This window comes from Macaca mulatta, chromosome 13 (genome assembly GCF_049350105.2).
Source record: "Macaca mulatta isolate MMU2019108-1 chromosome 13, T2T-MMU8v2.0, whole genome shotgun sequence".
NCBI lineage: Eukaryota > Metazoa > Chordata > Mammalia > Primates > Cercopithecidae > Macaca > Macaca mulatta.
In genome coordinates this window covers 79,747,424-80,848,010 of record NC_133418.1, presented here as the reverse complement: position 1 = coordinate 80,848,010, position 1,100,587 = coordinate 79,747,424, and the positions used below count along the sequence as shown (strand labels likewise).

Below are 1,100,587 nucleotides of genomic sequence, written 5' to 3'. Positions count from 1 at the left end.
AAGGCAGATATTAGTCAAATAATTACCCTAAATGAATTTTACATAGATAGAGGTTTTGAAGGAAAGGCATGTTTCCATTAGAGTATGCCTCACCTAGGGAGTCAGAAAGGCTTCTTAGGAAAGGGATCTTTAGGATGAGGTCTGAAGGATGAAGAGTTGTTAATGCATGCAAGGTGTATGCACACATGTGTATGTGTTTGTGTGTGTGTATATAAGAGAGAAAGTGTAGTTTGCTTGTCTTTTAGTTAATACTTCCCAGGCTCTTCTCAGATTTCTTTAGACATACTCCAGAAGCAGGCTCCCTCAGCTTCTTCTGAACTATAAAATGGATTCAGATGTTGTTTAGAAACCAGAGATCCCTGTCCTAGTGAATGAAATAGCCCCTGAAAAGAATCTTACTATGAAGAACAGCTTAGAAACTAGACTTTGCAAAAATACTTAAATGCTTGGTTTTCTTATGTGTAAAACTGTTGATATTTACACCTTCCTTCCAGGATTTTTTGGGAACGTCAGATAAAATAAATGAGATATTTACCTTACCAGACACATTGGAAGCTCTAAAAAATAAAGTAGCTATTTTTGTTGTTTTGTTGTTGCTCCTTTTCATATTCAAGTCTAACCTGATAAATTTGGGTTCTTCTCCAGTTTCTCCTTAGGGACTGATTTTCATGAAATAGTAATTAGTCCTACTGCATCACCGCATGTGATGCCCTTGGATATTTACTAATCTATTTTCTTCTATTTTATTTGTTTGTTTGTTTGTTTGTTTTTTGGGTTTTTTTGAGAGAGAGTTTCGCTCTTGTTGCCCAGGCTGGAGTGCAATGGTGCAATCTCGGCTCACTGCAACCTCCACACAAATGTGATTCTCCTGCCTCAGCCTCCCAAGTAGTTGGGATTACAGGCACCCACCACCATGCCTGGCTAATTTTGTATTTTTAATAGAGATGGGATTTCACCATCTTGTCCATGTCAGTCTCGAACTCCTGACTTCAGGTCATCCACCTGTCTTGGCCTCCCAAAGTGCTGGAATTATAGGCATGAGCCACTGATGCCTGGTCTACTTTATTTTTTGAATGTTGATTTATCTTAATTTAAGCCAGCTATTAGAAGACATTTTTTGAGACACTTGAAATTTGATTATGGATTGTATATTGTACAATACTAAGAATTATTGCTAATTTTCTTTTCTTTCTTTCTTTTTTTTTTTTAGACAGAGTCTCACTCTGTCACCCAGGCTGGAGTGTCGTGTCGTGGTACAATCTCAGCTAACTGCAACCTCTGCCTCCTGAGTTCAAGCAGCAATTCTCCTGCCTCAGCCTCCTGAGTAGCTGGGATTACAGGCGTGCGCCACCTTGCCCAGCTAATTTTTGTATTTTTAGTAGAGACAATGTTTCACCGTGTTGGTCAGGCTGGTCTCAAACTCCTGACCTTGTGATCGGCCTGCCTTGGCCTCCCAAAGTGCTGGGATTACAGGCGTGAGCCACCACACCCAGCCTATTCTATTTTGTGTGTGTTTAAATATGTTCACGAAGAAAAATAATTTAAATGCTGGTTATATTTTGATTTCACTTCTCACTAATACAGCATGACTTGGAGTTTGAAAAACATCGCATTCAAATAGCCAATACAAATGCAAAGTAGACAAAAGCACCAGCTAAACAAATGTACCAGACTGTACCCTGAGAACTGGAGACCTGTTCATGGGAACATGATTAATTGACTTCTCCAACAAATAGTAGCTCAAACATCAAAACTTGCAGTTGTTGCTAAACCATTTTACATAAAATATTAAATCTCCAAGGTTGTAGCTCTTACAATCTAAGAAAAAGATTTGCATTTAAGACCAAAGTTTAAAAAGAAAGAAACATTTAACTTTGAAATTCTGAGCCCAAAGTATAGTACTCAGCACCCTAAATCGGAAGCTTACAAGGCAGGTGGCATTACCCTTGTTTCTCTTAGATCAATTTCTTTCTTGCCTCCTAATAATTTTTTATGACTCACAAAGAATCAGAAAATAAAACTGATTCTTCATAACTGTTTGTCAGCCTTTTTGGAATCTATTCCGACTTTGACACAAGTACATTCAGAATAGTGTGAGCAAAGAACCAAGCGATTGCCTTAAGTTTAAAAGCCTGTTTTGCTCAAAAGACTTAACGTATTTTAAGCAGCAGATTTAATGTTTAGCTGTGATTATGTTTTCTCTTAAGGCAACTTGTCTGATGAATCGAGGGCTTCTCCCATCTGTGACTACATTTTTCATATCCAAATGTATTCATGTATGTAATTCCCAATTATTCAAAAATTATCCTGCTCAGACCTTTGCACACAGCTTCAAGATTCTCACTACAAGTGGAGGTCCAATTTGCCATTGTTACACCCCTCAGCAACACTTCTGTCAAACAGTGATTCTTTCAGAAGCTTACAAACCAGCAAGACAGATGCAGGGTCATTTACTGTAAGAAAGTAACTAACGCTGGCAACAAGGAGTTGTTGCTGATATTTTCCCAGTGTTACCATGTGTGAAGGCTGAAAAGTTTATGTGTTTCCCACAGGGCAGATAGTGTCTGGATAAATCAATATAGAATAGTACTCAAACATAATTGGCATTTCAATGTACTATACAACTGAGTCCCTTTAAGACATAAAATGGATATAATTCTTACATTACTGAAAATAAACTTTAGGACATGTTTGTTGAACAATCATTGTTAATACCTAAAATGTAACATGGATCTCTTAAATTTCCTCGTCAATGGATGGTTTCTGTATGTCTTGTTTTGTTTTTAAGGAACTAGAAAATGTATTTAATTTTCTTTGAGCGGTGAATAAGGTGGAATTTCTGTTTTAGCTTGTGTCTCTCTGAGGTCTGAAAAATGATTTACACTGAACACTTTTATGCAACTTGCCTTCCGATCATTTCAGTTTAATTGGGAGAGGGAGGACTAATAGAGTTTACTTGGGCTAGTACATTATGGATTTTCCGGCTGGGTGCAGTGACTCATGACTGTAATCCCAGCACTTTGGGAGGCCAAGGCAGGCGGATCACCTGAGGACAGAAGTTCAAGACCAGCCTGGCCAACGTGGCGAAATCCCCTCTCTACTAAAAATACAAAAATTAGCCGGGCTTGGTGGTGGGCACCTGTAGTCCCAGCTACTTGGGAGGCTGAGGCACGAGAATTACTTGAACCTGGGAGGCAGAGCTTGCAGTGAGCCAAGATCAAGATCATGCCATTGCACTCCAGCCTGGGCAACAAGAGCAAAACTCTGTCTCCAAAAAAAAAAAAAAGAAGTATGGATTTTCCATTTCATTAAGTTGCAAGACACTGATGTGGCTCTTGTTCTTGGCTTCCCATCTTGCTTTTCTTTCTCTTTCTAATAGATCCTACCTCTGAGCCCAGAGATGGACACATGACCAGGCCTGACTAGTATATCACCCTGGTCACAGTGATGGTTCTGTAACAATCCTAGAGATAAGACCCAATCTACCCCGAATGACGTTTTTCCCTTGAACTAAAGGAGCTAGTAGGGAGCGTGTTTTGGTTTTTTAGGTCATGGAGCTTGAAGGAAGTGAAGACCTGCCTGCAGACAGCCTCTTCGCCATGTGAAGACAGCCCATTTTCTGTTTTTTGTTTTGTTTTTTTTGAGACAGGGTCTCACTGTGTTGCCCAGGCTGAGCGCAGTGGCACCATCATGGCTCACCGCAGCCTCAACCTCCTGGGTTCAAGTGATCCTCCTACCTCAGCCACCAAAGTAATTTTTTTTTTTTTTTTTTTTTTTAGATGGAGTTTCACTCTTGTCGCCCAGGCTGGAGTGCAATGGTGCGATCTCGGCTCATTGCAACCTCTGCCTCAGCCTCCGGAGTAGCTGGAATTACAGGCATGCAACACCATGCTTGGCTAATATTTGTATTTTTAGTAGAGATGGGGTTTCACCATGTTGGCCAGGCTGGTCTCAAACTCCTGACCTCAGGTGATCCACCCACCTTGGCCTCCCAAAGTGCAGGGATTACGGGCATGAGCCACTGCACCCGGCCTATTTTTTTTTTTTTTTGAGACGGAGTCTTGCTCTGTCACCCAGGCTGGAGTGCAGTGGCCGGATCTCAGCTCACTGCAAGCTCCGCCTCCCGGGTTTACGCCATTCTCCTGCCTCAGCCTCCCGAGTAGCTGGGACTACAGGCGCCCGCCACCGCGCCCGGCTAGTTTTTTGTATTTTTAGTAGAGACGGGGTTTCACCGTGTTAGCCAGGATGGTCTCGATCTCCTGACCTCGTGATCCGCCCGCCTTGGCCTCCCAAAGTGCTGGGATTACAGGCTTGAGCCACAGCGCCCGGCCACACCCGGCCTATTTTTTATATTTTTTTGTAGAAACGGAGTCTTGCCACGCTGCCCAGGCTGGTCTTGAACTCCTGGGATCAAGTGATATGCCCATGTTGGCTTCCCAAAGTGCTGGGATTACAGGTGTGAGCCTTCACACCCAGCCAAGAACCCATTTTCAATGGAAGATAAAAAAGTCAACATACAGAAGGATACAGATAAGAGAGGGAGAGAAAAAAAGAGAGAACATTCTGATGACCTACTTTGTTCCCCTAGATATAGCAGGACCTGAATTCCATTCTTGGATTCCCCAGTAAAATGAGTTAATAATTTTCTGTTAATTCATTCACCTAACTTGAGTAGGCTTTCTGCTATTTGCACCTGAAAGAGCCCTGACTAATTAAAAATTGGTAGGAAGAAATAGAGTGGTACAATGTGCTTACTAACGCTAGAGTTTCAGGAAATTTTTTAGAGAAAAATATCAGGATAGTAGTGTGTGTTTGTTTGTTTGTTTGTTTGTTTTTGGCCTTCATTAGCATTCTGGAGGATGGGAACAAACTTCACTCCACGCTAAATCAGGAGAATGGCAACAGCTTTGTTGAGCAGTCCTCTCTCCAGTTGCCTCAATCTCAGACCACTGACAGATAAGCTAGGCCTTGGAGAATTACCAAGGCTGAATTCTGTGCTTGAGCTTGCATTTAGTGTGAACAAAGTCAAGGAAGTGGGCATCACAAGAGGAGATTACTGGGTTCCAAGAGGGGTCGGAAAAACAGGGGGAAGCCTTAAAATTCAGGTTGCTCCCAAACCCTCATTTTCTGTACCCATTACCTGATAAAAGCAACAATTTCTCCATTCGTAAAGCATCATCCTCTAAGGTTCATCTCTGAATCAAGTGACGGGTCCATTATTATATTACCAGTTTATAGTTTGGGTTCACAGGGAAACAGAGTCTAAGACTCAAATTTGGGCCCAGGAGGTCTATTGGAGAGTGCTGTAGGGAATCATATTTGAGGGATGAGGGAAACCAGATTGGGCAGAGAGAGAGATCAAATTACGATGCAGTTGCAACTGAGGCCTCCCTCAGATCCTACAGAGAACTTTGGATCTCAGAAGACCCTTCAAAGTTATTCTGCCTTCAGCCGAGGCCGGCAGATTACTTGAGGCAGATCACAGGAGTTCGAGACCAGCCTGGCCAACATGGTGAGACCCCTTGTCTACTAAAAATACAAAAATTAGCCAGGTGTGGTGATACATGCTTGTAATTCCAGCCACTTGGGAGGCTGAAGTGAGAGGATTACTTGAACCCGGGAGGCGGAGGTTGCAGTTGGGCCGAGATTACGACGCTGAACACTGGCCTGGGCAATGAAGCAAGACTCTATCTCAGAAAATAAATAAATAAATAAATAAATAAATAATGTCTCAATTACATTCTACACTACACACTACCACTGTCTCCCCAGATATAATTAGTTGCTCTAGAGGCCTTAGTTTCTTCAACTTCCACAGATCCCGTAACATATATAACATATATATGATATGAACTCCCCAGGTGATTCTGTTGCCCACTGAATTACAAATTGATTGAGCATATTATGCAAATTAACTCATGAGAGTTTTATAACCCGAATTCTATTACCAACCACTTTTTACACATGAGGAAACTGAAGTACAGAAAGGATAGGTTGCTCAAGATCACACAGCTTAAGTGGCTGAGCCAGGTTTGAAACCTCGGCAGGCTGGTTCCAAAGCCAATGGGTTTAATCGCTACCAAGTACCGTTTGGAAATAATGGCCTTAATGCAAAGGCACAGCACTAATGGTGACAACTGCAGGTAGGCCAGTAGAAGACACATTTGGGTTCATTTGGGGTCGTTCGTGTAATATTTTATTAGTCCCCCTTTTATTCAGTTAGTCCCGCCTTCTCAACTATATCAGAGCTTCCTGAGAACACAGGTCCAGTTTTACTTCTCCCCTTGCTTATAACACCCCATGCAGTACACTGTTAGGTGTTGGCCAGATTTGGAAGTGCTCAATTGGCTTCAGAAATCTGTAAGTTGGCCGGGCGCGGTGGCTCACGCCTGTAATCCCAGCACTTTGGGAGGCCGAGGCGGGCGGATCACGAGGTCAGGAGATCGAGACCATCCTGGCTAACACGGTGAAACCCCGTCTCTACTAAAAATGCAAAAAAAATTAGCCGGGCGAGGCGGCGGGCGCCTGTAGTCCCAGCTACTCGGGAGGCTGAGGCAGGAGAATGGCGTGAACCCGGGAGGCGGAGCTTGCAGTGAGCCGAGATGGCACCATTGCACTCCAGCCTGGGCGACTAAGCGAGACTCTGTCTCAAAAAAAAAAAAAAAAAAAAAAAAGAAATCTGTAAGTTGACTGGGCGTGGTGGCTCACACCTGTAATCCCAACACTTTGGGAGGCCAAGGCAGGTGGATCACCTGAGGTCATGACCTCAGGTGGAGGGAGTTTGAGACCAGCCTGACCAACATGGAGAAACCCCGTCTCCACTAAAAATACAAAATCAGCCAGGCATGGTGGTGGTCGCCTGTAATCCCAGCTACTTGGGAGGCTGAGGCAGGAGAATAGTTTGAACCCAGGAGGTAGAGGTTGTGGTGAGCTGAGATAGCGCCATTGCACTCCAGCCTGGGCAATAAGAGCAAAACTCTGTCTCAAAAAAAAAAAAAAAAAAAAAAAAAAGAAAAGAAAAGAAAAAAAAAGGAAAGAAAGAAATCTGTAAATTTTAGATTCATTGGGGCCTAAAATAATGAGATTTATATTACATGTGATCAGTTCCTACCTTTTTGCAATTTTAGATGTTTAGCTAGATACTTTCTTCCTTTAGTCACATCAGATATCCTTTTGTTGATGTGCATTAACCAAAATTCACATTAATTTTACCAATCAAATTGGTGCAAGAACGTTCCCTTCCTGCAGCTGAAAGCAGTTCTTGAAAGATTTTTCTTTTGAGAAAGCTTCCAACAAGCTCTTTGCTCTTTGACTTTTGTTTGCTTCCTAGAAATGCACATGCTGGGACAAAATTACTTTATCCAAATGCCAGTGATTGAAAAGACATTCTAATTATCTGTTGATGGTAAGTCGTAAAAGTTGTTTGGAAACCCATTTGTTGAGCTTGTGAATGTTCAGAGAAAAGAATGTTCTACCTAGTACCTCTAAAATAAGTCTGGTATTTGTAACTGCTGTAGGCTTGATTGCATTGAATTATAAATTGAATCATTTCTAACTTCACCTCTGGGAGGTTTCCAGTGATTGTTTTATTCAGCTTTACCGACTATGCTGCCCATCACAACTCTGGCAATGATTCCCCTAGCAGTACGAAGGGGCTGCCCAGCCCTGCTGCAGAAATTCATGACAGCTGCATTTGCCCGCAGAATTTGGAAGGATCTAAGGTCTTTGGAGACTCGGAATGTGTTTTTTCCTTGTCTTAACTGGCAGTGTGAGCCTCTGGCATTTCAAAGTGCAAGTCATTAGTATCCACCAGGGTGATGTTAATCTGTCTGTGTTTCAGTCTCAGGACATTTTCCAGTTGCTTCTGCCACAACAATCTCTGCCATCTCAGTGCTTTTGATGCCCCTTGTGAATTCTGGAAGTTCCGCAGCGCTGGCAGAACTTCACAAAAACTAGTTACTGACCGATATTTCTCTTCCATCTTTCAAAGTCATCCTTAAAGAAGCCTTGATGCTTACTTAAAAGGTGGGGCTTTTGTTGGACATTTAAAAATATGAGCTGAGAGAAACCTGTTGTTGTTTTCAGACAGTCTCATTCTGTCACCCAGGCTAGAGTGATGTGATCTTGGCTCACTGCAACCTCTGCCTCCCGGGTTCAAGTGATTCTCATGCCTCAGCCTCCCAAGTAGCTGGGATTACAGGTACGCACCACCACACCTGCCTAATTTTTGTATTCTTATTAATAGTAGAGATAGTTTCACCATGTTGGCCAGGCTGGTCTCGAGCTCCTTATCTCAAGTTAGCTGCCCACCTCGGCCTCCCAAAATGCTGGGATTACAGGCATAAGCCACAGCGCCTAGCCTGTTGTTGTTTTTAAATTCTCAGGGGAAAGGAGACTTTTTTGTTTTGTATTTAGGGCTTGAGTCATGTAGTCTGGGGAAGTTAAGCTGATGTTGATCACATTCAGGAAAAATATAATACTAGAGGAGAAATATGTGGGATTGCCAGAAGTCAAACAAAAACAAGGTGCTTGAATAGTTGGAAGGGACTCAGGAAAGCCAGAGGGTCCAGGTGACACTGAAAATGGGTGTGAGGGGCAGGAATTGCCAGGACATCCTTTCTTCCTCCATCTTCCTGGCACGACTGAGCTAAACCTCCTGCTGTCTGAGCTGTGGTTTGGTGGGGGACCGAAAGCGGAGAGAGTGCTCTTCTCCTGTCAGATCTTTCCAGACTCCCCAGTGTGTTAATATGACATGAAGCCAAACCAAGCCGAAGAGCTAGCTGGCAATTGTGAAGAGCCTTGGCCTTTTATTTAATCATCAGAAAAACCAAGGCTTGTAAGTGCTGGTAAAGTGCCAGATTAATTATTCAGAAATGAGTGCCTGAGATTGGACCAAGTATTGTCTCATTAGCATGCAGTGTCCATGCTGGAGTCTGGTTAGAAAAGCCACAGAGACTATAGGAGGGGTCGATGGGAAGGGAACCAGAAGAAAAATAAAACTTTCTCTTTATTGTACTGTGAAATCTCACACTATTAGAATAGTCCCCTGCCCCCAAATATAGGGTACTCTCCAGTAATATGCCTTGGCCCAGACCCTGTTCTGGAAGATGCAAGACAATTATCCTACCAGCCCCTTGCATCTGTGCCCATAAACTTGGCCTTCTTTCCTCTTATAATGCATTGTGTTTAAGGCCAGAGCCCCTCTCATTTACATTCAGATCTCACCTCCTCCTCTTGCCTACTGAAGGACATACTTTGCTTCTGAAATTCTCTTTCTCCTGCACAATTCATTCCTCCTCTTTGTTAAATGATCTCCATCAGCATGCATTCTCATTTTCTATCTTTAAAAAACCTCTTTAGCTAGGTGCAGTTGCACACCTGTAGTCCTAACTACTCAGGAGACAGGTCAAGGCAGAAGGATCACTTGAGCCCATGAGTTCAAGGTTATAGTGTGCTATGGTCACACACCACACTTTAGCCTGGACAACTCAGCAAGATCCCACCCCTAAAAAAAATAAAATTTTAAAACTCTTTAGACTCTACTTCTTCCTCTAGAAACTCTCTTTTTCCCTCTTTACAATGAAAGTTCTGAAAAGAGTTTTCTATACTGGTTTATCCTCTGCTTCCACTCAGTCTTTTTTTAGGGGGTGGGTGGTGGGAGACAGAGTCCCTCTGTGTCGCCCAGGCTGGAGTGCAATGGCACGATCTCAGCTCACTGCAACCTCTGCCTCCTGGGTTCAAGCGATTCTCCTGCCTCAGCCTCCCGAGTAGCTGGGATTACAGGCACCTGCCATCATGCCTGGCTAATTTTTTGTATTTAGTGGAGACAGGGTTTCACCATGTTGGCCAGGCTGGTCTCAAACTCCTGACCTCAAGTGATCCACCCGCCTTGGCCTCCCAAAGTGTTGGGATTACAGGCGTGAGCCACTGCACCCGGCCACATACATGGCTCTTTCCTTCTCCCACTTGCCCCAAGCAAAAACCTAAAAATCATCTCTTTCTTCCCTCTCTCACACCCAGTGCATCCTATTCTTCAGTCTGTCAACTCTACCATAAAGACACCATTCCATTCCAAAACACTTCTCACCATCTGATCATCATCTCCCACCACTGTCAGCTCTTACCTGGACTCCTGGAATAGCCCCTAACTGCTCACCTACAGTCCGTTTTCCATATGGCAACCAAAGTCTTGTGTTTTGTTTATTTTGAGATGGAGTTTTGCTCTTGTTGCCCAGGCTAGAGTGCAATGGCATCATCTTGGCTCACTGCAACCTTGTCCTCCCGGATTCAAGCAATTCTCCTGCCTCAGCCTCCAGAGTAGCTGGGATTACAGGGACTCGCCACCATGCACAGCTAATTTTTTTTGTATTTTTAGTAGAGATGGAGTTTAACCATATTGGCCAGGCTGGTCTCAAACTCCTGATCTCAGGTGATCCACTCCCCTCGGCCTCCCAAAGTGCTGGGATTACAGGAATGAGCCACTGTTCCTGGCCCAAAGTAATATTTTAATTACATAAATTTAATTATTTTACTCCTCTGGTCAAAACTCTTTATGGCTTTTCCATCACACTTGGAACAAAAAGTCCTCACCTAGGTTGCATGAGATGCCACGTGATGTGCTTCCTGTTCATTTCTCCATTCTCATCAACTTGCTAGCTGTTGCCACTTCTTCTTACTCACTGTAGCCTTCCTGTGGTGTCTCCAACACTTAAAGTTTGTCTATCAGATGACATAGTATCAGTTTTCATTTATAATAACAGCATACTATTTGTTGAGCTTCAACTACATGCAAGCCACTATAGTAGGCATTTTACATACATAATTTTTAATCCTAACCATGAGTTTTCAGTGTAGACATTACTATCTCCTCTTTGCAAATGAGGAAACTGAGGCTCAGAGAAGTTAGGTAATTTGTCCAAAGTAGCAGAGCTAGACAGACAGTGGTAGAGCTGGAATTCACATCTATGTGTTTGTGATTTTATTTTATTTTATTTTATTGAGACAGGGTCTCAATCTGTCACCCAGGCTGGAGTGCAATGGCATGATCTCAGCTCACTGCAACCTCTGCCTCTTAGGCTTAAGTGATCCTCCCACCTCAGCCTCCCTAGTAGCTGGGACTACATGCATGCACCACTGTACGCAGCTAATTTTTCAGTCTTTTTTTGTAGAGACGGGAATCTCGCCGTGTTGCTCAGCCTGGTTTTGAACTCCTGGACTCAAGCAATCCACCCACCTCAGCCTCCCAAAGTGCTGGAATTGCAGGCATGAGCCACTGCGCCCAGGCTTGTGTTTACGATTTTAAAGTCTAAACTCTTTCCATTGCATTATACTACCCGTTCGTGACCAGGATACTGACTTAATCCTCTCAGGAAAATTTCACTTTTTTCTTTCAGGATTGGGGGCTGGGCTTATGTCCTGGTGCTCACCATAAAGCTGACCTACAAGCTCTTGAAAGAGGTTGCTGAGGTAATTGATCCTGTTTGTAAACTCCTTGGATCCCCAGGAGAGAATGTGGAGGGAAGTACAGCATCTTCCCACCTGAGTGATGGGGCCTGCAGGACTTGGGAAAACAAGCTCCTGGGGAACAGCTGCATTGAAGGCTCTCTTTTGTCTCTAAATGCTAATAGTTCTGGATTCAAAATCTTTTTTCTTTTTGACTGGACCCAGATATAATAAAACAAAAACCTTACAGCATATAATTTGGCATTTTACTGGTATGGTAGGCTCATAAAAATTTTGTTCTCCCTGACAAGGCTCAGCTAATTCTATCAAAATAAATCTCTGAAGGAAAAAAGCTTTCTTTTAAAGTCAATGAGAAGCTTTTTAAAGAACAAAAATAACACTTAAAAAACTGATATTCTATGTATCTTCTTTTTCTTCTCTTTTTCAGAAGAAATTCTGCCCTTTTTGATAATAGAAAATAAAAAATGTCCGGGAGAAAAATGTCAAAATTTGGCATGCTATGAAGAGTGGAAATTTCTTCCAACATTACATTTTGAATTTTAAAGCATTTTGAGCACAGATTATGTAGGGGTCAGGTTTCCACAACCACATGTATCTTTTGTCAGTGACCATGCCCATGAATGGCCTCACAGTATTTTTCACTCACCAGATCTTGACTAAGAACAAAATCATTATGAGAGCCAAGTATTTCAGCATCTTCTCCAACTGGTCTATCTTATGTTTGCTCTCTCAGGCTTCATGGACACTTCTCTGTCCTAAATGTGTTTGATCAGAGATGTTTTTCCTACAGGTGAATCGCACAGCAAAGTTGAGCAGACAAGCTGAATTTTGTATTTCAGTAAAGCCACATTGACTGTGTATGTGTTCAACATTGTGCTAGGTGGTATAGAGGCTACAATGCAGAAGAGGAAGATAGCAAAAACACATTTATTAAGAGTCTGTTGTGTGCTAAATAATTATATATATATATATAATTTCATAACATATTGGGCAAACATTATTCTTCATGGTTACAGAAGAAAGGAAGCTGTGACAAATTAACTCACTCAAAGGTAAGCTAGAGTAAGGGGAAATGGAGGAGCTAGGACTGAAATCTAGAATAGCCTGATACAAAAACACCCCACGCTTTCCATTATACTACATTAGTACAAAATTTAAGTTGAGATTCCCTTCCAAATGTGCTATAGTCCAATAAAATTTTGCCAAATGTGCCAAATGCCATTGATAAAGTCTGAAGAAAATTGGAAAAGAGGAAGACACAACATGTCTGGATTTCCAAGGAAGGTTTCATGGAGGAGGCAGGGTAGGGGCTGGGCCTCAAAATCTGGCAGGGCTTGTATGAAGAGGGAGGAAAGTCATAGAAGGGGAGGGGAATTACAGGCTGGGAATCAGAAGGAGCCAAGAAGTAGAGGGGAATTACAGTGGCATGGGAAGAGTGAAGAGGTCATTGCTGTCACTGCTGCTGAGGGTGTGTGCTGAAAGCAGTTGCAGATAAGGTTATGCAGATATTAGGATCAGATTGCAGAGCACTTTCAAAGCCAGGCAGTTTTAAGTAGGGATATGGTGGAAGGTAGTGCAATCAACTGAATGACTGTGTAACTTGCCAATTCGTATGTTGAAATTTAATTCCCAATGTGATAGTACTTAGAGGTGGGGCCTTTGTGAGGTGACTAGGTCATGAGGGTGGAGCCCAAAAGAATGAGATCTATACTCTTTTTTTTTTTTTTTTTTTTTTTGAGATGGAGTCTCGCTCTGTCGCCCAGGCTGGAGTACAGTGGCCGGATCTCGGCTCACTGCAAGTTCCGCCTCCTGGGTTTACGCCATTCTCCTGCCTCAGCCTCCTGAGTAGCTGGGACTACAGGTGGCCACCACCTCACCTGGCTAGTTTTTTTGTATTTTTTTAGTAGAGATGGGGTTTCACCTTGTTAGCCAGGATGGTCTCGATCTCCTGACCTCGTGATCCGCCCGTCTCGGCCTCCCAAAGTGCTGGGATTACAGGCTTGAGCCACTGCGCCCGGCCGAGATCTATACTCTTATGAGAAGAGGCCAGAGGGCTGGGCGTGGTGGTTTAATGACTGTAATCCCCGCACTTTGGAAGGCTGAGGCAGGCGGATCACCTGAGTTCAGAAGTTCAAGACAAGCCTGGTCAACATGGCGAGACCTCATCCCTACTAAAAATACAAAAAATTAGCCAGGTGTTGTGGCATGTGCCTATTTTCCCAGCTACTCCAGAGGCTGAGGTGGGAGGATCTCTTGAGCCCAGGAGGCAGAGGTTGCAGTGAGCTGAGATCATGCCACTGCACTCCAGTCTGGATGACAGGGGAGCTCTATCAAAAAAAAAAAAAAAGAGAGAGAGAGAGAGAGAGAGTCCAGAGAGCTAGCTTGCCCCTCTCCACCATGTGAGGGTATTGTGGGAAGTTGGCAGTACACAACCCAGAAGAAGATCCTCACCAGAAGCCAACCATGCTGTCAACCTTACCTTAGAACTGTGAAAAATACATTCATGTTGTTTATAAGCTACCCAGTCTATAGTACTTTGCTATAGCTTCCCAAACTGGCTAGGGTGTATAGAACATATGCCTTTCAGAGGGGAAAGTTTTATAATTAACTGGACATGATAGAATTCTCAGTGTATGTGAATCTTTTACATACATTAGAATACATATATCATAATTTTGTTTTGTTCTGCAATATAGTAAAGTTATTTTTCAGATAGAATATAAAATATACACAACTATGACCATTTTTACATAAGTGCTCAACAGAACCTTCAACCCATTATCACCAGGGTCCCAGAGTTAAGAGAAACAACTGTGTCTACTTAGCTGCTGGTGATGTGTCAGCACCTTGGACAGCGATGCAGCAGCGATAAGCTGCATCTGCAGGCAGAGGAATTTAGACTTCTGTAAGGTAGTAGGTCTTTCACATAAAAGCAGTGGAATGGAATCTTTCAGTGAATTTCAAAGACTAATCTTTTTCCCAGGCTTCCCTTTCTTTGGATTCCCACCAAGGAAAGGAGAACTCCACGTGTGCTGACTGAGGATTTGGTGTACAGATGCATACATGTGAACATGCTAGTGTGTGTACACGTGCAACTTAAAGCTTTCAGCAAATTGAAACAAATTCATTTTGCAAAGACTAAGGACCCTGGAGGAAGGAAATAGATTTTAAATTGGCACTTTTGCCCCCCCCCAAACACAGCCTTCCCTGAATACCAATGCATGGAAACAAATTGGCCGTGATGTTGAGCATCCTGAGATCAGACAATTCTCCCTGGTTTGAGGCCCCCAGCTTGCCTTTAGCTGAGGCCCAAGATGGAAAAGGACAAAAACAAAACAAAACAAAACTGCAGAGGTTAGGTGGCCTATTTTTTGTTTGTTTGTTTGTTTTTTTAGACATGGAGTCTCACTTTGTCACCCAGGCTAGAGTGCAGTGATGAAATCTTGGTTCACTACAACCTTCGCCCCCTGGGTTCAAATGTTTCTCCTGCCTCAGCCTCCTGAGTAGCTGGGATTACAGGCGCCCCCCACCACGCCTGAATAATTTTCGTATTTTTAGTAGAGATGGAGTTTCACCATATTGGCCAGGCTGGTCTCGAACTCCTGACCTTGTGATCCACCCGCCTTGACCTCCCAAAGTATTGGGATTACAGGCATGAGCCACCAGGCCCAACCTTTTTTCTTTTTTGTTTTGGTTTCTTAAGTCTCATTTGTAAACTTCTCGACCAGGCCTAGCTTGAGGTTGAGCCTAAAGAACATCTCAGGGCTGGAGCTGGAGTAGAATAGTATTCTTCCTTGAATTGTGTAAAATAAAAGGATTTGAGGCCAGGTGCAGTGGCTCACTCCTGTAATTCCAGCGCTTTAGCAGGCTGAGGCAGGCAGATTACTTGAGCTCAGGAGGTCGAGACCAGCCTGGGCAACATGACAAAACCCTGTCTCTACAAAAAATACAAAAATTAGATGAACATGTTGGTGCACGCCTGTAGACCCAGCTAGTTGAGGGGCTGAGGCGGGAGGATAGCCTGAGCCCAGGAGGTGGAAGTTGCAGTGAGCCAAGATTGTGCCACTGCACTATAGCCTGGGTGACAAAGTGAGATCCTATATCAGAAAAAAATAAAAATGATTTGAAAGAGGAGTGTAAAGTGATTTACAAGCTACAAAAAGGCATCTGCAGCACATCTCCTTAAAACTTAGGGCAGGGTGGACAATTCTGTCACTGAGGGCATTACCAGTTCTGCTGTTGTTGAAGATATTAACACAACTATGATAGGACCACTTTCTGATAATAAACCCTCAGTGGATAATGCAGTCTTACTGTTTTAAGTCTTTAGCATGGCATTCACGGGCTATTGTTCCAGTCTTTGTCTCCGGGCTAGCCTCATACCCATCAGAAGGTTCTACTACTTTCCGCTAGAGCTTTGCCCCAATCAGACCTTATGGGCCTCCACGCCATAGTTCTTTCTTTTTTCTCTTTTTCTTTCTTTCTTTCTTTTTATTTATTTTTATTTTTTTATTTTTTTAGATAGAGTTTTGCTCTTGTTGCCCAGGCTGGAGTGCAATGGTGAGATCTTGGCTCACTGCAACCTGCATCTCTTGGGTTCAAGCAATTCTCCTGCCTTAGCTTCTTGAGTATCTGGGATTACAGGTGCCCACCACCTTGCCCAACTAATTTTTTGTGTTTTTAGTAGAGATGGGGGTTTCACCATGTTGGCCAGGCTGGTCTTGAACTCCTGACCTCAGGTGATCCACCCACCTCAGCCTCCCAAAGTGCTGGGATTACAGGCATGAACCACCTTGCCTGGCCATAGTTCTTTCTCTTTGGCCCCTTTGACTGGCATGGTCTAAATACACCACACCTTTGTCTCTTCATAAGGGTTTTACTCATCTTTTAAGCCTTTTGTTTTCATATACTTTTACTAATCCTTCCACTAGATCAGGAGTTTTAAGGCACCAGTAATACATAGCTTTGCATATTGGTACTTTGTGCATTTGAGTTACACTAGCACTAGATTGTTAACTCTTCAAGAGCAGTAATTGTGAGTTATGTTGTATGTCTGTTGGGAAAGTTCTGTGTATCAAGCTCCATGTTCATACCAGTTGTCCAGTTAGACCTTCAACATAGACTGTGAAAGCTGAGAACTTCTTAGAAGTGAAGGAAAAAGACAGGACCTGAGTGGATTGCCACCAGTCACCCCCGTCTTTCCGCCTCTCTTGAATTCCTTTGTAGCAAAAAGAATGCAGCGTTGGCTTCCTCATTTAATCATTACTGTGGTTTTTGAGGCTCTTAAAATTAACTTTACCCTAATGCTTTTCTAAAATGCCACTTGACAACAGTGTACAGGTATTTTACATAACTACTGTATACTGGAGGTATCTTCAATAGAATGTAGTGATCAAAATCCAGATCATAATTATATCCCGTCAGTGTTTCCATTCTAAGCTCCTCTCCGGAAGGGTTTGTTACTCATTTTTAAATTTGTATCAGGCTCTAGCCTGACATGCAAGTTCTCAGTTCTGCTATAATGTAGGAATCCTTTTCTGCCTCAAAATGTATATTTTAATCACTACTGCAATTCCACATGGAATGCTGTGTTTTTTTGCCAGGGAAGCCAACCCAATCACCCACACCTTCTGGGGGCAACTTTGGTGGTCAAGGCTGTGGGACTGCTCAGGATCCCCTGTGAGGCATCCTGTGGGTTGGATGTCATCCTTGAACCCAAGTGACCCAAGGCCTCTCAGCAACGTGAGCCACATGTGTTTCTCACCCTGAGTCCTCATGGGTTTGTTTTTTGTTTTGTTTTGTTTTTGTTCATTTTTGGGTTTGTTTTGTATTCTTTTTCAAAACAGGGTCTCACTCTGTCACCCAGGCCAGAGTGCAGTGGAACTATCACAGCTCATTGCAGCCTTGACCTCCTGGACTCAAGCCTCCTCCCACCTCAGCCTCTTGAGTGTCTGGGACTACAGGCGCACACCACCATGCCTGGTTAATTTTTTAATTTTTTTTTTTTTGTAGAGATGGGGGTCTCACAATGTTATCCGGGCTGGTCTCAAACTCCTGGGCTTAAGCAATCCTACCACCTCAGTCTCTCAAGTAGCTGGAACTACAGGTGCATGCCACTATGCTTGGCTAGTTTTTTCTTTTTCTGTTGTTTTTTTTTTTTTTGTAGACACAGGGGTCTCACTATGTTGCCCAGGCTGATCTCGAACTCCTGGGCCCAAGCAATCCTCCCACCTCGGCCTTCCAAAGTGCCAGGATTACAGGTGTAAGCCACCACGCCCAGCTGAATTCGCATGTTAAAGTGCTAAAGACAAGAGACCGCCAGACATTTCCTGGACAGGAGGCCTGAGCTCTTCTCTTTTGATACCCGCTGACCTGGGTTAGCAGTGGACCCTCAGGAAAACTGGATGCTCTCTGATCCTTACTCCAGGAGTCAGTCTTTTCTTTCCTCTAGGCTTTTTTTTCGATGGTGGGGGGCCTTTGAAGACCGAAGTTTATTATCCCTTCACTCCTCCTAATTCTGAGAACTTTGTCCCCAGCAGGGTCAGGGAGTAAGGAGGGAAGTGCTTGCTCCTCATAGGCCTAGTTTAGGGTCAAGGACATTTCCTGTACCTCATCTTCTCTTTTTCCCCAATCCCTATTCCCTTCTGGTATTCAATTTGTTTTTAGGTATCTCTAGGGGATTTTCACCTTCTTTATCTTTACGTTGACTTTCCTGGGATACCTCTGTGGTATCAGAGGGTAGAGAGAGGCAGGGATTGAAAGAATAGATGGGCCAGTTGCGGTGGCTCGGACCTGTAATCCCAGCACTGTGGGAGGTTGCGGCAACAGATTGCTTGAGCTCAGCAGCTCAAGGCCAGCCTGGGCAACATGGCGAAACCTTTTCTCTACAAAAAATACAAAAATTAGTCAGGGGTGGTGGCACGCACCTGTAGACTCAGCTACTAGGGAGGCTGAGGTGGAAGGATTGCTTGAGCCGAGGAGGTGGAGGCTGCAGTGAGCCATGAGCACCTCTCAGCACTACAGCCTGGGTGACAGAAGAAAAAAGGAAAGAAAGAAGAAAGAAAGGAAGGAAGAAAGGAAGAAAGGAAGGAAGAAAGAAAGAAACAAAGAAAGAAAGAAAGAAAAAGGAAGAGAAGGGAAGGGAAGGGAAGGAAGGAAGGAAGGAAAGAAGGAAGGAAGGAAGGAAAGAGAGAGAGATAAAGAAAGAAAAATAAAGAAGGAAAGAAAGAAAAGAAAGAAAGAGAAAGAGAGAGAGAGAGAAAGAAACAAAGAAAGAGGAAGGAAGGAAGGAAAAGATAAAGAGAGAAAGAGAGAAAGACGAAGGAAGAAAGGAAGGAAGGAAAGGGAAAGAATAGAGGGAAGGTAACATTGGCTCTATTGGCAGGGCGTGTTGGCTCCTGTCTGTAATCCCAGCACTTTGGAAGGCCGAGGCAGGCAGATCACTTGAGGTCAAGAGTTTAAGATCGGGTTGGCCAACATGGTGAAACCCCGTCTCTACTAAAAATACACAAACTAGCTGGGTGTGGTGGCAGGTGCCTGTAATCCCAACTACCCAGGAGGCTGAGGCAGGAAAATCGCTTGAATCGGGAGGCAGTGGCTGCAGTGAACTGAGATTGTACCACTATACTCCAGCCTGGGTGACAGAGGAAAACTCTGTCTCAAAAAAAAAAAAAAAAAAAAAGTTGGCTCTATTGATTCTTACAACACAAGCCTGCTGTGGGAATTTCTATATTTAGAGGCTTCTTGCTTTGGGAATTTTATTCAAAGACTAACTGTATAGCTAAGGCCAATTACTTACTTGCTTTGTTTCCTCAGATGTCATGGGAGGGGATTCATTATTCGGTGCACTCAACAAACATTTATTGAGTAAGCAAGATACAGACCCTTTCTTTATGCTGCTCACAAGCTAGCCATGGTAATAAACAATTGAACAAACATTGACAATACGAAAAAGGAAGGATAGGCCCAAAGGGAAATGTAACAGGGGCTCTGACTAGAAAAGGTTTAAAGGTGTTTTCCCAGAAGAAATATCATTTTAGCTAAGGCCTGAGGATGAGTGGAGATTACTTGGCAAGAAATGGGGGGAAAAAATTGAGGCTGAGGTCCTGAGGCTGAGAAAGTCTGTTCTGTGGGGTGTACTTAGTGAGTTGGGTATTCAGAGCAGTTTCTTTTTTAAATGCCCCCTTCTCTATTCAACAAAATTATTTGGCAACAATCATAAGATAAAAGAAAGAAAATAATGGCTAGAAAATATGAAAATAGTGAAAAATTTCTTTTATATAATATCATATATATATAATGATGCCTGTAAATTTTATTTATTTATTTATTTATAGAGACAGGGTTTTTTCTTTTGTTTTTTGTTTTTTGTTTTTTTTTTTTTGAGACGGAGTCTCACTCTGTCGCCCAGGCTGGAGTGCAGTGGCCGGATCTCAGCTCACTGCAAGCTTCGCCTCCCGGGTTCACGCCATTCTCCTGCCTCAGCCTCCCGAGTAGCTGGGACTACAGGCGTCCGCCACATCGCCCGGCTAGTTTTTTATATTTTTTAGTAGAGACGGGGTTTCACCATGTTAGCCAGGATGGTCTCGATCTCCTGACCTCGTGATCCGCCCGTCTCGGCCTCCCAAAGTGCTGGGATTACAGGCTTGAGCCACCGCGCCCGGCCGAGACAGGGTTTTGCCATGTTGCCCAGGCTGGTCTCAAACTCCTGGACTCAAGCGATCCACCTGCTTTGGCCTCCCAAAGTGCTGGTATTATAAGCGTGAGCCACCGCACCTGGCCTGTAAAATTTAAATAAATAAAATAAAATAGATACTATGACACAAAAAGGAAAAGAGTAATAAAACGATGTTTAAAATTTGTAATATATTTTTTGAAGGGGAAAAACTTGTACCTACATATCATTCTGTAGCTGAATAATAATATTATAATTTCTGTTTTTGAGATTTAACTTCTGCAGATTTATCAATAACTGTATCAAAACTGGTTTTATTTGCATATTCCCATCCAACAATCAGTATAGCTAGATTTTTCAACCCATCTTCCCTCATAGTTGATCAAAGAACGTTTTTATTGATTTTAATTTTGAAAAGTTTCTTTCGCATGAAGCAACAAAAATGCAAATAGGGTAGAGATTCATTAAAATTCCACTTCATGCCGGGTGCCGTGGCTCACGCCTGTAATCCCAGCACTTTGGGAGGCCGAGGCGGGCGGATCACGAGGTCAGGAGATCGAGATCACAGTGAAACCCCGTCTCTACTAAAAATACAAAAAATTAGCCGGGTGCGGTGGTGGGCGCCTGTAGTCCCAGCTACTCGGGAGGCTGAGCCAGGAGAATGGCGTGAACCCGGGAGGTGGAGCTTGCAGTGAGCCGAGATCACGCCACTGCACTCCAGCCTGGGCGACAGAACTAGACTCCATCTCAAAAAATAATAATAATAATAAAATAAAATAAAATAAAATTCCACTTCATGATAAATTCCACAAGGTGCAATACTTTTCATGTCTTTTCCCCTCTGACTCTAGACACTTCTGAACATTTCCATTTGGAGCTTTTGTGTTCAAAATTGTGTTTCTTAGACTTGACAATCACTGTGCTGTTATTGTTATTTCAAGTCTACTGGCAAGAGAGGTTGGTACTTCGTACATGTGGACAATTTCTCCTTCCACTAGAATATGTAGTAAGATACATATTTCCAGAAATATGTAGTATGCCAGGAGCTGAAGACTTGAGAGCAAGAATGATTCCAAATGGTTATAAACTTACTCTTGAGACAAATACATATAGCTGAGCTCATATACATGTGACTTGACTGTGTACTTGAGTGTTCCAAAGTACCTTTTTTGTTTTTTTGGTTTTTGTTTTGTTTTGTTTTGTTTTGTTTTGATAAGGACTCTCGCTCTGTCACCCAGGCTGGAGTGCAGTGGCCCGATCTCGGCTCACTGCAAGCTCTGCCTCCCAGGTTCACGCCATTCTCTTGCCTCAGCCTCCTGAGTAGCTGGGACTACAGGCACGTGCCACCACGCCAGGCTAATTTTTTTGTATTTTTAGTAGAGACGGGGTTTCACAGTGTTAGCCAGGATGGTCTCGATCTCCTGACCTCGTGATCCTCCCGCCTCGGCCTCCCAAAGTGCTGGGATTACAGGCATGAGACACCGTGCCCCGCCTCCAAAGTATCTTTTACAAAGACTGCAATGATTATTAAGAGGTAAGTAATAAAATTGGGCTAATTTGAAAGTTTTGTATATATATAAAATATATATATATATAATTAAAATTAACAGTAATTGCAGCAATTGCTTAGTACTTAAGGCTTATAAAAGATCTGTTGTTTGTGTTTTATCAATTCCCTTCAGCCAAAAATGACAAAAGACACAAATTAGCTGGGCATGATGGTGCGCGCCTAAAGTTCCAGCTACGTGAGAGGCTGAGACTACAGGCACGCATCATCAGCTAATCTGTAATTGAACAAGTTGGGTTTATTATTTGTTGCATAGAGGGAGGACACATACCATGAGGACCCATGAGATGTCTCAGAAATAGGATATTAGAAAAAACCTATTTGGTTTGGATCTGGACTTCGGTTGGGTAATTTGCAGGAGGGTCTAAGGAAGCAGGGGTTTACTCTGGATTGGGTGCCATTAGAAAGTGGATGCAATTCTATGATTTGACATTTTAATAAGTCTTATAGTGGGAGAGACTAGAGACCAAAGCTGTAATTGATAAAGAAGCTGAAGAGTGGGATATATGGTGCTCTGTGTGGCACAGTGACGATGTCTGAAGTGGATGTTCTGTGAAACAGTGCATCCCATTTCTGCCCTCACCCAGGCAGACTGCTCTCACCATTCCACTCTTGGTTCACCACTGCTGGTCTGTTTGAAAAATGGATTAAGAAAATGTGGCACATATACACCATGGAATTCTATGCAGCCACAAAAAAGGATGAGTTCATGTCCTTTGTAGGGACATGGATGCAGCTGGAAACCATCATTCTCAGCAAACTATCGCAAGAACAGAAAACCAAACACCACATGTTCTCACTCATAGGTGGGAATTGAACAATGAGAACACTTGGACACAGGAAGGGGAACATCACACATCGGGGCCTGTTGTGGGGTGGGGGGAGGGGGGAGGGATAGCATTAGGAGATATACCTAATGTAAATGAAGAGTTAATGGGTGCAGCACACCAACATGGCACACGTATACATATGTAACAAACCTGCACGTTGTGCACATGTACCCTAGAACTCAAAGTATAATAAAAAATAAAAAAAATTTTAAAAAAAGAAAAATGAATAGTTTCTTTTGTCCGATCAAGAGGTCAAAGAGATGGGGAAGTAGATGACAGAAATTGGTCATGAAGGGCCTAGTCTGTCAAATTAAGTCAATTAAACTACATCTAAAAATAATATGGAACCATCAGAAGGTTTGTGAAGATTATTAGATTAATATTTTAGAAAAATCCCTCTCTAAGGAAAATGGACTGGGGAGGAGGTTAAGACTAGAGGAATCTTTTCTGCAATAATCCAGGCAGCCAGGTGTGGTGGCTCATGCCTGTAATCCCAGCACTTTGGGAGGCTGAGGTGGGCAGATCACCTGAGGTCAGGAGTTCGAGACCAGCCTGGCCAACATGGTGAAACCCCGTCTCTACTAAAAATACAAAAAAATGAGGTGGGCATCGTGGCACCTGTAATCCCCGCTACTCGGGAGGCTGAGACAGGAGAATTGCTTAAACACGGGAGATGGAGGTTACAGTGAGCCAAGATCACGCCACTGCACTCCAGCCTGGGCGACAGAGCGAGACTTCATCTCAAATCATCATCATCATCATCATCATCATCATCATCATCATCATCCAGGCAAGAGATAATGATGAGTTGAACTAAGATGCTGCAGAAATGAGGACAGATTTGAGAGCTGGATGACGGGTAGAATGAAAAAGCCTTAGTGGCTGGCAGTATATAGATTCGGGGGACCCAAGGATGACTCCAACCTGAGCAACAGGTGATTGGTGAGTCTGTTTTCCAAGCCCTGGAACACTGAAAGAAGACACGGTTTGGGCTGAGGTGGGAGAAATGATGAGTTCAATCTTGGACATAAGTTTAAAGTTCCCATGAAGCGTTTAAGTAGAAGTAGGCAGTGGGTAACAGAGCCAGGATATCAGAAGCCATTTCCCAACTGGAGAAACATTAATTAATATGACAACTATTTTTTTTTTGCATTTACTATACTATATACCACCCACAGTCTTGATAATGACACAGCAGTAAACAAAACAAAATTCCTATCTTTATTGACAAATAAGCAAATAGGATGTCAGATGGTGATGGAAAAAGAAAGCAGAGAGAAGGGATAGGGAGAATTAGTAGGATATAGGTCTGAGATATAAGTTTAGAATTAGTTCAAGAATTAGTGAGAAATACAAATTCCGATGACCCTCAAGAAATGTCAGGATCCAGTCTCCAGTGGCATGGTCCTTTCTATTTTGATCCATAACCGGGTCCACTCCGGTGTTTGCCAAACTTCCCAGATCATAAGAATCACCCAGGAGGCAGAGGTTGCAGTGAGCCGAGATTGCCTCACTGTACTCCAGCCTGGGCAACAGAGCAAGACTCTGTCTCAAAAAACAAACAAACAACAATAACAAAAAAACCTAAAGTGGCTTGGAAATTGCCACATAGTGATTGGGAAGATCCCAGGAAATATTAATTTTTAGGAATATGACATATTCTCTTCGTTTCTTTGTCACAACCCCAAGTAATTTGGCAAAAAATTCTTCCTCCAGGCTAGATCCTATGGTTTGCAAGAGATCATATGCTAACTGCCCTCACAGAACTTACAGTGTAGTTGGGAGAAATGACTTCTGCACATGAAACCAAGAGCAGAGCCTAGATTTAAAATGAAAGTAATCACACTTGGACATTGCTGAGTTGTCTCAGTTCCCAGGGGGATTACAATGAAGTGCACCTGCTCCAGAACTAAATGTATAGGACTGAATCGATGAGACCAGCCATCTAGAGACAGACCTTTTAGTCTGAAGAGGGGTGGCCAAACACCCTCAGATACCCTCAGCCTGAAACAGAATCTGCAGAAAAACATTGGGATAGACAGAGCCAATCAAAAAACAACAACAAAAAAGAAAAGCAGTGATTCTCCTGGAATCTGGAAAATGGGATGAGGAGAATGGAGGATATAAAAGATAAATAAATTCTTACCAAGTGCCTACCAAAAGGCCAGGTTTGGGACTACTAGGCAACTGATGTCTGAACCCACGACAAACTGGTGAGGCTGATTGTGCCTTTCTGCTTTACAGATGATGAAGCCACCACAGAAAAATTAAGTAGCTAACCTAAAATAAAGAACTTGCTTAAAGTCTATTTGACTTCAAATGCCAAGGACAAGTAGGTAAGACTAACTCAAAAACAAATTTTTAAAGCTATAAGTCTTTTGTCTGTGATAGTTTCTCTCTTTCTCTCCTCCCACCCTCAGACTCTTTTACATATTTTTATTTATTTATTTTTTTGAGATGGAGTCTCACTCTTTCGCCCAGGCTGGAGTGCAGTGGCGATCTCAGCTCACTGCAACTTCTGCCGCCCGGGTTCAAGCAATTCTCCTGCCTCAGGCTCCCAAGTAACTGGGATTACAGGCGCCCACCACCATGCCCAGCTAATTTTTGTATTTTTAGTAGAGACGGGGCTTCACCGTGTTAGCCAGGATGGTCTCCATCTCCTGACCTTGTGCTCTGCCTGCCTCGGCCTCCCAAAGTGCTAGGATTACAGGTATGAGCCACTGCACCTGGCATATTTATTTTATTTTATTTCATTTGAGATGGAGTATTGCTCTGTCACCCAGGCTGGAGTGCATTGGCGTGTTCTTGGTTGACTGCAACCTCCACCTCCCAGCTTCAAAGGATTCTCATGCCCCAGACTCCTGAGTAGTTGGGACTACAGGCATACACCACCACGCCTGGCTAATTTTTGTATTTTTAGTAGAGATGGGGTTTCATCATGTTGGCCAGACTGGTCTCAAACTCCTGACCTCAAGCGATCAGCCTGCCTTGGCCACCCAAAGTGTTGGGATTATAGGCGTGAGTCACTGTGCCCAGTCTCTTTTAAATATTCTTGATAATCTTATGGCATCTGTTGACAGGCATGCACTTGCTGTGGGAGCAATTCGGAGCTAGGACATGCAGCAGACAGGTTTTCCGCCATCTGAGTTGACAGCCTGGTGGACCCACTTTTCCCATTTGTTTCTGTGGGACCAGTAGCCGTCAGAGACCTCCACCTCAAAAGCGTGACTTCTCATAGGATGAGGCTGCCAGGAGTCAGATTTTGAGATGAAGTTTCACAGTGAGTTGATTGATTAAGGAGTGCTCTCATGATCAGTATTTACAGAAAGAAGGAGAATAAACTGGGATTGGGTAGAAGTCGTCGAGTTGTAATGCCATCCCAACAAAGGCCTCAGTTGATGTCATGGGGAGCTCTTTAAACACTAGGATGACCTTTCAGAGTTGTCCCAGCTTGGGCTGATCTTAATACCCCACACTGATAAAAAAAAAAAAAATCCTGGCAGGAAGTGTGACCTTAGGAGAGGCAATTTTGTTCACTCAAGCACAATCTTCCTAGGGGACTAACAGCTGAGGGCCAAGTTCCAGTAGCACTCCCAGTGGTTGGGGGAAAAAGACCTTAATTCCTGGAGGGGAATCTGGACCATGCATTACAGCATTCACTACAACTTGCAAAAATTGTAGAGGATCGGCCAGAGTTAAGACTTTAGCCCAAATGACTGTTGCCCCTTTCCATCCATTTCCCATCATTTATCAGTTCATATTTGCCCATCTCATTTTATTTCAGAATCAAAGCTGATTTTCATTCCTATGCTAAGAGGAGAGGTGTTGTCCAGAAGAATAAACCATCTCACTGAAGAGAAGGGTAAAAATAAGCGGAAACTATACAAGACTGACCTCATTGTTACGGTTGATTGGTTTACAGTGGCAAGACATCAGAACCACATGATGGGTCCACTTAATGGCTGGGTTATTGAGAATGGCTGGTAAGCGGGTGCCACATTAGTTCTGGGTCAGATTGAAAGGTCATGTCTAGTTCCTTTTCCAGCCACTGTACGACTCTTTTCAAAATATTGAGAAATCATTGGGGGGAAAAGCAGAGAACACACCCTCACACCGTGACCATTCTCCCAGCTGATTGTCAGGGTCCCACTTTTCTAACGACAGGGTCTCCAGTGTAAGCCCAGAGATGAGAGAGAGGAAGAAAATATCTTTTTACAATGATGGTAATAATTCCCCATCTCTGCTCACCCTGGAGGCTTATTTTGAAAATCACAGTGATTTAACTTGTTAGCAGTTTAATTCACTTTTAAAAGATTAACCAGACTAATTATTCATCAGATTTCACCATCTTTGTCAGCCTCAATAAGGATCTTTTGTTACAATGATTAATGTGTTTTAATTGTATCTTCTCTCAGAGCAATAATTCGATCGCACAGTATTTGCCGAATCTATGGAAATCTTGGAAATGCTTTGACAGCTGAGCTATTCTTGGGAAATGAAAGTAAAGGAATATATGTAACTAACAAAAAGTGTTTTATAGCATATCATTAATATAGATTTTCTTCCTCTCTGACAGAGACCTTGCTCTACCAGCTTCAGTCCCTGAAGCTGCCTGCTGTTCCGTCAATTTGCTATTCAGGGACATCAGGAGGTATAGATCAATTAATACAGGTGACTAAACTGTCTCCAGTTGGTGTCTTCAAATATATGCTAGTCATAGTAATACTCAGAGCAAATATATCTAGGTCACAGGGAAAGTCAATCAACTAGCCAGTGTCCATAAATAATCATCCAACTAAGAGACTGGATCCTGTGTTGACCATTTTATTTTCTACCTAATGCTTCATTCTCATTCATTTAACTGGTGGCTACTGCCCAAGTTAAGGGTTTTTAGGACAGCAAAAAGGTTGGAGAACCTGATAGAGAGATGAATTATATGTGGCCAATACTAATTTCAAACTTAAAATGTGTTTTAATATTACTATAATTTTTATTTTTTATTTTTTATTTTTTATTTATTTTTATTTTTTTATTTTTTTTTTTTTTTTTTGAGACGGAGTCTTGCTCTGTCGCCCAGGCTGGAGTGCAGTGGCCGGATCTCAGCTCACTGCAAGCTCCGCCTCCCGGGTTTACGCCATTCTCCTGCCTCAGCCTCCGGAGTAGCTGGGACTACAGGCGCCCGCCACCTCGCCCGGCTGGTTTTTTGTATTTTTAGTAGAGACGGGGTTTCACGGTGTTAGCCAGGATGGTCTCGATCTCCTGACCTCGTGATCCGCCCGTCTCGGCCTCCCAAAGTGCTGGGATTACAGGCTTGAGCCACCGCGCCCGGCCTATTTTTTATTTTTATTGAGATGGAGTCTCCCTCTGTCACCCAGGCTGGAGTGCAGAGGCCCGATCTCAGCTCACTGTAAACTCCACCTCCCAGGTTCACGCCATTCTCCTGCCTCAGCCTCCCGGGTAGCTGGGACTACAGGCGCCCGCCACAACGCCCAGCTAATTTTTTTTTTTTTTTTGAGGCGGAGTCTCGCTCTGTCGCCCAGGCTGGAGTGCAGTGGCCGGATCTCAGCTCACTGCAAGCTCTGCCTCCCGGGTTCCCGCCATTCTCCTGCCTCAGCCTCCCGCGTAGCTGGGACTACAGGCGCCACCACCACGCCCGGCTAATTTTTTTTTGTATTTTTAGTAGAGACGGGGTTTCACTGTGTTAGCCAGGATGGTCTCGATCTCCTGATCTCGTGATCCGCCCGTCTCGGCCTCCCAAAGTGCTGGGATTACAGGCTTGAGCCACCGCGCCCGGCCCCCGGCTAATTTTTTGTATTATTAGTAGAGATGGGGTTTCACCGTGTTAGCCAGGATGGTCTCGATCTCCTGACCTCATGATCCACCCGCCTCGGCCTCCCAAAGTGCTGGGATTACAGGAGTGAGCCACCGTGTCCGGCCAATATTATTATTTTTTAAAGCACAGTGGTTCTAAGAGGCTTGGAATCAGATCTGAATTTTATTCTCATCACTACCACTTATTAATTATGAGAGCTTGCTGGAAATTAGCAGGACCTATCCTTCCTGAGCCTTGGTTTCCTTATCTCTAAAATAGGTATAATAATGCCCACCTCATAGTGAGAATTAAAATGAGGTGTTACATGTAAGACCTAGTATACTTCCTAGACTACAGTAAGCATTCAATAAATTGTTTTTGAAAAAGTGATAGGCCTTCATAGTGCAAGACAATCTTATGTACATGAGCATTTCAGATAACAGTTACCCTGAGACCAGTAGGAAAGGTGTGCTGTTATTGTTTTTGTTTGTTGTTTTCAGGAAAACTGGGCACAAAGAGATGTGGTAATCTTTGTAAATTGGTCATGTATGTTCATCAATAAATTACCTGATCAAGCACAAAGCATGCTCTACAACCCACAGATGCTGACTTCCGTTCTCGCTTTTTCAGCTGCAACCTTGGAGGCGCACCAAGGGCTCTGAATGAGCAGAGTGGTTGAGAACAGAAGTAATTCATTATTCGTTGACAGACTTTAGCCCTGCTGTTGTGATTACATGAGTCTAGTAATGATCGACAAAATCAGGCATAACGTCACTTAACTCATATGGCAAGCCAACGAGGTAAGTATCACTCTTCCCCAAATCCTTTGACAGCTGAGGATTCCGAGGCTTAGAGATATTTAGTAACGTGCTTTGACAGATTCAAACCCAGATCTGTCTGACTCCAGGGTCTGTTTTAACCATACACTATTTTGCCTCCTGCCAGTCCCACTTAACAAAATGCAGTTTTAAACAGGGTCTAACTGAGACCTATAAGGTCTATAGAGTAACCAATGACCATTTTTTCAATTATTGTGCTAGTGTTTCAAATACTATGACTCAAAATTTTCTTTTCTTTTCTTTTCTTTTTTTTTTGGAAACAGAGTCTTGCTCTGTTGCCTAGCCTGAAGTGTAGTGGCACAACCACAACTTGCTGTAGCCTCATTCTCCCAGGCTCAAAAGATCCCCCCACCCCAGTCTCCCAAGTAGCTGGGATTACAGGCGTGCACCACCATGCCTGGCTAATTTTCAAATTTTTTGTAAAGATGAGGTCTCCCTGTGTTGCCCAGGCTGGTCTTGAACCCCTGAACTCAAGCAATCCTCCTGCCTCGGCCTCCCAAAGTACTGGGATTACAGGCGTGAGCCACCACACCCAGCCTAACATTTTCTTTAATTTCAGGGCCGTAGGTTGGGAAACCCATTGTTCCCTCACTTGGGCATCAGCACTGTCTGTGAAAAAGGATTACATGGTCAAACATCAGAAGGTCAATTCTTCCTTAGATATTTGTAATACACATTTGCATAGTAAAGGCTCTGAGAAATACTGTGATTAAAACAAATTGTGTCGGCTGGGTGCGGTGGCTCACGCCTGTAATCCCAGCACTTCGGAAGGCCGAGGCGGGTGGGTCACAAGGTAAAGAGATCGAGACCATCCTGGCCGACATGGTGAAACTCTGTCTCTACTAAAACACAAAAGTTAGCCAGACATGGTGGCGGGCGCCTGTAGTCCCAGCTGCTTGGGAGGCTGAGGCAGGAGAATCGCTTGAACCTGGGAGGCGGAAGTTGCGGTAAGCCAAGATCGTGCCACTGCACTCCAGCCTGGCAACAGAGCGAGACTCCGTCTCAAAAAAAAAAAAAAAAAGGTGTTAAACCTGATTCCTCAACTTATTTGACCACAAAACCCTTATTTTTAGTTATAATAATTAAGAACTTATGGGAACTCATTAGATTCATTTAAATAAAAATCATGGCGAAATTTATTTAGCACTAAGTATACCCCAGACTGCTCTCAGAACTTCATACGTATTAACTCATGTTATAATACTCTTAATGAGGCAGGTATTTTAAAAATAATCTCATGAGGTAGGTATTTTTATTAAGCAGCCTTCCCAAGATCACCAACTAGTAAGTGGCAGAGCCAGGACCTGAACCGAGGTTGCCTCTCTCTAAAGCCTATGCTTCCTCAGCTTCCATGGAAGAGCTGAGAAATAGTCAGTTATACGCAAAGGTATGCTGTGTTTTTTCCTACTTTAAATCTGGGATAAATACGCTACACCAAATTACCATCTGATCACATGGACCCAACTAAAGGTGAAAAAAACCAGGCAAGACCACTTCTCTGAATCGGATACTCAAAACCATCCAATTTGTCCGTTTGATCTTAATAACGACATTCTCCCCCTATAGTGTTGTGTAATTCTTAAATACTTTCCATTTGTTCCACCTATAGATGTCTGCTTATATTTTTGTAGATGTATTTTGAAGCAGAGGTAACACCCTCTTATCACCGTATCTTTTCCTGGGTAATAATCACTTCACTTTTCCTCCAGGCCAAATGGACCAAGATCAGACAGATAAAAATTCTTAGTTAGAAACAATCAGGCGATCACCCATCAGAATTAGGAAAGATATAATTTTCTACAGGAAGGCAAAAGGCACTAGAATCGTCCTTTCTTTTCTCTTCACTCCTTTTCCTTTTCTTCCTTTTCTTTTACTTTATCAGTTTCAGGTGGAATAATACCGTGAGGGATGACAGAGTTTGGGACTCACTCATTTAACAGAAGGTACCCCAGCCTAGAAGGAGGACCAGGAGGAAAGACAGAGCTCCAAAAGGGACAGAACACCCCAAGAAAGCTTTCAAGTACTATTGTTGCCTTTTTCTTTGGATCCTTTCTCCCCATAGAGTGGCTTTTTTTTTTAAGTGTACTTTTCCAAGTTGTTACATTAACAAATTTGCACTGGTTTCTTTATCCTTGTCATCTAAAAGACCACCTTGTCGGCGGACGGTGAACTTTTTCTTCATGCCAGGCCTGCTGTACTGTCTAATGTCACAAGTGTCTGCTCACATTAGCTCCTGGAGACTGGAGAATATTCCATATGGGGCCTTTCCAGCAAGTTGATTTGACAGAATGAGTCCCCGTGCTAGCTCATGGCACTTATCAGTTAGTCAGCCTTCCGCAGGGACGGGAATTTAGAGTGCACCATATTCCGTTTCCAAATCAACTGCTGTCCCCTCAGGAAGCTGGGTGTTGCATTATTAAAAGAGATGCCTTCAACCGCAGGACCATACTTAAACATTCATCCACATTAAAAAAAAAAAAAAAAAAAAAGTGGAGAGTTGGGGAGAGACAACACAACAATTCCCCAAACGCTTCGCCGTGTTAACTCTTTCCCTCCAGGGTTATGCCTCCCTCAATGAACAGTCCTGGAACTTTTACTAGTGAGCATGAACATTTGTAATATTGTGAATGTTACCTTTATTCAGAAGGAGTGCTTTTGCATTACTTTGGATGGCTACGAAACATTCCCCGAAATTCTGAGATCTTGGAGGTGAGGTCCCCATCATCTTTGACTTCTCCTTTTTGCTGAGCTCCTGTTGCAAAGTTAAATACAAAAATGCAGCTGCAAGAAACAGCAGTGACTTTGATTTACTTGTTACCTACTTCTCCTGGTTCAGATAAAATGAGGGAATTAGTTCTTCATTGAAAATCAACAGATCTAAAACTCAAACTTTAATAATTAAAACTTCAGATCTTTCTAATATTTAAAAACTAAAATATGTGCCCATTTGACCTTTATCTTTCCAAACGAGAAATTGATGAGATTGCTGGAGAAAAAGAGAGATCCTTTTTAAAGCTGTATGTTGATATAAATATGAAAATGGATTAAACTCTGCTTCCAATTTCCAAACATGTGTACTTCAATGAATATTAAATGGCAGGCCCCTATCACCATCATGACTTATTTACTCACTGGAGTTTTTATCAAAAAGGGACCGGAGTTGCCTGTGGAGCGTGAAAGTCTCCTGTAATTGAGTTTAGAGTGGTAAATCCACTAAACAGGCCATGGCCCCAGAGACACCCCCGAAACCCACCTGTCAGCTGGTGTTAGATCACAGCTCAAACAAGGCATGGCTGCCTGCTCCTGCTAAATACTGCTGTGGCCCAAAACAAAAAAAAGAGACGTCATTCCCCAGGGGATGAAGGAGGGCTGGGGGCAAGCCATGGGGGTTGGGAGGGCAGGCGAAAAACTCTCATCTAACAGCTGCCCAATGTCAGCTGGAATCATGATCTGAAACTCAGCTTGGGAGGGGGACAGGCTAGGGCCTCGTTTGGTGAGGTGTCATTTCTTTATTTCAACATCCGTTATGTGGGGGCGTAATGGAGTGGACAAGAAGCTTTTTTTTTTTAAAAAATCATGATTGAGCCACAGAAATCAAAGCCCAGAATTTCAATGGGGATAAAGATAGAGCAGGCTTAAGACTCGCGCAGAAAGGTTCACATCGGGAAAGGTAGAGAAGCCCCGAATGAAGACATGCTGGGTCAGCAATGTTCAGCTCAAGAGTATGAACATTTTAAGCTAAAGAACCATCATTCGCCCAATAAACATTTATTAATTGTTTACTAGTGCAGATTACTGTATCAGTTGCTGAGTGTATCAAGATAAATAAGACATAGTCCTTGCCCTGAAAGAACTTAAAATGTAGTTGGGGAAAACATACAGGTTAGTCAGCTGAACAATAAAGCGTCAACGACTGTGGGAACAAAACTATGTGCTCAGGTTGGTAAGTTAGGAAGGCTTCTTGGAGGAGATGGCATCTTTTATTTTATTTTATTTTATTTTATTTTTTAAGATGGAGTCTCACTCTGTCTCCCAGGCTAGAGTATAATGGCACAATCTTGGCTCACTGCAACCTCCGCCTCCTGGGTTCAGGCGATTCTCCTGCCTTAGCCTCCTGCGTAGCTGAGATTACAGACCCATACCACCATGCCCAGCTAATTTTCGTATTTTTAGTAGAGATGTGGTTTCACCATGTAGGCCAGGCTGGTCTCGAACTCCTGACCTCAAGTGATCCACCCCCTTAGCCTCCCAAAGTGCTGGGATTACAGGCATGAGCCACCACACCTGGCTGAGGAGGTGACATCTAAGCTGGGTTTTTCAGAATGAATGGGATTTTGCCAAGCAAAGGAGAAGGGTAGGGTGGCTGTGGGGATGGCGACAGGAATGAGAAGCCCTTACTGTATAGAAAAGACATAATACGAAAAGGGATAGAAGCCAGGTATGATAGCTCACAGCTGTAATCCCAGCTACTCAGGAGGCTGAGGCAGGAGGATCATTTGAGCCCAGGAGTTCAAGACCAATCTAGGGAACACAGTGAGACCTTGTTTCTAAAAATAAATAAAATAAAATAAAATAAAATAAAATAAAATAAAAAGGATGGAGTATGGTGCCCTTACAGGACTCTCAGAGGCTTGACATGGCAGGGGCATAGGCGATGGGTATGCAATACAGCCTCAGGGAGATGGGGCTAGAATGGGAGACAGAGAGATGTCAAATGATCAAAGGCTTTAGCAACCTGGCTAATACATTTGAGGTTTATTCTGAAAGCCACACGGAGCACTGGAAGAAGGTAAAGCAGAGGAGTGACGTGATCAGATTTGCCTGTTAGGAAGGCCCATTTACCTGCTTTGTGAAGCGTGCTGTTAAAGAGGCAAGGCTGGAAACAGGAAGGCCAGGCAGGAGGCAACTCCAGGAATCTGAGAGAGAGGATGATGGCCAGAAGCAGTGATGGAGGGGAGGGGACAAATTGAGAAATATTACAGAAAAGAGTCAGTAGAACTTGGAAGGCAATTGAAAAGGGGAAAAAAAGGAGGAATCCAGATGGCTCCAAGGTCCCTGGCTTGCCTTAGGATTGCTAGATTTAGCACATGAAAGTATATGCAATATTCGGGACATAACGATACTAAGACATTATTCCTTGTTTATCTGAAATTCAAATTTAACTAGGAATCCTTTATTTACTCTGGCAACCCTACTTTGGTGACTGGTAAATGGTGGGTCATTTGTCAAACTGGGGATGGCAAGAGGCAGAGTTGTGGGAGAGGGGGCCGAGAAGATCATTTTACTTTTATTTATATTGAGTTTGTGGTATCTGAGGGATCTAGTAGACATCCCATTATCCCTCAATACCTTCCTGCCCTTTTTCTATAATGATGGTTTTAACTGCACATGGCCACTCAGCTAAAGACTACTTCCCAGCCTCCCTTACAGAAAGTGTGGCAGTGTGACCAATCTCTGGCCAATGGGATGCAAGAAAAAGCAATGTATGCTTTGCCCTTAGAAGAATTAGGCACAAGCTCCTTTGACCTTTTTCTCCTTTCCACTGGTTGAAAGACAAATCAGAACTAATGCAGCCACCTTGGGCCTAGGGATGAGAAGCACACGTTGAGGATAGCAGTGTCATCTAACTTGCCCTGGGCCACCTACCTCTGAATTTTAGAAATAAACTTAGCCTGTACCCTAACTACAATAAAACATCCGAGAAGAAATGTCCAGTAGGCAGTTGGATATACCAGTCTGCAGCTTAGGAGAAGGCATGAGCTAGAGACAAGGAATTGGGAGTGATTTAGTACGTAGGCACTGAGTGAGGCTTTAGTTTCGATGGGCACTCCTAGGAGGAATGTGTGGTGTGAGATGAATGAAGGACAAGAAAGCCAAATACTATCATCTTTTTTTTTTCTTTTGATTTTTTTTTTTTTTTTTGAGATAACCTTAAACTTTATCCTCAAGTAAATACAGATGTTCCAGGAATACTAGAATGATTTTTGAGAGTTTTGTTTTCATTTCTAAAGCCCTTTCCTCTATATAGCCATGCATTAATATTCAGTGCTACTGAATTCATTTGTTTGTTTGCTTGTTTTTGAGACAGTCTCCCTCTGTCACCCAGGCTGGAGTGCAGTGGTGCGATATATATATATACACTTGAGACTAGTCACCTGCCTTTAGATGGTTATAAGCCACAGGGGAAACTCTTTGAGTTCCCACCAAAAACCATTTGGCGTAGAACGACTTTCAGCTGTTTCTAAAAATAAACTCCACCCTGAAATCAGGGTGGTTTGCTCTCACCTCACGATGGTGGGGAGGAGGTGGGCAGCAGTTAAATATGTTGTAGGCTGAGCGTGGCCAACACGACCGTGCAAGGAAAGCTCCTTTGTCCCTGCGTGGCCCAGGCTGGGACGCTAGATGGCAGGCTCACCTTCTAGATGGAAGCTTCTGGCTCCTTCTAGAGGGAAGCAGCCAGCCCTGGCAGCCCTGCGTCTGCTGGCAGTAGCCACACACTCCTGAGAAGTTCCCAGGGGCCTCCAGTGGGCTCCCCAGGGAGGGTGTGACCGGTTCTCAGTAGGAGGCCCCAGAGGTGTCTGATGTGAGAACGGGGAACACCTGCCTGTCTCCTGCAGCTGCGGTGGGATCAGGGTCAGGGCCCACTTGATCCCAAACCTCATGGCTTGTGTCTATGGTGACTCCACTGGGCTGCCAGCCACACCCTCCTCCCACCTGCCTGTCCCCGTATGGGGCTGAGAAATGTCTCCAGCTTTCTTGGGCTGGCCCAAAGTTCAAGGTCTTTCAGGATGTCCGAAACTTGAGGTTACGCTTTATGCAGCCTGTTATCAAATAGATGGTCCAGCGGGTTGTGGTGGCTCATGCCTGTAATTCCAGCACTTTGGGAGGCCAAGGCGGGCAGATCACCTGAAGTCAGGAGTTCTAGACCAGCCTGGCCAACATGGTGAAACACTGTCTCTAGTAAAAATACAAAAAATATATATATATAGCAGGGTGTGGTGGTGTACACCTGTAGTCCCAGCTACTCAGGAGGCTGAGGCAGGAGAATCACTTGAACCTGGGAGGCAGAGGTTGCAGTGAGCTGAGATCATGCCACTGCACTCCAGCCTGGGGAACAGAGTGAGACTCTTTAAAAAAAAAAAAAAAAAAAAAAAAAAATAGAAGGTCCTACTCTGGGTGTGGGCATTGCTGAGTGCCAGGAAAGAAATATGCAAGCCTGGGCTGACCACTGGGCTTGGGGTCTGTGGTTTCATTAACGTTCAAGCCTCAGAGCATTCTTCACCCTTCTTATTTTGGCTGCCCCTGCCTACCTTCCTCCCACCCTACCCAGGGTTTACCAGTAAGTACAAGTTCTCTTAAAGGGCAAGAACCTTCAAGGACTTGCTTCTGGATTCCTGTGCCTGCCGCATGGTGAGGCTCAATGAATGTCTGCTAAATGAATGATTGATTGAATAAATTAATGTGGGATCCAGAAATCATCTGGCTTAGCCTCCTAATTTTAGAAAGGGTACCAACTGAATGGAAATGTATTGTGTTTTCTAGGATGCCTGCTTTCATCTTTACCCTCCTTCCCCTCTCCCAGTTGAGATTCCACTCCCAGGATCTCCATTTGGGAGTGCCTGAACCTTTCTTACATGTAGCTGAAATCCCACACACTGCAATTTGAGATGGATCTTTTTGGCTCTGACTTCAGTGTAAGTCAATGATGGAATCAGGGAATAATATTGTTATGAGCTGAACTGTGTCCCCTACAAATTTTTTACTGGGAAATTTGAGGTACTCCCAGTATCTCAGAATGTGATTGTATTTGGAGACAGGGCCTTTAGTTAAGTAAGGCCATTAGAATGTGTCCTAATCCAGTCTGACTGATGTCCTTATAAGAGGAAATTGGGACACTAAAAGATACCACAGAATCACACACACAGAGGAAAGACCAAGTGAGGACACAGCAATCGGGTCGGCACTTGCAAGCCATGAGTGGAGGTCTCGGAAGAAACCAAACCTACTGACACCTCAACGTTGGACTTCCAGCCTCCAGAACTGTGAACAAATAAGTATCTGTTGCTTAAGCACTCCCCTCCCCAAAGACTGTGGTGTGTTGTTAGGGCAGTCCTAGCAAACTAATACAAATATGACATGCTACATGATTATACATGATACCTGATTATAATAGAAGGATACATGATTATAATATAATAAAAATGCTATGATACAGAATACTTTGCCCTTTCGTCAGCATGTCCAGCATCTATAGAGCTATTTTCCAGCTGATGTGATGGTGACTGAGATTTCCACCCCCACCTCTGGCTCCTGGCTCTTGCCAGACAGGCAGAGAGGAGGGAGAAAGACATCTTAAGAAAGGAGAGATGTTCACAGCTTTAGTCGGCGTGGGCTGACTGCCTGACTAGGTTGTTTTTTTTTTTTTTAGAAAACCAGGCTCAAATGTGATGAAGAATAGGTTGGTATGGCTCCCAGGAGAGGGGGTTACCAAGTAGGACAAAAGTCAAGCTCCCCAAAGAGGTCAGCACAGCCTCAGTGGCCCAAAGGTTGACACATCAAGATAAATTAGGTTAGTCAGAGAGAGAAAGGAGCAAAAGAGGCTGCTTGTTGGAGATTAAACTAGAGAAGATTGTGTAAAGGCTACACAACCTGGGGACTGAGGGGACGGGATGAAAGAGGGAGGGCACAGGGTTGGCTGAGGAAGTGACAAAGAGAAGCTGAAACTTTGAAGCAAAATCAGCCCAGTGAACACAGAGCGCCTTGGGGTCAGAGATGAGCCAGGGGAAAGCTGTGAACAACAAGGCAATGTCTTTCTCCTACCTGGGTCACATTTAAGTGGTAGGATTTGGTCTTTTGAGAACTGACTAAAAGTAATTGACTCTCTTTAAGGTGGAAATTTTTTTTTTTTTTTCCAGACAGGGTCTTGCTTTGTTGCCCAGGTTGGAGTGTAATGGCGCAATCTCAGCTCACTGCAACCTCTGCCTCCCAGGTTCAAGTGATTCTCCTGCCTCAGCCTCCCTAGTATCTGGGATTACAGGTGCCCGCTACCACGCCCAGCTAATTTTTGTATTTTTAAATTTTTTTTGGTAGAGACAGAGTTTCACCATGTTGCTCAGGCTGGTCTTTAACTCCTGACCTCAGTTGATCTACCCAGCTCGGCCTCCCAAAGTGCTGGGATTACAGGCGTGAGCCACCGTACCTGGCCTAAGGTGGAAATTCTGGAGCACACTGAGAGGGAAGGGGGAGGATGGATGGAGAAAGCTAAAACTGAGACTCTGCTCTCCTGGACATGTAGCCACAAAGACATTTCTGGGGCACAGTCAGACCCTCCCTTTCCCTATGCTTCCAGAGAACATCTCTCTCCTCCCGTAAATGTCATAGTAAGATATCATGGGGAAAAAGAGAGAACTTCCCCAACACGAGCACATGTAGAGGTGAGACCATCATCCACAGACTGTCCCCCACCTGGCACAGACCTGCAAGAAGGAAATCAGGGACAGGGGATACAATTTAGATGTCCCCTTTGTCCATCCTCTCTCCTCTGTCCCCAATTTCCAACATAGCCTGGCTCAGATGAGGAAACAAAGAATGGACCTTGGCTCTGCCTCTCAGTGCCCTTGGTCTCTTGCTCCTGGATTTAGAGAAGTGACGACACTCCCACGCCCCATGCCCTTTCCCTCCTTCTCACCATATTACTCACTCAGGGTAAGGGATGAAGGAAAACCTGGTCTTGCAGCTCCAACCATGTGTGCATGGGTAGCAGAGTTGGGAGGTTCCACTTTAGTTTTAGTAACACTTGGGTCCCTAAGGAAAAAGAACAAATCACGAAAGGCTTAGAGATCATCAAAATAACACCCACATTTTCTTGATAAAGTTGTCCATTTTCACGCTGCTGATAAAGACATACCCAACAGTGGGTAATTTAAAGAGAAAAAGATGTTTACTGGACTCACAGTTCCATGTGGCTGGGAGGCCTCACAATCACGGTGGAAGATGAAAGGCACATCTTACATGGTGGCAGACAAGAGAGAATGAGAGCCAAGCAAAAGGGGAAAATTCCTTATAAAATCATCTGATCTTGTGAGACTTATTTATTACCATGAGCACAGTATGGGGGAAACTGGCCCCATGATTCAATTATCTCCCACTGTGTCCCTCCCACAAGGTGTGGGAATTATGGGAGCTACAATTCAAGATGAGACTTGAGTGGGGACATAGCCAAACCATATCAGTTGTTGAGACCCACAATGGGGAAAGGACCTACCGAAGGTCACACAGGACCGATCATATTGTCCAATAGGTTTTCCTGAATATGTCAAATAAATGTAGGTCATTTAAAAACATGTCTGATAGAGGTCAGGCACTGTGGCTCACACTTGTAATCCCAGCACTTTGGGAGGCCAAAGTGGGAGGATCACTTGAGCCTAGGAGTTTGAGACCAGCCTGGCAACATGGCAAAACCTCATCTCTAAAAAAACAAAAAAAAAATACAAAAAATTAGCCAGGTGTGGTGGTGATTGCCTGTAGTTCCAGCAACTTGGAAGGCTGAGGTGGGAGAATCAACTGAGCCAGAGAGGGCAAGGCTGCAGTGAGCCATGATCGTGCCACTGCACTCCAGCCTGGGCGACAGAGTGAGAGCCTGTCTCAAAACAAACAACAATGACGACAAAAACCCAACACCATGTCCCATAGAGTAAAAGCTTAAATCCAGTCTATTTTCAAAAGGCCAGTCCTTGAAGCACATTATAATCCCCATAACTACTTTATGCCAACTAAAATTGTAACATGCCCATGAAAATAGATGGAATCTGCTCCCATGTAACTGCATCTGGGTGAATGTTCTCTTCTGGGCCTTGGGTTTTATAAGGGATATCAATGTGGGAGATGAGGGATGGGCTGACTATGGTGGTGAGGAGTTCAGAAACTAGGTCATACGAGAACACAGAGGAGAAACTAGGGAAATCCAGCCTGTAGAAGAAAATACGAAGAGAACCATGACAATGAGCTGTAGCAGGTGAAGGCTGAATGTAGGAGAGCCATGGCAAAACTAGAAGTCAGATTTGGATCAAGAGTAAAGAACTTTCCAGGTTAGAGTGAGATAGAATGGGATTTTCTTTCTTCCTCATTCCTCTCTGGAAAGGAAAGAGTCTTTGGTAAGATGTAACTGATATTCACAAGAGAAAGGCTGTGACTTTGTAGATGATTCCCTCTGAGGGACACAGAGGCACCTCAGAGACCTCAAGGAACTGCGGTCTTTCCATGGTGGAGCCAGCATTGTGTGCAGAGGGCAGAGAAGGAGATGGCAGAGGAGAAGAGGAGTGGAGAAAGAGGCGCTCCAGAATGTGTGAGTGCTGTGGTACTGCTGAAGCAGTGGGAGCTGGTGGTGCAGTTCAGCCTTAGCTGGAGGTGTGCAGTATGTGAGTGCTCTGAGTACAATGACGTTCCAGTGATCTCTGTTCAGGGACATGGGAGCCATTTTGCTGGGCACATAGATCTCAAGGTTGGATTGTGGTTTCCTTTGTGCATCACGGTTGCAAATGCAGCAGTCAATATCACCCACAGAATATTTTTGAATGGGTTGATGGGGGTTGCACATTGAGTGCCCTCAGCCCTTTTCAGTAGAGTAGAGTGGAGAGGGACTCAGTGGCAGTAAAGGCAAGGCCACCGTTGGGGAAAAAACACCAAGTATTTGCACTGTCATTTTATGTACGCTCTCTTTTGCCTTGAAGCCTGGCTGCAGCATATAGTTGTGTAGGTTGTGCACTGCATCACTCCAGGAGGCATTATTTACAACCTGTGCAACTCTAACTGGCAGGGACTATGCAAAAGTCAAGAGCCAGTCCCAAATTGCCATTCAAAAAGACACATTGCCTTGAGGGGGACAATTAACCTTTTCACAGACATTGGGATGACATTAACAAGATTCCACCCACACCTCTGATGAAAGAGGAGTAGCCCTTCCAGTTATTTTCCCACTGGAGACAACCTTCAGGAAAATCACAATGTCAGTTGTTCTCAAGTTCTAATTATTTTATTTTATTTTTTATTTTTTGAGATGGAGCCTCACTCTGTCGCCCAGGCTGGAGTGCAGTAGCACAATCTCAGCTTACCTCTGCCTCCCAGGCTTAAGCAATTCTCATGCTTCAGCCTCCTGAGTAGCTGAGACTACAGGCATGCACCACCACGCCTGGCTAATTTTTGTATTTTTAGTAGAGACACGGTTTCGCCACGCTGGCCAAGCTGGTCTTGAACTCCTGACCTCAAGTGGTCCACTCTCCTCAGCCTCCCAAAGTGTTGGGATTACAGGCGTGAGCCACCGCCCCCGGCCTCAAGTTCTAACTCTTGATATTTTTATTTCATTTTTTATTTTCAACACTCAGAAGCGACTTAACCAGTATGATATGCAGATGGAAAATGTTGCAGATTCGGATCCCAAAGTATAAGTTATAGGCCTAATTTTAGCCTAATGTGATTTGAAATGGGAAACCATAGTTGCAAATAACCCTTAATGTGATTAAACCCCAATGGGGGTTGGAAATGACAGAGACATGACAGATCCCTCACAATAGCTCACCCCACACAATAGGCTAATGAAATTATGTGCCCGACACACAGTGTATTTTCTGAAAACTGAAAATGCATCTCTGCAGTTCATATGCTGGGTATTTTTTTTCCTATGGAGAACATTAGATGTCTAAAAATTACTTGTTATATCTTTTTAACTTGCTAGGAAGAACTGATTTGCCAGTTCTGTTTGCTAGAGAATATAGTTCTCCTGAAAAAACGTCTCCCTTCCTTCACAGGTTAATAAGAGAAATCTGGAAGGAAGAATGATAAATTGGCCAGGATGTTGGGGAAGGAGAAAGTTCAATGTGGACAAAGCCACAAGACTGGGATTAAAAGAAGGCATAAGCTGGCCTGGTTTTCAGAGAAACTAGGGGTGGAGATTCCTTCAACCACTGAAAGCTCAAGAGTAGACTTAATTTTGGTACAACCCTGACATATTGTGAACAAATGTGTTTTGAAGACAGTTTTTATACCCCATTTTTAAAAAATCCTTTTTTAATCCTACTACTTTATCTCATTGATCTGTTTCTCCGTATTGCAAAGTTTCTCAAAAGTTCACTATTCCTACTGAAACTACTTCAATGCAAGCTTTTGCCTCTACAAGTTCACAAAAACCATGCTGCCTAAGGTCACCAATGGTCACCATGTAATGGAATGTGATAGTTCTTAGTCCCTCTCTTCCTTTTCCCATCTTTTTTTTTTTTTTTTTTGAGGAGTCTCACTCTGTCGCCCAGGCTGGAGTGCAGTGGTACCATCTCGGCTCACTATAACCTCCGCCTCCCGGGTTCAAGTGATTCTCCTGCCTCAGCCTTCTGTGTAGCTGGGATTATAGGCGTGCGCCATCACACCCAGCTAATTTTTGTATTTTTAGTAGAGATGTGGTTTCATCCTGTTGGCCAGGCCTGCCTCAGCCTCCTAAAGTGCTCAGAGACCAGCACAGTGCCTAGTGGGGTGGACATCTGATCTTCATGTTGGGAAATGCCTAGCAAGATAGATTTGGGTCAGATGGTGGAGGCCCTTGAATGACCGTCTCAGGAGTCTGGCCTTGATCCTGCATTTTCCAGTAGGCTTGAGCTTAAGGGGAGTGGGAGCAACTATGAAATTCACTTAGCATAGTTATCTCAGCTGCCTGCCAAATAGTCTATTTAGTCCAATTCACAGGCAGAGCTTTGTTGACCGTTGAGAAGTCACTTGCTCCGTGTGAATCCAATCACCACGGCAGGCACACCTCAAAGAGGGAACACACAGCCGCCTCTGAAAAGCCTGCCCCATACTCTGGCAACTCAATTCATGAATATGCTTTTCCAATGTCTGACGCTGCTGCTTAGCAAAGATATTATGGGACAAATCCTTGATTTGACCTTTTGTATCTCTATCCATCCCACTGTGCTAAAAGCAATTATGTGCATCTTGTGTGTGGCTGTTGGAATGGGGAGTCACTTAGCGACGGGTCCTTTTCACACTCCAACTGTCCTCTCGCTCATTCCTTTCCCTCTCTCAAGCTGGCCCGCACAGCAGGCCTCCTCGGCTGCTTGGCAGAGTCTAAAATGGCATCAGAGGGAGGCGAGCAGGGATGTAAACAGGTGGAAACAGTTCCTGTCATGGTGATTAGCATTCTTCTTGGCCAGGCACAGCTATGGATGAAAGAATGGGGCCACAAGGGGGACAGGGAGGAGAAAGCTGGCTGGGGAGTGGGAGACAGAGGAGGGATGAACTCTTTGTCAAAGGCACAGGCAACTTCCTGCAAAAACTTCCTAGGAAACAAAGCAATCCCAGTGTCAGGGTGTGTAGCAGTGGTCTCTGCTGGGGACAGATCACTTGTCACTGTCTTCTTTGCCTGCACTAAGTAGACTTATGTATGCTTATGTCTGTGTGATTAAATACAAGGATTGATGTCTGTGTATGTTAGAATGTACAGGTATGTCTGTGCATATCTTATGTTAATAACAATGTTTGAATGTCTGTATACTGCCTGTGTGTTATATATTTATATACTGTGTCTATATACTTACATGCATATGATGCCTATGTCTATATACTTATATGTATGGGTGCCTCAGAGAGCTCCTGTTGGTGTGTGTCTACATATGTGTTGGGGTGTGTATATGGAGCATGCACGCATGACTGTGCACATGTCATTTCCAGATGTGTGAATTCCTTTGTGTATGCGTGTGCATGGGTGTGCATGCTGGAATGAAGTACGAGAAAAGGTCTGAGTGGGAAAGCTCCCCTATCCTCTTGCTGGAGCGGTTCAGCATGACTACAGAGGCCACTCCAATCCTGTCCAGAGAGAGGAGCCCTGATCCTGCTAAACAGGCTGAGGGTCTGGTTCTTCAGGAACTGCTCTACTTTACTCAGTTCCCCACTTCCCTCAAATCCAGGTCTAAATGTAGTGGGAAGATCCCAAAGCTAAGGAAGATATCCAGCAAGACAACAGAGGGAAAGAGTTAAAATGTTGGAGGCAAGACTCTGGAGGAATTGGGAGATCAAGGATTTTTTCTGAGCTTTTGAATATAAATAATTTACTATGGGAAAGTGAGCTGGACTCTTGGGCAAGGGGTAAATGCAGGCAATGAAATAATAGTGAGTAAAGTGATCTGCTCTCAACCGAGGCTCACTCCTGATTGAGTTGAGACTTGGCTGCAGAAGGAGAGTAAATGAAACCGGTGCTTGGTGGGGAGTTATCTGAGCTGACCTAGACCATCGCTGCTGTTTGAAAGAGCTGAGGACACAGCAGTTGGTCCCAGGTAAAGTCACCTGATGGAGTCACCATTGACTCTGGAAACTAGGGCGGAAAGGAGAAAATTAGCAATGTCTACACTCAGAACTATTCCTTGTTACCCAAAAAACTTCCTTGGCCAAGAACTCTGGGAGGCTGAAGCGGGTAGATAACTTGAGCCTAGGAGTTCAAGACCAGCATGGGCAACATGACAAAACTCCATCTCTATAAAAATACAAAAATTAGCCGGGCATAGTGGTGCATGCCTGTGGACCCAGTTATTGGGGAGGCTGAGTGGGAGGATGAATTGAGCCCATAAGGTCAAGGCTGCAGTGAGCTGTGATCACATCACTGCACTCCAGCCTGACAGAGCAAGCCCTTGTCTCAAAACAAAAACAAAAACAACAAAAAACCTCCGAAGCACAGCAGATTTTACTGCAATTGGCAGCTTTCTACCACTCCAACTTCCAGCCACATGTGACCTGGCATGATCTTACCACCTATTACAGATCACCTTTGGGCTGCTCAGGTTATTCTCAAGGTAAGAAGGAGGTGATGAGTCTCCAGGGTCAGGCCATTCACTTTCAAAATCATCCTAGAGGCTCATTCAGACAGGCCTTTTATGATCACTCATTGATTGCCCATTGTATACACATTAAGAATGTAGATAAAAAATAAAAATTATCCATGAGTGCCTGCAGTCCCAGCACTCTGGGAAGCTTAGGCGGGCGAATCCCATGAGGTTAAGAGTTCAAGACTAGCCTGGCCAACATGGTTAAACTCCGTCTCTACCAAAAGTACAAAAATTAGCTGGGCATGGTGGCAGGTGCCTGTAATCCCAGCTACTCGGAAGGCTGAGGTGGAGGTTGCAATGAGCTGGGCTCACACCACTGCACTCTGCCTGGGCAACAGAGCAAGACTCTGTCTCAAAAAAAAAAAAAATTATCCATGAGGATACAACCTGGAAATAACCAACATTTAACATTCTGACAGATAGTTTCCCAGGCTTTTTCCCACCTTTCTTTGTTTTCTGTGTATATAGCTATTCACATGTATATATACATCTATAAGCTATAACTTATTTTCTTCACTTATTAATATGTCAAATATCTTTTCATGTCAGTACAAATATACATTATATTTAATTTATTTTATTTTATTATTTTAAGACAGGGTCTCACTCTGTTGCTGAACCTGGAGTGCAGTGGCCCAAACACGGCTCGCTGAAGCCTTGACTTCCAAGGCTCAAGTGATGCTGCCAGCTCAGCCTCCTGAGTAGCTTGAGCTACAGGCATGCACCACCATGCCCAGTTATTTTTTTAATTTTTAGTTTTTGTAGAAACAGGCTGATCCTGAACTCCTGGGCCCAAGTGATCTTCCTACCTTGGCCTCTCAAAGTGCTGGGATTACAGGGGTGAACCATACACTGTCAGTTTATTTTGTTTGTTTGTTTGTTTGTTTATTTATTTATTTATTTATTTTTGAGATGGAGTCTCCTTCTGTTGCCCAGCCTAGAGTGCAGTGGTGCAATCTTGGCTCACTGCAACCTCCACCTTCCGGCTTCAAATGATTCTCCTGCCTCGGCCTCCCAAGTAGCTGGGATTTTAGGTGCCTGCCACCACGCTCTGCTAATTTTTGTATTTTTAGTAGAGATGGGGTTTCACTACATTGCCCAGGCTGGTCTGAAACTTCTGACCTCAAGTGATCCACCTGCCTTAGCCTCCCAAAGCACTGGGATTACAGGTGTGAGCCATTGTGCCCAGCCTTATATACTGTCATTTTAAATGGCTGCTAAATGTCTCATTGCATGGGCACATTATAATTTATTTAACAGATCTTCATTTGTTAGATATTTACGGTTTTTTCTTTTTATTTGTCTGGATTTTTAAATTTGTGAATCATGATAATGAATAATTAAAAAAGAATAGTTCTTTTATAGTCCCCTAGGTGATACTGGTGGCAAAGGTGACATTAGAAGCAGAATGTTTGGGGTTTTATCACCCTCTCCTCACCTTGAGAATAATCTAAGGAGGTCTGAAGGTGACCTGGGATGATGATAAGATCATGCAGCTCCCATACTACTAGCTTGAAGCTGCAGTTGCAGGAAGCCGCCAGCCGCCATGCAATCTGCAGTGTTTGGAGGGTTTCAGAGTGATGGATCTTATCTGATTGCAGGCACTGCTACCTTTCTCTAGGAAGCAGCCTTCTTGCTCTGGTGCCAGACACAATGGCAGCATCATTGAGAACCCTATGGAAAACAACCACTCTCTGCCTTCAGCCCTTGCAGACAGCAGAGAAGGCCAGGGCACAGAGCAGAGACTTCAGCAGACTTGCTCAATCTCAGCGAAGTTTCATATAGAGGGTGTTTTTCCTGTTCTGAATCAGTCTGGTTGCTATTTCTACCTGGATCTCCTGAAATTTCTTTTGCCTGCTTTGGCCTTCAAGTATTTTCTGGACAGAAGGAGGAAGCAGAGATTAAGAGATACCACAGCTCTCACTCTTCCAGACCCAGGCAAATGCCTCATGTCTCCATAAATCCTCCCAAGCAGGGGGCAGGACTTCTCCATCTCGGCTCCCACATCACAGCCTGTACTGCTCTTATCACAGGACTGTCTGCACCTGAGGCTGAGAGCCTCTCAAGGCCAGGGACTAGATTCTACTTACCTCCTTGCACACAACACCTGGCCTAGTTTCATACACATGGCACAATGCTTAACAAGTGCTGAGAGCAGATCACTCATGCACCAGGCATAGTGTGCAGTAAGTGGTGCCAAGAAGTACAAAGACAAATCAAGACCCAGCAGTGTGTGGTCCAGCTCAGGAGTTCAGACATCTCCACTGTAAATGCACATGGCACCACATGGCAGTGTTGAGGCTCAACAAATGGATGGCTGAGACAAGCAGGGCTTTGGGTGCTGTCTTCCAGAAAGTTTCCTGGAGGAGACAAGACTTGAGGAGGTGTATTAGTCCGTTCTCATGCTGCTATGAAGAAATACCCAAGATTGGGTAATTTATAGAGGAAAGAAGTTTAATTGACTCACAGTTCTGCATGGCTGGCCTCAAGAAACTTACAATCATGGTGGAAGGCACCTCTTCACAGGGCTGCAGGAGAGAGAATAAGTGCAAGTAGGGGAAATGCCAGATGCTTATAAAACCATCAGATCTCATGAGAACTCATTCACTATCACAAGAACAGCATGGGAGTAACCACCCCCATGATTCAATTACTTCCCACTGGGTCCCTCCCATGACACACGGGGATTATGGGAACTACAATTCAAGGTGAGATTTGAGTGGGGACACAGCCAAACCATATCATTCTGCCCCTGGCCCCTCCAAAATCTCCTGTCATCATATTTCAAAACACAATCATGCCTTCCCAACAGTCCCACAGAGTCTTAACTCCTTCTAGGCAGGGCACAGTGGCTCACACCTGTAATCCCAGAACTTTGGGAGGCTGAGGTGGGCAGATCACCTGAGGTCAGGAGTTTGAGACCAGCCTGACCAACATGGTGAAACCCCATCTCTACTAAAAATACAAAAATTATACAGGTATGGTGGCAGGTGCCTGAAATCTCAGCTACTTGGGAGGCTGAGGCAGGGGAATTGCTTGAACCTGGGAGGTGGAGGTTGCAGTGAGCTGAAATTGCACCACTGCACTCCAGCCTGGGTGACAGAGTGAGACTGTCTCAAAAAAAAAAAAAAAAAAAAAAAAAAGTCTTAGTTCATTCCAGCATCAACCCAAAAGTCCAAGTCCAAAGTCTCATCTGAGACAAGGCAAGTCCCTTCTGCCTATGAGCCTGTAAAATCAAAAGCAAATTAGTTACTTCCTGGATACAATGGGGGTACAGGCATTGGATAAATGCACCCAATCCAAATGGGAGAAATTGGCCAAAACAAAGGGGATACTGGCCCCATGCAAGTCCGAAATCCAATAGGGCAGGCATTAAACCTTAAAGTTGCAAAATAATCTCCTTTGACTCCATGTCTTACATCCAGGCCATGCTGATGCAGGAGGTGGGCTCCCATGGCCTTGGGCAGTTCCACCCCTGTGGCTTTGCAGTGTACATCCCCCCTCCTGGCTACTTTCACAGGCTGGTGTTGAGTGTCTGTGACTTTTCCAGGTGCGTGGTGCAAGCTGTTGGTAGAGCTAACATTCTGGGGTCTGGAGGATGGTGGTCCTTTTCTCACAGCTCCACTAGGCAGTGCCCCAGTGGGGACTTTGTGTGGGGGCTCCAACTCTACATTTCCCTTCCTCACTGCCCTAGCAGAGGTTCTCCATGAGGGCTCTGCCCCTGCAGCAAACTTCTGCCTGGACATCCAGGCATTTTCATACATCCTCTGAAATCTAGGCGAAGGTTCCCAAACCTCAATTCTTGACTTCTGTGCACCAACAGCCTCGACACCACATGGAAGTGGCCAAGGCTTGAGGCTTCCACTCTGAAGCCATGGCCTGAGCTGTACCTTGGCCCCTTTTAGCTACAGCTGGAGTGGCTGAGATGCAGGGCATCAAGTCCCTAGGCTAACACACAGCAGGGGGTCCCTGGGCCTGGCCTAAGAAACCATTTTTTTCCTCCTAGGTCTCTGGGCCTGTGATGGGAGAGGCTGCTGTGAAGGTCTCTAGCAGGCTCTGGAGACATTTTCTCCATTGTCTTGGTGATTAACATTTGGCACCTTGTTACTTATGCAAATTTCTGCAGCTGGCTTGAATTTCTCCCCAGAAAATGGGGTTTTTGTTTCTATTGTATTGGCAGCCTGCAAATTTTCCAAACTTTTTCGCTTTGCCTCCTCTTGAGTACTTTGCCGCTTAGGAATTTCTTCCACCAGATACCCTAAATCATCTCTCTCAAGTTCAAAGTTCCACAGATCTCTAAGGCTGAGGCAAAATTCCACCAGTCTCATTGCATAGCAAAAGTTACCTTTACTCCAGTTCCAGTTCCCAAAAAGTTTCTCATCTCCATCTGAGACTACCTCAGCTTGGACTTCATCATCCTTATCACTATCAGCATTTTGGTCAAAGCCATTCATCAGGTCTTTAGGAAGTTCCAAACTTTCCTACATCTTCCTGTCTTCTGAGCCCTCCAAGTCTCTAAGAGTAAAAGGAGTAGAGAAAGGGGAGGTGACACCAAGGTATATTGACCTGCAGGTGATAAGAAGTCAATATTGATTTCTAGTGGAAAGTTTTACTGTGAATCAAAATCCAAAGTAGAAAAGAGTTGTTTGATGTTTTCTATCACAATGCAGCTCACTGACAGGTAGGCTTGGCTATAATTTCACTTTGCCTCCTGGGGCAAAGCTTATAACAAGCACATTTGAAAGCAGAAACATGTTCTTTTCTCTAGGTGGGTTCTTCTTCTTCTTCTTTGTCCTCTTCTTCCTCTTCTTCCTCTTCCTCTTCTTCCTCTCCTTCTCCTTCTTCTCCTCCTTCTCCTTCTCCTTCTCTTCTCCTTCTCCTTCTCCTCCTCCTCCCTCCCCCATCCCCCTCCCTCTCTCCCTCCCCCTCCCCCTTCCTCCTCCTCCTCCTCCTCCTCCTCCTCCTCCTCCTCCTCCTCCTCCTCCTCCTCCTCCTCCTCCTCCTCCTCCTCCTTCTTCTTCTTCTTCTTCTTCTTCTTCTTCTTCTTCACTTAAAAGTAAACTTTAATGTCAAAAATGCAAACTTGGGGAGGACAGAAAGATCACACACAGAGCTGCCACTTCACACTTGGAGGGTTGCACAGCAGCTGGGCAGAGGCGCTCCTCACTTCCTAGACAGGGTGGCCGTTGGGCAGACGCGCTCCTCACTTCCCAGAGGGTGGGTGGGGCGGCCGGGCGAGGCACTCCTCACTTCCCAGACGGTGCGGGGGCCAGGTAGAGGCGCTCCTCACCTCAGAAATAAGCCTTAGAACCAGTCTTTCTCTGTTCTTTCCCCCAACCTCCCTGTCACTCCGGTCCTCTTTCCCGAAGAAGCACTAGAAGGGTTGGACCCTCTCTGGAATTCGCTTATCTGACTTCTAAGAAAGCTTAAATGCAATTGTCTTTTTTTTTTTTTGAGACGTAGTCTTGCTCTGTCTCCCAGGCTGGAGTGCAGTGGCACCATCTCGGCTCACTGCAAGCTCCACCTCCCAGGTTCACGCCATTCTCCTGCCTCAGCCTCCCGAGTAGCTGGGACTACAGGCGCCCGCCACCACGCCCGGCTAATTTTTTTTGTATTTTTTAGTAAAGACTGGGTTTCACTGTGTTAGCCAGGATGGTCTGGATCTCCTGACCTCGTGATCTACCTGCCTCGGCCTCCGAAAGTGCTGGGATTACAGGCGTGAGCCACCGCGCCCCGCCTGCAATTGTCTTAAGACTCCCTCCCTAGCCAGCTCATCAACTAACTAGGAATGGTCAACCATGAGTGAAGAGACTCAAGTCATCACCATGCCAAGGCTGAGTTTTCCTCTTCTTCTGAGGGTAGCTCCAAGAGATTACCGGGGGCGGGGGCCTTTAGTTGTATAAGACAACCTTTGTTCCTGTGGAGCAACCTCTGTTCCTTACCTTTCTGTACTGGTGGCCTCCCAACGCCATTCGTTCTGGCTAATGGTTTACTACCCCTTCAAAGAATTGTCTACAATTCCCATCTCCCCCCTCCCTTATGAAAAAAGGGGAGCTTCTGAACCGCACTGTTTTTTGAGTGATCATTCTGTAATTTCCTCCCATTCATGTTAATGTTTTTATGCCTTTTCTGCAATGAATCTGCCTTTAGTCAGTTGGTTTTCAGTGAATTTTCAAACACTTCCCTGAGGGAGACATGAGGGCTTTAGGTGGCAACCTAGGGAGGTTACAGGGAGCTGTTCTTGGCAACTATAACTGTAAGGGAGTAAGGACTAAGCAGAGAGAGAAACTGAGCTCTGGCACTGTTAATAAAGGCCTCCATTGATCCCGTGGGGAGTTCTGAAGCTGGGATAGTCTTTTAGAACTGTTCTAAAATGGCCAGGTGCGGCAGCTCATGCCTGTAATCCCAGCACTTTGAAAAGCCAAGGTGGGTGGATCGCTTGAGGTCAAGAGTTCAAGACCAGCCCTAACCAACAGGGCAAAACCCCATTTCCACTAAAAAATACAAAAAATTAGCCCAGCATGGTGACATGTGCCTGTAATCCCAGCTACTTGGGAGGCTGAGGCAGGAGAATCGTTTGAACCCAGGAGGCAGAGGTTGCAGTGAAACAAGATTGCAGCACTGTACTCCAGCCTGGATGACAGAGTGAAACTCCATTTCTAATTAATTAATTAATTAATTAATTAATAGTTCCGAATTGAGGCAAGGGAGCTGAATCCTTGTATCCCTATCTGACCACTCATTCGATGCATTCCCCATCCCCTGCCCAGGAGGGGTATACCTAAGAAAGAACTCAGCTGTACGCCGTCTGCACCCAACATTCCTGGCAGATCTAGGTGGTGCGCTGCAGTCTCTTCTATGAGAGTCATCATGGAGAGAGAGGTACAGAGTCACCTGTAGAGGAGTCCAAGCTGGTGACTGGTTGGGAGTTGCAGCCTGACTTCAGAAGATCTGCAGAACCAGCATGGGCAGAGGTGGAGCCAAATCACTATGGAGGAGGGGGCAGCGCTCCGGGGGTAATAGGGCTGTCCATTTCCCAAGCGAAGGGAACACACTGTGCTTCATGCCACCCATGATGCCTCAGCAGCAGAGGCAGAGAACCAAAGACAATGCCCAGAGATAAGTAGGAGAAGGGGAGAAGGCAGCTCAGCTGGAGGGCACATGTGCAGCAGCAGCCCCGCCCACAAGGCCATGAGGCTCTGTAGGGCCTTACTGTTCCCAGCTACTATCTCGGGAGGGAGGAAGGGAAGCCTTCTCTAGAGAGATTTTAGGGGGTGATTGGAAGACTGAGCAATTTACATTTGAAAGACTGTAATTTCTCAGCAAAAACTGAGTTAACAACTCTCAATCTCGCCATTTTTTTAAAGCTAGATGCAATGGAATTAGCTTATTTATTTATTTATTTTTGGAGATGGAGTCTCACTCTATCAGCAAGGCTGGAGTGCAGTGGTGCGATCTCAGCTCAGTGCAACCTCCACCTCCCGGGTTCAAGTGATTCTTCTGCCTCAGCCTCCCAAGTAGCTGGGATTACAGGTGTGTGCCACCACACCTGGCTGATTTTTGTATTTTTAGTAGAGATGGGGTTCACCGTGTTGGCCAGACTGGTCTTGAACTCCTGACCTCAGGTGATCCTCAGCCTCCCAAAGTCCTGGGATTACAGGTGTGAGCCACCGCATTCGGCCAGAATTAGCCTCAACTGGGAAGTTTAAGTCATCATCTCACCCTAACCATTAGAGAAATGGGGGGTCTTTTTGAGTTTTCGCTCTTGTTGCCCAGGTTGGAGTATGATGGTGCGATCTTGGTTCAACGCAACCTCTGCCCCCTGGGTTCAAGCGATTCTCCTGCCTCAGCCTCCTGAGTAGATCAGATTACAGGCATGCACCACCATGCCCAGCTAATTTTTTTGTATTTTTAGTAGAGACGGGGTTTCTCCATGTTGGTCAGGCTGGTCTCAAACTCCTGACCTCAAGTGATCTGCCCAGCTTGGCCTCCTAAAGTGCTGGGATTACAGGCGTGAGCCACTGCACCTGGCCTGAGGAATGGAGTCTTGAGAGAAAGATAAAGTAACTTACAAAGAATAAAGAAGCAGGCCTGGTGCAGTGTCCCCCACCTGTAATCCCAGCATTTTGGGAGACTGAGCTGGGAGCATCCCTTGAAGCCAGGAGTTTCAGACTAGCCTAGGCAATGCAGAGAGACTTTGTTTCTAAAAGAAACTAAAGAATTAGCCAGATGTGGTGGTGTGTGCCTGTAATCCCAGCTACTAGGGAGGCTGAGGGGAGAGGATTCCTTGAGCTCAGGAGTTCAAGGCTGCAGTGAGCTATGGTTGTACCACTGCACTCCAGCCTGGGCAACAGAGCAAGACCCTGTTTAAAAAAAAAGAAAAACAGGCCAGGCACAGTGGCTCATGCCTGTAATCCCAGCGCTTTGGGAGGCGAAGGCAGGTGGATCATGAGGTCAGGAGATTGAGACCACAGTGAAACCCCGTCTCTACTAAAAAAAAATACAAAAAATTAGCTGGGTGTGGTGGCGAGCGCCTGTAGTCCCAGCTGCTTAGGAGGCTGAGGCAGGAGAATGGCGTGAACCTGGAGGTGGAGCTTGCAGTGAGCCAAGATCGCACCACTGCACTCCAGCCTGGGCAACAGCAAGACTCCGTTTCTATTAAAAAAAAAAAAAAGGTGAAGAAGCTAATTTTTACCCCCAGTTGAATTCTAATATGTAAATTTCATCCCTCCCAGTTCCCACTTTCCCTCAAGCCTTATCCTAAACAATTACTTCCAAAGTTATCTTTAGGAAACACAGGTTTGATCATGATGCTTCCCTGTTTAAACCATTGATGGCACTCCAATTGCATGTAGAAAACTACACTTGATTTTAGCCAAAAGGCTGAGTAGCAAATTGCCTATAGAATAAAGTTTAAACTGCTAAGCATACCCTGTCTCTTCCCACCTACCATTTCCAGAGATATCAGCCCTTTGGATCTGCTGTTCAGTTGGTCTGGAATGCCTTTCTCCCCCTTCTCCTGCTTCAAGACCCAGCACAGTTTGTTTGTTTTGGGGGACATTTGTTTATTTGTTTGTTTTCTGAGACAAGGTCTGGCTCTGTTGCCCAGGTTGGAGTACAGTGGTGCTATCACAGCTCACTACAGCCTTGATCTCCCAGGCTCAGTTGATCCTCTCACCTCAGTCTCCCGAGTAGCTGGGACTACAGGTGTGTGCCACCATGCTGGACTAATCTTTATATTTTTTGTAGAGATGGGGTTTCACCATGTTGCCCAGGCTGGTCTCAAACTCCTGGGCTCAAACTATCTGCTCACCTCAGCTTCCCAAAGTGCTGGGATTATAGGCATGAGCCACGGTGCCCAGACGGTTTTTTTGGAGACAAAGTCTTTCTCCGTCACCCAGGCCGAATCATAGCTCACTGCACCCTCGAACTCCTGGGTTTGAGTGATCCTTCCTCCTCAGCATCCTAAATAGCTAAGACTACAGGCATGCGCCACCACGCCTGGCTAACTTTTCTTTTTTCTTCTCTTTTTTTTTTTTGAGACAAGGTCTAACTCTGTTGCTCAGGCTGGAGTGTAGTGGCATGATCTCAGCTCACTGCAACCTCTGTCTCCCGGGTTCAAGAAATTCTCCTGCATCAGCCTCCCAAGTATCTGAGATTACAGGTATGTGCCACCACACCTGGCTAATTTTTTTATTTTTAGTAGAGGCAGGGTTTTGCCATGTTGGCCAGGCTGGTCTTAAACTCCTGACCTCAGGTGATCCGCCCACCTTGGCCTCCCAAAGTGCTGGGATTACAGGCGTGATCTACCGTGCCTGGCCTTGGCTAATTTTTCTTTAAATTTTTTGTAGAGATGAAGTGTTGCTATGTTGCCCAGGTTGGTCTCAAACTCCTGGACTCAAGCAACTCTCCAGCGTTGGCCTCCCAAAACACTAGGATTACAGGCATCCTACGCCAACCACACCTGGCCCTAGCACGGTTTTGTTTTTTTTTTTTTTTACCTCCCTCTTTTTTTTTATTTCCCTAAACTGCCTATAGGATTCACTGCTCCCTCTACCATGATTCTATACTACTTTGTAAAGATCTGTTACAAATCCTAACACACTAAGATCATTTGCTGTGAAGATGCCTACATCTGTACTTACCCTTAGATTATGAATCCTACCCATCCTTCAAATCCTCAAATCCTCACCTTCTTTTTCTAGTTTTGTTGTCTCCTGAATGACTCTGCTGTTCTTCTCATGTTCCTTGTCCTTACCTTGGCAAACTTAGGCAGGGGAGCAACAGAGTCACTGTAACTGCTATGGGATAAGAGAGTTAATTCCATAGAGTAAAGAATTCGAATTTCCAAAAGAGCTGGGGAAGTGAAGATCCAGAAGAGGAAGTTAGAGAATCAGAGAAAGAGTCACCCACCTGTCCATCCAAAGAGCCAACTATATCTAGTCACCGAGGTAGAGGCATCCATTGGAAGCTGTTGCCTCTAGGTAGCTACCCTCTTTGTCAATTCACAACCAAGAATTTGGTGTTGGGGAGGGGCCACTGTTGGTCATTGGGGCCAGGCTGATCACAGAGAGAGGGAGAGTGAGAACAAGCTGGAAACTGCTGGGTACCTTGTGTCTGTTGGTCATCTCATCTTACCATCAAATGACTCTCAGAGAAATGACTACTCTTCCAAATCTCATGCAAGTTATTTCGCCCAACTTTAACCCAGAACCATACAGAGAAGGAGACCCTGGGAACACCAGTTTAACCAAGTTGACACAGCACAAACCACCACGATACTGCATTATAGCCATCATTTACTTCCGTCTGTCTGCCGCTCAACAAACCTGAGAACTCCCCAGTGTGAGAAAGAATTCACTTACTTTTTTTTTTTTTTGAGACTGAATCTTGCTGTATTGCCCAGGCTGGAGTACAGTAGCACAGTCTCGGCTCACTGCAACCTCTACCTCCCGGGTTCAAGTGATTCTTGTGCCTTGGCCTCCTGAGTAGCTGGGATTACAGGAGCGCTCCACCATGCCTGGCTAATTTTTGTATTTTTTTGTAGAGACGGGGTTTCACCATGTTGGCCAGGCTGGTCTCGAACTCCTGACCTCAGGTGATCCGCCTGCCTTGGCCTCCCAAAGTTTGGGGATTACAGGCATGAGCCACCACACCCAGCCTGTCTTCCTTTTTTAAAAACTTTTTTTTTGGTGTAGTCAAAACCTAGGACATTATCGGCATCGTTGTAGACTAGATATCAATGGCTATTTTTGGAATTAAATTCAAAATGAAATGCACTGAATTGAATAGGCAGCGACTGAGTCTTATCCTTGTGTCTACAGCTTGGAGTACAGTACCTGAGGGCTCAAGCTTCTCAATGGCAAGTGTCAAGTGGATATTTGTTAACACATGGAATTGCCCAGAGAGGTTGTTTCTGAAGGAAGATGGAATACACTTTAAGTGGAGATGTATCTGAGGACAAGTTCCAGCTGTTTCTATTGTTCATTGTTTGATTTTTTGATACTAACCAGTTCTATTAAAAGAAAACATAGGGGATATGCTTCAGAACATAGACTTTTTTCATTCAAGATTAACAGAAGACATGGGCAGAGGGGTATGTGTGTGGGGGTGGAGGAATTGTGCCCTTTTCCATGGAAATGAGAGAATGTGGAGAATGGTGCCTTGTGCAGAACAGAGTTCAGGGAAGAGAGAGGTAATGGAAACACCTGGTGACGTCAAACCTTCATCTCAAGATTTTCTTATTGTCTAAGCTCATGTTTAACTTCCTTTTGGTAATTTGCCTGGGAATCTGCCTCCACGGCAGTAGTTTGTCCACTTAAGTATATCTATATAAAATCAGCAGTGCCTTGTTGTTCTAACAATCTGTTTTACTCTGCCAAATGAAAAGCCAGATTTTCACAGATTCCTTCTTGTTGGGAGGATGTGTGCTGCTGTCTATCTGTAGAGATGGAGAACTGTGATTGGTGTTTTTTGTCTGTTTGTTTGTTTGTTTGTCCCTACAGTTAAATCATGCTCCTGGCTTAGGAAGGGCAGGAAGCCACAGCGTCTTGCAGCTGCTCCTAAAGACTTCTTGTCAGGGTGTGGTGGCTTACACCTATAATCCCAGCACTTTGGGAGGCAGAGGCAGGCAAAGGCTTGAGCCCAGGAGTTCGAGAACAGCCTGGGCAACATAGTGAGACCCCCATCTCTATTAACAATAATAATAATAGGCCAGGCGCGGTGGCTCACGCCTGTAATCCCAGCACTTTGGGAGGCTGAGGCGGGCAGATCACAAGGTCAGGAGTTTGAGACCATCCTGCCTAACACGGTGAAACCCTGTCTCTACTAAAAATACAAAAAAATTAGCAGGGCATGGTGGTGGGCGCCTGTAGTCCCAGCTACTTAGGAGGCTGAGGCAGGAAAATGGCGTGAACCCGGGAGGCAGAGCTTACAGTGAGCCAAGATCGCACCACTGCACTCCAGCCTGGGCAATACAGTGAGATTCCATCTCAAAACAAATGAACAACAAAAAATAAAACAGTAATAATAATAAACCAAAAAATTTCTCATTCTGGGTCTACCCTATACTTCCCCTGACCTGCTGTGGAGCTTTCTTCATCTAGGGAAGCAAGATGTCAAAGGCAGAGGAGAGGTCGACTCTTCCTGAAATCAGACTTTGTCCTCATACAGCAACTCTCGCCAGGCCTAGAAGAGAAAAACCTCTCAAATTTTATCTGCAAAAAAGGGAGAGAAAGAGTAAGAGAAAGTTTACTCACACTGGAAAAATGCATGGTTAGCAATGACCAACAAAAGCTCTTCCTGGATTAGGAGTGCAGACCTAGATACTTTGGCCTGACCATTGATTGAAATCTCTTTAGTCTGATCTCTTAGTATACACACACACACACACACACACACACACACACTCTCATACTAGATACATAAGAGTATATTGGCCAGTTGCAGTGGCTCATGCCTATAATTCCAGCACTTTGGCTGAGGCGGGTGGATCACCTGAGGTCAGAAGTTCAAGACCAGCCTAGCCAACGTGGCAAAACGCTGTCTCTACTAAAAACACAAAACTTAACTGGTCAAATAATAACAGGCATTGGTGAGGAAGTGAAAATATTGAAACCTTCATATACTGCTGATAGAAATAAATGGTGCCATCACTTTGGAAAACAGTCTAACAGCTCATCAAAAATTTAAACATAGAATTTGCATTTGGTCCGGCAATTCTACTCCTAGTTATATACCCAAGAGCAATGAAAACAGGGCCGGGTGTGGTAACTCACACCTGTAATCCCAGCACTTTGGGAGGCTGAGGCAGGTGGATCACTTGAGGCCAGGTGTTTGAGACCAGACTGACCAACATGGCAAAAACCTGTCTCTACTAAAAATACAAAACTTAGCCTGGCATGGTGGCGCATGCCTATAGTTCCAGTTACTCAGGAGGCTGAGGCAGGAGAATCACTTGAACCTGGGAGGCGAAGGTTTCACTGAGCCGAGATCGCACCACTGCATTCCAATCTGGGTGACAGAGTGAGACTTTGTCTCAAAAAAAGAGAGTATGTTGCCCGTGTTATAAGAACCAGCTGTACTACTTAAAATAGGCTTCAATTTGCATTTCCTGATGATTAGTAATAGTGAGCATTTTTTCATATGTTTGTTGCCCATTTACATGTTTTTTAAGAAATGTCCATTTCAGTTTCTTTGCCTATTTTTAAATCAGATTATTTGGGGTTTTTTTACTGTTGAGTTGTTTGAGTTCTTTGTGTATTCTAGATACTAGCCACTTGTCAGATGAATCATTTTGCCCTACTCTACAGGTTGTCTCTGTACTTTGTTGATTGCTTCCTTTACTATGCAGAAGCTTTGCCATTTAATATAGTCCCATTTGGCTGCTTTTGTTTTTGTTGCTTGTGCTTTTGAAGTCTTAGCTCAAAGCTTTGCCTAGACCAATCTCCTGAAGCGTATCCCCTATGTTTTCTTCTAATAGAATGGCTATTACCAAACAAACAGCAACAAATACTGGCAAGGATATGGAGAAAAGGGAACTCTTATATACTCTTGGTGGGAATGTAAATTAGTACATCCATATGGAAAAGAATATGGTGGTTTCTTAAAAATAAAAAAACAGCGACTAAAAATAGAGCTACCATATGATCCGTCAATCCTACTACTGGGTATTTATACAAAGGAAAGAAAACCAGTATATCAAAGGGATACCTGAAACCTCATGTTTATTGCAGAACATTCACAATAGCTATGATAGGTTGGGACAGTGGCTTATGCCTGTAATCCCAACACTTTGGGAGGCCAAAGTGGGTGGCTCACTTGAGGTCAGCCTGGTCAACATGGTAAAACCCTGTCTCTGCTAAAAATACAAAAATTAGCCTGGTGTGGTAGTGCATGCCTATAATCCCAGCTACTGGGAAGGCTGAGGTACGAGAACTGGAACCTGGGAGGTGAGGTTGCAGTGAGCCGAGATCACGCCATTGTACTCCAGCCTGGAGTCAGACTCAAAAAAAAAAAAAAAAAACTCACAATAGCTATGATATGCAATCAAATGACCATCAACAGATGAACGGATAAAGAAAATGTGGTATATATACACAGTGGAATACTATTCAGCCTTAAAAAAAGAATGAAATCCTGGCATTCACAGCAACATGGATGAGCCTGGGGGACATTATGTTAAATGAAACAAGGCAGACACAGAAAGATGAATACTGCATGTTCCCACTCACATGTGGAAGCTAAAAAAACTTTTTTGAGTTCATGAAAGTAGAGAGGAGATTGTGGTATTAGAAGTTAGGAAGGGTAGAGAGAAAGGAAGGATGCAGAGAGGTTGGTTAAAAGATACAAAATTACAGCTAGTTAGGAGGAATGAGTTCTAGCATTCTTCAGCACTGTAGAGTGAATATAATTTATTGTGTATCTTCAAAAAGCTAGAAGAGAGGATTCTGAATGTTCACAACACAAAAGATGATAAATATTTGAGATGATGGGCATGCCAATTACCCTGATTTGATCATTATACATTGTATACATGTATCAAAATATCACTCTGTATCCCACTAATATATACAATTATTGCATGCCAACTAAAAATAAAGGGAGCGGGGAAGAGCTTTCATTTATAAGGCACTTTTTGCAAACATCATCTTGCTTCATCCTCACATGAGATAACCGAGGGTCAGAAAATAGCTTGTCCAATGTCACACAGATGTCAAGTGCTAGAGTCTTTTTACTCCAAAACCCATGCTATTTCAGCACCTCAAAGGTGCCTCACATACACACAGGGAGCCAAAGCCACGGGAAGGTTTGTAAGAGGAAAAAAATATTAAAATTATATTTACATGGTTGGGCGCAGTGGCTCACGCCTGTAATCCCAGCACTTTAAGAGACGGAGGCAGGTAGATCACCTGAGGTCAGGAGTCTGAGACCAGCCTGGCCAACATGGCAGAACCTCATCTCTACTAAAAATACAAAAATTAGCTGGGCATGGTGGTGTGTGCCTGTAATCCCAGCTACTCGGGAGTCTGAGGTAGGAGAATCACTTGAACCTGGGAGACAGAGTTTTCAGTGAGCCGAGATCACACTGCTGCACTCCAGCCTGGGCAACAGAGCAAGACCCCATCTCAAAACAACAAAAACAAAAACAAACAAGCAAAAAACTATATTTATAGCTGGGCATGATGATTCTGTGGGGCCTGAGACAGGACCATTTGAGCTCAGAAGTTTGAGGCTGTAGTGCCCTATGATTGTGCCTATGAATAGCCACTACGCTCTAGTCTGGGCAACACAGCAAGACCCCAACTCTAAAGAAGTTTTTTTTAAACTTAAAAAACAATATGCTAGGCCAGGTGTAGTGGCTCATGTCTGTAATCCCAATACTGGGAGGCCAAGGCGGGTGGACCACCTGAGGTCAGAGTTTGAGACCAGCCTGGTCTACATGGTGAAACCCCATCTCTACTAAAAATACAAAAAGCCAGATGTGGTGGCACATGCCTGTAATTCTAGCTACACTGGAGGCTGAGGCAGGAGAATCGCTTGAACTTGGGAGGCAGAAGTTGTAATGAGCCTAGATTTCGCCACTGCACTCCAGCCTTTGCAACAGGTTGAGACTCTATCTCAAAACGCACGCGCGCACACACACACACACACCCCTACTCACACAAAACTATATTTATAGCTGGCCATGATGATTATGTGGGGCCTGAGAAAACAAAAAACCCACTATGCTAATAGTGTGACCTTCATCTGTATGAAAACATATTTATGTGTGTACATGCACAGAAAACAGGAGGGCACAATACATTGAAATAAATGGGTATATTGGTGACTTTTGTTCTCTTTGACTCTCAGTATAACCTAGAGCAGCAATGTCCAATGGAGCTGTCTGCCATGATGGAAATCTCTGTGTTGTCCAATATGACTAGCCACTAGTGACATGGGTTTACTGGGCCCTTGATGATGTGCTATATCTGTGAAGTACACACTGGGTTTTTAAGACTTGGTCTGAAAAGCAAAATGTGAAATATCTAATTAGGTTTTTTTTTTTTTTTTTTTTGAGACGGAGTCTCACTCTGTCGCCCAGGCTGGAGTGCAGTGGCCAGATCTCAGCTCACTGCAAGCTCCGCCTCCCGGGTTCATGCCATTCTCCAGCCTCAGCCTCCCGAGTAGCTGGGACTACAGGCGCCCGCCACCTCGCCCGGCTAGTTTTTTGTATTTTTTAGTAGAGACGGGGTTTCACCAGGTTAGCCAGGATGGTCTCGATTTCCTGACCTCATGATCTGCCCGTCTCGGCCTCCCAAAGTGCTGGGATTACAGGCTTGAGCCACCGCGCCCGGCCTAGTTATTTTTTATATTGGTTAAATGTTGAAATAATAGTATTTTGGATGCATTGGGCTAAATGAACCAGCATCAAAATTAATCCTATTTATTTCTTTTTCCGCTTTTAATGTGGCTATTAGAAAATTTTACATTAGGGCCGGGTGTGGTGGCTCACGCCTGTAATGCCAGCACTTAAGGAGGCCAAGGCGGGCAGATTATGAGGTCAGGAGATTGAGACCATCCTGGCGAACAGGGTGAAACCCCATCTCTACTGAAAATACAAAAAATTAGCCGGGCGTGGTGGCGGGTGCCTGTAGTCCCAGCTACTCGGGAGGCTGAGGCAGGAAAATGGCGTCAACCCGGGAGGCGGAGCTTGCAGTGAGCCAAGACTGCGCCACTGCACTCCAGCCTGGCAGACAGACTCCGTCTCAAAAAAAAAAAAAAAAGAAAAGAAAAATTTAAAATTATATATGTGGCATACACAGTATATTTCTATTGAACAGCACTGGTCTAGAGAGTTGTTTTTTGTTTTGTTTTGTTTTGTTTGAGACAAGGTCTCACTTTGTCGCCCAGACTAGAGAGCAATGGCACGATCTCAGCTCACCCCAACCTCCGCCTCCCAGGTTCAAGCAATTCTGCCTCAGCCTCCTGAGTAGCTGGGATTACAGGCGCATGCCACCATGCCCGGCTAACTTTTGTATTTTTAGTAGAGATAGGGTTTCGCCCTGTTGGCCAGGCAGGTCTTGAACTCCTGACCTCAAATGATCCACCCGCCTCCGCCTTCCAAAGCACTGGGATTACAGGCATGAGCCACTGCGCCGGGCCTAGAGTGCTTTTTGTTGTTTTTTCTTTTAGTCAACTGATCATATCTCGTTGTCTAGAGTTTAAGTGCATGAAATTTGAAATCAGACAAACTGGAGTTTAATTCCCAGTCTTCACTTTTCTAACTAGGTGACCTTGAGCTGGTTACTTAATCCGCAACCCTTGTTTTTTTTTTTTTTAGTTGTCAAACAGGGGTAATGACTGAATCTAACTCAGATAGTTCTGTGAGGATTAAATGAGTCGCTCATGTAAAGGCCCTACTACAGGGAATAGCTGCCATATGTTAACTGTTCGATAAAAATTAATAGTTATTCTGGTTTCTGAATTTTCTATAGGGAATATGAATTTTTTATGTAATAAAGAGTAAAAAGAAAATCGAAACAATTAAATTTAATATTAAAGCATTTATTTTAAACCACAATCAGAAGATAAATATGTTGTTCTAAAGCTGTGTAATAATGTTTGCTTTGTCATGTATTGGGGGGGGTGTGTGTGTGTGTGTACAACCCTTGGACGGGAGTGGAGTTGGGGACCGTGACAAGTGACCGTTTATTAGGTAATCCCATTCTTCCCTCTGACCCTGGCCCTCTCTATTCCATCAAGGGGAGGGGGTAATTGCATCATGGCTCTCCCTGGCACTCACAACACACCATGTGTTCGCCTATATTTAGCCAACATGAAGTCACTGAAACTCTATGCCCACTGGAGGCAATTTGTGCTTTGTTGTTTGTGGCTCACATGGCTTCTGTCCTGACTGGTCTGCATAGTTTATGTCCTTAGATGAATTTAAAGGACTGAAAACCTTTTGTTGGTGGAAAAACTGTGTTTGGGGAGTAGAAACTGAAATACCAAATCAATGAGATCCTTGAAAGGGCCCCTGAGATGAATACCTGATGTTTCTTGCAAGCCAGGGAGACCTCAATTATCCTCTCCTTTGACAGAATGAGAAGGACCAGGGTGAGCAGGCTGGGGAGGGAGGAATTGTCTGTATTCCACTCAAATGGTAAAAGCAGCAGGTCCATTCAGTGGCTTCCCATAACAGTGCCAACTCTACTCTCCTTCCAGCAATTAGAAATGACACACGGAGGCCAGGCACAGTGGCTCATGCCTGTAATCCCAGCCCTTTGGGAGGCTGAGGCAGGTGGATCACTTGAGGCCAGGAGTTTGAGACCAGCTTGGCCAACCTGGCGAAACCCTGTCTCTACTAAAGCACAAAAACTAGCTGGGTGTGGTGGCGCATGCCTGTAATTCCAGCTACTCAGGAGGCTGAGGCACGAGAATCACTTGAACCTGGAAGGCAGAGGCTGCAGTGAGCTACAATTGCACCACTGCACTCCAGCCTGGGTGACAGAGCGAGACCCTGTTTCAGAGAGAAAAAAAGGGCTGGACGCAGTGGCTCATGCCTATAATCCTAGCACTTTGGGAGGTCGAGACAGGTGGATCACTTGACGTCAGAAGTTTGAGACCAGCCTGGCCAATAGGATGAAACCTTCTCTCTACTAAAAATATAAAAATTAGTTGGGCATAATGGTGCACACCTGTAATCCCAGCTACTCAGGAGGCTAAGGCAGGAGAATTGCTTGAATTGCTTGAAACTGCGAGGTGGAGGTTGCAGTCTGGGCAACAGATTAAGACTCCGTCTAAAAAAAAAAGAAAAGAAGCCGGGCGCGGTGGCTCAAGCCTGTAATCCCAGCACTTTGGGAGGCCGAGGCGGGCGGATCACGAGGTCAGGAGATCGAGACCATCCTGGCTAACACGGTGAAACCCCGTCTCTACTAAAAATACAAAAAACTAGCCGGGTGCGGTGGTGCGGTGGTGGGCGCCTGTAGTCCCAGCTACTCGGGAGGCTGAGGCAGGAGAATGGCGTAAACCCGGGAGGCGGAGCTTGCAGTGAGCTGAGGTCCGGCCACTGCACTCCAGCCTGGGTGACAGAGCAAGACTCTGTCTCAAAAAAAAAAAAAAAAAGAAAAGAAAAGAAAAGAAATGACACACAGAATGCAGACACATAGCAGCTCAACAAGGCTAATGTTACAAGAGGACAAGAGATGGAGGGGCTGCCCATAAGGTGTGGTTTCAGAGTTTCAACCTGTTGGCTGTTACTTGAATTTTACTCTCAGTGTCTCCTTCCTCTAGCTTGAGGCTCTGAACTTGTGTGTGTGTGTGTGTGTGTGTGTGTGTGTGTGTGTAGGCAGGTAGACATTGGAAACCTCAGCTTAGTATCTCAATTCTCAATTTTTTTGTCTCTCACTTTGGATGAAAATTGTAGAAGAGACTTACTCCTATCAGAGAATACAGTTTTGTTTAACAAACAAAATAGCTCCAAGGGAGTGGGCAAAGAAATAAGGCAAACACTATTATATATATTTTTGAGACAGGGTCTCGCTCTGTCATGCAGGCTGGAGTGCAGTGGTTCCATCATAGCTCACTGCAGCCTCGACCTCCTGGGCTCAGGCAATCCTACCGCCTCAGCCTCCCAAAGTGTTGAGACTGCAGATGTGAGCCAGTGTGCCCAGCCAATAAGTTTTAAATAGTCATTTAGTCATTCATTCAACAAATATTTATTGAGTACTCAGTGTTAATAATACTAGTTACATTTCACTTGTGTCATTGCTTTGTCTGTTTTTATTAATCACAATTCTATTTATTTATATATTTTTATTGCAAATTAACAATTTATAATTGTATATCTCTATGGGGTTCAAAGTGATATTATGATTTATGAATACAATGTGGAATATGTAAACCAAGCTAATTACCATATCCATCACCTCAAATATTTATCATTTTTTATAGTTAGAACCTTTGAAATGTACTGTCTTAATTTTGAATTAATTATACTCTGTATAGTTTTACTAAAAAACATGTTTCCAGTCTCATTCTTCCTCACTTCCACTATAGATTTGGTAAGCTTATTAAAAATGTATTTTTGGGTAACATTAAAAAGAAAACAAAAACAACCATATAAGCTCAACTCACTCACAAGGCAATTTGAAGAAGGCCCCGGCTTTAATGCTGTATCATTATATCCCTATAGGCTGTAACGAAGAGGTTACGGACAATTACCAGCACACCTGTTTTCTCTTACAAAGGAAACAAACAAATAAGAGTCAGGTGAATTCATTTCAGGAGAAACAGTGAGTTAACTCAGATTTATTAAAAAGTACATTATTTCAAACTTCAGCACTTTATTATTAGTAACAAGTTAATTTCCACATACTTCACACTCTAATGAGAATGGCTGTGCTGGACAGCAACCAGTCATCAACACCTCAGTGTGAATGAGGATCTGAAAGTAGATTGTAACAGGTGGAGTGAGGCACAGAAAACAGTGGGTCCTTGGAGTAAGGAGTGGGCAACCTGGGGACAAAATGTCTCTACCTTCCTAATTTTGCACAGGGACCTTGTCTCAGGAGTAACTTCCCTATGTCCTCGTCCTACTGGCCTCAAAATCACAGAAACTGAGTTCTTTAAAATTGTGGTTTATATTTTCCTGCCACTAATTGCTATGATTATCACTACTAATTACTGTGATAGAAAAGGAAAGTCTGCTTTTTCTGAAGCTTTTATACATTGACAGTCATTATAGTCCCCACTTATGGTAAATTTTTGAATGCTTAAAATGGTTATAGTGGGGCTGGCGGTAAATACTGTTACTATGTTTTTAAGATATAAATACATAAAAACAATAATTCCATTAGTACAACAGTTTAAAATGTGCCACAGTATAATTGTCAATAGCTTTTACTGCTATAACTGCCTAACAGGGTACTTTTTCAAGAATGTTTTGTAAAGATGATGTATTTCAAATCTGTGTAAAAAAACCAGATTATTCATTAAATGGGGTACCCATCTGAAAAAGAAAATGAAGGTGAATCTCTATCTTGATCCTCATAAAATACATTTCAAACAATATATGATTTAAAAATAAAATAATGAATTCTAGAAGGTAAACTGAGTACATATTTTTATAGTTTTAGAGTAAGGACGTTCTTTTAAGCCAAAATCCTCAAGGAAGACTGTCAATTGGGGCTTTTCTTTCTTTAAGTGGAAATGTCTTCACAACAAAATACGTAAACAAGGTTGCATCAATGCTGGAGAAAATATTGCAATATTTGTGACAGAGGGATATGATACAATATACATAAAATATTTACGTATGATGACCACAATAACTTTTACATATAAGAACAAACAATCCTGGCTGGGCGCAGTGGCACACGCCTGTAATCCCAGCACTTTGGGAGGCCGAGGTGGGCAGATCACTTGAGGTCAGGAGTTCAAGACCAGCCTGGTCAACATAGTGAAACCCTGTCTGTACCAAAAATACAAAAAATTAGCCAGATGCAGGGCCGGGCGTGGTGGCTCACGCCTGTAATCCCAGCACTTTGAGAAGCCAATGCGGGTGCATCACAAGGTCAGGAGATCAAGACCATTCTGGCTAACACAGTGAAACCCCGTCTCTACTAAAAATACAAAAAATCAGCCGAGTATGGTGGCGGGCGCCTGTAGTCCCAGCTACTCGGGAAGCTGAGGCAGGAGAATGGCATGAACCTGGGAGGCGGAGCTTGCAGTGAGCAGAGATGGTGCCACTGTAGCCTGGGTGACAGAGTGAGACTCTGTCTCAAAAAAAAAAAAAAAAAAAAATTAGCCAGATATGGTGGCAGGTGCCTGTAGTCCCAGCTACTCGGGAGACTGAGGCAAGAGAATTGCTTGAACCTGGGAGATGGAGATAGCAGTAGGCCAAGATCCAGCCACTGCACCCCAGCCCAGGCGATAGAGCAAGACTTCGTCTCAAAAAATTAAAATAAAGAACAAACAATGCTAAAAATAGGTGGGGACAGGTGTAAAAAGAAAAAAAAAATCCTAAAAATAAATGGGCAAGGGGCTTGAATAAGGAGTTTGCGGAAGTACAATGGGCCACAAACTATTCAGCACAGTAAGATGTGAGAGCCAGAAACACTTGTGATGAGCAGCCTAACCCACTGCTTTACCCAGGAGGAAACTGAGGCTCAGAGATGTTTGGTGATGTGCCTCATGTCACCTCACCAGTTGGTGCAGAACTAATTCAACTTCACATTGAAACAGTCTACAGGATCTTTACACATCAAATGTGAGGAAAAGCAGATCTAGTTGCAACCCCCACATTCAGACTTCCCTGTGTCGCCCTTGGAAAGCATCAGGGACAACACCAGGAAAGAAAATGGAGATTCCCAAGGCCCTGTTTGCACTCTTGGTTGCAGAACACGTGAGATGTGAGCTCATTTGGCCTGGGCCGTTGGTGTAGCAGCTTCAGAGGCTGGGATGTGGGACGCTGAGTTAAAAAGACATTCCAGGTCAGCCACCATTTGTTTGAATAACAGCCTCTAGCCCAGCTCTGCTAAAGGTCACTACCTGCAGGGCAAGGCTTTGCTGACAATGAATGCAAAGACCTGGTTGGGAGTCCAGGGTTGAACACTGATACAATCTGAATGGAAGTCAAGAGGAAGGCAAAGAAAGCAAAGGATGTGTCATCCTAGTGGCTGTCACTATCACCCACGTCAGGGGTTCCCCAAGTCTGACCTGCACACAACTGAGGGCATGGGAAATAATTATTTTAGGTAGCACCCAGATACTTTTTTTAATGGCCTTGTATTTACTTCAATGTGTATGAAACCATAACTGGAACATCAAAATCATTATTTCATATATATGGGTTTTTGTGTTTTGTTTTCTTCCTTCCTGCCTGCCTTCCTTCCTTCCTTTCTCTCTTTCTTTTTTTTTTTTTTTTTTTTTTTTTTTTTAATAGAGGATGAGCCTGCAGTAAGTATTTAGGTTAAAAAGTGACTTTATTTAGGCTAGGCATGGTGGCTCGCACCTCTAATCCCAGCACTTTGGGAGACTGAGGTGGGCAGATCACTTGAGGTCAGGAGCTCAAGACCAGCCTAGCCAACATCATGAAACCCTGTCTCTACTAAAAATACAAAAATTAGCCAGGTGTGGTGGCACATACCTGTAATCCCAGCTGCTCTAGATGCTGAGGCAGGAGAATCACTTGAACCTGGGAGGCGGAGGTTGCAGTGAGCCGAGATCGCGCCACTGCACTCCAGCCTGGGTGACAAATAGAGACTTTGTCGCCAAAAAAAAAAAAAAAAGTGACTTCATTTAAAGAACAATACCAGGCCAGGCAAGGTGGCTCATGCCTGTAACCTCAGCACCTTGGGAGGCCAAAGCAGGAGGATCATTTAAGCCCAGGAGTTTGAGACCAGCTTGGGCAACATAGGGAGACCCCAGCTCTACAAAATAAAAAAAAAAAAAAGTGAGCTGGGTGTGGTGCCATGCACCTCTAGTCCCAACTACTCTGCAGGCTGAGGTGGGAGGATCATTTGAGCCCAGGCTGTAGTGAGTTCAGATCATATCACTGCACTCCAGCCTGGGCAACAGTGCAAGACCCTACCTCAAACAAACAAACGACAAAATAAAGGACAATACTAAGTAATTAATGGTGCAGGTGTTATTTGAATATGGCCACAATTGTGAATGAGGTATGCAAATGACTGAAGTTTGGGAAACACCGATATAGTCCATTTTGTGTAATTTCTCTTTTTTTTTTACCAGCCCTGGAAAGAAATACAGTTTTGTTGTTGTCGTGGGTTTTTTTTTGTTTTGTTTTATTTTTTTGAGACAGAGTCTCACTCTGTGGCCCAGGCTGGAGTGCAGTGGTGCGATCTCAGCTCACAGCAACCTCTGCCTCCTGGATTCAAGTGATTCTTCTGCCTCAGCCTCCCGAGTAGCTGGGACTACAGGCACACACCACCACGCCCAGCTAATTTTTGTATTTTTATTAGAGACAGGGTTTCACCATATTGGTCAGGCTGGTGTAGAATTCCTGACCTCGTGATCTGCCTGCCTTGGTGTCCCAAAGTGTTGGGATTACAGGCGTGAGCCATTGCACCTGGCCAAGAAATACATTTTATAATGCCTGCCAACCCATACGTACATACATGTATGCAGGGGTAACAAAGCTTTTGTGAAACAACATTATTCCTATTTGTGTGATGCACCCTGGACCCTAGATGCGTTTGACTTTCTCTTTCCCTTTCTTTCCCCTTCTCCTCACATTTAATTGTTTCTAAGTCCTTTCTGTCAGTTCTGCCGCTGCTGTTTTTTTTTTTTTTCCCTGAAAAAGAGACTCTGTCGCCCAGGCTGCAGTGCAGTGGCGCGATCTCAGCTCACTGCAACCTCTGCCTCCAGGGTTCAAGAGATTCTCCTGCCTCAACCTCCCAAGTAGCTGGGATTACAGGCACACGCCACCCCGCTTGGCTTTTTTTCTTTTCAGAGACAGATTCTCATTCTGTCGTCCAGGCTGAAATGCAGTGGCGCAATTATGGCTCACTACAGCCTCGACCTCCTGTGCTCAAGCACCTCTGCCTCCTAAAGCACTTAAAATTACAGGCATATGCCACTATGCCCAAGCCAGCTCTCCTTCTAAAAGGTCTTTATTCACTCTCTTTCTCATCTCCAGTGCTTCAGTGCTGGTCTATGCCCCATCACCTTTCACCTGGACTATATCCTAACTCATCCTGTCACTTCCAATCCAATTTTTCCCCTTCAATAAACCCTCCACACTATTGCCAAAAAGGTCTTTCAAAAACTGTGATTTGGTGGGCATGGTGGCTCACCCCTGTAATCCGAGCACTTTGGGAGGCCGAGGCAGGCAGATGGCTTGAACCCAAGAGTTCAAGACCAGCCTAGGCAACATGGTGAAACCCCATCTCTACAAAAAATAAAAACATTAGCCGGGCATGGTGGCACATATTTGTAATCCCAGCTACCCGGGAGGCTGAGGTGGGAGGATCGCTTGAGCCCAGGAGTATGAGGCTACTGAGATCATGCCACTGCACTACAGCCTGGGCAACAGAGCGAGACCCTGTCTCAATAACAAAAACACAAACTCTGATTTGATCCTGTCATGCCCCAAGGCACAGGACAAAGTCCACGCTACTTGGTAAGACTTTAAAGGAATTTGGTTGTTGGTGCCTGCTGACCTTCCCAGACTCAAATGCTGGCACATCAGGACTAGAAACCTTTCCAGATTCTTGAATCTAGTGCTTTTCTCAACACGTCATACTGCCTCCTCAAAGACGCTCTCCCTGTTCTCATTCCACATATGATACCTGCAGAGGTGACTCCTGCCTCTCTGGCACAGGGCATTTTGAGTAAACCCCGTTCTGAAATAAACAGAATGTCACAAAGTAGGTTGGACATGGAGGGTATTATGTCTTTGAACACATAATATAATCAGTGGAGGCCACAGAATGAACTAGTGATCAAAGTGAATCAAAAGGAAATTAAAAGTGGACTGGGCGCGGTGGCTCACGTCTGTAATCCCAGCACTTTGGGAGGCTGAGGCGGGTGGATCACCTGAGGTCAGAAGTTTGAGACCAGCCTGGACAACATGGTGAAACCCCGTCTCTACTAAAAATACAAAAACTAGCCAGGTGTGGTGGCGGGCGCCTGTAATCCCAGCTACTCGGGAGGCTAAGGCAGGAGAATCGCTGGAACCTAGGAGGTAGAGGTTGCAGTGAGCCGAGATCCTGCCACGGACACTCCAGCCTGGGTGACAGAGCCAGAGTCCATCTCAAAAAGAAAAGAAAAAAAAAAAAAGGAAATTAGAAGAGTTTATTAGGCAACACTGCACTCACGCTGGAGCCAGCCAATACTGCACAATGATCCGTGCCAGCCCCACTGTGCAATTCTCCCACAAGAAGCCAATGTCTCCAGGGAGGAGACAATGACCCACCGCTTAAATTTCAGTCTGGATTAGTTCACAACTGAGCTGTCACTTCCAGCAGTCTTCTCTGGGGTTTGATGTGCCCCCTTGCCAAGGACAGCAATGTGAGTCCTGAGATTTTTGGCCCACTGCTGTCCCAGAGGCCTTGGGCATTTCTGGTACAAAGGGTAAGAGTGTCAGAAACCTGTGAGATTGAAAGACCTTCAACTGCTTTTATTAAATGTTTGCTTATTCATTTATCTAAATATTTATCCAGCATATACTACATGCCAGGAACTAGACCACATGTGAAGAGATAATGGTGAGCAAGACAGGTGGGGTCTGGCTTTCGTACTCTTGATGCTTCTAGTTAGCTTAGGGTTTAAACAAGTGATTGTCATAAATCATGATTCCAGCTTTGATAAGGGACCTGTAGGATGGTATGGAAACACAGTGCAAGAACAGCCAAAGCCAGGGGGCTGAGTCAGTAACACTGAGGCCAGGAATTTGAGACTGCAATGTGCTGTGATCACCCATATGAATAGCCACTACACTTTAACCTGGGCACCACAGAGAGACTCTTTAAAAAAAAGTTAGGGATGGGTGCGGTGGCTCACTCTTGTAATTCTAGCATTTTGGGAGGCCGAGACAGGCAGAACGCTTGAGGTCAGGAGTTCGAGACCAGCCTGGCCAACATACAGGCTGGTCTCTACTAAAAATACATGTGCCTGTAATCCCAGCTACTTGGGAGGCTGAGGCAGGAGAATCACTTCAACCAAGGAGGCAGAGATTGCAGTGAGCCAAGATCGCACCACTGCACTCCAGCCTGGGCGACAGAGCTATACTCTGTCTCAAAAGTGGAAAAAGAAGTAGGAAAAAATATAACAAAAGAATAGTTAACCCAGTGTGGAAGGAGTAAGAGGTGGCTTCCAGGAAGAAATGATTCTTAACCTGAGACCTGAAGGATGGTGTGTAGGAACTCATCAGAAAAGGATAGCGGCAGCTATCGTAGCACCAGTAGAGGTGCTAGCATGTGCAATGTGCAGAAATTGGCCGCCAGAGAAACAATTTCAGACTGCATATCTGATGATATCAACCTACAACCTCATAGTGCACACTTTTTGCTGCCTCTCCAAAAGACCATTTCCCTCTCCCTCCCTCCTTGCTAGCAGAAACCTCCTTCCATAAAACAGGCTCCCTTGTTCCTCCAACTAGGCCTTAGGCACATAACCTAATTTCGGCCAGTGAGGCTGACATAAACTCTTTGCTTGGCCAAACTCTAGTCAGGCTTCTGAACTTTCTCCTAGGCCTATCTGTGTACTTCCTTGTAAAATCCAGTTTTAGCAAAAACCCCGCTAAGCCAATTTGGCAAGAATATCCCCCTCTCGATGTCTGATACACCTTTAATATCTGACTGAGTTCCTCATTCTCCATCATCTTCCAGATGATAATTGATAACCGTCGGCTGCCTTCAACAAGAATCCTGTCAGGTCAGTTTAGTCAGAATTTCCCTTAACCCACCTGGATGCCTTTCTCCCTCCGTCCTTCCCTCCCTCCCTCCCTTCCTTCCTCTCTCTTTTCTTTTTCTTTTCTTTTCTTTCTTTCTTTCTTTTCTTTCTTTCTTTCTTTCTTTCTTTCTTTCTTTCTTTCTTTCTTTCTTTCTTTCTTTCCTTCTTTCTTTCTTTCTTTCTCTTTCTTTCTTTCGTCTTTCTTTCTTTCCCTTTCTTTTCTTTGCTTCTTTCTTTCTTTTCTTTCTTTCCTTCTTTCTCTCTCTCTTTTCTCTTCCTTCCTTCCTTCCTCCCTTCCTCCCTTCCTCCCTTTCTTCCTTCCTTCCTTGCCTTCCTTTCCTTTTTCAGGGTCTCACTGTTGCCCAGGCAGGAGTGCAGTGATGTGATCGTAGTTTACTGTAACCTTGAACTTCTCGGCTCAAGCGATCATCTCACCTCAGCCTCCTGAGCAGCTGGGGCTACAGGAATGCACCACCATACCCAGCTACTTTTTTTAGTTTATGTATAGATGAAGTCTTGCTACCTTGCCCAGGCCAGTCTTGAACTCCTGGCCTCAAGCCTCCCATCTCAGGCTCTCAAAGTGCTGGGATTACAGGTAATAGCTGTGCCCAACTTATGTTTTCTCTTAGTAATTTTCCATCCTCTGCACCCGCACTACGACCCCACTTGCTGTTGCTGTCAGAGTTGAGCTCAATCTCACTTGCACTGGAAAATCCCATTTCAGTAGTCCCTACACGTATGGCAATGGTCCTGAGTAAAGTCTTCCTTACTGTGCTTTAACAAGTATCATTAAATAATTTTTTTCATTAACAGGGCCTGAGGGCAAGCCTGTTTGGGGATTTCTGGGACAGGCTTTCCTCCTTTGTAAAAAGTTGCAAGGGAAAAAAATTTAACTTTCTTTGGCTAGATGGAGTCATGTCTATTTGTGATACCGGGACTGAAGCAGTTACTTTGTGGCCATAAGGTAACAAACCTACGCACAAGTCCAACAGGCTAAGGATAGTGAAGATAAAAGGATCCTTCATTACAATATTGACCACCCCAAACTACTCTGGAAGCACTTGTCTTTTGTTTTTTGTTATATGAGATAATAAATATCCTTATGTTTAAGTCACTTCTAGTTGGGTCTTCTGTTATATGTAGCTAAAAAACCTTCTCACCAATACAGTCCTTAAATAGTTGGCTGGGCGCAGTAGCTCACGCCTGTAATCTCAGCACTTTAGGAGGCCGAGGCGGGTGGATCACCTGAGGTCAGGAGTTCAAGACCAGGCTGGCCAATATAGTGAAACCCCATCTCTACTAAAAACACAAAAATTAGGCCAGGCGTGGTGGCTCACGCCTGCCATCCCAGCACTTTGGGAGGCCGAGGTGGGCAGATCACTTGAGGTCGAGAGTTTGAGACCAGCCTGGCCAAGATGACAAACCCCCGTCTCTACCAAAAATACAAAAATTAGCCGGGCATGCTGGCGGACGCTTGTAATCCCCGATACTCCGGAGGCTGAGGCAGGAGAATCACTTGAACCCCAGTGACAGAGGTTGCAGTGAGCAGAGATCCTGCCACTGCACTCCAGCCTGGGCAACAGAGTGAAACTGCCTCAAAAAAAAAAAAAAAGAGTGTGTATTTATTTATTTTAGTAGACACGGGGTCTCAATACGTGGCCCAGGCTAGTCTTGAACTCCTGGGCTCAAGCAATCCTCCCACCTTTGGCTGCCCAAGCCCATTATTTTTAGAATGAAGAAGGAATTCTCCTGTGACTCACAAGGCCCTACTTGACCCCTGGGAAGTGTGCTCTTCCGCTTTCCCCGCGCTCCAGCACCACTCGCCTTCTTTCACCGCCCTCTCCCCTGCAAGAAGAAGGCTTTCATACCTGCCGCTCTCTCTGCCAGGAGAACCCTTCCTCTTCCATTCTTCTACCTGGTTCTCAGCACTTTGAGGTGGTTTGTAACGCAGCAAAAAGGATCCAAAAGTAAAGTGAGTTTGTGTTTGTTTTCATCCAGTTAAAAACCAACTCATTTTCCTTTTGTGGATCATCTGCAGGGGAAAAGCAATAATGCGCAGTTGACCTTCCCCGACCCCGGGCCCAGCGCATTTCTGGGGCATCTCCCAGCATGCTGCTTGTGTCCTGCAGAAAGCTCCGCAGCCGCCTCCTCGCATTAGCCTGACGGGAAAGTAAATTAGGGCCATTCCACCCCTGCACTCCCTCCTCCGCCCCAGTCCCAGCGAAGCCCGAAGCAAAACCCCAAATCCGGTAGCCCTCTGCGATTAGCCTAGCTATTCCACTGCTTCTCCCTCCAGGACTGGAAATCTGGGAACTGCTTTCATTAAGGGTGCCCAGCCTTGGGAATTGTGTACCCACTCACTTTTAGCCAGAAGTTTTTCTGGCGAGAGTTCACGGTGTCTGACTCCCTTTATAAAAAAGAATGCTCCCAGGATTCAGAAGCCAGCCGGGACAGCGCAGTAACGCCCAATGGCCCAGATTACTTAGCCCTCATTTTCCTCTAGCTGAGATCACCGAGGAGCTTCTTGCCCCTCAGTGGGTTTCCTCCCTTCTCCGCGCCTTCCCAGCGCCCACCAGTTCCCCTCCGCCCCCGATTTCCTTCCAGCGGTCCCAGGTCCGCTTTCCTGGGCCCGGAGCCGCCGCGCCATTGAGGACACTCTCCTCGAGGTGGCAGTAGAGAGCCGTTCCCGGCCCAGTCCGCTGACGTCACCTTGTTTACCCGGCTCCGGGTCATTTTTAGATCTAAGATCACAGGATGTTAATGAGGCCAATGATTTCCCATTCGTTTTGGCAAAAGGTCTTCCTAGTGGGCGTTCAGACAAGTATGATGTCCTTCTTGATACATTTTGCTGCGGGGAGTATTTATTTGCAAACACTTGCAGTTTCATCTTTAGGAGATGAGAGTGCTTCCAGTGGCTCCATGCTTTTTAGCGTCACTTGAGTTTTGGAGCCTGAATGAGGGTGGCATTAGCTGGGGAGAGAAGGAAGGGTAGATATTACAATGGTATTTGGGGAGGCATCCTTAGAGCCAGCAGAGAGCCTCCAGAGGGAATCTGCCTTTTTACTTCCCCTTCCACTTATAAAGTAACCACTGTAGTCAGCAGGAAAGCCTTTGGACTTTGGAACTTGGAGGGAAAATGAAAGCAGCTGATTTGGCCTAATTGTGTCCTGATTCATGGTGGGAAGACACCTTGTAGTTTAGGGGCTAGGAGGCCCCTGCTTTGGATGCTCTTACCCAGGAATTAGATCTGAATGCCTCAGAGCCATAAATCACACGTTTCGCACGCTGGAACTTTTCATCCCAACAGCAGCAAGCACACACTATTTCTTACGGGTCACTCCCAGCTACCCAACTGCGGATGAGGAAAGGTGAGGCACCCAGCGGCTAAATGGCCGAGCTCAGTCTCTCATTTCCAGGCCCTGCCTAGTTTTAGCAAAACTAAAAACGTCAAAAGCACCGGGACGCCTGCTCTTCCAACGCCAGTTTTGGTGGGTGGGGAATGGAAGGAGCTGGGAGTTTGTCTCTGACTGTTCCAGAGGCAAAATAAGCAAATACAAGCAAAAAGGATCAGCTATGAGATCCTTTACAAGAGAGTAGAAACATCTTATGCTAAGGAGAAGAAAGAGAAAAGCTATAATGTTAAAAACAAATGAGCCTTAAAAGTTTTTAAAGTGCCTGCTCCTTCCTCTCTACCTCCCATCCCCCATCCCATCTTTTTTTTTTTTTTTTTTTTTTTTTTTGAGATTTTTGAGATGGAGTCTAGCTCTGTCGCCCAGGCTGGAGTGCCGTGGCGTGATCTGGGCTCACTGCAAGCTCCGCCTCCCGGGTTCACGCCATTCTCCCGCCTCAGCCTCCCAAGTAGCTGGGACTACAGGTGCCCGCCATCATGCCCGGCTAATTTTTTGTATTTTTTAGTAGAGACGGGGTTTCACCGTATTAGCCAAGATGCCATCCCACCTTTTTACGTGCTGCTGCAGCTGCCATGTGAAAACCAACTCCCAGAGAGGGCAAAAGTGCCCTTCCTAGTTTGCAGTCCGCTGGAGTGATCAGGCGAGGCTGAAGAGATAGATGGTTTTCATGCAGGCAAGAAGAGAAGGAAAATTCGATTCAGTTCAATTCAACAACCATTTCTGGAGCTCCTATTCTGTGTCAACTACTCACACAGGCAATATAGCTTATGAAAACATGGAAAGATACCATTCCTGCCACTGTGGAACTTTGAGTCTTGATGAGTGTATAAGCATGGGGAACTTTTCGTTCCCTTGGTAAAGCACAGGATGAAAGAAAGATGGAGAGAGACATTACATTGCAATAGAAAGGGAGAATGCCAAGTGAATGGCTTCGAAAAGCATTTCTCCACTCTGCTGTGGCATCTGCTTAAAAGTAGTGTTGAGGACAGAACCTGGAAACAGTGGGAGAGCTGCTTGGCAGAGAACAGGAGTTTGACATTACAGGAACTCGGACCTTTAAGGAGGGCTGAGAGAGGCTGAAAAAGAAGAGAGGAAGCCACTTGCTCGGAGATCAAACTGGACATTGAAGGGCAGGGATTTTGGCAAAAGTCAAGAAGCATCACAGAACCATGCAAGAAAAGTACAGGGGTGTGGAGCATCCCCTATAGCTGTCCCAGGCGTACGTTCAGGAAAAGCATTTAGACCCAGCCGGAGTTTCTTGCATCTGGGAATAGGAAGAAATATGTGACTAGGAAGAAGTAAGTGCCTCCAGGTCCGCTCGTCACCAATAATATCATCTTTTCAAAGGCCTTTTGTCGAGAACCTGGTGATAATTCAGGTCCATCCTAACCACAGGGAACAGCAAACAGGGAGAAAGCAGACAATAAAAGTTTTTATTTTTCATGGTTATATGAAATTTTGAAAATATTTCTAAAGCTCTTAAATTGTTAAATATAAAACAAATACAGACAACAGCATAAAACAAATATACAGCTTCCAAATGCATAAAGCAAATACTCTAGTAACCTTGTCACCACCCATGAAAAGAGATAGGACCATGTCAACCACCCCAGCAAGAACTTTGTAAACCACCGTAACTGCTGTAGGCTCCAAGACTGGGCGGATTACTTCCAGGATGTTACGAAGCCTCCAAGGAAGGAAAGGGCCTTTCAACCATCAATCAAGCAACATGATCAAGTGCATAAAATAGTGTCATATACGAAGTGTAGGACCCTATCCCGACACATTTACCTGAGAGAGGTGAGGAAGGAAGAGGATGAAAGAAGACAGGAAGGAAAGGAAGGAGAGAAGGAAGATGAGAAAGGATTCAGTATTCATCGAGTGCCTACTATATGCTAACTGCTTCACCTATGTTATCTCTCTTTTAATTTTTAAGTTTTAATTTTTTTTTTTTTTTTTTGAGACAGAGTCTTGCTCTGTATTTCAGGCTGGAGTGCAATGGCATGGTCTTGGCTCACTGCAACCTCCACCTTCTGGGTTCAAGTGATTCTCCTGCCTCTGCCTCCCCAGTAGCTGGGATTACAGGAGTCTGCCAGCACAGCCGGCTAATTTTTGTATTCTGGGTAGAGACGGGGTGTCACCGTGTTGGCCAAGTTGGTCTCGAACCCCTGACCTCTGGTGATCTACCTGCTTCAGCTTCCCAAAGTGCTGGGATTACAGGCATGAACCACTGCACTCGGCCTCTATGTTATCTCTAAATGAGATAAACGAAACATTAATCCTCACTACAGTCCTGAGGTTGGTGTTATTAGGCCCACTTTACAGATGAGGACACTGATGCACAGAGAGGTTAAGTAACTTGTCCAGAGTCACATGGCAAGAACGGGTCAGAGTCACTCCAGAGCTCCAGTCTTCCTCCCCACTCTAAATAGTGTTATGTATTAGCACTATTAGTGTTAGTTACATTAGTTAGTGTTAGTTAGGTTAGTATGCTGGATACTTCGGTTTGCCTTTCTAAATCCACTCTTGATTCTTTTCCGCTCTGCCCTATGCCACTCACTGTATCAAGGGGCTTAGTTACTCTTTGGCTTCTAGTTGGGTTTAGCCAGTGGGTATCCTAGGCAGGAGATCAGAGGGAGGAAAAGGTGTGGGAGCTCTGGAGGATCACCTCTGGGCTGGCTGCATCCTTTGATGCATCGTCACAGCTCTTGCCAGGTGCCCCTAAACATGCAGGGCGTACTCTACAGGTTCTGGTGACTGCACCACCCTTGACCCCTTGAGGCCTGGGGTGGCCAAGAAGCTGTTACTTATTGCACTACCCCTGTGGTTTCCCTACATCCTGCCCGCACCTTTGTAAATAGCCCCTTTATTCAACTCTCCTCAAATTACCCAATTTGAGTGTGCCATCTGTTTCCTGCCCAGGTCTGGCCTGATATAAATAGAAAGTCAGTAAAGCAGCAGCCCAGAGGCCTCCCCGCTAAGTGGGCAGCATTCCTCCTGGGTACAGGACCAGTCACAGGTGAGTCAAGACACCCTCTCAAGTGAAGGCTTCAGGATGTGCTCTGTCTCTCTATTTCTCTCTCTCTCTCTCTCTCTGTGTGTGTGTGTGTGTGTGTGTGTGTGTGTGTATGTGTGTGTGTGTGAACACATCTTCTTTGGCTTCCATGTAGGCCTAGATATCCTCCCACTGTTCCAGGTTTCTCAATGTTATGCCAAGGAGCTCTTGGGGTGTCTGTTGTGCAGAGATTCATTCATTGATCAGGTCTTCACAGTGTTTCAGGAAACGTGAAGAAACTTCCATCTTTGGGTGACCATTAGATGCATGAGACTGATAAGAATTGGAGAAGGAAGAGGTGGTAAGCCCAGGATAAACACTGGAGATGGTGCCGGAATGGTCTCTAATCTGTCTCAACCAGCAGCTCTGGGAGTTTATGGCAGTTGTCTCTGGGTTTTTATGGTCAACTGCCATGGTTGTTTTACAAGAGAAGAAAATGGAAGCTGGAGGGTATGGGATTTATTCATTTCCTTAGTCAAGGCCAACAAGGAGAGGCAGTGCTTGCTAGAGGCAGTGCTTGCTAGAAGCAGTGCTTGCTAGGAACTGAAGAAACCCCTGCACTTTCCTACCCGTGTCCTGCAGGGTCTCCAGAAAATAATAACATTCAGTCTATACCACCTTCCAAGTTTTTATGAGAATCAGTCCTGTCTTGAGCAAGCCAGGATTAGAATAGGACCAGAGCTCAGTCCCAAAAGCTTAGTACCACCATTCTCTGTCTTTACTGGGCAGCACGTCTGTGTGTTTTGGGGGAAAGTATCTGGGGAGATGATGGGGAAGGGAGAAGCAAACACAGGAAACAGCTCTTTTCCAGCTTGTCTGCAGAGACTGTATTATGAATATGAGGGACAGGATTTCCCTCAGTGAGAAATGCTTGAGAGAAGCCAGTGTCGGAGTTTAGCCTTTACCAATTCCAAATGCCATGGCAGGGTTTGCAGGACCAATCCAGAGCCCCCGTATCAAAACGTCCAAGGGTGTTTCCTATTCCTCCTTCTTGCTTAGAAGCAGCATCCAGGACCTCTGATAATGGCTGCTTTGGATGAGGACAATGGCTTCATTACCCATCCAGGCAGTTTCAGGAGATGGGATTTCTCCTTTTTGCTCCTTCTATGCCATACCATCAAACCAACTAGTCTTTTTTTTTTTTTTTTTTTTTTTTGAGATGGAGTCTCACTCTGTCGCCCAGGCTGGAGTGATCTCGGCTCACTGCAACCTCTGCCTCCTGAGTTCACGCCATTCTCCTGCCTCAGCCTTCCGAGTAGCTGGGACTACAGGCACACGCCACCATGCCCGGCTAATTTTTTTTATTTTTAGTAGAGACGGGGTTTCACCATGTTAGCCAGGATGCTCTCGATCTCCTGACCTTGTGGTACGCCCACCTTGGCCTCCCAAAGTGCTGGGATTACAGGCATAAGCCGCCATGCCCGGCTCCAACTAGTCTTCCTCAGTATGCTTGTCCTCATTTCTTCCATTGTGTGGAAGCTAAGAATAGGCAGAATGTAGAGAAAAACATGGAGGCAGACTAGATCTGGGTTTGAATCTGTGTTGCAGTACATAATAGCTGGGTAACATATAAATTTGCCTATGCTTTTTTTTTTTTTTTTTTTGAGACGGAGTCTCACTCTGTCACCCAAGCTGGAGTGCAGTGGCCGGATCTCAGCTCACTGCAAGCTCCACCTCCCGGGTTCACGCCATTCTCCTGCCTCAGCCTCCCGAGTAGCTGGGACTACAGGCGTCCACCACCTCGCCCGGCTAGTTTTTTGTATTTTTTTAGTAGAGACGGGGTTTCACCATGTTAGCCAGGATGGTCTCGATCTCCTGACCTTGTGATCCGCCTGTCTCGGCCTCCCAAAGTGCTGGGATTACAGGCTTGAGCCACCGCGCCCGGCTGCCTATGCTTTTAGAGTCTCAGTTTCCTCATCTGTAAATAGCAAATAATAAAAATCACCTCAGGGAGTTATTGTGAGGATTAAAGTCAATGTTTATATGGTCCTGGTGCATGATTGGTGCTCAGTAAACAGTATCTGTTACAATAAGGTTCCCACTAAGCTGGCCTTTCACCTAAATCCCTCCTATACAAAAAGATCTGGTTAACTAATTTTGTCAATTAGGATGCTTTCAGCTATAAGAAACAAAAAATCCAACTGAGAATAGCTTAACAATAAGGAACACAGTATTTATTTAGTAAGAAATCCAGAGGTAGCTTCAGCGTTGGCTGATCCATAGCTTAACAATATCATGGATCCCACATGTTCTTTTGTCTCTCTGCTCTACATCCTCAACATGTCTACATTGTCCCCAGGTAGTCTTCTTGTGGTTTCAAGATAATGGGCACAGTTCTAGGAGTCACATGGAAACACACACTGAAAAGCAGAAGACGGCTGTCTCCCTTTCTTTCTTTCTTTTCCTTCCTTCCTTCCTTCCTTCCTTCCTTCCTTCCTTCCTTCCTTCCTTCCTTCCTTCCTTCCTTCTTTCCTTCTTTCTTTTTTGACAGAATTTTGCTCTTGTTGCCCAGGCTAGAGTGCAATGGTGTGATCTCAGCTCACTGAAACCTTCAACCTTCAACCTCCTTGGTTCAAGTAATTCTCCTGCCTCAGCCTCCTGAGTAGCTGGGATTACAGGCTTGCACCACCACACTCGGCTAATTTTGTCTTTTTTTTTTTTTTTTTTTTCTGAGACGGAGTCTCGCTCTGTTGCCCAGGCTGGACTGCAGTGGCTGGATCTCAGCTCACTGCAAGCTCCACCTCCCAGGTGTACGCCATTCTCCTGCCTCAGCCTCCTGAGTAGCTGGGACTACAGGCGCCCGCCACCTTGCCCGGCTAGTTTTTTGTATTTTTTAGTAGAGACGGGGTTTCACTGTGTTAGCTAGGATGGTCTCAATCTGCTGACCTTGTGAACTGCCCGTCTCAGCCTCCCAAAGTGCTAGGATTACAGGCTTGAGCCACCGCGCCCGGCCTAATTTTGTAATTTTAGTAGAGACAGGGTTTCTCCATGTTGGTCGGGCTGGTCTCGAACTCCTGACCTCAGGTGATCCACCCACCTCAGCCTCCCAAAGTGCCGGGATTATAGGCATGAGCCACAGCACCACTGCAACCCGCCCAGGGCTGTCTCTTTCTATGTCTACCTTTTTAAGCAAGGAAATCCTTCTGGGAATCTCCCCAGCAAACTTTCCATCTTCTCTCATTAGCCAGAATTACCTCATTTAGTTATGTTTGATAAAGAAGAATATGATTACTGCAATTGATTGTTTCTATCAGGTTTTATTGCTGAAACAGGGAGCATGATTATTAGATACAAAATGCTAGGGTTTGAGTGTGTCCTCCAGAATTCAAGTGCTGGAAATTTGGTCCGTGATGGGGAAGTGTTGGAATGTGGGGCCTTAAGAGATGATTAGGTTGTAAAGAGGGATTAATGCCATTCTCACAGGACTGAGTTAATTCTTGAAGGAGCGAGTGAGTTCTGATTATCACAGGACTGGGTTTGTTACTATGAAAGTGTGTTGTTATAAAGTGAGGCTGCCCCTTGTATGTTGCCAATTTCTTCTGTGCCCACTTCTGCTGCTTCTCTGTCATGTTATGATGCAGCACAAGGCCCTTACCAGAAACTGATCACACGTGGTCACCCTGTCTTGGACTTTCCAGCCTCCAGAAACATGAGCCAAAGCACACCTCTTTATTTATAAATTATACAGTCTGTGGTATTCCACTATAGCAACAGAAAATGGACTAAGACATCATTTAACCAATGATCTGCTCCATCATTTGTCTACAACATCACCACTCCCAAATTTATTGAGCACCTATTATGTTCTCAGGCTTTGGAGGTACAGATATAATAGTTTAATGTCAACCACTGCAAATTTAGAATCTAAATACTGGATTTTGACTCACAGAGAGGAGGCTCCCAGAAATTTCCTATGAAGCAAGGAGCTAAAGGGCAAGGCTGAGGTGCCTGGGCCAAGTTCATAAGTATTTATGGCCAGGCAGCTGCAGTTTTGGAAGCATGGCTTGCTAAGGAGGTGAGGAGCTCCCAGTGTTTCAAGCTGGCACTCAGCTCCCAGTTATGATTCCAGAATTATTAGCTTTGATTCTGTGAGAAAGGAACACATCAAAGCCAGAATCCTATGAATTAAAACGTTGACTAATAGAGCTAATTATAGTTCAGTCATCTGAATTTTCACACAATGAGCTGAGTTCTCATGAAAGCCTTCTCTTGGGCAGGAGGCTTTGATGATGAAGTAGCTATTTATGTCCCAGACCTAGTCCTCCTCACTCTGGCCAGGGGATCTTCACTGAAGTGTCTTTGGTCAACTCAATCCCTTTATGAGTTCGGCCCTAGGGTTTCTTTTCTTTTTTTGGGGGGGGGGGCACAGTGTCACTCTGTCACCCAGGCTGGAGTGCAGTGGCCGGATCTCAGCTCACTGCAAGTTCCGCCTCCCAGGTTCATACCATTCTCCTGCCTCCGCCTCCTGAGTAGCTGGGACTACAGGCGTCCGCCACCACGCCCAGCTAGTTTTTTGTATTTTTTTAGTAGAGACAGGGTTTTACCGTGTTAGCCAGGATGGTCTTGATCTCCTGACCTCGTGATCTGCCCGTCTTGGCCTCCCAAAGTGCTGGGATTACAGGCTTGAGCCACCGCACCCAGCCTAGGGTTTCTTAAAAGCTAAAGCAAGCACAGTTGAGGTGGAGTTTACGAAGATGTTGGGACCAAGACTCCCCTCCCTGGAGAAACATCCAACCAGCATGTCAGGATGTCATGATAGGATTCTTTGCATTTTCAATTTTATTCCAGATTTTAAAATACTTAGGTAATTTACATTGCCTAATTGTACTTTAGGGAGAACCTTCTCACTTAACATGTCTCAGTTATCAGATGCAGAGTGGTATAATAAATTTTAATCATTGTTTAGATGTTCTTTGCTGCAGAGTTAATAATATAGACTAAGCCTAAATCTTTGATGAACTAGAATAGGAGAATTCCAGATATAAGGTAGCTCTTCCAAGAGAGAATTCACTAATTTTAAGCATCAGTTGGGTCTAGAAAAAATGATGTGTTAAGGAGTGGTTCTCAACTGGGGAAAATTTTTGTACCCCTCCTCCGTTTACCCCTTGTCAGGGACATTTGTCAATGTCTGAAGACAGTTTGGGTTGTCACAACTGGGAAGGTGGGGGAATACTATTGGCATCTAAAGGACAGGGATGGTGCTAAACATCCCCCCAGTGCATAGTTTAGGCCTTCACAATAAAGAACTGTCTGACCCAAAATGTTGATAGTGCCAAGGTTGAAAAACCCTGTGTTACAGGGTGAGAGTTTTCTACTCAGCTTTAGTCATACATTAAGGTGACAGCATCTTTGCTTAAATGGTGTTACATGCCACCAACAGATATATTTGGGTAGACTTCTTTACATTTAGCATTTCTAAAAGAGAGCTAAGAATAAAGAAGTGGGTTGAATACATGACTATCACAGTCTTGAGTCTTATGGGAGATGATTAATTCTTCCTACTCAATATGCTTGCTCTTCAGGTAGCCTGTACTCGATGAATGACAATGATGTCTGTTTATGGATGCACAGGCCCACTGATTAGGCATTCTTCCTGTCTGGACAATTTTAAAAGTAGATATAGAGAACATGATCCACCCAGTATATTTCTGTCCCCAAAATACCTCTTTATTAAGGAAGTTTTTATTAATCTCTATTATAAATATAATATATAAGCAACAAGAAGGTTTAAAATCACACAAGGCCTAGGTACAAATAAATACCCTTGCAATTAAACTCAGCTGTAATCAAACTGTGCCTACATCAACCAAGAGATTTTTAGACCTTAAAATTTCTATTCCTATATTCCTATATTATCCATTGTATTTAGAACTTGAAGTTATTTTGCTTTTCTACACATTCTTAACTGTAAAGACTATCTGTTTTACTTAAAAATTGTTTTAATAAATACGTAAATTTAATTTTAAAAGTTCAATAGTATTAAAAGACTAGTGAAATTCAGCTGTTTCCTTTTTTATTATTTCTCCCTCTCCCCAGTCTTGTTTCTTCAGGCATTTACACATTGCCATATGTTAAATAATATGCATGTACTATTCTCTTTTGATTAGATAATTTACATGTATGGTTTTCCTATTATGGTAAATGAGAATTTAGCACTCTTTTCAGCCATCTCTTCTGTTTTCTCTCCCTAATTCTCCCTACATAATTATATTATAATTTTTGGTTAATTCACTGTGTGTTTACATTATCATACACACGTAAAAAAAGTGGAGCATTGCAGTGTATTATGATTAAATTTCTTTGTTGCATTTTGTTTTTCCTGAAGTTAATAATTGCCTTGTGTTTTCATTGGTGACTACTTTAAATTCTTCCTTTGCAGTCACTTTGATCAAAAGTATTGTACTGGTGGGTGCAGTGACTCATGCCTGTAATCCCAGCACTTTGGGAGGCTGAGGCAGGAGGATCACTTAAGGTCAGGAGTTCAAGACCAGCCTGGGCAACATAGGGAGACCCTGTCTCTTCAAATAATTTTAAAAATTAGCTGGACATAGTAGCACATTCCTGTGGTTCCAGGTACTTAGGAGGCTGAGTAAGGAGGATTGTCTCAGCCTGGGAGGTTGAGGCTGCAGTGAGCTGCGATCTTGCCATTGCACTGTAGCCTGGGTGACAGAGTAAAATGTGGTCTCAAAAAAAAAAAAAAAAAAAAAAATTGTACTTGTCACCTAATTTCTCTTTACCTAGCTGACATTTAGCTAACATTTTAAGGTTTTGGCCCCTGAATGTCATCTCCCTCATGAATCACTAAAAATAGACTAACCTAGAGGCACAGCGCATTTGCCATATTAGCTTTATTTTCCTGAAATGGGTCATTCTTCAATCAGAGGTTTTCATTGCCATTTAAAAACCTACCTCTGCCAGGCATGGTGGCTCATGCCTATAATCCCTGCACTTTGGGAGGCTGAGGCAGATGGATTGCTTGAGGCCAGGAGTTGGAGACCAACCTGGGCAACATGGCAAAACCCCATCTCTACAAAAAATACAAAAATTAGCCAGGTGTGGTGGTGCATGCCTGTAGTCCCAGCTACTCAGGAGGCTGAGATGGGAGGATCACTTGAGTCCAGGAAGTTGAGGCTGTGGTGAGCCATGACTGAGACACTGCATTCCAGCGTGGATGACAACAGGAGACCCTGTCTCGAAAAAAAAAAAAAAAAATAGCATTAAAGAAGTAGCAACCCTCTTCTGGCTTCTGTTTTCATTGAGAATGGTCTATCACATCCTCAGGATTTATTGCCCTATTCCTATAGTCTGCTCTATTATGATCTATGCTGTTGCCAATATCTGAACCCCAAGCTGGTATTCCTGGCCCCAAGTGTGAGAGGATCTGTCACAGAAGATGAGAACTCCAATACTGGGGAGATGGAACCTCACTAAAAATAGGCATGGTTCAATTCATCCGGAGAAAAGGCCTCATTCAGCAGAATATCTCCATCAGAGGAGCTCCTCTCCTGAAGTATGCTGGCCTCTCATGGTACGGATGGCAGCTTCCTGACTTAGCTGATTTAGCTCTGATCTGCCCACTCTTGGAGAATGCCTGATCATGGCAGCTTCCTGGTGATAACTGGCCTTAGTCTGCCAAGTCTGTGTCTATTCCTGTACCCGTTCTTTTGGAATTTCTTCCCATCCAAAATCAAGTAGTTGAGGGAGGAAGTCAACCAGTCTACCTTATAAAATTTTATAGCATCCAGGTCTTCCCCCAAACTCAGTCACCCTTGCTTCTAACAGAACAACAGGCTCATACACACTCTGACGCTCAGTAACACTATCTTTTCCTCAGCGACGACCCTGGCTTTCTACTTCTGTGTCTCTGCTCACTTCTCAACACAGAACAAAGGGATTTTTGTGGGGGCAGATACACCCCACATTCCTAGTTTACAGAATTTATTTTTGGCCAGAGCTGCATTTAGAAATATATGAGCAACTCTACTAGTAATAAGGAGAGGAAGAAGAGAAGGCGTATGTGTGGATTTATCTTCCTAAGGCTGTGTGGCTCAGGTTAATATTTAAAACGGTCTCGCGTTCTCTGAGCACACACTGACTGTCTGATGGGGGAGGTGATGAGGAGAGGGACAGGTGGCCTGGGGAAAGCTGACCTAGGATTAAAAATTAATTGCGCTTTATTTTCAAATTAGATCATTGTAGGCAGATGGCTATGAATTTTAATGTGATTTCATGTTTAACTTTTTTTTGAGGAGATTTAAACTCTATTATTCACTAGCTAGGCAATTTATGAACTCACATTTCAGCTTTAATTCTACCTCATCACAAGCAGAATTATAGGGCTGGAAAAACTCCACCAATCATCCTCTGTTTGAAAGAACCACACCCAAAGCCAACCAAGGCAACAGGGATCCCTAACACATCTTCTAAGCCTTCTAATTTAAGGTATTCCACAGCCAGTCTCCCTTAGGAGCAAATTCTGGTGTTCTACTTTTCCATTCTGTCAGCCTCTGCTATGTTCCTTCTTCCCCTGCTCCAAGCAGCTGGGTAGACAGAGAAGGCTTCCACCCACCCCAAGGCTTCATCAGTTTCAGCCTCAGCCTTAACATCTGCATGGGGCCTGCCATCCTGTTCTGTGGGCTGTGAAGTCAGGCATGCTGAATCAGGCCACAACTCTGCGACAAACGGGAATGAGAGTAAACAGGGAGAATCCTGCCCACTTAGGGTATAGGACTTGGGCTGGAAGGAACGAACCCAATCCCACAGACTGGCCTCCAATAGAACTTGGTGTATTCAAGATGTGGTACCCAAAGGGCAAAGAAAGCTTGGACAAACAGTGATATTAGAGGGTCCTGTTTGGATGGTGGTGTATAGCAGGGAGAGATTCCAGGCAGCCGCAATAAGGCAGGAATTAGATGCAGCAGAGTTGTGGTTGTGGAAGAGCTGAACACTCGTGGAGTATACCGGCAAGTGGATGAGGGCACAGAGAGAAATATGTTTTTTGTTTTTAGTTTTTGAGACAGAGTCTCGTTCTGTTGCCCAGGCTAGAGTGCAGTAGTGCGATCTAGGCTCACTGCAACCTCTGCCTCCCAGGTTCAAGCTATTCTCCTGCCTCAACCTCCCGAGTAGCTGGGATTACAGGCGCTGGTCACCACACCCACCTAATTTTTGTATTTTTAGTAGAGACGGGGTTTCACCATGTTCACCAGGTGGCTCTCGAACTCCTGACTTCAAGTGATCCGCCTGCCTTGGCCTCCCAAAGTGCTAGGATTACAGGTGTGAGCCACCACACCTGGCTGAAATATGTTTTCTTTAAGGAAAAGAAACTGGCAAGAACAAGGCAGGGTATCAGGGCCCTGAATAAGTAAGCAGGGGATCAAAATAGCCTGCAAGCTCTGGAGGGAAAGTGGGGCCCCTTGGGGCAGTCATTACAGATGCAGTGCTCCTCATCCTGCCTACTCTGCCTGAGTGCCTCACTACATCATTGAAGTCGCTGACCTCCAGGATAACTGCCTTTTTTACATCTCCAGTCTAGGCCTCTTCCTGGACTTCAGACCTTCATATCTAGCTGCTCACTGGGCCTTTCACTTACATGTCCAAAGAAACTCACTCGTTTTTTTCCAACCTGCTCCTCTTCCTATACTCCTATTTTTTTTTTTTTGAGACGGAGTCTTTGCTCTGTCACCCAGGCTGGAGTGCAGTGGTGCGATCTCGGCTCACTGCAAGCTCCGCCTCCTGGGTTCACGCCATTCTCCTGCCTCAGCCTCCAGAGTAGCTGGGACTACAGGTGCCCGCTACCACGCCCGGCTAATTTTTTGTATTTTTTAGTAGAGACGGGGTTTCACCGTGTTAGCCAGGATGGTCTCGATCTCCTGACCTTGTGATCCGCCCGTCTCGGCCTCCCAAAGTGCTGGGATTACAGGCATGAGCCACCGCGCCCGGCCCTCTTCCTATACCCTTTATCTTCTTTTTTTTTTTTTTTTGAGATGGAGTTTCGCTCTGTCACCCAAGCTGGAGTGCAGTCCCACGATCTTGGCTCACTGAAACCTCTGCCTCCCAGGTTCAAGCAATTCTCCTGCCTCAGCCTCCTGAGTAGCTGGGATTACTGGCGTGCACCACCATGCCCGGCTAATTTTGTATTTTTAGTAGAGACGGGGTTTCACTATGTTGGTCAGGTTGGTCTCAAACTCCTGACCTCAGATGATCTGCCTGCCTCAGCCTCACAAAGTGCTGGGATTACAGGCGTGAGCCACCATGCCCGTCTGCTCTTAAGAGAAGGAGTCATTCTTGTCTCTTCCTTCTTCTCACCCACTATATTTAGTCTTTGGTTAATTTCAGTTGCATTGGCCTCCTAAATTGCTCCTACTTCCCTTGCCTCTCTCCTATTTCAGTACTAATGTCTTCATTCCAGTCACCATTACCTCTCACTAGAATTTGCACTACAACCTCTTAACTGTTCTCCCTGCCTCTAGTGGTGCATGCCCTTTGCCAGTCCTTCCTCCTTAATACAATTCCAATTTGATGTCTCTTTTGCTGAAACTCCTTTACTGTTACCCATTGTCCCCAGGATAAAGTGCAAAACATATTAATTAATTAATTATTAATTAATTAAATTTTTATTTATTAATAAATTAAATATTAAAGTGCAAAACATAGCATGACTTAAATGCTCACGACCTGTCCTTCTTGCCTGTCTATCTTCACCTCTTGTCCCTTCCTACACCCTCCACGTCATTGTCCAGCCATGTCATTGTCTAGTAGGTCCCTAAAGAGCCTTGAAGGCTCCACAGCTGTGCACCTGGGGTTCTCATTGTCTTCATCTGGGCAACTTTTACTCATCTTGCGGGATTCCATGCAAAGGATTATCTTCCCTAGGAACGCTTCTCTGGATAGAGCACCTCCTGTGTGCTCCCATACCTGCTCAGTCTCCCTCTGACCTCATGCCTGTGTCTATCTCCCTGACTAGACTGGGAACACTTTGAGGTAGAAACCAGGTTTTTTTTTTTTTTTTTTTTTTTTTAGTTGAGGAGCAGTTCTGCAATGGGGAGACGATGGCCTTTGGAATCAACCAGATCTGTGTTTGAAAACCAAATGTAGGTTAACACCCCCTGGGCATGAGTGTCATCTCAGGATCTCTGTCTCATTAACTGTGAAATAATAACACTTCCTCCTAAGCAGTTGTGAGGATTAAATGTGGTAATAACACAAAGCACTTGGCATTGAGCCTGACACATCATAGATGCTCAATATTGTTGGATGAAAAAGTGCAGGAGGAGAAGCTCCAAATAGGCTTATGGGCTTGTGGTCAGTCATGAGAGAGGCTTATGTGGGTCACCATGGCCTTGGCCAGCAAGGCGGAGAGACAGCAGAACTGGGTGGAGTTGAGGTCAGAGCCTTTGTCTAGGGAGGAAATGCTAACTGAGCAGGAGCCAGGCAGCAACCAAGACTGATGAAGAACAAGACAGGGAAGATAGAAAGTGAACGCAGGAGGCCTCAGTGAGATTGCGTGGCAGCATCTGACTGAGCCCTTACTGAAGTTTCATGGCCCAGCTCATAGGGGCAGACTTGCCAAGTGTCTTAAGCCAGCATTGGGTATTAGGAAGCACATTCTCATCCTCAGTCTTGAAGCTTTGGCAAACACCCTTGCCTGATCCCCATCTCCAGAGGTTTGGTTTCATGTGCTCTGAGGTAGGCCCAGGATTGGGCATTTTTACAAGCTCTTCAGAGAACTCAGGTGCTTTGAAGGCTAAGAATCATCACTCTAGAGGGAAGGCAGCCTTGTACAGATTGGGGAAGGAAGCACCACATCTGAAAGGCTATGTGGTCACTGGGTCTGCCCCTGGGCCTCTAGGCTGTTTTCACTGATGATAACTGAGAGGATCGAGGGTGGAAGGTGGCTGCTACTCGCTTACCTGCCCTGGTGAGGACTAGCTTAGCTAGATCAAGTGTAAGGGAGCAGAGGAAGACAGGGAAGAAACAACGAGGCTGGGATGAATGCACATTCTTTCTGATCTCAGAATCCCAGCCTGCCTTCGCAGCCCCTCCCCAGAGGAGACCAGTCGCTCTTTGGGAGGTAGGAAGTCTTTGGGAGGTGATGGGGGTGGAGAAACACCTTCTCTTTCTTCGTACTTATTCCAGTGGTAGAGGGGGCGGCTAACAGGGAGCTGCTTTTACTTCTCCTGGGGAATAGCTCAGAGATAGCAGTTTAGAACTCCAGGCCATTCTAAGAATTTAAAGAATTTTTTTAAGATAAGAAATGAATCCCCAGCCAGATGCAGTGGACTTTTAGTTTGAAGAGGTCATAAAACAGAATGAGAACAAAGTTTCATTAGAAAATTAGAATCAACTGACATTTATTTGAGAAATGCCTACTTCTCTGCTCTGTGGGTTTCTACAATCTGTATATCTGTTCTTTTCAAAACTAATCCAGAAGATACATATATTATAGTTCACAAGGAACAGACCCACTAAGAAGTGGCATCACACAGTAAAGCTGTCCTTTATTCAACCACCTTGGTTCTCACTAGACCCTGCAAATGTTTGATCATGCAAACACGATCAAACAGCATTGATCATGGGTCTATGCAATTCCAGCAGTCTCTTTCTCAATCCCAGCCTAGGAAAGATGAAAAGGATGGCCACGAATCCGTAAGAAGTACAAGTGGGCCGGGCGCAGTGGCTCATGCCTATAAGTCCAGCACTCTGGGAGGCTGAGGCAGGTGGATCACAAGGTCAGGAGTTCAAGAACAGCCTGACCAAGAGAGTGAAGCCCCATCTCTACTAAAAATACAAAAATTAGCCAGGCGTGGTGGTGGGCGCCTGTAATCCCAGCTACTTGGGGGGCTGAGACAGAGAATTGCTTGAACCCGGGAGGCGGAAGTTGCAGTGAGCCGAGATCACGCCACTGCACTCCAGCCTGGGCTACAGACTGAGACTCCGTCTCAAAAATAAATAAATAAATAAGAAGTACAAGTGGGCTGGACATGGTGGCTCACGCCTGCAATCTTAGCAGTTTGGAAGGCCAAGGCAGGAGGATCACCTGAGCCCAGGAGTTCAAGACCAGCCTGGGCAACATAGCAAGACCCCATCTTTACAAAATTTTTTTAGAAATTAGATGTGATGGCACACACATGTGGTCCCAGCTCCTTGGGAGGCTGAGGTGTGCGGATTGCTTGGGCCTGAGGGGTCGAGGCTGCAACTGTGCCACTGCACTCTGCCTGGGCAACAGAGTGAGATGTGTATCAAAGAAAAAAAAAAAGAAGAAGTACAAGTGGCATCCCCTCCCATCAGCTGTCAGTGGAGAGGCAAAGCCCTGAGCAGGAGAGCACATGAAATAAAAAGTAACACAAGGTGTGAGGTCTACTTGTTTCTAACTTCTATGTGTGTTTCCATCTCCCCAGCCCCCTACCCTCAATACCCCTCACCAATGTACACCTATATAAACACCCGTTCCTCTACCACCTTACACTAAAAACTCTTCTATACAAGAACTATAGGTTTGTGTTAACAAAGCATTCCACCTCTATGCCAAAAACAAACAAACAAACAAAAAAAACCTTAGAAATTTTGTCATGTGGTTCATAATCTTCCTGGAACTTACCTAATTGTAAAAAGACCCGAAAGTGAAAGGACTTCTGTTCCCTGTGGGCAGAGAAGTGACGTAGACTATTTTATAGTTCAATCATCTCTTCCTTTCTGGAAATTAACAGCTCGAGTCTCTATTGATTTAACATGCTGTCCCTGTGATACAGTGGGGGGTTCACACAAGTAATGAGGACAGGCCGTTCTGTGATTATTGAACCTTTCTCGTTCTTTGTTTTGTAATTTTCTCTACATGATAACAACTCCAATACATGGAATAATCTACTAAAGGGAACGAGACCAACATCTGCGTGTCCTCTCGTACTTTAAAGATATAGATTGAAACATACTGTAGAAATAAGAAGGTTTCAGTCTGTGTCATTGCACTGTGCTTCTGAACCACAGATATTCTCATGAAAGAGCAGGTTCTGCAATACATTAGGACAATAAGCAAGTGCCTGGGCAGGAAATAGAGGGAGAAATGAATATATTCCTTGATTTTCTTTCCTGGGTCTCTGACTCTTTGTTTCAGAAGTACTCCGGGGCTGTGTTTGCTGGGGATGATATCAACTTGCTGTGGGTAGAAATTATGACGGTGGCCTAAATTAGGCACCATGACTTCAGTGTTGGGATAAAGAGGAGGAGGGAGGAGAGGAGGCCGGAGCTGCTGTTTAAAGTACAGTAAATGGAGTAACGGTCAGGATCGATCAGTTACTTTGTACCAAATTGAATCTTCAGGGATGATTCTTCCCTTTGTTTTGAGGAAGGAAGAAGCAAAGTCCTTTAGTCCTCATGATTTTAAGGACAAGGAAAAGTCTTCCAAATTGTGAGAGGGGAGAAAATTAAAAGAGAAGCCTCATTACCCTGACCACTTAGCAAATGTTCGATGAGCATCTTCTATGGGCAGAAGCCTAAGCCAGCAGTGCAGGAGAAGCCCTGTCTCTGCTGTGGAATGGGGAATCATGTGGATGGAGGGGTCACCATGACGTCCTGGCTTGTACCATGTTTGGAGAGTGTTTCAGTCTCACACACTATTACAAGTCAGTAAAATTGATCTCCGCAATCCTCCTCCCCATGCCTATCTCGTCTGGGGTCATCCCTGTGTGGTATTCAGGTTTTGCCCCATTGCCTCCCAACCTGGACTCTCCCCTTTCATTGTCCCGTCCCTGAGTGCCCCATCGTTCTTTCTCTCACTTAAACTCTGAATGGGACGGTGGAAAGAACATCGGTCTGCCCTCACTGGCTAAACTTTGATAAGTCATTTCATTTCTTTGAGACTCAATATTTCCTGTAAAGAACAATAGCAACACTTGTATTGTGAGGATTACATGAAATAATGATTGTGAAATTCATTATAGCTAACATTTTTTTCACTTTTTTAACAACAGGCCTGGCACAGTGGCTCACACCTGTAATCCCAGCGCTTTGAGAGGCTGAGGCAGGTGGATCACTTGAGGTCAGGAGTTTGAGACCAGCCTGGTCAACATGGTGAAACCCGGTCTCTACTAAAAATACAAAAATTAGCCGGGCATGGTGGTATGAACCTGTGGTCCCAGCTACTTAGGAGGCTGAGGCAGGAGAATCGTTTGAACCCGGGAGGCAGAGGCTGCAGTGAACCAGACACCACTGCACTCCAGCCTGGGTGACAGAGTAAGACTCTGTCTCAAAAAAAAAAAAAAAATATATATATATATATATATATGTATATATATATATAGAGAGAGAGAGAGAGCGCGTGAGAGAGAGACTCACCATATTGGCCAGGCTGGTCTCCAACTCCTGAGCTCAAGTGATCCTCCCACCTTGGCCTCCCAAAGTGCTGGGATTACAGGCATGAACCACACTGCACCAGGCCATGACAGTTAATCTTTACGGAAAATGTGGCACATGTAGACATCATGCTGAATGCTCTATGTACATTATCCCATGTCATCCTCCCAACAGTCAGTAATGCAGGCATTCTCTTCCACATTTACAGTGAGGAAACTGAGGCTGAGACTCAGTAACTTTCTCGAGTCACACAGTCAGTCTGTGGAAGTGTCAGGATTGAATCAGTTTATGTCTTACTCCAAAGTCCATGCTAGTAACCACAATACCACACTGCCTCTGTAAATGACCCTGTAAAATGGTATGTCAACAGAAGATAATTTTACTAGAATCACAGCTAACACTAGTACCATTCCTTATTAGACAAATTTGAATGTACCAAAGATCACATCATTTACAGATTTTTTTAAATGCAGGGCAATTAATTTACATACAACCACAGGCTTTTATGGGTGAAAGGGACCTCTGAGATGATCTAGGCTTGTGGTTTTGAAATTCTGCTTCTCAGAGGCCCCACATCAAGCTCTTCTTTGATCTGTTTTAGAATGCAGTGTTATTTGTAAGCAGCATTTTGTCTGAAGAATGGTTCTATAGCTTATTCTTTTCTAATTCACACTATTGTTGTACAGTGGCCTTTTTTGTGGCATTTTACTGAAACCTTTAAAGAGAAAAAGAGGCTCAAGGTTTCCTGACTTCTGATCCAGGAGTCTCTCCATTACTCAGCCCTATCTGTTGACACACTGTGCCCAGTGCAGTAAAGGGTTGAGAATATTAAAAATTAACAATCAAGAGGGACTTTTGGAAAGAAATCTCTCTCTCTCTCTTTTTTTTTTTCTTTTTGAGACAGAGTTTCACTCTTGCCCAGGCTAGAGTGCAATGGCGTGATCTCAGCTCACCGCAACCTCCGCCTCCTGGGTCCTGGTTCAAGCAGTTCTCCTGCCTCAACCTCCTGAGTAGCTGGGATTACAGGCATGCGCCACCATGCCCAGTTAATCTTTGTATTTTTAGTAGAGACAGGGTTTCACCATGTTGGCCAGGCTGGTCTCGAACTCCTGACCTCGTGATCCGCTGGCCTTGGCCTCCCAAAGTGCTGGGATTACAGGTGTGAGCCACCGCGCCCAGCCCAGAAAGAAATATCTTTTTTTTTTTTTGGAGACGGAGTCTCGCTCTGTCGCCCAGAGGCTGGAGTGCAGTGGCCGGATCTCAGCTCACTGCAAGCTCCACCTCCCAGGTTTACACCATTCTCCTGCCTCAATCTCCCGAGTAGCTGGGACTACAGGTGCCCGCCACCTCGCCCGGCTAGTTTTTTGTATTTTTTAGTAGAGACAGGGTTTCACCGTGTTAGCCAGGATGGTCTCGATCTCCTGACCTCGTGATCTGCCCGTCTTGGCCTCCCAAAGTGCTGGGATTACAGGCTTGAGCCACTGCGCCCGGCCAAAAATATCTTAAGAGAGCAAATAGGTCTGGCTGATCTAAGTAAAGGCAGTGTAAGTCTCAACCGCAAGAAAATGAGGCATGCTAACGGGAATAAGAAAAAACGATTTTGAGGACGCTTGGAAATGATGGCAGCAATGACTATTATGGAAGTTGTGTCCCATGAGAATAAACAGAAAAATACCATTTAGTTACAGGAAAAGGTCCAGGTCCAGACCCCAATAGAGGGTCCTTGGATCTTGCGCAAGAAAGAATTCAGGGCGAGTCCACAAAGTGAAAGCACGTGTATTAAGAAAGTAGAGGAATAAAAGAATGGCTACTCCACAGGCAGAGCAGCCCTGAGGGCTGCTGGTTGCCCATTTTTATGGTTATTTCTTGATTATATGCTAAACAAGGGGTGGATTATGTATGCCTCCCCTTTTCAGACCTTACAGGGTAACTTCCTGATGTTGCCATGGCATTTGTAAACTGTAATGGCACTGGTAGGAGTGTTGCAGTGAAGACGACCAGAGGTCACTCTGTGGCCGTCTTGGTTTTGGTGGGCTTTACTTTAGCCAGTTTCTTTACTGTAACCTGTTTTATCAGCAAGGTCTTTTTTTTTTTTTTTTTTTTTTTTTTTTTGAGACAGAGTCTCACTCTTGTTGCCCAGGCTGGAGTGCAATGGCGCGATCTCGGCTCACTACAACCTCCGCCTCCCAGATTCAAGCCATTCTCCTGCCTCAGCCTCCCGAGTAAGTGGGATTACAGGCGCAGGCCACCACAACTTGCTAACTTTTTGTATTTTTAGTAGAGACGGGATTTCATCATGTTGGTCAGGCTGGTCTTGAACTCCTGGCCTTAGGTGATCCACCCACCCAGGCCTCCCAAAGTGCTGAGATTACAGGAGTGAGCCACCGCGCCCAGCCTATCAGCAAGGTCTTTATGACCTGTATCTTGCGCTGACTTCATATCTCATCCTGTGACTTAGAATGCCTTAACCATCTGGGATTGCAGCCAGTAGGTCTCAGCCTCATTTTACTCAGCCCCTAGTCAAGATGCAGTTGCTCTGGTTCAAACACCTCTGACAATTTCATGAGGCCCTTATGTTCATCCATTCATTCCACCACCATTTATAAACCGTCTGCTGTATGCCAGGCACTGTGGTAGGCAGAAAGACCACAAGGTGAATAAAACAGTGTCCTTGGCTGGGCGCGGTGGCTCACACTTGTAATCCCAGCACTTCGGGAGGCTGAGGTGGGCGGATCACCTGAAGTCAGGAGTTTGAGACCAGCCTGGCCAACATGGTGAAACCTTATCTCTATTAAAAATACCAAAAATTAGCGGGGCATAGTGGCGGGCACCTGTAATCCCAGCTACTCAGGAGGCTGAGACAGGAGAATCACTTGAATCCAGGAGGCAGAGGTTGCAGTGAGCCAAGGTTGAGCCATTGCACTCTATTGCCTGGGCAACAAGAGTGAAACTCCATCTCAAACAAACAAACAAAAAACAAAACACTGTCCCTGAGCTCACAAATGGGTGTGGGGTTGGCCATGAGGCTGCGGGGTTGTGCAGTAAAACCAATGATAGAGATCTACTAAGAATCTTAGAGGTACTTAGAGAAGGAACATCTCATCCAGCCATTGGTGGGGAGAAGGTGGTGGTCAGGAAACGCTTCCTGGAGGACAGAACACCTGAGAGAATTCAAAAGGAGAGGAGATGCACGTGGGTGAGTAACCTTGTTTTGGCCTTAGGTAGAACAGAATTTAGTTTCTTTCTGCTTTCTCTGATGAGGCAGAGATGGGCAAGATAGCAAGACGCTTGACTACAAGTCACAAACTGATAAACCCAAACCACATTGTCTTAGGGTGATTGCTCACTAGAATTTCTGCTTTCGGCCAGGCACAGTGGCTCATGCCTGTAATCCCAGCACTTTGGGAGGCCGAGACAGGCGGATCACGAGGTCAGGAGATCAAGATAATCCTGGCCAACATGGTGAAACCCCGTCTCTACTAAAAATACAAAAAAAATTAGCAGGGCGTAGTGGCGGGCGCCTGTAGTCCCAGCTACTCGGGAGGCTGAGGCAGGAGAATGGCGTGAACCCTGGAGGCGGAGCTTGCAGTGAGCCGAGATGGTGCCACTGCACTCCAGCCCGGGCGACTGAGCGAGACTCTGTCTAAAAAAAAAAAAAAGAATTTCTGCTTTCAATTACTAGAAATAGTTTCTTCTAATTATTTTTTCTCACAGAGATGAAAACAGCTATTCCTCAGAGTCAGAGCTGGGGGTTATCTTCCTCGGTGATCAATTAGATCTTAGCCCCTTTGGATGGCTTCTAAATAAGTGTATGCTGTGGTAGCTACACCGCATATCTATGGGATGCTTGCAAGAATACAAAAATGAACTTTACTGGTTATGAGAGACTACATTGCTGAAGCTAACGGACTCTAAAGTGCAATGGTTCAAACCCAGTAGAAGTTTATCACACATAAAGCAGGGTGAATATTCCAAGTCAGCAGCAACGGTTGTCCACATGGAAAATCATGACTGCAAGCTCCTCCATCTGAGATTCAGCTTTCCTAAGGTCTTGAAATTTCTTTGGTCCAGTTAAAGGAAGTGGGGTGGGGAAGGAAGGTGTGGACACTTTCCTAAAGGGCTACGCTAGGGACTGGTGCACCGTATTTCCCCTTGTATTTTATTGGCAAAAATTAATCACATGGCCACAGATGGCTGCAAGGACTGCTGGGAAAGTTAGTTCCAGGTTGGGCAACTGCTTCCAGTCATAACTCTATTGCCATGGACGAGGAAGATCTTGGTGAGCAGCTGTGGTCTTCCTCACAAAAACTGAGAGAAAGAAAATGGATAAAATGAATAGACACAGAAAATCTAAGTTAAGTCACCAATTAAAATGCCTCTCCGCTCCAGAATATTTTATTATTATTTGCTTGGTAATATCAATACCTGACCAGAAATACCCTTCTTAAAAGCTTCAGATAGAAGCCCATCCATAAATGAGCAACAACCAGGTGATTATATATTGTTCGATAGTTAAAACCCTGGTTCATTTTATTTAATTCGAGAATCTGATAGTAAGATAGGGTTCACAGCAGGAAGTCATGGGAAGCTGTCAGATTTTTCTAATTAGAGCAATTTAAAAACATAAACAAATATTTTTCAATGCCTTTTCTACACTAAATATTTTGGGGTAATAGTTTTAAAAAACACTGACATAAATATATATATTTATATACATACCCACACAATTAAGACTGAAATACAAGTGGCATAACTCAGTGATATTACTGATTGACAAAGGGGTTGTTCAGAAACAAATGTAGGTCAGAAGGCATGGTGAAAGGAAGATTTGTGCAAAGCCTTGAGCTATGCGTAAAATGTTGATAGGTATAATGGATGGTGATATAGATTGGATGTTTGTCCCCTTCAAATCTCATGTTGAGATGTGATCCCCAATATTGGAGGTGGGGCCTGGTGAGAGGTGATTGGATCACAGGGGCAGCTCCCTCATGAATGGTTTAGCACCATCCCCTTGGTGATAAGTGAGCTCTTACTCTGAGTTAACGAGATACCTCGTTGTTTAAAAAGTGTGTGGCACCACCCCCCTCAACTCTCTGTTGTTACCACTCTCACCATGTGAGACGTCACTTCCCCCCTTCACCTTCCACCATGATCAGAATCTTCCTGAGATCCTCACCAGAAACCAAGCAGATGTTGGTGCCATGCTTATACAGCCTGCAGAATTGTCAGCCAATTAAACCTCTTTTCTTTATTAATTATCCAGTCTCAGTATTCCTTTATGGTAACACAAGAATGGCCTAACAGGGGGATGAAGTCTTTACATATATCAAAGTTTCAGAAGCAAATGAGAACAAAGCATACGCAGGGCAGAGGGGACATCATCATCATGAATGCGGAAATTGGTAACAGTGACTCATTATGATGGAGATTTTCCATGAATGAGATGAGGGTGGGAGAACAGAGTTAACTTTCTATTTTCTAGGTGAAGATGAGGCAAAAAGTAGTATGTGTAGCTTAAAAACAGAATGATGACATTCCGTTACTGTCTTCATTGAAACATTTTGAAACATCAATTTAAATATGTTATATTTAATCATTTATTGAAAATGTTTGCTGGGCATGGTGGCTCATGCCTGTTATCCCAGCACTTTGGGAGGCCAAGGTGGCCAGATTACTTGAAGTCAGGCATTCGAGACCAGCCTGGCCACATGGTGTAATCGCGTCTCTACTAAAATAACAAAAACTAGCTAGGCAGGGTGACACGTGCCTTTAGTCCCAGCTACGCGGGAGGCTGAGGCAGGAGAATAGCTTGAACTCGGGAGGCGGAGGTTGCATGAGCTGAGATTGTACCACTGCACTCCAGCCTGGGCAACAGAGTGAGACTCCATCTCAAAAAAGAAAAAAAAAAAAAGAAAAGAAAAAGAAGAAAAAAAAGATTTTACTTAAAAAAGTTTCTTTAGCCTGCGGTAGATTTCAGGTTTGAAGCACCTGAAACAACTTTCAGATGAAACATAAAATTCTGGCTGGGCACGGTGGCTCACGCCTGTAATCCCAGCATTTTGGGAGGCCGAGGAGGGCGGCTCATGAGGCCAGGAGTTCAAGACCAGCCTGACCAACATGATGAAACCCTGTCTCTACTAAAAATACAAAAATCAGTCAGGTGTGGAGGTGCGTGCCTATAATCCCAGCTACTTGGGAGATTGGGGCAGGAGAATTGCTTGAACCTGGGATGTGGAGGTTGCAGTGAACGACGATTGCACCACTGCAGTCCAGCAGTCCAGCCTGGGCGACAGAGGGAGACTCCATCTCAAAAAAAAAAAAAAAAAAAAAGAAGATTCCATTTAGTATAACTGTGACTGATGTGATGTACTTAGTAAAAGGCCAATAAATAATTGTTATTTAATTGATAAACATTGACAAGCACCTTAAGATAGATTCATAGAATCTATGTAGTAGGCAGAATTTTAAAGGTAGCCACTAAGATTCCTATGCCCTGCCTCTTCAACCAAGCACAAATCTAGGCAATGCTATGAAGCAATTTTGCAGGTAAAATTACAGTCCCAAGTTAGCTGACTTTAAGATATGGAGGCAGGGAGTTATCTCTGGCTGAGAGCAAAAGATGATGTCAGAGAGATCGACAAGGCATGAGAAGAACTTATTGGACTATCCCTGACTTTGAAGATAGAGCAGACCACATGAAAAAGAATGTGGATGGCCTTTAGAAGCAGCAAGTGGCCTCTGAGTGACAGCCACCAAGGAAACAAGACCTCAGTTGCAAGGAACTAGATGCTACCAACAACCTGAATGGAGTTGGAAGATTCTTTCTGAAAGCTTTCACATAAGAGCGCAGTCTGGCCAACACTTTGATTTCAGCCTTGTGAGACTCTGAGCAGAGAGCCCAGCTGAGCCCCTCCAGACTTCTGACCCACAGAACTATGAGCTAATAAATAAATGTTGCTTTGAGCAGCTAAGCATGTGGCAATTTGTTACATAGCAATAGAAAACTAATACACACAGATATCTGAATGAGATTCAAGCAGATGGCCGGATGTGGTGGCTCACACCTATAATCTCAGCACTTTGGAAGTTCAAGGCAGGGGCATCACTTGATTGAGGCCAGGAGTTCGAGACCAGCCTGGCCAACATGGTGAAACCCTGTCTCTACTAAAAATACAAAAATTAGCCAGGCGTGGTGATGGGCGCTTGTAATCCCAGCTACTGGGGAGCCTGAGGAAAGAAAATCACTTGAACCCAAGAGGCAGAGGCTACAGTGAGCTGAGATTGTGCCATTGCACTCCAGCCTGGGCGACAGAGAGAGACTCTTGTCTCAAAAAACAAACAACAACAACAAAAAACAAATTTAAGCAGAGTGTGGTGGCTCACGCCTGTTATCCCAGCACTTTGGGAAGCTGAGGTGGGCTGATCACTTGAGACCAGCATGGGCAACATGGTGAAACTCCATTCTCTACAAAAAATACAAAAATTAACCAGGCCTGGTGGCACATGCCTGTAATCTCAGCTGCTCAGGAGGCTGAGGTGAGAGAATCGCTTGAGTCTGGGAGGTGAAGGTTACAGTGAGCCAAGATCACGCCACTGCACTCCAGCCTGGGTGACAGAGCCAGACCCTGTTAAAAAAAAAAAAAAATATATATATATATATATATATATGTGTGTGTGTGTGTGTGTGTGTGTGTGTATGTGTGTGTATATATATATGTGCAGAGATTGTACAGTTCAAGACCCAGTTTTAATCTTCCGTGAAATCCTTCCTGATCACCCCAGAGCGATCCATTTCTCCCCTCCACTTTTATAGGACTTAGCTTTTTATCATTCTGGAATCAGATATCACATATTACCTGGTACTTTGTGTACCTAACTTGTTTTATCCCCCCAGACGATGAGCTCCTTGATGGCGAGAATCAAGTCTTTGCAATTTGTGCTTCTAAGAGTTTAAGATTATAGGAGGAGGTGGTATGCAAGCCAGATTTTCAAGAATTTTCTGTCAAAGAACACAAATGAAATGTTCTTGAGGATGAGCAAATGGCTATTGATTTCTCTCAATAAATAAGAACCTGAGACAATATTCAGTTGTTAAGATAAATGTTAAAGATCTGTGAGTGCTAGCCTGACCAGGGTGCTATTGCTACATAATGGGCAAACCAGAATGACTGGTTTGACTCATAAAGATATAATTGAGACCCTCTTCCAGTTATGAGTCTGTTTTATTCTTAGTGCCAGTTATTACTCCATAACCATGGTTTCACCCTGTTCCTGTTTGCTGCTGAAGCTGTGATCATGGCAGGGTGTTAAAGCCTGGCTTACAAATTCCAATGTTTTTTTCTTAGGTAATCACCTGAAAACAGTCCTACCAGCCTCTAGATGCAATATCATTTATTTCCAAGAAGCTCCTTAATTCACATCTATTTAATGCACATCTATTATAAGTGGATTTCATCCATGTACTTTTTATGCATGAGCCACTAATGCAAATAATTTTAATTTTTTTTAGTGTCCTCATGTTATAAACTGGTAGAGTGATTCTGTAAAGGACTGGCAATGCGGCCAGGCGCCGTGGGTCACGCCTGTAATCCCAGCACTCTGGGAGGCCGAGGCGGGTGATCACGAGGTCAGGAGATGGAGACCATCCTGGCTAACACAGTGAAACCCCTTCTCTAATAAAAAATACAAAAAATTAGCCTGGCATAGTGGCGGGCGCCTGTAGTCCCAGCTACTCGGGAGGCTGAGGCAGGAGAATGGCGTGAACTCGGGAGGCGGAGCTTGCAATGAGCCGAGATCGTGCCACTGCACTCCAGCCTGGGCGACAGAGCAAGACTCCATCTCAGGAAAAAAAAAAAAAAAAAGGATTGGCAATGCACTCACATAGTTCTGCAAGGAGTGTGAGGGCCTGCTTGGAACAGATAATTCATTTCTTCTTCCTTCCCCCATGGGTAGCAAAGGAAGAATTAGCCCTTTTGAGGCACCCTGCAGTGATAAAGGGAGTGAAGGAGTGATCAGATAATCCCTGAAACAGATTTTGCTTGGAACCAGTGGGGGTGTGTGTGTGTGCTTTTTGTCTTTTTTTTTTGGAGACAGGGTCTCACTCTGTCACCCAGGCTGGAGTGCAGTGGTGCAATCTCAGCTCACTGCAACCTCCAGCTCCTGGGTTCAAGTGATTCTCCTGCCTCAGCTTCCCAAGTAGCTGGAATTACAGGTGTGTGCCACCACACCCAGCTAATGTTTGTATTTTTAGTAGAGATGGGATTTCGCCATGTTGGCCAGGCTGGTCTAGAACTCCTGACCTCAGGTGATCTGCCTGCCTCAGCCTCCCAAAGTGCTGGGATTACAGGTGTGAGCCACTGCACCTGGCCAAGGACCAGTGTTTAACCTGAGGTTAGAATGCCTGGCCAGGCGCGGTGGCTCATGCTTGTAATCCTAGCACTGTGGGAGGCCCAGGCGGGCAGATCACCTGAGGCAGGAGTTCGAGACCAGCCTGGCTAACATAGTGAAACCCCATCTCTACTAATATACAAAAATTAGCTGGGAATGGTAGCGTGTGCCTGTAATCGCAGCTACCCGGGAGGCTGAGGCAAGAGAATCACTGGAACCCGGGAGGTGGAGGCTGCAGTGAGCCGAGACCGTGCCACTGCACTCCAGCTGGAGTGAGACTCCATCTCAAAAAAAAAAAAAAAAAAAAAAGCCTGATTTTAGGAAACTGTCATGGCATTCAATGGTGACTGGACCTGGTAAGTTTAGGAACAAAATCAAATGTGGTTTTCTTTTTCTTTTTTCGGTTAAAAAAAGATTTTAAAATTTGCCAGCAATATTTTTGCTGGATCCTCAGCCTCAAGTGTTCTACTTTTAGACTAATCTATTCACCCCTTTTCCTATTTTGTAGTAATTCAGAAAGTATCTTAAAGCCCTACTCAGTCCCTTCCACCACTGTCATATTCAAGTACGTATTGAACAAATCCAGGATATTCTACCTCCAAAATATCTTTCTTTCTTTTTTATTTTTATCTTATTATTATTATTATTATTTTTTTTTTTTTTGAGACGGAGTCTTGCTCTGTCACCCAGGCTGGAGCGCAGTGGCCAGATCTCAGCTCACTGCAAGCTCCGCCTCCCGGGTTTACGCCATTCTCCCGCCTCAGCCTCCCGAGTAGCTGGGACTACAGACGTCCGCCACCTCGCCCGGCTAGTTTTTTGTATTTTTTAGTAGAGATGGGGTTTCACCGTGTTAGCCAGGATGGTCTCGATCTCCTGACCTCGTGATCCACCCGTCTCGGCCTCCCAAAGTGCTGGGATTACAGGCTTAAGCCACCGCGCCCGGCCTTTTATTATTATTTTTTTGAGATGGAGTTTCACTCTTGTTGCCCAGGCTGGAGTGCGATGGCACAATCTTGGCTCACCACAGCCTCCATCTCCACCTCCCGTGTTTAAGCGATTCTCCTGCCTCTACCTCCCGAGTAGCTGGGATTACAGGCACACACCACCACACCCAGCTAATTTTGTATTTTTAGTAGGTACAGGGTTTCTCCATGTTAGTCAGGCTGGTCTCGAACTCCCCACCTTAGGTGGTCCACCCGCCTTGGCCTCCCGTGTTGGGATTACAGGTGTAAGCCACCGCACCCAGCCTCTCAAAATATCTTTCAAAATCATTCTCATGTCTCCATCTTCATCCCTCTCCCTTAGTTAAGGTCTCCTGTCTCCTGGCCTTTCTTCCCTGCAAACTTGAGCTGAAATGATTTTTCTAAAACATCAACCTAGTCATGCCTCTCACTGTTTTGCTTAAAATCCTCCATATCATTTCCATCAGGGTATACTTTAAACTCATAAGCTAGACAGACCATGTCTTTGCCTGCTTCGCCAGCCTTATCTCCTGTATTCTCCCACTTCTTTTGCTTCAGTATTTCTCAAAATATAGCTTTGGCCATCCCCAAAAGAATGGCCACTTATTAAAATTACAGCGGTGGCTCATGCCTGTACTCCCAGCACTTTGGGAGGCCGAGGCCAGTGGATCTCTTGAGCTCAGGAGTTCAAGACCAACCTGAGCAACATAATGAGACCTCACCTCTACAAAAAAATTAAAAAATTAGTCAGGTGGGTGGCATGCACCTGTGGTCTAGCTACTCAGGAGGCTGAGGCAGAAGATCATTTAAGCCCAGCAGGTCAAGACTGGAGTGAGCCATGATTGCACCATCACACTCCAGCCTGGGTGACAGAGGAAGGCCCTGTCTCCAAAAACATTAAGTAGCCAGGAGCGGTGGCTCATGCCTGTAATCCCAGCACTTTGGGAGGCCGAGGCAGGCGGATCACGCAGTCAGGAGATTGAGACCATCCTCACTAACACTGTGAAACCCCGTCTCTACTAATAAATGCAAAAAAAGAAAATTAGCCAGGCGTAGTGGCGGGCACCTGTAGTCCCAGCTACTCGGGAGGCTGAGTCAGGAAAATGGTGTGAACCCGGCCGGCAGAGCTGGCAGTGAGCTGAGATCGCACCACTGCACTCCAGCCTGGGCAACAGAACGAGAGTCTGTCTCAAAAAAAAAAGAGAGAGAAAAAAAAAAACGAAAACGTTAAGTAAATACATAAAATTACAGATCACTGGGCCCTGTCTGAGGCCTGTAGAATCTGAAACCATGAAAGTAGGATCCAGAAATCTTTCTGGTTAACAAGCATCACCTCTGAATTGATTCTTAGCAACATGAAAACAGAATAGCTGATAGAAGCTGCTTCTTCAGTGCCTCACATTCTGTCTTCCTCTTGCCTTTGATGGGACTGAAAATATGCTTCCTCAAAATATGGCACCTTGTCATTTAACCAAACAGCAGAAGCAGGCCATAGAAACTAGAAAGAATTCCCTCTGCCCCTTCTTGCCTGATGTGGGCCATAAAACCCAGCTGACCTTCCCTGAAAATAGGTCATAAAACCTCATTCCAGATATTCTGTAGATAGGCCCATCCCTATACCCGGAAGAGAAGACTAACCTTACTCTGGAAGACACACAGAGATGCCAAGAAGACTCTGAGCAAACAGGCCTTGCTTACCTCCCCACAGTGCATTGCCATTGGCTCATACCTTCTGTCCTCTGATCATATTTCTGCACCACTGTCCATAAAAATACAATTTTTCCTGTTTCTTTGGGTCTTCATTTCTGAAGGCTTCTGTGTCACATAAATTTATATTAAATAAATGTGTATGTTTTTCTCTTGTTAATCTGTCTTGTTATAGGGGCCTCAGCCATGAATTTTGTGATGGGTGAGGAAAAGCTATCACTGGTCTCCAATACCTTTCTTTGCCTGGCTGACTTTGGACTGTGATTCTAGAATAGTCTAAATCCTCCCTAAGAGTCACCTCGGGAGGCCAGGCACGATGGCTCATGCCTGTAATCCCAGCACTTTGGGAGGCCGAGGCAGGCGGATCACCCAAGGTCGGGATTTCGAGACCAGCCTGACCAACGTGGAGAAACCCCATCTCTACCAAAAATACGAAAAATTAGCTGGATGTGAAGGCGCATGCCTGTAATCCCAGCTACTCAGGAGGCTGAGGCAGGATAATCGCTTGAACTCGGGAGGTAGAGGTTGTGGTGAGCCGAGATCGTGCCATTACATTCCAGCCTGGGCAACAAGAGTGTAACTCCGTCTCAAAAAAAAAAACAAAGAAACAAAACAAAAAGAGTCACCTCGGGAAGCCTTCCCTGACTCTGCTAGGCTGTCTAAGGAACTAGCTTCTGTATTACACTTATCACAGAGTATTGCTATTTGTTTTTGTTGGTGATAATTCTTTTACCACCAGATGAGATGCTTATAAGTGGGGACTGTTTCTTTCATCTCTGTCCAGAGTTCTGCGGATGTTGTGGTTCCTAGTAAGTATTTGTAAATGTGTGAATGAATAAATAAATATACAATTTTCAGATCTTAGTATCTTCAGTATCTTCACATACTTTGATACAAGAGGAAAAAAATTAAGAGTTTCTTTTTTTTTTTTTTTTTTTTTTTTTTGTTGAGACGGAGTCTCGCTCTGTCGCCCGGGCTGGAGTGCAGTGGCCGGATCTCAGCTCACTGCCAGCTCCGCCTCCCGGGTTTACGCCATTCTCCTGCCTCAGCCTCCCATGTAGCTGGGACTACAGGCGCCCGCCACCTCGCCCGGCTAATTTTTTGTATTTTTAGTAGAGACGGGGTTTCACCGTGTTAGCCAGGATGGTCTCGATCTCCTGACCTCGTGATCCGCCCGTCTCGGCCTCCCAAAGTGCTAGGATTACAGGCTTGAGCCACCGCGCCCGGCCAAGAGTTTCTTAAACTTAGGGAATTTTGCTTTTTTCTAGTACACAATCATTGATTGTAACTCATAGCATCAATAATTCCAATAGTGATCACTGGTAGATTATACTTTTGTAGATAAAAATACCTGTTTCTCTGAATTTTTCATTTTTTCCTGGGATGCCCTGAGCTCTGATGTACTGTGCTATAGGAAAGACAGATGGATCTGGGAGTTAGACAGTCCTGGATTTCAGTCTCAGCTCTGCCAAGCACTAGCTGTGTGACTTTTAGCAAGTTAAATTTCTCTGAGTCTGTTTCCTCATTATGTGAGTCAGAGAAGCCTTTCTACACATGCACAGAAGGAATGATAATATGCAGTCATAGAGGGAAAATAGTATGGAACAAAATGCAGTGTGTGAGACAATAGCAGGTAGTGAAAAAAAAATCATTCTCTTTTCTTTACAGTAAAAAAGGAACTTAAATTGTTACTGTTGTTTGTTAAGTGTTTTGTTAGATATTGGAGATGGAAGAGTAATGGGAAAAAATAGAGAGATTATATACTTTCTAATTCAAGAGATAGTATTTTGAAAGAGCTTATAAGGTATTGAGCATTATAAACAAATTAATAAACCAATTTTATTAATTTTTATACCCAAAAAAGTCTCAGCTACAAGGAGACTGGCAGTTGTCCTCTAGAATCCTTTCTCTCCTTCTTCTACAGTGGTGGAATCCCTAACTTTATTTCATTTTATTTATTTAATTTTTTTTTGAGACGGAGTCTCGCTCTGTCGCCCAGGCTGGAGTGCAGTGGCCGGATCTCGGCTCACTGCAAGCTCCGCCTCCCGGGTTTACGCCATTCTCCTGCCTCAGCCTCCCGAGTAGCTGGGACTACAGGCGCCTGCCACCTCGCCCAGCTAATTTTTTGTATTTTTAGTAGAGACGGGGTTTCACCGTGGTCTTGGTCTCCTGACCTTGTGATCCGCCCGCCTCGGCCTCCCAAAGTGCTGGGATTACAGGCGTGAGCCACCGCGCCTGGCATGGAATCCCTAACTTTAAGCCAAGTACATGGCCACCTGGAATAAAAAGGTTACAGTTACATGTGACTATATGTCTTACTTTTGGCTAAAGCAGTATGAATATAATGTAAGGAAATTCCAGGAAGCATCCTTAGAGAGCAGAATGCTGTTCTTCCATTTTCTTATTTATTTATTTATTTATTTATTTATTTAAGACTGAGTCTCACTCTGTCACCCAGGCTGGAGTGCAGTGGCTCAATCTCAGCTCACTGCAAACTCTGCCTCCTGGTTCAAGCGATTCTCATGCCTCAGCCTCCTGAGTAGCTGGGATTACAGGCACACGCCACCATGTCCAACTCATTTTTGTATTTTTAGTAGACACAGGGTTTCACCATATTGTCCAGGCTTGTCACGAACTTCTGACCTCAAGTGAGCCGCCTGCCTCAGCCTCCCAAAGTGCTGGGATTACAGGTGTGAGCCACCTCTCCCGGCCCCATTTTCTTCTTTTTGTTGATAGATGATGGACTGGATAATTGGAGTAAGAAAAGTCATTGGGGCCGTAATGTAGAAGCTATGTGTTGAGGATTGAGAAGCAGCAAAACTCAAGGAGCTTGGTTCCTGATGGTCTCATGACACCATCATATGAGACATATATTGCCTATTTTTATTTGAGAGACAAATAAACCACTGTTTGGGGGCTTTCCATCACTCATAGCTGAAGTTAATCCTAATACAAACTAACAGGTATTTACAAAACTTCAAGCTGCCTTTCCAGTCTGGTCTCAAACTCCTGGCCTCAAGCAGTCCTCCCACCTTGGCCTCCCAGAGCATTGAGATTACAGGCATGAGCCACTGTGCCTGGCCCCTTTTTTTTAGTTTTTAATGCAGAAAAGCTTATGTCATAATGATGAGTTAAAACAATGCAGGAGACAACATTGTGTGTGCAAAAATACATAGAAGACATATAGGAAGGAAATATACCAAAGTATTAATTTGTTGGCTTAAGATAATAGAAAAATGGGTAGTTTTTTTTTCCAGTTTCATATTTCTCTATTCCCCCCAGTTTTTAATTAAAAATTATATTTTCCATTTTTTTAGTGGATATACATTTCAGCAGTCATTGTACACATCTCAGTGCTTTTGTTATCTTGTAGTTCTAAAAACTTGACGTCATTTCCTATATCTGGAGTTGATCACAGCAAAGTGGTTGAGAGCATGACTCTTGAGTCAGCCAGTCTTGGGTTCAGTATTGCATTCTCGCTGTTTGACCTCTGGCAAGTTACTTATCTGGGTTGGGCGGTGGCTCATGCTTGTAATCTCAGCACTTTGGGAGGCTGAAGCGGGTGGATTGCTTGAGGCCAGGAGTTCGATACTAGCCTGGCCGAATGGTGAAACCTCATCTCTACTAAAAATACAAAAGTAAGTCAGGTGTGATGGCGGGCACCTGTAATACTAGCTACTCAAGAGGCTTAGGCAGGAGAATTGCTTGAACCTGGGAAGCAGAGGTTGCATTGAGTTGAGATTGCACAACTGCACTTCAGCCTGGGCAACAGAGTGAGACTCTGTCTCCAAAAAAAAAAAAAAAAAAAAGAACTCAGACAAGTTACTTTTCTGGACCCCAGTTTCTTTAATCTGTAAACTAGGCATGATAATTTTACCTATTTCATAAGATTATGGCCTGAATTAAATAAGGTAATGGGTATAAAAACTGCTCAGCACCATGTGCATAGTAAGCAGTCAATACATCCTGCATAATATAGTTGTTATATCTATTTCTATGTGTCAGTAGAGTCTACTTACTGGCATTTTCACCAGCCACATAAAGTCAGTATTTTATAGCTTGCTTAGCTGTGTCCTTACTACTAGAAATGGATGTTGTTTTCAATTTTTCATTAGTAGATGAAATAGACTTGAATTATTCAAGAGAAGAAGCTTTTCCTAGCCAGAGAGTTATGGGTGAAAGCTAAGGTGACTATCTATGATCTGCTAATAAGAAAACTGCAGCATTTAAAATCAGGACTGTTTCAGAAATCCTGGAACATTATTACTAATAACAATTTAGCAAGTGGTTAAAAAACAAATGGCATGGTGTTCCAATAAATATGTATTAATTTGTTTTACATAAAAAATTGTTTCAGTGAGAGCAAAAAAAGCCTTATTTTCAGAGAAGATAATAGGCTAAAGAAGGGTGTGTGCGTGTGTGTGTGTATGTATGTGTGCGTGTGTGTGTGTGTGTGTGTAGTGGGAGAGGTGGGGTGATTATTGAGGAAGGATCTTGAAGGGTAGTCTGAAGAGTTTGAATTAGATACAAAAAGAGTTCTGAGCCAAGTATGGTGGCTCACGCCTATAATCCCAGGATTTTACGGGGTCAGGTCAGGAAGACTGCTTAAGGCTTGGAGTTTGAGACCAGCCTGGGCAATATAATGAGAGAGTCTCTAACAGCAATAACAACAGAAGTGTTCTGAAATAAATATGAATTCAACTAGTAAGTTTTTCAGTTTTTTCTAATGTTCCCCCTCAGGGTGGTCAAGGGTTTATTTATTTTTATTAGAAATTATATTGTAACAGAAGTATAAAGTAATACATGCTCAATTATAAAAGAAAAATCATAAAAGAAACATCAGGAGGGTTAAAAGTAAAACAAGGAAAGAAATCAGCATGTATTCTTTTGAAACAATAAAAATAATTCCCATTCATTTTAAATTAAATATTAATAAAGTCTTGCTTTCCATAAAGGGATAAATAGATCTGTTACTATTTTTATTAAGAGACAATCTGGATGATTGGAGAACTATACTTATTTAACCAGATCCTAAGATAAACTAGTAGTTGTTCACCCAGTATTTCATGTTTCCCAATACTTCCCAGCCTCCTTATCAGTTTAGGTCCATGTCACTAGTCCTTCCCGGTAGACTGTGAGCAGAAGTGATTATGTTTGGGCCACTACACTTAAGCCTGGGCAACACAGCAAGACACCATGTCTTTAAAAAAAAGATATACAAGACTTTTATTCACTATGAATACTTTATCATATATATAATGAATTTCCTCCATTTTATAGAGTACAGAGAAAATTTATTGAGAACTTAATTCAGTGCCAAGCCTGTTAAAAATATACCATTCTAATATAGTACATTAAACTCTAAGTGAATTATATGTATTAACATTAACTCATTATAGCCTTAAAATAACCCTACAAAGTGGATGCTATTATTATCCGTTTTACAGATGAGGACAGTAGGCACAGATGGGTTAAAGACTTGCCCAAGAGTACACAGATGGTGAATGGTGAAGCCAGAATTTGAACCTAGGCAGTCTTTCTGGAGCTGCATGTACATACAGCCTTTGCTAATTCCAAGCAACAACGTTTTGAATCTATGAATTTTCTGGTTAGATTTTGTGATTTGCTTTTTTTCCCCTATGTCTTGCATGCAGTGCTTAAGTCACGTTTCCTCTTTGATGCCTTTGAAAAGTGACTCTTTGGTTTGGAAACCAGTTAAAATTCTTGCCCTAAGAAATGATATATTTCAAAACATGAGTAAACATAGTATGAGCTGAGGATCAGTGCTTTAATTGCAACCAATTCAATTCAGCAAAGTATTTGTTGAGTAACTACTATGTGCCAAGCTCTGTATTGTGTACTGCGGGTACGATAGAGATGCTATCCTTGCCTCATAGGACCAAACCACCATTACTGAGGGGTTTATGGTATTTTCCTCAGGTGTGTTAGTGAGGAAAAAAAAAAAATCAGGACCACGATGTTTTCTATCTATACTAAGCTACTAAGGAGGAACTTAGAAATTAAAACTGAGAATTTAACAATGTTTATTTACTCATTTAAAATACTAATAAATCAGCCAGGTGCGGTGGCTCACACCTGTAATCCCAGTGCTTTGGGAGGCCGAGGAGGGTGGATCACCTGAGGTCAGGAGTTTGAGACCAGCCTGGCCAACATGGTGAAACCCTGTCTCCACTAAAAATACAAAAATTATCTGGGCGTGGTTGTGCATGCCTCTCATCCTGGCTACTTGGGAGACTGAGACAGGAGAATCACTTGAACTCAGGAGGCAGAGGTTGCAGTCAGCCGAGATCATGCCACTGCACTACAGCCTAAATGACAAAATGAGACTCCATCTCAAAAAAAAAAATCAACTTACCTATTATGCTTTGAATAAGTATTTCACCACTGCATGATTGTATAATATCACACATTGTTCACTCAGAAAATATTGGTTTATTGAGTTATACAGATCTTCCCAATGTTGACACATCTCACTATACAAAACCCAGAAAAAATCATATTCATTAATATCACCACCAATCTCATTGGAAAGGTCTTTAAATACTGTGAAGCTGTCAAGTTCACAGTAGCAAACACAAGTTTTCTAAAATTCAGATTTTTTACTTGAAAGCTCCAATTCCATCACTGGTAAATTTGGAAATACTGTCAATTGTTTTCCTTGAAGTGACAGGCCCACTTTGTTCATTTTTGAAAAATATCTGCCAAATACCCAAGCATGAATAACTGTAATTTGTCCATCCGTCATGGTTTTAAATCAAAATGGTGTTCCATTAAAAAACAGTTAGTTCACCTTGCGCCTCTAACCACAGGTGCTTTTCCTCAAGATATGTCCCTAGTTCAGTATGCAGCATGAGGGCTTGATGTGTGCTTCCCATTTTGTCACCCAACACATTAAAAAGACATGTATTTTAGGACCAAGGTTTAATAAAATCGAGAATTTTACTGCTTCCCCAAGTACTTTTTTTTTTTTTTTAGAGACGGAGCCTCGGTCTGTTACCTAGGCTGGAGTACAGTGGTGAGATCTCAGCTCACTGCAACCTCCGCCTCCCAGGTTGAAGTCATTCTCCTGCTTCAGCCTCCTGAGTAGCTGGGATTACAGGCGCCCACCACTATGCACGGCTAATTTTTGTAATTTTAGTAGAGACGGGATTTCACCGTGTTGGCCAGGCTCGTCTCAAACTCCTGACCTCAGGTGATCCACCCGCCTCGGCCTCCCAAAGTGCTGGGGTTACTGGCATGAGCCATAGTGCTCAGCCCCCCAAGTACATTCTTAAGTAAAATTTGTATTTTAAATTTAATTAATTGTATTTATTTGCTACTAGTGCTTGGCAATAAACAATGTAATGACTGTTATTACAGTTTGGGACAACTGCCTTCACTGGTGCTAAGGCACCAGCAGTTTTACCCACCATTGGTTTGGTACCATCAATGTTAATATCAACACAATGAAAAAGGCAAATAATGTTTTAGTATAAAGAATAGTTTTGACTTCATGGATTTCCTGAATGTGTTTTGGTGGCCTCGAGGGGGATGCATACCATATTTTTAGAACTATCATGCTAGAAAATAATTGTATTTCCTCACAAAGACTTTAATATCTGAAATAGAACACTGGGGTAGGTCACTGTTCATTATACATGCCCTTTTAATAGGATAAACACCATAAAATCACAGACATAAGAAAACAAAAGGATTTAGTACTCATTTAGCTTTTCTAGTGGATGTGCTTAGAAAGCAAACTGAGATTCAAAAGTTTAGAGACTTTAGGCTGGGCACGGTGTCTCATACCTGTCATCCCAGCACTTTGGGAGACTGAAGCAGGTGGATCAACTGAGGTCAGGAGTTCTAGACCAGCCTGGCCAACATGGCAAAACCATGTCTCTACTAAAAATACAAAAAGTAGTTGGGTGTGGTGGCGGTGCCTATAATCCCAGCTACCTGGAAGTCTGAGGCAGATTGTAAAAGTTTAGAGAGTTTAAATTTAGATTAGTTAATTCTTTTTGTTTTTAAGCATTAGAAGATCTATTATTGAAATGGTTTTCTCTCTCTTGTTACTTGTTCTCTAAAAAATAATTATATTAATGAGAAAGGATCTGAATGGACATTTCTCCAAAGAAGATATATGAATGGTCAATAAACATATGAAAAGATGCTCAACATCACTAATCATGAGGGAAGTACAAATCAAAACCACAATAAGATACCACTTCCTACCCACTACAATGGCTAGAAATTATAAAGTCAGATAACAATAAGTATTGGTGAGGATGTGGTGAAATTATAATCCTCATACACTGAATACGTAATAGTCTAGCTACTTTGGAAAGCAATTTGGCAGTTCCGTAAACATTAAACATAGAGTTACTGGCTGGTTGCAGTGGCTCACATCTGTAATCCCAGCATTTTGGGAGGCTGAGGTGGGAGGATTACTTGAGACCAAGAGTTTGAGACCAGCCAATATGGTGAAACCCCATCTCTACTAAAAATACAAAAATTAGCCAGACGTGGTGGCACATGCTTGTAATCCCAGCTACTCAGGAGGCTGAGGCAGGAGAATCACTTGAACCTGAGGCAGAGGTTGCAGTGAGCCAAGTTGTGCCACTGCACTCCAGCCTGGGCAACAGACCAAGACTCCATCTCAAAAATAAAATAAAATAAAAATAGAGTTACCATATGATCCAGCAATTCCATACCCAGGTACATACCCAAAAGAAAGGAAAACGTATGTCCACATAAAAACCTGTATACAAATGTTTATGGTAGCATTATTCATAATAACAAAAATGTGAAAATAACCAAAATGTTCATCAACAGACAAATGAATGAACAAAATTTGGTATATCCATTCAATGAACTATTATTTAGCCACAAAAAGGAATGAAGTACTAATATATGCTACAACATGGATGAAACTTGAAAACATTACCCTGCCTGAAAGAAGCTGGTCATAGACCACATACTAATATGGTTCGACTCATATAAAAGCCCAAAATAGGGAAATCGGTAGGGACAGAAAGTAGATTAGTGATTACTTCTGAGTAGGGTGGCATGGGGCATGCGGGAGAATGTGTTAGCTAAAGGGATATGTGGTTTCTTCTTGAGGTGATTGAAATGTTCTAAACGATCTAAAAGACGGTTGTACACATCAAAAAAAAACCATTGCATTGTATACTTTAAATGGGTTAATTGTACAGAATGTGACTCATATCTCAATAAAGCTGTTAAAACTAATGACAGTATAGAAAAAATTAGCGATAAATTTTTTTTTAGAGAAACTTTTTTTTTTTTTTTTTGAGACGGAATCTCGCTCTGTTGCCAGGCTGGAGTGCAGTGGCGCTATCTGGGCTCACTGCAACCTCTGCCTCCCAGGTTCAAGCAATTCTCCTGCCTCAGCCTCCCAAATAGCTGGGACTACATGTGCATACCACCACGCCCAGCTAATTGTTGTATTTTTAGTAGAGATGGGGTTTCACCATGTTGGCCAGGCTGGTCTCAAACTCCTGACCTCATGATCTACCCGCCTCGGCCTCCCAAAGTGCTGGGATTACAGGCGTGAGCCACCGCGCCTGGCGAGAAATCGTTTTATAGATGGGAAGATTGATCCCCAGAGAGATGAGGGGACTGACCCAAAGTCACAAAAACCTGGGAAAAGAACCCAACTTTATTATTTTTTTTGAGACGTAGTCTTGCTCTTTCGCCCAAGCTGGAGTGCAGTGGGGCAATCTTGGCTCACTGCAACCACACCTCCTGGGTTAAAGTGATTCTCCTGACTTAGCCTGCTGAGTAGCTGGGACTACAGGCGTGTGTCACCATGTCCAGCTAATTTTTGTAGTTTTGGTAGAGACAAGGTTTTGCCATGTTGGCCAGGCTGGTCTTAAACTCCTGACCTCAGGTGACCCACCCACGTTGGCCTCCCAAAGTGCTGGGATTACAGGCGTGAGTCACTGTGTTCAGCCAAGAACGCAGGTTTCTAATTCCTGTAGTCGAGTACATTTCCTCCCCCAGAATGGTAATACAATGCCCTTTCACTCCTACGGTGAAAATGACAATGATCTTACCAAATGCATTCAAACTGGAGTCAGCCTAAGAGGTGAAAAGAAAGTATCTATAAGTACTCTATCTACAATTCTGCTCTGAACAATGTCACTCTTTGTGGAAAGACATAGGAAACTGCAGAAAAGCTGAGCAGAATAAGAGAGGGGGAAATGAATGTCACCTTCTCACTTTCAACACTCAACCACTTATGGGTGGTCTTATAAATGTTGTCACACCAGTGGCATAGGCTTTTCTCAAATCATTTTAAAATAGCCGTCCATAAAAATAGTAGACAAAATACAGCACAAATATTTTGGTACATCCACTGGGCTAGTAAGTATCAGACCCACTCATGTTCAAAAATATGAAGGACAGCAATAGTGCTTTTCTCACAAATGCTTGGGTTGCAATGCTAATCGGAACCATGGTAATACCTCTGATGTATCATACTTTGAGTTTCAACTTACTTTTACACAATCACATCTGACGCTCAAAACAGCCTTGTGAAATCAATAGGGCAGGTATTATTAGCCCCATTTTGCAGATAGGAAACTATTTTTAGGAAAGTAGGACAAGGTTTATTACCATCCTCATTTTATGAATGAGGAGACTTATTTTACATGAGCAACGTGCTTTAAATAGGAACAGGAGAGAGCTTAAACCTGTAGCTGGTACTTGAAAGTTGGGGAACTATTTAAAACTGGAGACTAAGAAAACAGTGTATGCAGCTGGGATACTCATGAAAATGACAGGTTTATTGCTGCTTTTTATTTATTACATTCCATAAACTGCTTTTAGGCAGATCAGAACCTGCACTTCCAAGCCCTGGTATGATAGAGAATGATTGACAGGGCTCTGCCTTGCATAACTTCAGGGGACAGCATTCAGATGAGGTAATGCTATCCCCGTAGCATTTGTTTCTCAAGTGGAGCCTTGACCCTACATCAGAGATGCTATATAGATATCTCAGACATGAATCAGGAAAATCTCAAGACCCATCACAAATTGCTCCTCCTCTGTGAAATTTCCGATAACTTTTCCTGTCCTAACAGAGTCCATCGTATGCATCATATATTTTGGTATTCAAGTATATTCCATTTTAACTAAAATTTATCTTTTGTATTATTCCTCAACGTTTCATCTTTATTTGACTTGTAGTACAAGTTTTATCTTCTTCAAAGATTCTAACTCTGAGGGCAAAAACCATGCTATTTTCCATTTCTTTATGCTTCAAACTTTCTTCTGCCTAACGATAAGCACATTAGTTAGTAATTCAGTTGAACTCATCAATTTGCCTTCAACAATTTAGTCATTTGATACTAAAAATAATGTAAAAGAATATAAGTAAATCTAGAACTATATCAATTATTCCATCAATAATATTTGCCTTTGAATTTACTAATTTATTTATACTTCATGTGTATAGCTTTCTGGTGTTTAGATTACTGCCTTAAATCTTTGTGCCCTTATTGGTGAACCATATGGACAAGCAAATTTGAATTCTATTTACTAATGCTATTAAGTTTCAAGAGCCAGCTGCTGGTAGAACAATTACCCAGTCATTCAAAGATGTATCTGGATTGCATTTTCTAAGTAAGGAGGTGTACATAGCTTATAATTCCACATAGCTTATCTAAAAGCCATGACTTTAAGGAAAAGTCTAAATTAATTTAAAACAAATAATTCTTTCTAAAAAGTGTATCAGCAGCTGGGTGCTCTGAGCCACCATGCCTGTAATCCCAGCACTTTGGGAGGCCAAGGCAGGTGGATCATCTGAGGTCAGGAGTTCGAGACAAGCCGGACCAACATGGTAAAACCCTGTCTTTATTAAACAACAAAATTAGCCGGGCGGGGTGGTGGGCACCTGTTGTCCCAGCTACTCCTCAGGAGGCTGAGACAGGAGAAGTGCTTGAACCTGGGAACCGGAGACTCCGTCTCAAAAATAACAGCAGCTGGGCTCAATGGCTCAAGCCTGTAATCCAGGTATTTTGGGAGGCCATGGCAGGCAGTTAGCTTGAGTCCAGAGTTCAAGACCAACCTGGGCAACATAGTGAAGATCTGTCTACAAAAATTAGCCTGGTGCCATGGCATATGACTGTAGTCCCAGCTACTCAGGAGGCTGAAGTGTGAGGATTGCTTGAGTCGAAGAGGTCAAGGCTGCATTGAGCCGTGATCATGCCACTGCACTCCAGCCTGGGTGATAGAGTGAGACCTCGTCTAAAAAAAACAGAGAGGCCAGGAGCGATGGCTCACGCCTGTAATCCCAGCACTTTGGGAGGCTGAGGTGGGCAGATCACTTGAGATCAGGAGTTCAAGACCAGCCTGGTCAAGATGGCGAAACCCTGTCTCTACTAAAAATACAAAAAAATATTAGCTGGGCATGGTGGCGGGCACCTGTAATCCCAGCTACTTGGGAGGCTGAGGCAGAGAATTGCTTGAACCCGGGGGGTGGAGGTTGCAGTGAGCCAAGATCGTGCCACCCCTCTCCAGCTTGGGCGACAGAGCAAGACTCCGTTTCAAAAAAAAAAAAAAAAAGCCGGGCGCGGTGGCTCACGCCTGTAATCCCAGCACTTTGGGAGGCCGAGGCGGGCGGATCACAAGGTCAGGAGATCAAGACCACGGTGAAACCCCGTCTCTACTAAAAATACAAAAAATTAGCCGGGCGCGGTTGTGGGCGCCTGTAGTCCCAGCTACTCGGGAGGCTGAGGCAGGAGAATGGCGTGAACCCGGGAGGCGGAGCTTGCAGTGAGCCGAGATCGCTCCACTGCACTCCAGCCTGGGCGACAGAGCGAGACTCCGTCTCAAAAAAAAAAAAACAAAAAACAAAAAACAAAAAACAAATAGAAAAACAAAACAAAAAATGTATCAGTGAGAGATTGACTTCAGCTGCATCTATTATAAATTTGACGGGCCGGGTGCGGTGGCTAATGCCTGTAATCCCAGCACTTTGGGAGGCCGAGGAGGGTGGATCACCTGAGGTTGGGAGTTCGAGACAAGTCTGACCAACATGGAGAAACCCTGACTTTACTAAAAATACAAAATTGGCCGGGCGTGGTGGCACATGCCTATAATCCCAGCTACTCGGGAGGCTGAGGCAGGAGAATCACTTGAACCTGGAGGCGGAGGTTGCAGTGAGCCGAGATTATGCCATTGCACTCCAGCCTGGGCAACAAGAGTGAAACTCCGTCTCAAATAAATAAATAAATAAATAAATAAATAAATAAATTTGATGACACTGGTAATCCTAACCAAATAAGGTTTTAGTGTTTTCAAATAACAAGATGTCTAGAGGCAGACAGGGTAGCCAGCTTTAGGAAATAGAAAGCAGTGAACCCAGTTAAATTTGAATTTCAGGTAAACAACAAATAATTTTTTAGTATAAGTGTGTTGCACATACAAGTTTAACTGGGCAACATGCATTTTATCTGGCAATCCTGGAAGCAGGCATGGCTGGTGCAGCTGTTCAAGGATGTCTGCAGACTTTTTTCATTCTATCCTACTGTCCTTTCTTTGTGATTTTACCCTCATTGTTGCAAGATGGATGCTCTACCTTCACATATCAAATTCGTGTTTTAGGTGGGATGAATGGCAAAAGAAAAATGGGAAGGACAATAGAAGTAAGCCAGGTTTTCTGATCCCAGAAAATAATAGATTCTCTGGAACTCTCTTTGAATCAGGAAAATGTAGCTTCTCTGAAACTCCATGCAATAGACATCAACTTACATTTTATCTGCTGGAACTGGGTTGCATGGCCACTGCCAGCTGCAAAGGTTACCAGGGAGGTAAATATTTTTAACTGGGTACTCTGCCAATCTGAACAAGTTGAGTTTCCATTAGGAAGGAGGAAGAGAAGAGTAGATGGGGGTAGGCAACTTCCAATATCTACAATGAAAGATGAATGTCATTTTCAATGTCCAGTTTCTAATGTTGTATTCTAATATTTTATATTTTATATACACATATATGCATTGTGAATTTTGGAAGATGAAAGACACCCCAAAGGTGGAATTTCCCATTGTTAGACTTAACTACCTTAGGACCCTCTAACTTTCTGAGAAATTATTGCCCACAGTTTTAAGGATAGTCTTGACTCTAGAAAATTTGTGGGAGGTCTGGGCATGGTGGCTCATGCCTATAATCCCAGCACTTTGGGAGGCCGAGGCAGGTGGATCACCTGAGGTCAGGAGTTTGAGACAAGCATGGCCATCTCTACTAAAAATACAAAAATTATCCTGGCGTGGTGGCACGCCTGTAATCTCAGCTACTTGGGAGGCTGAGGCAGGAAAATTGCTTGAACCCAGGAGGCAGAGGTTGCAGTGAGCTGAGATCGCGCCACTGAACTCCAGCCTGGGCAAAAGAGTGGAACTCCATCTCAAAAAAAAAAAAAAAAAAAAAAAGAAAGAAAGAAAGAAAAGAAAAAGAAAAAGAGAAAAAGAAAGAAAGAAAGAAAATTAGTGGGAAAAAGATCTTGCTGGTAGGCATGACCCGAAAGTGGAAATGGTCTCCAGAACCATACTTCAAAGGCTGTTGCTAGGAAGATGTGTCTGTTGCCTGGAAGACATATAATAACTATGTTACTTTGCTGAAGTCTTTAAAGGAAATTCATCTAAAAAATATCAATTAGTGATTCCAAGTCAAAAATTCTTAGACTTGATAAACTGAAGTCCTCTTATCCTGCACAATTTTACAATGAGACTTTGTCCCTGATCTAAAAGTATCATGTGTATGATTTTCTTATCAAGAGACAATTAACTAACACCAGACATCAGCACCTCTCTCAACCTCTTTAAACAATTAGCATCAAATTATTTCTTTTCTTGTGGAAATTAAAAAGGAAATCACTAACAAATGCTACCCAATTACCAATTACAAGATTTTGTTTTTCCTATTTGATAGTGGGCTTACAAATACTGGTGGGTTTTTTGTTTTTTGTTTTTTCCTGGTTATACCATCAGGAGTTTGACAATTTTGATGGAACATTTTCCATAACAACAAAAGTATTTGTTCACCTAATTTGACACTATCAAAAGCAGTGTCATGTGATGATCTTAGTTTTGTTTTTTTTTGTTTTTGTTTTTGTTTTTTTTTTTGAGATGGAGTCTTGCTCTGTCGCCCAGGCTGGAATGCAGTGGCCAGATCTCAGCTCACTGCAAGCTCCGCCTCCCGGGTTCAGGCCATTCTCCTGCCTCAGCCTCCCGAGTAGCTGGGACTACAGGCGCCCGCCACCGCGCCCGGCTAATTTTTTTGTATTTTTTAGTAGAGACGGGGTTTCACCTTGTTAGCCAGGATGGTCTCGATCTCCTGACCTCGTGATCCACCCATCTCGGCCTCTCAAAGTGCTGGGATTACAGGCTTGAGCCACCGCGCCCGGCAGTTTTGTTTTTCTGTACAGATAGAGAACTATATGTAAAACAAGCATATAATTTGTGCCACGAGCAATACATTACCATTATTATTACTATGTAAATAAATTCTCAAAGAAAAATAGAAAGTTCTTTTTACTAAGCGTTTGTCCATTTTGTTTTGTTTTTACAACCTGGCTGCCTGTCTGCCTTTATTAAGGTAATACCTATCCAATATCTAGTTAAAATAAAAGATTTATGTCTAACTGAATAAGCAGCATAATTATTTTGTCAGAGAGTCATGAAAGTGAACATCTTCTAAATTTTTTGGAATGGTATAGTTTTTACAAGATATCATTCAGATAAGGTCAGACCAAATAGAAGTTTTGCTCATTGGATTAAAAATAGATCAGCTCAGTGACTCAGCATGTAGCTTATTGCAGTTGCCTACTGAGAACATCCTAATTTTTCCTTGTACTACATTACAGTGGAGTACTCATGTGGCTTTATGGGGATTAGCTTATTTAGCTATTAGAAATAAGATCACAGTATATCTAGGACATTTTGTGAGACACAACGTCACTGAGTATTACGGGTCAAATTCTGGTTAAGTGTACGTAAGGGTATATTCAACCTATCTACTTAAATTCCTTTTACTAAGAGTGTTATGGGTAGCATTTTGGTTAAGTATAAGGAAACACATAGTCAAAATAATAATTTAAGCTTCTTTTAATAAATTTACAGTAACATTATGGCTAAATTAAAAGTATAAGTTGGAATCAGGTTACAGAGAGAACTTGACTGTGCTCTGATTTCTAGAGCAATGCTTGCTTTATTATTTCATGAAACTTCCTACCTGATTCTACTGCTGTGTGGGAAACTTTGGTAGGGAAAGGGGGCTTTCATATCTCTCTCTTTTTTTTAAATACCAACAAAGGGAATCAGAATATGCCACCTCAATATGCCACTTTGGCGTAAGGACTACTTGAGTTCAACACAATTGAGACACAGCAGAAACAGGAGAAGCTCTTTGCCCTTCCCCCATCTGCCTAAAAGCAGGGCATTAAATTTTCATTTGTAAAAGTGTCCCACTCTCCCATATAAGGGAGAGGAGAATGACTCCAGAGACAACTCTTATCACCAGGGACAACTTGAATCTGCATAACAAACCTTACTGAACAACCCTTATCTACCACACATTTCCTAGTCACCTTCCCACAGTTTACCTCTCTATAACCCAAATGTCCTTTTTCTTCATCTAGTCACTTGTCCACAATTTATTGCCCTTTGTTAAAATGGTATATAAGCCCCCAGGTCTAATCACCTGTGTGGGTTTTCACTTCTTTGCTGTGAATCCCCTTGCACATAAAATAAAATTTGCAGGCCTTTTCTACTGTTGATCTGCTTTTGTCAGTTTAATTTGCATATTCCAAGTAAGGAACCGAAGAGTTCAGAGGAAAATTTTTTTCTACTTCTCTATCCACACTCAGGCAGTGACCAGGAAAAGTTATCTCTAGTCCCAATCAGATAGTCTTATGCACAAATGGAGTTCTCCTAAAAGGAGACAAGAGGAATAGAAGACCCATCGTCCCTCCAAAATATATCCCTCCAAATTATTAACTATCAATAGGGAAACATTGGGCCAAGCATGGTGGCTCATGCCTGTAATTCCAGCACTTCAGGAAGCCAAGGCAAGAGGATTGCTTGAAGCCAGGAGTTCGAGACCAGCATTCACTTAAAAATCACCTTTGGACCAGGTGCTGTGGCTCACACCTGTAATCCCAGCACTTTGGGAGGCTGAGGCAGGAGGATCACTTGAGGTCAGGAGTTCAAGATCAGCCTGGCCAACATGATGAAACCCTGTCTCTACTAAAAATACAAAAATTAGGCAGGCATGGTGGCATGCGCCTGTAATCCCAACTACTTGAGAGACTGAGGCAGGAGAATCACTTGAACCGAGGAGGCAGAGCTTCCAGTGAGCCAAGATTGTGCCCTTACACTACAGCCTGGGCAACAGAGCAAGACTCCATCTCAAAAAAAAAAAAATCACCTTTGTACAGCCATCCTTTGTCAGATGCTGAAGATAAAAAAGTGATGCTTCCTTTAGCTCCTGATTTATCAGATCCCTGAGTAAATAGGCAGGTAAGTTGTGATGTTAGGGAAAAAAAAAAAGTATGAAGATGAGAAGTAGGAGAATGCAGGTCTTGCATAGTCCTACAATGGAGCATCGTCTTGAGTCAGCCAGGATAGCAGGCCTAGGAGGAGCAGTCTGAGGGCTCTAGAGGCTTTGAAGGGAGGGATAAAATCAACACGGGGTTCTGAGAGGGGCAGAAAATCAGCTTCATTCTCACAAAAATTTGGCCTTGAGCTAACTTTGGAAACATCATCTGGTTTAGTCCATCCTCTCTTAGGTTGGGCCTTCAACAAAACAGAGGTAACTGAAACCTATCGTTGGCAGGCAGTCTATATTCCTTTAGTACGGCTGTTTTTCCTCCAGAATTGAATTTACTGTAATTTCCTCCCACTCCCTGTCACAGGGAGACCTTTCTTCTCTGCTAATATTATTAATTGACAGCAAGAAGTTATGGAAGACTTAATTGATAAGGACTTAAAGTGAGTTCCCTGCTAGTAATATTTGCATTTTAACTCTTAAGATTGTTCAAAGGAGACCCCTAAAACTGCAATCTAAAATCAGACTCTAAGGTTAACTTATAGGGTTATTCTTACTCACTATCTCAAGTCTCTGTCCTAGGTCTTAGCCCCCTAAAGTTTCATTGAAAAATGAAAAAAAAAAAAAAGAAAAAGAACAGACATTGTTAAGTAGGTAATTAGGCAGACAGGAGTAGGGCAGTAGAGAGCCTCCCAGACCCCCTACCCAGGAATGTCAGGTGACCATCAGGTGATGGTCAGGTGGTTGTTAAGCTGTCTCTCTGAAATAATAATTGGTTGCAGCCAGTCCCAGGGAAAGGCAGTCTCCCAATAGATAGAAAATACCTGAAACTGGTGATCAGCAACTCCCCGATAAGATCTCAGGAGCTGGGCAAGTGGGCTCAAGCATGCGCACTGAGGCAAAATGGTGGAGTTTAACTACTATGTGACATTCCTCCAGGAACACTTGCCTGCTAAGGGAAAGATGCTTCAAATGAGCATGCACGCAATTTCAGTAAACACACTGCACGTGCAGACAACCCACCCCAAGGGAAGAATAAGGGGAAAAGAGATGTAAGACCTCGGAAGCATATTGATGTATAAAACCCAAGTCACAGAGGTCAAAAAGCAGCCAGGTGTGGTGGTTCATGCCTGTAATTCCAGCACTTTGGGAGGCCAAGGCAAGTGGATCACTTGAGGTCAGGAGTTCGAGACCAGCCTGGCCAACATGGTGAAACCCCATCTCTACTAAAAATACAAAAATTAACTACATGTGGTAGCAGTCACCTGTAATCCCAGCTGCTAGGGAAGCCAAAGCAGGGGAATCGCTTGAACCCAGGAGGCAGAGGTTACAGTGAGCCGAGATGGTACCACTGCAGTCCAGCCTGGGCAACAGAGCAAGACTCCATCTCAAAAAAAAAAAAAAATCAAATAGCTCAGCTGAATCTCTCAAGTCACCTGCTTGGCCCTCTTCCAAGTGTACTTAACTCCTTTTGTTCCTGCTCTAAAACTTTTTAATAAACTTTCACTCCTGCTCTAAAACTTGCCTCAGTCTCTCACTTTGCCTTATGCCCTTCAGACGAATTATTTTTTCTGAGGAGGCAAGAACTGAGGTTGCTGCAGACCTATATGGATTTGCCACTGCCAACAACATGAGACAGATTGATTAACAGGAGAAAAAGCACACAAATTTATTTAACATGTATATACGTGGGAGCCTTCCCAGTGAAGACCCAACCCCCTAGTGAGGTACAGAAGCTCATATACCATCTTCGAGTTATAGAAAGAATATGGACTCAGAGTGTGGCCAAAAACAGATTTTAGTGGCAAGATAGGTAATGGGAAGGTGAAAGGAAAAGGCTTGACTAGTAAAGTTGGTCTCGCTATAAAGATGAAGCCTCCTAGGTAGCAGCCCTTAAAGAGAATAGATGGTAAATCTTTTTTTTTTTTTCAGATTTTGAAAGGTGTCAGATTCTCAGTTAATCTCTCCTAGATCTGGGAAAGGCCTAGAAAGGAGGGCCTGGATGCAATAATGGAGATTCTCTAGAGATGCACATTTTCCCAGTGAAAAATAGTTTCCGAGGGCCACCTTAGTTGGATGACTTGGCAGCAGGCGTTTCAAAATATATTTGGGGGTAAAATATTTTTATTTCCTTCAGCCTCCTAATTTTACTTCTTGCATTGTATATCAGTTAGTTTTGTAAATGACTGAAAACAAAAAACAAAAAACAGGACTCTGCTCTGTCACCCAGGCTGGAGTGCAGTGGTATGATTGTACCTCACTGCAACCTCGAACTCCTGAACCCAAATGATCCTCCTGTCTCAGCCTCACAAGTACAGGCAAGCACCACCACGTTTGGCTAATTTTTTTGTTTTTATTGTTTGTAGAGGTGGTATCTCCCTATGTTCCAGGCTAGTCTTGAACTTCTGGCCTCAAGCAATCCTCGTGCCTCAGCCTCCCAAAGTGCTGGGATTACAGGTGTGAGCCATAGAAATAGAAATAATTTTCTTTCTACCTTTCATAATTATTAACAGGGAGTCCCTGTAACAAAAGACAGACTAACAAGAGAAAATCAAACAGAAGTTTATTAACATGCATGTCTCATGGACACATGGTGGGAGCAGGGGGCAGAATGTGGCACAAAACCCCGAGAAATTAATACATCTTCAGCGTGAATCTCAAAGAAAGTTTAAGCTTCAGGCTTAAATATCGTCTTTTTCTGAAACCAAGAAAGAAGGGAAAAATGAGATGGCCGGGGAAAAGCACCTTAAATAAAGGTAGTACTTATTATGCAGATTTAAATCCATGCCTTCTCCATTGTTCAAGAGCCTCTTATGATTTAGTCATCCTTTTCTTCCTGGTGCAGAGAAGGAGACAGTCTTACAAATGGAGATTTCCTTTACAGCTGTAAATTTCTCTTACAAAAAGATAACTTTTCAGAGGTACTCCTATGTCTACAGTTTCTCAAAATAATCAGTATGCTAAAGAGACATATTTTGGGGTGGCATATTCTGGTCTTCTACGTTTGTTAGACTGTTGTGTCCTGAGCCCCATGAGCTGAGTGTAAAAAAATAGTTGAGTAGGTAATTTTCTAAACTTTATTTAAAGGTTTATCTATCTAACTTGCCTGGGAACTACTATTAAGGTAAACTTAAATATATTCTCTGCTCACAAATTTTTTGGGACAGAATTGCTCATAACCTCCAAAAGGGCAGACTCATGTGTTATCTTTGGACCCCAGACCCTTTCTCTTGCCTGACTCGTTTGGTTGTCAATGGATTGAACTCCAACAACTTCACATTTTGTTCCTAAGTTCTTGGAGCTGAAAGCTGTAATCTTTTCATAAGATTTTCTAAGTCCTTCTTCTTGGCAAAGGAATTACAAGTTTATATAAATAGAGTTTATATCAGTCCAAGAAAATGACTTGCAAAAATTTACAAAGCAACATAAAATTAGACATAAATAAATACAGGGGGAAAAATAGCATATGAAGTAAGTCTGAGAATATTGACTGATCTTTAATGCTAGATGAAGTGTGAGAGCAAATACGAAATTTCCTTCAGTAGAAAAATAAGGGAAGAGTATTTTCTCTTACTTCTTCCTTTTCTTTTGGAGTTTATTTATCTGTCCTTGTCAAAAGTATGTAAATTATTTTAATGGCTAAATAAGCCACTGGCCAGTCTCACAACTCAGGAATGTTTCCTCAAGGACTTGGAGTCATCGCTTTGAAATGTTATCATTTAAGAAGATAACTCTCCACCTGATGCCACCCCCATCTTTCAGTTTTGTAGGAAATGATGGACCTGCCTACATTGTCACCTGATTCCAAATTGCAAAACCTATCTAACATTTTGCATGGTTTGGGCTGTGGTTCGAATGTTTCCTCCAAAACTCATGTTGAAATTTAATTGCCATTGTGACAGTATTAGGAGGAGAGACCTTTAAGAGGTGGTTGGATCATGTGGGCTCTGCCTTCATTAATTGATTGATGCCATTATTGCAGGAGTGTGTTCCTAATGAAAGGATAAAGTTTGGCTCCCATTCCCTCTCTGTCTCTCCTCCTTGCTTGCCCTTCTACCTTCCCTGGTGAGATAATGCAGCACAAAGGCCCTTGCCAGATCCCAGTACCATGTTCTTGGACTTTCTGGCCTCCAGAATTGTGAGAAAGAAATGTCTTTGCTTTCCAATTATCCAGTCTCTGGTATTCTGTTACTGTAGCAGAGAACAGACTAAGACAGTTTGCATCCACTTAGCTACAGAAAGAGTCAAATTCCTTTCTAACTTTGCAAACCCTTTAGCAGGTTTCCTGTATTGTGCATCACATTCTGGTTTAATGCTTATTCAATAACAAAATCATTTTCTTTCTCTCTCTTTTTTTTTTTTGAGATGGAGTCTTGCTCAGTCTCCCAGACTGCAGTGCAGTGGCGTGATCTCAGCTCACTGCAAGCTCCACCTCCCAGGTTCATGCCTTCTCCTGCCTCAGCCTCCTGAGTAGCTGGGACTACTACGCCTGGCTTATTTTTTGTATTTTTAGTAGAGATGGCGTTTCACCGTGTGAGCCAGGATGGTCTCGATCTCCTGACCTCATGATCCGCCCGCCTCAGCCTCCCAAAGTGCTGGGATTACAGGCGTGAGCCACTGCGCCTGGCCTTCATTTTCTTTCTCTTCTCCCTTTATGGAGAGGTTTTCTGGATTGGGAGATTTTGTTTTTAATTGTATTTCTCTCCACACAGGATGAGCTGAGTTTTTCTGGCAGCTGTGATATTGATGCCAGGTAGTTTCAATCATGACATTAATCCTCTCTGTTTTCTCTAAGTAATAGAGAATCAGTGCAGCATGGGTGGTCAAGAGTATGGACTCTGGAATTAAAACCTTTGCCTTCAAATTCTGGCTGTGATTCACCAACAATGTAACTGTGTACCAATCAATTAGATGTTACACTGAACTGTCCCTAGTCTAAATTTTCTCATCAACTCTTCTTAGCCGTAGTTTTCTCATCTCTAAAATGTTGAATTATGAATAGTGCTCACTCTATAGGGTGGTTGTAAAAGTTGGGTGAAACAGCGTATGCTTGATGCAGTGCCTGGCATACAGTAAGCACTCAAAACCATGTTAGCTGTTGTTTAAATTCTGACAAGGGAATTCATATTAATTATTGCAGTATAACTTGATGATTCTCAAAATGACATTTTTTATTCTTAAGAAAGTGTTTGAAATTCATTTTATTATTTTTTAATTTTAATTTTTAACACTGAGCACTAGTGTTAGAAAAAGGAGTAATTGTTTCATCTGAGTAACAAATCTCTCACAGAGATCTAATTAAAAATAGAAACAAGTTTTTATAGTTTTTCCCCTTTTGTACTTTATTCTTAAAACAGGTCTTTTTTTAACGCCAGGTTCTAGAGGTAACTATTAACAGTTTGATGTGCATCCTTCTAAACATGTAAGTCCAGTTCCCCACCCCACCTGGATCATACTACACATAGCAATTTGCTTTAAAGACCTAGCAATAGATCATTGATGTATTTCCATGTGAGATGATATTGTGACTGTAATAGGTTCATTGCCCAATGCGTGGCAAGTCAATACACTGAGACACCAGGTTCCTCATAGGGCCACCAAACAAGGAGACAGGAGGAAACCTCAAATCCATTTCCCCAAGGAGTTTGGAGCTAGGGATCTTAAGGGTTTTGAAATGGGCCAAACTGTGGACATCATTGATTGGTTGAAGAATGCAGGGTAAAGTCATGGCACAGGGAAAAGAAGAAACTGTAGTCTCATGCTGATTTAGTTTCTTTATGGGGGTCTTCAAACTGGTTGACATCAGCTGTTCCACTGGAATTCAGAATCTGGAACACATTCTAAATAGTTGTTTTTGGTTTTTTTTTCCTTCTTTCTTTCTCTCTCTCTCTTTTTTTTTTTTTTTTTTTTTTTTTTGAGTCTCTGTCTCTTAGGCTGCAGTGCAGTGGTGCAATCTCAGCTCACTGCAATCTCTGTCTTACAGGTTCAAGTGATTCTCATGCCTCAGCCTCCTGAGTAGATGGGACTACAGGCATATGCCACCACGCCTGGCAACTTTGTGTATTTTTAGTAGAGATGGGGTTTTGCCATGTTGTCCAGGCTGCTCTTGAACTCCTGGCCTCAAGTGATCCACCCGCCGTGGCCTCCCAAAGTGCTGGGATTATAGGCATGAGCCACTATACCCAACTCTAAGCAGTTTTCAAACAAAAGCCTTATGATTCCAACATCAGACATCTTATCTATAGGAGCAATGGGGATCCAAATCATCAGTATCTAGTGCTACATGACTTTTACAAAGAAGTGGGCCAACTTGCAGCCTCATTAATGCTTAATTATAACTATATTTCTGTCCAGAATCCTTGTTAACCCTGTGAGGACAGCTTCAATATAGATAAATTTCATTCTTTATGGCTATATGGTATCCAATAAGACAAATGTACTTTGCTTTATTTAACCATTCAGTATTAACAGATATTAAGGTTATTTCCAATCTTTAGCTATTTTAAACCATGCTACTGTATGTCCTTGGAGGAGCATTTCCTTATTTTAGTTTCCAAGGCCGAGCATTTGAAACCATCTGTCAACTTTACACACCCACAAATTGTGTTTGAACAGAGTGGTTTCCCTTATTGCCATTGCTCAATCTTATTTATTTTCATTGTTGCCAATTGGAAAAACCAATAGTATCTCCTAATTTTTTAAATTTTTATTTCTTTGATTATTCATGATTTAGAATTTTTTGTATTGTTTGGGTTTCTTAATGATTTGTAGGTTTTTTTGTTTGTTTGTTTTTGAGACAGAGTCTCATTCTGTCACCCAGGCTGGAGTGCAGCGTCTCTACCTCGGCTCACTGCAACCTCCACCTCCTGGGTTCAAGCAATTCTCCTGCCTCAGCCTCCTGAGTAGCTGGGATTACAGGTGCCCGCCACCAGACCTGGTCTTGAACTCCTGACCTCAGGTAATCCACCCGCCTTGGTCTCCCAAAGTGCTGGGACTGCAGGTGTGAGCCACCGCGCCTGGCCTGTAGGATTCTTTATATAGAACATCATTCATGTGTTATCTGCCCTTTAGCTCTGTTTCTGGAACTGTTACTCCCCCGACTTTGGATCTGTGCTCACTATAACTTTGCAACCTACTTCTGGTCTTCGCTTTTCCTTGCACTCAACTCAGGTTTCCCAACTCTCCCCTCTTGGACCTATTTGGGGCACTCTTTGTGAATTCTCACTCTTGATCTTACCCTTGTAGTTTTCTCACTGAGAACTGTGAAGAAGAGGGAAAGAGTGGGATTATAGAAGGAAGAGATGAAAGTACCAGGAAGGTGGTGAAGGTAGAGATTTGTAATATCTATACCATTGCTCATGTGACTTCCTTTTTTAATGTGCTTCAAAGATGGCACTTTGTTGTGGTGTCCTCACATGGCAGAAGAGATGAACACTGTGCCCTCGCATGATGGAATGGGCAAGAAAACTTTCTCGAGTCTCTTTTTATAAGGGCACTAAATCTAATTTATCAGGGGAAACCCTCATGACTTAATCACTCCCCAAAAGCCCCGTATCTTATTACTATCACATCGGGTATTAAGTTCCAACATATGAATATTGAGGGGACACCAACATTTAGACCATAGCAGACTCCTTCCTGGAGGCACAGCCTAGAATCTGCATACAATCCCTTCCAGTATTTTTGCAAGCACTTCATTCCCTAGATTATGTTCCATTTCATGTATTACCATTTACTAGTAACGTCACCTCAATTATCTGCAAAGTAAGTCCTGATTAATTCATCCCAATTAATTCATAGAACATAGTAAGAATTTTGGATTTCATTTAGTCAAAGGATGGAAGCTTCTCTGAGGAAGCGATGCTTGAGCTGATTTTTAAAAGATACATACATGTTAATTAGTAAAATGAAAGGGGAAGAATATTCCTGGCAGAGGACTTAGTGTATGCAAAGATGCTGTTGTTTAGGAGGGAGCTTGGAGAGAGAAAAAATGGCTATAAGAAGCCTATGCAGCTGGAGCCTAGAGAACGAAAGGGAGGGAGGCACAAAATGAGGATGGACAATAGGAAGAATGGGAAAGTAATAAGGGAGGAGGTAATAATTTGATCAGATTTGCATTTCGAAAATATTACTCTAGCTTTGGTGGAAAAGGAGATTGGATAGAGTCCAGAGATGGTGAAGATATATCAGTGTGTTGGAGTCTCCCAAAAGATACATGAGAAGATTTTGGATTAGCGGTTCGCTAGCAGGTGATGAAAGAACTGGATGGTTGAGGGATTTTGATGAGACTTGGTGATGAGGCCAGGCGCGTTGGCTCACATCTGCACTCCCAGCACTTTGGGAGGCTGAGGCGGGTGGATCACCTGAGGTCAGGAGTTCAAGACCAGCCTGGGCAATGTGGTAAAACCCCCTCTCTACTAAAAATACAAAAATTAGCTGGGCATGGTGGTGCATGCCTGTAATCCCAGCTACTCAGGAGGCTGAGGCAGAAGAATCGCTTGAGCCCGGGAGGCAGAGGTTGCAGTGAGCCAAGATTTTGCCACTGCACTCCAGCCTGGGTGACAAAATGAGACTCCATCTCAAAAAAAAAAAAAAAAGACTTGGTGATGGACTGGAGATGGGAGTGAGGAAGAAGCAAGTGTTCAGGATAACTCCTCAGTGTCTAGTTTGCCAGTTGTATGGAGAGCAGTGACTTTCACTGAGACAAAAAATCCCTGGAGAGCACAGGGTTGCTTAGAAAGGAATTTTGGGCTTAAGTAACTCATAATTACAGGGGGTAATTTTTGATTTACCTCAGGAATAACTGGCTCCAAGGGCTCGAAAAATTACAGTAGAATATACTATATCTGTCTATCCCTAGGACAGGCTCTCTCTCCATGTGACAGGGACTATTGCCACCAAATGTCCAAGACATGTTCTCTCTCGCTCTTTTTTTTTTTTTTTCTGTAGAGTTGAGGTCTCACCGTGGTGCCCGGGCTGATCTTGAACTCCTGACCTCAAGTGATCCTTCTGCCATGGCCTCCTAAAGTATTGGGATTACAAGTGTGAGCCACTGCACCCAACTAAGACATGTTCTAACAGCTTGGTAACCCTAGTGCACAGCAGAAAAGTTCAAGGTTTGCATTGTGATTGGCCTGGCTTGGGTCACATTCCCACCCCTGAACCAATCACTGTAGCCAGAGAAAGATGGTGTCCTTGACTGATCAGGCCTGGATTATGTGTTCAGCCCTTTAATGGTGGGAAGAGGGAGTTTGGGAAGGTCAGTCCTAGATGAATCTTATGGAAAGTATTTTCCAAAATAGAAAAGTAGATGGGGATGCTAGACAGGCCATAACAACTGGTGGCAAGACCACAGTTAATCTTCTACCACTCGGTGTTAAGCTCCTTGAAGGCAGGAGCTGTATCTCACTTAATAGCTTCAATGCCCAACATAGTACCTAATACTTAATAAGTGTTCAATAAATATTTGCCAAATGAATAAATAAGGAATAAATAAATATCATAGGCAATGTTTCAGAGGTCACAAAGCTGGAACAAGGAATGTAGAGAGTAGCAGTGGGAAATATGACTGAGGTATAGGTTAAGGCCATATAGTAGAAAGGCATAAAAGGAATTTGTGGATTACTATGTAGACGGGAGAGAACCACTAAAGGGAAATAATAGGATCAGAACTAAACATTAAGAAGACTAAACCAGTAGAAGGGTCTGGAATGAATTGGTGGTGGGACCCCAACAAATAGGAAGATCTTTCTAATAGAAGGCTATGGCAATTATTTGGTTAGAGCAGTAGCTGTCAACTGGGGATGAAGATTTTTTTCCTCAGGGGACATTTGGCAAGGTCTGGGGATATATTTGATTTTCACAAGTGAGGGGGGTGCAATTATCAGTGGGTAGAGGTCAAAGATGTTGTTAAACATCCTACAATGCGTGGAACAGCTTGTCACAATAAAGAATGATCTTGTCCAAAGTGTCTGTTGCACCCTACTTGGGAAAACCCTGGGTTAGAGGTAATTAGAGTAGATAACAGGAAGTGAAAGAAAGGAGCAAACCTGCATGGCACCATGGAAGTAGAACACACAGGATTTTGAATATATATAGGGCAGAGGAGAAGGCAAGATTAAAAAAAAAATTCCAAGGGTTAGAGCTGATAACTGAGAAGATGATGGTGTCAGGAACAGAAACAGAGAAATCAGAAGGGGAATCAAATCTTAAGGCGGGGCCAGGTGTGGTGACTCATGCCTGTAATCCCAGAACATTGAGAGGCCAAGGCAGGCAGATCACTTGAGGTCAGGGGTTTGAGACCAGCCTGGCCAACGTGGCAAAACCATATCTCTACTAAAAATACAAAAATTATCTGGGCGTGGTGGCGTGTGCCCATCTCCCAGCTGCTCGGAAGGCGGAGGTTGCAGCGAGCTGAGATGGTGCCACTGCACTCCACCCTGGGTGACAAGGCGAGAGTCCATCTAAAAAAATTTTTAAAAATAAAAAAATAAAATCTTATGGGAGGATGACGAATTTGATTTGAGTTTAAGATGGCAACTGGATACCCTAGCGCAGATACAGAGGCAGTTGAAAATGTACTTGCGAAGCGTAGCTAGAGCTTAATACCAGAGATACAGATTTTAGGAGACACTGGCATTGAGTTATTGGACAAGGAAGGGGGAGCATATAGGAGGCTGAGAAAGAGCAAAGAGAAGAAGAGGTCTGAGAACAGACTTGTGAAACGCTGGGGGAGAAATGCAAAGATCTGTCAGTCAGTGTAAGGCAGTGACTTTTATAAAATCATATTGCTTTTCAGAATAATTCTTCGCTTCAGTGATTAATTTTTCCGCACAAATTTTTCATACTAATTAGACTACCTGGAAGTGAGTCTTTCCTAACTGTTCCTAAACTCTTGTTAAATCCATATCAAAGAGCCTCTTGTTCTCTTGTTTTTAAATCATGGTTTTATTCAATCCTCAAATCCTCTTATAAATCTCAAACATATTTTTAAGCTTGGTTCAATGGAGCAGTGTTTTTAAAGCATTCTTTTCGTTTTATTCTGTGACTATCTTTAGTATTTAAGAATTGTTTCAAAATTATTTTTAAGGTCGACCCTCTGCAAAATTGGGAAGTGGGTTATTTGATTTCAGAGCATAACAAGCCGGAGGCTTTTTTCCTGTCCATAAAGGATGGGAGGGTGAGCATGAGAGTTTCTATCTCAGCTCTGCCGCCTGTAAGCTATGTGACATTTGGTAGTTTTCAGTCTCTCTCTCTGTTTTTAAAAGCTTTTGATTGAATAATACCACACCTACAAAAAAAAATCACAAACTTTGTAAGAGAATGACATAAACATTTAATGTGGTAGTTTCCCATCACTGTGTAATTTATTGCTTGTATCTTCAGTGTAAATTCCAATGCACAATTCAGAAGCATGACAGATTTTAACAAATTTTCCAAAGTGTTTTTTGTTTTGTTTTCTCTTTTCTTTTTTTAGGTCACCCAGGCTGGAGTGCAGTGGTACAATCATAGCTCACTGTAACCATGAACTTCTGGCCTCAAGGGACCCTCCTGCCTCAGCCTACCTAGTAGCTGGGACTCCAGGTGTGCACCACCACACCCAGATAGCTTTATTTTTTCACTTTTGTGGAGACGAGATCTTGCTACATTGCTCAGACTTGTCTCAAACTCTTGAACTCCTGGTCTCAAGTGATCCTCCCACCTCGGCATCCCAAAGTGCTGGGATTACAGGTATAAGCCACTGCACCTGGCCTTACAAATTTTTTATTTTGAAAAATGCCAAATCTATAAAAAGTTGAAAACAATAGTACAATGAGTACTGATATACCATTCACCTAGACTCACCTATCATTAACTTTTATAGCATTTACTTATCTATCTGCCTCTATACATATTTTTTTTGTTAAATCCCTTGAAAGTAAGTTAAAGATAAAGACATCATGAAACTTTTACCCCTAAGCACCAAGTATATACCTCCTAAGAATGAGAACATTTTACTATATAACCACAATATTATTATCTCACACAAAAAATTGCACATTGATAAAGTAGTATTATCTAATACATATTCAAAAATGTTAAATTGTTCCCAGATACCATTTATTTACTTATTTATTTATTTATTTATTTATTTATTTATATTTTTTGAGACAGAATCTCACTCTGTTGCCCAGGCTGGAGTGCAGTGGTGTGATCTTTGCTCACTGCAACCTCAGCCTCCTAGGTTCAAATGATTCTCCTGCCTCAGCCTCCCGAGTAGCTGGGATTACAGGTGCGTGCCACCAGGTCAGGCTAAATTTTGTATTTTTAGTAGAGATGGGGTTTCACTATATTGACCAGGCTGGTCTTGAACTCCTGACCTCAAGTGATCTGCCCACCTTGGCCTCCCAAAGTGCTAGGATTGTAGGCACCAGCCACTGTGCCTTTTAAGACAGTTTTTCCCCAAACTAGGATTTAATCAAGGTTTCTGTTTTTCTAGTCTCTCTTAATTTAGAAAAGTCCTCTCTCTTTTTTTGTTTTTGTTTTTCATTGCATTAATATTTTGGAAGATTACAAACAAATTGTCTTGTAGAATGTCCCACAATCTGGATGTGCCCAGTTGTTTCCCTCTGATTCATTTCAAGTTAAACACTTTCACAAATATACTACACAGGTATTGTGGTGTCCATCCATTGCGTCACGTCAGGAGAAACATAATATTAGTTTGTCTCATTATTAAGTGATATTAAGTTTGACCACTTAGTTAATGTAGGGTCTACCAGTTCCTTCCTTTGTAAAAGTAGCTTTTCCCCTTTTTAGTTAATAAGTAACCTATGGGTTTGTCAATTATAACTCAATAAAGAGGGGGTAAAGGGAGGAAGTAATCCATGAGATTTTTTTTTTTTTTTTTTTTTTTTGAGACAGGTTCTCACTCTGTCACCCAGGCTGGAGTGGAGTGGTGCGATCTCGGGTCACTGCAACCTCCACCTCCTAGGCTCAAGCAATCCTCCCACCTCAGCTTTCTGAGTAGTTGGTACCACAGGCACACACCACCATGCTTGGCTAATTTTTTGTATTTTTGGTAGAGACAGGGTTTCACCACGTTGCCCAGGCTGGTCTCAAACCCCTGAGTTCAAGTGATCCATCCACCTTGGCTTCCCAAAGTGTTGGGATTACAGGCATGAACCATCATGCCTGGCCTTGAGATCATACTTTAGGATGGCATAAGTAGTCTATGTGGCAGGCTTGTAATTCTCATGCAGCCTAGCTTTCCGTAGTTCTTGCCAGTTTATTGAATATGGTTCACTAGCATTCTCTTAGGTACAAAATCTACCCTATATTCTTCCACTAATTTAGTTGTTTTGCTTGAGTTAGCCAGAATTTTCCACCAAGTATCCTGAGCACTACAATGTGAGAAAGCATTCCTACCTCACTGCTTTAGGGAAACCTAGGGTAAAGGGCAACATTATCTTCAGAGTTTCTGGGGTCAAAATACTGCTTTTAGACTGTAACTGCGATTAACTGCATAAAGGCCCATCCCATCTACATGGGACTGCTACATTTATTCTGGAGAGAGAGAGATATATATATAATTATTTTCTTTAACATTTTTTATCAGTATGGCTACCTGGTGGGCACTGGCCAGGTTTGCTTAGCTCTGTCCCTCCTTGGCCTCCTAGTTAAATAATTACAAAAGCGGTCGGGTGCGGTGTCTCACGCCTGTAATTCCAGCACTTCGGGAGGCCGAGGCAGGTGGATCACCTGAGGTCAGGAGTTCAAGACCAGCCTAACCAACATGGAGAAACCTTGTCTCTACTGAAAATACAAAATTAGCCAGGGGTGGTGGTGCATGCCTGTAATCCCAGCTACTAGGGAGGCTGAGGCAAGAGAATCACTTGAACCCAGGAGGCGGAGGTTACAGTGAGCAGAGATCATGCCATTGCACTCCAGCCTGGGCAACAAGAGCAAAACTGGGCCTCAAAAAATAAATAAATAAGTAAACAAATTACAAATGCCCACAGACTGGTCATTGCTACCTAGATGCAATGAGACTAGGCTACACATTTATGATGCTTAGTCATTACCATCATCCTGTGGACAGTACAGCAAGAGGGAACTAGTGACTGCATAAAACATATCCAAAACCTAATTGCTGGACCCAGGTGACTTGGCTTGCTTTTATTGAGGCAAGTTTTACAGCCACGTTAGGTAATTTTGCTAGAATTTCAGGGTGACCTTGTGCTATGGTATAAATGTAAGTGTCACCCCAAATTCATATGTTGGAATTTAATCACCAATGTGATAATATTACAAGGTGAAGCTTTTAGGAGAAGGTGATGAGGTAATGAGGGCTCCATCCTCGTGAATGGGAACGTGTCTCTCCCTTACATCATGTGAAGACACAGCAAGAAGGCACCATCTTTTTTTTTTTTTTTTTTTTTGAGATGGAGTCTCCGTCTGTCACCCAGGCTGGAGTGCGGTGGCGTGTGGTGCAATCTCGGCTCACTATAACCTCTGCCTCCCGGGTTCAAGTGATTCTCTTGCCTCAACCTCCTGAGTAGCTGGGATTACAAGCATATGCCACAATGGCCAGCTAATTTTTGTACTTTTAGTAGAGACAGGGTTTCTGCCATGTTGGCCAGGCTGGTCTTGACCTCCTGACCTTGAGTGATCCACCTGCCTTGGCTTCCCAAGGTGCTGGAATTACAGATGTGAGCCACTGCACCCCGCCATGAAGGCACCAACTTTGAAGCAGAGAGCAGCCCGTATTAGACACCAAATTTGCTGGCACCTTGATCTTGGACTTCCCAGCCTCTAGAACTGTGAGCAATACATTTCTGTTTATAAACTACCCAGTCTAAGGTATTTTGTTATAGCAGCAGAAATGGACTAAGACACTTGAGTGTGTTTGTTAATGTAATAGCTATGGTAGGCCAGACATAGTGGCTCATTCTTGTAATCTCAGCACTTTGAGAGACCAAGGGAGGAGGATTGCTTGAGCCCAGGAGTTCAATTCCAGCCTGGGCAACATAGCAAGACCCTGTCTCTACAAAAATAAAAATAAATCGCCACTTGGAGTTATCTGCAGTGCTGTAAGGGACTGCAGATGCCAGAGAAGTTGCAGTCACCCAACATCCCCAGGCAGATGTTTTTTGCTGTCTTTGACTTCTTTGGCCTCACTGCTGCAAACTTTCGCTTGTATTGAACATATTTATTGAATATATGTTGAGGAGCGCTACAACCTTTTACTTGAATATATGTTGATGAATGCTACATTTCATTGTGGCCTCAACTCACTCCTCTGCAAGATAACTTCAATAATTTAGAAGCATTATCACCACTTTTGTAATGTTTCTTTAGAAATGTTAAAGGCATCTATAGGTAGTCACTGAATTGTGAAGAGTACGAGATCAAATTTTAGAAGAAGCTGAGCTCAGCATGTGTCATTACGAAAGTAATCCTATTCGTCATCATATATATATACATTTTTTCGAGACAGAGTTTTGCTTTTGTTGCCCAGGATGGAGTGCAATGGTGCGGTCTCGGCTAACTGCAACCTCCTCCTCCCGGGTTCAGGTGATTCTCCTGCCTCAGCCTCCCAAGTAACTGGGATTACAGGCACCGGCCACCATGCCCAGCTAATTTTTGTATTTTTGGTAGAGATGGGTTTCACTGTGTTGGCCAGGCTGGTCGCCAACTCCTTACTTCAGGTGATTCACCCACCTTGGCCTCCCAAAGTGTTAGGATTACAGTTGTGAGCCACCGGGCCCAGCCTCATCATCACATTTTAAAGACCCTGTCCATGTGAAAACTAAGCCATTATACCCAGTTACTCCAAGATAACAAAAGTCGTTGGGTGTCTTTCAAACATGAAGGGGTCTACTTCAGATTTCCAGAAGTATGTGTGCCCAGTAGAAAAGTGACACAGGTTTGGTGAGTAGTCAAAGGCTGTAAAAGGTTTGATAAATCCCCACTTGGGGTTTTTCCTGGAACAAATGAACAAAAAGCAGTATTTAAATATTTTAAAGGTCTTCCTGACTGCTGTGTTACAAGGAAACCTACTGAGGCCTAAATTACAGTGAAAACAGGAATCCTAAGAGGTAAAGTGAGGACCAAAGATGGCTTAGTCCTAAGGTTTCTGAAGAACTCTGGAGACCTTGAGCTTCTACTCTGACGGCTGCACAGAGTTCGGGGGACAGAAGATAATACCTAGGGCCTACCCAAGTAGAGAGTCTACTACAGGATCCCCATAAAGCTGAGACCTCCCTGCTCCAAATCCCAGAGAGAAATAGACTTATCACTTAGAAGTGAACAGCAGGCTGGGTGCAGTGGCTCATGCCTGTAATCGCAGCACTTTGGGAGGCTGAGGTGGGTGGATCACCTGAGGCCAGGAGTTAGAGACCAGCCTGACCAATATGGTGAAACGCTGTCTCTAATAAAATACAAAAGTTAGCCAGGCATGGTGGTGGGTGCATGTCATCTTAGCTACTCAGGAGGTTGAGGCAGGAGAATCGCTTGAACCCAGGAGGCAGAGGTTGCAGTGAACTGAGATCGTGCCATTGTACTCCAGTCTGGGCAACAAGAGCAAAACTCCATCTCAAAAAAAAAAAAAGTGAACAGCAAACAATCTTGCCTATCTTGAACTTGACTCTGGGTAAGGAGAACAAGATAGAAAAATTCCCCCCTGGGCATTTGCTGCCACGGACTGGCCTCTAAGTGGATTTTTAGTACAATGGCATGCTCCCTGTGAGGTTTGAAAACCTAAAATGATCATTTGTATGGTTTGGCTCTGTGTCCCTACCTAAATCTCATCTCAAATTATAATATCTATGTGTCAGGGGAGGGAGCTGGTGGGAGGTAATCGGATCATGGTGGCAGATTTCCCCCATGCTGTTCTTATGATAGTAAGTTCTCATGAGATCTGATGGTTTAAAAGTGTGGCACTCCCCACCCCTGCCCCCACCACCTCCTGCCACCATGTAAGATGTGCCTTGCTTCCCCTCCTGCCATGATTGTAAGTTTCTTGAGGCGTCCCCAGCCATGTGGAACTAAGAGTCAACTAAACCTCTTTATAAATTACACAGTCTCAGGTCTGCCATATTCTCAGGTCTGAGACTGGGTAATTTATAAAGAAAAGAGGTTTAATTGACTCACAGTCGTATAGCAATGTGAAAACAGACTAATAGAGTCATATAACTTGAAGTGGTCCCAGGCTGGGTAGTTCCTTCAGTCAATAGGCAAGAGGATTGCAATTTCAACCTGGACCTCAAAGAAATCCTGCCAACAAAATGCTAAGGCAGGCCAGGTGCGGTGGCTCATGCCTGTGATCCCAACACTTTGGGACGCCAAGGTGGGCAGATCACGAGGTCAGGAGATCGAGACCATCCTGGCTAATACGGTGAAACCCCATCTCTAATAAAAATATTTTAAAAATTAGCCGGGCATGGTGGTGGGTGCCTGTATTCCCAGCTACTCGGGAGGCCGAGGCAGGAGAATGGCATGAGCTCGGGAGGTGGAGCTTGCAGTGAGCCGAGATTGCGACACTGCACTCCAGCCTGGGCGACAGATGAGACTCCATCTCAAAGGAAAAAAAAAAAAAAAATCCTAAGGCCAGTGATTCAGCTCACAGTGAAAGATCTAATGACATAAGGAAATAAGGCACTCAATGCAAGAAATAGCCAAAACTAAACAGCAAAATTGGCTGGGCTAGGTGGCCCATGCCTGTAATCCCAGCACTTTGGGAGTCCAAGACGGGTGGATCGCCTGCGGTCTGGGGTTTGAGACCAGCCTGGCCAACATGGTGAAACCCCATCTCTACTAAAAGTACAAAAATTAGCCGGGCATAGTGGCGGGTACCTGTAACCCCAGCTACTTGGGAGGCTGAGGCAGGAGAATCTCTTGAATCTGCGGGGCGGAGATTGCAGTGAGCCGAGATCACACCATTGCACTCCATCCTGGGCAACAAGAGCGAAACTCCATCTCAAAACAACAACAACAACAACAACAACAAAAACCACAACTAAAAACAAAAAAAACTAAACACAAAATCAAATCTGCAAAGACTACAGATATTACAATTGTCAGATCCAACATCAAATTATTGTTTTATATATTTAAAGAAATAAAAGGGTGGTTTCAAAATATGAGCAAGGAAAAAAGACTATAAAAATAGTTAAGCCAATATGATAAAGAGCCAAAGAGAATTTCTAGAGATGAAAATTTTAATCATTGAAATTAAAAACTCAATAGATGGATTAAGCTTCAGAATAGAAACAGCTGAGAAGAGAATTTGTAGAAGAGTCCAGTCCAGGCTTATAATCACAAAACTCCAGTTTTGTAGAGGGCAGTTTCAAGATTCCAAATGTGTTCAAAGCTAAATCTTTTCTGCTTCTCCAGCTCAGGGCTCCCTCAAACATCAGAGCCAGAGGTAGGGGAGGCAGCCTTGTCAGCCACTCCTCTCTTCCCATACCGCCTTCTGAACTTGCTAACTGCTGTTTCTGACCTCTTCACCCTGTACCAGTGGGGAAAGAGGATTAGGGGAAAAGGCAAACAGTCTTCTATACCTGGTACAGTGTCCTCCAGCATCAGTGGCCTCTGGGAATGGAGAATGCCCAAAGCTGACTGTCTCTCCCAGGTCACCCCTCTCTCTCCACCTACCCTGACTGCAGTTCCCTGATGCAGACAACACTTCTCTGGCTGTCAGCTTTTGATGACTTCCTCAATTTGGGCTTCTGGTGGTTCCTTCACTCCTTGAGGAGCGAGGAGGCAAGATTCCTCTTCAGATCATCCCAGGTACAATGGTTTGAATGTCCCTTCCAACATTCATGTTGAAATTTAATTGCCATTAATCCAGATTAGGTCATGGACTAATGCCATTATCACAGGAGTGGATTAGTTATTATAGGCGTGCAGTCTCCCTTTTCTCTCTGTCTCTTGCACTCTCTTGCTCTTCCACCTTCTGACAAGGGATAATGCAGCAAGAAGGCCTTGACCAGATGCAGCCCCTCAGTCTTGGACTTCCCAGCCTCTAGAACCATGAGTCAAATAAATCTCTTTTCCTGATACATTACCCAATCTGTGGTATTCTGTTATAGCTGTGGAAAACAGATTACAAAAATTGGTACCAAGAAGTGGAGCTGTTGCTATAACAAATACTTGAAAATTTGAAAGTGTCTTTGGAACTGGGTGATGGATAGAGGTTTGAAAAATTTGGAGGAACAGGCTAGAAAAAGTCTGGATTGCTGTGAATGGAGCATAATGGGAGATTCTGATGAGGACTCAGGAGAAGAGCTGTAGGGAAACATCTTAGAGATTAATCGATGGCTGTGATCAGAACGTTGGTAGAAACATGAATGTTAAAGGCCATTTTGATGAGGTCTCAGATGGAAATGGGGAAGAAGGTGATGGAAACTGAAGTAAAGGCCATGCTTGTTATGCAGTTGCAAAAATTGGGCAAAATTATGTCCATGTGCTAGAACTTTATGGAATGCAGATCTTAAGAGCAATGAACTAGGATATCTGGCAGGAAAAAATATCTGAACAGCAAAGCATCTGGGCTGCTATGTGTCTACTTTTAGTCACATATAGTGAGATGCAAGAGGAAAGACATGAACTTAAATTTATAATTTTTTGTTTTTGTAGATGGAGTCTCTGTCACCCAGGCTGGAGTGCAGCGGCACAATCTCAGCTCACTGCAACCTCTGCCTCCCAGGTTCAAGTGATTCTCCTGCCTCAGCCTCCCAAGCAGCTGGGATTACAGGCACATGCCACCACATCCAGCTAAATTTTGTAGTTTTAGTAGAGATGGGGTTTCGCCATGTTGGCCAGGCTGGTCTCAAACTCCTGACCTCAAGTGATCCGTTCGCCTCAGCCTCCCAAATTGCTGGGATTACGGGTGTGAGCCACCGTGCCCAGTCAGGAATTTATAATTAAAAGTGAAGCAGAATAGAAAAATTTGGAAGACTTGCAGGCTGGTCATGTAGAGAGTGAAAAGGCATTTTTTTGGGAGAGCAAACAAATGCTGTGGCCAGGCAACCGTTTTCTAAAGAGCCTACAGTAGATAGAAGGGAGCCAGGTGCTAGTTATCAAACCAATGGGAAAAATACCCTGAAGGCATCTCAGAGAGCTACAAGGCTGCCCCTTATATCACAGGCCTAGAGCTGTAGGAGGTTTCAGGGGATAGGCCTGGGACACCTCCCACAAGCTCCTTCCCAGGGCTGCCACAGGTCTCTGATCCCAATAGCCTTTCTCAGCTGCCCCAGCTATGGCTCAAGTGGGCTCAGGTGTGGCTCCACCCACTGCTTCAGAGTCTATAACTGGTAAGCCTTGACACCATCCACATGCTGCTAATTCAACAGATGCACAGAATACAAGAGTTATAAGGGCATAACTTCCTCCACCTAGATTCCAAAGGATGTCATGGACAGTCTGTAGGTCCAGGCAGGGACTTGTCATGGGGCTGAGCCACTGCAGAGTCCCCACTAGGGTAATGCCTAGTGAAGCTATGGGAGCAGGACCACCACTGAGGCCCCAGAACTGTAGAGCTACAAATGTACAATGCCAGGCTGAGAGAGTCATGAGCACAAGACTTCAACCTGTGAGACCTGCTGAGTGGACTGAGCCCACAAAAGCCACAGGGGTGGGGCTGCCTGAGGTCTTCGGGGCCAACCCACACATCAGTGTGTCCAGAATGTGGGACATGGAGTCAAAGGAAATTATTCTTTAAGACTTAATGTTGTTTTATTCTGTTGGGTTTTGGACTTGCTTAAGATCAGTTAACCCTCCTTTTTTGTCTATTTCTTCTTTCTGGAATGGGAATGTATATTTTATGCGTGTCGCACCATTGTATTTTGGAAAAAGATAATGTTGTGATTTCCCAGGCTCACAGCTGGAGGGAATTTGCCTCAGAATGGATTGTGCCTTGAGTCTCATTTATATCTAATTTATTTCATTTTATTTATTTATTTATTGAGACAGGGTTTCACTTCTGTCACCCAGGCTGGAGTGCAATGACATGATCTCAGCTCACTGCAACCTCCACCTCCCGTGCTCAAGCAATTGTCCTGCCTCAGCTCCTGCATAGCTGGGACTACAGGCGCATGCCACCACACCCAGCTAATTTTTGTATTTTTTGTAGAGACAGAGTTTCACCATGTTGCCCAGGTTGGTCTCGCGCTCCTGAGCTCAAGTAATGCACTTGCCTCATCCTCCCAAAATGCTGTGATTACAGGTGTAAGCCACCACACCTGGCTTTCATTCATATCTAATTTAGATGAGACTCTATACTTTGGAATTTTGAGTTGATGCTGAAATTACTTAAGACTTTTGGGACTTTGGTGATAGAATGAAAGTGTTTTGTATATGAGAACGACACGAAGTTTGAGGGGCCAGGGGGAGTGCTATGGTTTAAATGTCTCCTCCAAAACTCATGTTGAAACATTTTTTTCCAATTACCCAGTTTCAGGTACTCATGTTGAAATTTAATTGCCAGTGTAACAGTGTTGAAAGGTGGGAACTTCAACAGGCGTTAGTCCTTATGAGTTGATTAATGAAGATCATAAGAGTGGGTCTGTTATCACAGGAGTTTGACTCCCTTTCTCTGTCTCGCGAACTCTCTTACCCTTTCACCTTCTGCCAGGGGATAAAACGGCAAGACCCTCCCCAGATGTGGCCTCTCCACCTCGGACTTCCCAGCCTCCAGAACCGTGAGCCAAATAAATATTTTTTCTTTATAAATCACTCAATGTGGTATTCTATTGTAGCAATAGACAACAAACTGAGGTTGGGTGTGGTGGCTCACACCTGTAATCCCAGCACTTTGGGAGGCCGAGGCAGGTGAATCATTTGAGATAAGTAGTTTGAGACCAGCCTGGCCAACATGGTGAAACCCTATCTTTACTAAAAATACAAAAATTAGCCAGGCATGGTGGCACATGCCTGTAATCCCAGCTACTCCGGAGACTGAGACAGGAGAATTGCTTAATCTGGGAGGTGGAGGTTGCAGTGAGCAGAGCTTGGACCACTGCACTCCAGCCTGGGTGACAGAGTGAGACTGTCTCAAAAACAACAACAAAAAACAGAGACATCCAGCACTTTTTGTGAATTCCACTTTGTTCCCTGGGAATATTTTCCTTTACCCTCTGTAAATGAAAGTCCACCAGCCTGGCCGACATGGTGAAACACCGTCTCTACTAAAAATACAAAAATTAGTTGGGTGTGGTAGCTGGTGCCTGTAGTCTCCATTACTCAGGAAGCTAAGGCGGAAGAATCGCTTCAACCCTGGAGGCAGAGGTTGCAGTGAGCTGAGATCACACCACTGCACTCCAGGCTGGGTAACAGCGAGACTCTGTCTCAGAAAAGAAAGTCCAGTTTACACCCAATGTGACCTTGCAAACAGGTGAACCTTTGGCAAGGATCAGACCCAAGTCTTTCTTCCTAAAACTCCATGGGACAAATGCTGGGAGGTCTCCTTGAGGCACCTTTCCTTTGGCTTGAGGTGAGGAGAGGAGGCACCTTTCTCCCTGACCACATGTGAAAGTCAGGGGAGGAGAAAGCACTTTCTGAGACGGCGTCTGGCTCTGTGGCCCGGGCTGGAGTGCAGTGGCCGGATCTCAGCTCACTGCAAGCTCCACCTCCCGGGTTTACGCCTCAGCCTCCCGAGTAGCTGGGACTACAGGCGCCCGCCACGTCGCCCGGCTAGTTTTTTTGTATTTTTTTTAGTAGAGACGGGGTTTCAACGTGTTAGCCAGGATGGTCTCGATCTCCTGACCTCGTGATCCGCTCATCTCGGCCTCCCAAAGTGCTGGGATTACAGGCTTGAGCCACCGCGCCCGGCCGAGAAAGCACTTTCTAAAGAAATCCTCACTCTTGCTCTTTCTACCTCAACCTCATACTTTCAAGGTCAATGATGGGTTCATGAAAGCCATAAATGTGTTTATGATCTTAACAGGTCCAGAGTGACTGTGGGAGTACTAGTCCCCAATGGATTGGTCTCAGCTTTTGAGGCCTGACTAAAACAGAGAGAGAAATGCCATTTGAGCATATGGTTCCATTGGATTTTATCCCAAATAATCAAAATCATTATGTTTTTAAAAGAAGTAGAAAAATGCAAATAAGATGTTTCCATTTCTTTGAAGTCAAAAATTCAAAGCTAAAAATGCAAACCACAGAGGAGGAGAAGATATTTACAATGCATATTACAAAGAGCTTATGTTCAGAATACATAAAGAATTCCTACAAACCAATAGAAAAATGGGCAAAATCTTGAACAGGTTCTTCACAAAAGAGAATAGTCAAATGACCAATGAACATAAAAATGTGCTCAAACTCATGAGAAATCAGGGAAAAGCAAACTTAAATTATATTGAGATATACCATTATGCACTCATTAGGATGGCTAAAGTTAAAAGCAGAAAACACCAAGTGTTGATGAGAATATGGAGCAGCTGAAATTTTTCTATATCAGTGGAGTGGAAGTATAAATTCATCCAACCACATTGGAAAACTGTCAGGAGTAGCTATTAAGTCTGAACTTTTGACTTAGCAATTTCATTCCTAGGTATTTACTTAATAGGGCATATATGTGGTGTACTAAAAGACATATTCATGAATGATCATAGCAGTATCATTCATTATAGCCCCAAACTGGAAACAGTCCAAGTATTTATAGATGGATGGAATAGAAATTAATGTACTGTTACCCACTTAAATGCAAGCAAATCTCACATGAATAAAAGAAGTTGAACACAAAGTATCCATAATGCATTATTCCATTTTTAAATATATTTATTTTTTATCTTTTTAATGAATGTTTCATAAATGTGCATGTCATCCTTGCACAGGGACCATGCTACTCTTCTCTGTATGCATGATTCCGTTTATATAAAGTTTGTAAACAGGCAAATCTATGGTATTAAAAATCAAGAAGGTGATTTCCTTTGGGGAAGAAGGAGAGAATAGTTATTGGGAGGGGGCAGAAGGGGAGTTCTGGGGTGCCGGTCATGTCCAATTTCATGCCTTGTTAGTGGTTACATGGTATATACACTTTGTGATAATTCATTGAGCTTTATACACTTATGATTTGTGCACTTTTTGGTATCCATTTTATACTTCAATAGAAAAAAACAGTTTTTAAAGGGAAAACAAAAACCAGAACCACTGCTATAAGAAGACAAAGATGAAATATGAGTACAGAAACAACACTGGTTTTGATTCTGTGTTGTATCCTTGCTAGATTAATGACATTAAACTTGATCAGTGTCACTGATCACTTGATCATAGTTGACGTCGCTGAGCCTCAGTTTTCTTCACTTATGAAATAGGAATGATATCACAATACTTTGTTAGAGGACTATTGTGAAGGTCAAATGAGAGAATGTGTACAAATGCGCTTTGAAAACTAAAATATTTGTTTATGAGTAGGCATGCCAAAAAAAACCTATAACAAACATCACATATGATAATACATACATTAAATGACAAAAAATTCAAGGCCATTTTTCCTTCACAATTTGTTCTCTCAAGAAATCATCTATCCCAAGCACAGTCTTTTTTTTTTTTTTTTTGAGACAGAATCTCTCTGTGTCACCTAGGCTGGAGTGCAGTGGCACTATCACGGCTTACTGCAACTTCCACCTCCTGAGCTTAAGTGATCCTCCCACCTCAGCCTTCCGAGTAGCTGGGACTGTAAGTGTGCACCACCATATCTGACTAATTTTTTATTTTTTTAGAGATAGGGTCTCCCAATCTTGCCTAGGCTGGTCTCGAACTTCTGGGCTCAAGCTATCCTGTCGCATTGGCTTTCCAAAGGGCCGGGATTACAGGCACGAGCCACCACACTCAGCCCTCACAGCTGCATTTTTAAAAAGAAAAGAACTAATCTAACACCCATCTAAGAATCAGGTAACAAAGGCCTCTCATACTATTTAATCCTCATGAGTCACCAACGGATGTACTGTATAGCCATGCAGATACGTGAGTCTACAGATAAATTTAGAAGCTTTTCATGGCCGTGAAATAGTGGCATTGCGATACAACTGACTTGTCTCAATGGACAAGTGCAGGAAGCCTTTTTCTTACTTTTAATCTGGATGTTTCAGTTACAACTATTTTGGTTGCAAATAACGGAAACCAACTCAAGCTAATTTAAGCAAAAAAGAATATGGAGATGTCTCACAAAACTCAAGGGTGTAAAGTAGTTGAGCTTCTGGAATCAGAAACTCTCAGCCTTGAAGAATCCAGGCAGAGCTGGCTCCTTTCTCTCAGCCCTGCTCCTTTAAGTCTCTGCTTTATTCTTCTCTCATAACTAACTGGCTCTCTCTCCTTCCCTGGGCACAGAATGGGGAAAGGTGGCCTGAAAGCTCTCTGAGTTGACAGCATTTCCTCTCAAAAGACCAGCTTAGCCTGATGGACATTTTCTTGGTCTCAAATCAAATTTCTCAGGAGAAAAAAAAAACCAGTTTGGCCTGACTTAGGAAGAGTGACCACTGTGGTCTGGTCAAATGACCAGACCTACAGTGTCATTTAGTACCAATGTGTCTGTTGCAGACCCATCCCACTGGGCAGTGGGTACAATTCTCAGAGGAAGCGGGTTATGATCTGGAAATATACCCACAAAAGTTTTTTCTCCAGATTTTAACTGTAGTAGTTGCATCGATCAAGTTGCCTGCCTTCTGTGTCTTTTCTGTACTTTGAGGGTTGTTTCCACAACTCTTAAAGCCTATCAGATGGCATAGGCCTTGCTATCCAGGTGACAGCTGATTGGGCCAGGGATTAATATGTAACCCATTATAGGCCAATTATATTTTGTCTGCCAGAAATTTGGAAATGGGATGTGAAGGCTGAGTCAGTTACCCATGGGTCTTGGGTATGGTAGAAAGTGGATGCTGGAGTAGCCATGCTGATACACATACAGAGGAGAGAAACCAGCCTCCATCTATGCGTGAGGCAGAAGCAGCTGGACAGAGAAATGGAGAGAAGAGAGACTATGTCAGCTTTTAGAAAAAGAGACTGGTTTCTGACCTCCCAGTTCCCAGCTGCAGAGCCATGCAGTCTTAATCACTAACCTGTAGTTGGGTTCTATGAAATCCTCCTGTCTGCTTATTATAGATGCCTATATAGCTAAACCAACTTAAGTAGATTTACGCTCACTGTAACCAGAGGATCTGAATGAATTTGAAAACATCAATGCCTAGTGAGAGTCCTTTCTTTATTTTTTAGATGGAGTCTCGCTCTATCACCCGGGCTGGTGTACAGTGATGCTATCTCGGCTCACTGCAACCTCCACCTCTCTGGTTCAAGCAATTCCTCTGCCTCAGCCTCTGGAGTAGCTGGGATTACAGGTGCATGCCACCATGTTCGGCTAATTTTTTTGTATTTTTAGCAGAGACGGGGGTTCACCATGTTGGCCAGACAGGTCTTGAACTCCTGACCTCAGGCAATCCACCTGCCTTCGCCTCCCAAAGTGCTGGGATTACAGGCATGAGCCACCGTGCCCAGCCTAGTGAGAGTCCTTTCTACCCCACACAGAAATGAAGTCATTTGCTTTGAGCTCTAGCCATAGTTGTACAAAAGCAATTGCTCTTTCTGGATTTTCCTATAAATAATCAAAAGATATGAATGGGTACCTACCATGTTTAGCATAAAAAGCCATAGCCGAAATATGATACATGGTCCTAGCCTCTGAGACTACAGTCTAGTTGAGAAGAGACTACGTAACATACCTAATACAATTAGAGACTAGCACAAAACAGTATATAATTGGCCGGGTGCGGTGGCTCAAGCCTGTAATCCCAGCACTTTGGGAGGCCGAGACGGGCGGATCACAAGGTCAGGAGATCGAGACCATCCTGGCTAACACGGCGAAACCCCGTCTCTACTAAAAACACAAAAAATTAGCCGGGTGAGGTGGCGGCGCCTGTGGTCCCAGCTACTCGGGAGGCTGAGGCAGGAGAATGGAGTGAACCCGGGAGGTGGAGCTTGCAGCGAGCTGAGATCTGGCCACTGCACTCCAGCCTGGGCGACAGAGCAAGACTCTGTCTCAAAAAAAAAAAAAAAAAAAAAAAAAACAGTATATAATTAAGTATAAAATTGCACAGCATAAAAACATTACTACTGTAGCTCAGGAAATAGAGAGGAGATCCTGTAATCTGTTGTGATCAGCAAAGATGATAGAGGAGGGAGAGAGGGGACTATAGTGAGCAAACCAGCAGGATTGAAGAAGGTGGTTCAGGTTGTTAATTGGTAGAAAATGTGCTTTAAAATATTTCTCTTATGTCTGATTACTAGCTTCCAGTTGGTGTTGAGTTCTGTTGAAGTGCTGGGAAATTATGGGACACATTGCTTTAATTGAAGTTGTTCTTCTCTATAATCTTATAGCATTTTCTATCCAATATACTTTCACTCACTTCTGCTTGATATACAGAGATTAGGTTTCCTGGGGCCATTCAGCTATTTGTCCCCATTGAGAAAGTATTTTGCAATAAACATTAGCAATCATGTCTAATACCTTATGTTGGTTATTCTATATTGTCCTGAATGATGGTGATTAATAGCAAACAAACCATAATACAGTTGCCCAAATATGAACAAACGTGCATATTCATGTAGTAACTGAAATTCACAAAAGTGCTTAACTTTATAATATAATCACCCCACAGTAAGTAAATAAAAGTAACACTGCAAAGTTATTGTAAAAAAAAAAAATTGTTTCAGTGGTTGTGTATAATTTTCTTTTTTTTTTTTTTCTGAGATGGAGTCTCGCTCTGTCGCCCAGGCTGGAATGCAGTGGCCAGATCTCAGCTCACTGCAAGCTCTGTCTCCCGGGTTTACGCCATTCTCCTGCCTCAGCCTCCCGAGTAGCCGGGACTACAGGCGCCTGCCACCTCGCCCGGCAATTTTTTTTTTTTTTTGTATTTTTTAGTAGAGACGGGGTTTCACCGTGTTAGCCAGGATGGTCTCGATCTCCTGACCTCGTGATCTGCCCGTCTCGGCCTCCCAAAGTGCTGGGATTACAGGCTTGAGCCACCACGCCCGGCCTTGTATATAATCTTCTAAAGCACACAAAGAAATATGACCAGGAGAAAGTAACAAAAATATACATATTCTTTTATGACTTATGAAATTATTATAATTATAGAATTGACCTATACAATTATGAACAATGACCTTTATTTGGTCATTTGCTATAAATTGTATGAATTTGGTATTGACAAAATCACCAAAATAGTTGTCCTTTGTGGGTAGAGACAACTATGATAGAGTTTGAAAATTATACTCAGTTTATTGGGTTTTTTGTTTGTTTGTTTTTTGAGACAGACTCTTGTTCTGTTGCCCAGGCTGGAGTGTAGTGGGGCGATATCGGCTCACTGCAACCTCCGCCTCCCAGGTTCAAGTGATTCTCATGCCTTGGCCTCATGAGTAGCTGGGATTACAGGTGCGCACCACCATGCCCAGCTACTTTTTTGTAGTTTTAGTGGAGATGGGGTTTTGCCACGTTGGCCAGACTGGTTTCAAACCCCTGACCTGAGGTGATCCTCCTGCCTTGGCCTCCCTAAGTGCTGGGATTATAGACATGAGCCACCATGCCTGGCCAGAATTTTTTTTTTTTTTTTGAATCAGGATTACGCTTTGTGATTTAGACTAGAGTGCAGTGGTGCAATCATAGCTCACTGTAACCAGACTCAAGCAATCCTGCTGCCTTAGTCTCCAGAGTGGCTGTGACCACAGGTGCACATCATCATAGTTGACTAATTTTTAAATATTTTGTAGAGACTGGGTCTTGTTATGTGTGGCCCAGGCTGCTGGTCTCGAACTCCTGGCCTCAAATGATCCCCCATCCTTGGCCTCCCAAAGGACTAGGATTACAGGCATGAGCCACTATGCCCAGCCTGAAAAGAATTATTCTTTTTCTTTTTTTTTTTTGAGATGGAGTTTCACTCTTGTCGCCCAGGCTGGGGTGCAATGGCACAATCTCAGCTCACTGCAACCTCAACCTCCCAGGTTCAAGCGATTCTCCTGCTTCAGCCTCCCCAGTAGCGGGGATTACAGGTGCCTGCTACCATCCCTGGCTAAGTTTTGTATTTTTTAGTAAAGATGGGGTTTCACCATGTTGGCCGGGCTGGTCTTGAACTCCTGACCTCAGGTGATCCACCCACCTTGGACTCCCAAAGTGCTGGGATTATAGGCGTGAGTCACTGCACCTGGCCAACAAGTATTCTTTTAATCTTTTTTTTTTTTTTTTTTTTTTTTTTGAGACGGAGTCTTGCTCTGTCACCCAGGCTGGAGTGCGGTGGCGCAATCTCCACTCACTGCAAGCTCCACCTCCCGGGTTCACGCCATTCTCCTGCCTCAGCCTCCTGTGTGGCTGGGACTACAGGCGCCCGCCACCGCGCCCGGCTAATTTTTGTATTTTTAGTAGAGACGGGGTTTCACCGTGTTAGTCAGGATGGTCTCGATCTCCTGACCTCGTGATCCGCCCGTCTCAGCCTCCCAAAGTGCTGGGATCACAGGCATGAGCCACCGCGCCCGGCCTATTCTTTTAATCTTTAATGTCTTATTTTATCTTTCCACTTCAAAGATAATGAGGGCTATTTCAGGGCATAAGGCGGACAAATTTTTTTTTTTTTTTTTTTTTTTTTGGACACAGAGTCTCACTCTCGCCAGGCTGGAGTGCAGTGGTATGATCTCAGCTCACTGCAACCTCCGCCTCCCGGATTCAAGTGATTCTCCTGCCTCAGCCTCCTGAGTAGCTGGGACTACAGGCATTTGCCACCACGCCCAGCTAATTTTTGTATTTTTAGTAAGGATGGGGTTTCAGCATGTTGGCCAGGATGGTCTTGATCTCTTGACCTCATGATCTGCCCACCTTGGCCTCCCAAAATGCTGGGATTACAGGCGTGAGCCACCGCACCCAGCCTAGCTGGACTTTTTGGTTTTGCCACTAACAGTAATTGTGTTAGTGGAGAGAATGAAAAAGTTGGAAGGAAACATTGACAAAACTGGCTAGATATGGGGAATTATATAGGAGACTGAATGGGGAAACTGTTATGTCTTGACAGAGGTAATAAACTCGAGTGAGCTTTGGGAAGAAAAAATTTGGTTTGGGGTATATCAATCAGGATGCTTTCGGTTGAAAGTAACAGAAAATTCAACCAAAAACACCAGGCAAGTGGCTCACACCTGTAATCCCAGCACTTTGGGAGGCTGAGGTAGGCTGATCACTTGAGGTCAGGAGTTCAAGACCAGCCTGGCCAACATGGTGAAACTCATCTCTACTGATAATACAAAAATTAGCTAGGCATGGTCCCAGCTACTTGGGAGGCTGAGGCAGGAGAATTGCTTGAACCCAGGAGGCGGAGGTTGCAGTGATTGGAGATCGTGCTACTGCACTCCAGCCTGGGCAACACAGGGAGACCCTGTTTCAAAAAAAAAAAAAAAAAAGAAAAGAAAAGAAAATTCAACCAAAAGAGGCACATGTAATAAAGAAAATTATCACACTTAATGAGAAATTCAAGAGTAGAGTGGTTCCAAGGTTGTTTAATCCAATAGCTTGACAATATCATCAATGGTTAAGGTCCTTTCTACATTTTCATTCTTTCATGCATAGTGACTTGCTCTTTGTCCTCTAGTTTGGTCCCTTCATGGTCACAAGATGACTGTCATAGCTCCAGGTATCACATCCTTACAAAATAATAATAATATAACTAAAATTTGCATAGTACTTTTGATAAGCAAAAGACTGCTCTAAGTACTTTATATATATTAATTATTTTGGTCCTTATAGCAACCCTATGAGTTGGTTCTATTATCCCATTTTACAGATGAGGAAACTGAGGTACAAGGATATTAAATAATTTGCCCGGAGTCACTAGGTAGTGAGTGGCTTAACTGAGATACACTGCAGGAATCTGGGTCCAAGAAAGGAAGAGTGGGTATCTTTTCTCATAGTCCTCATTCTTATGAGGACTATGAGGAACTATTCAGGATCCTCCACTTCCAGCATATTTCCTATCAAGTGTCATTAGCCTGACTTGTCTCACTTGCACATTCCTAAACCAATCATCCAAAAGGGGGAATGATATTATCATAGATAGCTTAAACAGATTAAGATTAATCTCTGGGGCTGGGGAGAAACTCAGTCTCCCCCAAAGCATACCTCAGTTAAGTGAGGCTCTATAGCAGAATATAAGATCGAGTTGGGAGGCTGCCAGGAAGGCAACCAACAGGAGAGAAATGCCATGGGATGTTGAAATGGACAAATCCAGTAGGTAGCTGAGGACACATCAAGAGGATGGAGCTGGTGCTCCACATTTGGGGCTCAGATGCATTGAGGCAGTAGTTGAAGTCATGAGAATGGGACAAATTTCCAAGGAAGATGATATCAAAATCAGCAGGCTAAAAACTGAACCTTAAAAACATTGGTGGGAGGGATGGTTGAAGCAATAAAACAAAATGTTCATAATTGTTTAAGCTATGTGATCAGTACACAGGGCATATTATATAACACTACTGTCTCTAGTTTTGTGTGTGTCTGAAATTTGGAATAAAACGGTTTGAAAAAAACAAATTCAATCCCAGAGACTTTGCAAACTCTCTCTCAATATGAAGGAGCCCCCTGTCCTTGGTTCCTAACCTCCCAGTAGACTTGTAATTTAACCCTTGTATAAGGTTTGTATCTACCCCCATATTTTGGGAGAAGTTCTGGTCCCAGGCAGGGGAAGATAAGAAGCCCTAGTGTGCCCTCTTACTGGCTCATTTTCTAGCCGTTTTTACTGCTGGTTGGTTCTGGTAACTCAGCTGGGAGTCTCTTGCATCCTCTCCTGTAACCATCTCTAACTGGCCTCAGAGCCTGAACTTTTCTTTTTTTTTTTTTTTTTTTTTTTTTTTTTTTTTTTTTTTGAGACGGAGTCTCGCTCTGTCACCCAGACTGGAGTGCAGTGGCGCGATCTCGGCTCACTGCAAGCTCCGCCTCCCGGGTTCACGCCATTCTCCTGCCTCAGCCTCCGGAGTAGCTGGGACTACAGGCGCCTGCCACCACGCCCGGCTAATTTCTTTTTGTATTTTTAGTAGAGACGGGGTTTCACCGTGTTAGCCAGGATGGTCTCGATCTCCTGACCTCGTGATCCGCCCGCCTCGGCCTCCCAAAGTGCTGGGATTACAGGCTTGAGCCACCGCGCCCGGCCTAGAGCCTGAACTTTTCAACCCTGATCTCCAATCTTCCTGTGCCCAGGTCCTGATAAGATACCCGCCTCCAGACCAGTTATAATTGCGAGGATCTCTGTTTACTTGCCAGAATTAGGCCTCTATGTAAAGGACATTAAATATGGGCCTTAATACTAAACCTTTTTTATTTTTGTTTTTTTATTTTTTTTTGAGACGGAGTCTTGCTCTATCACCAAGGCTGGAGCACAGTGGTGTGATCTCGGCTCACTGCAACCTCCACCTCCTAGGTTCAAGTGATTCTCCTGCTTCAGCCTCCTGAATAGCTGGGATTATAGGCACCTGCCACCACACCCAGCTAATTTTTTGTATTTTTAGTAGAGATGGGGTTTCACTATGTTGGCCAGGCTGGTCTCAAACTCCTGACCTCAGGTGATCCACCCACCTTGGCCTCCCAAAGTGCTGGCCCAATAAGAAACCTTTTAAACTAATTGCACTGAAGTCTTGCATGACTCTTTCACCAAGAATTTTCCATTTGCAGGTTTCCTACAACTATATCCCTGCATGCTTGTTGAGTAATTGATTTGTGATTTTACTCCTATGTTCATCTCCTTGATGTCTGCTCCAGTCTGAATCTGCTGAGATTCTTAAGATCAGCACTGGAGCCCAGTTTCACTAGCAGGAGAAAAAGAGCTTTCAGACAAGTAAACAGGAAGAATTGCTGCAGATGTGGAAGGAACATAAGGGAAAAGTAGCGCAATGTTGCCTTTAGGTTTTTGAAGCGTGAGCAAACCACCATATTGCATGAGCAAATGGCAATGCTATGATAAAGCAAAAGATGAAGAGTTGGCAGAAAAGTATAGTTTATTGTTAAAAGAAAATAAAACATAACAAAGTGAATGAATAATGTAAATGAATTTGGGCATAAATGCTAAACTGCTTACACAAATGGCTGTTATTAGAGTTTTCCACAGCCAAGCATATTTAAACATTTAGTAGTGTTGCAGCATTTATAGTTGGGCTCCATGTGAATAGTTTTCCTGATACCACCCACTGTGTTATAATCATAATCTCAATCATCTCATGTGTATGACACTCACTTTAAAACACAAAGGAGGCTGGGCACGGTGGCTCAAGCCTGTAATCCCAGCACTTTGGGAGGCCGAGACGGGCGGATCACGAGGTCAGGAGATCGAGACCATCCTGGCTAACACGGTGAAACCCCGTCTTTACTAAAAAATATGAGAAACTAGCTGGGCAAGGTGGCGGGCGCCTGCAGTCCCAGCTACTCGGGAGGCTGAGGCAGGAGAATGGCGTAAACCCGGGAGGCGGAGCTTGCAGTGAGCCGAGATCGCGCCACTGTACTCCAGCCTGGACGACAGAGCGGGACTCCGTCTCAAAAAAACAAAAAACAAAAAACACAAAGGAGGCTCTGGTTCTGAGGAAGCCAGTTTTGGCCTCCTAGTCTGTGTGGATTGCATGTAAGATGGTGATAGCTTGATCAACTTCCTCTCTAAGGAGGAAGTAGGGTTGGAGGACAGGCTCAGGCTTGAGGTCCTAGCACTGAGAAAAGGAAAAATGTCCAGCAAACTACTTGAGATCCTCCAAATGCAATTCAAGAAATACTTATCAAGCATCTATTGTGTATGATTTACAACAAAAGAAACGATGCCCTTGCTGAATTGGAGGTTATGGTCCACAGCAGGGGTACTACCTCCTCCATGCCTTTTTTTAAGCAAAGGGTCCCTTTGGTGAATCCTGTAGATTTCTTCTCAGAATAACATTTAAAAACACATAAAGCTCATTAAGATTACAAAGGAAAACCAATTATAATTAAAGACAGTTATCAAACTATTAAGTACATTTGTGATATGCTTTTTTTTTTTTGAGATGGAGTCTCACTCTGTCACCCAGGCTGGAGTGCAATGGCATGGTCTCGGCTCACTGCAACCTCCGCCTCCCAGGTTTAGGTGATTCTCCTGCCTCAGCCTCCTGAGCAGCTGGGACTAGAGGCACGTGCCACCACACCTGGCTAATTTTTGTATTTTTAGTAGAGATGGGGTTTTACTATGTTGGCCAGGCTGTCTCAAACTCCTGACCTCATGATATACCCACCTCAGCCTCCCAAAGTACTGGGATTACAGGTGTGAGCCACCATGCCCAGCCTATGCTTCTTTATTAATGCATGAAATAACAAGATCTAGTGATAAGTATAATAATTATAATAATTTCAAAAGAGTGGTGAGTGTAAATGACATCAAGAGAGACTGTGATGCTTGGTAAAGACTGGGAATCTCTGCCCTAAGCAACTTGTGACCTCGCAGTTCCCTAATTTTTTGGCCTCCCTTGCAGCTAAAGGTGATCATGTGATTTCCTCACCCAACTTTTTCTACATTACATTTAATATTGTTTTTATTTAAAGCTATATATTGGGGAGAGATTAGCATTAATAAGAGATTCTAAAGCTCTTCATGTGGCTCCGGAGAAAGATGTTATGATTCCCATTTTGCAGAACAAACCAAGGCTCAGAGAGCTTCATTACTAGCTCAAGTCACACAGCTAGTTAGTAGCAGAGCACATTATGATGGTACTCAGGGTTTATGACACATTATGTTTATGATGGTAAACACCAGTTTTCTTTTTTTTTTGAGACGAAGTCCTGCTCTGTCACCCAGGCTGGAGTGCAGTGGCGCCATCTCAGCTCACTGCAAGCTCCACCTCCTGGGTTCACGCCATTCTCCTGCCTCAGCCTCCCGAGTAGCTGGGACCACAGGACTCCCACCACCGCACCCTGCTAATTTTTTGTATTTTTAGTAGAGACGGAGTTTCACCGTGTTAGCCAGGATGGTCTCGATGTCTTGACCTCGTGATCCACCCGCCTCGGCCTCTCAAAGTGCTGGGATTACAGGCGTGAGCCACGGCGCCCGGCCAACACCAGTTTTCAAAGTTGTAAATCTTGTTGGGTTTTCTTTAATGGTTTGGTGTTTTTTTGTTTGTTTGTTTGTTTGTTTGTTTGTTTGTTTTGAGACGGAGTCTCGCTCTGCCGCCCAGGCTGGAGTGCAGTGGCCAGATCTCGGCTCACTGCAAGCTCTGCCTCCCGGGTTCATGCCATTCTCCTGCCTCAGCCTCCTGAGTAGCTGGGACTACAGGCGCCCGCCACCTCGCCCAGCTAGTTTTTTGTATTTTTTAGTAGAGACGGGGTTTCACCGTGTCAGCCAGGATGGTCTCTATCTCCTGACCTCGTGATCCGCCCTTCTCGGCCTCCCAAAGTGCTGGGATTACAGGCTTGAGCCACCGCGCCTGGCCTGGTTTGGTGTTTTAAGCAAATAAAGCATACAACAAAGTTAACTTTCGTATCTGTTTTGGGGTGTCTCCATACTTTTTTTTTTTTTTTTATCTTAGTGATTGAAAGTGTGAATGATACGGAATTATCAGCCCACCTAAATGGCTGAGCTTTGTATTTGTTTTTGGGTCAACCAAGGGAAAGTGAGAAGGAAGTCAAGCAAGCCAAGAAACTGTTCTCATGCCTTTCTGTGGTTGCTTGTATTCACAGGACAAGGGTCCCTAAGTGTCTTCACTTTTTTATCCTTAGCATGGTTCCCATTTTAGAAGCTGAGGTCTCAGACTCCCTTCTGCTTGCATAAGGGGTGTCAGGCAATGAAGTGTGATTTAAGAAAAATTTTTTTTTTTTTTTTTTTTGAGACGGAGTCTCGCTCTGTCGCCCAGGCTGGAATGCAGTGGCCAGATCTCAGCTCACTGCAAGCTCCGCCTCCCGGGTTCCCGCCATTCTCCTGCCTCAGCCTCCCGAGCAGCTGGGACCACAGGCGCCACCACCTCGCCCGGCTAATTTTTTGTGTTTTTAGTAGAGACGGGGTTTCGCCGTGTTAGCCAGGATGGTCTCGATCTCCTGACCTCGTGATCCGCCCTTCTCGGCCTCCCAAAGTGCTGGGATTACAGGCTTCAGCCACCGCATCCAGCCGGAGAAAAAATTTTTTATAAGTCACTTCAGTAATACTTCCTGCTGACTGTATAATCTCACGCTGATAATAAAGGGGACAGTGGAAAAGTGAGACATATATATGTTCTCCCAACATGCAAAAGTGAGGAAATGAATTTACTTTACATCTGCCTCCATTATCCTGTGCCAGAGGGTCTCAAACACTGATTCACATAAAAATCATCTGCAGGCTGGGCGCGGTGGCTCACGCCTGTAATCCCAGCACTTTGAAAGGCTGAGGCGGGCGGATCACTTGAAGTCAGGAGTTCGTGACCAGCCTGGCCAACATGGTGAAACCCTGTCTCTACTAAAAATACAAAAATTAGCCAGGCGTGGTGGTTGGCGCCTGTAATCCCATCTACTCGGGAGGCTGAGGCAGGAGAATCGCTTGAAACTGGAAGGCGGAGGTTGCAGTGAACCGAGATTGCACCACTGCACTCCACCCTGGACATCAGAGTGAGACTCTGTCTCAAAAAAAAAAAAAAAAAAAAAAAAAAAAAAAAAATCATCTAGGGAGCTATTTTAAAATTCACCTTTCTGACCCTTGTCCCCAGAGTCTCTGATTTGTAGGCATGAGTGGACCTGGGAATCTCCATCCCAGAATCCCAGATGATTTGTAGGTTCAGTATCATTTGCGTCCAATTGATTTTATAGTAAAAGAAGGGTTGTTGATCTCGTCCGTTAGATATAGGATGCGCAGGGATAGGAGAGCAATTAAGACTAAAATGATCGCGAGCAAGACCAGTTCAAATGGTTTCTATTTCTTGAGCGTCTGTAATACTGGTGTTGGTTAGTTTTGTTGTGAGGGTTGAGGATAGGACATATAAGACTAGAAAGCTGATTAGGGATACAATTATAAAAGTGTGATCATGAAAAGCGATTAATTCCTCTATAATAGGGGATGTGGCATCTTGTAGACCTAGTTGAACTGGGTGAGCCATATAAGATATATAGGGTTTAACCTATGACTTAGCTTTGACAAAGCTATGAAATAATTTTTCTAATATCTCATTGAAAAAGTTATACAGGTTATAGCGTTGGCTTGAAACCAGTTTTAGGAGGTTCGATTCCTTCCTTTTTCGTCTAGTTTAATATAGGTTGGTTCTTCAAATGTGTGGTAGGGCAGAGGGCAACCATGCAGTCACTCCAGGTTAGTAGAAGGCTGCTCAATTAATAAGACTTTACATTTTGAGGCAAAGGCTTCTCAGGTTATATAGATTTTAATATTACCACTACTAGGGAGATGAAGGAGCCTATAGATGATAGAAGATTTCATGTAGTATAGGCATCAGGATAATCAGAATAGCGTCGGGGTATTCTGGATAGGCCAAGAAAGTGTTGTGGGAAGAAAGTTAAATTTACACCTACAAATATAATGGCAAAGTGAGCTTTGGTCTAGAGTATAGCCTGAAAATAAGGGGAATCAATGAATAAAACCCCCCATGATGGTGAATACAGCTCCTATTGACAGGACATAGTGAAAGTGGGCTACAACATAGTATGTGTCGTGTAGTATGTGTCACTATGCTGTAAGAAACACCAACTTGATGAGTAGGTTTTAAAAACCTGACTTGCAGAGGCAGAGCCGCCGCCCTGCCGCGACTTTCAGACTCCGACCATGGCCTAGCGCCGGTGGCAGTGGACGAGCGGCTGCTCCTGGAGGCCGGCGATGCGGGCCTGGTTCCTTGAGCCTTGCAGGGCCTCCGGGGCCGCGAGCCGGCTCACAGGCGGTAGGAATTTGTTTTGTCTCAGATACCCTATTTCAGTCTTGTGAGGCATTTAACATCTGCCTGTCCAAATGTATATAGTATATCACGGTGTTATGACACAACCCTGGACAGTAAAACACACAGTAGTGAGAAATATACAGATCACCGATCCTTTCAAACTCGGTTGGAGAGACTTGAAAGGTCTGTATGAGGACATTAGAAAGGAACTGCTCATATCAACAACAGAACTTAAGGAAATGTCGAGTACTACTCTGATGGAAAAGGAAAAGCCTTTAGACCAGTTATTGGGGTGCTAATAGCCCGAGCATGTAATATTCATCATAACAACTCCCGATCCGATGTCGTTTTCACAAGCAGATTGCTGAGAAGTTTCTAGGCGGCGTCTCTTAAAAAGCATTGCTTTCTGTTAATTTGACCTGTGCAAGCCAGCCAGCGGGCCATAGCCTTAATTGCAGAAATGATCCACACTGCTTCACGATGACGTTATTGACGATGCATGTTCTCGAAGAGGAAAACACAGTTAATAAGATCTGGGGTGAAAAGAAGATACTTTTTTTGGTTTTTTAAAATCTTTCTTACCGAATTACAAGCTTTTTGGAACGCGTTTGCTTTTCAGATTTGTCTCATTAAAAAGTAAAATGTGCTTGCTCAAAAAAACAAAACAAAACAAAAAAACCCGAATTGCAATTAAGTCTTTGTTTCTGCCGTCCTTACGACGACCTGGACAATTGTCCTATTACTAAATTTGCCCTTTTCCGTAAAACATTGACAGCCCCTAACCTGAATAGCACTCTGTTGGGTCTAAGCTTAAGTTGTCTGCCCAAACCAATTTACACCGAAGTAGGAATTAGGTTTAAGTTCTCTTTTAGGACATTCAGATTATATATCCTAAGGTATTACAATACCTCTATTACACTTCTGTTTCTCGTTTGGAGAATTAACGTGGCAGCATCGTCTAATTTGATACCTGGAGGAGTCATGTCCACTTTCCCCATTGGCCTGTCAAACCCGTATCATTCATTCTTGACTCATCCTGTGACTTTGTGAAGCCTTTCTTGGTAAACCTATCCACAAGGAAGACCCTTTATGTCATCACCAGCCCTTGTGCATGTTTTCAATTATAGTACCTATCATCTTGTACTGTGATTGCCTAATTTATTTTTGCATCTCCAGCTCTACATACAGTACCTGGCAAACAGCAGGTGCTCAATAACTGCGAAATGAACGAGTCCATGTGAAGAGACTAGGCCGGGAGTTTTAAAAACCAATGTTGACTGTGAAACAAAATACGGAAATGTCAAGGGCTAGTGTAAAAATAATCTCTAATAGCACAATCCTCCTAAAGGGAACACCTGTCCCACTTTCTCACGTTGCTTTCCAGGCTCTTCCGACACCCCAATTTCCCGCCCACTCTTCTCCCTCCGGGGGACAGGTCAGGCAGGTATCCCAGCTCGGCGGCTCTGATAGGTCGGCGATGATTTCATTGTTAGGGAACATCCGGGCCTTTCCCCTCCCCGCAATACCTCCCCAGAGCCCGGCCTTCCCAGTTTCCCACTCCCGCGTGCGCCCCACCCGCGGCTGAAGCAAAACAACTGCCTGTCCCCTGCCCACTTCTTGTCCTCGTCTGAGCCATCCCTTCCCGTCTACGCCGAAGAGAGGCGTTTATTTCCTCCAATAGGGGCCTAGGAGGACTTTCTTAGCCAATCAGTAGCCAAGCCCTTGCAATTCCGGGTGGGACCAGGCGTCCACACCTATAGCTGGACTGCTCGTTGGTCCCTTATGGCGCTTGATTTACGCAAGGCTTAGAGGTCAAATACAAGGGGGCACGGTCCTCACAGAACGGAAAGGATCCGTACAGACTCTCTGGGTTTGACCGTTTTCTAAGACGAACCAATCGCTTTTCAGATACCTCCCCGCCTTTTCCGGGTTCATTTGAAAAAAAGCCGGTGTGACGGACTTGGAAATTGGCTCAGTGACTGACCCGCAAAGAAAGCCAGTGACTGGGGGTTCGGACCACGATTTGGACCAATAAGAGAAGGCAATCGCTGGGGCCGGGGCTTTGCTAGGAGGAGCGCAGGTGGGCGTTATTTGATTGACGGCGGGCTCTACTTATGGCTGGTATCGGGGGCTGGTCCCTGACGTTTGGGAGGTAGGACCTAGCGGAGGCGGGGCCGAATAAAGTAAATGGTAATAAAGGGTTGGGTCTCACTTAGTGGGCGGTGTTTGATGGACAGCTGACCTTGCCAATTGAAAGTAGCCACTGATGTCCAATGGGAAATTAGAAACTCAGAGGCGGGGCCGGGTGGGCGGGGTAAACTAAGTACGGAGGTGTCGAGGGAGCAGCACTGGGAGGGGGAGCGGTAATTGACAAGACTCCCAGCAAACCAGAGGCCGCGACAGGGCGCGCGGCATCCCAGTGGGTGGGAGCTGGAGGCGGGGCTCCCTGAGGGGCGGGGAAGGACTAGGGTGCGGGGAGGGGGTTGCAGAAGGAGCCGAGCGGCTTCTGCTCAATGGCGGAAAAGCCGCCAGTGCTCTGACTGCCTCGTTCCCCTAGCAGTTGCGGGGGAGTTTCCTGCCGGCGCGGCTGGAGTCTCTGATTCTCAGGGTTAGGTGGTTGGAAGATGCTCCAGAGAGACGAGGCTGCGGCGGAGGAGGTGGCGGCGGCCGAGTCGGCAACGGCGCTGGGGTGGAGAGAAGGCAGCAGCGGCGGCGGCGGCGGCGTGAGGGGCCGGGCGGTGTAAACAGCCCCGGAGGCGGCGGAGGCGGTCGGTGGTCGAGACCCCGAGGGGGAAGCGGCGGCTGAGTCAGGGTCGCGCCTCCGTTGGAAACTTGGGTTGAGTACCGCGGCGGGCGCGAGCGAGGCGCCCTAGACATCTTCTCCCTCCCTTGCCTCAGGTAAGGCCGCCCGGCGCCCCGCCGGAGGGGAAGCGGCTGACTGGCCGGGCCGCCGAGGCCCCGAGCCCTGGGCAGGTTTTCCCGGTGCCGCCGAGCCGCGGCCGGGGCCTCTGTCCTTCCGAATCCTCGCTGCTTTCCCCGCGGAGCCTAGGCGGGGGCACGCCGTGCCTGGCTCTCGGGTAGGCCCCTTCCCCGGCCGCCGCCTCCGCTCAGCTGAGGACTGGGAGAGGCGCGGGGAGAGAATGGGAGTTTGCTCGAACGCCTGGACGCCAACTGATTGCCTCTTCCCTCCGCTTCAGTCTTCAAGCATCTCTTTCACACGAAAGCGCTGGGGCTACCCCAAGCCTTGGCTCTTCCTGGTGCATGCCCTCTTTGAAAACACTATCTTTTCCCTTTCATTTCCTCATCAGCTTCTGCCCTACTCTGCGCTCCACTTCACTTCCTTGTTAAATCGTCTTTCTCTGCTGTCTGTGCGTTCTACCCTCGCCTTCCCTCCTTAGTGGCTTTAAATTGTGTTTCTCTTCTCATCGTACCCCCGGCATCTCTTGTCTGCCTTCCCTAGCACCATCCTTTTCAGATGTCATTACTAACAGCGAAGTTATTAATTGAAACTGCCACTTATTTTCAGTACCCCAAATCTACCGGAGCCCCATTAAGAGTATAGACTGACAAGCCATAGATCAGTTTTTTTATAGTTTAAGCCTAACAGCCTTAAAAAAAATTGTATTATTAAACGTAAAGTGTGAAAATAACACCTAAAATGATTTTTTAAATGAAGGACTCAGTGAGTGTTGGAAATAGTTATTTCTTCATTTTTTAAAAATTGCATGACCTCTCATGTCAAATTTAGCAGATCTAGGACGTTTGCCCATCTTATCTGGCAAAAAAAGTGCTTCCTAGGCATTTGATAGCAGCCCAAATTCATCAATATTCAATTTCTTCTAAAAACTTCTTTTAAAAAGAGACATTAATAACTAGGAAGCTGTTTTGATAAAATCACAAAGAGCTTTTAAAATAGGCTCCACATGTTTAATGTATCAAAATAAAGTTGGCAGGCATGTTGTAAAAGGATTATTTAGGAATTTGAGTAGTCTTAGTGTTATGTAGCTATTTTAGGAAAAACATTCTTTTTCTGTTAACAAACGTTTACAACGACGGTGATGTGAGAATTACTGAGGCTTATTGTGGGATTAACACAGGAACTGTCTTTATTTGAGCTACTGCATGGATGAAGAAGTGGTAAATTGTTCAGGGTAGACAGTGTAAGTCACAGTATGTTCTAGGAGATGGAGAAACATGCTATGGACACTGAATGTTAATAGATGTTATTTCATTTACTTTCTCTGTTGTGCAATAGCAAAGTTCCTATTGTTGGCCTACTTTTAAATAGAGCATTTCTAAGTAAATAGTGAGACAAGTTATTCTAATTATTATGATAGTCTTTTCCAAGTGAACAGGACTTTTAAAAATATAGCTGAAGTAATGGTAATTTTTTAAGGAAATGTTTTTGTAGGTCTGCCAAATGGACAGTGTGTTGTTCTAATCGAAATTTTAAAATTAAGTATTTAGAACAGAATATTTTAGTCAACAGATTTTCTTTCAGGGATAATCTTTATTTTGTGCTGCTTCTCTCAATGCCTTCTTTGTCTTTTTTTTTTTTTTTTTTCTTAATGGTTGTTGTGTTTTCGCCTCTTCATTTGTTTTTGCTCTCATAAAGTCTTATAACAGTTTCTGCAGTGGTTCTTTTTGTTGCTGTGTATTAGTACGCAGTAGTAGTTTTATTTGAGCTTTCATGCTTTAAGATTTCATACTTTAAGATATCCTCTGGATTTGTTGAAATGATTATTCTCTTTGATGTGACCAGCAGAGCTTTCAACACTGTTTTCTTACACTGGGTGTCTGATTTCTGTGAAGACTCTAGGAATAGGTGAAAGGCCTTTCAGTTTAGTCATGTCAGTAAATACTGTTTTATGTTAGTAATTCACCTAATTACTAAATTCCTTAAGATTACATCATCTGAAGGAATGGTGTAGTGTCCAAGTAACTGTGCTTCTAAGAACAGCTGATTCACAGGTTGACAAGGTCAGAAAAAGTGGCTCTTGTTGAAAGTTATCTTTGCTATAACTAACATTTTTTTATGGAATCTTTTGAATTAAAATACGATGCTGATTATGTCTTGGCAGTCTTGGAATAGTAGAATTGGCCACAGTATCACTTAGTGATTGTGGTGATTTATTAAAAAGAGGCTATATAGGCCAGGTGCGGTGGCTCACGCCTGTAATCCCAGCACTTTGGGAGGCTGAGGCGGGTGGATCACTTGAGGTCTGGAGTTCGTGACCAGCCTGGCCAACATGGTAAAACCCCATCTCTACTGAAAATACAAAACTTAGCCGGGTGTAGTGGCGCATGCTTGTAATCCTATCTACTCAGGAGGCTGAGGCAGGAGAATCACTTGAACTCATGAGGTGGAGGTTGCAGTGAGCCGAGATCGTGCCACTGCAGTCTAGCCTGGGTGACAGAGTAAGACTGTCTCAAAAAAAAAAAGAAAAAAAGGCTATGTTTCATGAATATTTTTGTGTGTAACTATTTTAAAGTATTTTGTGACATTACTTAGCATAGAAAGTAGTTAAGTAGTATAATTCTAACTCTCACTTTTAAAAAATGCAGCATGTAGTATTTTCTGTGAAATATGCCTTTCACAATTCACTGATTTTAATAAAAATTAGTCAGCAAACAAATAACCAATGGCATCAGAATAACAAAAGTTTTTTAATCCAAAATTATAATAGCAAAATTTATTCAAGTAATAGCATAAAATGTGAAATCATGATTAATGGTAAGATAATTTTTGGGAGTATGATATTCCTGGATTTTCAGTTATTCTTCACATTGTACCTGATTCTTTTTGTTTTTCCCCTACTGAACTAATTTCAGAATTGGAATGAAATGGAATACTGCTATTTATATGAGCAGCTTTGAAGTTTTATTGTAAAATGTATCTTATATATTATATTAGGAGAATTGATGGTTAACAGTACTGACATTTCACTATCCTATACTTAAACATTGATGGTAAAATAGTTTTGGGAAATATTTAATTTTTGTAGTTTGTTTTGGCTGTCATAAAATTTGCAGAATGACAACTTTTTAGCTTCTAGTGGCTGATCTAACAAGAACAGGTGAAGAAAAAGATACGTGAGCTTCATAATCTGTATTTTTTCTTTGTTTTTGTTGGTGATGCTTACTTACATCAAAACATTGAGTTAAAAAATGGGCTTTCATCTTCTGGACTAATTTAAGTATGCTATTATCTTTGATTAGCCATTTTAGAATCTTTGCAAGTAAAATGTTTCTAGGCCAGGCACAGTGGCTCACTCCTCTCCCAACGTTTTGGGAGGCTGAGGCAGATGGATTGTTTGAGATCAGCCTGGGCGACATAGCAAGACCCTGTCTCTACAAAAAATAAAGTTAGCTGGGCGTGGTGGTGTGCACCTGTAGTTAGCTACTTGGGAGGCTGAGGTGGGAGGATCACTTGAGCCAGGGAGGTCAAAGCTGCAGCGAGCTGTGATTGCACCAGTTTACTCTAGCCTGGGTGACAGAGTAAGACCATGCCTCTATTTTTTAAAAAATTCTGATGTGATTTAATCTCTTTGTGTCCATTTGATTTAAGATGATTGACACTTTGGAACATTTCCATCTATATTCCTTTTCTTAAAGACTACGTAGAAGACTAACAAGTGTGGCCAGGTGCGGTGACTCACGCCCGTAATCCCAGTACTTTGGGAGGCCAAGGCGGGCAGATCTCTTGAGACTAGCCTGGCCTGACCAACATGGTAAAACCCAGTCCCTACTACAAATACAGAAATTAGCCAGATGTACTGGCTGGCCAAAAAAGACTGTTAGACCAGATAGTTGAATGAGCGTTATGATGAAAAAGAACCCTTTACTAAATTATTAATGATGTTATGAAATTTTCCAAAAGCGTAATCTATATAGTGTACTTATTTTTCAGAGTATTTAAAGATTTTGAGAGTTAGTTTTTAGTAGCATATAACATCCTAGGAAACATAAATACTGTACGATAACTTACATACTTTTTTTCTTTTCTGTTTTCTTTTTTCATTTCTTTTTTGCCTCTCAAGATCTCACACTTTGTAGTTTTCATTCAAATTACAGGGTGCTTTATTTCTCCCCTTCAGGCTAACTTTAATAACAACCATAAACACTTTACTGAATTATGGTAAATCATGACACAAAAGAGTGCTTAAGTATATTTTTTCTTTTTGTTTTACTATAACTAACTTGTGATCACATCTACAATATCTTGTTATTGCTTGGCATAACATACACCTTTTTAAATAATACTCTTCATGGCCGGGCACAGTGGCTCATCCCTGTAATCCCAGTACTTTGGGAGCCCGAGGTTGGTGAATCACTTGAGGTCAGGAGTTCGAGACTAGCCTGGCCAACATGGTGAAACTGTGTCTCTACCAAAAAATAGAAAAATTAGCTGGGTGTGGTGGCACATGTCTGTAGTCCCAGCTACCCCGGAGGCTGTGGTGGAGAATTGCTTGTACCCAAGAGGTGGAGGTTGTAGTAAGCCAAGATCATGCCACTGCACTCCAGCCTGGGCGACAGAGTGAGACCCTGTCTCAAAACAAAAATAATAATAATACTCTTTGTAATAACTTGTTTAACCACAAGAACCTTGTAGCTTAATCAATTGTAGTATTTTAATTTGTTAGTTCATATATTATACCTTTGACGTGGTTTATAACATTTAAAACATATTTTACTAATTTAAAACTTTTGATTTATCACATAGTTTAATATTAAGTTGCTAAATGTAAAATGGATTCAAAGTTTTCTCTTGGAGAATGTTGAAGTATCATAAAGATTGTATTTTTTAGCTTTAAATTGATTCATTTCTTGAAAATTAAAAATCTTGAAGTTTAGAAACATAACACTTCTTGGAAAATTGTTTTACATCCTTGTGAACAAAAGAAGATCCAGTTAAATCCGATCTCAGAGGAGACAGACAAAAACTTTGGAAGCCATCTATTGACTATTAAGGAACTTGTCTTTCTCTTAGAGATGGTACCAATTACTGGTAGTGATACAGGGAGGATAAGGCCTGTCTCTAGGATTGCTGCGATTATTGTCTACGTAGCATGTCCTTCACTTCAGAATCTCTTGTGAATGAAAAGTACATTTGTGTGCTAGAAATAGGAAAAAACCTTGTCTTTTATAGAAAACTTTTAAAATGCGATTATGTTATCAGGTAGATTCAAACGTATAATACACAAGAAAATAAAACAAATGAGTAAGTGTTGTTTGCCTGAGAGGAAGCGGATTTGATAAAGAATATGTAATTTGTAAGAGTTTGAAGGCTTGCGAAGCGCTTTTAAGCTTGAGAGTAATGTCACTGATTCTTAAATCTAATTACATTTTATTTTCTTGATGTATAGGTATTAAGAGCACTCCTCGCATTGAAAAGGGATAGTTAATAGATGCTCTTATGAGTAGTAGAATCTAGGAGTGTCAGTATGGGTGTTTAACCTATTTGGGCAGTGTTTTTCTTTTCCCTTGTTCTGACTAAAGCATTTATCTCTGAGATGGGGAAATGGCATTATCTGTTGAAGACAGGTGGCCCTTCTTAGTCCCTTAAAAAGAGGACATGGCTGGGTGCAGTGGCTCACGCCTGTAATCATAGCACTTTGGGAGGTCGAGGCGGGCGGATTGCCTGAGCTCAGGAGTTCAAGACCAGCCTGGGCAACACGGTGAAACCCCATGTCTACTAAAATACAAAAAACTTAGCCGATGTGACGGCATGTGCACGTAATCCCAGCTACTCAGGAGGCTGAGACAGGAGAATCACTTGAACCAAGGAGGTGGAGGTTGCAGTGAGCCGAAATCACACCACTGCATTCCAACCTGGGCCACAGAGTGAGACTCTGTCTCAAGAAAAAACAAGAAAGAGCAGGGGGGACATAATTAATTCAAAGCACTACAAATGTTAGACTATATAGGAGATTTCATTTAGGTTTGGGAGTCTTTCTGCTTTTATTTACTCGGAGCTACCAACCCACTGAGAAGTAAAGAATTCAGAATAGTCTAATAGTATTTAGTCTGTAGCCCTCCAGCCAATTCTTATGTTCACTGAGTGCCTTCTGCGTGCAAAGGGACCATTTCATGCTAGTATCTGAACAAAACAGACAAAAATCCCAAATCCTTGTCCTTGACGATCTTGCATTCTGTTAACCAACAACTCCCAGTTTACATTACAGCTGAACTCCTTATGTGGTTGGCTTAAAAACTTGAGTGGAGAATTTGGGGTGTGTGTGTTTTCTACACTAAACTTAAAAGCTGTGATTACAGCTTTACTATTTTTAACAAAAGGAAAGGAAGAGGTTTTCTGTAATTGGATAAAAACTAGACTGAAAAGAGGAAAGGGGAAATAGTGTTGTACCTTAGAGAAAGACATTGGTTTAAGATTAAAAGATGACCCAAAGAGAGAAAAAGAGATCCCTGCATTAGACAGACGTGAGGGAAATCTGGGGGCTTCAGGTGTTTCCATTTACTGTACAACCTTGGATAGATGAGTTCCTGGAAAGGAGGATGGGAGTAAAGGTGGAACAATAGGAGGAGGGTGAACAGGATTTTTTAAGTCTGATTTAAATAATTAGGATGTACCTATAAAATGTATGTTGTCATTTGTGTTTAAAAAACTTTCTGTTCTTATGTGAGTATAACTGAAGGATTAGTGACTGACCAATAGGGCCTGGTAATATTGTCACTGATTTTAATGGATACTTTTGTGCTCTTAGCAAACATGGCTAATGGAGCCAATTTGTTTCTTGGTTTATTGTGCTCAACTTGGTCTGTATATTTATCACTGCTTCTTCTTCCGTAGCTTTGTTGTATTACTTAACGTTGTGCTTTTGCTTTTTCTGCATATGAGATTGTCGCGTTGCACTTAGATGCGTGAATCAGGTGCTTAATTTTTGCTTTCTGTTCTTTCTATTGCTTTCCTTTTGAATCAGTTTGGTAAAGAGGCCTCGAGTTTATACAAACATTGCAAACTTAAGCATAAAAGATCTTTCATCTTTTTGTTCTTATTTTAATGCTTGGTGGTCTTCTGCTTTCATTTATGAGTCAGTTTCATTTGATCTTCATTGCTAAAGTGAATCAAAATTGATTTTTTTAATTTTAAAGCAAATCAACTTGCATTTATGTCAGTGCCTCAATATAAAAATGAATGTTCTATTTATGACTTGAGTTTCCTCATTTATTATGCCCAAATACGCCTTCAGATTACTAGTGTATTTGTGTGTGTGCATGTATGTGTATTTTTATTATGTATTTATTTATTTTTTGAGACGAGGTATTGCTCTGTTGCCCAGGCTGGAGTGCAGTGGTGCAATCTCGGCTCACTGCAGCCTCCACCTCCCGGTTCAAGCGATTCTCCTGCCCCAGACTCCCAAGTAGCTGGGGTTACAGGCCTGTGGCACCATGCCCAGCTAATTTTGTATTTTTCGTAGAGACAGGGTTTCACCATGTTGGCCAAGCTGGTCTTGAACTCCTGACCTCAGGTAATCTGCCCACCTCAATCTTCCAAAGTGCTGGGATTATAGGCATGAGCCACTGTCCCCAGCCTAGTTTCTTTTTTAATGTATTTTTGTAACTCTGTTACTTTATCAAAATGCTGATGTGCAAGAGAACTTGAATTTTTAGAATATATTAAATTTAATACTATAATTCAGAACAGATTCATTAAGTTGTTCAACATTTGGCCATCTATCTTAGATTTAAAAATAACCAAAAACAACCTTACTTGAATTTTAAAAAATTATCTCTTATAACTGGTTTTGTTTATATAATCTAACATTTTATTAAATCTTTGGTGGTTGCTGGTCCTAAACTTAAGGAAATTGAGTTTATTTCTATTCAGCTGTTCTGGAGTATTTTGAATTGCAATGTGAAAGTGAAATAACTTTTTTTTTTTTGAGACAGAGTTTTGCTCTTGTTGCCCAGGCTGGAGTGCAATGGCACAATCTTGGTGCACCACAATCTCTGCTTCCTGGGTTCAAGCAATTCTCTTACCTCAGCCTCCCGAGTAGCTGGGACTATAGGCATGTGCCACCATGCCTGGCTAATGTTTTATATTTTTAGTAGAGACAGGGTTTCTCCATATTGATCAGGCTGGTCTCGAACTCCCGACTTTAGGTGATCCGCTCGCCTCAGCCTCCCAAAGTGTCAGAATTACAGGCGTGAGCCACTGCGCCCGGCAGTGAAATAACTTTTAGCTTAATATGTAATATATGTAGTCGTTTTCAGTTATGCCCCTCCCACCCTCCTTTTTAATAAACTCTAACTCTAGTTAGTAAGGGCATGTTTGGAAAGATGAGTGATGATGTTGACTTGCCTTATTATTCTTACTCTACATCTTGAATCTTCTTCCCAGTGATTATATTTAAGTTTAGGTTACTTACTCTTCAGTTTGCTTTTGCTTTGAGTTACTTTTTCTGCCTATGTCTTTGCTTACTTGATTTTTAAGTACAGGGTGGCCACCAAGTTTGTATACACAGGTGGCTATACAGTAATTGTATATTGATGTTGTGTTACAGAATATGAAAATAATATCTATGGCCGGGGCAGTGGCTCACCCCTGTAATCCCAGCACTTTGAGAGGCCGAGGCAGGCAGATCATGAAGTCAGGAGTTCGAGACCATCCTGGCCAACATGGTGAAACCCCGTCTCTACTAAAAATACAAAAATTAGCTGGGCATGGTGGTTTGCGCCTGTAGTCCCAGCTACTCGGGAGGCGGAGGCAGGAGAATTGTTTGAACCCAGGAGGCAGAGGTTGCAGTGAGCCAAGATTGCACCACTGCACTCCAGCCTGGCAACAGAGCAAGACTCCGTCGCAAAAAAATCTGTGTTTTCAGACCTTATGACCACCCTACAGAGGGCAGTTCATGTAGCTGGGTCTTTTTGTCTTTGTTCAGGTTTATATTGCCAAATTATGGAGTCAAGTATAAGGCATATTTGAATATAAAGGAGTAGTGATAATTATAGAGAACGTCTGGAATCACATTGAACCTATGTTTTTAAGAGGATTGAAAACAATCTCAAGGTAAAAATAAGTTTGATATTTAGTTGCTTGTCAGATACTTTGGCTAAAGAAAGTTTGGGAGATGCTAGACAGCAGTAGTTTCAGTTGTGTATTTGAAAGATGGACGGCTAGAGAGGCTGTCCATATGGTAATGATAATGGTATTATTGTTTCTCAAATGTGGATAAGGTATCTTCTCAACAGATTTAGAGAAATATTTCTGAATTGTTGCTACTGTGTGCTTGCAGGTAATGCTGTAGGATGCTTAGCACTGTTTATAAGTGTATAAAGTGTAAGAAGCCTTTATACTTAGTGTGGGTTATATTTCTGGAAAAAGGAGGATAGTGGTTGGGAACATTGACTCCAACGTCATATTCTTGGATTTGAATCCCTGCTCCACCACGGGTAGGTTACTTAATGTTTCTAAACTTCAGTTTTCTCATTTCTAAACTGAGAGTGTTCGTAAGATTGTTGGGTTGGGATAATCTATGTAAAGCTTTTAGCATAGAGACTGGCACATTATAACGGGTAACCTTTATTGAATGCTTTCGATTGCTATTACTACTATTAATACTACTACTATTATACTGCTAAATGATATATGGTAAGTTGAAAGAGTACTGAAACTTGGAAACAGAAGACCCTGTTTGTGGTTCCTACTCAAGCTTTTAATGGTTCTGTGGCATGTGTACTTATTCTTTCTAGGATTTAGTAGCCTTAACCTTCAATCTTAACATTTTTATCAGGGTTAAGGGAGAGGCCTGGACCATGTGATATCTTGAGGTTCTTTTGACTCTCAAATCAAGAGTCCTGTTCTGAGATTCTCATTTTCTACCAGAGCATGAACCACGTAAGGGCAATAACTGTGTTAGTTTTGTATGCTGATCTATCCGTGTATCTATATTGTGTTCTACAAATTTTAGCTGAATAAATGAGTAAATAAGCTAAACAGCATCTTCTAGGGAGAGGAAAGGAGTAGTGCAGAGGTCCCCAACCTTTTTGGTACCAGGGACCGGTTTCATGGAAGACAATTTTTTCCACAGATGATGTGAGGGTTTCAGGATGATTCAAGCACGTTACATTTGTTGTGCACTTTATTTCTATTATTATTACAATGTAATATATAATGAAATAATTACACAGTTTTTCATAATGTGGAATCACTGGGAGCCCTGACCTTGTTTTCCAGCGACTCGATGGTCCTATCTGAGGGTAATAGGAGAAAATTACTGATCATCAGGCATTAGATTCTTATAAGGAGCGCACAACCTAGACCCCTTGCGTGCACAGTTCACAGTAGGGTTTGCACTCCTGTAAGAATCTAATGCTGCCACTGATGTGACAGGAGGTGGAGCTCAGGCAATAATGCCAGCCATGGAGAGCAGCAGTAGCTTCACTTGCTTGCCTACTGCTCACCTCCTGCTGTGCAGCCCTGTTCCTGACAGTTCATGGAGGGTACTGGTCTATGGCCTGGGGGTTGGGGATTCCTGGATTCGTGGGTAGGGAGAGGGAAAAGGATGGTTGTTGAATGTATGAACAGGCGGATGTTGTAGTGAGCCGAGATCGTGCTACTGCATTCCAGCCTGGGCAACAGAGTGACGACACACTGTCTCAAAATAAAATAAATAAATAAATAAACACAAATTTCCTTCTATTCATTTTTGTTTAATAAATATTGTCTATAGGCATTAGTCGCTTTGGAGAACAATGATAATTCAAAGTATCTTGTGATTTTTGCCTTGTCCTCACTTTTAGAAATCACATGCTTAAAAGGAAAAACATCAGGGTCATGAACTTTTGGAGAATTTATTTTGGGTAGATTTTGATATTTAACCTTGAGGACTCTGGGGGAAACTTAGGACCACTTTAATATTTGGGGGGAGAGTAACAAATTTAATAAATTATAAATCATTTCATACTGGATTTTTTGCTTTTTAATATGAAAAATTTTAATGCTGCAAAACATGATAGTAGTACCCTGAGTGTCTATATACCAATCACCTAAATTCAACAGTATTTCGTATTTTTGCCTGTCTTAGTTCAGGCTGCTGTAAAAGAATACCATAGACTGGGTAGCCTATAAAAAACACAAATGTATTTCTTACAGTTCTGAAAGCTGGCAAGTTCTAAAATGAAGGTGCTGGCAGATCTGGTGTTTGATGAGGGCTGTCTTTCTGGTCTGCACATTTCCATTTTGTGTGCTTACATGGTAGGCAGAGCTAGAGAGCTCTTTGGAGTCCTTTTTATAAGGGCACTAATAGTATTCATGAAGGCTCCAACCTGATGACCCAATTACCTTCCAAAGGACCCACTTCATATCACATTGGGGGTTAGGATTTTAACATATAAATTGTGGGGGAGGGGTGGACGCAGATTCAATCCATAACATTGCCATACGAGCCATTTAGAAATTACAGAGATGTCATGTCACTTTACTCCTAAATACGTAAGTATGAATCTCCAAAAAATGATTTTCCTCTATACCTGCAAAATTATCTTACCTGACAAAATTAATTCCCCAATTCATCTGATCCACAATCCATATTCAGACTTCCCCAATTGGGTTAAAAAAAAAGTCTTATGTAGCTTTGCCCCCACAAACCAAGGTCTTTGAAGATTGTACATTATATCATGTTTGTTATTGAGCCTCTGTTCTCTTATAAATTTAAACACTCAAATGATTTTCTCTTTTTGAGGGCACCAGTTGTCTTGTAAAATGTCCTATATTCAGAATTCATCTGATTATTTCTTTGAGATTTTGTTTAAAACTTATTCTGTGTCTTCTTAAACTATTAAGTTAGATCTAATGACTGTTAAGTTTAGGTTAACCATTTTGGCCAGGATAGGTTATAGGTGATGCTGCTTTATGTTATATTGCATCAGAAGCACAAACTGCCTGACTTTTTTGTTTGGTTTTTTTGTTTGTTTGTTTTTGAGACGGAGTCTCATTCTGTCGCCCAGGCTGGAGTGCAGTGGCGCAATCTCGGCTCACGGCAGCCTCTGCCGCCCATGTTCAATCTATTGTCCTGCCTCAGCCTTGCGAGTAACTGGGATTACAGGCACCAACCACCACACTTGGATAATTTTTGTAGTTTTTTAGTAGAGATGGGGTTTCACCATCTTGGCCAGGCTGGTCTTCAACTCCTGACTTCGTGATTCATGCGCCTTGGCCTACCAAAGTGTTGGGATTATAGGCATGAGCCACCATGCCTGACCAATGCCTGAATTTAACAGTAGTAGTGGTGCTAAGTTTGATCACTGGGTTAAGGGTGGTGGTAAGTGCTAGATGTCTTTGTGGAGAAGGAACATTTTCTCTTTTGTAATTATCAGATGATCGTGGCATATACCATTACTATGCAAATCCATTTCCCTTTCAGACTTTCACTTAATAGACTTACTGATACCCTTTTTAAAGGTGGATCTAGACAGGTGTCATCAAACTGTAACCTCTCAGCCCAATTTGGCCTGCTGCTTCTTTTTGTAAAGTTTTATTGGAAGATAGCCATGTTCATTTGTCTATGGCAGCTTTCCCATTACTAAAGCAGAGTTGAGTACTTGAGAGAGAAACCATATGGCCTTGCAAACCCAAAAATATTTACCCTTTTGACCTTAAAAGAGAAAGTTTGTTGACTCATGATCTAGGATGTATGTTTTGTTCCCTTTTTCTCATTGTAGTGGTATACAATTGGTATTTATATATTTGGTGTTTATATTTTTGGTGTTTGCTACATCTCCTGTACTCTGATGTTATTCAAGGGATAACTGCTTTTATCATGGTTAAAATTGTGCAGTTACTGTTTCATTATGTCCCCCAAACCATAAAGTATACCCAGTTAGTGCTACACATGGTATGTAAAATCTTCTGTTAAAAGTTTGGAAATATTTCAGACATAGAGTTAAAAATATTGAACAATGAAGTACCCACCACCCAGCTTAGTTTAGGTAGTTGAAGCTCTTCTGTAATCTTCCTGAATTCCATCTTCTTTCTCTGCCACTATCCTAAATTTCATGCCTGCCTCATAGATACGATCTTCATACATGTATCTGTTTCTTTTTTTTTTTTTTTTTTTGAGATGGAGTTCCTGTTGTTGCCCAGGCTGGAGTACAGTGGCATGATCTCAGCTCACTGTAACCTCCGCCTTCAGGTTTTAAGCAATTCTCCTGCCTCAGCCTCTTGAGTGGCTGAGATTACAGGCACATGGCACCACGCCCAGCTAATTGTTGTATTTTAGTAGAGACGGGGTTTCACCGTGTTGGCCAGGCCGGTCTCAAACTCCTGACCTCATGATCCGCCCGCCTTGGCCTCCCAAAGTGCTGGGATTACAGGTGTGAGCCACCGTGCCTGGCCTACATGTGTCTATTTCTAAATAGCATATAGTACTGTTTTAAGAGGCTTATGTACATGATCATATACAAAATTTTTTGGTTTTTTTTTACAATTTGTTCTTGTCACTTAATATTTTTGCAGTTCTTTTTTTGTTCTAGTCCCTTTTTTCCATAGTATTGCATATATATTGCATAGTATTCCATTGTATGATTAGAACAGTTCTTTTTTTTTATTTTTAATAAGACAAGGTCTGGCTCTATTGCTCAGGTTAGAGTGCAGTGGCTCAATCTTGGCTCACTGCAGCCTTGACCTCCCAGGCTCAAATGATCCTCCCACCTCAGGCTCCCAAATACCTGGAACTACAGGTATACACCACCACATCTGGCTAATTTTTGTGTTTTTTTTGTAGAGATGAGGTTTCACCATGTTGCCCAGGGTGGCTTCTAATTCCTGAGCTCAAGTGATCCACCTCCTTTGTCCTCCTAAAGCATTATGATTACAGGTGTGAGCCACCACATGCAGCTAGAACACATTTTGTCTAGTCTTTTTGGAAGGACATTTGGATTATTTTTGTAATTTTAATCAATGGTCTAAAACTATTTACATGCCATATATACATGCGAGAATTTCTCTAGGGAGTAAAATTGCTAAACTGTAGGCCATCCTTATAGCCCTAACTAGATATTTCCAAAATTCTCTCCAATGTTGCTATACCAATTTATACTCCTGCCAGTGGTGTCTATATATATATAGACATATATATATATATATAGACATATATATATATATATATATATTTTTTTTTTTTTTTGGAGACAGAGTTTTGCTCTTGTCACCCAGGCTGGAGTGCAATGGCGCAATCTTGGCTCATTGCAACCTCTACTTCCTGGATTCAAGCTATACTCCTGTCTCAGCCTCCTGAAGTAGCTGGGATTACAGGCACCTGCTGCCACGCCCAAATAATTTTTTTGTATTTTTAGTAGAGATGGGGTTTCACCATATTGGCCAAGGTGGACTTGAACTCCTGACCTCAGTTGATCCTCCCACCGTGGCCTCCCAAAGTGCTGGGATTACAGGTGTGAGTCACTGCGCCTGGCCTGTTTTTTTTGGTTTTCATTTTTTTGGTTTTTTTTTTTTTTTTTTTTGAGTCTTGCTGTGTCACCCAGGCTGGAGTGCAGTGGCATGATTTCGGCTCACTGCAACCTCCACCTCCCAAGTTCAAGCGATTCTCCTGCCTCAGCCTCGCCTCAGCCTCCTAAGTAGCTGGGATTACAGGCGTGCACCACCACACCTGGCTAAGTTTTGTATTTTTAGTATAGATGGGGTTTCACTATGTTGGTCAGGCTGGTCTTGAACTCCTGACCTCATGAACCGCCCACCTTGGCTTCTCAAAGTGTTGGGATTACAGGCATGAGCCACCGTGCCCAGCCAAAAGTTTCTGTTGTTTTAATTCAGTGCTGTCCTATATAAATATAATGTAATTTAAATTTTTCTAGTATACATTGTAAAAAAGAAACAGGCGAAGTTAATTTTAGTAATGTATTTTATTTAATCCAGTAGTTCCAAAATGATTCAATTTGTAAACAGTGAAGTTAATTAGCTATTTTGAATTCTTTTAATAAATATTAAATGATGTGATTTGGCTGTGTCTACACCCAAGTCTCATCTTGAATTCCCAGGTGTTGTGAGAGGGACCCCGTGGGAGGTAATTGAATCATGGGGACAAGTCTTTCCTGTGCTGTTCTCATGATAATAAGTCTCATGAGATCTGATGGTTTTATAATGGGGAGCTTCCCTACACAAGTGCTCTCTCTTTGCCTGCTGCTATCTATGTAAGATGTGACCTGCTCCTCCTTGCCTTCAGCAGTGATCCTGAGGCCCCCCTGGCCATGTGGAACTGAAAGTCCATTAAACCTCTCTTTCTTTTGTAAATTGCCCAGTCTTGGGTATGTCTTTATCAGCAGTGTGAAAACTACTAATACATTAAATATTTAAAATCCATTGTGTATTTTACACTTACAGCAAATCTCTGTTTGCATTAGCCTCATTTAAAATTCTTACTAGCCCTGAGTGGTTAGTGGCTACTATACCAAACAGCAAAGCTCTGTATTCTTGTCTGCATTTGGTATTGAGAGTCTCTCTCTCTCTTTTTTTAATCTAAGGAGAGAGAAATGGTGTTTTATTTTGACTTTAATTTCGCATCTTCTTGTTAGTTTTCCTGATGACAAAGTAAAATCTTACAGGCATAAATATGGAATTACTTTGCCATTAGAATGCAGGTGTTTATTTTATTAATTGTGTTTAAGAGTTTTTAGATATTAGATATTAGATTTAGATGTTAGATAATGTGTCTATAAAATGATGGTGCTAATTAAAAACTAACCTGGCCGGGCGTGGTGGCTTATGCCTGTAATCCCAGCACTTTGGGAGGCTGAGGTGGGTGGATCACCTGAGGTCAGAAGTTCAAGACCAACCTGGTCAACATGGTGAAACCCCCGTCTCTACTAAATGTACAAAAATTAGCCAGGTGTGGTGGCGGGAGCCTGTAATCCCAACTACTCAGGAGGCTGAGGCAGGATAATTGCTTGAACCTGGGAGGCAGAGGTTGCAGTGAGCTGAGATCGCACCATTGCACCCCAGCCTGGGCAACAAGAGCAAAACTTCGTCCCCATCCCTGCCACCAAAAAAAAAGACTTTAAGCCGGGCGCGGTGGCTCACGCCTGTAATCCCAGCACTTTGGGAGGCCGAGGCGGGCGGATCACAAGGTCAGGAGATCGAGACCACGGTGAAACCCCGTCTCTACTAAAAATACAAAAAATTAGCCGGGCGCGGTTGTGGGCGCCTGTAGTCCCAGCTACTCGGGAGGCTGAGGCAGGAGAATGGCGTGAACCCGGGAGGCGGAGCTTGCAGTGAGCCAAGATCGCGCCACTGCACTCCAGCCTGGGCGACAGAGCGAGACTCTGTCTCAAAAAAAAAAAAAAAAAAAAAAAGACTTTAACTTCAAGTCAACTCTAAAATATTACCCAAAATGTGTATTTGGATTGACATGAATGCTTGGAAGGATGGTACTTGAATGGTAACAATAGGGGTAGGGACAGGGCAATTGCGTAATACTTAAGGCAAACAATCCTTTGTATATATTTCTTTTCCTTCGTATATTTCTCACTCTGTTTTGCTTAATCTTCATCTTTCTTTCCTCAGCCCTACATTTGAAGACCTTTAGGAAGAGTTGGCTGAATAGATTGATCTAGAGCCAAAGATGTTCTCAAAAAGGGCTACAGGGCTAGACTGACTTTGGGAGTTGGGGATACTCTATGCCCATCATCAGGAAACACACCAAGTAATATAAATTCATTAGTGTGTCCTTTGTCCATAGTAAGTTGGTGTAATTGGCTAAGTGCTTTAAATGAATCAGCAAAAGTAAAATTGCTGGAAATCAAGGACTGCTTGTACTTAATAAATGTTATAGTGGATAATAGAGGTTAATCAGCATTCCAGTAGATTTTTAGGTTTCTGCCAATTTAATATTTCTGGGAATGTTGAAATAGCTGACTAGGACATTCTTTCTTGAAGAAGGATCTTTTTAAATTACTCTTTTTTTTTTTTTTTTTTTTTTTGAGATTGTGTCTCACTCTGTTGCCCAGGCTAGAGTACCAGGGCTGTGATCATATCTCACTGCAGCCTCAAACTTCTGGGCTCAAGCTATCCTTCTGCCTCAGCTTCCTGAGGAGCTAGGACTACAGGCATGGGGCACCATGCCTGGCTAAGAAGTGTTTTTTAAGTTAACACATATTTTATTTAGTACCTACTAGATGCCAAGGTCACAAATTAGGGTAGGAAAGGAGCTAAGAAGGGCAAAAATGTTAAAAGGAATCCAAATGATTTTATAGGATTGGTGAGATGGTGGTAGGAAGAGTTGGGATGACATGAAGGAGAAGGAAGTGTTGTGTTTTGTTTTGTTCTGGAGACAGGGACTTGCTCTTTTCCCAGGCTGGAGTGCAAATCACAGCTCACTGCAGCCTCGATCTCCCAGGCTTAAGCAGTTGTCCCACCCCAGCCTCCCAAGCAGCCAGGACCACAGGTGTGTGCCACCATACCTGGCTAATTTTTAAATTGTTTGTATAGACAGAGTCTCACTATGTTACCCAAGCTGGTTGGCCTCCGACTCCTGTGCTTAAGCGATCTTTCCATTTTGGCCTCCAAAAGTGCTGGGATTACAGCCATGAGCCACCATACCCATGATAGGAAATATTATTTCATAGGCACCTTGAAGGATTTGGCTAGCTAAATAAAATGAAGTAGGAAAAACTGACTGTGAGGTGGGAGTGACCATGATGAAGTTGGGCTGTGTAGAGCCTAGGCATGACAGATTAGAGAAGGTTCTTGATAAGGGTGTAAAAAGCCACTACGTCTTTTAGGGACATTTAAGGTGTGTTTTAGGGAAAAACATGATAATCTGTAGGTGGATTAGAGGAAAATGAGATTGAAGTCAGGGAAATCCACTAGGAATAAGTTAGATAATCAACGCATTATGTGATGATGCTGAAACTTAGGGTGATAGGATAAGAGAGACACTGAAAAACAAGATTGATGGAACATAGTGATTTAGTGGTGGTTGAATATATATCAAAAGATTTATGGCTTCTGTCCTGGATTAATACTAGAGGAATGCTCTTACCAATACAAATAGGTAGGTAGGCATATGAAGGTGGCTTGGGTGCACAGTTGAAGTTTTTGATTATGTTGTATTTGAAGAGAGAGGTAGCACAGCTAAGCTTTATGTTTAAAATCTAGACTAAAATTCATCTGAGAAGTCGGTGTATACATAGCCTAAGCCATGAGATTGCATCAGAGGGCAGATACTGTGTTTTGGGTTGAAGGTTAAATATTATTTTGGGACCCCACTTCCCTCTTTCAGAGGCTACAGAAAAAAGAATAAAGGCAAGTGATTTGAGAGTGTTTTGAAAGTCAACCCAAGTGTTAAGAGTTTCCAGAATGGAGGAGTTACCAATAGTTTGAAGTGCCACAAAGTACCTTATTTTGAGAAGCCTCTTCTTTTTTTTTTTTTTTTTGAGACAGAGTCTCACTCTGTCACCCAGGCTGGAGTGCTGTGGCCGGATCTCAGCTCACTGCAAGCTCCGCCTCCCGGGTTTACGCCATTCTCCTGCCTCAGCCTCCCGAGTAGCTGGGACTACAGGCGCCCGCCACCTCGCCCGGCTAATTTTTTGTATTTTTTAGTAGAGACGGGGTTTCACCGTGTTAGCCAGGATGGTCTCGATCTCCTGACCTCGTGATCCGCCCGTCTCGGCCTCCCAAAGTGCTGGGATTACAGGCTTGAGCCACCGCGCCCGGCCCGAGAAGCCTCTTCTTAGGACTGATAGTTGGCTAATTCTACCACACAGGACATCAGTGTTCGAGCTGTTTTGTCAGGAATATTGGTGTTTTGGGTACTGAAATGGCTGTATATCGTGAGAAACATTCTCTATGCATGATACTCCATACATACGGGAAATGCTAGTAGTTTCTTTTTTTTTTTTTAATTTTTATTTATGTTTTTTTTTTGAGACAGAGTTTCGCTCTTGTAGCCCAGGCTGGAGTACAATGGCATGATCTTGGCTCATCGCCACCTCCGCCTCCCGTGTTCAAGTGATTCTCCTGCCTCAGCCTCCTGAGTAGCTGGGATTACAGGCATGCACCACCACGCCTGGCTTTTTTATATTTTTAGTAGAGATGGGGTTTCTACATGTTGGTCAGGCTGGTCTCAAACTCCCCACCTTAGGTGATCCACCTGCCTTGGCCTCCCAGAGTGCTGGGATTACAGGAGTGAGCCACCGCGCCCGGCCGATACTAGTAATTTGTTATAATTACTTTGTTCTTGATTACTTGATATTTAAGTTTTCTAATTGTGATTTGCTTTTCTTGTTTTACTTTTCTCTTTAGTTTGTTTTGAAATATTAGGTTACAGATTTCCTCTCTTTAATAGGCACTTTTTTCCTAGTGTGCTTTCTTTGACTCTAGGGACTTTAGTTTTCATATTCTTTTTTTTTTTTCTTTCTTATAATTACTTTGTATAGAATTGGACTGTGATATTTTCCTGAACTTTTAGGAAGGTAGGGGGTGTGTGGAATTTTTAGATTTTCTTCTTAGCAGTTTTTCTTTAGTGTAGAGCTTTGTCTAACAAGGGAGCGTTTATTTCAGAGTTTGTAGGCTCTAGATTGCTCCAGCACTATCAGATCTTATTGTATATTGGTCCCTTTGCATGACCTCAGCAGTTGGGTCTTGCAGAATTCCTTTTCAGTTTTAGCTGTTACTAGATTGTCCTGTCACACTTTTCAGTGAGTAGCTATTTGTGATGTTGGAGTTTCTCTCATCTCAGGATCTTCAGAAGCCTGTTTTCCTCTTGCTTCCTTTTGCACAAATGCTAATACCACTTGGGTCTTACAACAATTTGTAGCTTATGGGGAGATAATACCTTTGTTGTTGGATTGCCTTGTCTGTGTGAGGACATTAAAAACTTCTGCTGCTACCACCACTGCCATCTTAGACTGTCCATGTGCATGTTCTTAACTACCGTGTTGTATTACTTGCCAGGTGATATTCGATGAAATCAGGCCATTTAGATGAGGAATATACACATTTTGCCTTGAATATTCTTCCCATGTGATTTTGGAAGCAAATATCTGGATAGAGTAGGATAAGTAAGATGGAATAATAGGTATTTAATCGGTGGGAGAGTCGGTCTCCAGAATCAAGTACAGCTGGATACTGGGATAAGGTTTACATAAGTTGTTGAGTAGGCCTGAATGACCTAAAACCAGAGGAATCCAAAAGGCCTGCTGCCTCATCACCACCCAGTAAAGCCCAAAGCTTCAGCTTCTTTATTACTTAAGTATATTGTATATTGAAGGACATACCAGTGAGCCCCAGGAGGAAGGGAGAGAATTAGCCAGAGAGCTTTTTGACCCAATTGTGAGCCTGAAGATGAGATTTGGCTTTGGAATTGGACTGCATGGGTTAGTATCTTAGTTTTACCACTTGATAGTTGTGTGTCTTTGGCAAGTTCTTAACCTCATTGTATGTTTCCTCATTTGTAATGTAGTGATTATAATAGTACTTTCCTCATAGGATTATTGTGAGGATTAAATGAGTTCATGCCTGTAAATACATTGAAACAATTCCTAGCACATAGAAAATGTCTGCTGCTCTAATAGGTATCCAGCGGTTGTTCTTTTTAATAGGACATTGACTGAATAGCAGCATTTGACACAGTTGATCACTTCCTCTTCTGTAAGGGCATATTTGTCGTCAGGGGTACCACACTGTTGGTTTTCCTCCCACAACTCTGGTTACTGATTCTCAGTAACTTTTACTGCATTTTTTTTCATCTCTTGACCTTTAAATGTTGGAGTGCTCAAGAACTTAGTTCTTTAGTGTCTTCTCTTTTTAAATTATATTTACTCTGTTCTCAAGGGGTTTAAGTGGAGACTTAATTACCATATAAATGCCCCCAAATTTATGTCTTCATTCTTGATCCCACTCCTGAACATCTATTTCTAGATCCACCTGCCTGCAGTATCTCCACTGGACATGTAATAGGCATCTCTAACTGAACATGTTCAAAACTGACTACTTGATAGATTATGCCTGCCTTCTTCATTCTTGAACCCACTCCTGAATGCTTTATTTCTAGATCCACCTGCCTGCAGTATCTCCACTGGACATGTAATAGGCATCTCTAACTGAACATGTTCAAAACTGACTACTTGATAGATCATGCCTCCCTTCTTCTCCCCTAAGTTGCTATTGGCACAGACTAAATCAGGGATTCTTAAGCTGGAGCCCACAGACTCACATAGAGATCTATCAATAAAATTCAGGAGGATCATTTTTTGTTTTTTTTTTTTTTTTGAGACGGAGTCTAGCTCTGTTGCCCAGGCTGGAGTGCAGTGGCCGGATCTCAGCTCACTGCAAGCCCCGCCTCCCGGGTTCACACCATTCTCCTGCCTCAGCCTCCCGAGTAGCTGGGAGTACAGGCGCCCACCACCTCGCCCGGCTAATTTTTTTTGTATTTTAGTAGAGACGGGGTTTCACCGTGTTAGCCAGGATGGTCTCGATCTCCTGAACTCGTGATCCGCCCGTCTCGGCCTCCCAAAGTGCTGGGATTACAGGCTTGAGCCACCGCGCCCGGCCAGGATCATGTTTTTATTTTCACTAATCTCTAATTGAAATTTAACGTTTTCTTCAATTATCAATGTAGTATAGCAATACTTTTTTTACATGTCTTCTTTAGAAGTCAGATGTTTCTATATCATATTATAGTTGTTGCAAGTATCTTAAAATATTACTAAACTCACCACTACTTCAGAATTATGACATTTATTAGACCTGCCACTAGATATTATTATTGTGTTAGTGAAGAAGACATGTATTACTACGTCAGATTTTAAAAAATATTTTGATAACGACTTTAATATTATTGGGTTTTATAGTAATCCTAATTATTGTATGCATTGTATGCTTACCTGGCTTCTAACCTGTTGTATTAGTTTTGCCTGTTTTTACATTTCATTTAAATGGAATCATACATTGTATACTCTTTGATTTCTAGTTTCTTTCAACATTGTTAATGAGATTCATCTAAGTTCCTGCTTATAGTTGTGTCTTGTAGAATTTGAAAAAGCATGACAAGCGATGCTAAATTAATTCTTCTTGTATGATAGATATCTTGCCCTATGTTGAGAACTGCTACTTTAAAGTTGATTAAGTGGTAATTTTCTGTTTTTGATATAGCCTGAATATATACTTTTCATAGGTCTGCATGTAGTTTGGTTTTTAGAGCACACTGTACATATTCAGTGTGATAGATTTTTTTCTCAGATTAAATTTGTGACTAAAGCAAAATACCACTGTCAACAAAGCTATTTCCATTTTATGAACTATATTTTTCTTATTGAAAGGCTTGGAGAGGGATAAATTATATTGTTGTCCTGAGTTTGAAATTTCTAGCTGAGCTTTTGATTTAGGACAAGAAAATCTAAATTATTCTTGTATCTGGGGTCTCTCAATTATAATTTCAGAGAATCTGATTTGCTGAATAAATTTGTTTTCATAATCTTGCTCTAATGTAGAGCTGTAGTTTCCAGCTTTTGGAGAATTATTAGACTAGCCTATTTTTATCAGTAACATTTCCTTGCCATTGGACCTGGGTGTGGTCAATGCCAATGTTATTCAGCAATTTTAATGAAAACTGTAAAATATCTCTTAAACAATTATTCAAGCCCTTTTGAATATCAGTTATATTTTGAAAATTCTAAGCGAATGTCACTGATAGTACAGTTCATCAGAATTGATTTGGAAGAGGAGAGGACTTAAATAATTTAATTCTGAAAATACTAAGAATTGGAAGAAAGGATGCAAGCTACATGTTCTGTTTCTGTGAGTTTACTGATGGGGTGTAGTTGTTTTTCTTTCGCTTCTCATTCAAGCAGTGTTTAGTATTTGATGCAGGTGTTTGTGAATGAGTATGTTCTGTAAGGTCCTGGAATGTTGTTAGTAGTATGTGACTTTTCAAACATCTCTTTGAACATAAGCTGATTGTTAGATTTTATTACTACTATCATTTATGTTAGCAATGTTTTATAATAATGAAAGCCATTAATCTACACATTGTCTAGGAACAGGCTGGAAGTGAAGAGTACTTGGCTATATCATAGAAATATTTCTTGGTAACCCTTTGGAATATATGTGGCATCAGTTAAATTTTGAAGATAGAAGCATATTAAGTATTTCATGTGTACAAGCTTTTTTTCTTTTGAAACAGTCTCACTCTGTCATCCAGGCTGGAATGCAGTCATATCATCTTGGCTTACTGCAGCCTCCACCTCCTGGGCTCGAGCAATCCTCCCACCTCAGCCTCCCAGGTAGCTGGGGCTACAGGCACACACCACCATGCCCGGTTAATTTTTGAATTTTTTAAAATAGAGACAGGGTCTCACTATGTTGCCCAGGCTGGTCTCGAACTCCTGGACTCAGGCAATTCACCCGCCTCAGCCTCTCAAAGTGCTGGGATTACAGGCGTGAGCCATTGCGCCTGGCCTGATTTTTAACTAAAAGGTTTATACAACTATTAATGATTTTGCATTTAGACATTATCATTTGATTTTCTGCTATGGAATGTCAAAGAAATTTTCTGTGGTCTAGTTTTGTTGATGAGAAGTCTCGTGCTATTTGGATTCTTCTTTTAGTGTAGATGACTTTCTAACTACTTTTACCCCCAAAAGCTTAAATAAAATGTAATTGTAGTACAAAAAGCACATAAAATAACATTACCATCTTAACCGTTTTTAAGTGTACAGTTCCTATCAGGCCATGGTTGCTGCAAAAAAGAAAAATAAGCATACAGTTCAGTAGTATTAAGTATATTCACATTATTATGCAACAGATATCCAGAACTTTTTCATCTTGCAAAACTGAAACTCTATTCCCATTAAACAACAGCTTCCCGTTTCCCCTTCTACCCCCAGTCCGTGGTAACTATCACTCTACTTTCTGTTTCTGTGCATTTGACTGTTTTAGATACCCTATATAAGTGGAATCATGTAGTATTTGTCTTTTTGTGACTGACCTGTTGTCCATGTTGTAGCATGTGACAGGATTTCCTTCACTTTTTTTTAAGGCTGAATAATAATTCATTCTATGTATATACTACATTTTGTTTATCCATTCATTTGTCATGGAACATTTGGGTTGCTTCTACCTCTTGGCTATTATGCATAATATGGGTACTATGATCATGAATGTACAAATAGAAATGCCTCTTTGAGATCCCACTCAATATTTTTGGATACATACACAGAAGTGGCTTGCTGGATCATATGGTTGTTTTATTTATAATTTTTTGAAGAAGCGCCATACTGCTTCCAAAAGCTTTTAAGTTTTTTTTAATTCTTGGCCATCTGAAAGTCCATAATGATCTGTCTAAACATGGGATCTCTCCCCTGCTCTGCCTCTCCGCCAAGCAGTAGGCTTTGAGTCTGAGTATTTGTATCGTCCCTCAGCTCTGAAAAATTATTTTTGTTTTATTGTTTCTTTGATAATTTCGTTTCTTCTCTATTTCTGGAATATTTGTTTGGTCCAGCATTGCATTTCCTGGATTGAACCTCTGTGATGTTCACCTTTAAATTTTTTTTTTTTTTTGAAATGGAGTCTCGCTCTGTCACCCAGGCTGGAATGCAGTGGCGCACTCACTGCAAGTTCTGCCTCCCAGGTTCACGCCATCCTCCTGCCTCAGCCTCCCTAGTGGCTGGGACTACAGGCGTGTGCCACCACACCTGGCTAATTTTTTGTATTTTTAGTAGAGACAGGGTTTCACCGTGTTAGCCAGGATGGTCTCGATCTCCTGACCTCATGATCCACCTGCCTGGGCCTCCCAAAGTGCTAGGATTACAGGCGTGAGCCGCCACGCCCGGCCTTTACCTTTAAATTTTTAAATTTGATATACAGTCCAGGAGATTGCTTTGGCTTACTTTAACTTCCAAAAACCATCAAGAATTTTTGGGTTTTGTTTGTTTTTAAGAAGGGGGATGGATTGAGGCAGTCATGTTTAAATCTGAAAGGCTGTTTTTTTGTACTATGTTCCATTTGTTAACATCCTGTTATTCTATGGAAGCAAGATGAACTATCTTTTTCAATGAGGATTCTGATTTCTGATTTAAAAGAAAAAATCTTTTATTTTTTAAGTAGTTTTTTCCTTCTCTTCTCCCACTGTTTATCATGCCTTTAGTGCTGCTCCTTTCCTTTCCTTTCCTTCCCCTTCCCCTTCCCCTTCCCCTTCCCCTTCCCCTTCCCCTTCCCCTTCCCTTTCCCCTTCCCCTTCCCCTTCCCCCTCCCCTCCCCTCCCCAGGGTCTTGCTTTGTTGCTCAGGCTGGAGTGCAACAGTACGATCATGTTTCACTGCAGCCTCAACCTCCCAGGCTCAAGCAGTCCACCCATCTCAGCCTCCTGAATTGGCTGGGATCACAGGCACGTGCCAACATGACTGGTTAATTTTTTGATTTGTCCTAGAGACGGGACCTTGCTATGTTCCCTAGGCTGGTCTTCAACTCCTGGCCTGAAGCGATCCTCCTGCCTCAGCCTTCCAAAGTGCTAGGATTACAGGCATGAGCCACTATGCCCAGTTTGCCTGCCTGCCTGCCTGCCTGCCTTCCTTCCTCCCTCCCTCTCTCCCTCCCTCCCTCCCTCCTGCGTCCCTCCTGCGTCCCTCCTTCCCCCCCCCCCCTCCTTCCCCCCTCCCCCCTCCCTCCCCCTCCCTCCCCCTCCCCCTTTCTTTCTTCACATGCCTCATTATCCTTAGCTGTTTATACTTATTCTTAAATATGAATAGAGAATTCATGTTAAGTTTCTTGAGAAAAGACAGAACACTTCTGCTTTTTGTCTGTTTGAGGGGAGACTGGGGTTGATGGTTCTCTATAACTTAGTTTCACCCTCATTCTTACTTGCAGGCATGATCCTATTTTCCTACATCTGTGAACGTACTATGTCTGAGTTCTCAACCTGTCTAGGATTCCCTCTGCAGTTCTAACTTGCTAAGCTGCTGGTCCTTCCATTCTTTTTTATGTTTATTTATTTATTTATTTTCGAGAGTCTTTGTTACCAGGCCGGAGCGCAATGGCGCAATCTTGGCTCACTGGAACCTCCGTCTGCCAGGTTCAAGCAATTATCCTGCCTCAGCCTCTCAAATAGCTGGCATTACAAGGTGCCTGCCACCACGCCTGGCTAATTTTTTGTATTTTTAGTAGAGATGGAGTTTCGCTATGTCGGCCAGGCTGGTCTTGAACTCCTGACCTCAGTTTATCCACCCGCCTCGGCCTCCCAAAGTGCTGGGATTACAGGCGTGAGCCACCGTACCCTGCCCATTGTTTTTTTATTAATCACTGCTTCTATCTGCTTTATCGTTTCCAAAGGCTTTTGATACCTCTACCAATTGATGGCATACCTCTTGCCCCCATTTCCTGCTCTTAATCTTTCATTGCTTCATGTTTTACACCTTTTTAAAAATTTTTTCTTTGCTAACATTTTGATGGTGTATTGGGAGGGATTAGAGATAAATGACTTTGTTCCACCTGTCTTGAACTGGAAACCCTTTTATCATATGGATTATAGTGTATGAATGTGAATATTTTCATTACAAAAATATTTCACAAAAGATTAGGCTACCATTGGGCATTTGTGTATAGATTATTGTTTGATACGAGTAGAGAAATTTAAGTGTATATATATATATTTTTTTGGAGACCATCTTGCTCTGTTGCCTGGGCTGGAGTGCAGTGGCCCAATCTCAGCTCACTGCAACCTCTGCCCCCAGGTTCAGGCGATTCGCCTGCCTCAGCCTCTTGAGTAGCTGGGACTATAGGTGCCCGCTACCACATCCAGCTAATTTTTTTGTGTATTTTTAGTGGAGATGGAGTTTTACCATGTTGGCCAGGCTGGTCTTGAACTCCTGACATCAGATGATCTGCTCGTCTCAGCCTTCCAAAGTGTTGGGATTACAGGTGTGAGCCACTGTGCCTGGCCAAGTATATTTGATTTTGTGAAAATATTGAAACTTTCATGTCTTTTTTTCCTATATCACTTTTTGAAGCTTTTCACCCTTTTGCTTGTTCTCACTTTTTAAGGCATTTTTTTTCCATTTCTTTTGAAAGTAATTTTAAAGAACTCTCAAAAAATTTAGTAGGCAGATACATTTAAATGAGTTGATCTTTTATTTGTAAGTGTTAGACCAGGCGTCTGTTAAAGCAGAAGTGACATTTATTTTGGCTAAACAGTTTCTGTTCTACATATGTGTTTACATAGCATTTTCACACTCCATAAATTGAACAGAGCAAGTACCCATATTTTTGTTGACTAAGTTTTACTGTAATATTTGTCAAGGAAATGGGCATTTAACGACCATTTAATAATAAAAGAAATTGTATACAATTATTGTATTGAAATAAGATTTTACTGAGACATGAACTGTTATATCAGTGTTGCAGCTTATTTGAATAGTCTTGCAGCATGAACATTTTTGATTCTTAACATAAGGATCCATGTTCTCATCACTAAGATTTAACAGACATTAACATTTTGCTGTTTGCTTCAAATTGATCTCATAGAGAAATGTTAACCAACTTTAAATATTACCACTTCACTATTTCCCTAGAAGTAAGTACTGTCAAGTTGGTCTCAAGAGTTTTAGTGTTTGTACTACTCAAGCATGTTTTTAAATACTTTTGCCACATATTCATGTATGTGAACTAATCTATTGCTTTGTAAATTTTATAATTTTGCATAATGACATCACGCTGTATGTATCATTTTCCAGCTACTTTTGTTTTGATTTACTCATGGGGATACAAGTTAATGTAATCCATACTTTTAAATTCTGTGGAGAATTACATTGTGTCAGCATCATTGTATGCTTCTGCTTGTATATATGTGAAAATTTCCCTAGGTGGATACTCTATAACCAACAATTCTCCAGGAAATTATATGCATTTTTATTCTACCAAATACCACTCTGGAGATTTCTCATGCTGTTCTGGTTCCTAATTCTTTATGTTTGACTTATTTTTTCCCCTTTGTTCCCTCTGAGAAATTTTAGGTTTTATCTTTATCACCAGTGTTTTGAAATTTCAGTTGCTTTTTGTGTCTTTGTGTGTGTATGAGGTTGATTCCACTTTGAATCTTGACACTTAGGGTGTTTAGTTCTCTTTCCTTTTCTTGTTCTTTCTGTAATAGCTATTAGTTTCAGGACTGATCCTGCAGCTTTCTTAGTTTTATTCTTTACGAGTTTGAGTCCATTTGGTTTTTGTGAGGGGGAAGGGTCTGGGGGATTTTACTTTGGATTTTTTTTTTTTTTTTTTCAGTTTGATTTTCTGACCTTTTATTGAAAATTTTGTCATTTTAATTTTAATTTAATTTAATTTAATTTTGTTTTGTTTTGTTTTGTTTTGTTTTATTGAGATGGAGTCTTGCTCTGTCGCCCAGGCTGGGGTGCAATGACATGATCTCGGTTCACTGCAACCTCCATCTCCCAGGTTCAAGCGATTCTCCTGCCTCAGCCTCCCGATAGCTGGGATTACAGCCCACAACCATGCCTGGCTAATTTTTGTGTTTTTAGTAGAGATGGGGTTTCTCCATGTTGGCCAGGCTGGTCTCAAACTCCTGACCTCAGGCGATCTGCCTGCCTGGGCCTCCCAAAATACTGGGATTACAGGCGTGAGTCACCGTGCCTGGCCTGTCATTTTTATTTTTAAAATGTTTTATTTAACTTGACATTATAATCTTACATATTTATTAGGTACAGAATGATGTTATAACATATGTATGCAGTGTAAAATGATTAAGTCAAGCTAATGAACATACCTGTCACCTTAAATAATTATTATTTATTCCACCTGTCTAACCACAACTTTTTATCCTTTGACCAATATCTCCTCATTTTGCACCACCCTCCCAGCCTCTGGTAACTACCATTCTACTCTCTGCTTCTGTGAGTTTGATTGTTTTAGATGTCACATGCAAGTAAGAATATACAATATTTGTCTTTCTATTCCTGGCTTATTTTACTTAGCATAATATCCTCCAGGTTCATCCATGTTGTTGTAAATGACAGAATTTCCTTCTTTTTTAAGACTGAACAGTATTCCATTGTGTATATATACACCACATTTTCTTTATCCATTCATTCATTGATGGACACTTAGGTTGATTGCGTAACTTGGTTTTGGTAAATAATGCCACAGTGAACACGGGAGTGCAGATACTTCTTCCACATACTGAATTCAGTACCTTAGGGTTACCCAGAAGTGGGATTGCTGGATCATACGGTAATTCTGGTTTTAGTTTTTTGAGGAATAGATAGTTGTCCAGAATGACTGTAATAATTTACATGCCCACCATCACTGTACAAGGGTTCTCTTTTCTCCACATCCTTACCAATACCTGTTATCTTTATCTTCCTAATAGCTATTCTGACAGGTGTGAGATGATATGTCATTGTGCCTTTAATTTGCGTTTCCCTGATGATTAGTGAGGTTGAGCATTTTTTCACATGTCTATTGGCCATTTGTATGCCATTTTAATTTTAAAAAGCACTTTTCTTTCCTCTGAATTTTTTTATTTTGAATTTTTTTCTTTTTAGAGACATGTTCTCACTCTGTCATGCAGGCTGAAGTACAGTGGTCCATCACTACAGTCTTCAACTCCTCCTGGGCTAAAGCAATCTTCCCGCCTCAGCTTCCCTAGTAGCTAGGACTACATGTGCTTGCTACTGAACCCAGTTAATTAAATTTTTTTTTTTTTTTTTTGAGAGACGGAGTCTTGCTCTGTTGCACGGGCTGGAGTGCAGTGACATGATCTCATCTCACTGCAGTTTCTGCCTCTCAGGTTCACGTGATCCTCCTGCCTCAGCCCCCCAGTAGCTGGGATTACAGGCATGTGCCACCATGCCTGGCTAATTTTTGTATTTTTAGTAGAGATGGGGTTTTACTGTGTTGGCCAGGTTGGTCTCGAACTCCTGACCTCAGGTGATCCACCCGCCTCGGCCTCCCAAAGTGCTGGGATTACAGGTTTGAGCCACTGTGCCTGGGCTAAAAAATTTTTTTTTACAGAGACAGAGTCTCACTTTGTTGCCCAGGGTGGTCTTGAGCTACTGGCCTCAAGCAATCCTCCTACCTTGAACTCCCAAAGCGCTCGGGTTGCAGGCATGAACCACTGCATCACCCAGCCTGGTTGGTTTGTTCATTTGTTTGTTTTTAGTATCTTTTTGGTTCGTGAATACAATACTCTCTTATTTCTCTTGAGGATTTTTTTCCCCTAGTCCCTGCATGATTTTTTCGTTCGGGTTCCTTTTTCTTTGTTTGATTTATTTTGCTTTTCATGTTGTATGTTTCCTTTCAGTATCTGGTAATCTTTGCATAGCTCTTCATATTTAAGTGTAGCCCTGACAGCCTTGACAGGGATGTCATTTGATAGGCCTCACTGTAGGATGATTGTGGAGACTAAGCATTTTATGGAGTATTCCTGTGTGTAAGTAATGTGTGGGTGCTTTCTCTGGGACTATTGAATTTCCTCAGAGAGCAATAGAGCTGTTGCCTGCTTGTGATTTCTTTGATTTCTGGGAGTTGGTAAAGAAGGCTGAGCATATCAGCACTCATTATGCAAATTTATAGTTTAAATCACTGGTTTTCTATAAGGCTTCTTACTCTGGCCCTCAGCTAAATCTGCTGTCTCTAAACCCAGAGTCTCTATAGTTCATCCTTTGCAAGATAAACTTCCAGGGCCGGGCGCGGTGGCTCAAGCCTGTAATCCCAGCACTTTGGGAGGCCGAGACGGGCGGATCACGAGGTCAGGAGATCGAGACCATCCTGGCTAACACGGTGAAACCCCGTCTCTACTAAAATACAAAAAAAATTAGCCGGGCGAGGTGGCGGGCGCCTGTACTCCCAGCTACTCGGGAGGCTGAGGCAGGAGAATGGCGTGAACCCGGGAGGCGGGGCTTGCAGTGAGCTGAGATCCGGCCATTGCACTCCAGCCTGGGCAACAGAGCTAGACTCCGTCTCAAAAAAAACAAACAAACAAACAAACAAAAAGATAAACCTCCAGTCTTTTGCTTTTTTTTTTTGGAGACAGGGTTTTACTCTGTCACCCAGGCTGGAGTGCAGTGGCATAGTCACTGCAATCTTCACCTCTCGGGTTCAAGTGATGTTCCTGCCTCAGCCTCCTGAGTAGCTGGGATGACAGGCGCCTGCCACCACACCTGGGGTAATTTTTGTATTTTTAGTAGAGACAGGGTTTCACCATGTTGGCCAGGCTGATCTCGAACTTCTGGCCTCAGGTGATATGCCTGCCTCGGCCTCCCAAAGTGCTGGGATTACAGACGTGAGCCACCCCACCTGGCCTTTCTTATTTTTTTTCAAGAGACAGGGTGTCACTTTGTCACTCAGGCTAAAGTACAGTGGAATGGTCATAGTTCACTACAGCCTCAATCTCTTGAGCTCAAGTGATCCTCCTGCCTCAGCCTCCCAAGTAGCTGATGCTGCAGGCGTACACCACCATGCTAGGCTAATTTTTTCCCCAATTTTTTTGGTAGAGATAGGGTCTTGCTATGTTGTCCAGGTGGTCTCAAACTCCTGGCCTCCAGCGATTCTCCCACTTAGGCATCCCAAAGTGCTTGGATTCCAGGCATGAGCCACCATGCCCAGCCCAGACGTGTATTAAAACTGCCAAACAGGCCGGGTGTGGTGACTCACACCTGTAATTCCAGCACTTTTGAGGTTGAAGGATTGCTGGAAGCCAGGAGTTCAAGGCTGCAGTGAGCTATGATTGTACCACTGCACTCCAACCTGGGTGACAGAGCAAGATCCTATCTCTAAAAATAAAAAATACATGTCTGCAAGTTATTTAGTAATCTTCTCCTTTGAGAGATGGGGTCTACGTTCCTTTATCTTCAATCTGAACAGAACTTAGTGACTTGATTGTAACCAGTAATGCAGCAGAAGTGACTTCTGATGGTGGGACAGAAAATGCCATGTAGCTCTGCCTGGGAAACCAGGTGACATGTAAGAAGCCTGACAGTGTTGAGATCCTCAAACTGGAGAGGCCACATACAGATAATCCTTGGGACAGTCTCAGCTAAATTCCTAGCCAGCATCCCTCATCAACTGCCAATCATGTTAAGTGAGCTTTCAGGTGACCTTCTCCCCAGCCAATATTTGTATGCAATAATATGAGAAAACCGAAGTGAGAACTACCCACTTGAGCCCTTACAATTAGTGAGCCAATATTGATACATCGTTAACTAAAGCTCATCATTTATTTGCATTTTCTTAGTTTTTACCTAATATCCTTTTTCTATCCAAGATCCCATTAATGTACCACGTTACGTTTAGTCATCATGTCTCCTTAGGCTCCTGTTGACTGTGGCAGTTTCTCAGGCTTTCGTTGTTTTTTGTCACCTTGACAATTTTGAGGAGTACTGGTCAGATATTTTGTAGGATAGCCTTCTATTGGAGTTTCTCTAATGCTTTTCTTATGATTTGACTGGGGTTATTATGGATTTTGTTTTGGAGGAAGACCACTGAGGTAAAGTGCCTTTCTCATTAGGTTATACCAAGAATATGAACCGTTGATGTCAAGTTTGATTACCTGGCTGAGGTAGTGTTTGTCAGGTTTCTCCACTGTAGAGTTATTCTCTCCCTCGTTTTTATTTTGTACTTTTTGAAAAGAAGGTAACTGTCCAGTCTACGCTTAGGGGGTGGGAAGTTGTGCTTGACCTCTTTGAAGGTGGAAGATCTACATAAATTATTTGGCATTCTTCTGCATTAAAGATTTATCTGGTATCCCCATTCATTTACATATTCAATCCTTTATTTTTATCAGCAAAGACTCATGAATATTTGTAGTATGGGTTATAATCCAGTATTACGTTATTTTGTTGTTCAGATTATTTATCCATTAAAAAAGAAAACGATCTGTCATAGACCAAGAGTGATTATAACATCTCAGAAATAGAATCACTGGATCAGAGTTTCCAATTATTATATAATCTTGGTATTTTTAGGATACATTTCTAAGCCACCTAGCATGATTGGCAAAATCACAGGTGGAGAGATTTTCCATAGCCAGCCTACCTTGCTTCATCCAGCACTGTACGTGGAATGACTTAACTGAAGCTTACCTTTTAGTTTTCATTTTTTAAATAAACTTTTAATGTTGAAATAATTTCAGATTTACAGAAAAGTTTGCAAAGGTAGTACAGAGACTTCCCCATCTACTCCCCACCCAGTTTCTACGTTAACTTTTTTTCTGAGACAGGGTCTTGCTCTGTCACCTGTCATAGCACTGGAGTGCAGTGGTGTAATCAGGGCTCACTGCAGCCTCAACCTCCCAGGCTCAGGAGTTCTCCCATCCCAGCCTCCTGGGCCACCATGTCTGGCTAAGTTTTTAATTTTTTGTAGAAATGGGGTCTTATTATGTTGCTCAGGCTGATCTCGAACTCCTGGGCCCAAGTCATCCTCCTACCTTGGCCTCCCAAAGTGTTGAGATTACAGGTATGAGCTACCACACCTGGCCACTAATGTTAACTTTTTACATTTACTGTAGTGCATTTATCAAAAATAAAAAGACTTAACATTACTATTCTGTTAACTAAACTCTAGTCTTTGGATTTCACCAGTTTTTCTAGTAATTCTGTTTATCTATGTCAATATCCAATCAGGGATACGACACTGCGTTGCCTTTTGAGCCCCTGAACATTTATATAACTATTATTTATTTTTTAAAAGGAAGAAAAAAGCTTGTAATACATTAGCCACTGAAGCCCAGAGTTTGAGAATGCAAGGTCTAGGCTAGTCTTAATAGGTTCGATTTCTGATTTGCCACTTAGTTGTGTTGTCTGGATACCCTAGGTATCCCAGTTTTCTCGATGGTAAAATGAGAATATAAATAGTTCTAACCTTACCAGGTTGTTTTTAGAATTAAATGATACAGTGCAGTGTATATCAGTATCTTAGTGTAGTGCCTGACATATAGAACTCATTAAAAAATGAGGCATTGTTATTGCTATTTATGTTACTTTTCTAGTCAAAAGAGCAACATACTAACCTTCAGAAACCTTTGGGAAAAATTTTATCCATGAGCCTGAAGCATCCCTAACACCACCTCATTTTCTTTGATAGGAAGCAGATGGGAATGACAGATTGTGCTGTTCTTAAGCAAGGCTTGCCAATGTCCATGTACCCCCTCTAAAAAAGTGTGCCAACTGCAGTAAGGAGGAGAATTTTGAAATATTTGGTTGTCTTTTTTTGAAGTTTTATCATTTCTTGTTTGTTTGTTTTTGAGATGGAGTCTCGCTCTGTTGCCCAGGCTGGACTGCAATGGCATGATCCTGGCTCACCACAACCTCTACCTCCCAGGTTCAAGCAATTCTCCTGTCTCAGCCTCCCGAGTAGCTGGGATCACAGGCACCCACCACCATGCCTGGCCAATTTTTTTATTTTTAGTAGGGACGGGGTTTCACCATATTGACCAGGCTGGCCTTAAACTCCTTGCCTCAAGTAATCCGCCCGCCTCAGCCTCCCAAAGTGCTGGGATTACAGGTGTGAGCCACCACGCCCAGCCTAAAGATTTTTTTTTTTTTTGAGACGGAGTCTTGCTCTGTCTCCCAGGCTGGAGTGCAGTGGCCGGATCTCAGCTCATTGCAAGCTCCGCCTCCCGGGTCCACGCCATTCTCCTGCCTCAGCCTCCTGAGTAGCTGGGACTACAGGCACCCGCCACCTCACCCGGCTAGTTTTTTTTGTATTTTTTAGTAGAGACGGGGTTTCACCGTGTTAGCCAGGATGGTCTCGATCTCCTGACCTCATGATCCACCCGTCTCGGCCTCCCAAAGTGCTGGGATTACAGGCTTGAGCCACCGCGCCCGGCCAAGTCTCCCTGAGAATTGTTTGCTTTTTTGATATTTGTTTTTCTAAAGAGTAGAATTTAAATAAGTTAATGTTTGTGAAGCATTTAAGACAGAGCCTACCACAGAACAAGCACTACAGAAGTATTTGCTTATTCTTTAGTCCCTCAAATAAGATAAAAGCGTAACATAATGTGCCTCTGGTGCAAAAATGAAATAATAAGAGGTACGAGGGCCATTAACTCTCTCAGATTACTTCCCTGGTTGTCTCCGCAGGGGCTTGGTTTCGGACCAGACCTCTCTGCAGTCTGCCCCATCATGCTCTTAAGACTGTTGAAGATTCTTACTTTTGGTCATACGGCTGGTAAAAGTGCAGGTAGTGTCAGCATTTGTAATTACTGGGGAATAAAGGGAGTTTGAATTAGTTTAAGCAGTTTTTTCACTATGTATTTTGCAGTTTAAAATTTCTTTACAATCACAAGTATTCCATATATGGCTACTAGGAAGAAATGGTCCTGGCCAGGCGTGGTGGCTCACACCTGTAATCCCAGCACTTTGGGAGGCCAAGGTGGGCAGATCACAAGGTCAGGAGATCGAGACCAGTCTGGCCAACATAGTGAAACCCCGTCTCTACTAAAAATACAAAAAATTAGCCGGGTGTGGTGGCAAGTTCCTGTAATCCCAGCTACTGAGGAGGCTGAGGCAGGAGAATGAATGACATCAACCCGGGAGGTGAAGGTTACAGTGAGCGGAGATTGTGCCACTGCACTCCAGCGTGGGTGACAGAGCGAGACTCCATAAAAAAAATTGTTATGGAAAATGTCAGACATACATAAAGGTGGAAATAATATATACTGAACCTCTGTGTACCTATCAATCAACTTTAACAATTATTGACACAGAGCAAATTAAAGATAATATTACTGAGTGTGTAAACTTCCATAACATCCTCAGTCTCACAGCAACCATTTTGGTTTTTGTATATTTTCTGTGTGCAGATTTTATATTTTAAAATAAGAGTACAAATATTTTTGTTTTTCTTTGTATTATTAATAACTGCTTTGTGTTACCAAATACAACGTATTTTTTGTAAGTAGTATTAACGATAATCCATCATTTTAGTGGGGGATTGAAATTTCTATTTTGTACTCCTTATCCATCCTCTCTTTGTTCATTTGTTCTTTTTTTCAGCTCTGTTCTAACTTTAGCTTGTAAAGGGCACTGTTGCTTTTATGATGCAGTAGATACCAAGGTGATGCATCTTGGTTTCCATGTATTTATAAACAATAGATATGCTTTGATATAGAGGTATCATGGGTTTTGCTTTTTTTTTTTTTTTTTTTTTTTTGAGACAGGGTCTTGCTCTGTGGTCCAGGCTGTGTGCAGTGGTGCAATCACGGCTCACTGCAGCCTTGATCTCCTGGGCCCAAGAGTTCCTCCCACCTCAGCCTCCCAAACAGCTGGGACTACAGGCCCAAGCCACCATACCTAGCTAAAATTAAATTTTTTTTTTGTAGAGACAGAGTCTTCCTACGTTGCCCAGGTGGGTCTTGAATACCTGGATTCAAGTGGTCCTCACACTTCAGCCTCCCAAAATGCTGGGATTACAGGCATGAGCCACCACATCTGGCCATTTTTTTTTTTTTTTTAATCCTTCGTGAGGTCAGGTGGAGAATCAGCATGTAAGTTTTAAGATGTTGAGTGATTGAAGGACAACTATACTCCAGTTTTGGGCTTGATTATACCCCTTCTTTCAGTATCCCTAATAAATAATCTTCTTAAAACACGTCTTTAACGTTAACTAGATAACTCATTTTTAATGTAGCATATTTTATGCCTTTTGCTTAATGTAGCAAATATGCCTTTTATCCATTGTTCTAGATCTGCCTTCTGGAACAAATGAATAAGTCATTTTCTTCTTTTAGAAGAATTCAGCGTTCACTATCAGCCCTGTTAGGACTTAATACCACCTCTATTCTAAGCAGTCCCAGCGTCTTCAAACCTTATTTATAGAATGTGTTTTTTGAACTTGATGCTCTTCTCATTGTTCTGCTTTAGGATATATTTTAGTTTTGTCAATGTCAGTTAAAATGTGATTCTCAGAACTGAATATGGTGCTTTATATGTTTGGCAGTTCAGGGAGCTTATATTAATTTAGACTGAAGTGTTTATATTTTCCAGCTTTAATGAGCTTGAGTTGGTAACCTTGGTTTACTCATCTTCTAGTGGGCCTCTGCAATGTGAGTGGTAGTGAATGTGTATTTTTTTATAGTAAAATGGATATTTCATTTGATGCTCATTTGTTCATTTATTTGTTTATTCCACAAATATTTATGGAGTGCCTACTAAGTGCCATGGTAATTTTGTTAATATGATAATGAACAAGACAGATGCCCTTCTTCTTCTCATAGAGCCTACATTCTGATCAGGGTATAAAAGCAAAGAATTTGATGAAAAACAATTTCAGCAAGTTATGAGCAAAATAAAAACAGGAAAATGAGATGTGATGGTGTTGGGAGAATAGTCTGGAAGGTTTCTCTGAGTTGACATTGGGGCTGAGATCTAAATGTCAGGAAGGAGCTAGCCATGCAGCTCTGGAGGTGGAGGGATGAGAGTGATTCTAGGAAGAATAGAGCAAATCCAAGGGTCTAGATATGGGAAACAAGTTCGGTGTATTGGGGGAATAGAAGGGCCACTGTGGCTAGAGAACAGTAAATGGTAACTGAAGAGTTACAGGAAGTAAGGTTGAAGAACTAAGCAGGGGTCAGATCATAGAGAGATAGATGTACTAAGTTTGAATTTTCTTCTAAATTCATTGGGATGTCTGGAGACATGATTCCATTATGCTTAAGAAAGGTAACTCTAGAGAATGAATAGAGAGGCTAAAGTTAAAGAGGTTATTGTAGTAGATCATAACAACTTTGACTGAAATGGTGCAGCTACTGATTGAGAGATGTGGACCAATTAGGGCTATATTTGGAGGTAAAATTGACAGAATTTGCTAATGAAATACATAGTGTATGTAAAAGAGAGCAGAATCAAAGCTCTTACCTATAAATACATATATATTTGTTCAAGTGAAGAAACAGAGATTTGTCTCAACTCTGGAGGAAAAAGGCTGGCATACTTTTAATATTTACCCTTGTGTGTGTTGGTGGTGGTTAAGTGCATCACCTCCGGAGCCAGACAGCCTGCGTTAGAACAGCTCTGCTACCTACTCAGACAAGTTGCTTAGCCTTTCTGTGACTCAGTGCCTTCATCTATAACATGAGGACAGTAATAAACCTTTGAATATTGTTGCAAATGAATTGATACACATGAAGTTAATGTAGGTTCCAGTGCCTGGTTACAGTAAAGAGACTGTAAATGTTAGCTTTTATTGTTTCTGGAGTTTTGGCAAGGGTAATCTTGAGTCTACATGTTACCCATAAGGAAACTTTGTTTTGTGTTTTCCTGTAACTGTATGTTGCTACATAAGAATCTCCAATAACACATTTGTATCAAGGCTCTTTGAAGTATGCTCATACTGCAGTGTCTTAGATTGAAGAAATGTCTTCAATTATTAGACATGTTGGATTTTTTGCTATTATACTTCAAACTGTAGCATTTATATTGTTGTCTAGGGAAGTGTCATTAATCCTATTTCTATAAAGTTATAAAATTTATCACAAGAAATTTGTTCACTTCATCTCTTACAGAATTGCAATTCAGTTAGGAAGAATTTGATGCTTTAGCAGCATTAAATATTTAGTCTTGTTCTACATTTTTTCCAGAAAGGAACTTTTCCCTCAGTGACTGTGATAATATACATCTCTTTTATATGCTTTATTAAAGTTTGATGCTGACTTAACAGAGGCCATTGCATCCCAGTTCTTATTCTGCCTTGAGTGTAGAATTCATGTGTTTTATTTATTATGTTTTTAAGTAGAGTTCACCGATGAATTTACTTCAAGGAAATGATATTCATTTTTAAAAACAGGATGTATATGCTCAGTCTTAATGGCTCATTCACTGTTCCAGTGTGAGTGATCGTTTCTTTGATTTGTTTGCAGAAAAAAAAAAATGGGGCATTGATATATTGATATATGATTTTGATATAATTCTTTAGATTTTTATAGATTGTAGCTTCTGATTGCTAAAAAAAGATTCACTGAAGCAATTTTCCTAGTTGAAATAATATTCACTAAATGATCTTACATTCACAGTTTAAAATGGAAAGGTACAAAATTGTATATAATGGAAGGGTATCTCTTTCACTCCTGTCTCTTATAGCCTTCTTTTCTTCAAAATTTCTAGTTGTGGATTAATTCCAGAGAAGGAATACAAATATGTACACAAATATAAATAAACAAGTGTGTGTGGGTGTATATATATATATTCTACAAATTGTAGCATATGATGTTTTATGGTAAATAGGTATCATAACATCCTATTAAACAGTTCCCAAGTGAGTAATACAAATATTGTTTGATATGTTTACTTTTGCTAACAGCACTGCAGTGAATAGTTAGTTTGTACAGACAGGAGTAAACCTGTGGGCACATTTTTAGAATTTTGTTAAGTGATATGTGCAAATGTAATTTTGATAGATTTTTATTAAATTAATTTAGCTGTCCACTGAGATTCTGCCAGTCTGTTGTTATCTATCAGCAATGTTAGTATGTTTCTATATAACATCACCAGGAGAATGATTACCAAGCCTTTGATCTTTGTCAGTCTGATACATGAAAAGTGATATTTTGGTATAGTCTTAATTGTCATTTCTCTTATTAATGTAAGGTTGGGCATAATTTAAGATGCATTTGTGAGGGTTTTTTTTTTTTTTTTTTTGGTTCATTTTTGTGTCATGTTTGCTGTTTGCTTATTTATAGGACTGTTTTGTTTATTTTTATTGATAAATGTTAGATGTGTATATTTTCAGGGGACATGTGATAATTGCATACATTAATATAACCAAATTGGAGTTACTGGGATATTGTTTTACTTTATGCTTTTTAAAAATTTAGTTTTTTTTTTTTTTTAAACTAAAATATACATTTTCATAATTTAACTAAATGATTCTACAAGATTTGGTGGTTTCTGCACTCTTCTTCTTGGAGAACTTTCTTCTGAAACAACCATTTTGAACTTTTTTTTTTTTTTTTGTTATGGAGTCTCACTCTTGCCCAAGTTGGAGTTCAGTGGTGTGACCTTGGCTCACTTCAAGCTCCGCCTCCCAGGTTCATGCCATTCTGGCGCCTCAGCCTCCCGAGTAGCTGGGACTACAGTTGCCTGTCACCACTCCCGGCTAATTTTGTTTTTGTATTTTTAGTAGAGACGGGTTTTCACCGTGTTATCCAGGATGGTCTCAATCTCCTGACCTCATGATCTGCCTGCCTCGGCCTCCCAAAGTGCTGGGATTACAGGCGTGAGCCACCGCGCCCGGCCTATTTTGAACCCTTAACATCTGATTCTTTTGGAATTTATCTTCGTATCTCTAAATAATGTGCTTCTGGTACTGCTTTTTGATTTTTCAATTCTGGGAATTATCTGTTGATCTCCCATTTTGGAAGGTGAGAAGGGTGAGAAGTAGGTTCTTTCACTTACCCCCATTACACGTACACACGACAACCCCCACCAACACATTCTCTCTCTTAATCTTTACACTCAAGATTACTTACTAAGCAAGTAATTGTTTTAAAGAAAGTAGTATAGTAGAGGGCATTTGTGAAATAAATGTTTGGAAATGATTTAATGATTTCATGATTTTTCTTGGTGGAAAAAAGATAATCTTTATTACACTGTCAAATTTGCATTATATTGTCTGGGAACACTCATACGTTTGCACCAAGGTTGTTCAAAAGAGCATTGTACATTAAAGAAAAAATGAGAAATATCTTGAATGTTAATTGATAGTAGAATGGATGATACGCACGTACAAGGGAATACAGTGAATGAGCTACAACTCTGCATCAATGTAGATGAATCTCAGAAATACAATGTTGCCCAGGAAAAATAAATATTAACATAATAGTACATACTGCACTTTGTATTATTGAAAAGTGCCAAATCTATAAAACAGAACAACCACACATTAATATAGTTAAACTACAAGGGATACTAATTACAAAATTCAGGATTGTGATCACCTTGGGACAGAGAGGGGTATGATTGGAGAGAGAGGCTAAGTAGTAGGCTTTATAATGTTCTAGTTCTTAAACAGTGTGGTTGGATGCATGTTTGTTTTATTACTCCTTAACTATATAAACACATTAAACTCTTACATGTGTGATAGTTTATAATATTTAAAAAATAAAATCATTATGGGACAACCCCAGATTTAAAATGAGATCAATGTGGAACTTTAAAAAAAAAATTACCAATTTGCAAAATAATGGAATTAGTGATTCAGCCAGAAGGTGTGCTGGTGACATATGCTTAGTCAATTAGGTGCCCGTTCCCAGCACTTCCCAGGACTCTGCGTCTTGAGCAAGTGACTTTCAGAGAGAAAACCAAATGTAGGAGTCTTTACAAAGATGAGCAGTAGGTAAGCAAAGCCATTGTTGGTGTAACCTTCATTCGGTTTTGCAGCCTAGCCTCAGGGGCTCTTTTGTTTCCTGATGGTTTTCCAGTTGGCCTTCCAGGCTCCCTCCCATTCTTAGAGACCCTAATAGCTTTCTATTGAAGACCCCACCTTCCTTATCTCCTTTATTTTATTTAAAAAAAATTTTTAAAAGTTCTAGGGTACATGTACAGAATGTGCAGTTTTGTTACATAGGTATACACATGCCATGGTGGTTTGCTGCACCCATCAACCCGTCACCTACATTAGGTATTTCTCCTAATGCTATCCCTCCCCAGATGAAAAACAAATTTGGAAATTGAAATTTCTAAACTTTTAAAAAAACTTCTGAATGAAGAGTTCTTGTGGATTTTGAACCTGCTTGTTAAAGTGTAAAAGAGCAGTACCTTAATTGCAGAAGCATCAGGAAAGATGAAAACTGCAACAAAACTTTTTTCCATAATTGATAGATGGGATTGAAAAGTGATTTAAGGCGGGGCACAATGGCTCACGCCTGTAATCCCAGCACTTTGGGAGGCTGAGGCAGGCAGATCACTGGGGGTCAGGGGTTTGAGACCAGCCTGGGCAACATGGTGAAACCCCTTCTCTATTAAAAAATACAAAAATGAATTTGGCCAGGCGCGGTGGCTCACGCCTGTAATCCCGGCACTGAGGCAGGTGGATCACAAGGTCAGGAGTTTGAGACCAGCCTGGCAAATATGGTGAAACCCCATCTCTACTGAAAATACAAAAATCAGCTGGGCGTGGCAGCGGATGCCTGTAGTCCCAGCTACTTGGGAGGCTGAGGCAGGAGAATCACTGGAACCCGGGAAGTGGAGGTCGCAGGGAGCCAAGATCTCACCACTGCACTCCAGCCTGGGTGATAGAGCGAGATTCCATCTCAAAAAAAAAAAAAAAAAAAAAAAAGAGCTGGGTTTGGTGGCATGTGCCTGTAGATCTGTAGATCTCAAAAAAAAAAAAAAAAAAAAAAAGCCGGGTATGGTGGCATTTGCCTGTAGTCCCAGCCACTTGGGTGGCTGAAGCAGGAGAATCGCTTGTGAACCTGAGAGGCAGAGGTTGCAGTGAGATGACATCACTCGACAGAGCGAGACTCCACCCCCACCAAGAAAAAAAGAAAGAAAAGTGACTTAATAAATACAGCCAACAATTCTGTTTCATTTTCATTTAAGTATCTTTTAAAGTTGTCTTTTCAGATGAAATAGCCTATACAAGCAAGCATATAAAAATGTACTTAGATCTAGGCTTTAAAATCTTTGTATCACAGAGAATTAAACCAGCACGTTCAAAAGTAATCAAGCATATTCTGTTACATTGCTCTCAGTACAAAATGCGACATTCTGCTGATAGAATGAAAAATAATTTTTACATGATTTTAATCTTATCCTTTCAGGACTCCTTTTCAATAAATACATTTGTAATTTATTAATACAGTATTATATATAACCCAGGAAAATTATAAAACTGATATATAACTTATAAATATTTACATATATACATTGAGTGGTTCATCAGATTTTTTAAAATGGGGATATGTAATTTTATTTTAAAGTTCAGTAATGATCATACCTGGAAAAAATCTCACAAAGATACCTAGACCTGGATGGAGGTAAATTGATGTAGACCAGTGTCTCTCAAAACCTTAAATCACCAGCATGCTTTTTTGATGATTCCATCTAAGATCTATTGAAAATAATCCTTAGGTGTGGGAATAGGGCTATGGAGTCTGCATTTTGAGCAGCCATAAGAGCAAACATTTTATGGTGTTTATTGTGTTTTAAGTGCTGTTTTAAGCACTTTACATTGACTCATTCTTCACAGCATCCCTATGAGGTATAGGTACAGGTGACTAAGAAATTTGCCCAAGGTCACCTAGTTAGAGTGTAGGGTCAGCATTGTATGTAGAAAACATACCAGATAATTTTTTTGCATACTTTTGGGAACCATTAGTCTAAGTCATTTGAAATTGAGAAAGCTTTATTCAATAAAATAGTAAAGTTGGGTAAGTGGGGAGAGGGTGATGCATAGTAGTACTTTCCAGTTCTGAAGATTTTAAGTCTTTGTCAGTCAACACTGGGTAGCTACTTCATGGATTATAAGTTCAGCAATGTGAAGTCATTTTTTAGCACCATGTTAAAGGTATGTTTTTAACAGAATCCAAGTAATGATATGGTTTTCAGTTTTGTAGATACATAGTAAAAGTGGTAAAACCAAATGTGTGTAGAATGGAGATTTTTATGTTTTAATTGAATTTTGAGGTTGTCTTCAGGTTCACTGGGAGGAGAAATCTTGATTTCAATACTTGCTTTTGAACGTCTTCTAAAATATATTAGCATATCTTTTTACCTTGATTTATTGAACAAGATGACTCACTGTTTTGAATATTCTCATTGTCCAGTGTTCTATAAACTTACATGTTGAACCCTGGACTCACCTTGTAAATTAAATCAGAAGAAAATTATTAACAAAGTTTTATTTCTTGTTTTTCCTTTCTCCTAGAACAGCGGTCTCAACGTGGCTGCACATACAAGTCACCAGAGAGGCTTTTAAAAGATGATACCTGTGTCCCGTCCCTAGGGTTTCTGATTTAATTAGTCTGATTATTCTTATGTGCTAGGGCTGAGAAACCACTGTTCTGTAGGATGTAGGGGAGGAAATTTGTTGGGCTTTTGCTGTTGTTCCTGTAAATTAGAATAATACTAAAAAAAATCGAGATAGGAGTTACTAGACTATAGAGGGAATATTGTAGATACACTTTCTGTCAAATTTAAACATTTAACACCTGCATTTTTTTTCCAGATTTATTGCTAAACATGGGTGCATTTTTGGATAAACCCAAAACTGAAAAACATAATGCTCATGGTGCTGGGAATGGTTTACGTTATGGCCTGAGCAGCATGCAAGGATGGAGAGTGGAAATGGAAGATGCACACACAGCTGTTGTAGGTATTCCTCACGGCTTGGAAGACTGGTCATTTTTTGCAGTTTATGATGGTCATGCTGGATCCCGAGTGGCAAATTACTGCTCAACACATTTATTAGAACACATCACTACTAACGAAGACTTTAGGGCAGCTGGAAAATCAGGATCTGCTCTTGAGCTTTCAGTGGAAAATGTTAAGAATGGTATCAGAACTGGATTTTTGAAAATTGATGAATACATGCGTAACTTTTCAGACCTCAGAAATGGGATGGACAGGAGTGGTTCAACTGCAGTGGGAGTTATGATTTCACCTAAGCATATCTACTTTATCAACTGTGGTGATTCACGTGCTGTTCTGTATAGGAATGGACAAGTCTGCTTTTCTACCCAGGATCACAAACCTTGCAATCCAAGGGAAAAGGAGCGAATCCAAAATGCAGGAGGCAGCGTGATGATACAGCGTGTTAATGGTTCATTAGCAGTGTCTCGTGCTCTGGGGGACTATGATTACAAGTGTGTTGATGGCAAGGGCCCGACAGAACAACTTGTTTCTCCAGAGCCTGAGGTTTATGAAATTTTAAGAGCAGAAGAGGATGAATTTATCATCTTGGCTTGTGATGGGATCTGGGATGTTATGAGTAATGAGGAACTCTGTGAATTTGTTAAATCTAGGCTTGAGGTATCTGATGACCTGGAAAATGTGTGCAATTGGGTAGTGGACACTTGTTTACATAAGGTATGTAAATTTTTTTGTCATTAAAATAACATGTTAATTTTGAAAAGGTACAGTGGGTAAAGTTAAGCAAACTTAAAATTTTAAAACTTAATATTTTCATAGAAGCTGTATGTTTTGAAATACTGTCTTTACCAGAAGTGAAACCATTGTTTTCTTTGCCATCTCTGTCTGTCCCAACCTTCTAATTTGAAAATTAAGCTTCATAAATTTGAGGCATTTGTTGTCATTTAAGTACTTTATGGCTTGTTGCTGTAGCAGAAGCATTTACACAGAATTGTGACTGTTTCTTGACATTGGCAGTAACCATCTTACGCCTGATTATGAAGCAGCTTGATAAAATATGTATATAGTAGAATTCTGTACTAGATATTACTAAAAGATCAAGAGCCATGTAAAATATTGGCAGATGTACTAGATGCCTAGCCTATATAAAATTTAGTTCTGAGTCTTCTAGCGGTGAAGACAAAAACTGAAATTAAAATATGGGTTGTATATTTCTCATTGTCTTCTAAAAGCAGCTCTTACCTGGCAGTACAATCTAAAAAGGATTTACATGTGGCTCTCTAAGTAATACATGACTTGATGGATACTATCTTTTGTAGAAGACAAAATTCTTTTCATATAGATGTTTGTATTATTTCTGATTAAAAACCAAAGGCTCATATAAAATGTAATCTTGTGAAAAATTCCTGTGGAACACTGAAGTTTATTTAGATTTGTAATTTTCTGTGAATCATTTGCTTGATACAGTAATAGAAAAAAAGTCCAGAGTAATAGATAATTGGCAGTCCTTTGAATGTCTTTAAAATACTCAGTTGTTTCAAGTGGGTTTTTGACAGCATCTATATATAATTCAATTAAAATTTGAGTTATCTGGCCAGAGTGTCTGGAGTAAGTATTCTCTAACAAAAGATATCAAGATAAAACTGACCTTTAGTTATATGAAATAAATAAAGGATTTGACTTATTTATTCTGTCTAGATTAGAACCATTCTATCTCCCTACTCCAAAATTTACTGTGGAAGGTAAGGGCATAACCAGACAGTTTTTCAGAAAGGATCTCTGGGTCTCTGGAAATGCCCAGATTTTGGTTAAATACCGATTTATTTTTAATAGAATGGAAAGAGACAGTTTCAAAAACAAAAAATTTAAAAGCTGTTCTTGTCAGTGGACAGCCTTTTTCTGAAAGAATTTTAATGATGGTACCTCTAGCTCCTCTGATTTTTATTTTTAACACACTGTATCTTTTTACTTCTGGATGAGTTAAGTAAAGAAGTATCGATGGTTGTTGGTGATCAAATAGTAAGTGGGTCTAAAATTAATATATTTGTCTTTGAAATCTAAATGAAGCGATTCTGACCTGTAGATTTTTGAGACAAGCATAGGCGTATGTTTGTTGCCTAACTGATGAAAACAGCGTTTTCCCCAATTATATATATATATCAAGTCTATACTTATTATTGGGAAAAAAATCCAGATGATACAAAAAATATAAACAAACACTCAAAATTTTGCCATTCACCTAAGTCAGCTACTTTGATTGCTGCGGTGTATATCTTTCCAGTCTTTTCTGCCTGCCTGTGAGTGTGTGTATTTTTATAAAACCGAGGTGATTATACTTGTTATTCTACAGCCTGCCTTTTCCAACAATATATTGTAGAGAGATCTCCATGCCTATAAGTATTGATCTGTATAATTTTTCTTGACTGCATAGTATTTTATTGAAAGAATGTGGTTGTGAGGGAATAGCCAAAAAATCTATTAGGTCTGTAATTTGGACTAAGGAAAGAAGTTTGTATTAGTAGATTAACTCTTATCCGTTGAAAGGATGCTAGTTTTTGAGAATTTTGACTCAACCCTTTTGAATGAGGTTTAAATATTTCTGGTGGTATATCTTCACTTGATAGCTTTTATCAATTTAGAGTGATTAAATGGTCATGTTGATGATGTTAAAAGATTCTAGATGGCATCCTAGAATCTCAGAAATGAGGAATGATAATAACAGACAAGAGGTTGGGGCCCATGATTCATTCAGTGTTAATGGAAGCTGACCATCATAGTTCCTTCTAATGGAGCTGCATTCAAATTGAAATCAGTTTGGAGGTTTGAGTTGAAACAAAACAGACTTAAAATTATTTTTGAACTATTGAAAGTTACTTATGACAACCTTCATTTCTGTTTAACTTCATAATTTTGTCTTTCCATTTATTTGTATTGTAAAAGCAAGGGTTAGCAATAAGATCAAATATAATTACTTTGAATTTATTCAGAAAAATTGTAAGTTAAAAATTCATGGAAAGCACTTAGCGATTGCTCAGTAGTTACCTGCTTTAAGAGGAGCGGAAACATTAATAAGTAGATGTTTCCCTGATAAGAGATTTAAATGAAGTCTTAGTTCTTTCAAACATTTCCATCACTTGTCATACCTTCATAATTTATAAGTACTTTCATCTTAACTCATTAAATCGTGGGAGGTTATCATAATCATAATCATGATAGTATTAGTAAATTGTTGCTTTCTGTAAGCCAAACGCTGTTCTAAATATTTTACACATTTTAACTCATGTAATTTTCACAACCATATGAGGTAGTCAGGATCGTGAGGTCAGGAGATAGAGGCCATCCTGGTTAACACGGTGAAACCCTGTCTCTACTAAAAAATAGAAAAAATTGTCCGGGGCCGGGCGCGGTGGCTCAAGCCTGTAATCCCAGCACTTTGGGAGGCCGAGACGGGCGGATCACGAGGTCAGATGATCGAGACCATCCTGGCTAACACGGTGAAACCCCGTCTCTACTAAAAAATACAAAAAAACTAGCCGGGCGAGGTGGCGGGCGCCTGTAGTCCCAGCTACTCGGGAGGCTGAGGCAGGAGAATGGCGTAAACCCAGGACGCGGAGCTTGCAGTGAGCTGAGATTGCGCCACTGCACTCCAGCCTGGGTGACAGAGCGAGACTCCGGCTCAAAAAAAAAAAAAAAACAAAACATTTTTCAGGGTTGCCAATTAATATTAAGCTGTAAGTGTTGGCTTGGTGAGGTATTATCCTATTTAAATTAGGTATTTAACTCGAGGGGAGAATGGTAGCTAAGAAAGCAGCCTTCATTTTATTTCCAATGCTGGCATTTATGGTGTTTACTGCCAACTAACTTCGAGTTATATAGAATATGTAACTGCTACTTGCATAGCTTTTCATAACTTGTAAATTATATGTACTTATTAATCCTCATAGTAACTTTCTGAGGTGAACAAAATAAAAGTTTTTATTTTTCAATTTGCAAGTAAGGAAATGGAGGTTGTTTGATATTAAAAGATATCCATAAGTCATATACTTGATGAGTATTGAGGCTGAGACTAGTTTTCTGACTCAAGTTCAGTATTTTTGTTAGCAATATTTCCCAGAAGGGTCTGACAAAGAAGTGTGTGTGTGTGTGTGTGTGTATGTGTGTGTGTATGTGTGTGTGTGTATGTGTATGTCTGTGTGTGTGTGTCTGTCTCGGTTTTCATAGTCTGAAAAATTTTTCCCCAAGGGAAACATTGAGACTAAATATTTTTTTTGTAACAAATACAAAGATGTTTGAAGTAAAGTGATTCCCCTTGATGTTTCTGCTTTCCAGTCTCATCCCCCTTAGGGAACCACTGCTTATGGTTTGCTGTGTATCTTTCCAAATAGTTCTCTGTGATTATTGATAGAAATGTATAAACATAAAATAGGATTTTCTTTTTTTCTATTTTACTGAAAAAAATCATGCTATGCTTGTTACTTTGTCATCTGCTTTGTTTTTCTTAAATCATAGAAGTCAGTATTCTTTTAAATTGTTCTTTTAAAATATTATTTGATTTTCCAAAATTTCATTTATATACTATCTACCAGAAGCCTATTTATTTTAAAACATGAGATAATACCTCATAGTTGGATAAAATTGAGGGAATTATTATTTTCCAAAGGCAATATCATTCTGTAATAATTTATATAACAGAAAATGTAATCCCCTCAGTAATGGTTTAGTTCTAAACTCAGGAGAATTGCTTGAACTGAGATCATGCCATTGCACTCCAGCCTGGGCGACAGAGTGAGACTCTGTCTCAAAAAACAAAAACAAACAAAAAACTATATCAGATTATTTTCTGTTTAAGTTTAGGTGCCCTTATTTATGGCAGGGGCACTGACTTCTTTGATCTAGTACTGTAATTATTGAGCGTGTTAACCGCTGTGCTGTTGTAAAAAGTAAAAAGAACATGTAATGAAATAATCAATTTTTATATGCAGAGCTAATTTCTTTAGTTATCCAAACTGGATTTAGAAAAAAAAAAAACCATGTTTTATTTATGGACTTAGTGAAAACTTTATACTGGTTATACAAGGATGATTTGTCTCTAAAAAACAGAGTGGCACAAAGGAAAGGACCTTTTCTGTTGCTGTATAACAGCTACTGAAACATATTCATACTTGGTGTTTAGGGGAAAGCCATCTTTACCATAGAAATAGAAGTAAGCCAGGCAAGGTGGCTAAGAAGCAACATCATTGAAATCACACATGCCTGAGGTGTAAATACAAATTATTTCCCTTAAATATCTTTGGAGAGCCATAAACTTATTGGAACTCTCTTTTTTTTTTTTTTTTTTGAGACGGAGTCTCACGCTGTTGCCCAGGCTGGAGTGCAGTGGCGCGATCTCGGCTCACTGCAAGCTCCGCCTCCCGGGTTCACGCCATTCTCCTGCCTCAGCCTCCCGAGTAGCTGGGACTACAGGCGCCCACAACCGCGCCCGGCTAATTTTTTGTATTTTTAGTAGAGACGGGGTTTCACCGTGGTCTCGATCTCCTGACCTTGTGATCCGCCCGCCTCGGCCTCCCAAAGTGCTGGGATTACAGGCGTGAGCCACCGCGCCCGGCGGAACTCTCTTTCAATTAATTTTCCAGAAGTATCTGTATTTTATAACTTACAAAAATCTAATGGAAATTAGATAAGGAAATGTTCAAGAATGCTCACGTTGTTGTTACCAAAACTAAAAAGGGTTAAAGAAATTAGATTTCTAAAAGTGCAAGGCATTAATTCTGTTTATTCATAAAATTGCTTTATAAAATGTAATTATGCTTGATTCTTTTTTGTTGTTGTTTTGTTTTAGAAATGGGTGTCTCACTATGTTGCCCGGGCTAGTCTCAAACTCCTGGCTTCAAATGATCCTCCTGCCTCTGCCTCCCAAACTGCTGGGATTACAGGCAGCCACCATGTCCAGCTGTTTGATTCTTGAATATCCATGGTGTACTTTAAAATGATTTTTAATTAAAAATTTTTGCTTGACCTGCCCTTATGACATTTATACAAGTATATTCATATAACCAAATACATACAGTATTTCTAATATAAAAGTTTTGGTGGATTTCATTAAGGAATGAGATTAATTTGGCCAATTTGGAAATTCTTGGTTTTCCAGATAACCGGTACTCTAATGAAATATACTCTTGTTGGTTCCTTCTTCCAAAGCACAACAATCTGTGGCAAGTTAATTTATTTTGAAGTCTTCTGAAGACCCAACCTTCACTGCCTTCAGACTCTACTCCCATTGAATTAGGAGGTGAAGGCAGAAGTTATTCAAGGCCACCTGTCTTTTGGGCTGTGTCATGTAGGTTCTGAAAGGCACAAGTCTGAACCAAGCCATGCCTGCCTAGATTCTGACCATAGTAACTGAAAAGACTAGAATGGGTGTGGTCTTGGTTTCTTTCACTTGAGGTGGCAAATTTGGCAAACTCCACTGTCAGACAAAATAGCCTACCACCTCCATTGACTTAGTTTTTTAGAGTGAACAGAAAAAGTTTTTTAAAAAAAATGCATTGTTCTAAGAAGAGTTTCATCTGTTCCTGCTCTTAGAAACTCAGTTAAAGTAATATACCTTTAGAAAAAGTAATGAGAAGATAGTTTTAATTTATTGCACACAATCTCATGGTACTAGAGTAGTATGTGCTTGCTTTCTTTTTTTTATTTTTTGAGACAGAGTCTTGCTCTGTTGCCCAGGCTAAAGTGTAGTGGTGTCATCACGGCTCACTGCAGTCTCCACCTCCCAGGCTTAAGTGATCCTTCCACCTCAGCCTCCTGAGTAGCTGGGACCTGGGACTACAGGTGTGCGCCACCAAGCTCAATTTTTGTATTTTCTGTAGAGATAAGGTTTTGCCATTATGCCCAGGCTAGTCTGGAACTCTTGGGTTCAAATGGTCTGCTCCCCGAGGCCTCCCAAAGTGCTGAGATTACAGCCATGAGCCACAGTGCCTGGTTTTTTGCTTTTTGCTTTTTTTTTTTTTTTTTTTTGAGACGGAGACTCACTCTGTCCCCCAGGCTGGAGTACAGGGGCACAATCTCAGCTCATTGCAACCTCCACCTCCCAGGTTCAAGTGATTCTCCTGCCTCAGCCTCCTGAATAGCTGGGATTACAGGCGTGTGCCACCACGCCTGGATAATTTTTGTATTTTTAGTAGAGACAGGGTTTCACCATGTTAATCAGGCTGGTCTTGAATCCCTGACCTTGTGATCCACCCGCCTCAGCCTCCCAAATTGCTGGGATTACAGACGTGAGCCACCCCGCCCGGCCTGTGCTTCCTTTTTAACGCAGGTAATTTGTGAGGGTGTGGTTAAAAGGGAGAAATAAAATATGTCCTTAAATTAGCTATTTTAGCCACTTTGTAAAGACTCTGAAACTATTTGCGACTATACAACAATCTGATGTCTTTTCTTTAAAAGTTATTATATGACTACAGTTGGATCTCAGTTGTCCAGTTATAGTCCACTGTTGCTGTGCCCTTTGAATTGTTTCTTGTATTAATAGTTGTGGGGCTGGGCGTGGTGACTCACGCCTATGAATCCCAGCACTTTGGGAGGCTGAGGTGGGTGGATCACCTGAGGTCAGAAGTTCAAGACCAGCCTGGTCAACATGGTGAAACCCCATCTCTACTAAATATAAAAAAATTAGCCGGACATGGTGGTGGTTGCCTGTAATCCCAGCTACTCAGGAGGCTGAGGCAGGAGAATCGCTTGAACCCGGGAGGCAGAGGTTGCAGTGAGCCAAGATCGTGCCATTGGGCTCCAGCCTGGGCAACAAGAGTGAAATTTTGTCTCAAAAAATAATAATAATTGTTCAGTTTAGCATTTTGGGTATTCCACTGGATAACAAGTTTCAGCTATGTTAAATTCACAGAGTCGTAGCATTGCTCTGATGCAGTTTAAAAGCTAAGCTGGAAAACATTTGCATATGTGTTTGGGAGGATCCATTGTGGACTTAAGCCAGTTTGGGAATAGACAGTTTTGAGTGGGAAATAGTTTAGAAGATTTAATTTGTATTGAAGATATCTTCATTTCTCAGACTGGAATGGTGATGGGAAGAATAGTTCACCAGAATTAAAAATACAAAAATACTTACAGATCTACCCATATATAGACACCTTGTTTCTTCAAGTTGTGTTTTCAGTAGTTCATTGGAATAAAAATGTGTTGAACATAAACGTTCTGGATGATTAAATAAACTATAATTGCTTAAAGTATTTTGAAGTAAATGATAGTTGATAGACTGTAGAAATACAATTTTTTTCTTTTTTTTTCTTTAATATACAGGGAAGTCGAGATAACATGAGTATTGTACTAGTTTGCTTTTCAAATGCTCCCAAGGTCTCAGATGAAGCGGTGAAAAAAGATTCAGAGTTGGATAAGCACTTGGAATCACGGGTTGAAGGTAAGACAGATGCTTTTTAAAAATACAGACAGGCCAGGCATGGTAGCTCATGCCTGTAATCCTAGCACTTTTGTCACCTGGGTAACACAGCAAGACTCTATCTCAAGAAAAAAAAAAAAAATTAGAGAGGGAAAGTATTATTTTTGTTTATCAAATGATTATTTTAAAATTTCCTGGCCAGGCGCGGTGGCTCACACCTGTAATCCCAGCACTTTGGGAGGCTGAGGGCTGAGGCGGGCAGATCACGAGGTTAGATCGACACCATCCTGGCTAACATGGTGAAACCCTGTCTCTACTAAAATACAAAAAATTAGCCGGAAATGGTGGCACGCACCTGTAGTCCCAGCTACTCAGGAGGCTCAGGCAGGAGAATTGCTTGAATCTGGGAGGTGGAGGTTGCAGTGAGCTGAGATCATACCACTGCACTCCAGCCTGGGCGACAGAGCGAGACTCCGTCTCCCCCCACAAAAAAATTACATAGGACAAAGAAGTATTTCAAAGCAAGTCCTTGAAAAAACACATCTGTCTAAAATTTACTATCTTGGACCAATGTGTGGAGATTTATTGACAGGGAGAAGACAAATATGTCTGTTTCACCACCAAAGAGAAACATAATTTGAAGGTAGTTGGTTAGAGCTTGCTGGTTTTTTTTTTTTTTTTCCTTCTTTCTCTGCATACATTTCTACTAGTAAGTGGAGAATCCACTGAAATTTCCCTTAACAATATCATGAAAACCAAGTACTCTAATTCCACTAATACTAATTCTCCCTTCCTGGTTTAATTATCATTGGAATTCATTACGGTATCCTTTCCCTTTTATTGATAGAGTTAAGATTAGTGGTTCAAAAGATTATTTTACATATTTTTTTAAACTTCATTTGGCAATAATTTTTTTATTTTTTTGAGACAGGGTCTTGCTCTTTTTGTTGCTTAAGGCTGGAGTACAGTGGCGTGATCTCGGCTCACTGCAGCCTCAACTCCCTGGGCTCAAGTGATCCTCTCACCTCAGCCTCTCCCAAGTAGCTGGAACTACAGGCATGTGCCACCACAGCTGGCTAGTTTTCTTTATTTTTTGTAGAGATGAGGCTCACTGTGTTTCCCAGGGTGGTCTCAAATTCCTGGACTCAAGCGATCCTCCCACATCGGCCTACCAAACTGCTGGGATTACAGGCGTGGGAGCCACCACACCCAGCCTAATAATTTTAAACATACAGAAAAGTTGCAAAAGTATTACAGGAGCTCCCATGTACATGTAGTATTCTTTACCTAGATTCCTCATTTGTTTATGTAATACCACGTTTGGCGCATCTCTATATATACTTTCTGTAACATTCTCATTTTCTCTCTCCCTCCTTCCTTCCCTCTCCCCCTCTCTCTCCTCTTACTCCCCTGCCCCCGCCATGTTACTACCTTTTTCCTGAGCCAAATCAATTGAAAGTTGCAAATGTGATATATCAGTACTCCTTAATAAAACGAAGATTACATAACACTACATAACTGTAGTACATCCATAAAAATTAGGAAATTGGCCCGGCACGGTGGCTCACACCTGTAATCCCAGCACTTTGGGAGGCCAAGGTGGGCGGATCAGGAGGTCAGGAGTTCGAGACCAGGCTGGCCAACATGGTGAAATCCCATCTGTACTAAAAATACAAAAATTAATCAGGCCTAGTAACGGGTGCCTGTAATCCCAGCTGCTCGGGAGGCTGAGGTGGGAGAACTGCCTGAACCTGGAAAGCGGAGGTTGCAGTGAGCTGAGATCATGCCACTGCACTCTAACCTGGATGACAGAGCGAGACTCTGTCTTGGGAGGGGAAAAATTAAGGAATTAATGTTGATACAATATTAATATGTAATCCACAGATCTCATTTAAATTTCCCTGATTATCCCAGTAATGTCATATGTAGGTCCAGGTGCAGTCTAGAGCATGTGTGTTGCATTTAGCTATCATGCCTCTTTAGTCTCTCTCTCAATGGAAAAAGTTCTGTAGTCTTTTTTTTATTTCTATGGACCTTTACATTTTTTAAGATGACAGGTTTGTGGAATGTGCAGCTTGGGTTGGCTGATGTTTCCTCTTGATAAGATTTAGGTTATACATTGGCAGGAATACCGTGGAAGTGATTGTAGATTGTTCTCAGTGCATCACAATCAGGGAGGCATGTGATGTTGATTTATAATGTTAACATCTTTTGTGACTTTCTTGGGTTGTTGTGTTTCAGGTTACTTAATTAATAATTATGTTATACCTAATAAGTATTTAATAAATATGTTATATTTACTCATAAGTATTCTATGGGGATATACTTTTGAGATTGAGATTGTTAATAACCTATTCTCATTAAGATTTCAGCAGATAGTTTTAGCATCCATTTGTGATTTTTGCCTGAAGAATGATAGCCAACTGGTGATTTTCTGATTTAGTCATTCTTTTTTTTTTTTTTGAGATGGAGTTTCGCTGTTGTTGCCCAGGCTGTGGAGTGCAATGGCGTGATCTCAGCTCACCGCAACCTCCGCCTCCCAGGTTCAAGTGACTCTCCTGCCTCACCCTCCTGAGTAGCTGGGATTACAGGCACGTGCCACGATGCCCGGCCAGTTTTGTATTTTTAATAGAGATGGGATTTCTCCATGCTGGTCAGGCTGATCTCAAACTTCCGACCTCAGGTGATCCGCCCAGGTGATCCGCCCACCTTGGCCTCCGAAAGTGCTGGCATTACAGGCATGAACCACCGTGCCTGGCTCAGTCATTCTTTTTATATGTGTTAGCATTTTACTGCAAGGAAAAATTTTCTTTTCTACCTGTTTATTTATATGAGCACAGACTCACAAATTCCTGTTCTATTCATTGTATTATAAACTGTTTCAGCCAATGAGAGCCTCTTAAAACTTGTTGCAGCATCTTTTTGTCCTGCCCGCAACTGTACAGTATTACAGGGTTTATTGTAGTTTTCTCCCTTTTCATATTTATAACTCTCTTCTATCACGGCTAACCTTCATGCGTATGCCTTCCTCACTCCACATTGCCCATCCCTGTAGCCATCCTAAAGCTATGCTTACTGTGGTTAGCCATGAATATCCCATTCTGGACCAATTTGTGGCCACTATTTCCCCCTCCACTCCCTGAAAGATTTGTTTTGCTTAACTAAGCAAATCTAATGGTGTTGGACAAAATTATTCAGGAACGAGAGAAGGGAGAAGCTAGTCTGTTTATCTTTAATGTAATTGCTGGTATGTTTGAGTTTAAATCTGCTGTCTTTCTTGTTTCATCTATTTTTTTTTTTTTAATCCTCCATTCTTGCCTTCTTTTAGATGTATTCCAGTTCATCCTAGGATTTGCTTATTAGTTACACATTCTTTAAAAAATTCCATTTAGTAGGCTGGGCACGGTGGTTCACGCCTGTAATCCCAGCACTTTGGGAGGCCAAGGAGGGCAGATCACGAGGTCAGGAGATCGAGACCGTCCTGGCTAACACGGTGAAACCCCGTCTCTACTAAAAATACAAAAAGAAATTAGCCGGGTGTGGTGGCGGGTGCCTGTAGTCCCAGCTACTTGGGAGGCTGAGGCAGGAGAATGGCATGAACCTGGGAGGTGGGGCTTGCAGTGAGCCGATATCGTGCCACTGCACACTCCAGGCTGGGCGACAGAGCAAGACTCTGTCTGAAAAAAAAAAAAAAAAAAAAATTCCATTTAGTTAAAAAAAAAATTTAGTGGTTACCCTGATAAATTGAGAATGTATTTTTCAGTCTTAAGGCCCTTTTCTTTTTTACTTTCAACCCTGAGAAGCTAAGTATCATAATCTTAATATAACCTTTTGATTTTATATATGCTGTTTTTAAGATATGAAATTACTTTTTATAAAGTTAGATTGTCAGTCTTTTTTCTTTTCTTTGCGGGAGAACTTTGATATCATACCAAGCTCTTCCACTCAAGGTTATGTAGTTACCTGTATTTTCTCCTAACACTTTTATGTTTTGATTTTTTTTTTTCTTTTTGGGGAGAAAATACATTTGAGTGATATAACTTACGATGATGGTGTAATGGGCTTGTTGAATTTGGCCTGTTGTGAGTCATTTTGTATATAATAGGCCACAGTAATTGGTGAGAGTTTTGAACTGTGAAGATCTGTGATTTCTAATATATAATTACAATTAAAAGTATAAAACCAAGGAGAGTCTTTTGCAAATTTGGAGAATGGGGATTTAGCTTTTCTGTCTCTACAACTATCTAGCTATGCACCCTAAACAATGTGCTTAAAGTTTTTTGTGGGCCTACAATTTCCTCAGCCCTAAATGAATCTTGTTTTTAGGTCTCAGTGCTTTTGAGTCTCAGTGAGTCCTGCTTTGAGGGTGATGGAAACGTGAGAAACATGTAAGAACACATTGAAGATTATGTCAGATACGGTCATATTCCTATTGATAATATTATTAAGAGGAGCTATTTTTATAGGAGTTAATGTTTAATGATAAATTGTAGTACATTGGGGTTGTAGATTGCTGACTATAGTTTATCAGAAGATGGGAGGAATTCTCTTAGTTTCCTTCTTCCTCATTCATAAAGAAACCAGGTAGTTTTTATTTTAGGAAGAACTCTCAAGTTTGGTCAGCTGCCTGTTATGTGATCTTATCCAACTTGCTTAACCCCTCAAGGCTCCAGTTCGTTATTGGAAACTAAAGATAAAAACACCAACCATAGAGGGTTCTTTTTGTTTTTTTGTTTTTTTTTTTTTGATACATAGTCTCGCTGTGTCCCCCAGGCTGGAATGCAGTGGTGCGATCTCGGCTCACTGTAAGCTTCACCTCCCGAGTTCACACCATTCTCCTGCCTCAGCCTCCTAAGTAGCTGGGACTACAGGTGCCCGCCACCACACCCGGCTAATTTCTTTTTGTATTTTTAGTAGAGACAGGGTTTCACCGTGTTAGCCAGGATGGTCTCGATTTCCTGACCTTGTGATCCACCCACCTTGGTCACCCAAAGTGCTGGGATTACAGGCTTGAGCCACCACACCTGGCCCCATAGAGTTTTTTTTTTTTTTTAATAGATTGTTGCAGAAAAAGCTTATTGATGACAATTGTTAAAGATGGTAAGGCAGATATTTTTTTCAGGGGGGCCATGGCAGTAGATATAGGGACCACTATGATAGAATCTTGCAGTGACAGAAAGCAATTAAACTCAACTTGGGGTTCCATAAAGATAAGTGGAATTTATAACAAAGGAGCTGAGTGCTGGAAGGGAGTGTCAGTGGGTGAAAAATTATTACTAAGAGAAAGCATCAACATAAGGAAGGGGTTTCTGGCTAAACTGACTTGATAGGATGGCAGGCCAGGCTGAAATATCCAGAGTGGTCATATACCAAGTATGTGGGGGTTTTCAGTAAACTGACTGAGCAGGATTCTCAGTCAGCCTGGTTTCTACAAGCACAGAGAGGGAGCCCAAAGGTCTCTTAGTCAGAAAGAACTCAAGAGTCTTGCTGAAGGTTTGGTCCAAGGAAAGAGTTTTTGTCAAAATAAATGAGAATTTTGTTTATTAAGCACCTATTATGGTGCCTAGCATGTAAGTCCTCAGCAAACTGTAACTTGTATGAACTCTTAGCTTCTGTAATAGCCACATTTTAATTTCTTAAAGGTGTGGTCAATTCAGTTTAACATGAGTTAATAATATTAATTTTCTTTTGCATAGTTTGTAACTTTCCAAAGTATATATTATATAGGAGAGATAACAAATATGTTATATGATCTCTAGGGCCTGTAGCAAATAGTTATTATTAATCAGGAAACAAAATTGTTAGCTCGGCAGCCACTACAAATTAAGTTGGTACTTAAAATGTAACTTCACAGTAGCTACACCTATAATCCTTGGGATGCCGAGACAGAAGGATTGCTTGAGACTAGGAGTTCAAGACCAGCCTGGTCATCATAGACCTACAAAAAAGTTTTAAAAAATAGCTGGGCATGTTGGTGCACGCCTGTAGTTCCAGCTGCTGGAAGACTGAAACAGGAGGATCGCTTGAGTTCTAGGAGTTTGGTGTTACAGTGAGCTGTGATGGCACCACTGCACTCCAGCCTGGGCCACAGAGGAAGAACATGTCTTAAAAAAAAAAAAAAGTAACTTTTTATTTATAAAGCAGTGTTCTTCAGGAGGATTGTGTTTCTTCTGGGGTTTTAAATCATGTAATATGACTTTAAATTTTGTGGTAACTTGGTAAATCTGTGTATATGCTTTTAGTGATGACTGGTCAGGTAGGAAAGGAATAATACTAAAATAAACAGGAAATAGTTCACCTAAATTGATGAATTGTATATTTAATGATTGCTTTCTACATATAGATTTACTCAGTGTTTATTGAACACGTGTCACTGAGAATATAGCAGAAAAAGAAATCTCATGGAATTTGTATTCTAGTAAAAACCTATTTTTTTAATAGAGAAATAGAGTAAGCAGAAAGCAGCAAGGAATATTGGTTAGGAATGTCTCTGTGAGGAAGGACATTTGAGCAGAGACCTGCATGGAGAGAGAATATCTGAGGGAAGAACATTCCAGGAAATGAGAACAGCAAAGACTAGGAGGGAATGTTCTTAGTGAGTGTAGCTGGGTTAGAATGAGCCAGTAGAAAACTAGAGGAAGATTAAGAGGTTTGTAGGAGGCATATCATGTAGGGTTCTGTAGACCAAAGTGAGGACTTTGGACTTTATTTGACTTGTGGTGGGAATTCATTGGAAGATTTTGAGTACAAGAGTGATTTGTTCTTTTTTTCCAAATGATCTCTCTTAGTTGCTGTATGGAGAAGAGATTGTATAAAGGGGAAAAGAGAAGGCAAAATACCAATTAGAAATTAAGCGTTAATACATGGTAGTGGTAAATTGGACTAGAGTAGAGGAGTGTGAAAATGCCTGGAGACAGTTTTGGTGTCATAGCTGAGGGGGTGCCACTGGCATCTAGTGAATGGCCAGGGATGCTGCTTGATACTCCACAGCGCACAGGACAGCCTCCACAACAAAAAAATTGTCTGGTGTAAAATGTCAGTGCTGTTGATGTTGAGAAGCCTTATACTATAAGACACAGACTTAAGGTAGAAAACTTAGACCTGCCTGTAATCCTAGCTACTCGGTAGGAAATGTTAAAGTCAATGTAAGGGTCTTGTGAGTCATGGTAAAACAGTTTGGATTTTGTATCTCAAGGGCTGCTGAAGACACTGCCTTTTTTTGTTTTAAAAGTAAGGCCTGGGCTGGGTGCGGTGGCTCACGCCTGTAATCCCAGCACTTTGGGAGGCCGAGGCGGGCGGATCACTTGAGGTTGGGAGTTCGAGACCAGCCTTACCAACGTGGAGAAACCCTGTCTCTACTAAAAATACAAAATTAGCCAGGCGTGGTGGCACATGGCCTGTAATCCCAGCTACTTGGGAGACTGAGGCAGGAGAATCGCTTGAACCCAGGAGGCAGAGGTTGCGGTGAGCCAAGATCGCACCATTGCACTCCAACCTGGGCAACAAGAGTGAAAGTCTGTCTCAAAAAAAAAAAATGCTGTAGAATGTAACTATTTCAGGTAAGTAACAACCTGTAAAAATTATTTTTAATTTCTCCCCTTTTTCTTACAATTCTTATCCAGCTAAACTTTTGTTATCCTTTAGTAATGGCATTCATAACTTTTATATTATTTTTAATATTAGATCAGAAGTATTTTTCCGTATAGCTGTTTCTGTATTCATCGAGACACCTATTACGTAATTTTTAGTGATTATAGACCATTTCACTCAATGGCTACACCAAAGTTTTTTTTAACTGTCCTCTTGTTGCTGAACATTTAGTTTGTTCCAGTTTTTGCTTTTATGAATAATGCTGGAATGAACATATATGTGCAAATAACTGTGTTTTCCTTTTTTTCCCTGCATGACAATGTTTCAGTCAATAAGTAGCTTCTTGTATTACTTTTAAAAAATTTTTTGTGTGCTAATGATAATTTTTTTTAATATATTTTAAAATAGGTACTACCAAATAGTATTCTTGTTTCACTTCTTGGTGAGTACTGGCTTATCACATTAATTTAGGAACTTTTTTTAAAAACCTACAGAGATTATGGAGAAGTCTGGCGAGGAAGGAATGCCTGATCTTGCCCATGTCATGCGCATCTTGTCTGCAGAAAATATCCCAAATTTGCCTCCTGGGGGAGGTCTTGCTGGCAAGTAAGTAGAACAAAAAGAGCTAATTTTGAGTTCGTTTATAATTAGTAATTAAATAATTTGGGGTAAGGAAACTTAAATCAGAAGTACATCAATTATCTAGAGGTGAAATGGGTTAGTGTTTCTTATGCTAGAGAAGAACTCTTAAAACTTCATCCAAAAACGATTTTTTAAAAAATCTATCATACTCTGAGTATGAAGGTCCTTCTTTCCTTGCTAATGAGTACAAATGGATTGTGCAAAATCAGATTCTGAGAGTAAAGTGTAGAAAGTATGTTCTTGACAAGTATAGAGTGTAGCAGTTACTTTTTTAGTGTAGTCAGGATGAAATATTGAGATATTCACAAGCTTAAAATTCTATGTAATCTAATAAAACTAAAGCATGATTTTTTTTTAGGCGCAATGTAATTGAAGCTGTTTATAGTAGACTGAATCCACATAGAGAAAGTGATGGGGTAAGTTTTATTTTATTTCATAAGCATTTGAAGTAATTTCATAATATAAATACTAAATATGAGTACATTTACATTAATGAAGTCTATAATAAATTATAGTCTGTAGTAAATTACTACTGCTTTTCATTTTAAGGTGTCAGTTAAAGTTTAAGAAAATGTATTGAAGGTAGAGATAAAATTTTGTTTTGTGGATAGCTTTGTTGTCACTTTCTGGGCATCAAATGACCTTTTTTATTTGCGCTGTCTTTATTCTCTATATGTCTGCTTTTCCTTCTTCTCCTTTAAACCTTAATTTTGAGGCAAGAATGCTCTTTTAAATATCTCAATTTCTCCTCCAGCAGGCTGCTGCCATCACCAGAAGTTAGCGATAGTGAGTGAGTTATTATTTTATGACCAGACCTTTCAGTACCCCTGTATACCCACTTGGAATACCCGAGGATAGTTTTTTTCTAATATTATTGTTGTGTTATGGGTATATGAGCGTTGAGCTGAGATAACCGTTTCTGTTGTGCCTTGCTGTACTTCATCAGAGCAAGACTCTATGCCCTTACCTTTTATTTTGCTTTCCTTCAAAATGTCAGCGAGCTGCCAGCTGCTGCTCTATGTTGTTTTATTTTGTTTTAGTACTATTACCATGAGACAGAAGTCTCTTTTTTTTTTTTTTTTTTAATCCAAGTGAGTTCAAATAAGTATTTTTCTCTTGGGTTTTCAAGTTTTTATGTCTAAAAATAAATTACTTAATTTTTAATATATGTGCTTCAAAGCTTTAAGGGAGCCAAACTTAGAAACGAAACTGATTGGGAGCAAGAGCCCCCCTCCAGTCTCCAGCTCCTCTTGGCAGATTGAGAGAGACAGTATCCATTGGCTAGAAATCATATATCATCTCAGTTGTATTATTTGCTAGGATTCATTATTTCATAGCAATATAATATAGTTTCTTTTCCTTAACAGTAAAAGTATCCTGGCAAAAAGGAAAATTTAACAATTAATATAATTTTAGGGAGTCATATAAAAGTGATGCTATATATTGCTAATTATAATTTATATCTTGGTCTAGTGCAGTAATTCTGAGTTTTTTTTTGTGGCAGGTACCTCAAAGTATTAAGAATTGTACCCAAGGCCGGGCATGGTGGCTCACGCCTGTAATCCCAGCACTTTGGGAGGCCGAGGCGGGCGGATCACCTGAGGTCAGGAGTTTGAGATCAGCCTGACCAACATGGAGAAACCCCGTCTCTACTGAACATACAAAATTAGCCGGGCATGGTGGCGCATGCCTGTAATCCCAGCTACTTGGGAGTCTGAGGCGGGAGAATTGCTTGAACCCGGGAGGCGGAGGTTGTGGTGAGCTGCGATCATTCCATTGCACTCCAGCCTGGGCAACAAGAGCAAAACTCCGTCTCAAAGAAAAAAAAAAAAAAAGAATTGACCCAAAGCTGTGAAAATTAATTTAAAAATACAAATATTTTATGTGATCCATCAGAGAACCCTCAAAGAAATGAGTGTAGGATGTTGACATGACTAAAAGGATGGTGGTAATTTGGAAGGTTGAGAGAAGAGAATCTTTCCTTTTCAGCTACATTATAGATTCTACAGGGCATCTACTACCTTGATTAGAGGAAATAAGCCCTCAGAAGACAGTTATTGATTCATTATTAGCCGTAGAAGTACTCCCATTTCCTCAGATGTTTCAAAGTACAACCCTCGTGTGTAATCTTAAAAAACATATATATATACCTTGCTGGATTTTGGGGTCCCTCAAGAAAATAGTCTGTTTTTACTCCAAACAAGGTTTTCTGTTTAACATATACCAAGGGTAACCTAAATTTTTTAAAAAGAAAAAATGATTACACATAGTAGCTACATAAACAGGGAGTAAATAGGCAACGGAACTATGAAACTAGGAGGAAATGCTCAATATATAAACCTTACCTTAAATAGATTGTTATTTGGCTATAGAAATGGGATATATGTACTTAATTACCTTCATACATAAATGTTCTGTTAATATCAGCAGATCAAATACTGACAGTGTGTCATATAGTGGATTCACAGAGGGAGAAGACTAGAAAACATAAGACATGACCCCACTTGTGTGCTCAGTGCAGCTTACACTGTAGTTATAAACACACCTTAAATGATCAAAATATTTCACATAGCTTAGTAACAAATAAATGACAAAATCCAGAATGTGACCATTGCCATGTGAATTGGACAGTGATTGCTGTGAAAGTTCAGCTAAGTAGGGGGAAAGTCAGCTTAGAGAAAAGATAGGATTTGAAGAATGATTTGAATGGTAGAAATGACATGAGGATGATGATCTTTCAAGTGGACTGGAGAGGCATGGACAAAGTATAAGCTGTCTTCAAAACAAAGGACATCTTTTTTGGCTAAAGCAGAGAACTGCTGTGGTGAAAAATAAGAATTTAGGTTGCAGAGGTATTTGCTAAGAGACCAGCCTTTTGAACATCATTTTAGGGTAATGAACCACCTTATGTTTGGAGCATAAGAATGATAGACTCAAGAAAAATCTGTGGTATTTTAATCTGTTAGAAACATTCACCGTATTAAAGAGATGCAGGCAGTCAGGTAGTTGTGAAATAATTACAGAGACCAAATGGTAACTGTAAACTTATTATCATTACATAGATATATGGATTAAAGGAACTTCCCTTGTTTACTATGAAAACTGACTTTGCAGCCTAGAATTCTAAATGGGGAAATATATGCCTTTCACAATAATCACTAACTTAGAAAAATGTTGAACTATAATTGCAAGTAGCAGAAATGTGCTGAAAAATACCGCAGAAGGAGAAGGAATGAAGAAAATACAGACATGTGATTACATTCTCAGCTCTTAACTTGACCCACTGTAGCAAAAAGCTAGCCACAGAGGTGCTCCATAAATGCTTCTTAGCAGTGTGGATGATGTCGCCAGGAGCTGGATATTAACTTGCGGGGTCAGAAAGATGAAAGTATGGTAGAATTACAGAAGAGGAGAAAGTTGGAAGGTATTATAAAAATTAAGTGTTTTTTAAATAACAAAAATTATTTTTGTTTAGATATTTAAACAAAGAATTCTAGCCAGAGTTAAATCGGAGGGTTTTTTTAGGCTCCTGAAATGTCTGCTTTATATCGGAGAGAATTGTTCTGTTGTAAATGATTATAAGTAGTACCACTAGAAATAGGGATTCATTCATTTTTCTTATAATTAAGACAAATCTTTTAAATAAATATTTTTCAGAAAGCAAAGTCAGAAATTAAGTAATTTTAATATACATTCAGAAAGGTTACTATTTAGGGGAAACTTCTTGTTTACTAAATTTGTTTTTTAGTCTGTGTTCCATACTAAACTAACTTTTAAGAATGTGTTCCATCTTCTTACCGCAAGCAATATTGTGGTATTTTCCCAACTTTTAAAATGCAAATTTGTAACAAAGAGTCTAGCAGGGATTCTTAGTCTAGGGATGCACGAATCCCCAGAAATCTTTTGGAAAATCTCCAGCAAAAGCAAAACTACATTTTGTTGCAAGTTGTGTTTATATTAGACAGGGCTCTGGGGTCACACTCCTTCCCTTTTTCTAAAATGCTAGTTTGTGTTTTATAACTAGAATATAAATTTTGTGAGATCTGGGACTTTATCTGATTCATTTATGTCTGTAGTCCAAGCGCTTACAACAATCCTGGCATACTGTGAAAGCTCAGTAAATATTTTTTGAATAGGAAATATTTGTATTTATTCATTTCTAGTAATTTGCTTAAGGCTGTCCTTAAGTCATATATTTAAAAATTAATTTGAGGTTACTAATTGGTATGAAAGTCTGTATTTATAGCGTTTTATATTTTCATGCAAAACGTTCTTCCCTTGAAAAAGACTCATAATGCTTTTGAATTAGTATGCCACTGATCAAGTAGTTGCATAAGTTGGTAATTTTCCAAGGGTAAAGTTGCACAGGGGGGTGACCTGTATTTACCCAGCTCCTACTTGTGCCAAGCCCCTTATTTATACACACACAGAGTCATAGGTAATCGTCTCAGTACCTTTCTTTTACAGATGAGACTTACAGAGATGAGGTAGCTTGCACAGGTCACAAAGCTAAATAAATCATGCAGCCAGAATTTGAATTAGGCTGACTCCAAAACCTGTTCTCTTTACATTATTCCATGTGGCCTTTTTAAGGTAGTTAGAGATTATGTATGTCTGTACCCCACCTTTGTCTACCATCCAGGAAAAATCATTTCCCATTCTTTCGTAAATATGTTTAATAGTCTTAAGATACTCTGTTTTATTGATTGAGACAGGATCTCGTTCTTTGTCCCAAGCTGGAGTGCTATGGCACCATCATGGCTCACTGCAGCCTCAACCTCCCAGGCTCAAGCGATCCTCCCAGCTCAGCCTCCAGAGTAGCTGGGATTACAGGCACACAGCACCACACTTGGCTAATTTTTTGTATTTTTTATAGGGACAGGGTCTCGCTTCATTGCCAGGGCTAGTCTTGAACTCCTGAGCTCAAGTTACCTTCCTACCTCAGCCTCCCAAAGTTCTGGGATTACAGACATGAGCCACTGCACCCAACCACAAGATAATCTGTTTTTAATGGTAAATATTTTATAAAGTTGTTGAAGCAGTCAAGCCCAATTCCTTGTCAGTTATTTTTCATTTAAATACACATATTTATCTTAATCCAAAAATGGTTTAAGGCATTTTGATCTTAGAGAAGGGGAGAAAAAAACAGGACAGATTAGTCTCTTTTTGAGCCCAAAAGAATCTCTGTATTGTTTTTACTTTATTAAATTTTGCATGCATTTTTCTGTTTTACTTCAAACAGATAAATGCAATACCCATAACTGCTTTTAGATTTTTATATCACAGTTTTTAGAACTATGTGAATATTAGTTTTTTCATGTTTACTTTTTATTCACTTGTCAAAGCATTGCCATAGAGAAGACCTATACTGTTTGAAAATGCACTAACATTAGTCACTATGTTTTTAGGGTATGATTGATATAACACTTAGCTGTGTGGTCTTGACCGACACTGTCTAAAATTATTCATTAAATTTGACATGATTCTTCAAGTAACATCTAATTTATTAGAATCTTCATTCATTATCAATTGTATCACATTTTGTCATATTCGAGAATTTTTAGTTTTAAAATTTTTTTGTCTGACAAGCAGCGCATAGGACTCCACAAGAAATATTTTTACTAGTGTTTACTTTTTCTCTACTGTTATAAGTAGTCATTTTAAGAATTTTGGTTATGGGCCAGGTGCAGTGGCTCACGCCTATAATCCCAACACTTTGGGAGGCCGAGGCGGGCAGATCACGAGGTCAGGAGATCGAGACCATCCTGGCTAACACGGTGAAACCCTGCCTCTACTAAAAATACAAAAAATTAGCCAGGTGTGGTGGCGGGCACCTGTAGTCCCAGCTACTCGGGAGGCTGAGGCAGGAGAATGGCGTGAACCCAGGAGGCGGAGCTTGCAGTGAGCCAAAATCACGCCACTGCACTCCAGGCTGGGTGACAGGGCGAGACTCCGTATCAAAAAAAAGAATTTTAGTTATGAGAGCTGTGTTTCAAGAGATAAATAATTGCTGCAAATAAATATTAGCTGGTTAAACTTTATTTTTTTAAATGTGCTTAGATTACCTTCCTTCCCCCTCTTATTACTACACTCTGCTTGATTTATCTAATTTCTGTGTCTTATTTGGTGTGAGTTAGTATTTTCATTATGAGAGATTTGATTTTTAAGCTGTGTTAGTCTAGCTGATAGTAAAACCTTAAAACCTAGGGTGGATGGGAGATGTCCTAAATTCTCATTTCAGTAATTGCCTTCAATTTACTTTACAGAATAATTGTAAACATCCCATCTGATATGATAGTTTAATCAATATAACTAGAGTTCTATGATATTATTAGTTTTACTATATTAAGGAAATATAAAGTTCAATATGAAATAACCTGTGGTGTTCTATAATTCACCAATATTTCTTTAGTAAGAGTCTTACCTATATGAGGTACTTCATATGCAAAAAATGTTACTCGCCATAGTGTATTCAACAGAGCATAAAGCTAGACATTGATCTTAATTATACCTGTGCACAAATCAGAGCTCTGCCACTTACTAAGATTGTCACTCTGACAAATAACTTAAATCTCTCTGAGCCTTAGTTTCCTCACTTATAAAAATAACTGGAGTTCTTACTTTGTAGGGTACCTGTGAGGATTCAGTAAGATTATGTATGTAAAGTTCTTAGCACAAATATTATTTTTCCTTCCCTAGATGATAGGAGGACATAGAATGGAATATGAAATTGTCTTTACTCTCAAAGAGTTTGCAGTCTAAGTGGAGAGTCTTGTGAACCGTTGCAAGGTAGAGTTAATAGCTATAATAGATGTGTAAAAATAGGTGTGCTATATCAATTGTATGAGTTCAGATAGAGAAAGTACAGGAACCTAGATAATAGGTTTCTCTTCTAATATTAATGAAAGCCCATGAGAGAGTTATGTAACAGTGTTTGGAAAAATCAAATGTAATGGCTGGGGAAGAGATTTCAGTCCTCTATTGTCTATCCAGAGTGATGAGAAAGTGCAATTTGCCATAAGATAAAATGACTTTTAAGTGTGGTCATTAGCTAAAGTTCTTCTCAATTTAGTGATTCTGTAATGTCAGCATTGCAAATCCATCTCTACTTGATTTATTGGTTTGGTTTTCTTTTGCTTTTAATTTTTTTATTTTTCATTTTTTGAGACCAAGTCTCACCCTGTCACCTAGGCTGAAGTACAGCTCTTAGCTAATTTTTGTATTTTTAGTTGAGACGGGTTTCACCATGTTGATCAGGCTAGTCTCGAACTCCTGAACTAAAGTGATCCACCTGCCTCGGCCTCCAAAAGTACTGGGATTACAGGTATGAGGCACCATGCCTGGCCATGGTTTAGTTTTAGTATGCCTTTTTTTTTTTGAGTTGGAGTCTCACTCTGTCACCCAGGCTGGAGTGCAGTGGCACAATCTCAGCTCACTGCAAGCTACGTACCTCCTGGGTTCACGCCGTTCTCCTGCCTCAGCCTCCCAAGTAGCTGGGACGACAGGGGCCTGCCACCATGTCCGGCTAATTTTTTGATTTTTAGTAGAAACAGGGTTTCACCGTGTTTAACAAGGATGGTCTCGATCTCCTGACCTCGTGGTCTGCCCGCCTCGGCCTCCCAAAATGCTGGGATTACAGACCTCAGGTCAGCCACCGTGCCTGACCTAGTATGTCTTTTAAAAAGCAACTTCCCTTCCCAAACTATCACTGCTATGGCAATTCACAGAAATACAGGTGATTAATAATGAAAGTGTCAGTTGGAAAGTGAGAGGTACTTTATATGTTGAACTTGCCAAAACTGACCCAAATACGACAAATAGAACAACCTTTCATCCAACCTTATTAATAAGTCCACCTCCAAATAGAGTTACGCCATTTAGTCTACATCAGTGATTTTCAACCCTGGCTGTATATCCAAATTGCCTGTCAGGCTTTAAAAGAACAACCCAAATCCACTGAATCTGTGTATTTTGAAATAGAACTTTGACGTGTATGCAATTTTAAAAGCTCCACAGGTAATTCCAATGTGGAACAAGGGTTGATAATCACTTCTATGTGTAAGTCTTTGAAGCAGATTTTGTTTTAATGTCCTGTAATGTTTTAAAAATAAAATGGTAGGTTTTTATCCTTTGTTTTTTTCTTTTTTTTTTTTTTTTTTTTGGTTTGGGGGTTTTCTGGGGGAGAGGGTTGTAGGCCCTGCATTAAAAAGTCTTTGTGATATACCATAAAGTAGAACATTTCCTCTTAAAGACTGACAGGTTTATCATTATACTTATCACATTGTTCCATCTCAACGCTTCCTGAATAGATTGAAATGGGAAACTTTGTATTTATTTATTTATTAATGAATGAATGAATGAATGACAGAGTCTTCCTCCATTGCCCAGGCTGGAGTGTAGAGGCATGAACATGGCTCACTGTAATCTCAACCTCCTGGGCTCAAGTGATCCTCCCACCTTAGCTTCCCAAGTAGCTGGGACCAGAGGTGTGTGTTGCCACACCTAATTTTTAAAATTTTTGTTTTGTAGAGACGGGGTCTCCCTATGTTGCCCAGGCTAATCTCAAACTCCTGGGCTCAAGTGATCCTTTCACCTTGGCCTCCCAAAGTGCTGGGATTACAGGCATGAGCCACCAGCCCTGGCTGAGAAACTTTATTTAGGGAAACATGTTTTAAGTCCACATAATAAATTTTGCAAATTAAAAGACAGCTAATATGCTTGTTGTGCAAAATTGGAAAATTCAAAGAAAATAAAGTATCTGAACTCCCTGCCCATTATCATTGTATTGCTGTATTTCCTTTCTTTTCAGGTATTTTTACATATGCTAACATGAACAGATACACAGACGTATATGTACCCAAAAAACATGGGCGATACACAGTATCATCTCTTTTTTTTTTGGGAGATGCCTAGACTGGAGTGCAGTGGGTGTGATCTTGGCTCACCGCAACTTCCTCCACCTCCCGAGTTCAAGCGATTCTCCTGCCTCACCCTCCCGAGTGGCTGAGATTATGGGTGCACACACCATGCCTAGCTAATTTTTGTATTTTTAGTAGAGATGGGGTTTCACCATGTTAGCGAGGCTGGTCTCAAACTCCTGACCTCAGGTGATCCACCCACCTCGGCCTCCCAAAGTGCTGTGATTACAGGCATGAGCTACCGTGCCCGGCCCAGTATCATCTCATTTTTTGCCATGAGGACACTTCCCCGCCCCGTTCCCCCCTCCCCACCCCGCCACATGTCTGAGGCAAGAAAACAAGCACTTTGTTGTTGTTGTTGTTGTTGTTGTTGAGATAGTCTCATTCTGTCGCCCAGGCTGGAGTGCAGTGGTGTGATCTTGGCTCACTGCAACCTCCGCCCTCCGAATTCAAGCGATTCTCCTACCTCAGCCTCCCGAGTAGCTGGTATTACAGGAACCTGCCACCGCGTGCTGCTAATTTTTTGTATTTTTAGTAGAGGCAGGGTTTCACTATCTTGGCCAGGCTGGTCTTGAACTCCTGACGTCATGATCCACCCACCTCAGCCTAACAAGCACTCATTTGTTTTTTTGTTCTTTTTTAAGAGGGTCTCACTCTGTCATCCAGACTGGAGTTCAGTGGCATGATCATGGGTCACTGAAGCTTCAACCTCCTCGACTTAGCTCAACCTATCACCTCAGTTCCCAGAGTAGCTGGGACTATGGGCGTGCTCCTTTTAAACATTTTTTGTAGAGATAGGGTCTCACTGTGTTGCCCAGGCTGGCCTAGAACTCCTGACCTCAAGCAATCCTCCTACCCCTGTCTCCCAAAGTGGTGAAATTGCGGACATGAGTCACTGCTCCTGGCCAATGGGGACAACTTTTTAAAAAATAACATTCATCTGCTCTCATTTTTCTAATAAAACATTGCCATTTATTATGTGGCTTTATTAGTGTTATCTTTGTTCTAAAAGTGTAGTATAGTGTCTCTAAAGAAGGTTAAGAGTTTGTGTCAGATCAACTGCATCAATAACCTATTTTGTATTTTATTTTAAGATGAAAACTTCCAAATGTATTAAAAAAGGGGATATGATATGTTGGAACAGCTGTACATTGTCTATCTAGATTCAACAACTTAACATTTTGCCATAGTTGCTTTGTTTTTCTTTCTGTATCTATTGTTTTTTTTCTTTTTTTGACTGAACCCTTTGAGAGCAAATTGCAGACATCATATTTTACCTGTAAACATTTAAGCATGCAGCTCTTAAGAATGAAGACATGTTTCAACCAGGCGCAGTAGCTCACACCTGTAATCCCACTACTTTGGGAGGCCAAGGCAGGCGAATCACCTGAGGTCGGGAGTTCAAGACCAGCCTGACCAATATGGAGAAACCCCATCTCTACTAAAAATACAAAATTAGCTGGGCGTGGTGGCACCTGCTTGTAATCCCAGCTACTCGGGAGGCTGAGGCAGGAGAATCACTTAAATCTGCAAGGTGGAGGTTGCGGTGAGCCAAGATCACGCCATTGCCCTCCAGCCTGGGCAACAAGAGTGAAACTCCATCTCACAAAAAAAGAATGAAGACTTTTTTCTATATAACCATAATACCATTATTATACCTAAGAAAATTAATTTTTTAAAAATTTATTTGTAATTTTTGTGGGTACATTGTAGGTGTATAAAATAATAAATTTTATAATATCGAATATCAAGTTTAAATTTCCCTAGTTGTCCCCAGAATGACTATTGTAATTGTTATTTTGAATCCCAGTCTAATCAAGTTTATCAGTCAAGCACATTAAACAAGTCTTTAATCATCAAGCCCCTCAGCTGTTTTTTTCCCCTTGACACTGACTTTGAAGAGCCTGAGCCAGTTTTTTATAGTACATTCTGCATTCTGAATTCATATGATTGTTTTCTCATGTTGTGCTATAACTTGATCCTCTATTCACTTTTTCCCTGTAAACTGGGAATTAGCATTATTAGATTCATTCTAAACATTTTTTGGCACGAATACAGGACATGACTGTATAATGCATCATATCAAGAGGCACATAATGTAAGGGTATCTTGATTTTAGTCTGTCAGCTTAACTGTGATCAGCTTGGATGATTAGAGCTTGTTCTGTACAGTATTAAAGTAATTACTATTGTAGAAACCTGTAGATTTTCCAACATTTACTAAAATATGAAAGGATTGAGTAGTTTATTATTCATACTTAAAATACTTAATTTATTTTTATCTAGAGATGTTTTTATCAAAATAAGGGCAAAAAGTAAATACAATTTTTATCCGTGAAAACTCTAAAGTCTTTCAAAGATCTGTTTAAATCTATATAGTTTTATGTTTTGTATTTCCTACTTATCATTTAGCAGAAATGATGAAGAAATTGTTCTGATGGCTTGCTTTTCTGTCCTTTTCCTACTGCTTTAAACATTAATTTTCTTTTGTACTAAATCGTATAGCCAATTATTGTTTTTTTTTTTAAGGAAGTCAGTTTTAGGAAATGCTTGTGTTGCTGTTGAATTATAAAAGCTGAGTAAATTTCAGATTAAATTTTAAATGACTGTGAAATAAGACATAAACTAGTTAATGGTAATTTGCTTAAAATGACTTGAGATATTATAATTGGAAGTTTTTATTGATACAGGTAAGAATCGATATTTAATAAAATGTTCTCATGCTTAGACTATATTACTTTTCAGTAGAGAAATTAGTATTTTGCTGTAATGTGTTATGAAATACATGTGATATCCTAGTTTGTCTACTGACACTGGGGTCTTGAATCTTAAAAAAAGGCCTCCGAGGAAGCAGAGGAAAGTGGATCACAGGGAAAATTGGTGGAAGCTCTCAGGCAAATGAGAATTAATCATAGGGGAAACTACCGACAACTTCTGGAGGAGATGCTGACTAGTTACAGGCTAGCTAAAGTAGAGGGAGAAGAAAGCCCTGCTGAACCAGCTGCCACAGCTACTTCTTCGAACAGTGATGCTGGAAACCCAGTGACAATGCAGGAAAGCCATACTGAATCAGAAAGTGGTCTTGCTGAATTAGACAGCTCTAATGAAGATGCAGGGACAAAGATGAGTGGTGAAAAAATATGACTTTTCTTTTTGGTAATATTTTTGTGATCTTTGATGGTTTTTAACTTAGGAAGTGTAATGTATGCATTTATATAACCGTTTTGTTATTTGAATCTTGGAAAACTAGTTTTATTATATTCAGATAGCCTTGTTTTTTAAAAAGGCCTTTGCATACACCTTTATGAGATAGTGTAAAATTGACTATTTATATTAATGAAATTATATGTCATTTCACATTGTATGCCAGAAATTAGGATACCAATTATGAATTACAGTCAGTAGTTAATACTAGATAGGATTAGAAATTTTGATTAGAGAGATTACACTATATTATGGAAAAACTTGTTAATGTAGAATTATACTGCTTCATATTATTTTACCTATTAGTACACTCATAGTTAGCTTTGTAATAAATTTATGTTTTCTTTAATAATTTTAGTTCTTCAAAGAATGGCTGATGCTGGCCTGTAATTTTTCTTTCAAGGATAATAATTTGTGTGTTGTTTGATTTGTTTATATTTTACATCTCTGTAGTTTTATTTTTAGAAGTTGTGAGATACTGGATGTGTGGCTATTTTTCCTTTCTCTGTATTCTTTATGAAACATAACTTTTGAAAAACCTATGTATTATTCATACAGCTTTGGTTTGTATATTCTGTATAGCCTAACTACACACATCAAAATGTATGTCAACCAAGTGTTTAGAATGAAATTATAAGTGTTTAAGTCCAAATAAAGCATGTGATGTGGAATAATCTATGCATGTTGTACTTATTTTTGAATTAATTTTTTAAAAACAACCAAGTTTGGTATATTGGAAGAATACCCATTAGAAATTCATTTGTATTTATATAACATTTAGAACACTTTTGGCTTACCTTTTTTCATTAATAAAAAGGAAAGAAGTTTAATGTTAAAATATATGTGTTACATACTTAAATCTATTCTTTTTCTTATCCATCTTTTGTGGTACAAAATATTAATCTTTGGAGATTATGGGCACACATAGACATGTGAGAAAATTGCCACAGTGAGCATTTTAAAGATTGCAGAATTGTCCATTTTGTTACAAATTTTTATTAGTTATTAATAAATGGAATAATTATGGGCTGTTTTTAAAATAGTGGCAGGTGAGAGTTTTTGTTTAAAGGGATTTTTAAATTATAGATTATTCACATGGGGGAAATATTTTAAAAAATTTTTTATGACTGTAGAACATTAACTTTTCTTCTTTACGTTTATATTTATATCATGTGTCTGAAGTTGCTTTAAGTTACCATAAATTGAAACTTTGGAATCTTTGGATGTTATAGCTGATGTTTTGATGTATTTTTCCAATGCCAGAATATTCTTAAGTGCTTTGAGAAAGGAAGGCATTTGATGGAGAGGGGAGGAAAATAACCCAACCCAGTTATCTATCTATATTAGATACACGTGTACACACACAATATACAATACACAACATCTCTCTGTAAAAGTACCCTTTTCAGACAAAGAAAGGAAGGTAACTTGTTCATCAATTTTGTTTTCTTTTGAAATTCAATCCAGTCTGGAAGTGGTATAGGTAAATAATAATATTCTTCCTTTTCTCTTCCTGTAGGGTGCTGGAGATCTAGAAGACCCATGGTAGCCTTAAAAACCTTCTAAAATGCTTTTGATTCTGAAAATTGGGGGAAAAAACTTTTAATCACAATTTTCTTCAATACAAGGGGAAAATATTCTTGTGGATTCCCAACGTTTTGTGATATGAGCAGAAAATCATTAGCATTTCCCATCATTTGTTCATATTTGTGTTTTCTGACAGTTGCCACTTGTAGCATTGCCTGTACTACAGTATTTTTTGCCAACCTCAGGCATACTCATTACATCTGTATTGAACTTTTGGCCCTAGAAACCAGTGGAGTTATTTCACCACAAATCAACAATGTGCCTGAGGTGCATGGGAAATATAGTTAGCTATACTCTGAAAATACATTATGTTTTTTTCTTTAAACAAAACACACAACATGTAAGCATGTAAGAGTAAAGAATTGTATGATATGTTCCTTTTTTCAGTTCACCAAGTTGGAAGCCTTTTGCAGCTCTGTGGCTTGGAATTTCATTTGAGCAATTTCTATAGGATATGTATTTATTATTGATTGTTATTTAATTTTTTTCCAATCTTACCTGTATTACCAAACTGGGTTCTCCAATAATGTCCAAATTGTAATGTTGCCTTGCTTCAAGATAAAGTGTATTTGGGAATAATATTATAAACCCTTACAAATTTTATGCATGTATCTACTGCATCCTTCAACTCTCCCTAGAAAATCTTTTGAAACCAAATGGATTAATTTATGGCTATTTATAATTTGCTTTGACATTTCACTGTTGGAAATTTTTTAAAGATGAGATTTGTCTTTATAATGTAAATTGTGATTTTTGTTTTACATGTGGGTTTCTATAGTTTTAATTTTTTCAGCTTTTAAGATACGAGTTTTGTGTAATTTGGTATTTTTAATCATTTATGTTATTTTAAAAGCTCAGAATATCACATTGAAATTACTATAAATACATTTAAAATTATCTATTTTAGATCTAAGGAAATATTACAGAGATATTTTCATGGGTTCAGTAACCTTTCATTTTATAACATTGGGCACGGTACAGAGTGGCTGTCACATAAGGTACTTGAAGATTTATTAGTTTAATTCTATTTTTACAGTAACCTTGAATTCTTCTGAGTTTTGCATGTATTAAATTCAATTAATGCTGAATATGAAGAGTAAAGTATTTATCTGAAAGAAGTTACTGGGTTAGGAGAAGTAATGAATGTATCCATTTGTACATGGTTTACATGTTGTGGATGCTTTGTAAACATTTTCCTATATGTTTAAATTGTGTTTCAGCAGGATGTAATTGCCCTTGTGTATAGTTAAAATGAGTCATCATCTGGTCCTGTGTGAAATGGAATTCATGGTATTTTCTGTAACATTTTCCTGAAGCTGTTTCTGGAGAGCCACACGTTTAAATACAGACAGCTTTCCTGATCATTTGATTTATTGTGCACCTGATTTTTGGTTTAAAAGGAATTATTGCCACAATATATTTTATTTATTCTTTAGATTTTAGCCTTGTAAGTTAAAGTGCTTTACATGATGATGTGAAAAGCTGTTTGTCCCTTTACTGGGTTTGGGGGGTTGTTAAAAGATAGGGAATGAAGAATGCAAAATGGTTTATTGTTCAAACTGTCCACTCTGATCCAACCCTGTACTGATAGTACTTTCCAGTATGATATTGTGATGTTTCATACAATGCAGTGAACATAACCAACTTGTTACCTAAATAAAGAATTGATAAAAACAGTGTGACATATTACTATTTGGTATGATTCAGTTTTTAATGTTATTTTAAACTTCTTATGTGGTTGGCATACTTGTGAAAATTTAATTCCAAATAGGAATTATCCAAACTCTACAGGACAATATTAACCCCTTCTCTACTCCAGAAATATTTATACTCCTTTTTGAAATACTTGCCTTTGGCCGGGTGCGTTGGCTCTCGCCTGTAATCGTAGCACTTTGGGAGGCCAAGGCGGGTGGATCACAAGGTCAAGAGATCGAGACCGTCCTGGCCAACATGGTGAAACCCCATGTCCACTAAAAATACAAAAATTAGCTGGGCGTGGTGGTGTGTGCCTGTAATCCCAGCTACTCGGGAGGCTGAGGCGGGAGAATTGCTTGAACCCAGGAGGCAGAGGTTGCAGTGAGCCACGATCGCGCCACTGCACTCCAGCCTGGGGACAGGGCGAGACTCCGTCTCAAAAAAAAAAAAAAAAAAACAAACCTTTTTCATTGGGGGTTACTGGTGCTTGAAATAGAAATAATGTATGAGTTAGTAAAAGAAAAACCGATGTTCAGTGTTTACTCATCTGAATTTCCTAGCCTGGGTATTCTCAAGTATTTTGGTCTCAGGACCCATTTATACTCTTACAAATTGTATATTCCAATGAACTTTTGCTTTTGTGGGTACTATTGATATTTACTATATTAGAAATTAAAACTGAGAAATTATACACACTGTTTTAATTTGTTAAATAAAATGATTACATGTTAACATAAACTATTTTATGAAAAATAATTGTCTTATAAGTTAAGATACAAAAATGCAGTGTAAAAAGAAGGACCAGTTTTCATTTTTGTGAGCCTTTAATATTGGGCTGAATTCTTGTTTGTGCTTCTGCGTTCAGTCTGCTACAGTGTGGTGCGGCCCGATGGTTGAAGTATATGAAGAAACCTGGCCTCACACAGATAGGTAGTTGGAAAACAGGAGTATTTTAGTAACTTCAGATAATTGTAGATATCAAAACTTGACAACCGATAGTTTCTTGAAGGTTGGTTGCAATGTGAAATCGGAAAGTTTATTAGAGGACTTTTCTTAGTTTGTTATGTTAAAATCCACTGGGTCTGTCTTGCATTTTTAATGGACCTTCTGGCTATGCATGATTTTGTCACATCATGAATTGGTCATTTGGAAAATACTGGTTCACTGAATTATGCAGTTCTTCTAAATACGAATCCATTATTCTGCAGTGATTAAAGTTTTTTGTTAAGGGTGGGCATGGTGGCTCATGTCTGTAATCCCAGCAGTTTGGGAGGCTGAGGCAGGCAGATACCTGAGCTCAGGAGTTTGAGACCAGCCTGACCAACATGGAGAAACCCTGTCTCTACTAAAAATACAAAATGAGCCAGGCGTGGTGGTGCATGCCTATAATCCCAGCTACTCGGGAGGCTGAGGCAGAAGAATTGCTTGAACCCAGGTGACAGAGGTTGCAGTGAGATGAGATCGTGCCATTGCACTCCAGCCTGGGCAACAAGAGCGAAACTCCGTCTCAGAAAAGAAAAGACCACTTAGCTGAATGTTGTGGTAGCTTGTGCCTGTAATCCCAGAGGCTAAAGCAGGAGGAATGCTTGAGGCCAGGAGTTTAAGACTCACCTGGGCAATACAGCAAGACCTGGTTTCTACACACACACAAATTTTAAGTACTCTAGCATGGTGTCACATGCCTATAGTCCCAGCTACTTGGGAAACTGAGGCAGGAGGATTGCTTGAATTCAGGAGTTCAAGGCTGCAGTGAGCTGTGATCCAGCCACTGCACAGCAGCCTGGGCAACAGCAAGACTCCATCTCGAATTTTAAATATATGTCCCTTTTATATTGAAAAAATTATCTTAAATTTTAAAATAACATTGTGAAGGAATAAACAATCTAAGCAACAAATGCTTCCAAGCTGCTTCACCGTTAGTTTATTAACCTGAATAGAATTTACCACCAAGAGTCATATTTCTTAATGCTAAAGTAGAAATCCATTGGGAGTTGCATTGTCACTGAAAAAAATTATAATGAAGGCCAGGCGCAGTGGCTCACACCTGTAATCCCAGCACTTTGGCAGGCCAAGGCGGGCAGATCACTTGAGGTCAACGGTTCAAAATCAGCCTGGCTAAAATGGTGAAACCTGTCTCTACTTAAAAAAAAAAAAAAAATACAAAAAGTAGCTTGGTGTGGTGCTGCGTACCTGTAGTCCCAGCTAGTCGGGAGCTGGAGGCAGGAGAATCGCTTGAACCTGGGAAGTGGAGGTTGCAGTGAGCCAAGATCGTGCCACTGCACTCCAGCCTGGGCGACAGAGGGAGAACCCGTCTCAAAAAAAGTTATAATGAACTGGTCTCCCTATATGAAAATAATGGCACTGCCTTGCCAGTTGTCATTCTTTCTATCTAGGCTTTAAAATGGTTTTTAATAACAGGAGAAATAGTGTTAGTTGGGGAAAAAAATGTTTCTGTAATCATATTAGCCTTACATTTGAGTCAGGAATTACAGCCTCATTAGTTTACTTTTCAAACTGCCTGATATATTTTCCGAAACCTTGGAAAATGCACAAACCAGAGCAATATATGGTGCCCGAGTCTTTATCCAACTTCAATACTTGAAATTAACCTGAACATGTCCATCAAATATCTTTTGCTGGCCAAATATTATTCTTCCTTGTCTTGAATTTAAGGTTATATTTTTTAAATGACATCTCACACTGACATTTCCTCTTCCAAATTGTCTTCATTTGTGTTTTGAAGTTCATCTGGTATAAGTATTAAGGGAAAACGTGGTAAGATTTCTTGTGGAACACGTTTTGAGAAGCTAAACAGTATTTAGTGAAAAATAGCAAATTGTGATGTTTTTCACATATTAGAAAATTCCTAGTTGTGCAAAAAATCCATTGTATATGTAAAATAGTCAAATGCTGACATAATTGTTAAGATGAATTCAAGGGATGATTTAATTTCAAAGCAATTCTGAAGTTACTTTTTAAATTCTGTATTAGAAAATGCACTTAAATGAAGTTACTTGCTTTTAGTTCATAATGGGCATTATAACAATTTGCACTCTTGTTTTTATGCTAAATTGCTTTTAAGTTTTTTTCTATTCAACTTTGGGAGTTATTTTGTGAACCCTAAAGAAAATGCTAAACAAGTGTTTGTGTTTGCCCATTGTTTTGATGATTTGTGTATGTTACATTATGGTCTAGAAGTAATAAATGTAGCTACTAATAGAGAATACATTGCTTTTCAGGCAGCATCACCGCCATTTCTCACTTCCTGCTGGCTTTTCTGGCTGTGGTATTTTCTCCCCCTTATTTTCTGTTTCCGTTTTATTTTGCCTGCAAACACCTCTAACTAGCATACTGTTTTGTGCTCAGATATAACTGGTAGATATGCTCTTCTAATTCGGAGGTGAGGGGCACTTAGTGTTAGGAAGTTAGTATTTCTGTTATAAGTATCCACAACTCCAGTGGGACACGAAAGAGCCAGACCTTTTATGTAAGGGTAGAATGAAAGATTGGACTTTACTTCTTTTTCTTAATTAATAAGCCTAGTCTATAATATTGGCAACAGTGTGTTTTTAATGAATAAATCTGTACAACAAATGTATTCTTTCCATGTAACATTCACCTATCATGAAAACAGTTTTGCATTTGAGATGAAGAGGACCAGTACCACCCAGGAGTTATTCTAATAGTGGGTCTGATACCTTCTTTCCCTCTCCTGAGTCGTTTACACTTACTTTTTTGGGCAGTGATTATGAAGAGGTGGTTTTGCTTCATTCCTAAGTCTTGAAGTTATGAAATGCAATTTATTATTTATTATTTGAGATGGAGTTTCACGTTTGTTGCCCAGGCTGGAGTGCAATGGCAAGATCTCGGCTCACTGCAACCTCCACCTCCTGGGTTCAAGCAATTCTTCTGCCTCAGCCTCATGAGTAGTTGGGATTACAGGTGTCTGCCACCATGCCCAGCTAATTTTTTTGTATTTTTAGTAGAGATGGGATTTCACCCTGTTGGCCAGCCTGGTCTCGAACTCCTGACCTCAGGTGATCTGCCCGCCTTGGCCTCCCAAAGTGCTGGGATTACAGGCGTGAGCCACCGCGCCCAGCCCGAAATGCAATTTATCTTAACAAAATTCCACAGTAACATGATATAGAGCACCATGGGGTTTATTTTCATGAGATTTTGCCTATGAATAATCATAATAAATCGATACAGTATAAAGCTTATTTAAAATATTTAATATTTGCTATTAAAATTGTACTTAAGGCTGCTTATAATTGATATGGCACTTTGGTTCTACTGAAGTATACTCTTTTTTTTTTTTTTTTTTTTTTTTTTTTGAGACGGAGTCTGGCTCTGTCGCCCAGGCTGGAGTGCAGTGGCCGGATCTCAGCTCACTGCAAGCTCCACCTCCCGGGTTCACGCCATTCTCCTACCTCAGCCTCCCGAGTAGCTGGGACCATGGGCGCCCGCCACCTCGCCCAGCTACTTTTTCTGTATTTTTTAGTAGAGACGGGGTTTCACCGTGTTAGCTAGGATGGTCTAGATCTCCTGACCTCGTGATCTGCCCGTCTTGGCCTCCCAAAGTGCTGGGATTACAGGCTTGAGCCACCGCGCCCGGCTGAAGTATACTCTTGAAAGTTTCTGGGTTCAGGCCGGGCGCGGTGGCTCAAGCCTGTAATCCCAGCACTTTGGGAGGCCGAGACGGGCGGATCACGAGGTCAGGAGATCGAGACCATCCTGGCTAACATGGTGAAACCCCGTCTCTACTAAAAATACAAAAAACTAGCCGGGCGAGGTGGCGGGTATCCGTAGTCCCAGCTACTCGGAGGCTGAGGCAGGAGAATGGTGTGAACCCGGGAGGCGGAGCTTGCAGTGAGCCGAGATCACGCCACTGCACTCCAGCCTGGGCGACAGAGCGAGACTCCGTCTCAAAAAAAAAAAAAAAGAAAGAAAGAAAGTTACTGGGTTCTGCCGGGCACAGTGCCTCACGCCTTTAATCCCAGCACTTTGGGAGGCCGAGGCGGGTGGATGACCTGAGGTCAGGAGTTAGAGACCGGCCTGGCCAACCTGGTGAAACTCCGTCTCTACTAAAATTAGAAAAATTAGCTGAGGGTGGTGGCGGGTGCCTGTAGGCCCAGCTACTCAGGAGGCTGAGACAGGAAAATCACTCCAGCCTGGCGACAGAGCTAGACTCCGTCTCAAAAAAAAAAAAAAAAAAAAAATTTAGGGGGAGCTTGAACTATACATAAACATTCTTAAGAGTTCTAGTTTACTTCTGACTAAGTAATTTTAAAATGTGAAGTCTTCATGAAAGTTCTGTAGGCTCCTAAAGATCCTATACTCCAGGAGTTAATTAAATCCAATAACTTTAAAACATATTTTAAATGGTTGTAATAATATATTTTACATGTATGATCAGAAACCTTAATGTAAACTGAAATTATGTCACTAAAATTCCTAACTGAAAAAAGGAGGGGAGAGGAGGAAGAGGGAGAGAAGGAGAGAGAAAGGAGGAAAACCAACAGAAAATTTGGGTGGCGTGCACCTGTAGTCCTAGCTATTTGGATGCTGAAGCAGGAGGATCCCTTAAGCCCAGGAGTTCAAGTCTGCAGTGAGCTACAAATGCGCCACTGCATGCCAGCCTGGGTAACAGAATGAGACCCTGTCTCTAATGCAAAAAAAAAAAAAAAAAAAAATTCCAGTTGGATAAGTATGAAATAGTATTATATAATTTGCATTTCTGATTACATGTGAGAAGAACATCTTTTCTATATATATTGGCCATTTGAGTTTCCTCTTTTCTGAATTGAATGTTCACACCTTTTGTCCATTTTTCCATTGGGCTTGTCTTTTTCTAATTTATTTGTCTGTTTCTATATAGTCTAGATACTAATCCTTTGTTATGTGAGCTGCAAAACCTCTCAGACTGTTTTGTTTGTTTTTCTTTGTTTATGCAGTCTTGCTATTTGTCTTTTTTTTTTTTTTTTTTTTTTTTTGCTGTGTGTTTTTCTTGTTTAGGAAATCATCCTCATCCCAAGTTCATATAGTCTCTAATTTTTTAAATTTATACATTTTCATTTTCATGTCACATGGATAATGTAACAAGGCTGACGGGAGGCACATCTCACACATAAGTGTGAAAACCCAATCATCATGCTTGTGAGCTACAGAAGGATCTGTAATGTTACCTTCCAGCCATTTTAGAAATCTTCTACCTCCCAAGCACATATGCTTGGTTAAGTTTTTAATCATTCTTGAATTTCTTGTTACATAGTGTATGAACTAAGGAATCTTTTTTTTCCCATCCAGCTAACTAATTGTGCCAACACCATGCCACCCCTGTCAAATTCCCATTCCCCAAATATGTGTGGTCCATTTGTAGTTTCTTCTGCTCTATTGTTTTTTTGTCTAACCCTGTGGAAATATCACATCATTTTGATTACTATAGCCTCATAAGTGCTAACATCTGGCAGGTATACATTGTCTTCACTATATTTAAATTTAGTTCCTTTTATTTTTTATTTTCAAGACAAGTTCTCTGTTGCCCAGGCTGGAGTGCAGTGGCATCATAGCACACTGCAGCATCGAACTCCTGTCCTCAAGCAATCCTCCTGCCTTGGCCTCCCAAAGTACTGGGGGCACAGACATGAGCCACCGCAGCTGGCCTAAATCTAGTTCCTTCTAATAAAATACAACTAATAATCCACATACTAATATTAAGAGCTTGCATCCATTTGGGGATGTAATATTGAAAATTGTTCACCCTACCTATAATCATTTTGTGTGTTTCTGTTGTACATTTACATTTTTAATTGTACTATGGGACCACGTTGCTCACTCATTTTAATCTATCACTCCCTTTCCTCCCCCTATAAAACAGGGTTAGTAACTACCATGCCAAGCCATGTGGGAGCCTAAGGCAAATGGAAAACTCTGTAGTGATTCTTTTTTTCAGAAGAGCGTAGATTGTCTTATTTAAAAATTTTATATTATGTTCATCATTTTGCATTAGTTTTGATTTTTTTAATGTTGCATTAAAATATCTAAAATTTTAAAAAGTAAAATATTTATCTCGATTACTTGCCATTCCTTAAATTTTGTCCCCAAAGCAAGTGCTTCACCCTAGTCCCAGATGATATGTGAATTCCCGGGCCTTTGAAAAGACCATTTTCCTGATTTAAGGCAGATGTTACCAAGAAGGAATAACTCCTTAGCCTACTAGTACCCTTTAGCATGAAACAGCGTTTTCAGGGGTGGCTCAGTAAAATGGAGGGAGCGCTAAGATAAGAGAGTCCCAAGCTCCAGCAGCAGCCAGTTGCTGTTGGCTTCCTTAGGCAGTGTGCTGTCTTTTAATACTTTGAAAACATGACGCTGAGAGAAACAAAGCAAGTTATAAGGGGATGTCTTGTAAGTAAATTTGTCTCCAAAATTAATTCCAAAACACACTTCATATTTTAATGTCTTTAAAATTGGGAAGCATCTTTATTTTTTATTTTTCATTTATTTATTTATTTTGAGAGGGAGTTTCACTCTTGTCACCCAGGCTGCAGTGCAATGGCGCGATCTCGGCTCACTGCAACCTCCGCCTCTCAGGTTCAAGCGATTCTCCTGCCTCAGCCTCCCAAGTAGCTGGGATTACAGGAATGCGTCAGCACGCCCGGCTGATTTTGTATTTTCAGTAGAGACGGGGTTTCTCCATGTTGGCCAGGCTGGTCTCCAACTCCCGACCTCAGGTGATCTGCCCGCCTAGGCCTCCCAAAGTGCTGGGATTACAGGTGTGAGCCACCGTGCCCGGCCAGGAAGCGTCTTAAATCAATGGCATCTTAACAATTGTCATTGACTAAGGCAGCCATCATGACATAGTTGCAGCAGCTTGGTCTATCTCAATTCACAATTGGGTTTTGTACTGTGTCGGGAATACATGTATTATATTTAAGTGCTGTTTAAAATGTCCTCAAGGTCAGGCGTGGTGGCTCACACTTGTAATCCCAGCACTATGGGAGGGTAACGTGGACAGATCACTTGAGGTCAAGAGTTCAAGACCAGCCTGGCCAGCATGGCGAAACCCCGTCTCTACTAAAAATACAAAAATTAGCGGGGCGTGGTGGTGTGCACCTGTAATCCCGGCTACCTGGGAGGCTGAGGCAGGAGAATCGCTTGAATCCAGGAGGCAGAGGTTTCAGTGAGCTGAGATCACGCCACTGCACTCCAGCTTGGGTGACAGAGCAAGACCCTGTCTCAAAATGTCTTCAAATGATTATATTATGATTTGGTATGTAACACAGAAATAACAGCATATGTGAGATTAAAAAAAGATCTATCCTAAAACCCTGTTATAAGTATGAGAAAATAATCTTAAATGTTAACCAAACATTATTTCATAGTTTAATTGGCAGCATTTTTTCTTAACATATAAAAGAATGGGGCCAGGCGCGGTGGCTCGCGCCTGTGGTCCCAGCACTTTGGGAGGCCGAGACGGGAGGATCATGAGGTCAAGAGATCGAGACCATCCTGGCTAACACGGGGAAACCCCGTCTCTACTAAAAATACAAAAACCTAGCCGGGTGAGGTGGCGAGCGCCTGTAGTCCCAGCTACTCGGGAGGCTGAGGCTGGAGAATGGCGTAAACCCGGGAGGCGGAGCTTGCAGTGAGCCGAGATCTGGCCACTGCACTCCAGCCTGGGCGACAGAGTGAGACTACGCCTCAAAAAAAAAAAAAAAAAAAAAAAGGTACATAAAATAATGGAATCTTAGAGTTTATGAAATATGATAGGTACAATTTATGGATATGTAATATGTACATATAAAAGACACATGAAAATAATACACATTAACTTCAGAACAGTGATTACTTTTTTAAAGGCATTGGGAAAAGTGAGGTTTTTATTTTCTCCTTAAAAAAGGTAAAGATGTCAAAATGTTAAATCTGGGCAATAGGTAAAATTGTATTATTTTCTCTAATTTTCTGTATGTTTGAATTTTTCATAAAATCTTGAGTTAAATAAAATACAAAAACAAAATTCAGTGTCCTGAATTGCCTTTCAAGAAGAGGGTACATACACATTTACAATCTTAATAGTATACAAGAGTACCCATGTTTTTCACTTTCTCACCAATGTTGCACATTGCCAAGCTGCTGGGTAAAATATTGTAACCTACATTTTCTTGATTTAATCCCCACTTACTTGATTACTAGTGAGTGAAAATGTTTTTCTCATATTTGGTTATTCTTTTATGATAAGCCTGTTCACACATGTTAATTGGCAGCATTTTTTCTTAACCTATGAAAGATACTCTGTTTACACATTTTTAATTTTTCTTAATTTGTGAGAGCTCTTTATATATGTAGGATTTTAACCATTATTCTGTTACATATGTCATGAATTATTTTCCCGAGTTCACCATTTGCCTTTCAATACTGTAATATTGTTTATGGTTTGTTGTTGTTGTTTTTAAAGAAAGATATTCACAGATTGGACTAAGAGCAAAGGACATCTAGCCATACTGAAATCACCTAATTTTTGAAAAAGCCACAATCTCAACCTCATAGGGTTTCCCCCCTCAAAAAAATCACGTCATGCAACTTCTGAGATTTTTCTTACACAATAACTTTTTGTTTTGATGCCAGCTTTTCCTACAAGCAGAATAAGGACTTTCTACTCTCTCTGATTGATGCGGCGCTAGAGAGGGTTAAGATGCTCAGGGCTGAAGAGTCTAAGAGAGCTCTTCTTGGTCAAAAATATTCCCTTTTACCCTTCATATGCCTTTTTAAATCAAATAGGGTTTATTTTATTTTACATTAAAAGAATTGAAAATTTACGTACAGTAAACTACAAAGACCTTTTGTGTTAAATTTGATATGTTTCAAGAAGTGTCATACTTTTACATTCAGAATTTTCAGAATTTTATTTAACAGTGTCATCAACCTTCAGTTGCATACAAAGACAATTTTTTATATCCTAAGTAAATATTTACATATATTTTCTTTTAAGACATTGGCGTTTTGAATATTTGTACTTTAATACAACTGGAACTTGTTTCTGAGGTAAAAATCTAATATAACATTTTCCTATAGATTTTTCCATTATCCCCTTATACCAGCTATTACATAAGCCAATCTTTTCTCATTATTTGAAGTTGTCCTTTATTATATATTCATGTATATGCTTGTATTTTTATAAGCATTCTATTTTATCGTTTTGTGTTGTGTGTCAGTACAATGTCATCTCAATTATCATAGTTTTATTTTACATTTTTTATTATCTGATAGGGAAAATGCCCCTTATTATTCTACTTTTACAAAAATTGAATGTGTTTATTCTTCCAGATGATTTTTTTTCAATAATTTGGCCAAGATTTCCCTGCCAAATAAAAATCTCATTAATGTGTTGATTGAATTGTTATATGTGTAGATTAATGTAGGGGTCATTGGTATCTTTAGCCAAGGTGAGTTCCACCAGGAAGATGCTACATCTTTCTATTTATACAAGTGTTTTTAATGTCCCCAGTACAGTTTTGTAGTTTTCTCCGTATGGTCTACACCTTTCTTAAATTAATTCCTTGTTATTTTATATTTCTCATTGCTGTGATGAATGAACGCCCCTCCCCAGTATATTTTAAATGTATACCTTCTTAGACAACTAGTTTTATTTACTTACCACCCCCAATCATGCAAGAAAAAAAAAATTATTTCAATTTCTATCATTTCCACCAGATGGCAGTCTTGGGCACATCCATTTGTAAACCTGCTGAGAGCTCTGGTGACAAGAAAGGCAGTGGCTGGCAGACCTTCCAAGCACCCAGAAGCACACGGACAAAAAGGTTGCTTTGTAAACCCGAACGAAAAATAAACCCAGCATTATATAATTATAGCATTTGTACTGTTGTTAACCTTTAATCTTATAACCCATTAGTGGAGACAGAGAAGAACTGTCACTGTGCCCTTCAAAATCATATTTTTTCCTGTCCATGTGATAAACACCTGTGGCTTCTTGGCAGCACTTTTGGTTTGATTCCAGGGACTCTTATGGTTAAAGGCAGGCTTTAATCTGGCATTGTTTTCCTTCTCCTAAAAGCATCATTTAAATCAGAGGTTACTGGATTTCTAAATGGTTAAGACCATCTTCCGACTGGTTTTTACCATTCCCAGATCTCTTCCAAAAGGAGGTGGTGTGCATAGTTAATATGAAACGAACTGGCTTGTTCTACGTGAATACAAATCTGAATAGCTCTTCTATATTAGACCTTTTTTTTGGCTTTAGTGACTTCTAATGTCTATATTTAGAAATGTATAGCGAATTGAGATATATATGTGTGTGTGTGTGTGTGTGTATAGCTATGTGTATATATATACACATATACATACTATTTATTTTGGGGGCTTTTGGCTTTTTTAGGGTGGGACACATGAATCTGGCAGTTGAGACAGAATGTTTCCTATAGCGGTGTAATAGTGTACAATACTAAACTAATGAAATGTCTTTCACCATCAACAATTTACGTATCCATGCTGATTGTTTTAACACTAGAAAAAATATGCCAAAATAAACTACATTTTCTAATCTGCTTTCACACCAAAAAAACAACACACACACAGCTGCTTGCCCATTTGAGAACAGCCAATAAAGCAAACTCTTTGAATGATTTGTGGTTTTGTGTCCCCAAAAGTTTTAACATAGTAGTTCTGAAGATTTATCGTGTGTGTGTGTTTCAAAGATAGAGTAATAAATTTTATAGCTGGGCAGATCTTTAACGATATAGTTATGAAATCTCAAAGTTGAGAAAACGCTGAATGCCAGATGATCTTTCAGCAGCCTCTGGTCTGAGTGTCAGGAATGAGTTCATTTCCATCTTTGATCAGCTCTGCTTGTCCTATTGCATCTCTGCTTCTTCTACTCAGTTGTCTTATTAGCCCTTGGGGCTATGAAAATAAATATTTAAAAGCTCCTGGAACCCACAAAAAACACTGAGCCTTGAGAGAGACGTAGCTGATCTGAGTCACATATGGTAACAACTTTTTATTTCCCTGATTATTCTTCCTGTTCTGTACAATGACTAGAGAGAATAAAACTACATCAGGTACAAAAACCACCTGCCTTCTTAATTAATGACCTTTGTTATAGATTAACTTCTCCTTTGTTGTCCTGCTTCTCTTAGACCAGATGACAGAAAACCCAGATGACAGAAACACCCTCTGTAAAAGGTGTTCAGTGTACCTTTCCCAAGAGAAACACTGCCTGTAACCAAATTGCTGTAACTATGTGCCAACCTTGTAAGAAAAATGTTGCAATCCTGCCAAAAACTCCTGTCTCTGCCTACGTAAATGGAACCTTCAGCACGCTGACTCCATTCCTTTGGAGCTGGTGCTCCTGGGTGGGCTGTCCTCAAACTCTGCGCTTGAATAATCTCTGTTTAAATTAGATTCTGACCTTTTTGATGATTTTCAGTTGATAGGGCCAAAATTTAACCACAGCTATTAGGATGACTCCCAGCATATTCTTTTTTCTGTCTCCCATTATTTCATTGATTACCATTATATATCCTAACTCCAACTGTCTTCACCATCCAGGACCCTTTTCTCCCAATGTGCTCTCATTTTCTTGATCATTCTTAAAGTATGCAACCCAGAACTGAGCATTTATGTGTAGCAGAACTGTCTCATCCTTTATTCTCATTAATACTTTTCTGTTCTTCTATTTAACACCCAAATATTGAACTAGATTTTCTGGCAACAGTAACTGCATGTTACTGTTTGAGTCCTTCAAGCTTATTTTTACTGCCTGTAAGCAATCTTTTTCCATTCCATACTTGTGTGGTTGGTGTTTTGGTTAACCTATTTTGCAGGACGTTTATTTCTTCCTATTAAGTTTTCTTGGGTAAAATTCATTAACCTTTTGAGTTGGTTGTGGATTTATCTAAGATATCTAAATATCTAAGATATTTAGCTATCTTCTTTCCAGTTACTCAAAAATTTCATACGTAAACCTCCCATACTGAATGAAACAGGTCCAAGTACTCAGGCCCTGTGGGAGGCCTCAGAAACTTCTCTTCAGCAGGATGCAAGTTGACCAATCTTTTACTCAATACCCATTAGGTAAGAATTTCAGCAATGTGCTGATCAACTTATCTGCTCATATTTCTCCAGTGTATCTACAAGGATATAATAGGATTTTACATTCTTCACAGAAGTCACTTGCATATAACCCAACTTATGTGGAGGTTTCACTTTGACCTATTCCTCTAGGTCCTTGCAAATTTCTGGTGTTGGTTTCTGCTTGTGGTATTGCTTGCATTATTTATGCATTTTAAAAACTCTGAGTTTGTTATAATTCTTTCTGTGTAACGGCTGATTTCTTGGTTTTGTTTTTATTGTTGTTTTATTATTTTTAGGTGCCTCTGCCTTTTTATTCTGTATGTTATACTTCAATTAAAATATTTTTTAAAATATCCCCGATGCATTAAAAAAAATCAACACTACAAGTTGCTCTGCAACCTGAAGGCCAACTGTAGCAGTGTAGGTTGATCAAGGTAGAACAGTGCCTCACCCACAGACACCATTCATATCACAGACATGTGGACTTAGATGCAACCACTCTCCAGCAAGTAGCAGGAAAATGTTCTAATTCTAATAAAACTAGTACAGTTATATTGCAACAAATACCTGACAGGTGGAAGTAACGTGACTTGCAAAAAAAAGTGCTTTTTTTGGAAGTGGTTTTTCCAATTTACCAAAGACGCCACATGGGCCAGCAGCAGCCCTGGAGCCTTGAATTCCTCTGGGAGAGGAGACGAGGTAGCTCTGCACCCTACATTCTCTCCTACCTGATATATATCCTCTTTCTTTAATTAAAAAAAAAAAAAATAGCAAAAGCCGACACCATAGGACTGTGGCACAGGAATTAAGCAGCATCTGAGAAATCTTAAAGGACCAGCTTTAGTTTCCTAGGCTAGAGTTCAGCCTTTTTGGAAGGGCCTGTGACACACTCAGTATGTCCTTCTACCTCTTATTCTCTTGACTTCCTCAGTCACCAGGGATGAGAAAATAGCAAATGAGAAATAGTGGAAAGGAAAGGAATGCCCCAGATGTAAATAACATTGTAAATTTCTGCAGATATACATATTAGGTATAATGTGTATATAGATAGTGTATATTTTTGTGCACATTTCTGTATATATGCTATACTTCAATAAAATTTTATTTTAAAGAACCTTGGATAATGCAATACACCTTCATATATATTTATTTATATGAGGTTTCTGTTAGTGGAAAACATGGAAACAGTTGGATAGATGTGGATATGCTTTGGAGAATATAAAATATAGATTACATGTATGAAAAAGTCACTTTCAGGGAAGGAGGGTACACCTTCCAAGAGACAGGCAACAGTTTAGTCAGGGTAAGCTAAACTGCTATAACGGAACCAAATCTGTAATGTTCAAACATAATAGAAGTTTATTTCTTGTTCATCTCTAGACCAGGCTAGGTGTTCCAGGTCAGAGGCTTCGTCTCTCCTGTGTGGTGACTCAGGTTTGAGGCATTTTGCATCTGGTGGCTACCTATCACCCAGGGCCTTATTGTTATGTATATCCCACCAGCACAAGGGGAAAGAGAGTAAGGGAAGGGGACCCCAGCTTCTTCAAAGCCTCAACCTGAAGGTGGTGCACTTTATTTGTATTCACACTTCATTGATGAGAACATGGCCACACTTAGCTGTAGGTGCAAGGTGTGGGGCTGAGAAACTGTATCCCTGGTAGGTAGCTGCATCACAGCCATTCTTCAGAGCAGGTAAACAGGGTCCATCACTTCAGAGAGATGCGGCATACATATTAAGGCACTGTGAACAGAGAAAACAAATGATTCAAACACAAGCTTCAAAAATGAGATACCTCCACACGCCCACCAGAATTACTAAGATTAAAAAGACTGATGATACCATATGTTGGCAAAGGTGTGTAACAACCAGACCTGTTGGCATTATTGGTGGAAGCATAATGACATAATCATGTTGGGAAAAGTTCTGAGGTTTCTTTCTTTTTTTTTTTTTTTTAAATTATACTTTAAGTTCTAGGGTACATGTGCACAACGTGCAGGTTTGTTACATAGGTATACATGATGTACCATGTTGGTTTGCTGCACCCATCAACTCATTATTTACATTAGGTATTTCTCCCAATGCTATGCCTCCCCCTTCCCCCTACCCCCCAACATGCCCCAGTGTGTGATGTTCCCCGCCCTGTGTCCATGTGTTCTCGTTGTTCAACTCCCACCTGTGAGTGAGAACATCCGGTGTTTGGCTTTCTGTCCTTGTGGTAGTTTGCTTAGAATGATGGTTTTCAGCTTCATCCATGTCCCTTCAAAGGACATGAACTCATCCTTTTTTATGGCTGCATAGTATTCCATGGTGTATATGTGCCACATTTTCTTCATCCAGTCTTTCATTGATAGACATTTGGGCAGGTTCCAAGTCTTTGCTATTGTGAATAGTGCCACAATAAACATACACGTGCATGTGTCTTTATAGCAGCATGATTTACAATCCTTTGGTTATATACCTAGTAATAGGATTGCTGGGTCAAATGGTATTTCTTATAAAACAAAACATACACCTGCAATTGTCCCATCATTTTCATGCCTGGATATTTACCTAAGAGAAATAAAAACATATGTCCTGCCTAGTGCAGTAGCTCACACCTGTAACCCCAGCATTTTGGAAGGCCAAGGCAGGCAGATCACTTGAACCCAGGAATTTGAGACCAACCTGGGCAACATGACAAAACCCCATCTCCACTAAAAATACAAAAAATGAGCCAAGCGTGGTGACACATGCCTGTGGTCCCAGAGACTCTGAGGTGGGAGGATCACCTGAGCCCAGGAGGTCGAAGCTGCAGTGAGCCATGATTACTGCTTTCCAGCCTGGGCAACAGAGTGTGACCCTGTCTCAACAAAGTAAATAGGCCAGGCACGGTGGCTCACGGCTGTAATGCCAGCACTTTGGGAGGCCAAGGTGGTGGATCACCTGAGGTTAGGAGTTCGAGACCAGCCTGGCCAACATGGCAAAACCAACCCCATCTCTACTGAAAATAAAAAAAATTAGCCAGGTGTGGTGTTGGGCACCTGTAATCCCAGCTACGTGGGAGGCTGAGGCAGAAGAATCGCTTGAATCCAGCAGACGGAGGTTGTAGTGAGCCGAGATCACGCCATTGAACTCCAGCCTGGGTAACAGAGCGAGACTCTTGTCTCAAAAAAAAAAAGGAAAGAAATCAACATATGTCCACAAAAAGACTTGTACAGGAATGTTCTGAGCAGCCCTATTCCTAACAGTGTCAAAAGGAGGACAGCCCAGCTATCCATCAGTAGGAGAATAGATCACTGCAGTATAATCACAAAATGGAATGCTACTCAACAATAGAAAGAAAAGAACTATCACTCTATGCAGCGGCATGGATGAATCCCATAACATTAAGCTGAATAAAAGGAGCTTTACACAAAGAGTATACAGCATATGACTATGACTACATGACTTTCTAGAAGAGACAGAACTATGACGAAAAAGAATCAGCATGGTGGCTGTCTCAGTTGGGCAGGGGAGCTGGAGGTTGACTGGGAAGGGGCATGAGGGAATTTTCTGGGATGACTGGAATGTTCTGTATGGTGATAAGAGGCTTGGGCTATACACATAGATGCATTTGTCAAAATGTAGCACATGTTCACTTAAGATGTATTCATTTCATTGTATATAAATTTTATCTCAAAGGATAAAATTTATAAATGAATTTTAATCATATGCTTGTTGAAGTATTTAGGGGGAATGCACTATTACTGAAATTTATCTTGAAATGCATAAAGAAATAAGAGGGCTGGGTGGATAGAGGGATGCATAGATGGATAGGTCTGTGATAAAACGTTATGAGACATCCAGACTGCTCAAAATGGAGAAATAGGAACTGGATTGAGTCTTTCACATTATGCAAATAATGTGAAGGCAGGCAAAGGCCGGGTGCAGTGGCTCACGCCTGTAATCCCAGCACTTTGGGAGGCCGAGGCAGGCAGATCACGAGGTCAGGAGGTGGAGACCATCCTGACTAACATGGTGAAACCCATCTCTACTAAAAAAATACAAAAAAATTAGCCAGGCGTGGTGGGGGCGCCTGTAGTCCCAGTTACTTGGGAGGCTGAGGCAGGAGAATGGTGTGAACCCGGGAGGCAGAGGTTGCAGTGAGCTGAGATCACACCACTGTACTCCAGCCTGGGTGACAGAGCGAGACTCCATCTCAAAAAAAAAAAAAAAAGAAAAAAGAAAAAGAAAACCAGGCAAAATACGTGAAACAAAGGCTTATAGACACTGGGCTATAGGCAATATGAAAATGAGATTGCTGATAGAAGGTTAAAAAATGAAGTGTGCCCTTTGGTTTCACCAGCTTCCTGTCTAGAAGCAGTTTCCAGGCCATAGCACAGAGTATGTGAACCCAGACAGAACTGGGTAGTCTTACTGAGTTAGCAAAGGGAAATCTGAGTTTAGAGAGCCCACAGTGCTATATTTCAGCCAGAGAGCAGTGAGCTGCATGGAGAGAAAGGACCCTAGAAACCTGCAGAGGTTTCCTTCAAGTTTTTACTTTTTGTTTTGAGATGGAGTTTTGTTTTTGTCACCCAGGTTCCAGTGCAATGGCACAGTCTCAGCTCACTGCAACCTCTGCCTCTCAGGTTCAAACAATTCTCCTGCCTCAGCCTCCTGAGTAGCTGGGATTACAGCTACCATGCCTGGCTAATTTTTTGTATTTGGGTTTCACCATGTTGGCCAGGCTGGTCTCAAACTCCTGAGCTCAAGCAATTCTTCTGCCTTGGCCTCCCAAAGTGCTGGGATTATAGGCATGAGCCACCATGCCCAGCCTCCTTAAAGTGTGGCTGAGTACTGAGATCCTATACGAGTGAGAGAAAACCCCACCCAAGATCTGAAACAACTACAGGCAGACCTTGTTTCAAACTTCACTTTACTGCACTCCACAGACCCTGCATCAAGCAAGTCTTATGAATGAGCAAAGAAAGTGGTTTCTTGAGATGGAATCTACTCCTGGTGAAGATGCTGTGAACACTGTTGAAATGACAGCAAAGGATTTAGAATATTCCATAAACTTAGTTGATAAAGCAGTGGCAGGGTTTGAGAGGACCCATTTCAATTTTGAACATTTTACTTTGGGTAAAATGCTGAGAGGTGACAACATGCTAGCAGCCCTCGCTCTCGGCACGGCCTTGGCTTTGGCGTCCACTCTGGCGGCACCTGAGGGGCCCTTCAGCCCACCATGGCACTGTGGGAGCCCCTCTCTGGGCTGGCCTAGGCCAGAGTCAGCTCCCTCTGCTTGCAGGGAGGTGTGGAGGGAGAGGCACAGCAGGAACTGGGGCTGCAGGTGGCTCTCGCAGGCCAGCTGGAGTTCCAGGTGGGCGTGGGCTCGGCAGGCCCCACACTCAGAGCGGTTGGCTGGCACCGTGGGCCCCGGGCAGTGAGGGGCTTAGAAACCAGGCCAGCAGCTGTGGAGGGTGTGCTGGGTCCCCCAGCAGTGCCGGCCCGCCAGCTCCGCACTGGAATTCTTGCTGGGCCTCAGCTGCCTCCCCGTAGGGCAGGACTTAGGATCTGCAGCCCGCCATGTCTGAGTCCCCCCTCCGCAGTGGGCTCCCACGTGGCCCCCCGTTTTCTGGCGCTCGGTCTCATGGACTGCCCAAGGGCTGAGGAGTGCAGGTGCTCCTTGGAACTGGTGGGCAGCTCCGCCTGCAGCCCCGCCTGCAGCCCAAGTGCGGGATCCACTAAGTGAAGCCAGCTGGGCTCCTGAGTCTAGTGGGAACTTGGAGAATCTTTATGTCTGGCTAAGGGATCGTGAACGCACCAGTCAGCACTCTGTGTGTAGCTCAGGGTTTGTAAATACACCAATCAGTACTCTGTGTCTAGCTCAAGGTTTATAAATACACCAACCAGTACTCTGTATCTAGCTAACCTAGTGGGGACTTGGATAACTTTTCTAACACTCTGTGTCTAGCTCAGGGATTGTAAACGCACCAATCAGCACTGTGTCTAGCTCAGGGTTTGTAAATACACCAATCAGTACTCTGTGTCTAGCTCAAGGTTTGTAAATACACCAATCAGTACTCTGTACCTAGCTAACCTAGTGGGGACTTGGAGAACTTTTCTGTCTAGCACTCTGTGTCTAGCTAAAGAATTGTAAATGCACGAATCAGCACTCTGTCAAAATGGACCAATCAACTCTCTGTAAAATGGACCAATTAGCTCTCTGTAAAATAGACCAATCAGCTCTCTGTAAAATGGACCAATCAGCAGGATGTGGGTAGGGTCAGATGAGGGAATAAAAGCAGGCTGCTCCTGCCAAAAGCAAGGGGCTGTGGTTCAGTTCCACCAGTGGAAGCTTTATTCTTTTGCTCTTTGCAATAAATCTTGCTGCTGCACACTCTTTGAGTCCAGTGCTGCGTTTGTGAGCTGTAATACTCACCGTGAAGGTCTGCAGCTTCATTCCTGAAGCCAGCGAGACCACGAACCCACCAGAAAGAAGAAACTCTGAACACGTCCAAACATCAGAAGGAACAAATTCCAGACACACCATCTTTAAGAACCATAGCACTCGCCGTGAGGGTCCACAGCTTCATTCTTGAAGTCAGTGAGACCAAGAACCTACCACTCCCAGACACACTACCAAACAGCATTGAATGCTACAGAGAACTCTTTCATGAAAGGAAGAGTCCAATGATATAGCAAACCTCATTGTTGTCTTAGTTTAAGAGGTTGCCACAGCCACCCTAACCTTCAGCAACTCCCACCCTGATCACCCAGCAGCTGTCAACATCAAGGCAAGACCCTCCACCAGCAAAAAGCTTAGGATTCACTGAGGGCTGAGATGATTATTAAAATATTTTAGCAAAAAGCATTTTTAAATAAGATGTACTTTTTTAGACATAATGCTATTGCACACATAATAGACTACAGCATAGTGCAAACATAACTTTTATATGCACTGGGAAACCAAAATGTTTGTGTGGCTCCCTTTATTGTGATACTCACTTTCTTGTGATGGTCTGGAACTGAACCCACATCTCCAAAGTGTGTCTGTATTTGAAAGGAGTAGGCAGAACAATGAATAAAGTATACACAGGTCTAGGAGGAGTTTGTGTTCTCATAAATCAGAGTGAAACAACTTCATAAGACAAGCGGCGTCGAGAAGAATCCTTAGAAGAGCGTGGACTTACTAATGGGATGAAGTTAGCCCTAGACTAAGTGTATCTCTGGATTCATCCTAACAATTCCTTTTTTTTTCTTTCTTTCTTTTTTTTTTTTTTTTTTTTTTAGACTGAGTCTTGCTCTGTCACTCAGGCTGGAGTGCAGTGGTGTGATCTCGGCTCATTGCAACCTCCACCTCCTGAGTTCAAGTGATTCTCCTGTCTCAGCCTCCCAAGTAGCTGGAATTACAGGCATGTACCACCACACCCCATTAATTTTTGTATTTTTAGTAGAGACAGGGTTTCACCATGTTGGCCAGGCTGGTCTCGAACTCCTGACCTCAGGTGATCTGCCTGCCTCGGCCTCCCAAAGTGCTAGGATTACAGGCATGAGCCATCACGCCCGGCAGACCCATCCTAGCAATTCTTAAAATCAAGTCTCAAAAAGTTCAAACCACTGTGAACCAGAACCAAATCTAACACTATTTAAAGGAATACAACAAAACCCAGTAACTACCAATGTAAAAGTCTCCATTTCTGGCATCCAATAAAAAACAACCAGGCATGCAGAGAAGCAGAAAAAATATGACCTATAAGCAAGAGATAAGCTAGCCAACAGAGACTGAGCAATGGCAAAGATGATGGAAGTATCAACAGTTAAGTTAACACGGCTACTATTAAATATGGTCCTTTTGTTCAAGAAGACAGAGGAAAATATAGGCATGATGAGGAGAGTTGCAGAAAAATTTTTTAAATACAGCATTAGAAATTGTAAAGAAAAATATAATATCTGAAATAAAAATCTATTGGAATGAATTAACATTAGATTAGATACTGCAGAACAAAAGATTGGTGAGCTTGAAGAAATAGCAGTAATTATCCAAAATGAAGCACAGAGAAAAATGATAGGAAAAACAAAACATTAGCAACCAGTGAGAAGAAAACATTAGCAACCAGTGAGAAAATATCAAGTGGTTTAACGTATATGCAGCTGAAGCATCAGAAGAAAGGATGGTGAAAAAATAAGGCCTAAAATTTTGTCAAAGCTGAGAACTATAAACCCTCAGATACGAGAAGTCCAAAGAACCATAGCTGGATAAATAGGAAGAAAACAACACCACATCACATCATAATCAAATTGCTAAAAACCAGTGATAAAGAAAGTCCCGTAAAAGACAGTGAAAGACATTATGTATAGAGAACAAAGGAAAGCATGACAGTATATTTCTCACTGGAAGCTTTGCAAACCTGAAGACACTGAAGAGACGTCTTTAAAGCCCTGAATAATCTGCCAGCATAGAATTCTTTACCCACCAAAAATAACTTTCCAATGTTATTTGGACAAAGATTCTTTCAGCTAAACAAAAGCTTAGAAAATTCAAAAACTTTATAATTTTTCTCATTTTTTATTATTTAAAAGAAAATTCTTTGTTCAAACAAAAATAATATAGGTTGTATAGCATATTTATAAGTAAAATGTATGACAAAAGATAGGAAAGAGGAAATGGAGGTATGAGATTCTTACACAATACATGAAGCTGTATAATATTATTTAAAGGTGGAATGTGATAAGACAAAAGTGTATACTGTAAAATTCAGAGCAACTGATTAAAAAATAAAGAGGTATGGCTATATGGCATTTAATGAAGATAAAATTAAATCATACAAATCAATTCAAAAGAAAGCAGAAAAAGGAAAAAATAAAGAGCAGGTACAACAAATGAAAAACAAATAGATTCATAGTGGGCATAAACCCAACCATATCTATGATTAAACCCAACCATACCCATGATTAGACCAAATGTAAATGGTCTAAACACTTCTGTAAAAGGCAGAGATTATCACCTGATGCAGTGGCATATCCTGCGGTCCCAGCTACTCAGAGGCTGAGATGGGAGGATTGCTTGAGGCTGGCAGTTCAAGGCTACAGTGTGCTATGATTGTGCCAGTGAATAACCACTGCATTCCAGCCTGGCTGACATAGCAAGACCCAATCTCTTTAAAAAAAAAAAAAAGGGGGGGGGGCAGAGGTTATCCAGTTAGATAATATAATCATTTATGGAAAGTTCAACTATATGTTACCTACAAGAAAACTTCTTTAAAAATAAAGACACAGATAAAGTAAAAGGATAGGAGAAAATGTACCATAAAAAGTACTAATCAAAGGAAAGCTAGAGAAGACCAAAATTGAAGGACTCATGCTTACTAATTTCAAAAACTTACAAAGCTAACAGTAATCAAAACAATGTGATACTGATATAAAAATAGGCATATAGGCTGGGCGTGGTGGCTCATGCCTGTAATCCCAGCACTTTGGGAGGCCAAGGTGGGTGGATCACGAGGTCAGGAGTTCGAGACCAGACTGGCCAACATGGTGAAACCCTGTTTCTACTAAAAATACGAAAATTAGCTGGGCTTGGTGGTGTGTGCCTGTAGTCCCAGGTACTTGGGAGACCGAGGCAGAAGAATCACTTGAACCCAGGAGGCAGAGGTTTCAGTGAGCTGAGATCATGCCATTGCACTCAAGCCTGGGAGACAAAGGAAGACTCCGTCTGAAAAAAAAAAAAAAAACCATATAGATTAATGGAATAGAATTGAGAGTCCATAAATAAACCCATACATCTATGGTCAATTGATTTTCACCCAGGGCGAAAGGGCCATCCAATGGGGAAACAATACTCTGTTCAATAAATGGTGCTGGGACAACTGGATATACACATGCAGAAGAATGAAATTGGATTCCTGTTCACATCATATACAAAAATTAACTCAAAATGGATCAACTTAAATATGAGAGCTAAAACCATAAAATTCTTACAAAAAAAACATAGGGGCAAATCTTTATGATCAAGAATTTGGCAGTGAAAGACAGGACATCAAAACACATGAAACTAAAGAAATATAGATCAATTGAGCTTCATCAAAATTAAATACTTTAGTGCAACAAAGGACACCATGAAGAAAGTGAAAGAATCTACGTAATGAGAGAAAATATTTGCAAATCATATATCTGATAAGGGTATAATATCAGAATATATAATTAATGCTTACAACTCAACAAAAAGACAAAACAGCACCATTCAAAAATGGGCAAAACCCAGTTAAAAGTTTGAATAGACATCTCTCCAAAGAAGATAGTAAATGGCCAACATGCACATATAGGGATGCCCAACATCATTAGTCATTAGGACAATGCAAATCAAAACCACACTGAGATATCACTTCAAACCTACAAGAAAGGCTATAATTGAAGTGGGGAAAGTGTTGGAGGATGTCTTAGTCCATTTGTGTTGCTTTACAGGAATACTTGAGGCTGGGTAATTTATAAAGAAAAGATGCTTATTTATCTCATGTTTCTGCAGGCTGTACAAGCAGCACAGTGCCAGTATCTGCTTCTGGTGAGGGCTTCAGACTGCTTCTGCTCATGGTGGAAGGTAAAGCTGAGCTGACGTGTGAAGAGATCACATGGAAGCAAGAGAGGGGGGAAATGCCTAGTTTGTTTGTTTTTGTGTTTGAGACAAAGGACAAGGTCTTGCTCTGTCATGCAGGCTGGAGTGCAGTGGCATGATCACAGCTCACTGCAGCCTTGACCTCCTGGGCTCAAGTGATCCTCCTGCCTGAGCCTCCTAAGTATCTAGGACCACAGCTGCACACCACTATGCCCAACTAAGTAAAAAACAATTTTTTTTTTTTTAGAGATGGGGTCTCCCTATGTTGCTCAGGCTAGTCTGGGAATGAAATTTCAACATGAAGCTTGAGGGGACTAACATCCAAACCGCAGCAGGAGAATGTGGAAAAATTGGAACCCTTGCACATTGCTGATAGGGATGGAAAATTGTGCAGCCACAGCAGAAAACAATGTGGCGGTTCTCAATAAGTTAATCATAGAATTACCATATGGCCCAGCAGTTGCAGTCCTGCACGCTTACCCAAAATTGTAGAAAACATTTTGGCTATTCGCAATAACCAAAAAGTGGAAATAATACAAATTTTCATTTACTGATGAAGGGGTAAACAAAATGCAGCATATATATATATACACACACACACACACACACACACATATACACACACACACACACACACAATGGAATATTATTCATACATAAAAAGGAATAAAGTACCAATATGTGCTACAACATGGATAAACCTTGAAAACGTTATAAGTGAAATGAGTCAGACACAAAAGGCAGAATTCTGTATGATTCCATTTTTATGCAGTGTCCAGAAAAGGCAAATCCATAAAGATAGAACGTGAATTAGTGCTTGCCAGGGGAAAGGAGAGTGGGGAAGGGGAGTGCCTGCTAAAAGGGTAGGGGGTTTCTTTTTGGTGTTATGAAGAGATTCTGGAACTAGATAGTGGTGGCAGGTACACAACATTGTTAAAGTACTAAATGTTACTAATGGTAAATATTACATATATCACAAGAAAAAATAAAGCTAGGTAGCTATATTAATATCAGATGAAGTAGATATTAGGACAATGACTGATACCAGGGAGAAAGAGAGACATATCATAATGATAAAAGGCTCAATTAATTGGCTGGGCACAGTGGCTAACACCTGTAACCCCAGCACTTTAGGAGGCTGAGGCAGGCGGTTCACCTAAGGTCAGGAGTTCAAGACCAGCCTGGCCAACATGGTGAAACACCATCTCTACTAAAAATACAAAAAGTTAGCCGGGCATGGTGGTACACACCTGTAGTCCCAGCTACTCAGGAGGCTGAGGCAGGAGAATCACTTGAACCTGGGAGGCAGAGGCTGCCGTGAGCCAAGATTGCACTACTGCACTCCAGCCTGGGCGATAGAGTGAGACTCCATCTCAAAAAAAAAAAGCCTCAATTAATCAAAAGGATTATAAATATAAACATGTATGTATCTAATAGTTTCAAAATACACAAGGCAAAAGCTGATAGAACTAAGAAGAGAACTGGACAAATTCACATTTATAATTGGAGGTCTCAACACTTCTCTCTCAATAATTGATAGAACAAGTGGACAAAAAATGGATAAGGATATAGAAGACTTGGCCAGACACGGTGGCTCACGCCTGTAATACCAGCACTTTGGGAGGCCAAGGCAGGTGGATCATGAGGTCAGGAGTTCAAGACCAGCCTGGCTAACATGGTGAATCCCCGTCTCTACTAAAAATACAGAAATTAGCCGGGAGTGGTTGTGGGCCTGTAATCCCAGCTACTCGGGAGGCTGAGGCAGGAGAATTGCTTGAACCCAGGAGGCAGAGGTTGCAGTGAGCCGAGATCGCACACTGCACTCCAGCCTGGGTGACAGAGAGACCCCATCTCAAAACAAAACAAAACAACACCCATGAAATATTAAAGAAAAATTTAACAAAATATGTGCAAGACCTGAACCTGGGAAACTACAAGTCATTTTGAGAGAAATTAAAGAAGACCTAGATAAATGAAGAGAGATAGCATGTTCTTGGATGTAAGATTAATATTGTTAAGATGTCAATTATCTACAAATTGATTTATAGATAAAATAAAATTCTTGAGAGAGTCTCACTCTGTCACCCAGGCTGGAGTGCAATGGCATGACCTCAGCTCACTGCAACTTCTGCCTCCTGGGTTCAAGCAATTCTCCTGCCTCAGTCTCCCAAGTAGCTGGGGTTACAGGCACCTGCCACCACCCCCGGCTAATTTTGTGTTTTTAAGTAGAGACAGGGTTTCGCCATGATTGCCAGGCTGGTCTCAAACTCTTGGCCTCAAGTGATCTGCCCGCCTTGGCCTCCCAAAGTGCTGGGATTACATGAGCCACCACGCCTGGCCAATTTATAGATTAAATAAAATCTAATGAAAATTCTAGTAGCCATTTTTTTGGGGTAGAGTTTGACAAGCTGATTGTAAAATTTATTTTAAATCTTAACTAATGCAAGTGACCTTGAGTAGCCAAAACAACTTCAATAAAGGGATTAAATTGCTGGATTCATATTACTGGATTACAAGAATTCCTATAAAGTTGTGGCAATTAAGATAATGTGGCTTTGGTGTCAGGATCTATATATCCAGGGAACACAATAGAGAATTTTGAAATAGACCTGTACATATACGGTCACTTGAGTTTTAACAAAAATGACATGGGAATTCGATAGCAGAAAGGAAAGTTCTTTATTTTTTAATTTTTGAGACAGAGTCTTGCTCTATTGCCCAGGCTGGAGTGCAATGATGCGATCTTGGCTCACTGCAGGCTGGACCTCTGGAGTTCAAGCCATCTTCCCACTTCAGTCTCCCAGGTAGCTGGGACTACAGGCATGCACCACCACAGTGGCTAACTTTTGTATTTTTTTGTAGAGATGCATTTTCCCTATGTTGCCCAGGCTGTTCTCAAACGCCTGGGCTCAAGTGATCTGCCCACCTCGGCCTCCCGGAGTGCTGGGATTTCAGGTGTGAGCTACCACGCCCAGCTGAAAAGTCTTTTTAACAAATGGTTTTGGAACAAATGCATAGCCATATGCAACTACAACAGTAACAGCAAAATCAACCTTGACCTTCTTATCTCATGCCACACAAGAATTAACTAGCAATTAATCACAGACTTAATGATAAGAGCTAAAACTAAAATTTCTAGATGATAACAGCAGAGAAAATCTTTGTGACCTTGAGTTAGACAACACTCAGATAAGATACAGAAAACATAAGAATAAGTACCATAAAAGAAATTACTGGTGAATTTGATTTAATAAAAATTAGAAACTTCTACTCTTCAAGAGAAATTGTCGAGAAAATTAAAAGGCAAGCCTTAGGCAACACATATCTAATAAAGGACTCATACTTAGAATAAACAACTTTTACAACTCAGTAACAAAAAGCAGAAATAGATAAAAAATACTGCAAAATTGAATGGGCATTTCACTAAGGAAGATATACAAATGGCAAATAAATGCTAATGTTCAAAGTTATTGGTCTTTAAGGAAGCACAAATTATAATTTTGCTCACTGGAATGCCTAAAGTTACAAAAACTGGCATTGCCTATTGTCAGCAAGAACGTGGAGCAAATGGAGCTTTCACGCATTGTTCGTGGGAAGGTAAAAAAGTCCAACCATTTTAGGAAAGAGTAAGGAGGTTTCTTGTGAAGTTAAACATTATACTATATACTGGCCTTATGACCCAGTAATTCTATTCCTCAGCATTTACCCAAAAGAAATAAAAACATAGAGAGGCACAGTGGCTCATGCCTGCGATCCCAGCACTTTGGGAGACCGAGGCGGGCAGATCATTTGAGGTCATGAGTTCGAGTCCAGCCTGGCCAACATGGTGAAACCCTGTCTCTACTAAAATTACAAAAATTAGGCAGGTGTGGTGGTGGGCACCTGTAATCCCAGCTACTTGGGAGGCTGAGGCAGAAGAATGGCTTGAACCCAGGAGGCGGAGGTTGTGGTGAGCCGAGATTGTGCCACTGCACTCCAGCCTGGGTGACAGAGTGAGAGACTCTGTCTCAAAAAATGACTCATGCCTGTAATTCCAGCACTTTGAGAGGCTAAGGAGGGCAGATCACAAGGTCAGGAGTTCAAGACGAGCCTGACCAACATGGTTGAAACCTGGTCTCTACTAAAAATACAAAAAATTAGCTGAGTGTGGTGGTGCACACCTGTAATCCCAGCTACTCGGGAGGCTGAGGCAGGAGAATCGCCTGAACCTGGTAGGCAGAGGTTGCAGTGAGCCAAGATCACATCATTGTACTCCATCCTGGGCAACAGAGCAAGACTCCATCTCAAAAATAAATAAATAAATAAAAACAAATAAATAATAAAACATATGTCCATACAAAAACCCATCTGTACATAAATGTTCACGAGACCTATTATTCATAATAGTCCAAAATTAGAAACACACCAAAAATCCATCAACAGGTGAATGAATAAACCACATCTATAACAAGGAATGCTATTTAGCAACAAAATGGAATCAATAACTACAATAATTAATTCAACAACATGGGTGAATGTCAAAAGCATCATACTAAATGAAAGACGATAAAAAAAGACTACATACTATTTGAATCCAATGATCTGAAATTCTAGAAGAGGCAAAATTAGAGTGACAGAAAGCAGGTCAATTGTTGACAGGGGCTGGATTTAGGGGAAGGACATGAGGAATCTTTGGTTGGGGGTGATGGCACCATTTTATATCATGATTGTGGTGTGGTTACATTTATCAAAACTCATCAAATTATATGCCAAAAAATGGTGAGTATGCATTGTATGCCTCATTATCGAAGAAGAGGAAGAGGAGGAGGAAGATGTTAAGGTAGATGTTGGATTTATTGGTATTTATTGTAAAATTCAAATCTGCTTTATATTTGGTAATTTTTATTTCAAAATACGCCAAAGCAGTCAGGATGGCCGAGCTGTCTAAGGCGCTGCATTTAGGTCGCAGTCTCCCCTGAAGTTATGGGTTCAAGTCTCACTTCTGACAAAGCTGAATTTCCTGCTGGGTGGGGTGGCTCACGCCTGTAATTCTAGCACTTTGGGAGGCCACAGTGGGCAGATCATTTGAGGTCAGGAGTTGGAGACCAGCCTGACCAACATGGAGAAACCCTGTATCTACTTAAAATAATACAAAAATTAGCTAGGCATAGTGGTGGGTGCCTAGAGTCCCAGCTACTTGGGAGGCTGAGGCAGGAGAATGGCTTGAACCTGGGAGGCAGAGGTTGCAATGAGCCGAGATTGTGCCACTGAACTGCAGCCTGGGCAACAGAGCGAGACTCCACCTCAAAAACAAAACAAAACAAAACGAAAGCCAAATAATATGAACTTGAGATGAAACCCACAAGAGAAGAATACTCCAAATTTTATGCCCTGAGTTACTTTTCACATGAGCACCTCTAAGTGACCTCCTTAGGGTAAGTAGCACAAGAGAATTATTATTAATCTATGTATTTACTTAGTACTTATATACATATGTGTGTGTGTGTGTATATGAATGTAAATATTATCTGACTTCATCATTTAATGATTTTCCTGAACAACTGCTGGGGTGATGGTGGTAATGGAGTAAGGAGGAAAGCTAGTATAAAATACTTTGCCAAGTAATCCATTTATATAGGTTGAATTATGTCATATGAAATTGATCAAGCCTGATTTTATTTTGTTTTATTTTATTTTATTTTATTTTATTATGTTATTTTTTGAGACAGAGTCTCGCTCTGTCACCCAGGCTGGAGTGCAGTGGCACAATCTTGGCTCACTGCAACCTCCACCTCCCAGGTTCAAGCAATTCTCCTGCCTCAGCCATCCGAGTAGCTGGGACTCCAGGCATCTGCCACCATGCCCGGCTAATTTTTTTGTATTTTTAGTAGACATGGGGTTTCACCATGTTGGTCAGGCTGGTCTCCAACTCCTGACCTTAAATAGTCAGCCACCTCGGCCTCCCAAAGTGCTGAGATTACAGGCATGAGCCACTGCGCCCGGTCAGCTTCTTTATTTTATAATCCTATCTAATACCCTCACCCAACAATCGGGAAGACCTATTAATAGAATCTTACTTTGGAATGTTGTAAAAGTTACTAAAGCTTTATTGAAATCCGACTATAGAAGATGCTTGTTCTTTTTCTTTTTGTTTTTTGTTTTTTTGCTTCTCAAGATCACAGTTTTGTAACCTTTTAGAACAGTCTCTTTTGCATGGCATTCTCACTAATGCAACTGATGTGGTTCGGCTGTGTTCCCACCAAATCTTGAATTGTATCTCCCAGAAATCCCAGGTGTTGTGGGAGGGACCCAGGGGGAGGTAATTGAATCATGGGGGCCGGTCTTTCCCATGCTATTCTCGTGATAGTGAATAAGCCTCAGGAGAACTGATGGGTTTATCAGGGATTTCTGCTTTTGCTTCTTGCTCATTTTTCTCTTGCTGCCACCATGGAAGAAGTGCTTTTCGCCTCCTGCCATGATTCTGAGGCCTCCTCAGCCATGTGGAACTGTAAGTCCAATTAAACCTCTTTTTCTTCCCGGTCTTGGATATGTCTTTATCAGCAGCATGAAAACAGAATAATACAGTAAATGTTGCCAAAGCCATGCACACTTTCATTTGCTACTTACAAGGTGTAGAGTGCCTCCATTTTAATTTCGACTTCTATTTTAATGCCACTTCAAGCTTTAGGAAAGCAGGCTTCTACCTTTTAAGCAAAGATGATTACCTTTCTGGTAAAAAGGGATGCTATAGGCTTAGGATGGCATCCTTTAAGGCTCTGAAAATAGTAACATTGTTAGTAATGATCCTGTAATGTATATGGTTATTGTTCTTTATTCTATGGATCAGAGTCAACAAACTTTGTAAAGGGCCAGAGAGTGAATATTTTAGACTTTGAAAGCCATGTGGTCTCTGTCTCTCAACTCTGCTGTTATGACAAGTAGCCATAGACAACACATCAACAAATTAAAGTGCTTGTGTTCCAATAAAACTTTATATGCAAAAACAGGCTTGGAGCTGGATTTGACAGTTGCTGACGTTTGTTGACCCCAGCTGTAGATTGTAAACATCACTGAAAACAAATGTGCAACTTGTTATGATAGACTGTTTATACAATGAAATAACATAGGGTGCTTTTATGAAGAGAACCAATACTGAATAGTGGAATATCCATCAGGAAGTCCCCATATCCGAAAATTAGGGTCTGCATCTTCTGGGACTCTGCATGATTAACTGGCATGCAAAAATCTCTGATTTATAGAAAATATAAATTTATCTAATATAGTTTAGAAATGTTTCACAGATTAACCACTTTGGTTGCTAATTGAAGTATACTTTAGCTACAAATGTAAAATTCAGAGTAGGTTTTACTTTTACTTTGTCTTTCTAAAAGATTATACTTTTTTATATTTAGCAAGTAATATAAGGTGACAATTATTCTTGTTAAAACATTCCAACAAATCAGATTGACTCCTATTGAAGATTTAGCTCTGCAATTTTTTATTCTTGGCTGTAAGGAGTAGATAAGGACACAGATACCATCTATGACTAGAATTTATGCAATTTGCCGTGTTCCCTTGTACTAAGATCATTTCCCTTGACTTAAAGCAGAATTATTAAGAACTTCTGAACAATCATGATTTGAGCAAAGGCACTATTATTAAATTGAACTTGGGGCCGGGCGCAGTGGCTTATGCCTGTAATCCCAGTATTTTGGGTGGCTGAGGCAGGCGGATAACAAGGTTAGGAGATCGAGACCATCCTGGCTAACATGGTGAAACCCCCTCTCTACTAAAAATACAAAAAAAATTAGCCGGGCATGGTGGCATGCACCTGTAGTCACAGCTACTCAGGAGGCGGAGGCAGGAGAATCATTTGAACCCAGAAGACGGAGGTTGCAGTGAGCAAGATCATGCCACTGCACTTCAACCTAGGAGACAGAGCGAGACTCCATCTCAAAAAAAGAAAATAATAATAATAATAATAAATAAAAACAATTAGCTGGGCATGGTAGTGTGCTCCTGTAATCCCAGCTATTTGGGAGGTTGAGGCAGGAGAATCACTTGAACCCAGGAGGCAGAGGTTGCAGTGAGCTGAGATTGTGCCACTGCACTCCAGCCTGGGCGATAAAACGAGACTCCATCTCAAAAAATAAAATAAAATAAATAGAATTTAGAAGAACTAAGAGTCTTTGTCCTCACAGTCATATCAGTTATATTAAACAAATATATTTTAAAGGATGGAAAGAAGGAAAGAGAAACAAAAAAGATATTATGGTGAATATATAATGTTTTGTTGTTCTAGTCTCCTCTTACTCAGTGTTTACTATCGAGTAAAACTAGTATTTATTTCTTATTTAGTGAGAGAATTTTTTTTTTTTTTTTTTTTTTTTTTTTTTTTTGAGATGGAGTCTTGCTCTGTCACCCAGGCTGGAGTGCAGTGGCCAGATCTCAGCTCACTGCAAGCTCCTCCTCTCGGGTTCACACCATTCTCCTGCCTCAGCCTCCCGAGTAGCTGGGACTACAGGCACCCGCCACTTCGCCCGGCTAGTTTTTTGTATTTTTTAGTAGAGACGGGGTTTCACCGTATTAGCCAGGATGGTCTCGATCTCCTGACCTCATGATCCGCCCGTCTCGGCCTCCCAAAGTGCTGGGATTACAGGCTTGAGCCACCGCGCCCGGCCTAGTGAGAGAATTTTCTAGCTGCTTTTTGGGATAAGTGAGGATAGAAAAATTACTTCCACTAGGTGCTCACACCTGTAATCCCAACCCTTTGGAAGCCCAAGGCGTGAGGATCTCTTGAGCCCAAGAGTTCAAGACTGGCCAAGGCAATATAGGGAGACCCGTCTCTACAAAATCAACCAACCAACAAACAACAACAACAAAAAACCAAAAACAATTAGTCAAGCATGGTGGAGTACCCTGGTTGGACGATCACGTGAGTCTAGGAGGCAGAGGTTGCAGTGAGCCAAGATTGCACCACTGCACTCCAGCCTGGGCGACAGAGCAAGACCCTGTTAAAAAAAGAAAGGAAAAGAGAGAAGGAAAGGAAAGGTAACAGGAAAGGAAAGGAGGAAAGGGAAAGGAAAAGGGAAAGGGAAATTACTTCCAAGGAGATCATTCTTATCTTGTAAAGAACAATTTGAGATGTTCCCTTTAGTTCTGTAAATGTAGTGAGTAGACCCCATTGTCCTGAGATATAGACCTTAATACTAACTGTAATTTTATTATCATACTTATTTTAACAATGACAACTTTTATCCATGATATAGGCCTTGCTATGCAACGCTCTTTGCTGGTGAGGGAGCTGACCAATTTTTACAAGAGGAGCCCGTTACCACTGGGAGGTAGTTTTATGTGGTATTTTATTTAATCTTCATAACAACCTTATAAAATAAGTGTAACAGGCCAGACGTGGTGGCTAATGCCTGTAATCCCAGCGCTTTGGGAGACCAAGGCAGGTGAATCACCTGAGGTCAGGAGTTTGAGACCAGCCTGGCCAACATGGTGAAACCCCATCTCTACTAAAAATACAAAACTAAGCCAGGCGTGGTGGCGTGCACCTGTAATCCCAGCTACTTGGGAGGCTGTGGTAGGAGAATCACTTGAACCCAGGAGGCAGAGGTTGCAGTGAGCTGAGACCAGGCCATTGCACTCCATCCTGGGCAACAAGAGCAAAAATCCATCTCAAAAAATAAAAATAAATAAAAATAAAGTAAGTAACAGATGAAAAAAAATAAAGAGACCGAGTAACTTATCTAAGACTACAAAGCTCGGAAGTTGCTGATCTGAGATTCATACCCATGTCAATCTGGCTCAAAACCTGTACTTTCCTATTTCAACATGCTGAGTGAAGATGAATTATCATGAAATTATAACTCCATCAGCGAGAGCACAGGGAGCACTAGGCTATGCCCTGAAAGCATGAGACTCCGAGCAGGTCATGGAATCTTTCTGGTCCCACTTTTTCTTACCTGTCAATAGGATGGCTCTGATAATTAATGGTTCCCCAAAACCAGAACTTGGGTCAAAGTTTGCACATGTCCATCATACAATTAGAAAAGTAAGGCCTGCCATGTGTGGTGACTCACGCCTGAAATCCCAGCACTCTGGGAGGTGGGTGGATTCCTTGACCTCTGGAGTTCAAGACCAGCCTGGCCAACATGGCGAAATCCCATCTCTACAAAAATACAAAAATTAGCCAGGCATGGTGGTGTGCTCCTGTAGTCCCAGCTACTGGGGAGACTAATGGGTTGAGTCCAGGAGGTAGAGGTTGCAGTGAGCCAAGATTGAGCCACTCCCAGCCTGGGAGACAGAGCCAGAGTCTTTCTTAAAAAAAAGAAAAAAAGAAAATGTAGATTTTCCATAAAGCTACCATTTATTCTACTTAAAAGAGCTATCCTTTGATGTAAGATTATATTTTTTTCTGCATGTTTTATAATGTCCTTCACAAAATAAGATACTGGGAGGAGATGAGATATTATTTTTATTTTATTTTATTGTTATTGTTATTGTTTTTTTGAGACAGAGTCTCGCTCTGTCACCCAGGCTGCCTATTAGCTTACAGTGTTCCAAATACAAAATTTCATTTTCACATGTCTTCTAAGCCAGGCCTAGAATTCTCTTCTATATAAATTCCTAGATTCCTATATAAGAGAATGGGGAAAAAGTCCAAATTTAGCAAGTTCAAAAGCAGTCTGAGAATGGAAAAAAAGACTCCTCAAATATTGGCACAAACTTACCTTCTGTGTTGCAGCTGTACTCTTTCTCAGACCCTGTGCGCCAACATTTCTCACCCTTATTTATTTATTATTATTATTTTAGAGATGGAGTCTTGCTTTTGTCACCCAGGCTGGAGTGCATTGGCACGATGTCGGCTCACTGCACCTCTGCTTCCCGGGTTCAAGTGATTCTCATGCCTCAGCCTCCCAAGTAGCTGGGACTACAGGCGTGTGCCACCACGTCCAGGTAATTTTTGTATTTTTAGTACAGATGGTGTTTCACCATGTTGGCCAGGCTGGTCTCGAACTCCTGACCTTGTGATCCTCCCGCCTTGGTCTCCCAAAGTGCTGGGATTACAGATATGAGCCACCATGCCCAGCCTTTTTTTTTTTTTTTTTGAGACGGACTCTCGCTCTGTTGCCCAGGCTGGAGTGCAGTGGCATGATCTCAGCTCACTGCAACCTCCACCTCCCAGGTTCAAGCGATTCTCTTGCCTCAGTCTCCCAAGTAGCTGCAAGTAGCTGAGATTATAGATGTACGCTACCACACCTGGCTAATTTTTTTTTTGAGATAGAGTTTCACTCTTGTCACCCAGGCTGGAGTGCAGTGGAGCAATCTCGGCTCACTGCAACCTCTGCCTCCCGGGCTTAAGTGATTCTCCTGCCTCAGCCTCCCAAGTGTCTGGGACAACAAGCGCCTGCTACCATGCCTGACTAGTTTTTGTATGTTTAGTAGAAATGGGGTTTCACCATGTTGACCAGGCTGGTCTTGAACTCCTGACCTCAGGTGATCTGCCCGCCTTGGCCTCCCAAAGTGCTGGGATTACAAGCGTGAGCCACTGCGCCCAGCTAATTTGTGTGTGTGTGTGTGTGTGTGTGTGTGTGTGTGTGTGTGTATTTAAATTATTATTATTATTATTATTTTTGAGACAGAGTTTCGCTCTTGTTGCCCAGGATGGAGAGTGCAATGGCACGATCTCAACTCACCGCGACCTCTGCCTCCTAGGTTCAAGCGATTCTCCTGCCTCAGCCTCCCAAGTAGCTTGGATTACAGGCATGTGCCACCATGCCCAGCTAATTTTATATTTTTAGTAGAGATGGAGTTTCTCCATGTTGGTCAGACTGGTCTTGAACTCCCGACCTCAAGTGATCTGCCTGCCTTGGCCTCCCAAATTGCTGGGAGGTGTGAGCCACCACGCCTGGCCAATTTTTGTATTTTTTAATAGAGACAGGGTTTCACCATGTTGGCTAGGCTGATCTCAAACTCCTGACCTCAACTGATCCACCCGCCTCAGGCTCCCAAAGTGCTGGGATTACAGGTGTGAGCCATCACACCCAGCCAGATTATTTGTAAATATCTTTATTGAGCAAAATAAGATGTAGGCACCCTACTTTGGCTTCTAAAATATTGTTGGACTTTTTTGGGAATTTTCCTTGCCTATGAAATCCCAAAATTTGGGAACCATTGTTCTAATTGAATGCACAAACTGGCTGGGCGTGGTGGCTCACGCCTGTAATCCCAGCACTTTGGGAGGCTGAGGCGGGTGGCTCACCTGAGATCAGGAGTTCGAGACCAGCCTGACCAACATGGTGAAATCCCGTCTCTACTAAAAAATACAAACATTAGCCGGGCATGGTGGTGGGCACCTGTAATCCCAACTACTCGGGAGGCTGAGGCAGGAGAATCGCTTGAACCCGGGAGGCATGGGTTGCAGTGAGCTAAGATCATGCCGTTGCATTCCAGTGAGACTCTGTCTCAAAAAAAAGAAAAAAAAAAAAAAAAAGAACACACAAACTAGCAGGTTGACTATTGATAAAGCCACAGATTTTTTTTGTAATTAATTTTTTTTTGTTGCTGTTTGAAGAATGCTGTTGTATAAATAAACCCTGGTATAGAGAGACAGTTATAACCTCAGAAGAGCAAAGACTCGGAGTATTATTCCATCACACAAAAGGTCCTTTAAATCAAACGTGGATTTGAGTGAATTGTGTGGAATTTTACTTGTTAATACAGTAACAAGTAAAACATTTAAAATGTGTGGAATTTTACTTGTGAATACAGATTTACAGCTTCCCTAGAAAAATTAGATCTGGCCATCTTGAGCCCACATGTTGCTGGAGCACAGTGGCTGTGGCCCTGTGGGCATGGCATGAGCCTCTAGTTTGCCATCATCCCCACCATTTTCTACTGCATCTCACCCTGCCTGCTTCATTCATGTGAGTGTGCCATCCCAATCCTGCAGGTTTTTATGTTTGCAACCTCATGCAAGTGCAGTCTAGGGACCACAGCACGGATGTCACCTGGGAGGTGGTCAGAAATGCAGAATCCCAGGCTCCACCCAAAATCTACTGAATCAAAACCTGTGTTTTAACAAAATCTCCAGGAAAATCATATGCACATTACAGTTTGAGAAGTCCTTTGAGAAGAACCTGGAACCTCAAGATCCTTTCCTCAACCAGATTCTGTGACCATGGGCAAAGCTCTGAACTATTCACTGTGGCAACAGGTACAACTCACAGTGCCTAGGGTGGGAAGACAGAACAAAATCATATATTAAAATAGCTACTGCTGGGCGCAGTGGCTCACACCTGTAATCCCAGCACTTAGGGAGGCCGAGGCGGGCAGATCATGAGATCAGGAGTTCAAGACCAGCCTGGCCAATATGGTGAAACCCCATCTCTACTGAAAATACAAAAATTAGCTGAGCATGGTGGCTGGCGCCTTTAGTTGCAGCTACTCAGGAGGCTGAGGCAGAAGAATCGCTTGAACCCGGGAGGCGGAGGTTGCAGTGAGCCAAGATTGTGCCACTGCACTCCAGCCTGGGTGACAAAATGAGACTCCGTCTCAAAAAAACAAACAAACAAACAAAAAACAGTTACCATGCCAGTCGCAGTGGCTTACGCCTGTAATCCCAGCACTTTGGGAGGCCTAGGCAGGCAGATCACCTGAGGTCAGGAGTTTGACACCAGCCTAGGCAATATGGTGAAACCCCGTCTCTACTAAAAGTACAAAAAAATTAACTGGGCGTGGTGGTGTGCGCCTGTAGTCCCAGCTACTCAGAGGCCGAGGCAGGAGAATTGCTTGAACCCGGAGGCGGAGGTTGCAGTGAACCGAGATCATGCCACTGCTCTCCAGCCTGGGTGACAGAGTGAGACCCTGTCTCAAAAAAGAAAGAAAGAAAGAAAAAAGCTACTATTATAAGAATGATTGTACAAATATATGACTCAGACTGGGCTGGATCAGTGTCTGCTGGACTGATGTTGGTGGTAGGGGGATGGAGGCTGGAGCTGGGCCTCAAATACAGGAGGGAGAAAATGTCCAGAATGAGGTGCTCACGTTCTGTAGTGAGGGACCCCTCGGCAGCACTGACCGGCTGGAGCACAGAGCCTGATTTGGAAATACTAAGAAAGCAATAAGATTGGAAATATATTTTGAGCATAAACTGTAGCTTAGACTTCTAAGCTAAGATATTGGCATTTGTTCTCTTTATAATGAGAAGCCATTGATAGCTTTAGAAGTATGAAATGAGTGTTTTGAGGTTAATAGTCTGACAGATTGTGTAGGGTCAGTGGGTTTTATTTTAAAGACACACACTCAGAATGGTTTTACACACAAGCCTAGATGTGGGTAAAGCAAATTCCTAAAGGTATGACACATTTTGTGTCTTCCCAACCTGTATTGGCATGCGTTTCTCTGATATGTGAACTCAGAGTCCCTGACCCAGCACCCATAGCCATGCTGAATCTTTCCTGGCCTTTTGTCAGGCCTTGCCATGAGAGTGACCATTAAAGGTCAGAGAGTCATACGGCCTCTCCCAGGGATACCGGACTGGCCTGGGAATTGAGGAATTCACTCCGCATCCAAGAACCACATTTCCCCAGCTGTAAGATGGCAGAGAATAATGTTTGTGTCCCGATGAAGTTCTAACACACAGTGTTCTCAGATGACTGGCAGCATTTTGAAAGTAACATGTGACTGTGTAATTTATGCTCTTTGAATTTGCAGTGAGACTATTCGTGGCAGTACAATGTCTATCCATGCTCCTAATTAGAAGTTTTCCAGAACAGCTCATGTGTCTGAATTAGAAATATTTGTCACAGGGCATTAAATGTGGCATTTAGCTGTTGGGTGATTTTTTCAATAGAACTTTGTTAAAGACCAGATATAATGTGTCATTGTTTCTTTTGTGATTCTGGATTCTTTTTGAGAACTAAATGTTTAAGCAGTAAAGAGCTGAGACACCCTATGGGTAAGATCCTTTATAAACCAGCCCATTACACCGTGAATTCACTTACATTGTTGGCCAATGACGTCATGTAAGGATCAGATTATGCTTTTCTGTTTGGGTGTGTTTTGTGTTGATTTGTCAAGCCTGGAGGGTTGGCCACCAGGAAGAAGTTGAAATGGCCACTGAAATCCCCTAGCTGTGATTGTCACAAACTTGGGTCTGAGATACACAGAAACACTTGCTTGTCATCAGGCTGAAGCTTTCAGCTCAGGCTGTACCAGTGCCTCTTGGAAATATAAATGAAAGCATTTTTACAACTCAGCAACAAAATATCCAATAGCCTGATAAAAAGATGGGCAAAGGACTCGAACAGACATTTCTCCAAAGATGATATCCAAATAGCCAATGAGGACACATGAAAAGATGCTCAACATCACCAGTTTCATTAGAGAAATGCAAGTCAAAACCACACTGAGCCATCACCTCACACTCATTGGGATGGCTACTATCAAAATACAAAACAAAACAAAACAAAACAGAAAATAACAAGTGTTGATGAGGATGTTGCAAAGTTGAAGCCCCCATGCACTGTTAGTGGGATTGTAAAATGGGGTAACTGCTATAGAAAACAGTACGAACAGTCCTCAAAAAATTAAAAATAGAACTACCATATGGCACAGCAATCTCACTTTTGAATATATATCCAAAAGAATTGAAAGCAGGGTCTCAAAGAAATATTTGCACACTCATGTTCATAGCAGTGTTATTCACAATTGCCAAAAGATGGAAGCAAACCAAGTGTTTGACTGATGAATGGATAAACAAAATGTAGTATATACATACAATGGAATATTATCCAGCCTTGAAAAGGAAAGGCCAGACACAGTGGCTCATGCCTGTGATCCTAGCACTTTGGGAGGCCAAGGCAGGAGGATTGCCTGAGGCCAGGAGTTTGAGACCAGCCTGGGCAATATAGTGAGACCCCTATCTCTACCAAAAATAAAAATTAGCTGGATGTGGTGGTGCATGCCTGTAGTCCCAGCTACTTAGGAGGCTGAGGCAGGAGGATCGCTTGAGCCCAGGAGTTCAAAGCTACAGTGAGCTATGATTGTGCCACTGCCCTCCAGCCTGGGCAACAGAGCAAGATCTTGTTTATTAAAAAAAATAAAAAGGAAAGAAATCCTGTCACATGCTACATATATGAACCTTGAAGACATTGTGCTAAGTGAAATAAGCCAATCACAAAAAGACAAATGCTATAGGATTGCACTTATATATCTACAATGGTCAATTCATAGAAACAAAGTAGAATGTTGGTTACCCTGGGCTGAGGGGAGGCAAGGGGGCCTTGTTTAAAGGATATATACAGTTTCAGATTGCAAGATGAAAAAGTTCTGGAGATTGGTTTCACAGCAATGTGAATATACTTAACACTCTGAACTGTATACTTAAAAATGATTAAGATGATAAATTTTATGTGTTTCTACTACAATAAAAAATACACAACAGATAATTGCATGAATAGCCCAATTTGTAGCCTCCTGTATCTATGCCCTTTGCCTTGTAACTTCTTTTTTTTTTTTTTTTTTTTTTTTTTTTTTTTTTGAGATGGAGTCTCGCTCTGTCGCCCAGGCTGGAGTGCAGTGGCCGGATCTCAGCTCACTGCAAGCTCCGCCTCCGGGGTTCGCGCCATTCTCCTGCCTCAGCCTCCCGAGTAGCTGGGACTACAGGCGCCCGCCACTGTGCCCAGCTAGTTTTTTGTGTTTTTTAGTAGAGATGGGGTTTCACCGTGTTAGCCAGGATGGTCTCGATCTCCTGACCTCGTGATCCGCCCGTCTCGGCCTCCCAAAGTGCTGGGATTACAGGCTTGAGCCACCGCGCCCGGCCGCCTTGTAACTTCTTAGTCCCTTCACACACTGTCTCTGGGCTTGGCACATAAAGTACAGTCAAAAACAAGCTATGTAAGTTCTGAGGCTAGGTCACAAAAAGGATATCGTTTCTGCCTTGCCTGCTGTCTCAACTGGGACACTTAACATTTGGTACCAAGCCAGCATGCTATGAAGACGCCCACAGTAGCCAACATGGAGACTACATTGAAGCAATACAGGTATTGAGAACAGAGACGCCCCCAGCCCCACTCCCCACCCAGCTGGCTGCCAGCATCAGGTCCACCAAGGAAGACATATGGATGGCAAATAAGCACATGAAAAGATGCTCAACACCATTAGTCTTTAGAGAAGTACAAATTAAAACCATAATGAGACATCACTACCTACCTACTAGAATCACTGAAATTAAACAGACAACAGACCATGTGCTGGCCAGAATGTGGAAGAATTCACACTCTCATAGGCCAATGAAGGCGACACAAAATGATACTGTCACCGGTAGAGGGTCATGGCTGCAAATTGTCCAGATTCTTGGCGTTTTGAACAAAGAATTGGACAAAACGCCCAGCAAAGAAAGAATGAAGCAACAAAAGAACGAAAGCAGCTGTCTCGCCTTTCGGCTCGGAGGAGGCCAAGATGTAACTTTCTTCGTCGTCCCGAATCCGGGTTCATCCGACACCAGCCGACTCCACCATGCCGCCGAAGTTCGACCCCAACGAGATCAAAGTCGTGTACCGGAGGTGAAGTCGGTGCCACTTCTGCCCTGGCCCCCAAGATCGGCCCCCTGGGTCTGTCTCCAAAAAAAGTTGGTGATGACATTGCCAAGGCAACAGGTGACAAAGGGCCTGAGGATTACAGTGAAACTCACCATTCAGGACAGACAGGCCCAGATTGAGGTGATACCTTCTGCCTCTGCCCTGATCATCAAAGCCCTCAAGGAACCACCAAGAGACAGAAAGAAACAGAAAAACATTAAACACAGTGGGAATATCACTTTTGATGAGATCGTCAACATTGCTTGTCAGATGCGGCACCAATCCTTAGCCAGAGAACTCTCTGGAACCATTAAAGAGATCCTGGGGCCTGCCCACTCTGTGGGTTGTAATGTTGATGGCGCCACCCTCATGACATCATAGATGACATCAACAGTGGTGCTGTGGAATGCCCAGCCAGTTAAGCACAAAGGAAAATATTTCAATAAAGGATCATTTGATAACTGGTGTAAAAAAAAAAAAAAAAAACGAAATCAGGGATTTATTGAAAACGAAAGTACACTCCACAGCGTGGGAGCAAGCCGAGCAGCGGCTCAAGGGCCCCGATACAGAATCTTCTCCGGTCCGAATACCCTCTAGAAGTTTCCCATTGGCCACTTCATGCTCACCTCAGGTAAATGAAGTGGTAGCCCACAATCAGTCTGTTAGGTTGCAGAAAGCAGCCAACCAGAGGATGACGTGGTTACAAAAGTTACACTCCTGTGCAAACATATGATTGGTTGCAGAAAGCAACCAATCAGAGGCTAGGGTGAAGTTACAAAGTTACACTTCTATGCAAACGAAGACTCGGCCCACAATCAGTCTGATTGGTTGTGGACAGCAACCATTCAGAGGCTGGAGTGAAGTTACAAAGTTGCAAAGGAAGACTTCACCCACAATCAGTCTGATTGGTTGCTGACAGTCAATTTCCCATGCCTGGCAGAAAAGGTGGGGGATTTGTAAAGGGAGTAGCCTCTGGTTTTTGTGATTTAGGCATGGAAAATTAGGGTTTTCCTTTCAGTTTAGTTCTAGGAACGCTGAGTGAAACAGCCTTACGTTCCCTGCCTTCAAACCCTATTCTCCTGCCTCAATACAACTACTTACCAAAACAGTTTGGCAGTTTCTTAAAAATTAACTATACACTTACCATATTATCCAGCTATTTCACTGCTAGTTGGTTCCTAAGAGAAAAGGAAGCTATATTCTTAGAAAGAGTTCTACGTGATTGCTTGTAGCAGTTTTATTTATAATAGCCAAAAACAAACGAAAAAAATCTCACATGCCCACTTATAAAGTATGGTGTATATTCTTTTTTTGTTTTGAGCCTCACTCACTCTGTCACCTAGGCTGGAGTGCAGTAGGGTGATCACAGCTCACTGCAGTCTTGACCTCCTGGGCTCAAGCAATCCTGCCTTAGCCTCCTGAGTAGCTGGGATTACAGGCACAACCCTCCCCGCCCAGCTAATTTTGTATTTTTAAGTAGAGACGGGGTTTCTTCATGTTGGTCAGGCTTGTCCCCAACTCCTGACCTCAGGTGATCTACCCGCCTTGGCCTCCTAAAGTGCTGGGATTACTAGGCCTGAGCCACCGTGCCTGGCCAGGAGCAGATGTTTAATAGCAAAAGAAGGAGAAAGAGAAAGGAAAATAGCTCTCTCTTTAGTGAGAAAGAAGGGACTTCCAAGAGGAAAAGGTCAGCTGGTGGTGGACACGCCAGATTTGATAGTCCAGCTTGAGGAGGCCATGTCAGATTTAGGTAGGGCTCACAGGTTTTTTGGGTCAGGTGTGACATTTACATAGCACACATGGAAGGCTGGCAGCCCCACCCTAATCCTATTATGCAAATGAACTCTCCCCTCCGCTGAGGCCATCTTGTCTGCTCCTTACTGTACACGTGGCTGGCAGAGAAGGGGAGATGGAGCCGCCATTTTGAACATGTCTAGGCCCAGGTAGTTCTTTCCTGTGGCATCCACCTGTGCAAGCTCCCAGTTTGCTTGTCTATGTCTGCAGCTTGACTTTACTGGCTGCTCTTTGTTAGAAAATGATTTGGTGCCAGGCGCGGTGACCCACGCCTATAATCCCAGCACTTTGGGAGGCCGAGGCGGGTTGATCACCTGCGGTCAGGAGTTCCAGAGCAGTCTGGCCAACTTAGTGAAACCTGTCTCTACTAAAAATACAAAAAATTAGCTAGGCATGTTGGCGGGCACCTGTAATTCCAGCTACACAGCAGGCTGAGGCAGGAGAATTGGTTGAACCTGGGAGGCAGAGGTTGCGGGTGAGCTGAGATCAGGCCATTGCACTCCAGCCTGGGCAATAAGAGTGAAACTCCTTCTCAAAAAATAAAAAATATTCAGTGGGCATAATTAAAAATAATGAGAGGTATCACTGAGTGCATTCAATGAGCCAAGTATTGGGATTTACTCATTTTGAAATATAATTTGTCCAAGATTAAGTAGCTCCTTCCTCTGTACCTCTATACTGTATAGTGCTTCTAAGCCACTCCGCAAAAGAAACACTAAGATTAGGGCCCCAGATAACTATCATCATTTAAAAGAAAAAAAATCTCATTATCAGATCAGATGATTCATAGAGCTGTATGTGCTCCCGATGAGAGGGACATCTTAAATCATTACATTCAGTTTTGTTGTTGTTGAGACAGAATCTTGCTCTGTCACCCAGGCTGGAGTACGGTGGCGTGATCTCAGATCACTGCAACCTCTGCCTCCTGTACTCAAGTGATCCTCCTACATCAGCCTGCCTCCTGAGTAACTGGGACTACATGGGTGCACCACCATGCTCAGCTAATTTTAAATGTTTTTCTTTTTTTGGGGGGAGAGATGAGGTCTTACTATATTGTCCAGGCTGGTCTCCAACTCCTGGGCTCAAGCTATCTTCCCACTTCCTCTATTTAACCACGTATAAGAAAAATAATTTCCCCCCAAAGTCATTTTTCTTATGCCTGGCTAAATAGAGAAAGCTTTAAGCTTTAAAAAAAAGTTGTGGTAAAACATATATAACATTTCAGTGGCATTAAGTACATTTATACTGTTATGCAACCATCACCACCATCCATCTCCAGAATACTTTTCATCATCCCAAACTGAAATTCTCTGCTCAATGAACAGTAACTCCCCATTATCCCCTTCCTCCAACCTCCAGTAACCCCCTTTCTATTTTCTGTTGCTATGAATCCGACTACTCTAGATACCTCATCTAGGTGAAATCATGCTTGTTCTTTTGTGTCTGGCTTATTTCACTTAGCATAATGTCCTCAAAGTTCATCCATGTTGCAGCATGTGTCAGAATTTCAGTCCTTTATTTATTTATTGGAGACAGAGTCTCACTCCCATCACCCAAGCTGGAGTGCAGTGGTGCTATCTCAGCTCATTGCAACCTCTGCCTCTTGGATTCAAGTGATTCTCCTGCCTCAGCCTCCCAAGTAGCTGGGATTACAGCAAGTGCCGCCATGCCCAGCCTTTTTTTTTTTGAGACCGAGTTTCACTCTTGTTGCCCAGGCTGGAGTGCAATGGCATGATCTCCACTCACCGCAACCTCCACCTCCCGGGTTCAAGCAATTCTCCTGCCTCAGCCTCCCAAGTAGCTGGGATTACAGGCATGCGCCACCATGCCCGGCTGTTTTGTACCTTTAGTAGAGCCGGGGTTTGGCCATGTTGGCCAGGCTAGTCTCCAACTCCTGCCCTCGGGTGATCTGCCCACCTCAGCCTCCCAAAGTGCTGGGATTACAGGCGTGAACCACCACGCCCGTCCCGAGATTTTTTTTTTTTTAAACCTTTGTACTTTTTACCCTTTCTTCCTTGGCTGGACTTTGTCCAGCCAGGTTTATTTATAAACCACACAAAGTTCATTAACAAGACCAAGCATTCAGCAAGCCACTCTTCTACCTCCCTTACTGGAGTAAGGCACTCTGAAGGCATAAGTCAGTGAGACATGGCTGAAGATAAAAGCAAGAGAGACTCCATCGGGATGAATATGAAGGGATGCCAGACAAACAACGGGTTTGTCCATAATGAAGACATTCTGGAGCAGACCCCGGATACAGGTAGCTCAGCAGACAACCTGCAGCACAGCACCACAAGCATCCTTGGCTCCCAGGAGCCGGACTTCAAGGGCGTCCAGCCCTATGCGGGGATGCCCAAGGAGGTTCTTTTCCAGTTCTCTGGCCAGGCCCGCTACCGCATACCCCGGGAGATCCTCTTCTGGCTCGCCGTGGCTTCTGTCCTGGTGCTCATCGCGGCCACCGTAGCCATCATTGTCCTCTCTCCAAAGTGCCTAGACTGGTGGCAGGAGGGCCCCATGTACCAGATCTACCCGAGGTCTTTCAAGGACAGTAACAAGGATGGGAACGGAGATCTGAAAGGTACATGCCCAGAGATTGTTCAGGGTGGGTGCCAGGAAAGATGGGTTTATGGTTCTTTCGTTCCTCGGAACCAAATTATGCCTGGGTTGTTCAGTAAGCACATTCCATTATGAATGGTCATGCCAAGTTGCTCCTTGTTTATGATATTCTTAGAAAATCACTCAGCAGAAGCCAGCAGTTCTTTTACTAGCTGAAAGGCTATTTGCTGAAGGCCTTTGAGCCAAATGAGTTGTTTAATTTATTGCCCACTAAGTACATATAGTTGTTCAGTCATCAATTCTAACTTCTTACATAGAGCAGCCTTCCTTCTAAAATCTATGTCCTGTTTCTGGGAACTTTATAGTTGAATATGTCAGGGTGGCAGTTGGGAATTGCTTTCCCAGTATACGATGTGGCTAGTTTGGCTGTGTGGCTGGGAGTTTATTAGTGAATAGAGCATAAATAATATTTTTTTAAAAAATCAAGTTATATCTGTAAAAAGTACAGGCTGAGTCTTAAAGTTTAAATTCTAAAAAAGGGAAGGAAAGGAGAAAAGGTGTAGCAGTATGCATTCGTCATTACTTGAATTAAAGATTGTTTAAAACCATGTCCATATTAGTATGAAACTGAAGTAAAGAATTAACCAGGGGTAGTGGTACATGACTGTAGTTGCAGCTACTTGGCAGGCTGAGGTGGGAGGATTGCTTGAGTCTAGGACCTTTCAGCCAGCCAGCTTAGGCAACATAGGAAGACCCTATCTCCAAAAAAAAAAAAAAAAAAAAAGTGAAAAATTATTTTTTAAAAAAGCTAAGTTAATAATTTCTTGGGGGGGGGGTTATATATAAAACATCCTTACATTACATTGCTCAAACCAGAACATACCTAAGGGTAAAATTATGCCAGATGGCAGGCATACACTGGGAACTTCTGAGCAAATTGGTTAGTATGGTCACTCTAGTTCAAGGCAACAATACGAAACAAATTAGGAAACTAACAAACTAATGTTTTACAATGATAATTGGTTTGAAGAAAACAAAACAGGATGATATGAATGGGGAAAGTAGAAATGGGCTTAATGTATCTTTAAAATGTTACAAATGAACTCTTGAAACCTGCAACTTTCCTTAATCACTAGTAGAAGGATTTTCTTTTTCACACTGGTCTCATTCTCTCTCTCTCTCTCTCTCGCGCTCTCTCTCTCTCTCTCTCTCTCTCTCTCTCTCTCTCTCTCTTTGAGACAGAGTTTCACTCTTGTTGTCCAGGCTGGAGTGCAATAGCATGATCTCAGCTCACTGCAACCTCCGTCTCCTGGGTTTAAGCAATACTCCTGGCTCAGCCTCCTGAGTAGCTGGGATTACAGGCATGCGCCACCATGCCTGGCTAATTTTGTATTTTTAATAGAGACGAGGGTTCTCCGTGTTGGTCAGGCTGGTCTCGAACTCCTGACCTCAGGTGATTTGCCTGCCTCAGCCTCCCAAAGTTCTGGAATTACAGACGTGAGTCACCGCATCCGGCTGTATCATTCTCTTTTAAAAAATTGTCCTGCATTGTCACTCATTGAAGAAGAGTGTATCCATCCTTCACGGTGCAGCTCAAACCCATTGCCTTCATTACTCTTTCTTTAGCCTCCCTAATCAGACCATGGGCTCCCCACCCCAGACTCTTTGGCTTTGGATGTGTTTCTAGCATCCTTTAATCCTGCCTTGAGTGACTCCCTTTCCCCGACACATGACCTATTACCTACTGCCTTTTGCACACAGCAAAAGCAATGTTCTGACTGAATAGACCTAAAGCCCTAAATCCAGAGATACACTTACCACTTCCTGGCCCTGCCTTCCTAATAATCTCCTTCTAGATAGGTCCAACATTCCTATAAACACGGTGGTTTCCTTTTTTTTTTTTTTTTTTTTTTGAGACGGAGTCTGGCTCTGTCGCCCAGGCTGGAGTGCAGTGGCCGGATCTCAGCTCACTGCAAGCTCCGCCTCCCGGGTTTTTCACGCCATTCTCCTGCCTCAGCCTCCCGAGTAGCTGGGACTACAGGCGCCCGCCATGTCACCCGGCTAGTTTTTTGTATTTTTTTTAGTAGAGACGGGGTTTCAACGTGTTAGCCAGGATGGTCTCGATCTCCTGACCTCGTGATCCGCCCATCTCGGCCTCCCAAAGTGCTGGGATTACAGGCTTGAGCCACCGCGCCCGGCCAACACGGTGGTTTCTAATCAGCTCTGACGTTTGCCATTTCCAATACCTGTTCTTGGAGAAATGTTTTACTTCCTGCAATCCATAGGCATTTGTCTTTGAGGTTGAGAGGATTTCGTTGTTGTTATGATGAAGATCCCATTCCAGTTTTGAGTCTGGTTTTACTGATTGCCCTCTCTCCCCCTAAAATGTGGGGTGGGATCCCTTGTTTACTTTCTCTCTCTAGCCACTTTGTTTTCATCCTCATGTTCCTTTGTGCCTCATCATAAGATACATTGTGTTGCTGTGCTGGCTTAGATCAAAACTCTTTTGTTGCCTGTTGAGTCCCAGCTACTCGGGAGACTGAGGCAGGAGAATGGCATGAACCCGGGAGGCAGAGGTTGCAGTGAGCAGAGATTGCACCATTGCACTCCAGCCTGAGCGACAGAGCGAGACTCCGTTTCAAAAAAAAAAAGCAGCCTGTTACAGGGGAAGAGCCCAGATCCTAGGTGTGGAATGACTGTGCTTTGGAATTAGTGACCTTCAGCCTGCTGTGTGGCCTTTGACAGTTTGATTCTAGGAAGCCACATCAGGATTATACAGAAAGTTACTGGAGATTGAATACTAGACTCAAGTTGCTGAATATGCATTTAGGACTCTGAACTAGAAGGAGAAAACACATTATCTGCTCGTTATCCTACGAAGTTCCAAATACAAAGTTTCATTTCCACATGTCTTCTCAGCTAAGCCTAAAATTCTCTTCTGTATAAATTCCTGGCTTCCTATATAAGTGAATAAGGGAAACAGGCCAAATGTGGCAAGTTCAAAGGCAGTCTGAGAGTGGAAACAAAGACTCCTCAAATACTGGCACAGACTTACCTTCCGTGTTGTGGTTACACTCCTCCTCAGACCCCGGGCGCTGACAACATTTATCACCTTTTAAAATTAATTGATGTATTTACTTATTTATTTATATTTATTATTATTATTATTATTTGAGATGGAGTCCCACTCTGTCACCCAGGCTGGAGTGCAGTGGCATAATCTCACCTCACCGCAACCTCTGCCTCCCACGTTCAAGCAATTCTCCTGTCTCAGCCTCCCAGGTAGCTAGGATTACAGGCATGCACCACCGTCCCCAGCTAATTTTTGTATTTTTTAGTTGGGATAGGGTTTCACCATGTTGGTCAGGCTGGTCTTGAACTCTTGACCTCAAGTGATCCACCTGTCTCAGCCTCCCTAAGTGTTGGAATTACAGGTATGAGCCACTGTGTCCAGCCTTCTCACCCTTTTTTAGACATGCCCTGTCTATGCTTGCTCCCTCCTTTCCTTTGCTGTGCCTGGAAGCCCTTCACTCTGATCCCTCTTGCCCGCACCATCCTGGGCCTTGTCTGTCCTTACCCTCAGGGGTCATCAGCTTCCTCTGCCCCTGGGGGCCAGGGGCTAATGCCCTGATGCCCTTAAAGCACTTTCTGCAGCACTTCCTTAGCTCTTCTCCAGTCTTGTCGTCATGCCACCCCTGCCTGCAGACGCTTCCGAGACCAACACCACCCAAAAGAAACACAATGGGAGTCACATAAGAAATTGTAAATTCTGTAGTAGCCACATTAAAAAAAGGAAAAAAGAAGCAGGTGAAATTGATTTTAATATGTTCTGTTTAATCCAATGTATCATTTCAACACATAATCAGTATAAAAATATATACATATTATTATTATTTTTTTTTATTTGAAGACAGGGTTTTATCATGTTACCCAGACTGGTCTCGAATACCTGAGCTCAAGCAATCTGCCCACCATGGCCTCCCAAAGTGCTGGGATTACAGGCATGCGCCACCATGCCCGGCCCAGTATAAAAATATTAATGAGATTTTTACATTCTTTCTTTTTGTACAGGGTCTTCAAAATCCAATACATGTTGTTCCCTTACAGCACAGCTCAATTCCAACCAGCCACGCTGCCCGTGCTCAGTAGCCACATGTGGCACCTGGCTGTTAGAACAGTGCAGTGTAGACCACGTGACCGATGGGGCCATGTGTTACTCTGCTCTGTTCCTTGACACTTAGCTCAGGAGCTGGCATAGATTAGCTGCTCAAAAACTATGTGTAGAATGAATGAACAATACCATAGTCTTGGTTTTAAATATAAAAAAATGAGTAAGTCACAGATTTTTGTTAATGCTATGTTAAATATCATCGATTACTGCTAGGTAACTAATTTGATTTTTTCTTTTCTTTTCTTTTTTTCTTTTTTTTGAGAAAGGGTCTTGCTCTGTCGCCCAGGCTGGAGTGCAGCGACACGATCTTGGGTCCTTGTAGCCTCCACCTCCCGGGTTCAAGTGATCCTCCTGCCTCAGCCTCCCAGGTAGCTGGGATCACAGGCATGTGCCACCACGCCCAGCTAATTTTTGTATTTTTAGTAGAGACAGGGTTTTGCCATGTTGGCCAGGCTAGTCTTGAACTCCTGACCTTAGATATCCTCCCTCCTTGGCCTCCCAAAGTGCTGGGATTACAGGTATGAACCACGACACCCGGCCTAATTTGATGTTGTTGTTTTTTTATAGAGCTAGATCTTCCTATTTGAATTATACTCAAATTCAACAAAATTCTATGTATTTTTGCCTTCATGTAAATATTTCCATCTTAGGCATATTTGTTATATTTTTTGTCCTTTAACTAAAACAAAGTAGGATTTGTTCATGACTTTGACTTTTTTCTTCAGGTATTCAAGATAAACTGGACTACATCACAGCTTTAAATGTAAAAACTGTTTGGATTACTTCATTTTATAAGTCGTCCCTTAAAGATTTCAGATATGGTGTTGAAGACTTCCGGCAAGTCGATTCCATTTTTGGAACGATGGAAGATTTTGAGAATCTGGTTGCAGCCATACATGATAAAGGTAAGTTGAATGGAAAGTGGGCAGCATGGGGGTGAGGGTTGAGAGAAGCACTTTTTCAAATGTTTACTTAAAGCATTTCTTCCCTTTAACTGTCGTGTACTATTTCTTTCCCTCCCTCCCTCCCTCCCCTTCCTTTCTTCCTTCCTTCCTTCCCTCCCTCCCTCCCTCCCTCCCTCCCTCCCTCCCTCCTTCCTTCCTTCCTTCCTTCTCTTTCTCTTTCTTCCTTCCCTTCCCTTTCCTTTTTTCCTTTCTCCTTTCCCTTTCCTTTTTCCTTCCCTATCTCCTTTCTGCCCCCCCCCCTTTCCCTTCTTTTTTTTTTTTTTTTTTCCAGACAGGGTCTTGCTCTGTCTGCCAGGCTGGAGTGCAGTGGCGTAATCATGGCTCACTTCAGCCTCCACCTCCTGGGCTCAAGCAGTCCTCCCACCTTAGCCTCCCAATGTATTAGGGTTACAGGCGTGAGCCACTGCTGTGCCTGGCCTGTCATATGTTATTCTAATACAACTTTTCCTAGCATTTGAAATTTTTTTTACTCATTAGGTTTAAAATTAATCATCGATTTCATACCAAACCACACCAGTGATAAACATACTTGGTTTCAATTGAGTCGGACACGGACAGGAAAATATACTGATTATTATATCTGGCATGACTGTACCCATGAAAATGGCACAACTGTTCCACCCAACAACTGGGTAAGTATCAACCTGTCTGATTTACAAAGCGGTAAAAGGCAGATATGCAGTGATTGAACTGGTTTAGTAAAACCCTTTTGAGGAAAAAATTAATGAATATAGTTTATGGGAAGGGGGAAGTTTCTGAAAGAAATAGACGTAAGGCTTCCAGTTATTATTTACCCAGACCTCCAATTATTATTTAGGTTTCTGATTTCATCATAGAGGTGATGTGTTCTAGCAAATTCAAACCTATATTCTCTCCTTCCACTCTTGCTTCACTTCCTACCTGATCCAACTTGGATTCCATGTCCCATTAGTTTGATAACCATGTTTCTACTATCCATACCCCTTTGCTTATTTATTTATTTTTTCTTGAGATGGAGTTTTGCTCTTGTCCCCCAGGCTGGAGTGCAATGGCACGATCTCGGCTCACTGCAACCTCTGCCTCCTGGGTTTAAGCAATTCTCCTGCCTCAGCCTCACCAGTAGCTATGATTACAGGTGCATGTCACCATACTCGGCTAATTTTTGTATTTTTAGTAGAGGTGGGGTTTCACCATGTTGGCCAGTCTGGTCTTGAACTCCTGACCTTAGGTGATCCGCCCACCTCAGCCTCCCAAAGTGCTGGGATTACAGGTGTGAGCCACTGCACCCCGCCTCCTTTGCCTTTCTGACTTTTTGTCTCCTCTGACAAAACCCTAGCCATGAATGAACCCAATTATCTACTTTCTTTTTGCCTAAATCCTGGTAGTTGAGTCTCTGGAGATATCACACCTTCATTGTCCCCACCTGAACTGAGCCATCCAATCTTCTTGGGAATTTTGCTAATTCCAACTGATCAACTTTCCTTCCCTCCGTCTTTTCAAACATCGTATCTGCCTCTGCCCCGATCACTCTCAGCAGCAAACTCGACTTCACAGAGAAAACAGAGGCCATCAAGCCTGCCTGCCCCATTCCCAACCTCTTCCTACTCACTCCTTTTACAACAGAGGCCACATCCCTCCTTTCTGGGGTGACCAGATTTAGCAAATAAAAATTCAGAATGCCCAGTTAAATCTGAATTTTGGATAAGCAGTGCATAAATAGGTTTTTAGTGTGGACCATACCTTCTTTTTTATTTTTGTTTTTCAGAGACAGGGTCTTGCTCTGTCTCCCAGGCTGGAGTGCAGTGGCTTGATCATGGCTCACTGCAGTCTTTGCCTCCTGGGCTCAAGCAATCCTCCCAGCTCTGCCTCCCAAGTAGCTGGGACCACAGGTGTGTGCCACCATGCCCAGCTAGTATTTTATTTTTTTGTAAAGAGAGGGCTTCACTATGTTGTCCAGGCTGGTCTTGAACTCTTGGGCTCAAGTGATCCTCCTGCTTCGGTCTCTCAAACGGCCGGGATTACAGGTGTAAGCCACTGTGCCTGGCCGCATGAGTCATGCTTATACTCAACAATATGTGTTGTTGATCTGAATTCAGATGTGGGCATCCTGCACTTCATCTGGCAGCTCTGCTTCTGTCCCAGGCCAGAGCTTCCCCTTGCTCGGGTTTGTGTTCTCTCCTGCCTTTATTCTGGATCATCCCTTCCTCCTTCAGTCCTCCTTCTCTCTTCTGGACCTTCTCTATAAATATTTAAACGTCAACTTTTAGGTGACCCAAGGACACTCAGAATTGACACATTTCCAGGCCGACTTTGTGATGTGTGATCTTCTCCCTACCTTTCGTCTCCAGGTTCAGTGAATGGTACCACCATGCAGCCTGAGGAACAGGCTGTCAGCAAGCCCTGGCAGTTTCACCTCTTTAATCTTTTCCTCCAGTTCACTGACTTGTTGAAATTGCAATGACATTAGCAAACATTTACAAAATACTAACTCTGTTCCAGGCTCTGTGCTAAGTGTTTTATATTCATTAACTTAGTTAATCCACTCTATAATCCTATGAGTCAGGTGTAATTCCTGTTTTGCAGATAGGCAGACTGAGGTTATTCAGCTAATAAATGACAGGGCTAACGATGGGATCTAGTCATTCCAGCTCCACAGTCTGCTTTTAAAAATTGCTGCTATGCTCAAACCATATCACTTCTTGCTTATAGAATGGTCACAGCTGCCTTTTTTGTATCTAGTTTTTCCATTGCTTTGTTAGTTGTTCACTATAGTCAGGGTTGCATTTTCTAATGTAATAGTTAATATGTTCAAAAATACGTATATGTATATGATGGATAAAAACCTTGTAGTATAAAGACTTCGACTCTAAAAAAATTATTTTTTAGTTTCTTCTATTTTGAACTTTATGAAAAGTATCACGCTAGGTATAGTCTTCTGTAACTAACTTTTTCACAATTTATTCATGTAGCTTCAGGTAGCTCATATATTTTCATTGTTGTATATTTCACTGTATGAACAATCCATAGTTTACTTACCCACTCTTCAGTTGATGGGAAGTTGGGCTACTTCCAGTTTTGTTTTGGTTATTTTTTAATGAACGATGTTACTATGAACACTCCCATTAATCTATCTTGGGGTACATGTGCAAGGTCTTCTTTTTTCTTTTTTTGAGATGGAGTCTTGCTCTGTCACCCAGGCTGGAGTGCAGTGGCGTGATCTTGGCTCACTGCAACCTCTGCCTCCCCAGTTCAAGTGATTCTCCTGCCTCAGCCTCCCAAGTATCTGGGACTACAGGCATCCATCACCACGCCCGCCTAATTTTTGTATCTTTAGTAGAGATAGGGTTTCGCCATATTGTCCAGGCAGGTCTTGAACTCCTGACCTTGTGATCTGCCCACCTCGGCCTCCCAAAGTGCTAGGATTACAGGCGTGAGCCACCGCGCCCAACCAAAGGCTTCTTTAAGGTAAATAACTAGGAGTAAAATTGCTGTGCAGGATGTTGCATGCTCAGCTCTGCAGGATAGTGTCAAATTAATTATCAAAATGGTTGTACCAATTTATATCCCCCACAGAAGTATTAAAAAAATACATGTTCTCATTAATTCCTGGTATTGCCCAACTTTGTAATATTTATTTAAAAATTATTATTATCATTATTTTGTGTCAGGGTCTCACTCTGTTGCCCAGGCTGGAGCGTAGTGGCTCAATCATAGCTTACGGCAGCCTCGAGCTCCCGGGCTCAAGCATTCCTCACTGCCTCAGCCTCCTTAGTAGCTGGACCACAGGCACGCACCATCATGCCTGGCTGAGTTTTTTAATTTTTTTTGTAAATATGGGGTCTCACTATGTTGCCCAAGCTGGTCTTGAACTTCTGGCCTCAAGCAGTCCTCCCGCTTCAGCCTCTCAAAATGCTGTGATTACTGGCATGAGCTACCATGCCCAGCCCCGACTTAAAACAATATGGCATTGAGATCTTAATTTTATATTTATTTAATTACTAATGATGTGTCTAATTCTTAATACAGTAATTATCTAATTCCTAATGATGTTGAACATCTTTTCCTACATTTATTCACTTGAGTGTCTATTTCTGCGAAGCACCTGTTTATGGTTTTTTTCCCCTACTTTCTTTTGGATTATTTATCCCTTTGAAATTGCTTTCTTCAGTTCTTTTTGTATTCTGGATACTGATCTTTTATTGATCATGTACACTAAAAATCTCCTGCCCTGGTTGTGTCCAGGCGGGCTGTGTGTTGAACTGGAAGGGGCGCATGTCCTTGAAAGGCAGCAGCTGCTACTCAGCATCTGCCTCTTGTTGCCATGGACATGTGGACCCAGCATAACTACGTCTTCCAACTCAAAAAGATTTATGTGAAACCTCTCAGTTTTTAAATGTTTTCCAGATGTTCTCTTTAACATGAAATGGACAAAAGGCCTAGGACAGAGCCCCATGAAGCTCTCACATTCAGGGGCCCACCGCGTTGACTTAAGGAGTGGTCAGAGATGTGGGAGGGCAGCTGGGAGAGTCACGCCTTGGGGCCATACATGTGAGCATTTCCAGACAGAGGAGACCAGTGACAGAGTCAACTATTGCTGAGTACCAACACTTGAAGTTGCTTTTTATTCTTGGAGACTGGTAGAGATTTTAAGTGAAGGATTCTAATACTTTTCTGGGGATACAATTTAAATATTCAGTCTATCTGGACTCAAGCTCCAAGATGAGCAGAATGTGTCTTTCTTCCAAATTGACTACCATTTTGCTTCTCTTCACAAACAAGAGTTCAGACCCTGTACAGAAGATTCAAGAAAATACATTATTAATGTCTGTTCCTTAAGTTGACCTTGTCTTGGATTTGAGAGCGCTGGTTTGCTGTTGCAGTTGTTACAAACAGCCTCTACTATAAAAATACATTGCAACTCTGTTTGTTCGGCATTAGGCCAACGGGGTGGGGAGTATTTGGAGGGGTTACTTTAACCTGCTGCTGTGCATAGAGGAAAACTCTCAGGATTTACATACTCTGCCTGCAAAGGATTAGGGAGGACAGTGATCTTTATTTGCTGGCAATACCATTATGTGTAACTGATGTGCTGTTTTCTTTGTTTGCCAGTTAAGTGTATATGGAAACTCCAGTTGGCACTTTGATGAAGTGCGAAACCAGTGTTATTTTCACCAGTTTATGAAAGAGCAACCTGATTTAAATTTCCGCAATCCTGATGTTCAAGAAGAAATAAAAGTGAGTATAGATACCCACACAGACTTCTCCATTAATGGAAGTTTAGGTAGTTATTAAAACACTTTATATTGCACAGTAATTGTGTAGGCAAATCAAGCCTTTAGTTATTTGAAATACTCTATAGTTATTTGAAACACTTTATATTCCACAATAATTGTGTAGGCAAAAATCAAGCCTTAATTAAATCCAGGATTCAGCTGTCTGGTGCAAATGTAGACTCTCAGACGTGTTTGTGGCTCCTTCCTTCATCTAACCCAGAGTACCCTAAATGGAAGGAGTCAGAAACACCTGCCACCCGAGCTCCAAGTTGCCCCGCCACCTGTGACAGTAAGCTGTGCGGTGTCTGTGACAGTGAGCTGTGCAGTGCCTGTGACAGTGAGCTGGTGCAGGGAGGTGGGTCATTTGGGGTCTGGCTCCTGCATCTGCAATGGGCCTCTTGATGAGTTATTTGACTTTCATGTCTTAGCTGTCTCATCTATGAAACACAGTTGGTGGCAGTATTTGTTTCATAGGGCTGTTTGGAAGAATAGATGGGATAACCCATGCACAACACTTCTGTACTCATTCAGTAAATATTAACATATTGCCTTCTCCATGCCAGGCCCTGTCCTAAGCACTAGGAATGCAGCAGTGAATAAAAGAAGCCTTACCCTCAAGGAGTCTCCAATGTACTGAGGGGAAAGCAGGCAATTAGCCACTAATATATATATATTTGTAAATGTCAGGTGGTGGTGAATGCCGAGGGGAAGGGGCATCGGAGTGCCAGGTAAAAGTGGCTCTTCTGTATAAGGTGTGTAGGAGACGCCTTCTTATGATGAGATGCTGTTTAGACAAAAACCTGAAGTGGGAAGGGAACCATGAGACTATCTGGGGGAAGAGAATTTCAGGCAGAAAGAAGCAATGCAAAGGTCCCGAGGTGAGAGTGTAGTTCGTGTGTTTCAGGGATGGCATGGAAACCAGAGTGTAGGGTTGCCAAATTTAGCAAATAAAAATACAGGATATCCAGTTAAATTTTAAATGAATGATGCAACATTTGAGACATACTGCTACCAAAAAATTATTCATTGATTACCTGAAATTGAAATGTAATTGAGTGTCTTGTATTTTATCTGGCAACCCTACCAGTATCCTGGAGTGAAATGGGTTAGGGCGCTGAAGTAAGCAGTGGGGGCTGATCAGTTCTCACAATACAATTCACAAAACGTAACAGCTATGTCCTTCTTCTTGTTCTTGCTGCTCCTATGGCTACAGTGGCCAGAAACTTAGGTGAGTAGGGGAGTCCTCTGAGCCAAGTAGGCGGGGAGGAGACCTGAACAGAACAGGGAGCAGTGGGTGCCTTTCCACAGCTCGCCACATCAGCCAGACAGAGTGGATGTAAGCTGTCATGTTGGAGTCACTAGGGGCACCTAGAACCCTTGGTTTAGTTTAGTTTTATTTTGAAATAACAGTTTAATTGAGATATAATTCACATACCATAACATTCACCCCTTTTGAGTGTGTAATTTAGTGGTTTTAGTATATTCACAGAGTTGTGCAACCATCACTACCAATTTCATCACCTTTTTTTTTTTTTTTTTTTTTTTTTTTGAGACAGTCTCACTCTGTCACCCAGGCTGGAGTATAGTGGCACAATCTTGGCTCACTGCAACTTGTGCCTCCTCGGTTCAAGCGATTCTCCTGCCTCAGCCTCCCGAGTAGCTGGGACTACAGGCATGTACCACCATGACCAGCTAATTTTTGTATTTTTGTAGAGACAGGGTTTTGCCATGTTGGCCAGGCTGGTCTCAAACTCCTGGCCTCAGATGATCCACCCGTCTCTGCTTCCCAAAGTGCTGGGATTACAGGTATGAGCCACTGTGCCCGGCCTAATTTCAGAACACTATTATCTTCTCAAAAAGAAACGCCATATCCATCAGCAGTCACTCCTTATGGCCTCCTCCCTTTCTTCCCCCACCCCCTGGAAACCACAAATCTACTTTCTATCTTTTTACCCACCTAAGCCTCAGTTAGATAGGTTTTGCCTATTCTGGACACTTTATACAACGGAATCATGCTGTATCTGTGCATCCCTGGTAGGTATCTATATCTATGTTTATTTGAGAAACTGCCAAGTTGTTTTTCAAAGCAGCTGCACCATTTTACATTTCCACTAACCACGCGTACAGGCTCTAATTTCTCCACATTCTCACCAACACTTGTGACTGCATGTGTTTTTTATTACAGTCACCCTGGTGGGTATGAAGCGGCATCTCACTGGTTGTATTTGCCAAATGCCTAAAGACGTTGATCATCTTTTCATGTGCTTGTTGTTCATTTGTATATCTGCATTGTAGTAATGTCTATTCAAATCCTTTGCCCATTATTATTTTATTTTATTTTAGATAGAGTTTCGCTCTGTCACCCAGGCTGCAGTGCAATGGTGCAGTCTTGGCTCACTGCAACCCTAGTCTCCCAGGCTCAAGTGATTCTTGCACCTCAGCTTCCTGAGTACCTGGGACTATAGGCACGTGCCACCACGCCCAGTTAATTTTTGTATTTTTTGTAGAGATGGAGTTTCTCTATGTTGGCCAGGCTGGTCTCGAACTCCCGGTATGGAGCAATCCTCCCTCCTTGACCTCCCACAGTGCTGGGATTACAGGTGTGAGCCACCGCACCTGGCCCTTTGCCCATTGTTAAATAGGGTTGTCTTTTTATTATTGGGTTGTAAAAGTTCTTTACATATTCCTTTTTTTTTTTTTTTTTTTTGAGACAGGGTCTCACTCTGTTACCCAGGCTGGAGTGCAGTGGTGTGATCTCGGCTCACTGCAACCTCCACCTCCTGGGTTCAAGCAACTTTCTTGCCTCAGCCACCCAAGTAGCTGAGATTACAGGTGCATATCACCATACCTGGTTAATTTTTGTATTTTTAGTAGAGACGGGGTTTCACCGTGTTGGCCAGGCTGGTCTTGAACTTGTGGTCTCAAGCAGTCCTCCTGCCTCAGCTTCCCAAAGTGCTGGGATTATAGGCATGAGCCACTGCACTTGGCCTCTTTATGTATTCTTGATACATGATTTACAAATAATTTTTCCCATTCTGTTGGTTGTCTTTTTACTTTCTTGATGGTGCTTTTTGAAGCACAAGAGTTTTTAATTTTGATGATGTCCTATTTATTTATTTGTTTTTTGAGACAGAGTTATGCTCTTGTTACCCAGGCTGGAGTGCAGTGGTGCAATCTCGGCTCTCTGCAACCTCTGCCTCCTGGGTTAAAGCGATTCTCCTGCTTCAGCCTCCTGAGTAGCTGGCATTATAGGCATGTGCCAACACGCCCAGCTAATTTTTTGTGTTTTTAGTAGAGACAGGGGTTTTATCATGTTGACCTCAGGTGATCTACCCGCCTTGGCCTCCCAAAGTGCAGGGATGACAGGCATAAGCCACCACGCCTGGCAATTTATTTATTTTTTTCTTTTGTTGCTTGTGCCTTTAGTGTCGTATCTAATAACCGTTGCTTAATCCAAGATCATGCAGATTTACTCCTATGTTTTCTTCTCAGTTTCGTAGCTTTAGCTCTTACATTTTAGGTTGTCTGTGATCCATTTTTAAATTAATTTTTATGTAGGGTGTGAAGGTAAGGAGTCCAACTTCTTCTTTTTTTTTTTTTTTTTGCATGTGGCTATTCAGTTATTCCAGCAATATATGTTTAAAAATACTATTCTTTCCCTACTGAATTGTCTGGCAACTTTTGTTGAAAATAAATTGACCATAAATGCATGAGTTTATTTCTGGACTCTCAATTCTGTTCCATTCATCTATCTGTCTGTCCTTATGTCAGTACCACACACTGTCTGAATTACTAGCGCTTTGTACTAAGTTTTGAAATCTCGAAGTGTGAGTCCTACAACTTTGTTCTTTTTCCATATTGTTTGACTATTCCAAGTCCTTTGGATTTCCATACGAATTTTTGAGTCAGCTTGACAATTTTTGCAAATAAGGCTGCTGGGGTTTTGATAGGGATCGCATTGAATATAGCCATCTTATATTAAGCCTTCCAATCCATGAACGTGAGATGTCTTTCCATTTATTTACATGTTCTTTTATTTCTTTCAACAATGTTTTGTAGTTCTCAGAGTACATGTCTTGTACTTCTTTTGTTAAATGTATTCCTACAGACTACTTAGTTTTAAGCCTTTTTTTTTTTTAAACTATATATGTTTGGTGATTCCAGAATTTGTATGAATTGTTTTGGAATCTGTTCCAGAAGTAAGCACCATGAGTGAGGGCACCTTGTCTCCATGGGGTTGTGGGGTGTAAACATGGTCAGCAGACTAACTAGGGGTTAGTTTTAAACTTCTCTTGTAGCCTGTGGATTCTCCTCTTCTTCATCACCCAAACTCCTTTGCATACCCCCCACGCCTCACGCTCTCCCCACACATTCTATGTGCTAAGTGCTGTACCTGGATAGATTAATGCTCAGAATAAGCCTAATTTACGAGGTTTTGTGATCATTTTACAGAGGAGAAAATTGAGGCTTAGATAGGTAAAGTCACCATCCTTGGGAGTCATGGTGCAGGATTGAAATCCAGACACTGGGACTTGAGTTCATGCTCTTAACCACAATCCTACACCTGCTTTGTATGTGTAGGCAATGTATGTGTTTCCTTCTGCATGCTTCGCTTTTTCTGCACAGTTTTTTCAAGGAGGTTTTCAGTTATAAATTGATAAATGTGAGTGTAAACCAGCTGTTTTACAGTTGGTTTATCAGGCAGTGGATTTTTCCAGTCTCCTTGTGGCAACACTGATGAATTGTCTGGGGATGTTTAGACAAGTGTGATAAATTCTGCCAAAATGTGCCAGCCAATACATTAATTATTTTTTTGACTAACCCAGCTGTGCTCTTCCAGATACCCAAGACTTGGAGTGTGTGGATAGGATCCTTATTTACTGGTCCTCTGGCTGAAATCCCTCATGTGATGAATCATTACTGCCTCCGGTTGAGAGATTAGACTTTATTTGCAAGACTGGTTTAGAAGATTTACTGTTAGAAGTAAATAAGAAATGCTGAGAAACTGAGAGGAAAGCCTCTTTGCTCCCGGAAAGGGACCTTTGGCATGAAGGAGACTTCTGTCACCCTCCTCCCCACCTTACCCCCAGCAGCGCTTGTTTCTGCAGTAGAGTTAAGCAGGTTAATAATTTGCAGCTTAGAGGGTTTGTGTGGAGGAGGCATTTGGAATGACTTGCCTGCATACCAACTTGTACTCCTGGAGCCTGAGCCCACTTCCTCCCCGCTGCTATCAGATTTTGCTTTATCTGCACAGTGGGAGGCTGGCATGCGGGGAAATTACAGCGGAGAGCACCCTCTGCTCTCCGTGTCTTTCTCCTCCCCTTTGCACTGGCCATCAGGGGACTTGGCTCTGCTCTGAACCTCTTAGGGCTTGAGTGCTTTACCTGAAGAAGCCAGAAAACCTTCTCTGAGGTATCAGGGCTGTATATTTGTATGCTATTTTATACTTTTCCAATCACTTTGGTTTTTACTGGTCCTCAACATTTCTTATTTGACAAATGAGGAAACTGAGGCACAGAGAGGTGAAGTAACCCAGCAGGTTAGCAGCATGGCAAGGAAGAGACTCCAGATGGTCTGGCCTCATGTCTGGAGTGATCCTAGACCTGCCATATGGGAATGCTGAGCCCCACGGTAGGGACTGCTAGGGAGACCCAGCTGAAGAAGGAACCCAGAGCATAGGTGTAGGCTCTGTTCTTTCCCTACTAAGCATGATACTGCTGGAGGCAGCAGCTCAATTCAAAACACAATTCACTCACTACCTGCTTGATTATCTAGCTCTATGCTTGATAATAATACTTGTGCCATTTATTGCACCTCCTCTATGCCAGGCACATTATTATAATAATTCACTCATTTAACAATAGGTATTGTGTGTCTTGACCACGTGCTAAGGGTGTAGGGGCTGGTAAGATAGATACCTTTTGTGGCCATCCTGGGGCTTATATTCTGGACTGGGAGGTGGACAATTAAACAGGCAATTACAATAAAATGTGCCAAGCGGTCATGACAGTAGGAGGTAGGCATACACAGGGCAAGCGTCTGACCTGGACACATTTTGCAGAGAAGGTGAAATACCTGAGGAACAGGCATGAGCCAAATGAAGAGGCATGGGTGGGAGTGTTTCTAGCAGAGGAAAGCATGGATTATGACACATTAGAGGTGCTGGGAGTTGTCCAATATCACTGGGATGTGATATATAGAGCAGGGAGTGACCCGATGAGACTAGAGAGGTCACCAGGGTCCAGGTCAGGAGCACCACTGAATGCCCTGGTAAGGATATGGGTTTAAAAGGTCTTAGGTATGGGCATGTTTTTGTTGTTGTTGTTTTTTCATTTTGAGAAATCAGTCTGGTTTTGGAGAAGGGGTTTGAGTAGGGCAGGTTTTGAGGCTTTGGGGCCAGGGAGGAGGATGGTGCAGTAATCGGGAAAGAAACTCTGGTGGCTTTAGGCCAGTGATGGAGGCATAGAGGTCCTGAGAAATCATCAGGACTCTGAGAGGAGTCCCGTGTGAACCCCAGGTTTCAGATTTGAATATGGGGTGGGTGACAGGACCATTTTCTGGGACAAGAGACACAGGAAGAGAGAGGGAAGTATCTTCGGTATGGAGAGTTGGAGCTGCCTGTGAGACATCCAAGTGTTCAGTGGACGGTGAGATATAAGGACACTGGGCTGGGCACGGTGGCTCACACCTGCAATCCCAGCACTTTGGGAGGCTGAGGTGGGTGGATCACGTGGTCAGGAGTTCAAGACCAACCTGGGCAACATGGTGAAAACCCATCTCTACTAAAAATACAAAAATTAGTCGGGCATGGTGGTGGGCTCCTGTAATCCCAGCTACTCGGGAGGCTGAGGCAGGAGAATCGCTTGAACCCATGAGGCAGAGGTTGCAGTGAGCCAAGATCATGCCACTGCACTCCAGCCTGGGCGACAGAGCAAGACACTGTCTTGGGGGAAAAAAAAAAGATATGAGGACACGGAGCTCAGGGAAAAGTCTGGTCTAGAGGTAAAACTTTGGGACTTGTTAACATGGCTGATGTCTACAGAGCTCAGGCAGGTGTTTGGTGAGAGAAGTAGGCTGGGTAAGGTGAGCAAGAGGGTCAGCTGCAACTTAGCTGGAGCAAATTGCTCACGTGCGAATGAGGGCCAGGTGTTGGTAGAGCTTCCCATTAAAAGAAAAAACAAAGGAAGCCAGCCTAGCAAATAAGTCAGAGTGCCCTACAGTTGCAATTCTGCTGCCACCACTTACCAACCATGACCTTGTCAAAGGCACATCATCTTCCTGAGCCACAGTTTCCTCACTGGTAAAGGGGGACAATAATGGTATGTACCTAATGGGGTTACGTGAAGATTAAATGGTTTAACCTTTGTAAAGCACTTAGGATGCTGTGTTTTTTACTGTATACAGTACTTGTTAGTCAGTAAATTGATAAGTAAATAAATACTATTGTGAAGTGAAATGTCCAGAGGGTGTAAGATCGAGCCCCAAGGAGCACTGACATCAAAGAACGGCAGAAGAGACAGAGAAGGGAGGCAAACCAGGGTGTCACAGAGCTAAGGTATCTGAGTGTTTCTACAAGACGAGATTGGTCAACAGTGTCAAATGATGCAGAGAGACTGGGTAACATAAAGACTGAAAGGGGTCCGGGCATGGTGGCTCATGCCTGTAATCTCAGCACTTTGGGAGGCCGAGGTGGGTGGATTACTTGAGGTCAGGAGTTCGAGACGAGCCTGGGCAAGATGGTGAAACTCCATCTCTACTAAAAATATAAAAATTAGCCAGATGTAGTGACAGGCACCTGTAATCCCAGCTACTCAGGAGGCGGAGGCAGGAGAATTGCTTGAACCCGGGAGGCAAAGGTTGCCGAGCTGAGATCACACCACTGTACTCCAGCCTGGGTGACAGTGAGACTCCATCTCAAAAAAAAAAAAGAAGACTGAAAAGTCAATTGACTCTGGCAGCAATACCTTATTTACTCCATACAGAAACCCTCCATACTGTGTTATTGATGGAGACACTGAGCCTTAGCCGGTCTTGCAGATGCCCTGTGTCATGCAGCTGGACAGCAATAGAGCTGGGTTGTACCCAGAGGGTCAGATTCTGAAGTCCTTGATCTTTCCTCTACTTCCTGCTTCTGGAGGAGTTAGCAAAGAATTTTTCCAAGGTTTCTGAACATGAGTAGGGTCAGTTTTCTTTCTCTTGTCTCTAAGTAGAGGAATAGTTTCCCCTGTACTCTGAAATACCCTTTCTCATTCCTTCTTGAGATGGACAACCTGGGATTGATGACATTTTCAAGAGGTTGTCTTCTGTTTGTTTTTGTTTTGTTTTGTTTTGTTTTGTTTTTAAGTAGAGACAGGGTCTCACTTCGTTGCCCAGGCTGGTCTTGAACTCTTGAGCTCAAGTGATGCTCCCACCTCGGTCTCTGAAAGTGCTAGGATTACAGGCATGAGCCACCATGCCTGGCCAAAGAGGATGTCTTCTCTATCGTCACATGTAAGAGTAGACAGGGCTTTTCCCAAACATGGCTTTTAAGGTAAACGGGCCCCCAAATGTCAGCCATCTGAAAAGGAAAGGCTTGGCTTGAGGTTCGGTGCATTTGGATATGTTAACTTGCTTCCTTAATGTTGACTTGCTTTCTTTTCACTCAGAGCAGTGAGTTATTTAAAGAGAAGAGTTAAAAGGTTCCCAGCGGAAAAATCAGGAGTGTGTGATGTCATGGGAGTCAGACAGGAGTCAAGGACGTAGTGTACAGTCCAGTTCCCAGAGTCCACGGCACCTATGTGGGTCACTAGACCTAGCCGACGCAGGCTCTGTGCCCATTTTTGCATCTGGAACCCTGGGAAGACCTTCACTGGAGTAAAGAGGGTTAACAATTAAAATCTGAAGCTCTCTTTTCTCTCCTGGTTGAGAGAATAAATAACATGAAGCAAATATTTTTCAAGAGCAAATTTTGGATTATCTTGGTGATAATCTGAATTATCAGCATTTAAAATGACTTTCAGAAAATGTCCATCAAGCTTTTACTGTTTTGTCTCATTAAACAATGATAATATTTTCGATTATGCCAGGACCATAAACCATCTGTGGGGTACAAGTTTCTCATGTTTAATGTCGGGTCAATATTTCACAGTGCTGAGATCTGGACTCTGTAAAGAAAAGGACTGGCTTTATTTTAGGAAATCAGTGCCCAAAACTTGATGTTTACACAGAATGGTGCTTCATGTTTTCCCACATTTTTGTCAGAGGCTGCTTGGATGCCTTCAGTTATTCGTGCTCTGCCCCAACCAATGTTCACACTTTTAAAGAACAGCACCACCTGGGGGTGGACCCGGGTTGCGTGGGGTCTGAAGCTCATAGTAATTTAGGGCCTTTTAAAATAGAGCACAAAATTAAGTACAGAAAAGTTGGCATTTATTTAGAATGAGCAAAGAAGGGGAGTTAGATGGGTGAAAGTGAGAGGTCTTGAAGCTTAAGTTTGGTTAGCTTCATAATAAGGTCACTCCTGAAGCCACTGAAAACCTGTTCTAGAAATGAGGTGCCTTGCTTTGCCCCAAGACTTCTCTAGCCCATTCTCTGATGAATGGCTGCCACTTCCTGCTTGCCAGTTGCAAACCCTCCTCAGGGCGAATTGCTGTTTTACCCTCTTGTATTACCATGTTTCTCTTCTTTATCTCAGCTGTGATTTAAATATTTTTGTGTTGCTATTTGTCTAGCTGGAGATTCTAAAATAATCCCGGGAGACCTAGGGCTGTGTCTGTTGTATTTTGCTTGTGGTTGTAGTTCCAGGGCTTGCCTAAGTGCCTGGTATATAGTAGGAGCTCAAATATTTACTGAATGGATGAATTTGGTAAAAGAGAAAGGCACTACTAAGAACAAATTTGTTTTTTATGCCCCAGAGAAAAATTCCACTGGGTAGAGATTACTGGAGGTTATTTGGGTCACCTGTGCCCATGATAAGAGTTATTCGCCCCAGAACCTGCTCTTAGGTATAAAAAATTGATTCGAGCTTCACTGTTCAAAATCTCAGCTTAAAGTGAATTGACGTGAGCAGTATTAACCCTTGCATTTAGCTGTTGAGACCCTTGACTTGAAACCTCCATATTCACATGCAGATAGAAGAAACGCTTCAAGTCAAAACAAGTTGATATGGTTTGGCTGTGTTCTCACCCGAGTCTCATCTTGAATTGGAATTCTTATAATCCCCAGGTGTCATGGGAGGGAGCAGGTGGAGATAATTGAATCATGGGTGTGGTTTCCTCCGTCCTGTTCTCGTGATAGTGAGTTCTGATGGTTTTATAAATGGGAGTTCTCCTGCACAAACTCTCCTGCCTGCTGTCATGTAAGATGTGACTTTGCTCCTCATTCGCCTTCTGCCATCATTGTGAGGCCTCCCCAGCCCTGTGAAACTGTGAGTCAATTAAACAGCTTTACTTCACAAATTACCCAGTCTTAGGTATGTCTCTATTAGCAGCATGAGAACAAACTCTAATACACGAGTGAACTGTAGGATAGTTGTCATTTGGGATCTGTGGCTCTGTTCCCCTCCACAGGTGAAAATTGGTTGTTTAACTCTAGTACTTTACTGATGGTTCTGCTCTAAAACGATATATACATTCCTGTGAAACCTTCCATACAACAAGAGATGAGCCAAGAGAAAAGTAGGGAGAGCCACTGTTCCTTTGCAGAGCTTGTGAGCAGGTGCTAGAGCAGGCCTCGCTGGGAGGGGCTGGCTGGGGGGTTGAGGCGAGTAGCTGAGGCTCAGGCCCTCTGCTTTTCAAGGTCACCTGGTCTTCCCACCTGTCCCAGTACAGGCCAGGCCAGCCTCTGCCTCCATGCTTGGCTCATGTTGTCCCATTCCCACCCTCCGTTGAAATCCTACCAGGTCATCTAGGTCAAGTTCAAGCTCTAGCTCTTCCTTCTCCTGTGGTGCCCACCCACATTATTTTGAAATGTCTTGAAGCTCTTGCAGCCCTGTAGGCAGAGGTATCTACGCTCATGAGGACCTGCATTATTAGGTGACCATCCCTTGTCCCACATGTCCCCAACTATTCTGTAGACCTGAAGCCAGGGAACTTGCTGTACTTCTGTAATGTTTGGTTATTCAGGCTCAATACGTCATTCTTTCATGCTACAATTGGTTCACTAAGTACCAGGTGCTGTGTCAGAGGCCTACAGATGTGTACCACCACGCCCAGCTAATTTTTCATTTTTTGTAGAGACAGGGTTTTGTCATGTTGCCCGGCTGGTCTAGAACTCCTGGGCTCAAGCGATCCTCCCACCTCAGCCTCCTAAATTGCTGAGATTACAGGTGTGAGCCATCACACCTGGCTAGAAAAATCTTTTCAAGGTTCGTCCATGTTGTAGCATGTGTCAGCACATCGTTCCTTTCCAAGGCCAAATATTCATCATATGGACAGACCATTGGGGTGGCTTCCACTTTCTGGCTATGATGAATAATGCTGCTATGAATATTTGTGAACAAGTTTTTGCGTGGACATAAATTTTCATTTCTCTTGGGTATATACCTATGCGTGAAATTGCTGGTTCTTATGGTAACTTGATGTTTAACCTTTTGGGGAAATGTCATACTATACAGTTGATTCTTCACACATCAGATCTTTAAAAAATGTAAGTCAGCCCACAGCCTTTTCTGCTTAAAAATCCCTCCAGAGGTTTCCTATCACTCTCACACAAATCCCAGATCTTTCCTGTTAGCTACAAAGCTGAGCATGATGAGCTAGTTCTCTTTACCTCCTTCTATTCACTTACGCTCCTCTGGCCACACTGTCCACCCCCTACCTCCGCCACTGCCCTTTTTTTTTTTTTTTTGAAACAGGATCTCCTTCTGCCACCCAGGCTGGAGTGCAGTGGCATGATCTCGGCTCACTGCAACCTCCGACTTTCAGGTTCAAGCCATTCTCATGTTCAGCCTCCCAAGTAGCTGGGACTACAGGTGCATGCCTCCATGCCAGACTCATTTTTGTGTTTTTAGTAGAGACGGGGTTTTACCATGTTGGCCAGGCTGGTCTCAAACTCCTGGCCTCAAGTGATCCACTCACCTCAGCCTCCCAAAGTGCTGGGATCATAGGCGTGAGCCACCGCACCCGACCTAACCACTTATTTGCACCAGTCTTCATCTCTCTAATCTTTGGCTTCAGCATTAAAAATGCCTGGGAACCAGGCAGGCCACGGTGATGTGCTCAGGAGCAGGTGAGGCATGGGAGAGGCTGAGCAGGCAATGACTACCTTCTCTCTAGCAAGGTGTGTTGGGAGAGTAGGGCAGGAGAGGAGAGAGAGCCAGGGGCATTCATACAATAATTGGATTTCCAGCACACACCTTAGGAAGAAATTCTGTCACCAAAGAATAAAATGCAATGTATGAGAACCTGGATTTTCAGGTTTAACTATTTTTGCTTGGGATCAATTTTCTGTGAAATTAAAGCCAGTGGAATAATGTACGTTTCATCTTTTTTAAGAAGGAATTTTGCCCTTGTTGTTCAGGCTGGAGTGCAATGGCCCGATCTCGGCTCACCACAACTTCTGCCTCCCGGGTTCAAGCGATTCCCCTGCCTCAGCCTCCCGAGTAGCTGGGATTATGGGCATCCGCCACCACGCCTGGCTAATTTTTGTATTTTTAGTAGATATGGGGTTTCATCATGTTGGCCAGCCTGGTCTCGAACTCCTGACCTCAGGTGATCCGCCTGCCTCAGCCTCCCAGAGCGCTGGTATTACAGGTGTGAGCCACCGCACCTGGCCTATTTCATCTTTTATTATCTGAGTGTCTTCGAGACAACACTTGTATCTGAGTTTTACCACAGGATCATCACTATTCTTAGTTATTTACTCGGTTGATGGTTGATTCTGTTTTGTGTTCCTTCCATATTACTCTTAGCAGGAGATCCTTTAATACCTAAGGACTTCACCTCTCATTCGCCTTCCTAGTAAGGAGTGAAATATTTAACTATTGAACAATGTGTTATTTTCTTTTAAGTTTGCAGTGACACTTAAGGAGTTGGGCATGAGGGAGATAAGAAACTTTCCCAGTTTATCCTGAGTCCTATCTTTTATTATGGTTTCATTCTTTCATTTCTAGTGGATTCTCTAAGCTTTGGAAACATCCTCATAACATCCATTACAAACGTAACTAATTGTAATTCTGAATTCAAATATGAAGGAGATGTGGGAGTCACTAAATGCAGTTACTTGAGAGTACATTATAGTAAGGCAGTTATGCTAAATACATAAAAAATAGGCTATGTGAATACGTGAATACTGTGCTTGTTCTATATGTAGATATCTATTTTATGATGCCAAGTCATTAACAGTCAAAACTTTTATGAAACATTGTGATAATAAAGTGTAGTTAATGTAACCAAGCATTTTGCTTCTTCATCTTTAGGAAATTTTACGGTTCTGGCTCACAAAGGGTGTTGATGGTTTTAGCTTTGATGCTGTTAAATTTCTCCTAGAAGCAAAGCATCTGAGAGATGAGATCCAAGTAAATAAGACCCAAATCCCGGTAAAGTTTTATTTTAAACGTTTTTCTTTTGCCTTTTCTGAAAATGTCATCATGAGTGTTTTCTTTCTCAGCCTGAGATACCAATTACAAAGATGAGTTTTGTCCTGTGTCTAGCAAGCACCTCGGTTCATTTCTTTAGGAAATGCGCAAGAGTTTCAAATGCATATGCACGAGGTGTTTTTTTTCCACTGGTTCCCTCCAGAGCGAGGGATCCCTTGGCGTCCTTCAGTGACAAGGGTTCTGAAGACATGGACAGTGTGGCCTCTACCAAGGGCCACAAAATAGAGGACATTTACTCCTGCAATTTTGTCATCTGACATAAGTTCAAGTGAGGAGGCCTTGGCTTGTATGAGATGTTATCTTTTGTTTTGATTCTAGGAGATTATTGTCATCCTAGAAAGACATAAAAATGAGACATTGACTTAGAAATCCTACAAAGATATAGAAATCAGGAAAAGTTTACTGAAACCCTGAGAAAAGTATAACAGTAAGGAGAAAGGATAGTGGTGGCAAAGAAACAAATTTAAGTGCATGATGTTAATATTTTTGTGAGCAGATAAAGTATAATAATGAGCTCTATAACCACTAAGATCATTTTCTTTGTCTTTAAAAGTGTCTGAAACATTTTGACAATTACATGTTGAGGAGGACTTTGTAATCAATGTTTTGCTTGGTAAAATTTATTTGCTAAAATGGGTGACAGTTTACTAGAGAAATATTGCTTAGTAGATTTATAAAGTTAACAACTTGAGCATCAAATGAAGTATTCTTCTCCATCCACAAAACCATGTTTGAATGTGTGTCTCGCTTGGCTTGAGCCCTTTGAAGAGGTTGTCTACATTCACATAGAGCCAGCTGTGGGCATGCGATGTATGAAATGATAACCATGTTGTCCTGGTTTTCAAAGGACACGGTCACACAATACTCGGAGCTGTACCATGACTTCACCACCACGCAGGTGGGAATGCATGACATCGTCCGCAGCTTCCGGCAGACCATGGACCAATACAGCACGGAGCCCGGCAGATACAGGTGACCACGGCACATGCTCTCATTCTTCCCAGGCTTAGTGTGTGATCTGCAGTGTATCCCTCACAACCAAGTGTATTTGGAGGTTCAAGTAATAATGTAACAAGCCTGCATAATTATAATTGATTACAGTTTGGTTATACCAGGGCCTGCCATATTCCTTTCCTGTTTGCTTACTTTGCTGACTTTCAGTTTCCTCTTTTGTAAAATGATGCAGATCGATCACACTACTACTTCACGGGAGTTTTGTGAAAATTAGGTTAATTAAAAAGAGATTATATTAGCTAAATGTTAACTATGAACCATTGTTTTTTTCTTTTTTAAAAACCAGCTCCAGGCTGGGCACAGTGGCTCATGCCTGTAAACCCAGCACTGTGGGAGGCCAAGGCAGGCGGATCATGAGGTCAGGAGTTCGAGACCATCCTGGCCAACGTGGTGAAACCCTGTCTCTACTAAAAATACAAAAATTAGCTGGGCCTGGTGGTGGGCACCTATAATACCAGCTACTTGGGAGGCTGAGGCAGGAAAATCACTTGAACCCGGGAGGCAGAGGTTGCAGTGAGTCAAGATTGTGCCACTGCACTCCAGCCTGGGCAAGAGAGCGAGACTCCATCTCAAAAAAATAAAAATAAAAAAAAAAAGAACCAAAAAAACAGAACCAGCTCCAGCTGGGTGCAGTGGCTTATGCCTGTAATCCCAGCACTGTGGGAGGTCGAGGCTGGTGGATCACCTGACGGTGTTTGAGACCAGCCAGGGCAACATGGCGAAAACCCTCCTCTACTAAAACTACAGTAATTAGCCAGCCATGGTGGCGCATGCCTGTAATCCCAGCTACTCGGGAGGCTGAGGCAGGAGAATTGCTTGAACCCGGGAGGTGGAGGTTGCGGTGAGTGGAGATCATGCCATTGTACTCCAGCCTGGGCAACAGAGCAAGACTCCATCTCAAGAAAAAAAAATAAAATACCAGCTCCTTCTCTGTAGTATTATTTTTATCATTGTTATTGGATATGTAGTTTCCTTGCACAGTATGAATCCATATGTTTCAGCTAAAGTACCAGGACCACAGCTTTGGAATCAGGTAGGCCTGAAGGAGTCCTGCTCTGTAGCTGTGTGATCTAGGGCCAGTTAATTAACATAAGTCTCAGTTTTCTCATCAATAAAAAAGTGATAGCAGTAACCTCTATAAGGCTGTTGTGAGATTAAATTAGATAATGTATATAAAGTACTTAAAGTAGTGCCTGGATCATAATAAATACTCAATAAAATTACCCATCATTAAGTTTATATAGATCACCCAACAGAATCAATAGGAATTAAATTAAATTCATCTCCTTAAAGTAGGTACTCCGATTACTGTCTCCATTTTATAGATAAGGAAACTGAGGCTCTGAGCATGCAGGTAATGTCCACAGGTAGGAGTGGCAACTATGGGATTTGAACTGAAGCAGTTGGGCTCCAGAGACCATGTACTTATCCATAAATATGCTGCCTCACATAGCTAAAGCCAGCATTTCAGGTGAATGGGTCTTCACCAAACAGCGTTTTGCTTTCAGCAATTGAGAGTGCACACCAATAATAAGGAAAGACTTTATAGGGACTCAAATACAAGGGGAAGTTCTTTTGGAGAAAATACCTCACCTTATTTGCAGACATAAACTTCAGATTCTAAATGGAGTGATGAGAATTGCTAAAGAAAGTCTTCATGGATGTCAATGAGTTTTAGTGTCAGGATGTTACTGATTTTTGATTCTAGGAGATTATTTCTCCTAGGATTTTCTAGGTTTAGAAAGAAAAGAACAGACTGGGCATGGTGGCTCATGCCTGTAATCCCAACACTTTGGGAGGCCGAGGCAGGTGGATCACTTGAGGTCAGGAGTTTGAGACAAGCCTGGCCAACATGGTGAAAGCCCGTGTCTATTAAAAACACAAAAAAATTAGCTGGGCTTGGTGGCGGGCGCCTGTAATCCCAGCTATTCGGGAGGCTGAGGCAGGAGAATCGCTGGAACCCAGGGGGTGGTGGAGGTTGCCGTGAGTCGAGATCACGGCATTGCACTCCAGTCTGGGCAATGAGAGCGAAACTCTGTCTCAAAAAACCAATATAGACTGAGATCCAAATTTTTTTTTTCTTTCTTTTTTTTTTTTTTTTTAAAGACGGAGTCTCACTCTGTTGCCCAGGCTGGAGTGTGGTGGCACGACCTGGCAGTCAAATGTGTTTCATTTTTTGGGGGGGGGGGGGATTTTTCTGCCTTGCATTTTTTATTAAAGTTCTAGGATACATGTGCACAACGTGCAGGTTTGTTACAGAGGTATACATGTGCCATGTTGGTTTCCTGCATCCATCAACTTGTCATTTACATTAGGTATTTCTCCTAATGCTATCCTTCCCTTAGCACCCCCACCCACTGACAGGCCTCGGTGTGTGATATTCCCCGCCCTGTGTCCATGTGTTCTCGTTATTCAACTCCCACCTATGAGTGAGAACATGCAGCATTTTATTTTCTGTCCTTGTGATAGTTTGCTCAGAATGATGGTTTCCAGCTTCATCCATGTCCCTGCAAAGGACATGAACTTATCCTTTTTTATGGCTGCATAGTATTCCATGGTGTATATGTGCCACATTTTCTTAATCCAGTCTAATATTTGGTGACAGCTTGATTATGCTTTCTAGAAGGTGCTAGTCCTATATGGTTAATGGTGTGCATTCAGCCCCTACATCTTGTACATGCAAGATAAGCAGCTGTGGAGTGCCTTCCCAGTCTTCTGACAGGCCCTGATGACACCGAACCTTGTCAACTCTTACAGGTTCATGGGGACTGAAGCCTATGCAGAAACTATTGACAGAACCGTGATGTACTATGGATTGCCATTTATCCAAGAAGCTGACTTTCCCTTCAATAATTACCTCACCATGCTAGACACTGTTTCTGGGAACAGTGTGTATGAGGTTATCACATCCTGGATGGAAAACATGCCAGAAGGAAAATGGCCTAATTGGATGGTAAGTCCTCATGCCAGCACAGTACATAATGTGCTGCTGTTGCCTTTGCTGTCTAGTTACCTCTAAAATACAATGGACCTTTGTCTCTAAGTGACCATCACCTCTGTCTTATTTCATGATTGTTCAGTGGCCAGGCCTGTCCCAGCCTCTGCCAGGTTCTTTTTGTTAAGGGAGAGACACTGCCCACTGAATGGAATGGATATTGAAGGAGTGCTTGTCTATGCTCAGAACACTGCTAGGCTTTTTGGGGCTGGATATCAAAAAATAATTTCTCTCCACATATCCCAGAGTTTATGATGTCAATGGGAAGAAAGAGGATTTCAGGTGTGGAAAGAGGTACAGTGCAATTCAGGGCAACATAAAACTGACAAAACACCCATTTGTGGGGTAGAATGCACTGCAAAAAGCATTTAAATTACAGAGATTCTCAGAGAAAGAATTTCTCCCCCTTCCGCATTAGACTCTTCAGAACAATTTTTGTTTTTTTTTTTTTTTTGAGACAGGGTCTCACTCTGCACCCAGGCTGGAGTGCAATGGTGCAATCATGGCTCACTGCAGCCTCAACCTCTGAGGCTAAAGCAGTCCTCCCACTTCACCCTCCTGAGTAGCTGGGACTACAGGCACATGCCACCATGCCTGGCTAATTATTTTTGTTTTTGTATTTTTAGTAGAGGTGGGGTTTTACCATGTTGGCCAGGCTCGTCTTAAACTCCTGACCTCAGGTGATCTGCCCACCTTGGTCTCCCAAAGTGCTGGGAATATAGGCATGAGCCACCATGCCCGGCACTAACATTTTTCAAGACTGGCAATATATTACTTCAGTAAAGAACAAAAGATACAGTGATACATACCTGGGGTAACAAACCAGTATTGTCACTTCCACACCTGTCCGGGTTGCTTTTCCTGATCTGATCTTTCTGTCTTTGGGTTTGAGTTAGAGATCAACATTAGGCCCCTCTGTAAGATGTTTGTAGCATTACAGATGTAAGCCCTGCTGCTTCAAAGTCCCACGGTAACAGTGGTTGAAACAAAATGGAAGTTTCTTTCTCTCATATAAAAGACAACCCTCTTTCTTTCTTTCTTTTTTTTTTTTTTTTTTTTTTGAGACGGAGTCTCCCTCTGTTGCCCAGGTTGGAGTGCAGTGGCGGGATCTTGACTCACTGCAAGCTCCGCCTCCCAGGTTCAAGCAATTTTCCTGCCTCAGCCTCCTGAGTAGCTGGGATTACAGGTGCACACTACCATGCACAGCTAATTTTTTTATTTTTAGTAGAGACGGTTTCACCATGTTGCTCAGGCTGGTCTTGAACTCCTGACCTCGTGATCCACCCATCTCAGCCTCCCAAAGTGCTGGGATTACAGGCATGAGCCACCACTCCTCGCCCTTCCTTTCTTTAATATATTATAAATGTAAATTCTAAAACACCTTTTTAGTCTCGATAATCTTCCATCTCTCTGTATCTCTACCACCTTAGGCTGTTTCTGTGGTCTCATCCTTTAGGTCTCAGGTAAGTGTCAACACAGGAAGCCTTCTGGAGCCCCCAAATGAGGTGTCAGGTCTACCTACTGTATACTGTAGCACCCCTTCATTCCCTTTCCTTAAAGTCCACACACTTCCATGATGTCTGCTTTCCCCACTAGACTGTGCACTGGTTAAGGGCAGAGGCAGGTTCCCAGCATCCTAATACGGTGCCCACCTCACACTGAGGTGCTCAGGCTCAGGGTTTGTTTGTTGCTGGTGTTGTTATTCTTATGCAGTTCAGCAATTTACCAAAGGTGTGCCTTCTCTCATATACACAGAGAGTTGCTCTCGTATAGCGAGTTGCCTTACACTAGTCAATATCTTCTGTGGTACCCCCACAAAACTTGTAGGTTTGATCTGAGCCCTGAAAAGTGGTATGATTTTGATACTTTATGCACAGATCCTGCCAGCTATCTTACACAGCCTGATGAAAACCTGAAAGGATAAAGGAGAAAATGCAGCCTAGCCAGAAAAACACTGGCAGAATCTGTGAACCATGATTAAGCTTATTTCAATCTTTTCTGATGCTTTAATTGGCAGGAATGTGTGTTTCCATTGCCAGAGCCTTTCTCTGTCCGGTGAGGGGAAAGAGGCTCACATTTAGCCATGGTAAAAGCTTTAAATTTAAGTATTAAAACTATACTACAATTTTAAAATAACAACTTTGTTGAGATACAATTCACATACCATAAAAATTACCATTTTTTTTTTCGAGATGGAGTTTTGCTCTTGTTACCCAGGCTGGAGTGCAGTGGTGCGATCCCGGCTCACTGCAACCTCTGCCTCCTGGATTCAAGTAATTCTCCTGCCTCAGCCTCCAGAGTAGCCGGGGTTACAGGTGCATGCCACCACGCCCAGCTATTTTTTTGTATTTTTAGTAGAGACACAGGGTTTCATCATGTTGACCAGGCTGGTCTCGAACTCCTGACCTCAGATGATCCACCCATCTCGGCCTCCCAAAGTGCTGGGATTACAGGTGTGAGCTACCGAGCCCAGCCAAAATGTACCGTTTTTAAAGTATATAATTAAGTGGATTTTTGGTATATTCACAGAATTATGCAACTATCACCAACATCTCATTCCAGAGCATTTTCATCACCCCCAAAAGAAACCACATATCCCATTAGTAATCACTCCGCATGGCCCCTCCCTCTCTGTCCTCAGTCTCTGGCAACCACTCACCTACCTTCTGTGTCTATGGATTTGCCTACTCAGGGCATTTCATGTAAATGAAGTTATACAATATGGGCCTTTTGTGTCTAGCTTCTTTAACTTAACGTGGTGTTTTCAAGGCTTATCCATGTTGCAGTACGTATCAGTACATCGTTCCTTTTTATGGCTGAATAATAACTTCCATAAAGCACATTTTGTTTATCCATTCATGAATTGACATACATTTGTTTTCACTTTTGGACTCTTATGAATAGTGATGCTATGGACATTTGTGTACAAGTTTTTATAAAAGCATGTTTTCAGTTCTCTCTGGTATATATCCGGGAGTGGAACTGCTCCACTGGGCATATGGTAAGTCTACATTTAACTATTTGAGGAACTGCCAAACTGTTTTCCAAAGTAGCTACACAATTTTACATTCCCACCAGCAATGTTGTGAAGGTTCCGATTTTTCTACATCTCATCAAGCCTTGTGATGATGGCCTTCCTGCTGAGTGTCAAGTTGTTATCTCATTGTAATTTTTTTTTTTGCATTTCTTTGATGGCTAATTTTGAGGGTATTTTCATGTGCTTGTTGGACATTTGTATGTCCTATTTGGAGAAATGTCTATCCAAATTATTTGCCTATAATTACATTTGGTTGTCTTTTTACTGTTTAGTTGTAAGAATTCCTGATATATACTGGATAGGTGATTTGCAAGTATTTTCTCCCATTCTGTGGGCTTTCATGTCACTTTCTTGATAGCGTCCCTCAAAAAGCATAAAAGTTTTTAATTTTTATGAAGTCCAATTGTTTTGTTGTTGTTACTCATACTTTTAGTGTTATATTAGAAACCATTGCCTGGTCCATCTATCCCAGCACCACATGCTAAAAAGGCTATTCTTTCCTTCATTGGATTATCATGGAATCTTTGCTGAAAACTCAACTGATTGTAGGCTGGGCATGGTGGCTCACACCTGAAATCCCAGCACTTTGGGAGGCTGACGTGGGAGTTGAGCCCAGGAGTTCAAGGTTGCAGTGAGCCATGATCATCACACTACTGAACTCCAACCTGGGTGACAGTGAGAACCCATCTCTAAATATAAAACAAGGCCGCGCGCGGTGGCTCATGCCTGTAATCCCAGCATTTTGGGAGGCTGAGGCGGGTGGATCACGAGGTCAGGAGATCGAGACCATCTTGGCTAACACAGTGAAATCCTGTCTCTACTAAAAATATAAAAAATTAGCCGGGCGCGGTGGCGGGCGCCTGTAGTTGCAGCTACTGAGGCTGAGGCAGGAGAATGGCGTGAACCCGGGAGGCGGAGCTTGCAGTGAGCCGAGATGGCGCCACTGCACTCCAGCCTGGGTGGCAGAGCGACACTCAGTCTCAAAAAAAAAAAAAAAATATATATATATATATACACACACACACACACACACACATATATAAAACAAAACAAAAAAACAAAATCAGTTGATTAGATTTCCAGACCTCAGTTCTGCTCATCTATATGTCTGTTTCTGTGCCTGAACACCCTGAGTTGATTGGTGTAGCTTAGTAAGTTTTAACATAGACAAGTATGGGTCCTCCAACTTTGTTATTTTTCAAGATTGTTTTAGCTGTTCTGGGTACCTTATATTTCCATGTAAATTTTAGGATTTCCATATAAATTTTAGAATAGCCAACTGGGATTTAAAAAGCCAACTGGGATTTTGATAGGGATTGCATTGAATCTGTTTATCATTTTTGGCAGTCATGCCATCTTAACAATATTAAGTCTTCTAATCCATCAACACAGATGTATCTTATTTAGGTCTTTCGATGATGTTTTGTATTTTTCATTGTATAAGTCTTACACCTTTTGTTCAATTTATTCGTAAGTATTTTGTTCTTTTGATATTATTGTAAACTGAATTGTTTTCTTAATTTCATTTTTGGATTCTTCATTATTAGTGTATAGAAATACAATAGATTTGTGTATATTGATCTTGTATCCTACAACATTGCTGAACTTGTTTTTCATTTCTAATAGTTTATTGTGAATTCCTGAGGAATTATTATTTTTTTGAGGCAGTCTTGCTCTGTCGCCCAGGCTGGAGTGCAGTGGCATGATCTTGGCTCACTGCAAGCTCCGCCTCCCGGGTTCACGCCATTCTCCTGTCTCAGCCTCCTGAGTAGCTGGGACTACAGGTACCCGCAACCACGCCCCGCTAACTTTTTATATTTTTAGTAGAGACGGGGTTTCATCGTGTTAGCCAGGATGGTCTCAGTCTCCTGACCTCATGATCCACCCACCTCGGCCTCCCAAAGTGCTGGGATTACAGGTGTGAGCCACTGTGCCCGGCCTCCTGAGGAATTTGTTGTTTTAAAATTATGGCAAAATATGCATAAAACATAATTTTAAACATTCAAAAGTGTGTAATTCAATGCATTAAATACATTCAAAATGTTGTACAACCATCACCATCCCAAACAGAAAATCTGTACCCACTAAACATTAATTCCTCACTCCCACCACTAACCCGATATCCTCCATTCTATTTTCAGCCTCTATAAATTTGCTTATTCTAGGTACCTCATATAAGTGGAATCATAACAATATTTGTCCTTTTGTGTCTGCCTCATTTCACTTAGCTTAATGTTTCCAAGTTCCCTTCATACACACAATAGCATGTATCACATCTTACTCCTTATGACTGAATAACATTCCATGGTACCTATGTAACACATGTTTTCTATTCATCTGTTGGTGACATTTGTGGTTTTGCCTTCTTTTGGCTACTAGAATAATGTTACAAACCAATGGTGTACAAGTATCTGTTTAAGCCCCAGATTTCAATTCTTTTGGATCTATACCATGGAGTGGAATTGCTGCATCACATAATACTTCTTTCTTGTTTTTGTTTTGTTTTTTGAGATAGAGTCTCACTATCACCCAGGTTGGAGTGCAGTGGTATGATCTTGGCTCACTGCAAACTCCACCTCTGGGTTCAAGTAATTCTTATGTCTCAGCCTCCTCTGTAGCTCAGATTACAGGCGTGTGCCACCATGACTGGCTAATTTTTTTATTTTTAGTAGAAATGGGGTTTTGACATGTTGGCCAGGCTGGTCTGGAACTCCTGGCCTCAAGTGATTTGCTGCCTTGGCCTCCCAAAGTGCTGGGATTACAGGCATAAGCCACCGTACCCAGCCTTTTTTTTGGAGACAGGGTCTCACTTTGTCACCCAGGCTGGAATACAATGGTGTGAACATGGCTCACGGCAGCCTTGACTTCCTGGGCTCAAGCAATCCTCCTGCCTCAGCTCCCACCAAGTAGCTGGGACTATAGGTGCATGCCACCATCTCTGGCTAATTTTTGTATTTTTTGTGGAGATGGGGTTTTGCCATGTTGTCCAGGCTGGTCTTGAACTCCTGAGCTCAAGTGATCCTCCCGCCTTGGCCTCTCAAAGTGTTAGGATTGCAGATGTGAACCACTGTGCCCAGCCTTGGATCATATAATAATTCTCTGATTTTGAGGAACTACCAAACTTTTCCATAGTGACTTCTCCATTTTACATTCCCATCAGCAATGCATGAAGGTTCCAATTTCTTTTCATCCTCCCTGACACTTTTCTGTCTTGTTTTTAGAAATTATGCTCATCATAGTACATATGAAGTGGTATCTCATTTTCTCATTACTGAATAACAGTTTTGCTGGATATAGAAATCTTGGTTTACATTTCTTTCTTTCATCAGTTCGAATATATCATCCCATTGCCCTCTGGCCTCTATGGTTTCTGTTAAGTCAGTTGCTAATCTTATTGAGATTCCTTAAATGTGATGTACCAATTTTCTTTGCTCCTTTAAAGATTGTGTCTTTCAACGGTTTGACTGATAGTGTCTAAGTGTGGGTTTTTAAAAATTTTGTCCTACTTGGAGTTCACTGAGGTTCTTAGATACACAATTTTTTAAAAAATCAAATTTGGGAAGTTGTTGGCTTTTTTTTCAAATATTGTTTCTGACCATTTCTCTCCCTTCTCTCCTTTTGAGACTCCCACTTTGCATATATTGGTATGCATGATAGTATCCCACAGGTTTCTGAGAGTCTGCTCTTTTTTCTGAGATAGGGTTTTGCTCTGTTGCCCAGGCTGGAGTGCAGTGGTGTAAACATGGCTCACTGCAACCCTGACGTCCTGTACTCAAACAATTTTCCCATCTCAGCTTCTTGAGTAGCTGAGACTACAGGTGCATGTCACCATGCCTGGCTAAATTTTTAATTTTTTGTAGACATGGAGTCTCACCATGTTGCCCAGGCTGGTCTAGAACTCCTGGGCTCAAGCAATCCTCCTGCCTTGGCATCCCAAAGCACTGGGATTACAGGTGGCAGCCACAGTACCTGGCCTCATTCTTCTCTATTTTTTCTTTCTGGTTCTCAGGCCAGATACTCTCAATTGACCTGTCTTCAAGTTTTCTGATTCCTTTGCTAGTTCAAATTGTCAAGTCCCTCTAGTAAATATCTCACTTTAGCTATTGTACTTAACTCTAAAATTTTAATTTTTTCATAATTTCTCTTTATCTATTTGATAACTGTTCATATACTTTAAATTCTTTAGACACAGCTCTTTTCTTTGAATATCAAAATATTAGCTGGTTTAAAGTCTTTGTCTAGTAAGTCCAATGTTTGGTCTTCCTAAGCAACATTTGCTATTGACTGCCCCCACCATTATATGAGCCATATTTTCCTGTTTTCTTTCCCTGTTTTGTATATTTGTTGTTGTTGTTAAAAACTGGACATTTTAAGTAGTATGACAATTCTGGAAATCACATTCTTCCTTTCCCAGTGTTTGTTGTGCTCTATGTCCAGAAGGCTTGAGAAATCAAAGGGTTTCTTATCAGAAGATCTCATGATAGAGAAAAGAATAAAAAGATGGAGGCAAAAATTGACCTAATTTTCTGGCCATAAATATAAAAAAATACTTCACAATGGTCTATAAAAACATAATTATAAAGATCATTTTCATACATCCTAGGAAGTTAAAAAAAAAAAAAAGCAACCTCCTATTTCTTGAATTGTAGCAATTAAGTCTTATCCTAAGACTCAAGTTCAAATGCTAGTTCTGTCTCATACTACTACTTGAATAAATGATGCAATTTCTCAGAGCTTGTTTCCTCATTTGTAAAATGGAGATAGTACTTGCACTGTTGTGTGAAGGAGGGAAATACAGGTGTGAAAGTACTTTTTAAAAAGTAAAGTGCCATGCTCAGCCTATGCACGTGAGGGTTTGAGTTGTGGGTTATGGAGAGTTGTCAGGTGATTTAAATAAATTCTTATTTAAACAAACTCTTATTTAAATAAGGGCTAGAACATTTAACATGGAAACATATTTACAAATAGAAAACACTTTATAACATTTCATCTTGGACTATGTAAATTCTTTCCAAAAGTTGATTTACTTTAAAAATTTTGTCTGAATAGTTCATAAGTCAAAACAATTTTTTAAAAGAGGACACATCAGAAGTCTCTCATGCCTGTCCTTTCACCTTGTTCCATTGTCTTGCTCTCTGCAACAGTTTTGTTTCCTTTCCTGTCAATATTCTCTTATCCAGATATGAGAAAATATGACTATGTATGTACCCTCTGAGTTTTATTTGCAATATCATTGTAAATTCTTACCACTCTTTTCTTGCTCATCAGTGGCCAAGATAATAAATTGGTCAGTTACACAGCAAATAGCAGGCCTAGGACTCAAGTTCAGGCTTGCTAGTAACAAGGTACCATATCTACTTTGTTCTGCTACCTGGTGAACTTTCTGTGAAATAGGGTAAATCTTTCAGAAAACTGTGTTATAGAGCTGTGTTCTTAAAAATATCTGCCTTTCAGATTGGTGGACCAGACAGTTCCCGGCTGACTTCTCGTTTGGGGAATGAGTATGTCAACGTGATGAACATGCTTCTTTTCACACTGCCTGGAACTCCTATAACTTACTATGGAGAAGAAATTGGAATGGGAAATATTGTAGCCATAAATCTCAATGAAAGCTATGATACTGTAAGTTGAATACAACTTGACTATTCATCACAGCTATAAAACCAAGTATTCATTTTTTATTTTTTGCCAAATCAGAGAACTTACTATCTCTCTATTCCATTGTTGAAAATCATGGTTACTTTGCTTTTCTTTCTTACTGTTAGTAGGAATTCTCAGCTTTCTTGGTGGTTTGAGAGCTTATTTTAAAAATGCTTTTGGAGCCACACAACTAAATTTCTTGGGTAGGGCATTTTAAAGATGTTTTCTACCTGACAGGCACATTAAAATTAATTAATTAATTAATTAATTAATTTGCCGGGAATACTGTGTTGAGAGGCACACTAAAATTGGAGAACCAGTGGTTTAGTTTAGAATATTATTCATTTCCCTCTACTTGAAATGTGGAGTTAGGAACACTTATTTCTTTAGTTCTCATTTGTCCTGTTTGGTCTTGGGTGACCATAGCACAAAGACCCTTTCTTTTCTGTTATCATGTGCAGCACACAGCCTCAAAGTCAAGCATTTTTTATTTTGTAGCTATAGATTTCAGAATTGTGTTGCTGTGTAGATGACTGTCTTGCAACTTTAATTTGCCTGGTTAGCCTTCAATTGTATGAGATCCAATTTCCCTAATATTTGATTAAGGTGAAGCTTTTTTTTTCTATTAGTTCCTACATTTGTGTGTGTGCACTCATGAGCAGTAACCAGGCTGAATAAATGAGCAGAATAGAATTCACACTCACTTGTACATGGCAGTGTTCTTAAATTCACCATCACTGTACCACAGAAGTCATGTATATTGGTAATAGCACACTTTGAAATCCTATATTACTGATTTTTAGGAAAAAGCAGCAAAGATTTCAAGCATGTATTAAAGTTCAATTTGTATTGTCTATTCAAACTCAAAATGTTAAATTAGTATTGTCTATTCAAACTCAAAATGTTATTAGGTACTTTCCAGTTAAAAGTGTGAAACTGGTTTATGTACCTATTGTTAAGGCCTTTTCATCACAAATGCTAATGAGTACAGACACTAGCTAAGAACTATAGGGAATTAAATAATTATGAAGTAAATCAGGACCAAAGTACATTTCTTTTAATAACCAAACCACTGTTTTCCCTTTCTGGTCTTTTGATATAGAATACCCTCCGCTCAAAGTCACCAATGCAGTGGGACAACAGTTCAAATGCTGGTTTTTCTGAAGCTAGTTACACCTGGTTACCCACCAATTCAGATTACCACACTGTGAATGTTGATGTAAGTATGAGTGAAAATTTTATGTTGATTTTAGAAACAAGAAGTGGGTTTCTACTGAAAGTACACACTCACCCTGAATGTGTCTAAACCTTCACAGATACTCTTTACATCAATCAAAGACTTCCCTTGTAGTTTTCAATTTGTAAGGAGTTTGTAAATCATGCCTTTGTGAAAATACAAACTGGTAGAAATCTACCAAGTGAAGTGAAGTATCATACAGAATATACAAGTCTTCATTAGAATGACCTTTACTAAGGCCTTTGAGCTATGAAGGAAATTTTATAGAAGTTTTTTAGTTAGCCCAGCTACCCTTCCTCTTCTCTTCCCCTCAAAAGGTGGTGAGAGAGGCGTGTGGGTGGATAGGCAGCCACACAGGCAGGAAGGAGATCATCAACCCAGAGCAAGGCTCAAATCCACACTACTGTTCTGAAGAAACAGAAGCCATACATGATCCTTGAAGTGGTTGCTCTGGCATACTAATACCACTTTGGCTTTTGCCCTTTTTTCTGTTCCCACAATGATCAAGCACTAATATCATTCAGTAGCCAAAACTTCACTGGAAAACAAACTAAATCAATTTAGGGGAAATGAAATTATAGATGCCACATGGAGATGCTTAAGAAATGCTAAGAAATGCATAGCACAACCCCCACCCCCCTGCTGCACGCACACACACACACACACCATGCCCCATCCCAGTCTACTGAGTAATCTGAGGAAACTCCCCAGGATATTCAGATATAGAAAGCCACACAAACCCTCCTGCTCCCACAGCTCCCTGCTACAAACACCACTGAGAATTCCTGGACAGTATAAGCTTTGTTTTATATAGCTGTAGGTCTTGAAGACACAAAAAATATATTTAACATTTGTGTTTTGGGTTGAATGCCTCTTGATTTTCATTATGTCTAAAATATTCCCATAGCCAATCTGAATACAGTATGTAGGAAATCCTACATATAAAAATCCATACCAGCAAAGTTGGAGAAAATGTAAATTAAAACTGAAATTTTTTCTTTTTATTTCTTTGAGATGGAGTTTCACTCTTGTTGCCCAGGCTAGAGTGCAATGGCGTGGTCTTGGCTCACTGCAACCTCCACCTCCTGGGTTCAAGTGATTCTCCGACCTTGGCCTCCCAAGTAGCTGGGATTACAGGCGTCCACCACCATGTATGGCTAATTTTTGTATTTTTAGTAGAGACAGTGTTTCACCATGTTGGGCAGGCTGGTTTCAAACTCCTGACCTCAGGTGATCCACCTACCTCGGCCTCCCAAAGTGTTGGGATTACAGGCATGAGCCACCGCGCCCAGCCAACAATGGCACTTTTTTCTATCAGATTAACAAAGTCTTTAAAAATGATCATGAGTGATGAGAGATACTAAGTCATAAATCCCAGACAATGCCATTTTAATAAAAATACATCCAAATGACCCTGGAAAGGAACAGAAAATTTACGTAATTTCTAAAATACATAAAATAAAATTAGGGCTGGGCACCATGGCTGACACCTGTAATCCCAGCATTTTGGGAGGCCAAGGCCAGAGGAATGCCTGAGCACAGGAGTTTGAGACCAGCTTAGGCAATATAGTCAGACCTTGTTTCTACCTTCCCCCACCCCTGCCAAAAAAAAAAAAAAAAGGGGAAATTAGCTGGGCCTGGTGACATGTGCCTGTCATCCCAGATAGGAGGCTGAGCCCAAGAGGTCAAGGTTGCGGTGAGCTGTGATTACCCCACTGTACTCCAGCCTGGGTGACAGAGTAAGACTGTCTCAAAACAAAACAAAAAAAGAATAGAAGGGGGAGTCTAAAACACACAGGAGAAAAACAGTTCTAATGGAGAGCACTGTAGGAATATCCTGAACTCCTGCAATTGGCCGTGGCATAATTTCCCTAAGGAAAAAAAAATCCCGAACTGTTTGGTGATCACATGCATGGGAGAATGAGTAGAACAAAGCCTGAAACTTCTACAAGTGCATCAAGAAAGAAAAGAAGGAAAATAAGACCTAACTCTAGCGCTGTCCCCTGGCGAGAATTCACTGTGGAATGCTCTCAGAAAGGAGAGCTTTTACTACTCAGCTCAGAGTCAGAGGCCAGGAGAAAAAAGGTGGGAATCTAGCAAGCTTATCACCTTCAAGTAGGAAAAGAACCCAATGTCCCAAAGACAAGTCAGACCCACATCCAATTTGGCTTCTCATTATGAGAGGCAGGAAACCAAAGACAGGCAAACAAGGAAAGTCAAAACACAAAAGCAAACAGATCAAGAATCACACAGTATCTGAGAAAAACCAAGACCATGAAAGGGAGACACCATTCCTGACAGAACACTGTAGAAAGCAGAGAAAATATCGCAAACATAAGACTTAAATATAAGTATAAATACCCCCAGTAGATTGTTATTTAATGGAGCTCCTTGACATTCTTTAAAGAAGTGATTCGGTATCTCAGAAGTGTAGAAGACTGTCAATGAAATTAAAAAGAACATAAGGGCTAATTAGTGTACTGAAAAATTGATCCAGAGGCTTGTCCAGAATGTACTGAAAAAGGCAAAGAAATAAGAGCATAAGAAAAAACTGGGATACATGGAAGATAGATACAGAATTCCAACATGCAGCAACAATTGCACAGGAGAACAGACTGGAGGAAACGTACAAAGAAATAAAACACATAACCCAGAGATAAAGGAAGACTTTATCTTTCACAACAGCTAGGATAGAGAAAACTCCAAAACTACTCAGAAAGAAACCAAACATGAAACTAGATTGCCTGAGAAAAGGGTTGAGAATTGGACTAGCATCAGACTTCTCAATTGGATACTACAGCACATTAGAACTCTATCTTCAAAGTTGTAATGGAAACTGAATTCTAAACCTAGATACTCGATATCCATTCAAACTAGCATGTAAGAGAGCAAAACAGAGATTGAAAAGCAAGGACCCATATTTTACCATGCATGGCCACTTTCTGAAAGAACAGTCAAGGGACTATCCAACAAAACATAACAAATCCAAAACAGAGATACAATGTATTAAAGGAAAAGGAAATAATATAACTTGATTTAAATAATTTTTGATACATAATATAAAACAAGGTATTCTGGAACAAAAATCTTAGTGATCTGATTCTATATGGGAAATATTAGCAGGGAGGGTGTATGGGTGGGAGAAGGCACACAGGAGCAAGCAAGTAAGACAGCAGTGTTTGCTTTGCACAGGCAAAAGTAACTAGATTTGAGCTGTTCAGAAGCCATTAACCACTGTGACTATTACATTAAATAAAATTAAACATTTAGTTCCTGCTGAGTATAGTGGCTCACACCTATAATCCCAGCACTTTGGGAGGCCAAGGTGGGAGGATCACTTGATCCTAGGAGTTTGAGACCAGCCTGGGCAACATAGTAAGAACCCATCTCTTAAAAAAAAAATTACCTGGGCATCATGACACACACCTGTAGTCCCAACTACTCAGGAGGCTGAGGTGGGAGGATCACTTGAGGCCAGGATGTTGAGGCTGCAGTGAGCCATGATCATGCCACTGCACTCCAGCCTGGGCAACAGAGGGAGATTTTGTAAAAAAAAAAAAAAAAAAAAAAAAAAAATTCCGTTCCATGTCATACTAACACTTCAAGTGCTCAGTAGCTGCCATAGCTACTGATATAGAACATTTCCAGCCTTACAGAAAGTTCTATTGGCCAGCATTGTTCTAGATGTTGAGAAAAATTATTTTAAAGTGGTCATAATTTTAATGGTAAAATTAGGACATAAAAATAATTTTCGAAGAATTATTTTCAAGGAACACTACACATAAAATATAAAAATTTTCAAATTTTCAAAACACTAGAAGAAAATTATAGTCAATCCAGTAAAAAGCTTAATAGAAAAAAACCCAAACAATATAAATACAAATAAAATAGGGCTTCAGAATTATGTCTAATTATACAATAATTACAAATATGAATGGGTTAAATTAGCCTATTAAAAGATAAAACCACTCAGACACAAGAGACACTGCTAACACAAAACACAAAGAATTGAAATGAAGATATAGCAAGCAAATAGAAAGCTTGCAACCCAGCTAGTTATGAACACAAAAAATGGTTATCTTTTGACCTAATAATTCCATTCCTACATATTTGTATTTAGAAATATGTGAACATGTGCACAATAAATATTCAAAGGATCTCAACTATAACACTTTTTTTTTGAGACAGAGTCTTGCTCTGTCACCCATGCTTGAATGCAGTGGCGTGATCTTGGCTCACTGCAGCCTCCACCTCCCAGGTTCAAGCGATTCTCCTGCCGCAGCCTCCCGAGTAGCTGGGATTACAGGTGTACATCATTATGCCTAGCTAATTTTTGTATTTTTTAGTAGAGATGGTGTTTCACCATGTTGGCCAGGCTGGTCTTGAACTCCTGACCTCAGGTGATCTGCCTGCCTTGGCCTCCCAAAGCGCTAGGATTATGGCCTGAGCTACCTCACCCAGCCTGCAACACTTGTTTTGAATAGAAGACGTGAGAAATGATTTAAATATTTTATCAACAGAAAACCAGTTCCATCAACTATGGGCCCAGTATGCAGCTTTTAAAAATGAGAGCTGTATATACATTGATATGAGACCATTTCTAACATGTATTCAATAAAGTATAGAATGGCAACATGTCACCAATTGTGTAAAGAAAAATATGTAAACATTTGCATAGACACAATGTATCATTTCATATGATACATAAAAACAAAAGAACATATAGTGCCTGTCTCCAAGGGGAACTGTGAAGCTATGGAAAGGTGTTGAAGAAAACCTTTTTATACTATGTATTCTTCTTGTAATTGAATAAAAAATAAAATTACAAAAGTCAGGCTTGGAAATATTTAATAGCAGACAAAATATAGTTCAATATGAAAAGCATTATATGAGACAAAGGCAATTTTCAAAAATTGATAAAACATTCCACTAAAAATCATGAGTACGCATCTAACAGCTTCAAAATATAGAAAATACTCAAATGCAAAATAGACAAATCCACAATTACAGAAAAAGACTTCAACATACTTCTAGAAAGTAGTAACTCAAGTAGACAACAATAGCTAACACTTACTGGGCACTTCTTATGTGAGTGGCACTGAAACATGTGCTTTCATGCATTACCTAAGGCTAGAGAAAATGTTAACTTTGACAAGTCATATACATGTATCATAAATATCTTTGTACCTGACAAACAGAACAAACATTTTTCTTCAAACACCCATTATTAGATAATTATTTAAAGACCACATATTGGGAACCCACCCCTAAAGAACAATAACAACCACAATAACAACTACCACCCCAGTAAACATGGTGGCAAGAATACAATTAAATGAACATTATCACTGATTTGGCAACAGCTCTTATGAAGAATAATTTGGCATTGTGTATCAAGTGCCCGTACTCTTTGACAAACTGTCTTTCTGATAATCTATCTTAAATAATACAAAAATGGGGGTAGGGGAATAAAAATAGAAAATATTAGAAACACAAATGTCAAATTGAAAGGGTGTGGTTAAGTATGGTACAACCATTCAATAGAATATTGTCATTTGTCAATGTTTATGGAGGCTATATTATGTAGGCAATAAAATAAATGCATGAAATGTTAGAAGTACATCATCAAATTAGGTATGTTTTATATAGCTGTAAAATAAACCCAAATCATCTTTAATGAACACATACTATTATGGTAAAAAAAAAAAATCTACAATTTCTAACTTTCACCTAAGGCAGCTTTTTATTTTGCATCCTTTTTTCAACTTTCTCTTCTATTAGCTGTGCAAGAAATACATGCCTGCTAAAGTTACGTGATCTTCGCACAACAGCAATCTATACATTATTCTACAAAGGGGAACAAACCCCAATTCCTCAGAAGTCCACTGTTGCTTTCCTTCTGGCCATCTGGCAGTTACAATGCAGCACAGAGTGACTTTACACAAGTTAAATATTCATCATCTTAGACATGGACATTTGTTTTGGGATTCCTAAAGTGGAGTCAAATTTGGTCTCTACAGAAACTCTACAATGTAGCAGAGCACTGTGTGTACTTATTGACTCCCAGACAAGCCGAAACTCTGAATTTGTCATTTCTATTAGTTTTTATATAAATTGTTCTTACCTACTTATTGATGCTTACAATTTGGCAATTATAAGGGGCAAAATTGAAGCAAGTGTTTTGGGTAAATAACTCCTTAAAATATATTAAAAATGCTTACAAACAATTCTTAGAATCAAACACTTATGTAAATACTTTTTTTAAAAAATAGGTCCAAAAGACTCAGTCCAGATCGGCTTTGAAGTTATATCAAGACTTAAGTCTACTTCATGCCAATGAGCTACTCCTCAACAGGGGCTGGTTTTGCCATTTGAGAAATGACAGCCACTATGTTGTGTACACAAGAGAGCTGGATGGCATAGATAGAATCTTTATCGTGGTTCTGAATTTTGGAGAATCAACACTGTTAAATCTACAGAATATGATTTCAGGCCTTCCCGCTACAGTGAGAATAAGGTTAAGTACCAATTCTGCCAACAAAGGCAGTGAAGTTGATACAAGTGGTATTTTTCTGGACAAGGGAGAGGGACTCATCCTTGAACACAACACAAAGAATCTCCTTCATCGCCAAACAGCTTTCAGAGACAGATGCTTTGTTTCCAATCGAGCATGCTATTCCAGTGTATTGAACATACTGTATACCTCGTGTTAGGCACCTTTATGAAGAGATGAAGACACTGGCGTTTCTTTGGGATTGTAAGCATTTGTAATAGCTTCATGTACAGCATGCTGCTTGGTGAACAATCATTCTTTGATATTTCTGTAGCTTGAACGTAACTGCTTTAAGAAAGGTTCTCAAATGTTTTGAAAAAAAAGTTTAAAAGTAAATTATCGCTTATAGGAGCTTATAACTTTATTGAGAAAGCATCAATCAGGGATGACCAGAACACATTAGGACCCCAGATTATTCAAAAACTTTAACGAATTTTAAGCGGAAGAATTTTATCTTTTCCCTTAAAATGCAATCATAGAAATTAGAGGATGACTCACTGCCACAGTGTCTAAAAGCATTTGCTAGCAAAGAGGCAGGACACTGATGTGTAAACTGCTCAACTGTTCTGACTGGAAGGGAGGCCTAGAGTTCTGCTATCACCAATCCTTCCCTTCCCTCTACTCCACGTCCTTCTAAGGAGGAGCATGATTTAAAAACTACTTTCCTAGGTTAATGGGCATGTGCATCAGTGGAGAGAACAGTGTAAGCAAGTAAGATGTAGACTAAGCAAAATTTAGATGGAGAAGCACATTTTAAAAAATTAATAACTTAAAAATCTCAAGTTATTAATTTTTTTTTTTTTTGCTACCTCCAAGACTATGAAATACTTCAATATCCAATTCCCAGTTGAATGTAGTGTTTCAGAATTTCAGGTATTTCTTAAGATCCTCGAAAACACTGGTGCTGTCAAGTCCAAGTTCCTCATACAGGAATTTAATTTGGGCTGTAATCTAAAAGAAACACATTAAAAAAAATAAAATAGAAGGCCTTTGTAGTAAAATGCCACTGTTTAAGCTTCTCTTTATCCATCTTTACCTAACCCCGAAGTCAGCAATTTATGGCAAGAATACTTTCATTTGGGGCAGAGGCAGAAGGCATCCAACAATTAAGATTATTTTCTTTAACAGAGCTCACTTATCAAGTACAGGAAAGAGACATTTCTCTTGAATGACATTGATTGACACAGTGTCCCTCCCTCCCCTCCTGGGTCTCACCCAGAGATAGGACATTTGTGAAGTAGCTTTGTCATAAACCCTGCTGCAACCACTGAAAACTTGAAAACAACATATATCTAGTTCAGGAATCTGTCCACTAAGAGGGCCTTGATAACATACCTTTTTGTGAGAATCCTCAATTACATGATTGCCTCCAGGCTGAATATCTAGAATAATATTAGGGGCCTGATAGCCTGAAAGAGTTAACATGTAGAACAATTAGAAGACTGTACAGGATCTTCTTTGGGATCTTAGACTGAGACCCATTTCTCCCCATTTCTTTGAGTACTCAGTTCAAATAATAGTAAAGGAATAAAAAGCAAAAACCATCATCATCAACAAAAAGATGGGAGGGGACAAGCAGCAGAAGACAAACTTCTGACACAGGGAAAGCAGGAAGAGGCCATATGGAACAGACTATATGGTGCCACATGGAGAAGGTTGAAACCCAGGAGATCAACCCGCCCTGTGGAATCTGAGAGTCTTATGCCCTGAAAACACCAACTACAGCAATGGATGGGAGGGACAAATGGAGATGAATACAGGGAGACTGACTTGGCATGTAGTTTCAAGGCAAAAAAGAGAGAGTCTTATCTCATAAAGCTGAAACAGCTATCTAGAGGAAATTCAAGCAGCTAAACAGTTCGGGCACTGATGGCCCAAAACAAAAATCTCAGAATCTGTCTTTTAGAGATTCCCAAGAATAATGGCTCAATAAATATTGTAAAATAAATTAATAATTGTATGGCAGTACATCTCCAAGTTATATTTGATTCTTAAATTTCCTTTTTTGTGTCCTGCCTATTTTAATACTGTCCTTTGAAAAAGAGGGGAGGCAGTGTACGTATAGTTATGTAGTTACATACACTTTAAGCTGGGAGTCAACACAGGAAAATAATTGTTTGCCCTAAATCCTGGGCAGATGATTTGGCTGCAGCCTGAATTATATTCCTCTGAGCCAGTGTGCTGTGGGTAGTAGTCTGACCATGATCCCTGCTTCTAGGGGGTCTCCTACCTTCACCTGTGTCCTTAGCATGCTCCGAGATGGCTTCCTTGAGTTTCTCAGTATAGCTTACAATTCCTTTCAGAGGTACACGTTCATCGTTTTCATATGCCGTTATGTGAACTGAAGGATAATGCTGAAAGAAAATACACGCACAGAGTTTACATTATTTCTTATGGTCCCTTTCCACTATAGAGACCATGAAAAATAATTAACTCCAATTTTTCCCTCTAAGTGCTCTATGCTTTTTCTCACTTGCTATCTTGAGAGCGCCTCAGTATTACAGTAGTAGACTACTTGTTATCTGGAATAGCCTTTTCTTGACTAAAGGACCTTAGCTAATTTAGTAACTAAGGCATGATGATAAGTCTATTCCCCTGAGGTATTAAACATGGAGCATGAGCAGAGATGGTGCTGAAGATATCTGGGCATCAAAAGTAGAAACATCTCTAAAGCTCCTACTATTTTTGCTTCAGCTGGGATGTTATTTTTTTATTATCTTCTATGTAAATTCAGGATAGTCTAACACAATTGTCTTTCACTACCTGAGGTTTAATATTTTGATAGGGACAGTAACGTTTTATGTAGTTCTTGTGTTTTTCATCAGATGAAGGATTCCCCCATTCTTCTAATTCTTCTAATGTCAGAGGAAGTGTAGTGTCCATCATGGTGTTGAGAACATCCAAGAAAGGTGCCTAAAAAAAAGGCAAAGAAACTTACACTTCAAGTAAGAGGTTGGTAAGTGAGTTTCAGAAAAACATATTTTATGAATATACACACTGATATGAGAGAAAATAAGAAGCCATGTAGATTCCCAGGAGCTAGAATACTCAGTCCTTAACCAGGGCCTGTAATTTATAACCTACTTTTAAAGTCTTCAGACTCCTTAAATGATACTTATATAACAAGAAATGGTTTATCTTCTAATGTCACAATATTTATTTTTAGCTTAGTACCTTTTATTCACTTATATAAAAGCAATACATGCTACTGTCTCATACCAATTAGGATGGTTAGTCATTAAAAAAAAAAGTACTGGCAATAATGGTGAGAAACCTGATACACTGGTGGTTGGAAAGTAAAATGGGGCAGCTGCTACGGAAAACAGTATGGTGGTTCATCAAAAAGTTAAGCTTAAGATTACATGATCCAGCAATTCCACTCCTGGCATAGAATCCCCAAAACGGAAAGCAGGGTCTTGAAGAGATCTCTATACCTATGTTCACAGCAGCATATTCACAACAGCCAAAAGGTGGAGGCAACTCAAGTGTCCATTAACCGAAGAATGAATAAGCAAAATGTGGTATACACACACAATATTACATGGAATATTATTCAGCCTTAAAAAGGAATAAAATTCTGATACATGCTACAATATGGATGAACCTCAAGGATATAATCTAAGTGAAATAAACCAGTCACAAAAAGGTATATTTTGTATGATTCCACCTATGTGAGGTGTTGAGTAGTCAAATTCACAGAGACAAGAGGTTGTGGGAAGAAGCAAATGGAGAGCTGTTTAATCGGTACGGTGTTTCAGTTTTGTAAGATGAAAAACGAGTTCTGGAGATTGATTGCATAAGCATATGAATGCACTTACCACTACTGAACTATTCACTTAAAAATGGTCGAGATGGTAAATTTTATGTTATTTTACCATAATTAAAAACTTTTAAATGAAAAAAAACACACAACAAGGAATAAAGTCTTTTTCACCAGTTGGACATTTTATATTAAAAGTAAAAAACGCTAAGTAAAAAACTCTGGAAAATATCCAGGTGAAAGAAAAGCAACCCATTGGCTTATAATTAGTGTTACAACATTTAATAAAACGAAGGCTGGGTCGCACATGGTGGCTCATGCCTGTAATCCCAGCACGTTGGGAGGCTGAGATGAGCAAATCACTTGAGCCCAGGAGTTTGAAACTAGCCTGGCAACATGGTAAAACCCCATCTCTACAACAACAAACCACAAAAATTAGCAGGGCATGGTGGTACCTGCCTGTAGTCCCAGACACTCAGGAGGCTGAGGTGGGAGGATGTGTGAGCTGTGTGAGCTGTGTTCATGCGCCACTGCATTCCAGCCTGGGTGAAAGAGTAAAACTCTGCCTCAAAAAAAAAAAAAAAACCCACAAAAACAACAAAAATGAAGGCTTTATTTTTCACTTAGCTTTGTTTTCTTCTGTTAACATGCTTTTAGCTTTCCCTCGCATTAACATTAACCAAGTATAGTGAGTCATCTGTAATTCTTTTTGGCTGCCTACCACCTGAATTTTGCATTTGAAAAACCTCCGACCTTGTCAGCTACAGCCTACCTCTCACTGTAGAGATATTAAGTGCTAGACATTCTCTTTCCCATTTTTCCCTGCAGCTTGGGAGTAGCTGTGTGACCCATGTGTGACTCTGGTTGGGTCTACCAACCAGACACATGTGCTCTACACTCTGCATGGGAAGTCAGTGATTCAAAGAAGCAGTGATCACAGATAATTTATTCTGGCAAAAGTGCCACAGCTATATCCAGCTCTAGAAGTTGCACTGGTAGTGTGAGGTGATTTGTGCTTGGCAGAGGTGGCAGTGATAGTTTCATTGGGCCAATTCTATGCCTCTGGCTGTGTAGCCTCTAATACTGGTCTGAACATACCTACATTTCCCTAATGCCCTTTAATCCCTTTTCTGCTTAAAGTAGTCAGGGTTGATTTTTGGTGCTTATAATTAAGAATTTTGACTTATACATGTATAAAAGGTTGTCTCCTATTCTTTACTATAATAAGCAACCTAGGATAAATATCCTTCTCATTATTTCCCTTTAAATTTCTAAAAGTCAAAAGCTAGTTGCTTAAACTATAAATAATTCTGTCATTATTATATTTGTGCACAGGTTTTTTTCTCCACATTTTTCTGTTTTTAAAAAATAGACTTACAGATGACTACTACTATTTAACACTTATTTACAAGCCCACAGTATAAACTCCCCAAACTCAAAATAAAAAATCTTGAAAATAATTTACTCTCTCCCATCTCAGTAACGGGAGTATCTAACCAGGAAGTAGGAGATATTTTTCAGAGCATCTAACCAGGAAGTAGGAGAATGATAGCAGTGAAACCAACTGTTCTAATGTTACTTCATAATTTTTGACACTGGGAAAAGATAATCATTTTCAGAACAGGGTAAGATATTTCAATTAAAATACAGAAAAACTATGCCCAAACGACCATTAAGAATGGACTATCTAAAAATAAAGAGCCTATAAATCTAGGACTGAAATGTTGATAGACAGTAGCCTGTCAAGGTGACCAGGAGCCAAAGGACTCAGTGCCTTCCAGAGTCACAGCATGCTCTGCCTGGCTTTCTCAACTGGGACTCATATGCTTCAGTGCTTTTTCACCAATTCTAAAGGTGCTTACAAATACAAATGAGCAATGGAAATAGTCATTAATTATCTTTCAGTGGAAATCCTTAAAAATAATAAAGAACACTGTCAGAGAAGAATAAGGGTTAATAGTTGGATTAAAGTAACTTCAGAAGTTCTCCTCAAGCTATAATTCTGAGTTTAAAACTTAAAAGCTTTATTATACTCCTATGCTATGGTAAAACTGTAACAGAAATGTTTTTCTTTCCTTTTTTTGACACAGAGTCTTATTCTGTTGCCCAGGCTTGAGTACAGTGGTTCACTGCAGCCTCAGCCTCTCAAGCCATCCTCTTACCTCAGCCTCCTAAGTAGCCTCCCACATACTACACGTATGCGCCGCCACCAAGCCTGGGTAGTGGTGTTTTTTTTTTTTTTTTAAATTTATTTTATTTCTTGCAGAGACAGGGTCTCACCATGTTGCCTAGGCTGGTCTTGAACTCCTGGAAAGCAATCTGCCTACCTCAGCTTCCCAAAGTGCTGGAATTACAGGCATGAACCACTGCGCCAGGACAAAAATTTTTTTCTTAGAGTAGCCTATGGCTTCACACCTCCCCCATTCCATAAACAGTAGAGACAGAGCGTACTCACCTCCAAAGTCACTGCTCTCAGCAGCTCTGGATTACAATTACACAATGCTCCCGCAAGCACCCCTCCAGCACTGAAAGCAGTCAGGGTTGTTAGACTTGGCTGAGAAAAGCCTTGGCCATGAAGCGTCTTAATGCAAGCCTCTAAGTCAGCAAGGCCATTGAGTTTTTTAGTTAGGCGGCCATCAGCGTGCCACTGGAGGCCTAACTCACCACCACCCCTGAAATTGAAGGGCAAAAAAGTTTTAGAGGAAAAAAAACGTTAATGATGTAGGCTGGGGTCAGTAAAGTATACCCGGAGGCCTGTTTTTGTGTGGCCCTGGAGCTAAGACTGGTTTTTGCTTTTTAAAGGTTGGGTGAAAACAAGGAATGTGCAACAGAAACTGTATGTGGCCTACAATGCCTAAAATGTGACTATGTAGCTCTTTAGAGAAAAAGGTTTGCCAACTCCTGATATGGGCAATCCAGAATTGATTCAACAAATAGGTTTTGAGTGCCTGCCCGTTTATTAGGGATTAAGTACAGACCATAAAAGTAGAAACAAACGAAAATCCCCTACCCTGGAGAAGATAGTAATTTTGTGGGGTAAGAAAACAATGACTTCCCCAGCAATGTGGTCACTGCTGTAACACAAATGTATTTAAGGTATTATAGGAGCAGAGGAAAGAATATCCATCTACCAGGTGAGGGGTACATATACGAGTCAGGAACACAAATGCTTTTATGGAGATGATACCTAAACTGAGTTGTGAAGGAAAAATTTGAGTTTCCAGAGGGCAAAGAAAAGGCATTAAGACACAGATACGACACAGCGTGTGTAAGGGCAAGGAGGTGACAGAGCATGTCATTTAAAAGACATGACTTCGGGGGCCGGGCACAGTGCCTCATGCCTGTAATCCCAGCACATTGCGAGGCTGAGGTGGGCAGATCACTTGAGGTCAGGAGTTTGAGACCAGACCGACCAACATGGTGAAACCCCCGTCTCTCCTAAAAATACAAAAAATTAGCTGGGTGTGATGGTGTGTGCCTATAATCCCAACTACGCGAGGCTGAGGCAGGAGAATTACTTGAACCTGGGAGGCAGAGGTTGCAGTGAGCGGAGATCGTGCCACTGCACTCCAGCTTGGGAGACAGAGTGAGACTCCGTCTCAAAAAAAAAAAAAAAAAAAAGACAAAATAAATAAAATGAAAGGACATGACTTTGGAAGGCCAAGGTGGGCGGACTGCCTGAGCTCAGGAGTTCGAGACCAGCCTGGGCAACATGGTAAAACCCTGTCTCTACTAAAATACAAAAAAATGAGGCTGGTGCGGTGGCTCATGACTGTAATCCCAGTACTTTGGGAGGCTGAGGCGGGTGGATCACTTGAGGTCAGGAGTTCGGGACCAGTCTGGTCAACATGGTGAAACCCTGTCTCTACTAAAAATACAAAAATTAGTTGGGAGTTGTGGCAGGCACCTGTAATCCCAGCTACTCGGGAGGCTGAGGCAGGAGAATCACTTGAACGCTGGAGGCAGAGGTTGCAGTGAGCCAAGATCACGCCACTGCACTCCATCCTGGGCGACAGAGAGAGACTCCATCTCAAAAAAAAAAAAAAAAAAAAAAAGTCAGACGGTGTGGTGGTGTGTGCCTGTAGTTCCAGCTACTCAGGAGCCTGAGGCATGAGAATCGCTTGAACGGGAGGCAGAGGTTGCAGTGAGCTGAGATTGTGCCACTGCACTCCATCCTAGGTGACAAAACAAAACTCTGTCTCAAAAAACAAAAGGATATGATGATAAATGCCAGTACAGAGATCAGTCAGACCATTAGGAGTATTATACTGGGGAATCTGGACTTTGTTCTAGAAATGGGGAGGTGGAGAATTTTAAGCAGAAATACAAAATAATATTTGTGTCTTGAAAACAGCTGAAATAAAATGGAAGTTAAATGGAAAACAGTTCAGATTTAGAGGCTACTTAAACCTAAATTCAGGAGAACTGAATGGAAATAATAATGTTACTAAGTAAGTATAGAGTCTGGTACATCTATGCAAAAATCCTAACAACCTATCCTTTTGCTTTTTGGATCAACTAATCTGTTACAGAATCAAGTTTTACCAGCACTGGTTTAGGAATACACAAATTGAGTAATAAAAATGAAAATATTAAATAAGCTTTTGTTCCCTGATACATTGCTATTCTTGACATCTGTCAAAATGGTCTAGCACTTACATGCCAGGTAAAATATACTGACTCACCGAACATGGCAGTATGCTAATATCCATCCATCATCCACCAGGACCCGCCTCTCAGGCCTGAAATTCATTTTCAAATCCATTCCATAAGCTCCATATACATGTATCAAGAGAGGTTTCTTCTGCAAGTCCTCAGAGTCAGTTTTGTGGAAAACAGTCATTGGCACTAATTTTCCATCCTAGAAATGAAGAAGTACTATGTATGTAAAGAAGAGTCTTTTATAATAACATTTTATCTCAATTTAAAATTCACTGAGGTGCAGTGTCCCCACTTATGTGCTACCTATTGATATTGAGCACAAATTTGTTTAAGAAAAAGAATGATGGTCTCTAAAAATACACCATGGCTTTTGGTTTCAGCTACCTTGCTGTCCTATAGTATTAACCAGAAAAAAGCAGCAAGATTGGCCTGAAAACATTTTATTAAATGCAGCTTTTCATGACAATAACGTAATTTTAAAGAGTTCTTCACCACCCACTATAACTCTAATTTTAAGTTTTCAGATGAAACCAAAATACTTACTAAGGTTAGAATTCCTAGTATAGCATTTTTCCTATGCCTAGAGCTAGATACTGACATTTCTCACTTTTGAGTATCTGACTTTAGTCAGCATATTTGTAGATACTCAATTTTTTATCCTCTGTAGTCAGAATTCTCAACCATTAAGACTTGAAATCTTACTGACGTTACTGATAACTACCACAATCCTCTTCAAAGGCCCATTTAACTTTATTTAAAAAAAAATTAGGCCAGGCGTGGTGGCTCACGCCTGTAAATCCCAGCACTTTGGGAGGCCGAGGCGGGCAGATCACTAGGTCAGGAGATCGAGACCATCCTGGCAAACATTGTGAAACCCCGTCTCTACGAAAAATACAAAAAAATTAACTGGGTGTGGTGGTGGGAGCCTGTAGTCCCAGCTACTCGGGAGGCTGAGGCAGGAGAATGGCATGAACCAAGGGGGGCGGAGCTTGCAGTGAGCAGACATCATGCCACTGCACTCCAGCCTGGGCGACAAAGCAAGACTCTGTCTTAAAAAAATAAATAAATAAAATAAAAATAAAAATAAAATAAATAAAAAAAATTTAAAGTGCTTTTAAAATTTTTAGGTAAAATTCTTTGTAGGGTTAAAGTAAGTTAAATTATTTGTGGAGGTACTAAGTTACTTGTAGGCTATGTAAGCATCCTCCAATTAGCTCAAACTCATCAATTCCAGTTGATTGAAACTAGGCAGTCTCTGAACAGACAAAAGATCTACCTTCCACAGAAAAAAGATAAATTGGTTTTCACTCTGCTTAAACTAATGAAATAGCACTAGTTTACATAAAGAAAATAAATAATATAACCAAGCCACTCTCTGTATTTTCATTCTCATTTTGAAAACTTCACTTTGGGGCAATAACTGGAGACATCAAAATATTATCAAATAAGGAGGAAATCCTCCTCTCATTCTTCTTTAAAATACCCACGTTGTTATGACATTGTTAACTGTCACTTTTAGTAAGATTCACTTTTATAAAACTTGATGTAGATTAATTTCTATAAAACAATATGGGTCTTTTTGCCCCTCACCTCTTTCCCAACTTCAATTATACAATCAGAAAAACTTGCTTGTTGAAAACTTTTGAAAGGAAGAGGTAAAAGAGTAGCTAGTCCTGTGATGGGCTGGATCTGGGTTTGCCAGCAGTACTAAAATGCCTGTGGAAAGGTACAGCAGCTTCCATTCAGCAGCTGCTTCTCTTCTCCCCTCTTGGCTCTCCAAGAACATGGCGCTTAACTGTTCTTTCCATTTCGGGTCCAACAGTTACAACATTTTGATAGACTAGTATAATTCCATGTTTGTAAAACCAAACAAAACCTTATGTAAAAGATAATACACTAAGTGGCTAACAATGATTATTTCTTTTTTTTTTTTTTTTTTTGAGACAGAGTCTCGCTCTGTCACCCAGAGCTGAAGTGCCGTGGCGCGATCTCGGCTCACTGCAAGCTCCGCCTCCCAGGTTCACGCCATTCTCCTGCCTCAGCCTCCCAAGTAGCTGGGACTATAGGCGCCCGCCACCACCCGGTTAATTTTTTGTATTTTTAGTAGAGACGGGGTTTCACCGTGTTAGCCAGGATGGTCTTGATCTACCGACCTCGTGATCCACCCGCCTCAGTCTCCCAAAGTGCTGGGATTACAGGCGTGAGCCACTGCGCCCAGCCATAATGATTATTTCTAAGAGGTGCAGCAAGCAAATGGTACTGAGAAGCAGTCATTTAAGATTTATTTGTTCTGTATTTTTGCATCTGTTTCAACAAGCATGTATTGCTTTTGTAATATAAAAATATTAATATTTAAAGATTTTCAGAGAAAAACAAATGAATTAAAGAAAAAAATTCCTAAGAATAAAAGGCTTGTGTTGTAATTCATTGTGTCAGCACACGTGAAATTATCTGATATATGATATGCTAAAGTCTGATGACTCCTTAAATTCAAGGCTATAGTTTATATATTAATTTGTTCCCTACTTGCACAAATTTGTAAATTCTATATATTGAGTATACCTGGAATATGGATATTTGTTATTTCCTTTTCTATGTCTCTTCTCTCTCTACTCCTCACCCTGCCAATCTTCCCTCTTTTACTTGATTTTGACCATAATGGCCTCCTTTATATTTGATGTTTTCTGAGACAGGATCTTACTCTGTCACTTAGGCTGGAATGCAATGGCGTAATCACAGCTCACTGCAGCCTCAACCTCCTGGGCTCAAGCAATCCTCCCACATCAGCTTCCCAAGAAGCAGGGACTACAAGCATATGCCACCATGCCTGGCTAATATTTTTGGTTTTTGTAGAGATGTCTCACTATATTGCCCAGGTTGGTCTCTAACTTCTGGGCTCAAGTGATCCTCCCAGCTTGGCTCCCCAAAGTGTGGGGATTACAAGTTTGAGCCACTGTGCCTAGCCCTACACTTCTTTTTTTGTTTTGAGATGGAGTCTCGCTCTGTTGCCCAGGCTGGAGTGCCAGTGGCAAGGTCTTGACTCACTGCAACCTTCGCCTCCTGGGTTCAATGGATTCTCCTGCCTCAGCCTCCTGAGTAGCTGAGATTACAGGCACCTGCCACCACGCCCAGCTAATTTTTTGTATTTTTAGTAGAGATGGGGTTTCACTATGTTGGCCAGGCTGGTCTTGATCTCCTGACCTTGTGATCCACCTCCCAAAAGCATTGGGATTACAGGCATGAGCCACTGCACCTGGCCAGTCCTACACTTCTTGAATTTTATAATTTCTCCCCAAATTCAGGGCTTCTGTACAAAATGGAATCCCCTGTCTCCTTTCTAGTTTACTCTTAACCATCCTAGTGGTCTTACCTGAGACATAACTTCCTTGGAGAAAACTTCCCTGATCTCTCTAGACTAGGTAAAATCCCTTTGCTCTATGCTCCCACTGTACTCAGTATGTCTTCCTTTGCAGCAGTCAGTACGTTATTAATGACTTTTTAAACATGTCATCTTTCCTGCTAGATGTAAGCTCCATGAGGGCAGGGACTGTATCAGTCTAGTTTACTCTAGCCACCTTCACAATTTTTACCATAACTACATACCAACTCTGACTATTAATTTTTTCTTAAAATCAACTTTAAAAAATCAGACATAAACAATATGTAAAATAAAAAGCTTGACATGCTATAAATTTTCTAATCCATGTTAAAACAAACATGAGTATTAATGTTAAAAAAAAATTCACATACCCCTAAAGTCATTTGGGTATTAACTATGGTCTAAGAAATCTACGTTAGGAAACCGTGCTAATGTAACTCCAACAATTGCATAGCATCTGGCAAACAGTATGCTTTCGGTAAATGGGAGCTGAAAGTGAAGATTACAAGACCTACCTTGCTTTTGGCTTCTAGGCGTAAAACACGACTAGTCTTTGTGATTGGGTCTTCATGCCCAGTTTCCTCAAACAGTTTGCCTTCTGCAAACTTGTACGTGTAATATTTTGGGGGACGTATTGGAGAGCAGAGTTGAAAGGGGCAGTTCTTGGGGTCAGAATTTGTATCCATTATGAATCCACAGGCCCAAGGAGGGAGCTAAAGAAATAAAACAGCTATTTTTATTCTTTATTTAGGCCACCAAGTATCATTAATTAAATTTCTAAGTCTTCTCCAAACAAGATGATGTGGATATGTAGTTTACTTTTTGTTACCACATGATGCCTCATTCAAGGATTACTTTATCACAACAAAGTATATTTCAAATAAAAAACAAAACTGTACATTAATGACCAATAAAATAAGACAAACTGTAGGAAAATGATTTATCATGATTCTAGCTTTACATGAAATTGGCTTTAACATAAAAGTTTATTTTGGGGTATAAGCTTGGATAATAAAAGAGTAAAATGGAAGAATAAGAGCAAATCAAATAGTAATTCCAGAACCTACCGACACTGCCAAGATCTCCATTCTCAAAGAACGTGAAATCCCTCACATGAGTGTGTTTTTCATAATTTACCCACCAGTTCTTACCCTGCTGCCTGGATAGCCACAGTGATGACAGTTATTATTTCAGGGCTATAAACGGGCTCAGCAGCATTAAGGCATTTGCAATTTGTTTCTAACTTTTAGCTCCTAGGCTAACCATTGTGCAGAACAAAACCTTTTCTGGCACATCCACTCTGAGAGACTCACAGCTATTATACTCAAAGTTCTTAACTTTAAGAAAAAAGGAAAGGAATCAAAATTTATTCTCTTAGAGCAGCAGGGTCCAGCTTCAAGCCTTCCACTAACATCCCTCTTACACCTTTTAAAGAACTCTGGTAAGCAGGTTGACAGAGTGTTAGAAATGGTACCGAGAGGCAGAATATTAAAAGAAAATTGCCTTTCTTTCCCTGAGTAATTGTAGAAAGAGCAAATTCCTTAGAAAATCAGAGGCACAGAAACATCACTGGTGGGCACTATTGAAAAAGGGCAGCCGGGGATTTGTGCATAAAGAGGATACCATTCCACCTGCAGCAACTGCAGCCAGAGTTTACGTTCTCTAAGCAAATTTCTTCTTCTTAATAGAAAAAAAAAATCTATTTTCATGAAACACATTAGTTGCAATCTCTAAAAGTTCCTAATGTATGCTTCTCACATTGAGGGTTGTTTTAAAGGATAACTTTTAAAGGCTTTAAAGGATAAATTTAAGCCATAACTGGAGAGTAAAATGTAAACAAAAATTGAGAAATCTGGTAGCAGTTATAAGCAAGCAAACTGAGACTTGAGAGGGAAAAAAAGGAAGCACTGCTACAAACCTCATAACCAGGCCTCAGAGTGAGGGTACAAGGTTCCTTAGCCCATGGAAGCTCAAGTTTTTCTGCCCTTTGGTGAGACTTCAGGATAGTCTCTATGTGACCCATGTAGTAAGCTGTCTTAGCTTTAAACCAAGTGGTTCCAGTAAACCAAAAAGTATTTTTGGTGTTTCTCTAAAACTAATGGGACCAACGTTAATGTTTTAATCATAATAAAAACTGTTTCATGGCTATGGACTTTTAAAAGTTCATCCAGCTAATGCAGATATAAGTATTAACTAACTCAAGGATATCTTAAGTTAGTTTCCTATTGAGATAAGCCTGCAGTGTATCTGTGTATATTAGTGGACAGCACCAGAGAGTATGTAGGCCAGGAGAAAGGGAGACATTCCTTAGATACCTGACAGAAACAGGTTCAGTTTTAGCATTCTAACAGCAAACTATAGTTATTTCATCAAAAGAATGATTAAGACATACATGCCAAAAGAAAAGTGGCCTGAGTATGCAGATACCTCCTCTAAATAAAACTGATGTTAGCATACAGCAAAAAACGTCCCAACTGGCCTCAATTAAATATCATAACTTCTTTTTGTGACCAAAAAAAAAAAAAATACTTCCAGAAAATACTGATGGCATGATGACCAAGGATAGGAGGCGAGTACGTGAAGGGTTTTACATTTCTATTGCTAAGACAGAATTTATTTATTTATTTAGAGATGGAGTCTTGCTCTTGCACCCAGGCTGGAATGCAGTGGCGTGATCTCGGCTCACTGCAGCCTCCACTTTCCGGGTTCAAGCAACTCTCCTGCCTCAGCCTCCAGAATAGCTGGGACTATAGGCGCCTGCCACCATGCCTGGCTAGTTTTTGTATTTTTAGTATTTTTTGTATTTTATATTTTTTGTATTTTTAGTAGAGATAAGGTTTTGCCATGTTGGCCAGGGTAGTCCTGAACTCCTGACCTCAGGTGATCCGCCTGCCTTGGTCTCCCGAAGTGCTGGGATTATAGGCTGAGATTGAATTTAAAAAGATCTTTTAGTCAAGTGCCCACTAGGCAGAGATATTACATATAGAAATATTTTATAATGCACTCACACTTTGGTTAAATATTTTGTCTTTTGTGTATGGCACTATCTGTGGATATTAATTAATATTATCCAGGTTCATAAAAACGGTCTGATCTATAAAATTTTCTTTATTATATACCAGGTACTAACCAGAAAGATCAAGTAATATTTAATTCCACTTGATGATGACTAGAACATTATACAAGTCATAATAGGTACTATCATTTGGGAAGGGTCAGAAAATGAAGAGATAGAAGATACAGAATAAATTAAAGGTATAATGTTTGTTCTAATGGAATTTAAAACCATGGAAACTGGTGCATATCTTTAAAATAAGAATACAAAAAATATAAAAGGTCATTATTTACTTAGAAGTCAAATCATATAGCAGAGTAAACTCCACATGACATTTCTAACTTTCCTGACATAGAATTTTGTTGTAACAAGTGCATTGCTAGAAATTATATATCCTCTCCCATTCCTATTCATACAGATTGAAATAAGAATACATGCTCCACCAGTTTCCCAACTGAAAATGTCTAAATTTAGCACCAGTTAACATGTAAATGGTTAGCCATAGGCAGAAGATGGAAAACTGGATCCCTTCCTTACATCATATATAAAAATCAACTCAAGATGAATTGAAGACTTAAATGTAAAACCTAAGACTATAAAAACCCTTGAAGAAAACCTAGGAAATATAATTCTAGACAAGGGCTAAGATTTTTATGACAAAGATGCCGAAGCAATTGCAACAAAACCAAAAATTGGCAAATGGAAACTAAAGAGCTCCTGTACAGCAAAATAAACTATCAACAGAGTAAATAGACAACCTACAGAATGGGAGGAAATATTCACAAATTATGCATCTGACAAAGGTCTAGTATCCAGAATTTATAAGGAACTTAAATTAACAAGCAAAACAGACAAAAACAGAAAAAAAACCCACCACCATAAAAAAGTGGGCAAAGGACATGAACAGACATTTTTAAAAGAAGACATACATGCAGCCAACAAGCATACGAAAACAATATGCTCAACATCACTAATCATTAGAGGAATGCAAATCAAAACCACAATGAGATACCATCTCACATCAGTTAGCATGACTGTAGTTACAAAGTTAAAATATAACAGATGCTGGTGAGGCTGTAGAAAAAAGGGAAAGCTTATACACTGCTAGTGGAAATGTAAGTTCAGCCACTGTGGAAAGCAGTTTGGGAATTTCTCAAAGAATGTAAAACAGAACTATGATTTGACTCAGCAGTCCCATTATTGGGTATATAACCAAAGGAATACAAATCGCTCTACCATAAAGACACATGCACACATTATGTTCATCACAATAGCAAAGACATGGAATCAACCTAAATGTCCATCAGTGATAGACTGCATACAGAAAATGTGGTACAGATACACCACAGAATACTACGCAGCCGTAAAAAAGAAAGAGATAATGTTCTTTGCAGCAACATGGATGAAGCTGGAGGCCATTATCCTAAGCAAGCCAACAGAGGAACAGAAAATCAAACACCACATGTTCTCACTTAAAAGTGGGAGCGAAACATTTGAGTCCATATAGACACAAAGAAGAGAGTAACAGACACTGGGGCCTACGTGAGGGTTAAAGGAGGGTGAGGACTGAAAAACTACCTATTGTGTACTATGCTTATTACCTGAGTGACAAAATAATAGGTATATTAAACCCCTGTGACACACAATTTATCTATTAAACCAACCTGCACATGTACCCCTGAAAGTAAAATAAAAGTTAAAATAAAGAAATACTATCTAAAATAATAATATTAAAATTTTAAAAATTAGCAAGTGAAAAGAAATACTTTGCACGCCAGCAGATGAAGACAATAAGGAAATACCTCAAGTCAATAACCATTTTGGTTTTAGGATACTTACATAGTGTCCTAAGAGACTGGACATTACATTTGATCTTCTGATTTTAGGGAGTAGTTGGAGAATTTCAGTTGTTTCAGGTCCTTGTTATATCTTATTTATACCAATAAAACAATCTCAAAACTAGCTTCCTGTCGCTTACTTCTTTTTGGTTTAGTGTATCCTAATATGGCTGTCACTCCTCAAACCATTCCCTTGCTCAAAAACTTCAAATGTTACCTTTCATAATTTGTTAATAAATTCCTCAAATTGACACTCACAAAAAGTCAAATCATGGCTTCATCCCCCAGAAATGTATAGCGCTTTAATAAAACAGAACAATTAACAGTTCCCCGAACATTTTCTGAATGTCAGAGCATAGCGCTTCATTTGATGGCTTTCTCATCTTGGAATACCATCCCCTCTCTACCTGTCAAAATCCTATCTCTCCTCTTTGGTTTATTTCACATTCAACCAACTTTACCAAAAGCTTGCCTGGGCCTTCTTTCTCTAGTTTGAGCCCCACAGCACATTTTATGTTTTTGATATTACTTATTTAAATCCATGATATACTTGACCTTTGTGTACTAGTCTAATCTTATTAACTATATCCTCCTTAAGGCTAGGATATTCTACTTTAACAGCTTTCGACTCTATAATGCCCGATACAGTATTGTGCACATAAAAGTTCAATAAAAAGCCACTGAATTGATTGAAATTGCATTTTGACAGGAGTTTTAACAATACTGGAGTTAGGGACATATAAGTGGTCTATGCTGTTTGCTCATCAACTGGCTCAATAACTCTTTTCATATCAAACAAAATGGAAGCCATCCTCTTCCCTTCAGTGCCTACTACCTTAACTCACATGTTAATGCTGCTTTAAAACTAGGCAATAAGGTTGTCATTCACCAATTTTAGGAAGTTCACTTGTGAAGGCAGGTTATCTTTCCTGGTAGCCACAAGCAGTATCAACTAGTCAGCTTGCCAAGCAGTCTTGCCACTATTACCCTTCTGTGCTGCTGTAGCGATCACTGCTACTCCTACATTGAAAGAAACCAAAGTTTGCTTGCTGCATTCCCCGTGGATAAGAAAACTGGCAGAGAGAAGATGATGCAGACACAAGCATGTAGTGGCTAAAAACACAGTGGGTACCACTACTGTCCCTCTGGGGATGTGGGACGGGGGAGCAGCAGTCAGTGTTTAGGCACTAGTTACCAAGTTTGGCCTGAGTTATTGCTATACCTAAAGTTGCAGAGATATATGAAGTATAGAGAAATACAGAAAGAGAAATATTAGCACTTAACTCTACTTCTGAAGTCCATGCCATAAGACACAGTTTTAAGTAAAACTGCATAAAAAGCAAGATCCTCTAAGTAATTCTAAGATAACCCTCCTAAACCCAACAGTGAGTTTGCTAAATTCCATTTAAATTAAATTCCTTTTAAGAAAAAGAACACTGCTGCCACTATTCAAAATGTGATGTTCTGTTAAACTAAACTGCATATATATTTTGATTAATAGTATTAACTTCTGAAAATTAAACATACCTTTAGAGACCGAACTGAATCATCAGCCAGACCAATCACATTAACATAAAGAAGATTGCTGTGCTTCAGAAATAGAACACAGTGATCCTTAAACATGTCCAAGTCTATCACTTTTGTATTTCTCTTCATTGTAAAAAATAAATCCCAATTCATAATTGCAGGGGTATCAGCTGCTGTTCTCATTAGCTACATGGAACAAAGTTAGAAGACATACAGGTAAGAAAACATGAAGGCTACAGCATTCCAGAGATGAAATCACTGAGAACTAGACCGTACTAGTCCTCACTATTTTATGAAGAGCTGAAGGAACTAACTCTACATCAGGGATAAAATGTGACCATAACCATATGAATGAGTCCTGACTAGCCTGCTGGGTGGCGAGACAGTATGACCCAGTGCTTAGCCAACCACTGGACATTTGAGTGAGGGCATTGACAGCTAGCTGATTGACTACAGATACATCAGTGAGCTTAGCTGATACCAGCAGAAGAACTGCCTAGCTGAGATCAATCCAAATTGCCAACTCATAAAATCACGAGTTTATAAGTTTGCTCTTTTAAGCTACTAAGTTTTATTTTGATAACATAAACTCAGGACAGAATATGTTTTATTTACTAACTTTTTAGGCACAATGAAAATATGTAGAAGCATTAGCTCAAGGGAAAAGAAATGGGATTGGTTATACATAGGAAAGTGGCATCAATTTATAAAACAATGAGCTCTGGGAGCAAGAAATGTTGTTGATCAAAGTGTGATACTTCTTAACAGCCCAAATGGGAACAAGGAGCATCTAGGATTACCTTAAATTCTGTAGGCTCTCCAACATTAGTGAGAATGTATAATTCATCATCTCTGTGTTCAACATAGTAAAGGACCCCATGTATTCGCTTCTGAATAAGCACTGGTGGGTCCCAAGGGCTCAGGCCATCTATCAACCACACTTCAGAAGTAGTCTTGTTCATAATATTTATGGTGAGGAAACGACTATCTTTTGTAAGATAAAGGAAAACAAAGTAGCTAGAGAGAGAGAGAGAGAGAGAGAGAGAAACATGAGATCACAGTTTATTTCAGATGCATGCTACCTTGTTAAGGACAGTATCTCAGAGGTGGTCGGTATACATGTTGATTTACAATGCAGATAGGAAATAAAAATAATTCCTTAGTGAATATCACTTGTAACTTTAACAGTTAGCTATTATTTTTCTCATTTTCTCCTAAAGGGCATTCAAAATCATTTACTTCTAACATTTTATCATGAATGTTTTTCAAAAATACAGAAAAGTTGAAAAAACCATCTCAATTCCATCATTGCTAACACTTTGCTATATTTTATCACATATCTATGCATCTATTAATCCATCTTTATTTGGATGCATTTCAAGGTAAACTACAGACGTCATATCTCAATCACAGGAGTAGATAATACAGCTTTTTGCTGAGAAGAGGAGATAAAATTTCTATAGGAGACACAAATAGGGAATAAAAGAGACACGGAGTTATTTTTATTTTCTTCTTTCTCTGTATGCATCTTGGATGGTTTTTTTTCCTTTCTCCCAGTTTTCACGACAAAATAGAATAGGAAGAAAACCCCTCACAATCTTACTAATGTAACACATTTAAAACATTAACATAGCTATTTTACTTTTTATATTTTTCCTTCTAAGGTATATTTATATTTCATGCATGTCTTTAAATAGATGTAATTATAATATAGATACAATTTTTGATTCTGTATTTCTTATTTCATATATCAATTTTCTCCCTACATGAGTTGAAAGTCTTTGTGATTATTATTTTTAATGGCTACCTAATATTATAACAGGTTTAATGGCTACCTAATATATGTGATAATTCTTAAAAATTTAGATTTTAATGTTTCATTATAATAAACAATACAACAAGGAACATATTCATGAAGATATTTTCCCCTTCCATGATCTTCACAATTATTTTCCCAGGACAAATTTTTAGAAATGGAAATACTAATTTAATAATTAAGTGTATTTTTATGACTTGATGAATATAATCAAATAATATCCTAGAAGCACTATACTAACGTACTGGGTGGCTTTAAATGTTATATTTATAGTTTTCCTTATTATAAAAGTAATTTATACTGAAACTACTGAAAAATAGAAAGAATCCCAGTGTCCCCAAATAACAGCTGCTTATAGTTTGGTAAAATTTCTTCTGTATTGGATCACATTACCATGTTTATTTGTCAGTCGTATGTCTTTTGTGAAATGTCTGTATCTATTTTAAACTTGGAATGTAGCTTAAATTATTAATATGTAAATAGTTCTTTATAAATTAAGAATATTGGCTGGGTGCAGTGGCTCACACCTGTAATCCCAGCACTTTGGGAGGCCAAAGCAGGCAGATCACCTGAGATCAGGAGTTCAAGACCACTCTGGCCAACATGGTGAAACCCCCATCTCCACAAAAAATACAAAAGTTAGCCAGGTATGGTGGCAGGTGCCTGTAATCCCAGCTACCTGGTAGGCTGAGGCAGGAGAATCGCTTGAACCTGGGAGGCAGAGGTTGCAGTGAGCTGAGATCGCAACACTGCACTCCAGTCTGGGCAACAGAACGAGACTCCATTTCAAAAAAAAAAAAAAAAAAAAAAAATTAAGAATATAAACTTGTCTTTTTGTTGAAAACACTTTCCTCCATTTTGTTATCTAGATTTTAACTATTTACAATAGTTTTTGTAGTTTTTGACTGGAGTTTAATATTTTAGGTAATCGAGACTGCTACTACCCTTTGTAATTTCTTATATTGATTTTATGTTTCAAAAATATTCCAACCAAGGTGAGTAAAAAGCTTATATTTTCATCTAATTTAAAAAATTATTTTTCTCAATGGATTCTTTAAATCCCTTAGGAATGTATGCTGACATATGCAATGATGAAAATTATTTTTTTCCAAATAGTATTTCCCATTGCATTATAAAATAACACCCATTCGTTTTTCATTAGTTTGTGATGCCTTTTATCCTATAAAATTTCATATATACTAAGATCTGTTTTAGAGTTATTTATTCTAGGCTCTATTATTTGTCTATCAATTTTTATTATTTTTACTGTTATTGCTTTATATGCTTTAATATGTAATTGTAGGGCAAGCCCCCTACCCTACTTTGCTCTTTATTTTCAACACTTTCTTTGCTGGTTTTATATATTTTTGTTTATATATATTTGATCACTATGTGATCAAATAGTCGGTAGATATGTGGTTACAGGAAGTGAGAACACAAGTGGCTCTAGGGTAAAATGTGTCTAAAAGAATATAAGAAATGTAAAGAACTAGATGTTAATCTTTTTTCCAATTATTTCTATTGATACTTATTTTTAAATTTAAAATGCATTTTCTCTATGATTATAAAAATAATAATGCTTATTACAAAAAGGAAAGTAGAAAAAAAAAACCATTGTTAGTGCTTTGGGTATATTTCCTTTCAATCTTCTAAAAAATGCATCTTTTTTCCTTGATATCCAATTGAAACCATAACATACATTCAATTTTTTCACCTAGCACAATAATACATTTTTGAATTTTAATTTATAATTTAGTAACAACACATACTTTAAATTCTTCTATATATTACTAAGAATTTAATGGTTAAAAGGTACTCAACAATCATCAGGAACAAGGGTAAAGTTTTAGTTTGAAAGAGAGATGCCTATCTAAGTATACCATTTATTTAAGCAATAGACACTGACTAAATAGCACTATACAAACCTGGCACCCTTATCAATTAACATGCTTATCAATTAACATGCAAAGGTGAAATAGACTCAGTCTGTTCACAATCTAGCAGTTCTAGGTCGTCATGAATTTACATGAATGAACTATGTTGTAATTCACAAAATCAATTTCAGTTTTTAATAAAATGGTGGTGACATATTTGTATTTACTCTGATTTTGAATATTACCAGACTCCAATTTTGAATACAAACAACTAATAAAAGAATGATCGTTTTAGCCTTATTATTCCTGGTTCCAACCAAAATAAACATTTTAAGTCAACCAAGGTCAGTACTTTAAATAACTGGAGAAATGTTCTGGAGAAAAAGATTTAATTATATTACTTTAGTACCTTGGGTCTTTTTCTGTGTAAAAACGTTCATTACGTTTGTTATCACCAAAAGTGGCTCGATATACGTCATGACAGCGAAGGTTCCTCTGGAAGGTGTAGAATAAAACATCTTCATCTTCCTCATCCTTTACCCATTCTGAAAGAAAATAATGAGAGAATTATACATAATCACCTGCATACCATTTAAAAAAAAAAAGGCACAGCACATTCTAATTCTGAATGCCAATGAGAACATGTACAAGTTTATCCCTGGAAATCTAAATATTTGACAGTATCTAATCTGTGCTGTATATAAGCCAGAGAGCTTTCCTGAGAATAAACCACTACTACACCATTCCAAGGTTTCAAGTAGTTATCAGTCTCAGGGTACTCAAGTTTCTAAATAAGAGCTAAATGCTCAATATTTAGCAAATACATTGATAAAGTCACATTTGCTTTTAGGAGGTGAATTCCCTTTCAATCTACAACTTGAAACTGTAAGTCTGAAGAAATACTGCATCTTTCTCTCATGTGTAAACCACCTTCTCTGTCTGCTTTCAAGCCACAGGATATCTCCAACTACCAAACACAATTTTACGCTGATTCTTGATCCCACCAGAAGCTGTCAACAGAAGTTTGCACACAATTACATCATGACTGCCACCTGGCTGACAGTGATTGTAAATCATTGTATAATATGCACCGTGATTTCACAAGTTAAAATGTACACAATATATGTCTTAGAATTCAATAGTTAGGGTATAATTTCAATTCACTGCAATAAAATTTAAACAATGGAGAAAATGATGGCAGAATATGAAAAGAGAGGACAAAATGTAACATATGTACCACTCGATGCTAAATTTAAAGTTAGTTTTATTACTAAAAATGTCACAGCTTCCATTGATAAATAGGTTAGTTTAACACATACCAAGTTCTTTGGGCAGTGACTTTGGGCAATTTGCTGTTAACAGTTCTATAAAATAACATGAAATTGAAAAAATATATTCAAGCTTAAAGTTGAATAAAATATTAAGATGCGACTTACGTGTAAAAATTTATTCTAGATAATAATTTGGCAAAGAATTACTGATAAATCAAAATGCATTGTATGACATGGACTCTAATTATAACTCTTTCAAAAACACGAGTATTTCAAAATTACCCATCTAGATATATAGTTAAATAAGGCAAGGTTTCCTGAATAAGAGGTACATAGGAAGATGTATAGTGCACAGGGATATGTGGATCAGGCATTCACCTTCTCCCTCACTCACATGGGCCAAAAAAAATGTTTCAAGTGTTACTGTCGCCTTTCAACAGAGAACTATTTGGTTGGTGGCTTACCAAAACTGGACACATTTGGGAAAGAAGCTTCCATTACAGGCTGATCGCTGAGCTTTATAATTACACAGGTAGATGCTTCAGAATCCTCAGTTCTTATCTTGGCAGCCACATATTTTTCATCTGGAGCAACTCTGATACAATCAATGAAGGGCTGGTCTAACTTAAGTTCCTCCAAATTGAATAAAACTTCATAATTATCATTGTCTGCTGCATAAAGAAAAATATGAAAGTGATACTTTCACAGGATGTACTTTAAAAAATTAAAACTGTATTTTAATGTTTTAAATTAGAATTCCCATTCTGTAAGAGGTCATATCCTAGCTTCTTTCAACAATGGCAGCTTAACTTGCACATAAACTGACAATAAGTTATTTAATATTACCTTATGCTATTCAATATTATTCCGTGCATCAACCTATGAGACATTATTTGATATTGTTATAGTCTAGTTTAGTATTTACAGACCATACAGAATCTAGAAAGTAAGTGAATATAAATGACAATCAATAATATATGTCAAGTGCCTAGCATAGTACCTAAGACACAGCAGATGCTCAAAAAATGCTAGATGTCGTCTCCATTCTCCCTGCCAAAGCTTCTGAGTCTGTATCTTACACAAACCCAGAGATTAAAAACTAGTCATTTAAATAAATTCAGAAATAATCTTTAAAAAAATCTTTTCTCTATCTTTGAGAAACTAATAAATTTCCTATAAAAATATGAAATCTGAAAATTAGAGCATGTAAAAAGAAAAATTGTGGTGTACCTTCTTCATCTTTGGAACGAACCAAGCAACAACCTTCTTGGTAATAAACAAAACCACCATGTTTAACCTGATGATAAAAGAAACACGCAATTTACTTAAAAACAATTTAATTAACCTTTTCATGGTCTGACTATTCAAGATGAAGATGAAATGAGGCCTCTTACAAAAACAGACCTGTTGAAGTATGTGAATAAATACATATGAAATATAAAAGTGACCATTTTTACAATACAGTTGATAAGATATGGTTTTCATATGTTCATGACCACTAGCGGGGTTTTTAATAGATAAACAAGAGGCAATAAAGAAAAGGTATAACAAAATCTATTAGTTCTCACAATTGTACAAACCACTTCTGCTATATTTTAGAAACATCTGATACCTGTACAGTGGGGGTCAATTAACAGAAATCAAGTGGCATCTTTAAGATAATCCAAAATGATGCAGATGAGGAAACTGTGGCTCAGACTAGCCTGAAAACCCAGTCAATAACTTTCTGAGACTCTTTCCTTTAAAATATGCTGTCACCAACAACTATACACAGTCTTGATTTAATACAAACTATTTCATCTGCTGTAGGGTGACAAATACAATTTGAAATTGAGAGAATGAATATTACCAAAATTTAAAGAGTATTCTTGTCTAATGCCTACATATTAAATGTAATTGATTGGTTGATATGATTTCAGTGGCTTACAACACATTTATTATCTGTTAGCGGCATAATTTGAACCTGGAGTTCCTTATTCTTAACCTACTATTTCTATTCTATTATGTATGTGATTTTCACCTATTGTGGTTCTATTTTCCAATCGTATTGAAAATTCAATTCATTTCTTTCTTTCTTTTTTTATTTTTTTTGAGACAGAGTCTTGCTCTGTCACCCAGGCTGGAGTGCAGTGGTGCAATCTCAGCTCACTGCAACCTCCGCATCCTGAGTTCAAGCGATTCTCTTGCCTCAGCCTCCCGAGTGACTAGGACTACAGGCACCCGCCACCATGCCCAGCTAAGTTTTGTATTTTTAGTAGAGATGGGGTTTCACCATGTTGGCTAAGCTAGTCTTGAACTCCTGACCTCAGGTGATCTGCCCACCTTGACCTCCCGAAGTGCTGGGATTACAGGTGTAAGCCACTGCGCGCCGGCCCTCAATTCATTTTTATTGAATATTTATGATTGTGATAACCATAAAATGGTTAAACAGATACTTGGCTTTCATGGTATTATACTACTTAAAGTGAATTCCTTTTATTAAAAAATTTAGACAAAACAATCAAGTAATTTTCAAATAATAACAAAGTATGAACTAGTTTCATTTGAACTTCTCCTTAGAATCATTAAAAAATTCTTAAATCAGGGCTGGGCATGGCAGCTCACACCTATAATCTCAGCACTTTGGGAGGCCGAGGTGGGAGGATTCCTTGAGCCTAGGAGTTCAAGATCAGCTTGGGCAACGTAGTGAGACCCTGTCTCTTAATTTTTTTTTTTTTTTCAATCAGAACTGTTTGCAAAAACCAGAATTCATATATTACAGTTGAAAATTCATCTTAGTTTCGATCATTACATTTATTGAAAGATGTAAAGGATCACATTGTGTGATCACAATCTGTGAAGTCTTTGCTTTTTAAGTTTTTCAGCACATTTTAAAGGCCAAAAGTAGTATAATCTTGATGTAGATTATGTCTCTAAACCAAAAGGTATCTCATTTGCATCTATTGGTAATATAAAAAAATTTTTTTAAAGACATGAGATATCTTACTTCCACATTGATGATTTCATATTCTTCTTGTGGCTGTGTTTCTAATTTTGTTCTCACTTTTTCAAATGCATCCATGTTTTCTGGAAGGGGTTTTTCGTTTTCTTGTTTAACAGGCTGAAGATCCTGGAAAAAGTTTTGTTATGATCAAAATATTTCAAACTAGGGGAAAAAAACTTTTGCTTTTTAAAGATAAGGTCTATGGTATAGACCTAATATTGTACAAAAAATAAATAAGATTAAATAGTATGCATTTCACAGATTTTAAATGTTCTTTCCTAGGCTCATCAATAAAAAGATCTCTTTTTCATTAAAAAAAGTAAACAAAGGAAATAAGATAGACATTTGATGGTTATACAATTATTTTAGATGAGTAAGTCTTTAAGCAGCAGGAATACTAAGAAGCTCAGAAAAATGTTCAGAAATACTATGGGGAAAATTTATACACAATTAAGGAGAAAAAATTCCATGAACTTTTACATATTTAATAGGAAAGTCAGGTAGATAACAAAATATTTGGAGTTTTATAAGTACTGAAGTACCTCCTAAAGGAAGGGAAATATCAAAGAAGTGGAAGACATTATCATTACTAGTAAATGTTCACTATTATTTTATTCACAGCCAGAGTGGTAAGAAATAGTTTCCTACTTCATTAACTATAATTTTTTACTTTTTAAATTTTTAAAATTTAAATGGGTCTGAGAACCAAGGGATATAATTTTCTTTTCTTGTGGGAATAACTAACCCCCAAAACAGAACTGTTTATCAAATCAAAAAGTGAACTGGCGAGGCGCAGTGGCTCACGCCTGTAACCCCAGCACTTTGGGAGGCCAAGGAGAATGGATCACTTGAGCCCAGGAATTCAAGACCAGCCTGGGCAACATGGTGAGACCCCATCTCTATAAAAAATACAAAAAAATTTAGCCAGGTGTGATGGCACATGCCTGTAGTCCCAGCTACTTCGGAAGCTGAGGTGGGAGGGATCACCTGAGCCCGGGAGGTCGAGGCTGCAGTGAGGCGTGATCATGCCATTGCACTCCAGCATGCAGAGTGAGACCCTGTCTCAAAAAAAAAAAAAAAAAAAAAAAAAAAAAAAAAAAAAGAGGAATTAATGCCTAATGAAACAGAGCTCCTTTTACAGTTTCTTTAAGGAAAAATAGTATGTTCACTTTATGAAAGGAAGAACCAGGAAAAATAATACAAAATTAATGAACATGAGTGGAGATATAGATGAAAGCTAAACAAGCATTCACTGTGTCTTATCAAGAGTGACTAATAAGCTAAGAGCTTTATTTGAGTTCTGGTAAGCAAATAAATATCATATAAATCATTACAACTTGGATAAAGCAAAACTTCAGTTTTCAAATTTAAAAACTGTTCAATAATTCAACACTCCAATGATTTGCCTTGTTTATGCAAAAGAATTCTGGCCAAGATTTTTTACTTCAGCTTTCTGCCAAAGATGACAATTGTACAGTGATTTGTACAGAGTGGGGACTTAAGTCTTTGGTAAAGACCTCCAACAGCTGGAAAGTATTTATTGCATAAATATGTCCAAGATACTTTACCAAAATTGTAGAGAATGTAAGCTATAAATATAGTTTATATTACAAAGAGTGTACAATCTAAAATTAAACACAAGAATATAACAGAGAAATCACCAAAATAAATTAAATGGAAAATAATCATTTTCACAAAGGTTTTCCTTTTAGATTTTTTTGGGATACATTATTATTTGAATTAGATTAAAATTAGCAATAATGGTTGTTATGATAGTCTCAATCATTTAGCCTCTACTTACAATCATATAATATTCTGATTTTTTTTAAAGAGACACGGTCTCACTATGTTGCCCAGGCTGGACTCAAACTCCCGGGCTCAAGCAATCTTCCTGCCTCAGCCTCCCAAGTAGATGGGACTATAGGTGTGTGCCACCTCATTCCATACAGTTAATTTTTTTGAGTAATTATTCAAAGATTAAATATTGGAAGCTTATATTTTTATTTTTCATTCATTTTTTAAAGCATTTCTACAAAATCTAGTTGATCTTTAAAGTGGTGAGACATGATATCTATATCAATAATCCCCTCATATCACCATCATAAGTCAGAAGATGACTAGAAATCTATCCTGAAACTGTAAAATAGCAATAGGAGCTGCCTTTGCATTTCTAGATTCGGCATTGTCTGTTCTGTAATCTCCATTAAAACTTTTGAAGTAGAGTCAGGATTATCTCTTTACTACCCTGTAGCTTTTAGCACATTCTAGGTCATGGAGCTGGGTTCTGTCACTTTTAAATACTCATTCTTACTGACAGCCAGAGCCAACACAGAGCCAAAAGCAACAGAGCGGGCTCCAAAACCCATCTTCTTAACTTTACATTCCTGATTAACATTTTTTCTGTCCTAAATCCAAATAAACTGAGCTTATCTGAACCAAAATAACTCTGAAAGCAATAGGATTTTTGACTGCCTTAATGAAATTCAAGCAGAACTCAACAGCTCTCTAAGTAACTCTTCCAAAGGAATTACTTCCATGGAAACTGATATTTTATATAATATTCATTAAGTACTCCAAGTTACTTTTGGTTTTTGTTCTGTCCCAAGGACACCTGCTAAGTGTTTTAAGCTTTCATTTCAATTTCAGCTAGCAATATCATTAGGGTACACAGCTAAAGCCATCCATTTTAGCCAGGTATCTTAATACTTTAAGCAGTCCAGTTGTTTCAAAGGCATGTACTACCCCCCAATGGAGCTGAGGTAAGGATGGCTTTACCTTCAGATTTTAAGAAGGTTACTGGTACACTATCACTCCATTACTGGTTAAAAGAAGCACTCCTTCCCACTTCCCAAGTGGCCCACTACTAAATCATTTTAACAATGAAAGCTGTTATAAAATAGGAGAATGTTATGTGTTAACTTTATCTTGGCAAAGATGCTGAACTCTAAAGACAGAAAAATGGTGAAGTAGAAAGACAATGGACAGCCCTTCAGTAAAGACTAATTAGCCATTAGTAATATGGCTAATTCTAAGGCTAGGGCAGGGAGAAAATACATGGTAGGTTTGGGAAATCTTATGCCAGAAAATAAGGAGTGCTCAAAGTTTAATGGAGACATGTCAAAAGAATACAAGTGTCAACTGAAGGAGTTTCTATTGGCCACATTTTGGACAATTTGAGCATCAAAAATAATAAATAATAAACAAATAATACATTGAAAAAACAGAAATCCACAGCAATTGAAAAACAGAATGCAATATGAAGCATTTCAATTTAGGAAAACAGAAAAAGAGTAAATCTTAAGGAAGTAGAAGAAAGGAAAGAAAAATAATTTTTGAAATTAAATTGATAACAAAGATAATCAAATTAAAAGTTGGTTCTTTTAGAAACCTATTAAAAACAATGCAAAACTGATAGTCACTAACTCTTAAAGAAATTAAATGGTAATTAAGTGTCCCCTTCTTGAAAGAGACACCAAGCGCAGATGCAGAAAGGTAGCTTTCTTGGATCTTCAAGAAACAGCTAATCTTTTCATATGTCAACTATTTAAGAAAATAGTAAGAGAAGTAAAACTACTCATTTTATTACGCTAATATAACCCTGACATCAAAATTAGACAATGATGATATGAGACAATTAAAAAATCAATCTTATTCTAAAATAAAATGTGATAAAATCAATTAATTTTAAAAAGCACAAAATAAAAACAGTAATAGTAATACTTATTAAACTTTATGTGACCAAGAAGGATTTTTTTCCTAAGAATGAAAGGATGGTCCAACATCAGAAAAAAATCTATCAATGTAATCTAACACAAATAAAGGAGATAAATCTTAGAGCCATTTTCAATAAATGCAGGGAAAAAATAAAAAATAATCACCATGCTTTAAAAAAATGATAAAACCTTAAATTAGGAATTGAGAGGAACTTCCCTGACTTAATAGTTTCTGTCAGTTATCTTACACAGAAATATACTAAATCTGTAATCAAAATGCCTGAAATCAATTCCTATTAGCATACATGGTATTTAGCAACCATGAAACAGCAACGAGATTTCCAAAATTTTAATTATATTCATGTAAAATAACTAATTGTATTTGCTGTTAACTCACTTTGTTTTTTAAAAGCAACTGTTAAATGAAGGAAACTTGTTCCTTTCATCTTCTGCCTCCAATTCTTCTCCTCACCCCCTTCTCTAGAGCCCAGACTTTTGCCCTTCTTATGCCACTGACTGCTCCTGTCAAGGTCACTGAATGGCCACCACATTGCAAAGTGCAAAAGTTAATTTTCAGTATTCATATTACTTGACCTATTAGCATCATGATACAATTGATCACTTCCTCCTCTTAAAAACACTTTTCTTTACTTGGCTTCCAGGACACCTCATTCTCCTTGTTTTCCTCTTATTTCACTAGCCCTTCCTTCTCGGTATCTTTAGCTGGTTCCTTCCCAACTCCCTGGCTTTTTTTTTTTTTTTTTTGAGACAGGAGTTTTGCTCTTATTGCCCAGGCTGGAGTGCAATGGCGCAATTTCAGTTCACTGCAACCTCCGCCTCCCGGGTTCAAGCGATTCTCCTGCCTCAGCCTCCCGAGTAGCTGGGATTACAGGCACTTGCCACCATGCCGGCTAATTTTTTTTTTTGGTATTTTTAGTAGAGTTGGGGTTTCACCATGTTGGCCAGGCTGGTTTCAAACTCCTGACCTCAGGTGATCCACCTGCCTCGGCCTCCCGAAGTGCTGGGATTACAGGTGTGAGCCACCGGGCCTGGCATCTCCCTGGCTTTTTAACACTGGCAGGGCTCAGTTCCTGCACTAAGTGCTTCTCTTCTTTGCAGTCTGCACTAATTCCCTTGGTGATCTCATCCAGTCATGACCTTAAATACTATTTATATCCTGAGGACTCTCAAATTTACAGCTGTAGCCTGAACAACCCTGAACAAGTTGAACTTGTATATCCAACTGACTATCCAACATTTCTACTCAGATGTCTGATATGCCAAAAAATGTCCAAATCTGAACTTTAAATCTCCCCATATATCCCTTGCCCTATTAAAAAACAAACAAACAAACAACAACAACAAAAACCCTGTTCTCCAGGCAATCTTTCCAATTTACATAAACGACAAATCTGTCCTCCCAGTTACTCAGGCTTAAAAGCATTAGAGTTGGCTTTGTCTTTTTCTCTTGCCACAAACAAGTGGTCTGCTAAACCCTGTCAATTCTACTTTCAACATATATCTAGAATCTGACCACTTCTCACACTTGGACTGGACTACTCGGCTAGTACCGTCATCATTTCTCCCTTGGATTACTGCAAAAGCCCAAAGTTTTCTCTGCTTCTGCACTTGCCTCCCAGTCTATTTTCAACAAAGGTGCTTATGTGAGCCTAAAGTCAGATTACGTTACTCCACTCAAAACCCTCCAATGGTTTCCCATCTTGCTCAAGAGGAAAAGCAAAAATTCTTACAATGGTCTACAAAGTCCTAAAGAATCTTGTCCCATTACATTGCTGATCTAATCTACTACTACACGCCAAGCCCACTTATTCCAGTTAATCCATACTTGATGTTTCTTGAACATATCAAGCTTGCTCCCATATCAGTTTCTTAGAACTTAGGCCCTATGCCCAAATACCTCCTTAAAGCTATTGCTCAAAAGTCATCTTCTAAGTTAGCCCTTTCCTAACCATTTTACTAAAGTAACACCCCTCCCTATCCCCACACTGCCTATTCATATCTTCTCTTTTTTTTTCTTCTTCTTCACCATACCTATCACTTCTGACATATTTTGTATTTCATTCATGTAATACTTTTTATTTTTTTGAGAGATGAGGTCTCGCTGTGTCACCTCAGTTGGAGTGTTGTGATCTGGGCTCATTGCAACCTCTGCCTCCTGGGCTCAAGCAATCGATCCTTGACCTCAGCCTCTCAAGTAGCTGGCTAGGACTACAGGTGCTACCATGCCCAGCTAATTTTTGCATTTTTTGTAAAGACAGGGTTTTGCCATGTTGCCCAGGCTGTTCTTGAACTCCTGAGCTCAAGCAATGAGCCCACCTCAGCCTCCCAAAGTGTATTACAGGTATGACCCATTGTACCTAACCTTGTTCATTTAATTCTTTACTCTTTCTCTCTTCCTTTCTCAAGTAGAACGGTAAGCTTCACGAAAGCAGGGATTTTTGTTTATTTTGTTCAGTGTTATATCTCCAATGCCTAGAATGGTGCATAGTAGGTGTTCAACAAATATTTGCTGAGTTGAATAAAATTCAGACAGCACAAAACATAAAATGAAAAAAACAAAAGACATCATAAAGTGAAAAGAAATATTAATAGGACAAACATGGAGAAGATATCTACAGCACATGTGAAAGACAAAGGACATGTAACGAAATCTTATGAATCAGTAAGAAAAAGATAAACAATTAAAAGAAGGTCAAAAGGGGTGCGGTTCGAAGATGGCTGAATAGGAACAGCTCCAGGCTACAGCTCCCAGAGTGTCGATAGAAGATGGGTGATTTCTGCATTTTCAAGTGAGGTACTGGGATCATCTCACTGGGGCGTGTCAGACAGTGGGTGCAGGACAGTGGGTGCAGCCCACCGAGTGAGAGCCAAAGCAGGACGAGGCATCACCTCACCCGGGCCAAGGGAAACCATGACACACAGCACCTGGAAAATTGGGTCACTCCCACCCTAATATTGCGCTTTTCCAAGGGTCTCAGCAAACGGCACACCAGGAGATTATTTCTCGTGCCTGGCTTGGAGGGTCCCATGCCCACGGGGGCCTCCCCCATTGCTAGCACAGCAGTCTGAGATCTAACAGCAAGGCGGCAGTGAGGCTGCGGGAGGGGCGCCCGCCATTGCTGAGGCTTGAGTAGATAAACAAAGTGGCCCGGAACCTCGAACCGGGTGGAGCCCACCGCAGCTCAAGGAGGCCTGCCTGCCTCTGTAGACTCCAGCTCTGGGGACAGAGCAGAGTCAAACAAAAGGCAGCAGAAACCTCTGCAGATTTAAATGTCCCTGTCTGACAGCTTTGAAGAGAGCATTGGTTCTCCCAGCATGGAGTTTGAGATTAAGAACAGACAGACTGCCTCCTCAATGGGGTCCCTGACCCCTGAGTAGCCTAAGTGGGAGGCACCCCCCAGTAGGGGCAGACTGACACCTCACACGGCCGGGTTCCCCTCTGAGACGAAGCTTCCAGAGGAGGGATCAGGCAGCAAAAATTGCTGTTCATCAATATTCACTCTTCTGCAGTCTCTGCTGCTGATACCCAGGCAAACAGGGTCTGGAGTGGACCTCCAGCAAACTTCAACAGACCTGCAGCTGAGGGTCCTGACTGTTGGAAAGTAAAACTAACAAACAGAAAGGACATCCACACCAAAACCCCATCTGTACGTCACCATCATCAAAGCCCAAAGGTAGATAAAACCACAAAGATGGGGAAAAAACAGCAGAAAAGCTGAAAATTCTAAAAATCAGAGTGCCTCTCCCCCTCCAAAGGAATGTAGATCCTCGCCAGCAATGGAACAAAGCTGGACAGAGAATGACTTTAATGAGTTGAGAGAAGAAGGCTTCAGACGATCAAACTTCTCCGAGCTAAAGAAGGAAGTTCGAACCCATCGCAAAGAAGCTAAAAACCTTCAAAAAAGATTAGATGAATGGCTAATTAGAATAACCAATGTAGAGAAGTCCTTAAATGACCTGATAGAGCTGAAAACCATGGCACAAGAACTACGTGACAAATGCACAAGCTTCAGTAACCAATTCAATCAACTGAAAGAAAGGGTATCAGTGATTGAAGATCAAATGAATGAAATGAAGCGAGAAGAGAAGAGTAAAAAGAAATGAATAAAGCCTCTAAGAAATATGGGACTATGTGAAAAGACCAAATCTACGTCTGATTGGTTTACCTGAAAGTGACAGGGAGAATGGAACCAAGTTGGAAAACACTCTGTAGGATATTATCCAGGAGAACTTCCCTAACCTAGCAAGGCAGGCCACTGAACATTCAAATTCAGGAAATACAGAGAACATCACAAAGATATTCCTCAAGAAGAGCAACTCCAAGACACATAATTGTCAGATACACCAAAGTTGAAATCAAGGAAAATATGTAAGGGCAGCCAGAGAGAAAGGTCAGGTTACCCACAAAGGGAAGCCCATCAGACTAACAGCGGATCTCTCGGCAGAAACTCTACAAGCCAGAAGAGAGTGCGGGCCAATATTCAACATTCTTAAAGAAAATAATTTTCTTTTTTTTTTTTTGAGACAGAGTCTCGCTCTATTGCCCAGGCTGGAGTGCAGTGGCGCAATCTCGGTTCACTGCAAGCTCCGCCTTCCGGGTTCATGCCATTCTTCTGCCTCAGCCTCCCGAGTAGCTGAGACTACAGGCACCCGCCACCACGCCTGGCTAATTTTTTGTATTTTTAATAGAGACGGGGTTTCACCGTGCATGCCAGGATGGTCTCGATCTCCTGACCTCGTGATCCACCCGCCTCGGCCTCCCAAAGTGCTGGGATTACAGGCGTGAGCCACCGCACCCGGCAAAGAAAAGAATTTTCAACCCAGAATTTCATATCCAGCCAAACTAAGTTTCATAAGTGAAGGAGAAATAAAATCCTTTACAAACAAGCAAATGCTGAGATTTTGTCACCACCAGGCCTGCCTTACAAGAGATCCTGAAGGAAGCACTAAACATGGGAAGGAACAACCGGTACCAGCCACTGCAAAAACATGCCAAAATGCAAAGACCATTGATGCTAGGAAGAAACTGCATCAACTAACGAGCAAAATAACCAGCTAACATCATAATGACAGGATCAAATTTACACATAACAATATTAACCTTAAATGTAAATGGGCCAAATGCTCCAATTAAAAGACACAAACTGGCAAACTGGATAAAGAGTCAAGACCCATCAGTTTGCTGTATTCAGGAGACCCATCTCACATGCAGAGACACACATAGGCTCAAAATAAAGGGATGGAGGAAGATCTACCAAGCAAATGGAAAACAAAAAAGGCAGGGGTTGCAATCCTAGTCTCTGATAAAACAGACTTTAAACCAACAAAGATCAAAAGAGACAAAGAAGGCCATTACATAATGGTAAAGGGATCAATTCAACAAGAAGAGCTAACTATTCTAAATATATATGCACCCAATACAGGAGCACCCAGATTCATAAAGCAAGTCCTTAGAGACTTACAAAGAGACTTAGACTCTCACACAATAATAATGGGAGACTTTAACACCCCACTCTTAACATTAGACAGATCAACGAGACAGAAAGTTAACAAGGATATTCAGGAATTGAACTCAGCTCTGCACCAAGTGGACCTAACAGACATCTACAGAACTCTCCACCCCAAATCAACAGAATATACATTTTTCTCAGCACCACATTGCACTTATTCCAAAATTGACCACATAGTTGGAAGTAAAGCACTCCTCAGCAAAGGTAAAAGAACAGAAATTATAACAAACTGTCTCTCAAAGTGCAATCAAACTAGAACTCAGGATTAAGAGAAACTCACTCAAAACCGCTCAACTACATGGAAACTGAACAACCTACTCCTAAATGACTACTGGGTATATAACGAAATGAAGGCAGAAATAAATATGTTCTTTGAAACCAATGAGAACAAAGATACAACATACCAGAATCTCTGGGACACATTTAAAGCAGTGTGTAGAGGGAAATTTATAGCACTAAATGTCCACAAGAGAAAGCAGGAAAGATCTAAAATTGACACCCTAATATCACAATTAAAAGAACTTGAGAAGCAAGAGCAAACACATTTAAAAGCCAGCAGAAGGCAAGAAATAACTAACATCAGAGCAGAACTGAAGTCAGAGACACAAAAAAAAACCCTTCAAAAAAATGAATGAATCCAGGAGCTGGTTTTTTGAAAAGATCAACAAAATTGATAGACCGCTAGCAAAACTAATAAAGAAGAAAAGAGAGAAGAATCAAATAGACGCAATACAAAATGATAAAGGGGATATCACCACCGACCCCACAGAAATACAAACTACCATCAGAGAATACTATAAACACCTCTATGCAAATAAACTAGAAAACCTAGAAGAAATGGATCAATTCCTGGACACATACACCCTCCCAAGACTAAACCACGAAGAAGTTGAATCCCTGAATAGACCAATAACAGGCTCTGAAATTGAGGCAATAATTAATAGCCTACCAACCAAAAAAAGTCCAGGACCAGATGGATTCACAGTCAAATTCTACCAGAGGTACAAAGAGGAGCTGGTACCATTCCTTCTGAAACTATTTCAATCAATAGAAAAAGAGGGAATCCTCCCTAACTCATTTTATGAGGCCAACATAATCCTGATACCAAAGCCTGGCAGAGACACAACAAAAAAAGAGAATTTTAGACCAATATCCCTGATGAACATCGATGCAAAAATCCTCAATAAAATACTGGCAAACCGAATCCAGCAGCACATCAAAAAGCTTATCCACCATGATCAAGTGGGCTTTATCCACGAGATGCAAGACTAGTTCAACATACGCAAATCGATAAACGTAATCCAGCGTATAAACAGAACCAAAGACAAAAACCACGTGATTATCTCAATAGACGCAGAAAAGGCCTTTGACAAAATTCAACAGCCCTTCATGTTAAAAACTCTCAATAAATTCGGTATTGATAGAACGTATCTCAAAATACTAAGAGCTACTTATGACAAACCCACAGCCAATATCATACTGAAAGGGCAAAAACTGGAAGCATTCCGTCTGAAAACTGGCACAAGACAGGGATGCCCTTTCTCACCACTCCTATTCAACATAGTGTTGGAAGTTCTGGCCAGGGCAATCAGGCAGGAGAAAGAAATAAAGGATCTTCAATTAGGAAAAGAGGAAGTCAAATTGTCCCTGTTTGCAGATGACATGATTGTATATTTAGAAAACTCCATCGTCTCAGCCCAAAATCTCCTTAAGCTGATAAGCAACTTCAGCAAAGTCTCAGGATACAAAATCAGTGTGCAAAAATCACAAGCATTCTTATACACCAATAACAGAGAGCCAAATCATGAGTGAACTCCCATTCACAATTACTTCAAATAGAATAAAATACCTAGGAATCCAACTTACAAGGGATGTGAAGGACCTCTTCAAGGAGAACTACAAACCACTGCTCAGTGAAATAAAAGAGGACACAAACAAACGGAAGAACATTCCATGCTCATGGATAAGAAGAATTCATATACTGAAAATGGCCATACTGCCCAAGGTAATTTATAGAATCAATGCCATCCCCATTAAGCTACCAACGACTTTCTTCACAGAATTGGAAAAAACTACTTTGAAGTTCATATCGAACCGAAAAAGAGCCCGCATTGCCAAGACAATCCTAAGCCAAAAGAACAAAGCTGGATGCATCACACCACCTGACTTCAAACTATACTATAAGGCTACAGTAACCAAAACAGCATGGTACCGGTACCAAAACAGAGATATATACCAATGGAACAGAGCCCTCAGAAATAATACCACACATCTACAACCTTCTGATCTTTGACAAACCTGACAAAAACAAGAAATGGGGAAAGGATTCCCTATTTAATAAATGGTGCTGGGAAAACTGGCTAGCCATAATGTAGAAAGCTGAAACTGGATCTCTTCCTTACACCTTATACAAAAATTAATTCAAGATGGATTAGAGATTTAAATGTTAGACCTAAAACTATAAAAACCCTAGAAGAAAACCTAGGTAATACCATTCAGGACATAGGCATGGGCAAGGACTTCATGTCTAAAACACCAAAAGCAATGGCAACAAAAGCCAAAATTGACAAATGGGATCTAATTAAACTAAAGAGCTTCTGCACAGCAAAAGAAACTACCATCAGAGTGAACAGGCAACCTACAGAATGGGAGAAAATTTTTGCAATCTACTCATCTGACAAAGGGCTAATATCCAGAACCTCCAAATAACTCAAATTTACAAGAAAAAACCAGCCCCATCAAAAAGTGGGCAAATGATATGAATAGACACTTCTCAAAAGAAGACATTTATGCAGCCAACAGACACATGAAAAAATGCTCATCATCACTGGCCATCAGAGAAATGCAAATCAAAACCATAATGAGATACCATCTCACACCAATTAGAATTGCGATCATTAAAAATCAGGAAACAACAGGTGCTGGTGAGGATGTGGAGAAAGAGGAACACTTTTACACTGTTGGTGAGACTATAAACTAGTTCAACCATTGTGGAAGACAGTGTGGCGATTCCTCAAGGATCTAGAACTAGAAATACCATTTGACCTAGCCATCCCATTACTCGGTATATACCCAAAGGATTATAAATCATGCTGCTATAAAGACACATGCACACATATGTTTACTGCAGCACTATTCACAATAGCAAAGACTTGGAACCAACCCAAATGTCCATCAATGACAGAGTGGATTAACATGGCACATATACACCATAGAATACTACACAGCCATAAAAAAGGATGAGTTCATGACCTTTGTAGGGACACGGATGCAGTTGGAAACCATCATTCTCAGCAAACTATCACAAGAACAGAAAACTAAACACCACATGTTCTCACTCATAGGTGGGAAATGAACAATGAGAACACTTGGACACAGGAAGGGGAACATCACACACCGGGGCCTGTTGTGGGATGGGGGGACGGGGGAGGGATAGCATTAGGAGATATATCTAATGTAAATGACGAGTTAATGGGTGCAGCACACCAACATGGCACATGTACACATATGTAACAAACCTGCACGTTGTGCACATGTACCCTAGAACTTAAAGTATAATAAAAAAAAAATGATCAAAAGAAAAGAATAGGCATTCAAGAAGAAAACCCAACAGGATCAATAAACATAAGAAAAGATGCTCACTGGCCAAGAGTGGCAGCTCACGCCTGTAATCCCAGTACTTATGGAAGCTGAGGCAGGAGGACTGCTTGAGCCCAGGAGCTTGAGACCAACCCGGGCAACACAGCAAGACTCTGTCTCTATTTAAACAAAAAAAAAAGTTTTGGATTTTAGAGCATTTCGGATTTTGGATTAGGAATGCTCTACTTGTACTACAAGATATTAAAAAAGAAAGGTACTGTGAATTAGGCTACCTTACATCTACTTCTGACTCTACTAGTTTTCTTACTTAACTTTAGACTCTGTGGCTTTAGTTTCTTCATTTGTTTAGAAAGAATTCACATACTTCCTGATTTTAAAACTTATTATAGGCTGGGCGCAGGGGCTCATGCCTATAATCCCAGCACTTTGGCAGGCCAAGTCGGGCAGATTACCCTGAGGTCAGGAGTTTGAGACCAGCCTGGTCAACATGGTGAAACCCCGTGTCTACTAAAAATAGAAAAAATTAGCTGGGCATGGTGGTAGGCAGCTGTAATCCCAACTACTCAGGGGACCTTGGCAGGAGAATTGCTTGAATCTGGGAGGCAGAGGTTGCAGTGACCTGAGAAGGTACTACTGCACTCCAACCTGGGCAACAGAGCGAGACTCTGTCTCAAAAATAAATAAATAAATAAATCAACTTATTACAAAGCTATAGTAATTAAATGTGTAATACTGGCCTAAGGACAGACATATAGAAAAATGAGATAAAAGTTAGAGTCCAGAAATAAACCATCGAATTTATGGTCAGTTGATTTTCAGAAAGGATACCAAGACAATTCAATGGAAAAAGAACAGTCTTTTCAACAAATGTTGTTCAGACAATGGATATCCACAAGCAAAATAATAAAGTTGTACCCCAATCCGTTACACTGTAAACAAAATGAACTCATAATGGGTCATAGGGCTGGGCATGGTGGCTCACGCATGTCATCCCAGCACTCTGGGAGGCTGAGGCAGGAGGATTACCTGAGCCTAGGAGTTTGAGACCAGCCCACAAAACAAAGTGAGACCCTGTCTCCACCAAAAAATAAAAATAAAAATAAATAAAAAAATTAGCTGGGCATGGTTGTGGTCTCAGTTGCTTGGGAGCTAAGGCAGTAAGAGAGCATGAGCCCAGGAGGTTGAGGCTGCAGTGAGTCATGTTTGTGCCTCTGCACTCCAGCCTGAGCAACAGAGTGAGGCCCTGCCTTTAAAAAAAAAAAAAAAAAAAAAAAAAAGTATCAAAGGCCTAAAGAAAGAGCTCAGATGGGATGATTTCTGGGATATGTTTTCTAGCAATAAAATTTATGGTTATATGAAAAAAAATTCATTAACTATTAATTCATTCTATAAACACTTATTGCTTATCTACGATGTGGCAGTCATTATGTTATGTGCTGGCAAGATGTGTATTATAAAATTCTTGTCTTTAAGGACCTCCCAAAATAATGGGGAGACAGAAAAAGTTTAAAATGATGTAGTAATAGCAGAGAGGTAAATATAGTGATATGACTCCTATGGCTTCAACTTCTATCCATATGTAACAACTCTCCCCAAATTCCAGACTCAAATATCCAACTGCTACTAAAATCTCCACTTTACTAGTGAGTTACATTTATCCTTTCTACTTCTTCATCTTTTTTTTTTTTTTTTTGAGATGGAGTCTCGCTCCCACTGCACCAGGCTGGAGTGCAGCGGCACCATCTTGGATCACTGCAATCTCCACCTCCCGGGTTCAAGTGATTCTCCTTCCTCAGCCTCCCGAGTAGCTGGGATTACAGGTGTGTGCCACCAGGCCTGGCTAAATTTTTTTGTATTTTCAGTAGCCATGGGGTTCCGCCATGTTGGTCAGGCTGGTCTTGAACTCCTGACCTCAGGTGATCTACCCGCCTCAGCCTCCCAAAGTGCTAGGATTATAGGCGTGAGACACCACGCCTGGCCTTCTTCATCCTTAAGATCTGAGTATCAGTAAGGTTACATACATGACTGTGAAATAAGTCCATCTGAAACATAAAGATAAACCAGATGTGTTTTAGAATTTTGAGATTTTTGGAATGTTAACTGGGTACCTTATCTCAGTTTACAGGGGAACAACACTCTGTAATCAAATGCAGTAACATTTTAGAGCTAAACATCTACTGATTGGGATAAATAAAGATCATAATAGCTTTGTGTCAGTTTAGGTCAGGTTTTGCCCATTCTCAATATTCTCCAATCAGTTAAAAAAAATCGTTTGTTTTCTAAGAGGCTTTTGGATTTTAGAATCCAAAGAGATGAGGAATTATCACTCAAGTTCTTCTAGTCTTCCATTAAGATGCCTCAAATAAAATGTAATCAGGGCCAGGTGCGGTGGCTCACGCCTGTAATCCCAGCACTTCGAGAGCCGAGGTAGGTGCATCACTTGAGGCTGGGGTTCCAGACCAGCCTAGCCAACATGGCAAAACCCTATCTCTACTAAAAATATAAAAAAATTAGCTGTGTGTGGTGGCACATGCCTATAATCCCAGCTGCTCAGGAGGCTAAGGCACAAGAATCACTTGAGCCTGGGAGGTTGCAGTGAGCTGAGGCTGTGCCAGTGCACTACAGACTGGGTGACAGAGTGAGACACTGTCTCCAAAAAAAAAAAAAAAAAAGCAATCACCCTGTAAAGACTCTCATCTTCACTCATCTGAGTTTCCGACAAGGCTTCCTACTTCCAATTTATTCTCTATTCTGTCAGAGTGATTCTTCTAAAATGCAAATCTGATTGTCCCGACATTTTTCAATAACATACTATTGTTTAAAAGGATCCAGCTCAAACTTTGTGCAAGATATACAAAACTACCTATACATGATCCCGCCTGGTTTGCCTCTTTTGGCTCATCTTCGACCATTTTGTTTTGTTTGTTTTCTTGAGACAGAGTCTCACTCTGTCGCCCAGGCTGGAGTGCAGTGGTGCGATCTTGGCTCACTGCAATCACTGCCTCCTGGGTTCAAGTGATTCTCCTTCCTCAGCCTCTCCTGCCTCAGCCTCCTGTGTAGCTGGAGTTATAGGTGCACACCACCAAGCCTGGCTAATTTTTGTATTTTTAGAAGATACAAGATCTGAATATCAGTAAGGTTACATACATGACTGTGAAATAAGTCCATGGTTTCACTAAGATGGTTTCACCGTGTTGGCCAAGCTGGTCCGGAATTCCTGACCTCAAATGATCCACCTGCCTCGGCCTCCCAAAGTGCTGGGATTACAGGTATGAGCCACCGTGCCTGGCCATCTTTGACCATTTTGGCTCTTCTAATTGTAGTGATGTCCTCCTCAATTCTGAGCTTTTCCACATGCTGCTCCCTCTGCCTAATTCCTTCTCTTACTTTAGATCTTGATTAAATGTTACCTCCTAAGAAGGGCAATTCTGACCATAGTAACCAAAGTAACTTCTCAGCAGGTAACATTTAATCAAGACCTAAAATAGGAGAAGGAACTAATCAAGTAGTGGTGAATAGGATTAAGGAATAGTACACAAAGGCCCTAAGATAGATGGGAAAGAGTCATGTTCTTCAATCTGGGAGATGACCATTGAGGCCTACCCAAAGTAAATGGGGGCAATTTGGCATGAAATGAGAGAGGGGTGAGATTGTACATGGCCTTAGGAGACATGATTAGGAGACTGGATTTTAAGTTTCTGTAATAAAAGTTTCCGTAATAAGTTTTGGAAAGTTTTAATTTGGGAAGTGACATGATTTAATTTATATTTTAAGATCATTTTTCTGATGATATGGAAAATGGGTTGGAAAGGAACAAGAGGGAAAGCCAAGAGCCTGGTTAGGAGTCTTTACCAGTGGTCCAAGTAAAAGATAGCTAGAGTGATGATGGTAGAGATGGAGAAATATGGACAGGTTCAATATATATTTTGGTTAATATATGTTTCTGAAAATATGTTAAACATGATGACATGATGGTATACATAATTTGGGGTGTATAAACATTAGGTTATAACTAGACCATCAAATTAGTGATTTACTGATTATGAATTGTTTGGATGAGACAAACTGATTAAAGCAGTAGACTTGGTGGTATGGAGACATGGCAAAGATCACAAAGCTAGTTAGGGATACACTGTTAATGGACATGATGGCAGGACAGCAGTGTTCTAGCTTGAACAAATGAGTAAATAGCAATGAAATAAAGAAGAGCTGAATCGGGGCTGGAGAAGTAAAGTTCAATTGTAGATAGTTTGTTTGAGAAGTCAGTGAAACGTCCACCTGGAGATTGTTAGGTAAGCAGCAAAATACTGTGTAGCTCAGAGGGGATTCTGGGATGATGACAGTGGCTGCTATGTCCCTTCAATCCACGGCTATGGATAAGATTATTTAGGAAGAAATTGAAGAGAGAAAAAGGACCAGGACCAAGTGCTGAGAAACCTCCAAATTTAGAGGTCAAATGGAGGAAAAGTTTGAAAAGCAGACTGAGGAGAATAAGCTTCTAAGGTAAGAGAAAAGTCAGATAAAGGTGGAGTCATAAAGCCCAAGGAGAAGAGTCTTCCAAGGAGGAAATGGTCAAATATGTCCAACTGGCTGAGAGAGCTTATTCAAGAGGATGAAAGAAAAACAACCACTGGGTTAAAATATGTAACACCTTGGGGTGACACTGACAAAAGTTTTAAGGAAGGAGTGGAAGCCAGACCCAAGCAGGTTAAAGAATAAATGGAATGTGAAGAAGTAACTAATAATGAAGTTGTACCTGTAAGGTAGTCCCACTCTGAATTATTATGAATTATGAAATGAATTATTATGAATTATTATGAAAAATTAATGAGACTACCATTTATTTTTCTTTCTGGCATTCCTGAGTTTTCTTTTAAAATTTTTCTTTCCTCCTTCTTTCCTGACAATGTTTTGAACTTACTAGTTATAACCAGTGGTTCTTACAAGTCACAGATCATAGTGAAGAAGCCAGCTGTCAACCAATCTATTTAAGAGCTTTTCAACCTGAGGAAACTGATTTAAGAAAAAAACAAGATACCCTGTATATATATGTGTGTATATATATATGTGTGTGTGTATATATATGTGTGTGTATATATATGTATGTATGTATATGAGACTATTGCAGAAGCTGCTAATCTCTATTATAGAAATAGGCAAATGACATGTTTGACCAAAGGATTTAGTCTTCTGTCTTAATTATTCAATTTCTTTTTTGTATCTTGTTCAAATTATCACTATTAAAGATTTTGGGAATTATTTTCGTAGGCAGAGCAGAGCAGGATGATGTGGAAGATAAAGAAATGTGATATCTGGATGGATGCTAGTCTTTGAATATCACTAGCTGGCTTGTAAGTATAATGGAGTAAGTTCATCTTGCCATCTGGCTAATGTAAAATGGAAAGCTGAGGTACTTGCCAATAAGAACTGTAGAACTGAATGAATTCAATAAGGTTTAGATCAGCAACACTTGATCATCAAACATTTCCAGTTTCTAAATACAGGTCCACTGTCAGTCAAGCTGTGAGTTCCAGAATTACTAACTTCAAAAAAACAGATCTGGGGCCGGGCATGGTGGCTCATGCCTGTAATCCCAGCATTTTGGGAGGCCAAGGTGGGTGGATCACCTGAAGTCAGAAGTTCGAGACCAGCCTGACCAACATGGTGAAACCCCATCTCTACTAAAAAATACAAAAAAAAAATTAGCCGGGCATGGTGGTGGACGCCTGTAATCCCAGCTACTTGGAAGCTGAGGCAGGAGAATTGCCTGAATCCAGGAGGCGGAGGTTGCAGTGAGCCGAGATCACGCCATTGCACTCCAGCCTGGGCGACAAAACAAGACTCCGTCTCAAACAAACAAAAAACAGATCTGTAGGCCTCAACCATAGAGATTTTCATTATGCAGATGTGAGGTGAGATCCAGGAATCCGCATTTCTAAAAAAGCTCCCCAGGATTTCTGATATACAGTTAGACTGCAGCAGTTGATACTGAAGAGTCCCCAAACTTATAGGCAATAATTTGTTGCTACGGTAAGAAGACAGAGGTATAGAATCATGAAATTTTAGCACCTGGAAGACTTTCCAGAGAATGACAAGTTGAAACTTGCTTTTTTTTTTTTTTTTTTGAGACAGGGTATCCCTGTGTCACCCAGGCTAAAATGCAGTGGCACAATCTTACTGTGCCTCAACCTCACTGCAGACTCAACCTCCAAGGCTCAATCAACCCTCCCACCTCAGCCTTCCAAGTAGCTGGGATTACAGGCGTGAGCCACCATGCCCAGCTAATTTTTAGTCTTTTTGGTAGAGATGGGGTTTTGCCATGTTGCCAAGGCTGGTCTCAAATTCCTGAGCTCGGACAATCTGCTCACCTTGGCCTCCCAGTGTTCTGGTATTACTGGTGTGAGCCACTATGCCTGATCAGAACTCCCTATTTTTTTCAGTCAGGAAGATTAAGAGTCCTGATTAGTTCACAGTCACACCAATCATGGCTAGATCTTTTGCCTTCTAGCATTCCCATTACACATGCTACTTTCTGTTCCTTAACTTATATTAGGTAATAGCTCTTTAAACAGATATATTTTAATTTACATAAAAGCATTAACTACTTTTTCTACTTTATTGCACCCTATAAAAGCGGATAGAGTTGGAACTCAGTGAATGCTTGCTGAAAGAAGGAAATGTGCATTCTTGTCTACAGGTGTTTTCACAGCTGCAGGGACATTTATAAAGCTTCCCCAGGTCTCAGTCATCAAAAAAGATGAAGACCATGGCTTTTATATTACATCATTTCTCATAGAGGGAATGGTTGATACATGACATGCGAAAGCAGGATCACTGTCTCAGGTAAAGGAACTACTAAAAGAACTATGAATACTTGGAGTCACTGAGTCAGGTTAAAGTTTCCAGGTAGTGGGAATCTATAAAAGAGAACTGAAAAGTTGCTTCAGGGACAAATGGAGGGAAAAAATAGTCAACCTTCCATTTACAACGTGAGCTAACATCACAGCTGTTACTCTGATGGTAATTCCTGCCTACTATTTATACACTGAGTTAAGACAAAGTACAACATGACAAAATGTTCTAAACACAATGCAAAATAAAGTTCAATAGGTGAAATTAAAAATTTTCTTTCTAAAGTAGGAAAGATGTACAAAAACCACAAAAATGAAATAAAAAGAAGATATAAAGAATTTCTAAATGAGTAATTAAGTGCTAAACTAAGGCAAGACACTATGAAAAGGAAAAGAATTTCAAAGACTAAAACATAAAGGGTAAAAGTCTAGGAAGACTAGAGGGCTAACATATAAAAAGTTAAAAGCAAAAGAGACACACACACAACACCTAAATAGGTATCAGCTAAGATAAGTGCAAAAATTGAACAAAAACTAGAAAAACTGAGTAAAATTAGATTAAAAAGTTTCTAAAATGAGAAGAATCTGCCCAAGTGTCCATCAATAGAAGAATGGATAAACAAAATGTGGTTTATACATACAAAGGAATATTATTCAACTATAAAAAGAAATGAAGTTATGATACATGCATACAACACAGATGAACTTTGAAAGCATTATGCTAAGCCACTGAATTGCATACTTTAAAATGGATCAAGTGGAAAAATTTTGTTATACATATATTTTATCCAAAGAAAGGAGGAAGTCAAAACAGACTAAAAGAAGAATCAGTATGCGACAAAACCAGAAATTAAAATAAAAAAATAAAAAATATATTAAAATCATAAATATGTGAAATTATTGCAAGAACACCACCCCCAAATATCATTAAGGAACCTAAGGAACACAAGAAGTAAAAGGTAGGAGAGGGAAGTCAAAGCAGCAGCAGCACAATTAGATAATTTAATCTCAAGTAAGTAGGATGACCATATAATTTACCATCCAAACCAGGACATATTTGAGAGGAAAGGGGACACTATTAATAATTACACAGGGACAACAGGTGTAGGCTGGAGCTGTCCCAGGCATAAGTGGATACGTGGTCACTCTCTATATAAGGGCAGTCGGGTCCTCAAGGTTGAGTTCACGCCCACAGCTTGGGGTCTGGCAGAAGTACAACACTCCGACAGTGTCTTCCTGAAGGACTCAAGTGGTCAAAAACGCAAGACTGGTTTTCATTTTTTTACAGAGAAATAAAACACAATTCATGGCCTTTACTGAAGTGTACTGATTCGTGATTCATAAAACAATGGGCATATCATGAGATTTTATTAAGAGCTATAATGTAGTGTTCTTGAAATTTTAGAAGGCTGAATTATACTTTGAAATGCACTGGCAGGCATACTAAGGAAGTCCTAAGGTGAATCATTTTATATAAACCTACATTTTTATATATTACATTAGAGCCCTACAAATATATGTATACACTCTTCTTTTTTTTTTTTTTTTTTTGAGACAGAGTCTCCCTGTCACCCAGGCTGGACTGCTGTGGTGTGATCTCAGCTCACCGCAACCACTGCCTCCCTGGTTCAAGAGATTCTCCTGCCTCAGCCTCCCAACTAGCTGGGATTACAGGTGGGTGCCATGACGCCCGATTAATTTTTGTATTTTTAGTAGAGACAGGGTTTTACTATTTGGCCAGGTTGGCCTCGAACTCCTGACCTCAGGTGATCTGCCTGCCTTGATGGATATACTCGTTTATACTTACATTTGACTAGAGACAACTGAGACTTGAAAATTTGAAAAATCAAGTTAGAATTACTGAGAAAATTAGTAGCTCTGATGTTCTACCCATTCTTTATTTTTAAACTAAAATTAATCTTAATGACCTACAAATAGGTTAACTTAAACAGTCCATACCTTACATGAGAAGCTCCGACTTGGGATGTTTCTTGCTAACTCTGATATCTTGGGTTTATTCTGAAGACACTTGGTTAGGTGATATTTTTTCAATTTTATTCTATTGTAATAATGATCAGCGAAGTTATAGTGATTCAAATGCTGTTTCTGCATGCATTTTCCAAGGTGAGGAATACTATACTTCAAAGCTTGGAGAAATAATTTGGTCTTCTGCTGCATGATACCAAAGTCCCTGGTTTATGCTCCTTTTGGGGCTGCCAGCACACGAATGACTTTATAGGTATGATTACAGAGTAGTGGGTTCTCAGAGTATCTAAGATCAGCAGTTCTCATTGCTCCTTTTCAGGGCCATGCCCCGCTTAGGTTATGAGTAACTTCAGACAGCTGATAACTTAGGCTAACTAAATCTAAAAACGTGTGTAAGTTAAAGTTTCATTCAAATCATACTTCTTGGCAGATGTGACTTAAATGTCTCATTTGTAAAATTAATCCTATCAGGCTCAAACTATGCAGCACTGATTCTGGCACACATAGGGGCAAACTAAAACAAAAAACAAAACAAGAAACAAAATAAAAATTTGCAAATAAGTACACAGACTTAATGGGATATCTCAGGAACTCAGGGCTGTAAAAGGTAAAAAGCCTTTGGTCTTACATAATTATGAACATATCTTTGGTATGTATGTGGAAGATAAACTGGAAAAGCCTAATTATTTAATAAAGGTGGGGGAGGGAAGATTAATTATTGTTGAGTGTTAACTAAGTGCCAGGTGCTTTTATCTTGTGTAATTTAAATTTTATATGGACTTGATAAATTAGATACTACAATGCACATTTTACAAGTTGCCAAACTGTGGCTGTGGGAGGTTCTAAGCAACTGTTCCAGGTCACTTGGACAGTAAGCTATATAGCAAAAATTCCAATTTGTTTTGGTTCCAAAAATTGGAAAACTCAACTATGGATTTTAACGTTAAAAAGGTATTTAGTGCTTTAATTAAAAACAACAAAAAAACCCTGCAAGATGCACGAATAAAATGTGAGGCCATCTCTGGTTTGTCAGGAGGTAGCTTTTATTAACCTTGAGAGCTAATAAGTAGTTAAGAGTCAGAGAGACCTGGGTTGAGGTCTTAGCTCCAACACTTAACTGTGTCTCTGGGCCTCAGTTTCCTTATCTGCAAAAATGAAATGACACCATTTACCTTCTAGGGTGGTTGTTGTAAAAACAAAATGAGGCAGTTTAATGTTAAGACCATACAGTGCCTGGCACGTAGTGACCACTCAATAAATGGCAGTTGCTGTGATTTACGTCAGGAATAATCTAGGTCTATTGCACACAGCTGAACGTCATTATGGACGTCTTCCACAAAATAGCCCCTGGTATCAAAGGTAGAAGGCTGCGTCAAATTTACCATAGATCAGATGCGCTACGACGCCCCCGCCCCCTTTAATCCCTTTCCATGTCGCAGCAAAATAATGGGTGATTGGGGGTAGAGAAGCAACACTAGTTTACTAGCCGACATTAGTAAAAAAAAAAAAAAAAAAAAAAAAGGGGGAAAAAAGACCCGAATAACAAGGGCCTGCAAAGGTCCTACATCACCACGTCCCCACAGCCTTTATCCATCCTTCATCCTCAAGGAGAAGACAGTATGCAAGGCTAGGATGGGGGTGGGGTAGATAAACGGGTGTTCTCGGGAGAACCTATTCGTTTTCCCCATGCAACTCTCCACCCCAGGGATGAGGCGATCTGAATGCAACAGGGAGAGGGACCAGGTGACACGCACGCAGTGCTGGGCCATGAGTCAAAAAGCGAGGACCTGGGGACTGAGGGGTGGGTGGCTGGGTGTGGGGAGGAAGGGGAGAAGGGAAGAGACCAGTACACTCCCCATACATACGCAAATTGAGAGAATCAGTCCGGCTCTGGACACAAACCAGTGAAGGCAGGCCGGAGAACCTGAAGCTCTCAGAGAGGAGCAGATGTCACCGCAGGCACGTCCAGCCGAAGTCTGCGTTCCGCAGCCCACAGAACGACAACCTACCCAGAGCCGCCTAGAGCTGGTTTGCAGCACGCCGAGCTACGTAACCTCAGTCTACCACGAGCAACAGGCAGATTTCGCCATCTTTGTTGTGGTCAAGGATTCTTCTGGCGTTCCTGGGTTCTTTAGTCTCAAAATATATAAGACTCTTTGTTCTTTGCTAGTCGTCTGAGCTCGAGATGAAGCAGAGAAGACTAAGACAATGAGGAACAGCGTTCCAGTAGCCCTGCCACATTTCTCTAACCCTCTGGTCCGCCCTCACTCAAGATGGCTACCAGCAAAATGGTGCAATGACGTGACAGCGCGGCCCTGGTTGCCAAGGAGATGCGAGTACCGGAAATGCGGAATTCGGGGAGGGCGCGCATGCCTGGGTCGTTGCGGTGGGGGGGGGGGCGGGGGGCGGGCGTCACAGGTCCTGACGGGGAAGAAGTTAGCAGGTCCTGGCAGGGGACGAGCTGCGGTGGCGGCACCTCCGGGTATGGAAGGCTCCAGTGAGATGGAGTCGCGGGTCGCGGACGCTGGGGCCGGTGAGACTGCGAGAGCAGCGGGCGGCCGTCCGGCAGTTGGCTGCACCACTCGGGGGCCCGTAGTCTCGGCGCCCCTGGGAGCCGCCCGGTGGAAGCTCCTGCGGCAGGTAGGGGAGAACCTGCTCGCCTCACCTTTGCCTCTGGTCACTCCCCTCTCACGTACCGGGGGAGCGACCGTTCGCAGCTCTTTCCTCTTGGCAGTTCTGGGAGTCCCTTCTCAGTTTGCCGGGAGCCACCTGCGAAGCTCCCCCTCGCTTCACCTAAGTGTCCCATCCAAGAGGAGGAATAGGTGGGGTTGGATGAGGAGGAAGACAGCCAAGGCTGAGCTCCTGGGAAACTCAGATCGAAGTAGAGGAACCCCTTCTGTACATTTTTGTGCGTCTGGGGGACTTTTCCCCTTCTCGCCAGTCTCCGGTGCGCCCGCCGCTCCCCACTGCTCTTTTCCTGCTTCTGTTTTGCCTCCTTCCCCAGGTTTCTTCTAGCTTAACTCCCAGGCTGGTTCTAGTTACTGATGTTCTTCTGCACCCTCTGGCCCCGTCTTTTGCCCAGCGTGGTTGACTGTGCCGGGACTGAGACGCGGCACGCGTTCCCTTGGCATCTTCCGTACAGCGGAGCGTGCAAGGAGTAGGAAGAGCTGACCTCCTCTCCCACCGAGGTCTCAAAGTTCAATGATTATCTTGTAGTTTGAAGTGATCAGCGAGATTCTCCGTGTCCAAAGTGGTTTAGTCAAAATGTGTTCGTTTGTTGAATGATGGTATCTTCTGGTACTTCAAAGTTTCTGCTGTTACTTAGAACTTCTCTCGTGCAAGCTTGACGGAAGTTCTGATTTATGATCACTCACATTCTTCGCTCACTTCTTGAAGTTAATTTAAGTCTGGTTATTGTTTTTACATACCAGTGTTATGCCTCTGCCTGAAGTTTTCTGCCTAAAGCTTTACTCAGGAGGACATTTTTCCATTTCTGACAGTTGTGTTTGGAAGGGTTTCCCAGCTATTGCCACTTTACTTGAGATTGTGCTTTTAGTATTTTGAGGGTCACTTTGTTTGCAGTTGCCTTGAGTCACCTTTTCATACAGTGGTCTTTTAGCGCTTTTGGAGTTATGAGTTAAGTAGATCATCAGAGTTAATTAAAATTTATTTGCTGATGCATTGACAGTCTTTCCAGACCAGTAATGATCTGGTTTTGCTATTGTTACAAATGGTATTACAGGATAAGAAAATGCATGTCCTCACAGATCATCATAGGAAGTACCTATAATAAAGTAAACATCTGATTTTTTTTTTTTGTTTTTAATAGTGACCACTGAAATGAGATCTTGGACTCAACCCTCCTCCTCGCACCCCGCCCCCCTGCTTTTTTTTTTGAGATGGAGTTTCGCTCTTGTTGCACAGACTGGAGTGCAATGGCTGCCATCTCGGCTCACTGCAACCTCCGCCTCCCGGGTTCAAATGATTCTCCTTCTTCAGTCTCCCTAGCAGCTGGGATTACAGGCATGCACCACCACACCTGGCTTTTTTTTTTTTTTTTTTTTTAAAGTAGAGACGGGGTTTCTCCATGTTGGTCAGGCTGGTCTCGAACTCCCGACCTTAGGTGATCCACCCACCTCGGCTTCCCAAAGTGCTGGGATTATAGGCGTGAGCCACAGTGCCCGGCCCCCTCCCGTTTTTTTTGTTTTGTTTTGTTTTGTTTTGATACAGAGTCTTACTATGTCATCCAGGCGGGAGTGCAGTGGTGCAATGTTGACTCACTGCAGCCTCTGCCTCCCTGGTTCAAGCAATTCTCCCTTACTCAGCCTCCCGAGTAACTGGGATTACAGGCGCTCACCATCACACCCGGCTAATTTTTGTATTTTTAGTAGAGACGGAGTTTCGCCATTTTGGCCAGGCTGGTCTCGAACTCTTGACTTCAGGTGATTCACCTGCCTTGCCTCCCAAAGTGCTGGGATTACAGGCCTGAGCCACTGTGCCTGCCGCGCCCACCACCCCCCGACTTCTTTTTTTTTTTTTTTTGAGACGGAGTCTTGCTCTGTTGCCCAGGCTGGAGTGCAGTGGCTGGATCTCAGCTCAGCCATTCTCCTGCCTCAGCCTCCCGAGTAGCTGGGACTACAGGCGCCCACCACCTCGCCCGGCTAGTTTTTTGTATTTTTTTAGTAGAAACCGGGTTTCACCGTGTTAGCCAGGATGGTCTCGATCTCCTGACCTCGTGATCCGCCCCTCTCAGCCTCCCAAAGTGCTGGGATTACAGGCTTGAGCCACCGCGCCCGGCCTTTTTTTTTTTTTTTTTTTTTTTTTAAATAAATGAGCTAGGGTCTTACTTGTTGCCCAGGCAGGTAACTCCTGGGCTCAAGCAATCCTCCCACCTCATCTTCCTGAGTAGTTGGGATTACAGGGGTATGCCATGATGCCTGGCTTTCAGTGATTCTTAGTGTAGTAAAAGCTACAGCATTTACGTTCATTATAAATTGCGGTCTAAATGAGAACAGTGACAAGTTTCAGCTGTGGCTGTTACATGACCTCCCCACACGTTCTGACATTGAAACTTTTGGTATACATCTGCCTGCTTGGAGTCTTTTTATCTTCTCTACTTGGTGAATGATTGTTCATTCTTCACACTTCCATTTCAAACTACTCTTCTGTGAAGCCACCCCTAATGCCTCTGGGCTAAGTTAAACCCTCAGCCCACTCTACTAGTGAGCCCCTTATATTATTTTATGATCATGTGATCAGGGTCTCTCTTTATTACTAGAACGGGCATTCTCCCTGGGAAAAGGTGATGTTTTATTAGTTTATATCCTTTGCATCTAGCATAGGACCTGGTTAATTGGTTTTTAGTAGATGTTGTTAAGTGTCTGTGGAAAGCCTGAGAGTAAGGTCAGTCTTTAAATGGCGCATAGCACCTAGTCCTTAGTGTATTTTATCAGTAAGTTATTGCTCAGTAAGAACCACAACATCACAGTGGCATACAGCAGTTAATATTTGTTTTGTTGGTGCATGTGGGGACCACCTGGGAGCTGACTGACATAGGCTGTAGTCACCTGGGTATCTCTATGATGCACATGTGGTCCATATGTCTCTAATCTTTGGACTAGTGGGCTAAAGTCCTCATGGTGATAGCAGAGGTATAAGAGCAAGCCCAACCACAGAAACACATTTTAAACCCCTGCTCACATCATGTGTTTACTTCCTATTGGCCAAAGTCAAGGGGCAGGGAAATACAACTCCTTCCTTGGAGGTGACAAAGAGGAAGTGAATCTTTTTCTATTATAATTTAATCGATCACATATATTAAACATTTACAAGCTCTTAGTAAATGTATTTCAAATGAATGAACCATTCCTATCTTATATGCATCTAGTACTGGAAAACTATAAGGGATCTAAGCAGTGCTAGAGATATATGACTCCTTTTCTCTCTCGTGGGACATCTGCAGAACATCTGCTCTGTCTGCTTGTTTTTTCCTTTACAATTCTGTCTTTCCATTACCCTATAGAGCTCCAGTGCTGTCTCATGGCCTTTTACTTTATGTTAACTGTTCAGTATTTTCTGTGTTTTGTAATTAACAAAACACAGGTTTTGAGAGAAAACCTGGTTGACCTAGTGCATCATTTGGTTCCAGGTTACCTGATAAATTGCCAAAATTTGAGTCAAGCGAGTACTTAAATTAGATGAGGTCTGGAAGTTTATTAATCAATATCAGTAGAGGTTATGGATGTTGTTCTATTTTCCTCTTTGTTGAGTCTCATTACATGTTGACAAAGATGGCCACTGGCAACTCCAGACTTTCATATCCATCCAGCTAGTAATCCAGAAGAAATAACTCTTTTCCCCAACATCCAAATCATTTCCTCCAAAGGACTCTGATAGGCCAAGGTTGGACCAATTGCTATGTCCAGAATGGGGCACTTTGGCTAACCTGGGTCATCAACCCACCCTGTGGCAGGTAAGGTGTAACAACCTCACTAGAATTACATAGAGTGAGGGAGGGGCAGTTCCTAAAAGGAGGTGACGTAGGGCAGATGGAAGAGTAGCAATGACTGTTACACGTGTATTTACAAACCACCTACCGAATGAAAAATCTTGCCTAGAGGTGTGACTACCTGGCTGAAGAATCTGATTATGGAATATTTCACAGTACAATTTATATCAAAGCAGGATGCTTTTACCTGGATTGGCTAATTGAAAAAGTTGGTTAAGAGGTGAATTGTAATAACAATACATATTCCAAGTGAAGTTATTTTCTGAGTGTCAAATCTTTCTAGATATTTATAATTCTTCAAATGTTTGTAGTTGGCTTCCAATACCTAAATTGATAGTAAACTTTTAAGCAACTTACCTTTATCTTTCTAAAACATTCAACTTGGCTTTTAGGGTAGCGACAACTCCCTTTTAGCTCTATGTTATTAGTTTTGTAATATTTAATTAATGACAAGTTAAATATTTAATTGATGACAAATTTAATTTATTTAATGACAAGTTAAATATTTCATTGATGACAAATTTAATTTGTTATTTTGAAGAACAAGTAGAATAAAAAGGTTTGTGAAGAAGCACAGTTAACTTGGCAAGCATACAACTTGACACTGGCATCAGATGCATCTAAATCTTGATCCAGTCCTAGGTCTACCACTTGCTGTGCGCTCTTCACTGATCTGTATCAAGTATTTAGATTGTTATGGAATGTATTTTTGTTTCACCTTTATTCTTGACTTTGTTTTATATCCTTACTTTTGCTTTCTTTTTTTCTTTCTCACCCAGTTTTCACAAATGGTATCTTGTACTGTTCATCTTTTTAAGCCATCTTAAATCCTTTTGGTAATAGGTGTGATGTAAGTCTTCTGTAAGTTGTCGGAATTTGGACAACTTTTTACTTTTCTAACCTCAGTTTTCTCTACACTTAATGGGAGCAATAACATACTTTGGAGGGTTGTTTTGAGTATTTGACATAATATTTGTAAAATGCTTAGCTTGGAATCTGCCACGTCATAGACTCACCATAAATAGTAGCTATTATTATTATTATTATTATTTGAGACAGAGTCTCACTCCATCACCCAGGCTGAAGTGCAGTGGTGTGATCCTAGCTCACTGCAACTTCCATGTCCTGGGTTCAAACGATTCTTGTGCCTTAGTCTTCCGAGTAGCTGGGACTACAGGTGCACACCACCACGCCTGGCTAATTTTTGTATTTCTTTTTTAGCAGGGATGGGGTTTTGCCATGTTGCCCAGGCTGGTCTCGAACTCCTGAGCTTAAGCATTCTGCCCACCTCAGCCTCCCAAAGTGCTGGGATTACAGGTGTGACCACCATGCCTGGCCTGTTGCTGTGTCTTAAAAATGGGAAACAATATAGCTTCTGCATATAAAGGATAAGGTTTTCTGGTTTTTACTTGCATCCCTGAGCATAGATTCATATATAAATATAGGGATTCAGAGTTCTGTTTACTGTTCTCCTAACTGTAGGGTAACTGGAATTGGCCATTTTTGTTGGGGGGATCCCAAATGTCAGTATCTACAGGTCTTTTTTTCTTGTTCCAGTATCCCAGAAAGGAAACCAGGTTAAGCATCCGTAATCCAAAAATTCAAGATCTTAAATGCTCCAATATCTGAAACTTTTTGAGAGCCGACATGTTGTCACGAATGGAAAATTCCATGCTTGACCTCATGTGACGAGTTGCAATTAAAATACAATCAAAACTTTGTTTTGTGCATAAAATTATTTTAAAAATTATATAAAATTGCCTTCAGGCCATGTGTATAAGGTATATATGAAAAATAAATGAATTTCATGTTTAGACTTGGGTCCCATCCCAAGCCTTCTCTTTATGTTTTGCAAATATTCCCAAATCCAAACAAATCCAATATCTGAACAAATTCAAAATCCAAAACACTTCTGGTTCCATTTTGAATAAGGTGTACTCATTCTATATTGCAATCTCTCTGGCAGATATGACTCGCTGCCTATTATCTAGAAGCTAAGCGAAGGAAAAGGATATTGATCAGAATGAAGAGCCTGTTATACTACTTTAAGCTGTACTTGATGTTTAAGATCAGAACTGTCACTCATCTTCTCTAGAAATGTACCTATCAAAGTTCCATTGTGGGGAAGTGTAGTTGCCTGGTGTTGATGATGTAATCAGGGCATCTAGCTACTCTTCTAAAAGTTTTTCAACCAGTACTTTTGTGTTTAGCCTTACTCCTCTATCCCACTGCTACATCTGGTCTTCATAAGTGTTTCCGTATAGTTATGATCAGTTTAGTTAGTTCTGAAGTAAACAAACATTTCAGGTTAATAAATGGGTCTTCGACTTCCATTGTGTTCAGTTTCATACGTTGTTTACCTAATGGGTTTAGGGACCTTAGGACTTGATGCCTTTTTTTTTTTTCTTCTGATACTTAATCTTTTGACATGAACTTACTTGGCATAGCATTGATATTTGACTAAATGGCTTATTGACTTACTTAGGAGAATGAGAAAATGCCTTGACTAATTCCTTCACCCCAGATAATTTCATTTGAATATTATTTAATTATATAACATGGGTATTTGAAGGAGGTCTTCTAAAAGTGGTAGATGATAAGGTTATAATCTACCTTAAGGTTAACTTGATGGGAGATTTGAGTATCCTCTCAGTTCATAAAACTACAAATATTATTGATGGCCTTAAAATAACTGTATCTTCTTTTTAAAGAAACATCAAAAGTAATTTGACTTGATCTCCTATTGTAATTACTTTTACCTAACATGGATTATATAAATGTCTTATTTGTTCTAAATATGTTGCCTGTTACTTTCATTGAATATTAGCTTGTTGTCATATTGTGGATCATATAGATCATGCAGATCATACTAAACTATGAAAGCCCCTTCCAGTATTATACATGTGGTAACTTAAATTATTTTTTACATTAGTGGTTTATGGTGCCATTACCTTGACATCAAAGTACCTTGGTGCCTTTACCTTGACATCAGAGTAATTTAGACTATAAAAAGGTATTTACTGTTTGGAGTTTAATTGGGCAAGATTGAAGACAATTTATAATATCTACATTTTATATTTTTAAAAATTTAATACTTTGTTTTTTCCTAAGAGTAAACTCTGTTGAGTAGTTTGTTTTTCTTCCTGTTGCCCATAGTTGACAGACAATAATAAGACCCTATATTATTATTATTATTTTTAAACAGAATCTTGCTCTGTTGCCCAGGCTGGAGTACAGTAGTGCAATCTGGCTCAAACAATTCTCATGCCTCCTGTGCCTTCTGCCTCCCAGGCTCAAGCAATTCTCGTGCCTCAGCCTCCCAAGAACCTGGGATTACAGGTGCATGCCGTGCACTGCCTAATTCTTGCATTTTTAATAGAGATGGGGTTTCACCATGTTGGCCAGGCTGGTATTGAGCTCCTGGCCTCCAGCGATCTACCCACCTTTGCCTCTGAAAGTGCTGGGATTACAAGCATGAGCCACCATGCCTGGCTAGGACCCTGCGTTTGATTAAGGCTTTTAAACAATTAAAAATAAATAAAACCTTCAAAGAGAGGCTACCTTTTCTGATCCTCCATTTAAAAAACTAACCTTCTGGCCGGGCGTGGTGGCTCAAGCCTGTAGTCCCAGCACTTTGGGAGGCCGAGACGGGCGGATCACGAGGTCAGGAGATCGAGACCATCCTGGCTAACATGGTGAAACCCTGTCTCTACTAAAAATATAAAAAACTAACTGGGCGAGGTGGCGGGTGCCTGTAGTCCCAGCTACTCGGGAGGCTGAGGCACGAGAATGGCATGAACCCGGGAGGCGGAGCTTGCAGTGAGCTGAGATCCAGCCACTGCACTCCAGCCTGGGCAATAGAGTGAGACTCCGTCTCAAAGGAAAAAAAAAAACAAAACTAACCTTCTAAAACTTCTACATTGTATATAAAATTTAAACATATTTTTCTTATGAGATATATTCATACTGATATATTTTCTCAATTGTTTTGATCTCAGTTTGCCCTTCTACACATAAGAATTATGCATTGTTGGAATAAAGGTTCCTTTTTAGAAAATACAAACCACTCTAGCTACTTTAAGCAGAAGGGGGTTTAGCATAGTGAATTAAGTGCTTACAAAATCATTGGAGAAACAGTCTAAGAATGAATCCCAGAACAGCCGAGTCCCAGCACAGTATAAAGCTGAAATTGGCCAACCGAGAGAAATACTGCCTCTACCACAATGAAGAACCTGAAGCTGTCTTCAGGATTACATCACTTTAGCTGTGATCTTTGATGAACAGGAAGCTGCTGTGCCATGACTATAGATTCTAGAAGCATACCTTGCTTCTAGATCTGTACCAGGAGAGGTGATGCCACTTGTGCTTCCTCTCACTCTCCATTAAATTAGAGTCAACACTGGGACCTCTGTTAAAGCTGCTTCAGAAAAACCAAGTATCTTTACAACTATTCTAACCAGCACAAGTTGGTGAATTATAGTTAACACCATCTTTCCTCCTTTCAAATCTCATGTTAGTGCATCTGAATAGTTAAACCAAAATCACACCTGAAACTCTGGCTGCTAAGGATTCCGGGAAATACAGTTTCTAACTTTCCAGCTCTATAAAATAGAAAGGTGTCTTGGAAGCTGGAATGGATAGGTGATGCCAGTTTATCATATTCTGTACAAGCAAAGGTATTAAGAGTATAGGGTCTGTAGTCAGGCAGCTTGTATTTTAACTTTAGGTTTGCCCCTTGTGAACTCTCCGATGTTGGGCAAATTACGTAACTGCCCTGTGTTCTAGTTTTTTCTCTCACGTAATGGATATCTATCCCATAGTGATGTTTGAGTATTTAATGAAGAATGTGGTAAGACTTGCATTAATTCTTACTCAGACATTTCATATAATTTTCTTGTGAGCAATCTGGGCCTGGATTATTCTTTGTGGTAAGTTTTATATGTATGAATTCAGTTTTTGAAATAGTTTAAACTATTGGGATTTTCCATTTCTTCTTGTGTCAGTTTTATTAGTTGTGTTTTTCTAGAAATTTGTCCATTTCATCTAAATTTTCAAAGTTAGTTTTCATAAATATCCCTTCATTATTGTTTTTTAATGTCTACAGGATTTATATTATAGTAATCTCCCTATATCACATTGATACTTCTTCCTTTTTTTCTTATTAGTCTTATTAAGGATTTATCAATTTTATCAATCTTTTCAAAGAAACAACCTTTGGTGTTATTGATTCTCTCTCCTATGTTTGTTTTCTATTTCATTAACGTGTACTCTTTCAGGGATCTAATTTGCTTATTTTTCAAATTTTTGCAATGAATGCTTATTAACTTTTGACCTTTCCATATTTTTTTCTATAAGCCTGGATTTAGCTGCATGTTATATGTTTTGAAATGTATTTCTATTATTCAATTCAAAATTACTTTATAATTTTCTTTGTTTTTTTTCAGAGATAGAGCCTCACTCTGTCACCCAGTTTGGAGTGCAATGGCTTGATCATTGCTCACTGCAGCTTCAGACTCCTAAGCTCAAGCAATCCTCTTGCGTCAGCCTCCTGAGTAGTTAGGACTACAGGCACGCACCACCACATCCTGCATAATTATTTTTATTTTTAAATTTTTTTGAGACAGAGTCTCGCTGTTGTCACCCAGGCTGGAGTGCAATGGCGCAATCTTGGCTTACTGCAACCTCCGCCTCCTGGGTTCAAGCGATTCTCCTGCCTCAGCCTCCCTGTTAGCTGGGATTACAGGCCCGCGCCACCACGCCTGGCTAATTTTTGTATTTTTAGTAAGGTTAAGGTTTCACCATGTTGGCCAGGCTGGTCTCAAACTTCTGACCTCTGGTGATCTACCCACCTCGGCCTCCCCAAAGTGCTGAGATTACAGGCATGAGCCACTGTGCCCAGCCTATTTTTATTTTTTGTAGATATGGGGTGTTGTCATGTTGCTCAGGCTGGTCTGGAACTCCTGGCCTCAAGCAGTCCTCCTGCCTCAGTCTTCCAAAGTGTTGGGATTACAGGCATGAGCCACTGCACCTGGCCTATAATTTTTATTGTGTGTTATTTTTCTGGTTCATAGGTTATTTATAAGTACATTGCCTAGTTTCCAAATATATTTGGCTTTTTAAATATCTTTTTATTTATTTTTGTTTGCTTATGAGTCAGAAGTTATTTTATATCTAAGATTTTTCTATCATGGGAAATGTCAAACATGTATAAAACTAGAGAGAAGAATATAATAATCATTCAGGTACTGATAAGCTTCAGCAATTTTAACTCATGAACAACGGTGTTTAATCTCACTTCTCCCATTGCCCCCCACACCATTATTTTGAAGCAAATCTCACATGTCATTTTTTTCTTCAGATGTTTCATTATGAACTTATAAAAATGACATTAAAAAATCACAATACCACATCAACCCAAAATAATTAATTGATGTCATGAAAGATCTGATCAGTTTTCAAATTTTTCTCATTTTGTCATAATTTTTCTTTATAATTTGATTATTTTAGAATAGGATCCAAATAAAATCCAAACGTTATTATTGGGTTATATCTCCCACACTTTAAAATCTGTCTTTCAGCAACACCAGCAAAATTATTCATTATGCTAAAACATACATACCTTGCATACTCAATATATCTCCCCATTCCTAGGTAAGTTTTGAAATTCAATTTTTCTCTCCTAGCTCCATAGGCTATTAAAGATGCAACTAATCTTCTCGATTCTTTCTTTTGGAATTGACAAATATCCCCAGGAGAAAAGTGGTTGCAAAAGTCAGAGTAACCTTTGTAGGTTTTCTCCTTTTAAAGATATCAGACTGCGGGCGAGGTGCTGTGGCTCACACCTGTAATCCCAGCACTTTGAGAGGCCAGGGTTGGAGATCACTTGAGCCCAGGAGTTTGAATTCAGCCTGGGTAATATAGGGAGACCCCACCTCTACAAAAAATTTAAAAAATTAGCCAGTCGTGGTGGTGCATACTTGTAGTTCCAGCTGCTAGGGAGCCTGAGGTAGGAGGATCGCCTGAACCTAGCTGGGTGACAGGCTGGGTGACAGTGAGGCTGGGTGACAAAGTAGGATCCTGTCTCAAAAAAAAAAAATATATATATATATATATATATCAGATTTGTAAATCTTCACTATCTTTGCTCTGTGATGTCTTCAAGTAATGTTTTAAAATATTTTGTTCATCTTTTATAGTTATCTTCAGTAGGAGATATATGTGAATTATCTAATCTGTCATTATTGGAAAGTCCCCTTACCACTTAAATTTTGAACATTTTGAACACTTAACTACTATGTGTTTATATAACATGACTGCAATATTTGGTTTTATTTCAAAGGTTCTGAAGCAAAAACACCTGGATGATTGCCTGCGACATGTATCTGTAAGAAGATTTGAATCATTTAATCTGTTTTCAGTAACAGAAGTCAAAGAAAGGGAAACTGAAAAGGAGGTTGGTGCATGGGTCCAATATACAAGCATCTTCTGTCCTGAATACAGTATCTCCATAAGGTAACCATTATTCTAGTTAAGATTTGTAAAAACTAGATTTTTCTTGGATGAGAAAAACAATCTAATAAGAATCTCATTATTTATTCTATTGAGTTTACAGACAATCTTTATCAGAACTTAGGTTTTACAACTTGTTTTAGGAAATCCTACTGTTTTAACTGGGTCTTGCTGTATTGTCAGACTAAAGAAAAAAATCCTCACGAATATAGTGTCATTTGAAGATAAGGTGGTTGCAAATCAAAGGGTTCATTTAAACATTCTGTCATAGCATATGTTTATGACAAAAAGCCGTGTTTGTTTTGAGGCAAAGAAGGCTGAAAGTGAAAACAGAATTTTTCCAAACTACCCTTCAAGTAGTAATCTGAAAAATCAAGCTTTGGTATTTTTTCCATTTATTTATTTTTATTACTTTCAGAATAGAATCAATCTTAAGACTAAAGGAGAAAATTCAAGTGAAAACACTGATATTGTAAGAAGCATATGGACTGTTCTGACTTTAAAAATCATTAGAAAAGAGACAAGAGAGTTGCAGACTGCAGTAACGAGATACCATTTTACTGAATTAATTTTGTCTCACAGTTATATTCTAGCATGTTGCAATATTACTGTAGGTGTTTGATTTTATAAAATCTGCCTTTTCTGACAGGATTTCACATTTTGAAAGGGAGGGAGGAGCACATTTACAGTAACTGTAAGAAGAGCAAAAAACATTTTAAGTGGAAATGTGACTGAATAAGGTTTAGGTGAGGCTAGGAATAATTTTAAGAAAAAATTTTCACAAAGGATGTCTATTTATAGTATATGTTTCTCGAGCTATTTTAGTTTAGAATATCTAAGTTTTAAAAGATATAATAGCTAAAAATTTTGGATTTGGATAAAAATTGACTAGGATGGGCAGGAAAGAACAATTAGAATATGGTTTTATAATATTATTTTACTGAAAATGCCGAGTGGGTACAGTAGCTCATGCCTGTAATCCCGGCACTTTAGGAGGCCAAGGCGGGTGGATCACTTGACCCTAGGAGTTCAAGACCAGCCTGGGCAACATGGCAAAACCCCACCTTTACAAAAAAATACAAAAATTAAATACAAATAATACAAATAATAAAAAATACAAAAATATAAAAAAAAAAAAATTGGTAGCCTGTAGTCCCAGCTACTCAGGAGGCTGAGGCAGGAGAACGGTGTGAACCTGGGAGGCAGAGCTTGCAGTGAGCCGAGATCGTGCCACTGCACTCCAGCCTGGGTGACAGAGAAAGACTCCATCTCAAAAAAAAAAAAAAAAAAGCAAAGCAGTTGGGGCATCCTAATTAGAATCTTATAATGAATGTACAGGTATACCCAAAAATCTGTAAGTTTGTATCTTTTATTTGGCATTTTCTTTACTTTTATTTGATTTCTTTCTTTTTTTTTTTTTTTTTTGAGGCAGAGTGTTCCTGTGTCACCCAGGCTGGAGTACAATGGCACAATCACAGCTCACAGCAGCCTCAACCTCCTGGGCTCAATCAATCTTCCCACCTCAGCCTCCGGAGTAGCTGGGATTACAGGCGTGTGCCACCACACCTGGCCAATTTTTTTGTATTTTTAGTAGAGATAAGGTTTTACCATCTTGGCCAGGCTGGTTTTGAACTCCTGAAATCAAGTGATCCACCTGCCTTGACTTCCCAAAGTGCTGGAATTACAAGTGTGAGCCACCATGCCCAGCCTACTCCAGGTTCTACTAAGGGGCTAAGCATTAGAGATGTCGGGCTGGGCACAGTGGCTCATGCCTGTAGTTTCAGCACTTTTGGGAGGCTGAGAAGGGTAGATCACTTGAGCCTAGGAGTTCAAGACCAGCCTGGCCAACCTGCTGAAACCCTGTCTCTACTAAAAATACAAAAAAAAATTAGCTAGGCATGGTTGTTCATTATAATCCCAGTTACTCGGTGGCTAACACATGAGAATTGCTTGAACCTGGGAGTGGAGGTTGCAGTCAGATGAGATTGTGCCACTGAACTCCAGCCTGGGTGACAGAGTGAGACTGTCTCAAAACAAACAAACAAACAAACAAACAAGACACTGGGGATGTTACCGTAATTGTAAACCCCATTTTCACTTTCTCAGTTCTTACCGCCTGAGATCACCTGCCGCAGCTTAACAGAGAGAACACACACAGGGTGATCAGTACTTGTTATCAATACTTATTAGTTTTGTCTATCTTAAACTATTGCTACCCACTAATTTGTCTCCTTAAAGTTTTATTAGAGTTGAAATGAATACCCCCAAGAGGGTTAATACCTAGGTATTTGTGAATTCAAAATACCTACTTGTATCTTGTTTATATAAGCAGTGGCCTTAATAAAAACTTTGACCATTATTTTCTGTCAGCCTTATATAATGATACTTAAAATGAAGGAATAATTTTCCCTTAGTGACTTTTCATCTGAAGCTAAGGTTTGAACAATGTAAAAGTTAGGTTACAAAATTCCCAAGGTTTGTTGTCGTCTTTGTCTACCTGTGGATGGTCCACTCTTTGTTTCAAATTAAATGTTGAGAGTTTTAAAATGAAAATCCATGGTATGACTCCTGGATTTTGTTTATTGACAAAATATTCTTGCCTTTCTGGTTCTTTCTTTCTTTCTCTTTTTTGGGATGGTCTCACTGTATTGCCCAGGCTGGTGTGCAGTGGCATGATCATAGCTCACTGAACTCTTGACCTCCCAGGCTCAAGCAATCCTCCTGCCTTAGTCTCCCAAGTAGCTAGGACTACAGTTACATGCCACCATGCCCAGCTAAGTTTTGTATATTTTGTAGAGATGGAGTTTTGCTGTGTTGCCCAGGCTGGTCTCAAACTGCTGGGGTCAAGGGATCTGCCTGCCCTGACCTCCCAAAGTGGTGGGATTACAGGCATGAGCCACTATGCCTGGCATTTGGTACTTTATTTCTTAGAACTTTGTAGAAGAGGCTCTTGTTATTAGATGGATGCAAGTTTATAAACGAAGAGATACCAGGAAATGTTTATACTAAAATTCTTTAATTAAAATTTTCTTTTCCCTGTCTCATAAACTGTAATCTATTGTATAAAGCTTGCTGTGTAGACACAAATTGTTCCTATCTCCCGTATTCCAACTTAATTTCAGCACAGCAGGAGTTTGCATATTCTGGAAGCTTTAAATTACTTCCATTATATATGGAACCATATAAGTGCCTGACTTATTCATTTATAAGTGTATGCATGTCTTAGGTATAGAAAAAGCTGAGAGGCCTGAACTGTCCTCCTTTGTTTGAATAAGACTGCTGTTGCTATGGTAATTGCTGAATTAGAAGGCTAGAACTCTTGACTTTTGGCTTGTCCTGGGAACTTAGAATGGGCAAAAAGTCAAGAATGACTTTGTCTTTGACTGTGTTGCATCTTTCTATTATAACAAATGCACTACACCGAGATCATACCTTCCATTTCTAGGGAAAGAAAAAGACCAAACCCTCACCTCATTATTTTAGTTATGTAGCTTGTGAATGTTCAGTAAATAAAAACTAGTGATTAGATGGTTTGCTTATGAATTAGATGTATGACATATTATTTTTGTATGTGTGGTATAACCTAGGTGCCTATATAGAGCTTGGCAAGGCTGGCATCTGAGACAAATATGAATACTGCATCTATATTTAAAAGCATAGTTTTAATGTTAGTAGAGATATTAACAACAGAGCTGAGCATTAGTAATAAAACAGCGTTTTTTAGGACCTGTAAAATATGATCCATACTTTTCAGAAAACTGTGAATTCCACTGTGTCACATTTTTATGGATCTTAAATCATAGATATGGGCTACTATAACTTAGTTTTCTAATTTGTTTTAAATCTCATCACAATTTTTTTACGTAGTGTGCTTACATATAAATATACTGTTTCAGTACATTGAAATGTTCCCTTAAACATTTTCCAAATTCCAATATAGTACATGTAGAAACCATCTACTAATTTCCTACAACTCATAGATATAAGACTGGAAAACATCTCTTTAGCTATTTATTTTTAAAATTTTTATTTTTTAACCACTTATTTTTGAAAGAACTCCAAAGCATCTAGAATTAAGTTTATTTGTTTGTTTGTTTGTTTATTTTGAGACAGAGTCTCACTCTGTCACCAGGCTGGAGTGCAGTGGCATGATCTTGGCTCACTGCAACCTCCGCCTCCCAGCTTCAAGTGATTTTCTTGCCTCAGCCTCCTGAGTAGCTGGGACTACAGGTGCATGCCACCATGCCCAGCTAATTTTTGTATTTTTAGTAGAGACGGGGTTTCACCATATTGGCCAGGATGATCTCAATCTCTTGACCTTGTGATCCACCTGCCTCGGCCTCCCAAAGTGCTGGGATTACAGGCGTAAGCCGCTGTACCCAGCCTAGAATTAAGTTTTTCAAACCTTCTGAAAACCTCTCCTCTTTGTTCTTCTGCAGCCTTTTAGGACGCATTCTACTCTCTGGCTTCCTTTGTATTTTTGGATCAATTTTCTTTTACTCACAATACAATTTACATAACAAAATTTACTATTTTCATCATTTTAAAGTATGAAATTCAGTGGCTTTGAGTATATTTACAATGTTGTACGGCCTTCATCACTATTCCAGAACTTTTTCATTACCCTGAAAAGAAACCCCATATACATTGGCTATAACTCCTCATTCTCCTCCTTCCCCTAGTCCCTGGCAACAGTAATTGACTTTCTGACTCTATGTATCATCTGTTCTGGACACTCTACGTAAATGGAATCCTACAATATGTGGCCCTTTATGTCTGTCTGCTTTCACTGAGCATAATATTTTTAAATTTAAGATTCAGCCATATTATACCACATATCAGTGCCTCATTCCTTTTTTATGGCTAATATCCCACTGTATGGCTAATGTATTTTGTTTATTTTTTCATCAGTTGATGAACATTTGGATTGTTTCTACTTTTTGGCTATTATGAGTAATAACACTATGAATATGCATGTACAAGTTTTTGTGTGAACATATGCTTTTAATTCTCTTGGGTATGTACCTAGGAGTGGAATTGCTGGGTCATATGGTAACTCTATGTTTAACTTTTTGAGGAATAGCCAACTATTTTTCATAGCGCTGTACGATTTTATATTCTAGGAATGTATGAGTGTTTTAGTTTCTCCCTATGCTTATCAGTGAAGCACTTGTTAATTTTTCTTCTCTTTTAAAAAAATTATAACCCTCCTAGTGGATATGAAGTGATATCTCTCTGTGGTTTTGATATGCATTTCTCTATTGTCTAATGATGTTGAACATCTTTTCATGTGCTCATTGGCCATTTGTATTTTTTTTTTTTTTTGAGAAATGCCTATTCAAGTTCTTTGCTTTTTTTTTTTCCTTTTTAATTTTTAATTTTCTTTCCAATGGGACTTTTGCACTCCTGTCTTTATCTGTTTTTAGTTGAGCTGTCTCTTTTTATTGTCCGAGTTATTTTTATATATTCTGGATATTAGACCCTATCATACATGTGATATTTGCAAATGTTTTCTCCTAGCCTGTGCATTTTCTTTTCACTTTCTTGATATGTAGTATCTTTTGATGCACAAAATTTTAAATTTTGATGAAGTCTAACATATCTATTTTTTCATTTGTTACCTATAATTTTAATGTCATATTTAGCCATGGCTTGCTTTTAACCTCTAGTTTCACCCTCTTGACACATTTAGGCTTCAGACTTTTCCTCTAGCAGCTTTTCTTTTTCCCTCTTCAAATAATTATCTGCCCCAGTGACTTGTTCCTCAGTCCTTACTCAGCAGGCCATTTTTAGGAAGAAACTCAAAGTTCCTCAATTCTAGGATAGCTTTAAGTGCTTGTGAAAAAAATTGTTAGGCCCTGGGGAGAAGAATCTGGCCATTGGTAATGGTTTGGGATAAAGCTTTGAAGTTTAGGACAAAGATAGAGTGAACTTTTTATACTCTGAATATGTTGGCAAAAAATTGTCATTGTTACATAACATTAATTACAAGTATAATGCTAAGACTGAAGTTTTTAAGGATTTAAGTTTGAGAAGTTTCTTTCGTCATAGGCATTACTATGGAACCACAGAGATCAGACAGGACCTAGGTAAATAGCTGAAGAACTAAGACTAGACAAGAGCTTATAGAGTTGATGCTTGAATAAAATAGATGGCTCAGTGAAAAAGAACAGTCCTTAAGTTTGGAACAAATGAAAGGGAACTTGAAGTAACCAAACTGAATCTTTGTCATACTACATTGATAGCAGTTTTCATATAAGGAGAACTAACTTCTTATAGTTTTGAAAATAGTGATTATTAACATTATTCTTTCATAAGATGCCATCTTCTAGGGTTTTTAAACCCTGATAATTTCATGGATAATTGATTTTATTTTTATAAGTATCTTAGAGGTATAGGATGAGGTTTACTGTTTCTCCACTGCCTACCCCCTTAAAAAGGTCATAGGGTAAACTTTCTGTTTCTTTGCTTTGAGAAATAATGCTTTTGGCCGGGAGCAGTGGCTCACACCTGTAATCCCAGCACTTTGGGAGGCTGAGGCGGGTGGATCACGAGGTCAGGAGTTTGAGACTAGCCTGGCCAACATAGTGAAATCCCGTCTCTACTAAAAATACAAAAATTAGCCAGGTGTGGTGGCAGACACCTATAATCCTAGCTACTTGGGAGGCTGAGGCAGGAGAATCACTTGAACCGGGGAGGCAGAGGTTGCAGTGAACTAAGATCGCGCCATTGCACTCCACCCCAGGCAACAGTGCGAGACTCCGTCTCAAAAAAGAAATAATGCTTTCAAGAATGGCAAGTTTTGCTTCAGTGATAAGTCTGGAAATCAAATTTTTTATTATGAATAGTGTTTTTAACTTTTAAAACATGTACTTCTATTATCTCAGTTTGTTTTTTAGAAATATAAAAAAATTTACCATTATTACAAAATGTTATTTATACTTGTTGCAGATTTAATTACAAATATTTATTTCATCCTGATATTTGAGAGAGAGAGAGAGAAAGAGAGATGCAAGAGGAAGAGAATATTCTTATTAAAATTAGGCCATAAACAATTCGCCTTTTAGCAATTTATCTTAAGTAAACAATCAGAAATAGATTTGATGTTTTCCACAAGAATGTTCACTGTAGCAATGTGCACAATAGCACAAAATTGGGCACAATCTTAAAATCTAACATAAAGTTCTGGTTCAATAAATTATGGTGCAGACATCCATTGAACTTGGAGCCATTAAAATCATGTTATGGGATATTACTTAACGATGTGGGAAACTGTTTATAATACGTAACATAATAAAACTGTTTATAATTGGTGAATAACAAATTGCAAAACAATATGGACGAGTGCTTTCAGTTCTTTAATAAAAGGAATATGTGAACATAGAATAAGATTTGAAGGCTGCGTACCAAAATTCTAATGTTATCTCTCCATGTTAGGATTATGAGCAGTTTTTTTCTTGAAGGAACCACATACTGCTTTTGTATTAAAACTTTTTTTTTATTTCTATACTGTATTGTTGATAATTTTAATAGTTTCATCTTACTTTTTTTTTTTTTTTGAGATAGAATTTCTCACTTGTCACCCAGGCTGGAGTACAATGGCACCATCTTGGCTCATAGCAACCTCTGCCTCCCAGGTCCAAGCGATTCTCCTGCCTCAGCCCCCTGAATAGCTGGGATTACAGGTGCCTGCCACTACAACTGGCTAATTTTTGTATTTTTAGTAGAGATGGAGTTTCACCATGTTGGCCAGGCTGGTCTCGAACTCCTGACGTTAGGTGATTCTACCCGCCTCGACCTCCTAAAGTGCTGGGATTATAGACGTGAGTCATCTTGCATTTTGGAGGTTAAATATTTTGCTCCTTTTCATCTTATCTCAGTATTTACTGTAGTTTTCCATATTAGTGTAAATAACCTCATCTATATGTAGAATCTTATAGGCCCAGAGAAGACAAAGAATTATTAAGTTATTATGATTGTTTTATTTGTGATTGGTGACCTTGTTTTTTTAGATTACAATACTTTGGGGCCTAGTGCTTATTTGGTCAGTCAGATTGCAAATAACTTTTTTCATCTCATTTAATCACCCTGTCAAAGAACTGGGCCTCTATGGCAGAAATAAAGAAAAGCTCTATTTTTATGGAAAGGGTAATACAATATACACATATTCTCTTACTATGTTTTAGTTTGTTGGGCTGCCAAAACAAAACACCACATACTAGGGGGCTTAAACAACAGAAATTTAGTTTCTTGCAGCTTTGGGAGCTAGAAGTCTGAGATCAAGGTGTTGGCAGGTTTGGTTTCTTCTGAGGCCTCTTCCCTTGGCTTGCAGATGGCCGCCCTCACACTGCCTTTTCAGAGGCCATTCCTCTGTGCGTGCATGACCCTGTTGTCTCTCTCTGTCCTACCTCCTCTTTTTTTTCAGTTGATAATTTATTTTGTTTTATTTTATTTTTACTTTTTGAGACAGAATCTCCCTCTGTTGCCCAGGCTGGAGTGCAGTGGTGCGATCTCGGCTCACTCGATCCTTTACCTCCCAGGTTTAAGCAATTCTCCTGCCTCAGCCTTCTGAGAGGCTGGGACTACAGGCGCACGCCACCACACCCAGCTAATTTTTGTATTTTTATTAGAGATGGGGTTTCACCATATTGGCCAAGCTGGTTTCAAACTCCTGACTTCGTGATCCGCCTGCCTCGGCCTCCCAAAGTGCTGGGATTACAGGCATGCGCCACCACACCTGACCCCTTTTAAAAATTTTTAATTTTAATTTTAATTTTTTTCCATAAATTATTGGGATACAGGTGGTATTTGGTTACATGAATAAGTTCTTTTGTGGTGTTTTGTGAGATTTTGGTTCACCCATCAGCCGAGCAGTATACGGTGTACCATATTTGTTTATCCCTCGCCCCCCTCCCACTCTTCCCTGCAAGTCCCCAAAGTCCATTGTATCATTCTTATGCCTCTGCATCCTCATAGCTTAGTTCCCATATACCAGTGAGAATATATGATGTTTGGTTTTCCATTCCTGAGTTACTTCATTTAGAATAATAGTCTCCAATCCCATCCAGGTCACTGCAAATGCTCCTAATTCATTCCTCTTTATAGTATTCCATTGTATATGTATATACCGCAGTTTCTTTATCCACTCGTTGATTGATGGACATTTGGGATGGTTCCATGATTTTGCAATTGTGAATTGTGCTGCTATAAACATGCAAGTGTCTTTTTCGAATAATGACTTATTTTCCTCTGGGTAGATACCCAGTAGTGGGATTGCTGGATCAAATGGTAGTTCTACTTTTACTTCTTTAAGGAATCTCCACACTGTTTCCATAGTGGTTGTACCAGTTTACATTCCCACCAGCAATGTAGAGGTGTTCCCTGATCACAGCATCCACGCCAGTATCTATTGTTTTTTGACTTTTTGATTATGGCCATTCTTGCAGGAGTAAGGTGGTATCGCATTGTGCTTTTGATTTGCTTTTCCCTGATCACTAGTGATGTTGAGCATTTTTTCATATATTTGTTGGCCATTTGTCTATCTTCTTTTGAGAATTGTCTATTCATGTCCTTAGTCCACTTTTTGATGGGATTGTTTGTTTTTTTCTTACTGATTTGTTTGAGTTTGTTGTAGATTCTGAATATTGGGCTTTTGTCAGATGTTTAGATTGTGAAGATTTTCTTCCACTCTCTGGGTTGTCTGTTTACTCTGCTGACTGTTGCTTTTGCTGTGCAAAAGCTCCTTAGTTTAATTAGGTCTCAGCTCTTTGTCTTTGTTTTATTTGTTTGTTTTGTTTTGGTTTGGTTTTTGCAGTTGCTTTTGGGTTCTTGGTCGTGAAATCCTTGCCTAAGACAATATCTGGAAGGGTTTTTCCAATGTTATCTTCTAGAATTTTTATAGTTTCAGGTCTTAGATTTAAGTCCTCAATCCATCCTAAGTTGATTTTGTATAAGGTGAGATGAGGATCCAGTTTCATTCTCTGCATATGGCTAGCCAATTATCCCAGCACCATTTGTTGAAAATGGTGTCCTTTCCCCTACTTTATGTTTTGTTTACTTTGTCAAAGATCAATTGACTGCAAGTGTTTGGATTTATTTCTGGGTTCTCTATTCTGTTCCAGTGGTCTATGTGCTTATTTTTATACCAGTACCACACAGTTTTAGTGACTATGGCTTTATAGTATAGTTTGAAATCAGGTAGTGTGATGCCTCCAGATTTGTTCTTTTTGCTTAGTCTTGCTTTGGCTCTGCAGGCTCTTTTTTGGTTCCATATAAATTTTAGAATTGTTTTTTCTAATTCTGTGAAGAATGATGGTGGTATTTTGATGGGGATTGAATTGAATTTGTAGATTGCTTTTGGCAGTATGGTCATTTTCACCATATTGATTCTACCCATCCATGAACATGGGTTGTGTTTCCAATTTTTTGTGTCATCTGTGATTTCTTTCAGCTGTGTTTTGTAGTTTTCCTCATAGGGATCTTTTGACTCCTTGGTTAGGTATATTCCTAAGTATTTTATTTTTATTTTTTTGCAGCTATTGTAAAAAGGGTTGAGTTCTTTATTTGATTCTCCACTTGGTCGCTGTTGGTGTATAGAAGAACTACTGATTTGTGTACGTTAATCTTGTATTTGGAAACTTTGCTGAATTCTTGTATCAGTTCTAGGAGCTTACTGGAGGAGTCTTTAGGGTTTTCAAGGTAAATGATCATATCATCAGCAAACAGTGACAATTTGACTTCCTCTTTACTGATTTGGATGCCCTTTATTTCTTTCTCTTTGATCACTCTGGCTAGGACTTATGTTGAAGAGGAGTGGTAAAAGTGGGCATCCTTATCTTGTTCCTGTTCTCAGAGGGACTGCTTTCAGTTTTTCCCCATTCAGTATTATGTTGGCTGTGGGTTTGTCATAGATGGCTTTTATTACATTAAGGAATGTCCCTTGTATGCCAATTTTGCTGAGAGTTTTAATCATAAAGGGATGCTGGATTTTGTCGAATGCTTTTTCTGCATCTATTGAGATGATCATGTGATTTTTGTTTTTAATTCTGTCTATGTGGTATATCACATTTATTGACTTACATATGTTAAGGCATCCCTGCATTCCTGGTGTGAAACTCACTTGATCATGGTGGATTATCTTTTTGATATGTTATTGGATTCGGTTAACTGGTATTTTGTTAAGGATTTTAACATCTGTGTTCATCAAGGATATCAGTCTGTAGTTTTCTTTTTTGGTTATGTCTGTCCCTGGTTTTGGTATTAGAGTGATGCTGTCTTCATAGAATGAATTAGGGAGGGTTTCTTCTTTCTTTATCTTGTGGAATCGTGTCAAAAGGATTGGTACCAATTCTTCTTTGAATGTCTGGTAGAATTCTGCTGTGAATGCATCTGGTCCTGGACTTTTTTTTTATTGGTAATTTAAAAATTACCATTTCAATCTCGCTGCTTGTTATTGGTCTGTTCAGGGTATCTAATTCTCATGCTTTACTGACTGGGCTAGCTGGGTGCCTCAGGGTATCTAATTTTTCCTGATTTAAGCTAGGAGAGTTATATTTTTCTAGGAATTTATCAGTCTCTTCTAGGTTTTCTACTTTGTGTGCATAAATGTAGTAGCCTTGAATAATCTTTTCTATTTCAGTGGTGTCAGTTGCAATGTCTCCTGTTTCCTAGTGAGGTTATTTGGATTTTCTTTCTTTTTTTCTTGGTTAATCTGGCTAATGGTCTATCAATTTTACTTATCTTTTCAAAGAACCAGCTTTTTGTTTCATTTGTCTTTTGTATTTTGTAGTTGTTGTTTCAATTTCATTTAGTTCTGCTCTGATCTTGGTTATTTTCTTTCTTCTGCTGTGTTTGGGTTTGGTTTATTCTTGTTTCTCTAGTTCCTTGAGGTGTGACCTTAGAATGTCAGTTTGTGCTCTTTCAGTCTTTTTGATGTAGGCGTTTAGGGCTATGAACTTTCCTCTTAGCATCACCTTTGCTGTATCCCAGAGATTTTGATAGGTTGTGTCATTATTGTTATTCAGTTTGAATAATTTAATTTTTGTCTTGATTTCATTTTTGACCCAGTGCTCATTTAGGAGCAGGTTATTTAATTTTCATCTATTTGCATGGTTTTGAAGGTCTCTTTTGGAGTTGATTTCCAGTTTTATTCCACTGTAGTCTGAGAGAGAGTTTGATATAATTCCAGTTTTCTTAAATGTATTGAGGCTCGTTTTATGGCCTATCGTATGGTCTGTCTTGGAGAAAGTTCCATGTGCTGTTGCATAAAATGTTTATTCTGCCAGTTGTTGCACGAAATGTTCTGTATATATCTGTTAAGTCCATTTGTTCCAAGGTATAGTTTAAATCTATTGTTTCTTTGTTGACTTTCTGTCTTGATGACCTGTCTAGTGCTATCACTGGAGTATTGAAGTCCCCTACTATTATTGTGTTGCTGTCTATCTCATTTCTTTGGCATTAGTAATTGTTTTTTAAATTTGTGAGCTCCAGTGTTAGGTATATATATGTTTAGGATTGTGATATTTTCCTGTTGGACAAGGCCTTTTACCATTATATAATATCCTTCTTTGTCTCTTTTAGCTGCTGTTGCTTTAAGGTTTATTTTGTCTGATGTAAGAATAGCTACCCCTGCTAGTTTTTGGTATCCATTTGCATGAAATGCCTTTTTCCACCCCTTTAAGTTAAGTATGAGTCCTTATGTGTTAGATGAGTCTCCTGAAGGCAGCAGATAGTTCGTTGGTGAGTTCTTATCTATTTTGTGGTTCTGCGTCTTTTAAGTGGAGCATTTAGGCCGTTTACATTCATTGTTAGTAGTGAAATGTGAGGTACCCTTGCATTCATTGTACTGGTCGTTGACTGAGTACTTTGGTTTCTTTTGTTTTTGCTTTTTCACTTGTATTTTTGTTTTATAGGTCCTATGTGATTTATGCTTTAAAGAGGTTCTACTTTGATGTGTTTCCAGGATTTGTTTCAAGATTTAGAGCTCTTTTTAGCAGTTCTTGTGGTGGTGGGTTGGTAATGGCAAATTCTCTCAATATTTGTTTGTCTAAAAAAGGCTGCAATTTCCTTCATATATGATACCTACATATATGATGCCTAGTTTCACTGGATACAAAATTCTTGGCTGGTAATTGTTTTGTTTGAGGAGGCTGAAGATAGGGCCCCAGTCCCTTCCGCATTGTAGGGTTTCTGCTGATAAATCTGCTGTTGATCTGATAGGATTTTCTTTATAGGTTACCTGGTGCTTTTGTCTCAGAGCTCTTAAGATTCTTTCCTCCATCTTAACTTTGGATAATCTGATGGCAATGTGCCTAGGTGATGATCCTTTTGTGATGAATTTCCCAGAGCTTGAGCTTCTTGTAGTTGAATGTCTAGGTCTCTAGCAAGACTGGGGAAATTTTCCTTGATTATTCCCCCAAATATGTTTTCCAAGCTTCTTCCTCAGGAACACCAATTATTCTTCAGTTTGGTCGTTTAACATAATCCTAGACTTCTTGAAGGCTTTGTTCATATTTTCTTATTCTTTTTCTGTTTGTCTGTGTTGGATTGGGTTAATTCTGAGATCTTGTTTTTGAGCTCGGAATTTCTTTCTTCTACTTATTCAATTCTATTGCTGAGACTTTCCAGAGCATTTCACATTTCTAAAAGTGTGTCTGAGGTTTCCTGATGTTTTGACTGTTTTTTCTTTATGCTATCTATTTCCTTGAATATTTCTCCCTTCACTTCTTATATTTTTCTTTTGGATTTGCTTGCATTGGGCTTTGCCTTTCTCTGGTGCCTTCCTGATTAGTTTAATAACTAACTTCCTGAATTCTTTTTCAGGTAAATCAGGGATTTCTTCTTGGTCTGGATCCATTGCTGGTGAACTAGTGTGATTTTTTGGGGGTATTAATGAGCCTTGTTTAGTCACATTAACGGGATTGTTTTTCTGGTTCCTTCTCATTTGGGTAGGCTCCGTCAGAGGGAAGGTCTAGGGCTGAAGGCTGTTGTTCAGATTCTTTTGTCCCACTGGGTGTTCCCTTGATGTAGTACTCTTCTCCCCTTTTTCCTCTGGATGTGGCTTCCTTCCTATGAGCAGAACTGCTGTGATTGTTGTCTCTCCTGGGTTCAAGCTACCCAGTGAGTCTACCTGGCCCTGGGCTGGTACTGGGGGTTGTCTGCACAGAGTCTTGTGATGTGAACTGTCTATGGGTCTCTTAGCTGTGAATACCAGCACCTGTTCTGGTGGAGGTGGTGGGGCAGGGGAGTACAATGGAGTCTGTGAAGGTTCTTAGCTTTGGTGGTTAATGCTCTATTTTTGTGCCGGGTGGCCTCCTGCTGGGAGGTGGCGCTTTCCAGAGAACATCAACTGTAGTAGTATGGAGAGGAACTGGCGGTGGGTGGGGCCCTAGACCTCCCAAGAAGGCCCTTTGCCTTCAGCTATCAGGGTAGGTAGGGAAGGACCATCAGGTAGGGGCAGGGCTAGGCATGTGTGAGCTCAGACACTCCTTGGTTGGGTCTTGCTGTAGCTGCTGCTGTGGGGGATGGGGGTGAAATTCCCAATACCCCCTCTTCTTATAAAGAAACCAGTCACATTGCTTTAGGGCCCACCCTAATGACCCTATTTTAACTAAATTACCTTTAAAAGTCCTATCTCTAAATATAGTCACCTTTTGAGGTACCAGGGTTAGGGCTTCAGCATAAGAATTTGGGGGAAGTAGGAGGCACACTTCAGTCCATAATTCTATATATCATTTATGACAAATTGTAAATGACAAAGTGAATGTTGAAGTAAATGTTTATGAATTATCAATGGTTATTACAAACTTTTATAACATTCTAAAGAACTCCAGCTGGGAGAGAATGTAGAGGATTGTAGATAGATTAGCACTAATTTGTTTTTTCCCTGAGAAACTCAGACTCTATGACCTATTGCACAATTGAGTCTATTTGTATATAACAAAGAGTATTTTTTATAGGTATTAATCAAATATCAATGTCAAGTCAAATATTTAAGAGTTAAGTGAAGAGGGATTAGAATTAAAGGTGTTAGAATTCAGATTAGTGGGCAAAAGATACAAAAACTTTGCTCACTGACATTCATAACTGCCTGTAGATGGAACAGCAGACCTGAAGATTGGCTAGTTCTTTGTGACTGAAGTTCTGAATTTTTTGTGCTGTTATAGAGTAAATTTATGTATTGTTGAGTGTGGTTCTGGAAGGTGATGATTTTTCAACTTGAAGATTCTCTATACTGTGTGGGTTTTTTGGCTTTAAAAAGGTTAAGAACTTCCCTTTATATAATGAAAACACAACAAGTAAATATTATTTGTTAGTACTTTAAGATGTAGATTTATCATTTAAAAAGTCTTTATGTTAAATATTCTGAGGACCATACTGTTTTTCTTTTCTTTTTTTTTTTTTTTTTGAGACGGAGTCTCGCTTTGTCGCCCAGGCTAGAGTGCAGTGGCCGGATCTCAGCTCACTGCAAGCTCCGCCTCCCGGGTTTACGCCATTCTCCTGCCTCAGCCTCCCGAGTAGCTGGGACTACAGGCGCCCACCACCTCGCCCGGCTAGTTTTTTGTATTTTTAGTAGAGACGGGGTTTCACCATATTAGCCAGGATGGTCTCGATCTCCTGACCTCGTGATCCGCCCGTCTCGGCCTCCCAAAGTGCTGGGATTACAGGCTTGAGCCACCGCGCCCAGCCTGTTTTTCTTTTCCTTCTCCCTCTAGTGGGCAGAAAATATTCTTAAAATATAGCATGGAATAATTTATTGCTATTGGATGTATCATAATATACAGTCTCAGTCTCAGCTTTTTTGAAAACTAAAAATGTTAACTTTTCAGAATCATTAAAGCAAACGCTTTACTTCTTTCTAGGCGTAATAGTGGATCCTTGAATGTTGAAGATGTCCTTACCAGCTTTGACAATACAGGAAATGTTTGTAAGTTACACATTCACTCTATATAAATATATTTAGTGTTTTACAAAGTGAATTTATAGTTGATGTTTTCTTCTCACTAATATTTTTTATGCTCACTAAATGTATGCATATATATAAAATAGAAAGTTTTACTGTCTTCAGCTGAAAAATATGTCTTTTATAAGGTACACCGACAAAATGGGATACTGCAGTTTTTACACTTTGCAGGTGTGTGTGTGTGTGTGTGAGAGAGAGAGAGAGAGAGAGAGAGAATGTAGGTCAGAAAGGACACTGGACACTGAAGTACTGTCCCTTTTATTTTTGTTTACATTTTGACCTCAGTGAATTCAATAGTGGGGCTGTTTCTTCTTTCTTTGCTTTGTTTTGGGTGCTTTCTTTGCCATTTCTTGCTTGTTTACTTTCACTGTAGAATAAACCCAGAACATATTTTTCTTGATGCTACTATACATTAATACCAGAGTGCTTTTGTTTGACGCAGTATTACAATATTATAGAATATATTGCCTTTTCATCCAAGCTTCTGATTAAGTGGTGATAGATTTGTCCACTGAGAAAATCACTTAAATATTTCTTATAATTCTTGTAATTAATTTCATGTGATGAAAGAAATCAGCCAAGAATACCTTTATGTCACTGAGTTAAACAGAATACCATCGTAAGAGCTATGGACTTTTTATGTTTTTTGTATAGGACATTTCTCTTAAGATAGTGAATTGTCAATGAAATATGACCATTTTAAATGTGAAAATAGTACTTATACTCTTTCTCTCAAAGAAAATTTCGGAAAAGTTAACTACTGTCTGATTTTAGGTAGTGTCTTTGGCTTAACAATGCAGCTTTATCAAATGAATAGATTTGTGTAGAATTATGTTCAGTAATACTCAAAAGTACTTTTGTTCTTATGTCCACATTATGATAAGCTTTTGATTTTATAGAAAAATGCTTGTGATTCACTAAGGAATCTATAAATGTCCTTAAATTATCCTAAATACCTAAAATAATATAGGTTTCTTTTTCATGGATAGTGACAGATGTGCCTTTTTAAAAATTTTCTTTCTTTTTTTAATTTTCCAAACACCAACTTGAACCAGAATGCTTTTTAGTTTCTCCATGTTGGCATTTAGTGAATTCTTTCCCACTTAGGCATATCTCATATTTTTATTAGGTCTAAGCAAGGACTGGGCAAAGCATATCAATGATGGTTGAGGATACATACTCTTTTAGTTCTGGGGTAATGTTAAATATCATTAAGTTAGCCTTACACATATGTAATTTCAGAAATGATTCTAGAATGTTAAATGTGGAATTTCTGATTCAGTAATGTAAAAGTCAAGTATTGTTCCCAGTTGACTCAGTATGAAATAGGGCCCCTAGCTGGCAGCATTATGTAAAATAAAAATTTCCTAAAGGCATCGATTATTATTTTAGGCATGAATAACTGTCTTATCCTTCTTTAACATTTTTTCCTGTCAACTTGTTCCATACCCCGTGTTGTTGTTGCATGAACAAACGGAAAGGTTGCATATTAAGGGTGTTTTTTTTATTGTTGTCTGTTGTTTGGTAGAAAGATTTAAGACTTTGGAATGATACCCACCTGCATTTGACTTTTGGCTCTGAAATTCATCTTAAGCAATTTGTGTCATCTCTATGAACCTCAACTGTTTTCATCTTTTAGGACTGGCTATATTATAAAGAAAGTACATAACATACCGCATGGCTCAGAGTTGATATTCAATAAATGGAAGCTATTAATTATTAGTGGCGATGAGTACCTATATAACCTCTTTTGTTTTTTTTCTAATAAAGAAGATAATATTATTAGGGTTATTCTGTTTTATACTATTTTAATTGAACTAACAAGGCAGAAAAATTAGATAAAATTAGCAAAATAGCTGTTTATTAAAATGCCTCATTATAAATATTGTCTTAAAAACCTGAATATATTGTTAAGTGATAGAAGTGGTGACAAAAATAAGACCTATTAAAATATGTTGGTTTGTGTACTTTTTATGTTTACTCTTTTTATTTTAATGGAAAAATCTATGTTTCATTTAATGATAAATTGGTAAAGTCCTGTTCCAATAAAGTAAATATTGATTATGACTTTTATATAATCTTGGACGTAAAGTAACCATGGACTGAAAAAGTAATTTTTCACTTCATGCCTCAAAAATTTGATTTTCTTATGCCAGTAGTGATATTGGGTTTGTGACTAGAAAACCCAGCAGAGGGCGCCACAATCATAATTCTTTGTCATAGCCCAATATAATTAGGATAAATATCTCAAATAATAACCCTAAGCTTTTACCATGTCGACATATGAAGATGTGTCTAAATATTTCTATTTGATTTATTTCTAATCTAATCTATTCAGTAATTCAAAAATACAAAAAAATAGATTTTTCCTGGCTGATTTTTTAGTTTAATTTTTTAAAATAACAGTTTAATTTTTCTACTTCTAGCTTTAAATAAAGAAGTACTTTTGATAGAGAGCTAAAGTTCCATACAAGAGTATCAGTTTGGAAATCACCACCATGGTAGTACATTAAAGGACAATTAGAATGAGGAAAAAAGTTTCTAATAGATGAGAGAACTAATAGATGGAATTATCTATTTATTTTAGGAATTTGTTTCTAGGTTAATAATGCTTCCTAGTAATAGAAAAAACAGCTTAATTAAAACATTTTCTAGTCACAAAAACCTGATATGTGTAGATAAAGTAAAAACGGTATGGTCATGGTTTAGTAGAACCATTAATTTCAATTTTAAATTCATTTTGAAAATCAGGGAATGGTTGTATTCATTGTAAATTTTCAAAGATGAAAATATCAGTCTTACCTTCTGAATTGGTTTATGCTCTAAGTGAAAAGACATGGAAAAATCTCTTTAATTTTGGAAAATAAATGAAACCTCTAGATAGCTTATTTCCTATTAGAAAAGATAATTTTTTTGTACTTACTTTTTTTGTTTAGAAGTTTTGTGATTGTAAATGTATGAATTGCAAAGTGTTTTATATTTTTGAGGTAACTTTTCGTTGCCTGAATTTCCTTGAATGTTGTGGGAAGAAATTAAGAGGAATCTCGTACAGAATGAATCACTTCTGCGTATTGATTTATTGCTGTGTGATATACGACCCCAACCTTCTTTTTATGTATTTATATTTACTATGGTGGAAAACAAACCATTTTGAAAGTGCTTACCTTTAACTAGGAATAGGTATGTGTATTTCATTCTTTGGTTTCTACTACTTGAGAACCTACTTTCTTTTGAGATATCAAAACTTCTTGGTCAGGAGGTTGTATCTACTATTGATTCATTGTGCCTGGAAAGACATGCTGGCAGGCTACCTAGGGAAAAGTATAAGATGACATCTTTCACCTCAGATGAGATACTGGCTGCTTCTGTGTTTCCTTTGATATGTTGCTCGGATACCTTGGATAACAAGGGAGTGCTCTATAAGCATTGTAGCAAATTTCTTGCTTCTGCTTTTTCTGTGGGCACAGGCTCCTTTCTAGCTAGTCCTCTGACCTCTGGTCAAAGAAGCTGCACCATGCTGTCTCTTCCAAAATCATTTTCCTTTTCTCCAAAGTCATTTCTTTCCACTACTGAAAGGAATTTTTACAAATGTAATTCTCCACAGTGCTTACTTGATCCAAATTTGGATATCATAGTATCTAATATAACTATTTGTTGTTTATAACATCTCATCTTATGCTTGGGTCTGTAATAGATTCATTTGAACATTTTTAGCACATCCTTCGTTTAGTAGTATGAACAGAAGTGTTAGTACTTCATATAATTTATTATAAACTATGTACAATATAATATATATAATCCTGTAAAGGATAGGAGGTCAGTAGTTACATCATTTCAATAATTATCATTGTGAAACAGGATTCCTGGCAAATGTTGCAGCTTAAGTCTGGGGGATGTATTTGTAAAATTTCTCCACTATTCTTTGAAAACAATTTTTTTTCCTGGTTGAGCTCCATGGCAGGACCCTGTGGTAGTTGGTGTCGCTTTATCTCCTGGAGGAATTTGTAGACCCTCTGCCATATATTACTCTACATGTGACAATGATGATTTTTTTTTTCCCCAGTGAATTCTAAGACTGACCGGATTTTTTTTTTTTTTTTTTTTTAAATGGAATTTCACTCTTGTCCCCCAGGCTGGAGTGCAATGGTGCATTCGCGGCTTACTGCAACCTCTGCCTCCTAGGTTCAAGTGATTCTCCTGCCTCAGCCTCCCAAGTAGCGGGGATTACAGGCGCCTGCCACCATGTCCAGCTAATTTTTGTATTTTTCGTAGAGACGGAGTTTCACCATGTTGGCCAGGCTGGCCTCCAACTCCTGACCTCAGGTGATTTACCCACCACAGCCTCCCAAACTGCTGGGATTACAGGCATGAGCCACTGTGCCTGGCCTGACCAGGATTTTTAATGCACACAGCTATAGACTTTGCTTCCTAGTCGTCTGATAGCAGGATCTGTTTGTCTGTTTGTGATGTATCTAAAACTGATCTCTTTTGGGGTAGTATCAATTATTTTTGAAAGAGAGACTCATTAAAATAAAAGCCAGGTGTGGTGGTATGTTCGGGTAGTCCCAGCTACTCAGAAGGCTAAGGCTGGATGATTGCTTGAGCCCAAGAATTTGAGGCAAGCCTGGGCAATATAGCAAGACTTTTTCTGTAAAAAAAGAAAATCAAATATTTATCTTTCTGGTTTTTCTAGAGGAAAAAAAATTATATGTTTTCACTTTTTACTTGTATTTAGGAAGCCAAAGGTAATAGTTTATTTGGAAATATGGTCTAAATTTTTAGTTTTTCTGTTTCATTGTTGTTACATTATAAAGTTAGGGTTTGGAATGTTGGTGAAATTATCAAAGCTTCAAGAGTGTCAGCTTGGATTTTCGAATGTTATTCTTATTCAAATAAAGATGTCTATATATGTAGTGCATATGTATGTATATATGTATAAGTAGATATATAATGCATATATGTAGTATATGTGTACACATATGCATTATATATCTACATATACATATATGCATTGTATATCTATATTTATATACAGATATATACATGTACACAGTAAAGTAGTTTGATTAAAAAATGAAAAAGTTGGGTTTTTATGGGTCATTGCTCTGTTTTTAATTTAGAGTGGTTATGGAAGGTACATGGGGTATAAAGTTCAGGTTTTAGCTCTGCTGGTTATTAGCTATGTAATTGTAGACAAGTCTTTGTACAAATCTTAACCCCTTATGTAAAATTGAATAGGAAACAATAACTACTTTATAGTGAGGTGAACATAATATTAGATAATGTGAAAGTACAAAGTAAACTGTAAATAACATTTGTATTTTTTATGGTTAGTAATAATATCATCTGTCTCATTCTTGAGTTTCAGTACCTTTGTTATCGGAAAATAATACAAGATAGAAGATGTTTTTGATGTGTGCCATTCTGCTTTAATATCGTACATTATTTTGTTATGTGAAAACAGTGTAAAGCTACATAATTAAAATAGCGTGGCATTATTGCAGAAATACACATATAAATCAATGTTTTAGAATAAAGGGTTCACAAAGACCTAAATATATGTGACTTAACGTATGATGAAAATACAATTTCAGTAAGAGAGGAAAGGATGGATTCTTCAATAAATAGTATTGGGACCATTGCCTAGGAATTTAGGAAACTAATAAAGCTGACTCCCTCCTATATACTATATGCCAAAATAAATTTAATATGGGTTAAGTATTTAATTAAAAGTCATAACACTCTTAGATATTTCAGATGAATAATTTTAATATATTGAAATCAAGAAGGTCCTTCTAGGTGTGAGTTAAACACCATGAATGTAAAGATTAATAGATTGACTAAATTAAGATTTAAAGCCCATTTATTCAAAAAGCAACATCAAAAAAGTTGAAATACAAATTACACACTGGCAATTATTATTTATGACATATATTCACATGAAGATGTATTTTCTTTATTTTGTAAAGAGCTCTCACAAATCCATAACAAAAAGACAATCTGAAAACCTGTAAGATAGAGAAAAACATCGCCAAAAAATTAAGAAGAGGTATTTCACAAAAGAAATAGCAATGTTCTATAAGTACATCAAGTGGTTTTTTACTAGGAATTGAGGGAGTGAATTTTAAAAGTGAGATAATTTTTGCTTATCAGGTTGGCGAAGATGAAAGAAGTTAAGCAGTAACCAGTACATTGTAGGGAACTGGGTATTCTCATACACTATTGGTGGGGAGGAGGTAAAAATAATTCTGCTTTTCCAGAGCCAGTCTGATTGTATCTTTCATAATTTTAAATATCCATATCTTTCAACGAATAATTCCCCTTCTAAAAAAAGAAAAAAAAAATGAAACCAGGAGGGGCGCAGTGGCTCACACCTGTAACCCCAGAACTTTGGGAAGCCAAGGTGGGTGGATCACTTGAGGCCAGGAGTTCGAGACCAGCCTGGCCAACATAGTGAAACCCCGTCTCTACGAAAAATGCAAAAATTAGCCAGGCTTTGTACTCAGTTTGGAAGTTAAAGAGTAGTTTTTCAAATGAAAATAGCATTATTTTTTTCCAGTTATAAAAGGAATACACGCCAATCCCTCCTAGGTTCAAGTGATTCTCTCTGCCTCAGCCTTCCCAGTAGCTGGGATTACAGGCACCTGCCACCACGCCCGGCTAATTTTTGTAATTTTTAGTAGAGACAGGGTTTTGCCATGGTTTTTTGTTTGTTTGTTTTTTGACACATTGTCTCGCCGTGTTGCCCAGGCTGGAGTGCAGTGGCATGATCTCAGCTCACTGCAACCTCTGCCTCCCGGGTTCAAGCAATTGCCTCCCAGGTTCAAGCAATTCCCCTGCCTCAGCCTCCTGAGTAGCTGGAATTGCAAATTACAATGTGTCAAAAAACAAACAAACAAAAAACCATAGCGAAACCCCATCTCTACTAAAAATTACAAAAATTAGCCGGCCGTGGTGGCAGGTGCCTGTAATCCCAGCTACTGGGAAGGCTGAGGCAGAGAGAATCGCTTGAACCTGGGAGGGATTGGCGTATATTCCTTTTATAACTGGAAAAAAATAATGCTATTTTCATTTGAAAAACTACTCTTTAATTTCCAAACTGAGTATTTTTTTTTTTTTGACTGAAAGCTATGATAAAATCTCAAATTGCTTAGGACAGCATTGTGAAAAAAAGGAGCAATTCATTTTACCAGTGAAAAAGTATACAATATTGACTGGGCACAGTGGCTTACGCCTGCAATCCCAGCACTTTGGGAGGCCAAGGTGGGCGGATCACAAGGTCAGGAGATCGAGACCATCCTGGCCGACATGGGGAAACCCCATTCCTACTAAAAATAACAAAAATTAGCTGGGCGTGGTGGCATGTGCCTGTAGTCCCAGCTACTTGGGTGGCTGAGGCAGGAGAATCGCTTGAACCCAGGAGGCGGAGGTTGCAGTGAGCCGAGATTGTGCCACTGCCCTTCAGCCTGGGTGACAGAGCGAGACTCCATCTCAAAAATAAAGAGACAAAGTATACAATATTTTGTTTTAAATAATGCTTCTCTTGAAGGAGCTCACAGCATGTTAGATGTTAATGTTATTAGTCGCCCATTACACGTATGAGATAATCAGGGATCAAATCATTTTAGCCCTTTTTTAGGTTGGGAAAGTACAAAGAGGTTAAAGTCAGTCAGTGGCAGAATATTGAGCTTTGGGCCTAGAACATTTAAAAGTTGTGTTAGAAAATAAATACATAAGGTCATTCAATGCATTATGTGGTTAGAATGCATGGGTAATGGTCAGCAGCCCTGGGATCATAGTGGACCTGAAAGCCAGTGGAGCGCGGATATTATGCAGCACAGCACTGGATTCTTAGTCCCTCTTTAGCATCGTAATGTACATGTAGTCTTTGATTCTTAGTCTGTGTTAGAATTTCTGGAGGTTGGCTTTGGTTGCTAGATGGTAGTTTCCCTAGCCATGTGTCTCCAACTTCTTAGTTCCACACTTGTCAGGACAGTTTTTTCTTTTGGCTCAAAATTGGGTAAGCGTGCCCCTAATTCGTAAACAGAGCCCTACACATTTGTTATCAATTATCAGAGAAGGAACAAGAAGTCTTTTTAATGTATTTTAAAAATTTCTATTTGAAATCAGAAACCGCAGAATTGGAATGGTTCTTTGACAATAGAACTTGTTGCTATCGTGGGAACTGACTGAAATAAACCCTATAATCCTTTGTAGATTCATATGCCTTAATCAGTGCAATAAAATAGAGAGGTAGTCCATGTCTTTGTCATAAACCTGCTAGTTTCTCCCTCCTTGAAATATCTAAAGGGATGTTCCTAATATAGGTACTTCCAAGTTTTAGCACAAAATATGCCAACAAAGTCTTTTTATTTTTCCCCTAAGCAAAAATACTGAGTAGTTTTCCTTTGTCTGTCTTTTAAATAGCTACCATTACTTTTGCATCCTTTGCAGTATTTGTCAGGAACTTTGTAAGTACTGTCCCGTTTAATAATCTTAATGACTTTCCAAGGGGTGAGGAAACTGATATCCAGAACAAGGTAATTTGCTTAAAGATTTAGTAGGTGGTGGCACAGGAATTTAACTATTCTACTTTATTTCTTAAAGGCTACATTTCTCCAAAATGGAGAGAAATGAAATTTAAAAGTTTGTGATGGGAATTGAAACTGAAAGTGGTAACTTGAAGGGCCAGAAAATAACTTTGGCAAATGGAATTCCGTGCAGCAGATTGTGTCTCAGAGGAGACTGATTAAAGGTCAAGGAAAAATGGGCTCTCCAGGGTTTCTGCAAGGTAGTTGACAATCTAATGGAGTAGGGATTTGGGGAGAAAGAATGCGTTTTCTTTTAATAGTCTTAAACCAAATGCGGGCTTTGTTTTACTTCAGTTTCTTTCTTTTTTTCTTTTCTTTTTTTTTTTTTTTTGAGAAGTGCTGATTTTTGTAACGGTAATACAATAATAATAACAAGTGATGTTTTAACATAGCCCCTTCTCTAAGGTATGTCTCAAACTTACGGCTGTGTATTTTAAAAGTGCTTACATATACGTAAATCACACAAAGAGCTCAACTAAAAGGATATTCTTGATTTTAACCAAGTTGTTTGGATTGTGGATAGTCTTTCCACGGAGAATTGTTATATTTGGACATTTATATGAACTGCGTATATTGCACTACTTTTGTCAATGCTTGATAAGAACAAAATATTTGATGATTGAATGAATTTAGTGTTTGTGTGTATATACTCCATGTTAAAAACATATTCTCTTCTCTGAACTTTTACTCTCCACTCAGCCCTGAGTCTGAATATTTTCATTATATTCTGGGAGGTGGGAACAGTTTGCAGGAAGGAATAAGGAGAACTTTCCAATCATTCTGTGTGTATGAGATTGAAAAGGTGCATGTTTTATGTAATTATAGATATGCCACATGCTCACAAAATGCTTGTCCTAGTATGCTGGATCAGGTGTAGTCTTTGCTGTGAATGGTAAATTCATAGTTTGTCTTTTTTTTTTTTTTTTTGAGACGGAGTCTCGCTCTGTCGCCCAGGCTGGAGTGCAGTGGCCGGATCTCAGCTCACTGCAAGCTCCGCCTCCCGGGTTTACGCCATTCTCCTGCCTCAGCCTCCCGAGTAGCTGGGACTACAGGCGCCCGCCACCTCGCCCGGCTAGTTTTTTGTATTTTTTAGTAGAGACGGGGTTTCACCGTGTTAGCCAGGATGGTCTCGATCTCCTGACCTCGTGATCCACCTGTCTCGGCCTCCCAAAGTGCTGGGATTACAGGCTTGAGCCACCGCGCCCGGCCCATAGTTTGTCTTAAGCCTTTGTCCTTCCAGGGTGTTGAAGATCAGACTTCTGTATCACTTAATTTCTGATTGACTTTCTACAAAAAAGTATTGTTTTTAATTGTGTGATAGTCAAACACAGACAAATGATATTTTGGTTAATCCTGGACTTTGTTTTTATTTTAATATTTGGCGACTTAATCAGAATTTACTGGGGATTGACTGGACTGCCATTAGATACAAGTAAGAAATGATATGTGTGGGATGAAAACCACAAGTTCTTCTCTGCTTGTGCCTATCCTCTGAATTTCTTTAACAGAGAAATTAGTATAACAAGAAATTTGTTGGGGGAGGGGGCATTGATTCTTATTGCCCTCTTTGATCTTTCTTTTATTTCCCACAGATTTGTTACCATTTCCTTTTTCCCTCTCTCATCTACTGCCATCTCACATTGCTGCTGGTTCTACTCCTCTTAAATACAAAATAATCAAGAAAAAAAAATACTAAGAAAACAATTCTAACTCTTGTATCCATCATAAGAAAATTCTTGTCATCCATTTTATCCCCTTCTGATTTTGTCATGATAGAACTGAGGAAGAAGTCTGTCAAGGTAGGATTTTTCTTGCAGGAGGTGAGCCTGGGGTAGGCAAACTGGAGGAAGAAGAGACAGAAACAGACCAAGTTCTTTTAGTTAGGGTGACTATACAGCCTTGTTTGCCTGGCATGGTCGCAGTTGTTCTTATCATAATTATTAACAATGCCTACTTTCACTACCAAAAGTGCTCTGATTTGGATGATAAATTATATGTGTATGTTTAGAAGACAAGGAAAGAGAAAGATTCGAAGCTTAATTATTTATATTCATTTATACCTCTTTATCCCAGCATAGTACCTTTCACAAAGCCTGACCCGAGTGGTATTCAGTAAGTATGCATTGATTCATTTGAATCCCAAGTCATACCCAAACAAATCTGTTCATTCTACACAAGTGTATTTATATTTGATATGTTAATATATTCTTTATAATGGAGAGGTAAATCTAAGTTTCAATTTTAGAGGACATATAAGACAAGCCCTATAAACTAATAGAAACTGAGTTTAGAACACATACATATTTTATTTAGGTAATACAATAATTTTTAAAAATCAGAACCAGGATTTAAAAATCAGAAATATTCACATAAAAACGTTGATTTTTCAGTTTCTTTTAGAGAAAAAAAAAATGATCTAGTGGCCTGAGTCTAAGCTTTCATGGTAATCATTATCTGGAATGAGCAGCGTCTTTATTTTGCCTTGGCACTCACCACTCTACCCAAGGACATTCAAATTTGCAACTCCTGATGCATATTGTATATTTGAAAACATTTAAGATGTTAAACTTTGTATATTTAGTTATCTACTTAAGATGAGCCAGTTCTCATTAGTCATTTTGTTTATCAAAGCTATTTAAATGAAATACTTAAAAATTTTTTTGGTGATAAACCTTTTTTTAAAATTCAACAGGTTAATCATTAATCTTTGGTAAATTTTTTTTTCCCATACTATCCTTGAATGGCAACAGCTGTTAACAAATATTTATATTATTTTATTTAATCAAAAATAAGCTAACACTATTTTAAATATTTTTCAACAGCCAGTACCTTCAAGAAAGCGTATTTTTGAAACATACTCATTTGAGTTAAAATTGTGAAATGCATTTAAAAATTGAAATTGAAAGTAGAGCTACTGGAGAAGTTTTAAATATTTGTGAGTATATGTGTGTATGTGCATGTACACTTATATGTGTGTATATATATGTATGTATATAAAATACATCGTTAACTTGATCTTCATTTGGTTCTTGTTTATTTATAGATTGGAACAGAAAGAGCAATCTCAACAAGTGTTTATTAAGTTCCTATTATGTGCTGTCCTGCATTTTCAATTCCCAAATGATTTATCAACTTTGAAGTACAAAGGAATAAAACATTCTTTCAACACATGTTGAAGCAACTACTGCATGTTAAATTTGGATAAATATCTCAGTATCTGATGCATCCAGGTACTTGGATGATTTCTGTGAACTATATCTGAAGTCTCACCAGCAAACATGTTTTAAAAATAATGCAAAGACTGGGCGCAGTGGCTCACGCCTGTAATCTCAGCACTTTGGGAGGCCTAAGTGGGTGGATCACCTGAGGTCAGGAGTTCAAGACCAGCCTGGCCAACATGGTGAAACTCCATCTCTACTAAAAATATAAAAATTAGCCAGGCATGGTGGCGGGTGCCTGTAGTCTCAGCTACTTGAGAGGCTGAGGCAGGAGAATCTCTTGAACCCAGGAGCCGGAGGTTGCAGTGAGCTAAGATTGCACTGTACTCTAGACTGGATGACAAAGAGAGACTCCGTCTAAAAAAAAAAAAAAAAAAAAAAAAAATTTCAAATAGCTACATTGCTTCACCAATGAATAATTTACCCTGCTGACAATTTTTAGAATTTTGGCAAAAAAATGGCTTGACTAACTACATTAAATGTGAATGTAATGGCATGAACATATTGTCTCAGGACATGATTTTATTTGTACATTTTCAAGGTTGAATATGTTTTCAGTTAAAATTATATGTAGATCAACTTCTTGTTCTTGGAGTCTTTTCTGAAGCCTTCTGACCTCTTCCAGTTTGGCCTCTACACCTGCAGCAAACATCTTGACATCTTCCTTCACTATCATCTTGAGTATTCATTTCATTGCTTTTGTTTTGTATCTTGTTCTAAATTCCATGGCTTCCTTTTTGTTTACTCTGTTGTTTTGGAGGATTATAAACTCCAATAGCTTCCTGAGAAAGTAAGGGGAAGTAATTTTTTGAGAACTTGTGTTACTTTGGTTGTATATAAAATGATAGAATTTAAAACAATTTCCCCTTCAAAGTTTTACAGTAATGTGTCGTAGCTTCTAGTGTTGCATTTGAGTAATCCAATGCTATTCTAACTTATCTTTTTTATGAAACTTGTTAATTCCCTTTGATTGAATCTTCTGTTATTCCCATTATTCCAATATTTTATGATAAAGTATCTTTGTGTGGCTCTATTTTCAAACATTGTGTTGGACATTTCTTGGGCACTTTCAATTTAGAAAGTCATATTTTTCAGTCTGGAAAATTTTTTTGAATTATTCTTTTAATGACTTTCTTCCCTCTGTTTTCTCTGTTTCAGTAACTTCTATTTTGGAATGTTGTACATCCTGGACAGTTCTCTAATTATCTTTTCATCTTTTGCATTTTTTTTTTTTTTACTTTTTCTTTACTGTCTTTTAACCTTTCTGTTGAGTTTTTTTATTTCTATTTTTATGCTTTTTAATGTCCAAAAGTTCTTTTTCTCCTTTCTTAGATTTTCCCCCCATAGCATTCTTTTCACATTTCTTAATTGCCTTTCTTGCATTTTTTGAAGATATTACTGAAAGTTTTTTTTTTTTCCCTGTCTTTATAGTCTTTGTTTCCTTTAAATCGCTTTGTCTGTTTCTTTTCTTTGGTCTCTGTTACAGTAGAGGCTTTCATTACATTTCTGGTGATCCTTAAGAGTTGTGTACTATAAAACTGGCTGGAAGGGACACTGATATTACAGTTTCCTCTGTGGGATGATCGATTAGGTTGTTTCTTGGGGAACCCTGGATGTCCATATGGTGTTTCCCTTGAGCTGGCCAGTTTATCAGAGAAAACACTTTTGAGCTTGCTGCTTTGGGAAGTATGTATACCTTAGCAGCTAGCATTTTGGAAGATGGATAGGAAGAAGAGTCTGCAGTTACTCAACCCCCCAATCAGTTACTCAACCCCCAATTAAAAAGTATTTTACCTTCCCTACCACCAACCTCCTTGAGCTGCACAAATGCCCTCCAGTCTGGAGAGACTAGACCCGAAGACATCTGACAGGATGGAGCAGGGATGGTTGCACATATCTTTGGAATAAGAGATGAGATTTCAAGATCTAATTGTTTTGTAAGTAGATTTTCAACGAGTTCTTCTGTGTTTAGTCCATCCTTATCCCTACTCATAGACCTGTAACTCCGGTTGCTTCTTAGCTTCTCACGACTGCTGATTTAAGATTCAGCTTTTTGTGCCTTTATGAACCTTCATTTTGTTTTTAAACGTACTTACTTTTATTTTAGGTGGGGTATCAGGAAGAGGGGGAAGCTGATATGTAGATTCACTCTAACATCTTTAGTTACCATCTTTAACGCATATACACGTATGTGCACTCATGTACATTAATTTCACATAAATGCTATAACCACTTAAAAATAAGGTAATAAAATTTTTAATACTTCATTTAATTAGACTACATATGGTTCTTGTCAAATCTACACTAGAACAGCATTTCCAGTTTACATGTATTCAGATAAATCACCAAGGCTTTGCATAAATGTTAGAAATTCTTTCTTCCCTCATTTCTGAATTCTTCAGCCTTCAAGATTCAACTCAAATGTCACCTATAAAGCTTTTCCTGACTCTCCTAAGCTACAGTTCATCGGTCCTTTCTATGTTTACCTGTAGACTTTTTAATTTAATATACCATTAAAACATATCACATTGTGTTATAACTATGTCTAAATCACTTACTAGACTGTAAGCTTCCAGAAGGCAGGAGTGATGTTTTGTTTTTACAGTGCCTGGCATATAATGAATACTCAATATATGCTTTGTGGATTAGTGAACTTATTATTTAAAAAAGGAAACCACACTTTAAGTAAATAAGTTAGGATATGATTATTTTAGAAAATATTCACCGTACAAAATAATTTACAATGCATTTAAAATTTCATTACATGTCTTTTCCCCCCTCCAAGAACATGCTCACATTAGTGTCACTTTTGCATGTATGTGTACATATGTATGCATTTTGCATTGTTCTTCTTTAGTAGGGATGTTACTCATCTTTTAAAAGACATAAATGTTATTTTTAAAATGTTACGTATTGGCGATATTTTCCCAGCCAGATATCTTTTGCTAGGAGAGCACTAAGTTGCCATTCATCTAGTCTTTTGATCAGTGCAATATATTTTAAGCAACTAGTTCAAAAATACATTCAAATAGCATGCCCTATTCCTCATGAATTGCTATTTCTTTGCTTAAATTTCCCACTCAGACCACCAGCAATCCCTTAAGTACTTTTCCTACCAGCTAATGCTAGCTTTTAAAAATCTACTTAATGTTTCTCTTTTCTTTCTCTTTGTTGCCTCTGTCACTTAATATACCTGTGTGCCTGCCTGATATTGTTCCTTCTCAAGGTCTTTTTATGCTTTTAGGATGATCTTTCCTAGTTTCTTTTTCTACTGTCTTAGATGCTTTGATTCTGCTGTTTCTCCATTGCAAAGAGCTTAGTGGGAGCAGAAAGTGAATATTAAGAGTGTCTTTTTAAAAAAAAAAAGTTATGTATAATATTAAAGAGAATATAAATGCTGGTGGTTACTATATAACGAGTGCTTCAAAAAGGATTTTGATAAACTTTTAGAGTCTTTCATGGAGATAGAAATACTAAAACGTGTCGTGTTTAAATTTCTTAGACAAGGGGAAAAGGGAGCATTGAAATTTGGCAATTGTAAAAAATGAATGATAGATAAATGGGAGCTAATTAGTTTCTATTCTCTGTGTTTTTGTGCATATTAAAATCTATCTAAATACAAGGTTTAAAAGAGGTTAAGTATCATTTTTCATTTCTTTTGACCCAATAATCCCACTTTTAGGTATCAGTCCTCTAGCTCGTAAAGACATATGAGCAAGGATGTTAAATATAGCACTATTTGGATTGGAAAGGAAAATAACTTGGGAACAGTCTGACAGCTATACTTCCATTACTAATGGAATTGTTGGAAAAATTATGGTGTGTCCATACAATGGATTATTATATAGCAATCAAAAAGAATGGATTGAGTTATATGCTGTATTCTGGAGGGATGTCCAAGATGTATTTTTAGGTGTTGAGTAATGCATAAAATGTAATTTCATTTTAATAAAAAGAAACTCAATGAATGTGCAAAAAGCTGTGAAGACATATATACCAATTTATCAAAGTTAGTTATTTTAGGAAATTGGAACTTGAAGGAATGGGGTAGAAGAAAAATTAACTTTATCTCTATTAATCTTTGTACTTAATTTGTTTCAAGTATGTGTTACTTTTGGGGAAAATGTAATGAAGATTTAAAAAAAATGTAAAAATAGAATATTTAGAAAATGAATGTCAACTCATCCAAGATAATAATAACTCATTTTTAAAGCTGTAAAGAGACACAGAAAGTGATGTGCATAAGAAACCAAATGATGAATTAGATCATAATTTGCCTTTGGAAAGAAGGAATTGATAGCTCATGCCTATGAAATATATATTGAACTCTGATTCTGTTCCCAAACTTCTAACAGAAATTGCTGGGTAATAATTAGAAAGAAGACTTTGGCTTTTTATATATTAATTCAGTATTGTCCTAAAATTTTTGCCTAAACTTTAAGCCTTTTTTGTTGTGGTAACTGAACCAATCAATTTCATAGTTAAAGATGCCCCATTTTCAACAGACCATATTTAACTTGGAACCAGGGGCATCTAGTTATATCAGTTAGTGTTCTTTGGTTGTGAGCAACAGAAACTGAGTCTGGCCAACTTAGACAAAAAGAAATGTATTGGAAAGATACTACACAGGTAATAGAATTCATGTTTCACCTGACAGTTGGGCATTTCATTTTGTGTTTTAGTATGCCTCTAATTATATTCTCTGCTTTCAATTAGAGCTTTGCTCCAAATGTTCCTAACCAAGTGTCTTTGTCATTTTGCCTTAAGTCTGTTTTTTAAAAACAATTACCATTTTTTAAAAGGGAAATTTATGTAACAGCTATTGTTTAAATTGTGCCCTAGTAAATGATGAGTTTAGAGTTATAATAAGTTTGATTTATTATAAGAGATATTCCTATTCAGATACTTACAGATAGTTTCAACCTACATATTTTATTTTAGAATTGTCACCTTTGAGTTTCTCTTTAATACCACCCCAGTGTCTTTGTGTGTGTGTGTTTAGCACATTTGTTTTGTTTATCTTTTTTGTTGTTGTTGTTTTAATGGTGAGTTTTCTGGGGAGATTAATTGTAAAATGTTTATTAACATTGAATTATTATTATTTTTGAGACAAGGTCTCACTCTGTTGCCCAGGCTGGAATGCAGTGGCACCATCATGGCCTACTGCATCTGCAACTTCCTGGATCCCTCAGCCTCCCAAGTAGCTGGGACTATGGAAGCGCACTACCACACCCAGCTTGTTTTTTGTATTTTTTTGTAGAAACGAAGTTTTTCCATGTTGCCCAGCCAGGCTGGTCTAGAACTCCTGGGCTCAAGCAATCTGCCCACCACACCACATCTTCCCAAAGTGCTGGGATTATAGGCGTGAGCCACTGTGCCCAGCCAAATTATTTTTTTATACCTATGCTATTCCTTATAATTTCTGTCTACTTAACTGGAACAGTCTCTTGTGCTTTTTAATTGGATTCCAGACATTGTATATAAAAGGACAGCAGGGACTAAGGTAATAAGAGTCATGCCCAAAAGTGGGCATGCCTCTTCTGTTAGGTCATTAGTGTAGGATATTAAGTCAATTTAGTCAGTAGTGAAACTGAGTTTGGTTTTGTTGTTGCTGTAGTTATCTTCAGTTGTTCTGGTGGGCTATCATTACCTTGTGCTTAGTTTAGAGCCTGGAGTCTTAGAGAGTTTTTCTCAATAATTTTGCTCCCTTCACAGCTTTCAGTAGGCTTGGCACTGCATATGACAGCTCTCTGTGCTCCTGAGCCTCTCTAGAAGTAGACTGTTAAGTTGGTTCAAGGCTTGTAGTAGGGCCTCGAGGGCTCATTCTTGGCCACACCCTGTGCACCTGAGTCTCAAGGGTTAGACTTTTTCAATGTTCGTGCTTCTTCCCAGATGGTAATACACTTTTGCTTTGTATTAGTGCAGGATCATTGGCATGAGTAGGTTTTCTCCCCTTTTACAGCAGCAGGTGTCTTTTGCCTAGTGTCAGGGCAGGGTAAGGATGAGGTGGAGATTGCCTTGGCCAAGTTTACCTTATGAACCTCTGCAGTAAAATGGAAATGATACTACTATCAGGTGTAGCAGTGAAACATGTAGTGTACTTTATTTGGTACTATACAGATGTTTGTTAATTAGGTAATACTTAATGCAGAAGGGATAGATTGAGCCATGGCTAAAAGGATTAGGACTTAGATGGACAGACTGAAGACATTAGGGCATGTTGGGTAGATTAAGATAAAACAATGATAGGCAGCTGCAATTTGATGTGAAAGTATTTTTTCTTAAATCAGTTGTTCTATACCTCAAAATGTCATTCATTCATTCAGTTAGTCAGTCATTGTCTCTTGCTCTGCTTTACTAGAAGTTGGGACTTCAGAAGCATATGGCTCAACTGTAACAGCAAGTTGTACTAATAGGTTTCCCAGTATGCTGGGAATGATCAGGGAAATTTAATGGAGGCCTGGTTGTTGGTTTGGAGGCAGAGGATGACAGTAGAACATGTCTTTTTTTTTTTTTTTTTTTTGAGATGGAGTCTCACTCTGTCCCCAGGCTGAAGTGCAGTGGCATGATCTCGGTTCACTGCAACCTCCACCTCCCAGATTCAAGCGATTCTCCTGCCTCCGCCTCCCAAGTAGCTGGGACTACAGGTGCATACCACCACACCCAGCTAATTTGTGTATTTTTAATAAAGATGGGATTTCACTGTGTTGGTCAGGATGGTCTTGATCTACTAAACTTGTGATCCACCCACCTCGGCCTCCCAAAGTTCTGGGATTACAGGCGTGAACCCCCGCGCCTGGCCATTTTAAGTAAAAATAATGACAATGATAGTAAAATGATAATAGTAGCTCTAGTTTGTAGAAAGTTTTCTTGTTTTTTATTGTGTGTTTGTTTTTTTCTAGGTATTGACCTCTTTTATTAAAGGCCTGCAATACATAAATTATTATTTCCTATTTATTTCTTTACTTCCACAGATGAAGAAACTGTATCTCAGAAGGGTTAAGTGAGTTGCTCAAAGCCACTCAGCTAGTTTAAATTAGAGCATGACTTTGACCAAGGTTAGTCTAACTTCAAAGTCTGAACTCATTTTGTTTTATTACTCTGCCTCCCAAGACTCAGAGATCTCGTAAGGAAAGCTAGTATTCAGAAACATCCAATCAAAAAGCTCCTGTATTAAATTTAATTAATTAATTAATTTTTTTTGAGACAGGGTCTCGCTCTGTCACCCAGGTCAGAGTATAGTGGCATGATCATGGCTCACTACAGCCTCAACTTTCTGGGCTCAAGCAATTCTCCCACCTCAGCCTTCTGAGTAGTTGGGACTATAGGTGCACACCACCACACCTGTCTAATACTTGCATTCTTTATAGAGACAGGGTTTTGCCACATTGCCCAGGCTGGTCTTGAATTCCTGAGCTCAAGCGATTTGCCTGCCTTGGCCTCCCGAAGTATCAGGATTACAGGCATGAGCCACCACACCCAGCCTGCTTCTGTATTTTTTTAGTTGTTATTTCAGCCAAGATATATATATCTCTCTATATATATTTTGCTACATAAAGACAACTAGCCAAAATTCAACGAAGTATCTAGTCAGTCCTTTATTATGAATCCAGCATTCTTGCAGATAGGTATTGTCTTAATAGTTAGTTGACATTTAGACTCCTAGAGACAATCATGACTGACGGGTAATATCTACCATGACATTTGTTATGTTCTTCAGGCTCAGAAACATTTATACTTTCATATCATGTGGGGTTATGTTATTTACAAATTAGATATTGACTGGTTTTTCATTTCCTCTTGAAATTTCACATGAATCTTGGTTTGATTCTAAAAGTAGATGTTATTGTGTTATCTCAAATAAGTAAATTTGGAATTCTGTCAAGTTTTTATATACTTTTTAGGCCCCAAAGCATATCTTAAAGCCATTTTATAGTAAGGCTAGCAACTATTATAGTGGCACATTTGGATGGCTAAATATTAAAAAAAAATAGAAGACTTGTCATTGTTGTAAAAATGTGAGATCATACATTATGTCTTAATATGGTAATAGAAAACACTTTATCTTTAATTGTGGAATACTCTGTAATTTATAGAGATTTTAATAAAATAATTCATATGGAAAGTCACTGTTTTTTTTAATTGTTGTCAAAATGCAAAGAAGCAATCTGATGGAGATGTATGTAGGGACTGGGTCATTTGTTCATTCAGTAATTCAGTTAACCAATATTTACCATGCTAGACAATCTGTTAGGTCCTGGGGCATAAAGAGAAATATTGTCTGGTCCTTGTTCTCAAATGGTTTAGAGTTTAATGAAATAGATGAATAATTTGATGAATTTGATATGTTTTAATAAACGTAAGAAATAACTGCTGTGGAAGTATAGAGAAGAGCTGAGAGCTGTGTATAGTTTTTAGTACGTTTTCTTTATGTAGCATGGTTTTTGTATTTCTGTACAAAAGTCTGAAACTGGTAGGGAGTATTTTTCAGCAGTTTCTTACCATGTACTACCAAAGAAGCAGAATGTAAGAAACAAGTAATCCAGTAGTAATATGTGTATCCTTACAAACTTAAGTAATTAGCTGAGCATAAACCATAAATGGAAATGTCATCAGTTCAGTAGATTAGTAAATACGAGTCAGGTATCAGTATATTTTACAAGACTCTTTTTGTGATTTATCAGCATACTTTCATGCCAATGTAAAATGTGTAAGATCTTAAAATTGAGAGCTACAATCAACCCTGAAATTCCAAGTCTATTCAAAGCCCAGTGTAGACTCTGATGACTGTCATTTCACCTAAAGGGAACATACTCTAATTAATTCAAAGCAATGTGTCAGTTGCCTGTTCTTTAATATGCTAAAAGACAGGTATAGTAATTTGGAGAAATAACTTCATTAACAAGTGAAGGATTGCTGAGGCAAAGAGTAATTGTCTGATACTAATGGGATAGCAATATACCGAGAGATTAAAGAGTTTTAAGAGATTAAAAACAAACAAATTATGTTTAAGGATTGGTGAATTTTAGCTCCCCACCCCCGCTCTGAAAATGAAGCAATTACTGTTTAAAATGAAATATATCATTATGTATGAAATTAATTTTTAAAAGTAATTGATAGTTCTAAAGTAATAAATAGCTTTTGGTTAAGATGTTCCTATTGGGGTTATATACCTTAGTAAAGGAAATGTAATCTTTTGAATACCCATCTTGAGTGTTAACAGAAATGGCCTAGTCACTGTCATACCCATTGGTTCCTACTTGTAGAATTTCTAAAAGTTGAAAATTGGATTTAGTTTTTTAAAATACTTCCCTTGTTTGAGCAAATATAATTTGCTGTCTTCGTAGACAAAACCTTGTACATTATACTGCTGGGCATCCAGATTTGTTTGGGTAGGTATTTCTGTGAGTAATATTCTGGCTAGCTGAGCATTCATTCGTTTACTCATTACATATTTGAGTAACTACTGTGTGGCAAGTACTAGGCTAAGCACTGGGGATACAAAGGTAAAAAAAAAAGACATGGTCTTATAGAAGAGTCACATTTGGTTTATAAAGTTTCTGAACTTTGGACTCCAAGGAAATGTATAATTTATACTCAATTGCATGTATTAGAAAATTTGACCTTGGTCGTATGATATCTCTAGATTTTAGCTCCCTCATTTATGAAGTGAATGCATTTGGATTAGGTAATCTACAGATTCTCAAAGAGATTTTAATAGTCTGTCAGTGCCTCATGATTCTGAATAAGGGTTAAAATTTAAAAAAAAATCCTGAGTACCAGACTTTTTTTCATATTTTATTCATTAGCATATTGAATATGCAAATACATATTGCCTTGGACAATGTAACATTATTGCCTTTCTCTTATATATTGTATCCTTTCCCCAAGTTTTGTCTCAAGTAGTTTTGTAAAATTCCATTCATCAAACTATTTTTTAAATGGTTTCCACCAGTTGCCTTAGTTTTTTTAAAATCATCATTCAAGGTAGTCTTTTTAATTTTTTTTTTAAATGGTCATCCTAGGTGCTTCAATTTCAGCTGAATCTTTAACCTCTCTTTCGTTGTTGATTCATTGCCCAAAGTATCATTAACATCATCAAGAAACTTTGGCTTTGGATACGTAGCCAATTAAGACTTAACATGACCATTGTTTTCAATTTTTTTTTTTTTTTAAAGACAGTATAGATTTGCACTGAATCCTCCATAATTCTTCTGCCAGGACTCTTCAAGGATAAAGACATTATCAGAGAAAACACAGCATATAAAAGTAACCACAAGGAGATGGAACTGCTTGTCATGAGCGTTATGTTTCAGTGGATTGACTCCAATAGCTGGTGATAACCCACAAACAGTCTGTCCATTTGTTCTGTACATCCCCTGCAATGCCCGCTCTACTCCTGTACATACAATGGGGCTTCAAATATGTGTTAAATGAACGAGCAAATAACCAAAATAATGGCTAGCATATCTTTGACACAAATGGTTTTTGGGCCATTATAATGTTTATTTAAATTTTTTTTGTTTGTTTTTTGTTTTGAGTCTGGCTCTGTCGCCTAGACTGAAGTACAATGGCACCATCAGGCTCACTGCAAGCTCTGCCTCCCAGGTTCAAGCAATTCTCCTGCCTCGGCATCCCAAGTGGCTGGGATTACAGGTGCCTGCCACCACGCCCAGCTAATTTTTTGTATTTTTAGTAGAGACGGGGTTTTACCATATTGGCCAGGCTGGTCTTGAATTCCTGACCTCAGGTGATCCACCCATCTCGACCTCCCAAAGTGCTGGGATTACAGGCGTGAGCCACTGCACCTGGCCAGGTGAATCTTTTGAATCAATACATTGCATTGAATTACTTACAAGCCTTCTAAAACTATTTTGACACTGAATAAGTAAATAAGCACTAACTTGAGCAATAGGAAGCATCCACAAAATATCCTAAACATTCAATTTGGAATGTAGTTTAAAAAGAAATTAAAGAGGCCGGGCGCGGTGACTCAGGCCTGTAAGCCCAGCACTTTGCGAGGCTGAGGTGGGCAGATTACCTGAGGTCAGGAGTTTGAGACCAGCCAGATCAACAAGGTGAAACCCCGTCTCTACTAAAAATACAAAAATTATCCAGGCATGGTGGCATGTGCCTGTAATTCCAGCTACTAGGGAGGCTGAGGCAGGAGAATGGCTTAAACCCAGGAAGCAGAGGTTGCAGGGAGCCGAGATTGTGCCACCACACTCCAGCCTGGGCAACAGAGCGAGAGTCCATCTCAAAATAAAATAAAATAAAATAAAATAAATAAACTAATGGTGTTATCCATTCTGTACAGTTCTCTGGAGGCTGATTACAAGTGCTGAATGGCACTATAGTCTCTGTTGTTTTTCACTTGAGTGATCCTGTACATTAAAGTCATAGCGTACACTGTTTCTCTGCTTGCTTTCTCCTCATCTCAAAATGTAAGGTCAAATGAAAGAGGTAGGTAGATATTTAGAGAAGAGCATTTTGATCTAAATATAACCATCATGTAGTATTAGTAAAGAAATTAAGAGGCTGTGCGTGGTGGCTCATGTCTGTAATCCCAGCACTTTGGGAGGCCAAAGTGGGTGGATCATGAGGTCAGGAGTTCAAGACCAGCCTGAACAACGTAGTGAAACCCTGTCTCTACTGAAAATACAAAAATTAGCTGGGCAGGGTGGCATGTGCCTATAATCCCAGCTTCTTGGGAGGCTGAGGCAGGAGAATCGTTTGAACTTGGGAGGTAGAGGTTGCAGTGAGCCGAGATGGTGCCACTGCACTTCAGCCTGGGTGACAGAGTGAGACTCCATCTCAATAATAATAATAATAATAATAATAATAATAATAAATTAAGAAATGGATCCATGGGAAATATATACATTTGTTGAATTGAAAATTATAGCACTTGGCTCGTATCTACTGTGTTGTTCACTTAAAAAGCAGACAAAATGAAGATGATGCTTAAAATGAGTTATAGTTAGAAATCTGGAACTACCATAGTGTTCCAGAAGACTTGATTTCATATTTGGTCATGAGTTACACAATTAATAAATTTTAGACCTCATTAAATATATTTTCATGCCTGATTTATCCTTGATTGAGAACTAAATACAGGATTCACAGTAATATTTTAGCTTTCTAGACAAGATATTTAATAGCCGGGCTCAGGATGGCATTGTATTGGTATGCCAGTTGGTAGGCCTTTTGATTATATGTTGGCAGGATAACTTGAATGATACCCTCTCCCAAACCTGACCCACATCCTCATATCTCTGGCAACTCTATTTTAGAGTAGTTAGCCAGAGGTGACTGCTTGTAGGGGAATATAATGGCTATTTTCTGGTTGTTCCAAAGGAAAGAAAATATTATCTCCATGTATTATTTATTGCTATATAGCACATTGCCCCAAATTTAGCAGCTTAAAACAAATATTTATTATCTAACGAAGTTCCTGAAGATCAGGAATTTGGGTATGAATGATTCCTATGGTTCTGGCCCAGGATATCTTATCAGGTTGCAGTTAAGCTGTCAGCTGAGGTTGCAGTTATCTCAGTGCTTGACTGGGACTGGAAAATCTTTCCAGGGTCACTCACATTGTTGTTGGCAGGCCTCAGTTTCTTGCTAACTGTTGGTTAGATGCTTCAGTTTTTCACCCTGTGGGCCTTCCATGAGGTTTGCAATTTGGCAGCTTCCACTAGAGTGCAAGATCAGAGAGACAGAGAGTGGACACCCAAGATGAGAGTCATAGTCTTTTATAACCTAATTTCAGCAGTGACATACCATCACTGCAGCCATGTGGTGATCATACAGACCAACCCTAATCCCCTGAGAGAGGGGACTACACGGTGTGGAAATATGAAGATGCAAAGATCATTGAGGACCATCTTGGAGGCTGGCCACCAAACTCCTCGTGATGGATATCATCATTGGTGGTTCTCTAGCTGGCTGTCTGTAAGTCTCCAAAGCCACACTTGCACTGTCTAGCATTTAGATTATTACAGCTAGAGGAGCTAAGTTTGAATTTAAAAAAAATTAGCCAGGCATGGTGGCTCATGCCTGTAATCCCAACACTCTGGGAGGCCGAGGTGGGCGGATCATGAGGGCAAGAGATCGAGACCATCCTGGGCAACATGGTAAAACCCCGTCTCTACTAAAAATACAAAAATTATCTGGGCGTGGTGGCGCGCCTGTAGTCCTAGCTACTCGGGAGGCTGAGGCAGGAGAATCACTTGAACCCAGGAGGCGGAGGTTACAGTGAGCCAAGATGGTACCACTGCACTCCAGCCTAGTGACAGAGTGAGACTCTGTTTCAACAAAAAAAATCCTGGGTATTATTCTTATTAGATAGGTGTCAGATTATCAGATCACTTGGTGTTAGGCCTGGTACAACTGAGTTGCTAAAATATTTCATCAAGTAGGTAGGAGATATTTAGGAAGAGTACTTAAAGAAAATGACTTGTTTTTAAATTTTCCTTCTTTATAGGCCTCAAGTTTAATTCACTACAGAGGATAATTTTGTTTGCTTTGCAAGACAGCCAGACTAGAGGTTAAATGTTTTTTTTGACAGTTTGTGGTTACAAATCAGTCTTGCCGGTCCTATGTTAATTAGTTATTTCCACTGTCTCCAGACTCTGGTGATAGTGATACAAATTAAGATAATCACAAGAATAAATTAGTGGCAATAATTTCTTTGAGTCTTTTTCTTGGCCTTTAAGTCGGTCACTTTGCATTACTTGTATACATTTCTGATGTAAACAGAGAGAGCAAATTGTGTGTGTGTATATGCACATGAGTGAAATCTATAATGAAATCACAGTTTAGAGAAGGAATTATACGTTTAAAGTCTTCAATTTTATGAAAACAATGATTCTACATTTCTTCAAGTGGCTGCCATAGAATGGAAATTGAAATCCCTGGGTGGGAAGTGTGCTAGAAATCATAGTATTCCTTTTCAAAGTATTTTGCATCCCCTTATACATATATTCAGTACTTCATTTCTAACCCCTACACACTAAATCATGCTGTGATTCATAATACTCTGTTATGTTTTAAATTCAAATATTGTTTTTAAAGGGAAATTGCTACTAATGTTGGCTAAGCTCTACATAATAGTTTTGTAAATGGTTGTAGGTTTGATTCTTCTCATGTCAATCTAAATGTGAACTAATATTATTCAAAATCCTTTTAAGATACTGAATAATTGTTTCAGTTAACTAAATGCTTCATCAAGTAATATCAATTTATGAAGTATAGTTGAGTTTAGGGCATTTATTTAAAGAAAAAAATAATAGGTACATGTCTACATAACAATGTTAATGGATATCTTTTGAGTGCTCATGTGTTTGAAGAAAGAGGCATTTTAATATCTTAACAGAACAAGTAAAGTATAGATCATTGAAAAAATTTAAAAGTAATGTATGATTTAGTGTACTCTTTAATTTGTTAAAATATCAGCTTTATTGAGATATAATTTACAGAAATAAAATGCACCAATTCTGATGTACATTTTGATGAGTTTTGAAAGTTTTATACACTCATGTAACCTATGGAACATTTCTGTCACCCCAGATGTTTTCTTCTGTTTTTTTCCAGTCAATTACTACTTCTCGGGTAACCACTGATCTACTCTCTGTCACTTCGATTAGATTAGACTCTTAGTGTTTCATATAAATGCATTCTTATATGTTCTCTTTTTTTTTTTCCCTAACATGTTTCACTAGCATAATTTTTTTTTCTTTTTTGAGATGGAGTGTTGCTCTGTCGCCCAGGCTGGAGTGCAATGGTGTGATCTTGGCTCACTGCAACCTCTGCCTCCTGGGTTCAGGTGATGCTCCCTGCGTCAGCCTCCGAAGCAGCTGGGATTACAGGTGCCCACCACCACACCCAGGTGATTTTTGTATTTTTAGTAGGGACGGGGTTTCGCTAAGTTGGCCAGGCTGGTCTCGAACTCCTAACCTCAGGTGATCCACCTACCTTGGCCTCCCAAAGTGTTGGGATTACAGGCATGAGCCACCGTGCCTGGCTGGCATGATGTTTTTGAGATTCATCCATGTTGTGGTGTGTATCTGTTGTTCTTTTCTTTATTCTTTTCACTTTTTTCAGAGACAGGGTCTCCCTCTGTTGCCCAGGCTGGAGTGTAGTGGCCTGATCGTGGCTCACTGAGACCTCAAAATCCTGGACTCAAGTGGTCCTCCTACCTTAGCCGCCTGGGTTGCTGGGATTACAGACATGTATCACCATGCCTAGCTTTGTTTTCTTTTTATTCCTGAGTAGTATTGCATTGTATAAATATGCTCACACTTTGGGAGGCTGAGGCGCGCGGATCACGAGGTCAGGAGTTCAAGACCAGCCTGACCAACATGGCAAAACCCCGTCACTACTAAAAATACAAAATAAATTAGCTGGGCTTGGTGGTGCACACCTGTAATCCCAGTTACTCAGGAGGCTGAGGCAGGAGAATTGCTTGAACCTGGGAGGCAGAGGTTGCAGTGAGCTGAGATCGTGCCATTGCACTCCAGCCTGGGTGAAAGAGGAAGACTTCATCTCAAAAAATAAAAACTAAAAATAAAAAATAAATATGCCCACAATTCATTTATGCGTTCATCTATTGATGGACATTTGGGTTGTTTCCGGTTTTTGGCTGTTTTGCATAAAACTTCTGTGAACATTCATATACAAGTTTTTGTGTGTGTATAGACATGTGTTTTTCTTTCTCTTGGGTAAATACCTAGGAGTAGAATTGCTAGATTGTATAAGTGTACATTTAACTTTGTAAGATATTACCAAACTGTTTTCCCAAGTGGTTGTACTATTTTACATTACTACTAATAATGTATGAGAGTTCCAGTTGCTTCACATTTTTGCTAATGCTTGGTACTGTCAATTATCTTTAACCATTCTGCTAGGTGTGTAGTATATCTCATTGTGGTTCTATGCATATTCCTGATGACGATGACGTTGAACATCTTTACATGTGCTTATTTACCATTCATATATCTTCATCTGTGAAGTGTATGTCAAATGTTTTGCACATTTTAAAATTCGGATTGTCTTCTTAATAATGAGTTGTAGGTCGGGCATGGTGGCTCATGCCTGTAATCCCAGCACTTTGGGAGGCCCAGGTGGTAGATAACCTGAGGTCAGGAATTCGAGACCAGCCTGACCAACATGGTGAAACCTTGTCTCTATTAAAAGTACAAAAAGTAGTTGGGCGTGGTGGCATGTGCCTATAATCCCAAATACTCTGGAGACTGAGGCAGGAGAATCGATTGAACCTGGGAGGCAGAAGTTGCAGTGAGCCGAGATCGTGCCATTGCACTCTAGCCTGGGTGATAACAGCGGAACTCTGTCTCAAAAAAAAAAAAAAAAATTGTAAGAGCTCATTATATACTCTGAATACAAGTCCTTTGTCAGGCATGTAGTAAGAGTATTTCCTCCTTTGTGTATCCTGTCTAAAAAAATATGAATTTTTTTTTATGTGTTCTTCTGGAAGTTTTATAGTTCTTGCTTTTACATTTTTAGTCTGTGGTCCATTTTGAGTTAATGTATACATATAGCATGAGGTAGAAATTTGGGTTCTTTTGTTGTTGTTTTTCGCATGGGTATTTGCTTGTTTTGGTACCATTGATTGAAAACACTGTCATTTCTCCATTAACTTACTGTTGCATCCTTTTTGAAAATCATTTACCCAAATATGTATCGTTCTTTTCTAGAGTCTGAACTCTGTTTCATTGATCCATCTTTTATGCCAACAGCATTACATCGTCATGATTATTACAGCTTCATAGTGAGTCTGGAAATGGGATAATGTAAGTCCTCTGAATTAGTTTTTGTTTTTTCAAAGTTGTTTTGGCCATTCTAGGTTCTTGCATTTCCATACAAATTTTAGGCTAAACTTGTCAATGTCTACTAAGAAGTCTACTACAATTTTGATTGGATAGCACTAAATTTGTGGATGAATTTGGGGATAATTGACCTTTTAACAATATTTGGTCATCCAATCTATATACGTGATATGGTTCTCTCTTTATGTAGGTATTCCTTAATTTCTCTTAGTAAAGTTTTGTATTTTTCATTTTATAGGTCTTGTATATATTTTGTTAAATTTATTCCTAAATATTGCATTTTAAAAATAATATTTTAAATAATCTTTTAAACATTTTAATTTGCTGATTTCTGTTGCTAGAAATCAGTTATCAAAACAAGGAAATATATTTCAAGCTAAATTATTAGAAAAAGCCCTCTTGATTTAAAGTATGTGCTATTTATGAGATCTGAAGAAGCAGGGAAACTTAAACTACTTTTCCAGATTCTGTTGCAGCTAAGCTAAATATGAATTAGGTTGTACCACTTAGATGCACTTAGATGAGATTTGAAATGTCTTGGCCAGCTCTTTCTGCTGGAAAGCACAGTGGTGGACATGTTGAATGTTTCTACAAAAGCATTCCAGTGTTTGGTCATTAGTTTCATGGGTGAAAGTGGAAGGCAGCTTCCTGATCCCTAAATCTCAGGTATGTATTCTTGAACTCAGCAGTTCTAGTGGTGGCCTCCTATTCCCCCATCTGGAAGAGGAAAGAAGGGAGCAGTGAGCCAAAGGATGTTTGCAGCTTCTAGAAGCTTGTAATGGCAAGGAAATAGATTCTCCTCTAGGCCTCCAGAACAGATAGCAGTTTGCATACATCTTGATTTTAACTCACTGTTGTTGTTAAGAGACAGTTTCGCTCTGTCACCCAGCCTGGAGTGCAGTGGTGCAGTCATCACTGTAACCCTAAACTTCTGGACTCAAGTAATCTTTCTGCCTCAGCCTCCCAAGTAGCTAGGACCCAGGCGCATGCTGAAAACGTTATTTTTCCAAGAGGCAGAGGCTTAGGTAGGAGGATCGCTTGAGCCCAAGAATTCAAAGCTGTTGTACACTGTGATCACACCTGTGAATAGCCACTGCACTCTAGCCTGGGTAATATGATGAGACCTCACCTCTTTAAAAAAATTTTTTTTTCTTCTACGGTTTGTAATATCTTTTTTAAAGTGCAAAGAGTCATCTCACAGTCATTAGACACAATAGATGATGTAATGCCATCGTTTCCTTTTTTCGTATTTAGAGCTTTTTGCCATCTGAAAAATACTCATACAAGATCCCAATTCGCCCAAGTTTAGGTGAATACTCAGGAGAGGAAATTACACAATTATTTTAGATAATTATATGTAAAGATTTATTAATTGTATAAATGTAATGTGAGTTTAATAACAGGATATAGCTTAAATCTCTGGCTTCTATCTGAAAAATTTCTAAGGATCACATCCAGGCATATGAAATAAAAAGATGACATGTTAATCTGTGTATAATTTGTATATTTCTGTATAATTATATGGTCAAGTCTCAGACTGTTTTCTAGTTTATATTTACTGTTGCTTTCATATTGTTTTTATCTTTCTTTAATCTTAGAATCCAACCAATACTTTTCCCTACATTGCTAGAGAGGGAATATATATGTAGAGATAAATAATAAAGTTGACTCTTGAATAATACAGGGGTTAGGAGTGCTGACTCCTCCCTAATCAAAAATTTGCATATAACTTTTGACTATTAGTAAACCTACGGTTGACTTTTATTGATGAAAATCCATGTATATGTGGACCTGTGCAGTTCAAACATGTGTTGTTCAAGAGTCAACTGTATATATCTATTTTTTTCTCTTCCTTCTGTGAAAACTGCCCAGGAGTCAACTGTGTATAAAACCTGGGAGCAGTGAGGCACCTCCCAGATAATATCTGCATTGTTACTAAACCCTAGAAGATAGTGTGGCTAATTTGGAGCTAAAATAATTTAATTATATTTTTAAAAATATTAGTTGATAGGGTTGTACCCAGGCCTGTCATTCAAGATAGAGTATCATTTATTTCATAGCCTATATTCCACTAGTAGAAGCTTACTTTTTTTTTTCCCTTGGGTAATTTTTTTTAATTGTCTAAGGGATTAACTATTACCTCATTATCTTCGTTAATCACTTCCAGAGCTTTTTGCTATTGTTCATCACAGTAGTCAAGAGGATCACAAAGGAAGTGCTAAATCTTTATTTACAAAGAAAATTGATTCTCAGCTTTGCTTATATCTGCTATATATTTCCTCTGAATATTTGTTAGGGTAGCAATGGTTAAAATTAAATATTTATTGAGAAGTGACTTTTAATGTTGTGGGAAAAGATTTTATGTCAGAAAAATATTGAATCTCAAAACCATAGAAAATAGAAAAAAAATCATTATGAGACTTGACTAATGTCTCCTCAGCATGGTTTACAATATTCTCCTATTCATTTACTTTCTTTGTGAGCAGTGTTCTTGAAAGTTTTGAAGAAAGACTTTTGTCTTTTGTTAAATACTTTGGAATTTTTTTGGCAATATGAAGAAATCTTATTTACATGCTTGATAAGAACATCCATGGACTTCTCTTTTAAAGATAAAAAACTTCAATATGAAAATTGAAGTTACAAACTAAAGATCCTCTCTCAGCTAAGAATTCCTTTTTAGAAATGTATAAATACAATTATCCTTTAATAAACATATCTTCAAATTTTCTCAGTAATGTGTCACTGAAACACATTAAAAGATGACATTGCTGCTCACAATAACAGTACAAAATGAAGAAAATAATTGAAACATAGATCAAGGATGTTAAAGATGGGTGAAAAAATTATCTTGCTTTTTATAACTAAAGTTTGTTTAATATTCATAACAGGCTTATAGACTTCTTAATTGTTCCAGGTAAAATACCTAATTTTCTTTGTTTTGAAAGCATTCTCTTTTTCTTACTAGATCAAAAACAGAGAAAACTTAAGAGTACACGAATCAATTATGGTTTTTAGAACAACAATGGATAAGAATGTTTTAAAGATTTAGGAGTCTTTTAATCTCTCTGACTTTTCATCATTTCCATTCTGTGTCGAGTTTTTGGTTGCAAAGTAATAGAAACTGATGTTGAATAACTTGAGTAGAAATAAATTCACTGGATATCAAGCAATTCTCAGAGTCTATGGTGAAGGCTGGAAAATGGGGCTTGGGAAATAAAGAGGAACCAAGGCAGGCTAGGCCCAGGAACCTCTACACAGATCAAACTGCATGATATAGTTTGGATATATGTCCCTGTCAAATTGCACATTGAAATGTAATCCCCAGTGTTGGAGGTGGGACCTGGTGGGAGGTGTTTGGGCCATGGAGGTGGATTCCTCATGGCTTGGTGCCATCCTTGTGATAGTGAGTACTTGCAGAATCTGGTTGTTTAAAAGTGTGTAGTACCTCCCTTGCACTCTCTCATGAGTAAAAGCTCCCTGAGGCCTTACCAGAAGCTGAGCAGATGCTGGTGCCATACTTATACAGCCTGTAGAACTGTGAGCCAATTAAACCTCTTTTCTTGATAAATTACCCAGTCTCAGATATTTATAGCAATGCAAGAATGGACTAGCACATTAATGTTGACTAACTTTTGTAGAAATAAATTTACTGGATATTGGGCAATTCTCAGAACCTGGGGAAGGCTAGAAAATGGGGCTTGGGAAATAAAGAGGGAGACCCAGCCAGGAACCTCTACATGGATCAACCTGCAGGATCAGTCTTGCAGGGATGCTCCTCTCAGACACACATCAGTGCTATCACTACTGGATTCTTAATGCTACTTCTGCTGTTGCTGCTGCAAATAGTTTATCACCTGCATCTGTATTTTGCCTTACTCCCTCAAGATTCAAAGTCCAGAATTGGACTATCCATATATATTGGTCATTAGTTGGAGCATAAATTTCTTTTTTTTTTTTTTTTTTTATTTCAAACATCTCAGCAACCAGATGGAGTATAAATTTTATCTTGTAGGTGAGTGTTTTACTCTCACAAAGTTTTGTCTCCCAGTTGACATTCTAATGGAGTTTCCAGTTCAGCTTCTCTAAGAGGTGAGCTGCTTTTTGATGAAGAGATACATAGAACTAGTGAATTCCCTGGGTTATCAGCCCATGGCTTTATTTTTATCACTGTAAAGTGAGCTCCTTGTTCAGAATCAATGTGGTATGGTTTACCAAATGTCCATTACACCTTTAGTCTCAGCTTTTCTTTCCTTCTCATCTTCACTCTATATCTTCCACCTGCAGCAGTAATAAAAGTATCACAAACAATTATATTTTGGAATTCCTCAAGAGGAATAATATTTATTCTACTGATCATCCTGGTTTCAATGGAATTATCCTAGGAGTGAACAGTAATCATATGCACAGATTCAGACCTCAGGACTCTATTTTATTTTATTTTATTTATTTATTTTGAGACAGAGTCTCCCTCTGTCACCCAGGCTGGAGTGCAATGGCGCAATCTCGGCTTGCTGCACCCTCTACCTCCTGGGTTCAAGTGATTCTCCTGCCGCAGCCTCCTGAGTAGCTGGGATTAGAGGCATGCACCACCACTCCTGGCTAATTTTTGTATTTTTAGTAGAGATGGGGTTTTACCATGTTGGCCACACTGGTCTCGAACTCCTGACCTCAAGTGATCCACCCGCCTGCCTTGGCCTCCCAAAATGCTGGGATTATAGGCATGAGCCACCGCGCTGGACCAAGACCTTTAACTCAAATAGCACTTCAAGCATCAGTTCCCTGTCTCCTTCCTTTCTGTTTTCCTGTGCTGCAGAGATGCCATCTTATTAATAATTCTATGAGCTTAGTTATCACAATGAATTCTAATTTTGTTTTGTATGTCATCTTCCCCATGGACTATGAACTGCTGGAGAGCAGGAAGTTTTAATTTGTCTTGGTGTTTTCTGCACTTAACACTACAGTTGGGACACAGTAATGGCTCAGTTTTTAAAAACAAAGTAACATGTACATACGGTTAAAATAAAATATATTGAAGCTTTATAATGAAAATCAACAGTCTCCTTTTCTAACCTGTCCTGCTTCTTAGAGGCCAACATTTTTAATTTCTCTAAGTAGTCTTCTAGCAGTTATTTCCATATTTCTTTAAAAATATTTTTTATCATGGTATTTCTTGATTCATCAATTTTAGAAAATTTATTGACCACCTGCCAACATTCCTGAGATATGTACGTATGTATGTGTGTATATATAGCTGTTTTTGTTTTTATGAATAATTAGCATGTATATTATTTTAGCTATGCAAATTACATTCATTACAGAGCCAAGTAGTGTTTTGTAATTATATTTTCTGTCTTATACAGCTTTCTTTTCTCATCCTCTTACACTATTTGCTATTATATTTCCCTTCTTGTACCACTTCTATACCTTATATATTATCTAACGTTTCTGTACCATATGTATTTCTTAATTTTTTTCAAGCCCTCCTGTAGCAGGACCAGTCACAGACAAAACCTCCTGGATACTGGTTTTAGGAAGGAATGGGCTTTAATCAGCTGGGAGCATAGGTAGACTCGTGTCTCAAGGTCCAAGCTCCCGGAAGTAAAGATTCCTGTCCCTTTTATGGGCTTACAACTCTAAGGGGTCCACGTGGAAGGGTCGTGATACATTGTGCAAGTGGGGGCTACATGATTGAGGGCTACATGCATCAGTGATGGGGGCTAGCAGAACAGTACAGAAGATTTCACAATGCTTCCTCATACAATGTCTGGAATCTATAGATAACACAAGCGGTTAGGTCAGGAGTTGATCTTTAACTGCCAGGCCTGGTTTTTGGCACCAAGCTGTTTGGCTATTGATCTCATTTCTGCTTCTTATTAACTTTTTGCTTCCGTTCTGAAACAGGAGACAATGGGAGAAGTGGTCTCCTTCCTTACTCCAGCACTATAGTTTTTTAACGAAATTTAAAAAAAATTTTCCTCCTGTTCTACCCTGGACTAAGTTTTTTCTTTAAGGCCACACCATGGTTAGTAACTAGGACTTCCTTTTATTTTTCTGTGCTGAATCTCATAGTTTTCTTCTTGTGGTCTGTGTCTTTCTCCTTGTACTCCCTTGTTTTATGGAAAAACATCCTCAAGTAACTCCTTAAGAAAGAAAGAAAAATTTTCTGAAATCCCTGTTTATCTGAAGAAGTATTCAACCTTCATACTTTATTTGATTGGGTATAAATTAGTTAGAAACTAATTGCCGTTTAGAACTTGAAGGCATTATATATTCGCTCTAGCACTCAATATGGCTAATGAAAAGTCTGTTGTTTGTTTTATAGAAAATTTTTAGGATTTCTTTTTGTTCATGGTCTTCTGAAATTTCTCAGTGAAATACTTAGGTATGTATTTTCTGTTGTTAATTCTACTGGGTATGGTTGAGTGCTTTTAATCTGAAGAGCCATATCCTTCACTCTGAGAAATTCTGTGTATTACTCCCTTGGGCATTTTCTCATTTTCATTTTTCTCTGTTCTCTCTTTTGGAACTACTATTAATCAATATTGCAAGTCCTAGGTTGATCCTTTGTTTCTTATTTTTCTCTCTGCCTTCTGTGTGAATGCTGTAAAAATAAAAATAAAAATAAAGTTAAAACAGTATTAAAGAGTGTACAGTGAAAAGTTTTCATGTTTCCCCAATGTCATGTAGCCTAGTTTCCTGAGGTAACCCTATACCGTTTTCTTTATTTTTTTTTTTAAGTCTTCCTAGAGGTAGTCTATACATATTGTGGCAGAGGTTGTATGCCAAAATACTAATAGGGATACAAAATAGTCCCTCTGTTTTTGGCCCTGATCTTACTCCTCTTCCCTTACTTCTGATACATCCATGCCTAGAAACTCTCTAGGATTCTTAGGATACATTGTCTTCCTTCTTCATTTTTGGGCTCTTTCACCTTGCTTCCCTGTTTCACTCTTCCATCTGCTTTCCATCTTCCATAGTATGGCAGTCTTTTGCACTATCACATAAACTCCCTGTTTTTCTTTGGTGTGTTGATTTGTACCTTTTAACTCCTCTACTATCACTTTAGTGGAACCTCTAGAGGGAGAGGAGATCGGATATAAATGTGTGCTTTCAGTGTTCCAGTTTCTGCTCTTCACTGCTGCTGCACTTTATGTGCGAACTTTGTAGCTTGTTTGAGTAACAATCCCATCAAAAAGTGGGCTAAGGACATGAATAGACAATTCTCAAAAGAAGATATACAAATGGCCAACAAACATGAAAAAATGCTCAGTATCACTAAGGATTAGGGAAATGCAAATCGAAACCACATGGCGGTACTGCATTGTGATATCACCTTACTCCTCCAACAATGGCCGTAATAAAAAAAAAAAAAAGATGTTGGCGTGGTTGCAGTAAAGAGGCAACACTTCTACACAGCTGGTAGGAATGTAAACTAGTACAAACACTATGGAAACAGTGTGGAGATTCCTTAAGGAACTAAAAGTAGAACTACCATTTGATCCAGCAATCTACTGGGTATCTACCCAGAGGAAAAGAAGTCATTATACGAAAAAGATACTGGCACACACATGTTTATAGCAGCACAATTCACAATTGCAAAAATGTGGAACCAATCCAAATGCCCAACAATCAATAAGTGGGTAAAAAAAACTATGATACATATATATATACACACACACATATATACACATGTATGTATGTATACATATATGTGTGTGTATATATATACATGATCTAGAACATTAAACAAGAATGCACCCCTTTTGATAAATAGTAAGATTTCATATCCTCCTGTAATATTCATAATTAGAACACATTCAATATTGTGACTCAAAGTTAAAGAATAAAATGTTGCATATTTTCAAATTGCATGGGCTCCTTTAGAGATTCTGAATCAGAATAATAAAATAATTAAAAATAAACATAAAGAATAATGAAAAGATAAAGCTATCTAACAATAGTTAATGGTCAGGTTTTTAAATGAATAAAACATTATCGTATCATTATCTTACCAAAAGACAACAATACTTCAAATCTACTTATGAAGACATTAATGATATGACTATGTAGTGTCTACTAACCATTATTATAGCAACCATTTTGGTGGAGATTTACTACATTGTTAGAAGAATATCATGATTAAAAGAAGAGAAATAGCAATTGCAAGTTATCCTAGATGTATAAAGACAAGGTCATTATAGACTGATAGTTAACAGAGCAATAAAAAAATGACATTTGACATGAACTGTTTTGATTACAGAAAAGGCTATGACTCATTTTTACATTCATATATTTATAAGAAAATTCCAGGTTTATAAGATTAATCCTTCAATTATTTTTTTCTTTTTTGTAACATACAATGAGTAATTGATGTTACATTTTTCAAAGGGCAAAAGAATTGTTAAATCAAAAACTGTATGTATAACATGGAGACTATTTCAGGGAGACCAGTGTATTATCTTTCTGGTTCTATATAGGATTGTATCTTTTTTTTTTTTTTTCTGAGACGGAGTTTCACTCTTGTTGCCCAGGCTGGAGTGCAATAGCATGATCTTGGCTCACTGCAACCTCCACCTCCCGGGTTTAAGTCATTCTCCTGCCTCAGCCTCCCAAGTAGCTGAGATTATATGCATGCGCCACCATGCCTGGTTAATTTTTGTATTTTTAGTAGAGAGGTGATTTCACCACGTTGGTCAGGCTGGTCTCGAACTCCTGACCTCAGGTGATCCACCTGCCTCAGCCTTCCAAAGTGCTGGGATTACAGGCGTGAGTCACTGTGCCCAGCCAGGATTGTATCTTTTAAGCCGAAAACTTAATAGCTTTGTTCATGACTTTAAAAAAATACCATGAGAATCACTTTACCAAGTAATTTACTTTATACAAATAATTGGAAATTATGCTATCACTAAAACATAGTTTAAATATTTTTTAAAATAACAGTGTTGTTATAAAATAGAATTGGAAAAGGCAGGTAAATCAACAAAATTGGTAATGGCAAAAGTTTCGGGCATTCCGTCTAAGAACTGGAGCAAGACAAGGATGCCCATTCTTACCACTCCTATTCAATATAGTACTGGAAGTCCTCGCCAGAGCAATCAGGCAAGAGAAAGAAATAAAAGGCATGTAGATGGGAAAAAATGAAGTTAAATTCTCTGTCTCCACTGACCATGTGATATTGTACCTAGAAAACCCTGAAGTTTCTGCTCAAAGACTCCTAGACCTGATAAATGACTTCAGTAAGATCTCAGGATACAAAAGCAATGTACAAAAATCTGTAGCATTTCTATGCACCAATAACATTCAACCTGAGAACTAAATCAAGAATGCAGTCCCATTTACAATACACACACCTAGGAATACTTCTAACCAAGGAGGTGAAAGAGCTCTATAAGGAGAACTTAAAACAATGCTGAAAGAAATCATAGATGACACAAACAAATGGAAGAAGATTCCATGCTCATGTACTGGAAGAATCAATATCATTAAAATGCCCATACTGCCCAAAGCAATTTACAGATTCAATGCATATTTCTATGAAATTACCAATGTCATTTTTCACAGTATTAGAAAAACGATTCTAAAATTCATATGGAACCAAAGATGAGCCCAAGTAGCCAAAGCAAGCCTAAGCAAAAAGAACAAAACCAGACGCATCACATTACACAATTTTAATCTAAACTACAGGGCTACAGTAACCAAAACACCATGGAACCGGTACAAAAATAGACACGTAGACCAATGGAACAGGATAGAGAATCTTGAAATAAAGCCACATACCTACAACCAACTGGTCTTCCACAATGTCAACAATGGGGGAAGGGTACCCTATTCAATAAATGGTGCTGGGAAAACTGGTTAACCATATGCAGAAGAATGAAATGACATCTACCTCTGACCATATACAAAACTAACTTAAGATGGATTAAAGATTTAAATGTAAGATCTTGAACTATAAAAATTCTAGTAGAAAACCTAGGAAATACTCTTCTGGACATTGGCCTAGGCAAATAATTTATGACTAAGTCCTCAAACACAAATGCAACAAAAAAATTGACAGTTGGCTCCTAATTAGACAAAAGAACTTCTGCACAGCAGAAGAAACTATCAACAGAGTAACAGACAACATACAGAATGGGAGAAAATATTTGAAAGCTACACATTTGACAAAAGACTAGTATCCAGAATCTATAAGGAATTTAAACAAATCAGCAAGAAAAAAAAATGCCATTAAAAGGTGAGCAAAGGACATGAACAGATACTTCTCAAAAGAAGACATCCAAGTGGCCAAACATGAAGAAATTCTCAACTTTGTGAATCTAGAGGGATGCACATCAAAAACACAATGAGATACCAAACCTTAGCACCCTACAATATACTCATGTCACAAACCAGCACAAGTATCCTCTGAATCATAAAATATGTATATGTATTTTTTTGTTAGGCTTCAAATGTAAATTAACATGGAGTCCAAGAGGCCAAAAAACAGCTGCTACAAAATATACTAGATTTGTATTATAATGAATTTGTGGCCCAAAGCAGACCATATATTTTCCTGCCTGGTAAAAATGTGATAGTGAGATGGGAGAGTTCCTTTGACCCCCTCATGGGACTTGCGACAGGGGTGGCTCATTTGCTAGGCTGCCTTACCCAAATCCCTTGTGGGAAAGGGAGCGCATAGGTGGGGGGGTGCAGTCTCTGAGGTGAATGCCTTTGGGCACTGGCAGGAACAAACCTCGTACTGGCCTGCAGCAGCCTCTAGGGGTTGCCCACAACCTCTGGAGCCCCCAAGGGTGTGTGTTACAAACAATGCTCTTTTAGCATTTGCCGTCTGCAGTTGGCTAAGCATTAACCAGCTCAGTGGAGGGTCAGGGTGACAACTTTTTGCACCCTGCCCTCTTGGTACCCAGTTTCTTGTCTGGTGTCCAGGAAGAATCAGATCACACAAACTTGAAGGATAGTGAATGCGGAGATTTCATTGAGTGGTGGAAGTGGCTCTTAGCAGGATGGAGAGCTGGAAATGGGATGGAGTGCGAAGATAATTTTTCCCTAGAGTTCGGTTGTTCCCAGCCCAACTTCTCTCTGACCAGTCTCTGATGTTCAGCTGCCTCTTCTCTTCTCGACGTTCAGACACGTCTTGTCTTCTTTCTTTCTTTGTTGTGCTGCTCTGCTCCTCTGCCAGTGGAGGTTGTGGTTTTTATGGTCACATGATAGGAAGTGTGGGGGGCGGCAAAAAGGCAACACTCGGGTGGGAAAGCAGAGATGTGAAGTTCTCATTTAGGGCCGAGGGTCCAGGCTTGAGGGACCCCACCCTTTTCTACTCAGTATTTCCCTGCCTCCTGTCCATATCAATAGGGTTTATAGATGTTGGCAGTTCTTTTAGTTAACATAGTCCAAGGTTTTTCTTGAATTTTTGTATGTTTGTATATATGTATATTTTATATGTATGTATGTATGTATATATGTCTTCAATTTTCTCAGGCTTCATAACCATAATAACTCAAATTCCACTGGCTACAACTCCAAATGTAAGTTTATGATGACTCCATGAATTTGTAAAACTGTTACAGACTTTCAAGGATCTCAAAGCACAGGCAGCAGGCATTTGTTTCTAGGCAATGTGCTCTGCCTGTTGGAGTAACACATTTGAACAGAGCAAGAAGTTATTTTGCCTTTTCCTGCCATTTCTCCATCCATATGGGGGCTTTAAGAGTGCTTCGAATCTAAGAAATATATTTGAAATATAGGTTGTAATCATCTTTGTTCCAGTCATGTTGAACTTAAAGCTTATGTCAAAGAGCCCAACACTTCTTACAAGACTGCTTGAGCCCCACCAGTGAAACAGGTTCTTATCTGACCAGCCTAGACATACCAGGATCTCACTTAGACTCAAACTGACATCTCAACCCTACAAGCTATGAAGCTGACTTTGAAGCAATGTGGAATGTGTTTGCTTTGGTGACTCAGGAGGTTTTATATATATGTGTGTGTGTGTGTGTGTATATATATGTATGTATGGATATATATGTATATATGTGTGTATATATGTATGTATGTATACATATGTGTGTATATATAAAAAACCTCCTGAGTCATATATACATATACATATATATGTCTTATGGATGGAGAATTATACTGTTAATTCAAACTAATATTTCTAGATAATACATATTGTCATGCGCGTCTGTGTGAAGAGACCACCAAACAGGCTTTGTGTGAGCAATAAAGCTTTTTAATCACCTGGGTGCAGGCGGGCTGAGTTCCAAAAGAGATGAGGATGGGGCCGTTTTATAGGATTTGGGTAGGTAAAGGAAAATTACAGTCAAAGGAGTTTGTTCTCTGGCGGGCAGGAGTGGGGGTCGCAAGGTGCTCAGTGGGGAGCTTTTTGAGCCTGGATGAGCCAGGAAAAGGACTTTCACAAGGTAATGTCATCGCTTAAGGCAAGGACCGGCCATTTTCACTTCTTTTGTGGTGGAATGTCATCAGTTAAGGTGGGGCAGGGCATTTTCACTTCTTTTGTGATTCTTCAGTTACTTCAGGCCATCTGGGCTTTTACGTGCAAGTCACAGGGGATGCGATGGCTTGGCTTGGGCTCAGAGGCCTGACACATATTACATTCCTACTACTGTTTCCGTTCAATTTGAAATAGCCCTAGCTGGACCTGTATCTCTTTGCTTCTTTCCTGATCTCTGTGTTATCATACTTACTTCATTTTCATTTACCATAATGGAGCTACTAATGACTCTTTCAAGGTTTTTGTTGTTGTTTGAGAGTGTTACTTTAATGGGACCAAAAGAAGAACATATAAGACAAAAGAATAAAACCTATCAGAGTTAGGTGCTAATTTACCCACGATTATGTAGGGTTCATTATATGATCTTGTTAAATAGCTTGTGATAGTGATTATATATATGTGTGTATATATATGTATTAAGACAAAAATCTCTAAATAGTAAAAATAATTAGTCATCAAGGACTCTTTATAGAGAAGCTCTCTATAAAGATGAGAGAATTTTTGGGGGGAATTATGGCTTCTTGATATTTTCAATGGGCTTTCAGCTATGAATGTTTGAGATTCTTTCGCGTGGTGCTGGATTAAGTCAAAGTATTCTATCTAAAACAGTGGTACTCTTGGTGGAAGCTAAGGAATAACCTGCCTTGTAGTCTCTGATGTTACCAAAGAATCTGCTCAAACATATGATCTCCATCAAATGTAAAGTTAGGGCCTGGAATCACACCTTTCATTTTCTTTTTGTCTCCTTTAACAGCCCTGAAGAGTTTTCACCAAATTGCAAACTGAGTCAGGTAATAATGTTTGTTTCTGAGCTTTCAGAGGAAGCTGTTTATTTTAGTAGGCAATTTTCATGTGTGATGAAGTGAAATGTTGAGAAGGCAGCCTCTCATCAGTGGACAAACAATGCCTAAGAATTTAGCTAATGGCCCCCCTTCAGTGCAGAGAATAGATGGCAACAATTGTACTTGCATACTAGACCCAGAGCTACTTGTTTGGCTGCTAGGTGTTAATGCAAATTTGTTCTTCAGCTCATTCAACCCTGGGGCTCCCATCCTTTGATTTAATTAAATGTAATTGGTTACATTGCTCCTCCCAGGCCCCTGAGGTGTTTTTGTTTATTGCTTACTCTTTGCAATAAAGCTTCAATTCATGGCATAAAATGCTGGATAAATAAGAGTCTTTTTTTCCTGTGTTGGATTTGCTGGGAGATTATTTCCTTCAAATACTTTGGCTTTGCTGTTAAAAGTAAATGACCAGTGAAATAAACTCATTGGGTGGCAAACGTAGCATATCCAGAAGCAAGGAATTAAGTAAGGTAAATTACTTGAGATTAGGAAAAGATATGAAGTTGTAATGTTAAATTAGTAAAGATTTGCAAAAGTACTATAAGAGCTATCAACACTGTAAACAAAGCTTTAATAAGTGAAATTATCATTTTTGTAGCACATTGTTAAAGTTACTTTAAAATTTCAGTTATGAAATACTCGTATTTTGTAATCATACATAATTTTCTTACAAATATGCAGGTGGCATTGGTTCAGGATAAAAGTGAGAATAATATTTATTTAAAATAAGTCAGCACAATTAACCCATTATTTTTAATGAGAGTTTTTTTTCCCTCTGCATTAAGTATATATATATTTTCTACCTGAAGATATTATAAATAACATTTTTTGGTAAACCGATACTTTTTTTCCCTTTCAAGTTTTCATCTTAATTTGAGAAGTGGGATAAATTATCTTCATATTAACTTCTGAGGAACAACTCAGAAACTTAGGAAAATTAAGAAAATATTATTAGCACTTCCCAATTCAATTTTAAGTACCAAATTGTATAAATGACTTTTTCCCTTTTTGTTGCTGTCAGTGGGATAAAATGGCCTCCAGAAACTGCCATTTATTATAGTGTTGCCTGGTTAGTTCCTTTATTGCTTTCTTCTTTCCCTGGTCTTTATTTTTCCCTTTTTTACTGTAGAGGTAACATCAGTGACATTTTCATTAGTGCAATAGACTTTCTAAATCTTGCTGTGTCACAGGCCTAACTCATATCTCTTCTGATGGAAAAAATGAAAAATTCATGATAAGAACCTAGGTATTCTCAGTGCAATATAAAGCTTCAGTTTCCTACAATAGGATTGTTTTGCAGACATTTTTTTTTCTAGGCTCCTCCCACATTCTATTGTTGAGGTACTGGGCTTTTAGGCCTACCATCTTGTGCTATCTGGTTAGGCCTTTCTTCTGGTGGATGCACCTGATGAAAACCAAGTGGTAATAGACAACTAGAAAACACTCCCGTTGGGAAATGGGGAACTAGTCTAAGATGTTAGCTCTAGTCTAAGATGTTAGCTCAATGGTAAGTGTTCAGAGAAGAAATCAAGTACCAAATTTACATTCTGGAAATGAGCTGTTAAAAAGGCTGTGCTTCACTTTCAGAGCAAGCTTTGTTTAGCCCCTACCAGCTCAGGTATAGGCAGAAAACCCAACTGTGGTCCTGGGTCCAAAAATCTTGGATGGAAATTACAGGCTTTCTTGACAGCAAGACCAGGATGATTTAACTTCTTGGCTGGTTTAGTCACAGCTTAAAATAACTCTTGCCCCACATACAGAGAAATAAGAACGTTTAAAATATTATAATGTCGTGGTTACTGAGGGTTTCTTTTGTAAATGGATGTAATGTCATAGACGCAAGAGAGAGAAATGTTCCAGTGGTCTTTTAGATACAACCAGATACTCTTGTACTTGAGTAATTTTCCTCCCTGCACACGGGTAATAATAAGCCCATTGCCCATCCCCTGACTGTGACTCGCCTGAATCCACAGCTTTGATTGGAAACTCTCAACCCCTGACCAGCCTTGGAGCACTGATTACGAAGGCACCCCACACACTTCCTTCATAAACATTTGGCAGATCAGGAAGTGCTGAAAAGCAATGCCCCTGGGTCTCAGAAGAGAATACTGGTGGGAGAAGAAATAGAACATTTTCCCTCTTGCAGCTGTCAAAGAGTGATTATGTCAAATGGGTTTTCAAGGAGCCACGAAGTAATTACAGGGTAACTTCTTGACATTATTTTCCAATGTTTGACTCAGCAGATGATGATTAATTGATGCGTATTATTTTATGGCTCTCTGAAACTTTGTTTGATACTTCAGATAGAGGCAGGGCTAAGTCTTCACTTAAGCTAACATAACAAAGTTGCCTTAAATTTTAACATGTTAACTCTTTCTTTGTAATAGATGATTTCCTAAACTAACTGGTCTTCTGGTTGCTAATAGAGACTATGTTTGAGCTAACTTTTCATGTAAATTTTAAAAAAGTCATGTGCTTTCCAAGTAGTGTTTCATTCTTTTACTAAGATGTTATTGTTAATTTTCTGTGGCTATTGTGAAAATTAAATGAGTTAAATAATGAAAAGAGCTTACTAGTTGGCACATGGTAAATGCTCAGTAAATATCAGCTATATTAAAACATGACATAGTAATCATTAAGCTCAGAAAGATATTTTTTGTATTCTATCTCAAATGTGGTCCTTTTGGCAGAGAGGAATTTGAACACCCAGCTCATTTTCTTATGTAGTTATGTTACATTAGTGCTGGTCTATCTATTGATTTATATCTTTTTACAAATTTTAGTTCAAGTTAAAATAGTTGGGAGTAATTAAATACAGTTGGGGACTTGAAATACATATGTATATATCCTTTTCCAGGGTATATTTTATATATGAATGTCTATTATTTGATTCCAAGCAAGTAATTGATTCAGGTAAGCCAAGATCTGGACATTCATGACTGATGCAATAGAAATGAAGAAAGATTAATCAATATAGTAAGTAATACATATCATGAAACTTTTACTGAGTTTGTAAGCTTTAAGAGTATTTTTTTTCAAATCCAAGTTGTCAATGATATGTTTCGTGATCTTAGGGTTTTCATAAGTTTGTATACGAAAAGATGTTTTGTAGCCAGAATGTTTCTCGTAAGAAAAATGGAAGTGTCTGACATTATGGGAATTTGTAACACTTTGTGCTTAGCCTAAATTAAAAAACAGTCTTAAGTTTTATTTTTGCTTTGTTTCATGCAAAGTAAGTTGTATATGCTGACCCTAAACTGTTCATTAAAAAATAATTATACTGAGCATGATAATGTCATATGAATGACTTGGTATAGCATGAACCACTAATATTTGATTAACTTTTGAAAACATGCTTACATATAGCTTATGCAAGTAAGTGCTTTTGAGTAGAATTTTTTTAAAATTCAGGTATCAATATTTTATTCAAAAGTATTATTTTTCCTAAATTTAAGAGAAATCTTTTAGAATCAAAGATCTTGCTATAGTGGGATCCCACCATGCCCTTTTACATACCAAATGCATTCATCTGTCTGGTGGTGTGTCTGTGTGCCGTGGTTTGTAAATAAATGTGTGTTTTGTAAACAAATGGAGTAGGTGAGCTGTTTGTAAGCTGTGCTGCTTCTGCCTGCCAACTAGATATATTATCAACATTCCAGGTACAAAAGATGTTTAACCAGTTCAACTAAATAGTCCTCCTTTGTCTCCACACGTGTTTCACAAAGAAAAGATGCTGCTGCTCTCATGGTAACAGAAGGATGGTAGTCTAGGGTTTGCAGTGCCATCTTCATTATGTGTATGCTGAATGAAAAGAAACCAAGTATTCAACTGTGGGCTGCTGTATGGTTGTGAGGGTTTTTTTTTTTTTCTTTTCTGGTGTTGGTTGAGGTTTCCATTGATATAATATTTTAAACTTTCAAAAAACCATCTGTTTATCGGAAGCACAGGGAGTACATCCGTCTGTTGACTTTAGTAAATGTATTGCAAATAGCAGATGGCTTAGCATTAGGTTTGCTCTTCTGTAGGAATTTGTTGCTTCTAAAAGTAACAACTTCATCTTTCAATATTAACTCATTTAGGACATTTGGACTGAGGTTTGATTTCATTCTAAAATAAAGCTTTCATTGGCAGTCTGACCTAAGCTCTCCATTTATACCCTAATTCTAATATTGTCCTATTGTATGGTAATTATCTGCTTACTTGCCAATGTCCTTAGCAAACAAGGTAGTGACTTCATCTTATTCATTATTGCCTCCCCAAGATCAATTAACACAAGTATGTTGAATGAATGAAGTAGTTGTGTGTGTGTGTGTGTGTGTGCGCGCGAAAATCCAGAAGAAACATCCAGAGATGCTGTAAATTCCTCTGATTTAAGGATTGGTGAAATTCAGCTGTTTTGTGAAAGCTCTCCTCCCATTTTTAAATAAAGGTTGCTAATAGGTTTCCAACAAAAAAGGTCAGAAACCTAGACTGCTAATTTACTGTTTATGTTTGCATATATTAAACTAGGACCCTAAATGAAAATATCAGAGTAGCATGTTAATCACAATTTGAGGTCAAGTCAATTAGAAAACATTATAAGTAAGTTTGCTGTTATTTCCAACTTCATATAATGGCATCATTGTCTCTGGGGCACGTATGTTTTCAAATATGAGCATCGTTAGGTTCTTTTGAACAACTGTGTACCATCTAATGAATTTACATACATAAATACCACTAATTAACATTCGGTTATTATTTTGCATTTCACTGCTATTTACTAACAGATTTCAAGACAATAGACAATTTTGTAACCTCGATTTTATAAAAACCACTAGTATTTTTGGTCCCTAGCAACCATTTAGTATGTAAATTAGGTATTCTCAGGCTTAATGTACTTCATTTTTATAAAACAAATACATCATTAATCTGATTAAGTTCTTGGGTGGGAGTGCTGTCCTCAGATCATTGTGGATCATTTATTGTTGGGCATGCATCCAAAAAAAAATTTCAAGCATGGCACTTACAGTCTAGATTTAGGAGAATTGTTGAAACCCCCTAAATGACATTTTCCAGAAGAATAGAAAGGCACTGCTTACTTACAATTGCCAGCATTACCTAAAACTTAATGTTCTTATCCTTAATTACAACTCAGTTTGATGATGATTCAGTGCCTGAAATTATGCCATGTTTTGCTTTGATGTTATAAAATGTATAATGAAATAAAGGTGATCCGAGTGAATCAAAAATAGATTCTGGCTTTCCAGTAGTGACTTAATCACTATGTTTCTGAATTCACAACTTGCTTGACTGTCATGGCTATTATTTGGTATGTCTTTAGCTTTTAGTCAAATTTACTACTTAAGAAGTGAGAATGTTTAATTTTAAGGTTAAGGAAAGTTCATGATGTTTTCATTCACATAGCAGAAGGACCTTTTAAAGAAAACTGAAAATTATTTGAATTCTGCCTTTTTAGTTCATAGTTTACAAAGTTGTATATCTTCCTTTTGGAGGTAGTCTTTGTCTAATGGAGCACAACATAATAATGGTTTTCATTTACTGAATGTCTCCCATAGTACCTCATTCTTTTGCCTAGAAATCCTGTGAAATTGGTTATGTTTATACCCATTTTGCAAATGATTAAACAAAGGCTCTGTGAGGTTAAGTAGATACCCAGGGGCATTACAGATAGCTTGTGCTTAATCTAGGAATCAAACTCAATTCTTTTTTTTTTTTTTTTTTTTTGAGACAGTCTCCCTCTGTCACCCAGGCTGGAGTGCAGTGGTGCGATCTCAGCTCATTGCAACCTCCACCTTCCGGGTTCAAGCGATTCTCGTGCCTCAGCCTCCTGAGTAGTTGGGACTACAGATGTGTGCCAACATGCCCGGCTAATTTTTTTTTATTTTTAGTAGAGGCAGGGTTTCACCATGTTGGCCAGGCTGGTCTCGAACTCCTGACCTCAAATGATCTGCCGGCCTCAGCCTCCCAAAGTGGTGGGATTATAGGCGTGAGCCCCTGCTCTGGCCAAACTCAATTCTTACTCCAGAGCCTCTGCCTCCTCAGATAGGGCAGATAAAGAAAGGGGACACCAATTTCCAAGGTGTGCTAGGCTGGGATCATTTCAGACAGGGATTCGGAAACTTTTTCTGTAAATAGTAAATATTTTAGGTTTCAAGGGCCACACGGGGTCTTTGTCAAATATTCTTATTTTTAATTTTTTTTTTTTACAAACTTTAAAACCACTCTTAACTCCAGAGCCATACAAAAACATTCTGAGGGCCAGATTTGACCAAAAGTCCTTAGTTCACCAACCTCAGATTCAGGACAGTGTCAGTAAGCCCTATAGCTATCTATTCTCTCAGGACTATGTGATTATAGTCAATAATAAAATAATTTATATCCATAATAGTGACTTTTAAACACTAAGAAAATGAATAAATTATGGTTCTCTATGCCCTATTTAAGAAGGCTTTCAAGTATTACATCTTAGATTTTCATCAAAAAAATAAAAATAAGGTTTTAGTGTTTATAATGATATTTTAGGTACCTGAAAGATCCAACTTTTTGAAACACTTCATTTCATAACAGATAAAATGAAAGGTATTATTACAAGTGGATTTTGACAGTTACAGAATTTATAACATACCATTTTAGTTTCATACCTGAGTGTTTCTCTAATTTTATTTTTAAAAATCTTACCTCCTTGATATTTGAGTGCTTACTATTTTGTCCACAGATTTTTGATATTGCAGACTGTTGGTTCCTTCCCCCAACCCCAACAGTATACATTTTATTGAAGAATACAAAGGAATAGCTGAGAAAATGGTTCTTTATCCTTCTTAAGAAAAAGTATTTTATAACAATAGGTATCAGTTATCTGAGATTTTTGCTGATAGATTAGTGTTTATATACATATGAATGTTTCTTTTTCCAACTCCTTAATTCATTAACAATGTATTTTTGACAGGCTAAAGTGAATCAGACTTCTGCTTCAATCCCTTTGCTTAAAGAGGCCCCAAGCAGGGTTTCTGGCAGATAGTTGTTCTGTTGGGGAATAGGGGATGGCAAGGGACACGGGGCCGTCAAACCAGTAGTTGAAAATGTTTTTTATTTAATTCCTTTATGTCCATGTTTTTCTAGTTTCTTTGTTTTTCTTCAAGCCATTAATAGTGTTCTTTTGAAAAAGTTAGTATTGGCTGATCACGGTAGCTTACGTCTGTAATCCCAGCACTTTGGGAGGCCGAGGCGGGTGGATTATTTGTGCCCAGGAGTTTGAGTCCAGCCTGGGCAACATGGTGAAATCCCCGTCTCTACAAAAATTACAAAAATTACTTGGGTGTGGTGGTGCATACTTGTAGACCCAGCTACTCGGGAGGTTGAGGTGGGAGGATTGCTTGAGCCCAGGAGTTTGAAGCTTCAGTGAGCTATGATTGAGCCACTGTACTCTGGCTCAGGCAACAGAGCAAGACCCTGCTACCAAAAAAAAAAAGTATGATCAAACAGGATTCAGATTCAGAGAACTACTACCTTCTCTGAGTCTTCTTTTCCATGTTAGCTCCTCCAGAGATCCACCAAGTAATGTGTGTTTTTTTTTTCCTGCCACCTCTATTGGTTTTTTAATAAAGTAAAAAATATAGACAGCTTCTTGTTGAATTGTTCTAAGCTCTTTACATGTATTAATTTACATTAGCTTGGCAGGAACTCTTTGAGGAAGGTACTTATAGCCCCATGAGGAAACTAAGGCACCAAGAGGTTAAGTAATTTCTTAACTAGATCAAGGTCACTGAACTAGTAAAATGGGGAACTGGGATTTGAACTCAGGCAGGCCGGCTCCAGTGTTCATGCTCTTAACCATTCCTCTAAACTCTCTCTCCAATATAACAGTAGACTTGCATCTTCCTACTATTAAATTCAATATCAGTGAATTCGTTTCAGTAAAACAACATTATTTATTACATTACATTGATGACTTCAGTTTGAATTTAACTGGTTTTGAAATTTCGTTTGTGTTCAGTTTGTGAATTTGTTTTGGTTTCATGGTTTATATAAAAGCTATAAATTTGAGCAAGTTTTACTTGTGTTTGTACATAATAATTATAATTACAAAAATAATAAGAGTTAATAGAGTAGTCCTCAACAATTATAAATTCATTTACATAATATTACTTAAGTTTAGGAAACACTAGTCTGTGACATAAAGTTAGACTCTTAATACAGTACAGCGTTCCTTAAAGATATGCTCCCTGCCTGTCTTCAGTTTGATTTCTCACCATTTCCACCTTTATACTTCTTGACACTGAACTACTCAGGTGTGCTTTTATTTGTTTGTTTTTTGTTTTTGTTTTGAGACAGAGTCTCACTCTGTCGCACAGGCAGGAGTGCAGTGGCATGATCAAGGCTCACTGCAGCGTTTGCCTCCCAGGTTCAAGTGATTCTCCTGCCTTAGCCTGTGAAATACCAGGTGTGCTTTTTTGTTTGATTGTTTCAACTCACCCTTGCATAGGACTGTCTCCTTTTATCTGCCCCTCCTTCTGGGAAAATGGACACGGCATCCCCTTAACCTCTTGCCTGAGCTTGGTTGGTGCCCTTTTTTGGTAACCACATAGTGTCCTGTGCACCCTTCTCTCATTTTACTCAATACATTGTTTTGTAATTGTTGTACCAGTTTTCATTAAACTGATGACTTGAGCAAAGGGACAGGTACAGAAGAAACAGCTATAGTGAAAAGTAACCATACTTTCCTGTCCAGTTGGTTTCGTTTTCTTGAAGCCACCATCTTTTTTTTCTCACTGTCTTTTAGAACCCAAATTGAAACCACCATCACTTGTTATTAAAACATTAAGAACTCTCATTGGGACACAGTTTATTATACTACATTCTTTTTTGTATGCCTAGATCCTTCTCTTACCACCCCAGTGACTATCCTACAATTAATCCTCTCTCTCTCTCCTACATCCTTAATTCCTCCTTCTCTGTAGAGTCATTTCCATCAGCAAACAAACATGTAGTACTTCCCTTCTTAAAAATAATTCTCTCTTGATCCCATTTCCAATCTAGTTGTTGTTCCACTTCCCTACCAGCCACCTCCTCTTTTGCTTCCTTTTTATAGAAAAACTTTTTGGTAGAGTTGGTTTTGTTGCGTCCCCTCACATTCTTTCTGCTGATGCTAGATTCAAGAAATGCCAATATGCTGGGATGACTTACATCCATCTGAAAACTTTTCCAGGGCTTGTGAGTGCTATAAGTCAGGAAATGTCAGGAGCCAACAACAGAGTTACTGAATGAAACCCCTGAAGATAAACATTTTCTACTTGGAGACAAAGGTCTCATTGGCAGGCTCAAGCCCCTCATCTTTTCTGACAGTGCCTCCATCTCATGGGATATGGCTTCTTATGGCGCAGGTCAGAATGAGAAAGGAGAGTGCTTAGAGGTAAAGAGTATTGAATTGGAAAGGGTTTTGTTTGTTGTTGTTGTTTGTTTTTACTTATACAGGTCTTATAAAAATGTACTCATTTGAGCTGGACTTGGGATGCTGCATCCTCTAGTCTCAAGATTCTAGTGCAGCCCGTGATTTCCTTGAGTTTCCTGAGGTTCTGAAAGCCAACTTGGGCTCTTTATGTAACCTTGGGACCTCAGGGAAATCACACAAAGAGTGGGTCTTGATAGCAGTAATAGAAAATACAGTCTTATTTTATTTTTTGAATGAAGAACCCAACATTCAGGTTGTCCCCAGGGCACCATGCTAGTAAATACTAGTAAATGTCAATGCTGGCATTTGAAAACCAGATCCTACCTCATAGCATGTGCTCTTCCCACACTTCTACCTATAAAAGATACAGAAACACTTGAAGTCTTAAGCTGCACTATCCAATATGGTAGCCACTAACTCTGTGGCTTTTTAAATTCTAAATTTAATGAATTATGATAAAATTTAATTTAAATAAATCAAAATTTCAGCTCCCCATTTCACATTTCAATGCACATTTCAAGGGCTCAGTAGCCACATATGGCTACTATATTGGACAGGAATGATATAGAGTATTTCTATCAGAAAAATGTATTAAGACAGTGCTACTTCCCTTCTAAGACATTCATTTTCCACAGAAGTATCACATACTCTTAGAATTCTGTGCTATCGGTATTGATTGTAATTATAGAACCTTTTATCCCTTTTTAAAAAATTATCCATTTTGAATATCTTGGCATTATTTTTCACAGAATCCCTCTTTTACTTGGTGTAGTCAGAATTCTCCATCTTCTTAGCTTACATTTTCTCTTTTCTTAAAATGGCCTGTTTTGAATTAGCCTTGCCACCCCTACTAATTTGAATTCCACATCATGAAATGAAAGTTCATACTTTGTGCTTACCTGGCCAGCACCTGAGGGAATTCACCTGTTAGATCATATTCTTCCCCTTAATATATTCCTTTGGTTCCTCTTCCTTAACATTTTTTCCCCCTAACTTATTTGGTGTCTGTTAAATATCAGAACACTTTTCCTGTGACTCAATATATGTTTATATGCAAGTCTTTTTTTCAGTTTGAGGTGTCTGGATACTTGAAGTTCTTGCCTTTTCATTTGACTTGCTGGAAAATAGTTATTCTTTCCCTGCATCATGAGTTTTCAGGATTAGAAGGTTTTTTGACCTTTAAATTATGACTAATAATTTGCCTAAATCAGTATTGCTGGGTGATAACATCTAGGATAATAAGTGAGTTACAGGTTCACAGTGATGACTCGGAATTAATCCGTAGCCTGTGTCATCAAGCTTGCAAATAGAGGAGTCTTTAGAACTAGGACTCTATCTGCTTTCTCTCATGGCACACGGCATAGTACCAAGCATTTCATCTTGTGCACTCAATAGATGTAGATGATTAACTGTATAAAAAGGCTGCACTATCTTAGGGTAGGGTTAACTATCTCTTGATACTTCTTTTTTTTTTTAACCCAACACAGAGTGAATAATATAGTGCCTTTGAATATCTTTCAGATTAGTTCATTGATATGTATAGATATAATTTCAAATTTAGAAAGTGCTTAGTCTTCTGCCATATCACTCTGTAGGTATGTATTCTCCTTATATAACTAGTTGTACTGTGGAAGGTGATTTGGAGCCTTACAGCTTTAAATCGTTCTTGCCTTTTTTATGTTTATTCTATAAGGAACCACAGTTTTCTGTGCATTTTGACATGGTAACTTTTATACTTGAAATAATATAATGGCAAGGAAAATACCCTCTTTTATCTAGACTTCTAAGGTTTAAGCTATGTTTTTTGTTTTTTCATTTTCTTTCGGCACCTGCAGTATGCAGCTATATACAAGGCTGATGGAGAGCAAAATAGGCTGCCCTGTAACACTTTAAAGAAAAGATATTGGCCGGGCGCGGAGGCTCACGCCTGTAATCCCAGCACTTTGGGAGGCTGAGGCGGGCGATCACAAGGTCAGGCGATCGTGACCACGGTGAAACCCCGTCTCTACTAAAAATACAAAAAAATTAGCCGGGCGTGGTGGCGGGGGCGCCTGTAGTCCCAGCTACTCAGGAGGCTGAGGCAGGAGAATGGCGTGAACCCGGGAGGCGGAGCTTGCAGTGAGCCGAGATCGCGCCACTGCACTCCAGCCTGGGGGACAGAGCGAGACTACGTCTCAAAAAAAAAAAAAAAAAAAAAAAGAAAAGAAAAGAAAAGATATTGGGTTGGTCTTCAAATTGGCCCTTGAGAAGCAGATAGCTCCCTTGCTGCTAAACAGATGTGCTGGTAGCAGCTTGGGAATAAAGAGCATCAGCAGAGTCTGACCCAAATACTCATCTTTACCCGAGCAAGACTCCAGTCTGAGAGAAGAAGAACTGCTTAGATAAGGTGAATGAAAGAGACGTATGTATGACTCAGTTCTTTCATTTGCCTTGCAAACACATCAGTGGCTCTAGTGGAGCATAGGTCAGAAGCCCAAGAGCATTGGTTATCATTTCTTATGGAGTTGTGTGTGTGTGTATACACACACACACACACACACACACACACACACACACACACACACATGAAGCAAAACTATATACATAAAAATGATATCTCTCTCTCTATACATACATATACATATACATATTTTACGTCTGCTCATTTTGCTTTGTTAGTCTAATGCCAAGTTTTCTTTGAGTATGGCACCCTTGTAGTCCTTCACAGAACAGACTTGAAACCTGTGATTTCTAGGCACTAAACATCATCTCTTGCTACTAAGCCATATTATATCCCTTACATTCTCAGGTCAAACCTTTTGATAACTCCTTGCATTTCCATATAATGTTACCTCTGCCTTCAAGGTCTCCTCTTAATTCTCTCACAGACTTCTACTAATGTTTCTAAATACAATTGAAATGCTACCTTCTTGTTAAAGCATTTCCAAATTCCTTCAGGCCAGTGGTTCTATCCCTTGTGCTCCCAAAGTACTTAGTTTGTCCTGCTGTTACAGCACTAGGCACCTGCTGTAATTGTCACTTTATTTTTCTGTCATCCCTCTCTCTGATGAGCTGCTGGAGCAGGGATTGTTTTCATATCCTTAACATCTAGCACAGACCTAGACTTTGTAATAGGTGCTCAATAAATGAGTGACTGCAAGAATAAATGAATGAATAAAATATACCACCTCATGTTTGAAACGTGCTTGAATTCTTCCAACCAGCCTTTTCTTTTGTGCTGCTTTTCTTTATCTTCTTCCTTCCTGCACGTTCTTCTGTCGTACCTGGTAGATTTTAGAGCTTAGGAAATACGTGTTTGAAGATTTAAAATATAGTTCTTTGAACTCCTTAGAGGAAAAGTCTATGAATAAATAATTAGACTCATTTCAAATCAAAATCTAAAGTGTGAAAAAATGTTCGTATCATTTGGTGCTTTATTCACTTGTATGGTAATCTAATGGCATATCCATTGTTAACACTGAACTATACTGAAATATTTTACTCTCGGGGCTTTTCATCTGACAAAGGAGGCTTTTTGAAAATGAAAAAGCACAGTTCCTGTCCCTGGTATGCTACAGGGAAATTTATTAGTTTTGTAGTGCATGGGTTAATATTACCATGTTTTTTTATATTGAATATTACTTGAAAAAAATTACTATTAATATCACTGCAGCATATATATATATATAAGTCCTGTCATCTTTGGGGTATGTAAATCAGGAATGTTGCTGAAGAACTACTTAGCATTTTCTTGGGGGTGAAGTGCTTAGTTTTGGAATTTAATTGTAGGTTTTACATTTAAGCTGTTCAGTATTACTCTTCTAAAGGTTCTATAAATTTCTTGCTTTGTAGTTTAACAGGTTTAGTCACCACAGTTGAAAGGCATCATCCTCATAATGAAGCCAGAGAAGAATAAAGGTTGATCATGCAGGGCTGGCTGGCTGTGACATTGAACAATAGAGCTTGACTTCTTCATGTCTGTTAAATTAGACTATGGGGTGTGCTTATCTTGCTGCAATGATACTGAATTGTAACAAGAAAATGTTATGTTGTGCAGCTCTGCGAAGGGGGTGCATCTGTTCTCACCTCACACGTATGGCAAAAGCTTTAAAACACTACTGAAGCTGCCTAGTGGGCTTAAAGTCTAATGGCACAGAATTGGGCATAATAATGAAACAAAAATAAAGAAAAAGTGCAAAGGCCTTTAAAGGTCTTGTAAAATTTTATTTATAGCGGTCTTTTAAGGGTCTAAGGCAGATCACAAGAAGGGTGTGCTGGAAAAATTCCATCTTGAAGAGGTCTTTGAGGGAGATAAGTGTTACGGCCTGAAGGAAAAGTAAGAGGATGTGTTGCATAGGTGAGTGATTTATTCTAAACTTTTCTACACTTGTACTTGATACATACAACTCAATTATTTAAATATTGATAAAATACCTACTATGTTCCCAGCACCATGTTGGATACCATAGGAGATTTTGAAAGAGCATTAAATTTAGTTTTGCCTTGAGGAATTTAGTATTTTTTGAGGAGACAGAAGTGAAATCCATGAAATAATTTCTTAGAATTGTTGGATATGTGAATGACAGTATTATAAGCTGTCAAGATCATGTAAAATTTTGATTCTGTTATTATATGTATCATTCCCAGATGTGTCACATGAGCTTTTGATAGGCATACCTTTTATGTTTTTAAGTCTCTAATAAAAATGTTGAAAAGTCAAGGCCATGGTTAGGTTAGGGGCAAGAAAGAGCCTTCTGACACTTCCCATACTTGTTCTTCACACATGCTTTTTGTCTACTTTGGAACCTGCGTTATTTTCTAAATGTGTATAAGCCATAAATTAGTAATCTGTTACAAAATTTTATTGTGGATGTTAAGCTACTGTTCAGGTTATACACACACACATACATGTGGATTAATATTCTAGTTCTTTCAGAGCAATTATCCTGCAAATCCTGCCAGGTGATGGGAATAAATAGGGTGCCCATCACCTAGAGATTTCCTTTTTGAGAAAGTAGGAGCATGGGAGCTAACCAACGCCAAGCACCATGTACCAAAATCTTAGCAAGCATAACTATAGCTACCAGTTATCTGGGCATGTCACAAGACATCCAAGGAGGACTCAATTCCACAGCTTCACCTTAGCATTCGGCTTATGATAAGGAGTCCATGCAACCCTCCAAGACACATTTTTGCCCCAAATTCAATTCCAAGCTTCGGGCCAAAGCCCTAGGAAAGAAAACTGAATCTAAGGGATCCAGAGCAGATGGTGATGGAGGTTCAAAGGCACAGTGCAGGTGAGCATGGCTAGTTTCTGCCGATTAAGCCAAGCCTCCCATTTCATAGCTATAGGTCAAGCTAATATCCATGGCATAGATGAGGTCTCGGGAACTCCAAGGCTACTGACAGTAGCAGGGATAGAGACATAGGTGAGAGCAGATAACTCCTATTCTGTAGGCCCTCCCTGCTTCATGGGTACAAACTGCTTTGTCACCCATGAGTGGCACCTGTTGTGGTTTCCAGCACTCGGGGATGCAAGGATGTAAGAGGGAAAAAGGACTCACTTCCTTCTCTCCCTCACATACCCCGGGTCTTTGCTAGGAAGAAAAGGGAACCAGGGATGCCTGCTCCCCTTTTTCTAGATGAGTAGCCATTCATCTTCAGTTTTCACCCCTTTCGAATGCATCCTGAACCCCTGGGACTCCCGTGAAAAATGCCCTCTTTTTTCTTTTCTCCTCCTTGGTTCTCTCTCCACAGAGAGGTAATTGTGTCTTCGTACTATGGGACATTCCCCTAAGATGCACCCTCCAAAGTAGGAAGAGTTAATTTCCCAAACCTTAAACTGGTTGGCTTAGGATTGGGCTCAGGGGAAGTCCAACATGTTGGCAAAAGAGTAGTTTTTTAACCATTTGGGCTTTTGGTCTTCTTCTCCCCATGCAAACTGGTAAAAGGCCTCAGGATTTTTGAGCTGTTCTCAGCCCCCTCCTCTTGTTTAGTTTTAAATACATGTTTTCTAATAACCCAGTTTGTCTCTTTTCACCTTCAGACCATCAAACTCCAAATGGTCTTGCCCCCGAAGTCTTGAAGTCTGGGACAATGACCCCTTCTGTCAGGAGCGCTTAGATAGGCCTCCGACTGCCGTTTTCCCCAAAACAAGACCCTCTGTCAGCAGGAAGCAGTTAAGCTCTGTCTTCATCCTTATCTTTGTCCTTATTCTAATGTCAGTTAGATGTACTTTAGAGGGGGGAATGTGACAACCAAGTATAAAGGGGTCCCTGGAGAACCTCTGGGACTACAGGTGTGTGCCACCATGCCTGGCTAATTTTTTGTATTTTTAGTAGAGACAGAGTTTTGCCATGTTGGCCAGGCTGGTTTCAAATTCTTGACCTCAGGTGATCCGCCCACCTTGGCCTCCCAAAGTGCTGGGATTACAGGTGTGAGCCACCGTACCTGGCACCTGGCAACAGATATTTATTGAATGCCAGTTATGTGTCAGGTTCAGTTGTATTGATGATTCACTCTCAGAGCCTCCCAGAGTTGGTCTTTCCGCTATACACACACACACACACACACACACACACACACACACACACACACATTTTCTTTTTTTAAAACAGAGTCTCGCTCTGTCACCCAGGCTGGAGCGTAGTGGTGCAGTCCTGGCCCACTGCAGCCTCCGCCTCCTGGGTTCAAGCAATTCTCATGCCTCATGCACCCAAGTAGCTGGTATTACAGGCACATGCCACCATGCCCAGCTAATTTTTGTATTTTTAGTAGAGACAGGGTTTTGCCATGTTGGCCAGGCTGGTCTTGAACTCCTGGCCTCAAGTGATCCACCTGCCTCTGCCTCCCAAAGTGCTGGGATTATAGGCATGAGCCACCGTGCCCAGCCTCTTCCCTTATACTCTCATTCACTTCAACAATGTAATTTCCAACCCAGAGGCCTCCATCTCGGTCTTCCACCACTCTGTATACCTTGTTGTGCTGCCACAGGGTTTGTGGTGTCAAAGCAGGCATCTCAGTCCAGCATTGAGTCCTTTTATCATCATAGTCTTTCTATCTAAAGTTTATCTTCTGTCATTCCTCATTATACCCATAAGATCTGGCCATACCTGTGTCATTACCTTTTTTGTTGTTATACATACACATAGTATGATTTACATCTGGGCTTTTCCTTATTCCTTTTCCACATTAGCATTTATGAAGGCAGTCTATACTTGGTTACCCAGGTATTCTTTATTTAATGTAACCCATATTCCTGACAAGCTTATGTACACAAAATTTTGGTACATTGGACCATTTAAGACAAGAGTAAATAATCAATTTTAATTTATCTTTGTTTAAAGTTGGAGTTTTATTTAGTGGAGATATGATGTATCTATATATTGCTTTGTTAATGTTCAGATAAGGAAACTGAGATTCCTAGTGGTTAAGAGATTGGCACAGGACATTTGGCCAGTAAATAGAGAGAGGAGGATTAAAACTCACATTTTATAACTCATTGTCGAGTATGCTTTTCACTAAAGTAGTTGATTCCTTTTATTCTCCTCGTTTTATGTAATTCTTTTAAATATCCCTAAAGGTAAAAGCTGTATTTTGTATCACACCCCTTCTCCAAATATTTATAACATTAGTGCATATGGTAGTTTTGGATAAACAGATTTAATTGCCATGTAGATGTATGTGAATATATCAGTCATAGTGGGATAGGTTATGTTGCAATAATAAACAGCCCATCCCCCCCAACCTCAGTGGCTTACAACACTAACATTTCTTTCATGTTGCATGTTTATCTTGGGTTTATTGTGGCTATGTTTCATGTTGTCTGCAAGCGGCAACCTGGGATCAATAAGCAACTTCTTGAACACTTGTAGTGGATAGAAAAATGGCACGATAACCCATGTACTAATTCTGAAACAATAATGTTTTCACATCTTATTGGCCAGAACAATTTACATGGCGAAGCCTGTTGTCAGTAGAGCATAAAAGTATAATCCTTCTGTAGGTAGGGGTAGCAAATATTTTTGAAAAATAATACTCCCCCCAAGAAATCTGTGATCTTAGATACAGAGTGTTGAGCAACTTGTATTTTCCAGTTTATGGCACAGTATCATCATTGGTCCCTGTCTGGCCACTTCATTTTTTAATTCATTTGTCTATTTGTTTTAATGTGTTCTTATAAAATGCATTCTATTGTTTGGGATATGTATTTTAATTTTAAATTTATAAGTGGTATTATGCTAGAGATTGTATTCTGTTTCTTGATTTTTTTTCACTTAACATTTATTACAAGATTTATTCACGTTGCTGCATATTCATCCAGTTTGTTGCATCTGGTGAATATAGTTGTCTCTTGGTACATGTGGGGAACTAACCGGTTCTATACCAAAATCCACACACAGTTACGTCTGAAAGTTGACCCTGCAGAAACTGCCTATATGAAAAACACCCCACCACCCACTGTTCCTTATGCACGGGTTTGCATCTGGGGAATATTGTATTTTCCATCTGCCTTTAGTTGAAAAAAATCCACACATAAGTGTATCTGCACAGTTCAAACCTGTGTTGTTCAAGAGTCAGTTGTCTATAGTATTGCATGATAAATATCCACTACACTTTACCTGTCCACTTTCCTAGAGGGTGTTCAATTCTGTGCTACAATAAATGGTGCTGTGCGAGAATTTCTTTGGGCTGTACACCTAGGTATAAGATTGCTGAGTCATGGGACATACATATATTTAACTATTTAAGTATTGCTTTCTTAATATTTTTACTAAGTCTTCAGAGCTTTTAAGCCTTATTATTAGAGTTTAGTAATTATGTATTCTATCTTGTAAGTTAACCTTACTAATTCCGTAAATAAAGTCTACCCAACTAAGAATATACATGTAACTAATATGACATCTAATTCACCTCTATAAACAGATTTTTCACTAATGATTATGTATATGCATAAGTTATCAACTGTTATTCTGACGCATTATTTTGTATTGCTATAAATCAGTGAATGGATAAGCAAAATGTTGTATATTTATTCAATGGAATATTTTTCAGCAATAAAAATGAATGAATTAATGATACAACTTGGATGAACCTCAAAAACATTGTGCTAAGTGTAAGCATCCAGTCACAAAAGACTATTTTAAGATACCGTTTATATGAACTGTCTAGAACAGGCAAATCTGTAGAGACGGTAGATTAGTAGTTGCCTCGTGCAGGAAACTAGGGAGTATGGACGGAATGGGGTTTCTTTTTGGGGTGATGAAAATGTTGAAAAATTGATTGCGGCGATGTTTGCACACCTGTGTAAATACACAAAAAACTATTGAGTTGTACCCTTTAACTGGGTGAACTTTATGGCATGTGTGAACTTTATGGCATGTGAATTATGTCTTAATAAACTTGTTAAAAACAAAACAAAACTTCAATCAGATCATTTTCCAAGAAGCAGGTTAGAAATGAGTTAAATGTTGACCCCTTCATGTAGGGGGAACATTTTCTCCCCTTGTGAGAACCTGAAGGGGAAAGATTGGGGCAGTTTTATTCCCAAACTCTATTCTCAAGTTATTTGAAAATAAACCCATACATGTTATTTCAACTAACCATCTCTGTGCTGATTTACCCTCAGCCCTGATAATTTGTTTAATTGTTTAGTTATCGTCAGGATGTTTTTACTTGTTTAACCCACCACCAATTTTCTTCCCAGTTATCCAATTTCTGCTGTCCTTTTGGTTTTTATATCTCAGTAGTTTGTATCTCAATAAATCTTGGTGATCTCTTTTTTCTCATTTCTAGATCAACCTTTTATCATGTCATATCATATTATCTTAAAATTATTTTTCAAATGTGCTTCTTTTTACTCATTAGATTTTACACTGCCCAAAAGGAGAAAATAATTTCTTTCTTCAGTGTTTTAGAAACAATAGCATTGGCAGATGTATGGTAATTAATACTTGCTTAAAAACAGCAAGGAAATTTCTTCTTTCAACACTATTAAGGATCTGACATGAAATAACACTTTCATGAGTAAAAGAGATTCTGATATTTTATGTTCCTTAGTAAATCTTTGGAGGGGATTAGTACTAGAAATTTTTCTGCTGTGGAGGACTGGTAAATTCAGTTCTACTTTTTACATTGTTTTACATATGTCCTTTCATGATTTCTATAACATTTATGTTTATCAAATAAGTTAAACTATAGTAGTTTTTAAGTTAAGTAGCAAAATCCATGATAACCCAGGATGCTCAAGTGACTTGAATGCTTCAGCCTGAGATGGGTCAGCTTTAGGGGTGAAGTTGTGAAGAGAAAGCCATCACACACACTTCATCAACACTGTGGAATGAGGGACCAATGCTTTTACTGAGCAGTGGATTTCCAGTGAGCATATAAACTAATTGGTGGGTGAACATGCCCCAGGAGCAATGATTTTAAGGTCATAGCAGGCTCAGTGAATAATGCTGACTTACACTGCATCTCACTGATAGCTGATCTTACCAATGAGCAGTTTAGAGGCATTCAAGCCTGAGCTCTCTTCCATGTGCCTTGAATGGCATGTCAGTGGTCACTGTTTTTGACATCCTTTATGTTTGTCCAGTCAGCTCTAAATCTTTAAGTTCAGCTTCAGAGTACTCAGGAAAGAAAAGAGAGAAGCAATTATTTTCAGTCATTGAGTTTTGAAGATCTTAGCGTTAATTATGCCAAACATTGTTGGCTCATCAACAAATACAAACCTTAAAAGGGGTTATGAAGCATTCTAAACTTGCTTAAACATAGTTTATGGTGATTAAGAGAATCTTGTTGACACTAATATATTTTTAGGTACATTTTCACCCATATATTTTCATATATAGTTTCAAAACCAAATATTCAAATTAAAGCTAATTTCGATTTTGGTTAATCAATTTTGAAAAGCTTATTCACTTTTAATTAGCATATTCTTTCGTATTTGAAAAAAGAGGAATAAAAAGTGCAATTCACTACTTCTGTGTGGAGTCCAGAGTAATTTTGGGTGTGAAAAATATTTCAATAAAACAAAAATCACAATGTCATAGCTCTAGTAATGCTTTTAAAAAATTGATTTAATAGTGGGCTTTGAGATTTGGAGATATTCTCCCACTTAAATCTTTAATTTATCAAAGATTATTTGAGCATTAAAAATGTGCTTTGCCTATTGTTTTCCAACTCTCTGTGCTCTCTGACTTGTTGAAGTTTTGCAGGAAGTACCCAATCAAAGGATTTGAGGAAGCAGTACTGAACATTCTTTGGAAGTGTTCATCTGAGAAAATGAAAGTTAGAGGCTAAACTGGTATTCTTGTTTGCAACTCAAATTTTAAATCTAATTTCCCATGTAAATAAAATGAGTGAAAAGCACAAAGGATGTAAACTTCCTAAATCTGCCAGAATCTTGTGTGTTAATTAAAAAATAATTTTACTGTAGCAAAAGAAACACATTTAGTTCCTAAGGAAAATACCATGGGTGGTATTCTTTTGTTGTAGTAGAGGTTTGAAGTAGAATAGTTGTTTCTCATAATGTACATGTATTACAGTAGACACGATGTTGAATTTGAATAGTTTTCATTTCTGATACATTAATGATTAGAAAAATCATTGCCCTAATCCTTTTTTTGTAATTCAAAAACAAACTGAAAAGGTTTTTGTTTTTTGGAGGACCTGTTCTTTCCAAGAGGCTGGTGTGTTTCTACCTTTACTGTCCTAACCTTGCCTTTCAAATTAAGATATAGTAGTTAGAATCTACTGTAGAATTAATTTAGATTCAGTTGTCTCTATTAACAGAAAGTGATAAAGTTTTAAAAAATGCAGATGATCATTTATGAGAATCTGGCTGTAATCAAAAGCAGTAACTACTATCTTTATAAGTTCTTTATTCAGTAAAGTATTATCCTCTTTTTGCTATTCTTTGTTTCATTTATTCTTGTGAAATATATTTACCTTTTTATCAAAACTTTCTATTTTACATGGATAGATATGTGATAAAAGAAGCATGGTAAAATGTTAAGGATAGAATCTAGGTGGTAGGTATATGGGTCTTGTAAAATTTGCTTCTCTCACATTTGCTGTGTGTTTGAAATTTTCATAATGAAATTTTAGAGAAAAAAAGCTTTCTATTTTGATTGTAATAGCCCATAGCCAAAAACCTTATTCCATTTTTGAAAAAAAAAAAAACTAGATATTTTAATTTTCTTTTACTTATCTAACAATGAAAATACCATATAACATATATTGATAATATCACACATTTAGTGAGTTAGAAAATACAAAACTGGTTTTTAATTGTTAAATATGTATACTATATACCATTCATATTTTAGCTGGTGGTTTACAAAGCTAACTTAGGCATTATTTAAACTGAATTAGGGTAATTACATCAAAAGTAGATTCTTAGCCAGAATAATTTTCCGTTTTGTTAAAGGAGCCACGATGAAATGAAGTGTTTGGAGAGTTTTAGGAATAAAATGCGGGTGTGTATTCTTTAACATAGAATGAATATGCTTTCCAGTGGACTTTGGAATGGGAAAAGTATCAATAAATAATGCCTATTAAGCTTCTAACCAGGCATAGTACCTATTATCTCATACTTGAGAGAGAATTTTTTCCTTAAATAAAAACAACCATTGCATTTTGGGGGTGCTTTTCTTATTGTTTTCATTCAACTGCTTGCCACATGTGTGCCTGATATATTGTTGAATCATAGAAATAATGTTTAAATATATGTGGGCTCTCCACCCACCCACCTCCTTTTTTAAAAAATAGATATTAAACACACAAAATATTACTATTGTTTCTTCCCTGAAATCTTTCATGGCAGCCTTGGCTTACAGAGTTTAATTTTGTTGAAATAGGAGTTTATAAGTCATTTTATCTTTGATATTCCAAAGTTAGAAACCTAGAGATAATTTTTAAGTAAAATTTATCTTTAACCTTTGTATTATAATCTCTTTTTACATGACTCTGCAAGTAGCCTCTCTTTATTAATGAAAGACTAGTGGAAAAAATTTTACAAATCATTAACCTAGTTCTTGCATTCATTAGATATATTTACAAGTCATCTGTAATCAGTTTAGTTACCATCCCTTTGATATCCTGCAGCCATTATTGGATGCCTTTGGGGTTATGATATCATGCTGGGGAAGAATGGTTCAGCTGCAGGTTTTATGTGTCTCTTTATCGTTGTTCACAGTATCCCATGCTAAATCATATGATGAATTATTATACATTAGCTAGTTTAAAAGATGTCTAACTGATTTACTATGCTAAAATATCAAAGACTATATGCTGCAGGAATGATGCTTCCAGTTAACAACTTATCATGTATTCATGGAGACAACAATGCTTGCTCACATATTGGCACTATTGTCTAATTTGGTGTGCCTTGTGTTGTAATTCAATCATCTAGTATTAAAAGTAGATGTGGCTATAGGGAGCAAAACCACATACAAATCCATAAACATACATATGTGCATGTTTACTTATACTCACATATATGTTCAATAAGTTTTTTGTTTTACCTGCTATTAATGTTTGTACTAGTGAGTCATAAATGGAAAATATCTATTAGCTCTAAGGTAAAATAAAATAGGTTTTGATTTAGTTCAAGTGAACCATCTCATTTAAAATTAGCCCAGGGGTCTTGTAAAGAATGCAAGTAATCTAAACATAATAATGCACATTGCCCAATTGCTTCTGTGTATGATACAGGTTCAGTGCTGTAGTGCTTTGACAGCCCATTACTGAATGTAATGAACAGCTATTTTTAAACAGAAGAAATTCAAGTTGACAGCTTGGCAATGAAATTCAGCTAGTGGGATAATTTTTGTCATCTTTAGTATAGAGAATGGATTCAGTTTGGTTTAAGCAAATTTGTATCATGTAGTTTATAGGGCAAACATTTTTATTAAAAGATAATTTTATTGTCCATTTTGCAGAGAGGGGCAGATGTTACTGTTAAGAGTATGTAATCAGCTTTTAATGAATATTTTAATGAATTACTGAAACATCATTTCTAGAACCTAGGTTTAAAATGAAATTTCTCATTTTTCTTTCCTGCCATGGGTGAAATAGTCTAATAAAACGACTATAAGATTAACTCTAAGAGGTGTTTTTCAATGCTACTTTTTAGTCTTTCAGAGTTTAAAAGAAGTAGCTTTTAAGAAATAAGATAGTCTTTGGAAATGGATATAAAGCTTGAGGCAGTGTTGTCTTAATGGAAGTAAGAATTAGACAAAATAACATTGAGGGAGGGAAGGAAAATGTCTGCCTGACTATATTTTAGAGAAATTCTTTTACTAGGAATAAGGAGATGGTAACATCTGATTTTGACAACTCTGAAATAAGTTGAAGAAGCTTCGTCTGCAATTCTTAAATAAAACATATATTTTTAACTCATACTATAAAAAATAATAGGGTAAGTCAGAGTGAGTTATTTCATTCTTTTCTGTTTACAGCAGAAATTGTTTGAGAATTCTAATTGCTATTTTTTCTAAGTTGAGCTAATTGCCAGGGCTTTTAAAATAGAGACTTCAGGTTCAACATTGTGCATTGTGTTAAATGTGGCTTGAAAAATACGTTACTCAATGAAATCTGGGTGAACAAAGTAAGTAAACTGAGTACCGAATATCCAATAATGTTTCTGACCCTACCAGTAAAATGAACTAAATATATAGCGGTGGTGAAAATTTTAAAATTATCAGAAATCCCCTTCCAAATGCATTGCCAGAAAGCTTTGTTCATGGGTCTTCATTACCCCTTCATGCTTCCAGGGCACCTCCTCTGGGTTCCAGGCACTGGGAACTTAAGAGTTAGCTTTGCTTAGTAACTATGCCTTAAAGTAGGATAATAAAACAAATCATCTTTAATAGCCAATAGATTTTTTCCATTTCTGATCTGTTTCTCTATTTTACTTATCTCTTGGAAGGCATAATGGCCCAAACCTAATATAGCAATTAATCTGTGTAGAAGTCAAGCATTTTTGGAGAGGCTTTCATGTTAGGTCACTATTGTACTCTTTAGAATTGTGTTGTATTAGTGAATCAAAAGAATTTCTTGGCATGAAAGAATTGGTACACCTCTATAAACATTTTATTTAAACTTAGAGAGGATATTATTTATCTAACAGAATCCAGCTTATTTCTAGCAACAGTGCCATCAGTTTGTAGCCTGGTCTTTGAACTCTTGATTTTGTTGTGAAGTGACCCTCTTGAAATCTTAATTTACCCATGGATAGAGGACGTTGTATGAGGCAGAAGGGCATCATCACATTAGCTCTGCTTCTCTATGGCATCATGAGATGCTAGGATAAGTCCTTGAAAGGTATTTTAACTTTCTTGATCTCAGAATAGCTTGAGAAGAAATTCATGGTACCCACATACTGGGTTAACAAAATAATTAGTTGCATTTGGTTATTTGTGAGGAGGAAACTGTGAAAAGTGAAAGTAGAACTGGGGATTTCAGAACCAAGCCTAAAGATAGATTTTTTTTAGAAGGAGGCTTATTTCTGAAGATGGGCAAGATGAAAGAATTCACCAGCAATTCCAGTGGATGCTTTCTGTTTTATGTGACTTCATTTTCCTTTCTGCTTGTACTTTGAACTTTGAGGTCTGAGCAGTGCAGGAAGAAGAGAAGAAATTGCGTTGCCATGATACACTGTAAGGGCTTCAGGAAAATGTGATATGGCAGTGGTTTGAAAGATATTGAGAATGTTTCCAACCCAATTGTCATTCATTGCAGCTGCAAAAATTTAATGGGATATGGTCTAATGAAGCATACCCATTGAAAAGTTCTCAAACTAGTGTCTTGAGAGTCAAAATTGTTTGCTGGTTAAGACACAGTCTGTCTGGAGCTTGACTGCCTGGACTTAAGCCCTATCACTAGCTGTATAACTTTGACCAAGTTATTTAACCACTTTGTGCCATCGTTTCTTTATTTGTAACAAAAATCAACTCCCAGGGTTAGTATAAGTATCATATGGGTTAAACATTTAAAATTCTTCAAAAGCTATTTTTTAATGCAAAAAGTTTAATTTGTGTAATCTATTGTTGTGTCAGAATTCATTGTAATTGGAATGCTGTGTGTCAAAGACCTTGGTCCTTAATTGAAGGTTAAAGTTATCGGGAATCCTAACTTTGAAAAAGGAAAGTCTAACTGAGAATTCAGTTCCATTTGGTTAATATTTATCAATCATAAATATTAAGTAGCATGGGATGGGATTTATAATATATTGAAATCATAGCTTCTACCCTACTAGTAAACTCTTTGAGGATAGGGAACATGCTATATGCTACCAGTCTTGTAACCTAAATGGTGTCTTGTGTTATTCAAATATTTGTTCAGTAAAAGTCAGGTCAACATAAATCCAAATATATTGCTAGTACATATTAGATACTTAATATGTAACTTAAGTGAAAGGATTTATTTATGTGTGTGTGAATATGAAAATAAGTGTTTATTATTTTCACTAGATGAAGGACTTAAATTAGAACAAAAGAGTTATAGGTTATAAATAGAAGTAGTCTGACTATAGGGTTGGTAAACATCCTAGTTCTTTCCTAAGAGAAATAACAGAATCTATATATTGTAAAGAATAGGTTACAGGTGACATTTGACTGTCTTTATTTGTTGTAGAACAATATTTAGGTCTTTTAGCCCTCTTACCCTCTCATTCTCAGAATTATTATATAAATATGTACATTCTTGTGAAAGAAGGAACAAAAAGACCTTGGAATGAAAAGCTTTAACTACAGCCAAGTTTACCTTTTCTATACATGTCATCCTTTCTCTTTTAGGGGAAACAACCGGGGGAAAATGAAGATATCACCATCAGTAACTTTCCCTTTTTTGTTTAAATGGTAAATATGCCTGAGGAGATGGGACTTATAAGAAAAGATATTTTGGCCAAGGCAGCCTACCTCTCCTTGTCTTCATGATGTTGATTACAATCATAGCAGAAATCCTCATGCTAAATGTTTTTCTTTTTCTTCTTTTCTGGGAGATCATTAATCAGCTATCCTATTTTCCTATTTTATGATTTCTCCTTCTCCAGCCCAGTTATGTTTTCTACAAAGCTAGTGTCTGGGATACTAACTCTTTTCTTTTTGTTTGTTTGTTTTTTTTTTTTGAGACAAAGTCTCCCTCTGTGGCCCAGGCTGTAGTGCAGTAGCGCGATCTCCGCTCCCTGCAAGCTCCGCCTCCCGGGTTCACGCCTTTCTGCTGCCTCAGCCTTCCAAGTAGCTGGGACTATAGGCGCCCGCCACCACGCCCAGCTAATTTTTTTGTATTTTTAGTAGAGACGGGGTTTCACCATGTTAGCCCGATGGTCTCGATCTCCTGACCTTGTGATCCGCCCGCCTCGGCCTCCCAAAGTGCTGGGATTACAGGCGTGAGCCACCACGCCCGGCCTGGGATACTAACTCTTAACTCATTCAAGCAAGCTTCTCTGCTATATCATTACAATAAATTCTATTTAAAATACTTAGTGAAGTACAGTATTCATAAGCCAGTTATTGCTTTAAGTGTAGCTGCAGTGACACTAGTTAGCATTCATCTTAAAGATAGTTGAGGGAGGGGGGAGGGGGGAGGGGGGAGGGATTGCATTAGGAGTTATACCTGATGTAAATGATGAGTTGATGGGTGCAGCACACCAACAAGGCACAAGTATACATATGTAACAAACCTGCACGTTATGCACATGTACCCTACAACTTAAAGTATAATAATAATAAATAAATTTTAAAAAAAGATAGTTGAATATGATTTATTTATATTTGTATGTCAGTATATGTATTTTGAATACGTAGTATGCTCATATGATTCAAAGTTCAAAATGGCCTCAAGAGTATAAACTGTGAAAAGTCTTCTTCCCATCTCTGTCCTTCATCAACCCAATTTCCCTCTCTGGAAGTAACCGCAATGACTAATTTCTTTTGTATTCTTCTAGAGTTGTTTTCTGCATACAAATAAAAACATGTATGGTTGCATATATTTCTGTATACTTAAAAAATGGAGATGACTTTTTTTTTTTTGGTTAACATCACTTTCTGGAAGGCAAAAGATCATAAATTCCTTCTGAGAGCACCAACTTGCCAACTTGTCTTAAGTCATATTTCTTTCTTTTTCTTTTCTTTTCTTTCCTTTTTCTTTTTTTGAGACAGAATCTTGCTCTGTCACCCAGGCTGGAGTGCAGTGGCATGATCTCGGCTCGCTGCAATCTCCACCTCCCAGATTCAAGCAATTCTCCTGCCTCAGCCTCCTGAGTAGCTGGGACTACAGGCACATGCCACCATGCCTGGCTAATTTTTGTATTTTTAGTAGAGATGGGGTTTCACCATGTTGGCCAGGCTGGTCTCGAACTCCTGCCCTCAAATGATTCGCCCGCCTTGGCCTCCCAACAGTGCCAGGATTACAGGCATTAGCCACCTCACCCGGCCCTTAAGTCATATTTCTTAAAATTGCCTAGTGTATAAGAGTCTTTGAAACTAGAAATAAGTAAGAAGAGAAAGCAAAGATGGATTAGAAACCCTCAATATTTGTTTTCTTCTTTTGGAAATTCTCAACAGAAATTCCAGATGTTACAAAGTTGAATTAGCTAGTTCCTCTGTGGCTGCTGATGGATAAGCCATTCCCCTGCGAATGAATAGTGAACCCTCAGATTCTCTTGGAAGCATGGAACAGCCTGCACATTAGTGTAAAGGGCATCCCCCATTTTGGAGTCAGATTAATCTGGGTTTGGAGACACAGATCTAGCATGAGGACTTTGCAGCTTTGTGACTTTTTTTTTTGAGCCAGAGTCTCGCTCTGTCGCTCGGGCTTGAGTGCAGTGGCGCAATCTCAGCTCACTGCAACCTCCCCCTCCCCGGTTCAAGCCATCTTCCCACCTCAGCCTCCCATGTAGCTGGAATTACAGGCATGTGCCATCATGCCTGGCTAATTTTTGTATTTTTGGTAGAGACAGGTTTTCACCATGTTGGCTAAGCTTGTCTTGAACTCCTGACCTCAAGTGATCCGCCCGCCTCGGCCTCCCAAAGTGCTGGGATTACAAGCGTGAGCCACTGCACCCTGCCAGCTTTGTGACTTTTAGCAAATGTCTGAGTCACCTCATGAGACTCTGTAAATAGAGAATAATCAAACCAAACCTGTGGTATATTTCAGACGGTTAAATGAGATCATGTAAGTGAATATTATCTGAAACAAAGTAGGTGCTCGATAAATGTCAGCTTCTTTATTCGCCATTCTGCCAGTACCTTCAAGATGAAAAGGTCTACTTTCAGAGGTTTGTGTTGTTCAGTCTTACTGTGCTTCTCAGAATTGAAAACAGCATTTAGAAAGACGTTTTTATATAATCATTCATCTTGTAAGGATGCAAGTGTCAGAATCTATTTTTAATCTAAAAACCAGCTTTTCTGTAGCGTTTTAACAGTTTACAAATGTTAACTTTCCATTCTCTCTCTAGGGAGATGAGAGAAATCGATGAAAGTTGATTGCAGATGAATACTTCTATAGCAATACTTGATAGATTAAATTATTTAACAGAGGGCCGGGCGCGGTGGCTCAAGCCTGTAATCCCAGCACTTTGGGAGGCCGAGACGGGCGGATCACGAGGTCAGGAGATCGAGACCATCCTGGCTAACCCCGTGAAACCCCGTCTCTACTAAAAAATACAAAAAACTAGCCGGGCGAGGTGGCGGACGCCTGCAGTCCCAGCTACTCGGGAGGCTGAGGCAGGAGAATGGCGTAAACCCGGGAGGCGGAGCTTGCAGTGAGCTGAGATCCGGCCACTGCACTCCAGCCTGGGCGACAGAGCGAGACTCTGTCTCAAAAAAAAAAAAAAAAAAAAAAAAAAAAAAAAAAATTATTTAACGAAGTGTTTATTTTTCTTCTTCCTCTTCTTCTAGTTGCAGTAATACGAGGTTTCTAAAGGCCGTACATAACTATGTACATAGAGAGGAAAACTACTTGGGATAGAAAGACTCTCAGATTGGGTTTTAACTTTTTAAGTATAAAAATAAGACAAGTAGGCAAAAATATCACATTCTGAAGTTTTAAGTGACAGATAAACAAATTGAAAATGCACCACCAACTTTCTGAGTTTCAGGTACACTAACTTATTGTGGGATCTGGGCCAGCTGCTATATCTCTGTAGACATTTCTAAGTGGGTAAAAAAAAAAAAAAAAAAAAAAAAAAGATTTAGGAATAGTACCCTTTTCAGATTCTCTCAGAATTATAGTGTAAGCACTATGTAAATTCATAGAAAATAGTTTTGAAGACCAGCTTTAGAATTTCAATAGTTATTGTATATTCAAAACAGCTACACAAGCACTTTATTTTCATTTTAAAGATTTACAATTAAAGTGATTTTGTGTATACCTCAAATGCCTGATTATATACAAACCCATTACAGGGTTTATACACACATTAAATCCCTTCTTACTATGGGGTTTTGTGCACATTAAATGCCTGGTTGTTATAGATTGTTGTTTTTCTTCTTACCATTAAATGTAACATTTCCCTAGGTGATGAAATGTATTATTATTTGGAACATTTATTTTAGTGTGTGTTCTGTATTTTAAAAGAGAAAGGTATTTAAGCAGCAAAGATGTAACTGTTATGAAATTTATTTTTATAAATAGCTTTCAGCAGAAATCAGAACAGTGCTTTAAAATTACAGTTAAAAAATCATTTAATCATCACACTCCTTGATGGCTAATAGAGTAGTAAGTGACTCCCTCATATCCCCCGCAATAGGCTATTCTTGATATACTCACTAAGTGGTCCTAAGAGTACTAGTATATTTTATGTCAGCAAGCCTTGATAGCAAAGTGCCAAAAGTTCAGGGGGCATTTGTCTCCTTTCTCACAAATTCATTTAAGTCTTGCTGGAGCTTTAACTGGGGCAGACAACCATACAAATGACTTGTGATAAAATGAAAATAATGGACTGAGCTGGGTACTGGGGATGGTGGTTATGCTGAGCACACATCAGTAAGCTTTGAGTGTGATTCTATGCTAATGCAAGCCTGATAGATCAGCTTTCTCTTTTAGCCTGGAGGACCATTAAGCTCTGGAAGCTGAGTCAAACTGATAGAGTTGGCAAATATAGTCCATCAGTTAGCAGCAATAGTTAACTGACTGTGATTCCTAATATGCGAAACTAACATTGTTTAAAAACCCTCCATGATCAGGACATAGATCAGAAAGGAGATAATAGATTCTGCTTTAATTTGCATAATCAAAGCTTCTCATTTTCCCACCTATAGTTAACATAAGAGGGAAAAAAAAGCCATAGCTACTTTCATTTTGTTGTTAGTCTTGAATCATAGCAACTAATTTTCATAAAAATGTAAATAATTTGTTTCAAAATAAAAGAGTATAATTGAAAGATTCTCTATGTTATTTCTTTGGAATTAAACTGTAGGCACAGTTACACGGGTTGGGTAATAAGTGTCTTGGGGATATGAAATGTAACAAAGTTTCAAAAAATTGTGTGTCTTTTTAGTGATCTGATTATTTTCATATATAATTTATAAAGTTCTATGCTTTTAATTGAGGATATTGGCTTTGCAAACTTATCAAAAACATTTAGTTCAAATTTGTTGAATTCATATTTTTGTGTTGTGAGGACTTTCTGTTCATTTAAAAACATTTCTTGAGCACCCATTTATTTCAGGCACTGCGTTGGACACTGGTGATGTGGTTGTCCTCTTGGAGCTTAGTTTTTTTTTTCTTAACAGGGGAGGTAATAAACAAGTAAACAAAGACATAATACAGTTTTAGTGAGTGAGTGATTCTTTTTTTTGTTTTTGAGACAGAGTCTTGCTCTGTCACCCAGGCTGGAGTGTACAGTGGCATGATCTTGGCTTACGGCAACCTCCACTTCTCGGGTTCATGTGGTTCTTCTGCCTCAGCCTCCCGAGTAGCTGAGATTACAGGCACGTACCACCACACCTGGCTAATTTTTGTATTTTTGGTAAAAATGGTGTTTTGCCATGTTGGCCAGGCTAGTCTCGAACTTCTGGCCTCGAGTGATCCACCTGCCTCAGCCTCCCAAAGTACTGCGATTACAGGCATGAGCCACCATGCCTGCCCTGAGTGATAGATTGTTAAGTAGAGCCTTCTCCATCTGAGAGATTCTACTCTGACCATGTTTTTGCCAAATAGACTGAAACATTAAATATGCTGTTTTCAATCACAGGTTTCCAGATGGTCTCAAAAATTTCTAAATGTAAAGAAAATAATAAATAAATTTGTGTTGAAGAAAAATTAAGGGCTTTTGTGTATACCTCGTTGTAATCCAGACCGACATCTCTGTGAAAAACCTAACAAAAGTCTATATGCATGGATTTCTGAGTGTTTAATATGTGCTGGCTCTCTTCTAAGCAGTTTACTCATTAAATATCTCATTAAAAAAACCTCTACAGGAGGTACTATTATTCCCAGATGAGGAAATCGAGACAACAAATGTTAAATAACTTGCTCAAAGCTATATAGCTAGTAAGTGGGTGAGGTGGGATTAAAACCTAGGCAGTTTGGCTCCAGAGTAAGTGTTCTTAATTGCTGTTACTCTGTGGCAACCTGAAGAAATTTGTTTAGCTGAAAATGTATTGCTACTTTAGAATGCAAGGTTTGAGAGGACAAGGAATGCATCTGTCTTGTTCACCTCTAACTCTGCACTTAGCACTGAATCTGAGCTATAGAAGGTGGCCAATAAATATTTGTTGAATAAGTGAGTGTGAATGACTACTATTATATGTTTAAATTGAAAGTAATATTTCATATGAATTCTTTTAAAAATTTATTTTGCTACATGTTTTGCTGGTGCCCTAAATTAGTGTACGCCTTATGTGTATAATACAGCACCAGTTAGCATGATAATGTGATCAATTCCTATGGATGGGGTAAGGGTAGGGCCAGAATTCCTTGACCTACCTCAGTTCCATAGCCTATCTACCCTAGGTATATGGGATTTCTTGGTGGATCACATCAGATTGAGCTCATATTGTGTTCTTGTATAATACCTGCTACCCTTGGTTCACAGAATGTTTCGTGTGATATCAAGTAGCAAATGCTTACATATTTCTACTTCCAATTATGTTTCCTTTCTCCTTGTATCTTTGGAGAAGACAATAACATTATTCTGTATCAAACTGATATTAAATGATTGAATGAATGGGGGTTTCTCCTGTACATGGGTTGTTTTTAGAATATAAAAATGAAAAATAATTTTTCTAAATGTAGTACACAGGAAATCTCATGTAGAAAATTCAAATAATAAAGCAAATGATAATAAAGTAAAAAATCATATTCTCATTACTCAAAATAATTTATGTTATCACTTAAAGGTATTAATTCTCAGTTAACATTTTGGTAATCATCCTTTCAGATAACTCTATACATAGAGACTTACACAAGATTTTAAATAAATGAGTTTATAATACGTATATAATTGGATAACCTGCATTTTTTTCACTCAACAATGAAACTTGGAAAAATTTTTTTCATGTCAATGAACATTATTATAGTTTTTAACGACCTACTCTGTGGTTTGGATTTATGATTATTTAATTGGCCTTATAATAATAAATCTAAATTCCTTTTTTGCTTTTATTTTTGAAGTCCCAAACAAAACTGTAGTGACTACATATTCATATATCTATATGAATTGTTGCTGGGTCAAATGTTATATTTTGTGGGTCATGTATAATCTGACAGTTTAAAATTATACAAAAATGTGCTGAAGTTCTTGCGTTAGTTGCTTAGGGAGTATCTGTGTGCAAGAGGAACATTATATGAATGAATAGAAATATAACTTAGGTCTCAGCTATTTAGAAAAAAATGCTTCTTAAGTCTCTTAATGTAAAGATTTCTTCTTTATCTCCTTTTGTTTTTTCTCCTTGCATTTTGTTAAAGAAACTATTTGTTCTGTAGATTTTCCTGTAGAGTCTGAGTTTTGCTGATTGCGTCCCATATTGTCATTTAACATGAACTGCTATCTTCTGTATTTCCTATACATTGATAGTTAAATCTAGAGGCTTGAGACAATTCAAGTTTGATTTTATTTACTTATTTATTCAAAGCTACTTCATAGGGAGAGTTTTTCTTCTCTGCCAGAAGGCCACAGTATCAGTCTTATTGTAATATTGTAGTATTTACAGGCATTCTTGATCAATGCCATCGATACCTACGTTAATGTCTTTGCAGTCTTTTAAGTTGTTCCAGTTTGGATTTGCATAACATACCACTTCAAAACTTAATGACTTACAGTAATGTCAGCAAGAATAGGAAACCCTAGACCTTGTTTTCCCACAAAGACACTGACTTACAACAATATATGACGCAAAAACGTTTAGGATAACTACAGGCGCCAGTTGTGTATTCACAGCACCCTAGGCAGGATCAACGCCATGAATAGTTTTATTGAAAGAGATAAGAAAAGTGGTTTCATTTTAATGATGTCAGCCCCTCTCTTAAGCCAGCGTAGCTCATAATAGGGAGGAAAAGCCCAACTCAAGGCTTCTGCCTTGAGAGGAAATAGAAAAGTGAAATGTACATGCAATACACTAGCTTTTTAGGGGGTGAAAAAGTAAGGGTTTGGGTGGGAGTTGGGCTCCCCAGAATGTTGATTTCAGTCTTGCCTGACTCAGAGTGCTAGCTGAACCAGCATACCTTGGATACCTGGGGTCTGCAGAGAACAAAAGAGAGCTTGGTAGCTTGTTGCAGCACCAATAACTCTGTAAGTACCACAGACAGGCACAAGACGGAGGAAGAAATTATAAACTGAAAAAGAAACTGACAAACTTCTCTAATTGGGAATTTACATGCAGAGGACGAGAGAAGACACATACCCATAAAAGGATTGAGAGGCTGTCAGATTCTCTGGCTATGCTGTTTGGTGAAGGTCTTCACCTTTACAAAGACAGTATGTAAAGATTGGGAGAGGTGGCTGTTTTTCAAATTCAAAAATCATGACAAAAAATAACAAGGCACACAAAGAAACAGGGAAATCAGTCAAAGAAACAAAATAAATCTCCATTAACTGACTCCAAAGAAATAGAGATCTATTAGTTACCTGAAAAAGAATTTATAATAATCTTAAAAAAGCTCAATGTGTTACAAGAGAATATAGATAGACAGCTAAATGAAATCAGGTAAAGCATGAACAGAATGAGGATATGAACAAAGATATGCAAACTATAAAAAAGGACAAAATAGAAATTCTGGAACTGAAGAAAACAACTGATTAGGAAAGTTCACTGTAGAAGACCAGCAAGAGCCTTGATCAAACAGAGGAAAGAATCAGCTAACTCAAAGACAAGTCATTTGAAATTATCGAGTCAGAGTAACAACAACAACACAAGAATGAAGAAAAGTAAAGAAAGCCTAAGGGACTTATGGTATACCATCTGGCTGACCGTTATGTACATTATGGGAGTTCTAGAAGGAGAAGAGAGAATAGGACAGAGAGCTTATTTGAAGAAATAATGGTCAAAAACTTCCAAAATCTGAGGAAGAAAATGGACATTCAAACAAAAAGCTCAACAGACTGTAGATATGATGAATCAGAAGAGGTCCACACTGAGACACATTATGAACTGTTGAATGTCAAAGACAGAAGCTTCAAAGCAGCAAGAGAAAAGCAACTTGACACATACAAGGGAGCTCCCATAAGTTATCAGTGGATTTCTATCAGAAATGTAACAGGTCAGAAAGAGTTGGAAGATATACTAAAAGTGCTGAAAGAAGAAAAACTGCCAATAATAATATATCTGGCAAAATTATCATTTAAAGATGAAGGAGAAATAAAGACCTTCTTGGATAAACAAAAGGTGAGGGAATTCATCATTTATCACCACTAGACCTTCCTTACAAGAAGCGCTAAAAGGAATCCTTCAAGTTGAAACAAAAGGATGCTAGACAGCAACACAAAAACATACGAAAATATAAAGCTTTCTAGTGAAGGAAAATATATAGATAAATACAGAATCCTATAATCTGTTGTGGAGTGTGTAAATCACTTAATTCCAAAGTGATTCCAATTTAAAATTGGATATTTATCTTTTAAATTGGATTATCTTTTAAATTCCAATTTAAAAGATAAAAGCACAGAAAATAGCTAACTATAAAACTATGTTAATGAATATAAAATATGTAAAAATATGTAATTTGTGACACTGGTAACATAGAAGGAAGAGATGTAAAGGAATGAAATATTTATATGTGATTTAAGTTACCAGTTTAAAAGAGATCATTATAACTATGTTTTATGTAATCCTCATAGTAACTACAAAGAAAATACCTAAAGAAGATGCACAAAAGAAAATAAGAACAGAATAAAAGCATGTCACTAAAAAAAAATCAATGAAACAGGCTGGGCACGGTAGATCATGCCTGTAATCCCAGCACTTTGGGAGGCCAAGGCAGGTGGATCACTTGAGGTTGGGAGTTCTAGACCAGCCTGACCAATATGGTGAAACCCTATCTCTACTAAAAATACAAAAATTAGCTGGGTGCTGGCACATGCCTGTAATCCCAGCACTCTGGGAGGCCAAGGCAGGTGGATCACGAGGTCAGGAGATCGAGACCATCCTGGCTAACACGGTGAAACCCCGTCTCTACTAAAAATACAAAAAATTAGCAGAACGCGGTGGCAGGAGTCGTGTAGTCCCAGCTCCTCGGGAGGTTGAGGCAGGAGAATGGCGTGAACCCAGGAGGCAGAGCTTGCAGTGAGCCGAGATCGCGCCACTGCACTTCAGCCTGGGTGACAGAGCAAGACTCCATCTTAAAAAAAAAAAAAAAATGAATGCTATTTATAAGGCACTCACTGTAGATATGAAGACTTAGATAGGCTGAAAGTGAAAGGATGGAAAAAGATACTCCATGCAAATAGCAGCCAAAGAAAAAGCAGGTTAGCCCTACTTAGACAAAATAAACTTTAAGTCAAAAACTGTCACAAGAGACAAAGAAGGACATTATATAATGATAAAAGGGTCAGTTCTTCAGAAAGTCAAAACAAGTATAAATATATATGTATCTAACAGCAGAGCACCCAAATATATGAAGCAACCACTAACAGAATTGAAGGAATAAATAGTAACACAATAGCAGTAGGATATTTAAATATTTCACTTTTCATAAGGGATAGATCAACTAGACGAAAGATCAGAAGGAAACGGAGGACTTCAATAACATTATAGTTCAGTTGGACCTAACAGATATACAGAACACTCCACCCAACAACAGCATAACACACATTTTTCCCAAGCACACATAGAACATTTTCCAGTGTAAGTCACGTTAGGCCATCAAAAGCGGTCTTAACAAATTTAAGAAGATTGAAATCACTTTATGTATTTTTTCTGACCACACTAAAATGAAACTAGAAATCAACATCAAAAGGGAAACTGGAAAATTCATAAATATGTGGTGATTAATCAACACACTCTTGAACAACCACTGTGAAAAAAAAAATCACCAGAGAAATTAGAAAACACCTGAAGACAAATGAAAACTAAAACACAACATATTAAGACTTATGGAATGCAGCAAAAGCAGTACTAAGAGGAAAGTTGATAGTGGTAGACGCATTAAAAGAGAAGAAAGCTCTCAGATTAACAAAATAACTTTATACTCAAGGAACTAGAAAAAGAACAAACTAATTCCGAAGCTAGTAGAAGGAAGGATATAATAAAGATTTGAACAGAAATAAGTAAAAAGAGAATAAAAAATGATTTAAAAAAATCAACAAAACTAAGATGGCTTTTAGAAAATATCAACAAAATTGACTAGCCATTAGCTAGACTTAAAAAAATAAAATAAAGATAAGACTCCAATAACAAAAATCAGAAACGAAAGAGCAGACAAAACAACTGATGCCACAGAACTAAAAAGGACTGCAAGAGACTACTATGAACAATTACACAGCAACACATTTGATAACCTAGAAATGGACAAATTTCTAGAAACATATAACCTACCAAGACTGAATCACTAAGAAATAAAAATAGGCCAGTCACAGTGGCTCACACCTGTAATCCCAGCACCTTGGGAGGCCAATAGAGGAGGATTGCTTGAGTCCAGGAGTTTGAGATCAGCCTGGGAAACATAGTGAGACCCTGTCTTTACAAAAAATTAAAGCAAAATTAGCCAGGCATGGTGGCATATACCTATAGTCTCAGCTACTCAGGAGGCTGAGGTGGGAGGATTGCTTGAGCCTGGGAGGTCAAGGCTGCAGCAGTGAGCTGTGATCATAACACTGCAGTCAGCCTGGGCAACAGAGCAAGACCCTGTCTCCAAAACCAAAAACAAACAGATGGCTCATACCTGTAATCCCAGCACTTTGGGAGGCCAAGGCAGGCAGACCACCTGAGATCAGGAGTTTGAGACCAGCCTGGCCAACATGGTGAAACCCCATCTCTACTAAAAATACAAAAATTAGCCAGGCGTGGTGGTGGGTGCCTGTAATCCCAGCTACTAGGGAGGGTGAGACAGGAGAATCCCTTGAACATGGGAGCCAGAGGTTGTAGTGAGCTGTGATTACACCCCTGCACTCCAGCCTGGGTGACAAGAGCAAAACTCTCTCTCCACAAAAAAAAAGAAAAAAAAAGAAAAAAAAAAAAGCCAAATCAACAAACAAAAACTCACCACCAACAACAAAATATACTACAAAGTGATAGTCACCAAAACAATATGGTACTGGCATGAAAACAAACATGTAGACCAATAGAATACAGAGCCTAGAAATACGTTTGTGTATCTATAGCCAACTGATTTTTGACAAAGGTATTATAAAAATATGTTGAGGGGAAGGACAGTCTCTTTAATAAATAGTGGTGGGAAAACTGGATATCTATATGCAGAAGAATGAAACTAGACTCCTAGTTCTCACCATGCACAAAGATCATCTCAAGATGGATTAAGAACTCATAAGACCCGAAACCATGGTACTACCAGAAGAAAGCATGGGAGAAATGCTTCAGGGCATTGGTCTGGGCAAAGATTTTATGGCTAAGACCTCAAAAACATAGGCAACAAAAGCAAAAATAGACAAATAGTATTATATAAAACTAAAAAGCTTTTGCACAACAGAATAAACAATCAACAGAGTGAAAAAACAATCTGAAGAATGGGAGAAAATATTTGCAAACTATCCAACAAGAGTTTAATATCCAGAATATACAAGGAACTCAACAATTCAACAGCAAAAAAGCAAATAATCTAACTTAAAAATGAGGCTGTAATCTGAATAGATACTTTTCAACAGAAGTCATAGTAAAGTCCAACAAGTATATGAAACAATGTTCCACATCACTGGTCATTGGGGAAGTACAAATCAAAACCACAATGATATATCATCTCTTACCCGAGGTACAATGGCTGTCAACAAAAAGACAAAAAATAACAAATGCTGGTGAGGATACAGAGAAGGGGGAGCTCATACACTGCTGGTGGGAATGTAAATTAAGCCGGCCATTATGGAAAACAGTATGGGGGGAGCTCATACACTGCTGGTGGGAATGTAAATTAATACGGCCATTATGGAAAACAGTATGGAGGTTCCTCACAAAACTAAAAATGGACCTATCATATGATTCACCAGTATCACTACTGGGTATATATCCAAAGTAATTGAAATCAATATGTTGAAGAGCTGTCTGCACTCCCATGTTTATTGCAGCTCTGTTCATAATAGCCAAGATGGAATCAATCTGTGTTCATCCAGAGATGGATAGATAAAGAAAATATGAGACCAGGTGTGGTGGCTTATGCCTGTAATCGCAGCACTTTGGGAGGCTGAGGAGAGAGGATTGTTTGAACCTAGGAGTTTGAGACCAACCTGAGCAACAAAGCAAGACCCAGTCTCTACAAAAATTACAAAAATTATTTGGGTATGGTAGTGCATGCCTATAATCCTAGGTACTCAGGAGTCTGAGGTGGGAGAATTGCTTGAGCTGGGAGATCGAGGCTGCAGTGAGCCACGATTGCTTCATCGCACTACAGCCTGGATGGCAGAGTGAGACCCTGTCTCAAAACAAACAAAAAACAAAACAAAACAAAACAAAACAACAACAACAAAAAAGGAAAATAAAGAAAATGTATGCTCTCATGTGTGGAAGCTAAAAATGTTGATCTCAGGGAGGAAGGGAATAGGAGACTAGGAATAGTAGGGTGAAGGAAGGTATTGGGAGAGGTTGTTTAATGTATACAATATTAAAGCTAGATGAAAGGAATCAGTTCTAGTGTTCTTTAGCACTGTAGAGTGACTATTGTTAACAAAGAAATGATATATGTTTGAGGTAATAGATTATGCTAATTGCCCTGATTTGATCATTACACATTGTACACATATATCAAAATATCATGCTGTACCCATAAACGTGTACAATTACTATGTGTCAGTTAAATATAATAATAATTTTTTAAAAATTAGCTTATTTTTTCATTGAGTGTCTTAATCTATTTGGCTGTTGAATCTTATTAAACCTGATTTTTTTTGTTATAAATAATTTGGTCATGTTGTCTGAATATCCAAAGACTGTGTGTTTGGTGTGTGCCCTTTCAATGTGTAGCTTTAAGTATATTTCTTCGTTTATAAATTTCAGAAACATTTTCTTGGATAATAGTTCCACATTTGTTTTAATCCATTACTTTTCTTTTTACGTCCCTCCTATATGTGTGTTAAATCTTCTTTGTGTTTCTATATATGTTACTTTATCTCATGTTTATAATTGCTTTCTTAATTTCTTTTCTTTCCAAGTTTTTTATTGTGTTAAAATGCACCTATCACAAAATTTACCATCTTAACCATTTTTAGTATTTAGTGGTATTAAATACATACAAAATGTTGTACACCTCTCATCACCATGCATCTGTCTCCTCTCTTTTTCAGTTTTTATTTTATCTTTGATTGTCTCCTTTTCATTTTCTATTACTTTTAAGGTATTATCAGTTACATTTGTTTGCTCTCATGTTCCTTCTGGTTTTGTTTTCATTTTTGAAAAAAAAAGTCTTTCATTTCTAATTTTTTTTTGCATTTTATCACCTTATTTCTGAGTTTTCTAATTCTGATTTGTGTATTTAAATATCTTGTATTGCTTTCTTAATTTCTTCTAGCTTGTTTGTACATAAGAAGTTAGGTTTTCTATATAGATATTTTCTGTATCTGTCCATAGATATTATTTTTATTTTTATCCTTTTTTTTTCTCTCTAATAGGAACTTTCCATGAGATTCAACTGTAATATTTCCTGCGGCTCATTTTAATGTAAAAGTAGTTATTCTAAATATTTAGGTAGGAGGGTTGCGTCAATATAGCTTTTGTAACTTTCGAGTTCTAAAATTCTCAATTCTGTTTTTAAAAATACGGCCTCATACTTTGTGAAGTTTCCTGGGTTTTCTCCTCTCCCATTTTTACCTGGGTCGTTTCTTTTCTTTAACTCTATTGCCCCATCTTGCCCAATTTGCTTTCCACTACCAGCCACTTGTCCTTTGTGAGGGCAGCTTCAGACCCTTTATACTCTCACCTGTGAGTTGGAATGGGCAGTGTGTCTCTCATTTTCAGTTGCTGTTCTCAAATTGACCCTCCATGCTTCTCAAGGAATACCTTGGAAGGACTTTGCAATTTGGAGGTGTCAGTGGCTTCTTCCCACCTGTTTGTATTTTGTCATTCATGGAGATACCTTGTTATAGCTTTGTTGTAGATTATCAAGGGGGTTTTGGTTTTTCAACTAAAAAAGCATGTTTACTGTCTTTATTTAAGAAACTGATTATTGAATTTTGCTATACATTAATAAAATGATGTCCAGACAAAGTCATTGCTAAAATATATATATGCATGTCTGCTTTTTCCTTCTCCAACAACCTTGGGTATTAGCTCTCTTTTGAAATTGTCAGTTGGCAAAAAGTAATACCTTATTGAGTTCTTATTTACATTTATTGATTACTTATGAGATTAACCACTTTTCATGTATTTGTGGTACACTTGCATTTTTTGCTATTATAAATTAATTGTTCTTTTGTCAGTTTATCTGCTATGTTTATCTTTTTCTTTTTGGATTTTGAGAGCTCTTTGAATATTAGGAATATTAATCTTTTGTTTTTCATATATTGTTAATGTTTCTTCTCTCTCTTTTTTTTTTTTTTTTTTTTTGAGACAGAGTTTCGCTCTTTCACCCAGGCTGGCGTGCAATGGCACAATCTTGGCTGCAACCTCCGCCTTCTGATTTCAAGCGATTCTCCTGGGTCAGCCTCCCGAGTAGCTGGGATTACAGGCGCCCGCCATCACACCTAACTAAGTTTTGTATTTTTAGTAGAGACGGGGTTTCACCATGTTGGCCAGGCTGGTCTCGAACTCCTGACCTCAAGTGGTCTGCCTGCCTTGACCTCCCAAAGTGCTGGGATTACAGGTGTGAGCCACCGTGCCCAGCTCTAATGTTTCTTCTCTAGCTGTTTGCTTTTGGTACTTTAAAAACTTGTTTTATAAAATTTTATGTAATGGTCAGGCACAGTGGATCACTTGAGCCTAGGAGTTTGAGACCAGCCAAGGCAACATAACAAAACCCCATCTCTAAAAAAAAATACAAAATTCAGCTGGTGGTGGCAGTGGGTGCCTGTGGTCCCAGTTACTAGGGAGGTTGAGGTAGGTGGATCGCTTGAGTCAAGGAGGTGGAGGCTGCAGAGAGCCGTGATTGTGCCAATGCACTCTAGCCTAAGCAACAGAGCAAGACCCTATCTCAGAAAACAACAAACTAACAAAAGAAAGAACATGACTTTGAAGTCAAGTAGTTAGATGTATAGCTGAAGCATTTACTAGCTGTGTGAGTTGAGTCAAATCACTCTTCTCTGATTCTTGATGTAAAGTACAGAGTATCACTCTGTCGCCCAGACAGTCTGCAGCCTCCACATCCTAATTCAAGTAATTCTTGTGCCTCAGCCTCTATGTAGCTGAGATTACAGATGTGTACCACTACGCCTGGGTAATTTTTGTATTTTTAGTAGAAATGGGGTTTCTCCATGTTGGCCAGGCTGGTCTCGAACTACTGACCTCAAGTGATTCGCCTGCCTGGGGCTCCCAAAGTGCTGGGATTACAGGCATGAGCCACCATGCCTGGCCTAAAGTACTATTTCAAATAGTACTTTAAGGGGTTGGTATAAATATTTTCAAAAGAATTATTTATGATTCTTCCTAAAAGAAATAAATGGGCAATTCTTTTTTTTTTTTTTTTGAGATGGAGTCTCGCTCTGTTGCCCAGGCTGGAGTGCCGTGGCACAATCTTGGCTCACTGCAAGCTCCGCCTCCTGGGTTCACACCATTCTCCTGCCTCAGCCCCCCGAGTAGCTGGGGACTACAGGTGCCCACCACCACACCTGGCTAATTTATTTTTGTATTTTTAGTAGAGACGGGGTTTCATTGTGTTAGCCAGGATATTAAATGGACTTTTTTTTTTTTTTTTTTAAATCAGGGCATGAAATTTACTTTGAAAGTTTATTTGAATGATTATTTTTTATTGTGAAGAATAAATGAGATAATGTATATAAAGTACATACCATAGTAGTCACCTAATAAATGGTAGCTATTACTACTGTTGCCGTGAGGCTCAATCTAATAACTTGTCTAAGGTTTGAACTTTTGCATCAGTCCCCAAAATCCTGTTTGTACTAAAATATACTATCTAAAAATACTCATAATACAAATATTCCATATATCCTTTCATTTTTAACAAATATTTATGGATGATGCAATGTAAGCAAGAACCTGAGGATACAAAAAAGTAAGACTTGGTTCCTGTCACCTAGGAGCCCACAGTTGGTAGAGAGGACAGGCAGATATAGGAAAGAAGAAATTGCTTTTCCTAAATTATGCATCGAGAAAATAGCATTCTGGAGTGTGGTTTTGAACAGAATTCTATTCTGCAGATAGCAACACATAAGTTACATGTTGATGAGATTAAATGTCCAAATCAAGTAATGAAATATATTTATTTAGATACATTTCATGTCTTCTTATATAACTATCAAGTTGCATTTTTTTTCTAGCTGCATTTAAATCTATGTGCATTTCCTTTCTACTTCTCCTGAGATTGATATGCAGCCAGCCCATTTCAGTTACCAGCATGAGGAATAAACCAGGAGAGAGGAAAGATAGTGAAGCAGCTGTCTTCCATTACAACATGTCTAAATGGATAGTTCTACCATGATGTTTCTTTCAATTCCTTCTGGGTTTGGGTGAGAGGGGTGGAAGGAATGTTTCCATTGGTGAAATGGTAGCTGAACTGCCAAATGCTATGACCTGCTATCAACACTACTAAAAAGAAAACCAGAGACATGGATTACTGTTGGCCAAAATATGTTTTTCTGTGGGCATTTTCTTTGTGTTTCATTTTATGAAAAATGATAGGTATCACATTAAAAAATCAAGTAGTTTATAATAATTGGAACCTCATTAGTAGAGTTTACATTTTATGTACCAAAATGTTAACAATCTATGTTTTAAAAATTAAACCTCGAACCACTAACAAATTAGAGCTAAAGAAATGAACCCATTATTGGAGAAGGATCATTGTGATAGATTGAGTACCGGAATTTTTTTAAAAAACAGTGCTATGTTTAGTACATTTTAGAAATAATTCCATAAAATGGTATATGTTTTATAAGCATGAATTTAGAGATAAATTATCTTGGGAAGGTGTAAGTTAACAAACACAAATTCTGTTTAATATGTAATTACCCACTCTGGACAATGAACCCTTTCCATCCATGACTTTACTCTATGTGGAATTTTTTAGTAGATACCTGAAGTTACAAAATAGAAAAACAATCCTCTCTCCTTGGGGAATTTACAGTTTAATGTGGAATAAGTAAACTTCACATTTAATGTAGATTAAGTATGGTAGAAACCCAATTGACAAAAGTTAAAACAGTTTATGCAGCGAGAATTCAACTACCTAGAGACTTGTGGACTTTCTAGAATCATTGTCTTCTGTGCCTGATCTTTGGTTATTACTGGGATACCTGTCATTTATCTCTACCCTTCTTTTACAAACCTTTCAATCAGCAAACTGGGACCAGTTGTTCTATTTAGAGATTACCCATGAGGCACCATCCAAATTGAATACTACTAAGCAGTAATTACATTATTTATAGCAGAGATTATTTGGCTATTTGCAGCACAAGGCAAAGAAGAAGGAACATAATCTCCATTCACATATACCTGTGTGTATATACATGATATATGTGCATCATAATAAACATCACAGTTCTTTTTTGGAATTGTGAAATATCCTCCGAACTTAATAGAAATTTAGTAAGCATTGGGCCGGGCATGGTGGCTCACACCTGTAATCCCAGCACTTCCTGGGAGGCTGAGGCATGCGGATCACTTGAGGTCAGGAGTTCATGACTAGCCTGGCAAACATGGTGAAACCCCAGCTCTACTAAAAATACAAAAAATTAGCTGGGCGTGGTGGCAGGTGTCTATAATCCCAGCTACTCGGGAGGCTGAGGCAGGAGAATTGTTTGAACCCAGGAAGTGGAGGTTGCAGTGAGCCGAGATCGCGCCATTGCGCCCTAGCCTGGGTGACAGAGCGAGACTCCGTCTCAAAAAAAAAAAAAAAAAAAATGTAGTAAGTATTGAGAGGTAAGTAGTGAGAGAGAGAGAGAGAGAGAAATAAAGAGGGAGAGCGAAATGCTGGAGTAACTTTTTTCGAAGGAAATATAACGAAGTCAACATGAAAATCATTCTGTTACTATTTAATTCCTGTATGTCTATCAACCCAACTAGACCTATAATCTCTAAGGCAGTGACTGCTTCCTTTCAGACTCAAATTCAGCAAACAACTGTGTTAAATGTTATTCCTGACCTTCCTCACTATGCCAGACCAAATGCTTCTCTCTGTACTCTTGCGTGATATCTCTATTAATTGCACTAACAACACTGTAAATACATTGAAACCCTGTATATTGAAATTCTCTATTTCTGTTTTTCTCTCTACTCTGCTAAAATTTAAGCTCCTCAAATGAATAACTTTTTTTTATCCAGTGCCTGGCATATAGAACTGAGTAATATTTATGACATTCGGTGTGAAAGACTGTCCGGGCACAGGAATGATAAGACCTGAGACATAGTGATAGATGAAACTCGAGAATGTATTATTATTTGAACAAACTTGATTCTAATATTTACGAAAATGATATAGTTGAAAAGTGTCAAAATATAATCTTTCTATAGCATGTGACTTAGTTTAATATCCATGTTCTATTATTTCTTCGGTATCCTCTTGAGTATTTAATAAATTTTATTAATATCTGATTTAAATTTTAAAGTAGATAAATTAGGCTTTAATAAAAACAAATGGAAACTTTTAGTAAGTGGTTGGACTTGTTCTGAGTAAAGGAATATAGAATGGACCTTATTTGAAAAGTTGAAGTTTTTAAATAGTAAGAATATAGGTAGAAATTTTTTTTGAGATGAGTCTTGCTCTGTCACCCAGGTTGGAGTGCAGTGGTGTGATCTTGGCTCACTGCAACCTCCGCCTCCTGGGTCCAAGTGATTCTCCTGCCTCAGCCTCCCAAGTAGCTAGGATTACAGGTGCATGCTACCACACCCAGCTAATTTTTGTATTTTTAGTAGAGATGGGGTTTCACCATGTTGGCCAGGATGGTCTTTATCTCTTGACCTTGTGATCCGCTCGTCTTGGCTCCCAAAGTGCTGGGATTCCAGGCATGAGGCACTGTGCCCGGCCTATAGTTAGAAATTTTTGAAAGGAGTAATTGGTGTGGCCAAAGTAGAGCTAGCAACATGGTGTATATTACAAGGATGGCCTTCAAAAGGCAGAGGACTGCTGGATACCTCACTATTTTAAAGATAAATTTTATTTAAAAAAGAAATCTTATGCATGATCTCATTTCAGTTTTGATTTACTAGAAGCATATGATGGACTTACGAACAGGACCCTTCAAATCAAAATGCATTGTTTAGGAATATTCTGAAGGGGAAAGCCTGTGACTGCCTTCTCTGAGAACCATCTTCTGCTCACCTACTTATGTCCCTTAAAATTGAAGCTTTAGGATATCCTTTGAAACCTTTTTGTTTCTTATAATATAATGTATAGTACCATAAATACCATTGCATTTGATTTTTGTGTGAAGCAACAGTAAATCACTATTAAAAAGGAAAGAATGAGGTTATCTTGCTGACAATTTAAAGAAAAGACTTCTTCATAATATATTTACGACATCTAAAATGCCTTTTGTCCTCAGGGTAGCACTGTAGTTCTTTGGTGCTTGAGTTGATACTGCAATTTAATACTGTACCTACAAAGAAAATTACAGTTTTTAAGCTGTTTATTCCAAGTGCTTTCAAAATGAAGACACTACTAAAGTGGTGAAAGCATGTAGTTGGAAAAAAAAGTAGGAGATTATTAATGTCTTAAAGGTAAAGAATATTGCAAATTCAAAAGATCTCACTCATTATCAATATGGGGTCCTTCTACAGTTTTGCATATTACAACATATTCTTAAAATGGGATACATAGTGATTTTGTAGCATCAACTATTTAAATTTTCTAACTCCTGAGTCCTTTTCTTGCTGTGAAATGTGTTCATTTTATTGTGTGATATTAACATATATCAAGAATATAAGTGAAATATTAAAGCTTGTCACATTCAGGGTTTTAGGGTTCTTAAAAATGTATAAAGGTTTTTTTACGACTGGGCGCGGTGGCCCATGCCTGTAATCCCAGCACTTTGGGAGGCCGAGGCGGGCGGATCACAATGTCAGGAGATCAAGACCATCCTGGCTAACACGGTGAAACCCCGTCTCTACTGAAGATACAAAAACTAAGCCGGGTGTGGTGGCGGGCGCCTGTAGTCCCAGCTACTCGGGAGGCTGAGTTAGGAGAATGACTTGAACCCGGGAGGCGGAGCTTGCAGTGAGCCGAGATCGCGCCACTGCACCCCAGCCTGGGCGACAGGACCAGACTCCATCTCAAAAAAAAAAAAAAAAAAAAAACCAGCTTTATATATTTGTAAGATTTTGAGTTACCTAATTTTATAAACTAAATTATTTTGTGAAAAAAATCCTTAGAGTCGTACGTTCCATGTAGCAGTTGCTCAATATTTTTTTCTGGAATTGAATTAAATTATATCTACAGTTGCTTTAACAGAAAGAGCACTTAATTTGTAATCCACAGACCTGGTGGTCTTAGGCAAGTCACATAATTTCCCTCTCTTTCTATTTCCTCATCTGTAAAATGGGGATAGTAACTCAAAGAACTGGTCTAAGGATCAATGCTTTTGAATAAAAAGCACCTAGTACATGACACATGGTGGGTGCTATATCCCAGCTATTATTATTATTATCCAAATGGCTTATTACTAAAGTAATGAAGGAAAGCTTTTATACAGTTATATCAAAGGTAGTTCTGGGTTATAAACTCAGAGACATCATTACTATGAGGATATAGAGAATTTAGGAAAATTTTAAAAATTATTTAAACAAAATTTGAAAAACACTGTAGGACTGTATTACCACATAGAATTATATCTGCCTACCTATGTATTTAATCACTATCTTTTAGAAAACACACAATAAAAGTTCAATTTGCTATAGTTCATTATTGAGGTAATAGGAGCTTGGAGATTTGATCTAATAAAATGCTCTTGATAGTAAAGCAAACCCATGATGTTATCAGAACTTTTGGAGAAGCCCAGGATTGGGGTGTGCACATGTACCCACCCTGAGAACCAGTGGAACTATATAAGTCTGGTGTAATGTTTTCAGTACAATGATATTTATATACAACTATGTATCAAATACATTTGCTAAGCCCTATTATAAATTAAAACTATTTTAAAACCATATTTCCTGACCCTGGTTTGGAAATTGATAAAACAGTTTAAAGCTGAAAAACATAAACTATAATGATTCAATAAACAATTTAAAAATAAGTTGTATAGGTAGCTGGAAAAGATTATAAATCTCAAAAGTATAGATTTAAGATAAAGCCCAGTTATCTAGAATTGTAAGGTTATAGTACATTTTTGATTGAGCACATTTAGCTTTTTCTGTTCCTCCACTTTGCCTAGCTGCCATTTCTTAACTATGAAAGAAATTGAAAAGTCCATCAGAGTTTTTGTTCGCAGCAAAGAATAGTCATTTGAAGAAAATAGTGCCAGGCCAGACATGTAAAGATATATAAAGAAAAAAAGGAAGGTGATAGGCCTAAATTCCAGACTATTAGCATATTCACAATGGTACAGGTATAGGCTAAGCCTGGTCACAGGTGAAAGGCAGTAGGGTGAGAACTCATGGAATTAACAAAGCTCCTTCACACAAAGGGACGGATGGTACTTCCTCCATGTACATTCCCTTCTAAGATTTCAGTGACAAACAGCCTATGTAAGGCTGCAGTGACAATTTATTTCAGTGGCCCTAAAAATACCTATATGTACCTAGATTTAATGTGTAAAATTAAAAGCAATGTATATTAAATATTTCCTAGGAACCTGTGATTTTGTGACCAAATGTCTGAATATACTTAAAAACAAATCCTAATTTTTTCTAAAGAAACATGATAAATATCTGGATAGCTGGCTACATTTTGAAATATTCACCCAATATTTCTGGAATAGTCAACATTTCAATAATAATTTTATTTGCTTTTTCATGGCTTTGAATTTGGTATTATTTTGTTTCTTTGTTTTGTCCTAAGTTTATATATTTTTTTTCTTGCCACCATTTGCTGTGATTACAGATAGAGGTTTAGAGTTTAGCCTTTGCAATATCATCAGTTGATGGCATGTCTATGGCAGTATAGTGGATAATATTTTTTATTTTCATATATGAGGGCTACTTGACTCTGAGTGATTTTCTGTTACAAGATTTTCTTTGGTTTATAGGCCTGCTTTACCTTGGCTTCTGAATATGCTGAAATCCTTTACTTCTGCCCTTGGTTATAACATAACCTTTTATTTGTTAACATTTTAAATGCTTTCAAATCTTTAACAATAATAAAGGCATTAGTTATTTTAATTAATTTGTATAGATGGATTAAAACCAAAGGGAAGCTGTCATTTTCTGGTTACAATAAAAAGATATAAAAGTTAATTGCTTTTCTTTTCTAAGAAAATTATGCTAACATCTTTGGTACATACTGCTATTCTTAAAGGTTTGAGTTTACTAATCCTCAACAGTAAATCTTTAAAAATGTATAACCTTGCTTAATATTAATTCCTAAGAATGCCACAAGAAACTAGCATCTTTATAGTTACTTTATATTGCAGAGTGAAATAAATTCTAGAAAGATGGGACTAATTATGGTAACTGACATTCTATACTCAATAAAAACTTTCCTTAATTTCACCCCTATGCAGGGAGTCTCAGCAGAATACCTCGCTTTTGTGTCTTGGTTGGTATGGCATAGCACTAAGTGACATTAGATTAGCAACTGGGGAACGACTTTGTGAAACTGTGTTTATGGAAGTGAATTTTCAGAGTTCAAGGTTGTGGGGCTTTTTTTCCTATGTCAAATCACCTAGCAACTTTAGATTCAGGCAGAAGTTGGAGTTTATTTTACAAAACATGAAAAAGCTTTTAAACCAACATCTTTGAGGTAAATCTGTAGCAAAAGTGAGGCCACCTGCTGTTAAGAAAAGTGCCTACACATTCAGCACATTTCTGTCTCCAATAGAGGGTACTGCTGAGTAAAACACTGCCATTATTGTTCAGATCCTATAGGTGGCAGCAGTTCCTGCAGTTTCAGAGCATAACAATGGCTCGATTTGTGGGTCTAAGAATAAAGCTGTCATGAACTCATGGGATCTTTATACTGTAAGGGCTCTTCTTTGAAATGTGATACATGAGAAAATTACCATTAATTTTTAGTTTCCCTTTTAAGATTTAAGTAGCTTATCTTTCTTTTAAGTTCCATTGTGTATTTGAAATTGTGTCCCCAAACAAGTATTGACAGCCATAATTTTATGGTGTTAAATTATGAAGTATAAATTTTTAGGTAATCTCAGAGAAAGATATGATGTAAACTTTTTTTTCTTTTCCTCCCCCACCCCAGCCTTCCACCCCAATTACAAGAATAACCCATTGTTAATTTTGACTGCTGCTGCAATCTTGAGAAGGAAATCCTAGTTGCTATACAAGCATAATTTTCTTTATATTCAGGAGCTGAGTGGTTAATGGTTTTAACATTGCCATTCAACTTCTAGGAGGCTTTGAACCAAATTGTAGCACCTATCAAAGACAGGTTTTGTAACTCTCTTTAAGAAAAAAGAGATTTGAATCATACTGTAGTTTCTGTCAGGCGACACAGAACTGAGGATGTAAGTACTGTACTCTTAGAGCAACTCACTTTTTGCCTCTGACAAGCAGCAGAGTCGCCGTTACTTCAGTTGGTCACTTGCACACACACACACACACACACACACACACCCTCCGCCCATCCAGAATAAACTCCATATTAGGTATAACAATTGTAATTCATTCAGTTTTAATGGTCAAATGATCATTAAAAAATTTTTCCCTGCTAATTATTGTGTTTAATTCAGAGAGTTGCAAAATGCTAAATAAAACTAGTTTTTTGGTTCAAGTCAAAATAGAGTTAAGCCTACCTCTAGGAATGTTTATTCAGAAATTCAGCAACCCTTGTCTTACTGCTCAAATTAATTATCCAGAGACTTTATTATGATCGTTTCCTCAAATTATTATGAAAATCTGAGAACACTATCTTTGTTTTAAATTCAAGAAAGACTAGATTCTCTTTATCATTTAAGATAACAAAGTAACAAACTAATGGCAATGTATGAGTATCTTAGCATATTTTGAAGGGAATAGGTTAAACTATTATTCTTTTGGAGCTGATCTCTTTGTATCCATTAGGTACATTTGTAAATTCTATTGAACCATATTTTTGGAACTAATCTAAAGCTATGAAATGAATACATTATTTCAAATTAAAACATACATATTTATATGTATTATACATGTCATACATAGAGATGCATATATATATTTATTGAAGATAAAGGAAATGTAGGTTTTAGGGTTGCAGAACATTTGGATCATGTAAGTAGGAGATACATGCCTATACCTTCTATCATCCATATATGTGTGTGTGTATGTATATATGAATACATTTATTCAATTGTGTGTTCAGAATGATGTTTTTCATAAAGAATTATTAGTGTCACATATAATTCCATTTCCCATTTGGTGGATATGAAAAGGAAACAGAATTATATAAGCAAAAAAGTTTGCTAGGAGCCTTACATGCTCTTAGTAATTATTTTGTGCATTGTCTGCTACCGAACAAATTATTTGTTTTTAAAGGAACTACTAGGAACAAAATACAAATCAAGTTATTTTTGAATACTTCTAATATTATATGTTTATATAAAATCTATTTTTGATGGCATAATGACAGTTTAATTATGTGCAATTTTTTTGTCCTTGCTATTGTTTTTAGCATATTTATAATAGCTAGCTGAATAGGAAAAAATCATCACTTAAGGCAAGGCTCTTCAGGTCATCTGTGAACATTGTGTCTGTCCTTTCTTTAAAAATATTTTGAACACCAAGATATTATAAAATAAATTCCATTTTTATATTTGCAATTCTCTTTCAGAACCTTATGTTAAAATTAATTTCAGTTTATATTTTCTTATGTAAATTATGAACATGTAAGGATGATCACCGCTCTAATTTGTAAATTTTTACAAAGTATTTTAGTAAAATGATATATGTCCTTCAGTGAATTCATATTGCTATTTAACAACATATTCCCTAATGATAAAGTTGATATTTATGTTTTTTTTTTTTTTTTGAGACGGAGTCTTGCTCTGTCGCCCAGGCTGGAGTGCAGTGGCCGGATCTCAGCTGAATGCAAGCTCCGCCTCCCGGGTTCACGCCATTCTTCTGCCCCAGCCTCCCAAGTAGCTGGGACTACAGGGGCCCGCCACCTCGCCCATCTAGTTTTTTGTATTTTTTAGTAGAGACAGGGTTTCACCGTGTTAGCCAGGATGGTCTCGATCTCCTGATCTCGTGATCCACCTGTCTCGGCCTCCCAAAGTGCTGGGATTACAGGCTTGAGCCACCGCGCCAGGCCTGATATTTATGTTTTGTAAGTAAAATCATTTCGATGAATGACAAAGCTTTTGATGAATCAGGTACTATCAAAGTTTGGAATTTTCAGAAATTCAGTGTATGTAGGTTTAAAAAATAAACTAAAACTTATTTTAGGTATCATACATATGGGGAAAAAATGAGATATATAGTTAAGTTTGAACAACAGCTTAGACTCATTTAAACGCGGATTTTCGAAATTTCAATTCCTTAAAATTAAAAATTCTGTTGATCTATTTAAAACTGAGTATGCATTTAACTTTCCCATATTTAACAATAGTAAATTTTAATATTAGTAAAATATTACCTAAAAGATGTTCACAGAAACTGTTGACATGTTTGAAAGGATAGGATATGATTAACTCATGCATTTTGAGGGGAATTTTAGGGCTTAGAGAGTTACGTAATAGACTGATAGGGAAAGACTTTCAGGAGAGGGAGCACAGTGACTGATATGCCTGAATTTGAGAAAGCAGCAGATACAATAAATGCCTGATTCTATGTAATGAGTAGTAAATGGAATTTCTCACTAATTGAATTTTTCTGTTTAACTTAGTGTCCATATGTACGTATTGTACATATGACTAGTTTTGTAAGCATTAGAATATAATAAACTTAATTTTAAACATACACCCAAAACAATTACTTCCAAAAATTCTTCAGGAGGTCTGTTGGAATCTTTAGTTTGAATGATTATCATTGTGAGCATCTATTGCTATTTTAGAGTCTTGCGTATGAGGAAAAATAATTTGATAATGATTGGGCTTTCTGATTACTTGGGTACTAGATAAATAAGAGTTTGTTAACACTAATTCTGTACATTTAGGTAAATAGATTTACTTATAAACATTTAATAAAATATTATTATTAAACATAGTTCTATTTTGAGTAATAAAATGCTGGGACCATAAGCACCTTTTTCTCTGAGTGGCCTTCTACAGATTTCTGGGCCCTAGAAATGGCCTTATCATTCACCCTAAGAGGCCCTTTTTTTCACAGGCCTGAAACTCTGTAGAATCCATGTTGGATATTATTAATGAATATGCTTCTTTTTGTAGAGGGGAGAATGATGATTGAAAAGGTAAATTAGTATCATAAACACTCCAGAAATTTCAGCATATGGGAGAAATTATTCTATCACTTCATGGAATCCATTGTCTTCGTGTGCATCTAGTTTCATGACCTGCAAGAGGGGACTTCTGAGCCATGGGCATGTACAATCAGGTTCTGCTTAAAGCCAACATTTCTTATAAAGACACCATCTGTATTATAAATAATTATGATGCCAATGCTGTAGCTTTGAGTGCTCTCAAATTGAATCAACAAGTACACATAGCATGCATGTTGTGGGCAAGACATGTGCTTTGCACGATATAAAAATACAGTAAAGGCTCCTACAACTGACGTTTTCCCATTCAGGCCTGACTATTCAACCCTATCTACTCTCTTACCTAAATAGATATGTCACTCTCTGTCCATGTGGGGAGAATAAAGCTGAATGTGAAATTTAGCTTCCTTAACATTTAAAGTCAACTTCTCATTTAACTCATTTTTTTTCTTCCATGCTTTCAGAAAAACAATGATGAGATCAAAATTAGTTACTCATTAGTTACCACAATTATTAAACTTTACTATTTTTGAGGTATAGGGATCCAACAGTACCTGTTCTGAAGTTCATTTTAGTCTAATGGACTTTATTAGCCTTAAAGATGTCATCTAGTTAATGCAATATATTATACATAGGCAGTGTAATTGCTCTCCTCTGTTTAGAGAGTGTATATGAGTAGTCATAAATTCTTGATGGCATAACCCAAACTGGTATCCTAAATCCTTGACTTCTAATTTTAGACCATTGTACTTCTAAAGTTTGCTTGTAATTTGAGTATTAAGAATTTAGAGGACAAGAACGTACAAAGGCCATCATATAGCTCAAAGTCGAAGGGAAAATAATGCTGTTTCTGTTCTCAATATAAAAAAAATAATTATATGAGAAATTATTCATTCTGAAAACTGATCTTCAGGTAAAACTGGGCATAATTAAAAAAGGAGTAACCCCTAAAGACCTTTTGCGTTGTAAAATTCTAGCAATGTTGTGATTCCCGTTGATTTTAAAAAGTGATATGAATGGAACTTCTGAATATCCCCTGAGATTTTAGAAGTATATGATACTGGCAATTATCACAAAAATATATTTCTAGAGAAGTCTGAATAATTGACTCTTTAAAAATTATGTTTTCTTGCAAAATCTCTAAGGAACTGAAGAAGTTTCTTAGAATCACAGGCATGCTCTTAAAGCATTACCATGAGCCTTTACTCTGAACTACCTCATATTGGTACCTCATACCTTCTTTGCAGAAATGAATGCCTAAGTCCTAATGGGGAGAAACATACTCCAAAATGATCTGAAGCCATTGGCAGGGAGACAGAAGAGATACTATTAGCAGAGCAGAAACACAAATAGATGGATAGAGCCAATGGGTTTTGTTTTTTTAATTGTAGAAACTGACCAATGATTTTAATATTTATATGAAAATGTAAAGAACCAATAATAATCAAAATCATCTAGAAGAAAAGGAAGAAAGTTGGAAGATTTACACTATCAGATATCAAGGCTTATTATAAAGCTACAATATTAAGATAGCATGGTATTGGTGTAAGGATTGATGAAAGTCAAATAAAATGATATGGAGTCCAAAAATATACCCACATATATGTGGAAACTTGATTTTATAACATAGGTAGCACTGCAAAAACAATGAAGATAGATGGTATTTTTAATAAAATATTCTGATCCAACTGGATAACTTCATGGAAAAAAATCGTGGTCCTCTACCTCATACCATTTACAAATATCAATTTCAGATTTCTATTTAGACTATAAATCTAAATATAGAAGGTAAAGCGGTAAAGTGCATAAGTATATCTTCCTTATCCTGAGTTAGGTGAGGATATCTTAAATAGGACAAAAAATAACTGTATAGAAAAGATTGATAAATTGGTCCATGTTATAATTAGGAATTTCTATTACTGAAGGATACTATTTGAAAGTAGAAATGTAAGTTACAGAGTAGGAGGAGGTATTTGCAATGCATATAACTAAGGACTTATTTTCAGAATATATAACAAATTCTTACAAATCAACAACAACAAAAAAGGACCTAATTTCACAAATGTGAAAAACATGAACAGGCACTTCCCAAAGAGTATATCCAAATGGCCGATAAACAGAAAAAGACACTAAACCGAAATAGTCACCAGGTAAATACAAATTGAAACCAAAATAAGATACCAACATATTTCCAACAGAATGGTGAAAACTAAGACTGACAAAACCAAGTATTGATAATATCGTTGAGCAATTGAAACTCATATACACTACTATTGGAAAAACCATTTTGGAAAACTGCTTGACAGTACATCTTAAAGCTGAAAGTATATGCGTCCTGTTTCCTGGCAATTTCATTCTCAGGTATAGTAGACCCTACAGAAATGTGTGCACCAAAAGACACATGCAAGAATGTTCATAGTATTTTTCATAATAGCTAAACATTGGACATAACTCAAATGGCCATCAACATTAGAAAAGACAAATAAATTGTGGTTTATACATATAATGGAATATTTTAAAAGCAAAGAAAATGAATCAACTATTTCCACACACAATATCCGGTACAAATCCCACAAACATAATGTTGAGCAAAAGATGACAGACTCAAAATAATACATATAGTCATGCATCACTTAACAATGGCAATACGTTCTGAGAAATGTGTCCTTAGGCAATTTTGTTGTGTGAACATCATAGAGTGTACTTACTCAAACCTAGATGGTATAGCCTGCTGCACACGTAGGCTATGTGGTATAGCCTACCACTCTGAGGCTACAAACCTGTTCAGGGTGTTACTGTACTGGATACTGTGGGCAACTTTAACACAATGGTAAGTATTTACGTATCTAAACATAGGAAGGGTACAATAAAAAACTGATAATCTGAAGGGACCACCATATATGTGATCCTTCACTTACCAAAACATCCTTATGCAGCAGATGACTATACTATATGATTCCATTTGTATAAAGTCGAAACGATGGCAAAACCAATCTGTGGTGTTAGAAATGCTTACCTCTGGGGAAGAGAGAAAGGGAAAAAGGGAAGCTTCAGGAGTGCTAGTAATATTCCATTTCTTAAACTGGGTGATGACTATGTGGGTGTGTTCACTGTTGTCATTTTTAGTTTTTGAGATGGAGTCTCACTCTGTCGCCCAGGCTTGAGTGCAGTGGTGCAGTCTTGGCTCACTGCAACCTCTATCCCCTGGGTTCCAGCAATTCTTATGCCTCAGCCTCCTGAGTAGCTGGGATTACATACCCGCACCACCACGCCTGGCTAATTTTTGTATTTTTTTAGTAGAGATGGAGTTTCACCATGTTGGCCAGACTGGTCTTGAACTCCTGGCCTCAAGTGATCCGCCCACCATGGCCTCCCAAAGTGCTGGGATTACAGGTGTGAGCCACCATGTCTGGCCTGGGTGTGTTCACTTTGTGATCATTCTTTCAGCCATGATCTTATTTTTTCACTTTTCTGTATGTACGTTGTACTTCGGTAAACAAGTTTAATAAAAAAGAGAGGTAACAGAAGCTGTGTTTTGCTGGTTGTTTGTTTGTTTTTTAGTCTTTCCAATACAGAGCTGAGGAAAAGCAGCCTGGAATGTGGATAAGGAGCTCTGGAAGCTTTTTCTGATTTGAAAGAGGTGGTTCACAGATGAGAAAAATATTTTTAACTTAGCCACAAACTCATAGTGTGTACTGATGTTGGTCATAGAATGCCTCGATGTTGCAAGGTTCTTTGGACTGTGGTTCCTTACCTACATAGGATAGTGTTTATGAACCTGAATATTGTTAAAGGAACTTGAGTCAGAGAGCTGAAAGCCATTGAACGATATGTTGCTCAGCACAGATACCACTTCTTACAGAAGGCCTTCCCAGGCCCATCAGTTTGGGCCAAGTGCTTTCCTCCTATGTTCCCACAAATCCTTGGTGTAACTCCCAAGAAACTGTAAGCTTCCTGAGTGAAGTTGTCTGTCCTGAGAGACATTGTCTGTATTGTTTATAATTTAGATCCCAGTGCCTAACATTGTGCCCAGTACTGAATAAAATTAGTGCATGAATGAATGTTTGTAAGTCAGTTGTTCATAACATGGAATGTGCTTAATATGTGTTTAACTATTTTATAGATAGATTCGATCATTTTGGAACATGTAATTCTTATCAGCATTGAATAGTAGGATGAGGAATTTGGGACCCTTTTGTAGGCACTAGCCTTTTGTTATTGTAGTTAAATTTTACAATAAACTAAAACTTGAAGACAAGTTGTCAAAATAATAAAGAAAAAGTTTACGATAAAATAGAAACTTACAAAGGCCTGGTATTCCCGATTTTAGAACAAACTACTTTTTTCAGAGTAACAGTGTGCTCATCTTGAATTACTTTATAAAACTGTAAAATCAGCTTTTTTTCCTGATAAGATAGTGCTTAGTGATATTTTGAAGTTGCTCTTAAACCATCTACAGCTTAAAAAGAACTTTCTAGCAAAGTCATTATAGGTAATGATTTCTCAAGTGTTTTGTTTGAGTTTTTCGTATTTATTATATAAAGTTGAAATATGTACTATCATGATAATTATAATCAAATAGAGAAGTCAGACTTGAATTTTGTATTTCTACCACTAATATGCTTTCCCGTCCAATTAACAGGTTTTTTAAAAATAAAGTTTTGACACTGGATTCATAAGGACAGATGTCTGTATCATACTACAAATATAAACTGTTTAATTTAGTGACAATGCCTAAGCCAGGCAACTGGAGTGAAGACAAATGAAATTCTTCCTTTTGTACTGGTCATTGTGTGAAGGCAACCATAGACACAACCTGTGTCCTGGGACGGGATATGTGAAATGGATGCACATCCTCAAATGTTACCATTTTGTGCATTCAAATGGATAGTCAGAAGACCCATAAGTTCCCTAATTTAGAAATTCCCACAGTTCTCAATAAAGTGACTTTCCACTAGTTTGAGTTGTCACCTTTTCCAAAGGCTTTGACACCACATCTTCCTCAATGAAGTAATTCTGCTTCAAGGAGGTAGATTTTCATATTCATGGCCTACAGGCCAGATTGCAAAAATGCTCTTTAGTATTTTCTTTATGTCATAGCACACTTGGCTTTGGGGTAGTTTCTGCCTCATTTTCATACTAGCTTTGTAAAGATTTCTGTAGTATGTAAGATAACTCTAAAATTGAGGCTTATGTAATTAAATGAGACATATTTTAGACTTATGGAAGAATGGCATGAAGTATGTGTCTCATACCAATATCAATGGCATTAAGTCTCCATATGTATCAGCTGTCTATCTTTAGGGATATGAAATGTGTAAGTTTGCCAGTATATAATTCAGTAATATTTGAGTGTGTTGGCCGGGTGCGGTGGCTCACGCCTGTAATCCCAGCCCTTTGGGAGGCCAATGTGGGTGGATCACCTGAGGTCAGGAGTTCGAGACCAGCCTGAACAACATGGTGAAACCCCATCTCTACTAAAAATACAAAAAAAATTAGTTGAATGTGGTGGCGCCTATAATCCCAGCTACTTGGGAGGCTGAGGCAGGAGAATCGCTTGAACCCAGGAGGCGGAGGTTGCAGTGAGCTGAGATTGCGCCATTGCACTCCAGCCTGAGTAACAAGAGGGAAACTCTGTCTTAAAAAAATTTGAGTATGTTATTAATAACTTATTTCTATACAGAAATGAGCCAAGCATGGTGGTGTGCACCTGTGATCGCAGCTACACAGGAGGCTGAGGTGGGAGGATCACTTGAGCCCAGGAAGTGAAGGTTGCAGTGAGCCAAGATTGTGCCACTGCACTCCAGCCTGGGTGACAAGTGAGATCCTCTCAAACCAAAAAAACACCCACCCCAAAAAACCGAAACTTATTTGTAAAGTGATGTTCAGTTGCATTGTTACAAAATATGAACTCATAATTTTTTTAAGCACAAGGATACTTATTAAATATTAGAAAAGCCTTAGGGTGTGTGTGTGTGTGTGTGTGTGTGTGTGTGTGTGTGTTTATGAAATGGAGTCCCTTTCCGTTGCCCCGACTGGAGTACACTGGCACAGTCATAGCTCACTGCAGCCTTGTCCCCCCTCCTGAGGAGCTGGGACTGCAGGTATGTACCACCATGTCCTACTAAATTTTAAACATTGTTTTAGAAATGGAGTCTAGCTGTGTTGTCCAGGCTGGTTTCAAACTTCTGGCCTCAAGCAATCCTCCTCCTGCCTCAGCCTTCCAAAGTTCTGGGATTACAGGCATGAGCCACCAACCCTGGACTTTTAATTTTTGGCATTTTTTATTCTTCCTCTAGTCTAATGGTTTTCATATTTATTTGTCCGTGGAATACTTTTTTTTTTTTGAGACAGAGTCTTGCTCGGTCACACGGGCTGGAGTGCAATGGCGCGATCTCGGCTCATTGCAATCTCTGCCTCCCAGGTTCAAGCGATTCTCCGGCCTCAGCCTCTCGAGTATTTGGGATTACAGGCACTTGCCACCATGCCCAGCTAATTTTTGTATTTTTAGTAAAGACGGGGTTTCGCCATGTTTGTCAGGCTGGTCTCGAACTCCTGAACTCAGATGATCCACCTGCCTTGGCCTCCCAAAGTGCTGGGATTACATGTGTGAGCCACCACGCCTGGCCAGAATACTTTTTATATTCTGATGTCATGGAAGAACTCCAAAATGAAGTAATGAGGTATAATAGGATATTGCAATACTTGGATTACAATTGACAGAAAAATAAAGCCTTGTAAACTAATTGCTGTGAGAAGTAGCAGTTGTGATTCTTATGCTTTGAAAACTTTAACAGAATGGAAAAAATAATGGTAACATATTAGAAACATTGGATTATTGTAAAAAGAACAAGAAAAACCTAATTTAAAATGAAATTAAAATAACTTTCAATGAGAGCAGTGTTTTTATGTTTTATCCATATGCATTTAATATAAGGAGAACTACTTATTGAGTTCCATGTTCACTATTTGGGTGAAGGGTTCACTTGAAGCCCAAACCTCAGTATTATGCAATATACCCATGTAAAAAACCTGCACATATACTTCCTGAATCTAATATATATATTAGATTCACATACACACACACACACACACACACACACACACACACACACACACAAATGGGCAATGTTTCACTGTTGGATCTGCATACCAGATGCAACATCCAGTTATAGTATTATATATATTTTTAATGCAGACAAATGCAAAAATCCTTTTCCATACAGATATGTTAGAAATGTGTATAGACTTTTACAGTAGTTAGGTACTCTTGAATCAGACCATTCCAAAGTGTTTAATTATTTAATTTTCAGTAGCTCATTTGTCATTTTTCTTTTTCTTCTCTTTTCTTTCTTTCTTTTTTTTTTTTTAGATGGAGTTTCGCTCTTGTTGCCCAGACTGGAGTGCAATGGCGCGATCTTGGCTCACCGCAACCTCCACCTCCTGGGTTCAAGTGATTCTCCTGCCTAAGCCTCCTGAGTAGCTGGGATTACAGGCATGCGCCACCACTCTCAGCTAATTTTGTATTTTTAGTAGAGACGGGGTTTCCTCATGTTGGTCAGGCTGGTCTTGAACTCCCGACCTCAGGTGATCCGCCTGCCTCGGCCTTCCAAGGTGCTGGGGTTACAAGCGTGAGCCACCGCACCCAGCCTTATCATTTTTCTAGAAACTAAAATCTCCACATATTTGTCTTCATTTTGAAGTATTCTGGATTTCAAGTACGTGAATATTATAACTTATGTTCTGAGAGCAGTATTATACTAGATGAACAGTATTATTTCTCTCCATTCCAGCCTAAATAATTCAATAAGATCTAAATTCAGCTTTACTATTTTCTTTATAAAAGGCTTAAAATTTAACAAACAGGAGGAGAAAAAGGAAGAGAAGAAAACAGGGATGAAGCCATTTAGGAATGATAAACAAATGCGGCCAGGTGAGGTGGCTTTCACCTGTAATTACAACACTTTGGGATTCCGAGGTGGGTGGATCAGTTGAACTCAAGAATTTGAGACCAGCTTAGGCAAAATGGCGAAACCTTGTCTCTACAAAAAATACAAAAAATATTAGCTGAGCCTGGTGACATGCCTGTAGTCTTAGCTACTTGGGAGGTGGAGGTGGGAGGATGGCTTGAGCCCAGGAGGATGGCTTGAGCCAGGAGGTTGCAGTTAGCCGAGATCATGCCACTCCACTGCAGCCTGAGCACTAGAGCCAGACCTTGTCTGAAAAAAAAAAAAAAAAGTAAATGCAGAGTATTCCAGAGATTGTGACAAACTCTTAGCCATTTCTATGTTTTTGAGATTTCCAGCAAAGTTGTGCCAATGGAGGGGATAGAAGAGGTGGTCCATTCTAGGGCAATGAAGTGAGTTAGATAATTTTTTTCAAAAAGTAATAAAATTGAAAGTTGTTCTGCTTTTAATTATCACCATGTGCCTAAAAGTTTTTTTAAATGCCAGTGGTAAAATACCTCTCCCTATTCCTATTCATGTAGACCACTCCTACCATGCCCTGCTTTTGGTACACCATTGGCTTCCAGGATGTTTAAAAAATGAAGAAAATGCCAAAAACAGGGTTAAAAAATTTTTGGAATATTTTAAATGTTTTAATTTAATAAAGTAACTCTTTGTACAAAAGCAATTTAATTGAGCTATTCATAGGATAATTATATAATATAGAAATATTAACTTACACTGTACTATGATGAATGCCTGACTTTCAGCCCTGTCAGGGTATCTCTTGTGACTATATATCTGACCTTTTTTTGATTTTCTTTATGGCTGTGGGGCCAGACCATACACTTTTCTTGTTGCTGTTCTTTTACCTATTGCACCCCCTTAACCAGAATAGGCCCTTTTTAATTGGTAACTAATTGCCTTAAAGGTATGTTAAGAATATAGCATTCTTTGAAGCTATCAACAAATTTATAAGAAAAGTTTGTAGAGCATGAAATTCAGGAAATGTTTTCTTTCTTTCTTTTTTAATCAATTAAGTAATTAGATTTAGTTCTACTAATATTACTGATTTACCTTAAATCCAGATTCCAGCTGATAAACTTTTTGAAATGTGATGCACTGGTTAGGAATTTGAGAACTACAGATGTGAGACTCATCTAGATCTTAGTTATGATTTTATTGTTCACTTCATTTGAAGGACAGAGAAAAAAAGGCAGGGGTTAAACATAAATCTCAGAGACTATATGAGGATTAATGAAATTATGTCCCTTATAAAACATTTGAGTTATTTTTTAGTAGAATGCCAGCATGTGAGAATAAAGGAGGATATTCACCAGTATCTTCTCACATTTAAAATGTTACCAGAAGCAGATCATATTTGAAAATGAAATTTAGTCTATGGTTAATAGTTTATTTCCTCTTAAAATTGTTATCAACTTCCATAAATGTAAATTATATAGTTTTATTTTCATATTTTTTGATGGTCAATACTTGTTTCCGACATGGACAATATTAAGCTGTAAAGTTTCTGAGGTACTCCAGGTTTCTCACATATTCTTATTTCCAGGTAAGAATAAAAAATGTAAAAAACATTTTAAAAGTTAAAAAAGTCATATTGGAAGTAAGCAGTGTAGGTAAGGTGATTTGCATCTGAGAGTGCGTTTGCCCAACTGAACTAATAGGGCAAAAACACTATTGTGTTGACATCTTTGACAAATCTTTCTTGCACCCAGTGTCACTGATGATATTGGTTTGTGGGTTGGGCCTTCTTCACTGCTTGGTTTATCTTCGGTGTCAATCAGTGATGATGATACAATCCATGACAAAGTATTTTTTGTTGAATACTTATCGTCACTCAAAATGGGATACAGTTCTTTCTAAAGATAAAGGCTTTCTCCTAAGGCATTTGTTCCTACTTTAAGAATTTATTGTAGCAGAATATGCTTCTTGGATTTTAAGTTATCCAAAAAGATAAGTTATCTGATCTTTTGGGGACATATTGTATCTTATTTTATTTTATTTTTTTCTTTTTGAGACAGAGTCTCACCCTGTCGCCCAGGCTGGAGTACAATGGCACGATCTTAGCTCACTACAACCTCTGCCTTCTGGGTTCAAGCGATTCTCCTGCCTCAGCCTTCTGAGTAGCTGGGATTACAGGCACGCACCACCACGCCTAGCTAATTTTTGTAATTTTTTTTTAGTAGAGACAAGGTTTCACCATGCTGGCCAGGCTGGTCTCGAACTCCTGACCTCGTGATCCACCCACCTCAGCCTTCCAAAGTGCTAGGATTACAGGCATGAGCCACTGGACCCGGCCTTAATATTTTGCTCTATTAAACACTGGTCAACAGGAAAAAACATGAATTTGCTTTGAATCCTAAATAAGTTATGACTTTAGAACTAAAGTCACCTGTGCCGGGTACCTGAGGCCTCAGAAACAGATATCTGCCTGTATACTGTATATCTGAAAACAAAGTAGCAAAACTTTTTGTTTTTAAGTTTTAGTTCTGGACTTCTACTCTTTCAGCCCATTAGAAATCATTCTGTCTCTCTCTGTCTCTCAAGTCTAAACAACCCCAGAGGATGTACTGTTCTTTTTATTTGCTTTATGAAGTGCTAATCAAACTATTGATGGTTTAAAAATTATTTGATAATAATGATTTTGCTTTTTGTTTTTATTCTTCTTCATGAGATGTTTTTTTCCTGGGGCAAGTTGATGAAGACGTTTTTGGCCACCTAATTTTTGCCTGTTACCATTGACTTTTCCTTTTTGAAGTGTGACTAAGCTTTGAGAGCTCCTTCTTTGGTAATTCATAGAAGAAAAAGCCTTGGAAAAAATATTTGTACTTGATTTTAAGGGGTAACAAAATTTCTTTGTTGTTTGTTTTTTGGAATTGTGTTAAAGAAAATTATGAAATTGTAATGACTAAGTGCATATTTTTGAAGGGTTTTACTTTGTTTATTTCCTTCATCAAAAAAATAAGCAAACCAGTAACTGTTAACCCTAATTTATTTTTACTCTTCAAGTGACATTACTTTTAACTGGCTACATTTGGATAATAAAAGCCATGGATTTTAAACCACTTAGTAATTTGGTTTCATTTTTAACACAAATAACACCTTTTCATCCATTTTATATAAACTTCAAACAACATATGTTTTAACTTACTGCCAAATAAGAAGAAATGTGTTACATTAAAGTGCATGTTGTTTGCCTGCGCATTTGGAAATACCATTCATTTTATAGCAATTTTGAGTTATTTTTCTGTCACTTTGTATTCCTATTCAAAGAGACATACAGAAACCCTCACTCAAAACAACTCCCTTAGGGTTTACTCTTGGATGTCAGTAGACATGAACGGGAGGTACCGCATACAACAAGCTTAGGTCATGGAAATGTCAACTCTTGGTGACTTGCATTTATTATTATCCTTTGAATTGTGTCCTCTTGAAATTTTGTGAGTGGTATTTTAATGTATTTCTTTTATGTTTTAGGTGGGCAAAAGAGAAAGACCACCTCACTTTTTTTCCCCCTCTTCCCTCTGTTTATGTACAAAAATGAGATACTCTCATTCTCTAGAATTTGATCCAAATTTTAAAACTGTTGCTAAGGGATAATGGTCATACAGAATGTGAAATGTTAATAACATAAAAAACTAAGACCTAAAAATGGAAACATTTTCAGTGCTAAGATGCAATTCAAAGTGTTGGATTGTTTTTAAATTAATGAGGAAGTATTTTTTAAAGCCCTTTTTTTTTTTTTTTTTTTGAGACGGAGTCTCGCTCTGCCGCCCAGGCTGGAGTGCAGTGGCCGGATCTCAGCTCACTGCAAGCTCCGCCTCCTGGGTTTACGCCAGTCTCCTGCCTCAGCCTCCCGAGTAGCTGGGACTACAGGCGCCTGCCACCTCGCCCGGCTAGTTTTTTGTATTTTTTAGTAGAGACGGGGTTTCACCGTGTTAGCCAGGATGGTCTCGATCTCCTGACCTCGTGATCCGCCCGTCTCGGCCTCCCAAAGTGCTGGGATTACAGGCTTGAGCCACCGCGCCCGGCCTAAAGCCCTTTTTCTTTAGGATCTTAAATTTTACCAAGAGAATGTGGGTTCTTTTAAAGAACACAGGTTAGAGTTAGTTAAAACCTACCAATTAGCATAGGAAAGAGAGACTTTATTATGACAGGTAAGGTTTAGATAGAATTTATAATTAGTAAATTGGAAAAATTAAAAACATCCCCAGGAAGTTTTCTCTGACCTCTCACCACCTGTCCTTGTTGGGTTAGGTGCCTGCCACTCTGGGAAGCTGAAGTAATCAGAGCACTATGCTTAGCACATCCTCACTAGTCCGTGAGCTCTTTCAAGGCAGGTACTGTATCTTATTTGGCTTAGTGTTCTCATCCATCTCACACGGTATTTGCTCAGGAAGTATCTGTTGAATGAATATCAGGTGTAGAGTGATGATGGATAGACCCTAATTATGTCCACATCCATGTAATAAAATGAGCAATATATTTAGGTTTGAAAATAATCTCACTACTTTTTTAAAGAAATAAATGCCTCTGCAGTCTTTCTGAAATAATTGATTTTTATTTTTAGACAGGTTCTTGCTCTGTCACCCAGGCTAGAATGGTAGTAGCGTGATCATAGGTCACTGTAGCCTTGAACTCCTGAGCTTAAGCAATCCTCCTGCCTCAGCCTCCTGAGTAGCCCGGACTACAGGTGCATGCCACCTGCCCAGCTAATTTTTAAAATTTTTTTGGTAGTGGTGAGGATCTTGCTGTGTTGCCCAGGCTGGTCTTGAACTCCCTGGCCTCAAGCAATCCGCCTGCCTTGGTCTACCAAAGTGCTGGGATTAAAGATGTGAGCCACCGTGCACAACCAATAACTGATATTTATTTTGAGGACTGATTAGAAGTTTTAAAATTTAAAAAAATTCATTGCAGTTTTGTAATATGTGAAAAAAAATCATGAAAATGTATTATTAAAAATGTCATCACAATTCTGATAACCTAACTTTGGGTTTCTAAAAGCTTTTGTAGTGTTAATGTTAATACTGTCCTTTATTGGTGGCCAAGGATGTCAGTTGGAAACAATTCTTACTGCTAGTTGTTGGCAAGTTACATGAGCAAGGGAGATTTGGACCCAGGCTGAAATCTCTAGTCAGGCTCCATTCTTTAGCAGCTGTCACAGTGTAGCTCCAGCAGTGGGATGTACATTTCTTGTTCCGCATTATGAGCCCACAAAGAAAGCCACCAGTGAACAGGACCAGCTAAAAGTTTTATTCTCCTTCTGTTGGGTTGCTTTTGAGTAGATCCAGTTTCATTTTTATTAGTGATTCAGTTTCTTCCATGTATAATCACATATCTTTGGCAGAATCTCTTACTTTCTTATGAAATCTAATACCTACTAACTCAAAGTAAAGAACAATGAATAACCCTTAAATACAGAGGATTTAGTTTTTTCCCTCCTGCATTCAGAATAAGGCCATGGTTGCACTAGGCCATACCCAAGTTAATAATTTGTAAAATGCCAAAGCATTTGAAGCTTTTCAGATTTCTGTTGTAAAAGTCCTCAGTACAATTTTACACTATCCTTTATATTGACCAACCTAAAGATTTGACTATTAATTTAACCAGCATTATTGTACTTTTCCTCTGGAATAAATCAGGGCTTTTTAAATGAATTGATCCCTTACTGTCTTATAACAATAAAGCATATTCAGCAGTCATATTTTTCCGATACTATTGCACAATATTGTCAATACTTGAAGAGAAGAACAGCTGTTGTCTAGGCAGTGAAGGTTAAAGGTAAACACTTCCTACCGATTCAAAGAAACACAGGCACCCTATTTATTATGTATTTGTAAGTAGAGCTCAGCAGAGTATTGCCACGTTTAATGTATGTTTCATAGAGTAACAAAAGGATTTTCCACTTTTGACTAATACAGTTTTTAGAGCTCATCCTTGTAGGTGACTTGTACATATGCCCTGCAGGCACACAGTAAATATTAGCTGATGATGAGAGATGAATATCCTTGCTTTTCAGTTCTGAACATGAGATAACCAAGCCTTTTAGGTAGAGTTAATTAATATCTGGTCGTCTTCTACGTTCCTAAGGGAATATGACTTTGAATTCTCTCTCTTCGTCATGATAAATGTGTAGTCACAAATGTAGTGTTCCAGTTTTGGGCTTGGAAAATGAAGTTTAAATGAATAATGGTAATCCATGGTAATAGAAATGCTTAGTTCTACTGGGTGTTTAAGTCTAATGTGTAGGCGTCTGGGGACTCTGATACACTGATTTACTTGTAGGTAAAAACCTTTAGAGCTGCTGGCAGTGTGTTTTGTTGGGATCGTTTGTTGCATTTTTAGTGTAACAGTGGACTTAGAAGTTAAATGTCAACCTTTGGCTGAAATAATCTGCTAGTCAAAGACCTTGGACATTTAGGGGTTTTTTAATTGGAAGTGGGAGGATACCCTCATTTATTATTCATAGCTACAGTATATTAGTTATTATTCTTTTGTTAAAAATGTGACAAAATTAAAGGCAAATATAGTTTTAAAGTCTCCAGAGTAAATTAGGAAACTGATTTCATACATCTCCAAAAATGTTATTAGCTGATTGAGTATTTTACCTCAATTAATATTGGAAATGTTGAAAGATAACTAGACATCACTGTTTCACTAGAAATATTTTGTGTATGTTTATTCTTTATTATCAGAAAAATAAATACTATAGATTGGACAGTGTTCATTTTTTCATAAATGGAAAAGTACATTGTTCTTTTACTAGCCAGGGTTGGAAGAAAGTACTTGGGATAAGAAATAAAAATGAATATGTACAGTTCAGTATGTGTAGTGGGATGGATTCAGGAAATTCATTCTTTCATATTTCATTTTTCTAAACGTTTTTTTATGTAGGCATGACAAAAGAGAGAGTAAAAAAATCCCATTTTGTAAAAAAGCAAACATATTTGTATAGATATAGTAAATATATACCTGAAAGTTACATACCAAATTATTAACTGTTCTTTTGGGCGAATAAACCTCTAACCAGGGACCTTTTCTTTTTTAAAATTTTTATGCCTCCTTATTATTTGATTTTATTTTGAGGAGCATGTATTATCCCTGTAATTAAAAAAAAATTAAGGAACCAGGCAAAGAGAGAGAGAGAGAGACAGACAGACAGACAGTGTATGAAGGGCTATAGGCAGCCGCAGAAGAGCGAGAAAGGCAAAGACCAAGTGGGCATCAGAGCTGGATCCCGACATGGGGAGCAATTCAGACACCTGCTGGGCATCGGGGCAGGGTGAAGTCTTCCTACCAGAAGAGGAATCTGGAGCCCAGGCCAGCGGGGAAATGGGGGGACCTGTGTGGGCTAGGGAGTAGGTCTGTAAAGTGGAATGTTGTGGTAGAGTAAGACTGGAAAGGTAAGGTCATTCATTATGGAGATAGTCTGAAATAAAGACATCAGTGATCATGGACTGTAGTTAGGATATAAGCATTTTGTGCAAGAGTTTGATGCTTGTTTCCTTTATATTTTTACCCTGGGGAGCCCTTTAGAGTTCAAGTGTGTGTCTATTGAGAGAGACCCATTGTAGCCTTTATTTATTTATTATTACTATTTATTAGAAAATGAGCAATGCTTAACCTCTCTAGATAGCTTTCATGCAGTGACATGACTTCATGTTGTAGAGTTTGCCAGTTATATGAACATGTGGAAATGTAGCTATTCGGCCGGGCGCGGTGGCTCACGCCTGTAATCCCAGCACTTTGGGAGGCCGAGACGGGCGGATCACGAGGTCAGGAGATCGAGACCATCCTGGCTAACACGGTGAAACCCCGTCTCTACTAAAAAATACAAAAAACTAGCCGGGCGAGGTGGCGGGCGCCTATAGTCCCAGCTAGTCGGGAGGCTGAGGCAGGAGAATGGCGTGAACCCGGGAGGCGGAGCTTGCAGTGAGCTGAGATCCGGCCACTGCACTCCAGCCTGGGTGACAGAGCGAGACGCCGTCTCAAAAAAAAAAAAAAAAAGAAATGTAGCTATTCAGTTTCTCAGTTTTGGTGTTGACCCATGTCAAATATTTTTTAAATTGTCTAATATGAGATTGGGCTCTTACACTGAGAAACTGAAGTAAAACAAGCTCTTTATTAACAGAGTAGGTTGACTAATCCTTTGCTAGAGTAAAGATGAGGAGCTACATCAACACACATGTACATTCTCTATGTAAGGTTAAGATGTGTGTAGCTAAATATATTCATTAGTATCACTTAGGAGATGCTCTTTCTTTTGTCATGTTTCTTTGGCAAAAGCTAGCAGTTCTGTTAGCAGTGGTTTTGATGATAAAATCCTGTAATTCAAGAGGTTGGCTTATTCAACTAAACAACTGCTACCTTGGGCAATACTGGACCAACTGCGAGGGGACTGTTTTCTTGAGACCTGGAAAGCTGTTCTGTTTGCTAAACAAAGGAATTGTTGATTTCAGTGATTTAATTCCCCTTTTGGCTAAAGGCTGCTGAATGAAAACAGTGCTTGTTTGGGAAGGAATCTGTTGCTAAGGCAACTGATATCTCCTTAATTATTGGCCAATATTCCCAAATGAGATTGGTCTCTTTTGATTGTTGGAAATAACCAAATTATCCTGAGCACTTTCAAGTCTTGAATTTTGTGGTAATGGCAGGGGATGGGGGAGGGATTTCTCTCAAGTATATAATCAGATATCTCCCATTTGGGTTGGCATAGTGTGGGCACTACTATGTTTATGAGGGTAAAAATACAGATGATATTTGCAAAACCTCTTTTATTGTAAGAGACCTTATTACTTAAGACCAGTTGCAGTTCTGAAATGAGTGACCTATGTTCAATCTTTTTTTTAAAAATGAATTCTTTGATTTCTGTAAGAAAATATAATACATCTAATCATTTATCCTCAAGAATAGGCAGATATACGGAGAAACTTGTAAGTATTATTTGAATGATGCTGACAAGGACTGTCTTCAGAAGTGTCTGCAGCCATTTATTTGAGGTTCTTTACTTGAATGTTTCTAGCAGTGCATATGCTGACCTTGGAGAGTGACCTCTTTTCTGTCTATTACTTTGAAGGATCATGTAAAAGACCTATGGTTTCTTGTCCCTTGGCAGTACAATTGTTTGATCACTTAAAATTAATTGAAGCTTTGAATATAGTCAGGCTCAAGTTCTAGTGTATTCATATCATACTTTGTAATTGCTCTCTAGTGTGAAGGATATACTAAAAAATAAGTACAATTCTTACAAAATGGAAATTTGTCTTTATAATTTTATTGTACGTCTTTTAAATTCTTATTGTGAATCATAGAGATCACACATTATTATCTCATGTCCTTACAACAAAACAGGAATTCACTGTTCTTTGGTACTTGTCCTGTGACAAGTCTGGTGAGCATTGATGAAATTCTTCTAATATTACTCAGGGTATCCCAGATCTTCCAGTTGAGTGAACATGAGTTTCTGAAGTGTGACTGTTTATGATTTCTGTGTTGTGGAACCACGAGAATTTTGTAGGAGTCTCACATGAAAGGCTTTTGGCACAATAGCACTAAGTAAAATCTGTTTTGTGATACTTTTGAATGGTCATAGTTCTTACTCAGGATTAGTCTTTCCATGTTTCATTCATAGAGATAACATTGGCTTTACACCTTGGGTTGAATTGAATATAAAAAGCTTTGTACTATGTACTGGAACAATACTTGAGTTAAATTTCATGTACATATTTATTATCTATTCTAGACTTAAGAAATTTCACTCTTCATTTTAAATAGCTTCAAGAAGTAAATACAAGATTCACTTGATGAAAATATTAAAATACACGAAAAGGACAATATCCTGCGAAACTGTTGACTAAAATATAGGCACAGAACCACAGAATATAAGTTCAAAGCTGTCCCTACATATCTGGAGAGTATCATTAATCTAGTTCTCACTAGGATTTTACAGTATCTAAGTAGATTTTACACTATCTACTGAAGTTTTTCCATACCAGACTATAAATATAAATATACAGTTAAATCTGTGATACATTTTGAATTAGCCTCCCTTTTTAGAACTCTTTTGAGCTTGTCTTATTCAAAACATGTTGAAGTATGAACTATCAGACTTCAAAAACATTATTCTTTGAAAACCGTTTTTGTGCTGTAATTTAAAATTCCTTGATATTTATAATTATTTCAAAGATTTTTGTTGTAGTCATCCAGTTTATGAGATTAATTTTTTCCTGGATTATTGTAGGAAAAAAACAACTTTTTAAAATAAGGCAATATAAAGAGAATTTATATATTTACATTTGATTAGATCATAAAAATTTGACCCAAGTTATTATATATGTTAAATTCTATGAATTTATTACTTTGTTTTGTCACATATTAGTTGACTCAATTTTCCATCATTTCCACATTTTGCCCTTTTCTCAGATTCTTTTTTTTTTTTTTTTTTTTTGGAGTCTTGCTCTGTTGCCCAGGCTGGAGTGCAGTAGCACAATTTTGACTCACTGTAACCTTTGCCTCTTGGTTTCAAACAGTTCTCCTGCCTCAGCCTCCCGAGTAACTGGGATTATGGCACGCACCACCACACCCAGCTAATTTTTGTATTTTTAGTAGAGATGGGGTTTTACCGTGTTGAACCTCAAATGATCCTCCCACTTCGGCCTCCCAAAGTGCTGGGATTACAGGCATGAGTCACCATGCCCAGCCTCAAATTCACTGAAGATCAAAGATATAGAGAGAATATTTTATTAGCAATTTCTTAGCTTTTAAAAAAAAATCTGATATATTTGTTTGTTTGTTTTTTCCCGGAGATTTGTACTTAGTACTAACTTCAGTTTCTATAATATATATTTATATATCCAATGTGAATAATTTATATACATACCTATGACAAATCTTAATTTTTATATACAAATATATGGCGGTGTTCTTTTTCTTTCTGCGACGGTCGGTTTTTTCCTTCAATTCAAGACTAATTCAGTATTTTATTTACCTTTATTTATAGCCATGTGTGGTATCTTTCTTTTGAGAAAGCATTGACACTCTTGCTATTAAACACTTTCATTGGGTGAGATGGAACTGTTGTTGACTGTACATTATGTGTGTGCCAGAGAATGTAAAGGAACATTGGAGATATGTCCCATCACAATTTTGCAAGGGTCTATTTTAAATGCTACGTGTTTCTACTAGAATATAGAGCTGTAATTTGGAGCAGGAGTGAAGAAAGAGACTTGTGGAATTTAAGTTTCCTATCTCCTATCTCCTGACTCACTGGGAGGTTGGGTCTTCATTGTGAAGTCTCTCATGCATACCTGTTAAATGAATTTGTATATCTTTTGTCCTATAAAAAATTAATTAATAAAGGACTTGGACAAATTGAAACACTGGGTCTACTCAGGGAATATTTTTATAGGCGCAGTTCGAATGTTTGAATTAGGACATAACATTAGAAAACGTAAAGGAGCTGGGCATGGTGGCTTGTGCTTCTAGTCCCAGCAGGAGGCTGAGGTAAAAGTTTCGCTTGAGCCCAGGAGTTGGAGTTGAAGGTTGCAGTGAGCTATAATTACATCACGGCATTCCAACCTGGGCAATAGAGTAGGGGGGTGGGTTGGAGGCGAAACAAGAAGAAAATGATACAACAAAAACAAAAAAGCAAAACAACAAAAAGAAAATGTAAAGGCTATGTAAGTCTTGCCTCAGGCAAAAATGATCAAATAGGCCAGGCACAGTGGCTCACACGTGTAATCCCAGCCTGGTCAACATGGTGAAACCTGTCTCTACAAAAAATACAAAATATTAGCTGGGCATGGTGGCAGGTGCCTGTAATCCCAACTACTCAGGAGGCTGAGGCAGGAGAATTACTTGAACCCAGGGGGCGGAGGGTGCAGTGAGCCGAGATCGCACCACTATACTTCAGCCTGGGCAACAGAGTTGAGACTCTGTCTTAAAAAAAAAACAAAAATTACCGAATAAATACACATTTATCATTAGTGTTTCCCAACTTAGATTTGAATTGTTTTATCTCTCCCCTAACCCCTGCCCTGTGCTCTTGTGTGCCCTGTGACTGATTAGTATCCTTGTCTCTGTCACTCCAGGTCTGCTCTTTTTCCTTTTCCCTTTCTGCACTTCAAGCCTTCCCTACCTCCCATGCCCTTGTACCCTTTCACTTTCTTTAAAAATGGCCAGTGCTTCATTTCAGTCCCACTGTGTCCATTCTCCAGAAATTAATCTGATTTACTAATCACCATTAAATTGATAATGCTTGATAATGTCTTGCCTTGATCTGGTTTGCCATTTTAATTAGAATTTTAACTTAGCTTTTTAGAGAAGAGCATTTCAAGACATACCACCTTGATTGTTGGACCTGGGTTTCGATAATATTTCAAGCTGGTTCATAAAGGTGTTTATTTTAAAGGAAAAAGAACACTGAGAGCCCAGCATGCATATCCACCTTCAAGATTTAATAACATGAGATTTCAACTCTCCCTTAAGGAAAGCTGATTTTAGAAGAGAGAAGGGAAAACTATTCAATAATTATGATCCATAGTAAAATATATTACAGTTCCTTATTCTTAGCCAATTAAAGGAAAATATTATATATTAATAGGATCTGTAATTTGGGGGATAGAAAACATTTTTAACTCATCTAATTATTTTTAGTTTTTGTGATGATGACTACTGATCTGTCCTGTGCTATGTGTAATTCTTTGTCACAGTTTTATTAGCATATATTATAGCCAAATGCTTGCTTGTTATATTATGAAGAGGGCATTTTTATTCTGTTCTGTGTTATTTTTCTTACCAAAAAAAGGAAACAGCACCTGTTGTTTCCTGACTTTTTAATGATCGCCATTCTAACTGGTGTGAGATGGTATCTCATTGTGGTTTTGATTTGCATTTCTCTGATGGCCAGTGATGATGAGCATTTTTTCATGTGTCTGTTGGCTGTATGAATGTCTTCTTTTGAGAAATGTCTGTTCATATCCTTTGCCCACTTTTTGATGGGGTTGTTTGTTTTTTCCTTGTAAATTTGTTTGAGTTCTTTGTAGGTTCTGGATATTAGCCCTTTGTCAGATGAGTAGATTGCAAAAATTTTCTCCCATTCTGTAGGTTGCCTGTTCACTCTGATGGTAGTTTCTTTTGCTGTGCAGAAGCTCTTTAGTTTAATGAGATCCCATTTGTCAATTTTGGCTTTTGCTGCCGTTGCTTTTGGTGTTTTAGACATGAAGTCTTTGCCCATGCCTATGTCCTGAATGGTACTACCTAGGTTTTCCTCTAGGATTTTTATGGTATTAGGTCTAACATTTAAGTCTCTAATCCATCTTGAATTAATTTTCGTATAAGGAGTAAGGAAAGGATCCAGTTTCAGCTTTCTACTTACGGCTAGCCAATTTTCCCAGCACCATTTATTAAATAGGGAATCCTTTCCCCATTTCTTGTTTCTCTCAGGTTTGTCAAAGATCAGATGGACTCGGGAAGGGGAACATCACACACCGGGGCCTATCATGGGGACGGGGGAGGGGGGAGGGGGGAGGGGGGAGGGATTGCATTGGGAGTTATACCTGATGTAAATGACGAGTTGATGGGTGCAGCACACCAACAAGGCACAAGTATACATATGTAACAAACCTGCACGTTATGCACATGTACCCTACAACTTAAAGTATAATAATAATAAATAAATTAAAAAAAAAAAAAAAAAAAAAAAGGAAACAAAAAACTAAAGTCTATTAAAAAAAAAGCTTATTTCATTATTTTAAAAAACTCTTTCCCATATTCCATATTTCTTTTGTTAGTGTAATAACCAATTTTTTTTTCCAGAAATTTAACCTCTCTCCTGCTTGTGTCGTTCAGGTTTGGCCCAAAAGCAAACAATGGAAGTACTTCTGACCTACCTTTGTTAGAAACTTTGCATATCTAAATCATTGCTTGCAGGAGTGTGAGGGAAAGTAAGAGTAAAGAGGATAGAATATATAAAAGAGATTGCTTTGTCCTAAGATATTGATGGTCTATTGGGAAATCAGATAACCACATATGACACACTATCAGCAAGGCAGATTAATTTTAAGTTCTGAGATATGTGAAAAAGTTAACAGTACCAGTCTTCAGAGAGAAAAGAGAAATTACAGCAGGCTTGAGATGTCATAGAAGTTTTAGACTAAACTTTGGTGGACAGATAAAAGGGAAGAGGACCTTTGAGATGAAAATCTTAAAATATTCCTATCAGAATTCTCAGCCCAAAGATGATACATGCAACAAACTGAGAAAAAGAGAAAAAAAAATCGCTTCTAGGCTTCCTCATTTGTTCACATGAAGTCTGTCCAAACCCAGTGGACAGAGTTGTAGTTTCAAGCACCCTTGAAGTTGTAGTTTCAAGACTTGTCATAGAGCTTAGGCTGCTATGACAAAATACCCTAAACTGGTTGGCTTAAACAACAGAAATCTATTTCTCACCCTTCTGGAGGCTGGGAAATCTGAGATCAAGGTGCCCCCAGATTCTGTTCTTGCTGAGTTCATCTCCTGGCTTGTCTTAGAAGGGCTGTCTTTTCCTTATGTTCTTATGTGGCTTTTCCTTGGTGAATTTACTTGTGGCAAGAGAGAGAGAGAGAGAGAGAGAGAGAGGAAAGGAGAGAGGGGAAGAGGGGGTGGTGAGAGAGAGAGAGAAAGAAAGGGGAAGGGGGAGAGAGTGTTGTCCCCTCTTTTTGTAAGGGCACGGATGCTATTATGAAGGCCCTATCTTCGTGATCTTCTCTAAGCTTTATTACTTCCCGAAGGCCCTATCTTCAAATACCATCACATTAGGTTTTAGGGTTTCAACATATCAATTTTGAGGGACACAAACATTCAGACCATAACACAACCCAGAACTCATCTGTGTTATGGCCAGTCCCACCCTTGCCTTAATTCCCTATCTTCCCCTAGTATTCTAGAAGATAAGATACACTGCTCAAATGACTTAGGACTTAGTCCAGACTTAACTTAGGGTGCTCCCTTTAGGGTCATATGTTGTATTAGTTCAGATTTCAAGTATTTATAGATATTTTTGAATTTATGTTTAATTCTTTATTCAAAATGAGCTTTTTGAGAGCTCATAATAGGCTTACCTTATGATTCCATAAAAGTGAATATTTAGCTTTAGACAAATGTAGTTTGTTTAACAACTGTTTTTTTTTTTTTTGAGACGGAGTCTCACTGTGTCGCCCAGGCTGGAGTGCAGTGGCCGTATCTCAGCTCACTGCAAGCTCCGCCTCTCGGGTTTACGCCATTCTCCTGCCTCAGCCTCCCAAGTAGCTGGGACTATAGGCACCTGCCACCTCACCCGGCTAGTTTTTTGTATTTTTTTTAGTAGAGACGGGGTTTCACCGTGTTAGCCAGGATGGTCTCGATCTCCTGACCTCGTGATCCACCCGTCTCAGTCTCCCAAAGTGCTGGGATTACAGGCTTGAGCCACCGCGCCTGGCCAACAACCGTTTAATGGATGCCAATGGTGTGCTGATTTCTGATTTTTTGTGTCTAGGGGTTTGTTCAATTTCCTATACCTCTTACAAGGGCAGAATTGAGGTGGGGCCTTTGAGTTTCTCTGCCTCCTTGCCAGCCTTTGGTGTTGCTGTTATGTTTATTTTAGCCATTTTAATAGATGTATGGTGATATCTCATTATGGTTTTAATTTGCATTTCCTTAATGACTGATGGTGTCAAAGATCTCTTAATGTGTTTATTTTCCATCCGTATATCCTTTTTTGAGAAATACGTGTTCATGTGTTTTGCCCATTGTGTTAGTCTGATTTTTTGTTGCTATGCAGGAATGTCTGAGGCTGGGTAATTTATAAAGAAAAGAGGTTTATTTGGCTCATGGTTTTACAGTATGTACAAGAAGCGTGGCACCAGCATCTGCTTCTGGTGATGGCCCCCAGCTGCTTCCACTCATGACGGAAGGCAAAGCAGGGCCAGTGTGCACAGAGGTCACGTGGTGAGGGGTGGGAGGAGAGGTGCCAGGCTCTTCTTCACAACTAGCTCTCACTGGATCTAATAGACCAAGAACTCACTTATTACTGCAAGGATGTCACCAAGCCATTTGTGAATGATCCCATCCCTGTGAACTAAACACCTCGCGTTAGGCCCCACCTCCAACATTGGGGATCAGATTTCAACATGAGATTTGGAGGGGTCAAACAAACCATATCGAAGCTAGAGCACCCACTTTCTAATTGTTTTTTTTTTTAAATAATTGAGTTTAGAGAATTTGTAAATATATTCTGCATGCTACTCTTTTGTTGGATATGCAGTAGTTTGCAAATGTTTTCTCTTAGTCTGCAGCTACTCTTTTCATCTACTTAATAGGGCCTTTGCTGAGCAAAGGCTTTTAATTTTGATGAAGTCCAATTTATTTTTCTTTGCGGGTTGTGCTTTTTCTAAGAACTAGTTTCGTAGCTCTAGGTCCTGAAAACTTTTCTTCTGTTTTTATCTAAAAGTTTTATAGTTTTACGTTTTATATTAAGTCTGTGATCCAGTTTGAGTTAATTTTTTATATAAGGTGCGAGTTTTTGGTGGAGATTCACTTTTTTGCTGATGTCCAGTTGCTCTATTCTTTATCATAAAGGTCTTCAACCTCATCATCTTACCATTGAGTAGGCTGAGGTGGAGAAGGTGGAATAGGAGGAGTTGGTTTTGCTGTCTCAGGGGTGGTAGAGGTGGAAGAAAATCCATGTGTAAGTGGACCCGTGCAGTTCAAATCCCTATTGTCCAAGAGTCAACTGTACTTCCTTTTTAAAATGTGAGCTTGTTCCTGTTACATTGAGGAGAAACAAGGAGTTTATTCACTTTTATTTATTTATTTATTTGAGACAGAGTCTGACTCTGTCACCCAGGCTGAAGTACAGAGGTATAATCTTGGCTCACTGCAACCTCCTCCTCCCGGGTTCAAGTATCTTCCCAGCTCAGCCTCCCAAGTGGCTGTGCACCACCATGTCTGGCTAATTTTTGTATTTTTTATAGAGACAGGATTTCACCATCTTGCTCAGGCTGGTCTTGAACTCCTGGGCTCAAAAAACTCATACTACCCTGGCCTCCCAAAGTGCTGGCATTACAGGCGTGAGCCACCACACCCTGTGAAACTAGAAGTTTGAATCTGTGTTTGTTTCAAGGAAAGAAGGAGCAGATGGTAAGTGCTCCTAAGCTAAGTGGTAGGGGTATAAAAGTGAGAAAATGAAATAAGGAAAGTTGAAATTCAAGGAGAATTAGTTGAAGGCTACTTGTATACCTCATCCCTTCTACACAATATATTTATTTCTATTCGAGAATTTTTCTCATGCCTTAAGGATTTTGTAAATAAAGATAAAGGGGTGATTCTCTTCCTTGTATGTGAGACAGTTTTTCAGTGATTTTCATTTAAATATGTAAGTTATTTTTCATATTTCTTTCTGATTATACTTTTTTAAACATCTGGGGATAGTAGTGGTTGGTTTTAGTCAATATCTGTATAATTTATTCTTTATCTTTTGGGATTGATATGTTAAAATCCTGATTATGTTCTGGTCGGACAGAAATAAACACCATTTCTCACTGTAGGGGGACTCTATAAATACAGATACTGGTAAACCCAGATTTTTAGTGCTAATAATGAATAATAACATGAGATATTTCACATGGTATAAATATAGTTCAAGAAATCCATCTCCTTATACCAAATTGGATTTCTGTAATAAGTGTGCTTTACTGACTAATTTTCTTTCAAAATTAACTCTGTTTAAACCGTTCTTGCTTTTTGTCATATTTCAAAATGTGTTAGCTAATATTACTTTAAATAATCAAGGTATCATTTTTATCTTGCAAATTTATGCTGATCAAAAAATCTTCAAATTTGAAATGTTTATAAAAATGACTATGTGACAGAATGGCAAACATACTCTTTAAAACGTTTTAATTCGAAAAGCTCACAAGGCATTTAGAAAGGTAGTGCCTACAAGAATATTCTTATCTTCAATATTATTTACCTGTTCATTTTGAAATTCATAAAATTTGTGCAATCTTTTTTTTTTTTAAATTTGAATATGTGTGTCCTTATCAGAAAGGAATAGAAAAATTGAAGGCAGTTTGGAGCTGAATAGAAGTTATTAATGAGCTTAGCTTTGACTGAAATGACAGATTAATGGCTAAATTTTCTTCTATAGCAAGTCTGTTAGAACTTCTACCTTGCTTCAGTAAATTCTTTTTGTCATTACAAATTGGAGGCAAAAGGCAAAGTAGGTTTAATTTCAATTTTGAAACGCAGACCTTAAGTCTTTAGTGACCTTCACTCAGAACCAGGATTGGTTGTACTTCTTTGGAGCACTTACTTAAAAAAATCTTATGGATAGTATGCGTCATGGAACACATCACATTTTCTCCTTTTTATTGACTGCAAACAAGCACTGAACCAAATTCGTGGCCTACTTCTAATTGGTGTACTGTACCATGTAGTATGCCTTTTTTATACTGACCCTGATTTCATCTCATTTTTTCTTGTCTATTTTCTATTTGCAGTGATCTCCTCATCATTTTAGAAATCCTGTTGTGATAATAGTAAAAGTAATAATTATTCACATTTATTTAGTTCTGTTTATAAGCACCCTACATGTTACATTAAGTTTAATGTTTAACATCCCTTTGTGATAGGTCCTGTCATTATCCCCATTTTACTGATGAAGTAGAGCAGTGCTACTCAAAGCACTAGACGGAGAGGAGTTAAGCAGCTTGTACCAGAATTAAATCAACTTACTGCTTCCTTCATCAAGAAAGTCATGCTGTGAAAAAATTGTCAGCGGAACTAAACAATGTGCTTAATGATCTGCATTCTGATGCAAGAAACTTACCTCAGCACAAACTGGCAACAAACAATTCATTGTCAGCCTAGACATCAAACTTTGAGTAGCACCGTTCCAGAACAGTGTTTCTCAAACTATCTGTGGTAAAAGACTTTTATGCATGTGTTTAAATGTTTAGCACTTATGGCCTGAGACTTTCATAAAATAAAAACATTGTAGTAATGTGAAAAGTTTCTAAGTACTTTAATGTCATTACCTTGTCTTGAACGAGTAACAGTGACTTTAAGGACTGGCATAGGTAGACCCTGTTTTGAGTAGCACTGGTATAGAGTGAAGTAGTGTATCGATTGTGGTTGATTCTAGATCCTAGGGAGAATCACAGTGTCTTATTCCGCATCAACACATGCGAGTGGCCTAATTTGCATAAATGTAAACCTATGGCCACATTGGTGGGGAATAGCAAAGCAAATATCTAGGTATTGATCCTGTGGCATCAGCACCTTAGGTTTATCTGGTTTGCATATAGCCAGTCACAGCAAGGGAGTAAGTAGGCTGTATACCTATAGTATAGAACCAGTCACAGGAAGGGAGTCCCCCACTACAGTGCTTAAAAATTCTGAGCTTTCATGCACAATGAAAGCATGTTTCTTTCCTTCCCTCACACTCAAAGGTTGTAAACATCCTATAAGAGACCATTGTAGACATCCACCTAGAGGTTCCAGTACTGTGGCTGTTTACCTTATCCCAAAGGAATATGTATGTGTATATGTAAGACATGTAGTAAAATGAAAGTTTGGCCTAAATAGATTGAATAACTTTCTATGGGATTTTTTTCTTTTAGGTAAATAATCGTATGATATATATATATAAGTAATCTAGATAGAATATCCTTCTTAGTTTCTATATTATTATGTTAAAGGCAGTGGAAAAAATATGATATAACTTGTATGTGGTCGGGTGCGGTGGCTCACGCCTGTAATCCCAGCACTCCAGGAGGAGTGGGTGGATCACCTGAGGTCACGAGTTCGAGACCAGCTTGACCAATATGGTGAAACCCTGTCTCTACTAAAAATACAAAAATTTGCCGGATGTGGTGGCAGGCACTTGTAGTCCCAGCTACTCGGGAGGCTGAGACAGGAGAATTGCTTGAACCTGACAGGTCAAGGTTGCAGTGAGTCAAGATCATGCCACTATACTCCAGGCTGGGTGACAGACCAAGACCCCATCTCAAAAAAAAAAAAAATTGTATGTCTCAAATTCCTGTAGCTTTAATGTGAGAACACTGAAGCACAGAAAGGTGACAAGAGCTAATGAGGGACTGAGCCAGGGTTTCAGCTCAGCCAGGGTTTCAGCTCAGTGAACTGTCTCCAATAGCCTAATTATTTTTCTTTGTTTTTAACTTTTAGTTATTTTAGACTATTACCAAAAAAAGGTTGTTTTTGTTTTTGTTGTTTTGTTTTGTTTTGTTTTGAGTCAGGGTCTCTCTGTGTCACCCAGGCTAGAGTGCAGTCATCTTGGCTCATTGTAACCTCCGCCTCCTGGACTCAAGTGATCTTCCCACCTCAGCCTTCTAAGTAGCTGGGACTACAAGCACACGCCACCATGCCCGGCCAATTTTTTGTGTTTTTTGTAGAGATGGGGTTTCACCATGTTGCCCAGGCTGATCTTGAACTCCTGAGCTCAAGCAATCTTCCCACCTCGGCCTCCCAAATAAAAGTTTTAAGATAAGTATAATTCCTGCTGTGGTTTGAGTATGTCACCAGAATTCATGTGTTGGAAATAGGGTCCCTGGTATGGCAGTGTTGGGAGGTGGGGCCTTAAGGTGGTTAAGAGGGATTAAGGCTGCTCTTGCAGGACTCAGTTAATTCTCATGGGAGTGAGTGAGTTGTCGTTATTGTGGAATTGAATTAGTACCAAGAGAGCAAGTTGTTACAAAGTGAGGCTACCCTTTGTGTTTTGCCCACTTCCTTTTTGGCTTCTGTGCTATGTTACAACGTGGGACAAGACTTTCACCAGAAACCAACCAGATGCGGCCACCCAATCTTGGGCTTTCCAGTCTCCAGAACTGTGAATCAAAATAAACCTTTTTTCTTTATAAATTACCCAGGCTCAGGTATTCTGTTATAGCAATAGAAAATGGACTACGACAGTTCTCAAATACTTTTCCCCGGCTTCCCTGAATGTTAACATCTTACATTACCATAGAATAATTATTGAAATCTCAAAATTGACATTGATACTGTTAACTGCTCTACAGAGCTTATTCAAATTTCACCAGAATTTTAGTTTTTCTATTAATATCTTTTTTCTGGTCCATGATCCAATCCAAGAGCACATACTGCATTTAGCTGTCATTTTATTTTAGTCTCTTTAAATCTGTGGTAATTCCTTAGTCTTTCTCTGTCTTTCATGGCCTTGATACTTTAAAGAGTACTAGTCAATTATTTTGTAGAATGTCTGTTAATTTGAGTTCATCTGATGTCTTCTCATGATTACATTGAGATTTTAAAGTTTCGACTAGAATATTACAGAAGTGATGTGCTCCTTCTCGGTGAATCATACTGGGGCTACATGATTCTAACACGACTCTATTACTGGTAATGTTCACCTTGATCACTTGGCTGAAGTGGTGGATCCTAGGATCCTCCATTACAACACTACTATTTTCCCCTTTCTAATTAATATTAATAAATATCTTGTTGGGAGATACTTTGAGACTATACAACTATCCCATTTCTCATTATACTTTCCCTTTCAGATTTTACATTCTACTGATTCTATGGCCTACATTCTTTTTAAAAAACTTTATTTCAATACTTTTTGGGGTACAGGTGGTTTTTTGTCACGTGGATAAGTTCTTTAGTGGTCATTTCTGAGATTTTAGTGCACCCATCACCTGAACAGTATACACTGTATCCAATATGTAGTCTTTTATCCCTCACCTCCCTCTCAACCTTCCTCCTTGAGTCCCCAGAGTCCATTCTATCACTTTTTTTTTTGTATTTTTTTTTGAGATGGAGTCTTACTCTGTTGCCCAGGCTGGAGTTTAGTGGCACGATTTTGACTCACTGCACACTCCACCTCTTGGGTTCAAGTGATTCTCCTGCCTCAGCCCCCCAAGTAGCTGGGATTACAGGCACGTGCCACCATGCTCACCTAATTTTTGTATTTTTAGTAGAGGCAGGGTTTCACCGTGTTGGCCAAGTTGGTCTGGAGCTCCTGACCTCAAGTGATCTGTCCGCCATGGCCTTCCAAAGTGCTGGGATTACAGGCGTGAACCACTGTGCCTGGCCCATTATATCAATCTTATGCCTTTTCGTCCCCATAGCTTAGCTCCCACTTTTAAGTGACAACATATGATGTTTAGTTTTCCATTCCTGAGTTACTTCACTTAGAATAATGGCCTCTAGCTCCATCCAAGTTGCTTCAAAGGACATTATTTCACTCCTTTTTCTTTTTTTTTTCTGAGACGGAGTCTCACAACGTCACGCAGGCTGGGGTGCAGTTTGGCGCCATCTTGGCTCACTGCAACATCCGCCTACTAGGTTCAAGCAATTCTTATGCCTCAGCCACCCGAGTAGCTGGGACTACAGGTGTGTACCAACACGCCTGGCTAATTTTTGTATTTTTATTAAAGACAGAGTATCACCATGTTAGCCAGGCTGGTCTCAAACTCCTGGTCTCAGGCAATCTGCCTGCCTCAGCCTCCCAAAGTGTTGGGATTAAAGATGTGAGCCACCATGCCCGACCTATTTCATTTATTTTTATGGCTGACTAGTATTTCATGTCCTACATTCTTAATCATTACATTGTACTTTTGTAAATTATCTGAAAGTAAAAAGATACTTCAACTGAGGGCTGAGAGATCTGCCTCCTAAAACCATCTGGGGCTCTTGCTCCCTCCAGCTGTTCCCTCCTCCTGGACTGTTCTTCCCTCAGATTTTATATTTTGGTTGGGTCCCTCACTTCAAGTGTTTACACCAATTTGACCTTGTTAGTGAGACCTCCTTGACCACCCTATTTAGTGATACTGCAACCCAATCTGTCTAACCTGCTTACTCTCCCCACCCCCATCTTCTAATATTACTGTACTTTGCGCTTACTGAGGCTGTCCCTCTTGTAGCTCCTTGTAATTTCAGACTTTAGAACAGCAAGGTATGAATGAAAATGTTCTGAGAACTTTCTCTCCTTGTGGGTGGAGGAAGGAGTGCACAGTGAAATTGTTCTTCCCATTGCATCTTCCTTACGTCAGCCATGGCACTTGTAGTCACCGCTGCTACCACTTCCCAAGGAACTCAGACTCCAGGCTGCCACTGCTTTGCAGGACAATATTATCTGATGCTTGACCATGTCTATGTAATTTTGTACACAAGATGAAAAAGGGGCACAAAGTTTCTGGTTCCTCCCCTTAGCCAACATTTTGACTTTGGACAAATAAGTTCACCTTTCTGTTTCTCATTTTCTTTATAAACTGAGGCTAATAAATCATAGGTTTGCTGTAGGGATGAAATAAGAAAACACATAAAGCACTTAGCATAGCACCTGGCGGGTTGTAAGTGTTCAATGAGTGGCAGCCATTATTATTATTATCTAGCTTTTATGGAAGTATTTTACACATGGCACAAAATTGTACTTTCATTTATCTCATTTTGACAGTATACCTCTTCTTCTGACCTACATGTACCTAAATTTAAAGAACAATTTTTCCTACCCTTTCATTATTGCTAGTCTTTCAAGAGTCTCCTACTTTTTTTACTTTCTCAATTCCTGTATGATGTTTCTAAACTACAATAAATTAAAGCTAGTACTTCTTCTCTATTGGAAGGCCAGCTGGTTAAAGACAACATCAAAATATCTATACCTAAATCTGTATGAAATTTTGAAAGACATGGTGTATTATCAACTCACAATGGACTTCATTATACTTGCTTAAAATTAAATTTTTATTTGATTTATATTTTCAATGTTTTTTTTTTAAGATAAATGCAAACCGACTTCCATTCTCAAAGCAAATAAAATAAATGTCAGTATTCCTAGGATCTCCTGAAGAGCTTGGAATGATATGATGTATGCTGTCCCCCATCTGTATGTATGAGGCCAGTTCAGGAAAACAAAAACAAAAAATCTGTTTAATTACATTTGGTGTTAATCTTATTCACCAGCAGTCATGCATTTTCATGGAATTAAAAAACATTCTGATGAGAGCTTTGGTAATAAAACATTCTGATGAGAGCTTTGCTAATTTGCTGTATGTGTTTATTTTCACATCTCTGCTAGCTATTGATCGCAATTTCCAAGCCATGGAGAGGGAGAAATGCCCTCAGGCCGCTCTTGTGTGTGGCCTACTGCAGACAGCCAAATTACCCCACTGACAGGCCCCTTCCTGCACCCACCCGCACCCACCCAATACCTTATTCTTCACACAGAATTAGAGAATGGCCAAAGGAGAGGGGGACTGGAACATAGGAGTGTGACTAGTACATGGTAGTAATTCGATAACTGTTGTTGAATTAATGAATTAACAGATGAACAAATTATGTTTCCAGTACAATATGACTGCTAGTAAGGTCAGAGCTAAATTTGCTATTCCATTGCATCAACTAGGATAGTGTCTGATATACTTTATCTCTATTCCTAGTTGTTTTTAAATTTTTATTATCCTGTTTATAGATGCTTTAATATGATAAGCTCCTTCCCATGTTTGGACTATGAAACTTAAGAAAGATGTTTCAAGTTCTTGGTACCCAAGCAAGGAGAGCTCCTCTCAGGACCATAGGCCAGTTCCAAATGCGCCTTCTTCTAATCATAGCCCACAGAGCTTACTTCTCTTTCCCTTCTTGGGTAGGAGCACTGGAAAGAACATCTTCAATCACTATGGACGTTGACTTATTCTGACAGTGTAGAGCAGTGTGCCGTAAAATCTGAGCAGACATTTCCCCCAACTTCCAATAAAGAAGAGAAAAAATTACTAAGAAAATCCTGGCCAGGAACGGTGGCTCACACCTGTAATCACAGCACTTTGGAAGGCCAAGGTGGGGAGATCGCTTGAGCCCAGGAGTTCAAGACCAGCCTGGGAAACATGATGAAACCCCGTCTCTACAAAAAAAATGTAAAAATTAGCTGGGCATGGTAGTTTCAGCTACTTGGGAGGCTGAGGCGGGAGAATCACTTGGGCTTGGGAGGTGGAGTTTGCAGTGAGTCAAGATTGCGCCACTATACTCCAGCCTGGGTGGCAGAGCAAGACCCTGTCTCAAAAAAAAAAAAGGAAGGCCGGGCGCGGTGGCTCAAGCCTGTAATCTCAGCACTTTGGGAGGCCGAGACGGGCGGATCACGAGGTCAGGAGATCGAGACCATCCTGGCTAACACGGTGAAACCCCATCTCTACTAAAAATACAAAAAAAAAAACTAGCCGGGCGAGGTGGCGGGCGCCTGTAGTCCCAGCTACTCGGGAGGCTGAGGCAGGAGAATGGCGTAAACCCGGGAGGCGGAGCTTGCAGTGAGCTGAGATCCGGCCACTGCACTCCAGCTTGGGCGAGAGCGAGACTCCGTCTCAAAAAAAAAAAAAAAAAAAAAAAAAGAAAGGAAATCCTTCAGTGCTTAGAGAAATCAGAGGGTGAATGGTTATATAGAGGCCAGCAGGAAAAGCATCATTAGAGGAGGTGAAGAATCTGAATTAATTGTCCAGGGCTAGGACCTATATCCAAGAAGGGCAAATGTATTTAGGAGTAAGATAAAACTTAATGTTTATGCCAGATAATGTAGGAAAAATACCTTCTGCCAGACCTTGGTGACTGACTAGATACAGGGGCTGACAGAGAGGTGAGCCTATTGAATGCAGCATTTTTAGTATGGCATGATATAGGGGGCCCAGAGTGTCTCAAGTTTGCCCAAGCTTTTTGCTCTCAAAGAACTAACCAAGCCTAGTGCTTCTTTGCTTTGGGAGCAGGTAGACATTGGTTTACAGTGGCTAGTTTGTGCTAGGCAGAAAGGCAAAAGAGGGAAGGCCGCACGGATTGATCAAGGATGTCCAATTCCAAAACAAAGGATGCTGAGATGACAAGAAAGGCCAAGGAAGAACTATTGAGACTGTAAATGCCATGAGAGCAGGGACCTTTTCTGTCTTGTTCACTGCTCTGTTTCCAGCTCCTAGACTAGGGCCTGACACATGGTAGATAGAGTAAGTAGGTTTGAATGACTACATTAATAGGAGAAACTTTTGAAAGATAAAATGCAAGGTCAATTATATGCAACGGTTGTTGCTATAGCAATGATATTCATGCCTAGATTCTTCCCCATATCCTTCCTGAATATTTTAAGATAATTAAGTATATATAAAAGGAATATGATGGATACTCATAAATCATAGGATATGGCTGCTATGACTTATGGGATGGGACAAATGACAACTTGGTATATTTACAAGCAAGGGAACTGCATAGCCTCTGAGAAGTTGGGTAATCCTGTGTAACTTGGTATATTTACAAGCAAGGGAACTGCATAGCCTCTGAGAAGTTGGGTAATCCTGTGTAGATCACTCACTTATTTGTATCAGGCCAAGAGGCAAATAAAGCTGACCTGATATACTTTTGTGTCTTAATCTCTATGTTTTAACTTTAAGGAGTAGGAGAAGCCAGTGGCTAGGGAAAGACAGAAGTTTTAGGATTAACATCATAATATTATCTGCAAAGATTTTACCTAGAAGTAACTGGAGCCTCATTTGTGTTATGAATTTCCGTAAGGGAGGGTTTGATCTACTGCCAGATTAGTGCTGGCTTTGATGTCTGAAAGCTTTTTGGGAGAGTGGCTCTGGTCACTAGTAGAGGCTTTTCAGTGAGACTGGGAGGAGTTAGGTAGAACTTTGGATTTGGGTGTAAAGGGACTTGTAAAACTCGGTCAAAATGCTTACAATCTGGCAAAGGTAGCTCTTCAGGCTCCGGTAAGGGTATCTGTAATCTCTGTGGAATATCCTAGAACAGATGGGACTAGGGGAGGTAAATGATCAATGGAATAGGCAATTCTTTCACCTGTCAGTCACAGAGATCTTACTTCTAGGGAAAATCTGAAATTGGAGGACTTACTCTGTTCATGAATCAAAGATATGACCTTGAAAAATGGGAGTAACCATGGCACCAATGAGTGAGTCAGTGATTTGGGAGGGGGAACTGGTTTGGGTAGAAGGATTATCATTTTGGTTTTAGAAATTCTAAGTTTAAAGCTACAGCACATATTGAAATTTGTAGTAGACAGCTGGGAGGAACTAATGGAAGTTGAAGTGAAAAGACAAGTTAGGGGTTGCTAGCTCTGTTTTCTTCTTTGTCCAACTCCTCTGAGAAAGCAGAAAGTAAAGATACCAGCTTTAGTCTGTGGCTGCTTGGTTTTTAGTCCCTTTACCTATTTGTAGTCTAAGACTGTCAAGACATTGCTGGGATACATGAACTGGGAAAGCACAAGCAGTGGCTTCTATTTATGAGAAAGAACAAGTCTAAAGAACGAGAGTCACGGAGAAGCAAGTTTCTTTGCTATTTTTTTTTTTAATTTTTATTTTTTGAGAACTTCTCATTATTACCAAAGTTCTGTCAGGAAATATATACTAGAAGCCAAACAAAATTGTTTCATTGCTTATGGTGAAATGCACCAGGGGGGCTGATGGGCAAAAAAGAGCGCCTCATATGAAACATCAAATGTTCCAGTAATCCTGCTCCAAACCATGCCAGTTTACTTAAAATTTCTTTCACAGTTCTCGTTAGACTCATGCAGTAAATAAATTAAGTACCTTTCCCACTGCGAGTTTTTTAGAAACACTTAATGAAGTAAATGCCACAGTGTTAGGCCAGGGGGAAGCCATGCAGTTAAATTATTTTTAGCATGCATTTTCTAGTTTAATTTTTGTTGGTTTCTTTTGATCTGGGCTTGAGTCTTAGCCAGATAGTGTGATGCAGGGGACAGAGGACATGGATGAAGGGGAGGTTTGTCTTTACTGCCTAGTGAATATAACTAAAGGAAGCTTCCTTTTTCCCCCAAAGGTTAAAAAATTTTGTCCCTCTCTAAATATATTTAGGATTGCATCTCTAAATATCAAAATAATTGTATTTGGGATAGTTATAAAGAGATACTATTAACTCATTACCCTTGAATATTTAGTAAAGCTCTATATGTTTAATTTTAATTATGTGACCTTTCAAGAAAAGTATTATTAAATACTATTTTTAAAATACTTAAAAACATAAGATTATTTTAAATATAGTTTAATCTTTCTAATTAAGGAAGCTTCTTGTGATTTTTTTGTCTTTTTTTTTGAGATGGAGTCTCGTTCTGTCGCCCAGGCTGGAGTACCACGGCACAATCTCAGCTCACTGCAACCCCCGCTTCCTGGGTTCGAGCGATTCTCCTGCCTCAGCCTCCTGAGTAGCTGGGATTACAGGCATGTGCCACCATGCCCAGCTAATTTTTGTACTTTTAGTAGAGATGGGGTTTCACCATGTTGGTCAGGTTGGTTTCGAACTCCTGACCTCAAATGATCCACCTGTCTCAGCCTCCCAAAGTGTTGGGATTACAGGCATGAGCCACCCTGTCTGGTCTTCTTGTGATTTTGAAGAGCTTGAATCATCATTTTGAGAATTAAATTATTATTATATTATAAATGTGCATGAGTGTTTGTTAATCAAGTTTCTGATTAGTATTTCCTTTTAAAAAAAAAACCAGGAACTATAACCACATTCTTTTAAAAACTAAAAGCATTTGTTAAAGTGACCAAAAATAATTGTTTCAAAAATTTTTTGTTGAATGAAGACAATGCAAAAATGTATCAGAGAGGATACACTGTGTCTGGAAACAATCTGTGTCTAGAAAGAAGTCTTCAATTTTGATTAATATGTTTTATGAGCAACTTAAGAATTAATGCAATATGTTGAGTAAAATACAAGAATAATTTTTCTTCGCTAAATTGTTCAGCAGACTCTTGTAATTTTCAAGGGGTGTGCTATTGTAAGTATGGGATTTTATTCTGAAGGAACAGAAACCGAAGTCAAAACGATGGTTTTCTTTTTGCACAGAACTCTCTAATACCTCTGTCACTATCTCAACAGGGAGTGGTGCTTCTTATTTTAACTTGAAGCCTATAGTAAGGACTGTCCAGCCTTTTTGCAATCTCCAAGTAATCAGAAAGTATTGAAAGGTGTAATGGGAACAAAGTGGAAAACGGCAGTATCCTCAAGTTACAGGCCAAATTGGTAACCCTAAGAGAAAGATTTTGACAGCCATAAATATTTCATCTCTCAAGGCCCTGATGCTACTGTGTGAGAACAATTTAGTTAGAAAGATCATCAACAATTAGGTGACATCTCTATCACACCTATTACTGAATTGAAATTTCCCTGACATGAATAATAAGGGGTCTTGTTTGACATTTAGCAGTTTAATTAATTTGTTTCCTAAAGTGAATGATGTTTTACACTGTGATTTTTCAATACGCCGTCTCCATACACTTGAATTTTTTTATTTTGCTTTTCTTGGAGAAACCAGTTAGTTTTCCTTTTCACTTAACAAATTACCTACCCATCTTGGTTCTGGTGCCAGCCAGTGTTTTGTGGGGCTTAGGGGGTAGGGATAGTGTGGGGAAATTGAGGAAGTGCTACAGATCTTCCTCTGCTACTCAATTTTGGAGGAGAGATAATGTAGGAGTATAGAAAAGGAAAACAAAAACACTTTTTTTTTTCAAGAACATTTTGTACTTTTTGGCATTATTGTTAGCCAGAAATCTAAGTCTTGTCTCTCTGGTCATTCTAGTCATGGAGAATCATCAAGGAAGGAGCCATTATGGGTGGTCATTGCCTGCCATGTGGTGCAACTATTTGCGTTATTCTTTATATATTACTGACTGTATTGGTTTCTGTACACCTTCAAGATATGTTGTACATTAATGTGATTTCTGCAATGTTATTTTTGAAAATAAAACACATAATGTTTGCCAAAGGTCACTTCTAAAACAGCTGCTGTGAAAGTAGGAGGAATAATCCAATGTGACAATAGAAAGCATGAATCTACTGTGTATTCTTACAGATAAAAATAGACTTTTGAAAAATTAGTCAACTCAATTGTTTACTCTAATTACCTCTATAAAAACCCCCAAATCCCTACCTTAAGCTGCTTCCCTTTGCAGAGTTTTCTAAAAAACCTGTGTGGAAAAGCCACTTCTCTCCCACTCCAACCTGTAGGTCATGAAGGTAAATGATATTCTGTATTCTCCAGAGTACAAGTGTCCTTAACTACCTGATGATGATGTATATTTCTGATGGATGGGGCTTAGCTAGGTAGACGTACCCAGATGAAATAAAGTGAGTGCATATTCGTGACACATGGGAGTGGGAAGAATGTCTTAGAACATGTTATGCTGAAGAGACAATGCTGAAGTGTTGAAGGTTGGATATTAAAAGGGGAAGATAGGCTCCAGCTTTTGGAGGAAAGGTAGTCCAGTATATACCTCCCATATGATACTTCTTTCCCTGTTGTCTATTCTTATTTTATAACGATGTCTAAAAAATATACAGGTACCACTACTTTACTAACCTGTTTTTGGGCCAAATATAATGAAAGTGATACAGAACTGATTTTTAACTATTGAACCTCTAGGATAGATGAACTCTTAAAGCTATCACAAAGCACCATGAGATGCTTCAGCATGATAGAGTGCTAGCAAAGTTGAAATTGCTGCTATTGTGTATCTCAGACTTGTTAAAGCTGTTCCAGACTCATGGTGAAATAGATTGCTTCCTTCTACTGGTGGAAATTGAACTTTTTCCCTCTATACATGTGTTAGTAAACAAACAGTGACATAAACTTTTCCATTGGAACATATTTTGAAGCAGAGATATGTGTTTGTAGAGAGCATTATATGTATCACTTAAATTTTTTTTTTTCCCAAAACAGGTTTCCAGGTCATAATTTTGAACCTGTATAATTTTCATTATGATTTTCCCCTGTGAACTGAAAGGCCATGCAATAAGTGAAAATATTTTATGTTTATTTTTATTAAGTACCTCTCCCTCTCTGCCTTAGTACAAGGTGTAGCAAAGGAAGAATTAAGGATAATTTCATAAAGATAATTAAACATAAGCCTTGAGTGACTTCTTTCTATCACAAAGACTTCAGAAAGGAAAGAGTTGAATCAGCATGGTATGTTTAAAAACGAAACAAAACAAAAAAGTGTGACATAGGACACCGGAGATGTACATTACTAAAAAGTTTTACTATGTGCCAGGCACTGTGCTTCAAACTCAACATGCATGATTTCATTTGGTCCCAACAACCCAGTGAGACAGTTGTACTATCTTAATTTTGTGCATGGTGGTATGATCATAGCTGAGAACTCCTGGGCTCAGGTGATCCTTCTGCCTCAGCCTCCTGAGTAGCTCGGGCAACAGGTGCACAGCATCATTCCCAGCTAGTTTTTAAATTTTAGTTGAGATGGGGTCTCGGTATGTTGCCCAGACTATGTTTCCCAGTTCTAGACTAGTCTAGAACTACTACCCTCAAGGGATATCCTCTTATCTCAGCCTCCCGATCCACCTGTCGTGGCCTCACAAGTTGCTAGGATTACAGGAGTGAGCCACTACATCCAGCCCTCAAAGCATTTTAAATTACTATGCAATACTTCTACTCATCAACCCTCTGTCATTAACTGGTTATATCGTCATGAGTGAATTACTTAGGCTTTGAGAGAAGTAATTTCTTTCCCTATTAAGTGATGGTCATTGTACCTTCTCCTCTTATTTCAAATGCAACACGATACAACGGAAAAGCAATGGATTTAGAGTCAGAGAATATAAATTCAAAGACTGACTCTATTAGTTATTAGTTGTATTATCCTGAATTATGCACCTAATCTCTCCGATGTGGTTTGGCTTTGTGTCCCCACCCAAATCTTCACCTTGAATTGTAATCCCCATAATTCCCAAGTGTCAAGGTAGGGACAGGTGGAGGTAATTGGATCATGGGGGCAGTTCCCCCATGCTATTCTCGTGATAATGAGTGAGTCTCATGAGATCTGATGGGTTTATAGGTGTCTGGCATTTCCCTTGCTTGCATTCTTTCTTTCTCCTGCCGCCCTGTGAAGAGGTGGTTTCTGCCATGACTATAAGTTTCCTGAGGCTTCCCCAGCCATGTGGAACTGTGAGTCAATTAAACCTCTTTTCTTTATAAATTACCCAGTCTTGGGCATTTCTTCATAGCAGAGTGAGAACAGACTAATACACTCTGTAAGCTTGGTATCTTCAGCAGGTACCATGGGAATAATATCAGCACAACCTACCTCCACAAGGTTGACACTGAAGTTGAAAGTGACATAATGTAGGTGAATATGGCTTGTGGGAAATGGTATGGATTTACATTTATTACATGCTCCGCTCCAGGTAATACTGTTTTTAACAGCATTTTACACTTTATCTCTTTTATTTTGAATGACTTTATATTGTAGGCACTATTATCCCAAATTTTTTTTTTTTTTTAGTAGACAGAGTCTTGCTCTATTGCCAGGCTGGAGTGTAGTGGCACGATCTCGGCTCACTGCAACCTCTACCTCCCGGGTTCAAGCGATTCCAGTGCCTCAGCCTCCTGAGTAGCTGGGGACTACAGGTGTGCACCACCACACCTGGCCAATGGTTAGTATTTTTTAGTAGAGAGGGGGTTTCACCATGTTGACCAGGATGGTCTCAATCTCCTGACCTCGTGATCTGCCTGCCTCGGCCTCCCAAAGTGCTGGGATTACAGGCCTGAGCCATCACGCCCAGTCTAGTATCCCAATTTTATAGTTGAGAACACTGAGGCATAACGAGGTTAGGCAACTTGCCTAGAATTATGTAGTTAGTAAGTGGCAGAGCCACTCAGTTTGAATGTAGTAATCTCCCTCCAGAGCCCTTGCTCTCAGCCTTCCATAAAGATAGGTTATGATGTCAGCTACTGGGCTGACTGAGATGGGAGTATCCCTTGAGCTCAGGAATTTGAGGCTGCAGAGAGCTATGGTTGTACCATTGCTCTCCAGCCTGGGCAATACAGCAAGATTCTGTCTCTAAAAATAAAAATAAGATAGAATTGTGGTAAAATACGTGTAACATAAAATTTACCAAGGTAACCATTTTTAAGTGTACAGTTCAGTAGTATTAAATACATTCACAGTTATGCAACCTCTCTTTTCTTTTTCTTTTTCTTTTTTTTTTTGTTGGAGTCTCACTCTGTCACCAGACTGGAGTACAGTGGCACGATCTTGGCTCACTGCAACCTCCGCCTCCCAGGTTCAAGCAGTTCTCCTTTCTCAGCCTCCCGAGTAGCTGAGAGTACAGGTGCATGCCACCACGCCCGGCTAAGTTTTTGTATTTTTTTAGTAGAGACGGGGTTTCACTGTATTAGCCAGGATGCTCTCGATCTCCTGACCTCATGATCTGCCTGCCTTGGCCTCCCAAAGTGCTGGGATTACAGGCATGAGCCACCAAGCCTGACCCGTCTTTTTATTTTATATGCTATCTGTCCCTTTCTGTCTAAACTGATACAATTCCTTGAAAAATTTTGTAGGTTTACTGTGTATGTTACAATCTATTACATTCGACAAAAACCACACTCACTAATATGCCCTTCTCTCTCTTGGGCTCCCTGTAAGGCTGCTGTGGGACAATCCCCTTAAGATACTTAGAAACCCTATTGTTATCACAGGAGGTCTTCTACACATGGCCTTAAGATCTTCAGAAGTTCTTTTGTCTGTATGAAAGGGTTTATAATGCACTACCTTAAATCATTCTGGGGTCATTGAGGGTTTTATAGCCACACTCTGAGATGCTTTCTTGATAGGACCTGAGATTTTATTTTTACCTTGAAGGCATTTCTTAATTTGAGAAGTATTTCCTGTCTGAAGAGTCTGGGAATGAGAAACAAATTTAGTTTTTTAACCCAGCAAGTCCTGGATCCTTTACATTACCTCTAAATTTTGTTTAAAATGGAATAGTTCATTCTTCAGTTCATCTTTCTCCTCTGACATTTTATTATGGGCAGCAAGAATAAGCCAGGTAGCACTTCCAGTGTTCCACCTGCAGAATTCCTTAGCTAGATCACAAATTTATTAAGTACATTTCCTTTTTCATACTATCGCAGGCCACAGTACTACCAAATTTCAAGCTGTCACACAAGGATCTTCTTTCTCCTAAGTTCCAGTAACATCTTTGTTACATTTTTTATTTATGCTTCAGTGTTAGCGTCTAGAGTACTGTTCCAAAACTAATGCCATGTGTTTTAGATTTTGTTAGAACAGCACCAAACTTTTAGTAATGAAGTTTGTTCTGGTTAGCTTCACTGCATGAAAAAAATAAAAGCCTACCAATATTAATTGTGTAAAGTCACAACTTTTTTTTTTTTTTGAGACGGAGATCTCGCTCTGTCGCCCAAGGTATAGTGCAATGGCACAATCTCGGCTCACTGCAATCTCCGCCTCACGGATTCAAGCAATTCTCCTGACTCGGCCTCCTGAGTAACTGGGATTACAGGTGCCTGCCACCACACTCAGCTAACTGTTTGCATTTTTTGTAGAGAAGGGGTTTCACCTTGTTGGCCAGGCTGGTCTTGAACTCCTGACCTCAGGTGATCTGCCCGCCTTGGCCTCCCAAAGTGCTGGGATTACAGGCATGAGCCACCGCACCTGGCCAAGGGGACCCACTTCTAAGATGATTTCTTTGATCACATGTCTGATAACTGAGCTAGGATGACCTAAAGGTTTAATTGGGACTATAGACTAGAGTACCTATATATGACCTCTCTGGGGCTTGGACTTCTTGCATGATTGTGCTGGGTTCAGAGAGGAGCCTCCAGAGAGCAAACATTTTTTTTTTTTTTTTTTGAGATGGAGTCTCGCTCTGTCACCCAGGCTGGAGTGCAGTGGCGTGATCTCAGCTCACTGCAACCTTAGCCTCCCAGGTTCAAGTGATTCTCCTGCCTCAGCCTCTCAAGTAGCTGGAATTACAGGCATGCACCACCACGCCTGGCTAATTTTGTAGTTTTAGTAGAGATGGGGTTTCATCATGTTGGCCAGGCTGGTCTCAAACTCCTGACCTCAGATGATCCGCCCGCCTCGGCCTCCCAAAGTGCTGGGATTACAGGCGTAAGCCACTGCGCCCAGCCCAGAGAGCAAGTATTCTAAGAAGATCAAATACAAGTTGTATAACCTTTTCTGACCTAGCCTCAGAAGTCACAGAGCATTACTTCCACTGAACTCTATTGGTCAAAGCAGTCACAAGTCTGCCTAGATTCAAGGGATGGGGACATAGAATATAAAAAAATTAGGGGCTCATGTTTTAAAACCACTACAGGAGTGGTAAAATTCAAGGTTAATATAGCCCATCTTCGTAGCCAGTAACATTACTCTCCAATCCCCCCATCCCATAACCAGGAGTTGCTTTTTCCAGGACTAACCTTGGATACTTGGAGATACTATTTTATTAAGAATGGGAACATTTCTACCCAAATGTGCATTATTATTATTGTTTTCCATTTTGCTAATGGTCTTCTCCTTTTTATTTTTCTTCTCTTCTTCCTCTTTCTTCTCTTTTCCTTCTCCTCCTCCTTTCTTTTTTTTCTTCCTCCTTGTTTCCTCTGCCATTCTTCCTCCTTCCCCTTCCCTCATCTTCATCATCAAGCAGGGTACACTGGACATCCCTTACCATCTGTTTTCATTTCGGCTGTGGTTAGCTTTAAAGACAATCTGAAATCTATAACATACCTCAAGCTGAAAAATTTGGTAAGAGGACAAGATTACAGTAGAGAAAATAAATAGAATAAAAAGCTAGAATGAATGTTGGAGAGTATTTTCATTCTGTAAGTGCACTGTATCAGTAAGGAGTAAAGTTGAAGGAAATTATTATAAAACAATATATAGTCTGCTGTTTTAACTTCCAGGGAGATAAAGTATGAGAAGCTGTTTGGACTCCCCAGTTTCCCAAGGGTAGCCAGTACACAATATTTCTGGTACAAATGAGAGAAGGAAACTGCTAACTTCACACAGATATTCTTTCTGTATCAGTAGAGATCATTTAAAATGTAAATAGAATTGAGGGAAGTGTATGGGCCAGAAGAATCTGTGAGTGTTCTATAAGTATAGAAAAACATAAATTTATACTACACCTTCCTTGAGCTCCTAATGGAATCAGTTGTCAACCATGCATGCTAATGGAGGATTATAGTGGCATGGATACTAAAAAAAAAAAAAGAAACCTTCGTTTTAGACTACATGAGGGTTATGCTTTGCTTGCTTTACATTATTCAAGCCCATGTCAATTTATAGTGTAAAGAGTAAACTAGGATCTGTCTATATAGCAAGTAAGTAATCAGTCATCATCTTAATATTTAAAACTTTAAACTGATAGTACAATTAGTAGATTTGCTCACAGAAATCCACAATAACTTATTAAATAGTTAATTAACATTATTTATTTATTTTTGAGACAAGATCTCTCTCTGTCACCTAGACTGGAGTGCAGTGGTGCAATCATGGCTCACTGCAGCCTTGAACTTCCGGACTCAAGAAACTAGGACCACAGGTGCACACTATCATGTCTAATTTTTAAAACAGTTTTTTTTTTTTTTTTTTTTTTTTTTTTTGTAGAGGTGGGGGTCTCCCTAAGATGCCGAGGTTAAAAATCCACAATAGGCCAGGCGCGGTGGCTCATGCTTGTAATCCCAGCACTTTGGGAGGCTGAGGTGAATGGATCACTTAAGGTCAGGAGTTCGAGACCAGGCTGGCCAATATGGTGAAACCCTATCTTTACTATAAATACAAAAAACTACTTGAGCATGGTTGTACACACCTCTAATCCCATCTACTTGGGAGGCTGAGGCAGGAGAATCACTCAAACCCAGGAGGCAGAGGTTGCAGTGAGCAAAGATCACGCCACTGTACTCCAGCCTGGGTGACAGAGTGAGACTCCATCTCAAAAAAAAAAAAAAAGAAAGAAAGAAAAACTACTCCACAACAATTTAAAATGTTAATGCAAATGTATTGTCTTGAGATTTTTCTGCCATCTACTCTCATTAACGCCCATTATGTCCTACTGTAACACTTTTAAGACATTAATGTAATTATTTACATCGCCTACTTTCCATGTTATACTGGAAGCTCCTTGGGGGCATTAGGTCTAACTTGTTTATCTCTGTATCACCAGCACTTGTACATGTTTGGTGAATAAATGAACTAGACATGTAGACTTGAGAATTCTGTCCTTTTCCTAATCATTACCACTCCATGGTGCTGAAGGATTTCTTAGTTTTGCAGTTAGCTATGCCTCACTTTATGCTCCAGAAATACTTTTTATATCCCCTGTTAGCCTTTATCTCATTCTGTTGGAATTATTTGCATATTTACCTGTATGTCACAGTAACTGGGACTCCTGATGGGCAAAGGCCATGTCCTGTTCATCATTAATCCACCAGGCCTTGGCACACTACTTGGAATCCAGCAAATGTTTTTGTAATGGTTAAATCATTGAATGATTTTTTTTCTGCCTGCCTTCTATACAATAGAGATTATGCCTCTATACAATAGATATATTAAGATCTTTTCTTTTTACTTTGAGCAGTTTAAGAGCCTCTCCATAAGTGCAAAGTTCATAAACAACCAATTTTGCTTGTTAATCATCCCTTTGTATTATTTTCATTAAATATTCATTTAAAGCCTTTTATTTTATATAAGGGTAAGTGAGATTAAGATAGCACACATTAGTAGTTATAGTAGTAGTAATACTGGAAATTTTTCAGGCATTTATATAAATGTTATAGGTTAGATGACACACAATATATAGCAAATTAGATTATTATTTTAGAACTGTTCATGTTTAGCTTGTTGATGACTGAAATCCAACAGTAATTATTATAAAATTGTCCTAAAAATACTAAAGAGATATTCTTTTTGTGTGTGTGTGTGTTTGTGATGGAGTCTTGCTCTGATGCCCAGGCTGGAGTGCAGTGGCGTGGTCTCGGCTCACTGCAAACTCTGCCTCCTGGGTTCAAGCAATACTCCTGCCTCGGCCTCCTGAGTAGCTGGGACTACAGGTGTGTGCCACCATACTCAGATAATTTTTCGTATTTTTAGTAGAGACAGGGTTTCACCATGTTAGCCAGGATGGTCTCGATCTCCTGACCTCGTGATCTGCCCACCTCGGCCTCCCAGAGTGCTGGGATTACAGGTGTGAGCCACCGTGCTGGGCTGAGATATTCTTTTCTTTTGAAAATATTACTATACATTTTCACAGAATAAATTTTAATGATTTCTAGTTTTTTGAGTATAAATTGGTTTATAACATCATATATCATGCAGTTCTTATCATCATCTTATTAGGTGGGAATTAGTGTACTTATTTTATAGAGGAGAAACTGAGGCTGGAAGACAATTCATTTGTCTGAGGTCAACAGCTAATAAGTAGCTGAGCTAAGATTCAAATCTGGATCTATCAGACCCGAAAGCCTCTTAAGCAATATGCCTCTTTCCCAAGATTTCTTAAGCAATATGCCTATTTCCCAAGATTTCAAAGTGAAATTTTGTCCCAATAAATTGAATATAATCTGGATAATTTTATGAAATTAATAGTTTGCCTAGAAGATGTATAATGCTAAGAGCATTCACAAGTAATTTCCTGTTTTTATACATGTAGATATAAAATTTCTATTAGGATTCTCCAGAGAAATAGAACCAGTAGAGTATATATAGACAGATATACAGAAAGAGTTTTATTACGAAGGCTTGGCTCAGGCAGTTATGCAGGTGGAGAAGGCACAATCGGTTGTCTACAAGCTGGAGGCCCAGAAAAGCTGGTCGTGTAGTTCCAGTCCAGGCCCGAGGGACCAAGAACCAGGGGGCCAGCAGTATAAGTCTGTAAGTCGTCTGAGTCCGAAGGTCCAAGAACCAGGAGTCCTGTTTGAGAGCAAGAGGACGGATGCCCCAGCTCAGGTAGAGAGAGAGCAAATTCACCCATTCCCTGTCTTTTCCCTCTATTTGGGCCCTCAACTGATTGGACGATGCCCACCCACACTGGTGAGGGCAATTTTTTTTACAGTCTACTGATTCAAATGCCAGCCTCTTCTGGAGGATTCCCAGGCACACCCAAAAATAGTATTTTATCAGCTATCTGGGAATCCCTTAGTTGATGCATAAAATTAACCATTACAAAAGCCCCCAAATATTTTCTTTGTTATAAGGACTTTAGTAAGATATAGTTCATACATATACCATACAATTAATCCCTTTAAGGTGTATAATTTAGTGGTTTTTAGTATGTTCCTAAGGTTGTGCAACCAGTTTTAAAACAATTTTACAACCAATTATAGAGCATTTTCATCACCCAAAAAGAAACCCTATACCCATTAGCAGTCACTGCCCATTTTCTCTAGCCCCCTTATTCCTTGACAACCACCCCCAGTTTTTGTTTTTGTTTTCTTTCTGAGACAGGGTCTTGCTCTGTCACCCAAGCTGGAGTGCAGTGGTATGATCACAGCTGACTGCAGCCTTGACCTCCTGGGCTCAAGTGATCCTCCCATCTCAGCCTCCCTAGTAGTAGCTGGTACTACTGGTGAATGCCACCACGCCTGGCTATATATATATATTTTTATATATATATAGGTAGAGATGAGGTCTCTCTCTGTTTCCCAGGCTGGTCTTGAACTCCTGGGCTCAAGCCATCCAGCTTTGGCTTTTCAATGGGATTACAGACATGAGCTACCACTCTTGTTTAATGTCAAATCTTTAATATCCTACAATATTTTAAAGATTTACTCACAGAGACAATAATAGAGCTTTAAGAAGCCACAATAATAGAGCTTTAAGAGCTTACAGCCACACTGTAAGAATCACAGTGTTCTGATTTTGTGCAACATGTTCATGAGTGTTTTACAGTTCCTTTTTTTCCTTTTAAAAATACTTTACTTTTTGGAACAGTGTTAGGTTCACAGGAAAATTAAACACGAAGTACAAAGCATCCTCATGACCCCCTCCTCCCACATGTGTACAGCCCCCCCCCATTATCAATATACTCAATGTTTGTTACATTTGTTACAATTGATGAACCTACCTTGTCACATTATCACCCAAAGTCTATAGTTTACATCAGGGATTACTCTTCCTCTTTTGACATTCTGGGTTTTGACAAATATATAAATGACATGTATTTGCCATGATTGTATTGTACAGAATAGTTTCAGTGTCCTAAAAATCTTCTGTGCTTCACCTATTCATTCCTTGTAGTTCTTTTAAAAACTACAGAATTAGAGAAATTCGTCATGGAAAGGTATTGAGAGATTATTTGGTGCAGCAAACCAGTTGGGAAGGATGTAGTCAAAATTCTCAGTCTCTTCAGCTGAACTTCTCTCTTGCTTTCTTTTGTTGATTGTCATAAATATAACCTTTCTTTTCTTTTTTTGTAGTTTCCCCCTTCTTACCACAAAGGGTCATTTCCTAACTTAGAATGAGCCAGGCAACACATTTTAGAATTTAACAAGAAAACAGTATTTCCTTAGTTATTGTTTTATGAAAAATAAGTTATTTATATTAGCAAAATTTAAAAATATACAAATAGTAGAGAGCACAAAAATAGCTACTCATTCCCCAGTTACCAACACTTGGCCAATCTCTTTTCATTTATCCTTCCACTCGTTGCCACCCCCTTAACTGCGTTATTTCAAAATGATTTAAAGACATACCATTTTATTTGTGTGTATTTTAAAAGATACACTTTAATAGAAAACCATTATCATACTGTAATACTAATTCCTTAATATCACCAAATAGTTAATCATTATTCAAATTCCCCCAGTGCTTCATAACTTTTTCTTTATTGTCAGTTTGAATCACATCCAAACAATATCCACACATTGCATTTGTCTCTTTCAATCTACAGCTTCCCTCCCTTGTTTGCTTCTTCTGCCTTACTTCTTATTTGTTGAAGAAACTGGACTATTCATCTTGTTTCTTGCACTCAGGATTTGCTTATTGTATCTCTGTGGTATTTAATGCATTTTGCATTTTTCTCCTGTGAATTGGCAGTTTACTTAAGAAGCTTGATCTGATTCTGGGGTGTTTTTTTGTTTTGTTTTGTTTTGGTAAGAATACTTCATTGATGGTACACTGCATTTTAATTTCTACTAAGTTTCTGTTTGTCTGTTTTATGATGTTAGTGGCCATTATTTCATTAGGGGTTTGCAAAGTGGTGATATTCTAATGTGTTTATCTTTTTTCATTTATTAGTTGGACTATTTTTATAAAGAGAAACTTTTTATCAATAACCTGAGGCATAGTTTGTATAGGAAAGGCAGATTAAATGCTTGATTTCTTTCCCTTTAACTACTAGTTTTCAGAAGAATGAATGGGTTCACAAGCATCCTCCAAAGGAGACCAATCAGGTTTTGTTTGGTTTGTTTCTTTAATATCATTATGAACGCAGATTTAACCTATTTGATGTGTTTCAATCAAATACAGTTATTATTCTACTGATACTCAAACTTGAAAATCAACATAAAATTTAAAAATTATATCAGTTAAAGGTGATTTTATTATAACACCGATAGAATTTATGAAAATGAAAAGCTTCCCTGTGTAGTTACACATGAATATTCAGGAGTATATCTACCACGTAAAGCGGGTTGAACTTTCACAGGATTTTATTTATGCATATACACTGAAATAAATGTGTTAGTGTGTATATCTAAGACAGTCGATGATACTCTAAGGAATGAATACATGTTCACCTTTACACAAGAAATCTTGTGTCATGTGCTTTGAGCTAGGGTTGCTTCTGAGGTGGCAGCCATTCTGCAGCAGCCCTTCTGTACCTTAAAAACCAGCACAATCTCCTTGGAACACATTCTTCAGCTCTGACCACAGGAGACCAGCTGGGCTAACGCTCAGTGATTTGTCAGATTTACCTGCATTTTCATAGTATTTCTATCAAAGAAATTTGTCCTAAGTGTCAAATTGCTGATTTTTCCCATGACTAAAAGGTTTCATGGGGACTTCTGTTGTTATTTACATGTATATGGAGAAAATTGCAATCTGTGAGTAATTTGAGAAATTTCAACACTTTCAGCAGTAGTGATCTAGAAATTAAATGGGTTTCAAATACAATATTCCAGTGCAGTGCCGCATATATAATGTATGTGCAGCATATGCTGAGGTCTTTTTCAAAACATTTACATTAAACCTGTCAGGTATTTATGAATAGCAAAAATTAATTTCCCCTAGTTCTGTCATCAGTTAGAGAAATGGATTTTAGCATGGAAGACTGTCAGTATTTCCTGCATACTAGAACAGCTCACTTCAATGTCATAGTATTACACCAGGTGGCCTTCTAAGAGTCAGCTTAATGTGATTTCAAATGATAGGGTAGTGAATGTGAGAGAAATTAAAATAGTATCATACTTATGATTTAAAAGCAAGTTAATTACAAGGGCTTGTTAATAAACAAAGAAAAATTCTGAATGTATTATCTGTTATATAGCATATCAATAACAAGTGTGATGCTTTGAAAACAAAAAACTCTACCACTATGTGTCTTTGAGATGACTTAAAAATATTTAATTAAATTGTTGACAAATGTGTTAGTCTACTCATGGCCTTATAGCATTTGAAAGAATTTTTAGATATTCATTTTAGCTCTTAAGGCACTTCTAAAAGCATTGTTTAACTGAAAAGATTAGCTACATTGTTGGCATTTTATCCAGAAAATCACTGATGTGTTTGATATGAGTGATCCTAACAGCACTGTACTTTGTCAATGTTCAGCCAGTGCATTTTCCACAATCGGGTACTTTTAAGGTTCTTAAAGGGCCAAAGCATGTGCAATATCACTATTACTAAAACGAGAGACATTTTATTTGATGAATTATTTAGTTTTTTTTAATGGTTTTGGGTGATGTGCCTCCACAATGCTCCTGTCTTATATATTAGTGGAAAGAAAAGGGAGGATATCTGATGCATTTTAAGAAATTATTAACATTCTGATTTTATTTGATGAATTATTTTATTGATGAATTATTTAGTTTTTTTATGGTTTTGGGTGATGTGCCTCCACAATGCTCCTGTCTTATATATTAGTGGAAAGAAAAGGGAGGATATCTGATGCATTTTAAGAAATTATTAACATTCTGATTTTATTTGATGAATTATTTTATTGATGAATTATTTAGTTTTTTTTTATGGTTTTGGGTGATGTGCCTCCACAATGCTCCTGTCTTATATATTAGCAAAAAGAAAAGGGAGGATATCTGATGCATTTTAAGAAATTATTAACATTCTGATTTTCTAAAATATCATTGTGAAATTTTAATTTTAGAAAGTATTAAAAATGTCCACTATTAATCTGTGAAAATTTTGTAATATTTTTAAATCTAGGGGTTTAGAAACAATTATTGTTAATAATTTAATAGTGTGGTAGCCTTAGAAGGAACAAGAGATGATGACAAAGATCTTCCCCATGGTGCATATGAACTTGCTGGGAGCCTGATATATATATATATAAATGTATTAATATGAGGAACACAGGCTGATTTTTTAAATATATGGCTTATGAAAATCTCATTTTCTAGTCACAAGACAAACTGAGGATAATTCTTCCCTTCCTGGATTATACTGTTATGTAGTTAATAAACCTATTCTTTTAAAGATTATTTCAAGGAATTTTAATAGTTTTTGTTCCACCCGGTTTTTAAGATTAAAAATTAAGCACAATTCTTAAGAAGTCGCCTTTTAAATAATGGGTCTAATACACCAGGGTCACATAAAGTTCAAATCCTGGAAATATATGGCTCTACTTACACAATGTTTTATGTGGTTTTTCTTTTAAAAACTGCCCTCTTTAATATACTGTGGAATAATTTGAGTCTGTACAATCCCATTTTAAGGACTTTTTTTGTAAAATCCAGCTGTTTTAAGGTTCTTTAAATGTCCTGGCTTACAGCCACAACTAACACTGCTGTGCTGATGTGGGTACAAGAAATTTCATTTGAATGAGAAGGACAGCTGACATTATATTCATAGCTTTATCAGAGGCCATAGCGTTATTAGTCATAGAAGCCAATACTTTGTTCTGGTCATGTATCCCTTTTTTCATGGGGCTTTCCACTTTATGATTATTGTTTGTTAACATTTCATCCTTTAAGTAAATAAATAGTGATACTGCAAATCTCTGTGGTGCAAATCGGCATCTGTTTTACTTGAGGATTGTCTATGTTATGGTAATTCTGATACACCTTTGAATCTCATGATATTACACTTGTATTTCCTTGGTTATATACAGATTCCTTTTAAGAAAACCAAGGCAAATATTTTAAAATACATTTAAAAAGAAATAATTTTTGCATGTTTTGTCTTATCACAGTTTTAAAGTGCTATAATTCTGAGGCTTCTTCTAGAGGAGGTTAAGCATTACAACACAAAAGGCAGGAAAGGACAATTTTAGGAACTATGCAACTAAATTAAAACAAATATTATATCCTAGTAATTGAGGATTAGGACTCTTGATTCCATTCCTTGTAGTGCTCTCCTATAGACCTCTGTACAGAATGTGTATATGTAGGTATGTACACGTATTTTCTGGATATGGCTACTTGCTGGTATAGTGTCATTTTAATCAACATTTTAATCTAGTTGTTACTAAAATGCTACTTACAATGTAGAGAGAGGCTTTTAAAGTGTCAACAAAAATGCTGGAACAGTCACTTTTTTTGTTGATCAAAGAATGTACAAATGTCTAGGAGATCACAATCACTATTACCATATATGGATTACGTTGACAAAATACATGGGCGTGTGAATTCAAAAGGGAATAAATCTGATGATCTGTTGATTTGCAGACAGAAAATAGTTATGGGAACTATGCAGTTGGAATGAATTCAGAAGTTAAGGAAAGTTTGAATATCCGCTTGCATGCTATAGCACTTGAAATACATTTAGACCTGTGTCACAGACATTGAGTTCCTACTATAGTCAGCTTCTGTATTTGGTGTATTAGATGAGTATGACAATTTGCTTCCCCTCAAACACTTTAAAGCATACTGGAGAAAACTGGCATGCAAATAAATAATGACAATGCGTAATAGCTGTAATAGGATGCATACTTTCCAATGGGAAAGCAAAAAGGGGCAAATTTATTTTTATGTGGAAGCCAGAAATGACTTTACCAGTAAGGCACATTTGTAAGGGAGGCACAAAATGGAAATAATGAAGCTGAAAAAATTTATGAGGACTTCGTAAAGTCATGTTAAACAATTTTACTTTTATCCTGAAGGTAACTGTATGCCATTAAAGTTTTTTTTTTTTTTTTTTTTTTTTTTTTTTTTTTTTGAGACAGAGTCTCGCTCTGTCACCCAGGCTGTAGTGTAGTGGTATAATCACAGTTCACTACAACCTCCATCTCCCAGGTTCAAGCGATTCTCCTGCCTCAGCCTCCTGAGTAGCTGGGATTACAGGTGTGCACCACCACGCCTGGCTAATTTTTGTATTTTTAGTAGAGATGGGGTTTCACCATGTTGGCCAGGCTGGTCTTGAACTCCTGACCTCAGGTGATTCACCCACTTCTACCTCCCAAAGTGCTGGGATTACAGGCATGAGCCACCACTCCTGGCCTAAAGATTTTTAAACAGAGTGATAGATCACATATTTGTGTTAGAAATACAACTTTAAGATGGCAGATAACTGCATCTTTTTTCTGAGGAGCAAATCCAGTAATCTCATTAAAAAATAGTAATAATAACAGATTTTTTTTTTGTTAGGCCAGAAACAAAACATATGTTAGGCCAGAAAACAAATCTCAACAAATTTTTAAGAATAGCAATCATATCAGTATCTTCTCAGATCACAATTAAACTAGAAATCAATAGAAATGAACGATAATTTGAAAACTATACAAATACATGGAAATTAAACAACATACTCCTGAAAGACCATTGACTAAATGAAGAAATTAACATGAAAATCAAAAAATATCTTAAATGAAAATAGAAACACAGCATAACGAAATCTTCAGAATACAGCAAAAGCAGTGCTAAGAGAAGTTTATAGCATTCAATGCCTACATCAAAAAGTAGAAAGATTTCAAATAAATAATCTAGCAATGCACCTCAAGGAACTTGAAGAGCAAGAACAAACCAAACCTAAAATTACTAAAAGGAAAGAAATAATAAAGATCAAATCAGAACTAAATAATACAGAGATTACCAAAAAAAAAAAAAAAAAGTAAAAAGGATCAGTGAAATGAAAAGTTGGCTTTTTAAAAATATAAACTTGATAAATGGCTATAACCAAAAACTGCTATAACCAAAGGGGGGGGGGGAGAGAGAGAGAGAGAGAGCAAGAGAGAGAGAGAGAGAGAGACCCAAATAAAATCAGAAATGAAAAAGGAGATATTACAACTGATACCACAGAAATACCAAAGATATCAGAGACTATTATGAACAACTATATTCAAACAAACTTTAAAACCTTAAGGAAGTGGATAAATTCTGGGGCATATAACCTACCAAGATTGAATCAGGAAGAAATAGAAAATCTGAATAGACCAATAACAAGTAATGAGATTGAATCAGTAATAAAAAGTCTCCCAGCAAAGAAAAGCCCAGGATTAATGATTTCACTGATGAATTCTACCAAATGTATAACGAAGGACTCATACCAATTCTTCTCAAACTGTTGCAAAAAATGCAAGAGGAGGAAATTCTCCCTGACTCATTCTATGAGGCCAGCATTACCCTGATAACAAAACCAGTCAAGAACAAAACAACAACAACAAAAACTACAGGCCAATATTCCTGATGAACATAGATGCAAAGGTTCTCAACAAAATTCTAACAAACTGAATTCTACAGCACATCAAAATGATAATACACCATGATCAAGTGGGATTTAAACCAGGGATGCAAAGATTGCTCAATATATGCAAATCAACAAACATGATTCATCACACCAACAGAATGTAGGACAAAAATCATATGACCATTTCAATAGGCACAGAAAAAGCATTAGATAAAATTCAACACCCATTCATGATAAAAACTCTCAACAAATTAGCTCTGGAAGGAACATGCATCAACATAATAAAGACCATATATGACAAGCCCATGTAACATCATACTGAGTGGGGGCAAAGCTGAAATCCTTTCCTGTAAGAACTAGAATAAGACAGGTTGCCTACTTTCACCACTCCTATTCAACATAGGAACAATCGGGCAAGAGGAAGAATTAAAAACATCCAGATTGGAAAAGAGGAAGTTAAATTGTTCCTTGCGGACAAAAATAATTCTATATTTAGAGAAACCAAAGACTCTGCCAAAAAAACTCATTAAACTGTTAAATTCAGTAAAGTTGCAGGATACAAAATCAACATACAAAATCAGTAGCATTTCTATACACCAATAATGAACTAGCTGAAAGAGAAATCAAATAAGCAATCCCATTTGCAATAGCTACAAAGAAAATAAAATATCTAGAAATAAATTTAACAAAGGAAGTGAAAGACCTCTATTAGAAAAAGCATAAAATACTGATGAAAGAAATTGAACAGAACACAAACAAATGGAAAGATATTCCATGTTTGTGGGTCAGAAGAATTAATATTGTTAAAATGACCTTACTACCCAAAGAAATCTATAGATTCAATGCAGTCCCTATTAAAATACCAACTTTTTTTTTTTTAAGATGGACTCTCGCTCTGTTCCCCAGGCTGGAGTGCAGTGGTGTGATCTTGGCTCATTGCAACCTCTGCCTCCTGGGTTCCAGCGATTCTCCTACCTCAGCCTCCCAAGTAGCTGGGATTACAGGTGCCTGCCACCATGCCCAGCTAATTTTTTTGTGTTTTTAGTAGAGATGGGGTTTCACCGTGTTGGCCAGGCTGGTTTCATACTCCTGACCTCAAGTGATCCACCCGCCTCAGCCTCCCAAAGTGCTAGGATTATGGGTGTGAGCCACCACACCTGGCCTCTAACATTATTTTTCACAGAAATAGAAAAAATAACCCCCAAATTTGTATGGAATCAAAAAAGAGCCTGAATAGGCAAAACAATCCTAAGCAAAAAGAACAAAGCTGGAGTCATCCTACTACCTGACTTTAAAGTATATTACAAGGATATAGTAACCAAAACATCATAGTATCAGTATAAAAATTGACATATAGACCAATAGAACAGAATAGAGAACCCAGAAGTAAATGCACATATTTACAGCCAACCGATTTTTGACAAAGGCAACTAGAATATACATTGGGGGACAGTGTCCTCAATAAATGGTGCTGGGAGAGCTGGATATTTACATGTAGAAGAATGAAACTGGACCCATATTTCTCTGCATGTAGCAAAAAGTCAACTCCAGATGGATTAAGGATTTAAATATCAGATCCCAAACTATGAAACTATTAGAATAAAACATAGGGGAAACAGTTTAGGACGCTGGTCTAGGCAAAGATTTTATGGCTAAGACCTCCAAAGCATAGACAACAAAAACAAAAATGTACAAATGGGACAATATTAAACTAAAAAGCCTCTGCACCGGGCACGGTGGCTCACGCCTGTAATCCCAGCACTTTGGGAGGCCGAGATGGGCGGATCATGAGGTCAGGAGATCGAGACCATCCTGGCTAACCCAGTGAAACCCCGTCTCTACTAAAAAATACAAAAAATTAGCCGGGCGAGGTGGTGGGCACCTGTAGTCCCAGCTACTGGGGAGGCTGAGGCAGGAGAATGGCGTGAACCCGGGAGGCGGAGCTTGCAGTGAGCTGAGATCCAGCCACTGCACTCCAGCCTGGGCGACACAACGAGACTCCGTCTCAAAAATAAAATAAAATAAAATAAAATAAAAAATAAAAAGCCTCTGCACAGCAAAGGAAACAATCAACAGAGTAAAAGCATAACCTTCTGAATAGGAGAAAATATTTGCAAACTATTTATCTGACAAGGGACTAATATCCAGAATATACAAAGAACTCAAACAACTCAACAGTAAAACAAACAAACAAATAATTCCATTAAAAAGTGAGAAGGGACATGAATATACACTTATCAATAGAAGACATACAAATGGCCAGTAGGTATATGAAAAAATGTGTAAGCACGGTGGCTCATGCCTGTAATCCCAACACTTTGGGAGGCCGAGGCAGGTGGATCACGAGGTCAGGGGATTGAGACCAGCCTGACCAACATAGTGAAACCCCATCTCTACTAAAAATACAAAAATTATCTGGGCGTGGTGGCGGGCGCCTGTAATCCCAGCTACTCAGGAGGATGAGGCAGGAGAATCGCTTGAACCCAGGAGGTGGGTTGCAGTGAGCTGAGATCATGCCACTGCACTCCAGCCTGGGCGACAGAGCGAGATTCCGTCTCAAAAAAAAAAAAAAAAAAAAAAGAATGGCTGTTATTAAAAAGACAAAAAATAACAAGATGCTGGTGAGGATGGCGAGAAAAGGGAACTCCTTTTTTCTTTTTTTCTTTCTTTCTTTCTGAGACAGGATCTCATTTCTGTCACTCAGGCTGAGTGCAGTGGTGCAGTTATGGCTCACTGCAGTCTCGACCCCTGGGCTCAAGTGATGCTCCCACCTCAGCCTCCCAAGTAACTGGTACTACGGGCATGTGCCAACATGCTCAGCCAATATTTTATATTTCGTAGAAACAGAGTCTTACAATGTTGCCCTGGCTGTTCTTGAACTCCTGGACTCCAGCGATTGTCCTGCCTCGGCCTCCCAAAGTGTTGGGATCACAGGCATGAACCACTGTGCTGTGTAAATTAGTACAACCTCTATGGAAAACAGTATGGAGATTCCTTAAAGAACTAAAAGTAGAACTACCATTCAATCCCTGGGTATCTACCCAAGGGAAAAGAAATCATGTGAAAAAGGCACATGCACACACATGTTTATAGCGGCACAGTTCAAAATTGCAAAGATATGGAACCAATCTAAGTGCCCACCAATCCATGAGCAGATAAAGAAAATGTGGCCGGGCGCAGTGGCTCACACCTGTAATCCCAGCACTTTGGGAGACCGAGGTGGGTGGATCACGAGGTCAGGTGTTCAAGACCAGCCAGGCCAAGATGGTAAAACCCCGTCTCTACTAAAAATACAAAAACTTAGCCAGGTGTGGTTGTGGGCACCTGTAATCCCAGCTACTTGGGAGGCTGAGGCAGAGAATTGCTTGAACCCGGGAGGTGGAGGTTGCAGTGAGCCGAGATTGTGCCACTGCACTCCAGCCTGAGTGACAGAACGAAACTCCGTCTCAAAAAAAAAAAAAAAAAAAAAAGAAAAGAAAAAAGAAAATGTGGTTATATATACACCATGGCATACTACTCAGACATAAAAAGGAATGAAATAATGTTTTTTGCAGGAACTTGGATTGAGTTGGAGGCCATTTTTCTAAGTGAACTAATCAGGAATGGAAGACCAAATATGGTTTATTCTCACTTATAAGTGGGAACTAAACTATGAGAATGCGAAGATACAGAGTGATATAATGGACTTCAGGGACTCAGGAGGAGAAGTTGGGGTGGGGGTGATAGATAAAAGACTACATATTGGCCACAATATATACTGCTTGGGTGATGGGTATGCTAAAATGTCAGAATTCACCACTATAGAATTCATCCATGTAACCAAAAACCACTTGTACCCCCAAAGCTATTCAAATAATCATTAAAAAATTTGTTTTTAGCTTCCAACCTAAGGAAAAGTTGCATACCATTTACTTATACTTGTATGCCCTTTATAATAATACCAATTATTACATCTGACCCATTTATACCAAATAATTGGCATACCAATTATTTGCATCTACCCTTTTTTTCCTCTCTGTCTCTCTCTCTCTCTCTCTGTCCCTGTGTGTGTGTGTGTGCGTGTGTGTGTGTGTAAGTGTATAATACTTCTCAACGGGGCGCAGTGGCTCACGCCTGTAATCCTAGCATTTTGGGAGGCCAAGGTGGGTGGATTGCCTGAGCTCAGGAGTTTGAAACCAGCCTGGCCAACATGGCAAAACCCAGTCTCTACTAAAAATGCAAAAACTTAGCCGGGCATGGTGGCGGATGCTTATAATCCCAGCTATTCAGGAGGCTGAGGCCGGAGAAGCACTTGAACCCAGGAGGTGGGGTTTGCAGTGAGCCAAGATCGTGCCACTGCACTCCAGAAATCTCAAACAAACAAACAAACAAACAAAAAAAACCCAAAAAAGTCTCTGTATCTCTTTATATCTTTTAAATATATTTTAATCTATCTGTCTATATTGTTTTTCTGAACCATTTGCAAGTAAGTTGCAGACATGATATCCCTTTACTTATAAGTACTTCAGTGTGAATTTTCTAACAAGAATATCCTCTTATGTAACCACAGCACAGTTATCAAAATCAGGAAATTTGATGTTGGTGCAAAACTGTGATCTAATCCTTAAACCATACTCAGAGTTCATCAGTTGCCTCAATGATAGTCTTTATAGCTATTTTTCTTACACTAGTGTCCAGTTCACAATCATGCCTTTCCTTTGCTTGTCGTGTCTATTTAGTTTCCTTTAACCTTGAACAGTTCTTCAGTCTTTGGTCTCTTTTGCCATTGACAGTTTTGAGGAATAAAGGCCAGTTATTTTGTTGAATGTCCTTCTCATGATCATATTCAGGTTAGGCACTTTTGGCAAGTATATTACCAGAAGTGATGATACACTTTATTGGCACGTCATATCAGGGAATGACATTTGTCTCATTATTGGTGATCTTGACTATGATCAACTGGTGATCACAAAAGTGGATGACTTTCAGGTTTTCCAGTGTACAGTTACTGTTTTTCTTTTTATAACTAGTAAGCAATCATGAGGCCATACTTTGAAACTATTGAAGCATACTGTTCCTCATTAAACTTTCAGTTTTACCATACATTGATAAATAATCATGCCCAAATCAATTATTAATATAATGGTTGCCATATTGTCCCTTCTACGTTCATTAATTGGCATTCTGTTATAAGGAGAAGCTTCCCATTTTCCCTCTCATATATGTATATACATATATATATATGTATGCACATACGTTTTAGTACCAATTAATTGATTCTTGTGTTATTCAGTGGATTGAAATCTTTACTTTCATTATTTATTCTGATGTTCAAATTGTCCCAGATTTTGTCTGTGAGAACCCTTTCAAGCTGGTCCCTTTGTCCTTTTGTCTAACGATTCTTTGTATACTTTTAAACTTTCTAATACAACAATGTGTTCCAGGATCATCTTGTACTTTCTCTGACATAACCATGGAACCAGCAAGTCCTCCAAGGAACACTGATTCTTTTTAGTGGAAGGTGTTATTTAAAAACTCAGATACGAGGCCAGGCCAGTGGTTCATGCCTGTAACCCCAGCACTTTGGGAGGCTGAGATGTGCGGATCCCTTGAGTTCAGGCATTCAAGACAAGCATGGGCAACATGGTGAAACCTCATCTCTAAACAAAACACAAAAATTAGCCGGACATGGTGGTACATGCCTGTAGTCCCAGCTGCTTGGGAGGCTGAGGTGGGAGGAATGCTGGACCCTGGAAGGGCAAGGCTTTCAGTGAGCTGTGATTGCGCCACTGCACTCTAGCCTGGGCAACAGAGCAAGACCCTGTCTCAAAAAAGAAACTCAGATATGGGTTCTAGATATACTCATTGTTACTGAGATGTAATTGCTTTTAGGCCCCCACAGGGGACAAAGCTAAAAAAATTTATGTTTATATATGTGAATCTGTGATCCATTTGAAGTTTATTCTTATCATGATGTAAGATATGTGTCTAATTACATTTTTTCCAGATGGCTCTGCAATTATCCTAGCATCATTTACTAAAAAGTTCATCTTTGTCTCAATGATTTGACATGCCATTTTATTATATAATTTCCATATGTACTTTGTACCTTTTATTCTATTCTACTGGTCAGTCTGCCTATTCGTGTGCCAGTGTCACAGTGTTTTAGTTATAGAAGCTTGATGTTTTAATGTTGGTATGGCTAGTCCCATCTCATAGGTTTTCATTATCAATATTTTCCTGACTAACCTTGCATGTTGTTTTTTCATACGAACTTTAGTACCAACTTAGTTCTGTTAAAAAAAAAAAGTGGTATTTTTATTGAGAGTGCATTGAATTTATAAATCAGCTTAGAGAGAACAGACATCTTTATGCTGTTGAGTCATTCTGTCTTATAGTAGGAGATATCTTTCCATTTGTTCAAGTCTACTCTTGGGGTTTTCAGGAGTCTTTAAAATTTTTCCTCACTTAGATTTTGCACACTTCTTGTTATGCTTATCTATATTTCATTTTCTTTGTTGCTATTAAGAGGAGATTTTCTGGTTATTATGTGTGTACAGTATTTGAAGGCTATCAGTTTCTGAATATAACTTTATATCCTGCTACCTCACTGAATTTTTACTGTTTAAGGATACATATATATAAAAGCCTGGGTAACATGGTGAAATTAGCTGGGCATAGTGGTGCATCCTTGTAGTCCCAGCTGCTCGGGAGGCTGAGGTAAGAGGATCACCAGAGCCCAGGAGGTTGAGGCTGCAGTGAGCCATGAGTGTGCCACTGAACACCAGCTTGGGTGGCAGAGTGAAACTCTGTCTCAAAAAAAGAAAAAAAAAGGGATACATATATATTTTTACTAAGACTATTACTTCAGAAAAGCTATAACAACAGCCATATTGGCCGGTCATGGTGGCTCACACCTGTAATCTCAGCACTTTGGGAGGCTGAGGCGGGTGCATCACCCAAGGTCGGGAGTTTGAGACCAGCCCGACTAACATGGAGAAACCCGGTCTCTACTAAAAATACAAAATAAGCTGGGCATGGTGGTACATGCCTGTAATTCCACTTACTCGGGAGGCTGAGGGAGGAGAATCACTTGAACCCAGAAGGTGGAGGTTGTGGTGAGCCAAGATTGTGCCATTGCACTCAATCCTGGGCAAGAAGAGTGGAACTCTGTCTCAAAAACAAACAAACAAACAAAAACCCAGCCATGTCTTTGTCTCTATCAATACAGTCAGCTCAAAAAAAATCTAAGTCCTCCCCTGTGAACATAAATTATTTTCAGATACTGTTTGGTGCTTAAGTAGGCACATAATTTCTTTCAAGTCATTTGGAGTGTATTCAGTAAGCACAGAGTTGTCATTGTACAAATATATATTTTCCATATAGGTCCCTCAAAAATCAACTGGAAAATTCTCAAACCAATACTTACTATTTCCATACATAAACACTGCTAGGCATTTGGGTGTTGCAACAAAAAAAATGGAAGATGCTGACAGCAAAGACCTCCACTCAAGTTGCTTAGAGTGTAACTCAGGAGATAAGACACACACACACACACACACACACACACACACACACATACACACACACACTCTCTCTGTCTCTCTCTCCATATATGTATATATTTCTATACATGTATAAAGAAATTTGGCTGGCAGTTCAAGGCGTTATATAGAAAGATCTAAATGAGTTAATTGCAAAATAAGAAAGAGGTCAGAGGAAAAAGGAAGAGGGAGAGGGAAAGTTTCCTGGAAGAGGCAGAACCATTCAGGCCTAGAAGCAGGGACAGTATTCCGAGAAACTGGGGTCTCAGGATAGCAGTGGTGGGATACTTAAGACAGGGGCCAGATAAAAGATCATGCCAGCATGGCTTCCTCTGGTGAGCTGTGTGTGGGAGATAAAATTGGAAACGTAGACTAATTTAGATCAGATGGTGGGAGATCCTGGGTGTCAGGTTAGAGAGCTTAGACTTTACTTCCCTTCATCCTCCATTCCTCATTATTATTAAGCTTTTAACAGTTATACTTACTTATTAAAATAGAAAACCGAGTTTATGTATCATATAGCTTCTTTGTTGCAAATTATCTTTTACTAGCGTCTTTAACTAGGGGAATAAAGTAGGAATAACCTGGAAATTGTGTTCATTTATATTTGATTTTCCTGCTTTTTAAATTAATGCTTTGAAGTGATTGGGGCAAGCTTTCTCCCAATTAAGGAGAAATCTCAGTACTTAATGAAGACCTTAAGAGAAAAGCTGAGAATCTACAGAAGTGCCTTCTTTTAGTGTAAATAGTGGCTCATTTAGTGCCTTTTAGAGCCTCTATTTCTTCCAGTATGATTTCTGCCATGTTTTAAGTGTAGCCACCAGCACAAGTGAAGAGGATGCAAAGACATTTCCCCATATTAAAACAATGAATTAATAAAGAGAGCTCTGTTCTGGATTAGTTATGCTTTTAATTTTAATATAAAATGGTCTCTTTAGAATCAAATGCTCTGTGGGACCTATATCTAGAAGGAGGAAGAATGAGCCCCCAGGATTAAGGCTACAAAGAACTGACTGTGGTGCTCAATGTAAACAACAGCTGAGATTAACTATGCTAATGTTTTTATTAGGATTGTTATTATTTTTCTTTATATTCTGGGTAAAGAGTTTTGAGTGGTTCAACCCAACCGTATTTTTCTCATAAGCCATATTATTATTTTTTGGTGCGTAATTTTTTAGAATGCAAGGATTGTTAGCAAAGCTAGGTGGTTGGTTTTACAAGATATAAAGTTTGAAAATACCAAATTTTTACACAACATAATTGATGTAATGCAGTGATCATGTATTTTATTTCTTTGAAAATTGTATCCTCACTTGTGAAAATCAGAATACTATTTTAGTAGCATCTTATCTAATTAACTTTCATTGTCTGTTGACTGATGTATTTAGAAAATCAAAATTAATGTAGGATAACCTGGTTGAGTTAACATTGATTTTAGTTTCTGTTCAGAAGGTAGCAAATATTGGTTAAACCAAAGCTCAGGAAATAAGATAGGTCAAATGAAGTTTATGAGATTCCATATGCTTTCTGGACAAAAATCTACTAGGCTACTGTTGGAAAAATAATTTGAAAAAGACATGTTTTTGAGTAGGCTTAATGTCCTTAATTTAGTGCTCCCCAAAAGAAGAGTATGAGAAAAACATTTAAATTTTGTTATTATGTTAAATACATCCCATGTTTATACCTAAAATAGTCAATGAAATTATTTTCCTGTGTCAAAGATTATTTCAGTGATTACCTGGACATTTGGGAAAGTTAGCAATTAATGCCAAGGGTTATTTATTTTGTCACTGGTTCAAAAATGCCTGTTTATACAAATCAAGACTTCCAGCAGCTTGAGCCTTCTTTTTCTTTTTCTTTTTGAGCTGGTAGAGTCAATGGTTAAAGGACAGAAATTCTACAACTGATTGAGTTACAAACGAATACAGTGTTAATTAAGTCAGGCCATTGTCTTTAAAGTGGAGTCAGTACATTGCAAGTCAGATTTCTCTTGCTGTTTAGTCAAACTGCCTAAGGCTGCAACTGCTTCCTTATTAGGTTACTGGCTTTGGGGAGATGTCATTGTTTGCTGCTGTAGCTAGGCTTTCTGTTAAAAATCACAGCATGAGGCTTAAACTGCTGCAACCATTATCCAGTGCTAACATGTCACTAAAGGTCGGCTAATAGAACAAGAGGAAAAATATCAATCTTTAATTTTAGATCAGCTAAGTAACCTGTAGCACCTGTTCATTTTCTCTCATCAACCCATTTAAAACAAGACTAGAGTGATCCTTTGATGGGCAGGCTATAAGACTGTAATATTTTTTTGCCTTCTCTTATCGGAGGAAAGACTTTAAGAGTAAAGAATAGAAAAAATAAACTATAAGTACATTTCTTTTAAAAATTGTATTTAGGAGGTAGAATTATCTGATGTAATCCAATGATGACTAGGTTATTATAAATATTTTTTTAAAGAATAATTTTGTTTAATTTTCTGAAATTTACTTTTTAGATAAAAACTTAATCAATGAGGACGTACTACAGTGGTCCAAAAAGCAAATTTTCCGTAGAGAGCAGAAACTCTTTCAAGCTTTAGATGACAACCAACTTACATTTACCTATTCAAATATAATAAACAGAATTAGAACTTAGCAGCTGCTAGCTTTCCCTTATACAGAGCTCAAGGCTCTGTCACAGTATGGGGCAAAATTAAAGAAAACATCGTGGCCTGCTCTTAGGAGAGGTGAAAGGAAAGGATTGCTTCTGCAAACCACCATTAGCAAAACATTCCCAGTGATGCTAGACCAAGTACTACACTTAGCAAATAAACATGTAATAATAAGAGAAACATAAAATTTAGTAAACCTTTACAGTCCCCAAGTATATCCATCTTTTATTTAAATTAAAAAGTAAATTACTACTCTGAGGCCTGTCTCTTTACTAGGCATTGAGAACATCAAAATGAGTCATAATATGTGTGTGCCCTGCTCTTCCTCGTGGAACTTATGATCTATTATTGATCCTCTGTATAAAACCTTTCTCAGAGCTGATACACATGCAGTTTTTGTTTGTTTTTGGTTTTGTTTGCTGGTGAGGGAGTTGAGATACAGGGAGGTTGTGACTTGTCTAAGGTCACAAGATAAGTGGCAGAGTAAGGATTAGAAGAATCCAGTGTTCTAACTTAAAGACTCGGTCTTTTTTTTTTAAACTGTATCAAGATGAAGATACCAGAGGGGAGAAGGGGATTATGAAGGCACAGTTTTAATGGACACCTTGTAGAATAATACAAGCATGGAGTGACAGTGTGGGAGCCTTTGATTAAATATTAATTCTAATGATGAAAATCCAGAAGCCAGATATAATTTAAGTATCTTCAAAAGGAGGGATCATCAACCCATTTAAAACAGGACTAGAGTTATCCTTTGATCGGCAGGCTATAAGAGTCTAATATTTTTTACCTTCTCTTATCAGAGGGAAATTTAGACTTTAAGTAAGATTAAAGAATAGAAAAAATAAACTATAAGTAAATTTCTCTTAAAAATTTTATTTAAGAGGTAAGATTAGCAAATTGTATCTTTTATATAGAGAGTTATCTTTTGTCTATAACATTCATCAGTATCTGATCATATTCTTTTGGATCTGGCTATCTTAGACTGCTAGGACACACACACACACACACACACAGACTCATACCCCTACACCTATGACCAATTTCACATCTAAGATCTGACATTTAGCCCTAAAATCTCCTTCTTAGCCCAAAGCCGCTGTTGGCCTTGTCCTGGGCATTCCAACTTTTAGCATTTTCTTCAGTGGTCACTTGTGTGATGTGTCTCTCCTGAGGTCTACATCAGAGCAGGCTCAGCCTCATTCTGCCACGACCATTTCCATCATCACAAGTACTTGATCTGTTTCACGTTTTATGGAATCGATAAATCTCATCCCTAAAGAGTCCAGCAGGCCTTTGATTCCTGACCTGACATTTGCTAATGCTATTCCTGATGACCTGCCACCACGGATCTGCAGCACTGCACTCTGTGTTTGACAACACTCATAATATGAATCAATATTCAGCATTCAGTAAGTGAGCTGGGGAGTCATTTCACTGCTGCAAAAGGCTGCGTTGCCCCTGGGCAGCTGTCAGAAATGGGTAGTTATTAATAGCCCTCTCTTTTCACTTAGCATAGTCAGTAGGGGTCAGGCATGAAATGATTTAATCAGTTTATGATATCTGTGACAGAGAGCACTTAAAATGTAATCACAAAATTTAGGTAGAAGTGTCCCTGGGCTGTTGTAATGTTTTTCTCACTTAATTTTCCCTAATGCTGATACAGTGTAGTGCACACTGAGAGACTGACCATACCACAGAATGACATATGACTTGGTGTTGGTTTCATCTCTCCCTCAGTAAAGTTGCCTTTTTAGTGACGGTTTTTACTTTACTATGTAGACCATAAATCCCTAAGGGTGAGTGAGTATAAATCCCTTGGGTTGGCTTGCTTGGCTCTGCAAAATGTGTCCAAAATGTGTTGAGGGGTCTTGAGGGTTGAGAAGAACTTGATTGAGCAGAAAAATCTCAAGCTCACGTTTTTTGTTGTTGTTGTTTTCTGTATCCTCAAAGAAAATGTGAATGTGCTAGGATTCAGAGGACGTTGTCCAGGTACACAAACCTCTAGTAGAACATTATCTTATTGGGTCTTATTGGGTCCTCTAGCAATCACTTGGAAATAAGCTCAGCGGAAGTAAGAGTGAAAACTGTTCTAGGCTGGTAGTTGGAAAGACAGTACCTCAGCAGGGATTGGTCAAGCTGGGAATTCAGGGTTCAAGTAAGAGAAGTGACTCTACAAAATGTTAGATGATGCTGACGTGGTGGTGCATGCCTGTGGGGCTACTCCGGAGGCTGAGGCAGGAGGATCACCTGAGACCAGGAACTTGAGGCTGGAGTGCACCATGATCAAGCCTGTGAATAGTCACTGCACTCTAGCCTGGGCAACAGAGCAAGACCTCATCTCTAAAAAACAAGAAAGATATGATAGGTGAAAGATGAACCTAAACTTAAAAGACAGTGAAAAAAATCATCATCACAGGTGTAAAAGTTAGCAATGTATGGAACAAGATTAGTACAATGTTTGGGTCTTGGAATCTGGAATACCCAGGTTCAAATGCCGTCTCTGTACTATCGTTTCCTCATTTGAAATAATACCCATTTCGTAGGGTTATTGTGAGAATTAAATAAGAGCTTATGTAATGTATCTGGCACATAGAAGTTCAAATAATATTACTTCTCCTTCTCTCTTTCCTTGTCTCTAATGGCCTAAATTTGGTTAATTATAATGCAAAAGGGAGGGCAAGTTTTGAGCTGAAGTGGCAGTGCAAAGGGATCATCACGATAGCTGTCCTTGACTGTTCCTCCTGCAGTACTGTCTGCCACTGGCTGCTAGGCCACCAGAAGCACACTAATCACTCTAAATATCCTGGTAAAGGAGTGGGGAAAAACTTGGCCCTGGACATCTTCCTGCAGATTTAGGGAAACTGAAGAAAGAGAAAAGCACAGAATATACTGAGTTCAGATTTGTGATTCTAATGTTAATTAATGCTTGCCTTCAGATGGGCTTAGTTCTTTTATTCAACAAGTATTTCCTTAGCATCCTACTATGTGCTTTCTGTGTGTTGGCAAAGTTTATGGGGACAACCAGCTCGAAGTCCCCTCCTGCCTCCTTCCTGACTCTGTTGGGTGGCATAGGATGAACGTTAGACAAAGACATGCCCCTTCTATATTTCTCTGTGAACCCAGAACCTTAAAAGCTCTGCCATTGTCCAAGACCCACTTATCTGTAAGTGCTTTGGTTTATACTGGTTCTTTGTCTATCTTTCTAAGCTAGAAAGCCATGGTCTCACATGAAACCACAAGCCCTGACAACAGGTGTCTCCTGTGGTAGGCAGGATTCTAAATGGCCCCCAAGATTCCTGGCCCTTCTGTACACATACCTTGTCCCAGGTATTTAGCCATACAATATCTAGATACTGCTTTGGAAAGATTTTGCAGATGTAGTTAAGGTCCCAAATCAGTTGACCATAAAGCAGCGACATTATCTGAGTGGATCTGACCTAATGATGTAACCCCTTTAAATCTGGGTCTAGAGGTCAGAGACAGGAAGTCAGAGACTGGAAGCAGGAGAAGGATTTTCCGGCTTGAAGATGGAGGCAGCTATGTAGCAAGGAATTTTTTTAGCTGAGAGTGGCCCTTGGTTGCCAGCCAGCGAGGAAATGGGGACCTCGATTCTACAACTACAAGGAGCTGAATTTTGCCAGCAAGAATGAGCTTGGAAGCAGAATTTTTTTGGAGCCTCCTGATGAGAACTCAATCTGGTTGCCACTCTTATTTCAGCCTTGTGATTCCCTGAGCAGAGAACTCAGCCATGCCATACCAGACTTCTGACCTACAGAACTGTGAACTAATAAATGAGTGATGGTTTAAGCTGCTAAATTTGTAGTGATTTGTTATGCACTGATAGAAAACTAATACATCTTTGTTTACATCTTGCCTATTCCACATTTGTTTCCTCCGAGATCAGATGGAAACATGGTCCCCTTTTTCTATTTTCAAATCTTATGTCTCTTTCTGGTACATCAGCTAAGCTCTTCTTTCTGTTGGAGAAAAATGTTCTCTGTTCATTTGCCAGAAGAGATGATTGCAATCTTCTGAAGCTGGCGAATGCCTAAGGCTCTCTCACTAGTTTTCCAGCTCTGTCCACTTCTTTGGGCTCTCTTTGGTGACTAATCACTCAAGCATCCACCTCCCCAACCCCCAGGGGAATTCTCTGCCAGATTACTATGATTATAGTTTTATAATCCTAAAAAAAAAAAGACCTGAAAATGTACAGAGTAGCAAACATAATTCACCCCAAGGGAAGAGAAGAACCTCTCTCACACAGCAGGAAGACTCAGTTTTTCCCATCCAGTCACTTGCCACAATCTCTTGAACTAAAAACCACAATTACTTTTGCAACAACCTAAAATGTATATATAAATTTTTTTTTCTTTTTTTCTTAGAGACAGGGTCTCACTCTGTTGCCCAGGCTGGAGTGCAGTGGTGATCATAACTCAGTGCAGCATCGAACTCCTGAACTGCTCATATATTTTAGAAATACTTCTTGGCAGAAGATTATGATACTTTTGCTTATTTATTGGCTTAGGGATCTCCAAAGTCTCAGGCTTCAGTAAGTAAGCCTATGTCCTACATGATGTCCGTAAACTCCGCTCCCTCTTGGACTTACATCCTAGAACAAGGACATTCGGGGCTTCTTCAACTCTGGTCATACATTTTTGTCCCAGACCCAGCTTCATTGTGTTAAAAGTCATGGTGTTATGTGAAGAGCGTCTTTATCCATTCTTCTGTCATTCAGTGTAGAGTTCTGATAGACTTTAGATTCTAGGATTTTTGAAACAGGATAGATTCATTCTGACCTGCCTGAATTGAAGGTCATATTAAAATGTGGGCAGGGAATGGGGAAGGGAACTATGGAGAAAAGGAATGTGTGTGTAGTCATATTCACAGAAGTACACTGCTAAAGAGCCAATACCAGCACAAAGAACATCAGCATATATGTTTTTAAGACTGACAGCCGCCGGGTAGGGTGATTCACATTTATAATCCCATCACTTTGGGAGGCCGAGGTGGGTGGATTGCTTGAGCCCAGGAGTTTGAGACCAGCCAGGGCAACACAGGGAGACTCCGTTTCTACAAATCATTAAAAATTTAGGCAGGCCTGGTGACACATGCCTGTCGTCCCAGCTACTCCAGAGGCTTAGCCGGGCCTGGTGACACATGCCTGTAGTCCCAGCTACTCTAGAGGCTGAGGCTTAAGCCTGAGAGATTGAGGATTCAGCGACCTATGGTGGTGCAGTGGCACTCCAGCCTGGGTGGTACAGTGACACTCCAGCCTGGGGGACAGAGTGAGACCCTGTCTTAAAAAAACAAAACAAAACAAAACAAAAGACTAACAGTCATATAAAAGTACATTTACATATAAAATGCATAAATGGAATATTTCTTATATGAAGATGGATGGATAGTAAAGGAATTAAATCAATTACAGAATGTCTACCATAAAGTTATCACTAAGCTGAGCTCTTAGGGAGACACCAAACCCAGGGAATTTATAGGCTCCTTGTATCTTTTTTCTATTTCATGTGGTATGAGAGAAGTCAGTTACCAAGATCTATTGACCATCTATCCACTGTTTTCTGAACCAAAGGCATACTCTAAAAGCTTGCAGTGACTGGATGAGTCAAATTCTGTAGTTTCCTCTTTACCAGTTGTTTTGTGATGATTAAACCAGTGATACGTTGTATCATACATTGATTGAGGAGGCATTTAATACTTAAAGTGAGAACTGTTGCAAGTTATCAAAGGAACTATGGGTGTTCTGTATATTCTCTGTATATCTTCATAGAGACTGCCAAGAATGGGGCTTGAGACTAAAGTTTTAAACAACTCATTCATGAATGTTCATCTACCTAAACTTCTGTACACAACGTATGACAACTTACAAGACCTGAAAACCAACTGTTTTTAAAATCGTTTTCTTCAGTGTTTTATTGCAAAAAGTCTCATCTATTCTATTTAGCCACATAATTCCAGGTGGTGTTCTAGGGCTCAGGGTAGAGTATGTGGCAATAATGTAGCCACAAGATTATGCAGTCCTGTTTAATTGGGGCAGAAACCCACATCTGCAAGATCTTTATTCTCTCAGATTGCTGAGACAAAGAACTGGATATAGGGCTTTACACAGTGTCATGCAGTGGGTGGGCATGCCTTATATGTCACATTAATTGTATTTATAAATTTACTCCAGAAACCTGAGCATGAAGACTCTAAATTCTCATTGTTCAGGTGACTCTAAGCAGATGGCTTATGCATCCGATTGGAAGGATTGGAAGTTCTAAAGGGAATTGTGCCTGTTGCCCTTTGTGTTCCATAGGCCATTACCAACAGGCCTTGAAACTCCCTGGAGTTTTATGCATAAGAAAGAAAGATGTCAAATTTGCCTTCTTGAGTAGTTTTATCAGGGTCACCTATGATCTGTATTTAATATTTGGTTGCAAGGGAGAGTCCCCAACAAAAAGATGCTGGAACACAGCCAGTCCATTAGCATTGAGGCCATGCTTTCTTCAAAACATCCTGGCCGGGCTCTAAACCAAAGAATGCTTTTTAAATGGCAGCAGTGGAAAAGATTTGTCGAAAACTCATGTCACTATAGATGAATTTGCTCTGAAGAATAGAGATCATTATCAGCCCAGTAAACTTTGGGACATCAGAGTGAAGCACTGTAATAAGTGCTTTTGTACATGTCACCTCACTTCATCTTTGTAATCATCCTGAGAATCACACAATTATTATTCTCATTTTACACAAGAGAAAACTGAGGCCTATATATGACCTACTTTGTATACCTATGGAGAACTTTCCTTTGTTGGCATTATACCAGAACCAGTTTAGCTTACTCAGGGTGAAGTGTAATATGGTTTTCTAACATACGTTGTTTTTTTTTAAATTTTCATTTTTTAATAGACTTAAGGAGTACAAGTGCAGTTTTGTTACATGGATATATTGTGTAGTAGTGAAGTCTGGGTGTTGAATGTAAGCATCACTTGAATAGTGTACATTGTCTTACCCATTAGGTGATTTCTCATCTCTCATCCTCCCCTCCGAGTCTCCAGTGTCTATTATTCCACTCTATGCCCGTAGGTATGCATTATTTAGCTCCCGTTTGTAACTGAGAACACTAACCTACAGTTTGAATGTGTGTTCACAGTGATATACAATGATATTTTCACTGTACTCGTTACTACTTTTGAATCTTTTAAATAAAATTGAGAAGATAAATTTTTTTTTTATAACTGTGGCTTTCTCATTAACAAGACAGGCAAACCGAACCAAGTCACTTACCTATTTAGTGCTTGACATGGAGGATTTAAGAAATCCTAGAAATGATTTCTAAAATGGAAGATTTTACTTGGTGATCTTTACAGTCAATAACAACTCCAAAATCCTGGAAGTTTATGCAAATGGAGTCCTTTCATACAAAATACAAAATACTGTGGCAGTGCTTAGAATCTGGTGTGAGGTCTGAGGTAACCACTCACCTCCATATTTTCCATTTATTGAGCATTTATGTTTCAGGAACCATGCTAAGCAATTTACATACATCATCTCATTTAATTCTTACAACTGTTCTGCGAATATTGTTTCCATTTTACATATGAGGAAACTGAGATACAGAGAGGCTTAAGTAATTTGTCTAAAGTTGCATGGTATCTGATGGTAGAGCTGAGATATGAAAACCAGCCTGTTTGACCACCAAGCTAGCCTCTTACCATTGGGCTATTTACTTTATTTATTCAGCCTTAGGGACAGGATAAGTTTATGTCATTTAGTCAGGACCCTTTCCCCTGATAATCATTGGACAAATCAGCAATAATTTTAAAAGAAAGAGACAAATATTTTAGAGGAAGGGAATAGAAGAATTGGAAAGAAAGTAAGTGGGTACTGTGAAAGTATACATAAGGCAAAAGGAGGCTTAGCCAAAGAGTTCAAAGTCAGAATGCTCCCTTGTGACAGAAATGAAGTACTAGATGTGTGCTATGATTTAAAGTTTCATGGCACATTAAAGTGTTTTGTTGAAAAACCTGTAACATCTTCAACAAGTAGTAGACACTATTTAAGTACCTGTAATTGACCAATACGATACCGTACTACTGGCGCTGTGTTCACTGTTGACCCAGAAGGTCACATGTGTAGATAGCATATGAATCCTCTTCATTTTATACTCTGTTCTCTCATACAAGTGCTCTAAATTGACTTTTAATCTCTGTTATATATAGTTTTATCCATTAAGAGGATATGTATGACATCTTTTCATTCAGAGTGAGACACTTTTTTTTTTTTTTTTTTTTTTTTGAGACAGAGTCTCACTCTGTCACCCAAGCTGGAGTGCAGTAGCGCAATCTTGGCTTACTGTAACCTCCACCTCCTGGATTCAAGTGATTCTTGTGTCTAAGCCTCCTGAGTAGCTGGGGCTATAGGCATGCACCACCATGCCCTGCTAATTTTTGTATTTTTAATAGAGATGGGGGTTTGCCATATTGGCCAGGCTGATCTTCAATTCCTGGCCTCAAGCCATCTACCCAACTCAGCCTCCCAAAGTGCTAGAATTACAGTTGTGAGACACTGTACTTGGCCATGTTTTTGTTGTTATTAGAAATGTGCTCTGAGAATGGCATTTCCTCTCTGTGTCTAATCAACATTGGATGGGAAGATATTCAACTGTTGTATTCTTTTTCTCTCTATTCTAATTATTGTCATGGCTCTAGTAGAATTTCTAACTATAATTTTACCACTAAAATAAGAAGAATAATTTATCAAATGAAGCTATTTTGGTGAATTTAAAATGTATGACATCATCGGGAGGCTGAGGCAGGAGAATGGCGGGAACCCGGAAGGCGGAGCTGCAGTGAGCTGAGATCCGGCCACTGCACTCCAGCTTGGGCGACAGAGCGAGACTCCGTCTCAAAAAAAATAAAATAAAATAAAATAAAATGTATGACATCCTTCTCATAAGGTAGCTTGGATTGGTTACTTTTATTGTTTTGTTGAGTATTCTGGTTCTATAAAACAGAACATTTTACAAAGAGGTTGTAGGCATTAATATTAAGTGACGTGCAAATAAAGAAGTATGGAGAATCTTAGGAGGTGGCTGCCTGTTTGTCTCTTTCGAGAACACAGTTTTAGAAATGTTTGCTTTATCCATTATGACCTTTTGCTAACTCATTAATGCATTCAGTAGACATTTAATGTCTGTATGTTCAGTTGCAGTTCCCTGGGGTAAGAATTACACATTCAAAGACAACGAAGATAGAGTTTGTACCTTCGAGAAGCTGACTGTTTTGTGAGCGAGATAGACAAGGGAGGAGGTAAATCCAGTAGTTAGTTAAACATTATGATAGAGGTATGTACTGGACAGTGTGTGAGCACAAAAGTCTTCCTAGTAACCCAGATTGCCTAGGTTCAAATCCTGGCTTTGCCACTTGTTGACTATGTGGTCTTGGACAAGTTACTTGACCTTTCTGTGCTTCATGTTTCATACAGCCCTTAGAACAGTACTTGATAAACAATAAATATTCGCAGGACACAGTGGCTCATGCCTGTAATCCCAATAGTTCGGGAGGCCAAGACAGAAGGATTGCGTGAAACCAGGAGTTCAAGACCAGCCTGGGCAACATAGTGCGACCCTGTTCCTACAAAAATTTAAAAAATTGGTTGAGTATAGTGGTACATGCCTATAGTCCCAGTTACTTGGGAGTCTGAGCTGGGAGGATCACTTGAGCTCAGGAAGTCAAGATCAGCCTTGGCAACATAGTTAGAACTTGTCTCTACAAAATAAAAAATGAAAAAATTACCCAGGTGTGGTGGCATATACCTGTAGACCCAGCTATTTGGGAGGCTGAGGTGGGAGAATTGCTTGAGCCCAGGAGGTCAAGGCTGCAGTGAACCATAATTGTACCCTGCACTCCAGCCCAAGTGACAGAGTGAGACTCTCTCAAAATGAAATGAAATGAAAACACAATAAATACTGCACTAGGGTCTGTTAAATAAGATATTTAAAGCGGAATGGATGAATAAGAAATAACCAGATGAAGGGAGTTTTGGTTGGGGTGGGATTAGGGAAGATAGGATGGTTTCGAGGAAACTGCATATATGGAAGACCTTGGCAAGAGGGATCTCGGAACTGCTGAAAAGGGTAGAAAGGGGGCAGCAGCAAGAGAATAAACAGGAGAAGTAAGTAGAAACCATATTACACAGTCTTGTCTGAAAGCATGGCAATAATTTACATTTTTCATTCAGATTCATATTTTTACAATATTTTCATGGAGGATAGATTGGAGCAGGGTAGCCAGTCAGAAGCTGTTGACGTGGTTCAGATAAAAAGAAGATTGAGACCTTAAACTAGGGGTATTGGTGGTAGGGATAGAGAAAAAGGAAATTGTTTTGAAAGCTGTCGAAAGTGTGGGATAAGGGACAAGGGACAGGTGGGAGTCAGATGTGAGTCACGGTTTCTGGCTTGTTTGACATATTGCTGAAGCAGGGACTACAGGAAGAATGGATTAGGGTGAGGATGGGGAGGGAGGATGGGTTCCAATTTAGATATTTTTGAGTGGGTGGAGCCTGTGGGACAGTTAGAAGAACTTCCCCAATAGGCCTTTGGCTATTGAGAAGGTCTGGGGATCAGGAGAGTGTTCTCATCTGTAGAAATTGATTTGGAAGTCGTCTTCAAATGAATGTGAGTTGAAGCCATGAGAGTGGGTGAGATTAAGAAGAGGAATAAAGAAAGAATGTAATAGAATTTAGGATAGATTCCTGGTGATCACTAATTTGAGGATTGGGTATATAGACTGAAGCAGACTGAAAGGGAATGCGCAGAGAGGAGGAAAATCAGAAGTTGTTGTCATAGAAACCAAAGGAGGAGAAACTTTCAAGAGCAAGAGAGTGGCCAACCATGTCAAATCCTGCAGAGCTTTTGGTTAGGATGGGGACAGAAAAGTGTCCATTGAATTTAGCAACAAAGAGGTCATTATTGATTTTGGCCAGAGAGGCTTCCAGCAGGGAAGAAGGAGTGGCAGCCAGATTGCAGTGGGCTAAGAGGTGAGTGAATGGGAGGAGCGGAAGTATAGCTTGTCTGTAAAGGAAAATCAAGACATGGGTCAGCAGAAAGGGGAATGCAGGGTTGTACCTGTCTGTGTTATAGGTAGAATCTTCATTGCAAAGTGAAAGGCTATTTTAAAATACCTACAATTTATTTTTTATTTTTATTCATTTTTTTTTGAGACAGAGTCTTGCTCTGTCACCCAGGCAGGAGTGTAGTGGCGCCATCTCAGCTCACTGCAACCTCCACCTCCCAGGTTCAAGTGATTCTCTTGCCTCAGTCTCCCAAGTAGCTGGGATTACAGGTAGCTGCCACCACACCTGACTAATTTTTGTATTTTTAGTAGAGACAGGGTTTCACCATGTTGTCCAGGCTGTTCTCGAACTCCTGACCTCTGGTGATCCACCTGCCTCAGCCTCACAAAGTGTTGGGATTACAGGCATGAGCCACCGTGCCCAGCCAGTTTTTAAAATTTTTTTTTAAAAGGACTAATCTGCTGGGCGCAGTGGCTCACGCCTATAATCCTAGCACTTTGGGAGGCCGAAGCAGGAGGATCCCTTGAACCCAGGAATTTGAGACCAGCCTGGGCAAAATAATAAGACCCCATTTCTACAAAAAAATAAAAATTAAAAATTGATACAAGTGAGGATGATGTAAGTTTATTTCAGGGAGAAAATGCACAGGAACTACCCACTCTGCTGGAATGCAACAGCATGCAAAACTTTCATCTTTTTTACTTTTGCCTATGTGGTTTGCTTCATCTCTTTTCACTGAGGAAATGCCTTGTTTATTAACTTTTCTAGACATAGGATTCATTCATAATTAATGATAATGTGGTTTCCAAGGATCATTTGTCAGAGAAATGTCCACTAGAAATGATGTTGGTACTAACTGTGTCCTCTTTCTGCCATCACTTTAATCTTACTCCTAGCTCTGTGGGAGGATGGAGCTGAAAGATAAACCTCTGGTACATTTTCTACTTTTGTTTCTGGCTTTTTTTTTTTTCCATTTAAAAATGTTAATACATTCTCTTATTTGAGGAAATAAGACTTAACACATGAAACAAATAGGAAACAAAAATAAGCAGTGCTTGAGAAGGTAGTTAATTTTGTGGTACTATAAGGGCAGGCCTTTGGTTGGTTTCTTTGTTGAGAGGGCAGTCCTTTTTTGAGGAAGGGGAATATTAGTGGAATGGTCTGGTGGTGTTGCTCCTCATCTTGACCTGAGGGAATGTCTTGAACAAGTCAATTAACTTATTTCTTCCTTCTTTCCTCCCTCCTTCCCTTCTTTCCTTCCTCCCTTCTTCTATGTGTGAAATAGAAACAGTAACAGCAGTAATAATCTCTTTAGAAAAGCTTGAGAAAAAAAGTTTCTAAATAAATAGAAGAATGGTTAGCACCATATTTCTGAGTCCTTGTCCATTTTCTTGTTACCAGGAGGTGATCACTTTTTGTGGAGAAATTATTTTTAAGGCACTTTGTATTATTTTCTACATTTTTCTAATTTCATGTTGCTATTTTTAAAATATAAGGAATAGACAAAGAAGGAAGTTTAAAATTAACCATTGTTCTCTGCTCTGTATCAATTTAGGTTGGTCTCCCCTCCCCACCCCACATGTCAGTCAGTTTGAAATATCTGTTATCAGGACCCTGATTGGTATTAAAAAAAAACTTACAAATGAGTTTCACCCAGGGATGATCAACTGCAATACTATTGTGAGTTTTATTTATTTATTCATTCATCATTTGTTCATTCATTCATTCATTCATTTGATGAGATCTTGCTCTGTCGCCCAGGCTGGAATACAGTGATGTCATTATAGCTCACTGCAGCCTCAAACTCCTGGGCTCAAGTGATCCTTCTGCCTCAGCCTCCTGAGTACCCACCACCACACTCAGCTAATTTTTTAAATTTTTTGTAGAGATGGCATCTTGCTATGTTGCCCAGGCTGGTCTTGAACTCCTGAGCTCAAGTGAGCCTTTTGCCTTGGCCTCCCAAAGTTCTAAGATTACAAGAGTGAGCCACTGTGCCTGGATAATTGTCAGTTTTCTAAGAGCTCTATTGCATTGCCCCAGCTTCCTTGGTACTTGCTAAGTTTAGACCTTGGGTGGACCAATTTACATATATGGGAATATGCAGGGAATGCTTTTATCATCTGTTGTAGCCTCGAAAGATAGTTCCTAAGGCAGAAGTCTGTCTTCAATAGATAGAGTTCAGAGAGACAAGTTAATTAATTCTCAGAGGTGGATTGGATAAGGAAAATGTGGTACATATGCCCATGGAATACTATACAGGCATAAAAAAGAAGGAAATCATGTCCTTTACAGCAACATGGATATCCTAAGCAAATTAATGCCAGAACAGAAAACCAAATATCACATGTTCTCACTTATAAGTGGGAGATAAACATTGAGTGCACACAGACTCAAAGATGAGGACAATAGACACTTGGGACTCCTGGGGTGGGATGTGGAAGAGAAGTGAGGGTTCAAAAACTAACTATTGGGTACTGTGTTCACTACCTTGGTGATGGGATTATTTGTACACCAAACCTTAGTGACACCCGAATTACTCATGTAACAAGCCTGAATACATACCCCCTGAACCTAAAATAAAAGTTTGAAAAATGTGTGTGTGTATAGATAGATAGATAGACAGACATTATCTATCTGTCTATCTATCTGTTTATCTATCTATCTATCTATCTATCTATCTATCTATCTATCTATCTACCTATCTAGAATCCAAAATAAAATTAATTCCCAGTTTCTACAGCAGATGATTCTTCAAAGGCTTAGAACCGCAAAAGCGATCCAACTTGAACACTACTGGATTAGGGACACAACTTAGTGGTGGTGCTGTTTTAATTAGGACACACTATTTGCAGAATCACGAAATGATGGTGTTGGAAGGGACTGTATAGTCATCTATTGCAGCTTCCCCTCCAGTTGAGGAACTCCTCTGAGAGCATCTGTCACAGACTTGTGAGCATCTTCACTAACAGGAAGTGCATTCCTTTTGAGGTGGTCCACAGTTAAACTGTTGCAGGTGTGAAGACATGTTCTTCATCAAGAGCCAATATGTTCCTCTCGGTGACAGTGTACGTTCTTTGCTCTGCTCTCTAGAGCACCACCTTATTTTCATGACAGTCTTTCAAGTATTTCATGACAACTCTTATGACTTTTGTAAATCTTTATTCCTTCAAACTAAGAATTTCTGTTTTACCTAACCTATTTTTTTAATGTGGTCTTCAGATTTTTTACCCTCTTCTCTACCAAATCTGTTTTCCTTTTGAAAGATGTGTCTTACATGGGGTCTAGTTGAGCAGACTAGTATGTCTGTAGAGCTAACCCCTCTATCTACTTACTGGAGGATAATTATGGAGGAGGGAAAAGAGTCTAGCCCAATGCCTGAAACAGTTAATGATTTAAATTTACATAATTGGTTCATGATAAAGTACTTTATGACTATTCAAAATCACATTTTTTATTTGAACTGCTAACAAACTAGGTCTTCTCCAATTTGTACATGGGACTTAATTTTTGTTTAAGATAAATAAGCTTCTCTGTTTTGACCTTCTCAATTTCATTTGACTTTGAATAATATTGGTTTTTAAACTCATTTTATGCCAATCAAAGTCAATTCAAATCTTTATTCATCATCTGAATTAACTAGCCCTCTTGCTTTGGCTATTGGGAAATGTGTAAGTTTGCCTTTGAAGTCTCTTTTCAAGTTGTCAATAAAATATTTAAATAGGCTAGAGCTAAACACAACACACTGAGTTTCTGTTAAGAAAAACTGACATCCATCAACTGACTTGGCCAGTTTTTCTTAGTTTTGTCCGTAAGAATCTATCTGAGGCTTAGCTAAATGTCTTCTTGGAACTAAGAGATACTCTAACATACTTGTTTTTTAAAATTTATTTATTTTCTTTTAGAGATAGGGTGTCACTTTATTGCTCAAACTGGAGTGCAGTGGCATGATCATAGCTCACTCCTGGGCTCAAGCAATCCTCCCACTCAGCCGCCTAAGTAGCTAGGACCACAGGGGCATACCACTATGCCCGGCTAATTTTTTAATTTTTTTTTTTCTAGAGACAGTGTCTTGCTATATTGCCCAGGCAGGTCTCGAACTTCTGGCCTCAAGCAATCCTCCTGCCTTGACCTTCCACAGTGCTGGGATTATAGGCGGGAGCCACCGTGCCCAGCAGGTGGCATCCTTCTAATGATAGCCTGATTGATCAGTCTAAAAAGAAAAAAAGCATGCTCTCATTTATTAATATCTAATATTATATAGTTTGAGGTGGTATATTTAAGCTCTTTGGACAATAGTTAACCTAATTTAATTTTATCCTTAAAAATCATCTGAACAAAGCCTATGCCCATCTCCATTTTCCTGGCAGCTCCCCCATTCTTTGGGATTTCTCAAAGTTACTAATATTGATTTTGCACACTTGCTCTCAAGTTCTTTCAGTACCCTGGGATGTAATTTGTCTAAGCTTGAATTCACTTGAAGTGACTTCATGCTGTTTTCCTACTAGCTTATACCTTAGATGGGTCTTTGGGTCTTTCTTTTTGATTCTTGTTCTACCATTTCCAGAGAGAAAATTAAATCTAAGCAAAACAGGAATTGATAAGTACTGCTGCCTTCCTGTCACCCTTTATTATTATGTCATATGGCTGACCACTGGTTTTGTAACATTCTTGTTTGTCTTCTTATTCCAAACAACCTTCTTATAATCTTTATCATTTTTTTTTTCTTTCTTCTTGCATGCCTCAGCATTCTGGAATTTAGCCTTTCTGACACTGTGTTTTGTAGGTTCCTACCAACTTGACAGCATACACCGGGTGAGGTGAAGCTCCTCAACATTACTATATCTTACCAAAATGATGGTTTTGTATCTAGACTTAGAAATAGATTATCTGAATTCTCCATCTAGCTGGTGGTTTGTAGTATACATACTTCCACAAGACTACCATTACTGTTTTCCTTTCTTAATCTCCACTTTTTCTTTCCTTCTTTGTGTTTGATTTTTACGTAGATAAATATGTTTTTAACATACAGTTTACTTACTATTCATCACTATGAATTGATATATAAGCATGTGACTTTCTTTTCCTTGTTGCTTTCACTTGGGATGACCTGGTGACATTTCCTAATATAATTCTTCTAAGTCATACTTGTAGGCCCTTTTATTAATATTCCCATTGACTCTCAATCAATTCAGCTAGTTTTTTGTCAAACATGTTCTGCTCCCTTTTCAGGAGGTGAATGATATCTCTCATTAGGAGTTTTTTGATCTGCCAGCTTAAGCTATAGATAGACAGAAAGCAATATTATGGGATTTAGAGCAAGTGGTACCTACGACATTGATGAGGGACCTTAAGATCTGGTCACATTGGATCCCCTCACTCATTTCTGATAGAGAAAATAAAGTAGATCTGATACTGCTGAATGGACAAGGAGGTGGAATTATCTGTAAGAGTCTTTGAGGACATGGATGGGTTGGGAAAAGTTGAGGAAATCACTAGGCGATGGCCAAGTAGGGAAGTGAGCTCTGGACAGTGCTGGAGAATATAAGAGGGAGAAAAAAGTGAGCCTCCATTCAGAATGATGGTGGTGGTGTGAAGCAGCTGTGGTGGTGGACTTGCTTGTGACAGGTGGTGAACTTGTACAAAATGAAAATAGAAGATCAAGCTGATGCTTGGAAACTGGGTAGGAGGTTTATTGGGGTATTCTGCCAAGGGCTTTGTAACTTGCCACCCAGCTGCTGTCTTTGAGTAGAGTCCTCTGATGTGGTGAGCCAGTGAGAGGGGCTAACAGCCATGCCCCCCTTCCTATTCTACTCTGTGTTCTACATCAGAATTTCAGATCCAGGGCAGTTTTTGCAAGAAACAAATTCTATTTTTCTTGGCACTATCCACAGTCTCTGTTTACCCTTCTTCCTTTTCTAATCCATTTACTTAATATTATAATTATTATTACAACAGAAGAATAACCATTAACAACAATAATAGCTAACACTTTATGAGCTTTCATTATATGCCAAATACAAGTATTAACTCGTTTAATTCACACAACAGCCCTGGGAGGTAAGTATTATTATTTCTATTTCACAGATGAGGAAACCAAGGCTTAGAGAGGTTGGGTTACTTGCCTAAGGTCACATAGCTAATGAGCCGTATCTTCAAAGCCATACTCTTCTTCTTCTTTTTTTTTTTTTTTTTGAGACGGAATCTCACTCTGTCACCCAGGCTGGAGTGCAATGACACAATCTCAGTTCACTGCAACCTCCATCTCCTGGGTTCAAGCAATTCTCCTGCCTCAGCCTCCCGAGTAGCTAGGATTACAGGTGCCCACCACCACACTCAGCTAATTCTTGTATTTTTAGTAGAGACAGGGTTTCAGCATGTTGGCCAGGCTGGTCTCAAACTCCTGACCTCAAGTAATCCGCCCGCCAGTATCTTCCAAGGTGCTGGGATTACAGGCGTGAGCCACAGTGCCCAGCCCAAAGCCATGCTCTTAATACCATATTCCCATCTGCCTCCTCTGCTTAAGAGGACCTTACTCTCTCAGTACTGGTGGTATTTGTGGTAAGATATGGAGAAAATGATAACTAAGTATGTATTTCACAATATGTAAAGGTTTTTTCTTTTTTAACAGACATTACATTACTTGATCTAACCAACAATCCTGTGCCATAACTAGTATTATTCCTATTTTATAGAAGAGAAAAATAAGGCTGAGTGATTAAATTAAAACTTACAGGGCTTACTTTTTTTGAATTAATTTTTAAATTGTTATTATAAAAATCATCCTACAATCCCACCACTTAGAGGTATCTACTCTTATCTCTTTGGGATATATTTCCCATAGATGCATATAAAAATTTTTGTTTCTTTATTAAAAAATGGATTATACTACCTGTACAGTTCTATAACCTGACTTTTGTTTACTTCAAAATATACTATGAATATTTTCAGTGTGATTAAATTGTCTTGGACAATATTATTTTAATAGTGTTATTGTTTTGCATTATGTAGATATTACCATTTGTGCTTCTGACACTGTCTTGTGGGGAAAAACAGTAAAGATGATAATATTAAGGGAGAGTATAGAGTCATTAGTTTCTTTTTTTAATTATTATTATACTTTAAGTTCTAGGGTACATGTGCACAATGTGAGCTACAAAACAAAATAAAACAAAACAAAAAAATGATGCCTGGAACCTACTCAGAGAATCTGATCTAAGTGACCTGGAGAGTGGTCTGAGTCTGGAATTAAAAACAAACAAACAAACAAAAAAAAAACTCCCTGGGTGATTCTTCATGGAGCCAAAACCACTGTTTTAAAAGGTTTCCCCATTGTCTTATTCACAAGTGATCAATTACTGGTCTTGCCCCAGGTATTACTATTTTGACCCTAAAAATAAGTAGGAAGGCTGACTGCTCTAAAGTTGATGATGCTATTTCAGATCTTTTCACACAGGTGTCGCTTGCCCTCCAATATTGTTTTGTTGTGCCACAACATGTGTTTGTGTAACCGCACATGCATGTGTACGTGGCTTGTAAATCTGTGGGGTAGATTAGATGGCGCTGAAAAGTAATTGAGGATTACAAATTATCTCTACCAGCTGTTGAATATTTTATGTCAATTAAACATTTGCAAAAACCAAGTATAGTATTATGATCTACTCATAACTATTACAAGACTGGCACATCTCCATACAGCAAGAGCCATTGCTAAGGCTACTGTACTACTCTGGCATGAATTGTAATAAATTGGGATCCCCCTGGACATAATGAACAGTAATATAATTTTGTAGTTATTCTCCTAGCATGATGAAGCAGCAAGCCAAATTGAGTTTCTAGATAAATTTTGACATATGGGTCTTATTCCTAAAGAAAAAGAGCTATTGTTGCTTTGGCTTTGTTCCAGAATTCTGCAGAAATCCACATGGTAGCTTATTGTTATATTACAAAAAGGTACTGCAAGTATTTTTTTATGAAAAAGAACAAATTGCTAAGTTCAATTAGTCCTTTGGGGCAGAATTTGGAATTTCTTTTCAGTCAGGCTGCTGGATCGTATGTGAACTATTGTTTGACTCACACAGGGGCTGTCCTAAAGGCCTATGAGCCATAAGGCCACCGTGGGGGCTTCTAGTTGATGGTGGAAGGATCTAGCAGCCCTCTTTGCCACAGCAGCGAAACATGATGTTAGCATCTTTTTTAAAAAAAAATTAGCCATAGGAAGGAGGTTAAGAAGTTGTGGCAGAATTGAAACAAATCTAGGCCTCTCAACTGACAAGCTGCGAACCCTGCTTGACATTTATGAGTGGATGCGTTTGAGGAATTATGTAAGAATAATAAGTTAAAGGAAGCTTTTAATTAAAAAAAATTAAGATAACCTGAAAACACACCTGTAAAAACATTTCAGTTGACACAGTCTCTTATGCTTATAAGAAGGATTACTGTTAATGTGTTTTTGGGGAGTTGGGCTCTGATCTGTAAATATTTCTCAGGGAGATGAGAGTCTATGGTTAAACTGGTTAAAAAGTTAAAGTAGTTGTAGTAGTAGTAGTAGCAGAATTCGGGTGTCATTGTATAGCCCAATTCAGAAGCTTGGGGGAAAAGAATAGCTACCATAGGAACCAGTATTTCAGAAGCAAGTTCTGCTTATGAGAGTTATCAGTTGACCAAGGGATTCCTGTGTAGGTTTGTAAAGAATGTCAGATCTAGCATTCTCAGTATGGAATTACTGGCATGATGTAATGGAGGAACAGTGATTTTTCTGCAGTTCTTTCAGTAGTATTGGTTCGGCCTTGGGTTATCCAAATAATGCTCAGATTGTCCTAATTAACGTTAATTCACTCCCTCTGTCGGGCTTATGTCACATATGCAATCCAGCCATCAGTCAGTGGCAGATTAAAATGCTCTCCACAGGACCACAGAGCAGTGGGTGACCTCTGCATGGACATGATCTTTGCTGAGCAGGAATACTCATATTTCTGCCCTAAGCACAGAGCAACAGCTATCAACTATGATAGAAAAATTATGTTCATTCAAGAGCCTCTTGAAACATCTTGCTTCTCTCCCATGTCAATCCTTTGTAACAGAGTAAGGGAAAAGCACATACACTTTTGAGTAACAGTTTTCATACAAATGCACTGATGAAAGTAGGGTCCCATTTGGAGCAAGCTCAGTTCAGGGCTCTGCTTGTTTTCTGGAAGCAAAAGACTGCTGTTTGACAGAGACAGATATGGGAAGGATGAGAATTGAAAGAAGATAAAAGGAGAGGCTTTTCCTTGTCAGGTTTCTTCTGCAGTTATGTCTGTTGCCCTGTCACATCCTGCTAGCACAACTTTTGGCAGAATCCAAAATTTGGGAGCCAAACTAGGCATTAACAATGTGTCTTCAACAGCTCAGCCATAGAAGCTGATTTCAAAGTTAACAGTAACTGCTCTCTTTGGATCGAGAGTCACTCATTCAGCAGGTATTTATCGAATGCTTACTTAGCACTGGGGAAACTGGTGAATGAGAGAAAACGCTATTCCTGCTCTTATTTACAAGTAAGTACTGGGGACCAAGGTTAATTGTTTACTTGCAGTTATGATAAGGGTCGCTCTTAGAGCTTATAATAAGGAGCTCTAACTTTGCCAGGGGCCGGGGTGGGGGTGGGTGATCAAAACATGCAATCCTGAGGAAGTAACAGTTGAGCATAAATCTGAAGGACGCACTGGAGAGAGAGATGAAGAAGTAGGGCAAAGTGTTCTAAACAATGGGAAGAGCATAGGCAAAGTCCTGAAATAAGCAAAACAAGCTGAGCCTGAATTGAGCTTCCTCCAAATGGGACCCTACTTTCACCAGTGCATTTGTCTGGAAACTGTTACTCAAAAGTGTATATGTGTTGTGTATTTTCCCTTACTCTATTACAAGGACTTCCATAGGAGAGCAGCAAGATGTTTCCATACTCTCCTGAATGAACATAATTTTTTGATCACAGTTGATAGCTGTTGCTCTGAGCTTAGGGCAGAAATACGAGTATTCTTGCTCAGCAAACATCATGTCCATGCAGAGGTCACCCACAGCTCTGTGGTCCTGTGGAGAGCATTTTAATATGCCACTGACTGATGGCTGGATTGGACATGTCACAGGAGCCTGACAGGTAGCAAGGAGATTGGTTTTAGAGGAACTGAAGGTCTAAAAGGGCCACCCTGGCTAAAGCAGGTCAGCATAACAGGAGAGGAAGGAGAAGGGGTCAGACTGTGCAGCACCTCATGGACATGGCAGGGATTTTTTACTTTATCCTAAAAACAATAGGAAGACATTGAAGGTACAAAGCTGGGGAAGTGACATGTGCAGCCCCTCCTTACAGAGGGCACAAAGACTAGGGTTAGAATAGGGTGTGGGCTCTGAGAGTCCCTGTGGAAGCTAGTGCAAAAGCCCAGACCAGAGAACAGGAACAAGGGATATGGCAGTGGAAGAGAAGTGGGAGCATGCAAGCTACATTTCCACGTTACAAGGGTCAAGTCTTGACTTAGATGCAATGGCAGTGATTGAAATGTCAGTCTCTAGGGCAGTGTCAGAATTCCACCTGACGGCTCTGGCCACCACTTCTCAGTTTCTGGATTGTTCGGGTTAATGCTAGACAGGTGGAGCCCCAAACTTAAGTGTGTGCTCTGAGAGACTCTGCCTCATGAATAAAAATCATGCTGTCCTGTGATTTTTATTCATGGAACAATTGTACCTAGAGACAACTCAATAGGAAAACTATTAATAACTGGTGATAATATCATCTCACTTCTTCAAAATAAATGTTTTTCATTTTCAAAAGTTCTAAGTTCAGTTACTTGCAATATTTCTGCTTACATGGTAAAGGTCTATAAATCAAGATGCAAATATCGTGGGCTTCTTACAGCATATTATAGGAATGGCTATTTTCTAGGAGTTATTTCACTAAATTTGCATATGTAATCCAATGGAATACATTCATTGCAAATGATTCTGAAAATCATTTCCTTTTTTTTGTTTTAAAAATGAGTTTTTGTTTAATAACCTTACATTTCCAATCTGTGTACTATTACTATTGTCATTCTCCTTCAGTAGTTCTGTGAAATGTCTTCCAACTCTCAGATTCCATGATTTTCCTTTGTGCCTGCCTCTCTTATTATCTCTCATTCCCTCTCTTTTCTCAGTGTCCTGTCTTTCTCTCTTTGTGGAGGTAGTAGCTGGCATGATAGATGGAAGTTAGAATGCTCAGGAAGGGTGGTTATCAAGGGAAGCTTGGGCCCTAGTCATCGCCAGTCCTCTGTCCTCAATTTCCTCTGTGCATTAGCTTCAAGTGCAGTCATTACTCATTTAGTCCTCAAATAAAATGCTCTTTGTTGCAATGACAATTTTTTTCTAGTATAAGGCAAAATGGCATATCAGTCTGATGATGTGGATTTTATAGCAACTGGCAGATTTTATTTGTGTAAGGAGTTTTTATAGTTGTTGGTTGCCTTTTTTTTAAGTTGCCATTTGGATCAAGGAGGATTTTATTTCTTAACTAGGATTATTCCTTTATCGGATATTAACTTAGCCTTTTTTCTCTAAATACCAAATTCATAGAGATGCTACATAGTTAATTTTTTTCTTTTTAACTAGATTATCCCCATATCAGGTATTTCATAAAGCCAGGATAAATGTATTTAAGAGAAAATATCCATCTTATAAGTAATATTTCCCCCAAATACAATGAGGTCCATTTAAATGAATGTCTGAAATAAAAATAATCCTAATGATAGATCTAATGCACTTTGTATCAGACCCATTGAGTTTCTTTAAACTCTCTTCAATAAATGCCTGATTAATAAATAATCCTGTTAAATGAATAAAACCCCAGTGTGCCAAATGGAGACATACAAAGCAATCATGATCAGACTTGTTATGGGAGAATGATAGATGAATAAATCTACTGTGCAATTAATTTATGACTGAACTATGATGAAATCCCAGTGGCAATACTAAATCTGTTAGAGGAATAGATTTATCATCTTCTTTCAAACAATTACATTCCAGGAACTTTACAAAAATACTATTATCTGAATCTTATCATAACAGAGATATCTATTCATTTACACGGGGAAGTATTCCTTCTGAGCAGTCAGAAATAAATTGGTGTTTATTATTTTTGATACTAATCAAAACAGAAACAATGTAGGACAGAAACTACTAATGCAGTTAGCTATTCTTATCTGCTTCTGTTTCTTCAAACTTGATCAAAATTGCCTAATTTTTAGATAGTTTTTCTGTTTGAATAATTTTACTTTTTAAAAGATGAAAAGCAAACCAATAAAAAACAGGTTATAGGCTATTTTGAAAGCACTCTGTGTTATGTATATTGTGGCTACATGTAGGTTATGAAAGCACAAATTTAGGGACCGTGTTTTAAGAAGATCATTGGGGGATTGGTAGTATTTCAGAGTGTTGTTACATATTTTAGCTTCAAAAGACAGTCGACTGTATTTTAGTGCTGTTGTTCTTTTAGACAGGCACTTATTGATACCAAAAAACACCACAATAAAGGAAAACGGAAAACCCAAAGGACAAGAAACATTTTGATTTAAAGGTTAGATAATCTGAATTCATGAGAACTTAGATTCAGAGCATGGCAAGGTTAAAAGAGATTTTATTAGGATCAAGAAACAAACCATGTTGAATGCAGTCTTTTTGTTTTGGGGAAACTAGAGCTGATATTTTAAATCTAGTCATTTTTACCAGTGTAATGGAATTTAAGAGATAAAATTTGAATAAAAAGGTAAGATTTGTATAGTAATTACAAAGGTGTGGTCTTTAACTGAGGGTTTGGTTTTGTTTGTTTTCCAAACAGAAGAATAAAGAATTTGTAAGGGTGAGGTAAAAGAGGAGTCTCCTTAAAAGAGGAGTCTCCTTGAGAGAAGGAAAGAATTTGTCCCATTGTAGTAATATTTGAAAACAGGTTTTATTAATGTTTTAATATGTGTTCAAGTAAATGATGTATGCGAATTAAACTAGAAACTTCTTCGTTTAAATCTAGTCTGCTCTTTACAGTGTTAGTGGCTGGACATCATAAATTTTTTAAATAAATATAATATTGATAAATAGCAATCCTGTATGTTCTCTTATTTCTCAGACTTAATAACAAATATTTTATAAATCCACATATGTAGTGGGTTTCACTTGTTTGCACGTTATTCATGACCAGTATTATGTACATAGTATTATTCTAAGGCCTTCTTTGATCTAGTCTTGGGTATAAAGAAACAAAAACAAGCTGAGTGAGGTGGCCTATGCTTGTAGTCCCAGGTGCCCTGGAGACTGAGGCAGGAGGATTACATGAGCTAAGGAGTTCGAGACCAGCCTGGCGGCAACGTAGTGAAACCCTGTCTCTAAAAAATAAAAATTAAAAACTAAAAAATGAGACAAAACAAAAGTTATTACTTGCAGAGCTTATACTTGAGATGATATTAACATATGAAATAATAAATTCAAACACTGACACATCAGTCATTTGTGAACTACCTTCATGAATTATTACCAAAAATCCTCCACTATTTTAAAATATTTTTTATCATGGTAAAACATATATAATGTTTTATGTATTTTAAGTATAAAATTCAGTGGCATCAAGTACATTTATATTATTGTGCAACCATCACCACCATCCATCTCTAGAACTTTTTCATCTCCCCAGACTGAGACTCTACCCATTAAGCAGTAATTCCACAATCTCCCCTTCTCCCAGTCCCTGGTAACCACCATTCTACTTTTGTCTCTATGAATTTCGTTTTTAAAAAATTTAATTCTTTTGTAGAGACAGGTTCTCCCTGTGTTGCCCAGGCTGGTCTTAAACTCCTGGGCTCAAGCAATCTTCCCATCTCGGCCTCCCAAAGTGCTGGGATTACAGGCGTGAGCTGCCATGCCTAGGCTCTATGAATTTTATATAAGAGGAATCATACAGGGTTTGTCCTTTAGTGAATGACTTAATTCACTTAAAATAATGGCATCAAGATTCATCTGTGTTGTAACGCGTCAGAATTTCATTCCTTTTTGAGGCTGAATATTATTCTATTGTGTGTATATATTAATACTATATTTTGTCAGTCCATTTATTAACTGATGAACATTTAGGTTGCTTCCATCTGTTGGCTGTTAGGAGTAATGCTGCTGTGGACACAGGTGTACACATGTCTGTTGGAGTCGCTGCTTTAATTTTTTTGGGTCTATCTCTGGAAGTGGAATTGGCTGTTAAGAGTAATGCTGCTATGGACACAGGTGTACACATGTCTACTAGAGTCTCTGCTTTAATTTTTTGGGGTCTATCTCTGGAAGTGGAATTGCTGGATCATATAGTAATTTTATGTTTCATTATTTTTAGGAACCACCATAGTGTTTTCCACAGTGGCTACATCTTTTACATTCCCACCAGCAGAGCACAAGGGTTCCAATTGTATCTTTTGTGGTTTTGGATTTGCATTTTCCTAATGATTAGGAATGTTAATCTTTTCATGTGCTGTTTGGCCATTTGTATATCTTAGTAATAGTAATCTTTTCATGTGCTGTTATCAGTAATAGTAATCTTTTCACGTACTGTTATTAGTAATAGTAATCTTTTCATGTGCTGCTTGGCCATCTGTATATCTTCTCTGGAGAAATGTCTATCCAAATTCTTTGTCCAGTTTTCAATCAGGCTTTTTTGTTGAGTTGTAGGAGTTCTTTATAATACTACGAATAGTAATCTCTTGTTAGATATATGATTTGCAAATATTTTCTCCCTTCCTGTAGGTTGCTTTTTCACTCTGTTTTTTTCTTTTAGTGTATATTATCTTTTATTTACCTATGTAATGACTTTAATCAGTACTCATTATTTCTTTGTGTGGATTCCATTCACTCTGTTGATAGTGTCTTCTGATGGACAAAAGTTTTTAATTTTGATGAAGTGTAATTTTTTAATTTTCTTGCTGCTTGTGCTTTTGGTGTCATATGTATTTTTCATTTTGTAGTTTCCTTTAAGTCTTCTGGCTTTTGTGTTTTGTTAGGGAGGCCATCTCCATCATGAGATTATAAAAATATTCTCTTAAATTTTCTTCAAATACGCCTGTAATTTTTTTAAACATTTGGTTCTATAATCTCATCTGGAATTTAGGTTTGCATATGATGTGAGGTAAAATTCCAAATTTATTTTTTCTATATGGATATTCATTTGTTCAAACCAAATATATTAAATAGTTTATTTTTTCTTCATTGTTCTGAAATACAACCTTTACCATATACTGTATCCACATATGTAAGTATGTCTATTTCTGAATACTCTATTATGTCTCACTGATTTGTCAGTTTCTGCTTTAATTATTTTATAGTTATGTTTTGATTTCTGATAGGGCAGGTCCCTTCTGATTATTCTATGTAAATTTTTTTCTTGAGTGTTTTTATTTATTCTTCCAGATGAACATTTGAATCTACATATTGGATTTTTAGAAATATAGTAGTATATTACAGTTTACCCAGGATTTGTTTTAATCAGGTTTGGTAAGTCATGAAGACATGGACATAATTATCATGAAGGAAATGTTTAGACTTAACAGATCCCTAGAAATAGCTGTTACACAATGCCACTCAGAGCCACATGGGGAAGACCAAGATTGGGCAAGAGGCAGAACCAGGGAGCATGGCCCAGTGCCTTTATTGGGGTTTTCACAGGATTGAATGGGTGAGGCAGGGTAGGTAAGTTGAATAAGTTTAGGATTGGAGAGTTTGAGTAATTTTGGTGGGCTCTGGGTTATAGCTGTGGCCCCTAGTTATCTGATATCTAGCCCTTGGCAGATTTAGGGCAGCGGGAATATTGGCTTGGTGTGTGAGAGTTAGATACAGGAGATGGTTGGGCATGTGTGCTCTGGATTGGTTGATTTAAGTATCAGAGGTGTACTTGCAAAGAAATCCTTTGTCTTCTGTAGGAATTAGCTAGCCCTGAGAGGGACAATCTAAGATGAAGACTCCACAATGCCAGAGTATCAAGAATACGGGGGAAAAAAAAGTCAAAACAAGCTATGATTTTTTTTTGACTGAGGTTGCATTGACTTATAGAGTGATTTGATAATGAAATGACATCATTACCACATAGAGTGCTCCCATCTAGGAAAATGATATGTCTTATTAATTAATAATTTATTTATTGAGACAGAGTCTAGCTCTGTTTGCCAGGCTAGAGTGCTGTGGTGTGGTCTCAGCTCACAGCAATCTCCGTCTCCCAGTTTCAAGCATTTCTCCTGCCTCAACCTTCCAAGTAGCTGGGACTACAGGCATGAGCCACCATGCTCAGCTAGCTGGCTATTTTTGTTTGTTTGTTTTGTAGTTTTAGTAGAGACGAGGTTTTACCCTGTTGGCCACACTGGTCTCAAACTCCTGACCTCGAATGATCCACCCACCTTGGCCTCCCAAAGTGCTGGGATTACATTGTGAGCCACCACGCCTGGCCATGTCTCTCCTTTTATTTATTTTTTATTTTATTTTATTTTTTGAGGCAGAGGTACTCACTCTGTTGCCCAGGTTGAGGTGCAGTGGTGCAATCTCAACTCACTGCAACCTCCATCTCCTGGGTTCAAGTGATTCTCCTGCCTCAGCCTCCTGAGTAGCTGGAATTACAGGCACACACCACCACTCTCGGCTAATTTTTGTATTTTTAGTAGAGATGGGGTTTTGTCCTGTTGGCCAGGCTGGTCTCAAACTCCTGACCTCAAGTGATCCTCCCACCTCGGTATCCCAAAATGTTGAGATTACAGGCATGAGCAACCGCACCCAGCCCTTCTCCATTTATTTAGATATTCTTTTATATTTTCAGTAACATTACATATTTTTCTTCATATGGATCTTGCCCGTTGTTGTTATTCTTATAAATATTCCTAAGATTTTTATTGCTATTCTTTTTTTCCCTATGGCTTCACCAAACATGAAACCTTTAGAGATCTTGTTCAATATTCAATCATTCATTTATTTTCCCAGAAAATGTTTGTTGCCAGGTGCAGTGGCTCATGCATGTAATCCCAGCACTATGGGAGACTGAGGCAGGTGGATCTCTTGAGCCTAGGAGTTTGACACCAGCCTTGACAACATGGCAAAACCCCATCTCTCTACCAATAATGCAAAAATTAGCTTGGCATTAGTACCAGCTATTCAGGAGACTGAGGTGGGAGGATTGCTTGAGCTTCGGAAGTCAAGGCTGCAGTCAGCCATGTAATTACACCACTACACTCCAGCCTCAGTGACAGTGAGACTCTGTCTCAAAAAAATTTAAAAAATTGTTAAGTGCTTGTAAAGTATGAGTCAGACTCTAAGGTAGCCACTAGGCAGTCCGCTTCCTAGTGACTTATTATATCCTGAACTGGGAGATGCTGAACATAGAGAGGGCACAGGTGGTGAAATTGGTCTCAGAGAAGTTGAGAACACATGGGTTCAAAAACACAGGTGGGAGGCCGGGCGCGGTGGCTCACGCCTGCAATCCCAGCACTTTGGGAGGCCGAGGTGGGCAGATCACCTGAGGTCAGGAGTTCGAGACCAGCTTGGCTAACATGGTGAAACCCCATTTCTACTAAAAATACAAAAAATTAGCCAGGCATGGTGGCACACGCCTGTAATCTCAGCTACTCAGGAGGCTGAGGCAGGAGAATCACTTGAACCCGAGAAGCGGAGGTTGCAGCGAGCTGAGATTGCGTCATTGCACTCCAGCTTAGGCAACAAGAGCAAAACTCTGTCTAAAAAAAAGAAGAAGAAAAAAGGAAAAAAGAGAAAAAGAACACAGGTGGGAGAAAGGAGAAAAATCAGAAGCAAAGAAAGACACAGGGAATCTGAAGTAAAGAGTATAGAAGTTGTGAGACATAGTGTTCAGTAGCCTCAATATATTTCAATAACTTGGGAAGCAGTCATCTGCTAAAAATGAGAGGGCAGGTACAAGTCTTCATGGTGGGGAATAATTTGTTGTAATAAAAGCCACTTTTTGGATTACATGAGGGTCCAGCATGAATGTGATCAGTGGTCAAAGTCAATGTGATTTTTGACTTACACTGATAGCATTCAGCAGTCACAGGAGCAGGTGAGGACAGTGGTTGGTGAGATTATTCAGGTCTGAGGAGTGGCATGTTAGGATTAGTTAGAGAAAGGTCAAAAATAAAAGTAAGTGCACTGTTGAAGCTAGAGTGCTACCATTTGCTCAGAAATAGCCTCACTTGCACAGTTTTAAAAATGCAACTCAAAAGATAATTATTGACAATTACATAGCCCCATGGCTTCAACACTAATCATAACAAAAAAAAAATACTGCAAGGAACGTTCATTCATTCCATTTTTTTTTTGTGGAAAGAATACCTGTGTTAGATACTAGAACTGTTTTCAAGTAGCTCATTTCTAAAAAATTTACTTTCTTGGACCATTTATCCAAAGAAGAAATGCCGTTTCTTCAAAGGTGTGTATTATTCAAATCTGCACTATCTTCTGCAAGCATTCTGGTTAAATAATTCCCCGGGATAGGAAAGTCACTTTGATGCTGGTTGTACAAGGGAAATGCTGTGAATTCCCAGATGCTCTTAAAATACAGGTAGGTTATAATGACAAAGGTAATGCAACTTTTTGAATGTCTTATTTTTAAATTATAACTTTCAAAGGAGTGAAGGACTTGCCATCCCAAAATATGTCAAACTGGTACATTAATTATTTTGAAAACACTGGAGAATTGTAGTTTCAGAAAGGGGTAGCTGACCTGCATGCAGCAAGCCATCAAGCTGCTTCTGTGGCTCATGCCTATAATCTCAGCACTTTGGGAGGCCAAGGCAGGAAGATTGCTTGGGTTTAGGCATTAGAGACCAGCCTAGGCAACATGATGAGACCCCATCTCTACAAAAAATATGGAAATTAGCTAGGTGTGGTAGTACATGCCTATAGTGGCAGCTACCTGGGAGGCTGAGATGGGAGGATCATCCGAGTCTGAGAGGTCCAGGCTGCTGTGAGCTATGACCACACCACCACACTCCAGCCTGAGAGACAGAGTGAGACCTTGTCTCAAAAAAAAAAAGAAAGAAAGAAAGAAAAAAAGAGGGGAGGGGGAGGAGATGAGGATGGGGAGGTAGAGGGAGAGGGAGAGGGAGAGGGACACAGAGATGGAGAGGAGATGGAGAGGGAGATGGAGAGGGAGACGGAGAGGGAGAGGATTCCTCTGGATGAGATCCTCCCTTTACCAGAGCCAGGAAATCGCTCTTATCACCAGAGACTGGGAACTGGGGGCTGCAGTGGACCCAAATAAATACATTTCCCAAAGTAACTCTTATCTTCTATTAGTTTTACACTCCCCATATATCTCCTAGTGACTCCCCTAGGAATTTATTGCCCCTAGATAGCCTTTGTCCTATCATTTCTTCTTAAATTTATTACTCTTCATCCAAAAAGTATAAAAGTATCTTGCTTTGGCCACTTCTTCAGTCTTCACTCTCTTGTGAAGATCCCCATGTACATGTAAAACTAATAAAATGTGTATGCTTTTCTCTTGTTATTCTGCCTTGTGTCAATTTGGTTTCTAGATCCAGCTGAAGGGCCCACATAAGAGCTCAGGGGGGTTGGAGGTGATCTCTCGTTACCTACATGTTATATAAATTCAGCATATGAATAATGCTTGAGGGTAAATTAACATTGTTAAAAAGAATACACCATAACATAAAGTACTTTAACATTTATAATATGAGACCATTTATTAAAGAAAATACCATTATATAATAATGAGGCTAATAATTTCATATGGAAATAATACTGTATTAATTTGATGTATTCATACTAACAGTGAACATGATATTTTAAATTTTGCTGTCACATAATTATGCTGCTGCTTTATGAAATGTTATACTGTCACCTAGAAAAACCCTTATTTGAGTGTAGATCTGCGATCTTCAGCCTCAGATGGCAGGTTGTAATGTGTTACTGAGGTATTTTTAAGTGAAGAGGTGGGAAAAACTCCTGGCTGAGTCATAAAGATGAGGATTCTTTCTTTCCTAATCTGCCTGGAGCAAAGGCCTTTAGCAAAGAACTGAAACCCTTTCCTAGTTCTACAAGGCAAATTGGGTAATGGGATGTGGTGTTGGGTAATGGGATGTGGTGTTAGGTTTGGAATGAGGAGATATCTTAAGGTTGTGAGTCATGGTCTGTATTATTTTTAAGTTGTTGCTTAAAAATAAAAAAGCAACAAAAAGCAATCAAAGGGAAAGTGAGAGTTAGAAGAAGTTGAAGACCAAATAATTTTGTACTGGTCAGCAAACAGTAATATTATGACTACAAATGACTATTTGGTACAGGCATCTTAGCTCCTCAGCTCTGTTAGCACTGATTAAAAGTGGAAAAGTTGATTCATTGTGCATTGGAATAAATAATGTCTCAAAATTTACGCAGTGGTGGAAGTGAAACCAAAATACAAAGCTCCATTTGTGACTGAAGTTTGCTAACATTTCAAGAAGTAGGTTGAAGTGACAGTGGGTAATAGGAAAAGCAGACATATTTCTTGCCATGATATTTTATAACTGTCATTGGCAGTGTGTTTTCTTAAACTGCTATCAGCTACCATTTATACACTTAGAATTTCTGGTCAGATTAGGGCAGAAGGTTGTGGTACCCACATATATAAAATAGTATAATAATGTTCTAATTTTTTGGAACAAATTTGTTACATGAAATGTCAGATGAGTCATTTTGCTCATGTCAGATATTTAAAAGTAATGGAAAGATGCCAACGTGGAAGCCCAGTAATTCATGCACTGGTGTAATGGAGCAAATGAAATGCAAAGCTCTTCTACAGGTCCAATTTCAGCACCAAACGCTTACCTGTCAGTCAGCAAAATTGTCCCTGAATAAAAATGAACCCCATCTGAGAGGCAAAGCATTTTAATATACATCACATTCTTTGACTCTATTGCGAGGTGGAAGCTGCATGGAAAGAAAGAGAATGCTGTTGAAAAAGACATTTAACAGCAACCTCTGAGCATGCTGAAAATCTTGCTCGCACTACTGCCCACAAAAGATTTTTGGTTTGCCCTTTCTCTCTTGAGCTATTGACAAACTCTTCAGCATTGCTGCCCTCCCTGGCTCTGTGTCTCTTATCTACATGGAAAGGCAGCTGATTTACCCCAGACAGTGAGAGATTTGGCCACTCAGGGATGTGGAGACCAAGTTTTAGACAGGTAACTTTATTGCTGTCTGGGTGCAGCTGGGGGATGTATTTATGGACGTGACAATTAAAGTGTATGTCGCACAAATTGCAAGTCAGACATACCCTTGTAGAAATGATTATTGTGGTCCAAAGTGACTGCCATTCTTTTGGAAAGCCTTTCATTTGGAATTAGTTCCCACTTTTCTATATGAGCAAGCATCTTACGGAAATGAGGTGTCCTAGTTTTTTTTAGACCCAATTCCTTGTGGTTTTTAAAAAGCAAATGGGAAAGTTAAGAATTTGTGTGCTTCAGTGCCCACGCACCCAGGGATTCTTGTACCCTACCTCTAGGAGTCATGATTTGTTCTACCTTTGAAATGTCTGTTTTCCATTTCTGTGTTTTAAGACTCTAAGTGCTTATAGGAACCCAAGCAGCTATTGAAAACCAGTAATGACTAGTTCTTCTAAATGCTAATGATTGAGAATGAACTAGCAATCAGGGCTCAAAAATAAAATAAAATAAAATAAAGTGTGCTGAATTAGAAACGATAATAATTAAATCAAGCCAAGGTGCCCTATACTTATGACTGCACTAATGCTTGAAAAATTATGAGTACAGAGAAAATTTACATAAATCCTCTTTAAATGATGTATGTGGAAAAAAAGAAAGAAGGAAAAACCATGGTCACAGGACTGAATTTATTTTAATCCCCTGGTTCAAGTGGTCCTAGAAATAATCATACTTGTATCAATCTATATTGCATGACTTTGTAAGATGTGAAAATAGTGTTTTTCACTAAATTGTCACTTATTATTGTTCATTTAGGGCCACTAACATAGAAAAATTTCTCAGCTACAGTGTCAAAAGAATAGGGACAATTTGATGTTTTCTTTTGATGCTGTTTGTTGATATCTAGACCACTGTAGCTTGATTGCCTAACATTAAACCTATAATAACAGTGCAATCATAGCAGTATCATCATGAATGTCGTTACAATAGAAACAACATTTACACGGCTTCAGAATGGTAATTATCAAACTTTTTGTCATGAAGCGCTTATTTGCTAGCATTGATCTGCCCCGGTCAGTTGTTAGCTCTTCTCATCTGAGGTGTATTGATTGTATAATCAGTAGATAGAGGCTGTGGGCAGATGAAATTCAGTGTTGTTGGGCAAATTATCGGCTGCTTGGCTGTTGACCTGGACCCTGCTGGTTGTACCTTAGATGCTGGTGGGATTATTACTCATTTCAGTGACCCTACTTTATGACAGAGCACTCTGTATTATTATAAAAGATAAATGCCATCCTGCTTGCTGTGGTTGTGGTTGACTACACAAATGTCAGAATAGAGCTAGTCTGCAAACTAGGCAGTACAAGTATGTTTCAGATGAGATAAAAAAGAGAAATTTTCAAAGACTTTACCTTTTCAGAATTTGTCTCTCCATAAGAATATAATAATAAAAAGCCTATGTGTATCTAGCTGATGATAATAATGAAACCTTTATGTATACAGCACTTTATCATGTGCTCAGGATTATGACAAATCACTTAATATTTTGTTTTACCAGTAAGAACACTGAAGCCTACATTAAGCTAAGCAAACGGGCTAAGATCACATGTCAATGAGCAGTAGAGCTTGGAATGAAATCTGTTTCTTCTGAGTACAAGTCAAGTTTGTTATGTTCTACTGCTCTGTCTTATTAGGTTATCCAGGCTGACCATTAAATATGTGTGTACTGAGAGATCTAAGGTTTCATCCAACTGGATTGAAAAATAAAGACCTCAATGTTACTTAAATAAATTATTGCATTGGGTAATTTTTGAGACTATTTGAACTATTAAATAATTATAACAATCCAAAGCCCAAGGTCTAACATGGGATTATTTTTACAGACAAAATCTTTTTAAAGAGCAATGTAAGTTTTATAGCTGGTGGCTGTTTTTAAAAAATCTAGATGGTTTTGGCCGGGCGCAGTATCTCACGCCTGTAATCCCAGCACTTTGGGAGTCCAGGGCGGGCGGATCACAAGGTCAGGAGTTCGAGACCAGCCTGGCCAATATGGTGAAACCCCATCTCTACTAAAAATACAAAACTTAGCCGGGTGTGGTGCCACGCATCAGTAGTCCCAGCTACTTGGGAGGATGAGGCAGATGAATCGCTTGAAACCGGGAGGTGGAGGTTGCTTGAACCCGGGAGGTGGAGGTTGCAGTGAGCTGAGATTGCACCACTGCACTCCAGCCTGGGCGACAAAGCAAGACTCTATCTTAAAAACAAAAACAGAAACTAGATGGTTTTAACAGAATGTTTTGTTTATATGAGAAAATTCTTAAACGTTATTTATGTTACCATGTCCTATTTTCCTTGCACTTTAGGATCATTCTATCCATCGTAGGTAAGTACAGGATGGCATCACATCCTAATACCTAAACTGGGCCTTTCTGATACTACATGGAAGAACAGAAAGAATGTCTTTAGTCTATTTTGACATTCAGATTGCTTCACAAATACATATATGTGAACTTGACAGTGTTCACAGTGGCGTTTTTACTCTTTCTCTCTGAAAAGAAAAGAGCATAAAAAGGATGTACCTCACTAACAGTGCAATGCCATAAAGATATTAATGTTTTGGTGCTGATAATTCAAATTCCCAAATAATAAAATAGATGAAGCAATACTTAAACCTAATTCTCCATTTCTAAATGCACTCAGTTGTGCCTGGTAAGCTATCTCATTCTTTCTGCCAACTTCTGGACCATTGTTTTATGAAGGTCAATGGTTACCTGCTCATTGTATTTTAAAGGCACATTCACAGCAGATAGTCCAATAAGCAAGTCCAGCAGTACCACATTCCTCTTTGGTCTTAAATTCTGCAGCTGTTGAATCATGATTGGGCAATGATTTTTTTCCTCCTAGTGAGCTACTTGATGTTCTTACTTTTAAAAGACTAAGTGACTGATCTCTTACCCAAAATATTGGAGGAGATAATGGGTGGAGTACATGAAAGTTACATGTAGAGGTGGCTTAGAGTTGAGATATTTAGTAGTTTTCCTCTTTGTGAATATGAAAAAACACAGCTGTTTGAGTACTCCCTTAACTTAAGTTGCTTACCTAATCTGGGCAAATAACTAAGAAAGTGACTCCCAGTTTCTAGCATTCTAAGCTTTTTGAGAGAAGCCTAAATTTGTGTGTATATATTCCTTTCCTTTATCTTTTGGCTGCTGAAATACATACTATTAGCATAGTATTTCAACAAAAATGATGATCTTTTTTGGAAATTCGAATTGTTCTGACACTCTCCACAAAAAAATGCTAAAATACATATAATACATAATAGTCATTGTTTGGGTACTGATCCTATTATATGGTTAGCTCTTCATATCTGACCTATTTTAGTATTTCCTGCATTGCTTACTACTATGCTTTGTGTATAGAAGGAACTTTATTGATTAAAATGGACTAGATATTCATTCAACAAGTACCTATTGGATGCCTACTAGATGTGAGGCTTGGTGGGAGCCATCAGATACAGTAATCAATGAGCAAGACACACACACAGTCCCTGCTCTCAAAGAGCTCATGATTAGAAAGATGTAAGACAGGCATTAAGTGATTAAGTGCATAATTTTTAATACAGGTTTTACTTTAATATTATATGCTTAAACAAAATTCACAATGTTAGAGGTTTCTTCAGTAAGAAATCAGATCAAGTTTATGCTTCTCCAGGATAGGGACCGTTAAAAATCAACACTTAAAACTCAATTTTTTACATTTAAAAATAAAATGAGGCCGAGCACCATGGCTCACCCTGTAATCCCATTACTTTGGGAGGCTGAGACAAGAGGGTTTCTTAAGACCGGGAGTCTGAGACCAGCTTAGGCAACATAGGGAGATTCTGTCTCTACAAAAAATTAAAAATTAGCTGGGTATGATGGCGCATGCCTGTAGTCCTAGCTTCTTGGGAGGGCGAGGGGGAAGGATGGCTTGAGCCCAGAATTTCAAGGCTGCAGTGAGCTATGTTTGAGCCACTGCACCACATCCTGGGCAACAGATCAAGACCTTGTCTCTGAAAAGAAGAAAGAAAGATAAAAAGAAGGAAGGAAGAAAGGACACAAAAAATAAAATGCACACATTGCAAGTGTACATTTCAATGAATTTAGACAAGTGTATACAAATATCTATATATAAGTGACTATATTATATAGGTAGAGATGAATATATATATATGTATAAGCATATACATATATAACTGTACACATGCCGACACATCCCCTCATGCAACATATAGGATGTTTACATGACCCCAAAAATCTTCCTTTGTGCTCTTTCCCTGAGTACAACTCATGATTTTCCCCAGGCTCCTAAATTTCTTTTCTAGAGTTTCAGATAAATGAAATCACATAGTATGCACTCTTTGTGTCTGACTTCTTTCACTCAGCGTGATGTTTCTGACATTCATCCATGTTCTTATGTGTATCACTGGTGTTTTCCTTATTATTACTGATTAGCATTTTATTTTATAGATATACCACAGTTTATTCATTTATCTACTGATCGACAAAAATAAACCTTAATCTATTGCTCATAAGGTAAGATGAAAGTAGTGATACATTTTTATTTGTGAGCTGTGAAAATGTACCAGAGGACTTGGGATATTACCTTATATTCACCACATATGAATACTGTTGGCCCACATTGAAGTAATTTTTATCCCCAAATGAGTCTGTTATAAAGACATGTCCTACCTGAAAAAACTATTTCATTGATAATTTATGGATAATATTAAGTGCTTCCTAAGTTGTTGAGTAGAATGCTGAACTAACATGTAAAACACTGAAATTAATCTCATTCTATGTATTGTGGGCTACTTACAGAATGCAACGGTTATTTTTGGAATTCAAATTAAAGTGAAACAAATATTTGTGAATATCTGCTATACATAAAGCATGGTATTCAGTTCTACAAGGCAATAGAAGATAAGCAAGATGGAGTTCCTTCCTTGGAGGTCCAGTGATCTAAAGTGGTAAATTGGGTGTCTGCATGAAATTATTAAAAAAAAAAAAAGTAGGCCGGGCGCAGTGGCTCATGCCTGTAATCCCAGCACTTTGGGAGGCTGAGGCGGGCGAATCATGAGGTCAGGAGATAGAGACCATCCTAGCTAATACAGTGAAACCCCGTCTCTACTAAAAATACAAAAAATTAGCCGGGCGAGGTGGTGGGCGCCTGTAGTCCCAGCTACTCTGGAGGCTGAGGCAGGAGAATGGCGTAAACCCGGGAGGCGGAGCTTGCAGTGAGCCGAGATCACGCCACTGCACTCCAGCCTGGGCGACAGAGTGGGACTCTGTCTCAAAAAAAAAAAAAAAAAAAAAAAAAATTGTAAAAAGGCTTGTTGATTAAACCAAAGTAGTTTTAGTGCCCAGCTTTTTAAAAAAGGAATAAATTATACCTCCTGTAACCCAGTCAAGTTAATTTTGATACCTTTAAAGATTCTGCGCTAGATGAAATCATTGAACAATCAATTAGTCACCACATAGGAGAGCATGAAGCACTGGGTAGTCACTGTCTTGGCTTTGCAAAGAGCAAATTGTACCAGATCAATTTAATTTCCTTCATCAAGAGATTGACAGGTTATACAGACATTTAGGAAGCAGGATATGTAATTCATCTGAACTTGGGAAAGGATTTGGATTCAGCCACACATGACATTTTAGCACTAACTCAAAGGATGTGGTGTAGTCCAGACCATATTCCTGCAGGAAGGGGACTACTTCTCTGAGGGGTTATATTTGAAAAGTGTTATGAAGGGCTTAGTGTCAACCATGAATCTTGTTTCATAAATACATATCCAAATGCTGGAGTTATTCTGAGTTTCTGTGTCATGGATACATAATTGAAAATAAACTCATATGTTGGCAAAGGAAAACCTTGATATGAGTACTCTGGAAGATTGTTATAAATTAAATGAAGTGATCTTAAACCATAAAAGTGACAGTTGTATACTTTATGAAGGGCTGTACGATCAAGTTCAAGTAACATGCTATAGTGATCCTAAGCTTTACGAAAGATAGATGCAAGATGGGAACAGCTAGGCCATAAATAAGACAACAAGAGACTTAGGAGTCATAGTGGAATTCAATCCATTATATTACTGATCAATTCTGTGTTATTATTTATAAACAATGCATAATTTTAGAGTGTGTAAAGAGGAATATGATTTGCAAGCATATGGAGCCCAAAGGTCATTATTCTGCAATAGTCAATTTTAATTACAACTCTCAGACTATTCTAATTTTACACTACAGGGAAGCTAGAGGGTCCAGAGAAAAACATTCTAAATATACAAGAAGATAAATAAATGTTTCTTTAAAGTTCAGACTAGAGAAGAGAGACCACTCTTCAAATTGTACAGAGGTATCATTTCATTTCACAGTCATTTATTGTGTAGCCAGCTGTATCTCAGCTTGTCATGATAAGTTTATGGGGCAATTGTTTTTTGTTGTTTTAATTTTCATAGCGAAGAATATAGAGCAAACAAGCTTAAATGTAGCAAGACTTTAGTTAGGTAAAGGAGGAACTCTTACTATTGAAGTCATTAAGCACCAAAACATGTCATCAAAGAGTTTCTGAAATGCTTTTTCTTTTCTTCTTTTTTGTTTTAGTAGAGATAGGGTTTCACTGTGTTGGCCAGGCTGGTGTTGAACTCCTGACCTCAGGTGATTCACCAGCCTCAGCCTCCCAAAGTGCTGGGATTATAGGCGTGGGACACTGCCCCCGGCCCTGAAATGCTTTTTCTTCAAAGCTGTTTGGAAACAGAATAGGCAGCCCTCTGCCCAAGGTGGCATAGGTGTTAAAGGCTTGGTTTAGTTTGAGGGTTCCAAAATCTGATAGGGTTTCAGGATCACTTGGATAGAATTTTTTGAAACACAGTTTTACTGAAGTATAATTGATTCACTATACATTGCACGTATCTCAAGTGTACAATTTAATGTTTTAACATATGTATACACCCATGAAACTTACCACAATCAAAATACTGAACATATTTATCACCCCCAAAAGTTTCCCCCTGCTCTTTTGTTGTCCTTCCTACCCTTCCCTAGGCAAATATTACCTGCTTTCTCTCACTATAAATTCTTTTTCATTTTCTAGAATTTATGTAAATAGAAGCAAACAAGTTGTATTCTTTTTCATCTGGCTTCTTTCACTCAGCATAACTATTTTGAGCATACTTTCACTCAGCATAATTATTTATATTTGATTCATGCATATTGTAGTGTGTTTCAGTCGTCCATTCCTTTTTTATTGCTGAGTAGTATTCTCTTGTGTGGATTTATATGCAGTATATTTATCCATTTATCCACTGATGGACATTTGGGTTGTTTCCAGCTTGGGGTTATTATATATAAAGCTGTTGTGACATTTATGTACAATCTTTTATTTAGACATTTGCTCTTATTTTTCTAGAGTAAATACATAGGACTAGAAATGCTTAGATCATATGATAGGCATATGTTTAATTTTTAAAGAAACTGCCAAACTGTTTTCCAGAGGGGTGGTTCTATTTTACATTCCCAGCAGCATTGTGGGACAGGTCTGTCAACACTTGGTTGGTGAGTCCTTTCTGTTTTAGTCATTCTAGTAGATGTATTAGAATCTCAATGTGGTTTCAATTTAAACTTCCCAAACGATCATCTTTTCATTGCTTGTTTGTCATCTATGTATCTTCTTTGGTGGAGTGTCATTCAGGGCCCACTTTTAAATTTGATAATTTGTTTTCTCATAATTGAATTTTGAGAGTTATTTAATCTGAATACAGGTCCTTTAGCAGATTCTGATGAGAATTACATTGAATCAATAGCTTAATTTGGGAAGAAGTGACATCTTAACAATATTGAGTCTTCTAGTCCATGGACATGGCAGATTTTGCTGTTAATTTAAATTTTAAACTTCTTTCAGCAATATTTTGCAATTTTCAAAGTACAAGTTTTACGTATCTTTTGTCAGATTTATCCCTAAGAATTGTATATTTTTAAATGCTATTGTAAATTTTATTTTTTTAAAAATTGAATTTCCAATAGTTTGTTGCTGGTACATAGAAATACAACTGCTATTTGTGTATTGATTGACCTTGTGTCCTGCAGCCTCACTCAACATACTTGTTAGTTCTAGTCAGTTTTCTGTAGATTCCATCAAATTTTCCACATGGATGGTCATGTAGTCTGCTAATAATGATGTTCCTTTCCCATCTAGATGCTTTTTATTTCTTTTCTTCCTATACTGCATTGGCTGGAACCTCTAGTATAATGTTTAATAGAAGCAGTAACAGAATATCTGTCTGTGCGGGATATTGGTCTGTAGTTTTCTCTGATGTCTTTGTCTGGTTTTTGTATTGGAGTAATGCTGTCTTCATTAAGTAAGTTGGAAAATATTCTTCCTTTTCAACTTTCTGAAAGAGTTTGAGAAAGAATTGGTGTTATTTCTCCTTCAATATTTGGTAGAATTCACCAGTGAAGCCAGCTAGGCCTAGAATTGTCTTTGTGGGAAAGTTTTTAAACTATAAATTCATTTTCTTTAATGAGTACTGCTATATTCAGGTTATTTCTTCTTGAATAATCTTTGATAGTTGGTGTCTTTAAAAGAACTTGTGCCTTCCATTTCACCTAAGTGTCAAATTTATTGGCATAATGTTATTTATAATTTTCCTTTATTATCTTTTTACCATCTCTAGAATCTATAGTGATACCATCTTTCTTATTCCTTATATTGGTCATTTTTATCTTTTCTATAGCTGTCTTGGTTATCAGATTAACGGTCCTCAGTGCTTGGGTTCAAGTAACCTTTATTTTACTTAATAATGGCTCCAAAGTGCAAGAGCAGCGATGCTGGCATATTGTTATAATTGTTCTATTTTATTTTGCTATTGTTAATCTCTTACTATGCCTAATTTATAAAGTAAACTTTATCATAGGTATATAAGTATAGGAAAAAACATAGTGTATATAGGGTGCAGTCCTATCTGCGATTTCAGGCATCCACTAGGACCTTGGCATGTGTCCTCCAAGGATAAGGGGGGACTACTGTACTTTGTGATCAGAGAACATATTTTGCATGGCTTAAATCTTTTTAAGTGTATTGTTTTGTGGCCTAGAATATGGTCTAGCTTGGTAAAGCTTCCATTGACATTTCAGAATACTGTGTTCAGCTCTGTTGGGTGGTGTGTTCTATAAATGTCAATTAAGTTGGTTGGTAATGTTATTCAAGTCTTCTATGTCCTTATTGGTTTCTGTATAGTTGTTATATCAATTATAACATGCTAAAATCTCTGACTATAATGATAAGTATTTATAATAAATATTCTTGAGTTTTGAGAAGCAGATATGTTACTGGGAAACAGCTTGATCCTTTCAGATCTTGCTTTTAAGATTTGTTAGGTGGGACCAGCAATATTTATGTAGGATAAATTTTTCCACCCCACTGAGGCAAAACTCTTTTGTGTACTCAACTCAACGTTCAATGAATTAAGAAGTTTTTCTTGTCAGACTGGCAGAAACCTGCACAATTTCCAGTTCTTTGTGAACACTGGATACTATTTCCTCTAATCCTTTCTGATAGGTCTTTCCCTGGCCTCCTGTAGTTTTCTCAGATACATATGCTTATCAATACTCTGATGAATACTCAAAGGGAGGCACTTTTCAGATCTGCTGGGTTCTGTCTCTTTGCAGCTCTCTACCCTCTGATACTCTGTCCTTTGAACTCTAGCCATATTGTTTTTTCCAGACTTTCAACTCTGGTACTCTGCAGGGCTCCACTTGGGTTCCCTGTCCCAGTGCCACAGCCCAGAATCTCTCTTAAACTTGAGACAATTGTTGGGCTCACACACCTTATTTGTATTCTGTCTCCCAGGGATAACTGTCCTTCATGCCTGCTGCCCACTGTCTTGAATACTATAGTTTAATTTATTATGTTTGATTTGTAGTTGTTGACGGTGAGGGAGTAAATCTGGTCCCTGTTGCTCTATCTTGATTAAAAGTAGAAGTCTCCCTGGAGAACTTTTGAAAAAGACAAATTCTTTTTTTTGAGATGGAGTTTCGATCTTGTTGCCCAGGCTGGAGTGCAATGGTGCTATCTCGGCTCACCGCATCCTCTGCCTCCTGTGTTCAAGCAATTCTCCTGCCTCAGCCTCCCGAGTAGCTGGGATTATAGGCATGTACCACCACACCCGGCTAATTTTGTGTTTTTAGTAGAGATGGAGTTTCTCTGCGTTGGTCAGGCTGGTCTCGAAATCCCGACCTCAGATGATCTGCCTGCTTCAGCCTCCCAAAGTGCTGGGATTACAGGCATGAGCCACTGTGCCCGGCACTTCCTGCAAAGAGAATAAAATACCTAGGAATACAACTTACAAGGGTCGTGAAGGACCTCTTCAAGGAGAACTACAAATCACTGCTCAAGGAAATAAGAGAGGACACAAACAAATGGAAGAACATTCCATACTCATGGATAGGAAGAATCAGTATTGTGAAAATGGCCATACTGCCCAAAGTAATTTATAGATTCAATGCTATACCCATCAAGCTACCATTGACCTTCTTCACAGAATTGGAAAAAACTACTTTAAATTTCATATGGAACCAAAAAAGAGCCCGTATAGCCAAGACAATCCTAAGCAAAAAGAACAAAGCTGGAGGCATCACGCTACCTGACTTCAAACTATACTACAAGGCTACAGTAATCAAAACAGCATGGTACTGGTACCAAAACAGATATATAGACCAATGGAACAGAACAGAGGCCTCAAAAATAACACCACATATCTACAACCATCTGATCTTTGACAAACCTGACAAAAACAAGCAATGGGGAAAGGATTCCCTATTTAATAAATAGTGTTGGGAAAACTGGCTAGCCATATGCAGGAAGCTGAGACTGGATCCCTTCCTTATACCTTATACAAAAATTAACTCAAGATGGATTAAAGACTTAAATGTAAGACCTAAAACCATAAAAACCCTAGAAGAAAACCTAGGCAATACCATTCAGGACATAGGCATGGGCAAAGACTTCATGACTAAAACACCAAAAGCAATGGCAACAAAAGCCAAAATTGACAAATGGGATCTAATTAAATGAAAGAACTTCTGCACAGCAAAATAAACTACCATCAGAGTGAACAGGCAACCTACAGAATGGGAGAAAATTTTTGCAATCTATCCATCTGACAAAGGGGTAATATCCAGAATCTACAAAGAACTTAAATTTATAAGAAAAAAACAACCCCATCAAAAAGTGGGCAAAGGATATGAACAGACACTTCTCAAAAGAAGACATTTATGCGGCCAACAAACATGAAAAAATGCTCATCATCAGTGGTCATTAGAGAAACACAAATCAAAACTGCAATGAGATACCATGTCACACCAGTTAGAATAGCGATCATTAAAAAGTCAGGAAACAACATATGCTGGAGAGGATGTGGAGAAATAGGAACACTGTTACACTGTTGGTGGGAGTGTAAATTAGTTCAACCATTGTGTAAGATAGTGTGGCGATTCCCCAAGGATCTGGAACTAGAAATACTATTTGACCCAGCAGTCCCATTACTGGGTATGTACCCAAAGGATTATAAATGAACTCCCGACCGCAGGTGATCTGCCTGCCTCAGCATCCAAAGTGCTGGGATTACAGGTTTGAGCCACTGTGCCCAGCAATTGCTACAAAGACAATAAAATACCTAGGAATACAACTTACAAGGACCTCTTCAAGGAGAACTACAAACCACTGCTCAAGGAAATAAGAGAGGACACAAACAAATGGAAAAACATTCCATGTCATGGATAGGAAGGATCAATATTGCAAAAATGGCCATACTGCCTAAAGTAGTTTATAGATTCAATGCTATCCCCATCAAGCTGCCATTGACTTTCTTCACAGAACTGGAAAAAGCTACTTTAAAGTTTAAAAAACTACTATAAAGACACATGCACATGTATGTTTATTGTGGCACTGTTCACAACAGCAAAGACTCGGAACCAACCTAAATGCCCATGAATGATAGACTGGATAAAGAAAATGTGGCACATATACACCATGGAATACTATACAGCCATACAAAGGATGAGTTCATGTCCTTTGCAGGACATGGATGAAGCTGTAAACCATCATTCTCAGCAAACTAACACAAGAACAGAAAAACAAACACCACATGTTCTCACTCATAAGTGGCAGCTGAACAATGAGAACACATGGACATTGTGGGGGGCATCACACACTGGGGCCTGTTGGGGAGTGGGGGACTGGGGGAGGAGAAATACCTAATGTGGATGATGGGTTAATGGGTGCAGCAAACCACCATGGCACGTGTATACCTATGTAACAAACTTGCATGTTCTGCACATGTACCCCAGAACTGGTATAATTTTTAAAAATAAAGAAAAGAAAGAAAAAGACAAATTCTTGGCTGGACGCAGTGGCTCACACCTGTAATCCCAGCGCGTTGGGAGGCCAAGGTGGGTGGATCATTTCAGGTCAGGAGTTCAAGACCAGCCTGGAAAAATTAGCTGACATGGTGGTATGTGCCTGTAGTCCCAGCTACTTGGGAGGCTGAGATGGGAGAATCGCTTAAACCCTGGAGGCAGAAGTTGCAATGAACTGAAAATGTGCCACTACACTCCAGGCTGGGTAACAGAGCGAGACTCTGTCTCAAAAAAAAAAAAAAAAAAAAAAAAAGAGAGAGAGAGAAAGAGACAAATTCTTAGGTCCACCACAGACCTATTGAAATTCAGTCTATGGATGAATCCAGAAATCTGTAACAAGCTCCCCATCTGATTCTGCAGTAGAAACATTTTAGAACCACTGATTTGATCAAATGTGATCTCTTAAAGTCCAGTCCAATTCATCAAGCAGCCAGGGCAGTGGCATTTCTCAAGAGACAATGAGGTCATGATCAGTCTCTCAGTTTCAACTCTGAATTGTGCTTGCATCATCACAGACCTACACCAGTGAACCGTGGAAATCTCACCCCAAGAAAATCTCATGCAAAAAACTCTGTCAGGAGACTACTGGTTGTAAAAATTCTAAGGTTTACTCAGTCATTAAAATTATGCATATATAATAGATTCCTTTCTATTTTCACTACCAACAGAAAATTGAACATTTGCTTCAACCTTCATGAAATCAAAACTTTTAGAGAAAAATGATCTTTTTATAAGGAAAATGAGTTGTTCCATGTTACCAATTAGATCTTAGCTTTAAATTTTGGAATGATTAAAATCCTTTTCAATAATTGCAAAATTTCCTTTGATTAAGTCACCCTAGAAGTTGATTATGCAGTGTAGTTTCAAGTTCGTCATGTTCTCTTCTTGGGAACAACTTTCTGTCTGGGGTTGTCAGTAGTGGTAATCCCCTAAGTGCATGTTGGTTGTTGGGTTGATGTAGCCATGAAAGATTTGATGAACTGTGATTTGACTGTCTTTACACAGGTCCAATTTCCACATAGACCAGTTAACTCTCTGTATAACTAAGTTCCGTCCCGTCCTTGGCAGATGGATTATTTTGTGAATAATGAATTTCCCTTAGCTACCTCCATACCTCCATTTTGGTTTACTAAATATAGAATCATTTAAGAAATCTGTCCACAATTATTTGCAGTGAATCCACAATCAATAATAGCATCAGCCAGTGATATACCAACTTACATAGGGAGCATGTCACTTTCTGAACTCTTTGTTAATCCTATTTTACATTCCAGTAAAAATGGAAACATAATATTATGTGGTAGATGGTGTGTAAGTATGCATATTATAATCCCTTTAGCTCAGAGGTTCTTAATCCTTGCTGTGTCACAAGCCCCTTTGGTATCTTGTGATTCTGCTTATGGATCCTTTCTCAAAATAATGTTACAAGTGTGTTAAATAAAATAGAAAAAACCAATTACATTGAAATACAGTTATCAAAATATGTTTAAAATACAATTGTGGTATGGTAACATATATGCTTCCTTATTATTTTTTGTTTGTTTGTTTGTTTTGAGACAGAGTCTTATTCTTCACCCTGGCTGGAGTGCAGTGGCATGATCTCGGCTCACTGCAAACTTCGCCTCCCAGGTTCAAGCGATTCTCCTGCCTCAGCCTCCTGAGTAGCTGGGATTACAGGCATGCACCACCATGCTGGGCTAATTTTTGTGTTTTTAGTAGAGACAGGGTTTCACCATGTTGGTCAGGCTAGTCTTGAACTCCTGACCTTTTGATACACCCGCCTCGGCCTCCCAAAGTGCTGGGATTACAGGTGTAAGCCACTGCACCTAGCCTATGCTTCCTTATTAATGCCATAAAATAATAAGATCTAGTTGTAGCTCTAATAATTATTATAATTTTTCATTAAGAATGAGCTACTAAATATCATTTCCAAATAAACAATGGCAAAAATTATAATGTTACATGAAAATATTACTGTTCATAGCCTATACTTGTAACATAAGGAAATGCTAAATTTGGTTAGTTTAGTAAAAATAAGAATATTTTTTCCTTGCAAGTTCCCGAACCCCCTGAATTCGTTCTATGAATCCTAAGAACCTCTGCCTTCCTTCTGTTAATTTTTAATGAAAATTTAGATTTTAGTCACAAAAACCAAGTTATAAAAGTAGATTATGAAGGAATGTGGGAGAAAAAAATGAAGTTCCAGTTTTCTCATGGAATTGGTTGAAAGAGTTTATTCAACATTAAGATATATACACTGTGCATTTTTTTTTACATTCCATTACTTCCTGCTGGAATTAGCATTGTCCTCTTCAATGAGTCACTAATGAACAGCCTGACAAGTATGACTTAATCATACAGCACTTTTAATCTATGAAACCTACTCAGAATGTTAGCACAAAGTAGAAAGATAATGATATAAGGCGAGACTTATATACTATAATGAAATCTTAGCTCAGAAGAACCTGATTGGCAGCAAGCTTAGGACCTTTAAAATCAGAAGTCCTTTGGGTCTTGTCTTAGCAACTTACTTGTTAAAGGCCCTGGGTGGGGAGGTGGTTGTGAGGAGATACAAGAAAATGAAAAGAAGGAATAAATAAAGTCATGGATTTCACAATGTGAAGTTCAAAAAGGCTATACGCTATCACAGGTGTTCAATACATATAGCAAACCTCATATTTACAAGTTGCTAACTGGAATTGCATGATTAGATTGAGTAATTGCACGTGTCGGTAAAAAGCTGTGATTACCTAAGAAAAATATATTCATTTTTGTCTGTGTAGGGCTCACCTATTTCGTATATCTTTAAAACTTTGACCAATTATAAGTCTGTTAGCAAGGTAGAGAGTAAAATCCTATATTTTCTGTGGATCTTGACACATGTATGTTCCTGATCGTTATTTACTAAACAATTAGCTTTAACATGTAAGATGGAATGGGAAAAATATTTAAACCTAGTGTGAATTGCCTAGGTATGAGAAGCCTTAGAACTGTTAGAAATTTCTGTTTTCCATTTCTCAAATACTGTGACCATAACTCGTAGTTTATTTATAAGTGGAAAGTAACACTTCATAATACCTGGCAGCTTTCAAAACTAGATTATATCTGTCTTTGCCTGAAGGGCTCTAGTAACACTATTGTACAATATTTTCTTCTGACCATCTGGCAGTTCTTAGGAACCAACCTCTGTCAACATTTTATAGCTACTACACTGGTTACAGCTAATCCTTTCAATGAATGAGCTGGAAAAAATGTAGATACATCAATATCATGTTCCTTTAGAGCCCATTTAATCCATGCCCTGTTATTATTTTGTTTAATAGGGCCATTATCTTCTGTGAGAATGAAAAGTAATTTGTCAGAATCGTTTTTTAAAATTTAAAGATCAATCTATGTAAATTTTTCTTAAATAAAAGACACCATAGTTTTTTAAAAAAAGAACCTCAAACATAATCATTAAGAGTCTCAGAAATGGGAACTTAGGGCTTAGATTCCACACACATTTTTAGGTATTGTTTTCTAATCTTTCTAATGTGTTTAGTCTAATAACCAAGCCTGGATTGGGCTATTTCTGAGAGTTCATGTTAACAGCGGAGTTGACACCTCAGCAAGGTTAAAAAAACAAACAAAAAAAAAAACAAAAAACTTGTATGTTTCTTTTGTTGTTTGCTTTAAGAAACTAGGAAGCAATTCATTCCAGTGTGGGATTTTTTATGATTTTTTCTTCAAAACAATTTGGTACTCTATGGACTTTGAATAACTAATGATTTTAAAATACTTTATTTTGTAGTTAATGAATAAAAGTTGTGGAAAGTTTCCAGTGTTCTCATTCTAACCTATCTTTATTTCATAAAAACTCGTGTTGGCTGAAGAATTTTCTTAGAAAGGCTGTTAGTTATTTCTACATTCTGAAATTTACATTTATCATTGAATTGAAATGGGAAAAGATATTGATCTTTTTTTCAGATTCAGAGTTTAAAACTCTGCTCATAATACAAATGATAAAAGAGATTCTCCTCAACTTCATTATTCCACTACACACCACCACTATCATGAGACCAAGATTTTTTTTTTGTTTGTTTGAGACAGGGTGTCACTCTGTTGCCCAGTCTGGAGTCCAGTGGCACCATCATAGCTCCCTACACCCTCGAACTCCTGGGCCCAGGTGATCCTCCCACCTCAGCCTTCCTAGTAGTTGGGACTACAGGAGCATGCCAGCACACCCAGCTAATTTTTGTCTTTTTGATAGAGAGACAGGGTTTTGCTATGTTGCTAAGGCTGGTCGCAAACTCCTGGGTTCAAGCCATCCTCCGACCTCAGCCTCCCAAGTGCTGGGATTACAGATGTAAGCCATGGTGCCTGGCCAAGATCAAGTTTTTGACAGAAATCTTTTCTCTGTAAATGTTTTGCACTTTCATATTTAGGTGCTTCAACTTGGGCAAGGTTGTTCAGTTAACATACACAGATATAGACACACACACATATGTGTCTGCACAAACTGTCCCTAGGTTGTTGGATGAAATTAATTTGTCATCCCCATAGTTTTTTGGTAACAAAATTAATTTTAAAAAATTCTTTAGAGAGTTTTATGGTGACTTTTAGAAAATATTTTCCCTTTCTTTTCTATCAGATGGAGATTAAAACTACTGTAATTATAGTAGAATGTTGAGTAGACTCGGGAATTTGTGTAAGATGTGGCTAACAATTTCGATAACTGTACATTAGAGTGTGTTAAGACAATGAGCCTTCTTTGATATTGTCTTTTCTTCTTCCAATTACCAGGTTTCTGTCATATCCTAAATTTAGGCAGGGAATAATATTCATCTCCAAATTAAGTATAACATCTGGCTATATTTTGGTACTTTTTAATTGAAATATATAACTGGTATCAGTTTAAAAGTACCAAAATATAGCCAGATGTTATACTTAATATATATAAAGGTATGCCATTACTCTTAAAAAAAAAAAAAAAAAAGTCATATAGTGGCTCACGCTTGTAATCCCAGCACTTTGGGAGGCCGAGGTGGGCAGATCACCTGAGGTCAGGAGTTTGAGACCAGCCTGACCAACATGGAGACACCCCGTCTCTACTAAAAATACAAAATTAGCCAGGCATGGTGGAACATGCCTGTAATTCCAGCTACTTGGGAAGCTGAGGCAGGAGAATCACTTGAACCCTGGAGGCGGAGGTTGCAGTGAGCCAAGATCATGCCATTGCACTCCAGCCTGGGCAACAAGAGTGAAACTCTGTCTCAAAAAATAATAATAATTAATAAATAAATAATAACAAAATTTTAAAAAGTCATAAAATTGGAAGAAACCTAAAGAGGTCGCTAGTATAATTTATTTTCTTGGAGATACGATGTTTCTGGAAAGAGGAAAGCTATAGCCTCTCTTCTAACATGTAGTGACTTTTGTTATCAAATAATTCCATATATGTAAATAAACTCTTTCTTACTATTCTCTAAATTCCACTTATTATCTTATTTTTTTCTTGCTCTAAAGCATTGAATATCTTTGTTTTTCTTTAAAGTTATTTTTAAAACCAGAGGATTTAAACTTACTATTAAACATTTCCTCTCAATTCTCTTAATTACTTTTTAATTTTTCCTATTAAGAAGGACAGTTTGGAAAACACAAAGCTAGAAGGAAAAGTAATTGTAATTCCATGTCTAGAAGTAATAGCTTAGCCTATGTCCTTTGTTTCTTTTTTCTCTATATCTGTACTGTTTTAAGTTGTGTTTTACAAAAATGATACCATATTGCATATACTATATTGTTGTTTGCTTTTTAACATTTTTTTTATTTATTTATTTTTTGAGACAGGGTCTCACTCTGTCACCCAGGCTGGAGTGTAGTGGTGCCATCTCAGTTCACTGTAACCTCCACCTTCCAGGCTCAAGTGATCCTTCCACCTCAGCCTCTCTAGTAGCTAGGACTACAGGTGCACACCCTGACACCTGGATAATTTTTTTGTTTTTTATAGAGATGGGGTTTCACCATATTGTCCAGGCTGGTCTCGAACTCCTGAGCTCAAGTGATCTGCCCACCTCACCCTCCCAAAATGCTGGTGTTACAAGTGTGAGCCACCATGCCTGTCCCTGCTTTTAGAAAAATTTATTAACCAATTTTGTTAATAAACATTCCTTCACTCATTATTTTTAATGACTACCTAGTATTCTGTAGTGTGAATGCACCATAATTTACTCAACCTGTTTTCCAACATTTTTTTAAGAGAACAACAAAAATGTTAAAATAATTTTATGGTAAACACACATATATCCACCATTTAGATTTTACAACTAACATCTTATTATGCTTGCTATTAGTGTGTTCTCACACTGCTATAAAGAACTACCTGAGACTGGGTAATTTATGAAGAAAAGAGGTTTAATTGACTCACACTTCCACAGGCTTAACGGGAAGCATGACTGGGAGGCCTCAGGAAACTTACAATCATGGTGGAAGGTGAAGGGGAAGCAAGCGCATCTTACTATGGCAGAGCAGGAGAGAGAGAGAACAAGGGAGGAAGTGCCATACTTTAAACTATCAGATCTCAGAAGAACTCCCTCCCTAACATGAGAATAGCATGAGGGAAATTTGCCTTCATGATCCAGTCACTTCCCACCAGGTCCCTCCCCTGACACCTGGGGATTATAATTCGACACGAGATTTGGGTGGGGACACAGAGCCAAATCATATCACCTGTTTTATCACATACCAGTCAAACTAGCTATCTCTCCATTATTTTTTATGTATTGCCAAGTAAGTTGTAGACATTAATATACTCCCCCCACCCAAGTATTTAAGCATCATTAATTAGACTTCAGTATATGCTTATGTACTGAGCCTATATATATATAAACATATGTATATATATACACATATCTACATATATATATATATATATATATATATATATATACACACACACACACACACATATGTACATGTATGTTTTTTGAGACAGAGACTTGCTTTGTCACCCAGGCTGGAGTGCAGCAGCATGATCTTGGCTTACTGCAGCCTCTGCCTCCTGGCTTCAAGCAATTCTCGTGCCTCAACCTCCCGAGTAGCTGGGATTACAGATATGTGCCACCACACCTGGCTGATATTTTGTATTTTTTTACTAGAGATAGGGTTTCACCATGTTGGCCAGGCTGGTCTTGAACTCCTGATCTCAAGTGATCCACCCACCTCAGCCTCCCAAAGGCTGAGATTACAGGCATGAGCCACCAACTGGACCCCCAACCTGTATTTTAAAGGATTCTTTTACATTTATTAATTATATTTATTTATTAATATAACTGGATCAGCTATATATTGCCACACAGCAAAATACCCCAAAATTTAGTGGCTTAAAACAAACAAATACTTTATTTGCTTTTGATTCTGTGGGTCAGCAACATAGGCTAAGGTCAGCTGAGTGATTTTTCTGCTGGCCTCACAAGAGTTTTTAATGCAATAATAGTCATCTGGCTGTTTCACTAAGGCTGGATGGAGCAAGATGGTCTCACTTGATAAATTCCTGGAATTGGAATTACTTAATAAAAAGGTATACATACACATAGTCAAATTGCCCTCTTTAATTAATTAAAATGTTTTCCCCTACCCCAGATGCTATTTGCATTCTTTCCACTCAAAGTCAGGAATTTTTTGAGATGCTGGCTGGATTCATTTTAATGAATATATTGAGTATCTCTTGGCTAGGTGTTGAGAAGGATACAAGAGAAAGCAATACAAGATATTGTCTGTTCTTCAGGAATTTATAATCTAGTTGTATAGATAACACCAACACTAATAAGATAGTCAAATCGAATTGTAAGACCTGGTACAGTTGTCAAATTGCTGACCTCTTTCTCCTCTTCTCACAGGACAGGCTGTATTAATTACTTGACATCTAATAAGTATTCAGTAAATAATTGTTTAGTGTTTATCACTGAATTTAAGAGAAGCTCTGAGTTAAAGTCCTCTAGATATGAGGGATTTTGTTAAAGAGGTAGGCCTTGATATGGCCCTTGAATTAGAGGTACAATTTAGAATTAGAACAAGGAAAGGCATACAGATTTAGTAATCATTTACTTTAAATCTGTTTTATTTTGTATGTATGGCTAGAAATTACCTTTCTTGTTTGTTTACTATAAACACAAGACTATCTGCTAAATATTTCCCTACTGCGTTCATAACTAGGATTGCCAAAGTACCATTTTTAATTTCTGACCATCCTTTATCATACAAGGTGTGACTAGAAGGGAAACAACCCATTTTCTCAAACAAATTCAGAAACCCTTATCTGAAAACTCCATGTAGTAGGAAGATTTTCAACATATTAGAGGAAATAGTTAAGGGAGGGTTATGGGTATAAGCAAACCTATGAAAGCCAATCTAATTTTTTTTTACATTTTTTAAAGTAAAATATCAATTTGGGCACCCTAAATACACATAGTAAAATAGTTACAATGAGATTCTGAACCATTAGTATACATTTACTATTTTTTCACTGTAAACTTTCAGGCTGTGTATCTTCCTTGATTTCCACTCTGCGCTTAGAAGTTCAGGTTGCTTTTTTGTTGAGGGTGCTTATACTAAAGGTTTTTGCTTTTTTTGCTGAATGTAATTGTCAATCCTCCAGAAAATTTTATGACACAGAGTTGTTGACTTCCATTGTCTGATTCCCACCGTGGTCTCAGAGACAAAGAAAACTGAACAAATAAGCTATTTGTGGCTCACTGTCTTTAACCATTGAACAAGTATTTCTTTCTCCCCATTTCAATGTGTTATTTTGCCTTAGTTCCAAATGGAGTGCCATCAGTCCCTGATGAACTGAGCTAAAAAGTTGAGGACATGCAATTACAAAACCCTCATATACTTCTTCTCACCTTCTGTCTCTCTTCCAAAAATTTGTGGTAGTAATTCTGTTCTCTTCTCCTTTATTTCCCTTTTCTTTTTCGTAATTATTTGTGTAATAGGGAGACAAAAACTCTTGAGGATGAAGAAGCCACAAATAAAAGTGAATTTCACTAAGGGGAAATCAAGGTCGAGAAATTATTATTATCTAATGGCACTTCTCCATACAAATGAGTGTTGCCCTCTTCACATTTTTTATCTTAGCCCAACTCTGCTGCTGTTACTCAAAGTATGTTTTTGTTATGGCCTTTACAAACTGTAGCACAGTTTTTTTGAACATACTTGGTGGTGGCACGTCTTTCGTGAGGGTGAGTTTTGTTTTGTAAACAAGTTATTTACTATCAAAATTGGTGATTTCGGCAGATGGAATCATGCTGCATAATATGTCTACACATATACACATTCATATACGCACAGGCATATCATCACACATATGTAAAGTAATGAGAATAACTCAGAGTTTGTCTATCATTGAAAAAGTGCCATTTCCTAAGTGTTTGGGGACAACATTTTTTATTTTTAAGAATCAAAAAGAACTGAAACAGCCTTGGAGGTCATTTATTTCAATACCCCAAGGAAACTACGACACAGAACAGGAGAATGACTTGTCAAAGTCTCATGGGCAGTGATTGAGAACTCCTTAGATTTCGGTTTCTTTGTTGATGATCACATATCTTGCTTGTCCTAATTCCTTTGAGAGTGAGTTCTGAGGGAATACAGATTAGAGTCTTGCATGTAGAGATTCCTAGGAAATTATGTTGGCATAGAAGAAATAAAACCACTTATACATAGAGGTTCTTTAAAATATTTTAAAAGCTCCAAATTTTATTGATAGAATTATAATAATCTATAGGCAAAATTTCCTTTTAATCAGAAACATATTAAAGAAAGTAAGAATTCTATATAATTCATGAACCATTTGAGTAATCTGAGCCTGCACCTAATAATTCATGAGTATTGTTCAAAATTAACTACTCCAGGAACATCAGTTAAATGTTTTTGTGTTTTGTGAGTATTTGTAGCTGTGTTTGCAAGCATATTTCTTTTACAAAATCAGCTGTCTACTACTTTCCCCAAACTGGATTTCTAAAATAGCCACTAAAGTATTAACCAAAAGTGATCCCCATTGCTGTCATAAACTATGTATCTAAAATACCTATTTTGTTTGGAAAAGAAAACAGCTTGTGAGGAAATTAAATGATAATATATGATCATTCAGAGAAATGGATTGGCTGAAACAATTACCTCTCAAAATGACAAATATCTTTTTCCATATAAATAACCTAGTCAGTCTAACATTTAGAGAGTCAAAGGTCTTTTAGACCTTATGATTCCCAATCAATGTTGGAAGAGGCTGGAGTAATGGCATTCAAACACCAGGTCCACAGACTGGTACTAGCCTGTGACAAGGCGTCTCTGACAGCATTTTAGCCTATCAGTAGTGAAATGAGGAAAAAGAAGATGATATAGTGAGCTTATTAGAAAACTAAATATATCCAGCTTTTTATTATTGAAATATCATTTTTGAAATGGTAGTGATAATAGATTTTTTTGTTGTTTGTTTTTATCATGTTCTTACCTTAGCAAAGTTGAATCCCCAAATTTAAAAAGTCATCCAATTCAATGTTCTACCCTTTCAGAATATAAACAAAGTGCCTGCTACAGAATTTGAGTTATTTTATAAAAGTAGAATAAATGACTTACAAGTTTCTTAATGTGACACCCCCCCACCAAGATTACTGCGAGAGTTCAGTTTATCTATAGTTTATCTTTAAAAGTTTACTGCAGCTGGTTCTAAGTAATGATTCCCTACTCCCCTTCTATTTTCATGACCATCCTGAACCTTTCATTGAAGCTCAGGCTGCTTATATAGAGTCTGAATTGTTTTGTCAGTATTAGTAGCTCATAATTAACATTGTGATTTGTCACGTAGCACCTCTTACTGCACTATTCTGTGGTTTCAAGAAGTTATTTTGGTAGCAGTTCCTTTATGATCAGAAGGAACATTTTGCTACAATAGGAAATGCATTCTGTGCAGACAGGCTGCAAATTCCCATGACAGGGCAGGCTCATCTGTCAAAGAATATTTTTTATTCCCATTTACCTCTTTGATTACATTCAGAATGCCCCAGTAATGCTGATGAGATCATTCTAACTCTTAAGAACATTTTCCTCATGTTTTCTATCATCTCCAATAACATTAAAATGTTTATCACAGTGGAAATGGTAGAGAAATCTGTTTTTCTCTTTGGGAAGCTAATTTGGGGAAGGAAGGTTGGTATATGAATGTCTAAAAAGTATTTTTTAAATTATCCGTACCGGTGTTTATTATTTAACTGAACACTAAATTGCTCTTGCATGTATCACATTTGCATATACTATGGGTTCTAGTAGTGAAAGTAAAAGCTCCAGTGATTTACTCAAAAAAAGATATTTTCAATTCTACCTATACTGTAGGCGAGGAAATACTATGAATTATTGATACCTTTTTTAGTGAAATACGGTGTTTTATGTACCATAATGAAAATCAAAATAGGTAAACACTTGGTTACAGTGATTTGATTGCAGAAATGTGTAATTGATGCAATTAGGTGCTTTATTGGCATTTTAAATGAAGTCTGTATTTGTGCATATGTAATTATAATTTGAATATATTCTGATTTTTTTGTCCTCTACTTTTTTCCAAGTTATAGTCTTATATATGCTCAGCACTTTATTTTTAAAAACTTTTTATTATGAAATGTAAACGATTCAAAAAAGTAAAGAAAATAGTATAGTGAGAGCAATGTACCCATCACCCAATATACCCATTAGCATGACTGATGTTATTCCACTTATATCTCCATTCACCAACCTTCTCCCACCACTAGATTGTGTAAAATCACATACCGGGTATCATTGTATCCTTAAATACTTTCATACATAAACTATATACCAACAGATATTTAAAATATATTTTCCTTTTTTGTACTTTTAAGTTTTATTTTAAAAAATTGACAAATAATAATTGTACTTATTTACAGGGTACCTATTGACATTTCAATATCTGTAATGTATAGTAATCAGATCAGGTATTAGCATATCCATCATCTCAAACATTTATCGTTTTCTTGTGTTGGGAACATTTAGTGTCCCTTTCTAGCTATTTGAAACTATATAATGTATTATGAAATATATTTTCTTCATACCATCAAATATTCAAAGAGTTAAGTTTTCCTCCCTCTTGATTATCTCTCTCTCTCTCTTTCTCTTTTCAACAATTTGTTTCAATTTAGATCCAATCAGAATCTATTGTATTTGGCTGATATTTCTCCTGAATCCTTAAACTTAGGTTTCCTCCTCCTGCCTCTTTTATTTTCTTACCAGTCATTTTTTAAGAAAACAGGGTCATTTGTCCTGTAAAATTCCCATATTTTGGATTTTCCTGATTATATTCCCTTGTGGGTATTGCTAATAGGTGCCTCTAAGCTGTTAGTTTCAGTATTTTAAGATTATTTTCCAATTTTTATTTTGAATGTAAATCTCAACATGTCTTCATTTTTCTATTCAAGTAATTTAAATCTCTATTCAAGTCTAATCCAAAATCTACCTTTTTCTTGCCATACCAGTCAATCACATTTGCAGTATTTTAAAAGAAGATTGCATATGAAAAGATTGCTTTTCCACTTGTTCCTAGACCTCAGAGAGATTAATTTAAAGACATATACTGTATGATCTCCCTCATATCCTAAGAAAGTTGATCTCACAGAAGTAGAGAGTAGAATGGGGATTGCCAGAGACTGGGGTGGTTAATGTGGAGGGAGAATGGGAAGATATTGGTCAAAGAACACATAATTACAGTTAGTTAGGAGGAATAAGTTCAAGAGACATACTGTACAGTGTGGTTACCATAGTTAATGATGATATATTGTATTCTTGAAAAATGCAGAGTGGATGTTAAGTGCTGTTATCACAAAAATGGTAACAATGTGAGGTAATCCATTTGTTAATTAGCTAACCATCCCATAAGGTGTATATACACAATTTTCTGTCAGTTTTTTTTAAAAAACACTTTTTAACAGAAAAAAATAGTTTAATCAATAAAAATTTGAGTTTATTAAGTTATGCCACATGTGAGTGGCATAAACTGCTACAAGGAATACAAAGGCCATTTTAATCCCTGTGAGTAAAAGTCTTCAAAACTGACTCCTAATGTGGTCATAAATTCTTCATTACTAAGTGCTTCTTGACCATTGTAATTTTATAGGATTTGATTTCTGAAATTACGAACTTTGTTCTGATGAACTCATTCTCTCCTCTTCATAACTTCTAATTTAGTGTTTTTCTGCTTGCTAGGGAGGGATGGAGGAAAAATGGCTCATTTCCAGAAGGGTGGATTGGAATCACTCATAGGGCTCTTAACGCCTCCTGCTGAATTGATGATTACTGTTGGAGTGACCCACTGCTACTAATGGAATTATAAAACATCTTTCAGATGTGCTGGGGTGGAAAAACAGTTGAAAACCACTGTCAACAGTCTAAGACTTTCATGAGAAAGTTGCTGTATAAAGTTATAATACACCTAGTTGACTTTCAAAGGCATCTTAGCCTAAGACATTGACTGTTAAGAAAATAAAAAGGTCACAGAACATAATGAACTCTTTTTCCCCACTAAGGAAGCAGATTTATATTATATTCCTAGATTATTAGGGAAGAGGCCACATTTCTGAATATAGAAATGTGCTCAGTGAGAAGGGATTTCTTGAGCATCTATTTAATTGCATTGTGTAAGTCTCTGAGGAAAAAAGGAAATAAAAGTGTAAAGTGTCTCTTGGTTCCATGAGAGCTTATAGTCTATTCATAGTTGAAGAGAAAGGCATATAGCGTTAAAAGAGTTAAATAAAAATGAAAGATACGATTAGATTAAGCATTAGAATTTGGGATGATAAAGTCTTAAGGAAGCAAAATAAAGGGAAGAATAAGGACCATAGAGGGTTTCTGAAGAAGTCTGGGGTCTCTCCTATTTGGGAGGTGGCACTTTTATCATGTGGAGTGAAATGGGTGACCCTGTCCAAAACCTCTAAGTTTCCTCCATATTTGTGATTCATACTAGAATATTATCAAAATCTAAAGTTTCAATGGACAAAAACTGTCAGTATGACCAAAATAATGTAACCTTTCAGTTAAACTGACAAGCTACATTTGCAACATATTTGCTAAAAATAAATGAAATATCTCAAAATAAAAATAAGTATCAGCAGTAAGCCCCAACTGTGTCATTATTTAAGTGAAGTTAAAAACATATGAGTTCTTAAACTTTTTGTGTTGAGTCTGTAGAGAATTGATGAAAGATATAGAACTCTTCTCCTGAAAAATACTTATATTTACGTACAGAATATTGTACATATTTCAGGGATTCATGGACCCTTTAAAACTGATCCATTTACTCAATTTTTGAGAATTTTGACATATAAGAATAAAACAGAACCAAACTTTCTAATCTCCCTCAAGTGGTGAGAACAGAAGGGCTTAAAGCTATAGACATTTAACAAATTGGGCCCAAGAAACAGTGTTAGTGGGCAGAATAAAGAGAAGTAGGTACAGAAGGGCTCATCAGAGCAAAAGCAGGAGTGGTCCAGGGAAGGTAATAGTCTCAAGATAGTATCTGAGATTGGGTTTTCTTATTCCCGATTTGCTCCTGAAGGCATATTTTATGATTAGGCTGAGTCCATTTAAAGAGTTTCTACTCAGGGCGGGGCGCGGTGGCTCACGCCTGTAATCCCAGCACTTTGGGAGGCCGAGGCGGGCAGATCACCTGAGGTCAGGAGTTTGACACCAGCCTGGCCAACATGGTGAAATCCCATTTCTACTTAAAATACAAAAAATTAGCTGGGTGTGGTGGTACGGACCTGTAATCCCCCCTACTCGGGAGGCTGAGGCAGGAGAGTCACTTGAACCAGGAGGCAGAGGTTGCAGTGAGCCAAGATCGCACCATTGCACTCCAGACTGAGGGACAAGAGCAACACTTTGTCTCAAAAAAAAAGAGTATCTACTCAGATACTTTAAGGAGAATATAGAACAATTTTGACTACAATTAATAGTGAAAAAATGAAAAATTACAAAGTAAGTCACACCATTCCTAGCAGTTTTAATTTAAGAACTTATGTTCTGGAGCACCCACAAAAGGGAGTTTAAATAATATTTTCTTCAGCCCTTTAAGCATGGTGTATTAGGCCATTTTTGCACTTCTATAAAGAAATACCTAAGAGTGGGTAATTTCTAAAGAAAAGAGGTTTAATTGGCTCATGATTGTGCAGGCTTTACAGGAAGCATGGTGCCAGCATCTGTTTGGCTCCTAGAGAGGCCTCAGGAAGCTTCCAATCATGGTGGAAGGCGAAGGGAGAGCAGGCACATCACATAGTGAAAGCAGGAGCAAATGAGGTAGGGGGAGGTGCCACACACTTTTAAATGACCAGCTCTTGTGTGAACTCAGAGCAAGAGCTCACTTATCACCAAGGAGATGGTCCACGCCATTTGTGAGGGATCTGCTCCCCGTGATTCACACACCTCCCACCAGGCCCCACCTCCAGGATTGTGGATTATGATTCAACATGAGATTTCAGTGGGGAAACACCCAAACTGTATCATCTGGATAACTTTCTAATAAACTATGTATGTTATGTCCTCTGTAATTATCATATGTAATTTTAAAAGCCTTTTACTTAATTTTTATGCACTGGAATTGTGTTTTAAACCTAACAGGAAGCTGTTATCATTAGAATGATCAAAACCTGATAATATTAAACAAAAGAGAAAGTTAATTTATGGGAATAATCCCTCAGGAAATAGAATAACCAGCATATATTGCTGTCTTAAAGAGGAGTAGCTGTCAACATGTGTTACCAATAAAGGTTTCCAGAAAATTTTCAGTATCTCCCTGCCAATCAATAAAGATAGCATCACACTCATCACCATAGCTTTAGTTGTCAGAAATGATGTATTTATTGACTAAATGCAGCACTTTGAAATGGCAAAAAGGAGAGTTAACTTTGAGGAAGTAGTGATTACGGAATTTTAGTAGTAGTAATTTCCTCTCACTCTGAATCATATTACAGTTATGGATATTTACCTACTCTTAGGACTAAATACTTATTTAGTAGTTATATAGCTTTGGAAATACAGCACAATGCTTTATTAGTTCCTATCATTAAAAGGTCCATGAATAGAAAATGGCTTACTTGGATTTGAACCAGCCCACCAAAAAATCAGTTATAACATTGGCCAAACGCAGATGAAAGGTTGATTCTGGAGTTTAAAATGCAAAGTTTATTAAGTAACATGTTTATTAAATTGTAACAGGGACTCAAAAGTGATATAAAAACTCATTGAATAACTAGTAAGACTATTTTAATTATTGTTAAGCTTACTTTTCAATCCCCCCCTTTCCTTCCTCTTTTTCTCTCTCACTCATTGATGTCACTGACTTTTAAAGCCTAGGTCAAGATTTTCTCTAGACTTGAATAAGTGTTTGCCAGTCTACAATTTCTGTTGTCTGCATACACATTTCTTCCAGATACATTGTCTGGCAATATGGGTAATGGTGAAAGGAAACGATGAATGGGTATAAGAATATAAAGAATCTATGGTACTCTCTTAAATTTGCATGAGATTTCAATGAGTCTTTTGGGAAGCAGTAAAAGATTTCTGTATTTGACATTATTTTGATAACATGGAAGTGTCAATGACAGAAAATTTTAACTCTTATGTTTGTTTTTTATGTATGGAATTAGCATTTGAGTGTCTACTATATGCAGCAGTCAGCTGGTATACAGCAGAACAAGGATACCAGTTGTTAAAATATTGAAATATTTCTATACTGGTAGAGAAATAGCACTTTCTTGAATGCCATACCCCATCTCTCATTCTCTGGAAGTCCTAGATTCTCCTCCAGAAACCTCCAGATCTCCCTATGACCCAGAAAATAAAAGGAAAATGAACAGCACAGCAGTGGGGCTTCAGGACCCTCATCTAGTGCCAGGGCAACGTCATTCTGATTGGTCAGGACTCTGTGCTGTGCCAGTTGTTAAAATATTTAACATTTAATATTACCTTTGGCTAGATGCAAGGCACTGTGCTTAACTCATCAGGGAATAAAAAGGTGAATAAGTCACATCCCCTGCTCTCAAGGAGCTCACAGATGAATCAGTAGTAATAATTATACCAACGGCTGACATTTACTGAGCACTTACTAGCAGCATTGTTCTAAGCACTTTTCATATATCATCTCATTAACCCTCATGATATCCTTAGGAGTTTATTTTATCTTTTACAGAGGGGAAATCTTAGGTATAGAGAGATTAAGTCCGTATCAGCCAGTCTGACTCCTTAAAGAGTATTGGAGGAAGCACATAGAGTTCTAATTTGTCACTAGTCATGTGATCCCCTTGATTTTTCACGTCCATCCTCTATGGAATGAAGAGGTTCAATTACATGATGTCTAACAGTCTTAAAAACCTATGATTCCATAAGAGTAATAAGACAAATATTAATTAAGGGCAGAAATCATAAGCATAACTCAAGGCAGAATATGAAAAGCCCTATAAAATAGATGAATACAAATGTAGAAGGGGCTATACATAATTTGTTTCCAGAAAACCTATAATGCTTTTCTTTCCCCCATTTCTCCTTTTCAATTAAAATAATTCTTACAAAAAAATCACCTATAGTTTCTTGTAAAAGGTCGCATTTGGACTAGATATTGAAAGTGAAAAACAGAAGAAAGGCATTTTGGGCAAAGAGGATAGCATGAACCAGTAAGTGTTTCACAGCGGAAGAGAGAGATGGGTTTATGGAAACTTGAGTGTCTTTCCTGTGCCAGGGACTGTGTTAAGTGCAAGGAACACAAAACTGACTGAAATACAGTTCCCTGTCTGGTGAGAATGACAGAGAAGTAAGCCAACAGTAATGATACTGTGACTGGGGAAAAGTTGCATTGCATTCTTCATATTTGTTGAAGGCACATATTTATTGAATGTGCCTGTTTTCCAGGCACATGGAAGATGCTAGAGATATACCAGAGAACAAAACAGACCAAAATCTCTGCCTTCATGAAGCCTATATGCTTATAAGCAAGATAAGCAGAACATAAATACATAAAATATAGAGTATAACAGATGGTGATAAGTGCATTGGAGAAAAACAAGTCAAGGAAGGGGATGAAATCTGCTGGAGTTGGGAGAAATGAGTTGCAATTTTAAATACGGAGGTCAAAGAAAAGCCTCATTGAGGAGACATTTGAATAAAATGCTGAAATCCACAAAGAGGTAGCAAGTCCTGTGACTCTAGAGTGGAAGATGTTCCAGGCAGAAAGCTGTGTCCCCTCCAGAGTCTTGTCTCAGTATGCTTCACACACACCAGCAATTTGCTCCTTTTTCTTTTGCATCATCAGTCTGCTACTACTGTCCCATACACCACCCAGTCTGCTACTACTGACCCCTGTTCACTCTAACCAGCAATTTGGTCTCCTTGCTTTTTTTTTTTTGAGACAGGGTCTTGCTCTGTTGCCCAGGCTAGAGTGCAGTGGTGAGATCATAGCTCAACTGGGCTCAAGCAATCCTGCCATCTCAGCCACCTGAGTAGTTGGGACTACAGGTGCACCACCACACCCACCTGGCTAATTTTTAAAAATTATTTTAGAGATAGGGTCTTGCTATGTTGCCCAGGCTGGTGGCAAACTTCTGGGCCCAAGTGATCCCCCAACCTCAGCCTCCCAAAGCACTGGGATTACAGGTTGAATTACTGTGCCCTGCCTGGTTTCCTTGCTATTCTATGAACACGCCCGATGACTTTCACATCAGGGAGTTTGCATTTGGCTGGTAAAATAGAGAATGAATTAGAAAGATGTAAGTCCAAAGTCAGAGAAACCATTTGGGGTCGGGGAAGAGCAATAATCAAGGTAAGTGATGATTAGCAACTGAATTATGGCTATGACTAAGGGAATCAAGAAAAGTAGACAGATTGAGAGAGATTTAGAAGAAAAAAAATTACTAGAACTTGGTGACTGCTTGGATATGGTAACCAAAGGAGAATGGAGACGCAAGGTAATTCCTGGGTTTCTGCCTTGGTTAGCTGCCTAGATGATGATGCAATTCACTGAGAAGGATACAATTTTGGGGCATTTAGGTGAGATGATGAATGTGGTTTGGGGAATATTACATTTGAGGGGCATTGGGCATGATTTGGGTTGGTATACCATACAGATTAATTTCTTGTCAATATTTTTTAAGTATTGTAATGTGTTTTTTTAACCACACCCTATAATTTAAGTAACAATAGGATCTTGAGAATGAGAATAATAGGGGGGACCCATTCAGAGATGGCCTCTCAAAGGCCTTTTGGTGGGATCTGAAAGATGAGAGGTGCCAACTGTGCAGTTAGGGAAGACTCCAGGCAGGGGCACAGCAGGCGTGCAGGCACTCATCCCATGTCACCAAAACATCCAGTATATTTTCAGCAAATGCCGAAAACTGAATTTACAGCCTATTCTGTGTCCCTTGCTCTCCCTCTAGTTTCCCTAGATCAGGGTGGAAACCTTCCATCTAGCCAACCGTGCACTTCAAAAACCCAGAGCCTGGACACCTCTTCTCCCCCGACCTCCAGTCATAAGTCCTGAGGATTGTCCTTGAAATCTGACTGTCACTCTGCCTCCATCCTGTCCTAGCTGCCATCTTCTGTCTCTTGAACTGTGCAGCAGCCCCCTGCTGGTGCCCTGCTTTCATTCTTGTGCACTTCCAACCCAATCTCCATATTCAGCTGAGTGATGTTTGAAAAACACAAGTTTGCTCCTGTCATTCCCTGTGGCAATGTATTTTTACAAACATATCCTAAGATAGTTAGTCACGTACCAACTTTTAGACCTTTAAAAATTGCATTTATCTGCCAAGCAATTGTTCCCCATGGAAGAAGAGCTCTAGTGACTACTTTGTTCTTTTGTTGTCTCTAATTTTAATATTCCAAAACCCACATTTTTTTTCACAATTGTCATTTGATTTAGACAAGTTAAAAGCTTTTTATTACAAGCCATATATATACTAATAGAACAACCTTTAACAACATTTTTTTTATTCACCAGAAAAGGTGATCATTTCTTGATCACAAGCAGTAAGGTTTCTTGTCCTCAGCTCAACCTCATTATAACTATATATTTGAACAAACTAAGATATCCTCTGAAATGAGTCACCTCATCCCAGGGTTCAACTGACATGGGGAATTACCTTATTTTAGTCAGAAAACCTTAATTAGATTAGGTTGGCCTTTCTGAACTTTATGTGTTGCTACATACAGGAGTTAAAAACCTTGATCTATACATATCACACAAATCAGGAGAAAACAAATGAAAGCAGAAATGAACTCATGTTTCTATATGCAGCTTCTTTGATGAAGACATTTCAAATAGAAACCAGAAAACCAAAAGCACAAAACTGAGGAGATAATAGCCAATGAAGGGGAGAAGTGATTAATTCAGATCAGGAGAAAAAGCTGCAGAGTTCAAAGAGACTATGATGAAATTATTAGGGGCTGTTGGAGATGTAATCCATATCTCCTTGTCACATGTGTCCTATGTGATAGTGCCATGAATGTCATGGGAGAAAATTAGTGCCTTACAAAATAAACATGTTTAAACTTTGTGAAAAATACCCACACAAGAGACTGATATACATACATTCAGAGGTGGACACATTTGTCTCTACAGGGAAATTCATCTGCTATGTGGTGAGAGCAGCTGATAATCAGGAAACTCAAAGTCACATTCTAGCAGAACCTTTTATTAATATTGACCCGTAATTGTGGCGCTACAGGAGTTTTTAATCTCATTGTATTTATATAGTGTCTTTTGTAATATGATAACACATTTCAAAAGTATTATTGTTGAATTGCCAACAAAATGCATCCTAAACACACACTCCTTAGGTAAGGGAAGAGACCCCATGTATGCTGTTCTCTGCTATTGGAAACAAGTGAAAAGGAGTTATCCAATCATCTTTTTCTTAAAAACAGTCACAAGATCTTGATGATATTGATTCAATTGTAAATTATTTTGGAATAATTCAAACTATAAAAGCTCTAATCTTCAAGATGGCAGGCTTGAATGTGGGAATGTAAGCACAGATGTTTCTCTAATTTTATCCAATAGTTTTTACTGCACAGTGGGCTCACTGAGCTTTATTTCCTCACTTTGAAGTTACCTGGAGTTCTGCCTGGTCACAGCCTTGCCTGGTGTATGTGAGTGAGCAAGGAAAAACACTTAAATGAAGAGTGTGGCTTTAAAGAATATAGTGCATTTTCTCTGAATGAGCATTCATGACTTTCTGCAGAAAGGTACGTGGCATTGGACAACAGATTACTTTGTTTTGGTTGAAGATTGAATTAATATTACAACACCAATGCTTTGTCTGTTCACAGGCAACAAATAAATGAGTGTGTGACACTGAAATGAAAAAAATAGGATATAGATGGCTTATATAAGAGCCAAATATAGCAGAAGCATACAACTATCAAATTTTATTCAGACATCAAGAAAGCATCATATCTGAGCTATTTTTTCATCTCCTTCCTGTTTCTTTATATACACTTCTAATAGTTAAACTAATTTTAATGGATGAATTTTCATTTAAAAGTAAAAAAAGATGTTCTCTGCTTCAAGCAGCAGGTGTGTTTTTAATCTTTAATAGGTCACCTTCCCAAGTGCAAGCAGGCAAGCTGTTATTGATCAAAGAGGTTTTGTTGGGTAGCTCTCAGATTATTGAGTGACAAACTTTATTGAATTTGACTTAACAGAAGTCAGAAGACAGCTGAAGCATAAGAGCTTGCACTGCCATCAGAGTCATTTTACGACAGCCAGGGAGCAAAGCTCAGAGATGGATACTGAGCTCTTTGCTGGCCCTTGGAGATTAACTGAACAGCCTTCCTACCAATTCCCAAGCCTGTCAGCAGAACCAATTAGATTTTCAACCAGTAGACAAGAAGGGTGGCACTTGGGGACCTTTTTGCTTTAGGTCGAAGGCTTTTCAGACTGCGATGAGATGACATTGATGATGACACGTTGAGCATTGGTTGGTTTTAAGACAAGTTAAATTAGCAGTCTTGAAATGATTCCAACTGTCTCCTGACTTCTCACTGTTGCCATATTCAGTGGATCCTGTCAGGAGCAAGTTGATGACTTAATAGTCTTTCTTGAGTGGATTTGAGCACTTTGGCTGTGTGTTTATGTGTAGTTGTCATGCTTAAAATATTCATATGAAGGTTTGAAATATTTATTTGAAGGCGCCTTCTGCAGAGTTCAGCAGTAAGCCTCTCAGTGCTTCTACCTACTTTTTATTTTTTATTTTTTGCTTCCCTAAGCAGTTATTTTGTACAACTACCTTTTATTCTATTTCATGTATAATTGATGACAATGTTTCATGTAATTATTGATAACTTCATTTATGATAAACTTAAAAAGCCTTTCTGACATCATGCATTTCTCCCAGACTAGTGTAAATTCAGATCTACTCATAAATAGTTTGGGAATCACTGGGGATTAGGAAGGGCACTATTGTTTTTATTCTGTGACCTTTGGTCCAAGAAGACTGAGGCAGATTTTCATGGAAGGGATATAAACAGAAGGATGGAAACACAGATGTAGTATAAATACATGTAAGATTGCCTTAAATGATGGAAACAGGATATCTTTGAGAAGCTTCATTTTTGGCCTTGAAAAAGTTCTACAGGATACTTATTTGAGGTATTGAAAACACTCAAGTCTGCATTTGAACTTAAAGATTACTGAATAGTCTTAACATCTACTAATATCAGGAAATTGTTATGAGTGTACTTCTACATTACATAAATAATTGAGATTTTAAATTCTCAAATTTAAAGTTTTTGGTATTAAGCAGGGTTACCTGGTATATAACTTATCTATAGTAATGTGTAATTCACTGCACCTCCTCTTGTACATTTTTATAAGTGAGAATAATTTTAGCTGATTATGTGTATATATATGCATCTGCAAACACATATGTGTGTATATATAAATAATTCATGTTTTGTAACAAAGTTCTATATTTTCTACAGTTACATGCTGGTGCTATCACTTGGCAATTGCTGATCCTTCAAAAGGCATGAAAATGAAAATACTTTACATGTATAAATTCTTTCAGGCTACTAGAGAGTACTTTTTGCTAAACTAGACTTGAAATATTATAGCTAGCTCCTTGGCAACCTACAATGGTTATGTCCTTTTTGAAGAGCTTGATTTATAAACAGGGCATTCTTGGTGTGTGCACTTAACATTGGATTTAGAATTCTGACCCTATGGTTTCATACCTATACAATGCTGTGGATAGCAATGATGATATGTAGGAAATAAATATTTCAACATTAGAATCATGTTTTCACAGTGGATTCTTCTAGATGCTTTTTAAGATAGCCACATTTGGCCAGAACCCCATGTAATCATCACCCAGTCCCAACAAGCAACAACCCATGGCCAATCTTGCCCATTGAAAATCCCATTCAGTACTTATTTTATATTGTTTTGGAGTAAACCCAAGATAATCATATCATTTTTTCCATAAATATTTCATTGTCTATCTCTAAAAGATAACATAACCACAATACCATTAACACATCTAAAAAGACTAATTAAGGTAGAATTAGTATTCAGATGTTACTTATTGTTATCCCAAATCTGTTATCCTATTGTCCTTTGATACTTTTTTTTTAACTCCTTTTCATCTTGCCCAGCCAGGACCCCATTGTTGGGCATTTCAACCACACTCTTATCACTACCTTTAATTCTTTCACCCCTTGATCCTCTTTTATGCTTACTCATCCTATCGTTAACCCTATATAAAGCTAAAATTGGTTTTCTCTGTGTCTGGGCTGCCAAATGCTATTGAAGAAAAATGCGTAACTGTTGATGGCACACATTTATGGTTTTCAGCCTCAGGTGGCCCCTTTGTACCACCTGGTGGTCATTTTACCCATTCCCCACAGGAACTATTTCAAATCCATACCTCTTCCTTTAATTCCTCAACCTAGCCTCTAGCCAATTTCATCAGGCATCATAGATGACTTGAACTTCTATTCCGTGAGAAAGGACAATAGTTGTGAGTTATTTCAAATTTCTTCCTTCTTCTATATTTATCTTTAATTCCTACCCTCTGTTTCAAAACAAACTTATTCTTTCTTCCAAAAAAGTTAATGTTTACTACCATGGATTCTGGTGCCAGATTGCCTGTTTAGAATTCAGGCTCCACCGCTTCTTAGCTATGTGTCATTGGGCAAGTTATTCAACTCCTTTGTGCTTCAGTTTCCTCATGTGTAAAATGACAGTTATTCCAGTTCTTGTCTTTAGGATTGCTAAGAAGATAAAGTGGCAATATATGTGAAGTTCTTAGAACAGACCCTGGAAGGTAAAAAAGCACAACCCATGTAACAGTTGTTGTTACAGTTATATTTCCAAAACTCTACTGGTGTTCCTGACTCAGGGTCTTTCCAAGGCTCTACTTGTGTTCTAATTGTGAAAAGTAGCATACAACAAAGGCATGGGGGAGGCTGCTTCACATTGGATGACCTGGCAGGCTTCTCTGAGGAAGTGACATTTGAACTGAGGTCTAAAGGATGAGAATAGACCAGTCAAGGGGAAAGCTGGGAGAACATATTCTAAGCAGAGGAAACAAATGCAAAGGCCCTGAAAGAAGGAATTTGTTTAGTATGTTTGAGGAAATGAAAGGAAACTAGTTATGGCTGAAGTGTAGCAGGAAGGGTGAGAATGGTTCAAGATGAAGTTGGGGAAATTAGCTGGGTCCAGATCATATATGGCCTTGTAGGGCAGAGTAAAGTGTATGGATTTTATTCTTAGTGCAATGGAAAGCTACTGGGGAGTTTTAACCAAAGGAATAGCATGATCTAATTGATATCTTGTGAAGATTATTCTTTTTGCTCCATGGAAAATAGATTTTTAGGACAAGAGTAAAATGGGGAAAAGTTGATAAAAGACTACTGCATTATTCTAAACGAGAGATGATAGTAGATTTGGATTGTGGTGGTTGGCAATAGTAATGGATTGACACAGATGAATTCAAGATGTAATTTGGAAGTAAAAGGTAGGACATGGTGATGGATTAGATGTGAGGGATGTTGAAGGAAAGATAAGAATCAAGTATAGCTTATAAATTATTGGCTTGAACAATAAGGCTGATAGTGGTTTAATTTACATAAATCATTCTCTAGGAGAGTCAACAATGTCCAGGCACCCAAAGGTATTTGGTAAGGAATAATACAAGGTCAACTACAAAGTTACTCATTTTGGTTTCAAAATGGCCTTAGTTTCTCATTCCTCACAGGTTGGTAAATCTTGAGGAAGACTTCCACTTATTTATTATGTCTAGTGTCTTTTTAGCTTTTAAAAAATCAACTCCATAGAGGTACAATTTGCATATAATCAATGCACCCATTTTATTTTTTTACTTTTTATTTACTTTTTAATTTGAGATTCTGGGGAGTATATGTGCAGGTTTGTTACAAAGGTGTATTGCATGATGCTGAGGTTTAAAGTACACTTGAACCCATCACCCAGAAAGTGAGCATAGTACCTAATAGGCAGTTTTTCAACCCCTGTCAACCTCCTTCCCTCCTTCCTCTTCTATTCCCCAATGTCTGTTGTTCCCATCTTTGAATCTGTGTGTGCTCAATGTTTAGCTCCCACTTATAAGTGAGAACATGCAGTATTTGGTTGTCTGTTCCTGCATTGATTTGCTTAGGATAATGGCCTCCAGCCACATCCATATTGCTGCAAAGGACATGATTTATTTTTTATGGTTGCATAGTATTCCATGGTATATATGTACCATATTTTCTTTATCCAGTCCATTGTTGATGGGCTGGTTTGATTCCATGTCTTTGCTATTGTGAATAGTGCTGCAATGAACATAGAAGTGCATGTGTCTTTTTGGTAGAATGATTATTTTCCTTTGAGGATATATCCAGTAATGGGATCACTGGGTCAAATGGTAGTTCAATTTTCAGTTCTTTCAGAAATCTCCAAACTGCTTTCCATGATTGTTGAACTAATTTGCATTCCCACCAACAGTGTATAAGCATTCCCTTTTCTATGCAGCCCCCACCAACATCTGTCATGTCGTTTGCCTTCTTCTTTTTTTTTAATTTTTTTATTTTTTATTATTATTATACTTTAAGTTCTAGGGTACATGTGCATAACGTGCAGGTTTGTTACATATGTATACTTGTGCCATGTTGCTGTGCTGCACCCATCAACTCATCAGCACCCATCAACTTGTCATTTACATCAGGTATAACTCCCAATGCAATCCCTCCCCCCTCCCGCCTTCTTCTTAATGGGGTTGTTTTTTCTTGTTGAATTAAGCTCCTTATAGATTCTAGGTATGAGGCCTTTGTTGGTATAGCTTACAGATATTTTTCTCCATTCTGTAGGCTGTCTGCTTACTCCGTTGATGGTGTTTCTCTTGCTGTGCAGAAGCTTTTTAGTTTACTTAGGTCCCATTTGCCAATTTTTGGTTTTGGTGCGATTGCTTTTGAGGACTTAGCCATAAATTATTTGCCAAGGCTGATATAGAGGGAGGGTATTTCCTAGCTTTTCTTCTGAGATTTTTATAGCTTGAGGTCTTGTGTTTAAGTCTGTAATCCATCTTGAGTTAATTTTTTTATATGGTGATAGCTAGGGGGCCAGTTTCATTCTTCAGCATATATGATTAGCCTGTTACCCCAGCACCATTTATTGAATAGGGAGTCTTTTCCTCATTGCTTATTTTTGTCAACTTTGTTGAAAATCAGATGGTTGTAGGTGTGTGGCTTTATCTCTGTGTTCTTTAATCTCTTCCATTAGTATTAAGTGTGCATTTTAATGAGTTTTAACAAATGTATATACCGGCGTAAATACTACTCCAATCAAGTTAGTGTTTCTGCTGTATTACACTGAAAAGTTCCCTCATGTCCCTTTTCAGGCAATCCCCAACTCCACCCCCAGGAAACTACAGATCCATGTATTGTCACTGTAGTTGAGACTGTTGTAGAATTATATATAAATGGAATTATACAGTATGTAATATTTTGTGGATGCCTTTTTTCCCTCAAATCATTAATTTTTGAGATCCATTCATGTTCTTTGTTTTCTATTAGTAGTTTAGTCTTTTTGAATTTTGGAGTAGTATTCCATTGTATGAATTTACCACCACGGATTTGTTCATCCATTCAACCCAACTGTTGATAAAACAAAAATTGGCAAGTGGGACCTAAGTAAACTGAAGAGCTTCTGCACAGCAAGAGAAACACCATCAACAGAGTAAGCAGCCTACAGAATGGGAGAAAAATGAAAACTACTATTGATAAAGAGTTGGGTTGTTTCAAGCTGGAAGCTATTGTGAATAAAGCCGTTAGGCACATTTGTGCACAAGATTTTTTGTGAATATACATTTTCATTATTCTTGGGCAAATATCTAGGAATGGAATGACTGGGTTTTATGGTATGTATGGTATATGTTTGACTTTGTAAGAAACTGCCAGACTGTTCTCTAAAGTGATTGTACCATTTTACATCCCCCTAGCAGTGTATGAGAGTTTCAGTTGCTTCACATCCTTACTAACACTTGATATGGTTAGTCTTTTTAAATTTAGCCATTCCAATGGCTATGTAATAGTATCTTACTGTGATTTTAATTTGCATTTCCCTAATGAATGTTGATGTTGAATTTTTTTCATGTGTTTATTGACCATTTGTATATATTTTTTGGGACATGTTCAAATCTTTTGTACAGTTTTTAGTTGAATTGGATGCCTTCTTTTTATTAAATTGCAATAATTCTTTAAATAACCTGTACAGATATATTTAATAAATGATTTTTTTTCCAGTCTTTGGCTTGTCTTTTTATTTTATTAATACTGTCTTTTTAAGAGCAGAAGATTTAGTTTTTATAAAATATAAGTTGTCTTTTTTTTCTTTTATGGCTAGTGCATTTTGTGTTCTAAAATTTTTTGCTCACACAAACATCATGAAGATTTTTCTCCTATGTTTTAGTCTGGATATTTTAAAGCTTTAGCATTTATGTTTAGGAATGTGATATATTTGAATATTATTTTTAATATAGTGTGAGGTAAATGTCGAGGTTCATTTTTTTCCACACTGATACCAGTTGTTCTAGCATTATTTGGTGAAAAGACCATCTTTTCCCCCATTGAATTACTTTTACATATTGTTGAAAATTAATTGATCATAAATGTCCAGATCTCTCACTGGAATCTCTTTTCTATTCCCTTAATCTGTATGTCTACCCTTATGCCAATACCATACTGTTTTGATTACTGTAGATTTCCAAGTCTTGAAATCAGGTACTGTAAGTCATCTAATTTTGTTCTATTTTTTCCACATTGGTTTTGGATATTTTAGGTCCTTTGTATTTCATATAAATGTTAGAATCAGCTTGGCAACCTCTAAAAAATCAAAAGAAGAAGGCTGTTGTGATTTTAATTGGAATTGCATTGAATTCATAGATGAATTTAAAGAGAAGATAATTCACATCTTAATAATATTGAGTCTTTTGAGCCATAATAATGATATCTCATTCCATTTATTTAGGCCTTCTTTAATTTCTATTAGAAGTGTTTTGTAGTTTTCAGTGAACAGGTCTTGTACACCCACTCCGATGTGCATAATTATTCCTATTATTTTGTTTACTTTTTAAATGCTATTGTGAATGGTATTGTATTTTTATTTCATTTTCCAATTGTTTAGTGCTAGTATATAGAAATACAATTGATTTTTATGCTAACCTTTAATGCTGTGACATTGCTAAATTCACTTATTAATTCTAATAGCTTTTTAAAGGATTTTATAGAATATTTTATGTATAACAGTGATATAGTCCAGTTGGGCTATTATGTCAAAATACCATAAACTGCGTAGCTTATAAACAACAGAAATTTATTTCTCAATTTTGGAAGCTGGGAGGTCCTCAAGGCACCAGCAGATTAGGTGTCTGATGAGGGCCCATTCCTTCTCAACTGTATCCTCACATGATAGAAGTGCTAGCTAGCTCTTTGGGGTCTTCTTTATAAGGGCACTAATTCCATTCATGAGAGCTTCACCCTCATGACTTAATCACCTCCTAAAGGCCACACCTCCTAAATTCATCATTTTGGGGGTTAGGATTAACATATGAATTTTGGGGGGACACAACATTCAGGCGAGATCATGTCCTCTATAAATAAAGACAATTTTACTTCACCCTTTCTAGACTGTATGTCTTGATTTCCTTTTCTTGCTCTATTGCACTGGCTAGGAGGTCCAGTGCAGCACTGAATAGAAGTGTTTACAGTGAATATCCTTGCCTTGTTTCTGATCTTAGGATAGGGATTTAGTGTTTCATCATTAATTAAGATGTTAAGTATAGATTTTTTTTTTTTTTTTTTGGTAAATGTCCTTTATGAGAGAATGTCCTTCTATTTCTAGTTTGTTGAGAAATTTTTTCATAAATGTATGTTAAATTTTGTGAAATTATTTTCCAGCCTCTTTTGAGATGATTGTATAGCTTTTCTCCTTTACTTTGTTAATGTGGTAAATTACATGATTTTCTAATGTTAATTCAACCTTACAGAATAGGGATTAAATTCTATTTTATCATAAGGGTATTATCCTTTATAGATATTACTGGATTTGATTTGCTATTTTGTTTAGGATTATATTATTTTGTTAAGGATGATGTCATCTATGTTCATACTAGTTACAATTTTTTTTTAAAAAAAGTTATTATAGTTTCTTTTTGTCTGGTTTTGGTATCAGAGTATTGCTGGACTCATAAAATACATTGGCAAATGTTCTCCCTTCTTACCTTTTCTGGAAAAATTTACAGAAGATTGCTAATAATTCTTCCCTAAATGCTTGATAGAATTAATCAGTGAAGCCATCTGAACCTGGAGTGAGTTTGGGAAAAAAATTTCATTGACAGATTCGATTAAATAGACATAGACCTCTTCAGATTTTTGACTTCTTCTTGTGTCAGTTTTTACAATTTATATCTTTCAAGGAATTTATCTATTTCATGCAATTTTTCAAACTTATTAGCATAAACTTATTTATAATGTTCCCTTTTTATCCTTTTTTTTTTAGATGGAGTCTCACTCTGTCACCCAGGCTGGAGTGCAGTGGTGCAGGCTCAGCTCGCTGCAAACTCTGCCTCATAGGTTCAAGCGATTCTCATTCCTCAGCCTCCCGAGTAGCTGGGTCTACAGGTGCGTGCCACCACACCTGGCTAATTTTTGTATTTTTAGCAGAGACAGAGTTTCACCGTATTGGCCAGGCTGGTCTCTTAACTCCCAACCTCAGGTGATCCACCCACCTTCTCGGCCTCCCAAACTGCTGGGATTACAGACATGAGCCACCATGCCTAGCCCCTTTTTATTCTTTTAATGTCTATAGGAACTGTAGCAGTGTTCCCTATTTCAGTCCCAACAGTGCAAGTAGCTGGGACTACAGACACATGCCACCATGTATGGCTAATTTTTATATTTTTTTTGTAGAGATGGCATCTCAGTATGTTACCCAGGCTAGTCTCAAACTCTGGAGCTCAAGCAATCCTCCCACTTTGGGGTCCCAAAGTGCTGAGATTACAGGCAGGAGCCACCGTGCCCATCATTAATTTGTGTTTCATCTCTCTTTTTCTTCTTGAGCAGTCTAGCTTCTAGCTTAAGGTTTATCAGTTTTATTAATTTCTTCAGAGAACTGGCTTTTTATTTCATTGTTTTTCTCTGTTGTTTGTTTTCTATATCTTTCTTTTCTTTTATCTTTTTCAATTCCTTATTTCTAATTACTTGGGGTTTAATGTAGATTTTTCTAGCTTCCAAAAGCTAATTATTTGGGGCTTAATGTAAATTTTTCTAGTTTCTGAAAGTGAAAGCTTAGGTCATTGATTCCAAACCTGTTTTTCTAAGATGCAAGGTCTCACTATGTTGTCCAGGCTGGTCTTGAGCTCCTGGGTTCAAGTGATCCACCTGCCTCAGTCAAATCTTTTTTCTTTTCCTTTTTTTTGAGACGGAGTCTCCCTCTGTTGCCCAGGCTAGAGTGCAGTGAGGCGATCTCTGCTCCCTGCAAGCTCCACCTCCTGGGTTCACACCATTCTCCTGCCTCAGCCTCCCGAGTGGCTGGGACTACAGGCGCCCGCCACCACGCCCGGCTAATTTTTTGTATTTTTAGCAGAGACGAGGTTTCACCGTGTTAGCCAGGATGGTCTGGATCTCCTCACCTCGTGATCCGCCCGCCTTGGCCTCCCAAAGTGCTGGGATTACAGGCGTGAGCCACCGCGCCCAGCCGTCAAATCTTTTTTTTAATGTAAGCATTCAAAGCTGCAAATCGACCCCGTAAGCCCTACTTATCCAACGAATTTTGATATGCTATATTTTAATTTGGTTCAACATATTTTTAATGTTTCTTATGATTTATTCTTTGACCTATACATTTTTAAAGCAGTATGTTGTTTATCTGCCAAATATTTGAGAGTTTTCAAGACATCTTTTTTGTTATTGATTTTCAACTTAATTTTAGTTTGGTCAGAGAATAGAGTCTGGATTATTTTAATCTTTAAGTTGTTGGAGAATCGTTATATAGCCCATCATATGGTTTATCTGGGTAAATGTTTCATGTACACTTGAAAAAAACTTATATTCTGCCCTTGTTTGAGGTACTGTTTTGTAAATATCAGTTAAAACAAGTTGGTTAACAGTGTTATTGTCATATTCTACATCCTTGCTCATTTTATGTCTACTTGCTCTGCCAATTACTGAGAGAGGAGTGGTGAAATCTATATAACATATATGTATGTGTCTATATTTCTGTTTATTTCTGTCAGCTTCTGCTTCATGTATTTTGAAGCTCATATTTGTTGCATACATATTTATGATTGTTATGTTGTCTCTTTGATGATTTGACTCCTATGTCTTTATGAAACGTCTCTCTTTATCTTTGGTAATATTCATTCTTTGAAGTCCACTGTGTCTGATCAACACAGCTACACTAACCTCATGATTAGTGTGCCCATGGCATATCTCTTCCCGCTCATTTATGTTTTACCTACCTATCTCATCATATTGTGTATGCATTTCTTTCTTTTTTTGATTTGTTTTGTTTTGTTTTTGAGACAGGGTGTCACTCTGTCACCCAGATTGTAGTGCAGTGGCCTAATCTTGATTCACTGCAACCTCCACCTCCACAATCTTGGCTCAAGCGATCCTCCTACCTTGACCTCCCAGGTAGCGGGGACTACAGGTGCACAACACCATGCCCGGCTAATTAACAATTTTTTTTTATTTTTTATTTTTGTAGAGATGAGGTCTCACTTTGTTGCTCAGGCTGGTCTTGACCTCCTGGGTTCAAGCAATCCTCCTGCCTCAGCCTCCCAAATTGTGATTAGTGTCATGAGCCACTGCTCCCAGCCGTGTATGCATTTCTTGTGGACAGTTGTATAGTTGGGTCTTGGATTTTGCGCCCATCTGACAAATTTTTCTTTTTAATTGTACTGCTTAATTGAATTGAATTGAATTATTGATATGGTTATGTTTAAGTTTTCTATCTTGCTATTTGTTTTCTATTTGTCTTATTTGTTCATTGTTCTTTTTTCCTCTTACCTGTCTTCTTTTGTATTATTTTTTATTTCAGTTTTCTCTACTTTTGGCTTAGTGGCTATAACTCTCTGTTTAGAATTTAGGGGTTCCCTAAGGTTTAAACTATATAACTTTAACTTATATTCACCTTCACATAATATGATACCATTTCACATATAATATTAGAAGCTTTAAGAATGTACTTCCACTTCCCCACCCTCTCCTTTATGCTGTTATCATACATTTTACTTCTACAGATGTCACAAACCTCACAATACACAGGCATTATTCTTTCTTTAATTTTCCTTGAAAGCAACTTAAAAAAAGAAAAATGTTTGTATTTACCCATATATTTACCATTTTCAGTGCTCTTCGTTGATTTATATATATACCTGAGTTTCTATGTAGTATTAATATCATTTTCCTTTCACTTGAAGACCTTGTTTAATTATTTCTCCCTGTGCAAGTCATAGTATCATCTTTTGTTTGTCAGGAAAAGTTTTATTTTTTCCTTTATCATTGTAGTATCTTTTCAATGAACATAGTACTGAGTTGATGTCATTTTTTAAACACTTCTCTGGATAAATTATTTTTTATTTTTTGAGGTGTTAGTAAGTTTATTTTTCAAAATAAATTTTATTGTATGTATTTGAGGTTTACAACATGATGTTATAGATACACAGATAGTAAAGTGGCGACAATAGTGAAACAGATTAACATGTCTATAATTTCATATAGTCACTTTTTTGTGTGTGACAAGAGCAACTAAAATTCTACGTCTCTAACAAAAATTCCTAATACAGTACAGTGATGGTTAATACTGAGTGTCAACTTGGTTGGATTGAAGGATGCAAAGTATTGATCCTGGGTGCGTCTCTGAGGGTGTTGTCAAAGGAGATTAACATTTGAGTTAGTGGGCTGAGAAAGGCAGACCCCCCCCCCCTTAATCTGGTGGGCACAATCTACTCAGCTGCCAGTGTGGCTAGAATATAAGGCAGGCAAAAAAAACAAAAAGACTAGATTGGCCTAGCCTCCCAGCTTACATCTTTCTCCTATGCCAAATGCTTCCTGCCCTCGAACATCAGACTCCAAGTTCCTTAGTTTTGGGTCTCAGACTGGCTCTCCTCGCTCCTCAGCTTGCAGGTGGCCTATTGTGGGACCTTGTGATCATGTGAGTTAATACTTAATAAACTCCCCTTTCTATATATATCTAGCCTATTAGTTATTTCCCTCTAGAGAACCCTGACCAATACAAGTACAATTTTATTAACTGGATAAGGAATTTACCTTGTTTTTTTCCTTTAATACTTGAAAATTTTCATTCCATTGTCCCCTGGCTTCTATTATTTCTGACGAGAAGTCAAAAGTACACTCATTTTTGTTATTTTGAATGTACTGTGTTTGGGGAGTGGTGATTGTAAAATTTTCTCTTTATCACTGGTTTTCAGTAATTTGATTATGATGTGCCTTAATGTTATTTTCTTTGTATTTACTGTGCTTTGGGTTTGCTGGCCTTATGTATCTTTAGTTTTCTGATTTTCACCAAGTTTTGGGCTTATTCCTTTGAATATATTTCTGTGCCATTTCTTTCCCCGTTCCTATGGGGCATCAATTATGTATATGTTAGGCAGATGTTATCTAATGTGCCACCAAGGCTCTGTTGTTCTTCATTTTTTACCCCTTTCTCTCTCTCTCTTTCAGTTTGGTTAGTTTCTATCACTCTTACCAATATTTTCATCTGAACTAACTAATCTGATGTTAAGCCTATCCAACAAACTTTTCATTTCAGTTATTATATATTTTTTACTCTAAGAGTTCGTTTTCTTTCTTTTTGGTTTTCACTTCTCTTTTCATTTTGTTTCTATTTTCCTTTAATCTTTGAATATGTTTGTATTATCCTTTTATATACTTGTTGTTCTGCTAAATCCATCATCTTTGTCACTTCTGAGTCCGCGTCTATGGTTACATTTTCTTGAGTTTCTTTTATCATACTTTTTTCTTCTTTAAAAGTCTAGTAAGTTTTTGAGGATGCAGGATATTGTGAACATTACATTGTTGAGGGTCTGAATTTATTTTTTGTTTTGGTAGTCAGTTAAGCTACTTGCGGATCAGTTTGGTTCTTTCAAGGCTTAGTTTTGGTTTTGGTTTTTGGGGTTTTCTTAAGCTTTTGGGGGACATGTCTAGTGTGACCTTTACTTTATGCTAGTTTAACCCTACTCTTAAAACCTTACCTTTTGGTGTTTTCACTGAATGCCGCTGTTATTTAATAATATCTCTCCACTATGGCTAGAAGGAACTGGAACATCTTACAAACTATTGTTTTTCTGCCTAGCCTCATGGAGTCTCACACTGCAACACACAGCTTAGTGCTCGGGCAAAGATTCAAGGAGGACTCTGTGCCAGTTTCTGAAACTCTACTTATGCATAGCTCCCTATTCTCTGGAATTGTGCCCTGAAAATTTCAGCCACCTCAGCCTCCCCTAATTTCATCTCTACCTCATCAACTTAATGAGTCATCCACTTTCTGCTTGGAGTGATCTTAAGGCTCACTTCACTTGTTTCCCTGTTATCAGAGATCACAGTCCTTTGCTGCCTGTTGTCCAATAGCTGAAAACAATGGTTCCATACATTATGTCCAATTTTCTAATTGTTTATAGTTGGAGGTCAACTCTAGTACCAGCTTTCAGTCATCACTAGAAGCAGAAGCATTTTATTGCCTTTTAAATATAATAGTTTATTGTTTAGAAATTTACTTATACATCATACTGCAGTGATTTATTGAGTACCTATGATGTGCTAGGTACCATGTCAGGATTTGGGGATACAAAGGAATAACTCTTTCTATCTTCAGGGAAGCTCACGGTCTATTAGGGAGGACAAACATGTAATATAAATAGTTAGAAAGGTGTTTGGGAGCTCAAATGAGGTCATAAGTAACTATATGGTGTGGGGTAGAGGTATTTATGAAGCAATTAGTCTGGTGTTATAGGTGTTCTCCAGGCTGAGGGCTGGCAAAAAAAAAAAAAAAAGCCATTCCAGTTAGAGCAATAAATGGAAAGGTACAGAGTTATAAAATAGCACAGTGTGTTTATAGAGCTAGTTTCTTTAATCATTCATTTAATAAATGTATCTGTAGGGCTGGGTGCGGTGGCTCATGCCTATAATCCCAGCGCTTTTGGAGGCCAAGGTGGAGGATTGCTTGAGCCTGGGAGTTTGAGGTTACAGTGAACTATATTTGCACCACTGCATTCCAGTTTGGATGACAGAGTGGGACACTGTTTCAAAAACAATAAATAAAACAATAAATATTAGATGCTGTGCAATGTGTTAAATGTTGGGCATCCAAAGGGGGAGTAAGATGTTCATGACTTCTGCCTTCATAGAGCATACTGTTTAGTATGAATGGAGCATAAGGTGCCTAGATAAGGATGGAATTTATGGACAAGGTGGCAGGAATGGCTAGTTCAATGCAGATCGTAAGCTACCTTAATACTGTCCTAAGGGGCTAGTTATTGTTCTGAAATCTACTGGCCTCCATACAAATTTCACATATTTACCCCAATATATGTATATATTTATTAATAAACTCTATAATGTATACTACTGTACTGATATATACACTGTAAAATATACAAAAAATAAATATAAATGGGATAATTTAAATGTAAATAGACACGCTAGTGTTCTCTTCCTGCATTCTGTGCGCCATCTTGCATATCCTGGGTTCACGCACCTTACTTTGTAAACTAGTAGGAAATGGGAAGCATTCAAGCTTCTTATGCAGCAAAAGGATTTGATCAGAATTCTGATTCATAAAGATTCTGAATATGACTTTTATTTTAGTTGTGCTGAATAATGTTTTTAAAAGCATAGGAGAAGCTAGGCTCACATGATTCCTTCCAGTTCCAGAGTTTTATAGCTCGGGGTGCTCCTTAGAAGAGGTTAGCAATCTAACCTAGTGTTGTTGATTAGTTGTGTTATTAAGATACAATACACTAAACTAACCAAGTGAATTAAAATAGACTCTTCAGTATGGAGTTGGTATTCCCTGCAGAGAAACTGACTTTGTTACTTGTAAGCCACCACTTTATAAATAAATGAGTCACAGCAAACAATCCAACTGGTTTCCTATATAGATATTTCAGTGGGATAGGTCTCAGTTTTCATAGATATGCTATACTTTTTTTATGGAAAAAAAAAAAAACAAAAACAAAACCGGCCGGGTGCAGTGGCTCATGCCTATAATCCCAGCACTTTGGGAGGCCGAGGCGGGTGGATCACGAGGTCAGGAGATCAAGACCATCTTGGTTATCACGGTGAAACCCCATCTATACTAAAAAAAAACCAAAAATTAGCCAGGCATGGTGGCGGGCGCCTGTAGTCCCAGCTACTCAGGAGGCTGAGGCAGGAGAATGGTGTGAACCCGGGAAGCGGAGCTTGCAGTGAGCTGAGATGGCGCCACTGCACTCCAGCCTGGGTGACAGAGTGAGACTCTGTCTCAAACAAACAAACAAACAAACAAAAAAACCAAAGAACTTGATTTGTATAAGGCAGTGCTTCTTAAATGGAAGTAATAAATCTGACAGAAATATTTTTTTTCCTAAACAAACTTTGGCAAATTACTTTTTGATTCATCCATATTATACCTAGAAGTGGAGAAATAAAGGTGGGGCACAGTATCCAAAAAGCTGGACTAAGGGAGCAGAACTGGGCAGTTTTAGAGGTTCCAGAAATCCATGGTACAGGGTAGCAGGCAAGCTGCAGTAGGGCAGCTGAAGACATAAGGCAGATGAGATGCCAGGTTGTTTAGAAGGCTAGTAACTGGGAAGACAGAATTAGGACCAGTTACTTCCAAATCAGGAAGACACAATTACCAGAGTTAGGACCCAGATGTGCAAGAGTTTGGAGAATGCATGTAAAGAATCAGCCCCAAGGAAAACCTCAATGACTGAAGAGGCGGCTTGCTTCAGCTCAGCAGGTCTCTGTGCAAACACTAAGGCGGTTACCAGGGTAACTTAGGTGCAGCTGAGAACCTGACTGGAATGGGACACAAAAAGGCTGAAAGAAAGATGGTTTGCAAGTAGTCAGTGTGCCCCAAATTCATCTTCCTAATGAAACATGTATATTACTTATTTCTGAACTTCCAACAGTTCTTTTATGGTTTTAAAAATATTCTCTCATAGAATAAAGGGAAGTGTTCTTCCTAAATTATATGAGAATGTATTAACTGTATCTTTATATATACATTTTCTGTGCAGTTTAAGAGCAACAATACATAAACCATTTTACCAATTGGAAAACTATGACAAGAAAACTTAGGTAGGAGAGGGTTCGGTTTGTTTTTGTCGGTTTCCCCCCAGCTTTGATTTTGTTCCCTGCCTAAATACTGTAATTGCTTTGTAGCACATGCACCTTTCTCTTGCCCCACTTTACCTCACCTCTCTCAAACAACTGAGGTAACATCACATCACAAGCCAAGAACATTCTCATTCTGAGTTCACTTGGCAGTAGATAGAACAGTACTCCAACTTGACAGCCATTGTAGCAGGTAAGAGGGAAAAAAAAAATGGGTTACCAATTTGACACACTGCTGTTGAAAGCTGTCCTAAGGCTAGTGGGTGTTCGCTAAAACCAAAATGGGCCATGGCTAGAGGCACCTGTAGAATAGTTAATGACAGTCATTTAGCTTTCATTCATTTTCCAGTTCAAATTATTTTAGAATACTTTGTTAGTTCAAACATGTTTGCTTAAGTCATTTTAGTAGTAATGCTTTTCTACAGGAGGCAATTAGGTATTCTTCATTTTACAGCTCTTGAATAATAGCCGAGAAAACTGCAATTGCACAAGCAAAGTGCAGATAAACACCAGATTATCATATTAAAGTTCTTATTAGTCTGTCAGAAGAATTTTTTTGCACTGAATGCTTTTAAGTTTATTATCCCTTTTTTTTTAAAGTCAGACTTTTCCCCAATGTTAGTTTAGTTTTAAAGAAATTAATCAGTCTACATTTTTACTAGGAAACTAGTCTTTACTTCACGTCCCTGCCACAATTAACTTCAGCCTAAAATAGCAAATTTCCCTTTAAAATTTTAAAAATATGTATAATTTTAATTTTTTTTTCTGGGCTACCCCGTGGCTTCTCTACTACAAGCTGTATTAGAAAAGGTGAACCTCTTCCTATGTCAGATGTGACTGCATTGTTAAGAAGCCTATCAGTAATCCCAAACCCAGTATGACAGTGATTGTTTAAAATAATTGTAAGTTTTCCATGTGTTTGCAGAGTTTCCTCGGTATTTGAAAAGCCACCAGGCGGGCCCGGTGGCTTACGCCTGTAATCCCAGCACTTGGGGAGGTTGAGGCGGGCAGATCACGAGGTCAAGAGATTGAGACCATCCTGGCCAACATGGTGAAACCCCGTCTCCACTACAAATACAAAAATTAGCCGGACATGGTAGCACGCGCCTGTAGTCCCAGCTACTCGGGAGGCTGAGGCAGGAGAACCACTTGAACCCAGGAGGCAAGAGCTTGCAGTGAGCTGAGATCATGCCACTGCACTCCAGCCTGGGCGATCGAGCGAGACTCCATCAAAAAAAAAAAAAAGAAAGAAAGAGAGAGAGAGAAAGAAAGAAGAAAAACCCCCAAATTAAAGTATTCTTAAATTTACATGGATATTTATGTTTTGCCTATCAAACTACATATGCTTTCTTTTCAACTGTGGTTTTGTCTTCTGGAAGGGAGAAACCATGTCTTTGGCAACTATTTCTCTTGTTTCATTCAACATTCAGGGAAGTGTTAAGAAAGTTGGACTATCAGTTAATATTGCTCAGTTTCTATTTGAAATAGGGTGTTTTTTCCCCAAGATCTGAAGAGAATACACAGAGATTCCCCCTTGTAAAATCTAAAAGCTACCTTCCCTTTGTTGTGGGCATTATTGCAGGTTAAAAACAGAAGGAAAGAGACTGAAGTTACCTTCGAGTGTCATAAAAAATTACCAAGAAGTCTAAAATCCTGCCACCTGCTTTACGTGAAAACTCTCCTAGTGGGAAACCAAAGCAAAAACAGTGTTTCTTCTATAATAATTCCTCAGAGTATCTATTGTCTTTCAAATGGGGCCAAGGCCTCTCAAGGGAAAGGAAATACTCTAAAATTGTAGGGTGCAACATAATTTGTGATTTGTTTTCTTTTATAAGTAAAATTACATGGTATTTTTGCCACCTGTTTATAACTGTGTGGGTCCTCGCATGAGGAATATTGTTGGGTCCAGAAGAAAAATAGACAAGTAGGAGGCATGCACCACTCTTTCAGATACCATCTGATTAATTGCCTCTGACATTCCGTGACCTTTGTCTGCTCCAGCACGTGTGGTCAGTGACAGAGGCCTTGGACTGCCAGTTTTGCTGTCTTCACTGGCAGAGGGGTAGAACCGACACTTTTGTAGCCACTGGCAAGACTAAGCCTTCAAGTGGGGAAGAAGATTATTTCTGGGTTGTCTGAACTGCCAAGTTAGCTCCCCAAATGGTTTGTGCCACAGCAGGTTTGATCTTTTCATTACATCCTGAGTTACATTGATTTCCTTTGGCTTTTTGACATGGAGAAAACAAGACACAAGAAAATGAACCAAGACCAGTTCTTTAGTATTTAAGAACTATTCCAATCAAAATGAAATAGTTTGGGTGTATTGACAAAGCTAGCTTGGAATATTAACAAAGTTAATTCAGGTCAGGATACCTGACAGAAATGACTAGTCAGTGGGCAAGGAATTAATTTATTGTGTTCATCTGAACTTCCAATGAGCTTATATCAATATAACCAGATTATGGTTTGCCTGTTGCACAAACAGCAAATGCCATCTTTCAGATTTCCTGAGGAGTTATATTCAGTTCTTATGGACAGCTTAGCATAGCAGTTAAGAGCACAGATGCTGAAGTCAGACTGCATAGGATTCAATTGCAACTCTGCCACTTTCTAGTAAATTTGGGCAAATTACTTAATCTATGTGCTTCAGTTTCCTTATCTTTAAAATGGGGATAATTGTGGTACCTACTTCCTAAGGTTGTAGTGAGTTATAATCAGTGACTTGCTAGGTGTGAAAGCACTTTAGCATAGTGCCTGATATTGGGAAAACACTATACAAGTGGAGTGATAGCAGTGGGTGGTTTATATATGACATACATGTCATTGCAACAACTTTTAGCACCAGCTCCTATCTTTTGTGGTTGGATATTGGATATTTTGAGGACATTTGGGGAGTATGTCAAGCCTGGTTTCTTTTATTCTATTCAACCTATTTTTCAGGGTGCCTTATTTAATAAAAGTTGATTTGGTGCTTTGGAAATACAAGCTAATTTTATGAATTATATAAGGACATCAGGGTAACTTAAAAGCACATAACGCATTTGTAAATATTTGGGATTGGTTTATGTTTTGGATTGTCGGAACAGCTACCCTTGACCCCAACTTGGTTGACCCAGTGAATGCATGTGAATTTATAGCAGTCTTGGGTTTTTGCCCGGCGGGAAGCATCTATCAAGTACCCAGCAAATACTCATTTCCCTCCTGCTTGAAAACAGCTTTTCTTGTGGAACACATATTCTTGCACTTAATACCTGGGTTCTGAATATTCACATTAACAGACAATTTGAGTTATTTTACTATTGATGTGTCATCAAATATGAAGATGACTATCAATAATATGACTTTTGGTTAAATGGAATAGAAGGAGTGCTTTAAATAGAAGCATCATTAGAAAAATGAACAGTGGTTCTTAATACTTAAAAAATACCGGTTTTAACAATACAACACAAAGAAATATCGCCTATGATTTTGTTCCCCTTTTATGTAGAGTGTTATGTTGAAACGCCCCATTTTGAGTATTTGAGAGACTGAGCTCTTCTGCCTGGATAACCTCCAGGTGCAAAACATAGGAATGTCTGTGAATACACGCTGGGTTGCACATAATTTAACAGCATGGGCTTTGGAGTTACGCTGCCTGTCCTCATATCCTGTCTTTGCCACTCTCTGGCTGTATGGTTTGGCCAAGCTACCTAACCTCTGTAGTCCTCAGTTTCCTCATGAATCACAAGGTTGTGAGAATGAAATCAATTAACAATATAAATGAAGCACATCACATACCGCCTAATTGTTAGTAAAAGTTAGTTACTGCTACTGCTACTTTACTATTACTATTATTGGTGCTTTGCTGTTACTATTACTACTAATAATAATGTCATCATTCAACCCAGGTTTCTTTCCCTAACAAAATCACCAAGAAGTACTGTGTGGAGAGCATGCCCCCTGTAATGTTGCTATTGAAAAGATTAGAGATATTCTCAAGCTTCCTTTAATATCTCAATGTTAATCCACCAGCCATGATTTTCCCAAAGCCTTTTTGAACATCTGAACATGTCCAGCTAGTGCTGCCTCTTGAAATCATGAGTTCCAAGATCTTCCTGGGCTATGCAGAAATTGACATAGAGTGACCAAGGCCACTTAGTTCCAGCATCATGAAGTGGTGCCTCCCTCCTTTTTATGTTACAGACTTGGTGAACATATCACTTTTGATCTCCTTCAAACACACTGAGAGTGATTTTTTATACATCCCTGTTGCCCCCCTTTTATCCCACACATTATCTTCTAAGCCTAAAGAATCTTTCAGGTAATGGTATAAATATATAAATATCTTCTTAAATGTCAACTTTTTCCCCAGTAAAATGACATTCAAGAGTAAGGCAGTGGTTGTTTCTCTATCATCATTTCTAATTTTTCTAGATTCTAGCATAGATAACCCATAGTTGCCTATTCTTTTTCTAATGTACATCTTTTCAAGCTCCTTTCAAATAATTATAGAGAAAGATGGTCTCTTGCACCCATTCAGTCTGCCCCTGACTTGGGCAAACATGCCTTCTATGTATTAGGAACAGCAGTTTTCCCAGCTGAGATGATAACACAGTCCTAGTCTTGCAAAAACCCAACCCCAGACCTAAGGCAGTAGACTCAAACACATGCATGTGACAGTCATTTGTTGTTGCTGTTATAGAGCCAAGTTTCATTGTTCAGAATGTTTATGATATTATATTTTTATATATATATAATTTTGAGACAGGGTCTCACTCTGTCACCCAGGCTGGAGTGCAGTGGTGTAAACTTGGCTCACTGTAACCTCCATCTTCTGGGCTCAAGCAATCCTCCCACCTCAGCCTCCTGGGTAGCTGGGACTACAGGCGCACACCACCAAACCAAAATAACTTTTGTATTTTTGTAGAGATAGGGTTTCGCCTTGTTGCCCAGGCTGGTCTTGAACTCCTAGGCTCAAGTGATCTGCCCGGCTTAGCCTCCCAAAGTGCTGGGATTATAGGCGTGAGCCACCGCACCCAGCTGTGATATATTTTTATCTGATCCCCAGCATGAACCAGGACTTTAGAAGAGACATGCCATCCTTGCACCGATATTAACTATTACATTTCCCAGCATCTACTGAGCTGTCTTCACTCATCTTGCCACCTGACATCCTGAAGTTTGGGTGAAAGTCTTCTCTGGCTTACTATTCTGAAAGGCTTGGATTGTTTCCAGACCCCTTACCTTATTTGTTTGTATTTTATCATACAGACATAGTAAAATGGTAATGATTATGCTATTTTATATTTTTTCTTCCTATATAAAAATAATTAGTGGAAACTATTTGTAAAGGAAGATACATTTACTTTTGTTGGCTAAAAGTTATCTTGATTGCCAGTCTGAATAGTGCCATGGATGGTATAGGCAGGCCTGGGGCATAGATGGGAACAAACCTAAAAGATAAGCAAAGAATGGGTGGAGAGAGGATAAGGGTGCAGAGAAAACAGAGGCTTATCTGGTAGAAAGAAATAAAGTGCCCTCTGAAAGTGTCTCAAGTGCTTCCTAGTGGCACTGGTGCCATAGGCAGCTGTGTTGAGTCAAGCTGAGTATCTTCCTGATCTCCACTACTTCCTGCGGCTGAAAAGGGCACAGGTCTAGCATACACATTTATTGTAATTTAGGGAGTGAACACGGTCCAGGTATTTGAAAAGAAGACTGGTTGTCAGGAAGCATTCCTTCTGCTTCTCTGGATTGTGTGTCTGTGATTATGTGTGTGACTTTAAGAGTAGTATCCAACCTTCTCTCTACACAAATCCTCCTGCTTGTGAGATAAGGTGTGCCCTGGCTGGGGTGTTGGCAAGCCCGGTGAACATGTCTGAACTACTCTGAGGGAGAGAATTGTGAGGGTGGGGAGGGGGTGCCCCTGGGCCCAGCCTTCCCAGAGGATAAAAAGAAGTGACACCTCCCTGGGATCCAGCCACTCTGAGGCTCAGGGAGGGCTTGGTAAAGGACTTCATCCAGGGTATGAAACAGTTAATTTTTCTTCGTCTGAATAAAGATAGAACATACAATTACCCATGGATGATTCTCAGGCAAAGGCTCATATTGAGTGTCCGCTGTGTTTATGGCATAGTTGTAAGCCTAATGGATAATTAAGAACACCTAATCCTCCCTCTGAAGGCAAAGACAGTAAAATAGGGGAGGGGGGAGGCAGACTGACAGGAAACACATACATAGAACCCTATAAATCAGTATTATAATATCAGTCAGTGACATGTCTCACTACATTACTTTTGTTTAGCATGCATTATACTTTTAAAAAAACTCCCAATTAAATTATTTTCTATGAGTATATTGAAAGCTCTTCTATTTTATTTGTAAGAGTTTGGCTATTTAATATTCCTTCGGAAACATTAATGAAAATAAGATTTTCCAATTAGTCAAGTAAATTCAGGAGCACTATGTAACGCATGGAGAGGGTGAGAGATGAGGGAACTCAAATTAATTTATTAAAACATTAAAGAAACAGTATGGAACAACTAACAAATAATATGAAAAGATATATAAGTCTATGCAAGTATAATGAATGGACTATATTGAAGTTATCCAAATGAATGGAATATTGTGATAGGTTGGAAAAGTGAGAGAGGTCTATATGGAGGAAAAAGGGCTTGAACAGCTCTTAAACGACAGGTAGGAGCTAGATGGGTAAAGATGAGATGAGTTTTCTAGCTAAAGGAAATAACCTGTAAAATTGTTTTTAAAATTTTGATAGTAAAAGCCATACTCATTCTTACTTATTACTTGTTGGGAAAGAATAAAATATTTCCAAAAGAATCTGGGTGTTTGAAAAAATTGTAGAAATATTCTGTATTTTTCTCAGAAAAAATTTAAATATTCTATTTAAAAGTGACCTTCAGCCTTTCTGGTGCGAATCAGAAATGTTTCTGTATTTAAATACCATTGCAACTTTAGTTACATCTTTTCCCTATGATCCTGGAAAGATAAGATGCTAATGTTCTCACTCATAGGTGGGAATTGAACAATGAGAACACTTGGACACAGGAAGGGGAACATCACACACCGGGGCCTGTTGTGGGGTGGGGGGAAGGGGGAGGGATAGCATTAGGAGATATACCTAATGTAAATGACGAGTTAATGGGTGCAGCACGCCAACATGGTACATGTATATATATGTAACAAACCTGCACGTTGTGCACATGTACCCTAGAACTTAAAGTATAATAATAATAAAAAAAGATAAGATACCTGAGATCAATTAACATCTTTATAGTGTGTAGATATGATTGATATTAATACATTATAATAAAATAGACTAATTAGAGTTAGCGGCAAACTGTTGAGATGGTGGTATTGATGAAATATCTCTGCCCATTGCAGGAAAGTTGCAGCAATCCACTCATAGAGTGATTACCCCTTGTGACAAAAGGCAATATCTTCATATTTCTTCATTTTAAGTCAAAGCATAAATGTAGGCAGAGATGTTTTTAACTAACATGACTATGATCGTCTATGTGCCATTATCTAATTGCTCACAGAAATCAAATTGTACAAGTGCCGAGGAATCTGAATCCAGTCTTGAGCTGTCAGTGGAGAATGTCAGTCATTTCAGTAAATTGCCCCCTTAGTGTCATCCTGTATAATTGTTTAATTTTAGGCCTAAAAAACTATGAAAGAAATTTCGTGTAAAATGTACCAAAAGAACTGTCCCATTTAAAACATTTTATGCCATGCTTAGAAATGAAAATGGACCCTACAACAAGTAAGTCTATACGTTGTTTTATCAAAGTACTCAGATGCAATGGTAACCACTTGGCTTCTGTGTTCTCTAAAAAATTATCACATGTTTTCAAATTATGCATTTAACCTGTATTAACATATGGAAGTTTTGACATAGTTTCCTTTCTCAATCAACTCCGAAGAGTCAAAAGTGATTATCAAAGCTGAAAAGGCTCTTTGTATTTTCTTCAAATGTTAAAGCCATGTGTGTGAACAAGGCTTATGAATTTGCTGTTTTATTTCGTTGACATCTTAATTCAAAATGTAAACTGAAGTTTCTTTTCATTTCTTTGCACTGTTAATATTATTCTGTTTTTGGTTAGCTTGGGTAAAAACTGTTCACTGGTGTCATTTTTTATAATTAGCTTTTTATATCTTGGGGGTTTTGGTAAGCAAATAAATATTTTAAATGTAATTGGTGCAATTACTGTATGTGCATTGAACAACTTTATATTGAGCTTCATGTCATGTCACATTTTTATGCTAGTGGTTTTTTATGATTTTTTTAATTGTATGTGGTATTCTTCTGAAATATATAATTACCAACTCACCCTGAGTTGGAGAAGCAAGAGTTCTGTCGTTCTCTCAAACAGACTTGTATTGAAAGATGTAAAAAAGCTTGCTTTATTCTAACATTCTTTCCCCATCGATAAAAGTGGTTCATGTCTATGTTATTTTCACATCTTGTACAATCCCAGCATCACACTGTTCTAGTGGGAGTACAAGCAGATAACCCAAGCTTAGTCCAGATTTGATTTGGGAGAAACTAGAAGGCTGGGAAAGGAAGATGGAAGGTTGTGATGAGTAGGAGCCCAGGGGTAAAAGCAGAAAGAAATGAGAATAATGTAACCATTAGCTAAACATGTAGTTTTACCCCTGGTCCTGCCTTCGTGGCATCACATAACATGGTGAGCTTTAAGACGGCATATTTGTTCTAGCTTCACCTTTTCTCAGAATGCCACCCAGCAGCACTTTCAGGCCACATACAAACCACAGCGGAGAGGCTAGGGCAAGGGTTAGTGTGAGGGTGAGCCCAAGGAGAAGGGGAAGGTAGCACAGCCCTGGGCTCTAGGAAGTTTTGGAGAGGTTTTAGAATGGCAGGATGAAAAGTAGTGTCAAACAAAACCAAAAGGTCCTTATTAATATCCATTAGCAAAAAGAATCTAGACTGGGCACAAAGGCTCACACCTACAATTCCAGCACTTTGGGAAGCTGAGGCAGGCAGATCACTTGAGGTCAGGAGTTCAAGACCAGCCTGGCCAACATGGTGAAACCCTGTCTCTACTAAAAATACAAAAATCAGCTGGTCATGGTGGCGGGTGCCTGTAATCCAAGCTACTCGGGAGGCTGAGGCAGAAAAATAGCTTAAACCTGGGAGGCGGAGGCTGCAGTGAGTTGAGATCATACCACTGCACTCCGGCCTAGGCAACACAACGAGACTCCGTCTCAAAAAAAAAAAAAAAAAAAAAAAAAAAAAAAAAAAATCTAAGAGGAGTCAAAGTCTAAGTCTAAGATAATCATTTAAAAAGCGGAAAAATGTTGGACCCCAAATACTCTCTTCCACAGGGTATTAAGACTGACTGTGATTGGAAGACAGTGTCCTACTGAAGGGCCAGAAAAAGAAATTATCTTTGCTCAGTGTTGAACTATTCTGTTATAAAGCATTGTAAACATTATAGCAACACTTATGACCATTATAATCCTACATGTGTTCCCATTGCATGTTTAATAATTTCTCTACTTAAAAAAAATTGAGAACTAGACTGAGAAGAAAACTGATTGTAGAACAGTCAGAGAGCTTCATGCTGGTGAACATTAATAGTGATATAGTAGTCTGCCTAAATTATGATGAAATCTCTGGAGGCATCAAGGCAAAAAACAAATCAAGGGGAAGCTATTAACAGTTTAGCCCTTCTAGTTTGTGTGAGAATATGGATTCCAGCTACCAGAAGAATACTTCAACTCAGGTTGGCTGTTAGGCATTGCTAGAAATCTTTTTTTTTTTTTTTTTTTTCCGAAAACAATACTGAATTCTATACTGGTTCTGAAGGTCACCTTAATAGGAGGGCGACTTTACCTGTCTCATAACGTTGTAGAAAAATACGAGCCTGAGGGAAAGAGAAAGTTCAACAAACTTCTTACAATTCCATCCAGTGATTCTGAAGCTGAATTAGTACTGACTGCAATAAAACCTGGTAGATTATTTCAAATCTTCTCTGCCTAGATGTGCGAAGTCCTGTCAGAATCTCTTCACCAATCTGTGCACTTTATACTAAGGTGAACATTTGCCCAGCCTGTTCTTTAAGCTAGCCTAGAACATCTTCCCACAAGAAATTTTCTTTTTTCCCCAAAACCATGAATCTCAATAATCTTACGTTGATTATAATTTGGAAACACTTTATTCAAATTGCTTCAAAGAAAACCACTACCAGGTCCCCAAGTTTCCCTAGTAAGAGGCCAAAGACTTTAGAGACACTAGATTCTCCAGGAAGGTATATTAGTGCTTTTTAAAGAGCACATTGTCTCTGGTTAGTAAACTATGGTTAATGTCTTAGATGAGAGAAGGCTGAGAGCCAATGGGGTCTGTGCTCTTCTCCAGTTGGAAGGTGAAAGTGACATGAAAAGGCTATTAGGGAAAGTATATTTTTCTGCTTACTTTTCTTATCAATGGTATATTTTAAAAGTATTCCTCAAGTTCTCTTATACTTAATTGCAATGAATAGCTTATCTATACATATCATATTACTGCTTCATGCCTCTTACTGTGAAAGTAAATGATATCCACCATTGGATTTTGGTTCAGGAGGATTCCCACAGCTTTTGCCTTGATAGAACAAACCTGAGCTTTGGGGTCAAATAGACCTGAGTTTGGGTCTTAGTGTGCATTTTTAAGCAAAATCTGACCTTGAGCACTTAATCCCTGAGAGCCTGACATTCCTTATCCATCAAAAGGAGAAAGTAATACTAACTGAAAATGTTTAGAGTTTAAAGCTAAATGATATATATGTACACATCTAACACAGTGCCTAACTCAATAGTCTTTTTTTTCTTTTTTTTCATTAATTTCATGGATATTATTAAGCATCTACTTAACACTGGACACTGTACTGGATACCACACATGGGATGGAGCACATAATCCAGCCCCTTAGGAACTCACAGTGTGAAAAGTGCTACAACTGAGCGGTATCCAAAAGGCCATGTGAGCACAAAGGAGGACGCAGTTTCCTTGGCCTGGGAAAACTGGGAGAGACTATAAAGAGGTGACACTCAGGCTGTGGGTTTAAAGGGGTGAGTAGGTGGGAAAAGTTAGAAAGGCATTCCAGGCAAAGACAGACTTAAAAAGGGCCAGTTCTGTGGGAGTTAAAGCATACAGTTTGGGTAGAGGAGTAGCAGAAGAGAAGTCTGAGAAGTGATGTTTGGTCCTGGGATGCCATGGATTTTCAAACAGTGAAATTACTTCATCAAATCCAGACTTGGAAATCTCCCTCCATTGAACATATGGAGGACAGATGACAAGGAAGCCTAGCAGGGAGGAGTCTGGTGAGGAGGCTGTCTCCCCAGCCCAGAGCAGAGGCTGAGGCCTGACCTGAGGCAGGGCAAAGGGAATGAGATGAGAGGGTCTCAGAGACGGAGCCACTAGAGCTTGGTGGCTGGTTAGAAGGGGATGCGAGTCACAGATGACAGCAGCTTGGTGGATAGTGATGCCATTTGTTTATAAAGAGAATATGGGAGACTATGAAGGCAAGATGCATTCATTCTGGACTAGTTAAATTTGAGGAGTTTAGGATACTTTGGTGGAGATGTCTTATAAGCACTTGGAAGCTTTTGTTCTGGACTAGAGATAAAGCTTTGGCCTTCACTGATGCAGAAATCATAGTCAGATGTGATTATTACACACTATATGCCTATATCAAAATATTTCATGTACTCCATAAATATATACACCTATATGCCCATAAAAATTTTAAAAAAGAAATCATGGTCAAATCTTTGGAAAGGATGCCTTTATTTGGGGAACACATATAGAGTGAGAAAGATGGGGTCCTGGGAAGCACACTACCCACCTGGAAGCCAGTAGAGCACAAAGCGACGACCTGGCCAAGACAGAAAAGAGAGAGAGAGAGAAGAGCGAAGAGAGAATAAGAAGACGGAGCATGGTAACAACCATGTGAAGAGGAGAAGCAGCAAAATTCTCTCAGAAATAAAGGAGGGAGAGAATTTGAACCTACAAGTTGTATAGAACAACATCATGTGCTGCAAATAATTCAAAGTAGAAAGAAGACTGAAAAACGGCCATTAGATTTGGCCCTTGGGAGGTCACTGATGATCTTAGTATTTAATGCAGAGGTGAAGGTAGAAAGCATTCCTTTGAGTGAACCTGGAAGTGCAGGCAGCAATATGATAACTGACCTAACATGACTCATCTTTTATAAAATCTTTACGAAATCATTGAGACTGGAAGAGGTGCCCCAACACTAAAAATGGGCAAATGTTTTCTCAATTTTTGACAGCTAATGGAAAGCTTAAGCTTCATGGCCTCTTCCAGGCTCTTAGAAGGGGCCCATGCATGTGAAGGTCCATGAAGCTTAAGCCTCAAGAGCTTAATGGAGAGTCTAGTCTCTATCTAAGAGAATTAGATCCATAACTGCTTAGTACTGTGGCTCAAAGATGCAGTCCCAAAAGTAGACCTCGGTTCAAATCTAGATTCAACCTCTTTCTTGCTTTAGGATTTTTATTTGATTGATTGATTGAGACTTATTATTCTGTCATCCAGGCTGTCATCCAGGCTGGAGTGCAGTGGCTCAATGTAACTTCTAACTCCTGGGTTGAAACAATCTTTCATCTTTCTGCCTCAACCTCCCTGTAACTAGGGCTGTAGGCACGTACCATCATGTTAGGCTAATTTTTTTTTTTTTTTTTTTTTTTTTTAGAGACCAGGTCTCACTGTGTTGCCCAGTTGGTCTTGAACTCCTGGCCTCAAGCAATTCCCCCTCCTCAGCTTCCCAAAGTGCTGGGATTACAAGTGTGAGCCAGTGGGCCTGGCTGTTGTAGGATTTTAATGAAGGTCACTTAATATCTGTGAGCTTTAGTTTTCTCATTTGTAAAACAGAAATAGTAAAAGTATCTGTTTCATAGAATTGTTGTAAAGATTAAATCATACATAACCTGAAAACCATTAGCACAATACTTGGCATACGTTTTAAGTGTTGAGAAATGGTACCCACAGTGAATATTACATTATTAGTTATTTTTGTATTACCAACTAATTACTGTACCTGGGAGTGCTGAAGAGAGGATTCTTGCATTATGTTTTACTATATCTTTCATCCTGTTCTAATTTAAAATTTTATTAATGATGATTTAAAAATATATAGGTCTTCTCACCTAACATACAGATAATAAGAAAACGCATTGGTGGGCAGAACCTGAATCCCAGATTAGACAGTGGAGCAAAGGACTAAACATAATAAGATTAATTAAATTTTAAAAGCCATAAATATAAGGCCTAAAACTAGGGCCCCTAGAACTATTTTAGTACAAGATAAATACGTGGTTTTATAACAGCATGGGTAAAATATTGAAGGGTTTGAGGTAACATGTCAAAAGATAACAGCATTGTAGCTCTATTAATCAAAGTATTAATCTCAGAATCTTTCTTTGCTATTTTGTCCTGGGTTAGCTCTTAAGAGTATGGTCTTCACTTCTGAGGGCCATACCTCAAGAGAGAGATAGATAACCACTTTCAAAGTTTCTTGACTAGGGCAGTAAAAGGACTCAATTCCATGTCACTTGGCAAGCAATATTAAATTCCTTGAGCTACAGTTTTTAATGATATGGACAAAAGGAGACTATGATACCCCGTTTATATAGTTTGGATCTGTGTGCTTTCCCAAATCTCATGTAGAATTGTAATCCCTAGTGTTGGGTGTGGGGCCTGATGGGAGATGATTGGATCATGGAAGTGGTTTCTCATAGTTTAACACCATCTTCTTTGGCGTTGTCATTACAAAAGTGAGTTCTCATGAGATCTGGTTGTTTAAAAGTGTGTGGCACCTCCCTACTCTCTCTCTCTTCCTCCTGTTCCAGCCATGTGAAGTCCCTTGCTTCCCCTCTGCCTTCCACCATGATTGGTAGCTTCCTGAGGCCTCCCTGGAAGCAGAAGCCACTATACTTCCTGTACGGCCTGCAGAACTGTGAGCCAATTGAGCCTCTTGTCTTTTTTCTTTTTTCTTTTTTTTTTTGTTTTGAGATGGAGTCTCACTCTGTCACCCAGGCTGGAGTGCAGTGGCATTATCTTGGCTCACTATAGCCTCTGCCTCCTGAGTTCAAGCGATTCTCCTCCCTCACCCTCCTGAGTAGCTGGGACCACAGGCACACGCCACCACTCTTGGCTAATTTTTGTATTTTTAGTAGAGACAGGGTTTTACCATGTTGTCTAGGCTTGAACTCCTGACCTCAAGTGATCCACCCACCTCAGCCTCCCAAAGTGCTGGGATTACGGGTGTGAGCCACTGCACCCAGCCAAGCCTCTTTTCTTTATAAATTACCCAGTCTCAGATATTTCTTTATAGCAGTGTGAGAATGGACTAATGCACCCCTGGATGAGAATACTACTTAGAGGACAATCTGACAGTACCTATCAAAATTAAAAATGCACACAGCCTTTGACCTAACATTCCACTTCTAAGAATCTATCCAACAGAAATTTTCACATTAAATGTCCATGAATGTAAGTACAGACTATCTTCATTTTCCACGGTAGTGTGGGACTGTAAAAATGACAGTGCCAATTGAAACTGTGCAAAGCAATCTTAATAATCAGTGGAAAAATTATGATTGTTTTATGATCTTTAAACATTTTTGTCAAAAACATTTAAAACTTTCTTACTATTGGTTATAAATGTATAGGAAAGTGGGGAAAATAGTAAAACTAATATTTAGTTTGCTGAAATTTAAAATATTAGAAACATTGAAAATGAAAGTATTTTATCTCTTTGCAAAAGAATTATCAAGAGCAGTTTAAACAGGAAGGGAAGGGGGAAGCAGAAGGGTGAAAACAAGTTGGCTAATGGGTACAAAAATAATTAGATGGAATAAATGCTAGTATTTGAGAGTACAGTAGGGAAATTACAGTTGACAATAATTTATTATATATTTCAAAATAGCCAGAAGAGAAGAATGGTAATGATCCTAACACAAAGATGAATGAGGTGATAATATCCCAATTACCCTGTTTTGATCATTATATATTGTATACATATATCAAAATATCACATGAACCCCCAAAATATGTAAAACTATGATATATCCATAAAGAGTACAAAAATATCTAAAAATTAAAAAAGAGTAGTTTGAGCAATGCTTGCCTTTAGAGTCTCATCATATAGCTTACCATATAAAGGAAGCATCTTTTCTGTGCCTTAATGAATTATCATACTCCTGTCTAAGTTTCTATCAATTTCTAACATTTTATCCTTTGCACTTTTGATGTTGTATCTTCAAGAATTCTTTTAATGTGAAGTTTTTCACTGGTGTTACTTCCTCTGGGACCTCTTCATCCTTTCTATCACAATCACTTTCTTCTTTTATGTTAATAAGTTTGCCTTTACTAAGTTCCTCTAGCTACATAGCTAGCTAGAGTCTCCTCAGTGGCAGCAATTGTCAACATTCCTTTGGTCAACTACAATAACTCCACTGACATTCAATTCAAATTTTAATTCTACTGTTATCACTTTTAGTTTATTTGTTGTACCTCCCTTTTTGCTGGTCAGTTTTCCTTTTTCAGTTACCCCTTTTTGTAACGTGTCACGTTGGTTTATCACTGGGAGACAGGGAACAGCACAACTACATTCTTTGCTCTCTGTGCATGGACTGAATAACAGATGTGCAGTGAACAATCACCAACAGACTTTGAAGGAAGTGATGTGATTGGTCACTGATCATGATATGCATGTGTTATTTACATAGCAATTTGTGGAGACCAAGCAGTGAAGTTTGTACTTTATGCAGTTACTCATATTAACATACTGTAGTAACTGAAACTTGAACTGCATTGCTGGGGGAACAACTGTGATAACTGAAATTTGTGAATATTGAAACCATGAACAGCAAGGATTGCCTGTATAAGGATGTTCACTACACCATTCTTTGTATTAGCAAAAAGTGGAGATTAAAAACCTGAGTGAAGAAATGGTTAAGTAAAAGTTAGCACATCTACACTATGAAATTGTTAAAAAGAATGAGGTCAATCTTATATGTATTGACAGGGAAGGGTGTCCAATGATGTGTTATGAAATGAAAAAAGCTTGTTGGAGAACATTATGTATAGTATAATACCACGTATATAAAAAAGAAATATTTATGTATATTTGTTTATTTTTATGTTTGGATTTCATAGAAAAGGCTGTGGAAGGCCCACCTAATTGTCAGCAACACTTACTTCTGAAGAGTAGAAATTGAGGACTGGAGTTTGGTGGTGGGCAGACTTTCACATTGTATTCTCACACTTTTTAATAATTTTTTCCCCAATAAATGCATGATTATTTGTTAATTTTTCAAAAAATGTACAAAAATTTAAAATCTCATATGAGGAACCATTTAAGATGTTTTGCATGTCATGGAGAACATGATGTCATTCTTCAAACATTTGAAGGGCCGTCATTGGAAGAAAGATTACATTTGTTCTGAAAGATATTGAACAGCTGAAATGGGACCAATGGATGTAATAAACTCATTTCTTAAACTATAAGAAATGTAAAATCCTTATAAAGACCATACACAGGGCTTTCAGTCAGACTGCCTGAGTCTTAACTCCTTCACCATCACTTACTAACCTTGGGTATATTTCTTAACCTTTCTAGGTCTCAACTTTTATATCTGTGAAATGAGTAATCAAACTAATGCTACCTTTGAGAGCAGTGATATCTTCAAGGTGGAGTTAGTGTTGCTTCATAACCCTTCTATGAGCTCCATCAGCTTTCTCCCCTAGACTACCCCCAAATAAATATACAAGCTAAGTAAAAAACAAAAACAAAAACATGGGCCAGCTAGGTGAACACAGCTTCCAGACAAGTACTATAGTCATCCACTTCTAATCAAATTACTACTGTAAACCCTTTCTTTATAAAAAGTCATCTAGAGCTGCCACTGCCTCAGAAGGTATTGAGAGGATTAAATGAGATAATTAATATAAGACTTATAGTGTGATGCCTAGCACACAGTAAATACTAATGAAACAGAAATCACACATACACATAAACCCACTAAATCATGTTATAAATGAGATGACATTTTAACCGGGGGTATATTGAACAGGTTTTCCTTTCAGTGAGTAGGGGGAAAATGGTTTGATAATTAAAAGCCTAGTACACTCTTGTTGCTCTTGGATCCTGTTTCCTTTCAGTTTTCCTGTCCTTGAGGTTCAGTGACTTTTCTCATTCTTTTGTTAATTCAGCCACCATTTATTGAGTACCTACTGAGTTCCAGGTTCAGTCCTAGGTGCTGGCAGCACCAAGATGAAAAAACAGGGACTCTGTGCTCAGATTGCTCCAATCAGAAAGAGAAGGAAGTTGGATAATTGCAATATGATGTGATCTGGGTTAAAAATAATAAAGGTCTGTAAATGATATTAATGGAGCAAGCAGAAAAACATACTGAGGTCAGTCTGAGGGAGCCAGAGATAGCATCCTAGAGGAAGAAACGTCTGAACTGGAGCTCGAAGGGAAGACAGGCATCTGCTGAGTAGAAATCCTCTGTCATGGGATGTATGCAGACGCTGCTTGATGTGGGTTGTGAGATTTTCCATGACTGTTCGTAAAGCTGAAATGACAGTAAATTTGGGCTTCTCTTTTTCCCAACATTTGACTGTACTTATGGAAAACCAAACAAGTAATTATTCAGATATGTTAGACATGTGATGACACAAACTCACCCATTCCTGCTCTCGTGTCCTTACCCTGTGGCTTTCATTCTTAGTATCAAGCGGGTCACCACTGTACCTTTAGCCAAGGCCTTCTCCCTGTGAAGCTTTGTAATTTTATTGGGAAGGAAAGTCTTTCCCCCAAATCTTCCACTCATGTCTCATTAGACAGAATGGTGTCATGCAGTCACCATAAGTTGTGAGGGAGGCTGAAAATTAATCTAGAAAACTACAGTTCCTGCCAGAGCAAGAAATACAACTTCTCCATCATTCCTAGTTTGGTCTTATTTTTATAGTTGTAGCCATTTGTTTTAGTTCCCTGGGGTTTCTGTAACAAAGTACCACACACTAAGTTGCCTAAAACCACAAAACGATTCTTTCACAGTTCTGGAGGCTAGAAGTCCAAAATCAAGGTGCAGAGCCATGCTCCATCTGAAACCCCTAGAGGAGTCCATCACTGCCTCCTTGTAGCTTCTGCCGTCAATCTTTGGCATCCCTGGGCTTGCAGCTGCATCACTGCAGTCACCACCTTTGTCGTCACCTGGTACTCTCCCTGGGTGTCTCTCTGTCTTCACATGGCCAGTCATATTGGACGAGGGGCCCACTGTACTCCAGTGTCACCTCATCTTAACCTAACTAATGATATCTGCAGTGACCCTGTTTCCAAATAAGGTCATATTTTGAGGTATTGTGGGTTAGGTAGAGGGAAGGAGATCAATCCATAATATCATTGCTTTGCGCTTAGTGTGTAAACAAGAAATGCTCTATTTCCAAGTGATGTTTCTTTATACCTAGGATTAGTAATGAACTTTTAAAAGCCTTATTTTTATTCCTAGTTTGAGAAACAATTATTTTAACCACAAAACTGTGGCAATAGAAAAGATTACTTGATAAACCATTTTCAAATAACTGGTTACAAATTTAGAAGAAAGTTTAAAGATCCAGACTATACTGTATGCCAAAAAAAAATGCACAAATGTGTTAAAGAGTTAAATATTTTATAGAATTGCAGGAATTGGTCTTTTGAATATTTGTGTAGTTATAAGAATCAGTAAATATTATAAAAGATTCCTAAGTCCTAACTGTATAAAGATATAAAACTTATTGCACAAGAAAAAAAAAAAAGCAGTGGAGAAATGACAGACTGGGAACATTACAACGAATAATTCAGACAATAGACATGAACAATTCATACAACTGTTAAGACCCCAATAGCTAGATGGTCAAAGAATGTGACCAATCTAAAAACACCATGTTTGTTAAACAAGCATATGGAAAAACGTTCAGTAATAGTTTAAAAGTGCAGTGTGACTGATAAATTATTATATTGCTGATGGTGATATAAATGGATATAATCCTTCTGAAAAGCATTTGGCAAATACATGCAGACCTATAAAATAAAGCTATAAAATGTTCATTCAATTGATGTTTCTGGGAACTTACCCTAACTAAATAGGCCAAAGAAGAAAAAAGCTGTGTTTATGAAGCTGTTAATTGCAGAATCATTTGTAATAAAGTAAAAACTTGGGAGCAATCTAGTTATCTGAAAGTAGAATAGTCAACTGACTTATGCATCCTTTTGTTGGAATATGCAGACATCAAAAGGTCTTGTAATGACCTGTGGGCAACATGAAGAAATACCTGTGTTTTAAAGTTGCATGCTTTTTAGCCAGGCACCGTGGCACATGCCTGTAATCCCAGCACTTTGCTTGGCCAAGGCAGGTGGATCACCTGAGGTCAGGAGTTTAAGACCAGCCTGGCCAACTTGGTGAAATGCTGTTTCTACTAAAGATACAAAAAACAGCACTCTAGCTTGGGTGACAGAGTAAAACTTTGTCTTAAATAAATAAATAAAGTTGCGTATTTTTAAAAAGTGGCATCTATGATTGCAATTATGGTAAATTTAAAAGTATGCATGTGGAAAAAGTCAGCAACAATGAGATAGTGACGTGTGTGGAAGGTATTAGGGAGCCTGGAGTTGTGTTAAGTTGAATGATTACGAATCCTTTTCCCAACTTTCGTATAATTTAAAAATATTTAAATGTATTCAACTTACAATGAGTTTAAAATCCTCCTGTACTTTTTGCATGTTAATGAAACCATTAGAAGGAAAGAAGAATTTAATGAGCTTTCTGGGAAAAAAAAAATAATTTAGCTCACAGTAGTATTGTAAATCACACCAGATGTTTTTCTGTCATAAAAAAGTCTGTACTAAGTAGTGGGATTATTCTAATGTGAAAAAGTGACATTTGAAGAAAGCTTTTTAATACAGTATATGTGCATTATATGATTAATGGTGATGTTTTTGACTGGTGAAGTAATTATTTTAATCCTGTCTCATCATTCACTTTAGTTTTGGTTTTGTGGTTGAGATTTTAAAGCTATGTTTATAAAGAAAATAACTCTACCCATAGGCTGGAGAGAAATTGTTTTACTTTCACCACGACAAATTATCTCTTCTAACTTTCTAGTTATGACTTAATAGTGTGGATTTAATGGTAGGTAATCAATGTATTGATACTATTTTAGCAATCTCTTTTACTTATGTTCTTATAAAGAGGACTTCCCCTCGCTTCTCGGAGGCAGAGTTTATAAGAACTGTAAAAACATGATCATTAGCCCTGTTCCTTGTTCCTGGTGGGGCACCCCTAGGATGTTCCCTAGGCTTGCTGAACTGCTCAGCATCCCCAAGGGAACACAGGTGCTGACTCTCTTCGGGGGTGTGAGAAGTAACCAGGGATGACAACCCCTCTGGGCTCTCCACTGGTAAGGCTTGGTTATGCCTCTATGGTTGACTAGGCTTTGAATTCACTGGTCTGAATTTACTATCTGAATATTAAGGTTGGGTGGTAGTGCATCTCACCACCACTGCCTTTCCCTCTCCAAAGGAGCAAGCGCATGCACGCACGTGCATACAGACACACGCTCTTGCACACAGGTTTAATGTGAAACAATCAACATATCCTTTAAGAGAAAAGGTGGTGTCTAGTGAGAGGACTGTGGGAGTGGGAGTGATGATGGAAAGGAGTTAATCCGTGTCTCCAAAATAAAGGCTAGACAATGAGGAGCCCTGCAAAGCAGTCCTGGACAATTGACATCTACTGACTCCCTAGTGAAATGCAGCCTGCCCTCAGTTATTCACAGACCGATCATCTAAAGTGTGGATTATCCAGGCCATATGCTTCTCCTCCTTTGCCATCTGGCCAGTTGCCTGCTTCCCTTCTTATTAATATGGAAAATAGTCAAAATACCTCAGTCCATTTCTGCCAAACCTTTTCTATTACCTCTATCAGTCCTCCCTTTAAGCTTATTCTGTGCACATCCTGGTCAAATCTGGTCACTTGGCATATTCTGATTCCTCCCAGGACACACTGGTTAGTTTCTAACATACAGTCTTGAACTTGTTGATCCTGGCTTCATAAGAGTCTTTTTTTTTATTATTTATCACTTCACTAGCTAGTGAGCTCCTTTAAAGCAAGGGACATCTCCTCTGCTTTTAATATCCTCTTCAACTGGCCCAGAGAGTTCCTCTTCACAAGGCAGGTATGGGACAAGTGTTGTTGGCTGAGTACTATTCATTGTCATTTCAAACAGATAAGGAATGAGAAAGTCACAACAGAGAGGAGCAGTAAGCTGAAGTGCTATTTGCTGTAAAAATCAACCAAAAGAGAATCGCAGACTTTTAGAATTGGAAGGAACATTAGATATAGTTTTATCTCGTTGGAGTAAAGTAACTTGTCCTTGGTCACCCAGAGCATTTGTAGCAGAGCTAGGACTAGACTTCACCTCTTTAGAGCGCATTTCTCTTATACGACAGTCATCTAAGGATTATACAGAAATGGAGTTATGCAGAAGGTACGCAGAAAAGGAGCGGCTTAGGTTAGGTTCCCAGGAGGAGGAGTCTATATTAGTGACTGGTGACTAACCAAGATTAATGAAAAATTGTATCCCCCTTTTAAGTAAATTAATCTTTTGGGATTATAGATATGATAGCAATAATTTGGAGTTATTTTTATTCATTTTAATGACTGATCTAAAACAAGAATTGAAAAGATCTCATGGAGTGCCTAGAACAAAACTGACACGTAGTAGGCATCAGTTAATATTTGTTGAGTGAAAGGATGAAACCAGAACTGTCACATTTTAGCCTAAAGACTAGGAGTATTGTTCAGTTCCAGTATAATCAAACCCATTTATGAAAACCATTAGAGTCTTTCTTTGAATGAAAAATTTCTTAGTTTGCCGTGTATTTTAATTGACTCTGGATAAATAATTCAGCCATTAATTACAGTGAACTTATAAATACCTGTTTGTGGATGCTGTAAATTACCAGAGAAAGCTAGTGCCCTGTCACTTACCAATGAAATGTCCATTGAACATTTTATGATCTTAGCCTGAACATTTCAAATAGGATTCATGTAAATTTCCAAGGCGAATCTCAAACATCAGATAACATTTCCAATTCCGGTTGTGGGGGAATGTAATTCTATGTAACTTACATAGAATTTAGGTTTAGAATTCTGTAATTCATGAACCTTTACATGAAGGCAAAATTGAATTCTATTGTTTTCTTAAGTTTTTTACATTACTCAAATAATACATATTCATGGTAGAGAAAAATTAGAAAATATAGGTAATCGTAAAGAAGAAAAAAACCACTCTTAATCCTAGGAACCAAAGATTAACTGTTAAGAATTAGTTGTGTAAACTTCAGACCTTTTTCTACGCATATTCATGGGGTCATGTGCTACACACCATTTTTAGTTTTTGTTTTTTTGTGAAACAGAGTCTCGCTGTGTCAGCCAGGCTGGAGTACATTGGCACTATCTCGGCTCACTGCAACCTCCACCTCTTGGGTTCAAGCAACTCTTGTGTCTCGGCCTCCCGAGTAGCTGGGACTACAGATGTGCGCCACTGCGCCTGGCAAATTTTTTGCAATTTTTGGTAGAAACGGGGTTTCGCCATGTTGGCCAGACTGGTCTCGAACTCCTGGCCTCGACTGATCCGCCTGCTTCGGCCTCCCAAAGTGTTGGGATTACAGGTGTGAGCCAGTGTGCCTGGCCTACACGCCATTTTAAAACGACTTTTTTCATGTCTTAGGAATATTTCTCAGTGTCAGTAAATATTTCTAGGAACCATTCTTAATGGTTGCAGAGTATCCTGTTACGTACATGTACCATAATTTGTCTAACCCCTTGCTTTTGGATATTTAGGTTATTTTCCATTTTTTGCTATTATAAATGCTGCTGTGATGAACTTTCTTATTATACATCTTGACTCACGTGTTGAGTGATATTCTTAGAATGCATTCTGAAGAGTACAATTGCTGAATTTAAAATATACCCAGTATTAAGAGTGGAAAATAGGAATTTTTAGGTCAAAGAGATCACTTTTTAGTCAAAGAGATCACTTTCATGTAGACTTTGAAATGCAGGCTTTTAGAGACTTAGTACTTAATTTTGGCTCTTCATGGCAATAATAAACACATTTTTATTATGCATTAATACAATTGTATTTAATAAATGATAAGCTCCCAAATGCATTGTTTTAGATGGTTTTTAAACATTTAAATGCTTTAAATGGTGGTATTCTTCTAGTAATAATAATGATAAATTATGCTGATCAGTTTCCTCATTATTTTCAAAGCCTGGGTGCTTTGTTTGGCTAGTTGACATGAGGCAGTTTCTTGCTGGAGGCAAAATGTCATTGGACCATGCACTAATCTCCCTTCCCCTTCCCCATTTTACCCATTTCTAGGCTGATTATATAAACAATGTGTTGTCTTTTTAATTAAGTGAAAGTGACTCATTACAGGTGCTTTTCAACTATCTGAACTTATCTCCTAAATAGGCTTTGCATTATCTATACCCAAATGAGAATATGGTTATTCAGGCAAGGCCACTCTAGAAGAGCATTTAAAGCAAGGAGCAGAGAGTCTTCTCCAGTTTTGCACGCAATAGGATGTAAGAGCAGGGCTACCCAATTAGGAAAGGCGACAGGGTAAGCGGGGAATGAGGCCATGCTTACCAAGCTTGTTCAACTTGATGACGTTATGGTTTTCATGATAAAGTCTACAATAACCTTTATCTTTTTATATTCAATTTAATGGCCTTGGAATCTGGAGAAGCCAGTAGGACCTCATTTACCATGTAGCAAACATCAGCCTCTTCTGGTACAATATTTTGTGCTAACTAAAAGAGACATGAAATTAAAAATAGGTCAGAAGGCTTTCCGTTCCAGTTTTGCTGATTTAAGTGGGGCAGTGGGGAGGGTAGGCAAAACATTAGTTTCTTTTAAGTGGTATTATGGAGAAAATAATCTATTAATAAGTAAAAAGAGATTGCAGCACTATGAGAAGAGTAAAGATTATGTTTTGTGAAAAGAGCTCTTTCTGAAGCATCGGAGAAGCATAATTCCCCAAATAATTTCAAGTTATCTACAAGTAGTTTTTGCTTGAAGAAAGGAAGGGAACGTTATTTATTGGTAATATTTTAATTGTCTTTATGTAAGGCTGTGATGAAAGAGGTGAATGTGTGTTTTACCAAATCATTTCTTCATTCATAAGACAGTACATTTAAATCCTCTGAGAAACTTTTCTCAAAAGGAATTATGTTTTTCTTTAAAAAAAAAAAAAAAAAAAAGATGAACAAAAATAATGGTACTTCTGAAAGTATGTTTAGAAGGCCCTGGCTTCGCAATAAGAGTGGATAAGGAATGTAAACTCAGGTACATTACAGCTTTTCTCAAAAAGAATTTAATAATAAGAATGTGGATAATAAATGTAAATTCTGGGCCATGGCTGCATGACTGCAATGAAGCACATTATATAAATACAAATAGCTGTTGACATTTGAGGTGAGTTATTTCTCCCTTCTCCATTCCACTGTGACAGTCGCTCTGTTTCACTGAGCACGCTGAAACCCATTGTGCCCTCTAATTATGACACTAAAGGCCTCTGGAAAAGGCCCGCCCACCCCACCTTTTTTTACTTGGTCACTAACAAATCCCTCATTATTACTCCCAAAATAAGAAAAAAAAACTTATGGCAAGAGTCAGATGGGCAGAGATGACCTTCTGACAGAAAAAAAAGTTCCTATTTTAAATGAGGTAGCACACTTAAACTTATATTCGAACAATGTGATCGCTGTTAAATACACTGGATAAATGTTTTTCTGACACTGCAAGCAGGAAGATAAGCATCCCCTTATACACCAGGGCCACAAGTGCTCTCAAGAAGCACCTACTATCAGAAAGAACCACAAAACTAAAATGATTGATTTTTGACAGGGACATTCTGACATCCAGACTGGGTGACATTAATGTGTTTAATAGGTTGTTTCAAATATCCTTCAGATATCTGAGGATACAGGCAGTTGCTAATTTGTTCTAATTGTGCTGGTCAGAGTGCAGCCCCACTTGAAATCCAATTTGTGTGAGAGCCATATGAAGGCCATCCTGTGGAGAGGTCAGGACCTCTTGGAGTTGAATTTTAGAAGATTCAGACAACTTCTTCAATTTGAGGTGTTCCTGGTATATTGAAGAACTAAAGAAATACCAGAAGAGTGTTGCACAAGTTAATTGATTTTCAGTGTTTACATATGTCAATGTCTAACCTGACTCATTTGGAGAGGGCTTTAAAAGTCTTAGCACTGAGGATTCCCATGAATATTGTGAACCCAAAGTCCAAAATGACTCTTCCACCCTCCCTATGAAAGGATTGGCAGATCAGAAATTTGGTTACATGTACCATCAAGATATTTCTGGCCAAGGTCATGCCTTCCATACTTTATGGTATGTAAGTCTGGAATTAAACTAAGTCTTTAAGTTCACGAATAGATGAACATGGAGCTTTTTTCTGAACAACTATGTCCTGACTACAAGTGTTCCTGAGGCCACTTCTGAAAGCAGCTTACCACTTCACTAAAACAGCAAAAGCAAGGCAATTCTGTTTTTCAAACTACATCTTTGCCAGGTACATGCTTACTACTTTGTAGATTTTTAGGACAAAAAAAAAAAAAAAGCTTCTTTTGGTAACAGAATAACTGACAATGATGGATTCTCAAGCATTTCTGCTAACCAAAGAAGGAAAATGAGATTGTACCCCTTTAGAATTGGAGTCCAAAATAGTATGGCATACTCAACATTTATCTAACATCTTAGGTGTTCGTTTTAAAATTCATATAAATGTCTCATTTTCCTCCATACTCTGTTTTTATAGAAAATAATGGTGTCTCTCCTCAAATTATTTTTCACACAGATTTACTGTCCTGAATTTTCCAGAAATGTAGATACTTTTAAATCAAAGGAAGATGGTATTTTGTTTTGTTCAGAACTTTTCTATTCCAGAAAATCATGTCAATTGACAGCAAAGCCATTTGTGGTCACTGAGCCTCCTGTGTAAAGCACCGATGTCATTCTGTAGTTGTCATCACTGTATTCAGAGTGATTCTACATATAGGAGTGAGCATGCAACTGCTTCCATGTCTTCTAGTGCTGCTGAGAATTTGTATATTAAGATACACATTATTTATTATCAATTACTTTCCTGAACAATGTTCGTTTAGGGCACTAAAAATATCTTTGTAGGTAGTTGATATTACTTATGAATTTTATTTCAGGACAGCAAAGAAAAATACGAGATAGTTGTTATGAAAAGGGGGCACGGGGTGTGCTAGAGTGGCTCACCACCGCCTTATGGAGTGGGCTAGTTGGCTGTAGAGTAGAGCTGACTCTTTGCACAGTTGCATGTTGACCCTCTGAAGAAGTTTTTTACAAAAATATGATGTCATGTGAAGACCTTGACAGAATTAGCAAAGCGGTTGAGATGCATACTCTGGAGTCAGACAGACTCCAGTTCACATCTTGGCTTTTATACTTACAGCTGTATGACCGTAGACAATCTATTTACCCTCTGGCAGACCCCATTTCCTCAATTATAAGATAAGATAACTTGTGAAATGCCTTCCAGAAGGTTACTATTGCATTTATTCTCGTCACCACTCTTAATGAAGAGAGTCTTGTAACAGGTAACTCTAATTGTCTTCAGAGTTCAGGTCCCCAAGAATTATGCCTTCTAAAAGCTAGTCTATTTCCTTCCAGTGGGAGCCATTTCATTCATGCTGCTCTACTCTTCACTTGGACTGCTAGCAAACATGGAGCTAAGTACTCAAGCTTAATTGCTGTGGCTTTCCTCAAGTAGGGTTTCAATACTGTAGTTTGCCCTCACTCCATTCCCTCCTCCATTTCCCCCTTACTACTAAATTTTGGTCTTTCATCCCATGTTGTTAGCTGTTGGTCCTGGTGATTCTGTGGTTTTATTATAAAACCGCTTTTGTGTGTGTGTGTGTGTGTGTGTGTGTGTGTGTGTGTGTGTTTGGTCAAATGATTATCTCAAATCATTTAGAAAACGTAGGTGAGGCTGAGCATAGTGGCTCACACCTGTAATCCCAACATTTTCAAGGCCAAGGCAGGAGGATTGCTTGAGTCCAGGAGTTCAAGATCGGCTGGGGCAAGATAGTAAGACCTTATCTCTACAAAATAAAAAAATAAAAGAATTAGCCGGGTTTGGTGGCTACACACCTGTAAGCCCAGCTACTTGGGAGGCTGAAGTGGAAGGATAGCTTGAGCCCAGGAGGTTGAAGCAACAGTGAGCCATGATTATAACACTCCAGCCTGGGCAACAGAACAAGACCCAGTTGCAAGAAAGAAAAAGTGGTGGAGGGCAGAGTTCAGTGGGTCATGCCTATAATCCCAGCACTTTGGGAGGCTGAGGTGGGAGGATCCTCTGAGCCCAGAAGTTCGAGACCAACCTGGGCAACATAAGGAAACCCCATCTCTACAAAAAAAAAAAAAAAAAGAACAATTAGATGGAAATTAAATAAGTAAAATAAGAAAGAATAAAGCTCCATTCTCTTTATGGTACTTTATAGTATTTATTTCTGTAGGTGGCAAAGTTACTTTTTTCCCTTAATTTATACTGTCTGTTCATGGTAGTATTAGATCTTTACTGTATCACTTACTTGGGGAAATATGACAATAACACTAAGATGATATTTTACCTAAAATACTCATCTATAGAGTTATTTCAACATAAATTATTTATTTCTATTTTCTAGCAAAAATCTGAAGAATAGCACACATTGCTGTCTCTCATCCTATTATTATAGAATGGTAATTCTCAAGCTTTTTGATCCCTGGACACCTCTTTGCACTTTTAAAAAGTGCAAAGACCCAAAAAACTTTTGTTTATATGAGTTATAGCTATCAATATATATTGTATTAGAAATTAAAACTGAGAATTTTAAAAATACTTACAAACTCATTCAAAATAACATTAAACTCATTATATGTTAACATAAATAACATATTTTTATGAAAAGTAATTATATTTTCCAAAACAACAATTCTTATAGAAGAGAGTCATTATTTTTACAAGCCTCTTTAATGTCTGTCTCAGTGGAAGACAGCTGGACTGTCATACCTGCTTCTGCATTTAGTCTGTTGCCATAACATATGTTATGTGACCTCATGTGAGAATGAGAGTGGAAAAGGCAAATATGTATTATTATTATTATTGTTGTTATTAATATTGTTAACATAGCTTGGACCTTATAGGTCTCCTGGAAGTGTCATGGTCCAGGGTCTGGACTACACTTTGAGAACTGCTGCTGTATTATAGAAGATAGCCAATACATATTGCAAGATAAGAAATGGAAATAATATTTTGCTCACATTTTTAATTTTTAGTGGTTTCAATGAGCTACTAAGTTTTAAAAAATATGCCTCTTAATCCTTCTTCCAAAGTCTGTAGAAACATTAAGGTCGAACTATGGTTGACAGGAATGTTTAGATTTTTTCCTTGAAGATCTGGCCAATATATTTTAGTTTTGTTTGTTTGTTTGTTTGTTTGGAGACAGGGTCTCACGCTGATGCCTAGGCTGGAGTACAGTGGCACAATCATGGCTCACTGCAACCTCAGCTCTCAGGTGATCCTCTCACCTCAGCTTCCTGAGCAGCTGGAACCATGGGCATACACTACCATGCCTGGCAAATATTATGTATATTTTGTAGAGACAGGGTCTCACTATGTTGCCCAGGCTGGTCTCGAACTCCTGGTTTCAAGTGATCCTCCCATCTTGGCCTCCCAAAGTGCTGGGATTACAGGCATGAGCCACCACACCTGGCCAGGCCAGTGTATTTTGAAAGGTACTAGCAATATATGGCATCAATGTTATGTTTTTGGGAATAGTTTTTTTAAAAATATATGTATTGAACAGGGATGATCCTTTTACTTGTGGTATATAAGAAAACTTAGCTTTTTTACCCTTCCAATCTATAGTGGTAAAGCTAGCTTTATTAAACCATTATTTTTATTTGTGTGTGTTGCTTGTTATATCATCTTTATACCATTCAATAATGAGAGTAGAACAAATTGATTTCTTATTCCTGCCGTGAGATGGTTCACAATGAAAGGTAGATGGCTTGCCTAATTTACAGAGTGGCATTAGGTTCAGAATGAGTTAGTACAGAAGAATAACACATTTTATTTTGCTCTATTTTATTTTTCTTTATTTAGGTAATAACAATAATGGTTGTGAGCAGCATTTATTTATTTATTTATTTATTTATTTATTTATTTTTGAGATGGAATCTCACTCACCCGCTGAGGCTGGAGTGCAGTGGCGTGATCTCAGCTCACTGCTACCACCGTGTCCTGGGTTCAAGTGATTCTCCCATCTCAGCCTCCCTAGCAGCTGGGATTACAGGCACTCGTCATTATGCCCGGCTAATTTTTGTATTTTGTTAGAGACAGGGTTTCACCATGTTGACTGGGCTGGTCTTGAACTCCTGACCTCAGGTGAGCAGCCTTTAAGCCTTGGTATTGCTATAAGACTAAGGATAGCAGCTCCACTTTCAGTGTGTTAGACTCTCCATTACAGTGTGATTTTGCTAGTTTCGTTAATTACTTGTGTTTTCTGTTTCTCTTTCCATGAAAGAACAGTCTTAAACTATCAAGCACTTCCCCAGGAGAAAATGGATCACTTGCCCAACAGTGGCATTAGAGTTAGGTTTAGGATATTTTGAAGTGGCAGAGGTATTAAGTAGTCTTAATAGAAACCTAAATTTCTTTGGGTTTCAGACAGGTGGTGGTAAAACAGACAAGGTCAAGAAGTATCAACTACTATCTCCAATGACAACATGAGTCCTTGCTGGGCCCTGCAAATCTCCTTTATAACACATCAGACTTTTCATGGAAGATTAGATTATGCCTTCACCTAAAAAACAGCTTGCCCATATGAGTCTATATCTATCACTGTATGCAACCCTCATGATTTGGGACAGATGCAATTATTGGGAAAGCTTTTTTCCCAACTTAATCAGAGACTAACAGATACTGTTGTCCACACTAGTACCTAAAATGTTTGAAGACAGTTCTCATGTTTTACTCTTGTATCTGCATGAGCCTTCTCGTCTCCAGCCTCAGCTCTATTCTTCATATGAAAATGTTGCCAGTCCCTTTCCTAACCTTGTTCTCTCTCCTGTTGTCCTGCTCCAGTTTTCAGTGTCCATCTTAAAAGTATGATGGCTAGAATGACACTCAGTGCTTCTGATGTTGAACGGCCATAATAGAGGAGAGTGGGGCCAACTACTTCCTTACTGCCGTTGTCTGCTAATGAAGCTGAAGATCTGGCTTCTTTGGCAGTTGTATCACAGGGACTTATACTGTGTTTACTGTCAATGGAAATTGTGTCTTAGTCACATCAAACTATTAAGCTATATTTTCCTCATCCTGCATTTGTGCAATTGGACATGCACATTCAAAACTGAATCCACTGAAGTTTCATGAGAAGGTGTTCTTTTTTGTTTTCTGTTTTTGTCAATGGAAATAACATTTTATTTAATTTTTTTAGATATGGGAGTCTCACTCTGTCACCCAAGATGGAGTGCAGTGGTGCCATCATAGCTCACTGCTCAGGTGATCATCTCACCTCAGCATCCCGAGTAGCTGGGACAACAGGTATGCATCACCATGCCAGGTTAAATTTTAAATTTTTTGTAGAGATGGGATTTTGCCATATTGCCCAGGCTGGTCTTGAACTCCTAGGCTCAAGCGATCTTCCTACCTCAGCCTCCCAAAGTGCTGGGATTACAGGTGTGAGCTATTGTTCCTGGCCTAACTTTTTATTTTGCTGTAATTTTAAATTTACAGAAAGGTTTCAAGAATAGTTCGAAAGATTCCTATATGTCATTTGCTTTCTCATTCTCTAAATGAATAAATATAGATTAGATACACATATAAATAGTTACATATAAGTTTTTTTCTGGATAATTTGAGAGTAAATTGCAGATTATCATGCCCTTTTAAATATTTCAGTTTGTTTTTACCAAGAATAAGTACATTTTCTTGAACAGTCATAGTATAATTATAAAATCAGGAAATTTAACATTGGTATGATACCATGATCTAATCCACGATGCATACTCAAGTCTCACCAATTATCCCACTAAGGTCCCTTATAGTGTTTTTGGAAGTGACAGGTCCAGAATCCAATCTAGGATCATGCATTTCATTCATATACCTGCTAATTTCTCCACCTGAGAAGAGATGTTCTTATCCTTCAAAAACTGGATAGTAGCTGTGGGGATTTCCCACTCCTTTGTCCATAGCTTCTACATCATTGATTTGCAAACATTCAACTACCATCTTCAAGCAAAACAAAAACAAATAAATCAATCTGTTCATCTTTGAGCTTCCCCTTCTGTGAAATCTTGTTTAGCATCTTGACTGTGGACATTTCAATGTGGACATCAGAGAACAATAACTTTTAAAAGGTTCATTACTCTCCACTCAAGTTCATTTTCAGAAGCTTTGCATTCAGTTAGCCTTTCTTCTCCTTCCTGCAGATGTGGCATGGCTGTTAGATTGTCCTTTTGCCCTGAGGCTCCCATGTCAGTTATGCCCCGATGCCTATTCTCATAGGGTTTTAATTGCCTATAACATTTTATTGTTCACCCTCTTCAGCCTCCTAAACTCTATTTATTTCTCAATGTACCATCTTGTTCATGAATCTTTCCATTCATTCATATAACAAATGGTCACCTTCTAAGTGGTAACATTGTTCTTAGGTGCTGGGAGTACAGCAGTGAGCAAATCACAAATAGTCTTGCCTTATAACGCTTACATTCTTGTGGGGGAAGATAAATAAGATAAATAAAATGTATGGTAAGTGAGATGGTAATAAGTCTGAGGAGAAAAAAAATAGTCAAGGGAGATAAGGAGTCATGGGGGAGGTACGGTTTAAGTAGGGTGGCCAGGGAAGGTTGCATAAGTCATTACTGCAGCAAAGCCTCTGAACTCTGATTTCTCTAAATTCTTCAGTCTGTAAGTAGTTAATCTCAATTAAACAATTGGGTGATAATTGTTTCATGATAATCTGTTTATTAAAAGCAGAGTAGAAAGCACTCGGGTTCTGAAATTAGACATAAGTTTGAATATAGATTTAGTTGCCATGTAAACTTGGATAAAATATATAACCTCTCTAAGACTATACTTTTATGATCTATAAAATGAAGTTAATGATGCCTTATAGGTTTGTTAAGAGGATTAAATGAAATAGCAAAAATGTAGCATCTAACATTGCTTGGAATAAATGTTAGAAATTTAACAAATGTTAAATTTAACAAATGTTAGAAATCCTATTGTCTCCTCTATGTGGAATCCTATTGTCTCCTCTTAGTGTCACCCACAGGAGCTAGTTCAGTGCTGGGCATAGAATAGATGTGTAATAGACATGTTCAGTAATCAGTGTCCTATTATTGGTTCAGCTTTTATTTCATTAATTTATTCACATGACATTTACTAAGCACTTTCTGTATATAAGGTGCTATGAATATTAATACAACCCTAAGGTGTTTATAATTTAATAGAGGAAATAAAACAAACACACAAATTAAGCTAGAATGTAAAGATAAAAGTAAAGACAAATACAATAAGAGGCAGGCACAAAGTGATATTGGTATTCACATGAGATTGCCTCCTCAGTGGAGAGAAAGTTTTAAGAACAGGTGACATTGGAACTGTGTCCTAAATTTCTGAAAGAGTTTTAAAGGAGATTTCAAAAAAAAAAAAAAAAGAGCAGACAGAAAATGAGCAGAAACTAGTGGATGGAAAATAGCCTTCAGAACTCAAGAGACTGGCAGGTGGTTCAGTGTGGGTCACAGTGACTCTCAGCTCTGGCTGTGGAGTAGATACTGGAGGCCCTTTGAAAGATACTGTTATTCATTACTACCCCCCAGGAATTCTGATATAGTTGGTCTAGGATGGGACTTAAATATTGTCGATGTTAAAAAGAAGAAGAAGAAGAAATTCTTAAAGAGGTTTTTGTTGGTTGGTTGGTTGGTTTCGAGACTGAGTCTTGCTCTGTCGCCCAGGCTGGAGTGCAGTGGCGCGATCTCGGCTCACTGCAACCTCTACCTCCCAGATTCAAGCAATTATCCTGCCTCAGCCTCCTGAGCAGCTGGGATTACAGGCACCCACCACCATGCCTGGCTAATTTTTGTATTTTTGGTAGAGACGGGGTTTCACCATGTTGGCCGTGTTGGTCTTGAACTCCTGACCTCAGGTGATCCGCCCGTCTCAGCTTCCCGAAGTGCTGGGATTACAGGCGTGATCCACCATGTTGGGCCTCAAAGAGGTTTTAATGTGCAGCCATGGGCTGAGACCTCCTGGGCCAGAGTATAGTATAGGGGAGAGGTTCAAGATCAGCCAAGAACCATACATTGAGGCCATATTGTAGAGGCCTTGTTTCAGATTAAGGAATTTGATTTTAATTCAGAAAGTCATTGCCCTTGAATCAGGGAATGATAGCTGGACCACTTCTGAGCTTCCGGGATGGTTGATCAGACTTTTAAGGCATTTGTTCCTCAATGCTCCTGTCTTCATTGTATTACTGTGATTTGGGTACATTTCTTATATGCCCTATAAGCATACCAAAGGTGAAAAGGGGGTTGTACTCATCTTTCCATCTTCTTCAGTACCTAACATCGTCTTACATTTATATACCCTATAAGTGTTTGTTGAATGAGTGAACAAATTAGTCAAGAATCAGAGCTGCAATTTGATTTGGGGTCCATACATCAAATCAGGAGACTGTTGCAATATGAGCACCTGAGTAAGAACACTGGCATCAGGGCTGGGGAGAAGACACCCGTAATACCTACTGCAGAAGAAGTGGTTCTATTTTGTCCTTTAAAGGTGGCCAAATCACTCACCCGTCAAACTGACTCAGAGTTAAAGCGGACTAGGAAAAACATGGAGATAATGAAAGAAATAGGCAAGCCATGTGAATTTAGGAGAAGATAGATTTTAAATTGTTTGCATTGAAACTTCAGAGATACATCCAGATTGAGCTGTTTCTCAGGCAGATGGAAATGTAGGTTTGATCTTTGGAAAGAGGTTAAGAGATTTACATTTATAACTTAAGCATAGATAAGGAAAAAATGAAATGTGAGGGAAAAAATTGTTCGACCTGAATAGGGAGATGGAAAGTAGTGGTTCTGAGCAGAATTTCAGACAGTTTCATCAAGTCATTGATTTTCTTAAAAATAAATACTATAATAATTTGGGGCTTTCTATTGTTCTTTAGCTGAAATATAACTAAATTCTGCTTTTTCTTTATCAACATTTTCCCACTGCACTATCTGTTCACAGCTTGATGAAAAATTCCGGGACCTCCCTGAGCCCTTTGGCCCCCAGAATGTGATAAGCAGCCTAAGCCCAGCCTGGTGTCCTTAACTTCTCCTCCTGCAAACAGGGTGAACAGATAGACCCCAAGATCTAAGTTCAGGAAGGAGAAGCCACCACATTCTCCAGTCCAAATTTTTTAGTAATAAAACTGAACTTCTATTTTGATTTCCTTTTGGCTCCTGGAATCTTTTTTTTTTTTTTCTGAGACAGAGTCTGGCTCTGTCATCCAAGCTGGAGTGCAGTGGCATGATCTCGGCTCACTGAGCCTCCACCTCCTGGGTTCAAGCGATTCTCCTGCCTCAGCCTCCGAGTAGCTGGGAGTACAGGCGCGCGCGCTGCCACACCCGGCTAATTTTTGTATTTTTAGTAAAGATGGGATTTCTCCCTGTTGGCCAGGATGGCCTTGGTCTCCTGACTTCGTGATGTGCCCGCCTCGGCTTCCCAAAGTGCTGTGATTACAAGCGTGAGCTACCATGCCCGGCCATGTTCTTAATTTGTTAAGAATCCTTAGAGAAGGAGAAGTAACCAATTTGCCTACCCCCAAACCTTCTGTACTTATAAACCTTAAATCTTTGTACAGCAGTCTGGTCATATATTGAATCTAAAGATATAGCCATACTCATCTAGGGATTTGATAAAATGTTCTGAAATGGACATTTTAGCTGCAGGGAGGCAAAACCCCAGAGACCTTTGCATCAGCTTGTGTTCTTGGAAAGAGAGCCTCCAATTCAGACCACCCATCGCTGGGAGCTTTAGGATCCAACAGTTCCCTAAGGGGCCTTAGCTCCTAGCTAAAGTCTCCTGACTAAATGGATTGATTTCCTATCTTCCCATAAGGGACTGTGTTGACTCATTCCATCCACCCCGTATTTACCTCTATCACCAGCAGATGGTATCCCCATCCAGCTCTCTCCTGAGGACCCTGCTTCCCCCGCAGCCCTCTCAGCAGCTGAAGAGGTTTCTTTCATCCTTCCTACTGTGGCTCCACATTGCTACCTTCACACATTTCTCCTGTCTCAAGAACTGTAGACCCTTTAAAGCACAAGTTGCTATTACCCACTAATGTTTAAGACACTCCTTATTTGCTGAAGATTTTAGAACTTGGCTCACTATCTTCCTCTTTGTCATTATTGTCAAAGTCTTCAACATCCACGTAGGTAGATCATCTGTCTGTAGTTGATTATTCCTCCACTTTATCTCCATAGTTCTTTCCCTGCACACCCTCTTAGCTACCTACCCCCATAGTCCTACCCTAGATCTTGTCGTCACCAACAACCACACCACCTCTAAAATCTCCAGGTCAAGTGTCCCATTCTCTGATCCCCACCTTCTTTTTCTACAGCTCAGATACTGGGATAGCTCCACTCCACCAGTGTTTAATTTTGGACCTCCACTCCAACACCCTGTATGTTTTTCATTACCCATCACTCCCTCCTCCCTGCCCGCCTCAGGTTCTCATTTCTCTTCTTCCCTATTTATGTTCCATGCCCATGACTAGGTATTTCACCCTCGACATTCAGCCTCTATGCCCCTTCCTCTCTCACTTCAACAGTCCAACTCTAATTAAACTCTGAGCCTGTCCCTGAGCAGCTGACTGTGGCAGTCAACCACACTGACTGGCTTTGGTTTGAATAATGACCACAGGTCTCAAATCAGCATTTGAGAAATCTTGCTACATTTCCCTGGTAAATTTGTTCTTCAAACTCCTCCAATATCTCCTCTTCTGTTATTCTCAGCTGATGACCTGGCCAATATTGCATTGAGGAAACAGAAGCAATTACACTAGAACTACTTCATTTCTCATCACTAGAGCCACCTGTCCACCTGTGTCTGTGTCGTGTCTCCTCCTTTCCTTTGGTAACAGTTTATGAATGGACCACCCTTGCTCCTCTCTAAGGCTAGGCATTCTGCTTATGCTTCAGACCCCAGCTCTCCTCGCCAGCTTAAGTATTTTGCTCCCAAAATTATTCTTTCTTTCCCTTATTACCAAATTCCTCTCTCTGCTGATTGACTCCTATCACCATAAAATCATGTGGCAATATCACTCATCTTCAGAAAAGGAAAGACAAGACCCCTCTTGACTCCACAGTGCCCTCTAGCTATCTTGTTTCTCTGCTCTTTTTCACAGCAAAGCACCTCGAGTTGTCTATAGTGTTCTATTGCCTCACCTCCAGTTCACTCTTATTTTTCTTCACTTTTTTGAAATACACATACAAGACAGCATATATAATTCATAGAGTATTACCAATGTTTTTAACACCTTGTGCATCCTTTCCCAGTAGTGTGCCCCTGCCTCCACTGCTTAAGTAACCACTCTCTTGAATTTGTGCCATCATTTACTTGCTTGTCTTTTCTTTCTTTCTTTCTTTCTTTTTTTTTTTTTTTTGAGACAGAGTCTTGCTCTGTTGCCCAGGATGGAGTACAGTGGTGTGATCTTGGCTCACTGCAACCTCTGCCTCCCAGGTTGAAGCAATTCTTGTGCCTCAGCCTCCCAAGTAGCTGGGACTACAGGTGCCCGCCACCACACCTGGCTAATTTTTTTGTATTTTAGTGGAGGCGGGGTTTCACCATGTTGGCCAGGCTGGTCTTGAACTCCGGAGTTCAGGCAATCCACCCACTTTGGCCTCCCAAAGTGCTAGGATTACAGGCATGAACCACTGTGCCTGACCCCCACTTGCTTTTTTTTTTTTTTTTTTTTTTAAGTAATTTTACAATATATGTATGTATCCCTAAATACTACATTTTTGTTTTGCATGTTTTGGACTTATCTATATGGAATCTTATTATATATTCTCCTATGACTTGCTTCTGTTGCTCACCTTTAGATTTTTAAAAAATTCATATTGTGTATAATTCATTTTCACTGCAATATGGTATTCTACTGTATGATATTACAGTTTATTTTTCCATTGTATTGTTGATAGACACTTCGGTCACTTCTGGATTTTTTGCCATTACAGACAAAGCTACTATGGACATCCTCGTACTTGGCTCCTAGCACATGTGTGCAATAATTTCTGTAGGGCATATACTGAGGAGTGGAATTAGTGGGTTGCCTTTACTTGACATTACCTAATTATTCTCTGAAGTGTTGTATCAATTTATACTAATAGAAGCACTGGATGAAAGTTCCCATTCCACCATATGTTTGTCAAAACTTGGTGTTATCTGACTTTTTAAAATTTTGCTAGTCTGTTAGTTAATTAATGGCATCTCATTATGGGTTTTTATTGTTGTTGTCGTTGTTGTTTGTTTTGTTTTCTTTTTCTTCAGACAGGGTCTCGCTCTGTCACCCAGGCTGGAGTGAAGTGGCACAATCCCAGCTCACTGCAGCCTCAACCTCCTGGGCTTAGGTGATCCTCCCACCTCAGCCTCCCAAGTAGCTGGGTGTTCCCCCACATCTGGCTAATTTTTGCATATTTTGTAGAGGCGAGGTTTCACCATGTTGCCCAGGCTGGTCTCTAATTCCTGGGCTCAAGTGATCTGCTCACCTCAGCCTCCCAAAGTGCCAGGATTACAGGTGTGAGTCACTGCGCCTGGCTCATTATGGTTTTAATCTGTATTTCCCTATTTACTAATCAGCTACTTTTCAATAATTATAGACTTACATGTTTTCTGTCTTGTGAAATGCCTATTTGTATTTTTGGCCCATTTTTCTATTGGGCTAATTGTCTTTTCCTTATTTATTTGTAAGAATTTCTTATATATTCTGAATACTAATCCTTGATCAGTTATATGTTACAATTATCTTCTCCCAGTTTTTAGCTTGTCTGTTTACTGTTGTTATGGTGCCTTAATGAACAGAAATTTCTTGAACTATAAGAAATTACTTATATGTGATCATTTTGACTTACACAGACTATTCCATGTGGTTCCTGGAGAGCTCATTAAAACACAGACGGGGCTGGGGCTGGTGGCTCACACCTATAATCCCAATACTTTTGGAGGCTGAGGCAGGAGCATCACTGGATGCCAGGAGTTCAAGACCAGCCTGGTCAACATAGGGAGACCCCCATCTCTACAAAAATCACTGGAGTGCAGTGATTGCACTACTGCACTCCAGACTGGGCAGCAGAGCAAGACCTTGTCTCTAAAAATAATAATAATAATAATGATTAGCTGGGCATGCTGGTGCATACCTATGATCCTAGCCACTCAGGAGGCTGAGGTGGGAGGATCACTTGAGCCCCAGTGTTCGAGGCTACAGTGAGCTATGATCATGCTATGATCATCCTATGATCATGCCACTGCACTGCAGCCTGGGTAGCAGTGAGACCCTGTCTCTAATAAATAAATAAATAATAAAAATTTAAGAACACAGATTGCTGGACCACACCTCCAGAGTTTCTGACTTGGTAGTTCTGAGATGGAGCCTTAAAATTTGCATTTCTAGAAAGTCCCTAGGTTATGCTGCTGATCCAGGACCACACTTTAAGAAACCCTGCCTCGACCAGGTCTGTCTTCTGAACATCTTTGCCAATCCTCTCTGCATGGTTCCTTAGAGATTACACTCTGTTGCCTAAAACATAATCCACCTCTTCTGCTCTTGACCTATCAATTTTTGGGCCCTGGGTCACCTTAATTGACTTTTTACCAGGTCTTGTCAGTCCTGGGTACAGATAGCTAGCTGCCTAAGGAATGCTTGCAATATTAATAAATGCTACCTTTTTGTTCAAAGTTAATAGGTAGCTTTTAAAATGGCCTAGTATTATTGATGAGCTGACTTTGTAGTCTCCTTTAGGAGTATAAGTGTGCTGAAGTTATTCTGATACAACGTTAAGTCATGAATCAAACTCATTGTCCTGCCATGCTCCAGTACCTAGTCTCCTTCCCCAAAACCCTACCCGCTTTTTTCCTTCAAAATTGCACTTCAGATCTGCATCCTTTCCTGTCGTCAGTTAGTCCCCTACATCCCCATTCCTATTTGTGATACCCATGTATTTTTCTGGGACATGAATAACAACCTCAAACATCTTAATAATAAAGCCTCAGATGGGTAACAGGAATACACTGTAAAAATTAAATTACAATATTTAAGCCTTCCTTGTAGTTTATTTAGAGCCAGGTTTCCCAGCAGTGACACTGTTGGCCTTCTGGGTGGATGATTCTTTGTTGTCTGGGCCTGCCCGGTGCACTGAGGGTGTTCAGCAGCAGCAGTGGCCTCTACTCACCATGCCAGTGGCACTCCACCTCACCCCGTGTGGCCATCCCAAATGTCCTTTGAGGACAGAAACCTCCTCTGGTTGAGAACCACTGATTTAGAGACATCTCATGCCTTACTTGAATTTTCAGGGTTTTTTTTGTTGTTGTTGTTTGGTGGGAAATATTGTCAGCTGGTTTGGGCCTTTTAAAATTTCAACTCCCCAAGCCCTTTTAATTTTCTCCTCCATCACTTTTTTATCATATACTTCTCTTTGTTTCTGGCTAAAAGAGGGCATTGTATTTTCATGAATTTTTTTTTTAAACTGATTCTCCATCACATTTCTCCAAGACAAAGGGCAGCTCCCACCAAACACAGGGAAGCAGACCCCAGGACACACTTCAGATTCTTTTCCTGCCCTTCCTGCAAGTATTACTCTCACCATAGGATGGTGGTAGTTACTGTGATTAATATACTTTTAACTGTAATGCGATTAGAGAAAATCATGCCAAAATTGCTAGAGCTAAAACTTGACCTGCCCTGACAGGATGATGAAAACTCAATACCCTTCTCCCTGACCCTCCCCACCCGCCTCACTCCCCAAATAGTCTTGCTTCTTAATGAGTAAGAGTAGTTTAAGCTGCAATTATTTCCTCTTACACTGACTGTCCTTTTCACCCTCATTACTCTTTGGATGTATAATGGGGAGATAGCTGCTTGCAGACTAGCAAGGAGGTCTGGTGAATGGCAGCAATACAGACGTACTCGGGAAGAGTGCATTCCACTCTCAGAACAACCTGCCCAAACTGAATGCGGCTCACAAGTGGAGTGGGCAGAGCTTTTTACAATTTCAGTTTGAAATGCCACTTTTCTAGTTTTTGTGGCTAAAATAGTAAATAATTTTGTGGGGTTTTTTTTTTTTTCAGCTGCTCTTAGTTTGACATTTGCTGAGCCCTTCTTGAATTTACTTTTGCAGAACAAGACTATTTGTACCCCAACCATTTGGACCATTAGGCCACTGCTCCTTTTTAGTTGCATTTAGGGACCTTCTCCAATTCAATCTCTTTCTACATGAGCAGAGCACCTATTCATTCAAAGGGAACACCATGACACAGCCGGAGACTATGCCTCTGGAGTGTAAGGAGCTTTGTGTCTGCTTCCTAATTTCAGAAACTCGGAGTTGCTTATTTACCAGATATCAACCAAGCTCTGGGTACCAGGCACTTTTGTACATTTCTAATTTTGTCTTAGCTGAGATAAATACCAACTACCCTGAAGTACTGTAAGATGTACAAGTACCTTATTAATCATCCAAAAAAAAAAAAAAAGCCTAAGCAATAACAATGTTTTGTATTAGTTTGAGGATTAGATGAATTCTATTTGTAGCTATATTTTCCTAGGTAGCAGTTCTTATAAATAGACATTTCATAACCACTAATCAAAATAAGTCAATGCCTTGGTTATCTGTAATTTTCTTTCACTACAAATTTAGACACTGGAATAGCACTGAAATAAGGAGTAATGATCTTAATTGTGTATTTCTTGGTAAATGACAGAATTCCTCCATATATATGATTTTGTTTGATTTTTTTTTAATTGGCACTATGGGCAAAGGAAGAAACTTTGGGGCAATGAATGGTTTTTAAAACATAGGCTGGGTGAAATGGCTCATGCCTGTAATCCCAGCATTTTGGGGGGCTGAGACGGGAGGATTGCTGGAGGCCAGAAGTTTGAAATCGCCCTGGTCAATATAAGGAGACCCCATCTCTACAAAAATTTCAAAAAATTAGCTGGGTATGGTGGCATGTACCTGTGGGTCCAGCTGCTTGGGAGGCTGAGGTGGGAGGATCACTTGAGCTTCAGAGGTCAAGGCTACAGTGAGCAATGATTGCATGCCACTGCATTCCAGCCTGGGGGACAGAATGAGACCCTGTTTGAAAAAAAAAAAAGGGAAAGAAGAAAGAAAGAAAGAGAGAAGGAAGGAAGGGAGGGAGGGAGGGAGGAAGAAAGGAAGGGAAGAAAGGAAGGAAGAGAGAGAAAGAGAGAAAGAAAGAAAGAAAAGGGAGGGAGGGAGGAAGGAAGGAAGGAAGGAAGGAAGGAAGGAAGGAAGGAAGGAAGGAAGGAGAGAAAGAAATCTATACACCCAAAGACCTAAACATTATCCCTGACGAGCGTGACCACCTTGCTTATCAAAAGGAGAAGAGAGGTTCTCATTTGGTGGCGGTAGCTATCTAAACCAAGGCACTTGCTGCAAAACCTAGAAACCTGGGGAAATGACAAATAAAGGAGCCAAGCAAAATCAGCATTAAGGAAAGGGGGAAGAAGAAAATATAAAGACTGGAAGACAAAGAAGGGAGATGATTGGAAAGATAAGTGAAGATTTCAACACTGATGTGAGAAAGTGACAGCATACGTTACAAAGAAATTGGGAAAAATTAAATACTTCTTCAGGGTGGGAACAGGCCAACATAATGGAACAGTCTTTTAGGACACCCAGCCCTCAGAGCTCCAGACACCTCACTTCATACCAGTTCATACCCAGTAACTGCTCTTCATAGCAAATCTCCTTCTCGATGAAGAAAAGTTTGAATCATTTTTGCTATTTTCATCACCCAAACCTCCAAAATTACCTAAAGAAAAAAAGAAGTTTGCTTAATTTTCCCTGTAATGAAAGTCTGTGTGGAATCACTCACTGTCTGACAGGGCTCACTAAATTTGACGTTCCTGTCCCGGATTTATCAGGATACCTCATTACTTCATCATACTATATGTAAGAGTCAACTAGAATACAGTCAACTCATTATTGTTTGAATGATGTAAAAAGGAGAGGTTGATAATCCAAAAGGGTATGCAACCCTCTGTGATTTCTACTTGGTTATTTACATTTGTATTTTGATACTATAAACTTTCTCCTTTGTATTACTATTTTTTTTGTCTTTTTTTTTCCTTTTTGTGGAGAACGAGGTCTCGCTATATTACCCAGGCAGGTCTCGAACTCCTGGGTTCAAGCTATCCTCCCGCCTCTGCCTCCCTGAGAGCTGGGATTAGAGGCGTGAGCCACCGCGCCCGGCTCTCCTTTGTATTATAACAATCTGTTTACCCATCGGTCTCCTCCACTAGACTATCAGCATCTTGACTGCAGGGACCATCTTAGTATCCAAAACCTAGAGCACAGTCTCTGGCACGTAGCTGGGGTTTAAAAAATGTTAGATAAACGATTGAAGAAAAAGATGTATCTGATCTGAGAAATCACTGCAAACAAAGTAATGCCTCCACACAATGAAAACACTCAGTAACACCTGGAAAGCTTAACTGCTTGTCTCTCAGACTGCTGCGAAGCCCCCAACCTCAACCAAAGTGCCCTACTGTAAATCTTCTCCCAGAATAACGGAAGTGGTTAAGTGTTCAGGTGTCAAAATGCTACCCTGCTGGGCTGCAGGCCACATACAAAGTTATATTACATTGAGTTTGAAATGCTAACAAAGCAAGTAATTAAGCTGAGTAAGTGCTAACTTGCTTGAAAGCAAGATTTGAAGCTGATAAACCAAAATGCTGATAATTAAGAGTTGATTATACAGCTTTGTTGTTTCTCTACCCTGCTAATAGCCTCTTATTCTTGGCATGTAATGATTTCTTCCCCACAAGGGAAACACACACACACACACACACACACACACAAACTATCAATCTTCTCCTGTCTCCCATCCTGAATAAGGTGTGACTCCCTTTCTTAAGCTAAATCCTCTCCCTGTGGTCTTGATCCTTTTCTCTCTCTTCTATCTGTTACATCTTTTACCTCTCCCTCTCCATGAATTTCTTTTCCGTTTACACACGTGCTCAGGATTTACCAACCTTAAGGAAAAAAAAAAAAGGCAAGCCAGCAAATGATAGTAGGAGAATCTTCCCTTACTCTACATTCCCTTAATTCTCTCCCATCTTTCTCCTCTGTATCCCTTAACCTCTTGGAAAAGGAATCTGTGTTCCTTGCCTCCTCAACTTGATGACTGATTGCTATTTATTCCCTTAAACACTTCTCCTGGTTTCTCCACTCTAATGAAGCTCTTTCAGAAGCTATAAATAATTCTTAATTGTCAGATTCCAGAATCTTTATTTGCCTCCATCTCTGCAATCTTTCACATGGTTGACCTGCCCCTTTGGTAGAACTATACCCTTTTGTGACTTCCATGACATTTTACCTTTCTGGTTTTCTTCTTCCTTCTCTTATTACTCTTCTCACCCTCCCTGTTCTCCTTCTTTCTTCTCCTTCTTCCTTTCTGGTAAGAGAGGAAAAAAAACTAATATTTATTGATATGCAAGACAAATTATATGTCAGATATTGTGCCAAGTTTTCAAACATCTTTTATTCTCACATCAACCCTAGGATATAGATATTCTTATCTCCATTTTGAAAATTATTTTTAATTGTGGTAAAATACACATAATGTAAAATTTACCATACGCATCATTTTAAGTGTACAGTTCAATGGTATTAAGTACATTCACATCATTGTGCAACCATTACCACCATCAATTTCCAGATCTCTTTTCATTTTCCCAAACTGAAACTCTGTCTCCATGAAACAATAGCTCTCCATTCTTCCCTCCTCCAGCCCCTGGCCACCGCCATTCTACTTTCTTTCTTTGTGAATTTGACCACTCCAGGTACCGCAAATAAGTAAAATTGTACAGTATTTGTCTTTTTGTGGCTAGCTTGTTTTATTTAGCATGATGTCCCCCAAGGTTCATCCATGTTGTAACATGTGCCAGAATTTCTTTCCTTTTTAAGGTGGAATAATATTCCATTGCATACACATACCACATTTTGTTTATCCACTCAACTTACAATCATCCCCATATAAATGGTGAAACTGTGGCTCAGACTAGTGCAGTCAACTCATTGAGATTGCACAGCTTTTCCTTATGGGGAAGCATTCTTCTAAATTCTATCCTTAGTCTTATTTCCTCTTCCCCTCTCCCTCTCTCTCTCTTCCCTCTCTTTGCTGATCTGCTCCCATATTTTTAATTTTAATCTCCATCCATGTGGCTGTTTCTTAAATATATATCTCAAATATATCCTTGGTACTGAATCTAGTTCCCTATTTCCAGTAGATCCAACAAGAATATTCCCCTGTTGCTTTCAACTCACTATGTATAAAACCCAAGTGCATCATCATCTGATCCTCAAAACAGGCTTGACTTTCTCACATCCCTATTGTTGTTAATGGCACCACAAATTTCCCAGTCATCTGGACCCTAAACCTCTGAGTCATCCTTGAACCTCTTTCTCCACATCTCCCAAATTCCATAAATCCTAAAGTCAGTCCTGTCAGTTGGGTCTCCCTAATCATCTTCATGCCCATTCCAGCCTTGCTGTGCCTGCAGAAGCGGTCCTACAGTCTGTTGGGTCTAAGAGCTTGGGCTGGGTTTAAGTCCCAGCCCAGCCACTCGCTGGCATGGAGAGGACAGAAAGTGTTTGGCTAGTCACCTGACCTCACTGAGCCTCAGCTTCCTCATCTGAGGGAGAGAACCTAATGAACAAGGTATATTGATCATTAAATGAAATATTATGTATGAATAGTTCAGCACAGTGCCCAGCATTTAGTAGATGCTAAGTAAATGGTAATTCTTTCTTCTTTTTAAAAAAATTCTGTCTTCCTTCTTCTAATTCACTAGCCTTCTTCCTTCATGAGGATTTTTTCTCTCTCTCTCAGAATTCTCTGCCGGAAACAAACCACTGTGTTTTAGCATTATGTTTTATATTATAATGCCCTTGATTCTGTGTACGAATCAGAGGACAGTGACTGTGTTGACCCTTTATATTTGTGTTTCAACCATCTTGAAGGGAATTATCATCTCCTGAACTGCTTTATGAATATTGTTTTATAAACAACAATTGTGACCTGCAAAATTTATTGAGCCCAACCTCATTTTTTAAAGGACAGCTATAAAGTCAGTGGAATAGCATTTCCATGATTAAGAGCAGTTGGAGGGATTAATGGAGAGGCAGCATGAGCTTATTCCTAACTTTGAGTGTGTCAGGAGTTTTAACTGGGATAAGTGGAGTCACCAAACATCTCTTCCCTGTCCCCCGTATTATTTTGCAAGAAGACAGGCAAACTTATACATTTTTCAGCAGAAGGGACATCTGGGTAGAAGAAGATTGCCTTCAGTTCGTGGAGTAAGGGCATGCAAGCAATTAAATCCCAACTTCCTCATCAGCAGTCTGTACTCGGGGGAGCTGTCCAGAGTAGCCAGGCCACATCCAGCCACATTGGAGATAGGAATTCCATGTATGGATCCTAAACTAACTGTGTTCCTTCCCTAGCTGGGTTGCTGTGTTTCTGAAAACCCATTAGCAACAAAAACAATAACAATAAAACCCCAAACAATCTTTATAAGTAGGTTGGAAAAAAATTTTATAATGCATGAAAAAAGTAGACTTGTGATGGTGCACTTCAGATTAATTCTTTCTGTTAACATTTAGAAATGTTAAGTAAATAGGTAGTGAAAATGGGGATGGCACTAGTTCTTCATCTTGTGTTAGACATCCAGGTCTAGCCATGTCTGTACTTCTCTAAACTTGACGTGTGTATTCACTGAGATTGCTGCTGAGTCTACCTGAGATCATGAGGCTGCTTACTCATCAGTGAACAGCATGACCACCCTTGGTACACACTCCAGCTTCAAGCTAATGGTTCGGGCATATCTAAAATGACCAATCTCTCCAAACACTTGGGTTGAATTCATTACCCCTGCCTCATTCCTGAAGTGCATAATCAAATTCTAAAGACCGATTGCTTGATATTCATATTTCTTTTTCCTACAGCAGGTTTTACTCAGCAAAAAATGGACAGTACTACTCAATGGGTAACTTAGCGGTTCACAAGCCATGTTATGTTTTGTGCTTGTTGTATTTTTATCTCATGAGTAAGACTATAATTGTGAATGTTTGCATATTGTCTTCTGAGTGTTCTCTTCTCCTGATAGCCTTCCTTCTCATCTTTTCTCAGTCTGTCTCTTATGAGTCCTGTAAATAGGAGCCCCTGGTATTCCATGTACATGTTTTGTGAAAATGGCAGACTCTGCTACTCACTTTCCTTTATTCATAATTAACTATCTTGGCCCAAATCCTATTTTTCTCCCATTCTAATTGAGAATTTTGGTTCTCTTCTCTCTACATTGAGTTGAAAGTCCCCAGGAACCCAGTAGCAGACTGGTTGTTAACTTGGTTTGGTCCCAAAAGAACCTTAACAAAATCTTCTTTCTACTCTTATGAATCAAATTCCCCAAAGTCTTTTGAATAAACCATCCCAGTTTCCTCTGAGCTGACTGTTAGAGTTGGGTCATGGAGTTCAGGGTGAACATATTAACTCAGAAAGTCAAACTCTAGTGTTTTGGGGGCTGTGGGTGAATTGATTCTTGAAGAATATTGTGCCCATTTATTTGCCTATTCTCTTTTGTCCCTGCCCAGCACCTCAACATAGTGATATTAAATTTTATAAATGTGGCTCAAAATTTGACAATTATTATATTTGATATTGGACTGCAGCCATCCTCTCAGGCATCTCTGCCCTCACTTTTCTCCACTCTGAGTACTTGCCTCCGAGTGAAGGGTTCAAGAATAAATGCATTACCAAAAAGAAGGGAAACAGTCTTTGAACTTCTGAGTGGAGAACTGTAAAGTGACCAAGAATTTGATTACTAGTCAGGCTTCTAGATGGTTTATTAATGAAGCAGTGCATTCTCCACGAGGGGAAAGAAATGCCATTAATGTTACACCCTCGGCACAAAAGTTCCTATTTAAGGAAAAGTAAATGCATAGCCTGTGCCATGTCAGAAAACTAATTTTAATGTTAACAATGAGTTGAGTATTCTTGTCGTTATGAGAAAATATTCCAGCCTTCATTGCCTTCCACAAATAAGTTGCTGGAAGTAAACGAGGTGTGCTATTTCAGTACCAATTTAGCAATACCTCTGCTCTATTATCAGCAACATGCACAGTTGGTTCATGGCAGAATGCAAGCCACTCTTGTCTGTGAATAAGCATCAGGCTGACTGTGCAGGATGATAATTGCTCTGCCTGCACTTCCTTTGGCACCTACTGATCTCTGCTAAGTGGTTAGTAAAACATATTTTTGAAGGAATGTCAAGCACTTCTAAAAATTTGAAGGACTTCGTTTGTGATTGTTCTTTTTCTTATGTTTAAGTTTGAAGAAAGTTCACGCCAAGCCATTCCACGACTGCCGTTACTCCTTGCAAATGTCTGAAATAGCAGGGTGCCAGTGTGTCTGTGCTTGGCATCTTTTAATCAGTGGTGTTTTCTTTTGCATGATACTGTGACACTGGCTGGATGTGTTGGGATATCAAGTGACGGACTTCAAATAGATGGCAAATTCACTAAAGTGAAAATGATTGTGATAGTTCCCTCATTTTCCCCCGCAGTGTATGTAAAACTGACTTTTAAAGTGTTTAGTGGATAATAGATCATGTAAGGTCAGTGCTAGCCATGGCGGCCATGGCTATTATTTTCCCTTTTCATGGGAGTGTGCTCAGCAAAATGAGATTGTCACACTCTTTTTTTGAGAGGACAGCGACAGACAGTTAAAAGCCTCTTCATGTAAGGATGTTATTTCATAAAGACACCAGTACTGGATTATCCCCTTCACTTTAAACTTCTGCCAGCTTGTACAAAGAGATAAAACAAAATAGCCCTGGTCCCAGGGGTGGGGAAGTGCTGGCCAGCGCAGCCTGGGTCCACAGGCTTTCATTTTGATTAGTCACATGTGAGGAAAATTCACTTAGGCTGAGAGGTAAATTTAATACCAGTTATGCCCATGCTGTTCATATCACAACCATTTTCACATGATGCCACTTAATTCCCTAAGAAGCAGAAAGGTAAATCGGTGGCTGGCCAGCAAAGGTGTCACAATGCATTAAGACCAGGACTCGCTGCAGGGGATAATGGTTCTGATTGCTGTTGACTCATGTCTCCACCAACTGCCTCATGTAAAATAAGTGACATTTAAAAGACATCAAGATGTGAGAAGAGGTAAGGGAGAGAGAAAGAGAGAGGAGGGTAAAAAGTATGCGCTACTAAACTTGCCACCCGAATGTGCAGTTTCTTTTCCACCCTAAGTGGTAGGAAATGATAACTCGACATGCCATGGGTGACCTGCACTGAGCTTTTAACTTCCTGTCTTGTGTTTTTAGAGAAAAATCTGTAAAATTGCTTCTGGGAACTGCTCCAACATGTTATCATTTATTTCCAATTTAATTTTTTTTAAACTCTTATTCTTTTGCCCTCACATATCAGTCTATTCATCTCTTTAAAAGCTTTAGGCTGAATCAAGTTAGGCAGTGGTAGACAACAAGAGGCAGTCTACTTTCTGAAGGCCCATTTATGTCTATTTTTATAAAGAGAATCAAATTCCAGTTTACAGTAAGCATATGCTTCAGTTGACATCTGTTTCTAAGACTTGGACGCTTTGTTTGCATAACAGTCACCAATAAATGGCCTTGTTTTAAGTCTGCTCACTGAGTTGTATGTGGGTTGTTCAGCTGGGGATTTTAGTCGCAGCTGATCCCCTACCGCTCATAGCTGATAGGAAGGGGGAAAATCCGAGAAGCCCAGTCCTATTTATTAATGCAGATTTTAACATTCTCAATGAACCACTTATCCAGTGTGATTCGGCAACCAAATCCTTATTTGCTCAGGCAGAGGAGGGGGTGTTCTTAAAGTGTTGAATTAAAGCTTTTACCAGCTTTTTTTTTTTGGAGGGGGAGGGGAATGGGGAGGAAGAAGCAAGAGCAAGGTCCTTTCTTTAGCCAGTCTCTGATCATTTGGAATACAATGAGATTGAATCTTTAAACAGGACATCAGAAACCAAGCTTATGTTTAATGAATTTGTTGTAAACTAAGACGATCAGATGTTTGTAGAGCCCTAAATGTTGGCCCTTTGTGCAAAGTCTTGATGATTTTATTCAATACCACTTAAGTATCAGTTTAGAGTTTGATAGAACAGGGTTATATTTCCTTCATTTATCTGGTTATCTGGTTTTTGTTTCATTTTAAAGCATATCTGATTCTGCATGCATGGGAAACGGGCACAATATTAAAATATTTCAAGATGTACATGTGACTGTCTTTAGAATTGTTACTGCTAATTAAAGAAGTTACTACTTGTGTTAAGCAGCTTCAAATACAAAGCTAATCCTCAGTCTCGATAAGTCTGCCCTTTTTTTCTCTGCCCCTGAAAGGCATGCCAGCAGTTAAAAATATTAAAAGTCCAAAGATGGGGTCGATGTGCCTTAGAGAGTAAACCTGATTAATAGAGGGCTTTCCTTTAATTCCCTTTTTTACATAGAGGAGATCTAACTGTAATGTATTTGAAAATACATGTTCACTGACTTAAATACACTGAACTTTTTCCCCTGAATTATTGTGTAATATTCAGTAATCGCTTATGAAATGTGTAACATTTTTCAAGGGGATTTACATATCAACTTTTCCTAGTGGAATCAACAACAGTAGCATGAAATGTATCTACTCCATTTACTCTTATCCAGTGCTCCTACTTTCTTTTTCCCTTTAATTTTTATATATGGTAAAAATTTCATTGAAGAGAGATTTTAGATGACAGGACTGTAATTTTAAACCCAATAGAAGAGGTGTAAGCAATTTGAGCTTAGCTGAAGCATAATCTTAGGTTGTCAAGAAGAAACCCATTCTCCCTATGCTAATCAATCAGTGTATCAACCAACCAATCATCTCTTCAGCTTAGCATATATCCTAAGGTTTGATATATCTATTAACTGCCCATCATGCAGCTGGTCTCTGGATGATGAGATTCCCCCTATCTTGGCATTTGGCGGCAGACGACCAAGCTATCACAGCCTCAGATAAATACCAAAGTGGAGATTTCAATCCTGTTCCTGAATGCAGAGACAATCCAGAAACGTTGAAAATATTCTTAGAAGAGAATACACAGAAAATTACATTTCTCAACACTGTTGTATGTGAAAATTGTATGTATTACATGATTCTCCCTCCCTAGACACAACAATGTAAAATAAAATTACTCTTTTATTATGATTAGAATGCTGGTGATCAAAAGAATTGTTGAAATCTGCTACAAACTCTTAATTGCAAGACAAATTACATGTAGACATTTGAATAAGTAAGACTAATGACCGTGTAGATGATAAATTTCCTGAAAACAAACAGAAGCCCAATTATATAAAGCAAGGCACACAATCATTATAATTCTAGAGAAGGGGGTCACTATTTCTAAATATTGTATGTTGCTTCCTGGCCTCGGTTCAGAGATTCTGATATTAGGTAAGCTGTGGTTGAATGTATCTGTAGCCTCTTCCACCAGCCAGTGTATTGGAACTTGGAAAGGAGGCACGGTTTCTATAAAACTGTTTATTGAGAAATAGAAATTTTTCAAAAAGATTTATATTTAATTGCTAAGCATCTGTGAATATGTTGAAATTGGAATGAGTACGATTCATTTCTTCAAACGCTGATTTCCACCTGGAAGGTAAAATCTCTCCACAAGATGCAAACTCAGATCATGTCCTTCCCACACTATAGTTCAAGTCTCATACTCTGAAAAGAGAACCATAGTGAGGTATTAGGGGACTGAGGTTCTAGCCCAAACTCGGCCATTAACTAGCTAGCCTCTGTGTGCTAAGCAAGCACCTGGATCATTTAGACCTTACTTCATAAATTGCAAGGTCTCTAAAGCACCTATGAAAAATAGTAACGAATTAGTCTCCTGATGAGTAAACACGATTTCATATTCTTCCAAAAGGTTATTGTTTTTCATGTCACTAATGGTATGAATGTAGACTTCTACCATAGTTTTGCTCAGCCAAAATCTCTTCAGTGCTGCTGGGCAGCATAAACAGATGAGAAACATATTCTAGCCTAAATACAACATTCTGGGTTTGAAGCCATTGTTTCAATCATTTGTTGAGGGTGGGGCCAAGGAGGAGAAATGATGGAGTTCACAATAACATGAACCCTTTACTGCTGGAGAGAGAAGGAAATCTGTTTTCTGTCCTGAGAAGTCCAGCATGAGTCCATAGAGACCGTGATGACTTCTCCATTCTCAACAACTCAGCCCGTGCACTTTGATCTCAACTTAAGAACACTCGTGTGTCCTGGTGTGAAGGGGCTGATAACAATATAACAGCTCTAGAATTTTTGTATTTTTCCCAACAGAAAGATAATTGTGGTGTCAAGTTCAGAGCAATAGTTCGGTTTAAATAGTGTATTTTGAAAACCTTTCTCGAGGAGTTGTGATTCTAAGAGAAAACAATTTTCTATATGGGTTAAGGTTACAAATTTTATCATAGCAAAGAGAAAGAGACCAAAAAAAAAAAAAAAAAAAGCCAGACAGAATCATTTCTCTCTCATAAGTCACTTAAAGTGACCATTCTGGGACTTATTCCAGGCTCCTATGATTAGAGACCTGCATGTTTGTAGATATCCCCAGATAAGCCACAGATATGAGCACCCATGACATGGGCTCTGCTGAATGAAGCAAAAGGATTGATTTAGAGAAAGATGGCCTATTGAATGTGAATTCTTCCATGTTGCTGGCCTGGAAACTGGTAAGCATGCACCTTTCAGGCCCAGGGCAGTCCTACTCCCTAGAGGATCTATCCTGTCTACTGGTGATAATTGTCCTGCCAGGTCTACAGATTGTGGATATAGATAAGAAAGCCAGTGAAAGTGGATTGAGTGCAATTAGAAACTTATCCACACAAGAATTGACCTGTGATTGCATTTATAGGTAGAATCAGGTCTGGAGTAGAGACAGCATATAAAGCTCAGCAAATAGATCTTGCAAAAGAAGAGGGATTCATTTTTTATTGCTGTGAGTTCTAGGTTTAGAACAATTTGTTGCTGTTCTCCATGAATGCAGCATGACTTCATGTGTGTCGTGTAAACATGCCCCCGAGAAGAAAACAATGAGGTCCCTGTCCTCAAGCAGTTTATGTTCAAAAACAACATAAAGAAAGGGATCAAAGTATTTTAATGAAACCTTGAATGTGGGATCAGCAAATTTTCTTCATCAAAGTATGATTGATTTTTGCGTTTTAAAAGAAAGGTTTGCTCTTCTGTTATGAATTCTTTTAAATAGAAAAAGTGGGCACTAAAACGGGGGCGGGGTGGGGTGAAAGTGAAAAGAAGGAGAGAGAATGAGATGGACAGAGGGGAAACTGAAGGAATCAAGGGAGAGAGAAAGCAATGGGCAAAGTGAAGGGAGGGAGTTCTTTCAGCTTGGAATACATTGGGGATGGAGTGGGAGTATTCACCCAAACTTCAGGCACCAAGGTTTGACCACCAGTTGTAGCTAGAGGGAATCTTCCCACAGGTGTCTTTTCCAACTTGCTCTTGGAGAGACCACCATTAACCAGTACAAAGCCCATGAATCTCTGCAGGATTCTGGAAGCATTGTGCTCAGCCATTAAAACAGTGCGGCAGACAAGGGAAGAAAGCAGGCACAGAGAGGAGAGGGAACATAGTGAATGCTTTATAAACACTCTAAATGGGGGGAAATAATGACCTCTGACTTCTTTGTGGTTCTTAACTCATGCTGCCACAAGATTGGTTATAAGGTCCATATCACACTGTGATATGAAAGTATTAATTGAATAGGGGCAATCAGGATTTCTATGTGAATAATGACTTAGAAATAATATTCTGCCCAGTTCAACAATGGAATGGGGAACCAAGGCTTCACCTGGCTACACAGTTCTTTTGATGAGGTCAGATTTTTTTTAAACTCTGAGGTATATACATTTTGTGTCCTGTTTTAACTCTTGAATCTGATATGAATTTCTTTAGAGTAACTTAAGAAGATGGAATAAAATTAAGGGAAGGCAATATATGATGGACAATAGTATTGTCCTTTAAGTTCAAATTATGACTTTCTGACAGACACCTTCATCAGCTCTCATCTGAATAGTGACTCTTCTATTAAAAACAAACCGTTTAGTTCATAGTAATGAACCAATGTCGGTTTCTTAGTTTTGAGAGGTGTAAGATGTTAACAATGGGAGAAACTGAGCAAATGCTAGGAACTCTCTACTATCTTTGCAACTTTTCTGTAAACCTAAAATTATTCCAGAATAAAAAGCTTATTTAAAGAAAAAAACCCAACCATGTATATGGGCTTTGCCCTGAACATGTTTGAATAAGGGAGCCCTCAGTGCTACATTTATGGGAGCATTGTCTTAATCTTTCTGGAAATGAATGCTCATTTAAATTTGATATCCTGAGAAGCTGATGAGTAACCCTATGCTCATGTATACCACCAGACAGGTCACTAGTTGATCAGGCTGAAATGCTCACTTATCCGATGTTGAGTCAGAAAGAGAGGAGAACTTAAAATTAGCTGACTTCTTGGACTGGTACCCAGCACTAAAATAAAATAATCCCTTAGCATGCTTACTAGCCAAAACGTACTGTATCACATTGTAAGTTGCTTTAAAGTTTGTATTTTCTATTAAGCTTACTGTGTGGTGTGTTCCCGATCATGTAAAAGTGTCTAATGGTTACTGTAAAATTAGAGGCTGTCCAAACAAAACTTAAAATCCTAAAACTTTCTCTCCAATGTATGATATTTCTTGGCTACACTAGTAAACAGTTTGACATGTGTTTAAACATAATTCAATTTTTTTATCAGATCGTCTTTTCTTAAATGTATGTCTAATGAAGTGTGTGACTGTATAATAGAGGAGACAGTATTTGATTTTTAATTTTTATGTTAAATGGTTTCCACTGTTGTATGCCCATTTGAGTTTTTACAATAAAAGACAAATATAAAAATGTGTGTCTGTATCACTGTGCTTACCATATTGTTTTACTGATGTTTTTTTGTGTTCATCTTTTCCCTTAAAGAGTGAACTCCTTGAGAGTAAGGGCTGTGGTCTTAGTATCTCACCCAGTGCAATATATAGTAAGGATTCAGTAAATATTTGTTTGGATGAATAAATGAATGAAATCACATTCAAATGCATTATTTCTCCTTTGAAGGGAACCAAATAGCTGCCAGTCAATTTGCTCTCTTCACTGCCCTTGTTTTAGGGTGGCCTCACAGTTTGGACTGGTTTTTATCATTGCTATCATTCAGCTACATATACTAACCTTTCAAATCTGTAAAAAGTATTTAAAAAAAAGAGAAATTGTTCATGTTTCAAAACCTATTATAATGCATTTTCAAATATGTCAGACACATCTTTGTTAAAATTAAACCAGGGATTGGTTTTGAGCGAATAGCCCTATATCCTTACAGATGCTGTGGATGGATGCATCTAAGCTGCTTATTATATTGATGGGTTTTGCTGCTCTGCAGCAAATGAAAACAGGCAGCTGCTTCCTCCATCAAAGCAAAAAGCAGCCTGAGTTTTTATTAACCGAGTGTTCATTTCTTCTATTGCCAAAATTCTTACACAAAACAAAAGAGCAGTTTTAGCACATTATTGCTTAACTAGACATGAACAACTGACAGCAAGTGATAAGCCTGTCTGCTTTTCACAACTGGTAATCATTTTTGGAATAGATGTTTTAATATAGTTGAATATAAATTTTGTAATTTACATCTACAATGGTACGTAAATTTATAGATCCAGTTTGTTGCAGGAGAATGAAGGCTATAATCACAAAAGGCTTTTCCCAGTGTTGTTTAATTTTTAATGACTATTTGAAAACTGGGGAAGGAAAATGAAATCAAATTCATTTCTTAAAAAAAAAAAAAAAAAAAAAAGGTGTTAAAGACAATCATACAAGTTGGTTGGAGACATTTGTAGATGGCCCCGACAGAGCAAGACCGCTGTGTTTACAGCCGGGACGTGCTTAGCACTACATTTCCACATTAGTTGCAGTGAGCTGTCCAAGTTAGTGCAGCAGCAGAAATTTCTGGAGAGCAGACTGTCATGTTTCCTTCATACCAGTGAATAATGATGAGTGGAGATACAGGAAGGACAGAGTCCTGGCCATTTTGCACAGCTGAGATTCTCAGCCAGCTCTCATACATATATATGTGTATACACACACACACACACACATATATATATATATATTAGCAATCTGAATGTCATACATTTACTTTCAGATGGCATGGCAAAGTGAGGTTTGTTTAAAGTAGGTTTAGACTGAACCTCAATGAGATGTTGCCCTACTTACCATGTCAATTTGCTGAGTAGTGTTTTATCTTTTGGAACTTGCTAATGGCAATTCCTGCTGTAAGAAGGGGAGGCAGTTCTCCTCCTTCCCTCTTCCCCACACAGAAATGATTCTTTCCTCAAGACCTAAGAGAGGGAACTTGGAATAAAGGCAGTGTGATATGCTGGGACGCGCACCTTCCAAACAACATTGCTAAAATAAGTTATGCCACCTAACAAGCCTGATACCAGGACTGTTTAATAAATGTGTTCTGTTCTTGCACCTGGAACATGCACCTCCTAAATACTATTAACTCTCCAGGAAAGCTTGCATAAATGTGTAGAGCATGCATTCCACATGGAACACGTGGCTTTCCATTTGTTTGGAATTTAACCATAGTGTTTACCTGCAAATGAGATAAAGCTGGACTCCAAGGCAGGAAAATGCTTTAGAAATCAAATTCATGAATCACAGGTAATGCCAGGGAAGAAGCTCACTTTTGCTATTTTGGTATGCCCTGTAACAAATATGTGTCTGTGTTCAGGACGTGGCTTAACACCTAAGACAGGGAACAATAACGGTTATTCCTAATACTTTCTTTCTTCCGATCCATTTGGCACATTGCTGCTCTTACATGACTTTTCAAACAGGACACAGTGCTATTTTATTTATTTATTTATTTAGAGACAGAGTCTCGCTCTGTTGCCCAGGCTGGAGTGCAGTGGCGCGATCTCCGCTCACTGCAACCTCCGCCTCCCAGGTTCAAGCGATTCTCCTGCCTCAGCCTCCTGTAACACAGCACAATTTTAAAAGGGAAAAGGGTGATCTCATCAGAATGATGGCCTGATCATCTCACCCTGAGGACACTCAAGCACAACAGGGCCTTGAGGGAAGGCATTGCTTCCCCCAAGTAAAGGAATAAAACTGACCATGAAAGTCTTCCTTTTTCTTCTTCTTCTTCTCTTTTTTGTTTTTCCACTGTGGGAAGGACATGTGGTGTTTCTGGGGAAATCCATGTCATGTTTTCCCTCCTGCTAGGAACTCTCTGGTCTGATTTCCTGGGTCCACCTGTCCTGGACATATTTCTTCTCACTTTCTGACATCCTCTCTGACCAATGGAGATGGAGCATGTTCTCACATAGGCCCAGATAGCTCATATCGGGAGATGTTCTTCCACCTGTGCTTTGAGACCTCAGGAACATCTCTTCTGCCCTTATGTAGTTTGTTACACTGAGGAGAAGGAAATTCTTCTGAGGAAAAAAATATAGCAGAGAGCTATGCTCAGTATTGGAGAGGGAAAATCATACTTGAAGATGTTTTCTGTTATTCATATGCTTAAATAAGCATTCACATCTGGTGTATATAGATGTAGAGCAGTTAATTTCTGAAGCTCTGAGATTTCATTAACAAATGTAGTTCTAATTCCATCGAAATAGACATGTAATGAAGATTTAACTTCTAGGACCATTTTGAAACCCATCTAAAATATTTCCTGGTAGAGGTTTAAATTTGAGATTATAGTGAAAATAAAATATTTTAACCAATCTAATTTCTTTAAAATGCCTCAGGCTAGAGCCCACTTGTAATTTTATAGTTTTCATTTGGAAGTGTACACATATAATGATCTCTAGTCATTGGATTTAGGGTTGAAAGAGGCCTCAGAAATCAATTCAACTCTTCCATTTTTATTCTTGAAGTGAGAGCCCAAATATGATTTGTCCAAAGTCCCCAGATTAGTTATTGACAGAGCTATGAGAACTAGCAACTAGTTCTCTTGATTCTAGGACCAGCCATCAGGGTTGGGGCAGAGAATGTAGTGATGAGAGACTGGGCTCTAGAGTTAGAGTGTGTGGGCCTAAACCCTGGCTGTGCTTCAGCTCACTGTTCTGTTTATGCTGTGTTTCGTTGTGCCGTTTAGCTGGTCATAAGGATAATGCATATCTTATAGGGTTGTTTTAAGGATTAAATGTGATCGTCCATGTAAAGTACACAGCCCAGTGTTTGACAAGTAGTAAGGGTTCAACAAGTGATGCTGCCACTGCCAATAATAATAGCAGGGCGCAGTGGCTTACGCCTGTAATCTCAGCACTTTGGGAGGCTGAGGCGGGTGAATCACCTGAGGTCAGGAGTTTGAGACCAGCCTGATGCCTGACTAACATGGCGAAAACCCGTCTCTACTAAAAATATAAAAATTAGCTGGGTGTGGTACTCGGGAGGCTGAGACACGAGAATCGCTTGAACCCAGGAGGCAGAGGTTGCAGTGAGCCGAGATCGCCCCACTGCACTCCAGCCTGGGCAACAAAGTGAGACTCCATCTCAATAATAATAATAATAATTTTAAAAATACTAGCAAACACTAACTGAGCACTTACTAGCTCCTATTCTGATTAATCCTTAGTCTATAGTATGGAGTAGGTAGTATTATTACTTTCAGATAAGGAATTGGGGAAGGAGAAGTTAAATGACTTGCTGAGGTCACAAAGATAATAAGTGTGAGAGGTGTCTTCCAAGTTCATGTCTTCACCCTCTAAGCCACTGCGGCGATGGCTATGGCTGCCGTGCATTCCTTTTTCTCAGCGGTGCTTCCATATCTTCTGGTCCTGTCTCCATTTCTCATCTGTCACTCAGCTGCTTTCCCAGCATCTGCTGGAAACCTGACCATCAGTCCTACAGCCAGGGCCCCTACAGCCAGGGGAATGTTGCCTGAAGGCTGTCTTCCCCTCCCTGCTTCAGTGTCAGGACACGGCTGGGACCTTGTCCATCTTTTCTTTACCTCCTAACCGTCACATTAATAGTCTGAATTTAAATGGACATTTTAAATTTTAATGCATTTTTAATCAAATCAAATCAAATCATACCCATAATAAACAGGCCATCCTATAGTCCTAGAAGAATTTATTGTTGGAATACTTGAGTAATTTTTTATGTCCCTTCATTTCTTCTGCTTCCACATGCTCCTTATATGCCTTTCTCTCAGCTCAGGTCAGTTGGCTTCTCCAGGAGCAGGGGAAGAAACGACATTGAAAAACAACTCATTTGGACCCTTGTTCTTGTAATCTAGTGAGAGGCAGCAGAGCCCAGAGGTTAAGAATAACAGGTCTAGAATCAGATTGCCTGGGCTCAAATTCCAGCTCTGTGACCCAGTATCTGTATGACTGGGGAGGTTTCCAAGCCTCCCCGTGCTTTGATTCCCTTCTCAGCCTCATAGTCCCTGGGCAGCATCAACGTTCCATAAATGGTAGAGTGTCACAGGGCAGGTCTCCATCTGCCCACCATTCTGGAATATTCAGACCTTCTCTCCTATTCAGATGTTCTTTGTGACCTGGCTCCACAAACACAGGGAGGCCTACATTTAATCATATATTGTACAGAGTGAGTCTGCTCATGGGTCAAAGCGGGAGGACAAGTATAGAACATGTATTGTTCATACACATGTAATGATTGTTTTGGATCGATTTTCAAAGCTCCCATAACAAGGGCACATTTATCCAAAGTTCATTTTTGTTTTGATTTTGTGGGTTATCAATGAGGAATAATAATATCCCTCAAAGTACCATAAAAATGTAATTCAGGTTGATAAAATTCCCTGAATAGAAACTTGTCACAATAATAATAGTAATAGCAGCAGCATCATTTCTACTTTTAATAGTAAAAAAAAATTACTCTATGTTAGGCACACTTCTGAATGTCTTACATGCATTATCTCATTTAATCCCCAAAACACACCATGAGAAGGTACCTTTATTGCTTGTACTTAACAAATGAGAGAACTGAGGCATTACCCAACAATCTGGCCAAAGTAGCCACCTCCCACTCCCATAATTATTCTCTATTTCATTAACATGTTTTATTTCCTTCACAGCACTAATCACTGTCTGAAATTATCTTATTTGTGTCTATTTTCCCTATGAAAGTTATTTAGGCAAAGTCCTTGTTTTAATCACTGCTGTATCCCCAGCTTCTAGAACAGGCCTGGCTGCCTTGATAATTGTATGTTGCATGAATCAATGAGGCTTAAAAAGTTTAAATACCTTGCCCAAGATCACAGAACCATAAGAGCCAGTATGCAAGCTGCACTGTAACTCTGGAGGACGAGAGCTGGTTTTCTACTGTAGCTTTTTATAGTTGAAGACCCCCTAGACATAATCTAACCCAACGCTATCATTTTGCAGATGAGGTTACTGAAGCTCAGAAAGGGTAAATTATTTCCTAACATCTCACAGTTTGTTAGCGGCAGAGCCAGAATCAGACCCCAGATCCCTAGGTAGTGTTTTTGTGCACCATGAATTCAGCCTCTTCATTTCATATAAAATTGAAGGAAAATCCTATATGTGTCTGCTGTACATCATCCGCCCACTTATTCATGCCATAAACCTAAGTCATACTTGACACTTCCCTCTCCCTTACCACCCCCTTCATCTAATTAACTAGTAAGTCTTGTCAGTGTACCTTCTAAATATATCTCAAATCTTTCCACTTTTCTTCATCTCTGCTAACCATCACCCAAGCCACCACCAGCTCTCATCTGGGTATTAGTAGTAGCCTCCTGCCTAGCTTCTCCCTGCCTCCTCTAATTTCTTAGAGTAGCCAGAATTATCTTCTAAACTGTATTATAAATCTGGTCATACCACTATGCTGCTTAAAACATATCATTTATTCTAAGGTGTGACTTAAAATTCTTAACATGGCGTCTGGGCCTAGGGGGTCTGGCCCCTAACCACCCCTCCTCCGGTCTTATCTTGTATTACTCTCTTCCTTTCTCATTTATTCTAGAGCTCCACTGACCTTATTTCCATTCCTACAAAATTAATCCCTCTTCATAAAACTTTGTTTCATGGAGCTCCTCTTCTATGGACCACTTCTTCCACTCTGTCCTCCTCTTCCTTCTCTATTGAGCTCTTCCCCGCTCTGGGTCTCAAACTAGACTGAAGCCGCAGTGACCACGCTATCTCCATCCCTGTTAATCCAAAGGTCAGAAACACTGTAGATGCCAAATAAATATTTGTGGAGCGTTCTGTAGTCCTCTTGTGTATTTCTGCACTGGGTTGACACATCAGTGACAAGACAGAAATATGAGTTGGATTGAAAGAAGAGACAGGGTACAAACACTGAAACAAGCCCAGGAAGTTTCCATACTCATTCCAACATGAGCAGCTTTTCTTTTTAGTAACATCTACCAGTGCATTTCTTCTTCCAGGAGGTTTGATGGCTTAGCTAAGTGTGTGTTGGCCTCTCCACTTGAGTCTCAGATTTGAGAGAGGCCTCTTTTTTTTCCCTGACTTCTGTGTGATAGGCTTGATCACTTACTTTGAGGGAGCTAGAGAAAGGTGCTGCTTCGATGGACATCAGCTGATCACAGAAAAGCCGTATGTCTGCTGTGAGAGCTGGGTGTGTTGTCATCATGCAACAAGTACAAGCAGTTCGTGGGGAGAAGGGAGCCAGCGGTGCTACTTGTAGGATGCTGTTGATCAAAGCCTTAGGACTGCCCTCCAGGACAAGCTAGGAGAAGTGAAAAGCTCACAAATGGAACTGATCTAGAAGGCCCCATGCTTAGCTGGATCCTCAGGTTACTGAATTTTAGGATTTGCCCAGTCTTCAGATTAATCATAGTTGTGTTTTGTTTCCACATTAACTATGAAACTTGACATTTAAAATAATTCTAGGCCAGGTGCGGTGGCTCATGCCGTAGTCCCAGCACTTTGTGAGGCTGAGGCAGGAGGATCACTTGAGCCCAGGAGTTCGAGACCAGCCTGAGCAACATAGTGAAACCCTATCTCTACCAAATATAGAAAAATTAGCTGGGTGTGGTGATGCACACCTGTAGTCCCAGCTATTCAGGAGAGAATCACCTGAGCCTAGGAAGTCGAGGCTGCAGTGAGCCATGACGGCGCCACTCTACTCCAGCCTGGGTGACAGAGTGAGATTCTGTCTCCAAAAATAAAATAAAATAATTCTAAACTTGCTACTTCACTAACAATAAAAACAACAAAGTGGTTGCATACATTAAGTAGATCACATTGCCAGTTTTCCACCTTACTCTTGCTACACAGACAGCTAACTTTTCCTGTTTTCGTGTTGACTGGCTATAGGCTTTCTGGAGTCTGATGAGTTCAACAGGCCCAGTTCTGACAGAAGCATCTGCAGGGAAGCAAGCCTTTGTTCAAAAGAAAATGTGATGAAACAAAATGACCATAGATATGCAAGTACAGTGTAGTACTCTTCCATTTCCAGACAGAACTCTTACCTAGCCAGTGCTTTTATGAAGGCCCAAAAGATGAAGGAGGCCTTTCCTCCTATGAAATAAACTCATTTGATTTATACAGAAAGCACTAAAGAATAGGAAATGATATGCTTCTTAACAACTTTTATAGCATGTATTTACAGAATACTTTTCTAGAATAAACTATTAATTTAAAAGTTTGGGGATGCTTTTTTTAGATTAACACTTTAGCTACTATAAATGCCACTTTGGGCATTCTGCAACGCTTCATTGAGTGATGTCAACAATGTAGCAGAAGTGCTATAATTTTCGGATAAAGCATTATAATCCATTTTTTAAACTTTTAAGTGCAGGGGCCCATTGCAGGTTTGTTATATAGAAAAACTGCATGTCACAGGGGTCTAGTGTACAGATTATTTCATCACCCAGTTAATAACCATAGTACTATAATATTATTAAGGGAACATAAGAACCTTGGGATCTCACCATTAGTGTTCTCATCTTGTACGTCCTTCTTCTAAAAATTATTCTCACCACCTTTCCAATGAATTTCTCTCTAGTCTAGGAAGTCCCCCTACTCACTGTTCTTCCAGAATGAGTAATGAAATCCCACCACTCTGAGCTTAAAGCGTTGATGCTAAAATGTACTCTGGAAGAGATAAGAATATGTCTTGGATTCCAGAACTGTCCTACAAAGCTATATTCAAAGGACCATACATTTCTGGGTTTCAGGTAAACTTGGAGACTGATCAATGCATTCCTTTAAGAACCCTCACTAAACCTCTATATAGGGATGTTTTTAAGGCATAAACCCACATGAATGACAGAATGGCCGTTTTAAGGGACAACACGCAATAGCAATAAAATTTCAGAAGCTGGAAGGCAAATGCATGAGAAGTCATTGACTTAGCAGATATGAGAAAGCCAGCAGTTGGAAAAGCTGCGAATCAACCCAATTTAAACTTCTGAAGCCTTGAAAGGCTCAAAAATTGGTGGAATCAGATGTAGCCGTTTCTCCATATCCATGGGTTCCGCATCTGAGGATTCAGCCAACCTGAGATCCAAAATATTCTGGGGAAAAAAAAAAAAAGAATACTAAAAGTAACACAAAAGTTTTTATTTTATTTTATTTTTTGAGACAGGATCTTTCTCTGTCACCCAGGCTGGAGTGGAGTGGCACGATCTCGGCTCACTGCAACCTCCACCTCCCAGGTTCAAGCGATTTTCCTGTCTCAGCCTCCCGAGTAACTGGAATTACAGGCATGAGCCACCGCACCTGTCTAATTTTTGTGTTTTTAGTAGAAATGGGGTTTCACTGTGTTGGCCAGGGTGGTCTTGAACTTCTGACCTTAAGTGATCTGCCCGCCTCAGCCTCTCAAAGCGCTGGGATTACAGGCGTGAGCCACTGCGCCCGGCCAAAATTAAAAAAAAAAAAAAAGTTATAGCAAATATTTACATAGCACTTACATTGGATGTGCATGCAAATACTACATCATGTTATATAAGGGACTTGAATATCTGCAGATTTTGGTATGGAGTGGGGGAGTCCTGGAACTAATCCCCCACAAATACTGAGGGGCAACTGTACTTCTAAAAGAAGGAGTTGAAGGGGATGAAACTAAGGAGAATTGATTGAGAGTTGTTTAAGAAGCAGTTATATCCCCATTTCAGGCCACTGGGCAACTATTCCCCCTCTACTCTGACAGAAAACTGGAGGTTTATTCTTTGGAGAGGGTTAAACTGGGGGTTTGGGGGTTGGGAGACACCCGGCACAGTTGAAAGCAGAGAATATGAAAAGCCAGGTGGAGTAACTAAGGGAACATATGCAGACTGAATGCTGAGCCCCACACCCTCACCCCACTCACCTACACTCAGCCTTCTTTACTTCCAGAATTACCAGATACCTGAGGAAAGCTTTTAATGTGACAGATACCAAAAACAAGAAACAGAAAAAAACAACTTGAAGAAAATACACTTTATAAAGATGAGAAAACTTAAAAGAAACTATAATTAATATTTTCAAATAATTAAGACATTGCATTTCTGAAACAGGAATAGGATGCTATATAAAAGAAATATTCAAAGAATGACCATCAATAACAATAGCATAAATTAGAAGAACAATAAAAAGGTTGGAAGATAAACTTGAGGACATTTCCAAGAAAGTAGAAAACAATAAGAGATGCAAAACAAGAAAGAAAAGATTTTTTTAAATAAAAGGATGCATTCGGGAGATTCAACACCCAAATAATAACAGTTCTAGAAGAACAGAACAGGAAAATATGGAGATAAGAAAATAATCTATGATACTTCGTAAGAAACTTCCCAAGGACTGAAGAACATGGAGTTTCTGGATTGAAATTACCCACTGAATCATGCAAGTTCTTAAACATTCACCTCTCATACCCCCTTTTTCAAGAAACTACTGGAGGATGTGTTACACTAAAATGAGGGAATGAACCAAAAAAGAGGAAGACAATGGGTAGAGGAAACAAGAGATGGAACCCAGGAGAAAGGCAAAAGGAGCTTGGGATGGTAGTGAAGACTAGGCTGTCAGCTGTGTACCAAGCATAAAGGGCATTCAGTCCAAACTAAGGCAGGTCAGAAGATACCAGGAGATACTTCCTCATAAAGTTGATAGAACACCCATTGTGAATGAATGTATCGAGAGGAGAAATGGACGCATTTGAGGTTTTGTTTGAGGTTGCATACAAATCTTAGCAAATGAGAGGGGGAAAGACCTTTATAAACTCCAGAGAAAACAAAAATTTGTGCGTGAAAGAAAAAAACAATCATAGTTTATTACATAGCTCATATTTCATAGTCATAATAAAATCAACTGGGGAGTGATCTTACCAAAATTTTAACATTATAACTATTATTGTAATATTAAAATATAATATTAAGCAGGTGATGTGGGGTAGATAAGGGGCACACATGTGTGATGTGGGAAGAGGAATAGAGATAAAAGCAAAAAAATGCTAATTTTGCACAGTGGGTGTTCAATAGATATTGCCTGAAACTGAAAAATCAAGAAGCTACAATACAAACATATTATGTGGAAATATAGACACAATTACCAGAAGAGTTAGCTAAAAAAGTTGAAAGTAATAGTTTCTGTGGAAGCAGAAATACTGGGGAAAGGGGCTGGGTACTGTTTGTCTTAACCATTCTAACAGATCCCAATGGCTCTTTAAACCATGTGTCTGTATAACTAATTTGAAAAGAAAATGTTTTAGAAAGGCCATTTTATTCCCACAAACAAGAATGAGAAAACTTTAAAAAGTAGCAGCTTAGCCGGGCGCGGTGGCTCACGCTTGTAATCCCAGCACTTTGGGAGGCTGAGGTAGGCAGATCACGAGGTCAGGAGATCGAGACCATCCTGGCTAACACGGTGAAACCCCATCTCTACTAAAAATACAAAAAATTAGCCGGGCGTGGCGGCAGGCGCCTGTAGTCCCAGCTACTTGGGAGGCTGAGGCAGGAGAATGGCGTGAACCCGGGAGGCAGAGCTTGCAGTGAGCCGAGATCGTGCCACTGCACTCCAGCCTGGGCGACAGAGGGAGACTCCGTCTCAAAAAAAAAAAAGAAAAGAAAAAGTAGCTGCTTTATTGAGATATAATTCACATACCATACAATTCATCCAGTGGTATTTAGTGTATTCACAGAGTTGTGCAACTGTCACCACAATTTTAGAACATTTTTGTCACCTCCAGAAGAAACCTTATACCCATTGGCAGTCATGCTCCATTTACACCTAACCATCATTAACCTAGGCAGTTACCATGCTACACTCCATCTTTATGAATATACCTATTCTGAATATTTCATATAAATAAAAACATACAACACGTGGTCCTTTGTAACTGGTTTCTTTCACTCGGTACAGGCATACCTTGGAGATACTGAGGGTTTGGTTCCAGACCACTGCAATTAAGTGAATGTCACAATAAAGTAAGTCACACAAATTCTTTGCTTTCCTGGTGCATATAAAAGTTATGTTTGCACTATACTGTAGCAATAAGTGTGCAATAGCATTATGTCTAAAAAAATGCACATACCTTACTAAAAATACTTTATTGCTAAAAAATACTAATGATCATCTGAGCTTTCTGTGAGTTGTAATCTTTTTGCTGGTAGAGGTCTCGCCTTGATGATGGCTACTAACTGATCAGGGTGATGGTTGCTGAAGGTTGGGTGGCTGTGGCAATTTCTTAAAATAAGACAACAATGCAGTTTGTCACATTGGTTGACTCTTCCTTTCAGGGAAGATTTCTCTGTAGCATGCGATGCTATTTGACAGCATTTTACCCACAGTAGAACTTCTTTCAAAGTTGGAGTCAATCCTCTCAAACCCTGCCACTGCTTTATCAATTCAGTTTATGTAATATTCTAAATCCTTTGTTGTAATTTCGACAGTGTTCACAGCATCTTCACCAGGAATTGATTCCATCTCAAGAAACTACCTTCTTTACCCATGCATAAGAAGGAACTCTTCATCCTTTCAGGTTTGATCATGAGATTGCAGCAATTCAGTCACGTCTTCAGGCTCCATTTCTTATTCTAGTTCTCTTGCTATTTCCACCTCTCAAAATCATCCAGGAATGCTGAAATCAACTTCTTCCAACTCCTGTTAACACTGATATTTTGACCTCCTCCCATGACTCACAAATGTTCTTAATAGCATCTAGAATAGTGAGTCCTTTCCAGAAGGTTTTCTTTTTTTTTTTTTTTTTTCCAGAAGGTTTTCAATGGACTTTGCTTGGATGCATCAGAAGAATCACTGTAGTTGGCAGCTATATCCTTAAGAAATGTATTTCTGAAATAATAAGATTTGAAAGTCAAAACTACTCCTTGATCCAGGGACTACAGAATGGATGCTGTGTTAGCAGGCATGGAAACAACATTCATCTCCTTGTATATCTCCATCAGAGCCCTTTGGTGACCAGGTGCATTGTCAGTGAGCAGTATATAATATTTTGAAGGAAATTGCTTTTTTCTGCGCAGTAGGTCTTAGCAGTGAGCTTAGAATGTTCAGTAAACCATGCTATAAACAGATGTACTATCATCCAGGCTTTATTGTTCTATTTATAGAGCACAAGCAGAGTAGATTTAGCATAATTCCTTTTCTCTTCTTCTTCTTCTTTTTTTTTTTAAGAGACAGGGTCTCACTATGTTGTCCAGGGTGGAGTGCAGTGGCTATTCACATATTCAATCATAGCCCACTACAGCCTCGAACTCCTGGGCTTACTCAAGCAATCCTCCTTCCTTCCCCTCCTGAGTAGCCCAATAGGCACCTGCCACTGAGCCTGGTTAGATTTAGCATAATTCTTAAGGGTGCTATGATTTTCAGAATGGTGAATGAGCATTGGCATCAACTTAGTCACCAGCCACACTAGCCCCTAACAAGAGAGTCAGCCTGTCCTTTGGATCTTTGAAGCCAGACAGTGAATTCTCTCTAGCTACCAAGGTCCTAGATGGCATCTTCTTCCAATGGAAGGCTTCCAATGTTTGTCTGCATTGAAAATCTGTTGTTTAGTGTAGTCACCTTCATCAGTGATCTTAGCTACATCTTCTGGATAACTTGCTACAGCTTCTACATCAGCACTTACTGCTTTGCCTTGCACTTTTATGTTACAGAAATGGCTTCTTTAAACATCTTGAACCAACCTCCACTACCTTCAAACTTTTCTTCTGCAGATTCCTCACCTTCAGCCTTCATAGAATTGAAGAATTAGGGCCTTGCCCTGGATTGGGCTTTGGCTTAAGGGAATGTTGTGGCTAGTTTGATCTGCTATCCAGACCACTTAAACTTTCTCCATATCAGCAATAAGGCTGTTTCACCTTCTTATCATTCATGTGTTCACTAGAGTAACACTTTTAACTTCCTTCAAGAACTTTTCTTTTACATTCACAACTTGTCTGTTTAGTGCAAGAGGCCTAGCTTTCAGCCTATCTCAGCTTTTAACATGCCTTCTCCATTAAGTGGAATCATTTCTAGCTTTTGATTTAAAGTGAGAGACATGCAACTATTCCTTTCACTTGAACACTTAGAGACCATTGTAGGTTTATTAATTAGCCTAATAATAGGGAGGCCTGGGAAGAGGGAGAGAGATGAGGGAATGCCAACTGGTGGAGCAGTCAGAACACACACAAGATTTATTGATTAAGTTTGCTAGCTGTCTTATATGGATGCAATTCATGCTGCCCCAAAGCAATTACCATAGTAACATCAAAGGTCATTGATCACAGATCACCATAACAGATATAATAATAATGAAAAATTTTGAGATATTGTGAGAATGACTGAAATCTGTCACAGAGACACTAATTGAGCACATGCTGTTGGCAAAATGGCACCAGTGAACTTGCTCAGTGCAAGGCTGCCACAAACCTTCAATTTGTAAAACTGTAGATATGTGGCATCTACAAAGCAGAATAAAGAAAGCTGCAATAAAATGGGGTATTGCCTGTATGATGTTTTCAAGTTCCATCTATGTTGTAGCATGTATCAGTTCTTCTTTTATTATCAAATAATAATCCATTGTATGGACGTACCACATTTGATTTATCCATTCATCAGTTGATGGACATTTGGGTTGTTTCCACTTTTGGGCTATTAAGAACAATGCAGCTATGAGCATTTGTGTACAAGTTTTTGTTGGACACATTTTGATTTCTCTTGTGTAGCAGTGGATTTGCTGGGTCATATTATAATCTACATTTAACCTTTTAAGGAACTGCTAGACTATTTTCCAAAGTGGCTACATAATTTTACATTCCCACAAGCAGCACATGAGGGTTCCAATTTCTCCACATTCTCACCAACCCAACATTCGTTATAATCTGACTATTAGATTGTAGCCATCCTAGTGGGTGTGAAGTGGTATCTCATTTAGGTGTTGATTTTCACTGAGATAACTTTTAAAAACTTAGATTAGCAAAAATTAGTATGTTGAAAAAAACCCTATCTGGGCAAGACTTTGAGGAAACAAACACTCTGATTAGGAGTGTAACTTGGTACACATTTTATGGAGGTCAGTTTGATATATTAAAATGTGAAATATATGTAACCTCTGACCAGATATCCCATTTCCTAGTATTTGACCTAAGGAGAAAACCATATGTTGGGAAAACATGTATTGTCATATTGTTCTACTGTTGATGTTAATGGCAAAAACCACAATTACTTTTGCACCAACACAATAATCTCATTATATCAACAACTTTGAAACTAACTTAAATATCTATCAAGAGAAAACTGGTTAAATGAATTCTGATGCACACATAGGATATCTAAGCAATCATTATAAATGATGATGCAGGTAAAGTATATTTTTATTTTCATGTAAAGCTATCTACCACATATTGAATGAGGGAAAATCAGGTTATTGAATATCTTCATGAAAAGATCCCACTGGTGTAAAATACCTGTTTGCCTAGAAAGATCTTTTGAGATGATGTCCAAAATGTTAACAGTGATTATATCCTAGTGGTCAAATTTTACATGATTTTTTTTACTTTGTTCTTTGTATTTAATTTTGTTGAAAATCAGCCTCTATAATTTTTTGAGACAATTATAAAACTATTACAAAAGACTGCATTTTATAAGTTACATTTTTGTACTTAATCAAGGCTTAAATTTTAGTTAGATACTCTTTCCCTATCATTTCTTTTTAAACCTCAAGCTAAACGCATAACGAAATTCACTATAGTAGTGATTATATTCACTTGGTGTAGAGCATTGTCTTATGCTCTTCCTTCAGAGACTTTTATTTATACTTTGGTCTTTATAGAGTTATTTTTATGTGGAGATATGACAGGTATTAGGATTTGGGGTTCCAATAATAGGAACAGGTCAAAATGGTTTTCCATCTTTCTGGTTATTGGGATAACCATTTTGGATTCACATATTCTCTCTTCCACTCTTCCATCCCTCTTTGCTGGAGAATAACATTAACAACAGCTTTCTTTTTCTTTGAGTTATTATGTGTTAGGAACCATTCTAAACATAGGCATGTATTTTACTCATCTAACTCTCAGGCCAATCCTGTGAGGTTGACAATACTGCAGTGATATTTTACAAATGAGGAGCGTGAGGGATAGAGAGGGTAAGTAACCTGTCCAAGGTCACTCCACAAGGGAATGGCAGAGCTGGCACTGGAGCCCAATAAGTCTGGTTCCAAAATATCTGTGATCTAAACTGCCACACTCCACTGCCTCTCTGACTTTCCTCCTAAATATGACTCCAAACACTTCTTGGGGGTTTTCCTTGTTTCTCCCCCAAGCTGTCATTCCTACCAGAAATGCCGGAGAGGCTGAGGTAGTGTGTACACCTGACTGGGCTTTCCCGCAACAAATGCTCTATGGAGACACCTCTTTGCTGTTTATATATTTACCCCCTGAATTTCTTAGGAGTTTACTTAACATTTCTTTGACATCCTCTTCTCTGAAACGTTTGGATTTCTTACTCCTCAAAGTTGGAGGATCATCTAGGGGGAAAGAATTAAGCCTTTTTTAGATGTTTCAATCTTGCATTAAGAGCCATCAGCAGAGTGCTTGGTGCTGAGTCAGAGAACATTTGCTACCTGTGCCCAGGACTGCATGGTGCTCTCAGCCTCAGGAAGTGCAAGATGCCTGGTGCTCTGCCTGATCTTTGGGTCTGATTAATTGGGGGAAAACATAATTTTTATAAGGTTACAATTTATTCTAAGTATAAGGGTAATATATGCTCATTGTAAAATTTTGGAAGATACAAAAAGGCATAAAGAAAAAAATTAAAAACACTTATAATCCTACCATCCTGTGATAACAACTAGAAACTATAATTTCCAAGCACGTTTGTCTTCTCTTTAAGCAATTCATATCCATTCATGAAGACTAAGTATTTGAAATCAGTGATTTATGGATGCTAATTTTAGAAAATGTCCATCCATGCAATTTAGCAGGTAGAATTATTGCTAAATTTAAAGATATACCAAAGTTGGTGAAATTAAAATTTCTTAATCTTATACTCCAGTTTGATTTTATTTAACTGAAGAAAGACATAATTGTGGCCAGGCGTGGTAGCTCACACCTATAATCCCAGCACTTTGGGAGGTCAAGGTGGACAGATCATGAGGTCAGGAGTTCGAGACCAGCCTGACCAACATGGTGAAACCCAGTCTCTACTGAAAATACAAAAATTAGCAGGGCCTAGTGGCGTGCACCCGTAATAGCTACTCAGGAGGCTGAGGAAGGAGAATTGCTTGAATCCGGGAGGCAGAGGTTACAGTGAGCCGAGATCTTGCCATTGCACTCCAGCCTGATGATAGAGCAAGACTCTGTCTCCAAAAAAAAAAAAAAAAAAAAAAAAGAATTGTGCATGTTTAAAAATATTAGCATGGAATCAAACAAAGAAATATAGTGACTTCAGTGGTTTTATTTGCTCCTGTGTGTGATTGTCCCATTTATTTTTGCCTAATATGGGCTGCATATATAAGTAAGTTTTCAACTGATACCAATTAATTTTATGTGCACAAGATGAAAATCTATTTGAAGTACCATCAAAATTTAACTTTTGATATTTGTGATTTTGGTTGTTACTGCTTTGGCTGTCTTGTGATCAAAATTTAGTATAATTTATTTAGGATATTTTTCTATTATCCTGGGGGAAAGAGTTATAAATCTCACCACTATAAAAATAACAACAATAAAAGACACTCATGACATTATTGTAATAACTATGTTGTTTGATTCAAGTTGAAATAGCTTGTACTGAACATTATTTTTAAAAGCCATTTCTTAAAAGAATACCTTCTGTAATGAAAAGGTTTATCCTCTTGTGTTTTCTAGGTATCTGGCCATCCGAAGAGGTGTTGGCTTACTACTGCCTCAAGCACAGTAATATATTCAGGTACAGAGCTGCACTTAAGATATTTTTTAGCCCATCACGGATATTGAATCAACATATTAAAAATTGCCGTGATTACATTCTTCAAATTAAATTGTTAGAAAAAAATAAGAAAAAGAAAAAAGGAAAACAGAAGGGAAGAAAAGGAAAACAGAAAGAAAGGGGGAAAAGTTCACAGTGAACACATGTTGCTTCTCAAATGAAATCTGAATCGCCTTGGGTACTAATATTGCACAGCAAGATTTTTGCTGTATGTCAAAGGCTTTTGATTTCCACTCAAGGCATTTTATTTCACTTTGATTTGGGGGAAACAAAAGTGAAGCTCCAATCAATCCTTACTGATTGTGAAGGTCAAAAAAAAAAAAAAAAATACAACCAAAGACATTCTTTAAACTTCTGCCAGGGAAGTCACTACAGAATGTCTGATAAATAAATACCTCACAGCTATTATTTAAAGATGCCATCCCACCCCTGGTTTTAAAAGTATTTTTATATATCTAACAATATGTATTTGTGAACTATAAATTAGCATTATGGATTCATGCTACAGAAATAAGTGTTTTCAACTGTTAGTGTGCATTACAGATCAAACCCATGGATGGAATTCAGGAAAAAAAAATCATTTGAAAATTCTGAAGATGTTTGGTAGACCCAGAAAATATAGGTTTTTCATTTTAATTATCATTTTATAGAAGTCATTCAATATATACTTCCTGAATAGCCCATTATTATTCCAGATAAGTCACTAGTGATCATAGCGTGTGTTTTAACAGTATGTACTTACAAGATTGGGTCAGTAATATGTATTTTTTTAAGCTCTGTGGGTCCATATTTACCAACCAGTCTATAATTGCTTTGAACAACCAAACACTCATTAAGTGTGTTTTGAAATATTAATGTCCTTGCTTGGCTCCTTCTCCTCCCTTTCCCCCTCTTCCCACCTCTCCCTCCCTTTTAATTTTGCTGTTTTTCTCCTCTTGAGGTAATAAACTTCCCAAACTGGGAAGAGGAAACAGTCCTAAGAGTCTAAGCATATAAATAAGAACAGGGCAATTTTGAATGTGGGCTGCAGAGCTGCCCTGGAAGTCTGGCGTTTGCTCATCTCGCTGTGCTTAAGCTTGACTGGAGCTCCAATCAGCGAGCAGTGGGCCAGGGTGAGAATGTCACACGTTGAGGGCTGATATTTAGGCACAAAGGGGAAGGTAAGTGCAGAGTGCCCCCCTAGACTGTCAGCTTTAACTCTGAGCTGCTCTACTTTTGAGCTGTGAAGTCAGAGCCCAGTCATTACTTTAGCCTGGGTTTGCTGGCTTAACCATATTATGTCCCTGCATTGTTTATTCACTGTGTTGTGTTGGGGTCAATTGTAATTTAAGTGTTAATTGCTAAATACCCTTTGTGTAATTGTTCTTTATGGAGACTGTTCAGCTTTCCAAAATGTTTCAGTTTGTTTTAGAATTTTTTTTTTTAAATTCAGGAGTGCATCTATTTATTTTGTGTGTGTTGTGTGTATGTGTCTATAATATAGGTATATACACACTCACATATATTCTTCATTTACTTGTCTAACTGTTTTTGAAGGAATGAATGTGGATTAACAGTGTTATCCTTTCCTAACAATTATCTTTCGCTACTCTAGCTAGTTTAGTTCTAAAAGACAGCGCCATTGACAAGGGAAAAAAAGGGAACCTTCTCAGATTTTTCAGCTCAGCGGTGGTAATGTTGCAGTGAACACTAATGAGGGAACCCCCACTGATTTGCCTGCTTTGTGACTTTTCTATTTCATAATTATTTTTAAAACGCAAAACGACATGAGGTAGCCTAGTCATGTCTCTACAACTTCCTGGTAGCGCCGTTCTTACTGCAGATGGCAATTTGTTCTTGTAACATATATCTCTCTCTGACCATTTTCATCTAATTTGTATGGGTTCTACCATTTCTTTTCTCTCTTTCAGGGCCCTTGCTGTGTGTGAGCTAGGGGGTGGCATGACATGCTTGGCTGGGCTCATGGTAGGTCTTTTCTCCATTCCAATCCCATTCAGAGGGAGGAACAAAAGGAAAAATGTTCCAGGGCCTCCAACTGCTGGGTCAGAGAACCGTCAACAGCATCAGCTGCGGTCAAGCTACCGGGTCTTGAGAGACCTTCTAGATTGACTTACTTTCGGATCATATTGATTTTATGGTTGCCTCGATGAGCAGAAACATTTTACCTCAGTGTAGTCAATATTGCTTGTTGTGACATTCCAGGCCTCGCACAGTCTTTCTTTGCCATAGCGAAAGCATTTTTTTTTTTTTTTTTTTCAGATTATAGTCCCATTTGCTAAGATACAGGAATAGCCCGGCGAATCACAGTTGGAGCACCATGATATAGCTGCTAATGTTTTGCCTGCATTATTACACCAACAAACATGATCCAGAGCGCTCAGTAATTAGATTCTTTTGAATTAGATTGGCCATTCAGGAACGTCGTTCCCCATTCTCTGGGTTCTGAGTCATGTATTCAGGAGATATTATGTAGCAGCACAGTGCATTAGACAAGTTTTTATGTCTCTACAAATAAAAGCATATTGTTACACTGATTGGCATTTGACAAACCTGTCGCTCTTATACAATGTGTCGAGGTTACAGCCCAATGTGCGAGCATGTCAAAGCTCACAAAAAAATTACCCTCACAAAGCCATCTGCCTGCAATGCAAAGTTATATGAAGGGCATCAGGCAGTCAGACAGAAGCAAGCTGAAAGGCAGAGTGACAGCCTTGTATGATGGCTCTACTAGATAAACAGAAGCCCACAAATGAAAGCCTCTCAGAATACCATCATCCGCTGTCACAATGCAATTACCGAACAGAATGATAGCAAGATAGAGGCTCCCGCAAATGGAATGATAAAAGTATTGACTGATTTGATTGAATGATTAAAATAATGCAGACATAAAATGAAAAAAGATTGAAGATTGTTACAGAGAAATAGGTGAGGAAGCATGATACTGAAGGCTTGTCACTCCTGTCTTCACTTCCACACAGACAAGCATATTTGCTCATTGTTTGCTGTGCTCCCTTTTTTTTTTTCAGGTTGCTATTTCTGCAGATGTCAAAGAAGTTCTGTTAACTGATGGGAATGAAAAGGCCATCAGAAGTATCCTTATTCAGATAGAAAACGGGTTTGTTGTGCTCATTCCTTTTTCCCGGCTGAGTAACAATTGATATAAAGAAAGACAGCATGGGGTATTAAAAGAGAGCTTCCTCCCCCACATACATGATAAGTAATTAAGAAAAAGTAGAAATATATGAATTCCTTGCATACGACTCCGTGGGTTTTTTTCTTTCCATGGATTTTTATAGACATCTCTCATTAAAGGGGCCTATGTTTTGTGGACCTCCCGAGGCAAGAAGAAAAATTGTTTCATAATTTCCAAGCATTCTTGTTCTTTTATTTCCATTGGAATTTGCCAGTGTAAAATAAATTATTTGGTATTTATTGTATTTGGATATTGCTGGCAAATATTAACTTCCAGCTTCATGTTTGTTATTACCTTTATGCACTTGATATTGTATGTACTGTGTAATATTGTGCCTGCTCTAATTGCTGAGGGGTTACCTATATCCCCCACTGGAAACAGCTGTCAGTTCTTCATTATTTCCTTTTATTTAGGACTTTATTTAGGATTATACATGCTATCTCTGTTTTTCTGCTATGCTATTACAGTTCAAACTCCATTAGATTATGCTTTGCTAATATGTACACAGAGTTCATGAAAATTGAACTGTACTTTAAGAAAGTAAGCATAATTTGTGGCTACTTTAGCAGTCGAGCTGATTTGTTCAGGGGCAGTTAACAGCCGTTAGAAACTGAGAGGAAAAGTGGAAGATATGTTTGCTTTGGATTTTTTTTTTTTTTTTTTTTTTTTGGTGTGCCTTACATTTACATTATGAGGGAGACAATCTACTGATTTGAATTTTAAGCTCCTAAACTGCCAAAGCAGTTTTGATTTCTGTGGCATCTTACATACAATCTATTTCGGATTTTCTTTTTCGACTTCTGCCATATGATTTTTTGAAAATATGCAGCAGCTTCATCAAGCTGCTCAAACAGGAGAAAGGAGGTACGAGAAGCACAGTAGCTAATATTGTTCAGTAACACTTGTATGCTCTACCGAGCCCCACCCAGCTAATTGTCTGACAGACTTAAAAAAAATTCAGGAAGGAAAAACAGCCAATCACAATCTTGGCCTTTCACACAAGGGAAAGAGATCACAAAAGGTGCTTCCTTTTTTAAAATGCAGGATTTTAATCACGTTCTTGAGACTGTCTCAAGTTTTTCAAAATATTCCTGAAGATGAGCGGATGTTGTTTCATTCACTCTGCTTTATTCTGAGTTATTTCATGCACGTATCCATGTATCATTTCACTGTGCTCCTCCTCCTTATGTCAGGGAATACAGAGCAAGAGGAAGCTCAGGTATGCCAGCTCAGCCCCAGCGCATTTTTAGAGGGTTGGGGGGAGCAGGATTATTGGACAAGAGAAGATTATTTTAGCCACAGAAACTTTCAGCTTGGGCCCAGTAACCTAAGGTTTTTTTCAAGTCAGCAGGTGTCTTATTTAATAGCATCAGAAACCAATTAGAACTTTTATCAAACTATGGGAAACATCTGTAGTCAGTATGTAAATCTATTTGTTCTAAAATTATTATTGAGCTAAACTACAGAGCTTCCAAAGAAAGGAAGCAATGCTAATGTCATTAATTAACACACCTTTGCTTTAAACAACAAAGATGCCATGCCAGCTTTTGAAATCAGAGAGGAAATCTCAGATTCTGTATTCATTCTGCCGGCCTTTCAAAGAAATGACTGGTACAGCCCCCTCCCAAGAAAATGGATTTTTAACATTTGGTCCTCAGAAGCTCAGCCCTGAGACTGCTTTATTGTGCTGGGTTTTACAATGGGTTTAATATAGCGGGGTGCCAAAGGGCAGGAGGGGAAGAACTTTACAAAGTAGATAAAGTAGGTCTTTTCAGGATGCAGACCAAAATTGGTAGTGTGTTTTATTTCATCTCTTAGGACTTTCCTGATGGAGTTCAGTTTTTACCATGCAGTTGTTAGAACATAGAACACTATGTTTGTGTGCCTTTTTCTGTTGTAACTAGATCTAATTTTTTTTAATTAAGAGAAAAAGCATGCATAAAGCCTTAAAATTGGCAATGTGTTTTTCCTGCTTTTAATACTAATGCTATTCTTGATTTGCTAACAGAGCTTACAATTGGTATTCGTTGTCATCTGTTTCACTGACTGAGGTTAATATGAATGATTTTTTTTTTCTATTTGCGTGCCCACTTTCTGTAAGAATAACTAATTCACTGAATCACATACTATTGATGCATATAGATTGAAACAAACTTATTTAAAAATTACTGTTTACATCTTTCCTTTAAAATTTTAGGAAGCCTAAATTATATGGCAGTTGTAGGATATTATTCAAAAATTACTTTCTAAAAAGTAAAAGTGGATGTCAACAAAAAAAGGGGGAGAAACATTGCCAGAAGCCAGAAAATCTCTTAGTAAAGCTGCTAATTATTCTTAATGGGCAAGATGAGCACATTAAGAAACAAATGAATACATCAGTGAAATGTAATTGAAAATCGACCTGGCAATGGCATATCACATCTGAGTATTGGCCTGTATATTATTCTTATCATTTTAAAAATTGTTTTTGTTTGTTCTTGGCTTCTGTATTTAATGAATCCAACTGAATCTTCTCAGTCTCTTAAGCTTCTAAGATTCTGATTTTTACCTCTTCAAAATAGCATTTCGTGATATTTCCTTTTAATTTTATATTATTTCTATTTGTTTTAGTATGTGAGGCAATGAATGGATTGGTTCTGAATCTTTATATCACAGAAGCATGTCAACCAGTTTTGAGGTTATTTATTATTTCCCTAAAATATATCAAATGGATTGCCTATGTCTTCTTGAGTTTTCCATCTTGATTCTGAAAAGCTAGATATTGATCTGAGATTTATGAAACAGAGATGTCTGGAAAGATATTAAGACTTGAGGTAAAAATGAATTTTTTAAGTCACAAATATTTTCTTAGATTCATGGGCAGTTTTCCCTAAGGTCTCCTTGGTCTCCTTAAACTGCATTGCTGGGTCTATGAACCCAAAGCCCCCACACCTGAGAGCTGCTCTTCCCTACAGATTCCATTTTCTCTGTACCCCAAGAGAACAAAGGATAAATTAGAAACGGGATCATTTCGTTTGTCCAGTTGTGAAATTTATTCCAAAATAGTGTGAAACGTGTTCCTTTTCTTTTTCTTTCTTTTTTTTTTTTTTTTTGGTAATGCCCCCTTAGTGTCAAGAAAGAAATCTTCAACAGCCCACATATAATAATTACTCCATAAGGTTTGTAGCTTGTGATAACAATGACCTAGGAATAGGAGAGACACATGGTATACTGAGCTATTATTGATACTAAGCCTCTTCTAAATTATGATGAATAAAAGTAGAACTCCTGAAGGTGAGCATCCCTCTCTGGCTACAGTCACTAATGTGCCCAGCACAGGCGCCCTGCCTTAATAAACATCTGGCAGTTCTATGCAGAAGATTCCAATGTTTGGTGACCCATTTCTCTGTAAGCATCTTATCCCCATAGTATGCACAGTGTGGGTCACAGATCTTGAACTTAGGATTCTCCAAAAATGGGTAAATCTCCTGTGCTTTTTAAAGGAGACACCGCTGGTTTAACATTATTTTTATTTAATAGAATCCCTGACTTGAGTAACTAATGAGTGAAGCTTCGTGTGGACTGTGCAGCCTGTACTATAGATGGTTGACAACGTGGAAATCCCGGGCCATCTTCCTGTGTCCAGGCTTCTTCTTCCAATGCCGGCTGTACTTCCATCTACTGATGAGTCATAAGTAAACTCTATGTGCCTCACATTGGGTAGCAACTCAACATATCTATTTTTGGAATTAAATTAAAATTAATTCAACCAATATTAATGGCATGTCATTACAGGTGCTAAAGATACAATAGTGAACAAGATAGGTCTAGTACCTATCCTTGGCTAGAATACATTTATACACATGAAGGGCAGAAGTCCTTTGATAACTTTGGTTATTTAAATTCTACAGTATAAATGTTCACATAATTAATTCTAACTTTTTTTTTCTTTTTTCTCCTTTTTGTGGAGAATGGGATCTCAGGCAGTCTTGAACTTCTGGGCTCAACAGGCATGAGCCACTGTGCCCGGTTAAGGTAATTAATTCTAAGCAGCAGGGAAAGAAAATAAAGTGTAACTGCCAAACCTCATGTTAGTTACTTTACCAGCCTCTTCATCCTACCAAAGCTTTTGCCTAAATTATACACTAAGGTAATGAATTGACATGAATTGGGCACCTACTATGTGCCAGGCCTATCATATGTGATACTCCATTAAGCCTAACAAATAGGTATCATTATTTCTGTTTTAGAGATGGAGCTCAGAGAGATTAATTTACCCAAGGACACACAGCCACCGAGTATCAGAACTAGCACTAGAAGCCAGGTTCATTTGACTTCAAAGCTTATGTTTTTTCCACTTAAACCATTCCGGGTCACCAAAAGCTAAAATGATTTGGTGAACCTCATCTTGCATTTTCTTACCATACTCTGGAAATAAAGGCCTCTCATCCATAAACATAACAATTGGCATTGCTAACAGAGTTTATAGTACCTCTATGGCATCTTCTCAATTCATGTGAGTAATAAGCACATTTAAGAATATTTTGCAGCCTTAAATTAGCAAATATTGCCACATTAAGCATTAAAAAGAAAAACCTTGAGAGATCAAAATGAATAGGGTTTATATTATAATCTCATAGTTTCCTACCCTCATTTTTGGTTTTTTGGTATTCCAACGAAAATAAAGATAACATAAACCAAGAAAGTGGTGCTTTATGAATCACAGTGTTATTATTTTTAAAATATTTTCTTGCTTAAAGAACATGACAACTCTCAAAATGTATATATAACTACTGGTAAATAATTGCTAATTGCAGGAGGAGGCTGATATTTTTAACAATATGATACATACATATAACATGTATATAATTTATTTAAATTACTATTATATAAAACTATTTTTTAAGAATAAAAATCAACTGAAACAAAATTGAAATGGAGCCCTACCTCTGAACAGGGCTTTATTTGAGAAGAAAACCTAGAGATAGAATTCCGGTTTCCTTTTAGCCACAAACATATATCCTGTAGCTCTGGAAGTCCAGTTGCCTAGACAAGGGGATTGGAGGCAACTACTCTGTATTCATTTAATCAGAAATCACATTGAGGCTTTCTTTGCACCCAGTCCCTCCCACTGAAGTGCTCCAGAAGGTGGGTGCGGTTCAGAGAACACGATTTGGCCTGTTGTGTTGAACACTATCCTGGACATATTGACTCAATGTGATGGGATTTCCTTTATTACCCTGAGGTGACACAGAAGAATGATAAAATCTATTATTGGACACAGTGCCATCCAGAAGAACCATCAAAATCTGACCTAAAGTAAAGGGTGGGGAGCAGGAGATCTGAGTTTATCTCTTAAGGTAATATTTTAAAATACTGTTGACATTTTTTCTTCTCATGCTCATTTTAATATTTAAAAAAACCTCTTAAACCACAAAACATATTTCCTGTCCAGTTCTAAAAATAAAGCAGCCTAAATACTGCTGTGGATTTTTTTTTATTTAAAAAATTGCTTCTAGAATATAAATACATATGTTTGCTTCAGCCTGACCACCTGGAGTCACAGGTTTATAAATTGTATAAAAGTATATAGTGTTAAGATGTTTACTAAAAATTATTAATAGGTTTTCTGAGTTATATAATTTAACTTCCCTGAGACTATTTTATAAAAAGTATTACCTCCACTAACAAAATAATATGTTTTGCTTGATAGATTAGTCATGTACTCATACGACTCCACAGGTGTACCGGGCACATTATGGCATGCGGTTGGATGCCATGGAAACTCTAAGGAGGGTGTGGCCAGAGTGTGGGGGAACTTAATCAAAAACAGTTGTCAGCTGACTCTTTACTAATTTTGTTCTTCTCAGAATAAAGATGTCAGCTGTCCTTTTCTGCAAGACATTTCATTTAGAAGACTTTCCTGAAATACTTTCTTCCTGAAATAGACAGAACTGTAGGCCGATGTGTCATTTTAGTTAATCAAAACAAGTAGGCAAATTAGTCTCTTTTATTTTTTTAATGAATGTAATTTAACGGTATTTAATTTGCATACAGGAAAGTTCACCCAGGAAAAAAAAAAAAAGTCTGCATTATAGCACTTTTGTAAACCTCAACAAAGCCCTTCATTAGGAGACCTAATTGATTTTTCCTACCCACCCCTGGGGGAAGAAAGCTATCACAGTACCTGCTTATTCACTCAGAGAAGAAATGGGTGTGCCTGGTGGTTCAAGCAGAGATTTGGGTTAAAAAGTCCTGTGGCTCTGTTTTTGCAGGGAGATCTTGGTCAATGCTTGCTTTGAGCATGTAGGAAACCTGTTTTTCTGAGCAATAGGAGAACATCGCTTGTCTGCTTGGTGTCCTCCCCATGGACCCAATTTAGTTCAGCTTGTAGCCTTCACTGGAATTATTTGATTTCTTGACTATTTAAACCTGCCCTATTCCAAAAGAGGGATTTTGAGGCTTGTTACCATGACACATAGAATATACCATATAAAATGAATAGGAAAGTGAGGGCAGTTGGAAATTGGAAAGCCAGGAAAATATGATGAAGCCAGGAATAGAGGTCAGTAGAGAAAGTATATGCAACAGGGTCTCTTGTGGTTGTTAGAGTTAGGCCACACATTTGGCTCTGAGTTGCACAGGTGCTGGAGCAAAGAGAAAGAGAGGATCAACTCTAAGAGTTATCATGCGGGGAAGTGGAAGCAACATCCCTTGATCTGCAGACCAGCTTTTCCGGGTGCTGAAACCTGACAATTTTTTCCGATGGGCTCTTGTAAATATGGCGCTGGGTGATGTAATGAACCAGCTCCTGAAAACATGTCTTCCATAAATATGGCTCTTTTGTACAAGTCTTTCCATGCCAAAGGCCATAGCGTAAGTCTGTAAAGACAGTTCTTCAGGGGACTTTTCACTGAACTGACTTTCTTCAGTAATTCATTTTCTCTCAAAGATTCTCCAAGATTTTCTCCATCTTTTTCTACTCACTTCCTCCCAAGTCTCATCCTGCTGCTCCTCTCCACCCCTCCCTAGTAGCATTTAGGAGATTGGAAATACTTCACACTGGAAAGTCTCTGGAGACTGACATTGCCCTCCCTGCTGACAGAGAGGCTTGCCTTTGGACTCCTTGCCCTTTTAAGCAAGTAGGACATGGCACCTATGGGACAGTCATTTCCCATCAGCACTCATAACTCTGGGGCTTGCCATGATGATCCATCTCAGGTGATAAAATGCAGCCCAGGGAAGCGAAAGAGCTTGCCTGTGGCAAGTCAGCGTCCTGCTTCCCACCCCACATGCAGCTCTTCTCCTTTCACAGTACTCATCCCATGCATGATAAAAAGATCGGCCAGGCGCAGTAGCTCACGCTTGCAATCCCAGTATTTTGGGAAGCTGAGACAGGTGGATTACCTGAGGAGAGGAGTTTGAGACCAGCCTGGCCAACATGGTGAAGCCCCATCTCTCTAAAAATAGAAAAAGTAGCTGGGTGTGGTGGCTCATGCCTGTAGTTCCAGCTACTAGGGAGGCTGAGGTGGGAGGATCACTTGAACCCAGGAGGTAGAGGGTGCAGTGAGCCGAAATCATGCCACTCCAGCCTGGGCAACAGAGCGAGGTAAGAGTTTCTGGACCTTTTTTTTTTTTTTTTTTTTTTTTTCAGTCAGTTCACGATCACTGCAGACATTTTCTTAACTGTGTCCTGTAGATGTGCAAGACATCATCACAAGGAATCAGAAGGCTGGTGTTTTTAAGACCCAGAAAATATCAAGCTGGTAAGATACCTTTCTGCATTAAAAAAAACTCTGATTGAAATTGTTTTTCTTGATACTATGGATGGTTATGAAAAATAATAACAGCTAACATTTATTGAGCACTTACTGTGTGTCAGGCACTGTTTTAAGCACTTTACAAGTATTATCTCATTTAATGCTCACTAGAATACTATGAGGCAGACAAACACTCTCATTATCTCCAATTAAGAGATGAGAAAACAAGATAAGTATATTAAACACTGGGTAGGGGATGATTTATGATTAGACAGTATGAGGTTGGGAGAAGCCAGGCCTGGGAACTCCTTAAATGGCTCTCTTCCAGTGAGTCTCAGCCTAGGAGCAGTTTTGTCCCCAAGGGGACTTTTGGCATTCCCTGGAGACATTTTTTTTGTTGTCATGGCTTGGTAGGAGAGCGGGGAGTGTTGCTACTGGCATCTAGTGGTAGAGACCAGGGATTCCACTGAACATCCTATGTTGCATAGGACGCCCCCATACAACAAAGAAACATCTGGCCCAGAATGTCAATAGTGCCAACATTGAGAAACCCTGCTCTGTTCCATGATTTTAAAATAGTCTAGGTGTCCATTCCCTTTTACGTTCTGTTAATTCTTATACAAACTAGGAGGAATGCTTGCTCTTAAGCAAAACAATGGTGTGTACTATGATGCTACATTTTATTTTTGCCCTGTTGGTAATGGATCTAGAGAAGCGAGTAATCATTTCATAGTTTTCACATGAAATATCTGTATTTGTGTATTTTTTCTCATTCATTTAACCACAGACATTATTAGAATAACTCCATGTTAAATTAACTGTTTTCTTTATTACTGTGAAGCTGTCATCCTTTGGTAGTTTGAATTTTCCCTATTGTGAAGACACTTTCCCACCCCAACTTCCCAGTTTGATTTTTTTTATTAGTTATATAAACTATTCATTAACAGACAAGGCCTACAGACTTATTTCTCTTGGACACACCCACAGTACAGCCCTGGCGGCCAGTGGTCTGGGTGTGCTGGCCTCAGAAACGAAAATAGCTACAATGCTTAAAAACCAAAGTGACGACACATATTGGTGTGAGGCTATGGAATAGCAATAATTTTTTTCTCTTATATTAATTGGTGAATGTAATGAAGTGTCCATATATGTATTTTTAAATCCTGCTTAAAATGTTGGGAGTAGGCTGGTGGCACAGGGGACAGCATATTCTGTGTTTCTCATATAAATGAACAAACCACTTCTGTTTCCCAGAAAACCTGGGGTAGGTTGAGAGAAAGAGAAAGGGTCTGCCGTTACCTGTGGGGTCCCCGTTGTTAGGACGGCCTTTCCTTCATAGTGCAGACGGCCTTATCCTTCTGGAGAGGACTTCATTTTTGGACATGATTTTCAACCTGGTCTTTTAGTTATCAATCAAAAGTGCATTTTCTGTGTTGTCCTCATTTACATTTATTTAATGTTTAAGGTCATTTGTGACCATCTGAGTGTATTTCAGCATATGGAATCAGGGAATAATAGATTTCAGCTTCATGCTGTGAAGAGAGATTGTGTTTTTACAAGACATAATGTTGTTTACTGGGTGTTAATAATCACTAATTAATAAACATATCTAGACTTCTAAAATGTTGCATTTTGAGGAATAAAAATGTCAAGTGTTTAACTTATGGAGTGCAATAGTATTTTCTGTCATCTCTTCATAAAATAATTAAGTTACATAAAGAAGCAAAATGTCATTGTTCAACAAAGGACATATCCCAAATGCTTAATACATGGCCTTTGTTTCTATTTTTCTGTTCTCAAAACTGCTATTTCTAGATATATTGTTCTGATATGTACCTGGACATATAGACTATGTGACAATAATAGTCATATAGAAACCTCCAAGATAAGGGTGGGTTTTTTCCCCCATCTTTATCTCATACTAGTTGCGGTCAGTTTCTTTTCTTTTGAACCCTGCAAGCATTTTGTTCAAAGTCTACCAAAGCACTTTCTAGAGAATAGATAGATTGAGTTAGTCCTTGAAATGCCTTGATCTTATATTAAGGAGCAACTTGATCACTTAACTGTCAAGAAGCTAAGAGAAACGGCCAGCCACTGATGTAATAGTCAGTATTCTCCCTCCATCCACTGCCTTCCCACCCATAACCAGTACAATGTGATGAAAGTATTCGTTCCACAAGAGAAGAAATAAAAGGAAGCCATTCACAAAAGCGCTAAGATAGAGTTCAATACTCTTTTTTAGTACCTCAATGCATATGCAGAATTTCTCCTCCACATTGGAGGTGTGGAATAACAGGAGCGACAGATAACTAAGAGGTATTTACCATAGCTATAAAGCCCACACGTGAGCCAAATATTTCTGCTATTAAAAAGCACTTCAAAGCTTGACATGAAGTTTGTAACAGCTGAATGTCTCTTATGACTTCATTTGCAAAGATGTATAAGCTGAAAGGAAAGTCATGATATGAGAACTATGAGCCTAAGAAATGGTATATATATTTCAAAAAAAAAAAAAAAAAAAAGCTGCCCAGAAATTTGATTGGCATCCAAGCTCCTGTTCCCACTACTCCGATGATGTTCTCCATAACTATCAGCATTTCTCCTACTACTGACCTCTTCCTACCTCTTACACAGGGGCAGACCCAGGTTGCGTGGGGCCTCAAACTTATTTTGAGGGCCCACTTAAGAAGAATGAATTCTATTATACCTTACTTTGATAAATTTTACAGAAATATATGACCATGTGAACACATTACTAGGGCTTCTCCAAGGGCCTTGGAAGGGCCCTTGCAAGAGGCCCTGACGCTGAACCTTCATTAGCTTCACAGTCAATCCACCTCTGCTCTCATAAGCACCACCATCCTTGCCTAGGGTAACTCTTCTCTTAGCTACCAAACTTTCCTGCTCCCTCTATCTATTTTAATCATAGTCTGATTGTAGCTAAATGTGAAAGACGTGTTGGTGAAAGTCTGGAAGCCTTAGCCCTGGCTGAATCTAAGATCCACTTATATGAAGCATTACATTCATTACTTTTCAGCTTAATACAGTTATTTGGTTTATTTGTTGTCCATCCATGCAGCCGTCCATTCACTTAACGAATATGCCCAAAGTACTCTGCTTTGGAGAATATAAATATGCAGTTATCAAAAATAATTCTTGAACAAAGGAAACCATGCTACTAAATATAGCTAGAGATTGATGAAAGAGCAAGGATATTTACAGTATCTCAATTGTTGGGTTTATCTAAAGCTGTCTTCAAAATTGTGACTGTTTAACAAAGAACCATTTGGAGCTTTTGACATCTATGTATTTCTAGTTCTTCCAGAATTAGTGAATAGCGTCATTCTCTGGTTAATATTAGTTGAGAATTACTAAAAAATATATTAAATTTACCCTGCTGTGATGATGAAAGTAAGTTTCACTTAACAGTGTATGTATCTTTGTGTGAAAGTTGCTAGTGAATTCAGGTTTATGACCTTTATTATTCTTTGATAAACCATGAATTTTAGTAAACTATGGAACTTATGTTAAGACTTTTTTTATAACCCAAACTTTACCTTTATGTAGGCCCCCAAGATTGGTTTTTGGTCGCATTGCCCTATTGCTTTTTAAAGATTTATACCTCCTCTGAGACTCAGTTTCCTTTAGAGGTTAAAATGGGGATGCGGAAAATGATTTTTGAAAGGTACGTTCCGACCAAGTGGAATCCAGTGGCTGATTTTCCTGGGCCTTCTGCAGTCTGCCCTTGTATCCACATCTCATCTAGCTGCCGCCTCCTCTTTTGGTCACCCAGGCCCCCTCGCTTGCCTCTGACAGATATGATCTCTTCATCTCTCGTCTTTGCCATTCTTGTTTCCCTCCTCTTCTTCATCTAAATCCTTCCTTCTAGGATGGCACCACTACCATTTTCCCCCTGCCTTCTCAGACTATCTCAGCCTACCCTAATATTTTTAATTTCTGCTGCTCTTAGAACATTGAATACAGTTGAACATGGCATAGTCTCTTATTGTTCAAAGCATATTGGCTTTGTTTCCATGTTCACTGGTTTATCAACTTGTTGACAAATATTTTGATCACCTTCTGTTTGCCAAGTCCCATTATAGATGCTAGAGATGGAGTGGTAAACAAGATGGAAAAGGCCATGCCTTCTTGGAGTTTATGTCCTAGGGAGGGAAACAGATCGTTTTCTTGAAGGCAAGAATTCTGCTTAGTATGTTTTTGTACTCCCTGAAGCAGTTAGTACACTTTATCCTTGGTATATGAAAGCTTTTAAAATTGGTATTTAGAGAATATTTTGAAAGACATGAATCCATAAAGCTTATGGAACCAAACCATTTTTAGTAGAGGAAAGTCAAGCTCTAGAGAATCAGACATCCGTTTCTACATCAGATAGCTGACTTTCATTTCAGTGTTGGCCTCTTCTCAGGCATGCACATGTAATGTCTGTAGACAAACTGACAGTGTGAGTAGGCATTTATCTGTTCTTTGTCAGGTTGAAGAGGAAGGTTAGTAGAAGGTAACTGAGATAAGGAAGCTGAGGGCTCTCTTTAAGAAACTTTCTGATAAAATATACCTGTTAGTGAATTTTGCTAGAATTATAGTAACAGAATCCTGAAGACCGCTGAGAATTCTAGAGATGCCACACTCCTGTTTCCTTCTGTTGCTATCTTGGCTATGACAAAATGAAATTATCATGTGTACTTTCTGTTACTAACATAACACTGTTGATTTGCTTAACAAGTTTATAGATGGGTTCATATCCCTACTATTTAGTGTTTTGCACTGAAGACACCAACTCCCATAAGATTAGCCAGTTTCAGCTATTTTGATAGAGTTATCCTTTTTGTATTAAAATGAGCCAGATTTTAAAATAGGAGGATGCTGTATTTTTAGGGACCCTCTTAAAGTACAGTCAATTAAAAATTAAGGCCTTTTATTTTAGAATAACATTGTATTGATTCTTTGGATTTGCCCACTTCTATTTTTTACCAAGGTCAAAATCTCACTACCAAAAATAGGCCAGGTTCTGTATTGATAGCTAGGTATGCAAGTCAGACTACTGTATTCTCTGTGAAAATGTCTTCTGGTTTTAAGAGAGAAATCCTTCTCCCTTCCCAGAATTGTATATCACAGAAGTACATATCAATAAAAATATTTTTGTTTTCAAAGGAGTTCTTCACTTAAAAATAGAGCCATCTTAAAAAAATTTTTTAGAGAACGGTCACATGATAAATCATTGTTAAACAATCATTTAGTTTTTACCTTAATAATGGACATTAGTTTGTTTTTGATATTTTGCTATTATAAACAATGCTGCAGTGAGACACATCTTTACATAAATTATACATTTGCAAGTGTGTCTATACAACAAATTTTCAGTAGTGGATTGCGTCTATTTGTACAACCCTACCAAACTGCATAATTTTTGTCCGTATAACTTTGTAATATATTTTCATATTTCATATTTACTAACACGACATTTAACAAACTTGGAGTCTTTCTATGCAAGAACAGGTGTTCTCTTTTTAAGTTTTTTAAGGTGTTTCACCAGCATTTTTATGTCTCTTAAGTTTATTTTTAGAGATTTTTTATTGGTCTTACAAATAAGATTTTTTCTTCCATTATATTTTCTACTTCCATTATGTTTTACTATGGGGTTTGGTATAGTAAATGTGTAGTCACCTCAGTGGGTTATTGTTTTGAATATTTTGCAGGTTTATCCTCTTGAGTTTTCTAAGCAAACAATCACATCATCTGCAAATGATGACAACTGTAACTGCTTTCTAATTCTCATACCTCCTTTTTCTGTCTCTTGTATAATTTTATTGGATAAAAATTTCCACAATGATTATTAAATAATAGGCATCTTTGAGTCTGACTTTGTTGGGAATCTACTAAATTTTCACCCCATTAAGTACGCATTAGCTTTTGAGTTGAGATATATATGATATTTTTTATCTTCTTAAAATTTCTTAAGCGATGTTATCATAAGTAAATATGGAACTTTAGCAGATATCTTTTCAGCATCTATGGAGATGTTCAAATTGCTTTCCCTATTTTATTTATAACTATGACAAATTATATCAACAGGTTTCCTAATATTAAAACATCTCTGCATTTCTAGTAGTTACTTGGTCACAGTATTTTAATTCTTTTAATATGCTTCTGTGTTCTAACAACAAATTATCTGAGATTTTTAAAAATTACAACTTTATTGAGATATAATTCACTTACTATACAAGTCACCCACTGAAAGCATATATAATTAAATGGCTTTTAGTATATTCACAGAGTTGTGCAAGCATCACAATCATTTTAGGGTATTTTCATCACCCCCAAAAGAAAGCTCATACTTGGCCAGATGTGCTGGCTCACACCTATAATCTTAGCACTTTGGGTTGCCAATGTGGGAGAATTGCTTGAGCCCAGGAGTTTGAGATCAGCCTGGGTAACATAGTGAACCCCATCTATTGAAAAGAAAAAGAGAGGAGAGGAGAGGGGAGGGGAGGGGAGGGGAGGGCCTCATACTCATCTCCCTTTCTCACTCCTCCTCCCTTCCAGGGTTAGGCAACCACTAATCTATGTTCTGTTGCTATGCCTTTGCTTATTCTGGACATTTCACATAAATGGAACTGTATAATATATGGTCTTTCACATCTGGAATCTATCACTTAAAATAGTGTTTTTAAGGTTATTCATGTATAGCATGTATCAGGACATTTGTCATTTTTAGTACTGTTCCATTGTATGGGTAGACCACACTTTATCCATTCATTAGCTGATGGACATTTGAGATGTTTCCTTTTTCTTTTTCTTTCCTTTTTTTTTTTTTTTTTTTTTTTTTTTTTTTGCTATTCTGGATAATGCTGCTATGAACATTTGTGTACACATTTTTGTGACAAGTTTCATTTCTCTTGGGTTTATATGGTCACATGGTAACTCTATATTTAACCTTTTGAGGACCTGCCAGACTATTTTTCAAAGTGGCTGAACCACTTTAAATTTTCTACCAAAAAGTATATGATGTTTTCTGAGCTGTTTGCATTGATATTCATCAGTAAAATTGGTCCAGAATTTTCTTTATTGTGCAAACTTGTCCGATTTTAAATAGCATTGATGTGATAGCTATTTAAAATAATTTCGAAGTTTTTCTTATCTTTTGAACCACCTCTTAGTGGGTTGCCCTACACTAGATCATAATTCTAGATCAGAACAATTTTTACCCCATTATTTTGTATGTGATATTTGGAGATATAGTGGCAAGAAAGAACAAAATTACATTAAAAAATGCACTGCACTTGAAAGTATGTAAGTTTGAAACATTAAAAAGGAAGAAAAATAAATGAAAACACCAAAAAGCAATAAATAATTTTGTGATTTCATCTGAGACAGTATATAATTGTAATTTCTAGTCCATTCATTCTAATATTTTGTTGCCACTTTGTTTTGCAACTGTGTAAGTTAATCAGCTGTCATAGGATCAGAGATACTTGAAATGGAAAATACAGTTAGTAAAATAATTAGTACCTTTCATTTCAAGGTCTTGAAACCCTTTCTAGTCTTCTTTAACCAGTGTAGAATATACTGGTCCCCAACATGAAGGGGGTCTGAATGTTAGGAAACTATCCCTCTTTTGGACTCTGAAATAAGTTCATTTCTGCTAAATTCCAAACAAAAACACAGAGCTGGGATCAGTTTTAAAGTCAGTCCAGAAAAATATAAGTGATATGCTGTAACAACAGTTCTCAAACTTTGTTCACAGAATCATTTGTATAGCTTCTTATGACACACATTCTTGAGCCCCACACCCTGAGAGACTGAGGCGGGCCTGGGGTTTTGCATTTCTAACAGGTAACTCTGATGTCTGGTCTGGAGCCCTCACATGGGAACCACCAAACTAGAATTCTCTCTGATATTTTCTCATTCAATTCTGCAGTGTTCCATAGATTTAAAGTTGTTCAGATTTTCTTGCCGGGCATGGTAGCTCATGCCTGTAATCCCAGCACTTTGGGAGGCCGAGGTGGGTGGATCACAAGGTCAGGAGTTCGAGACCAGCCTGGCCAACATTTTGGCCTCTACTAAAAATAGAAAAATTAGCCGGGCGTGGCGGCGGGTGCCTGTAATCCCAGGTACTTGGGAGGCTGAGGCAGGAGAATTGCTTGAACCTGGGAGGTGGAGGTTGCAGTGAGCTGAGATCGCACCACTGCACTCCAGCCTGGGTGACAGAGCAAGACTCCATCTCAAAATAAATAAATAAAATAAATAAATAAATAAAAAATAAAGTTGTTCAGATTTCCATTCAGTAAAGCCACTTCCATTCACTGTATTTTCTTGCTTATTTTATTAGATTTTATGCACTTACAAAGAAAGGAAAGGACCTGACTTAAAGTCAGCTCTCAGATCAGCATTTCCATCTCTTCCTGATTCGATTTTGGGAGACTGTGTGCTTCCAGGAATGTATCCATTTCCTCTAGATTTTCTAATTTGTATGCATAGGGTTGTTCATAGTAGTCTCTGAGGATCTTTTCTATTTCTGTGGGATCAGTTGTAATGCCACCTTTGTAAAAGGTGACCTTTGTAATGTCATCTTTGTAAAAGATCCAGAGATCTTTTACCTCCTTGGTTAGCTGTATTCCTAGGTATTTCATTTTCTTTGTAGCTAATTTAAGTGGGATTGTGTTCCTGATTTCACTGTCAGCCTGGACATTGTGTAAAGAAATGCTACTGATTGTTGTACATTGATTTTGTATCCTGAAACTTTACTAAAGTCATTTATCAATTCTAGGAGCCTTTTGGCAGAGTCTTTAGGATTTTCTAAGTATAGAAACATATCAACAGCAAAGAGAGATAGTGTGACTTTTTATATGGATACCTTTTATTTCTTTTTCTTTGCTAATTGTTCTGCTTAAGACTTCTAGTACTGTACTGAATAGGAGTGGTGAGACTGGGCATCCTTGTCTTGTTCCAGTTCTCAAGGGAAATGGTTTGAGCTTTTGCCCATTCAGGATGATGTTGGCTGTGGGTTTGTCAGAGATGGCTTTTATTATTTTGAGGTATGTTCCTTCTATGCTTGGTCTGTTGAGGTTTTTTATCGTGAAGGGATGTTGGAGTTTATGAAAAACTTTTTCTGCATCTATTGAGATGGTCATATGGTTTTTGCTTTTGATTCTGTTTATGTGGTGAACCACATTTATTGATTTACATATATTCATTTGTTTTTTAGAGACAGGGTTTCACTCTGTCACCCAGGCTGGAGTGCAGTGGTGTGACCATGGCTCACAGCAGCCTCAACCTCCTGGGGTCAAGCAATCCTCCTTCCTCAGCCTCCCAAGTAGATAGGACTATAGGTGTGTGCCACCACACCAGGCTTTTTTTTTTTTTTTTTTTTTTTTTAATTTTTTGTAGAGACAGGGTCTAATTTTGCTGCCTAGGCTGGTCTTGAACTCATGGACTCAAGAAATTCTCCTGCCTCGGCCTCCCAAAGTGCTGCGATTACAGGTGTGACCCAGTGCACCCGGCTGTTTTGTGTATGTTGCACCAGCCTTGCATCCCAGGAATAAAGCCTACTCGATCATGGGGTATTAACTTTTTGATGTGCTGCTAGATTCAATTTGCTAGTATTTTGTTGAGGATTTCTGTGTCTATGGTCATGAGGGATATTGGTCTGAAGTTTCCTTTGATCTTTGTGTCTTCGCCAGAGATTGGTATCAGGCTGATGCTGGCTTCATAGAATAAGTTAGGGAGGAGCCCCTCCTCCTCAATTTTTTGGAATAGTTGCAGTAGGATTGGTATCAGTTCTTCTTTGCATGTCTGGTAGAATTCAGCTGTGAGTTCATCTGGTCCAGGGCTTTTTTTGGTTGTAGGTTATTACTGACTTAATTTCAGAAGTTGATATTGGTCTGTTCAGGGTTTCCATCTCTTCCTGATTCGATCTTGGGAGACTGTGTGCTTCCAGGAATGTATCCATTTCCTCTAGATTTTCTAATTTTTATGCATAGGGTTGTTCACAGTAGTCTCTGAAGATCTTTTCTATTTCTGTGGGATCAGTTGTAATGTCACCTTTGTCATTTCTGATTGTGCTTATTTGAATCTTTTGTTTATTTTTCTTTGTTAAGATAGCTAGGGGGTCTATCAATTTTTTTTTTTTTTTTTTGAGAACCAACTCTTGGTTTCATTGATCTTTTGTATGGATTTTCTATTTCTTAATCTGGGTGGTGGTTAGAAGGGTGTTTGCCTGATAATAATTAAGGCATGTATTTATTACATGTGGTTTACTGTGTCTTATTTCACAATACAACATGTCTTTTGTTTTTTTAAAAAAGCCATTTCAGTAGTTTCAGAGAGAGAAAAAGAGGTAGCCCTGACCTGAATGAGAGTGGAAAATGGTGAGCAAATATGGGGTCATTCCAGAGAAGTGACTAGATGTAGAATGTAAGATAGAGGCAGAGTAAGAGATAGCCATTTGGAAATTTACATTTGAGGTGGCAGTAGAACAGATATGTGACGGTAACTACTAGAGGTTAGAAATAAAAGTTCAATCTCAGAAAAATATTGTGCTAGAAGATTTGGAGATCAAAAGCAAGTGATCAGAACATAACTATGGGAATTGGAAAGTCAGAAGAGAAGATGGCCAAGGACAGAATCTTAAAAAATGTCTGTGTGTCAGGAGCAGTAAAAAGAGCCAGAAAGCGATACTAAGAAGGGACTGGAGAGCGAGGCTGATGGCTTGGGGTGGTATGGTATAATACCACTTCTTGTTTTGTTTTGTTTTGTTTTTGATACAGAGTCTTGCTCTGTCACCCAGGCAGGAATGCAGTGGCGTGATCTCGGCTCACTGCAAGCTCCGCCTACCGGGTTCATGCCATTCTCCTGCCTCAGCCTCCCAAGTAGCTGGGACTACAGGTGCCCGCCACCACGCCCGGCTAATTTTTTGTATTTTTAGTAGAGACGGGGTTTTGCTGTGTTAGCCAGGACGGTCTCGATCTCCTGACCTCATGATCCACTTGCCTTGGCCTCCCAAAGTGCTGGGATTACAGGTGTGAGCCACTGCGCCTGGCCAATACCACTTCTTAATGGAAGAAATCCAAGAAAGCATTTTAAGGAGAGCGTGATCAGCTGCTGCAGATTACTGAAGGTAGGTCAGGCAGATTGCAAAGCAGTCCAATGACTGTCGGAAGAAAGGTCACATCACAAGAACATGACCTTAATGGGAGCGTCCACTCCCATAAGAATGTTGGTGGCAAAGGGAGAGAAGTTGTGTGTGTGCTAAGGGGAAGCTGGGGTGGAAGAGTTGAACATGTGACCAGGCAAGGCCAGTACAGCCAAGAAAGAAGAAAGAAGTGGAGACAAGAAAGGGAGATGTTTGATGAGGCAAGGATCTAGATCAGGGCTTCTCAAAGCGTGGCCCCCGACCAGCACCGTCAGCATCAGTTGTATACTTGTTGGAAATGCATATTCCAAGGCCCCACCCCAGACCTACTCAATCAGAAACTCTGGGGTTGAAGCTCAGGAATTTGTATTTCAACAGACTGTCTAAGAATTATGATGTATGCCAAAGTTTGAAAACCACTAGGGAAGAGGAAGGGGTGGTTTTATCCAGCACACAGATGGAGAAGCTCTCCTTAATGAGAAGAGTGACCCAACTTCCTTTTAGACAAGAGGAAAGGAGAAAAAGAGAAGAAGAGGAGAAAGATGGTATCAGATAGATAGCCTCAGGCTTTCTGTAAGGTCACCTGCTGAGAACAAAGACTTGGGATATTTGGGGAGCTTAAAGTGTGAATGTGTTCATTTCAGCCTCCAAACCCTAGCTGCTTCTTTAGGCTTGGTCTAATATGTTCTCTTGCTTCTTCATTCCCCATCCAGATCCTGCCTGTAAGATCACATGCAGTTCTACCTTCTTCAGGATACCTTCCCCAACTTGTCCAGTCCACAGTGATTACTCCCTAATACACAGGGCCATCTGTAATTCTTTTGTTTCATTTGAATGTCTTGTCTTCCGAATACGATTGTATGTTCCTTTTGACTATTATAATTTTGCTACTCGAGGAACATGTCCTCGTTGTACTGCTGCTCACAGTATCCACTGAGGTTTCAATAACATTTATAGATAAATGACTCCCAAATTAGAAAGTCAACAGATCAATATCCCCTTTCATTCTGAGTGGTCAATTCCAGATTTAGATGGTGTCCTTTTCTCTAAGTGTTTAAAACATGTTCTTAGAGAGGCTTCTACGATATGGAAGTTTAAAACTCTGTAAAAGATAAGGAAAAGCAGAGGAGAAAGTGGCAAATAGGAAATCATTTGAAAGAAGAGAAGTGATTCACTGGTTTGGGTAAACACTGTAAACGACCCTCTATAAGAGTGAGCTGTGCCAACATAGACTTTGAGAAGTGACACAAAAGAAACTGGGAAAGGATACTGGAATCCTCTGTAAAGAATGCCTATAATATCCATGCAAAGAGCATGGCTGCCTGCCTTCCCTACTGCTGGTAAGATAGCTTGTTTTCCAGGTTCATTACATTTAGCAAGCATGAACAAGAATTCTATCAGTGCATTTCTTTCACAAATACACAAGAAACTACCTTTTTAATAGCAGAGTTTAAAACCAGGACTCAGCTGGGCACGGTGGCCCATGCCTGTAATCCCAGCACTTTGGGAGGCTGAGGCAGGCGGATCACTTGAGGCCAGGAGTTTGAGACCAGGCTGGCCAACATGGCAAAACCCCGTCTCTACTAAAAGTACAAAAATTAGCCGGGCATGGTAGTAGCACATGCCTGTAATTCCAGCTACTAGGGAGGCTGAGGCAGGAGAATTGCTTGAACCCAGGGGGCAGAGGTTGCAGTAAGCTGAGATTGCACCACTGCACTCCACCCTGGGTGACAAAGCGAGACCCTGTCTCAGAAAACAAACAAACGAAAAACAGGACTCACTCCCCTACAACCAAGAGTCTGAAAATATAAAGGTAAACAAAGAATACTAAACATGAGAATATGAGAAAACAAATTCTTTAAATCTCTATAGGGAGAGTTATCTGTGATCACTGCAATGAAATACAAATTAGGGTGAATCTGTTTGACATTAGTTTTTATTACAAACTTGAAACAGAGACTATCTGTTTGAGAAATTCTTTTAGTGTGAGTTTTGCATCACAGGTAACATCCTATCCGAAATTGACTTGGTTTTGGTTTTCAGATTGAAACCCCAAACTCAAAACCAGAATGAAATGATATAAGTTAGTGCAAGAATAAGGGAAGGGAAACTAATATTTCTTGAGCACCTATAATGTGGTTTCATTTACTCCATCTCATTCAATTCTTAATGAGACCTGTGATGCAACTCTTACTGTCTATTTTTTACAGATGAGGGCAATGATACTCAGCATCTCTCATCTTCACTGGCTTGTGTTTGAACTCAAAGCTATCTAGCTACAAAGCCCATGTATTCTTTCTGCTATATTATACCTGTTAAACTTCGCAGGTTTGGCATGTCCATAGTTGTTACAATTTTTCTTTATTTTTAAAATTAGAGACAGAATCTTGCCTTGTCATCCAGGCTGGAGTACAGTGGCAAGATCATAGCTCACTGTAACCTCAAATTCCTGGGCACAAGTGATCCACCTGTCTCAGACTCCTGAGTAGCTAGGATTAAAGGTACATACCACCACAACTGGCTAATTTTTAAATTTTTTTGTAGAGAGAGGAGTCTCGCTATGTTGCTTAGGCTGGTCTCAAACTCTTAGCCTCAAGCAGTCCTCCCACCTTGGCCTCTCAAAGTGCTGGGATTACAGGCATGAGCCATAGTGCCCAGCCAAGATTTTTCTAAAACATGGAGAATTCTATAATGATTATTAATTGTGTAATATTTCTGCCTACAAAATTGTATTTCACCTTGTAATGAATTTTGAATGGAAATAAGATTTTAATATTATGATGAAATAAAATGGAGAAAATATAAATTTTACTTTGGTGTCAGTATAATTACAAGCAACATGTTGACGTGATTTGATGTCTGGTAGAACCATCCTTTACGTGTCTTCACACATGAATGTTATGCCTTAGATGGTAAAACTTATATAGGTAAGGGTCCTACTTATATGTGCCCTGCTCTTTTTCAGAAAGCATTTTCTGTTTAGTTTGTTTAAAAAACAGTTGTGTAGCTGGGACTATGCCCAGCTTGGAGTTTTAATTTGAATTTCCCTAGTGACTAATGATGTTGAATATATTTTCATGTACTTATTTGCCATTCACATATCTTCTTTGGTGAAGTGTCTGTTCAAATGCTTTGCCCATTTAAAAAAAAAATGGGTTGCTTATTTTTCTTATCATTGACATACTCTGAGAGTTCTTTATATGTTCTGGATATAAGCCCTATATCAGATACTGTATATGATTTGCCATTTTCTCCCAGCTGATAGCTTGTCTTTTCATTCTCCTCATAGGATCTTTCAAAGTGCAAATGTTTTTAATTTTAATAAAGTCTAATTTACCAATTTGTTCTTTTAAGGATCATGACTCTTGTGTGTGTCTGAGAAATCTTTGCCTAACTCAAGGTTACAAAGATTTTCTCCTGCATTTTCATCTACAAGTTTTATAGTTTTAGGTCTTACATTTAGGTTTATGACTCATTTTGCATCAATATTTGCATATGGTCTGAGATATAGATTAAAGTTCTGTTTAAAAAAATGGAGATTCAATTGTTAAAACATCATTTCATCCTTTGCTCACCAAATTGCCTCTATTTACTTAGGTCTTATTTAATTTCTGTCATCCATTGTCAGAATTATCTTAAGTGTTTCATATTTTTATGCTATTATAAACAGAATGGTTTCTTAATGCTGTTGTAAGTGGTATAAAATTGGAAATTCCAACTTCCAATTATTTATTGATTTTATGAAGAAGTACAACTGATTCTTGTACATTGATCTGGTATCCCACAATCCTACTAAACTCACTTATTAGTTCTAGAAGCTTATTTTTGTATATCTCTTTATACAAAAAGGGACTGTAATTTCCAGTGCAGTGTTGAAGAATGAAAGAAAACATACTTTTCTTATGCCTGATGTTAGGGAGAAAGCATCAGGTCTTTCACCATTAAGTATCATGTTAACTATAGGTTTTTCATAGATGACTTTTTTCAGGCCAAAGAATTTCCTTTCTATTTTTAGGTTACTGAAAGTTTTTAGCAGGAATAGACCTTAAACTTTGTCAGAAGCATTTTCTGCCTTTATTGAGATGATCATATGTTTTTTCTTTTTTGGCTTGCTAATATAGTAGATTATACTGATCAATTTTCAAATGTTAAACCAACCTTCTTATATTCTTAAGATAAACCCCACTTGATCATGATGCATTGCCATATATATGTTCATATGTATTTTATGGACAACTTCGGATATGTTGTATTAGTATTCCATAAATATTATCCTCTTAATATTTATGGAATCTGTAGTGATGGCACATCTCTTATTAATGATATTGGTGATTTATATCTTCTCCCTTTTTTCCTGATAAGTCAGGCTACAGGTTTATCAATTTTACTGATCTCAAAGAATCAGTGTTTGGTTTCATTGATTTTTCTTTATTATTTTTCTGTTTTATTCACTTCTGCTCTAATCTCTATTACTTCTTTTTTTCTGGTTAAGTTTAACTTACTGTTCTTTTTCTTGTATATTTAGCTAGAAACTGAGTTCAATAATTGAGACCTTTCTTTCCTAATAAAGGTATTTAGTGCTATTAATTTCCTCTAAGTTTTTATCTCCTGCGTTAGTGGCATCCCATAAATTTTGATGTATTTTCATTCAATGCAAAATAATTGTCAATTTATGTTTTCATTTATTCTTTGAACCCCAGGTTATTTAGAAGTACATTATTTATTTTCCAAATATTTGAGAATTTTACAGAGATTATTGATCTCTTTTTTTTTTTTTTTTTTTGAGATAGAGTCTCGCTGCGACGCCCAGGCTGGAGTGCAATGGTGCGATCTCAGTTCACTGCAACCTCCGCCTCCTGGGTTCAAGCTATTCTCCTGCTCCAGCCTCCTGAGTGGCTGGGACTACAAGCACGTGCCACCATGCCAGGCTAATTTTTGTATTTTTAGTAGAGGAGGTTTCACCATATTGGCCAGGCTGGTCTCAAACTTCTGACCACAAGTGTTCCACCCCCCTCAGCCTCCCAAAGTGCTGGATTACAGGCATGAGCCATCATGCCCAGCCAGGGAATATATTTTTTGTATGACTAGAATCATTTTAAATTTATTGAGACTTACACTATGACCCAGAATAGGCATATATTGGTAAATTGTCTACTTGAAAAGAACATCTATTCTGCTATTGTTGAGTGTATTCTATAAATATCAATTAAGTCAAGTTATTGATAGTGTTGTTTAAGTCATCTATAGGTTTGCTTATTTTCTGTCTACTTGTTCCATCAGTTACTGAGAGGGGAGTATTGAAATCCCTGGCAATAATTTGGTTTTGTCTGTGTTTTTTTGCAGTTGTACTTATATCCATTTCAGCTTCATAAATTTGAAGCTCTGTTATTCAATGCATGAATATTTAGAATTGTTATGTCTGCTTCTTGAACTGACCCTTTAACATTGTAAAGTGATCTTCCTTATTCCTAGTGCATTCTTTGCTCTGAAATCTACTGTGTCTGATATTAATACAGACATTCCAGGTTTCTTTCGACTAGTGTTGCTTGGTATATCTTTGTCCATCGTTTTACTTTTAACCTATTTGTATTTTTATATTTAAAATGCATTTATTGTAAGCCACGTGTACTTGGATCTAGCTTTTTGTCTAGTCTGACGCACTCTGCCTTTTAATTGGAGTGTTCAGACCGTTTTTGTTTAGTAAAATTATTGATGGGGTTAGATTTAAATCTGTCATTTTACTATTTGTTTTGTATTTCATCTATTCTTTGTTCCCCTTTTCATCTTGTTCTGCTTGCTTTTGGATTAAATGAGTTGATTTTCTTATTCTATTTTATCTCCTTTGTTCGCTTATTAGCTGTAACTCCTCGTTTTTTTATTTTAGTGGTTACTTTAGATTTTATAGTATATATTTTTAACTTATCACAGACTATCCTCAAATGATATACCATTTCATGTATATTATTAAAACCTATGGCTGGGCATGGTGGCTCACGCCTATAATCCCAGCACTTGGGGAGACCAAGGTGGGTGGATCACTTAAGGCCAAGTGTTTGAAACCAGCCTGGCTATCATGATGAAACCCCATCTCAACTAAAAAAAAAAAAAATTAGCCAGGTATGGTGGTTGGTGCCTGTAATTCCAGCTACTCGGGAGGCTGAGACAGGAGAATTGCTTCAACCTGGGAGGCTGAGGTTGCAGTGAGCTGAGATCGTGCTATTGCACTCATGCCTGGGCAACAGAGCGAGACTCTGTCTCAAACAAAACAAAATAAAACCTTACAGTAGTATACTGCCATTTCTCTCCTGTAAGTCTTTATGCTACTATTGTCCTACTTTTTATCTATACATATATTATCACCCCACAATACTTGTTTGTTTAACCAATTATATTTAGAGGTTTAAATAATAAGAAATAGTCATATATATATTTACCTGTGTAGTTACTATTTCTGATTCCTTCATGTACATTTCCATCTGATATCATTTTTCTTCTGCCTTAAGGATTTCCTTTAACATTTCTTGCAATGTAGGTCTGCTGGTGATTAATTCCTTCAGCTTTTTGTATGTCTGAAAACATCTGTTTCACCTTGTTTTGAAATACATTTTCACTGGCTACACAATTCTAGGTTAACAATTGTTTTTTATTCCTTGTAGTACTTTAAAGATGCTGCTCCACTGTCTTCTGACTTGCATATTCCTCACAAAAAAAAAATATGCTGTCATCCTTATCTTTATTTGTATATAAAACATCTTTTTCCTCTGGGTGCTTTTCCGATTTTCTCTTTATCACTACTTTTGGGCAATTTGATTATTATTGTGTGCCTGCTAGTTTTCTTCATGTTTCTTGTGTTTGGGCTTGTTGAAATTTCTTGATCTCTGAGTTAACAGTTTTCCTTAAATTAGGACATTTTTCAGCCATTATTTCTTCAAATATTTTTTCTGTTATCTCCTCTCTCCTATTTTTTGAGAAGTCCAGTTTCACATGTATTGACCACTTAAATTTGTCCCGCAGCTCACTCTTTATTTTTATTCCTTTTTTTTCCTACATATATTTCATTTTAGATAGTTTCTATCGCTATGTTTTCAAGTTCACTAGTCTTCTCTGCAGTGTCTTATCTGCTGTTAATCTTATCCAATGTATTGTTCTTCTCAGGCATTGTAGTTTTCATCTCTAGAAGTTTGATTTGGGGCTTTAAAAGATACCTCCCATGTCTCTACTTGATTCTTAGAATATATTAAAGACCATTATGGTAACTATTGTAATGCCTGTGTCTGCTAATTCTGACATCTTTGTCAGTTTTCGATTGAGTTCCGTTGTTTGATTTGTCTTCTCATTATGGTTTTTATTATTTCAATTTTTTATATGTCTGGCCATCTTGGATTGTATACCAGGTATTTTGAATTTTACTTTGTTGGGATCTGAATGTTTTTATATTTCTGTAAATGTTTTTTAGATTTTGTGTTTGTTTGTGTTTGAGACAGAGTCTCACTCAGTCATGCAGGCTGGAGTGGAGTAGCACAATCACACCTTACTGCAGCTTCAACTTCCTGGGCTCAAGTGGTCCTCCCTTCTCAGCCCCCCAGGTAGCTGGGAACACAAGCATACACCACCATGCTCATCTAATTTTTGTACATTTTGTAGAGATGGGATCTTGCCATGTTTCCCATGCTGTTTTTGAACTCCTGACCTCAAGCAATCCTCCCACCTTGACCGCCCAAAGTGTGTTTTTGAGTTTTGTTCTGGGATACAGTTAAGTTACTTTGAAATCGTTTGATATGTTTGGGTCTTGCTTTTAAGATTTGTTAGGCAGAACCAGAGCAGCTTTTAGTCTAGGGCTAATTATTCCCTACTACTGAGACAAGACCCTTCTGAGGACTCTATACAATGCTTGTAAATTCTGCGGTTTTCTAATCTGGCTGGTTGAACAGGCACTATTCCTGGCTCTGTGTGAGCACTGACTCACTCCCCCTCAATTTTTTGACATGATCTTTTCCCAACTTCAAATAGTTTCTTCACACACATGCATGAATCAGTCATCCACAGAATATTCTAGGGGGACCATCCACAGATCTCCAGAGTGCTCTCTCTCTCTGTCTCTCTCTCTCCAGTGCTCTCCTATTCAGTATTTTATCCTGGGAACTCTGACTACCTTAGTTTCCTTAGACTCTCAGTTCCATCTTCTTCTTTTTTTTTTTTTTTTTTTTTCCTTGAGATGGAGGCTCGCTCTGTTGCCCAGGCTGGAGTGCAGTGGTGTAATCTAGGCTCACTACAACCTCTGCCTCCCAGATTCGAGCAATTCTCCTGCCTCAGCCTCCCAAGTAGCTGGGATTACAGGTGCCCACCATCGTGCCCAGCTAATTTTTGTATTTTTAGTAGAGACAGGGTTTCACCATCTTGGCTAGGCTGGTCTCAAACTCCTGACCTCATGATCCACCCACCTCAGCCTCTCAAAGTGCTGGGATTACAGGCGTGAGCCACCATGCCTGGCCCTATCTTCTTAACTCAGGCAGTCCACCTGCTTCTATCTCATTTCCCTCCTCTATGCCATGGCCTAGAAACTCTCCAGGCAGTAGCTGGGGTAAAGGTAGGGCTCATTTCATTTCTTTCTCTCTTCTTAAGGATTACTGTCCTGTGTTGCTGATGTTCAGTGTCTTGAAAACTATTGTTTTATATGTTTTGTCTAGGTTTTCTGTTGTTGTTTCACACAAAAAGCTAAATGGGGCCTTGTTATGCCATCTTTGCTGGAAGCAGAAATCTTTGGAAAGCATTTTAAGTGGCCTTCATGTCTAGCTAATCCACACATTCTATTCAGAGAGCAATTTAACAATAGAAACCTCTATTTCTTGAGGGCCTTCTGCGTGCCAGGCACTGTGCTAGGTACACTCACACACAATTCATCCATATGGCATATTTACTGAGCAGCTATTAGGTGCTAGGGACTATTCTAGGCACTGGAAATACATCACTGTACAAAACAGATTTTAAAAATCTATATCCCTGTGGCACATATATTCTAGTGGGGAAAGAGAGAAGAAACAAAATCAATAATCTAGTTATATAGCACATTAAAGGGTAATAGCTGCTATAGAAAAATAAAGAGCAAGATAAGGGGGTTTTAGAAGTGCTGGACTGAAAATAAATGATTGCAGTTTTAAAGAGGATGGTCAGGGGAGGCTTCCCTGAGAAGGTAAGACATATACAGAAAGACCTGAAGGAGGTGACAGAGTGAGCTGTAGCTCTAGAGTATCTGGAGGAAGAGCATTTTGGCTGCTCAAGCAGCCAGTATTAAGACCCTAGAACAGAACCATGCCAGTGTATTCAGGAAAGCATAAGGAAGCCAGTGTTACTAGAGCAAAGAGACCAAGGAGGAGAGTAATAGGAGATGAGGACAGAGTAGTAACCAGGCCCAATTGTATAAGGGTTTTCAGGTCATTGTAAAGACTTTGGCTTTTGCTCTGAGTGAAGAGAGAAAAGGCTCATGATCTGATACATGTTTTAAAAGAATCACTCTGGCTGGTCTCTTGAGCAGAGATTTTTGGGTGACAGATGGAAGCAGGGAGACCAATTAGGGGCCTATCCAATAATTCAGATGAAAGATGATAGTAGTTTAGACTGGGGAGGGCAGTAGAGATAGAGAGAAGTGGTTAGATTTTGATATATTTCAAAGGTAGAATGAACTGCACTTGTGGCGTATTCAATGTGGACTATAAAAGGAAGAGTCAAGGATATATTCAAGGTTTTTGGCCTGAGCAACTGGAAAGATGGAATTACCATTAATGAGATTTTAAAAAGACTGAATGAAGTGAGTTTTGGGGAAAATGATTGGGAATTCAAATTTGGACATGTTAAGTTTGAGATGTCTAGTAGATGTCTAAGTGGAAATATTAAAATAGGAAGTTGGATATATGAATCTAGAGTTCATGGGAGAGGTTCAGGCTGATAGATCAAGTAAGATAAAGACTAAGAACTGACCTAAATTTAGCAATGTGGGGATCTTTGGTGAGTTTGACAGCAGCATTTTTGGTGGAACGGTGGGGACAAAAACCTGGCTAGAGTGAATTTTAAGAGAATGAGAGGAGAGGAACTGGCAAGAGAGTGTCAAACAATTTTCTCAAAGAGTTTGTTGCAAAGGAGGAATAGAGAAATGGTGCAGTAACTGCCAGGAGAGGATATTTTACAAGGGGGGAAATAACTCCATGTTTGGATACTGATGGAAATAATCCAGAGAAAGAAGAGAGCTGATATAGGAAAGAGAAAGGAAAATGCTAGAGCATGTCCTAGAATAGATCAAAGGGGCTGGGTCTAGGCGGCATAAGAGAAGGTACTGGCTGTAGATAGGAGTACAGATAGTTCATCTATGGTAATAGGCAGGAAGGCAGCGTATGCAGGTTCAGATGCTATTAGGAACATAAGTGTGGTGGTAGGAGTTTATGGAAGTTCCTAACTGACTGCCGCATTTTTTTTTTTTTTTTTTTTTTTTTGAGAAAGGGTCTCATTTTTGTCACCCAGGCTGGAGTGCAGTAGCTAGATCACGGCTCACTGCAGCCTTGACTTCTTGGGCTCAGATGATCCTCCCACCTTAGCCTCCAGAGTAGCTGAGACCACAGGTGTGCGCCACCACACCCAGGTAATTTTTTGTATTTTTAGCAGAGGTGGGTATCGCCATGTTGCCCAGGCTAGTCTCAAGCTCCTGGGCTTAAGCAATCCACCTGCTTCCGCCTCCCAAAGTGCTAGGATTACAGGCATGAGCCACCGTGCCCAGCCTGATTGCTGCAATTTTGACAGTAAAGAAAGAAGCAGGATCATCATCTGAAAGTGAGGAGGAGGGGAATAGTGTCAGAATTTTGAAGAGAGAGTAGAAAGTGCAAAATAATGACCTAGGATAGTGGGAGGCTAAATGGGCAAAGGAAATGTAAGTATAACTGCCAGATGTCATTAAGAGTCCACTTGAGGCTCATGGTCATGAATTCAAAGCAAAGCCAGTGAGGATGCTTGTGTACTGTCTCTAGCCACATTCAGGTGCACAGGTGCAGTCATGGGCCAGGCAGAGAGCTGGATTTAACAAATATAAGGAAGTAAGAGAGGGATGAGGAAGTTGAGGGTGTATGCAAGGGAGTAGTTACAATGATAGGCCATGGAATTTAAGCTGAACAAGAAAGAAAGATAAACATAGGGAAGTGGGACAGTGACATGGTGATAGGATCAGTGTGGGCCAGTGGGACTAGAGTACCTTCTAGAAAGAATGAGCTGTGAAAGATAGGAGGGCTTGGTCGGAGAGTGGCTAGAGTTGCAGTAACTGGTAAAGATAGGTTTGGAGGAGTGCTACCCAATGAGTAGGCCATGAACTGGTGCCAGTCTGTGAACTGTATGTTACTGATCTGCAAGGAGATAAGTTCAGAAATTGAAAATAAATGTTTAGAAACACTGCTGCGACATCCAAGCATATGATCAGTGGACTTGTATTGGGAATGCCTTTGTGTTTTTAATCTCATTTGTCTATTCCTTTGTGACTATATTTTACAAAAGCATTGGTCTGCAACAGATTAGATACAAACAAAGTCTGGTCCTTCCCCATAGTGGAAGCACATGCTCTCACGAGCATGCATGGGAGTGTATCTCCAAAGGTGGAGGACAAGGTCATGGAGGAGAGGAGTGAATAGTGAACTCCCTATCATCTCTAGTCTTCCAAGATAGCAGGCTGCCTGACTGCACAGCTCCAGGAAGCACCATTCTCATTATATGGTACATGAACAATACAACTCCAGGTACTGTATGAATGGTGCTCTTAGAATGTTCAAGGAGAGAGCTAGTGTTATCCCCATTCTACAGATCAGAAAACAAGCTCAGAAAGGTTACATAATTGCCCAAACTCATACAGCTACTAAGGGGAGGAGCCAAGATTTGAACCTAGGTCTGTCTGTTGTGCTAAAGCTGAACTCTGTCCACAATACCACTCTCTCTCTGTCACATGCTTATAGCACAGCCATAAGCCTCATGAGAACTGGGGAAAAATGCCTTTTGGGAATGTGTTATGGTCCATGTGACCAAGCCGGGCATTTCAATTTATTTTAGAGTCATGACTTGTTACAGCTGCTGTGGGAATCCATACCCAGTGGCTGCTTAGATCCCGATCTCTCCAGTTTGTCTTTGTTGAACCAAGCGGCTGAAGCACCTCAGAAATACAACATCCACCATCACCGCAGGATTTCCTGCAGTCTGCTCTTGTGCTTTAGTAATTGCATATGTATTAAAAGCAAATTCTGAAGAGACATTTGTGGAATGGTAAGATTATGAATATTTTAATACTTTAATCTTTTTTTTCAAGATTCATGTGATGGATGGATACATTACTTTTCTGATCTGAGAACGTCTAGTATAGATGTATACTTTAAACCATCTTGCTCATGGTTCAAGTCTTAGACTCTAAGACTCAGGGCTCTGATGAGGGCTGAGCAGGCCCCATCTCTCACTGAGCCTGAGTCCCAGGTACACTGGGAGCCTCAGCATTTCCAGAGAAGTTGGTGTTGGTTGCTTCTGGCTCTCCCCAGGTGCATGGAGTTTCTGAGAAATGTGTAAACAAAGTAAGCATTGATCTCTTAGGGATTTCCTAATTTCCTTCATTTCTTGCCTATCCAGTAGGCCTCAGCAAGTACAGCAACACTAAAGTTAATTTGTAAAGCTTATCTGGGTATTACTGGACCTGTGAACACTGAGGTAACCCACAGCTTCTGGAAAGCCCTCCCATGCTCCAAGTCTGTATACTCACCCAATACATAGGATACAGCATAGGAATTGGGGGTTTATGTGTCCATATGGCCCATCAGGCTGCCCCTGTGAAGGCATGGTCTATGGCACAGTATAGGACCTGACACACAGTGAGGAGGGCTCAGTAAGAACGAGTTGGACAAGTCAATGAACAACTGCTGCCCAGCCTGTGGAGGTATTGTTGTGGTGATGTCTTTAATCTTTTCTACCTTGAGAAATTAACTGGCATTAATGTATATTAATGTATTGTATATGAAAAGATCTTTTGAGCTAACTAGTATAAGACTTATTATTATATTCAGACACATGACTTTTCACCTAGGGAAGATGTAGAAGAAATGAATCCACCAAAACAAGCAAATATAACTGGGCAGGGTAGGACATGTTCACTCCGGTTAGGTCTAAAGAATCAAAATAGAAAATAGGAACAGAATTTTACTTTGAAAAATAGTACTGTAAATCACAGTTTTGGTGCTGTGGTAAGATGAATCATTAAAAAACTTGAATATGGTAAAATGCTAATCATCACAGTTATTAATTGAGAGTAACTAAAAACCTCTGGTTGGCCTCATAAGCATTAAATACTAAAGTTTTCAAATGCATGTTACAAATTATTGTTATTAATGTGAAGTTTTAATCCTGATCCCCTTTGGAAGACTAAGTGTCAGTGTGGGTGAATTTTTCACTATGCCTAAAAACCAATAACTACCAAATGAAATTTGACTCTTCTTTTCTTCCATCTTGCCAAATTGCTCATTTCATCAATACGAAAAGCAACTGAGATGCCAGGCAGTATAGATATAAACTGTCTCACATCATTTATTTTTATAAATTTGTATTCCAGTCAAATGTGGAATACTTTGGTTTCAATATGTACCTCATTGATGTTAAGGGTCTAGAATCATTATAATGACTATGGTAAAGATAACATATTTTTCTCTAGTTTGTCTACAAAAACCTATAAAAACTAGCAAAAAGGTTAACTATTGTATTTAAGTAGAGAATTCTTCTTCTAGACTTGAATACTAAATAAAACACAGAAGACGGTTACATCCTATTTTTTATCATACCTTTTGAAATAATCTGTATATACCTTTTAAATAATTTCAAGTGCCACAAAAAATAATGTTAATAGCTCAAAATCAAAAGTTAAAAAAAAACCCTATGTATAATTTTTAAAATCTTTTTCTCCTCAAGCGTTTTACGATGGGATAATGAGACAGATGTCTCTCAACTGGAAGGACATTTTGACATTGTTATGTGTGCTGACTGGTAAGTACATAAAAATCATAAAACTCCTGTTAGAAAAAAATAGCTTTGCTGGAGTAATTGGGCTGTGCTGCTTTGCTGACGGCTAAGCAAAGTCAACAAATGAAGCACAAAGCCACCTTAACCTCAACAAATTAATATTCATCTCCATGTGACAGTTATAAGGTAGTCTTCTATCACACAGTAACTTCTACCACATTATTTCCCAAAGATTGATTTTGAGAAGCATTTCCATTTTCTGGAATTGCCTCTGTTTCATGCTTGACGTATCAGTAAATGGACGACTTAGGCAAATTGCAAATAATTATGGCTCGGAGAGGAATAGTCTGGAGAAAAAGGAGTTTATCAACACAAACAGCTCAATTAGCTTACTTCTTAGGAGAGATCTGACTATTGATATAAGGGAATATATATGTGTGTGTACACACACATACTCTCTAGCAAATAAACATATCTGTGGAATATCTTTGGGGAAATAGCTCTTCTTAAAATATATGTTTGCTATCTAATGTTTTCAGTGTATTCAATTATAATATTTAATTATACATAAAACAAAAATTTTAAAATTCCATTTTATTCTTATGCAGATAATAACATGACAATCTCTGTCAGGTGCCTGCATTTTAAAAATAATTTACATTAGGTATTTTGCTTTCTATTTTAGCCCAGTCTACTTATTTGTTAATGAAAGTCTGATCATAAGTTACAGGATAAATATGCATCAGACCTTAATAATTATTTCAACTAATCTTATGTATTTCTTCATGCAATTTGAATAATAATTATTTCAGCACCTGATGTAAATGACGAGTTGATGGGTGCAGCACACCAACATGGCACAAGTATACATATGTAACAAACCTGCACGTTATGCACATGTACCCTACAACTTAAAGTATAATAATAATAATAAATAAATAAATAAATAAATAATTATTTCAGCTTATGGGAAACATTGACAATTCACAAGTATTTTCCCTGTTAAGAGTAAGATCTTGTTTGTAGTTTTATCATGATGTTTATCAGGACACTTTAGATTTTAAAACACATTAAGTTCAGATTCTGAAGAACTTCTGTTCCATTGATAGGGCCAATCATGAGATCCAGAACTCAGAGAAGACTTTCCCTAGAGGAGAGTTGAATGAAATTTTCAGGAAGTGGGTTTCGTTATTATTATTATTATTTTAAGATTTTCAATGGATAACTTTTTTGCAAAAGTCATTGGAATTAGGTTTGCTTTTTTTCTTCGGAAAAAAAAATACTTCTCCATGAAAAATAAATATTTTGTTCTATTGTTAGCTGAGAGTTTCTAGTTTTTCAGAGCCCTTTTAGTCTTTTTGCACCCAGTTTCAGAAAATCTTGTTCCAAAAATGGGAGAAACCTAGATTTCTGACTAATCATTGATAATGTGCCTCAATGCTGCAGCCATCATCTTATCAAAAATAAGGAGCTAAAACCTCACGGTATGATTCGAGCAAGTAATTTAGTAAATGCCTTTCCTCACCAAATATGAGAAAGAATCCTCCAGGTTTCATTGCACAGATGAAGATAATGCTGGCAGGATTAGATCAGATTAAGCATGAAAGTCAGATCAGAGAGCAGCGGCAAGAGGGAAGGGGCAGCGTCTTCCTGAAGCTTTAGAAGAGGGTCACACGCGGATAGGCTCTGATTATATGGGGAAGGCAGGTCTGGCCAAGAGATTTAGAGTTAAATTTGTCCCTTACACAAATATCAAAACAGCCTGGCTTTGTCATACCTTGTGTTATGGACACTCTCACCATGTCATCACCATGTCATCCTATTTGTACCAGAGGGAAAAGCAGAGGAAGTAAGATTTAAGCTCTTTTCTGATTAATGTTCTCAGGTTAAAAATAGCCACACAACATGTTTGAAAAACAGTCTTTTTTCCCTAGCTGACAACAGGGTCACGTCCACTGATATACATAATGCATAGTCAGTTTAAGACTTACATTACACACACATAACATAATACAATATTATATGTATACACACACACATAGATACATATCTGGTAGCTGTGTGAGAATTTATGGCTTCAAATGAACTAAATACACCAGGCTTCATTTTATAAATGGCTTTTCCATGCATGAATTGTTTTTTTTTTTCCTCTGGGTGTTGTAAATGCCAGAATGTCAGCCTGTTTATAACTTCCCATTTGTAAATGTGAAACATTAAGCTACTCTCACTGCGATGCTGATAGTATTTCCAAAAGAAATGCTTTGGTAATGGTCTCTCTTCATATTCGTGGGGATGGGTAAGTTGCTTAGAAACTTCGAAAGTACATTAATATTTCTAATATGCACGTTGTGCATGTAGCAGTGAAGCACAGGATTCCACAAGTTCTTTACGTCCTGTTGGTGTGGTGTTTCTCTGTAAGAGTTATTGCATGGATGCTGCTTCTAGGGGCAGGCAGGCAGGCAGGCAGGCAGGCAAACCATGCTACATTTTTTTAAGAATGTCACAGGAGAGAAAAGAAAGCTCTCTTTAGACACCACCTCCAAGACGAAACCTGAAATCCTCAGTGTCAGAAAGAGGTACCACACATAAACAGATCACATTAAGTCTCACACCATCCTTTGGTCATTGTCAGCAATGAGATCTGGATTAGGCCACAGGAATATGAAGCAAGAGTCGGAGTTCAAATATTAGGTACATGGATTAAAATCTTATTGAAGCATTTCCAGCAAGGGTGGCATTGTCTGATTCACTGAATAGCTAACCAGTGGTACCGCTTGATCCCATTTACATGAAAACAAGCTCTATTCACAAACCTATTCCAAACCCACATTGTGGTTTAAGTAAAATGCACATGATTACAACAAACGGTGATATGTTTATGTTCTTAAATCATTCATATATTCAGATATTTACATTCAAACATTCAAAAACCTGTAGGCAGTGGGGGAGATAACTTATTTCCCAGAAGAGACAGTCTGTTAGTTCACAACTAAATTTAGTAGCTCAACTAGATTATAAAATAAAGAGGCAAACTGTGAAAGCTAGTCATTATTTCACCATTCAGCATTTTTGACAATGAAAAATAGTTTCATGGTTCAACAGTTCCTAAATAACTTGTAAAATGTCAACTTTGAAATAAACAGAAGGAAAAATTGAGGTGCAGCCATACCTGCAAAAGGATGCTGTTGACAAACATCAAAATATTAGAATATTTAACCACAGGTGTAGAAAAAAACCTGCCTATTAAGTTCCTCAGTTGACTTGTTTAATGTTGAGTTTAATATAAGGATTCCTTTCTGCTGGAATGCAGTCCAGCCTGGTCCTTGCTGAGTTAGAATAGTGAGTGAGTGTTAATTTTAAGCCTGCCTTTCCAGACTCCTCTTCAATCACAATATAATCTAAGGGTCTAGAAGTAAGATGTTTTTTATCCAATGAACGCTTTCATTCAGTGGTTGACGGCCCTCCAGTTTATTGTAGCTCTGCAAAAATAGAAGTAACTCTGTGCATTTGAATTCTCAAAAGGCTTAGAAAGCATATCTGAAATGCCACCCATACCCTGACCGGCCCATTGAGCTGGGTATGCAGGGCGATCAGCACATCTGTGTGCCTGCAGCCCGAGACTTTGGAAAGAAATGGCGGAAAGTACACTGGCCTGCAGCAACCCACCCCGCTTGCTCTCTCAGCAGTTTCGCGCTTGCTATACACTCTAAATTGTTTCTCTTTTTTCAGTCCTTTTTACTTTACTCTAAATGATGAAAAATGTTTGATTTTTAAGCTGATTTTGTGAAATTTTTTTCCCCTCAAAATGGAAATACTGTAGGCTCTAGAATTTGTTTTCTTTCAGATGCTGTGATCATGGATAGCTCCAAATCACAACTCACAGATGTTTACATCTGAAAATATATTTAGCCCAAATATAGTCAGCCCTTTCACCTGACACCCGAAAAGACTCAGTCCCAGAGAAAATACATGAATCGCCCACGATTGCTCAAGTAAAGGGGTAGAGCCAAGTAAAATTAGAATATGGCATCATTCTGAGCTCTCATAAAAATCAGTTGGTAAATACTGAAGGGTCATTCCTTTGCTGAAGTTAAACCTAAAACAGTGACTTTAACTCAGCACATTTCACCTTGAAAATTACATAGGGGTCTTCCTTTCTGTGGCTATTGACAGAGAAAAATGTCTCCTTGTTCTCTGCACTAATTAACTTCCCTATGAGAGGAATTACAGATGCTCTGCAGTCTGCATACAACTCTGATTCTAAGGGAGGTGACGAAAATGGTCTGGCACCTTTCCTTTGTTGGAAAATCTGTGATTCTGATCAATGGAAGAAAGCAAGTGTTGATCCACAAGTGAATTATATAGAGGTGTGTGTGTGCATGTCTGTGTGTGTCTGTGTGTGCATGTGTGCACACATGTGTGCATGTGTGTGCGTGTGTGTGTGCGTGTGTCTGCATGTGCATGTGTGTGTGCACACGCATGTGTGTCTGTGCATGTGTGTGTCTGTGTGTGTGTCTGTGTGTGCATGTGTGTGTCTGTGTGTGTGTGTGCGCGCCCTTTCATGGTCAAACTAGACTGCCAATGTATTTTGATCAGTAACTAAAGGGAGAGTTAAAATGGTATCTCCGTCCCCATCACTGACCCACTCAGCCTTTTTTAATAGATCCACTTAAGCTACTGCTGTTCTCTCAGCCCATTAGGACTTATTTGAGGGGTGAATTTTCAGGAGATTATATATCATTCACACTAAAACACACTGAAATTGCTCAGATGACATACTCTACAAAGTGTTATAAATTCTGCATCAGAGCTAAGTAGCAAGTGAGCTTACTTGGAATAAAGATCTATTAGGGAACTACAAAGAATTAATTTTGAGACATTTGATCTGGAGACTTGGAGTAGACAGCATTACCTTTCAAATAACTGTGTTTGGAATGTGTGCCGTGTGTTAAGCTGTGATGTTAACATCTTTGTCACCCTGACCAACTTTAAGGAGAAATAGCACTTTATAAGGGTATGTTTGAAGCTAAATTCTTAAGGTGCTGTTTATTTATTTTTTTCTAACAATCTTACCAGTTTTAGGATGCACAGATATAAACCGAGTGTGGTCCTTTGCTTAAATGCTGCATGTCCCAACCAGCCAGGTTTCCCGTAGGCCTGGGTATTTTCCTACAGAGATATTTTCCTACAGCCATAATCCTACAGAGATATTTCCTACAGAACTGGGGAGGTGGAGCTTGCAGTGAGCTGAGATCGCACCACTGCACTCCAGCCTGGGCGGTAAAGCGAGACTACATCTCAAAAAAAAAAAAAGCAACCTCAAGATATTATTACCTCACTAAGGAATAAAATAGAGAGTCCTGAAGAGTGAACATTTTAAAGACTTACTTATAGTTTGATTCATTTCTCATTAATTCTTAATGGTTATTAATCACTGTTTAATATGACTTAATGGCAAATTTCTGTCGCACTTAATTTACATACATTCTGTGCTCCAAGATTTAAGAATGTAGTTTTAGGAAAGGTAAAGTCTTTCCATGGGTAATACTCAGGTCATCCTGAGTGATGGATGGAATGGGATGAGGTTCCATTCTGGACATGGTTTCTAGCCCATCTGAGGATTATTTTTCCATTGCTCAAAGCAGCCTTCCATAGAAGAACCTTCCATAGAAGAACCTTCCATAGAAGAACCTTCCATGGAACCTGTGGTAACCAAAGAAACTCAAGCAATGACTTTTTGGAAACTTCTTATAAGCTGCTCTCCTCAGAGGAGAAAATCATCAAATTGGAAGAGAACCTAGTCTGGTGAAACATCCTACCTGAAAGTGGATTCATCCTTGACAATATCAGTTCAAAGGAGTATGTGCCACCCACTTTAGGAACATTGAAACTAACACCCTACATAAGCTCCTCGATTCCAAGGACTGTGATGATCTGCCAGTCAGTCCACAAGTAACCATGTATTGAGCGCCTTCTGTGTGTATGCTGTGCTGGAACTATTAATAGTAAAGCAAAATGAAGACAGAATGAAAGCTCCTTGAGGATGGGAACTTTGTCTTATTCGTAGCTAATCCCCAGTGCCTAAATTTGCCCTTTGCATATAGTAGATGCTCAACAAATATTTATCAACTAACATATCTTATTAATTTCATGTCCACATAGTCATATAGGTGGGTGCTTACTGACAAGGAAACAGGCTTCACATGAAGTGACCTGCCCAAAGTCACATGGCAGTAACATCAAAGCCAGAACTTTAAAACCCTGAACCAAGCTCCTCCCTTGTCTGAAGTGTAGCTCCACACAGCAGCCCCCTCTGATTGAGGACAGCAGGCCTCCCACTGACAGCTGATACTCACCGTTAGCTAAAAAGAATGATGCAGGGCCCTAGAGTAGATAGTACTTACTGCTGCCGTGTGAAGAGACAGGAGGCCAAATCAGAGGGGACTGCCCTGCAGCATTAGAAATGGGAGTAGGGGGCCTTGCTCAGGCCCCTCATGGAGACGGCTGATGCACAAGGTTGCTGAGTGTTCTAGCTTAAGGTAAGGGACCCACTGTTAGAGAAGAAATTCAAGTTGTGAATGGAACAGTTTTCCATATTACTTTCGAAACAAATGCATTTGAAATGGTGTTCTGAGTTCAGAGGTTTCAAATGTAGTTTTGCTGTCCCCGCTTTTTTTTTTTTTTTTTTTTTTTTTTTGGTCTCTCTGAGACAAAGTCTCACTCTGTCGCCCAGGCTGGAGTGCAGTGGTGCGATCTCGGCTCACAGAAGCCTCCTCCTCCGCCTCCCAGGTTCAAGCGACTCTCCTGCCTCAGCCACCCAAGTAGCTGGGATTACAGGCACATGCCACCATGCCCGGCTAATTTTTGTATTTTTAGTAGAGACGGGATTTCACTATGTTGATCAGGCTGGTCTTGAACTCCTGACCTCAGATGATCCGCCCACCTCAGTCTCCCAAAGTGCTGGGATTACAGGCGTGAGCCACCATGCCCGGCCTGCTGTCCCTGCTTTTTAAAAAGACATAATTGTCCATTTTTATTAAGTAGAAAACAGTCCTTTTATTTATTTATTGTTTTGCAAAAGACACAGCCTAGAACTGATGGCTGTAAAGCTGGAGATGTATGTCTCACACACTTCTCAAGCCGTACACTGTCACCATAGTGACTACCTCTACAGCACGGCTGTTCTTCCCCAGGAATCAACCTTTTCATCTACTATGTCCTCAGCTCTTTTCCAAATGTTGTGAGAGAGGAAAAGAAATGCAGAGATGAGGCCGGGTGCGGTGGCTCACGCCTGTAATCCCAACAATTTTGGAGACCAAGGTCGGCGGATCACCTGAGGTCAGGAGTTTGAGACCAACCTGGCCGACATGGTGAAATCCTGTCTCTACTAAAAAACAAAAATTAGCTGGGGGTGGTGGCACATGTCTGTAATCCCAGCTACTTGGGAGGCTGAGGCAGGAGAATCGCTTGAACCCAGGAGGTGGAGGTTGCAGTGAGTTGAGATCACGGCACTGCACACTCCAGCCTGGGCAACAGGTCTCAAAAAAAAAAAAAAAAAAAACACACACACACACAAGAAAGAAACGCAGATGCTGTCTGCCTTCAAGAAGCACAGCAGCTGGATGAGAGGACAACAATGAAATGCAGGAACCTGGGAGAACTTCCAAATGCTCTCCTTGTACTGAGCTTGGAAAAAGGAGAGATCACTATGGATGCAAGTAAACAGGGGTGGCTTTCTTGACCAATCCCGCCTAACTCTAGTCATCTGATGACCTCCCCCTTTTGCCTAAACTGGTCAGTGCTCTCTTCTGTGCATTATTTCATGCTCAGGAGTAATTACAATTAGATGTGAGAGGCGGTACCGAGCAGTGGCTCAGAGCACAGACTCTGAAGTCAATATGGTACAGAGGTGAATCCCAGCCCTGCCAATTAGTAGCTGTGTGACTCCAAACCTCTCTATGCCTCTGTTTCCTTAGCTGTAAAATGTGGGCAATAATAATAATAATGCTAACAGTAAAAGCTACCTCATAGGATTGATGTGAGGATTAAATGAACTATGAAAAGCTCTTAGAAGATATCTGTTACCTAGTACTCAGCTCAGTGAGTATTAACTGTTTTGTTATTAAAACGTGTGTGTTTCTGCCATTTGTATTTAACGTATGTCCTTGTGCCTGGCTCACCTCCCTTTTATACGGTAACCTCCATAAGGACAGGCATAGTGCCCCCTTCTTCCTTACCTCTTTACTGCTTGTATTAGTCCATTTTGCACTGCTACAAAGGTACACCTGAGGCTAGGTAATTTATAAAGAAATGAGATTTAATTGGCTCATGGTTCTGCAGCCTGTACAGGAAGCATATGGCTGGCATCTGCTTCTGCTTCAGGAAGTTTCCTTATGGCAGAAGGCACAGGGGAAGCAGGCAGTCACGTGGTGAGAGAGAAGGAGCAATAGAGAGAAACAGGAGAGGCTCTTTCAACCAACCAGATCTCACGTGAGCTCATTACCACGGGGAGTTCACCAAGACACGGATGAAGGATCCACCCCCATGACCCAATACCTCCCACTAGCCCCACCCCCAACATTGGGGATCCCATTTCAACACGAGATTTGGAGGGGACAAGCATCCAGACAGTATCACTGCTTTTCGGTGTTGTATATACAATTCGGGCCCCATGGTTTCGGCATCCTGGATATTCCAGTACTGTTCAGATTTCAAAGATTCAGCTGTACTTTCTAAGCTCGGTTATTATGACCTCAGTTCATAGTTACTATGTTGGTGCAAAAGTAATTGCGGTTTTTGCCATTAAAGGTATGGCAAAAACCGCAATTACTTTTGCACCCACGTAATATCAGATCATGTATCCCAACATGGGGTTCAGAAAAAAAGTCCCTATCAATAGCTATCATTGGCAGCCTCTAGCAGCTTTGCTTTCTCTTGACAGAGTGCTCTAGCAATGCCCGGGAGCCCTTCTACAGAGGCTGGACAACTCCCCTGGTGTTTGACAGCCGGCTCTGTTCTGCGTGCCTTCGGCACTAAATGCTTACACCTGTCCCCACCCCAACCCCACCCACAGAATCCTTTCCTTGGTTTTAATAAACATCCAGCTGTCTTCGTCCATTTTCTGCTGCTATAACAGAATACCACAGATTGGGTAATTGATAAAGAACAGAAATGTACTTCTCACAGTTCTGAAGGCTGGTAAATCCAAGATCAAGGCACTGGCAGGTTTGGTGTCTGGTGAGCATCTGGTCTCTTCTGCCAAGATGGCACCCAGAATGCTGCATCCTCTGGAGAAGAGGAACGAGTGTCCTCACATGGCAGAAGGCAGAAGGGGAAAAAGGAGCCAAACTCCCCACCTCTCAATACTGTTGCATTGGGGATTAAGTTTCCAGCACATGAATTTGGGGGAAACATTCAGACCATAGCATCAGGTATGGCCAAGTTAAGTAACTTGCCACCTACTGCCAAGCAACCCAAACTCAAAGGTCTGGGACATGCAATTTCAGATAAGGAAAATGTGTCCCAAGCTTCCAAGATAATAACCGGTGAAGACAAAGTCAGACTGACCCAAGCAAAGGGGTGACAGGCAGATCTGCGTGAACAGAAATTCTCTAAAGATCAGGGATGGAAAATGAAAAATCAAAGTGAACTATAAAAACATTAACCTGGGTTGGGTACAGTGGCACGTGCCTGTACTGCGCACACTTTGGGAGGTTGAGGCAGGAAGACTGCTTGAGCCCAGTAGTTCAAGACCAGCCCTGGCAACAGAGTGAGACCCTGTCTCTACCAAAAAAAAAAAAAAAAAAAAAAAAGAACTAGCTGGGCACGGTGGTGCACACCTGTAGTCCCAGGTACTTGGGAGGCTGGGGTGGGAGGATTGCTTGAGCCCTGGCATTCGAGGCTGCAGTAACTGGATGACAGTGCAAAATCCTGTCTCAAAGAAAAAGAAAAAAGAAAGAAAGAAAAGAAAAAAACAAAAAATCAATGTGGAGGCCCAGAGAGGAAAATCCAGACTTGCCATGGTCTCTGTGATATATTGTCTGAGTTTATTCTTTGTTTTTGTAGCTGTTCACTCCTAAGTCAGAGGTTGAGTCTAACCTCAGTGCTGTTTCTAATCACTAAACTCTGTTACCTCCTGAGATATATTTCATGGTTTGGGTGTCATAGGGCTGGTGGTTTGTTGTCTGAGGGCAGCCACACAGCACCCTTGGTGGGCAGAGGGCCCAGGTCTAAGGGAGACTAGGCTCTAATGACAGGAAGTGGCCAGAGTGCTTCATCTCAACCAGATGGCTATCCCCAACAGCAGTTTGGAAATTGTCCCTGTAACATTAACACATGGCCCAATCACGTGTGAATCCTGGCCCATTGCATGTTGACAACTTGGCTTTAGTTGGATAACACTGACCACAATATCTTCTCCCCTCCCACCCCCTCCAGTGAGACCCTTGAATGGTAGGAAACAATTTCTCTTTTTTAGCGTTGGGTAAACATGTGTAATTAGCCTTGTACTTATCTCCATTAGTATCATTAGACTTGAAAACCCAGTTTAATCTGGATTCTGCTCTCTTCTCAATGTCAGCCTGTTTCTGGACCAGTACAGAGCCAGCCTTGTTGATGCAATAAAGAGATTACTCCAGCCCAGGGTAAGTATGTTTCTATTTTCTCCTGAACACTGGCTACAGAATAATTAGTCTGTGTACAAAGATGGAGAGAGTAATGGAATGGCAGGATTAATGTCATGTAATACTTTAATACTTATTATGTCCAACTTCAATTGGGTCTTCTGATCTATTAGATTCTTTCCTAATCATAACTAGGAAACTTCGTACCCTTGGCCTTCTGATAAGAAACACAGTGGGTAGTAAAATAAATGCAACCGCTTCAAAGATAGTGTGAGATTATTTTTATCAAAGAATTCCTTGAGTCTTTTCCTTTGATAACAATATCTTCATATTAAAGTTGAAGTATGATATTGAAAGTTTTCTGTTGACTTCTGTCATTTTTAATTCCTTCAATGGCAACCTTTCTCGTTGGTTATTTATTTATTGCAAAAGAATACTTTTTTCTTTTTATTTCTGTTTATATTAAAGAAAAGGACTTCAGATGAATCTGTATATTAATAGTTCTTTGCTTTAAAAGGAAGCCATTATTTACATATTATAAACATTAGGTCACAATGAAACCAAGCATGGCATAAAAGATTGTGCACATTTTTACATTTATATATCCATTTATGCCTGTGAGTAAATTACAGAGTTTGTATCCACTCTTATTTTGTTGGACTGTTAAACTAAGCTGGGAGGTCCTGCAGCCTAAACGGAGAGTTAATATACATCTATTTAAAGTAAGAAAACGAGTTTAAAGCTCATGCATTAAAAAAAAAAAAAAACCTTCTAACTATGTAAGACTCTTGCTGTGCCATAGGAATTTAAAATAGGTTAACAGTATTAATATAGTCGAAGATAGGAACGCATATTTATCTGAGAACACTGAAGTGTGTGTGTGTTTCTGAAGTATTTTTTTTTAAAGGTCCGCTCTAGTCTTCTGACTCAGTGAGACTTACAGACCAATACCTTTCAACCTTTCTTTTATATCTTTATCATAACCTTCAGTGGTTCCCAGAGCAATCTGATAATCATCCTTTGCCGTACACTGTTGCTTTTTATTTTTCTATCTCTATGTAGCTCAGAAACTTAAAATAGGTCTCTTGGAGGAGTAGCCATAGCTTCCTAAGTGATAGTCAGTCCAATTCAATTGGCTTCCTCAGTTCCCCCTGTGAACTGGGCAGCAGATCTTGAGGCAAGGAAGGGGCATGTTCCAAGCTATTGATGGCCACTGCATGGCCACCCAAGTTGACGACCAAAGAAGGAATTTTGGGTGTCTGCATCCCCCCGACCCCTGTTGGCCTTGGGTGATTCTTGTGGGCATTTGCAAGACCAGGATTTTCAGGGATGGCTCAAGGTTCTTGAATATGAAAGCCTCTATGAAAATGTATCATACATAAATATAATGCTTTCAAGGACTCCGGATCTCACACTGCACAAACAGTACTTCACTCATCACCAATACCCCTTCAAAGCCCATTTGTGGCAAATACTCCATTTTGCAGCAGATTTGCATGATTTACCTAGGATCCACTGTAAATCATTCGCATGATTTACAATAGAAAAGTGCCTAAGCTATGAATAGATCTAAACGCAGATCGGACTGGAATCCAGCAGCTCTTCTGTACCCTCTAATAAACCCTGAACACACTCCCTCTGTCTGAAGTGTGGCCACACGCGGCAGCCCCCTCTGAGCAAGGACAGCAGCCCTCCTACGGACAGCTGATACTCACCCTTATCCTAGAGAAGGTTGGGGCAGGGCCCTAGGCGAGGTGGCACTTATTCCTGCTATGTGAGGAACAATGAGGCCAAGTCAGAGGGGTTCACACTAACCTGTACCATTAGAATGGCAGTGGGGGGGCCTCACTTAGGTCCCTCTTGGAATGGCTGATACCCAAGGCTGCCAGGTATTCTAGCCTAAAATGTAAGGAGCCCACCACCAGAGGGGAAATCCCAGTTGTGGATGGCACATGGACTTACCAAAATTACCACCCAGGAACCTCATCCCCATCAAGAGGTCTGGGGAGGTGAGCACTTGTCCTCCCTGAGCCTCCACCCAGATGGACCACAGAAGGATCATGTGGGCTTGCCAGTGAAGAGCCCAGTCCCACATCCTGTGCTGATGGGCTAGGAGGCTAGGAGCATGGGAGTAACCAGAGGACAACTGGACTTTTCTTCTTAGCTTTCAGGGCTGGCTGTTTGGCTTCTGGAGGACCTCCCGCTGCTGAGTATACAGTCCAAGACTAAGAAAATGGTCAAGGTTTTATTCCATTACAATTAGAGCTGGTTTTAGTGTTCTCTTGAGCCCAGACAACTCTTCCATGGTTTTGTGGCCCAGAGGCTGAAGGTGTCACAAGAAGCCCACAGAGAAACAACATGGGGGGCTACATAGTGGACCCTGAATTCTTGATGATTCAGTGCAAGATACAGCAAGTTCTCCATGCACTTCCAGCAAATGCAAACACTGCACTTCCAGCAAATGCTTCAAGTTCATAGCGTGGCCCCGGTTTCTGAAGGTCTAGTGTAGCGGGTGGAAAGAGTCGGAAAAATCTGCATACAAACCCCAAGTCTACATTAACTACCTTGCCTCTCTGAGCCTGAGTTTCCTCACCTGTCAAGAGGCAAGACTAATGCCCACCTTGTGGGCTGGTGTGAAATATTTACATATGTAAATCCTTGGTCTGTGCCTGGCTTACAGGAGGTGCTCCTTAAGGGGAGCTGCTTCTCTTTTATTGCTGTAGAACTTATCAAGGTTAATCCACATGAGATGTTTATCCAGGGGGATGCTGGCTTGGCTGATGGGACACCTGAGTTCCAAGCCCAGTGTGGCCCTAACAGGCCCTGGAATCACCTCTTGTTCCATTCTCCCCAAAGAGGGAAAATGAGGGAGTTCACCCGTGCTCTCATAGAGTTCTATCAGCTCTGAAATCCTACATTCTCCTCGCAGAGAGAAGGTATACATGGGCCGTGGAGGCAGAAAGCTTAGGCCCAAATCTGGTCTCTGCCATTGACTGAATTAATGTCTGGAAGTCTCAGTTTCTCATCTGTAAAATGGGGAGTGAAAAAGCTGATGCACTGTAATGCACATGATTGGCTCTGAGTATCTATTCGAGGTTAGCTCTGGTTACTTTGGGAGATACAGACTATGGGGGCCTTTGTTTGTTTGTTTGTTTAGATGGAGTCTCGCTCTGTTGCCCAGGTTGGAGTGTAGTGGTGCAGTCTCGGCTCATTGCAACCTCCGCCTCCCAGGTTCAAGCAATTCTCCTGCCTCAGCCTCCTGAGTAGCTGTGATTACATACATGCACCACCACGCCTAGCTAATTTTTATATTTTTGGTAGAGACAGTTTCACCATGTTGATCAGGCTGGTCTTGAACTCCCGACCTCGTGATCTGCCCGCCTTGGCCTCCCAAAGTGCTGGAATTACAGGCATAAGCCACCATGCCCGGCCTTATGGGGGCCTTCTTCCAAGCATTTTCCTGGAGAAATGCTGGTGGGAGGGGAAGACATGATTCTCTTGACTTGGACTTTGAAACTTTCTGCACATAATTGGCACACGGCATCTCCCCTGCACATATATCCTGAACACCTGTAGCAGGCCCTGTACTGGTTCTGGGAGGATTGTCTACCTGGACGAAGATGACACTTTACTACAGAGAGTCCCCACCGAGTGGGGGAGAGTACTCTACATTGGTAAGACAGAAGTAACTGCAAAATGAAGGTTCAAGTGTCAAGCTGTGGGAACAAATGAATTCTGCCATTAAGGGGAGTACGGTTGATTTCTACCTTGAGCAAATCAGTTGTCTGGGGTCAGAGGGTCCAGAAGCAAAGAAAGTAGATGGAGAGGGGGAGTATCCCTGCCTTTCATTTTCTATACTGGAGCTCTGAATGAAAAGAGGTCCCCAGAGAGAGCTTAGCCACCTGGGTGGGCTCCTCGCTTGGCCCAGGGGTGATGTCACATCCCAGGCTGAGCTTAGATCCTCAACCAAACAGCCACCTGTGCCTGAAAAGTCTTTACAGGAGGCCCCAAATTTTAGCAGGGAATGTTTGTTACCACCTGAAATGCAGGCTTTCCTCAACCTGCTGGTCTAAATAAACTGTAAAGATAGTTAACTCCTGTCATAACACTACAAGGGACTCTCCAGCAAACTTAATAGATGAAAACAATAGAATAGGTGTGAAAAAGGAATGAAATCAGCACATTTTATCCATTCCAAGAAGCAATCCCCAACCCCCCCCCCCCCCCTCGGCCCATGTATACCTTCTCTCTGTGAGGAGAATGTAGGATTTCAGAGCTGATAGAACTCTATGAGAGCACGGGTGAACTCCCTCATTTTCCCTCTAGTGAGTGGCTCCTTGTTACTGATGATTGATAGGGTGACTCACTGTCATTGTATTCCTTAAAAGTCCATGACAACAGCAGTGTCCAGTATCAGAGGACCCAAATGTAATTTAAAATACAGGCACAGCAGCCTGCAAGTTGAACTTTCGTCCAGAAATGACAACCAACAAATGGTATCTACTAATATTCCTCTGAAATGGCTTTGGGTACAGGGAGGGGAGCCAAGCCAACCAGACAGGGTGAGTTTACTCAGAGCCAGAGGACAGAATATTGACAGTAATCCAGCTTGTTACCACTGCTAACCAACTGTCAAGAATTCAGAAATATCACTGTAGAATTCACTTAACCTTCTTCAGAAATTGGCCCTAACCGACCACCAGATTCCCAGAGTCCTGCCTATATCCAAGGTGTGCTATCAGTGTAAATCATAAACTCTCATATTAGAAAAGCAATTTTTTGTTGGGGGACAGGGTCTCACTCGGTCACCCAGGCTGGAGTACAGTGGCACCATCACCGCTTACTGCAGCCATGAACTCCCAGACTCAGGTGATCCTCCTGCCTCAGCCTCTCAAATAGCTAGGACTACAGGCATGCACCACCATGTCTGGCTAATTTTTGTATTGTTTTAGAGATGGGCTTTCATCATGTTGCCCAGGCTGGTCTTGAACTCCTGGGCTCAAGCAATCCTCCTTGGCCTCCCAAAGTGCTGGGATGACAGGCATAAGCCACTATGCCCAGCCAAGTTCTTTTCGCTGAGAGACTTTCTCATCTTTTTTTTAAAAAAATCTAACATCTCTGCCCACCTCCGTACAAACCACTTTGTTTGCTTGTTTCAAGGAAGTTGCCTTGTATATATGGGATCAGTACTGTGAACTGAAATGATGCTGAGACACTTGGGTTCTTATCTGCTTACTGAGTCAGAGACCCAGCAACTCCTCATCAGTTCTTGGTGAGAAGTTAGCTCCTACGGTTGTAGGATTGCCCTTGACACAAGGGTTGTAGTTTATAGAGAGTCCTCAGATGGTTTTAAGACCCTCAGTGCAGGGGCCCAGCCCTGATAAGTCCTTTTCTAATATCTACCCAGATGCTGTTCAGCATATACAGTACTGTGTGCTTAGCAGAGAATACCAAGACATGAGGTAGAATCTCTGCCCAAAGACGTTGCAGTCTGGTTGTGGAGATGTAACAAAAACACAGGTAGAACTATAGCAGACACCGTAAAATACAGCCCGGTGCTATTTTTATTTGTTTTGTGAATCTTTCAAATTTACGCCTTCAATAGAATGAGAGATACTCATTCTACTGAAGCACTGAGCTCCCAGGAATTACGATACAATATGGTGGGTGCCAGGAAAGAGGCACCAGGAGAAAGCACCAAGATCGACTGCCTGAGGAAGGTTTCCCTAGAGGCAGTGGTGTCTGACTTTGGTCTTAAATAGTAAGAAGGGCACTTTGAGTCTGTGGAGTAAGAAAAATCATGATGTGTTTTGGGATCAACAGGAAGTTTGCTCTGGCTGGAGTGTAAGAGTGTCTGTGGTTTTGCGGTTAGGGTTGGGGAAGGGCAGGAAGATGAAGTTAAAGAGTTATGAATGGCCATCGAGACCATGCTGGTTAACACGATGAAACCCCGTCTCTACTAAAAAATACAAAAAAACTAGCCAGGTGTGGTGGCAGGCGCCTGTAGTCCCAGCTACTCGGGAGGCTGAGACAGGAGAACGGCGTGAACCCAGAAGGCAGAGCTTGCAGTGAGCGGAGATCGCACCACTGCACTCCAGCCTGGGTGACAGAACGAGACTCCATCTCAAAAAAAAAAAAAAAAAAAGAGTTATGAATGGCCAAGAATACTGTGATGAAGAGACCAGCCTCTACTGTATGGCAATGGAGAGCCATTGAAAGTTTTTGAGCAGTGGTGTGGTCAGGTGTACCTTCTAGAAAGATCACTCTGCCCATAGCATAAAGGGTAGATTGGAGTAAGGGAGAGCTTGAAAGCAATGAAGCTCCTCAGAGGTCCAGTGTGGATCAATATCCACTTGGAATCATCCATTTAGGAGTTAGTGAAGACCTGAAAATGGAGAAGAGGACATCGAATGGATATTCCCTGAGAGTTCCATTCAGCAAACATTTATTGAGTGCCTCTCAGATGCCAGTCACTGTGCCAGGCCCCCGGGATAGACTGAGATATGACCTAACCCTGCCCTGGAGGGACTCACAGTCTAGAGACAAGCAAGGGACGATCACCTGGTGATGTGTGATTGGCACAGCAGAGGTGTGGGCAACCCTTGGGGGCAGGGAGTGGAGGCGGCTCACTGGGGAGGAGGCACAGTATGGAGGCCAGAGAAGTCAGCAAAGGCATCACAAGGGCAGGGAGTCTAACCTGGGTGCTGAGGGATGAGGAAGACTAACCAGGCAGACAGAGAACTGGAGGTGAGAGAGGCACTCCATCCCAGGGGAGCATGTGCATGTTTGAACACACAGGATACATAAAGGAACAGATGGGGGCTGTGATGAGGTTGGCCTGACTAGAGCCCAAGATGTGTATGAGGGAGTGGCAGGAGATGAGGCTGCGATAAAGGCATGGGGTAGGTCACGCGGGGCTTTGCCTGCCGTCCCAAGAAGGTGGGACCTAAGTCAAGGTTTTCAAACCCTGTTTAAATGGCAGAATGCTTTGGTCAAAACTTTTTAGCCAGCACCCCAATTACAAAACAGGTAAAAATGATACAGCTTTAAACTAAATGTGAGACTGGTACTTCCTCTGTCTTGGTCTTCCTCATCCCTCCAGGCCACCCCTGAAGCAATGCAGAACACAGTTTGAGAACCACCTGCAGCAAGTGAAGCAAGTGACAGTGATGCAAGTAGGGGGATGTGGCACTGAGAGGTCTCGAAGGGCAATGCCGTGGTTCCCAAGCTTCCAGCTTTATTTCGAAAGTGACAGATACGGAAGTGCTTGGTACCTAAGAGGTACTCAGCTTGCGTATCTGAGTGTGTGTGTATGTGTGTGCTGCATTTGATGGGTACTGCCCTGGGAAGGGCAGGGGTTAGCAGTCAAGAATATTGAGTTTTATTTTGGACAAAATGGATTAAAGGTATTTTCAGAATACCCACATGCAGAGATGTAGTAGGCACTTGAAAATGTAGGTGTGAGCCCTGGGCAGTGGTGAAAGCTATAGTTACAGACTTAGGAGTTATTGGTGTATAGGTGATAGCTGAAGCCATGGACATCAGTACAATTGCCTAGAATTAGATGGAACATGATGAAAAAGTAGGCAGAGCCCTGAGGACCACTGACAATTAAAAGACAGGTCAGAGGGCCGGGCGTGGTGGCTCAAGCCTGTAATCCCAGCACTTTGGGAGGCCGAGATGGGCGGATCACTAGGTCAGGAGATCGAGACCATCCTGGCTAACACGGTGAAACCCCGTCTCTACTAAAAAATACAAAAAACTAGCCGGGCGAGGTGGCGGGCACCTGTAGTCCCAGCTACTCAGGAGGCTGAGACAGGAGAATGGCCTGAACCCGGGAGGCGGAGCTTGCAGTGAGCTGAGATCCGGCCACTGCACTCCAGCCTGGGCGACAGAGCGAGACTCCGTCTCAAAAAAAAAAAAAAAAAAAGACAGGTCAGAGAAGAGAAGCTACAAAAGGAGACTGAGAGAGACTGAGAGAGATGCCAAGAGAGGAAGCAAGTGAAGGCAGAATTTCAGAAACTAGGTAAAGAAATAGAAAATAGGCTGGACACAGTGGCTCACATCTGTAATCCCAACACTTTAGGAGACCAAGGTGGGAGGATCGCTTGAGACCAAGAGTTCAAGAGCAGCCTTGGGCAGCATAACAAGACCTCGTCTTTATAAACGACAACAAAGAAATAGAAACTAAGCATACGCTTAAACATGGAATTGGTATTATTAGTTTGGTTGCCTGGAAATGAAAAAGGAATAAACTAAATGTGAGAATAGTGCTTCCTCTGCCTTGGTCTCCCTCCCCTAATGCATTTTGTTGGCACAGCATATTCCTTTTAAAATAAATCTGCAGCATACCAATTTTTTTCCAGAAGTACAATCCCTTTAATATATAAGTATAGATTAGTCTAGCAAAATAACAACAACTGAGCTCACAAGGTAAACAGTATCACTGTTGTTTAGTGGAACTTCTCCCTCTTCTCTCCAGGAATAAATGAATTCTCTGAAATTTCTGCTCATCAGTCAAAGTGTTACATTCAATTGAGTATTCATTCTGAGTTTAAAATAATTCTGCAATGGAATGCTTAGAAAGTTGTGCTTTGGCAAATTGAAAATAATTTTTCTAAAGTGATGGGCTAATTTGAAATCCATATTCCTTTTCTTGTTTTGATTTGTGCAGCTGAAATGGTAAAGCATATTCCTCTGATTGTACTGTTCCACCTGTGACGTGTTCTCTCCCCTGGGAATACTGGGGTCTTCTAAAACCATTCATTATGGGGAGGGGGAGATGCTGGCACGGCTCAGTGAGTGAATGGATGATGGGCTATTTTCCATCCTAACTATTAGTCCACATCTTAAAGGTGTCTGTATTCAATGAACTGAAAAAGAAAACAAACTCCCGAGTAGTTAGAGATTAAAACTACTGCCCAGTCTTTCTCTTTCTCGTGGGTACAGTGTTGTGCACAGAACGCTGCTCTCTAAAACCCCATCATAGCAGCTGACTCTGTAAAAGCTTCTTGGGAAAATCTTTTCAAATGAATAAGCAATAGAACATGGCTTTTGAATTCCCAAAATCTCAAATTTTTAGATTACGCAACTTCTGGATTTAGTTCAGTGTCTCATCAAATATTGACTGAGTGCTTACTATGTGCTAGGCACTGAGAAAATATAGTGAATAAAACATTAGAAGATCCTGTTGTCATGGAGTATGCATTCCAGCCAGAGAAGACAGGGCAATAACAAACAAGGATACAGTGTGTGTCCCTGGTGATAAGTGCTAAGAACAAAAATGAAGCCCAGTGAGGGACTGGAGAGTGATGGGACAGGGGCTGCGTTCTGGACAGGGTGGTTAGGGAAGGACAGGCAAACTGAGAGCTGAAGGAAGAAAGGGATGTTTAGGCAGAGAGTGCTGTCACATGCTTAGCTGCTGTCCCTTACAGCTCACCCCAACCAAGGCATGTGGAGATGCATTGCTTTGTCAATGCAAGGATCAGCCCAACCTAGAACCCTGTAGCCTTGTGAACATGATGATATGCAGCTTAGACAATAGCTGTTAAAAACCGACTCTTCAGGTGTTACTGTGAGACAATTTTTTGCAGGTGACTTTTAAATAAAACAGCTTCCATTATTCAAAAATCCAGAATGGCAACCAGCTCTTAGAAATGACTAAAATGGGCCGGGCGCGGTGGCTCAAGCCTGTAATCCCAGCACTTTGGGAGGCCGAGACGGGCGGATCACGAGGTCAGGAGATCGAGACCATCCTGGCTAACGCAGTGAAACCCTGTCTCTACTAAAAAATACAAAAAAAAAAAAATAGCCGGGCGAGGTGGCGGGCGCCTGTAGTCCCAGCTACTCAGGAGGCTGAGGCAGGAGAATGGCGTAAACCCGGGAGGCGGAGCTTGCAGTGAGCTGAGATCCGGCCACTACACTCCAGCCCGGGCGACAGCGCGAGACTCCCTCTCAAAAAAAAAAAAAAAAAAAAAAAAAAAAGAAATGACTAAAATGACCTACCAGCATTCCCTGTTGTTGTCGTTTTTTTTTTTCTAATGGAGACTTCTGCTGTCCTGCTGAGACCGTGTATTATATCTAGTTTCACATAAAAATGAATTTTTGCTGCTAAGTTTGAAAACTGCCTGAAAATAGCAATTAATATTGAAAAAGCTGACAGAACCTTAAGTGTAGTGGCATGATTGGTGCTGCTATAATTATGTGCCTGCGTGTGTACAGGCCGATGTAAACACAGTATAAAAACACACTTGATGCCCAGGACAGTGTAGCCGCATATTTTCTTACAGGTAAGTGAGGGCGAAGGGGAGAGGGAGAGAGGATTGATAGAATTTTTAGAGCACTGTTAGGTGGTGTAGAGCTTTCTAATCTTACATCAGTATAATCTTTCTGATTATTTTCACATTCTGCATTTGATCCTCACAATTTGTTGGGGGGGAAATGGCAGGGCAGGCTTTGTTCTTCCCATTTGATGGATGAGAAAACTCAGTGGATCAGCGAGGATGGGTTAAGGTTCTTATCTACAAAATGGAGAGATTGGACTACATTATCTCCAAGGTTCCCTCTAACTCAAAAGTTCTATGATGATTTTCAGATTGTCCTGAGGTGACACAGCTGTTTAATGGTGGAGACTCCCCTTAAATCCAAAGTCCTTTCTGCCACAGTTCCTCCTTATATTCTTCAAACCCTTCACTGCATGTTAAGTCATCTGTAAAATGCAATGTCTACTGTACAGGGTTGTTGAGAAGATCGTTGAGGGGATTAAAGGGAGGACTTGTGAAGCACCTAGCACAGTGGTAGCTATCATTATCATTGTCATCACTGTTACTAATAAGGAGACATGTAATTAGTGGAGAGAGCATTGGTGCTGGGGCTTCTGATCATTCACTGACAGAGTTGATAATACCTACAACACAGGGTGGTTCAAAGACTAAAGGAGGGTTGGGTGTGGTGGCTCACACCTGTAATCCCAGCACTTTGGGAGGCCGAGGTGGGCAGACCACCTGAGGTCAGGAGTTCGACACCAGCCTGGCCAACATGGCGAAACCCCATCTCTACTAAAAATACAAAAAAAAAAAAAAAAAAAATTAGCCAGGCGTGGTGGACTGTGCCTGTAATTCCAGCTACTCAGGAGGCTGAGGCAAGAGAATCACTTGAACCCAGGAGGCAGAGGTTCCAGTGAGCCAAGATCACGCCACTGCACTCCAGCCTGGGTGACAGAGTGGGACTCTGTCTCCAAAAAAAAAGTCTAAACGAGATGATGTTTATATTAATGCCTAGCCCAGTGTCTGACTACACTATACCTACAACATAGGGTGGCTTAAAGACTAAAGAAGAGGATATTTATATGAATGCCCAGTGTCTGACTACCAGGTGCTCAAGAAATGGCTGGCTGGTGTGAATGATAAACCACCTTTCATAAGAAACTCAGATATATTTTCATGATTCCCTCAAAACCTAAAGAGGCATTTCACAGAGGTGAAGTGTAACCTTGAGAGTAACAGAAGCATATAGCCATCTTTATTTACAAAAAAAGAAAAAGAAAGAATATTCTGAAGTTTGGCCATTCTGTACACATCTGAGAGGGAGGAAAAATCCACGTGTGTCCAATAGTTAGCAAATGGTCATTGTGAAGTTTCATGTCAGATGGTCTTCTGAAATCCAGTACATACTTTATTCAGGTCCTCCCATTCTCCCCACTGCAACAATCACATAAGATTGTGTGGATTATTTAGAAAAGCCTGTTTACCCTCATTATACCACTTTCTTTGAAAAGCAATCATGTGAATACTATGGGGAACTGCTTTGCTATAGTGATGACCATTATGAAGGATTCAATAAAGTTGGAAACCAAGATCCTGGAGCCTATCTCTGACAGCATGGTCACAGAAAAGGCTAGGGGCAGGACTGAAATGTGAAAACTCTCCAAGAGAAATTATGGTTACTTGTCTTTATGAAGGATTTCTTGGTACTGAATTTTCAGGGCACAATAAACTAGCAGATGTAAGCATCTGTTGTCACATGCCCCGGGACTGTGTTGGGGAAGTGTTGGCATGTGCTAAGGAGTCACAAGGTGAGTGGCATTGCCCTGAACCAGTTATTCTAAAATCTAGTCAATGGCTTAACCCTTGACTTGGCTTGACCCATTGGACCTGAGACAATGCATATTGTTCGGAACACCAGCTTTCAACCACATTTTGTTTTTTAAAAGCATTATTTGAAAAAGATAAAACACAGCAACTGGGCATTTGGATGTGAAATCTATTTTTTTTTTTCTTATTTGATATATATCTCTCCTGGAAATTTTTCTCATTGTGAATGCCCATCCTGCGTAGACATCTCAAGAACAATCGAGTTTTTCTACTTGACGGCAGTACATTAAATGCTTTGACCAATGTCTGTTATGTTTGGTTACCTTCCAGTTTTAAAATGTGTGAATTTCCTTTTTACTGTTCTAGGGGAAAGCAATGGTATTTGCCCCACGCCGAGGGAATACTTTAAACCAGTTTTGCAATCTAGCTGAAAAAGCTGGTTTCTCTATCCAAAGACATGAAAATTATGATGAACACATTTCAAACTTCCACTCCAAGGTTAGTTTTCTGCTTGTGTTAGATAACACTTTAATCTGCATTGCATTTTGAAGAGATCATGGTCTTTTTGGCAGGTAACCTAAATATTTGATTAAAGTACTCCTTAGGTGTGTTGCTTCTGAACAGCTATTTGTATCTGATTATTTTGTGTGGTAAAGCCATCTTTTATCTTTGCATGTCTAGAAGGATTTTACAGAAACCGTTCCTGTTTACTCCTTTCTCTGAAACAAACTAATCTTTTCATTCATAATAGACTAATTTGTAGGATGCAAGGGGAGGTGACATAGAATGAATGATAAACATGCATTTATATTTTAATGAAAAACCTTCAGCTTTTAAGTAGGTTAAATGCTTAGCCGCACTGAAATAAATAGAAGGTGAATGTCTAATTGTATCATGTTGGACTATAAATCTTTATCTCTGTTTGCTTTATAGCTGGGTCAGTTGGCAGTTTGAGACTGTTAAATCTCATACAGAATTTCACAGTTGTGGGGTTATATGTCAGATCGAGGCGCTACAAGATTTAGGTCAAAAGCACTTATCTGAGAGTGATTTCTAAGCCTGCTTACATAAAGCAATGTTATCAGCCTTTTTATTATTTATAGGTATAGAGCAATATAGGACACTGAGAGGCGAGTATTTCACTGAAAACTTTTTAGGATTCTCACGTTTGCTAATACATATCACAGTGACTAGTATAATATGTATTATTTCAGTAATTTTGTGCCTTACGGATATCTCCCTTCACTGAGCTAGTCTGACCTTGGCAAGAGACTTTAACTTGTCATGATTTCACAAGTTGTAACTGCAGAAAAATAAAGGCCTGACCTTAATTTTCTCCTGGGACAATGTGAACAGCATCCTTTATTGCCCAGGACTATAATATAATGTAGAAGTGAGTTGGCTTTTGGAAAAATATATGCAAAATTAATCTGATCTTCCAAGCAAGAGAAAGAAATTCTCACTTTCTGGAAATGAACTTATTTATTTGAATCTTTAAGGTTCCATTTAGTCTCTGGGGAAAAATGGTGCTTTGTGAACTGAAAGAGTTAAATCACGTCCTCTCGCTGGTGGAGTCAGGCCCGTTGCTCACAATCAGAAAATAAAAACAGAACGGTATGTGATTCAGATCTTAGCGGCCTAGAATGATGTTTTCCCCTTTTCAACCCGTCCCCCTAAAAAAAGCGGGGCTTTACCTGGTAGGGAAAGGGTCCCTCCTGGCTCCCTGGACTCCTCCACCCAAAGGAATAATGTGGCTTTCTCTCCAGGGTCGGGCTGGAACTACAAGGATCAGCTGACAGCTGCTTCAATGTCGTGCCATTCACTTTCCCCCTAGAACAACAAATGCTTTTAGTTTCCCAGTGACAGCTCAGGAGAGCAAAGGCGTGGGTTTCTCCACCAGCAAAGATGTCCAGCATTGTGCCTGATACCCTCTGTCTCCTCCCTGAAAGATCTGAGAAGTGTTGGGACATGCCAGGCACGCCCATCTCTCCTTTGTCTAGAACTTTAGAGTGTTAGCGCCTGGTGGCCAGCACACCTCCTCTTTTTATTTCCAACGTTGTACACTACCCCTGCTAAGCAAAGCACATACATCTGTTCATAATTGCTGAAAAGTCAAATTCACAGTTTGCTGACATTGGTACATCGGTCTAAGAAATAGTTCTCTTCATTGTTGGGGGTGGGGAGAGTGTAGAACCCTTGGAGAATATTCTGCAGAGGTGGCATATCCTGGATAAAAGGTATAAACGGGCGCCCAAGATATATATATTTTTAATAACGAGAGCTGTTTCAGCTGGTGTGGTATTCTGCTTCCAGCAAAAGAATGCCTCTGGTCCCTCCTGTGCCTGCTTCAACAGCAGGGATACTGTGTGCTGACCGGGCTGGCACGTGCAGTTGTGCTCCTTTGCAGGAGAAGGAGCTCGCCCAGAGGCTGGAGCAGTGAGCCGCGGGCCACGCTGGAGGGAGCGGGCAGCGTCGCTGCTCCTCGCCCAGCCCCATGCCCTGCAGCAGGGCGCGAAGGCGGAGGCCCAAGGCAGCACCCCTGCCCACTCCAGCCTTGCCCGCCCGCCCGGGGCTCCGGGACGCGGCCGCCGGGAGCCTCCACCCTGGCGGCTTTTGTTGGCCGCGTGCTAATAGCCAGGGCTTAAAAGTTTTCCATCTTGAGCGGCAATCAGCTTTCTTCCTCTCCATCTCTGGCCAAAGCCCCCTCGTCCCTGGGACGCGCTGCTCCCCAATGGAGGAGCGGCGTTTTCCTTCAGGCTGCGTGTTATCCTCTTAGCCCTACTGTGTTGGAATAGAGCGTAACCAGCTGGAGGACTGTAAGACGCCTGATAATGCCGCTCTTTTCCGCTGTCCCGTCTTAATCTTGTTACACAAATGGTCGTGAAGAGATTCATGAATTTTAATTTTGCCCTCTGCATTAGTGCCTCGCGTCACTCATACACAGCTGCCTTCGAAGCCGAGTTTTTCACTCCTCCTCTTACAACAGGGGAAAAAATTAGTTACTTGGCAGTAGTGCAAGGTAAAAAAAAAAAAAAAAAAAAAAATCTACAGATTTAGGCAACCACCCATGAAGCTGATTAACAGTCAGTGATCAGGAGGAACAGCTTTGCCTCTTAAACTTTTCACCTCTCATTGTTAACTGTGAAATTTTATTTCCGTTAAAAAGCAAGCCTGTAATCAAAACGGTGCCATTCTGCACTTTTCTGCCAGTGCTTTTGTTAAACTGTGCCCACACCATGCAGCCAGTGTGCTCAGGAACCAGGCAGCCAAAGGTGTAGTATGTTTTAAAAATATTGCTTTTCAGTCCATCCTTGCAAGGGGAGAAAAATAAAACACTTCCCTCTCCTCCCCAGCCTTTTGGTCTCCTCAGGGCTGAGAATGAAATTCATTGCCCTCATAGTGTGGTTCAAAACCTTTCGGATAGTTAGATAGCAAATCGTTTTGTAAGGTAGAGATGTGACTTCGAGATTACAGCTGGCTTGATGCTAGTTGGTAAAAATACTCTCATTCATGCAAATGTTCTTTGAAATATAATTTTACATGCCGTGGTTTTTTTTTTTTTTTAAACTTTCGCAAAACCACCCTGAAGTGTTTTTCTGTATTTTTGTACATTGCTCTGAAAATAGGCTTGGGCTGGGCTGTGAAGTCAGTACATTGTGTTAAAAACACGGCCATATTGCACTTCTCCTTATCTATTCAAAATGCCACATTACAAGTGGCTGGTGCTTATAATCTGTGTGGTGTGCTGTTGATAATTGTGGATACTGTAAAGGGTAAACAGTCTGAACTCCACTCCTGCTGCTGCTGTTCACACCGTAGTAAGGCTGAGCGTGTTACATCCAATTATGAAGTAAAGCATAATGCTACTAATAGCAGCTATATAATTTAGTTTAGTCCTCAAAGACCCTGTTTTAACCTATGAAATTGAAAAATTGTTTTATTCATGATTTGCTTTTTGTTCATTTTCTTTCAAGGTGCCTTTTGATATTTGTTAAGATCGTAATTATTAATTGGGCAAGGAAGTACAGCCTGGGTAAATGGAATTATTCTTAAAGCTCATAACATTCCCCCATCGAAGCAAGTATTGGCTAAGCGCTTTGTGTGTGCTCAAGTACCCTCACGTAACAGACTTGCTTGATTCCGAAATGATCCGGGGCTGGGTTATAGTGTTGCCTTTGAGGGTTGTCAGCTCTTCCCCATTGTGGAAAGGTCTCACAGGCAAGACGCGGCTGGCCCCTGGCCCCTTTCAGCAACCAAGCCTCTGCTTTGGCCTCCAGAGGTCAGCACAGAATCCAAGTTAAAAGTGATTTCTAACCCATATTTACAGAAGAATTATTTATCCCACATATTACCTCAGGGACTTTATAAAGAGCTCATTTGAGTCTCTGTATATTAGTGCATTGTGAGTGAGTAGGTCAGCTGACTGCCACTGAGTAATCAACTTTCCCTTATCCCCAATCCCTGAGGAAAGAATTGAGCTAGCTTGGCCCTCTCTTCCCTCTATAAAATACTTCAGTGGGCTCCCTCTATCACTAGGGCAACTGGCAACAAAGGTATGTACAGTTGGGAAGTCCCGGTCAGTGGGTATGGACGGGGAAGTTGGTGAAGCCATTTTCTCGGCATTTTCTAAAATTAGACTAAATAGTAAGGTTGGAGGACCTGTGTTTAGGCTTAACACTCTCACTACTTTGGTGGCAGCAAAAATCCACAAGGATCTTTCTAAATAGACAACAAATCATCTGTACACAGAACAAACTCCATCTAAGAAAACAGAATGAAGTCACCTCAGTGACTGTACCCCCGTCAGTTCTTGGGAGAGTGGATTAGAAAGTAAAGGCTGAATTAGCTTTACGTTCCCCAGCGGAAAAGGGGAAGTGGGCTCATGACTCCTGTCCTTAATAGTGACAGTCTGTCCATGTCACGGTTTGGGAATATGATTCAGAAGGAACGTGCACTTCGAAAAGATTCAAGTTAACATGCCCCAGAGGGACCACCCTGGGAGAGTGTGATGTTGAGGCCATTCATTTTGCTTTAGGGTGGGTGGGGTGGGTGGTGTTTGACTAATTTAAACAATAAAGGAATTGGCTCCATGTATAATTAAAAGAAATATTTTTTATTATTATAATCTAAAAAGGAGTTAATAATTGGCTCATGAATTCCAACTTCAAAAATATTAATTTTGTCTTTATAAATAGCAAATTATTAGTTGCTAGGATAAATGTAAATATAACTTTAAAACTATTCCAGCTGAATGAAGAAAAAGTGTACTTTAGACGTGAGAAACCTGACTGGATTTTAAAATCACAGAAAGATCCTCAGAACCTCCCTGCGCAGTATCGACAGGAATGTCACTAGTCTAATTGTTGGAATATGTTCTCCTCAGAGAAAAGAATTTTTGAGTGACTTATTATTAATGTTAAAACCCCTAAGAAGCACCTGGAGAGCCTTTGCAGTGTCTTGGGCCCCACAAGCCTTTGCCTGTGCCCAGATGTTGCCACAGACTCCAGGCAGTGATGTGAAATGCCCACCTGCCTGAATAGTGTGGCATTGGTCAGAGGCAGAGGGTACAGAGAGCAGAAACTTCTGTGTCAAATGACCACTCAGGTGACGATGAATGAGCCCCAGCTCTGCCTTCAGTTAAGTGCCTCACAGTTTATAGAGGTCAAAATGCAGCTGGGGTATTTATGAAAGAACACCCTACCCACCCCCACCAAAAACAATCCCCATATTAATGTATAGAATTGTGACACTAGTGCCACTGAGAACAACTTTGAGTTGCTTTTCTGTGATTTATTTTTCCAGAACTATATATTTTGGTGTAAAAGTCATGATACTCAACATGAATAATGACTGGTAAACATCCCTAATTGGAGTCCCCTTACCTTTTTTCTTCCCATTATTGTTTTCAGTTGAAAAAGGAAAACCCGGACATATATGAAGAAAACCTTCATTACCCGCTTCTGCTTCTTTTAACCAAACACGGATAGAAGATTAAGCTTCTCAAAGACGAAGAAAAATATCAAGTGCACAGGGAATATTTTTACAAAAACAGCAATCTGTAATGGGTATAATCGCCTGCCTGCCCCCTTTGCAGCATTTCACGTGTGGGCTATGGCCTCCACCTGTCCTCACCCACGTTATTCCCCAGCTGCCCTCTCCAGCTCCCTCCCTGCCTCTTTTTACACTCTGCTTGTTGCTCTTCCTGCCCTAAACCTTTGTTTGTCTTTAAATATGTATAAGCTGCCTATCTGTGACTTGAATTTGACTGGTGAACGACCTATTTTTCCCTCTAATTGAGAGAGAATTTCTTTTGATAATACCCATCCCTCCTTAAATTTTTTTTTTTTTTTTTTTTTGGTCTTTGTTCTGTTTTGGTGGTGGTAGTTTTTAATCAGTAAACCCAGCAAATATCATGAACAAAAACAATCTTTTTTTTCCTGGTTAAAAAAAAATAAAGCATATCGTTTTATCTCCCTCCAATTAATTGTATTAAATCTGCCATCCCGTTCTCTATCCCTCTCTCTCCTTCTTTTTTTCCTTTTAAACAGTATGTTTTTTTTCCCTATAGATGTATAAGAAATGACTACATCAGCCCAAAGCCTCATAAACTGACCGTTTGTCCTCTGGACACAATAGCGTGGCCAGCCCTCTGCTCCTCCTCCCCAATTATGTGTGATTAGTCTCAGTGTGCTGTGTCAAGGAGGGGGAGTGTGCTGAGTGCTTATTATCTGTTTAGGTACAAGAAGAGCACATTTAGGCTCTGACTATGAATGAAAAGTGAGCCTTTATCAGGGCTTAAATCTGACTGCTGCTGTTCTCCAGGCCTCTTTCAAAATAGGTCCTTCCCAGAGAAATTTTGAATACATGGTTGATAAACTAGATTGCAACCAGGGGGAGTTTTTTAAAAACTCAATCACACAATTATCTTATTTAAAGTAAGTATATATTGTTATATGCTGTGATTCAACTGTATGGTAAACATTTAATAGGTGCTACCTAGGATTAAGAGAGAATGACTTTTCTGCAGGGAACCCAAGCTTATCCTTGCCTAGTGCATCCATGAGATGCTCTAATGCCTTTTGTGGAAATTCAGATGTTTATCTGTAAAGAATCATCTGTGCCCACTTTAGCAGTAATGTCATTAGTAGGTTAGCTATATATCCTCATATCTTTAGAAGAGGCAAAAACATGTATTCAGTGTGATACAATTAAAGTGATAGGTGAGAGACTGGGGGTCCATCCTTTTGCATGTTAAACAAACTTAGCTGTCATAAAAGCAGCGACTCTCAAATGTCTTCTCTGCTCACTTCTATCATCAAACAAATTTTTCACCATCAGTTTGCATGTCCTTGTATTCACCACTTTTTCTGCTCCATTAGAGCACCTAGATGGATCTCAGAAGGCATAGGTCAAGTCGCAGTTAGATCATACATTTCTTTCTCACAAAAACTTGAATTGCAATGCCAAGTGATGGGCTAACATCACAATAACAGCAATTTATTCCTCTTTGGATAAAACAGCAGTCTATTCTCAGTGCTAGATAAAGACCAGGGCAATGCAAACCAGCCATTTAGCTGAGTAGTTCAGCTAGTGGCAGCTCTCCTTTGGCGACTGTATAGGTTGCACACTGGCTTCATATTTTCTTGTTTAAAAATTAGAATTTGGCATGTTTTAAAAGGCAACACAAGCCATTCCATTTATACTGGTGAAAATACAGCAAAAATATTTCCTCTGTAAAACCTGCAACTAAACCTGCCAGACAAAGAAAACACATCCCTGTAGTAGCACCTAAGATGGTCTATTCTTTTTTCTTTTTAAATATGGAACAGCAGGATTATGAGAATATTTTCTTTTTCTCTGAAGAAAATACACGAATTGGCAAGAATTCAATTTGCATTTGTGTGTTGTGGGTGGAGAAATCCAGTGTTTATGTCTCTGGGAGATACTATATTTTAAAAAGTAAACTAGGAATGCATTTTTTTTTTAATATCTGAGAACAGTGTTTCAGAATTGAACTGTTGCTACCAAGAGATACCTAGTAAGGAAATTCACTTATTATGTAATTGAAACCTAGAGAATCTCCTACACGATGTAAAGGGTTTCATAGATCTGTTCTTCATGGGATCCTCACCTGGAAATATCTCTAGACCAGGTTCTTTGAAAGTTTGTAAGAAATGTTCTATATTATTGAATAATTTTACAGTTTTTATTTTCCCAAAGTTTAATGGAATGCCGATATTGAAAAGTGAAATAGACCAGCTTTAAAAGTTTATCCATTTACATTTCTTTTGAACTTTATATTTCTCTGTGTCAATTGCAATTGAAATGGCCCATTCCATAATTGCCTATGTAATTATGCATGTGTTTGTTTCCGAAAGGAAGCCTGTCTGCTTAGGAAATCCTAAGAATAATGATATTTCTCTTCTTTGTGTACCTTTATCTTCTGATAAAACTCATGATTTTCCTTTGTCATACTAAGTAGATTTGGTTGGATGAACAAATGTTTCTAATATTGCCGATGGTCAGTTCTAATGTGTGAGATGAATAGCTACATACAAGTTGGTTATAAGAAATACATTTTACTTTATAGCAAGACATATGCTGTGAATTGGGATAAAAGTGCTAGAAAAGACTACCTAAGAGGTTGATGCTATTTTGTATAAATTGTGTATTTTGTTGGCTTTTTGACTGAGCATGAAAATGTAAGTTCCATTAGGGAAGGGTAATTTAGGTGCTCAGTATTCAGCAGAAAACTTGTCAGGGCCATAAAAGCTTTTCTGGCTAGTTCCTCGGGTGTTTTCAGAGAAGAGCTGCCCGCCCCTTGCTGATTTTCCCTTTGGCTTCAGTATGGGCTGAATTTACCACTGCATACCTGTTGAATCAAATTGGGGGATCCAGCAGTTAACTGAGTGAATGGAAGGATTAGTTGCCCTCCGGAGCCCTATTTCAACAGCCAGGTGTCTGTCCTAAACTAGTTAACTGCTTTTGACAGCTGAAGAACCTGGTTTTAATACCAGAGGCAGGAGGTGGTTGTGTTTTTTCCCATCTCTCCACTACCAAAGTGGGACATACCTTCTCATGAGGGTTAGGTGGTTTTTGTTTTTTAATAGGAACCCAGCTTCCATGGATTTTTGTCTTTGTGCTTAGTCAGCATTTGACTTGTTTCCAATCTATGCCAGACAATTCATTCACATTGTCCGGCAAGAACCTTTCATTGGACTCTGCGGGGGTGGGGCAGAATGCCCACATAGGGGAGAGAGTCAAAGTATATGTACAAACATATACACACACACACACTCACAGGAAACATTAAGCTATTTAGATCCGAGATGTGGGCTCCAGCCCCCAGATTCCAGGTACATCCCCATCCCAGATCAAAATCCCCTGAGTTCAGGCTGTATGAAACATAATTATGTTGAGTGTATGCCACAGAGAAAAAATGGATTTGAAAGTCAGGCTGATTTTAGGCAGGGTAAATATGTTTTCCTGAGTGGACTATTTCCAAATTAGGAAGGAGCCTGTTAGTGTTTATCACACCATTAAGCCTGAAATGCCACTTTTAATTCTCAGATTTCATTTTACCCAGAGAGCTTACCTTCCAGGCTGTGGCTAAATGCTCACAGTGTTCTCTGCCCTGAAAGTCTGTGCATTTGGAGTCTGTATTTTGCCTTTTTTGTCCCCCTGACTTTTCAATTAATACATTTTTTAATAGATAAAACAGATCATACCGTGACTTTTAAAATGTCAACAAGCTCGTAAACAGAAATGTAATAAAATGGCTAATAGGAGATTCAATAGTTAATAGAGGGCCTGAAGTGTGAGCAAATACAGTAGCTGTATATTGGAAACTGTGCAAGTGAAGATGGCTTTAGTATTGCAAACTGAGGAAGAAAATTGTTTTTAATTAGCACCTTCATAAGAACTGCTGATTAATACTGTTTTGTTTGGTGAAAAGCTTTCAGCTGAGTAATTTGTACAGCCATTACAACAGTTTTGTTAGAGCGGGACTCCTGTTGTTAAACACAAACAGCAGATGATAATGGTGGAAGATGAGTTTGTCATGTAACAATTTACCTTATTGAAAAAAGCTTTATATAAAACCCAATACAGTAGGTACCAGCAGAAATCACATATTTTAAATCCTTCCAAAATTGCAGTGTGCCATGCTTATGGTTTTTTTTTTTTTTTCCTCAGGGCTAGAAGCAGATTTTATATCATTTATAAAATTATATACACAATTTAAAGGTGGTGTAGCGTGGACAGACCACTTTCTTAGCAGCAGTTTACATTGGAGCAGTAAAGTGGCCGTGTATTCAAACATTTGCTAACTACACAGAGAAGGTGGAAAAATGAAAGCCTAATTAAATAATGTTACTCAAATGTAAATTTGCATTGCGACTGGATGCAGGGAAATAAGAACTGGTGTTTCTGCCTTAGGTGGGTTTAACATATATAGGATCTTAAAAAAAAAAAATCTCTCTCAACAGAAGTTTAAGTAACTTTTTTTTTTTTTCTGGTGATGTTTTAACTGACCCAGAGGAAACTGCTCATTCAATGAGACCTGACCAGGGAATAAGAGGCTGATTTCAGTGAACTCCCATAAAATGGATATTTTGCTAGCCAGAAGCATGGGAAATTTTGTGTGTGTGTGCTTAAAATAAAATCCAATGGTAAAGCATATTTGCATTAAAATATTATGCTAACCAAGGCTGGTAAGAACTGTAAATTATTGGAGTGGCGTAATAGAGCATGAGATTTTTTTTTTTTTTTTAGACAGGCCTTCGGGGTAATAACAAGGGTTGAGGCTCACGACAGTGCCAAATAAGCTTTAGACAGCATAATAGTCTGCAAAGAAAGCCACAGAGCACTAATGTGAAGGAAGAGCTGTCCACCACATGCAGCAAAAATCACCAAAGGTCATTTTATGGTAGCAATTGTGACATAAAATTGGTGGTCATGCTACATGTCTAATACTCAGCACAGCTTTATAAATGATGGGCCCCTAGCGATGGCTGTCATTAAGTGCTTTCATCATAATAAACTTTAAACTGTTGGCTTTATGAATCGCCAGCTAGCTTCAGCTGTTCGTTGGATGGAGCTTGCAGTGCCTTAAGTGTGACAAGACCTATTAGGAATTGCAACCATGTTTCAAGCGTACTTGGCTTCCCCACTCCTGGGGTGATTGCTGCCTATTAAACGGCGTCTGGGAAGATTTTCCTCCAGCAATCTCTGATCAAGAGCTTTTTTGGGCTTTGACCTGCATTTCCTTCAAGACTTTCTCTGAGGAGTTTTATAAGAGCAAAACTCCAGAGGATTTATAGCCACTTCTGATTAATACCTTTCCAGTTTTTCTAGCAACTCTCCCACTGCTGCATAGAGAAAAGCTTTCATTGTTCCTGAGGTGCTTATTTGTGACCTTTTTTCTGCTTCCTGATTCCCTCTAACGTGTTCGCTCAGTGAAATCCTCGGGGTGGAACCCAGACAGTTGGTGAAGTTGTTACAGCTGGAGAGACAGAGAAGGAAAGAGAGAGGCTGTTATATTTTTAAAGGATTACATGCAAAGCAGCCTGGCCCCGCCCATTTAAATACTCATGTGACGTCACCTGCCGCCCGCTGTACCAAACGCATCCTTAATGAGCCCTCGGTGTAAACTGAGCCGACACATAAAGATTTCATGATTCAAATTACACTTTCATTAACCTTTAGCATGGGAAGTCTTTTAGTTTCTATAAATCTTACAGTGGCTTACCGTCTGTCCTACTGATGTGAATAATAGATGTTTGGAGAATCGCTCTTTAAAAACCCAGGGTTATTAAGGGCTAAATACATATTTCAGACTCACTTAGCAGGAACTTTAATTACTTCTTGTTGCTTATTCTGACTTGGAGGCCACCCCCCATCCTCCCACCCCGTTTTCTTCTGCTTGACTCAGATGTTTTGGAGATGGTAAAAGCTTTCAATGTCTAAGTCCCTGTCTTAATACTCTTATTTGTCTTTCTTTTAGGCTAAGTAGTGTCCTAAAGATAGTTCAGGGAATGTCTCAGGTGTGGACCATTACACAATTAAATTAGCAAACCTCAGAGGGCTTGGATTAGAACCCGGCAGGGAACACTTGGGGATTCGAGGGCAGAGCCAAGCTTTCTGAATGGCAGCGGCTCTCCCGGGAACAGCGAGGGTCGGCCCGCTTGGTAGTCTCAGTCACAGACTTGTCTTACCAGATAAAAGTAGTGCAGGCTAAACTCTTTTTTTCCTGGGAGTGAACAGGAAATACATTAGTGAATGTGTCAAGCCGAAAGGAAAACAGGAGTTGGAGGGCTCGTGGCTTTTCACATACAAAGGCATCCGCCATCCCACCACGGGAGCCGGCCAAGGGTGGACAAGTGCATTTTGAGGCTGCTGCCCAGGTGCAAGGGGAGGGGGCGGGGCGGGCCGCAGAATGCCCCGGAACAAAGGCGCCTCCAGGGGCCTGTGCAGAGGTCACCTGCTGCCTCCAGGGCAGATTAAGGAGGACTGCAGAGGGCATTTGGAGGAAATGGTGCTGTGCTTCTTTGGGAAATCAATTCGTCCCACCCTTAATAGGGCATTTTGCCCTCCCTCTTTGGGAGTCCCAGGCAAACGTGCTTCCAGGTCTCAAAATCAGTTATAACAGACCCACGTTTGAAGAGGCGGCACCTTTCCCTGCCCGCGCTCCTTCAATAGCCTGTGCGCCCTGAAAATATCTTTCTGCTCTCTGCAACATCTCACTTCCCTTTTCTCTCTTCTTTGGGCTCTCCCGCCTCTCTCTACCCAGGCCTCTTTCATAATTAGGCTGAAAGTGGAACTTTCCCCCACTCCCTTACTTTGAGATTTCTTTTTTCCCAGTGACCTGGGCTGCACTTTGCCCCCACTCCCTGCCTGCCAATCTCTTCAGGGTTAGGGCCTCTCTCTTTCCATTCTTGCCTCTCCCCCTCCTTGAGAGCTCCGGGAGGCCCAGCCTCCCTGAATCCGATCGGCTTCCAACACAGCAGCCCCCCTGTGGAGGAAGGAAGAGGCCTCCTCAGAATGAATGGCCGGTAAGGAGGTTTTTAATTTGTCTGGAGCTACAAGAAAAAGGCCTCAGAGCAGCGTTCCCTCCCTCACCTCTGCCGCCCACGCTGGGCCACTCTGCCTTCCCGGTGGGCATCGAGGCCGCACCATCCCAGGCCAGGTCCACGGTGAAAGCTGGGCGGTGGGATCTGAAAACGTTGGCTTGTTGTCTGGGCATCACCTGTGCAATCTAGAATAAGGACTCGGCTTTGTATATGAAATTCTATTTTTTGATGGTTTGCAGCCTACCAATGTGAGAAAGGTGGAAGCTGAACACTATGTGACTGTCAGACTAGGTCGGAAAGTGAGCTCAGGCCATCACTGTCTTGATCTGCAGTCTGCCTTCTGATGGCCGAGCTCTCCTTGAGCTTGAGGGAATGTCACCATGCTATTCCCAACCCAGAAGGCAGTACATTTAAAAGCTTTGCCCACCTGACCTATGGTTCCACCTCCAGGTACATTAGCCTTCATTTTCCTCCACAGGCTTTATTTTTAGGAGCAGAGGCCGCATCCCTGATCCAGCCTACATTTTGAGTGGATCTCTCGCTTTCCCTGTCTCTCTCTCAAACAGCATCTCATGATGCCAAGTATGAAGCAGCTCGGAGGAGAATGAAGACACTCACAGCTCCTGAGTGTCCAGAGATCTTTCCTCTCTCCAGGGGTACTCCTGGTTGGCCCACCTCCTGCCCCATAAGATGAGAACCTCGGCTCTGGGCTGGGTGACAGAGGTTTTGAGTCTCCAGCTTGCATTTCTGCCAGCTGTTAGTGGCTTTCCCTCATCTCACAGCCAGGTGCTGTTTCTGGGTCCTCTCACACACACCCTCACCCCCAAGAAACTAGATAAACCATCAGTGGTTACAGTAATCTCAATATGAATATGATACTGTAGGTATTTATCCAGCTTTACCCTTATGGTAGATTTGCGGGGTGGGGGTGGGGGAATAGCAACAGTGCTTTCCAGCTCCTCCCATCAAGAAATGGAATCTTTCTTCACTCCTTGATTCTGAACTTCACTTGGCTTGCTTTGGCCAAGGAGACATTAGTAAACATGAGTACAAGCGGAGGTTTGGAAATCACTTGTGCATTGAAGTTTGCCCTGTCTTGATGCTTTTGGAACCTAGCTACCATGTGAAAAAGCCCAGGCTGTGCTGCTAGACAGTGGAGACATGTGGCCCAGTCACCCCCATTATTCAGCCGTAAGCCACTCAATGGCAGTGGCTCTCCCAGGAATGGTGAGGTTGGCCCGCTTGGTAGTCTCAGACTTGTCCTAACAGATAAAGTATTGCAGGCTAAACTCTTTTCCTGGGAGTGAACAGAAAACCAGGACCAAACAGCCCCTGGGAGATGCAGTTCTGGCTGCAGCTGTGTGAGTGGGCCAGGTGAGCCAGCAGAAGAACTGCCCAGCTGAGCTCAGCCCAAATTGCCTACTCACAGAACATGAGCTAAAAATGGTGGTGTTTTTAAGCAACGACATTTGGGGCAGTCTGTTAACTAAGTGATGAGAAATTGATAATTCATGCAGTCCTAGATCTGTTCTCTGGAGGTACTTTTCTGTGGCCTTAAGTGTAACTTCTGATATAATGTTTTGCCTAAAATGTGGTGAGTTACATAGTGACTAACATTTCAAAAACACGAAAATAGGATGCAGGTACCTCAGGCCTCATTTACCCTTCAGAAATTCAGACTATTACAGCAGCACATCACTCTCAGGCTATTGGGAGAGGACACCAGAGAAAGTGGGCTACAGGGGAAAGAACAATGAATCCTGAATCAGAATACCTAGTCCAGCCTGGACTCTACCAGTACCAAGCTGGTGATTATAGGCAAGCTGCTTAATCTCCCTGGGCATCAGTTTCCTCTTCTGTAACATAGGAGAGCTGAACGACATAATTTGATTTCCCAGTTCATGCTAACTTCTGAAGTATTTGAGATTAAAAAACAATCTATTATGAGGACCAGAGATATTGGCCACCTCAGGGAGTTAGAATTCTCTGGTACTGTCAGAGAGTTGTCAGATATTAGCTTGGCCCTAGAGAATATGTAACACATCACAGGGGTCTTTCTCCCATGAGGTTCTGGGGTGGATCCCAATGTTTCACCTTCCTCTGTCCCAGGCTAAACATTGCAGGGCTACCTCAGGTACCACTGCGGGGGAAGGGAGGAGCAGTGGGGGCCCAAACTCCTCCATTTGTATTCACTGACCTAATCAATACAGACAGACATACCTCATTTTATCACACTTAGGAGACAATTGCATTTTTTTTCTTCCTTTTTTTACAAATTGAAGGTCTGTGACAATTTAAGCAAGTCTATTGGCTCCATTTTTCCAACAGCATGTGCTCAGTAAATGTCTCTCACATTTCTGTAATTCTCACAATATTTACTTTTTCACTGTTAAATCTGTTACGGTGATCTGCGATCAGTAATCTTTGATGATACTATTGTAATTGTTTTGGGGCACCACAAACTATAGCCAGATAAGATGGCGAACTTAATAAATGTTCTGGGTACTCTAACTGCTCCAGTGGAAGGCTGTTCCCTGTCTCCCTCCCTCTCCTGGGGCCTCCCTGTTCTCTGAGACACAACAATATTGAAATTAGGCCAGTTAATAACCCTGCAATGGCATTTAGCTGTTCAAGTGAAAGGAAGAGTTACATGTCTCTCACTTTAAATCAAAGCTGGAAATGGTTAAGCTTCATGAGGAAGACGTGCCAAATGCTGAGACAGGCTGTAAGCTAGGCCTCTTGTACCAGGTAGCCAAGGTGTGAATGCAAAGGAAAAGTTCTTGAAGGAAATTAAAAGTGATACTCCAGTGAACACAGGAATGATAAGAAAGCAAAATAACCTTATTGCTGATAGGGAGAAAGTTTGAGTGGTCTGGATAGAAGATCAAACCAGCCACAACATTCCCTTAAGCCAAAGCCTAATCCAGAGCAATGCCCCAACTCTCTTCAGTTCTGTGAAGGCTGAGAGGTGTGGAATCTTCAGAAGAAAAGTTTGAAGCTAGTGGAGGTTGATTCATGAGGTTTAAGGAAAGAAGTCATTTCCAGAACATAAAAGTGCAAGTAAAGCAGCAAGTTCTGATGTAGAAGCTGCAGCAAGTTTTCCAGAAGATCTAGCTAAGATCACTGATGAAGGTGGCTACACTAAACGACAGATTTTCCATGTAGATGAAACAGCCTTCTATTGAAAGAAGATACCATCTAGGATTTTCATAGCTAGAGAGAAGAAGCCAATGCCTGGCTTCACAGGACAAGCTAACTCTTTTTTTTTAGGGGTGAATGCAGCTTTTGGTGACTTTAAGCTGAAGCCAGTGCTCATTTACCATTCTGTAAACCCTACAGCCCTTAGGAATTATGTCTACTCCACCTGTGTTCTGTCAATGGAACAATAGAGCCTGGATGACAGCACATCTGTTTATAGCATGGTTTACTAAATATTTTAAGCCCACTGTTGAGACCTACTGCTCAAAATGAAGATCCCTTTCAAAATACTACTGTTCATTGACAATGCACCTGGTCACCTGAGGGCTCTGATGGAGATTAATGTTTTCATGCCTGCTAACACAACATCTATTTGGTAGCCCATGGATCAAGGAGTAATTTTGACTTTCAAGTCTTATTTCAGAAATACCTTAAGTAAGGCTATAGCTGCCATAGATAGTGATTCCTCATGGATATGGGCAAAGTCAATTGATAACTTTTTGGAAAGGATTCATCATTCCAGATGCCATTAAGAACATTTTTGAGTCATGAGAGGAGATAAAAATATAAACGTTAACAGGAATTTGGAAGAGACTGATTTTAGCATTTATGGTGACTTTGAGGGGTGCAAGACTTCAGTGGAGGAAGTCACTGCAGATGTAGTGGAAATAGCAAGAAAACTAGAATGAAGATGTGACTGAATTGCTACAATCACATGATGAAACTTGAATGGATGAGGAGTCGCTTCTTAGAGACGAACAAAAGTCATTTCTTGAGATGGAATCTACTTCTGGTGAAGATGCTGTTGAATAATGACAAAGAATGAAGAATATTACATAAACTGAGTTGATAAAACAGGGGCAGGATTTCAAAGGATTGTCTCCAATTTTGAAAGAAGTTTTACCACGGGTAAAATGCTATCAGACAGCATTGCATGCTACAGAGAAATCTTTCCTGAAAGTAATAGTCAACTGATACAGCAAACTTTATTGTCTTATTTTAAGAAGTTGCCACAGCCTCCCCAACCTTCAGCAACTACCACCCTGATCAGTCAGCAGCCATCAACATCGAGGCAAGACCTTCCACCAGCAAAAAGACTGTGACTCACTGAAGGCTCAGATGAATGTTAGCATTTTTTAGCAAGAAACTATTTTTAATTACAGTATGTACATTTTGAAGACAATACTATTGTAAACTTAATAGACTACAGTATAGTGTAAACGTAAGTTTTGTGTGTGCTGGGAAACCAAAACATCCATGTGACTCACTTTAATGTGACATTGACTTTACTGTGGTGATCTGGACTCAAGCTCACAATATCTCTGAGGTATGCCTCTATCTGTTGTGTGCTAGGCACCCTGGGGGGAACCTAATACTGAATACGAAAAACCCTATTACATGTCAGAGCCAAGTGAGAAAGACAGAATGACCGCCCATACATAGTTTACATTTGAAGCAATAAATAAATGTGCCAGTGCATTTATAAAATAATTATAAAGTATCAGCCAGGTGTGGTGGCTCACGCCTGTAATCCCAGCACTTTGGGAGGCCAAGACAGGTGGATCACTTGAGCCCAGGCATTTGAGACCAACCTGGGCAACATGGCAAAACCCTGTATTTATGAAAAGTAAAAAAATGTTCTGGCTGTGGTGGCGCACGCCTATAGTCCTAGCTACTTCAGAGGCTGAACTGGGAGAATCGCTTGAACCCAGGAGGCAGAGACTGCAGTGAGCCGAGATTGAGCCACTGAACTCCAGCCTGAGCGACAGAGTGAGACTCTATCTCAAAATATAATAATTATTACATTAGTAAATTACATGATAAATTCTATGAAAAACAGGTAAGGTCCTATTGGTAGAGAATAATAGTGGAGCCTACTTCAGACAGGATGGTCAGAGAAAGCCTCCCTGAGGAAGGTCTCAACTGGTGAGAAGGAGCCAGTCCTGTGAAGAGATGGTGGCGGGGGGAGGAGCCCAGACAGACGGAGTAGGCGGTGGAGGCCCTGGGGGAGCTGAGTCTGCTGCCTCTGAGGCATGGGAAGCCGGCCAGGGTGGTGGGGGCCCCACGCGGAGGGACTTGAGATGGGCAAGCGCCAGAATATGCAGGATTTAGTGAGTTTGGATTTTATTTGGAGGCTGAGCAGCCATTGAAGGGTTCATAGTCATGAGAATGACATAATGAGGTGCACATTTTTTAGAGGTCACTCTGAGTGCTGGATGGAGATTGGGGTAGAAGTGGAGAGTCCAGTTAGGAGGCTCGTATCATGTAGTCTTGGTGAGAGAAAATTGCAGCTTGGACTGGCGACGTGAGTGACAATGGGGGAAGGGGCGCAAACTACTTCCAAGTGTGTGTTTGACCCCAAAGTAACAGGAGTTGCTGGCGGTTCCTCATAAAGTTTCCGGTGAAGATAAAGTTGGTCAGCCTTGTCTGCACCTAATGCTGTAGGAATTTAAGTCCCTTTGCCTGTGATCTGCCTCAGCCCAACCCACCCCGCCCCACCTTAAGGCCTGGGATAGGCAGAGACGTGAGAGGATGGGCCCTGGAGAGGGGATGGACCCTCCACATGCTTCCACTTCCTGCTGCGCGAGCTGCAAGTTCACAGCACTTGGGAACATGGAGTGTGGGGGGTCTTCGTATCCTATTGCCTTCTTGATCCCCCAGACAGGCCCTGTCTAACATCCTCTTATACTCTCGGAGAGGAAGGTGGCAGTGGCTAAACAGGTTGGGGCCACAGGATAAGAAGTCCATTTCTGCTCTTTCCATAAATGGAAACCCTATGCTTTGATTCACATTGTTTTTCTGGGCATCCAGCACTGCAGTGGAAATGTCTGCTCTTGGGGTTTCTCAAGGAAAGACCCACAGAGGTCAGAGCCAGCCTCTGTCCAGGTCGTGGTACCCCACAGAGCTGGAGAGATGCAGAGCAAGTACTTGCTGATGTGTCAAGATTTCACGAGCACAGGAAAGCTCTTGAGTGGGAAAAATGTGTCATTGATGTGAAAATTCCACCAAGAGAACATCTGCCCCTTAGCTCTAGTGAGGGGTTGCTGTGAACTAGGCTCTCCTCAGGAGAGGTAATACTGTCATGGTGCACACGAGCTGAGAATAGGCCTCACTGTGGGGGAGGGGAGCAGAGGACACTGGGAACCCAGATGAAGTAAAGGGACCCCAAGAACTGGCAAAGGAACAGAAATGGGAGAATTCTAGTGTCAAAAAACCACTGCTGGCCGAGCGTGTGACTCATACCTGTAATCCCAGCACTTTGGGAGGCCGAGGCAGGTGGATCATCTGAGGTTGGGAGTTCAGACCAGCCTGACCAACATGGAGAAACCCTGTCTTTACTAAAAATACAAAATTAGTTGGGCGTGGTGGTGCATGCCTGTAATCTCAGCTATTTGGGAGGGCTGAGGCAGGAGAACTGCTTGAACCCAGGATGGTTCAACCCTGCACATACCTTCGTTCAACCTGGCACATACCTTCTGCAAGTCCTTCCTGCACAAAGGAATGAGAGAACAAAGCAGGTGGAAGGCCCTGCCCATGTGGTGCTTATAATCTATTAGGGGAGACAGAGCATGTCCTCAAATATGCCAGATCAATGGAAGAGGAGGGGACTGGCCGAGGATTGTTAGAGATCAGAAGGAGCAACTACCGTATGGGAGAGGAGGCAGAATTGGTATTAGCCTTCGAATGTTGTGGAAGTGGAAAGAAAGGGGCATGGAGCTCATGAGGTGAGGCTCACGGGAAGATTTTAGGAAATGTTCAATTTGGCAGGAAGGTGAGGTTCAATGGGGTAAAGATTAATCCATTCACTCATCTCACAGATACTCCCTGAATGCCTGAGGTATCAGTCAGAAGAGAGCAGTGAACAAGATGGACAAAGTTCCTGCTCTCAAGAAGCCAACATTCTAGTAGGGGGAGAAAGGCAACAGAAATGTAAACACATAAGACTGGTTCAAATTGGGATAGAGGCAGCAAGGACAATAAAACGAGGTGATATTTTAGAAAGTGACTGGGCTTCCTTTGGATCCGAGGTCAAGGAAGCTCTCTCTAAGGCAGCAGCATTTTAGTTGAAACCTAAATGACAATGAAGTCAACCTTTCAAGATTGAGGGGAAATGCATTCCAGGCAGAGGCAGTGGCAAGTGCAAAGGCCCTGAGGCAGGAGCAAACCTGCAGAAACGCAGGGAGCAGAGCAAGGCATCTGCCAGGGAGTGTGCAGGCCCAGTGATGTAAGACCTTGTAGGCCATGGAGGGGAAGCTGGACTTCATTTCAATGGGAAGCCACTGGAAGATCCTAAGAAGGGGAGTGGCATGGTCTGATTCTTATGTTTACTTTTTATTTTATTTTTTGAGATGGAGTCTTGCTCTGTCACCCAGGCTAGAGTGCAGTGGCATGATCTCGGCATACTGCAACCTCCGCCTCCTAGGTTCAAGCGATTCTCCTGCCTCAGCCTTCCGAGTAGCTGGGATTACAAGCACCCACCACTGCGCCCAGCTAATTTTTGTATTTTTAGTAGAGACAGGGTTTCACCATTTGGCCAGGCTAGTCTTGAACTCCTGACCTCGTGATCCACCCACCTCGACCTCCCAAAGTGCTGGGATTACAGGCGTGAGCCACCGCACCTGGCCTGTTTATTTTTTTGAGACAGAGTCTCACTCTGTTGCCCAGGCTGGAGTGCAGTGGTGCGATCTTGGCTCATTGCAACCTCCACCTCTTGGTTCAAGTGATTCTCCTGCCTCAGCCTCCTGAGTAGCTGAGATTATAGGCACATGCCACCATGCCCAGCTGATTTTGCATTTTTACATGGCCCAGCCTGATTCTTACCTTTAGAAGCTCACTCTGGCTGCTGTGAGGAGAGTGGGTGAGGAAGAAGGCCCAGTGAGAGGCTGTTCCAGCCATTCTAGCAGGTAGTGGCGGGGACAGGAGGACCCACAGAGCTAGCTGAGGGCTGGGGAGTGAGAAAGGAGAGTGAGAGGGCTGGACTTCATTTGGGAACGGTGGGGGCCCTGGGGGCTGCTAACCTGATGTGACCCATCCGGGGACCTGGAGTGATGATGCTCCTGCGCTGGTGGGTGCAGATGTGGAAGCAGAGTCCTAGGTCTGTCTTTGGTGTGCGTGCCGAATGCAGGAGTGAGGGACTTTCCTAGGGCTCTCTGCTGGATCTAGAGAGCCCCAGGCCGATGTGCTGCCCCTGAGGGTGGGGGCAGTGCCTCACTCGCTGAGGTGTGGCAGCACCTGGCACCTGGTGAGCAGTCCGTACAGCATGGCTGACTGATGGGAAGGCCAGAGGGAGGAGGCTGGACAAGTGCCCACTCAAGACATATCTCCGGCTCCATCTCTACACTCTTTTCTGAGCTGCATTCTGGAGTTGGTGAAATGTCACAAGCCTGCTAAGAGCAACTCTAAAAGTTGTCTTCGGAGGTCACATTTTTTATAATCATGGGACTATTTAAAGGACAGAAAACACTGGCTGAGGATTGGAAGGACCCCAAGGGAAATAGGAGCTCAGATTCATTGGCACCTAACTGTATTAAATCAGGAAAATGAAGCTCAGAGAGGCGAGGCGACCTCCCCAAGAGGTCAGTTGGCTGCCTGACCACCTCTGCCCAGATGAACCCTGGCCACTCTGCCTGTGACCTTCTTGCCCAGAGGAAAGGCCCACCTAAAAAGAAGGCTTCCAGGTGAATTCAAATACAAAGGAAAAGAAGGGCAGCATCACCCATGCTTGGTTCTCAGCCTGGTAGCGCCATTAAAGAGTTGAAAACTGTGTCTGAGCAATGAGCCCTTAGAGCTGGGGATGTGATGTGTATGAGTTGGGCAGATGTGAGACAGTCTATCCCACCAGATGCAGGTACATCTGGGTGTCAGCCACCATCTAAAGTGGCGTGCCAAGCCTTTATTCCCTGCCTTACACATGGTGCTCATGCACACACACACCCCCATACCCACACCCTGCCTGAAAAGGAGCTTTCCCTGGACTTTAGGCTCTGGCCTCCCAAGACCCCAGGCAGTAGCCAATGGTTAGGTGATCCTGGTGGCCATCTCTGAAATCACCTTAAATGTCCCCTTTGCCTTGGGACTTGATTGCCGGCCCCTGAAATAGGTGTTGGGAGCAGGTTAGAATTTCTCCTGTGACATCAGCATTACCCCAGCAGCTGCACCCACCCACGTGGGGTCACCTGTGGCCTGCACAGTAGGACCAAGGTAAGGCTCTAGAATCTCCAGGACAGCAGTGCCAAAAGATATTCCTTTCCCATATTTCCTTCCATTCTTCATTGGCAAGGTAGAAACCAAATTTTTGACAGAGAAATTAGATGTGTCAGTGATTCACCCCCTTACAGTGTGATTAAGCTGCTTTTGATCATCTGCACTAGATGTAAAGACTACGAAAATTCAGGAAAACAGAAGTGTTAAGGAAATAGGCCAGCACATCAACATGTTAGGACTGATTTCCATCTTTGGGAGGACAGAACAAAAGATGGGTCTTCACCAGGAAGCAAGGGACAAGAAGAAGCCCAACAATTAGCTGATGTGCTGTGAGTAGGGACAAGAAAGGGCACAGAAAATCTGCAGATAAATTATTCCTGGGTAATTCTGACTCTTGATGCAGAGGAGCCCACACAGAACTCTGTCTCACAGGTGCTGGTTGCCTGGCTGCCTGGTTGCCAAGTAGAGAAGGAAGATACAAAAAATTCTGTTCCCTTACAGTGCACTTGACGTCACTACAGTAATTTTTTTTTTTAAATCAAGCACATTTAGACATTTCTTCCTTTTAGACATTCTCTTTGAAGAAGCAAAGAGGGAGGAATTTGGGTGCGGTGTGAGGCAGCATACAATTCTCAGAGGACCTCTGGGCTGCCCGTGCATCGTGAGCAGTGGGCTGAGGAAGAGAGCTCCCTCCCATCCTAAAGGCTTTGTAGCTTGCAGGGCTCAGAACAAACAGATTTTAGTACATTGCTTATCTGATCAGTATTCACTTCCAAGATTTTTTTTTTTTTTTCCAGTTAGGACTAACATTCTTTATTGTCAATTGAATATTAACGATTTGGAATTTTCCACCTTTAATACTGGCAGCGACGGGGGCTAACCTGACATCAGTGACCCAGGACTCTTCCTTGAGTTTGCTGCAAGAGGTCCCCAGAAAGGGGCTGATGGGAGTGAGGTGTTTACCCAGCTCCTTCCATCCCAAATTAAATATTCAGATTGGGTTTGTTCTGGGGTATTGTTAAGGCTTGAGCTTTAATTTAATGGAAATGGCATTGTCCCTGGAAGAAAGGTTTCATTAGGCCAGCCCGCAAACTTTTCCCATTATCCTCTGGAGGAAACAATCTGGGTGACAGCCTGCCCGTCATAATCCCCGCTCCAGATTTATGGTGACAAAAGACTCTTAATACTGAAAATGTTCAGGGGGAGGAGAAACACTTCCCAAACAAGAAGTCTCCCCCCTTCCAGGCCAGGTAACAAAGGGTCAGGAGGAATTTGGTGGGGGCCTCCTGGCCACCTGCCGGTTAAGCCCATGGTCAGTAGATTAACTGCAGCTCTGACTGAGTGTTTAGAAAGGCAAGTTACATGGCAGAGCAAACAAAATTCAGACTGTGCTTTACACATGGTAATCCCAAATTTAATAAGGCTTCACCACTGGGAAGCCAGAGCCCAAAAGGTAGCTGAGGTGTGGGGCTCTATTGTTCTCAGCCAGGGATGTCGCCATTGGTTGTCTAAGCAGCCTCTGGGCCCACCCCCCTGGGGGGTCTGTGGCCTCAGCTAAGAAAATACCTCCTGGCCCCTTGGGGGAGTCTGTTGTTTTCTGTCCTGCCAGGCTTCACCGGCCTTGTCCAGAGACAAGTCACAACTCTGCCTGAATAAAGTCCCTGCAGAAGGCTTGGGTGGTCAGAAGGCCATATGAGCTGCCAGCCCTGTGGGCTGCACCAGAATCCGCCTCCCTGACCTGTGGGCTCATCATGGATGTAGCTGAGGCTTCAGGAAAGAGTCCTGGGAAGTCTGTGATCCAGCCCTTGGTCAAAGCTGCTGAGGGCCCAGATGTTTGTGCCCTGTTGAATTTCAGGCCTGTAAGGTGGGGGGTAGGTGGGGTAGGTGTGAGTTATTTCTGAAATTATAATGAGCTGAAGGAATGTTTCTCTGTGGCCATCTTCGTGATTGTATTAGTCCATCTTCACACTGCCAATGAAAACATACCCAAGACTGGGTAATTTACAAAGAAAAAGAGGTATAATGGACTCACAGTCCCATGTGGCTGAGGAGGCCTCACAATCATATGGAAGACAAAAGGCACTTCTTACATGGCGGTGGCAAGAGAGAATGGGAGCCAAGCAAAAGTGAAAAAACCATCAGATCTCATGAGACTTATTAACTACCATGAGAACAGTATGGGGGAAACCGCCCCCATGATTCAATTATCTCCCACTGAGTCCCTCCCATAACACATGGGAATTATGGGAGCTACAATTCAAAATGAGATTTGGGTGGGGACACAGCCAAACCATATCAATGATCATTCTTCATTGAGAAGCTATTTAACAAGTACCTGCTATGTGCCAGGCACTGTGTTCAAAGACTCAGGACATTAAGGTGAAACAGAAAATAGACATGATCTTGCTTCACAAGGACCACAAACTGAGCTAAGTGCTGCAAAGGAGAGAATAATTATCCATGACCCCATACAATAGAGAGACTTCACTGAGTCAAGGGGAACAGGGAGAACTTTTCTAAGGAAATGAACAGCAGCTGAGATCTGAAGGGTACTGAGGGGCTAAGCCAGGCTGATGATGGGAGCAGAAGGGAATGCAGGGTGAAGGGAAGCCCACCAGTATGGTAGAGTGTCTCAACAAGATGTGTATAAGTTTTATACAAGGAAGCTGGCCTCCTTCATTCTGACTCCTGTGGCTCACAAGCCTGCACAAGAAGAAATGTGGGAAAAGCAGGGAATCTGGGAAAAACTAAAAATACAAAAATTAGGTGGGCATGGTGGCGTGTGCCTGTAATCCCATCTATTCGGGAGACTGAGGAAGGAGAATCGCTTGAACCCAGGAGGTATTCCTAGTTTATGTGTATCATTTGTAAGAGGGCCACGGGATGCTGAGAATCTGTAAACAATTCCTGGGGAAACCCTAAATCTCAGGTGAACCTCCTGGACCTGGGCACCAAGCTGCTGAAAGATGAAGCAATTAAAAATGAAAAAAAAAGTTCAAAAAAATAGTTTTCTGAATCTCCTTATTGTTTAAGATGGAAACCCAGTACACACATTTGGCTCCCATCTTTCCAGAAATCTTGCTGAAATAGTTTTAGAATTACAAAAAGACATAAACCCATAATACTAAGGAGAGGAGGAGGAGGTCACCCACAGATAAGAGATATAAGCAGATTCTGGAATATGTGAAGTGTATGGGAGATGTTATTAGAGGAAACAGCTGATGACGGCCACATAAAAGGCCCTATGGTGGGGCAACAGAGAAGATGGGAGCCGGTTTACCCAGGAAACCTCAGAAAGATTCAGGGAAGGTATGTACACAATTGCACAGTAAATCCACACCATCTATAGTGCTTTTATATTCTAAAATTTGGATTTACTGTGATGATTGAGGAGGCATATATGGAGAAATGAGGAGAACCATTTGCATGATGAAATATATGAAAATAAGCAGTTACCCAGTGCAGTGGCATGTACCTGTAGTCTTAGCTATTCTGGAGGCTGAGGCAGGAGAATCAATTGAGCCTGGAAGTTTGAGGACAGCTTGGGCAATGTAGCAAGACCCTATCTCTTTAAAAAAAAAAAAAAAAAAAAAAAAAAAGCAGAAAAATATCACTCCTGGGGAAACAGAACTTAAAGAATAGATTACTCAAAATTTTCTTCAGAATTCTCAAACAGAATTGGGAAGATAATACATTCTAAAAACGGGATCTTGAGAACAAAATGAGCTCTTGGAAATTTAAAATGCAACTGGTGGAATAAAATAGTAGAAGGACTAAAAGTTGAAATATCACAAAGCATAGAGCAGAAAAACAAAATGGGAAAATACAAGGGGGAAAATAATAAAAGACATATGGAATAGTCCAAAATCTAAAGGGCATTCTAGAAAGAAAAAAAAAAGAAGTAATTAAAGGGGAGAGAATTCTCAAAGCACAGAAGAACATTTCCTAGGGCTGAATAAGAATAGTCCTATGAAAAAGAGCCACAACTAGACATAATCCTGGTAAAATTTCAAAACAGGAAGTAAAAATAATAGATTGTAAAAGTCTCCAAAGCAAAAGAGCAGAACACCTACAAATGAGCAGCAGTCAGAATGGCATCAGACTTCTCCTCGGCAACACTAGATGCTGGAAGATAATGGGTGCCGAGGGAAAATGGTTTTCAGTCTAGAATCCTATACACAAACTATCCACCAAGTAGAGGACAACAGAAGAGTTTTCAGACAGACAGGAGCAAGTTACTCCAGCAAAAGCAGGACATAGATGGGAGAGAGAAGAAAATCTGAGATCAGTATCGTGAAAATGGCCATACTAGCCAAGATAATTTATAGATTTAATGCCATCTACAACCACATCTACAACCACCTGATCTTTGACAAACCTGACAAAAACAAGAAATGGGGAAAGAATTCCCTATTTAATAAATGGTGCCGGGAAAACTGGCTAGCCATATGTAGAAAGCTGAAACTGGATCCTTACACCTTATACAAAAATTAATTCAAGATGGATTAAAGACTTAAATGTTAGACCTAAAACCATAAAAACCCTAGAAGAAAACCTAGGCAATACCACTCAGGACATAGGCATGGGCAAGGACCTCATGTCTAAAATACCGAAAATCTGAGATTGAACCTAGGAAAGCCATAAAGAGTCTCAAGGGGACAGCTGTGCAGCACCCTGGAGGGCAGCCAGCCATACTGCAGTGGGATCACAGAAGACTTAGAGGAAGAGGGGAAAGGCAATTCTCAGTAGATTAGAGAACACAATTCATTTAAAATTCAGATTTAAAATAACACAGAGCCGAGCATGGTGGCATGTGCCTGTAGTCTCAGCTACTCAGGAGGCTAAGGTGGGATGATAGTTTGAGCCCAGGAGTTCAAGCTCAGCCTAGGCAACATAGCAAGACCCTGCCTCTAAAAAAGAAAAGAAAAGAAAACAAAACAAACGTAATAGCAAATAATGCAAGCAAGAATAAAGGCATCTGGAAACCCTATGGAGAAAAATTGGGTTAAAAAAAAGCTCTGAATATGAAGCAAACTAGGAGACATGATATGAAGCAATTGACAAAGTATAAGGAATAAGAATCCATTTGACTTGGTGCTGGAAATACACTCTTTTTAGAGGTCCAGGGATCATGACACTGAATTTGAAGAGCAGGAAGTATAATCCTAACATTACTATTAATAAGTAAGAATTACATAATAATACAATGAAGCCAATGTGATCAGTTTCCCATTTTAAGACTCAACCTTTAGACAAAGCTTAGAAAACTAGGGTGTGTGCATCTGACAAAGGGCTAATATCCAGAATCTACAAAGAACTTAAACAAATTTACAAGAAAAAATCAACACCATCAAGAAGTGGGCAAAGGATATGAACCAACACTTCTCAAAAGAAGACATTTATGCACTCAACAGACACATGAAAAAATACTCATCATCACTGGCCATCAGAGAAATGCAAATCAAAACCACGATGAGATACTATCTCACACAAGTTAGAATAATGATCATTAAAAAGTCAGGAAACAACAGGTGCCAGAGAGGATGTGGAGAAATAGGAACACTTTTACACTGTTGGTGGGATTGTAAACTAGTTCAACCATTGTGGAAGACAGTGTGGCGATTCCTCAAGGATCTAGAACTAGAAATACCATTTGACTCAGCCATCCCATTACTGGGCATCTACCCAAAGGATTATAAATCATGTTGCTATAAAGACACATGCACACGTATGTTTATTGCGGCACTATTCACAATAGCAGAGATTTGGAACCAACCCAATGTCCATCAATGATAGACTGGATTAAGAAATTGTGGTGCGGCTGGGCGCGGTGGCTCAAGCCTGTAATCCCAGCACTTTGGGAGGCCGAGACGGGCGGATCACGAGGTCAGGAGATCGAGACCATCCTGGCTAACACGGTGAAACCCCGTCTCTACTAAAAAATACAAAAAACTAGCCGGGCGAGGTGGCGGGCGTCTGTAGTCCCAGCTACTTGGGAGGCTGAGGCAGGAGAATGGTGTGAACCCGGGAGGCGGAGCTTGCAGTGAGCTGAGATCTGGCCACTGCACTCCAGCCTGTGGGACAGAGCGAGACTCCATCTCAAAAAAAAAAAAAAAAAATTGTGGTGTATATACACCATGGAATACTATGCAGCCATAAAAAAAGGATGAGTTCATGTCATTTGTAGGGACATGGATGAAGCTAGAATCCATCATTCTGAGCAAACTATCACAAGGACAGGAAACCAAACACCACATGTTCTCACTCACAGGTGGAAATTGAACAAAAACACTTGGACACAGGGTGGGGAACATCACATACTGGGGCCTGTCGTGGGGTGGGGGATGGGGGAGGGATAGTATTAGGAGACATACCTAATGTAAATGACGAGTTAATGGGTGCAGCACACCAACATAGCACATGTATACATATGTAACAAACCTGCACATTGTGCACATATACCCTAGAACTTAAAGTATAATTAAAAAAATTTTAAAAACTAGGATGTGTGGCAGGAGAAAACAGAAACTTTAACAACCTTAATAATGTGAAAGTGGGCCGGGCGCGGTGGCTCAAGCCTGTAATCCCAGCACTTTGGGAGGCCGAGGCGGGCGGATCACAAGGTCAGGAGATCGAGACCACAGTGAAACCCCGTCTCTACTAAAAATACAAAAAATTGGCCGGGCGCGGTGGCGGGCGCCTGTAGTCCCAGCTACTCAGGAGGCTGAGGCAGGAGAATGGCGGGAACCCGGGAGGCGGAGCTTGCAGTGAGCCGAGATCACGCCACTGCACTCCAGCCTGGGCAACAGCGTGAGACTCCGTCTCAAAAAAAAAAAAAAAAAAAAAAAAAAAAAAAATAATGTGAAAGTACAACTATAGTGGCAGAAGGTGGGATGTAGAAAGGAAAAGAAAGGTTAGAGGAGAGGATATTTGTAATAATATCCTCAACTTGCAAAGCAGATAGTCAAGAGGCACTGGGGAAAGTTGATGGATCCATAAATATAGGTTTAAATATTTGATTAAAGTTACAAAGGCAAACCATAGAAGGGAATATCTAAATATTGAACATTGAAATTCACACTCAGAATTCCACAGATACCTGAAAAATTGGTAAATGAAGAAGTAGAGATAAAAGTATATCACAAATATAATGTGTGTAACTCTCTATGTTATATGGGGAAATCCACCTAAGGCCAGATAAAATACAATATTATGCAGTATTTGGACATATCTATTCATTGTTTTCTGAAATTTGAATTTGACGGGGCATCCTGTATTTTTTTTTTTGTCCTAAGTCTGGCAACCCTAGATCCACTAGAGGAACTAAAAATCAAAAGTATGCTGGCTGGGCGTGGTGGCTCACGCCTGTAATCCCAGCACTTTGGAAGGCCAAGGAGGGTGGATCACCTGAGGTTGGGAGTTTGAGACCAGCTTGACCAACATGGAGAAACCCCGTCTCTACTAAAAATACAAAATTAGCCGGGCAGGGTGGCACATGCCTGTAATCCCAGCTACTAGGGAGGCTGAGGCAGGAGAATCGCTTGAACTTGGGACACGGAGGTTGCGGTGAGGCTAGATCGCGCCATTGCACTCCAGCCTGGGCAACAAGAGCAAAACTCCGTCTCAAAAAAAAAAAAAGTATGTATATACTACTTGATCTGTAACTGTAGGTTTGCATTATTTTGATAAGAATAAAAAAATTCAGATATGTTCAGTACATGTAGGAAATCAATCCCTTATTTTAAATATATAGGAAGAGTCATATTTATTAAATCAGCCTTGCCTTGCCCCACTTGGTACATTTTAAGCAAGTATTTAAAGAATATTAGTTTGCAGGGATTCCATTTGTAAGCCTGTCAGGCATCCACAAGACTTAGGTACTTTGGTCAAGTATGTGCCAGATGCTGTGGGAGGTGGCTGAGTCTAGGAACTTGAAATTTAGATGAAGAGGCAAGATATATATTGTGTACAGAACAGCTAACTCTTTAAGGGAGGTTGGCTTCTATTACTTGAAGTCAGATGATTGGGGGAAATGGTGGTAAAGGTGATGACTGCTAAGTGCTACAGGGGCTGAGCTGAGGGAGCAGGAGAAAAGCTGAACAGGGTTGGTGATGAAGATGAGACTTAAGAGGAAGAGGAAGAGGAGGAGGGTTTGGAAAAGAGGGAGGAATTCCAGTGCCTGCTTTTAAAGACTCTGATTTAAACCACACCTTAGGGCTGGGCGTGGTGGCTCATGCCTGTAATCCCAGCACGCTGGGAGGTCCAGGCAGGTGGATTGCCTGAGCTCAGGAGTTCGAGACCACCCTGGACAACATGGTGAAACCCTGTCTCTACTAAAATACAAAAAATTAGCCGCACATGGTGACGCTCACCTGTAATCCCAGCTACTTGGGAGGCTAAGGCAGGAGAATCACTTGAGGCCAGGATGTGGAGGTTGCAGTGAGCCAAGATCACGCCACTGCACTGTAGCCTGGGTGACAGAGTGAGACTCCATCTCAAAAAAAAAAAAAAAAAAAAAAAAAAAAACCAAACACCTTAGCAAAGGATTAGCTGTCTGCCTGCCCCGAACTTCTCCCAAATGCACCCCAACAAGCACCCACTTTTTGTGGGTCTCTAAACCTTCAAAAGGCTACTCAGCCAGTGGATGTCTAAGAGCCCTTCCAAAGTGATGAATCAATGGTCAAGAGGTGATGGGAAACCACTGCTTTGGCTGGGTCTGAGCAAACCCTGGCTAGAGGTCTCCCAGGCCTGGTGGGCTGAGAGGATGAGCCTAATCCGTAGGGAAAAGTCACTTCCCTGATCAACTCAGTGGGAGATGTTAACCTTGTTCGAATCCTGAATTAAAACACCATCTGCCAAAGTTCATTTCTAAGCCAACTGAGGAAATTTGAACATTGCCTCAATATTGGTGGGATTGAGAAACTACTGTCAATTTTTTAAAGTAATGAACTATGGTTGTATTTTTAAAGGAGACTTTAAATATTCTGAAATACTTACACCTAAATATTTGAGAATTAATTTAGTATAATCCAATGCTGTCTTGTTGCAGGAGGTTGTGTGTTAAAATTATTGGCTATACATTCTTATACTTTTAGTATGTGTTTAAAATTGTCAATAATAAAATTCCTCACTTAATAGTCCTTGCTCTCTCTATAGGTAACAGTCCCGTAGACTTGCTTAGCATGTACGGTTTACCTTTACATCAAATTACCCTCGTGATCCCTGGAATACTCCAGTTGGGCATTTAGGAAGTTTTTACTGATGAGGAAACAGAAAGACAAAGGCAGACGCAGGGCCTGACTTGGAGAGAGGTTCTCCCTCCTCTCTCAGGAGTTTAGGTGGCAGGAAATACCTTCATGGCTTACAGAGTATTTTACCTTTCTGAGCGCTCAATAGTAAGTACTTCTGGCACCACTTTGTTTCTTTATTCAACACATAGCTGTTGAGCATCTGCTGTTGGTCACACTTTCCAGGGTGGCAGAGATATGATACCAGATATTTTTCCTACTTCCAGTTCTTCAGATATTTTTCCAAAATCAGATGGGATATTTTGCCCCAAATCTGAAGACCCTTTAACTAGAAACTCCCTAGAGAGACAGAAACCACAGGCCTAGCCCCAGCCCATACCCAAGAGCCTTAGCTCATTCCTAGATACCAAATCACAGGGCAGGCCCCCTTGATTCTGACTCCTGGAATTCCTGTCCTTTCCTCTGGGGAGAGACCCAGCAGGGCAGGGAGGAACCTATGCTTGGGACAAGAACATCTTCCCCATGACCTTCACTGGAGGCCCCCAAAGCAGAACCTGAGTACCCCCTTGGTCTGCTGCTGTCTTCCATGTGGCAGTACCCCATTGCCCGAGGGCAACAAGCACTCTAGGACCTGGCCCCTAGGCACCTGACAGGCGGCCACCCCGCCACTGCAATGGTCCCAGCTCCCACTTCCCTGGGTTGCTGGAGGGTTTCTTACCTCAGCTAGGTTCCTCCTCCCATCCCGTAAACACAGGCCTCTCCAGCTGTCTCTCTTCCTTGGATAGCCTCCTGTCAGCCAGGCATTTTGTGGTTCCTCCTCAGCACTCAGCACCTCAGCACTGTGCCACCCTCCTCCTCCTCCCCATGGGGCTGAAACAGCCATGGCTGATGTCTCCAGGGAGCATCTCATGAAGAGACCCCATGATGGGTGGTGCTTAGCCATTGTTCCTACTCTGGCTTCCTCAGCCTGCTTTCCTCCAGCCCCGCATACTGTTCCCCTTCCCTTCCCTCTGTCTTCCTCGGTCAGTACCTCCCTTCTGTCCCCTCAGGCTGGCCAATGACTTCACTGTCCTATCTCCTCAGGGCTCACTCTGGAAGACCCTCTCATAGCTGAGGGGGCTGGCCTCCGAGTCCTCCACAAGTGGCGGGCTCTGGCCCTCTTCCCGCCACGTACCAGCTTGTTAGCTTGTCCTTTGTCTCTTCCTTCAACTTAGCTTGAGCCAGCTCACTGAGTAGGGACAGTCACATCCAATTCAAGGCCTTCCCACTGTTCATGTTTCTTTTCCTGGAACCAGGGTTTTAAATTTGAGGTGGATTTATTGGGCATTTGCTATATGCTAGGAAATGTGCTAAATACTTTTGTACATTATTTCGTGTAATCTGCCAAACAATGAGGTTTTTAAATTAAATTTCCTCCAAGACATCCAAAGATACTATTATCTTAGGCTTAGAGAGGGTAAGGAGCTTGCAGAACCAAGGTTTAAACCCAGGCAGTTGATCTCCAGAGAGGGCCTGAAGGCTGAGTAAAGCGAGTAGCAATTACATCATAAATAGAACCACCCATGGACATAAGGAGATCCAAGCTCTACTCTCACCTCTGCCATGAAACAGGGCAAATCATTTAATCATTCTGAGCGTCACTTTTTTCATCTTCAAAATGTGCATTGGAGAAGCAGGGATAACAGATACTCTCTCGTGGGATGCAGTGTAACACAATGATTAAGCATGTGGATTCCAGTGCTAGGTTGTCTGGGTTCAAATGGTAGTTCTCCTGTTCATGAATTATGTGACCAAATTGCCTTGTGTCTCAGTTTCCTCATCTGTGAAATGGGTATGATAACAGTACCTATGGCATAGCATGGTGAGAACTAATTGGTGCATATCCAGTAGAGCAGTGCCCGGCATACAGCCACCATTAACATCATTATTATTATAACGAATGGTCTCTTCCATCAAAATTCTATGATTTTAGGATGTATTCGAAGTTTTTTTGTTTTTTTGTTTTTTTTTTGAGAGGGAGTCCTGCTGTGTCACCCAGGCTGGAGTGCAGTGGTGTGATCTCGGCTCACTGCAACCTCCTCCTCCCGGGTTCTAGCGATTCTCCTGCTTCAGTCTCCCGAGTAGCTGGGATTATAGACGCCTGCCACCACGCCCAGCTAATTTTTGTATTTTTAGTAGGGATGGGGTTTCACTGTGTTGGCCAGGCTGGTCTCGAACTCCTGACCTCAGGTGATCCACCTGCCTCGACCTCCTGAAGTGCTGGGATGACAACCATAAGCCACTGCACCCAGCCTGCATTCGAACTTTTAGCACCATTGTTAATGTAGCCAGAGTTTTCATGTTTAGAAATCAGGAGTTAAAGGCTTTTGTCTTAAATAATAAGAAAAATCCTCCCACTTACACAGTAAGTCACTCCCTTCAAAACACATGCACATATAATCTTACATTAGGACCTCATAATTCTGGTAAGTCAGCAATAAAACTGTACATTTGTGCAGCTCTTCACAGTGACTGATGCATGTGAACCACTTCCATTCACTTTGGTCTCACCCCACACTATGAGGCAGGCAGGATAGGCAATGTGCCCACTCAGGGAGGAGGAAGCCTTCAGTCAGATGTAGTAGGTGACTTGCCCGAGGTCCCACATTAATGGGCAGCTGAACCAGCCTTGATGCTGAAAGATCCTAATTTCCAGTCTAGAGATCTCTCCAGAAAGAAATCTCTGAGTGTTCTGCAGGGTACTTTGCGCTTGTCTGTTGGGTCCCCATAGACCTGAACCAGAACGTGGGTAGAATTCATCCGTGGCAAAAAGAGCTCCTCTCCTGTAACCACGGATTTAACCAGTCTTTATCTAGCATGGAATCCCCTTTTCGACAGATTGTAGGTACCTAGGGTCACTGTTACATCACAAAGGGTGGAAAAAAAGTGGAAAAGGCCCTGGGCTCAGAGACACCCCTGTTCTCATCCCTGCGCTGGCACTTGATAAGCTTTGTGGCCTTGGGCAAATCATGAGAGCTGTCTAAACTCTCTGAGAAATGTGGACGGGCACAACCACTTTGTCGGGAAGCTGAATCAGCAGTGACACACAGTAGGCATCAAGGAGGCGTTCAATAAATTGTAGTTTAAAAACAACAACAAAACTCCTTTCTCCAAAAGGCCGGTATGGCTGACAGACCAGCATGTGTCCTCACTCCTGCCTTTGGAGATGCTGGCGCACAGAAAGGCAGCAGGCAACGCAGACAGGTGACTTTCAGTCCTGAAACATATATTCTCACCTTGGGTACCTGCTGTTTTTAATGACTAACTTTTTTCCCCTGATACAGCCATCATTTAGCAAATACCAGGGCTAGTTATTAATTTAAAAACATCTTCAGCTTGTGTTACAGAAACTGCCATTTCCCCCCTCGGGAATGAGTTTTTCGTTATGTTTTTAAAATTAGCTGGCGCTTGAATTTCATTTTCCATCCAAGCTTCCCTGTTATCTGTAAGGTCACAGAAACACGTAGGCCGCGGACAGTCCAATCCCAGATATTAGGCTCCCGGAATTAAAAGCTGGAATAAGTAAATAAAGAGAGAACGCCCAGGGATTTTTCAGAGCAGAAAGCCGGTCCCCAGCGTGACGCGGAAGCCAGGTTCCCTCCTCAAGTGGCTCTTCCCTTATATTTGGAGGCTAAGGCTGAGGAAGAGGAGGCGACAGAGAAGGAAAAAGGCTTGTACCCTATATCGCCAAGATCTGTTTCTTCTCCGCTCAGCAACGTAAAAGAATCAGAATGCATTCTGGACGAAGAAAAAAAAAACCCACAAGCGCTGATTGTCCCTTTAAGCCATTTCAATCACAGGCTCGCAGTTAAAATAATGCTCACCTACTGCGCTTCCAACTGGGCCATCTACCTTTTCCGCCGGGTCAGGCCCAGTCAAGCCAGAGGAGGCGGCTGCGGTCCTCGTGAGCCCCGCTCTAGGCCCGGCTACACCTGTTTATCACCAAGTCGCTTCATTTCCCTTCCCCTCCTCCCTGCTTGAAAAGGAGCATTAATTAAACCGGTAAACAAGCCGGCTCCCATTCTAAATCAGAGCTGCAGGCAAAGGAGAGATAACTTAGGCTCCGGAGAAGAGGGATTTTCAGTTAATTTATGGAATCCACCGTCACTCTCTCTCCGAGCAGCCCGCTCCCCGCTTAACGGGGAAATTGAAGCAGACAGCCTTTGTCTAAACACTTCTTTTGCCCAGAATATCTTAATTTTTCTATTTGAATGTTTAATAAGGTTTGGGGTACTGCAGCTTCCTTTTAATTGTGACGGTGCGGCCGCTTGGGCGTGATCCCTTGGCTGGAGCTGCAGGGGGCCCGTCCTCCTGGGGCGCGGAGGGAAGGACCAGCGTTTCCAAGACGGGCTCTAGCCGCTGGCGCTAGAGCGAGGCCAAGGTCTGGGGGCAGTTAGGGGGACCCCGTAGTCGGGGCGGCCCAGAAACGCTTTGCCCACAGCCACCGCCCTTTCCTTTGTAAGTTTCCCCAAAGCCGTCGGTGCGACCCGGCGCCGACTCTCCTCCTCTTCCCCCTGCGAGCGCCCGCGCCGCCGGGGCCCAGTCCTGGGGGATCCCTCGGGGCCCAAGGGCTGGGCCACCGCCCGTCTTTGGCTACTGCTGCGAAGACGGGCGCTGCCTAATTTCTCCTCTAAGGGGGCTGTGTGTGCGTCTCCTTCCCAACTGATGTCTGGAATTTCAGTGTTAAGTGGGACTCCCACTGAAATTGTAGTTTTCCTAAGATTACAGACAGTCCAAGAAAAACAGCTCGGTACTCTTTGTCATTTCCTCTGTAAACCTTCAGGAAACAACACAGGAACGTCTTACACAGACTTCAAGTCAGCCTGCTTTTCCGGGTGGCGTATCCAGTAATCATGTTGACAAATTAATGGTAGAGAATTAGTTGTACATTAAAGATTTAAATTATATTATGCAGCACATTGTCATAAAGTGATATAAAACAATAGGAAAATAAATGTAAATGAATTCAAGTTACTGACATGTAAAACGCCAGACTGACATCTGTACACTTAGCGACTCGCTCAGCCGCGGTGGCGGGGCCCGCGCGGTCCCTCCGCAGGCTCGCGGGCCGGGGCCGGGGGAGGCCCTGCTGCGGCGCCGCGGCGTACCAAGGGTTAAGCGGCGCGGCTCGCAGCCCTCCCGGCTCCCCTCCCCTGCGTGCTGATTTTCAGGCCCACCGAGCCGCCCGAGAAAGTTTTCAATTCGACGAGGCTGCAGCGTCTCAGGGGCTGAGCTCCTTAGAAAGCTTCGGGGGCCCCCAAGGGCCGCCTTGCGGGGAGGGGGCGGTTGCCCCGTCCGGTACCCGCTAATTACAGGGATTCGGTTTCCCCGCTCTGAAGGAATGCATTACCTGCAGCAAAGGAGGCGCGGCCTCTCAGGAAGGCCCCGAGAGGAAGCTGAATGCCCCAGTGCATTCCAGCCCCATCCCTAGGTTTATACCCGCAACCTCAGCCCATGCTGAGAGACTAATCGCTGGGCCATTGTCAGGGCTGTTGTCCAATCAGCCCCTGAATAGCAAAACTTCACAATGCCGAGTATGAATTAGAGGGGAACAAATGTGGATGCAGACTTTTTTTGCAACAATACCTAACTGAGCCTTTCAGACAGGACAACGGATGCACAAAAGCTCGACGGAAATTGGAGTAACTTTTGGAGGCCCTTGTAGCTGCCGTCAATAAGCGTCAGCCCCATAATGGCGGCTGGGCCTCCGCCACCAATTCCGCCCCCCCAACACACACTTGTGTGTGTGTGTGTGTGTGTGAGTGAGAGAGATGGATCAATTGTTCATGGGGTGGGGGGAAATTGTCATAAAAATTGGGCATTTTTGTTGTCCTTGTCTTGGAAACGGTGGCTCTCTGTTGAACGCAGCCAAATGGATTGTCTGTTCCTGACGTGGATTGTAGATTTGGTCATTATCTAGCCCACATAAAGTACTGACAATGTCCCCTCCCTCCGTCTGCCCACCCCCAAAAGAACAGAATAGCTTCTTGAGCTATACAAATGTCAGGTCTCTGTTTTAAAATTTAGCTTTGTTTACCCAACAGAATGGAATTCATTACTGTGTAAAAGTGGCTCCATTTTCTGATCTTTTTATTCAAAATGTTGAGAGTATCAAAAAGCTCATTTGAAGGTCACAGGTTTATGTATCTATTCTCTTAAGTGTTTTAGAAATTCATAGGGAGGACACAAAAGGTGGAAAATGTGAAAACATACTGTTCATTGTTTATCCTAACCTTGCCATGGTTATTAGATAAATGAGTGTAGGGGAAAAAATGGCATTAAAAGCCATTGTGAACTGGGAATTTTTTTTCCCCTGAAGACTGTTAATTTTAGCCCTTGATCTGTAAAGGTCAATTTCTAATTCTTTTTACTGTGCAGTTTATATAACTTCTGCATTTCAAGTCTATAAAAAGCTTTTGCAGACTTTTCATAATGTAAGTAGCAATTTATTTCATTACGGACTGAATTTTTTATGTAATTCCTATGGACATTCTGATGAAATTGTCAGGCTTAAAAGCTGTAGTGCTTTTCATTTGGGGATATGTGGACTTTTTTTTTTTTTTTTTTTTTTTTTGCTCCGATCCATTCTTGCTGGATAATTTAAAATTAGTAAGATTAATCAGTTCAGTGATTTAAAAGACCACACTTTGGTTGGAACAAGGTCTGAGGCAAAATCATTTTTTTTATTAGTAAATGACTTAAAAGGTCTTTTCAGCTAGTTATCTGAAGCTGATATTTAACTGTTACTTATTCCACTAATTTCTATCTTTTGTTAAAAGAACTTTCCAGCCTAAATCTCCTCGCTCTGTCCCATGCTAATTGCAGCTTACATTATATAAATGGCTTTGTAAAGAAAACTATAACTCCAAACCTTGAAAGTTGCGTGTTTCTATTTGCTCAAACTTGATGCACTTGTTTGAAGAGGGTCATTGCAGGGAGAGCTGTGTAGCCTGTAAGAATGTCCTGGATAACAAGCTTAAACAGAACCTTTTGTTGTGCCTAGTATTCTCAGGACTCCAAAATGAGGCCTTCTTTTTCTAACTGCGGGCTGAAGTGGTTCATTACTGCTGTTTCCTCCGCCAGGCCAGGGCTCAGCCATTCCCACTACTGAAGGTCTGTAACTTCCTTAAAAAGGAAGAAGGAAAACATGGCCCAGAAAGGTCTTGTTAGCACTTCCTATGTGAAATTAGCAGCTTTCTAAAAGGTACAACTCCAATTACCTCACATTGTGGAGGCGAGCACAAACTCAACAATATGCACAGCCTAGCAAGTGACATTCTGTCTTTCTAGAGTTACTTCCCTAATTAGGAATGAAGAAGCTCTATTCTGCTGAGTGCATCTATTTACAGTGGCCACAATGCTTTAACTTGAGCATCCTTCTCAAAGACCAGTGTTAAAAAACACAAGTGCTCTTTTCGCCGAGCAGGCTATGGTGAGGCGACACATTCCTAACGGTTACGCCCTCAGGGAAAAAAAAAAAGTGTAGCCGCTTTGGCAGGATTGTTAACACTTCAGGATTCATTTTCCACAATAACGCCCCTGCCCAGAGAGCTCTGGGAATTACAGTGGACAATGGGGAGGCATTCTTAGGAGGGTCTAATGATGGAATAAAAAGAAAAATATTTATTGCTTTTGACAGTTCCACAAGGGGCAAAAATCCTTGTCGTGGCTAAAGTTTCCCTAGCTGTTGGAGGAAGGCGGCTCACTGGGACTCAAACAGTTCCACTTCCTTTGTTAGGAGGCTGAGTACCAGGGCCAAGCTGGGAAATTAAAGATTAAGTTCATTAAGGTAAGATAATTGTGCGGAGGCATTGTTGTTGATACAGGTGGAGTGATGGGGGCTGGGGTAGGAAGCCCATTTACATGTAGGGACAACCCATTAAACAGGCTTAACAGACGTGCGAGGCAAATATGTTTATTATTTGCCTGATGGCTGACCTACGCTTTCACTGTTGCATTAGTCAACGGGCCCCCCCAAAGGAGGGCCAGGACTCCCTGCCGGGAACCAGGTGGAAGAGAAGGCAAAACAGTCCAGCGAGTAAAGATACAGTCCTGTGGGCCCTTGGGGAAGACTGGCCTTTCTTCTCTCTCTAACGCCCTGTTCCCCTGCCACCGGAGAGGACCAGCGCCCCTCTAGCTAAGGAGAGGAGACAGTGCTCTCCCACCTGAGGGGTGTCTTTAAATCCTTCTGACAGGAAATAGTTGTGCAGAAGCGCCCATTGGATGCCCTTAAAGAAGACCTCACGCTCTCTTTTCTCCCTCTGATAGGAGGGAGATACCCTGATTTTCCATCAGGGAGCTTCTCAAATGCTTTCTTCCCCAGTGTTACTGACCTCAGAATCTGACTTCGGGAATCTGGGCTGCCTATCTTCCATTTCATTCTTCTAAGAAAAATAAACCAAACATCATTCCCCCTCCCTGCCCTACCTGTCCCGCATGCACAGATCCATCCTGCTTTGTTATTGAAAACTGGAGTTTGGCTTTGTTGGGAAAAGCTCCACCCTGCCCCTTCCCAACTTGGAGACCTATAAATACGGAGAACTTTAGAAAAACAAACACACACAAAAAATTATGGGCTGGACGGTGGAATTTTGGGGAGCATGGGGGTCTGTCCTTGCGATCTGTCCCAAGGGAGGGAGAAGGTGGAGAGAGAGGTGCCCAGATTGTGCCCAAGTGGCTGAAAATGTGCCCGGTGCAGTGTTCAAGAAAATTATTTCTTCACGAGCACTCTTACTTTTGCTGTGTCTTGGGCAGGAGGAGAAAGATCCGCATTTACTTTTGGTGGGGTCACTAGTTCATCATCTCTGGTGCCTCCACTTATTTTTTCTATTTCTGGTGAGGAACTGAGAAACACAGTTAAGAGTTGGAGATGTCTTTGATAACAGATATCCCGAAAGAAATACACTTGTTTATTTGCATGATACGGTCACCTCTTACACAAAAACTCACCTGCTGTCCTCTCTTTCCCCTCCTGCCCCTCCTCCAGGCCCCCTGTGAGGAAAATAAACAGTGGCATAATGATTTTGGTAAATAGAATTCTTTTTAAAGCCATCTGATCATGGGGAGACATTCTGAGAAGACCCTAGGATTTAGTTAGTGCTGATGTGTTAAAAAAAAAAAAAAAAAAAAAAGACTTAATTTCGAAGAGGTTTTTAAAAAATATATGTAGATACAATCACATAGTGAGAAGAGTTTCAGGAGTTAAGAATAAACGTATTTTGATTCATTCAGATTCTATGATCTCTCTCTACTTGTTGCTGCTGTTATTTTCTCTGAACGGAAAGATTGTTGATTTCCTTTAGCCCACCAGGCATCCATATTGTAGAGTGATGCAAAGAGTCCTTTGGTTATTTTCATAGATTATATCAGAGAAGTTTTTGAATGAAACATTTTCAGTAGTATGTATCTGTGGGTTTGAGTAGAACTCGAAGTAATTGTCAAGCAAGCAAGCAACATTTACCAATGTTTTTCTCCTCTTGTGTTGATGTCAGGAGTTCTTTTTATTTATTTCTATAAAGCGTCCTTTGTCCTTGAGAATGTTGAATAGACTTCTTACAAAAGTTATCAGAGACCAGTCTGATAAATCAGACGAGAAATTAGGAACATCTGAGTTATTTTCTAAGATGGGTTAATGAAGAGATGAGGATTTGCATTTTCTTTTAAAGACCTAAGGAGGGAGGCAGGCTCCTCGGCTGTCACATTGTGATTTATCAGAAAGCAGAAAGGAAAATTTCATACAGACCAGATTCCAGGCTGCAGGTTACTCGGAATGTATTAACTTTTTGAGAACAAGTGTGTAATCACTGGCCTTTAATGACTAAAAATGAAGCTTGAAAACCTTGTACAATGTCCTCAGAATGTTTGTGTGCAAGGAAACATTTATCTCCATAAACAGCCCTTTAACGGAAAAGAAAAACTGTTTTGCCAATAATCGGAAACGAAAAGATTGCTCTCTAAACTGGAAGAAACGACATTTATGTTTTCAACCCTACTGAATTGAGATTGTTAAGAGGCTTTTTCTTTATTGCATTAAAAAAATAGCCTGTCATCACATTGTCATAAAAGGAGGGAAGTCTCGTTTTGGAAATTATTTACAAGTTTGACGTCCTCAGAAATACCACCTTGAATCTGGAACTGTGATTAAAGTTAGTGAAAGGATGGGAGTGGAGGGACCGCACGTCTGTCTCCTGGCACTTGGAACATTTCTCGGATGGGGAAGAAACCCAGAGACTTCTTTCTCTTCCTTCCCTTTACAATGTGATGGAGACGTGGCAGGGGCACAAACTGGAGCAGCCAGGGAGGGGTCTGCAAAGCCCTGTAAACACCTCTCACTAAGCCATGAGTGCTTTACATATTTCAGGCTATTATTTGCATCACAATTTCTGGAAATTCTGTTGTAACTTTTAAATTTTATCTATTAAATACTGGTTTTCGTTTTTAAATTAAAAACTTCCTACTTTATGTTTTTAAAATTTTTTTAAATAAAAAACATAAAAATGTTTATGGGCTCTTTTGTACTTTACAGTGGATATGAAAAAATGAAAATATACCTTGTTGAATTTAATGAAAGGTTGCTATTTGCTAGTCTGTGCAGTTCTTTTAAAAATGGAGGTGAAATTTACAGAACATCAAATTAAACATTTCAAAGTGTACAAGTCAGTGTTATTTAGTACATTCACAATGTTGTATCTGTAGTTTAGTTATAATTTTAGTTACAGAATCACCAACAAGTATTTGTAGAATTGTTATTAAATATTAATATTCATTCAACAAACATTTATTGAGCAAATTGTTACAAGAGTGCCACTAGGCTAAGCCCTGTGGGGGTTATAAAAATGAAAAAGGACTATCATATCCTTAATAATTTTTTTTTAAATCTATGAGAGGTTGTACTAAAGGCATCAACAACTTTAGTCTGGGAATATTTATTGAATTTATTAATAAATATTATTCAGCCCCATAGAGTCTTATCATTCTAAAACATCACAATATTGCTAAATATTTCTCAGCAACAATAGCCAATATAATTAAACTACCTACAAAGGGTTGAGAATATTTACTGTACTATATTTCTCAGAGTGATTTTGTTTTGTCTGATACATTCCAGAGTTTTCAAAATTTATAATATGTAAGTTGGACTTGGTTCAGTATGTTTGCTTTGATGGGCATTGACTTTGTTTGGGTAGGTCTATTATTCAAAGTGAAATTTTCTGTGTAGTTTTTTTGTCAAATTCCAGCTTATGTGGCTGGAAGAGGGTAGCAGGAGACTCCAAGAGGATATAAGTCACTTAACTTTGCTGGAAAAGCCATGCATGTTTCTCCAGGGACTCTAAGGCAAATGGTTCAGCACACTAGAAGGATAGTAATATAGGTAATGAACCCAAGAATGTGTTTAGCCACAACTAGTTTTTAAAGATTGAAATTGTTTAATGTTAAAAAAAAAATGCTGTATCTGTTCAAGCATTTATGTTTTCCTTGAAAGTATCTGTCCTTCAAGTAGAATCTGAATTTTGATGATGGTGATGATGATAGTGGTAGTGGTGCTGGTCCTGAGGTAAGGGAGTTGGCACAAAGGAAACATGACAAAGACCTCATCTCATTCAGGCTAGTTGATACAACTCTGTGTGATCGGTTAGTGAAGGGTCTTCTTTGGCCTCTAATATAGGAAGAAAGTAACAAATGGACAAATATTAATTGAGTCGTCTTTCAGGAAAAACTGTGCGCAGCTTCATTTGGGGAAATAAGCGCAGTAGTGAAAAGAGCTTGGTTTTGGGGATTCCAATCCTAGTTCTGCCACTTTCTAGTTGGGTACTTTTTGGCAAATTACTTATCTGCTCTCAGCCTCGATTTCTTCATCTGGAGGGACAGTAATAGCTGCTTTGCATGGTCCCCTATGAGGATCAGCAGTAGTATGATGCTAAGTACATCCTCTGTTCTCAATAAATCAGTAATTGCTGAAACAAATACACACACCAGGTCTGCTTGCCATGCCTTTCAACCACAGAACAAAGTAGGACATTCCACCAAGACAGACAAAGTACCCTTTGGTGTGAGTTTTGCAAATCATAAAACATCAAATTAATTTCTCATAGTGTATATGACTATGAATGGAGGCACGGAGGCTTCAGAATTAGTATTTTGAATGGGAATGTTAGAATCTGTACCTCTGTTGAATACCATCTCTTGCTGCCACTGAAAGCTTACAAATACCACCTGAAAAATTACATCAATTTGCCATCAGACTGGAACCATCAATTTATACCTGAAATGTGTCAAAATGTTGGGTATTTCTATAATGATAAAAATGATTGGAATTGCCATGTTTAATTAAAATGTTAATCCACTGTCATCTTAAATGATCTCTATTTACAGAGAATTTTCTGTTTGATGTTAAGATGTTTTATTATTAAACGGAAACGTTGCTGTTTAGCCAATGCCTGACACAAACTTAAGGAAGAGGTGACAACCTTCCAGTAGTGGGGAGAGGTGACCCTTTCATCAGGAGAGTGTCTCTTATAGGTTAGAGGAGGAGTGACTGCTGCGTGGGAGCCAGAAAGACCACCCTGGCTCTCAAATCCTCCCCAGCCTGCTCCCTTATATTCAAAATCTTTTAACAGTAGAGTTGACTGAAATGCAAATATTTTTGGAAAAAGGAACACCAAAGTTTGAATTTGCAAAAGGATGTAAGGTGCCCAATACCAACCCCTTTTCTGGGAATGAGGTTGAGAGGTTTGAGGGTTACAAAATGGGAAGAAGTCTATCTGCAGAATTTATAGTTGGCTGAAATGGACCTGAATCGGAGGAAAACTAGATTTCCTGTGTGTGTGTTGGTGGGTAGGTGTGTGAGTGAGGAGCAAAGGGCACTGAAACTTTGCCCTTTTTTTTTTTTTTTTGAGATGGAGTTTCGCTCTTGTTGCTTAGGCTGGAGTGCAGTGCTGTGATACTGCCTCAACGCAACCTTCGCCTCCCAGGTTCAAGCGATTCTCCTGCCTCAGCCACGTGAGTAGCTGGGGTTACAGGCATGCACCACCATGCCCAGCTAATTTTGTATTTTTTTTTTTTGTAGAGATGTTGTTTCTCCATGTTGGTCAGGCTGGTCTTGAACTCCCAACCTCAGGTGATCCACCCGCCTTGGCCTCCCAAAGTGCTGGGATTACAGGCGTGAGCCACCTCACCCAGCTGAAACTTTGCCCTTAAGGAACTGATATTATCTCTGCTTTCTGGCCCAGGGGATGGCTGGGCACAGGAGCAATCTCCCTTGAAGTACAAGAAGAGATCCAGAAAGAGATGTGGGAAGAGATTTGGAATAATTACAAGGGTCCCTGCTTGGTGTGACCGTCATCTTCGATTGGATGCAGTCCATTCTGCCTGGGTTACTCTGTCCAAGGACCCTTCCCTTGTGACTCTTCCAGAACTTGGAGGATGTCTCCACTACACTGCGCCTTCCTGCACCTTCCCTCCCTCTCCTGTTGGCCACACTCCCTACACACCTTGGTTGAAGCAGCGCCCCCTCCCACCCCCAGGTGGGCTGCTCTTCTGACTCTACTGGACTCACTTCCTCCTGTGATTTGCACTTCCCCTCCCAGCCCATTGCCTCTTGGGGTGGTGGCTCCATGATGGGACACCCTCCACCCACTTCCCACTCAAGCCCCATGTTACTCTTTGCAGCGTCCGCACTTTCTTCCTGGCCTGCAGGACAGCTCCACAGCAGGTGGCCATGCATCCGCTCAGCCTCAGGCCCACACATCCCTTGCTCCCTTGCGTCTTCTGCGGAGCTACTGTGCCTGTGAGGCTCCTGGAGCCCTGCCCTTCCTGCTCTTAGCCTATTCTGCTTAAAGTTCTTCCTCCATCTTCCCCAGCCAAATCCTACTCAAGTCATACCTCCTCCATGATACCTTACTTGACCTTTCCAGCCTTCTCTGGATAACAATCATTTTTCCGAAATTGCGGTAAAAATACGTAACACAAAATTTAGCATTTGGAAACCCTGTACCCATTAAACACTTACATCCCCTCCCCCAAACCCCTAGTCCCCTCTAATCTGCTCTCTGTCTCTATACATTTGCCTATTCTAGGGATCTTATATAAGTGGAATCAAAATATTTGTCCTTTTGTGTCTAGCATATTCTTTTTTTAAAACAAATTGAGACAGGGTCTCACTCTATTGCACAGGCTGGAGTATAGTGGTGTGCTAATGGCTCACTGCAGCCTCGACCTTCCAGGCTCAAGTGATCCTCCCCTCAGCCTCCTGAGAGGCTGAGACTGCAGGCTCACACCATCCTGCCCAGCTAATTTTTAAATATTTTGTAGAGATGGGGCCTCACTATGTTGCCTGGGCTTGTCTCAAACTCCTGGGCTCAAGCATTCCTTCCACCTTGGCCTACCTGAGTGCTGGAATTACAGGTGTAAGCCACCACATCTGGCCATGTATTTCACTTAGTATAATGTCTTCAAGGTTTATCATGTAGCATATGTCAGAGTTTCATTCTTTTTTAAGGCTGAATAATATTCCTTTGTATGTATGTACTACATATTGTGTATTCATTCGTATGTGCTGGACATTTGAGTTGTTTCCATCTTTTGGCTGTTGTGAGTAATGCTACTATTAACATTGGTATACAAATTTGAATCCCTGTTTTCTGTTCTTTTGGGTATATACCTAGGAGTGGAATTGCTTCATCATATGGTAATTTGATATTTAACTTTTTGAGGAGCTTCCAAATAATAATCATTTTGAGAGTGAACAATAGTTCACATTCACATGGCACCTTATGGTTTACCAAGTGCTGGCTGGTCCATTGGCTTCTCAGAACAAGCCTGTTTGACAAGTACTGTCATTAACATCACCTTTACTCAGGTGAAGAAAGTGAGGCTCAGAGAGGTTCAGTGACTTGATCAGAGTCACAGAGCACATTGATGGGGACTTTCCCTCAAAGTAAAATTGTGTGACTGTGCTGCCATAAGCTTTCCAAGGCTGCATGCTACCGTATAGTGTTCCCTCATTGCTTTATCCCAGTACCAGAGTGACCCTTAAGTCACCATATTTATGAACGTGTCTTGACTCCCTTGCCAGGCTGTCAACCTCAAGGACAGGGGCTGTGTCATGATTATTTGTCTCTCCCATACTGTGCAAGGGCTGATACATAATAGGCTCCCAATGAATGTCAGTTGAATGAATAAGTGAATGAGTGGGTTCTTGATGGAGAGGGAGGCGAAAAGAGGGAGGAATGCCCCAGAAGGCTTCATGGCACCTTTCTGTTCCACCCCAGACAGAGAGGTGGAGCTGCTCTCTGCACCCGCAGTGACCTCCGCCACCAGTGGGAAGGTTGTCAGAGAGAATACAGGGCTCCCCGTTACACTTGAATTTCAGATAACCGATGAATAATTTTCTTTAGTATAATACATGCTTATATAAAAAATGTATTCATTGTTTACCTGAAATTCAAATTTAACTGGGCATCCTGTATTTTTATTTGCTATACTGGCAGCCCTAATCACTAGGTACTGATTACTTACTGTCACGTCACCAAAATCCTTAGAACTGCTGAGGAGGAATAGGAAACTGGCTTTCCAAAGCTGAATTGCTAACTACTTTCTAATTTACAAAATGCAAATGGTGGGGGGGGGGGCATTTTCTCCTAAATGGAAAATAATTCTACACCTGCAGTGATTTAATTCCCATTTGAAATTGCAGTTTCTGCTGCCTCCCAGATAGCTCTGCTCTGGTGGGAAAATAGTGTCTGCCATGCTTTGGCTAATTCTGGCACCCAAGCCATTCACTCTGGGGAGGTACCTGCTTGTGGCTATTTGGGACATTCCCTGAAGGCTGGCACACAGGGGTCCCCCTCCACTCACTACTATTCTGATGTGTGGAATTTATTACACTCCAATTTCTGCCAGATCTTTTGGGCTTGTCTGTTCCATAATCCAGAACTTCCTGACCAAGACTTAATTAGAAACCTGACTCGGTTTCCCCATAAGCCTGTTTCAAATTGTGGCACTGGCCGGAGACGCCGCCTAATCTCCCTGAGGGTCCTCTCAAGTTCACCTGAGACCCCTGGCATCAGTTCTTCTCACCGGATGTGTCTTAGACATCTAGGAAGGAAGGAAGTGAAGGGATCCAGGTGAGGTGCACAGTCACTGTTGCTTTGACCAGGTTGGTGTCTTTGGGGGTTGGGGATCTAAGGGGCTGAGACTCAGGGTGATGGCAGAAAGGGTTGTCAGGACGACCCAAGGGAGGAAATGAGACTCTTGCATTGGTGTTTACTCAGGGAGTATCCTCCTAAGTAGTGAATGATCGCTCTTCCCTGCTGCTTTTCTAACTCGTCCAATTTAATATTGCCAGGAGGCAATTACTTATGCGTCTGCTGATTTGGGGACTTTATTTTTTAAACATTAGCTTTTCAGACTTAGAAGCAGCTGGGCTAGTGAAAAGTCACACATTTGGGGTGGGGGAGTGGTGGAAAGAAGGTGGCAGTGGCTCACCCAGGGCGTTGTGAACAGCAGCCAGGTGAATGGAGTGGCCAAGAGCATGGATCCAGCAGACACTGCAGCTGCTCTGCAACTCAAAGGCACTTTCAGAAGTCTGGGGTTCCACCCAGAGAGTGGTGGGGTGGGGACAGGGCAGACAGGTCACACAACCTGGGGATGTCCCTGTTATTTAACATCCAAACTTGGTGTCTTGATCTTAGGAAGTTCCTGGGCTAAGGGATTGAGCTAAGGGATTGAACTTCCAGGGCCTCAGTTTCCCTTGTGCTCCGAGTGTAGAGGATAGTCTTCCATTGTCATCTGGCCAGGGTGAGGGGGCACTGCAGGAACTGCAAGAGGGTCTGGCATTTTGCATATTTAGCAAGACAGTTATCATCCAAAGTAGAGTTGGAATAGGTCCAAAGTGAACAAGGTGGAGAATGCCCTTCCAGAGCCATGCATGGGGTGGGGAAGGCCAGAATGTACAGTGGTGCTGTGAAGGTTGAGTTATTCTGTGAGAGCTCTGCTCCCCTCTGAAACCAGGAAATGGAATTTGCCTCATAACTTAAAATCCCAGCTACACTTGGGCTGTCACTCATTTGAGGGGACCTGGTGGGACCTGGCTGATGTGGGGCAAGACAGTCCAGAGAAATTAGCTTGCCCTATGGGACTTGTCACAAAATCCTTAAATGTCCCAAACAGCAGGGCTGAGGCTGAAGCAGAGCACCCCATGGGGAACTCATCACCCGATGCCCCATTCCATCCCATCTCTGGAGGGGACAGTCATCTGGGGTAAAATAGCCCTGGGCTGGTTTTAGAATCTATGACTGAAAAAACTAATTTTGCTATCATGAGAGACCAAAAAAGGAGGTCCATGGAGATTTCACCCCCTGATTACAACCACTTATGGGATTACATAGAAGACCTGACATGTGAGCTGCCCCCTGGTTACCCAGTCAACAAGGCAGGGGCAGAGAGGAAGAGGGAAGATCAGTAAGAGGGGAGATGGCAGGGTAGGGTCTCTGGGGACTGTTAAGCCCCACAGCCCTTGCCCCATCAGGAGGGGCCTCCTGGTGGACACACAGGAACCATTGAGAGACTTCTGAACCCTCAGGAAGGGCCAAAGAATGGACCAGGTCTCAGTCCTCCAGAAGCCTGAATCCAAAAGACAAACACTGTCCTCTTCCGGGACTTCAGGGTCCCTTCCCAGCCAGGACCCTCTCTGACCGGATCAACAAAATGTGATTGTTTTGCAAAGGTCTAAGAAATCAGATGATGAGGTTTTACAATCCCAACTGTTCCATTCTCTTCCCTTTGTGGAACGTTATGTTCATTCCAAATTAGTATCAGGAGTGGGTTTGCTGGTGGCATATGGGACAGAAGGTCTGGCTGGTATGGAGGGGGGCTGTGAGCAAGCCACGTTTGTGGCTGGGGGGCCACCTGTGTGAGGTGGGGTGTGGTCCCTCAGGATGCCACTGTGAGTGGAACTGGAGAGGAGGCAGGGGGCTGAGGAAGGGAGCAGATCCCTCCCTGAGGTCTCCACTCCTCATTCCCCTCAGCCCAGGCCTCTCTCCCGGGTCCCCTTATTCCTTGCCACTTGTGCACTGATGATGTGGGGATGGCCAGAGGGGAGCCAGTGTGCTGGCCTCTTGTATAATGTGATAATTGGCCATAATCTGTGTACGAAATATTTGGAGATCTGCCTCCCCATTAACTCTTACTAGAAGAATGATCACATCTCCACATACAGGCCTTTGGGCCAAGTTTTCCCTCACATCTCTGAAGTTCCTATCACAGCTTCAACACTACCCAGGATTTTTGTAATTGCCCACACCCTGTTACATTTTTAACTTTTACCACACATTTTTAAAGAAATAATCTTCAAAGAGAAGGCCCTCCGTGGATGTCTTTGAGTAAACATGGGAGTATTAATAAAATTCTTTTTTTTTTTTTTTTTGAGATGGAGTCTCATTCTGTCACCCAGGCTGGAGTACAGTGGCATGATCTTGGCTCACTGCAACCTCTGCCTCCCAGGTTCCAGTGATTCTCCTGCTTCAGCCTGCTGAGTAGCTGGGATTGCAGGTGTGCGCCACCATGCCTGGCTAATTTTTTATTAGTAGAGATGGGGTTTCACCATGTTGGCCAGGCTGGTCTCAAACTCCTAACCTCAGGTGATCCACCCACCTCGGCCTCCCTAAGTGCTGGGATCACAGGTGTGAGCCACCATTCCTGGCAATAAAATTCTTAGAAGCTGACAGAAAGGGGGTCTGTTAGGTAGAGCGTGCATATGCTCCATGGGACCATAAGAGGGTCTTAGTAAGAATCCCGGGCGTGGGGGCAAAACATTGTGTGTGGGGATTTGTGTTATAGGTGTGGAAGGACAGCAATGCCTTCAGTTGTCATGGCAACAGCACATGGAGGTTGTTGAGATGTGGGAGGGTCGGGTGGCCAGCCTGACACTCTTTCTGGGGTATCCACAGCAAGCCAAGGACAGGGGTGCATGTGGAGACGCTGGTCTGGAGCCCCCTTCTCTGGGAGCTGGCCTCTGAGTCTGCTCTTGGTGTGGGAAACCACTCAAGGACAGGAGAAGAGCAGAAGTGAGGACAAGAGGGACTAGGGACCCTCTCAGGTGTTCGGGGCTGGCAATGTCTGTACAAAGAAAGCTTTTCAGCCCCTCAAGAGCTCCCCAGGACAGAAGGAAGCAGCCCGAAGCAGGACAACCCCAGTGGGTTTGAATCAGGCTGGAACAGCGTGTTGAGTTGATGCTACATCATTGTGTTGATGTATTGATTCATTCAGTCAGGGCTGGCTTTATAGGGCAGGTGGACTCTAGGTGGTTCATAGTTGATATTCAAGGGGAGGGGGGTACCAAAAGAGCCCTTCTGTTCCCAAATTTCCCTCCGGCACTCATCAATGTTACCATCTGAGTTTTATGCCTTTGGCTGAAACACATCCTTCCTGGGGCTCTTCCTCTCCATTGCAGGCTCTCCAGGAGGAGCCCCACAGTGAGTCACTGCAACCTCTTGTGGACTAGTTTATCAAATACTTTGGCAGGACCAGAGCAGCCTGGACTCTCAGGGACCCTGGCTTGGAGAGCACGTGCTGGAAGAAGGGAGGAGGATGAAGAAATAGGAAGTGAAACTTTACAAAGGCAAACTTTTCCATTATCCCAATTTGTCCATCTGTCCCTCAAGGCCTTGGTGGGCAGTACAGATGCTGTGTGCATGGCATTGCCTACAGTTCCCGGACACTTCTCTTTTCTGCCATGTTTGGCTTGTTCGCTCAGGAGGTTGAGGGGAGGCCGCTCGGAAAGGAGGCCGTTGCTACCCAGGATGTGTGAGCTGCAACATCCCAAGCACTAGGAAGGATCTGCTCTGGTGCCTCATTCCAGATGCTGCTGCTCGTCTCTTCCTGAGCTTAGCCCGGGATGCCCTGTGAGTAGGTTTGCCAGATTAAATACAAGATGCGCCATTACACTTGAATCTCAGATCAACAGCAAGTGAGTTTCTAGTATAAGTATGTCCCACATATTGCACGGAACATTATTATTGTTTATCAAAAATTTGCATTTAAGTGGGTATCCTGTATTGGCATTTGCTGAATTTGGCAACCCTAGCTGTGAGCAGCTTGGAATTCCAAGCTGCTCTTTTAAACTGAGGCTTTTTAAACTGAGGCTTAGAAGAACCCCTACAAATCAACAAGGAAATGATCTACAATCCAATAGAAAAGGAATTTTCAAAAGGATCTATAAAATATGGTACCCATCATATAAAACTTTAAGCCTGTGAAGGCAGCATATATTTTTATGCAGAGTTTCCCCCAACTTTTTGGCACCAGGAATTGGTTTCATGGAAGACAGTTTTTCCATGGACCAGGGGGTGGGGGGATGATACAAGCACATTACATTTATTTCACACTTTATTTCTATTATTATTACATTGTAATATATAATAAAATAATTATACAACTCGCCATGATGTAGAATCAGTGGGAGCCCTGAACTTGTTTTCCTGCAACTAGATGGTCCCATCTGGGGGTGGTGGGAGACAGTGACAGATCATCAGGCATTAGATTCTCATAAGGAGTGCACAACATAGATCCCTTGCATGCACAGTTCACAACAGGGTTCACACTTCTATGAGAATTTAATGCTGACACTGATAATGTGTGTGATACTCATGTATGATACTCATGTATGTATGTATGATACTCATGTATGAACTGTGCACTCCAGTTCCTAACAGGCTATGGACTGATACTGGTCTGTGGTCTGGGGGTTGGGGACCCCTGGTTTTATAGATACTCACATATGCAGTAAATGTTTTTCAAAATGCACTGGAATAATAAACACCAACTTCAAGAAACTGGTTACCTTTGGAGAGGAAGGAAGGGGAAGAGAAGAGGATTATTTTAGCTAATTGTTAACCTTTCATTTCTTCTTTCAAAAAAGGGTGATAGGAAGTAACTATATAATGAAATGTTTATGTCTTTAATGCTGGTGGAAAATACGTGAGTACCTCATATATAAATGTAAAGATTATATATAAATACTTGTTATGTAGTTCTCTGAAATATTTTGTCAATACACTGAGACATTTTAAGAAAAAAGAGATTAAATAATCTCTTAAAGTCACCCAGCTGGGAAGAGGCAGATTTCAAGAGGTTGGATTTGAACTCAAGTCGGTCAGACTCCAGAGATAAACTCATAACCACACACCTTATGTCTCCCTTAATTTATTGACATAAGTATTCAATTAATGGTCTTTCTCTTTGTGTCTCATCTGCGAGTTTATAAACAAGAGTAGAAGTGAGTCCCTGGGACCCAGTGTTCCCCACAGGCCCTGCTGGTGCCAGGCAGTTTCACTCAGCCAGTCCTCAGCAGTTTCCTGGCTTCTGTCCATTCATGTACAGAAGAGGACTCAGGACTGCCCCCAGGGTTCACTGACACCATAGGGTCCATCAGATGACACTGCAACAGCCAGGTGCGGTGGCTCATGCCTGTAATTCCAGCACTTTGGAAGGCCGAGGCAAGTGGATCACCTGAGGTCAGGAGGTCGAGACCAGACTGGCCAACATGGTGAAACCCCATCTCTACTAAAAATACAAAAATTAGCTGGGCATGATGGTGGGCACCAGTAATCCTAGCTACTTAGGAGGCTGAAGCAGGAGAATTGCTTGAATCCAGGAGGTGGAGGTCGCGGTGAGCTGAGATTGTGCCACTGCACTTCAGTCTGGGTAACAAGAGTGAAACTCTGGTCTTGGGGGGAAAAAAAAGGCAACGTAAGATGTCTGGCAAACAGAATATGACAAGATGCCTAAATGTAACCTTGACATCTCAAGAGGCCTGGTATGAAGACAATGGCCTAGGGTCATGTGGAGGCATGGGCTCCATATGGGTCCTTTTAGACTTTGTGGAGCCACCCAAGAAGCTTCCAGAAATTTTGTTTTCTGAGTCCTCGTTGAAAGAGAGTATTTTCCTCTCGTCTCCCCTTCAAAATGGCACCCACCAACCATTCCTATTATCCTTGTCCTCTCAGAAGAGTGGGGAACCAAATGGGAAACGGGGCTCCTGCTAGTGCACACAGACCCTGGGCAAGCCCTCCTCCCACCACACCTCACCTCGAGGGCCATGACAGTGAGGCCCAGGACAGATGGGAGTCAGTGTTCCTGCCCCTAAGCCCTTACTCTCCCCAGCACCCACATGCCTCTCACTTCCAGAAATGCCTTCTCTTTTGTCTCCTTTGTCTGTTCTATCCATCTTTTAAGGCCTATTTAAAAGCCCACCTCCTCTAGGAAGTCTGCCCAGATCTTCAGCCCACAGTGGCCTCTCACCTCAGAACTCCCACAATATTTGTTATTCAAAGCTCTCAAAGCTCCTGATGCATTGCTGGGTTCTGTACTCTTTCCCCTCTGCTAGTTTGGCCTGTGCGTGACTGCAGCTCAAGGCCTGGGCTTCATTTGTTCTTTCTCATGGTACTTGGCACAGTGCTGAGCACACCGTAGCATTCAGTAAGTCTTTGCAAATAAACCGATGAAGGAAGAAACGAATAAAGCATATTTGAAGAAACTCTGGGAATTTATTCCTAATGAAGGAGACAGCCCCAAACCAGGTCAGGTGAAAGTCAGCCCACCCCAGTCTGGCTTCCAGGAAGACCTTGGACACCCTCTGTCTGGGGGAGGAGCTGCTGGCCTTGGAGGGGCAGGGGAGAGAGAGAGAGAGGGAGGCACAGTGACCAGACTGGATGCGAATGGAGTAGGTGCAGGGGTCACTTTGCGGGGTTGAGGGGAGACTTTGGCATTGACCTCCCCTCATTATATTTTTGTTTATTTTTCTGTTTTTGCCCAATTACCTCAGACAATGCCCCCACACAGGCTAAGATATGTGAAAACAGCTGAAGAAGAAATAAAGCAAAAGAGAAAAACAAGGAAAAGAGGGTAAACAAAGAGAGAATTCACCTTTCACTTGCCTGCAAAGTCCTCCGTTGGAGAATGAAGTTAAGACACAAAAGCTTAGCAACAACAACATTGTGGGGGAAGGCACGAGAGGGAAGCCGAACAGCCATTAAAGCAATTAAGAAAAGATTAAGGTCGCTGGTGGTGGAGAGAGAGAGAGACCCATTAATCAATAGGCCAGAAATCGCAGCAGGCTACAAAATTATAAAACTAGGCAAACTGGAGAACCACAGAGGCTCACCTCCACCAAGATGCCTGAGTAACTCAAAAACAGAAACATTATATTCATTTCTCAAGCTTGGGGAGAAAAACAGGTCTTAGAAGAACCCTTTCCTTTTAATCAGCTAATGGAGACTTCCTGAGGTGGGGGTGAGATCCATGTTGATTTCAAGGCAAATTCCAAAGCGTCAAGGTCTAAAGAAAAATTTGTAATAATGAGTGATAAACAACGTTACTGGGCTGAGGGGATATCATAGCAGAAAGCTGTGCGATAATCTTAGGCAGGGTCCTAAAACGCCCTAGGGAAGGTTACATTATTGTTCACAAATATTTGCCGCCCCTGCCTGGGGAAGACATACATCCCGGGCCCCACTGACAGCCCACTTGGCTCTCTGATGTGCTTTGGCCAATGCAGTGCATGTCCCTTCCAGGCGGAAGTTTTAAGAGCCAGGGGCTCCCCGCATGGTTTGCCATATGCTTTTTGTTGTCCCTTTGCAACAACAGCACAGCAATATTCTAGATCCAACTTGTCCAACCCGCGACTGGCTGGCCGCCTGTGACCAGCTTTGAATGTAGCCCAACACAAATTCATAAACTTTCTTAACACATTATGAGAATTTTTTTTTTTTTTTGGCGATTTTTTTTCTTTCTGCTCATCAGCTATCGTTAGTGTTAGTGTATTTGTGTGGCCCGAGACAATTCTTCTTCTTCCAGTGTGACCCAGGGAAGCCAAAAGATTGGACAACCCTGTTCTAGATAGATTTCCCAGACTGAAACTAAATGGGGCAAAGGCTCAGCTGACAGACAGAGGACCTGAAACTTGAGCAAGAAATAAATTTTGTTGGTTTAGTACTGAGAAATGGGGGAGGAGTGTTTGCTCCCCAACCTATCCTGATTGATACATTTCCTTGTGACATGACACTGCAGCACAGAACCTTCATCGGCTCCCTGTTTCTTACAGGATAAATCCTGAACTCTTGGTCTTGGTATCAAGCCCTACTCCCTGCACCCATTCATCTTAGATCCTGCAGTTCTCTTTGTGTCTTGATTGACTTGTTTCCTCACTGTGCCCTACACATAACTTTTTGGGCAAGTGTTAATGAAGTTCTCCTGGGCCAAGAGATCCAAATTGTGCAGGCCTTTGATCATGCTCTCTCTGACACCTGCTCTGTGAAGCCATTTCTAATCATCTCCAGCTCAAGGCTATTTCTAGATCATTCCAGCTTATGATATCTACCATTCAAATAACACTTATTTTTACTTAAAAGACACATCACATAGTGCTTACCAAGTGCAAGACACTCTATTCAGAGCTTTAGTATTAGTACATTTAATGTAGTACATATATTTGTACATTTAATTTTCATATAACCTTGTATTCCAATTTTATGGATAAAGAAATAGAGGCCCAAAAAGCATAAGTAAACTCATAAAGCTGGGAAGTGCAGAGTAGAGATTCAAACCTGGGCAACTGGGCTTTGTGCCCTTAACCTCTCAAGCACATTGCCCACCTGCTTCTGCACTCTTACCCATGATCAGCCTTATCTCCCTAACAAGATGGTAGAGTCCCCAGAAGGCTCTACCACTTTTATCTTCCCTGGTATTTAGCCTCATAGCTGGTCTGTCAGCTCCAGGCCAGTATTTGTTCTCTGATTTAAAATCTAATGAATCAGTTGACTTCATGCATTCCCTTGACTCCAGGTAAAATAGAAGCAAAGCCATCCATTATAGGGGAGGCTTCCTGAAATGTAGCTCAAGTCTCTCCTGCTGCAACATTGACTTGTTTTTGTTTGTTTATTTTAGGCTTTCGTGAAGATGGATAGCAGATGAATAGATCTTTCTTATGACAACTATCACGTCCAAAAACTATTATTTTATTAATTCCTTTTGAACTCTGCCTTGTTCCAAAAAGGATACAGCATGGCTAATAAGAAACCATGGGCCGAGCGTGGTGGCTTACGCCTGTAATCCCAGCACTTTGGGAGGCTGAGGCGGGTGGATCACCTGAGGTCAGGAGTTTGAGACCAGCCTGGCCAACATAGTAAAACCCCCAGCTCTACTAAAAATGCAAAAATTAGCCGGGCATGGTGGCACATGTCTGTAATCTCAGCTACTTGGAAGGCTGAGGCAGGAGAATTGCTTGAACTTGGGAGGTGGAGAGGTGGAGGTTGCAGTGAACCGAGATCGTGCCATTGCACTCCAGCCTGGGCAACAAGAGCGGCACTCTGTCTCAAAAAAAAAAAAAAAAAAAAAAAAAAAGAAACTACAAAATACAACAGAGTATACGTATAAAGAGTGGGAAAGAAACAAAACAAAACATATTGTTACATTAATAAAAAGCACATTGTAAAATAATGCACACTGTGTGATCATGTATACAACTCATAGAAAAAATATACCCACAGATCTCTATAAGCACATAGAAATGTTTGTTACTTTAAAAGGAAATATTAGAACCAAACTTAATAGTGTTGCTGCCGGGGTGGTAGGGGTGTGGTGGAATAGTTTTAGAGGGAGACAGATGGCATTCACGTAATGTTTTATGGGTTTGAAGCAAATCAAATAGTAATAGTTGTCCATTTTGTATGGCAGCGATCAAGTATAGTATTATTTTGTATATTGGAATTTGAAAAGTTTCTCCAGTTTGAAAACAAAGGGAAAGAAGTAGAAAAAGATTTGAACAAATATCTCAAAGCTGTATTTATCTGCCCTAGGGAGTCACTCATTTGTCTCTAAGCTGCTTTTTGTTTGTTTGGTTTGCTTTTTTGAGATAGAGTCTCACTCTGTCGCCCAGGCTGAGTGCCATGGCACAGTGTCGGCTCACTTCAACCTCCACCTCCTGGGCTCAAGCTATCCTCCTGCCTCGGCCTCCTGAGTAGCTGGAACTACAGTCACATGCCACCAAGCCTGGCTAATTTTTTGTATTTTTGGTACAGATGGGGTTTTGCCATGCTGCCCAGGCTAGTCTTGAACTCCTGGGCCCAAGTGATCTGCCTGCTTCAGTCTCCCAAAGTGCTAGGATTACAGGCATGAGCCACTGTGCCTGGCCCTGTCTCTAAGCTGTCGAACAGTCAATATAAAGGAAGGAACTGGGTCAGTTATATAATTCCCAGGGTCAGGTCATGCGTGTCTTCAGTGTGGAAACAGATCCAGGCGTTGGGAGCCTAGCTATCCTGGTACTAAGAACCCCAGAAGCAATGGCAGCTCTAGAATGTCCACACAGGAGGGTGTGAAGCCACCCCCTGGGCACTGAGGAGTATGTGTGCATGGAGGACGGGGCTGTGCGTTAGGAATCTGCATTTGTGTAGCTCTTCACCTAAACTTGTTTGTAAGAAAGGCTCAGGTGAGGGCCACCTTTGGTTCTGCTGCTGTGTGACATCATGAACAGCCTCCCCTTGATAGCCTTGCCACCGACCAGTTTATTTAAATGGTATCCAGCAAGGCTCAATCTCTAAAGCCTGACTGCTGTAGGGCAGACCCCCCAGCTCTCTGCTGAGCTAGCCTGGCCCGGGGGTGGCCTTTTGAGCCCCTGAAAGAGTAAAGACGACATGCATCCTTAAAGCAAATACAAACAAGATATTCCTCCTTTTGGCTGAGCCTGCCACAGAGGCAGAGGAGTGGTAAGCTGGGGGGCTGTGCTGCCTGGCAGGCACCTGGGAGGTAACCAATATCTTCTTCCCCTTGTAAGATAAGACAGCCAAGTTGGGAGCAGGCTTGGCTGCACCCTTGTGAAAGCTCAGGAGACTGGGGACCTGCCTCTCTAGACTGCCATCCCACCGCCTCTCAAGAGGAGCCCAGGGAGACTCACAGCTCTACCAGGTTTATCTTTGGGAAGCATGTGGAGTTGGCTCTATCCCACAAACACACGGTGACGGAGGCACCTGGGGTCTACTCCAGGACAGTCTAGCCTGAAAAATGTTTAAGGCAGGCGTAACCAGATATCTACCCCCACCCCCACCGATTCTGCCAAAAAAGAATTTGAGAATGTTTGCCCAGATGCCCCACTCTTCCTGGTGTGTCCCCTGGGTGCACTGCTTGGGAAATGAACTCCACTGTGACAGCATGAGGTGTGAAGCTGACGTTTGACAATCGGTTTATGTGGCTTTCAGAAGAGTTGCTCTATTTCCTTTCCCTGTGGCAATAATTAACAAAGAGAAACAACTGCCTATTGAGGCCTGGCCCGCCCGGAACACTTATTCTCTAAATAGCTGCTCTGCAGAGCCAGGGTTCTGGAGCCAGAATCCAGCCCTGCCACTTCCTAGGTGGCAAATTACTTCAACTTGCTGAGCTTCAGCATCCTTATCTGTAAAGGGGAGATAATCATGTACTTGCTTCCCTAGGTTGTTGTGGAAAGTACGTGAGTGGGCTTGTGCTAATCATAAACATTTACTGTTATTATTATTTATGTGGGTGGTAGCATTTCTACCATCGAGTTCTTCCCTCTGCCTTCTGCCCTCCAGACAAATCTCAATTCCTTTGTGACTCGACCCTCCAGGCCTTGAAATGCTTTCCTTGATTTGATACTGGCAGCATGTCATTCTACCTCTTCATGGCAACACCAGCTCAGACAAACCATGCTTCAGTCTGGCCCTTAAGACAGTTTCCTGGGTCAGATGGTCTCTGGGGTTCTGGGGTTTGTGTCATTGAGCGGAGGTGGAGTGGGGGTTGGCAGCGCCAGGCCCCTTAACCCAGTGGAGGCTTTCTGACAAGGGCATCCCCTTTTCCCTCCCTCCTTCTCTCCCACTCTCCCCACCATCTCCAAGGGAGAGTGAAAATTGGGATTCAGCTAATCCTGAAGAAAACTTCCCTCAGCTCTTTCTTTGGGAAAAGGGTCTGTGAGCTGAGAAGGTCTGGTTGCTGGATTGGCCAAGTTGTGTGGAATGAGACAAGTAATTTCTGAGGTGATAAGAGAGACTCATGGGCCTCCTCAAAGTAAAAAAAAAGGAAAGGGCTGCCGGACATTGCGGGGAGGATGCCCAGGGGCCCTCGCTAAGCTCCCTTCTGCACACAGCTGGTTTGCCCGCATTAGCATGCTGGTGCTGAGGGCCGCTGGGAGCCACACTTTATGGATTATCTGGAGCTAAGAGTAATCCCAAAATTCACGAACACAGGACCCAGGAATAACAGAGAGATGAAAAATGGGCGGGTAGGGTGAAGGGGCACTGACTCCTGGCAAGCAAATAATATTATATTCCCATGAAAAGATTCTCAAACTTTTAGGTTTCAGGACACCTTTTCACTCTTAAAAATTATTGAGAACCCAATAAAATAAAATCAAGAACTTTGTTTTTATGGGCTATATCTGTTGATATTTACTGCATTAGAAAGTAAAACTGAGAATATTTAAAATACGTATTTATCTACACTAAGAATAGCTAAATAAGCCTGTTACATGTTAGCACAAATAGCATATATTTATGAAAAATGACTACATTTTCCGCAGCAAAAAAAAAAAAAAAAAAATCAGTGAGAAGACTGGCATTGTTTTGCACTTTTGCAAATCTCTTCAGTGTCTGGCTTAATAGAAGACAGCTGGATTCTTCTACCTGCTTCTGTAGTCGGTCTTTTGTCATACTGCACATTGCATAGCTTCTGGAAAACACCAGTGTATACTCCTGAGAGAATGAAAGTGAAAAAAACAAATAATATCTTAGTATTATTATGAAAATAATTTTGATCTCAGGCCCCCACCCCGACCCAGGAGTCTCCAAACCACACTTTGAGAACTGCCGTTCTAGTGAATTCTGGAAATAACTCTTCCACCCTTCTAAGATTCCAAAAGTTTCTTCTAACTTTGTAGCTTCCTTCCGTTTTATTCTTTCTCTAACCTTGGTTGGCATCCTAGACTGCTGGGCCATTGGAGAATCTCAGACGGGGAGGCTGAAGGCTGAGAAACGGGAGATTTGAACCATTGTCCAGGTGCCAGCTCTATGTAGCCTAAGAAGTAACAGTGGTGGCTGGGATTCTGTAGCACCTCCAGTGAAGCACAGAGATGGCCCTGTTGGGACCCTCTCCATATGCTGTGATGGGAGAAGGCTCAGGACAGCACCAGACTGGAAGATGTGTGTTTTGCCTGAGTTCCTGGGTCAATCAGTAGCAGGACCAATATGAGAACCGACATTGACTGGTCCCAGCACCTCATCCGCCAACCCGCATTACTCAGTTTCCCACCTATAAAATGGAAATGATCATGCTGTCCATTCCTAGAATTTGATTTTGCCCTTTTTGCTTGGGTCGTTGATCATCTGTTTTAATACCATTATTTTATAGATGCTGAAATTGAGGCTAGAGATCAAGTGACCCATCTAAACTCACATGGCCAGTACTCAAGCTCCCGGTTTCTGAATCTAAGGCCAATTTTTTTTTTTTTTTTTGAGACGGGGTCTTGGTTTTTCACCCAGGCTGGAGTGCAGTAGTGGCACAAGCTTGGCTCACTGCAACCTCCGCCTCCCAGGTTTAAGTGATTCTCCTGCCTCAGCCTCCTGAGTAGCTGGGATTACAGATGTGTGCCACCACACCCAGCTAGTTTTTTGTATTTTTGGTAGACACAGGGTTTCACTATGTTGGCCAGGCTGGTCTTGAACTCCTGACCTCAAAGGATCCGTCGACCTCAGCCTCCCAAAGTGCTAAGATTACAGGCATGAGCCACTGTGCCCGGCCTTAAGGCCAGTATTCTTTTCACTGCATGGCTCACGCCTGTAATCCCACTACTTTGGGTGGCCGAGGTGGGCAGCTCGTTTGAGCTCAGGAGCTGGAGACAAGTCTGGGCAACATAGTGAAAACCCATCTCTACAAAAAATACAAAAATTAGCTGGGCGTGGTGGCACATGTCTGTGGTCAGGAGGCTGAGGTGGGAGGATCGCTTTAGTCTGGGAGGCAGAGGTTGCAGTGAGCAGAGATCACATTACTGCACTTCAGCCTGGGTGACCGAGTGAGACCCTGTCTCAAAAAAAAAAAAAAAAAAAAAAAGGGAAAAAAGAAAAGGAGGGAGGGAGGAAGGGAGGGAGGGAATATAAAATGAGACAGTTGGACAAGAATAATCTTCAAGTCCTTGCCAGCTCTGGAGTTTAGCAAATCTCATTTCACTTGTGCTGAATGCTGGCCCAGTTTTCTGGAAAAGTTCTTGGTCATCGTGTCCTAAGTGAAGTGTTTGCTGCATGTTCTGTAGACAAAGCAGCTTCCCTCTGCGGATTTCCCACGGCATGATCCTAACCGAAGAACAGAGACCCCACAGATACTGCTAACAGTTACAGCGCTTTCTGAAGATATGGCTGGGGGAAGCTTGAAAACTTCTCTGTAATGAAAAAAGAACCAGAAAACGAGATGCTTCCTTACCCCGGTGAGACCGTATGCCTCCCCACCACTGTTGTTTCTCTTTCTGCTGCTTCATCCCTGCATCCCCGAGAGCCAGGCAAGACCCCAGGAGTGGAGAAGGCTCCATGGCGGCCCCTTCACATCTCCTGGTACAAGGTACAGGAGCACCTATGATCAAATGAGTAGTCAGTGGTACATAAAGGAGCAAAATAATACATTATATCCAAGAATAATCGGATCAAGCAAGTGGAGGGGGGAGATTAATGAATTAGGCAGCAAATGAGAGTGGATGGAGAGCCTCAGAAGGCTGGAATGAGGCTGATTGAAAATCCATTTCCCATAAATCAACTGCCTTCTCTGCGGAGGCTCAAGGCTGTGTGGACAATAATATGTAGATTGGCGGGAAAGCTATCCTCCTTGCAAGCTGGACGGAGACAGTGTTTTTTGTGGCAGTAGATAAGAAAGAGTGGCATAAAGAGAGAAACAGATCAACGGAACAGTGGGGGCCATTTGCTTTTCCACTTCGTTCCGTCTGCTCTAGGTTCTGGGGTCTCTGATTAGCTCTGTGGCTTGCTGGGTGATTTAACAGATTTTTTTTCTGACTTACTGACAAGGAAGCTCCAAACTTCCAATAAACCTGCCACGGAAGCCAGCTGGGACCCAAGGAGAGAGCCACAAGGGTGTTTAAAAACACCTGGCTCTCTGGGGAAGCTGCTGAGATGCAGGTGTTAGTAATTCTCTCTCCGACTGCTTCTTGCTGCAGGCTGGCCAGCCTTGGCTCACCCCAGAGGGTGACAGGGACTTTGACCAGAAGAGTCAGGGAGGGAGACAGGGGTGCAACCGGGGTGAGACCAACCTTGATCATTGTAGGATCCCAAACCCTCAGAGTGGGGCCAGGCCTCTGGGGGAGGCCCATGGTCATGGGGCCTAAGTTGCAGGAGGACTCACTTGTTATTGGACACATCTGATTCTTCAGCAAGATAGACTCGTGCCCAGAGGAGAGCCATGACTTGCTAGGACTGGAGTCGATTCCCTGTCCACACTCACCTCTTCTTATATGTGTGTGATTCTTCAACCACTGTTACATGGGAGCAGAGATGAAACATTGGCTCTGGTATGAGAATACAGACCTTCTTACACTGCTGCAAAAGTATGAATTGGTAAACTCTGGTGGGGGTTAATATGGCAATATATGACAAAAGCCTTAAACAGGCAATGCTTTGCCCCAACAACTGCATTCCCAAAAATATATTCACAGGAAATAATCAAACAGCATTTGAAAGTGAATGTACGAGGGTGCTTTTGTATTGTTCACTATAACAGCATCAGAACACTGGGAAAGCTCTCGACATCCACGAAAGTGTATATGTGTCAACACGGACACATATTTACAACGTGTTGGATTTTAAACAGCCAATTACAAAACAGCATTGCATGATGTAATTCCTCTTGTTTTAAACAAATAAATATCACACATATACACGAAAACAGTCTGAAGGATACCTATGACCTGCTGACAGTGGTCATTCAACATGCTAGGGTTTCAGATGGTTGTTTTTCTTTTTGCAAGCCCATTCTATATAATAAGTATATATTTACTTGTGCAGTGTTTAAAGGGTAAGGTGGGGAAAACCTAGGTCTACTGCTGGTCAGGTCCTAGCTCTGCTGTTCCTCATTGTTGAGCACAGCAAGGCAGGGCTCAATCTACCTTCCCGAAAGACCATCAGGAGACACAGTCTCATTACATAGTGCAGGCAGCTCTGATAGAGGGACCAACCCAATTCCAGAAAATCCTCAGGGGCTCTGAGCCATCCTCCCCTTTCCTCTAGAGATGGAAAAAGTCCACCAGGGCAGAGGTCCTGAATCACTTGTTCCCCTGCCTTCAGGGGAAGCCAGGAAGCCCTCCCAGGCTCTCACCATGCTGCCCAGGTCATGGGTAAGGGAAATGTGGGAACAGCAGGAGGGAAAGAGAGAATAAATGGCACAAACTAAATTTGTCTGATGTTCCAGCACAGAAAATCTTGTGATGAAACTGACAAGCATTAAAAATGTTTTTGCATACAACAACAAAATATTTTGATCCCAGTGCCTCTGTTAACCTTTTCTTTCATCCACCAAGGAATAACCAAGACAGAAGTCTCTAAGGCATCTCACCTTTTCACTTGTGATAATTTAGGGGTCGTGCAGGATAAAATCATTGGTGAACAAATGTATAGTTCCTTTCCACATGTATTGAATCTTTAGATGCTGGGCCTCCCAAGCATATTAGAGTAAATGCCTCCTTTCTGAGGTTCTGATAGACCGAAAAGTAGCCCAAGGACTAGTGACCAATTGTGAAACAAAGTGTGGCTTTAAGAGTCACTGGGCGGGGCCAGGCGCGGTGGCTCATGCCTGTAGGAGGCTGAGGTGGGCAGATCACTTGACGTCGGGAGTTCGAGACGAGCCTGGCCAACGTGGTGAAACCCTGTCTCTACCAAAAATACAAAAGTTAGCCAGGCATGGTGGCCCATGCAGAAGGATCACTTGAACCCAGGAGGTGGAGGTTGCAGTGAACCAAGATTGTCAACCTGGGCGACAGAGCAAGACTCCATCTCAGAAAAAAAAAAAAAAAAAAAAAAAAAGGAAAGAAAGAAAAGAAAAAGAGTCTCTGGGCCAATACTGGCTTCCCCCAAAACAGGGCTCTAACAAAAGCAGGGCTGGAGAACATGGCCTTAGACTTCCTGTCAAAGTGGCAGCTGCTATTCCTTTTCCCCAAACCTCTGCCTATTCTATCCGTAGAACCCAAGGATGTGGTGCTAGGAAACGCCAATTTGAAGCACACTTGCTAGAGAAAAAAGAGCAAGGCGAGACAGTAAACACGTCTATGCCTCCAAAGTGGAGCAGATAAGCCAGCTGGGCTACCCAAACACCATGGCCAGGCAGATGCAAGGCAGGGAGAGAAACAGGAAGGAGCAAAGTGGTCAAGAGCCTTTCATGTACAGTGACAGTTCATCTCTGGCAGCCTTTCCTCCCCCTGTAACGAGAGACCCCAGACAAGGGAACATGAATGGTTTCCCAATACTCACCCCATGGGGGAAGAGGGCTGAGAGAAGTTCTGTCTTCCATACAGACAAAGGCAGAAACATGGGGAGGAGAGGGAGAAGTTTCCTCTCTCAATAGCAATGCCACACCTGATGGAAAGAAAAGGACTGAAAGTCAGCCTTGAGACACCCTCATTCATCCCACCTTGTGTCCAGACCATCCCTAATCTCTGCTGTTCTAATTGACCTGCCTTGACTTGGAGAGACCCTCCCAATATCTTCTTCCTGCCTGTAGACCTGCTCGGCCTTGTCTCTCCATCTCCCTAGGTTGACCCGTCTGTGCAGCAGGGACTCTGCAGCCACTCCCTGGGAAGCCCTCAACCTGCTCAGGAGACAATGGTTCTTGGTTGCCAATCTTGTCACACTTCCTGAAGTGCTGATGAAAGACAGTGAGGGCCCAGGCGTGGTGGCTCGCACCTGTAATCCCAGCACTTCGGGAGGCCAAGGTAGGCGGGCAACTTGAGACCAAGAGCTCAAGACGAGCCTGGCCAACATGGCAAAACCCCGTCTCTACTTTAAAAAAAAAAAAAAAAAAGTCAGGCTTGCTGGCACGTGCCTGTAATCCCAGCTACTCAGGAGGCTGAGGCACAGGTATCACTTGAACCCAGGAGGCAGAGTTTGCAGTGAGCCAAGATCACGTCACTGCACTCTAGCCTGGGCAACAGAGCCAGACTCCATCTCAAAAAAAAAGAAAAAGGCCAGGCTCAGTGACTCAAGTCTGTAATCCCAGCAGTTTGGGAGGCCTAGACAGGCAGATCATGAGGTCAGGAGATCAAGACCATCCTGACTAACACGGTGAAACCTCGTCTCTACTAAAAATACAAAAAAATTAGCTGGGTGTGGTGGCGGGCGCCTGTAGTCCCAGCTACTCGGGAGCCTGAGGCAAGAGAATGGCGTGAACCCAGGAGGCGGAGCTTGCAGTGAGCCAAGATTGTGCCACTGCACTCCAGCCTGGGTGACAGAGCGAGACTCCATCTCCAAAAAAAAAAAAAAAAAAAAAATTTATACCCAGGACACAGAACTAATTCCAAAGTCAAGTTTCATAAATGACCTGCCCACTCTCTCCTTTAGACAATAAGCAACATAGATGATTAAATAAAGATCCCTAATAACCAACCAGAGGACTGCCTCCTATTTCAGAAAATGGCCTTAGTTATGAAATAACCATAGATAACATATTTGGAGGGCCGGCCTCCTTTTCTGGGAACTAAGTTCTGCTCATAGTCCCTTAGCAGGGGTAGGTTTAGATGGCCATGACTCGTCTTAGGTTATTTTCCCCTCCCCTCCAGCTGTAGTTGATTGGACCAGGAGTGGTCACCTGATTTCAGAGAAGCTTATGTAAGTTGGTAAGTTCAGTCAATCAGATTCTCACTTGCATATACAAACTAACAGTATTTGGTGGTGGGCATTTGAGAAGGGCCTCACAGAATGGAAGTTGGAGTTAATGCCAGGGAAAATCCAAGCCACATGCAAGACAAAATTGGAGGGGAGAGGGTGGCCAGAGGAAGTGGATCAAGATGGTTTGCAAAGAGAATAAAGCAGACCAGGCAAGAAAATCCAAAGATGAGGAAAAATGGGAAGCGAGGAGAAGGGAGAAAGAGGATGGAAAGAAGGAAAGAGAAATGCAAAGAGACAGAGAGAGACATGGGAGGTGTTGGAGGAGGGAAATAAATCTTTCTGGCTTCTTGTGGCATCTCCATTACCAGCTTCAGTTTCTGAACGGTGTGTCTTTATTTCTATTTCTGTAACATGATTCCATATCCTTTTAGTAATCATCTGTTTCTTTAAGTTTCTGTTTCTCACAACCATTGAGCTCTGACTCAAACTATGATCTTAGCCTTGTAGCAGGATGGGGCAACTTGAGAGAGTTGGAATCTGCCACTGGACATTCTCTGTCAAGTGGAACAGGCACTGGAGGGACACAGCCAGTTGCAGGGACTAAACAAAATCGGGGGCAGTTTCCATATGGAAATCTGGACAGATGAGCAATCGGCATCTGAAAAGAGATTGTCAGAGAACTGGGTCCTGGGCTGAGAGACAAGAAAGGGCAGGAAGGGAGAAGGGAACTGGTCAAGTCAAAGCTGGGTTCTAGTTCTGGACATACTGGGTAGGGATTCACCCAAATGGATCCCATAACCAGAACCGGGGGCCAAGAGCTTGGGCCTTATCTTTTAAAGACTCTTATGGGGGAAAAAATCTCTTAAAAAAAATAAATAACATCTTTGTAAGTGTCTCTAAAGGCACCACACAGTTGGTGTCTTTATTTAAAGTGGTAGCTAATGCCAAGTCATTTCCTGCAAGCTTTGGAGGACTTGAACTCTAACTGCAAAGTGCCTGGGGCCTCTATCTCACTCCACAAATACTTCATACTCTTTTAGTTTATTGTTGTTATTGGCAGTAGCTATATTCTATAAAGTTGCCTCCAATGCTGAATTAGCAAACACTAAACCATTGCTCCCAGGAGAAATATAGGGTTAGGTTCCTATATACAGGGCAGGCCTCTGGTCACATTTTCACCAACAGGTCTATACATAACCTTATTTTGTGTGTGTTTTGCTTCAAGATGTCTTATTTAGTATATATTGTTGCCTCATTAACAGTGACTTCACAGCCAACAATGCAATAACTCACCTGAACAGTTCATCTAATAAATGTATTTTCTCTAGAAGAGCCCACTAGACAGCCCAACTGAACATTGAGGACTCCTGCCAATTTCTTGTACTCTCCTATGCTTCTGAGCCTTGCTACTTGTTATTGCTGCTTCTCTGAGTATCTTTTCCAATCCTCCCTCCCCACACTCTTTCTACAACTTGCCCTGCCCCCTAATACCCTGAGAGCTGGTGAACATCTACTGATTTTCCAGCCTTGCCTCCAGCACTACCTCCTCAGTGAAGCTTTTGCTGAAAATCCAGAGAGTCAGTGGTTCTCCCTCACTATCTGTTTCTGTATTAGCATTAGAACACTTACCATGCTAGTGGTATAATTCCTTACAAACGTGTTCCTCCCCAAAAGAATCAGAGTCCTTTTGGGGAAGAGAGCGTTATTAATTATTAGTTCTTGTAGCCATAGTGCCTAGCACAGCACCTGGCTCCTAAGAGTCACGCAATAAATATCTGACGAAAGAATCATCCAGGCAGGGAGGAAGCCCAGTTTCGAGAGTCTGTGCTGGGCTAATAGTAGTGGGAACTGTATCTGATTCTCAGTGAGCTTACCTGCTGATGAGACTTGGTCCTATCAGACGCTGAGCTTGCAGGAAGGGATCCAGCTGAGAAGAGAGGAGTCGACACCAGGTAGGACCTGGAAGCATTCATCATTGCAGACAGGTGAGTACAGGCCACCATTCGCTTTCAGTTAGAGGAGCGCTTATGTGCACTCACAGTTCTAGGCCTTGGAGGATCAGGCTGAATTGGTGGAGGGATCAAGGAGATGTCGCAGCTGGAAATAAAAAGAGATATATGTATTATGCAATTGCACTTACTTACATGAAAGTACTGAGAAGTCATTTGCTTCATTACCGTGCTACTAACACTGCTAGTTGTCACGCTGGGTCAAATAAATAAGTTATACAAAAAGCCATATGTACAGATCATTGCTTTCCTAACTTTTTGTCTCCCTCCTTTTATTAGTTTACCCGCGACCTCTATATTTTAAAAGATACTGTCATCCACCAGAGAAGTGGCATTTTTAGTAACTCCTTTTCCATTATTATTAGAGATACAGAACTGCCAATCAAGCTTCTGACCACCAAGAAATGCCACTTGGAGTTGCTCTATTCCAGCCAAAAGCAAAGAAGCTTGCTATTTACTCTTCTTAAGGTGCTTAAATATATTATTTCTACCTGGCTTTTAAAATATTGAAATACGGTGGGGCACGGTGGCTCATGCCTGTAATCCCAGCACTTTGGGAGGCCGAGGCGGGCAGATCACGAGGTCAGGAGATCGAGACCATCCTGGCTAACATGGTGAAACCCCGTCTCTACTAAAAATACAAAAAAATTAGCCGGGCGTGGTGGCGGGCACCTGTAGTCCCAGCTACTTGGGAGGCTAAGGCAGGAGAATGGCGTGAAGCCGGGAGGCGGAGCTTGCAGTGAGCCGAGATCGTGCCACTGCACTCCAGCCTGGGCAACGCAGCGAGACTCCATCTCAAAAAAAAAAAAAATTGAAATACACTTTGGGAGGTCGAGGCAGGCAGATCGCTTGAGCCCAGGAGTTTGAGACCAGCCTGAGCAATGTGGTGAAACCCCATCTCTACCAAAAAAAAAAAAAAAAAAAAAAAAAGCTAAAATTAGTCTGGAGTGGCGGCATGAACCTGTAGTTTCAGCTTCTTGGGAGGCTGAGGTGGGAGGATTGCTTGAGTGCAGGAGATAGAGGCTGCAGTAAGCTGAGATGGCACCACTGCACTCCAGTGGTGCCAAAAAAAAAAAAAATTGAAATAACTTCCCTATTACTCTTTACTAAGAGTGTCATGGGCCTCTTCAGAAACCTTGGGTTGAGAAAAACTGAAATCGATATCTGAATTCACCAGTGGTTCATGACAGTGGCGTAGATATGTAAAGATGCTACTTGGGTTTTTGCCCATGACTCACCCAGCCCAGTTTGAGAAAAACTGAAATCGACGTCTGAATTCAGCTGTGGCTCATGACAACAGTGTAGGTAAGTGAAGATGCTACTTAGGTTTTTGCCCATGACTCACCCAGCCTGGGTAAGGTGACTTTCAGCCTCTCTCCAGTGCTTTGTTCTCAATAGATCCACACGATCCTCCTCAGCTGTCCATACCCTTGGCATGGTGGGCTGTGATCTTTGGTTTTTCCTATATTTTCCACAGCACCCAGCACAGTGCCAATCAATGTTGATTGAATGATCACATTTTCAATGGTGGCTGCACAGCTCCCTGTGGTAAAGCATAAAATTCTCTTGTCTAAGGTCCCTCTTTTGATGTTCCTAGGGTCTCTGGGCCCTTTTTGCTGAGAAGATGTACAAGAAATGGCCAACCCTGTGCTAGAGAGTTCAGAAAAAGAATTCCAGGAAAGCTGTGGGGCACCGCGGAGATGGAGCAGGCTGCCATCTCATCGTCCCTGCACCAGTTTGAGGAAGTGAATTACATAATTATATGTTTGAAAGCTTTCATAGGCACATGAGATGAAATTCCTTAGCAGACCACTGTTCTATCCACAGGGAGAAGTTCCTGAGTTCCTTCTGCTTTATGGTTGACACTTGCCAGTTGGACATTCCTGTTCCCTGAATTCCTTCTCTGTCACCTCCTGGTCACCTCCTCCCTGCTGCTCAGAGTAACCTGTCAGCTCACCCAGGCTGGGCCTCTGAAGATCATGGAAATACCTTTGGCCGAGGTGCCAGTGAGGCCTGGATACTGATTCTAGACAGACAGAAAGCACTGAATTGGGAGGTAAGGCCCTAGGTTTTGCTTCAGCTCTGAAATTTACTCATCTGTGGGGCCTCAGTTTCTCCACCAAGGGTTGTCTGTTCTGGAGAAATGCAATCCCCTCTTCCATGGTCCCGTGAATCTGGCTGGAGCAAAGCACACAGCCACACTGACTGGCCTCACTTTCAACTCCTCACCATTAGTCTCAGGTAGGCACTCAGCACTGTCTAGAAGTCCTCACACATTTCTCCACGGGAGTTCCTCTCCCTTCTTCCAAACGAGTGCCCCGTACCTTCTCTGCTCTCCTCAAACCTTAGATCCTTTCCCCTTGCTCATTAGTCTCGGCTAATATGATATTGTTTATTTCACTGAAAAAAGTGGAAGCATCAGAAGGGAACCACCTTTCATCCTGTCACCAATCAGCCAACCCACCCACATCTGCGTCATCTGCTCGGCCTCCCCCATCCCTGCATCCCAGGTCTCTAAGGCTGAGCCTCCAGTACAGCGACCAATCTCTCAGTTTGCTTGGGTCTGAGGGACTGTCTGGGAGGTGGGACTTTCAGAATGGGCAAGTCCTGGACAAACGGGGACGAGTTGGTCACCCTACCTTCCCCTGTGCGCTAGATTCTACCTCATCATGGAATTGGGTGCTTGGCTCCTGTAATTGTGTCTTCTCGTTCCCACACCACCGTTTTTTCTTTCTTGTCTGAATGAGTCTCATTAGCACATAGACATGCCATGAATTTACCCATTTTTGGAAATCTCGGGAGAATCACTTGAGTCCAGGAGTTTGAGACCAGCCAGGGCAACATAGGGAGACCCCCAACTCTACAAAAAATACAAAAGTTAGTCAGGCATGGTGGTGTGCACCTGTAGTCCCAGCTACTCGGGAGGATGAGGTGGGAGGATTGCCTGAGCCTGGGAGGTCGAGGGTGCTGTGAGCCATGATCAGGCCACTGGACTCCAGCCTGGGCAACAGAGTGAGGTGCCAGTCTCAAAAACAAAAATGAAAATCCTTCCTAGGCCCCACTTTCCCTTCAGCTTCTGCTCCATCTCTCTGCTTGTCTTTAGAGCTAAACTAGCAGTTGGCCAGGTCGTACTTTCTCTACATACTGGCTTCCCGGCCTCCAGCTTCAGCACTGCAAGCTGGATGTCATGGGCCTTAACGCTGACTCCTAATGTGAGCCAGTGCTTCCCATATTACAGCTGGGGGTGCCAGGGGCCTGATGAATTGGGCTCAGTCCTTTTCACCTCCGGCTATGAACGCCTTGTCGCGGGGCCTTGCTCTGCTCATCTCTGCATGCCCATCGTCTAGGATATTGCCAGAGACATAGTAGGAGCACAATCACTATCTGCTGAGTACATGACCAAACACACAGGTAAATTTCAGGCCCAGTTCAAAGTGACCACTTTGGCCACACAGGCCTTGCCCTCCTCTGAACTTCTGGAGCACTTCTTGCCCTGGCTCAGTAGGTGACACTTAGCCACACTTCCGTGTCACATTATCCCTATTCCTATGTGGCTGTTTATCTCCAACGGTATACTAACTCGCAGGCGCCAGGTTTAGCCTTCCTGCATAAAGCTCGCTAGTGCCTTGTAGCAGCCTGTGCCTTCCATGGCATCCACAGCAGTCAATAAATATATGTGGCATGGCGGAATGCATCCGTCCACTGGTATAAATTGTGAAGTATTCGAATTGGTACACTTTTTCAGGTACAGCGGGCTATTCCAACAAAAGACATGGCTATTTCTTGTAGGAGTTTGCACGATAAAAGAATGAGGGGTTGGATAAAGAATGACAGAGGCCTATTGTTGCCTCATATGAGCCCACCTTTTTTTTTTTTTTAATTTTTATTTTACTTGAAGTTCCGGGATACGTGTGCAGAATGTGCAGGTTTGTTACATAGGTATATGCATGCACTGGTGGTTTGCTGCACCTCTCAACTCGTCATCTAGGTTTTAAGCCTCACATGCATTAGCTATTTGTCCTGATGCTCTCCCTCTCCTTCCCCTTACCTGACAGGCCCTGGTGTGTGACATTCCCCTCCCTGTGTCCATGTGTTCTCATTGTTCAGCTCCCACTTATGAGCGAGAACATGCGGTATTTGGTTTTCTGTTCCCGTGATAGTTTGCTGAGGATGATGAGGAGCCCACCTTTTGACCTACCCCAGGGCTCAGGAAAAACAGGAATTTGGGGCTCTGGGGAGAACCAGCAGCCTTCAGTGAAAAATCACTGAACAATGCTTGGGAGATGGGCTCATCAGGCTGCCTGGTATATCTTGGTAATATAATAAATCTGACCTCAGAATACATCACCTGGACGGGCCTGCTTTGAGCGCATTCCCCTAAAATGCTTTTTCGTCTCGTGTTTGGAATGTTTGGTTGTAGTTATAACAGCAGATTTCCCACCAAAGAAACATTTCAGTCCCTGCTGGATGAGGTTGGTTGTCTCTAATTTCCTCTCTTCAAACACTACCCTCTCCACCTGCAACTGCCCTCCTCCCCACAGTCTCCAAAGGAATACCCACTGAGGCGCTTGGGTGCCAGCCTCTGGCAGCCTTTTAGCTCTTCTCTTCCACGCCCTCCATTTTCTCCTCCCCTGGAAAGGCACCTGCAGCCCTAGCAAAAACATGGAAGTCAATTTGTGCGGCTGGTGCAAGCGTTTTAGCATATTGAGTGGTCCAAATATTTAAATATCTATGATATAGGAAGCGTGGAGAACATTAAAAACCATTTTCTCCCTGCTGATTGCAAGAGAAGAAATACACACAGTCCTGCTCTCCTGCACAGTTGCAAAACTGCTGGCCTAATCATATTGCTTATGTAAAGAACCTCTCCTGCCTCCACGAGTCTGGCTTTAGGTTGCATTTACGGTAAACAAAGATGTATTTTGGTGGGGGGGGCAGTTGGATTGAGTTTATTGTTTATGTAAATCTCTCAGAATGTGACATAGCAAGATAGCTTCCTATGTTGTGTTGATCCACATTTTAGGCCAACAGCCAGAGTATTTTATCTTTTCCTTCATTATAGTGATCTTCCAATTAGCCGTGGTCTGTAATACCCTGATTTTGGTGGCAGTGGTTTGGACAGGATTGTTTGATAGTTCTGCTCGAGAGGCAAAATAAGGGGCCTTATTATAGAAGTGCAGAGGTTGTGCAGGAGCTGAGTTCTGTTGCAAAGTTTGCCGATAAGGGGAAAACCGGCCCTTAAGCGTCCATTCTGTTCTGTATATTAACACTTCTAATCTGCACTGCTGATAAAACTGCAAGCCATTTGCCTTTGGAGGAATTAGTTCTGCCTCACTTGTGTAACCAGGCGATGGTGATTAACCTTTAAACTGTCCAATATTCCCAGCAGCCTCCTGCTCCAGATTAGAAACTATTTAGTTATGACCAACTAAATTAACAACACTCCCTCCTCTGAAGAATGAGATTTGGAAGGTGGATGCATTTTAAGGTGGAATTGTGTTTTGAATTGGTGATCCATCCTTCTAAGGTGTTTATGTCCTCATCCTTAAAGTTCAGGCTGCCACACTGGGCATGGAAGGCTCAGCCGGGGAGTGGGAAGGTAAGTAGAACAGGAGGGAGACCAGTTGTCCTGGCTGGATTTGTAGACACAAGGCTTTACGGGCACAAAAGAAACCTGTCTTGGGTTCAGATTTCCTTCCTTGTTATCATCCCAGGTGAAAAGGGGACGTTAGCTCTTCTGCAAGACCCAAACCGTGCCCACAGTGGGACTGAGCCGTTGTTCCTAATGGGAAGATTAAGGAATAAATAAAGTAGCTCCCTTACTCCCAATTTCTTCCTGGAGTTGAATGTCAGGAAAAGAGATGCTAACTAACTTTCATGTTCCAGACATAGGGATATGCCCACCGCAGGTGGGTCTACCCGGTTGAGCTGCAGCCTGCAGCCGTGCTAACAATCCTGGTTCAACCCTTTCCTATCTGCCCATTTCAAATGTGTAATTTATCAGTTGAAACATACCCTCGGTGGTGAGGGCCAGGCAATTATGTAATCGTGTCATGCCTTAAATCCCCAGATTGTTGGTCCTCCCTGGATAACAAATAAAATGGAGCAGCAATCCCCACCACCAGTACCCCACCACCACCCAATGCTGGTAGCGACCTTTTCTGTTTTACCAGTTTCATATTAGCTACCTCCTTAAGAACTGCTAATCTAGATACTGCATTAGCAGGATGTCAGTCAAGCCGTAGTCCACGGCAAAGCCTTCTTCATATACCAATTTAAATCATTCATGGTCTTTTCTTTGGCATTATTCAAAAGATCATAATAATTTTCTTGTGCCCACAGCACAAAAAAATCAATTATTTCCCCACAAAGACTTGAAAGTACTTAGCGAGTGCGGCAAGAAAAGCTGAGGGTGATATCAAATTGAAATTGCACTCATTACATACAACACAATTAGTTGCCACTAGCCTGGCCGGGCTTTAATTCTGAATGGCATATCTTTATTATTACAGAAACAAGCATGCAAATGGCATTGTTCAGGATTTGCCGAAATCAATAGGATATAGTGCTGTGTGTTTGGTGGCCACTGTCACTCACGCTGCTGTGGATGCGAGATAATGTGTGTGTTTGAATTAATGAAGGGAGCAGGCAACATCATAAGTGACACCCAAATAAAAGAAATGGGTACATGATATTTGTAATTATTCTACTTGTGTTTTTGTTGTAAATACTTGTGCTTTTTGTTTTTTAATCAAAGGATTAATTGCATTTTAATAAGGCATTATGATTTGCAGAGCTTTAGTTAATTAAAACTTGTAGTATATAATTATGAAGTGATGCTGAGATTTTCTAAAGATCACCCATATGTTTAGAATATGTATAATTTTTCTGTTAAGCAGTGGCAACCTCCCCTCCACCCCTTTTTCCTTGGTCCCTCCCCCAGCAACGGAAGACATGGATGACTTACATGAAACATTGGTGAATTGACAATTCTAGGTGGATCTCTCTAAGTGGCAAATAGAACCCAATTTAGTTTATTGCACAAACTAAAATGACTCTGAAGCAGCACTCATGTGAAAACTATAGCAGAAAACTTTCTCCTTGACACTTGCCTTGCAGCTAATCTTCTGGAGATGTAGCACTACAGAGGTTTGGGATGTTGATGTGAGTTTTAGAGTGCCAGCATTGAGATTTTAGACCTGGGTGAGGTGATCTCACTGAGTTGGAACCTGGTTAGTTCTCTGCAGCTAGGCCAAAACCCTGGTAGAGTCACCAAACCCCAGCTTGTCCTCTGTGACACACAAGAGCTTATTTGGGAGGAATGGGATGGGGAGAGGGGATGCTGAAAGTCAAGGGAGCTTGGAATTCCCTAGTGTTAACACATTAGTAATTCACAATGGAATCCAGCCCAGAGATGTATAATTGCGTTTCCTGTAGGTGTGTATTATGTGAAGACTGATGGATTAATTGCTAGATAGATGGAATAGAGCTAAGGTAAAACATTATTAAAAAGTTTTAAAATCTTAATGTAACATTTTGAAGTTTGCTTTGGGGATTATTTTTCAACTCAGTCTCCTACTTTTCCATTCTCTCTGGGATCAGGAGTCTTAGTTGTCTTTGCAGAAGGAGGGGTCCATTTGTTGGGAGCTCAGTATGTCCTTTATGAAGGCTAGGTGGCCCTGTGAGGGCAGGTGGATGTAGGAGCTAGGAGCTAGGATCTGGATCTCGTGCGGCCAGTGACGTGACAGGATGAGCTGACTATAAAAGCCTGGACTCTAGTTACCCTTTGGGGGTATTGCCTGGCCACCAAGGGCTAATTATTCCCTCCCTGTAAACACCCAGATGCTGCAATGAGTAGTATCAAAAATCCCTTCTACCCCCCACCACCCCCTGCAAAGCAAAGTGAAAGATGAAGTTGAAGGGAACATCCCGCGATGTTCATGCCCCAAGCCTGGTTCCCTGGGATGCCCACAAGAGTGCTCTAAAGTAGGGTGGCCCAAAGCTGATTTAAAATCTAATATTCTTAGGTTGGTCATGGCTTCCTATTTTAACTCCGAAAACCTAGAGCTTGAAAAGGTGGTTCATTCAAAGCTTGCTAAAATATTTGCTCAGCAGCACAATGGTGTCTGATGGAAAATAAACTCTTGTGGCTTGCTTCATCCTATCAGCCGCGGCCTGCAGCAGGGAAAGAATGAGGGGAGGTCAGTCAATTATGTGTGGTAATCACCGTAAGCATATTATCTGAGACACAGATGTCTTCTATGACCCCACACGACATGGCTATTAACCTTGGAGCAATATAAAAATGGAGTGGGCTTGGGGGGAGGTGTGGAGGTAGGCCAGACTTTCAGGCTAGCCTTGTTCACAGGCTCAGAAAAAAAAGTTGTGGACACGAAGACTATTTTCAGAAACCTGTGCAACAAACTGACCCCGGCTCACCGCGGCCGGATCCTCTCACCCCACCTTGCCAGAGACCTTTCTGTAGGCCTAGTCATGTGTTTAAGTACTTGCCTCATCTGAAAATGAGACTGACAAATTGACTTGGGAGATATCTCGTACACACAATGGCCCCGGAATGCTACTTTCTTTTCACCAGAGAAAAGGAGAGAGGGGAAAGCAATTTGGGTGTTTATGTGTGTGTTTAAATAAGTCCCCCTCCAATTGTGGATGTGGGTGGTGAGGGAGGACATTGGGGTCACCCAGGCATGTTGGGGGGACCCAGTGAGGCTGCCCAGGGGACACGGACTCTTGGAAGTCAGGGTTGTTGTGCCTAATGGGCTTTTACCCCATATCTAGCCCTGATTTTGTGGTCTTTCCACAAAGTTCATGCTAGAGCCTGGCACGGGACTGGGCACAAGGGGATGTTCCATGAAAGCTGTTGCTGGTTTGGTGACTGGCCCCGGATGCACACATTTAGGTAAATACTTGCCCTCTGAAACACCCTGGAGCAGGTACTGAGGACTCAAAAATAAATAAACCTGCTTCCAGTGCCCCAGGAGCTTAGAATGTACAGGGGTGAGGATGGAGGAAAGCCTTGAACATAAATGAGTGTAAAAAACATGTGTCAGATGGTGGAAGAGGCCTATCCAAAGGGTCCATGTAGAAAAGAAGAAAGGATTGTTCTAGCCACAGGGCTTGGAAAATTTCCCTAGAGATGATACTTGAGCTGGCATGCCTGAACTGATAATAATAACCATCTTTTTGGAGGACTTGCTAGGAGCAGGGGACTGTCCTAGGCATGTTCCTTGTGTATTGTCTGATTCTCACAACAATCCCGCAAGCAGCATTGGACCAATCAGGAAGCTGAGGCTCCAGGGAGGTAAAGCTACTTGCTCCAGGTCTCATAGCTGGTGAGCAGTAGAGCTAAGATTACAATTGGATCCCGTTGGATCTAAACTCCACTAAAAAGGACAATGTGTTTGCCTGTTGTGCAAGAGGGACAGCATTTGAGGTGAAGGGAGGAGTGCAGATAAGAGTTGGAGGCATGTCCTAGGAAGTGCAAGAACCGTTGGGGGTTCGAATAGGCAGGTGTGTGACCAGCAAGCCAGCGAGGTAGTCAGACCCAGTCGTGGGACCATTGGCTTAATTCTGTCAGCAACAGAAGGACAGCATGGTCAGAAGCATGTTTCTAAAAGGGTTCTTTGAGAGTTGCAGGGCAAATGAATTGGAGGGACTGAGGATTGGAGACCAGAAGCCAGTTGGGGGGCAATTGCAGCTAGTACCACTGCAGGTGGTGAGCAGGACGATGATGGAAGGCAGCGACGGAGGCCCAGTGTGTTAGAGATGGGCTGGGAGAGCTTGGCAGCTGACAGGATGCAGTGGGGAGGGAAAGGGAGGAGTCCAGGATGACTCAGCCCCTTATGTGTCATTCAGTGGATGCTACTTTCACCTCTTTTTTTATGATAAAGAAATCAAAGTTCAAAAATGTTGAGTCAATTGCTCAAAGTCAAGTAACTTGTCTTTTCTCCAAGTCAGGTTTGTAACCAAGCCTCTGGCTTTGTAGCCAAGGCTGGTTCTTGCCCACTATGCTCTTCTGTCTGTGTGCGTGTGTGTGTGCGTGTGTGTGTGTGTGTGTGTGTGTGTGTGTGTGTGTGTGTGTTCGCGGGGCGGGGGGCAGCAAATTACTCCTTTAATCTGTGTCCTCCTGCCCTTTCATGTGCCTCCTTCTTTCTTCCCTTTCCCTAAACTTTCACCACTGAAAAAGAATTTGGGTGGCATATTATCAAAACTGCAGTGGCAACCCCAGCTACTTTTATAGTTAAAAGCTGTTATAAGAAGGCGATATTGCCAAATGGACTACAGAAGATATTGTGTTGTAACATATTAGAAAAGTAACTTAAAATAGCTGAATGTACTCCTGCCATGGTGAGCTTGACTTGTAAATGACCCTATTTAATTTACTCTTACAAAGTCATAGCAGACATGCTTGGGGGTCTTTTCAGCATCCTCTCTACTACCTTCCATCTCCCTAACAGAGATGATTTGGTTGAGGTGTCCGCCTGACTCAGTGTGGCCTTCTGCTTCTGGGGAAGTTGGCTCGGGTCTTAGCCTCAAAGGGCAAATCTTGATTGGTTCGAGCTAGTCGTATGGTCCCCTGGGCCTGGGTGGGTAATGTAATGAAATGGTCAATAAAACATGGATAGATATGCTGGCATCCTTCTGGGAAATGTTCCCTGTTTCCTGAGGAAATACCTCTGTCTCAGTCCATTTGAGCTGCTATTTAAAAATACCTTAGACTGGGTAACTTATTAACAATAGAAATGTATGGCTCACAGTTCTGGAGGCTGGGAAGTTGAAGACCAAGGTACCAGCAGATTCGGCCCATTCCTCATAGATGGTGCCTTCTATGTGTCCTCACATGGTGGAAGGGCAAAAGAGCACTAATTCTGTTCATGAGGAGGCCCCATGACCTAATCACCTCCCCGAGGCCTCCCCTAATACCATCACGTTGGGGGTTAGGTTTCTTTCTTTCCTTCTTTTTTTGGAGATGGAGTCTGGAATGCATTGGCACAATCACAGCTCACTGAAGCCTCAAACTCCTAGGCTCAAGCAGTCCTCCTGCTTCAGCCTTCTGAGTAGCTGGAAATACAGATGCATGCCACCATGCCTGGCTAAATTAAAAAAAAAAAATTTGGCTGGGCGCAGTGGCTCACACCTGTAATCTCAGCACTTTCGGAGGCCAAGGCTGGCAGATCACCTGAGGTCAGGAGTTTGAGAGCAGCCTGGCCAACACGCTAAAACCCTGTCTCTACTAAAAATACTAAAAAATTAGCCGGGCATGGTGGTGTGCGCCTGTAGTCCCAGCTACTTGGGAGGCTGAGGCAGGAGAGTCACTTGAACCCGGGAGGCAGAGGTTGTAATGAGTCAAGGTCATGCCAACTGCACTCCAACATGGGCAATAGAGTGAAACTCCTCAAAAAATTAAAAATTTTTTTTAGAGATAGGGTCTCACTCTGTTGCCTAGGCTGGTCTCGAACTCATGGTCTTAAGTGATCCTCTCAAAGTGTTGGGATTACAGGTGTAAGCCATGGCATAGGGGGTTAGGTTTCATCATAAGAATGTGGGGGAGGTGGGGGGGGGAATAAAATTCAGATCATAGCATCCTCTTTCCCCAGGAGGAAAGGGTCTCTTTTACCTCTATAATGTGTCATGTTTGGGTGTGATATCTACAAATGCAGTGTCCATCCTATGATCACAAGTAGAGCAAGATATACACTCAGCAAAGGCAGAGCAGAAAGATGAAATGACCCGAGTTGTCGATGAGGTAGCCACCAAGCATAAACTATGCGGTTGGACTACCTGTGGACCTTGCGTGAGGTGTGATTATTTTAAATTTCCCTGGTAAGTCATGTTTGTTAAAAATTATGGTAAAATATACACATAACATAAATTTTACTATTTAAACCATTTTTAAGTGTATAGTTCAGTACTTTAGTAAGTACATTCACATTGCTGTACAACCGTTACCACCATCCATCTTCAGAACCTCCACCTTCGAAAACTGTAATTATGTACCCATTAAACACTAACTTCCTATTCCCCCTTGCACCAGCTCCTGGCAACCACCATTCTATTTTCTCACACTGTGAATTTGACTACTCTAGGTACCCCAGATAAAAGGAATCTTACAGTATTTGTTCCTTTGACTGGCTTCTTTCATTTAGCGTCACGTCTTCCAGCTTCATCCATATTGTAGGACGTGTAAGTCACTTTGAGATGGGTTTTCTGTTACTTGCAACTGAAGGCATCACAAGTCATAAACCCATCAAATCAAGGTTTAAATTTGGTCTTGCCATCACTGACTCTCAAGTGTAATGGCTAAGAGCATGGACTCTGGAGCCCAAACCCCTAGGCTTACATCCTCACTCTACCACTTACTAGCTGTGTGAACTCAGATAATGTGCTTACCTCTCTGTGCGCCAGCCTTCCTAACTGTAAAATGTGAACAATAGTATTTATTGTGGCATAGGGTTGCTGGAGAACTGAGTTATTACATATAAACAACCAAGTGGGTGGTGGCTGGCACATAGTTCCTCCTCTCTTTTTTTTCTCCTCCTCCTTTTTCCTCGTCCTCTTCCTTCTTCCTCCTGTTCCTTCTTCTTCCCCTTCCCCTTCTTCTTTGGCTTCTTCTTCCCCTCCTCCTCCTTCTTCTTCCTTCTCCTTCCTGTTCTCCTTCTTCTTCCTTCTCCTTCCTATTCTCGTTCTTCTTCCCCTTCTCCTTTTCCCCCTTCTTCTCCTTTGTCTCCTTTCTTCTTCTTTGCTATGAGCAGGCAGCCATTTTAGCAGCTTTCCCTGAATGGCCTGCATGAGTTTGTCCTACACCCAGCCTACCTTTAGCATATGGAGGGTCTGGAATTGCTCACCTCTGCTGTCATCCATTGTTGCTCTGCCTGGAATGAAGATTCTGGGCCTTCTCAGTCTTTCTTACTTGAGTCTTTCTGCTCCCATCTGAGCAACATGTCCAGCATCCTCCTGTTCCCCATTCAATTCTGGAAGGACCAGCCCAGAGGTCTCAGGTCCCAGAAGCCTAGAGGTGGCTGGTGCTGGGGACAGAAGACTGGGTGGGATCAAGGAGGGAGGTACTGGAGTCATGGTGTTGGACGCGGGTGCATGGATGGGAAAGAGCAGAGTGAGCCTGGCCCCTTGCCCGCCTGTCTGGGAATCTGAGGAGATGAGATGCAGCAAGAATCTGGTGGGTGAGCTAAGGGAGGATCAGCAGGCACAGAAAGCTCCAGAGACTGGGGTGTAGACCCAGACACACTTGCTTTGCCTCTAGCGGCTCTGGGAAAGGGTCTAAACAGCCCACTGTTGTCACAGTGGCGCTACAGATGTGACTAAGGAAGGAGGAGAGGATAAGAAAATTGCCTTAAAGAGTAGAGGGTAGGAGTTAAAGAAGCAACTCTAGAGGTAGAGAGAGGGGTGTGTGTGTGTTGGGTTGAGGGGGAGAGAGAGAAGAAAGAGAGAGAAATGTGTCTCAATTTCTCCATCTGCATCAAGAGGATTAAAAAAATGGCTGCCTTTCTTATATTAGGAGGATTTTGCCAAGAACAAATTCATGCATTAGAAAGTGCTTTGCAGACCAGGTGCAGTGGCTCATACCTGTAATTCCAGCACTTTGGGAGGCCGAGGTGGGAGGATCACTTGAATCTAGAAATTGGAGACCAGTCTGGGCAATATAACGAGATCTCATCTCTACTAAAAATAAAAAAAATTACCCCAGTGTGGTGATGCATGCCTGTGGTCCCAGCTACTTGGGAGGCTGAGGCAGGAGGATTGCTTGAGCCCAGAAGGTCGAGGCTGCAGTGAGCTGAGATTGCACCACTGCACTCCAGCCTGGGTGATAGAGCAAGGCCCTGTATCAGAAAGAAAAAGGTGCTTTGCAAAGAACAAAGGCTTTAAAAGACGTCATTTGGACCTAACCCCATGGTGATGGGAGGAAATCTGCACTTTGATGTGGTGAGGACACCACCTTGTTTGTGCCACATTTAGCCGCCAGTGGAGGGAGGCACAAAAAGGCATCTTAGGAGACCTACATGCTGATTTTTCCCTATCTCCTCCACAGAAACAATCTTGTCTGCAGAGTAGGCTCTGGAGTGCCGGGTTGGGCTGTAACTCTTGGGAAACTCAGTTGCACAGAAGGGAAAGCAAACTCAGATTTTATGAGTAGGAGGGAAGCCAAGAGGGGCAAGTGCCACTAGATGCAGGGTGGCCGCCTGATAAAGTGTATATTTGGTGGAGGGACAAGAAGGAGATAAAAGATTAAAAATGTAATAGAAGATTTGCTTACACTTCTTGGAATGGTAATTAAATTTATTTATAGTTATGAAAACTTTGGGGAAGGGAGGAAAAGCAATTTAAATGCTGAGTTTTCACAGGGCAGCTGCAAATGGCTTGCTTTAACGGTGCCTCGGAAGGTTAACAGAATGGCAGGGAGGTCAGACTGAAGTGCATATGATAAGTGACAAGTGTTAACATGGCAAATCATGTATTTAAAATTACTCTGAGCTTTATCAAATGTTTCCTCTCGAAAATAAACTATCCTGGAAGGAAAGGTTAACAGAGGAAAGAGTATTACTCTAATGTTCTCGTGATGACCTGGGGGAGGGGCTGGAGATTCTGTAATGTGGGAGAAGTGATGATAAATATAAATAGGTTGTTATGTTATTAACAGCAAAGAAACAAAAATATTCAACTTACAGTGCACTATAAGGAAAGGCAAGTGAATGTTCCTTCCCCTCTTATTCTTCCCTGTCTCCATTAGCTAAGCAGCTTCCCAGCCAACCCTTAGAGTGGAAAGGAGACACACAGCCGATGAGATACTAAAGAAAGAGTAATAGCCAGTGCCTCTGCAGCTGGAACTGTCCATGGGCAGCTTTGGCCATTAAGAGGAAGTCATCGGATTCTCTGAAGTCCTCCATCCACTGCTCCTCTCACCTGGTCTCCATCTCTCCCAGGATTCTCTCTGCCCCTGTCTGGAGGAAGGGCTAAGATGGGCAACAGAGCAAAGCAGAGTCATGCCTGCAACCCAGCCTGGCCAATGGGACAAAGTTATGGAGTGTTAATGAGGGTCATAGACTTTGCCACCATCTTTTCCTCTTAGCCTCAGTTTCCTCCAACTTACTGGAGCAAAACCTCAAGTGGTTGGATGAAGCAGTAGGAGCAACCTCCTTTAAAGTCAAAAACAAATCAGAGGCCGGGTGTGACAGGTCATGCCTGTAATCCCAGCACTTTGGGAGGCCAAAGCGGGCAGATCACTTGAGGTCAGGAGTTCAAGACCAGCTTGGTCAACATGGTGAAATCCCGTCTCTACTAAAAATACAAAAATTAACTGGTAATGGTGGTGCACACCTGCAGTCTTAGCTACTTGTAAGGCTGAGGCAGGAGAATCGCTTGAACCTGGGAGATGTAGATTGCAGTGAGCCAAGATGGTGCCACTGCACTCCAGCCTGGGCAACAGTGTGAGACCTCTGTAACAAACAAACACACACACACACACACACACACACACACACACACACACACACACACAAGTCAGGGATGGTCTTTTTGATTGCCATTAGTTAATACTGTCCCGGAAGAACTGTCCAGCACAATGAGACAAGAAATAAATGAAATTATCATTTGTTTTACTTATGTTGTTATTTTTTTTTACAAGAGGGACTAAACCAATAAGACAATCAACTAAAAAACTGCTACAATTCAGTAACATAGCTGGTTATAAAGTTAATTATAAAGAAATTTATGGCATTTCTAAATAAAAGTTAGAGATAATGCAAGAAATGATACTATGAATAAACCAAGGAAGGTTCAAGAGCTGGATCATTTAAAATGCTAATGAATGGCAACATAAATCAAAAAAGATGTGAACAGACAAACCCCATATTCTTGTAAGGAAAGATTCAACATCATAAAGATGTTAATAGTCCCTAAATTAATCTCTAAATCCCAATGAGTTTTGTTTTTGTTTTTTTTGTTTTTGTTTTTGTTTTTGTTTTTTTGGCTAGGGCAAGGAAAGTTACCAGACAAGCAGACACTAAATTTCACATGGAAAAATAATCAAGTAAAAATAGCCAAAAAAAAAATTATAAAAGTGATGAGGGGAAGTGGCCCAGACAGATATTAAAATATATTATAAAACTGCAAAATTAAAGCAGTTAAGTACTGGCACATAGACAGATCAATGAAACTATGTATAAAAATTAATTTGTACTCCTGTCTTAGATCTTAGACTTAAAGATCCAGATATCCAGATAGGTCAAAGATCTTACAAATAAAATTTAAAGGAGCAAGAAGGAAGCAAGAGCAAGTTTTTTAATGACCCTAGAGTGAGGAAAGCATCTTCAGGTATGCCATGAGACCCAGACACTATAAAAAGAAAAAAATTGATAAATGCAATTGTATAAAAATTGAAGTTTATGCATGGGAAGAAACACCACAAATAGTGTCAAAAACAAACAGAAAGCTGGAAAAAAAAGATTTGCAACTCATATCTTCTAAACAAAGGACAAATTACCTTTTTAATTCTTATTGTTATTTGTTTTTAGAGATGGGGGCCTTGCTATGTTGCCCAGGCTGGTCTTGAACTCCTGGCTTCAAGTGATCCTCCCACCTTGGCCTTTCAAAGTGCTGGGATAACAGGCATGTGCCACCAGGTTCCACCAACTAATTACCTTAATATGAAAAGTTTCCATAAGTCAGAGAGCAGAAGACCAACTAACAAAAAATAAAATATAAATAATTTTTAAAAGTGAAAAGAGGCCTAATGGCTCTCATAGTAGAAGAGATATGAAATGAAACAACCACAAATTACCATTTTTCACTTATCAAATAGGAAGAAAATTGAAAATGTATTGGAAAAAGTTTAGGGAAATAGAAACTCTGCTGATGGGAGTAAAAATTAATATAATCCTTATGAAGAGCAAGTTGGAAATGTCTATAAAAAGTACAAATTGAACATTCTCTTTGACTCAGGAATTTAGTATCTAGGAATTTATTCTATTGATTTCTTTGCACAAGTATATTTAAGAATATTTATTGAAGTATATTTGTAATAGCAAAAATGGGAAATAACCTAAATGCTCATCCCTGACATTGGTTGAATAAATTATTGTTCTTTCATGCAGGGCTGTGAAACAATCTCCAAACTGTATTTGTAAGTGAAAAAGAGTGAAGTGCATTCTATTCAACATAAATGAATCCTAAGAATATAATATTCTGCAAAAATTTAAAAAATAAGACCACAAAGAGTACATAAATATGATTCCATTAATATAAACTTCTAAAACAGGTATGGCTAAACTTTATTGTTTAGAGATACATTCAGAGGAGGCAAAACTGTAGAGAAAAGCAAGGAAATTAATATCACAAAAGTCAAGATAAAGCTCTATCTGCAAGGAGGGAACCAATGAGAAGGAAGGGCAAACAGGAAGCTTGTGGAGTGCTGACAATGTTCTGCTTCTTAATCTGGGTGCTAGCTACATAGGTGTACACTTTTTAGTTATTAACTAAACTCTACATATATTTTTTTTGCATTTTATGTGTGCATTATTTTCCCCAATAACTTTTGTCACAAAAAGACGGTGCAGAACTATGTATATTGTGTTATATCATTCATTTTCTAAAATAAGATAAACATATTTGCTTACCTATGCTTTAAAATAACTCTGAAAGACAGACACACAACTGATAGCAGAATTTGCTTCTGGGGAACTGAGCTACTTGAGGACAGAGATCTTTCTATAGAAAGAAGGGAAACCTACTTTCCATTGTGTACCCGTTAGTGCCTTTTGAATGCTTAACAGGTGCATCTATTACCTTTTCAAAAACAATTTTAAAAGCACTGAATAAACTTTAAGATGATCCATACTAAAGATAGGTAAACATTTTTAAGTGGACTTTTACAGAAAGGGAACTAAAAACATAATGTACCCTGATTCTAGGGAAATAGCCATAAAAACAACTTCATCTATTGGTTAGGGCATTGTAGGGAACGGAATTCACTGTAGCAAGTTCAATAGAAAGGAGTTTCTTGGAGGGTATTAAATAGCTCACAGAATCATTGCACTAAAGAAACAGACTCGAGGTTGAGCTTTCAGAAACAGTCCCCAAAGTCACCCTAAATTGGGCCACCAAGATAGCTGCTGCCTCTTACATGATCTGAAGCCATCATGATCAGGAAGCTGCCCCTTTGGTTGACATCAGCCAAATGGATTCCCTGTACCCTGAAGACAAGTGACCAGACCCTGGGACCCCAATAATGCTGCTGCAGAAGACAAATGCCTCCAAAACTGTGTTAGCTAGCAGGTGCAACCCAAACCAAAATGATAGAAATATTAAAACCAAATGGACAGCAAAAGGTATACAAGACAAATACTAATCAAAATAACCATGTCAGACAAAATATAATTTAAGGCGAGAAGCATAAATATGATGAAGTGGGACATTGCATAATGGAAAGAACAATTCACAAATAAGATACAATTATCGGGGTGGTTCCAAGATGTCCAAATAGGAACAGCCCCAGGCTATAGCTCCCAGCGTGAGTGACACAGAAGATGGGTGATTTCTGCATTTCCAACTGAGGTACCGGGTTCATCTCACTGGAGTGAGTTGGACAGTGGGTGCAGGACAGTGGGTGCAGCCCACCACCGAGCTAGAGCCGAAGCAGGGCGAGGCATCACCTCACCCGGGAAGCGCAAGGGGTAAGGGAATTCCCTTTCCTAGCCAAGGGAAACCATGACACACAGCACCTGGAAAATCAGGTCACTCCCACCCTAATACTAAGCTTTTCCAAGGGTCTTAGCAAATGGCACACCAGGAGATTATATCTCCCACCTGGCTCGGAGGGTCCCACGCCCACAGGGCCTCCCTCCTTGCTAGCACAGCAGTCTGAGATCTAACTGCAAGGCAGCAGCGAGGCTGGGGGACGGGCACCCGCCATTGCTGAGGCTTGAGTAGGTAAACAAAGTGGTTGGGAAGCTCGAACTGGGTGGAGCCCACCACAGCTCAAGGAGGCCTGCCTGCCTCTGTAGACTCCACCTCCGGGGACAGGGCATAGCCAAACAAAAGGCCGCAGAAACCTCTGCAGATTTAAATGTCCCTGTCTGACAGCTTTGAACAGACTAGTGGTTCTTGAGAACAGACAGACTGCCTCCTCAAGTGGGTCCCTGAATCCCGAGTAGCCTAACCAGGAGGCACCCCCCAGTAGGGGCAGACTGACACCTGACACGGCCGGTTACCCCTCTGAGACGAAGCTTCCAGAGGAACGATCAGGCAGCAACATTTGCTGTTCAGCAACATTCACTCTTCTGCAGCTGATACCCAAGCAAACAGGGACTGGAGTGGACCTCCAGCAAACTCCAACAGACCTGCAGCAGAGGGTCCTGACTGTTAGAAGGAAAAATAACAAACAGAAAGGACATCCACACCAAAACCCCATCTGTACATCACCATCATCAAAGACCAAAGGTAAATAAAACCACAAAGATGGGGAAAAAACAGAGCAGAAAAGCTGAAAATTCTAAAAATCAGGGCACCTCTCCCCCTCCAAAGGAATGCAGCTCCTCGCCAGCAACAGAACAAAGCTGGATGGAGAATGACTTTGACGAGTTGAGAGAAGAAGGCTTCAGAGGATCAAACTTCTCCGAGCTAAAGGAGGAAGTTCAAACCCATTGCAAAGAAGCTAAAAACCTTGAAAAAAGATTAGATGAATAGCTAACTAGAATAACCAATGTAGAGAAGTCCTTAAATGACCTGATAGAGCTGAAAACCATGGCATGAGAACTACATGACAAATGCACAAGTTTCAGTAACTGATTCGATCAACTGGAAGAAAGGGTATCAGTGATTGAAGATCAAATGAATGATCTTCAATTCATCAAATGAATGAAATGTAGTGAGAAGAAAAGTTTAGAGAAAAAAGAGTAAAAAGAAATGAACAAAGCCTCCAAGAAGTATGGGACTATGTGAAAAGACCAAATCTACGTCTGATTGGTGTACCTGAAAGTGATGGGGAAAATGGAACCAAGTTCCATTTTGCAGGATATTATCCAGGAGAACACTCTGCAGGATATTATCCAGGAGAACTTCCCCAACCTAGCAGGGCAGGCCAACATTCAAATTCAGGAAATACAGAGAATGCCACAAAGATACTCCTTGAGAAGAGCAACTCCAAGACACATAATTGTCAGATTCACCAAAGCTGAAATGAAGGAAAAAAATGTTAAGGGCAGCCAGAGAGAAAGGTCAGGTTACACACAAAAGGAAGCCCATCAGACTAACAGCAGATCTCTTGGCAGAAACTCTACAAGCCAGAAGGGAGTGGTGGCCAATATTCAACATTCTTAAAGAAAAGAATTTTCAATCCAGAATTTCATATCCAGCCAAACTAAGTTTCATAAGTGAAAGAGAAATAAAATCCTTTACAGACAAGCAAATGCTGAGAGATTTTGTCAACACCAGGCCTGACCTACAAGAGCTCCTGAAGGAAGCACTAAACATGGAAAGGAACAACTGGTACCAGCCGCTGCAAAAATATGCCAAAATGTAAAGACCATCAATGCTAGGAAGAAACTGCATCAACTAACAAGCAAAATAACCAGTTAACATCATAATGACAGGATCAAATTCACACATAACAATATTAACCTTAAATGTACATGGGCTAAATACTCCAATTAAAAGACACAGACTGGCAAATTGGATAAAGAGTCAAGACCCATCAGTGTGCTGTATTCAGGAGACCCATGTCACATGCAGAGACACACACAGGCTCAAAATAAAGGGATGGAGGAAGATCTACCAAGCAAATGGAAAACAAAAAAAGGCAGGGGTTGCAATCCTAGTCTCTGATAAAACAGACTTTAAACCAACAAAGATGAAAAAAGACAAAGAAGGCCATTACATAATGGCAAAGGGATCAATTCAACAAGAAGAGCTAACTATCCTAAATATATATGCACCCAATACAGGAGCACCCAGATTCATAAAACAAGTCCTTAGAGACTTACAAAGAGACTTAGACTCCCACACAATAATAATAGGAGACTTTAACACCTCACTGTCAACATTAGACAGATCAACGAGACAGAAAGTTAACAAGGATATCCAGGAATTGAACTCAGCTCTGCACCAAGCAGACCCAATAGACATCTACAGAACTCTCCACTCCAAATCAACAGAATATACACTCTTCTCAGCACCACATTGCACTTATTCCAAAATTGACCACATAGTTGGAAGTAAAGCACTCCTCAGCAAATGTAAAAGAACAGAAATTATAACAAACTGTCTTTCAGACCATAGTGCAATCAAACTAGAACTCAGAACTAAGAAACTCACTCAAAACCGCTCAACTACATGGAAACTGAACAACCTGCTCCTGAATGACTGCTGGGTACATAACGAAATGAAAAAATAAAGATGTTCTTTGAAATCAATGAGAACAAAGATACAACATACTAGAATCTCTGGAACACATTCAAAGCAGTGTGTAGAGGGAAATTTATAGCACTAAATGGCCACAAGAGAAAGCAGGAAAGATCTAAAATTGACACCCTAACATCACAATTAAAAGAACTCGAGAAGCAAGAGCAAACACATTCAAAACCTAGCAGAAGGCAAGAAATAACTAAGAGCAGAACTGAAGGAGATAGAGACACAAAAAAACCTTCAAAAATCAATTAATCCAGGAGCTGGTTTTTTAAAAGATCAACAAAATTGATAGACCGCTAGCAAGACTAATAAAGAAGAAAAGAGAGAAGAATCAAATAGATGCAATACAAAATGATAATGGGGATACCACCACCAACCCCACAGAAATACAAACTACCATCAGAGAATACTATAAACACCTCTACGCAAATAAATTAGAAAATCTAGAAGAAATGGATCAATTCCTGGACACATACACTCTCCCAACACTAAACCAGGAAGAAGTTGAATCCCTGAATAGGCCAATAGCAGGCTCTGAAATTGAGGCAATAATTAATAGCCTACCAACCAAAAGAAGTCCAGGACCAGATGGATTCACAGCTGAATTCTACCAGAGGTACAAGGAGGAGCTGGTACCATTCCTTCTGAAACTATTCCAATCAATAGAAAAAGAGGGAATCCTCCCTAACTCATTTTATGAGGCAAATATCATCCTGATACCAAAGCCTGGCAGAGACACAATAAAAAAAGAGAATTTTAGACCAATATCTCTGATGAACATCGATGCAAAAATCCTCAATAAAACACTGGCAAACCGAATCCAGCAGCACATCAAAAAGCTTATCCACCATGATCAAGTGGGCTTCATCCCTGGGATGCAAGGCTGGTTCAATATACACAAATCAATAAACGTAATCCAGCATATAAACAGAACCAAAGACAAAAACCACATGGTTATCTCAACAGATGCAGAAAAGGCCTTTGAAAAAATTCAACAGCCCTTCATGCTAAAAACTCTTAATAAATTAGGTATTGATGGAATGTATCTCAAAATAATAAGAGCTATTTATGACAAACCCACAGCCAATATCATACTGAATGGGCAAAAACTGGAAGCATTCCCCTTGAAAACTGGCACAAGACAGGGATGCCCTCTTTCATCACTCCTATTCAACACAGTGTTGCAATTTCTGGCCAGGGCAATCAGGCAGGAGAAAGAAATAAAGGGTATTCAATAGGAAAACAGGAAGTCAAATTGTCCCTGTTTGCAGATGACATGATTGTATATTTAGAAAACCCCATCGTCTCAGCCCAAAATCTCCTTAAGCTGATAAGCAACTTCAGCAAAGTCTCAGGATACAAAATCAATGTGCAAAAATCACAAGCATTCTTATACACCAATAACGGACAGAGAGCCAAATCCTGAGTGAACTCCCATTCACAGCTGCTTCAAATAGAATAAAATACCTAGGAATCCAACTTACAAGGGATGTGAAGGACCTCTTCAAACCACTGCTCAATGAAATAAAAGAGGACACAAACAAATGGAAGAACATTCCATGCTCATGGATAGGAAGAATCAATATCATGAAAATGGCCATACTGCCCAAGGTAATTTATAGATTCAATGCCATCCCCATTAAGCTACCAATGACTTTCTTCACAGAATTGGAAAAAACTACTTTAAAGTTCATATAGAACCAAAAAAGAGCCCACATTGCCAAGACAATCCTAAGTCAAAAGAACAAAGCTGGAGGCATCACACTACCTGACTTTAAACTATACTACAAGGCTACACTAACCAAAACAGCATGGTACTGGTACCGAAACAGAGATGTAGACCAATGGAACAGAACAGAACCCTCAGAAATAATACCACACATTTACAACATTCTAATCTTTTACAAACCTGACAAAAACAAGAAATGGGGAAAGGATTCCCTATTTAATAAATGGTGCTGGGAAAACTGGCTAGCCTTATGTAGAAAGCTGAAACTGGATCCCTTCTGTACACCTTATATGAAAATTAATTCAAGATGGATTAGAGACTTAAATGTTAGACCTAAAACCATAAAAGCCCTAGAAGAAAACCTAGGCAATACCATTCAGGACATAGGCATGGGCAAGGGCTTCATGTCTAAAACACCAAAAGCAATGGCAACAAAAGCCAAAATTGACAAATGGGATCTAATTAAACTAAAGAGCTTCTGTACAGCAAAAGAAACTACCATCAGAGTGAACAGGCAGCCTACAGAATGGGAGAAAAATTTTGCAATCTATTCATCTGACAAAGGGCTAATATCCAGAACCTACAAAGAACTCAAACAAATTTACAAGAAAAAAAACACAATCCCATCAAAAAGTGGGCAAAGGATATGAACAGACACTTCTCAAAAGAAGACATTTATGCAGCCAACAGACACATGAAAAAATGCTCATCATCACTGGCCATCAGAAGAATGCAAATCAAAACCACAATGAGATACCATCTCACACTAGTTAGAATGGTAATCATTAAAAAGTCGGGAAACAACAGGTGCTGGAGAGGATGTGGAGAAATAGGAACACTTTTACACTGTTGGTGGGACTGTAAACTAGGTCAACCATTGTGGAAGACAGTGTGGCGATTCCTCAAGGATCTAGAACTACAAATACCACTTGACCCTGCCATCCCATTACTGGGTATATACCCAAAGGAGTATAAATGATGCTTCTATAAAGACACATGCACACGTATGTTTATTGCAGCACTATTCACAATAGCAAAGACTTGGAACCAACCCAAATGTCCATCAATGACAGACCGGATTAAGAAAATGTGGCACATATACACCATGGAATACTACGCAGCCATAAAAAAGGATGAGTCCATGTCCTTTGTAGGGACATGGATGAAGCTGGAAACCATCATTCTCAGCAAACTATCGCAAGAACAGAAAACCAAACATCGCATGTTCTCACTCATAGGTGGGAATTGAACAATGAGAACACTTGGACACAGAAAGGGGAACATCACACACCGGGGCCTGTCATGGGGTAGGGTGGGGGAGAGGGGTAGCATTAGGAGATAAACCTAATGTAAATGACGAGTTAATGGGTGCAGCCCACCAACATGGCACATGTATACATATGTAACAAACCTGCATGTTGTGCACATGTACCCTAGAACTTAAAGTATAATAAAAAAGAAATTTTAAAAGGATATGATTATCATAGAATTGTATGTGCATAAGATAGCCTCACATAAATATGTAAATTATTATATATCAATAAAAGAGAAAAAAACCTCAAAATATATAAAGGAAAAAAATCAGACATAATTACAATGAAAAATAAATCCAAAATTGCAGTGGGAAATTTTAGTATACCTCTGTCAGATGAATAGATTAAGCAGAAAATAGAGTATTTAAATAATAATATTTGGTGGTAAAAGAGGACATAACTACAGATGCAATGGAAATGTTAAAATCATAATCTATTGGCAATTTATGCCATTAAATTTGAAAACTTAGATAAATAAGAAATTATTGAAACTGGGCTAAACATGGTGGCTTACACCTGTAATCCCAGCACTTTGGGAGGCTGAGGTGGGTGGGTCATCTGAGGTCAGGAGTTCACGACTAGCCTGGCCAACATGATAAAACCCTCTCTCAATTAAAAACACAAAAAAATTAGCCGAGCATGGTGGTGCTTGCCTGTAGTCCCAGCTACTCAGGAGCTGAAGTAGGAGAATTGCTTGAACCCAGGAGGTGGAGGTTGCAGTGAGCCCAGATGGCGCCACTTGCACTTTGGCCTGGGTGACAGACCAAGACTCCATCTTAAAAAAAAAAATTATCAAAACTGACTTAGGAAAAACTGATCATTTTCAGGGCCCTGTAATCATAATCACTGTTAAATAAATTAAAGCAGTACCTAGGTCCATTATTAAAACAAACTATACAAGAAAACAGAAAATTAGGAAAAGCTAACTCATTGAATAAAGTTAAGTTTCACCTTGGTGCTAAACCTGGACAATGATAGTAGGTTAATAGAGAAATCATATGGTAATGTTACTTATGAACATAGATGTAATTAATTCTGAATTAAATTAAACTCAGAATTGTTTAAAGCTAATAACATGTCCTGACCAAGTAGGATTCTTCCCAGAAATCGAAGTATCACTCATTAGCAGAAAATAAATCAATGTAATTGACCATTTATCAGATTAAAGGAGAAAAAACATGTCATCTCAGTAGATGCAGAAAATATTTGATAAAATGCATTACTCTTCCATAACTAAAAGAAAGAAAAATGCTTATTCAACTGGAAGTAGAAGGGACTTCTTTTAATTTGATAAAGAGTAGGATCTAAAAATCTACAATAATGTCTTTCTTAATTTTTTTTTTTTTGACACAAAGTCTTACTCTGTTGCCCAGGCTGGAGTATAGTGGTGCAATCTTGGCTCATTGCACCCTCCACCTCCCAAGAGATTCTCGTGCCTCAGCCTCCTGAGCAGCTTGGATTACAGGCGCCCACCACCACACATGCCCAGCTAATTTTTCGTATTTTTAGTAGAGACAGGCTTTCATCATGTTGGCCAGCATGGTCTGGAACTCCTGGCCTCAAGTGATCTGCCCACCTCGGCCTTCCAAAATGCTGAGATTACAAGCATGAGCCACTGTGCCTGGCCATTAATGTTTAAATTTTAGCAAGATTTCCTTTAAAGTCAAGAGCAAGACATGAATGCCCATTATTACTCCTCTTACACAAGATTATACTGGAGGTCCTAGAGTACGCAATAACACAAGGAAAAAGTAGATAGAAGGAAGGAAAGAAAAAAATTATTATTTGCAGAAAACATAATTATCTACATAGAAAATCCAAAAACATATCCGAGTATGGTGGTATGTGCCTGTAATACCAGCTACTCAGGAGGCTGAGGCAGGAAAATCGCTTGAACCTGGATGGCAGAGGTTGCAGTGAGCCAAGATCGTGCTACTGCACTCCAGCCTGGGCGATAGAGTGAGACTCCATGTCCAAAAAAAAAAAAAAAAAGAAGGTGGCATCCAGCAGAGCACAGGGTGTGTACAGCTAACAGCCCATGACAAACTGGAAAGCAGAGTTTGGAGCCCAAGCCACCCAGAAGCACAGACCACACTGAGAGCTTTTCCCAGGCATCACATATAGCCTTCCATGTGAATGAAGACCCCTTTCCCCACAAAAACAAAATCCCAAAACCAAACTCTTAAAACTAATCAGAGCATTTGGCAAGGCTGCTGGATACAGCACCAATATACAAAAATTCTAGACACAAATAATAACCTATTAGCCAATACTTGATATTCAATGTAATTTCAAAGTTCAAAAGGATGTTTTACAGAACTTAATCTGATCAAAACATAAAAGTATAAGGGCATAAGTAACCAAGATAAATCTGAAAAAGAGGAAAGATAAAGGATTCACTCTATAAACTATCAAGACATATCATGAAGTTGACCAATTCGCCAAACACCAATTTGTCAAATGGCCAACTCAATGAATGGCCAGTTTGACAAAGGCCAATTTCCCAAAAGTCAATTTGCTAATGAATTGACTTCACAAATGACTGATTCACGGAATTTACAAGATGTACTGTATAGCTACAAATGTGTTTTAAGAAATATTATTGACTTCTAGTTATTCTTTAGTTAAAATTCTAAGAAAGAATATATTCAACATAGTAGACAGTCAAGGATCTATTCAAGACTGTATACTTCAAAATATATTCTTCGTGAATACAGTAATGTGTCATATAATGACATTTCAGTCAATGATGGACCACATAAAATCACAATACCATATTTTTATTGTATCTTTTATTGTTTAGATATGTTAGATACAGAAATACTTAGCATTGGGTTACAACTGCTTACAGTATGCAGAGCAGTAGCATGCTATACTGGTTTGTAGCCTAGGAACGGTTTGCTATTCCCCATAGCCCAGGTATGTAGTAGGCTATACGACCTAGGTTTGGGTAAGTACACTCTATGGGTTTGCACAAGGATGAAATTGACTGATTCATTTCTCAGAACTTATCCTCATCATTAAGCAACACATGGCTGTATAACCAATGACTTCATAATAAGATAGTCTTTATTAACATATTCTTATAAGCAATATACATGATCGAATATATACATAAATATATTCAAGACTACATTAGATATATTCTGAAGCATATTCTTCATAACTCAACCTTTGATAAATTATTTGTTCAGTGCTGCTAAGAAAAATGCAAGTTAGAATATATATAACCTATTTGTGAATATGGTCTTAAGAATATTGTCATGCTTCTAATATATTCAAGAAGGCTGTGTTTTAAAATTTTTGATATGTTAGTAAATTTAATAACTTTAGCAAATTGAACATTAGATAGAGTGACTTAAAACTGGCTTTTCACAGATGCAGAAGACCACATAGTGTGCGATTCCATTTATACGATTTGTCTAAAAAAGGCCAATTTATAGAGATGAAAAGCAGATCAGTTGTTGCTTAGGGCTGGGGGAGGGGTGAGAGGAGTGGAGATTAACTGCAAAAGGGCATGGAGGAACTTTATGGGGTGATGGAAATGTTCTAAAACTGAATTGTAGCAATTGCAAAACTCTATAAATTTACTAAAATCATTGAATTGCACACATGCAATGGATGAATTTTATGGTGTGTAAAGTATAACTCAATAAAGCTGTTAAGAAGAGAAAAATTGGCTTTTAGTAAATTGATTGCTAGCATATTAACCTAGGACTATTATTACAAAAATATAGTAATTAAGACAGTGTGATGTTTGTACAGGAGTAGATGAAAAGAACAATAGGGTAGAATAGAAAGCTCAGAAACAGACTCAAGTATGTGTAGGATCTTGATCTATTAACGAGATAGCATTAAACAGTAAGTGGGGAAAGAATAGACTATTCAATAATTGGTGTTGTACCACTTGGCTAACCATATAAAAAAGAAAATAAAATTTTATATCTTTATTACATTAGACACAAAATTAAGCTCTAGATTTATTAAAAAGCTAATTGTTAAAAATAAAACTAGACTTCCAGTTTATAGCCTAGTATATAAAGAGCCTAGAAGTCTTTACTTTATCCTAACATAAAGTAAAAACTTAATGAAATATCAACAAATCTTTTTAGATCTGTCAGAGAAGTGATGTCACAGGGAAACCACTGCTCCCAAAATTGGAAAGACAGACAAGTGGATACAGAAAATCACAACTTACTTGAGCCAAAATTTATGAGTGGGAACTTCTGAGGGAACCAGTACAGGGATAGAAACACGTTAATTGTAATTGACAAATTGCTGGAGGCTCAGTGTGGACAAGCTTAAGAGAGAAAAACTCCAGGTGGACCCGGTCACAGGGGAAGCCTCGCACTATTGAGTTTTGCTTGCAAGAGCTCTCCCAGGTCCTCATAAGTAAATACCAGAAAAAAATCCCTTTGTGCTTCTGGCAGTGGGGAGAGGAAAAGGAATCATTTTGAAACATGCCAGCATATTCCGTTCTTTGTAACAAGACCTGCCCTCAAGAGAAATTATTTTAACAGAACCTCACCTGCTGGGAAAGGAAGATACACAAATCCAGGTGACTCTAGCCTTTCACATGGTGCAAGAGAAATCCCCAACTCTAGCTCCCTCTAGACTTCCACGTAGGGGAGGAGAGTACACAACTCTAGTCCCCTTCTGCTATCTGTCCCACCTAAGTAGGGAGTACTGAGGAACACTAGTGAAGTTGGCAGTCCAGGGGCATAGGCTCACCAAAAGACTGAGACCTAATTATACACATATAAAACACTTTTTCTTCCCTAACACCTTACCATTTCATTACTAAAAGTCTGCTTACTAATGTTCTTTTTACCCAATACATCCTGTCTGCCTTTCAAGAAAAAATTACATGCATATTAAAAGGCAAAAACACGCTTGAAGAGACTTAACAAGCATCAGAGTCAGATATGGCAGCAATGCTGTATTTTTCAGACCAGGAATTATAACAATTTATGATTACTATGTTAGGGGCTCTACTGGAAAAAATAGTCGACATGCAAAGACAGATGGATAATGTAAGCAGAGAAATGGAAATTCTAAGAAAGATTAAAGAGAAATGCTAGCAATCCCAAACACTGTAACAGAAATGAAGAAAGCCTTTGGTGGACTTATTAGATTGGATAGAGTTGATGATATGACAATAGAAACTCCCAAAACTGAAAAGTTAAGAGAACAATGACTGAATAAAAACAGAAAAGTCTATCCAAGAACTGTGGGAAAACTACAAAAGGTGTAATGTATGCATGATGAGAATCTCAGAAGGAGAAAGAGAGAAAGGAACAGAAGCAATATTCCAAGCAATAATGATTGAGAGTTTCTCCAACTACTGTCAGACATCAAACCACAGATTCAGGAAGCTCAGAGAACACCAAGTAGAGTAAATGCAAACAAATCAACAAACAAAACCAAAAACTACACACAGGCATATCACATTTCATATAGTTTGGATATGTGTCCCCTCTAAATCTCAGGTTGAATGGTAATCCCCAATGTTCGAGGTGGGGCCTGGTGGGAGGTAATTGGCTCAAGGAGGGGGGGATTTTTCATGAATGATTTACCATGATCCTCTTGGTGCTGTCCTCATGATAGTGAGTGAGTTCTTGCAAGATCCGGTTGTTGTAAAGTGTAGCACCTCCTTTCCCAATCTCTTTCTTGCTCCCATTCTTACCATGTGAGATGCCTGCTCTCCCTTTGCCTTCCACCATGATTATAAACTTCCTGAAGCCTCCCCAGAAGCCAAGCAGATGCCAGTACCATACTTCCTGTAAAGCCTGCAGAACCATGAGCCAATTAAACCTCTTTTCTTTATAAATTACCCAGTCTCAGGTATTTCTTTATAGCAATGCAAGACAATATTCAAACTTAAGAAAATCAAAGATAAACAATCTTGAAAGAAGTAAAAAAGCCCCTTACTATAGAAGAGAAAAGAATTGGCTGGGCGCGGTGGCTCAAGCCTGTAATCCCAGCACTTTGGGAGGCCAAGATGGGCGGATCACGAGGTCAGGAGATCGAGACCATCCTGGCTAACCGGGTGAAACCCCGTCTCTACTAAAAAATACAAAAAACTAGCTGAGCAAGGTGGCGGGCACCTGTAGTCCCAGCTACTCGGGAGGCTGAGGCAGGAGAATGGTGTAAACCCGGGAGGCGGAGCTTGCAGTGAGCTGAGATCCGACCACTGCACTCCAGCCTGGGCGACAGAGCGAGACTCTGTCTCAAAAAAAAAAAAAAAAAAAAATTCCTCTATCAGATCATCATTAAGGACATAATTGAACTCAACACCACCAATCAACTGGATATAATTGACATCTATTGATTACTTTATCCAATAATAGCAGAACACACATTCTTCTGAAGTTCACCTGGAACATTTACCCAGATAAACCACATTTTGGGTGATAAAACACATCTTAACCCATTTGAAGTAATAGAAATCATACAATGTCTGCTGTTAGAACACAATGGAATTCAACTAGAAATCAATAACAGAAAGAAAGCTGGAAACTCACCGTATGCTTGGAAATAAAAATAGCACACTTCTAATCAACATATGGGTCAAAGAAGAAATCTCAAGAGAAATTTTAAAATATTTGAACTAAACAGAAATGAAAATAAAACTTATCAAAGTTTGTGAGATGCAGTGAAAGCAGTGCATAGAGGGAAATTTATGGCACTGAAAACATGTGTTAGAAAAGAAGAAACATCTGAAATCAACGATCTAAACTTCTCCCTTAGGAAACTAGAAAAATAATTAAATGCAAAGTGAGCAGAACAAAATAATAATAATAAGATTAGAAATTTATACAATTGGAAACAGGAAATCAATAGAGAAAATAAACAAAACCAAAAGCTGTTTCTTCAAAAAGATCAATGAAACTGGTAAGACTATACCTGTGTAAGAAAAAAATAGAAGGATGCCACTGCACTCCAGCCTGGATGACAGAGTGAGATCCTGTCTCCAAAAATAAAGAAAAAAAAACATGAATTATTCATATCAGAAATGAAAGAAGGGGCATCACTGTAGATCCCATGGACATTGAAAGGATATTAAAGGAATATTATGAACAACTCTATGCCTACAAATTTGATAACATAATAAAATGGACCAATTCCTTAAAACACACGGTCTGTCAAAAATGCACACAAGAGGACATAGATAATCTGAATAGGCCTATTTCTATTAAATACATTGAATCAATACCTAATAACCTTGTAAAACAGAAAGCATCATGCCCACACGTGTTCACTGGTGAATTCTACCAAAAATTTAAAGGAGAAATTATACCAGTTCTCTACAATCACTTCCAGAAGATAGAATCAGAGGGAGTACTTCCTAACTTATTCTATGGGTCAAAGACATTATAAGAAGGGAAAACTACAGACCAATATCTCTCATGAACATAAATGTAAAAATACTGAATAAAATATTAGCAAACTGAATCCAGTGACATATGAAAAGAATTATATGCCACAACCAAGTGGGATTTATCCCAGGTGTGCAAGGCTGGTTCAACATTCAAAAATCAATTAATATAATTCACCGCATTGGCAGATAAAAGAAGAAAAGTCTCATGATCATATCAATAGATACAGAAAAAGCATTTGACAAAAATCCAACACCCAATGATTTTTAAAACTCTCAGAAAACTGAGAATAGAGGAGAACTTTCTCAAGTTTATGAAGAACATGTACAAAAACCCTACAGTTAAAATCATACTTAATAGTGAGAATCTTGAAGCTTTCCTGCTAAGATCACGAACAAGACAAGGATGTCGCCTCTCACCACTACTTTTCAACATTATACTAGAAGTTCTAGCTAATGCAACAAGACAAAAAAGAAGGAAATAGAAAGTATACAGATTGGAAACAGATGGTATGATTGTCTGTGTAGAAAATCTGAATCAATTTTTAAAAACTCCTACAACTAATAAGAGATGATAGCAAGGTTTCAGGATGCAAAATTAATATATGAAAGTCAATCACTTTCCTATACACCAGCAATAAACAAGTGAGATTTGAAATTAACAATGCATTATGATTTATATTAGTATCCCTCAAAATGACATACTTATGTATAAATCTAATAAAATATGAATAAAGTATAATTTATTCTTTATATTTTTGGTAGATTTCACCAGTGAACACATGTAGGTATGATGCTTTCTGTTTTGCAAGGTTATTAGTTATTGATTCAATTTATATAATAGAAATAGGCCTATTCAGATTGTCTATGTCCTCTTGTGTGCATTTTTGGCAGACTGTGTGTTTTAAGGAATTGGTCCATTTAATTAGGGGAACATCCTTGTCTTGTTCCCGATCTTAGCAGGAAAGCTTCAAGTTTCTCACTATTAAGTATGATTTTAACTGTAGGGTTTTTGGTCATGTTCTTCATAAACTTGAGAAAGTTCTCCTCTATTCTTAGTTTTTTGAGAGTTTTAAAAATACGATCATTAAAACTACAAAACTCTAATCAAAGAACAACAGAATACATGGGAGAGATATTCCATGATCATGGATAGGAAGACTCAATATTGTTAAAATTTCAGTTTTTCCCAATTTGATCTATAGGTTCAGCACAACCCCAATCAAAATCCCAGCAATATCCGTTTTGTGGATATTGACAAACTGATTCTGAAGTTTATATAGAGAGGGAAAAGACTTAGAACAGGCAACACAATATTGAAGGAAAAGAACAAAGTTGGAGGACTGACACTACTTGACTTCAGGGCTTACTATAAAGCTACAGTAATCAAGACAGTGTGGTGAAAAAAATAAACTAATAGATTAATGGGACCTAATAGAGCCCAGAAATAGACCCATGTGAACACAGTCAACTGATATTTGACAAAAGAGCAAAGATAATACAATGGAAAAAAGACTGTCTTTTCAACCAATGATACGGGAATAACTGAACATCCACAGGCAAAATAAAATAATAATAATAATAAAGAATCTAGACACAGACCTTACACATGTCACAAAAATTATCTCAAAATGAATCACAGACCTAAATGTAAAATACAAAACTATAAAACTTTTAGAAGATAAGAGAAAATCTATATGACCTTGGGTATGGTGGTGACTTTTTAGATATAACACCAAAAGCACAATCCATGAAAGAAATAAGATGAACTTCATTAAAATTAAAACCTTCTGCTCTGTGAAAGGCAATGCCAAGAGAATGAGAAGACAAGCCACAGAATGGGAGAAAATATTTGCAAAATATATCTGATATAGAACTGTTAATCAAAATATACTAAGAACTATTAAAACTCAAAAATAGGAAAATAAACAACCCAATTAAAAAAGTGAACAGATACCTAAACAGATACCCCAGCAAAGAAGAGATACAGATGTTATGTATATTAAAAGATATTCAGCATTATTCATCATTAGGGAATTAAAAATTCAAACAGCAACAAGATACCACTACACGCCTATTAGAATGGCCAAAATCCAAAACACTGACAGCACAAATGCAGGTGAGGATGTGGAGCAATGGGAACTCTCATTCATTGCTGGTGGGAATGCCAGATGGTACAGCCATTTTGGAAGACAGTTTGACTGTCTTACATAACTAACATACTCTTAGCATATAATCCAGCAATCATACTTTTTGGTGTTTACCCAAATGAACTGAAAACGTATGTTCACACAAAAACCTGCATGTAGATGTTTATAGTAGCTTTATTCATAACTATCAAAACTTGGAAGCAATCAAGATGTCCTTCAGCAAGTGAATGGATAAATTGTAATATGTCCAGACTATGAAATATTATTCAGCACTAAAAAGAAATGAGAAATGAGCTATCAAGCCATGAAAAGACATTGAAGAAACTAAATGCATATTACTACCTGAAATAAGCCAGCTTGAAAAGTCTACACACTGTATGATTCCAATAACATGACATTCCAAAAAAGGCAAAACTATGAAGACCTTAAAAAAGATAGTGGTTTTCAGGAGTTAGGAGGAGGGAGGGATGAACAGGCAGAGCATAGAGGAGTTTTAGAGCAGTGAAACTATTCTATATGAAACTACAGTGGTGGGTACATGCCACACATTTGTCATAACCCATAGAATGCACAACAACAACAGTGAACCCTAAGGTAGTCTATGGACGTTGGGTGATAATAGTATGTCAATGTAGGTGTGATTGTAATATATGTACCATTCTGGTGCAGGATGTTAATCCTGAATGAGGTCGTGGGTGTAGGGGGACAAGGGAGTATATGAAAACTTCCTACATTTTGTTCAATTTTGCCATAGACCTAAAGCTGATCTAAAAAAATAGTTTATTAATAAAATATAAAATAGAACACATTTTTTAATTATTTAAAGAAAATATAGGTAAATACATTTATCTAACTCAAATAAGGAGTGATTATTATCAGACAAGATCTGGTGCGAACGTTCAGGGTGGTATGAAGGTAGACAGGAGTGATTATTTTCAAAGACACACACACAACATGGAGAAATCATAAAATAAATCATGAAAGAAAAATTACAAAAAAAAATCAAAATTGAAAGCTCTGTGGAATAAAAGACACCATAAACAAAACTAATAGCCAAGTGGTAGACCGGAAGAAGGCATTTACATCATATGTAACAACCAAAACATTACCATTCAGAATGAAGCATTACTAACAACCAAATAGGAAAATGCGTGATTCATGTAAGAAGAAACCTGGATAGCCTAAAAACACTGGGTCTCACTAGAATCAAAGCAGCGCTAATTAAAATCACAATGAGAGATCACTTCACACACATAAGATTAGCAGAACATAAATTCTGATTGTTGGAAAGGATATTGGGAAACAGAAGTCTTGCACAATGCTGGTGGGAATGCAAATTGGCATAACCACTTTGGAGATCAACTAGGCAATATCTAGCAAAAGGTGTAAAGTGCATATCCTATGCCCCAGCAGATCTGTCTCTAGTCAAAAACCCTAGAAAACACTCGCACATGCATTCAAGATGTCACAAGCATATGTGTTCAAGAAGATGTTATAAGAATGTTCATTTCAGCATTGTTTGTAATAGCAAAAAACCAGAAACAATCCAAATGTCCATTAGTAGAAAAAGGAATAATTAAATTGTACTACGTTGAGTTAAACAACTGTGTATAATAGGGCCAAAATTCACTGACTGTATTTAAAAGTATCAACATGGATAGAAAAAAATATAGAGGAAAAAAGAATCTTGCAGAACACTACAAACCATATACTTTCATTTAAGTAAATTTTAAAAAATATAAATCAATATGATACTGGTTATGACTTTACATGTATGTAATAAAACATACAATTATTGTGGAAATCCTGTCAGTTAGGATCTTTTAAATACAAGTAAAAGAATCCGCAGCTCAAGATGGCTTCAATGATGAAGAGATTTATTATCTTGACATAACAAGAGATCCAGAAGTAGGACAGTTCCAAGGTATTTAATCCAGCAGTTTAAACATCTTACCAAGGACTTAGGATTGTCCATATTTTCATTCAGCAATTTAAAATGTGTTCTCCTCAGCCTAACTCCTCTTTTGTACACCATATGGCTACCATAATCCCAGGCACCACATGCACAACAACAACATCCAATGAAAGAGAAAAGAGCACTTCTTTGCTGTACATCTCTGTCATAAAGATCTCTTAACCAGACCACCCAGTAGACTTCCCCTCTAGACGTCTCCATTGGCCAGAATTGTGCTCCCAAACCAATTACAAGGGAAACAGGATCACCAGGACTGGCTTAGATCATTGGGTTGCAATGGGGAAAAGGTCAGCAGAACAAAATTGGGGCTCCTTACAGAAGAAGGGGGAAATTTTGATGCATCGGCCAAGGATTAGGAAACAAAATCTATTGTAGATATTCAACACAGAGAAATAGATGCTTATGAAATCTCTGGAGGGTTGAGGGAGCAGGCTATGGGTTGAGCCTCTAATGACTTCTAGAACATCATAGTCCAGTTGCTACTACCTCTGTCATAAAAAGGAAAGCAGGGCATCAGGCAGCCACCGGAGAGTTCTTGATTCAATAATACACAGCCACAGCTATGATCCAGGAATCAGGAAGCTTGTATCCAGAAACATTGTCCTAGTCACAACTGTCAGCTATCACCAACTTTGCAAATATCTTTCCGTACTGCCAACCCCCACCACATACACACACACACACACACACACACACACACACACAATGGATCCTGGACCTTGGGATCTCTACAATCTTGCTTGCCAGGAGAAAAGGAAGGGGAACATCACACACAGGGGCCTATCATGGGGAGGGGGGAGGGGGGAGGGATTGCATTGGGAGTTATACCTGATGTAAATGATGAGTTGATGGGTGCAGCACACCAACATGGCACAAGTATACATATGTAACAAACCTGCACGTTATGCACATGTACCCTACAACTTGAAGTATAATAATAGTAAATAAATTAAAAAAAAAAAAAAGAGGGCCGGGCGCGGTGGCTCAAGCCTGTAATCCCAGCACTTTGGGAGGCCGAGACGGGCGGATCACGAGGTCAGGAGATCGAGACCATCCTGGCTAACACGGTGAAACCCCGTCTCTACTAAAAAATACAAAAAACTAGCCGGGCGAGGTGGCGGGCGCCTGTAGTCCCAGCTACTCGGGAGGCTGAGGCAGGAGAATGGCGTAAATCCGGGAGGCGGAGCTTGCAGTGAGCTGAGATCCGGCCACTGCACTCCAGCCTGGGCGACAGAGCGAGACTCCGTCTCAAAAAAAAAAAAAAAAAAAAAAAAAAAAAAAAAAAAAAAAAAAAAGAAAAGACTAAAATAGCTTGGAAGATGGGTGCTGTTTTGGAATTATTTTCTAAATATCATGTTAAGTGCATATAACTGGTAGAACTTAATTTTCATGCAGAACCCTAACTGCAAAAGAGTCCTGGAAATTTAGTTTTAACTTTCCAGCCTTTGCAGTAGAGGATAGCATGTGGGAAGAGGTGAGGATGGATGCTGTGTATCAATCGATTAGTCCTTCACGGCAAGAAATAATGTCTACTACAGTCCATCCCTTTGCCTACCCTTACATTTAGCATAAAAAATGCTCATACCTACATAATATACATTCATCCCCCTCACAAGAAAGAGATGACTCAAAATCTCCTTCAGTTACAGCATCCAGATCCAGGTCCAGGATCTCTGAGTGGGGTAAATTCTTGTCCATCAAGTCCCAATATGGTGGGACCAGATGGTACTAGGGGAGAGGAGATTGGAAAACATTTGCAAAGTACGTTGCATCTGAATTCTGTCTACCTTCCAAACAGTTGTGACTATGGTCCAATGATATCCGTGTTCAAAATACCCAAAATAGAATAAAAACTCCCAATCAGAAAAGGAGGGGAAAAGGTAGACACACATGCACATGCACAGTAATCACTGATCCATGGTCCACAGCATATATCATCATAGTCTGCTGGGCTCCATGTGCTGTAAATGTTGTAAGATGCTTTGTCAGCTAATCTGGCAGCCCTCAGTTCTGTTCCCTTGGAGAATCTCTCTTGTTCTTCATCCTTACGGCCACATCTGAGATGGGCATTAGGGAGAGTAACTCTTTATTGGGGCCACACAGTTTTAAGAACACATTACTTTTGGTGCCAGATCAGGAGCTTAGGGATTGCCTTAGAGGCTGAACAGTCATGGGTTGCCGTGAGTAGTCTTGGCATTTCTTTGGCAATACAGTTTTTTTAGCAGGTTTCTCGTGTTTTTGCTTCAGGGAGTTATACGGGCCAATAATCTTAAGCCAAAATCTTGTCTGGACACAATCTTTGGTCCTGATAATACCTTTTTCTAGCCATGTCCAACCCCTGTCCTTCTATCTATTAAGGCCTCTGTCTTAATTGTCTTAAGGCAATTCTAAACAGTCCTGAGTGCCAAGACCCAATGTGTCAGGAGAGGACTGGGAGCTTTGTGACCCTTGCTGAGTCTTCCTCTTTTCTCTGCTATAGGGATGCCTGTGGCCATCTATATACTGGAGGACTTTACCAAAAGCAGTAAGCAGTAGCCAACACACATACCATGATACTGAATTTTTTCCTAATACTACAGCCCCTATAGGTACGTGGCCTAAGTCCCAAGGAACAAGGAGGGACGCTTGTTACAAATCAAGGGTCTCCAGCTTCCCAGCCTCCTCTTTCCTACCACCTCCACTCAACCAATTCCACGTTTTAGAGTCTGATACTTGCAGCACCCACTTCCTAATAAAAAGAAAAGGGAAGGCCGGGCGCGGTGGCTCAAGCCTGTAATCCCAGCACTTTGGGAGGCTGAGACGGGCAGATCACGAGATCAGGAGATCGAGACCATCATGGCTAACACGGTGAAACCCCGTCTCTACTAAAAAGTACAAAAAAAAAACTAGCCGGGCGAGGTGGCGAGCGCCTGTAGTCCCAGCTACTCGGGAGGCTGAGCCAGGAGAATGGCGTAAACCCGGGAGGCGGAGCTTGCAGTGAGCAGAGATCCGGCCACCGCACTCCAGCCTGGGTGTCAGAGCGAGACTCCGTCTCAAAAAAAAAAAAAAAAAAGAAAAGGGAAATTATTTTGGCATAGGCCAATAAAAAACACACACACATGCACACACACAAATTATGAAAACATTAACTGGATGCAAACCAAATTCATTATAGTAGTTGCCTACGGGGAGGATGAAACTGGAGAGGAACATAGGAGAATCAATGTTATATGGAAAAAAATTCATCTTATTAAAAAAGATCTAACATGGAAAAAATACAAAATATTTTACTGTTTGGGGTGACATGTACCACCATGGCAATGCATGACAGAGCATTTGTTATATTATCCTCTATGCTTTGCTGTGTATTTTATGGGCAAGTTGGACAGAGTCTATGACCCATGGGCAAAAATTCAGCAAAGTGATTAGTCTGGCACAACAAGCAAGGAGCTGGCAGCCAAGAAGTTGTGCCCTCTGCTCTGCCTATCTAAATCCTGGTTATCTTTTCAGGCCCGGCTGAAGTCCCGCTCCTCAAGGAAGCCTACCTGGACTATTCCAGCTCACAGTCACCTCTCCCTCTATTGAACTATCAGAACCCCTCAAGCCACTACTCCCCTAGCGTCTCACTACTTCTTCATTTTGTGAGTTTTGGGATGGGGACTGGTAAATGCATCATCTTACTTAGCTGGGGAACACTGAGGAGAGTTACTATTTCTGATTGGACCTGACTTTTTCCTGTTCCCCGCTGGTGAGTATGTCTAGGGCCTCCCTCTTGCTCCCCAAACCACAAGCCATTACTGGCAGGCAGCCTCAGACGTCACCTGGCTGAGAATGTGCAGCTGGCAGAAACAGGCCCATTTGCCACAATTCATCAGGTCCAGCTCTCAGCTCGGAGGAGCCCCGATCCCCTCAGAACGCATTTTCCTTTTGTGTGATGTATGTAAAACACTCCTAATGTGAGGATCCTCAGAGAGAGCTCACACTGCCCGGCTAAGTGTTTTTTAAAGAATCAAGCTCTTACTTTTTAAAATTACACCAGGGTGGTATTGTTCAAATATGTAAGACTGACTACTCCAGAAAGCGGCAACAACAGGATACAATGCACTAATTTTACCCCACTTTGACTTAGAAAATATAATCGGTACTTAGAAAAATTGTAAATACTAAAGAATCAAGGGAATAGGATTATTCTAAAATAGGGCGCTAATACAGCAAGCAAAATAGCTTTTGCTAGTCTTAACTGAGGGCCATTATCTATCAGAGAAGATATACCTCTGGCCTATAATGTAAAGAAACACAAATGACTGAAGAAGCTTGCCAATATTTCTAGGAGGAGGAGGAGAGGAAAGAGTCTGTAATAAGACAGAAACTTGGAAAAGCCAAGAGATTCAACAGGGTAGGCAAACAGCCTCCAGTGTGCCTGAGACGGGGAAAGCCCCAGCCTGGTTCGATTCCCATCATTTCCACAGAGTCTCTTTCCTTCTCCTCTCTGAACTGCTGTGGCTTTCACACAATCCAGGACTTCCTTATCCTTGGCGGTGGTATCCGATCATTGCATGTATCTCCCCAACTAAAATACAGCTCCTCAGGGTAGAAACTGTACCCTATATTTCTCTCATATATCAGTTCATATCATCCTACTTTCCGGCCTGCAAACCTAGCACAGATTGGCCATCCAGTGGCCTTGAGCCTCAGGGCAATAGCCTACTTTCTTCCTCTCCCCGCCTCCCTTTCTGTGATAAATGGAGAGGATTTTGAGACAATCCTCCCTGTAGCCCTGGTAGCCAACGTGGTAGCCACGTTGTCTTCCTGCAGGTATGAAGAGGTTAGTAGGAGGCATTTAGCTTGGACAAAATTCCAAGATAGAAAGGTGGGATATTCTAAAAAGAAAAGATTTCAGCTGCCAGGCGCTACTGAGGTACAGCGAACATTTTGTGTTTAGAAGATAAGAGTTTCATTACAGTGGGGATCAAAACTGATGGAGAGTTGATGGATAGGTGTGGGGAGAAGAGAGCCCAATCTCCTTGTTGGAAACTGGAGGCTCGTTGGTAATGACCAAGCTATGCACAGCGTGTCCATTTTTATTAGTATCCTCACTCAAATGGGCACCACCCGATCTCCTCGGTGGCCACAAAATCCATCCCCCTGATGCTACATCTAAACTTAGTTCCAAGAACATGAGGTGGAGCAAACCAGTACCCACCATACTTTTTGTGCTTCTAACTTTTTGTGTGATTCTCAGTGGAGGAATCAAAAATGAGTAGAGGAAGCTTTCACTTCACATTGCATATGTATTATATGAGTGTGTGTCTTTGTCTCTGTGTGTGTGTGTGTGTGTGAGAGAGAGAGAGAGTGAGACAGCGAGCATTCCTTTTATTTTTGTTCTCTATACCAAATCCAGGTCATTTTTATCCAGGGGCATCCAGATGGGTCTACATGTTTTCTTTTCAACAATCAGATGCAACATATTTATTGGCTCTTGATTCTAAAAGAACACCAAAGCCGCGTGTGGTGGCTCATGCCTGTAATCCCAGCACTTTTGGAAGCTGAGGTGGGAGTATTATTTGAGCCCAGGAGTTCAAGACCAGCCTGGCCAATATAGTGAAACTGCATCTCTACAAAAAAATGTAAAAAATATTAGCTGGGCATGGGGGCACCCACCTTTTGTCTCAGCTACTTGGGAGGCTGAGGCTGAGGATCCCTTGAGCCCAGGAAGTTGAGTCTGCAGTGAGCTGTGATCGTGCCACTGCACTCCAGCCTGGGTGACAGAGTAAGACCTTGTCTTAAAAAAAAAAGAGAGAGAGAGAAAGAAAAAAACCCACAAAATCAAAATTAATATTTGCTAAATTAAATATCTATGTCATATTTCTTATTTGTCATTGTTAAATTTACTATTCATAAAATATATTTGAAAATTATTCATAAAATAGATTTGCCCCTTTCCAGAATTCCTGGGTAGATACCATATTGCCAGACATAATTGACATATTAATTGTCAATTATGACTTAATCAAGTTATTCTTAGTCAGTTAAGTTTAAAGGCAAAAGTTTAAAAGTATTAAAAAAGTTTTGTGAAAAATGTTTCATACACAAAACACACATGTGTAGTGTGAGTGTGAGTGCATTTTAATATGCTGGATATGATGTGTGGTGGGACTCCAAATTAAAATTGTCTTTTGTCTATGACAGTTTTAGGATGACTGATGGTGCCAGCTTGGTCTCTATGAAAAATTGCTGCCTTGGTTTCAATGAAAGAACTTAATGTTTCCATTTACTTTGTGTGTGTGTGTGTGTGTGAAAAACATATATAACATAAAATTTGTAATTTTAGCCATTTCATTTACTTTTTAAATAAATACAAAATAGTATTTAAGTTGCCTGTATCATTCTTTTAGGCATTTGATCATTCCTGTTCTAGGTTGTTCTGTAATGGATGTTTCTAGTCTTTCCTCTAAGATAGTAAGCTTTTCAAGATAGAGTAAGTGGCTTCTTTCTTTCATGAGTTATAGGGTTAAGAACAGAACTGAGTACTTAAATGGAATTTAAAACATACCAACTGAGTGAATTAATATGTGAATAAATAACAGAAATTTCGATGACACACTTGATTCAAGGCTGTGCAGTGCCATACTGGTTTTCAAACTCTATTTCATAAGGGAAAAGCCAATGTATCTAACTGATTACAATGGAGAAGCTCTGAGTAATCCAGGGTGGAGGAACTGATACCACCTCTGCCTCTAAGTTTCTGGAAGCCTCTCTAAATCATTCCAGACTGGAGAATGTCTTATTTAGGATCTAAGCCCCCCTAAGAAATTCAAAGGACTCTCCCAGGCTACCGGGAACTTCTGCTTGTCTAACTTCCATCTATGTCCCCGTAGTAAAGAGATGGCCACAAATCATAAGACACTCCCTTTCCTAGGACAAGTAATTCCCATACATTTACCTTTCCCCTTGATGTTCATCTTAAAACCATTAAGAGACATTGTCCGTCTCCTAACTCCTTCCCTGGTTCTCACCATCTGTTTGCATTCTGGGACCTGCATAAATTCACAGATAAAGACTGAAACTGAACTCATGACTCAGCATCAAGTACCTAGAGTCAAAATTCTAGCTCGGGCACTAGCTGTGTGACTTTGGACAAGTTACTTAACTTCTCTGGCCCTCAGTTTCCTCCTTTGCCAAGTGGACTTGGTAATAAAACTCACAGCTTATGGATGAAGTGAGATAATGTACTTGAAATCACCTGGCACCTGGTAGATGCTCAATCACAGTTGTATGTCTTAATGTAACTTAGTTATTGCTTCTGTTTCTGGTTCTCCTGCTTTCATCGGTCCCTTCTGGTTCCCTGTGATTCTTGCTGAGCACACTGGTAGTCCCTGGTCATTTCATTAACTGCTGCACGTAGTTTTGAAATTTTTATCTATCTATTTGTTGCCCCTTTAGAGATAGAATTAGAGGTGGTATGTAGATTTATGCCATCTTCCAAAGAACTCCTTGTGAACAAGCTGTAAAATTAACTTGTCTGACTCGGGAATATGTTGTTTTTGCCTTGTCAATTGCTCTCAACGGAGTCCTCCCTTTCTTCTCTGTGTCAGAGGTGACATAATGGCAGATATGCATGAGTTCTCTGGAGAACAATGAGGGACTTCACAGAGCTCAATTTGGGAGAACACACAAGTGTTGTTGTTATAGAGTGATAGTCTCGTCACACTTGCAAGTGGAAAATGAACTGGATACCAGAGGAAGTGAGGGAATTTTGGGGGAGAGAAACTTTCCTCCAAAGTGAACAAAACAAAAAGGCCTGCAGCCAGGCAGAACTGGGCAGAGAATTCTATAGATGGGATGTGCAGGTTAATTAACCATCCACCCCCAACTTCTGACACTGCCACCTTGGCCACCACTGTAGATGATTACTCTGAACTCCTGAGGGCAAGTTTAGTTTACTTGGAACTTATTTGCTTTTCCTTATCTTTTTTACTTCTTTTTTTCCCTCTCTTTTTTGGTTTAATTTAGGGGTGGGAGTCATAAGTACCTCAGTCCTTGAGTAGCTTTCTAGGGATCAATAATTCTTCATTCAGCAAACATATATTGAGTAACTGTATGAAATAGACAGATCCTGGTTCACCCAAGTAGTCAGCCTTGAGGGTGACAAGCCTATTCCCTGATGGGTTGGAGGGAAACTCTTTTCTTCTACTTTCAACCTTATCCACGTTTTCTTTTTTTTCTTCAGGTACTATGGTGAATACATCAGTTCCAAATTCCAAGTCGGTCCAATTCATTTCCAAATCTTGTGTGAGTGTATCTAGTTAGGCAGAACCTAATTCAAATCCAGAGCCGGGCCAGGCACAATGGCTCACTCCTATAATCCCAACACTTCGGGAGGCCAAGATGGGCAGATTACTTGAGCCCAGGAGTTTGAGACTAGTCTGGGCAACATAGTGAAACACGATCTCTACAAAAAAAAAAGAAAATACAAAAACTTAGCCAGGCGTGAAGATACGCGCCTATAGTCCCAGCTACTGTGGAGGCTGAGGTGGGAGGATTACCTGAACCCAGGAATTCGAAGGCTGCAGTGAGCCATGATGGTACCACTGCACTCCAGCTTGGGCAAAAGAGTAAGATCCTGTCTCAAAACAAAAACAAATCCAGAACTCTACTTGCAGGAAAATTTCATAAATCAATTTTAGCTTTTGAATCTCTCAAACTACAAGGAGGCTGGAGGGAAGGCTGAGTGAGCCACTCCAGAGTGTATGGCACAGTAGTGTACCCCGGTCTTATGAAGAAGATGGGCTTTGAAATACACCTCCGAAATGTGTAGGATTTGCTTTAAGAAGGACTCTTTTAGGGAAGAGAATTCCTGGTGGGTAGAGAGGAAAATTAAATAGGGATAATAAGAACAGCTTAGCTGAACTGGACTGGAGTGGGCATGCTGGGAGGGCATGAAGAGGGAACTGAGAGGGCTCTTTAGCGGAGACTGAACTTGATCTTCTAGGCAGGAGAGTGGAGGAGATATTGAAGTTCATAAAACATGGGAGTTTGAAGATTGTAAGTTAGTGCTACCATTCCTATTATCTTAATCAGTCTATACCTATTAAGTGGTGATCTCTACTGTTCAACTTTTCTCTAGTTCTTAAAATCTATCAGTAGGTTACTACTATGATAATCACAGATATGAGTTTCCTGGATGAATATATTGAGTTTACTGGTTTCATATATTTAGAATTAGTATGCAATCCTGAGAAATAGAGAAATGCTTGAAAAAGCTAGAGAAAAATGATTTCTACCCTAGAATTCTATACCTAGCCAAACTATCAATCAAGTATATAGGTAGAATAATGACATTTTCATTCATATGAGAGCTCAGAAAAAAATTCACCTCCCCCTTATCTTACATATGTTTTTACCATGATGCTTCTGAAAAAATAAAGAAAAAAGAAGACATTGTTTGCCAAAAAACAGGATATCTAATACAAGAGAAAAGCTGACAGAATCACCAGAATAATCCCAGGAACAATCCCAGGACAATAACTGTACAATAGCCTAGGAAATAACCTGTCCAGACTGAAGCAGGAGCAGAGAGAGCTATGAGATGCAAGTCTCTAGGAAAAAAATAAAATAGATAAAATATTTTGAACATATTGAGAGAAGATTTACAACATTTAGGGATGAATCAGTGTTAATTTAAGTATATTAGAAAACTGAGCAAAAGGCAGAAAATTATTAACTCTACTGGAAACAAAGAAAGGAAATATAATCATAGACTACACACAGCTCCACAGGAAATGATATTTTCATAATCATAGCAATATAAATGATAAATATTGACTCTATGGGAAATTAGGATACAACTATGTTGTAAGCACCAGGCCAGAGAGAGTGTCGGTAGAGAGGGAGCAGAGGTGAATGGGATGGCAGAGGGATGTAAGAAAGCCAACTCCTCATCTTCCTGAGTAGGAAGCTAGTAGACAGTGTCTAAAATTGGAAATTCTAGAAATAATAGCACAAATATGTCAGTTAGCTATATGGAAGTAAATAATAGAAGAAGCTGCTAAAAATGTGAAATGGTGGCTTCTGGAAAATGTGAAAAAGGAGTTGGGTAAATCCTTCTAGAATCACATTTTTTTTTAACTTTTAAACTACGTACTGTTTAGCTTTGATAAAAATAATGTTTTGCAAAGGTTTACAGTAAATGCTCAAGCTTAATTCTCCAATCACAGTTTTCCTGTCACCAATCCCTGCGAGTCCCCAGACCCATTTATCTACTAGCTACCAGCTACTTGCTGGCCATTTCTATCAAACCACAGCCTCCCGCTGGCAAATGGGTAGCTCAGACTTTGTTGAATTCTGTATTTGCTGCAAAATCAGAAGCTTCAGGAATCTCTTAAAACATGACTATTACCAGTGACCTCAGCTTGTCGCGTGCAGCCAAGGGATGACAAAAAATGGCATGAAGAAAGCAAGCCCACAGTAGTAACAGATGTTTTCCTTTTAAAGAGCCGCTTTGGTCATTATATACCTTAGCTGGGGACAAAGCACCTTAAGAACATTGTAAATGTGGGAGGAACAAAGACATAACACATTCTATAAATTAATTTTAGTCTGTGGCATAAAATGATGCATTCTATCCCTTCAAAACAGGCTGCAAAAATAATGGGTAATTGCTCAAGGAAACCAATAAATAGCTGCTCCTGGGTGAAAAATCAGGAAAACTGTGTCATATTGTCAAACCTTCCTCTAACTGTGTTCTATCTTTCTGTAGTTACCGCAGGTTACGTGGCTTTTGGAAGAGGGGTAGAGAATCATTGTTGTTCAGGAGGGAGGGAAAGCTATTTGTTCAATATCAGAAATTTAGAAAGTGTTTCATTTTCTGAGCTCCTAGTTACTAATGTATTAAATTCTCTGAAAAATTCCCTTCATCATTTTCTGCGATTTTTAAAATGCAGCCTAAAGCTCCAGTAGAAGGCAAAGATATTTGCTTCTCTGAATTACTGCCACCATGAAATAGATTGAAAATATATATCATTTTGTATCAACCAGTAGCATCTCCGTCCACTGAGAGGTGTCTTCTAAAGCCATCAAGATAGTATCAGGGTATTAATCATTTCTGGGACAGTGAGAGCCCCAACACCAGCCAGCACCCACAAAGACTGCAACCCCAGGGCCAGCTGCAGCCACCCATGACAATCTCGGAGCTCTGTGACCATGAGCATGTGCTGACTGGCTCCTGATATTTGACTAAAAGGCTACTGCCAGGCACTGCAGCTGAGTGGGTCCCAACCCCTCAAAGCTGGAGACTCACAAAGCCCTGGTCATTGCTAACCGTCAGGAAGGCTGGAAATGGCCAGAGTGGGACAGACACGTGGGATTACTGCAAAGATACCCATATACCATGCCAGTGTGCACTCATCTGCATAGTCAAATATCTCTTTTGTGAATACACACTTTGTGCAGGCTGGCCTCACGCGAAGCTGTAAGACGCAGTGGTAAAGAGCGCAGCTTTAGGGTGAGTGGTTTCAACAGTCAGCTGACAGTTACTTAACTGCTCGAAGCCCGTTTTCTCATCAGTATAAAAGGGATAATAATACTGCTCACCTCTGAGGGTCCTGTAAAGATTAAATGAAGTCCTGATGCCCCGAATAAAAGTGATCCAAGTAGGGGAGTCTCTGATTGAGTTGTTTCATTTCCGTGGGGAAAACGTTCAGTGTTCCACTCTCCCTGCCTCCTGCCAGCCCCAGGGAAGATTCTGGAAGAACCCTCCCAATTCATTCAGAGCCCAACCATGGTTCCCTGAGGTAGTGCTCTCTTGCCTGCCTGCAGCTCACTGTGTGGCCAGAGCTCAGGGGCCAGTGGTGTAGGGTGAGAGATTTTCTTTTCTGTGCCAGCCCACGAAAGAGACTTTAGAATCCAGCAGCCCCTGGGAGGAGGTAGTTATTTACCATCAAGTCGGAAGTCTTTCTCATCCCTTGTTATCATTGAATCCCTACATCCCACACTTTGCAGGGTTGGGGTTATTGGCCTCATTTTACATAAGAGGTTAGGGTTATGGGATATAAGGTGACACAAACCAGTTAAGGTGATGCAATCTCTCAGCTTCTTGGCTAGCAGTTTTCCCACCACTTGGACCAAGATATATATCCGGACCCTTTCGCATCACAGGCAGTCTGGGCTGGGATTGTAAAATGAATTCACATGTCGTTCCTGCCATCAGGCAGTTTGCAGTCCCCAGGTGAAATAAAACACACATATGTTAAAAGACAACTGACCAATTATTACTCGGTAAGTTATTGGAGTCTCACACAAATGATATGTCACTGGGGATACAACAAGCGCCACTGCTCTGCCCTCAGGAGTTCTATTATTAGTTATGTTCTAAATTATCCAAAGAAGGCACCGCACGCAAGTGTGGAAAGAGGGTCAGATGGTGGACAGGACAGGGCACAGACAGGGCCTGCAGGAGGTGGGGGAGTCAGGAGACAGCACAGTTTGAACTGGGCTTGGACTAACAGCTGAGTGGAAAGAGGCCTTCTGGGGTTGCAGACGGGAAGAAGATAAGTGGGTGTGGTGAGCCACGGGTCCACCTTCTGGGACCGGAAGGGTCCTGTGAGGAAGAAGTGGATGATGAGTGAGGAAAGGTAGTTGGGGCCAGACTATGGAGGTGACAGAGAGGGTCTTGATGTTTGTCAGCACGAGAGTGGAGTAGAAGGAGGACTCAGAAGATGACGGCGGCACAGAGGCCAGGCGTGAAATGACGTCAGAGGAAGGAGTTGAGGAGACCCTCGCCGAGCAAGAGCCATGGTACAGTGGAGGTAAAGAAGAGGTGAGTTTATGCTTGGTAATGAAGAGATAGACCCGAGGGGCAACCCCGAGTGTGATCCTGGGCAAGTTACTTTACCCCAGGCGTGACCCCAGGCAAGTTACACTCTGAACCAGGTACATACCTGCCTCAGAGGGCTGCTTTGACATTTACATGGGACAAAGCACACTGAGTGCTCAGGACAGTGCCTGGCCTGTTGCAGCTATTACTATTGCCGGTACCACCGCTATTGTTATTATTACTTTTGTTAATGTGGGGACAGGCAGAGGGTAATGACATGAGACTAAGGATCTGTGAGCCTGAGAGATAGGAGATGCATGGACAGGATGGTGGCTGGGGCAGAGATGGACAGTCTCAGTGTGCCCTGTGGGGAGGTGTGGTGGGGTTGAATGTTCCCCAGGCCAGAGCCCTTGGGTTCTCCTCTGCAGGGTAGAAACCCCTCCCCGGTCTCAAGCCCTCCTTTCTCCCCTTCCGCATCCCACCTGCCTCCTGCTTCTAGAAATCAGGCTTCGTTCCCGGTGGGATGAGCATGTGGCTTCCTGGGGAAATTGAATTCTACCCGGAAAGGCTTCACTGTTTCTAACTCCTTCTCCCCACTCGAGACTAGGGGTGGGCAGGGAGGGAGAGGATCAATGAAACAACCTGCACACTCAGAACCAAGGCAGCCCCTCGCTCAGCAGCGCCGCGCTCAGAGGCAGATGGAGCGCCAGGCCGAGGGCTTTCCCTGTGAGAATCAGTTTCAAATATGAGGTTGATTTTATTTTCCCCGGTTGCAATTAACTGAAAAAAATATTTCAAAGCTGTATAATTAAAGGCCGGCATTTTATTAGGGTTTAAAATAGTCGCTATGAAATTTGCTCCTGCCATTGGTAATTACAACGTACATCTTAATATCCCCCTGCTTGCCAGCCCCAAGATAACAGCGCTGTGTGTGCTGCATTTGGCTTTGCAGAGAAGGTAAAATCCTTATCTTATCTCCATCTGCACACAACAACCAGCCTCTCTTCCAATTCAACCCTAATCTTCTTAGTAAATAATACTGATATTTTTCACCATAACAAAATGGAGCTGGTGCCAGATTCTCACTGATAACACCTCTCGTTTACACACCATTCTCTGTCAAAATCGGCCCGATTTTTCTTAATCTCTTTAACTTATCACAAAAAAAAAAATACTTTTTACATTTGGCCATAGTAAGTTCTTTTCTACCAAATAATAATATTATAAATAAATCCCTTTGCCTACAGCTGACTCACTGAAAAGATACTCGGCCTCCTCATTTTCTTCATGAATGGAAATTGTTCTGCTCTTCAATTTTCCTCCCAAGTTTGGGGTTCACACCAAGGGAATTGCTCCCAGGCAGTCCCTGAGCCATCTTTGTATCTTGCACGGGGTTGTCTTGGTCCAGGATATGCATGCTTGCTCTTTATTTTCATTGTCCTGGACATGTTGGGCTTCCTATACCCCCACCTCCAACTCTTGCCACCCAGGGAAAATGCAGAGATTTAAGGCAAATCCTAGCAGGCTCTTCCCCCACCCTCTAGACGCCCCCCCCCCCACACACACACTGGTACAGGCTTTTGCTTGCTTTAGACCCCCCACACACACTGGGACAGGCTTTTGCTCGGCACCCCATCTTGGCAGAAACCAGGAGCAACTGCCTTCTCCTGCCGCCTTTCAATGTGAGTTGCAGAATTGTCACACAACCAGAGCAGGGAAAACTGAGAAGTGTTCAGCACACAGCACGTGTTTATTTGACCAGCCTTAGCCTGGTAGGGATTCCAGAGATGGAAAGCACAGTTGTGGCCGGCCAGGACCACATCACATGTAGGTTCTCTCCAGGCATGAAGAGAACTTCCAATGGAGGAGGACTGAGGTTTAAGGAATTTAAGACGTTATAGGAAAAATAGGATCGGGACAAGGAGGTTGACAATGAACCCTTGGAAGCCTTTTGAATATTTGTGTAATCACTAAGATAAAGCAGAAAGAAGACAGTAACAAAGACACTATCAATAACATTTTAGACAGTTCAAATTAATAATCATCAGCACTGTACTGGGAGATTCCAATTTCCATTTCCAATTTCCTTGTTCACTAGAAGCTTTCTATGATTTCCCTCTCCTGCAGTTTCCATAATATGCTTGTAAATTTGCTTGACTTTGTGGCAGATAATGCACACCTAGGAGGGGTTTTATTTTCTGCATCTGTCCTCCTTCCAAATGTCCGGAGTTTTCCTATTTGAGGACTCTCCAGTCCTTGGCAGCTGCCTCCTATCTCCGGGGCCTTGAGTCCCCTGAGGCGGGAGTTCCTCTCCCTCCCCCAAGACCCCAGTGGATCCAGATGCTTGAAACAGGAAAGGCAGGGAGTGGGGCGTGTACCCTGTGTTTAAGCATTTCTTAACTCCACTTGGCTCCTAAATATTCAGAACTATCAACTGTGGACTCTTCACGGTACTGTCTTGCCAAAGCACATGGCACCAGTTCCTTTGACGCCTGTGCCCCCTGCCCTTGCCTTACAAGCTAAGGATGTGTGCTGCTGCAGCTGTGTTTGTTCCCCTTATCTTCCTTTATCTTTCCCAAGGTACCATTAAAAACTCTTCCATTCTTTCCTTATCCATCTAACTTACATGCCTTTTTTATTCCCAGTACCCAATTGCCTCGTTATCTAGGGGGCAGGAGGGTGTAGTTATTAAGGATGAGAATCAGAATCAGAATCAGACAAACCTGAATTTTAGTCCTAACTCTGCCACTTGACTGCTGTGTGACTTTGATCAAGTTACTTAACCTCTCTGAGTCTGTTTCCTTATCTGCAAAAATGGACATAATAATGGGATCTATTTCATTGGACTGATGTAAAGTATTTTATGAGATGATTTAATAATCTCTCTATGTACCTGATCATAGTAAAGGCTCAATAAATGATAGCTATGTTAACACAGCTGTTAATTGAAACTCAGAGAAGAGAGATATCAGTGTGAATATCCTTGGCTGGGAATCTATCCGTAGTCAAAGAGCATCTGTGAGAGCTGATCATAGAAGACTAGGGTAGCTCTTTAAAGAGGCCTCTTGGCATTTTGCTTTGGGAACATCTTCAGAAACTTGGTGTTTTCTGGACCCACTCACCTCTCGGGAACAGCATGAAGAAAACACACAGTTCAATAAACAACTTTGTGCCTCAGTTGATAATAATAAAACAAGAAAGGTACAAAATGTGTTTTTTGAAATGAAGTTCCTCCTAAGCATTCCAGGAAGTCAGTTTAACCCAAAGCTTGTCTGCAAAGCTCTCCAGGGTCTCGAAGCTGCTGCTGACACGCACCTCTCAAGTGGTTGTTGTGCAAAAACAACTAAATAGAGATGAATGAGGGTGCCAGACCCGCCCCCTTCTCCATCTTCCTAGGACACTCATCCTTCAGTCCAGTTGCCCTCGTGTTTCCACTTCCAAAGCCCTTTCCAGCTGCTCCTCTGAGATTCCTTCCTCCTTTCCTTGCACACACAAGGTTTAAGCAGGAGATAATCCAATGTGTCAGTCACTTACTAGCAGTCCTGTTGGGATGTGTAGTAAGTGCTCTGTCTATCCCAGGCACTATGCTAGACTCTTCACATATGCTAGACTGTTCACCTCATTCAATCATCCAACAACTCTGTTAGACAGGTAGTGTTATTATCCCATTTTACAGATAAGAAAACTGAGACTTAGGAAGATTAAGTAATTTGCCCAAGGCTAAGGGGCTAGTATTGACAAGCAAGTTCAAAACCAGTTTACTGCAGCAAAGACGGAGCCCCTATGTGAGGGGTAAAAAAGGAAAAAGAGATTCAGACAAACAAACAGGAAAACTTAGACATAACATTATATACTTTCAAGGTGACACCTTACCAGAACACTGCACTCAAAGATGCAAAGCTTGCTTAATGAATTAATTTTCAAGGAAAAGGTCCTCAGGTCACCCGGCCCATGAGAAAGTCCCACACAGAAGACCTTAGCAGCATTGTGGGAACCTCCTAGGGGTGCCGTCTGTCAAAGGGGAAGCCGCCTCCTCATAGCAGCCCTGTCTCCATGCTGCTGCCAGGCTGGGACCCATCTTGTCTCCCCCTTCTATAGGAACCTACGTAGTTCCCTTGCTGTCCTTTAAAAGTCTTACTCCTCAGCCTGGCTTGGTGCCTCTCTATGTGACATCTCACTCCTCCCCCAGTACCTGCTGGCCTCACTGCCCTGCTGTCCTCACCATGCCCCCAACCCTCATCGAGCATGTCCACCTTGACTCAGCCTTCCACGGGTCCTCTCTGGATATTTTTCTCCATCTTTGAAGGCCCCACCATGTCCCACGGACTGGAGAAAAGTGTTTTCGACCTTCTCCAACCGCCATGGTGTCTCCCTCCCTGACCTCAGGTCTCTGTGACATTGTTATTTCATTGAGAGGTGTGTGTTGTGCTTTTGTTCCTGCAAGATTTTGAGGCCCCCTTGAGCGTAGATCAACTATGGAATCATAGACCACTAGGGCTAGCAGTCTTGTTAGGCATGATTTCATCCAACACCTCATTTTGTAGATGAGGACACTGAAAGCAGTCCAGGTGGAATATGTTTTCTTTTGTATCCCCTGCGACTTCCTGCATAGGATGAGTACTTAGTAAATGCTCAATAAATACCAAGCCCATCTGTTTGGATCTAGCCCTGCTCCATCATTTACTATGAAATCTGTGATACAAGCTTTTGTCAAGAACTCATTTTAATTGACCGTATTAACAATCAACACAACATAAGAGAAATTCCACTTTAAGAAAATCTAATATGCCAGCTTCCTAAACCAGATGAACTAACATGAATTATTCATTCTAAAAAGCTGAGCTCCTTTAAATAGCTCCTATAGTTATGATAAGATTGGATTTGAACACTTTGAATGTAAACTGAACTTTTCGGCCACATTATGAAACTGTAGAGAATAGGGTGTTCTTGTACCTCACTTGCCTTACAAACAAAATGGATCCTTTTAGGAGCTCAGAGGCCAACAGATTTGTCTTTGAATCTGAACTGTACTTGGTGAGTCATCATCAAACCCAGGCTGGCCAAAAGCATGGGCTGCTAGAGGTAGCGATGTGGACCTGAACGCTGGGGAACTGGGTCTCCAGATAAAAAGGTGGGAGGCAGTTGGGGCAGAATGGGGCCCTACTCAGCTAGGGTACGGCTCCCGCACTTGCTCAAGCATTGCAGCAGCATGATTGCCTCCACAAGGGAGGCTCCGGCTGAACACGCTCCCCACCGCTTTCCTTGCCTATCTCTTTTGCCCATCCTGGTCTTCCCTGGTGTCCTCCTTGCTCTATTCCCAGGCTCTCTTCTCTTTTCTTCTCCCTCTCCCTTCTACCCTCCTCTCCATCACCCTCTCTCTGTGACTATGTATGGGAGATGGGAAATGGCCATGTAACAGTGTTTAACATAGATTTTCTATTAGTTGGGCAGTTGTTAAATGTTCATATATGTATTTTAAAGGCCCTGGCCCCTTTAAGAAGTCAGGAGGTAAATATTGGAAGCTCTGGCAAGCAAAGATAGAACAATTCTGAGAAGATTGATTAGAAGTAAACTGCTGACACAGGGATATTCAGTGCCTCTGTGAATTTCCTGCCCTTCTCAATCATCCACCCTGGGAGAAAGCCTATTCTATTGGGCCAAAGTTACCGTAAATAGTCTCCACTGTTGACATGACTGTTGGAGCCACAGGGAATAAATCTGCCCCAGAGGCTTCCCAACCTTTGCCAGTGTCTGGAAATGACCAGCACCCTTTAGGATCTGAAACAAAGAAATTCTTACGTGAAACCTGCCTCTTCCAGGCAGTGTTGGTTGCTCAGCCCCACTTTCTCTCTGTGAACCTCCTTGCATATGAATGTTTTAATGTCTTGCATTTAATCCACACTTCACTGTTTTGCATTTGCTGCCATGTTGTTCCATGATTATTCACTCCTCTTTCATGTGGTTATATTTCATTTATTTACCCAACTAGACCATGAGCTTAAGAATAAGAAGAGCAAAGATTTATTAAGTGACTCTTACGAACTGTCCACTGTGCTTAGCTCTTGGCAAATATAACGTTATTTCATTCTCAGACAATTCATAAGGTAAAGATGATGCTCCCATTTTACAGATGAGGAAACTGAAGTTTAGAGAAGGTAAATAAATGTCTGAGCATGACACTATACCTTTGTCCCAGCTCTCTTCGCTTGCCTTTGACCCTGGACTGTGCACATCACACTCATTTTGCAAGACCAACTGGGAGTCAGAGTCCCCACCCCAAGCTTCCAGTCCTGGGGCCTCCAAGCCCGAGTTCATGAATATTGAGACGTGTCTTTGATGGCTGTGTTGTGGAACTTGGCGCCTGGGCATCCCTCTGCCCTGCTCCTTGCTTACTTGCCTGCTGCAAGTTCTGGGGTAGTTAGGCTTATTGCACGAGAATTAGTGGCAGCCCAAACATGCCTGGAAAGTGACGTCTGCTCACACAGAAGAAGCACTTTCCAAAATGTGAGACTGAAAAATGGCTGGAGTTGTGGCTGTTGTCTTGGTGGCAGAGGCAGCTGTAGCAGCCCCCAGCCTGGGAATGCTGGTGAGGGTGCTGGGGACACTCTCCAAGTCAAGGGCAAAACCTTCTCAGCGTGGCTTTCCCTGCCAAGTACGGACCTGCCCTGCATGTGGCAGCCTTAATTGGACCCTCGTTTATTATTGTAATGAGGATCCCTTTTCTAATGTGTTTTCCTAGCCCTCATGTGGCTGAACTGTTATTTTTCTCACTTGACTTTTTTTGCCTATGAAATGTTTTCGATAAATATGCAGCTGAAATGGCTTGTTACTAACTGTGTACATTTTCGGTTGAATGAAAAGTAAAGAAATACAGCATTTCGCATATGAAATATTCCGTTAATGTTATATAATTTGGCTGCGGAGTATCATTTTGCTTTTATGAAAGGGTCTGGTGAAACCCTCAGGAATAGCAGATGGCTAACATGTAGTAATTATCGGTTACTAAATATCACTTATATCACACTGATCTATTCATAGAAGTATAACCACATTACATGTATATTTTTTGAAAAGACAATCCATAGTGTGAATGCTTGAAACAATGGTGGGACCTAAGTAAAATGGAGGAACTAGTCTAAGGTGTAAGTGATTTTAGGAGCCTTGTTTCAGTGACTGTGCCCTCCTTCCCCCCAACCCTCACCCCATCTCATGTTGCCCTGTGTTCTGGGTTTTCACAGGGAGCTGGTCTCTGCCTGCCGACAAACAGCTGGGCAGGGCGGGAATATGAGGAATGCAGTGTGGAGGTCAGCACTTGAGCAGATGTTTTGAATTCTCTGCCTGGAAGCTGATGTTTACGACTGGCCATGACTGCCGTTCTTGGCATCATTTCTATTTGGCTGTGAGTCGTCTGCTTGATGCATGGTCCACAGCTGATTTTCATTCCCCAAGCAATCCCCGTCGAAGTTCACACAACGTCCAGTTCTCCTGCCCTTCTCTGTCACTCTGTTTCCAGAAAACGAAGACCCAGTCTAGATAAGTCACTATCATGTTGGGAAAGCCACACTGCTCCATACAGTAAGTGCCTGATCAATGGTTGCTGCCTCATTGTCACAGAGAAGGGACTTCAAAGCTATATCAAAGTGGTTTTAGGTTGCCTGTTGGTTTCAGGTGAGCAAATCCCAGGGTGGCAAGTAGGTTTTAAATCTTGGACCAATTTGGATCATTCAGGAGGGACTTCTTGGAGTACTCTTCTTCAGGTATCTGAAGTTGAGTCCCGATCGGAGAAAAGGGGTGCCATAATCAGTTAGTGATTTCTGCTATGGACATCAGTAACTGGGCATGAGGGAACAGCAATATATTGAGAATGCAGCTCTGTTTACCCTTAAATCTCACCTCAATGGTCACCTGCTCAGGAAAGCCTTCCCTGCCTTCTCAGCAACATAGCCTGGGTTTTGAGAGCACAGGCTCAGGGTCCACCATCAAGGCTTGAATTTTGACCCTGTTACTCACTAGCTTTCTGAACTTGAGCAAAACATTTCACTTCTTTGTGCAGCAGTTTCCTTATCTGTACAATGGGACCAAAAATAGCACCACTTCATGGGACTATTGTGAATATTAAACACGTTGAGACATTGATTAATGTCACCTACAATAATCAGACACAGAGGTAGGCCCTCCTTAAGATATACCTAGCTAGTATTACTTCCAGGCTAGCCCAGGGGCCACTATTGTCCTGTTGGAAGAGTTCTCTCTCCTTGATTGTACTAACCCAATGGTATTTTTCCATTTGTAGTGTGAGTGTTTGGTTAACGTCTGCTTCTACTCATCATTGTATGACCAGTGCCTGGCACTGAGCAGTGTCCAGTAAATATGTGTTGAATGAATGGGTGGTCTCCTGGGTTGGTTCACTCATCCAGCATGGGAGAAAGAACTGATGGCTTCTGGGGGCACCCTAAGCCCTCCTCAGGATGATTCTCTATTCTAACTTAAGATTGTGCCAATGTTGCTGCAAAAGAAAGATCTCAAGATCTTTCCCCACAAGATGGTGGGGAAAGAAATGAGGTAGTGGGGAGGAGGAGGAGGATGGGGAACAATTTGTAGAAGTGAGAAAAGAAAGCTAGAGATAGAAAGGAAGGAAAGGAAGAAAAAGAGAGGGATCACGTTTTAAAATATGGGAAACAGGAAGGATGAGAAAATTAAATAAATGAGGAGAAGAGGTGAAAGGAATAGATGGAAAGTTACCAAATGCCTAAGGCAGGCAAATCTGTTGATGAAGGTGACATATCAGCCCAGGGAACAGGCAACCAGAAGGTTCCAGTGGACTGAGAATCTCCTTGGCCTTGGGACCAGCTCTCTCTGGAGGGAGCTGCTTAGAGGCTCTGGACTTAGATGCCTGAGTTTGAATCCTGACACCCCCACATACTGCCTGAGTAATGCTGGTCAAGTCACTTATCTGAGCCTTGGTTTTCCCTCCTATAAAACTCTGATGAAAATTGCCTATTTCATAAAATCATTATATTATTGAGATAATCCATATCAAAATCCTAAAGTTGTTGGCACATAGTAAGCTCACAATGAATAATAATAATTGTAATTATTGGAAAATGCCAGGTGGGCAGGAGGGCGTCTAGTCAGTCCTCCCTGCTTTATGGTTTGACCTCCTAGCCATGCTTTGGCTAAGACCTCTGGAGCACTAAGCTTGCAGCACCAGAGGTTAGCTCACATCAGCACCTTTTATTGAGGACCCTGTGGTGTCATGTTCCATGATGGGCCCTGGGGATACAGGAAAGGCACCAGGGGACACTTTGGACCCTTGACAGGTCCTGAAGCCCATTCTTAGCTTCCATCTCCCTGGTGACTTTGGACCTTCTCATTCTCAGGATAAGTCTTCACCTCCAAAGTGGAAGGTGAGGGTCAGAAGCTGTCAACTGGCTGTCAGACAGAGGACAGCCCAGGAGAAGGAGGGAAACGGGCTCACAATCAGAACGCCCAGATTCCCTCCCCAGCACCTCCCTGGTACTACCATGAGACCTTGAGAGAACCTCTCCGAGCCCCACTTGGTTTGCACTTTAGTAAATGGAGGAAATAATTCCTGTTGTTCATAGGATCAAAAGGAGTTTGAAAATAGCAGGATTCACTCAATGCCCAAGATTTTTGTTATTGTAATAATGATCTGTTCTCAAAAAGATGCTAAAATTTCAAGCCAGGATAGAAAAATCATTTTGGGGAGCTTTTCTTGGAGTGGGTAGATGGGGGATAGAGGCCTTGACTGCCATGGAAAAACATTACAAAGGGGGCTCAGGTGGGTGGAGGGAATGAACTCTCAGGGGAGACGTGCTTGGGGCACAAGAGGGTGGCCGGATGGTCTGTAAATATTGAGACTGGATTGAACCTTTGCCCCTCTCTGAACTTCCTCCTTTAGGGACTGGACAGGAAGACAAGATCCTGAAATACCATAAGAATGGTGTTTCTCATTCCTCTCCAGTCCAAACAAGGAAGCCGGGAAATCTTGCAAGGGCATGCTTTAGTTCAAAGGCCTCAAGTCCAAAGAGCAGAGTAAGTTCAGCTGGAGTCAGGAACCAAGGCCTGGAATGTTTGAATGGTCTAGCCCTGGGCCTCTGGGTCTTCCCAGACACCTTAGCTTCTGAGAAGACTGTGACTGGATCTCACTATTGAATCTGAACCACTAATTTTTTGATTGACTCAAGTATCAATCAAAGTAGTGGCTGGTCAGCAAATTATTTGTCTCACTATAAAGTTATATGAATAATTAAAAAGAATTCATTCATTCATTTGTTCTTTCAACAACTATCTGCCAATAAATGTCATAGAATTTTAGAGGCTAATGATTGAATGAATGTTAATAAGAATACTGGGCTTCTCTCACAGCCTATGCTTATGTGGCTACAGTGAAATCTTTCTTTAAATATGAAACCACAGAACTAGAGGGACTGTTTGGCTACTTTAAACTTATTCCATTTCCAAATTACTTTTCAGAAAGGCAATCATATTTATAATTCAGTCCCACAAAAGCTTCCCTCATGTACCCTTCTAATCAATACTGCCCCTTACCACCAAAAGGTGACCTCTATCACCAAGAATTCATTTTTTCTGTTCTTGAGCTTCACATAAATAGAATTGTACAGTATGTACTCTTTTCGTGTCTGCTTTCTTTCACTTAACAATGTGTCATTGGATATATCAGTAGTTCTTTTTCATTGCTGTGTAATACTCCATTGTGTGAATACATCACTTTTATGTACCCTTTCTACTGTTGATGGACATGTGGATTGTTTCCAATTTGAGGCCACTATGAATACAGTTGTTATAAATATTCTGATACATGTCTTCTTGTTCACATAAGAACTCATTTATGTCAAGTGTATACTCACTCAATGTTAACTTTATCAACCTGAAATGGGCCTTTGTGGCCACTTAATTCAAGCAATACCTATATTCCCAGGTGAAGGCAAATACCTTTGGATTCCACAAGTTTTACAGTCTAGTACCTGAGCAGCCATTCTGCTCAAAGACTTCACATGTTTCTTCTATTCTATTCTGTATATCTGAAACCACAACCAATTTTTCATAGGCATAATAGTGCCCAGCATATACTCAGGAAATGTGTAGTCTACCTCACACAGTCACATTCAGAATTCTGAGTCTCTGTGCTGTATCAGACTCAGTGCCATTTAAAAATCAGGGCAGAAAGTCATTTTTCACACTGAGATTTAACTGGCCTGCTAAAACCAACTTTTGAATGTGACCCACAAAATCCTGAGTGGATAAAAGGAGATCAAAGCTGAATAAACCCTCACTAAGTTGATGCAGGTGGAGAGCAAGGTGAAAGCAGTGGTTGACCTTCTTCCCCCTGGAGCAAGGCCCTCTTTTATGTTTTATTATTATTATTAGTGAACTCATTGTGGTCACTGTCCTAAGCAATTTTTCAAGGGCAGAGGCCTCATGAACAGCCTAATGCCCCTGTGTTATCTGGTCTGTAGTATCCAAGGGCAGAGGCCTCATGAACAGCCTAATGCTCCTGTATTATCTGGTCTGTAGTACCTAACATGACTTGATATGAAAAATCTTTAATTATTAATTATAGACATGTCATTGTCATTTTTGTCTTCTGTTCTATTAAGAGGGAGTTTGGACCAGAGTTTGAGAGATGAGTAACAGTGGTAATGGAAGCACCATCCTTTACTAAGCATGGTCACTGTGTAAAGTATCTCACATTGCTTACCTGCAGTCTTGTAGCTCCATTTTCATAAATGTGGAAACTCAGTCTCAGAAAGGCTAAGTAACTTGCCAAGGACCAAACTGGTAGTGTGTTAGTCTGTTCTCACATTGCTATAAGGACATACTAGAGACTGGGTAATTTATAAAGGAAAGAGGGTTTAACTGACTCACAGTTCCACATGGCTGTGGAGGCATCAGATCTCATGAGAGCTCACTCACTATCATGAGAAAAGCATGGACTAACTGCCTCCATGATTCAATTACCTCCCAGCAGGTCCCTCCCATGACACATAAGGATTATGGGAACTACAATTTGAGATGAGATTTGGGTGAGGACACAGCCAAACCATACAATTCTGTCCCTGGCCTCTCCTAAATCTCATGTCCTCACATTTCAAAACACAATCATGCCTTCCCAACAGTCCCCCAAAGTCTTAACTCATTCCAGAATTAACCCAAAAGTCTAAGTCCAAAGTCTCATCTGAGACAAGGCAAGTCCCTTCCACCTATGAGCCTGTAAAATCAAAAGCAAGTTAATTACTTCCTAGATACAATGGAGGTACAGGCATTGGGTAAATACACCCATTCCAAATTGGAGAAATTGGCCAAAACAAAGGGGTCTGCAGGGCCCATGCAAGTCCAAAATCCAATAGGGCAGCCATTAAACCTTAAAGTTTCAAAATGATCTCCTTTGCCTCCATGTCTCACATCCAGGTCACACTGATGCAAGGGGTGGTCTCCCATGGCCTTGAGCAGCTCCACCCCTGTGGCTTTGTGGGGTACAGCCCCCTCCCTGCCCCAGCTACTTTCATGGGGTGGCATTGAGTGTCTGTGGCTTTTCCAGGCACACAGTGCAAGCTGTCAATGGATCTACCATTCTGGGGTCTGGAGGATGGTGGCCGTCTTCTCACAGTTCCACTGTGTTGGGGCTCCAACACCACATTTCCCTTCTGTACTGCCCTAGCAGAGGTTCTCCACGAGGGCTCTGCCCTGCAGTAAACTTCTGCCTGGACATCCAGGCATTTCCGTACATCCTCTGAAAATCTAGGCGGAGGTTCCCCAACCTCAATTCTTGACTTCTGTGCATCCTCAGGCCCAACACCATGTGTACTCCACCAATGCTTGGAGCTTGCACCCTCTGAAACCATGGCCTGAACTGTACATTGACCCTAAGCTATATATATGTTGCTCCTTTTAGTCATGGCTGGGCCTTCCTACTAGGCCTCCATGCCTGTGATGGGAGGGGCTGCCGTGAAGGTCTATGACATGCCCTGGAGACATTTTCCACATAGTATTGGTGATTAACATTTGGCTCCTCATTACTTATGCAAATTTCTATAGCTGGCTTGAATATCTCCTCAGAAAATGGGTTTTTATTTTCTATCACATTGTAAGGCTGCAAAATTTTCCAACTTTTATGCTCCACTTTCCTTTTAAACATAATTTCTAATCCCAAACTATTTTGTGAATGCATAAAACTGAAAGCCTTTAATAGCACTCAAGTCATGTGGTCACTGTCCTAAGCAGTTTTCTAAGGGCAGAATGCTTTGCTGCTTAGAAATTTCTTCTGCCAGATACCCTATATCATCTTTCTCAAGTTCAAAGTTCCACAGATCTCTAGGGCAGGGGCAAAATGCTGCATCTTTTTGCTAAAGTATAGCAAGTGTCACCTTTATTCCAGTTCCCAACAAGTTCCTCATCTCTATTTGAGACCACTTCAGTGTGGACTTCATTGTCCATATCACCATCAGCAATTTTGTCAAAGCCATTCAACAAGTCTCTAGGAAGTTCCAAACTGTCCCACATCTTCTCTTCTTCTGACTCCTCCAAACTATTCCAACCTCTGCCTGCTATCCAGTTCCAAAGTTGCTTCCACATTTTTGGGTATCTTTATAGCTACATCCCACTCTCTGTGGTACTAATTTACTGTATTAGTCCATTCTCATGCTGCCATAAGGACATAACCGAGACTGGGTAATTTATGAAGGAAAGAGGTTTAATTGACTCACAGTTCTGCATGGCTGGGGAAGCCTCAGGAATCTTACAATCATGGCAGAAGGGGAAGCAAACATGTCCTTCACATGATAGCAGGAGAGAGAAGTATCAAGCAAAGGGGGAAAACTATTATAAAACTATTATAAAAAACTCTTATAAAACTATTAGCTCTCATGAGAACTCACTCACTGTCATGAGAAAAGCGTGAGGGTAACCACCCCCATGATTCAATTATCTCCCACTGGGTCCCTGCCACAACAGGGGAGAGCATGGGAACTACAATTCAAGATGAGATTTGGTTGGGGACACAGCCAAATCATATCACTTAGTAATCTGTCACCCCGGGATTCAGGCCCAAAGTGCCTCCTAAAATACCCAAGCTCTCTCTACCTCAAGATGCATTTATATGTGACTTTCCAATTTGCCAAGCACTTCTTTAGACATTTGTGTCATTTAATTTTCATTACAAAAGATATTTGTGTCATTTAATTTTCATTACAAACACTTAACAGTGTCACACAGCTGGTAAGTGGCAGAGTTGAGATTTGAACCCAGGTTGCCTGGCACCAAATCCTGCTCCTTTTCTACTATACCACAGCTACCTTCCAATAAAAACCTTCTTCCAAAGTGCCTAAAACAAGTATTGTTTCAACACACTGCATTTGATGACAATCCAAGTTATCTAGAAAGTAAGGACAGAAATTTCTTGCTTTAAGAGTATGGTGCCTTAAGAAAATTTTAGGCTCTCAGCTGTGTTGAGGGTTGGTGGGTGAATATCTCCACTGAGGTCAAGGAAAACAGAGTACTGGCATAATCAAAAGGACCAGGGCTGGAAGTAAATAAGGTGATCAACAGAATAGATTTCCCTTCCTCAAGAGAGATGTTGAACTGTTAAGAAAGAAAGCCCAGGATGCATGTATTGCTACCCAGTCTCCTTACCCCAGTCAAAAATTATTCCTCTGGCACACTGTTCTGTTCTCATTCTTTGAAAGATATTATGTGTTGCTCATTGAAAGGTGCTTGCTCTTTGAAAAGTACAATGTTCCGTATAAATACAGGGCAGTGGTGTCTTTATTGTTATCATGATTATTTCTGCAGGGGAAGAAGAGGAGGAGCCAGGGGAGCTGAGGTTCCTTCCCCAGCGCCCTCCCTCCTGCCGTGTCTGCTGACTGATCGGCAGGATGCCTCTGCTAGGTGTCGATAGAAGAGTCAGACTGAAAGTATTGTCTGAGGACATCACGAATAACGCAGGCAGAATGAATCAAAAAGAAATCAATGGTCCTAAAAATAGCAAAGAGACGTTCCCAGAATAAAGTCTTAATGGAAAAAAGGGGGTTGAATGATGTGTTATATTATAAAAAGTCAAATGTTTTAAAAATGTCTATATAAAAAGATGAGTGATCAGCTTATGATAGAGTTACATCCAGGCTGAGAGGATCCTGGACTCCAGCCTGGGAAGGGCCCACTGGGAGAGAACTTGCCCTTCTTCTGTTAGCTGCAATTTCTTTCTAGTACCTTGGGGGAAAAAAACATGGGGAAGGTGGTCATCTTCTGATAATAAAAATCACCTAGGGCCCAGGCTCAGTGGCTCACACTGTAATCCTAGCACTTTGGGAGGCCAAGGCAGGTGGATCACCTGAGGTTAGGAGTTCAAGGCCAGCCCTGCCAACATGGTGAAACCCCATCTCTACTTAAAAAAAAAAAAGAATTAGCCAGGCATGGTGGCAGACACCTCTAATCCCAGCTACTCAGGTGGCTGACGCAGGAGAATTGCTTGAACCTGGGAGTTGGAGGTTGCAGTGAGCTGAGATCGTGCCATCGCACTCCAGCCTGGGTGACAAGAGCTAAACTTCATCAAAAAGAAAAAACAAATCACCTAGGTAATAAGGAGCATGCAGCCATGACAAGGTTTATTTGTGCACACACACACATATGCACTCACCTGCTCTAGTTTTTATTGTTGGGTCCATTGTATTGTATTACATTGTGTTGCATTGAATTGTGTGGGTTTGGCTGGATTTCATTGAACTGTGCTGAATTTGAGATTGTCCTCTATGTGGGTGTAAAGCAGGTGGATATTCCCATTTTCAACCAAAGAGGGTGAATCTTCAGATAAGAATCTTGAAATTTAAAGAAGAGCCCGTTTGCCAAAAGTTCTTTAGAATTCTTTCTGGCCTTGTGCTCTTGGGTAACGACTCAGAAGCTTAGAGAAAACATTAGCAAGAAAGTTCTCTTATTCCTGAAGATAATATTATTGTTGCCTAGCTTGCTAAAATAATGGACCTTTACTGGTGTTGGTAACCTAATGACCAAACACAGTTGGTATTTTTATTGGCAAGGTACAGGGGATGTGGAGGCCCATATGTAGAGTTTTTAAGGTGTAACATGGGAGACCTTCATATCCATTAGTAAGCTTTCAACTTCGAGTAACAGAAGATCTAGCAGTAGTTTAATGATAACAATGTTTATCGTTTATTTAAAATAAGTCCAGAGGTTGGTGGCCCAGGGGTTGTTTTAACAACCCAGTAGTGATATCAGGGACCAGGCTTTTGGCATCCTTTATTCCATTGTCTTGAATATCTTGGTTTTTTTCCTCAAGTTGTTGCCTCATGGTTACAAGATGGCTACCACTGCTTCTTAAAACAAGACATGCAAGGAAAGGAAGGAAGGGAGCAAAAAGGTTTCCTCCTTGTGCTGCTCTTTTGCCAGGGAGGAAATATTTTCACAGAAGCCCCAGTAGATTTCCCTCTACATCTTGTAGAGACAGGGGAGAGGACAGAAGTTCTGAGGTCAGACTCATATCCAGGTTCTTATCATCCTTGTGAACCTGGGTAAGTTCTCTGTACCCATAAAATCATCAAAATAATAGTGTCTATCTCTAAGGTTGCTATGAGAATTAAAGGGCCAATATATATAAAGGTCTTAGAACAGTGCCTGGTATATAGCAAATATACAATACATGTCAGCTATTATTTTTAGTAACATTTTCACCATTCTCATTATCATTTTATTGGCTAGATCTGGGTCACAGGTACAAGAGTGTCTCTCAACTCAAAGGCTATGAGGGTAGATATATCAATAAGGATTCAAGTCTTTCAACCAAATATCACAGGCAAAGAACATCTTAAGTGTTTGACTTCTGATACTTTATTTTATTTTATTTTTTTCTGAGATGGCGTCTCGCTCTGTCGCCCAGGCTGGAGTGCAGTGATAGATCTCAGCTCACTGCAAGCTCCACCTCCTGGGTTCACGCCATTCTCCTGTCTTAGTCTCCCGAGCAGCTAGGACTACAGGCACCCACAACCACACTCAGCTAATTTTTTGTATTTTTAGTAGAGACGAGGTTTCACCATATTAGCCAGGATGGTTAACATGATCTCCTGACCTCATGATCCGCCCCTCTTGGCCTCCCAAAGTGCTGGGATCACAGGCGTGAGCCGCTGTGCCCGGCGACTTCTGATAGTTTAGTCCAACAATTTGATGCTCAAATAATTTTCCCAGGTAGCAGCACACTGGGAACTAGGCTGGAGGATAAGAGATGAAAGAGAAGCCCATTGGAGGCAGAGATCTGAGGGCATGGATCTTAGACAAAAGCCATGCCATCAAACTTGGCCAGCTTTACAGTTCTGTCCAAAGTAAAGGAAGTATTCAAAGGGTATACTGTTACCAACTTCACCTATGACTATCTTCTGCAGAGTTATAAGGACAATACAATTCTAACCTTGACATTGACCCAGAAGATTATGGAGGCCATGGAGACCCAAAGACAGGATTCCCTGGAGCCTCACTGGCATAAATCTTATTATGCCAACCAAGCTGAGTTCCTTCAAAGCAAAGATCAATGATTTCTCATTCTTCTGCCATCCCTACAGCACCTTAAATAGTACTAGGCACAGATATAATAGTGTTCAGTATTTACCAGTTGCTCAGTGTCCATATTCCTCCAAATGAGAGCAGGTGTCCTGTATTTCTAACAGAGGGTAACTGGTGCATTAAAGGCAGCCAAATAATGTCAACAGGTTGGCACCCATCTTGATCCCTTGGAGAGTTGAGGAGGAGAGATGGTTAAGAAACACCCAATATGCCAGACACTGTTCCAGGTCATCTGTGACCATTATTTGTTTATTTCTCACAGCAATCTTATGAGCTAGGTACCATGATCCCCTTTTGTAGATAAGGAAACTGAGGCTTAGGAAACTTGTTATTTCGTAATTAGATTATGAGGGTAGATACATCAATAAGGATTCAAATCTTAAGTGGCTGTGTCACTTAAGAGATTTAAGATTTAACCTCAGTCTACCTTGCTACAAACACAGACCTTCTCTGTGCTGTTTCTTGCAGGTGATCCTGGGTGAAAAAGGAAGGGATCTCAAGTTCAACACTGGGGTGCTGTCCATAAATTGAAACCTGTGCTCCTGTGTCCTGATGTCATATGTGTTTCTGGCAAATGGTGGCCAGGACACAAGCTGTCTAGGAACCCCATGAACTTAACTTTTGACTCTGTCTCCCAAAACCAGCCTTATCCATGAACAGTAGATGGCAGTCCTGCCCCTGACGCCCAGGCACAGGTCTGTAGTTGTTCACGTTAGGCTCAAAGTGCGGTTCATGTGCAGCTTGGTTCCCAGGCCTGCAAGATTAAACCCAGTCATTGTTGCATTCACATCCAAATTCCACCCCTCCCCGGTGGGTAACACACAAACCGATTGGGTGAAGTTGACTCCATCCGCAGCACAAGGAGTTCAGAGGACAGCAGGGCTAGGTCAGACCTCAACGGTTGGTTAGGAAGTGGAAGTAATTCAATCAGAGAGAAATTCCGAACCTTTGCGTGGTAAAAGCTACCCTTTCTTTTCCCTGGAGTGAACGAAGAGTATATTGCCTTCCTTGTTCCTGCAGACATCTTATGGCCATCAGGGTAGCCAGCCTATATACCACACCCACACAAAGAGAAGGATAAAGCCCAGAGAAATGCAGAGAAATGGGATTGAAGCCTTAATTAAAGAATATCTAGGCCGGGTGCAGTGGCTCACACCTGTAATCCCAGCACTTCGGGAGGTCAAGGTGGTGGATCACCTGAGGTGAGGAGTTTGAGACCAGCCTGGCCAACATGGAGGAACCCCATCTCTACTAAAAATACAAAAAGAATTGGCCAGAGTTGGTGGCAGGTGCCTATAATCCCAGCTACTTGGGAGGCTGAGCTAGGAGAATCACCTGAACCTGGGAGGCAGAGGTTGTAGTGAGCCGCGATCACACCACTGCACTCCAGCCTGGGTGACAGAGTGAGATTTCGTCTCAAAACAAACAAACAAACAAAAAGCAAACATAAAAATCAAAGAACATCTAAAGCTCACCCGCTCTGAGCTTTATATTAGACAATAAATCCAAGTCATTTTTAAGCTAGCTCTATTGGCTTATTTTTTCCACTTGCAACCAAAAGGCATCCTAGCTGATATACCCCAGCTTCCAATGCACTTACTTCTGGGTTTCACCTGAAGGATGGGTCATTTCTGGCTGGCAACACCTAAGGAAGAAGCATAGCTATCCTATGGAAAAATGAAGAGATGGGCCTTACTTGGAAATGTGAACGAGAAAGCTATGTTGGCTGTTTAGCACTTTGGGAGGCTGAGGCAGGTGGATCACAAGGTCAAGAGATCAAGACCATCCTGGCCAACATGGTGAAACCCCATCTCTACTAAAAATATAAAAATTAGCTGGGCATGGTGACATGCACCTATAGTCCCAGCTACTCGGGAGGCTGAGGCAGGAGAGTCGCTTGAACCTGGGAGACATAGATTGCAGTGAGCCAAGATTGCACCACTGCACTCCAGCCTGGCAACAGAGCGAGAATCCATCTCCAAAAAAAAAAAAAAAAAAAAAAAAAAAAAAAAAAAAGAAAGAAAGAAAGAAAAGAAAGCTATGTTGGCTGTTTTAATTCCTTACACTTTCTGTGATAATTTTCATTTTGTCCTCTTCAAATTTACTAAAGTCTTTAGGGTGCTTCCCTGACTCAGATATGCTAAGGCGTAGAACAGAAGATATATGGTGAATTGCACAGCATCCATTCCTGTTTCTTTCTTCACAAACTGGAGAAGCTGGAAAACCAAAAACAATAGATTTCTTTGCTCTTGGGGTTCTGGGTGTCAATTCCTTTCTGCCAGTTATGTGCACTCTCGTGAGACACAGAAGATGAAGTGGCAGGGGCATCTTCCGTCTTCCTGGCACTAGCAGGAGAGTGAGAGGCAGCTGGGTTGGAGGGTTCTCCCTGATTCCTGGATCACACCTTAGTGACGTGTTCTTATGCTGATTCTGGTGCTGGCTGCCAGATCCTCCACCTTCCTGATGTGCAGAAGCAGCAGCTCCTTGGTGGGTCAGTTCGGTGATGATGTTCTGGGAATTGATCCTGGAGTCCAGGGTAGTGCCAGCTCCTGCAGCCCTTCTCGTGGTTTCGCAAGTGCTTTGTGTCATACTCGGCTTAAAATATATAAAATGTCTAATTTCTCGTGTAACTCAACTCTGCCTGATAGAGGAAGTAAAGGTGAACATAACGTTTCTGCTGAAGCAAGCATCAAAGGACAGAAACATTCCTCAGTGCCTACAAGGAATTCAGTGGGAGAAAATCAGTGTTGTGAGACCAGCTGGCAGATTTTCCTTCCTAGACCACATCCACGGGAGGTCTGGACTTTGTTTACTAAAATCGGCATCCCCTTACAGACAATAGGGACACGATTTTATACACTTTATCATTTGTGTGGCATTTCATCTGCATGTCCCCAATCAGTCATCATATTCTGTAATTCTGACAGAAGTTAAAACACAAGCCTGATGTTACAATCCCCATTTTACCAATTAAGACACCACTCTTCAGAGAATATGAGCCAAGGGAACCTGACAAATATCTCACCGGAGTCCAAAACGTCAGATCTTTCTGTGTCTACCAATTCCACCATTGGAGGCTCATTCCTCTGGCTTAAGCACTGGTCTCTACAGGTTCTTCTTCTAAAACCAGTTTTCTAGGTTCAAAGACCATACATCGAGTTCCTAATAGGCCACTATCAATGAGTTTATGATCTTGTCCTTGATAAAAGGGATGTGGCGTCATAGAAGCACTCAGTGCCTACAGAGTAGGTGCGGGGTGAGTTTGAGAAGACTCTTGCTGAGAAATTTCTATGCCATATTTCTTGGATGCTCTTCATAACTTTTCTAAGGGCAAACCCTGCTGTCATTCATCTTCCTTCTTCAGGATGGAGAATGTCATGGATCTGCTACAGGGACTGTTATGGCAGCTGGGCTAGAGGACTCAGGGGTGGATTTGAGAGTGTGAACTGGCACAGGAGCCTGGCTCCTTCCTTTGCCAGGAAGCTTGGCAGAATTAGGCCCCTAGAAAACCCTGTGTGGTCCAGGGCTTGCCAGGGACCCTGGAGCTGGAAACAGCAAAATTACCAGACTAGGTAAAGAGGCAACGGCTGGGGAGGATTGACTTGTCAACAGTTCGTTGGAAGATTTCCCCATCCTCAGACCAGGTATCCTTGGGAGCAGCCTCGTCCATCTCCAGCAGGCCTCTCCTTTCTGGCAACCTGCAAAGCAACAGTGCCTGTGGTCACCTCCTACTATCCTGGCTGACAAAGAGAACTCATGGGGGCCAGCCCAGCGCCAACCGGTAGATGTTGCCTCAGGAAGATGTAACTGCAGAACACACTGCCTGAGTGAAGCCAGCTAAAACTTCAATTTCCCCCTTTATTAACATTTTCCAAAGAAGGCTCCTGACTCAGAGGTGGCTCACAGAGGAATCTGATAGGAAGATGTGACACCTCATCTTAAATTTCTTCACCACATTTCTGAAGTTGACGGAAGTGTCGGGAAGTGAGGCTGATAAAGTCCGCTGTCCCTTCCAAGTAGACTAATCAGACGTGAAGTCTTGGCAAGAGATAACCAGATTATAAGAGAGCCAAAATGACATCGCATCAACTCCATTTCAGATCCTGTACACACCAGTGCCTATCACCGCTCCAGGTGGCTGGCATCTTTGATGCACAAGAGGTATTTTCAGACTAGGATGTCTGTCCCCCATTACCCTATAGCTGTCACTCACTGGTATGCTGGGAAGCTGTTTGTCACTGTGTGTAAAGCTGCACACATTAAGGGGTGGCCACTCTGAGGGTGAAGCCTGCTTTGTACTGCCCTGCTCCTCTGCCTGGGCATTTGTGACAGAAAGACCCTTGCCCTGGGCATCCAAGACAGAGACCAAGGATTGTGCCTTCCTGAGTCCACACACCCAGATAATAGGATGGGCTTTCCCTCTGAAGAGTTATTCACATCAATAATGAATTTTGAATAAGTTATTCACGTCAGGAGTAAGTGGTTGGCATACAATCCTTGCCACTGGTTTGTGGAGATAATTGATTTCATGTCGTTTAAAGATGGCGAAAAGAAACAAATGACAACTGGAACGGGTTTGGAGGCAATTGTGAACGCCATATCAGTTTAATTATAGCTCCATCTTTGGCTGACATGGGTTCTTTCCTCTTCGAATTAAAATATCCAAGCAACTTGAAATGTAACAGTGATGAATTTTTCATGTTCTGCTCCCCACCTTGCATCCTGACTCAGAGTACTGCTACAAGCACACTTCGAGCTTTTTTCAATAGATAGTTAACGTGACATGGAAGAGTCGTCTGCGTGACACAGATAACTCAGGGGAACAGCACAAAGTAAATGAGATGCATTAGTGTCTGGATGGGAACTGAAGATAGAAGTTCTCAGAACTTCTTGTTTAATTTATAGAAACGGATTTTCCTCCTGTGCTTAAGATTTCAAAATAGTAATCATATTCTGAAGAGGAGATGTTCCCACTCCAGGTGCTAATATCAATATGTAAAAGAAAATCATTAACTGGATGTAGCTCTCAGCAGCACCTATTATATGTCAACAAGCTAACTGAGGTGATAAAACAAACCGTTAGTGGAAATTTAATTACTAGCCATTGAGATTTGGGCAAGGAATGGGGATTCTAGATTCATTACTCTGGCACCGGAGGCTGCTGGAAGCAACCATCCGCCCGGAACGAACATTTTTAATAGGTGTTTTCCTTCCGTCTCAAAAATCAGAGCACCAAAGGCCAATCAGGAACTTCTCAAATTCGGCTCCTTGGGGATGGCGAGGGCAATGTGGAAATGGAGGCTTACATAAAAAATAAATGAGAATGAAACTGCTTCCAACCACAAATCTCGTCAACTTTGGGGATGCTTGGGTGCCTTTCAGTTCATTTTGTAAGTGATTTCTGCACATTTAATTATGTGAGATTTCCTGACCAATAGCCACTTTTCAAGCTGGCATGATTTATGACGTATAATGTGAAATAAAATGGCGTCCTGCTCTCTGTGAATCTAGCTAAGCCTGTTTCCTTTCTCCAGAGGTCCCATCTGTGCAAACCTAGCTACCACCAGTCCTGCCCCTACCCCAGTGAAGCGCTTAAGAGTACCTTCTCTGCAATAACTTTGTACTCTCCACCACCCCCACAGTCTTCATCCCCCTAGGAAATGAGGGTGAGCACAAAGTCTGACAAATAGCAGGTGTCCAATAAAAGGCTGAGTGTGTGATGGATGTCAGTAGTGTTACCGACTGAGGGTAGTTGTGCAGGTTCTTGGCATTTTAAACAAAGAACTGGACAAAAACGCACAAAACAAAGCAAGACAGTGAAAGCAGACATTTATTTTAAAGGAAAGTGCACTCCTCAGGGTGGGAGCAGGCTGGAGCAAGCCGCTCAAGAGCTTTGGTTACAGAATTTTCTGGGATTTAAATACCCTCTAGAGGTTTCCCATTGGCCCACGACCAGTTTGATTGGTTGTGGGAGGGGACCAATCAGAAGTACTTTCATTTTTCAACTGCTGCACAGAAAAAGGAGGGGTTGCAACTGCCAGCAGCAACAGCCCTGCAGAAAAAGAAGGTGCTGAAAAGGGGGGAGCCTCTGATATCTAGTCAGCATGAATCAGGCTTAGGTTCTCTGCTTCCAGACTCTTTTCTCCTTCCTCAGTAGGGCTCAGCTGTCACCTGGAGCTGCCTTGCTCCAGGGTCTAAGATAATAATGGCATCAAACCACACCAGGTCCACCAACTCCAAAGCCCTCTTACAAGATATCTGCCAATTCTTGGGGAGCTTATCATCTCAAGGGCCTTTCAGCCTCAAGAGATGTGCTGGTATCCCACACTATTTCAACCCTGGAATGAAACTCACCTGTTGAGTTTTCCAAGGGAAAAAAGTTATTCATATCAAGTGTTTTTTGAATTAATGGACTTCCATGAAATTAGGGGAGTCATTAATTGTACACTGTCTATGGAGGGACGACAGGCCCCATCCTCCACTGTTTTGTCTCTTCACTCCCTTAGCTCCTTCCTGTTCTCTCTCCTGAAATGCCTGGAAGCTCATCCCTCCTTCCATTATGCAGAAGAACTGAGCCAATGTGGGTGGGCAATAATAGGGTGACCAACCTTCCTTATTTGGCTGGGACTGAGAAGTTTCCTGGGGCATCGGATTTTCCATGCTAAAACTGGGACAACAAACTAGATTGGGGTCACCTGAGAGGTGACTATCCCAGCACAGATAGGGCAAGATATAAAGAGATGATGTTGTCTCCTCCATGTAATATCAGCGCCTTCCTCCCTTGCTCACTTGGAAGAGTGCTTTAGAAATCATTGCTCTCAACCTTAGCTGCACCTTAGAATCATCTGTGAAGATTTAAATCATCTTGGTGTCTGGTACTGATCCTGGAACAACTGAATCAGGCTCTGTGGAGGCGGGACCTAGGCAGCAGTGCTTTATACATTTCTCCAGGTGCTTCCAATGTGTTCCCAGGGTTGAGGACCAGTGCACTGGAGAAGGGATTTCAAGGAGCTCTTAAGGTTGGGCTCCCTTTGGGTGTGTCTGTTCAACAGCCTGAGCTATCTTGGATGCTTCAAAGGAAGTCTGTGTTTTGGTAAAATGAATGATGTAAAAATGTGCTGTGTTTCTTTTTCTTCTTCTTCTTTTTTTTTTTTTTTTTTTTTTTGAGATGGAGTCTCGCTCTGTCGCCCAGACTAGAGTGCAGTGGCGCGATCTCGGCTCACTGCAAGCTCCGCCTCCTGGGTTCACGCCATTCTCTTGCCTCAGCCTCCCGAGTAGCTGGGACTACAGGCGCCTGCCACCACGCCTGGCTAATTTTTTTTTTTTTTTTAAATTTTTAGTAGAGACAGGTTTTCACTGTGTTAGCCAGGATGGTCTCGATCTCCTGACCTCGTGATCCGCCCACCTCAGCCTCCCAAAGTGCTGGGATTACAGGTGTGAGCCACTGTGTCTGGCCAAAAATGTGCTGTGTTTCTAACTGAATCTACTGACTGCATTTTTAAGGCCTCATTAAAATAACTAGACTGGTTTTATTGCTCCCTTTTCTCCTCCTTAAAGGTAAAAAAAAAAAAAAAAAAAAAGTCTTAGGCTTCTAACTTTCTTGGCATGTGGCTAAAACTGATTGACATCTTAGGCAATCCGAATGCAAATGACATGAAACCCTGAGGCCCTGCAGGGGACCTTTTGTAAGGGGAGGTAGGTGATGGCTGCCCTAAAAATAATTACCTGGCTACCTGGATGACCTTGACAAACCCAGGTAACTCTCAAAGCAAGGCCAAAGTCTTGTCAGTCTCTTCCTGTGCAGAACTTGTGAGGTCTGTGGGGTCTGTGAATTCTCTTTAGGAAATCCCACTTAGGTCCTAAGACTGGAAATCCCTGACTAAGACTTTTTAAGCAGAGAGAAATGTCTACTTTTGTGTCTGTTTCTGAAAACTTGATTGATGCTTCTGCTGCTGCTGTGGCTATAGGTACCAAGAGACTTTCCCAATTAAATCAAATGAGTCTGGGTAGAGACTGTAAGTCTGTTAAATTCTCTGTGCCTCGGTTTCCTCACCTGATATATGTTACGATGCTAGGAATGAATGTGCCCACTTGGAAGTAGAGTTTGAGGAGAAGGGTTGTGATGGAGATAAAGCTGTCTTTCACATGTTAATTCCACAAACATTCATTGTATCTTTAGTATGTAAATAAACATGAGTAAGAAATTGTGCCTGCCTTCAAGAGTCTTACAACCTAGTAAATGTCTAGTAAGAGCTATAAAAGTACTCAGCACAGTGGAATGTGCCATATTAAGTTGAGATAGTGGTGTCCTTGAAAGGAGACCTTAGGAAGCTGATGTAGCCGCTAGAACAATTGAGTTTAATCCAGGTGAACAGATTAGATTGGCTTACCCTTTTGCTATCTTGGTAGTGTCATTTAAAATAGGAAATATTTAATATTCACTAAGTACCTAAAGAATCTGTAACCCCTTGCTGATACGGTTGGATAGCATATCTCTAGCACTTTGCAACTCTTCAGGGGGCCCACAGTCAAAAGTGTCTATAGGCCAGGTAAGGTGGTTCATGCCTGTAATCCGAGCACTTTGGGAGGCTGAGGCGGGTGGATCACCTGAGGTCAGGAGTTCGAGACCGTCCTAACCAACATGGTGAAACCCCATCTCTACTAAAAATACAAAAATTAGCCAGGCATGGTGGCAGGTGCCTGTAGTCCCAGCTACTGGGAAGGCTGAGACAGGAGAATTACTTGAACCCAGGAGGCGGAGGTTACAGTGAGCCGAGATTGCTGCACTCCAGCCTGCACAACAGAGCAAGACTCCATCTCAAAAAAAAAAAAAAAAAAAAAGTGTCTGTAACAGTGACTGACAACCATTGTGTCAATTTCATAGATGGGAACACTGAACCAGGAGTAAAGAAAAGGTGGTAGCCTGGGAAAAGAGCTCCAGAAATAAGTTCTAGCTTTTCAGGACAATATGTCCGTGCTTCACAAGAGAACAAATTCTTCCTTAGCTCCTTTTTTTCAATCCCCGGAGACCAGAAAGACCTACAGCACTATTAACTTGCTGTCGTTTTACATTTGCACCTAGCTCTTCCTTCATTCTTCTGCCTCTTCTTGACATTCAAGCAATTTCTTGATATTCAGGTCTTAGCTTAGCTCAGATATCACCTGCTCACCTGTTTGCAGGTTCAATTAGCCTTCCTGGTTTCTTTCTATCAAATCATTCTGTTTTATTGTTTCCAGAGCACACACTATTGTCTGAAGTTATCTTGTCCATTTACTTGGGTATTGTCTTCTTCTAAGAAAATGGAACCTCATGGCTGGGCATGGTGGCTCACATCCATAATCCTAGCACTTTGGGAGGCAGAGGCTGGGGGATCACTTGAGCTCAGGAGTTTGAGACCAGCCTGGGCAACATGGTGAAATCCCGTCTTTACAAAAAATACAAAAATTAATCGGATGTGGTGGTGCATGCCTGTAATTCCAGCTACTCAGGAGGCTGAGGTGAGAGGATTGCTTGAGCCCAGGAGGTCAAGGCTGCACTGAGCTGAGACTGCAGCACTGCACTCCAACCTGGGTGACAGAGTGAGGCCCTGTCTCAAAACCAAACAAGCAAACAAACAAACAAAACAACAACAACGAAAGAAAGAAGGAAAGAAGCGAAAAGAAAAGGAAAAAAAGAAAAGGAAACCACTACAAGATTAGGACTTTGTCTCATTCACTGCTGTATCCACAAATAGCTGGTACATAGTAGATGCCCACTGAAAATTTGTTAAATTATTTAGTACGTTCATACTCTCTGAGATGCCGATGACAGGAGGGTCAGTGAAAAGAGAAAGGAAGTGTGTGTCCCAGCTGCTACAGCGAGGAAGCCTGCAGCCAGTCTGTGCCTCAGCTTTCTTGCCTGTAAAATCGGACCCAGCAGAGGATCTGAGAAAAGAGGTTCTGAGGACCAAATGAGAAAATGGTGGTGAAAGTACTTTGACAAGTGAAAATGCAAGTTAAGTGGGAGATGTTATTATCTTCCGCCATCTGCTTTACTTTAATCTTTTTTCCTCAGTAAGCGGACCTATTGATTGTAGCTTGCTGGAGGAAGCTCTCACTGTCTAATTACTGCCCCAGCTCAGCCTGTCACTGTGTCCTCTGCAGTCAGCACGTCCTGACACTGACCCCTGATGCCTCAGCCCTTTGCAGAGCAGCCAGCCCTGGCACTTTGCACCCAGCACAGAGGGGCAGGTCTCCTCGGCGCCGTGGGAGGGCTGCTCTCCTCTCCAGGGAGCTGAAGCCCCAGCAAGGCAGGCAGCCCAGCTAAGGAGGTGCAAGGACACAGGTGCTGCTGCAGCCAGAGACGGCAGGAATGCGATTCTTCCCTGAAGCCAGAGCCTGCCGCCAGACAGGGATGTGTCCTGTGATGACACACAGTTGTTTTTTTGTTTTTTGTTTTTTTTTTCTTTTAAGTTTTTTTTTTGGTTTTTTTTGTTTTTTTTGTTTTTTTTTGAGACGGAGTCTCTCTCTGTCGCCCAGGCTGGAGTGCAGTGGCGCAATCTCGGCTCACTGCAAGCTCCGCCTCCCAGGTTCACGCCATTCTCCTGCCTCAGCCTCCGGAGTAGCTGGGACTACAGGCGCCCGCCACTGCGCCCAGCTAATTTTTTCTATTTTTAGTAGAGACGGGGTTTCACCATGGTCTCGATCTCCTGACCTTGTGATCCGCCCGCCTCGGCCTCCCAAAGGACACACAGTTTTGAGCATTCTCAGACCGTGGCTTCCAAGAGAATAATCCCTGCACTTTTTTCTTCTGGCCTGGGATATCATGAGTGGGGGAGAGGTTGAGAATAAATCATTTCTTTTTCTTTTTGAGACAGAATTTTGCTCTTTTGCCTAGGCTGGAGTGCAGGGGCGCGATCTAGGCTCACTGCAACCTCCGCCTCCTGGATTCAACGGATTCTCCTGCCTCACAGCCTCCTGAGTAGCTGGGATTACAGGTGCCCACCACCATGCCCGGCTAATTTTTTTTTTTTATTTTTATTTTTAGTAGAGACAGGGTTTCACTATGTTGGCCAGGCTGGTCTCGAACTCCTGACCTCAGATGAGCCACCCACCTCGGCCTCCCAAAGTGCCTGGATTACAGGCATGAGCCACCATGCCTGGCTGAGAATAAATCATTTCTAATACTGGGCAATAATAATTCCCTGACTGCAAATTATAGAAAGTTTCCAAATTTCCACGTTACTCTCATCTGCATTACCTCACCTGACCCTCACAATACTCCTGTGATTAGTATTCCTGCTTTATAGAAATAGGATGTGTGGTCTTTGGAGCTGAGGGGTGTGACTTTCCCAAGCTCAGATATCCAAGTGGAGAGGGGAATTAGAACATAGGTTTCCTAACTCTCAGTCTAGGCTGTTTAAAAATGCTAAAGGAACTAAGACTTTTTTAACCAGCAAAGGAAATGAGGATGTGCTAGAAAATACACGTTAGAGGCCGGGCGCGGTGGCTCACGCCTGTAATCCCAGCACTTTGGGAGGCTGAGGCGGGCAGATCACGAGGTCAGGAGATCGAGACCATCCTGGCTAACACTGTGAAACCCTGTCTCTACTAAAAAATACAAAACCAAATTAGCCGAGCGTGGTGGCAGGCGCCTGTAGTCCCAGCTACTCAGGAGGCTGAGGCAGGAGAATGCCGTGGACCCAGGAGGTGGAGCTTGCAGTGAGCCGAGATCGCGCCACTGCACTCCAACCCGGGCGACAGAGCGAGACTCCGTCTCAAAAATAAAAAATAAAAAAAGAAAGAAAATATACGTTAGTTTTATGTCAATCCTTTAGAAGAAAAAGGCTGTATAAGCAAACAGCACAAGATTTATTTTTTTAAGTTTAAATAAACCATAATTTTGTCTTCAATTTAACACCTCTGGAAACAATTGAACCAAGTAACCCCAGGCTAGGGAAGTGCCACATAGAAGGTGCTTGGCAAATTCTTGTTGAGAGAATGGCTGAATATTGACCTGAATTATAAATCGCCTTTGCTGGCTTTTTTCACTCATCTTAATGATGAAGAAAATATATTTTAACATGACACAGTTTCACAAAATGCTCTAATATTGGTATACTGCTATACTTTTTAGTTCAAAAGATCTTTCCTTTGGGAGGCCAAGGTGGGCAGATCATTAAGTCAGGAGTTCAAGACCAGCCTGACCAACATGGTGAAACCCCGTCTCTACTAAAAATACAAAAATTAGCCAGGCGTGGTGGCGGGCGCTTGTAATCCCAGCTACTCAGGAGGCTGAGGCAGGAGAATCGCTTGAACCCGGGAGTTGGAGGTTGCAGTGAGCCAAGATCGCACCACTGCACTCCAGCCTGGGCAACAGAGAAAGACTCCATCTCAAAAATAAATAAATAAAAATAAATAATTAAAAAAAAAAAAACTTTCGCATGGAGCATCTCAATTGATCCTCAAATGACCCTCCAAAATAGACAGTTTTATAGGTGAGAAGACTGAGGTTTGGAGAGATCAATTGTTTGCCCAGGGTCAGAAACATAGTAGGTGAAAGAACATTTTTAAATGTACTAATAAATTGGAAAGAAACTAAGAAATACTCAGAATCCAGAAGCTAGATGAAAGTGAAAATCCACAGAAATAAGTGGAGCACTAAAGTTCACCTTGGTCTTGAGGATATTTGCCAAACCAGGTAAACTTTAGTTTTTAGTTTTCACAAGTTCACAAGGCCAGAGGGAAAGGAGAAAAAGCCTAGTACATACCCAAGGTGGGGAGTATAGCTGATATTCCCTATCCATAAAGCTGACACTGGCCAGGCATGGTGGCTCATACCTATAATCCCAGCACTTTGGGAGGCAAAGGTGGGAACATAGCTTGAGCTCAGGAGTTTGAGACCAGCCTGGGCAATATAGGGAGACTACCCTCTCTACAAAAAATACAAAAATTAGACAGACTTGGTGGCATGCACCTGTAGTTCCAGCTACTTGGGAGGCTGAAGTGGGAGGATCACTTGAGTCTGGGAGGTTGGGCTGCAGTGAGCCATGTTAGCGTCACTGAACTCCAGCCTGAGGGATGAGGCAAGACCCTGTCGGCCAGGTGCAGTGGCTCAGGCCTGTAATCCTAGCACTTTGGGAGGCTGAGGCAGGTGGATTGTCTGAGGTCAGGAGTTTGAGACCAGCCTGGCCAACATAGTGAAACCCCGTCTCTACTAAAAATACAAAAAATTAGCTGGGTGTGGTGGCAGACGCCTGTAATCCCAGCTACTAGGGAGGCTGAGGCAGGAGAATCACTTGAACCCAGGAGGTGGAGGCTGCAGTGAGTCGAGATCGTGCCATTGCACTCCGGCCTGGGCAACAAGAGCAAAACTCCATCTCAAAAAACAAAACAAAACAAAACCCTGTTTCAAAAAAATAAATAAATAAAATAAAAATAAATGATAAATATAAAGCTGACATCCAAAGTTATTGCACTATCAGTGTAAAGATGGAGGAGAAATAAACCAGACTGTACTCTCATGACAGGGACTATAAAGAAAATCATGCCTCTCCGACTTTCACCCTAAATAGAGGAAGACAATTATTCTGACAGTTTATAACCATAAACCAGCCCTTCCATGGGATTGCACTCAAATTCATACTCCCTGGGTCCAAGAGGCCTCAAATTAAGAATTTGAGAAAGTGAATCTCTAAGTTAATAGTAGGCCCAGGTACCTAGGGGATAAGGTGCTATCTCTCTGAAGGAACTTTAATCCAAACCTCAAAGAGTTCCCACAGATAAAATTTCAAAGATATGAACTCATAGTCAAATATCCTAAAGCACTCAAGGAAGCAAAGCACCATGAGCAAGAGCCAGCAGACAGCAGAACTGGATCCACAGTAATGTCAGGTATTGAAAGCATCAGATATAAATATAAAATAATATGTTTAAAATAAATTTAAAGAAATAAAAGGATTAAAACTATGACTAAGAAAAGTCTATTGAGCTGGGCGCGATGGCTCACACCTGTAATCCCAGCTCTTAGGGAGGCAGAGGTGGGAGGATAGCTTGAGCCCAGGAGTTTGAGACCTGCCTGGGCAATATAGTGAGACCCCATTCTCCACAAAAAGGGGGAGCGGGGAAAGACAAAAAAAAAAAAATAGTGATAGGTGTAAGAATAGTCTCCTAAGGAGATTGGGAAATGATTCAAATGGAGCTTTCGTCAATAAAAAATATATGATCATTGAAATTAAAAATTCAATAGATGGCTTCAACAGAAGATTGGACATACTGAAAGGATAATGAACTAGAATATAGATCTGAAAAAAAATCCAGAATGCCACTCACAGCAAGACAAAGAGAGGGAAAATGTGAAAGAAATGTTAAGAAGCATGTGGAATACAGTGAACATATCTTACATGCATCTCAAGAAAATTACAGAGGAGAGGAGAGGAAGAATAGGGCAGAGTTGATGTTTTAAAAACAAGAATTTTTCACAGATTCTAAAGCCTCCAAAATGCCAAGAAGGATAAATGAAAGTTGAAATTAGATGGCAGAGTAGGCTCTACAAATTAGTATGACCTACAGAGATATTTGGGTTCTGACCTTGTTCAAGTCTCACATCGCGTTTAAGACCAAGCTGGGAGTGATGAATAAGAATTGTGTTCATGCACAAGAAGACTATATTATACTGTACTGAACTTTGTGGTTGTATTACATATTGTATAGCACCAAGATTGTACACAAAATTGGTCTTAGAAGAGGAAGATGGTTTTCTAGAAAGTCTAATATGACCTTTGCTCACTTAGAAATTGTCATCCACAACAGTGTACTCCTTTGTGAAAATTTGGTTCCAGAAAGTATTAGTCCGTTCTCACTGCTATAATGAACTACCTGAGACTGCATAATTTATTAAGAAAAGAGGTTTAATTGACTCACAGTCCCACAGGTTTAACAGGAAGCATGACTGGGAGACCTCAGGAAACTTACAGTCATGGTGGAAAGGCAAAGGGGAAGCAAGCAGTGTCTTCACATGGTGGCAGGAGGGGCAAGGGAAGTGCCATACACTTTTAAACCATCAGATCTTGTGAGAACTCATTCCCTATCATAAGAACAGCATGGGGGAAATCTGCCCACATGACCCAATCACCTCCTACCAGGTCCCTCCCCCAACACAGGGAATTACAATTCAACCTGAGATTTGGGTGAGGACCCAGAGCCCAACCACATCACAGAAGCTTACACCTCTGTCTTTCTCTGCTGTGTACTCTCACTATACTGACTCCTATCTGTATCATGTAGATAAGCAAACCTCATCTGAATTATCTGTGTGATGTACACGTCTGGTTTTTCTACCAATTTGAACCCACTGCTGATGTCTTCAATTCAGGGGCCATGTACATGCCCATACACATCACAGTGCAATTACAGAACACAAAAGACAAAGAGAAAATCTGAAACACAGCCAGAGAAGGCTGGGTGCAGTGGCTCATGCCTTTAATCCCAGTACTTTGGGAGGCCAAGGAGGGCAGATCACCTCAGGTCAAGAGTTTCAGACCAACCTGGCCAACATGGTGAAACCCAATCTCTACTAAAAATACAAAAATTAGCTGGCCATAGTGGTGCACACCTGCAATCCCAGCTACTTGGGAGGCTGAGACAGGAGAATTGCTTGAACCTAGAAGGCGGAGTTTGCAGTGAGCCGAGATTGCACCACTGCACTCCAGCCTGGGCGACAGCAAGACTCTGTCTCAAACAAAAAGCAGCCAGAGAGAAAAAAGTATTATTTTCAAAGGAATGATAATTAGAGTAGTGACTGCCTTCCCAGCAGCAACAATGGAAGCCAGAAGATAGTGGAAAAAATACCTTCAATGTGCTGAAAGAAAACACTTGGCAACCTGAAAGTCTATACTTAGAAAAAGTATATTTCAATGCATTTCCGGACAAACTAATTTTTTTATTTCAACAGAATCTCACTAAGAAAAATTAGAAAATCCTGAAAGATAAACTTCTACGTCTCAAAAATTGTGAGACACAGCCAAGGCAGTTCTTAGGAGGAAAATTCTAACCTGAAATGATCATATTAGAAATGAGCTAAGGATCTGACTCAAGGAGGTGGGCAAAGCAAGGGATCTGACTTCAGCCTGAGTCCTTGCCACAATCTGAGATAACTATGTCTGAGAATACTTAGAGGGGTTGGAGCATAAGTAGTGACAAACTGATGGAAGCCCACACAGTAAGAGATGACACTGTATTTTCATGTTCCCCAAACATTTTGGTTCTGGGAACTGGAGTGGCAAGGATGGACATAAGGAGAACCTGAACTTGAAAAATGGGGGCAGAAGTAGAACTCTCTTGGTCTTCCCTCAGGGTGAGGGGCCCTTAGATTCTGCCTGTGTCCTGGCCTCTCTGAGTCCAGGTGTCCCGCTCTGCGGGAGCCAGCAGAGGCCCATGAGAGTGGAGGCAGAATGATTCAGAACACTCCCTGAATGCAGGGTACAAATATAAATGAGGCACAGTTCCTAAAGGGTGAAATTCCCTTTTTGAGATAAGGATTGCACATAAGGAAACTAAACATCTTTTCACTACACTCAAGAAAACATCTATCTACCTCTGGTCCTTTCTAAAGAAGGACGTGACTTTACTGTCTGCCTTTGGAGGGAATCCACGAGTGGATGGGAATCATCCTGACGTAATTCACAACGTCTGGTGGCCAGAGTTGATGGAGGCTATTTGTTTAACACCCACTCCCCTGGGCTCCTAAATCTTGTGTCTGACACTGATTGACCATGTGATCTTGAAACAAATTGCAACACTTCCCTGGGACTCCCAGTCTCAGTCTGGCTGATGTTGTAACTATAATTGAGCTGGAAATGTGCTTTGCTGGGAAGGTTTATGAAATACAGGATGCTGGCCAGGCTCGGTGGCTCATGCCTGTAATCTTAGCACTTTGATAGGCCAAGGCAGGCAGATTGCCTGAGTTCAGGAGTTCGAGACTAGCCTGAGCAACATGCAAAACCCCGTCTGTACTAAAAATTCAAAAAAAAAAAAAAAATAGCTGTGCGTGGTGGTGTGCACCTGTAGTCCCTGCTACTTGGGAGGCTGAGACATGAGAATCAATTGAACCCGGGAGGTGGCAGAGGTTGCAGTGAGCCGAGATCATGCCACTGCACTCCAGCCTGGGCAACAAAGAGAGACTCTTTATCTCAAAACAAAATTAAAAGACAGAAAACAAAAAGCAAACAAAAACCATGATGCTGTTCGTCACCAAAGCCTAGCCTCCTTTGGGAGCCTGGCAGAAAGCCCCAGCTCTCTCCTGGCGTCCTGCAAACATTCCTTCCTGTCAGACCCAATGGTCTGATCCAACAATTTGAAAAAGGAGTGAAGTTAGGAAAATGTAATTCTTTGTGACCTGAAAGAATTCACATCCCTCTGAGTCTCTGAGTTGCAGTTGTTTTGCTGATTTGTTTTGTTGTTGTTGTTTATGTTTATCCCCTTTCTCCATAAAAATAAAGCGTTTGGATCAGAGGAATAATTCTTAAATTCCACTTCATTTACAATCACCTGAGAGACATTCAAATGCACTGTTGCCTGGGCCCCTTCCAGGCTGGTTGAATCAGAATCTCTGGGTGAGGGGCCCTGGCTCTGGTATTTTTTATAAGCTCCCCAGTGGATTCTGATGCATGGCGAGGGCTCAAAACCCCAGCCTGGGGGATGTCTGCGGTCCTTTCCAGTTCTCTGATTCTGTGACCGACGTATCTAGAAGGCTGCAGCCTGTAACCCGTTGGGATGCAGCACAGATGAGTTGTGTGAGTCACACCACATATGCTGTGAACACAATGCACTCACTTTGGTCAACATTCTGAGAGTCAGTATCCCAGACTCCCTCAATCTCTACAGAATTGCCCTCTGGTGCCCCTAACTAGAGTCAGAATCCTGACTTATAAGGTCACTCTGGTGTTTTAAGGCACAGGAAAACCAGACCTAAACTAATAACTGAACAACTGCTATGTACCAGGCACATACATCTATAATTGCTAATCCTTACAACCACCTTCCAAGACAGGTTATATTATTTTCAATCTACAAAGGAAACAAGGGGTTCAGGAGGGTTAAGCAACTTTAATAAAGCAGTAGCTGGTGAACTAGGGCTGAGATTCAAGCTCAGGTTCTGGATCCAAACCCCATGTTCTTTCCATTATACCCACTTGGCCAAAGCTAGGGCCATGACTTGGCCAGGAGAAGATAGTGTTACCTAAGGCAAAACCACTGGGTTCAGCTGCACCACTGGCTATTAAAGGTCCGAAGACCCACAGTCAGGTGTGAGCTGGGTCCCATGGCCCGCTGGGCTCCAGGCCTCCCTGTGAGGGGAGACAGTACCCTTGTCTAATACACATCAGGCTGCCAGCCTCAGTTTGTATTTTTACAGTCCACTAATTAGGCCATTTTAACTAATTTGTTTGCATTTTGTATGAGCAAGTTGGGCTTTTGGATTGACTAATGTAATTGCAGCTGGTTTCTGCCAAATACAAATTACTCAGTCTAGTGTGGGCTAGGGAGAAAAGCAAATATTTAATAGACATCAATACCCTGGTAGCTTTTTAGTGGAGCCTTTTTTTTCCCCTATGGAAAGTTGAAGTAATTTCTCCAGCATCTGATTGAACTTTCATGTTGGGGAATTACTTTTTAATCATTTTTTAAAAAATAATGAGGCAAATGCTTTAGTGGCTCTGTTGGGGTTTATCTCTGATCCATTTGCCCCTAAGCTTGGGAAACTCACGGGACTTTTACGCATCCAGCCCTGGATCCCCACAATCCCTTTCTGCATGGGCTACTCCAGCAACTGCCCATCGGTCTGCATCACAAATTGTCACAGCCGAAAGGGGCCTGAGAGATCATCTAGGTCAGTAGTTCTCGAAGTGTATTCCTGGGCCGGAAGCATCGGCCACACCTGGGAACTTGTCAGAAATGCATATTCTCAGGCCTACTGAATCAGAAGCTCTGGCGGTAGGGCCCAGCAACCTGCGTTTTAACAAACTCTTCAGGTGGCTCTGCTGGAGGCTGAAATTTGAGAACCACTGATCTAGTTCAAGCATTCCATTTTACAAATGAGGAAACTGGGGCCTGGCAAGAGTCTATGCTTCTGGTCACAGCAGGAAGTGTGCCTGTTTCACTCATTGTGCATCCCCCAAGTTCAGCACAGGGCCTGGCTTGTGGTAAGCACTCAGTAAATCTTTGCTGAATAAATGAATAAGGGAATGAATAAGCCAGAACTAGAAACAACATCTCTGAATCCTAACTCACTCCACCAGAGCTTTCTCTTGCCCCAGGGAAGGATGGAGGCATGGGGGAAGAACTGTTTCTTGGTTCTTGCTTTGTAAGAGGCTTGAAACATTGTGTCTGTGGCCTGTCCTGTTGGAGGATGGCAGCTCTACCCCTACGATCTTGCTCCCGAGCCATGGACCAGTCTGGTTCACTGTCCCTTCACCAGTGGTTTCACCAAGCCCATGCCCCACTAGGAATTGTGTCTGCTGCTTTCATAGATCCTGTCATTGTGTGAGGCATAATCAGGCTCCCTGCCTGGGTCTTAGATTCCCCGACCAATAAGCTCAGCTCAGAGAGTGAATGGGGAGAATTCAAGTGAGATCCAATTCATCGAAAAAGAGATTTCTAAGGCGAGGGTCCTAGGAAGGTGGGTCTTCAGGTTCGGTTACTAGGTCCTATGAAGCCATGGAAGTGGGGGTTGGGGGAGGGAGAGAGAGAGGGAGAGAGGAGATAGAGACAGACAGACAGAGAGAGAGAGAGAGAGAGAGTCGGTCCTCAAAGATTGCATTTGCAGACGTGTAGAGCCATGTTGCCTGGATCTGGGTGAGGTAACCCTGGCTGCCTCGGTCCCCCAGCCCTGGCCTGCTGACCCTTTCTGAAATGAGAAGAAGGGGAAGGCAAACAGTGTTCAAGAGTTTTTGAACAAAAAAGGAGATCTCCCAGGGCATGAGTAACAGGCTTCTGAGAAAATTCCTGGGTCCCTGATCCTGTTACATTCTATGAACTAACTAAGCAACTGAAAGTATCAATCCACATGGATCCAACCACTAAAGGAGCTTATGTTCTTTGAACCTCAAGTTCAAATGGCTCTCATGCCATACAGCTACCCAAGTCCCTTATCTTTGATTGTCTACATGCCTGTAGACCCCACAGAAGAGCAGGGTGATCTTTCCAATGCTGATAGCAAACTCTTTGGATACTCAATGCCTTCATAGTTATTGCCACACTTCCGTGAGACCTATCCTTAGGAAAGAACTTGATAAACTCATTCACTTACAGGTGGTAGACACCAGTAAAAGCTGCGATTTCCACCCCCTTGGAAGATTTAAGCTGATGATTTTGTACCTTAGTGCTAGCTGTTAATTCCTAACTTGTGGTTGACTAACCCACACCTTCTTCTCTGGGCCCTGCATATTTTGTATTTTTATCATGCTCTTTGGGGCTCCCAGTAGAGGGATAAAGAGATTTCTAGTTGCAGACAGATTCTTACTTTATGTGTTCTTGAGTTAAAGAGTTCTATTGTAAAGGATAACTTTACTAACAGAAAATTATTGGGCACCTACTGGGGCAAGGCAGTGTTCTAGATGCTAACGGTGAAAAAGACAGATGAGTTCCTGCATCCCTGGGTTTACATTCTAGATCAAGAAAATGGAAAATAAACAAGTTAACAAATAAGTGAAGAACATAATTTCCAAAGGCAAGAAGTGCTGGGTGATCTGAAGTAGAGTAACTTAGGAGCCAAGTTAGATGTGTTCCTCAGGGAGAGCCTCTCTAAGGAGGTGCCATTTGAGCTAACTGAACAGGAAGGAGCCAGCTCTGGAATGTGAGGGAAGAGCATTCCGTCTGAGAGAAGGGCCTGGGTAAAGCTCTGGAGTCAGAGGTGGACTTAGTGTGTTCAGAAACAAAGGCCTGTGTGGCTAGATGTGCATGTCCTTGAGAAGAACAATCTTAGGGGAGGGTTGGGGGCAGGTGGCAGACTGTGACGACATCCTTAGTTCTCTGGAATTGTTTTATGATGAAGGGAAGCAGGTAAATGGGCTGGAAACTGGAGGGGGTCATCAAGTTCAAGGGAGGAATCTGTTGTGGTGATCTGGTTTGTGTGTGGACTTTTTTTTTTTTTTTTTTTTTTTTTTTTTGAGATAGAGTTTCATTCTTGTTGCCCAGGCTGGAGTGCAATGGTGCGATCTCGGCTCACCACAATTGCCGCCTTCCGGGTTCAAGTGATTCTCCTGCCTCAGCCTCCCGAGTAGCTGGGATTACAGGCATGCGTCACCACACCCGGCTAATTTTGTATTTTTAGTTGAGATGGGGTTTCACCATGTTGGTCAGGCTGGTCTCAAACTCCCGACCTCAAGTGATCCGCCCGCCTCAGCATCCCAAAGTGCTGGGATTACAGGCATGAACGAGCGCAGCTGGCCAGGTGTTCTTATGGAAGCGGGGTGGATGTTGATAGGGATGATCAGCACACATTCCTATGTGAGAACTCCCAACCGTGACCCTCCTACCCTCTGCGGAAGGGCCAGGGAACTGATAAAGACCCCCACCTACTGCTCCTTCATCCCTGCATGCTGCCTATGCTGGCAGACACTCAGAGAAGACTCTCAACCCCCAATTCGTGCTGACTGCACACCACCTTGAGCTGCAGTAGATACTGGGGTCGTCTTGGAGCCCCAGTCCTTCCAGCCTGCTCTCTGCCGAGACTTTCCCAGCTGAATCCCATTATGTCTACATGTGCTTACCAACCTGGTCAACCCCAGGAGTTCAAGCCACCCAGTCCGTTTCCCAGATCTCACCCAACACAGCTATGTACATCCTAACCTGGCTTAGGTTCTACCCATGTCTTGCAACCCTCTAAACCCTTCCACTTAGGCACACTGGAAATCAACACAGCTCCTACTGCTTCAGCAACTTCCCTGCATGCTTTTCTCCTCTTCTCATATAACTGAAGCCCATTTGCTCTGAGGACTTGCCACCCTATCAGGTGGAGGTTATTTTATCTCCCACATCTCCTAAACCAGTGGGTCTGGAGGTGAGATGGGGCTGTCTTGTTCCCATTACTACTTCCAGACCAATCTCCTCTCTCCTTCAGAGTCCTTAGCTATTGAGGACCTAGACCTCAATCACTTCCTCTCCACGGTATAGACCGTCACAATCTGGGTGGCCTCCCAGTGTCTTAGCCCCCTTGACTCCCTCACTTATCTCAGCCTTCCTCTCCCATAGTCCTGCCCCCAGACCATGCCATTACCAGAAACTGCCCCATCTCTGGAATCTGGACAGCAGGCACCTCACTGTCTGAGCTCCTATCTTTCGAGCTCTCTTATTCTCCAAAAATGCTTTGTTCTTAGGGAGACCTGCAATCCATTCATTGACCCCACCACATTCTCCCACTGTCCTTCACCTTCCTCTTTCGTTATTACCCTTCTCACCAGCTTCAATTTCATGACTCACCATTATCATTAGTCACCCCTTGCCCACTTAAGTCCACTACCTCTCTCTCCCTTTATCATACTTGCTTGGCAAAACCCCAGCAATGATTAAACCCAACCTCTGACTCACTCTATGCTTGCACCAGAGCCCACAAACATTGATGAAGAATGTCACACCACGGTGCTGCTCACTGCATGCGCGTTAAATTCATGACCACAGCACTGCCCAAGCATCCTAACAAAATGTCCTCGTTCGCTCATTTCCCCGCTCTCTACAATTTCCCCTTGGTCCTTAATTCTCCATTACTCCCCACCCAAACTTTTAGCTTGTTTCACACTTCATTAAGACAAAGCTAATAGAAACAATGGGTAGGAAACCGGGTGCAGTGGCTGACGTCTGTAATCCTAGCACTTTGGGAGGCCGAGGCGGGCGTATCACCCGAGGTCAGGAGTTCGAGACCAGCCTGGCCAACACGGTGAAGCCCCATCTCTACTAAAAATACAAAAATTAGCTGGGTATGGTGGCACATGCCTGAATCCCAGCTATTCGGGAGGCTGAGGCAGAAGAATCGCTTGAACCTGGGAAGCAGAGGTTGCAGTGAGCTGAGATGGTATCATTGCACTCCAGCCTGGGTGACAAGAGTGAGACTTAGTCTTAAAAAAAAAAAAAAAGGGGGTAGGAGGTAGAAATGCCATCCTTTTCCTGCCTGCATTTGTTCCCATTTTCTGCTTTACTGCTTGTTACAGTGGATGAAGTGTCCTCACTCGTGAAGACCCATTCCTTCATTTGTGTTCTGGAACCTGTTGCCTGCTTCCTCCCAGTGGATTTCGTTCCTGCCGTCCCCGCCTTGCCCCTCTAGCATTAGAATCATCAGTTTGTCATCTCTACTGGACCATTCAAACATCCCCTATAATCTCAAACAGGGATTAGCAAACTCTGTAAAGGGCCAGATAGCAAACATTTCAGGCTTGATGGGCCACATGGTCTCTGTCGATCGGCTTTGTGGTTGTAGCAGGAAAGCAGCTATGGATAATGTGTATAAGTGAATGGCCATGGCTCTGATCCAATAAGACTTGATTTACAAAACAGGTAGCATGAGAATGAATTTGTTCCATAAGCCATAGTTTGCCTAATCAAGTGTAGTATGTAGCCTGTTACTGGGTTAAACAACCATGTGCTCTGTCAATAAAATTATGATGGAGGCTGGGTGCGGTGGCTCACGCCTGTAATCCTAGCACTTTGGGAGGCCCACGTGGCAGACTGCTTGAGCCTAGGACTTTGAGACCAACCTGGGCAACATAGTGAGACCATGCCTCCACAGACAATAAAAAAAATTAGCCAGTCGTGGTGGCGTGTGCCTGTGGTCCCAGCTAGTCAGGAGGCTGAGGAGGGAGGATCACTTGAGCCCAGGAGGTCAAGACTTCAGTGAGCCAGATAGCTGGCAGGGAGGGAGGTGAGAATGTACAGGGTCCAGGGTGATTTTTGACCTTCAGACATCGATTGCATAATCAATGTTCATTGATTATTGTGCTTTCATTGGGTCACAGCACAGACACGCACAAATCAGCCAGCTCTTCCCTGACTATGGTGGTGGCCTAGTCCATTTGGGCTGCTATAACAAATATGTTTTTATTTTCATGAATGTTTTGTGCATGTCCATAAGTTATTTTGGATATAAATGGCAAAATATAGGAGATAGCCGTGTCCTATTTTTATTATTGGCTGTTCAATTGGCTGTTTCATTTTTTCCATTATTTCTTTTAAAAAACACTTGAACAGTTCTTTCCAAAATTGGTGGAGATTCTGCTATCTCTCACGTGATGATCACAACACCTGGATTAGGGGTTGGACTCCAGATGAGATCTGTGACTGTTCGGTTCCCTGGGATAGGGTTGGTTTTGTGTGTGTGTGTGGTGTGTGTGTGAGAGAGAGAAAGTGTGTGTGTACATGTGCAGGGGTGCTCTGCAAGGGTCTCACCCAACAAATAAAACAGCCTTCATTTTTAGCCCATAATTACAGTCTGCATGCAATAGTTAATGCAAGGTTGCCTTTAAAGACATTCTCATACACTCTAGACAGCTCTCTTTTACTTAGCCATTTCAGAGCACAGATTAGGAAAAGCTTCACTGAAGTCCCTTTGGTTGAATATGTTCTCTGCTTGGGGAAACCATGGCCACTATGAATAGAACCCTGTTTGCTGCCTCTTGTCACTCCCCAATAGTATCTCCAGGGCTAAGACACTATGGTAGAGAGTTGACATGTCTTCTCTTCTGTGATGTCTCGACCTGCTGAGAACAATTGGTGCAGGTATCCCAGGGCCTGAGTTAATCCAGGATCCGTCTCATCTCTAGGTAGTTAACCTGGGGTCCTCTGCACTCTGCCCTTGCAGGGGTAGTGAATGTCAACACTCTTTCTGCCCTACCATGCCTGGCCACTGGGAGTATAACTGATTTCTTTTCTTTATCATATCCCTTCTGGAATAACTAAAAGATTTCAAAAAGAACTCAAAACTGAGACACAATAAACACACACACAAATTGTGGCATTTACAATTTTAGATTATTAGATTGTTGAGTCTCTGTGTGCCCAAAGACCTGTACAGAGGGCTTTGGAGGAGTCACAGTAGGCCAGGAGTCAGAGCGGACGGTTTCTCAACCCAAGAGACAGGAGGTCAAACCTAAAAGAGAAGAAAAGCCAAGGATGATGTTAGAAAAGAAGAACAAAAACAGAAGGGAGCCTGGGAGGGGCCCAAACTAAGGTGTCTTGAAGGAGATATCAAAATTAGAGCTTGAGTGGGGCTTAAAGAGTCAGAAGTAAAACCAACGCATCTCAATCTGTAGCATCTTGTGAAAGGTAAACCTGGCTGGCACAGTTTTGGGGAGTACAATGCTTTTCTTTGGCTTCAGGAGACCCCCTTTCCCAACTCCTTCGACCTTCAAACATCGATTGCAGAATCAATGTTCATTAATTATTGTGCTTTCATTGGGACACAGCACAGACACGCACAAATCAGCCAGCTCTTCCCTGACTATGGTGGTGGCCTAGTCCATTTGGGCTGCTATAACAAAACACCTTAAACTGGGTGGCTCATAAATAACAGCAATGTGTATCCCACAGTTCTGTGTACCGAAAAGTCCGAGATCAAGGAACCAGCAGGATCAGTGTCTGGTGAGGGCCCATTTCCTGGTTCACAGATGGTGCTTCACATGATGGAGGGGGCAAGGCAGCCTCTTTTATGAGGTTCTCCCTCCATGACCTAATAAAGTCCCAAAGTCCCCACCTTCTTACACCATCACATTTGTGATTAAGTTTCAACATATTAATTTGGGGAAGACACAAACATTCAGAACATAGCTGGTGGGCAAAGGCCGAATCCCCCTTGGGGCATGGACCAGGGGATTGAGAACATTTGGAAAGGGAGAACTGGAGTGAACAAGTCATGTTGAAGGGTGAGTGAGTGCCCATAGGCCACCATCCTGTGAGTAGCATGGCAGTGGACAGGCACACAGGAAGAAACTGGCAGGTCTTTCCAGTGGTGATGTGAAACTCAAAGCCATTGGAAAGATGGCCATGTGTTCTGAAAATGAATCACCAGGGAGAAAGGAGACTCTTCCACCCAGACATATGAGATACCTCTCACCTTCCCAATTATGGCCGATATTTGGGAGTCAGTTCCCCCCTCCACTGCCCCCCGTGGGGGAGAAGTCATGGTGATTTTGAACCTTGGAGGAAAAGAATAAAGCCATTACGGAGAAAGCTGGGTGTATGAGTAGATTATAGGCCTGCATGGTGGCCTGGTCACAGATTGCTCATACCTCAAATATCCTGAGTAGGAAAGGAAGGAGCAAAAATGGAATGATGATGATGATGATAATAATAATAAAGAATTAGCTGATATCAGATGTTTTCTCCTTGGTTTCTGCTTGCCCAGGTCTGACTGGTGCAGCTTATAATTAGTCTCTGCTTGCAGATGTGTGGTTCCAAAGACTTGTGGATTAAAGAGAAACTCTAGAATTTCTCAGTACCTGACAAGTTGTAACGTGAAAAGCTACACTTAGTCCATTAAAGATTTTTCACAGTGACATTTGAGTGCAGCTTGAGAAATATGCCACCTTGCCATTTATCATTTTCAGGGCATGGGTGTCGGAAAGGAGTTTGCTATGAAGAACAAAACAAAATGGATTGCATGTGTAGAGAGGTGAGCTGGCGAATACTGATAAATGTACTTTACTGAATGTCAGCAAATGTCACTTGAGAAGCCATTTGCAGCTACCGTAACAGCCTCCCAAACCCAACAAAGAGTAGCAAAAACGGGCAAAATGAACTGGGCGTCTTGCTTCCGCATGAATAAGCAATCAGCCCTCTCAGAAGTTACACCAGAAAGTTGTTAAACTTGATAGAAGCAGCTTTTTCAACCATACTGACGCATACTATAGATTGCTACAGAGGGCTGGAGACCTTCTGAGGACGTCAGCGCTGTGACTCTGGGCAGAACTTCATAACTCCTTCTCTTCCAGGTAGGTGCCTTCCTTTTGTATGTGCAGCCACTGGCTGTCTCTGAGACATATTTTCTGGGTTTTCCTACACCAGCTTGCTGCTTTCGCTGTGTCTGCAGACCCCTCTACTCCCTATCTACTCCTAATCTACCCTCCCTTGCAGTGTAATCTGGGAGTGGCTGCAGATGTGACCTGGGATGCAGTCCTCACGTGCCATATCAAGAGAAGACTCAACAGAAACACCCTTGAGCCAAAATTTCAGTCTCTCACTCAAGAAAATAATTTTCAATGTGTCTCCTGGTTAATGTGAAAATTGGAGTAATGGACTCAGCTTCTGGTTCATTCTTGGTGACCTGGCCGAAACTTTCCCTCTATGTGATTTAGGATTTCTGGAAGGTGGGGGCCAGTGTTCTTCAGAATTCAGCTTGGGTTGAGATGTTCCTCTCTTCCTCCTCAGCTTAGTGAGTCTCCAGACTTTGCTGCAGAAAAGTAAATGGGAAAGAAGATCATATTCTCAGAAAAGCTCTCCAGGGAATGTGAGACTAATTAAAATAAAATTCCAGCTCCTCTTCATTTTCTAATCTCTGGGAGCTCCTCCTCCTCTTTAACACATACGAGGTCATCCAATACTTTTTTCCTCCATTATACCAAGAGACTTTAACAGAGTAGCCTGAATTTGTCTGGCCTTGTGAAATATACCACACACATGCACGCACGCACGCACGCACGCACACACACTGCCCACACAAACTGAGGTCAGTTCAGCTTTCATTGGTGCAATGCTGTGGTACAGGACTCAGATACAAGAAGCTCTTTGTTGAATGTACATCTCAGACTGTGTCCCTGAATGTGCTAATGGACACACTTCCCTCTTCACACTGTTCTGCCATATGTTTAGCCTGTGTACATTGGAAATGAACACATTTACAACCAGGAAAAGATGGGCTCTTGGGAAAGTGAGCTTCCCTCAGATGAACTCGGAGGGGTGGTGCAGGAAGGAGGGGTTGGAAGCTAGCTCCTCTTCAGTCAGACTCCTTGCAGAGTTCTTAATTCTCTTGGTGTTTCCTCCTTTCGAATTAGGTGCTTCCCATGGAAGGGCCTTTACTTGGGTCTCAGGAACTCACAAGCCATCTGCTTATTATTGAAATTGAATTACCCTCAACTTGTTGACTTTCACATCAACAAGTTTAGTTTAGGAAGAAACAGTGGCATGTTTAGGAGAGAAAAAAGGAGAAGAAGATGAAAGTCAGATCTCTGGATCAGCGGTGGAGGTGAGGGAAAAGTGGAAGAGATCCTCCAGGGAGAATGAGATGTGCAATGTTCTGCTTGAGGCAGGACCCATAATAGAGCCTGGCAACACTTTACTCAGTTAAGGCACTTTCTGAAGAGCAAATCTCTGCTGTGTCCCAGTGTGGATTGCATGTCCCAGACCCAAAAAGCTATTAAAGCATAAAAACATGTTCTAAAGAACAGACAATGTGGGTACAGATTTCTCATTGTGCCAGTATTATTTTCTTAGTTGCTGTAATTTTAAAATTTGTGTTTTAAAGCTCAAGCTAATAAGCATCTGTTCCCTGGTGTGAAAAGAAACTGTTCATAATTGATTAATATCACACGAATCCTGTAATTGCTGGAGGCTAGAGCTATGTAAAATCCTACCTTCCTATTGTTTTGTCTTTAAAGAACAAAAACAAAAACCTTGTCGTATAGACAAGGGTAGCCAATATTGTCTCTTTCAGTGAGAAAAAGCAAAGCTGGTTTGGGTGAGGTACTTTACGCACTAATTAGTGGCAGTAGCAGGTTTCCTTGTTTTTAATCCAGAAGCTGTTTACAGTGGATTCTTCTCTGCTCTATTTAAAAACCTAACAAGCCCCCTTTAACCATTTTGCATTGTGGGATGTTTCAAACAAAATGTTAAATTGCTACCACAAGAGGAAGATTTGTTAAAATACAAAACTCCTTAGAATTGCAGTAATCCCCTCATTCTTGCAAGAATGTAAACAGGACATCAGTTCAGGGAACATTTGCCCATGGAAAAGTCTCCTCTGAGCAAGAAACTTCACCCACTGCATGGTAGCAATGGGCATCATTTAATCGGCTCTAGACATTCCCATCTCAAACTGAGCTCCCCTGTCCTTGAAAGAGTGGAAAGATACATTAAAGTGGGAGATTAATAAGCAAATTTCAGGTTAACGCTGCAGGCAGGCCATCCTAAGGAGAAATGTTTAGAGGAATTTATTATCAGACTTCCATGTAACATATTCATTCATTCAAGTAGGCACTTTTAAATGCCTACCTTACGTCAGACCTGACATAATATCTTACCTGGATAGCAAGTTTGTTTAGAAGTCATACTCTTTGCCATCTAGAATCACACTCTCTATGCTCAGCTCAAACCCCATCTCTTCCAGGAAGCCTTCTAAGATTTCTCCCATGGTTGTGCCCAACCAGGACACCCATAAAACAGCATTGTTCTGTGCTGTCCTGAACTGGGTACATCTTTCTCCCCAACAAGTGTTAGTTCCTTGAAAAAAGGGTCTCTATCTTATCTCTGCATCACTGAGATAGTCTTTCCTAATCTACTCTTTAAAATGAGATTTAAGGCACTGAAAACCGGGTTATCTCTCACTCACACTGAGATCTAAACCACTTTGGTGTGAATACATGGGAAGCAGCCTTCTCCTCCTTGGCTACTGATAGTGTCTGGATTCAGTATTCAATGAAGGTCGTACCAACGATGTAGGTTGGGAAGGAAGTGGATGGGTCCATCTGGATAATCTGGGTGCCATGCAGGAAACATCAGACTGGTTAATTTGGAGGAATAGGAGCTGAATTATCCAAACAATTGTGTAGATGCAGCCTTTGCTGGCAAAGCCATTTTCCCCACCTCTGTATCAAATATGCTTTAGAGATTTGGGAGTTGACACCGCATCCAGATATAGTGGGAGAGAAATGGAGAACATTCACATTTTGCTCTACAGTTGCCAGCCTTGAGGCATCCAAGCTTATTTCCTACTAAAGTAACTTATACTATTTCCCAGTGGGAAGAGTTTGGTGTAGGAATCATTACATCTTCCCTCTCTTGTTTCTGCCCAGGTAGTCACAGGGGAAAGAATACCTAGCCTCGCCAACCCCATACAGCCAATTTTATTGAAATCTAAGATTTTGCATGAGATCTGCACATGTTAATGACTTGTGATGAAGAGATTTTCATTTTTAAATCAGGGATTCAGAAATTCCCTTCCTTCCTTGTGATGCCAATTATTTTCATGTGGGCCTTTCAGGGAAGAATCTTTAAAAGTTTCAATCTTTTAATGCAAAGAGTCCCCCAAGCAGGCAGAATACATCCTGTCAGAGCCAAATGTCAGGCCAGAAGAACCTGTGCTTCGAGTCACTTGGCAAATGCACAGAGTTTAACAAGCTCTATTTTTTCCCTTAAAAATACACAAAACTCACTTAACATAATTCATAGTAACCCTTTCTTATTTCAAATATTTCATTTAAGTTCCTTAAATTGTTGCCCTGCCCAATTAGGGGGGAAAAATCTGCTTTCATTTTAAGAAGCAAAATATAAAGTTTCTAAAAGTAAGGATAGCTGAAAAGTTTTTTCCCCTCTTAAACTGACATTCAGAAAAAATAAATTTCTATATTCATTTACTTCTGATGTGAGAGCAGCAATGCCACCTTTGTTCAAAGAAAGTTTTTGAAATGATACAAATCTCTATGTGCTTGTTTCTAGAATTAATACCTATCTGTTCACTGTAGCGGTGGGATTTTCTACTAGGGGAATCCGCATTGGGAGAAGTATCCCCGCCTTGGGAGCATTTAAGGAAATTTTAATATCCAAACAAAAGCAGTATTACCATCACTACCCACTCCCTCCCTTCGAGGAAAAACAATTAATAATTTGCATATGCTCATGACACAAATTAAAGACAAAGGGCCCCTCACAGGCCGTGGGCACTACACACCACTCCGCAGGCTGCAGAGTCCCAGCGCCGAACGGTTGTAGCTTCCGAATGAATAGCATTAAGCTGCACCACTAAAGCGAGGTGTTCTAGGCCCTCTGGCCCATTCCCATCAGAGAATCGAGTTTCCCCAATCAGAAACATCTCCAATCTTTCCGTAAGATTTTAGGGGGAAAAAAAGAACATATAGTTCCAAGGGGGGAAAAATACATATATACTTTGCCCTTTTTATTTTAATAGCCAAACATTGTAATGCTAGCTAAATAGAAATTCTTGTCTGTTAATAGGTTCCTTTAGTTTGTAATAAATAGGAATGCTAATGACTAAAATTTAGTATTTGGTATGCATTAGCTTTTGTGAGCTTTTCTTTACCGTCCTCATTGACATGCAATATGGCAAGCTTCCTTTGAAACATATTTATAAAATAACTACAGTATAATTAAACCAACAAAGCCATCTTTTAAGTAAGCTTAATAGCACAGGTTTTTTTTTCACCTCCGTAAAATTTACTTTAAAAAAGAAAAATAGTTATGCCTGAATCCCACTGTATATTTTATTCTGTGCATCTAATATTTCCTTTGCATCTACAATCTATGCATATCTAATTCTTTCTGACAACTATGATTATTAATAAAGTGCTTGTGAAAGATATGCTTCATAGCTTCTTCAACAAGAATAATGTTTTTTTGTTAATGGAAATTGTAACATATCTTGACAGATACAATATATAAGATGTGCTTTTTTCTTAATTGTTAATATTGCTGTGCTGAATACACAAGGAGCAGATCAACAGATATGGCAGGTAATAATCAGAGTGGATGCCATTTTATACAATGTAACTAAAAATATTTTAATGATATAAAAGCAATAGATAAATAAAAGCAATTATGTTTAATTTTGCTTTTGGTGTGCCGGCAATTTTTGGTTGTTGCTGCTGTTGCCAGTGCGTTCAGTAGAGTAGGAAGCTGGAAGCGCAAAGCAACCGGACCGAGGCGGCTCTGCCTTCTTGCAGCCTAAGGGTCCTGCAAGCCGCCCTTTCTCTCTCCGCAGCTTCAGCGATCCAGGCTCGCAGGGCCCGGCTGAATGTTAATTTGGGATACACAGGAGCTCAAGTTCACTGAGTTTTCCGCAGTTTTGCAAATCCTTTTCCCTCTCCCTATGCCTCGCGGTTTAAGACCACGCGATTTCCCAAAAAGAAAAACTCAAAAGATACCAGGCGCCGGGCTGGAGTCACTTAGAGCCAGCTCTGGCTGCTCCTCCGCTTCCCCGACCCCGGCCGCCGCTCGGCCCTGCCCCTCGCGCCTCGCCCCCTTCTCCAGAAACTCCGTCCTCACCGCCTTGCCCTCAACCCACCCCCCGCGTGGAGAATAAACACAGTTGACATCACTCTTATAATCTTTATTTAAAACTGTTTCCAAGGTTACAAATTGCCGAGCCTCGTATGCAACAGGTTCCTCCGAAGCGGTATCATTACAGATTAACTGTAATGTGTAGGATTAGAATAAAAGCATAAGGGATTAGGTAAAGGGCGACGCTCGAGACATAACTATGCCCGAGCGCATCTCGACTGAGTCAGCCGAGGGAAACCGGGAAGGCGCAGGGTGTCAGGGCGCCATGGCGCCGCCAAGCCGGACTCGGTTCCTCCGCTCCCGCTCCCAGCCCCGGCCCCAGAGCGGTCAGGACGGCGGCGCTGGAAGGGCCAACGCGGCCGAAGGTTTTGCAGCCAGGCTTCCCGGGCATCAGGGGCTAGGGACGGGTCCCCGGAACTGGGGAAGATGAGGGGCTGAGAGGCCGTGGAGGCGGAAGGCGCGGGCACGCCACGGCCCGGCTGGGAGCTTCGGGAGCGCCGCGCCCGGGACGCAGTCTCCGAGCGGTATGAAGCGCAGGGAAGGCGGCGAGGGAACCCGCACACCCGCACGGGGCACCGGATTTGTCCATGTGGCTGACACTGCCTTCAAGGCCCAGGGGTGATGGGGCCCTTCCGGGCGTCCTCCTCACCCCCACTCCGCCGCGCCTCCCCTGTCCGGCTGGGGCTGGAGACAGCGGCAGGGGATGGGCAGCCGCGCAGGCCGCCCGCATCCTTCCGAGCCCAGGCCTCGGGCCTTCGCCGCCCGCCCAGGCCGTGCGCCCTATTGGACCACCTTCCCGCCGGCCTTCGCCTGCCCCTCTCGCGCCAGGAAGGCCCTGGAGCTCCCTCTCCCCTCACACCGCTTCCTGCAGGGCCAGGGCTCGCCGTGCTGGCCCCATTTGGACTCAGGCCTGCCCTGGGCCACGGCCTCGGGCCGCTGACGCAGCCCCGAGGGCTGTTTGCGTGTCGGAGTGGAGGGCGCGGGGCTGGAAAAACAAACAGGGCCGGGGCGCGGAGGCTCGAGGTGGGGGCCGAGGGGGCTGGAAGGAAGTGCGCAGTGTGGCGAAAGCGCGAACAAAGCCCTCTCGGGAGCCTCGTCACCCCTCGGTGACCCCAGGCCCGTCCCGCTGAGCCGCGGGGCTCCCGGGCCTCGCCTCCGAGCAGGCCGCACCGCTCGGTGGGCGAACACCAGGCCTCCGCGGCCGCCCGGGCCCGTGCTCCCCTCGGTCCCCACAGGCCGAGCCCACAGCCCGCCCCGAAGGCGCGAGGGACAGCGCGGCCGGCGGTGGAGCCTCACCCAGCCACGGAGCCCACAGAGCGAGACTGAGGAGGACTCCATGTTATTGTCCGTCGGGAAACCGGGCTACTCTGGGGCGCGCTGGAGCCACCACTCTGCCAGCAGCCGGGGAAGGGCCGATAGGGCTCCCAAGTGGACGGAAGTGGGCGACCAACTTCGCCGCGACTCCTGCTTCCTAAAGAAGGGCCTTGGTTGAGGAGGCGGCGGGAGGGGACTGTTGCAAACAGCTGTTCCTCATACATATTTCATTACACAATCAGATAATGCGTCCCACCACCTTCTCAATTATTCACAGATAAACATTTTCAAGACGTTTTGACATCTGTCTTAGTGCCTGCTATTAATTTAGTAATCACTGTAGTTAAAAATGTATGGGATTTTTGCCGTCGGAGCACCTCCTATCCGGCGCGCGGGCCCAGTGTGGGACTGTGGCTGGGAGCCCGGGCCCTCCGGGAGTGAAGATACCTTTGGAGGTGAGACGGCCTCTATAGCGCGTTGACACTGTTGATGGAAGGGATTAAAGGAGTATCAGGTTATTTTAATTTATTGTTGAAGATGATGACTGCCCCCACCCCCACCCGCATACCCTCCTCACTTTCCCACCCCAACCCTAGACCCGACAACACGGTTCAGCCCTTTGCCCCGGGCAGCGGAAATGGTTAGCTTCATCTAGGAGTTTGTGCTGAGGAAGGCGCAGGCAACCCTAGTCGGCGTAGACAGAGAGAACCGCACGCAATCACTGAGCACGATTTCTCCCAACAAAAAAACTAACAATAATAGCGACCCACGCTCAAGAGGTCTCAAACCTCCGAAGTTTTGCCCCAAGCCTTGTGGCCCTGGCAGAAGTGACAAGGGCATTTGGGAAAGAAAGACAGAGAAAAATAAACTCGCTCCAGTGGCTGTACACGGGGCATTTGGGGCTATGAGAAAACGAGTTGCTTTTCTGCTTGAGTGATAAATGTTGCAACAGGCATAGCTATGTAGACGCAAACAGTTTTTAAAACCAGAGAAGCGGAGTTTGAAGAACCTTGTAAGGCTGAAAATAATAGCAAACATTTCCAACTTCAGGATGTTGTGATTGTTGGGAAAACTCTAGATAAATTACCCACACGGGGGAAATACTCAAAGGTAAACGAGTTTGTGTTCTGAATCTCAGCTGCCGGGAATGAAAGTTACACTTTGAGTTTGAGAGTGATGTCTATTTGTTTCTCTTCCTTCTGTCACAGTCTCTTTCCCAGGTGAGTTAGCAGGTGGACTTTGATTTTTAAAACAAGGAATTTGGGAACAAGGAAAAACAAATCTGGTGAAAGAAAATGGCCCTGGAAGAAACTGCCCTTCCAACGAAGATTTAAGTGACTCCAAAGTGATTTTCACTCTTTATTGTTCAAAATATCCACAGGAACAAACTCGCTAAAATGTCCAGGAATTAACTATCTAGAAAAAGAGAAGGACATAGTGTTTGCCCCCAAAAGAGAAGAAATTCACACCCCCATACTCTTCTGTTTCTAGGACAACTACATCTGCAGAAACATGTCCTCTTGTGGTGTTTTCCGGGTGGTTCATTTCTTCTTCACAAAGTGGACCCTCCTCTGCCCCTTGGAGGGTGGTCATCCGAGTTGCTGGCCCAGAAAGTCCTTTTCTTCCACCTTCTTTGTCTAAATGAATCTTCTCGGACTTACATTCCACTTTCAGATGAGAGAGGGAGGCTCAGAAGATGTGCTCAAAAGAGAGAAAGTTGAGAAGGGAGGTGAAGTGGAAGTGAGGGCACCCCTGCTCCCAGGGAGGCTGCCTCTGCTGCAGGAAACCCGGAGGTGGCCACTAGAACTGGTTAGGCCAAGGGAGCTCACAGTAAAAACAAGCCTATGTAGAGTAGTTTCTCAGGCCTTGCCCAAGAGCCACTCTGGAAACCCCTCTCTGCAACCCCCCACCTCTGCCCTGGACACGGTGCTCAGCCAGAGACCGGACAGCAGGGGGTGAGGACTTCCCAATATATCACACAAAAAAAATTTAAAATGACCTATGTAATTTGGTTGACTCTTAAGTGTGTTCTTTTGCAAATATATTTGACATACAGGGTACTGGGGTGGAGATGGGGGCAGGAGGGTGTGGATCCGTGTGAATGATCAAGTTTAGGATAAGAAGGGTGAAAGGGGCAAAATAAGGGCCCTTCAGCTTCTCAGGGCATGGTTAGAGCTAAATGTTCCTATTAAGAATTATGAATCTCCCAGCAGTGAGTGAGAACTTGCATGCGCTCCACCCAAATCCTTTTTCAGAATGCAAACCCCTAGGTCAAAAATAATAAATAAACAATAAAAACAATCTCGGTCAAAATGAATCTTTCCTGGATTGTCCTTTTCTGGGTATCTCCAACAGAGCTGAGAGGAAGGCTAAAAGGTTGGCTCTGGGTGGATAAGGCCTTGGTTCTTTCTAGTGGCCAGGACTTGACCTGAAACCTTTCCCCCAGTCGGCTCAACAAAGTTTCTCCCTCCGAGCCAACGTCCCTCTAGCAGGAAGCCCCCTTGGCCTTGCAGCCTGCGTCCTCATTCTGCGAACTCTCCCCGTTCGCGGCTTCCTGTACATCTGCCCTTGTGGTTGGGGTCACTCCTCGCGGGCACTGTGGTTTTTGTCTGCATCTGGACAACTGGGTGTGCACCCGTTCATTCAAATAATTATGCCTGTGGACACTTTATTCCTCAAATTCCTCTATTAGTGTTCCTTTAATTCTCCGATGTGTATTCGGGTACAATTGCCTGTACGTTCCAGGCATAGTCAGGTGACTCAGCTTGAGTCTGAGCTCAAACGTGCGCGACCCCATGTCTGCATGGGGAGGAGGAGGTGTACACGTGCAAATGCGGGACTTTGGGTGGAGTGTGAGGTTGATATGGCTTTCGGTCCCAGGGCGCTCTAGGCCCCTCTTAAATACTTTCATCTGCCCAATTTCTTAACCTTTCAGGACAAGGAGGGAGACCCTCCGCGATCCTGCGCCCTGCCACCCTTTGGGAAGGATAGGACCATCATCTAGGACGTCTCCCGGTGGACTGTGGCTGGGCTGGGCTGAATGGGCGGGCGGAGGTCTCCAGGTCTCCTCCTTGCTCTCGATTGCCCCCATCACCCAAGCCACCTCGAGGTCGAGTGCGCCCTGGGGCTCTGTCTGGGGAGGTCATGGCGTCTCGAGGCGAATGATATGCACGTTTTGGGGCAAAACTCTCCTAGGCCTCCCAGGAGCAGCTGTATTTGTAACTTGGAATTGGCCTGGGCCCGCCTCCCTTGGCCCCTCCTCCAGCCCCTACCTCAACAGGCAGCGCTCAGCGGGCTGCCAGAGTGCGCTTCCCGGACCACCCCCAAGCACCCTGGGACCTCACCACCCCTCAGGGTCCCTGGGGCATCCTAGGGGCCTGGATCTGGAAGAATGGGGGCCAACAAGAGTGGCCAGGGCTCTCCTGGGGGCGGTTTTGCCATGTATTCCTCCGCTAGAATTAGCCTTTCGGGGCCGCGCGCCTACAGGTTTCAGAGGCCAGCGGGAACGCTGGCCACGGGTGTGTGGGGGTGAGGGGTGTGGTGTGTGTGCACGTGTTCGCGCGCGACTGGAAGCGGTTCCTTGTGCATTTCTAGAATCTTGTAGATGTGTTTTCTCGTGAGAATGATGCGGACTTACCGCTAACTTCAGGTCAGTTTGTTTGGAAAGGGAGAATGTCAGTCCGATGGTCGGTGGTTGTGTCTCTCATGAGCATTCGTACGTACAGAGTGAGGCCACCTCCCCTCCCCCATGCAGTCTCCCAGACCTGGTCAGAGGACCCAGGCCCCAGGTCGCTGAGGCCCTTGCTGTGCGCCCTGGTGCTCTGATCCTAAAGCCTAAGCTACGCCGTGCCCACTTAGGGTCAGGGTGGAAAGCCTACGCGGGAAAGGGGGACCTGGAGAGCTACCCCCACGTCCATGGCAGGGTGGAGTCCCGACCTTGGCATATTGGGCCTACCCACTTGGCATCTCCCTGCCCCGACCCCGTCTGGGATCCGTATTGGCAGTGCCAAGGGAGGGAGGAATGGTAAGGGAGTTGGGTCGGTACAGGACGGAAGTGAAGATGGAAAGAGAGAAAAAATAAACAAAACTAGGTAGGGACAAGGAGATGGGTGAGGCTAGGGTAGGGGTGGAGTTGGTGCTGCCTTGGAGAACAGCGGCTTTTCACCCTGCTATAGGGAGTTGTGTTTGGCTGAGCTGCCCCCCCGCCAATAAAGCTAATGATGTAGTAATTTAGGAGGGGAAGAGGGGCTGGGCAAAAGGAGAGAGGGGAGAGGATGGGGAAATGCGCGCCCCAAGAGCGAAAGCAAACAGCTGTGGAGGCGCTGCCCGCGACTCAGGCTTCCCAACAGGTTAGCTATACTGGGATCCACCCGGCATTTCGCAGGAAGGGGTGGGGGGAAGACAGAGCGAGAGGGGGAGAGAGCCTCACAAGAGGACAGAGGGAGGGAGGGAAAGAGAGCTGGGAGCCAGAGAGCGCACCGCGCGGCTTAAAAGGAGAGACTTACTAATGAATATTTATCCGCCGCTGCTCGGTGCTCCCGGCTTCCCTTACCTTTCTGCAGGTAAGATCCTCCCTGTGCCCCAGCCCCGGGGGCCCTCCTAGCTCCTCAATCGGGGTGCCTGTGGCTGGGCGGGAGGGCTCTCCGTCAGTAGGGGTGGGAGGGCGGCTCTATTCTGCGTTCACTCTGGGTGCCCGGGCATGCGACCCTGCACGACTAGGAACCGCGTGCGTGGGCTCCTTGTGTGGAATGAGCGTGAGCATGTAAGAGTGTGTTTGTGTGTGTATGCGAGAGAGAGACAGACTATGCGCCCGCAAGCAAGCGCGCCTGTTTCTGGCGCGCTCTGGAAACATTTTCCGACTTTTCACTCGGACGCCCTGGATTTCTCGCCTTTGCCTTTCTCTGCTTCCCCTCCCCCTTCTCTCGCCCTCCCCTCCCCCACCCCGGTCTACCCCACCCTACCCCACTCCTACCCCGGCTGCTGAGGCGCTCTTCTGCCGGCTATTGTACGGCTGGCGCGGGCTCCCCTGGGCCGCATCCCAGGCCTCTCATACAAGATGAATAGTTCTGTTTCCGCCGTAAACCCCCACACAAAGGCTGCCCGGCCACCGGGTCCCCTGTCCCCCTTCCTGGGGACTTCGGCTTTTGAGGTGCTGCGGCGCGTTGTTTCTCCCTCCCTCAGGGCGCCAGGGCCCAGACCAAGGAGCTAAGAGTGATCGAGACTTGGGGGTACCGGGTGGAACTCCTTGGGGGCCGCCCGCCAGGCTTCCTGGGCTGCAACTCGGAGCCCAGAGACCCCCAGGGGAAGGGCGCCTCTTCCCCCACCACCACCCCAGCCTTCGCCTGCGGGAGGAGCACGGGGAACCCGGCCCAGCCGAGGGGGAAAGAGGGAGGGGAAAAGGAAGAAGGTCGGGGTGGGGCTGACCTTATAACCAGAATTCTTTAAACGGACTTACCCGGCCACCTGTTGAGAATCCATGTGGGGTCGGCAGGCTCCGGAGTTGCGCAAGGTGGACACACAAAACCAAAAGCCGGAGTTGGAAAAAGAAAATTCTTTTTCTCACCGGCCGTCAGGCTCTCAGCTCCGCGCTAGGATCGGGTGGCTGTACAACCAAGATCGACTTTACCCTGTCCCCCAACGCCCCCCTCATCCCACTGCTCCACGGCTGGGAGGCTCGGGACTCAGAGCTCGCGGACTTGGCGCTCAGGGCCAGCACCAGCAGCTCGGCTTAAGCCGGGGCAGGCTCTCTAAGCCCTGCTCAGAAGTCAAGAGCAGCAGCTCTGCTGCTCCTCGCCGCCTTTCATGCCGCGGCCGCTCCTTATTCTTGTGCCTCGGCCTCTCCCGGCCCCCTCGGACAAAACCCCCAGAGCCCGGCCACTCTCTTCCCGCTAAATCCCCTTCGGGGTCAGTGCTCTACCAGCACCGGGCCGCGCGCCTCTCCTGCCAGCCGTGTGGCTCTTAAAGAGCTGCACCCCTCCTCCGCCCTGCGCGATCCCCCGACCCCCGCCTCCCCTCCCCTCTCCTCCGGATCTAGCCCCCCACGCCGACGCCTGAGGTCCCTGCTGCCCCGACCGATGCCTGCGGACTCCCAGCCCCCTCCCCTCGCCTCCTCCCCTGAGCAGCCGGTGGGCCTGGCCTCGAGGCCACAGGGCTGAGTTCTACCCTCGCCTCAGGTCCCCTTTCTCACCAGCAGCGCCCACCCCTCTCTTCCCCGCCCCTACTTTAGCCCTCTGGGTCGATCAAGGCCCGGGCACCGCCTGTGCCCAGCTCAGAGGTGATGCCTAAAGATTGCCAGTTTAGGGTTAATTTAGGGGGTTATGGGATGGGAAATGGGGCAGGGCACGCTAGTGGAGCTAGGGAGAGAAAAAGGAAGAGGAGCAAACGAGATGCCCTTGGAGGGCCCTCCGTATCCCAGGGCCTACCTGGCCTTTTGGCTCCTTCCCACGACCTCCAGAGATGCTCACGCTGGCATGGGGTCCTGAGGTTACCAACCTGACCAGGCCCACTGTATGTCTGAAGGATCCTGGGCATGTTTGTGTTTGTGTGTTGGGGGATGGGGTCCAGAAAGTCCTGAATGTGGATCTGGAGCAGCCTGCTTCCCAAGCCCAGAGCATTAATTCCCCCCAAAAGTAACCCTTAAGGGCCCAAGAGCTGTGTATGCAAGGAGGGAGTGAAGGACCTTGACCTCCAACCGCTCCAGGAAAAGGGCATCAGAGGAGAGGAGAGACAGGAAGGGAAGGAAGGCTACTCGTCCTGAGCACTGAAGCACAGTTTCTAAGAGGGTGTCTTAAATTTACGGGCCAGCCATGTCAGCTGCCCCACTAAGAAAAGGTGAAGTAGATGACTGCTTTGGTTTCCCTTGCTTCCAGAGCTCTGGCTCTCTGCCTCTCTGCCAGGCTGCCAGGCCAGACTTGCAGGGTGGTCCTGCCTATAGTACTTTTTTTGCTAGGCCTCCCTGGCACTAGAAGCCAAAGAAGGGATACCTCTGTTGAGAGGGAGTGCAGGACAGGCTGTGGTCCCCTGCCTTCCCTACTGCCCCTTGTCATAACATGTGACTGGGCTCTGTGAATGGTGGAGGCAATGATGGGTTAGGGAGGGGAGCTGCCCACCCTTTCTCAAATCCAAGTCCTGGCACACCAGGTCTGGCTGTTCAGAAGGGGAACCTTGGGAAGAAGTGTGTGGCCTCTAGGTAGTGGAAGCCAAGGAAACTTGAGGTGATAGGAGGATGGAAGGCTGACCCTCAGCCACCCCATTAGTCCAGATGCACCTTTAAGGAACTGGAGTGATTGATTTGCAATTGGTCCTCTTGGGAGAGGTTGACAGTGCATTCCCTGGGCTGGATCCTTAGACAGCAAAAGCCTCTCCCGCCACCAGCCACCCTCCCCGCACTTCCCCCAACCGGTACGGCTCTCACCTCCCAAGTCTCCCGCCCCTCTTTCTTGGGGCTGGGTCACTGCAGGCATCTAGGCTGGGTTTGTGCCCATCTTCCTGGGCCTGGCAGTGGGAGGTGCCGTGGTTCAAGACAGAGTCAAACTTCCCTTGTTTGAGAATGTGGGGGGTGGGGGTGGTGGAAGGGCCTTTAGAGGGCGGCGGGGCTCATTAGGCGGAGCAGGGTGCGGAGAGGTGCGCGCCGCCGGCCCCTGAGGCCGCCTTTGAGCCGTCGGGGCGGCTTCATTAAGCTGCGCTAACAAGGCGTACAAATGCCGAGCCCAGCAGCTTTCTTGCAATGCCCGGCCTTAGCAGGGCGCCGGACTAATGAGGGTCACTCAAAGGGGCTGATCAAATATTCAAATTTCCCCGCACGCCAGGAACTTTTATGCATGGAGAAAGTTGAGGCAACTGAGCTGTGTTTACTGTCCGGGGCGACAATTGCTTGGAGCGCCAGTCCCCGGAGGCTAAGGCGGGGGGCGGGGGTGCGGGGAGGGAGCAGTTGTTGTTGTTGTTTTTCAAAGGAAAGTAATCGGGGTCCTTGAAGGGCTTCGCTGCCTCCCCGCCTGCGTGCTGCGCTCCCCTGCGCCCTCCCAGGCCGCCCGCGCCAAGCGCCTCAGTTTGCAGCTTGCGGGGAGGCCCAGACTATGGGCCACCCGGCCAGCCCCCGCCTCCCGACATCCTGGGAGCCGGAAGGGGCGTTGCCCCCCAGGGCAAACCTTCCCCCGGCCTCCTGGGTCGACTGTTTAGAGCCAAGCAAGGCCAAGTGGGTGCAGCTGCCCCAACCCTCCGGATCCTCCTCTCCCGGAGGCCTGCAGACCCGTTGGCTTTCCCTGTAACCCAAAACAAGGAGAGAGTGGGAGGTCTCTCGGGCGTTTTCCAGATGTGGTTTAGACTTTCCCAGTGCTGGGATTGCGGCTGACATTTGTAAATAAATGCCAGTAGGTCCGGGTACAAGGAGAACACTCTCTAAACCCCAAAGACATCTTTTCTCCCTGCCCCACCTGAAGGGATCTTTTCGATCCCCGAGGCCAGGATTGAAGCGGGGATGATGGCAGCAAATTTGTTCTGCACAGGTGACCCGGCCTGTACGGGCGCCAAGTCCCAGATCCCGCAGAGTGGCCAGAGAGCAGAGAAGAGACGTAGGGGATCTGCAAGCTGACCTATCCACCCGAGACTCTCCGCTCTGAGCGACCCAGGGTGCAGGCACCCTCCACACGCCACCTTCTCTAGCAGTCCCCCAGGGTGCCTTCCCAGTCCTCGCACTGCCCTAGAAGTTGCTTGGTTCCCAGACCAGCGAGGAAGGCGGCGTGGGCCCTGGAACCCAAGGTCCCTCTGCTTCTGCTCCACTCCCCAGTGCCCAGCGCCGAGGAATTTGGGAGGGGAAGCTCTGGCGCTCCACAGCCCAGCTTCCCACCCGAACACACACTCAGAACCCCTCGACTGAGACCCTATGGAGCCTGCGCCCACAGCCCGGCCAGGAGCCAGTACGGCCCTCCGCTCTGGGACCAGCCGCCCCGCCTCCCTGCCCTGCTCTGCGGACTCTCAACTTACCGGCTCCAGGCGGCGAGAGTAGTGCTTCAGGCCAGAGTCGAGAGGCGCTGGCGGCGGCTGGACCGCGAGGTGGGCTCGGTGGGCGGCGCCGAGCTCGGCTCTGCTGGGAGGCGCGGACAGCGCGGGATGCCACCCGCCCCACCGGGTCCCGGCGCACAAAGCTACACGCCTGGCTGCAGCCCTCTGCCCTGCTTGGCGCTCCGGAGCCGCGGTCACCACCCGAGCAGGCGGGGTGCGGCGGGGCGGCAGGCTCTGGGGCAGAGGCTAGGGGGGGGCAGTGGGGGTGTCGCCAGAGTCTCAGCCCCACTTGCCTCAGTTCTCCCTGAGTGGCGATGGTTTTTGATTTCAGCGCTTTCGCAGAGCCCGCAGCACCTGCCCAGCCTCCCTCCGGGGCTGGCCCAGCAGTGGCAGGGAGAGGCCAGGTCGCCCCCACCCGGAGGCGGGGGTTTCGGGGACGGGGAGGGGACTGACCGGGTTCACCCGCCCGCCCGGCGCCTGGGTCCCTGGCTCCGGGGGATGCAGTTTCGGGGTCACGAGCTGCTTTCAAAAAGTTGAACACAATATTCGGAAACCCACCCGTAGGAATTCTCCCCCCACACGCGGCACAATACCCACTCCCCTCCCCTTTTTCATTCCTTCCTCCCCCGCTTCCTCCTCCTGCCCCTTCCCCCTCCCACCCTTCAGCCTATAATCCTTCCCCTACGAGAGAAAGGGATCGGGAAGAAAACATGAAGTGTCTGTTTTTGAGTCCCAACCTTTGGGCTCTTTCTGGGCCCTCAGTGAACGACCGCCCAGAGCTTCTCAGCTGCATTGGAGGAGGACTCATGGCCGGGAGGGGAGGAAATATATGTGGAGTGGAGAGAGCACTGAAATGGGGCTTGGCAGGAGTGGAGAGAGCACTGAAATGGGGCTTGGCAGGTCTTCCCTTTGGAGGAATATTTTTCTGCCCCAGTCGTCGTGTTTAAGACCTGCTACCTCACGGCTGCCTCTGGCTAAGTGAGCCAGTATTGGCCCCTCGCCGGTCCCAGGGCCTCCCTGCCGCCGGAAGCCTCCAAGGAGGCTTGCACTTGCCGGCTTGCTCTTCCCCTCGGCCCTCAGAGGCCTGGCACTGCGGGAGTCAAGGCCTAAGCAGGGCTCCAGCTCGGAGTTTAGGGGCTGGGACACTCGCAGCCCCAGTCACGTTAGGTTTCCCATTTAAATTCTCTCTCAACCTCTCTTTCTCTCTTCCCTCATTGAGATCACCAAAGTGGTGTGGACCCGGCGCCTTGCCCCCAGATCTGCATCGGAATGCAGAAAAGATCTTTTTTAAAAAAAAAAAAAAGTTTTGAATTCCTCAATGATTTTTCTTCTGGAAAGGCAGCTTAGGATAATTATTTCAGCTTTATTGAGGGCAGATTAGTTGAAGTCTGGGCGCTGCGTTTCAATACGCGTTGTACACGGGCCGACAATGTGGTCATTGTTGGCTACTGTGTGTGAATCTATTCAACATATACACTTTTTAACACCAAACCGAGTCCTGTCTAAATATACACAGCGCTCAGGGAAAGACGTCTCTGACCCCGACAAATCTGCGTAAATCACACTTCCATAGTTACAGAAGCCTCACAAAGGGAGGCCCGGCTCAAGATGCTGATTACATCTTCTTAAAAGCAACATACCTAAGAATAAATACCCATGCCTGGCCTGGGGGCTGTAGTGGCCAGAGACAGAGAGGGCCCTCTGTGTTCTATGGGCCTTTTGGGGTGTGTTTTAGGCTTTCAATGTTACTTTCCCTAGAGAAATTAGGCAGTTTTAAAATAATAATGGTAATTATTATTATTTTACAATACGAGCAAACAAGCAATTTCAGGCCTTATTCACTTCATCCGGGTGGCTGGCCTCCAAAGTTTGAGTGCCCTCTGGGGCTGGCAGGCAGGACCAGAGATCCTTCTGTTGTGTGGTGAGGAGTGGGCATCTGTGGGACTTTTCCGGGTCCAGAGGGCTCTTGGGCTTCTCGGCTCCCGCAGCTCCTCCACCACTCCTCACAGAGGCTGCTGAATTCTGGGAGGAAACAAAGAGTTGAGTTGCTTCTTAAGATGGAAAGAACTGTACTGTTTGGACTATTATTTTAAAATGGGTGGTGGGGGAAATCGAGGCTCCTTGGCTGGGGAGGGAGTAAAGAGAAGCCTAACTGATGAAGAGGGAGCTGAGGTGAATGTGGTCCATGGGCACCGATGGGGGAGGCAAGAGCGGCCTCCAGCACCCTGGGAACTGGGCTTAGGCTCCCTGGCGCCAGATACCCTCGGAATCCGGGATCCCTGGCTGGCGCCACGGCCCGCTGGGCCAAGGTCGGTGCTTGGTGGGCCCCATGATCTCATCTCTCCTTTCTTCCTTGCCACTATTAGTGCTCACATAGGCAGAAAGAGGCGACCCGACGTGCAAACCATGTGCAAACCGCGCCCGCTGGGCTGGTCAGCCGTCTTTCCTTGCCCGCCGACCTGGCCTATGTGGAGCCTGGGGGACCCTCTTGCCTCCCAACAAAATCCCCGCTCTAATTGCACATCCCATTCAACAACTCTGTGCCCAGGGCTTTTCGAATTTCTGGATCAACTTCTTTGGGGAAAAGGGAAGAAGGCGGCTCAGAGACAGCGATAGAGAAAAGAAGAGAGAGAGGAAGAAGAGAGAAGAGAGAAGAGAGAGAGGGGAAGTAGCGAGATTAAGAGTTGCAAAGATAAAAAAAATTCTCTTTATCCCCCCCTTCTCCCTCCTTCCCTGCTCTCCCCCTCCCCCCGCCCTCTGGCTAAGTGGTAAAACCGTCCTTACGTTCTCGGTATTGATTGGCAGGGCTGACAGTGATTGGCAGTGGTTGCCGTGGCAACGCCACAACGACACGCCACAGACCAATAGAAAAGCGAAACAAAATGTTTCAATGCTGCACTCACTGTGGATTTAGGGGAGATATTATGAGGCTGTTGTCATTAGGGCGATTGCGGTGGAATCGCTGAATCTTGACTCGGCGGTGGTTGGCTCTCCCTCTCCTCTCTCCCTCTCTCTCTCCGTCTCGGGTTCTCTCTCTGCGCGCGCGCACCGGGCCGCTCTCCTTCCTCCCTCTCTATGTGGCTGCGCGGGTGTGTGTGTGTGTGGATGTGTGTGGGGTGTGGGTGTCCTTTACGCCCTTCCTCCTCCCCCTCCTCCTCCTCCTGCTCCCCCCTCCTTTCCTTCTTCTCCTCCCCCCTCTCCTCTCCCTCCTCCTGGTCCTCATCGCCCCTCTCCTCCTCTTCCTCCCCTCTCTCTTCCTCTCCCTGAATTTTCTCCTCTCCTCTCAGGTCAGTCCATGGTATTCCGCTCCCCCCTAGACCTCTATTCCTCCCACTTCTTGTTGCCAAACTTCGCCGATTCTCACCACCGCTCCATACTTCTGGCGAGTAGCGGCGGCGGGAACGGTGCGGGAGGCGGCGGCGGCGCGGGAGGCGGCAGCGGCGGAGGGAACGGTGCGGGAGGCGGCGGTGCTGGCGGAGCAGGCGGCGGCGGCGGCGGCTCCAGGGCCCCCCCGGAAGAGTTGTCCATGTTCCAGCTGCCCACCCTCAACTTCTCGCCGGAGCAGGTGGCCAGCGTCTGTGAGACGCTGGAGGAGACGGGCGACATCGAGCGGCTGGGCCGCTTCCTCTGGTCGCTGCCCGTGGCCCCCGGGGCGTGCGAGGCCATCAACAAACACGAGTCGATCCTGCGCGCGCGCGCCGTGGTCGCCTTCCACACGGGCAACTTCCGAGACCTCTACCACATCCTCGAGAACCACAAGTTCACCAAGGAGTCTCACGGCAAGCTGCAGGCCATGTGGCTCGAGGCGCACTACCAGGAGGCCGAGAAGCTGCGCGGCCGCCCACTCGGCCCGGTGGACAAGTACCGCGTGCGCAAGAAGTTCCCGCTGCCACGCACCATCTGGGACGGCGAGCAGAAGACGCATTGCTTCAAGGAGCGGACTCGGAGCCTGCTGCGGGAGTGGTACCTGCAGGACCCCTACCCCAACCCCAGCAAGAAACGCGAACTGGCGCAGGCCACCGGCCTCACTCCCACACAAGTAGGCAACTGGTTTAAGAACCGGCGGCAGCGCGACCGCGCCGCGGCGGCCAAGAACAGGTTAGTGTCGGGGCCCGCGGCCTGGCTACAGCCTCAAAGGCCTGGGAAGGGGAGAGGGGTTGAGAAGGGGCTAGTGGAGCGGCCGCTGAGCGTCAGGGAAGCCGTGATTCCTGGCCAGTTGGAGAAAGTTTCCGCTTGTCCTGGGCGCGCGGAAGAGGGGGCGGGCGGGCTGTGGGTGTATTGATTGCTTTGACCAAGAGGGGCTTTCGTCAGGGCGGAGAGTGTGTGCTTGCGACCCGAGTGCCCGCAGCCCCTGATTCCGGCCCCTGGGAGCCTTAGCCCTGCGCTGCACCCGTGCCTGCCTCCTCAGCCCTGTCGCCAGCTCGGCAATCCTCTGGAGCCTGGAGACAGGGAGGGAAGGAAAGCACTCCTTGCCATCTGGTTCTTATTTCTGTGCATTGCAAAACCCCGAGAGAAATCCAGGAGCGTCAGAGAGAGGAAAGTTAACCTGGGTCCCTATCACAAGGGGAAAAGGCCGGAGGCCACTGCACAGCGGGCCTGTTTCCCGCAACGCTGCACTTTGCCTAACCGGGAGCAGGAGAGCCGGGCTGGGAGCGGAGAGGCCTAGTGTGTGTGCGTGTGCATGTGTGTGTGCACGCGCGTGTGCATGTACTCACCCTCCTGCCCCAGCCACGGAGAATGCCTTTGGTCCTCTAAGTTGGGAAGCGGGCAGGAGCAGCCTCGTTGCTGGCAAGTTGGCCACAAAGTCACAAAATTGTATAGGGCTTGACCAACATCACAGGAGTTGGGCCTGGGGGAAGGAGAAAAAGAACCAGAGGGAAAGAAGTGGATAGGGGAAAGGAGTGGGGGGAGAAGGGAGAAGGAAGAGAGGAACTTGGGTGAAAGCCCTGATGTGGAGCCTTGTCTCTATCCAGCCAGGAAGGCCCAGGGCCTGGTGTACCTCAGGGAGCAGGACCCCCAGCTGCTGACAGCTGCCTGTGGGTGGGGGGTGGGTGTGAGTTTCTGGAGGTGTGTTCGAGTTTAGGCGGCGGGGACCTGAGCCCATGGCCCTCTCACCCCTGCTGTGGAGCTCACTTTTCGTCTGATGAGGGGAGCGCCCAGGGTCAAGCCAAGGCCTCCTTGTGGAGATAATTCCAGACACCAGGTCCAGGCAGAAGGTTCCCGGTGGAGGAAAGGGGCAGCTGGAGACTGCTTTGTGCTCCTCTCTTGCCTTCTCTTTTGCCCCTTTGCTGTCTCCCTGCTCTTTCCCCACTTTTCCACCGCCAGCTTTCTTATTTTCTCTACCCTCGGTCCTGCGCTCTGCGCTGGGATCCAGAGAGCAAAGTATACGGTTCTACCCGGAGACGGGCCGGCCAGTGAGGAACCCGCAGCTCCGGGTGTGTGTTTGAGGGATCAGGGACGGGGTTACTGAGGGAACTCGACCGGTCGCGGGGTAGCCGGCTCAGTCTGAAGAGCCCCAGGGACTGCGGAGGGAAGAAGCGCCTGGCTCTCCTCCGACTTCTGCTGCTCCAGGGCTTGCAGTATTTTGCCGCTTGCACCCAGGCCTCCCTAGACGGCCGGGCTCGGGTTCTGCCTCTCCTCCGAGGCCAGTCTCTATCTGAGAAGACTTGGGACGCTCCCGAAAGCGGAGTCGGGAGCGGCGGCTCGGGGGAGCCGGGTGGCGGTCCTCTGTGTCAGGGCGGGCGCGGCTCTCTTTCTCCCGCAGGCTCCAGCACCAGGCCATTGGACCGAGCGGCATGCGCTCGCTGGCCGAGCCCGGCTGCCCCACGCACGGCTCGGCAGAGTCGCCGTCCACGGCGGCCAGCCCGACCACCAGCGTGTCCAGCCTGACGGAGCGCGCGGACACCGGCACCTCCATCCTCTCGGTAACCTCCAGCGACTCGGAATGTGATGTATGATAGCCAAGGCCGCCCTCCTCCCCCTCCTTCCCCTCCTCCCCCACTCCTTCCCCTCCTCCTCCTAGCCCTCCTCCTCTTCCTCCTCTTCCTTCTCCTCCTCCATCCCCAGAACAAACCGAAATCAGGATACCCAACCATACACACATACAAGTCCACACACACTCCCACCCCAGCCAAAAATATATTAAAAAACAAGAAAATAACAAATTAACCACAAACTATCAACAACCCCCAACCACCATCTACCACTACGGCCACCCCAAAGGACCCCGACGCCAACAGACAGTCAAACGCTGATGTTGCGGGCAGACAACATAAAAGAGGTGACAATTGTATACTTTCTAGGACAAGCACGGCTTCTCCTTTCGGTTCCCATGGACCCGGCACCCCACCTGCATGACGATTTATTTGTATCTGGGAAAATATTCTCTCTAGTTAAAAATGATTTAAAGAGTCGACTATACAAAAACCAATCACCACCACGAGGACAAGAGGACAAAAGCAAAACAGACAAAAAGAAAAAAAAAATCGCCATCTCCGTTCCGAATTTGTTAAAAAAAAAAAGAGGGGGGGGGGAAGAACTCCTGGAGAGGGAAATAGCAAATGTTTCTCGCCTTTTGTTGCTCTCTCTCTCTTTTTTTCTCTCACTCTCTCTCTTTCTCTTCCTCTCTCTGTTTTTAAGTCCAAGTATTGGTCAAACAAAATGCAATCTTCTGTTTTTTGTTCAGCAGACAATCATTTTCTTCGTAAGCACCTTTTTCTCTCCACTCTGTCACTGCCTGTGTGGGTACTGGTTATAAATGTGGAAAAAGAATAGTTATGACTGTAACAGATTTTTATTTTTATTTCAAAATTTTATATGAATTATGTATATCTTAATGATCGGTCATTTTCCCAGTTTGTAATATATGTGTAGAAATTGCCTGTATATGATATTGCTTTTTTCTCCTCTCCCTTTCTCTTTCTCTCTTGTCCCTCTCTCTGTCTTCCTCCCTGCTCACCTGTCTCTTTTCTTTTTGGGATTCTCCTCCCACTCAGTGCTCCTGGTGTCGTCTTGGCAGTCAAGAAGAGGCATGGTGGCCTGGGTTAGGAAGAGGGACCCCATCGCTAGCAAAAGCGGAGAGTGAGATTGTAGTATTCTTATGCAAAAGCTATTTCCAGTATTTCTTAGCAGCTTCAGAGGTATCTCTCACTCCCTGTAGGGCGCTTTTACTGTTATCTTAAACTGCGTGTTTATCTATATGTAAAAACTTTCTAAAGCAAATACAGTATTCTCCATTTTCTTATCACTCCCAGAGACTGGTGTTTTTGTCCGCCCCTGGCCCGTAGCCGCGGGGTGCTCGGCCTTCACTTCCACTGCTGCTCACCTGAGCTGGGGCAGAATTTCAAGGCTGGATGTCAGCCTTTTTTTTTTTTTTTCTTCCCCCAAGGGCATTGGGAAGATCAGAACAGACCCTCCGGAAAGGAGCCAAAGCTGGATCCTGAGCAAAAAAGCAAAGAGGGTTCGAGGGTTGGGAGCGGGAGGCTACCGCCAGCTTCTTCAGAGTGAGATGCCAGACTCACTTCACCGCAGTATGCATTCAGCCGGAATTGTAGCCTGCCAAGACCCTGTGGGTCTTTGGGGGTGTGCTGGGCGTCTTTCAGTTGTTGTTGCTTTGTTTTTTAAAAGAAGAAACATACAAGGTCGCCAAACCCCAGCATCCATCCCGAGTAGAGCTGACAGGTTTTGTCGTCTTTTCTGGGGGTGGGGTGGGGGCAGGGGACAGTGGCCTGAGTGGGGAAGGCAGGAGGAGTGAGGGAAGAGGCCTCTTGAGAGTTTAGGGCCTGGAATCAGGATGGACTCCCCTCCTTACCTCCTGAGTGTGTGTCTATGTGACAGTGTGATTTGCCTTACGACTCTCTGTCTCCCTGAAATTTCCTTCCATCTTTGGGGTTCAGCTGGAACCTCTTGAGCCCCTAAGACATTTCAGAGTTGGTTTACATTTTAAAATGAAAACCAAAAAATCACCACCTCTTACTAACCATGTTCCCACTGGCCCCAGGCCTCCAAGCCCTGGGCAGGGCCCCCACAATCCCCTGGGATGGCTTGGCTGGCCGTGCCTCTGCCGCTCTGGGCCAGGGTGGCCTGCACCCAAGGAGGAGCAAAAGAGGTAATTTCAGAAAACTTGCCTTTACTTGAAAGGCCAATTTCCAAAGCATGGAGAATTAGGGGGGAAACGTGCCTGGAATTTTGCGTCCATTTCCAAACTAATTTTGACTTCCGATTTCCTTTTGTCCCCATCCCCAGCAGCTCCAGGGGGTTTAGGAGGGCCAGGCTGGGCAGAGAGGCTGTCTGGCCCAGAGGTGCCCTGAGTGTTCCAGTGGGACCTTGCATGTCCGGGGCGTGCATTTGGCAGACAGGGAAGGTTCCTGAGCGCGCCCCTACTTAGAACCAGAGCATCCAGCTGACCTTCAGAGCTCCCAAGTTCTGTGGCCTGGCACATGGTGTCAGAATCTCTGTGTGTGTTCACTGCTTGGGAAAATGTTCCTTGTCCTGCCACATTTCAGGCAATATTGACCCAGGTGGTAGGAATTTGGGAAAAGGACTGCCTGGATTCTACCCAACTTGAGCCTCTGTTCTGGGATGAGGAGCTCTGTCACCCACCTTTGCTTTTAGATAATCAGTCACATACTTCACACAGAGCTTGGGCCTAGAAGCCCAAAGAAGTGCCTGCCTCAGTGGGGAGAGTCTGGATGGACCCTGCTCAGCCAACTGACCAGAACTGACGGATGAAAGGCAAGAAGTGGCACTGCTGGAGGGTGACTCCTGGAAGGGCCTGCCTAGATAGAGGACATCAGGGAGCAGGTGCCTCTTTGTCTAAGGGACAGGAGACAAGCATGGAAGTTAAGATGATTTCCTATCTCAACACACAGTGCAGAGAAAGCAGATTTGGGGCATCCAGTGCCCACTCCTTCTGCATTGCAGGAAACTGTCCATCAGACTCCACAGCAGCCTTTAGTTTGGAGGGCCTGGGCCTTACTGCGTGTCAGCAGCCTGTTGTCTGTCTATCCTGCTATCTATCATGTATCACACTCTCATCTCCTGTGTTTCCATCCAGGTCTGCACGAATACCAATACTCTATGCTTTGTACTTTCTGACCTTGCATATAGGTTCCCTGCAGGAAAGATGCGTGTGTGTTGTGGGTGTGTATATGTGTGCAATTCTGGATGCTGGGCTTTCAACACTCAGTCAAGGTCTGCATACAAAAGGTTATGTGTGTGTGATGTTTGGTATAAATGTGTGTACAGTGCATTGGTGTGTGTCCAGTATGTTTTCATGTATATTGCATAACATAGGTATTGGTGTATGGCTTAGGCAGTTTCCCTGTCCTTATTTCTGCAAGGAGTGCATATTGGGGGGCTCCAATACACCTACAGGGTACTTGGGCATGTGTCTTGTGGGTCTTGGTTCTAGTGTAGACATACGTGGGTTCCCTTGTTCTAGGCTCTCCCTAGATATGACTGCCAGGCTGCCCACCTCTAACAGGCCTTCCTGTCCCTTTAAGACACAAGGGATCTCAATGGGTATTCATCAGCTAGAGGGCAGAGGGGGATTGGGCTCTTTGGCTATCCCAGTCCATCCTTTATTCTGTTTGATTTACTGGGGATATTATGGTTGATTTGGCCTCTGCTCCTTTAAACATTGGAGTGAGAGAACAGAGGCCCCTTTCTGGCCAGATCTTGCCTTTTACCAGCTGCTGGCCTAGTCTCTTTCTGGGTCCCTCAAAGCCCTGGCCAAAGCGGTCAACACCCTACAGGCCACTCAGACAGAGCTTGAGGGCAAGGCCAGGCTGAAGTTCCACCTGCAGAAAAGCCATCTCAGTCACTGTGCACAGCCCCCACCTCCTGGGAATGTCGCAGGTTGTGCCTCGGCCAGGAGAATGTGTGCATTGGTGTGTGCTCTCTCGTAGGTCTTGTGAGCCTGGGTCAGGCCCAATATGCAGGCCTAAGTGCTAACCATCTGTCCCCTATGTCTGGGCCATGCAGCAGCCAGTAGGCTGGCTTCTCTGCTTCTGGCCTTCCAGTGAGTCCTCACCCACTACCCTGCACGCAGCACACTTCTGCCTGGCATCCCAGCGGAGTGCTCTGGCTCGGAGACTCCCTGCGTGCTTAAGCCTCCTGTGTACCTGAGTCACCTACCCTAAGTTTCGAGAGGCTTGAGGAATAATAGCTAACTTGGCTGTTTTCTCAAAGAAAAATAATGACAATCCAGGATTTGCATTGGAAACCTGAACAGGCAGAATGGGGTGTGAAACTGGGCAAATCTGTATCAAGATCCTTGACCCCTAGAAGTGCCTGCCTGAGGGAAGAGGCCCGTCTACCCCTTCTGGCTTGCTCACTGTCCCCCCACCCAGCTCTCTTCCGTCCCTGCCCCCAGCCCTGGCCCTGAGCCCCCACCTGGCCTCTCTTCTTGCCCTCCTTGAATCCTGCGGAATTGACTGCCCAGTGCCAGTGCAGTTGATTATCCCCGGCGAGACACACAACTGATTAAAATGAAATGACCCGGAAGCTGCCACGGCGCAGGGCGGAGATGCCGATCAATAGTGGGGCTGGAGGCACATGAGTCTGGCCAGTCCCGGCTGGGAATGGGGTTGAAGACGGAGGGCCTGCCTGGGGGGTGCCTGAGACTTTGGGCGTGGAGATGGTTCAGTGAGGCAGTGGGAAGGCCCGTGCCTGGGCTTGCCGAGGGGGCTGTGATGGTGGAGTGGCCCTCAGGTTCTTCTGCAAGGAGAATGGGACAGCCTGGTACATTCTCGACCCAGCGCATCACCCGGGCCCCCGGAGCTCGAAGCCCAGTCCCAGGCCTGTGGCGCACTGGATGCACTCGGTCTCTTGGAGCAGTCTCTTCTCCCTCTCTTCTTCCTCTGCCTCTGTGGCCCTGTCAGTCCCGCCTAAGCCTTTGTGTGGCCGTCACCTGGAGCACCGGCTGTGCCTTGGGCTTTCCCGGGCCCTTCCCTTGTCCTCTCCGTCCCCCCAGCGCTGGGGCTGAGATGCCCGGCCCGCCGGGACGCTCGACCTCCCGGTAGGCGCGCTGAGGCGCCCACGGCTTCCCACAGCTCCGGCCCTTTCCGGCCCCAGCTGAGCCGAAGCTCCCTGGCCCCAGTGTGCGGGCCCCGGTGGCCGTCTGGCCCGAGGGAGGGCGGGGGCAGGCTAGAGGGAGCCATGGAGGAGGGGAGCAGTACTAGTCCGGCTCCGATTTCTCCGGTCAGCTGAGCACAACTTTCCATTCGAGTGTATTCATGCAGCGGCTGATTGAGCTCCACTGTGCCGGGCGGGGCTCGGCGGGAGGGGGGCAGGCACAGCCAGGCTGACAGAGGCTACACACACACACACAGACACACACACAAACGTATGTGCAATTCATCTCATCTACATAAACATGCCTTCCATGTTATATCACACCTCACCCCCCAGCGGTGCCATCATAAACACAGCCGAGCCCCTTCCTTCAGGCACCTACCTGCCCTCAGAGCAGTTTCCCAGCACCCACAGACCTGCTTCCCTACACAACATAAGGCCTGCCTTTCTGATTTCCCCCTTTTGGATTCTACACCGGTCCTCAGATACAAACACAAGAATCCTTCATCTGCCTCTCCTGCAGGCACACGCTCCAGGATGCACGCACTCCAAATCTGCAAGAGGCACGCACAAAATGCCCAGGCTCACAATCACACCCTCCTACAGAGCTACCCAGATTCACACAATAGAAATACACATCTGCATAAAATGGCATTAGCACCAATAGACATTTAGTGCACAGCCTGTTGTACATACACAGTGTGCTGGGGCTCACCAAAAGTTTACACACAAGAAACGGAGCAAATGAACAATAAATCCAGTCAGAGAACACAGCCACTACACAGTCACCACCACAAACACACAGAGGACAGACAGAGGAAAGCTTCGGGCACACACACATACCTGTGAGCCAACCCAAAGACATGAGATATGTCACCCAGAGGCATGCCAACCTCCAAACCACAGAGTTTGACTCTAGGGACTCAGAGACCACCCATTCATTACACGTGCGTGCACGCATACACACACACACACACACACACACACACACACACAAGGCTAGGGCCCCAAAGATAGGTAGGGAACTAGATAAGCATCTTGACAGAAGCATGCCTGCTGTTGGGAGTGAGCAGGTAAACAGAGGCCTCTGTGTTACAATCCACCCCTAAATGCCCATGATATGCTGTTTTGCAGAGCAAGAAGGGAGAGTGAGGAAGAGGGAGATAAATTATAGAGTGGGGATAAAGGCAAAAAGGAAAAGCAGAGAGAAAGGAGAGGGGAGTTGAAACAAAAAGTGAGGAGAGGAGAGAACAGGGAAGGGGCGGGAGCCGGAAGGGTCTGAGGGAAGATGGGGAACAGCTTCCCAGGCTTCGGTGAGGGAGGGTCAAGGCTGGTTGAGGAGAGGGTGCCACTGCAGCAGGAGAGTAATTCCTTCTCCAAGAAAGTGCCTAGGGGAGCACATTGACTTGTGGCTGGCTGGACTTGGGAAGTTAGCCAAATACTGGGGGTGCACAGCAGCTTGGGGCTCAAGAGCACCCATTCCCCTTGTGGGCTGGGGAGGTCATGCAGCTTCCTCTGCACAGAAGAGGCCCACTCAAGAAAGCACTCACCTTCCCATGCCTCCCTTCCCTGGACTCAGCGGCAGCTTCTCCCCTCACACTACACACTCTTAGAGATGCCCCCAATACAATTCCATTCATAAGACACACATAGTCACCGCTCTGCGCGCGCGCACACACACCTCTGCCTTCTACAGTGGGCACAGGCAACCACCCCCTTCTGCACAGGGATGCAGTAAGGGACAGAAGCACATCTCCACTCCTAGCAACAACTCCCCACTTTTTACAAATGAACCCACGACTCTAACTGGTTTCTACACACACTCTTTTTGGAAAAGAAAACGACTTTAACCTGCAGGAGTCTAACCCGTCAAGACGTCGAGGACTTTACAAAATGTGCTGGCAAGAAAGGAGGGCACAAGCAAGTCACACACACACGCATGTGCCAGGCTCTGCCTACACTCCAACCCCGCCAGGTTGCTCACGGCGGGCTCCTCAGGGTGGAGCCCCTCTCTGCCTGAGGATGGAAATGGCTGTATGGCTGAAGGAGCTACAGACCAGTCAAGCACTGGCTGTTCTCTCTCTCTCTCTCTCTCTCATCTCTCTCTCTCTCTCTGTCTCTTTTTTGAAAAGATGAGGCTTGGCAGGAGGGGCGAGTTCCCTGGGGACTTCTCGGATCCCTGAAGGTGAATGCAGGAAGAGTGTTCGGGGCCCAGGAACCGAAACAGGAGGTCCGAGGGACCGACGCAGGGTTCAGATGCGAGAGGGAGCGCGGCGGGGCGTGGGGACGCGGTCCCCGGGGCAGGGGTCCAGGATCTATGGACGCGGCCCGGTGGGGCGCGCGCCCCTTGGTCCCCGCTCCGCCCTCCGGCCTTCGCGGCGCTCTCTCCCTGGGCCTTTGTCCCCACCTCTCGGGCTCGGACTCCGTCTTTCTTCTTTCAAGCCGCTGGGAGGCGCTGTGGCCGAAGCTCCAGCCTCTCCCAGCCTGATGCCCTGGTCCTCCGGCCGCGCTGTCTTTCTCCGAACCCGGTCTCCCGGGGCTGGGCTGCCTCAGGCAATGGCCCGGCCTGTGGCTGGGGGCGGCCTGGAGCCCTTACAGGCCCGCACTGGCTTTAGTTTGTTGGATTTTGCGATACTTACCATCATAATTAATTTGCGACCTTTCAACAGAATTTCTTAGCAAGGCCCCTTAACGACTGGACGCGCTGCTAATTCCCGGCGTGTGCGCCTCTCCCTCTGCAGCCCCGGACAGGTGCAGCCGCCTGCCCCTACCTCGCCCAGGACACACTGGCGCCGCCCCGCCAACCTGGACTGGGAGGAAGGACAGAGGACCGACGGACACGTGTACATGTGCGGGCGCACGGAACTCAGCCCCGGCCACCGCTGCCTTTCCCCTGTGTGTCTGAGCTGAAGCGGCTCCGCTTATATCGGGAGGTGAAACGGAAGCTCAGAGAGGGCCATAATTTGGCCACTGTCACACAGCCAACCTTCACCTCCACCCGGCTACACCTGCACACTCGATGACCCTCTCTGTCTTCCTCGCCGTGCGCTCCCGATAGCCGGGGAAATACTTTTCTGAGATGCCCCTCTGGGCGCGCAAGATGAGGCAAAAGCGGGAGAAGGGAGTGGGATAGGGTGGGGAGCGGGCGGCCCTAGACTCTGCCCTTCTGGGCGCGCCATCGCTCCCACCACCAGCACTAGGACTTTGCAGGAACGCGCCTCCTTCGCGCTGCCTAGGAGGACCAGACCCAAGAGAAGCGCTCAGCAAGCAGCTACATGCAGGTGCCCCTACCAAGCCCGGAGAAAGAGCGGGGATTTCAGGGGCCTCCCCTCCCACAGCGGACAGGCCTCCGCTTAAACCACCAGTGCTTCCCAGTGGGCTGGGAATCGAGGATGTGAAGTGTGTGGATACATGTGAACGTTGTTGAGTGTGCAGTGAGATTGTTGTGCAGATTCTCATGCACTGCAAGAGAAATGTTTACCTTGTACGGATGACGCGTCTACCTACAGATGAGCCTGGGGGCTTGTCCAGTGCTTGTGGGCGTGATGCAGAAATATCAACTAAGTTCTGGAAGAATGGAGAGGAGAGGGACAAGCACAATTTAGCCCTGTCCTCAAGTTTCTCATGAGCCAGTGGGAGGGACAGTTGAGGTCACCACTTAAAAACAAACCAACCCCGTGGAGTTGCACACAGTGTTTCCCGGTGGCGTGGCAACTTCGCAATTAATTACTACAACTTTGGCGGTGGGGATAGAGAGGGCTTCTCTGAGCAGATGGCACTGACCCAGAAGGATGAATGGGATTGAGTGGAGGAGATTCTAGGCAGGAATGGCAGGCGGGAAGGCATGGAGGAGGTGTCAGGTCCAGTGGGGAGCAGTGCAGTGTGGCTCCACCGCCCCCAGAGTACCGTAGTATGCGGCCTATGAGTTTTTGAGAGGTTGCTAATTGATTCTGAGGGAAGAGGGAGTAGGGATTAATTACAAGATCAGGCAAGTTGTGTGGCCTTGATCCCAAGGGTACTGGGGAGTCAAACAAAACTGTATGAAAGTGGTTGGGTGCGGTGGCTCACGCCTGTAATCCGGGGACTTTGGGAGGCCGAGGCGGGAGGATGACGGGGTCAGGAGATCGAGCCCATCCTGGCCAACATGGTGAAACCCTGTCTCTACTAAAAATACAAAAATTAGCTGGGGCTGGTGGCGCATGCCTGTAATCTCAGCTATTTGGGAGGTTGAGGCACAAGAAGCACTTGAACCCAGGAGGCAGGGGTTGCAGTGAGCTGAGATTGCTCCACTGCACTCCAGCCTGGAGACAGAGGGAGACTCCGTCTCAAAACAGACAAACAAACAAACAAACAAACAAAAAACTGTATGAAAGCTTGAATGGGAATATCCAGCGTCCTGCTGAAGGACTTTAGCTGGGGGCAGTAAGGCTGTAGACAGGAAAGCCCTTAGGAAACTATTCCAATAGGCAGGACTGAGCTAAGGCACCAGAACGTGTTAAAGGCATTTCCAAGGAGAAATGGTGAGGACTTGATGACCAGTTGCAGACATACAGGCTGCCCTCCGATGACCTGATTTCAGTATTTGTCCCCTTTTCATGGATCTGTGACTTGGCCCTAGATTCCATTCTCTGACCTCAATTCCTCCGGAAGCATCGTGACCTCCAGCTTCACGTGCGCTCACAATTCACATGCTCACACGTGCTCCTTAGAGGGGTCTGTCGGTGGACGCCGCGAACCAATAAAACCCATGCACTTTGTTCCAAAACCCATTCCTTACCAGAATGGGAGTCCTGTAGGGCCAGGTCTCCTCCCATACCCACCCATTTCGGCCTTTGTTCTACTGCACAATAACAGCTGGCACTGGGGTGCGGGAGGACGGTGAAAGCTTGAGTCCCAGGCCGCAAGTCCTCCAGGAGTAACGGGGGTGACCCGAGGAGAGCAGCGTACTGGGTGAGTGGGAGCGTGGCCCTTGAGAAGGGTACCGAGGGTCAGAGGTGGTGCAAGGGACCCAGGACGCACGCGCCTCCGAAACCCTGAGTATTCGTCCGAGCGCCGCTGCAGGCTCTGCGAAACTTCAACGCGCGCAGCCTCCTGCACATCGTTTTCGCGCGACCTCTTTGCCTCGGGCTCCAGGGGTGAAGCCAGCCCAGAGCGGGAATGTTCCATTTGCACTATTGGGACATTCAGGGAGGCTTTTATGGGCTGCCGCGGCGCTTCCACGCAGAGGAGGCGACGGCTCCCAGGCAGCTTGGCGATCTTGTTATTGGACATGCGAGGGTTTAGAGACCCAGGGAAATGGAATGAGTCAAAGTCAAACTCAAGTTGCTCGGCCCCTAGTCCTGCGATCCTTCCATTTCACATTGCACCCCTGGGCCGCCTTTCACATCCGCTCGTCGCGAGCTTGGGGTGTAGGTGCGACCACCAGTGCGTGTCTGCGTGCGTGGCCTCTGGGTGATTCCACGCCCGCAACTGTCTCCGAGTGTGTGGGAGCGTGTGTGGCAGGTACTCGGGAGCAGGACAGGGAAGGAAGCCTCAGCTTCCAGACCCGTTCTCGGGTGCTGGCGGGAGCGGTGGGTAGGAGCAGGAGGTATGTGGGGAAGGATTGAGACAGACAAGGGCTCTGCGCCAGCAAAAGAGTCCAGGACGCGACCCCGCATGCCGGGCCAGCGGGAAGGCAGGAGAATGGATCACTTTCCCCGGGTATGGGAGAGCAGAGGAAGGCTGCAGGTCGGGTAGCTAGATTCCATGATGCCTTCAAGAAGTTGCCAGACGCCGGTTGGGGAGCTTTCAAGAGCCAGAGACCCAGGGAAGTCCCCTCTTCGGCCTCCGAGGACCCCGAAGCCTGGCCGCAGCGCTCAGCCTTGGACCCAGCGGTTCCGCGGCCGGACGCCCCTCGGCGCTGGCTGTGCGCACCCAGGCGCAAAGCACTGCAGGTTGGAGGCGGAAGGCAGCGCGCTCTGGGCTCATTGGCGGGTTTTTGCTGCCACCTCGCGGCGGTGGTGCGTAGCATGCCAACCCTCCGCGCCGCGGGCGTTTGCCATGTACGCGGGTGGTTTGGGGGGCCTTGCCCTGCCGCGCTGTCCTTTTCTGCTCGGGTTTTCACAACACTTCTTCCACCAGGACAGCCTCCTTCTCCTCTTGAGGTCTGCGATGGACTGCGCCCTGTCTTATGCCAAAGTCCACCATTTTGCGTGGGTAGGACCCTCCATCCTGGCCTGTGGGATTTAGGGTCACCTTTCTAGCTCCTTTCTCTTGCTTTACTACTTGATCCCATAGTCCACCTGGACTTGCAACAGGTCTCATGCTAATATTTCCCTTCTGCACTATTAACTTCCTGTCTTGCAGATAGATGCCTCCAGATCTCCTACAGAGGGCGTATGGGGCTGTCTTCCACCGTGATAGGCTGTCCGTGGGAAGCCATGCCACGCTAGAGCCCTCTCCTCTCCACAACCGTCTACTGAAGGCCTTCCATGTGCCTGACGCTGCCACACTTTGGAGACAGCCAATGGCAGCCTAGACCCTGCCCCTGCGATTATAGTTTAGTGCAAGCAGAGAAACACAATACCCACATTATCATTGAAGCTGCCATATGGAAGTATGGACAAAGTGGGAGCCCGAGGAGGGCCTTTGAAACAGATCTTGATGGATAAGTATGAGTTTTCCAGGCTAGTGAGGAGGGAAGGACAGTCAAGGGACTGGGAAGTGTGTGTCCAAAGACACTTGGGTACAAAAGAGCATGGGGTGCTGAGAGAGACAGCTGTTTCCTGGGGTGCTCCACAGTCTGATGGTGAAGACATTGCTTTGCTCTGGACAGCATAGCCAGCCAGCTTGGGCGAATGTATTGATAAGAGTATCAAGTGGCAGCCGTGAGAGGAATATTTGGAATTGCTTCTTTTCCCATTTAAATAAACAAGGAAACCAAGACTCTGGCTAAGTCTCTGTCCTTAAGTACACAGCTAGTTAGGGGGCCGATCGCTCTATAGAGTCCACCATGGTGCCTAAGGGAGGCTGGGTTCCAATGCCAGGCGGTCTGGAAAGACGAAGGTGGTGGTGGTGGGGAGGGGGCAAGAGGAGCCATCACAGGCTATTTTCCTTTTCTCAGCTACAGTTTTGCTTGCCTGCTTCTCTCTTAGGCAGCATAAATACTAACCCTTACTCTCTTCTCTACAGATGCAATCATTCTAAAAGCTTTGGGGTTTTTTGTTTGTTTGGTATATTTGCTGCCAAAACTATTTGGCAGCAAACCTGACCTAAACAGTATGAAGCTATTTATAGTCTTTATTTATCCTGCTTGGCATAGATATCAGATGTTTCACTGCAGAAATGCTGATGTGTTGGATTACAGGTACTGCTCTGGACCCTCTTGGGTGGTATCATGTAATACAGAATATACGGACCATTATATCTACCTTTCTAAAATCTCCAAAACTATGAATTTCCCAAAGTTTTTGGAAAGGGATTGTGGTCCTTTGGGATTGAGCCTGGATTGTCTTTTGATAAAGAGGTTCATGGTGGGAGAGGAAGTCAGGAGAGAGTGGGAATTTAAACAATGTAATGAGACAAACCATGATCGGTAGTTTGCAGAAAGAGTAGGTCAAGTTGGCTGTGGGACAGGGTCACAGGGCCAGCCCAGCAAAGCTGCTGGCATCCTGGAGGGCCTCAGGGCCTAGGGTCTTAAATTTCTTTTTTTCTTTTGAGACAGGGCCTCACTGTGTCACCCAGGCTGTAGTGCAGTTGTATAATCACAGCTCACTGTAGCCTCACCCTCCAGGGCTCAAGCAGTCCTCCCACCTCAACCTCCTGAGTAGCTGAGACAAAAGGTGCACACCACCACGCCCAGCTGATTTTTGTATTATTTTAGAGACGGGGATTCACTATGTTGCTCAAGCTGGTCTCAAACTCCTGGGCTCAAGCAGTCCTACCTTGGCCTCCCAAAGTGCTGGGATTACAGACATGAACCACTGTGCCCAGCCCTTAGATTTCTACACAAGCTGGAGAAGGTAGATAAGATCCTGGCTCCAGGCATTTTTTCATGGCCATTCTCTCCGAGAGTCAGACTCTCCCCTTGATGCCAGAATTCTCCCTTTCTCCAAACCCAGGGAACATCTAACTCCACCCCTCCAGGTCAGTCAGGTAGGGGCAGCCAGATGCTCCCTCTATCCCCTGGAAGCCCTGGGGGAAAATCCATCTCTATCAGAAAGCCACAGGTAAGTGCCTAAAATGTGAAAACTTTACATGAGAGAGGCAGCTGCGAAGGAGGAAGAAAGTGAACATTTATGATTGAATGCTTCCTAGGCATCCAGCAGTGCCCTAGGTTCTTACACCAGCTTTTTTTTTTTTTTTCCATCCTTGCAGCATCTTGGGAGATCAGTATTTCCATCCTCATTTTTATAGTTGAGGGAATTGAGGGCCTGTGAGGTTGTAGGATCCTTGCTAGTCCTCCTGCTCCCCCTGAAGTCCCCCTGCAGTAGGGTAAGGAGTTCTAGTCCAAACTTTCCTCTTCTCCACCTTCCAGGACAGTGGAGAACTGGAGCCCTGGTAGTGTGTGTTGGAGGGGAGAATGTGGGTCCCTTGGAAGGGGGTGGCTGGGGGCCCTGAGCTCTGTGGGATAATCTAGACTAACCCTGTGGTGCTCCTTTCCCAAAGTTCCATCACAGACGAACAGAATGGTGACATATTCCCTTGTCCCTCCAGGGAAGGCTGCTCCCTTCCCAGTGGGGCTCACCTCCATCTGCAGCTGTTCAGCTCTTCCTTCTGTGTCAACACTCCCCCCTTGTCTCTTTGTGAGAACTTTGGCTGTATTGTTGTTGTTGTTTTTGAGATGGAGTCTCCTTCCATCGCCCAGGCTGGAGTGCAGTGGCTCCATCTCAGCTCACTGCAACCTCCGCCTCCTGGGTTCAAGCGATTCTCCTGCCTCAGCCTCCTGAATAGCTGGGACTACAGGTGCACGTCACCACGCCCAGCTTATTTTTGTATTTTTAGTAGAAACAGGGTTTCACCATGTTGGCCAGGCTGGTCTTGAACTCGTGACCTCAAGTGATCTACCTGCCTTGGCCTCCTAAAATGCTGGGATTACAGGCATGAGCCACCGCACCCGGTCGGCTGTATTGTTTTCTATGTTTATTTAAAGTATTGTAACACTAAAAACCTGCAGTGATGAGAGTTTGGAACTGCACGCCTCAGGAACATCTGGGCTCCCGAGTCACTGGAGAACAGCTTAGAGACAGGGTGGGGACAGTAAGCTGAGCTGGGAAGAGTGACTCAGAGATACCAGCATCATCATGACCTGTCCAGAAGTAGAGGAAACAGGGACCCTGCAGATGGGCCAGAGGGAGCTGGGAGTTTTCAGGTAGCGGGAGGAAGGATGCACCTCAGGTGGTGGGGGAAGTTACAGTGCAGAAAATGATGCCCTCATGGAGCTATCCTGGCCACCAGAGAGCCCCACACCACATTCTGCCTGGCTTTACTGTGATTGCGGTGCACGGGTTATTTCTCCTGTTAGACTGGGGATGGGACTGTGTTAAATGCACCTTTGTATTGCCCACAGCACCTAACACAAAGCCAGACTCTGTTGAATGGATGGGTGAGTGAATGAATAAGCACCATAGGCTTAAAAACCAGGCAGTGCTGGGCGCAGTGGCTCATGTCTGTAATCCCAGCACTTTGGGAGGCCGAGGTGGGCGGATCACGAGGTCAGGAGATGCAGACCATCCTGGCTAATACGGTGAAACCCTGTCTCTCCTAAAAATACAAAAAAGTTAGCCGGATGTGGTGGCATGTGCCTGTAGTCCCAGCTACTTGGGAAGTTGAGGCAGGAGAATCACTTGAATCCAGGAGGCGGAGGTTGCAGTGAGCTGAGATCATGCCACTGCACGCCAGCCTAGGTGACAGAGTGAGACTCCATCTCAAAAAGAAAAGAAAAGAAAACAAACAAACAAAACAACAACAACAACAAAAAAAACAAAAACAGGCATTACCAGCCTTCCACAGAATATGCCTACAGAAATCTACAGATGACCCTGATGGGGCATGCAGAACCCAGAGCCATGGAAATCACCTAAAAGGAGGGGATGGGAGAGAACCTGAGCAGACTGTCTGTTGCCTGGAGCAACAGGAGGACTCTCTGGGGTCAGCTGAAAGGGAAGCAGTCAGGGAACTTACAAGGGGGGAGTACCACTCGGGCAAGGGCAGGAGAATAACAGGCAGTGCCCTGGAGGAACACTGCATGCTGCAGAGGAAGGAGGGCGGCCTTGGTGATGATGTCACCATGAAGCACTTGGAATTGAGACAGAACATTCTCACTTGGGGTCAATTTGTACCCTAGTACTGAAAGTTATTCCCTGGTGCTATCTGTACTCATCATATTTTGACAAACTTTAGAGTAACCCTTCCATCTCTCCCTGCTTCTTTTTGATTTTAAACATCAAGCATTTGAACACGAGTCTTCTTGTCTATTTATCTCAGTGTAAAGAGGAACAACTGGGCCGGGTGTGGTGGCTCATGCCCTCTCTTGGTACTTGATGTAGTCAGTTGCCTGACTGCAAACACAGGCCTACCCTGAGTAGAAAGAAAAGAGAGTTGTGACAGTTGCCTAGAAGATTTCTCTGTGGAAGCAGCAGGTGTTTTTCTGAGTGGAAACTTTGTGGAGGGAACTAGCATTTAATTAAAAAACAGGCCGGGCATGATGGCTCATGCATGTAATCCCAGCACTTTGGGAGGCTGAGGTGGGTGGATCACTTGAGGTCAGGAATTTGAGACCAGCCTGGCCAGCACGGTGAAACCCCATCTCCAATAAAAATAGAAAACATTAGCCATGTGTAGTGGCCGGCACCTGTAATCCCAGCTACTTAGGAGGCTGAGGCAGGAGAATTGCTTGAACCTCGGAGGCAGAGGTTGCAGTGAGCCAAGATCGGGCCACTACACTATAGCTTGGGCAACAGAGTGAGACTCCATCTAAAAAAAAAAAAAAAAAAAAAAGGAATAACTGATGTGATCAAGTTGACCTTCCCATGTTCTCCACATAGACACATGCTCAACAACTGCCTCTAGAGAGGAAGCAGGCCTGGTGGTGGCAGCTGTGGAGTGGGGTGATGGTGGCTGGGATGGGGGTGGAGCTAGGGAGTGGGAAGCCAGGGGTCTGTCTCCTGCCCATGGGCTCCTCCTATCTGGCCACATGGTAGATGAGCCCCTTCTCCTTGCCTTCGTTTCATTTCAGGATTCCTGGCCATTCTCTCTGGTTGCCAGTCCCACACCAAGCCTCCCAGACATTGATTCTCTGCTGCTCTGTGGCACAGAAGACCACAGTGATGGGCTCTGCAGACTTCACCTTGGAGTCCCCCTTTCATCCCTGCCCATTAGTCTCCTCCTTGGTTGTTTGGTTGCATTTTTTCTAATGCCAAGGGGTAGGGGCAATGTATGGTATCTTCGCTTTTTTACATCTAGCACGACTCTGGCTTCCCCTCCTTCCCCCTTCCTGCTGCCTTGTCTTTTTATCCATCTCCCTCCTGCTCACAGGATGGACACTGCCTTGTCCCTAGCAGCTCCAGCAGCCCCCTTCTCCAAATGCCCCCTTTCTCTGCGTGGCCCCGTCCATCTGTCCTGGCCTTTGGATGTTGGTTCCCATAATGCAGATGAGAAGGTGGAGGCAGAGAGAGGGAAAGAAGCCGGCCAAGGCTGAACACTGAAGCACCCTCAGGGCCAAGGCAGGTATTCTCCTGCGGGAGTGAAGGGCCCCTGGGAGACCCGGGATGTCCGTGAAAAAGGTCTCCATCCCTGGGGCCCTGCTAAAGCTTCCCCGCGGGGGCCACATCTCTCCCGCACGTCTGGGGCAGTGTTTCCCAAACTTATCTGAACATGAGGGGCACCTGAGGCTCTCGTCAAACGGTCACGGTTCTGAGTCCTTATTGCGTTGGAATCCCCAGGTGCTGGAGGTGATTCTTATTAACAGGAAGGATGGGAAAATACTGCCTGAGGGCCTTGTTCTTCAGTGCAAGGGTGAGGGAGGGGTCCTGGAAGCGCTGGTATCTCTTGGGGACTCTTTAGAAATGCATTTTAGAGTTTGAGACCAGCCTGGCCAACATGGTGAAACCTCGTCTCTACTAAAAATACAAAAATTAACAGGCGTGGTGGTGCTGGCCTCTAGTCCCAGCTTCTTGGGAGGCTGAGGCAGGAGATTTGCTTGAATTTGGGAAGCAGAGGCTGCAGTGAGCCAAGATTGCACCACTGCACTCCAGCCTGTGATGACTCCATCTCAGAAAAAGAAAAAGAAAAATGCATTTTAACAAGATCCCAGGTGATTTGTAGGAACAGGGGCATCTCTGGGTTGGAAATTCTTCAAGGTAACACTGTGCATTGGGGGGAAACACAGGCCTTGTAGCCTTGGTCCTGTTATTCCAGCAATCTGAGCTCTGGTCTTGCTCCTCTCTGAATTCGTGGTAATAACAGTTGGCACTGGTTGTGATAACCAGATTGGTTGTGGGGCTGGAAACATTTCACCAAGTTTAGAAATGTGGACTGCCCCTGGTGTCTGGCCCTTGTCCTTGGCTACTACTCCTTTCACTCTGGCCACCCCAGGACTCCCTATCCCGTCTGTCTTCTCACAGGTGCTGACCTCCCCGCCAGCCCCGGCCGCAGTGCTTAGGCTGGCTGCCTGAAGGTAGGGCTCTTCAACTCTTGCAGATAAACTCTTGAGAAGATGGCCAGCCTCTGGGGGGGTCTCCGCCTTGGCCACAACCACAGCCCCTCCTTCCCACCCCCACCTCTGGTCATGGAAACCAGATGCCCCAATCACTCAATGGACAGATGCTGAAGAACTTGGAGAATAATCACAGACAGAGCCCCCTTCCCAGAGGGCAGACCCATTGCCAAGGCCTCAGCCCAGAGGGACTGTGCTGGTTCCAGAAACAGCCCACGTAGAAATGGTTTGGGTGATGGGCTGGCCTTGTTAGGGTGGCTGGACAGGGGCCAGCTGCTAAAACATCATGGGGGTGAGGAAAGATGCCTGGAACTAATGTGTATAGATAGAAGTATCATTGTGCCACTGGGCCAGGCATTCCCCACCCAGCTGGCCTGACTTGCGGATGAAGGACAAGATGAGGCTGCTGCCAGCTTCCCCAGACGCCCAGACCCCATAGCACTTCCTGGCCCCAGACAGTTCCTCCTCTATGCAGATTTGTCCAATCAGAGCGGCCCCAGGCGGGCCTCTGGAGGCCCATGGTCTGCCCCAGCCTCTCTGTATTTACATCCTAGACCTTCCTGGCCTGACTCTTTCCATTTTATACTGCACCTTGTTTGCTTCCATAAATATCCTCCTGTGTGTCAGATCACATGTCCCCCCTTTTTTTTGGTCTCAGAAAATAGGATTGTTATATTTACGTTACTTCATTGAGTTTTATTTTGTGGAAGGCAGAGGTAAGAGCATAAGTAATGAGTTCGTTGGGCCTTGCTTTCCAACCCGTTGTAGATTTCTTATTTTTTCTTTTTTTTTTTTTTGAGACGGAGTCTCGCTTTGTCGCCCAGGCTGGAGTGCAGTGGCACCATCTCAGCTCACTGCAAGCTCCGCCTCCTGGGTTCATGCCATTCCCCTGCCTCAGCCTCCGAGTAGCTGGGACTACAGGCACGCATCACCACGCCTGGCTAATTTTTTGTATTTTTAGTAGAGACGGGGTTTCGCCAGGATAGTCTCGATCTCCTGACCTCATGATCCACCCGCCTCGGTCTCCCAAAGCGCTGGGATTACAGGCGTGAGCCACCGCGCCCGGCCCTATTTTTTCTTTCCTGTTGTAAATATTAATCAATCTATGATCATGTATAATAATAATGCTTATACTTTCACTTAGTGGCTCTGAGTTCTACTGACTTAAGTCCCATACACTCACCAGCCTGGAATTCCTTCCAATGGGGATACCCCACAGCTTTCTGGGGCACAGCCTTGCTTTCTCTCACAGTCTTGCTTTCTCTCTTAACCATGTCACTGTTGAAAAGAGCTGACATCATCTTGTTGATTCAAGTAGGCCTCCTGGAAAACATTATTCTGAACAATCTCACAAAGATCTATAAAGAGGTTTTTTTGTTGTTGTTGTTGGATTCTCTTTCTGTCACCCGGGCTGGAGTGCAGTGGCATGATCTCAGCTCACTGCAACCTCCACTTCCTGGGTTAAAGTGATCCTCCTGCCTCAGCCTCCCAAGTAGCTGGGGCTACAGGTGCCCGCCACCATGCCCGGCTAATTTTTGTATTTTTAGTAGAGATGGGGTTTCACCATGTTGGCCAGGCTGGTCTTGAACTCCTGGCCTCAAGTAATCCACCCACTTCAGCCTCTCAAAGTGCTGGAATTACAGGCATGAGCCACCACACCCAGCCAAGAGTTTTCAAAAATTGTGAACCAAAAACCCAGCACCTTAAAGTATGTGAGAAATTTAACATTCTACAATTAGACCACCTGATCGCCACACGGGGGATACTGTGATCCTGGGAGAGCCTTGCCTGGGAAGCCTGGATTGTTCTAAACCTTTGAAGTGACATCCCAGGTCCACACTGTAGGTTTCCTCTCAGCTCTGGGTCTGGGGGCCTTCGTCATGGCTGCAACTTGGCTGCAACTTGCAAAGAGGTGTCTTAGGACTGGGATGCCAGTGGCTGAGGCCCTCCTGAGGGTTCTTTTTCCCTTTCTACAGCCACACATTGGATTCTCTTTTCGGGGCTTGGCAAGCTCTTCCCTGGCTACTTCCTCTCTTCCTCCTCTCCCCTTCCTTCTTAAGTCCCTACCCTCTTCATCTTCCTCTTTTCCCTTTTTCTCCATTTTCTCTTCTGTCTTTCTTTTTTTTTTTTGAGATGGAGTCTCACTCTGTCGCCCAGGCTGGAGTGCAGTGACATGATCTTGACTCACTGCAATCTCTGCCTCCTGGGTTTGAGCAATTCTCCTGCTTCAACCTCCCGAGTAGCTGGGATTACAGGCACACACCACCATGCCCAGCTAATTTTTTTTTTCTTTTTTTAGTAGAGACAGAGTTTCACCATGTTGGCCAGGCTGGTCTTGAACTCCTGACCTCAGGTGATCCACCCATGGCGGCCTCCTAAAGTCCTGGGATTACAGGCGTGAGCCACCGTGCCCGGCGTTCTTCCCTCTTTTCTTGCCCTTCCCTCATCTGCCTTTCTGGAGGGCCCCACCCAGTGTTCCCTCTCCCTGGGGTCTGAGTTCCGTGTGACAGCCCCCTGCAGGTGGAGGAGCCAGCTCCCTGTGTCCTTGCCTCCCCGGTGCGCCAGCCTCCCTGCCTGGCTCAGCCGCCTGGGCAGATGCAGGCACCCCCTGCATTGTTTCCCGTCCTGAAGACGAGCAGCTGCCGCACTAATTGCCACCAGCAGGGGGGCCGGGCTGTGCTCGCACTCCTCCTGCCGATTAGAGGGCGACCCGGAGGGGGGACAGTTTTCAGGAGCCGAACGAGCCGAGCCAGTGTTGAGCATTATTCCAGGAATTTTAAACACTCGTTAAAGGCTTTGCCATGTCTCACTTCAGTACACATCATGCTCCAGTTACTGCTCGGAACTGCGGGGGCATCAGCCCGGGCAGCACTTATCAATATTTTAGCACGAGAAAGGCAAATGATGTTGAAACATTGAACTATATTTCCATCTGTTCAAACTGAAATGGAACAAGCTTAGCTCAGGAAATGGGATCTCTCCTCCCCAGCTGCCTTGGAAGCAGCAATACCCACCGGCCTGGCCTTGGCCCTTGCCTCAGTTTCCCCTTCACTGCTCTTCTCGATTAGTCCCCAGTGTTCATACCTTACGGGCATGATATTGAATAGGTGTTAGGTTTGCCGGTAGAGCAGGAGTGGCGGCACCTCAAAGAACCTGAGAGGGATCCCCACTCTTGTTAAAATGTGCCTTCCCCATCGACTGACAGAGAACAGTGGGGTCAAATGCGATCTATCTTAGTGCCAGGGGACATCCTCTCTATCTCCTGCACCTGTTTCAGTGCCTCCAGACTGTCCGTCCTGCAAGAAGACCCAGGATGGCTGGCTGGATGTGAAAAGGAAAACACTGATCATACTTAGGTGGACGAACGCTATAAATACTGCATACAAATAAAGCATTTATGGTAGACTCCTATTTCCCCTGGAACAAAACAGAATTTATTGGCAGGAAAGAACCTCAAAAATTTTGGCATTCAATTGTCAGAGAAGAACAGAGAAGTTTCCACAGTGTGGAAAGCAGGGTGGCTGATGTGGGTGGAGACGAGTCATCTCATGTGATTTAGAGGACAGCCCATGGGATGTCTCCAGCAGGGCCCCCAAAAGGCCTGTGATTAACAGTATTCAAGGAAGAAGGAACCCTTTTGTCCCCAGCCCTAAAGCAGAATGGGGATTGCTTCTTCCCATTTCCCCTCAGACTGTCTTTTGGCAACCTCTCCCTTTGAGGCTGTGCAGTTTAATTTGGTTCATCTGCAGGGAAATAGGGGTGGGGTGGGGGAAGGGCATGTGGTAAGAGATGAGCCCAGAGCCTGCATTCCCCAAGACTCACCGTGCTAAGAGGGGTCCTGGGAGCTGGTCTCAAATCCTAGAGTGTGGGATATATACTTTTTGTTTCTGGCATCGACTGAAGAATAATTGCAAGACATTCGTCACCCAGGCCCCCATGTGGGCAGCCAGGCTGGTGACAACTTGCTTTTTGGGGAAGAGGTTTCCACTGTGACAACTGTAGCAGCAGCAGAGAGGCTCTTGTCTGTCACAGGAGATCAAGGTCTGCAAAAGCCTAAGAACCCACTGATTTCATCCCTCTCTCTGTTTGCAGACAAGGCCACCTACATCCCAAGCCAGCTGGAGGAGCAGCTTCCAGTCTTCAGAGATGGGCCCATCGTCTTCAGTTGGCCTTGGTAGTCAGGACAGAGGACAGAGGGATATATTGTAACATATATTGTAAAATTGGAGCCACATACACGGGATAAATGACATCACAAATAATCATCTCCGAAAAGAAATCTGACATCCGACGACTCAGAGCCCAGAGCCATTGCTGACGCTCCTGGAGACTAACATTCTTTGCAAGCATTTGTGCCCCAGTGAGGGTGGTGGGGAGCCAGCAAAGTGATGGGCTCTGCAGAAATCTAGGGGGCTGCCTAGATGATGTACAAATGCAGACCCAGTACATCAATAGAAAAATGTGATGTGTTCATTCCTATCAAGGGGGAGTGCTTTTTAAATTCGCCATTTCTGAAAGACTCAGGATTAATGTCAAAAACTGTATGAAAAGACCCGGCCTCTCACCTCTCTTTCTCTTGACCATAGAATGCGGGTCTAGTGGGGAGAGAGCAAAGGGGGCACTTCAGAAGAATTGTGAAGCAAGCACAGACAGGGTCACAGAGAGCCCTGGTATAGCGGAGGTCAACCCCCACCCTGGTGTCCTTATACACATTATCGCACTAAGGAACTAGGCAGAACTCTAAGAAGGCCTGGCGAAAGACAGAAGACACGGAGAATCAGCACATTGGCTATGCTGACATATGTGAGCCCGAGTTGGAAGACTGCATGAATTAAGACTGAAGCCAAGACCCCCTCCCTCAAAAACAGCACTTATAGATGTTAGAGGGCGGAAAGGCAAAGTCAGAGGAAGCCTAAGGTTAAGTGAGTACTTACCCTGCACCGGGCGCTATCCAAGGTACTTGACGTGAATTCTTAAAGAGCTTCTGAGATATAAATATTATTATAAAACCCATTTGACTAATGGAAACCTGAGGGTCACAGAGGTTAAATAATGCACTAAAGGACATACTTGAGGTCACTGAGATAGAGAGTGGCACATTCAGAATCGGAAACTAAATCTGTAACACCAACACCTCCCAGGCTCATGTTCCTTTTATGCCACATGCCATGTGTAGCCCCAATGTCAAGGGCTAGGGGTGGGGAAAAAGAGCAGACAGAAGGCAGGATGAGACTCCCTAGAGGTCTGAGGGAAGGAACATCCTGGTGTAGGAATGTTGTGCGGGCAAGGTTGCTGAGACATGTCTGTCCACAGCCTGGTGAATCTGGAAGTGTTGAATAAAGAGTTTGTTGTTGTTGTTGTTGTTGTTGTTGTTGTTGTTTTTAACAGGAGCCAGAAACCAGAGGGATCCCTAAGAGGGCCAAGACAGCTGCAGAGCAAGTACAGGTTACCCTGAAACTGAAGGTGTGAAGGTGCAAGTTCAGAGCGCAAACCCAAAGGCCACCACACAGATGGGGGACTAATGGGCCACCAACGTTCCTGGGACTCAGTGTGAGTGTAGGCAGCATGGACAGGGAGTGACAACATACAGTGAAGGTGGGGGCAGGCCATGTCCTGGCTTCATGAGACAGGCTAATGTTGTTTGCATGCCCAGCTATTTACAGTCAGGAGACTGAACAAAGGTTCTTTAAACTGTGACTCTGCAGAGGCTTATACCAGCTATGTACAAGAGCCCTTCTTCTTGTATGCTCTGCCCACTGTAGACACTCGTGACTGAAAAGATCCCAGGTAAGAAGGTAATGAGGGAGACTAGGATCCATCTAGCAACCACATGTGCAGAAATGACAAAGAAAACAGGACCTAGAGATTGGAGAGAGGGTGGGTGGGGTTCTTTTGACTTCTCAGAGTACAGAGTCACATGGTTTCCCAGAAAGCAAGTTTCACAGGATGCATGCGTATGGACATGAAAGCAAGAAGAGTCTTGATCATAAGGCTGGGCCTCCAGGAACCTGAGGAAAGCTGCCCAGCCATGCCTCATGGAGACTGGAGAGTGAATGTTTAAAAATCAGAAGGTCATTCAAGACTGAGGACATCTCTGGAACCAGGTTTTAAGGCTGTCCTCTTAGCAGGTGGGTTTTGTCCACTCTTCAACTCCACCACTGACATCATCAGACTTTTTCCTGTAGGCACCAGAGTCGCAGGGCCTATGACAATATTTCAGATCTTGAAAATACGTTATGGGTTCAAATATGAAATGAGAACTATAAAAATCCCATTGATACACATTTTATTAGTATACCCAAAGTTTGTTAATTTAATATTTGTGCTGGATGTGGTGGCTTACACCTGTAATCTCAGTGCTTTGGGAGGCCAAGGTCGGAGGATTGCTTGAAGCCAGGAGTTTCAGACCTGCCTGGGCAACACAGGGAGACCCTGCATCTCTACAAAAAATAAAGATAAAATTAGCTGGGCGCAGTTGTGTTTGCCTGTTGTCCCAGCTACTCGGGAGGTGGAAGTGGGAGGATTGCTTGAGCCCAGGAGTTTCAAGTGCAATGAACCATGATCCCTTCACTGCACTACAGCCTGGGCAACAGAGCGAAATGCTGTCACTAATAAATAAATAAATATTTAATATTTGTAAAATATTTGAAATCAGATTGTAAGTTAGGATCTCATATTTCCCAAATATGCCTAATGATTGAGACATCAAAGCCAATCATAAATGAAATGTGTCAATATTCTATAGACAGGAAATTGTAAGCGGGAAACTTAATGTGAGTGTGGTAACAGTTTAGTGTGTTTGATATGCAGCCTCTGAAGCTCTTCAAATTGGCCTGGAGGAGATTCAGCAGCTTATGTGAGTCAATTCAGCATTGTTTATTAAGCACCTATGATGTATCAGGCATTGTTCTAGAAACTTGAGTGACATCAATGGACCCAAAAAAGATGTGTCCTCATCTCTAAAGAGAAACATGAAAAGGAAACAAAATCAATAAGTAAAACATGTAGTGTGTTTGAAGGTAACAAGGAATAATAAAAAGTGAGGTCAGATAAGGGGACCAGGAGAGGTGGGGTGGGGGAAAGCGGTGGCAAGAAATGGAGTTGTCAGTTTAGGCCTCTGTTAGAAAGTGAGATGTGAGAAGAACTTGAAGAAGGTGATCCAAGGAAATATCTGGAAGGGATGTGTTCCAAGAAGAGAGAACAGCTACAGTGAAGGCCGAAGATATGCCTGCTATGCTTGAGGAACAGCAAGGGGGCCAGCGTAACTTGAAGCGCGAGGCACAGAAACCATGTTGGGTCAGGGTGCGGTCCCGCCAAGCCCTTCAGGTCATCACAGGGAATTGCCTCACACTCAAGGAAACTGGGGACCCTAGGAAGTTCTGAGCAAGTGGAATGTGGGAGCTGCCATTGGCAGAAACTGGGAGAGCTGAGGGTGAGAGTGAGGCATGTTTGGGGTAGGAACAGGAGCAATCAGGATTTCAGGTTGGACATGTTGAGTCTGAGCATCTGTGAAACATCCAGATAGAGAGGTTGAGTGGGCAGTTGGGCCTCTGAGTAGGAGTTCGGGAGAGGTGGACAGGTTTGAGTTGTCGGCAGATTTTATAGAGATGATGTTTAAGACCACAGAGTGGGATAATCTCACTAAGGGAGAGTGGAGAAGGAGAAAAGAAAAGGAACAAGGCCGGAGCCCTGGGCACTCCGACTGTTATGGGCCGGGGAGAAGAGAGATGAGGAACAACCAGCAAAACAAGCTGACACGTGACCGGGGACGCAGGAGGAAAACCAAGAGAGTGTTGTCCAAGAAGTCAATGCAGTACAGGAAGGCCAAGGGCTGCCATGATGAACATACAGGAATGCATGTGCAGGGATAACAGGTTTGGACATATGAAGAACTCAGCAAGTGATAACTTTTTTTTTTTTTTTGAGACAGTGTCTTGCTCTGTCCCCAAGCTGGAGTGCAGTGATGCGATCACGACTCACTGCAGTCTTTACCTCCTGGGCTCAAGCAATCCTCCTGCTTCAGCCTCCCAAGTAGCTGGGACCACAGGCATGTGCCAACACACCCAACTAATTTTTAATTTTTTTTGTAGTGATGGGAGTCTCACTATGTTGTCCAGGCTGGTCTCAATCCTCCCACTTTGGCCTCCCAAAGTGCTGGGATTACAGGTGTGAGCCACTGTGCCCAGCCATCATTGTTATTTGAATTACTGTATGAGTAGTGTTATGCGAGCACTGCATGAGCGGAGGAAGGTGGAAGGCCTGGCAGAGAAATGAGCTGTTTGCTAATCAGATTATCATGGCTAAGAATCTACAGTTAACCAGAGTCTGATGGAGGGGCATCCTTGCTTAGCTACTCGCAGATTAAAGCAATTCTGCCCTGAGGAAAAGGTCCCAGGTTTAGGGACAGGACCTTTCTGCTCCTTTCAGCCCCCTGCATTCCCCACGGTGGGGAATCTGCAGGCAGGACACAGTTCTGCTGGTGCTCGGTATTGTTCCCCGGTTTGAGCTGTCAGATGATTCCCTGGACGCCTTTTGACCTCTGCCTTTGACCTGGGGATCAGGTGACGTGTGACTGGAGGCAGGTCTGCGCATCCTCTGAGGTGACACCTCACTTGAGCTCCCCCTTGTCTCTGCCTGTCACCAGGAGAAAACAGCCCCTGTTGGGTTTTCTAAACACTCATCAGCTTGGGCGGTGACCCAGCCACAGACATTCAGACGGGCGTAGACACCGAGGAGTGGCTGAAGCAAGGGGAGGCAAAGGTTCCAGCAGCGCCTGGGGAGGTGCTCCCAGAAAGTCAGATTCTCCCCGAGGCCATCTCTGGAGCTTGGCTGCTGTGAGGTTGTCTGCCAGGCTCTGGGGACCCTGCAGTGGTGACTCATGGGCCATTTTTGGGACCCAGACAACTGTAGAGATCATCAGACGGTTTGCTGGCTATCTCACGAGGCTGCAGGCAGTTCGCACATGCCCGTAAGTGCTCAATGTGGGATGCCTATGAAGCCAGGCACGCACGACTTTCTCTCACTGCCACCTGATCCTTAACCCTGTCAGGCAAAAGCTCCAGCAGGGACGGCGCTCTCTCCTCTCAGCTCTTGTTCCTGGATATATTCACTTGCTATAGGATTTTGTGCTTTTACTGAGATGCTCCTTGAAGCAAGGGAGCTTCACAGTTAAGAGTCTGTGTTTTTAACATGCCTTGGAGGTGATTCTCATGTGCAGCTGGTTTGGGACCTTCAAGTGTACCCAGACCTTCCTGCCTGTAGTCTAAATGAGTCCCCAGGTGGGACAGGGAGCGAGGTGGGGTGAAAAAGTGCCAGAAAACCCCTCTGCCCCCAAAGATGCCCTCATCTAACCTGCCAATCCCACCTTCAATCCCACCATGAGGGATCACTCAAGTCTTTGGGGCTGAGTGCTGTCCTCTCCAGAACCTCTTAGAAATGCATGGTGGTTCACCCCTGTAATACCAGCACTTTGGGAGACTGAGGTGGGAGGATCACAAGGTCAAGAGACCAAGACTGGCGGGGTGCGGTGGCTCACGCCTGTAATCCCAGCACTTTGGGAGGCCGAGGCCGGCGGATCACGAGGTCAGGAGATCGAGACTATCCTGGCTAACACGATGAAACCCCGTCTCTACTAAAAATTAAAAAAAAAAAATTAGCCGGGTGTGTTGGCAGGTGCCTGTAGTCCCAGCTACTTGTAGTCCCAGCTACTCAGGAGGCTGAGGCAGGAGAATGGCATGAACCCGGGAGGCAGAGCTTGCAGTGAGCCGAGATCGCACCACTGCACTCCAGCCTGGGCGACAGAGTCAGACTCTGTCTCAAAAAAAAAAAAAAAAAAAAGAGAGATCAAGACCATCCTGGCCAACATGGTGAAACCCCATCTCTACTAAAAACACAAAAATTAGCTGGGTGTGGTGGTACGCACCTGTAGTCCCAGCTGCTTGGGAGGCTGAGGCAGGAGAATCACTTGAACCCGGGAGGCGGAGGTTGCAGTGAGCCGAGATTGTGCCACCGCACTGCACTCCAGCCTGACAAGCGAGCTAGACTGTGTCTCAAAAAAATAAAAAATAAAAAATAAATGAAGCTCTCTCTGTAGAGTCCATTCTTCTGCCCCAAGGATAGAGGCTGCAAAAACTGCCCAGGTCACCTGGGCCAGGACACATCCTGCCTGTGAGGTGGGCTGACCTCATACCTGCCACATACTGGGAGCCCAGAGTCCTCCCACTCCTGCCCAGCCCAGTCCAGGGCCACCAGCTCTTAGGTTCTGAAGTAGCCCTTTGAGAGGGAGAGGGTGACATGCCATGTCTCTCTGTGCCCTTCCTCCTGCCAGTCTTCTCTCCACCCTAGCATTTAAGGCAAAGGAACAGAAAGCCATTCTGTGCCCCCACCTGGCACTTTCTCCAGGCAGTGTCAGGGAGTGGGCTCTGCTGCCTGGCCCCTCATGCCAAGCAGGATGGAAGGAAACTCCAGAATGGCAGTTGGGGATTTTCTAGTGTCCTGGGCCAGATAGTCTCCTGCGAGGACTAGTGGCTTCTTTGAAAAGCAGCGGCCACTGCTTTACACAATACCTCCTCTTCAGGGCATCCCCTCCCACTCTCCCATACGGAGCTCTGAATCTGCAGAGGACAGCTTATCTTGGAAAACCTTTAGGGTGGGAAACTCATCACCTTTCAAGGAGGCCCAATCCATTTGCAGCTGTGTTAGAAAGTTCTTCCTTCTACCGACTCAGAAGCAGTCTGCTTGCTGTTTGTTTCCTCCTTGTGTCACAGAGCAAAGCCTGGGCTTTTTCCAGGAGTGGTGGGGGCACCAAATATCCTATTGTCTAAGTACCCAAAGAGTGCTTACTCTAGGGTCCTGCTCCACGAGAACTCTGTAGCTGCCACTGACCACAGGATGCCCATTTGGACAATGAAGCCCCTTTCTAATGGGAGGATATTTTCAGGATTGTTGTCCCTAGTGAGCTTCCTACTCCTCCCCTTCCTGTTGCCCCTGGTTTGCCCTCAGGCTCCCGGCAACTTTACTGCTTCACTCAGCCATCACTCCAACTAGCTTTCTATAGCTCCGTGCCCCGGTGTTCAGTCCTAAGTGGGGCTACTGGATATTTGAGCCTCTCACTCAGCAAGCCTTGGAGCTCCTTCCCTTAAGCCCTACTAGCACCTTTTCCCCCATGAACATAGGGCCTGGGGCCCGGCCACAACTGCAGGCACTGGGGCAGGGAGTGGGCAGTGCACAGGTATCCATGGCAAAGGGCCAGCAGGCTGTGTCTGTGGAAACAGAATCTGTAGCCTCCCTCACTGATCCTCTCTGAATCTCCCAATTCTGGAGGGTGTAATTTTTTATCATGAAATATATACAACATAAAATTTGACATCTATCTTAGTCCGTTTTCTGCTGCTATATCAGAATAGTTGAGCCTGGGTGATAAATAAAGAAAAGTTGTGTATTTGGCTCACAGTTCTGGTAGCTGGAAAGTCCAAGATCAGGTCTCTGATAAACCAGGGTGACACCAACCAGGGAGCCTGGCATTTTGCAAGAGACACTGTCTTAACCCAAAGCAATGAATCTATAACTGGGGAATGTCAGGCATCGGTAATGGACAAAAGAGAGATTTGGGGTGAAGGGTCCTCAAATCATACCTCTTGGTAGCCACCTATTTTGATAGACTCAGAAGCCCCAGATTAGGGAAGGTGAAAGTCATTTACTCTAGTCCCTCTTCCAGTCCCAAATCCTCTTGAGCTCACCCAGCCTCTGCCTGATCATCTCCAGTGACTGGGAACTCGCCACTCCCAAACCAGCCCAGCCATCTCTGGACTCACCTCTGAAGAGTTCTTTCTTCCTGACTCAAAGTCTCTCCCTATAGCGCCCTCTATGTGTCCCTTATCTACCCCTGGGGCTTCCTTAGGATGAATCCCATCCCATTCTTAGAAGTAGTGAGGTACTCCTTGAATTGGAGACCAGTATTCAGTCACTCTGGGGCATTCTCTTTTCCAAGTGTAACATCCTGGCTTTGGAAAATCTTCCTTCTAGAACCGCGTTTTGGTCTGAGGTGTCCCTTGCCTAGACCTGACCACAGAATCTCAGTCCAGCCACAGCCACAGCCACAGCCACAGGGGCCTGTTTCGCCAGAGGTGGCTTGGTCCTTCTCCTCTCCTAGTCCCAGTGCTGAGCCCCAGTGCTGAGGAGGGTGTGGGGGAGGAAGGGAGAAACACCAGCCTCTGTTGAGTGCCGGCAGTTGTGGAGTTATGTTCTGTGCTAGGCTTTTGCTATGGTCTGAATGTTTGTGAACTCCCCAGTTTCTTTCTTTCTTTCTTTCTTTTTTTTTTTTTTTGAGATGGAGTCTTGCTCTCTCACCCAGGCTGGAGTGCAGTGGTGCGATCTTGGCTCACTGTAACCTCTGCCTCCCAGGTTCAAACGATTCTCTTGCCTCAGCCTCCTGAGTAGCTGGGACTACAGGTGCGTGCCACCATGCCTAGCTAATTTTTTTTTTTTTTGTAGCTTTAGTAGAGATGGGGTTTCACCATGTTGGCTAGGCTGGACTTGAACTCCTGACCTCAGGTGATCCACCCACCTTGGCCTCCCAAAGCGCTGGGATTACAGGCTTGAGCCTCGGTGCCTGGTTGACCTTACCAATTTTATCTGGGAAACCTAATCACCAGTATAATTGTATTAAGAAGTTGGGACTTTGGGAGGTGATTAGGTCACGAGGACAGAGCCCTCATAAATGGGATTAGTGCTTTTATAAAAGTTACCCCAGAGAGATCTCTTGCCCCTTCCACCATGTGATGAACCAGAAGGGATCCTTCACAAGACGTTGAATCTGCCAGCGCCTTGATCTTGGACTTCCCAGTTTCAGAACCCTGAGAAATACATTTCTGTTGTTCGTAAGGTTGGCGTTTTGTTATAGCAGCCTGAGGGGACTAAGATAACTTTTTGCATGTATTATCCCATTTAAGCTATTAGTCCCACTTTACCGATGAGACTGAAAGAACTTAAGGTTCTAGGACGCTTGACAAAAGTTTTGTGTAAACAAGAGTCGCTACAAAAATCACTTTTCTAATAGCAGCAGCAACAGCTTCCTATTTGCTCAAACTGGGAGGTAAAAGCAGAGGGAGAAGATGGTCTTTATATTCAGTTACCTAAGGGACTTCCTGAGCTGGGAGCAGGTGAGAGGGATTCCAGTGCTTCAGAGGAGCTGCTGGGCTGTGGGCAAGACCCTGGCTGCTGTGGATCTACGCAGTCCCCAGCCCTGGCTGAGCCCCGCCTCTCAGGCCCTGGAGGCAGAAAGCGTCTCAGCCTGGCCTCTCCCGGATTCCGGATCCAGCTGTCCTGGTTGCTGCCTAACTTTCAGCCCTGTGTCCAGCGTATCTGTGAACTGATCTGGGGCCAGAGCTCAGGGAAAGTCAGAGGTAAGGTGTGGTAGGGACCTCCCCAACCCCTACACACGCACACATGCACGCACACACACGCACAGCAAGACTCCTCCCTGGAGGTGGGAGGTGGAAGTGGGGGTGATGTCAGGCTCCCAGGCTGGCCTATTGAACCCGGTGAGTTAACAGGAGAAAGAGCAGTAGCCGGGGGCAGGGGGATGTTGAGGCTCTTCTCTGTTCCCACCTCTTCACCCTTTCTCCATCCCCCTTCAGTAGTGGATCAGGATCCTGGCCTAGACATGAAACTCCCTAATCAAGTAGGAAGAGGGATCTAAATAAGCGAAATTGGGGTGGGAGGAGCCAGGCCAGTTCTGATGAGGGAGAGGCCGCCTCCTGCTCCCTCAGCTGCCTCCTCAGCCTCAGTGCTTGTTAGCGGCTCACACACCCTTGGCCAGGTGAGGCGGACGAGGGCCTGCAGCCTGGGCCTGCTCAGTTGTGGACCTTGATTCTTTCTTACTAGATGACCTGTTTCTCACTGCTGGAGCTGCTGAAGATCACAGCCAATTTGGGAAGGACAGGCATAGTGACCGTTTGGCCCATGGTGGCTTGTAAGGCTGTGGTCATTAGCTGGGAGTAAACGGAGTCTGGCCCACCTGGCCCGCCAGGGCACCATGTCAGGATTTGGGCACATAGTGGTGTGTGATAATGAGCTTGTTACACATTCCCTTGATACTTCAGTTTTCCTGTCTGTAAAATGAAGGCAACAATATCCACCTTATGGGTTTGTTATGAAGATTAAACAACAAATCAAAACACCGAGAAAGTGCCTGGCACTTAGTAAGTTCCCAGTCAATGTACGTTACTATTGTAGTTATCATTATCATTATTACAAAGATTATGGTTATTATTCTTGCTTGTCCTTTGGGCACATACTTCCCTCAAGAATGCGTTGGAGGCCAGGTGCGGTGGCTCACGCCTGTAATCCTAGCACTTTGGGAGGCCGAGGCAGGCAGATCTCCTGAGGTCAGGAGTTCGAGATCAGCCTGGCCAACATGGCAAAACCCCATCTCTGCTAAAAACACAAAACTAATTAACCAGGTGTGGCGGCACGTACCTGTAGTCCCAGCCACATGGGAGGCTGAGGCAGGAGAATTGCTTAAACCCAGGAGGTGGAGGTTGTAGTGAGCTGAGACTGCGCTGCTGAACTCCAGCCTGGGTGACAGAGTGACACTCCATCTCAAAAAAAAAAAAAAAAAAAAAAAAAAAAGGCAAACATGCTTCTCCTCCTGAATGCCCCAGTTTGGTGAATGGCACACTATCCCCTAATGCATGGCGTCCCCTCCATATCCTTCCCTTCCCTCAGCCCACTGTGCTCAGCTAGTGTGCAAATCACATCTGGGCCCAGCTACCCCACTCCAGGAGGAGTCAGTCACTCACTCACCTTCACCTAGAGTGCTTTTCCATAAGGCCAGGGTAGTGCTTGTCACATATGCTGTCATTTTTGTTTTTAAGCCTATCTTCCCTGTACAGAATGCCTAAGGGTTACGCTTTCTGTTTCTTTTTTTTTTTTTTTGAGACGGAGTCTGGCTCTGTCGCCCGGGCTGGAGTGTAGTGGCCGGATCTCAGCTCACTGCAAGCTCCGCCCCCCGGGTTTACGCCATTCTCCTGCCTCAGCCTCCCGAGTAGCTGGGACTACAGGCGCCCGCCGCCTCGCCCGGCTAGTTTTTTGGATTTTTTTAGTAGAGACGGGGTTTCACCGTGTTCGCCAGGATGGTCTCGATCTCCTGACCTAGTGATCCGCCCGTCTCGGCCTCCCAAAGTGCTGGGATTACAGGCTTGAGCCACCGCGCCCGGCCTCTGTTTCTTTTATAAGGCAGGTATCAAGGACGGCTGGATAGGAAACAGGATGTGGGGAAACACTGTGAATCTTGGATCTAGTGACATAGCCATCATTCTCTCTAAATTTTAATGACCCCTCTTTGGGTTGCTTAAACTGAATCTGCTCTTGCTCTTTCTAGACACTCAGGAAAATGAAGCAACCATTCCCTCCCTCCACCAGGATATGTTGATCCTAAGCCCAGAAAGGTTAGGCGACTTGCCTAAGGATGCAGAGCAAATAAAAGGATTAACACATTTGAATGCAAGACATTGAGGTGTTGACACTGCCGGTTCCTCCCACTTCTTAAACAAAGCGTCAGTGTGCTTCTCTGGCGCCATCCACAAAGGGGGGGGTGGGTTGAGAAGGGGGAAGATGCAGAAGTATGGGGGTTGCACTCAAAGCCACAGGTTTAGGGGACTTGTCTCAACACACACAGGAGAGTGGAAGGACAAAGTCAAAACAAGTCCCAGACTTTTTGTGGCTAAGAAATATGCTAGAAAGATTTGAACTGTTCTAGGGAAGCCTTGCTGGAAGAAACCATCTCTGTCTTCTGACTAGGCACCCACTCCTCCGTTCAGGCAACAACCAGCAGCAATCTTTAAAGGAGACATAATCAGGCCCTCTTTTGCATAGCTGGAGATACCGAGTGAGCTATACTGAGATGCCCAGTCCTGGGAGAGTTAGGAGATTTAGGGGTAAGCAAGATTGGGGTGAGTTGGAAAAGGAGGGAAGAGAAGTGTGGCCAGGCCAAAATGACAGGCATTGACAGGGAAGTAGAGAGACGGTGCTGGTATGGGGCCACTGGAGCAGGGGAAGGTGTAAGAGTGATGGCCACTGGCATTTACTAAGTACCCACTGAGCACCACAGCGATGCCAGGGGGATGGTAAACTCATTTGACAGAGGTAGAGACTAAGGTTGGGGAGGTTGAGTAAATCACCTGGAATCACAATAGCAGAATCAGCAGTGGAACTCAATTCTCTCACTGCAGATCCCAGGCTCTTTCCTTTGTTCACATAAAAGAGAACTTTGGGGTTGCGTCTAGGGACCACAGGGACAGGGCTTGTTTGCCTGAAGGGGTAAAGAAGGACTTCATGACGGGGGCCATCTCTCCCAACTCTCTCCACCAGACACACACACACACACACACACACACACACCCATTCCTTCAACTGGCTGGAAAGTGCAGGATTTGGAGTTAAGAGATCAGGTTCATCTCTGAATTACTGAGTGGATAGCCTTTCTATCTCTGCACTTCATAAAATCATGACCGCTGTCAGGCCAGGCGCAGTGGCTCATGCCTGTAATCCCAGCACTGCCGGAGGCTGCGGCAAGTGGATCACTTGAGCCCAGGGTTTTGGTATCAGCCTGGGCAACATAGCGAAACCCCATCTTTACAAAAAATACAGAAACCAGCCTGGTATGGTGGCATGCACCTGAAGTCCTAGCTACTCTGGGGGCTGAGGTGGGAGGATCGCTTGAGCCCAGGAGGTCAAGGCTGCAGTGAACTGTGATAGCACCACTGCACTCCAGCCCAGGTGACAGAGTGATGACCTGCTTCACAAAAAACAAACAAACAAAATCAGATCTCCCAGAGAAAATGTATGATACCCCTAAGTCCCTAATAACCATATGGCTCCTGATAGAAGTTCATATTTAAAATATTGATGCTATAGTTGCTATTGCCACTGCTCACACCAAATTGAGAATTGAGGGGTGGTGTTTGTTTGTTTTCTCTTGAGACGGAGTCTCACTCTGGCCCAGGCTGGAGTGCAATGGTGTGATCTCAGCTCACGGCAACCTCTGCCTCCTGGGTTCAAGCGATTCTCCTGCCTCAGCCCCCCTCCGGAGTAGCTGGGATTACAGGTGCCCACCACTACACCCAGCTTTTTTTTTTTTTGTATTTTTAGTAGAGATGGAGTTTCACTATGTTGACCAGGCTGGTCTTGAACTCCTGACCTCAGGTGATCCACCCACCTCAGCCTCTCAAAGTGCTGGGTTTATAGTCGTGAGCCACCACACCCTGCCCTAATTTTTGTATTTTTAGTAGAGACGGGGCTTCACCATGTTAGTCAGGCTGGTCTCGAACTCTTGACCTCAGGTGATCCACCCCCCCCCCCCACCTCGGCCTTTCAAAGTGCTGGGATTACAGGCATGAGCCCCCGCCCCTGGCCAAGGGGTGGTGTTTTAAGAGGCCTGACCTAACCTCTTGTGAAGAGCACAGGGAAGACCAAGTGGACCTTTCTTGCTCTCCATTCATCACTGAGGTAAAACAATCTGGCCAAGTCATCCATCCCCCTGCCTCTAGGCTATCTCCTTGTCCATCCTCTCCTCACTTATCCAAGCATTATCACTTCTTTTAAACTTTTCCTTGAAGGAAGTTCTGAGTTTTTCTTGAGGATTAATTTAATACCTTTAGAGCAAGATTTTTACACTTTTTTGTGTGCCATGAGTCCCACTTCCCTTCCCCCCTCCTCCCCAGGCAGTCTGAATAACACTTTCAAATGCACAAAAGATAATACATAGGACATCAAAGGAAACCAATCATTTTGAAATACAGTTATCACAATATTTTTAAAGCAGTGATATAGTAATATGTGCTTCTCTGTTAATGGATTAAAGAATAAAATCTACTGGCAGGACTAGTAACCACTGGAGTTTTAAAACATGGATGAGCATAGATGATATTTGCAGAAACCTGCCACTACGTAATGGGATTGGAAAATATCTGTTATCACTGCTAATACTACTGTGGTCTGTTACCTACATTCACCATTTTTTAAAAAGCTAAATTTCAGTTGGAAGTTAGTGAAGACAAAGATGTAAGCCTTTTCCTAACCAAAGTCATGGACCCGTTTGAATTCTACCTATTAATCTCTTGGTGAAGGTAACGGGGTGTCTGTGGAGTCCAAGTTAAAAGCATTTGTTTTAGAACAGCGTTTCTCGCAGTGTGGTTCCAGCACCAGCAATAGTAGCATTATCTGGGAAACTGTCAGAAATGTAACTTCTTGCCCCCCACCCCAGCAGATTTACTGAATCAGAAACTCTGGGGTGGGGCCCAGCAATCTGTGCTTAAATAAGCCTCCAGGTGAGTCTGCTATGGGCTCAAGTTTGAGAACCACTGTCTTAGAGTTGGGTAGGATACAACGTCTGAAGCAGAATGCATGGCCAAGATGACCCCTTCCCCCAAAGCGCCTGGAGAATGATCTATTGCCTATTTTCCTGCTCCACTTTCTTCAGACTAACTCTGAATCTGGGGTAGACTGTGGTTTGGAGTTTAAAAACCCGAGATCCTTGTTAATGCGTAATGAAGTGCTACAAAGCAGCTTCTGTCATAAGGGTGGTATAAAATACAGCTGCTGGGACAGCGGTTAAAGTTTCACTCTTTTATGGACATAAAAAATAATTGGCCTTCTAATTATCTCCATAAAAGTGAGAAAACTTGCCTGGCTTATTGGCATCTTTATAAGCACTAGGAAATAATTAGACACCCTTAATAGCTTTCTAATGATCCCTACAGGAGGGAGCCAGTTTCAGGGCATCTGCTGCCATGATTGGGTCATTATGGAGCCCTTCAGACCCGGTCTACACAGAGTGGAGCGCTTGCACATTCATCAGTGTCCGTACTGGCTTTGGATCTCTGATGACTCATGTGCCAGGAAAGGCGTTCATCTCTCATGGACCCATGACTCTTCCCGGAACCTCGGCAGCACCTGTCCCTGGTCTGGGACGATGACCCTCACTATGGTGGGCTGACAAGGGGGGCTGATTATTTACGAATAGGTGAACCTCCTCTGGTCCTACCTTTTTAAGGGGCTTGGAGCATGTTTATTCTATACCAGTCTCCTTTGGGAAAGACGGCTAGGCTTGTAACATTGCATTTCTCAGACCCCAAAGCACAAGCTTTGAAAAACTGAAATCATATTGGTAAGCAGGACAGTAGTTTTCCACCTGGTTGGTACATGGCACCCTTGAGGGTTTGGGGGTCTCTGGACGCTTGAGCTTTAGGGCTGAGTGTTAGGGAGGAACGGAATCTCCAAGTGGAGGGAATCCGAGCCTACATTTCTCCAGCAGGTGGCGCCATAACTTTACCTTCCGCGTCTCCGTGGCTTGCGATGGAAGCTGAGTTTGCAAGCAGGGATGTGAGGCAGCTGTCTGGGAATCCCCTCCTTTATATTTAGGGCTTTAATATCTCATAGAAACCCACATCATCTTTTCTCCAACTGACCTTCTCCATGCCACTTTCCTCCTCAAACCTTCGACATTTCTGATTCTTTATCTGAGCATCGTGAACAATCCTTCATAAACATGTCAGAAATACTGACAGTGCTTCCAGACCTGGAACACTGCGGAAGAGTTTGGGCAAGTCGTAAATGATGCTCTCCACCACTCCCACACTCTGGGACTGTCCCCAGACCCTCAACCTCCTCTCAGAGGTCTGCCATCAGGATCTGCAGCGTCTATGATTTGCTTACTTTGTCAGCCTCATCATAAGGTAGCTTGCCTGGCCGACCCTCTCATCTCTCAGGGGTTAGGTAAAGCCGAAAGGCAGATGCTCATCTGGATTTCACTCTGAACAGTCTTTGGAAAGATGGAATCTGGACCTACACGGTTGGAGGGTGCGTGCGCGCGCGCGCGCGCGCGCACACACACACACACACACACACACATATATATATTTTTTGGAGACAGAGTCTCGCTCAGTCGCCCAGGCTGGAGTGCAGTGGCGCCATCTCACCTCACTGCAACCTCCACCTCCCGGGTTCAAGCGATTCTCCTGCCTCAGCCTCCCGAGTACCTGGGATTACAGGTACAGGCCAGCCATACCCATCTGATTTTTGTATTTTTAGTAGAGACGGAGTTTGACCATTGCCAGACCGAGAGCATATATTTTTACACTTTTACACCTTACTACATGAATTAGGACTGATCCTGTATTTATAGAATCCCAGAGTTCACTTACCTAATTCAATTACTCACCCAATGCAGGAATCCTTCCTGCAATTTGACAGCTTGATAGCAGCAGGGTCCCTTCCAGTTTGCAGATGATGTTCATATCTCTTTAATGCTCACTGCAACCCTGTGAGGAACACTGGTGAAGTGACTGACCCAAGGACTCCTAGCTACTAAGTGGCAAGATTTACTAGTGTCATCTGACTTCAAGGTCGGCACTCTGTGCAACACAGCTACCTCCCCACCACCCTTGGTAACTGTTTCTCCACTTCTTTTTTTTTTTTTTTTTTTTTTTGAGACAGAGTCTCACTCTGTCACCCAGGCTGGAGTACAGTGGTACCACCTTGGCTCACTGCAGCCTCCACCTTCTGGGTTCAAGTGATTCTCCTGCCTCAGCCTCCTGAGTAGCTGGGATTACAGGCATGCGTCACCACCCCGGGCTAAGTTTTGTATTTTTAGGAGAGACGAGGTTTCACCATGTTGGCCAGGCTGGTCTCGAACTCCTGACCTCAGGTCATCTGCCTGCCTCAGCCTCCCAAAGTGCTGGGATTCCAGGCATGAGCCATGGTACCCGGCCCATCCAGTTCTTACTGAATACTGACACAATGGCCACAATTACTCCCTCCCAAGGTGGTGTGTCCCACTGTTTGAGACCTCGGGTTTTGAGAAACACTTTCCTTATTGTCTAGTAATCCTCTCCTGCATGACAACTTACCCCAAAACTTAGTGATTTAAAACAACAGGCTGGGCGTAGTGGCTCACACCTGTAATCCCAGCACTTTGGAAGGCTGAGGTAGGAGGGTTGCTTGAGTCCAGGAGTTTGAGACCAGCCTGGCCAACATGGTGAGACCCTATGTCTACAAAAAGTAAAAAAAAATAGTGGCCGGGCGTGGTGGCTCAAGCCTGTAATCCCAGCATTTTGGAAGGCCGAGATGGGCAGATCACCTGACATCAGGAGATTGAGACCATCCTAGCCAACACGGTGAAACCCCATCTCTACTAAAAATACAAAAAAATTAGCCGGGCGTGGTGGCGGGTGCCTGTAGTCCCAGCTGCTTGGGAGGCTGAGGCAGGAGAATGGTGTGAACCCAGGAGGCAGAGCTTGCAGTGAGCCGAGATCACGCCACTGCACTCCAGCCTGGGTGACTGAGCGAGATTCCATCTCAAAAAAAAAAAAAAAAAAAAAAATAGCCAGGTGTGGTGGCACACACCTGTAGTTACTTGGAAGGCCGAGGTAGGAGGCTTGAATCCAGGAGATTGAATCTTCAGTGAGCCGTGATTGCGCCACTGCACTCTAGCTTGGGCAACGGAGCAAGACCCTGTCTCAAAACGAAAACAATCACAACCAAAAAACCCAAAAAACCAAAACCCAAACCTAAACAACAACCCTGTTCTTATAGCTCATGATTTTGTGCGTGAGGAATTCAGAGAGCACTCGCCCTGATGATTCTTCTGTTCCATGGGGCATTTAGTTGGCCAATGAGCTGGTCTGGAGGGTCCAAGACAGTGTCTCTTGCACACCTGGTGCCTTGGCAGGGAGGGCTGGAAGGTTGGGCTGGGCTGGAACTATCAACTAGAGCACATCATGAGCCTCAGGGCAGTTGGGCTTCTCTCAGGGAGGCTCAGAACTCCCCGTGTGAGCGAGTGAGGGTTCTAGTAAATGAGGTGGAATCTGCATATCCTTTTATGACCTAGCCTTGGAAGTTACATAAAACCACTTCCACCACATCCTAATTGTCAGAGGCCTGCCCAGGTTGGAAGAGAAGGAAGATAAATTCTGCCTCTTGATGGGACAAGTATAAGAACTTTTGCCGCCATGCTTTGAAACCACGTTATTTAATTGAAGTTAGCTTTTCTGTATCAGCCTCTAGCTGTACACTTTCTAAATCTAGTCTTTCTTCTCTATTCAAAACCTATTTGTCAAGGTTCAAGGGAGCCTCTCTAGATACCTAAGGTCGATGACTCAGTCCACAAAATGATGCCTTGGGGCGAGACACAAAAATAACGGAACTTTCATTCATATTTTATTTTTACCTATAGAATGTAAAGTAAGCCTTTACTAATGTTTTATATAAGATTTGACACTGGCACCCACCTTCAGGCTGTGTTTCAGGTGGGTATTTGTTACCTGCTATATACAAGCTATGCCAAGGGAAGAGGGGGTGTCCCCAACAGGATTGTAAGTGGGGACTTGAGCCATTTGTGTGCCTCATGTTACAGAAATGCTTGAGTTTATGGGTGCCAAGACAATGGGATCTAGCTTTAGTAAAATTACCCATCCCCAAATGGTTAAGAAACTTTCAAGGATTGTTGTAAACAATCTTTAGATTGAAAAACTAGACAATTAATACAAGCAAACGATGGGGAAAAAGATGACAGAGTAGGCATTTCAGCTCCTGACTTGGACACTTCATCTATCATGTTATGAGATGAAAACAATAATACCCTGATCAGATCAGACAAGGCCAGACCAAAAAAAAAATCAAAATTATGGAGGTTATTTCAAATATGAATTTGCATCTACTATTGTATTACTGTTAAATTTGCATCTACTATTGGTATTGCTGTTAAAAATAAGATATTAAAATGTTAGAGCTAATTTTATACCTTATTCAATTTTAGGAATTTTTATGTGGTTTATAATGTACATAATATCATATACTATATATTTAAAATACACATATGGGTCATGCTCAAATATTCTTTCTGATTCAGCATATGAACAAAAACTTTGGAGACCAATGGAATCTATTTCCATCTTTCCATTAATTTAGCAAATATTTATTAAGCATGTACTATACGAATGTATGTAATACACTAAATATTAAAGATACAAAAATAAGTAAGGTCTTTGCCTTCATGTATTTTGGAAGATATGTTTTTTTTAAATTACAGCTGGATGTGGTGGCTCGCACCTGTAATCCCAGCACTTTGGGAGGCCAAGGCGGGTGGATCACCCAATGTCAGGAGTTCGAGACCAGCCTGTCCAACATGGTGAAACCCCGTTTCTACTAAAAATACAAAAATTAGCCAGATGTGGTGGCACACACCTGTAATCCCAGCTACCCTGGAGACTGAGGCAGGAGAATCGCTGGAACCCAGCAGGCAGAGGCTTCAGTGAGCCGAGACCACACCACTGTACTCCAGCTTGGGTGATATAGTAGACTCCATCTAAATAATAATAAAAATAAAAATAAAATAAAATAAAATAATAAAATTACTTGAAATAAAGTGTCATGATAGAATTGTTCACAAAGTATTGTGAAATACTCAAGTAAAAGTAAGTCAATTCGGGCTGGGCGTGGTGGCTCACACCTGTAATCCCAGCACTTTGGGAGGCCGAGGCGGGTGTATCACAAGGTCAGGAGATCGAGACCACCCTGGCTAACATGATGAAACCCTGTCTCTACTAAAAATACAAAAAATTAGCTGGGCGCAGTGGTGGGCGCCTGTAGTCCCAGCTACTTGGGAGGCTGAGACAGGAGTATGGTGTGAACCCGGGAGACGGAGCTTGCAGTGAGCCAAGACCGTACGACTGCACTCCAGCCTGGGCGACAGAGCAAAACTCCATCTCAGAAAAAAAAAAAAAAAAAAGTAAGTCAATTCCACCTGGGGGAATCAATCGTGGAGGACTTCACAGAGGAGGTGACATATGTAATAAGTGCATGGTGGCAGACACTTGCCCTCTTGTTCTTCCTCTTATTTGGACCTTCTCCAGCTCTGTTATGGTTTCCTTTGAGCATAGTGATCCATTTTGCACACAGTGTTTCAGAGAACAGGGAAGAAGAGTATTTCCAAACCCCTTCCTGTTGATATTTGGAAATAGGCTATGCACCCCATGATGGCAGACCCCATGTTATGCACATATTTGCAAACTGGCACTGAGTATGATGCCTGGCACATCATAGACTCTTGATTAATGTTTTTTTTTTTTTTTTTTTTGAGACGGAGTCTCGCTGTGTCGCCCAGGCTGGAGTGCAGTGGCCAGATCTCAGCTCACTGCAAGCTCTGCCTCCCGGGTTTTTACGCCATTCTCCTGCCTCAGCCTCCTGAGTAGCCGGGACTACAGGCGCCCGCCACCTCGCCCGGCTAGTTTTTTGTATTTTTTAGTAGAGACGGGGTTTCACCGTGTTAGCCAGGATGGTCTCGAACTCCTGACCTCGTGATCCGCCCGTCTCGGCCTCCCAAAGTGCTGGGATTACAGGCTTGAGCCATCGCGCCCGGCCTGACTCTTGATTAATGTTGTGCAATTGAATTGCATTGGACTTCTTGACTACATCAGTTCATTAGTTAACGTCTTTGGAGAATAGCTAAGAATAATCTCTGTGCCTTCACCTTTAATTCCCAACTCACACATTTAGGTGAGTTACTATCCATCTCCAGTCTGGCCATTGCATACCTCAGTTTACCGGTCTTTTGCTCATGAACCTTTGTGAGATCTTCCTGAATTAGTTTACATCGTTTTGGTCCTTCACCGCCTCAAGAGCATAGTGTCATCTGAAAATCTGGAGATTTCATCATATTCTTCCAGATTATTTATAAAAATTAGGTAAAAATATTTCTGGTACTGATTCATAGGCTGGGAAGTGGAGAAATTAAACTCTCTCTGTTTTTCAATAGCTTATCACCTCCTTAGCTATGAAAAAATAACAACCATGGGTTTTAAACATACCTCTTCTGCTTCTTGGCTCTTCCTGAGAGAGCCAGCCTGATAAAAATCTGAACTAAAAGTGAGAACATCTCTGGAAGCCTCCTGAGTTCACACAGATTCATCTAGGGATCTATGTGGCTTAACACTTCCTGCATCCAGTGCCTATCTGTACTGCTGGAACTTACCTTTCCATAATACCCTCTGGTGGGAACAGCATGCACTGGGAAACGAGGCACTGCACCCTCTTGGCTAAGCTCATTCATTGCCTTAGGCTGTACGTTCAACTGAGTCATATAATTTTTCTGTCCTTTTTTGAAATAAGAATGATCAGACTTAATACTATACCCCAAGGAAATATTAAGAGAATGAATGCAAATTACACACATAAAAGGACTGCAGGGTTCCAGGAATAAAGATTATGCTTTTTGAATATGGAAAAGTAGTTTTGAAGTTAGAATTAGATGCAAGCACATGTGCCAGAAAACCCAAGAAATTGGTAACTAAAATAAGATCAGAGTTTATCTCTTTTACTTAAATGAAGTCTGGAGTCAGAAGTGTAGGGCTAGATAGCTACTCAAAACCATGTAAGTTTCAGGCTCCTTCTGTCTGGCTGCTCCACCAACTTTAGCATGCTGCCTCATGGTCCAAGGTGTTTGTGCAAGCTCCAGTCATCATATCTGTATTCCTATCATCAGGACAGAGGAATGGAGAAGAAAGGAATCTCCTTCCTTGAAGAACACTTCTAGAAATTTGCATACAACACTTACAATTATATTTATTAGCTGAAACTTAGTTACATGGTACATCTAGCTGCAAGGGAGGCTAGACAATGCAGTTTTATTTTGAGCAGCTTGTACCCAGCTACAAATTGTAAGTTTTATTATTAGGAAAGAAGTGGAGACTAAATAAAGGGGACTAACAGCAGTCTATGAGGTGGGAAGGTGCAGTTCATTGCCAGAAAGAAAGTCATACTAATAGCCTATCAAGCACATACACAAAGTACTAAGAAATATGAAAATTATTGCTTTTCCCCCTTGTGTATTAATCCATTTTTGCACTGCTATAAGGAAATACCTGAGACTGGGTAATGTATAAAGAAAATAGGTTTCATTGGCTCACGGTTCTGCAGGTTGCACAGGAAGCGTAGTGGCTTCTACTTCTGGAGAGGTCCCAGGAAGTTTCTAATCATGACAGAAGGCAAAAGGGGAGTAAGGTGTCTCACATGGCAGGAGCAGGAGTGAGGGGTGGGGGTTCTACACACTTTTAAACAAGAAGATCTCATGAGAACTCACTCATTCAGGTTCATGAAAACAGCACCAAGGAAATGGTGTTAAACCATTCATGAGAAATCCACCCCCATGATCCAAGCACCTCCCACCAGGCCCCACCTCCAACACTGGGGATTACAATCTGACATGAGATTTGGGCAGAGCCACAGATCCAAACCCTATCACCTTGGGTCACCTAATGGGTCTATACTGGATTCACCTTAGAGGAGCATCAAGAAGTTTCTTCTTTCTGATCTTTTATTTTCTTCCCTCCTCATTACCACTCCCCCCCCCCATCTTTTTACACCCTGCTTTTTCTCTCAGAGTCTTAATTCTTCCTCCTCTTAGCCTCTAGCTCCAGCTGTCAATCATCACTCTGGCATAGGAAATGCAGGAAGACAGCCCTTCCCAGGTCAGCTTCATAGAACACAGCAGCAAAACAGACTGCTATGTTGCTAATACTGATTGCTTCTTAGAGAACACTATGATAACTGAGCCTCTATCACTTTTTTCTTTTCTTTTTTGTTTTTTTTTTTTGAAATGGAGTTTCACTCTTGTCACCCAGGCTGGAGTCCAATGGCATGATCTTGGCTCACTGCAACCTCCACCTCCTGGGTTCAAGCAATTCTCCTGCCTCAGCCTGACGAGTAGCTGGGATTACAGGTGCCCGCCACCATGCCAGCTGATTTTTGTATTTTTAGTAGAGATGGGGTTTCACCATGTTGGCCAGGCTGGTCTCGAACTCCTGACCTCAAGTGATCTGCTCGCCTCGGCCTCCCAAAATGCTGGGATTATAGGCATTAACTACTGTGCCCAGCCTCTGTCACTTTTTTTTCTATCTCATCAAAGATCTCCTTCTGTTTTCCTGATTTGGAGATAAAGTAATTATCCCTGCTCAATTACTGAGAAACTAAATATCCCACATGTGGATTTTCCAAGTCCTCATTTGTAAGCAATGCCCTCATTACACATCATATGGTATCTGACTATAGCACATTCCAGAAGTGGGTAGGATATTTATAAATAATGGGCATGGGGGCAAAAGCATTGCCTAGGAGGGCTCCAGGCTTGGGAAACTAGCTGGCAGGCATAGAGCTAAGAATTCAAGTGATCTTGTTCTAGGATAAAATTCCCTGTTTGCCGTTGGTATTTGTTTGAAGCATCACCCCCAGCACTCTGCAGAGGGTCAGCCTGGGTAAATTAAACCCCTTTCATTGATGAAAAGAAATATGGGATAAGGGTCTGTGATTTCTGACAGGATTGATGCCAGTGGAATGTAGTGTCAGTAGGATGCTTTTGGTCCCAAGAAACAGAATATCCAATGATTGGAAAATGTTTTTGGTTCACATGCATGCAATATCTAGAGGTAGGGCAACCTTCAAGTGTAACTGGATCAAGGCTATGGCTTACTTTCTCCAGAATTCTCAAAAGTCAGTCCTCCTCAGTGTGGTGGCCCTGCCCTCAGGCTATCTTCCCTCTTGGTAGCAAAATGACTGCAGCAGTTCCAGATCACAAACCTCATATCACTCAGTCAAAACAGAGAGAGAAAGCAATCTTCTCTTCCTTTAATGGACTTAGGTCCATAAGTTCTGCACTTCTCTGTGATTTAACAAACCTAAACCAACGATGACTGCGTGCAGACTGCTATGCTGATCTAGGCCTGGGTTACATGACCATCCTTTTAAGCAATTACTGTGGCAAGAGGGGTGGAGTCATATTGCTGGTATTAAGACAATCAGGATCCTCCCCTGAAGCTGGGGCTGGGGTCAGTACCAGCCAAACCTACGTGGCCGCTATGCAAGGGGGAGAGATGGGTAGTCAAAGGAAAATCTGTGTGCTGTTAGGAAGAGATAGAAGTCAAGGAATGGTATCTGGTATAAATGACCCTACCAGGGTATCTTATTTCTGGGTTCTACCCAAATCAAAGGACTGTCAAGAGGGAAGAGAAGAAGTCCAGATGAGCAACAAAACCAGGGTAGTGGCCTGAGGCAGCTGTGGGGCTCTAGATTGGAGGATGAAGCCAGGTGGGCACAGAACCAAGAAGGTAGCAGGGAATATTGCAAGGAACGATTTTTGAAGTTCTGGCAAAATTTTAGCTGTGTTATAAGAACAAGGGTAAGGCTGGGCATGGTGACTCAACGTCTGTAATCCCAGCACTTTGGGAGGCCAAGGCAGGTGGATTGCCTTGAGTTTGAAACCAGTCTGGGGAACATGGCAAAACTTCATCTCTACAAAAACATACAAAAAATTAGCTGGGCATGGTGATGTGTGCCTGTAGTCCTGGTTACTTAGAAGGCTGTGATGGCAGGATCACTTGAGCCCTGGAGGTAGAGGCTGCAGTGATCTGTGCTGGCACCACTGTGCTCCAGCCCAGGCAAGACTCTGTCTCAAAAAAACAGAAACAAAACCAAAAACCAAAACAAACATAGAGTTTATTGCTGGGCCAGTGTCAAGCCCTGAATTGGCCCTTGGAGCTACCATGATAGTGTTAATCAGCAAAAGAAAGTATAGACGGATGTGGCCAGGGTTCTGTGAGCCAAGACCCTGTGCCACCAAGAGATTCTACCTCTCATGTTGACCTCTATATTTCATGGTGCAGAAGAAGGTGACATTTCTTTGCAACTTCTCTGAGGTATGGGAATGTGGCATCTTCAATTTAGGAAAACTGTGAGTTGATTATGGATAAATCCAGGTATCCCTGGGTTTCCTGACTCCTCACTTTGACTCCTCCTACATCTTCCTTTCCTTCCTACCTTATATTCCTTTTGATTCCTCTTCTGTCTTCTTTTTCCTGTAAGCCTTTTCTTTTCTCCTTTCCTTTTTTTGTCCTAGTCTCTTCATTTCTCGTCATTCTGTTTTTTCCTTCTCTGTCTTCATGTTCTCTTCTCTCCATCTCCTTTTTTCTTTCTTCTGATATTTCATAGATGTCTGACTAAACTATCTCTTCTATATAGATTTGAGCTTGATTTAAAAAAATGATTACAGAGGGCGGAGGAAGGAGAGGTCTACAATGCCTGTGGAGCCAGGACAACCAGTCACCTGGGTGGGTTCAGGAAAGTCACTTCATCTCTCTGAACCTTAGCTTTCTCAACTGAAAAATTGAGAGGTGGATTATATGTTTGTTTGTTTGTTTGTTTTTCCAGGGCCCTTTTATGGCCCTTTAGGACATCTGGGAAAGGAGTATAGAGGCCAGTCCCTCTGAATCTAGCCCTGGGTTTGTTTTTATTTGGGATGAGTGGGGGCAAAAGTGGCATCTCTAATGGTGGAGGTGAAGATTAGTGACTACTAATTGGCAGTTCAGGAAAATGACCGAACTGAGGCCCATGGCCTTTACCCATCCTGGTAAGAGAGTCATGGTTTTGTAAAATAGTATTCAGTGTAAACTAGAGGCTCATTTGGTAGCACTTGAGAATACTGTCAGATAGCAAACTCACTTTACCTGGGAATGTCTAATTTCTCCTTCATTTCTGAAGGATGGTTTTGTTAGATGTAGAATCTCAGTTGAGAAGTGTTTATTTTTCTTTCTTTTAGCACTTTGAATATGTCATCCTACTGTCTGTTGGCTTCCATGGTTTCTGATCAGAAATCAGCTGTTAATCTTATTGAGGGTCCCTTGTACATGATGAGTTGCTTCTTTGTTGATGTTTTCAAGATTCTCTCTTTATTTTGCAACACTTTGATTATAATATGTATCATCATGGATCTCTTTGAGGTTTTCCTGCTTGGAATTCATTGAGTTTCTTGGATATGTACATTTATGCTTTTCATCAAATTTGGGAAGTTTTTGTTCATGATTTCATCGAATGTTCTTTTCCTTCTTTCTCTTTCTTTCTCTTCTCTCCTTCTGGGACTATCATTATGCTTATGCTGGTATACTTGATGATGTCGCACAGATCTCATAGGTTCTGTTAATTTTTCTTCTTTCTTTTTCCTTTCTGTTGCTTAGACTAAATAATCTCAACTGACCTATCTTCAAGTTTGCTCATTCCTTTGTCTGCCAGATCAAATCTTCTGCTGTATTCCTCTAGCAAAACTTTTCAGTTACTGCATTTTTCTTTTTTTTTTTTTTTTTTTTTTTTTTTGAGACGGAGTCTCGCTCTGTCACCCAGGCTGGAGTGCAGTGGCCGGATCTCAGCTCACTGCAAGCTCCGCCTCCTGGGTTCACGCCATTCTCCTGCCTCAGCCTCCCGAGTAGCTGGGACTACAGGCGCCCGCCACCTCGCCCGGCTAGTTTTTTGTATTTTTAGTAGAGACGGGGTTTCACCATGTTAGCCAGGATGGTCTCGATCTCCTGACCTCGTGATCCGCCCATCTCGGCCTCCCAAAGTGCTGGGATTACAGGCTTGAGCCACCGCGCCCGGCCAGTTACTGCATTTTTCAACTTCAGAATTTCTTTTTTTGTTTTTTTGACAGAGTTTTGCTCTTGTTGCCCAGGTCAGAGTGCGGTGGCGCCATCTCGGCTCACTGCAACCTCTGCCTCCTGGGTTCAAGCAATTCTCCTGCCATCAGCATCAGCCTCCTGAGTAGCTGGGATTACAGGTGCCCGTCACCATGCCCAGCTAATTTTTTATATTTTTAGTAGAGACGGGGTTTCACCATGTTGGCCAGGTTGCTCTTGAACTCCTGACCTCAGATGATCCACCCACCTCGGCCTCCCAAAGTGCTGGGATTACAGGCATGCACGCCCGGCCAACTCCAGAATTTCAATTTAGTTCCTTTTTATAGTTTCTATTTCTTTATTGCTATTTTCTATTTTGGTGATACATCATTCTCATGCTTTCCTGTAGTTCTTCTTTTAAAAAAAGTTTATTTATTCATTTGTTTATTTTTATAGAGATGAAGCCTCACTATGTTGCCCAGACTGGTCTCGAACTCCTGGGTTCAAGCAGTGCTTCCAAAGTGCTAGGATTATAGGCATGAGCCACTGTCCCTGGCCTCCTTTAGTTCTTTAAACAGAGTTTCCTTTAGTTCTTTGAACTGATCTCAAAGTCCTTATCTAGTAAGTCCAATGTATGGGCTTCTTCAGGGTCAATTTCTATTGATTCTATTTTTTCTGTGTATGGGAAATTTTTCTTATTTCTTTATGTGCCTTGTAATTTTTTATTAAAACTGGATACTTTGAATATTATGTGGCAACTCTGGAAATCAGATTTTACCCCCTCTCTAGCATTTGCTATTGTTGCTGTTTGCTCAGTGACTTTTCTAAACTAATTTAGTAAATTCTGTATTCTTTGTCATATGTGGCCACTGAAGTCTCTGTTCCATTAGCTTAGTAGTCAGCTAATTAGACAGAGATTTCCTTAAACACTTGGAACACTAGCAATGACAAAAACACCCAGTCTTTGCAGAAGGATTAGGTGTGTATGTTGGGCATGTCTTCAACACTCAGATAGGAATTTAACAACACTGCCTTTACATTCTGCTTGTGCACAGCCTCCAGGTCAACCAGAGATAAGAGCTTAGAGCCTCCTCAGGTCTTATCTGGGCATGCACACAACTCTGGGTGGTCTTCTAGATTCCCAAGAATATATTGAATCTTTACAAAGCTCTTATTTCCCAAAGCATCTTACTCCCCAGCCTTTCCTCCCAAGCTTTTGGGTCACTCTATTGTGTGCCCAACTGTTATCCATTGTCTCAGGCAGCAGAGACTAAAACATTTGCCTGTAACTGTTATTGATAAATGCCCTTTGGTAGTGACTTTGGCATAAGGCAACTTTTAGTCAGGCTGACAAGATAAAATCAAATCTTTTCAACAGGACTTCCGGGAGCCACCACCATTAGCTAAGGACAATTTGTAAATGAGGTCCGTCTGCTCCCTCCTGAATTAGTTCTGAAGATGTGGGTTATTATTTTCAAGGCTACTGCTGAGTTGGTGAGCATGGGATGGGACTAGGGGTAAGTCAAAAGGCCACAAAGCTGTTTGTTCTTACTGAGATTCAGCTGGCTTCTTGAATAAGTGCTACCTGGGTTGCTGCAAGCTTTTATCTAGTTTCCAGAGTTTTAGAAAGGTTGATTCTGACAGTTTTTGCTAATTAAAAAACTTGCCTTTATGGAAGGGTGGGCTTTGGGAATTCCTTTTTCTGCCATTTTCACTACCATTAAACCGGAGGATTTTCCCCAAAAAACTCATTTTAAAATCCCAGCACAGCAGTTCAAAGACAGTAGGTTTAACTAATTATCCTCCAACCCAGCATTTAGTGTGTTAGTGTGAGCACTGCTCTACTTATGTGACTTCTAAAGGACCAATGCTTTTATCCATGTGATCATTCTCAAGGTCTTTCTTCCAAAGATTTTAGGTTGCTTTCCATGGTGATCATATTTCCTCTGTCACATCTATGAAATAAGAGGCTATGCTAGTCCTCTTTCCCATTATTATCAGGGAACTGAAGCTCACAGAGTTTGCTGACTTGCTTAAGGTTGCACAGGAAGGTGAAGATGGAGGTAAAATTCCAGACCTCCTGGTTCCCCATCTAGTGCTCTCTCCATGAGATAAAAATGGGAGATGTGTGCAGGTTGCTCTGTGAGTAAATCAGAATTTCATCTTTTCCATTAGCCTTAAGTGTTGGCCTCAGTTGATCTCTCCCTATACCCACTTCCTCTTTACCCCACTCCCCCATTTCCATCGATCATGAAGAAAAGAATTCCTAGGACTCTTTGACAGGCTGCTACCCTCTCTGGCTTTCAGGAAAAGAACATTCTCATTGAAAGCATCGACTCCAGAAGAGTTTACTCTTTTAGAGTCTGCTGCCTGCTGTGGTCTATCCCAGAGAATCACACATGTTAGAGTTGCAAAGGATGCCTTTCCACTTTGTAAATGAGGACACAGATCCAGTCAGCTATCTACGTTGGAGACTCTCTGCCTCGAATGCACATCACATTTATTTAGTTTATTAATTTGGCTGTTGTGCTCCAGGGGCAGATAAAGCACAGTGTGAATGGTGCCTACTGGGGTTGGTGATACTCTGGAATTGAATTAGACTAAATTACTGTAGCAAATAGATCCCAAAACATGTTGGCTCAAACACAAAAGCAGTTTGTCCTTTATCTGGGACAGCTATCCCAGGCTGCGGGAGGGGGGTCACTCAGTTCTCTACTCCATGTAGTAATTTAGGGACCCAGGCTAACGATAGTGCTGCCATTTTCAAAGCATGACTTCCAAGGTGACTCTGGTTTTTGCCATTCAACAAGGAAATGGAAAGGGAAAAACACCATGGGGAAGCACAGGTGGGAGATCTTATGGGCTGGGTCTTGAAGTGGCTCACATTGTGTCCACTCACATTTCTTTAGAAAAAACATAGTCCTAGGGCCACACTTAACAGCAAAAGAGGCTGGGAAAGGACATGTAGTTGGTCAGCCATATGCTAGGCTATAGTTGTTTCCAGTGAAGATGGAAAAATGATGTTTATTTCCTCATATCTGGTACTGAGCAGACAAGTACTTAGAAAATATTTATTAAGTTATGGGATAGATGAACAAGGGAAAGGTTGAATAAATGAATGAAGGAGTGGGGTGATTTTTCCATGGGTGCACAGCTAGTTAACAGGAATTTTTCTGCAGACTTTACTATTTTATTAGCAATGAAAGAGGTTACAGATCCTCCCCAATATTTGTCCACATTTGCAGAAAATATTGTCACATGAACGCATGGGAAAATAATTAACAATTGTCCCACTCGAAGGAAATTCAGTGGATAGAATTCTGAAACTACATTATATATATTTGGAGATACTCTTTTTGATGTGATTTTAAACTTTACAAATAAAGTAGCCATTGGTTATTGTTAACAAATTGCTGTAGTGCTGTTTTTTTTTTTTTTTTCCTGAGACGGAGTCTTGCTCTGTTGCCCAGGCTGGAGAGCAGTGGCTGGATCTCAGCTCACTGCAAGCTCTGCCTTCCGGGTTTACGCCATTCTCCTGCCTCAGTCTCCCGAGTAGCTGGGACTACAGGCGCCCACCACCACGCCCGGCTAGTTTTTTGTATTTTTTAGTAGAGATGGGGTTTCACCGTGTTAGCCAGGATGGTCTCGATCTCTTGACCTCGTGATCCGCCCGTCTTGGCCTCCCAAAGTGCTGGGATTACAGGCTTGAGCCACTGCGCCCGGCCGTAGTGCTGTTTTTCTAAGCAACTTTTTAAAATTTGCAATTTGCTATTGTTTTTGTTGTTTGTGTTATTGGTTTTATAGAAACTCAGAACATCAGTAAAGGTCCTTGGAGATAACCAAGTTCAACTCCCAATGAGTTCAGACACAATGTTCTTTCCTTCTTCAGCAATAGAACTGCTGGACTTCAGTTGTATTAATACATAGTTGTCCCAGATAAAGCCCATATTTCACAGTCTTCCTGTAAGTGTAGTGTGATCCTGTGGCTAGGTTCTGGACAATGGGATGTTTTATGGCAGCTTCTAGGAATCTTACTTAAGAGACACTGCATGTGACTTTACCTTTTTCTTCAGTCCTTCCTAGTGCCATCTTGGGACATGAGATTGAGGTTATACACAGTGGAGCAACTAAGTAGGAGGAGCTTGACTTTGCACCAAGCCTAGATTGCCTACCTAGACTTTAATGTGTGGGAGAAATAATCTTCTATTTTGCTTGAGACCTCTCATTAGGGTTTTTCTAAAAAAATTACTTCCAGCTGCAACTTGCCCAAATTATTATACTATGCAACAATGAGGAAATGAAATGACTTGTGGTCACTTGTAGGAATTGGATCTCATGCAGTACCTCTACGTACATTCTTCACTACAGAAAAAGCAAGATAAGAAAAAAAAAAACCCACCCCAAAGCAAAACAAACAAAATACAATCCCCCAAACACTGTGCAAACACCATGATAGTAAAAACAGCAACACCAATAACTACACATGCATAGAAAAAGGAAATTTACAGAGCACAGTTGCTTCTGTTCTAAAATCACTGAGAACTGACTAACATTTCATACACACTCAGTAAATCCTTTTCCTGGGATGTTTTTCCTTGGTCACACAGGTAGCTCCATTTTCCAGTTTCCCTTGCAGTTGGCTGGTCATGTGACTAAGCTCCAGCCAGTTGAATAAAAGTGCCCTTTTCTTGGCCAGAGGCGACGATTTGACCCACATGCAGGGCATGATGGTGGTGGGTACAGGCACTTCACTGGCGATCTCCTCCCTCCTGTCCCTGCCGCTCTTCACTGGGATGCAGATGTGCAGCCATCAGCTGGCCTCCACCGAGTGGCTTACCATCCAGGACGGCCTGCTTGGCTCACGTCTCTTCGTGTTCTCCCTCACTGCCTTCAAGATTCTGGAGACTCTTGTGTTTGGCAAAGGATCCCAAGCAAAGACCTTCCCTGAGATTCTCCTGTTCCTTCTGTTGGCTCTCTTTGCATCTGGCCTCATCCACTGAGTCTGTGTCACCACCTGCTTCATCTTCTCCGTGGTTGGTCTGTGCTACATTAACAAGGTCTCCTCCACTCTGCATCAGGCAGCAGCTCCAGTCCTCACACCAGCCAAGGTCACAGGCAAGAGCAAGAAGAGACATTGACCCTGAATGTTCAATAAAGTTGATTCTTTGTTAAAAAAAAAAAAAAAAAAAAAGAGTAAAGTGTACCACTTCTAAACTGGCCCCAACCTCACACCTCCCATGCCTGTCCTCCACACGCCTTACTTATCCAGTAACTGAGTGCAAAGGATTCTAAGGTCGTAGGTGAGGATGGAACCATTTGCTATAAGAGCCTGGGTCCTCGAATCTCCCTGTGGGAAGCCACCTGCTGACCGGAAGCACTCCTTTAAACTTTTGGGTGGGTGATAAATAAGCTTTTGTTTTGGAATTTATTTGTTACAGTGATACCTTATGTAGTCTCTTTTCCTGTTCTTTGCCTCAGCTGCATCTGGGTTGGAAGCTGACCTGTGTTGGGCAGATTTTGAGTTCTAGATAGGTTTTTGTTGACATGCTACTAGGTATGGTGGGATTTTAGTCTTTCCTGGTCTCTGGTTTGGTGCCCCACACATCTTAGTTGTCTCTAGGGGATGTGGTGCTACACGTTTGTGCCTTCCCTGGCTCCTTCCTGGTCTCTAGGGAGGAAAGTGCTGCTGGCTAACACCTGCCTGACTCCAAGTTTGTGTCTTGGCTCCAGATATCCTGGACTCTCACCTCCTTCACCCTTTGTCATCACTCTAATATTCACTCATTCTTTGTCCCTAATTCCCTTCCCATTGCCATTGGATATTATTCGCCTTTCAGGGCAATTGATTTACCTACTCCTTTAACGAATAATAAATACATTATAGAGTGATTCTCAGCTGGGCACAGTGGCTCACACCTGTAATCCCAGCACTTTGGGAGGTGGAGATGGGCGGATCACCTGAGGTCAGGAGTTTGAGACCAGCCTGACTAACATGGTGAAATCCCATCTCTACTAAAAACATAAAAATTAGTTGAGCGTGGTGGTGCATGCCTGTAATCCCAGCTACTCAGGGGCCTGAGGCAGGAGAATTGTTTGAACCCAGGAGGTGGTGGAGGTTGCAGTGAGCCGAGATTGCACCACTACACTCCGGCCTGGGCGACAGAGTGAGACTCTGCCTTAAAAAAAAAAAAAAAAAAAGTGATTCTTGACTTCTACACCTAAGGCTCCAGACCAACATCAGGGTCTAATCAGGGTCTAGGCTTTCAGATTAAACAAAAGCCTTGAGTCCCTTCTTGTTTTCTCCAGTTACAAAACCTATAGCTCTTTGGGCATCACCTACAAAACTTTCGCCTTCTAAGAAAATCTCTGGCTCCAAGCTCATTGGCTGAAAGCTTTAACTGACAGGTCTCGAGTCCAGTGACAGAACAAAGCTCTGGTTCTCAGTTCTATCCACTTCCCCAAGCTTCCCTTGTATGGAAATGGCCTGAGGCATTCCTTTTAGCTATTTCAGAGGCAGACTGTTCTGATTTTGAGATACTTTTACTTTAAGTCTCTGTGGCATCATCTAGACCTCCATGGTGGCTGCCATCTCTCCACATCCTTCCCCCAATCCCAGGGGAGCAATCTTTATTTGTTGGGCTGGTTTGGTATCTGCTCTTTCCCCAAAACTTAACAAGTCACCTCAACAATAGGGTGTAGAAGAAAGAGCCTCCATTAGCTCTAGGACCTCAGGAGAGGCACACGTAACATCTTGAGCCTCAGTTCCTCATCTGCCAAACGTGGATCAGAATTACTTTCCTGCCTACCTATATAATTTGAATATTAAGTAATGAGAATTTTGTGAAACCATTGAAATTCTTCAAAGTGCCATATAAAGAATGCTAGGAGCTATTCATATTGCTTTGCTTTTAGAAACGATTCAGCTTCACCTTCTCTGCTTTTCTAATTCCCTCTGGCCACCTTCCCCACCCCATCAGGGCCAGGGCTCTTCCCTGGGAAGGAAATAGGAGGAGTACTCACACTTCTGGGTTTATCTCCTTAAGTTTAGCTCACTTCCCTAGACTTGGATGGGTGACCTCCTTCATCAGTTCGTAGTGGCTTTCCAGGGTCACCAAAAGCTTTGCCTCACAGGACAATAGCCTATTTCATACACTTTATTTTAAAACTGATAGAATCATCTAGCTCTGGTGAAATCAGAGAGCTTGTACCACCAATATCTCTGCAGGTGGAGAAGGGGATGAGGGCTTCCAGTGGGGCCTGTGTCAGGTTGGGGGAGCAGAGATGGCCAGCTCTGTTCTGGTCTTTAGAGAGCAGGGTCTGGGTTCCTACTCCCTCCCTGGCCTCCTTGCTCTGCAGTGGTAAACCAGAGTGACTGGAATGATGCTTTAATATAATGGCCCCCAGACAGAGAACTTTGTCCCCAACCCACCAGTGTGGGATTAATGGGGTGCGGTGGGGCGAGGAGGACATCCCACAAGGACTAATGTCTCAGCCCTCAGGGTCCTTGTATCAGCCTCAGCCTCATCTTCCTGAGCTGAGTGGCTGAGACCAGGCAGGGGTTGAAGAAGGAGGGCAAAGAGGGAGACAGCAGCAGGCTGCCCCTGGGGTTCCACGGTTCTACCTTTACTCTGGAATAGCCAGCACTGGTAGAAACCACCTCTGGGCTGCTGGACTGTGAGTCACGTCTACACAGTAGAGGGCAAGTGAGGAAACAGTAATTTTGTCAATTGTTGAGGATATAAACTCTTTCACAGGATTTAAGCTATTTAAGCTGATCACTGAGGCTGTGAGTTCTGTTACCACCACTCCGTCTACGTTTCACATGGCCCGGGAGCTGCTGGTCGTTGCCTTTTTCATTGGCCAAAACTGTATTTCCTATAAGGACTGAGGATTGAGTAGCCCTGTGTTCTCTCCCCACACCTAAGAGCTGTCCGATCCCCCCACCGCCACCGCCCCGTGAGAGTCACCACATGGTGATAGCTCCCTGCTATCCAGAGCTCCTGGACCATGTGAGGGTCCAATCTCAAGCACTGGGCTCACTCACAGGCAGTCAGCATGCTGGGAAGAAAGTGGCTGCAAAGTCTGAAACTGAGTTCGAATGTCCGCCCTGCTGTTGTAATTAATGTGTAACTCCAGCAAGTTCCTGAACCTGGCACCTTCATTTATTATACTAGTAATAATAATTTCTTTGTATGGGCTCTGTGAGAATTAAACAGATACCAGGTGTCTAAAGTGCTCTATGCACATAGTATATGTTCAATAAATGGTAGTTATAGTCCAGGTGCAGTGGCTCACCCTCATAATCCCAGCACTTTGGGAGGCGGGCAGGAGGATTGTTTGAACCCAGGAGTTCAAGATCAGGGTAGGCAATGTAAGGAGACCCCATCTCTACAAAAACTAAAAAAATTAGCCAAGTGTGGTCACGCGCCAGTAGTCCTAGCTACTGGGGAGACTGAGGCAGGGTGGATCATTTGAGCCCAAGAGTTTGAGTGAGCTATGATCGCACCACTGCACCTCAGCCTGGGCAATAGAGCAAGACCCTATCTCTAACAAAAAAGAAAGAAATGGTAGTCACTATCTGTTACTCTGGGGGTCCAGAAGTCACCAATGGGCAGTGTCTTTATGGCCCATAGCAAGTTACTGGGAAAATTCCTGCTGACAATGAGCTTTTGAGCAAGCGAGAGCACCTTGCTGGGCGGACAGACATGGGTTCTTGGTAAAGCCCTGGAGGAAGGAAATCGAGGGCTGGCAGCTCTGAAAGGTCCGCCCTGCGGCTGCTCTTACCCTCCTGCCCCACAGACCGGTTACTCTTTAGACGATCTCGAGTAGCTTAAATCTGACTCTCGGGCTGGAGCAGCCCAGACAGCGCTCCCCCGCGGGACCACAGAATCCTGGATGTGGGCCTGGGGGCCCTGGATCGGCAGTGGTGGAGTCTTCTGAGCCTAAGGGCTACGGGAATGACAGAGTTGTAGATGGCTTTGTCGCCCACGGGGCGGCTCAAGTGTCCTGGGTCCCAACCTCTGTCCTACGGCCAAGCCGTCGGCTCAACGGGCGAAGGGAATAGGGCTGACCAGTCCTAAGGTCCCAAGCTCCCCTGACCTCAGGGCCCAGAACCTCGCATTACCCGGAGCAGTGCGTTGGTTACTCTCCCTGGAAAGCGGCCCTCGCCGGGGAAAGTGGGAGTTGCGGCACTGCCGTCTTTGGAGGCCTGGGTCGCCTAGAGCAGGCGGAGCCCTGTATCCCTCCCGGAGCTGGCCTGCGGTGAGGTCGGTACCCGGTACTTAGGGAGGGAGGACGCGCTTCGTGCTCAGGGTAGGCTGGGCCGCTGCTAGCTCTTGATTTAGCCTCATGTCCGCCTTTGTGCCAGCCTCTCCGATTTGTGGGTCCTTCCAAGAAAGAGTTCTCTAGGGCAGCTGGGGACGTCTCTCGGGTCTGGCGAGGCGACAGGCCTTCTTCAGACCCATCGCCAGCGGTGTTACAGAGACTTTCTCCACTGCAGGGCGGCCTGGGATGGGCATGTGCCAGGCGAGGGAGCTGCCCTGCCGCCGAGATTGTGGGGAAACGGCGTGGAAGACACCCCATCCGAGGGCACCCAATCTGCCTCTCCGCACTCCGATTCCATCCTGCAACCCAGGAGAAACCCTTTCCGAGTTCCAGCCGCACAGGCACCCGCGGAGTTTCCAAAAGACACTCCCGCGAGGTCGCTCGGAACCTTGACCCTGACACCTGGACGCGAGGTCTTTCAGGACCAGTCTCGGCTCAGTCACCTGGTTCCCGATTGCCGCGACCGGGAGTTCCTCCTTTCCTTTCTGCTCACCAGCCGGCCGCCGGCAGCGGCTCCAGGAATGGGCACCAACCCGCGCTGGGGTGGATTCAGGCGGCAGGAATGCAGAGGCTGGTCCTCCTCTAGTCCCGGCGCATTCACTTAGGTGCCTGAGCCCTGAGGTTCAGCCTGACTTTCCCGACTCCGCCGGGCGCTTGATGGGCTCCTGGGCTTCTGGGCTCACCCTTACACCTGTGTACTAAAGCACTGCCGCCCTCCTGAGGTGCACATCCACCCCCTCGGCGCTCATCGGGGCGTTTTTTCACCCTCTCACGGTGCACGCGTTTTCTATCACGTCAGCTCACATCTTCCAGTACACACCCACTGTGTCTACCTGCCCCTCCAGCGTTTCCTAGGCAGCTTTGAGGGCCCAGAAGACTGAAGTCTTAGTGCTAGGATGGGAGCACGATGAAAAAGGGAGGGGCCCAGTCAAAAGTCCTCTCCTCTTCGGTTTTTCTTCAACTATCCCTCACAAAAACATTTACTTCTGTCCCAGCGCCTTGGCGGATTTCGGCAGAAGATGGGTCCTAGGGGGTTGTGGAGGCCAAATTCCCAGGATGCTGGTCCTGCCTTTTTCATTCACCAAAATTGTATTTCGTACAACGACTAAAGATAACCAAGCATTGAGTAGCCCTGTTCTCTCACCAGATTGCCCTGGCTCTGTTTAACTTTTCCTGGTGCAATGCGATGTCACCACCTGCTCCCCAGGCAGGCATCACTCCCTCAAGGTACAATTTGGGGTAGGGATTTGAGTCCTGGAGAGGGTCAGCAGGGCTCTGGGGTCAGGGTGGGGAGGAGACTGACAGGGATACACTGCAAGCTCCACATACTCTCCTCTGCCCCCTGTAGCCCGGGGCTTTAATGACCCCAAGCAGGTTTCCCTTCTCTGGTCTAGCCAGAGGCCCCTAGGGCTGGATTTTATTTCTTCATGGGGTTTTGCCCTGAAGGGCCCCATGGGCATGGGACCTGGTTGGGAACAAATGAAGGGTGTCTTGTAGCAAACACAGTCAGAGAAGCAGAAAACAAGATTGGGCACTTCCAGTCACTTGGTCACTTGAGGTGGCTGGAGCAAAACTGGTGGCTTCTGTGACTGATACAGGGTGAGGGGGGTGGAGGGTGGCAGAGAGGTGACAAGCCACTGGGAATCCTACTCAGTGGGGACACCGGACAGGGAGTAGTTGTCATCACCAAGCAACATCTGTGCGAATAGGTCAGGATAGCAGCTCGGTCTTCCCAGGTGAGGAACTGAGGACCAGCTTGTATAGATTTATGCAGTGGGTGAGTAGCTTTCAAATTTATTTTCAGAACTTCCACGTAGTATCCGCCTCTCCGTTTAAACATTTAAAAATTTTATTTATTTAAGTATTTTTGTGGTTAGCTTTCCAAGAGGGAGGAAAAGAGGGGAGTTGCAACAAGTAGCACCCCTATGCTGGGATTCATTTTCCACAGTAAAGCCTGGGACAGGCACCCTGTCCCCTACTGGCAGGTGAAAACTCCAGGCAGACTCCTGAGATCCCACCTGGGCTGGCTGAGAGAGTTCCTGGGGTGCATCCCTCAGCAGCTGCCACCTCAGCCCTGGGGCCATCTCTTTCTCTGGGATCAAGCAGCCAGGTGTCAAGGCCTTCCCAGCAATCCATGCTGCACAGCTGGGTCTTGTCCTAGCAGGTTGATGGGCAGGGACTGGTTGCTTAGCCAGGGCACCAGTGTGTGGCTGTGGATTTGTGTGCTTCTGTGGAGAAGCATTATGTGTATGTGTGTGTTTGTGTGTGTTTGGGGGCACAGGCATGAGGAAGGGTTCATTTGTGCAGGTATCTCCCGTATATATCAGTGTGGGAGAGTGCCTGAGGATGTGTTTGTGTGTCTGAAAATGGGCAGAGGGTCTGTGTGCTAATATGTGCAGGGGTGAACATGTGTGTGACAGAGTCTGTGTGTTTCCCTGAGTGGTGGCTGTGTGAGAGGGTGAGGGGATTTGGTATTGTCTACCATGCCTGGCACATAGCAGGCTCTCAAGAATCTTGAGTTTCATTAATGTTAAATGTGTATGTTCCCATCCTTGTGAAAGCTGGTATAGAGCCTGTTTTCCTGTGAGTGTGAGATTGGAAAATGGGGGATGGGCAGGGGTGAGACAGGATACGAGGCTACTGTTTGCTTCCTCCCTAGAAGTAAGTACATAGAAGAGTTGGCTCTGGCACCTCACGGGACATCACCAAGTCCTGTGTGACTGGCTAGGCTGTCCCAGGGTGGCTTCAGGCATCTCTTGAGTCTTTGGGGACGTTCAGGCAGTAGCCTGCCATTCACCCTGTCAGTCAGCAGAAGTTGGGCCCACTCAGGCCTTAGAAACACAGACCAGTACCCGGGAGGACCTGAGCTATCCGCGAGAGCAGAGCTTCCAGTAGAGGCCGCAGGAGCTGCCTTGACTGGAATTCCTCTTGGGGTGCAAAGGTGGAGGGGCACATTGTGCGCCCCCAGGCGGAGGACTGCAGCCACTCCGTGCAGTCCCAGCCTCTCGGGTAGCCCCTTGACCTCCAGGTCTGCACAGATCCAAGACCCAGGTGCAGGCTCTCGCGCCAAGTTAGCCGGCCTAACAGCCTGCAGCCGCTCCAGTCTCAACTAGGAAGGAATTCTTGTTGCTTACAAAGTCCAAGCGAAAGGGTGTTCTGCTTTTATCCCGGTTTTACCAGAAAACGCTGAAAGGAAAAGCCTCTAGAGGACACAGTGCTTTGGGAACTCGGGGCGCCACGAGCAACTCATCCCCTCCCTTCCACCCAGCCGAGGTACCCTGGTTGCGGAGGGACGCGGTGAGTACCTACAGCCACTGCGACCCGAGAAGGGAAAGCCTCAACGTCTTCCTCTCGGAGTCCTGCCCACTCCGGATCTGCCCGGACTGGCTCAGATGCGTCGTTTAAACAGGGGGCTGGCACTCCAGAGAGGAGGGGGCGCTGCAGGTTAATTGATAGCCACCGAAGCACCTAGGCGCTCCATGGGCGGAGCCGGAACCGCCAGCTCGGTCTGACCCCTGTCTTTTCTCTCCTCTTCCCTCTCCCACCCCTCACTCCCGGAAAGCGAGGGCTGAGGTAGGGGCAGATAGACCACCAGACAGGAGGAGAAGGACATGGGTACAGATGGAGAGACCAGGACACAGAGTACAAAAGACTGGCAGGAGAGAAGAGGAGAGAAACAGAGAGGGACAGAGAAAGGGAGAAACGGGAGAACCGAGGCGCCCGCCGGCCTGGCCGCCCAGAGTCCGATTTCCCTCCTTCCCTGACCCTTCAGTTCCACTGCAAATCCACAGAAGCAGGTTTGCGAGCTCGAAGACCTTTGCTCCACGACCACACTCAGCACCCGGGCTGCGCCTTTGGAGCTTAGGTCCGGGGGTCTGAGCCTGGGACCGGCAAATCCGCGCAGCGCATCGCGCCCAGTCTCGGAGGCCGCAACTCTCAGAGTACGCGCAGCAGGAAACTTCTGCTGCCCAATTTCTTCCCCAGCTTTGGCATCCCTGAAGGCACTACCTGCCCTCGGCACAAGCTCTCTTCCACTTTCTTCACCTCGAGGTCTTCCACTTCGACCTCGAGGTGAAGAAAGAGGCTGGCAAGGGCTCTGCGCGTCGCTGGTGTGGGGAGGGGAGCAGGCTGCCCCTCGCTTCTGCAGGGAGTTTTCCCAGCCAGGAAAAGGGGGGGGGTGTTTCAGGAATTTCGGTGCCTTCACCTAGCGACTGACACACGTCGTGTGTGTGGGAAGGCGTCTCGCTGTTTTCGGGACTCACCAGAGAGCATCGCCAACCAGAACGGCCCACCCAGGGTGTCGAGTCTTGGTAGGGAAATCAGACACTGCGGCACTCCCGGCCCGCGGGCCTTGTGGCATATAACAATTTATATATTTATGATTTCTAATTTTATTATAAAATAAAAGCAGAAATATTTCCCGAAGAACATTCACATGAGGGCATTATGGGGAGACGGCAAGTCGGCGGCTGGGGGGAGGGGGGCGCGCTCAGCCGGGAGCGCTGTGGCCACAGTCCCGGGAGGAAGAGAGCGGTGTGGCGGGGCCTCGCCAAGAGAGAAGGACGAGGGGCGGACGACGAGGCGGCGTTTAGGGGCTTCTGTGGCGCTGCCCTTTCTCTCTCACTTAAGTTACTAGGCGAAAAGCTGACACCTGCAGCTCCCACTGACCCACAAGGGTAAGGGAAAGGGCCTCTGGAGATGGCCTAGGTTCAAAGGACCTTTCTTTTCTCTCCTCTTCCCTCTCCCACCGCCGACTCCGGCAAAGCGAGGGCCAGAGGTAGGGGCAGATAAACCACCAGACAGGAGGAGAAGGACAGGGGTACAGATGGAGGGACCAGGACACAGAGTACAAGAGACTGGCAGGAGAGAAGAGGAGAGAAACAGAGAGGGAGAGAGAAAGGGAGAGACAGAAGGAGAGAGTGAACGGTGGCAAGCCAGAAATCTAGAAGAAAAGAGAGAAGCAATACAAAGAGAGGGAGAAAGACGGAGAGAAAGCAGAAAAAGGAAAGGAAGAGGAAAGGGGGAAAAGGCAAGGCAAGAGAGGGGAAAAGAAAGGAAGAGACAGAGGGAGAGAGAGAATGACAGTGGTATATAATTTATTCCCTTCTGTGGTTTAAGACCCAGTCTCCAGCCCCAAAAGGATCCCAAAAGTAACTTGTTGAAAATAAATCCCAAACAAGGACCAACACAGACAGCTATCCGCCCTACCCGGTTGTTCTACCGGCTCAGCCTACAGGTCTTTCAGTACCTGGTGGGGCCGCAGGGGCGGGGTGCCCCTGGACACTGCCACTCTCAGGTCCCCAGTGTCAAGCCACAAAAGGCAAGCTCATCAAGGCAAACGGGTTCTAGGAGCCCAGGTCCACGAGGTTGGCTGACATGGGGTTAAGGATGGAGTCCTGCAGGCCATGGTGGTGTTGCAGCGGGTCCGCTCCACCTCCGCCTGGCACGGGCACTGGCACTGCGCTGGGTCCCGGAGGGTGGCCCAGGCTGTGCAGGGACGGCAGCCCAGGTGGCGGCGGGCTGAGCAGCAGTGCCGGGCTGGATGAGTGGTCTGGCGTCCCCGATGGAGTCTTCTCGTCCTCCGAGCTGCCTAACACCGACTTGCCGCTGCCATTCAGCGGGTTGTGGCTGTTAGAATTGGAGTTCTCGTTGTTCTCCCTGCAAGTGCGGGAGCAAAGCAGCAGGGTCAGCAGGGACATCGAGACCACCCAGAGCCATCTCAGTCGCAGTCAGAGCCAGCCACCAGCCTCAGGAGACAGATCCCAGGCTTGTGGCCTGCGGGTGTTTTCGGTTTCTACCATTTCCTCGATCTGGTCTGGGTTCTTTCTGTCCATTCTCTTCATCTCTCAACACCCAATTTCTCTTGCCCCTCTCCCCTTATCGTCCCCACCTCTCATGCTCTCAATCTCATCAATATCTTTTCTGTATTTCCTCTTTCCCTCCTTCCCAATATTTCTTTTCAGGAACAGAGGGGCAGGGGAACAGGGTTCCCTGAAGTTGTGGGGTGAACAGGGAGGAGGAGAAGATGCCTGGATTTTCAGATCACTCTAGGCTCCTCAAGCCAGGTTTGCTGAGTAGACGTGGGGCTAGGAGGTTAAGGAACCCTGGATCCCAGGTCAAGGGATTTAGGGGCTCTCACAAGCCTTCATTTTCCTTTGCTTTTTCTGCCCGAGGGAGACCCCTGGCTGGGAGATAGGATCCTGGGGCTAAGGGTCCTTTCCCTGTAGCTCCAAACTGGGCAGCCCCGTGAGGGCTCTCCTTGCTGGGCCTAGAGACAAGGGTCCAAGGATGGAGGACTCCCTTTCCATGGTGGTACAGTGAAAACATCAGCTGGGGGACCAGAAGCTTGAGGGATAAAGGGCAGCCCCTGGGAGAAGGCCGAGACTTTTCCATTGTAACCAGCCACTCCGGGAATCTGCAGCTCTCATCTGGGGCCTGGTCTGAGAACCCAGGTTTTCAGGAGGCTGAACACATGCCAGTTTGCATGGAGGGGGACCCAGCAGAGAGAACCCACCTCCTTCTACGCCTTTGACTGACAGCTCCTCCCCAGATTTGGATATTTAAAATCCTGGATATGATCTCTCGTCACCAGCTTCCAGGAGGGCTTTTCTTTCTGCTTTCCTGGGAGGGAACTTCCCACAGGGCTGGCAGCTGAGACCTCACCACTGTGGATACTCCAACCTCAGGGTCTCAGATACCTGGGAGTATCTGAGCGTGCAGCACTCCCCCTAAGATGTTTCTGGTTCAGCGCCCCACCTCTGACCCTGATCATTCAAACTCAGGGTGGAACACACCCCATATCACCAACCCCAGGTGTCCTGTTTTCCTCTTACCCCAGTCTGGATTCTGTTCCCATAATCAGTTCCTCTCCAGATTTGGGGTCCTGAGGGGTTATAGGACAGGTAGTGGCAAGGGCCTAATGATCAACCTTTAGGCTGGTTCAGGAAGTCCTGGTTTACCTGAGGACATCCAACTCCCAGCCCCTCTGTGGCTCTCAGCTCACCGCAGACATTCTGACCTATCCATCAGAGGTAGGGCCCAAGGAGAGAGGCATCAAGGGCCTGGAGCGCCAGGGAAGGGCGGCTATCTCTAGCAAGGCAGAAAACACGGCATGCGTCTCCTCTCCCAGAACTGACACTTCCTCCCTTTCACCTCTGGATCCTTTCTAAGGGGATAAAGGACCCGCTATCAACTCCCACATCTGACAAGGAAAATTCATGGCCAGGCTTTTCCCCATCCAGGTCAAACTAGGGAAGTTCCAGTCCCAGCCCCAGTCCCGACCCCGTCACACTTTGGTCTGGAGCTGAGTAAGGCTGGGGGGAAATGCCGGGAAGCACCACCAGCAAGAAATCTGCAAAATCTGCTTTCACCTGGGCCCAAACCCCTCCGTTCTGAGGATGACCAGACCTACTGTGCCTGCTTCACAGGGGATCCAGGCCTACAGTCCTGCGCTGCCCCGAAGCTCTCTGCTTCTCCACCCTTTTCCTGTAGCGACCGAGTGGTTAGTTGACAACTTCCTGAATTGCTCTGCCCGCTTTAGACAAATCCCTGCTCGCCGGGTCTCCGGCATAGAAAGGCCTAAGCATCGTGCGAGTCAGGCCGGGCTGCAGCTGGGCTGTGGCTGGGCCTGGGGGCCCAGTTTAGGCCTCTTCGGGGAACCGGCAGAAGCCCTGCGAACCCCTCCCTTGTGCCCCGGGGAGCCGGCGCCGAAGAAGGTCTACTTACTCGTACCTTTCCTTGGCCTCGGCCGCCCGGTCGCGCTGCCGCCGGTTCTTGAACCAGTTGCTGACCTGTGTGGTGGTGAGGCCCGTGGCCTCCGCAAGCTCGCGCTTCTCGCGGGGTGAAGGGTAGGGGTTGTGCGCGTACCACTCGCGCAGCACGCTGCGACTCTTTTCCTTGAAGCAGTAGCTGGTCTCCTCGCCGTCCCAGATGGAGCGCGGCAGCGGGAATTTGCGGCGCACGCGGTATTTGCCCACGGCGCCCAGGGGTCGGCCGCGCAGCTTCTCCGCCTCGATGTAGTGTGCCTTGAGCCACAGCTGCTGCAGCTTGGCGTGGTTGTGCGGCGAGAACTGGTGGCTCTCCAGGATCTTGTAGAGCTCGCGGAAGTTGCCGCGGTGGAAGGCCACCACGGCCTTAGCCTTGAGCACGCTTTCATTCTTGTGGAGGTGCTCGCAGGCGGGCAGCGACCACAGGAAGCGGCCCAGTCGCTCGATGTTGCCGCCCTGCTGCAGCACCTCGCACACGCACGCCACTTGCTCCTGCGTGAAGCCGAAGGTGGGCAGCATGGACATGGTGCCGGCTGCGTCCCCGCCCGCCCGCGCGCGCCCTCACCGGGCCGCGCGGTCCCGCATGGAAGCTTCCCCGCCGGGCCGTCCGGGCCGAGAAGCGGGCGGGGCGGGCCCCGTGGCCCGGCGCTGGCCCCCGGTGAGCCCCGAGTCACTGTCGTACGTCCCCGCGCCGGCCGCGGGTCCCGCGCAGCTCCGCGCCCCCACCACCCGCGCGCCTCGCCCAAGCCCTCGCCCAAGCCCGGGGGCCGCCCGGGGCGCCGCTCCGCATGCTCCGCGCCCGCCCGCCGTTCCCTCGCTCGCTTCTCACTCGTTCTCCCTCCGGTCTAGCTCGCTCGCAGCTTTTTTAATAATATTATTCTAAGCGGGCATGAGGCGCGGCGGCCCGCGCCCTGATTGGTCCGGTTATCTGACCCGGGGCCTGCCAGTGCCAGACAATAGTCGGAGTCAAATTATTCGCCATAGAGACGCTGTCAGTCACTGGTAACCCGAGCCTCGGCGGGCCGGGCCGCTCCCCCCGCCGCCGGCTCCGCTGACAGATCGCCCGGCTCCGCGCAAAACGGAGGGCGGCTCGACTGGAGCCTGGGGCGCTCTGAGAGCCTGGGAGGCGGAGAGGGGCCGGGTTGGGGCCGGCAGCGGCGGAGATTGACGGGGTGGATGCCCAAAGAGGGAGGGAGGAGGAGGACAGGAGAGCGGGGGGAGCGGGCGAAGACGAAAAGGGGTGGGTCGAGGTGGGGAGGGAAGAGGAGAGCAGGGAAGGCGGAGACCGTTTAAGGGGGTGTCCGGGAGGAAGGGGAGGGAGAGGGGTGGAAGGACCCTCCAGGGGAAGAAAGTTTGGGCAGCTTTCGCTAGGAGAGGGCTCTGCAGCCTCACCCAGGCCCTGCCGGGTTCCTCTTCTCCCCAGGTCGCCGCGTCCCTCCCAGGCTCTCTGTTCACCGGGCACATTCTACCCTGGCGCAGGCCAGTGGGATTGGAGAGTTTGGACGTGCTCGGGTGCCGCCCAAAGACTTGGGTTTTTCTGCTGACAGCGCCCCACCCCCCATCCTAGAAACTCTGGACCCAGCGGTCCTCGAGGGAAAAGGGGAGGGAGTAGAAGAAAGAAGTGGGGAAGATTTGGCAGTGGCCGCAGGCGGACGCCGGAGAATCGACTTCCCGGAGGATCCCGCCTTTCCTCCCTCTCCTAGCCCCGCTGGCTGCCTGGCGGCCTGTACCGCCCCAACTCTGCGCTCTCTGCTGCTTGCCGGGCGGGGACTCAGACTTAACCCCACGGGTCCCACAGCCCGAGGAGCGCCAGGCGGTTCCGTGTGGCCTCTATGGAAGCTGACTCCGGCTGGCAGCTGCGACGCAGAAAGCGGAACGGCGCAGACCCGCAGTCTGCCCACCGGGGCGTGGGAGAGGGGCGAGGGCAGAGACTCTAGGATGGTAGTGGCGCTTCCCCGGTGGGTGGTCGGTGAGGAGAACGGAGGCAAGATTTTCAGTCCTCCCGCTTCTCCGCTGGGGCTCGGCTCGGCTCCTGGCCACGCCAATCTGGAATGAGGTGCTTTAAAAGGGGGTCCTGTTTTTCTGCTTCTGTCAGGGAGCCAGTGGAAACATGTGGTGCTGATCCTGTGGGAAAAGGGCTCGCACAAAGGTGGGAGAACTGAGGGTGGGGGTGTTCTTGCTCTACTTTTTGAAAAGCCCGGGGCTTAGCTCCTTCCCGGACATGTCCTTTCCACTTCAGTTTCCTCCTCTTCCCCCCTCAGCTGCTGCAAGCCAGGAGCTCCCAGGGCCATTCTCGGTGCCGAGACCCAAGCCCGCACAAATCCTCTGCTCTGCTCTCAGCCAGCCTAGGACTATGTAACTCGAGTCTAGGCCAGTTTCTTCTTTCCCACCCTTTTGTACTTTCTAGTGAGTTTGTGCTAGGAGCACTGGAATGGGAGTCTAGAGCCCTGGGTTCAACTTTTGGCTTTGCTTGGTGTCTATGGTAAGGCATATATTTATTCCTTTGTGTTCATTTCCTTCTCTGCAAGATTTCAAAAATTTTCCCTCTGCTCCAGCATTCCGGAAGTCCTTTGGGAGTGTTGTAGGCATGAGAGAGTGGAACCCTGGGACTCCCCTTAAGACTTTAGCTTCCAGGGGCCTACCCCCGCGTGTTGAATGAGGCCACAGGGCTGATGAAGTAGGTCCAAGGCCAGTGCGGGTGCAGAAAGGGGCAGCTTTCTGCAGAAATCCAGGTGGCATCTTTCAAGTCTGCATCTGTAGGCTGGGAGGGGGTCTGCTGTGTCCAGGACACCCTATCCAGAGTCCTGTGCACTGCCGCACAGGGGCTGCCCCAGAATTGGATCTAAGGACCCTGGGAGATATGGAGAAGAATTTACCCCAGACTGTGATGAGGTTCAAAGCCCACTTTGCTGACCTCCAACAAAAGTGCAACTTACTCTTTTCAGCTCCTCTTCTTCAGCTACTTGGTTAAAAGGATTCAGCTGACTGGCTGGGCCCAGCCCTGGCAATGGCCATCTTACATCTTAGCGTGCTTAGGCTGGGATTGTAGAGGAGCATCCTGGCCTGGTGTGGGTGAGTGAGACCAGGCAGTCACTTCCTGGTTTGAGACCCTGGACCAGTCCCCGGTCCACTGTTCTTCATTCTCTTCCAGTATTAGATTGAAGCCTGGGTAACCTCTTAAGTTCCTGCTGGTTCTGGGCTGGGGTGGGTCTAAGAACAGTAACTTTGAAAAAGCGTACAATCTCTGCAACCTCAGCCACAGCCTTCACCATGAATGTGCCACTCCTCCGACCCATGGAGCTTTAAGATTAAACTTCCCCCAGGACTGGGTCCCGCCCATGTTCAGTGAAAGCAGATTTTTCTGGAGCTTCAGACTCACTGTTCCTCCAAGTGCTGCCCTCTTTGCAGCCTCTGGGCCCTAAGCCCGAGTCAGACCTCCCAAGAGCCTCCAGGCAACGCTCAGCAGCACAGGAAGAACAGAACAGACATAGGGCCTGCCACCGTGGATAACATAGTGTGTGCCATATGAAAAGTCATTACCGAGAAAGCACTGAAAACCTGGAGCACCATTACCTGATGTATGGGTGTGTGTCAATATGCCCCTGGTTCTCCTCCTCCCCCATGTATGTAAAAAACCGGTTCCAGCAGGTGTGGGCCAGAACCTCTTAGTAGCAGCAGTAGATGAGTGCCTGCCCTAAAAAGGTTACATGCTGAATGAGGGTCTCCCCACACTCCCCAGCCCCTTCCCTGCCTGGCCCATTCCCCAGTAGTCTTTGCCACAGAACAGAGTACTTGGGAGGTGTCTGGATGAGGATTTAATAGCCAATGACAATCTCAGCCCTCTAGTTGCAGTGCCCAAAGCAGTTGCTGAGAGGCCTACGGTCTACCTCACTCCAATCTCCGGAATCCCTGTCCTCCTTCCTGTTCCAAGACCCATTCCCAAGAGGCTTGCACTTGCTTTTTATCCAGCACAAACGGGAAAAACTCCATGGCTAGGGGGAGAAACCTTTTCGGAACCATGGAAATTTGGGCTTTACTGAAACGCCTCCTTTCACCTCCAAGCTTCCCTGAAGTCCCTGGGAGGATGAGAGTTTCTGGAAAGCAGCAGCAGCAGGGGTGGGTGGGTGCTCCCCAGTGATCTCAGGCTGATGGAATAGCTTTGTCTCAGATAAATTGTCAGGGACAGTTTGGGGTCTTTGTGCCTGGAGTTGGGCAGGAAGCTCCCAGGACAAAGTCCGAAGGCACCTACTGTCCGGCGCCCATTGAGCAGCCCAGGGCCGGCACACCGCTCCCACCGGGGGCATTTCTGGGAAAAGGGAGAAGGCAGCCCACTGGCCTCCCGAGGGCTTCCCTGGTTTTGGGATGGGGCTGTTTCGGAAAGAATAGGGTAATCTAGGAAGAAGGAGCTGCTCTCTGGCTATTTCCAAGGCCAGCGGATGGGAAGGCCTTTGTTCTGGGCAAACCAGAAACCTTGTGACAGAGGGAAAAAGAGAAGGGGGCGGGTGCCCGGTGCCAAGTCAGGGAACCAGAGTGTTTTTTTTTTTGGTTTGCTTTTTATCTTTATTTTTCCAGCCTATAAAGGCAGCAGAAATCCCCTAGGCAGACTCCGGCCCTGGCGCCGCCCGCCTCGGGCGGTCCATGCAGCTCCGCACCTCGGCTCTGGGATGCCCCGGCCTGGGTGGAGGCTCTCCGCCCTCTCCCGGCTCCGAGCGCCCCAGCCGGGATGGGCCGGGCGCCATCCCCAGACAGTCCCTGAGTTCTCTGGGCCTGGGCGACGCGTTTCGTTGAAAGCGGGCAGGTGGTGCCTGACGGGGCTGCGCTGAGGCTCCGGTGCCTCCCCACCCGCCCCTCGCACCTGCGGGGTCTGACTCGCAAACCCTGCACCCGCGGTTTTCCGTGTTGTCCTACGAGGGGCAGGTCAGGGTGAGGCCAGTCGACTCACACGAATTCTCCGAGTCGGAGAACGCGCCCCGCGGCGCCCCGAGCCCGGGCAAGGTTGCGAGGCGCTGGGCTCGGGGCGGCCGCACTCCTGGAACCGCGCGAACAGCCGCGTCGCCCGCGCCGCACGTGGCTGGCGCAGTCACAGGCCCGAAGAGCTGGAGCAACGGAGTCCCTTGGGGTCATCGTCACCCCTCTGCCCTCCGGGCCTTTACCTTGAGACCCACACGGCAACCTGGAGGACCCACACGATACAACGGTTTAGAGGCCGCGGGCTCACGGAGGATCTTGTTCAAACGAAAATAATGAGCACCGGGGCTCGGGGCCAGCCTGGAGACCCGCAAAGAGGCGAGTCGGCCCGGGCGGCGCCGGGACCAGGCGGGATTTGGGGCGGGTATCTGGGTCCGGGCGCTGGCAGCCTTCCTGCGACCCCCGGCCCTGCGTCCCCGCCCGCGGTCCCGCCTTAGTCCTTGGAGTCCCTTCCTGGGCCCCTTCGCCCGGGTGCGGAGGGGCACGAGCGTGGCGGGCAGGGCCACGGCGCGAGGGGCCGGGCTCACGGCTTTGGGTTCAGGGAGCCCCTGAACTCCACCACCGGGTTGTTTTGCAGCGGGGCAGCGGAGGGGCTGCGCGTCCCGGGCCCCGTAGCTCCACCAGGTCTTCAAGCCAGCGCCCCCACGCGGCGGGCCCAGAGTTCAGGCCGGAGGGAATGCGCGCTCTGCTCCCCGCAGGCCTGTAGCCCAGGAGGGAGAGGACTGGGAGAGGGCCCGCTGTTCTTCGCTCCTCACCCCAGCACTGACCCGCCTGCGCTGGCACGGAGGGTTCGAAAAGCGAGGCGCGCCCGCGAAGAGCGAGACCTCGGAGACAGAAACACACAGAACCCAGAGGTGCACTAGGTTGCCAGACGGTCTGATCACAGGATTATTCGGGGGGATAGACGCTGGTTTTTCTCCATCTCACGTTTCCCCTGCAACGTCTGGGTGCCCAGGAAATGTTTGAATGGATGCCTGAATGACCAATCGGGTTTGACTGACAGCAACAGCTGGGAAGTGACCAGGCCAATAGGAGAATGGCCCTCTTCCTCCTCTTTCCTCCTGCTCTTCTCTCCCAGCCTCCCCTTCCTTGGAGGGTAAGTCTCAGAGAGTGGACGCTTTCCTTCAACCAGGAGTCCTGGGTGCTGGAGTCTCCCCATGGCCCGAGGAGCTACAGACTGAACTCACTGCCCTTAGAAATTCCAGGTCTAACTGCCTATAGCATCACCAGGTTCCCATGGTCCTTGACCCAGACCCACCACTTTCTGCAATAAAGAAAGTTTTCTAAGTAGAGTTATTCTAATTTTTCTGGGGCTGCCGTCTTCCGTTGCATTTCCTTAGTTACTTTACAAAAATCCTCTGTAGGCAACGAGTAGATCAGGTTTCCTGTTAGAAGTGACTTTTTTTTTCTTCTTCTTCTTTCCATTACCTGAAAGAAACTCTATCCTGTCGTAGGGATTCCTGGCTTGGCACTTCTCTCTCTTGTGGTATCTATTTTTATTACCATTAATTACAATGCATCAGCCCGACTCATCAGTGATACCCCCTCCTGTCTGGCTGGTGACTGCCGTTGGCTCTACCCATTTGGGTAGCGCCTGGGCAAGAGGCCACTCCCACCCAGCCATTGGAGGCAGCCACAGAAGGGTTTCTCCGAGTTCTACATTTTTAAAGGGAACCTAGAAAAAGCCAGCATTGTTCTTAACTTGGAAATCCAATGCTTTACTTTGTCGTCTCTGAATTAAGGCTAAAACCCAGGGGCTGTTTCTTACAGAAGAATATGTGCTAATTAATTTATGCACAGTGCTGTGAGAACACTCTAATGAAGTAGGTAGAAACAAGATACAGCCCTCCTGGGGCGGGCAGATTGCTCAGGGAAACCTGTGCATGAGCCTGCTGCAGTGGGACCTGGTCAGAGCTGCAAAGAGGTGTCTTTCTGGTAGTGCTGTGGTATTCTGGTTTGTGGTGACAGGTATGGTCAGCTCTCTTTGTTCCAGCTCTTGTAATATAGTCACGCTATTATAAATGCTCACACGCACAGAGAAAGGTAGGGTGAGTAAAGTGGAGAACGTGGGGTTTGGTGTGAGGCAGGCCTGGGTTCTCGACCCAGACCCACCCCTTTTGTAAGTTACTCAATCTTGGAGCCTTATTTTGTGCATTTGTAAAATGGGGAGTTTAGAGCCCAGTGTTTGGCACACAGTAAGCATTCAATAAATAGAATGTTGAATTGAATATAACCACTTTGGGGATTAGAGAGAAAGTTTATGAAACATCTGGTAAGTAGTAGATACTCAGTAATTGACGCTATTGTCACTAGGGCTGTGATCATGATAGTGTGTTTAGAGTTGCATACAATTAGTGTTATTTCAGAAAGCACCTGACTTCAATGTCAAAAAACAGATGGACTTTCAAGGTGAAAATTATTATCAAGACTGTATTATATGCCCAGACCTGGACTAAGCACCCTGGGAAATGCTGAGATACGTGACTGGAGGTCCTTGGGGGCAGCTGGAAAGACAGGAATGGGTACAACAGGAGACCACCTTGGCATCTATGGTTCACCATCCACAGCAACCGTGGAGAGAGTATGGGCTTTGGAGTCAGGCTATCTGGGTTAAATACTGTCCCTGCCACTTAATAACAGTGTGACCAAAGGTAAGCGACTTTATCTTATGGAGTCAGTTTCCTGGTCTTGATAGATGGGAGAGGAAATAAAAGTAGATGTAACTGGCGGGGTTTGGTGGCTTGTGCCTGTAATCCCAGAACTTTCTGCGGCAGAGGCAGGCGGATCACTTGAAGCCAGGAGTTCAAGACCAGCCTGGCTAATATGGTGAAACCCCATCTCTGCTAAAAATACAAAAATTAGCTGGGTGTGGGGGTGCATGCCTGTAATCCCAGCTACTCGGGAGGCTGAGAATTGCTGGAACCCAGGAGTTGGAGGTTGCAGTGAGCTGAGATCACACCCCTGCACCCCAGCCTGGGTGACAAAGCGAGACTCTGTCTCAAAAAAAAAAAAAAAGAAAGAAAAAAGAAGCGGTGTAACCAACACCTTGCTTCCAGGGGTTTGAGAAGAGGAATCAAGCTAATGTATGTGAAAAGGCTGGATTCCCTGTTTGGAGACAAACTGGAGAACTTCAGCTGCCATCATGTTTTACATTATCTGATAGTATTTCCAGAATTTTGGTCACATTAGAATAATTCTCAGAAAGCAAAAGGCAGCTACATACCAGTGTGGCATTGCATATTTCGATGGGGTTGAGATGAAGTTTTCTGCTTCTATTGTGTTTGTTCCCGGGACTGAATACAAAGCAGAATTCATACTGAAGGCTCTGTAGGTGTGTGTGGACTGTGATTGTGCCCAAGAGAAAATAAAGTGACTCCTCTTCCCTTCCCTAACTCCATCCTCATCAGACCCTGAGCCTTCTGAGCCTTGAGATAGAGCCAGCTATATCTGTTGAAATAAAAAATAGCTTCCACTAATAGAGTATCTTCTATGCACAAAATGGTATACTAAGGTAGAGTGGGTACAATAATCCTGTAATGTGGATATTATCAGTCTTTAAGATGAGGAGACAGGTTCAGAGAGGTTAAGCAACTTGCCCAAAGTCATACAGCTGGTTAGGAGCCTCTGGAATTTCAGTCTTTGATGCCAGAATACATGGTGTAAACCGTGAGCCTTGCTGCCCTTAATTCCTCTGTAATAGCAAAAGTAATGATAGGAAGAAGTTACTGAATGCTTATTATGTGCTCGGCATTGTGCTATTTCACATAATCTCAAATACCGGTATGAGCTGGATGTGATTAGCATCTCCATCTTATAGGTGATGACGCTGGGGCTCATAGAGGTAAAGTGTAACTCTGGCAGCTATGCCAGAGCTGAGTTCTCGAACCCAGGCCGTGTGGCTGCAGAGTGCATGCTCTGACCTACTGCACTGGGGCCTGCTTTTCTACCAAGTTCTCCTCCTTCACCCTTAAAGCCATTCCTCTCTCTGAGCTTGGGTTCCCAGACACTTCCAGCTTCCAATGCTTGAGAGTTCCTTCCAGGTATCAGGAAGTTAGGTCTAGGTTCTAGGAAACGCCATCCCTTGTCCTCCTCAAGTCTCAGCCCCCCAGGCCCTGAGATTTTCTGAGACTGGTGACCTTCAGTCCCTGTTTTCTCCTGCTGAGAAGGAGCCCATGTGACCAGGGCAAACCATCCTGCAGCATCCTTAGCCCCACAGCTGGGAACGTCTGGACATGCTCATGGCCCCATTGAGTTGGTGTCCATTATGCCTGGGGTGAGCCTGGGGGACTCAGAGAATTTGAGTGTCTTAGTCAACGTACTTTGAAGCACAAGTCATAGAAATCCACTGAGTCAAACAGAAGAAACAAAAATAAATTTATTTTAAGGATTCATGGGTAGCACATACATTCAAGAGTAAGGAACACCATTGTCCTTAAGAGAGGTGGAACAGAACTTGGGAAATAGTTGGAAATTGAGGCAGGCACACTTTCCCCAAATCTGGATGGGAGAATGGTCTCTTTTCTGAGTTCCCTTCCAAGCGTCTTTGTTCTTCTCTCTCTGAAGAGCAACTTGTGCTGGGTGCTTCCCTAGTCTTTGTGTGTCCTCCTGGTTCAGACACTCCAGAGGCACTCAGAAATCTCTGCCCTTGTTCCAAATTCCTGAGGGAGGGGACGGGGGTGGACAGAAAGAGAATCTTATAGGCTCCTCTTGGGTCAGTGATTCCCACTCTAATCAGTGATATTCAGGTAGGTGGATGGGAGGGATTCTATGGCCCACTGCCCAATCAACAGGGACTGTGAGCCCAGACTTGGAAGAATGAAGTGACTGTACCACTGCGATTCATGTCTGCTATCAATGCGAGAATCTAGTGCTTGCTACATAAGAGGTATTCAATAAATATTGATTTCCTTTCTTTCCCCTTCCTCCTCACTCCCTAATGTCACTCCTCTTCCAAGTTGCCCATCACAAATCAGCCAGAGCAACCAATTTAGGGCACAGATAAGATTATGCCACTCTGTCTTTATATTCCTCTAATGGCACCTATTAACCTCAGGATGGAATTTAGCCTCCTTACCATGGCTAATGGGACCCTTTGCTATTGGACTTTGCACATATGAGTAGCCTACCTCTCCCCACTGCCCACTTCTTCCTCAAGGCTTCGGTCAGCCTGAATAATTTGCAGCTCATGAACTCTTCCACCCCTTCTGTAGTTGTGCATCACCACTACCTATGCTCCTGTAGAGAAGCAGAAGCCCCAGCCTCATTGACTCTGGGCTCAGTTGTGTGACAGGCTTTGATCAATGAAATGTGAGTGGATGAGCAGAAGCTTTTGGAGACATTGCAAGTTGCCACCAGACCCTTCCTTCTTTGTCATCCATACCCCAGATAGGTGCTGCTCCAGCCTGTGTCACAGAATGAAAAGGAAGGTGGCACACAGCTCCATCCTGAGGCAACGTCACAGATGCCCTGCAGCCTATATTCAATATGAGGGAGGAATAATGTGTATGATTTTAACCTCTGAGGTTTGGGGGTTGTTGGTTAATATGGCAAAGCTGAGTAATGTATTTCCCTCTCTCCCCTCAAATCTCCCTGGAAATGTCTCCCTCTTTTCCCAGTCTCTTAATCTTTCAGGACTCAGATTAGATGTTACTTTCCCTGGAAAACTTTCCTGACATTCTTCTTCCCCAGGTCAGGCCATGGCCCTACTCTAGTTCCCGTATCACCTTCCTGTCCTCAGCCCCAGCATTGCACTTCCCTGTCCTCACCCCCAGCATTGCACTTATGTCACAGTGCTCTCACCCCTTGATTTCACACCTGATGGCACCATGACTGGGAGCTCCTTGAAGGCAGGGACTATATCCTTCTCATTCCCCACTTCTCCCCTTTTGAATTCTCAAAAAATATTTGTTGAAAAAGGAATGAACTTAGTTGTATGAGTAATCTTCTACCTGTGTGGTAGATTTTATTTTCTAAAGATGACTACGACATCTCCCATCCCATGTGCTTTTCTTTTCTTTTCCATTTTTCTTTCTTTTTTTTTGAGACAGAGTCTAGCTTTCTCACCCAAGCTGGAGCGCAGTAGCTCAATCTCAGCTCACTACAACCTTTACCTCCTGTGTTCAATTGATTCTCATGCCTCAGCTTCCCAAGTAGCTGGGATTACAGGCACACACCACCACACCCGGCTAATTTTTGTATTTTTTAGTAGAGATGGTGTTTTGCCATGTTGGCCAGGCAGGTCTCAAACTGCTAGCCTCAAGCGATCAGCCTGCCTCAGCCTCCCAAAGTGCTGACATTACAGGTATGAGCCACCGCACCTGGCCCCACATGCTTTTCTTTTAATGTGACTTTGACATTGCTCTAGTTGAGGGATGTGTGTGTGTGTGTGTGTTTCCCTTAAATCTGGGTGGGCTTGTAAATATGGCAGAAGTAACACAATGTGACTTCTGAGGCTAGGTCATGAAAGGCAATGCAGTGTCGGCCTAGTTCTCTTGGGACACTTGTTCTTAGAACGAGACACCATGCCGTAAGGAAGCCCAAATAGCCTGTGAAGGGGCCCATATGCAAAAGAATTAAGACCCCTTAGGCCTGAACTCTCAAGCAAGCACCAGCACCAATTTGCCAGTCATGTCAGTGAGCCATCTTGAAAGGAGATCCTCCACCTCCAGTCAAGGTGTCCCAGTTGATGCCACAAGGAACATCCTGGCCAACATGGTGAAATCTCGTCTCTACGAAAAATACAAAAATTAATTGGGTGTGGTGGCATGTGCCTGTAATCCCAGCTACTCAGGAGGCTGAGGCACAAGAATCGCTTGAACCCGGGAGGCAGAGGTTGCAGTGAGCCGAGATGGCACCATTGCACTCCAGCCTAGTGACAGAGCAAGACTCTATCTCAAAAAAAAAAAAAAAAAAAAAAAAAAGTAAACAAACTCAGTTACTTGTTTCCTCCTTCTCAATAGCTAGCATTCTTAATTGGGAAAATCTGTAAACTCAATCCATTATAATCTTTGTAGCTACTGTAGCACGTGGCTGGGGCTATGGTCATTCACAAGGAATCTATAATTTCTACTACCTTCTTTCTAGCCTATATTTAATCTGAGAAGTTTCTAGGAAGTCATATGTCACCTACATCAGTAGTTACAATGCCCGCCAGCAATTCAATACTATCTAATCTCATTCCATTCCAGTCAATGGACAAATATATACTTCTTTTCCCACAGTATAAATCTGAGGAGTATTTACACTGTCTTTATACCCAGCTCTGTATTAGGCTGTCAGGGGGAGAAGTCTAACTGGTCAACAAAACCCACCTATGTAAAGCAGAAGAGAGTAAGACCACCCATCACCCCTCACCACCGTGATTGGGACACAGGTGTGCCTAGGTGGGCAAGGAAGGCTTCTCGGATAGGGAAGGTGGTCTTGGTCTGGGGTTCAAACAAGGAGAATTAGGATAGAGGAGGTGTGCCTCTGAGGCTGAACGGGTCTGGGCGAACAGGAGGAAACCATGCTATTTCCTTTCTCAGCTCAGAGACCAGCCACATCTCGGCCTTGTGTTTGCATCTGACTTTGGATCAAAGGAGACAGGGAACCCCAGAGTCTCCTACTTAAGACTATAAGCTCCATGAGGTCAGGGTGCGTGGCTGTCTTGTTCATCGTGGGGTGCCCTGGGTCTGGCTTGGTACCTGGTATGTGGCTTCCTTGCTTCTTCTCTTCTCCACAATTCTCCACCGCAGCCCCAGTGACTTTCACAATGTGTCACATTACTTTGATGTTTAAAATTATCTGATGGTTCCCCACCGCACCCAGCACAAACTCCCTACGGAGATCTCCAAGGGCGAAGGTGATCCAGCCCCTGCTTCTTTCTCTCACTGCCTCTGATGCTCTTTCTCTGTCTCTTTGCTCATTATGCTTCTGCTGCCCTAGCTTCCTTCCTGTTCTTCAAATGTGCCAAACTTGTTCCCACCTCTAGGCTTTTACCTTGAGTGTCCCCTACTCTCTCCACTATATAATTATGTTTTATCTTCACATTTACCACCATCTGAAAGTATTGTGCTTGTCCGATTATCGTTGATTGTTTCATTCTTAGAGTATAAACCGCATGGCAAAAGAGACTTTGCGTGATGGACTCATGGCTATATCTCCAACATCTGGAACAGTACATGGCACACAGTAGGTCCTCAATAAATGTTTGTTGAAGAAAGGAATGACTAGCAGTATTATGGTGCACAATGACTTGTAAATGACTGCAGGCTTCAGTTCCAGTCCCTGGGTCAGGTGAGGAGGGACTGCTGCCTTCCTGACCTACCTTAGCCGTACCTGAGAAAGCCTCCTAGGCTTTGTGTTTGTTGCCTATCTCCCTCCAGGTGTCCAAAGTGAGAGATTTCTGGGAAAAGCCAAAATATATAGAAATATTCAGAGTCGACCATACACATTTACTCTGGTCATATCAGATGACGGTGACGGATGGCAAATACAGACTGGTTGAAGAGAGAGGACCGGTGCTCACAATATCATCTGAGAATCATGCTAGACAGGATGAAGTTAATCCATAGAGCAGTGGTTCTAAACCTTCTGAGGTCAGGGACCCCATTGAAAACATGAAGAAAATGTGTCTTCCCAAGCAAATTCTCACATGCGCATAGCCATGAAAGGCGGCCTTCAATGCAGGGACTCACAGACCCAGTGTCCCTCCACGAGCCCTGAACTCATCCCTGGATCCGTGATGTGGGCAGGCTGACAGAGCTCCTGGATCCGCCAGTAGAAGGCCTTCTGCTTCTTCCTGGGGAGTCCTAGCATCCCTTAGGTTCCAGAACAGGGTGTTTGTGTCCCTTCATAGCCACTAGTATGACAGGCATGAGAATGGGAAAGAATCTTTGCACTCACTCACCCCATCCTACCGCATCAGGGGCCTCCCATCTCATCTAGGGCAGATGCCATTCTTAGCCTTTAGTCAATACTATTGGTCTCCTCAGACATCAAACACTTTTCCTCTCTCATAACTGTTCATAATTTACTGGATTAAATAATTTCTCCCTCCCTTCCCTTGCCCAGCCATAATGAACACAGAAATGGTCCAGCATCTAGCATGGCAACTTGTACCCAGCAGAAGCTTTTAAAAAAGTCCTTTCATTAATTTATAAATAGTAGCTGTCTTTTATTGAGTGTTCACTATGACACTGAACAAGGGGCTTGAGAAGAAGAATTTATGACTCCCCTGACAACTCTCTAAGGTGGACACTGCTATTAGGCCCATTTTACATAATGGAAAGTGGGTACTTGGGGTGCAGGGAGGTTAAACTAGGGACAGGGAAGGGAGTTGAAGCAAGGTCTGCTTGCAGAATCTGGACATGTGGCCACTGTCCTGTATTGCTACCCTGAGCAGCAGGACTGTTGAGTTCATGTTGAACGCACTGACCATACTTTGGATTTGGCAGGAGCAGGAGGGAGGAAGGGGGAATCCAGGTGCTGCCTGGTGGCCAGGTGGGCTAGTCGATGCCCACATGACTGAACCAGGCTGCCAGGCCAGGACGCTTCTCCCCTCCTCCTGGCGGGTCCTGGAGCTCGGGCCACCTGATCTGGGATGCAAGGACGAGTGGATGTTATGACGTCTTGCTGGTATTCTTTTCTTTTCTTTTCTTTTTTTTTTTTTTTTTTTTGAGATGGCGTCTTGTTCTGCCGCCCAGGCTGGAGTACAGTGGTGCGATCTCGGCTCACTGCAAGCTCCATCTCCCGGGTTCACCATTCTCCTGCCTCAGCCTCCCGAGTAGTTGGGACTACAGGCGCCCGCCACCTCGCCCGGCTAATTTTTTGTATTTTTAGTAGAGATGGGGTTTCACCATGTTAGCCAGGATGGTCTCAATCTCCTGACCTCATGATCCGCCTGCCCTGGCCTCCCAAAGTGCTGGGATTACAGGTGTGAGCCACTGTGCCTGGCCTGCCTTGCTGGTACTCTATATCAGTGGTAGCCAGGGCAGGAAGGAAACCGCCTCACTGGCAGAACTGGCTCATTCTGGAACGGAGATTGATTTCCCAGTGTTCTTTCCTGCATCTCCGGAGCTGGTTGGTGTCAGAGGGAGGATATTTTTGTAAGGATGAACTGTTCTTGAATGTTTTCTGCAGCTGCTGGCCCAGGTCTCCCTCCAGCAGTCACAGGGCCTGTTATCTACACCTTCCTCTGCTTCCCAACATATTCAAATGAGAAGAAGGCCCCTCTCTGAAGAGCCCCTGGCTCTCAGGAGCCAGCGGGATGCAAGAGTGGGAGCAGGCGCGGTGGCTCCCCACCAGCCACCTGTGGTGTGGGGGCTCGAGAGAAGCTGTGTATTTAGAGATTCTTCCTTTAAGATAGAGCTGCAGCTGTTTTGAGGAAGAATTAATTTTCATCTTTCACCTGCTCAGAGAGGTCCTGGGCAGACATCAGGGAGAAAGAGTGACAATTTGGGGAACCCTAAGAGGTTTTGATTTATCTGGTCTCAACTTTCTCATCTATAAAATGGGGTTGTCAAGTCCATCAACAGGAGGTGCTCTTTCTCCATCCCTGACTGGTTAGAAGGTTGGCAGAGCAGCTCACAGTTCAGGTGCCCAGATTTGACATGGCTGGGCTCTGAGCCTGGCACAGTGACATCACAAAGTCAGCTGGACCCTGTGTGCTTCCTGCATGACAGAATGAAAGTGGCTTTTTTCCCTTTTTTTTTCATTTGGGATCCAAGATGCTGAGTCATGCACCAGCTCAGAAGAGGAGGTTTTGTTGTAAAACAATCCAAAAGGCCCCTCCCCACATCCCTGCCCAGCACTCGGGCCTCGCCCCAATGTTAATTCTGAGGGGATGCCTCCGGGAAAGCATGACAGTGGGTGGAGAGGGCGGGGCTGGATGAAGTAGATTCTGGGAGGAAAACCAAGGTTTCAGAGTTTCCTAGTGGTGAGCCCAAGCCAGGCATGTGTCCTGGGGACCACGTGTACTTACTTTCTTCAGATACTGTGTTATTCTTAGAGTCTTTATTCATCATCTATTGTGTGCCCAGCCATGTGCTTGTCTATGGGGGCCCTGAAAGGGAATACAGTTCCTAACCTAGATGGCCTGACCATTTAGCTGAGGGTAGGGGAGACAAGTGTAGCTCACCAGATACCGTGCACCTCCCGAAGAGTATGTGCTCAGTGCCTGGTGTGTGTTACAGGCAGGCCTGGAGAGGGTGGGGAGAGCAGGATGAAGGGAGAGGGACTTGGAGAAGAGGCAGAGGGCACAGCAGAGGGCATTCCAGGAAAAGCTGACAGTCTGAGCAAATGAGTAGGAATGGTTTTGATTAGTAGTGGTGTTAAGGACACTGTGATGAGATTAACCAGGACTGAAGCAAATGGCAAACACTGGAGCAGTGTCGGGTATGGATTATGGAGGACGGAATATCCACCGAAGACTTTTGAGCAGGAGAATATCTGAATAGAGTTGATTTTGGCTGCATAGCAGGCATGCAGGAGGGTGCAGTTCCCCAGGTTTCTGAGTCTAAGCCCTAACTTAATCCTGAGTTGTTGCTCTCCTGTCTTTCTAAATGTAGCAACCATCCATCTATCCATTCATTTATTATCAGTCTATCTATCCATCTGTTAATTACCCATCCATCTATTTATTCATCCACTCGTTCCCTTATTTTCCTCCTCACCAGCCTCTAGTGTAAGATCCTTCTCTAGGGCAGAGACATTATGTTCTCTGCCATATTCCTGGTTTCTAGCATTGTTCCTGGTACATAGTAGGCCCTCAATAAATATTTTTGAGCAAATTCTCTCGCTGAGTATTCACTCACACATGTACACTTTGCACAGGATATTGAGTCCATTCTGCTCTACTCTTTGGGCGAGCCATAGCTGGTTATTTGAGAGGGGTCCCAGAATGCTTCTTCAGTAACCCAACAAAGTCCTAGAGAGATCCTTTCTCTACTAGTTTAGACAACAGCCTTGAGCTTTGAGAAGGGAGACCTGGAGGCTAGTCCCAGGCTAGTTTTGCAAAGACAAAGTATGTGGCCTTGAGCACTATCGTTTTCCCTTTGTTTCTTTGGCACAGAAATGAATATGCTTGGGACAAGAGAGCTTTGAGAGTCTTCAGACTCTGACAGGTCATAATTCTATAACCCTGATCCTTCCCATTATAGGGCAAATAAAACTATGTTAAAAAACTGTTTGGAGGCCAGGCAAGGTGGCTCACACCTGTAATCTCAGCATTTTGAGAAGCTGAGGCAGGGGGATTGCTTGAGGCCAGGAGTTCCAGACCAGCCTCGGCAACAAAGTGAGACCCTGTCTCTACAAAAAATAGAAAATTATCTGGGTGTGATGGTGCACACCCATGGTCCTGGCTACACAGGAGGCAGAGGCAGGAGGATCACTTGAGCCGGGGAGGTCGAGGCTGCAGTGAGACAGAGTCTCAGAAACAAGAAACAAAACAAAGCAAAAACCAACAAACCTGCTTGGATTCAATCAAAGGAAAGTTTCCCCAAATTCAGCAAGTTAATGTGTTTCTCAGCAACACGGAGTCTCCATAGCTGAGTAGCTAAGCATTATTCAGCTCTGGAATAGAATTCTGTTCTGGTAGTCCCAGTATGAGTGCATTACCCCATTCATAATTGGGAGAATCCAGCAGTGCCCAGAAAGCAACTTAATTGCTCTGAGACTGAGTTCCTTTTCCTGATTAAGTCACTTAATAAATGACCACATCAAGTAGCCTGAGGCTGGGTATTTCCAAGGAGGACCTAAATCCCTTTTAATTTTCAGGGCTGTGTGCTTTCCTTTTGCAGCCTCGAGCTGCTGTGCCCAGCCTGTCATCTGAGAAGCATTTCTTCAAGGTGTCAAAAGGACGTGCCATGCATTTGGAACGAGGGCTAAATTAAAACACCGTACAACACATAGTTATATAAATTGAAGTATTTGGGCGTTTCCTCCAGTATAAACTCATTTGGCAGTTTTTTCTGGAGCAGAAACACAATGTGCAATGGGACACTTGCCTGACGTTTACACCTCCCCACGTGCACACACATGCATGAGTGTACACATATGCACAAGTGCACACACAGTAAGGAAGGGAAGGGCAGGATCCCCTGAATTGAACATATTCATTTGGCCATAAGGATTTTGTTGCTTCAGAAGAGGCAAAGATTGGTGGCTGATAACTTGGCACTTCTAATTTTCATGCTTGCTTCTGAGAATGGCCCTGGGACTTGGTCCCCTTGCCTCTTGAGAGACTTGGATTCTGTGATGAACTCATATATCACGTTATATTTCTTACTTCTATTGTTAGTAGTTTTTGAGACGGAGTCTCACTCTGTTGCCCAGGATGGAGTGCAGTGGCACTATCTTGGCTCACTGCAACCTCTGCTTACTGGGTTTAAGCAATTCTCCTACCTCAGCTTTCTGAGTAGCTGGGATTACAGGCATGCGCCACAACGCCTGGCTATTTTTTGTATTTTTAGTAGAGACAGTGTTTCACCATGTTGGCCAGGCTGGCCTCGAAATTCTGACCTCAAGCGATCCACCCTCCTTGGCCTCCCAAAGTGCTGGGATTACAGGCGGGAGCCACTGCACCCAGCCATGTTATATTTCTTAACTCAGAGGGGAGAAGGAACTTAAGTGATTTTATCCAACTGCCTCAATTTTAAGATGAAGACACCAGTGCCCACTAGTGCATAGCCCGAGAAAGCCGGAGCCAGTGCCAGGCCCTAGGTTTCTCGGTTCTTTATACCGCATTCCCTACCCACCAATGTTTAGAGGGCATCATTTGCACCATTCAGCAAAGTGACTGTCCTTGTTGCTTCAGCTTTTGCTTTGCCTGGCAACTGGGCTGATGGGCACAGCCCGAACCACACAGCAAGGGCACTGTAGTAGCTAGTCTCCCCCAAAGCCCCTCAACCATGGGTCAGCCCTCCCAGAATTCACACCAGTCTCTCCTACACTAAATCTGGGCTGGCCCTTTTAATCATCAGAATGCAGCAAAGTAATACTTTGTGACTTCTGAGACTGGGTCATAGACAGCCTTGGACAGGAGTTCAGGGAAAAGCCACTACTGTGTAAGAAGTCTGATGCTCCAGACCACCATATCATGTGTAAGAAGTCTGCTACTCCGGACTGCCATATTGTGAAGGAGCTCAAACTAGCCATGTGGCAAGAATGTGTGGGATGTGTGGGGGCCATCATCTAGTGTTCCTACTATCCCTGCCCAGGTGCCAGACATGTGAGTGAAGAAGCCTTTTGGGACACCCAGCCTAACCGAGGCTTCAGATGTCTTCGGCTCCTGCTGACATCAGAAGAGACCCAAAGTGAGAACTGCCCAGCTGAGCCTATTCAACCCCCAGAACCATGTGAAATGTATTTATTTAGTTTTATTTTTAAATTAAAAAATTAAAAAATATTTTAAGAGACAGGGTCTCTTAAAATTCTGCTGCCCAGGTTGGAGGGCAGTGGTACAATCATAGCTCACTGCATAACTCAAACTCCTGGGCTCAAGCAGTCCTCTTGCCTCAGCCTCCTGAGTAGCTAGGACCAAAGGCATGTGCCACCACACCCAACTAATTAAAAAAATTTTTTTTGTAGAGACAAGATCTTGCTATTAAAAAAATTTTTTTTTGTAGAGACAAGATCTTGCTATTAATTTTTTTTTTGTAGAGACAAGATCTTGCTATTAATTTCTTTTTTGTAGAGACAAGATCTTGCTATTAAATTTTTTTTTTTTTGGTAAAGACAAGATCTTGCTATGTTTTCCAGGCTGGTCTTTAACTCCTGGCCTCAAGCTATCCTCTCACCTCAGCCTTCCAGAGTGTTGGGTTTAGAGGCATGAGCCACTGCACCAGGCTAAGAAATTTAAATAAATTGCTTTAAGCCACTGTTTTGGGGGTGATTATTACACAGCAATAGACACCAGAACTGGCACGAACACATGCCATGGTTTCTCTGCTGTGTCCTGCCTCTAGTCAGGGCCCCCTTTTTCCTTTCCTTCTGTCCCCAGTTCTCCTCTCCCTCATCCTGGAGTTATCCCAGCTCAGATAAGCCACAAGACAGAAAATTGAGAGCAGACTGCCTTGGCTGCTGATTTTACCCGAGGGAGAATACAAGTTCTGCGGCCAGCTGAGAACTCCCAGCTGCTCACAGCATGCTCTGAACCTGTGGGCTCTGGAGAGGCTGGCGGCTTTGCTTCTACTTCATGCTGGTGAGAGACTACCTCCACCACCTGCCAGGAGCTTTCAGATATGTTGCCATTTGCATTTCTGCTCTTTATCTAGTTCTGAAGGTTGTTTTTTCCTTTTCATTTAAAAAAGGCACTGTTTTCTCCAATTTAACTCTCACTGGGTGGGAGAGCCTAGGGCCAGCCCTTCTGAGACCAATGAGGGTGAAAGAGCTTCTGAGCCAAGCTCAGGTTCCAACCCAGGAATGAATGAACCTCTGGGGAGAAAACCACCAAACCTCCTGGGCCCTTTGCCCAGACTCAGTACCATGCTCCATCAACCTGTTCCTGGCCCTATGGGGTGGAGGGACCATCTGAGCTAAATGGACCAGGAGTTTACCTCTGAAAAGTCTGGACAGTGAGAGACGCTAGTAAACAGTTTCTGGGCACCCATCACTGCCAGGTGCTGAACTGGTTGCCTTCTCCTTAGGTATTTAACTGAAGGCTCCCTGAGATCAGGGGGCACCTGGCCCTGGATTGACCTCAGGCTGAACTTTGGAATGCAGCAATCACTCTTTTTCCCAATGGGATCCATCACAGTCTCTCGGAGATGCCTTCCAGCCCTGCCCCTGCACCAAGGTTCAGACGGGCTAGTTGTAGAGCTCCTGAGCTCCGAGGGCTGCTTCCCCTGCTCCCATTCCTGTGTCACCTATAGGAGGGTGGTAGATGTGGCAAATAAAAACACAGGTCACCTAGTTCAACTTGAATTCAGATAAACAAATACTTTTTAGTATAAGTATGTCCCATGCAATGTTTGGGATATACCTATGTTCAAAAAAATTATTCATTGGTTTACTTGAAATTCAAATTGAATTGGGTATCTTACTTTTGTTTTTTTTTTTTTTTTTTGAGACCGAGTCTCGTCCTGTCGCCCAGGCTGGAGTGCAGTAGTCCGATCTCAGCTCACTGCAAGCTCCGCCTCCCGGGTTTACGCCATTCTCCTGCCTCAGCCTGCGGAGTAGCTGGGACTACAGGCGCCCGCCACCTTGCCTGGCTAGTTTTTTGTATTTTTTAGTAGAGACAGGGTTTCACCGTGTTAGCCAGGATGGTCTCGATCTCCTGACCTCGTGATCCGCCCGTCTCAGCCTCCCAAAGTGCTGGGATTACAGGCTTGAGCCACCGCGCCCAGCCGGGTATCTTACATTTTATCTGGGAAGTCTAACCTATAGGGTTCTGCATAATTCTTCATCTGACTAAAGGGATTGTGCAGAGTAAACAGACAGTTGGAAGTTACTGATTTAGGTCAGCCCAGTTACTTTATTATTTTCCAGGAAAACTCAGAGAAGGAAAGTGACTTTCCCAAGCTCACCCAGGGAGCCAGTGCAAGTTGGAACTAGAAGCTGCTCTATTTCAAGTCTTTGCTCCAATGTCACCTTCCCAATCAGGGTACCTCTGATCTTCTCAATTTAAAATTGCACATCCCCCATTCCAGAGGACCTTCCCTGTTTTATTTTCTCCATATTTCCTTCCTTCCTTCCTTCCTTCCTTCCTTCCTTCCTTCCTTCCTTCCTTCCTTCCTTCCTTCTTTCTTTCTTTTTCTTTCTTTTTTTTCTTTTCTTTCTTTCTTCTCTCTCTCTCTCTCTCCTCCTTTTCCTTCTTCCTCCTCCTCCTCCCCTCTCTCTCTCTCTCTCTCTCTCTCTCTCTCTCTCTCGTATAATCTCTATGATGGGAGGGATCTTACTTGTTTTGTTCACATCTGTGTCCATAATGCCAAGAAAAGGGCCTGGCCCTGTGTTGACTCGAAGTACATATTTGTTGAAGGAGGAATGAAAGAACCTGGAGCTCAGCTCACCGCAGGAGCTCTTCTTCCAGGAGCCCTTGGCTTTCCCCATCATCTCCTCACTGCCCAAATCCGCCTTGGGGAGAGGGAATTGTTTGCAACAGCTTCCTTGGGGACCGTGTGAGGATGAGTTTTAGGGTGGAGTGAGGAAGGGCCGCCCTTGGAGTTTGCCCTTAAATCCCAACCCCTCCTGCCGTCCTTCTTGGTGCCCCAGCTGCTCTGGGGGCAGGCAGGAGAGTGAGTAGATGACTCCCAGGAGGGGAGAAGGAAGGGAGGAGTGTGTGGAGCGGGAGCTCTCTCTGCGGTAATGAGAACTCAGCCAACTGCAGTTTCTTCTCACAGCGCTACTGTCTGCTGAGAGTAGAGAGGCAAATGTGTCTTGGAAAGAGGTCTGGACTAGAGTTGGAAAGAGTTGATGGGGAATTTTCTCTTACTTCTCATGCTTGGGAGTCATTGCTGGCTTGGCGATCTCACACGGGGAGGGCTGAACCCCTTCTGCCATCTCCACCAGCTTCCAGTGGCACCGGACATAGTTCCCAGAACTGCCTTACCGCCTACGCCATTGAACTCACTGCGAGGTGAACCTTCTGGAGAGCACATCTCACAGGTTGGGGAGCCAGAGCATGGGGCCTATTCCTTCTCAGTCCGGGGGGGTTCCCCATTCCCTTCTCTTAGCTTCCTCTCTTGGAATCAATAAAAATAACAACAAGGCCTGGTGTGGTGGCTCACATCTGTAATCCTGGCCTTTTGGGAGGCCTAAGCTAGAGGATTGCTTGATGCCAGGAGTTTGAGACCAGCCTGGGCAAAATGATGAGACCTTATCCCTGCAAAAAATTTAAAAAAAAATTAACCAGGTGTGATGGCACATGCCTATAGTCCCAGCTACTCAGGAGGCTAAGGTGGGAGGATTGCTTGAGCCCAGGAGGTCGAGGCTGCAGTGAGCCATGATCGTGCCACTGCACTGCAGGCTGGGGCAACATCCTGTCTCAAAACAAAACAAAACAAACAACAAACAAAACCCCAAAACCAAAACAAATTAAAAAAAATCAGCATCTCCCTTTTACTGAGTCCTGGCAGACAGCAGCTATAGTGCTAAGTACATTGTATATATTAGTTTATGTATAATTCTAACAGTAGTGTGAGGCTAATACTACTTCCTATTTCCACCTAATAAAACAAGGAAACAGAGACCCAGAGAGATCAAGTTCCTTACCCAGAGTCACACAGAGAAGCGCCTGCACCTGACTCTACTCTTGTGGGAGGACCTCATCTCAGGGCAGGACAAGAATTCTACTTCTCTTTTTCTTTGCTACTGAATGACTCTGCTGTGACTTTGCAAGGCTTTTCTAAATTCTAGCCTCATTAGCTTAACATGAAAACAGATACCAACTGAGCTTTGCAGCCAGGGGTCCTGATTTATTCTGTTAATGTTTCCATTTATCAGCAGCTTTATTAACATGTTCTCTGAACATCCAGATTACAAAATTCATGAAGACTAGAATTCTTATGGAAACATGTCAGGGGATTACAGGTGAGAGTCGGTTCATTATCTTTCCTTTCCAAATGGAAATTGACCTTAATTGTGAAATATTAATCCACTTATTTTATGCATTACATGAAACCTTCATTTTTGGCATGCAGAGCAAAGAAGGCAGGTCTGTGGTTACATAATTGTTTTTAATTTAAATGCATCAGTTAATTAATACTTGCAAAAAACCCAAGGTTTTTCAGGAAATGTACAATTACAATCAATTTAAATGTACAGCTACATTAATATGGTGACAAGTCCAATAATAAAACCTAAATGATTGCAGGCAAGTGCTGAACAGATGTGTGAATAGGCGTGCAGGCTTTGGGTTGAGTACAGATCATGGTGGAAAGTGGGGCAAAGACTTCCACTCCTGGGCCCCTGCCTCCAGCCCCCAGTCCTAGGCCCCAGCATTAGCTCCAGCCGCTAGCCCCATTGTATGATTGGATGGCTAGCCCCCTGAAATAGGCCACAGATATACCTGCTCTCTATGTTTTGATTAATACACAACACACATATCTGGCACTAATCTCCTCATTTTATTTACTTCCTAGCTATCACAGAGAGTGATTTCTCAGTGCTGAGAGGGTAGGTGCCTCTCAAACTGTCTTTAGAGCCCAAAATGGTTAGAGGGGTCCAAGGAGCCCACCAGAGCAGAGATGACATGGACCAGGAAGGGTCCCTTCTCCTTCTCACCTCCCTTCTTCTTGGCCCTGCTGCCACCTTTCTGTAGAAATCATCAAGGTATCACCCAGCAGGTGCCACATAGGAGAGTAAACCCTGCACAGGAAATTGGGATTACTTCTGACTTGCTGTTTTCTTGGCAGCTGCGTGACCTTGGGCAAGTTCACTTGCCCTTTCTAAGCCTCAATTTTTCTATCTGTTCAATGGGGAATCATGGCAATTTTAAAATATGTTGTGCAAATTCTTGGGCACTCTTGCCATTGAGAGGTGGAAGTCAATGTCCCTCATCCTTGAATGTGGGCCAACCTTAGTGACTCACTTGAAACCAATAGAGTGCAGTTGAAAGTGACACTGCATGACCTCAGAAACTAAAATTAGAAAAGACCACACAGCTTTTCCCTGGTTCTTCTGGGATACTCACCTTCGGAGCTTCACCAGGGAAGAAGTTCAAATACCCTGAGGCCGGCATGCTGTGGGGAAGCCCAAGCCACAGGAAGAGGCCATGTGTAGGTGCTCTGGCCAATGTGCCCAGCCAAGGTCTCAGTTGACAGTGGGCACCAACCAGTAGGGGACTCCATCTTTTAGCTGAGGGCCCAGATGTCATGCAGCAGAGTCAGGAGTATAATACCTTCATTTCCAAATGTGCTGGGTTGCTGTGAGGTACAAATGCAACTATATACAAGAAAGCCTTTGAAAAGGTGATATAAAGATAGTTATTATTTTTGTGGCTATTTTTACAATCAGGTTTAGTCCTGCGTTAGGTTATATAAGGAGAATACAAAAAAGAAGAGATAAGATCTTTGCTCTCAAAGAATCTATTCTAGTTGGAAGGGAGAAGACCAAGAAACAGAAAGTAACAGCAAATAGTACAGAATATGGCTAAAAGGACCAGGTGTGAGGGGCAGATTAAGTGCTGTAGTTGTTGGTGGGAGGAAAAAGGGGATGGATGGACTGAGAAAGGTTCCTTGGAAGATGTGTGTACCTTGAAGGATGGGAAAGATTTGGGTTGCTGGAGAGGAGGTGGGGCAGGGGGAGAGGTCTTGGGAAACCACTTGAGCAAAGGCACAGACAAGGAAGGCTTGTCATGGTGAAGAGAGGGCTGCAGATTGAGGGAACCTACGTGTTAAGCCTGGATGAGGTCCCCAGTGTCAGCCGGGAGTCAGGGAAGCTTTCCAAGTGTTTTCTGAATCCCTGTAAGGAGGATTTCACAGCTCCTCTGTCTTGGCCTTCCTGATATCACTGTGGACCTTTTCTCGGAGGCAAGGAAGCAGCCTCCTGGCTCAATGACCCCCTTCTCTAGAAACTTCTTCCCTTGCCCCTTCTTGGTATCTCTATCTCTGCTCCTGCCCCTGACCTGCTGGCCAAGCTGACTGACCTTGGGATTACACCCAATCAAGCTGGGATAGTCTGATTTTTCTTCCCCAGGAGTTTTGTAACTTTGATCCACTGAAGCCATAAGTTGGCACCAGGTGCCCTGGAAAGTCCACAAATCCTGCTGCTCAGGCCCCACTGCCCTGCTTCCTTTTCACCCGGGGTGCAGCTTTTTATTGCATTCTGATAGTTCTTCTAGAAATCTTCTAGTAAATATAAAATATTCTCCTTGCCTTCTGGATTGTTTATTTTCTTATTTATTTAGCCAACCACTGTTGGTGTCCGGTACTAGTGACCACAATCACCTTAACCAATACCAGCCACAATTGAAGCATGGCTTAGTGCTGAAGACGCCAAGCCTGCACTTGAATCTTGCCATCACACTCACCAGCTGTGTGACTTTGGGCACATTGCTTTTTCTCTGAGTCCCAGTCTCCTTATCAAAATCATGAAAATAAGCCCCAATGCATAGATTAATTGTGTAGATTTTTGGAGATAATCTATGCTTGGCATGCATTACATTCTGAAAAAAACAAAACAAAACCACTAGCTGCTGTTATATTACAATTTGAGTTTAAAGGGTTGCAAGTAGGCTCCCTGGAACTGGGAGTTCCCATTTACCATGCTTGGTGTAGCACATTGATAACAAACACAGACGACAAAGGGGGCTATGCTGATTTTTAAGTGGCCTTTTGACATTCAGTGAAAGGCACTTGACCTCTGACAGCAGATTAATTTCTAGAACAGCGTCCCAGGCTTGGTGTCCATTCTGGATTATCCAGCTCTTTACATCAAAAGGGGAGTCATGTGGGCTGGCCAGCTCTGTGGACTGGAGCGGAGTCTGAACTGATGAGGTCAACGCTTGAGGATACAAGCTGAAGAAGTACTTTCTAGGCCATAGAATGCACCCTCCTTTTAGCCATCCAGTATGTGCAGTAAGGATGCAGTCAATGGCCTGGAAAAGTATTTCTCACCTGGAGGAGAGTGTGGTTGGCTCCATGGAACCCCTCACCACTGCTAAAAGAGTCCAGAATGTTTGCCCCTAGCTGAGTGTTTGGCAGGGGTTGTTAGTCCACTGGGGTTTCGGGTACTGAGGTGTCTGGGGTATGAGACTTGGAGATAGTGTGAGAGAATTTTGCTGCTTGTAATACAATAAAACTCCAAGTAGATTTAGCTCTGCAAGGGCTTTCTTGATGTGGGAAAAACAACTGGGACTAAGCGGCCCTTGTGTGTCAATGCTAGTCATTCTTGGGGCTTGCCACCACCCACCTCACTGCCACCCCTTGGCTTCTGCTACCTTCCTAGGCCCAGTGGCTAAGGTTGCTATTTTATTCTTTTTTCTTTTTCCTCTTTTTCTGGGACAGAGTCTTGCTCTATTGCCCAGGCTGGAGTGCAGTGGCACGATCATGGCTCACTGCAGCTTGGAACTCCTGGCCTCAAGTGATGTTCCCACAGCAGCTTCCTGAGTAGCTGGGACTACAGGTGTGTGCTACCATGCCTGGTGTTTTTTTTTTTTTTTTAGTAGAGACAGGATCTTACTATGCTGCTCAGGCTGATCTCAAACTCTGGGCTCAAGCAATCCTCCCGCTTTGGCCTCCCAATGTGCTGGGATTACAAGTGTGCCCCACCGCACCCAGCCCGAGGCTGCACTTTCAATGCCCTGGTCCCACTGGGCACAAACCCTTTGTCTTATCTCCCTTTAGCTCAGCTGTGGCAGCTGGAATTTCTCAAAATCTTCTGGAAATCTTGAGGACCCAGAAAATCAGAGTAGAAGAAGAGTAAAAACCAGACTGGCTTCAGGAGAACGGGGACCTCCTGCCCACCTGTTTTATTCCCAGAGGGTCCCAAGAAAAGATTTATTTCTCCCTTCTTGTCCCAAAGGGTTGGGCCACCTCTGCAGGCGCTTGCTGGCTTTCCTTCTTAGCTTCCTCTGGGCTTTCTCCAGGGAGTGGGCACTAAATCACCATCCCTACCCAGGCAGCCTCTCCTTCACAGCTTAGCCCTACTAAGTTCTCCCTTCATGTGTAAGGTTGGAAGGACCCCAGGAAAAACCTCGGCTCTTCAGAGGAGGCTCTGTCTCCCACAGACTGGAGGCAACCCTGGCTCCATGCAGGTCTGCTGTTGAGGCAGCAGCTATCTAAGTATTACCCACCAAGTCCAGAGGGCTGTTTTCTCACAGAGGTTTTAGGTGCATGTTTCTTTCATTGGAAAACTAAAATTCAAATGAGGTTAAATGACATGCCCAAGGTCACTGACTGATGTTGAAATTAGGGTTCAATTCATGTCCACCGAGGGCAAGCCTTGTTCTCTTTACCTTATACATTCACCCTGAGATTGTATTGTTTCATGCCTGTCTTCCCCACTTCTCTCTCCTCTCTTCCCCCAGAATTCACTGTCCCATGACCAAAGTTCTTGGAACTACTTTGATTTACAGATGGAGGAAACATTTACAGAAACTCAGTGGACACTCAATAAGTCTCAGTTGAATGACATTGACAGAAAGAGTTGTTGATAATCGTAGAGATAATAATGCCACTAAATGATCCATTTTAAAGGGGGCAAAGTCTTTCTGAAAAGGAATAGACAGCAGTGATTTAAAATCTGATGACTTTGTGGGCCCAGGGTAATTTTTCCATGGTATTACATTCTGGCTTCTGCAGTGACTTTGGTAAGGGGACATACCTATTTCACAAGAGTAGAGGATAACATAATAATTAATATTAAACATTTTTCTTTGAAGGTTCTGCAATTGAGTAACAAAAACCAGCAAAGGTTTAGTGTGAGAAGCCAGGGAATCATGGCCATAGGAATAACGTTCATATTTAATTGATTTAAATGACAGCCTCAAATACAATGCGATTAAAAGAAATACAACAAACATGTGGTGGAGTTTAGAGCATCTGGGTCTGTTTAAATTGCTCTTGTTTCTCAAGATCAAGGGTATTACTGATAAAAACAAAAATCTTTGTAATCACTAAATTTAATCCAACTAACGATGATGAGAAGACCGTTGTAAACATGAAACATAACTTGGGAACTAAATCTTACATATTTTCCTTGTTGGGAAAGGCATGTTTTCAGTCACTTGCACTGGAGAACGCTGCAGGATCAGCAAGGCAGGGCTTATGGGCTAATCAGTTGCCAGAGAGAGAACCCCAACCAGCTGGCACTTCAGAAGGATGGAATTGTTAGTCACAGCAACCCTAAACAGTGGCAGGGAATTACCTCTGGTATCATAAAACCTGTAGGAGGAAAAGAAGCAGCTGTGCATCTTTCCTTCCCTTCCTTCCTTCCTTCCTTCCTTCCTTCCTTCCTTCCTTCCTTCCTTCCTTCCTCCCTCCCTCCCTCCCTCCCTCCCTCTCTCCTTTCTTCCTTCCTTACTCTCTCTTCTTTCTTCCTTTCCTTTCTCTTTCTCTTTCCTTTCCTTTCCATTTGCTGAGGCTGGGCTCACATGCTCCTCCTGCTTCAGCCTGCTGAGTAGCTGGGACTACAGGCATGTACTACCATGCCCAGCTTCAACCTCAGCATTTCTTACATTTTTCCTTTGCATCCACAGCAAAGCTGACCAGTCTTTTCTGAACCCCATATCCTAATATGACCACAATTTCCCTGAAACTTCAAAGCACTGTGTTTCCTCCTCTTTGACACACACATCTGTTCAACTTTGTACTGACTTAGTTGTGTTTCTTACATCCTATTTAGGTAATACGCTCCTTGAAGTCAAGGGCTTTCTTACTCTTTCTTTACTTTTTACCTCTGCAAATCTTGCACAGGGCCTCACAGTGATAAGTGCTCAAATTGCATACTTGTTGGATTAACTTGGATACCAGACTTCAAGTGCAATGCATTGAGATGAGCTGAACTTTGTCCCTGCCACTGCTTCTGGTTTGGGGGTCCCCATTATACCTGGCTCTCAATCTCTGGAGAGGCCTGAGGAACAGGAAGATGATCTTTAGGTTCTGGTGGTTGTAAGAAACGGAGACTCACTCAAGTAACTTCAGGAGAAGGGAGGATGGCCTAGGCCAGAATGTGATGTAGAACCAAGGAAGCTGGCATAGAGTTTTCTCCCATAGGTGGCCTGGTCTCTTTGTATCCCCATGTTTCTGCTGCTTTTTGTGTGTTTTTTCCATTCTCCTTCTGGTAACTCTTTGAGTCTAGCTTCTGTTTACTTATAATAATTTCTGTTCCCATGTAACTTTGGCTTTTGCTAGATCATCATGGCTTCTTTGGTTTCTTCATCTGTTACAAATGTTCTGTTTTAGCCTCATTGGTGATTACATCCTTCACTTGGCATACCTTGGTTCAAATACTTTGGAAAGAGACTAGGATGGGCACAGCTCATCTTTGGGCAGGTGTCTGCCCCTGGTCCAATCAGCAATTCCTGGGCTCAAGATATGGAAAGGGCAGGTCATTCAGTGCAAAACCATAGCTTCTTAAAGATTATGCATAACACAAGTAACTTCTTTCAGAATAGCATTGAGGGTGTGGCAGGCATTCTGAGACTGGGTCTGTCCAGTTTTGGGATATCCTCCAGGGCTGTCTTTTGCTGCTATGTTGGGAACCAGAGCACAAGTAAATGCAGGAATGGTCAAGAGAAAGAACCTTCTAGTCATCCGGAATCTGTATCATCTCACAACATCACATCTTCCTTTCCCCAATACACACCCTCACCAGAGTGTTTCCTGACATGAGATGTGTAAAGAGGGACAAGATGGAAGAAAATCAGCAAACCGAGCAGACTTAATATTAATGTGAGGAAGCGCTGTGTATTTTACAAGTGAGAACATCAGTCTCCACTAGGAAGATCACAAGGAGAGAAAAAGAAGATAGAGCCACGAACTCAATTCCTAGCCAGTTCAGAGGGTGAGAGAAGCCAGGCCCTTAGGATGCTGAAAGGAGAATCTAATAAAATGGCAATTGGTGTAACCAAGAGTACCTATAGCTTTAGATGTGAGAATGAATTTTAAAAGGCTGAGTACTGATTTTCCAACACTAGTACAGTGTTGACCAACAGAAGGGACACCATCCTAGCCTTTCCATTTGCAGTTTCAAGTGAATTTCATAAATTACCAATGAATTGCTCCTTTTTGCAATGCCTGAATTTTCTCTGGATATGTATATGGAGATATTTTAAAAGGAAAAAGCAAATAGTTACAGATCAACCTTTATTCTGTATTTAGAAGCGACTGCAAAGTCCTTCCTTCCTTTCTTCCTTCCTTCTTCCTCTCCTCCCTTATTCTTTTTCCTTTCTTCATTACTTCTTTCCTTCCTCCAATATTTGTGAACATCTCTTTTGTGTAAGTCAGAGTATGCATAAATAGAATTTTTATTCAACAGCATAAGAAATACAAATATATACAGTAGTACAATAAATCCAACATTTATTAAAGGCTTTCTGTGTCCTAGGTGCTATTCTAAGCTTCTTACATATATCAGAGTTAATCCTCTCAATGGCCTTAAATGTGAGTACCAATATTATCCTCTCTTGTAAAAAAAAAAAAAAAAAAAAAAAAAAGTAAAGGAGTAAGTGGATCAATGACTTTCTCAAGATCATTGTCTTAATCTGCTAGGGGCTACCATAACAAAATACCATAGACTAGGTGGCTTAAACTGCAGGCATTTATTTCTGGAAGCTGAGGAGTCCAAGATCAAGTGCAACTGATTTGGTTCCTGGTGAGGGCTCCCTTCCTGGTTTGCAGACAGCTGCCTTCTAACTCCATGCTTACATGAAGTTTCCTCAGCGAGTGATTTCTCTCTCTCTACTTACAAGGCAACTAATCCCATTTTGACAGCCCCTTCCCATGACTTAATTTAATCCTAATTACCTCCCAAAGGCCTCATTTTCAATGCTGTCACAATGGAGGTTAGGACTTCAGCATATAAATTTGGGAGGGAGGACACCAACATTAAGTCTCTAACAATCATACAGTCAGAAAAGCGGAAAACAAAACAATCAACTTCAATGTTAGTAGAACCATAAGCAGTGTGAGTGGACCACTCAGGCCATTGTGGGATGTGGAGGAGAGGAGCTCAGGGGGAAGGAGAAAGAGGAGGAAGAGCCTGCATGTCTGCTCACAACTGACCCAGAATGGCTTTCTGGAGGGAGAAGTTTCAAGAGGAGAGTACGGGAGAATAGTCTACCCGGGAGAATAGTCTACCACAAGCACAGGTCATTAAGGAATGTGGAGGCTATTAGGTTCAAGCCCTGAGCTTGAGTCCTGCCTTTACTACTTCCCACCTGAATAACCTTGGGCAAGTCCTTTATCCTCTCTTTCCGCAGTTATGTAGACCATTTGAGGAGGCATCTTGTATACTGTGAAAGGCCATTTGGATATTTCATTTGAAATGGCCATAGCCAGGTGAGATATAATTTGAGCAAAACTGATTTCTGTAGCAGTGGCCAGCCCTTGGTCTGCACTGTAAGCACAGGCCTGGACCACAGTCCGCAACCAAACTGTGTCTACTTGTGTCAACCCATTCCCTTTGATAAAGCTGAGTCCCCATAGGTCATGGGACCTGGACCAGTCACTGGAGGAACACTCAGGAAGAGAGAAACCAATGGGCTTCCTCAGGAGAATTTGCTCCAGGACTGTTACCATTTCTCCCAGACTAGTGACTTCTAGGCCTTCTTAAGAAATTAGTGAGGCAAGCCTGCTTGTGGTAAGATAAAAGAGAAGGAAAGACAGTCACAAAGGACCACATATTCTATAATTCCATTTACACAAAATAGGCAAATCCACAAAGACAGAAAACCAATTTGTGGTTACCAGAAGCTGGGAGAGAGGGAGTGATTGCTGTGGGTATGGGGTTTCTTTTTGGAGTGATGAAAATATTCTGGAATGAGATTGTGGTGATGGTTGCACAACCTTGTGAATATACTAAAAACGATTGAACAGTACTCTGTAAAAAGATGAATTTTGTAGTATATGAATTAAATCACAATTTTATAAAAGTTAAGAGAGGAGGCCCCCAGCAAGGTTCCTATTGTGGGAGATTTCCTTATTGTGGATGTCCCTCTGAGTGGAGGGGACACTACAGGGACCCAGAGCTTCAAAGAAGGTAACCCTCTGCAGGGTATGATGGGGACAACTCTGAGGGGGATTCACAGACAGGTCCCTGGCACAGACGGCCCATGGGAAGAGAGGCAGATAGGCCTGAGGCCAGGTCTTCCCTGAGCAACAGTCCCCAGAAGACCAAAGTGATGTCAGTGTGGCAGAGGGCACACGGGGTGGGGGGAATTCCTGCCTCTGAAAGTCCACCCCAAGCACTTTAAGATGGGCATTGGAAGAGGAAACCATGACCCAGACTGGGCACGTAGCTTGTGGTTTGGTGGGAGGAAGGGCACCGTGCTCGTGTCAGCCCCAGTCTAGTGTGGAGGACTTGAAAGGCTGCCTGGACGCTTTGCAGCTTTGCTTGTGGCTTTACCTACAGCACACGCACACCCTCTCCTCCCTTTAGTGGAGGTCTTGGGAGGAGAAATTTTGTATTTTTTTTTAAAGAAAATATAGCAAGTATTCATTGTGATCTGCGAACTCAGGTACACACACACACAGAAATCACTTTATATATTTTCTTTAAATCAACTTAATTCCAACTCTAAACCCTTATCCGGTGGGCTGGTGGGAAATCCATTATGGGCTCCACCTACCACCTGGCCTTGGGCAGCATGAGGATCTAGGAAGTTTATGTGGTGTCTGGAGAAGAGGAAGTGCCTCCAACCCTTAGTGAATCAAACTCCAGGCATGAGCGTTCCCTTGAAATCTCATGGCATGGGGCAGGGGTCTTGGATAGGGCAGGGACTCTCAGTTTTCCCTGCTGAGATCTTACCACCTCCCTAGGAAGTTGCCCTGAGCTACGTGGGAGACCCCGCTGCCGCAAGACACACCATGGCCTGTTTTATCCATTAGATACTAAAGCCCGAGAGCTTTGCAAGGGCTTAAAAAATGTCTGATCATTGGAAGAAAGTCCATGGGCTTCAAAATTTAAAAAGAGAACTGCAAAATGGAAATAAACACATGCTTAATTGTGTTTACAAAATCTAATGCTGTCATCTTCATTAATTGTTAAACTTAATATTCTTGAAAACATCATTCTATTTGAAAACAATTTGCTAGTTTATTTCACTTTGCAAGAATTTCTGAGTATAATAATGTTGGCTAAGGGGTCATTCTTGGTCAGGAAAAAAAAAAAAAGCAACACCAAGGAACAACTTCTGGAATAATGAAGAAATGATATTCAAACTATGCCAGGTTTCTTTTTTTTTTTTTTTTTTTTGAGACAGAGTCTCGCTCTGTCGCCCAGGCTGGGGTGCAGTGGCCGGATCTCAGCTCACTGCAAGCTCCGCCTCCCGGGTTTAGGCCATTCTTCTGCCTCAGCCTCCCGAGTAGCTGGGACTACAGGCGCCCGCCACCTCGCCCGGCTAGTTTTTTGTATTTTTTAGTAGAGACGGGGTTTCACTGTGTTAGCCAGGATGGTCTCGATCTCCTGACCTCGTGATCCGCCCGTCTCGGCCTCCCAAAGTGCTGGGATTACAGGCTTGAGCCACCGCGCCCGGCCTATGCCAGGTTTCTTAAAGCAGGGCTTCTCAGATACTAATATGTGCCCATGAGTCACACCACCTGAGGGTCAAGTTAAAATGCAGATTCGGATTCAGTAAGTCTTAGGTGAGGTAAAGCTGATATTAGTAGTCTCCAGACCACAGTTTGTTTAGCCAAGTTCAAAAAGTGCTTTCATTTACCGCTTTTATTCAAGAATGACAGTACCCTCAGCTGACCTGAGGGTTAAGCGGAGTCCTCCGGCCCCATTAGATAATGGCACTTAGATACTGACCCCTCTTTCCACCGGGGTCTCACTGACCTTCTGTGTCAGCATGCTTATTCCAGCTCCCAGGCCTTTGCTCCGGCCATTTCTCTGCCTGTAAAGAATGCCCCCCGCTTCTAATCTCTGCCAAGTGAGAGCCCACCCACCCTTCAGTATCCAACTCCACTGCTTCCTCTATGAAATTCGCCCCAAACTCGCAGCCGGTATTGCTCCTGTCCTTCCCTGAATTCAGCATTTGTAACCCTCAGTTTGGCTCTGATTATACACTCCGTCCTGGTTTTAGATAACCCTTTTGAAGATATCTGTCTTATTTCTCCAACTAAGGTGTGAGGCCCTGGCGGACAGTGTTAATGTTTCCCACTTTTTCTGCAGTCTAGACGTGGCCCTGCCATTTATTTGCCACATGATCTTAGAAAAATCACTTCCCTTCTCTTGGGTCCTTCATTTGTAAAATGAGTCAAACTAACTTGAGACCTCTGAAGGTCTGTCTGCCTCTAAAATTCCTTGGTTCCATATGGTTCTGACTGCTACACGTTGCCTAGGACATGGTTGACATTCAAGAACACACCTAGTAGATTTAATTAAGTTGAAATTTCCAGCAAGGAAAGGCTATATGTCTCCAGAGAGGCCCGGGATGAATGGCCCCAGGCAAGGCAACACATTGTGGTGTGGGAGGGGCTCCTCCTTCCCGTGCCCTACCCCGCTTCTCCTAGGCCTGTCTTCGGTGTCTGGAATTTGCCATTTCTTCTCAGTACCAGGCTTTCCCTTCTTGTGTTCTTTACCAGGAACACAAAGAAAACAAAATATGATGAGGGAAATGTGGGCCCAGGGGTGTGAGAAAGGCGGGGCCGGGGGGCGGGCGGGAAGGAAGGACAAGAACAGAACCCGAGGTCATAATCTGGAGGAATCAGACATTTCAGAAATCATCTGTCACAGCACCCCGGCCACCAGAAGATGTAAATAAATTAAGGTGGTAATTCCATCTCAGATTTGCGGTGATGTGAACAGCCCTTCCAAGCCCAGCTCTCACGGTGTGTGTCACCCACATGCCTTGATGGAATTAGAGCCCTAATTTATTTATGGTTGGGGATATGCTATTCCTTATGGCATTGCAATTGTCTTTATTTTATAGGCTGCTTGAAGCAATTTAATATGGTTGGATCCCGCAGAGGATGCATACTGACAGAAAGTCAACAAGTGAGAGCTGGCTTGCTGGGGGCACCACAGCACTCACGCCTTGTGGACAGCCTGCTGCCCAGGGCTGTGGCTGGCCCACCAGAATCAGGGTTTTCTTCTCATCTCCCTCAGGGAGCAGGGAGCTCTCCCGTGTGATAATGAGCAGCAGTCGCAGTGGCGGCATTCTTCACAGAGACCTGGCCAGAGCAACTCGGAAACCAATCCCCGGCGGGATCAAAGAGGGTCAGACTTCAAGAGGATGACTCCATGCTCACAGTTGAAGCAGGTCTTTGTTCAAACTATTCCACACCTGAAAAGAGGACCTAGAGCATCAAGCGCTGTGGAATAGTGTAAGGATTTGGAGTCAGGATTCCTGGGTGCAAGTCTTGATTTTGCCACTGTGTTGTCCTGTGCAACTTACTTAGCTAAACCTCAGTCCTTATGGGTAAAATGAAAATAATGTTATCTACCGCAGAAGGTTGTTGGGATGTCCAGATGACAATGCAGTAAAGGGTTGGTCATCTCTGAGTCAGCTCCTGAACTCCCAAGGAAACCCAAACTCAAGACAACGAAGTCCCCTACTGCTACCCTGCATCCCTCGCCCCTGAACCCATGGTCATGATGGGGACTGACTGAGTGCTGACATTGGACTTCTCCTGGCTACAATGCAGGGGGACCTTAGACTCTTTATGGGCCAGGGTTCTCTCCTCCCTTGTAACCTCTCCTTCCACCCCTCTTCCAATAAAATGTAGAAGTAGCACACATTTTATTTATTTCGTGGTTTCATACCTTAATTCGTCTTTCTTGAGTGCACTGTAAACACTCATTATGTCTTGGAGCAATATACTTCTTTTTAGGCTCCAAGTTTCTAGTATGTTCTGAGGTCTCACTGGAGGAAGAAACAATGAAGTGCATTAAGAACTGTACACTAAGAGTTAGAAAACTTACTACATCCTAATTGCTATGGCTGTGGCTATGTAAAGAAATAGTCAAATGAAAAATAAGTAAATAAATATTACACAACTGTCCACCTTAGCGTACGTGGCAATTTCTTCACCTATGAAATGAGGAGTTTTGACCAAATGACTCTGACAGGATAATATTCTATAGATGTATAGTGTATTCTATCATAGGCAAATATGTTATATAGGGTCCACTATCTGTAGCAGACACCATTCATTTTTTTTAAATTTTACGTTAAGTTCTGGGATACATGTGCAGAGCGTGCAGGTTTGTTACATTGGAATACATGGGCCATGGTGGTTTACTGCACCTATCAACCCGTCATCTAGGTTTTAAGCCCCACATGCATTAGGTATTTGTCTTAATATTCTCCCTTTCTTTGCCTCCCACCTCCCGACAGGCCCTGGACACCACTAATTAACCACAGCACTGTTCTCCTGTGCTTCAAACAATCCCTTCCCAAATCATGTTACCACATAAGATGAAGCCCATTTGCCACCTAGGTATACTCATTCAATCATCAAGCTATTGTTTAATAACCTTCTTTATTTTCTTCTTTAAACAGTTCATTTTTCCATCTCCCCTATTTCCTTAGTTTCCCCACTGACCGTTACCCTGAGGGAAGTTCCATAAGAAAACTACAAAGTGCAGTGGATAAAAATATTTTTGGATGAAGAATGAGGAATGGCATTATGGAAAAGGTGGCTCTTGAAATATGATTATTTAAACAATACTAATAACCACTTCCATGTAGCAGACGGCTTGCCCCCTGCCAGGTACTGAGTCTGCCCGTGAACTTATCGGTGCTGACAACAACATTTTCAGGTACAGTAGTTGTTATTTTTTCCATCTTACAGGTAAAGAAGCTGAGACTCAGAGGAGTTAAATCACTTGCACAGGCCAGGCACAGTGGCTCACGTCTGTAATCCCAGCAATTTGGGAGGCGAAGGCAGGAGGATCTCCAGAGGTTAGGAGTTCAAGACCAGCCTGACGAATATGGTGAAACTGTCTCTACTAAAAATACAAAAGTTAGCCAGGCATGGTGGTGTGTGCCTGTAGTCCCAGCTATTTGGGAGGCTGAGATAGGAGAACTGCTTGAGCCCTGAAGGCAGAGGTTGCAGTGAGCTGAGATCATGCCACTGCACTCCAGCCTGGGTGACAGAAGTGAGACTCCATCTCAAAAAAAAAAAAAAAAAAAATCACTTGCTCAGGGTCACACAGCATGTCCGTGTCAGAGCTGGGACTTATCTTTGAAACCATGGTGGATTTTCAAGGTAGAAGTAGAGGGAAGGGCAGAAGAGGACCCAGAAAAAGGAAAGTATTTAACTGTTAATTTATTTCTCTTTCAATTTTTATTTTAGGTTCAGCGGGTACATGTGCAGGTTTGTTATATGGCTATATTGTGTGCCACTGAGGCTTGGCGTATGAATGACCCTATCACCCAGGGAGTGAGCATGGCGCCCGACAGGTAGTTTTTCAATCCTTGCCCCCTCCTATCCTCTCCTCTCTGGGAGTTCCCAGTGTCTACTGCTCCCATCCTTATGTCCATGTGTGCTCAATGTTTAGCTCCCGCTTGTAAGTGAGAACATGCGGCATTTGGTTTTCTGGTCCTGTGTTAATTCACTTAGGATAATGGCCTCTAGCTGTATTCATGTTCCTGCAAAGGACATGATTTTTTTTTTTTTTTTGAAATGGAGTCTTGCTCTGTCGCCCAGGCTGTAGTGCAGTGGTGTGATCTCTGCTCACTGCAAGCTCCACCTCCCGGGTTCATGCTGTTCTCCTGCCTCAGCCTCCCAAGTAGCTGGGACTATAGGCGCCTGCCACCACGCCTGGCAATTTTTTTTTTTTTTGTATTTTTTAGTAGAGACGGGGTTTCACCATGTTAGCTAGGATGGTCTTGATCTCCTGACCTCGTGATCCACCCGTCTAGGCCTCCCAAAGTTCTGGGATTACAGGCATAAGCCACCATGCCTGGCCAATTTTTTTTTTTTTAAATCACACACACACACACATACACACACACACACACACACACACACACACACACACACACACACACACACACACATTATCTTTATCCAGTACATCATTGATGGGCATCTAGGTTGATTCCATGTCTTTGCTATTGTGAATACTGTTGTAAGTGAATGTGTCTTTTGGTAGCACTAGGTAACTGTTTAAAACATACCGTAGTTAATATGCTGTTGATCTATGCATGAGATGAGCACACAGAGTAACTGGCCCATTTGAAAGCAGACCTGTGTATCCCAGAGCAGAGAGAGTCACCTAAGGTCACTGAGTGCTCACCCAGGCCGTGAAGAAGAATCAAGGAATCCCCAAGGAAACTTCTGTAGACTGGAAGGCCAATGCCTCAATTTCTGCATTCTTGCTACAGAAGGGGGCAGGCCTCAATGCAGGGCTTGTGTGCTGCCTCTGCTAGATGGGTTTGAGGACCAGCAATGTCCAGATAGGCAGGTTCCAGGATGGAAAAAGGGCTCACCATTTCACGATGCGAAGAAGGGTCCTGCCTCTTTGTGGTCAGAGTAGAGAATAGAATGCAGAGAGGTTGGTGGTGTCCTGGTGGAACCAGGGATGTGCTAGCTTTAGTAATGTCGTTCTCTGATCTCTCCAGGTCAGAAGCTGAGAGGGGTGTCTCATTCAATGGCCCGTAAAAGTCCAGCTACTAAGAGGTGAGTTGGTGTGACCAGGTCAGGCTGAGCCAAGTTAGTGGGAGATAGAGGCTGTTCTGCAAAGTAATTTCCTGAGGCAGCTCTGAACATTGCGGGCAGGGGCTAGGGGATAAAGGACAGTGTGAAATTCTACTGGGAAATTACTGAGCAGGACAACCCCGTAGTGTTCCTTCCAAATGCCTGAGGGGACAGGGGGCAGTGGTGGGTGGTCCCATGAGCAGTGGGTAAAGAAATTGGAGGCCACTTCCAAACATGTCGCTAAGAGCATTTCAGGGCCTTCTGCATGAAGGGCAGAATCAGAAAATGGCTCACCAATGGCTGCCCAGTGTGGATGACTGGCCAGTGGTTGTCTGAGATGATGGCTGGTACCCTCCTCTGGGGAAGATGAGGATAAATGGCTTATGTTCCAGTGAAAGAGATTTGAGAGGTATCCTGAGGGTGAGAAGCCTTGTTCCCTGAGTACTCCCCACCCTGGCTCGAGTTCCTGAGGGCTGCACATCCCCTGTCCCTTGAGTAGAACACAAGCATGGACTTTTTTCCCAGGTGGATTTCAGGCTTCTCGAAGGACCTCAGCCCCAAGTCCCTCTTGACTTGGAGATGTGGCAGACCTTGCGTCCTTTTCTTTTTCCCACCCCACCCACCTATGCCTTTCCTGTTATCCCTGTGTCCAGGCCCTCCTTGATGGCCAGCGCTCTCCAGGTAGACACACCTGCAGGTCTAGCCACTCTGAAGGTTGCTTCGTGTTCACTATGCGTAGAATTCCCGTCTGTCTCTTTGTTCATTTATTTGGCGTTTATTGAGCATGTCTGCTATGTTCCATCAGGCAGGCATGTCATATGGACACCCTCGTGTAACACAGGGGGAAGAACAGCCAGAGTGATTGCTTTAAAACTTAAGTCAGATCAAGCCATTCCGCACGCCCCACTCCCAACTTCGCCCATCCCTGCAATCATCTCACGCAGAGCAAAAGCCAGAGTCCTTAGGCACCTGCGAAGCTGTGCACTCTGTGATCACTCCTGCTCTGCACGGCCTCCCCGACGTCCCCACAGTGTCTCCTCACTCTGCTCCGGCCATGCTGGCCTTCTCAGTGTTTCTGCAGCTTGCCAGGCACTCCCCTGCCTAAGGGCCTTTTTGCACCTCAGCCACATCACTCACCCTTTCACCTCCTCAAAGCCTTTGCTCATATGCCACCTTCCTAGAAGACCTTCCCAGCATCTGTTGTCAAAAGGTCTCCCCCAAAACCCCCTTCCTTCTAACACCCCCTTCCCGGCTTTAGTTTTCTCTGTAGCACTTTTCAGCATGTGATGTGCTATATATTTTTGCTTACTTAAATTGCTGATTGCCTGCGTCAGGCCACTAGATGTGAGCCACATGAGGGCAGGCATTATTGCCTGTTTTCGTTCAGTACAGCAGTGCCTGGCACACAGTAGCATTCAATAACTAGTTGTTGAGCTGGAGACTTCGGCTCTGATCCTGAATAAGGCATTAACTAACCATGTGTTATTGGGCCAATCAGTTCCCCTCCCTGGGCCTCAGTTTCTTCATTTTAAAATGACACATGGAATAGGTAACTCCCCTGCGTTCCTTCCCACTACAGAGTTGGTCCTGTGAGAAGCCGCACAAAGTCCTTGTCTTTAGGGAACCTGGAATGTAAATAAAGAGGCTCAAGACAGAACGTACCAGTCTGTAAATGTGTTGCATAGACAGTGAATGTCCGGGCGGGGTTGGGGGGTGGTGGCGGTGAGCTGGGGAGGCCAGTGAAGGCTTCCAGAAGCTCTGAGCTGGGGCCTGGGGGCTCAGGGCTCAGGCCAAATTGCACAGAAGCCTCTTATTGGGAGCGAGGTCAGACTCTGACTGTGCTTGTGAGCTCTTCCCCAGGCCCACAGCCACTGGTGGCCTCTCCCACTTCTCACAGTTGGGCGAGGGGCCCAGGTTGGGAGGTGGGGGAGGTAAGAGAGGGAGCTGCTGGCTCAGAGACCCCACCCCTCGTGAGTGCCAATGGCTTCCCTGCCTCTTTCGGCCACAGAGACGCTAACCTGCAGGCCCCAGAGGTGGCTCAGCCCACATCTTGAACTCATTTTCCAGCACGAGGGAGTCTGGTTTTATGTCACAGTCCAAGGCACGTGTTTACTCAGCTTCTCTGCTCCCCATCCCGAGGAGAGATAACTGAACTTGATGGATAACCACTAATTGGATCATTACCTTCATTTTGAAATGATTGCCCCTAGCCACTGGGGGCATTAGTTCCGAGCTGGGGCCCCGCAATCCGGCATGCTCCATCAGCCCAGACCCCAGCAAGATTGTAACCCCACAAGGGCTCACAGCTGTGCTCCTGTCTAACTATAACCTCTAACCAGCCCCCTCCCCACACTCTCCCAACTCAGTGTCCAGCCGGTCATTGTGCACCTTGCCCCCACCGACTCTCTCCTCTGGAGTGCCCTCTTTGTTGCCAGGGCTCCCAGGAACACTAGTTCCCACCACGCCCTCCTCTCTGGCTACCTCTCTGTTCTCTGATTGTCTGATAGGCATATAGTTTGCCTCTCCAGACAGAGAACAGGGTCCTTGAAGGCAGGGCAACCTCTCTTCTTCCAGATGCTCCGGTATTGCTGGCACGAGGCTGGGCACACAGTGGTGGCTGTTGGTTGATTGATGTTATGAGGCAGGAAGGAAGGGCCGGAAGGGAGTGCGATTGATTCCAGCTGAAGGTGGGGAGGCAGGCACAGGCAGAGGGTAATGATGACCGGGGGTAGGGGCAGGTGGGTCAGGAGCTCCGCAGGACCCACCCCCACCCCCACCCTACCCTTGTGACTCTGACGTGGGAGCCTGAGTTTAAAAAAATAGTTTATAGAATAATCCCTCTGAGAGTGGTTAAATAAATTACCATAACTCCTGAGATGAAATATTGCAGCCACTAAAAATGCCTTGAAGAATATTTAATGATCTAGGGAAATGATCACACTAAAGGAGTGAAAAAAAGTTACAAAAAGTAATGCACAATATGATTCCATTCAAAAATGTTGCAAAACACACATATAGAAAAATAGCAGGTGGCGTTTATTGAGCTCTTACTGCATGCCCTGCATTGTGCTACGGGTGTCCTGCGTATCATCTCATGCAATCTTCATATCGATCCCAGGAGCTGGGTTCTTTCTTTATCTCCATTTTACATGTGTGGAAACTGAGGCCAAGAAGGGAAGTGATTTTCCCAAGGTCATACAGCATAATCTGTCCCCCTTAGTGCTGAAGTTTGCACAGGTTAAAGTCTTTGAGCTCTGAACTTCTTACGCCGTCAGAAGGTCCCTTAGGCAAGAGGAATCAGGTCAAAACTGTGTCAAAATCACGTGGTAGGGAGAGTAGCCAGAGGGCACGTGCACCTGCTCTGTGCACTGAGGGCTCTGGAGCCCGAGACCACATTTTTCAACATGTCCTACCAAGGGTTACCAGGGCAAGTTCGAGCAGTGAAACAACCTCCTGGAGAAAGGGCATGCTTACCCCAAACAGTGTTATCCTGGGGTTAAACACTGTTATTGACCGGGGGTTGGGAGATTGGGGCAGGGAGATGGAGTCTGTTCTGGCCTTCCAGGGCCTCCTGAGATGTTGCATAAATCTGGCCACGCTGGGACTGGGAGGTGTTACAGGGGTGGGGTGGTAAGGGTGGGGAGGTGTCATCTGAGGGAGAGGGTCAGAGAGTCCACTTACAGTTTTCCGGGCAGCTCCCTGACTTTGAAGAGGGACGTTGGGATGAAAAATAAAGCTACATTATCCCTGCACTAGGTGGGGTCTGGTAGCACAGTAGATCCTTGAACATCAGGGTTTGAATTGCCTGGGTCCAATCATATGCATTTTTTTTAACGAAACATGAATGGAAAACACTGTATTCGAGGGATGTAAACCTGTGTATATGAAGGGGTGACTTTCTGTACACTTGGGTTCCACAGGGCTGACTGCAGGTCTTGAGTATATATGGGAGTCCTGGAACCAATCCCCCACACATACTGAGGGACAACCACATATGAATCAACCTGTCTTGATTGCCTACTAATTGAGTATCTGGTGTGTGTGTGTGTGTGTGTGTGTGTGTGTGTGTGTGTAGACCTGTGTGTGGGCACATGTTTGTGTGTGTGTGTTTGAGGCATGAAGAGAAGGCATGACTCCAATCTGGGAATAAGACTTATCCAGGAGGGGACTGTTCACAGTAAACTCGAAAGGCTGGATGCCACACTCTGTTACAAGCAAGGGAGACAAGAGTTGCTTGCCTGCCTGAACTTACGTTGAAATTTAATTGCTATAGTAACGGTGTTAAGAGATGGAACATTTAAGAGGTGATTAAGTCATGAGGGCTCTGACCTCTTGGGTGGGATTAATATCTTTATAAAAGGGCAAGTTCAGCCCCCTTTTGCTTCTTTGATCTTCTGCCTTCCACCACGTGAGGATGCAGTGTTTGAGGCACCATCTAGAGTTAGAATTGCCAACCCTGCTGGTGGCTTGATCTTGGACTTCCCAGACTCCAGAACTGTAAGCCAATAAATTTCTGTTCACTATAAATTACCCAGTCTTGAATTTTTTTCTTATAGCAACACAAAACAGACCAAGACACGTGCCCTCAGATGTAGAAGGATACGTTGTGAAGACTCTGACATGTTTGAATCCTGGGTAAACTGGCCAACTCCTTCCACTGAGTTGCTCGCCTTCCACTTCTCCCCACCTCCTGTCTTCTTTTTTTTCCCTTCTTCCCTCAACTTCAACCTGTGAGGAAACACTCCTCTTATTCTGCCCTGTACACAGAGTTGTTTTTCTTTTGGGGGAGATCTTTGTGGGGGAGCTGGGGAAACTGGGAGGTGGCATTTGCTTGTATTGAACACCTACTATGGGCAGGCCTTTGTGTTAGGCACACCTGTGGGGGACAGAAGGTGAGTAAGACATGGTCCTTGTCTTCATGGAGCTCATGAGTGGCACATCAGAGCCACAAGGTTTAAGATGATGGAGTGTAGGGCTTGTGGGCAAGTGTGGGGAGGACTCAAAGATGGCAATAAGGCCCCACACCTGGAGACTATGAGTGCCTGAGCAGGGGTAGGGAGTTTGATGGATGGGGGACAAGGATGAGGACAAGGTGATGATTTTGGGGAAAGTGGATCAGGGTTTGCCTAGGCTGACTTTTGAGGGTGAGCAAGCATCACCCATGGTTAGGCGAAGCAAGATGGCAATAAAAACTTCTGTCCAAGCCCCTGGAATGTTTGATGTTTCTCATGTACCCTGGTATGGTCTGGTCAGGTGAGGGTGCAGCCTGACATCTATTAATAACTAATTCTCTGCTTCCCCTGCCCTATCTTTCCCTGACATCTGACCGTCTCCCCTGGACTTCTTCGGTTAGTTACCATGGGGCTCTGTGGGAAGCGTCCAGAATGCCAGCATACCCAGGATGCCCACCCAGGTGGTGCTGAGAGCAGAGGGAGGCTCTGTGGACTGACCTAGCACTCGTCCTTGCTCTTCCCCACTGAGGAGTTGCCCCCTAGATGTGAGGAGAATGAACCTGGAATGGCTCAGCCTAAACAGGTCTGAATTTGATGGCCCCTTGGGCCCATTTGATGTGGCCCAGTGCTAAGCAGCACGCACTTCCTCATGTCCTCTGACGTGGCCTGTCCTTCTGGATCCTGGATTTTCTCCCCTTGTCCTGACATTGCTTTCCTCTTTTCCTCAGAAGTCTTGGGTCAGGAGGAATTAGTTCATTTCTGGAGTTTGTATACAAACTCCCATGGACTTTGTATACAAACTTTGATGATACCTTCTCTGAATTCACCAGCTTGTCTCAGCTGCAGAAAACCAGTCACTTCCAGCTTCCATACTCTCCTTCAGGCAGCAATAGTCCCCCTCGGGTTAAGTGGTCCCCTGACATTGCTTTACTGGGATGATTCTAATTTTTGGCCACTCTAATCTTGTTGACCAAGGTGGCAGCTCCCCATCACACAAAGTCTCTTTAGCCCTTTTCCCTCCCTCTCCCAGCTCTTTCTTGGTACCCATCTGGAGAAAGGAGGGAAAAACACTCAATACATATTAGACAATGAGCTGGGTGTTTGACCATTTTTTTTTTCTCTTTTAAGCCTCTCAATATCTCTCCTATATATTGTTATGCTTTTCCACATAGAGAAGGAGCCTGAGTTTCAGATAGGTTATCTCAGTTTCCCAGGGTCTTCAGGGTGGTGGACCAAGCAGGATTAGAAACGCATCTCTCCGGCTCCGGAGTTTCTGCTTGGTTTTTGTTGTGGGTTGAACTGTATCTCCCAAAAAGAAATGTTGAAGTCTTAACCCTAGTACCTATGAAAGTGACCTTCATCAGAATTAGGGTCTTTGCAGAGGTAATCAAGTTACGATGCAGTCATACTGGATTGGGGGTAAGCCCTAATCCCATCACTGATGTCCTCATAAGGAGAGAACGTTTAGACACAGAGCCAGCGGCACAGGGAGAATACCATGCGGAAATGGAGGCAGAGATTGGTGCGATGCCTCTACAAGCTCAGAAATGCCTAGGATTGCTGGCAGCCACCAGATACCGGGCGAGAGGCATGGGATGGATGCTCCTTCTGAGCACCCAGATGGAACTGCCCCACCCAACAGCTTTATTTTGGACTTCTTGCCTCTAGAACTGTGACAGAATAAATTCCTGTTGTTGTAAGTCACCTGGTTTGTGGTAATTTGTTATGGCAGCCCTGGGAAAATAATACAGTTTCCTATCCCTCACTGTATGAGTCGGGGTATATATACATATACATATAATCAGGGTATATATACATATACATATACCCTGACTAATACTTAATAAACTCTCTCTATATATATATGTATATAAATACTTAACAAACTCCGTATATATATATGTATATGTATATATATACACACACACAGACACACACACACATATATATATGGAGTTTGTTAAGTATTAACTTACATGATCACAAGGTCCCACAATAGGCTGTCTGCAAGCTTGAGGAGCAAGGAGAGCCAGTCCAAGTCTCAAAACTGAAGAACTTGAACTCTGATGTTTGAAGGCAGGAGGCATCCAGCGTGGAAGAAAGATGTAGGCTGGGAGGCTAGGCCAGTCTCACCTTTTCACTCTTTTCTGCCTGCTTTATATTCACTGGCAGCTGATTAGACTGTGTCTGCCAGATTAAGGGTGGGTCTGCCTTCCCCAGCCCACTGAGTCAAATGTTAATCTCCTTAGGCATTGCCCCCACAGACACACCCAGGATCAATACTTTGCATCCTTCAATCCAATCAAGTTGACACTCAGCATTAACCATTGCATTCACTTTATTGTAAGAAGAATGTTTCTTTTTCCTGGCCTAAACAGGGGACTCTTTCAGAAACCCACTGGTTTCTTCTCTCTGGGACCCACCTGGATTTGGTTAAGGGGGTATTGTATGAATCCATCTGGGAGCCGCCTCATGAGGCAAGAGATGATCTTGCCTCATCTCTTGAGGCAAGATGATCTTGCCTCGCCTCATGATGAAGAAATGATCTATTCTTCTGGAGGCCACCAGAAAAGACTTATGGAGGCGGAAGCATGGCAGAAAACAGAAATTGGAAATGTAGGATAAAGACATAATTTGAGGAAGACGGGAGAACAGCACATGTCACAGCACTTGGCATGATAAAGCATGGTGCCTATCACATTGTAGATGCACAATTAATGTCAGTAACAGAACGTTAAAGAGTGCAAGATGCCTTAAAAGCAGTGTAAACCATCCTATTGCATATGAACCAGTGTACATTTGCTGGATACAAGTTTTAGGCAAGAGCATTGTTACCTAAATTGGTTTGAGTGAATTGTCAAAGGTATATATCTGATGCATTGGGGGAAACCCAGGCTCTGGCCTCAGAAATCTGAGTTCTGGCTTTGACTCTGTTGGCTCCTATTTGTGTGACCTTGGGACCTCATTTGCAAAGTGGAGATAATAAATTTCTTTTTCTTTGCGGAATTGTGGAGATGAAATGGTAAAGAATTTGAAAGTTCAAAGCATAATATGAACATTAACTGCAAAGCACAATGTGAACATAAAGAATTATTATTGTTGTTGTTATTATCCATTGGTCAGTCTCTTTACTGCTCTGTGAATGCTCCATAACCATTTGAGACTTTGCTCCAGGTCTTTTCATGCACTTGGAAGTCTCTCTATGTAAAGTTAGGATTAGGTTTGTATCCAGTTAACAAAAAACTCAAAATGACAGTGGTGTGTTTCTCTCCCCTATGCTAGTCTAGATGCACTCCAGGGCTGGTAAGAGTGATCCAGGATTCTTCTATCTTGATGTTCTGGTGTGCCAAGTTGCCATTTCCAAGGTCACCTTATGACCCAAGATAGCTGCTGGAGCTGCAGCCATTACGTGCGTATTTTAGCAAGGAGAAAGGAAAGATAGATGGCAGGCTTCCTGTCTTTAAGGACATTCTCTGGGAGTTACATATGCCATTTAAAAATATATCTCATTGGTCAGAACTTAATCATATGAACACAAAGAAATTGGCAAAAATGGTTTTTATTCTGAGTGGTCATGTGCCCAGCAAAAAATCAGGGTTCTGATTCATAATCATTCTTCAAAATCAAGTTCAGTTTATCTGCAAAATAGTTTGTATTAGGCAAATACATAGCTCGTCCACAGTACGGCTTCATTATGCCAGGAAATGAGTGAAATGTTTATGTGGATGATCTCATTTAAACCCACACCCCAGCCCTGTGGGCTAGACACCATCATTGTCTCAGTGTTCTAGATGAGGACATACGGCTCGGAGTTGTAAAATGTCACTGCTTAGGTTTCCTGTGAAGCAACTCTGAGACGGAAATTAGCAATGAGTAGGCAGGATGTGTATTAGAGAGTGCTTTGGGGGATTAATATCTGCAAAAAGGAGGAGGGCATGGAAGCAGGATTGGGCAGAGGGAAAAGTTGAGCTTCCATTCATTTCAAATAAGGGTCTCAGCTGACTCCCCAGGGACCTCTGGAGCTAGGATTGCCTTGCAGAGTTGTTCCAAGGCACGGGGGGATCCCTGTGCTGATCACTCATTGGACACGAGCTGTCCTGGAAGGGAGCCTGACCCTGGGCAAATCACTCTCTCAGACTGAGGCAATCCCTCTAGGAGGCTGACAGCTGAGGACTTTCTGCAGGCAGCTCTCCCGATGGCTACAAATTTAAGTCCTTCCTTCTTGAAACAAAATCCTGTAGGGATCAGAGAGCCCCCCACATGAAGCCATTTGACTAAGCTTGCACTAAGTAGCAGGTGACAGAGATGGGACTAGTACCCAGGACATCTGACCCCAGCAGTTGGGATCTTCCTGCTGTGCTGAGGCTTGCAGTAGTTAAACAGCTTGCTGAAAGTCACCGCTAGCAAGTCAAATCCATAATCCCAGCACCCTCCTGTGGGTTCTAAATCAGTTTACTACATCATCTCCCTAGAGTCCCTGTTGGTACTTTCTCATGGGAAATCTACTCCCCTGTTTCCTGTGTTCCATCTTCTTTCTTCTCTCTAAACAAGGTCTGGCAGTTAATAGAGCTCTGATCTCCTAGGGGCTCAGCCCTCTACCAGGTGGAATGGGGTTCTGAGGGCACGGTCCTGCCTCAGCAGGATTGCAGGCCACTTGGCGAGCCAAGGTTATCACCAACGGCAATGTTGGTGATTGCGGCAGACAGGGGAGTACTGGGTACTGCCTTGTGAGTCCTGTCTGGATGTGCTGTGGGGTTCAGAGGCAGGAAAGGTTCACCGAGGCTGGATGAGAAGATCTGTGCTCATGCCAGCCCCCTCCTGCTCCCACCACACAGACTCCAGAGGCTGGAGTCATATGTTCTCCTCTTTCAGAACCCTTCAAGTGTTCAATACGCGGAAAGGGATTTTAGAACCTTAGAACTGGAAGAAGATGGTCAAGTTTCTTAACTCGGAGATAGGAAAATAGAGGCCCAGAAAGCAGCATGACTTGCCTAAGAGAACACAGCCAGGTGGCAGTAGCATGGCTGGCTTGAGAACCTGGGTTTCCCAGCTCCTGGCTTCTCCACTACCATAAGCTGTCCCTACTGAACAAGGACCATTCAGATGGGCTGGACACAGATTCCAGGCTGGTCCCTGCTCTCAGGCATTCTCAACAAAGCACTCAGGATCATCACTGTCACAAGGAAGAAAGAAACAAAATGCCCAATGGTAACTAGATGGCTTGTGGAAACACTCCGCAGAACTCTGTAACTGATTTCTACCAGGCCCCACTGTCTCCTTGTTAGCCCAAGGCAACTGCTCCAACAAAGAGGGATGGGGGAGAAGAGTAAAAAAGTTCTTTCTATTTTGGGCTTATCACCTGGGACTTCCGACCAAGGCGAGTCTGCTGAGAAGATTTAGGAATGATTCTATTGGAAGCCAGAGTGTGATAAGCTTTAGATCGACAGTTCAATGCGCAGAAAGCTCCTGCCCACCGCCCAAGAGAGGCTTCCTAATACACTGTAACCTGCATCTTCCTCCTAAAACATCTTAGCTCCATGAAGCAATAAAACAGTCTGGCCTAAGTTACTGAGCTTCTTTGAAGTCCCAGAGAGGCCCATAAATAAGGTAGGTACTTTGGAAGAGGGGCACTCATTTTGAGGGGTCCCCACGCAACTCTTTCAGAGCCACATTGATTTGTAGCTGCCTCTAAGTCAATTTCCTGGGGCTCATAAATCTTGATTCGAGCAAAACTAAAATGTCATCAATATTTATTTGATGCATTTCTTGCCACTCCATAGAAAAAGAAAAAAAAAAAAAAAAGTCAGCATTCTCATCCGCCACCCTGGAGAAGGTATGGAACATAGCCATCCCCGGCTCCTCACAGACCATTTCGTTGTGAACCATAAACCCCACCCGGGTAACAAATGTACCATTTCATGGTCAGCAAGAGCGGTAACTGTCACTAGAGAAATAAAACTGAGTTATTGTTTCCAGTTTCAAAAGAACAGCAACAAGTATAAAAAAAACCTGTATGTGATCCCTGTCCTCTTCCCCTCAGACACCTGCAGCCATCTAATGTTTCACCGAATCCTGCCACATAAATGCATAGCTTCACTCACTAATCCATATGGCTCCAGAGACCACTGTTACATGAGAACTTAAACTGATGGGGCCAGGCAGCCCAGGGCAGCTTAATCTTTTTTAATTCAAATCGACTGAGTCCCATGTGGCCCGGAGATGATACCCTATATGCTGCAATCAGACTGACCTAGACTTCTTGTGCTCTAAATGATTAATGAAACTGCCTCGAGTTTGTTTCTATGGTGATTGGAAACCCGACCCGGACAGAGGAATCTGCCATTCACGGTGAACAGAACGGAAAGGGGGGGGACAGGGGGACCCTGGCTGCTGGTGCTGGCCGTGAAGAGAAGATGCCCAAATGCCTTAACTCCTCCCCCAGGCCTGCTGCTGTGGGCTCAGAAATCGAAGTGAGGGGAGAGGACGAAAATGGCCCTCCTAGGGAACTTTTAACTCAACCAAACTGCAGAATTATTTTATTCTTCCAAAGTATTCCTAAAGCAAATGACCAAAGAAGAATTGAAGGAAGTTAGCATTGAATTCACATTTGGCTTCCTAAAATAAATACATGAATAACTGAAATAAAACAAAACCATGAAATCTTTGATTCCTTCTTTAGAACGATGGCTTCGTCTACTATGAACATGACAAGAGCTGCCGAGTATTTCGCATGACCTGTTCACTCTCCGGTTCTATGTAGTTTTATTTGTTTCCCCTCCTTATTTAAAATAGGCTGAATTTGGGCTTCATGCAGCAAACCTTTGCTGTCAGAACCATCAGAAGCCAGCTCAGTGGAACTGGGGGGGAATTACATGCAGCTGGTGGAGAACAATGGATGTGAAGAGTTTGTGCCGAGGGTCACCTGCTGCCATCCACCTGGCAGGACAGTTGGGTCCTGCTTCAGCTTGGAGTTGATTCTAGCTTTCTCAGCAGAGCCTCCAAGCCCTGCCAGGTGCTCAAGTGCCACAAAATATGGAACTTTTAGAGAGGTCTCATACAGGGAACACCAAAGGACATATGTCAACATTTGAAATCTGAGGCCTCGTCCAATTGCTATTGACAGAGGGATGGTGACTATGGGAGTTCTTGGAGGCATCACTTCCTGCTTTCTTCCCTCCTGCTCACCTACCTTTCTTCATTTCATCTCTAGCTACTTCCTTCAACACTCAGTCCCCCTTCACATCAACCTGTGATGCCTTGTATTTCCCACAGAAGAAACTCCAGACTTTTGTAAGACACATGCAGGTACCTACAAGGTTCTGCCCACCTTCCATCCCAGCTGCGTTTCCCACTCATCTCTGCTGACTGACTGTTCACTGCCTGACCTGTGTCCATGACTTGCCAGTTCTCTGCCTTTGTTTGCACTATTCCCTCTGTCTGCAATGCCTTCCCCATCTCCATCTGTTGGAAGGCTCCTGTTCCCCAAGTTCTAACTCTGATGCTGTCTCCACAACAGGCATCTCAGCTCCTCAGGCACAGGGTCTCTTCCCTGCCTCTCTTCCCCAGCGTGGTATCTTTTATAAGAAACAGTACCCTCAGCTCTGCCCTGCATGATGGGAAATCTCGCTCTTGGTCACAGAGCTTGGCACATAGCGCACGCTCAATCTGTGTTTGCCAACTTGAATTTCTATTTCAACCTTACTTCTAGCTGGTAGGGTCATCTGGCCACACTATCTGTTATCCCCATGATGGTCACTGCTTGCTGTCCCTGGGTGAGCAAAGGCTTCAGGACTTTGTGGCTCAGTAAACAGTGAGGGATCCTTCTGGGAAGGTAACCAGGAACTGCTCGACTCAGCTCTAAGCCTCTCTTCCGATCAAGCTGGAGTTCATCTTGCCTAAGTTACTGCACATTGAAACCTTCCCTGTTGAAGGCCTGAGTGGTCTCAACCAGAGCTGAGTGGTGTTCAGAGTGTCTGGCCAAGCCCCATCTCCCATCCTGGCCCCTCTGTGGCAGCTGGCTGGGCCACACCTGTAGGGCAGGGCCCTCCCTCTGCCCTTGGCAGAAGAAGGAGAACCTGAGTGGGAACAGGCCTCAGCCAGTCTCTCACCCATCCACTTAGACGTTTTTGCAAGCCACCTCCTGGCGAGGGATCCCTTTGCCTTATCTGACTCCCTGATGGAAGTGGATATCATGTGTGCCTGCTCTGCTCCCTGAAGACACAGGTGATAAAACTTGGGTGTGGGGCCCTGGCAGGGAAGGAGTGGTGTTGAGATGCCTAGGAACAGATATTTGGGTGAGCAGAGTAGAAGGGAAGAGTGTGTTAACACAGGGTGACTCTCTGTCCCGGCAGGTAAACCTGGTGGGGGGGTTACGTCCCCAGCATAGTGTCCACTTTGCCAAATTACAGACCCTGCCCCATCCTGCTCACCTGGAGTTACCCCATGCTGCAGCACAGAGCTCAGAGAAGGCCCCTTACTCACTGTTCTGGCCGCTGCTGCTTCATTTGTCCAAAGGACAAGCTTGCAGCCCCTGCATCTGTAATACTTTGTGAGTGGTAAAGAATCTCTCTCCCCTGTTCCCCTTCATCTCCCCTTGCCAACACCCTCTCTGCCCTAAATGCGACTTGTCATGGCTATTCGTTTTTTCGGATTGCATTTTATTCTGAAGGGCTCAGAAAAGCCCCTATCCTTCATCCAGAAGGCTCTTTCAGGGATGCCAAGAATGCTGTGCCCAGGCCTGGCCTGGCGAGTGGACTGGTGGGTGACCCCAGACAATGTGGGGACTGAGTCAGCTGCTGTGGGGAGGAAAGTGAGACTCGCAGGAGACACCGGGAGAGGGAAGTGAAGCCATGAATATTTAGACAGAGGGAGAGTGGAATTCAACCTGACACTGATACACAGGAGGATTGGATTGATAGCAATAGCCTAAAATTAGAAGCGGTCTACGGGGGAGTTCAGAGGTCAGGCTGTAGAGACAGACTGGGTGAAAAACTCTGAGTCGGCCACTTACCAGCCCAGTAACCTTGGGCAAATTACTCAACCTTTCTGTGCCTCAGCTCCCTCGTATGTAAAGCAGAGATAATAATGGACTTCCTCTACGGGACTGTTGTGAGGATTCAGTGAGTTCTCGCGACAGTGCTTGGCACATGGCAAGCACATTCTTGCTGTGTTATAACAGAATAAAGATCCTGTCTTAGATCTGTTGGGATCTTTCTTTCATCTAGAGTTCCTTTTGCTGCTTTCCAAATCTCCCTTTCCAAATCTCCCTTTCCAAATCTACCTTTTTATTTGTTTTGGAGGAAAGAAGGGTGCCATGGGCTGTGGACTGAAAGTTCATGTCCCCCCAAAAATTCATACGTTGAAATCCTAACCCCCAAAGTGACAGAATTAGGAGGTGGAGCATTTGGGAGGTGACTGGGTCATGAGGGTGGAGCCTTCATGCATGGGATTAGTGCCCGTATCAAAGGGACCCCAGAGAGCTCTCTAGCTCTCCCTCTGCCATGAGAGGACACAGAGAAGTTAGCAGTCGGCAACCCGGAAGAAGGCTCTCGCCAAAACCCGGCCATGCTGGCGTCCTGATCTTGAAAGCCCAATCTCCAGAACTGTGAGAAATAAATATTTGTCTTTTAAGCCACCCAGTCCATGGTAATTTGTTAAAGCAGCCCAAGAAGACTGAGATAGATGGTCTAGATCAGCACTGTCCAATAGAAATATGCAAAACACACATGAAATTAAAAATTCCTAGAAGTCACATTAAAAAATAAACAGGTAACATTAATTTTAATTACATATTCCACTTAACTCAATATTTCTAAAACATCATCCTTTCAATATGTAATCAATACAAAGATTTGTGAAAGAGATACTTTGCCTTTTTTGTTTACTAATCTTTGAAATCCTGTGTATATCTTACTTATAGCACATTTCAATTCAGGTACTAGATTGCCATCTGAAATACTTGATCATATTTAGATTTCATCAAATTGACAGTTGAAAAGGTAGATCCATATACCCAAGCTACGCCATACAACTTCCCAGTAACTGAAACTAGTATCAATTTTTAAAGTAAAATAAGTTAAAATTAAATGAAATTCCAGTTCTTCAGGTGCACCAGCCACATTTCAAGTGCTCAGGAGACATATTCAGCTACTGTGCTGGACAGCGCAGGTCTAGAGGTTGCTGTGGTGAGGACTTAGCATGGAGAATGGTGTCTGGCTGTAGGAATCTCAGGCACAAGGAACTTACAAGAACAGAGATTCTGGCAACATCCTCAGCTTGTTTCTATTGTGGTGGGAGGCAAGTAGGGTGGTGTGGGGACAGGTGTGTACAGAGAATTGCTTGTTCCTTCAAGAACAAATGCATACCAGTACTCACTGTCTACCAGCTGCTGCCCTGGGTGCCAGGGATGCAGTGTGAGTTAGTAGGGAGGAAAGGGACCAGACAAATCCAAGTATTTACTGGAGATATTGATGGAAAGACAATAATCCCAGCCCTTGGCATTTGTCTATTATGAGAAGCCTTCCTGGCCACCATCTCTTTTGGATCTTCATAGCAGCTGAGACTTAGGGAGGGCTCAGGACATCAAGTGACTTGTCCATAGCGTGTGTAGAGAAAAACAAAGGGCAAAGTGCAGGGCTTCTGAACCCAGGTGCAGGCTCTGTGACTTGCTCTCTTCACTCTGGACAAACGGCTGAAAGGCCTTGTATGATTTGTAACCATGGTAGTGAGGGGGTCTTTGGGGAGGAAAACAACTTCAGCTGGGCAGTGGAGGCCTCCCATCCGTGATGTCCCCTTCATCTAGGGTCTTTTGGGGTGCACAAGGCCTGGTTCCTGCCTCAATTTGTTCCTATGGTGAAAGAGTTATAACTGGAGACACAGAGAATAAAAACTGAAGAAAAAATGAACAAGTAGGGCTCCTTCAGGTGCCCCTGCAGAAGTGCTTCTGGTTTCCATCTCCCTTGCCCTTCCTGCTGCCTCTAGGTGCATTCTGGAGAGCTGTACCTTCTGGGCATGGCTGTTTAGGGGGCAGCCTTTGCTTACTCAGTGTTGTGCTGGGGCTGGGATAAGAGGAATTTGGCACAAGGTGGTAATCATGTCTCTACCACAGGACCTCATCAGCACAGTACAGGGTGTTTGCAGAATAAGTGGGTGAAGGAAACAGAGGATTGCCCCAAGCTCTCCATCTAATGAACCTAAGCAGATCACTGAAATTCTCTAACCGGTGACCCTCCCTACATCCTACTGGCTGGGCAGTGGTCTCCAAGCCAGGCAAGACCACTGTCCCTCTGCTTTCAAGATGTCTGGCTCTGATTTACCGACTCATATTAGGCCTGTCCTTTCCTCCTAACAGAGCCTAGACAATAAAGTTTTCTCTCATTCCCTCTTTGACCTAGGACTTCATTCGAAAGAGGCCACAGAGCCCATGTGCTGACTTGGTGAACACAGCATCCCGAAGAGACTATGTGACTCTAGGCAAGTCAACCTACCTTTATGAGCCTCTGTTTATTGATCCACCAAAAGAGGATGATGGTATTTATACCAGACATTGCAAAAGGCTGTTATGATGAGCCAATAAGATACAAAAAGCACCACAAAAACTTATGCACACGCAATATTATTTTAATATCTCATTAGTAAACACATACCCTCTGTCAGGTTGCTTCAAAGTGGACAAATGTGTTTCTCGAGCACAATGTGGTATTAGCTTAATATCTTATTAATAAATTAAACCATCTCTGTTATTTCATTTGATGCTCTTAAGGGATTTTTTTATTGGGGAAAACAAAAGACAAATTTTATAGACTAAACCAAAGATGGGGTTTGGGGAACAAGAAAGGTGTGTTTTGTTCAGGAACAGAGTATTGTGGAAGGAGGGAACATGAGAACAGTACAGAGTGTGGAAGGGGTGTTAGAGCATGAGAGGATGGGCCACTTGTGGATATGAGGTCAGCAGTGGCTACAGGAGTGGGGTGGGGTTGAGCTGCAGCATGGACACAACACATTTAGGGTAAAGGTCTGGGGAAATGTCTCTGAGCAGTTCGAGGAGATGAATTTCAAACACGAAGGACACCCCTCACCGCCAGGTTCTCCAAACCCAGCTCTGGTCAGCTCACCCAGGCCTGCAGTGAGCTCAGAGGAGCTAGAAGGTGACCTGGAAGTAGAGACTGAGAAAAAGGGGAGGAGAAGACCACCCTCAAGAGCAGGGGGAGGGGAAGCCCCTTCCTCTCAGGTCCTGGGGGGCCCTCTGCCACCTGAGAAGGGCTGGAGCCTGCCAGGGTATGGACCAGGGACCCAGTCATGTCAGATTTCTAGGAATGGAGCCTGACTCAGGTGGGTACCTAGGATTTCCACTTCATGCTAGCCACCATTTCAAAGTTTCCCCAGAAAGAACTGAGCCCACAAGATGTGGAAGCGAAGGCCTGCTCCATCTTTGCCCAATCGGCATGGAGGGGGTCGAGGAGGGAGCTCCGGCCCTGTTGTCTGCTCATTTAGAGGAAAACTGAGAGCCCAGCCCTGCTCTGAGGGCATTTCTAGGTTAAGAGGTGCCAAATCACAAGAGGCAACAAATGGTGGGACTAGGGAAAAGGATATTTGTCTTTTGGGGTTTGGCATATAGACTAAGGAGCCAAATTGCCCAGGTCTAAATCCTGCTTTACCATTTAAGTTATTTAACTTTGTCCCTCAGTTGTTCCATCTGGAAAATGGGGGCAATAATAGCACCGATTTCAAAGGGCCATAAATGAGGCTAAAATAAATGAATCTTGAAGAGTATTTAGTATGGTGCTTGTCACATATGTTTGTTAAATAAATAAAAATTTTCAAAGGGGCTACTGACTATTTGATTCACTGCAGTATTCCCAGCCCCTGGCAGGTGATCAATAAATATTTGTGGAATAAAGGAAGTGCTCTCAAGGAGGGCTTCGTAACCAGTTAGAAGGAATAGTTTGATAAGCCACAAAAGGCACCTGCTTCAGTTGCAGCTGGCGGTTGCTATCCTGTCTCTGGGTGGTGATGGTGGCTACGAGCAGTGGTGGCAGCATCTGTTCACTGCAGATCTGTTGATTTGCGGAATGGTGGGGGGTGAGACTGAGCAGTGTTCCCTGCCTTTCACACACTGCTCTTGCTGTTTCCTCCAGACGTTTAATGAATATTTAAGCCACCAGTTTCAAGGAATGCCTAATGTGAGCCTGCCCAGGACACCTTGTCTGTCTGAGCCTGCCTGTTGGCTTTGTCTGCTTCTGGGTGAACCTCGGGGAGTGGCAAAGACTAACTGGGTGATGAAGGAGACTAGAGCTAGGAGTTTGGCCAAACTTCATCACATCAGGCAAAAGCTCCTTCTAGATGGTTAGACTAAGGAGACCAGTTCAGAAACACAGAGCATTCCCCCACGGTCACAGGAATTGAAGCCACATTGAACATCATCCACCACCATGTTTGGGGGCATGTTGGGCCACGGTGGAGGGTGGGGTTGCATAGAGAGAGCAAGGATAAAATGAATCTGCAAGCTAGGCCCCAGAGCTGGTGGTTGGTTTGGAGGTGCATGCATGGCAGGTGGCATTATTTAACATCTCATACCCACGTGGTGTCTGGAGTGCTTCTGAGTGCTGGCCCATCTATCATTCATGCTTCTGTGAGGCTTACGATAGCACCCATGCCACTCTCCTCTCCCTTCTCCCTGCAGCATGGACGCCTAGGAGGGTCTCAGGAAATACCTGCAGTTGGGCGGACTGATGACCTATGCAGGAGGTCAGCTTGCTTTATAAAGTTCCAGATTGATCCCATTCTGCCTAGGTTATGAAGTATCCACCAAGGTTCTGCTGTGTCCACTTTTGTGCCTCAGACAGTGCAGGCCACTGTGGAAACATTTGTGGAAAAATAATTGCCTTGGACCCAGCCTTGATAGAGCTCTCTGACACTGTGCTGCTCTTTCTTCTGCTCCGACTGGGTAAGACGAAAGGCTTTACTCCCTCAATTAAATCTTTATCAATCCATCTCTATCCAAATAGACGGTGAAACTATTTCACCACTAAGCAAATTAATAGCATTAATAGTACCGAGCACTGTGAACATTTATGGATCACTTACCACGTGCTGGACATGGTGCCCAAGTGATTCATATGTGTCATCTCGTCTAACTCCTACCACAGCCTGTTGAGGTAGATTCTGCTGGAAAGACTGGGGTGTGTGGAGGTTGTAAGTGCCCACACTTTGCTACTGGGCAGCTTGGGTTCACCATTTCCAGCTATGTGATTTTCAGCATGTGCCTTCACAGAACCGTAAAATTGGGATGCTAAGTCACAGGATACTTTTGAGAATTGAAGAGACGATGATGCATGAGCTTAAAAATGTGCATACTGCATTTTAACAACATTTTAGCTGTTATAATGAGTCCCCATTTGATAGATGAGGAAGTTGAATTAGAGTAATTGAGTAGCTTGCACAAAGTCACAGTAAGTGATACGCTAAGATTTGAACCCTGCCTGACCTCCAAATCCTTGTACGTAATCCCCATACAACACTACAGTGAATACAAGTTTAGTCTTCTTGGCCTCAGGCGCTGTGCTGGTCAGTTTGCAACCAATTATCTCACTTAATCTTCCAAATAATTCTATGAAATGAGCTAATCTCCTGGCCAGGGCCTGGGCAGGGCTGCCAGCTGGGCCAGTATGTGGAAGGAAGGTCCCTCCACGATGTGAAAGGGTCACCCCGTTAGATCCACCCAGGGAGTCCTGTCCCACATGCAGATGCGGAAGTACAGGGCCACAGCATTTACAGAGGAGGGGCATTCACACCGCTCAGGAGGTCAAGTTTTCTGAAACAGACATTTCACCTAAAACTATTATAAAGTCAATGAGAACAGGTGTTTTTGTCTGTTTTGTTCACCAGTACATACCATTTCTCACACAGTACCTGACATATAGTAGGTGCTTAAAAAACATCTATTGAATCAATGGAGAGGGAGCTCTACATTGTGGTTCTAGGGTGAGAGGGCCATGTGTGCAAAGGTACAAGGTGGAGGGGGACAGCATGGCCCGCTGGAGGTATAAGTTGGTTGAGCCTATTCTAAACCATGAAAACGATGCTCTAATACACGTGAATGCTCCTGCTGGGACAGGGCACGAGCTAAAGGCTAAGCAGGGCCCAGTTCACCTAAGTGTCTGGGATGGACACGTGAGGAAGAGATGAAGAGGACTGTCCCTGGGGACCTCAGGCACAGGCTGGGTGGTGAAAGGAAGCAGATGGATAGGCAGCCATAGTGAGGTGGTGAAGGAGCCAACTCCCAGCTCCACAGATACAACATTCATTAAAAATTCAGGGAAATAGCAGAAGTGCATATCCTAGAGGGTGGTAACTGTCAAATGAATGTGAAAGACACAAGGGTTTTTTTTTCGGGGTGGCATCGGTTGAGAGGAAGTTTATCCAAACAAGTCCTTCTTGATTGCCTACTGGAAAAAGACATACAGTGAGGCCCTCTTCACCACCCCCCTCCAAGCTTAATCTCTCTTCATTTAATTTTTTAATTTGTCCGCGTCCCCTCAAAAACAACAGAACAAAACAGGTAGCCACTGTTATTAGTTTCTTGTATATACTTCTAGAGATTCAAAAATATATATAAATCCAAGTAATTTTTTAAAAATACAAATTATATCATTCCATATCCATTGTTCTTCATTTTGCTTTTCTCCCCCCACGACCCATAATATATCCTTGGACTCTTTCTATATTAGTACATAAAGAGCTTTTTCATTTTATTTATTTATTTATTTATTTATTTATTTATTTATTTGGAGATGGAGTTTCCTTCTGTCGCCCAGGTTGGAGTACAGTGGCACAATCTCGGGTCACTGCAAGCTCCGCCTCCTGGGTTCACGTCATTCTCCTGCCTCAGCCTCTGGAGTAGCTGGGACTACAGGCGCCCGCCACCTCGCCCGGCTAATTTGTATTTTTAGTAGAGATGGGGTTTCACCATGTCAGCCAGAATGGATTCGATTTCCTGACCTCATGATCCACCCGCCTCAGCCTCCCAAAGTGCTGGGATTACAAGCGTGAGCCACGCCTTTTCATTTTATTTAAAAATTACATCACATTCCATTTCATGGTTGTATTATATTTAACTGGTACCCTATTGATAGATATATTTAAGTTGCTCCCAGTCTTTTGCTATTACAAGCAGTGCTATAATGAATTATCTGATATTTAAGCAACTGTAAATATGCTTCTAGAATTCTTACTATAGAAATAGCATTTCACATGCAAATCAAAACCAAAATGAGATACCATCTCACACCAGTTAGAACAGCGATCATTCAAAAAGTCAGGAAACAACAGATGCGGGCGAGGATGTGGAGAAATAGGAACGCTTTTACACTGTTAGTGGGAGTGTAAATTAGTTCAATCATTGTGAAAGACAGTGTGGCGATTCCTCAAAGATCTAGAACCACAAATACCATTTGACCCAGCAATCCCACTACTGGGTGTATACCCAAAGGATTATAAATCATTCTACTGTAAAGATACATGCACATATATGTTTACTGCAGCACTGTTCACAATAGCAAAGATTCGGAACCAACCAAATGCCCACCAGTGATAGACTGGATAAAGAAGATGTGGCTCATATACACCACAGAATACTACGCAGCCATAAAAAGGAATAAGTTCATGTCCTTTGCAGGGACATAGATGAAGCTGAAACCATCATTCTTAGCAAACTAACACAGAAACAGAAAACAAAACACTGCATGTTTTCACTCATAAGTGGGAGTTGAACAGTAAGAACACATGGACGCAAGGAGGGGAACATCACACACCGAGGCCTGTTGGGGGTTGAGGGGCAAAGGGAGGGAGAGCATTAGGATAAATACCTAGTGCATGCGAGGCTTAAAACCTAGATGATGGGTTGATAGGTGCAGCAAACCACTAGGGTACATGTATACCTATATAACAAACCTGCACGTTCTGCACATGAATCCCAGTGCTTAAAGTAAAATGTTTTTAAAAAGAAACGAACAAACAAAAAAAGAAATAGTATTTCATATACACACACAATTCTTTACAGTTTTGTTTTTTAAATTAAACATTTTATGTTGAGATAATTATAGATTCACATGCAGTTTTATGAAATAATACCCTTTACCCGGTTTTCCCTAACTGGGTGCAAAACTATGTATAATAATAGCACAACCAGAAAATTAATGTTGATACAACCCACTAAACTCATTCAGATTTCACCACTTTTCCGTGTATTAAGTTCTGTGCAGTTTTGTCACGTACAGAGGCTGTAGCATCCATCACCACAGTCAAGTTAGAACAGTTCCATCATCACAAGGATCCCTTTTCCTGGCCTTTCGTAACCACACTCACCTCCCTGCTCACCCACCCACCAGCTACCGCCTCCATCCACCCCTACCCTGTCCCTAACCTTTGGCAACCTTGAAACTTTGGCAATCTGTCCTAATTCTCTGTACTTGTGTCTTTTCAAGAGTCTTATATAAATGGAACCATACCATACAGTATATGATACCTCCTGGAACTTGATTTTTAGAAATCAGCATAATCCCCTTGAGATTCATCTAGATTGTTATACGTGTCAATAGTTTGCTCCTTTTTGTTTCTTTGTAGTCTTTCATGATACAGATGTGCCACCGTTTGTTTAACCATTCACTCATCGAAGGATATCTGGGGTTCTTCCTGTTATTGGCTATTAGGAATAAAGTTGCTATGAACATTTATATAGAGGTTCTTTGTAAACATAAAACATTTCATTTTCCTGGGATAAACCCCCAAGGGTACAATTGCTGGTTTATATGGTAATTGCATGCTTCGTTTTATAAGAAATTATCAAACTTTTCCAGAATGGCTGTGCCATTTTATATTCCCACCCACAATGGATGAGTGATTTGCATCTGTGCCCACATGTAGTGGTGTCACTATTTTATATTTTAGCTCTTCTGATGTATGTGCATGGCTTTTAAAATTTCTCACCACATTCTTCCAGCTTTAAGTCTCTGGCTTTAAATCCAGGACTTCCTCAATAATAATAACAGTTGCCCTTTATTGAGCTTATGCCACATTCCAGACACTGGTCCAGGTATTTTACATATACTGTCTTATTTAATTTCATTTATTCCTCAGTATAAGCCTGGCAAGTAGAATCTGGCTGTTCAGCACAGGCTCAGTCATTTCTGAAATGGTTGGTGAGCTTTAAACCATTTGCCTCTCAGTGTATCTTCTTCTACCTCCCTTCTCGTCTCTCAGTTTACTGTTTTGTCCTCTCCTTAGGGAAAAAGGAACCGGGGATATTCAGGACTTCACTGTTGCCTTTGAGACAAGCGCCAGATGGATGGGAACAGGCAGGAGAGCCAAGGGGCCAGAGCGTAGAAGTGATTGGTGGGCTTCTGGTGCCCCCCACTTCCTGGTTCATGACTACGGACTAACCAGTAAAGCTGGTGGGCTGGGGAGGAGGACCGGGAAAGAGGGAGAAAGGGTATTCTTCCCTGGTTGCCATCTTCATGCTCAAGCCCTGAATTTAAAAAACCTATGGTCCTTCATGTGGGACAGGGTCCTGCTCACTTGCCCATGATCTTCCTGTGGCAAATGAAAACCCTTGACTGTCCCCAGTCCATGAGTTGAATCTAGGCCCATACCCCAGAGCAGCAGGGAAGGGAAAATACACAGCAGACAGCCGAAAAGTCCCAACAAAAGCTCAGGGGTAAAACTGGAAGCAACTCTAGCCTCTGAGCTAACAAAAAGCCTGGAAACCAATTTGGGTAAATAGTACTGCAATCAATTAAAATTAATACACTTTTTCCTGCACCTTCTGTGTACAAAGGTCTTCTACAGCATGTTTGGGCTGGAGGGGACCGTAGGGACATCTCCATTTTCTCCATTTTGCAAATAAAGAAACAGAGTCCATCTGTGAAGAGACCAAGAGTAGGGATGGGATACTTGTATTTACCCCAAATCTTCTCTTTTCCAGGCCATTTCATCAAACTGTGAGATTGTTCCTGTTTTATTTTAGTTTTGGGACAAGGAAACTGACTCAGAGAGTATAAGGAACTTGTCTACCGTCTCCCAGCAAATTAGCGGCGCCACCAGCCACTAGCATTTGAAAGGAGTCCCCAACCCTGATCTGCTTCTTACAGATGCATCCATGCTACGGTAACAACAACAGCAACAAACAATAGAAGGAGGTGCTGTATCAAGAGCTCAGGTCTCGCCGTTAACTTGCTGGGTGATCTTAGACAAACCACTTACACTCCTTAGGACTCGGCTTCTTTATTTGGGAAACAGAAAAGATAGAGACAGCCCTTCCAGCTCAAAAACATTGTGTGGCGGGGACTTAATTAAAGAACGTATTACCTGTTGATTGTCCAGCGAGGGCATCTACAGTGTGCAGCTCCCAAACAGTGGAGACCATCATGATGTGCCTCTGAATTCTGGAAGCCCCACGAGGGCAGGTGGCATAAGAAAAGTACAGGGAGATACATTTCGAGGATGTTTGGGTTCTTATCTCATCTAGGGTGTTCATTTGTTCGGCTAAGAAACTAAAGACAGCTTAAAACCCCCGAGCTTCTAAAGCGCTTGGTTTCCCACCCACTGCCAACACTGATTTTATTTCCCATGTGCTCTGTACCCAGCTCTTCATTCGGTTCTGCATCAGCCCCACAGCTGCACACAGGCATACATTCAGGCCCCAGACTTAGACACTTTTGGCTCCCGTAAGTAGCTTTGACAGAGCTCAGCGGTTTCCTTGGGTAGAAGCTGTTTTCTTTTAAAAAACAGATGTTGATGACAATAAAGTCTAAAGAGAAGACTGCAATGTAACGGAATTTTAAAATCACTTCTATTTAGAGGAATCCACAGGACATGTTTTAAGAAAATACACCCTCCCACATTATTATATTACTAGTTTCATTGATGAAAAGGCTCAGCCACATTTGACTTGACATCTTTCGTACAAAGGGGCACCTCAAAACACATTTCCAGGAGAAAAATGGTATAGAGTTCTTGTCCTTTTCAATTAGACCTTACTTTCTATCAATGGGTTTCCCTTGTTACCTCTTTTTCCTTTTTTTAAATTTTATTTTACTTTAAGTTCTAGGATACATGTGCAGAATGTGCAGATTTGTTACATAGGTATACATGTGCCATGGTGGTTTGCTGCACCCATCAACCCATCATCTAGGTTTTAAGCCCCGCATGCATTAGGTATTTGTCCTAATGCTCTCCCTCCCGTCGACCCCACCCCCCGACCGGCCCTGGTATGTGATGTTACCCTCCCTGTGTCCATGTGTTCTCATTGTTCAACTCCCACTTATGAGTGAGAACATGCAGTGTTTTGTTTTCTGTTCCTGTGTTAGTTTGCTGAGAATGATGGTTTCCAACTTCACCCATGTCCCTGCAATGGACATGAACTCATCCTTTTTTATGGCTGCATAGTATTCCATAGTGTATATGTGCCACATTTTCTTTATCCAGTCTATCATTGATGGGCATTTCATTGGGTCCAAGTCTTTGCTATTGTAAATAGTGCTGCAGTAAACATATGTGTTCATGTATCTTTATAGTAGAATGATTTATAATCCTTTGGGTATATACCCAATAAAGGAGTTGCTGGGTCAAATACTATTTCTGGTTCTAGATCCTTGAGGAGTCACCACCCTCTTTTTCCTTTTTCAAAATTAAGAAAAGCAAGTAGTCTTTCATTTATGAGAAAATTAAAAAAAAGAACCAGAAAAGAAAACAAGGATTTTATTTGGATATTTAACTATTTTTTAAACATAGAAAACATATTAATATGATTAAAAGGCCAAAAAAGTCAGAAAGATAATCAATAAAACTCTCCCTTCCACTCCACTCCACAAACACACAGTTCCCCTCCCCAGAGGCAATCCGTGTCTTTACCCTTCCAGAGGTATGTGGTGCATAAGCAAACACACACTCCTGCCTATTATTTTTTCCTTTTACCTATTATATCACACACACTGTCTGTTGTTTTTTCATTTGGCAATATATCCTGGGGCAATTCTCTTTCACTATATGAAGAGTTTTCTTTTCAGCTCTTTAATATTTTGTTGCAATTTATGTAGTAAGTCCCCTACTGATAGCTATTTGGGTTGTTCCCAGTGTGTTAAGATTACCAAAAGGCTTCAGGGAAGTACCTTTTATATGCATATCCTTACACACGCTTGGATTGCCTTACAAGAAATTCCTTGAAACAGAAGTTTAGAGTCTACAATATTAGCCGGGCGTGTTGGCGCATGCCTGTAATTCCAGCGACTCAGGAGGCTGAGTCAGGAGAATCTCTTGAACCCGGGAGGCGGAGGCTGCAGTGAGCTGAGATCACACCATTACACTCCAGTGGGGGCAACAGGAGTGAAACTCTGTCTCAAAAAAAAAAAAAAGTTTAGAGTCAAAGATATGAGCATTTGTAACAGTGATGACGAATTAGACTTTCATTTTATTTATTTATTTATTTTTTTGGACAGAGTCCTGCTCTCTCAACCAGGCTGGAGTGCAGTGGCATGATCTCGGCTCGCTGCAACCTCCGCCTCCAATATTCAAGTGATCCTCCCATCCAGCCTCCTGAGTAGCTGGGATTACAGGCACGCATCCCCACACCTGGCTAATTTTTGTGTTTTTTTGTAAAGACAGGGTTTTGCCATGTTGCCCAAGTTGGTCTCAAATTCCTGGGCTCAAACAATCTGCTGCCCTGGCCTCCCAAAGTGCTGGGGTTACAGGCATGAGCCACTGTGCCTGGCCTACACTTTCATTTTAAAATCACCTATAATCCTTTCTTCAGTGTTAGTCATATTAACATTTTTATGTATAATTTTCCAAAATCACTCATTTAACAAGCATATATGAAGTCCTGAGGGGCTATGTGTTCTAATAGGCCCTGAACACAACAGTGCTGCACAAAGCTGGCTTCTAGAATGGAGGGATAGGCACCCAGTAGACAAGAGAAACTGTTAGGAGTTGCTCCACGTCACTTAGGTGTGAAATTTTCTCCCTAAATCCCATCAAATCTGGATCTCAGCTCTACCCTTGCCAAAGTCTGCACTAACTTCAACATTAGCTGCCAGGGTCGTTTCCTTTCCCACAGATTGTAGCAAAATACCAGGGTTTTGTAGCCAGAAAATAGGAGGCAGCTCTCACATCCTCAGCCCACAGCTGTCACAGTTTCTGGGGTTGTCCTTGGTGGACCTGCTCCCTGGGGGGCTGGAGAACGCTTGCTCAAAGCCCTCTTCTGTTCTATCAACCCCCAGGTGGGTTCCCAGGAGATATCTGCTTTGCACCCTCAGAGGAAATCCCTGCTCCCACTGAATTCTGCACCCAGGAGTTTACTCAGTTTCCTGGTGCAGTATTCTTTTTAAAAACACCAGCTTCCACTCCTTCCTTCCCTTGCCCAGTGCTAGCCCCTTCCCCAGAAACTCACCAATACCTGGGAGATATGACCCTCCCAAAGAGCCTAGACTGGTTAGACCACAAAGGTTCAGCTGCTTTGAGAATTGGGAGAGGGGAAATTACATTTTCCTTCCTGGGGTTTCTGTATCCATGGGAATAAAGCAAAAATTAATATCTAAGTGATTGATCCCACTGCATAAAGGAGTAAATAAAAATAAAATGACAAGCTCTGGTAAGCCTTGTTTTGTTTACTGCTGTATTCTCTGCACCTAGAATAATGCCTGACACATAGTAGATGCTCAAGAAATACTTGTTGGCTGAAACAATGAGGTGTTAGGAGGAAAAAGAGTGGGGGAATGTCTAAGGGAGAACATTGGAGCTAGTGGATGACTGCTTTAGACTAGGTGGTCAGAGATGGTTTTTCTGAGGAGGTGACATCTCGATGGGTTTTTGAGAATCAGAAGGAATCAGCTCTGTGAACTGTATTGGGAGGAGCCATCCAGGTAGGGGAGAGCATGGAGGGCCTTGGAACTGGAAGACAGTTTGAGGTGAAGTGAGCCCAGAAAGAAGCCTTGGACAAAGGCAGCAGGTTGTGGGGTACCTTGCAGGAGGTGTGAAGGCATGTGTAGAACGCATGCAAACCGCGATGCAAAAACTTTCAACTTATCATTATGTGTCAGCTACTCTTTTACATGTGCTATGTATATTTCCATATCTAATATTTATAATACCCCTATGAAATAGGTATAACTATTATGCCAATGTGATCAATCAGAAAACTGTGGTGCAGAGATTTAAGCCTAGACTCCAAAACCCTTTGCTTTAACAATTACTACTTATGGCACATCATTTTATATGTATTTTTGCTCATCATATGACTATTTCTTTAGGATAAATTCCAAGAAATGGAATTTCATATTAAAAAAACCCTATTTTAAGGCCTTTGGTGCATATTAACAAATTACTTCCCAGAGTTTGTAGCAATTTACAATCCCTTGAAAGCAATATAATAGCTATGCTTCCTCACAGAATTGCTTTCTTTGTAGTTAAGTAATTCTTATTAATATTGCTATACCAGTTCTTTTTTGGTTAGTATTTGCATAGTATATAGTTCTTATATTCCTTAATTTTAATATTTCTGTGTCTTTATTTTTTAGATTTACATCTTGTAATCAATGTGTATCTAGATTTTGGCTTTTTACTCATCTGAATACTCTATCATAAAAAGAAAACTTAATTCAATTACTTTTACTTTACTTTTACATTTACTGACATAATGGGACTTTTGTCCCGATACATAATTTTGCGTTTTTAATTTACAATACTTCTTTCTTTTTCTTTCCATCTTTTTAGTCCTCTAATGGATCCATTGAGTTTTCTTTATTTCTCCCTTGGTTTCCTTGATTAGTTTGAAATTGTATATTCTATTTCTATTTTTTAAGTGATTGTTCTTACATTTTTAATATGCTTATTTAACTTAACAAATTCTGTCTTCGTCCCAAGCAAGACTGGCATCTTTATGTGCATTAATTGCAAATGATCTGTCCTTCACTCATCTATGATAATATTGCTAATAGACTAACTTTATTAATACATTTCTCTCTCTCCAGTTATTCTTTAACAAATATTCATGCAGGACTTCTGGCTGTGGCCTAATGAGGAAACTGGCAACGTCTCTTCCCATAAAACCAACTATGAAGCCAGACAAAAATGGATAAAAATAACCTTTTCAGTATTTTGGAAACTGATCAAAGGCAGACCACCTGAGAAGCTTTTATGCTTGAAAAACTGCTGAACTTCGGGTACGGACAGTGGGAATCTGTAACGTCTTAGCCTGAGGCTGCTCCTCTCCCCAACTTAGCTGATGCGAAGTTTGCCAGGCCTGGGCAGGTTAGGAATACTGGCAGCTTCTCTGA

General features: G+C 41.6%; 7 protein-coding genes, 2 long non-coding RNA genes, 1 other non-coding gene and 3 pseudogenes across 42 annotated transcripts; 7 read left to right on the top strand and 6 right to left on the bottom strand.

The window, feature by feature from the left end:
- Positions 1-30,807: 30,807 nt before the first annotated feature.
- Positions 30,808-45,083, bottom strand: LOC144333780 (uncharacterized). The gene is made up of 3 exons (XR_013402794.1): positions 38,886-45,083; positions 31,820-31,937; positions 30,808-31,633 (listed from the first exon to the last, which is right to left on the bottom strand). It is a non-coding gene; the product is annotated as an uncharacterized LOC144333780 (long non-coding RNA).
- Positions 45,084-148,156: 103,073 nt separating this feature from the next.
- On the bottom strand, positions 148,157-148,263 carry LOC114671996 (U6 spliceosomal RNA). Its single transcript, XR_003722198.1, has one exon. It is a non-coding gene; the product is annotated as a U6 spliceosomal RNA (small nuclear RNA).
- Positions 148,264-164,714: 16,451 nt separating this feature from the next.
- PPM1B (protein phosphatase, Mg2+/Mn2+ dependent 1B) lies at positions 164,715-253,649 on the top strand. 3 transcript variants are annotated; one of them, NM_001266202.1, is made up of 6 exons: positions 164,715-165,140; positions 209,379-210,238; positions 217,835-217,952; positions 226,016-226,127; positions 226,522-226,579; positions 237,919-238,465. In NM_001266202.1, exons 2-6 carry the CDS (start codon positions 209,393-209,395, stop codon positions 238,222-238,224), a joined length of 1,440 nt encoding a protein of 479 aa, NP_001253131.1. In that variant the 5' UTR covers positions 164,715-165,140; positions 209,379-209,392; the 3' UTR covers positions 238,225-238,465. The 3 variants fall into 3 exon arrangements, with proteins under 3 accessions (NP_001253131.1, XP_014967708.1, XP_014967710.1); XM_015112222.3 differs by lacking the exon at positions 237,919-238,465 and adding an exon at positions 252,277-253,649 and having other exon boundaries at positions 164,728-165,140; XM_015112224.3 differs by lacking the exon at positions 237,919-238,465 and adding an exon at positions 239,804-241,545 and having other exon boundaries at positions 164,728-165,140.
- Positions 247,647-247,739, bottom strand: LOC114672046 (small nucleolar RNA U13; annotated as a pseudogene).
- A 28,852-nt stretch (positions 253,650-282,501) lies between the features above and the next one.
- On the top strand, positions 282,502-283,238 carry LOC716778 (large ribosomal subunit protein uL11 pseudogene; annotated as a pseudogene).
- Positions 283,239-286,598: 3,360 nt separating this feature from the next.
- Positions 286,599-342,417, top strand: SLC3A1 (solute carrier family 3 member 1). 3 transcript variants are annotated; one of them, XM_015112274.3, is made up of 10 exons: positions 286,599-287,168; positions 292,043-292,222; positions 292,760-292,914; positions 297,371-297,496; positions 310,931-311,050; positions 311,958-312,082; positions 314,882-315,077; positions 323,611-323,778; positions 324,899-325,015; positions 331,306-333,551. In XM_015112274.3, exons 1-10 carry the CDS (start codon positions 286,739-286,741, stop codon positions 331,744-331,746), a joined length of 2,058 nt encoding a protein of 685 aa, XP_014967760.2. In that variant the 5' UTR covers positions 286,599-286,738; the 3' UTR covers positions 331,747-333,551. The 3 variants fall into 3 exon arrangements, with proteins under 3 accessions (XP_014967760.2, XP_077815762.1, XP_077815761.1); XM_077959636.1 differs by lacking the exon at positions 331,306-333,551 and adding an exon at positions 341,956-342,417 and having other exon boundaries at positions 286,601-287,168; XM_077959635.1 differs by lacking the exon at positions 310,931-311,050 and having other exon boundaries at positions 286,601-287,168.
- On the bottom strand, positions 329,865-381,723 carry PREPL (prolyl endopeptidase like). Of its 26 annotated transcripts, none has more exons than XM_001111999.5 (15): positions 381,298-381,412; positions 379,406-379,946; positions 357,755-357,877; positions 355,999-356,065; positions 355,233-355,439; positions 353,907-354,042; positions 350,608-350,824; positions 349,808-349,993; positions 343,903-344,100; positions 340,032-340,207; positions 337,802-338,018; positions 334,350-334,499; positions 333,817-333,940; positions 332,922-332,995; positions 329,865-332,537 (listed from the first exon to the last, which is right to left on the bottom strand). In XM_001111999.5, exons 2-15 carry the CDS (start codon positions 379,622-379,624, stop codon positions 332,448-332,450), a joined length of 2,184 nt encoding a protein of 727 aa, XP_001111999.3. In that variant the 5' UTR covers positions 379,625-379,946; positions 381,298-381,412; the 3' UTR covers positions 329,865-332,447.
- On the top strand, positions 349,969-354,469 carry LOC144333779 (uncharacterized). Its single transcript, XR_013402793.1, has 3 exons — positions 349,969-350,023; positions 352,548-352,618; positions 354,348-354,469. It is a non-coding gene; the product is annotated as an uncharacterized LOC144333779 (long non-coding RNA).
- A 147-nt stretch (positions 381,724-381,870) lies between the features above and the next one.
- Positions 381,871-789,670, top strand: CAMKMT (calmodulin-lysine N-methyltransferase). Of its 3 annotated transcripts, XM_001112368.5 has the most exons (11): positions 381,871-382,072; positions 393,280-393,452; positions 409,310-409,374; positions 724,280-724,340; positions 726,290-726,344; positions 727,406-727,469; positions 735,251-735,317; positions 760,426-760,500; positions 771,056-771,119; positions 783,557-783,688; positions 789,100-789,670. In XM_001112368.5, exons 1-11 carry the CDS (start codon positions 381,917-381,919, stop codon positions 789,175-789,177), a joined length of 990 nt encoding a protein of 329 aa, XP_001112368.4. In that variant the 5' UTR covers positions 381,871-381,916; the 3' UTR covers positions 789,178-789,670. The 3 variants fall into 3 exon arrangements, with proteins under 3 accessions (XP_001112368.4, XP_077815763.1, XP_028687535.2); XM_077959637.1 differs by lacking the exon at positions 760,426-760,500; XM_028831702.2 differs by lacking the exon at positions 783,557-783,688 and having other exon boundaries at positions 789,100-789,505.
- Positions 789,671-950,712: 161,042 nt separating this feature from the next.
- Positions 950,713-961,226, bottom strand: LOC144333607 (uncharacterized). Its single transcript, XM_077958713.1, has 2 exons — positions 960,750-961,226; positions 950,713-957,369 (listed from the first exon to the last, which is right to left on the bottom strand). The coding sequence occupies exon 2, from the start codon at positions 951,789-951,791 to the stop codon at positions 951,234-951,236; it is 558 nt and encodes a 185-aa protein (XP_077814839.1). The 5' UTR covers positions 951,792-957,369; positions 960,750-961,226; the 3' UTR covers positions 950,713-951,233.
- A 2,436-nt stretch (positions 961,227-963,662) lies between these two features.
- On the top strand, positions 963,663-968,014 carry SIX3 (SIX homeobox 3). The gene is made up of 2 exons (XM_015112276.3): positions 963,663-964,865; positions 966,532-968,014. The coding sequence occupies exons 1-2, from the start codon at positions 964,063-964,065 to the stop codon at positions 966,722-966,724; spliced, it is 996 nt and encodes a 331-aa protein (XP_014967762.2). The 5' UTR covers positions 963,663-964,062; the 3' UTR covers positions 966,725-968,014.
- A 51,631-nt stretch (positions 968,015-1,019,645) lies between these two features.
- On the top strand, positions 1,019,646-1,021,178 carry LOC144333960 (dolichyl-diphosphooligosaccharide--protein glycosyltransferase subunit KCP2 pseudogene; annotated as a pseudogene).
- A 7,549-nt stretch (positions 1,021,179-1,028,727) lies between these two features.
- On the bottom strand, positions 1,028,728-1,032,985 carry SIX2 (SIX homeobox 2). 2 transcript variants are annotated; one of them, XM_001108575.5, is made up of 2 exons: positions 1,032,084-1,032,985; positions 1,028,728-1,030,010 (listed from the first exon to the last, which is right to left on the bottom strand). In XM_001108575.5, the coding sequence occupies exons 1-2, from the start codon at positions 1,032,641-1,032,643 to the stop codon at positions 1,029,698-1,029,700; spliced, it is 873 nt and encodes a 290-aa protein (XP_001108575.3). In that variant the 5' UTR covers positions 1,032,644-1,032,985; the 3' UTR covers positions 1,028,728-1,029,697. The 2 variants fall into 2 exon arrangements, with proteins under 2 accessions (XP_001108575.3, XP_014967764.1); XM_015112278.3 differs by having other exon boundaries at positions 1,032,078-1,032,782.
- Between the last annotated feature and the right edge of the window lie 67,602 nt (positions 1,032,986-1,100,587).

Bases quoted from the DNA above. Each gene is read 5' to 3' on its own strand.
- PPM1B (NM_001266202.1), top strand. From the start codon at position 209,393: ATGGGTGCATTTTTGGATAAACCCAAAACTGAAAAACATAATGCTCAT. The intron at 226,128-226,521 runs GTAAGTAGAACA...ATTTTTTTTTAG, and splicing joins GGGGGAGGTCTTGCTGGCAA to GCGCAATGTAATTGAAGCTG. The intron at 226,580-237,918 runs GTAAGTTTTATT...TCTTAAAAAAAG, and splicing joins CACATAGAGAAAGTGATGGG to GCCTCCGAGGAAGCAGAGGA.
- SLC3A1 (XM_015112274.3), top strand. From the start codon at position 286,739: ATGGCTGAAGATAAAAGCAAGAGAGACTCCATCGGGATGAATATGAAG. The intron at 315,078-323,610 runs GTAAGTCCTCAT...TCTGCCTTTCAG, and splicing joins GAAAATGGCCTAATTGGATG to ATTGGTGGACCAGACAGTTC. The intron at 325,016-331,305 runs GTAAGTATGAGT...TTTAAAAAATAG, and splicing joins ACCACACTGTGAATGTTGAT to GTCCAAAAGACTCAGTCCAG.
- PREPL (XM_028831598.2), bottom strand. From the start codon at position 379,624: ATGCAGCAGAAGACCAAATTATTTCTCCAAGCTTTGAAGTATAGTATT. The intron at 354,043-355,232 runs GTAAGCCACCAA...ATTTTCTTTCAG, and splicing joins CCCAAATGTGTCCAGTTTTG to AATGGGTAAAGGATGAGGAA. The intron at 333,941-334,349 runs GTAGTGAAAGAC...ATTTTCTTTCAG, and splicing joins ATCAAAATATTAAACCTCAG to CATTATCCTTCAGTTCACAT.
- CAMKMT (XM_001112368.5), top strand. From the start codon at position 381,917: ATGGAAGGCTCCAGTGAGATGGAGTCGCGGGTCGCGGACGCTGGGGCC. The intron at 382,073-393,279 runs GTAGGGGAGAAC...TTTATTTCAAAG, and splicing joins GGTGGAAGCTCCTGCGGCAG to GTTCTGAAGCAAAAACACCT. The intron at 727,470-735,250 runs GTATCCTTATTC...TGTGTCCTGTAG, and splicing joins GAATGAAAAGGCCATCAGAA to ATGTGCAAGACATCATCACA.
- LOC144333607 (XM_077958713.1), bottom strand. From the start codon at position 951,791: ATGGAGTCCTCCTCAGTCTCGCTCTGTGGGCTCCGTGGCTGGGTGAGG.
- SIX3 (XM_015112276.3), top strand. From the start codon at position 964,063: ATGGTATTCCGCTCCCCCCTAGACCTCTATTCCTCCCACTTCTTGTTG. The intron at 964,866-966,531 runs GTTAGTGTCGGG...TTTCTCCCGCAG, and splicing joins GCCGCGGCGGCCAAGAACAG to GCTCCAGCACCAGGCCATTG.
- SIX2 (XM_015112278.3), bottom strand. From the start codon at position 1,032,643: ATGTCCATGCTGCCCACCTTCGGCTTCACGCAGGAGCAAGTGGCGTGC. The intron at 1,030,011-1,032,077 runs GTAAGTAGACCT...CCGCACTTGCAG, and splicing joins GAGGCCAAGGAAAGGTACGA to GGAGAACAACGAGAACTCCA.